Here is a 1,153,433-nt window from a genome sequence, read left to right as displayed (position 1 = left end):
TTCAGCTTGCATAGCAAAAACCTGCTGATAGATTCCCTTTAACAAATACAGTAAACTACACACACAAGGCACAGATATCCATCAGATACAGTATATAATTAGTGCCTTGAGTGTGTAGTTTACTGTACTTGTTAATAAATAAATGAAAAAAACAACATTGTGTACTCCTATTTTTGAGAACCAACCAAGGTAAAGCAGACAGCTGTGAGTTGATATTACCAGGCTGGAAAGTTCCACGGTTATTTGGGCCTTCCCAGCTTACAAATAGAGCCTACAGCCACCCTAGAATGTGAACATCCTTTGGCATTTTGCCAGGCTCTTATCGATTGCCACGGTACAATGGCAATGGGGATAATATTAGCACCTGGCAAAGTTGGGAAGGTGTTTAGCAAACCAAAACAATGGTACCCTATGGAAAGTTGCAGTGAAAAGGTAGTGGCAAATTCTGGTGCTTTACCTTGACTCTTCCTAATTGCCCTGGTTCACTGGCAATCAGGATAATGGTAGTTGGGGGTTGATGTCAGCTGTATATTGTCAGCTCCCTTCAAGCCTTGGTATTAGCAATGGAGAGGCATCTATCAGACACTCCCATTAGTAACCCAGTAGCTTAAAAGTAAAATATTCACACAAAAAATATTTTAGTTTAAAAACACCCCGACTTTAGCCCTAGTCCACCAATTTATTGAAAAAAAAAAAAAAGCCAAGCAGATCTGAAGTAGTGTACCCAATCTGACATAAAAAAATGGAAACCTGAGAGGCATAAACATGGAGAAAAAAAGAAAAGATACTGTCTTTCATTCACCAATTTATTTTTAAAATAATAATCCTTGCAGCTCCAACGCAGTCCATGACGTTCCCACGATGTCCACCGATTCTGTAGTGCAATCTATAGAGAGCTGCTATTTTTGGCTTGGAAGGGTCCAAAAACCATGGACCTATCCAGCCCGATAATACCAGCTCTCAGCTGTCTGCTTTACCTTTGCTGGAAACATAGGGGGACCTCATGTTGTTTTTATCATTTATTGAAACATAAAAAAACTGTCCAGTGTGATTCACAGGGTGCAATTTTATTATATGTCTATGTGCTGCCCCTGCGACAGCCGACGGGCTGCTCTGGTCCAGATCCGCAGTGGCTTGAGGGGTCTCCGGACCCGAGACGGGATCGTGCGGCCCCCCAAAATGAAAAAGGAGAATATTTACAAGGGGGGGGTGAACAATAAAGTTCGTGATGCCACCCACGGGTCGTGGTACTGTGGAATACCACCGCTGCTTTGTTTGTTGGAGCGCCTGGGAGTGATGGGATAGCAGCTTGTGATGTTAACCCCTCCGTAGGCAGGGAGAAGGTATCCCGGGGCTCGGTAGTGGAAGGATGGAAACCCGTTGCGAGGAGAGGGGCACCACGTACTCACAGAGTCCAGGAATTCTGACACCGACAACGGGTAAACCAAAGTTCTGAATGTCCTGCAGATGTTGTTGGAGCACGCTGGGTCCATGCCCTTTTGGCGTTGCTGGTTGGTCTGAAGCCTTGTCCCTTGGCACTGTGTTTACTCTTTGTGGATCCCTTTCACCTGAATCTACTCGGGTTCCGCTCACCCGTGTGGCTAACGGAGTGAGCTTGCTCTCAGGGTTCATGCTTGGGATTTTCTGGACGGTTTTCGGAAGTCATATCCCCCTCGTTGCACTAGTACCCCGATTTTGGAGCGGGTGGGGAACGGCTTGTGAAGACTCTGTCCTCGTCGGGTAAATTACTACTTCCCAGCCTAGGGTCCGGATACCCCGTCGTGCCCTGGCCCCTGCCCGATTGTAGCACAAGGCCGACGAACTGCCCTCACCGAACTGCCCGGAAAAATACTCAAAGTTCCCATTGAGTTCCATTATACTTGTTCCTCGAGCCAATCACTTGAGCATCCAGCCTCCTTAATTTGAGCACCGAGCAGTCGAGCATTTCAGTGCTCGCTCATCACTTAGTCTATGCCTGAATGATGTATAAGGCAGGTTATGGTTTTTGAGCATTATTATCAGGAGAATTAGTTTTAAATGTCGTATACATTAATTGCATAGCCATGCAGGCAGCTAAGAAGTCATCTGAGCCGTTATAACAGTGCATATTGTCCTCACAGCACAAGGCTAAGGTCTGGAAAATATAACCACGGCAGACCTTTATTTTTTATCCCTGCTATTATCAGTCGGCAGCTGGTTTACATTATCACAGAGAGGATGCGACCATTTGAAAGAATTATAGCATAAATTGACTTGCAGACTGCAGGAATTAAGTGTCTGCACCTGGCCGAACACACAGATTTTTCCAACCACACTCATAAGCATATAGGGCTTTTGTTGTGTCCTCTCTAGAATCCTGTAGCTTTGGCCTTACTATTTTGGAAAATCCTAAAGAGATTTCTCCTTCCTTCTCCCCTCAGGCTCTCTCTTTTTATAGAAGCATGTATGAAGAAATGGTATGTATACTGTTGGAAGGATGCTACGACTGTTGCAATGGAAAGTGCCCCCAGCCTTGCAGTAGTACTTATAAAGGACATTTCTACTGAAGAATTTCACAGCTGTCACAGAGATTAACTGTGTTGACCTGCTGGACATAATTTGTGAAGTTAATGCAGGGGATAAGTATGATCTTGCAGGGGCATTCTAAAAACTGGCTATTTATATTTCATAGATATAATTACACCACGGCCTATGATGCTAATTTCAATTCTCTATGCATCTAGTACATCCAAAATAATTTTATCAGAATGCATCATTTCAATGTGGATGATATACAGTAATATAGTGTTTAAGAGGTAGCCGAGTGTTCCTCTTCAAAGAAACGATCGCCCACATTTTCTATCTAAAACCGTAATACAATATGCATGGTGGTTACAATTCATCAAGGAAAGGCGCAATGTGATTCATGGTAATTATACACTCTAGGCAGCTAAAGTAAGCATCATTGTTAACACTTTGGGTCATACTGACCACTCGAACATTCAGAAATGCAGCTTCAACAGCTTTCACATGACACAACTTCCATTATTGGTGACAGTTAATTTGTAATAGGGTGTCCAGTGCCCTACTGCCCTCGGATATATATGGTGAATTGGGTTATTGCAATGTATTGTATTGCTGTATATGTCTGTGTTATACTGTTATTTTTTTCTGTGTGATATGGCCAGCTACCACCAGGTGTCTCTGCTTCCCTGTCCCCTAGAGCGACAGAGTGCAGAGGGAGTGACGGGATGGCAGGGGTTAAGTGGTGTCCCCAAGACAGGAAGAAATATAGGGCAGAAGTTTTCCAAGTACAGGCAGATAGGGAATGGATGAGACAGTGAATAGGACAAAGGGAAAGGACCTGCAGGGTTGGATGAAGCAGAGTCGAGTGGGTAGTGTGGAGGTGGTAGACAAAGAGAAATAAGACAGAAGGAGTAAGAAGAGAGGAATATAGAGTGGAGTGGGAGCTTGTCTTCAGCGAGGCGTAATTCCAGAAAGAAAGAGAAGGGCGCCCCTTTCTTAGGCCGGTAGCTACTAGTACCTGTGGGAACCCTAGCACAGAGGGGGCATCATCAAAAGTCCACCCACTGATCGAAAGCCAAACCGTCAGATGAGCCATCATGTTTATTGACTGGATCAGAGAGGAGAGAGAGGGTAAGTTGCCCCTTGGTTGCCGTAACTGTGGAACCAAGCCCGGTACAGAAAAGAATGCATGTAACCGTCAATGATGCTAAGTCTGTCTTGAAGAAATGGAAACTGTCTGCAAATTAACTGTTTAGTAAAGTTATTGAAGTTGTTACCGGTGTCGGATTCGTTACTGACTCTGTGACGCGCGAGGCCGATTGTAGTGAATGGAATCCTGAAGACTCTGAGCAGCAGCTGCAGACTGGTAACACCTCCACGCTCACTCGGACTGCAACTCTCGCCCACAGCTGCCCCTCCCTGGCACTTTACAAGTTCACAGAGTCCACAGGGCAGGGCTATCTACACATTGTCCAATTTAATGTATTTGAAAAAAACTGAGTAAAGTACCACAACTAACTTTACACACTTTTGGAAGGAAAATACACTCCATACAATGGACTCTACTCCCAGGAATCTTCTATGACATCCTTCTATCAGTCCTGTTGATCCACTAATATGCCAGGCTATCCATTCCACATTGACATGCAATTACAACCTTTGCAGACCTCACAGATCTGATCGTATGCACAGCTAAAGATATGCTCATTTACACTACCTCAAGTTCTCTAACCATACACCGGATGAGGGTTATCTCGATCACTCTGTGTCTTTCCATGTAATTCCCTTTCCAACTCACTATCTGCTTTCCACTATAAAACCCAAGCATTGCTATAGAGTACCAATCCGTCACATTGATACCTGAAGTCCATGCAGATTTAAGGAGCCCACATGTTTAATTAGACACATCACTCTCCTTAGAATCCACCCCTCTAGTTCTCTCTTTATGCCAGCTATCTCTCGCAGTCCACCAACACTACCATGGATAAGAAAAGGTCTAGCAGTTAAATTGATCAGTAACAGGTCCTTCAGCATCTAAAATATAAACTGCATATAGGTGTGGGTGTGGCGCCCTTGAGGCTTCAGTCGCCACAGGGTACTGCATCTCTTTTAAGATGTAGTACTCATCTCTTGTAAGGAAAGGTTAATCGCTGGTGATTCTCACATTCACACCACAAACAATTAGGTGCCTTCCCACTGGAGGGAAGGCCTAGGGTAGGCAAGGGGGTTGGCCATCATGAAGTATGGGACTTTTCCAGTCACTGAGACAGCCACCTGGGGGTCAGGCAGCACTTTGGGAAAAGGGAAGGAGTATCTTCACACATAGTCACTTAGCTCCGGGCACAGCTTGGTGTGAGACGCACTTGGGGACCTCGGTCCACTCTCTTCTACTTCACACTTTTGGGAGCACCATAGGGCCTGTGGCTTTGAGCATCCAGCTCAGCCCGGGTTCTCTACAGCTACACGGGATCCCAAGGTCTGCGGCGATTGCAGGAAACATCCGAAACCTGTTCCCTATTCCACCTACACCAGGATAGGAGGGACCCCGACCAAAAAGGACTCACAGTGGGAACACCGGCGGTGACCTCGAATTGCTTGGGATCGGCTGGGGCCCATCACAACGGTGGCCAGTACTTCTGAAACGGCAACCGGGTTACTTAAAGAGCTGTGATTAAAACACCTGGAACCTGCAGAGTCTGTGTCCACCTTTCCTTCCCTGCGCTGCCGCCCCGCACCTCGGCACTCGCCATTACTACTCCCCTCATCCTCCTCCCCGAGAGCCGCTCTATCTGTGGGGAGCAGAAACAACTTAGTTGCTACTACCATCCACCCCAGAGGACAGCGACAGTAGCGGCGTCTAATTCCCGGGCCGCATACCACAGGTGGCGTCACAAAATCAACCTCCACCATCATCCTCAGAACCCTTTCCCTCCGTGTACACCTTGGGGTCACAAAACCGGGCAGGGCCACCCGTGACATCCCCTGATCCTCACCGGCCCGGTGACGAGTATTATTCCCTGACCCCCTGGGGTGTTAAGCCAGCTTTACACCTTACAATTAGGTATGCGATCTCGTATGTGATGTGACACGCCCAGGTCGCATATGCGATTGAATGAGATTGCACGTAGGACGTTCATTTGCTGTCACACGTGCGTTAGTAGCCTATGTTAAATTGATCAATTTTGTGTGCGATCCTTTAGATCATGTGTTCTGTGACGTATGCATCGGGCACCCTTTTTTTTTTTATTTATTGACTTGACAAGCGTGTGTAATGTGTTGCGATGCATTTTTACTATGTCATCTGCCATTCAGCTCTGCTACATGGCCGCTGACAGCAGACACAGACAGCCATGTAGCAGCGGTGAATGGCAGATGACAGCAGACACAGACAGAGCCGCACTGTCAGAATGAACTCGGGTGAACTTCACCCGACTTCATGGTCATGCTGCGGCTCTGTCTGTGTCGCGCCCTGATTAGCGGTCACCTGTGAAGGACTCACCGGTGACCACTAAACTCCTGAGTAACTGAATTGAGCAGCCCTCTCTCATACTCACCGATCCCCGATCCCCGGCGCTGCACGGCATTCACACTGCTCCGGCGGCTTTTACTGTTTTGAAAAAGCCAGCCGCCCATTAAACAATCTCGTATTCCCTGCTTACCCCGCCCACCGGCGCCTATGATTGGTTACAGTGAGACACGCCCCCACGCTGAGTGACAGGTGTCACACTGCACCCAATCACAGCAGCCGGTGGGCGTGTCTATACTGTGTAGTGAAATAAATAAATAAATAATTAAAAAAAACGGCGTGAGGTCCCCCCCAATTTTAAAACCAGCCAGATAAAGCCATACGGCTGAAGGCTGGTATTCTCAGGATGGGGAGCTCCACGTTATGGGGAGCCCCCCAGCCTAACAATATCAGCCAACAGCCGCCCAGAATTGCCGCATACATTATATGCGACAGTTCTGGGACAGTACCCGGCTCTTCCCGATTTGCCCTGGTGCGTTGGCAAATCGGGGTAATAAGGAGTTATTGGCAGCCCATAGCTGCCAATAAGTCCTAGATTAATCATGTCAGGCGTCTCCCCGAGATTCCTTCCATGATTAATCTGTAAATTACAGTAAATAAACACACACACCCGAAAAAATCATTTATTAGGAATAAAAAACACAAACATATACCCTGATTCACCACTTTAATCAGCCCCAAAAAGCCCTCCATGTCCGGCGTACTCCAGGATGCTCCAGCGTCGCTTCCAGCGCTGCTGCATGGAGGTGACCGGAGCTGCAGAAGACACCGCCGCTCCGGTCACCTCCACGCAGGTAATGAAGACAGCCGTGCGATCAGCTGATCTGTCACTGAGGTTACCCGCTGTCACTGGTTCCAGCGGTGGATGCAGCGGTGGCCGCGGGTAACCTCAGTGACAGCTCAGCTGATCGCGCTACTCACCTCCGCTCCGGTCACCTCCACGCAGCAACTGAGGTGAGTAGCGCGATCAGCTGAGCTGTCACTGAGGTTACCCGCGGCCACCGCTGCATCCACCGCTGGATCCAGTGACAGCGGGTAACCTCAGTGACAGATCAGCTGATCGCACGGCTGTCTTCATTACCTGCGTGGAGGTGACCGGAGCGGCGGTGTCTTCTGCAGCTCCGGTCACCTCCATGCAGCAGCGCTGGAAGCGACGCTGGAGCATTCTGGAGTACGCCGGACATGGAGGGCTTTTTGGGGCTGATTAAAGTGGTGAACCAGGGTATATGTTTGTGTTTTTTATTCCTAATAAATGATTTTTTTCGGGTGTGTGTGTTTATTTACTGTAATTTACAGATTAATCATGGAGGGTGTCTCATAGACGCCTGACATGATTAATCTAGGACTTATTGGCAGCTATGGGCTGCCAATAACTCCTTATTACCCCGATTTGCCAACGCACCAGGGCAAATCGGGAAGAGCCGGGTACTGTCCCAGAACTGTCGCATATAATGTATGCGGCAATTCTGGGCGGCTGTTGGCTGATATTGTTAGGCTGGGGGGCTCCCCATAACGTGGAGCTCCCCATCCTGAGAATACCAGCCTTCAGCCGTATGGCTTTATCTGGCTGGTTTTAAAATTGGGGGGGACCACACGTCATTTTTTTTAATTATTTATTTATTTATTTCACTACACAGTATAGACACGCCCACCGGCTGCTGTGATTGGGTGCAGTGTGACACCTGTCACTCAGCGTGGGGGTCGTGTCTCACTGTAACCAATCATAGGCGCCGGTGGGCGGGGTAAGCAGGGAATACGAGATTGTTTAATGGGCGGCCGGCTTTTTCAAAACAGTAAAAGCCGCCGGAGCAGTGTGAATGCCGTGCAGAGCCGCGCCGGGGATCGGGGATCGGTGAGTATGAGAGAGGGGGTAAGAGGGATAGACTGACATGGACAGAGAGAGAGGGACAGAGATAGTGACGGACTGACAGAGATTAGTGAATGGCAGACATTGTGAGGCGCTTCAGAACGCAGCTTTTCAGCTCCGCTCTGAAACAGACCTTTTTTAAGCTGCGGTGCAGAGCGCACACCTGCGCACATAGCATCAGACACCGAAATCGTATGAGGGATGTCACACGTTACAATTGACAAGTTTCGTACTACCAAACGTCCAATGTATGAGGAATAAACGACGTGTATGCGATCACCGTATTTTCGTTCAATATCGATCGCATGTAGGTTTCACACGCAAGCACGTCACGAACGATGCCGGATGTGCGTCACTTACAACTTGACCCCGACGACGGATTGAAAGATTTATTGAAGTGTGTAAAGCAGGCTTAACATGAGCACTTGCTTAAAGTTTTTTCAACTCCATATGTATTGTGACCCGATGATGTTACAGCTTCACAATCTCCCCAGATTTCTCACAGGTAATTGTTCTTTAAGATGGCAAACTGTACGTCTTATGACGGCTTTCTGACTTGGGTGCAGGCTCAGGAACTGTGTCTTTCAGCCATCATCTGCTTCTAAAGCCTGCTTTACACACTTCAATAGATCTTTCAATCCGTCGTCGGGGTCAAGTTGTAAGTGACGCACATCCGGCATCGTTCGTGACGTGTTTGCGTGTGAAACCTACATGCGATCGATATTGAACGAAAATACGGTGATCGCATACACGTCGTTTATTCCTCATATATTGGACGTTTGGTAGTACGAAACTAGTCAATTGTAACGTGTGACATCCCTCATACGATTTCGGTGTCTGATGCTATGTGCGCAGTGTGCGCTCTGCACCGCAGCTTAAAAAAGGTCTGCTTCAGAGCGCAGCTGAAAAGCTGCGTTCTGAAGCGCCTCACAATGTCTGTCATGCACTAATCTCTGTCAGTCCGTCACTATCTCTGTCCCTCTCTCTCTGTCCATGTCAGTCTATCCCTCTTACCCCCTCTCTCATACTCACCGATCTCCGATCCCCGATCCCCGGCGCTGCACGGCATTCACACTGCTCCGGCGGCTTTTACTGTTTTGAAAAAGCCGGCCGCCCATTAAACAATCTCGTATTCCCTGCTTACCCCGTCCACCGGCGCCTATGATTGGTTACAGTGAGACACGCCCCCCACGCTGAGTGACAGGTGTCACACTGCACCCAATCACAGCAGCCGGTGGGCGTGTCTATACTGTGTAGTGAAATAAATAATTAAATAATTAAAAAAAACGGCGTGCGGTCCCCCCCAATTTTAAAACCAGCCAGATAAAGCCATACGGCTGAAGGCTGGTATTCTCAGGATGGGGAGCTCCACGTTATGGGGAGCCCCCCAGCCTAACAATATCAGCCAACAGCCGCCCAGAATTGCCGCATACATTATATGCGACAGTTCTGGGACAGTACCCGGCTCTTCCCGATTTGCCCTGGTGCGTTGGCAAATCGGGGTAATAAGGAGTTATTAGCAGCCCATAGCTGCCAATAAGTCCTAGATTAATCATGTCAGGCGTCTATGAGACACCTTCCATGATTAATCTGTAAATTACAGTAAATAAACACACACACCCGAAAAAAATCATTTATTAGGAATAAAAAACACAAACATATACCCTGGTTCACCACTTTAATCAGCCCCAAAAAGCCCTCCATGTCCGGCGTACTCCAGGATGCTCCAGCGTCGCTTCCAGCGCTGCTGCATGGAGGTGACCGGAGCTGCAGAAGACACCGCCGCTCCGGTCACCTCCACGCAGGTAATGAAGACAGCCGTGCGATCAGCTGATCTGTCACTGAGGTTACCCGCTGTCACTGGATCCAGCGGTGGATGCAGCGGTGGCCGCGGGTAACCTCAGTGACAGCTCAGCTGATCGCGCTACTCACCTCAGTTGCTGCGTGGAGGTGACCGGAGCGGAGGTGAGTAGCGCAATCAGCTGAGCTGTCACTGAGGTTACCCGCGGCCACCGCTGCATCCATCGCTGGATCCAGTGACAGCGGGTAACCTCAGTGACAGATCAGCTGATTGCACGGCTGTCTTCATTACCTGCGTGGAGGTGACCGGAGCGGCGGTGTCTTCTGCAGCTCCGGTCACCTCCATGCAGCAGCGCTGGAAGCGACGCTGGAGCATCCTGGAGTACGCCGTACATGGAGGGCTTTTTGGGGCTGATTAAAGTGGTGAACCAGGGTATATGTTTGTGTTTTTTATTCCTAATAAATGATTTTTTTCGGGTTTGTGTGTTTATTTACTGTAATTTACAGATTAATCATGGAAGGTGTCTCATAGATGCCTGACATGATTAATCTAGGACTTATTGGCAGCTATGGGCTGCCAATAACTCCTTATTACCCCGATTTGCCAACGCACCAGGGCAAATCGGGAAGAGCCGGGTACTGTCCCAGAACTGTCGCATATAATGTATGCGGCAATTCTGGGCGGCTGTTGGCTGATATTGTTAGGCTGGGGGGCTCCCCATAACGTGGAGCTCCCCATCCTGAGAATACCAGCCTTCAGCCGTATGGCTTTATCTGGCTGGTTTTAAAATTGGGGGGGACCGCACGCCGTTTTTTTTAATTATTTAATTATTTATTTCACTACACAGTATAGACACGCCCACCGGCTGCTGTGATTGGGTGCAGTGTGACACCTGTCACTCAGCGTGGGGGGCGTGTCTCACTGTAACCAATCATAGTCGCCGGTGGGCGGGGTAAGCAGGGAATACGAGATTGTTTAATGGGCGGCCGGCTTTTTCAAAACAGTAAAAGCCGCCGGAGCAGTGTGAATGCCGTGCAGCGCCGGGGAACGGGGATCGGTGAGTATGAGAGAGGGCTGCTCAATTCAGTTACTCAGGAGTTTAGCGGTCACCGGTGAGTCCTTCACTGGTGACCGCTAATCAGGGCGCGACACAAACAGAGCCGCAGCATGACAATGAAGTCGGGTGAAGTTCACCCGAGTTCATTCTGACAGTGCGGCTCTGTCTGTGTCTGCTGTCATCTGCCATTCACCGCTGCTACATGGCTGTCTGTGTCTGCTGTTAGCGGCCATGTAGCAGAGCTGAATGGCAGATGACATAGTAAAAACGCATCCCTACACATTACACACGCTTGTCAAGTCAATAAATAAAAAAAAAAGGGTGCCCAATGCATACGTCACAGAACACATGATCTAAAGGATCGCACACAAAATTGATCAATTTAACATAGGCTACTAACGCACGTGTGACAGCAAATGAGCGACCTACGTGCAATCTCATTAGATCGCATATGCGACCTGGGCGTGTCACATCGCATACGAGATCGCACACATAATTGTAAGGTGTAAAGCTGGCTTAACAGTCTCGACCTGTGGCTGTTCAGCTGTTAAATGCCGCTATCAATCTGTGGCTGCAGCATTTACAGCATGCCTCCATGGAGGTTTGCTCTTCTAACCACCCATCAGTGCTCCCAAAAAACTATCAATTGGCTGTTTTGACAGCGAAGTGTCTACTAAAGATCCTATACCTGTCATGATGGTACTCCTGTGAAAGGCTGACTGTGGTTTGTGTTTATAGGAGACAGTCATTTTTGCTATATACAGCAATACTGTATATAGCACAAGTGATCAGATGATTGCAGGTTCAAGTATCCTAAAGAGGCTAACAAATACAATAAAAGTAAAAATATAATGTTTTAAAAATAGGTAAATAAAAATTGTGAAATTAAAAAAACCTACAAAAATACACATATTTGCTATAGCTAACATCATAAAAGTCCCATCTATCAAAATATAAAATAAATTAATCTGATTAGTAAATGGCATAATGAGATAAAAATCTAAATGACAGAGCTGCAGTTATTCACTAGCCACAACAGCACAGAAAAAAAATGTAATAAAAGATCAAAACAATCGATGGGTTACTATTAGGGCTCGTGCATAAAACCGGAAAAAATGGACAAGTACCAGCCATCGTTTTGACAGATAGCACTCATCCCCATGTTGTTTTATGGGGTAGTGCACATGTCCAATTTTGTCCTCAGGCTGAGATGGTCAGAAGAAAAATTTGGAGCATACATAATTTCACTACGAGAATCGGATTACACTCGGCCATTCAGATCTATGGGTCTGTGAAAAAATTGGACTGAACTTGGTTGACATGCTGAGTGTGGTCTGATTTTCAAGGACTAAGAGAATGGGAAAGTGGAGATTATTTTTTATTTTTAAATCTCCACATCCAAAAAAATCTGCTCACACTCTGATCAAACATTAGCATGATTAATATAACCAGACCTATTTTCCCAGATGAGAGAAAATCAGACATGTGCAGTGCTGTAATTACACATTTCTACACTGTTGGCCAAAGGACATAATCCCGCTGACACTGGTGTCACTCACTGCTACTGCCCTCTTACAAGGTCTTCTGTCACAATTAGAAGCTACAGTGGCAGCTAGAGATGAGTGGATCCTTGGTAGTTCGGGGTCTGCGGGTTCAGTTAGACTTAAAGTTCTGTCCTGGGCCTGGACTTGACCTGAAGTCACTGATTGGGCCGTTCTGGTCTCCGCTCACATGCAGCCAGCCATAAAAAGAGCACTCCAACGGAAGACCGGGTGAGTTTTTTAAAACATTTTTTGGTGCCATTACATTCAATCATGCTGTTGTTACACCCAGTGTGAGCAATTAAAACACTGCAAGTGGATCACACTGGGCACCGAGCGTAGCCGAGCACAGCGATGCTCACTTGAATGGTTAGCAGGTGTAAACCACCTGAACAGGAACACTATTTTCTTTTTTTTTTTAAGTCAATGTTTGGTACGAACTCTGAACTTTATTGTTCTCTAGTGCCAGTGTAGCGCCCCTGAGCCACTCAGGGCACTTCAGGGAACTGCATCCTCCCGGGGATGCAGGACCTACCCCCTCGGTCCTGTAACACCAGTGCCAGCAACAACAACACACACCTAAATTCCCAGTCCCCACACCACACCAGGGGGCACTGCTAGTCAAATAGGGGGAGGACCACCAAGTGTGCAGAGCCTGACCAGGAACTAGGCAGCCTGGTGGGGGGAAAGAAGAGGAGTCTGCAGAAATGTAGTGAAGGGAGCAGACGTGCCTGAAGCTGGGTCTGTGTAACAGTGAGACCGGGGCATGGGAGTCAGGTTGCCAGTAGAGGGCAAATGAGTACCTCTGGGCTGGAGTCAAGACCAAAAAAAAGACCATAGAAACTTAATTGTAGGGGGGGGGATTCAAGAATATAGACGAAAGGAACAAAACTCCTTAAAAATTTTTTAAATTTTATTAATGCATTTTAAAACATACCCCAAACAAATAAACAAAACACACATAAATGGGACACCCAATCCCAAGTTCGCAGGAAAATAGGAGACCCCTCGAAGACTAAAGAGGTCACACTGGCGAGCACAGGGGGGAGGAAAATTATACGTCCCTTATACACAACAGTTAATACTGCCCATTGAAAAAGTCAATCAAACAATGTGTATGGATATCCAGTCCAGTATTAGAAAGTGCAACCAGGGTATGGCCAAACGAACCCTGTAAAGGCCCTGCCTTGCCGTGGAGGTTGGCACCCATCATCAACATCAGGTCTGTGTTTGCGATCTCTTTGAAAGATATTAAATATCGTATTTTGCAGAGAGGTTATAGGAGTCCCTTTAGAAAATATGATTGAGCTTTACCCCTGAGGAGGAATCGCCCTAATATGTGTTATATGTGGACGGAACGGGCTGTCGGCACTATATTTTCCTCAGGGAGACTTATGGTGGTATAGCTCAGTACTTCCCTTATTCAGGATTAGTGTTTCCATATGTGGAACGCATGGTGCGTTCCACGGCAGGCTGAATCTCAGCAGCGGTCGGGAATGAAGTCCGCTGACATCATTTCCTGTGACGTTGGAGAATACCAGCGTCACTTCCGGGGATTCCTCATATTGCTAGCGCTCCGTACCTGGACTCTCTGATTCTACGTCATTTCCTATGACGAGTATAGGATAACCTCACTTCCGGCTTTCCGGAGCTGTGGGCGGCGTCTGGCGCCATTTTTAAATACAGGCGCTGTCAGTGCAGCATGAGACGCCGATTACCAAGCCCTACACGTGGCAGATTGCAGCCAGTGTTTCCTACCCTAATAGGGAGCCCCTGATGAACCCCGATGTGACTTGCGATCGGGGGGAAACGCGTTGGGCAATGCTTTGGTGGTGTCAATTTGGACCCTGATGTATTTACATCCGTCATAGGACTTCTATAAATAAGCTAAGTACTATGCCTACATCTGATATTTTCTATTATGGTTATGTGGACCTGATTAACTGTTTCATAATCCACTGCATGTATCATCTTTTGTGAAGTTTATTTTGCCTTCTGTGAAAGTGTAAAAAATACCTGCTGTTGCCTTCTGTGAAGTGTGCACCCTATGCTTAATAACCCATATGGACTTTTGGCTCCCAAAAATCCTGTGAGGGAGTTCTGACACGCGGCCATTGGGTCACTAGGAGATTTCATTTAGGACAATATAGGCCTATGTCTTTTTTGTCATGCGAAATCGCGATTATCTCCTTATTGTCTGGATTTAGAGGGTGCTCATTTGAGTAGTTTCACAGAGCTTAGGAGGTTTATCTAAGGGTTCTATATATTTTGTGCACTTTTTGGCTTAATACTTTTCCCTTGGGCATGTGCAGAGATACATGAGTGGTATGAATAGGCACTCCAGTAACTATATGTGTGCCCTTTCTGAAGAAAAGTAAATACTGTTGGTATGGTCCACTTTTAACACTATAAACTACTGAATATATACTGCTCTATTGTTATGATTGTATGAGATCCCCCTTGAGTATTTTCTACAAAATGCAACCGTCCCTCACTTCCTCCTTCCCAGATTAGCTGCACAATAGACCAGCGAAGGGAAAGCAGGGTGAGTCTTCGTTGAGTGGGGGCGCCACAGCGCTTAGGTTTAGGGTGCCAACCTCCGCGGCAAGGCAGGGCCTTTACAGGGTTCGTTTGGCCATACCCTGGTTGCACTTTCTAATACTGGACTGGATATCCATACACATTGTTTGATTGACTTTTTCAATGGGCAGTATTAACTGTTGTGTATAAGGGACGTATAATTTTCCTCCCCCCTGTGCTCGCCAGTGTGACCTCTTTAGTCTTAGAGGGGTCTCCTATTTTCCTGTCGGACTTGGGATTGGGTGTCCCATTTATGTGTGTTTTGTTTATTTGTTTGGGGTATGTTTTAAAATGCATTAATAAAATGTAAAAAATTTTTAAGGGGTTTTGTTCCTTCGGTCTATATACTGGAGTCAAGACCCCAGGGATGGTACGAAGGAGCACCAGTGGAACTTGGGCACGCACGGGGTGCAGGGCCCTAGGTCAGGCGTCAGTTTCATACGGTTTGGCAATTACCTGCACGGTGAGAGCTCTCCAGGGGCCTCACTGATCTTACAGCTCTGGGGGCATCAGCAGTAAACTAGAATCGGGGCTCGGACACTTATCTCCCCACAGGGTCTGCACTGCCACCCGAATGGACAGACCGCTGTATCACAGCTGGGGGACCCCCAAAGTTCCAGGCTTTGGGGTCTCAACTACATGGAAAGTACCGGGGATAGAGCACCCAGGTCACCAACTGGTACTGGCAATATTGAATTGGAACCAGCACCCAAGGGCCTGAGTGAGTAGAGACTGTTCAAGACAACCTGGTGTGGTCTCTGTTATTACCCTGTCACATCTCCCGGACACAGCCCTACCTGTGGAGGGCCTAACACCATTGCTGCAACCACCACCAGCTCTGGGAGTACCCACATTCAGCAGCGGTGGTTCTCCACCTTTAACCACAACCCGCAGGTGGCATCATGAACATTAACTCTTATCTCCCCTGTAAATACTCCCCTTTTACAAAAGAAGACCCAGGGCACGGGACCAGAGTGACATTCCCATTTGCAACTGCCCGGGACCAAGTACCCCCTTCCCTGGGCGCGATAGCAGCAACGATAGAAGCAGAGAGTCGGTGCTGCACTCACATTTCCCACTCCCATAGCATCTATCACCCAAGGATCAGGACATCTCCAGAGAACCTGTAGTAATGAACTGCAGCGCTGCTCCTGTGACTGAGCCTGAGTAAGCTACAAAGATGTGCAACATAAATGTACTGGTCAATTTATTTAATCTTTATTGATGCAAATTTAAAAATCAACATTTTATATGGCATTTTGAAAATAATGCTGAAAAAATTGTAAATGTTTGTTTTTTCTTCTGTGTATATGCTCCCCTAACTGCTGCGCATTAAGCCATGGCCTAGGTTAGCCTTATGGGAAATTTGGCCATGTTCATGTGACAAGTAGTGTGGGCATGTGAAGGTGGCAACCAATTAACTCTATAATTATATAATAACGTCACAATATAGGCATTTAAGAGTTGGAGTAAAACAGATTAACAGATTAAGTAGAGTGTTTCCCATATTGCTACCTGCTACTTCAGCATATCTATAAAACGCAGAACAAAGTGATATTTTATATCAAGATTCATACACTCCGGTGCCTGAAATAAAGTGAAATACTGAACTGTTTACAGATCAAATAGCAGCTCAGTTCAAACCACTTCCCTATTATTATGTAAAAGAGCTTACAAAAGGTAAAAACTGGTTAAAAATAAAACGTATGAGACTTCCGGGAGGCGGAGCTACGAGGTAGCTGCTTTTATCATGAGCTCCTGCAGCAGCCTAGGCCAAAAATGTTATCCAGGCCCATCCTAACATCTCAAGGCTGCGGGGATAAGGCCAGGACAAGGGGCCCACATTGGGCCCAGCTTTCCTGATACTCCGGAGATGATAGGTGTACGCTGCACCACAAAGAAAGGAGTGCTCTGACACCAAGTACCAGGCTGCAGGCTGTGGGCTGTGCTGCACAGAGGAACGCTGCCCATCCTCCCTGCTCCCCCTGCAGCTGTGCCACTGCAAATGGAAAGCACCCGGGACCTAGAAAGAGAGAAGAGAAAAACCGGGCACTAACATACAGAAGGAGACAGGGAAGAGGACTAGAAGTGCTTCCAGCGGCAGCCATAGTTTTCAGTGAACTCTCACACACTCCCCGCCCCCCCCTCCCTGCCACAGAAGAAACAGTGAAAGTCTGTAGTTACAGGAGAGATCAGAGGGGCTGGAGGTAGCTGAACCGCAGCTCCAGCAAACAGCCTCTCTCCAGAGCAGCTGGGTTAAAAAGGGTTATCTTCAGAGCCCACAGACCCCAGTGCCAAAGGACTTTAACCCCTATTAAAAATAAAAGAAGTATTAAGAATAAGGGAGGAGGGGAATAAAAGTGCAGGGAAGCGTGGACTCTTGCTAGAATCCCCTGGGAGAAAGAACTTCTCATAGATCTGCAACCTGATTGACAATCAGGACCAGGGCTCAGCATACTAACTATCCTTCCTATACAAATGTGAAAACATTTTAAAGTGCAGTCTACCATTTCTGCAAAGAAGCTGTCTGGAGCTTCACAGAACATGGACAAATTTGTAGGTAAAAATATTCCCACATCCGCTAAAAAAGGAGGGAGGACTAGGAGTAAGGAGTCGCCTCCTCTGGCAAAGGATATAGCAGAGGCCAACATGCCTGCATCCGATTCCCAATCCACTGCCAAAGTCATAATGGACCTGCTGATGCCAGGACAAGGAACCAGGCTGATGGAGGTGGAACAGAGAGTTTCGGACCTAGAAGACTCTTTACAGGACCTCACCAGGAAGCTGGAAGCCAAGGAGAAAGATGTAGCCTCCCTGTTGGAAAAGATTGATCTGGAGAACAAGTCGAGGCGGAACAACCTCCGGCTGGTAGGTCTCCCTGAGTTGGTTCACCCAAAAGACTTACAAAAATTTACCGCAGAATGGCTACCTAAGGCCCTAAAAGTAAAAACAACATCAGGATTGATAGCCATCGAAAGAGCACACAGAATTGGTCCCCCTCGCAGGGATGGAAGTTCCAGACCCCGTCCGGTCATCTTTAGAGTGCTGGACTTTCAAGACAAACAAAAAATCTTGGCGGCTTTCCGGAAGGAGAAGAGTCTCTCATACAACAACAATTAACTCTTAATTTTTCAAGACTATTCAGCAATTGTGGCAGCAAAACGTAAAGCATTCAGCCCGGTATGCCGACTATTAGTGGAAAGAGACATTCGATTCAGCCTACAATATCCAGCGACCCTTCGCTTCACAGTGGAGGGGAAAAATTGGGAGTTCGCGGATCTGGAGAAGGCCCTGAACCACCTAAACTCAGGAGCATCACCTTCACCATCTAACAATGATACTTGACATGGTGACTTCAAGCACGATTTGTTTGACGTAATGTTTAAAATTTTACGGTTATTCATTGCTATGTTTATATTGAAGGCAGGAAGCTTTGCTGTTGGAATGGGGAGGTTTAAGGGGGTGTAGATGGGGGAGGGTGGGAGGAACCTCTGCGTGTGTATCTCCAAAGGTGCCATTTTGTGTCGGTCTCTACTCACTGCCTGGGATGGGTGGAGCACCTCAAATGAGACAAGGTTAGGCTTTGAAAAAATTCCTAAGGCAGGTATTGGGTAATGGCTAACCAAACAAACTTAGGAGTGTCCATGCTGCAGGAGCTGATATGGTGTTCGTGGAATGTGAATGGGCTCAATTCACCAGTTAAAAGGAGAAAAGTTCTTAACTATCTGAATCGCTCAAATTTTCACATCATATTTTTGCAGGAGACACACTAGCTAAAAGGTAACCACCCTTCTGTTCTGAGTAGGAAGTACCTCATGTGTGCTGAGGCATCCTTTACCAAGAAACAGAGAGGGGTCGCCATTCTCAGAAAGCCATACTGGATGCACCTCTTGGTACGGCGGAGGTTATGCAAACTATTAACACCCTCAAGGTCGCTAAGACACCGGGACCTGACGGGTTTAGCAACGAGTATTATAAATTGTAAGGACTCTCTGTAGGACCTCATCTATGTGCAGTGTTCAATGAAATAGTGAGGGCTACGAAGCTTCCAGACGGTTTCAATGAAGCATGTATTATTGTCCTGCCCAAGCCGGGTAAAGATCCCATACAAGTTGAAGGGTATAGGCCAATTTCTTTACTCAATTCAGACTTTAAAATCTTCACTAAAATATTAGCTAATAGATTACAACAAATTATCCAGGATTTGATATTGCCTTGCCAGACTGGGTTCATTCATGGAAAGTCGATTACCTATGATATTAGGACGGCAATAGGAGCTATCTCATACTGCAGATGGCACCGACACACCAAGAACATCATTATAGGATTAAATGCGGAAAAGGCCTTCGATAGGGGCTATCTGTATGGCCTTCTTGATAGACGAAAATTTGGCCCCTGGTTTGGCGAGGCAATCCAAATGATTTACAAGGACCCAAGATCTTATCTGTCCATAAACAATGCGCCATCTCAATCTTTTAATATACAGGGGGGAACGCTTCAGGGATGCCCACTTTCACTGTTATTATTTAACCTGGCATTAGATCCACTTCTACGAACATTACAAAATTTGCCAGAATTCCAGGGAGTGAAGGTTGGACATTCTATGATCAAAATGTTGGCCTTTGCAGATGATGTATTGCTATTTATAGCCAATCCTGCTCAAGCAATCATGGCAATAATGAATATACTAAACAGATTTGGGGAAATCTCAGGCTTTAAAGTTAACTACAACAAATCGGAGGCATTGGCGATATTTAGAACTGGTAAAATTAATGATGCCTCATTTCCATTTCAATGGTGTTCGGAATCTATTAGGTACCTGGACATCCAACTTCCAGCCAACCCATCACTGATGAATAAATTAAACTATAGGCCTTGTATAACCTCCCTGCTTCAGCTGCTGCAGTCATGGGACAGATTTAAACTATCTTTCTTGGGCCGGTGTCCTCTCATAAAAATGATAGTGTTTCCTAAATTGATGTATCTCTTCCAATCTCTTCCATTGCTGTTAACCAACTCTGATATAAAGATGCTAAATACGGGATTCAGGAAATTCATCTGGGGACATGGGGTGTTCCAGGATAAGACTCTCTAAACTTACCCTTCCCAAAAATTATGGGGGAATTAACCTTCCAGATATTGGTAGATATAATCTTGCAGCAAACTTCAGATATGTCTTGGATTGAGTGTGAGGCTCCTCCCATTTTTCCAATGTCCAACTGGAAGGACAGTTATACCCCCAGTTATCTTTCATGACCTTGTTACACCTGAGAGGAGATGAGCTTCCAGGCGACATCACAGAGCATCCCACACTTTGGGCTACAATAAAAACATGGAGGAGGGTAAGAAAGATTTGCGGTGCTAGCTGCTATGTAACACCATTCCAGACATTTAGGGGGAACCCACACTTTCTAGAGGGCAGGCCCACAGTGGAGTATGAGATTCTGGCCACACAAAAAAATTCAGATGGCGGTGGATATGCTGGATTCCGGCTTTTCTTTACTATCTTTTGAGGAATTGACAGCCGCTTTCCAGCATTCACGCACAAACCTTTCTTATTCCTTCAAGCTCGTAGCTTGGTACTAAAAAATATTGCTCAAGGAGCAGGAGTAGGGCCAAGTAGAAAATTGGACACTTTTATCCGTAACGCTAGGACGCAGGCCACCTCCACTAGCCAGATATACTCGCTGCTACATCCTCACTGGAACTGGGAGGAGGAGAAGGCGGGCCCGGCGAAATGGAAAACAGAGTTCCCGGAATATGAGATAGATATACTGGGAGCTACACTGTCTCTAGTAAAATTAGTGCCATATGCCAGTTACACAGACATTGCTTTACGGGTCTTTCATAGGGCGTACATATCACCTCTGGTTCGGTCCAGGATGTCATCTACAATATATGCTTGCGCTAAGTGTGGTCTGGCAAAAGCTACACTATACCATCAGTTTTGGGAATGCACGCAAATTTTGGAACTGTGGAAACAAGTACATCTGAGAATTCAAAGCACATACAAGATTAAATTCCAGCTAACCCCTCAATGGGCCATCTTTAATATCCAAGGGAAGACTCAGCAAAGTATCCCCAGGGGAACAAAGGCGTCACTTTCTATTTGGGCAGCGGCCACTAGGAAAAGCATTTTACACCAATGGATAAAATTGAATCCCCCAACTATGGCATTGGTTGACAGAAAAATCAAATTTCTGTTTAAAATGGAATAGATTGGAGACGCTGACAAACAAGGAAAAATTGACCAGGAATTTTTTGAAACATAGAGTCCATACATCCAGACACTCCCTATAGACACTAAAAATAGTCTTAGATAACAATTTGAAAATACCTCATGGTACCTGCGGGAGGTCATTGGAGGGCACAACCCAATACCATAAAGATCTAGGTTTGGAGAGAGGACACGCAGAGGTGGGGTGGGGGGAGGTCGGGAGGTGGGTTGGGATTCGAGGAGATACATTATCTGTAATTTTGTAGTTTAACATAATCATAATGTATTGTATTATATGATTATTGATTATATGATTTGTTATTAAAAACTAATAAAAAGAAGGTTAAAAAAAAGAATAATAAAACGTATTATAGTTTAGCATAAAGTTTTAATTGGTAAAGATATAATGTGATACATTTTCTTTTAAGGACACCTTTCAAAGATCAGCGTGCTGGATGGTGAGTGTTTTCACCCTCTTTCAAAATGCAGCGTTTTAAAGTATAAGCAAAGTGTATGAGAGTAAGGGCTCTTCTCCAGTTGCGTTTAAAAATTCACAGCGACACTCGGCTACAAATGTGAGTCGAGTGTCCTGTGTATGATCTGCGTGTGGTCTGCATACGGTGTATGTTTTTTTCCTCACATAGCATCCGTATGACATGCGAGCGTCATGAAAGTGCTATGTGAGTGTTTATGCAAGCAGCGCAGGACTGGATACCGGAGGAATCTCCAGTAATTCCAGGCCTGGCCGCGGTTACCTGCACTGAACTGTGGAGCGGAGCTGTCACCTGAGCTCCAGAGATCAGCCCGGCATGTCTGCAGCTGTGCTGAAATGAACAGCAATCGCCGGGGAATCAATCACTCGGCGCTCGCTGTTCACGCTGCACTCTGGAGCTCAGGTGAGAGCTCCGGAGTTCAGTGCATGTAACCGCGGCCAGGACTGGTATTACTGGAGATTCCTCTGGTAGCCAGTCTGACGCGGTATGCAAGTGTCAAGGATCCGTGTGACATGCGTATGCCATCTGTATGACATGCGCATGCCACCCGTATTCAGATTTTTTCTCGCTCCCATAGGATTGCATGGGGGTGCGAGAGCTGAGACTCGGTGCAAATTGCAGCATGCTGCGATTTCACCAAGAGCACGAGTCGTGCCGTTAAAAATTTAGCAAGAGGACACGGCCTCATTGATTAACACTGATTTTTTATCGGATCGCACTCGCACATAGAAATCGCAAGTGGAGAAGAGCCCCAATAAAAATCTCCTGTACTGTGCTTCTTTGGTAGGCCCCCTTCAAACGTCAGTGATTCCGGTACATATTTTGCAGGGTTTTTTACGTACTGGAATTACGGACATACACACACCCATTAAAATCAATAGGTCTGCACACACATCAATGATTTCTCACTGACATGTTTCTGTGTGGTGTACACACGTGTTTGTGTGTTCTGCTCGGAGACAAGTCTATTTTTTTCTGGCATCACTGACGTCCTGTAGACCACACAATAGTGTGATCCATGTAACACGTACCAGATAAATCACGTACATTTAAAATAAAAAGCTTTTTAAGCTCACCTATCTCCAGCAATGCTGTCTTCAGCCGCAGCTGTCTCTGCTTCCAGGCCGGCTAATTATGCTCATACATATGCACTGCCGAGCTGACCCTGCACAGGGAAGACAGCGGCGGCCGGACACAGCATCACGGGAGATATCAGCATCACGGACAGCAGGAGCGTGGACAGGTGAGTATAAATGCCTGATCTCCGTGTATTATCACTGATCGCACAAGGAGATCACACGTGTGATTTTCACTGACGTGTGAAAGAGGCTGTGTAAACTGACCTGAGGTGCATTTTTCCAAGTCACAGCATGTCAATTTCTCTTCCTGGAACCCTCAGTTTTCTGTGTGGATTTTCCCCAAGGACTTGGATTAAATGCAGAAAATCCACAGGTAAAAGACACATGTTTTGTTGCTTTTATGCGACGAAAACACACGAAAAATGCATTTCATCCGCACCTAATAATGTCAATACCAGGAGGTTTCAAAAAAACAAAACAGCTTTGTTTAAAGTTTGACACACCAGAGACGAACAATACAGCATAAAAAAATGTGATAAAAAGAACCTAAGGTGCGGAGATGGTGCAGAAATTCTCCAGTGTCAAAAATGGTCAAAATATAAATCTTTTATTGATTAAAAAGGGGGGGGATTTGTGCCACAAGGCAGGGTGACTAAAATGGAAAAAGGGGCATCACATGTGAATAAGAACACAGTGTGGGGGCAGGGGCTCCATGTAAATCCCTCAAAAACAGTTAGATGTTAATATGACCTATCTGATACCACATCATATGGGGAAAATGAGATACTGGTGTGCAGGAAAATCAATGAATAAATAAAGCACAAATGACTAAAGCACACTGTATCTCACAACCCACATGGTAGCATGATAGAAGCAAATATGGAAGAAAGTAAAGGGAGGTATAGATGGTAACGCGCATATTTCGGTGTCACCTTCGTCATTGACCCCCTGACAAAGGTAACGCCGAAACGTGCACGTTGGGGTTTGGCGTCGCATGTGCGGACAGGTTCTCCTCTCTCTTCCACGATCAGGTAATTATTACCATCTATATCTCCCTTTACTTTCTTCCATATTTGCTTCTATCATGCTACCATGTGGGTTGTAAGATACAGTGTGCTTTAGCCATTTGTGCTTTATTTATTCATTGATTTTCCTGCACACCAGTATCTCATTTTTCCCATGTGATGTGGTATCAGTTAGGTCATATTAACATCTAACTGTTTTTGTGGGATTTACATGGAGTCCCTGCCCCCACACTGTGTTCTTATTCACATGTGATGCCGCTTTTTCCATTTTGGTCACCCTGCCTTGGGGCACAACTCCCCCCCCCCCCAATTTTTAATCAATAAAAGATTTATATTTATTGGTTTTCTGTAGAATTTATTTCTACCCATCTGTGTTCCTATGTCATTATATCCGTAGGTATACCTATATCCATTTAGCCCATACACCCATACACTATGCATTTGTGATATATGTCTTTTCCTTCTTTTGGGTGATATGTATGGCTGTAATCTTTCATCTCTCTCGGAATTTAGGGTCAAAAATGGAACTGATCCTGATCATGGGAACAGATCCCTAAACTAACGGCTGTCAAATTAGAATTAGAAAAGGCAGACTGTCTTCTTTTCCTTATGTAATATATTACTTTTCTACTGCTATTAAATAGAATGAAACTGATACATTTGGTAATAATAATAATAATAATAATAATAATAATAATAATAATAATAATAATAATAATAATTTAGACAGTAATTTCCAAAAAATATTAGAAAACAAAGCAGACGTTTCACAAATCATTGTGATGTTGAAATGTCAGTGAAAATAAGTTTTGGTAAATATTCTTATTCCCATGATATAGCCTCTTCAAAGTAAACCACAAATTATACGGTTGGAGATCTGTAAGAGCCACTTGGGAAACCATGTTTTCAAAGCAGCATATTAAATGTAACTTTGTGTTATTGTTACAATTGTGTTGTGATGTTCTCGGCAGCACGCATTGCCAGACCTGTAATTATGGTAACCACTTAGCTTATTATCTCTATAATGATGGGTAAATACTACATTCCATTTAACCTGTTAATAGATCTCACAGTAATAACATTCCCAGGGGCATGAATCTTTTACAGAAGAGTTATACTTTTTCATTTACTTGTTATGTCATACATATAATACATGTCATTGTCAACCCATTTTACAATCAAATAAAGATGTCATCTATGTATTTTGTTGAGTAACTTCGTAATTATTTTGCATTATTTATTTTATCCGCTTATTGACCCAGAAAAACAATCGGTATTACAATTTAGACCAGGGGTCTCAAACTCAGCTGGGTGTATGGGCCTTATATATAAAACAAATTTTAGAGGGGCCGCATTATTGCAAGACAAAGTGAACATTTTTAATGATTCCATGTTTTTTTCTATACATCTTTGAATCACTTTTTTAAACATTTTTTGCTTGTATATTATAACAAACGTGCACTTTTTTGTTAAGTTTATATATAAAAAAGCATTTTTAATGGCAAAAAAAAAATCATGCTTTATTATGAATTTTTTTTACATTTTATCACCTTCTTGTAATATTGTTTTACAATTAGCAGCATCATATAGTAATCTTAGCCAACATCTTGTAGTAATGTGCCCATGCTGCAGTAATGTCCCCATCCCTGTGCCCTGTAGTAAGGTGCTCATCCTTGTGGTATTGTGCCCAGTAGTATTCTGCCCATCCTTGTAGTATGTGCCCAGTAGTATAGTGCCCTGTAGTATTGTGCCCTGTAGTATTGTGTCCAGTAATACTGTGCCCATCATTGTGCCTTGTATTGTGCCCACCCCTGTAGTATTGTGCCCATCCCTGAAGTATTGTGCCCATCCCTATAGTATTGTGCCCTGCATTATTGTGCCCATCCCTGTAGTATTGTGGCCACCCCTGTAGTATTGTGGCCACACCTGTAGTATTGTGCCCTGTAATATTCTGCCAATCCTTGTAGTATTTCTCAAAGCAAAGTCCGGCCCTCAAAAATGATTGTATTGTGATTATATTTTTATTCAGAGTTCAGAGTGACATTGGATTCTGTACTCTGAATAAAAATATAATCACAATATAATCATTTTTGAGTGCCGGAGTTTGCTTTGAGATATATTTCATATTTTTCTCCTGGCACCTTATTTACGGTGAAGCTTAGCCATAATTTTGTCTAAATCCTTGTAGTATTGTGCTCTGTAGTATTCTGCCCATTCTTTTGTAATACGCACAAAAAAAAAGAGAGAAAAAAAAAATCTCCTCACCTTTCCTCCATTCCGTGTGTGCCCATGATCAGTATTTGCATAGTTTTGGACGTAGCATGCTTCAGCTGCATCCAAAACCCTGCTATGCACAGTACAAGCAGAGTGGATGGGATTTCTAAAAACCCCATGCCCACTATGCGTGTACGGCCAGCAGTGAAAACGACCTGCGGTGCAGCTTCCAGAGGCCGCAGCATGTGAATTTATGCTGCGGAGTTGGAAGCGTCCTCCCTAGGCAGAACACAGCGAGGAGACCGCAGCGGCCCGAACCCTGATCACGGGCACGGGCAGCTGCGGTCTCCTAAGAAGGAGACTTGCGGCCCCGCCGATCAGGACCTGCTGCGTCGGGTCCGGATCTTGAGCATGTACCTTACCTGCTTGTTGCGGCCCATGACAATCGCGGCTCTTTGTTGAGGGTCAACGCCGGCAGGAACTTTACTGCATTTAAATCCATTTGCGGTGCCGCAAAGAGGAGCTTTGTCTGGACCAATGGCTGCTGCCTGCCAATCAGATGCAAGGAAGTGACGTCGCTGTTTGACGTCACCTCCTTGCATCTGATTGGCAGATAGCAGCAGCAACTGGAATAGAGCTGACAGCTCCTCTGTGTGGCACCGCAAATGGATGTAAAGTCCTGCTAGCGCCGACCCTCAGCATAGAGCCGCGATTGTCACGTGGTCTGTGGGCCACGATCGTCACGGGGGTCTGCGGGCCGCAACAAGCAGCCTCAGGGGCCGCGTGTTTGAGACCTCTGCTTTAGACCCTCATAATTTTGCTGGTTGTGATGACAAACATTGGGTTACTTGTTTGTGTTTACAAACACATCCCTAAAATTTTAGGCTATGTTTACTCTAGCATTTATTACTCCATTTTTCTTTTCCATTGCGAAACTGAAAAAAATGAACTTCTGTAAAAAGCATATCCGATGTATGAGTGATACAACTGTAAACAGACTGACTATGCACTATAATGGGGTCACTTTTGGTTCTGCTTGGGACATCATCATTTTAATGACTGTCAGTTACTCTACCTGTAGCAGACAGAGTTTAGCCTAATTCTCCATGAACCCAAACATTTCCTTTCTCATCAAATTGTAAGCCACTAATTTATCTCTCTATGCTTCCGCTGTCTTTCAATTGGCCCTCGTAGCAGTATTTCTGAAAATATCACTTTGGAGGTACTGGACTTCAGCCTCACTTCTACATCTGTGGAATCCTTTTAATGACCTTCAATCTCCCTCTGACTTTGGTATAGGCACAAATGTGCACCATAACTGCTGGGTTTTCCCAGCTGAATCCAAGCCCCGGGTAGACGACACACTGTTCAACATTCACGGTCTCGTCAGGAGATGATGTTTCACCCCACAGGGCCTAAGGGGTTACTCGTCACCGGACCAGTGGTTTTGTGGGGTTGCTGTGACTGGCCTGACCCGGCTAAATGGCCCCGTCAGCTACATGTAAATGACAAACAAACAGGTGCAAGGTGTAAAAGGGGATGGAAGGAGAGTAAAGGGTCCCTGGGAAGTGTCACCTGTTGCTGGGGTGTGGACCTCCTCTGCCGCCGACCCTTCCTGCGACTTTTCCTCTTCCAGGGGCGGTGTGAATGGAATGGGAATGGGGGATGCTTTGCAGCGCCACCAGTGGTGTGCGGCCAGGGATTAGCTGCCACTGCGAGATGTTGCTCTCCTCCAGGGCTGATGTTAACGCAGCCCAGATAGTCCAGCTCCCCATAGGTGGAGCGAGCCCCAGGGAGGAGGAGAGAGGTGGGGACGGCTGATGGCACTGAAGAGTAGGGCAGTGGTGCCAGCAATGACAAGGACAATGCCAGAGCTACGGTTAAAAGTTCTTTTTACTCACAGTTCTTAAAGGTCCTCGGAAGTGCCACTTCCCGCCACCATGGATGGACTTCAGCCGGTCCCGGGTGAATCAGAGGCAATCACCAGTGTCTGTGGAAATCACCAGTGTCTTTGCGCTTTGTTGTAGATACCTGTGTTTTGAAGCAACTTGGGGACCCCACTGTTCGTGTTAAGTGTCCCGTCCTGTGTGCAGGTGATGCGATTCCTCACTGTGGGGTCCGACCGTAGCCCAGACCTCGGATCCTAAAAGTCACTGTGCTCCAGGTAAGTGGGTAGTGGACGATGGGACATGAAATCCCCATCCCCTGCAGATTTGTTAGAGTCCATGAAGGTTTCCCCAACCAAGGGTTCTGCAACCTGTCTGCGCTGGCACTGTTGGAACGGTTAGGCTCAACCTCAGCTACCATATCTCCTTTCTCAGCATCTCCACTGGTCACCTCTTTCCCTATTCCAGTCTCATTCCTCCAGACTCAGTGCAGTGTTGTGGCTCCTGGCCCTGGGACTATTTCCACCTATCTCCCGTCCCCAGGACCAGCCTGTTAAACGCTGCTTTCTCAAGGTTGTCTGCTCTCTTCTCTGTCCTGGGCTGATCTGACTAGAATCTGTTTGTGTGTTTCTCTCTCACCCAGTGCCCCCAACCTTGGTATGACTCTTAGTGGTTGTTGCCCTGGTAACCTGGATTTCCCCAGATTGCCTGGCTTCCTGTGTAAGTGGTGACTCATAGCTAGATGTTTGTAAGTGAAAAACACCAGTGATTAATTCCTTCATCACCCGAGTCCAAGCATTGCACCCCAAATGAAATGCAATGCCCTGTGACGACTGAAGCCTTAGGGGCACCACAATGACCCTCTCAGTCCACCAAAATATAGAGTCCCCTATTACCAACCTCTGTTTGGCATTTACTGCACTCCTATTCACTTTTTTTCTACAGCAATCATTTATATGGTTCCCTGTTGATAAAGATTATTTTAATTCTACACTGTAATTGAGTAAATGGCCATATCTTAGTGAATCATTAGTGAAAACGGTAGCTAATGTATGATTAATTACATTTATTTTACTTGATGAGATTGTGCCATTTTCCGTTTTCCTTTGGTCACCATTGTTGCAAAAGTAACACCAAAAATACAGTCTATTCTGCACAACTACAGACAATAAAAAATGTATAGATATTCTAAAATGTAATTCTAACTGAAAATCATTTTAATTTGGACAGTAATAATATTATATTCTGCTTTTCTCTGGAAGATCAATAAATAGGGAATAAAGTTGCAGAACTAATAATCAATGAGACCTGCAACTGCCAATAGAAATTAAATTGTAAGCATTGGTCGGTAGTGTTCACATCTTGAGCGTTAACTCTATGTTCCTTTGATGAGCTTGTGGTGAGTTTCTGCACCTATTATTTAAATTAGGTTACTTGCATTATTTTACATGCGTACTTGTGCATTTTTTCAATATTTGTTTTTTTTTTCTTTTGATATGGTTTTAGTCCCTTCTTGGTGTGTCATGCTTTAAATAAAGCTGTTTTGTTTTTTTAATACTTCCTGATTTTGGCTTTCATAAAACTTTATTGATATACTTAGGTGCAGATTACATGCAATGCGTTTCTGCCAGGAAATGCACTAACAATACGTGCATTTTTTTACCTGTGGATTTCTGCATCTAGTGCAATTCTATTGGGGAAATCTGCACAAAAAACTCAGTGCACCCGCAGGAGAAATTGACGTGTTGCGGATGGGAAACACCTGCTACAGGTCAGGTTACACTGAGTAAGGCCTCTTCCCACGTCAGTGATTCTGGTACCTATGTTGCTGTTTTGATACGTTCCGGAATCACGGACATACGCAGACCCATTAAAATCAATGGGTCTGCACACACATCAGGGATTTCTCACTGATCGTGTTTCCCTGTGACACACGTGGGTCCGAGTGTTCCGCATGGAGACAAGTCCATTTTTCTCTGGCATCACTGATGTCACATTGACCACACGGTGGTGTTATCCGTGAAACACGTACCAGAGAAAACATGTATCTTTGAAATAAAATTATTTTTATACTCACCTATCTCCAGCGATGATGTCTCCGGCTGCTGCTGTCTCCTGCTTCCAAGTCGGCTAATTATGCTCATGAATATTCACTGCACCGTGACCCGGAAGTAACAGTAGAGGGGAGATAGCAGTGACCGGAGACAGCAGTGTCGAAGACATCAGCACCACGGAGAGCAGCAGTGTGGACAGGTGAGTATAATTGCCTGATTTGACAGAATCACGGCACACGAATGGACATATGCATCTTTAACACGTCAGTGAAAAAAATGCATGGTTTTGACTAACGTGTGAAAGCAGCCTAAAAAAGATGCACAGTGGCAGGAGATTTCTATAAATCCCATCCATTTTGCTGGAACTGTAAGAAGCTGTCTTTTTGGCACATTGAAAATATGCAATGTCAAAAACTCACCAAAAAGTCATCATGGGAACTTATTCTTACAGTAAGAATTAATTATAAAAGCAAATACATTAAATCCAAGAAAAGGGGCTTCAGCGCACTGCATCCTCACTACCCCAAGCACCCGGGGAGCTGGTCTCTCTCTTTCCTTTACATTAAATCCAAGCCTGGTGGAAAACATGTGGAAGACAATCATAAACTAATAATTTTTTCCTCTAAGTGGTCACACCTTATTCTTCATCTTCCCTGGAGACCTCCTTATGACAATCACTTAAATTGTGGTCACACATTAAAAACCTTAGGTAGGTGAAACTAGTGAAATTAAATTTAGATGTTTCCAAATTATGCATATTAAATACTTAATAAGCCGGATGCTGAAAAGTTGTAGGAAAGTTTCTGTTCACTGAATTTCCCAGGATAGAATTATTAAACTGGAATTAAATATTCTGTTCGGCTTCGGACAGCCAATTGACTATAAAACCATTACAAAAAACAATAATTCCAGCTGCAGAATAAATGAGGCCATTTGTTAGGTGGATGACATACTTAATGCAAACCATTTGCCAGAGGGGAGACAGAGGCCTGTTTGGTCTGAGAAGAGTTCTCGACACTCTTCAGAAGTGGAAGAAAAAGTTGTTTCAGTCATATGTGGAGCAGCTGAGCCGTGTGGAGCTCCAGATGTGTCTCTGGTGAATGGTTCCCAAATGAATTGCATTAATCTCTGACAAATAATAAAACAACGCATGGGAATTCCGCAAACGAGATTGGAGAAAACTACCCGTGAAATAATTCTGATTTGTGTCCAATTCCTTCCGGCAACCACAGATTGAGCTATTTGTTAATATGTGTCAAGGTTTTGTATTTCATGTAGTAATGGCTAATGTTGTTAGATCATAATCTGTTGCTGTTTCCCCTCTGTCTCCTCCATTGTTTCGGCATCTCTTGCAGCAGTTAGAAGAGACCACCTGGCTCCGAGGACAGGCAAAGTAAATCTCTAGTTTATATCCCTCTCGAGAACAGATTTAAGCCTATATTAAGTTATGCAGAGCTTGAGAACAGTTTATTGAGCATGCCCTTGTTACTGTGGTCAACCTCATATACATTCTAAACTCCAATAAGAAATAGCTATTCTTTAAGATCTTTAAATGCCACATTGAATAGTATTAAAGGAATGTTATGATCTCAGAGTCTGCAGGCAAATAGAGTTACAATGCTGCCCAGCTGCCTTACTGAAAGTTCGGCTAACTGGAGAAAAATAATTTATTTCCTCCCAGGAGCTGGGATATGCATGGAGTGGCTACAGTCACCAATCACAGCATCGCTTATTATTCTGTGAGTGGCAGCTGTAAGTATACCCCATCACTTTTATTGACAGCTCAGATACACTGCACAGATACACCGCAAAGTCATCAAAGCGTATCCAGGGGGCAGGCGAGAGCAGCTCGAAGGGGGCACTGTTAAGCTGCCTGGTGCGGTAGTCCAAGGTGACAGCCGGCTGAGAGAAGTTGTGTGCCGCCCCCACATCAACAGCCAGGCTGCTGGGATCCAGATCCGCGGTGGCTCGAGGGATCTCCGGACCCGGGGGCCGGGGTCGCGCGGCCACTCGGAATAAAAGGGGGAAGATATTTACAAGGGAGGATTTGGAAAGTTCGTGACGCCACCCGTGGAGCGTGGTAAGGTGGAGTACCACCGCTGCAGTTGGGAGTAACCGGTGGCGATGGTGGGGGCAGCCTGTTGTTTAACGCCTCCACGAGTAGGGGGAATGCCCCGGGACTCAATGAGAATGAAGGGGAGGTGCTGTTGGGATGGTAAGGGTCACTTATGTACTCATTTAGTCCAATAACGCTGACACCGACAACTGTGGTAAACCAAAGTTCTTGACACCACTGCCGCTTGGAGGGAGCACGCCTGGATCCTGTGCCCATTGTTGTTGCCTGTTAACCTGTGACCTTTTCCTTGGCACCTTTTCTTCTAACTGGTCCCTTTAGCATAAAACTAGTTGGGTCCCGCTCACCAGTGTGGCTAACTTTGTGAGCTTGCTCTCAGGGTTCAGGCTTGTGATTTTCTGGACTATGTAGTGGGAAAGTCCTATCCCCCTCGTTGCGCTAGTACCCCGATTTTGGAGCGGGTGGATAACGGATCTTGAAGGCTCCGTCCTCGTCGGGTAAATTGCCAGGATGCCTGAAGCTACTTCCTGACCTAGAGTCCACGTACCCCATCGTGCCCTGGCCCCTGCCCGGTGATGGCACAAGGCCGCCGGCTGTCCGTGCCCCTTGTCACGATCCCCTGCGACCGGTGTCCAGCTCCTACCAGGCCCAGACCAATGTCTGCCACCGAGTAGTACCAAGGAGCCCAGCTCCTGACCTCTCCACTCGAGGGTCACTCTTCAACTGAACTACTCCTGACACTCCTGACCTCCTCTTAACCAACCTCCCAAATGGGCGACCCTATTCCCTTCAGGCTGTCCACTGGTGTGTTGTCAGGGCCAGGTGGACGGGCAGACCCAGGAGGTGGATCCACTGGGCCGAACTCCTAGATGGTGGTAAGGGGTCCGGTAGCTGGAGCACTATAGGCAGCAGAACAGTCCGTGCACAGGAGTATAACGGAGAAGTCCCTGGGACTACGGAGTCACTGGTGGTAGTCCGGGTGACGCAGCTCAGGTTCGGAAGCCGAGAAGATGTCAGGCGGGGTCCGGAACCTTTGGAGCGAGATGACAGGTCACCGCAGGGATCCGAGATGGTACGGACTGTCAGGATGGCAGATGGACTGCGTTCGGGGTTCGGGATTCGGTCTGGACCGGATGGCGAGGCAGGCACGGCTCTACAAGAGAGATAGGTGAGTATATACACATATACACCAGGAGACCTGACTCCTAGCTTAAGAAACACGAAGATCAGGCCCCGCCCCCTTGGACATAAACCCCCTTTATACCCTGTACCTGTTTTGCATCATTTCCTGTTAATGGACGCTGGCCCTTTAAGAAAGGGTCAATGACCGCGCGCGCGCCCTAATGCGCATGCGCGCTGCCCGAGTGCCAGAAGCCAGAGCAGGAAGCTGCGAGGAGGAAGCAGCAGGGCCAGGATGGGGGTGTGAAGCCGACGGACGCCGGGTGCGGGGACCAGGACGCTGGGGACGCGCTGGCAAGGGGTGCTGGAGAGCGGGGAGCGTGACAGGTGAGCCGGGGGGCAGCACAGGGGACCCGGGGAGCGTGACATGTGTCTGGTGGGTGTGGTGCAGAGTATTCTGAGGATTTTGATTAGCTTGCTCTTGACAACACCAAAGGTCAGGGACCCGTAATCAATGAGGAGGTGGATATTGCACAGAAAAGCAGATTGCACAATACCCTGTGACGACCTGATAGGGCAGGTTGTCACAGTTGCAACCCAGCAGATCCAAGTGATTAGTTGTACTTGTGTCTTTCAGATACGAGTACAATTGAAGCTCTGACCACCGATTTAAGGTTGATGTCAGCAATGTGATCAGGTCACCCCCTTTAATTAAAAAAATTAAGCAGTGTAGTATGCACAATCATAACAGCATGTAATATACTCATGATCAGGCTTCAGCTCTACTTGCTGGTCCCAGCAGTCATCACATGCCCACTCCACTCATATGCAACTTTCATTCTTATGGTCGTGTGACAATTAGCTCTTCTTCCTGCTTTTCTCAGTTTTTCACTGAAATTCAGAGAATTAGGAAGAGGAGCTTGTCACATGGCTGTGAGTGTGCAAATCTTATATGAATGAGCCCTCATAAAACGACTACTACTTGGGGGTCGCTTTACTGAATTCTTGCCCAGATGACAGAAAGCCTAGATACACCTCTGGTTAAAGTGTCAATCAAAATGTCGGGGAGTGATTAAAGGCTCGCTCACATGAGTGTATAAATCAGACGAGTGCAATACAATGAAAAAGAGATTGCACTGTTATTTAGTGAGGCAGTGCAGATCTGCATAATTTTTCAGCTACAATTGGCATGAGATAAAATTCAGAGCTTACTGTGATTTGACTCTGAAATTGGTATAGTGTGAAAATAAATTTGTATCCATTAAGAGATTGCTATTTCTCTTCCTTTTAAAACTGATCCAGTAATTAAAAATCAGATCCAGGTTAAATCAGTTATTTAGAAACGGACAAAAAAGTCGTCTGTACAATTTTTTTTGCCAATGGATTCCTGCTGGATCCGTTGGCAAAAAAACAGGAAAAACAATTTTATTGTCCATTTTTAAAGGGAATCTGTCACCAGGTTTTTGCTACTTCATCTGAGAGCAGCATAATGTAGGCAGAGAGATTCTGAAATTAACCACATTTATCTTAGATCGCTGTGTGCAGCCGTTCTGACTTTATCTCATATGCACACGTATGGCATCTGTGTTCCATCTGTGTGCTGTACGTATTTAAAATGGCAAAGTTTATTAGAACCTTTGTAATTTATTTATTTATCCATCTGGGAAAAACACTGATGACACACTTATGGTAAAAACAGACACAAAGAATGTACACGTATGATACACTAAACCAAACTCAGATGACACCTCTACCTTTTTTCATCTGTGTTTAAACACTGTTGTGCAGGGGGTTAACGATCGCAGTCGCAGAAGTTGTGACCAGGGATAGGGCTGGACGGGGCCTTTCAACCCCAACACCCAATACCTACTTCAGCTGGATGTGTGTCCGAGGATACACATCCAGCTGAAATGTATTGCGGAACAGAGATCAGTCGGGTTCCTGCTCCACAATACACACTCCCGACCAAGGCTGGCAGTTGACGTCAACATGCACGGCATTGGCGTCACCTGGCAGTTGCATCATTGCGTCATGTGCTGCCATAGCATGCATGCCAATGTCAGCTGCTGGCAACGGCGCAGACTAGAAAAGAGAACATAGTGCAATATGGAATCTGAGAAAGGTGAGTAGAAGGGGTTTTTTTTTATCTGTTAAGAGGCAAAACGTGAAAGGGGAACATGCATAAAAGGGAGGGGACCAGAACGGGGGACATATATATACAAGGATGGGGGAAATTTTTACCAGGAAGGGGCTTAGGATGGAGATCTTTATATATCAAGAAGGGGAACACATATAACGGTATGAGGACATATATACCAGGATGGGATACATATTTACCTGGAATGGGCTTAAGATGGCGTGTATAAACCAGAATGGGGTGCATTATTACCATGAAGGGGCTCAGTATGGGTACATGTACTGTATATCAGGAAGGGTGACATTTACTATGTAGAGACTCAGAATGGGGACATATATAACAGGATGAGGCATATATTTACAAAAATGGAGGACATATATATTAGGATGAGGGACATATTTTCCAGAAGGAGGCCCAAGATGGGGTCATATACCAGGATGGGGGACATTTACCGTCAAGAGGCTCAAGATAGGGCATATATAGCAGGATGGGGGACATATTTACTGTGAAGGGGCTCAGGATGTAGATATGTAAAACAGGATGGGGGACATGTATAACAAGATGGGGCACATATTTACCAGAATGGAGGACATACAGTTAGGTCCAGAAATATTTGGACAGTGACACAATTTTCGCGAGTTGGGCTCTGCATGCCACCACATTGGATTTGAAATGAAACCTCTACAACAGAATTCAAGTGCAGATTGTAACATTTAATTTGAAGGTTTGAACAAAAATATCTGATAGAAATTGTAAGAATTGTACACATTTCTTTACAAACACTCCACATTTTAGGAGGTCAAAAGTAATTGGACAAATAAACCAAACCCAAACAAAATATTTTTATTTTCAATATTTTGTTGCGAATCCTTTGGAGGCAATCACTGCCTTAAGTCTGGAACCCATGGACATCGCCAAACGCTGGGTTTCCTCCTTCTTAATGCTTTGCCAGGCCTTTACAGCCGCAGCCTTCAGGTCTTGCTTGTTTGTGGGTCTTTCCGTCTTAATTCTGGATTTGAGCAAGTGTAATGCATGCTCAATTGGGTTAAGATCTAGTGATTGACTTGACCATTGCAGAATGTTCCACTTTTTTGCACTCATGAACTCCTGGGTAGCTTTGGCTGTATGCTTGGGGTCATTGTCCATCTGTACTATGAAGCGCCGTCCGATCAACTTTGCGGCATTTGGCTGAATCTGGGCTGAAAGTATATCCCGGTACACTTCAGAATTCATCCGGCTACTCTTGTCTGCTGTTATGTCATCAATAAACACAAGTGACCCAGTGCCATTGAAAGCCATGCATGCCCATGCCATCACGTTGCCTCCACCATGTTTTACAGAGGATGTGGTGTGCCTTGGATCATGTGCCGCTCCCTTTCTTCTCCAAACTTTTTTCTTCCCATCATTCTGGTACAGGTTGATCTTTGTCTCATCTGTCCATAGAATACTTTTCCAGAACTGAGCTGGCTTCATGAGGTGTTTTTCAGCAAATTTAACTCTGGCCTGTCTATTTTTGGAATTGATGATTGGTTTGCATCTAGATGTGAACCCTTTGTATTTACTTTCATGGAGTCTTCTCTTTACTGTTGACTTAGAGACAGATACACCTACTTCACTGAGAGTGTTCTGGACTTCAGTTGATGTTGTGAATGGGTTCTTCTTCACCAAAGAAAGTATGCGGTGATCATCCACCACTGTTGTCATCCGTGGACGCCCAGGCCTTTTTGAGTTCCCAAGCTCACCAGTCAATTCCTTTTTTCTCAGAATGTACCCGACTGTTGATTTTGCTACTCCAAGCATGTCTGCTATCTCTCTGATGGATTTTTTCTTTTTTTTCAGCCTCAGGATGTTCTGCTTCACCTCAATTGAGAGTTCCCTAGACCGCATGTTGTCTGGTCACAGCAACAGCTTCCAAATGCAAAACCACACACCTGTAATCAACCCCAGACCTTTTAACTACTTCATTGATTACAGGTTAACGAGGGAGACGCCTTCAGAGTTAATTGCAGCCCTTAGAGTCCCTTGTCCAATTACTTTTGGTCCCTTGAAAAAGAGGAGGCTATGCATTACAGAGCTATGATTCCTAAACCCTTTCTCCAATTTGGATGTGAACACTCTCATATTGCAGCTGGGAGTGTGCACTTTCAGCCCCTATTTTATATATAATTGTATTTCTGAACATGTTTTTGTAAACAGCTAAAATAACAAAACTTGTGTCACTGTCCAAATATTTCTGGACCTAACTGTATATTCCAGGATGTGGTACATATTTACCAGGAAGGGGCCCAGGATAGGGAATATCAGTCCAAATTTTGTACCTGGGCCCATCGGACTCTAGTTACGCATGCTGGGCTGACAAGCTAGTGCTGTTTAGTTGGGTGATGATCTTCTGTGTAGACCAAATATTATGATAAAAATTCTTATTTTCTTGGAAGAATCAGCAGCTTCTTTATAATAATTATTCCTATGAATAATTTCCTATTAGGAATTTGTCTTTGGAACTATATAGCATTGATGCATAAATATAAGATGAAGAATATTTTCATGAAGTCCCAGGGAGAGTCTATTTTTCCCAGATATATTTGGAGATAAAGGAGTGATGACCACTACTAATTGCCAAAACGGCCTCCCATATACGGTATAATCCTGTTAGATTCTCAATGGTTGTCGTTATACTACTTTATCATACTACTATCTTGTATTCTCCCCACTGTGCAGCTGCTACAGTCTGAGTCTGTTGAAAGATTGTGTCTGTTTTCAGGAAACTTGGCATGGCATCTCTACATAACGCACACGCAGTACCCACTTTATGCAGCTTGCATGCTCTATGATAGGCACCACGCTGTTGCAGTTACACTATTTTCCACTAAAATACACAGATAATGCCAAAGACCCTCAGAGAGTCATATGGTGTCATATGTTGCCAAGATTGTCACACATTGAGCACATAGTATCAGACTAACATTGGTCCGAGTATGATCTAATGCTTTGTTGGATCTCACTTGGACCTAAAACATACTTGTCTGCACCTACCCTTAATCCATGGAGCAGCCTAAAGGAGGCTTTACACGCTACGATATCATTGCCGATATTGCTAGCGTGTGTACCCGCCCCCATCGTTTGTGCGACACGGGCATATCGTTGCCCGTCGCGCACAAAATCGCGCACCCCCACCACACGGACTTACCTACCCTGCGACCTCGCTCTGGCCGGCGATCCACCTCCTTTCTAAGGGGGTGGGTCGTGCGGCGTCACAGCGACGTCACACGGCAGGCGTCCAATAGAAGCGGAGGGGCGGAGATAAGCGGGACGTAAACATCCCGCCCACCTCCTTTCTTCCGCATTGCCGGTGGAGGCAGGTAAGGAGATGTTCCTCGCTCCTGCGGTGTCACACATAGTGATGTGTGCTGCCACAGGAACGAGGAACAACATTGCTAATGAGCGTTAAACGATTTTTGGTTTTAGGACGACCTCTCCGCGGCAAACAATTTTGGTCGCTTTTGCGATCGTTTTAGGTCGCACAAAAGTGTGACACGCTGCGATATCGTTAATGACGCCGGATGTGCGTCACTAGTGGCGTGACCCCGACGATAAAACATTAACGATATCGTAGCGTGTAAAGCCCCCTTAACTCAGTAGCTGGCTATAATAGAAAACTGGCTATGGTCTAAAAAAAAGAAAAAAACATAAATATTAGTGATGAGCGAGTATGCTTGTTACTACTCGGTACTCGCACGAGTATCACTGTACTCGGGTTACTCGGCGGGTACCGAGTAATTTCGCGATACTCGTGCTGTACTCGTGGTCTTCATCCCTGCATGTTGGCGCTCTTTTGAGAGCCAGCCCTCATGCAGGGATTGGCTGGCAGACCACTGCAATGCCACAGCCCTGTTAGTTGTGGAATTGCAGTGATTGGCCGGCCTGCACAGCGTGACCGAGCCTTTATACCGGCGGGCGCGCTGTGCTCTGCACACAGCCATCTCATATTCCATGCTTTCCACGCCCACAGGCGCCTATGATTGGTTGCAGTGAGACACGCCCCCACGCTGAGTGACAGGTGTCTCACTGCACCCAATCACAGCAGCCGGTGGGCGGGTCTATACTGTGCAGTAAAATAAATAAATAAATAATTAAAAAAAACGGCGTGCGGTCCCCCCAATTTTAATACCAGCCAGATAAAGCCATACGGCTGAAGGCTGGTATTCTCAGGATGGGGAGCCCCACGTTATGGGGAGCCCCCAACCCTAACAATATCAGTCAGCAGCCGCCCAGAATTGCCACATACATTAGATGCGACAGTTCTGGGACTGTACCCGGCTCTTCCCGATTTACCCTAGTGCGTTGGCAAATCGGGGTAATAAGGAGTTAATGGCAGCCCATAGCTGCCACTAAATCCTAGATTAATCATGTCAGGCGTCTCCCCGAGATTCCTTCCATGATTAATCTGTAAATTACAGTTAAAAAACACACACACCCGAAAAATCCTTTATTAGAAATAAAAAACACTAACAAAGTCCCTCATCACCAATTTATTAACCCCGACAAACCCTCCATGTCCGGCGTACTCCACAGTCCTCCAGCGTCGCATCCAGCTCTGCTACATTCAGGTGACAGGAGCTGCAGAATACACCGCCGCTCCGGTCAGCTTCACACAGCAACTGAGGTGAGTAGCGCGATCAGCTGTTGTCAGTCAGGTAACTCACGGCCACCGCTGGATCCAGCGGTGCCGCGATTAACCTCAGTGACAGCAGCTGATCGCTATACTCACCTCAATTGCTGCATGGAGCTGACCGGAGCGGCGGTGAGTAGCGCGATCAGCTGAGCTGTCACTGAGGTTACCCGCGGCCACCGCTGCATCCACCGCTGGATCCAGGTAACCTCAGTGACAGCTCAGCTGATCGCTATACTCACCTCAGTTGCTGTGTGAAGCTGACCGGAGCGGCGGTGTATTCTGCAGCTTCTGTCACCTTCATGCAGCACAGCTGGACGCGACGCTGGAGGTCCGTGGATTACGCCGGACATGGAGGGTTTGTCGGGGTTAATAAATTGGTGATGAGGGACTTTGTTAGTGTTTTTTATTTCTAATAAAGGATTTTTCGGGTGTGTGTGTTTTTTAACTGTAATTTACAGATTAATCATGGAAGGAATCTCGGGGAGACGCCTGACATGATTAATCTAGGATTTAGTGGCAGCTATGGGCTGCCATTAACTCCTTATTACCCCGATTTGCCAACGCACTAGGGTAAATCGGGAAGAGCCGGGTACAGTCCCAGAACTGTCGCATCTAATGTATGCGGCAATTCTGGGCGGCTGCTGACTGATATTGTTAGGCTGGGGGGCTCCCCATAACGTGGAGCTCCCCATCCTGAGAATACCAGCCTTCAGCTGTATGGCTTTATCTGGCTGGTATTAAAATTGGGGGGACCGCACGCCGTTTTTTTTAATTATTTAATTATTTATTTCACTGCACAGTATACACACACACACCGGCTGCTGTGTTTGGGTGCAGTGAGACACCTGTCACTCAGCGTGGGGGCGTGTCTCACTGCAACCAATCATAGGCGCCGAAAAGCAGGAAAGCAGGGAATACGAGATTGTTTAATCTCTGGCTTTTTCAAAAGAGGAAAAGCCACCGGAGTTTAGTGAACACAGCTGTGCAGCGCCGCGGCAGTGATCGGGGAACGGTAAGTAAGAGAGAGGGGGGAGAATGACCGACAGACTGTGAGAGGGGGACAGACAAGACAGAGAGAGACCGACAGAGCGAGACCGACCGACGGGAGATAGAATGAAAAAAAAAATGACCGACATCGCTAGTAAAAAGCACAAAACGTGCGTTTTGGACATCGGAGTGCCACACACAATGTTTTACGTAAAATCTTTCATGTATTAATCTCAAAAAGTAACATACACCAGCTCTATCTCACTATTGGGTATGTGCCCTTAACATTTCCGCCATGAAAATTCATTTTGGTGTCATTTTGGAAGGTTTTCTGGTGAGTCCGTAAAAATTGCGTAAAACGCGGACAAAATTGTTCACAGCTGTGACTTTTGAGTGATAAATGCTTCAAGGGGTCTTCCCCATGCTGTTGCCATGTCATTTGAGCACTCTTCTGAGACTTTTGTGACATTTTTAGGGTTTCTACATGCTGCCGGGGGTCATTTCAGAAAAATACTCGGGTCTCCCATAGGATAACATTGGGCTCGGTGCTCGGGCCGAGTACACGAGTATCTTGGGATGCTCGGCCCGAGCCTCGAGCACCCGAGCTTTTTAGTACTCGCTCATCACTAATAAATATACTTTTAGGTGAAAACCCCCCCATCATTTTACACATTTTTTTTTAATAAATATTGATCCAGTTAATGAACACTTAGGATCAGAATGGAGACGAATTCTTTTAAAGGGCATCAAACATCAGGATTTTGGTATATAAGGTGCAGCCAGTGTAGTACTGGCACTATCAGGCACAGGCTGTATATACCATTAGTGGGCAGCTCGGATGTTTAGGCTGTGAAATCCAGGTTTATGAAGTTTGAAAATTCATCCACTTTTTGATTGACGTGCACTTCTCCAGATAATATCCGGGTGGGTTATGCACATGATAAACGCCCCCCCCACCCACACCCGCCGCCTGTTCCTCCCTATCTCTGGCTGTATGCAAATTTCTCTCTTCAGTTACACGGCGTCGGAGTTGGCGCCTGCGCATAGTGCTTATCTCCGGCGCCATGTTTTTGAAGCCCGCATTACCCAGTTCTGTGTCTGAGAGGGCGGCGCATGCGCCCTCGCTTCTTCAGATTTCGTTGTGACAGTGCGAGCACGCGCGGTGTCACAACAGGACTGGAGAACAGCTGATCTTCTGATCTTACCGATTAGCTGCAGCAGACGATATCGTAGCAGACGTCTGCTGCAGCTAATCGGTAAGATCAAAACCGGGTAATGCGGGTGACTCGCCCACCCCAGGGCTATGGGACATCCGGTGCCGGGCCGGACTAGTCCGGTGGTAGTCAGTGGTGGCTGGGCCCGGCTCCGTGGCCCTGGTGGGTGTCAGTAGAATATGTGGCTGGTGACTTTAAGTTTGTATTCGTGACGCCACCTGTGGTCTGCGGCTATTAAGCCGCCGCTGCTGTGTAAGGCCTCCGGGGTGATGAAGTGGCAGCAATGGTGGTACTGCTCCCCACAGGTGGAGCGGTGCCCCGGGACACAGTTGGTGCTTGTGGAAGTCTATGGTGTTGTGTGACTAACACGGTGCAGGGCCGACAAGCAATGAAAGAAACAGGCACAAACAGTAGTCTCTTTACCTTCTCCTCTTTTACTCGGCAGAAGTTTAGTCCAGGGAGACCGTCACAGATGGTAAAGATGGTCCGGCTGGCCTGGAAGTGCCTGGGGTGATCTTTGGCCAGTTGAGTATGAGGCCTACTCCTTAATCTTCCTTTGCTGTTTTAGGACACTGCACTTTGGGTTAGCAATTGCCCTCCTGCTGCTGGGACTGGTGGTTCGTCCCTTTATCTGTGGGGTAGACTGCGCAGGCCCTCTCTGGTGCTTCTCTGCTGGAGTCCACACCGGGCCCTTGGGATGCAGCTGTACCCTCAGTTTGCTTCTGGGCCAGGGGGCTTGCAGCTCTCCTGCCCTCCGGATTCAGCTACCAGGGATGGATTTTATGCCCTGGCAACTACAGACTCCGATGTCCAAGTCTCGGCTGTGCCTCTCTGCTCCCCTTGCTTCACTGGGCCAAGCTATCCCAGCTCTAGGCCCCAGTTTCACAAGGCAGCACTACTCTCCGTCTGTCCTCTTTCACTCCTGTCTCCAGACTAACTACTACTTCCTCCCTCCAGCCAGACTTAAGGAATGCTCCCTGAAGCTCCAGGTTCAGAGCTCCCCCTGCTGGCCGGAGGGAGAACTGCGTTGGGTGTTACACTTACTGGCCAATAGATCTCCCAATTACCTCCAGGCTCAGCATTAACCCTTTGGAAGGGCAATGCTGTTGTGGTGACCAGGTCCTGGGGCGCCACACGGGCTTCAAAAACATGGCGCCGGAGATAAGCGCTATGCGCAGGCACCAACTCCGACGCCGTGTAACTGAAAAGAGAAATTTGCATACAGCCAGAGAGAGGGAGGAACAGGCGGCAGGGGGGTGGGGAGGGGGTAGGCGTGAATCATGTGTCAAAAAGTGGATTAATTTTCAAAATTCATAAACTTGGATTTCACAGCCTAAACACTCGAGCTGCCCGCTAATGGTATGTACAGCCTGTGCATGATAGTGCCAGTACTGCACTGGCTGCACCTTATATGCCAAAATCCTGACGTTTGGTTTTCTTTAAGTCAGATTCGTTCATATATTATACCGTAGTTATATCTGTACCCTTTACCTTTATCATTTTACTTCCCTCAGTTGAACTTGCTGGACTTGTGTCTTTTTTCAACCAACTCATTTTTATAACTGCAATTGTGATAGATTATTGTTAGGACCAGGAGGACAGGTAGGCCCAGGAGGTGGATCCACTGGGCTGAACACCTCACCGAGGGCAAGGTGCCCGGTAGCCGGAGCACTACAGGTAGCAGGACAGTCCGTTCAGAGGAGTGGAGTGAAGAAGTCCCTGGGACCACGGAGTCTCTGAAGGTAGTCCGGGTGACGAAGCTCAGGTTCGGAGGCCGAGATGATGTCAGGCAGAATCCGGAACCAACGGAGCGAGGAGGTGAGTCCACACGGATCCAGGGATCGGAGATGGTAGGGACTGACGGGATGGCAGGCAGTCACCGTTCGGGGTTCGGGAGTCGTCAGGACCGGTTGGCGAGACGGGGGCGACTCTACAAGACAGATAGGTAAGTATGGCGCAAGACACAAAGAGACCTGACTCCTAGCTTAGCAAACACGAAGAACAGGCCCCGCCCACTTGGAAAGGATCCCCCTATATAACCTGTACCTGATTCTTCAATATCCTGTTGGAGGACACTGGCCCTTTAAGAGAGGGTCAATGACCGCGCGCGCGCCCTAATGCGCATGCGCGAGGCCCGGGTGCCAGAAACCAGAGCAGGGAGCGGTGCACAGGAGGCAGGAGTGCCGGGCTGGCTCAGCGTTACCGATGGGCGCCGGGAGCGGGGACCAGTCTGCCTGGGGACCGCAGGTGATGGGGCATGAAGGCTGTGGAGCGGGGGACTGGGAAGCCTGGCACGGGAGCGACGGAGCATAACCTGGGAGCGGGGAAGCGTGGCAGGGGAGCCGGTGAGCAAGGCAGGGGAGCCGGGGAGCATGGCAGAAGAACCAGGGAGCGTGACAATTATGGTCTGGACTGTAATGGATACAGTAATAACATGTATGATACCTTTTTTGTCTGCATATGTTTATGTAAAAAAGAGAATATACACTATTTTTTTTTCAATTCTCAATACTTTTTTGTATTTAAAATCATTCTGTTACACTTTTTTAACATATGATTGTTTGATTACCTGTAAAATACACTGCAAATTCGACAGGACTTAAAGGGAAACTGTCACAAGGTATTTACTATCTCATCTGAGAGCAGCATAATGTAAGAAAAAAGACCCTGATTTCAGCAATGTATCACTTAGTTTACTGGGTGCAGCAGTTGTGACACAATCAGAGTTTTTAAATATAGCTTATAGCAGAGCTCAGAAAGCTAACTCTACCCATTCCCCTGATTAGCATCTTTCTATGTACATAGTACTATATTGACAGTAAACTGCTAATCAGTGCTGGAGTGTGGCTGCAAGTGGGCACCTAGTTCAGCAGTGATAACTTCCTGCTCATAAAAAACATTGTATTGAAACAACAGCACACAGCCTAATAAGTGACACATCCCTGAAATATCTGTCTCAGCCCCTACCTCATGCTGCCTCAGCTTACATATCAAAAACCTTCTCTTTAACATGTATTAAAAAATGGCAGAACTAGAGGCCTCTATTAGGTTGTCAGACGCCATGACATCTCATTGACATGCTGCAATCGTTCACACATTTTTCAATGTTTTTAAATGCTTGTGAAGAAGGCCCATAAGTGTAAATAATTTTTCATGTAATGTTTGGTTGTGTTTTTATTTCTGTTGTATTAAAAACATAGATTTTTAAGGCTTTTTCAAGTTTTATAAAAAAGCCAATAAGAATTACACCATGCACAGACCATTTTGTGGAAAAAAAATGATTGAATGAAACCTAAAAGCAGGAACTACCCCTATTAACTAATTACAGTGCTGCATTTGTCACTAAACACTTTTTTCAAGAAACTCTAATGTTAAGGGAAAGTTGCTAGCATAAATGTAAAATCAACATTTTAATCTTTTGTTCCTGCAAATGCTAATTATCGTGACTAGACGTAATGGCATGTATAGTACTAAGCAGTCCAGCCCAGCCAGCTAATATAATGCTCATACAGGCATGGCTATGGTCTCTCTAGTGCCACTTTGTTTCCTCCTAGAATGCGATATAAAGCCCTGATATTGTGACTTTGGGTATTTACAGTGATTTGACTATGAGGAAGAAGAGCTGGGTTCAGGTCTGTGCTGCGATCTTCTCTCTATATGCCAGGGGTGGGGAACCTTTTTTCTGTCGGGGGCCATTTGGAAACTTCTACCAACCTTCGGGGGCCGCACAAAATTATCAATGTTTAAATGACCCTGCTATATTGGGTGAAGCAATTAATTAACTGGGGGCATGGGGCTGGGGGCACAGACACCACACGCGGGGCTGGGGGCACAGACACCACTGGAGGGGCTGGGGGCACAGACACCACTGGAGGGGCTGGGGGCACAGACACCACTGGAGGGGCTGGGGGCACAGACACCACTGGAGGGGCTGGGGGCACAGACACCACTGGAGGGGCTGGGGGCACAGACACCACTGGAGGGGCTGGGGGCACAGACACCACTGGAGGGGCTGGGGGCACAGACACCACTGGAGGGGCTGGGGCACAGACACCACTGGAGGGGCTGGGGGCACAGACACCACTGTGGGGAAGGCACAGACATCACTGTGGGGAAGGCACAGACATCACTGTGGGGAAGGCACAGACATCACTGTGGGGAAGGCACAGACATCACTGTGGGGAAGGCACAAACATCACTGTGGGGAAGGCACAGACATCACTGTGGGGAAGGCACAGACATCACTGTGGGGAAGGCACAGACATCACTGTGGGGAAGGCACAGACATCACTGTGGGGAAGGCACAGACATCACTGTGGGGGAGGCACAGACATCACTGTGGGGGAGGCACAGACATCACTGTGGGGGAGGCACAGACATCACTGTGGGGGAGGCACAGACATCACTGTGGGGGAGGCACAGACATCACTGTGGGGGAGGCACAGACATCACTGTGGGGGAGGCACAGACATCACTGTGGGGGAGGCACAGACATCACTGTGGGGGAGGCACAGACATCACTGTGGGGGAGGCACAGACATCACTGTGGGGGAGGCACTCACGACTGGGGGGGCGCACACACGACTGGGGGGGCGCACACAGGACTAGGGGGGGTGCACACAGGACTAGGGGGGGTGCACACAGGACTAGGGGGGGTGCACACAGGACTAGGGGGGGTGCACACAGGACTAGGGGGGGTGCACACAGGACTGGGGGGGTGCACACAGGACTAGGGGGGGTGCACACAGGACTAGGGGGGGTGCACACAGGACTAGGGGGGGTGCACACAGGACTAGGGGGGGTGCACACAGGACTGGGGGGGGTGCACACAGGACTGGGGGGGTGCACACAGGATTGGGGGGGTGCACACAGGATTGGGGGGTGCACACAGGATTGGGGGGTGCACACAGGACTGGGGGGTGCACACAGGACTGGGGGGTGCACACAGGACTGGGGGTGCACACAGGACTGGGTGATGGGCTGCACATAGGATTGTGTGGGGGTGCACACAGGACTGGGGGAGGGGTGCACACAGGATTGGGGGGGGTGCAAACAGGACTACTGGGTGATGGGCTGCACACAGGACATTGGGGGGCTGCACACAGGACTGGGGGAGGGGTGCACACAGGACATTGGGGGCCACACTGCGCTGAGAGTTTCATGCAACTCTGGGGGAGAGGGTTTACAGAACTGGTGTGGGGAGGCACAAAGCATTGGGCAGGGCACATAGCAGCAGAGGGTCGGCGCTGGACTCACAGCAGCATTGCACTCACATCACCGGAGTGCAGGAGCCGGACACACTGCATCAGAAGGAGAAGACGGGCACTGATCTCCGGAGGGCAGGGGGCGGACACACAAGGCAGGAAGCTGAGGCTGCTGTAGACCCGCCCACAATTGGCACTGGCCGACGGGAGAACACATTGCAGCACAAACAGCAATGTGTGGATTTAAAGGGCCGGCGGCAGCAAACCGCGGTGACAGCACGAGCACTGCCTCCCCCGGGAATCTGCCCGGGGGCCACATAAAAGGTCATGGCGGGCCGCATGCGGCCCGCGGGCCGGAGGTTCCCCACCCCTGCTATATGCCACTATTTGTGCGATACACTGGTGCAGTGGCATACGAGGAGAAGATCACTTTCACGGAAGGGATGATGGCTGGTGGAGCGAAACAGAGGCAAGAATGCTCATCATACAGGGTCAATAGCAAGAAGTCAACTTCTGCCCTTTTTGCTAGGTGATGCAACACTAATAAGGGTCCAGCAATAGCAAAACAAAGGTAAATGAAAACATCCCATTTATTGAAGAATTTTAAACCAGCGGAATGCTAAAAATATGAAGAGTGATATAAAGGGAGAGGCACTGAGTCGAGCAATGAGCCAAGAAAAAGGAGCTTGAAAAGCATAGACCTGGCTGACATGTTGGCCAGCCCCACTGCACGCGCGCTTAGGGGAAAAAAAAAAGGGATAGACCTGGTGTCCCTTTTTTAAATTCATCATATTTTTAGAATTCACCTGGTTTAAAATTTTTCAATAAATATAATGTTTTAATTTACCTATGTTTGCGGTTGCTGGATCCTCATTAGTGTTGTGTCACCTCATGACGAGGGCAGCAGTTGCAGCAGCATGTTAAGGCATCGATGTGACAACTTGCTGCTATGTTTCGTTTGAGTGGATTAACCACCAGGGCTTCATCAGGAGTAGGGGTTACACTAATTTCCCTGCACTGTCTGTCATCCTGCCTGGAACAGGATGTCATCAAGGAACTGGGCTGCAGTCATTCACCACAACTTCTTTAATTCCTGCCCTCTGTGGATGTTCTGAATATATGGCACTGATAGAAGCTGTGGAAGAAGTGACCAAGTTGCTGGCTCTCTGCTTCTGTCCCTGCCTGCTGCACCTTCTTAGTTTGAAAAGAGACATCATCATGAGACAGTGATAGAAGCAGTGTCAGTGATGTCACTTGCAGGGGCAACACTGGTCTCTGCACACCAGGTATCCTGACAATGCGTACTGACAGTGTAACAACAGATTGGGCACTGTCATTGTACACATCACACAGTGCACAGTGGGCAGGGACTAACACAGCCTATGAAACGAGCATCATTGATGATGTTTCATTTCAGGGAGGGGCAGGGCAGTCACTGCAGCATCTGACCACTGATGACGCTTCATTTAAGTATCCCAGCATTCACTGCAATTCTTAAATAAAGCATCATGAGAGGGGAAGAAGGGAAAAAATAGAATAGCAGTTAGCTAGTGTAGTTGGGGAAGGATAGAAATTTTGTAATGCAAGCATTTAGATGAAAATAACTTTGGCCTTTGGAGTAGCCCTATAAGTAGGAAACTGGATAGGGAGAATTATAGCTAATTTTATAATAAAGCAAATTACAACAGGGATTAGGATGTAAAAGTAGATATCTACAGAAGACATTTTAGCATGTCACGACGGTAACCCGCATGCTTTCTCAGCGCTGGTCTACTCACAGTGCTGCTTTGCTCAGTCTCATGGCTGCAAGCTGAAACCCCTTTTTATAGCTCTTCCAGCCTGCTATTTCCGCCTAACTATAGAGAGGCATGGATGGATTCTGCAGGAATTTAGCTCTGCGGTGTCCTGCAGGGTTTACCGTCCCTGTCCTATCCTCTGCCAGCAAGTGATATATTAGGCAGCTCCTCCCCCCATATGGTTCATGAACTTAGGTTCCAAGTGCAGTTCGTCTTCCAGTATTCTATCAAGTGTTGCCTCTCCTGTTACCGACCTGGCTTGTTTTGACTGACCTCTCTCTACTCCTGACCTCAGCTATGTATTCTGATCCTCTGCTACCTGCCCCGATCTTGGACTAACTGACTACGTCTCTGCCTGTGCCCTCTGTACTTCGTATACCTGCCTTGAAGCGTTGGTCAGTTGCTGCAGGCCTGAGTATTACCCTGAGAGTGGTGACTACCTACACCCAGCATATCCTCACAATCTGAGGCACTAGCAAATATCTAGTAATCGCTTAGTCAAGAGCCCTTCCAGGGTCCCGACCAGTCACTCTGCATTTTAGGTATCAGAACACGTCTTTCTGATTTCAATTCACTGGAAATAGTGGGATTAGACTAACCTCTGAAATACAACCCAATGGCATTATCCATCCTCCACCAAACATTACAGGGGGCACAGTGCAATCAGGCAGGTAATGCTCTACTGGCAATCACAAAACCCAAACAAGTAAGGATGAATAAGTCAATTGGAAAATAATTGAATTTCCCCAAATTTGCAGATTCTAGCAAATCTGAATTTATTTGGACTCAGTTCTTGCAAATCCAGAAAATGTTGTACATTGGTTAACAGGAGCCAGTGCAATTATATAAATAGTCAAAAAGAAAATTCTTGCTTCCTCATCTCTCTTTAGTCATGGCTGTTTCCCTGTCAATCTTTTTACCATTGAAAGCCGTGCTATTTTACATACATTAACAGCTTGGGGATTGTAAAGCTGCAATTTAGAAGTGTCTGTCTTTGGGAAGTCACTGAATGCTGTCATTAAATTATCACATACAATGTTCTGATACACGGTGGTCTTTCACATTGTAAAAATGTACTTCGGTAGTGAAATCTACATATCATACGGCAATTTCTGCTAACATATTCCTTGCATTTTAGCATTAAGATAGATATGAGATGTACATTTCTCGATTTCTAATGGCAGCAAGACAGCTTGAGTTGATAGTTGGCAGAAGATTACTCCAGAGGACCCAATTAGGATATCCCGAGAGTTGTCGAAAAGTCATTGGTGATTTCCTTCAACTTGTCAGGACCAATTTAAAGTTTAAGAAAGTGTCAGATGTCTGTGACAAGCTGGATTATTCAGTCCTTGGGGCGTCTAATAAAAAGTTTGAATATTACAAATCAGAAACATAAGATCAGTCTCTGCTTTCTGCTTTTTATACAGTGTACATTTTACTGTATTAAGTCAATGGAGGAAGGGCTATAAATTAAAATAAAAAATAGAAAAGATCTCAAATTATTATAGTAGTAGTAGTATGATTAGTTGATTAAATAAATTACACCAATTCCCTAAAATCCTAGACCATCTGTTGATTCATTTTCATAATTTTACAGACAGCCAGTAGATGACAGATTAAACAATTTATGCATTCAATGTGTTAGTTTTTCATTCTATTAAAGGGTTAATCCCATCTCCAAGATACTATCCCAACATGTAGGTGTAATAATAATAATAATAATAATAATAATAATAATAATATTAGCAAATATCTCCAACTGAAATATAGTTTTCCTGATATAGCCATGTCTCTTACCTCATGTGCAGGGCATTACAGGACATTCCATTGATACCACTACAAACAACTAACTAATTGTCAATATATGAGTACATTTAACCATGGATACCTAAGATAAAATGCCCTGCACATGATGTATGAGACATGGCTATATCAGGAGAACTCTACTACACTTATTATTGGAGGTATTTTTTAATATTACTATTTATACCTACCACATGTTGGGATAGGATCTTGGAGATGGGAATAACCCTTAACATTGAATTCTCAGACTCAGATTGATTTTTCTCATCCAAGTGTTCATTTTCTGACTTTTGACTAGGATGTCCTAACATTTGTGGTTTGGAACCCCCTGGACTCTTACTCATAAGAATGAAGGGACCATAGTGATAAATGGGGCACTGCTTTCTTTGCCATCATTGGGCAATTCATGTCTTCCATGCCGATGATGCGTAGCACGGTATAAGTGGGGTGTTCAGATACACTGAAAATGAACACTACGATGAGGAATACCTCTTATAAGACATTGGCCGATATCTGTCAGATTCTAATGGCAATGAGCCATCATTCATGTTGATTATGTAATATAAATGGGTTGAGCGACTGAACAATATGTATTGAAACGCATGTTCATAGTGGTTGAAATCGTTTAGGTGAGTAAAAAACATCTTGTTACATTTTTTAAAATAGTGCTATGTTAGTGGAGACAGTCACTCGATCAACAAGTTGATCAGCAAAAAGGAGCAGTGGAAATTGAAGTCCTTAATAGAGTTGACTGTGTTCTAAGGCAATAAATAGTTCACTAGCGCTAGGAGGAATAGAACAAGTACATATTCGTAATGAGCAAAAAATAATTTGCAATGTTAACTCAATGAAATTTTCTTTATATGATATCAATCGAATTGTTTATAAATTACAAATTCATGTATTCAAAATGATTAGTAGTATCACTTGGGGGATTTGATCATCGAACACATTTCAGATTATCTGTTATTGTTAACATAAGGCAGAATGTTCCATGTTACATAACGATTCAGCTATTTTATTCACAATTCTCATCCTGTCTGACATCATTTGCTAGTCGTGAGTTATGATCGAACCCTAAGTTCCTTGACTTTTTATATTTTTAAAGTAATTTTTAGTTTGACATTGCCTTATTAAAATTAAAAAAGGTGCTGAAAACATAAATATCGTATTTTCCGGATTATAAGACATAAAATGGGGGTGCTTCTTATAATCTGGATGTGGCTTACCAGAGCCACGGTTGTGTAACTGGGTCACAGGAGGCAGGGTCGGCAATACTGAGGGCTCGGAGGAGGGGGTGTCACTGTAGTGGAGTCACAAGACAGAGAGTCAGCGATCCGACGGGCGCCAATGATCTGACAGCGAGTTGCAGGCTCCATTGAATCACCCACGGTTGATGCAATAAACTTCAAGAAAATTGCCGCCGAAATGGATCGTGTGCAGATTGCCTTGACGGACTTCAAGAAAATGGCTGCGGAGTCCTATCTGCGCATGCGCCGCCTCTGCAGCCATTTTTTGAAGTTTATCTCATCAACCGCAAGTGATTCAATGGTGCCTGCTGCCGAGTCCCCCCTCGAGCCCGCAGTATCCGCTCACCCTCTGCCCACTGACCCTCCTGAGCCATGACACCCCCTCCTCCGATTCTGCAGCATCGCTGACCCTGCCTCCTGTGACCCTCCTGAGCCGCCCCACCACCACCGCTCCCTCTGGTGAGATGTTATCAGACACACTAGGATCGTAAGATGGACCCTCATTTTAATATTAAAAACAATTTTTTCCTATTTTCCTTAGTTTCCTTATTATTATTCCTCATTACATTATGAATAAGACCTTATGACATTGTAATGTTGAAACGCGTTGGATGAATTAAGATGCACTGTACCCTTTGTCTGCCGGATACCATCTGTGACGATTTTTAAATGTAAGCAATAAAGAGAAATTCTTTTAGACACAAAGCCTGTGATCCGCTGGATATTTGCCTTTTTGTATGAATTTTGGACATCCTTGCCAGGGACCATCAGTGCAAGATCAAGTGGAAAAGTCCTGAGTGTATTATATGCAGAGAGCCGGGTCGTCAGTTAATTTTTTTTTTAATATCCTCCCAAAATCCCAAGTCTGCTCTTAAACTGATCATGATAAGCGTTATAAAGAGTCAACTGCCCGGGAACCACAGATGCATTTAATCAGAGGCCCCGTGCCATTTTGTCATCTGGAGGAAGCTGTCCCAAAACTATGTTTCATCAGAAAATTCAATAGAAACTGCTAAAAAGCCCTAAAGGGACTAGCATTATATCTTTCCTTTGTGGTTTAACAAACATCTGCTCTGATCAGAATGATAGAAGAGCTAAGGAGATTTATCATACCTACAATTTATTATACATTATTTATTATAATTTATTTATACATTCTCATGTGAGGCTTTTCAAAAAATCTGAATAGTAAAGATACTGATGTAGACAAATAGATTGGGCTAAAAACAACCACATTTATTAGTAACTTCGGTGGGTGGATGTCTTGTCTAAAATCGGTGCTTAAGCACAGAATTTCTTAGAGGTTTCCATTCAAAAATGAATTCTGGAACCTGTTGACCATAATTTAATTACGTATACCTGGTCATGGGGTATGGTATACCACAAAGTCATTTTCTTCTACATAGCCACATAATGTATTAACCTCAGTATCGCTTAGAATTGTCCCTGTTCTGACTTGCGGTGCATCTTTTTTGCTGTGACGTTCTGTTATGCTCTCCTGCGGAGCTGGTGTTCGCCTGTTTCTGTGTCGCCCGGGGATCAGGGGGTACTCAGATCTGGGCCACGGGGTCACTTCTGTGGGCATCACGGTGGCGTGACCCGGTCTGTGATCCCAGGTTCCACAGTAAAAGGGGATTTGGTAAGGTAGATTGTCCGTGACGCCACCCACGGTTGTGGTGAGACTGGAACACCACCGCTGCTCTGGACGGGGATCCCGGGAGTGATGGCATGGAGCAGCTAGATGTTAGTCCTCCCCTCTGTGGGTAGGGGGTTGGTTGTCCTGGGGCCCGGTGAGGTAGGTGGATGGGTAGCAGGCGGGTTATGGGGCCTGGTGAGGTGCAGGGTCGCAGGGGCAGCGCTGTGCCGCACGGCACGGGGTACTCACTCAGCCAGTAATCATGACACAGTCCTTGGTAAAACACTCGGCTGGATGGACGGGTGCCCACAGACGGCTGTGGTTGTTGTTTCTCCCCTGACCCAGTTTGGTGGTATAAGTCCTTTCTTCCACCTCCGTGCACGCTCCTCCTGCGCTCCGGCTTCCAGCTGGGTCCCCGGTTCGGTACCGGTGGGCCACCACCCAGCCCCGGCTACCTACGGTTCCACCAACTGTCTCCCCGGCTCCCTGCAGACGGCCACTACCGTCTGCCTGACTCTCTGCTGCACGAGGGCCCTAGGCTCCAATCCTAGGCCCCAGTCTGCGTCTGCCTCTCTGCAGACCTCCTCTCTCTTCCTCTCCTAGGACTTAACTGGGCTTGTTTCCTGCCTCAGGCCAGCTAACTCCTGGGTGGGCGTCTCCATCTCCTGACTCCGCCCACCTGGTGTGTCAGTCTGAGCCCGAGGAAAGGAATCAAGTTTCACTGGGGATGTCTGCTGTGAAACTGCTGGGGGTGGGGGTGTGTGTGTGTTGTTACCTGTGGCCCCTGGCTTGTCCAGGGCGCCACATTTCTCCACGCAGAGCATTTTGCCTTGATGCTCTGCTGTCTTGAACTCCTGTGGATGAGTTGTGTAGCAATATGTATATGCTGTATGGCCTCTAGGGGCCTCTAGGGGTCTCTCTTCTTGTATGTGTTTAAAATCAAGTGGGAACTTGCTGGTACTGGAGACAGAGTGCAGGCAGCAGAGAGAGATGTTATGGCTGACAATACCACCTAATAAATAGCCTGAAGATCCCCACTGAGTGTGATTACTGAGAGACACATAACATGAACAGAACATGGTGGCAGCTGGGCACAGAACCTTCATGTGACACACCTGCAAATCCTCAGAGCTTGTGTGTGAGACTGGGACTGTACAGAACATCATTGCAACTGTGAGTACAGATTTCCTGTCATTATACAAGAGGGAGACTGGTCTGAAGCCCCCTCATAAACTGGATGTCTCATCATGTAATCTATCCCAGACATGGAGACACTGGAAAGAGGAGTTTACTCTGTATGTGGCTCTGACAGTGGCCCCCAGTGATGACAAACGTAAAGTAAAGCTGTTTTATTACTTAATTGGGGAAAAAGGCAGAGAACTAGCCCAGACCTTACTGCCAGACACAGACCGCCTCGTCCTAGCAGACATTGTGGAAGCCTTTGATAAGCACTCTGACCACAAAGAAATGAGACTGTGGAGAGATACAAGTTTTTCACAAGACAGCAGGCGGATGGTGAAAATGTAGATAGATATGTGACAGAGCTGAGGACATTGGCTGCAACATGTGGCTTTGTGGAAATCAGGGATAGCCTCATAAGAGACAGAATTGTATGTGGCATTATGGACACTTGCCTCAGAGAACGTTTACTCAGAGAAGAAGAGCTGACCTTAGAGAGATGCATGCAAATCTGCAGGGCTGCAGAGCTGACAAAGCACAGCCTGAAGATGATGGCAGGCTCCAGTGATAATAATGATGATGATGAGGTGCATGCAGTATCTATGAGAGGAAAGACAAGACCAAGCTCCCCTATAAGCACGATCCACTGCAAATATTGTGGTAAGAGACATGAGAGAGACAAGTCCAAGTGTGCAGCATATGGCGAAACCTGCAGGTTATGTGGCAAGAAGAATCATTTCTCAGCTGTCTGCAGGCTGGGAACAAGCAAACAGCATGGACAGGTCCACACTGTGACACCAGACACTGACAGTGCAGAGGACATTACATGGCTACAGCTGCAACCTGCAACAGAGAATGTCAATGTAATCAGGCAGCCAGTACTCAAGGATGCCAAGCAGCTCTATGCAACCTTCCTGTTGGATGAGAAGCCCATTGGATTTCAGCTGGATTGTGGAGCAAGCTGTAATGTAATTCCAAGTGCTCTGCTGAACAAACAGGTTTCCATTGAGCCAACGGATAAGGTACTGGTGATGTACAACAAAAGTGTTCTGAAACCTATGGGGACATGTAAGCTCAAAATACGGAACCCATGTAACAGGAAAAGTTACAGAGCTGAATTTACAGTGCTGCATGGTGGGAACCATGTACCAATACTGGGAGTAAAAGCAGTGCAGGCAATGGACTTAATAAAAGTACAGTCTCAGAACATTATGTCTGTTGAGGATTCCCAGGATATACCAAATCCCAAACTAAATGCAGAGCGCAATTTGGACTTTCAAAAAATAAAAATGGAGTATGCTGATTTATTTGAAGGTGATGGGTGTTTTGAAGGTAAATACAGGCTAGAAATTGATAAAACCGTGCAGCCTACCAGATTACCTACAAGAAGGGTGCCTGTAGCTTTAATGCGACCACTGAAAGTAGAGCTACAAGATTTACAGAAAAGAGGCATGATAGCACCGGTCCAGAAGAGTACAGATTGGATCAGCAGTTTGGTCATAGTGCAGGAACCATCAGGCAAGTTAAGAATATGCATTGATCCAAAGCCACTCAACAAGGCGCTGAAAAGAAATCATTACCCGATGCCAACATTGGAGGATGTTCTCCCAGATCTATCAAAGGCTAAAATATTTTCTGTATGTGATGTCAAAAATGGATTCTGGCATGTGGAACTGACTGAAGAATCAAGTTTATTGACAACATTTTGTTCAGCAATTGGGCGCTATAAATGGCTGAGACTGCCCATGGGACTAAAACCTGCTCCGGAGATGTTCCAGCAGAAATTGATGCAGGCTTTGGAAGGACTTCCTGGAGTAAAAACAATAGCAGATGATATCCTTATAGTGGGAGAAGGCGAAGATATGGAATCTGCAATCAAGGATCATGATCAGAAGATGGTACAATTTTTGGACCGATGTAGAGCAAAACAAATAAAGCTGAACGTGGACAAATTCAAACTGAAAATGACAGAAGTTGCATATATTGGACATCTTCTGACCTCAAATGGTGTAAAAGTGGATCCAGAAAAGGTGAGAGCAATTCAAGATTTGCCAACCCCAACTGATGTGTGTGTAGTACAATGATTTCTGGGCATGGTAAATTATCTCTCCAAGTTTTGCAAGCATCTGTCAGATATGTGTGAGCCACTGAGACAGCTAACCCACAAAGATGTGCTCTGGGAATGGACAGAAAACCAGGAAACTGCTTTCCTGTCAGTAAAGAAGGCTATTGCAGATGCAGCAACCCTGAAGTATTTCGACCCAGATCGAGAAGTGGTGGTACAATGTGATGCTTCAGAAAAAGGCCTTGGAGCTACACTAATGCAGAACAAACAGCCAATCACGTTTGCAAGCAGAGCTCTAACAACAACAGAGCAGGGATATGCTCAGATTGAGAAGGAGTTACTGGCTGTGGTATTTGGGATGGAGAAGTTTCACCAGTACACCTATGGTTGACGAGTAACAGTGCAATATGATCACAAGCCATTGGAGAGCATTACAAAGAAACCACTACTAAATGCCCCAAAGAGACTACAGCGCATGCTGTTACGACTTCAGAAATACGATTTTGACATCTGTTACTGTCCAGGAAGAGACTTACTGATTGCAGATACTCTAAGCAGAGCATACCTACCTGTCACAAAGGATGAGGAGAATGAAATTGAAACCATCAATATGTGTGACTATCTGGCGGTGTCAAAAGACAAGTTTAAGCAAATACAGACTTGTACAGAGAAGGATAAAATACTCCAGATCTTAAAGACTGTCATCTTGCAGGGCTGGCCAAAATACAAGCAGCATGCACCTAGGGAAGTTTCTCCATTCTTCCACATAAGAGATGAACTGTCAGTGCAGCAAGGAACCATCTTTAAAGGAGACAGAGCTGTTATACCAGAAGCACTCAGGAGAGACATACTGGAAACACTGCACTCTTCGCACTTAGGCAGGGAAGGATGTCTACGGTGAGCAAGAGAATCTATTTATTGGCCAGGAATGAATGACCACATTAAAAACTATATAGCACAATGTGAAATATGTGCATCCTGCAGTGATAAGCAACAAAAGGAGACATTGCAACCTCATGAAATTCCACAGAGGCCTTGGTCAAAAGTTGGAACAGATGTGTTCACATGGAATGACAAAGAATACCTGATTACAGTGGACTATTTATCTAACTTTTGGGAGATTGATTTGTTACAGGACACAAGGGCGAGAACAGTGATTAAAAAACTCAAGGCCCATTTTGCCAGGTATGGCATTCCAGATATCGTGTTCTCTGACAATGCTGCTCAATTTACTTCAGAAGAGTTTAAAACTTTCAGCAAGAGATGGGAATTTGAACACCAGACGTCTTCTCCAAGATATCCACAGAGTAATGGCAAAGCAGAGTCCGCAGTAAAAACGGCCAAAAGACTCCTTAAAAAAGCAAAACAGGCAGGTACTGATGTATATCTGTCTATACTGGATCATAGAAACACACCCACCCAAGGCATAGACAGCAGTCCGGCACAGAGGCTCATGAGTAGACGTACAAAGACACTCATACCAACCGCTAGTCATCTGTTAAAGCCAAAGTTGGTGGGAAACATCAAAGCTCAACTAATGAAAAATCAAGATAGGCAAGCTTTCTATTACAATAAATCTGCAAAGGATCTGCCAGATCTCCAGAGGAATGACAACATACAGCTGCAGCCAAGCAGCAAATACGACAAACACTGGCAAAAGGCAAAGGTTGTCCAGAAACTAGGACCTCGGTCCTACGAAATTGTAACAGAAGACGGAAGAAGCCTAAGGAGAAATAGGAGATATTTGAGGAAAACACAAGAACAAGATGATTCATGGCCTTTTGAACAATATCCTGATACCCAAGATAACGAGGCAGCAAGTCCAAGCCAAGTACCAACAGTGACTGCTGACCATCAGGGTGAGAATGTTAACCAGAGACAGGCAATATCAGAAGGCACATTACCAGAATCAGAACAACTACCAGAGGTGGACATTGACTCTTCTTATGTTACTAGGGCCGGCAGAATGATCAGAAAGCCTGCGCACCTCAAGGATTATATCTAACTGTATATATTGTAATTCTCTTTTACTTGGTCAGATTAACTGTTGTGTTTATTAAGTTTGATTGTTATTCTTGTTTAAAGAGAAAGGATGTAGCAATATGTATATGCTGTATGTCCCCTAGGGGCCTCTAGGGGTCTCTCTTCTTGTATGTGTTTACAAGCAAGTGGGAACTCGCTGGTACTGCAGACAGAGTGCAGGCAGCAGAGAGAGATGTTATGGCTGACAATACCACCTAATAAATAGCCTGAAGATCTCCACTGAGTGTGATTACTGAGAGACACAACAACAGAACAAGTTGCTTCTCCGTACCGGGTCTTAAGCTTGTCCTGGGAGGAGCTTGCTCACATGCTCCACATTCTTGGTGATTGCTATACTTTATTGGGGAGCATGCTCAGCCGGAATGACACCAGTCATATTTCCTGTTCTGCAATAAGTGCTCGGCTCCTGTCATGTCTTGTTATCTGACCTCGGCTACTCGAACCTGGACAGTTATTGACTCTGCTCTGCCTGTCCCCCTGGACCTTGTTGATACCTTCTGGTTTTTGACCTTGGACCTCCTCCTGACCACATCCCCACCTGTTTCTTGCATCCCATATGAACTCTCCTGGTGTCGTGACCCTTGGCCTGCATCTTGACTTCGTTTCTGCCTGATCCCTTTGTTCTGTCGTATCCTTTTGATTACTGATCCCAGGTAGTCTGACTTTCCCTTTGCTCTCTCTGTACACTAGTGCTTCCAGTGCTATCTGGTTGCTAACTTCATACTATGCCACATAGTGTCCAGCTTCCCATCCAGTGCCACCTAGTGACTAGTAATATTACAATACTCTGTAGTGCTAAGCATTACAAGAATATTATCATTAGGTTTAATGTATTGCCTAATATTCATACTTTTTTAGAAAATTTAAAAATGATAAAAAAAAATGCAAAACTAATACAATATAATGATCTTATTAGAAAATTAAAGAAATAATAATGCCAGCACTTTATAAATATCAGACAAAAAAAATAATAAAAAATTACTTATCTACACTACTATTAGTAATATTACATTACATAAATATTCTTCTTCAAGCTGTCTCACTTGTTCACCTAGATGTACTGTGTGTCTTCTGGACAGGCATAACTTATCTTAGTAGGATGATCTTTACAGATTGGTTTCTTGCATTCCACACACTGTAGAACTGTTTTCTCATGATTTTTCCTTGGGCAGTTTACCCCATTGTCGTTGGTTCATCTGACGACCATTCATTGCCATTTTACACTTGATGAATTTTGTTTCTGCTCCATTATCTCTGACATTGAATTCTTCATCTTCCTTGTAGTCGCTATCATCCAAATCCTCATCTATAATTTGCATGACCACCATAATTCAAATTACTTTAAGTATATCCAGTTATTGGGGTTTCATAAATCTTATTATTAGAAAACTACGTATATAGCAAAAAATTACAATACCACAACACACTTCAACACTAGAGTTGAGCGCGGTTCGTGGTTCGTGGTTCTCCAGTTCTAGGCTCGAGTGATTTTGGGGCATGTTCTAGATCGAACTAGAACTCGAGCTTTTTGCAAAAGCTCGATAGTTCTAGAAACGTTCGAGAACGGTTCTAGCAGCCAAAAAACAGCTAAATCATAGCTTGGTGTCACAAACCACCGGGGGGGTCACTCAGAAATCCCCCGCGCTGGCTACCAGTACGTCACAATCGGGGGGTAACAAGTGGGGGTCACCCCTCCTTTATACCTCCCGACCGACAGACAGAGCACGTGACGCGCTCTCTAGCGCCCCTCTTATAGTCAGGCCAATTATGGAATTGCCCGACAATAAGCACGGAGGCCGCTATACTACTTATGCCGATTATTGAAGGGTCCCCAGTGAGAGTAGGGTATATATTCCCCCGACCTCCGCGGGCGGAATATATAAAACCTCCCCGGATCTCACTGGCCTCCCCACAATAATCCTTGGCACAACTCGCTGCCACCAACCGCTTCACGGTAACTATTAGCCGAACACACAGACGTGGGATTCAAGATCGAGATAACAGAACAGCCCAAGATTAATTATATAATTTAATCGGCCTAAAGCCACACTAGAAACTACAATATATACAATAGGGAATCTACAGAATATACATAGGTCAGAGTACAGTTACAGATAAAGCATGGTTTACAAACAGGTATGCAATTCAATCAGTTACCTTGTGCGTCTGGCCACAGGGGGGCGCTGTAGACCAGGTTTCTAGGAACTCCCACAGATGTTTCCTGCACGTGACCCCCAGCGAAAGAACACTGGAAAATGGCCGAAGTAGGGTTATCAACCTGGGCAAATCCAGGTCCCCTCCTACCTTCGTGACCTCAGAGGGAGCACTGCTCCACCCCTGGCTGGAGTTATGGACAAAATCCACAACATGGAATATGGCCATAACTTGGCCTGGGAGCGTCGTAGGCGGACGCCAATGCTCTCATTGTGACAGTTATGAATTTAGCTACAGAATGAGAGGACTCATGACTTGTCTACTAGTTCCTCATTGGCTGATATCACGCCTGGGGTATTTCCCAAGCTCCCGCTCCCATAAAAAGGGTGTGCCAGCATCGTCCGCATGCGGAGACACCATTTTTATGGTTGCCATATTTATCGGAAATATGGCTTGCGAGATATGAACCATTTTTTACTGGAGTCGTTCTGTCTGGATACTTCCAAGCTTGCTAATTAGATAGCAGCTCCTACCACAGGGTCACGGCAGGGAGTCCTCCTGTGTCCATTGTTCCCACATCATCTCATCTCCATATCACAGGAGATGGCCATGGAGGTGTAACACCTTCACAGATGCTGGACATTGAGAACAAGAAGGGAGGGGGGCACTGCCAGGGAGTGATGAGCGATTATGACTGGAAGTCATAATTCATCTTCATATCCCGGGATTTGCCTCACACCTCCCCCCTTTTGAGGGCGCTAGGGGGCAGCACACTCCGGTGTTCCCCCGTGCGCCCGTCCGCGACCTCTCCTTGTCGGGACAGCCCGTCTGCGTTACCGTGGTCACGGCCCCTTTTGTGGCGAATGGTGAAGTTGTATTGCTGGAGCGCAAGGCTCCATCGCAACAATCGCCCATTCGTCCCAGAGACGGTGTGCAACCAGCTGAGGGGATTGTGGTCCGTCTCCACGATGAAGTGGCGCCCGTATAGATAGGGTTGCAGACGCTGCAGGGCCCACACTATGGCCAGGCACTCCTTCTCCATCGTGGAATAGGCCACTTCCCTTGGTAACAGCTTCCTGCTCAGGTACAAGACTGGGTGCTCTTGGCTCGCAGAGTCCACCTGGCTGAGCACCGCACCGAGGCCGAAGTCACTGGCGTCGGTCTGTACTACAAACGGCCGCGTGAAGTCGGCTGCCTGTAGCACGGGCGGGCTGGACAGGGCGTCCTTTAGGGCCTGGAAGGCTGTCTCGCAGTCCATTGTCCAATCGACTGCAGAGGGCAGCTTCTTCTTGGTGAGGTCCGTCAAGGGCTTTGCCAGGCTACTATAGCGTGGACCAAACCTCCTATAGTACCCGGCGGTCCCCAAGAAGGACATCACCTGCTTCTTGGTCCTGGGGGTGGGCCAGGATGCGATGGCCTCCACTTTCTCAGGCTCGGGCTTCAGTGTTCTCCCGCCTACCCGGTGACCGAGGTACTGGACCTCGCTCATGGCCAGCTGACACTTTCCCGGCTTGATGGTCAAACCTGCCCGGTGGATCCGCCTGAGCACCTGTGCTAGATGCTCTAGGTGGTCCTCCCAGGTGGGACTGAAGACGGCAATGTCATCCAGGTACGCGGCCGCGTACCCTTCAAGTCCCTTGAGCAGGGTGTTGACCATCCGCTGGAAAGTGGCAGGGGCATTCCTCATCCCGAATGGCATCACCGTGGACTCGTATAGTCCAAATGGGGTAATAAAGGCAGAGCGTTCCCTGGCCTTGCGAGTCAGGGGGATCTGCCAATATCCCCGGCTCAGGTCCATGATGGTCAGGTACTGAGCCCCGGCCAACTGATCGAGCAGGTCATTGATGCGTGGCATTGGGTACGCATCGGCGACCGTGACAGCATTGAGCCCCCTGTAGTCCACGCAGAACCGAGTGGTTCGGTCCTTCTTAGGGACGAGGACTACAGGCGAGGCCCAAGCGCTGTTGGATGCCTGGATCACCCCCAGCTTCAGCATCTCGTCAATCTCCTGGCGCATGTGTTGCTGCACCTCCAGGGAGACCCGATATGCTGAACGCCGGATCGGGGGATGATCCCCAGTGTCCACGTGATGGACAGCCAAGTCAGTCCTTCCGGGCTGGTTGGTAAACAACCCCCGGAAGGGGAGTAGGGTGGCCCACAGCTGGGACCGTTGGTCCTCCAAGAGCTGGTGGCCAAACTCCACATCCTCAATGGATCCGCCTGCCCTAACCTGGGCTAGCATATCCAAGAGGGTTTCCGCTTCTCCCTCCTCGGGAAGGTTGCACACGGGGAGCGCACATGCCTCCCGCTCATGATGTGCCTTCATCATGTTCACATGGACGGGCTTCCGCCTTCCACGGGCAGGGTCCAGGGTGACCAGGTACGTCACAGGGTTGAGCTGCTGGTACACGAGGTATGGGCCTTCCCAGGCTGCCTGAAGCTTGTCCTGTGGTACGGGGACCAGTACCCACACCTTTTGACCCACTTGGTAGGTCCTCTCACAAGCGTTCTGGTCGTACCAACGCTTCTGATCGGCCTGGGCTTGAGCCATATTGTCGTGTACCAGTTGCGTCAAGGCCTGCATTTTGTCCCGGAAGCGCATGACATACTCGATAACCGACACTCCAGGGGTGGCCAAATCCCCTTCCCAAGCCTCTTTCACCAGAGCCAGGGGGCCCCGCACACGTCGCCCGTACAGGAGCTCAAACGGTGAGAATCCTGTTGAGGCCTGTGGAACCTCCCGGTAAGCAAATAACAGGTGTGGGAGATACCGCTCCCAGTCACGCCCATGGGAGTCGACCAACATCTTAAGCATCTGCTTTAAGGTGCCATTGAACCGCTCGCACAGGCCATTAGTCTGTGGATGGTACGGGCTGGCCACCAGATGTCGCACCTGGACTTGCTTACAGAGGGCCTCCATCAGCTGGGACATGAATTGGGTCCCCCGGTCAGTGAGCATTTCCTGGGGAAAACCCACTCGGGAGAAAATCTCCAGCAATGCGGTGGCCACCTTGTCAGCCCGAATGGACGACAAGGCCACTGCTTCTGGGTACCGGGTGGCATAGTCCACTACCGTCAGTATGAAGCGTTTCCCGGAGCTGCTGGGGATGGCCAGCGGGCCGACCAGATCCACAGCCACCCTCCTGAAAGGCTCATCGATGATGGGCAGAGATACCAGTGGGGCTTTGGGGCGTGGCCCCGCCTTCCCCACTCTCTGACAGGTTTCACACGAACGGCAGTAGGCAGCCACATCGGCCCCCATTTTTGGCCAGTAGAAATGCTGGTTTAACCTGGCCTTGGTCTTAGCGATCCCTAGGTGTCCGGCCATCGGAATCTCATGTGCGATCCGCAACAACTCCGTCCGGAACGGATAGGGTACCACCAACTGTCGGTCCCTGGGCCACGCCTCCGGTGAACCCTGCTGGACCGTGACCCGGTACAGCCGTCCTTGGTCCCAGACCACTCGCTCCGGGTCCGAGTCCGAGGGAGGCTGTGCCGCCTGCTCCTTAAGAGCTTTCAGGCTGTCGTCAGCTTCTAACGCTGCCTGAAACCCCTGACTAGATGTGGCCAGAATCGACGAGACTGTCACATCTTCGGTCAGTACCCCGGGACCTGTGTCCTGGCCTCCGCCTGACTCGGCTGCCACTTGGTCAGAAGGGGAAGAGCTATCGGACCTCCGGGAGGCCCCTTGGCTTCTAGCACTCCCACTGCGGGTGACAGCGGCCACAGCCGCTGCGACCGTGGGTCGTGCCTGCTCCTCCTCCGTTCCTGACCAAGTCGCCGGTTCAGGCAGACCTACCTGGCTTCCTGACACCCCGGTTGTGGGGGAACCATGCACCGAGATCTTACCTGGGAGCACTTCCGCTCCTGGACCGGCCCCAATCTCACCTGCCTGTTCCCCTCCTGCAGCAACAGAACCCCGCTGTGAAATCTCTGGGGACCCCACATTTGCTGTGGTAGCCCCCACCCCACACACTGGTCCTCCCCCTGCAGCGCCCTGCTCTCTGCTTATCCCTGCAGAGGGCAACAGATCCCAGCTCACAGGCTGATTACTTGTAGAGGCATTGTCACACCTTTCTCTGACCCCTTCCCCTGTCACAGCTGCAGCTGTGTGTGTGTCTATGGTGTCTATGCAAGCAGAAATATCAGAGTTCACTCCCTCCTCCCTTACATCATTCATAGATAACACATTAACATTGTCCGGAGGCCTGTCAGTACTGGCTGAAGGTTCAGCCCTTGGTTGGGGCCCAAACTGGGAGGTTATCTGCCCCAAATCTGTCCCAAGTAGCACGTTTGCGGGGATCCGATCAGTTACCCCCACCTCCCTCACCCCTCGCCCTGCGCCCCAGTCCACATAAATGTCAGCAACAGGCAGCGCCGGGTCAATGCCTCCAATCCCGGAGACAGCGAGGGTTTTTCCAGGGATCAAGTCTTGGGGGGACACCATCTCAGGCCGCACCAGAGTCACCTCCGAGGCGCTGTCTCGCAGTCCCATGGTCACAGACCGGCCGACGGTGACAGGTTGGAAGCTGTCCAGGGACCTACCACCACCCCCACCCACACAATACACCTTGGGCGGCCCTTGGGACGGGGACGGAGCCGGGGCCTTGGGACGCTGAGGGCACATGGCCTTGAAGTGTCCAGGTAGGTTGCACTGGTGGCACCGTCTTGGTTCTGCCACGGGCCTGGAGAGGGGAGTTGAGGGGGACACCCCCTGCAGTCTAGGGGCAGGTGGGGCAGTCGCAGAGTTCATCTTACCCCCTCTCCAGGTGCTGCTGGTGGCTGCTCTCCTGGCCTCAGGAGCCCGATTGTTGGTGTAGTCATCGGCCAGGGCAGCTGTAGCCGTGGACCCCTTTGGCTTCTGGTCTCGGATGAACTGGCGGAGATCCTCAGGGCAGTTCCACAAGAGTTGCTCCGTGATGAACAAGTCCAGGATCTCCGGTCCGGTGGAAAGCTGCAGGCCTTGGGTCCAGTGGTCGGCAGCTCGGGCAAGTGCCCGCCGGTGGTCAGCCCAGGAGTCCTTTGGTCCCTTTTGCAGGGTCCGGAACTTCTTGCGGTAGGACTCTGGAGTGAGGTTGTACTGTTGGATCAGGGCCCGCTTGATGGTGTCGTAGCCCTGATCTGCCTCAGCAGGCAAGTCCCCAAGGATATCCAGGGCCTTACCCCTTAAACGGGGGGTCAGGTATTTGGCCCACTGGTCCTTGTCCAGATGGTGCTGCAGGCAAGTCCGTTCAAAAGCAGTCAAGAAAGAGTCCAAGTCTCCATCCTTCTCCAGCACTGGGAAGTCCTCAACACGGACCTTTGGAAGTTTGGTGTCTTGAAGGTCACGTGTGGCTGATGAGGGCCGGAGCTGAGCTAGCTGCAGCTGGTAGTCACGCTCTGCCTGGCGCTCTTCACGTGCTGCTTGCCGCTCCGCAGCCTCACGCACTGCTTGCCGCTCACGCTCGGCCATGAGTATCTCGTAGGTATCCCGGTCTCCAGCCTGGAGAAGGGCCATAGCCATTTGAAGAAGGCTATCCGAGCCTCCCAGGCTCGGTGGAATGGCACGTGGTGATCTGCGGCCCGCTGCGGAGCCTGGTGATTCACTGTCCATTGCAGAGCGGAGGGCTGGCATCTGGCTCGTTGAGGACCCTTGGGTGAGCTGCTCCTCATCTTGTCCAGCAGTGCCAGGTTGTGCGATGTCCTCTGCAGAGCTGTTCTCTGGCGTCGGGCTCTTGGAGGGCTCGTGGACAACCTCCTCATCGTCTCTGGCCTGAGCATCGGCCATTCCTTTGGCTTTGCTCCTGGTGCTCTCAGCCATTCTTGCAGACTTTGGTCACTGACACAGAACTGACACCTGATGCCTCCACACACCTTACAGTATCTGCACTCTGACACTCTAGTGTTGAGCTAGTCTGAAGACCCCAGCAGCCACAGCTGCTGCAGGCAGTCTTTAGTGTCTGGGAGTATGGGTCTCACACTCACACACACTATTATCTCGATCCCACCGCTATGCCACCAATATGTCACAAACCACCGGGGGGGTCACTCAGAAATCCCCCGCGCTGGCTACCAGTACGTCACAATCGGGGGGTAACAAGTGGGGGTCACCCCTCCTTTATACCTCCCGACCGACAGACAGAGCACGTGACGCGCTCTCTAGCGCCCCTCTTATAGTCAGGCCAATTATGGAATTGCCCGACAATAAGCACGGAGGCCGCTATACTACTTATGCCGATTATTGAAGGGTCCCCAGTGAGAGTAGGGTATATATTCCCCCGACCTCCGCGGGCGGAATATATAAAACCTCCCCGGATCTCACTGGCCTCCCCACAATAATCCTTGGCACAACTCGCTGCCACCAACCGCTTCACGGTAACTATTAGCCGAACACACAGACGTGGGATTCAAGATCGAGATAACAGAACAGCCCAAGATTAATTATATAATTTAATCGGCCTAAAGCCACACTAGAAACTACAATATATACAATAGGGAATCTACAGAATATACATAGGTCAGAGTACAGTTACAGATAAAGCATGGTTTACAAACAGGTATGCAATTCAATCAGTTACCTTGTGCGTCTGGCCACAGGGGGGCGCTGTAGACCAGGTTTCTAGGAACTCCCACAGATGTTTCCTGCACGTGACCCCCAGCGAAAGAACACTGGAAAATGGCCGAAGTAGGGTTATCAACCTGGGCAAATCCAGGTCCCCTCCTACCTTCGTGACCTCAGAGGGAGCACTGCTCCACCCCTGGCTGGAGTTATGGACAAAATCCACAACATGGAATATGGCCATAACTTGGCCTGGGAGCGTCGTAGGCGGACGCCAATGCTCTCATTGTGACAGTTATGAATTTAGCTACAGAATGAGAGGACTCATGACTTGTCTACTAGTTCCCCATTGGCTGATATCACGCCTGGGGTATTTCCCAAGCTCCCGCTCCCATAAAAAGGGTGTGCCAGCATCGTCCGCATGCGGAGACACCATTTTTATGGTTGCCATATTTATCGGAAATATGGCTTGCGAGATATGAACCATTTTTTACTGGAGTCGTTCTGTCTGGATACTTCCAAGCTTGCTAATTAGATAGCAGCTCCTACCACAGGGTCACGGCAGGGAGTCCTCCTGTGTCCATTGTTCCCACATCATCTCATCTCCATATCACAGGAGATGGCCATGGAGGTGTAACACCTTCACAGATGCTGGACATTGAGAACAAGAAGGGAGGGGGGCACTGCCAGGGAGTGATGAGCGATTATGACTGGAAGTCATAATTCATCTTCATATCCCGGGATTTGCCTCACACTTGGTTTCTGCTGTAATAGTGTAAGTCACTCTGTGAATCAAACTATTATCACATTTCAGTGTATAGTGTGCGTGAACAGCGCCTTCAGATCACTGCTGTTTCTATAATGGCGATCGCCATTTTTTTTTTTTTTTTTCTTGTCTTCCTTCCCTAAGCGCGCGCGTCTTGTGGGGCGGGCCAGCATGTCAGCCAATCACAGACACACACACAGCTAAGTGGACTTTGAGCCAGAGAAGCAACGGCATGTGTGATAGGATCTGCATGTCACATGTCCCTGCATTATAAAACCGGACATTTTCTTCACGGACGCCATTATCTGCCTTCTGCGTCTTTGGTGTCAGACATCACTGTCGCAGCTCCGTCTTGAGTCCTATCGCTGATACAGCTGTATGCGCTGCATACACAGCGTTAGACAGCATAGGGAGAGCACTTTATAGCAGTCCTTTTAAGGGCTCAAACCGGCAGGGTCAGAGTTAAGGTGACAGGTCCTGAAAACAGCGCCAGCGTCTGTGCAGCCAAGGTCAGGGATTTCCTCCCTGCATTTCACCATTAGGAGGGAATAGAAAGGCAGGCTTCCATTCCTCTACCCAGAGCACCACAATCCTGCCACTGTACCCTCTTGTCCTCTGCACACTCCAACTCATTCTAACTAAGCCATTATACTAGCAAACACTCAGTATACCTAGTGGCATCCTATCTGTGGCTATTGGACTTTGCTATAGTCCCACTAGTGCAAAGACATTTGCAGAGCACGTCTGCCTGCATTGCACACTACAACTAATTATAACTAAGCCATTATACTAGCAAACACTCAGTGTACCTAGTGGCATCCTATACGTGGCTATTGGACTTTGCTATAGTCCCACTAGTGCCAAGACATTTGCAGAGCGCATCTGCCTGCGTTGCACACTCCAACTAATTATAACTAAGCCATTATACTAGCAAACACTCAGTGTACCTAGTGGCATCCTATACGTGGCTATTGGACTTTGCTATAGTCCCACTAGTGCCAAGACATTTGCAGAGCGCATCTGCCTGCGTTGCACACTCCAACTAATTATAACTAAGCCATTATACTAGCAAACACTCAGTGTACCTAGTGGCATCCTATACGTGGCTATTGGACTTTGCTATAGTCCCACTAGTGCCAAGACATTTGCAGAGCGCATCTGCCTGCGTTGCACACTCCAACTAATTATAACTAAGCCATTATACTAGCACACACTCAGTGTACCTAGTGGCATCCTATACGTGGCTATTGGACTTTGCTATAGTCCCACTAGTGCCAAGACATTTGCAGAGCGCATCTGCCTGCGTTGCACACTCCAACTAATTATAACTAAGCCATTATACTAGCACACACTCAGTGTACCTAGTGGCATCCTATACGTGGCTATTGGACTTTGCTATAGTCCCACTAGTGCCAAGACATTTGCAGAGCGCATCTGCCTGCGTTGCACACTCCAACTAATTATAACTAAGCCATTATACTAGCAAACACTTAGTGTACCTAGTGGCATCCTATACGTGGCTATTGGACTTTGCTATAGTCCCACTAGTGCCAAGACATTTGCAGAGCGCATCTGCCTGCGTTGCACACTCCAACTAATTATAACTAAGCCATTATACTAGCACACACTCAGTGTACCTAGTGGCATCCTATACGTGGCTATTGGACTTTGCTATAGTCCCACTAGTGCCAAGACATTTGCAGAGCGCATCTGCCTGCGTTGCACACTCCAACTAATTATAACTAAGCCATTATACTAGCAAACACTTAGTGTACCTAGTGGCATCCTATACGTGGCTATTGGACTTTGCTATAGTCCCACTAGTGCCAAGACATTTGCAGAGCGCATCTGCCTGCGTTGCACACTCCAACTAATTATAACTAAGCCATTATACTAGCACACACTCAGTGTACCTAGTGGCATCCTATACGTGGCTATTGGACTTTGCTATAGTCCCACTAGTACCAAGACATTTGCAGAGCGCTTCTGCCTGCGTTGCACACTCCAACTAATTATAACTAAGCCATTATACTAGCACACACTCAGTGTACCTAGTGGCATCCTATACGTGGCTATTGGACTTTGCTATAGTCCCACTAGTGCCAAGACATTTGCAGAGCGCATCTGCCTGCGTTGCACACTCCAACTAATTATAACTAAGCCATTATACTAGCAAACACTTAGTGTACCTAGTGGCATCCTATACGTGGCTATTGGACTTTGCTATAGTCCCACTAGTGCCAAGACATTTGCAGAGCGCATCTGCCTGCGTTGCACACTCCAACTAATTATAACTAAGCCATTATACTAGCACACACTCAGTGTACCTAGTGGCATCCTATACGTGGCTATTGGACTTTGCTATAGTCCCACTAGTGCCAAGACATTTGCAGAGCGCATCTGCCTGCGTTGCACACTCCAACTAATTATAACTAAGCCATTATACTAGCACACACTCAGTGTACCTAGTGGCATCCTATACGTGGCTATTGGACTTTGCTATAGTCCCACTAGTGCCAAGACATTTGCAGAGCGCATCTGCCTGCGTTGCACACTCCAACTAATTATAACTAAGCCATTATACTAGCACACACTCAGTGTACCTAGTGGCATCCTATACGTGGCTATTGGACTTTGCTATAGTCCCACTAGTGCCAAGACATTTGCAGAGCGCATCTGCCTGCGTTGCACACTCCAACTAATTATAACTAAGCCATTATACTAGCACACACTCAGTGTACCTAGTGGCATCCTATACGTGGCTATTGGACTTTGCTATAGTCCCACTAGTGCCAAGACATTTGCAGAGCGCATCTGCCTGCGTTGCACACTCCAACTAATTATAACTAAACAATTATACTAGCACACACTCAGTGTACCTAGTGGCATCCTATACGTGGCTATTGGACTTTGCTATAGTCCCACTAGTGCCAAGACATTTGCAGCACGTCTGCCTGCGTTGCACACTCCAACTAATTATAACTAAGTTACATTGTCAGGGATATTTATTCTTTATTATTCTGCTGTTAATAAAGCTAGACCACCACTGCAATCTTCACCACCTCTCAATTTTTACTACCACATTTTCAGTCCACAATCTTGTCGCAATCAACATGAGTGGCAAAATGACAGATGCTGGTGGAAAGGGGAAGAGGCGTGGTGGAAAAGGCAAAAAAGGTTTTGTCAGTGGGGAAGGTGGCAAAGCTCCATTATCATCTGCTGCAGATAGACCATCTACTAGCAAAAGTAAGATGTCTACTACTTATTGTGGACAATCCGATGTGCTCCCTTTTTTACGGACACGAACAAGAGGAACAAAGGTAGATGATGGGCAAAAAAGGAAAATGCTTGAATGGATCTCAAGTGGTCCAACAAGTGCCCTCTCAGCCACTTCAAGTACCGCATCCAAAAAACACCAGTCCTCTGAGTTGTCATCCCAATCACACTTGATTTCTCCCAGCTCTGAAGTCTCCATCAGCCCTGCACAGTATGGTGGAACTGAGATGGCTGAGTCTGCAGAGCTGTTCAGTCACACTATAGCCTGGGAATCAGAGGTCTGCTCCCAAGCTACAGTGAGTACAGAACAGGAAATGGTCTGCAGTGATGCCCAGAATCTTTGTGACTCTGATTCAGGCCGTGAGGACCAAGTTTCTGAGCATAATGTTGACCCTTTGTCACAAACTGTAACACCTGTGGTTATAGACAATGAGGAACATACTGATGAAGATGAGACGCAGATACCCGATTGGGATGACAACTTAAATATTCGGTCAGGGCAAGAAGAGGCTCGGTCTGAGGGGGAGGGGAGTGCAAACACAACAATTGATGATGACGTTCTAGATCCCACCTACTGTCAACCCCCAGTCAGGCACTCGAGGAGGTCAACAGAGGCGGTGGAGGAGGATGCAACCGACGACGAAGTTACCTTGCGCCTTCCTGGACAGAGTCGGAGCACTGGTAGCACGTCTACAACTGCATCCTCAGCCACCACTCTGCCTATGAGCATTATTCGGGGTGGATCAACAGGTCGCATGGCCTCTAAGCCTTGCCTAGCCTGGTCCTTTTTTCACATCGAAAAAGATCGCCCAACTCATGTGATATGTAACATTTGTCATGATTCTGTTAGTAGAGGTCAAAACCTCAGCAGTTTGACAACTTCTTCCATGAATCGTCACATGACTAAATATCATAAGTCCCGGTGGGAAGCTCACCGTGCTGCAATGCGGCCTAGCGGAGCGAACCATCCACCGCCCGCCCCTTCCAGTGCATCCGCGCGCTCTTCATCTTCTAGGACTGTGGGGACAGCTGTCACACCTGTTTTTCCACGCAAAACTTCCACCACTGTAACCGCAACAGGCAGTTTGCTTGTAAGGTCGTCAGTTGGTTTGGAAGGGGAAACAAGTGAGTGTGTACAGCTCTCTCAGACATCGATAGCACCAACGTTGGATGAAGGCAACATCATGTCTCCGCCTGCACTTTCCTCACAAACCTGCATTTTTCCAGGGACACCCTACTCAACACCGTCTACACACAGCAGCCAGATCTCTGTCCCTCAGATGTGGTCAAATAAAAGGCCACTTCCTCCGACCCATGACAAAGCTAAGAGGTTGACTCTATCCCTCTGTAAGCTGTTGGCTACCGAAATGCTGCCTTTCCGCCTAGTGGACACACAGGATTTTAGAGACCTTATGTCTGTCGCTGTGCCCCAGTACCAGATGCCTAGTCGCCACTACTTCTCTAAGAAAGGTGTGCCCGCGCTACACCAGCATGTCGCACACAACATCACCGCTTCCTTGAGAAACTCTGTGTGTGAACGGGTGCATTTCACCACCGATACTTGGACCAGTAAGCATGGACAGGGACGTTACATGTCGCTGACTGGGCACTGGGTAACTATGGTGATAGATGGTGAAGGGTCTGCTGCACAAGTCTTGCCGTCCCCACGACTTGTGTGTCAATCCTCTGTCTGTCCAAGTTCCGCCACTGCTTCTGCATCCTCCACCTCATCTGGGTCCTCCACCTCCGCCCCAAGCCTGCCTGGTCAGGCCACCAGCGTTCTCACTGCGCAGAAGGAATCACGCACCCCTCATTACTATGCTGGCAGCAGAGCGCAACGGCATCAGGCGGTCTTTAGCTTGACATGTCTTGGTAATAAGAGTCACACAGCTGAGGAGTTGTGGTCAGCTCTGCGGTCCGAGTTTAATAAATGGTTGTCTCCACTCAACCTGCAGCCTGGTAAGGCCGTGTGCGACAATGCTGCAAACCTGGGTGCGGCCCTTCGCCTGGGCAAGGTGACACACGTACCTTGTATGGCTCACGTGTTGAACCTTGTCGTGCAGCAATTTTTAACACACTATCCCGGCCTAGATGGCCTTCTGAACAGGGCACGAAAACTGTCTGCTCACTTCCGCCGTTCAAGCGCCGCAGCTGAGCGACTTGCATCGCTCCAGAAGTCTTTCGGCCTGCCGGTTCATCGCCTGAAATGCGATGTGGCGACACGCTGGAATTCAACTCTCCACATGTTACAGCGACTGTGGCAGCACCGCAGAGCCCTGGTGCAATACGTCATGACGTATAGCCTGGGCCAACGAGATGCAGAGGTGGGGCAGATCACCCTGATGGAGTGGTCTCAGATCAAGGACCTATGCACCCTTCTGCACAGTTTCGACATGGCGACGAATATGTTTAGCGCTGACAATGCCATTATCAGCATGACGATTCCAGTCATTTACATGCTGGAGCACACGCTAAACACTATTCGGAGTCAGGGGGTGGGACAACATGAAGGGGAGGAACTACAGGAGGATTCATATGCGCAAGGGACAACAACATCACCAAGGTCCAGACGTTCATCATCACCAACGCAGCAGGCATGGGACCAAGGGGGACAGGGATCGACAAGGGCGCATAGTAGCAGGCGAAATGTTGAGCAAGGTGCAGGAGAACATGAAGAAATGGAGGACGAACTGTCCATGGACATGGAAGACTCAGCGGATGAGGGAGACCTTGGTCAAATTTCAGTTGAAAGAGGTTGGGGTCAGATGTCAGAGGAAGAAAGAACGGGTAGCACCTCTATGCCACAAACACAGCGTGGACTTGGTCCGCATGGCTGCGCAAGACACATGAGTGCCTTTTTGTTGCACTACCTCCAACATGACAGTCGTATTGTCAAAATTAGAAGTGATGATGACTACTGGATTGCCACACTATTAGATCCCCGGTACAAGTCCAAATTTTGTGACATAATTCCAGCCATAGAAAGGGACGCACGTATGTAGGAGTATCAGCAGAAGCTGTTACTAGATCTTAGCTCGGCTTTTCCACCAAACAACCGTGCAGGTGCAGGGAGTGAATCTCCCAGTTGTAACTTGACAAACATGGGACGGTCTCGTCATCTTCAACAGTCTACCCGTACCAGTAGGACCGTATCTGGTGCCGGTAACAGCAATTTTATGGAATCTTTTCATAATTTTTTTAGACCCTCTTTTGCAAGGCCACCAGAGACAACAAGTCTGACACATAGTCAACGGCTGGAGAGGATGATACAGGAGTATCTCCAAATGAACATCGATGCCATGACTGTGCAACTGGAGCCTTGCTCCTTTTGGGCTTCAAACCTAGAAAAATGGCCAGAGCTCTCCAGTTACGCCTTGAAGATTTTGTCGTGTCCAGCTGCCAGCGTTGTCTCTGAACGTGTATTCAGTGCTGCTGGGTGTGTGCTGACAGATAAGCGCACGCGTCTGTCCAGTGACAATGTGGACAGACTGACGTTCATCAAAATGAACAAGTCATGGATCCAGAAGGAATTTACTACCCCTGTGTCATCCTGGGGAGAGTAAATGCTTGTTGATTTGGAATGTGCTTGATGCAAATCAAAACATCCTGTTTGCAACTAGGGCACAAGTGCTGCCACTGAATGGGTGGGTGTGTGGGGCCCAATTTTTGGAAAAAAGGGAGACTCCGCTTGGAGTAACCCTTGCTTACATTGTTTTTAAAAGAAGCCAAGATGAACAGAGCTGGGATCAGGAAAGACTTTGCTACCTACCCTGGTGTCATCCTGGGGACGGTTAATTATGGCGTATTTTTGAATGTGCTTGATGCAAATCTAGCTGTGAAGTGTACAACTGGGGCACAACTGCTGCCACTGAATGGGTGGGTGTGTGGGGCCCAATTTTTGGAAAAAAAGGGAGACTCCGCTTGGAGTAACCCTTGCTTGCTGTGTTTTTAAAAGAAGCCAAGATGAACAGAGCTGGGATCAGGAAAGACTTTGCTACCTACCCCGGTGTCATCCTGGGGACGGATAAGAATGGCGTATTTTTGAATGTGCTTGATGCAAATGTAGCTGTGAAGTGTACAACTAGGGCACAACTGCTGCCACTGAAGGGGTGGGTGTGTGTGGGGCCCAATTTTTGGAAAAAAGGGAGACTCCGCTTGGAGTAACCCTTGCTTGATGTGTTTTTAAAAGAAGCCAAGATGAACAGAGCTGGGATCAGGAAAGACTTTGCTACCTACCCCGGTGTCATCCTGGGGACGGATAAGAATGGCGTATTTTTGAATGTGCTTGATGCAAATGTAGCTGTGAAGTGTACAACTAGGGCACAACTGCTGCCACTGAAGGGGTGGGTGTGTGTGGGGCCCAATTTTTGGAAAAAAGGGAGACTCCGCTTGGAGTAACCCTTGCTTACATTGTTTTTAAAAGAAGCCAAGATGAACAAGTCATGGGTCAGCAAAGACTTTGCTACCTACCCCGGTGTCATCCTGGGGATGGATAAGAATGGCGTATTTTTGAATGTGCTTGATGCAAATGTAGCTGTGAAGTGTACAACTAGGGCACAACTGCTGCCACTGAAGGGGTGGGTGTGTGTGGGGCCCAATTTTTGGAAAAAAGGGAGACTCCGCTTGGAGTAACCCTTGCTTGATGTGTTTTTAAAAGAAGCCAAGATGAACAGAGCTGGGATCAGGAAAGACTTTGCTACCTACCCCGGTGTCATCCTGGGGACGGATAAGAATGACGTATTTTTGAATGTGCTTGATGCAAATCTAGCTGTGAAGTGTACAACTGGGGCACAACTGCTGCCACTGAATGGGTGGGTGTGTGGGGCCCAATTTTTGGAAAAAAAGGGAGACTCCGCTTGGACTAACCCTTGCTTGCTGTGTTTTTAAAAGAAGCCAAGATGAACAGAGCTGGGATCAGGAAAGACTTTGCTACCTACCCCGGTGTCATCCTGGGGACGGATAAGAATGACGTATTTTTGAATGTGCTTGATGCAAATCTATCTGTGAAGTGTACAACTGGGGCACAACTGCTGCCACTGAATGGGTGGGTGTGTGGGGCCCAATTTTTGGAAAAAAAGGGAGACTCCGCTTGGAGTAACCCTTGCTTGCTGTGTTTTTAAAAGAAGCCAAGATGAACAGAGCTGGGATCAGGAAAGACTTTGCTACCTACCCCGGTGTCATCCTGGGGACGGATAAGAATGGCGTATTTTTGAATGTGCTTGATGCAAATGTAGCTGTGAAGTGTACAACTAGGGCACAACTGCTGCCACTGAAGGGGTGGGTGTGTGTGGGGCCCAATTTTTGGAAAAAAGGGAGACTCCGCTTGGAGTAACCCTTGCTTACATTGTTTTTAAAAGAAGCCAAGATGAACAAGTCATGGGTCAGCAAAGACTTTGCTACCTACCCCGGTGTCATCCTGGGGATGGATAAGAATGGCGTATTTTTGAATGTGCTTGATGCAAATGTAGCTGTGAAGTGTACAACTAGGGCACAACTGCTGCCACTGAAGGGGTGGGTGTGTGTGGGGCCCAATTTTTGGAAAAAAGGGAGACTCCGCTTGGAGTAACCCTTGCTTGATGTGTTTTTAAAAGAAGCCAAGATGAACAGAGCTGGGATCAGGAAAAACTTTGCTACCTACCGCGGTGTCATCCTGGGGACGGATAAGAATGGCGTATTTTTGAATGTGCTTGATGCAAATGTAGCTGTGAAGTGTACAACTAGGGCACAACTGCTGCCACTGAAGGGGTGGGTGTGTGTGGGGCCCAATTTTTGGAAAAAAGGGAGACTCCGCTTGGAGTAACCCTTGCTTACATTGTTTTTAAAAGAAGCCAAGATGAACAAGTCATGGGTCAGCAAAGACTTTGCTACCTACCCCGGTGTCATCCTGGGGATGGATAAGAATGGCGTATTTTTGAATGTGCTTGATGCAAATGTAGCTGTGAAGTGTACAACTAGGGCACAACTGCTGCCACTGAAGGGGTGGGTGTGTGTGGGGCCCAATTTTTGGAAAAAAGGGAGACTCCGCTTGGAGTAACCCTTGCTTACATTGTTTTTAAAAGAAGCCAAGATGAACAAGTCATGGGTCAGCAAAGACTTTGCTACCTACCCCGGTGTCATCCTGGGGATGGATAAGAATGGCGTATTTTTGAATGTGCTTGATGCAAATGTAGCTGTGAAGTGTACAACTAGGGCACAACTGCTGCCACTGAAGGGGTGGGTGTGTGTGGGGCCCAATTTTTGGAAAAAAGGGAGACTCCGCTTGGAGTAACCCTTGCTTACATTGTTTTTAAAAGAAGCCAAGATGAACAAGTCATGGGTCAGCAAAGACTTTGCTACCTACCCCGGTGTCATCCTGGGGACGGATAAGAATGACGTATTTTTGAATGTGCTTGATGCAAATCTAGCTGTGAAGTGTACAACTAGGGCACAACTGCTGCCACTGAAGGGGTGGGTGTGTGTGGGGCCCAATTTTTGGAAAAAAGGGAGACTCCGCTTGGAGTAACCCTTGCTTGATGTGTTTTTAAAAGAAGCCAAGATGAACAGAGCTGGGATCAGGAAAGACTTTGCTACCTACCCCGGTGTCATCCTGGGGACGGATAAGAATGGCGTATTTTTGAATGTGCTTGATGCAAATGTAGCTGTGAAGTGTACAACTAGGGCACAACTGCTGCCACTGAAGGGGTGGGTGTGTGTGGGGCCCAATTTTTGGAAAAAAGGGAGACTCCGCTTGGAGTAACCCTTGATTGCTGTGTTTTTTATAAATGATCCAAGCTGCACAGAGCTGGGATCAGGAAAGACTTAGCTACCTACCCTGGTGTCATCCTGGGGACGGTTAATTATGGCGTATTTTTGAATGTGCTTGATGCAAATCTAGCTGTGAAGTGTGCAACTGGGGCACAAGTGCTACCACTGAAGGGGTGGGTGTGTGTGTGGCCCAATTTTTGGAAAAAAGGGAGACTCCGCTTGGAGTCACCTTGCGGTGTTTTACATGATTTTAGAAGGGCGTGCCATGCCTATATCTGTGTGTCCTCCTCTTTTTCCTTGTCCAGCTGTTTTGTTTTCGCATGAGTATATGTCCTTGTCACTTTCCAATGTGTTTGAGTTGTTTGTCACCTTTAGGACACCTTTGAGGGTGTTTTCTAGGTGTTTTTCTGTGTTTGTGATTGCCTGCCATTGTTTCCTATGCAGTTCGAGTTCGGTTCGTCGAACGTTCGACGAACCGAACTCGAACGGGAGGTCCGTTCGGCGAACCAACCTCGAGCCGAACCGCGACCGGTTCGCTCATCTCTATTCAACACTAAATCTTCAAATAAATTCTAACAAGGAACCAGCCTTGTCCTACACACATGGTCAAAATTGTTGGTACTTCTCATTTAATGAAAGGAAAACCCACAATGGTTACAGAAATAACTGACAAAAGTAATAATAAATTAAAAATGTATGAAAATGAACAAATGAAAGTCAGACATTGGTTTTCCACCATGTTCCCACAGAATTTTTAAAGGGAACCTGTCACCATTTTTTGGACCATAAGCTGCGGCCACCACCAACGGGCTCTTATATACAGCATTCTATCATGCTGTATATAAGAGCCCAGGCCGCTGTAACAACATAAAAAACACTTTATAATACTTACCTAACAGTCGTGCTGCAGTGGAATAGGGCCTAATGGACGTCTCCGGTGTACGGTGCCAGAGCCGCCTCTTTCGGCCATCTTTGTCCTTCTTCTTCTCTAGCCGCGGTGCATGACGGGTCCGACGTCATCCACACTCGCCGGCATTCCAGTCCTGAGCAGGCGCACTTTGATCTGCCCTGAGCAGGGTAGATTAAAGTATTGTAGTGCACCTGTGCAGGACCGGTGAGTGTGTACGACGTAGCCGCGTCATGCACACAGGCTTCAGAAAGAGGACGAAGATGGCTGAAAGGGGAGGCGCCCATACCGGACAACGGAGACGCCCTTTAGGCCCTATTCCACCGCAGAGCGAACGTTAGGTAAGTATTATAAAGTGTTTTTTATGTTGTCACAGCGGCCTGGGCTCTTACATACAGCATTCTAACACGCTGTGTATAAGAGCCCGGTGGTGGTGGCCGTAGTTTATAGTCCAAAAAAGTGGTGACAGGTTCCCTTTAAAAAAATAAAACTCTTGAATCAGTCCTGGACAGAAATAATGGTACCCCTTAAAATAATATGATAAAAGGAACATGTTAAATCAAGGTATATCCTCTAATTAGCATCACAGGTGTCTACAATCTTGTAATAAGTCAGTGGGTTTATATACAGGGCTACAGATACTCACTGTGCTGTTTGGTGACATGGTGTGTACCACACTCAGCATGAACAAGAGGAGGCAAAGGAAAGAGTTGTCTCAAGAGATTAGAAAGAAAATTATAGACAAGCATGTTAAAGGTAAAGGTTATAAGACCATTTCCAAGCAGCTTGATGTTCCTGTGACTACAGTTACACATATTATTCAGAAATTTAAGAGCCATGGCACTGTAGCCAAGCTCCCTGGATATAGCCACAGGAAGAAAATTGATGAAAAATCAAAGTGATGGATAAAATGAATTGTAACCAAAGAGCACAGAAAAACTTCTAAAGAGATTAAAGGTGAACTTCAAGCTCAAGGAACATCAGTGTCAGATCACACCATCCGTCGTTGTTTGAGCCAAAGTGGACTTCATGGGCGACAACCAAGGAGGACACTATTGTTGGAAAAAAAACATAAAAAAGCCAGACTTGAATTTGCCAAACTACATGTTGACAAGCCACAAAACATCTGTGGAAATGTCCTATGGACAGATGAGATTAAAATAGAATGTTTTGGCAAGGCACATCAGCTCTATGTTCACATATGGAAAAATGAAGCATATCAAGAAAAGAACACTGTCCCAAGTGTGAATCATGGAGGAGGCTATGTTATGTTCTGGGGCTGATTTGCTGCATCTGGCACAGGGTGTATTGAATCTGTGCAGGGCACAATTAAATCTCAAGTCTATCTAGGGATTCTAGAGAGAAATATGCTGCCCAGTGTCAGAAAGCTTGGCCTCCGTCGCAGGTCATGGGCCTTGCAACAGGATAATAACCCAAAGCACACAGCTAAAAACACGCAAGAATGGCTAAATCAGCCTTTACATGCTACGATATATCATACGATATGTCGTCGGGGTCACGTCGTAAGTGACGCACATCTGACATCGTATGACATATCGTAGCGTGTGACAGCTACGAGCGACGGTGAACGAGCAAAAATACTCACCTTATCGTTGCTCATTGACACGTCACTCATTTTCAAAATATCGAACGTCCTTCTGTGCGCCGGTTGTTCATTGTTCTCGGGGCAGCACACATCGCTCCGTGTGAAACCCCAGGAATGATGAACACAACTTACCTGCGGCCGCCGGCATAGCGGAAGGAAGGAGGTGGGCAGGATGTTTACGTCCCGCTCATCTCCGCCCCTCTGCTTCTATTGGCCGTCCGCTGTGTGACGTCGCTGTGACGCCGGATGTCCCTCCCCCTTCAGGAAGAGGATGTTCGCCGCCCACAGCGAGGTCGTTTGGAAGGTAAGTGCGTGTGACAGGGGGTTACAACATTGTGCGACATGGGCAACAAATTGCCAATGCCGCACAAACGATGGGGGCGGGTGCGATCGCACAATTAATTGCAGCGTGTAAAGCAGGCTTAAGAGGAAAACATTGGACTATTCTTAAGTGGCCTCTATGAACCCTGACCTAAATCCTATTGAGCATCTTTAGAAAGAGCAGAAACATACCGTCTCGAAAAGGCACCCTCCAAACACGAGACAACTGGAGCAGTTTGTTCTTGAGGAGTGGCCAAAATACCTGTCAAGAGGTGCAGAAGTCTCATTGACAGTTACAGGAATCGTGTGATTGCTGCGATTGCCTCAAAAGGTTGTGCAACAAAATACTGCGTTAAGGAAGGGTGCCATCATTTCTGTCCAGGCCTATGTCATGAGTTTTATTTTTTTTTTTTTTTATTCTGTGGAAGCAAAAAAGCAATGTCTGGCTTTCATTTGTTCATTTTCATAGATTTTTAACTTAGTATTACTTTTGTCAGATTCAAGTTATTTCTGTGACCCTTGTGGGTTTTCCCTTCATTAAACAAGGGGTACCAACAATTATGACTGCTTGTGTATGCAGCAGGTGCAACCGATATAAAGACAGTGTGGGGTTTCCCAAACCAAATTAACAGAGTCTATGGTTTAAAACAGCCATATATAATTTAAGCAACAGTAAAGGCTGCTTCACACGCAGCGACATCGCTAGCGATGTTGCTCGTGAAAGCACCCGCCCCCGTCGTTTGTGCGTCACGGGCAAATCACTGCCCGTGACGCACAATATCACTAGGCCCCGTCACATGGACTTACCTTCCTAGCGACGTCGCTGTGGCCAGCGAACAACCTCTTTTCTAAGAGGGCAGTTCGTGTGGCGTCACAGCGACGCCACACGGCAGGCGTCCAATAGAAGCGGAGAGCAGCCGCATGAAAGACACGACCACCTCGTTGCCGGAGGATGCAGGTACGGTGTTGTTCGACGTTCCTGGGGTGTCACACATAGCGATGTGTGCTGCCTCAGGAACGACGAACAGCCTGCGTCCATAATGACCAACGAGATTTTGAAAATGAACGACGTGTCAACGATCAATGATTAGGTGAGTATTTTTGATCGTTAACACTCACTAGTAGGTGTTACACACAACAACGTCACTAACGAGGCCGGATGTGCATCACGAATTCCGTGACCACAACGACATCTCGTTAGCGATGTCGTTGCGTGTAAATGGGCCTTAAGAGTAGTAGCTAAAGAATGGTAATTATCTGAATGTTGCTCACAATTTTGAAAAACGTTTGAGCAACAAATAAGTGGGATTAAAGCAGTCAGAGGAAAAAACTCATTTAATAACATTCAGTCTATGCATCTATTTTTGCTTTTTTATGAGAAAGGGTCATTAGAACTGTATTTGTGATGGTCAAATAAAATGACAAATGGACAAAAAGGTCACACAAATGCCATAAATAGTGCAGAAAGACCAGATCTAGGTGTCATAAATAATCATTGATAGAGAAAAATTATACAGAAATGGCTGATAAATCTTCTTGTTAAGTCTTACTGCCCACTAATATACAAATTTTCTCTCCAGGACAGGAGACAAACTCTAGCGCAGCGCCACCTATTGGAAGTAGCGATCCTAAAAGTTAAATGTGGATTTCTAACAATCCTTTACATATAACTTAGGATATATATGCCAGACCAGAATCCCAATTTGCAGACACGGTGTTTCGGGGTGCTTTCCCCTCGTCAGTGCAAAGTATGGGGTGTCATGTTTTGTGAACAAACGCATGGATCTCGATGGGCGCCCTCAAAAAATCCAAAATAGAGAAAACTTGACTCCAAGGAAAATTCATTAGGTCATGGCAAAAAAGGGTGTATAAATGGATAAAACATGTATACATATTCATGCTATATAGCATGCCATCACATATCATGGACCACAAACCAAAGCTCTGGTTGGGTAGTACCGGTTGGTCGTCATTCCCGTGGCAGCACACATCGCTACGTGTGACACCCCGGGAACGATGAACACAGCTTACCTGCATCCTGCCGGCAATGAGGAAGGAAGGAGAAGGGCGGGATGTTACGTTCCGCTCATCTCCGCTCCTCTGCTTCTACTGGGTGGCCGCTGTGTCACATCGCTGTGATGCCGAACGTCCCTCCCCCTTCAGGAAGAGGATGTTCGCCGCCCACAACGACGTCGTTAGGGAGGTAAATACATGTGACGGGGGTTTAACGACTTTGTGCGACACGGGCAATGAATTGCCTGTGACGCACAAACGACGGGGGCGGGTGCGATCGCTCATACGATCGCATGATATATTGTCTCGTGTAACACCGCCCTAAATCTACCAGTATCCTAACAACTCTATCAAGAAGTGAAAAACTGTTAAAATTGCAAAACCATTTGTACTACATGGTGCTCCATGCAGATTCATCCATGGAGATTCAAGTACCACATTTTTGCATATATGCTGTCCAGTTAACAATAAAGATAGTTTGCTGTACAATAATGTGAGTTCCATGCTGCATGTGGACCCACAAGTGTGAATGGTCACATTAGTTAAATATTTAATATAGAGGTTTTCTTATTTCCCAACATTATTGCCACAATATCTACATCCTGTTTCCCGCTACGTCATTATATGTTTTATCGCTGGTCCTCTATTGCTGTGAGCTCTAATTTCAGGAATGAGAAGCTGCTAAGAAAGCATTTCTTTCCCTTTTGTGAATCACTAACTTATTGGCAGCAATTTACAATGCTGCAGATGCATCTTAAGCTTTCAAAGATAATTATCATTTGTCATGAGGTAATTATGTGTGAGCTGAAATCTTACCCATAGGCCTCGGCCCACATAACAGCTATACATAGTAGTTGGCTCAAACTTGGTGCTGAGTGAAGAGGAATTAGAGTTACGGGAACCCACTACTCTGCATCCCCTACACGATAACTCTCCACTCATAGATTAGATGAATGGATTTTCCTGACTGACATCAGTATTTAATTTAGAGTCTTCATCTTGAATCCACAAAGCTGAAAATGGCACCAGATTGGAATACCCAATATTAGAGCTGGGAATCATACAGTATTGTATTGTCATTATATTGTTTCTATTGTGTTGCTATGCAATAAAGTTTGACATTTTTAGAAGGTTGTCCTCCCTCTCTCCCTGTCATTTTCACCTACTGTACTGCACATAATACAAGGATTCAGCTGGAAAATAAATATATAAAATAAACCACTTCTTCTGGAATCTTCATACAAGCTCTGCAGTCAAGTCAAGCTATCTGTTGAAGTTTCTACATGTGAATAGTGGTATATACAGACACCCACAGAAACGGTGTCTCAAGCATCATACACTTGCAGCTAAGTTATGGGGTCAGAATAAGGGCTGTGTAGATAGAATTTGTTTTAATTACAGTTGTCCATTGCGTAGTTCTGTATTCATCAACTAAAACAGTAATTTGAGGCATAAAAATAGGTATAACATTGTAGAAAAATATAGTTGGTTGGATGAACAATTAGACCTACGTAAATTCTTGTAGATGACACTTGGCTGCAGGACTAGTGCAAGCACCTGGCAGACTAGGGCAATGACAAGGTCCACTATGTCCAAGGATTAACTTGGTCCTGAGTGACCTGCATATATAGAGTAGGCTCAGGAACTGAGCCTGCTCCAATAAGCAAGATAACTGGCTGTGCTGTTGTAGCGCCCAGAGAAGGGGGTACTTGGTCCCGGGCAGTAACAAATGGGAATGTCACTCTGGTGGCTGTTGCCCGGTCCCATGCTCTGGGCCCCTTTTCTTAATGGGGGGTATTTACAGGGGAGATAAGAGGTTTTGTCATGTGACGCCACCTACGGGTTGCGGTTTAAGGATAGTGAACCGCCGCTGCTGAATGTGGGTACTCCCAGGGCTGATAGTAGTGGCAGCTGTGATGGTAGGCCCTCCGCAGGTAGGCCTGTGCCTGGGAGATGTAACGGGGGCAATAATGGAGACCACCCCAGGTTGTCTTTAACAGTGTCTACTCACTGTGGACCCAGGAGTTTCTGGTTCAGGTCCCTTGGAGGAATAGTGCCAATGTAGTGACGCAGGTTTCTCTGTCCCCAGCACTCTCAGTTGATTGGGTCCCTGTAGTGTGGAGCGTTTGGGGGCCCTGACTGTCCCCTTTGGGGAACAGTCTCCTTCTTCATACGGTGGGCAGTACAGACCCTGTGGCGAGGTAAGTGTCTGAACCCCGATCCTTGTTTACTGCTGATGCCCCCAGATTATTTGGTTCTGTAAAGTCCGTGAAAGTGTCCTCACCGGTGAGGTGTTTGCCAAAAAGTCTAAAACTTGCGCTTGACCTATGGTCCTATGCCCCGTGGGTGCTCCTGTCCCAGCAGTATCTTCGGTACCTGCCCTAGCGACCTCTCTCCTGTGACCCCGGGGTCACCGTTACACGGACCCAGCTCAGGCACGTCCACACACCTCTCCTGTGTGCTGCACTCTATTCTCACTACAGACTCTCTGACTACTCTGACTGCTGACCCCTCCCACCAGGCTGGTTATACCCAGGGACTCGTTCCCATGGCAACCATTCCCTTATATGGGTAACCCTCAATGCCTAGTGTGGAGTGGAGAACTAGGATTTTGGCTGTGTTTTGGTGGAATCGGCACTGGTACTCCAGGTCCCAGGGGGTAGGTCCTGCATCCCCAAGAGGATGCAGTTCACTGTAGTGCCTTGAGGATCTAACGGGCACTACACTGTACAGCTGACAGTATAATCCAATACTAAGGGTACTCTCACATGAGCGTATGACTCAGACGAGTGCAATGTGAGAAATCTCGCATTACACTCGGACCAATGTTATTCAATGAGGGAGAGCAGCGGTCTGCGCACACATCAGTGTGGAGCACAAGTGTGTCTGTGTTTTCCGCACTGAGACAAGTCCATTTTGTTCTGGCAGCACTAATGTCACACGAATCACATGTGTCAAAGAAAACACGTGTCTTTGAAATAAAATTATTTTCTGTCCTCACTTGCTTGTCTTCAGCCATGCTTTCTTTGGTGCTGCTGTCACTTTCTTCCTCGCCCACTCATTTTGCTCATGAATATTCACTTGACTGCGGTCCCGGAAGCAGCAGTGATGAAAACAGCAGCACCATGGACAGCAATGTCGAGGACAGGTGAGTAAAAAGTTCCTGATCTGTGATAGCACACGGAGAACATATGTGTGCCACATGAGGGCCATACGCACCTTCTACACGTCCGTGAAAAACGTGTGAAAGAAGCCTAAGATAAGCTTCTACCTTTCACTAGGCATAAAAGCAAATAGGCAATATTTTGGCCTACAACTGAATATTTTTAATAATATGTGAAGATTTGCATTAAAGTGAACCTGTCAGGTGCAATATGCACCCAGAACCACAAACAGTTCTGGGTTCATATTGCTAATCATTGCCTAACCGTCCCTGTATCTAGTAGCATAGATAAAGAGATATTTAGAAAAAGTATTTCTAAAAATATTTTATCTTATGCTAGTGAGGTCAGCGACAAGTTGCAAGGGCATTACTTCCCTTGGCTAGTCGTCCTCCTCAGCACGTAAGTACGCTGTTGTAGGCGTGCTAACATTCTAATGAATGCGCAGCATCAGATGTATGGTCACGCTCACCTCTGGTGCCACCGCTGGTTTTCAGCTCAGTGCACAAGACCAGAATGTCTCCAGCACTTCCGGTCATGCGCACTGCACCAATTTGAAGCCGGAACACGTACACCCGGCTTCATAGTACGCATCACTGGAAGTCCGAGACTTCTGATTGTGTGCACTGAGCTGAAAGCCAGTGGTGGCAGCCGAGGTGAGAGCGACCATGCATCTGACGCTGTGCATTCATTAGCATGTTTACATGCTAAGGGGCCGACTAGCCAAGGGAACTACCATAACACTCTTGTGACTAGTCTGGCCTCATTAGCATATGATAAAAGATCTTTAGAAATACTTTTTCTAAAGATCTCTTTATGTATGGTACAAGATACAGGAACGGTTGGGCAGGGAATAGTAATATGCACCCAGAACTGCTCGTGGTTCTGAGTGCATATTACACCTGACAGGTTCCCTTTAAGTGATGAAAACTCTTTTTGTTCAACCGCATCTCTTTTTTATGTTTCTTATTACACAAATATTGTCAAAATAAAAATGGGAATACAGCTCATATATAACAGGTTTAAATTTTGTTTTGTTTTGGTTTTTTTTTCATTTTATTCATAGTTTTTTTTGTTTTGTAGGGAACAAACCCTAAATAATACGACTTCTATGACCTTTCACTGTCCACTTCGTCTGCTGTAATGCTACTGACGTTTCACCGCAGGCAGGGCACAGTCATATGAGAAGTGTTTTTTAGGTTTTGTTCACGTTACCCCTGTTATTGAGTGTTCATTATTAGCATTTTAGCCAATTTACTACTATTCCTGGGCTACTTTATTTGTTGCATGGCATTATTAATAAATTATATATACATTTCTGGTGACCAGCAGTAAAACATTGTATTTTATAATATATGGGCCGACATGTCTTGAGTAATATGCAATATCAAGCATTCAGCAATAAACATGCTAACAGCATGGCAAACTGAAAGTACAATAAAACACATATGCCACTGCTAACAGTAATCTGTTCTCATTACATTTCCAAATTATTTATTTAGCATAAGTGTAGCAAAGGAGCAATCATGTACAGTAGTTTAGAGTTTCCTAACTGCTGAATGTGTTAGCGAAGCTTTAATATTACACTGGATTTTTGTAAACCACACAAGAACATCTGTTCATGCTGTATTAGTTTGTGGTTTTCTTGCTAAGCTTTTCGTACTGTGCACTTTTTATTTATTTTTTTTATTTAAGCAAACCTGGAACCACTAGATGGCAGTGCGCCAACTGATAAAATCATCTGCAAGTCATAAAACCGAAATAATTCTCAACCATTTTCCTAGATGTATGTTACAGAATGTAATAAAAATCTGCAAATCACTCCCAAAGTTTCTATTGTCTGCTCCATAGGGGTTAGTTTCACCATTTGTGTGTCTTCATCGTAAGAAAAAGCAAAATGCTTAAGTCAAAGAGTCATGTTAATGATCAGTAATTATACTCATTTATACAATGTATTTGAAAATGTGCAATTGGACTGGATCTGAACAAACACGATTTCCAGAAGAGGCTCATCTCCCTTTTTACAACAGAGCCCATATTTTTCTGGAATCAATATAATTCCATTCACTTATTAAAAGGAATCAGATTTCTGTGCTGTGTATATCCTCACCTATACTACTGACTCACAGTTTCCTGTGTACACTGTGTTTTGTGAGTGAGCTGCTAATCAGTGGTGGGACGGGACAACATAAATTAGCTGGACTGCTATGCAGGTGAGATGTAGTCCTTTAGTGTTACTCTCCTGCTAATAAAACATTATTTGTATTGAAACTACAGCACACAGCTTAATAAGTGACACATCACTGAAATCAGGCTCTCATTCCCTATATTATGCTACTTGTGATGCCCCTGGACTATTCAGGTCGTCACAGGGTACTGCACAAACTATCCTAACCGTGCAGTATTCAACCCCTCATGGTTCTGGGTATCTATCCTGCAGTTCTGCCTCCATTAGCATTCACAAATCTTAGATACACTTTGCACCACACCTGTCAGGCACACCAGTGGACTTGGGTCAGACAGGGAGGTGGGAGGTGTCAAGGTCTAGTCAGTTCTGTGGTAACCCTCGAGTTGTGAGGAGCTCTGAGGAAGCTGGGAGTTGGAGCTCCTAGGGGAGAGGAAAACTAGGTCACAGATGGTGGTTTGGACCTAGAGGAGTCGGACCCCCGGTCGCAGGGGATTGAGGCTAGGTGCCTGGGACCTGTCAAGGAGGACGGTCAGCAGCCTGGTCCTATCACCAGTCCGGGACCGAAGGCACGACGGGGTACACGGACCCTAGGTCGGAGAGAAGCTTCAGGCAACCCGGCAATTAACCTGAGGAGAACGGGGCCTTTATGAACTGTCCCCATCAGCTCCAGAATCGGGGCACTAGCGCAACGAGAGGGATAGGGCTTTCCTAGCAAGCAGCCCACTGAAATCCCCAGCGTGAGCCCTGAGAGCAGGCTCCTCCACTTAGCCACAGTGGGAAGCGGGGCCCGGATAGTTCCAAGCTACCGGACCAAAATGGACACTCTAAAATTTAGTGCCAGGAGGCAGGTTACAGACCACCAACAGCACACTGCAGGGGACGGGACCCGGACGAGCTCCCCTCGAGAGGCAGCGGCAGTCAGAGACTTGGTTTACCCTGTTGTCAGCGTCTGCTTCATTGCTGAGTGAGTACCCGACTCACCCCTGCACTGTGTCCCAGCATCACTATCCAGAGTCCTGGGGCCTACCCCTAAACGTGCAGGGCAACGTCACCTAGCTGCCTTGCTCCATGATCCTGGGTTCTCCCAACAGCAGCAGCGGTACTCACAATTACCGCACACCACGGGTGGCATCACAAACTATACCAAATCCCCTGTAAATACCCCCCTTTTGAATTTGAGTGTGGCCTCTAAGCCCCCGGGTCCGGAGACCCTCGAGCCATGAACGGACACTACCCCCGGATCCGAGCAGTTCGATCCACTGCTAGGGCGGCACACTACTCTCAGATTAAATAACAAACAGCTGCTGACAGATTCCCTTTAAAACTTTAAGGAATGGTCCAGTTTTCAAATACACTTGTAGGCTATCCGTTCAGAATTTCTGTGAACTACTCTGAGAACAGAAAGAATAGTATTATAGATTAGTGAATTAATTTGAAACTAATTGAATTCACTACATATTTCCCCAAAAATCAAATTCTTCAGTATCCAAATTTTTTAAATTTAATTTGCTCAAATCTTTTTTTTTTTTAACTGTTTTTAAGGCTGTAAAGTGGTTAAAAAATATTAAAATGTTATACTCACTTCACTTCCTGTTGCAGTTCCCCTCCTTGTCATCACCTCACTTCCTCCAGTCTTCCGCCGCTGATTCCTCGGCATTTGGAATGTCTCACATTAACTAGATCACCCGCATGTCCTAGACATCAGTGAAGCGTATGCACTTTAGATAGAGTGGGACTTGCAGGAGGCATAGGAACAAGTGACGGAAATCATCTGGAAGCACACTGAGGCCAGAAGAACCCGAAAGTTGCGTTCCATTGTTAGAGGAACCCAAGGACCACATACCATGGCCAGAGGACTCTGAAGGCTGTATACCATCACCACAGGAACCCAAAGACCGCATACAGTCACCAGAGGAATCCGAAGACCAACATTGTCACCAGAGGAAACCCAAGACCAAATATCATTGACCGAGGAACCCGAAGAAAAAAATCATCACCAGAGAAACCCCAAGACTGAATATCATTGCCAGAGGATCCCGAATGCCAAACATCGTCACCAGAAGAACCCCAAGACTGGATATTGCCAGAGGAACCCAAACAATAAGCACTGTCACCAGAAGAGGATCAATCTACATATTTAAGCACTGAAACTTGGACATTGTGAGCCAGACACTGAGAAGCTGACATTTTTTCCAGAGCAGCATCCAAATGACCCATGCCGCTACTTCCCATCTTGCATATGGTACTGAGAGAGAATAGCTAATTAGTATAATCAATTGTCTATATAGTGTATTGCCACGCAACTGCACCACATCTAATAAATCACTGACATAAGTGGGACTATAACAGCTTAAGTTTTCTTGTTTACTGCATATTGGGACCCCAATAAAGCGACTTTGCCGTTCCCCTGATGAAAGTACCAAGGTTGTGTTATTTCTAAGAGAGTTTATTTGAAATAATCCTTAGTGCTAGCACATATTTGATCAGTCAAGTGTAACTATGAAACGTGTCAACGGTCATTTATTTTATTTTGCTTTATATTTCTACTTTGTATATCGTTTACCCAACCCTCTTCCATCTCTTGGTTCCCCCTAATAAAAACCTGTTGAAGTCACCACTGAGTCATTCTTAGGGGTACTTTACACGCTGCGACATCGCTACCGATATATCGTCGGGGTCACGTCGTTAGTGACGCACATCCAGCGCTGGTAGCAACATCACAGCGTGTAACACTAATGAGCGATGATTAACGATCGCAAAATCGTTCCAAAATGGGGATCGTTGACACGTCGTTTATTTCCTTAATATCGCTGCTGCCACTGGTACGATGTTGTTCGTCGTTCCTGCGGCATCACACATCGCTATGTGTGACACCGCGGGAGCGACGAACATCTCCTTACCTGCGTCCACCGGCAATGCGGAAGGAAGGAGGTGGGCGGGATGTTACGTCCTGCTCATCTCCACCCCTTTGCTTCTATTGGGTGGCTGCTTAGTGACGCCGCGGTGACGTCGCTATGACGCCGAACGCACCTCCCCCTTGAGAGAGGGATTGTTCGGCGGTCACAGCGATGTCGCTGACCAGGTATGTGCGTGTGTCGCTGCCGTAGCAATAATGTTCGCTACAGTAGCGAGCACCAAATGTCGCACGTACGACGGGGGCGGGTGCTATCGCGCATGACATCACTAGCAATTGCTAGCGATGTCGCAGCGTGTAAAGTACCCCTTACTGTGTGTTACATTTCTGGCCTTAGCTGTGTGCTACCTTTGTGATCACACAGGGAGCCGGCTACCAGACATCATTGGGGTTGACATTAAGTCAAGTGAAAGTTGCTGTGTGCCCTATTGCTGCTGTGCCACTGCCATGATCCATGTCTCTAGTCCCTCGCTGTGGTGAGAGGCACTCAGCCACCCTGCAGTGAGGAAGATGACTGCTGTACATTGCATCCTTCTCTGTCAGTTAGCAGAGCTGCCTATAGTTTCGGCTCAGGAGGGGTAGGTACAGCAGTCACAGGACATTGGAGAGCAGCAAAGCAGGACAAGACGAGGAAGCTGTGATTTGTCAGCTTGACAGACGTAAAATATGAGGTTAGAGTGTGTGTACGTTTGTGTATGAGTATGTAGTATGTGTTTCCATGTGTGTGAGTATGAGTTTGTATTTCTGTCTGTGAGTGTTTATATTTATGGTAGCAAGTACAGTAATAGGTAGAAGATATGTTTAAACACCAATCCTTAAAGTGAACCTGATACGTGAAAAAATGCTATTAATCTGCAGATTAATCAACTTATAGAATGGAGGGAGCTATGAATATAACCTGCAAGACTCTAATTTGGCTCACCTGATTGCCCAATAAAAATTTGAGCGATGGCATCTATTTGTCCTCTATAAATTCTGAGCAAGAGCCACATGAATGCAGCAGTAGAAGGACAATAAAAATAATAAACCTTGAACCTTATACCCTTTTTGGGGTAGCAAAGGGTGCATGGGAATGCTCCCCAAAAAAAGAACATTTGAATTGGCTATATGTTCCGCTCCTGGCATTTGATGGGCTTGAAAAGTCAGGGCCAATCCAGTCAGTCTTCATTTTGAGAATAGTCAGTCTGTCAACATTTTCGGTTGACAGGTGGATGCGCATATTAATCATTATGCCCCTGGTGGCACTAATGAAACCCACGGAATGAAATTAGCGAGGGAGGAAGCAGAGACGGTGGCCCGAAGCTTCAAATTTGCCTCAACTCCCTGTAAAAAGATAAATAAAAATGCATTCATACAATGTGAGAAAGGCCCAAATACACCTCTTGTGACAAAAAATGGACAAAGGATCTGTGGTGTTCTTTCCCCAGAAGAGGTTGGAGAAGTTTCCTCCAAATGGTTCATGAATTTTAATTGATAAAGGCCTTCAAAGAGATGTAAAAAAAAAATGTTTTGAAACCTCTGCTTCAATTTATTTGAGCTTCGGGGAAGCCTGATGTCCTGAGCTGGCACAGGGGCAATTGCCGCCGACCTTAGCTGGAGCATAATCGGAGTCTGATCCCTGAAGATCCTTTTTGTGCCAGCTTACACTGAGTAGGGGACTCAAAGGCTTGACTCTTTTTCTTTTGGCCAAAGATGTTCCACTCCTTTTAAATGTAAAGGTTTTCTGAGGCCATCCTCTACGTATATTCCAGGGTGTATTGCCATCCCTCTTTCGTTTTTTGATAGACCTTGCACTTAGCGTATAGGCTTCACCAGTCTAGGAGTTCCACTTCTTACAAATGGGAAAAAACATCAGAAATCTCATGCACACAATTCTTTTTTTCCTGATGGAAAACAACTTCATTTTTGATAGAAGGTGCATGTCAGTGCTTTCAGCAATTTTGCAGCTTTTTTCAGCCTTCTTTCACTATTGCAAGCAATAAGAAAATGGAAAAATGCAGTTTTTCTCTTTTTAAATTTGGCTTATATACAAGTCTTTATATTAGAAAGAATGTGTTCCTGTAAAATCCATGTTATCTTTGGTTTGGTATGTTTTATCATCAGTCCATAAAAGTGGTGTAATACTCTGACAACCTTGTTACCAGTGGTGATCTGGGAGTCAGGAACATGTCCAGGTATCTCCTTCTTCTCCAAGCTGTTCCATTTAAGCACTTTTTCCATCCATTTCAGCTACCTATTTTACTGCCCCCCAAACCTTCTTGAAGGGTCTGCTAGAAAAATTATCTAGTTTTTCATTGACTACCATTATTTAATTACCTAATACCTGGGTATTTTAGTGCTCGCTCATCGCTATTCCCCACTGTAGACAGTAGCCAAGACCTACCAGTAAGATGCTGCCTTGTTTAGTGGAGCTCCCAGACTTTGGGTGGTCCAAGCTGCAAATAAATGGCAAAAAACACTGACAGAGTAATTTAGAATACAGTCACACTGCAGAGTCCTGTAATATAATAATTTTACTTTTGAAAGTGGAGTTACAATTTAGTTTAATTCCATGTAGCAGAGGAGTCATAGTTTAATACATTGGTTTAGCATTCTCTGTGTTGAATGTGGAAACTCCAATTTAGGAGATTCTTGGAAAGAGCTGAACATAACATATCTCATACTGTTAATGTCATCTAACATTTTTTTCTAAGTTGTCTTGTTGACTGCTGTGATGATGATGAAATTTGGAAGTTCTGAAATTTCAATTCTAAAGCCTGCTTTACACCTTATGATCCAGCATACGATATTGTATGCGATCGTACCCGCCCCCATCCCCCATCGTATGTGCGGCACGTTCAATTTGTTGAATGTGCCGCACATACGAGTAACCCCCCGTCACACATACTTACCCGTCCATACGACCTCGATGTGGGCGGCGAACATCCACTTCCTGGAGTGGGAGGGACGTTCGGCGTCACATCGACGTCACGCGGCAGCCGGCCAATAGAAGCAGAGGGGCGGAGCTGAGCGGGACGTAAACATCCCGCCCACTTCCTTGCTTCTGCCGAGAGCCGCAGGGCGCAGGTAAGATCTGTTCATCGTTCCCGGGGTGTCACACACTGCGATGTGTGCTACCCCGGGTACGATGAACAATCTGACGTTCAATTCATGAGGAATGAACGACGTGCGTGCGATGAACGTTTTACAGTTCAATTGTCGCGGGCGTTTGGGTCAGCGCTGCATGTTTCTGATACATATCTCTAAGGGTACGTGCACATGGTCTGGAGACACTGCGTCCTTAATGTGCTGTCAGTCGTCCTGTGGGACTGCAAGTGCTGTCCACAGGAGACTGTAGCTATTTGTGCCCATATTCAGGGTTTGGGACATTACAGTCTTTCTCTTTGTTCTCCCTGCAGAGAACTCCCGCGACTCCGCAGCAATAAATTGACATGCTGTAGCCGCACCTCCTGTCGGTTTACACTGCTGGCAAAACAAGCACAGTGGGCATGGGATTTCTAGAAATCTCATCTCCTGTGCTTGCACTGTACATTGCAGCATTTTGGATGCAGCGATAACATGCTGAAAGCAAAATGCTGTGAACGCTGATCGTGTGCACGCAGCCTTAATCTATTGCAAAGTTATAAAGTTTTTTACCTTGTTAAATGGATATAGTTAGTATGAAAATAGGCAATTTCGCAGCTGACTTGCTTTTTCTATCTGCTGTCATTCTCCTGCTGTGAGAGCGTTTATCTTATATAGTGTAAAACTTTTTGCTAAGGAGACTGAACACCAGAACCTAGCCATGTGTGATGTAGATACAATCAAGGCTAAGGAGTAGAGTTGAGCGCGGTTCGTGGTTCGTGGTTCTCCAGTTCTAGGCTCGAGTGATTTTGGGGCATGTTCTAGATCGAACTAGAACTCGAGCTTTTTGCAAAAGCTTGATAGTTCTAGAAACGTTCGAGAACGGTTCTAGCAGCAAAAAAACAGCTAAATCCTAGCTTGGTTTCTGCTGTAATAGTGTAAGTCACTCTGTGAATCACACTATTATGACATTTCAGTGTATAGTGTGCGTGAACAGCGCCTTCAGATCACTGCTGTTTGTATAATGGCGATCGCCATTTTTTTTTTTTTTTCTTGTCTTCCTTCTCTAAGCGCGCGCGTCTTGTGGGGCGGGCCAGCATGTCAGCCAATCACAGACACACACACAGCTAAGTGGACTTTGAGCCAGAGAAGCAACGGCATGTGTGATAGGATGTCCATGTCACATGTCCCTGCATTATAAAACCGGACATTTTCTTCCAGGACGCCATTATCTGCCTTCTGCGTCTTTGGTGTCAGACATCACTGTCGCAGCTCCGTCCTCCTGAGTCCTATAGCCGATACAGCTGTATGCGCTGCATACACAGCGATAGACAGCATAGGGAGAGCACTTTATAGCAGTCCTTTTAAGGGCTCAAACCGGCAGGGTCAGAGTTAAGGTGACAGGTCCTGAAATCAGCGCCAGCGTCTGTGCAGCCAAGGTCAGGGATTTCCTCCCTGCATTTCACCATTAGGAGGGAATAGAAAGGCAGGCTTCCATTCCTCTACCCAGAGCACCACAATCCTGCCACTGTACCCTCTTGTCCTCTGCACACTCCAACTCATAACTAAGCCATTATACTAGCAAACACTCAGTGTACCTAGTGGCATCCTATCTGTGGCTATTGGACTTTGCTATAGTCCCACTAGTGCAAAGACATTTGCAGAGCGCGTCTGCCTGCATTGCACACTCCAACTTTTTTAAACTAAGCAATTTTACTAGCAAACACTCAGTGTACCTAGTGGCATCCTAAACGTGGCTATTGGACTTTGCTATAGTCCCACTAGTGCAAAGACATTTGCAGAGCACGTCTGCCTGCATTGCACACTCAAACTTTTTTAAACTCAGCCATTATACTAGCAAACACTCACTGTACCTAGTTGTATCCTAAACGTGGCTATTGTACTTTTGTCTATTCACAGTATTGGAACGTTATTTGCAGCACGTCTGCCTGCATTGCACACTCAAACTTTTTTAAACTCAGCCATTATACTAGCAAACACTCACTGTACCTAGTTGTATCCTAAACGTGGCTATTGTACTTTTGTCTATTCACAGTATTGGAACGATATTTGCAGCACGTCTGCCTGCATTGCACACTCTAACTTTTTTAAACTCAGCCATTATACTAGCAAACACTCACTGTATCTAGTTGTATCCTAAACGTGGCTATTGTACTTTTGTCTATTCACACTACTGCAAATCTATGTGCAGCACCTCTGCATGACAACCTCCTGCTCTGTTTTTAATAAGCTATAATGATAGCACAAAATACTGCCATTTAGTGGCATCATAGAACTGGCTGTTGTATTCCATTAGTGCCCCACTGGTGACAAGCTATTTCTAGCACCTCTACACAGGGCCGGCGTCAGCACCCGGCATACCCGGGCAAATGCCGGGGCCCTGGAGAGCCGGGGGGGCCCACTCGGCCTCGTCAGCTCTGGTGCACCTTGGCAGGGGCCCACTCTCCTTAGTTCTGCGGTCCCCGGGCCGAGTTCCGGGGACCGCAGTCCTCGGCAGGAATCTGCGGCGCCGTCTCTTTAAGGCGCGCAGACTTCCTGGTTTGAACTTCATCTGTGGGCGGAGCTACAGACCGGCATCCTGCTCAGTCCCACAGATGAGAGTTGCAGTGCCAGCCAGCGACCCCCAGCACAGCGTGTCCCTCCGGCGCTGTGTGGGCCCCCTCTCCACCGTGACCTGAGCGGTATGTGCCCTCCCCAACCCCGATTTATGCCCCCTCCCCGGAGCCGCGCGTGTCTGTCTCTGTCTGTATGTAGCAGAGCTAGGTGTGTATGTATATAGCAGAGCTATGTGTGTATGTATGTAGCAGAGCTAGGTGTGTATGTATATAGCAGAGCTAGGTGTGTATGTATATAGCAGAGCTATGTGTGTATGTATATAGCAGAGCTAGGTGTGTATGTATATAGCAGAGCTAGGTGTGTATGTATATAGCAGAGCTATGTGTGTATGTATATAGCAGAGCTAGGTGTGTATGTATATAGCAGAGCTATGTGTGTATGTATGTAGCAGAGCTATGTGTGTATGTATATAGCAGAGCTAGGTGTGTATGTATATAGCAGAGCTATGTGTGTATGTATATAGCAGAGCTAGGTGTGTATGTATATAGCAGAGCTAGGTGTGTATGTATATAGCAGAGCTATGTGTGTATGTATATAGCAGAGCTATGTGTGTATGTATATAGCAGAGCTATGTGTGTATGTATATAGCAGAGCTATGTGTGTATGTATATAGCAGAGCTATGTGTGTATGTATATAGCAGAGCTAGGTGTGTATGTATATAGCAGAGCTATGTGTGTATGTATGCAGCAGAGCTATGTGTGTATGTATATAGCAGAGCTATGTGTGTATGTATATAGCAGAGCTATGTGTGTATGTATATAGCAGAGCTAGGTGTGTATGTAGCAGAGCTATGTGTGTATGTATATAGCAGAGCTATGTGTGTATGTATATAGCAGAGCTAGGTGTGTATGTATATAGCAGAGCTATGTGTGTATGTATGCAGCAGAGCTAGGTGTGTATGTATATAGCAGAGCTATGTGTGTATGTATGTGGCAGAGCTATGTGTGTATGTATATAGCAGAGCTATGTGTGCATGTATATAGCAGAGCTATGTGTGTATGTATATAGCAGAGCTATGTGTGTATGTATATAGCAGAGCTATGTGTGTATGTATATAGCAGAGCTATGTGTGTATGTATATAGCAGAGCTATGTGTGTATGTATATAGCAGAGCTATGTGTGTATGTATATAGAAGAGCTATGTGTGTATGTATATAGCAGATCTATGTGTGTATGTATATAGCAGAGCTAGGTGTGTATGTATGCAGCAGAGCTGTGTATGTATGTATATAGCAGAGCTATGTGTGTATGTATGTGGCAGAGCTATGTGTGTATGTATGTGGCAGAGCTATGTGTGTATGTATATAGCAGAGATATGTGTGTATGTATATAGCAGAGCTATGTGTGTATGTATATAGCAGAGCTAGGTGTGTATGTATATAGCAGAGCTATGTGTGTATGTATATAGCAGAGCTATGTGTGTATGTATATAGCAGAGCTATGTGTGTATGTATATAGCAGAGCTATGTGTGTATGTATATAGCAGAGCTATGTGTGTATGTATGTAGCAGAGCTATGTGTGTATGTATATAGCAGAGCTATGTGTGTATGTATATAGCAGAGCTATGTGTGTATGTATATAGCAGAGCTAGGTGTGTATGTATATAGCAGAGCTATGTGTGTATGTATATAGCAGAGCTATGTGTGTATGTATATAGCAGAGCTAGGTGTGTATGTATGCAGCAGAGCTATGTGTGTATGTATATAGCAGAGCTATGTGTGTATGTATATAGCAGAGATATGTGTGTATGTATATAGCAGAGCTATGTGTGTATGTATATAGCAGAGCTAGGTGTGTATGTATATAGCAGAGCTATGTGTGTATGTATATAGCAGAGCTATGTGTGTATGTATATAGCAGAGCTATGTGTGTATGTATATAGCAGAGCTATGTGTGTATGTATATAGCAGAGCTATGTGTGTATGTATGTAGCAGAGCTATGTGTGTATGTATGTGGCAGAGCTATGTGTGTATGTATATAGCAGAGCTATGTGTGTATGTATATAGCAGAGCTATGTGTGTATGTATATAGCAGAGCTATGTGTGTATGTATATAGCAGAGCTACGTGTGTATGTATGTAGCAGAGCTATGTGTGTATGTATGTGGCAGAGCTATGTGTGTATGTATGTGGCAGAGCTAGGTGTGTATGTATATAGCAGAGCTATGTGTGTATGTATATAGCAGAGCTATGTGTGTATGTATATAGCAGAGCTATGTGTGTATGTATATAGCAGAGCTATGTGTGTATGTATATAGCAGAGCTATGTGTGTATGTATGTAGCAGAGCTATGTGTGTATGTATGTGGCAGAGCTATGTGTGTATGTATGTGGCAGAGCTATGTGTGTATGTATATAGCAGAGCTATGTGTGTATGTATATAGCAGAGCTATGTGTGTATGTATATAGCAGAGCTATGTGTGTATGTATATAGCAGAGCTATGTGTGTATGTATGTAGCAGAGCTATGTGTGTATGTATGTGGCAGAGCTATGTGTGTATGTATGTGGCAGAGCTATGTGTGTATGTATATAGCAGAGCTATGTGTGTATGTATGTAGCAGAGCTATGTGTGTATGTATGTGGCAGAGCTATGTGTGTATGTAGCAGAGTTATGTGTGTATGTATATAGCAGAGCTAGGTGTGTATGTATATAGCAGAGCTATGTGTGTATGTATGTAGCAGAGCTAGGTGTGTATGTATGTAGCAGAGCTAGGTGTGTATGTATGTAGCAGAGCTAGGTGTGTATGTATATAGCAGAGCTATGTGTGTATGTATATGGCAGAGCTATGTGTGTATGTATGTGGCAGAGCTATGTGTGTATGTAGCAGAGCTATGTGTGTATGTATGTAGCAGAGCTAGGTGTGTATGTATATAGCAGAGCTAGGTGTGTATGTATATAGCAGAGCTAGGTGTGTATGTATATAGCAGAGCTATGTGTGTATGTATATAGCAGAGCTATGTGTGTATGTATATAGCAGAGCTATGTGTGTATGTATATAGCAGAGCTATGTGTGTATGTATATAGCAGAGCTATGTGTGTATGTATATAGCAGAGCTATGTGTGCATGTATATAGCAGAGCTATGTGTGCATGTATATAGCAGAGCTATGTGTGTATGTATGTAGCAGAGCTATGTGTGTATGTAGCAGAGCTATGTGTGTATGTATGTAGCAGCGCTGTGTCTGTATTTATGTATGCAGCAGAGCTGTGTGTGCCTGTATGCATGTATGATGTGTATCTATGTATGTCAGTGTATATGACTGTATAGATGTGTCAGTTCTATATGTATTTTTGTGAGTTTGTCGTTAAATATGTATATGTATGTGTACGTATGTGTGTCTGCGTGTGGATGGGGCCCACTGGGACTCTTCCGCCCGGGGCCCACAAAAACCTGGAGCCGGCCCTGCCTCTACATCACACCCTCATGCCCATTTTGCTACGCTAATGTTATAGCAAACTCATGGAATTCATTGCTGCATTTCATAATTCGGAGGGATAGAAAGTCAGGCTTCCTTTAGCTTTTCCTTCTGTTCATAGACAGCATCTCCAAGACAAATTTCCCCTCCACGTCTAAGTGTGGAGAGGCAGCTAGTGCGCATGCGTGTGCCGATGTACCCCAGCTGCAGCATAATTCTAGTGTTTCGCGTAGTGAGTATGCTCAGCCTGACTGTGTTATTCCTGACGCTAAGTCTTCTTTTCGGGATACAGCGCATGCTCCCACACTAAGTGTGAAAAGCCTCTTTGCACAGGTGCTTGCATTCCGTGCCGGGTCTAAGTCCTGTTTTGTGCCTAGACACCATGCTAAAGCTGATAGTCTTTTTTCAGAGACTGTATTTCATGCTACTGAGCATGCTCAGGCACTTCCTGCATCAGAGACTAGGTCCGGTAATGAACTCTTTGGCCCTGGCCCTGATGTGGGGGTCCCATATTGACCACAGGGCATCAGGTGTCCTCCCAAATGGCTTGCAGAGGCCCACACCTATGACTTGTCACCGCATTATTGATGGTCAGACGATGACTGGTGAGGTGTTTGGGTCATGGCAGCCATGAGGTCATCATTGAAGTTGCGTTTCCAAATAGGACGCTAGTTATGCCACTCATGACGTGTCACTCTACTTTTGTCTCCAGGAGGTGCATTGTGGTTCACCCTGGTTTGGGGCGGACCCAGGTTATAAAAGGGGCTGGAGCCAACAAGGAGGTGCGCAGTCTTCTATTATGCTCCGAAAGAGCACACCTCCATGTGTTGAACCCATTGCGGCTTTAGGCCAGAGGTAGGCAGGGATAGGGTGGTGGATGCAGGCCGCCACCACAGTTGGTAACGCAGAACGGTTAAGACCAGCTCCTGTCCTAACAGTCCTGCTTGTGCAGCCCAGTGGCATTAACAGGCCTGCTGCTGCTGATGTGCCTGCTGTCCACAGGTGTGGCCCCTACGCACACGGTCAGCGTACTCAATGGCCCCTGTGTTGTTAACAGTGAGTTCCTGGGCTGGGTGGGCATGTGGACCCTGTGACGCTAACAGGGCTCACAGTCTCCAGATCAGAATGGCGTCTAACTCGGTTCAGGCTACTATTAGTTTCATAGCCACACAGCTCTGTATCCTCCACCAAAACTTCAAGTTGCCAACCTCTCCTTTTCCAACTGGGAGCACGGTGGACACTGACTGCTGATGGGGATATATACCTTTGTCTTTCTTTTCTTATTAATTTTCGTTATATAGCGGTCACAGATTATATACCACTTTATCCAAATCTGCCAGTCCCACTGTAACAGATGTTGTTTCTTCAGCAAATGTTACAGTTGCTTAACCACCAAATCCACGGACCAAAACTTTTTTCCCCTTTCCAACACACCTGTTCCCCTTTCCAACAGCATCTGTCCTTTTTCAACTCATTTTGGGATATGACCAAAAGTGCAACTGTGCAGGGACACCGTACTCAACGCCATCTCAGCACAGCAGCCATCCCTCGGTCACTCCGATGTGGACAAGTAAAAGACCATTTCCTCCTATCCATGACAAAGCGTTGAGATTCACTCTGTGCAGCACTGGTGTTTAGTGGAAAAGTAGATCTAAGATTGCGTACCACATTCTGCAGATACTCCTGTATACGTGCGTCTATTTCTATGGCAGGAATTAGTTCGCCAAATTTTGTCTTGTACCGGGGATCTAACAGTGTGGCAACCCAGTATTCAGGATTACTTCAAATTCATACAATACGAGGGTTATGTAGGTAGTGCAGCAAGAAGGCGCTCATGTGTCTTGTGCATCCAGGAGGACCAAGTCCTTGGTGTGTTGGTGGCAGAGAGGTGAGAATCGTGCATCCTTCCTCTGCCCTCTACCCACAACCTCGCACAACCGAAATGTGAGCAAGCTCTCACTCATCTGCTGAGTCTTCCATGCCCATCGCCAGTTCGTCCTCCATTTCTTCATGGGCTCCTGCACTTTCATCAACACTTTTTGCTGATACTATGCGCCCTTGTTAATCCCTCTCCCTCACCATGACTGCCGCATAGGTGCCGCTGACCATCTGGACCTCGTAGATCTTGTTATCCCTTCCGCATATGACTCCTCCTGTACTTCCTCCCCTTCCTCTTGTCCCAACACCTGACTCCGAATAATAATTACAGTGTGCTCCATCATGTAGATGACCAGAATTGTCATGCTGAGAATGACATTGCCAGTGCTAAACATCTTCGTCGACATTTGTGAACTGTGTAGCAGGGTGCATAGGTCCTTGATCTGACACCACTCCAGCAGCGTGATCTGCACCACCTCTTGATCAAGTTATCCCAGGCTATATGTCATACCGTATTTCAGCAGGGCTCTGCGGTGCTGCCACACACGCTGCAACATGTGCAGATTCAAATTCCTGCGTGTGGGCACATCGCATTCCAGGCTTTTAACAACCAGACCTAAAGACTTCTGTAGCGACGAAAGTTGTTGAGCTGCTGTGTACGCACGATGGAAGTGAGCACATAGCGAGCGTGCACGCTGCACAAGGCCATGTAGGCCGTGATGGTGTTTTAAAAATTGCTGGAGAATTAGGTTCAACACGTGAGCCATACAAGGCACGTGTGTCACATTGCCCTGACGATGGCCCGCAGCCAGGTTTGCATCATTGCCGCACACGGCTGTTAAGTCACCAACGGAGTCCGCTCCGTCAATTTGTACTACGGTCGCCAGGTTACAACGTGTTCCTTTCATGAATAGTGCTGATGATGGGAGAGGAGTCCATGCCAGCGGCGCAGGTGGACGCAGGTTATGCTCACCCACTGGGCTGCATTACCTTGACAGATGCAGAATCTCTGGCTGAATGTAGCTGGTGGGTATCTCACAGATGAAATACCATCATTCAGCTACAACCAATGGGAAGACACCACACCCTTTTTTATGCCCATCCTGTCTGCAGACCACTGCCAGACATAGCTATGAACCTCTGGTTAATTTTACCCCCAGTTCAGTTTTATGATTTTGTGTGCTTGTTACCTGACTACTTTTCCTGCTTGCTGTTTATGTACCTTGTTGGCCGATCCGCATTTCACCTCTGCTTGTTTTCTGATTAAGTCCTGGCCGTCCCATTCTGTTCCTGTTCCTCAATTAATGTTTTGACCCTGCCTGACTCCTATTCTCTGGAATAGCGGTGTGACTCACATTTCCCATACATTTCAAAGTAAAACTTTGACCGTCTGATGGCATTGAGCTCTGCTGCCAGCATAGTAAGGAGGTGTGTGGTAGTCCTTGTGCGCAGTTGCTTGGAAGGGTGGCCTGACCACACAGGGTTTGCGCCAAGGTGGAGGACCCACACGAGGTTGAAGAGGCAGAAGCAGTGTATTAACTTCTACATACAGAACAAGGATTGAAACAACTCGTGGGGACGGCAAGACTTGTACAGCAGACCCTTCTCCATCTCTCACCATAGTTTGCCAGTGCCCAGTCAGCGACATGTAACGTCCCTATCCATGCTTACTGGTCCAAGTATCGGTGGTGAAATGCACCTGTTCACACACAGAGTTTCTCAAGAAAGCGGTGATGTTGTGTGCGACATGCTGGTGTAGCGCAGGCACACCTTTCTTAGAGAAGTAGTGGCGACTGGGCATCTGGTACTGGGGCACAGTGACAGACATAAGGTCTCTAAAATCCTGTGTGTCCACCATGCGGAAAGGCAGCATTTCCGTAGCCAAGAGCTTACAGAGGGATAAAGTCAACCTCTTAGCTTTGTCATGGGTCGCAGGAAATGGCCTTTTATTTGTCCACATCTGAGGGACAGAGATCTGGCTGCTGTCTGTAGACGGTGTTGAGTAGGGTGTCCCTGGAAAAATGCAGGTTTGTGAGGAAAGTGCAGGCGGAGACATGATGTTGCCTTCATCTTGCCTTCAGATCTGTTCATCTTGTATCATTTTTAAAAAACACAGTAAGCAAGGGTTACTCCAAGCGGAGCCTCCCTTTTTTCCAAAAATTGTGCCCCACACACACCCACCCATTCAGTGGCAGCACTTGTGACCTAGTTGCAAACAGGATGTTTTGATTTGCATCAAGCACATTCCAAATCCACAAGCATTTACTCTCCCCAGGATGACACAGGGGTAGTAAATTCCTTGTGGATCCATGACTTGTTCATTTTGATGAACGTCAGTCTGTCCACATTGTCACTGGACAGACGCGTGCGCTTATCTGTCAGCACACACCCAGCAGCACTGAAGACACGTTCAGAGACAACGCTGGCAGCTGGACACGACAAAATCTTCAAGGCGTAACTGGAGAGCTCTGGACATTTTTCTAGATTTGAAGCCCAAAAGGAGCAAGGCTCCATTTGAAAAGTCATTGCATCGATGTTCATTTGGAGATACTCCTGTATCATCCTCTCCATCCGTTGACTATGTGTCAGACTTGTTGTCTCTGGTGGCCTTGCAAAGGAGGGTCTAAAAAAATTATGAAAAGATTCCATAAAATTGCTGTTACCAGCACCAGATCCGGTCCTACTGGTACGGGTAGACTGTTGAAGATGACGAGGCCGTCCCATGTTTGTCAAGTTACAACTGGAAGAATCACTCCCTTCACCTGCACGGTTGTTTGGTGGAAAAGCCGAGCTAAGATCGAGTAACAGCTTCTGCTGATACTCCTGCATACGTGCGTCCCTTTCTATGGGTGGAATTATGTCACAAAATTTGGACTTGTACCGGGGATCTAATAGTGTGGCAAGCTAGTAGTCATCATCACTTCTAATTTTGACAATACGAGGGTCATGTTGGAGGTAGTGCAACAAGAAGGCACTCATGTGTCTTGCGCAGCCATGCGGACCAAGTCCACGCTGTGTTTGTGGCATAGAGGTGCTAACCGTTCTTTCTTCCTCTGACATCTCCACCCAACCTCTTTCAACTGAAATTTGACCAAGCTCCCCCTCATCTGCTGAGTCTTCCATGTCCATGGACAGTTCGTCCTCCATATCTTCATGTCCTCCTGCACCTTCCTCAACATCTCGCCTGCTACCATGCGCCCTTGTTGATCCCTGTCCCCCATGGTCCCATGCCTGCCGCGTTGGTGATGATGAACGTCTGGACCTTGGTGATGTTGTTGTGTCTTGCGCATATGAATCCTCCTGTAGTTCCTCCCCTTCCTGTTGTCCCACCCCCTGACTCCGAATAGTGTCTAGCGTGTGCTCCAGCATGTAAATGACTGGAATTGTCATGCTGATAATGGCATTGTCAGCGCTAAACATATTCGTCGCCATGTCGAAACTGTGCAGAAGGGTGCATAGGTTCTTGATCTGAGACCACTCCATCAGGGTGATCTGCCCCACCTCTGCATCTCGTTGGCCCAGGCTATACGTCATGACATATTGCACCAGGGCTCGATGGTGCTGCCGCAGTCGCTGTAAAATGTGGAGAGTCGAATTCCAGCGTGTCGTCACATCGCATTTCAGGTGATGAACAGGCAGGCCGAAAGACTTCTGGAGCGATGCAAGTCGCTCAGCAGCGGTGGTTGAACGGCGTAAGTGAGCAGACAGACTTCGTGCCCTGTTCAGAAGGCCATCTAGGCTGGGATAGTGTGTTAAAAATTGCTGAACAACAAGGTTCAACACGTGAGCCATACAAGGCACATGTGTCACCTTGCCCAGGCGAAGGGCCGCACCCAGGTTTGCAGCATTGTCGCACACGGCCTTACCAGGCTGCAGGTTGAGTGGAGACAACCATTTATTAAACTCAGTCTCCAGAGCTGCCCACAACTCAGCCGCTGTGTGACTCTTATTTCCAAGACATTTCAAGCTAAAGACCGCCTGATGCCGTTGCGCTCTGCTGCCAGCATAGTAATGAGGGGTGCGTGATTCCTTCTGCGCAGTTAGAACGCTGGAGGCCTGACTAGGCAGGCTTTGGGCGAAGGTGGAGGACCCAGACGAGGTGGAGGAGGCAGAAGCAGTGGCGGAACTTGGACAGACAGAGGATTGACACACAAGTCGTGGGGATGGCAAGACTTGTGCAGCAGACCCTTCATCATCTATCACTATAGTTACCCAGTGCCCAGTCAGCGACATGTAACGTCACTGTCCATGCTTACTGGTCCAAGTATCGGTGGTGAAATGCACCCGTTCACACACCGAGTTTCTCAAGGAAGCGGTGATGTTGTGTGTGACATGCTGGTGTAGCGCGGGCACACCTTTCTTAGAGAAGTAGTGGCGACTAGGCATCTGGTACTGGGGCACAGCGACAGACATAAGGTCTCTAAAATCCTGTGTGTCCACTAGGCGGAAAGGCAGCATTTCGGTAGCCAACAGCTTACAGAGGGATAGAGTCAACCTCTTAGCTTTGTCATGGGTCGCAGGAAGTGGCCTTTTATTTGTCCACATCTGTGGGACAGAGATCTGGCTGCTGTGTGTAGACGGTGTTGAGTAGGGTGTCCCTGGAAAAATGCAGGTTTGTGAGGAAAGTGCAGGCGGAGACATGATGTTGCCTTCATCCAACGTTGGTGCTATCGATGTTTGAGAGAGCTGTACACAATCACTTGTTTCCCCTTCCAAACCAACTGACGACCTACCAAGCAAACTGCCTGTTGCGGTTACAGTGGTGGAAGTTGTGGGTGGAAAAACAGGTGTGACAGCTGTCCCCACAGTCCTAGAAGATGACGAGCGCGCGGATGCACTGGAAGGGGCAGGCGGTGGATGGTTCGCTCCGCTAGGCCGCATTGCAGCACGGTGAGCTTCCCACCAGGCCATATGATATTTATTCATGTGACGATTCATGGAAGAAGTTGTCAAACTGCTGAGGTTTTGACCTCTAGTAAGATAACCATGCAAAATGTTACAGATCACATAATTAGGGCGATCTTTTTTTATGTCAAAAAAGGACCAGGCTAGGCAAGGCTTAGAGGCCATGCGACCTGTTGATCCACCCCGAATAATGCTCAGAGGCAGAGTGGTGGCTGAGGATGCAGTTGTAGACGTGCTACCAGTGCTCCGACTGTGTCCAGGAAGGCGCAAGGTTACTTCGACGTCGGTTGCATCCTCCTCCACCGCCTCTGTTGACCTCCTCGAGTGTCTGACTGTGGGTTGACAGTAGGTGGGATCTAGGACTTCATCATCAATTGTTGTGTTTGCACTCCCCTCCCCCTCAGACCGAGCCTCTTCTTGCCCTGACCGAATATTTAAGTTGTCATCCCAATCGGGTATCTGAGTCTCATCTTCATCAGTATGTTCCTCATTGTCTATAACCACAGTTGTTGGAAAGGCAGCATTTTGGTAGCCAACAGTTTGCAGATGATGAAAGTCAACCTCCAAGCCATGTCATGCCCTTCTAAAAGCATGTAAAACACAGCGAGGGGACTCCAACCACAGTCTCCCTCGTTGCCACTAACTGGGCCACACACACCCCACTTGACTGGCATCGGTTGACCCCCCCTTTTGAAAAAGAAAAAGATGCTTTGCATGAAGCACTCTCAAAAATACGCGTGCCTTTCCCGTCCCCTGGCTGACCCAGGGGAAGAAAAGTCCTCTGAGAGCCATGACTTGTTCATCTTGGTTCTTTTAGAAACACAGCGAGGGGACTCCAACCACAGTCTCCCTCGTTGCCACTAACTGGGCCACACACACCCCACTTGACTGGCATCGGTTGACCCCCCCTTTTTAAAAAGAAAAAGATGCTTTGCATGAAGCACTCTCAAAAATACGCGTGCCTTTCCCGTCCCCTGGCTGACCCAGGGGAAGAAAAGTCCTCTGAGACCCATGACTTGTTCATCTTGGTTCTTTTAGAAACACAGCGAGGGGACTCCAACCACAGTCTCCCTCGTTTCCACTAACTGGGCCACACACACCCCATTTGACTGGCATCGGTTGAGCCCCCTTTTGAAAAAGAAAAAGATGCTTTGCATGAAGCACTCTCAAAAATACGCGTGCCTTTCCCGTCCCCTGGCTGACCCAGGGGAAGAAAAGTCCTCTGAGTGCCATGACTTGTTCATCTTGGTTCTTTTAGAAACACAGCGAGGGGACTCCAACCACAGTCTCCCTCATTGCCACTAACTGGGCTACACACACCCCACTTGACTGACATCGGTTGAGCCCCCCTTTTGAAAAAGAAAAAGATGCTTTGCATGAAGCACTCTCAAAAATACGCGTGCCTTTCCCGTCCCCTGGCTGACCCAGGGGAAGAAAAGTCCTCTGAGAGCCATGACTTGTTCATCTTGGTTCTTTTAGAAACACAGCGAGGGGACTCCAACCACAGTCTCCCTCGTTGCCACTAACTGGGCCACACACACCCCACTTGACTGGCATCGGTTGACCCCCCCTTTTGAAAAAGAAACAGATGCTTTGCATGAAGCACTCTCAAAAATATGCGTGCCTTTCCCGTCCCCTGGCTGACCCAGGGGAAGAAAAGTCCTCTGAGACCCATGACTTGTTCATCTTGGTTCTTTTAGAAACACAGCGAGGGGACTCCAACCACAGTCTCCCTCGTTGCCACTAACTGGGCCACACACACCCCACTTGACTGGCATCGGTTGACCCCCCCTTTTGAAAAAGAAAAAGATGCTTTGCATGAAGCACTCTCAAAAATACGCGTGCCTTTCCCATCCCCTGGCTGACCCAGGGGAAGAAAAGTCCTCTGAGAGCCATGACTTGTTCATCTTGGTTCTTTTAGAAACACAGCGAGGGGACTCCAACCACAGTCTCCCTCGTTGCCACTAACTGGGCCACACACACCCCACTTGACTGGCATGGGTTGACCCCCCTTTTGAATAAGAAACAGATGCTTTGCATGAAGCACTCTCAAAAATACGCGTGCCTTTCCCGTCCCCTGGCTGACCCAGGGGAAGAAAAGTCCTCTGAGAGCCATGACTTGTTCATCTTGGTTCTTTTAGAAACACAGCGAGGGGACTCCAACCACAGTCTCCCTCGTTGCCACTAACTGGGCCACACACACCCCACTTGACTGGCATGGGTTGACCCCCCTTTTGAATAAGAAACAGATGCTTTGCATGAAGCACTCTCAAAAATACGCGTGCCTTTCCCGTCCCCTGGCTGACCCAGGGGAAGAAAAGTCCTCTGAGACCCATGACTTGTTCATCTTGGTTCTTTTAGAAACACAGCGAGGGGACTCCAACCACAGTCTCCCTCGTTTCCACTAACTGGGCCACACACACCCCACTTGGCTGGCATCGGTTGAGCCCCCTTTTGAAAAAGAAAAAGATGCTTTGCATGAAGCACTCTCAAAAATACGCGTGCCTTTCCCGTCCCCTGGCTGACCCAGGGGAAGAAAAGTCCTCTGAGAGCCATGACTTGTTCATCTTGGTTCTTTTAGAAACACAGCGAGGGGACTCCAACCATAGTCTCCCTCGTTGCCACTAACTGGGCCACACACACCCCACTTGACTGGCATCGGTTGACCCCCCCTTTTGAAAAAGAAAAAGATGCTTTGCATGAAGCACTCTCAAAAATACGCGTGCCTTTCCCGTCCCCTGGCTGACCCAGGGGAAGAAAAGTCCTCTGAGACCCATGACTTGTTCATCTTGGTTCTTTTAGAAACACAGCGAGGGGACTCCAACCACAGTCTCCCTCGTTTCCACTAACTGGGCCACACACACCCCACTTGACTGGCATCGGTTGAGCCCCCTTTTGAAAAAGAAAAAGATGCTTTGCATGAAGCACTCTCAAAAATACACGTGCCTTTCCCGTCCCCTGGCTGACCCAGGGGAAGAAAAGTCCTCTGAGAGCCATGACTTGTTCATCTTGGTTCTTTTAGAAACACAGCGAGGGGACTCCAACCACAGTCTCCCTCGTTGCCACTAACTGGGCCACACACACCCCACTTGACTGGCATCGGTTGACCCCCCCTTTTGAAAAAGAAAAAGATGCTTTGCATGAAGCACTCTCAAAAATACGCGTGCCTTTCCTGTCCCCTGGCTGACCCAGGGGAAGAAAAGTCCTCTGAGAGCCATGACTTGTTCATCTTGGTTCTTTTAGAAACACAGCGAGGGGACTCCAACCACAGTCTCCCTCGTTGCCACTAACTGGGCCACACACACCCCACTTGACTGGCATCGGTTGACCCCCCCTTTTTAAAAGAAAAAGATGCTTTGCATGAAGCACTCTCAAAAATACGCGTGCCTTTCCCGTCCCCTGGCTGACCCAGGGGAAGAAAAGTCCTCTGAGACCCATGACTTGTTCATCTTGGTTCTTTTAGAAACACAGCGAGGGGACTCCAACCACAGTCTCCCTCGTTTCCACTAACTGGGCCACACACACCCCATTTAACTGGCATCGGTTGAGCCCCCTTTTGAAAAAGAAAAAGATGCTTTGCATGAAGCACTCTCAAAAATACGCGTGCCTTTCCCGTCCCCTGGCTGACCCAGGGGAAGAAAAGTCCTCTGAGAGCCATGACTTGTTCATCTTGGTTCTTTTAGAAACACAGCGAGGGGACTCCAACCACAGTCTCCCTCATTGCCACTAACTGGGCCACACACACCCCACTTGACTGGCATCGGTTGAGCCCCCCTTTTGAAAAAGAAAAAGATGCTTTGCATGAAGCACTCTCAAAAATACGCGTGCCTTTCCCGTCCCCTGGCTGACCCAGGGGAAGAAAAGTCCTCTGAGAGCCATGACTTGTTCATCTTGGTTCTTTTAGAAACACAGCGAGGGGACTCCAACCACAGTCTCCCTCGTTGCCACTAACTGGGCCACACACACCCCACTTGACTGGCATCGGTTGACCCCCCCTTTTGAAAAAGAAAAAGATGCTTTACATGAAGCACTCTCAAAAATTCGCGTGCCTTTCCCGTCCCCTGGCTGACCCAGGGGAAGAAAAGTCCTCTGAGAGCCATGACTTGTTCATCTTGGTTCTTTTAGAAACACAGCGAGGGGACTCCAACCACAGTCTCCCTCATTGCCACTAACTGGGCCACACACACCCCACTTGACTGGCATGGGTTGACCCCCTTTTTGAATAAGAAACAGATGCTTTGCATGAAGCACTCTCAAAAATACGCGTGCCTTTCCCGTCCCCTGGCTGACCCAGGGGAAGAAAAGTCCTCTGAGAGCCATGACTTGTTCATCTTGGTTCTTTTAGAAACACAGCGAGGGGACTCCAACCACAGTCTCCCTCGTTGCCACTAACTGGGCCACACACACCCCACTTGACTGGCATCGGTTGAGCCCCCTTTTGAAAAAGAAAAAGATGCTTTGCATGAAGCACTCTCAAAAGTACGCGTGCCTTTCCCGTCCCCTGGCTGACCCAGGGGAAGAAAAGTCCTCTGAGAGCCATGACTTGTTCATCTTGGTTCTTTTAGAAACACAGCGAGGGGACTCCAACCACAGTCTCCCTCGTTGCCACTAACTGGGCCACACACACCCCACTTGACTGGCATCGGTTGACCCCCCCTTTTGAAAAAGAAACAGATGCTTTGCATGAAGCACTCTCAAAAATATGCGTGCCTTTCCCGTCCCCTGGCTGACCCAGGGGAAGAAAAGTCCTCTGAGACCCATGACTTGTTCATCTTGGTTCTTTTAGAAACACAGCGAGGGGACTCCAACCACAGTCTCCCTCGTTGCCACTAACTGGGCCACACACACCCCACTTGACTGGCATCGGTTGACCCCCCCTTTTGAAAAAGAAAAAGATGCTTTGCATGAAGCACTCTCAAAAATACGCGTGCCTTTCCCATCCCCTGGCTGACCCAGGGGAAGAAAAGTCCTCTGAGAGCCATGACTTGTTCATCTTGGTTCTTTTAGAAACACAGCGAGGGGACTCCAACCACAGTCTCCCTCGTTGCCACTAACTGGGCCACACACACCCCACTTGACTGGCATGGGTTGACCCCCCTTTTGAATAAGAAACAGATGCTTTGCATGAAGCACTCTCAAAAATACGCGTGCCTTTCCCGTCCCCTGGCTGACCCAGGGGAAGAAAAGTCCTCTGAGAGCCATGACTTGTTCATCTTGGTTCTTTTAGAAACACAGCGAGGGGACTCCAACCACAGTCTCCCTCGTTGCCACTAACTGGGCCACACACACCCCACTTGACTGGCATGGGTTGACCCCCCTTTTGAATAAGAAACAGATGCTTTGCATGAAGCACTCTCAAAAATACGCGTGCCTTTCCCGTCCCCTGGCTGACCCAGGGGAAGAAAAGTCCTCTGAGACCCATGACTTGTTCATCTTGGTTCTTTTAGAAACACAGCGAGGGGACTCCAACCACAGTCTCCCTCGTTTCCACTAACTGGGCCACACACACCCCACTTGGCTGGCATCGGTTGAGCCCCCTTTTGAAAAAGAAAAAGATGCTTTGCATGAAGCACTCTCAAAAATACGCGTGCCTTTCCCGTCCCCTGGCTGACCCAGGGGAAGAAAAGTCCTCTGAGAGCCATGACTTGTTCATCTTGGTTCTTTTAGAAACACAGCGAGGGGACTCCAACCATAGTCTCCCTCGTTGCCACTAACTGGGCCACACACACCCCACTTGACTGGCATCGGTTGACCCCCCCTTTTGAAAAAGAAAAAGATGCTTTGCATGAAGCACTCTCAAAAATACGCGTGCCTTTCCCGTCCCCTGGCTGACCCAGGGGAAGAAAAGTCCTCTGAGACCCATGACTTGTTCATCTTGGTTCTTTTAGAAACACAGCGAGGGGACTCCAACCACAGTCTCCCTCGTTTCCACTAACTGGGCCACACACACCCCACTTGACTGGCATCGGTTGAGCCCCCTTTTGAAAAAGAAAAAGATGCTTTGCATGAAGCACTCTCAAAAATACACGTGCCTTTCCCGTCCCCTGGCTGACCCAGGGGAAGAAAAGTCCTCTGAGAGCCATGACTTGTTCATCTTGGTTCTTTTAGAAACACAGCGAGGGGACTCCAACCACAGTCTCCCTCGTTGCCACTAACTGGGCCACACACACCCCACTTGACTGGCATCGGTTGACCCCCCCTTTTGAAAAAGAAAAAGATGCTTTGCATGAAGCACTCTCAAAAATACGCGTGCCTTTCCTGTCCCCTGGCTGACCCAGGGGAAGAAAAGTCCTCTGAGAGCCATGACTTGTTCATCTTGGTTCTTTTAGAAACACAGCGAGGGGACTCCAACCACAGTCTCCCTCGTTGCCACTAACTGGGCCACACACACCCCACTTGACTGGCATCGGTTGACCCCCCCTTTTTAAAAAGAAAAAGATGCTTTGCATGAAGCACTCTCAAAAATACGCGTGCCTTTCCCGTCCCCTGGCTGACCCAGGGGAAGAAAAGTCCTCTGAGACCCATGACTTGTTCATCTTGGTTCTTTTAGAAACACAGCGAGGGGACTCCAACCACAGTCTCCCTCGTTTCCACTAACTGGGCCACACACACCCCATTTAACTGGCATCGGTTGAGCCCCCTTTTGAAAAAGAAAAAGATGCTTTGCATGAAGCACTCTCAAAAATACGCGTGCCTTTCCCGTCCCCTGGCTGACCCAGGGGAAGAAAAGTCCTCTGAGAGCCATGACTTGTTCATCTTGGTTCTTTTAGAAACACAGCGAGGGGACTCCAACCACAGTCTCCCTCATTGCCACTAACTGGGCCACACACACCCCACTTGACTGGCATCGGTTGAGCCCCCCTTTTGAAAAAGAAAAAGATGCTTTGCATGAAGCACTCTCAAAAATACGCGTGCCTTTCCCGTCCCCTGGCTGACCCAGGGGAAGAAAAGTCCTCTGAGAGCCATGACTTGTTCATCTTGGTTCTTTTAGAAACACAGCGAGGGGACTCCAACCACAGTCTCCCTCGTTGCCACTAACTGGGCCACACACACCCCACTTGACTGGCATCGGTTGACCCCCCCTTTTGAAAAAGAAAAAGATGCTTTACATGAAGCACTCTCAAAAATTCGCGTGCCTTTCCCGTCCCCTGGCTGACCCAGGGGAAGAAAAGTCCTCTGAGAGCCATGACTTGTTCATCTTGGTTCTTTTAGAAACACAGCGAGGGGACTCCAACCACAGTCTCCCTCATTGCCACTAACTGGGCCACACACACCCCACTTGACTGGCATGGGTTGACCCCCTTTTTGAATAAGAAACAGATGCTTTGCATGAAGCACTCTCAAAAATACGCGTGCCTTTCCCGTCCCCTGGCTGACCCAGGGGAAGAAAAGTCCTCTGAGAGCCATGACTTGTTCATCTTGGTTCTTTTAGAAACACAGCGAGGGGACTCCAACCACAGTCTCCCTCGTTGCCACTAACTGGGCCACACACACCCCACTTGACTGGCATCGGTTGAGCCCCCTTTTGAAAAAGAAAAAGATGCTTTGCATGAAGCACTCTCAAAAGTACGCGTGCCTTTCCCGTCCCCTGGCTGACCCAGGGGAAGAAAAGTCCTCTGAGAGCCATGACTTGTTCATCTTGGTTCTTTTAGAAACACAGCGAGGGGACTCCAACCACAGTCTCCCTCGTTGCCACTAACTGGGCCACACACACCCCACTTGACTGGCATCGGTTGACCCCCCCTTTTGAAAAAGAAAAAGATGCTTTGCATGAAGCACTCTCAAAAATACGCGTGCCTTTCCCGTCCCCTGGCTGACCCAGGGGAAGAAAAGTCCTCTGAGACCCATGACTTGTTCATCTTGGTTCTTTTAGAAACACAGCGAGGGGACTCCAACCACAGTCTCCCTCGTTTCCACTAACTGGGCCACACACACCCCACTTGACTGGCATCGGTTGAGCCCCCTTTTGAAAAAGAAAAAGATGCTTTGCATGAAGCACTCTCAAAAATACACGTGCCTTTCCCGTCCCCTGGCTGACCCAGGGGAAGAAAAGTCCTCTGAGAGCCATGACTTGTTCATCTTGGTTCTTTTAGAAACACAGCGAGGGGACTCCAACCACAGTCTCCCTCGTTGCCACTAACTGGGCCACACACACCCCACTTGACTGGCATCGGTTGACCCCCCCTTTTGAAAAAGAAAAAGATGCTTTGCATGAAGCACTCTCAAAAATACGCGTGCCTTTCCCGTCCCCTGGCTGACCCAGGGGAAGAAAAGTCCTCTGAGAGCCATGACTTGTTCATCTTGGTTCTTTTAGAAACACAGCGAGGGGACTCCAACCACAGTCTCCCTCGTTGCCACTAACTGGGCCACACACACCCCACTTGACTGGCATCGGTTGACCCCCCCTTTTTAAAAAGAAAAAGATGCTTTGCATGAAGCACTCTCAAAAATACGCGTGCCTTTCCCGTCCCCTGGCTGACCCAGGGGAAGAAAAGTCCTCTGAGACCCATGACTTGTTCATCTTGGTTCTTTTAGAAACACAGCGAGGGGACTCCAACCACAGTCTCCCTCGTTTCCACTAACTGGGCCACACACACACCATTTGACTGGCATCGGTTGAGCCCCCTTTTGAAAAAGAAAAAGATGCTTTGCATGAAGCACTCTCAAAAATACGCGTGCCTTTCCCGTCCCCTGGCTGACCCAGGGGAAGAAAAGTCCTCTGAGTGCCATGACTTGTTCATCTTGGTTCTTTTAGAAACACAGCGAGGGGACTCCAACCACAGTCTCCCTCATTGCCACTAACTGGGCTACACACACCCCACTTGACTGACATCGGTTGAGCCCCCCTTTTGAAAAAGAAAAAGATGCTTTGCATGAAGCACTCTCAAAAATACGCGTGCCTTTCCCGTCCCCTGGCTGACCCAGGGGAAGAAAAGTCCTCTGAGAGCCATGACTTGTTCATCTTGGTTCTTTTAGAAACACAGCGAGGGGACTCCAACCACAGTCTCCCTCGTTGCCACTAACTGGGCCACACACACCCCACTTGACTGGCATCGGTTGACCCCCCCTTTTGAAAAAGAAACAGATGCTTTGCATGAAGCACTCTCAAAAATATGCGTGCCTTTCCCGTCCCCTGGCTGACCCAGGGGAAGAAAAGTCCTCTGAGACCCATGACTTGTTCATCTTGGTTCTTTTAGAAACACAGCGAGGGGACTCCAACCACAGTCTCCCTCGTTTCCACTAACTGGGCCACACACACCCCACTTGACTGGCATCGGTTGAGCCCCCTTTTGAAAAAGAAAAAGATGCTTTGCATGAAGCACTCTCAAAAATACACGTGCCTTTCCCGTCCCCTGGCTGACCCAGGGGAAGAAAAGTCCTCTGAGAGCCATGACTTGTTCATCTTGGTTCTTTTAGAAACACAGCGAGGGGACTCCAACCACAGTCTCCCTCGTTGCCACTAACTGGGCCACACACACCCCACTTGACTGGCATCGGTTGACCCCCCCTTTTGAAAAAGAAAAAGATGCTTTGCATGAAGCACTCTCAAAAATACGCGTGCCTTTCCCGTCCCCTGGCTGACCCAGGGGAAGAAAAGTCCTCTGAGAGCCATGTCCACATTGTCAGTGGACAGACACGTGTGCTTATCTGCCAGCAGACCCCCAGCAGCACTGAAGACAGGTTCCGAGAGAACGCTGGCTGCAGGACACGACAAGATCCCCAAGACGTACGTGGCGAGCTCAGGCAATTTATCAAGATTGGAAGCCTAAAATGAGCAGGGCTCAAGTTGCACAATAATGGAATCGATGTTTCCTTGCATATACTCATATATCTGTGTGTCCTCCTCTTTTTCCTTGTCCAGCTCTTTTGTTTTCACATGAGTATATGTCCTTGTCACTTTCCCATGTGTTGTGAGTTGTTTGTGACCTTTTGGACACCTTTGAGGGTGTTTTCTAGGTGTTTTTCTGTGTTTGTGATTGCCTGCCATTGTTTCCTATGCAGTTCGAGTTCGGTTCGTCGAACGTTCGACGAGCCGAACTCGAACGGGAGGTCCGTTCGGCGAACCGACCTCGAGCCGAACCGGGACCGGTTCGCTCATCTCTACTAAGGAGTCAAAAGCAATCTGTCACCAGGTTTTTGCTACCTCATATGAGAGCAACTTAAAAAAGGAAAAAAGATCCTGATTCCAATGAATTTTCACTTAGTTTACTGATGCAGCAGTACTGACACAATGAGAGTGCTTAGATGTAGCATATAGCAGAAATCAGAAAGCTAACCCCGCCCACACTTTAGTTTGTATGTACATTGGCTATTGAGAGTGAGCTGCTTTTCAAAGTAGGAGATGCGGTAGGACCAGGTCTCACCGGCACATTGCTGAATTCAATGTTTTAACCTGTATATCATGCTGTCCTCAGATTACAAAGCAAAAACCTGCTGACAGAATCCCTTTAACTCCTGAGATACCAGCCAGCTCTCTCCAACCCATTGATTTCTATGCTGCTCACCTTCCTTTTAGCTTCTGAGCTATTATCGAACTGCAAAATCACAATTCCCTAACCACACTGTCAATTTCCAGAGCACTTCTGCTAATCACGGCTCTCACTTTCCTGAGCCATGTGCATTTTAAATGGCTTTGTTTTATCTATATGTCTATAAGTGTGGATTTCAGTACAATGACACACCATAGTGTCATTGTAGCAGGAGTAGCTACTGACCTGAACTCTCAGTTAAAGGGGTGGTTCACCCATATTTTTTATTGTCTAGATTGATATTATATTGAGAAACAATGTTTCTCTCAAATACCTTGTGTTGTCAATAGTGCCTGTGAGAGGCGCTATTGCAGACCGCTGCTCCCCGTCCAATGACGTACCCGTCCAATGCTGCCTCGTCACATCCGTGCAGCCGGCTACATTCTGAGCCCATCTGCTCCCTTCTCCTCCTCCCTCCTCCCTCACAGCACGTCTCTTGGTTGCAGCGTTCTGCGAGGAGGGAGGAGGGAGGGGGGAGCAGGAGACGCGCCGTGCTGTGCTAGGAGGGAGGAGGAGGGGGGAGCAAATGGGCTGTGACAGCAGTGAAGCACCGCTCACAGCTCAGAGTCTGGAAGACTGTAGCCGGCTGCACGGATGTGATGTGGCAGCATTGGACGGGTATGTCACTGGACGGGGAACAGCGGTCTGCAATAGCGCCTCTCACAGGCACTATTGACAACACAAGGTATTTGAGAGAAACATTGTTTCTCAATATAATATCGATCTAGACAATAAAAAATATGGGTGAACCACCCCTTTAAGGAGGAGTGCCTGCAAATCCACCCCCCTTCAACTAGGAATTAAGGAGATTGAAGAACTGTGTGCAACTTGGGAATAATCCTTTAATGTTTTCAGCTGCTCAACCAACAGTCACCACTAATGGAAGCTTGCTGCAAGAAAATTAACCTCTTAGCTACATACAGTATGACGTACTAGTATGTCATATGCAAGCTCTCTGAATTGAGGCGGGCTCACATGCTGAGCCCACATCTTTCCCAGCAGATGGCTGTGAAATTCAATCATCATCTCTCTCTGACAGCTGCAGATGTCAGAGGCAGATGATGGTGCCAGCAGCATTTATAGCGAACCAGTATGGGGGCGCTTCATTCTATGCATTTATTGGCGCGTCACGAATGTTATCGTGTGCCGAGGATGGGTTGCCATGATGACCGGGGATCTGCTGAAAACCCTTGCGCCCTTCATGATGGTACTCCTGTGAAAACCACCCTGTGTCTGGCATTCATATGGCATCATGACTGTGTTTTTTTCTGTATATAGAAATACTGTGTTATTGTTTTATGTAGCACAAGCAACTGGATGATCTCATGCTCAAGTCCCCTCAAGGGACTAAGACATACAGTGATAAATTAAAACAAAAAAACAACAGAAAATAATATATGTTGAAATCGACCCTATTTCTCTTCCATTAAAACTTAATTTAAAAAAAAAAATAAAAAATACACTTGGTATCACTACATCTAAAAAAGTCTGAGCTCTCAAAATATAAATAAATCATTCCAATCAGTAAATAACGTAAAGAGAAAAAAAAAATGAAAACCCCAGAATGGCACGTTTTTGTCCAATAACACAAAAAAGTGTGATAAGAGGCAATCAAAACACTGTATCTACCCCAAAATTGTATTAATAAAAACAGTGTCATAAGGGACAAAAAACAAGCCCTCACACAGCTCCATCGATAGAAAATTGAAAACATTACAGCTTCCGGAAAATGGCAACACAGGAAAAAGAAATGTTTTTTTGCAAATTTCTTAGATTTTTTTCACACCACTAAAATAACAAAAAAAAAGTATGCAAGTTTGGCATCTCTGTAGTCATACTGACCTGTAGAATCATATTGGCAGGTCATTTTTACCATAAAATGTACACTGTAAATAAAAAAAATAAACAATTGTGGGATTGCGCAACAATTGGAATTTTTCCCACTTTGCAGTACATCACATAATATATGTTGTTATTCCCAAGTACAACTTGCCCTGCAAACGTTAAAAGGGTTTTCCACTACTTTTTCACTCCCTTGCCATATATCATAGCTCTTCAAAACAATACCTTTTGTAATATACTTCTATTAAATATATAGTTCCTAAGAGTGTATCTCAGCAGGGATTGTTATACAGACTCTTCTTCCTCCTCTGATACTTCCTTTTCCAGCACAGGAATCAAACCAAATGAAAGGAAGTTGTCACTGGCCTCCTGATAGTGAGTGTGGATACTTTGGAAGAATCACAGCTGACTGAGTATGTGCCCTAAAGACACATTTAGTCTGCCTAAAGCCTCTTTCACATTTAATGACTTACCAGCAATCCTGAAAATGATGCAACCTGATAAGGATCGCTGGTAACTTGCTGGGAGGTCTCTGGTGAGATGTCACACAGTCAGATCTTACCAATGATGCAGTAAGGATCAGCGATCTGTATAATGATGAGCGACCTGTATAGGAGGTCATTGTTAGGTGTCAAACACAGCGATGTGTCCTGCCCAGCAGGACATCACCTTTGAAGAACGCTGGGGGGTGTCACACATAACGAGATCACTGGCAAGGTCGTTACTGTGTCACAGAAATGGTGACACAGCAACGATCTCGTTAGCGATCTCGTTGTGTGTCAAGTGGCCTTAACACAAACTGACCTAACAGTTTCATTCAGCAGTAACAGCAGGGGCTGATAGCTTTGCTAGTGAAGTGCTGTGATTTGCATTTCAAGAGAAAAGGGTTTAGGTAATTACATCACTGATGTGGAAAGGGCAAAAATTTGCATAACAAACATATTTGCAGAGCAGTAATGGCAAGCTGGTAATTACCAGATGGGCTGGTACCTACCCTGTGCTGCTCTTACACTTAACATCTCAAGTATTGATGGCTCTAAGGCCTAGGGAATAATATATATCTTATAAAACACACAAAATATTCCCCAAAATTTTTATTTTATTAAGGTAGATAAAAGCTTATTGATACCACACCATTTAGTGCATAATGAACAAACATATTCAATTTGTCTCAAGGACCAACTTTTTGGCCACCCCGGGTCTTGAATGTCAAGAACAGGGTTTACAATAGATAATTTGACAAATTGATACAATTTACAAATAAATACAGTACAGGTTCACACAGAAGGACATATATATATCACACCGAGTCAGACTTAACTTTTAAGCTTCCTACGTGATTCTGCTGGCACGTTAGTGCTGAAATAGGATATCACAATCAGAAGTAATAATCCAAAAGCGTCCACAATTAGGGTCACAAGGCGTTGGATATTTTAGTCCCACAATCAATAAGGTGAACCGCCGACCATTTATATTGGATTATAGACGTCTCCATCTCGACGCGTTTCCCCACATATACATGCGGTTCATCAGGAGCCTGGGAAGGTAAGTATAGTCTATCAGCATTCAAACAAATTTAGATAGACAAACAAGCATAGATACATAGCATATGCACAAAATTCCACCAAACACATGGAGGAGAACCAGATTATACCACTCACTTGTTAGAACAACGGATGTAGGGCATGCAGGTCCATGGCGCCATTAAATCAGATCAGCAGCATCACAGTAAGATCCTGTCTTGATAATAATATACTGCCGTCCTCCAGGCGTCATGGAGCTGCATGTCCAACTGGGCTTTAAGTAGCCCACACTAAAGCTGCACAGCTGTGGGAAACTCAAACCCTCCCACAATCAACGTAGCTGTGGCTGTGAGTGCGCATGCGCGACTAGCGCTATCAATGCGCACGCGCGAAAAACAGCAAGACCAGGGAGAATGACAATGCATTCAATCGCACGAGCGGGGAGCCCCAGTGAATGCCACCTCCCACATTGTAAGCTGAATCGATCACATGAGCAAACATGGGCGTGCTGGTACGAACTATTGCGCAACCGCAGTAGAACAGTTATAGAACTTAGAGATTCCACAGTCACATAGTGACGTGGATCAAACCAGTACGTTTTAAGGGGGCAAAGCACCAATGACTATATATATGGATGGCATTACACACAGGGATCCCACGTCCATACGATCAGCTGAATATAACATGCCAAAACCAGAGTTTATCACAATTCAAAAACATAACGTTAATTGTATATACACCGCATATGGGCATTATCAAGCCATATAAGGGCAGCAAAGATTGATATGATACATTTACACAACAAACATCATGATAATTCAAACCCCACTATCAATTCATTATCCCAGAATATGTTTTCTCCAACAAGTGAAAATTATCAAGATAAATATATAAGTCTCCCAGCAATGTGGGTAACCCCCAAAAAAAGGGTTTTGTCCCAAGAGCATGTCGTAATGGATTTCATAACATTATAGGCCTTCCAACAATTAAGTGGGAAGAAAACAATTAAAGGAGAGTTGCTCATTGAGCCCTCTCGGGGTCAGTGATCCCATTCTATATATCCAGGCGGATTCTTTTTGCAGCAGCACCCTATCAAAATCACCTCCCCTCGGGCTACGTCTAACAAGTTTTAATACTGAAAAGCGAATGAGTTTAATATCCCCATGATGTACACTATTCATATGTCGGGAGATGGGAGTATCACGCTCATTTCGAATATCTGACAAGTGCTCACCCACATGTCTCCAAAATTCTTGTAGGGTTTTACCCACGTAGTAAAGGGGACATGTGCAGGTGGCCCTGTACACTACCCCCATTGTCTTGCAGTTAGAAAAATCCGCAGAAATAATTTTTTACTGGTTGCTGAACTTCTGACCATCTTACATTGTTCCATCGAATCGCAGTAGCTGCAGTTCCCACAGCGGAACATACCGGCCACCTGTCTATCCAACCACGTACCCACTGGACGAGGTCCCTGGTACATACTATGTACAAGTCTATCTCCTATAGAGCGACCCCGCCTATATGTAATACATGGGGCCTTCGGGATAAATTTGGCCAAGTCAGGGTCTGCCTTTAATACGTTAGAAAAACCACAAAGAACTATATCAAAAAAACACCAAAAAGGAGCCAAGACAAATGATATGTGCACACACAGAATGTGGTGAGCCTTCCTCATAAAGATGGCTTCAGCCGAGGTGCAAGATGCTGATGTCACAGCCACTCAACCTCCACACTAGAGGGGAGGGGCGGCTGCTTAGCATAAGACATGCACACTAATAAGGCTTGCACTGGGAGCCCATCATATAATGAGTGAAATGCACAGTGTCTGAACTGTAACCTATAAATGACGCCAGAAACCCAGGTCAGGCGGGCAAAACAGCACTATATAGGTGCATCTCGCACGGATACACGAGACGCACAGTGTCTGAATAATGGCCTATAAATGACGCACAACACCAGGTCCAGGCGGGTCAGTTAGCACTATGAGTACATAACACATGACAGGCTCACCATTTAACCACCTGAATTCAAAAGGTCCACACACATCCTGCAAAAATGGATAAAATGTGCCATACCTCAAATAGTGAGATATTAGTTTATGCACACTGTGCATTTCACTCATTATATGATGGGCTCCCAGTGCAAGCCTTATTAGTGTGCATGTCTTATGCTAAGCAGCCGACCCTCCCCTCTAGTGTGGAGGTTGAGTGGCTATGACATCAGCATCTTGCACCTCGGCTGCAGCCATCTTTATGAGGAAGGCTCACCACATTCTGTGTGTGCACATATCATTTGTCTTGGCTCCTTTTTGGTGTTTTTTCTGCCTTTAAAACGTTCCGGTGTCTTTTGATTACGCCAAAAACACGCTCATATTGTAAGTCGTAAGTACCGATTATGCGTATGGTATTCGGATCATCATTCCTAGTTTTTGGTGTCATCAAGGAATGCCTATTGGTGCTTTTGGCAAACGCATAAGATTGCTGCAAGACATGTTTGTTGTATCCTCGGTCTAAAAACCTCCCAAACATATCCGATGCCTGTGTCCTAAAGTCCGATTCCCTAGAGCAGTTTCTGCGTATCCGCAGAAACTGCCCTTTAGGGATCCCCCTTTTTAATGGGAGGGGATGGTGACTCATTTCAATAGGGAATTTGTGGCCGTCGGTTTCCGGTATGTCGCAGTTTGTATTTTGCCATTCTCATCCTTAGATATCATTAAGTCCAAGAAAGTGATACAACTTGGATCACATGTATAGGTGAAACTCAGTCCTATTGCGTTCTTATTGAGAGCCCCCACAAAGCATTCAAAATCATGAATAGATCCAGTCCAGAGGATGAGGATGTCATCAATGTACCGGACCCAAAGTCCGATACATTGATGAAACTCCTCATCCTCCCCCCCAAAAACCACCGTTTCCTCCCACCAGCCCAGGAATAAATTAGCATAATTGGGGGCACAAGGGCTCCCCATAGCTGTACCCCTGAGCTGGTGGAAGTACTTGGTGTTAAATAAAAAATAATTGTGATGAAGGGTGAAGGACAATAGCTCTTCAATAAGGGCGTTATGTCTAATGCAATCAACAGATCTTGTTTTTAGGAAAAAATTCACCGCCTGGATTCCCAAGTCATGGTGAATAGAACTATATAGGGCCTCAACATCAATGGAGGCCAAGATGGTACCTGGGCCTACATTGATGATCTCCAAAATCTGCAGAAGGTGAGGAGTATCCCGTACATAAGAGGGTAGGGACATAACGAAGGGCCTAAGTACCCTATCAATATAAATACCAACATTCTGGGATAATGAATTGATTCCCGCCACAATGGGCCTGCTCTTCAAAGGGTCTAAGCCCTTATGCACCTTGGGTAAGGCATAAAATACAGGGATGACAGGACATCAAGGCACAAGGAATTCAAATTCATTAGATTATATTAAGTTGTTTTGTTTGGCACTGCCGAAGATAGAGAGTAGAACATCAATATAGGTCTTAGTCGGATCAGAGGGCAACCGTTCATAGGTATCCCTATCTCCAAGAAGAGTCTGACACATGCCCAGAACTTAGAGTGATTCAGAACAACAAGGTTCCCCCTCTTATCTGATTGCTTTATCACAAGATTGTCATTTTTTGATAAGCTATCAAGTGCCCCCAATTCTTCCTTGGTTAGATTATGATTTTGGCCTCTATGGCCTAGATGGAATTGTGGGATCTTAGAAAGATCTTCCTGTACTAATTTCAGAAAAATATCCACACTTGTACAATTCTGGACTGGGGGAGATTTTTTACTCGGTCTTTTCAGGGTGGTGAAGGGCCCATCCCCTCTCTTTTTTGTACCATCCCTTAATAAATCCGTAAGGGTTTGAAAACACTCATAGTCCTCTTCTGGAACACCAAGGGCCTTACATTGTTCCTGGCTATTATGTTCTGTATTTATTTGTAAATTGTATAAATTTGTCAAATTAACTATTGTAAACCCTGTTCTTGACATTCAAGACCAGGGGTGGCCAAAAAGTTGGTCCTTGAGACAAATTGAATATGTTTGTTCATTATGCACTAAATGGTGTGGTATCAATAAGCTTTTATCTACCTTAATAAAATAAAAATTTGGGGGAATATTTTGTGTGTTTTATACACTTAACATCTCCCAATATCTTCAACAGCAAAGGATGGAGAATGGAGGGAGCATAATAAGTGCTAGCTGACACACTACTGCAATGCAAGATAGAGTTTCTAGTAATAGAGCACAGTAAGCATGTAGAGAGAATGTGATGGATGTAAACATCAGAGCTGCAGCTGGCAGACATCAAGTGATGCTATCTGCATGATAAAAGGTTTATATTACTATAATAAGATTATGGTTGCATATAGTAGCACATAATAGCATGATTGATGAATAGAAAATGGAATGAGTTACTGTAGTGGTTAACTTCTTAAATTTAGTACCCTTCAATCTTTATAATGATTCCCAGCACAGAAGCTCCCCCTATTGGTGATTGCACAGAAAAAAAAATAGGAAAAAAGGGTTAGAGCTCCATAACGATTAAAAAGGTCTGAAACATATAAACATTCATTATGAAATGAATTAGCACAAACAATTTTTATTGTTTATCAGATGCAATAGTTGGATGCATTATATATTAGTATATCTATGACTTAATGTAATCCAGTATATGAAATAGTCATAAATACCATAACATGTTTTTTCTCTAGTAAATGTGGCACATGGATATCTGAAAATGATTTTAAATTATGTGATTATCTTTTATTATGTATTACCCAAACAATGTTCAGTAAAGGTGGCACTATCATTTATGGCTAATATATTGGCTCTTGGCAGAAGAAAAAGAAAGCTAAACTACACTCATGTGGCTTATTTCTGCTTCTCTTTAGGGCGTTTTATGCTGTAATGTATCAAGAGAAATGTTAAAAGCAATTAAAATGAACTATAGTCCTCTGTGCACATGCATGGCCCAGCCAACAGTGGTGTACAGCATTTCTTAAAACTGCCAAGGTGATGTATGGTATGCACCAAGAAGAAGCTGTATATCACAAGGCGAGCAGAAAATTAGTACAAAGTATACAGCATTGTATGAGCAATAAAGTGATAGGAAGTGATATCTGTCCCTCAAAATTTCAATTCCTCACAATAGCTATAACTTACTAAATATTTTCCTATAAAGTTCTATATTTTGGACATGTGTATACACATATATATATATATATATATATATATATATATATAGCTTAGATTCAGTTTAAATTTGACTGTAATCACATCCTAATTGGTGTAAGGGCCCCTTTACACACTGCAACATCGCTAATGACATCGCTGTAACATCATCGGTTTATCGATGTAATAGCGACCTCCCCAGCGACATTGCAATGTGTGAAACACATCAGCGACCTGGCCCCCGCTGTGAGGTTGCTGATCGCTACAAATCTTTCAGGACCATTTTTTGGCCCTTTGTTTCCCGCTGAGCAGCATGCATTGATGTGTTTGACACCGTTACAACGACTTTGTTAGCGACTTCCCTTTCAAATAGCTGCTTTAAAATGTCCCCAATGACCAGCTAGGTCGTTCTGAAGGTCCGTATCGCTGCTGCATCGTTGGTAAGGTGTGCCTGTTTGACAGCTCACCAGCGACTCACCAGAGACTTTGCAGCGATCCCGGCCAGGTTGGGATCGCTGGTGGGATCGCTAGAAAGTCTCAGTGTGTAAATGGGCCTTAAGAGTTTAGGAATTACAGCTGTTTAACATGTAGCTGCCTCTTTTGCAAGGGACCAAAAGTAATTAGACCCATAACTCAAAAGCTCTTTATTGGGCTGCATGGGCTATTTCCTCATTGAAAGGGTTCTTCAGTCTGAAATGCCAAGTCTTCAGCCAATCTATGTGACTGCAGACTTGTGAATCCTCACATTGCATGCACTGTCCACTGTGAGGATTATCTAGTGCCAGAGCCAGAAATGATGGTCACATGGCTGCAAGTATGCAATATGCATAATCCCTACCTCACTCAATATAGCTGGCTGTTTTTGTAAACCGACAACTTGCAATTGAAGGAGCTCTCAGTGGAAGAGAAACAGACCATCATTAGGCTGAAAAAAAAAAAGAAATCTATCAGAGACATAGCAGAAATGTTAGGAATGGCTAAATCAACAGTTTGGTACATTCTGCAAAAAAAAAGAGTGCACATATGAGCTTGGGATCTCAAAAAAACCTAAACATAAATGGAAGACTATAGTGGTGGATGATTACAGAATCCTTCCCATGATCAAGAAAAGCCTCTTCACAACATCCACCCAAGTGAAGAACACTCTCCATGAAGTAGGTGTCTCAGTATGTAAGTCTACCATAAAGATAAGACTTCATTAGAGCATATACAAAGGGTTCACTACAAGGTGCAAACTATTAGTCAGCCTTATAAATAGGACAGATTGGATTTTGCCAAAAAACATCTACAGAATCCAGTCCAGTTTTGGAAAAGCATTCTTTGAACACATGAAACTGGGATCAACCTGCACCAAAATGATGGAATGAAGAAAGTATTGGAAAAGCTTGAAACAGCTCATGATCCACAACACACCACATCCTCTGTAAAACATGGTAAAGGCAGTGTGATGGCGGGGCATGCATTGTTGCCAGTGGCACTGGGTCACTAGTGTCTATTGATGATGTGACTGAAGACAGAAGCTGTCGGATGAATTCTGAAGTGTACAGGGCTTTACTTTCTGCTCAGATTCAACCAAATGCAGCAAAGTTGATTGGATGGCGCTTCACAGTACAGATGGACAATGACCCAAAACATAGTTCAAATTGTAGTGCAATCTAGCATCGTAGTGCAATCAAGGAGTTTTTTAAGGCAAAGATGTTGAATATTCTGCAATAGCCGAGTCAATCACCGGATCTCAACTCCAATCAGGCTCCATATCTCACTATCCATTACAGCTTCGAATGTGAGACTGCCTTCATTTTATGGATAATCATCTTTGCTATCTTATACATAAGTACCACTATTTAGCATATGATTATTTATGCAGATTCTTGTCATGTTACTGTATTTTTACTGTTTTGCTCCTGGTGGTTAAAAAAATATTTTTCTTCCTGTAAAGTACACATTGCAACCTGTTCTCACATTCCCTAATAGCTCAGTGTGATATTAGGTTGATTCTCGAAAAAGGTTCACTGGTTGAAATCAAGGAGCAGCCATGAAGATTTCCCAAATAATGATAAACAGCATCATCCAGCTCATCTATAGCAGTCTCTTGGTCAATAAATTTGCCAAACTGTATCATATGAGTGCCAAGAGAGTTGGGAGAATATGTAATGAAGTCCATCCATCCATTTTAAAGCTAAGAGATGGACATCTCATCGCAAGGTCAATCGGTTCAGGTGTGACAAACTTGGCAGTGGAGGTGGCTCATATGCTTCATTATAGTGAGATCACAAACATCCATGCAAGCACCATGCGATACAGGTTACACAAGTTTGGAATGCTGACCCAAAAAAAGATGAAGAAGCTTTGGCTTCAACATCGTCATAATACGGTTCAAATTTTTGAAAAGTGGACAGTAGAAGATTGGAAACGAGTAATATTGAGCAATGAGAAAAAAGTCAATAGACTAGGGTCTGATGGGTGCAAACAAGTCTGAGTGAAACCAGGGGGTAGAGGGGGCTAACGGATCAAGAAATTGAAGGAACTGTCAAGTTTGATGGAGGAAGCCTGATATGGGATTGTTTCACAGCCAAAGCTGTTGGATACTTGACCTGAATGAATGGTGGTGTCAATGCTGAGCTATATGTGACATAGTGTTCCAGCAGGATAATGACCCAAAGCAAACATCTAGATTGAAGAAGAAATAGTTCAATAACCAAGAAGTAGAGGTGATGTATTAGTCCCCACAGTCTCCAGACCTAAATCCAATCGAACACTTGTGCGTAGAGTTCAAGAAAAAGCGGTATTCATACCAAGGTGAGTTGACCAGTATGCACCAACACAGGTAACTTGTAGAAGAGACCTGAGATCAGATTTCAGTTAAGACATGCTTCAATCTGATCGACAGCATACTCAGAAGGATTTAGACAGTGTTGAAAGCCAACGGTGAATTTACAAAATTATAAAAATTTAGATTTGGACTTTTAGTAGCAAAACAGTAGCAATGCAGGGACATGACAAAAATCTGCATAACTAATCATATGCTACATAGTTTCAAGTCAAACATTTGTATGAGGTAGCCAAGATGGTCATCTATAAAATGATAGTAGTCTCACATTCAAAACTGTAATGGATGGTGAATGGTCATACACTCATAAGCCTGAAAATCATAAGTTGAAAACATTGTTACACTTTTTATTCATCCGTATATACTGTGTGTATATATATATATATATATATATATATATATATATATATATATATATATATATATATATATATATACAGTATGTATATATATATATATATATATATATATATATATATATAAATAGTATACACTATGTATACACACACACACTGCACATCATTAGCAAAGTATAGTAGTTCCTATGAAAGATTGGTTTACTAAGTAATATAATCTTATTTAGTGGACAGTGGCCAATATATCAGATAATTGAATAAACAGCAGATTGGATCAAGGCAGTACAAATAATAGTGGCAGCCTATCCAACTGTCATGGGGCTTTGTGAGGTTGTGTGCACGTAGCATCATTTAGATGCTTGAGTAGCCGCCAAGTTTTCCTAGATGGAACATTTTCAGTAAAATGTTGGTGATTTTTATTCCTGAGGCCACTTTAACGTCTTTTTTTGTGGTGACTTTCACACTGCACTGTTAAAGAATGAGCATGTCAAACACTAAAGTGATTGAAAGACATGATGTTAGAAGGAACATGCACCCAGCAATGTTGTTTTGACATTACTGTGCATTATGATCATTGAGTAGCCAGCATACTCGCCACTGATCGATCTATGATCTAGTATGCTCAACTGCCATGCTTGAATTCCGGACCCCTCATGTCTTTGTCACTTTCTCTCTCCTTCTTCTCTCTTTCTCCTCCCTCCTCTTAGGGTCTTCCAAAAAAGTGCTTGAGTTTCCCATTTACTTCCATTATACTTGATACTCAAATTTAACTCATTTGAGCATCCAACTTCCTCAATTCCAGTTCTGAGCACTTGAGCAATTATAGTGCTCACTCATGGCTAATTATCATAATTTAAAGGGAATCTGTCACCAGGTTTTTGCTACTTCATAAAAGATCAGCATAAAGTAGGTAAAGAGAATCTGAAAGTAATCATGTTTAAGGTAGGTTACAGGGTGCAGCCATTCTGACTTTATCTCAGAACTGAGTGTAGCAGAGCTGAGAGCTGTCTCTACCCACACTAGGCTCTCAATAGAGATTGTGCATTGACTGTGAGGTGTGAATCCCAACTGGGGGCTTACCAGTCTACTTTGCACTGGAGAGGAGTCACACCAATGTTAATCACACAGCAATAAACCTTTAGCATAAGTAAATAATAGATTGCACACAGATAAGAGAAGCACAGATGTTTTTTCTTTTATAGCCCTTGCAGCATGCTGTCCTCAGCTTAAATTGGAAAATTCTAGTGACAGATTCCCTTAATTTGGCATTTTGCAATCCTTTTTCAGGCAGATTCTGACTGAAAAAGATGCCACGTGCACAATCCTTAAATCCTCTATAAATCCTCAGCATGAAGTGAACTACTATAGATGTCAAATCTGCAATGCTGCTCAATTTACACTGCATATTTTCTCTACAGAGTGTGAGTGAGATTTTATAATATTTCATCACATCGGATTTTCCATCTAGAAAATCTGGACAGAAAATCTGCTGTGTATCAGTGGTGAAAGTACACTAAAAGTTCCTGCAGAAATGCAAAGAAATGCATAAATCAGACAATACAGAATAAAAAATTGGCGCTACAATTTGGCAGAAAAGTGGTAGGACTGTTCAATAACAGCATGAAGTTTTCCTCAATTTTATGTTTCTAGGATAGGAACTGAAAACCATCCTGGGTGGCACAGAATGACTCCCAGAAAGAATAATACATTTTTACATCCTTTCAGTTCAAAAAAGTTGAAATCACTGATGGAGCAAAGTTCTTTATTGCCTCGCTAAATTTCTATTCTGCTTCTGTTACCAGCAAACGTGAAATAGCAACATTGGCACGGTGTTAGAAAGTAAGCTCCTTAAATAATGAATGCTTCTAGCAACAGTAATAATAATTAGTGATAAATAGTCTTAGTGTTTTATAGTATCAGAGACTGCCAGGTCTTTATAACATAACATTATTTCACTTGGAACCTCCAACAACAAAGAGCCCAAGAATATCTTCATTCTTTACTGCAGGCAGAGAACATCAATTCCTGCCTTTGCAAGCCAAACAATGTCACTCTGGTTTCTCAGCGGGGTATATAATTTGTTCCTTTTGTCCAAGATAAACTCTGTTGGGTTTTCATCTCAGGTACTGTTGAGCTGTAATAACACATCATTTCTAAGGTGCCATGCACAAGGCTAAGAGCTATTAACTTGCTCAGAACAGAGATCAGCTCAATGCCCTCCAAGCACCAAGAGGCTTAAGATGTGGAACGCAAAATAGCATGACCAAATTCCCTCCTTTAATTCTCTTTATGCTTTGCTAAATCCTAGAAATGATTTTGACCTTTCGTGAGATTGCAGCCAAGTCTTTTTATCTCCGACCCAGAAAATAATATTATTGAACAAGATAGATGATTCTTGGGGAGATACAGAATAGATTGAGGGGGTGCGACACCCAGCTGCCCATACAATGAAGTCATACGAAATAATGGATCTAATAGCTTGGTAATTTGGAAAGCAGCTGGTAGCAGGGGTGGGAAGCAGCTGTTCCAAAAAAACTGAAATAATACATTTCCCATAGCTGAACTATCAGAGATGTTGCTTTAAAGGACCTCGTGTCTGTATAACTGCACATAAAAATTACTTATGTCTTGGCTGCACAGAAATCCGGGGCTGAACTAGTACAGCAAGCCAGATTTTTAATCTATCTATAAGTTCATGTCAAATGGTCGAACAGTATATAAATCTTACACCTTGATCTGAGCCTTATTCCCAGATAAACTTGTCTCTTGCCTTAATCTTGGAAATAAAAATTTCCATATGTTTTTGGTTTCACAGCGCAACATATGTTCCCTGGAACGCAGCATTTCAGCATACTAATGTACATTTATGTCAATAGACACGTATACAAGTAAAAAGGACTCAGTAATGGAAACTCAGAGACATTTTACTACAGTACAGTATGTGTTCAATGCAATATCTCCCTTTTTATCCAAGTTTGTAAAGAGGCTTCTGCAGATGCAGATAAAAGAGCAGATAGCTGGGAAGGTAAGTAAGTGTTCTGGTAAGAGGATTTTATCAGCCTTGTTCTTTGAAGAAGTGGAAGTTATGAAGAGGCTTTCATTCTATTCATGTGAGATGGTAGGGGGTCTGTCTATGAAACCTTGTCATTTGGGCATAGAGATTACGTTCCATTTCCTACTTTTAGAAGATACATTTGTAAAACAGACAAGTGATACATGCATTACATTAATAATGTGCTAGTCTATAATAAAGTAAGAATATTTATCATACATTATTATTACAGTCATGTTTTGCTATTTTGGCAAGCAGAGATGAGCACATCTGACAGAATTCAAATTCTCCAAATTTGCGAATATTAAAGAGAACCGTGTTAGGTTGACCTAACGGTCACAGCTGTTGCCAACGATGTCCGTATGCAGAGAGGGTACCGGTGACACCCCCTCGGCTATTCCGTCTCAATGAAAACAAGCAGACGCTGTTATACACATAAGACTGGAGATGTGTGGCTTCGAATAGAAAGAGTATTATTTTGTTTACATTACAAGGTTATACAAAGTTGATTAGGGCGTAACTATGCAACATACATATTCATTAACGGCGTGAATTACATATTCCCAGCAAGAGAAATTAACATAATGACTTATACTCCCATAACAGTCTATAATGTTCTTTTTCCCATAACAAGATGTTTTTCAGTCTTCTCTAAAGGCTACTTTACACACTGCGATATCGGTCCCGATATCGCTAGTGTGGGTACCCGCCCCCATCTGTTGCGCGACACGGGCATATCGCTGCCCGTGCCGCACAACATCGCCCAGAGCCGTCACACATACTTACCTGTCCGGCGACGTCGCTGTGACGGGCGAACCGCCTCCTTTCTAAGGGGGCGGTCCATGCGGCGTCACAGCGACGTCACTGAACCGTCACTGAACCGCCGCCCAATCGCAGCGGAGGGGCGGAGATGAGCGGGACGTAACATCCCGCCCACCTCCTTCCTTCCGCATAGCGGCCGGGAGGCAGGTAGGGAGAGCTTCCTCGCTCCTGCGGCGTCACACGCAGCGATGTGTGCTGCCGCAGGAACGAGGAACAACCTCGTTACTGCTGAAGTAACGATAATTGGGAATGGACCCCCGTGTCGCCGATTAGCGATTTTTCACTGTTTTGCAACGATGCAAAATCGCTAATCGATGTCACACGCAACGGCATCGCTAATGCGGCCGGATGTGCGTCACGAATTCCGTGACCCCAACGACTCCGCATTAGCGATGTCGTAGCGTGTAAAGCCCGCTTTAGTCAAAACATTCTGCGTCCTTGAGGTTGGTCTCATAGTTTGTTACGTAAATAAGTCTGGTTTGGTCTTGCAAGGGAGAATGAATTTCTATTATTTTCTAAGTCAGTGAAAAAGGTTAACTCTTTCCTCACAATCCCCCCTATTGGCGTGATTGATGGACAGGGGGCCATCGAGAAGCCGTGGACTATAGAGAGAGCAGGCTAGCCTCCAGATACTTTCTGAGCCGCAGGTTGCTCAGGGAGTGTCATCTCACATCCGTCACCCAGGACTGCCTGCATGCCTCTCGATAGGAGTCTCATCATGATACGCCAAGGTGATTTCTAGAGGAAAAAGTAGAGAAGAGAAAAAAGGTATATTAGTGATTTCATACGGGTGCTGAATAATCATTGTATCTACATTGCTTCAAGCAGCGGGAAAACAAAGCCATTAGCAACTTGAACACTACATAAGCAACTAGTAAACAGAGTAACACTTGGAACACTGATTGCAGTATCCCCATGAACCATCCTCCTATTCCCTTAAACCAGTTTGCAGGGTTGAACATTGAAAAGGTATTGCTCCACCAAGCATCTGAGCTTCTGAGTACCTCCTCATCATGTTTTTTCCTCAGCTTTTGTATCATAGTTAAACTGGCTTGGGCTTTTAAGGTTCCTTTTGGATCTATGTAGTGACAACAGCTGGGGCCTATTACTTGGCACATCCCCCCTTGGGCTGCAGTGAGGTACTCCAGTACCAAAGTATGTTGGTTGGTTACAATGATTAATTGTCTCTGTATGTCAATGGTACTATTTACTGCTTGGAGAACCTCAAAAATTTGATCATCAAGATAGTCAGTGCTGTCCACCAACTTATCATACATCTGCATTATCATGGGATAGATAAAAAGAGAACTGAAAAATTTGTTGACATGACTCATTTGAATCACATGGGGTCGGCCACTAGGCCTGTCTTTGTTGTCTGCCGCTCTCTTTACCAGTAGGTGGAGAGGCATTTTCCCTTATGGTATATCAGTGGTATTGATAATGAAGGTGGCAGGGGTCAAACGGACCAAGGTGCAGGTGCCATTTACTCCTACTGGTAGCCATTTGCAGGCATTGTAACCACAAACCCAGTAGGTTTGCGGTGGGAGATCCCAGATGGCAGAATGTTGTAATATGAGTCTATGTACTATATCTATAAAGGCCTATATGTTTCTGAGCATACACCATCCGGGAAGTTGGCCTAGGGGACTACAATACCCTGTGGATTGTTCACCACAGGTTTCTTGGCCAGGCACATATGGGTCAGAATCATTGCACCATAAATTTCCGGGTTGGGAGTAACAAGTATCATTTGTGCCTTCTGGAAACAATGAATTGTATACCCACCCATGGTCATGCAGATGTCTCTCTAACAGCAAGGGTTTAAATGCATCTGTACTGTCAGAGGTTTGCCCAAAACTTATTTTGATTCCTTCTGTTGGAATCTTGCCCATAGTAGGTGTTTTTGTGTAATTACGGGGTACCTAGCTGCTTCCTTCAAAGGCTAAATATTGCTGGGTTCCGGGAAGGCCAGTAGTAAGGTTGCCTTGCCACCAGGGGAAATCTACCCACCCTACTATTGGTATGGGCACACTAGTGTTCCACAGTTTTTGATACTTGGTGTCATTGACTGATAGTCTATTGTAACAGCCTCCCCATTGAAACACTTCGTTTATTGGGACTGGTATGGCTAAGTATGGCATAGAAGAGGCTGTCACAGGTGCGTGTGTACATATCCAGCAGTCTGTGATCTCAAGTTTTTCAGCTAACAATTCATGATGGGTCTCAAATGAATTCTGCCATGGTGTAGAAGGCCCCAAAAAGGGAGTACACATAGAAATACTTATCAGCAGTATTAGGCCTTCTTGCAGTGGCTGGCATGGACCCATGTTGATCTCCCCTCAAGTTTGACGGAGGTTGGAGTGGTCAGCTGTACAGTCAAAGGCCCTTCGAATCGTGGCTCAAGGGTCTTTCTCACGTGCTTCTTTAGGTAGACCCGGTCACCAGGCTTTAGAGAGTGGGTTCCTGGAACGGCATCAGGATCAGGTAGAGAAGAGTAGACCCTTTGGTGGGTTTCAGTTAGTCTCTTCTGCAGGGAAACAACATAAGACATTAGGCTATCACATTGCAGGTGTAACTCCTGCGGGAAGTAGCATTCTAATCTGGGTGCACTACCAAAGAGTATTTCAAAGGGTGAGAGCCTGTGCTTTCCCTGCGGGGTAGTCCTTATAGAGTAAAGAGCTATGGGGAGACATTCTGTCTATGGTCTACCAGTCTCCTCCACTGCCTTGGCTAGTTTGAGCTTTAGAGTTCCATTTAACCTTTCCACTTTTCCTGATGACTGTGGGTGGTAAGGCGTGTGTAAGAATGACAAAATGCCTAACAGGGCACAGGTGTTCTGGAAAACTTGTCCAGTGAAATGAGTTCCTCGGTCCGACTCTATGACTTCAGGGAGTCCAAACCGAGGCACCAGCTCACAGGCCAATTTTTTTTGCTGTAATTCAGGCCGTGGCTGAGCTTACAGGATAGGCCTCTGGCCATCCTGAGAAGAGGTCTACACAGACAAGTACAAACTCGTAGATGCCATGTTTTGGCAACTGTATATAGTCTATTTGTTCTCTTTGAAATGGGGCAAACGTCTTTGGCATGTGTCTTTGCGGGGTTTTAGTTAGCTGGCCTGGATTGTGTTGTTGACAGATGTGACAAGCTTTTATTCTCTGTGAGGCGTATTGTCTGAAGCCGGGGGCTACCCAATATGGTTGCATCTGGTTCATGATTGAGTTTGTGCTACCGTGTGTGGGGTAGTGGAGTACTTGGAAAATGGCAGGGAACCAACTGCATGGCAGGACGGAAAGTCTGTTTAGGCGTCAAATCCCCTCCACATTTTCTGCCCCCTTGGCCTGCCATCCGGCCTTTTCTTCCTCAGAGGCGTTTTCTTGTGTCTCAAAGAGGTTCTGCATTTCTTCCTCTGTCGTTGACACTGTTTCCGTCTCCTTCAAAGGGAGTAAGGCTGCTTGTTTTGCTGCTTGGTCGGCCAAGCAATTTCCCCTTGCCTCGGGTGTTTGAGCCTTGGTGTGGGCAGCAGCCTTTATGATTGCTAGCTGCTTTGGTATCAAGGCTACTTCCATTAGTTTCTTCACTGAGGCTCCATGCCTGATGGGATTTCCTGTTACTGTGAGGAATCCTCTAGTCTGCCAGATAGTGCCAAAATCGTGTACAATGCCATGTGCATAGGCTGAGTCCGTGCAGATGTTCGCTGTTCGTTCTTCCATAAACTCAATTGCCCAGATAAGGGCAAGAAGTTCTGCTTCTTGAGCAGATATGCGTGGAGGTAGCGGTTGTTTGGCTAAGACTGCATATAGAGTCACTACTGCAAATCCGGTGTGGAACTTGCCTGCTTCATCAGCGTATCTGCTACCATCCACAAAAAGTTCAAAGTCTGGATTTGTAAGCGGTGTTGCCTGAATATTGTGCAGGGGCTTTGCCTCATGTTCAATGAGTTCCTGACAATCATGATCAAATGGTGCGCTGGTACGTTTGTCACTCTCTTCTGTCCCCCCTTCTAAACTTGTGAAGATCAGCAGATCAGCAAGGTTTAGATTTGTAACTCAAGCAAATGAGATGTTTGGGGGGTAGCAACAGCGTGCACTGAAGTCTCAGCTGCGGTGGTGTAATTCCAGGCTTGACTGAAACTGTAACGGGGGGCACGGGAAGTGTGCTGAGGTCAGTTTTTGATGTGGACCAGAGTTTTGCAGGAACTTGTAGAAGTATTGGATCCATGTTTACTTCACGTGTAACATCAGATTCTGGTTGATCTTCAATCATCTGGAGGGTGCACAGGACTTCTTCTGGGATATCTTCTGGAATTTACAGGATAGCAGATCCATCTTCATTGTAGACAATCTGAGCTTTCAGTCTTGATAGTAGATCTGCTCCCACTAGGGCATCTCCACCCAGGGGGGACACTAAGAATTTATACACGAACATGTGTGGTCCCAGTTTTACCTTCAGTGGATGTGTTATTGGGATTATCTGGGCTTGTCCATCAAATCCGGATACTATAGTAGCTTCAGATGAGATGGATCCTTCAGGCACTAGGTTCCTGGGGAGTACGGAGCGTGAGGCTCCTGAGTCCACCAAAGCTCTTATTTCCTTGTTGCCAATGTGAAGGGGGACGTGTATAAATGGACCTCTGGCATCCCTATCCCATGCTGCCGCAAATCAGGCAGTCTTCTCCTCCTGATTCTCGGGTTGGTTTTGAGTGTCCTTTTTCTTCTTTCTACAGTCTCGGATCACATGTCCTCTGATTCCACAATAGTAGCAGGTCGGTGCCTTCCTTCTTGTACCTTCTGGCTGACCGTCCATTGCTGCTATGACAACTTTCTTGTTGCTCCTTTTATCCTTTGCATCGGTTTCTAAGCCACTTGCTTTGTTGACTAGAAGATCTATGTCTTCCATGTTTCTCCATTCTGGGCAGCATGCTTTCAATCTTTCTGCCAGAGGTGCATGTATTCCATCCATGAAGGATCTTACCATCAGGCGACGTATTGCGGCTGCTTGTATGTCCAGCCCTTCATCTGCGAATGACTGCATCAATCTGTAGTAAAATGAGCTGACATTCTCCACAGGACCTTGATACACTGGTCCCATTGTGCCCTTAGTTCTTTGCTCCTGGGTGCAGAAGAGATTGAGTCTTATCATGAAGTCTTGGCCCGATTCCACATTACGGGTATCGTCCAGAACATGTCCTGTCAGGTGGGCAGTGAGTTTGGCATACAGTCGGGAGACATGTTAACTCTGCACAAACCTTCCATGTCCAACCAAGTGCTTCTGTAGGAGACCTGTATTTCGTTTTTGGTAGCGTGAAAAACTGACTGGGTTTCTAGTCGGGTCTGGAGCATTTTGTAGGAAAGCCATCTGCTCGGCTGGAGTCCAGGGTACGTAGTCATTACACGTACGAGGAACTGCATCTCTGGGAGCATCTGGGTTTTGTGGATTAACAGGTGGTCTTATCAGGACTCTTCTTTCCACTATGGGATAAAGAGGCACTGGTGCTGTGGCTTGTAGCTTGTGCTGTGGGGCTCCACAGGCTAGGCATGTTTCACTCCAGTCCGGATTTTGTTGGCCACAGTTTGTGCAGGTCCATTCCGGGGATCCTGCTATTTTTGGAGTTTTTCCAGGAGTAGCTGACAGATACGGAGGAGGCTGCTGATCCTTATTATCCTTCTTCCCAGCTTCTTCCCAAATGTCTGATTCTTCATGGTATATACAACCTTGATCGTGGGCTGTTTTTGCCATGTCAGAAAGAGTTCTGACCAGTTTAGTCCATGATTTATCTGCTATCACTCCTGCTCTAGTAGCTCTTATTGTGTCCCCTTTGTTTGGGTCCAATTGATCCTTCCCCTTCAATCCAAATGTCTTAAAAACTTCCTTGGACTGACTGGCTGTTCTTTTGCCATGATAACACGTAATGAGATGTTGCAGGGTGCATCCAGCTCTTCTGTCTTTTGATATTCCTTGCCCCATTCTTCGTCTATCTTCTTCAGCTTTTAGACCCTTGAATGTCCTTTGGACTAAACCTACCTATCCTGGAAGTACTCAGAGACTAACTCCTTTTGTATTCCTACCTAAGGTGAGGTCTAGAACCACCTTTCCTGGAAGTACCCAGAGACTGACTCTTGATCTGTATTCCTACTGAAAGGTGGTGTCCTAACTGTTCAGAGGGGGCTGAGTATGTTGAATGGCGCTGGGTTACCTTTCTTGTATCAAAGGTACACTCTATATCCGATGGCAATGGCAAACAGGGCTATTCCCACTAACACTAGGGCAGTGAATATCACATCCATTGGACAGAGCAGGTACACTATTCCCTTTCAACACTCACTGATGTATGGGATCTATGACAACCAACAAGGACAACAGCACAGAAGCAAACCGCAGGAGAGCAGACACGCGACACACGGAGAGGCAGAGAAACACAGAGAAACAAACAAACAAACAAACAAGGCACAGAAAACATCTTCTGGCAAGGCTCTCTCAGAGTTCAGTAGAAACCCGCCAATAACCCAGTATCTACTCACAGTGTACCTCTTGCGCGTTGAGGAGGGAATTGAACAGAGATGGGGAGCATAAAGAGAAGAATAAGGTTCAACTCTTACCTGGCCGAGTGTTTCTGGTCCCCCCGTCTAGTCACCTCCTCCTCGGCTTGGCAAGACAGTTCACTGCGTCCTGGGATTACAAACACGGGTCCCTGCTTTTTGGGCGCCAGATAATGTTAGGTTGACCTAATGGTCACAGCTGTTGCCAGCGATGTCCGTATGCTGAGAGGGTACCGGTGACCCCCCCTCGGCTATTCCGTCTCAATGAAAACAAGCAGACGCTGTTATACACATAAGACTGGAGATGTGTGGCTCCAAATAGAAAGAGTATTATTTTGTTTACATTACAAGGTTATACAAAGTTGATTAGGGCGTAACTATGCAACATACATATTCAATAAAGGCGTGAATTACATATTCCCAGCAAGAGAAATTAACATAATGACTTATACTCCCATAACAGTCTATAATGTTCTTTTTCCCATAACAAGATGTTTTTCAGTCATTTTTCAGTCATCTCTAAGTCAAAACATTCTGCGTCCTTGAGGTTGGTCTCATAGTTTATTACGTAAATAAGTTTGGTTTGCAATACCACGTATAGACACGTATACAAGTAAAAAGGACTCAGTAATGGAAACTCAGAGACATTTCACTACAGTACAGTATGTGTTCAATGCAATATCTACCTTTTTATCCAAGTTTGTAAAGAGGCTTCTGCAGATGCAGATAAAAGAGCAGATAGCTGGGAAGGTAAAGTAAGGGGTGCTTCACACACAGCGAGCTCGCTGCCGAGATCGCTGCTGAGTCACGCTTTTTGTGACGCAGCAGTGACCTCATTAGCGATCTCGCTGTGTGTGACACTGAGCAGCGATCTGACCCCTGCTGCGAGATCGCTGCTCGTTACACACAGCCCTGGTTCGTTTTCTTCAAAGGCGCTCTCCCGCTGTGACATACAGATCGCTGTGTGTGACAGCGAGAGAGCGACAAATGAAGCGAGCAGGGAGCAGGAGCCGGCGTCTGGCAGCTGCGGAGGCTGGTAACTAAGATAAACATCGGGTAACCAAGGTAGTTACCCGGTATTTACCTTAGTTACCAGCCTCCGCAGCTCTCACGCTGCCTGTGCTGCCGGCTCCGGCTCTCTGCACATGTAGCTGCTGTACACATCGGGTTAATTAACCCGATGTGTACTGTAGCTAGGAGAGCAAGGAGCCAGCGCTAAGCAGTGTGCGCGGCTCCCTGCTCTCTGCACATGTAGCTGCATTACACATCAGGTTAATTAACCCGATGTGTACTGTAGCTAGGAGAGCAAGGAGCCAGCGCTCAGTGTGCGCAGCTCCCTGCTCCCTGCACACACAGCTAAGCGGTGTGCGCTGGTAACTAATGTAAACATCGGGTAACCATACCCGATGTTTACCTTAGTTACCAGTGTCCGCAGCTTCCAGACGCCGGCTCCGTGCAAGCGCAGCGTCGCTTGCACGTCGCTGCTGGCTGGGGGCTGTTCACTGGTCGCTGGTGAGATCTGCCTGTTTGACAGCTCACCAACGACCATGTAGCAATGCAGCAGCGATCCTGACCAGGTCAGATCGCTGGTCGGATCGCTGCTGCATCGCTAAAGTGTGAAGGTACCCTAAAGCTGGGTTTACACGCTGCAACATCGCAAAGGACATCGCTGTAACGTCACCGGTTTGGTGATGCAATAGCGATCTCCATAAGTCTCTGCTAAGTCTCTGGTGAGCGTTCAACCTGGCAAACCTGGCCAACAACTTACCAGCGATCCGGACCTGCAGAGCGACCTCGCTGGTTGTTGGGGACGTTGATAAGCAGCCTTTTGAAAGGGAAGTTGCTAACAAAGTCGCTGAAAAGGATTCACACACTGAAACTTCATGCTGCACAGCGGGAAACAAAGGACCTAGGAATGGTCCTGAACGACTTGTAGTGATCAGCATCTTCCAGCAACTTCACAGCAGGGGCCAGGTCGCTGATAGGTTTCACACACTGCAACATCGCAAACAACATCGCTATTGCGTCACAAAACCGGTGACGTTACAGCGATGTCGTTTGAGATGTTGCAGTGTGTAAACCCAGCTTTAGTGTTCTGGTAAGAGGATTTTATCAGCCTTGTTCTTTGAAGAAGTGGAAGTTATGAAGAGGCTTTCATTCTATTCATGTGAGATGGTAGGGGGTCTGTCTATAAAACCTTGTCATTTGGGCACAGAGATTATGTTCCATTTCCTACTTTTAGAAGATACATTTGTAAACCTGTAGAACAGACAAGTGATACATGCATTACATTAATAATGTGCTAGTCTATAATAAAGTAAGACTATTTATCATACATTATTATTACAGTCATGTTTTGCTATCTTGGCAAGCAGAGATGAGCACATCTGACAGAATTAAAATTCTCCAAATTTGCGAATATTAAAGAGAACCTGTCAGGTGCAATATGCACCTAGAGCCACGAGCAGTTCTGGGTGCATACTGCTAATCCCTACTTAAGTGTCCCAGCATATAGTAGCATAGATAAAGGGATCTTTAGAAAATGTATTTCTAAAGATCCGAAATGATATGCTAATAAGGCTAGGGACAAGTCGCAAGGGTGTTACTTCCCATGGCTAGTCGGCCCCCTTAACATGTTAGTACGTTCCTCTGGGCGTGCTAACATGCTAATGAATGTGCAGTGTCAGAAATTGGTCATGCTCACCTCTCTGCTGCCAATGTGTTTGACACTGGATTTTGGCTCTGTGCATATGATCCTGGATTTTCAGTCATGCGCACTATGAAGCCGGGTGTACGCGTCCTGGCTTCAAACTCATGTAGTGCGCATGGCCGATCTGGGATCATGCATTCAGAGCCGAAATCCAGTACTCATTATGGCAGCAGAGAGGTGAGCGCGACCATGTCTCTGAGGCTGCGCAAACATTAGCATTTTAGCACACCCACAGGGGCATACTAACATGCTAAGGGGGCCGACTAGCCAAGGGAAGTAACGTCCTTGCAACTTGTCGCTAGCCTCATTAGCATATCATATGGGCTCTTTAGAATTCATTTTTTCAAAGATCTCTTTATCTATGTTACTAGATACAGGGACGGTTAGGCAGGGATTAACGATATGTACCCAGAACTGCTCGTGGTTCTGGGTGCATATTGCACCTGACAGGTTCCCTTTAAAGAAAACTTTGTTTTCCAGTGAAGTTATTCTCTGAGAATTTACTGTCCCTTATGTTGTGGGGTCTTTCCGCATTCCAGAGCCTAATAAATGTAAGATGCAGAAAAAGGAAATTTATACTCACCTCATTGCTCCCTTTTCCAGCGCCTCTGCTGCTTGCTGCCCACTGTCAGGAACTCAGAGCCAACTTATTTTTCTCCCCCTCTCTCCTGCCCTGTTCACTTTAGGCTAACACTTCTGTCAGTGACCATACCTCTGAGATCACTGCATGCTGTGGTGTCATGGATATGCGATACACAGAGACCTCTGAGACCTTGTGACGAGCGGAAATCTAAAGTGAACATGTCCAGGCTATGATGCCTGTCAGTCCTCTTCTTTCTGGCTCTGCATCTCCCAGCTTATTCACACCAAGCCAGTACTACTGGCCGCAACAGAGTACAAGCTGTTTTTGTTTAATTTGTGCTGGCCATCACGTGAAGTAAATTTATTAGAGTCCATAGTCTCAAAAAGACAGGTTTTTAACATATTAAAGTAGAATTTTATTTTACTTGAATAAATTTGCTCATCTCTCTACTGGTAAGTGTTCTTACATATTCATAGATTGATGCAATCTGCAACAACTGAATTTAAGAAAGAAAATAGCTTCCTCCTAAATACTATTCTCTTCAGTAGTGATCTAGCTTCTACACGTTACTCGGGTGGGGGAATATGCAGAACTGGGTGATACACATTATTGGGGTGGGTGAGTATAGAGCACTGGGGGGCATACAGCTTTGGGGGCATACACATTACTGGGGTGGGGGGAGCATAGAGCTCCGGAGAGGATACAGGTCTGGGGAGGCATAAAACTCTTTGGGAGCACATAGCTTTGGGGGCATACACATTACTGGGGTCGGGGGCATACAGCTTTGAGGGAGAATACAGCTCTTTGGGGGCATACAGCTCTGGGAGGCATACACATTACTCGAGTGGGAAGTATACAGCACTGTGGAGCATAAAGCTCTGGGGAAGCACACACATTACTGGAGTCTCGGGGGAGGCATTCAGCTCTGGGGCTCATATAGTTCAGAAGGTGCATACAGCTCTGGGGGGAATACAGCATTGGGGGACGCTGGCTGATGCTGCTGGTGCTCCTCTCTTCATCTGTGGGACAGAAGTGCATTGCGCACTAGCTTTGTGTACAGATGAACTTCAATGCACGTACATCTAGCATTCAGCAGTGATCGCTGCTTGCAAGTGCGGGCTTAAAGGGCTGGCAGCCTGCAAAGTATGGCTCCCAGGCCGAACACTGCAGTCCCTGGAAATTGGCAATGGCGCTGCAGAATAGATCACCTGCCCTGACAACGGCTGGTGGGCCTCTCTGTCTGTCCAGGCCTCCTGCACTTGTCTGGGTGCATCGGGTACTGATGCTGGACCTGGTTCATATATTGTGGGCATGGTGGAATTCTTGCAAGTAAGGAAATCTTAAAGCTGTGTTTCCAAGTTAAAAAAAAGAACTTTATTCCAATAAGGTTAAAAAACTCATATCCTCAAGTTCATCATACAAATCAGTCATTATTCATGGATTAATTTCTTACCCCAATTATCCAAAATTGACACAATGCACTATTTTGTATATGAACCCAGCTTAAGTCCTTACTACCAAAGCTAGTTTTCACCTTCCTGAGACAAAGCCAAATTTTACAATTCTGAACAGCGTCACTCTATAAAGTAATGCCGGCGTCACACGGTACGATATATCGGGCGATATGTCGTCCGGGTCACGTCGTTAGTGACGCACATCCGGCATCGTCAGAGATATTGTACCGTGTAACACCTCCGAACGACTATGAACGAGAAAAAATACTCACCTTATTGTTGCTCGTTGACACGTATTTCATTTTCAAAATGTCGGGCCTCCTTCTGTGCTCCAGTTGTTCATCATTCCCGTGGCAGCACACATCGCTCCATGTGACACCTCGGAAACGACGAACACAGCTTACCTGTGTCCCGCCGGCAATGCGGAAAGAAGGAGGTGGGCAGGATGTTTACGTCCCGCTTATCTCCGCCACTCCGCTTCTATTGGCTGGCTGCCGTGTGACGTCGCTGTGACGCCGAACGTCCCTCCCACTTCAGGAAGAGGATGTTCGCCGCCCACAGCAACGTCGCCTGGGAGGTAAGTGCGTGTGACAGGGGGTTAACGACTTTGTGCGACTCGGGCAACAAATTGCCCATGACGCACAAATGACGGGGGCGGGTACGATCACTCGTGCGATCGCACGACAGATCGTCCCGTGTGACGCCAGCATAATTCTCGAACGCTTCAATGGATTCCAGTGATTCTCAGATAGTTTTTTTGTGACACACAGTAGTTCATGCTAGTGGTAAATGTAAGTTGAATTTTGTTTACATTTATTTGTGAAAATAGCAGATTTTTGGCAAAAATGTTCAAAAATTTGCAATTTTGAAACTTTTTATTTTTATACCCTTAAATCAGAGAGATATGTCGCACAAAATGGTTAATAAATAACATTTCCCACATCCCCAATTTACATCAATACTATTTTTGAAACATTTGTTATGTTAGGAAGTTAGAAGAGTTAAAACATCAGCAATTTCTCATACTTTCAACAAAATTTACAAAACCATTTTTTTTAAGGACCACATCACATTTGTAGTGACTCTAAGGGGTCTACATGACAGAAAATATCCAAAAGTGACACAATTTTAAAAAACCACATAACTCAATGTGATCAAAACAACATTCAAGAAGTTTATTAACCCTTTAGGTGCTTCACAGAAAGTAAAACAATGTGGTAGGAAAAAATGAAAATTTTTCTTTTTTTCCATAAAAATATTGCTTTAGCCACATATTTTACATTTTCATAAGGGTAACAGGAAAAAATGGACCATATAATTTGTTAGGCAATTTTCCTGAGTACACTGATACTACATATGTAGTAGAAAACTACTATTTTTGCACATGGCTGGGCTCGGAATGGAAGGAGCGCCATTCAACTTTTGGAATGCAATATTTGCTAAAATAGGTAATGGACACTATGTCGCGTTTGCAGAGGCCCTTATGTGCCTAAAAAGTAGAACTCCCCCTACAAGTAACCCAGTTTTGGAAACTTCACCCCTCAAGAAATGTATTTAGATGTGTGGTGAGCACCTTGAACCCGCAGCTGCTTCACAGAATTTTAAAACGTTGAGCAATGAAAATGAAAAAATACATTTTCCCCACGAACATGTTGCTTTTGCCCAAAATGTTTAAGTTTCACAAGGGTAACAGGAAAATTGACTTTACAGTTTTGTTGTGCAATTTTTCCTGAGTATGCTGAAACCCCATAGGTGGTTTAAAACGACTTTTTGGGTGCATGGCAGAGCTCTGAAAGGAAGAAGCACCATTTAACTTTTTGAACGCAAAATTGACTGAACTAGATTGAAAACTCCATGTTGCATTTTCAGATCCCCTGATGTGCCTAAAAAATGTAAACCTCCTACAAGTGAGCCCATTTTGGAAACTACCCCTCTAAGATAATTTATTTAGATGTGTAGTGAACACCTTGAACCCACAGGTGCTTTTTTTAACATTGAGCCTTGAAAATGAAAAAGATACATTTTTCACAAACTTGTTGATTTTGCCCCAAATTTCAAATTTTCATAAGAGTAACAGGAGAAAATGTACTATACACTTTGCTGTGCAATTTCACCTCAATACACTGATACCTCATATTTGGTGGAAAACTAGGTTTTGTGCGCACAGCAGGGCCCAGAATTTAAAGAGCGCTACTTGATTTTTAGAGTGCCATTTTGGTTTAAATAGATTGCAGACGCCATGCCACATTTAAAGAGCCCCTGACATGGTAAAAGAGCAGACCCCCCCCACAAATGACCCAATTTTGGGAGGTATACCTCATAAAAAATTTATATTGGGGTGTAGTGGACATTTTTCACCCTAAGGAAAATCACAGAATTTTATTCAGCTGAGTAAATTAAAATTTTCCATTTTTTCCAAAACAATAATACTTTGGCCCCAAGTTCTTAATTTTCAAAAGGGTAATAGGAGAAACCAAATGATACAATTTGATACACATTTTATACTGAATTCCCCAATAGCCCATATGTGGTTGAAAAATCTTTTTGAGGCACATTGCATAGCTCAGAAGGAAAGGACAACCATATTGAAGTGCAGATTTTTCTGGAATAGTTTGGGAGTGCCATTTCACATTGGCAAAGTCCCTGAAGTGGTAGAGCCCTTCCATAAGTGACCCCATTTTACAGTCTACACCAGAATCTGATACTATTGCGTAATGAAAAAGAATAATTACATTTTTACCACTAAAATGTTTCTAGTCCGAAGTTTTTAATTTTTTTAATGACTAATAGGAAAAAAATGGACCACACTGTTTATTGTACAATTTCTTCTGATTTCGCTAATACTCTACATGTAACTGGAAACTTCTTTTCAGGCACAGTGAAAAGCTCAGAAGGAGCACCATAATTATAGTGACATGTAACATTGGCAGAGCCCCTAAGGTACCAGAACAGCAGAACTCCCAAAAAGTGACCTGAATTTACAAAATACACCTTTCAATGGATTCATCTAGGGGTGCAGTGATCATATTGACACCACAGGTAAGTCAACGAATTTTATACCATTGAGTGATGAAGAAAATACCACAACAAATGTTGTTTTAGCCCCAGATTTTACATTTTGACATGGGTAAATGGGTAACAGTGGCAACAAAATGTGTTACACAATTTCTGCTGGATATTGCAAAACTACATATGTGGCTGTACAGTACTGCTTCATCAAACAGCAAGACTAGCGATTTAGAGAAGGATCGTTACTTGACCCTTGAAGCACAGATTTACTAAAATGGTTTGCAGACTACATATAGAGAGCTTCTAAGTATCAGAAGAGCAGAATCCCCCCTCAAGTGTTCCCATTTTGGAAATGGCTTCAGTCTGTGAAGTTATTCACAAGTGTAGTGGCTATCTTGACTCCATGGGTGTTATCCAGAAACAAGGAGCAATATATGTTGCTGAGTGAAAATGGTAAATCTGCCATTGTAGTGCCCATACATTGTCGTGCTCATAGACTGTTCCAAGCTCATTCATCTGGAGACACCTGGTAAAGTAAGTGGGCTCCCCTCACTACAGAAATACTAAACATGTGGATGCTAGAAGTGGTTTAGGCACATTGTGGGGCTCAGAAGTGGGGCATTTGAATTTAAAAGTGTAGATTTTCCTGGTTTTTTTTTGGGGGGAAGCCATGACACTTTTCTAGATCTTTTGGATTATCAGTAATGTGGAAGCCCCTCATATTTCCATTGACAGATGATGGAGGTGAGTTGAGGCTTTTTTTTTGTGTAAAGAGTTGACACCTAAATTGAGAACATTTTACATAACATTTTATACATTTATCCTGTGTTTTACGCTGAGCGCTTACTTTGGGGTTTAGATCGAAATCTCCATATGAACCTCAAGCACAGACTTATTACTGTATGTCCAGTTCTCGTTCGAGTTCGGCCACCTGAATAAAAATTAAAAAAAGTTTAAAAGAAGCAAAATGCAGATTAAAGGAGGAGAATTATACCTTCCTGAGTCTGTCACACTGCTTCCAGGTAAGCTCATTAAACTTCATGCATATTTACTGCTTCCCCTCTGTGACAGTGTGTGTGAATGGTTGTAGTTACACTGCCGGTGCGCCAGCATCTGTGATTGGTTGTGGAGTGGAAAATTAAACAAATAATTGGAAAAAAGGCATAGTATTCCCCGTATATTGATACCCAGAGCAGATAAAGCAGACAGTTACAGGCTTCAGCCCTAGCTGCACGCGTTATCTTAGCCGTGTATCAAAATTCTCCTGTATACGTAGAACAGCACTCAGTATCACACCATAAGCTAAATGGATCAACAATGCCATCTGCTATAAAATATCACAACCATGTAAACAGGCTATTAAACTACTGGCAACAGGCAAGCATGTTGCTAGTAGGAGGTCATCATGCAATGCACATAAACTCTTGGCATAGGAGTGCACCAAAAATGGGTGACTTGGTTATTTAACACTGTAGCCTTGAAGTGCTGGGGTCCAGGAATCAGATCCTACAAAGTACAACATTTACTAGAGTTTGTATGTATCTACCACTGTCTGATAATTTCAGTGTAACATTTGCCAATCTGAAATTTGGCTTATGATGCCATCCTTGATGAGCTGCAAAGCTCTAAATTGCTGGGTGTCATCATGTCCAACACAGCAGGTGGCATCACATTAATAAAACATGGTTTGATGGGGCAGAGCCAGCATAGGCATATAGTGGAGCTTGTCATTTAACCCTTTTGTATGTGAGTCAAAATAATTCCGCCAGTCACTTTAAGTTTAAGCTATTTAAAAGCACAGATAATGCAACATCAGGAAGCAAAGTCAACTTTGGTGTTAAACTCCACTCTGCCACACCTGTAATATTTAGGATGTGCCGGATGAATTGGTGGGTTATTTTATATAAACTGAAGCAATTCCACATCCATTTTAGAATAATGTTTATTTCATTCAAAATACCATATTCCTCACTAAATACCCATTCATGCCCTGCAATGGAGAAACCCACATGAAAGGAGTTCATTACTCAATAGAGATAATTCCTGTCATTTCTAAAAGAAAAAATTATGATGAGAGAGAAATTGCAATGAAATAAATTTACAGACATAATTGTGGCTTTTGCCATTTTCTTTTAAGCTTTATATTCTATGTTGTGTTTCTTGGTGAATCGTTTAAATGAAGAGTTTGTGCAAGACCTTTAAAAAAAAAAAAAAAAAAAGATGTAACAGCCAACAAATTCCCATATAGTGCCGCTATGACGAAGAAAAAAACAGTATAATTACAGTATGTATTTAAATATAAAAATAAGGTGTTTTTTTTCCTGACAATTGGTTCTTATGATTTTTTTTTGTGGGGGTGTGAAAAACTATAATTTTTTACAAGTGCAAGAATATTAAAGAATAAAGCCTCATTATTCTACCTCAGTGATGTCATGTTGTAATAAAAATCACCTCCATTATTCTGAGCATCTTTGAATGCAGAATGATGAACTTATCAGTACGATTTTACTAATCAAACTAGTGCTTTTATTGTATATGTCATAGAAGAAGAATAAAAATAGTAGCTATGTTTTATCTGATGTACCTAAGTTTTAAACTCAAGCTTTAACCCGTTAATGACCAAGGACATACTGGTACATCCTTTATTGCCTCCCTCTGGATGCCACAGACTCTGGTGGTGAGCCCGCTATATTCCCCGCACTTGTTAGCTGATCTGATCCGCAGAAATTTGTGGCCAACAGGCACAGGTGGATCAGAGATCCAGCTGCTCTTGTTAACCCTTTAGATTGTGCTGTCAAACACTGACAGCTCCAGTTAAAGGGCCGCGGTGGGAATTGTGCTGTTCCCCGTCTCCATCAGAGGCCCTGTGATGCAATCACGGGGTGCCAATGTGTTGTCATGGTGACACGGTATCATGCTAGGTACATGAAAGTATCAAGCACATGGCGAAAGGGAAGGGAAACCCTGTGTATAGGGAGAGGGAAGATCTGACCCCTGACTAAACCTACTGCTGGTCCCTGGGGTCCCTCCCCACCGTAGCTAGGTTCCGCACATATGCGTCTAGCCGTACACCTGACCCTAGGTATCCCTAATGCTGTACTCTAAATAGGGAATGGATGTCATAAGCCCTTCATCAACCCCACTAAACAACTATAGAAGACACAAGGGGGACATTCAGGGGGGAAATCAATAGATGAATCAGGTAGAAATTCAGTAGAGCTTTCAGCAATGATACCACAGAGGAGTACAAACCACCTGCTTGCAACCTCGACTTGAAATAACTGAAAATATCACCAGCACAGTCCAATGGAAAGAAAGAGTATTTAAACACCAAGGGAATACTGATAATCAACAGCTGGGTGGAAGTTGAGCTCCTGCTGGGTCCAAAAGGGAGAGATGAATTCAGCAAGAAGTTACCTATACCAATTAATACTGACAGCAGAAACAATGGAAAGTCAGGGAGCATTCTGAGCAGCCAGACACTGTGACCTTCTACAACCAGAAACCACATGACTGTCTGTCACACGTGACAAACCTGTGACACGCAGGGTCAGCTGATGATGATCAAAAGTACAACTTGTCTCGCAAAAATTAAGCCCTCATATGGCAACATTGACAGAAAAATAAAAAAAAAGCTATGGCTCTTGGAAGAAGGAGAGGAAAAAATGAAAATGTTAAACAGAAAATCACCCAGGGGTGAATGGGTTAAAGCCTTGTCCAAATTATGTAGTTTAGAAATACATTGGTGGCATGTTGATATCCTTGGATGTAGAGTAGTTGTGTGTGGAGTACTATACAGTGGTTGCCACCGCCACCATAGAGAATAGATTGGCAGGGGTGCCAGATGTCACTCACCACAGATCTGATACCGACCTATCTTAAGCATAGGACATCAATATGAAAATACAGCTTGATGGAAATGTTCTGCTGCATTAAAAAATACTTTACAGTAAGAAATGTTAAACTGATTAAAGCTTTTAATAAATGCGTCATTCCTCTACCTATTGCTCACATTTCTTAATGAAATATTAGCTAGCCAACTGCATGAATGATGATGATAAATTACAACATTTATTTTGCTATTTAATCAATTAGTTTTGATAATTTGTATTAAGGTTATGAAGGAAACACTGTACTAGTCAATACCTTGAGCATAATGTCTAAGTAACAAACAAGGACTGATACTAGAAACTTGCATTGGAACTTACTGATATTTTAAGGCAGAATACACTATCAATTTGAATACAGTTTTATGTAAGCCAACATTTTTGTGAAAAGCACTTTAAATTAAATAATTACAGATGTGTTTTTAAGATATAATTACATAGCTATTTTACCATTAAGCCAAAGTGGTAAATAATACAGTTTTGTAACTTATAATGAACACTAGAAGAAGCTCACCACACATAGACTCTTAAGGGTGCTTTAAATGCTGCGACATCGCTAGCAATTGCTAGCGATGTCATGCGTGATAGCTCCCGCCCCCGTCATACGTGCGACATTTGGTGCTCGCTGCCATAGCGAACATTATCGCTACGGCAGCGTCACACGCACATACCTTGTCAGCGACGTCGCTGTGACCGCCGAACAATCCCTCCCTCAAGAGGGAGGTGTGTTCGGCGTCATAGCGACGTCACTGCAGCGTCACTAAGCGGCCGGCCAATAGAAGCGGAGGGGCGGAGATAAGCGGGATGTAACATGCCGCCCACCTCCTTCCTTCCGCATTGCCGCTGGACGCAGGTAAGGAGATGTTCGTTGCTTCTGCGGTGTCACACATAGTGATGTGTGCTGCCGCACGAACGACGAACAACATCGTACCTGCAGCAGCAACGATATTAAGGAAAGGAGCGACGTGTCAACGATCACCGTTTTTGGATGATTTTGCCATCGTTGATCATCGCTCTTTGGTGTCACACACTGTGATGTCGCTACCGGCGCCGGATGGTCGACACTAACAACGTGACCCCGACGATATATTGGTAGCGATGTCGCAGCGTGTAAAGCACCCCTTACTGAACTCAATAATAGACCTTGTCGTAGCTGAATTAAATACAATTCCTTTAAAATGTAATCAAGTGCATATTGTATCTGTTTTTGGAGGATATTGATCTAATGGTTGTGGTCAGCTTTAAGGCTCATTCATATGTCCAATGTTCTCATACGAGTGCTATCCATGGTTTTAACAGATAGCACTTGTATGTGTGATACTCTATGGGGCCATTCATGTTTTTGATTTTTTGCTGACTGAGTGGAAAATCAGCAAGACACATCTATGGGTCACAGACTGTCAGAAAGGAGACGGTGGAGAAACCTTTTTTTCTTTCTCCATGTATGAGTAAAACAGATGACTCTAGACCACATTCTGTTAAAAAAAAATGGCTAGGCTTTCTCATACGAGGAAGGACTTGTGAATAAGTCCTTAGACTATAAATTAATTTCTTTAACAGGATATGCCATTAATAACCCCTCAGTAAGGAACTAACGTTTGAGTTCAAACCATTTACTATACCAAAGAAGCCAAAGAGCTTGCCCATTGCGGCTTTTACCAGGTACAGCAGAATCTTTGGCACTGGCCAATTTTGACATTTTAGAAGATGTCCTCTAAAGAATCCAAGATCTGTTTAGAATGTGACAGTAATTGTTAGGAAAATCATCTTTGTAATTTAGCTCTTTACAATTTTTCAAGTAATTTAGCACTTCTCAAAGGATTAGAAGCTCTCTATGTTTTTTTAATCTCATCAAAGAAGAAACAGATGCTGTCTAGACAAATCACAGCAGTCTGTGACCCAGCCTCATAGGATGTACTAGGCAAATATTTTATGCTATCTCAATTTTACAATTTAAATATCCATAGTATACTCAAAAATGTCTGATAGTCCTCTTATATTGGGAGAATCATTGTCCCATGATACCTGTTCTGTGAGCCTCTGTTCATGTTTATGGTTTGGTGCAGTCAGTGGTCTGTTATGCATTTGTTTAGAATTAGTACATTACTAATAAAGTGTTTCATTTACTAAAATTCATTTTTGAAGTAACCAATGGATCTGTTCGGCAAGAAGGATCAAATGAACCAGGACATTGCTTTATTTATCATAAGTAATTTTTGTCCTGAGATGATGGAACTAGATCATGTACGTGCTCCTCATGGTTTTGAAGGATGGTTCGAATGCTGGGCCATGCGATATCCGTATTCCTTCACCAGACAGAGTCAGTGTGTGTGTATATGACTTCAGGTGGGGTGTGCGACAGTTACTATTTTCTTCAGTTTGGTGTCTGTCACCCTGCAGCCAGTACCTGTCGTAGGTGCAGCAGAAAAATACATGACACCAAGTACTCTTGGCAAATCAAAACTTAAACAAATATGTCTTTCCACACTATGACAGACTCCTGATGTTTCTGTGGTTATTGTGTTTCTTTGGGGTATTCTTAATCAACCTATCCCCGCTGTCTTGGATCTCGTCCACAAGCTGCCAGTCACCTGTGTCTCTATTCCCCTACAATTCTTCTCACCGCTGACCTCTTGTGGGCCTTGATGGCTGTCTAGTCACATGACTTCCCTGAGCCTGCCGGGGTGAGCCATAAGCTCTCGACCTTTAAGAGGTTACCTTAGGGTTCCCTGACTGGCTCCTGACACCATCAGACGTTTTTACTCCTCGAACCCTTCTGCAGAACTCCCCTTACAAGTCTGGTTTCTCTAACCAACTCACTGGCCATCTGTCACTCCCATCTTATCTAACATCTAATTCACCAGTCGTCTTGCTCAACAGCTAGGTGGTGGCGGCCACCACATGGTCCCAGCTCTTCTATATCGGGGACTTGCACTTCTCTTGCAGCAGTATTAGTCATTTTATCAAATACATTAACAGCATACTTGGTACCTAAAGTATATTGTTTTCACAACACAGACAAATAGCATAAAGCAGTAAGGACCGAAACATGACCACCTCCTACAGTCTACACAAGACAAAATACCACTTTTGATTACAATGTTCATGTAAACAGTACCTCCAGTTAGGTGGATAGACTCTAGCTGCAAATTTTTTTACTGCAACCCTTTGGAAAATTGTTACAAAATGTGATAAAGGGCATGGACTAAAGCTATTCAATGCTTGGTTCCCCACTCTCCCTACCCTGTTCTCTGCCTTCCTGAATTAAAAAACAGGCAGGATTGTCATTTTTTCTGGCATCACATGAATTTTGAGAAATACTTAACATTTTATAGATAGGTGTCATGAAAATTCTATATAGATGTTCTTGTGCAAAAAATACCTCTAAACCTTTGTTCTATTGAAATATAGGGATGTGACCATAAAAATGAAACCACTGTACAATGTACAGAAAATTCCTATGAATGTTATCTCTTTTGGTATGATTTTAATACTTTCATCAACCCACAGTGAAGATACGAGAGCTATCAGACTCAGACTGCACAGATAACATCCTATGGGAAGACACCAAACTGCTAGATACTTGAATTAAATTAAATTTCACACCTTAGACTCGGATTGCAGAGGTCTGCCAATGTATCTCTCCCCTCCTCACGCGCTCCTGCGTGAACTGTCTGAAGCTCTTCAACAAAAGAGACAGTAGTCGCAATCACATTTCAAGGGTCATTCATGATTAAACTGTACAGAAAATCACATAGTGCTGATTTTCTTAAATTAAATCAAATTAATTCAAGCATCAGTGGGTCAGAAGAGAGAAAAGAAATGTCTTTTGATTTTTTATTTTTTTTTTACGTTTTACTTCTGACCTAATGACAATGACAAGCAATTTAATTTAGGCTATTGAATTAATTTACTCTTCGGCGGTGCTTGCGGAATGTATAAGTATTCCTTATCACTATGTGACTTCAATCACTTGAATAGTCACTAAACTGAGTTCTGAATATAGCTGCTTTGTATTCCTCCTTGCTACATTATGTCATTCAAATCTCACAACAGGATTTTTTTTAGTAATATTCCAGCAAAAAGCAAATTTCCAACTTAAAAAGTTGCCTAGAAAGTTGCTCATTGAAGGACATTACATGGTTTAATAGCAAGCATCACTTTTTACCAAGGGCACGGCTGGTAGAAAAGGGGCGAACATGAAACCTTTCTTGGAGTCATTACTAGCATCAAGAGTTGTAGAAAATGGCAACATGAATACATCCTATTAATAGTTTTAATTATTCTTATTGTTCACTATTGCATTTGCTCAGTGTTACAAGGTCTCAGGTATTCATGGGGAGCAGGTGTGTTAAATTTGGTGTTAGGCCGGTGTCACACTTGCGATTGCTTCGCGTGTATCTCGCGCAAATTTCGTGGTGCATCACCCGTCAAGGACTAAGGCGGGCTTTGCACGTTGCGACATCGCAAGCCGATGCTGCGATGTCGCACGCGACAGTCCCCGCCCCAGTCGCAGGTACGATATCTTGTGATAGCTGGCGTAGCGAAAATTATCGCTACGCCAGCTTCACATGCACTCACCTGCCCTGCGACCATCGCTCTGGCCGGCGACCCGCCTCCTTCCTAAGGGGGCGGGTCGTGCGGCGTCATAGCGACGTCACACGGCAGGCGGCCAATAGCGGCGGAGGGGCGGAGATGAGCAGGATGTAAACATCCCGCCCACCTCCTTCCTTCCATAGCCGCAAGCGGCAGGTAAGGTGATTTTCCTCGCTCCTGCGGCTTTACACACAGCGATGTGCGCTGCCGCAGGAGCGAGGAACTACATCGTACCTGTCGCGGCACCGGCATTATGGAAATGTCGGAGTATGCAACGATGATACGATAACGACGCTTTTGCGCTCGTTCATCGTATCATCTAGGATTTACACACTACGACATCGCAAGTGACGCCGGATGTGCGTCACTTTTGATTTGACCCCACCGACATTGCACTTGCGATGTCGTAGTGTTCAAAGCCGCCCTAACACTCTGCTCACAGGAGCGGGTCGGTTGCATGTGTGCCGCCCCTGCAGCAGTCGAACCACTCGGATCTGGGGCGTGATTACTCGTGGATCTCCGGACCCGGGGGCTAGGGGCTACACTCAAATGAAGAAGGGGCTATTTAGAGGGGAGTTATCGTTCGTGACGCCACCTGCGATGTGTGGTAATTAGGAGTACCACCACTGCTGTTGGGAGTACCCGGGGATGATGGAACAGGGCAGCAACGTGTTGGAGTCCCCAATAGTGCTGCCTGGTGATCCGTGACCTGCCACCTGGCACTAAGTTTACTTCTCTGCGGGTCCCAGTAGTGTGGAACTTGCCGGGTCTCACTCCCCACTGTGGCTAAGTGTGGGAGCTTGCTCTCAGGGCTCACGCTTGGGATTTTCTGGGCCGTTTTGGATGGAAAGTCCTATCCCCCTCGTTGCGCTAGTGCCCCGATTTTGGAACGGTTGGGGACAAATCTTGAAGGCTCCGTTCTCCACCGTTTGCAACCATTATCGGGTTGCATGCAGCTACTCCCTGACCTAGGGTCCACGTACCCCGTCGTGCCTCAGTCCCAGACCGGTGATCGTGCAAGGCTACCGGCTGTCCTGCTCGACAGTTCCGAGCCCCTTGCCACGATCCCCTGCGACCGGGGGTCCGACTCCTCTAGGCCCAGACCACTATCTGCAACCTAGACAGTTTCCTTATGGGAGTCACCTCTCCCGATCTCCTCACAGCTCGAGGGCTACTCTCTCACCACCTCAACTACTCTGACTACACTCCAATCCTCACCTCCCCTCCTCTCAATGACCCCCCCCAGGTGGGCGACTTTATTCCACTCAAGCCTTCCACTGGTGTGTCTGGTGGGTGTGGTGCAGGGTGCATCTAGGATTTTATTTGCTGTTGTAGGCAACACCATTTGGTTAGGGACCCATAACCAAGAGGGAGGTGGATACTGCACAGGAGGGTAGATTGTGCAATACCCTGTGACGACCTGATAGTCCAGGAGTGTCACACATGCATCTGTGATGCCCTGGACTAGCCAGGTAGTCACAGGTAGGCCCTTGCATAAACACCCGTCCCCTAACAAGGTAACAGCAGCCAACCTGAAAAACCCTGAGTCACCCCTCTCAGGTCTTGATGTTCATGCCAGGGGGCGGAGCCAGGTGGTTGGCCACACCCACCATGGAGTTCGCATAGCCTGAGGTGGGAAAAGCACAAACAGATCAGTTTTGGAGGTGAAAGAGTGTAGTGGTAAAGAGTAAACGTCTGTCAGGGGTCTGGGTCGTAGCCCAGATACCCTGTGACCAGGAGGCAGATGGTGGTTGCCGCCTGCAGGAGCCGGGAAGATGGCTGGTGGAACCATAAGGGACTGGGACAGGGTAGTGGCCCGCCGGTACCGAACCGGGGAGTCAACTGGAAACCGGAGCACCAGAAGGGGTATTCAGACCCAGAACGAGGTCCAGAAGCCACTGGACCATGTCGAATTTACTGATTGAGGTCTGGACCTTAGGTCCTTTCCTGTCCCAAGACCCGAAAGACGGCAACAGTCCACCGAGGGGGAATAGAAAGCCACCGCACAGGCAGAGAGATCCCACGGGCCAGCGCCTGCGGGAAAATGGGTTCCCCGACACACATAAAGCCGGGGAGCGGACTACCGTTGCTGAAACATAGGCAGTGAAATTCTACAAAGCGAGGTGCAGGAGAAAGGCGGGAACCACCAAACCGGGTGGGGGACCAAGCGCAGCCGGCTGTGGGCACCGACCATCATCCTTTTGGTTTACCAGAGACTCTGGTGTATCTGTCATAGTGAGTATAACAGTGCCCTCGGGCCGCGCACTGCGACGCACCAACACGCCCGCACCTCACAACCATCGGGCCCCGGGACCGTCACCCCCTGTCCACGGAGGGGTCAACACCAGGCTGCACAACACCGTCCCCGGGAGCCTAGTTAACGGCAGCGGTGGTGCCCACATTCACCACAACCCGTGAGTTGCGTCACGAACTTACATCCCTAAACACCACGGCCCCGGCCGTGAACATCTCCACCGAAGATCACTCTCCCTCACGTAGCGCCAGCTTCCCTTCAGAGCGACGTGAACCCCGGGTGCCGGAGGCGCTCGAGCCACCTGCCGAACGAGTCCGGACCCGAGCGGATCGGCTGCGGCCGAGCGTGGGGCGGTACACATCTTTATGCAGCTGACCTGCTCCTGTGAGCAGAGTGGGAGTCCGCGAAACTCGCACGAGATACACATGAGGCAATTGCAAGTGGGACAACTGCCATACTTATACACTCTCTCATACTGGTCTCTGGAAGTTCATGGTGGCCACACAAAATATTGACACTCTGGAACAATTTTTTCCATTTTCATTTTGGGGTGTACTCACTTTTGTTGCGAGCAGTTTAGACATTAATGGCTGTGCATTGTGTTATTTAGAGGACACACAAAATTTACAAGGTTATGCAAGCTGCACACTGATTACTTATCATTGTATCAGTCTCATATTTTCAGTGTTGTCCCATGAAAAGATATAACAAAATATTTTCAAATATGTGATAGGTGTACTCACTTTTGTGATATACTGTACCTTTTGGAATTATTGCCAAAATGTTCAAACCCTGTCCTATCAGGCCATAACACATTCTCCCAATAGATTTTGGCAGATTGGATGTATAGGATTTGTAAAAATCTAGCTGAGCTCGGATATATTTTTTTGTAAGAAAAAGCTTCCATCTTGCCGCCAAGCTCCAGAGATAAGACACATGGAGAATATGGGAAATTGCTGTCACATGCAATATACAATCAGTATTGTCCAGAAATTCCTGCATCATATTGCTATAGGCCTCTTAGCAGCTTCCGATCACTTTTCTTCTTGTTTATCCATTACATTTGAAGGGACGCTCAGTTCTACATAACGTCACTTGTACCAAATTTAAGCAACTATTTGATGCCTTCATAGAATTCCATGGTATATCTAATGGCAAGGAAATTTTTGTACTTTTTTCGTGACTGACTACTTTCAACAATGAGATTACTTGACTGTGTTGTAAGCTGTTTGTGGACCATTGCTTTTACTGTAAAATGTAATTAAGAAAATGTCAGGAAAATGGCAATATGTCAGTAAATGTCAGTAAAACGGCAAGGACATGGCGGCCTCCAAGGACTTAGGGGTTTCATAAATCATCAAGGCAATCTTCAAACTCTCTGAATGCGTCTGGCATAACTGCCTTCTAAGAGCCAGGTCATTCCTCTTGGTCTCAATTGCCCATCTACAAAATCCAGAGCAAGTCTTCGCCGAATTCCCCTGCTGGAGGTGACATAACCTGGACTCTGCCAAAGAGACTCAGTGAGGATCATCATAGATGAGACCTAAGGCCATTCTCAAGTTATTGGCGGTGGACAGGATATGGGTGGACAAACTGTATGGATATGTGATAGTCAGAGGTACGCTAACTGAATTAGGTGCCAGAATGAGATCTTCAGACCCATTGTGAGACCATAAGCTGGTGCTGTGGACCCTGGATTCCTTCTAATGTATGACAATGTTAGGCCTCATGGGGTTCAAGTGTGTGAACAGTTCCTGCATGATGAAGGCATTGATGCTATGGACTGGCTTGACCACTAACCCATACCTGAATTCAATCGAACACATCTAAGACATCATGTCTCGTTTTCCATCCACCAACGCCATATTGCTTCACAGACTGTTCAGGAGTTGACTGATGCTTTAATCCAGGTCTGGGAGGAGATCCCTCAGGAGAACATATTGCGCCTCATCAGGAGCATGCCCAGGCAGTATAGGGAGGTTATACAGAAATGGGGAAGCCACACACACTACTGAGCCTCATTTCCTTGTCTTCAGATATCTCCACTGAAGTTGGATCACAATGTAATTTTGATTTTCCACTTTGATATTAAGTATCATTTCAAATCCAGACCTCCTTTGGATGTTCATTACGATTTACATTGGTCATTTTTATGTTCTGTTGTTCTCAACACATTCCATTATTTAACGAATACAGATTTGTAATTGGAATATTTCATTCAGTGAGATATAGGGTGGGGCATTTGTGTACCCTTTATTTTTCGTGGCAGTATATATATATATATTTATATATATATATATATATATATATATATATATATATATATATATATATATATATATATATTTGAAACCAGACGTTTACATACACTATCTAAAAAGACACATATGCATTTTTTCTGACATAAAGTCATTATAAACCTTTCCCATTTTAGGTCCGTTAGGATTACCAAAATTATTTATCTTTGTCAAGTGCCAGAATTATGAGAGAGAATGTTTAAGGCATTTTTATTAATTTCTGCGAAGTCAAATGTTTACACATTTCATTAGTATTTGGTACTGTTGCCCTTAAACTGCATAAATTGGGTCAATCATTTTGGTTATCCTTCCACAAGCTTCTCACAATAGTTGGTAGGAATATGGGCCGATTCCTCCTGACAGAACTGGTGTAACTGAGCAATGTTTGTAGGTCGCTTTGATTGCACCTGCCTTTTCAGCTTTGCCCATACATTTTCGATAGGACTGAGATCAGGATTTTGTAATGGCCAGTTAGAAGAGTTCAAAGTTCATCAGCAATTTTTCATTTTTACATCAAAATTTACAAAACCATTTTTTTAGGGACCACATCACATTTGAAGTGACTTTGAGAGGTATAGATGACAGAAAATACCCAAAAGTGACCATATTATAAAAACTACACCCCCAAAGTACTCAAAACCACATCTAAGAAGTTTATTAACCCTTCAGGTGCTTCACAGGAACTAAAGCAATGTGGAATGAAAAAAAGCAAAAAATAAATTTTTACCTAAAAATGTTGCTCCAAATGTATTCACTTTTAGAAGAAATAACACAACAAAATGGACCCCAAACGTTTTACCCACTTTCTTATGAGCGCGCCAATACCCCACATGTGGTCAGAAACCTTTTTTTGGACAAATGAAAAGGCTTGGAATGGAAGGGGCAATATTTGAATTTTGGAAAGGAAATTTGGCTGAAAAAGATTGCGGGCACCATGTTGCATTTGTAAGGCCCCTAAGGTACCTAAACAGCAGAAAGCCCAAACAAGATACCACATTTTGGAAACTAGGCCCCTCAAGGAATTTATCTAGATGTTTGGTGAGTACCCTGAACCCCCAGGTGCTTCACAGAATTTTATAACGTTGAGCCATGAAAATAAAAAAATAAAATTTTACCACAAAATTGTTACTTCAACCAGATAGCTTTTTTCACAAGTGTAAAAAGTAAAAAATCACCATAAAATTTATTGTGCAATTTCTCCTGAGTTTGCCGATACATCATATGTGGGGTAAATCAACTGTTTGGGTGCATGGCAGGGCTCGAAAGGAAAGGAGCGCCATTTGACTGCAAAATTGGAAATGTGGAAAAAAAACAACCCTACCACACAATTTGGGAATAGTGTATGATGTCTAATAATTGTGAGATGTGTGGTAGATCTTGAAGGAGGGGTTAACACAAAGTCCTGGCTGGGATGGGCACATGGGACAGTAGTATCTAGATTCACTCCTCCTACCCTGCTTGCTACAGACCTGACACCTTTTTTTGGGAGAGTTTTGAATGGGAGTAGAAGGCACAGGACGCATAAAATATCGTTCTCTAAGTCTCTGAGCATTCTCTGACTCAAAGGCTGCCTCTGGTGCCATTGAGTCAAACATGAGGGGCTCAATAATTTTTTCTTGGTATTGCAGAAATGTGAGGGCCCCTTTTGATTTTTTTATACAGTACAAAACTATTGTAGGTAGCAATCTGTATCAGGTAGATATTGCTACCTTTTTGTACCAGGCCCTCGTTTTCCGGTTTACCAGGTATGATTGGAGCACCTGATCAAACAGGTCCACGTCACCCATAAACCTGTTGTATTGTGTCACACAGAAGGGTTTTGTTTGTCCCTGGTGGCTCCCCTCTCTCTGACCGACACAGTGGTGTCCTCATGCAGGGTGGTGAGCATGGAAACGTCCTTGCGGTCATTCCACTTTACGGCAAGCAGTTTGTCATTTGCCAGTGAGAATGACGCCCCCTTCTCTAGATGTTTGAACACCAACTGTTCCGGCAAACCAACACAGTTTTTCCTTATTGTCCCACAGGCCCCTGTATTTGCAGCATGGAGGGATTGGTATAGGGGGATACTGGTGTAGTAGTTGTCGGTGTACACATTGTAACCTTTACCAAGAAATGGCGTCATTAGCTCCATTTTTCCTTGGACACCAATTGTCTGGGGACAGTTGGGTGGGCTTATTTGGCGGTCCCTACCCTCATAAATGATAAAGTTGCACGTGTACCCACTGGTGCTTTCGCGCACTTTATATAATTTTATGCCATACTTGGCTCTTTTGGAGGAGATAAATTGACGGAATGAGAGATGGCCCTTGTAACTCATTAGGGACTCGTCAACTGAAACATTCTCCTCTGGGCTGTAGGAAGTTAGGAAGGACTCTTTCAGAATGGATATTAGGGGTTTCAATTTATTAAGGCGGTCATAATTGGGGTAAGTTCTTGGGGGGACTAAGGAATTATCACTAAAATGGAGGAATCTCAATATGGTCTCGTATCAGGTTCGGGAATTTTGGCTGCAAATACAGGGGTGGCGTGGACAGATTTAGTTGCCCAGTAGGAGCGGATACTGGGTTTTTTCACTATTGCCATGTTGAGGGTAATGCCTAAAAATGTTTTGATTTCCGGGACACTTGTGGGGATCCAGAACCGGGAATGGACAGATGTCGGCTTTTGGGCAATATATTGACGGGCGTATAAGTTGGTGTGGTGGGTAATGAGCTCAAGCACATGTTGGGTAACAAAAATTTTGAAAAATTCCAGTGGGGCAAAATTGGTGACATTTATTTTGATGCCAGGGTCTCCTATGAAAGGGAGAATTTGTGGGGTAAAGGACTGGTCGGGGTACCAGGGAGGATGGGAGACTTCAGAACTAGATCCTGCCCCTCAAGCTTCAGCAGTGGCGACTGGTGGGGTGTGGGGCCCCGTAAAGGAAGCCGCATCGTCACCGCTATCTGAAAACACCTCTCTTTCTGAGGGCAATTCGGTCTCTGACCTAGAACTGCCGGAGGCAAGCAGTGAGTGTGCTTGCTCTGAAGTAAACATTCTGCGGGCCATGGTTTTTTTCTTATCCCTTAACAAAAATAAACCTAAACCTAATCTAACACTAGTATTTTTTTTTTTATAACCCTAACCCTAAAAAAAGAGTTATAATATATATATATATATATATATATATATATAAATAAATATTTATAAAATATAAATATAAAAATATTTTGGGAAATGACACGCGAGGGATGATGGAATGACAGCGGGGGTGTGATCATGGGGGGGGGTGATCAGAAAATTGGGAATTGATTATGATGAATTCAGTGGATTTATAACTTTTTCTCTCTAATATGGCAGCTTGTAGTCTCTCTCTTTCTTCTCTCCCAGATCAACTACAAGGGAGAGAGGAGAGAGGCAGACCTAAGTGCTGTCATATTTATCAAATATTGGCAATTTGACTAGTGTGATGGGATCTATCACAGTATTCAAATCTAAACAGCCAATCAGATTTAATTGTTTTTGGTTGCCGGGTGCAGGAGTCAGATAATGCAAAGCACACTGTACATGCGCCCGCCATTTTCCCGAAGAAGAGAAGGGGGGGGCTGCGGGGGACCGGAGATCAGTGATTTTTTTACTGAGGTGTAGGGGAGTGGGTTGGGGGAACAGGGGATCCCAGATGGCGTGGGAGAGAGACCGGGAATGGCGGTGAGAACTCCGGGGAAAGGGAGAGAGGGATCTGGAGAACCTGAGGGGGCCCCGGGGAACCGGAGAGGGCTCCAGTTTACCAGAGGAGGGTTCAGCAGGAGGACATTTCTCTCCGATCTGAAATATTTGATCATTTCAGATCGGAGAGAAATGAATGCAGAGGCGGCGGCAGCAGCGGCAGTTTTCAGCGCGCTCCGCCATCTTAGATTTTCTGGAGGGGGAGGATTTCTTTGGTATCGGGAGCACTAGGGGCTTATATTTCCTTCTCATCTGACATGTTTGATCACGTCAGATGAGAAAGAAATCAATTTTACCGACCATTTTTTTTTTATGTGATTGGCGGTATACGGTGTATGCGATCACATTATTGGGGTCCAAAAAACACCCCAATTTTTCTTTTCAAACCCACGAGATTTTCTGTCACTGGGGGGCGCTACAGGCCTTTTTCGGCATGACGTCTTAAAGCATCGGAACAGAATAAGTACCCTGTTTTTCCAACGTTTTAAGTAGTATGGCCGTTGTTATGAGGTTAATTCCACAGCGCTTACGGCTAGATTCACACTTGCGTTGAACGGCATCCATTGCATTGCGTTGTGTGATGGATGCAACGGATGCGTTGCATATAGTGGCACAACGGATGCAACGAATCGTACAAAACAATGGAATCTGCTTTTTTTTTTTTTTTACAGTTTTACCGGCGGCAGACTATTGTGAATGATCAGCTGATCACCTGGCTGCCGGGCAATCAGCTGAACGCTCTCAAAAGCCGGCCGCTGTGCGATCAGCTGAGAGCTCCCAAAAGCCGGGTGATCGGTTTAGCGCTCTCAAAAGTCTGCTGCCGAACGATCAGCTGATTGCTCTCCAAAGTCGGACTCCAGGCGATCAGCTGATCGCTCTCAAAAGTCAGACGATCAGCTGAGCACTCTCAAAAGCCGGCCGCTGGGCGATCAGCTGATCGCTCTCAAAAGCCGGGCGATCAGCTGAGCACTCTCAAAAGCCGGCCACCGGGCGATCAGCTGGCAAGGCTGCAGTGCTTAGTACTGAACCACCATGCCGCCCGCATTGACTTTGTTATCCTTAAAAAACTTTGTAACCAATTTGTCACTATGCTTTGGGTCATTGTCCATTTGGAAGACCCATTTACACCCAATCTTTAAGTTCCTGGCTGATATCTTGAGAAGTTACTTCAGTATTGTAATCTTCTTTCCTCATGGTGCAATCTATTTTGTGAAGTGCACCAGTCCCTGATGCAGCAAAACAACCACACAACATGATGCTGCCACAATTGTGTCTAATTGGAGTTTGTTATAAGCCTCCTAACATACCTGAACAAATAGAGGGTGAAATGCTGGAACAAATTGAAAAGGCAGCTAATAATAATAATAATCGGGTTCTTATTATGGGGGATTTCAACTATCCAGACATACAGTGGGACAGAGAATCTTCTGGTTGTGCTAAAAGCTGACGTGGCACAATGTCATTTGCCACTCAGCCTTTTTAATCCCTCCTGTTGCTTCATTCTTTATCACCGCCCCCTGATGAAGTTTTCCACCGAATCGCCGTGCGTCGGGTAGACACTCACCCCTGGGTCTTGTATTGCAAGGTACAGTCAGACATCCCCTCCCTCACCACAGATTGTTGTAAATGATCTAATTATACTCCTTGACTACAGTCTAGCCCTCTTTTTGGGCATTTTCAATCTCTGGTTTTCTTTCCTTTCTCTTTGCATCCATGATCTGTGGTGAAGTGGTCTGGCATTTATCTTTGTTGGCTAATATCATATGTTAATCATGTAAGCTCTTTATTTTTGCTAAATGTATAAGCCTTTCTGTACCAATTATACCCAGGCGGTTATTGATATATCCGCCACATTTTGTCACCTTTTTCCTCCTCCTTTGGCACAATAAATACCTCATTGTTAAATTTTGGACGTTTGGTCGTTTTTCTCTTTCTTTCTGGTCAATTTTGCGATTGTCCTTACTTTGTCCTACATCTTGGTGCAAATATTATTATGTATTATTTACATTTATATCGCTAATGCTATAGTGTATCATGCACCTACAGTTAGGTCCAGAAATATTTGGACAGTGACACAAGTTTTGTTATTTTAGCTGTTTACAAAAACATGTTCAGAAATACAATTATATATATAATATGGGCTGAAAGTGCACACTCCCAGCCGCAATATGAGAGCTTTCACATCCAAATCGGAGAAAGGGTTTAGGAATCATAGCTCTGTAATGCATAGCCTCCTCTTTTTCAAGTGACCAAAAGTAATTGGACAAGGGACTATAAGGGCTGCAATTAACTCTGAAGGCGTCTCCCTCATTAACCTGTAATCAATGAAGTAGTTAAAAGGTCTGGGGTTGATTACAGGTGTGTGGTTTTGCATTTGGAAGCTGTTGCTGTGACCAGACAACATGCGGTCTAAGGAACTCTCAATTGAGGTGAAGCAGAACATCCTGAGGCTGAAAAAAAAGAAAAAATCCATCAGAGAGATAGCAGACACGCTTGGAGTAGCAAAATCAACAGTCGGGTACATTCTGAGAAAAAAGGAATTGACTGGTGAGCTTGGGAACTCAAAAAGGCCTGGGCGTCCACGGATGACAACAGTGGTGGATGATCGCCGCATACTTTCTTTGGTGAAGAAGAACCCGTTCACAACATCAACTGAAGTCCAGAACACTCTCAGTGAAGTAGGTGTATCTGTCTCTAAGTCAACAGTAAAGAGAAGACTCCATGAAAGTAAATACAAAGGGTTCACATCTAGATGCAAACCATTCATCAATTCCAAAAATAGACAGGCCAGAGTTAAATTTGCTGAAAAACACCTCATGAAGCCAGCTCAGTTCTGGAAAAGTATTCTATGGACAGATGAGACCAAGATCAACCTGTACCAGAATGATGGGAAGAAAAAAGTTTGGAGAAGAAAGGGAACGGCACATGATCCAAGGCACACCACATCCTCTGTAAAACATGGTGGAGGCAACGTGATGGCATGGGCATGCATGGCTTTCAATGGCACTGGGTCACTTGTGTTTATTGATGACATAACAGCAGACAAGAGTAGCCGGATGAATTCTGAAGTGTACCAGGATATACTTTCAGCCCAGATTCAGCCAAATGCCACAAAGTTGATCGGACAGCGCTTCATAGTACAGATGGACAATGACCCCAAGCATATAGCCAAAGCTACCCAGGAGTTCATGAGTGCAAAAAAGTGGAACATTCTGCAATGGCCAAGTCAATCACCAGATCTTAACCCAATTGAGCATGCATTTCACTTGCTCAAATCCAGACTTAAGACGGAAAGACCCACAAACAAGCAAGACCTGAAGGCTGCGGCTGTAAAGGCCTGGCAAAGCATTAAGAAGGAGGAAACCCAGCGTTTGGTGATGTCCATGGGTTCCAGACTTAAGGCAGTGATTGCATCCAAAGGATTCGCAACAAAATATTGAAAATAAAAATTTTTTTTTGGGTTTGGTTTATTTGTCCAATTACTTTTGACCTCCTAAAATGTGGAGTGTTTGTAAAGAAATGTGTACAATTCCTACAATTTCTATCAGATATTTTTATTCAAACCTTCAAATTAAACATTACAATCTGCACTTGAATTCTGTTGTAGAGGTTTCATTTCAAATCCAATGTGGTGGCATGCAGAGCCCAACTCGCGAAAATTGTGTCACTGTCCAAATATTTCTGGACCTAACTGTATTCAAATTGACTCTTTGCTTGATGTATTTTGCTGTGTTCTGCACAGGTGTTAGTGTTTTGAGGATGGACTACAAGGCCATGGAGACCACATGGCTGGACCAAATGGATCAGGTTTATGGTGACAGTACTTATAATGCATCTATTAGTGGTGAACATAAAGTGGATTAACTTTTTTCAGAGATTCAGGTTGCGCTAATCAAACGAACACGATTATGGTGGAACAGAGCATTGCTAGAAAGATATATTAGCAAAAAAATGATTCCACGCGGTTTACATTTTGGCACCACCCTGAGTTTTCCCGTAGAGGATAATGTATTTATCAATAAATGGGAGGAGGCGTGCAACAATTGTTCTTTTACTCTCATGCAACTACTCATTGACTACAATACGTCGTCTATTACTAAGCTGGATCAGTCCATTGAAGAAAAGCAGACGGCCCTTAAATCTGGCTGTACGGAGGATAAAATCAAGGACTATAATAGCCAAATTGATAAAAAATTTGAATTGATCGTTAAAAAAATCCGTGACGTCCAATCTAAAAAATTCCAACGGGATCAGAGAGATCTAATACAGAATACGGTGTATTTTTGGAGGAAACCATCTACCTTTATTAACAATATTGAACGGGTATCATCCCTTTCCTCTATGACGTCCTTAAGTGATCAATCTGATAGCACCTCCTCAGCAATTATGACCCAGTCAGGTGCTTTTTTTCATGGAAGAGGCTATAATAGGCAACAATTCAAATCATTTGGGCGTAAAAAGACTGAGAACAAGGTAATTAACTTGAGTTCTCATATTCTATCTGAGGCAGATTATTCTTTATTGGAAAAAGGTCTGACATTTTCGCCAGCAGCTAAATTTGACACATTTAGTGCGATTAAGGATTTACATATCTTCGCTAGGTCTTTAATATTTAAAAGATTCTTTTTTAACAATACGGAATTTTCCCTGTTCCCTTTAGAGGAAGAACAAGCTGCCTTAAGAACTCTTCAAGAACTTTCTATTGAACACACTCTACCGGAAGGGAGTAAGAGCCCTGATTCTATGAAACCTCGGTCTAATAAATTTCCCCCTCTTGCCACCTGTGCTAATATAGAATTATTCGTCCACATTGTCTCTGATTAGTTTAGGCAGATCCCCCAGTATATATTTAATGATAATCTTTCTAAATCGGAACGTCAGCGATTGTCTGTCTTGCAAAAACTTCCTGAGTTCATATTTAAGCCAGCTGATAAAGGTGGCAACGTGGTCATTTGGCCTACCACTATGTATGAAAGGGAGGTCTTTCGGCAATTACAAAATAAAACATGCTATAAGAAATTGACCTATAACCCCTTAATTTCGTACCTTATACAGTTACAACATATTTTAGAGGAGGCCTTAAATGACAGCATTGTCACCAGAGAGCTTTTTTCAGCTTTACATGTACAAGAGCCGTCTATTCCAACCATTTATCTTTTGCCCAAATTACATAAGAATATCAATATCCCTCCAGGAAGACCAATCATAGCTGGTAACGGTAATTTTCTTGAAAAAGTGAATAGATGGATTGACTCATTGTTACATCCTTTGGTTGAAAGTCTTCCATCGTTTCTAAAGGACACTGGCGACTTGTTGAAGAAGGTTGACGGTATGCATATTGATGATGACGTTTTGTTGGTGACTGGAGACATTGAGTCTCTGTATACCAACATACGTCATGTTGATGGTTTGAGTGCTACACGTAAGTTTCTTCAGATGTCTTATTTATCTTGCCCTATGATTGGTCTTCTTTTGAGGCTTCTTGAATTTTCGTTGACACATAATTTTTTTACGTTTAAGGGGTCCTTCTAGCCCTCTTTTTGGGCATTTTCAATCTCTGGTTTTCTTTCCTTTCTCTTTACATCCATGATCTGTGGTGAAGTGGTCTGGCATTTATCTTTGTTGGCTAATATCATATGTTAATCATGCAAGCTCTTTATTATTGCTAAATGTATAAGCCTTTCTGTACCAATTATACCCAGGTGGTTATTGATATATCCGCCATATTTTGTCACCTTTTTCCTCCTCCTTTGGCACAATAAATACCTCATTGTTATATTTTGGACGTTTGGTCGTTTTTCTCTTTCTTTCTATATATATATATAGATAGATATATATAAAAATTGTAATAAAGCGGGATTCACACAGGGCGACAGAGAGGCAGTGACCCAGGTAAGTCCAACTAGCGGCTTTATTCTGCAATTACAGCAGTAGATGTTTTCCGGATCAAAACTGGGGTTCCACACAGTCCAAAACAAAAGAAGCTGTATTACACTCTAAAGGGATTAATATGTTTCTGTGCACATTCTGGGGGATACATACCATCCCTCACATATGATTCCCTTCACTGCCTCAAAATATATACAGTTAGGTCCAGAAATATTTGGACAGTGACACAATTTTCACGAGTTGGGCTCTGCATGCCACCACGTTGGATTTGAAATGAAACCTCTACAACAGAATTCAAGTGCAGATTGTAACGTTTAATTTGAAGGTTTGAACAAAAATATCTGATAGAAATTGTAGAAATTGTACACATTTCTTTACAAACACTCCACATTTTAGGAGGTCAAAAGTAATTGGACAAATAAACCAAACCCAAACAAAATATTTTTATTTTCAATATTTTGTTGCGAATCCTTTGAAGGCAATCACTGCCTTAAGTATGGAACCCATGGACATCACCAAACGCTGGGTTTCCTCCTTCTTAATGCTTTGTCAGGCCTTTACAGCTGTAGCCTTCAGGTCTTGCTTGTTTGTGCGATAATTGAGAGTACCTCTGCTGCCGTTGGGAGTACCGGGGTTGATGGAATGGGGCAGCTAGATGACGTTTTCCCTCCACGGATAGGGAAGGCCCCGGGACTCTGGATGGTGGGGTGCAGGGGTCAGTTGGGTACTCACTCAGCAATGAAAAAGACACTGACAACAGGGTACACCAAGTCTCTGAACGCCACTGCCTCTCAAGGGGCCCAACCCCTGCAGTGCTGCTGGTGGTCTGTAACCTGACTACCTGCCTCCTGGCACTAGATTTTAGAGTGTTCGTTGTGGTCCGGTAGCTTGGAGCTATCCAGGCCCCGCTCTCCATTGTGGCTAAGTGAAGGAGCCTGCTCTCAGGGCTCACGCTTGGGATTTCAGTGGGCTGCTTGCTAGGAAACCCTATCCCCCTCGTTGCGCTAGTGCCCCAATTCTGGAGCTCGTGGGAACAGTCCATAAAGGCCCCGTTCTCCTCAGGTTAATTGCCGGGTTGCCTGAAGCTTCTCCCCGACCTAGGGTCCGTGTACCCTGTCGTGCCTTTGGTCCCAGACCGGTGATAGGACCAGGCTGCTGACCATCCTCTTTGAAAGGTCCCAGGCACCTAGTTTCAATCCCCTGCAACCGGGGGTCTGACTTCTAGGTTCAGACTACCGTCTGAGACCTAGTTTTCCTCTCCTCTGGGAGCTCCAACTCCCAGCTTCCTTAGAGCGCCTCACAGCTCGAGTGTCACTACTCAACTGACTGACCTTGACACCTCCCACCTCCCTGTCTGACCCCTAGGTGGGCAGCCCTATTTTTGCTTAATCAGCCCACTGGTGTGCCTGACAGGTGTGGTGTGCAAAGTGTATCTAGGATTTGTGAATGCTGATGGATGCAACACTGCAGGATAGAGACCCAGAACCATGAGGGGTTGAATACTGCACTAAAGAGAAAGAGCGTGCAGCACTCTGTGATGACCTGAACAGTCCAGGGGCGTCACATATATATATATATATATATATCTATATATATATATAGATATATATATATATATATATATATTTATACACATATATACTCTATAATTAACACCATAACAACAAATCCCAAAAAAATATTCTGGAATTGTGTTTTTTTTCCCCCACAAAGTCATGGCACTCGACAATTTGTGTGCATTTTCAAGTATATTTATTGGTCAAATTAATGGTTTCAATGAAAACTACAACTTGGTATCCAAAAAACTCCTGTCTCATAGCTACATGGATGGAAAAATAAAAGAAGCAATGTCTCATGTCAGGAAGGAGTTAAAATTTACATAAGTAGTATGTTTTATCTCAAAATATAGTATATATATATAGTATAGTAATATCTCTCTTTCAACTTGCGTATCCGACCACATTAGTTCTGTGATACTATAGTACTATGGTTGTGATATCGATTTGTTCTAGGATAAATAAAGGCATCATGATTGTGATAAAGGGGTTATTCCCTTTCAACTTACTTTACCCTTTAGGTTCAGTTACATGTAATAAAAAGCAAACTCAGCCTCACTTACCCTCCAAAGGTTCTGGGCTGTCTCCACTACTGTTCTGGTATCTATTTATCATCTCTAGCAGTGACGTCATATTGAAAGTGATGAAGCTGATCTAGATGCTCAGAAACTTGTGTCTTCTACACTGTCAGAGCTGCAGAGCTCAGTGATTGGCTGCAGTGTGACATCACTGCTGCAGTCATTCAATAGAGTCTTGTACAGTGGTGGAGGCCCAAGGAGGTAATGCTCAGCTTGTTTTTTTTTATAAATTCTTAGTAATGTAAAATATTAATCTTAGAAGATACGTCATGTCTCTGGCAATCATACACTGTGTGCAGAATTATTAGGCAAATGAGTATTTTGATCACATGATAATTTATATACATGTTGTCCTACTCCAAGCTGTATAGGCTTGAGAGCCAACTACCAATTAAGTAAGTCAGGTGATGTGCATCTCTGTAATGAGGAGGAGTGTGGTGAAATGACATAATGTAAGGTGTGCTTAATTATTAGGCAACTTCCTTTACTTTGGCAAAATAGGTCAGAAGAGAGATTTGACAGGCTCTGAAAAGTCCAAAATTGTGAGATGTCTTGTAGAGGGATGCAGCAGTCTTGAAATTGCCAAACTTTTGAAGTGTGATCACCGAGCAATCAAGCGTATCATGGCAAATAGTCAACAGGGTCGCAAGAAGCGTGTTGGGCAAAAAAGGCGAAAAATAACTGCCCATGAATTGAGGAAAATCAAGCGTGAAGCTGCCAAAATGCCATTTGCCATCAGTTTAACCATATTTCAGAGCTGCAACGTTACTGGAATATCAAAAAGCACAAGGTATGCCATACTCATGGACATGGCCAAGGTAAGGAAGGCGGAAAAACGACCACTTTTGAACAAGAAACATTAGATAAAACGTCAACACTAAGCCAAGAAATATCTTAAGACTGATTTTTCAAAGGTTTTATGGACTGATGAAATGAGAGTGACTCTTGATGGGCCAGATGGATGGTCCAGAGGCTGCATCAGTAAAAAGGCAGAGAGCTCTACTCAGACGCCAGCAAGGTGAAGGTGGGGTACTGGTATAGGCTGGTATCATCAAAGATTAACTTTTGGGACCTTTTTGGGTTGAGGATGGAGTGAAGCTCAACTCCCAGACCTACTGCAAGTTTCTGGAAGACAACTTCTTTAAGCAGTGGTATAGGAAGAAGTCGGTATCGTTCAAGAAAAACATGATTTTCATGCAGGAAAATGCTCCATCATATGCATCCAACTACTCCACAGCATGTCTGGCCAGTAAAGGTCTAAAAGATGAAAAAATAAGGACATGGCCCCCTTGTTCACCTGATCTGAACCCCATAGAGAACCTGTGGTCCCTCATAAAATGTGAGATCTACAGGGAGGGAAAACAGTACACCTATCGGAACAGTGTCTGGGAGGCTGTGGTGGCTGCTGCACGCAATGTTGATCATAAACAGAGCAAGCAACTGACAGAATCTATAGATGGTAGGCTGTTGAGTGTCATCAAAAAGAAAGGTGGCTATATTGGTCACTAATTTTTTGGGGTTTTGTTTTTGCATGACAGAAATGTTTATTTTTAAATTTTGTGCAGTTATATTGGTTTACCTGGTGAAAATAAACAAGTGAGATGGGAATATATTTGGTTTTCATTAAGTTGCCTAATAATTCTGTACAGTAATAGTTACCTGCACAAACAGATATTCTCCTAAGATAGCCAAATCTAAAAAAAACCCACACCAACTTCTAAAAATATTAAGCTTTGATATTTATGAGTCTTTTGGGTTGATTGAGAACATAGTTGTTGATCGATAATAAAAAAAATCCTCTAAAATACAAGTTGCCTAATAATTCTGCACATGGTGTATATATTTCAAAATAACCAATTTGACTAATTATTGAAAAAATTGCAGTAAAGGTAAAATGTATTTTGTAGTAAAATCTGCTACAGAAGTGAAAAGAAAAGAATAAATGTTGTAGTGATGTCGTGGGCAGCCAACGGGCAACAATTTCATTGCCACAATTTATCACTGATGGGAACCATCATGCTTTTCCTATTACAGCTTTCTCCCTAGATAGGTTTATAATTTCATTTATTTCCAACTTTGTGAATAATTCATTTTCAATGTTTACAATTTAAATATTTATTGCTTTTTCCACCAGAAAATTGCCTGTTGTGTTGCATGGGTCATATCTTTCTCCAAGGCTGCTATTCCAAAGCGTGAGAGACTATGTCTTCCTATTGATAACAATACCGTCTGTCTGCTGTAAATGGGATAATTAGTTCTCTTACTGCTTGTCTGCCTTTTATAGGCCATCTCTAGGTCGTTAACCTGATAACTTAGTAATGTGACAAATACATTGTTCAAACTAACATAGTTTTATAGGAGCGGATACTACTTCTTTCTTTTTAAGAAGGTGTGTTTAATATCCCAAAAGTAATATAAAATGGATCTGCTTCCAGAAACGCTGATATTTTATCCCTGATGGATTCTCTCTCACTTGTGCACAGAAAGAAACATTGGAACTCATATCTTGTATCTATATCTCAGTGTGTAGGATTTATGAGGTGAAGAAGCCTAAAGGACTTATATAGAACTGAGCAGCGCTACGTCCACCCTTCGTGACATTCCTGCAGGTTATACACATGGCATAGCGATGACTGAATCAAAATCACCAGTATGATCTCAGATATTAAGGTCTTCCAATCTTATTTTCTTCCCTTCAAGAAATTTTTGAGCAACCTGTCTGCGTTCAAAGATACGGATGAAGCTATGGGTGCGCAGATGTAGCAAATATGAGACGCAAAGGCCATGTAATAGAGATTAGTAAATAACACATATTGTAATTCACTTCATTTATTATATATCATATAAATGACTCTGTTCTTGGATCAGATCTGTCCTACACAGTGTGTAAATTCCAGATGTTGTTAATAGCAGCTTCACAGCTGACTATGAAATTAGACAACATTTATTGTTTAGAAAATCACAACCTAAATGTAGATTTGCAGAATATTGACCCAAATAAGAGAAGAAAATAAAACAAGAGAGTAACTGCTGAAGTCATATATTATCATAGTGAGGTATTTCTCTTATCCTTCATTGTAAATAAAAACTACAATATTCTTCGTTTTTATGAGGCAACTTCCTACGGCTACATGAGTTTATTCAGCCCATGGACTCCATGTTATCTGTCAAATGGAAATACCAAAGATACACACGTGGTCAAAATTGTTGGTACCCCTCATTTAATGAAAGAAAAACCCACAATGGTCACAGAAATAACTTGATACTGACAAAAGTAATAATAAATAAAAAAAAATATGAAAATGAACAAATGAAGGTCAGACATTGCTTTTTAATCATGCCCCAACGGAATTTAAAAAAAATAAAACTCATGAAATAGGCCTGGATAAAAATGATGTGACAAAAGTGACATGTTAAATCAAGGTGTCTGCATTAATTATCATCAGAGGGGTCTACAATCTTTTAATCAGTCAGTGGACCTTAATATAGGACTACAGATACTCACTGTGCTGTTTGGTGACATGGTGTGTACCTCACTCAACATGGACCAGAGGAAGCAAAGGAAAGAGTTGTCTCAGGAGATTAGAAAGAAAATTATAGACAAACATGTTACAGGTAAAGGTTTTAAGACCATTTCCAAGCAGCTTGATGTTCCTGTGACTACAGTTGCACATATTATTCAGAAATTTAAGATCTATGAGACTGTAGCCAACCTCCCTGGATATGGCCGCAGGAGAAAAATTGATGACAAATCAAAGAGACGGATACTGTGAATTGTAACAAAAGAGGACAGAAAAACCTCTAAAGAGATTAAAGGTGAACTTAAACCTCAATGAACATCAGTGTCAGATCACACCATCCGTCATTGTTTGAGCCAAAGTGGACTTTGTGGGAGATGACCAAGGAGGACACCATTGTTGAAAGAAAATCATAAAAGAGCCAGACTGGAATCTGCCAAACTACATGCTGACAAGCCACAAAGCTTGGGAGAATGTCCTATGGACAAATGAGACAAAAATTGAACTTTTTCGCAAGGCACAGCAGCTCTATGCTCACAGATGGAAAAATGAAGCATATCAAGAAAAGAACACTGTCCCTACTGTTCAGCCAAAGAATTAAATAAAACTTCAAAAAGATGAGTAATACAATCACAAGTCAAACCAAATAAAAAAAAAGGAAAAAACAAAAAACTTTCCTTATTGATACATTTTTTCAGAAAGGACAGCTCAATGCATCTCTCATGTGCTTCAAGTTTATCAGGAGGCCATGAGTAGGTTGTGGATGTCCCAGGATGAGGTGGATACTGAACCAACTTTTTAGATTCCTCCCATTTTGCTAATTGATAGCTTTTTTTTATAGTTTTCTACCAATACCCAAAATTGGGTGCTAATCTCCATCCTGAATTTGGAATAGAACAGCCCCAATATCTCTTTATAACGTATAAACCTAAACTTGAAAAATTTGGATTACACAACACTGGTGCAGAACTAAGTTTCTCTTTTAGGCTTTTAAATGCATTTTCACAATCCATTGTCCACCCACTCCAGTTTTTTTTTTGTTTTTTTTCAAATCATTTGACTCAAAGGTATATGCCTTTAAGACTATATGTTTCTGGATAATCATATATTGTGTATTGAAGGGTAAGTGAGAGAAGATGTGATTCTTGTTCAGTGTGGGAGCTGAATACTGAGAGCCAAAGATATCTGCGACCAAATCCCAAATGTCCTGAATTTTTGTTTTGTATTTCTTTTTTGCTCAAAATAAATATGAGCTTTGATTAAAACTGCCTGAGTGATGACTTGCTATAATGTCAAGAGTGTCCACACCCCAACAGAATCACTATAATATCTATTATTATTTATTAAGTCAGTATGGTGCTTTTTAATCTAACCATGAATTCTATCCTTAGAAGGTTTTAGCGGTTGTGCCCACTACAAAATCAATACAAAGACCTTTTCACATTTTACAAATAAATAAGCTTGAGATTCTCAATTAAGTGTTGTGGTTGTCTGTTGGAAGTCGTATATTATTATATAAGCCTTTGACATGCAACGAGTGTACTGCTTTCTAACTTGCTGATCTTCCATTTTTAGTGGGTGTTCCCTCTAATTTAGCATTATGGCTTCATTATATTGGGGAGTATTCAATTTCTTTTCATAAAACTATATTTTCATAAATATTGATAAGAGCGAATAGATCGCACATTTGTACTGTACAAAGGTTTTAGGCAGGTTTTGAAAAAATGTGTCAAAGTAAGAATGCTCTCCAAACAGAACTGTTCTGTCATGATTCCTCTGTGCAGAGCATCTTGCAGACTGGTTAATTCCCTGCTGTGTTTTCCTGAGCTATTGGCTGGCAGGTTGATTGAAAGTGCAGGATTCCATGCTGGTTCTGGGAGGTGCTGATTACTCAGGTGTTCCATCTTCTAGGTAATTGCTCTGCTTCTTTAGTGAGCATGCTCTCCCAGAACCTTGCCAGTCATTCATTCTGGTTCTGTTGTTGTACTGTTGGCCTGTGTTCCTGCCTGTGCTCTGATCTTTGTTTCCTGACCCCGGACTGTTGTTTGACTCCTCTCTGTCCACTCCCTGTTCCTGTGGTGACCTCCTGACTTTTGATCTTGGACCATTATCTTACCAAGTCTCAGTTTTCTCCCTGAATCCATTACGTGCCTTCCCGGAATTCTGACCCTCGGATCGTGACCTGACTATGCTTCTGTGTATTCCCTGTGTCCATAAGTGTCCTCCTGTAATCTAACCCTGGCTTTCCTGACTTTTCTACCCGTAAGTAGTGATTAGCATCACATGTTCATTTTTATTAATTATCAAAAGGCAAAGTGAATAAATAAAAGAAATCTAAATCAAAATGTGATTCGTTGTGAAAACCCTTTTCCTTCAAAATAGCTTCAAAGCAGTAAATCTTTTAGATACACTTTCACACAGTTTTGGAAGGACCTCGCAGGGTGGTTCTTCCAAACATCTTGAAGGAATAACCCCAGATATTCAGTGGGTTTAGGTTTAAGTAAAACTTTGTATCTTCTTGTAATCCCACACAAACTATGTTATACTATCAGTAATGTGTGTGGCTCAAAAAATGTATTCTGTAGCAATACAACAACCCCAAACATATATTTAAAGTCAGTAAGAGCTATCTTCAGTGTAAAGAAGGAGTCATGGATGTCATGATAAGGCTCCTACAGTGTTCTACAGTGTTCTTATCTCAATATCATCAATTCTATCTGGAATTACATGAAGAGACAGAAGGATATGCTAAAGTCTAGATCTACAGAAGATTTGTGATTAATATTCCAAGATATTTGGAAGAACCTCCCTTTCGAGCTCCTTCAAAAACATTGTTAAAGTAAGTATACCTAGAAGAATTGATGCTTTCGTTCTGTTATGAAGGCAAAGGATGGTCACTCCAAATATTGGTTTGATTTAGATCTCTCTTTTGTTCATTCATTTTGCATTTTGATAATAGTTAAAAATAAACTTTTTTCACTTCTATTTTTTAAATAATTTTTACATTGCAAATTATTTTTCCTATATCTGTCTAACCTTTTGGTACAGTATATACAGTGCCTACAAGTAGTATTCAACCCCCTGCAGATTTAGCAGGTTTGATAAGATGCAAATAAGTTAGAGCCTGCAAACTTCAAACAAGAGAAGGATTTATTAACAGATGCATAAATCTTACAAACCAACAAGTTATGTTGCTCAGTTAAATTTTAATACATTTTCAACATAAAAGTGTGGGTCAATTATTATTCAACCCCTAGGTTTAATATTTTGTGGAATAACCCTTGTTTGCAATTACAGCTAATAATTGTCTTTTATAAGACCTGATCAGGCCGGCACAGGTCTCTGGAGTTATCTTGGCCCACTCCTCCATGCAGATCTTCTCCAAGTTATCTAGGTTCTTTGGGTGTCTCATGTGGACTTTAATCTTGAGCTCCTTCCACAAGTTTTCAATTGTGTTAAGGTCAGGAGACTGACTAGGCCACTGCAACACCTTGATTTTTTCCCTCTTGAACCAGGCCTTGGTTTTCTTGGCTGTGTGCTTTGGGTCACTGTCTTGTTGGAAAATGAAATGACGACCCATCTTAAGATCCTTGATGGAGGAGCGGAGGTTCTTGGCCAAAATCTCCAGGTAGGCCGTGCTATCCATCTCCCCATGGATGCGGACCAGATGGCCAGGCCCCTTGGCTGAGAAACAGCCCCACAGCATGATGCTGCTACCACCATGCTTGACTGTAGGGATGGTATTCTTGGGGTCGTATGCAGTGCCATCCAGTCTCCAAACGTCACGTGTGTGGTTGGCACCAAAGATCTCGATCTTGGTCTCATCAGACCAGAGAACCTTGAACCAGTTTGTCTCAGAGTCCTCCAAGTGATCATGAGCAAACTGTAGATGAGCCTTGACATGACGCTTTGAAAGTAAAGGTACCTTACGGGCTCGTCTGGAACGGAGACCATTGCGGTGGAGTACGTTACTTATGGTATTGACTGAAACCAATGTCCCCACTGCCATGAGATCTTCCCGGAGCTCCTTCCTTGTTGTCCTTGGGTTAGCCTTGACTCTTCGGACAAGCCTGGCCTCGGCACGGGTGGAAACTTTCAAAGGCTGTCCAGGCCATGGAAGGCTAACAGTAGTTCCATAAGCCTTCCACTTCCGGATGATGCTCCCAACAGTGGAGACAGGTAGGCCCAACTCCTTGGAAAGGGTTTTGTACCCCTTGCCAGCCTTGTGACCCTCCATAATCTTGTCTCTGATGGCCTTGTAATGCTCCTTTGTCTTTCCCATGTTGACCAAGTATGAGTGCTGTTCACAAGTTTGGGGAGGGTCTTAATTAGTCAGAAAAGGCTGGAAAAAGAGATAATTAATCCAAACATGTGAAGCTCATTGTTCTTTGTGCCTGAAATACTTCTTAATACTTTAGGGGAACCAAACAGAATTATGGTGGTTTGAGAGGTTGAATAATAAATGACCCTCTGAATAAACTTTTCACAATTTAAAAAAAAAAATAAAAAAAGAAATAACATTCTTTTTTGCTGCAGTGCATTTCACACTTCCAGGCTGATCTACAATCCAAATGTCACAATGCCAAGTTAATTCCGAATGTGTAAACCTGCTAAATCTGCAGGGGTTTGAATGCTACTTGTAGGCACTGTATAGAGTCTCAGTAATAGCGTGTTACTGTGGTTATGAATAGTAGCCAATTAAAATAAATTTGAACATTGGTGTAACTTGCTACATTCCTAGCTGTGAAGACATAACTAAAGAGAGTCTACCAGCACAAAAAGACTGATCAAATCAAGCACACATGTTCAGTGCACCCTTGGTGGGGATAAATAGTTCACTGCACCTTTCCACTAGTTATTTATCAACTATATCTGCCCTTCTTGGGTTCTTATTAAGCAAAAGCTGACAAGGAAAGCAAGGATAGATGAAAAATAAGTAGATGGGAAGGTACAGTATACTGTACTATTTGGCCACACCATGGGTGTACCGATTGTGTGTGCTTGTTTTGAACAGTCATTTTGTACTGACAGACTGCCTCCAAATGAACTAACGTGATTTTCCAAAAATAAGACCTCTCCCAAAAATAAGCCCTAGCAGGGATTTTCAGCATTTTCGGAGCAAGGCTTAAATATAAATCCTACCCAGAAAATAAGCCCTAGTCATAGTTCAATAATGAAGTGTCCATGCAGAAAAAAAAGTTAAAGAGTACTGCAGGACACTTGATTATAAACAGCAGACACCCTGCAATCATTCTTCACCAGACGCCGAGCGGGAGGCCCTGCAGTGGATCGCACACCCACACACATCAGATCACACACTCAATCACCCATCAGATTGCACACACACACTCACCACATCCAGTGATACCGATTTCTTCTAGCTAGATGAATCCTGAGAAGCAGTGCGGTGGAACACAAGGACCTGAGGCTTCGGATGGAATGCTTACAGGACCTGCGATGCGTAACTTCCTTTCATCTTTCCCTGTGGCCGGAGGCATTCTGCCAGATGTGGTGAGTGACTAGTGATTGTGTGTGTGCGATCTGATTGGTGATTGTGTGTGTGTGTCTGTATGAGTGTATACGATCTGAAGTCTGTGTGTATGTGTATGACTGTGTGTGCGTGATCTCATGTATGTGAGTGTGTCGGCCAGAAGCAGGAGAGGACAGCGTGCAACATACCTACTGGGAGGGCCCACCGTAGATCACAGGAGGACCGAGCCATGCAGACATCCGGGGTCTGGTAAGTATGAGTATTCTGGGAAGGGGGGGGTCTTCTTTTTGGGGTGATAAACTTTGTCCCAACCATGTTTCTCCAAAAATAAGACCTACTCCAAAAATAATCCCTAGCATTTTTTTGGTGGCAAAACAAAGTATAAGACAATGTCTTATTTTTGGAAAAACACAGTATCAACCTACTGTACTAGTTTACCACATGAAGAAAAGAACATATTAAATCACATATTTAATATATAATCAGATGCATTATAACAAAAAGTAACCAGCGTAGAATATGTTCATCTATATCATATGAACCAAGGGAAATGAAACCATCATAAAACTCTTTCAAAATGATATAGAAAAAGGTTTCATTTTGGAAAATGAGTCCTTAGGTTGCTGTAAAACATTCTGGATTATGCTGCATATACAGCATCATGAAAAATAGAAACTATGGCATAAAATATAAGGTATGATAACTGTCACTAGCTGATTGTTACAAGCAATGGATCTAGCAGGGTCCCTGAATTTGGGCCCAGCATCACAAGACAGCTCGTGTTACCATCCGTCTCCGTATAAATGAATTCCAGTATGTCACCAGCAGACACGACACGGCTGACAATGAAGATTCCAGGCAGACGCTTTCCTCCTGAGAGATTAATAAACATTGCTTAATCTGGGGGATCTGGCAGAAATAGCCTTCAATTTACCCATTATGCATTTTCCATTTGCTGCTACAGATGACGGCTGTGAACGTTTTAATATTTCTGTTTTTTCTTTTTTTCAGTAAATAAGAAGCCATCTGTCCATCACCAATAATAATCTTGTGGAGCTTTTTGCCATCACTTTCTTAATTTACATGCATTAAATGTTTAACTTTTCCATTGCTGAGTAGTTATTCATATATTTTTCTACTTCCTCTATGGAAAATTAATATACAACTATGATGCCTGCTATCATTTTTAAAACTTTATTTTGGGAAAAAAATATAGTACAAAATATCTCATATTTTATATTTAACTTATTGTCTTCAATGGAAGATTGAATGTAACCGTTCTTTATAGCTCATCATAAGTATTATAGCCGATCACTAATGAGTTGTGTGGCTTGTTAGTTGACTCTTTACTTGTTGTCATGTAGTAATTCATCTGCGTAACAAATTCATGTCTTCTATGCTTTCATCAATGGTTATTGTCCACGACCTTCTCCCTTTTTCTTCTTAAAGTCTATCTTAACCTCTTCACGACTTTTGACATAAGTTTAGATCATGATCTGATAGTGGTTCATGACCTATGATGTAAACTTACATCATGGCGATTGTGTGAGCACAGGAGCAGTGCCCACGCGATCGCCACCAGGAGCTCAGCATAAGTTATAGCCCAGTACCAACTGTCATAGCCAGGAATGGTCCATATGCAGCCCATGGCTGTTTAACCCCTAAATGTTACGATAAATAGCAGTCACGACATTTAGGCGCTTGGAAAGGGAGCAGTGTCAAAGACGCTTGTGTCAGTGTAAAACTGACAGGTATAATATATTAGTCAGAAATGCTTCAAAATCAGATCAGACACAGAATTCACAAATAACTTTTTCAGGGGGTGTAATTTCCAAAATAACTGTACTGACCATCACACAATAAACATAGTCTGATCAAAACAAAACAACCTATAAGAAATGGCACACAACGACCAGAGTAAAAAGATCTATTCTTTTTTTTACAACACAGACACACAAGTAAAAAAGGTGTGCAGGAGTGCATAATGAGATAATCAACTAGGGGCACATTCACAGAGCAATCAAGGTCAATCAATACACGCATAATAATAATACTGCGGCAGAACAACTCATGTGCAGGGCCATGATCTTGTCACAATTCATATTTTATCCAGATATGCTGCAATGGTACACACTAATAATATAATATTTAGTTAGGTAGCTATAGAAAGCAATAGCTTATATGTTGTCCTGATGAGTCATGACAGTAACCCTATCCAAATAACAGAAATCACTCCATTGAGTCATGCAGCATACAACCAAGATACATATTACAATAACTCTGCCCTCACTGCATATAGATTGCTCTGCTAGAGTAGTAATACAGTTACAAAATGCACATTACCTGGTTGACCAGATAGCCTGGGGCGTCCCAGCTCCCGACGTGCGTTTCAACTTACCATCTTTCTCAAGGGATATAACAGTATACCAATGATCAGAGTAATAAACATTAATGTCCCTCATAGAAATAAGTAAAAAAAAGTGAAAAGAAAATTAAAATTAAAAAAACGTAACCCCCCCAGAGAATAAAGAACAAAAAAATACATTTTTTTACAAATATATATGTATATTTATATAAAAATGTACAAAAAAGTACACAGATTTGGTATCATTACATTATTACATCCAGAACAATACAATCTATAAAACTATTGCGCTAGTTAACCCCCTCAGTGAACATCGTAAAAAAAAATAGTTTTTGCTATGTCTTTTCATCATATATCTGACAAAAATAGTAAAATAAAATGCGATCAAAAATTAAAATGTAAATAAAAATGGTATAGCTGAAAACATCTTATCCAACAAAAAACAAGCTAGCATAAAGCTTTGTCAGCAAAAAAAAATATATATAACTGACAATACGGCAATTCAAAAACATTTTGGAAAAATTTATTTTATGAGATAAAAATGGCAAAACATAATAAACATTATAAATGTGGTATCGCTGTATTTGTACTGATCCAAAAGATAATACTATCTTACCACTTTTACGACACTGTGAACGGCGTAAAGAAGGAAAAAAAAATCCTGAATTGCTATTTCTTCTTGATTCTGCCTTACAAAATGCAGAATACAGAGTGATAAAAAATATTATTAGACCCAATATGGTGCCAATAAGAACTCCAACTCATTCTGCAAAAAACTCAGCAGAAAAGTAAAGCAACTACAGCCTTCAAAATTTGGTAATGAAAAAAACCTTTATTTTGTAAAAAAGCATTTTTTGTGTGATAGTAACCAAATCTGAAAAAAAATATATAAATGTGGTATCACTGTAATCATATTGACTTGAGAATTATGCCTCCCAATCACTTGTAACGCAAAATGAACAGGATAAAAAATAGTAAAAAAGCCAATTCTTTAACAGTTGTAGATTTCTTGAATCTATTCACCCAAAGATCGCAGGAAGACTTGGCTCATGTTTATTCTGTCCTCTACATTCATCACTTAAGCGGGCTTTACACGCTACGATATATCTGACGAGATGTCGGCGGGGTCACGTCGTAAGTGACGCACATCTGGCATCGTTAGTGATATCGTAGCGTGTGACAGCTATGAACGAGCAGAAATACTCACCTTCTCGTTCATCGTTGACACGTTGCTCATTTTCTAAAAATCTAACATCCAGTTGTTCATTGTTCCCGGGGCAGCACACATCACTCCGTGTGACACCCCGGGAATGATGAACACAGCTTACCTGCGGTCGCCGGCAATGCTGAAGGAAGGAGGTAGGCGGGATGTTTACATCCCGCTCATCTCTGCCCCTCCGCTTCTATTGCCCGGCCACTGTGTGACGTCGCTATGACGCCGAACGTCCCTCCCTCTTCAGGAAGCGGATGGTCACCGCCCACAGCGAGGTTTTTTGGAAGGTAAGTACGTGTGACGGGGGGTTATAACATTGTGCGATACGGGCAACAAATTGCCCATATCGCACAAACGATGGGGGCGGGTGCAATCGCAAATGCGATTGCGCGATAAATTGTAATGTGTAAAGCAAGCTTTACACTGGGGATTACGTGTAAATCTCTGAAAAAAGTGATTCAGACAAAATTCCCAATGGAAAATTCACTTTAATGATGCAGATTGTGTCACTTTGACCTCCAGTATGACTTGTGGTAAGGCGGAGTCCATATTTATACATGTGCTGTTAGGCATGCACAAAAGTGTGGTCAACAATAGAGCATCTTTGTAAAGATGGACATTCCTGAACAGATTCCAAATGGAGTTTGGAATAGTTCTGCTGCCTACTTAGTGAATATATCCGTTGGGGGTTTCACCTGAATTTGGAAATGTAGATGGAAATCTAATGTATGTGATCAGCATAGCGCACAGGATAAATGTGAACTGATCCAAAATGTTCTGCATCCAAATAGCCATCAAGAGCATTCAATTCAACCCACAAAAACACAAGTCCCCACATAGGTTCATCATCTGTTAATGGAAATATAGAAGGCTTTCACATTACTGGTAGCACAAATGCTCTGTAAAAGCGCTATGGCTTGCCCATTAAAGAAATCCAGCAAAATCTGCACTCCAAAATCAAAATGCCCCCTACTTTCTTAGTCCTACAGTGTGTCTAACCTACATTTAACATCCACATGTTTGTGATTTCTGTAGTGAGGAGGGCCCACTTAATTTATGGGGTACGTGTCTCCAGAAGCACAAGCTGGGAAAAATCTATGGGAAGCAGAACGTACTGGGCACCACAATGGCACTTTTGTACTTTTCACTCAGCAACATCCACTCCTTGTTTCTAGAAAACACCAATGGAAGCAAAAATCATCATCACCCATAGATAATTTTTTTAGGAGGTGTAATTTCCAAAATGGGGTCATTTGAGAGGGATTCTGCTCTTTTGACACTTAGGAGCTCTGTATATGGAGTCTTCAAACTATGGTACAAAAATTTGTACTGTGGCTAGCAGTACTGCACAGCCAAATATTGCCACATTCAGCAGAAATTGTGGCAAACTTTGGTGCCATTTTACCTATTTTGCTATGTGAAAATATAAAATCTAGGACTGAAAACTAAATTTTTGTAGTAAAAATGTATTCGTTACTTTTGTGTCCAATGATATAAAGATCAAAATGTGATATCAAAACGACCATTGTACCCCTAGATGAATTCATTGAAAGGTATAGTTTGTAAAATGAGATCACTTGCTGTTCTGGCTCCTCAGGGGCTCTGCCAATGTAACATAGTATCATAGTATCATAGTTTTTAAGGTTGAAGGGAGACTCTAAGTCCATCTAGTTCAACCCGTAGCCTAACATGTTGATCCAGAGGAAGGCAAAAAAACCCCAATGTGGCAAACAAGTTCCAATGGGGAAAAAATTTCCTTCCTGACTCCACATCCGGCAATCAGACTAGTTCCCTGTATCAATACCCTGTCATAAAATCTAATATACATAACTGGTAATATTACATTTTTCAAGAAAGGCGTCCAGGCTCTGCTTAAATGTTAGTAGTGAATCACCCACATGGCACCCACAAACCATAGCAGCAAAATCTGCACTACAAATTGTCTCTCTTTCCCTTCTGAACTTTGTGACTCAAAAGTTGTTTTCGACTACATATGGGGTATTGATAGACTCAGGAAAACTTGAGTAACAAACTGTAGCAATCATGTTTTCTTATTACCCCTTTGAAAGTTAAAAACTTGGGGCCAAAGCAACATTTCAGTGGAAAAAAATGGAAATTTTCATTTACTCAATCCAATGTTATGCAATTTTGTGAATTGCCCAAGGGTTAAAAATGCTCACTGATCCCCTAGATGAATTCACTGAGAGGTGTAGTTTACAAGATTGGGTCACTTGTGGGGGGTTTCTGCTGTTTTTATATGTCAGGAGATCTTCAAATGTGACATGGTATCTGCAATTTATTCCAGGCAAAATGGCACTCTTACCCTTCTGAGCCGTGCTGTGCACACACAGTAGTTTTCCACCACATATGAGGTATCGGCGTACTCAGGAGAAATTGCACAATATATTGTATGGTCCATTTTCACTTACAGTACAGACCAAAATTTTGGACACACCTCATTCAAAGAGTTTTCTTTATTTTCATGACTCTGAAAATTGTAGATACATATTGAAGGCATCATAGTTTTTTTTGCCACTGCACTTGGGGACACTTTCAAAGTTTTCCCAATTTTTCAGACAGACTGACCTTCATTTCTTAAAGTAATGATGGCTACTCGTTTTTCTTTACTTAGCTGCTTTTTTCTTGCCATAATACAAATTCTCACAGTCTCTTCAGTAGGACTATCAGCTGTGTATCCACCAGACTTCTGCGCAACACAACTGATGGTCCCAACCCCATTTATAAGGCAAAAAAATCACACTTATTAACACCTGACAGGGCACACCTGTGAAGTGAGAACCATTTCCGGTGACTATCTCTTGAAGCTCATCAAGAGAATGCCAAGAGTGTGCAAAGCAGTAATCAAAGCAAAATGTAGCTACTTTGAAGAACTTAGAATATACAACATATTTTCAGTTGTTTCACAATTTTGTGTTAAGTATTTCATTCCACATGTGTTAATTTATAGTTTTGATGCCTTCAACGTGAATCTACAATTTTCAGCGTCATGAAAATAAATAAAACTCTTTGAATGAGAAGGTGTGTTCAAACATTTGGTCTGTACTGTATTACCCTTGTGAAAGTGTAAAATTTGGAGATAAAAAACATTTTTTGTGGGAAAAATATGATTTTTTACTTTCACGACTCCATATAATAAAATTCTGTAGAGAACCTGTGGTTTCAAGATGCTCACCACACCAATAGATAAGTTTCATGAGGGGTCTAGTTTTCAAAATAGGGTCAGTTGTGGGGACTTTCTGTCGGGGGCGGGGGCCAGTTTCTCTGTCGCGGGGGCTGCTCGGGGAGATCGCGCTCGGATCCGGTACCTTCTCCTCGGTGGCTTGAGTGGGGCCGGACCCGGGGCTCGAGCAGCGCTCCTCGCCCATGAGTGAAAAGGGGGAATTAGGTTTTTGGGAGATATAGAGTTTGTGACACCACCCACGGATTGTGGTGATGGTGGGCACCACTGCTGCTGGTGACGGGGTTCCCGGGAGCGATGGTGGGGAGCAGCTAGGTGTTGACCCCTCCGTGGGTAGGGGCTGTTGGTCCCGGGGCCCGGTAGGAGGGAGGGATTCCGTAGGATGCATTTATGGGGTGCAGTGTTGCGGTTCAGCGAAGCGCGGTGCTGGATGGCACAGGTGTACTCACTCAGACACAGATGGACAGAGTCTCTGATAAACCAAATGGCTGGATGGACGGGGCCCGCAGCCGGCTGCAGTGTTCTCCCTGGATGGGTTGATGGTGGCTGTCGTTTCCCTGCACCTGTGTTTTTTTATCTTGACTCCAATGCCTGGGCACCGATAGTCCGCTCCCCAACGTATACATGTCGGAGGAGCCCGTTTGCCCACAGACGCTGGCCCTTTGGATCTCTGGCCCTTGGCAGTGGCGCTTATCCGGAACAGTTGGGCTGTTGCCTTCAATCGGGACTTGGGTGGGAACGAACCCCTGAGGTCCAGACCGCAATCAGAAAATTTGACTAAAGGTCGGATTCAAGCCTAGTCGGGGTCTGAGTACCCTGCCTAGTGCTTGGCTCCAATCGGCTCCCCGGTTCGGTACCGGCAGGCCACCGCCCGACCCCGGTCCTACGGTTACGCTGACCATCACCAAGTCCTGCAGACGGCCACCACCGTCTGCCTACCTTGCTGGAAGTGCCTGGGCTCCAACCCAGACACCAACAGTTTCACTCCTCACTCTCTACTGCCCACAACTGGACTGACTACTGTGTTTTCCCGCCTCCAGGCCTGTGAACTCCTCGGTGGGCGGGGTCAACTGCCTGGCTCCACCCCACCTGGTGTGGACATCAACCCTGGAGGGTGGCAAAAAGGATTTAATGTGTGACTGGTGTGACCTGTCCAGGGAAGGGGGGGGTGTATGGTGCATTTTTTCCTGTTATACTTGTGAAAATGCAAAATATTGAGCATTTCGGTGAGAAAAGGTGAACTTTTTTTCCTTCCACATTGCTTTAATTCCTGTGAAGCACCTGAAGGTTTAATACACTTATTGAATACAGTTTTGAGCAGTTTGAGGGGTGTAGCTTTTAGAATGGTGTCACTTTGGGGTATTTCCTGTCATATAGGCATTTCACTTAAAATGTGATTTGGTCCCTAAAAAATGGTTTTGTAAATTTTGTTGAAAAAATTAGAAATTGCTGATAAAATTTTAAAAATAAAAATGTCCTTCTCCAGTGATTGCCCCTTTCCTATGATGTCCAAAATAAGCAAGTCATAGCTTGGTGTTCCTTGCTTTGGGTGACATGTCTGGCTTGATTTGTTCCAAAATTGATTTGTTTGTTCTTACCATCCATTGTATGGACAACATCCTTCTCAAGCACTGACATTTCTTTCTCTTTTTCTGACCTGTCGTTGTAAGCTCTACTTGTTATCCCACAGTTCTGACCATGGCCTGCCTATGGATCCTGTTTCTAGTAACACTTTTCAGTTCTATGACCAGTTTGCATCATGTCCTAGCTCCATATATCAGCTTATCTATCGGCTTATATATCGGCTCCAGATGTCATTATCCACTAGATGGTGAACAATTTCAACAAATTCAATTTATACACAATCATTGTGGCTATCTCATATATAAAATTTACTTGCAATTATTAAGCATATCCTCTGTTATGCAAATGCTTGTTATGTCACTGCGTGTTATTAGGTTGATTCACAAGCAAAAGGTCACTGGTTCGAATCAAGTAACAGCCATGAAAGACATTGCCCAACAAAAGAGAAATGGCATCATCCAGCTCATTGATAGTGGCCTCTTGGCCAAGAAAATTGCCAAACTTCATCATGTGTGTGCCATGGCAGTTTAAAGAATACAAAATGAAGTCCGTCCATCCATTTAAAAGCCAAGAAGTGGACGTCCAGGCAAAATATTGCAGTCAACAAGTTAGCTCATCACAAGGTCTAGCAGTTCTGGTGCGACAAACGCAGCAGTGAAGGTGGCTTGTATGCTTCTAAATAGTGAGATCACAGACATCCATGCAAGCACCATGCGATGCATGTTACACAAGTCTGAAAAAAAAGGTGAAGAAGCCTTGACTTTAATATCATCATAAGAAGTGTGGGCTCATGTTTTCAAAATAGTAGGAAAAGTGGACAGTAGAAAATTGGAATCGGGTGATTTTGAGCGATAAGATGACAGTCAATAGACTAGGCACTGATGGGTGAAGATGGGTCCTGAAGAAAAAAGAGAAAAAGAGGCTAACAGACAGATAAATTGAAGGAACTGTTAAGTTTGGTGGAGGAAGTCTTATTATATGGGCATGCTTTACAATCAAAGGCATTGAATTCTTGACCAGGATTGATGGTTGTCTCCATGCTGAGCTATATGTGAGTACCCTACAAGATGAGTTAATTCATGTGTGCCGCCCCTGGCGCAGACCGGGGTGCTCGGATCCGGGATGGTCGTGGCTCGAGGGATCTGGACCAGGGCTTGGCACTCGCTCCGATCCTTGAAAGGGAATTATTTACAGGGGAGAAGTTCGTGACGCCACCTGCGGGATGTGGTAATGGGAGTACCGCCGCTGCTGGAAGGAGTATTGGGGCAGATGGTGTGGAGCAGCAAGGTGTCAGTCCATCAGCAGGTAGGGAAGGCCCCGGCCTCTGGGGTTTTGGTGGAATATTTGGGAGCGCAGGGTGCAGGGGAATCAGGGTACTCACTGTGGGTAGTCATGGTGCAGGATGAGGATTATAAAGCAGACACTCACACCGAGGATAAACTAAAGACTCTGTGCATCACAGTCTCTACAGGGGAGCTCATCCAGGTGCCCGCTCCCACCGGTGTCACTGGGTAATCTGGAGCCGCCTCCATGCACAAGTTAGTTCTCTGTGTGGCCCCTTGGCGTGAAGCTGTTGGAACCCCCCTCACTATATTTGTAGTGTAGCTGTGCACTTGATGGCTGGCACTTGGGATTTTAGTGGGCCGCGTTACTTACTGGAAAGCCCTATCCCCCATAGTGTGCTGTCGCCTTCAATCTCTGAGCTCCTAGGAAAGTTCATAAAGAGACTCTCCCTCTCAGGTTAATTATCAGGACGGATGAACCTGCTTCTGACCTAGGGTCCTGTACCCCGTCGTGCTCGGTACCGGTCAGTGCTTTTGGGTTTCTGAAGCTGACAGTACTCTTAGACTATTTCCGTCGCATCCTTCCAATGTTACTGCCACCGGTTCCCGACTCTTCTGGTCCCGGACCACCGTCTGCGACCCAACCTTGGTCTAGCTCCCCGGGAGCTACTACTCCAGCTCCTCACTCCTTGAGGGCTCTCACTACTCTCGTCTTCTTCCCTCCCACCAGTCTGCATGACCCCTAGGTGGGTGGCCTTATTCCGCTTATCCAACCCACTGGTGTGTCTGACAGGTCATGATGTGAGGTGTGATTGGAATTTGTGCTGATGTTAGTGACACTGGTTTCTTAAGAACCTGGAACCAGGGAGGGTAGGCCCAGCACCCTTTTTAAGGATTGCAGTACCCTGTGGCACACTGATATACTCAGGGGCGCCACACATGCACTTTAGTACTATGGGTATGAAAAGGACAACATGATGTTCCAGCAGTAAAATGACTCAAAGCATATGTCAAGATTTGCAATTAAATGGTTCAATAACAATGAAGTAGAGGTGTTTGATTGGCTCCCACATTCCCCAGACTTCAACCCAATTGAACACTTGTGGATAGAGTTGAAGAAAGAGCTGTATACATACTCAAGTGAGTCGGCCAGTATACAACAACAATGGGAACGTGTAGAAGAGATCTGGTGTCAGATTCCACTTGAGACATGTTTGAATTTGATTGAGAGTATTCCCAGAAGAATTCAGGCAGCATTGAAAGCCAATTGTGGTTATACACTAACAAAATAATACAATATAAAATTTAGATTTTTAGGAGCAAATGCTAACAATGCAATAACATGACAAGAATCTGCATAACTACTCATATGTTAAATTAAGATGAGCAAACCTGTTTGGTTCATGTTCGCCAATGTCAGATATTCAGTATGAGCTTTAGCTGTCAAAAATAGCAACAAGAAGAGGAGATAAAAACTCCCCCAAAAATGTATTATAAAATGTACTCACAGCAAAAAAAGGGCAACCAGTCCAGTTAGCCCAGGCCAACACATCTAATGCACAAACAGGATGCAGACAAGCCTCTCAACATGATGGACACTTCACAGGGGCAAGGTAAATTGCACACTAGTGGCGCGCATAGGGCACTGTTCACACTTGTATGCGCATGGTGTCCAGCCAGCAACCTATTACCACGCCCTTACTATTAGATTAGGCGGGCTACTCGGACACTACTCACTGCAGCACTTAAGGGACAGAAATTCCACTATGCACGGCCGTATTAAGAGGCTCGGCTGCACCCTGCATAATCAAAGTGCAAAAAATACATATAAAATATATGTGAGGTATTAGTTTGTAAATTGGCCAATGTACGTAAGCCCACAATCCTCATCACGGATCCTCACGCTTGCGGGTCCCTACACTGATAAATATCAAAAATAGCAACAAGAAGAGGAGATAAAAACTCCCCCAAAAATGTATTATAATATGTACTCACAGCAAAAAAAGGGCAACCAGTCCAGTTAGCCCAGGCCAACACATCTAATGCACAAACAGGATGCAGACAAGCCTCTCAACATGATGGACACTTCACAGGTGCAAGGTAAATTGCACACTAGTGGCGCGCATAGGGCACTGTTCACACTTGTATGCGCATGGTGTCCAGCCAGCAACCTATTACCACGCCCTTACTATTAGATTAGGCGGGTTACTCGGACACTACTCACTGCAGTACGTAAGGGACAGAAATTCCACTATGCACGGTCAGATATTCAGTATGAGCTTTAGCTGCTTCGTTCGGGCTCGGTTTCCAGAACACTTTGCTCAAAAGTCGGCAGGGTTCGGTAAGTGTTCATTTGCAGAGAACCCACTTCCAGCCTCATAAAAGCCATGTCAAGTATTGTCATGGCTGTGATTGGCCAGAGAAATCACTCTAAAAAAAAAAGCAAAAGAGTTAAAGCACATCATACTTATCAAGGATCCCCGCGGTTCAAACAGCTCCCGCAGCTGTACATCTGGGGCCGCTGATTATCCCTCATCCATATTCACTGCTTTTCCTGCCTAACGAAATCTCTCATTGGCTGCAGTCAGACCCAGCCCCTAGACAGCATCTGTGATTGGTTGGGATCACAGACCCTGTCTGCGTGTCTATGTCATGGTATAAAATAAATTAGTGTAGGGTCCCCATCTATTAATCCCAACTCAGATAAAGCTCACAGCTATAGGCTGCAGCCCCCAGTCATGTGCTTATCTTGGCTCTGCATCAAAATAAGAGGAATTGCATGTGGTTTCTTGATATCTTTCTTAAAAAGATATTTAAATAAATATTTGGTGTGCAGTCTACTCCAAATGTAATACCCAGCCCAGATAAAGCTGGGGGTTGGTATTCTCAGGCTTTGGAGTCCCAAGCTTATTGGGCGCTTCCCAGCCTAAAAATAGCAGCTTGCAGCTGCCCAGGATTGCCGCATCCTTTAGATGCAACCGTAACAGCATTATATCCAGCTCTTCCTGATTGCCTTGATTTCATTGATGTCCCCTAAGGTCAGGTTACCTGTAGTCACAGGTGGAGGACCATGGGATCCTGTGGCCACAACTATCGTAGGTGATGTCACTGCTCATCATTTCGGTTCAGTCTGAAGTTAAAGCGCGCAGTCATGTTCTACGGCCGCTTGTGTTCAGTTCAGATGTAGCAGAGGTGGAATTGTCATAAGACCTCATGTGGATTACGTTGGACCTTGGTCTTTTGGGGTTAATAAAGTGATGAAAAAGGGTTTCTTTTGCATTTTATTTCAAATATGGATTTGTTTTGGTGTTTGTATTTATTTACTTTCACTTACAGATTAGTAATGAGGGGTTTCATAGATGCCTCCCATTGCTAATCTAGGGCATAGTGGTAGCTGTGAGCTACCATTAACCCTTTACTTATTTAAAAAAAAGCCTCATGTGGTTCCTCTTATTTATATACACTGCCAAGATAAGTGTATGGCAGGGGACTGTAGCCTGTAGCCATGGGACTTATCTGTGCTTGTATCTATAGATGGGAACCCTACACCAATTTTATTTATTTATTTATTTCATACCTGATAGTGACCCACAGACAGAGTATGTGATTCTAACCAATCACAGACACTGTCTGGGGTTGCGCTCTGACTGTAGTCAAGCAGAGACATTGGTTGGGAGGGAAAGCAGTGAATACGGATGAGGGATAATTACCGGCCCTGGAAGTACAGCCATGGGAACAGTTACAGCCACGGGAGCAGTTACAGTCACAAGAGCATTTACATCAGCTCTGGAGACTCGGTAAGTATGTCCAGCTTTATTTTCTTTCTTTTACAGCCCCCTACACCATTTTACAACGCCTCCCTTTAAATTCAATGGGCTTGGTATGTTCGCCAAACTTTTAGGCGACCACCGGGAGACTTGGTAAAGATCAGTGAACTACACTTTGAAAGGTTCGCTCATTTCTAATGCTAAATAATTGGAAGTCAAATTTATGTATAAGATAATCAAGATGATTGCCTATAAAATGAACGTAGTCTCACGTTCAAAACTGTAGTAGCTGGTGAGTTACAGTATGGAGCCTGAAATTCAAAGGTTCAAAACATTGTTACCCTTTTGCCCACTATTGCTCCATTAACATGAAAGAATGGACTGTATCAGGGATCATTTTTAATCTTTTATATATGTGAAGTTCTAGCACAAGTCTGACACGGTCAGTGGATTTCCCACTGGATGCTGAACATTGCACACTATCTAGTTATTTTGGAGAGAGAATGTAATCATCACAGTTATATAATTGGCCCATACGGCATCTATAGAAAGTGCAGTGCATCTGCATGGCTATCGTTCATTCTGATGACATTGGAGGAGTTGATGGAGCTCTTAGAACAATACCTCATATGACAAAATGATGTTCACACATAATACATAACAACGTATAGTAAATTTTGATGAAAACAGATTTCCTTTTTACACATGACTATTCTTGGATGGAGTGAAAATGTCACAACATTTGGGGATGTAATCATGACTGTTACTTGCTGCATCTGGCAAATACTAGGGAAAATACAGTTCAAAGTCAACTGAATGGATGGCTTCCTTCAGAGCTCATGTGATTATTATGCAATGAAATGGAATTACAAGTTCAGACCACAGCCAAAAAGGATCATTGTCCTCATAAGTATAAAACCTGTTGGTTTCTTAAATTACACCCTTACCGGACATTTTTCCACTGCCCCAAAAAACAATGACAATACAGGATTGTTTTATTTAGTCTCTAAGTAAAATGGAAGGATAAGATGACAAATATTGTATATTACCGAAGCAGCCAGATAGATTAAAAAGACAATTACTTTAAGTTTGATCAGGGAAAACATTCAGTCCATTAATGAGCATCTGTCTATGAATGTTTTATCCATGTGTTTCTTTGCTGATAAACTTCTGCAAGGATTAACATTGCCAAGAGAAAAATAAAGAAACAATAAGCTGTGCAATTATAGTATTATATCTGTTTCTGGCGAGAGGTTCTTTTTATGTTTGCAATTAATAATAATACAAATTAGTTTCCTTTCCTTCTTCTTTCAGTCTGCATTCTGTAGACCATTGGAATTAGGATATTTGCAAACAGCATTTTACAATAAAAAGACACAAGGTACAATACAGTTCTCACTACACTGGTGTAAGGGTCAAATGGGCTGACATGCTCTGTCGTGACCCTAGGCAACATCTCTGGGTGCTAGGTGTCTATGATGCTATTCCCTTCAAATGTTTCTTACTCAAGTCACATACCGTCAGTCCATTTTGAAAAAAATAAGGTGATCTTCACTGTTGGAGCTGGTGTTACACACACACACACACACACACACACACACACACACACACACATATATATACATATATATGTATGTATATTATATATATATATATATATATATATATATATATATATATATATTTATCTATGTATATAATTGCCTTATTCTCTGTCTGTCTGTCTGTCTGTCTGTCATGCTCCAAAATTGTGTCCTTACGGTGACACAAAGCTGATTGGCCGCTGGGCTCGCCATGGCCCCGCCCCCCCACACGGATTGGCCTCTCGCTCCGGCTCTCTGCAGGCCCCGCCCCCCTCATGCAATGCACGCTCGCTCTGGCCCAACTGACACGGAGCTCCGACTCCCAGGTGAGTACACACACATCAGATCACACTCACTCTCACACACACCTCACACATCACATCCACACACTCACAATATCCTGGGATATCGCTTGCTTCTACACCGCCTCCGTCACGATCCCAGCAGCGCCAGACATAACCTTGCGATGCTGGGATCTTGACGGAGCCCGTGAACGCTGGTAACCATTATACACATCGGGTAACTAAGGTCCCTTGGTTACCCGATGTGTATCATAGTTACCAGTGTACACCGGCTCCGTCACGATCCCAGCAGTGCCAGACATAACCTTGCGATGCTGGGATCTTGACGGAGCCCGTGAACGCTGGTAACCATTATACACATCGGGTAACTAAGGTCCCTTAGTTACCCGATGTGTATCATAGTTACCAGTGTACACCGGCTCCCGGTACACATGTGCAGGGAGCCGGCATTATACTCCTCTCCCCCCAGGACTACTCCTCCTATTACAGTCCTCCTATTATACTCCTCTCTGAGTATAATAGGAGAACTATTATAGCATGGGGGATGTAGCACGATGGGGGGGTGCGCAGCATGGGGGATGTAGCACGATGGGGTGCGCAGCATGGGGGATGTAGCACGATGGGGGGGTGCGCAGCATGGGGGATGTAGCATGATGGGGAGTGCGCAGCATGGGGGATGTAGCACGATGGGGAGTGCGCAGCATGGGGGATGTAGCACGATGGGGAGGTGCGCAGCATGGGGGATGTAGCACGATGGGGAGTGCGCAGCATGGGGGATGTAGCACGATGGGGAGTGCGCAGCATGGCGATGGAGCACGATGGCGGGTGCGCAGCATGGGGGATGTAGCACGATTGGGAGTGCGCAGCATGGGGGATGTAGCACGATGGGGGATGTAGCACGATGGGGGATGTAGCACGATGGGGGGTGTGCAGCATGGGGGATGTAGCACGATGGGAAGTGCGCAGCATGGGGGATGTAGCACGATGGGGAGTGCGCAGCATGGGGGATGTAGCACGATGGGGAGTGCGCAGCATGGGGGATGTAGCACGATGGGGAGTGCGCAGCATGGCGGATGTAGCACGATGGGGAGTGCGCAGCATGGCGGATGGAGCACGATGGCGGGTGCGCAGCATGGCGGATGTAGCACGATGGGGAGTGCGCAGTATGGCGGATGGAGCACGATGGCGGGTGCGCAGCATGGGGGATGTAGCACGATGGGGAGTGCGCAGCATGGGGGATGTAGCACGATGGGGGATGTACCACGATGGGGGATGTAGCACGATGGGGGGTGCGCAGCATGGGGGATGTAGCACGATGGGGAGTGCGCAGCATGGGGGATGTAGCACGATGGGGAGTGCGCAGTATGGGGGATGGAGCACGATGGGGAGTGCGCAGCATGGAGGATGGAGCACGATGGGGAGTGCGCAGCATGGAGGATGGAGCACGATGGGGAGTGCGCAGCATGGGGGATGGAGCACGACGGGGAGTGCGCAGCATGGAGGATGGAGCACGATGGGGAGTGCGCAGCATGGGGGATGGGGCATGATGGGGGGTGCGCAACATGGGGGATGGAGCACGATGGGAGGTGCACACCTCCCCCCAACACACACACACACACACACAGGGAACCACAAACACCGCCATACACAGACACCCACACACACAGACAACGCTGCACACACACAACACCCAACACACAAACACCGCGGCATACATAAATATACGCACATACCGCACAACACACACATTGCACAAAACATACCTCCCCCCAAAACACACCACACCCACAAAAACCGCGCAACACACACACACACAACGCGACAGACACACAGCGCTCCACAAACAACGCAACACACATACAACACCGCTCTCACCCCCCGCCACACCGAGACAACACCCAGAACATGTACAGCGCCCTACACAAACACTTGGTAACTACACACAACAACATCTATATATATATATGTATATATATATATCTATATCTATATCTATAACAAAAATCATACATGAACTACACAATACGTAAATTCTAGAATACCCGATGCATAGAATCGGGCCACCTTCTAGTATATATATAAAACTATCTGTACTACCCGGCTTCGCCCGGGTTAATAGCTGTTGTTAACAAAATAGAATGTATTAACATTCCCGGGATAGAATGTATACATAGAATGTATTAACGCCCAGGATAGTAACTGTCTCTCTGTTTCTCTCCCATTCTCTGTCGGTCTCCCCCTCTGTATATATCTCTCTGTCTCTCTCTCTATCTCTTTGTCTGTCTGTCTCTTTTCCTGTCTCTTTTCCTGTCTGTCTCTGACTGTCTTTGTCTCTTTCTCCGTCTGTCTCAATCTCTTTCCCTGTCTGTCTATCTATCTCTTTCCCTGTCTATCTATCTATTTCTGTCACTTTCCCTGTCTGTCTCTTTCCCTGTCTGTCTCTTTCTCTCTCTTTCCCTGTCTGTCTCTTTCCCTCTTTCCCTCTGTCTCTTTTCCTGTGTCTGTCTCTTTGTCTGTCTCTTTACCTGTCTTTGTCTGTCTCTTACCCTCTCTGTCTTCTTTCCCTTTCTGTCTGTTTCCTGTGTCTGTCTCTGTCTCTTGTGTCTGTCTCTTACCCTGTCTATGTCTGTTTCTTACCCTGTCTGTGTCTGCCTCTTTCCCTGTCTGTGTCTGTCACTTTCCCTTGCTGCATTGTGACACACACGCCAACATTCCATATAAGGGCGTGGCTGCGCATTCTTCTGAAGATCTGGCTGCACTGTGGCTCCCAGCTGCATTCGCTTTAATGGAGGCAGGTTTTTTGGTGAATAACTGTAAAGCGCGGGGTTAAAATTTCCCCTCAAAACATAGCCTATGATGCTTTCGGGGTCCAGACGTGTGAGTGTGCAAAATTTTGTGGCTGTAGCTGCGATGGTGCAGATGCCAATCCCGGACATACACACATATATGTACCGCCCTGAGAGGGGCCCGGCCGCTTCTTCCGCTTGCTCGGGCCGAGCACCTCCGCTTGTCGGTGGCACGAGCGGCTCTGGACCGGGGGCCACATCGCTCTTGTTAAGGGGAGTAGGCGGTGGGAGGATGGTGGTCGTGTAACGGGTTGTGACGCCACCCACGGGTCGTGGTGACGGGAGAAGCACCACCGCTGCGGCAGAAGTAATGGCGGGCTCGTCCGGGATCGGTGTTGCGGCCGCAGCCGAGATGTCAGCCCCTCCGTGGGAAGGGGCGGTGTGTCCCGGGGCCCGGTGGGGGACTGGGGCGACTGGAAGGGTTGGTGGCTGTTGTTGTCGGGGTGCAGGGCGCCGTGCCGCTGTGTAGTGTGTCGTGCCCGGATGGCACTGGTGTACTCACGATTAATTCACACTGAGTTACTGGTAAACCAAAGTTCGGTAGTGGTCGGTCCCCGCGGCAGGCTGCTGATGTCCCCTGTGGGGTTGATGGTGGCCCCTTTTCCCATGCACCTCTGGATATTTGTGTTTTGGCCCCCCTGCCTAAGCAGTGGTAGCCCGCTCCCCGGCGTTGAGCTGCCGGAGGAGCCCTCGATTTTCCGCAGGCGCTGGCCATCGGGTGTTTGGCCCTTGGCGGTGGCGCTCACCCGGTCTCGGTGGGCTTTTGCCTTCTTTCGGGACTTTGGTTGTGGATGAACCCGTGAGGTCCGGCCAGCAATCAGTCAATTCGCCTATACTCAGTGGCTTCTAAGCTGGGACGGGGTCTGAGTACCCTTCTTTCTGGTGCTCCGGTACACGTTTGACTCCCCGGTTCGGGACCGGCGGGCCACAACCCAGGCCCGGTCCGTACGGTTCCGCTGGCCGCTGCACCGGCACTCCTGCAGACGGCCACCACTGCCCGACGCCCTCCAAGGGGCCCAAACTCCCACCCGGATCCTTGACAGCCTCTCTTTCCTCTCACCTCCCGTCACTGTCAACTCCAAACTCCGTCTGTTTTAACTTCCTGCCCCAGGACAGTAGTCTCCTTGGTGGGCGTGTCTTTCTGCCTTACTCCGCCCACCTGGTGTGCTCTACTTGCACTGGGGGAGGCATCAGGTCTCCCTTTCGGGTGACATGTGTGTGACCTCACAGGGAGGAGGGGGGGTGTGTGTATGTTGCTGATGTAATTACCTGTGACCCCTGGGGTCCAGGGCATCACATATACACACACACACACACACACACACACACACATTCAGCTTTATATGTTAGATGCTAGCAGATACTATGCTTAGTTTTGACATTTTTCTGCACATTTCGGTTTCATGTCGTGGCACATCAGTTGATACTAACAACATTTCAGCATAACTGACTTCAAAACTCCATTTCAACTAATTATGCTTCAAATGACTACAACCAACTTTTAGTAAAACCCACGCCATGACCTGGCAGGACAATTGTCTCTTCACTAAAGGGTGCTTTACACGCTGCGACATCGCTTGCGATTGCTAGCGATGTCGAGCGCGATTGCACCCACCCCCGTCGTTTGTGCAACATTTGGTGCTCGCTGCCATAGCGAACATTATCGCTACGGCAGCGTCACACGCACATACCTTGTCAGCGACGTCGCTGTGACCGCCGAACAATCCCTCCTTCAAGGGGGAGGTGTGTTCGGTTTCATAGCGACATCAGTGCGGCATCACTAAGCGGCTGGCCAATAGAAATGGAGGGGCGGAGACGAGTAGGACGTAACATCCCACCCACCTCCTTACTTCCGCATTGCCGGTGGACGCAGGTAAGGAGATGTTCGTCGCTCCTGCGGTGTCACACATAGCAATGTGTGCTGCTGCAGGAACGACGAACAACATCGTACCTGAGGCAGCAGCAATATTAAGGAAAGGCGCGACGTGTCAACGATCACCGTTTTTGAACAATTTTGCGATCATTGATCGTCGCTCCTTGGTGTCACATGCTGCGATGTCGCTACCGGCGCCGGATGTGCATCACTAACGACGTGACCTCGACGATATATTGGTAGTGATGTCGCAGCGTGTAAAGCACCCTTTAGACTCCCAGCCATATCCACTGCAGCTGAGCTCTCCATCTTCTTTCCAAGATCCAGGATATTCTGCCCATATTAATATAAAGGCTGCCACTTTATCTACTATGGTTACAGGGCTTGCTACCTAAAAATATATTTTCCTTGCAAATGTGCCGCCCCCATGTGAGCAGCCAAGCTTCTCGGATCCGGACCCACGGTGGCTCGTGGGGCATCTGGACCCGGGGGTCTCGCGGCCACTCGAAAGAAGGGGGGTATTTACAGGGGAAGGTGTAATTGAGAGTTTGTGACGCCACCCGTGATGTGTGGTAAGGTGGAGTACCACCACTGCAGCTGAGAGTACTCGGTGGCGATGGAGTGAGCAGCCAGGTGTTTAACTCCTCCACGGGTAGGGGGGATGCCCCGGGACTCAGTGATGGTGACAGGGAGGTGCCGTTGGGGAGGTAAGGGTCACTTGCGTAATCACTTAGTCTGATAACGCTGACACTGACAATATAGTAAACCAAAGTTCTGGACACCGCTGCCACTGAGGGAGAGCACATTGGGTCCCGTTTCTGCTGGTGTTGCCTGTTGATCTGTGACCTTTCCCTTGGCACCTTGTTTCCTTCTAGTTGATCCCTATAGCTTGAAACTAGTCAGGTCCCACTCCCCAGTGTGGCTAACTGAGGGAGCTTGCTCTCAGGGTTCACGCTTGGGATTTCTTGGACCGTATTTGGGGAAAGTCCTATCTCTTTCATTGTGCTAGTACCCCGATTTTTGGAGTGGGTGGAGAGTGGATCTTGAAGGCTCCATTCTTGTCGGGTGAATTGTCAGTGTTACGGAACTGCCTGGTAAAACTAATTACGAGTAACAGGCAGTCAGGGCCCACCGTGCAACTGCTGTTAGTGACAGCAGAAAAGGGTGTCTGTACCACAGAAGTAGTACTTGTTCCTGTTACTTCACAGCAACACTAGGACTAGTACGACACACCCTGTTTAACTCACAGCGAGTACCGTATTAGCATAAACTAATATGTGGTAGCAAATAAATAAGTTAGGGCGACTACCCCATACGAATAGGAAATACCTCTGTTACTTCACAGAAGTAAGCTAGTAAATTAACAAAGCATAAATAATGCTCCTAGGTAAGGAGAGAATGCACAGGTCTCCTGTTAATGGTCACAGGCAAACCTAAGAACTAACCTCTATTATTCTCATAGAGGAAGTGTAATATGACAACTGATAACAGAGAGCAATAGCTTTCTCTGAAATGGCTCAAGTGCAAGTCCATGTCCAAGCCCCGTGTGCTAACCGCACTATAAGGAGCCAGGGAACTCTCTATGCTATCCGCAGAGAGTAAACAGGAGCGAAGGGGGAGAGGTTCCTACCTAGCCCATCTCCCCTAAAGCATGGGAAGCGGGTATATTATGCAGACTTGCATGGAGCATCTACTCCCACACAAGCACATGTAACGACTGAGCACCGAGAGGCGCGCTCCATGGCCCTTTATAAGCTTAGCTCCGCCCACAAGATGGGGGATAATTAACAGGAACAACCCTGGGCCAATAGTAACGAGCAACGTCAGAAGTGACGTCACCCTCGGCCAATTATGTAATGCCATGTCACATGCCGAGGACCATGTGATCCCCGCATCATCTGTGACATCACACACGGCCAATCATGTAATGTCACGTCACATGCCGAGGACCATGTGATCCCCGCATCATCTGTGACATCACCCATCGCCAATCATGTAATGCCACATCGCAGACATGCTCAGAACAGAGTACACACTTAGCCTCAGAAATGACTAAGTCCGTGAGCATGCTCAGTAGCTCAGAATTAGGACTTAGACTCAGGAAACTAAGAAGTTCCCAAACGACTGGAACGACGCAAACGAGAAGCAGAAGGGGAAGAAGGGGAACGTGGAGCAACAGACCCAGGAGCCGTAACAGTCAGGTTGCCTGAAGCTTCTCCCTGAACTAGGGTCCACGTACCCCGTTGTGTCCTGGTCCCTGCCCGGTGATGGCACAAGGCCGCCGATTGTCCTCCATGACAATGCCGTGACTCATGTCACGATCTCCTGCGACCAGGGGTCCAGCTCCTACCAGGCCCAGACCAACGTCTGCTACCTAGTACTTCCAAGGAGCCCAGCTCCTGACCTCCTCTCTCTTTCACCTACAATGCTACACTCTCCTACTCCTGACACTCTTGACCTCCCCTTAACCTACCCCCCAAGTGGGTGACCCTATTCCACTCAGGCCATCCACTGGTGAGTCTGGTGGGTGTGGTGCTGAGTGATCCTATGATTTTGATTGGCTGGTTTTGGCAACACCAATGGTTAGGGACCCGTAACCAAGCAGGTGGATATTGCACAGAAGGGCAGATTGCACAATACCCTGTGATGACCTGATAGGCCAGGGCATCACACAAACACTCCCTGTGATTGACTTCACTCTCTTCACACCACTACTAAATGCTGACTTCTCAAATCCGAAAAAACAAAAAATCACAGGAGATAAAACCCGTCTGGTGTAGCAGAAGTAATGAAGCGTGATCAGGAAAGCTCTGTCGACCACCCAGAGCCTACGTTGGAGGTTTGTTGGTGGCAGGTCCCCCACTTTGTTCTCTTTGTGGTTGCTGATTTTTGCACAGATCAGGAGCGGTGCAAGGAACTTTGGCATCATGGCTCCTCAAGAGTTTACAGTGTGAAAATTATGTTTTATATTGTCAAAGTTTTATATTGTAATGCAAATATTTATCATATTGGTAACGTGCAACATAATTCCTCCCATAAAGGGAAGAAAATGTTTACATTTGTTACAGCATACAAAATTTGCATGCCATAATACCACTGTATTTTTGTTTTGTTCCAGCCCGAGGATGTGCTGGGATTTGCTGTGGGGGAGTGTGGTGACCCTGAGGCTTCAGTTGCCACAGAGGTACTGCACCTCAGCCAGAGGTGTGGTATTCCATCCTGGATAGGAGGAGGTCATCCACCGCTTCATGCGAAACACAACACTCTCACTCAGCAACACCTCATCAGACATGGCAAGGGCATGTGAAACCCTAAGCCAGGCCGGGGGGTGGAATCTTAAGAGTGGGTACACACAGTAGTGGAATGTGGAGAAAGTCAGAGAGTTGGAAGGAGCAGTGAAGGAGGAAAGACCTGTGGTCTGGAGCTGGCACAGCTCGACCAAGGCGCAAGACAGAAGGGGTCCTAGAGAGCACGGGAAGTGCAACACCCTCCCGTGGCCTTGTTTCACATACAATCTTTGGGTGGAAGGACTTTTCCGCAAATTGGGGACTGGTCCCTAGGCAAGAGGAGAAGAACCTACGTACTCCGCTAGTAAAACCAAAGGCTGAGGTGACTGTAAGCACCGAGGCCACATCCGCACACGAAATCGCTGGAAGGTGACCCCAAAGGACCAAGGGATAGAACTTCACGCCACCTAAAAGAATCCGCGGGCACCGGCTCAGGGCTCTGTGTGTGAGGGCACATAGCAGGAGGGAGAAGAAAGAGCAGGAAGATGACCAGGGAACGTACACATCAGAAAGGTGCATCGGACTCGACCTCTGAACGACCCGGGATGGCTGGAACCCTTCACAGTGGAACCCAGCACTCCAAAGGGAGTTACTGAAGTTGTGTTACCTTGGAACCTGCTACAGTGAGTGCAAATCTTGAGACTGCATCCCTGTGTCGCTCAGTTATTCACCTGCGCCACCCGCCTTGCAACCACTGCTATCACCTACTACTACCCCCACCATCTGTTCTGAGGCCCAGCTCTACCTGTGGAGAGCTACACCAACCAAACTGCATCACCATCTGCCCCAGAGGTCCCCATCCTGCAGCGGCGGCACTTAACTTGCCGCATACCACAGGTGGCATCACAAATAAACTGTGATCATCCCCTTCCTTTTTACTAAACGACACCGCCGAGGTCAGGGAACCGGGCCTCGCCACCGCGGCATCCCAGGAGATGAACCAGTAACGAGAAACGCCAGGCCCCGGTGTGGGCATGTCACGTGTACACTCTTACTTCCACTCTCCTAATACAATAGTATAGAAGAGTATAAATCACACATTAAATATTTGCATCAAACATCAATATGTGTGGAATGCAGCAATATAACAAAAATATGCACACTAAGGTCTTCAGAAGGTTGCTACTCCTCTTTTCACACTATTAAACTGCCCCTCACTATGTTGTGTTTCACATGTTGCCACTGTGTTAATAGATCTTGATTTCCAGACCATTGGTGCCTATTAGTGATGAGCGAGTACTAAAAAGCTCGGGTGCTTGAGGCTCGGGCCGAGCATCCCAAGATACTCGTGTACTCGGCCCGAGCAATGAGCCCAATGTTATCCTATGGGAGACCCGAGTATTTTTGTGAAATGACCACCGGCAGCATGTAGAAACCATAAAACTGTAAATTAAAAAAAAAAACGTGCGTGTGTGTGTAAGCGTGCATATATATATACACGCGGAGTGGAGTGCGTGAGGGGCCGTAGCCGAGCGGGGAAGTGTCGGGCTAAAGGCACGGTCATTCTGTGAGGGCCGGCCAATCACTGCAATTCCACAAGTAACAGGGCTGTGGCATTGCGGTCTGCCAGCCAATCCCTGCATGAGGGCTGGCTCTAAAAAGAGCGCCAACATGAAGACCACGAGTACAGCACGAGTATCGCGAAATTACTCGGTCCCCGACGAGTAGCCCGAGTACAGTGATACTCGTGCGAGTACCGAGTAGTGACAAGCATACTCGCTCAACACTAGTGCCTATGAAACTATTGATTTCGGATCAAGAAAATGTGACGCCCCTGGACTATTCAGGTCATCACAGGGTACTGCACGCTCCTTCTCTTCACTGCAGGTTTCAAATCCCCATGGTTCTGGGTCTCCATCCTGCAGTACTGCCTCCACCAGCATTCACAAATCCTAAATACACCTTGCACCACACCCTGTCAGGCACACCAGTGGGCTGCTTAAGCTGAAATAGGGCCGCCCACCTAGGGGTCAGGTAGGGAGGTGGGAGGTGTCAGGTCAGTTCAGTGGTAGCTCTCGAGCTGTGAGGAGCTCTGAGGAAGCTGGGAGTTGTAGCTCCCAGGGGAGAATCAGACTAGGTCGCAGATGGTGGTCTGGACCTAGAGAAGTTGGACCCCGGGTCTCAGGGGATTGAGGCAAGGTGCCTGGGACCTGTCTTGGAGGACGGTCAGCAGCCTGGGCCTAATCACCGGACCGGGACCAAAGGCACGTCGGGGTACATGGACCCTAGGTCAGGGAGAAGCTTCAGGCGACCGGAAATAAACCTGCAGAGAACAGGGCCTCTATGGACTGTTCCCACGAAGCTCAGAGATCGGGGACACTAGTGCAATGAGGGGGATAGGGCTTTCCAAACAAGCAGCCCACTGAAATCCCAAGCGTGAGCTCCTGAGAGCAGGCTCCTTCACTTAGCCATAAAGCTGACAGGCAAGAAAGGACACTCTAAATTGTGTGCCAGGAGGCAGGTCACGGACTACCAGGCAGTGCTGCAGGGGACAGGACCCGGACGAGCCCCCCCCAGGAGACAGCGGCAGTTAGAGACTTGGTTTACCATGTTGTGAGCATCTGCTTTATTGCTGAGTGAGTACCTGATTGACCCCTGCAATCAGCAAGCTTGTGCTCCCCCTGCGTCCCATAGAACCATCCAGAGTCCCGGGGCCTTCCCCTACCCGTGGAGGGTAACGTTATCTTGCTGCCCCACTCCATCACCCCGTTCACTCCCAACGGCAGCGGTGGTATTCCCAATAACCGTACACCACGGGTGGCATAACGAACTATACCTATCCCCTGTAAATACACCCTTTTCCATTTGAGTGTGGCCCCTAGCCCCCGGGTCCGGAGACCCTCGAGCCACGAGTAACCACCACCCCCTGTCCGAGCGGTTCGACCGCTGCAAGGGCGGCACAAAAAGCCTATCAAACTTGGGCATTTGAAGATAGTACAGATATCTCTACTCACTAAGACTAGATTCGCTCACCTAAGTTTCGCAGCTTATACACTGACTGGCCCCAAGTTTCTTGTCCCAAAGTGAACTGTCTCATATATGCCTAAGAGGATGGTAAGTTCAGGACATGAGACTTATAGCTGGTCTTTAAATCGCAGTCCATAATGCAGGCCATGAAACTTGGACATGTGAAGCCATGTGCTCCCTATATATACCCAGCTGTATACACCTCCTGGTATATGTGATTTTCCTGATGAAGGAGAGGGTTCTCTCTGTAGCACGTAAAAATAAGTCACTATTGACTTACTCCTGGATGTTTCTCTGACTACGACAGTGCGGCAATCATACCCATTCTTCTTCTCCTGGTGTTTCCGTGTCTCCAGTGGATGTTAAAACGGATGTCACAAGTACAGAAACACAGACAAGAGGCCTTAAGACCAGTGATTCTACAAATTAGGTCTTGACAAGGCCTATCTGTTTGTAGGAAGTCATTTCAGAGTGCTACCTGGTGAAGCTTTTTGAGAGAATGGCAAGGGTGCACAAAATTGTCATCAGGGTTAAAGGGGGCTACTTTTAGGAATCTAGGGCTTTACAAAAATTCTTATTCGTTTCACGTTTCCTTACAATCTCACTACAATATGTGTTCCTTAATGATTTTCTGACTTTGGTCTATATGTACAATGTTCTCATTCCAATAAGAATGAGGAAAACCATTGCGTGAATAGGTGTGTCCAAACTTTTGACTAGTACTGTAAATTGATAAGTACTTGTATGTTTACTCCTGCATTTATTACTGTTAACATACAGTAGAACATACTAAATATTTGGCATCATTCCACATTCTCAGACATCGCTTCACCGGCTGAGCTTGCAATCTAGAATTTACTGCAATGTCTAGATTTACATGAATAAGTAAGTCATCAGAAAGATTTGCGTTTCGCAATAGAAATAGGGTCTGTGAGATATTTATAGGCAGCAGCAATAGTTTTTGACTCGGTCTTTAGTGAAGCACTTCAGTGTTTTATGCTCCCGAGCACCAGGATACAATCATTAATCACTATTTAGAATCAATCTGTAGGCATTTTTAAAAGCTTTACAGGGTTGATCAACAATAATAAACCTCGCAGCCTTTTTGCTGTGGGTACACAAATTCGGTTGCACGCTTAATTAACCTTTATTTTGAAAAGGTTAGTTGGCACAACATAGACTACGGTAATTGTAGAGAATGTGATTGTAAAATCTCCTGCGGATCAAGACCTGTATAATTCACATGAACTAATTGCTCACATCACTTATGATCTGGACATGCTAAAAATTTTGGGGAAACATTCATTCCAATTAAGAGTTGTGCACCTGGATAACCCCTTTTTAATAGCAACAAAGACAAAACCAAATATAAAACCTAATACTTATCCCCCTGGACTGGCTCTGTTCCTCTAATGTCAGCACTGTCTAAAGGTGATTACATAACATTGTGTCACGTCACCTCTGTGGTCAATCAGCAACTTCTGATTTCTGTAGCCTTCACTATTGCTGTCATGGGTGTGTCACGGGTGACAGACAGTCATGTGGTTTCTGGCAACAGAAGGTCACAGCGCTTGGCTGCAAAAAAAGGCTCCCTGACTTTCTATTGTTTCTGCTGTTAGTATTCATTGTAATAGGTAGTTTTATGCTGGGTTTTCATCTCTTCCCCTTTAAGACTTAGCAAAGCCCTCCTTCCATCCAGTTGCTGATTATCAATATTCCCCTTGTGCTTAAATACTCCCATCTTTCCTGGACCTGTGCTGGTGATATAATTCAGTTCCTTCAAGCTCTGCTAGCAAGCAGGAGGCTTGGGGGCACTTTGCCCACTACAACATCGCAAGCCGATGCTTGAGATGCCGAGCTGCGATATCATGGTGATAGCTGCCGTAGCGAACATTATCGCTACGCCAGCTTCACATGCACTCACCTGCCCTGCGACGTCACTCTGGCCGGCGACTCGCCTCTTTATTAAGGGGGTGGGTCGTGTGGCATCATAGCGACGTCACACGGCAGCCGGCCAATAGAAGCGGAGGGACGGAGATGAGCGGGACATAAACATCCCGCCCACCTCCTTCCGCATAGCTGGCGTGAGCCACAGGATGCAGGTAGGAGATGTTCCTCACTCCTGTGGCTTCACACACAGTGATGTGTGCTTCCGCTGGAACGAGGAACAACATCGTAACATCGGTCATTTCCAAATTATGGAAATGCCGGACCCTACACCGATGATACGATTACTACGATTTTGCGCTCGTTAATCGTATCAAAAAGGCTTTACACACTACAATATCGCCTGCGACGCCGAATGTGCGTCACTTTCAATTTGACCCCACCGACATCGCACCTGCGATGTCGTAGTGTGCAAAGTGCCCCTTAGGCTGGGGCCACACGGGGACTACTGCGATCCCCTTGCATGAGACTCGGCTCGTGCTGGCAGTACAGCAGAGCCGAGTCTCATGCTTGTGTCCTTGCAACTGAGGTCCGTTCGTGCGAGCAGACCTCAGCTGCAGGGGGCGGGCCGGCACTCAGGAGGGGAGGGAGGGATTTCTCTCCCTCTCGCCTGTGTAGCCGGCTATAGACATTCTCGCTCTGCACGCACGGTACACCGGTGTACCGCGAGTGCAGTGCGATTTTTCTCTCGCCCCATTCACTTGAATGGGTGCGAGAGAAAGAGTCTCGGATTACAATCACAGCATGCTGCGATTGTTTTCTCGGTCCGATTAGGGCTGAGAAAATAATCGCTCATGTGTGCTGTCACACAGGCTAGAATTGGTCCGAGTGGAATTCGATGTTTTATCGCACTCCACTCGCACCGATTTTCTCGCCGTGTGGCTTAGGCCTTATACTCACTGTAGTATCGTTGCTGAAACTTTGCTGAACTTCTACCTGAGTTATCTGTGGATAAGTAGTTCATGCATTTTCCCCCTGTGTGTCCTCTTTGTGTCTTCTTTAGTGCTCATCCCACCCATTCTCTATTTAGGGTCCAGCATTAGGAGTATCTAGAGTCAGGTATCTGGTTGGTGCATAGGTGCAGAACCTATCTATTGGTGGTGGTGGAGAGGTACGACAGGGATCAGCGGTAGGTTTGGCAAGAGTCACCATCTCCTTCTTCCCTAGACACAGGGTTTCCCTTACCTTTCGCTGTTCGCTTGGAACTTCCCCGTAGCTTGCATGACATTTACGTCAGAGCGGATTTCAACTCCTATGGAATAGTGAAGACTGCAGTCCTTTCATTTCACCTAAAGCGTTCAATACTAATAGCTTATCCATAACATGATAGCTCAGAGTCGTAATTAGCATTATGGCCGTGTAGTAATAAGGATCTGGCTTTAAACCGATTTTTGAACATTTGAATAGCATTTATAGCATCTTACCATGTTTATATGTTCTTTTTTCCAGGTATTTTCATTTTTCCACACTACAAAGAGATACTGATTTTTGTGTCTGAGATTGTGAGGCAGTGATGTTAACATTTGTAAAGCTCTGCAAGACTTGTTGGTATTACACTGACAAGCAAAAGTGTAACAATGTTCTGAACGTTTTACTTTCAGGCTCCAGAACTCACCATACACTACAGCTTTGAATGCTAGACTACCTTAATTTTATAGACAATCATCTTGGCTATCTCATACATAAATTTGTCTTGCAACTGTTTAGCATATGATTAGTTACAGATTCCTGTCATGTCTCTGCAGTTTTACTTTTTTTGCTCCATGCGGTGGAAAATTGTTTTTCTTCCGGTATACTACAAATTACAACCTATTCCCACATTCCCTTATAGCTCAGTGTATTACTAGGTTTATTTCCAAGTGAAAGGTCACTGGTTTAAATCTAGGAGCAGCCATGAAGAAAATTTCCCAAGAAAAGAGAAACTACATCATCCAGCTCATTGATAGCGGTCACACAGCCAAGAAAATTGCCAAACTGCATTATGCAAATGTCATGACAGTTGGAGGAATAAGAAATTAAGCCCATTCAAAAGCCAAGCGGTGGACGCCCAGGCAAAATAATGGAGACAAGTCAGCTCATCACAAGGTATATCAGTTCTGATGCAACAAACACGGAAGTAGCTTGTATGTTTTGTAATAGTGAGATCACAGACGTCCATGCTAGCACCACGCATACACTTTACACAAGTATGGAATGGTGGCCCGAAAAAAGATGAAGAAGCCTCAACTTCAACATGTTCATGAAAAGCCTCAGCTTGTGTCTGCAAAAAAAGTAAGAAAAGTCGACAGTAGAAGTTTGGAAACGGATAATTTGAAGTGATAAGACAAAAGTCAATATATTAGGCTCTGATGGGTGCAAATGTACCTGTCTGAAAGGAACAAGGAAAAAAGGGACTAACGGATGGAGAAATTGAAGGAACTGTTTCACAAACCAAAGGCATTGGATACTTGACCAGGGTCTTATTGATGATCTGAGCTATATGTGAGTATCATACAAGATACATTTTCTTTGTACGCTGGAATATATAGGCATGAAAAGGACACCATAGTGCTCCAGTAGGACAATGACCCAAAGCATATGTGCCATCTCCGGTAGGTCTCTGATATCAACAGTGGTTGGTCCGAGTAGCAATTTGGCTATACCGGGTGTGAGCAACAGGCTTTTGTGATGAGGGTTAAAATAACATTAAAAAGGGGAGAGAAACATAATTAAATAGAGTTCAAGATGCTAGTTGGAATGTTTGTCTTTGGTATGGCTGGGAACTGTTTAAGGTCCCCTGGAGTTAGGTGGTGATGCACAGTGCTAGAGTTGTCCCCTCGCCCCCCAACTAGGGCTGGTTCCTGGGGATGTTGAGGTAGGGATGGTGCAGCAGAGAATAATTCAGCTGGAGACAGAAAAGGGGGTTTTACGTTTTACTGAAGGTCTCCAGAACAGTCTGGAACATTCTTTACAGCCTTTACGATGATGATGATTTTTCCTGCACAAATGAGAGTTTGGTTTCTCTGCTGTGTGGTAGTGTATTCCTCCTGCCACTACCTCCCTACCTGGAAATAGGTGTCTGGGATTTTCAAGACAAAACATTTTTGGATCTTTAATCCCTTCCAGCGAGCAGGTGACTTGAATCCTGAGGGAAAACTCACTATTTCTTTTAGAAATTTCCAGACTCAATCACGTCACTGAACTCCAGGTAATTTTCACTGCGCCTTATAAAAAGATTAATAGCAGTCTCTGTTTGCCACTGACCTTGAAAGTCAAGGTGGCTTAGGGACTGATAACCTGTCAATTTGTATCTAACCCCTCCAGAGGTTTGGACTATGGACTGGAACCCTATCGAGCACTATTTCCTGTTTAAGTGCAGTGATGTATATCCTTACATAGCATAATCTTAAGTACAGTTAGCCATGGCTGCTCCTTATGCATACGCTACACAATACAGACGGGCTTTATTCAAAACCACCATGATACCACTACTTATTATTGCCACAGTTAAAGTTCTGTGAAGTCTATTGAGTGGCTGTCAAACAATGGAGAATCGGCCAACAATCTCATGTGTATTGGCCTAATGGATGTCAAGGGAAAAAGGACTGTAGCATGTTAAAATCTAACTTGCCCCATGAATTGTTTCTGCACATAAAAACACACTGCCAGAAAACTCTGCCAGTGTCTTATTTACCTCTCCCACTGAGATAATCATGAATGCTTGGCCAAGCTGAATGAGCCTGTTTATAATGGATTCATGAGAAGCTGCTGCCAGCATCTAGCTGGATAGCTGAAATGGCTGTTTCCTATTAATTAGCCATGCTCTTTTGTGTATACAATTTTGACTGGTCATGTTAAAGTTTGCAGCCTGTGTTTGGGCATATCCTGAAGGTTATACTATGGTCATCAAATAAATTAAAACCTGATTGGCCATATAACAAGGGATTATTTTTCCTTCTTACTGCATCTGGTAATCCTTGTGATTTTTGTACATTTCTAAAGTCCAAATATGGCCAAATATACAATTATATGATTGGTTGGTCATCCATCTACAGACTAGATTAAATCTCAGACCTATAGCCTTAAAAAGGAGTCATTTTCCTCCCATAAACACAATGTCAATCACGCTGGAAGCAATTATAGCAGGGAGTCCCCTCCTAGAGGTGTCTAATGAGATTAGTAATATGCATTAAAGGGAATGTGTCACTGTTTTTTTACTCCATTTGAAAACAGCATGATGTAGAGACGCTGATTCCAGGACACACAGAAATACACAGAAAGCTGCCAATCAGTGGTGGGGGCATGGCTGGACTAACTGGCAGCAGGTTTAATAGTTCTGTAATGATAATCTCCTGCTGAGAAAACAGTGATTATAAAAAAAATATACACAGCAGCCCAGTAAGTGACACATTATAGTAATCAGGGTCTTTGTCTCTAAATTATGCTGCTATTAGGTTAGGAGTCATTTTTGTTTCATGAAGCCATTTTTTGCTGATTTGGAGGTATGCTTATAGTCCTTGTCATCTGAAAATTGAAATTCCTCATAATCTTCAACTTTATAGTAGAGGCTTTAAGCTATTCATGCAAAACTGACTGATATTTGGAATTGTTCATAGTTTACTCCAACATGACTAAAGCTACAATTCCATTTTCTGAAAAATAGCCCCAAAGCAAAATTCTGCCTCCACCATGCTTCACTGTGGATATAGTGTTGTTCTGGTGAGGACTGTGTTGGCTTTCTTGCAATCATGCCTTGAAATTATGGGCAAAAAGTTCAACTTTGGTCACACAGACTTGATGTAACTTGATGTTTTTCTTTGTAAGAAAGTAAGGCATATGAAGAATAAAGGAGATTATTGTCACTGGCAGTTCACAGCCCTCATAGAATTTTTTTCTTGTCTTTTCATCAACGTTTCAGGGATGTCCAATTCTAGATAATCTCACGGCTGTGCAAAATTTAAGCCACTTCTTGATGGCCATCTTCAGTGTTCCATTCCTGACTGATAACTCACCAATTAAGGTCCAGTCACACTAAGCAACTTACCAGCGATCCCAACAACGATAGGGATCGCGGTAAGTTGCTAGGAGGTTGCTGGTGAGATGTCACACTGCGACGCTCCAGCGATCCCACCAGCAACCTGACCTGGCAGGGATCGCTGGAGCGTGGCTACACGAGTTGCTGGTGAGCTCACCAGCAACCAGTGACAAGCCCCCAGCGCCGCGTGGAAGATGCTGCGCTTGGTAACTAAGGTAAATATCGGGTAACCAACCCGATATTTACCTTGGATACCAGCGCACGCAGCTACACGTGCAGAGAACAGGGAGCAGCGCACACTGAGCACTGGCTCCCTGCTCTCCTAGTTACAGCACACATCGGGTTAATTACCCGATGTGTGCTGCAGCTAAATGTGCACAGAGCAGGGAGCAGCGCACAATGCTTAGCGCTGGCTCCCTGCTCTCCTAGCTACAGCACACATCGGGTTAATTAACCCGATGTGTCCTGCAGCTACATGTGCACAGAGCAGGAGCCGGCACTGACAGTGAGAGCGGCGGAGGCTGGTAACAAAGGTAAATATCGGGTAACCAAGGACAGGGCTTCTTGGTTACCCGATGTTTACTGTGGTTACCAGCCTCCGCAGAAGCCGGCTCCTGCTGCCTGCACATTTAGTTGTTGCTGTCTCGCTGTCACACACAGCGATCTGTGCTTCACAGCGGGACAGCAACAGCTAAAAAATGGCCAAGGACATTCAGCAACAACCAACGACCTCACAGCAGGGGCCAGGTTGTTGCTGGATGTCACACACAGCACCATCGCTAGCAACATCACAAAAGTTGTTCGTTAGCAGCGATGTTGCTAGCAATGTTGCTTAGTGTGACGGGGCCTTTAAGCCCACTTTACACGTTGCAATTAGTTGTACAATCGCATTTGCGATGTGACACGCCCAGGTTGCATACGGGATCTATGAGATTTCACGTTGGTCGTTCATTTGCTGTCACACGAGCGTTAGTAGTCTATGTTAAATTGGTCAATTTTGTGTGCGATCCTTTAGATCATGTGTTCTGTGACGTATGCATTGAGCACCTTTTTTTTTTTTTTATTTATTGACTTGCCAAGCGTGTGTAATGTGTAGGGATGCGTTTTTACTATGTCATCTGCCATTCAGCTCTGCTACATGGCCGCTAACAGCAGACACAGACAGCCATGTAGCAGAGCTGAATGGCAGATGACAGCAGACACAGAAAGAGCCGCACTGTCAGAATGAACTCGGGTGAACTTCACCCGACTTCATTGTGATGCTGCGGCTCTGTCTGTGTCGCGTCCTGATTAGCGGTCACCAGTGAAGACTCACCGGTGACCGCTAATCTCCTGAGTAACTGAAGTTAGCAGCCCTCTCTCATATACTCACCAATCCCCGATCCCCGGCGCTGCACGGCATTCTCACTGCTCCGGCGGCTTTTACTGTTTTGAAAAAGCCGGCCGCCCATTAAACAATTTCGTATTCCCTGCTTTCCCCGCCCACCAGCGCCTATGATTGGTTACAGTGAGACACGCCCCCACTCTGAGTGACAGGTGTCACACTGCACCCAATCACAGCAGCCGGTGGGCGTGTCTATACTGTGTAGTGAAATAAATAATTAAATAATTTAAAAAAACGGCGTGCGGTTCCCCCCATTTTTAAAACCAGCCAGATAAAGCCATACGGCTGAAGGCTGGTATTCTCAGGATGGGGAGCTCCACGTTATGGGGAGCCCCCCACCCTAACAATATCAGCCAACAGCCGCCCAGAATTGCCGCATACATTATATGCGACAGTTCTGGGACTGTACCCGGCTCTTCCCGATTTACCCTGGTGCGTTGGCAAATCGGGGTAATAAGGAGTTATTGGCAGCCCATAGCTGCCAATAAGTCCTAGATTAATCATGTCAGGCGTCTATGAGACACCCTCCATGATTAATCTGTAAGTTACAGTAAATAAACACACACACCAGAAAAAAATCCTTTATTAGAAATAAAAACACACACATATACCCTGGTTCACCACTTTAATCAGCCCCAAAAAGCCCTCCTTGTCCGGCGTAATCCAGGATTGCTCCTCTGACCATCTGGGGGCGTCACAGCCCTGGACCAGACCCTTATCAAAGGACAATAAAACTTTCACACTGAACTGCAGCAGTATTTATGGCTAGAACAGCTTGTCCCCCTGCCATAGAGATAGTTCTGTTTCATATAACTTGTTTTTTTTTTTTTTTTTTTACTGCACTATTCTAAGTCCTGTTGTGTATAAATACGTGACTCTTCAGATTTTGTGTTATACCATGCCTGATGAAGAGACCTGAGTAGTCTCGAAAGCTTGCAATTATTACCATCTTTTCAGTTAGCCATTAAAAGGTATCAACCACTGAGGACTCTCTGTTCTTTTAAACAATGATTAATCTAGGGCTTATTGGCAGCTATGGGCTGCCAATAACTCCTTATTACCCCGATTTGCCAACGCACATGGGTAAATCGGGAAGAGCCGGGTACAGTCCCAGACCTGTCGCATATAATGTATGTGGCAATTCTGGGCGGCTGTTGGCTGATATTGTTAGGGTGGGGGGCTCCCCATAACGTGGAGCTCCCCATCCTGAGAATACCAGCCTTCAGCTGTATGGCTTTATCTGGCTGGTTTTAAAAATGGGGGGAACCGCACGCCGTTTTTTTTAATTATTTAATTATTTATTTCACTACACAGTATAGACACGCCCACCGGCTGCTGTGATTGGGTGCAGTGTGACACCTGTCACTCAGAGTGGGGGCGTGTCTCACTGTAACCAATCATAGGCGCTGGTGGGCGGGGAAAGCAGGGAATACGAAATTGTTTAATGGGCGGCCGGCTTTTTCAAAACAGTAAAAGCCGCCGGAGCAGTGTGAATGCCGTGCAGCGCCAGGGATCGGGGATCGGTGAGTATATGAGAGAGGGGGATAGACTGACATGGACTGAGAGTGAGGGACAGAGATAGTGACGGACTGACAGAGATTAGTGCATGACAGACATTGTGAGGCGCTTCAGAACGCAGCTTTTCAGCTGCGCTCTGAAGCAGACCTTTTTTAAGCTGCGGTGCAGAGCGCACACCTGCGCACATAGCATCAGACAACAAAATCGTATGAGGGATGTCACACGTTACAATTGACTAGGTTCGTGCAACAAAACGCTCAATTCTAGAGAATGATACGATGTGTTTGCGATCAACGGTTTTGCGTTCAATCCTGATCGCATGTAGCTGTCACACGCAGATACCTCACAAACGATGCCGGATGTGCGTCACTTACAACTTGACCCCAACGACGGATGTGAGATATATTGAAGCGTGTGTAGCGGGCTTTAGATTGCTGTGTTGTAAGCTTTTAAAGGAACATGGCTTTTCCTTTAAAATGCAACTAAGAAAATATCAGGAAAATCCTTTAGATCTTTTTATAGGGAGTTAATCAGAATCAATTTAAATTATGTCCATTGTGTAGTGCCTAGAGGTGAATTTACTAAATTGTGCATTTTTTGTCAGAAACTTCAATTCACAGCAAAGTTATTCCCTGCAAATTGAATGTACCATATTATACTCTAGGTTTTCTTGAAACTCTTTCGCGCCTCTGTTGCGCCACATCTCTGGCCACGTTTTGACTCTGGGTCAGAACTTCAGGCTGCAAACAGGCCCGGGAGGTCAGAGAGTGCCTATAGTGAACACCGTGACCTAAAATGGATCGAACAGCAATCATAAGAGGATGTTAACAATTATTCAACCACATTATTTTTTTTTTTTATTATTTTCACTCTCAGAAGGATTTTTTTTTTTTCAAATACATTTGTACAGATTATTTGTAACATTACAGATAGAAAAAAAATCTATTATTTTTTCTGTTATGATTGCTTTGTGACAAAAAATTGTCATTTTAACAGGTGTGTGTACACTTTTTTTTATATCCACTGTATATACGAAAAAGTAGCCAGCTTAATGCGAATGCAATCTTTGATGTTTCCATCTTTGCTTTTATACTGATTTTATTAGAGAGGGTGCACATGAATGAAGTTATCTGATTATCTTCACAATGTGAGCACTGCTGTTACTGTTACCTGTGCTTTACAGCATGACTTTTGGAATTTGCATGCGCAGAACTTTATGGTCAATATTAAGCAGTCAATAATTAAGGATCCACAATATTCTTGCCTGCCCAATATCAATATTCCTGCAATGCAAGCACATTCTCTAGGTCAGGATGCTGAAACTTGGATTGATTCAGCATGTATATTTTTTACATGGCCCTCGTTAAATATACAAATGGTAATTACGTTTTATTGATTATTATACTACTTAAGACACAAATAGGATATATTCTAACAATCCCTGATGAAGCCCACTAGATGGCGAAACACCTCTTGCTTTATCCATCCCATGTTTAATTCTGCTTTCAGGATGCTTGATCATGTATTATTTTTCTCCACCCTAGAACTTTGCTGGTTCATTAATTTAGAGGATACAGTAGGTATGGTTATTTTTTTTCTATTGCTTCTATTGTGTTAATATATAGTAAGTTGATGTACTTTTAAATCTTTTTAAACTACATATATGTGTTTTTGTGTCAATGTAATTCTTATTTTTAGACTCCTCGCCACTTTGTACACTGATCTACTTACTTTAATGTAGCACCCCATGGTACCTGCAGGGCATAACTCGTCACCAGGCCAGTGGTTTTGTGGGGTTGCTGTGAATGGCCTGACCCGGCTCTGTGGCCCCGTCGACTACAGGCAAAGAGAAAGTCAAAAGGGGATATGGGGGGTTTGCTTTGCAGCGCCACCCATGGTGCTTGCCAGGTATTAGCTGCTGCGAGATGTCGCTCTCCGCCGGGGTTGATGTTACTGCAGCTCAGATAGTTCAGCTCCCCACAGGTGGAGCGAGCCCCAGGGAGGACGGTGGTGATGGGGAAAGGCCATTGGTGGTGAAGCTCGGGGCGGCAGTGTCGGCAAATCAGAGTCTCACACAGGGGCTGCGGTTCCAGGTGTTTTACTCACAGTTCATGTGCTGCGCCTGCAGAGTACCGGTCATCAGCGTGATGGGCCCCAGCTGATCCTGGATGAAGCAGAGGTCACTACCGGTGTTGTGAAGCATGTCAGACCTTCTTCCGTGCGCCTGGTAGTGTGGATCCCATGGCGTGAAGCTACTTGGGGATCCCAGTGTCCTTGGCTTTAGTTGCCATCCCGTACGCAGGCAGCGTGAAACTTGTTATGGACCTGACTGTGGCCGTGGCTCCTGTCTCTATTTGCTGCTGTGCCCCAGGACCTTTGGTGGTGGGCAATGGGATGTGAAATCCCCTTTCCCTGCTAATTTGTTAGAGTCCATGAAGGTTCCCCTAACCGAGGGCTCTGCACCCTGACTTGAGCTGGCCCCGAAGAGGCTGTTGGGGCTCACCCTGCAGCTACCAGGTTGCTCCTCTGTCTCACAGCTCCACTCTGTCATCTCCTGCTTCCCTCTGTCTGCTCGGTACCTGGTCGGCCCCTCTGGGGGAAGCCGTAGCATCCCCCCAGAGGCCTTGCTCTTCTTTGCCTCAAGCTGTTTTCTCCTGCGTCCAAATTGTTCTGAGGTAAAACTACTTCTAAAGTGAAACTAAGTGTGTTCGCTGACTTCCCAGGCAGCCCCCACCTTTTTGATGACTCATGCTGCCCGGGAATTTCCCAGTCTGGCTTCCTGAGTAATGTAAGTGCTGGCTCAATAACTGGGTGTTTATGTAAGTGTATTGTGTAAGCTCAAAGCACCAGTGGTTAACCTCCTCTTACCCAGGATAAGCTTTACACCTTAAGACAGATGCAAAACTCTGTGGCGACTGAAGCCTCAGGGGTGCCACATTAAATTTGCTGACATTAATATGAGCATTTTATGAGTCCAACTAGATTTAAGGGATGATATAATTATTTTGACATTAGTTTTCAAAGTAAGTACACCAGCATAATTGCGTCTAACAAAACTATTTAAAAACGTATACAGTTAATGGTGGTTTGGTTAAAGCTTCTGTACAAGAAGTCAATTGGTAAGATGTTAGACACTGTTAAAGCATTTAGATTGGCTTTATTTTACAGTTAGCAGTAAGCCAGTATGTGATCATGTACAATTTCTGGTTACTGTGGGAAACCACACATTTACCACTTGCAGAAATACACAGGGAAAAATATTGGAAAATCACTTTACCACCAAACCTGCAATTTATCAGCATTTCTTGGTGGCAGGTCTGTGTAAAACCCAATTTTATGAAATTAGCTCTGGACTCATCAAAATCTTGTTGTGTATAAAATAGGGAAATTTCGGGAAACTGAGAATGAATCATGTCTTATAATGAAAATGCTCGCTCATCCATAGCTACCCCTATTTTGCCTGGCTGTGTGCCATCGACATGACTTGTTCCAAGGTTGCTGCTTTACAGCCCGCCTGGCTCTTTTATTGGTGTCAGGAACCAAGTAAAGCTGCTTAAATTAAGCCACTTAAAATATCATGGAGGAACTTGATTCAGCTCAAGTTAGATAGGAGTAAAAGTCTCCTTTCAGAGAAAGAGAAGACATTGGTGTTACTACTATTTACTGTAAATTTAGCAACCGTGTTATTGGTCTAAATACACTGCACATTTAATGGTGAATATGTTGACTTCTTTATATCACAGATTTAAATACATTTGTCATTTAATGCAAATATTCATGTTTTTCTATTTGATTGCTAATAATTACTAACATAATGACCATAATTCAACAAATATGAAGGTTTTAGAGTTGTAGATGTTGAGATTAAATTGAATCTGTCACCAGGTTTTATCACCTAATCTTAGAAAAGCATAACATAGGGGCAGAGATCCTGATTCCAGCGATGTGTCACTTACTGTCCTGCTTAGTGTAGTTTTGATAAAATCACTGATTAATCAGCAGGAGATTATTATTACCGGACTATTTGCCATGCTGCCAGGTAGTCCAGCAGATACATGAACTCTGTATAACTGCTAGATCTGCAGCAGAGAAAGCATTGATTTTATCAAACAGCTCAGTAAGTGACACATCGCTGTAATGAGGGTCTCTGTCTCTATATTATGCTGCTCTCAGAGAGGGTAGCGACAACCTGGTTACAGTTTCCATTTAACACATTGGTCTAAGAAAATATTGAAAGGAAATATCAACAGAGATGAGCGAATCTGATGTTCGTACCAAACACACTCTCTTCCAAATAACAGAGTTTGGGTTTGGAGTTTAGGGGATTTACATGTGCAAACCACTCAAGTGAGCAGTATCGCTGTGCTTCGGTATGCTTGGTGCTCAGGCCTTTGCGAGTCGCTTGCAGTGTTTGAATGGTTTGTGCTGGGGTAAAATGAGCATGATAGGATGTAGTGTGCACACAAAAAAATTGAAGAATTCCATCCACCCTCCCCTGCAGGGTTCTGTTAACAGCTGGTTGTGTGAAGCCCCATTACCTTCAGGTCATCTCCGGGTCTCCAGGGACTTCACGTGCTGGAGATCTTCTGACAACAGGTAGGTGAGGTTAACTTCAATGGGAATCATGACGCCACTCTTGGTAATTGCGGTCAGGGGGTGACCGCCACTGCAGTTTAGGGAGCGCCTGGGGCTGATGGTAGATGCAGTCAGTTGTTGTGGCCTCCCGAGAGTGAGGCTCACCCTAATGCCCAGTAAGTGTGTAGTACCACAGGTCGCAGAAGAACTCACACACAGGCAGCAATGTCTTTCAGGGTTTTTACTCACTTTTCTGATGGTAACGTGAGACAACCTGGGCGATGCTATGATGAACCAGGTGGAATTAGGTATCCCTCCGGCTGATGTAGGGGTGACTGCTGACTCGCCTTCCTAGCCCTTCTTGTTTGGGGTGACCCCTGACTTGTAGTACTACGGAAATCACCCAGGGAAGTCGCAACTGCCGTTCTCCCCTTTCTGGCCCGTTTGCTGACAGCGTGGACCAAGTAATTCTGACTGCTTGCCTTCTGTTACTTATGGGCCCCCTTGTTGCTGTTGATGCTGCAGACTCTGTGTGTTCGGTGAGGTACATCCAGCACCCTCACCAGCAGGTTTAGCAGGCCAAGTAGATGGATTCCTGCTCTGGGGACCTGTTTCCCCGTGCGGGCCTGGCCTACCGGTAGTCTCCTTATTCAGCCACCTCTTCACTACTTCTCTAGGTGGTTTTCAGGCAGCACCCCTGGGTAGCCATTCTCTCTTACCAGCAGCCACTGCAGGTGCAGAGTCTGACAGTGTCTTGCTCTTCTGCTCTACACCTCAGACACGGCTGCTCCATTCCTACTCCTTTGACTGCCACTGCAAAACTCCCTGTCTCCAGTCCCACTACCCACCACTAGCTGGGATGAAAGGGAAACGCCCCCTCCCTGGGTCTGCCCAGTGGTCCCCTCTAAGCTGTGTGTGGGTTCCTGGTTAGTTCGTGTCTGTGTGTCCACACCCTAGTCAGCCTTTGGGATTACCTGTTTTGTACTCACTCAGCCTGAGTGCAGGACTCAGTGGTGCCTGACCAGGTCAGGGGTGCCACATTCCCCCTTAGTTATCATCAGCACGTCCTCGGGCTGCAAAGACAAGAAAGGTTTAAAGTGCAAACTTGTAAAACATTTAAAACAGTATAAAACTTCATAAAACTTCATAAAACTTCAAACCAGGTACCATACATCACCACCCTCCACCCACAAGTCCTTAACCCATCCAAAACCCTCTGATCTTCTTTAAGCGGGCTGCTGGTTAAGAGTAAGCTAACCTCAGTCGAGCCGCGTCTTCGGACACTTCTGGCATGATTGTAGAGGCGGCATTCTCGGTCAGGTTCACTTTAGACAGAGTACCCACTTCCTTTTGGTGGAGAGCCGGGCCCCATAAACAGGCATGCCACTGGCTTTTGGATAGCAGGCGCCATCACAGGCGTGCTTCCAGGCGGTTCAGAGCCAGGCTCCTTAAACAGACATGCTCTGGTGTTGGTACCAAAGAGGTAACTACATGCACTGCGAGAGTTTGTGGCTATAGCCAGTTCATAGCCTTATGGTCCGTAGTATAAATGCACAAAACCAGGTGCAAAGAATTTTTCAAAGGGTTCTCACAATAGTTCTTGTGGGCACATCATCTTGAACTTGAAACGTTGCTTAACTGGTAACTGTAACTTCTTTTCTGTTGCAGGACTCAGATGGACTTTCTCCTCTCGCTGGCACTTGGCACTGCACTTGCGCTGTCATCTGGAACTGTAGTGTTATCTAATGCTTCATCTTGATCTGCATCTTGATCTGTAGCTGTAGCTGTATCTAGTGCTGTATCTGTAGCTGTAGCTGTATCTGTAGCTGTGTCTTCTTCATCAACATTTTCAGTGTAGATGTCTTGCTCTTTTTCAACATCAACTTCTTCAAGTAACTGTGGGGACACATTTTCAGCATCAACGTCTTCTGATGGCGATGTCTTTAGGGACCTGGTAACAGCAGTAGGGGTAGAGCTTGGTCTTGCCACGACATTCTTTGGGCACTGCGCTACATCCAATGCATACCAGCCTCTCTCACCCTGGTGTCTGGTGTATTCCAAGAAGGTCTCCCATAAATAGATCACGGCCCGGGTGTCCTCTTTGCAGGTGGGACTGGACATCCCTTCTGGACACGAAAATGCCCTCCTTCACTCCAGGCTCTACTATGAAGGCGTAGCCGGTTCTCAGGTTGAATTCCTCAACCACTCCACGGTGGAGAGGACCTCTGACTTGGTGCTTGCCTCTTCTGAGAGACGGCTTCTCCTCCAGATCTCGGGCTTTCACTTCTTCTTTCTGTTTGTCTGGGGTAGGCCGCACAGGGGGTGGTCTGGCTCTCACGCGGCGCCGTATTGGGCTGGCTGGCCTCCTTATCACCGCCACCTCGCTGTCTGCAGGCTCCCAAGTGTCACAAATACTGGGCATGAAGATGGTCAGCTCTTCTTCGTCAGGGGGTGTCGCAACCTCTTCCCAGCGGGAGTGAGGCAACATCGCGACCTCCGGGCCTCCCTTACTTCCTAAGGGTGCTGCGTCCTCCTCCGGCTGTTCGGGGATTGTCACTCCGGCCTCCAGGCCTCTCCTCCTCTCCCTTAGTGGTGTTGAGCACTCTTCGGTTACTCCGGCAGCAGCGCTGGGGACAGGCGTTCATCAGAAGGCCAGGGTGGTGGGCTCTTCTTAGCCACAGAAGTCACTAGGACCGCTCCGGGTCCAGGTGACTGCCTGGGGACTATGTATGTGTCCACCAGGTCTTTGGGGTAGCGGGCATTCAGCTCTTCTTTGAGCTGCAGGAACCCTGGGTCTTCTCCCAGCGGGGACACAGGACCCGGTTCTTCGGTCGGCAGCTGGAGCACGGTGGCTGCTTCTGCTCTGCGTGCAGGGGTAGACAGCATTGCAGCCTGGTCTGGTCTGGCCGGACGGGACGTTGCTGCGGCCTGGTCTGGTCTGGCCAGGCGTTGGGTTGCAGCATGGGTCGCAGAGGGGATCGCCTCCGGTATCAGCGCCGGCGGGGTCAGAACACCCTACAGGACAGGGGCAGCGTGGGACTCACCCAAAGGCATCAGCATGGGGGTCTGGGTGGTCACCTCTTAGCTTGGCACTTGTTGCGCGGTCCACCTCTCATAAGCCCGAACCGCTGTAGCCATCTCCCGTAGCTCTGTGCGCCCTTCCATCACTTGCTGCATGATCCTCGCTTGCAGCCGGTCACAGAACTGGGCAAGCTCCCAGTCCCACCAGGCAGCAGAGCCTGGTTCTGGGTCACTGTGCGTGGACGCCATTCTTCCTGCGTCGCTGCTCACCAGGTTCTCTCCGCACTCTCTGAGTTTCGTTTCTTGCAGCAGACTCGTGACTTGATGCCGTCTAGGGACAGATCCGCCCCCATCCTTCTTGCTCGCGGGCTCAGCATTCTCTCTCCACACCCCTTCGTGGGCGGTAACTTCTTCTTGCGCGGGCTGCTGTTGTTTCTTGGTGCGCTTTCTTCGGTGGCAATATGGCGGCGCTTCAAATTTTTCAAACGGACCGCCAAGGCACATGGTCACCTGTCTGAACAGGTCTAGTCTCGATCCTGTTCGTGACGCCAGATGTGAAGCCCCATTATTTTCAGGTCGTCTTCGGGTCTCCAGGGACTTCACATGCTGGGAATCTTCCTGGAACGGGTAGGTCAGGTTAACTTCAATGAAAATGGTGACGCCACTCTCGGTAATTGCGGTCAGGGGGTGACCGCCACTGCAGTTTAGGGAGCGCCTGAGGCTGATGGTAGATGCAGTCAGTTGTTGTGGCCTCCCGAGAGTTAGGCTGGCCCCAGGGCCCAGTGTAAGTGTATAGTACCAAAGATCGCAGAAGAACTCACACATAGGCAGCAATGTCTTTCAGGGTTTTTACTCACTTTTCTGATGGTAACGTGAGACAACCCGGGCAATGCTATGATGAACCAGGTGGAACCAGGTATCCCTCCGGCTGATGTAGGGGTGACTGCTGACTCGCCTTCCTAGCCCTTCTTGTTTGTGGTGACCCCTGACTTATAGTACTACGGGAATCACGCAGGGAAGTCACAACTGCCATTCTCCCCTTTCTGGACCATTTGCTGACAGCGTGGACCAAGTAATTCTGGCTGCTTGCCTTCTGTTACTTATGGGCCCCGTCATTGCTGTTGATGCTGTGGACTCTGTGTGTTTGGTGAGGTACATCCAGCACCCTCACCAGCAGGTTTAGCAGGCCAAGTAGATGGGTTCCTGCTCTGGGGACCTGTTTCCCCGTGCGGGCCTGGTCTACCGGTAGTCTCCTTACTCAGCCACCTCTTCACTACTTCTCTAGGTTGTTTTCAGGCAGCACCCCTGGGTAGCCGTTCTCCCCCGCCAGCAGCCACTACAGGTGCAGGGTCTGACAGTGTCGTGCTCTTCTGCTCTACACCTCAGACGTGGCTGATCCACTCTTAGTCCTCTGACTGCCACTGCACCACTCCCTGTCTCCAGTCCCACTACCCACCACTAGCTGGGATGCAAGGGCAATGCCCCCTCCCTGGGTCTGCCCAGGGGTCCCCTCTATGCTGTGTGTGTGTTCCTGGTTACTTCACGTCTGTGTGTCCACACCCTAGTCAGCCTTTGGGATTACCTGTTTTGTACTCACTCAGCCTGAGTGCAGTACTCAGTGGTGCCTGACCGGGTCAGGGGCGCCACATTTACAGTGTCATACTGGGTACCGGAGAAACCACCATTAATATCAGGCCTGGCTGCGGTTACCTGCATTGAACTCCGGAGCTCAAACCTGAGTTCCGGAGTGCAGCCTGGACTAAATTCGGGGTTTGCAGGATTGAACAGCGAGTGCCGACTGATTCCCCGGTGATTGCAGTTTAGTTCATGACAGCTGCGGACAGGCCGGGTTGCACTCCGGAGCTGAGGTGAGGGCTCGGGAGCTCAATGCACGTAACCTCAGCCAGGACTGGTTTTACTGGTAGTTTCTTCGGTAGCCAGTCTGCCAATCAGTGACTTCAAATGAAGTTCAGGTCAAAAAGTTCTGCTGAACCTCTAGAACCTGAACTTCCATGGGTTCGCTCAGCTATAATGATCAAGGCAAAGTCCCGCAGCGAATTAATAAAAATTGTATATTGGACATTTATTGTAAATTGTATATTTATGTAGTATAATAAGATATGAATCTGCAAACAGGGCAAGGCACCAGTATTTTTTAGCATTCATAAGTAGAAACCTTTAGGTTTTCAGGGGTTAATCACCTTTGCTGCTATGAAAGAATGTCAACCTTTCAGCGTCACAAAAGGTCTACATTTGGAAAAAGGATGCATTTTATGGCCGATGAATGGGATATCTGTTCTGACACAGGAATGTATGCATATTCACACTTGAGTAGCATGTAAAAGCAAAAACCTGCTTCACACCTGGAAATTCATTTCAGGCACGTTGCACAGGGAAAGTCATGCATGTTTAGCTGGAATGAGACGGGACACTCAGGGGAACTGTTCTCTCCTGGAATCTTCCCATTTATAGTGATAATAAACCATTCTGAATTACATAACGTACCCCCACATGGATACTAGGAAACATATTTAACGTCATATATTTACTTCATCCTCGGTCTTCCAAACTCTGTGATGGATACTTAGCTGTGACACATAAAATGGGACGAGCTATTAAGACTTTAAATGATCTATTCATTTCTATTTGAGAGAAAGAAAACACTTAAACCTGGTCCCATAATACTTTCAAGCTGTTAATTTGCTTACACTTACTGAACGATTTTATATTCTACACCTACAACTATGTCACTGGATGGTAAGGACATAATATCTTTAAAAAAGGTCACTAGACATAAAATATGGGCTCAAGATCAAGGGTGGATTCCTCAGAGCTAGGGGTTTTTAACGTTTTCTACTTTTCATCTTTTAAACACTTCTATTCTTGTATTCTAAATATCTTGAAACTTTAACATAAGGTTTAACATATTTATAAAAAATAATGCTGATATGACAGAACACTAAATGCTCATCATTGAGCTACATGTGAAAAATACATATTTAAATCACGCTTTTATCATAAATTTATAATCCAGAAATGTTTCAGCTTTCGCACTGGCTTTTAGGGGTACTTTGCACACTACAACATCACAAGCCGATTGTAGCGATGCCGAGCGCGATAGTCCCCGCCCCCGTTGCAGCTGCGATCTCTTGTGATAGCTGCCGTAGCGAACATTATCGCTACGGCAGCTTCACATGCACTCACCTGCCGTGCAACATCGCTCTGTCCGGCAAACCTCCTCCTTCCTAAGGAGGCGGGTTGTGTGGCGTCACAGCTACATCAAACGGCAGGCAGCCAATAGAAGCAGAGGGGCGGAGATGAGCGGGACGTAAACATCCCGCCCACCTCCTTCCTTCCTCATTGCAGCCGGGACGCAGGTAGGAGATGTTCCTCGCTCCTGCGGCTTCATACACAGCAATGTGTGCTGCCGCAAGAACGAGGAACAACATCGTACCTGTCGCTGCAGCGACATTATGGAAATGCCCGACACTACACCGATCATACAATTTCGACACTTTTGCGCTTGTTAATCGTAGTAAAAAGGATTCACATACTCCGATGTTGACAACGACGCCGGATGTGCATCCCTTTCGATTTGACCCCACCAACATCGCAGCTGCGATGTCGTAGTGTGCAAAGTACCCCTTAGACTTTTTCACTAGTCCTTTCATTTCATTATTAGAAAAGTAAAGGATGCTATAGGATTTTTACAGGATGAAAATGGTGAACTGGTAAAAAATTATAAAAGGGGGCCAGCACGATCTGAGAGTGGCATGCATCATATAAAAAGTGCAAATTCACAGATTTATTCCAAGTGTACTATAATACAAAATGATTCATACATACAGGAAAAATGAGTCATTACGCAATAAAATATTTTTTACACAAGTATCAGAAGTATTTTATTAGAGATCTAAAACATACATTATAAACAGCACATGCAGGGTCTCCAAGTGATGAAAATAGCCCGAAAATAAATGGTCCTCACCATGGACTACATAATTAATTACCTAGTGGCACATTATATATTGGGATTTTGTTGACCTCAATTGACTATACAATATTAACTAAAAAAAAAATAAATATATATTTTTTTTAAATAAATAATGACAATATTGGCTCTTTATTTAGCAGTGCATGCATTCATGATAATTTTATTACATTCAGTGAATCATGATAATAGTGGAATACAGAGCTTTAAATAGAGCTAAATAAGCATATCAATTTCAAGATTAATTTATTGGACCATACCTCTTTAAACAACTCAAAACTTGCAGTAGATTTTGCTTCACTACATATGTCTACATCTGCAATTCATATATAAATAACTATGCAGGTAAACTAATCACTACGCAGTGATAAATATAATAAAAAATGAGATCTTTAGCAAATAATTGATCAATTTTTTTGAGCCACCCCTGCCATGTCACGGCAAATCTCAATAGGAGGGTCCTACACTATATTGTGTATTTCATGTGCCATGCGGCCTCCTAGATAAATTAAAAGCAGAACCATATTGGAGCACACATACCTGTAACCTATATATAACTGCTTCCATGTCGCAAAAAGAGGCAACTGAGGATAAAAGGCAGCCCAAGTCCCAGCATGTGCAGCAAACACCACACATACCAGGACAATGTCAGAACTAACCTTCACAGTGCCAGACCAGGTACAGGTGCTCCTGTGACGCACTGGCAAAACCAGGTTGTCACAGAGTCTGCACATATCTTCCAGGTGCAGGAATCCATCCTCCTTGGCATATCAACACAAACCCACACCCAGGTACACAACATTAGCCAGCAAAGCCTAGTCACCCCCCATGACAATAGGGACACATCAGTGGGCGGGGCCAAGCGGATAGTGATGCCCACCTAGGGGTCCTGAGGTGTTCTGGAAGGGAACACAGGAAATGAGTCTAGACAGTGAAAGTGAGAGGAGTGTGGAGTCTAAAAAGTGGGGAGACAAAGGGCGCAATAGGGTCTTACCCGATATAACAAGTGGTGATAGGAAAGGAACAGTAACACTCACCTGATAGGGTTGTGCCAGTCACAACTCCTTCAAAAGCATGTGAGTGTGGAGTGTGGAGTGACAGGGTAGTCAGGGGTTGGAGCCTCTGGACTACTGGACGACTGACTAGGTTGCATTTGGCAGACAAGGCCACAGGCAACGGAGATCCGGTCGTGGGAGACCTTAAGTGGATTGGGGTAGGGTTGTAGCCCGCCGGTGCCGACAGCGGGAATCCGGTCTGGAGGCCATGCACAGTCAGGGTGTCTGGACCCTAGGGCGAGGACTGCTTCAAGCCCCTTGACAATTAGCCATCAGGGGACAAGATTCCATGTCTTGTCCCACCAGCAAGCCCAGAGAGCCAGACGGAAGCCCAACGAGGGGGATAGGGCTCCGCAATTGCCTGCTAAGGTCCCAGGGGTCAGTTCTTGGGGGCCACAGCTCCCAACACATAGAATCACCGGGAGTGGACTTCCCCGTTTCAAGCGGAGTAGTCAAATTAAAGACACGAACACTAAGTGCAGGAGAAAGGACCCCTGTTTGCTGTACCAGAGTGTGGGACCTGAATACACCCGCCGGAGGTCACCGGTAACTGGCAATTTGGTTTACCATTGGACTCTGTTGAATTTCTCTGGAACTGTTAGTACACCATTACCACCTGGTCCAGCCCTGCAAAACATGCTCCGCAGCATCCTCCTTTCCCGTACACCTGGACCCCGGGACAACACCTCCCCTACCCGTGGAGGGGATACCATCCTGCTGTCCCGCTCCATCAGCCCCGGGCGTCCCATACCAAGGCAGCGGCGGTGTCACCATCCATCACCGCAACCCACGGGTGGCGTCACTGACAAACTCTTCCCCTGTAAATACCTCCTTTTTATTGTTGTGGGTGACGGGCCTCTGCACGAGCCCCGGATCCAGCTGCCACTGGAGCACCAGCCACGATCCCGGATCCTAGCACCACGGGTAGCCTTCCCTGACGTGGTCAGTCACCCCCTGCCCACGACACCCCAATATGGTTCTGCTTTTAATTTATGTAGGAGGCCGCATGGCACATGAAATACATAATATAGAGTATGACCACCCTATTGAGATTTGCCGTAACGTGGCAAGGGTGGCTCAAAAAATTGATCAATTATTTTCTAAAAATCTCATTTTTTATTATAGTACAGTTGGAATAAATCTGTCAATTTGCACATTTTATATGATGCATGCCACTCTCAGATCATGCTGGCTCCCCCCTCTCTCTGGTAAAAAATGATGTAGCGAAGACTGAATTTTTAAATTCCTTTTTTGCATCTGTTTTCTCTCAGAAAGTAAATGTAACATCAACTGATCTTCACTGTACTATTGAAGGAATAGAAGAATCCAGGCTATCTATAAACCGAGAGACAGTGAGGGAATACTTAGCTAACATAAATGAATTCAAGTGTCCTGGTTCAGATGAATTACACCCCAGGGTACTGAAGGGTACTGAAGGCGATAGCAGAGGAAATTTCTGAACCACTCTCCATAATCTTCAAAAATTCTTGGAAAACAGGAGAAGTCAGGGAAGACTGGAAAAGAGAAAATGTTGTCCCCATCGTCAAAAAAGGGAAGAAAGCGGACCCAGGGAACTATAGGACTATCTGCCTGACTTCTATACCAGGAAAGATCTTTGAACAAATTATTAAACAATGTGTATGCAAACACCTGGATGAGAATGAAGTGATTAACCAGAGACAGCATGGGTTTGTAACTAATAAGTCATGTCAGAATAACTTAATTTCCTTCTATGACAAAATCACTGACTGGGTGGATCAGGGAAATGCAGTAGATATAGCATAACTTGATCCAGCTGAAATCAGTTATTTAAAATGGACAATAAAATTATGTCTGCATAATTAAAATTACTGCTGAATCTGTTGTAACAGATGATTATTGGACATGTAAACTTAGCCTAAGATCATATGCTGCATGTCTGACTGAAATATTATGAAATCAAAAAGTTAGCTTTGTATCTGACCAATGTGAACATACTCAAATCTGCTCTTCAGACTGTATGTAGTGGTCACAAGGTAAAATACAGCCTACGGTCATTCAGACACCCTCGCTCCAACATAGGGGTGAGAGAAGGTGCTGGCATTGGCGAATTAGGAGCCACACTCCTTTGCTAAGGAGCCACTGTGTGCCAATGGCACCTCAGGTGTTGCACACAACACGTACTGGTTTCTTCAGTCCGGTATCCACCACCCCGCTGACAGTCATCGTCTTAGACAGTTAGTAACACATGCAACACCAGTACTCACTTAGCCAATAAGAAAGTTTTCTTTATTCTTCACACTGTTATGACAAACATTGCCTACTTTTCTCTTCCTGTGGGGTAACTTCTCTTGACCTTTCCTCCCACTATCTTGGATCTCCTCCTCAAGCTCCTCGGGGTCTGTGTCTCATTCCCTCTGACTCTACTTACCTTTGTTCGATTCTATGCCCCAGCTGGATGACTCTCTAAGCCCACCAGGGTGAGCCATAGACTTCGGCCTCTCACACTGAGGCCTCGTCTTCTCATACTTGAACCCTCTTCTAGAATAGCTCCTCTTGATATCTCCCAACCACCTGCTTTCCTATATTTGTCACTTCCCCTTTAACCCACTCTGTTCCATTGTTCTTTTATCTCAACCAACCACTACGTGGCGCCTTTGGTAACAGTCCCACTCTACTGTATCTGGAACCTGCACCCAACTAGCAGCATTACATATTAACATATGCAATCAGTACTTAATATCACACACCGAGTACATGACATAACCAGAATAGGGCAAACCCACCTTCTACAGGGCTAAGAATGCATATATTCAGCCCAAGCGCTTGAAATACAAGCTCCTCCTTCTAAGGTTTCCATGCATTTCAATAGACAGAGAGGCCATGAAGAAAACAGCTGTAATAATAAGTTACAACAGGCATTTTGAAAATTATCTAATACAAGAATCTTTGAAGAAATAGCTTGAAATATGCTTTAAATCACGGCACTAATTTTGATAGCTCAAATTTATTGCACATGTAAACCACAAATATAACAAATGTACCAAAATGAAAAACACTGATTTAAACACTGATGAAACCAGTTTTCCCTTCAGTACGGCACTTCTTAAAAGAAACCAGATGCAGAGCCTTGTGCCATGTAGATACAGATGTGATGAAAGTTATTTAGCAGCCTATTCTAGAGCATTAAGAGAGGCCAATTAATTTCCTTGCATTTTTACACAGCGTAGTCTTGAAGGACGATAGTTTGTAATATAACTTTCACACTTCCTTGATGAAATATTAGTTCAATAAAAAACATGACGGCATGACAAGTGAGTTCAGTGGGGTCACACATGTGGATTACAACTCATTGTGATCTGGTTTTAAGCATTAATGGATCCCATATTAAGTAACTCATGTAGCCAATATAATGCGAACAAGGAGGTGTTCAAGGAAAGTTCATTTGCTCGTGGGTTACGGCAATCTTCCTGCTAAGCCACCGGTAATTTTTGCCTTACCTGTGGTCCCAACTTAAAAAAAAAATCTAAAACTTCTTAAGAAAATATTGACTTGTAAGTAGAGATGAGCGATGTTCGAGTTTCGAGGTTCGCCAATTTCATGTTCGAGTGATTTTGGGGGGTGTTCGAGCTCAAACTCGAGCTTTTTGCTAAAAGCTCGACAGTTCGAGTTAGGTTCGAGAACGGTTCGATCAACAAAAACGTGACTTTTCACAGTAAGGCTATGTGCACACGTTGCTATCTACATGCGTCATGCGTCCCCAGCACAATCCCTCTCTCTTTCCTACTCACCAATCACGGGCGTCTCGCTGCACAGCAATCACAAATCTGCGGCGTCTTTTCCTCTTTAGAAAATGACTGCAGCTTCATTATTTAATCAGGTATTCCGTGCTTTCCCCGCCCACCGGCATCCATGATTGGTTGCAGTCAGACATGCCCCCACGATGAGTGACAGCTGTCTCACTGCAACCAATCACGGCCGCCGGCGGGCGGGTCTATATCGTGCAGTAAACTAAATAAATAAATAATATAAAAAAAAAATGCGGTTCCCCCCATTTTTGATACCAGCCAGGATAAAGCCACACGGCTGGAGGCTGGTATTGTCAGGATGGGGAGAGCCACATTATGGGGAGCCCACCACCCTAACAATATCACCCAGCACCCGCCCGGAATTGCTGCATCCATTAGATTAGACTCCATTAGACTCAACCCAGCTCATCCCGAATTGCCCTGGTGCGGTGGCAATCGGGGTAATAATGAGTTAATCATGGCAGGTGTCTCCCCGAGACACCTTCCATGATTAAACTGAAAGTGAAAGTAAAGAAACCCCCACAGCGAAAAATCCTTTATTTGGAATAAAAGACAAAAAAACACCCTGTTTCACCATTTTATTAAAATCCCTAAATACCCCTCCAGGTCCAACGTAATCCACACGACACTGTCAGCTTTGCTACAGAACACGAGTGCTCTGTATCAGCTCCACGTAGCAATGAAGTGAATTGCGCGGTCAGCAGAGACTTCAGCAATGCAGACTTCAAGATTACCAAATCTGCCTATCTTTATCATTAGAGGCAGTAGCTCAGTGGATAGAGTGCTCGCCTAAGAAGGATAACTTCACGAGTTCTAGTCTCGGTCCCGGTAAAGAATTTTATTTATATATTTTTTTTTTTAATTTTTAATTTTAAATTATAATTATTATATATTTATAATTATAATTTAATTTAATTTTGCACTGAGGGGAGGAGCCGGACATCAGCTGTGAGCCGCGGGACACACCTCTAAAATCGGAGCAGTTCATGGAATGAGGCTGCATTGCTCTCTCCTCTCTCTCTTCTCTCTCTCTCTACTCCCTCTCTCCCTCTCTCTCTGTCTCTCTCTCTCTTTTTCTCTATCTCTCTTTCTATCTCTTTCTCTCTCTCTCTTTTTTTCTCTTTCTCTCTCTCCTCTCTCTCTCCTCTCTCTCTCTTTTTCTCTCTCTCTTTTTCTCAGTGTCTCTTTTTCTCTTTTCCCTCTCTCTCTCTCTGTCTCCTCTCTCCTCTCTCTTCTCTCTCTCATCTCCCTCTCTCTCTCCCTCCCTCTCTCTTTCCTCTCTCTCTCTTTTTCTCTCTTTTTCTCTCCCTCTCTCTTTTTCCACCTTACTGTCCCCCGTCCCACCTTCTAAATGCTACTCATAACCTTCTCTCTCCTATTTCTGTCCTATTTCACATCCTACATACAACCAATAGCACGTAAGGGCACCCAAAAGGTTACTGTCAAAAGACCAGATCAGTCATCTTTATATGTAACTAATTAACTAGCATAACAATAGCCAGCCAGATCTACAAGTGTGCTTCACCTTTTGTGTCCCCCTTCTTCCCCATAGATTGTAAGCTTTCGAGCAGGGCCCTCATTTCTACTGTAGCTGTTGAATTATGTGCCATTTTGTTTTGTATTTGTCTATACAACCCCCACCGGATTGTAAAGTGCTGCGGAATATGTTGGCACTATATAAATAAACTTTATTGTTATTATTATTATTTTTCTCAGTCTCTCTTTTTCTCTTTTTTCCTCTCTCTCACTCTCTCTCCTCTCTCTTCTCTCTCTCTTCTCTCCTCTTCTCTCCTCTTCTCTCTCTCTTCTCTCCTCTCTCTCTTCTCTCTCTCTCCTCTCTCTTCTGTCTCTCTTCTATCTCTCTGTCCCTCTCTCTTCTCTTTCCTCTCTCTCTTCTCTCTCTCTCCTCTCTCTCTTTTCTCTCTCTTTTCTCTATATTCTCTCTCTCTTCTTTCTCTCTCTCTTTCTCAGACCTGGTGATAATCAGCTGATGCGGTCACCTGACAGAATCAGCTGACACTATATGTCCGCCGGCTAAACTATCAGCTGATGCTGTCGGACAGGAGTCTGCACTGAAGTGTGTAGGGTTTTTTTGCACTAATACATCAGCTGATTGTATAAAAGCTGTTTATACAATCAGCTGCTGTGTCATGTGATTCAGGCCCTTGAACCTGACACATCATCTGATCACTTTGCCTGTCACCAAACCGATCAGATGATATTGGATCCGGATTGGACGGTGCGGGACCCTTGACCCATAATTACTGCTGTGGGGGGTTCTTTATTTCAATAAAGATGGAGTCACTAATTGTGTTGTGTTTTATTTCTAATAAAAATATTTTTTTGTGTTGTGTTTTTTTTTATCTGTACTAGAAATTCATGGTGGCCATGTCTAATATTGGCATGACACCTTGAATTTCAGGCTTAGGGCCAGTTGATAATATACAGCTAGCCCTAACCCCATCATTACCCAGCGAGCCACCCGTCACCAGGGCAGCTGGAAGATTTGGATACAGCGCCAGAAGATGGCGCTTCTATGAAAGCGCCATTTTCTGGGGCGGCTGCGGACTGCAATTCGCAGCATGGGTGCCCAGATAGCTTGGGCACCCTGAGCTGCGGATTCCAATCCCCAGCTGCCTAGTTGTTCCTGGCTGGACACAAAAATTGGGCGAAGCCCACGTCATTTTGTTTTTAATTATTTCATGAAATTCATGAAATAATTAAAAAAAAAAGGGCTTCCCTATATTTTTGGTTCCCATCCGGGTACAAATAGGCAGCAGGGAGTTGGGGGCAGCCCGTAGCTGCCTGCTGTACCTGGCTAGCATACAAAAACATGGTGAAGCCCACATAATTTTTTTGGGGGGCAAAAAACTCTTGCATACAGTCCTGGATGGAGTATGCTGAGCTTTGTAGTACTAGCTTTGTTTTACTAGCTAGTATTAAGTCAGAGATTCTTAATGTCAGGCAAGTTTGACCCGGCCATTAAGAATCTCCAATAAAGGGTTAAAAAAAGACACCACACAGGTAAAAAATACTTTAATAGAAATAAGTACACAGACACACTTAGAGACTATATGTTCATTACTCCCTTGCATCCCTCCACGATGCATGGTCTTCTGTCTTCTTTCTTCTTCAACCCATGCAGCTCTGCTACATCAGACAACTCTGCATGGGAGGAAGACGCTGCTGCTTCCCATGCAGTTTATATCATTCAGTGAGTAGGAGAGGCTGCAGGCTGTAAGCGGTGATGTCACCGCTGACAGGTGCGTTGCTATAGCAACGGTGATCTCCGTTATTGACTGGCTGTGGCAACCGGTGAATAACGGAACGGGGAAGCAGAACGGGGAAGCCGATCATGTGCCAGAGAATCTCGCTGGTACACGGAGATACACAAACGATCATCGCGTACCGGACAGATGCACTGACAGGACCTAGCATGACGTCTAGCCATGTAACCAGTCTGTAGCCAATGAGATAATAGACACATGACTGGTCACATGCTATTTTGACGTCACAATACGTCCTATCATCAGTGCTGGTTACCGGGAGGATGCAGCGATTATCGGAAGGAAAAGCGGCGGGAGACAAAGTGCAGGACGCATCGTGGGGACCTGTAAGTGTTATGGCAATTTTTATTAACTGTATGTGTACATTTATAATGTGTTTTTATGTGTTTGTGTTTGCCTCCCATTGTTTTCAATGGGGTTTGAGAGATTCGTCGAACGGTTCGTCGAACCGAACTCGAACGTGGCCTCCGTTCGACGAACCGAACCGAACTCGAGCCTTTAGAGGCTCGCTCATCTTTAGTTGTAAGCATGAATTATATAAATGCTGCAATAAATCAGCCAGAATTAAAGGGAGCTAACTGTTGATCAGTAGAAAAGACCTTTGATTGTCGGATATTGCAGACCATAGGATGCCAGTGTAATTTTCTGCATGAAGCATTCTCCTAAGATGGATTATACAAGCCTGTTCTGAGCCTTCTAAATCACACAGCACAACTAATACTGCAAATCTCTTCGAATTGCTTGAATGAGAATGAGAATTGAGCTGCAGAGAAATATCTGAGTTTGCAGCCGGTGCGCAGTCACTATTAACCAGTGGCACATACAGTACATGAAGTCCGGAGGATATTGAATGAAAGGAACTCTATTCTGTGACCTCAATTGTGCCACATTGTGTTAGAGACTGACCAACGGTTTTATCCACATGAAATTACCAACACACCAATACAAATGGACCTTGTATGGTCACACAAGGCAAAGAGTTGCCATATAGTGACTCCCTTAGGTACTATATATTTTCTTGAAGCAATCCCTATGGGGGGAATAAATCTCTAATACAGTTTGTAGTGCAATTGTCATGCCACAGTTTAGTGATTTTTCATGGAAAATATGAGAATAAGAGACCTCTATGTAAAACTGGAGGTACACAAAATTTGAGTATGAGTGTGTAGCATGATATTGGAGCCATGTCCTAAATTCATGAATGCATTGATCCAAAATATGGTTACGGAAATAATGTTTTAAGGGCTATGGATTCCTCTCTGTTAATGCTTATCTTAAAATAAAAAGGGCAGTAAGATTTAGGGTACAATAATTAATTTTTAGAACAAAAAACGTCTAGTTACAGACTTATTGTACATGGATGTGCCCTTCCGGTAATAAGTTCTGGACAGGAGATCTATGTATTCAGAATGCTGTTGAATTCATAAGCTCTCATGTATTAGCCCATCTCAATTTATGTTCTGCTTACACATTCAAATACAGCCATTATTAATATTAATATACATTAATAATATTATATTAATAATATAATATTATTATTAATATATTATATTAATAATAATAATAATATATTATTAATATTAACCCCTTCAGCCCCCGGGCACTTTCCGTTTTTGCGTTTTTGTTTTTTGCTCCCCTTCTTCTGAGAGGCGTAATATTTTTATTTTTCCATCAATCTTGCCATATGAGGGCTTGTTTTTTGCGGGACGAGTTGTACTTTTAAATGAAACCATAAGTTTTACCATATAGTGTACTGGAAAACGGCAAAAAAATTCCAAGTGCGGAAAAATTGCAAAAAAAGTGTGATCGTACAATAGTTTTTGGGATATTTTATTCACTGTGTTCACTATATGGTAAAACTGAGGTATCTATGTGATGCCTCAGGTCGGTGCGAGTTTGTAGACACCAAACATGTATAGGTTTACTTGTATCTAAGGGGTTAAAAAAAATTCACAAGTTTGTCCAATAAAAGTGGCGCACGTTTTGCGCCATTTTCCGAAACACGTAGCGTTCTTATTTTTAAGGATCTATGGCTCAGTGATGGCTTATTTTTTGCGTCTCGAGCTGACGTTTATAATGGTACCATTTTTGCGCAGATGCTACGTTTTGATCGCCTGTTATTGCATTTTGCGTAAAACTTGCGGCGACCAAAAAACGTAATTTTGGCGTTTGGAATTTTTTTGCGACTACGCCGTTTACCAATCAGATTAATTGATTTTATATTTTGATAGATCGGGCATTTCTGAACGCAGCGATACCAAATATGTGTATATTTATTTATTTTTTAACCCTTTAATTTTCAATGGGGGGAAAGGGGGGTGATTTGAACTTTTAGGTTTTTTGTTTTTTTTTTATTTTTTAAAACTTTTTTTTTTACTTTTTTTTTTTATTTTACTAGTCCCCCTAGGGGGCTATAGCAATCAGCAATCCGATTGCTGATCGCTATCTGCTGATCACAGCTATACCTCTGTAATCAGCAGATTCAGTCACTTTGGTTTTCCCTCTGCTCTCGGCCGAGGGAAAATGAAAGTGAAACATCGTAGCAGCAGGCATCATCACATGACCCTGTGCTACGATGGCACCCACCGATAGTCACGTGATAACACACGTGACTTCCGGTGGGGGCGGCGGTGAGTAACAAACATGGCCGCGCGCATTTAAATCTTGCTGCCAGACTTTGGCAGTGCTGTACTCGTGGTCTTCATCCCTGCATGTTGGCGCTCTTTTGAGAGCCAGCCCTCATGCAGGGATTGGCTGGCAGACCACTGCAATGCCACAGCCCTGTTAGTTGTGGAATTGCAGTGATTGGCCGGCCTGCACAGCGTGACCGAGCCTTTATACCGGCGGGCGCGCTGTGCTCTGCTCACAGCTATCCAGACAGTCAGTGCAGGGAGAGTGTCGCTGCTTCAGGGAAAGGTTTGCGGCCCTTTATAGCTATTTCCGTAGCAGGGCTGCAAACAGTGTGACCAAAAGTCCTTCTCAGGACTATTCTAGTTGTATACAGGCAGGCAGGGTATAGCCAGGTCGGAGTACAGTAGCAGAGTCCTTCTCAGGACTATTGTTGCTGTATACAGGCAGGGTATAGCCAGGTTGGAATACAGGCTAGTGACCAAAAGAGTCCTTGTCAGGACTATTGTAGCAGTATACAGGCAGACAGGCAGGCAGGGTATATAGCCATTCCTAGTGGTGACCGTATACCAGCCTTCATCATATCTGGGGCTGGTGTACACAGTCTAAAACAGTCCTGTAGTGTCAGACTTCTCAGCAATTTTCGCTCCTAAAACCTGTGTTAGGTTCTTAGTGCGTCCGTGCTTGCATTTAAAAACCGCACGTGTGTGCCTGTCGGTGGCAGCGTACAGGTGCACTTGTGTGCGTTTTTACAAAAATATTATATAACGCACAAGTGTAGTGTATAATACACGTCAGTCAGCAGTGGCTGATAGTGTCAGAGTTCTTAATTTTTGCTCCTAAAACCTGTGTTAGGTTCTTAGTGCGTCCGTGCTTGCATTTAAAAACCGCACGTGTGTGCCTGTCGGTGGCAGCGTACAGGTGCACGATTTGCACAAACTTTGATATAACGCCCAAGTCTAGTGAATACACGTCAGCACAGCATTGCAAAATGCGCAAGGGCGTTGGCAAGGAACAAGGAAGTGGACGTGATGGTGGTGCAGGCAGAGGCCGAGGTCGTGGGCAAGCTCTAATTTTGCCACAACAAAGGGCCACATCTAGTCGCTCGCACATCCTGTCCCAAATTCTTGGGGACCGCAGCAGTACACCGCTCTTGAACCAAGACCAGTGTCAACAGGTTGTTAGTTGGATAGCGGATAATGCTTCCAGTCAGATTGGCACCACCACAAACACTCTGTCTTCCACACGGTCAAGTGTCAGTAGCCGTGATACTGCACCGCACATTTCAGAACCTGATCCTCCTTCCTACCACAAGGCTGAGTACACGTCCTCGGACATTAATGATCCCACACTTGGACACTCGGAAGAGCTGTTCACGTTTCCATTCACACATTCTGGCCTCTCGCCAGCTCATATTGAAGTGGGTCATGAGGAGATCGTCTGTACAGATGGCCAAATATTTGAGCAGCCACGTTCTCACGAAGTTGGCAACGTGTCTCAACAAGTGGTGGACGATGATGAGACACAATTGTCAGGAAGTCAGGAGGAGGAGCAGGGTGCGGAAGAGGAAGACGACGTGGTGGATGATCCAGTAACTGACCCAACCTGGCAGGAGGATATGCAGAGCGAGGACAGCAGTGCACAGGGGGAGGGAGGCGTAGCATCCCAACAGGCAGTAAGAAGCAGGGTGGTGGCTCCAGGCAGAAGTCAGGCAACCGTTCCCCGGAACAACAACACGACACAAGGTGCCTGTACAAATGTTAGGTCTTCCCGAGTCTGGCAGTTTTTTAAGTTGGATCCAGATGATTCTAAAAAGGCCATTTGCAACACCTGCCGTGCCAGCATCAGCAGGGGTACCAAAACTAGCAGCCTGACCACCACCAGCATGATCAGGCACATGTCAGCCAAGCACCCGACTTTGTGGGAAGTACAACAGAGTCGAGGAGCAGTGCTTGCTAATGTCACTGCTACGTCTTCGCTGGTTGTGCATGCGAGCCAATCCCCTGTCCATGCTGCCTGCGAACAAGCCTCCTCCGGTCCTGCACCTGCAGTTGCCTACGCAGAAATAACACCATCATCAAGCACGTCCTTGTCCCAGCGCAGCGTTCAGTTATCCATTCAGCAAACCTTTGAACGCAGGCGCAAATACACTGCCAACACCCCACATGCCACAGTTCTAAATGCTAACATTTCGCGACTGCTTGCGCTGGAAATGTTGACTTTTAGGCTGGTGGAGACAGAAGCATTCCGCGACCTGATGGCGGCAGCTGTCCCACGTTACTCGGTCCCCAGCCGCCACTATTTCTCCCGGTGTGCCGTCCCCGCGTTGCATAACCACGTGTCACAAAACATCACACGTGCCCTGAACAACGCTGTTTCACCCAAAGTCCACCTAACCACAGACACGTGCACAAGTGCTTGTGGGCAAGGCCGCTACATCTCGTTGACGGCACACTGGGTTAATATTGTGGAAGCTGGGACCCAGTCTGAGTGAGGGACGGAACACGTCCTTCCCACACCAAGGTTTGCAGGCCCTACCTCAGTCAGTGTTTCACCCACACTCTACAGCTCCGGAATGTCATGCTCTTCAGCCTCCTCCTCCTCCTGCGCATCCTCATCCACTGTACCCTCCACACCAGTCCCAAGCTGGAAGCACTGCAGCACTGCCTCGGCGAAGCGGCAACAGGCTGTGCTGAAGCTAATCTGCATAGGTGACAAACCCCACAATGCAGAAGAGCTGTGGACAGCTCTGAAACAGCAGGCAGATCACTGGCTCACACCTCTGAACCTAAAGCCAGGAAAGGTCGTGTGTGACAATGGCCGGAACCTGGTGGCGGCTTTGAGGCGAGGCCAGCTGACACATGTTCCATGCGTGGCCCATGTGCTCAACCTCGTGGTTCAGCGGTTTCTAAAGTCATACCCAGAGCTGTCTGATCTGCTGGTAAAAGTTCGCACATTTTAGAAAGTCACCTACTGCTTCAGCCGGCCTTGCCGGCTTTCAGCGCAGTTTGCATCTTCCGGCTCACAGACTGGTGTGTGATGTCCCCACGCGTTGGAATTCAACTCTGCACATGTTGGTCAGGATATGTGAGCAGAAGAGGGCAGTTGTTGAGTACCTGCATCACCTAAGCCGTCGGGAAATGGGTCAAACTCCACACATAACACCTGAGGAGTGGAGATGGATGTCCGACCTATGTACCATCCTCCAAAACTTTGAGGACTCCACCAAGATGGTGAGTGGTGATGACGCCATTATTAGCGTCACCATACTGCTACTCTGCCTTCTAAAACGGTCTCTGCTCAAAACCAAACATGATGCATTGCAGGCGGAGCGCAATGAGTTGCAGCAAGAAACAGTAGTGGGTGTGGGTGATAACACACAGCCCAGCCTCGTCTCATCACAACGTGCAGTGGAGGACTATGACGAGGAGGAGGATGAAGACATGGAGCAAATCTCCGGCCAAATTGAGGATATGACATGCACACCAGTCATATCCTCGGTTCAGCGTGGCTGGCCAGAGGACAGGGTAGATGAGGAGGAGGAGGAGGAGGAGGAGGACAGCATGTTCAGTCAACGTGTTGGTCAGGCTACTGAAGTCCTGGCTGTTAAGAGTCTGGCGCACATGGCTGACTTTATGGTAAGCTGCCTGTCTCGTGACCCTCGCGTTAAGAACATCTTGGCCGACAATCATTACTGGTTGGTAACACTGTTAGACCCACGCTACAAGGAGAACTTTATGTCTCTTATTCCCGAGGCGGAGAGGTCAACCAAAATGCAGCAGTTCCGGAAGGCCATAGTCACGGAAGTAGGCAAAGCATTTCCCTCACAAAACGCTAGCGGCATAGGTCAGGAATCAGTGGACAACCAAGGCGTACAGCCGAGAGAGGCACAAGTCCAATCCGCCAGAGGTAGGGGAACACTCTTTAAGATGTGGGACAGTTTTCTCAGCCCCTCACGTACCACAGCCCCTGAGGTGCGGGGTAGTGCCACAAGAAATCCTAAGTTTGCCCAGATGCTCAAGGAGTACCTTGCAGATCGAACAACTGTACTCCGACATTCCTCTGTGCCTTACAATTATTGGGTATCCAAGGTGGACACGTGGCATGAATTGGCTCTCTACGCCTTGGAAGTCCTGGCCTGCCCTGCCGCTAGCGTTTTGTCAGAGCGTGTTTTTAGTGCCGCAGGTGGAATCATTACAGATAAACGCACCCGCCTGTCAACTGAAAATGCTGACAGGCTGACTCTGATCAAGATGAACAAGGGTTGGATTGGGCCAGACTTCACCACACCACCAGCAAATGAGAGCGGAATTTAAAGTTTGTAACGGGAATTTGCCATGTACCTCCAGTCACCCATGGGTACACACTTCTGGACTTTGGATAATCGCTGGACTGCTCCTCCTTCTCCTCATGCGCCACCATGATGACCGTTACAAGAGTTAGGCCTTTGTTTCAGGTATACCCCCAGTGGTAAATTTTTTCGCCCATTCTTTGCAGAATGGACATTACAACGACAGGAGACCCGCTCCTTTGCAATGGGAACAATGTTTTGAGGCCCTCATGCACGTCTCTATACAGGGACAACGTGGAGCCTCCCAATTTTTGGCTGCCCTGCCTAAGGGCTATACTACAAAAGACCCACTTCCTTCCAATGGGCACTTCAGGTTTACAGGCCCTCATGCACGTCTCTATCCAGGGACAACGTGGAGCCTCCCAATTTTTGGCTGCCCTGCCTAAGGGCTATACTACAAAAGACCCACTTCCTTCCAATGGGCACTTCAGGTTTACAGGCCCTCATGCACGTCTCTATCCAGGGACAACGTGGAGCCTCCCAATTTTTGGCTGCCCTGCCTAAGGGCTATACTACAAAAGACCCACTTCCTTCCAATGGGCACTTCAGGTTTACAGGCCCTCATGCACGTCTCTATCCAGGGACAACGTGGAGCCTCCCAATTTTTGGCTGCCCTGCCTAAGGGCTATACTACAAAAGACCCACTTCCTTCCAATGGGCACTTCAGGTTTACAGGCCCTCATGCACGTCTCTATCCAGGGACAACGTGGAGCCTCCCAATTTTTGGCTGCCCTGCCTAAGGGCTATACTACAAAAGACCCACTTCCTTCCAATGGGCACTTCAGGTTTACAGGCCCTCATGCACGTTTCTATCCAGGGACAACGTGGAGCCTCCCAATTTTTGGCTGCCCTGCCTAAGGGCTATACTACAAAAGACCCACTTCCTTCCAATGGGCACTTCAGGTTTACAGGCCCTCATGCACGTCTGTATGCAGGGTCATTGGTGAACCTCAAAATTTTGGACTGCCCTGGCAAAGGAAAATACTACAAAGACTCAGTTCCTCAAAATGGGCACATTAGACTCAGAGGCCTTTATGTACGTCTCTTCTCAGGGACATCGGAGTGCCACGCAATGTTTTACGTAAAATCTTTCATGTATTGATCTCAAAAAGTAACATACATTAGCTCTATCTCACTATTGGGTATGTGCCCTTAACATTTCCGCCATGAAAATTCATTTTGGTGTCATTTTGGAAGGTTTTCTGGTGAGTCCGTAAAAATGGCGTAAAACGCGGACAAAATTGTTCACAGCTGTGACTTTTGAGTGATAAATGCTTCAAGGGGTCTTCCCCATCCTGTTGCCATGTCATTTGAGCACTCTTCGGAGACTTTTGTGCCATTTTTAGGGTTTCTACATGCTGCCGGTGGTCATTTCACAAAAATACTCGGGTCTCCCATAGGATAACATTGGGCTTGTTGCTCGGGCCGAGTACACGAGTATCTTGGGAGGCTCGGCCCGAGCTTCGAGCACCCGAGCTTTTTAGTACTCGCTCATCACTATTAGCCATGTTTCATTTTTCAGCCCATTCACATGGGTCCTTTTTCATTAGTTTAGACTTAAATATTGTGAATAAAGAACTGTCTTTTACTTTAATGCTTAGTATAGCTTAAGATTTTAAATTTAAAATTAAAAAAGTTCCAAAAGTCATCCCTAGTTGTCACTTGACTCATTTATGATCAGGCAGACAATTTTGCAGAAGACTGACTCAAACTGACAATGTTGCTGTCAGAAGTATCATCCTACTGTGGCTGAGATGCCATATTATCCATAATGCCCTCTATTTACTTCCTACTAATATGCTTGCCATAGTTAACCCCTTTATCACCCAGCTATTTTCTATTTTTCGTTTTTTACTCCCTTTTTTCCAAGAACCATCATTTTTTAATATGAGAGCTTGTTTTTTGCTGGATGAGTTGTACTTTTAAATAACACCATACATTCTGCCACATAAAAAAAAATCCAAATGTGGTGAAATTGCAAAAAAAGGGCAATTCCATAATGTTTTTTGGGTTTTTTATTTACCATGTTCAATGTTTGGTAAACTGAAATTGCAGTATGATTCCTCAGATCACTAAACGTTCAAAGATACCAAACATGTATACTTGTTCTTTATTTAATTGATGAAAAAATTCAGAAATTTGTAAAATAAAAATAAAAAAATAATTTTGCGCTTTTGGCACCATATTCCAAGACCCAGAACATTCTAATTTTTCAGGATTTAGGCTGTGTGATTTCTTATTTTTTGCGACTCGAGTTGATGTTTTAAGTTATACCGTTTTGGTATACATGTGATTTTTTGATCGCCCCTTACTGCATTTTATTGCAATGTTGCAGCAACCAAAAAAATGTAATTCTGATATTTTGATTTTTTTTTTGTTACACCCTTTACCGATCAGATTATTTTATTCTGTATTTTGATAGATCGGGCATTTCTGACCTTGGTGATACCAAATATGTGTATTTTGTTTTTTTAATTGTTTTATTTTCAACGGGGCAAAAAAAGGGTGATTTGAACTTTTGTGTTTTTTTATTTTTTCATATTTTCTTAAACTTTTTATTGTTTTCACTATTTTCCTTAGGGGACTTGAAGCTGCAATCATCTAATCGCTTGTGGTATGCAAAGCAGAGCTTAACTCTTACCTTTGCTAAATATCGGTACCACATCAGCCATCCTCCAATGCTAAGGCACCAAATCTGTTAGAAGAGAGTCTAAAAAGATAAAATATAGCAGTCTGTCAATTACTGAGCTCAATTCCCTTAATATCCATGAATTAATGACAATTGCCCCTGGTGATTTGTCTATGTTTAAGAGAAAAAAAGAGAGAGAAAAAGAGAGAGAGAGAGGGAGGGAAAGAGAGAGAAGGAGAAAGGGAGAGAAGAGAGCAATGCAGCCTCATTCCGTGAACTGCTCCGATTTTAGAGGTGTGTCCTGCGGCTCACAGCTGATGTCCGGCTCCTCCCCTCAGTGTATAATTAAATTAAATTCTAATTATAAATAAATAATAATTATAATTTAAAATAAATTAAATTCTTTAGCGGGACGGCCAGAACTCGAACTTGTGAACTAACTCTCTTTAGGCAGTAGCTCTATCCATTGAGCCACTGCCTCTAATGAAAAGCATAGGAAGATTTGGTAATCTTGACCTCTATACTCCAGTAAACAATCTAGAAGCAGATTGTTCAGCTACAAGGATGGATGAATGGAAGGTGAAAGGGGGAAACACTGGCACCATTCAGCGATCTAACCGCTCAATCTTCCTATTTCAGGTTTATACACACATTACATGGCTTGTAAATTTCCTTGCATTCTGGCAACGGTGCTCATTCCAATGAAAGGCCACGCCTTTCCCCTGACCTGATGGTCGAATAAAACAGCTTTTTTTTACCGAACTTTTGGTGAGTGCCTTCCATCTCTTTTCACATGGACTGGATGGGCGGATGGATGGATGGATGGATGGGCGGATGGGTGGATGGGCGGATGGACGGATGGATGGACAGATGGGCGGATGGATGGACAGATGGGCGGATGGATGGGCGGATGGATGGGCGGATGGATGGGAGGATGGATGGGCGGATGGATGGGCGATGGATGGGCGGATGGACAGATGGGGGGACGGATGGGCGGACGGATGGGCGGACGGATGGGCGGACGGATGGGCGGGCGGATGGGCGGGCGGATGGGCGGGCGGATGGGTGGATGGGCGGATGGGCGGATGGGCGGATGGGCGGATGGATGGATGGATAGGCAGATGGATGGATGGATGAGCGGATGGATAGGCAGATGGATGGATGGATGGGCAGACGGACGGATGGGCAGATGGATGGACGGATGGATAGGCGGATGGATGGGCGGGCGGATGGATGGATGGGCGGATGGATGGATAGGCGGATGGATGGATGGGCGGATGCATGGATGGGCGGATGGATGGATGGGCAGATGGATGGGCGAATGGGCGGATGGGTGGGTAGATGAGTGGGCAAATACCGGCACTCATCACCGCGCACACGCAGGCACAACAACCCCCATCATCACCACACACGCAGGAACTATGGCACTCATCCTCGCACACACGAGGGCACTACGGCACGCATCATCCTCTCACACGCAGGCATTTCCTCAATGACGTCCCCGGTGACAGCGTGGCTCACGTCAGTTGCTCCGTGGATCTGACACAGAGCGCTCATGTTCTACGGCGCTCCTGTCAGCTTCATGTAGCAGAGCTGGATGCGTCGCGGGATCTCTGTGGATTACGTCGGACTTGGAGAGGTATTTGGAGATTTTAATAAAATGGTGAAAGAGGGTGTTTTTTTGTCTTTTATTCCAAATAAAGGATTTTTTGTTGTGTGTGTTTATTTACTTTCACTGACAGGTTAATCATGGAAGGTATCTCGGGGAGACGCCTGTCATGATTAACCCCATTATTATCTGATTGCCACCGCACCAAGGCAATTCGGGATGAGCTGGGTAGAGTCCCGAGACTGTTGCATCTAATGGATGCGGCTGCCTGCTGATATTTATAGGGTGGTGGGCTCCACATACTGTGGCACTCCCCATCCTGACAATACCAGCCTCCAGGCGTGTGGATTTATCCTGGCTGGTATCAAAATTGGGGGGAACTGCATTTTTTTATTATTATTTATTTATTTTACTTCACGATATAGACTCACCCGCCAGCGGCTGTGATTTGTTGATTGGTTCCAGTGAGACAGCTGTCACTCATCGTGGGGGGTGTCTGACTGCAACCAATCATGGGCGCCGGTGGGCTGGGAAAGCAGAGAATACCTGATTAAATAATGAAGCGGCAGCCATTTTCAAAAGAGGAAAAGCCGCCAGAGCAAAATTGTAGACCTGCACAAGGCTGGGTTGGGCTATATGACAATAGGCAAGTAGCTATGTGAGAAGGAAAAAACTGTTGGCACAATTATTAGGAAATGGAAGAAACACAATATGACTGTCAATCTTACTCGGTCTGGGCTCTATGAAAGATCTTTCCTTGTGGGGTAACAATGATTCTGAGAAAGGTTAGGAATCAGCTCAGAACAATATGGAAGAACCTGGTCAATAACCTGAAGAGAGCTGGGACCACAACCTCAAACCTCAACCTCTTGTTCAGGCCAGCACATGTCCAGGCCCATTTGATGTTTGCCATTGACCATTTGGATGATACAGAGGAGGCATGGGAGAAGGTCATGTGGTCAGGTGAGACCAAAATAGAACATTTAGGTATTAACTCCATTTACCGTGTTTCAAAGAAGAGAGAGGATGAGTACAACCACAAAAAAATTGTCCCAACCGTGATGCATGGGGGTGGAAACATCATAATACTTTGAGGGTGATTTTCTGCAAAGGGGACTGGACGACTGACCAGTATTGAAAGTAGGATGGATGGGGTCATGTATAGTGGGCTTTTGGCTAACAATCTCCTTCCCTCAATAAGAGCATTGAAGTTGGCTCATGTCTGGGTCTTCCAGCATGACAAGCACCCAAAACACACAGACAGGGCAACTAAGGAGTGGCTCCATGAGAAGCATTTCAAGGTCCTGGAGTGGCCTAGCCAGTCTCTAGACCTGAACCTATTAGAAAATCTTTGTAGGGAGCTGAAACTCTATGTTGCCAAGCAACAGCCTTGAAACCTGAAAGCTCTGGAGAAGATCTGTATGGAGGAGTGGGCCAACATTCCTGCTTCAGGGTGAGTAAGCTCAGTCAAAAACTATAGGAAACGTCGGACCTTTGTAGTTGCAAACAAAGGTTTCTGTACCAAATATTAAGTTCTGTCTTTCTTTTGAATCAAATACTTATTTCATGAAATAAAATGCAAATTAATTACATAAAAATCATACAATCTGATTTTATGGATTTTTTTTATTCTGTCTGTCACAGTTGAAGTGTACTTATGATGAAAATTATAGACCTCTCCATTCTTTGTAGGTGGGAAAACTTGCAAAATTGGCAGTGTATCATATACTTTTATTCCCCACTGTATACCAAGATAAGGGACATATTTACCAGGATACCCCTAGGATGAGGGACATATATATATACCGTATTTTTCGCTTTATAAGACGCACTTTTTTTCCCCCAAAATTGTGGGGAAAAAAGGGGTGCATCTTACAAAGTGAATGTAACTTACCGGGCAGTAATCCGGCGGTGGAGTGAGTCACAGGAGGCTGGTGCGGCCGCCATGAATCCCCCGGCAATCGGCTGCGGAGGCGGCCGCCATGGATCCCCCGGCAATCAGCTGCGGTGGCGGCCACCATGGATCCCCCGGCAATCGTCTGCGGTGGCGGCCACCATGGATCCCCCGGCAATCGGCTGCGGTGGCGGCCGCCATGGATCCCCCGGCAATCGGCTGCGGTGGCGGCCGCCATGGATCCCCCGGCAATCGGCTGCGGTGGCGGTCACCATAGCCGAAATCTTTATCTGCGCCTGCGCTGCCTCCAACGTGACTTCCGGGAAATGGCTGCGGAGGTGACGCAGGCGCAGATGGAGATCTCAGAGAAGCGAGATCTCCATCTGCTCATGCGCTGCCTTCCGTAGTCATTTTCCTGAAGTCCATCATGTCGGAGGCTACGCAGGCGCAGATAGAGATCGCGGCTCTCGAAGATCGCGATCTGCGCATGCGCGGGCTCCATTTTAGATCTCCGCAGCAGACGGAGACTATCATAAGAAAGAGGAGAGAGAGAAGAACGATTCTCCCTCTCCTCGCTAGGGCTGGATGCTGATTGGTGGAGACAACTTCTGCAGAGCTGCCTCCACCAATCAGTGATCTGAGCCTGACAAATGTCAGGAACATGGGGGAACAATGGGGAACACAACCCCCATCATCAGCCTTCAGAATATACTGTATCAATCGGTGTATTCTGAAGGATGATGGGGGCTGTAGTCCTTTAGTGTAAACACTCCAGGGAGGGACTAATGTAGTGGCCAAAGTGTAAATGTGACTACCACCCCCCTCATCTTTCAGAATACAGCCATGGATGGTATACAGTACATGGGTGTATTCCTAAGGATGAGGGGGGTGGTAGTCCCAGATCCCCATAAAAGTGCATCATGCAGGTCCCCCATAGCCGTGTCATCCATGGATCCCACATAACAGTGCATCATCCACAGGTCCCCATAATAGTGCGTCATCCACAGGTCCCCCATAGCAATGCGTCATCCACATTTCCCCCATAATAGTGCGTCATCCACAGGTCCCCCATAGCAGTGCGTCATCCACAAGTCCTCCATAGCAGTGCGTTATCCACAGATCCCCCACAGCAGTGTCATCCACAGGTCCCCCATAATAGTGCATCATCCTCAGGTCCCCCATAACAGTGCGCCATCCACAGGTCCCCCATAGCAGTGTCATCCACAGGTCCCCCATAGCAGTGTCATCCACAGGTCCCCCATAGCAGTGTCATCCACAGGACCCCCATAGCAGTGCGTTATCCACAGGTCCCCCACAGCAGTGCATCATCCACAGATCCCCCCATAACAGACCCTCCTGTTGAGTCTAAATTGTTAAAATAATGTTTTTTTTAATTTTATTAAAATGTTTTAGCACACTATTTGGCTCAATTTTTTTTTTTAATTTTCCTCCTCTAAAACCTAGGTGCGTCTTATAATCAGGTGCGTCTTATAAAGCGAAAAATACGGTATATAAATAAATAAATATATATATATATATATATATCAGGAGATTTACCATGAAGGGGCTCAGATAAGGGACATATTTTCGAAAATGCGAAACATATTCACCATGATAGGTCTTTGTATGAGGGACATTTCAAGAAGAAACTGAGTGTTATCTGGCAGAATTGCAGGGGTTCCAATACTTTTGGCCAGCACTGTATATACAGTATATAACAAAAGTGAGTACACCCCTCACATTTTTTATAAATATGTTACTATATCTTTAAATGGGACCACACAGAAAATATAACTCTTTAATGTAAAGGAGTCAGTGTGCAGCTTTTATAACAGTGTAAATTTGGTGTGCCTTCTAAATAATACAACACACAGCCATTAAGGTCAAAACCACTGGCAACAAAAGTGAGCATACCCCTGAGTGAAAGTGGCCAAATTGGGCCACAAATGTCAATATTTTGTGTGACCACAATTATTTTCAATCACTGCCTTAACTCTCTTGAGCATGAAGCTTCACAGGAGCCACTGGAATCCTCTTCCACTTTTCCATGCCAACATCACAGAGCTGGTGGATGTTAATGTCCTTGTGGTCCACGACCTTCCAGTTGAGGATGCCCAATAGATGCTTAATAGGGTTTAGGCATGGAAACATGCTTGGCCTGTCTAGCATCTTTACCCTCAGATTCTTTAGCAAGGCTGTGGTTGTCTTCGAGGTGTATTTGGGGTCATTATCATGTTGGAATACATCCCTGCGTCCAGTTTTCTAAGGGAGGGGATAATTCACTGCTTCAGTATGTCACAGTACATGTTGGCATTCGAGAATCCCTCCATGATTTGTAGTTGCCCACAGTCGGCAGCACTCATGCAGCCCCAAACCATGACATGCCCAACATAATGCTTGATTGTAGGCAAGACACACTTGTCTTTGTACTCTTCTTATGGTTGCCGCCACACACGCTTGACACTATCTGAACCAAATAAGTTTATCTTTGTCTTATCAGACCACAGGACATAGTTCCAATAATCCATGTCCTTAGTCTGCTTGTCTTCAGCAAACTACAGGCTTTCCAGTGCATCTTCTTTAGAAGAAGCTTCCTTCTGGGATGACAGCCATGCAATTTGATGCAGTGCATGGCATATGGTCTGATTACTGACTTGCTGACCCCCCATCCTTTTAATCTCTGCAGCAATGCTGGCAGCATTCATACATCATTTTTAAAAAGACAACTTCTGGATATGATGCTGAGCATGTGCACTCAACTTTTTTGGTCGACCGTGGTGAGGCCTGCTCTCAGTGGAACCTGTCATGTTAAACCACTGTATGGTCTTGTCCACCATGCTACTGTGCCGCCCTGGCAAAACCAGGGTGTCACAGAGGTCTGCATACATCTTTATGGTGCAGAGATCACTCTCCCTTGGGGAGTTTCCACACAAACACACACCAGCCAATCAGGCCCCACTCGCCCCCTCCTCAGGAAAATGGGAGGGGGGAGAGAGGAGCTTGGTGGCAGCAGAGTGCAGTTTCAGTCAGTCTGCAGGAGGAGAGAAGTCTGGAAGCAGCCCCTGTGTGGGGCTGGGGAAAGTGGTAGTCAGGGCCTCAGGAATAGGCCAGCCGCTTGTGGTACCCGAAGTGGGCCGGGAAAGGGTAGTGGGCCCCCCTAGTGCCAGCTGTTGGGACCCAGTCCGGACCAGTGTGCAAAGCAGACGCAGACCTCGGGCAGGAAAAGAGCACCTGAATTACACACAAGGGTGTGGGACCCGTCCTCACAGCAGCCGGCCATGGGCACCAGTTACCAGCAACTTGGTTAATTCCTGGACTCATGTCAGTCATTGCTTTATACTGTGAGTACTCCTGCACCCCCTGGTTCAAGCCGAGGACTGCACCCGTCACTCCCCAAACCACCACTCCCAATTGGGCCCCGGGACTACAACTCCCCTACCCATGGAGGGGATCCCACCTTGCTGCCCCACACCATCAGTCCCAGGCACGGTCCCCAGAGGCAGCGGGGGTGCCACCACCTTATCACCGAAACCCACGGGTGGCGTCACGGACAATTCCCCCTACCTGATCCCCCTTTTATTGTGGAGCCTGGGATCACAGACCAGGTCACACCACCGGGATACCTGCAGAAGTGACCCCTTGGCCAGAATCTGAGTACCCCCCTATCCCTGTGCGACACAAATTGGCGTCACGAACAGGATCGAATCCATCCACTTACCTGTGGAAGTGCGCTTTGAAGTCAGCGACGTCCCGCTGAAAAATCGCAGAATCCGCCATCTTTGGGCGCGAAGTTTCCCGCCAAAGCCGTTTTCTCTGAGAAAAGAGCAGGAGAGTGAAGCCCCGCCCCCTTGGAACAGAGCGTGCAGAAAGAAAGTGGAGTGCCCCGAAAAGACCAAGGAGGGGCTTGTGAAGATTGCGTGTCATGTAAACAGGACTGTAAAGGCAGGGATGCCAGGACTTTGCTTAATCCCGTTCCTGGACAAGTGAGCCGTAACCCCGATGACATCTCACCCGGCACCGGCAGTCCGCCCGGCCGCAACGGTGATGACGTCGGCTCCGGCAGTCCGCCCGGCCGCAACTGAGGCGGCACCCGATTGGCAGTCTGCCCCAGATGTGGCGTCAGCCGCTCCCAGGTACCCCGTCCTGGCTGTTGAGCAGCCGGAGTGCACCTGCAGAGAGGAGGAGCAGGCCAGTGAGAGATGAAGCACTCGGCAGTTAGCGAGGCCGGTTGTAGCCGGCGCCGAGGGCATCCGAGTGGGCCTGGCTCTTATGCAGGAGGCGGAGCATGGGACCCGTGCTCCGTACTGGGAGCGGCAGCGGCAGCAGCGACGGTAACGGAACATGGACGGCTACCCGCAAGTTGACAGTTAAAAGTTGAACGTTTTAAAATGTTTTAAGGACCCACTGCTACAAAAACCCGTGTTCCTTTGTTGAACGTCCCTGAGTTCCCTGTGGGACACCATCCGGTACGCCGGGTGGAAGGAGCCGGACCCTGCCCGACTTGTTGAACGCCGCCGGGGTCGGAGCCTCGGTGGGCGCCATCAGGGGTCGGAGCCCCTGTTGGAGGACGGCAGGAAGTTGTGAGGAGTGAGGACAGTTTCTGCTACAGAGCCCGGCTCACCGTACCCACACTGCAGGCAGTGAAAGACGGGGTCTTTCTGGACAGTGTCACCGTGAATGGACGTGGCATTGGGGACCCATGCTGCCCTGTGGTGGACTGTGGGAAAGTGGCTGGAGGAGGCTGCGTTGGCAGCAGAGTTAACACTTTACAGTTTGAGCAAACGTACCTCCCGATGTGGGAAGATGCATGTTTGTAATGTTTAACTTTTCTTTTTTCCCGTTTAATAAATGCAGGTAGCTGGACAGCCCGCGGACAGTCTGTGTTTTACCAAGGGGAGTGTGCCACCCTGGCAAAACCAGGGTGTCACAGAGGTCTGCATACATCTTTATGGTGCAGAGCTCACTCTCCCTTGGGGAGTTTCCACACAAACACACACCAGCCAATCAGGCCCCACTCGCCCCCTCCTCAGGAAAATGGGAGGGGAGAGAGAGGAGCTTGGTGAGAGCAGAGTGTAGCTTCAGTCAGTCTGCAGGAGGAGAGAGGGCTGTAAGCAGCCCCTGTGTGGGGCTAGGAGAAGTGGCAGTGAGGGCCTCAGGAGTAGGCCAGTCGCTTCCGTGTACGGAGCAGACACAGACACCAGGCAGGAGAAAAACACCTGAATTACGCACACGCGTGTGGGACCCGTCCTCACAGCAGCCGTGGGCACCAGTTACCCACAACTTGGTTAATTCTTGGACTCGTGTCAGTTATTGCCTTATACTGTGAGTACTAATGCACCACCCGGTCCAAGCCGTGGACTGCACCCGTTACTCCCCAATCCATCACACCGGGGTCCCAGGACATCAACACCCTACCCGTGGAGGGAAAATCACAACCTTGCTGCCCATTACCATCCCTGGGATCCTGTGACCAGCAGCGGCGGTGCTCCATTACCTCACCACACACCACGGGTGGCGTCACGGAACATAGACTACCAAATCTCCCCTGTATATAATGCCCCTTTTGTTGTGGTGCCTGGGATCACAGACCGAGTCACGCCACCGTGATACCTTCAGAAGCGACCCCTTGGCCCGGATCTGAGTACCCCCTATCCCTGGGCGACACACTACAGCTCAGTTTTAGGATGTTGGCAATCTTTTTAGAATCTAGGCCATCTTTATCTACAGCTACAATTCTTTTTTCCAGATCTCCAGAGAATTTTTTGCCATGAGTTGCCATGTTGAACTTCCAGTAACCAGGATGAGAAAGTGTATGAGCAATAACACCAAATGTAACACACCTTCTCTCCATTAACAGCTGAGACCTTGTAACAATGAGCTACATGACACTGCGGAGGTAGAATGGCCAGTTGAGTAAAATTTGGCCATTTTCCCCAAGAGATGTACTCACTTTTGTTGCCAGTGGTTTTGACATAAATGAATGTGTTGTGTTATTTAGAGAGCACCAAATTTGCAACAATATACAAGCTGTACACTGACTTGTTTACATTGTATTAAAGTGTCATATCTTCAATGTTGTCCCATGAAAAGGTATTATAAAATATTTACAAAAATGTGAAGGGTGTACTCACTTTTGTGATATACATTATATAAGAGCTGTCCCATATTGTTTAAAGGTATAGTACTCTTAAGGCCACTTTACACGCAACGACATTGCTAACGAGATGTCGTTTGGGGTCACGGAATTTGTGACGCACATCCGGCCTCGTTAGTGACGTCGTTGCGTGTGAAATGCAGGAACGACCGTTAACGATCAAAAATACTCACCATATCGTTGATCGTTGACACGTCATTATAATCTCAAATATTGTTGCTGCTGCAGGTACTATGTTGTTCGTTGTTCCTGCGGCAGCACACATCGCTACGTGTGACACCGCAGGAATGAGGAACATCACTTTACCTGCGTCCTCCGGCAATGAGGAATGAAGGAGGTGGGTGAGATGTTACGGCCGCTCATCTCCGCCCCTCCGCCTCAATTGGGCGGCCGCTTAGTGACGCCGCTGTGACGCCGCACAGACCGCCCCCTTAGAAAAGAGGCAGTTCGCCGGAAACAGCGACGTCGATAGGAAGGTAGGTATGTGTGACGGCTGTTAGCGATGTTGTGTGCCACGGGCAGCGATTTGCCCGTGACGCACAACTGACGGGGGCGGGTGCTTTTACCAGCGACATTGCTAGCGATGTCGCTGTGTGTAAAGTGCCCTTTATTGTAAAGTGCCCTTTAGTGTATGTAAACTTTTGACTTTGCAGAAAATAATAAAAATGCCTGAAAATATTCTCTCTTTCTCTCTAATTATTCTGGCATTTGGCAAATATAAATAATTTTATTAATCTTGATTGACTTAAAACGGAAAAGGTTTATTCTGATTTCATGTCAGATAGTGAGAAAAAATGCAGATGTGTCTTTTCAGATAGTGAATATAAACTTATGGTTTCATCTGTATTTTTCCAAAAATTTAAATGAGTTTCCATCATAATTGATATTATGGAACTTGTAAATTGTGCAATATTCTAATGAGATTTAAAAAATATTTTTGGGTCTAGGAAAGATGGTTTAGATAACTTTAGTAGAGAATTATTGTATTTATGAGATTTGTATCCTTTATAGTAAACGGACTGCTTAAATGATGTATCCGGAGTATCAGTTGTACTATATCAATGCAGTAAATTAACATGTATTATTCTACAGCATATGCAAACAAGGCCTTAGAGGTACACAAAAAAAGCCATTATATCCTAAATCTGTCTTGCCACATTGTGTTGGTACAGCGGAAAAGATAGGTGAACTTCACAAATGGCGATTCTGTGTCTGTTCTGAGAACTGCATGTTTCCAAGCATCTGTTCTCAGATCCATCAGTGCGTTCACATCATATCAATCATACACTCCCTAACATGTGTCCTGTCTACTTACTTAATAAAAGTGCCAAGACAGAGATACTGTAGATGTTCTACATCACAGAATGTACGTTATTAAGATCCCCACCCCCACTCTTGTACTGATTCTCCTGTGCCTGGCTGCTATCATGCGGGCACAGTTGCCGCATCAATATATCATTCTATATCTGAGCAGCAGACATTTCTAATAATATCTGCCAGGAACAAGTATTATAGAGACAAGATATTACACTGACTGCTTTCCTAAGGCTGAGGCATATATAATACTGAAATATAGCAAGAATGAATTGTTTGCTAGGCAACAAAACCTTTGAGTTGGCTACACATTGCTAAAATCGACTGTCAAATCTCTTCTGCAGAGGAAATAAATATTTCTATGGGAACCCGTAAAATGTCCTTTTGTATACAGCAGAAGACAAAAACCTTAAATACTGAGAAAACAATTATTTTACCGTCATCCTGTAATAATTGGAAAGGTTTCAGATTTCTGTATAAAGGGCAATACTTTCAGCTAAATAAAATAAGCAAGGAACAATAAGAAGTCAAAACTTATGAGACAATACTTATGTCTGCGTTTTTAAGACTTTGGATCCAAGTAACTGGCCCTTCTGCATCATCGACCTGTCATGATACATGTAATGTATGAATCTTCATCATCTACACTACAGAGAAGATAAACCAATGACATCCAGACTGCGGTAACCTGACCTGTGAAAAACTGGCCACAGATTAAAAACTATTGGATCAATGGACATAGGGCAGAAGACTTTTCCAGCATGGAGAACTCGTTAAGTCAATCTTATTGTTGTGATTCACTAGAGATTTGTTGTGTTTGACTAAAGATTTTCTTACTTTCAGTTGCTTTTGACTGAGTGTCTCAGGGGCCTCCAATAAGCCACTGTTCTCCCTGCAACAGTGTCCAGTCCAGTCTGTTTCCTTGGACTCAGGCCTACAGAAGGACTCATTGTCCAACATCAGGTGTGGGTTGTTAGTCTTTGTTCATCTCTAAAAATGGCTTCCGCAATACACAACTTTTCAGACTGTGCTTCTGGAACCTTCTGCATACTTTAAGTTATATTGTAGAAGATGTTTATTGGGGTGAGTGAGAGCACCTTTGCCCTCGCAAGAGACTGATGCCAGAAGAAAGAGAAAAATAAACCACATGTTTGGTCAGTGAGTTAGTGCTACGACGTGGAGGGGTGAGGATCTGGGCATGCAGTTTTCCACTGCTCACGCCAGCACATATCCAGGCCTATTTGAAGTTTTCCAATGACCATATGGATGATCTATAAGTTGCTTTGGAGAAGGTCAGGTGGTCAGATGAGACCAAAATAGAAATTTTTGGTATTAACTACACTCGATGTGCTTGGAGGAAGAAGGATGAGTACAATCCCAACTGTGAAGTATAAAGGTGGAAACATCATAATTTGGGGTGCTTTTCTGCAAAGGGGACAGGATGACTGCACCTTATTGAAGTAAGGATGGATGGGGTCATTTATCATGAGAGTTTGGCCAACAACCTCCTTCCCTCAGTCAGGACATTGAAAATGGGTTGTGGCTGGGTCTTTCAGCATGACAATGGCCCGAATCACACAGCTAAGACAACTAAAGCTGGGTTCACACATAGCGACAGCGACAACGACATCGCTGTTACGTCACCATTTTCTGTGACGTAACAGCGACCTTGTAAGTCGCTGTTATGATCGCTGCTTAGCTGTCAAACACAGTGACGCAGCAGCGATCATAACGTCGCTACATGTGCAGAGAGCAGGGAGCCGCGCACACTGCTTAGCGCTGGCTCCTTGCTCTCCTAGCTACAGTACACATCGGGTTAATTAACCCGATGTTTACTGCAGCTACATGTCACAGTGCAGAGAGCAGGGAGCCGCGCACACTGCTTAGCGCTGGCTCCTTGCTCTCCTAGCTACAGTACACATAGGGTTAATTACCCGATGCGTACTGCAGCTAAATGTGCACAGAGCAGGAGCCGGCATGAGCAGCAAGAGCGGCGGAGGCTGGTAACGAAAGTAAATATCGGGTAACCAGGGAAAGGTCTTCCCTTGGTTACCCGATGTTTACAGTGGTTACAGCTTTCCGCAGCTGCCAGACGCCGGTTCCTGCTCCCTGCTCGCTTCATTTCGTCGCTCTCTCGCTGACACACACAGCGATGTGTGCTTCACAGCGGGAGAGAGACGACGAAAAAATGAAGCAGGACATTCAGCAACGAGCAACGACCTCACAGCAGGGGCCAGCTCGTTGCTGGATGTCACACACACAGCGACAGCGACGGGACGTCGCTGCAACGTCACAGAAAATGGTGACGTAGCAGCGACGTCGTTGTCGCTGTGTGTAACACCACCTTAAGATTCAGCTCTGTATAAAGCATTTCAAGGTCCTAGAGTGGCCTAGCCAGTCTCCAGGCCTGAACCTAATAGAAAGTCTTTGGAGGGAGTTGAAACTCAATGTTAGGCCCGTTTCACACGTCAGTGAAAAACAGTGACGTTTTTCACTGGCGTGTAAAATACGCACATGTCCCTGTGTGTGCCGTGATTCACGGCACACGTGGGTTGTCTAAGTGCAATCCGGGCTCCGTTCTCCGTGGCCCGTGATTGCACTTAGAAAACAACTCACCTGTGCGCGCTCCCGCTGTCCATGGTGCTGATCGCTCCCGCGGTGCAGCATCCGGCCGGCGCTGACCCCCGCAGCAGCTGCTTCCGGGTCGGCTGTGTCGCGCATAATGAATATGCGCGACAATAATGAGCCGGCTCAGAAGCAGCAAGCAGAACGAGCTGCAGAGGACATCGCTGGATGTCGGGTGAGTAAAAATGATTTTTATTTTAAAAGTACGTTTTTTTCTGGCACGTGTTTCACGGACCACACCACTGCGTGGTCCGTGGAACATCAGTGATGCCAGAAAAAAATGGACATGTCTCCGTGTGGCAATCACGCACACACGGGTACGCCGCACGGAGACACGTGCAGTGAAAAATCACTGACGTGTGAGCAGACCCATTCATTATAATGGGTCTGCGTATATCAGTGATTCTGGTACGTTTTAAAAAAAGCACAAACGTACCAGAATCACTGACGTGTGAAAGGGGCCTTACCCAGCATCAGCCTCGAAACCTGAAAGATCTGGAGAAGATCTGTATGGAGGAGTGGGCCAAAATCCCTGCTGCAGTTTGAGCAAACCTGGTCAAGAACTACAGGAAATTTCTGACCTTTGTAATTGAAAACAAAGGTTTCTGTATGAAATATTAAGTTCTGTTCTTTTTTATTGTATCAAATACTTATTTCATGCAATAACATGCAAATTAATTATTTAAAAATCATACAATCTGATTTTCTGGATTTTTTTATTTATTCTGTCTTTCACAGTTGAAGTAAACCTACCATAAAAATTACAGTATATTTTGTTTTTGAGACCTGATGACATTTCTGTCTCTTACCTAATGTCTAGGAACATGTACTAGATTTTAGAATAACACTTTCTGTCCATTTCCAGATGGCAGCAATTGTATACCACAATGCCACCACACACGCTTGACACCATCAGAAACAAATACATTTACCTTTTGTTCCATTAGATCACAGGACATGGTTTCAGTAATCCATGTCCATAGTCTGCTTGTCTTCAGTAGAGAGTTTGTTGGTTTTCTTGTGCATCATCTTTAGAAGAGGCTTCTTTCTAAGTTGACAGCTAGAGATGAGCGAGGTTCGAGAATTTCATGTTCGAGTGATTTTGGGTGGTGTTCGAGCTCGAACTCAAGCTTTTTGCTAAAAGCTCGACAGTTCGAGTTAGGTTCGAGAACGGTTCGAGCAACAAAAACGTGTCTTTTCACAGTAAGGCTATGTGCACACGTTGCTATCTGCATGCGTCCTGCGTCCACAGCACAATCCCTCTCTCTCTTTCCTAGTCACCGATCACGGGCGTCTCGCTGCACGGCTGTCACAAATCTGCGGCGTCTTTTCCTCTTTAGAAAATGGCTGCCGCTTCATTATTCAATCAGGTATTCCGTGCTTTCCCCGCCCACCGGCGCCCATGATTGGTTGCAGTGAGACACGCACCTACGATGAGTGACAGCTGTCTCACTGCAACCAATCACAGCCACCGGCGGGCGGGTCTATATCGTGCAGCAAAATAAATAAATAATAATAATAATAATAAAAGAAAAAAAAAATGCGGTTCCCCCATATTTGATACCAGCCAGGATAAAAACACATGGCTGGAAGCTGGTATTGTCAGGATGCAGTGCGCCACGGTATGGAGAACCCTCCAGCCTAACAATATTACCCAGCAGCTGGCCCGGAATTGCCGCATCCATTAGATGCAACAGTCCCGGGACTCCACCCAGCTCATCCCGAATTGCCCTGGTGCAGTGGCAATTGGGCAAATAATGAGTTTAATCATGCCAGGCGTCTCCCCGAGATACCTTCCATGATTAAAGTGAAAGTAAAGAAACACACACAGCGAAAAATCCTTAATTTAGAATAAAAGACAAAAAAACCCCTCTTTTACCAGTTTATTAATCCCCAAATACACATCCAGGTCCGACGTAATCCACACGACACTGTCAGCTTTGCTACATGAAGATGCAGTAGCACTGTAGAACACGATCACGCTGTATCCTCTCCACGTAGCAATGAAGTGAATCGCGCTGTCACCAGAGACTTCACTCTGCAATGCAGAGGTCAAGATTACCAAATCTGCCTATCTTTATCCTTAGAGGCAGTAGTTCAGTTGATAGAGCGCTCGCCTAAGAAGCATAACTTTGTGAGTTCTAGTCCTGGTCCGGGGAAAGAATTTAATTTATTTATTTTTTTATTTTTAATTTTAAATGATATCGTGTAGTAAAATAAATAAATAAATAATAATAATAATAAAAAAAAAATGCGGTTCCCCCTATATTTGATACCAGCCAGGATAAAGCCACACGGCTGGAGGCTGGTATTGTCAGGATAGGGAGCGCCACATTATAGGGAGCCCACCACCCTAACAATATCACCCAGCAGCCACCCAGAATTGCCGCATCCATTAGATGCGACAGTCCTGGGACTCTACCCGGCTCATCCCGAATTGCCCTGGTGCGGTGGCAATCAGGGTAATAATGAGTTTAATCATGCCAGGCGTCTCCCCGAGATACATTCCATGATTACACTGAAAGTGAAAGTAAAGAAACACACACAGCGAAAAATCCTTTGTTTGGAATAAAAGACAAGAAAACACCCTATTTCACCATTTTATTTACATCCCCAAATACCCCTCCAGGTCCGACGTAATCCACACGACTCTGTCCGCTCTGCTACAGAACACGAGTGCTCTGTATAAGCTCCACGAAGCAATGAAGTGAATTGCGCGGTCAGCAGAGACTTCAGCAATTCAGACTTCAAGATTACCAAATCTGCCTATCTATTTTTAATTTTAAATTATAATTATTATTTATTTATAATTCTAATTTAATTTAATTATGCACTGAGGGGAGGAGCCTGACATCAGCTGTGAGCCGCGGGACACACCTCTAAAATCGGAGCTGTTCACGGAATGAGGCTGCTTTGCTCTCTTCTCTCTCTATCTCTCCCTCTTTCTCTCTCTCTTTCTCTCTCTCTCTCTATCCCTCTCTCCCCTCTCTCTCTCTCCTCTCTCTTTTTTTCTTTTTCTCTCCCTCTTTCTCTCTCTTTTTCTCTCTCTCTCTTTCTCTCAGTCTCTCTTTTTCTCTTTTTCCCTCTCTCTCTCTCTCCTCTCTCTCCCTCTCTCTCTCCCTCTCTCTCTCCTCCCTCTCTCTCTTTTTCTCTTTCTCTCTCTTTTTCTAAGTCTCTCTTTTTCTCTTTTTCCCTCTCTCTCTCTCTCCTCTCTCCTCTCTCTTCTCTCTCTTTCTTCTCTCTCTCTTCTCTCCTCTTCTCTCTCTCTTCTCTCCTCTCTGTCTTTCTATCTCCTCTCTCTTTTCTCTCTCTCTCCCTCTCTCTTCTCTCTCCTCTCTCTCTTCTCTCTCTCTCCTCTCTCTTTTCTCTCTCTTTTCTCTATCTTTTCTCTATCTTCTGTCTCTCTTCTTTCTCTCTATCTCTTTCTCAGACCTGGCGATGATCAGCTGATGCGGTCACCTGACGGCATCAGCTGACACTATAAGTCGAGCGGTGTGGCCGGCTTTTTACTGCCCGGCCGGCTAAACTATCAGCTGATGCTGTCAGACAGGAGTCTGCACTGAAGTGTGTAGTTTTTGGGGCTTTTTTTGCACTGATGCATCAGCTGATTGTATAAAAGCCGTTTATACAATCAGCTGCTGTGTCATGTGAATCAGGCCCTTGAACCTGACACATCTTCTGATTGCTTTGCCTTCCAGCAAACCGATCAGATGATATTGGATTCGGATTGGACGGCACGGGACCCTTGACCCAGGATGACTGCGGAGGGGGGTTCTTTATTTCAATAAAGATGGAGTCACTAATTGTGTTGTGTTTTATTTCTAATAAAAATATTTTTCTGTGTGTTGTGTTTTTTTTTATCTATACTAGAAATTCATGGTGGCCATGTCTAATATTGGCGTGACACCATGAATTTCGGGCTTAGGGCCAGTTGAAAATATACAGCTAGCCCTAACCCCATTATTACCCAGCGAGCTACCCATCACTTGGGCAGCTGGAAGAGTTGGATACAGCGCCAGAAGATGGCGCTTCTATGAAAGCGCCATTTTCTGGGGCGGCTGCGGACTGCAATTCACAGCATGGGTGCCCAGAAATCTTTGGCACCCTGAGCTGCGGGATCCAATCCCCAGCTGCCTAGTTGTACCTGGCTGGACACAAAAATTGGGTGAAGCCCACGTGATTTTTTTTTTTAATTACGTCATGAAATTCATGAAATAATTAAAAAAAAAGGGCTTCCCTATATTTTTGGTTCCCAGCCGGGTACAAATAGGCAGCTGGGGGTTGGGAGCAGCCCGTAGCTGTCTGCTGTACATGGCTAACATTCAAAAACATAGCGAAGCCCACATAATTTTTGGGGGGGGGGCAAAAACCTCCTGCATACAGTCCTGGATGGAGTATGCTGAGCCTTGTAGTTCTGCAGCTGCTGTCTGTCTGTATGGAGGAGAGCAGACAGGAGCTGGAGAACGACAAGGCTCAGCATGCTCCATTCACTAGTGTATGCAGGACAGCAGACAGCAGCTGCAGAACTAAGACGCTGCTGCTTCCCGTGCAGCCTATATCACTCAGTGAGTGAGCAGCAGCTGTGTGCTGTAAGCGGTGACGTCACCGCTGACAGGCGCATTGCTATAGCAACGGTGATCTCCGTTATTGAACGGCTGTGGCTCCGGTGAATAACGTAACGGGGAAGCAGAATGGGGAGCCGACCATGTGCCAGAGCATCTCGCGAGTACATGGCGATGCACAAACGAGCACGCGTACCGGAGAGATGCACTGACAGGACCTAGCAATGACGTCTAGCCATGTGACCAGTCTGTAGCCAAAGAGATAATAGACACGTGACTGGTCACATGCTTTTTTGACATCACGGAAGGTCCTATCATCAGTGCTGGTTACCGGGAGGACGCAGCGATTATCGGAAAGAAAAGCGGCGGGAGACAGAGTGCAGGACGCGTCGCAGGGACCTGTAAGTGTAATGGCAATGTTTATTAACTGTATGTGTACATTTATAAAGTGTTTTTATGTGTTTATGTTTGCCTGCCATTGTTTTCAATGGGGTTCGAGAGGTTCGTCAAACGGTTCGTCGAACCGAACTCGAACGCGAGCCTCTAGAGGCTCGCTCATCTCTATTGATGGCCATGCAGAATAATTTGATGCAGTGAGTGGCAAATGGTCTGGAAATTTAGAGGCTGACTCCTCACCCTTTTAACCCCTGCAGGAATGCTGGCAGCATTTATACATTATTTTGAAATGACAACCTCTGGATATGATGCTGAGCTTGTGCACTCAACTTCTTTGGTTGACCGTGTCGAGGCCTGTTCTGAGTGGAACCTGTCTTGTTAAACCACTATATGGTCTTGGCCACTGTGCTGCATATCAATTTCATGGTGTTGTCTATCTTCCTATAGCCTAAGCCATTTTTATGTAGAGCAATATTTTTTCGGATCCTCAGAAAATTAATTGCCATGAGGTGCCATGTTGAACTTCTAGTGACCAGTATGATAGAGAGTGTGTGAGCAGTAAGTCCAAATTTAACATGCCTGCTCCCCAATTACACCTGAGACCTTGTAACACTAATGAGTAGGGCTGAGCGGATCCAAACTGTAAAAGTCCAAATCCGCGTGGTTTCAAAGATTTCTGGGTGCTGGACCCGGATCCAGAATTCTGGGTGCTTGATCCAGATCTGACACTGGGGAAAATAATTGAAAAATAAAAAAAAATCTGAATTAAATCAGCGTTTCATACTTACTTCCGGGTCGCGCATTCACTTCCTGTACTGTGCATCCTATAACACACAGCTTTCCGTGTTTTCCCCACCTTCCGGCTGTCCTCTCGTTTGTGATTTGTTGCAGGCACACGCGCCCCCAGCCTGTGACAGTATCTGCCTGCTGTGCAATCATTGTAGCTCAGCCATTGTCTGCACAGTTTGTGGTCGTGGTCTATGGCCGCTGGCTGTGTTATGTAGCAGAGATAAAGCGGCGTGAGACCTCGTGTGGATTACACCGGACCTGCGGGGTGTTGGGGGTTAATAAAGAGGTGAAGGAGGGTGTGTGTTTTGTATTTTTTCCAAATAAAGGATTTTTCTCTGCGTCTGTGTTTATTTACTTTCATTTACAGGTTATTGTGATCTTATAGATGCTTGTGCCATTACTAACCTAGGGTTTAGTAGCAGCTGTGCGCTGATATTAACCCTTTATTACCTCGATTGCCACCAGTCCAGGGCAATCGAGAAGAGCAGGTATTGCACCGGGATTGTCACATCTAATAGATGCGGCAATACCAGGCGGCTGCGGGCTGAGACTACCAGCCCCCAGCCGGCATTATCATGGTTGGGGATGAAAATTAGGGGGCACCGCACATCAGGTTTTTTTTTAATTTATTTAAATAATAATAAAAAAAGGCGCATCATTGGCACAGCCTCACACTTCTGACAGGAGTGTGCATGTGTTTCTGTGTACATACACACTCATGCTCAGAGCATGGCAGGCTGTGCCGGCTGATGTCATATTAGACTTGTACGAGTCTGACATCCATCATGACACAGCAGCACACTTCTGACACGAACGTGCTTGTGTGCCTGAAAGACATGCACATTCACCATATTCACCCGCAGACACTTGCATTGCTTTCCATGCCCGCCGGCCATCCTGCCGCCTGTGACTGGTTGCAGTTAGCTGACACGCTGACACTCAGGGTGGGGGCGCGTCTAGCTGCAACCAATTTCATGCACCGTTGGGCAGGCAAAACAATGAATATTGAATTGTCGGCTCCAGAAGGGAAAAGCGTGACCCGGATGGAGTTATCTGCCATGACAGCCTCAGTTGAGTACACTGCGCACGCTCCTACCCTCTACCCCCTCCACAAACATTTTTAATCTCCAGACTCTGGTCCCCATAGACTAATATGGGCCCCGGAATCCGAAGCGGATCCGGATTTTTTTCAATCTGACAGAGATCCACCGTTCCCGGATTTTGGTGGATTCAATCAACTATACTAATGAGTCAACACCAAGAAAGCAAAATAGCTAAATGAGCACAATTTGGTCATGTCCACTTAGGGGTTTATTTTGTTACTAGCAGCTTAGACATTATGGGCTCTGTGTTGAGTTACTTAGAGGACAAAAAATGTACACTGTTATACAAGCTGTACACTGTCATATCTTCAGTGTTTTCCCATGAAAAGATCTAAATATTTACAAAAATGTGAGGGGTGTACTCGCTTTTGTGATATACTGTATATATTGTACATACACACATACATATTTTGTGCCTAATGTTCTTGTGATATTTCTTTGAGGCAATACGAATTGAGTAATTCCGCTAACAATTGTTGGAATTGCAGAAAATCATCTGTAGTGATTCCATTTACATTTTGTAATGCTGACACAATTTATGCTATGCTTTTAGATTGCTTATGATGCTAGTAAACTCAATTTTTTGCCTTCCAAATGGTGAACATTGTTTAATAGGAAATATAATTTCAGCAAGCATTATATTAGGATATTTTATGCTTTCATTACCCTTCATATGAGATAACGGTCTCAAATTATAATGGGTCTCATTATTTCTTTGCTTTATGCTGACACATATTACTAAAGCTATATAATTATATAGATTGCATTATAAACATTCTAAAGTTTTTTTAAAACATTTGTATAGAAACAAATTATACTAGACTAGTGATGAGTGAGGGCTAAAATGCTAGCGTGCTCTGTACTTGTGGGGCAGCTGCAGGCTAGTATTTTTATGCTTAGAAGGTCCCAATAACCATGGACCTTTAAAGCCTAATAATAGCAGCCTACGGATGTATTCTTTACCTTGGTGGGTAACAAAAATAGGTGGGGCCGTTTTTTTAAATTATTTATTCGTTAAAAAAAGGATAAAAACACCCTGTGTTGCCACATGAAAGGCGCTAATGGATGGAATTATACAAACCCTGCCATAATCTAAGCTCTCCTTCCTAGATAAACTCTTGGAACTTCTCCAGAGTAGAGTGTGCTGAGCATCGCTTCACCAGGTTCTACAGTGCCTACAAGTAGTCTTCAACCCCCTGCAGATTTAGCAGGTTTGATAAGATGCAAATAAGTTAGAGCCTGCAAACTTCAAACAAGAGCAGGATTTATTAACAGATGCAAAAATCTTACAAACCAACAAGTTATGTTGCTCACTTAAATTTTAATAAATTTTCAACATAAAACTGTGGGTCAATTATTATTCAACCCGTAAGTTTAATATTTTGTGGAATAACCCTTGTTTGCAATTACAGCTAATAATCGTCTTTTATAAGACCTGATCAGGCCGGCACAGGTCTCTGGAGTTATCTTGGCCCACTCCTCCATGCAGATCTTCTCCAAGTTATCTAGGTTCTTTGGGTGTCTCATGTGGACTTTAATCTTGAACTCCTTCCACAAGTTTTCAATTGGGTTAAGGTCAGAAGACTGACTAGGCCACTGCAACACCTTGATTTTTTCCCTCTTGAACCAGGCCTTGGTTTTCTTGGCTGTGTGCTTTGGGTCGTTGTCTTGTTGGAAGATGAAATGACGACCCATCTTAAGATCCTTGATGGAGGAGCGGAGGTTCTTGGCCAAAATCTCCAGGTAGGCCGTGCTATCCATCTTCCCATGGATGCGGACCAGATGGCCAGGCCCCTTGGCTGAGAAACAGCCCCACAGCATGATGCTGCCACCACCATGCTTGACTGTAGGGATGGTATTCTTGGGGTCGTATGCAGTGCCATCCAGTCTCCAAACGTCACGTGTGTGGTTGGCACCAAAGATCTCGATTTTGGTCTCATCAGACCAGAGAACCTTGAACCAGTCTGTCTCCGAGTCCTCCAAGTGATCATGAGCAAACTGTAGACGAGCCTTGACATGACGCTTTGAAAGTAAAGGTACCTTACGAGCTCGTCTGAAACGTAGACCATTGCGGTGGAGTACGTTACTTATGGTATTGACTGAAACCAATGTCCCCACTGCCATGAGATCTTCCTGGAGCTCCTTCCTTGTTGTCCTTGGGTTAGCCTTGACTCTTCGGACAAGCCTGGCCTCGGCACGGGTGGAAACTTTCAAAGGCTGTCCAGGCCGTGGAAGGCTAACAGTTGTTCCATAAGCCTTCCACTTCCTGATGATGCTCCCAACAGTGGAGACAGGTAGGCCCAACTCCTTGGAAAGAGTTTTGTACCCCTTGCCAGCCTTGTGACCCTCCACGATCTTGTCTCTGATGGCCTTGGAATGCTCCTTTGTCTTTCCCATGTTGACCAAGTATGAGTGCTGTTCACAAGTTTGGGTAGGGTCTTAATTAGTCAGAAAAGGCTGGAAAAAAGAGATAATTAATCCAAACATGGGAAGCTCATTGTTCTTTGTGCCTGAAATACTTCTTAATACTTTAGGGGAACCAAACAGAATTCTGGTGGTTTGAGGGGTTGAATAATAAATGACCCTCTGAATAAACTTTTCCCAATTTAAAAAAAAAAAAAAAATAACATTCTTTTTTGCTGCAGTGCATTTCACACTTCCAGGCTGATCTACAGTCCAAATGTCACAATGCCAAGTTAATTCCGAATGTGTAAACCTGCTAAATCTGCAGGGGGTTGAATACTACTTGTAGGCACTGTATAGAAGACCAGATAATGCAATGCGGGGGACCAATCACAGAAATACCAACATGGCTGCAGAATAAGTGTTTAAAGAAAGCAATCCACTCATGTTGTTTGGCTGTCTAACAGCTCCGAAAGATGCTGGGAGGGGACTCAAGCATGGCACTCCTGCACTCGTGATACTCGATTGAGTAATGAATGTACCTGAGCATCCTGATCCTCATTTGAGTATAGAGCAGTGGCGAGCACTCTCACTCATCACTATCCTAGACCTAAATGTCATTGCATTTTTAACACTAGAACTACTGAGGTAGTCATTTTGACTACTTTGCACTATGTATTTCTATATAGGTGTCACAAGTCCAGTAGTTCTAGTGTTAAAAGTCACTATGGATATGAAAATAGAAACACAAACCCTTGTTAGGATGGTTTTGCATGTGCTATTTTGATGATTTTTTATGCCAAAACTAGGAGTAGATTAAAAATAGAGAGCAGTAAATCTTTCGCACTGTGGCTCTCCTCTGCCTTTCTGCTGACTACTCTACTGTATGCAGGTTCGGTGGGCATTAGTTCATTAAGCCGACTGCCATTTAAAAACATATGCTACACTAAGCTTATAGCTGAGAGACACTAGGTATTTAAGGCACCCTCTCCTTATGGTTCTGACAAATTTATGATGCGTTTTACTGACAGGAGATGCAGTGAACTCACTTCAGGTGAGCTCATTGAACTCAGTGGCAGATTACTAGATTAGGCTATGTGTGCACTTTGAGTATTCTATTGCAGAAATCTCTGCACCAAATTTACATCTCTTGGCAGAAAAACTCACCAAAATACAGGTCAGACCCGCATAGCATTTTTGGTGCGTGTTTTGCCAAGAGATGAATTGAACTCAGTAAACTCACCTCAGTTGTGTTCATTATGTTCAACTGAGGTGAGGTCACTGAATTCAATTAGTTCACCTGAGGTGACAGCTGGGATACCGTGGGACCTGCCAGCTGTGACTTTAGGTGATCTCAGTGACGTCATTGCTCACAACACTTTGCTCCGTTAGTGTGTCACTGGCACTGCAGTGATCGGCCATTTAGTATAATGTGACCACTCACTGCAACCTCAGATGTAGCAGAACCGGGATAGTCATGGGACGTCATTGTGTGGATTATGTTGGACTTGCAGGGGTATTTTAGGGGTTAATAAATTAGAGAAAGAGGGTGTTTTGTTTTGTTTTTCTTAAAGGAGTTTTTTTTCTGTTTTGTGTTTATTTCTTTTTACCTACATGATTAGTAATAGAGGTCTCATAGATTGATTTTTGACAAATTACAGCTGTCATTAACCTTTATTAGTACCCAGATTGCTACCGCATCGGGGCAATTGGGATGAGTCGGCTAAAACACGGGAATTGGTGCATCCATTAGATACGTCGATTATAGGGTGGCTGCAGGCTGCTATTTTTAGGGTGGGGAAGGCCCAATGACCATGGTCCTCTTCAGCCTGAGAATACTAGCTCCCAGCTGTTCGTTTTATCTTGGTTGGGTATCAAAATTGGGGAGAACTAACAATGGTTTTTATAAATTATTTATTTCAATAATTAAAAAAAACTAAAGGTGTCCATCATTTGATACACAGCCAAGATAATGCACATATCTGAGGGCTGCAGCCTGCAGCTGTCTGCTTTATCTGCGCTGCATATCAAAATACGAGGGACCCTATGCCATTTTTTCTAATTATTTATTTACTTTTACACTGCACTTCTGAGACCCAGATAGGTAATGTCTGGGCAACTATTACAGATGCTGGCACAGAGGCTGCGCGGGGGAAGAAGGCCTGCAAACAATCACAGACACTGTTACAGATGGTGGGTGGGGGAAGCAGTGCATATTCATGAATTTTAATAAGACCAGGAAGCAGTGTGACAGCCATGAGGAAACTCAGTAAGTATAATGCTCCTGCTTTAATCCCCATAATACTTTAATAACATTATTCCCAGAAACCAACTGTGGGTCAGAAATGCATCCAGGCATCTTCCCCATGCTGTTCTCATTCAGTTTTAACACTTTTCCATCCATTGCAGCATTTGAACAGCCCTCCCACACTTCCAAAGTCCTCCAGAAAGATATTGGTGTTTCCCATTGACTTGCATTAGGTTTGTTATTCGGTATGAATGCAAAGAAACAAATATCCAGCTAACCCCAAGACGTCCGCACATCTGGCGGTGTTGAAGCACGAGATCCCGCTGCTGTTCAGCGTCTGAGGCACAGGGGAACAAAGGAATGATACAGCTTCCCGTTTCCATAAAAACACAGCCTTAGGCCTGAAACACATGTCCTTGAAAACCACGTGCGTGTAGTACGGGTCATTTTTCAGGTCCGTTTTCCGTTTTTTAGGTCCATTTTTATGGAATGTGTGGCCTGCGTATGTATCCCGTATGCTAGCTGTATGTGCGTGTGAAATATCCGTGTGTGCGTGTGAAACTTAACTGACGTGTTTGTGTTTTCCGTGAGAAATGTTGCGTGTGTGATGCAAAATGTCATTACTACATGTCAGCTGACAGCAGAGTAATGAACTCAGGTGAACTTCACCCAAAATCATTGTCATGCTGCGGCCCTGTCTGTGGGCCACGTAATGATTAGCGGTCACCCATGAAGGATTCACCGGTGACCGCTAATTCCCCGAGTGACGACAGTGAGCAGCCCTCTCTTATATTCACCGATCCCCGATCACCAGCGTGGCGCTGCACGGCATTCACACTGCTCTGGCGGCTTTTATTATTTTGAAAAAGCCGGCCGCTCATTAAACAATCTCGTATTCCCTGCATTCCCCACCCACGGGCAAATATAATTGATTGCAGTCTGACATGCCCACACGCTGAGTGACAGCTGTCTAACTGCAACCAATCACAGCCGCTGGTGGGCGTGTCACTATGGAGCATAGAAATAAATAAATAAATTAATAAAAAAAAGGCGTGCGTTCCCCCCCAATTTTAATACCAGCCAGATAAAGCCATACGGCTGAAGGCTGGTATTCTCAGGATGGAGAGCTCCACGTTATGGGGAGCCCCTCAGCCTAACAATATCAGTCATCAGCCGCCCAGAATTGCCGAATACATTAGATGCGACAGTTCTGGGACTGTACCCGGCTCTTCCCGATTTGCCCTGGTGTGTTGGCAATCGGGGCAATAAGGAGTTAATGGCAGCCCATAGCTGCCACTAAATCCTAGATTAATTATGTCAGGCGTCTCCCCGAGATACCTTCCATGAGTAATCTGTAAATTATAGTAAATAAACACATACACAGAAAAAATCCTTTATTTGCAATAAAAACCACTAACAAATACCCTCATTCACCACTTTATTCAGCCCAAAAAAGCCCTCCATGTCTGGCGTAATCAACGGAGTTCCAGCGTCGCTTCCAGCTCTGCTACATGGAGGTGACAGGAGCTGCAGAAGACACCGTCGCTCCTGACATCCTCATGCAGCAACTGAAGAGAGTCGCGCGATCAGAGATAACGTCAGTCAGGTAACTCGCGGCCACCGCTGGATCATACAACTGTGACAGCAACTCACCTGTGACTTCATCGCTGTCACTCAGGCGACTTGCTGTCATAGTTGTATGATCCTGCGGTGGCCGCGAGTAACCTCAGTGACATCAAAATTTTTTTCAGTGTATGTGTTTATTTACTGTAATTTACAGATTACTCATGGAAGGTATCTCGGGGAGACGCCTGACATAATTAATCTAGGATTTAGTGGCAGCTATGGGCTGCCATTAACTCCTTATTACCCCGATTGCCAACACACTAGGGCAAATCGGGAAGAGCCGGGTACAGTCCCAGAACTGTCGCAGCAAATGGATGCAGCAATTCTGGGCGGCTGCTGGCTGATATTGTTAGGCTGGGGGGCTCCCCATAATGTGGGGCTCCCCATCCTGAGAATACCAGCCTGCAGCCGTATGGCTTTATCTGGCTGGTATTAAAATTGGGGGACACCGCACGCCGTTTTTTTAAATTATTTATTTATTTCTCTGCTCCATAGTGACACGCCCACCGGCAGCTGTGATTGGTTGCAGTTAGACAGCTGTCACTCAGCGTGTGGGCGTGTCTTACTGCAACCAATCATATTTGCTGGTGGGTGGGGAAAGCAGGGAATACGAGATTGTTTAATGAGCGGCCGGCTTTTTCAAAATAGTAAAAGCCGCCGGAGCTTGTATAACAGCAGTGCAGCGCCGCGCCGGAGATTGGGGAACGGTAAGTATGAGAGGGGGGGGGGGGAACTGACCGACAGACAGCGAGAGGGACAGATAAGACAGAGAGACCGACCGACAGACATAGAGAGAGACCGACCAACCGACGGACTGAGGGAGAGAACGACACTGAAAAAAAACAAAAAACGACATCACATGAAAAAAGCACAAAACGTACACGGAGCATACAGAGATGCGTCCGTGTCACTTAGGTGTGCGCACTGACCCATTGACTTTCATTGGATCCGTGTGTGCGTGTTCCGTGATGAAAACGGACATGCTTCCATGCAAAATGGAGACACAAACGGAGCACGCACACGGACACACGGACCTTAATGAAAAACGCACATGTGTCCTCAAACATTAAATAACATTGGTGCACGTTTGCCCGTGTCTCCGGTATACACAGAAACGGACCAAACATGCACGTATTTCACGGATGTGTGTTGGAGGCCTTAGAGAAAACTGTTTTAATATACAAAGAATATTTTTCTTGTAATAAAGATAAGCGACAAAAGTACTGTATACCATCTGTGAGTCAGGAAAAATCCAAAGGTTCTTTAAACCGCACACGAGAAGCGTTTCAAACTTATCTTTAATACAAGAAAAATATTCTTTGTATTTTAAAAAAGTTTTTCATTAAAGCTGTGTTTTTATGGAAACATGAAACTTGATCATTCCTTTGTTCACCTATTCGGTATGAATACATGAATAATAATAGCAATTATTCGGCAAAAAGAATCCGAACCCAAATATTTGACTAATCAGTTAACACATTTCTAATTTTTACTCTTTTGCTCATCAGTTTATATACACACACACTGTAAATCATAGGTACTGTGCTGCACTATAGGCTCTATGTGCAACTATAGCCTAGATTGTGTGTAGGTAATACTGTAGACTGTGTGTGACAATCTGTAGCTAAGGCTATTTTAAGTTCTGTGAAAAGGGAGCCTCTCTCCATTTAGCTTAGTTTTCCTTTTTCTTGTAGAGGATTTTTCCTCTTCACAGACATTTTTACTCACCCTTTTTTTTCTGAAATCATCCACTTTTTAGTCTCCTTCAATATACAGTTTTAACTAGGCTGCCAGTGAAGGGATACAGCATATACTGTATCTCCATGAAAATATGCCAGCAGCGTGGGATGCCCTGGCCTATCAGGTCATCGCAGGGTATTGTAAAATCTGCCCTTCAGCACAGTATCCAATCCTCCTTGGTTATAGATCCCTAGCCTGAAGTGTTGCCAAGAACAAGCTAATCAAAATCCTAGAAACACTCTGCACCACACCCATCAGACACACCAGTGGACAGCCTGAAGGGAATAGGGCTGGCCACTTGGGGGGTTGGTAAGAGGAGGTCAGGAGTCTTAGGAGACAGTTGAGAGTTGGTAGTTGTAGAGAGTGGTTGAGTGGTGACTCTCATGAGGAGAGTTCAGGGAGCTGGGCTCCTCAGTTACTAGGTGGCAGACATTGGTCTGGGCCTGGTAGGAGCTGGAACCCCGGTCTCAGGGGACTGTGTTAAGGGGCACGGAACTGCCGAACAGGGCAGCAGGCGGCCTTGAGCTTTCTCTGGGCAGGGGTCAGGGAACGATGATGATGGGGTGCGTGGACCCTAGGCAGGGAAGTAGCTTCATGCGTCCTGGTAATTTACCTGCCGAAGACGAGACCTTCAAGACTCGCCCTCCACCTGCACCAAAATCGAGGGACTAGCCCAACGAGAGGGATAGGACTTTCCCATACAGTCCAGAAAATCCCAAGCGTGAACCCTGAGAGCAAGCTTACCCTATCAGCCATACGGGTGAGCGGGACCGGTTCAGTTCCAAGCTGAAAGGCATCTTTTTGCACCAAAACGCCATCTTCCCCGAGAAAGCGGGCAAAGTCTAAGCCCCGCCCTTCGTCTTGTGTGTGAGGCCAGAACCGGAAGTTCCCAGAGGGCCACAGCGTGCGAAGGAGTGCGAAGTGAAAACCGAGGGGGCATGCCAGAATGTAACAAGAGCAGAAGTAAAGCAGGGATGACAGGATTCTGCCATAACATTACTGGACAACGCAGAGGCAAGATGGCGCAGTGAGACTGGTCACCGGAACGTGCTGTTCCCGGGTCCGCGACATGGATAGCGGAAGAGAAGGAAAAACTGTGCAGGAGAATGCGGATGTGGTTCCTCTTCATATTGAATCACTGGAGGGAAGAGATGAGGAGCCTGGCGATGGCGGTGCGAGCCCGTGAGATGGAAGTCCCACGCGAAGAGAGGGTAAGCGGTTACCCAGTCCCTGTCAATTACCATAATCCGGCCACTGCGGCTGAGGTATCCGTACTGCTTCCGCTCGCGGCGAGCATTCCACCATCACCTACCCCGTCCTCGGCGGACGCTGAGCTGCCCACACCAATTTCGGCAGCAGAACCTGCAGTACTTGAGTATGAAGCTTTAGTCACAGAGAACCCGGTCTCGACCATCATCCCAGGCATGACAGCGGTCGTCAGGAGTCCGGCCACACTAAACCCGGCTGCATCACCGGGCCCGTCCTCAGAGGTGGAGCACCCGGACCCTGCAGACCCCGGCTGCGGAGCAGTTGGTATTTCTACTTACAGCTACGGAAGTGGAACCTACAGCACCACCGGTTCCACTGCCGCACAGTATCCTGACGGCTGTTGGGGCCGCAAGAGTTCACCTAAAGCCAGAGCCAGTTAGGGAGCTGAAGCCGGATGCTGATGCCCACTACTGGGAATGACACCAGCACCAGTTACAAGTGGAGATTGCTACACGAAACCAGCGACGGCAGGAGCTTGCCGCCCGCAACAGAGAAGAAAAGAGCAAGTGAGGAGCGCTGCTTCCCGGATCAAAGGGCCAAGGTGCAGTGGTCTTGTGGATTGGTTTGACCCTGAGCAAGGAGGGGGTTTCATCCCAGAGACAGGCCTCACTGCCGGGGTGTTTGTTTCCCGACGGGACGTGGCCCAGCACCTCCCTTGGGGGAACCCCGAGCGCAACCTCCAACCTGAGGAAATGGTTACCTACACCCGGTACTGCGAAGAGCCGGGCTGGTATGCCCTGGAGGTCACCAAGCATGTGATGTTTGAAGAAGAGTTTGTGTCGGCGTTGGTAACACGTAGTCGCAAGGAAGCATGGCTACGGGACCCGACAATCTACTACTAAGTGAAAATGTTATAATGCCAGTAGTTTAACGATGCCATAGAATTGTTAGGTATTGGTACTTTCGTTTGTTGTTTTTCACAGTTTGTTATTTTCTATGTAGAAAATGTTAGTAAATGAATGCTGAATAACTAATTGCAGATGAACAAAGAAGTTACCTGATTAACCACTAGATTCCTTTTCAGAGTGTACACCCGGTATATGGACTCTGCTGTGTTTTTATAGATATATGTAAATATGGACCATGGTCATATGACTGGCGTGACCAACACAAACTTGTGTATTGTACATAGTTGCACCTCCTGTGCCAACCAGAGTGGTCCAAGGACAACACCCGGGACCTTAACCTGGTCACGGACCCGAGGATAGGTTTCCAGGGGTTCAGATTGTTTGGGTGGTGGGTTATTGGGATCCGAGACTGGGACTGGACTGTCACAGGAAGGGGCTGCAACGGAGTAGGTTGGGTCTCCGCTACCACCAAAACCAGTAGCGTCCCACCGTTGGGAGACAAACTCAATTAATGTTCAATAACGTTTAAGTGAAGTACCTCCCCTGTGTGGGATGGAACCTGTTAATAAAAAAAATGTATTAACCCCTTTTCTTTTCTTTCTAGTTAAAAAAATAAAAAAATAAAACTCTGGTGTCCTGTAGCTCGGGGACGAGCTACGTTTAACCAAGGGGGAATGTGACGTCCTAGCCTATCAGATCGTCGCAGGGTATTGTACACTCTGCCCTTCAGCACAGTATCTAATCCTTCTTTGTTATGGATCCCTAGCCTGTGGTGTTGCCAAGAACAAGCTAATCAAAATCCTAGAAACACTCTGCACCACATCCACCAGACACACCAGTGGACAGTCTGAAGGTCTGAAGTGTTAGGAGGCAGTTGAGAGTTGGGAGTTGTAGAGAGTGGTTGAGTGGTGACTCTCGTGAGGAGAGGTCAGGGAGCTGGGCGTCTCAGTCACTAGGTGGCAGACGTTGGTCTGGGCCTGGTAGGAGCTGGAACCCCAGTCGCAGGGGACTGTGTCAAGGGGTATGGAACTGCCGAGCAGGGCAGCTGGCGTCCTTGAGCTTTCTCCGGGCAGGGGCCAGGGAACGACGGGGTACGTGGACCCTAGGCCGGGAAGTAGCTTCACCCGTCCTGGTAATTTACCTGACAAGGATGAGGCTTTCAAGACTCACCCTCCACCAGCTCCAAAATCGGGGTACTAGCGCAACAAGAGGGATAGGGCTTTCCTACTATACAGTCCAGAAAATCCCAAGCGTGAACCCTGAACACCATTAGCCATACGGGTGAGCGGGACCCGTTCAGTTCCAAGCTGAAAGGGACCAACTGTAGAACAAGGTGCCAAGGTCAAGGTCACAGGCTAACAGGCAACATCAAGGGCATGGGATCCCAGTGTCCTCCCTCCTGGCTACAGAGGTGCTATGAATTCTGGTTTACAAGTTGTCAGTGTCAGCGATATTGGACTGAGTGAGTATGCAGTGACCCCTTATCTCCCCAACGGGACTCCCAGCTCTCCCTCGCCAAGCCCCGGGGCATCATCCCTCTACCCACGGAGAGGTTAAACATCCATCTGCCATTCCACCGCCACCGGGCGCCCTTCACAGCAGCGGTGGTATCCCACCTTACCCCATACCGTGGGTGGCGTCACGAACTACAATCACAAATTCCCCTGTAAATACCCCCCTTTTATTTCGGGTGTCCGCGTGACCCCTCCTCTCAAGTCCGGAGACCCCTCGAGCCACCGCGGATCCAGATCCGAGCAGCAGCCTTGCTGCTGGTGCTGGGGCGGTACAAGCGCACACATAAGAATGTTTGTTTCTTGATCTTACGTTCATGTAAAAACAACAGAAATTGACCAACAAATTAGTTAAAACGATCATTTGTCGGGTGACTAGATAGTACCTCTCCGCCGTCATCGCGCCCGACGCTGAATTTTGGCTCAGTGCGCATGACCCTGGAGTTTGGGTCATGTGCACTATGAAGCCGAGTGTACGCATCCTGGCTTCAAACTGAAGTAGTGCACATGACCAATACTCCGGGGTCATGTACACTGAGGTGAAATCCTCCATTGAGACGCGATGGCGGCAGAGAGGTGAGTGAGATCATCCTGTGACGCTGCATATTCATTAGCATGATAGCACACCCACAGGTATGTAGTAACATGCTAATGGGGGCAACTGGCTGTGAAACTAACGCCCAGGGGGCTAGTGCCCTCGCTCATTAGCATAATGAGCTGTTGGTTCTGGGTGCATATTGGACCTGACAGGTTCCCTTTAAGGTTCAGAAAATTGATGGCCATTTTGCTGAAACTACAAGGAAGTAAAATACAAAAAATGCACATTTGGTGAATGTGATTTTTTGCAATAGTTGAACAGAATTTAATTCCACTTAAGTATATTACTTACAGCAAGTTATTGGCCAGGGCGATGTACACACTGCAGCCCATCTTGCTGTAAGTAATACTTAATTTTTGGAGGACATTTTCCTCTTTTTGTTGCTATGTTTAGATTTAGTGTAGGGACCTACAAGCATGAGGTTCCGTGACGCGGGTTGTAGGCTTACGTTTTTATGGCCATAAATACCAACAAAAACCTCATATTTATTTTTTTTGGACAGGATACAGCCAGGCCCCTTTCTTTTGGGCCTTGCATTGTAAAGTGTCTGTCCGTGCATGATACACAGGTGGGGTACGGCTTGGCAGCCCGCCTGATCTAATAGTATGGGCATCATCTAATAGGCTGCGGGTTTGTGACTGTGTTATCTGCATATGTGAACAGCGCTCTATGCAAGCCACTAGTGTGCAGTTTTATCATCTAGCAATCGCCCTCCTCCATTCCATGGAGGTGTGTGTGTGTGATCTGCTTCTCCTGCACCTGTGACGCTTCCACTTCAATGGGGGTTTAGCTGTATCCTGCTAGAGTACTAGTTTTTGGCCAGGGCGATGTACACACTGCAGCCCATCTTGCTGTAAGTAATACTTAATTTTTGGAGGATATTTTCCTCTTTTTGTTGCTATGTTTATGTCTTTTGACCTTTACTTGAATTGCAAAGCATAGTACAGTACATAGTGTATTCAGAGCAGAAATCGCCTGAAAAATTGTGTGCTCACTTCTTTTACCTGCTTGGTGTTATTTTTGAAGTCTAAAATGATTGGAAGATGCTCAGAAATGATATATTCATTCTTTTAGTACTTTTTGCATTCTTTTTTAAGGCAGGTAATGGAGTGAACCCACCTGAAAAATATGTTAAGTGCACATACCCTTAGGGCTCATGCGCACGTTGCGTCCTGGCCAGTGCAGAAATAAATGCTTCCTCTGTCTATGGGATGCCACATGTCCTGAGTACATGCAAAAATTAAAGAGATCAGATTGTTGGATTATCATATGTAAGGAATTATACCCTCAGTGGCATGAGGCCGATATTGGACTACAGAATCAGATTGATAATTTTTATTGTTTTTCGAATAAAAAATATTCTAAATGATTTTTTTTTTTTTTATTTTTAAAGCTTTTTGCTTTACAAATTAAAAAAAAATATTTTAGGAAATATGTTCCACAGATTATGCTGTTAAATATACGTACATACAAAATGTGTTATATATTTTTTACATAGAAAAGGATGTACAAAAACGTTGGCAGTCTGTCCGTGATAACTTCCACAAAATACGTATGGAATCTTCAAAATCTGGGTCTTCGCCAGTGAAACCAAATTTTGTTTGTTATCAAGATCTCAAATTCTTATGTTCTGGCCATGTGTTGCGACAGTAAGTTTGTTTTAAAATTAATTGGTTTACTCCTTTTTTGAGGGGCGTTTGCTTTGAAAGATATATATTTTTTTAAATTTATTTTTTTTGGATTTAAAAATAATAAAAAAAATTCAATTTTGAAAAAATGCTTTCTATTCTAGAACCGAGGGAAATATTTTGCCAGAAACTGAAAATGTCTGACTAACACCCGAACCAACTTCTGAAATAAATCAAGTTGTACATGAAGATAATCCAAACCAAAATACACAGCTGAGTGTGAACATCGAATCTGAACATGTGCAAGTAAATTGTGAATTAACAGAGGCAACAGAAAATCAAGCAGCCAAAAGAACCACTTATCAGAAACCCAAAAACAAAAAAAAACACAACAAATCAAAAAAATCAAGAACCTGATCATCTAACCAACCAAACAGTAGAAATATTAAAATCTGCCACACAAGATGATCAATTTGATAACTTCTCAATGAGTGCAGCCTGTCGAATAAGGAAATTTGAAGAATCCAAAAAACAGTCATCATGCATGACAGCAATTTGTGGCTTACTAGCCTGCTATGAAGACGTGCGTCCATTCCCATCTGGAGGTGAATTGGATAACATTTTTGAAAAAGCTTTTGAAAATGAAAAAAAAACAAACAATTACGCAAATTCTTCCTCCAACAAATATTGCACATAATATTCCCAGAGGAGCACCTTATCTTGATTATACTTCTTCATATGTTCCACAAACAAGGCAAACATATCTTCAAAAACAACAAATACAAGATTATGCTCACCAATCCAATGAATTTTTCCAACATAATCAAAATATTTCTGGAAGACAAAGTGAGCCAATGGCTGGGTATTATACCCAAGAGCTTTTTTCACAGCCTTGATCATTTTTTTTTTTTTTTATTTAACTAAAAAATTAAAGTACATTCTGGAAAGGAAATTATAATTTAGAATCAAACAATAAACATTTTTGTTTTAGGTTTAAAAATTAATTTAATTAGACATAAACAAATTGATTACTAATTATTATTGACATGTTGTTATTAGAAAATATTATTCAAAAAAGTGAAAGGTTTTTTTCACCTTAAAAAAAACCCCCATGAATTAATGAGCCTAGATTTCACATATAATGGTCAATTTTGTTGTATAGATAAAAGTAAAAAATTTTTTCCTTTGAGCAAAAATACAGAAAATAAAAAATAAAATTTGTTGAAGCACAATTAAACCTTTATCTGTGTTGTTCATTTATGTTTGTGAAACAATAACCTGAAATCAATTGTTTGTGGGTGGTTCTACACCAACACTGGAGTATTGTCATGGTAATGCACCATCATTGCTCATAAAAAAAATCTGCATATGTATCTCGAACATACATTCCAGAATTGTTTGATCTACCGGCTATAGATAAGACTGGCATAAAACTTTGTGCCTGATTCTCTTCATAAATTTCTGAACGATATTGGCGTAAAAATTATGAAATACACAACATGATTTGATAACATTATCAACAGTATTTACATTTAATTGTATCGCTGTGTGAAAAATTCTCCACTGGCTACTCATAATACCAAAACAACATTCAACATACCGTCTTGCTCTATTAAGTCTATAGTTAAATATGAGTCAATGGGCATCTAAACCCCTGCTTGGGTACGGCCGCAAAAGATTTGGTAGAAGGGGAAAAGCTTCATCCGAAACCATGACATAAGGTACAGGATTTAATGTGCCTGGTAATGGCTTTGGGGGTGGGATTGTTTGTGAGTTGGTTAAAATTTGGAAGCCAATTTGAGAATTTTGCAAAATTCTGGAATCTCCCGTACTCCCATACGCCCCTACATCGATTGCAATGAAATTGTATTTGGCATCAGCCACTGCCATTAAAACAACAGAAAATAATTTTTTATAGTTAAAAAAGCGTGAACCTGACTTTGGTGGCTGTTGAATTCTAATATGCTTGCCATCAACAGCCCCAATACAATTTGGGAAATCAGCAATATTTTCAAAATCAGAAGCCACCTTCAGCCAAATGTCCTCAGTGGGTGTTGGCATTACTATAGGCTGTAATTTTTGCCAAATTACTGGACATGCTTCTCTGATTATTTCTCAGATAGTGGATTTTCCTAAACAAAATTGTAGATGGAGCGAAGTATAACTTTCACCTGTGGCCAGGAAGCTGAAAAATTAAAATTTATATTGTCATTATTAATTAAATTTTAAAATATATATAAATTTCAGGTTTATTTAATTTGAACTATAAAACATTTTTAATTTTTTTATTTTTAAAAAAAGTAAACTGGAAAAAAATTTAAATTTAAAAAAAAAAAAAAAATAATATGCAAAATTTAAATTCTTTCCTTAACGTAACTAGAAGTCTCTATTCAGCAGAGATTGATTGCCGCATAAATGTGTCTCCATGAGTAAGGTATTCCGCTACTATGGATAATAGCTCATCAAAGGCCATAATTGGTAAGCGACAAAAAGAAATGAATTTTTCCTCATACCTGGTTAGTTAAAATAAAATTATATGTTAAAATATTTTTAAATAATAAAATATCACAAATTTATACATTTCTGAAAAATTATACTGATGTCAATAAGTGCCGTTTTTAAATATTTTTTGTTAATTTATATTAATCCTTTGTTTGTTTTTTTTTACATGATGAAAATAATATTGGACATACAAAATTTTAAATAAAATTAAACAAACAAAATAACCTTACTTTCGTAAATCACTGTATAAGTTCCCAAAATGGCCTTTGTTGTCCCGGTCCTGTAAGAGTGGGTGTACCCACATTCTAATTTGTTGTTGTTGCTGTTGATATTAATTTTTTTTAAATAATTTTTTTTATTAATCAAATTTAACTATTATTTTTTTATATTTTATTTATTAAAAAAAAAAATACCTGTTGTCTGCTTCTGCGGTTTAAAAGCATCAAAACCAATAATAATCAATGCCTCTGCGACCTTTTTACCCTTATGGTTTCCATAGGAGATGACATTGTAGCTGGAAATGGCACCTAACTACTGATACTGTAGATTTCCAACAAGTAGGAAATTACATCAGTAGATGTCTATTTGTACTTTTTTTTTTTTAACAACGTTTAACTTTAGTTTACCTATGCAATCTATGAGAAACGCAAGCATTAAAAAGCATCTAAAACGCTAGTAGAAATCCGTTAAAACACAAGTAAAACGTATTAAAAATGCACGAAAAATGCGCAAACAACGGATGCATTTTAAAGACGTTTTTTAAGAAATGACCAAAGTTACCAAAGGCAATTTCTGCCAGAGGATGCATTTAGAACTGCAACTACCTCGACGCAAAGTGCGCACATAGCCTAAAAGTCCGGATCTGCGCGGGTTCATTGCTGATTAAGCACCATACTTGGATCTGGTGCCCCTTTATCAATGGTTGCTGTCTGGCACTGGAAAGGTCAGTTCTGATATAGTCCTGGTATGTGTAGAGCTTGCTCCACATGCTGCGACCTGGTCTGCTCCTTATCCACAGTTGCCTCTTTTTGCAACATGGAAGTGGCTATATACAGGTTACAGGTATGTGTGCTCCATTATGGTTCTGCTTTTAACTTTATCTAGAAGGCCGCATGGCATATGAAATATATAATATAGAGTAGGACTCCCCTATTGAGATTTGTCGTTACGTTGGCAGGGGTGGCTCAAAGAATTGATCAATTATTTGCTAAAAATCTCCTTTTATATTATAGTACAGTTGGAATAAATCTGTGAATTTGAACAATATGTGCACAAAGCCTTAAAATTAATTGGGGGAGAGTTACAGAGACTGATTAGTTTATATTTAATGAGTGGCAAAGATTATAGTTAATGGGGAGAACAGTGCAGCTTATTTATCACTTTATATTGTGAATGGTGTGTGACTAATTGTATAATATATAGTCTGGTACTAGGGGCGTACATAGAAATCATGGGGCCCCATAGCAAAAGTCTGAATGGGGCCCCCACCGATAAAAAAAACCCCAAACAAAATATTATCATAATAATCATTATACATGTTACTGCGGGCGGGTAATAGTTAGAAATAACACATACTACTACATAGTGTTACTGAACATCACCCACCATATAAAGGCCAATAATACATTGCAAAATAACGCCTCCATTCCTTGACCAAATATCACCACATAGAGTCTGAATATAACCACCGTCCTGTTACTGAGCAAAGGCCACTGCACCAAGACCAGTGGGTTCATACCACAAATCCCCAAAGAATCTGCAATATGTGAACTTGGCCTAAAGTAGCGATGTCCTTCTTCGTGCCACTCAACCCACACAATATAAATTTTCACATCTGTCTCCCCCATTTAATGGTAACGATTATGACCGTCTTTATAGCCTTTGGATCTATAGTAAAACTCTGCAGACAGAGAAAGAGAGACAGACAGACAGGGACTGAGAGAGAGACAGACAGACAAGGAATGAGAGAGACGGACAGGGAGTGAGAGAGAGACCGACAGGGAATGAGAGAGACACACAGACAGGGAATGAGAGAGAGCAAGGGAATGAGAGAGATAGGGAATGAGAGAGAGACAGACAGGGAATGGGAGAGAGACAGACAGGGAATGGGAGAGAGACAGACAGGGAATGAGCGAGAGACAGACAGGGAATGAGCGAGAGACAGACAGGGAATGAGCGAGAGACAGACAGGGAATGAGCGAGAGACAGACAGGGAATGAGCGAGAGACAGACAGGGAATGAGCGAGAGACAGAAAGGGAATGAGAGAGAGACAGAAAGGGAATGAGAGAGAGACAGAAAGGGAATGAGAGAGAGACAGACAGGGAATGAGAGAGAGGCAGACAGGGAATGAGAGAAAGACAAACAGGGAATGAGAGAGACACACAGACAGGGAATGAGAGAGACACATAGACAGGGAATGAGAGAGAGCAAGGGAATGAGAGAGATAGGGAATGAGAGAGAGACAGACAGGGAATGGGAGAGAGACAGACAGGGAATGAGCGAGAGACAGACAGGGAATGAGCGAGAGACAGACAGGGAATGAGAGAGAGACAGACAGGGAATGAGCTAGACACACAGACAGAAAGGGAATGAGAGAGACAGACAGACAGGGAATGAGAGAGACAGACAGACAGGGAATGAGTGACAGAGACAGACAGACAGGGAATGAGAGAGACAGAGACAGACAGGGAATGAGAGAGACAGACAGAAAGGGAATGAGAGAGAAACAGAGACAGACAGGGAATGAGAGAGAGAGAGACAGGAAATGAGAGAAAGACAGACAGGGAATGAGACAGACAGACAGGGAATGAGAGAGACAAACAGACAGGGAATGAGAGACAGACAGAGACAGACAGGGAATGAGAGAGAGACAGAGACAGACAGGAAAGGAGAGACAGACAGGGAATGAGAGAGAGACAGAGACAGACAGGGAATGAGAGAGAGAGACAGACAGACAGGGAATGAGAGAGACAGAGACAGACAGACAGGGAATGAGAGAGAGACAGACAGGGAATGAGAGAGAGACAGAGACAGACAGACAGGGAATGAGAGAGAGATGGAGACAGACAGACAGGGAATGAGAGAGACAGAAAAGGAATGAGAGAGACAGACAGGGAATGAGACTGACAGACAGGGAATGAGAGAGAGAAAGGGAATGAGAGAGAGAAAGGGAATGAGAGAGAGACAGGGAATGAGAGAGAGACAGGGAATGAGAGAGAGACAGGGAATGAGAGACAGACAGGGAATGAGAGAGAGACAGAGACAGACTGGGAATGAGAGAGAGAGACTGAGAATGAGAGAAAGACAAGGAATTAGAGACAGACAAGGAATGAGAGAGAGACAGGGAATGAGAGAGAGACAGAGACAGACAGGGAATAAAAGAGAGACAGAGAGAGGGAATGAGAGAGAGACAGACAGGGAATAAGAGAGAGACAGACAGACAGGGAATGTGAGAGAGACAGACAGGGATTGAGAGAGTCAGACAGGGAATGAGAGAGACAGAGACAGACAGACAGGGAATGAGAGAGACAGACAGGGAAAGAGACATTCTGGCAGGGAAAGAGACAGAGAGAGACATCCAGAGAGACTACATGCACAGTTACACACACTATACATTACCTCATCTTGAAGTTCCTGATTGTTGGAGAGCAGGAGGGAAATCACTGGGAGCTACACGGAGGGTGCAGCAGCTGCACAACATGACCTGCATGTTCACTGGTCATGTGATCAGGCACATGATTAGTGATATGACAGGTCCTTCACCGCAGCCAACATAGTACATTTCCTGTCCTGCACTGATCACATACATCAGTGCAGAGTAGGAGAGAGGGCAGTTCTCTATGAGCGACTCGGGACCCCTCATTGCCCTGATGGTGGCCCCGCCCCCTGGGGCCTGGTGAGCTGAGGGATGAAAGGGGAGGGGCCTGGGCTGTCATCTGCGGGCCCCTCCTCCTGCCTCCAGCTCACGGGCCCATAGCAGTGGCGTGGTCTGCCTCTATTGACGGTACGCCACTGGCTGTGAGTTATACTGGACTGTATCTATATTGTAGTGCTGGAAATCTGAATGTGGCAGAACGACAGGATAAGTTCCACGCTTATTGGATTTATATCTACATGCTACAGTTCGCGCTCTACTGTTATGGCTAAAAACGTTAACGTTATTGGGCCCCCACCAGATTTTCTGCCCAGGGGCCCCCACCAACCTTAATATTATTATGGCCCTGCATGGTACACAGGCTAAAATCCAAATAACAAAAATTCTATAGTTAAAAGTTCCCAAAGGAAGCAACAAATAGACCGTATGTCAGCCCAAAACTACGCGTTTCAGCCTAGGTGTCCTTTGTCAGAGAATAGTTAGTTTTCTGGAGATCCTGTAATGGTATTCAGCTAATTGGCACAGGTAAGGATGTCGTATTCCTCTTAGAAGAACATCTCCATGCTATTAGCATCCAAACGGCCTCCAGGAATTAACGGTCACTTAAAAAAATAGATATTTTATAGTATATAGACCATGTTCATGTAACATAGAAAAAAGTACAAAAATCACAAGTTTATCAAGACATTGCTATATAATAGGTGTCCAAAATACATAGAAACGACACAGACAGTTTTTACAACAAATTTTAGCAAAAGATGGAAAAAAAAGTAGAACAAAAACATTGCGTGACATTTCATAAAATTGAAAAAATACAGGTCTCATAATCACATCAAAATAGATGTGCACCTCACCAAAGTTATACATATAATTTAGGATGTCGGTAATAATTCTGCAATTGAGTGATTGTTACAACTGTATGTGGAGGGTTCTTAAAATGTGTGAAGTAGGGCTATCGTAAGACATTGACTGGGGTCGAGGAGTGATTGAAAACATCTATCTCAAATCTTGTATCAGAGTGGTTTCTGTCCTGATATAATCAATTTTTAAGTTGGAGAATTAAATGAAGCCATCAACTCCCGATAGAGTCGGAGATCTACTGGCAAGCCAACTTTTGGTAATTACGATTTTGGGGAAGTATAATGTCTCAGGAAAATGTGTGTGTATCTGGATTCACAATTCTCCATGTCAATGTCATGGGGTATGTACTGACAGAACAGGGGCTCCTAAGCTGGCCCTCAGACTCAAGACCCTGCACTGTCCCTTATCTCGAAGGTAAGCTTGATGGTAGCAAGGTCTGAGACCCCAGCATGACCTTGACTGTTGCCCGAACCCTCATTTTACTCCCCCCACAAAGTAACAAAAACCCTACAGAAAAGACACAGACAAGGGAGAACGAAACACATACACACTGCACTCACACACAAAGGGGAGACAATGTGTGTACAGGGGAATAAACAAATAGGTAGGGAATAAACTCACAAAAGAGGAACGTTCACACCATGCAGAATAGCAACTGTAGTTCACCATGAATGGAAAAACCACTAAGGCCGGGATCACTGAAGCTGTCTTCGGCGATCTCCTACTACACTCCCCAGCCTTAAATAGTAAGACACCAGCTGTAGATGGTGATTAGAAACCTGGTTCTCAGAAGAGTTGCACACTGCTCCAAAAAGGATTAACTCTTACGGCTGAAAGCAGTGAAACAACCCCGCCGACGCCCAGCAAAGCTGATCACTTAAGAGAGACCAGGTTGTCTGTCAGACTCTGCAATTTAAACAGAGTCCAACGGCATAATAGTAATCCGTGAGTGCGGATCCGGTCAGTGCATGACAGTCACTGAACAATAGATACTTCTTTGGGAAGAGTTGGGGAGGATTTCCGATTACATCATTAAGAAATGTGACTAGTTGTTCCCAGATTTCAAGGGCAACTCCTGAGTAAATAATACAATTTCCCAAGGTCGGAAGGCATTTTGGGCATTCATCTAGGTCAGAGGTCCCTATCCTTTCTGACCGTGAGAGCCACATTCAGCTCTGAGATAGTCGCGAGCCACTTCCGGCTCCCACTCTTTCCCAGTAGTGACACCCATTACAGTATACTGACAGTTAAAGCTTTTCCACAGAAATCACACTGAGGCAGTATACCAAGATCTAGGGGCATCTCACAAAAGTCACCATATTAAAGACCTGCTCTTCATAGCTGTTTGGTAGATCTGGTTTTTATGCATCAAGCTGGAAGACACACACATGTGGCTCCCAAGCTACAGATTGGGTACTCCTAATCTAGGTAACTAGAATGAAACGTAACCAGTCTAGAAGTGATATAGTATGCCCTATGGAGACTATAGAGTTGTGTGAGTTGTAATTTGCAGAAACTATTATACGAGAGGCTATAACTTTCTCCCCCTCTTTGACCATGAAGATTAAGGGAAGGCTCCATAGATTAATGCAAGAGTAATGAATAGAAAGTTGTACCTAATTTGGAGGCTGCAGGCTTCAGACAGTGCTCTGATAGAGAGAAAGGGTCGGTTCAGTGCTAGAGAGGAGGTAGTTCATTTGAGTGGAATTGAGATCTCAAATGTAAAAAAAAAATCAGTTTTATATTTGTGTGGCGCCCTGGACAAGCCAGGTTGTCACAGAACAACACCAACACACCCCACACTCCCGGTCAGGCACACCAAGGTCAGACAAAAACCCTTGTTGCCTTCCTCCAGGGGCTGATGTTCACACCAGGGGGTGGGCCAGGCAGTTGGTCCCGCCCACCAAGGAGTTCACAGTCCTGAAGGCGGGAAAAGAGGCAGTAGAGTTGAATTTTGGAGGTGAAAGTGGAAGGAGGGAAGTAGCAGTTGAGCAGACAGAAGTTGGTCCGGGTGTGTGGCCCGGACGGATCAGCAAGGTTGGCAGACGGTGGTGACCGTCTGCAGGAGTGGCCTATTGGAGCTAGCCGTAAGGACCGTGGATGGGCGGTGGCCCGGCAGTACCGGATCGGTACGCGAAGAGAAGCCAGCACCATCTGGCAGGGGCTTACGGACCCCGGCAAGGCTAGGAGTCGCCGTGAATTTGCCAAATCCGTTAGCAAAGGGAACCTCCTGGGTTTCCCAGCAGCCAAGTCCCGACAGAAGGCAACAGTCCAACCGAGAGAGGGAAACACAGTCACCGGCAAGGGTAAAGTTCCCAGGGCCAGAGCCTGCGGGCAAAAAGGGCTCCTTCAGCAACCTTCAAGCAGGGGAGCGGGTTACCGGTGGGAACCCATTGGAACCGTTACACTACACAGGTGCAGAGAAAGGCAGTCACCATCAACCTGCTGGGAGGAGAAACACCGCAGCCGTCTGTGGGACCCGTCCATCCAGCCGTTTGTTTTACCGGAGACTCTGTGTATATCATTGGCTGAGTGAGTACCACCGTGCCGTGCGGCACAGCGCTGCCCCCATGACCCTGCACCTCGCCAGGCCCCGTAACCCGCCTGCCATCAATCCCTACCCCATCACCGGGCCCCGGGACAACCAACCCCCTACCCACGGAGGGGAGAACTAACATCCAGGCTGCTCCCTGTCATGGCTCCCGGGATCCCCGTCCAGAGCAGCGGTGGTGTCACCAATCTCACCACAACCGTGGGTGGCGTCACGGACAATACCAAATCCTTACAATCAAATCCCCCTTTTCACTCACGGGCGAGGAACGCCGCTCGAGTCCCCGGGATCCGGCCCACCGCTCGAGCCACCACCGAGCAGCGGCAGCAGCAGCAGCAGCCAGAGTGGGAGCAGTGGGAGAGTGCAGCGTCCCCTCCTCCGCCCGCGACAACTTGGCGTCATGAACAGGATCTTACCGCTCTGCCGTCTGGTAGAGGTGCGCCTTGTGACCGCCGGAGGTGTCTGGCTGAAAAATGTGAGAAGTCGCCATTTTGGGTGCGAAAAATTCCCGCTCGAGCGTCTCCTCGAGCAGTGGAGGCGCGAAGGCCAAAACCCCACCCCTGTAGAGGAGGAGCCGGAAAGAGACTAAGGGGGACTGATGGTGTCTGGCCGCATGTAGCTCGCGGCTATACGAGCAGGGACGCCGGGACCCCGCGATCCGCTGAGCCCTGCAAAGGATGTCTGCCCAGCCCAGCTATGCGGAGGCTACCGAGCCGGTGCCTGGAACAGCGGCGTGGCTGAGGGCCCGCACGGCAGGGATCTGCCGACACTACCGAAGTCAGATATGCATACTGATGGAACAGTGGACCGCGGAGGTCGAGGAGGTAGCTGCAGTCGCCCGGGTGTATGGAATGGAAGCAATGATGGAGGAACTGGTGAGTGACCCACGCCCCTGTGTCCATGAGGGACCGGCCGTTGCGGCTGAGGGACCCGGTCTACCCCTGGCCCCCATGCCACCTCCATCTTCCTTGCCCGTGCACCGTGCTGCGCCTAGTCCGTCTGGCGTACACCCCTTCGTGGCAGTGGCCGAGAGAGTGGCGAGCCCAGAGGCTGCGGCAGCTGGCGGCGATCCGCCTGGCGCAGGGACGGATGATAGCGACTCCGGACTGGACACAGAGCCTGTTTCCGAGGAAAACGAAGGGGTCGTTGCCTTGTGTGACATGGAGGCCACTTACATCCCCGGAGCGGAAATAATGGGTACCGTTCGGCCCTCCCCCGTCGCGCCGGCTATGCACTGGAGGGGCTGATTCCCGTGTTCCTCCACCCGGGGCCGGCTGAGGATGATGAAAGCAAGCAGTGAAGCCGGCGGTCCTCCGCCTAAAAGTTGTCCCAGTTGGGACCACCAAAGTACCGTTGAAAAGTTGTAAATGAATGATAAGTGAATGTTTACTGAGATGTTACCTGATTTGCAACCTGATTTGAACCGGTCGTTGCCGGCAACTGGTTCCCGTTGGGACCCCTTACAAACCATGCGTAGGAACTACTTCCGGACAAGCCCGAGAACTGGCAGGGCAACCACGAACTTGTGGTCTGTAAATAAAAATGTGTTTTATGGCTTTACCGTAACTGCCTCCGGGGAGGCTGATTTGGAGGATGGGCCTGGAGGGAAGTGATGGTCCAGGCCCGCCACTACCGCAACCTGTGGCGATCCTCCGGGGGTTTCAGAGGGCTCCCCATGGACGTGGGTCCCCTGAAAAGAACAGAACCCGCTCGGGTAGCTTGTGCTGGACTGGGGTCAAGGGGTGCTGCCTGTTTGCTTAGGGGCAGCATCAGGGCCAAGTTACTTGGGTGGGAGAGAGCGGAAGCCGTTAACGTTTAGCAACGTTTAAGTACCATGCCTCCCGATGTGGGAAGATGTTATTATAATTGTAATCTCTGTTTACCGTTTATCTTTTTCAGTTTGTGAAAATAAAACCGGTGATGGACGGGCAGCCCGCGGATGGTCTGCATTTTACTAAGGGGAAATGTGGCACCCTGGACAAGCCAGGTCATCACAGAACAACACCAACACACCCCACACTCCCGGTCAGGCACACCAAGGTCAGACAAAAACCCTTGTTGCCTTCCTCCAGGGGCTGATGTTCACACCAGGGGGTGGGCCAGGCGGTTGGTCCCGCCCACCGAGGAGTTCACAGTCCTGGAGGCGGGAAAAGAGGCAGCAGAGTTGAGTTTTGGAGGTGAAAGTGGAAGGAGGGAAGTAGCAGTTGAGCAGACAGAAGTTGGTCTGGGTGTGTGGCCCGGACGGATCAGCAAGGTTGGCAGACGGTGGTGACCATCTGCAGGAGTGACCTATTGGAGCTAGCCGTAAGGACCGTGAACGGGCAGTGGCCAGGCGGTACCGGACCGGTACGCAAAGAGAAGCCAGCACCATCCGGCAGGGGCTTACGGACCCCGGCAAGGCTAGGAGTCGCCGTGAATTTGCCAAATCCGTTAGCGAAGGGAACCTCCTGGGTTTCCCAGCAGCCAAGTCCCGACAGAAGGCAACAGTCCAACCGAGAGAGGGAAACACAGTCACCGCCAAGGCTAAAGTTCCCAGGGCCAGAGCCTGTGGGCAAAAAGGGCTCCTTCAGCAACCTTCAAGCTGGGGAGCGGGTTACCGGTGGGAACCCATTGGAACCGTTACACTACACAGGTGCAGGGAAAGGCAGTCACCATCAACCTGCCGGGAGGAGAAACACCGCAGCTGTCTGTGGGACCCGTCCATCCAGCCGTTTGTTTTACCGGAGACTCTGTGTACATCATTGGCTGAGTGAGTACCACCGTGCCATGCGGCACAGTGCTGCCCCCACGACCCTGCACCTCGCCAGGCCCCGTAACCCGCCCGCCTTCCATCCCTACCCCATCACCGGGCCCCGGGACAACCAACCCCCTACCCACGGAGGGGAGAACTAACATCCAGGCTGCTCCCTGTCATGGCTCCCGGGATCGCCGTCCAGAGCAGCGGTGGTGTCACCAATCTCACCACAACCGTGGGTGGCGTCACGGACAATACCAAATCCTTACAATCAAATCCCCCTTTTCACTCACGGGCGAGGAACGCCGCTCGAGTCCCCGGGATCCGGCCCACCGCTGGAGCCACCACCGAGCAGCGGCAGCAGCAGCCAGACCAGAGCAGTGGGAGAGTGCAGTGTCCCCTCCTCCGCCCGCGACAACTTGGCGTCATGAACAGGATCTTACCGCTCTGCCGTCTGGTAGAGGTGCGCCTTGTGACCGCCGGAGGTGTCCGGCCGAAAAATTTGAGAAGTCGCCATTTTGGGCGCGAAAAATTCCCGCTCGAGCGTGTCCTCAAGCAGTGGAGGCGCGAAGGCCAAAACCCCACCCCTGTAGAGGAGGAGCCGGAAAGAGACTAAGGGGGACTGATGGCGTCTGGCCGCATGTAGCTCACGGCTATACGAGCAGGGACGCCGGGACCTCGCAATCCGCTGAGCCCTGCAAAGGATGTTTGCCCCACCCAGCTATGCGGAGGCTACCGAGCCGGTGCCTGGAACAGTGGCGTGGCTGAGGGCCCACACGGCAGGGATATGCCGACACTACCGAAGTCAGATATGCATACTGATGGAACAGTGGACCGCGGAGGTGGAGGAGGTAGCTTCAGTCGCCCGGGTATATGGAATGGAAGCAATGATGGAGGAGCTGGTGAGTGACCCACGCCCCTGTGTCCCTGAGGGACCGGCCGTTGTGGCTGAGGGACCCGGTCAACCCCTGGCCCCCATGCCGCCTCCATCTTCCTTGCCCGTGCACCGTGCTGCGCCTGGTCCGTCTGGCGTACACCCCTTCGTGGCAGTGGCCGAGAGAGTGGTGAGCCCAGAGGCTGCGGCAGCTGGCGGCGATCCGCCTAGCGCAGGGACGGATGATAGAGACTCCGGACCGGACACAGAGCCTGTTTCCGAGGAAAACGAAGGGGTCGTTGCCCTGTGTGACATGGAGGCCACTTACATCCCCCGGAGCGGAAATAATGGGTACCGTTCGGCCCTCCCCCGTCGCGCCTGCTATGCGCTGGAGGGGCTGATTCCCGTGTTCCTCCACCTGGGGCCGGCTGAGGATGATGAAAGCGAGCAGTGAAGCCGGCGGTCCTCCGTCTAAAAGTTGTCCCAGTTGGGACCACCAAAGTACCATTGAAAAGTTGTAAATGAATGATAAGTGAATGATTACTGAGATGTTACCTGATTTGCAACCTGAGTTGAACCGGTCGTTGTCGGCAACTGGTCCCCGTTGGGACCCCTTACAAACCATGTGTAGGAACTACTATGGACAAGCCCGAGAACTGGCAGGGCAACCACGAACTTGTGGTCTGTAAATAAAAATGTGTTTTATGGCTTTACCGTAACCGCCTCCGGGGAGGCTGATTTGGAGGAAGGGCCTAGAGGGAAGTGATGGTCCAGGCCCGCCACTTCCGCAACCGGTGGCGATCCTCCGAGGGTTTCAGAGGGCTCCCCATGGACGTGGGTCCCCTGAAAAGGACAGAACCCGCTCGGGTAGCTTGTGCTGGACTGGGGTCAAGGGGTGCTGCCTGTTTGCTTAGGTGCAGCATCAGGGCCAGGTTACTTGGGTGGGAGAGAGCGGAAGCCGTTAACGTTTAGCAAAGTTTAAGTACCATGCCTCCCGATGTGGGAAGATGTTATTATAATTGTAATCTCTGTTTACCATTCATCTTTTTCAGTTTGTGAAAATAAAACCGGTGATGGACTGGCAGCCCGCGGACGGTCTGCATTTTACTAAGGGGGAATGTGGCACCCAGGACAAGCCAGGTCATCACAGAACAACACCAACACACCCCACACTCCCGGTCAGGCACACCAAGGTCAGACAAAAACCCTTGTTGCCTTCCTCCAGGGGCTGATATTCACACCAGGGGGTGGGCCAGGCGGTTGGTCCCGCCCACCGAGGAGTTCACAGTCCTGGAGGCGGGAAAAGAGGCATTAAAGTTGAGTTTTGGAGGTGAAAGTGGATGGAGGGAAGTAGCAGTTGAGCAGACAGAAGTTGGTCCGGTTGTGTGGCCCGGACGGATCAGCAAGGTTGGCAGACGGTGGTGACCGTCTGCAGGAGTGACCTATTGGAGCTAACCGTAAGGACCGCGGACGGGCGGTGGCCCGGCAGTACCGGACCAGTACGCAAAGAGAAGCCAGCACCATCCGGCAGGGGCTTACGGACCCCGGAAAGGCTAGGAGTCGCCGTGAATTTGCCAAATCCGTTAGCGAAGGGAACCTCCTGGGTTTCCCAGCAGCCAAGTCCCGACAGAAGGCAACAGTCCAACTGAGATAGGGAAACACAGTCACCGCCAAGGCTAAAGTTCCCAGGGCCAGAGCCTGTGGGCAAAAAGGGCTCCTTCAGCAACCTTCAAGCTGGGGAGCGGGTTACTGGTGGGAACCCATTGGAACCGTTACACTACACAGGTGCAGGGAAAGGCAGTCACCATCAACCTGCCGGGAGGAGAAACACCGCAGCCGTCTGTGGGACCCGTCCATCCAGCCGTTTGTTTTACCGGAGACTCTGTGTACATCATTGGCTGAGTGAGTACCACCGTGCCGTGCGGCACAGCGCTGCCCCCACGACCCTGCACCTCGCCAGGCCCCGTAACCCGCCTGCCATCCATCCCTACCCCATCACCGGGCTCCGGGACAACCAACCCCCTACCCACGGAGGGGAGAACTAACATCCAGGCTGCTCCCTGTCATCGCTCCCGGGATCCCCGTCCAGAGCAGCGGTCGTGTCACCAATCTCACCACGACCGTGGGTGGCATCACGGACAATACCAAATCCCCACAATCAAATCCCCCTTTTCACTCACGGGCGAGGAACGCCGCTCGAGTACCCGGGATCCGGCCCACCGCTCGAGCCACCACCGAGCAGCGGCAGCAGCAGTAGCAGCCAGACCTGAGCAGTGGGAGAGCGTAGCGTCCCCTCCTCCGCCCGCAACATTTGCTTCTCACAAGTTCAGCAAAATGGTGACAAACTGGACCATACGGGCCAGGCAGAGTATTAAAAAAGAAATAATACCACTTAACACTTTCCAATCTCGGCACATTCACTCGTCTCTATTCAGTCCCCACCTCTGTGGTTAATGTGTGTTAAAATCTTAAATAATTAAAAATCATTTTAATAATAAAAAATTCAGGCAGACAGTACGTTAAACTCTGAAGAAAGGAATATGAGATAACCCCTTTAAGTAATTATATTGGAATTATTTCACATTTTTTCTCATCAAACAACATAAGTTAATAATGGGAACTTGATAATGAAGCACTGGGGTCCCTGCACCGCTCACCCTTCCATGCAGGGACACTGACTCACTGCACTGCCTAGCCTGGCTTCCCCGCGGTCCTTCACGTGGGTCTCCCCTGCTTTCTCCTCCCGGTGCCTGTGTATGTCGCACAGGTCCTCTGGTAGTCCGTCTAGGGTGTACGTGTGCACATCTGCCCTTCTCATAAAGGACCAGCACGTCATTTCCTGGAAGTGCCTCTCAGCCTATCGCTGAGAAGCACTGGGTACTTAAAGCACTTTCCCACTAGGGGAGGTGCCTGGGCAACATGGTTTGTTAATTAGTGGTCCATTCCCTTGCTAGCTATTTGTTAGGTCCCCTTATTCACTGTGCGTCTCCATTTCAGTATGTATTAATTTATTTAAACCTACAGCTTCCCTTAAAGGGAGGGTCTCAATTAGAACATGAAAACCAAAAAAGATCCCAGTGGCCAGAAGTACCGATAAACAAGGTAAAAGGGAAGACCACTGGTAGAAAAAAGACCAGAAACAAGTTCTTAGTGAAATACAAAATCCATTTTAATGAAATATACGTGACATAAGGACAGACAGTAGTGACGAATGAGATCTACAAATCGACACAAAATTGCACAAACACCACCTGCAGATGTAATAGAGCTGCTAGACATGTCATGTTAATGTCAAAAACCCAAAAGCCAGAAGATGGGGAGATCATGTAGTAGATAATAGACTAATTATGGTCACCCATGTGTTTCTCTCCCTATATGAGCCAAAGGAACATGTCACTAAATGAGCATATAAAAGGAAATACCTTGAGACATGTTGGAGGTGCTAGCAGGCAAAGCAGGTGGTGGTGGGCGGGGCCTCGACATGCGTTTCACTGGGTATGGCTTCGTCAATCCCCTGTATTGGCTTGTTCCTGTTGTGTCTTCTGTCTCAGCCATCCCGGCTGCACCTGCTACAATAGTGACTCTGTCCGTAAACCCTGGCGGTACTATCTATCTCAGCTATCCCAGCTGCATTGGTTACACTAGTGACTTTGTCCATCCTGCCTAGCCGTACTATCTCCTTCAGCCATGCTGGTGGTCACTGTCTACACTAGAGACTCTCCCTGGCACCTGTGTCCATCCTTACTCTGGGGGTCAGCCTCCACAGTCCCGGTAACTGTCCTGGGAGTGGCACCTGGCATCTGCCTCATGGTGGGCACTTAATCAAACCCCTCCCACTATTAGGAAAGCCTGAGTCCCCCTCCTGTGGTCCAGTGGGTCCAATTCTGCTCGCCGCCTTACCATCTCTAGCGTCAACTGTTACAGGTAAAACATTTCAGCGAGTTTGCTATTGTCACGCTCCCCGGGTCCTCTGCTCTGCTCCCCGGCTCACCTGCCACGCTCCCCGCTCTCCAGCCTCCATTGGCCGCGCTTCCCAGGCCTCCTGGTCCCCGCTCCCGGCGCCCGTCGGCTTCCCAGCCCCTGGCCGGCTCTGCTGCTTCCTCCTCTCAGCTTCCTGCCCTGGCTTCTGGCACCCGGGCCGCGCGCATGCGCATTAGGGCGCGCGCGCGGTCACTGACCCTTTCTTAAAGGGCCAGTGTCCACTGACAGGAAATGATGCACACAGGTACAGGGTATAAAGGGGATTAATGTCCAAGGGGGCGGGGCCTGTTCTTCGTGTTTCCCAAGCTAGGAGGCAGGTCTCCTTGTGTTCCTGTGAGATACTTACCTCTCTCTCTTTTAGAGCCGATCCTGCATTGCCATCCGGTCCTGCTGTATCTCAAACCCCGAACGCTGCCTATCTACCATCCTGACAGTCCGTACCATCCCGGTTCCCTGCGGTGACCCGCCATCTCGCTCCAACGGTTCCGGACCCCGCCTGACATCATCCCGGCTTCCGAACCTGAGCTCCGTCACCCGGACCACCATCAGTGACCCCGTAGTCCCAGGGACTTCTCCATTGTGTTCTAAGTGCACGGACTGTTCTGCTACCTAAAGTGCTCCGGCTACCGGACTCCGTTCCCTCTTCGGGGAGTTCGGTCCAGAGGATCCACCTCCCGGGTCTGCCCATCCATCTGGCCCTAACAGTAAGAACAGGCCATGGATCCCGCCGAAGCACTAGCGGCCTTGCAAGAGGAACTCCAACGCCAGTGTGAAGTCCAGACCCGCATGCTGAACTTTATGACTTCCGTGGACGCCCGCCTGAACACGCTACAAGCCTCGGTCACATCTTCAGCACCCCGGGTCTCCACTAGTCAATCCACGGCTCCCGCTCCCGTGGCAGCCTCTTCGGATGCTTCCAGACTTCGTTTGGCTTCACCACCCCAGTACGCCGGAGATCCCAAGACCTGCAGGGGGTTTATAAACCAATGCTCCCTTCATTTCACGCAGCTGCCGCATTTGTTTGCCTCCGACCAAGCCAAGGTCGCCTTCATAATGTCTCACCTAGAGGGCGAGGCACTGGCGTGGATGAACCCCTTGTGGGAGAAGGAGGACCCTATGACCAAGAACCTCCAAGAGTTCCTGCAGGCCTTTCGCGGCACCTTTGACGAGCCAGGACGCGCCTCCGCGTCTGCTTCATCTCTTCTCCGCTTACGTCAAGGAACTCTGACGGTGGGTCAATACGCCATCCGTTTCCGCACCTTGGCCTCGGAACTCGGGTGGAATAATGAGGCCCTAACCGCCGCCTTCTGGGAAGGACTCTCGGGTCGACTCAAAGATGAGCTGGCTGGACGTGACGTACCGTCCACCCTGGACGCCCTGATTACCCTAGCGACTCGAGTGGACATTCGCTTTCAGGAGCGGTCCAAAGAGGTGTCCCGTGAGAGACGTCCGGTACGGTATGCCTCTCCTCCACAGAAGCCCGCCGTACTCCAGTCAACGACCTCTAGTGCCTCCGTCCATGAGCCCATGCAGATCGACCGTGTGCGACAGTCTGAACAACGTCGAGCAGAGCGACTCGCCAAGGGTATCTGCTTCTACTGCGGAGAGGGCACACACCTGCTACGCGCCTGTCCAGAGAGGCCGGGAAACTCCAAAGCCTAGGGTTGGTAGGAGAGGCCACCCTAGGTGCTGGGACTCTCTCAGACCCGGTTACATGGACTGTGCAAGTGACAACGGGAGAGACGCGGTTTACGGCTGAGGCGTACCTCGATTCTGGGGCAGCAGGAAATTTCATCCAGCAGGCCACGGTGGACAAATACCAGGTGCCTGTTACTCCACTCGCCAAACCTCTTGTGATTGCCTCTGTGGATGGGAGACCCCTCTCTGACACCATCTCCTGGATCACCAAGCCGCTTGAACTGCGTATCGGTGCTCTGCACACCGAGAACATCGCTCTCTACGTCCTCCCTCACATGTCACATCAAATCCTGCTGGGTCTTCCTTGGTTGCGGACACACGAACCTTCAGTCAGCTGGGGCACTGGCGATATCACTCGATGGGGGTCTTCTTGCCATGACACCTGTCTGAAGACCATAAAACCCATCCGGCGACCTCCGGTTCCAGAGACCCTACCGGGACTACCCTCAGCCTATTGGTCCTTCGCGGACGTCTTTGATAAGAAAGAGTCAGAGGTACTTCCGCCACATCGTCCTTACGATTGTGCCATTGACCTGCTCCCGGGAACTACACCACCTCGAGGAAGGATATATCCATTGTCTCCAGCCGAAACAAGGGCCATGTCTACATACATCACAGAGAGCCTGGCTAGGGGATTCATTCGGAGATCCTCCTCTCCTGCTGGAGCTGGCTTCTTCTTCGTAAAGAAGAAAGAGGGCGACCTACGACCATGCATAGACTACCGGGGATTGAACCAAATAACCGTAAAAAACAAGTACCCCCTGCCGCTCATCCCCGAATTGTTTGATCGGCTCAGAGGAGCTCGTGTCTTCACCAAGTTGGATCTTCGGGGTGCCTACAACCTGGTCCGTATTCGCTCGGGGGACGAATGGAAGACCGCGTTCAACACTCGTGATGGGCACTATGAATACTGCGTGATGCCCTTCGGCCTGTGTAACGCACCAGCCGTCTTCCAAGAACTAGTGAACGACGTGTTCCGGGACCTTCTCTACGTCTGTGTGGTGGTATACCTGGATGACATCCTTGTCTTCTCTCCGGACCTCCAGACCCACCGAGAGAACGTGCAACTGGTTCTACAAAGACTGAGAGAGAAACGTCTGTACGCCAAGTACGAGAAGTGTGTTTTCGAACAGTCTTCTCTCCCCTTTCTGGGTTACCTCATCACCGAGACCGGACTGCAGATGGACCCAAAGAAGGTCTCTGCCATTCTCAACTGGCCTCCTCCTTCTGGACTGAAGGCAATCCAACGTTTTCTGGGATTCGCCAATTATTACCGTCAGTTCATTCCTCACTTCTCTGCTCTGACTGCTCCTCTCTCCGCCTTGACTAAGAAGGGGGCTAATCCAAAGGACTGGTCACCTGCGGCCGACGCCGCGTTTGGCTCTCTAAAGCGAGCCTTTGCCTCCTCTCCTGTAATCCACCGTCCAGAGTTAAACCGCCAGTTCACCTTGGAGGTGGATGCCTCCTCCTCAGGAGCCGGAGCAGTGCTCATGCAGAAGTCCTCCTCCGGGAAGATGGTGACTTGCGGTTTCTTCTCCAAGAGCTTCTCCGCCCCTGAACGCAATTACTCTATCGGTGATCGAGAGCTATTGGCAGTCAAACTGGCTCTGGAGGAATGGCGCTATCTTCTGGAAGGAGCACTGTACCCCGTCATTATTTACACGGACCACAAAAACCTGGAATACCTGCGGTCTGCTCAGCGACTGAACCCCCGGCAAGCCAGGTGGTCCTTGTTCTTTGCCCGGTTCGATTTCCAGCTCCATTTCCGACCAGCGGACAAGAATGTACGCGCTGATGCCTTGTCTAGGTCTTTCATTGCCCATGGAGCAGGAAGAGGAGACATCCCAACCCATCGTCTGTCCAAGTAAGATTATTCCGGTGGCTCCTGTCACCCTGGCCCAGATACCGCCCGGGAAGACCTATGTCTCTGAGACAGACAGGCATAAAGTGCTACACTGGGGCCATGCCTCGAAAACAGCCGGTCATGCTGGTAAGAAGAGAACATGGAGTGCGATTGTACGTCATTACTGGTGGCCATCCCTTCGCACGGACGTCGCCTCTTTTGTCTCTGCTTGCTCTTCGTGTGCCAGGAACAAGACGCCCAAACACCTGCCATATGGCCGTCTACTGCCTCTGCCCATACCCTCAGTTCCCTGGCAACACATTGCGATGGACTTTATTACGGACTTGCCGTTGTCCTCCGGACACACAGTCATATGGGTCGTGGTGGATCGGTTCTCTAAAATGGCCCATTTCGTCCCTATGGCTGGACTGCCCTCTGCCCAGGAACTCGCGGACGCCTATATACATCACATCTTCCGCTTGCACGGCTTTCCATCACACATTGTGTCTGACAGAGGAACTCAGTTCACCTCCCGCTTCTGGAGGGCTCTCTGTAAACATCTGGGAGTAACGCTGGACTTTTCTTCTGCCTACCATCCTCAGTCGAACGGCCAAGTGGAACGGGTCAATCAGATATTGACCTCTTTCTTATGTCACTACGTCAACGCCCATCATGACGATTGGTCCACACTTCTTCCTTGGGCTGAATTCTCCCATAATCACCACGTCAGTGAGTCCTCCTCCTGTTCTCCCTTCCATGTCGTCTACGGACTTCAGCCGTCTGTCCCATTGCCTGTATCCTCTTCCTCGGATATCCCTGCTGCTGATGCAGTACTCCGTGACTTTACAACCATTTGGGACTCAGTTAAGGCGTCCCTTGCACGTGCATCCCTGCGGATGAAGAGACACGCGGACAAGAGACGTCTGGATCCTCCATGTTTCTCTCCGGGAGATCTCGTCTGGCTTGCTTCCAAGTACGTCCGATTGAAGTTACCATCCTACAAGCTGGGACCTCGCTACATCGGACCGTTTAAAGTCATCGGCAAGATCAATGAGGTCTCCTACAAACTGCAGCTTCCGGCCACGATGAGGATACCCAACTCCTTCCACGTCTCCCTGCTCAAGCCGGTTGTCCTTGGTCCCTTCTCCGCTGCTGCCAGTCCGGCTCCTCCTCCTATTGCTGAGGACGACATCTATGCGGTAAGGGATATTGTGGCCATGAAGACCGTACGAGGCCGACAGTTCTTCCTGGTGGACTGGGCAGGGTATGGTCCTGAGGATAGGTCCTGGGAGCCCAGGGAGAATGTGGGTACTCCGCTGATCCGTGCCTTCCTGTCCCGGTTGCGGGGAGGGGGGCGTGGGGGGGGTACTGTCACGCTCCCCGGGTCCTCTGCTCCGCTCCCCGGCTCACCTGCCACGCTCCCCGCTCTCCAGCCTCCATTGGCCGCGCTTCCCAGGCCTCCTGGTCCCCGCTCCCGGCGCCCGTCGGCTTCCCAGCCCCTGGCCGGCTCTGCTGCTTCCTCCTCTCAGCTTCCTGCCCTGGCTTCTGGCACCTGGGCCGCGCGCATGCGCATTAGGGCGCGCGCGCGGTCACTGACCCTTTCTTAAAGGGCCAGTGTCCACTGACAGGAAATGATGCACACAGGTACAGGGTATAAAGGGGATTAATGTCCAAGGGGGCGGGGCCTGTTCTTCGTGTTTCCCAAGTTAGGAGGCAGGTCTCCTTGTGTTCCTGTGAGATACTTACCTCTCTCTCTTTTAGAGCCGATCCTGCATTGCCATCCGGTCCTGCTGTATCTCAAACCCCGAACGCTGCCTATCTACCATCCTGACAGTCCGTACCATCCCGGTTCCCTGCGGTGACCCGCCATCTCGCTCCAACGGTTCCGGACCCCGCCTGACATCATCCCGGCTTCCGAACCTGAGCTCCGTCGCCCGGACCACCATCAGTGACCCCGTGGTCCCAGGGACTTCTCCATTGTGTTCTAAGTGCACGGACTGTTCTGCTACCTAAAGTGCTCCGGCTACCGGACTCCGTTCCCTCTTCGGGGAGTTCGGTCCAGAGGATCCACCTCCCGGGTCTGCCCATCCATCTGGCCCTAACAGCTATTGGCAGAATTACTGTAATTTTTATGTGGAAATTGAGCCCTATGAAATCTGCAGCAGATTACTCTACCAGGCAAGTTATTATAGGGATTCTGTTACCCTCAAAAATGATTTAAACTACTAATACAGTCCTATAGGAGACTTTACCACCTATAAATCTCATTCCTGCAGTTTCCTTCTTAAGTTGAAAATAAAAATTGGTTTTATTTTATATGTAAATAAAGGCTCCTCAGTGCATATTTAGCGTGATCCTGTGTGCAGTAAGCGCCGCAGACAGGAGAGAGAGATGAGAGTGCGCCTGCACTGACACTGTGTGTTTACCCCTGTCTGGCTCCTGCATTGTCAGTGTAGGGTTGGGGATTCAATTCAAGCAGCAATCGCTCTGAGCAAGGGAGCACTGTTACTCACGCTAAAGGGAAGAGGTATGAACAATGCAGATTGTTTGGGTTATTTGGCGCACCGAGTCCTTGACTATGCCTAGGATGCACTGACGAGCCTTCATTTGCAAAGAAAAAAAAAGATTTTAAGTAACAAGTATACTCTAGGTATGAATTTTATATAAGCCAAGTTAAAAGTAGTATATCTTAACAACCTATCACATACATAGATGCTGGCTGTGTTACATAGCAGTATCAGCCTGTAACTACAGTGGCCAGACCTATTGCTTTAGTTTAACCACTTAAAGAAGCACTCCCATCAAAATATTTATCCTCTGAATATATTGTAGCCACCATATTATAGAGCATTGTGTACTTACAATTGCTCATTTTGCACTTACACCCAGTTAATTCTTCTCTTTTCTCTACTGTATGTAGAAACCGGAAGTCTCTTTTCCCTGCATGAATCATCACTGCAAACGTCAATGGCAGAGGAAGGAGGTAGCAGCGCAGTCAGAAGTTGAAAAGGAGGATGACTCATGCAGGGAAAAGTGCATTTCTCTTTCTACATAGAGCAGAGAAAAAAAAAAGAGAAAAAATAACCGTGTAGAAGAGCAAAATGAACACTTGTAAGTACTCAGTGAGCTATAATATGATAATTGCAATGATAAAAACTTTGATAAGTGCTTCTTTATGTCTTGCTGTCAGTTAGTTTCACCAGCACTTGAATGAAAAGTTGAGGGTGGTTACGCGGGTTAGGCCCCCTTTCCATGTCCGGTCAAGAGTTGTTGAGTCACACACAACGTAGCATGACCTAAGTAACCTGCCAACTCTAAACAGTGGTAACGGTACTGAGGTCATCAGTAGACATGGGCGATGTTCGAGGTTCGCCAATTTCATGTTCTTGTGATTTTGGGGGGTGTTCGAGTCGTTGACGAACTCGAACGATTTGGTAAAAGTTTGGTAGTTCGAGTTACGTTCAAGAACGGTTCGATCAACAAAAAGCCTAGCTAGTTACTAACTGGCTTTTCACTGTAAAAGTGTGAGTCTCTGTGAATCATGCTATTATCAAAATTCAGCGTATAGTGTGCGGGGGGACGGGGTTTAGATCAGTGCTGCTGCTGAGTGCTGAGAGAATGCCGATCGCCATTTTTTTCTTTTTTCCTAACCGCGCGTACAGTGGGGCGGGCCAGTCTGTCAGCAAATCACAGACACACACACACAGCAAAGTGTTTTTTTGCCAGACAAGCAAGGGCATGTGTCATACATAGGCTGTGCATGTCACATGTCCTTGCCTTATAAGACCCGGCCATTTTCCCCGTTGCAGCCATTATCTGTCTGTTGCGTGTGGGTTACAGTCACTGCTCCTGCTGCTGTGTCCGCTATAGACATACAGTGCAATCTACACAGCGCTTTAGGGATTAGGGTGTACTAGTTATTTCAGCCCCTCAGGGCTGCATTACAGGCGTTCATAGCCATAGTTGCTAGGCAGGTCCGTGCCAACGCTGTGAAGGGCTTTATACTGTATAAAAGCATCTGGCTACATCAACTCAGGCAATTCCTTGGTGCATTTTTTCATTGGCAGGGATAGAAAGTGAGGCTTCCTTTGCTGTCCAGCTACCTACTGCACCAGTGTATTTTACTCACCTGCCCATTTTTCTACGCAATTTTAATTGCACACAGTGTTGAGACTTTTTGAGGCATACTAAAAGTGTCTGGAATACTAAGTTAGTGTTCCTTTGCTGTCCAGTGACCCACAGCACCTGTGCATTCTACACACCTGTCCATTTTTGCTACGCAATTCTAATTGCAAACAGTGCTGCCACTGTTAGGGGCATACTAAAATTGTCTGGGATGCTACCTTAGTGTTCCTTTGCTGCCAAGCAAATAACAGAGAGTGGTAGAGCAGGGTATTTCCAAGCCGCGCCAATGACTACCAGATCATGAAGATTTAAAGATTAATGTAGCTTTATTTGTGCACTGGTCAACAACGGGCCAACAACCGTCTGCTCCTTCAAATGCATCCGCGCGCTCTTCATCCTTTATGACTGTGGAGACAGCTGTCATACATGTTTTTCCATGCAGACCTTCCACCTCTTTAACCGCAACAGGCAGTTTGCTTGGCAGGTCGTCAGTTGTTTTGGAAGGGGAGACAAGTGCTGGTATAGAGCTCTCTCAGACATCGAGAGCACCAACTTTGGATGAAGGCAATATCATGTCTCCGCCTGCACTTTCCTCACAGACCAGCAGTTTTCCAGGGACACCCTACTCAACACCATCTCCACACAACAGCCAGATCTCGGTCCCTCAGATGTGGACAAATAAAAGGCCAATTCCTCCGAGCCATGACAAACCTAAGAGGTTGACTTTCACCCTCTGTAAGCTCTTGGCTACCAAAATGCTGCTTTTCCGCCTGGTGGACACAGAGTATTTTCGAGACCTTATGTCAGTCGCAGTGCCCCAGTCCCAGTCGCCACTACTTCTCCAAGAAAGGTGTGCCTGCGCTACACCAGCATGTAGCACACAACATCACCGCTTCCTTGAGAAACTCTGTGTGTGACAGGGTGCATTTCACCACCGATACTTGAACCAGTAAGCATGGACAGGGGCGTTACATGTCGCTGAACGGGCACTGGGTAACTATGGTGAGAGATGGAGAAGGGTGTGCTGTACAAGTCTTCCCGTCCCCGCGACCTGTGCATCAATCCTCTGTATGTCGAAGCTCCTCCACTACTTCTGCCTCCTCAACCTCGTCTGGGTCCTCCACCTCCGCCCAAAGCCTGTGTGGTCAGGCCACCCATGTTGTAACTGTGCACAAGGAATCCTGCACACCTCCTTACTATGCTGGCAGCAGAGCTCAATGGCATCAGGCGGTCTTTACGTTGAAATGTCTTGGAAATAAGAGTCACACAGCTGAAGAGTTGTGGTTAGCTCTGGAAACCGAGTTTAGTAAATGGTTGTCTCCACTCAACCTGCAGCCAGGGAAGGCCGTGTGTGACAATGCTACAAACCTGGGGGCAGACCTTTGCCGGGGCAAGGTGACACGCATGCCTTGTATGGCTCACATGTTGAATCTTGTTGTCCAGCAATTTTTAACCCACTATCACGGCCTAGATGGGCTTCTGCACAGGGTACGGTCACTCTCTGCTCACTTCCGCCGTTCAACCAGCGCAGCTGACTGACTTGCATCGCTTGAGAGTTTTTTCGGCCTGCCAGTTCATCCCCTGAAATGCGATGTGCCGACACGCTGGAATTTGACTTTACACATGTTACAGCGACTGTAGCAGCACCGCCGAGGCCTGGTGCAATACTTTATGACGTATAGCGTGGGCCAACGAGATGCAGAGGTGGGGAAGATCACGCTACTGGAGTGGTCTCAGATCAAGGACCTATGCACCCTTCTGCACAGTTTCAACATGGCGACGAATATGTTTCGCGTTGACAATGCCATTATCAGCATGACAATTCCAGTCATTTACATGCTGGAGCACACTCTAAACACTATTCGGAGTCAGGGGGGTGGGACAAGAGGAAGGGGAGGAAGTACAGGAGGATTCCTATGCGGAAGGGCTAACAAGATCTACAAGGACCAGATGTTCAGCATCACCAAGGCGGCAGGCATGGGACGGTGGGGGAGAGGGAATATTAAGGGCGCATGGTAGCAGCCAAACTGTTGAGGAAGCTGCATGAGCCCAGGAACAAATGGAGGACGAACTGGCGATGGGCATGGAAGACTCAGCAGATGAGGGAGACCTTGGTCAAATTTGTTCGAGGTTGGGGGGATATGTCAGAGGAAGGCAGCACGGTTATCACCTCGCCGCCACCAACACAGCAAGGACTTGGTTCGCAGGGATGCGCAAGACACATGAGTGCCTTCTTGCTGCACTACCTACAACATGATCCTTGGATTGTCCGAATTAGAAGTAATGATGACTACTGGGTTCCCACACTCTTAGATCCCTGGTACAAGTCCAAATTTTGCGAAATAATTCCAGCCATAGAAAGGTACGCACGTATGCAGGAGTATCAGCAGAATCTGTTACGCAATCTTAGCTTAGCTTTTCCACAAAACACCAGTGGTGCACAGAGTGAATCTCCCAGTTGTAACTTGACAAACATGGGACTGTCTCGTCATTAGCAGTCAAACCGCACCAGCAGCACCGTATCTGGTGGTAACAGCAATTTTATTGAATCGTTTCATAATTTTTTTAGACCATCCATTGCAAGGCCCCCAGAGACAACAAGGCTTACACATAGTCAATGGCTGGAGAGGATGATACAGGAGTATCTCCAAATGAACATCGATGCCATGACTGTGCAACTGGAGCCTTGCTCATTTTGGGCTTCCAATCTTGAAAAATGGCCTGAGCTCGCCACTTACGCCTTGGATATCATATCATGTCCCGCAGCCAGCGTTGTCTCTGAACGTGTCTTCAGTGCTGCTGGGTGTGTGCTGACAGATAAGCGCACGCGTCTGTCCAGTAACAATGTGGACAGATTAACGTTCATCAAGATGAACAAGTCATGGATCAGCAAGGACTTTGCTACCCCAGTGTCACCCTGGGGAGAGTAAAGGCTTGTGAATTTGGATTGTGCTTGATGGAAATCTACCTGTCAAGTTTGCAACTAGGGCACAAGTGCTGCCACTGAAGGGGTGTCTGTGGCCCAATTTTTGGGAAAAAGGGAGGCTCTGCTTGGAGTCCCCTTGCTGTGTTTTACATGATTTTAGAAGGGCATGACATGCCTATATCTGTGTCTCCTTCTCTTTTTACTCGTCCAGCTGTTTTGTTTTTGCATGAGTATATGTCCTTGTTGCTTTCCCATGTGTTTGTCGTGGCTTGTGGGTTGTTTGTCACCTTTTGGACACCTTTGAAGGTGTTTTCTATGTGTTTTTATGTGTTTGTGTTTGCCTGCCATTGTTTTCAATGGGCTTTAAAAGGTTCGTCGAACGGTTTGTCGAACGGTTCGTCGAACGTTCGCTGAACCAGCCCTCCGTTCGACGAACTGAACCAAACTCGAGCCTTGAGAGGTTCGCTCATCTCTAATCATCACTGTTCAGAGGAGGCAGGTCTCACGCAGTGTCACCGGAATTGCCAGCAAGGAAAATCTATAGAGAGCCAGAACAAGGCTCCACAGACTTTGTTCTTCAGATTCACTCTAGAATCTGGGTCAGCTGGAATTTTTTTTCTTTTAAATATAGTGATGAATGATGATAAGTGCCTTTTATTATTTCTCCATGTTTGCACATTTGTGTTTTTTCTCTGATATCCTTTTTGTTCTACGGCAGAATCCATGGACTACGGCAGAATCCGTGGACTATGGCAGAATCTGTGGACTACAGTGGAGATGCAATATTTTTTTTAAATAGAATAGTAAACAAGGGAAAATTTATCGAAATCAATTATTATTTTGTATGTGGTCATTTGGTTTTGGATTACTGCTTTAGTAATGGGGGATAGCTGATAGACGCCTCTCCATTACTAACCCCTGGGCATGATGCCAGCGGACACTATACAGCTAGCATCAAGCCCAAAAGTATTACCCCAATTGCCAATGCACTAGGGCAATTGTCAAGAGCCCAGGGGTTTCTTTTTATGGTGTTAATTGTGGAGTAAAAATTACCTGGTTTCATAATTCTCCAGGTCAGTATGATAATAGTGATACCAAACATGCCTAGGTTTGTACCATTTCTGTAGTTTAAAAAAAATTAATTGGTGCATTATTGGGATACATAATGTTTTTATCCTTATTAATTAATTATTTCACATTTGTTATATTTTGCTTTATCAGACAATTTTATATTTTTTAGAAATCAGACTTCAATCTATTCTGGGGTGGCAAAGGGTTAAACAGCCAGTTCTGATGACATTATAGACATAAGATGACATCACAATGATATAGAATGTGCAGAATACAAGACCTGAGCCATATAGTGTCATTAGAATCTGACAGCCGGAAGGGAACAAGTCCAGGTAGGAGGCTCCTCACCCAGGATCTCATCCATACATTGTGTAGCTGGGGGGCTAGTGGGGGACACAGAACGCATAAAATTACCAAAAATCTCTGTATGGTGAGATCTCTGCTGAAATTGTCATGATGATTCTGTAATGGAGACGTCAGAGAAATCTTCAAGACCTGATTCTATGTAACATATGTACATCTGGTCCTCTGCTATGTTAGGGTGACCCCTGTACGGCCGGGGTTACACTATCTGGACAAACCTTCCAGAAATGAGGACTTGCCGGTCACGTTACAGACCTGAGAAACCCTTAGTAATCGGTTATTGTTTCCACCGATGACAATTATAGGCTCTAATAAAAGCATATAGCCCGGGCTGCTCCAGATGGGAAATCTCCATTTTTGGGTGTTTTGCTATTAATGTTGTCAAAACAGCGTTTTCATAACATAAATTTAATTGCAAAATGCTATTGTTCTCTGTTGTCTGCTGTATTGGTTTTGTCGGATTAGGGGATGACCTGGAACCTGCAGGTTATTGTAGTCAGGAATGGCAGAATGGAGTCTTGTGTTTCCCTTTAGTTCATAGAGCAGCAGGTGATAGGGATTAAAATAAAAGGGGCGAAATGTTACAAGTGTAACCGTCATTATAAGTTTTATTTCATAAATCAATAGATCACATGAAAATAAGCAACTTTGCAATAAATTGTAGAGGAATCTGCTGTTTTCTCCTTCTGGATTCATCTTCACTCTCAAATTCATGGGTAAAATCTGTATTTAGTGAATATTGATATTCCCATTACTGAGATAGGAGATGACAGGTGGTGCTCATAAAGGTCTATGAGGAGAAGTGGGGAGGAGCTAGAGGCAAAGGAAGGAACTACAGTCAGAGGAGCTAGAGGCAGAGGGTGGAGCTATAGTCAGAGGGAGGAGCTAAAGAGGGAGGAGCTAGGGACAGAGGGAAAAGCTAGAGGCAGAGGGAGGAGCTACAGAGGGGGGAGCTATAACAGAGTAAGGTGCTAAAGGCAAAGAGTCAGAGAGAGGATCTAGAGGGAGGAGCTAGAGGCAGAGAGAGGAGCAAGAGGAAGAGGGAGGACGTAGAGGCAAAGAGAGGAGCTAGAGGAAGAAGGAGGAGCTAGAAACAGGAGGAGGAGCTATAGGCAGAGGGGGAGATAGATGCAGAGGGAGGAGCTAAAGGCAGATTTAGACATGTTGCTAGTTGTCCTGAATCCCAGTTACAGTTATCCATAGAACTTTATGAGGACCAATGAAATGAGAATTTTAAGAATGAAAATTTACTTCTAGTGATAATTAATGATTTACCCTAATAAACTACTGTATATTACAAAGTTTTTTTATTTTCCCACATACTATATATTTATGGGAAAAAAAATGAAACAACAGTTACTTCTTAAACATTTTGGTTTTGGCTGCACCATGACTCATTTCTAAGTGTTGTTGGGGTTATTTGTAGGCCATGATTTTTTTTATTAATGTAATTTTTCCTTAATGTTGAAAACTTAATACATAAAACAGCAGTGGAACCACAGAGCATATGACATAACAGGTCACATGACATCACAGAGTATATGACATCACAGGTCACATGACATCACAGAGCATATGACATCACAGGTCACATGACATGAAATGACATCACAATTGGTCCAGAATCTCTAAAATTGTAATCCTGAACCATTTTGTGTCACTAGTGCTTGACAGCTGAAGAAGACTAGTCCAGGTATGAGGTTCCTCACTTATCACTGATGCCACATTCACACATTTTGTATCTGGGGGTAGATTGTGGTGAAGTTCAGAACTGCACCATTTACCCCTAAATAATCTCAGCGCCCACTGCGTGATATGTTTTCTTATAATAATAATAATAATAATAATAATAATGATGTAGTTCTCTTCTTGGTCCTGATGATAGGTGTTGCGTCTCATCGTTTGAGGTGGATATCTCAAGCCCTTGGTTCGGATGAGCAGTTGTACTTCATCATGGACAGATGAGGCTGGTGCCGTAGAGTGGTCAAGAAGGAACAACCGAGACTGTAGTGACCGGTCGACCACAGGAGGAGAAGAACTGGAACCACAAGACATGATCAGCAGAATAGAGGCAACGTGATAAATTTGCAATCTAGAAGGGAGCGGGGAAGAATCCGCCATGAGGAACTAGTGTAGCCAGGCCGAGATACACCAACGATTCTACAGCCGGACTGGACCAGCGATGGAGAGAGTGCAATGTGGAACAGCAGAGATGACTCACTGATATAGCAGAGCTGAATATTTCACAAGGTCCATGGATGATTCTGCCTTAGCAGATCTATAAGAACAGAGAAAGTAATGTCAGGAGGAAAAAGACCAACGCTGGAGCCAGGACAGGTGAGTAACAATAACAATTATAGGTACTATTATATGTACTTACTTTGTATTTATATATGTAGTGTCTGTAAACAGTTCTATAAATAATGTGTGTATATTTCTGTTATGTGCTAATGTGTGACATTTGAGGTGTGCGTGACTGATGTGTATATATGTTTACTGTGTGTATATATTGTGTGGGCATGTATATATGTAATGTGTGTCTATAAATAGATTAGTCTGTACATATGATATACATGTCTCTGAATATAAATTTGTCTATATATAATGCACTTGTCTGTGTATATATAATGTATATGTGTCCGTATATAAAATGTATATGTTTCTGTATATATAATATACAATACCTGTACATTTATAATGTATATTTTTCTTTATATTTAATGTACTTTGCATGTCTCTATATATATAATATATTTGTCTGTATATGTAATGTACACTTCTCTGTACACATAGTGTGCATGTCTCTGTATATATGTTTATGTATCTGTATATATAATGTATATTTTTCTTTATAGGTATAATGTACATCTGTCTGTATATAATGTATGTGTTTGAATATTTAATATATCTGTCTGTATATATAATGTAATATGTGTCTGTATATATAATGTACATGTTTCTATATGTATAATGTAATATGTGTGTATATACTGTATAATGTATATATGTCTGTATATAATGTATATGTATCTGTATATATAATGTATGTGTCTGCATATATAATGTAATATGTGTCTGTATATATATAATGTAATATGTGTCTGTATATATAATGTACATGTTTCTGTATGTATAATGTAATATGTGTGTATATACTGTATAATGTATATATGTCTTTATATAATGTATATGTGTCTGTATAAACAATGTATGTGTCTGTATATATAATGTATATTTTTCTTTATATATATAATGTGAATCTGTCTGTATATAATGTATGTTTGAATATTTAATATATCTGTCTGTATATATAATGTAATATGTGTCTGTATATATAATATACATGTTTCTGTATGTATAATGTATATATGTGTGTATATACTGTATAATGTATATATGTATGTATATAATGTATATGTGTCTGTATATATAATGTATGTGTCTGTATATATAATGTATATTTTTCTTTTTTTATATATATATATATATATATATATATATATATATATATATATATATATATATATATATATATAATGTGCGTCTGTCTGTATATAATGTATGTGTTTGAATATTTAATATATCTGTCTGTATATATAGTGTAATATGTGTCTGTATATATAATGTACATGTTTCCGTATGTATAATGTAATATGTGTGTATATACTGTATAATGTATATATGTTTGTATATAATGTATATGTATCTGTATATATAATGTATGTGTCTGTATATATAATGTAATATGTGTCTGTATATATAATGTACATCTTTCTGTATGTATAATGTAATGTGTGTATATACAGTATAATGTATATATGTCTGTATATAATGTATATGTTTCTGTATATATAATGTATGTGTCTGTATATATAATGTATATTTGTAATTTATGTGTCTGTATATAAGGTATATATGTCTGTATATAATGTACGTATATCTGTATATATAATGAATATGTGTCTCTATATAATGTACAAATGTCTGTATATATAATGTATATGTGACTATATATAATGTACATTCTGTATATCTGTATGTATAATGTACATATGTCTGTATATATAAGTAGCGGTGTTGCCCCTATGAACGGTTAAGCACGCTATGACTTTAAGATACTGTGTTCCCCTGTGTGCTGTGTTTTGTGGACTCCTCTCTGAACTGTGTAGTTGGACTAACCCTGCCCAAAAAATACTGGAAGAAGAGAAAGAGCGGGAGAAGAGCTTAGGGCGGGAACAGGAGAAGTTGGGTTGCCTGAGAAAATGAGAAGACGCTGCCTGAGAAGTTTCCGAGAATGGCGGTAGGGAGAAAAGCAGGGTGCCGGACAATGAGAGAGACTGGGAGCTGGACCATAGCAGAGCCCTGGTGGCCACCAAGCAAGTACTGGACTGGGAAGCTGAGATGTAATGTGCATGTGTCTGTATTTATAATGTATATGTTTCTGTATTTTTGTCTGTATATATAATGTATATGTGACTGTATATAATGTACATGTGTGTGTATGTATCTGTATATAATGTACATGTGTCTGTATATATAATGTATCAGTATTTAATGTATATGTGTCTGTATATATGTGACTGTATAAATAATGTATATGTATATATAATGTAAATGTGTCTGTATATATAATGTATCTGTATATAATGTATATGTGTCTGTATATATAATTATGTGACTGTATAAATAATGTATATGTGTCTGTATATATAATGTACATGTTTCTGTATGTTTGTCTTTATATAATATACATGTGTCTGTATATATAATGTTTATGTGTCTGTACATATAATGTATATGTGACTTTATATATAATGTATATGTGTACTTACCAGACCCCGAACATCTGCGTTGCTCCCAGGTCCTCCTGCGATGCTCAGTGGATGCTCCCAGCAGGTCCTCGTGTGTTGGGAGGCTGTGGAGTGGATCCCTCTGCTCTCACACACACACTCAGACATCCGATCACAGTAATATCACACACACACACACATCCGGTGATACTCTACTGCTCCGGTCACTGTGGATTGTGAGGACCTGCGGTGGAACACATCTAGGACCCACTGGTCCTCGAAGAATTTCACCACTGTTCCTCAATGTGTAGGTCCTCGTGTTCCACAGTGTCCCAGGTGACCGGAGCAATAAGGTATCACCAGATGTGTGTGTGTGTGTGTCGGCACCTACAAGCCGTAGCAGTTCGGGGTCTGGTGAATATGATTGCAGGGCCTGTGTTCTCTCGGGGCTGTCTTCTCTCTTTTGCTGCAGTCTTCTCTCTTTTGGGCCTGTCTTCTCTCTCCTAGGTCTGTCTTCTCTCTTTTGGGGCTGTTTCTCTCTTTTGAGGCTGTCTTCTCTCTCCTAGGTCTGTCTTTTGGGGCTGTCTTCTCTCTTTTGGGGCTGTCTTCTCTATTCCGAGGCTGTCTTCTCTCTATTTCAGGGCTGTCTTTCCTCTTTTCGGGTCTGTCTTCTCTCTTTTCTGGGTGTCTCCTTTCTATAATGAAGTGTCCTGCAGTATTCTATAACTTATTTAGCTGCATAAACTCTTCATTATTGAACCGCGACTAGGGCTTATTTTCTAGTAGGGATTATATTTAAGCCTTACTACAAAAAGGGTTCATTTTGGGGGGAGGGCTAATAAATGGTATTTAATCTCCTAGGAGCAGGTGTATGTGTCTTCTCGGCAGAGTCTGGCTCTCTTGAGCTGATAATTACATACAGATATACAGCAATATGCAGCAGGACAGACACGATCCAGGGAAATATCCGATCGCCAGAACTGGGGTCAGGAAGGAATTTTTTTCCCCCGAGGCAGAACTCTCCGGGGGTTTCTTCGCCTTCCTCTGGATCTTAGGGTCCAGTGACTCTCTACCAGTCCACAATGACCACAGCTCGTCTTGTAGTCTCCACTGATCTGAGAGTCACTGTGATGATTACTTCATCACTTAAAAGGCCAGTAATGATTTCATTACAATGTTGCTTATTGCTTTTCAAATACAAATAATTGAAATTTATATATTGTGTGGTGTGTGTTTCTTGTCTAGAATTTTACTTGTATAGTGACAATGATGGGAGTGAGCACTACTGCCCTCAATATTCCACAACTAGAACCAGACCCTATAGGGGGCGCCATGTACATAAAGCAGATTGGATACAATATAGGGGGCGCCATGTACACAAAGCAGATTGGATATAATCCAGCCATTTAGATGTTAACTCCTCTCAAAAGTTACATTACATGTCTGTGTTATGGGGGCACTAACATTGTATATGTGGCACCCCTGAGACTCTGGTCGCAACAGGGTACTGCACCTCGGTTAAGGTGTGGTATCCATCTCAGGTAAGGGGGGGTTAACCATCAGTGTCACCATATTTCATCTCACATACAGTCAGATGGTTCCCACTGGGGAGCTGTCTTTGGGCAGACGGGGGGTGGACATATAGAGTCCTGGGACTTTCTAGTCGCTAGGGTAACCGCCTGGGGGCGGGCACTATTGGGGGTAGAGGTAGGCACAACACACTCATCTAGACAGACAAGTTGGGACCATAGTTCTGACAACACACTTCTGGAGCTCTTGAGTCTTCACTAGGCCCGGGGCTTGGAGCTAAACCCGGGTTCCTATCTGCTGAGTGGGACATCCTAGGAAAAAGGCACTCTCTCTTTTCAAACACCAATGGTGGCCCCTTACTTGCTTGGGATTGACTGGAGCCCATCAGGGCGGTGACCGGTACTACTGGGCTGGCAACTGAAGTTGTGAGTAAAAGACACCTTGAACCCACAAAGACTGTTTCGGCTTGTCTTTACCGGTGGCGGCCAGCGCTTTGGCGCCAACAGCCACAACCTCTCCTGTCGTCATCCACCCAGAGCCCGCTCCGCCTGTGGGGAGCAACACCATCCCGGCTACCATAACACCTACCCCGGCGAGGAATTCTGCAGCGGTGGCTAATCTCTGGCCGCATACCACAGATGATGTCACAACAAACTTTCCCAATCAACCCACTTTCCCTTCATTTGCTGTACGCCTCGGGGCAACGGAACCGGGCAAGACCATCCGTGACATCGCCTCACCCAACCCTCAACGGCCCGGCAACGAGTAGGTTAACCACCTGCCCCTTGGGGCGCTACATATACAGTGTTTCCTATACAACAAACTACCCAAAACCAAACTTCCTGGGACACAGAGCCGCACAATACTGGAGACACAAGGGGTTCTGTATAAAAGTAGGAAACACACAAAAGTAGCCCCAACAGAAGACCGTACAGAAGGACGTACTCAGTGATTGCCAGTATTAACAGATAATGAAGAAAAAACAAAAAGCCAGCACCAAATGTGCACTTCAGCTCTAAACATTCCAAACTGTACTTATTATAAAAATTTTGAGATTTTTGGCAAAAAATTGCAATTTCTTGAGCTGCCTCGCCACGTCACGGCAAATCTCATTTGAGGCAGTCCTACACTAAAATATTTTTATAAAATGTGCCATACGGCCTCACATATGAATGGTAGAACTGCTCTCAGCAGCACTCACCTGGTCTATTTCAATCCCGTACCCATGACTGAGTCATGGCTGTGGGCAGGACAGGTCCAAGCAAATGCTGCATGAAGTAAAAAGCCAGCTGTTTTGAGAAAATTGAATTTTAAGATTTAGCAATGTAGCAGGGCTGAGAGAGCTGGCCCTGCCCACACCAGGCTCTTTATAGGGATTGTACATTGACAGTGAGGTGTCAAGTAGAGGAGGGGGGGCGTGAGACTACCGTGAGTGTGACATTGTAGTCCGAGCAATGGGAATCCCTTCTGCTTAAACAACAGCAAATAAACAACAGATCGGACCTTGACAAGACAGGCATCCCTGAATTCCCTGTGTTACCCTTTGCAGCATGCTGCTTCTCCTTACATAGAGAAAACCTGGTGGCAGATTTCCTTTAAAAATTCTGGCACATTTGCAAACATCCACTAGTTTACATTTCCCCAGGACCTCCGTTGGTCCTTGTGACCACTAGGCCATGATCGTAATGTTACAGCGGTGTGTACAAACATGCCGCTATTTACACCTTATGCAGCTGAAGTCCTGTTCCAGAGAGGTAGTTTCCACAATTGGAGTCCAAGTGCATTTAGACAATGGATCCGTCTAGTTTAGACCCACAATTTTATTATCGCAATACTAGTCAACCACAGAAGCAATTTAAAGGCCGAACAATCAACCAGACAGACAGCTCTGGGGTAAAGTGACCGTAAAGGACACATGGTCTATGAAATAACATGGCACCATAGGTTATAGTGGTACTTGACGTATGCGTGAAAAAAACGGATACCACACATACGTGCAACACAGACGTCTGAATGAGGTCTAAGTGATGTGTATTTATACAGGAATATCTGGAGCTTTTACCATCATAACATTGTACAATCACAGCCTAAAGCAAAGCTAAAGAGCATCAGTCACATTGTATACAAGGATCTCAGGGTCACTCCATGCCATTGTCAGGTACAATCATAGGTCTTTATACAGTTTTTCATAGTTTTTAAGGTTGAAGGTAGACAGAAACTCAACGAGTTGAACCAATATGAAATAAATATTGAACACGTCACCAATTTTCTAAGTAAATATATTTCTAAAGATGCTATTGAGATGTATTTCTCACCAGTAGAGATGAGAGGACCCATGGATGTTCGGGTTCGGCCAGACTTTAGATAAAAGTTTCAATCGGGACCCGAATAGTAATGGGGGATAGGGATGCACAGCCATAGTAGACAATAGATTGCTGCCCTATGTGTGGAGGTAAATTGTAAGCAAAAAGAGGAAAGAACACACATAATATGGGCGCACATCAGAGAATAATCAAGAAAATCATTTTATATATAGTATATTTTATTGGGTCAAGTAGAAAAACACACAATATAAAATCCTTAAAAAAGACAGACAATTACAAGAAGGCCTCAAGATGTAATTCAAATAACTCCAAGATAATGTATCAATTAGTACAGTAATATACAGTGGTGATTCCAATAAATATCTAATAATTATATCAACAAATTCTCCAGTCAGAAATTGACATGCTATTTTGCATGCAGATAATGATTTCCAACAATTTATAAAACCAGCATCAAGCAAAATGAGTTGCATAGAGGTATTGGCAAGTAGTCACAGACATAATTACCATGAATAATGCAGACAATATATCTCAAGGGTAATTAATACACAGTGCTATGATAGTGTACCTAGATCAAAAATATGCATATAATACCTATCAATAGAACCACACAATGCTATGAAGCAATGGCAAAATTACAAGATCAAAATGACCATGGATATATCAAAGAGCACTAAATACCAAAGAGAGGCTCATAAAATTATGGTAATCCTACCCCGGGTGAGCTACTATGGAGAAGTGACAATATATGAGTCCCAAGTGCAGGTAAAGGTCCAGTCACACTAAGCAACTTACCAGCGATCCCAACAACGATAGGGATCGCTGGTAAGTTGCTAGGAGGTTGCTGGTGAGCTGTCACACTGCGACGCTCCAGCGATCCCACCAGCAACCTGACCTGGCAGGGATCGCTGGAGCGTGGCTACACGAGTTGCTGGTGAGCTCACCAGCAACCAGTGACCAGCCCCCAGTCTCCTAGTTACAGCACACATCAGGTTAATTAACCCGATGTATGCTGCAGCTAAATGTGCACAGAGCAGGGAGCAGCGCACACTGAGCGCTGGCTCCTTGCTCTCCTAGTTACAGCACACATCGGGTTAATTGCCTGATGTGTGCTGCAGCTATCTGTGCACAGAGCAGGAGCCGGCAGCACAGGCAGTGAGAGGGAGGAGGCTGGTATCAAAGGTAAATATCGGGTAACCAAGGACAGGGCTTCTTGGTTACCCGATGTTTACATTGGTTACCAGCCTCAGCAGAAGCCGGCTCCCTGCTCACTGCACATTAGTTGTTGCTGTCTCGCTGTCACACACAGCGATCTGTGCTTCACAGCAGGACAGCAACAACTAAAAAATGGCCCAGGACATTCAGCAACAACCAACGACCTCACAGCAGGGGCCAGGTTGTTGCTGGATGTCACACACAGCAACATCGCTAGCAACGTCACAAAAGTTGTTCGTTACCAGCGATGTTGCTAGCGATGTTGCTTAGTGTGACGGGGCCTTTAGGGCAAAAAGAAATCTGTGCAGCCTGTACCAAGGAGATAAAATGGATAGTATTATCATGGATGGAAAAAAGGGAGAAAATCAGTCCCAGGGTCGGGAGGAAGGAAAACCCATACAGGTAATAATATACCCAAAGCCCAGCTATAAAGCAATCATGCTAAAGCAGGGCCAGGTCAAAAACAGTGGGAGTACTCAAAGTCCTCTCCAAGAGTGTGAGGGTCAAATGAGCATAGTTACCAGCCGGGCCCGGTGTGGTCAAAAGGACTGCATGCAAAAAATGGGAGAATGAAGGAGTTGAATGAGGCCAGGAGAAAAAGCCCAGGCACTTCCAGCAAGTTCGGCAGACGGTGGTGGCCGTCTGCAGGAATTCGTGATGGTCAGCGGAACCGTAGGACCGGGGTCGGGCGGTGGCCCGCCGGTACCGAACCGGAGATCCGATTGGAGCCAAGCACCAGGCAGGGTACTCCGACTAGGCTTAAAGACAACCTTTAGTCAAATTTGCTGATTGCGGTCTGGACCTCAGGGGTTCATTCCCAACCAAGTCCCGAGTGATGGCAACAGCCCAACCGTTCCGGGTAAGCGCCACCGCCAAGGGCCAGAGATCCAAAGGGCCAGCGTCTGCGGGCTCCTCCGGCACGTATACGGGGAGCGGACTACCGGTGCCCAGGCACTGGAGTCAAGATACAACACACAGGTGCAGGGAAACGACAGCCACCATCAACCCATCCAGGGAGAACACTGCAGCCGGCTGCGGGCCCCCGTCCATCCAGCCATTTGGTTTACCAGAGACTCTGTCAATCTGTGTCTGAGTGAGTTCACCTGTGCCATCCGGCACCACGCTGCGCTGCACCGCAACACTGCACCCTGCAAACCCCTGCTTCGGGACTCTCTCTCTCCCTCCCTCCTACCGGGCCCCAGGACCAACATTCCCTACCCACGGAGGGGTCGACACCTAGCTGCTCCCCGCCATCGCTCCTGGGAGTCCCGTCACCAGCAGCGGTGGTGCCCACCCTCACCACAACCCGTGGGTGGCGTTACTAACTCTATTTATCCTGCAAAATCCACCCAACTCCCCTTTTCACTCATGGGCGAGGAGCGCTGCTCGAGCCCCGGGTCCAGCCCGCTCGAGCCACCGAGGAGAAGGCACCAGATCTGAGCGCGATTACCCCGAGCAGCCCCCGCGACAGGAAACTGGCCCCCTCCCCCGACACTACCTACCCCGGTGCCATCCTGGGGACAGTTAAGGATGGTGTATTTTTGAATGTGCTTCATGCAAATCTACCTGTGAAGTGTACAACTGGGGCGCAAGTGCTGCCACTGAAGGGGTGTCTGTGTGGCCCAATTTTTGGAAAAAAGGGAGACTCCGCTTGGAGTAACCCTTGCTTGCAGTGTTTCGAAAATGATGCAAGATGAACAGATCTGGGATCAGCAAAGACTTTGCTACCTACCCCGGTGCCATCCTGGGGACAGTTAAGGATGGCGCATTTTTGAATGTGCTTGATGCAAATGTACCTGTCCAGTTTGCAACTGGGGCACAAGTGCTGCCACTGAAGGGGTGTCTGTGTGGCTCAATTTTTGGAAAAAAGGGAGACTCCGCTTGGAGTAACCCTTGCGGTGTTTTTAAAAATGAACCAAGATGAGCAAGTCATGGTTTAGCGAAGACTTTGCTACCTATCCCGGTGTCATCCTGGGGACAGTTAAGGCTGGCGTATTTTTGAATGTGCTTGATGCTAATCAACACATACAGTTTGCAACTGGGGCACAAGTGCTGCCACTGAAGGGGTGTCTGTGTGGCCCAAGTTTTGGAAAAAAGGGAGACTCCGCTTGGAGTAACCATTGCAGTGTTTTTAAAAATGAGCCTAGATGAACAAGTCATGGTTCAACAAAGACTTTGCTACCCACCCCGGTGTCATCCTGGGGACAGTTAAGGTTTGCATATTTTTTAATGTGTTTGAGGTTGGAGGGGGCAGTGGTGGGTGGAGGAGGGAGTTAAAAGTATTAAATAGCTGTTTGGGGTTGTGTCTTAAAGAGGATATGAGGGCTCTGAAGTAATCCTGTTTAGCAGAGGTAAGGGCCAAGCGAAATGTGTGAATTGCATTTTTAAATGTGGTGAAGTCTTCCTGGGAGTGCGTTTTCTTCCAGCGCCGCTCTGCAGCCCTAGACACTTGCCGAAGCTTTTTAGTGAGGCTGTTGTGCCAGGGCTGTCTATTGATTCGTCTCACTTTGCCATGCACAAGAGGAGCAACTGAATCAATAGCTGATGTGAGAGTGGCGTTGTAGAAAGTGGTGGCCCTGTTTGTGTCGTGGAGTGAAGATACGGAGGACAGTGGTAGGATAGAGTCAGAAAGGGTGTGTATGTTGATGTGTGCAAGGTTTCTGCAGGGGTGTGCTAGGTGCTGGACAGGGGGGCAGATGAGGAGGACTGGGCTGAAAAGGTCAGTAGATGGTGGTCAGATAAGGGGAGAGGGGAAGTTGTGAGGTTAGATAGAGAGCAGAGACGGGTGAAGATAAGGTCTAGTGTGTGTCTATCTTTGTGGGTGGCAGAGGCGGACCACTGAGTTAGACCAAAAGATGAAGCGAGGGAGAGGAGTTTGGAAGCTGCTGACTGGCGGGTGTCAGTAGGGATGTTAAAGTCACCCATGATGATAGTGGGGATGTCAGCAGAGAGAAAGTGTAGAAGCCAGGCAGAGAACTGGTCGATAAAGGCAGTGGTTGGGCCTGGGGGTCTGTATATGACGGCCACTTGGAGGTTGGAGGGAGATAGATGTGGACAGAGTGCACTTCAAAGGAAGGCAGGACAAGGGAGGGTAGAGGTGGGATTGGGTTGAAGCTGCAGTTGTTAGAAAGAAGGAGGCCCACTCCTCCGCCCTGTCTATTGCCAGGGTGAGGAGTGTGGGTGAAGTGGAGGCCGCCATAGCACAGTGCAGCAGGGGAGGCAGTGTTGGAGGGTGTCAGCCATGTTTCGGTGAGGCCCAGAAAGGATAGATTGCTAGAGGAAAAGAGATTGTGAATTATGTGCAGTTTATTATAGACAGAATGGGCATTCCAGAGTGCTCCAGAGAAAGGGGGCGGCAGAGTAGGTGAGAGGGGAATGGATTTTATATTGGAAAGGTTACGGCAGCTACTAGTTGGTGGGGAGCAATAGGGGGTGATAAAGAGGAGTGTCCCATCTGTGGGGGTCCAGGATTGGGAGATATGTCACCAGCAGTGAGAAGTAGAGAAAGGGAGAGCAGGTGGGAGAAGGAAAGTGGACGGCATGGTCTGCGTGTTAAGAGAGATCTGAGATTTAGGAGCAGGTCAGCAGTTGAGGACAGATGGGGAGGTAAGAGGGAAGGGGAGATAAATATTTTTTTGGAGAGTGCTGGGGTTTGGGGATAGTGAAGGAGAGTGAGGAGGAGTGGAGCAAAGACTGTGAGGGCATAGGTGAACATGGTGAGAATAAGGTTAACAAATGGGAATTAGAAACAAAAATGAAAAGAAAAATGCAAGCGACAGACACAGAGTTAAAGAGGTAACGCTCACCTTCTGGTCACTTCTGGGACATTTCTGGAATATTTCTGATTGCCCACTTATCAAACCACACAGACCATGGTCATAACAGACCAATGACATCAAATTTATATATCTCTAGAGGCCTAGAAAATGACTCAGGTGTGAGCAGTAGGGAGGGGTTGGAGAAAGAGAGGTCTGAGAAACACACAAGGGGTGAATTAGTAGTATAAACTAAGAGAAACATTTGGGCTACTTCACAGCAAGGAAACAAACTTCTTAAAATGCAAAAGATATGGACAGGTGTGAACTGGGATCAAAGAGTTGGAAGAATATGAAATTCAGAGAGAGATGGCAGTAGTTGGAGCAGTATGACATACCAGTAAAAATAAACATACAGGAAAGAATAGGCTTCAATGGAGATGGCAGTAGTTGAAGCAGTATGACATACCTGAATGAAACAGATGAATTTTCAGGTCAAAAGAGGTGGCAGCAAAAGTCTGAATGGGGCCCCCCACCGATAAAAAAAACCCAAACAAAATATTATCATAATAATCATTATACATGTTACTGCGGGCGGGCAATAGTTAGAAATAACACATACTACTACATAGTGTTACTGAACATCACCCATCATATAAAGGCCAATAATACAATGCAAAATAACGCCTCGATTCCATGACCAAATATCACCACATAGAGTCTGACTATAACCACCGTCCTGTTACTGAGTAAAGGCCACTGCGCCAAGACCAGTGGGTTCACACCACAAATCCCCAAAGAATCTGCAATATGTGAACTTGGCCTAAAGTAGCGATGACCTTCTTCGTGCCACTCAGCCCACACAATATAAATTTTCACATCTGTCTCCCCCATTTAATGGTAACGATAATGACCCTCTTTATAGCCTTTGGATCCATAGTAAAACTCTGCAAAGTGCAGGGAAAATATACACACACACACACACACACAGAGTGATGGCACAGGGGCATCACACACACATATAGTGATGGCACAGCACAGGCACAACAAACACACAGTGATAGCACAGCAGCACAGGGGCAACACACACACACACACACACAGTGATGGCACAGCACAGGGGCAGCACACACACAGTATTGGCACAGGGGCAACACACACACAGAGTGATGGCACAGCACAGGGAAGTTTTTCTGTAGTGTTATCGACATTTGTACATTATAATACTCACCTGCTCCCGTGCTGTGAGAGACGATGATAGTGGCTCCGGCCTCCCTGCTGCACTTACTGTGAGTCTCCTGGCTGCTCCTCCTGTCCTCTGCTTTTTCTTTCTATTCCTTCTGTTCTCCGCTTCTCACTGTTTATTCTGATCTCTGTTTGCTTTTCTCTCTTTTCTGTGGTCTCGACTCCCTCTTCACTGCTGCACTGTTTTCCTTTTCATCATTTCATTCTCCCACAGCTGCACTGAACAAGCCCCGCCCCCTTTCCTGATTGGCTGTTCTCCTCCTGGCATCTCTCACTAGAAGAAGCTGCTGCCTGGCCACTCCCTCCTCTTCAGCACAGGCCGTGCACAGTGTGCAGTGTGGGCGCGTCTGAATCTCTGCCTTGGCTAGTCTGCAGCTATAGAAACAGTGGCGGCTCCTAGTGGCGTTAATTAGCTGCATGGTGAGGTGTCGGCCCCGGGGGCATGATGCATGAAAGTGAAAACGCACACACCACAGCAGGCGACCCGGGCCCCTCCAGCCAGGGCTGCCACCAGGAATTTCAGGGCCCCATACTGCCAAAATTTTTGGGCCCCCTTCAGACTCCACCACAGCTCCACCTATACTCCTCAAACCTTCGGCAATAGAAAAAAGTTAATTCCAGCATCACGTTCAAGAAAAGGTTAAAAACCAATTTTATTCCATGAGGTTAAAACCAACACTAGATTGGATGGATGTCCACGAAGTCTAAAACAATGTCTGACGCGTTTCACACCTATAAAAGGTTCTTAGTCTTAGACATATCCGGCTAGATTTGCACAAGTTATGGAATAAAATTAGTTTTTAACCTTACTTCTTGGACGTGATGCTGGAAACAACTTTCTTCTATTGCCGGACTTTGCCTGTTTGAACACGGAGCTGACCTGCCTGCACCATCCTCCAGAGAGAGGACCCAGGTGATGCATTTACCGGGGGAACTGAGATCCTCCTGTGAATACTGACCTCCAACCTTCCACAGTCCACCATAACTGGAAAATCTCCAATTCTGCAGACAGTCCTCACCAGTCACACATTAACCGCTAGCCGTCATTTTGACAGCCCGAAAAAAGCTGCATGCACTGTTTTTTGGGAAATTAAAATGACGAAACCCAGACAGAATCGTCAGCCATATGCGTATATCTAATATATAAAGGTGTGTATATACAGTTAGGTCCAGAAATATTTAGACAGTGACACAAGTTTTGTTATTTTAGCTGTTTACAAAAACATGTTCAGAAATACAATTATATATATATATAATATGGGCTGAAAGTGCACACTCCCAGCTGCAATATGAGAGTTTTCACATCCAAATCGGAGAAAGGGTTTAGGAATCATAGCTCTGTAATGCATAGCCTCCTCTTTTTCAAGGGACCAAAAGTAATTGGACAAGGGACTCTAAGGGCTGCAATTAACTCTGAAGGCGTCTCCCTCGTTAACCTGTAATCAATGAAGTAGTTAAAAGGTCTGGGGTTGATTACAGGTGTGTGGTTTTGCATTTGGAAGCTGTTGCTGTGACCAGACAAAATGCGGTCTAAGGAACTCTCAAGTGAGGTGAAGCAGAACATCCTGAGGCTGAAAAAAAAGAAAAAATCCATCAGAGAGATAGCAGACATGCTTGGAGTAGCAAAATCAACAGTCGGGTACATTCTGAGAAAAAAGGAATTGACTGGTGAGCTTGGGAACTCAAAAAGGCCTGGGCGTCCACGGATGACAACAGTGGTGGATGATCGCCGCATACTTTCTTTGGTGAAGAAGAACCCGTTCACAACATCAACTGAAGTCCAGAACACTCTCAGTGAAGTAGGTGTATCTGTCTCTAAGTCAACAGTAAAGAAAAGACTCCATGAAAGTAAATACAAAGGGTTCACATCTAGATGCAAACCATTCATCAATTCCAAAAATAGACAGGCCAGAGTTAAATTTGCTGAAAAACACCTCATGAAGCCAGCTCAGTTCTGGAAAAGTATTCTATGGACAGATGAGACAAAGATCAACCTGTACCAGAATGATGGGAAGAAAAAAGTTTGGAGAAGAAAGGTAATGGCACATGATCCAAGGCACACCACATCCTCTGTAAAACATGGTGGAGGCAACGTGATGGCATGGGCATACATGGCTTTCAATGGCACTGGGTCACTTGTGTTTATTGATGACATAACAGCAGACAAGAGTAGCCGGATGAATTCTGAAGTGTACTGGGATATACTTTCAGCCCAGATTCAGCCAAATGCCGCAAAGTTGATCGGACGGCGCTTCATAGTACAGATGGACAATGACCCCAAGCATACAGCCAAAGCTACCCAGGAGTTCATGAGTGCAAAAAAGTGGAACATTCTGCAATGGCCAAGTCAATCACCAGATCTTAACCCAATTGAGCATGCATTTCACTTGCTCAAATCCAGACTTAAGACGGAAAGACCCACAAACAAGCAAGACCTGAAGGCTGCGGCTGTAAAGGCCTGGCAAAGCATTAAAAAGGAGGAAACCCAGCGTTTGGTGATGTCCATGGGTTCCAGACTTAAGGCAGTGATTGCCTCCAAAGGATTCGCAACAAAATATTGAAAATAAAAATATTTTGTTTGGGTTTGGTTTATTTGTCCAATTACTTTCGACCTTCCATAATGTGGAGTGTTTGTAAAGAAATGTGTACAATTCCTACAATTTCTATCAGATATTTTTGTTCAAACCTTCAAATTAAATGTTGCAATCTGCACTTGAATTCTGATGTAGAGGTTTCATTTCAAATCCAATGTGGTGGCATGCAGAGTCCAACTCGCGAAAATTGTGTCACTGTCCAAATATTTCTGGATCTAACTGTATATATATATATATATATATATATATATATATACTGTATGTGTGTATAGGAATCCGCACCGTCTCATTTACAATCACAATATTTTGCACAGACACCCCATGTGACTCAGGCAACGTCATAGACTATTTTTTGAGGGGAAAATTTAACCCCGCGCTTTATAGTTACTCTCCAAAAAAATTCCTTACATTAAAGTCAATGGAGCTGGGAGGTAAGGTTATTAATAGGAGCTGTGATTGGTTATTATAGGCAAAGTGTAAGAAGCTTATGTGTGAGGTAATATGATATTGGTAGAGAGACGGACAGACGGAATGAGAAAGAGAGAGACAGCGACAGACAGACAGGGAATGAAGAAGACAGACAGGGAATGAAGGAGACAGAGACAGACAGGGAATGAGAGAGACAGTCAGGTAATGAGAGAGAGACAGCGACAGACAATGAAAATGAATGAGAGGCAGGCAGACAGGGAATGAGAGACAGAGACAGACAGGGAATGAGAGAGAGACAGACAGGGAATGAGAGAGAGAGACAGAGACAGACAGACAGGGAATGAGAGAGAGACAGACAGACAGGGAATGAGAGAGAGACAGACAGACAGGGAAAGAGAGAGAGAAAAACAGGGAAAGAGAGAGAGACAGACAGGGAATGAGAGAGAGACAGACAGGAAATGGAGGAGACAGAGACAGACAGGGAATGAGAGAGCCAGTCAGGGAATGAGAGAGACAGAGACAGCGACAGACAATGAAAATGAATGAGAGAGGCAGACAGACAGGGAATGAGAGAGAGACAGAGACAGACAGGGAATGAGAGGGAGATAGACAGGGAATGAGAGAGAGACAGACAGACAGGGAATGAGAGAGAGACAGACAGGGAATGAGAGAGAGACAAAGACAGACAGGGAATGAGAGAGATACAGACAGGGAATGAGAGAGAGAGACAGACAGACAGGGAAAGAGAGAGAGAAATAGGGAAAGAGAGAGCGACAGACAGGGAATGAGAGAGAGACAGACAGGGAATGAGAGAGACAGAGACAGAGAGACAGGGAATGAGAGAGCGACAGACAGAGAATGAGAGAGAGAGATAGACAGGGAATGAGAGAGAGAGACAGACAGGGAATGTGAGAGAGAGACAGGGTATGAGAGAGAGACAGACTGGGAATGAGAGAGGGAGAGACAGACAGGGAATGAGAGAGAGAGAGAAACAGACAAGGAATGAGAGAGAGACAGAGACAGACAGGGAATGAGAGAGAGACAGACAGGGAATGAGAGAGAGACAGAGATAGACAGGGAATGAGAGAGAGAGACAGACAGGGAATGAGAGAGACAGACAGGGTATCAGAGAGAGACAGACTGGGAATGAGAGAGGGAGAGACAGACAGGGAATGAGAGAGAGACAGACAGGGTATGAGAGAGAGAAACACTGGGAATGAGAGAGACAGACTGGGAATGAGAGAGAGACAGGGAATGAGAGAGAGACAGGGAATGAGAGAGATACAGGCAGGGAATGAGAGAGAGACAAACAGGCAATGAGAGAGAGACAGACAGGAAATAAGAGAGATAGACAGGGAATGAGAGACAGACCGGGAATGAGAGAGACACACAGGGAATGAGAGACAAACAGGGAATGAGAGAGAGACAGACAGGGAATGAGAGAGAGAGAGAGACAGGGAATGAGAGAGACAGACAGAGAACGAGAGAGAGACAGACAGGGAATGAGAGAGACAGACAGACAGGGAATGAAAGAGAGAGACAGGGAATGAAAGAGACAGACAGGGAATGAGAGAGAGACAGACAGGGAATTTGAGAGACAGACAGGGAATGAGAGAGTCAGACAGGTAATGAGAGAGAGACAGACAGGGAATGAGAGAAACAGACAGACAGGGAATGAGAGAGAGAAAGAGACAGACAGGGAATGAGAGAAAGGCAGAGACAGACAGACAGGGAATGAGAGAGAGACAGACAGGAATTGAGAGACAGAGACAGACAGGAAATGAGAGAGCAGACAGACAAACAGGGAATGAGAGAGACAGAGACAGTCAGACAGGGAATGAGAGAGACAGACAGACAGACAGGGAATGAGAGAGAGACAGAGATAGACAGGGAATGAGAGAGAGAGACAGACAGGGAATGAGAGAGACAGACAGGGTATGAGAGAGAGACAGACTGGGAATGAGAGAGGGAGAGACAGACAGGGAATGAGAGAGAGAGAAACAGACAAGGAATGAGAGAGAGACAGACAGGGTATGAGAGAGAGAAACACTGGGAATGAGAGAGACAGACTGGGAATGAGAGAGAGACAGGGAATGAGAGAGAGAAACACTGGGAATGAGAGAGACAGACTGGGAATGAGAGAGAGACAGGGAATGAGAGAGAGACAGGGAATGAGAGAGATACAGGCAGGGAATGAGAGAGAGACAAACAGGCAATGAGAGAGAGACAGACAGGAAATAAAAGAGATAGACAGGGAATGAGAGACAGACCGGGAATGAGAGAGACACACAGGGAATGAGAGACAAACAGGGAATGAGAGACAGACAGGAAATGAGAGAGAGACACACAGGGAATGAGAGAGAGACAGACAGGGAATGAGAGAGAGAGAGAAAGAGACAGACAGGGAATGAGAGAGACAGACAGAGAACGAGAGAGAGACAGACAGGGAATGAGAGAGACAGACAGGGAATGAGAGAGAGACAGGGAATGAAAGAGACAGACAGGGAATGAGAGAGAGACAGACAGGGAATTTGACAGACAGACAGGGAGTGAGAAAGAGTCAGACAGGTAATGAGAGAGACAGACAGGTAATGAGAGAAACAGACAGACAGGGAATGAGAGAGACAGACAGGGAATGAGAGAGAGAAAGAGACAGACAGGGAATGAGAGAAAGGCAGAGACAGACAGACAGGGAATGAGAGAGAGACAGACAGGAATTGAGAGACAGAGACAGACAGGAAATGAGAGAGCAGACAGACAAACAGGGAATGAGAGAGACAGAGACAGACAGACAGGGAATGAGAGAGACAGACAGACAGGGAATGAGAGAGAGACAGAGATAGACAGGGAATGAGAGAGAGACAGACAGGGAATGAGAGAGACAGACAGGGTATGAGAGAGAGACAGACTGGGAATGAGAGAGGGAGAGACAGACAGGGAATGAGAGAGCGAGAGAAACAGACAAGAAATGAGAGAGAGACAGACAGGGTATGAGAGAGAGAAACACTGGGAATGAGAGAGACAGACTGGGAATGAGAGAGACAGGGAATGAGAGAGAGACAGGGAATGAGAGAGAGACAAACAGGCAATGAGAGAGAGACAGACAGGAAATAAGAGAGATAGACAGGGAATGAGAGACAGACCGGGAATGAGAGAGACACACAGGGAATGAGAGACAAACAGGGAATGAGAGACAGACAGGAAATGAGAGAGAGACACACAGGGAAAGAGAGAGAGACAGACAGGGAATGAGAGAGAGAGACAGACAGGGAATGAGAGAGACAGACAGAGAATGAGAGAGAGACAGACAGGGAATGAGAGAGACAGACAGACAGGGAATGAAAGAGACAGACAGGGAATGAGAGAGAGACAGACAGGGAATTTGAAAGACAGACAGGGAATGAGAAAGAGTCAGACAGGTAATGAGAGAGAGACAGACAGGGAATGAGAGAAACAGACAGACAGGGAATGAGAGAGACCGACAGGGAATGAGAGAGAGAAAGAGACAGACAGGAAATGAGAGAAAGGCAGAGACAGACAGACAGGGAATGAGAGAGAGACAGACAGGAATTGAAAGACAGAGACAGACAGGAAATGAGAGAGCAGACAGACAAACAGGGAATGAGAGAGACAGAGACAGACAGACAGGGAATGAGAGAGAGACAGAGACAGACAGGGAATGAGAGAGAGACAGACAGGGAATGAGAGAGAGACAGAGATAGACAGGGAATGAGAGAGAGACAGACAGGGAATGAGAGAGACAGACAGGGAATGAGAGACACACAGGGAATGAGAGACAGACAGGAAATGAGATAGAGACACACAGGGAATGAGAGAGAGACAGACAGGGAATGAGAGAGAGAGAGACAGACAGGGAATGAGAGAGACAGACAGAGAACGAGAGAGAGACAGACAGGGAATAAGAGAGACAGACAGGGAAAGAGAGAGAAACACTGGGAATGAGAGAGACAGACTGGGAATGAGAGAGAGACAGGGAATGAGAGAGAGACAGGGAATGAGAGAGATACAGGCAGGGAATGAGAGAGAGACAAACAGGCAATGAGAGAGAGACAGACAGGAAATAAGAGAGATAGACAGGGAATGAGAGACAGACCGGGAATGAGAGAGACACACAGGGAATGAGAGACAAACAGGGAATGAGAGACAGACAGGAAATGAGAGAGAGACACACAGGGAATGAGAGAGAGACAGACAGGGAATGAGAGAGAGAGACAGACAGGGAATGAGAGAGACAGACAGAGAATGAGAGAGAGACAGACAGGGAATGAGAGAGACAGACAGACAGGGAATGATTGAGAGACAGGGAATGAAAGAGACAGACAGGGAATGAGAGAGAGACAGACAGGGAATTTGAGAGACAGACAGGGAATGAGAAAGAGTCAGACAGGTAATGAGAGAGAGACAGACAGGGAATGAGAGAAACAGAAAGGCAGGGAATGAGAGAGACAGACAGGGAATGAGAGAGAGAAAGAGACAGACAGGGAATGACAGAAAGGCAGAGACAGACAGAGAATGAGAGAGAGACAGACAGGAATTGAGAGACAGAGACAGACAGGAAATGAGAGAGCAGACAGACAAACAGGGAATGAGAGAGACAGAGACAGACAGGGAATGAGAGAGACAGACAGACAGGGAATGAGAGAGAGACAGAGACAGACAGGGAATGAGAGAGAGACAGACAGGGAATGAGAGAGAGACAGACAGGGAATGAGAGAGAGACAGAGACAGATAGGGAATGAGAGAGAGACAGAGACAGACAGGGAATGAGAGAGAGACAGACAGGGAATGAGAGAGAGACAGAGATAGACAGGGAATGAGAGAGAGACAGACAGGGAATGAGAGAGACAGACAGGGTATCAGAGAGAGACAGACTGGGAATGAGAGAGGGAGAGACAGACAGGGAATGAGAGAGAGACAGACAGGGTATGAGAGAGAGAAACATTGGGAATGAGAGAGACAGACTGGGAATGAGATAGAGACAGGGAATGAGAGAGAGACAGGGAATGAGAGAGATACAGGCAGGGAATGAGAGAGAGACAAACAGGCAATGAGAGAGAGACAGACAGGAAATAAAAGAGATAGACAGGGAATGAGAGACAGACCGGGAATGAGAGAGACACACAGGGAATGAGAGACACACAGGGAATGAGAGACAGACAGGAAATGAGATAGAGACACACAGGGAATGAGAGAGAGACAGACAGGGAATGAGAGAGAGAGAGAGACAGACAGGGAATGAGAGAGACAGACAGAGAACGAGAGAGAGACAGACAGGGAATAAGAGAGACAGACAGACAGGGAAAGAGAGAGAAACACTGGGAATGAGAGAGACAGACTGGGAATGAGAGAGAGACAGGGAATGAGAGAGAGACAGGGAATGAGAGAGATACAGGCAGGGAATGAGAGAGAGACAAACAGGCAATGAGAGAGAGACAGACAGGAAATAAGAGAGATAGACAGGGAATGAGAGACAGACCGGGAATGAGAGAGACACACAGGGAATGAGAGACAAACAGGGAATGAGAGACAGACAGGAAATGAGAGAGAGACACACAGGGAATGAGAGAGAGACAGACAGGGAATGAGAGAGAGAGACAGACAGGGAATGAGAGAGACAGACAGAGAATGAGAGAGAGACAGACAGGGAATGAGAGAGACAGACAGACAGGGAATGATTGAGAGACAGGGAATGAAAGAGACAGACAGGGAATGAGAGAGAGACAGACAGGGAATTTGAGAGACAGACAGGGAATGAGAAAGAGTCAGACAGGTAATGAGAGAGAGACAGACAGGGAATGAGAGAAACAGAAAGGCAGGGAATGAGAGAGACAGACAGGGAATGAGAGAGAGAAAGAGACAGACAGGGAATGACAGAAAGGCAGAGACAGACAGAGAATGAGAGAGAGACAGACAGGAATTGAGAGACAGAGACAGACAGGAAATGAGAGAGCAGACAGACAAACAGGGAATGAGAGAGACAGAGACAGACAGACAGGGAATGAGAGAGACAGACAGACAGGGAATGAGAGAGAGACAGAGACAGACAGGGAATGAGAGAGAGACAGACAGGGAATGAGAGAGAGACAGACAGGGAATGAGAGAGAGACAGAGACAGATAGGGAATGAGAGAGAGAAAGAGACAGACAGGGAATGAGAGAAAGGCAGAGACAGACAGACAGGGAATGATAGAGAGACAGACAGACAGGGAATGAGAGAGACAGACAGGGAATGAGAGAGACAGACAGACAGACAGGGAATGAAAGAGACAGAGACAGACAGGGAATGAGAGAGAGACAGACAGACAGGGAATGAGAGACAGAGACAGACAGACAGGGTATGAGAGACAGAAACAGACAGGGAATGAGAGAGTCAGACAGGGAATGAGAGAGAGACAGACAGGAATTGAGAGACAGACAGGAAATGAGAGAGGCAGACAGACAGGGAATGAGAGAGACAGAGACAGACAGACAGGGAATGAGAGAGACAGAAAGACAGACAGGGAATGAGAGAGAGACAGAGACAGACAGGGAATGAGAGAGAGACAGACAGAGAATGAGAGAGAGACAGAGACAGACAGGGAATGAGAGAAAGACAGAGACAGACAGGGAATGAGAGAGAAATAAACAGATAGACAGGGAATGAGAGACAGACAGGGAATGAGAGAGAGACAGACAGACGGAATGAGAGAGACAGACAGACAGGCAATGAGAGAGACAGACAGACAGGTAATGAGAGAGACAGACAGATAGGGAATGAGAGAGACAGAAACAGACAGACAGGGAATGAGAGAGAGAGACAGACAGGGAATGAGAGAGTGACAGAGACAGACAGGGAATAAGAGAGAGACACATAGGGAATGAGAGAGAGACAGAGACAGACAGGGAATGAGAGAGAGACAGAGACAGACACACAGGGAATGAGAGAAACAGACAGGCAATAAGAGAGACATACAGGGAATGAGAGAGACAAGGAATGAGAGAGAGAGAGACAGGGAATGAGAGAGGCAGACGGGAATGAGAGAGACAGACAGGGAATGAGAGAGAGAAAGAGACAGACAGGGAATGAGAGAAAGGCAGAGACAGACAGACAGGGAATGAGAGAGAGACAGACAGGAATTGAGAGAAAGAGACAGACAGGAAATGAGAGAGCAGACAGACAAACAGGGAATGAGAGAGACAGAGACAGACAGACAGGGAATGAGAGAGACAAACAGACAGACAGGGAATGAGAGAGAGACAGAGACAGACAGGGAATGAGAGAGAGACAGACAGGAAATGAGAGAGAGACGGAGACAGATAGGGAATGAGAGAGAAAGAGACAGACAGGGAATGAGAGAAAGGCAGAGACAGACAGACAGGGAATGAGAGAGAGACAGAGACAGACAGGGAATGAGAGAGAGACAGTCAGACAGGGAATGAGAGAGACAGACAGGGAATGAGAGAGACAGACAGACAGACAGGGAATGAAAGAGACAGAGACAGACAGGGAATGAGAGAGAGACAGACAGAGAATGGCAGAGACAGACAGGGAATGAAAGAGATAGAGACAGACAGACAGGGAATGAGAGAGAGACAGACAGACAGGGAATGAGAGACAGAGACAGACAGACAGGGTATGAGAGAGTCAGACAGGGAATGAGAGAGAGAGACAGACAGGAATTGAGAGACAGAGACAGACAGGAAATGAGAGAGGCAGACAGACAGACAGGGAATGAGAGAGAAAGAGACAGACAGACAGGGAATGAGAGAGACAGAAAGACAGACAGGGAATGAGAGAGAGACAGAGACCGACAGGGAATGAGAGACAGAGACAGACAGGGAATGAGAGAGAAATAGACAGATAGAAAGGGAATGAGAGACAGACAGGGAATGAGAGGGAGAGACAAACAGACAGGGAATGAGAGAGACAGACAGACAGGGAATGAGAGAGACAGACATATAGGGAATGAGAGAGACAGAAACAGACAGACAGGGAATGAGAGAGAAATAGACAGATAGAAAGGGAATGAGAGACAGACAGGGAATGAGAGGGAGAGACAAACAGACAGGGAATGAGAGAGACAGACAGACAGACAGGGAATGAGAGAGACAGACATATAGGGAATGAGAGAGACAGAAACAGACAGACAGGGAATGAGAGAGACAGACAGGGAATGAGAGAGAGACAGAGACAGAAAGACAGGGAATGAGAGAGAGAGACAGGCAGGGAATGAGAGAGAGACACATAGGGAATGAGAGAGAGACAGAGACAGAAAGGGAATGAGAGAGAGACAGAGACAGACAGACAGGGAATGAGAGAGACAGACAGGGAATGAGAGAGACAGACAGACAGACAGGGAATGAAAGAGACAGAGACAGACAGGGAATGAGAGAGAGACAGAGACAGACAGAGAATGGCAGAGACAGACAGGGAATGAAAGAGATAGAGACAGACAGACAGGGAATGAGAGAGAGACAGACAGACAGGGAATGAGAGACAGAGACCGACAGACAGGGTATGAGAGAGTCAGACAGGGAATGAGAGAGAGACAGACAGGAATTGAGAGACAGAGACAGACAGGAAATGAGAGAGGCAGACAGACAGACAGGGAATGAGAGAGACAGAGACAGACAGACAGGGAATGAGAGAGACAGAAAGACAGACAGGGAATGAGAGAGAGACAGAGACCGACAGGGAATGAGAGAGAGACAGATACAGACAGGGAATGAGAGAGAAATAGACAGATAGAAAGGGAATGAGAGACAGACAGGGAATGAGAGAGAGACAGACAGACAGGGAATGAGAGAGACAGACAGACAGACAGGGAATGAGAGAGACAGACAGATAGGGAATGAGAGAGACAGAAACAGACAGACAGGGAATGAGAGAGACAGACAGGGAATGAGAGAGAGACAGAGACAGAAAGACAGGGAATGAGAGAGAGAGACAGGCAGGGAATGAGAGAGAGACACATAGGGAATGAGAGAGAGACAGAGACAGAAAGGGAATGAGAGAGAGACAGAGACAGACAGACAGGGAATGAGAGAAACAGACAGGGAATGAGAGAGACAGGGAATGAGAGAGAGAGACAGGGAATGAGAGAGGCAGACGGGGAATGAGAGAGACAGAGACAGACAGACAGGGAATGAGAGAACGTCTTTATTATTAAAGTGTATATTTTGTCCGATGTTTCAACCCGTTGTGGGTTTTCTTCAGGGACTATAGTACACGAAAATAAGGTTCTTAAGCAAGCACCAAGTCGCGTCAGGTGAATCAGAATTTCCTAGTGTCCAAAATGGTACTATATGGACCAATATTATGTATTAGGACATCAGTTCGTGTGGGTAAGAAAATGAGAGAAGGGCCACGGCCGTTCTTGTGAGTGAAGCTAATGTGTTTGAGTCCACAGAGGTCGTAGGAGAACTAATTCTTGTAAGTAAAGCCAGTATGTGCTAAGGGTCCAAGGCCACGATGTGAGTCAGGTTGAAGCCGATGTGGATAAATAGTTCATACATGGAAATGGGAGTAAGTCCTAAATGATTCCACAGGAGTCAAAAGGGAAACTCACCTCTGAGTGTAAACTTCACAAGTGTAATGCTGTGTCGGCCTCAGATCAATTCTTCTATGATCATATGGGATCAAATGATAATGAGTTGTTGCTCATATAGAGGTATATGTGTCATACCGGTAAGGCTACATCAGCTGCAGAGTGAATCTGCGAGGTTCATATATGTTCAATATATGTAGAGAGGTTGCTTCCCTAATGCTGTCTGTATCTAATATTCTATGTATGAGCTAGCCAAAGGCTCTGTGAGGGAAGATAGCCACTGGCGTCTCGCCCCCTCCTGCCTCCAGCTCACGGGCCCCATAGCAGTGGCGTGGTCTGCCTCTACTGACGGTATGCCACTGTCTCGTACAGTTAGGTCCAGAAATATTTGGACAGTGACACAAGTTTTGTTATTTTAGCTGTTTACAAAAACATGTTCAGAAATACAATTATATATATAATATGGGCTGAAAGTGCACACTCCCAGCTGCAATATGAGAGTTTTCACATCCAAATTGGAGAAAGGGTTTAGGAATCATAGCTCTGTAATGCATAGCCTCCTCTTTTTAAAGGGACCAAAAGTAATTGGACAAGGGACTCTAAGGGCTGCAATTAACTCTGAAGGCGTCTCCCTCGTTAACCTGTAATCAATGAAGTAGTTAAAAGGTCTGGGGTTGATTACAGGTGTGTGGTTTTGCATTTGGAAGCTGTTGCTGTGACCAGACAACATGTGGTCTAAGGAACTCTCAATTGAGGTGAAGCAGAACATCCTGAGGCTGAAAAAAAAGAAAAAATCCATCAGAGAGATAGCAGACATGCTTGGAGTAGCAAAATCAACAGTCGGGTACATTCTGAGAAAAAAGGAATTGACTGGTGAGCTTGGGAACTCAAAAAGGCCTGGGCGTCCACGGATGACAACAGTGGTGGATGATCGCCGCATACTTTCTTTGGTGAAGAAGAACCCGTTCACAACATCAACTGAAGTCCAGAACACTCTCAGTGAAGTAGGTGTATCTGTCTCTAAGTCAACAGTAAAGAGAAGACTCCATGAAAGTAAATACAAAGTAAATACAAAGGGTTCACATCTAGATGCAAACCATTCATCAATTCCAAAAATAGACAGGCCAGAGTTAAATTTGCTGAAAAACACCTCATGAAGCCAGCTCAGTTCTGGAAAAGTATTCTATGGACAGATGAGACAAAGATCAACCTGTACCAGAATGATGGGAAGAAAAAAGTTTGGAGAAGAAAGGGAACGGCACATGATCCAAGGCACACCACATCCTCTGTAAAACATGGTGGAGGCAACGTGATGGCATGGGCATGCATGGCTTTCAATGGCACTGGGTCACTTGTGTTTATTGATGACATAACAGCAGACAAGAGTAGCCGGATGAATTCTGAAGTGTACCGGGATATACTTTCAGCCCAGATTCAGCCAAATGCCGCAAAGTTGATCGGACGGCGCTTCATAGTACAGATGGACAATGACCCCAAGCATACAGCCAAAGCTACCCAGGAGTTCATGAGTGCAAAAAAGTGGAACATTCTGCAATGGCCAAGTCAATCACCAGATCTTAACCCAATTGAGCATGCATTTCACTTGCTCAAATCCAGACTTAAGACGGAAAGACCCACAAACAAGCAAGACCTGAAGGCTGCGGCTGTAAAGGCCTGGCAAAGCATTAAGAAGGAGGAAACCCAGTGTTTGGTGATGTCCATGGGTTCCAGACTTAAGGCAGCGATTGCCTCCAAAGGATTCGCAACAAAATATTGAAAATAAAAATATTTTGTTTGGGTTTGGTTTATTTGTCCAATTACTTTTGACCTCCTAAAATGTGGAGTGTTTGTAAAGAAATGTGTACAATTCCTACAATTTCTATCAGATATTTTTGTTCAAACCTTCAAATTAAACGTTACAATCTGCACTTGAATTCTGTTGTAGAGGTTTCATTTCAAATCCAATGTGGTGGCATGCAGAGCCCAACTCGCAAAAATTGTGTCACTGTCCAAATATTTCTGGACCTAACTGTACATATTTATATTGAGGGGCTCAGTGTGGAGGATTTTTTAATTAGAAGGCAAATGTATGTATACAATATATGTGACCTTCCTATTTTCAGGGCTGCGGTGATCAGTGTGACAGGACGAGTCGTGGATGGAAGATGGCAACATGAAGGTCTGATCAGATGGAGAAGAAACAAGAGAAAATAGCTAAGCAGATGAGACGTCAGCGATAAGCAACTCTATGAAAATATTTATTCTGTACTGTATGACTTGAAGTAATACTGTTATTTGTTTAATGCATTAGGCCACATTCTCCCATTCGTGTGATATGTCTGTGTGTTGCCCGACTTTTTTTTATCAGACGGCACATGGACTCATAGAGTTTCAAATAGTTTCATAGATCCATTCAGACAGCTGTGAAAATCACAGATCCAAGAATGAGATCTGTGAGACTTGGAGTATGTGCTGTTCTGATCCGATTATGAAGAATAGGACATACTCCATGGGTCAGAGAAAAAACTGACACTGCACACAGATGCAGGAATGTAGTCTTATTATGTGTAGCACAGTTTATTAGTATTTAGTGTATTTTAGTGTACAATGTAAAGTGCCCTCCTTAATTACAGTTTCTCCTTTTACTATGTATAACACTACCCCTTCTTAGAATCCTCGCTAGCTAATTATGGTGCTTTCCCTTATTATATAGTGTCCTCTCTTGCTATGTATAACATCATCCCTTACATAGTGCATTCTCAATATTTTTGTTATTCACAGCGCCCTCTCTTTATTATATAATCCTCTCTTGTTAGATATAAAATGACTGCTGATGGAACAACATCTGACCAGAAAACCACTCCATCAGGTTCTCCGTTATAAAATAAACCTTACCATGTTCCATCAGCAGTCATATCAATTTATATTTAACAAGAGAGAATGCTATGAAATAAAGAGAGGGCACAATAAATGGCAAAAATAACAAAAGAATCCAATATGGTGCTATACATAACAAGACAGGGCATACCATATATTTGTATACATATATATCTGCAGCTTTGTCACCACAAAAGAAAGGGGGGACCAGGCACAATTTCTTGTACAGGGATCCCAAGCTGTCAGTGTCCGCCCCTGCTGCTGAAGCATCAGATCAAAGGCTAATATCTCTTTATGTGATTGTGTTGGCCTTTCCATAATCACCTATAGTGATGATGACATCTAGTAGATTATCTTACCTTGTACAGTGGTAGTTTGTGCCTGGGCCATCAGAGATCAGCAATTCCCTGCAAATATTTTTTTGGGGAAAATTTAGTGAAGTTGGTAAATTTTAATTTCAAATGAACTGCTTGTTGTAATTAAATATATACATAACACATAATGGAGGTGGTTCCTAATGAATAACCTATACTGTATACAATTCAGATTTTGATAATGCACCAGTTACCTGTCTGACAATTATTCTTTCTGGGCAATGTAGTTCAATAATGATATCAGAGAAAGTTGAAGATATGATCACACATACCCGGTATGTTTACCTCTCTGGAAATGGCATTTAATTTTCACTGTCTGAAAGAAAAATCTCAGACACATTTCAGTTTCTATGACAAAAAGAGCCGATCATCCAGTCAAATTGTTCAGTTGTGGATGGCAAGGGACAATTTTCTTTGCACGCTTTTCCTCTGTGTATAAACGCCACAATGAATAAAGTGATAGTGTCTGATTGCGTTCACCCTAACACCTGCTGTGTTAAATGACTGGAACACCGACAGCTTGGAATGACATGGAAGGTCCCACAGATGCTAGGCTCGGTTGGTTTTTCATTAATCCTCAGCACTGTCACATCTGGTCCCCATACCTGGCAGTCTTCCATTGCGAATCCCTCCCGCACATGCAAAGTGTCTTACATATTTCACAGATTCTAAACTTAAAAAGAAAGCAGTGGTTGCAGAGGGATCACAGATCGGTGTGTGAGGATGATAATGACTGAAATAATCCCTACAGATGTAGTTACATCTGGATGCCAAATCTTTCATTGGATTCACAGCCTTCTAATGTGACTGTTATGGTCTGCACATTGAACTAAATGTGCTGGTGATACACATTACTATATACAGTGTTAATTAACTATTCTAGATAATTTGCTATGGGGTTTAGGGAACCATGAAAAGATGACAATTTCATGAATGCAATGAATGTATGGCCCAATATCACCACAGGTTTAGCACCGTTTTCCGTCCCAGGGCAAACGTTTGCCAAGCAGAAAATTAAGAGTGTGTAATATGCACACTGTTAGGCGGGCTTTGCACACTACGACATTGCAGGTGCGATGTCGGTGGGGTCAAATTGAAAATGACGTACTTCCGGCATCGCATGCGACATCGTAGTGTGTAAAGGCTCGATGATACGATTAACGAGCGCAAAACCGTCGTAATCGTATCATCGGTGCAGCGTCGGCGTAATCCATGATTACGCTGACGCGACGGTACAATGTTGTTCCTCATTCCTGCGGCAGCACACATCGCTGTGTGTGAAGCCGCAGGAGCGAGGAACATCTCCTACCGGCATCACTGCGGCTTCCGTAGGATATGTGGAAGGAGGGAGGTGGGCGGGATGTTTACATCCCGCTCATCTCCGCCCCTCCGCTCCTATTGGCCGCCTGCCGTGTGACGTCGCAGTGACGCCATACGACCCACCCCTTAATAAGGAGGCGGGTCGCCGGCCAGAGCGACGGTCGCAGTACAGGTGGGTCCATGTGAAGCTGCCGTAGCGATAATGTTCGCTACGGCAGCTATCACAAGGATATCGCAGCTGCGACGGGGGCGGGGACTATCGCGCTCGGCATCGCAGCATCGGCCTGCGATGTCACAGCGTGCAAAGTGCCCCTTAGGATTTGGCTCAAGTAGCTGCTTTGAGCATCTGCCATGTGACATGCAATTTACATACTTGGAGTCTTGCTGACTAGCTTCTCTTCCACTTCCTTCATTTGAGAAAAGAGGATTAGAATTTATTCTCAATGTATTTTTCAGAGAAGTGAATGAGAATATTGTCAGGATGTGACCTCAAAGATGCAAATTGCTTCTCACATGACGACCGCTCCAACTTGTTAGCAGAGACAAACACTAACAGTGTTTACATTCAACAAACTGGACTGTTTGTTGAAATTTGTCCTAGGACATGGTACCCTTTTAATAAGGTGGCCTGATAACTGTTCTATAATCCCTACAAAGTTATCAGAGCTGTGTCATCTACTGTATCATTCAGTGAACCCGTGTCATCATCACATGACCAGGACAGATTTTCATTAATTGGTAATAAACAATGACAGTTTATATTAAATTACAACAAGTAGAGTTATTTTCAGAATACTGAATAAAGAATAACATGTACTGTATTTTCTAAAAAAACAAAACTGGATAGCATGTTAAAGGTAACCTGACAGCAGATACATGCTGCCCTAACCATGGCAGAAACAATGGTTAAACATTGCGGTGTTTCAGAAAAAATATACTTTAAAAGTCCCTGGGGATCGAGCCGCACAGGAAAGTAGTCAGAAAGATACAATCCTGACAGCTTCTCCCCACCCCCTGCCAATGACTGACAGGTGTTCTCCCTGTACATGCACACAGGAAGTGACCTGTAAGTTATTGCGAGCAGGTGGAGAGTAGCCGCTGGAAAACAGAAACAGCCTGTCCAATTGGTTGCTCTGCAGCTCGGTCCTTGGCAGCTTTTAAAGTAAGTCTGTCTCTGAAATGCTTCAGTTATTCAGAGTGAAACATACCTAGCTGAAATCATAAATCCTGTGTCCGGTGCATGGGTGGCACCCCTGAGGCTTCAGTCACCACAGGGTACTGCACCTCACCAGAGGTGTGGTATCCATCCCGGGTAAGCAAGAGCTCATTGTCGTTAACCATCACAATCCACAGTCAGTACCCCTCTCACTGGGACTTGGTTAGGGTAGGGATCTGGGGGTGGCCATCACTAAAGTAGTGGACCTCCTGCCCACTGGTTCAGCAACCCGAGGGGTGGAGCCAGACACTGGGGAGTAAGGCGACACATACACCATCAGGCAGTTAAGCACAGACCAAGGAACAAGTGAGGCATGGGGAGAACACGGTCGCTGAGGCGAGAGCTGCGCCATAGCTATTTCAGGACTGAGCACATAGAATAGGGTGCGGAACCCTAGGCTGGGTGGGTACTGCACGTACCACCAGCAAAATCCGCAGAGCAGAGGATTTCAAGTCTTCTGGCCCACACTAAGTACCCGGGGTACAGCAGCATAGTAGAGACAGGAGTCGTCATTAAATAGCGGCATCAGTAAAGGACTCCCGCTGTCTGCCATACAGGACAGGACCGAAGCCAATACCTGGCAGAGGGTCACTGTGTGGTTTCAAGCCACAGAGACTCGTGCACACACACAGTACAGGGAGGAAGGGCTCAAAGAGAAAAGCACCGACTCTGACCTCCGAACTATCCGGAATCGGCTAGAGCCCATGACGGCCGGATCCAGCACTCCAAAGGCGGTAATATCTCAGTGAGTAAAAAACTTTGACTGAAACCTCTGTGTTGTCCAATCCTTCCCACACCCTACCCTCACCATAGCTGCACAGCAGCCGGAGACTACTACTCTCAACCTTCATGGGGCCTGAGCTCTGCCTGTGGAGAGCTGCACAAACCAAGCTGTGCTACCATCTGCCCCAGAGGATTCCTCCCTCAGCGGCGGCTCCTATGTTAGCCACAAACCACAGGTGGCATCACGAATACAAACTCTTCTTGCCTGTAAATATTCCCTTCATCCATCTTTATTGGCACTGCCGGGGTCACGAAACCGGGCTGACCGCTGTGACATCCCACCCCCTACACCGGCCCGGTGACGAGTAACCCCGCAGTCACATGCCCCGCAGTCAAATGCTGCCTATATTTATTTATTTATTTATTTAAAAATATGTAATTTAATTTGAGGTGCCCTCTGTTTTGGATTACCAGCCAAGGTGAATCTGCCAGATGCAGGCTGCGGGCTGCAGCTGTCTGCTTTACTTTAGCGGGCTATCAAAAATAAGAGGGGCCCTACATCATTTTTTTCATTTAACTTTTTATTTTCGGGCTAAATACGAGTACAAGGCTAAACACCCTTTAGTGTCACATAAAAGTCACTAAAGGGTGCAAGCTTACGATATGCAGGGGGGTGGGACATTATACATGTGTTTGACATCTGTCTGTCTCTGTCTGTCTATTCTATATTGTGTTTGTAGTGTTGTAGGACTTTTTACCAACAGATCCGTTCTAACAGATGATACTGTAATTAGTGGACATGTGAACATAGCCACACATCTGACAGCTATATTAGGCCAAAGACCCCACTGATACCAGCTGAATTTGTTTCCTATGATAGTGTCTAATTTATGAAAAACAAATGAACCCAAGACCCAATCTAATAAAGCATGGACACTTTCACAGCTTTCTCACTGTCCTGACTGCTGCGTTAATTTTGGCTTACAAATACTGATGTAAAATACTGAACATGTACACATGGCTTCTATGTCATATTCGTGCTTATCATGCTTCCTGAAACATCCTAGCCTTCTGGCCATATGTTAATAATATAGGCCCCATCCATCCACCTAATGGAAAACAATTTAGCTTATTTTTGGATTGTAGGCGATTTTTTCTCTCTTTCTACTTTCTGTCTCTTTACAGTCACATCCACTTAGATATATGTACACTACTGAGCATATGTATACAATTTTATCCCAATGTCACTATGACACTCGGGAATTGTGTGACAGATACATTTAGAACAATAAATGGAGTTACACTATTACGCCTAGGTCACACGGTGAGAAAAACAATGTGAGTGGAATGCGATAAAAAATCGCATTCCATTCGGACCAATATTACTCTAGGGGGCAGCTCCCATGAGCAATTATTTTCTCAGCCCTAATCGGACCGAGAAAACAGTCGCAGCATGCTGCGGGTGGAATACAGAATACAAGTCTATGGGGCGAGAGAAACATCACATTGCTCTCGCGTTACACCGGTGTAACTCGAGAGCAGTGCAATTCTCACATCAGCCAGCAACGGAGATAGGGAGATAAATCCCTCCTTTCCCTCCGCAGCGCCGGCCCTCCCCTCCACAACTGTGGTCTGATTGCACGATCGGACCACAGTCGCATGACACTTCTCTCCCGCTGTGCTGTGAGCGTGAGCCGAGTGTCATGCAAGGACTCGCACATAACCCCATGTGGCCTTGACCTTAATGCAATTCAGTGACAGTTCATAGAAATAAAAATTAAGCTTTGAAATCGGTAAGGTTTCTTAAACCCTTACTAATCATAAGGCAATGCATTCGAAATGTGCTATTGCATGCCAAAATTCTGCCTTATAACCATTTCATTTAATACAAGAATAGGTCGGTGTTAGTAAATCTCATGCCTACATCATATTGGGCAGTGGCAATCATGTCCTCTTTGAAGTTAAATAGTCCATTAACAAAAAGGGTTGTCTTTAATTGATTGTCTATGTAATGGAAGAAAATAGAAAAAATGGTTGTGCAAGTAGAGTTGCATGATGGCTACATGACGTAGACACAAATTCACAATATATATGTGTAGCCTTAGCTGTGGAGTAATAATAATGCTGAGGAATGGAAAATTCAAATGCCTTGAGAATACAATTTTTCAGGTTTAATTCTCATTTTTTTTCTTTAATACAAATGATTGATGGACCAGTCGACGTTCCTTTTATTTGTTATCCTACTATGAATGACATGCAGACATTTATTTATTTACAAATAGAATGCATTGATTTCTGTATTTAGTACCCAGAGAGAATCCTAGACAACAGCCGTCCTATGTCATTGAGCTAAAAGCCCAACTGCTATTACTAACATTTTTAGTGAAATTGGTCAGATTTAGCTGATGGCCCCCATATGATCTGTCATACTAAGCTCCTTATCCTTGATGCTAACCAGAACTGAATACAGTGGAACTAGTGTGCAAACACTCAGGTAACTGTTAGTCATCTTAAGTGCAGACTGACGCCCCCTGTTCATACAGCAGTATAGAAACCTTCTTTTACAGCTGGAACAGATTTCTTTTTCTGGTGAACGGACAGTCAAAAGATGTACCAAAAGTATTACATGAGCACCTCTCAATAAACATGATGGCGCACCTTACTCCCCCATGCTATTGGTTAAAGACTTGTTTTTTAAAAAATTCCCTCCCCTATCTTTAATGCCCCCTTCACACGTACGTGCCTCCGGTACGTGTTTGGCAGTTTTCTCACGTACCGGAGACACGTACACACGTAGACCTATGTATTACTTTGGTTTTGGACACACGTATTTCCGCACGGACCGTGTGTCCGTTCCGTACTTACGTGTGTCCGTGTGTTTCTCACGCCGACATGTCTGTTTTATCTCCGGCATCACGGGTGTCACACGGAACGCAGTCGGGTCACACGTAACACACACGGACCACACGGATGTGTTCCGTGTGACACGCACCGGAGAAAAGACATGTCTGCGAGAAAAAAAACAAAACATTACTCACCTTCTCCTGCCCTCCTGTCTCTGCTGCTGCGTTCACTTGCTGCCTACCGCCGCTCATTATGCTCATTGCATATTCACTTCACTGCGGCCGGAAGCAGCAGCAGCGGGGAGTCGACAATACTGGAGACCAAAGATCAGCACCACGGACAGCCACGCCAGGGACAGGTGAGCAGAAAGTTCCCATTCTCCGTGTGTTATCACTGATAACACACGGAGAACACACGTGTGCCATACACACAGCACACCGAGTGTAAAACGCAACTCTGACACGTCCGTGAAACGCGTGCGTGTTTTTCACGGATGTGTGAGAGAGGCCTAAATCTGTACAGTCTCATGTGTTGCTCTCATTTGTTCTGTCCTTAACAAATAAATTAAAGATCAGTTATTAAAGAGATTGTTTGAAACTGAATTTGTTTTTAGACATGGATGTTTGTAAAACAATCTTTAGAGGCATACTCACCATGTAGCACCCCAGGGCTGCCAACCTACTATTCAATTTTTTAAGCGCAACTGGCCCAAAATGTACAGACAGAAAGAGAAATTTGTTTAAGTACATTTAACACACCCCTTAAGACTAAGCACACTTTGGAAGACCATACACCCTAAGGCCTCTTTCACACGTCCTTGAAAAACACGCACGTAGGTTGGCAGCCCTAGGGGTGCTACATGGTGATTATGCCTCTAAAGATTGTTTTAGAAACATCCATGTCTAAAAACAAATTCAGTTTCGAACAATCTCTTTAATAACTGAGCTTTAATTTATTTGTTAAGGACAGAACAAATGAGAGCAACACATGAGACTGTACAGATTTAGGCCTCTCTCACACATCCGTGAAAACCACGTACGTGTTTCACGGACGTGTCAGAGTTGCGTTTTGCCCTCCGTGAGCCGTGTGTATGGCACACGTGTGTGCTCCATGTGTTATCCGTGATAACACACAGAGAACGGAAACCTTCTGCTCACCTGTCCCTGGCGTTGCTCTCTGTGGTGCTGATCTTCGGTCTCCGGTCCTGCCGACTCCCCGCTGCTGCTGCTTCTGGCCACAGTGAAGTGAATATTCAATGAGCATAATGAGCGGCGGACGGAAGCGAGTGACAGCAGCGGCAGAGACAGGAGGGCTGGAGAAGGTGGGTAAAGCTTTTTTTTTTCTCACAGACACGTCTTTTCTCCGGTGCGCGTCACACGGAACACATCCATGTAGTCCATTAGCATTACGTGTGACACGTTTGCGTTCCGTGTGACACCCGTTAATGCCGGAGAAAAACAGACATGTTGGCGTGAGAAACACACGGACACACGTAAGTATGGAACGGACACACGTTCCATGCCAAAATACTTACGTGTGTCCAAAACCATACGAATCCATAGGTCTACGTGTGTCCATTTCTCCGGTACGTGAGAAAGCTGCCAAACACGTACCGGCGGCACGTACGTGTGAAAGAGGCCTAAGACATACAGAATAAGATGCAGATACTGGGAATCACAGTATACAGGAGAAGTGGTACTGTGCAGTGTATATACAGCATTTAACAGATAGTGACAACCAGGGGCGGGCTGGCCCAGGGGGCAGGCGGGCAATTGCCCCCCGGGCCGCCATCCCAACCGCTGTAGAGGGCAGGCCGCCTGCTGCATAATGTCATTATAACACACACATGGGCGCGTACAGTTCACTGCACACGGCCATGTCTCTGGTACTGTGTTACAAGTGAAAAGGTTTTGGTACCATGTTCTGGTACTGTGATGACACGGGCCGGCACTGACACATTACAGGTGCAGACAGTGTCAGCCGGCGGCATTATAGTACAGGAGACACGGCCGCGCGGCCATGTATTGTAATGACGTCATGTCAGGGCCACCATCAGGGCATTACTGCCCGTACTGGTGTATACCCAACAGACAGACAACCGTACTGGTGTATACCCAACAGACAGACAACCGTACTGGTGTATACCCAACAGACAGACAACCGTACTGGTGTATACCCAACAGACAGACAACCGTACTGGTGTATACCCAACAGACAGACAACCGTACTGGTGTCTGCCCAGAAGCAAGGAGGGAGAACCGGCCGCTCACCAAAAGCTGCCCTCCCCCTGCTGCTCTGCACTAATCTATGTGATCGGTGCAGGAGAGGAAGCTATCCGGGTGATGAACGGAGGCTGTTGGAGAGGCAGCTAGTGAAGTGAGTAATTTCAGGACCTATCAGGTCATGTGCCTGATCACATGACCGGTGACCCGGCAGGTCCTGTAGCTGATTCAGCCTCCATGCAGCTCCCAGCATCTCATCTCCTGGTTTGCACTGATCAGGAAGGTCAAGATGAGGTAATGTGTGTAAGTAAATGTGCTTGTTGTAAGGCTGCGTGTGTGTATGTGCAGTATTTAAGAGTTATGTTTGTTAATAGGTGCATGTATTAGAGTTGTGTATGTAGGTGCATGCAGTAGGGCAATGTGTTTGTATATGTGCATGTGAGCTGTGTGTGTCTATATTTGAATGAAGCAGAGCTATGTGCATCTGTGGTCATGGAGTGGAGCGGTGTGCGTCTGTGGGCATGGAGCGGAGCCTTCTGCATCTGTGGGCATGAAGCAGAGCCATGTGCGTCTGTGGGCATGGAGCAGAGCCTTGTACGTCTGTGGGCATGAAGCAGAGCATTGTGTGTCTGTGGGCATAGACCGGAGCTGTGTGCGTCTGTGGGCATGGAGCGGAGCCGTGTGCGTCTGTGGGCATGGAGCAGAGCCGTGTGCGTCTGTGGGCATGGAGCGGAGTCGTGTGCGCCTGTGGGCATGGAGCGGAGCCGTGTGCATCTGTGGGCATGGAGCGGAGCCTTGTGCGTCTTTGGGCATGGAGCGGAGCCGTGTGCGTCTGTGGGCATGGAACGGAGCCGTGTGCGTCTGTGGGCATGAAGCGGAGCCGTGTGCGCCTGTGGGCATAGAGCGGAGCCTTGTGCATCTGTAAACATGGAGCGGAGCCTTGTGAATCTGTGGGCATGGAGCGGAGCCGTGTGCGTCTGTGGGCATCGAGCAGAGCCGTGTGCGTCTGTGGGCATGGAGCAGAGCTGTGTGCATCTGTGGGCATGGAGCGGAGCCGTGTGCGTCTGTGGGCATCGAGCAGAGCCATGTGCGTCTGTGGGCATGGAGCGGAGTCGTGTGCGCCTGTGGGCATGGAGCGGAGCCGTGTGCATCTGTGGGCATGGAGCGGAGCCTTGTGCGTCTTTGGGCATGGAGCGGAGCCGTGTGCGTCTGTGGGCATGGAACGGAGCCGTGTGCGTCTGTGGGCATGAAGCGGAGCCGTGTGCGCCTGTGGGCATAGAGCGGAGCCTTGTGCATCTGTAAACATGGAGCGGAGCCTTGTGAATCTGTGGGCATGGAGCGGAGCCGTGTGCGTCTGTGGGCATCGAGCAGAGCCGTGTGCGTCTGTGGGCATGGAGCAGAGCTGTGTGCATCTGTGGGCATGGAGCGGAGCCGTGTGCGTCTGTGGGCATCGAGCAGAGCCGTGTGCGTCTGTGGGCATGGAGCAGAGCTGTGTGCGTCTGTGGGCATGTCTGTCTCTCGGCTCATACACAGCACCATACTGTATATACAGGAGCACACTACAATCTGCATTATGTCTGTATATACTATATGTATATAGTGTGGATGTGTGTGTACAGTATAGTGGTGTGTATACACTATATACAGCCCCCAGCTTCTATATTATACACACTGGGTACGGAAAGTATTCAGACCCCTTTAAATTTTTCACCTTGGTAAATTTGGTAATTTGGTTTGATTTGATTTGATAACATTTGGTAAATTCAAAGAAGTTCTTTTTTTTCTCATTAATATGCGCTCTGCACCCCATCCCCCCTCTGGACAGAAAAAAACCCTCAAATATAGAAAGTTTTGCAAATTTATTAAACAAGAATACTTACGTCCGTACCCACTGTATATGAAGCCAGCAGCCTCTAGATTTATTCATAAATATATATATATATATATATATATATATATATATATATATATGTGCAGCCTCTATATTATATACACACACAGCCAGCAGCCTGCATCCTCAATTTATATGTATGTATATATATATATATATATATATATATATATATATATATATGTACATATATATATATATCTATATATATATATATATACTAGCTATAGTACCTGGGCGTTGCCCGAGATAGTGATTGTCTCTCTTCCAGTCTCTGTCTGTGTGTTGCTGACTGTATGTCTCTCTGTCTGTGTCTTTCTTTGTCCGTCTGTGTCTATGCCTCTGTCTCTATTTGTATCAGTCTATCCTATCTGTCTCCATCTCTGTGTCTGTCTGTCTCTATCTCTCTGTCTGTCTCTTTCCCTGTCTGCCTTTGTCCGTCTCTTTCCAGGTCCGTCTCTTTCCAGGTCCGTCTCTTTTCCCGGCCGTCTCTTTTCCCGGCCGTCTCTTTCCCCGGCCGTCTCTTTGCCCGGCCGTCTCTTTGCCCGGCCATCTCTTTGCCCATCTGTCTCTGTCTGTGTCTCTGTCTGTCTGTCTCCCGACTGACATCTTATTACCTCACACATAAGCTTCTTATACTAACAGTTTATTTTGTTCCTATATCAACCACTGACAGTTGATATTAATAGCCTGTAGCTCTCACCTCCATTCAGTTTAATGGAGGCAGGATTTTGGAGAGTAACTGTAAAGCGCAGGGTTACATTTTCTCGTCAAAATATAGTCTATGACGTTCCCTGGGTCACATGGAGTGTCTGTGCAAAATTTGGTGATTGTAAATGCGACGGTGAAAATTCCTTTAGCAGACATACATAAACACATACATACACTGAGCTTTATATATATTAGATATTCACACATATGGCTGATGATTCCTTCTGTGGCTTGTCATTTTGAAAACCCAAAAACATGGTGCATGCAGTTTTTTTTTCAGGCTGTCAAAATGACGACTGTGCTGCATAGCAGAGTCGAACAGCGGTTAATGTTTGGTTTGTGAGGATGGTTTGAAGAAGTGAAGTTTTGCCAAGAATGGCGGTGGTACTATGGAAGGTTTGAGTGGTGGAGGCGGAGCTGGTGTGGAGCCTGGGCGAAGTCTCAAGGGGCCTGAAAATTTTGCCAGTATGGGGCCCTGAAAATCCTGGTCCTGCGTCATGCTGCATGTGCTGCCTTCCCACCGAAGAGGAGCATCAAACAAGTCTGTGGGCCACTGTTTTCATGACGCACATCTGGCATCGTTAGTGACGTCGTTTCGTGTGACACCTCCGAGTGACGCTGAACCGGTCACAAATCGTGAGTCTTGTACATGTCGCTTATTGTTAAAAAATTGTTTATTTTTCATGGCGCCGGTTGTTCATCGTACCTGGGGCAGCACACATTGCTCCGTGTGACACCCCGGGAACGATGAACACAGCTTACCTGCGCCACGCGGCACCCGCCGGCTATGCGGAAGGAGGTGGGTGGGATGTTTACGTCCCACTCATCTCCGCCCCTCCGCTTCTATTGGCCGGTGGCTGTGTGACGTTGCTGTGACATCAAACGTCCCTCCCCCTTCAGGAAGAGGATGTTCACCGCCCACAGCGACGTCGCTCAGCAGGTAGTACGTGTGACGGCGGTTTAACGACTTTGTGTGACACGGGCAGGGATTTGCCCGTGACACACAAATGACGAGGGCGGGTACGATCGCTCGTGTGATCGCACGATAGACCGTACCGTGTGACGCCCGCATTATTCTCTCGTATGTGAAAATTGGAGCATAAGTGAGGAGAAGATAGAGAACTTAACTTCTCCATCTTCTTCTGTGTCTTTGTTGGTGTATGAACTACCATCTAATTTGTATGGAAACCTCCCAACTTCTGCCACTTTGAATTTACATGCCCAATCCTCTTGTATCTCACTGGAGATAAGCCTTCACTAGGTGTGATTGGAAGGGGTCTACTCTACATAATTGATATAATACATATGCATGCTTGACAAAACTGAGCATTCATAATATTAAGGGAAGGATAGCTGTTGGACAAATATGCATTCAGACAATACCTACTGTATCTAAAATTTATGGGCACCTTTTCTTAATGGCATCACTTCAACTTATAGATGAGTGATGCAAAAGCCAGACTATAGTCTCAATTCACATCTGGAGAGTCTAGTTCTTGGCATGTCCTCACCTAAGAGTAGGGCCTGTGTTCTCAGCTTAGGGGATGTCAGACTAATGCACATTAATCAGCGTTGACAGGTCCATGCATTCTCCATGTTCATCTCATCCCGGAGGCTACAGATCAATACAGACTTGCTTGCTGTTAATATGAATGTAAGTAAACACAATCTTCCACTCTGCAAACTCACAGTAATTCAGAAGCTTCCCCAGGTATCTGACTCCGTTCTAGATATAGAGAAAGAGCATCTTTATGAAGGCACAAATCTCTTGAAGCGTTGCCTGCAAAGCTGAAAATCCTGTTTATTATATCGTCACTGAACATAATCAAGAAACAATACCAAAGGATTAATACATATATATATCCGCCTGAAGAGAAGCGGAAAATAGACCATACACCCTTTCCTCACCAGGTAGTATTCATGCAGAATGCAGCACAGAATTGAATGGTAAAAGTGGCAGTAAATATCTCATCAGTTAATGTTCTTTATTATCACAATAGATATTCGAAGTCCAACAAAGATTGATTTGTACACAATTGGTAAGAGTATTCTAAATTCAGTCTGTATGTGTCATGGGATTTTTTTTTTCTAAAAACCAATCTCTCCGAAAATGTGTGTGATCTTCGATTTATACTTGCTTGCAATTAGCATTCACGCCTGTAGTTGAGAATGTAGAAGAGAAAAAATGTATTTTGAGAATAGACTTTCATTTCGATTCACAGTTATCACCACATTCTATAATCTCTAGGCTTGGATGGGCTATATCTGTGATCTTTATCACTAGTCAAAGCAGAGAGTCATCGAAAACAGTGTCTAATGCGGGCATCACACGAGACGAGCTATCGCGCGATGCATCGTCGGGGTCACGGTTTTCGTGACGCACATCCGGCATCGCTTGCGACTAGACATGAGCGAACTGGTCCCGGTTCGGCTCGAGGTCGGTTCGCCGAACGGAGGTCCCGTTCGAGTTCGGTTCGTCGAACGTTCGACGAACCGAACTCGAGCCAATAGGAAACAATGGCAGGCAATCACAAACACAGAAAAACACCTAGAAAACACCCTCAAAGGTGTCCAAAAGGTGACTTTCCCCTGAGGAAGCTACACTTTGCTGTAGCGATACGCGTGGGGTCATCACCCCACCCCCCCTCCTGCATTTTCTTGCCTCCAGCCCTCATTTTTTATTAGGGTGTGTGCCTCTGCATCTTTCTGGCTCCACACATTGGCTCAAGACAGGTGATTGTTGTGTTATAGCCCATGTGTATTGTTTACTGTAATGCATTGCTAGTCAGTTATTTATTCTATTCACGTTTGGGCATTTTCTAGTGTGTTATTTTATTCACCTGCCTCATTGCATTACATTGTTTAAATCTGTATGCAGGGCCATGCTCTTTTCATTGGGCTGTTTGGCTTGTTGAGGGTGTGGGGTGTTTTCTTGGTGCCATATACCATTGACACCAAATATATGATTATAAGCTTGTGCTTTTTTAATTGTTTTTAATGCATGTCTATGGTTGGTTTTTTTGTGTCTAATAAATGATGTTTATTGTTACATTGGTGATCCCACTTTGTTGCACATTTTCTTTCTCTTTTACTGCTCAAGGTGACAAACAACTCACAACACAACACAAACACATGGGAAAGTGACAAGGACATATACTCATGCGAAAACAAAACAGCTGGACAAGGAAAAAGAGGAGGACACACAGATATAGGCATGGCACGCCCTTCTAAAGTCATGTAAAACACCGCAAGGTGACTCCAAGCGGAGTCTCCCTTTTTTCCAAAAATTGGGCCCCACACACACCCACCCCTTCAGTGGCAGCAGTTGTGCCCCAGTTGTACACTTCACAGCTAGATTTGCATCAAGCACATTCAAAAATACGCCATAATTAACCATCCCCAGGATGACACCGGGGTAGGTAGATAAAGTCTTTGCTGACCCATGACTTGTTCATCTTGGCTTCTTTTAAAAACAATGTAAGCAAGGGTTACTCCAAGCGGAGTCTCCCTTTTTTCCAAAAATTGGGCCCAAAACACACCCACCCCTTCAGTGGCAGCAGTTGTGCCCCAGTTGTACACTTCACAGCTAGATTTGCATCAAGCACATTCAAAAATACGCCATAATTAACCGTCCCCAGGATGACACTGGGGTAGGTAGCAAAGTCTTTCCTGATCCCAGCTCTGTTCATCTTGGCTTCTTTTAAAAACACATCAAGCAAGGGTTACTCCAAGCGGAGCCTCCCTTTTTTCCAAAAATTGTGCCCCACACACACCCACCCATTCAGTGGCAGCACTTGTGCCCTAGTTGTACACTTCACAGCTAGATTTGCATCAAGCACATTCAAAAATACGCCATAATTAACCGTCCCCAGGATGACACCGGAGTAGGTAGCAAAGTCTTTCCTGATCCCAGCTCTGTTCATCTTGGCTTCTTTTAAAAACACATCAAGCAAGGGTTACTCCAAGCGGAGTCTCCATTTTTTCCAAAAATTGGGCCCCACACACACCCACCCCTTCAGTGGCAGCAGTTGTGCCCCAGTTATACACTTCACAGCTAGATTTGCATCAAGCACATTCAAAAATACGCCATAATTAACCGTCCCCAGGATGACACTGGGGTAGGTAGCAAAGTCTTTCCTGATCCCAGCTCTGTTCATCTTGGCTTCTTTTAAAAACAATGTAAGCAAGGGTTACTCCAAGCGGAGCCTCCCTTTTTTCCAAAAATTGTGCCCCACACACACCCACCCCTTCAGTGGCAGCACTTGTGCCCTAGTTGTACACTTCACAGCTAGATTTGTATCAAGCACATTCAAAAATACGCCATAATTAACCGTCCCCAGGATGACACCGGAGTAGGTAGCAAAGTCTTTCCTGATCCCAGCTCTGTTCATCTTGGCTTCTTTTAAAAACAATGTAAGCAAGGGTTACTCCAAGCGGAGCCTCCCTTTTTTCCAAAAATTGTGCCCCACACACACCCACCCCTTCAGTGGCAGCACTTGTGCCCTAGTTGTACAATTCACAGCTAGATTTGCATCAAGCACATTCAAAAATACGCCATAATTAACCGTCGCCAGGATGACACCGGAGTAGGTAGCAAAGTCTTTCCTGATCCCAGCTCTGTTCATCTTGGCTTCTTTTAAAAACACATCAAGCAAGGGTTACTCCAAGCGGAGTCTCCATTTTTTCCAAAAATTAGGCCCCACACACACCCACCCCTTCAGTGGCAGCAGTTGTGCCCTAGTTGTACACTTCACAGCTAGATTTGCATCAAGCACATTCAAAAATACGCCATAATTAACCGTCCCCAGGATGACACGGAGTAGGTAGCAAAGTCTTTCCTGATCCCAGCTCTGTTCATCTTGGCTTCTTTTAAAAACACATCAAGCAAGGGTTACTCCAAGCGGAGTCTCCATTTTTTCCAAAAATTGGGCCCCACACACACCCACCCCTTCAGTGGCAGCAGTTGTGCCCCAGTTGTACACTTCACAGCTAGATTTGCATCAAGCACATTCAAAAATACGCCATAATTAACCGTCCCCAGGATGACACCGGGGTAGGTAGATAAAGTCTTTGCTGACCCATGACTTGTTCATCTTGGCTTCTTTTAAAAACAATGTAAGCAAGGGTTACTCCAAGCAGAGTCTCCCTTTTTTCCAAAAATTGTGCCCCACACACACCCACCCCTTCAGTGGCAGCACTTGTGCCCTAGTTGTACACTTCACAGCTAGATTTGCATCAAGCACATTCAAAAATACGCCATAATTAACCGTCCCCAGGATGACACCGGAGTAGGTAGCAAAGTCTTTTCTGATCCCAGCTCTGTTCATCTTGGCTTCTTTTAAAAACACATCAAGCAAGGGTTACTCCAAGCGGAGTCTCCATTTTTTCCAAAAATTGGGCCCCACACACACCCACCCCTTCAGTGGCAGCAGTTGTGCCCCAGTTGTACACTTCACAGCTAGATTTGCATCAAGCACATTCAAAAATACGCCATAATTAACCGTCCCCAGGATGACACCGGAGTAGGTAGCAAAGTCTTTCCTGATCCCAGCTCTGTTCATCTTGGCTTCTTTTAAAAACACATCAAGCAAGGGTTACTCCAAGCGGAGTCTCCATTTTTTCCAAAAATTGGGCCCCACACACACCCACCCCTTCAGTGGCAGCAGTTGTGCCCCAGTTGTACACTTCACAGCTAGATTTGTATCAAGCACATTCAAAAATACGCCATAATTAACCATCCCCAGGATGACACCGGGGTAGCTGGATAAAGTCTTTGCTGACCCATGACTTGTTCATCTTGGCTTCTTTTAAAAACAATGTAAGCAAGGGTTACTCCAAGCGGAGTCTCCCTTTTTTCCAAAAATTGGGCCCAAAACACACCCACCCCTTCAGTGGCAGCAGTTGTGCCCCAGTTGTACACTTCACAGCTAGATTTGCATCAAGCACATTCAAAAATACGCCATAATTAACCGTCCCCAGGATGACACTGGGGTAGGTAGCAAAGTCTTTCCTGATCCCAGCTCTGTTCATCTTGGCTTCTTTTAAAAACAATGTAAGCAAGGGTTACTCCAAGCGGAGCCTCCCTTTTTTCCAAAAATTGTGCCCCACACACACCCACCCCTTCAGTGGCAGCAGTTGTGCCCCAGTTGTACACTTCACAGCTAGATTTGCATCAAGCACATTCAAAAATACGCCATAATTAACCGTCCCCAGGATGACACCGGAGTAGGTAGCAAAGTCTTTCCTGATCCCAGCTCTGTTCATCTTGGCTTCTTTTAAAAACACATCAAGCAAGGGTTACTCCAAGCGGAGTATCCATTTTTTCCAAAAATTGGGCCCCACACACACCCACCCCTTCAGTGGCAGCAGTTGTGCCCCAGTTGTACACTTCACAGCTAGATTTGCATCAAGCACATTCCAAATCTACAAGCATTTACTCTCCCCAGGATGACACAGGGGTTGTAAATTCCTTCTGGATCCATGACTTGTTCATTTTGATGAACGTCAGTCTGTCCACATTGTCACTGGACAGACGCGTGCGCTTATCTGTCAGCACACACCCAGCAGCACTGAAGACACGTTCAGAGACAACGCTGGCAGCTGGACACGACAAAATCTCCAAGGCGTAAGTTGATAGCTCTGGCCATTTTTCTAGGTTTGAAGCCCAAAAGGAGCAAGGCTCCAGTTGCACAGTCATGGCATCGATGTTCATTTGGAGATACTCCTGTATCATCCTCTCCAGCCGTTGACTATGTGTCAGACTTGTTGTCTCTGGTGGCCTTGCAAAGGAGGGTCTAAAAAAATTATGAAAAGATTCCATAAAATTGCTGTTACCAGCACCAGATACTGTCCTACTGGTACGTGTAGACTGTTGAAGATGACGAGACCGTCCCATGTTTGTCAAGTTACAACTGGGAGATTCACTCCCTGCACCTGCACGGTTGTTTGGTGGAAAAGCGGATCTAAGATCGAGTAACAGCTTCTGCTGATACTCCTGCATACGTGCGTCCCTTTCTATGGCTGGAATTATGTCACAAAATTTGGACTTGTACCGGGGATCTAATAGTGTGGCAAGCCAGTAGTCATCATCACTTCTAATTTTGACAATACGAGGGTCATGTTGGAGGTAGTGCAACAAGAAGGCACTCATGTGTCTTGCGCAGCCATGCGGACCAAGTCCACGCTGTGTTTGTGGCATAGAGGTGCTAACCGTTCTTTCTTCCTCTGACAGCTCCCCCCAACCTCTTTCAACTGAAATTTGACCAAGGTCTCCCTCATCTGCTGAGTCTTCCATGTCCATGGACAGTTCGTCCTCCATTTCTTCATGTCCTCCTGCACCTTCCTCAACATCTCGCCTGCTACCATGCGCCCTTGTTGATCCCTGTCCCCCATGCTCCCATGCCTGGCGCCTTGGTGATGATGAACGTCTGGACCTTGGTGATGTTGTTGTCCCTTGCGCATATGAATCCTCCTGTAGTTCACCCCCTTCCTGTTGTCCCACCCCCTGACTCCGAATAGTGTTAAGCGTGTGTTCCAGCATGTAAATGACTGGAATCGTCATGCTGATAATGGCATTGTCAGCGCTAAACATATTCGTCGCCATGTCGAAACTGTGCAGAAGGGTGCATAGGTCCTTGATCTGAGACCACTCCATCAGGGTGATCTGCCCCACCTCTGCATCTCGTTGGCCCAGGCTATACGTCACGACGTATTGCACCAGGGCTCGGCGGTGCTGCCACAGTCGCTGTAACATGTGGAGAGTTGAATTCCAGCGTGTCGGCACATCACATTTCAGGCGATGAACCGGCAGGCCGAAAGACTTCTGGAGCGATGCAAGTCGCTCAGCTGCGGCGCTTGAACGGCGGAAGTGAGCAGACAGTTTCCGTGCCCTGTTCAGAAGGCCATCTAGCCCGGGATACTGTGTTAAAAATTGCTGCACGACAAGGTTCAACACGTGAGCCATACAAGGTACGTGTGTCACCTTGCGCAGGCGAAGGGCCGCACCCAGGTTTGCAGCATTGTCGCACACGGCCTTACCAGGCTGCAGGTTGAGTGGAGACAACCATTTATTAAACTCGGACCGCAGAGCTGACCACAACTCCTCAGCTGTGTGACTCTTATTCCCAAGACATGTCAAGCTAAAGACCGCCTGATGCCGTTGCGCTCTGCTGCCAGCATAGTAATGAGGGGTGCGTGATTCCTTCTGCGCAGTGAGAACGCTGGTGGCCTGACCAGGCAGGCTTGGGGCGGAGGTGGAGGACCCAGATGAGGTGGAGGATGCAGAAGCAGTGGCGGAACTTGGACAGACAGAGGATTGACACACAAGTCGTGGGGACGGCAAAACTTGTGCAGCAGACCCTTCACTATCTATCACCATAGTTACCCAGTGCCCAGTCAGCGACATGTAACGTCCCTGTCCATGCTTACTGGTCCAAGTATCGGTGGTGAAATGCACCCGTTCACACACAGAGTTTCTCAATGAAGCGGTGATGTTGTGTGCGACATGCTGGTGTAGCGCGGGCACACCTTTCTTAGAGAAGTAGTGGCGACTAGGCATCTGGTACTGGGGCACAGCGACAGACATAAGGTCTCTAAAATCCTGTGTGTTTACTAGGCGGAAAGGCAGCATTTCAGTAGCCAACAGCTTACAGAGGGATAGAGTCAACCTCTTCGCTTTGTCATGGGTCGCAGGAAGTGGCCTTTTATTTGACCACATCTGAGGGACAGAGATCTGGCTGCTGTGTGTAGACGGTGTTGAGTAGGGTGTCCCTGGAAAAATGCAGCTTTGTGAGGAAAGTGCAGGCGGAGACATGATGTTGCCTTCATCCAAAGTTGGTGCTATCGATGTCTGAGAGAGCTGTACACACTCACTTGTTTCCCCTTCCAAAACAACTGACGACCTACCAAGCAAACTGCCTGTTGCGGTTACAGTGGTGGAAGTTGTGGGTGGAAAAACAGGTGTGACAGCTGTCCCCACAGTCCTAGAAGATGACGAGCGCGCGGATGCACTGGAAGGGGCAGGCGGTGGATGGTTCGCTCCGCTAGGCCGCATTGCAGCACGGTGAGCTTCCCACCGGGCCATATGATATTTATTCATGTGACGATTCATGGAAGAAGTTGTCAAACTGCTGAGGTTTTGACCTCTACTAAGAGAACCATGACAAATTTTACATATCACATAATTTGGGCGATCTTTTTCTATGTCAAAAAAGGACCAGGCTAGGCAAGGCTTAGAGGCCATGCGACCTGTTGATCCACCCCGAATAATGCTCAGAGGCAGAGTGGTGGCTGAGGATGCAGTTGTAGACGTGCTACCAGTGCTCCGACTCTGTCCAGGAAGGCGCAAGGTAACTTCGTCGTCGGTTGCATCCTCCTCCACCGCCTCTGTTGACCTCCTCGAGTGCCTGACTGGGGGTTGACAGTAGGTGGGATCTAGAACTTCATCATCAATTGTTGTGTTTGCACTCCCCTCCCCCTCAGACCGAGCCTCTTCTTGCCCTGACCGAATATTTAAGTTGTCATCCCAATCGGGTATCTGCGTCTCATCTTCATCAGAATGTTCCTCATTGTCTATAACACAGGTGTTACAGTTTGTGACAAAGGGTCAACATTATGCTCAGAAACTTGGTCCTCACGGCCTGAATCAGAGTCACAAAGGTTCTGGGCATCACTGCAGACCATTTCCTGTTCTGTACTCACTGTAGCTTGGGAGCAGACCTCTGATTCCCAGGCTATAGTGTGACTGAACAGCTCTGCAGACTCAGCCATCTCAGTTCCACCATACTGTGCAGGGCTGATGGAGACTTCAGAGCTGGGAGAAATCAAGTGTGATTGGGATGACAACTCAGAGGACTGGTGTTTTTTGGATGCGGTACTTGAAGTGGCTGAGAGGGCACTTGTTGGACCACTTGAGATCCATTCAAGCATTTTCCTTTTTTGCCCATCATCTACCTTTGTTCCTGTTGTTCGTGTCCGTAAAAAAGGGAGCACATCGGATTGTCCATGGTAAGTAGTAGACATCTTACTTTTGCTGGTAGAGGGTCTATCTTCAGCAGATGATAATGGAGCTTTGCCACCTTCCCCACGGACAAAACCTTTTTTGCCTTTTCCACCACGCCTCTTCCCCTTTCCACCAGCATCTGTCATTTTGCCACTCATGTTGATTGCGACAAGATTTTGGACTGAAAATGTGGTAGTAAAAATTGAGAGGTGGTGTAGATTGCAGCGGTGGTCTAGCTTTATTAACAGCAGAATAATAAAGAATAAATATCCCTGACAATGCAACTACAGGCCTTAAACTGTCAGCAAAAATTGCTAGTCTAATGGCTTAGTTATAATGAGTTGGAGTGTGCAATGCAGGCAGACGTGCTCTGCAAATGTCTTTGCACTAGTGGGACTATAGCAAAGTCCAATAGCCACAGATAGGATGCCACTAGGTACACTGAGTGTTTGCTAGTATAATGGCTTAGTTATAATGAGTTGGAGTGTGCAATGCAGGCAGACGCGCTCTGCAAATGTCTTTGCACTAGTGGGACTATAGCAAAGTCCAATAGCCACATATAGGATGCCACTAGGTACACTGAGTGTTTGCTAGTATAATGGCTTAGTTATAATGAGTTGGAGTGTGCAATGCAGGCAGACGCGCTCTGCAAATGTCTTTGCACTAGTGGGACTATAGCAAAGTCCAATAGCCACAGATAGGATGCCACTAGGTACACTGAGTGTTTGCTAGTATAATGGCTTAGTTATAATGAGTTGGAGTGTGCAATGCAGGCAGACGCGCTCTGCAAATGTCTTTGCACTAGTGGGACTATAGCAAAGTCCAATAGCCACAGATAGGATGCCACTAGGTACACTGAGTGTTTGCTAGTATAATGGCTTAGTTATAATGAGTTGGAGTGTGCAATGCAGGCAGACGCGCTCTGCAAATGTCTTTGCACTAGTGGGACTATAGCAAAGTCCAATAGCCACGTATAGGATGCCACTAGGTACACTGAGTGTTTGCTAGTATAATGGCTTAGTTATAATGAGTTGGAGTGTGCAATGCAGGCAGACGCGCTCTGCAAATGTCTTTGCACTAGTGGGACTATAGCAAAGTCCAATAGCCACGTATAGGATGCCACTAGGTACACTGAGTGTTTGCTAGTATAATGGCTTAGTTATAATGAGTTGGAGTGTGCAATGCAGGCAGACGCGCTCTGCAAATGTCTTTGCACTAGTGGGACTATAGCAAAGTCCAATAGCCACGTATAGGATGCCACTAGGTACACTGAGTGTTTGCTAGTATAATGGCTTAGTTATAATGAGTTGGAGTGTGCAATGCAGGCAGACGCGCTCTGCAAATGTCTTTGCACTAGTGGGACTATAGCAAAGTCCAATAGCCACGTATAGGATGCCACTAGGTACACTGAGTGTTTGCTAGTATAATGGCTTAGTTATAATGAGTTGGAGTGTGCAATGCAGGCAGACGCGCTCTGCAAATGTCTTTGCACTAGTGGGACTATAGCAAAGTCCAATAGCCACAGATAGGATGCCACTAGGTACACTGAGTGTTTGCTAGTATAATGGCTTAGTTATAATGAGTTGGAGTGTGCAATGCAGGCAGACGCGCTCTGCAAATGTCTTTGCACTAGTGGGACTATAGCAAAGTCCAATAGCCACGTATAGGATGCCACTAGGTACACTGAGTGTTTGCTAGTATAATGGCTTAGTTATAATGAGTTGGAGTGTGCAATGCAGGCAGACGCGCTCTGCAAATGTCTTTGCACTAGTGGGACTATAGCAAAGTCCAATAGCCACGTATAGGATGCCACTAGGTACACTGAGTGTTTGCTAGTATAATGGCTTAGTTATAATGAGTTGGAGTGTGCAATGCAGGCAGACGCGCTCTGCAAATGTCTTTGCACTAGTGGGACTATAGCAAAGTCCAATAGCCACAGATAGGATGCCACTAGGTACACTGAGTGTTTGCTAGTATAATGGCTTAGTTATAGTGAGTTGGAGTGTGCAATGCAGGCAGACGCGCTCTGCAAATGTCTTTGCACTAGTGGGACTATAGCAAAGTCCAATAGCCACGTATAGGATGCCACTAGGTACACTGAGTGTTTGCTAGTATAATGGCTTAGTTATAATGAGTTGGAGTGTGCAGAGGACAAGAGGGTACAGTGGCAGGATTGTGGGGCTCTGGGTAGAGGAATGGAAGCCTGCCTTTCTATTCCCTCCTAATGGTGAAATGCAGGGAGGAAATCCCTGACCTTGGCTACACAGACGCTGTTGCTGTTTTCAGGACCTGTCACCTATGGCTCTCTGACCCTGCCGGTTTGAGCCCTTAAAAGGACTGCTAGAAAGTGCTCTCCCTAAGCTGTCTAACGCTGTGTATGCAGCGCATACAGCTGTATCGGCGATAGGACTCAGGAGGACGGAGCTGCGACAGTGATGTCTGACACCAAAGACGCAGAAGGCAGATAATGGCGTCCTGGAGGAAAATGTCCGTTTTTATAATGCAGGGACATGTGACATGGACATCCTATCACACATGCCGTTGCTTCTCTGGCTAAAAGTCCACTTAGCTGTGTGTGTGTCTGGGATTGGCTGACATGCTGGCCCGCCCCACAAGACGCGCGCGCTTAGGGAAGGAAGACAAGAAAAAAAAAAAGAAAACGGCGATCGCCATTATAGAAACAGCACTGATCTGAAGGCGCTGTTCACGCACACTATACACTGAAATGTCATAATAGTGTGATTCACAGAGTGACTTACACTATTACAGCAGAAACCAAGCTAGGATTTAGCTGGTTTTTTGCTGCTAGAACCGTTCTCGAACGTTTCTAGAACTGTCGAGCTTTTGTAAAAAGCTCGAGTTCTAGTTCGATCTAGAACATGCCCCAAAATCACTCGAGCTTAGAACTGGAGAACCTCGAACCACGAACCGCGCTCAACTCTACTTGCGACGTCGTTTCGTGTGACATCTCTGAGCGACGCAGAATCGCTCACAAATCGTGAGTCGTGTACTCGTCGCTTATTTTTAAAAAATTGTTTATTTTTAATGGCGCCGGTTGTTCATCGTACTCGGGGCAGCACACATCGCTCCATGTGACACCCCGGGAACAATGAACACAGCTTACCTGCGTCCTGCAGCACCCGCTGGCAATGCTGAAGGAAGGAGGTGGGCGGGATGTTTACGTCCCACTCATCTCCGCCCCTCCACTTCTATTGGCCTTCAGGAAGTGGATTTTCACCGCCCACAGCGAGGACGCTCAGCAGGTAAGTACGTGTGATGGCGGTTTAACGACTTTGTGCGCCACAGGCAACTAATTGCCCGTGACGCACAAACAACGGGGGCGGGTGCAATCGCTCGTGCAATCGCACAATAGATCATACCGTGTGAAGCCCGCATTACACTTGGTCTGGCTTGGCATGATGATTTATTGTTTGTGCATTCGTTTGAAGTACACTTTTCTTTACACCTGCAGCTTTTCCTGGAAATAACAGTTGATTGTTGGGACAGCTACATTTGCAAAAAGGTTTGCTAGTTTGGGATATCCCCTTTAACAGAAGATATAGCATATAAGAAATTACCTGTATGCAAACTTGAGGCTCCTGAACCCCAATGTAAAATTTGTGGCAGGGCCACCGGCTTATGTAACATGTACTTTTTATCATACCGGGGACTTACTCTGGGGCCTTTGGCCCCCTCAAAGGTATAATGGACCATGTGCTTCATTTTCAATTACTACAAAATAATAAAAAAAAATATAACATAATAAATACTTGGATTGTTGGTTTAGCAAAATGTATATGTTCTCAGATTTTCCCTATAAAAGGAAAGTGAACGCTTTTTGACGACAAACCCATTTGGCCCTTTGTTATTCCAAGTTCTTGATGATTAGTTCTTACAATGTTTGTTTGTCCGATCTGCACAGGGGTCTAATGCAGCATGCTTGAAAAAAATCCCTATGTGAGACAAAATGTTCCTGCTTTTCCATGCTGGATCAATAAAAGTAATTTGAATTATATAACTCCCTGTGGGATGCTGTCACCTCCTGGATTGTATGAGAGTTAAGGTCCATAAGGAATTCTTGGTCGGTGTGGCGGTGCATCCGGATTTGTAACTCTGGAGTGTGCTCTGGACTTTTCGTCTTCTTGCTCATTTGAAATATGATCTTCCCTACTTCCCTCTACTCTTCTTGGACCGATAGATGACCGACAGATGATATGCTGTATATTATAACATTTATGGATGAGTGCATGAAAGCTGACATTCCTGCAGTCTTGCCTTTGTCTTGCTCAAGGACAAGTGATCCACATCTGATGTTCTTTGTACTGCTCACTTGCATAGCATATGTGCTCTAATTTTATAATGGGGTGCAAAAGGAAATTAACGGTGCTAAACTCCCTATTATATGTCTAGTATAACATTGTTGAAATGAGAAATAGATGTGACTGTCACCTTAAGATATTGTTTCTCATCATTCTTACAGCAAGATAAGACCTTTCTAAGCATCATCCCCTTGTGTGAAAACATGTACTATGAAAAGGTCAGGAATCTGCGGAATCAGGATGTATGTGAGTAATGGGAACAGTAATATAAAAGTATAACTCATCTCAATTTTTTACTGCATTTCATTTATCAAAAATTAGAATGTGCTGAAAATGCCACAGAAAACTGTTGCTTTTGTCTACAAAAAGCCATCCATTTAAGAGGGATGCAGGGATTAATAGAAATATATATATATATATATATATATATATATATATATATATATATATATATATGTATATATATATATTTTAAAAGGGTAGAAGCATGAAACATTAACATATAATAATAGACTCCTTAACTAAACACCAAAGAAAAGAAAACCATTGAATTTTCAAATGAGGTATCAGGTTTCAGACTTCTGCATCAAGATACCTTGCCCCATCGTGGTCTGTCATGGTAGGAAATGCTTCATCTGGATATACACCCAAACAGCAGATCAAGGCTTATTTCCTGTTTTTCCAAAACAATTTCTTTAACTAGATTTTGGCTTCAGGATGTTACAGTTAGAGATGGGCAAATAGTCAAATATTCGGGTTCAGATTGTTTGTGCCGAATAATTTCTATTGTTCGTGTATTCGTGCCGAATAACAAACCTAATGAAAGTCAATGAGAAACTCGCCTAATTTTCTGCAGGACTTTGCAGTATTTTTACAGCCCTCCCAGACCTGGTTCCAAAGGATGGAAAAATGCTGAAACTGAATGGCAATAGCATTAGGAAGATGCCTGGATGCATTTTTGACTCACAGTTGGTTTCTGGGAATAATGTGTTCAGTATACAATGTGTTCAGAGTATTAAAGCAGGAGAATTATATTAACTGAGTTTGCCCACAGCTATCACACTATTTCCTGCTCCGATCATTAAAGTTCATTAATATGCACTGCTTCACCCTCCCATCCTCTTTAACAGTGTTTGTGATTGGCTGCAGTGCTTCTCCACCCGCCTGCCCTCTGTAACGGCATCTGTGATTGGTTGCTCTCACATTAGCTATCTTAATCCCCAAAGTAGAGTGTAAAAATAAATAAATAATTAGAAAAAATGGTATAAGGTCCCCTATATTTTGATACTCAGTGCAAATAAGGCTGCTTTCACACTACGTTTTTTTAACATGCGTCCTGAACGTTTTTTTTAACGCAAAAGCGGATTCAGTGCAAATGCGTTTTCATTTCAATGCATTTGCAAAGGACTTGCGTCAACATGCGTTCACCTGCGTTTGCGTGCGTTATAGTGAGGATCCAGCGACTTGCAGTTTAACTTTTTTCAAAAACGCTACTTGTAGCGTTTTTGAGCTGTGTCCAAATACTGCAATTTGCTGGATCCTGACTATACTGCACGCAAACGTATGTGAACGCTGGCATGCTGATAGACAGGATCCTGCTTGCTCTACTGAGCATGCCCAGAAACCAGTCTGGTGTGATCAGTCTCTCTCTCCCCCTCCCTCTCTCCCCCTCCCTTTCCTCTCTCTCTCTCCCCCGCCTGAGAGCTGCGGAGGCTCGTAACCAAGGTTAACATTGGGTAACTTGCTTGGATACCTGATGTTTACCTTGGTTACGTGTTGAGGGAGCCCGGCTCCTAGCAGCTGCAGACGCTCGTAACCAAGGTAAATATCGGGGATCCAAGCAAGTTACCCGATGTTTACCTTGGTTACGTGTGCAGGGAGCCCGGCTCCTAGCAGCTGCAGACGCTCGTAACCAAGGTAAATATCGGGTACCCAAGCAAGTTACCCGATGTTTACCTTGGTTACGAGCCTCCTCAGCTGTCAGATGCCGGCTCCAAGTCTGTCACGTTCAGTTCCCCTCACTCCCGATCACATGACTGCAATGCCCACCCATAAACTTCAAGTGACAGGATCCTGCAAAATAACACTTGCGTTTGCATGCGTTTTTCTTTGTAAAAATGGGATCCGCTTTTACAGCAAAAAAAGTTCATGACGCATGTTAAAAAAACGTAGTGTGAAAGCAGCCTAAAGCAGACAGCTACAGACTGCAGCCGCCAGCTGTCTGCATTATCTTGGCTGTGTATCAAAATACAGGTAAACCAGCAGGACACAGGAGACACCGGATTCTAGATACACCTGATCCTGGATACACCAATCTCTGGTTACACCGGACGCAAGACACACTGAACTCAGACAGGACATGCCAGACTTAAGCAAGACAACAGACTCAGGCAGGACATCGGACTCAGGCAGGATACTGGAGTTAAGCAGAATGCAAACTAGTGACAGGACTCGGGAGAGTGTAAAGGAACACAGGCTTGATGGGTCAGAGAACATGGAACAGGTCAGGTACAGGTACAGGAATACTGGCTGGAGGGATCCAGAAACACCGAACAGGTCAGGTACAGGAACACAGGCTGGACGTGTTCAGAAATGTAGCAGGCACAGAGGTGATTATAGGCATGACTGGAGCTCAATACAGTTAGTCCAGAAGAACAGCTTTTTCCAACACAACAGGACTACGTTAGTAACCTAATGAGTTGCTCACTAACAGGGGAAAAAGGCCTGAAATATATTGTGTCTCCCAGTGATAGGCTGGGGACACCTTTGCAAGGTGCATGCACTGCCCCTTAAAGAGAAGGGGAGCACACACTCACCCTTGGCTAATATTCAGAGAATTGAGGCAAGCACAGGCCCTGCAGCCTAGGGACCTCTGCAGGAGCCATGGACCAAAACACATATGGGCAGCTACAGAGGAGAACCAGGGCTTGCACTACACTTGGCTAGCAACACAGGAGAGCAGAAGACCACGCAATATATGGGCAGCCATGCGGGATAGTAAAGGATTACACAGCACAAGCATGACTGTGCAGGACAACACAGAACCCCACAATACGGCCATGCGGGAGAGCAGAGGACGGAGACTCACATAGACTATAGGCCATGCAACAGAGCAGGGGATAATGTGACATGAGCATGCCTTCAAGGGAAAGTTGGTGGCAAAGGAGGTAACGGTGTTGGTATACCTACAAGGCAAAGGGAGGGGAGAATGAAGGAGCATATGCACAGATAAGGAACAAAACGCCGGTGAATACAGAGATAGGAATGCTGGTATTACTAATACGCAGGGACAGAACAGGGAACAGGGATGAGCCCCTGGAATGAGTGTCACTGATGACAATTCAGCATGCAATGGGAATCCTCAAACAAAGTATCATCAGACTGGAAGTGAAAAAAAATAGTAATGTAGTAAGAAAAGTGATGGAAGAATAGGGAATTTTTAAAGCAAGTATATTATAAAATAGCTTAGATTAAGGCATCAAATAGATAGGGAATTAGAAGGAAAATTAATTTGCCTTCAGGCCACCCCTTTGAGGCTGGGAACTGTTGAGAGCTAATAAAACCTGATTAGGTTTGTAGAGAATCTTCACATTTTTCTAGTGTTTAGGCTAAGGCTTTGTACAGGCAAGTCAACTACTTCCATATTGCACTCATTTTTTGTCTATCTTTTGTTCTTATCTAGTGCACAGTGGTATTGTTATGCTGAAACTGTGAAAGGCATACTCGGAACTTGTATCACAAAATTGTAAACACTCGTTTGTAGAGAATATCATAGTAAGTTTTCACTTTTAATGATTTGTCCATCGCGTTGGTCACCAACTGACACAATTGATTAGCTGCAGCAGTGACTTGCCTGTCCCTGCTGGAAGGGGAAGCTTGGAAACCAGTGGGGGCCTACGAAGTGCTAGGAACGAGCAGCAGGTGATTGATTAGTGAGAAAACTTTTTTTCATTTTTAGTCAATGATGGATGCAAGTTTTTTTTTACAAAAAAATTATTTTGCTAGAAATAAAGCTTCAAGAATAAATGATACTTGACTTTTCTTCTTTCTTATTTGCAGATATCACTTGGACATTTTCTGAACGAAGAATTTCTTGTTGTACTGTTACATGGGAAAGCATAGCACATTACTCCCTCCAGAAAACATATTTCCACTAATTTAGAGTCCAGAACATTTGTGCATTGTATTACTCCAACCAACAATTGGAACTGCACATATTGATCACAGGCGTTTGTGTAACTGCTCAAACTGGGAAACACAGAAGGTCATGATTCAGCTTTTGAACATTTTGTTTGCAGACATTGCTTACAGCTGTAGTTAGAAACTTTTTAGTAAGTATCGCAACTGATGACAAGGCCTTATGCCTCTCAAATCTATATACAGTTCCTGATAGTTCTGTCGCTTATCCATGTTATGTAAATAAAAGCTTATAACCTGACTTTAAATTCATCCTTTGGTTTCATAAATTACTCTTTTGAAAGCTGAAAGCCTCCCAAATTTGGTTTAGGTTATGAAAATAAAGTTCCTGCAAAGCTGAAATATTGATCATTGAATCAATATAGAAAAGTCAGATTTTGGCAAGAGTTTTGTCGCCTTGTCATATAATGCACCCAATCCTAGTTTACATCCTCACCTGTGCTCACTAAATGATTGGTTAATTAGTAGGTGTGTATAAAAAGAAACCCAGCACCCCAGACCTTCTTGAACTGCAACTTGACCTCTGACAACATGTCAAAAATCCACCCTGCAACCAAAGCCTTGATTCACAGAAAATATTAAATATGGCTCTAATAGCACCACAACTTCAGTCACCAATGTTATGCAACATATCTTTGTATTAGAAGTTAATTATTTGTTTGAATTTCACATTACTTTCTGTGGGCGACAAAACTTTTGTCTTGCCAAATTCTGATCTTTCTGTGTTCATTAAATGATCAATATTTCAGCTGTGCAGCAACTTTATTTTCATAACCTAAACTAAATTTGTGAGGGTTTCAGCTTTTAAAAGAGTAATTTATGAAACCAATGGATGAATTTAAAGTCAGGTTATAAGCTTTTATTTACATAACATGGAAAAGCGACAGAACGTCTGTCAGGGTGTGTAGATGCAAGTACATTTTTTTTCCAAGAAAGTAAGATTAATGCCCATGACAAGTTCATAATTATTGTTATTAACATTCAAACCTCAATATTCAAATACTAATGGATATGCCTTAAATATAGGAAAGTCCCTTTAAGCATTGCAGTTCTCAAACACTTTTTGCAAGCTTTATAGTTGAATTGAGAAAATCAATATTTTGATTTATCACAATGTTTCTCGGTTCAGGAATGCCTTTCCACAGATTATCTCCATTTTCAATATAATACACTGTCAGGGAAGATTTGTACTGCGTTTTTAGTGAACGAATCCTCCAGCGGTAAACATCTACTGTGAAAAAAATAAATATAATTAGGCCCAACAGATAGCGAAGACAGAATAATTGCTGTTCCGAGGCAAGGAATATTAAGCAGGAGATTTCTATATTCTTAGATTATTCATTACTTCTCAGATGCAGCACAGTTTCTTTTAAAGTATCATTTAATTTTAAAATATGATTTTATATTTTATATATAATGGTAGACATGGTACATGAAACGGTGATTATATTTTTCAAAATATCACTAGTCCAATTAATAAACGACTGCTCTGTTGCTCACCATGGAACATTGTTTCCCCTCTTTGATGCTTTTCAAATTACATTGTGTAAGACCTTCATATAATAACACCTATTAATTATTAAAGGGGATTAAGAACATCATAGATCCTCAAATTCAGTCAACTGTTCTGTTCTATTATTTGGTTAGTCCAAAGCAATGGGCAGTAATTGAATTTTTTCTTGCATTTTTTTGAGTGACTCCTAATAGCTTACAATCAGTTGATTTGTGTCATTCACATTTCTATGCAAAGAGCACACCCTGTCTCTAGCGTCAAAATTAAAGAGGTTTTCTCAAAGTACTATAATAAAAGAATATCACTAAGATAACTTTTGCTCAATGGGAGTCAGACGGCCAGAGCCCTCATCAACTTTTAGACTACAGCAGTAGCAGGTGCTTCTTCTTTATAGATTTTCCCTATACAGTGTTTTTTAAGGTATCTGTGATGCTAGTCACTATGTACGGGTAGTACGAATGGGAGAGTAGTCAGATAAGATGGGGTCAGGTATCAGGAGGACACGTAATGGATTCCAGGAGTAAACAGAGGCGTAGTCAGGTCACGATCCGGGGTCAGGAGTCCAGGAAGGAACTTAATGGCTACAGGGAGTAAACTGAGACGTGGTCTGGTAACAGTCCAAGGTCAAAATACCAGGAGGTCACATCAAGAACAGGGAGCGAGCAGAGGGAAGTCAAGCAACAGTCTGGAGTCAGGCAATAAAGACCAGAACACACAGGTATACAGGCCAATAACACGACTCCCAGAACCAGAATGTATAACTGGCAGGGTTCTGGAAGAGGTTGCTCAGTTAAGAAGCAGAGCAATTACAGGGAATATGGAACATCTGAGCCACCCAGCACCACTCAGAACCAGAATGGAAGTCTGCTCTGTCAATCTACCACTGACAGCTAAGTACACCAGATAAACACAGTAGAGCCTCTCATAATGTACGAGATGGACTACACAGAGGAATCGTAACAATATCAAAGTTGTATAGAGAGAATCTGTCACCAGATTTTTGCTATGTAATCTAAGAGAATCGGATAAACAATGATGTGTCACTTACTGGGTTGTGTTTTACTGTTTTATTAGCAGGAGATTATCACTACAGTACAACTGAACTTGAGTTTCCTAGTCAAACCCTTCCCCCAGCACTGATTAGCAACTGTCTGTCAGTATACAATGTACACAGAAAACTGTGGTGTGGGAGGGGTTATACACAGCTCAATAACTGAACTCTGCTGAGAAAACTGTGAATCTATCATAACTTCTGCAGCCAGTTAACTAAGTGATACATTGCTGGAATCAGGGGCTCTGTGCTTACATTGTGGCACTGTCAGATTACATAGTAAAAACCTGACAGATTATACAAGTTGAAAGACATAGTTCCAACAAGTTCTTTCTTTGCCAGTTATACATTCTCGATCGCTAATTCATTTTTAACTAACAATGCCATTTGTTGTGAAGAAAGTATTTAGCCCTTTGTAAAATGTTGTTATATATCTTGCTGCAAGGCATTCAACTGAGCAATATCCTCTGAGCAGGAACTGCCACACTGTCTATTCATGTAATCCGCAGGGAATGCCAGACGATCGACCACAACTAATTATATATGTATGGCATATTCCTATTAATATATTGTGTAACATTATACAATTTGAAATATCTTCCTTCACTAAGAGGGCAATTTAGAAGGCTCTAACTCTTTATACACAGGCATAACATCTCAGACATGCACTAGTAAATATGATAATATATTCCACAATTCTCCCTTTGTATAAATCTTAGATTTCTGTATATGTCACAAATAGATTGATGAGACCCAACATCAATAATGCAACTTAGCATGAACCCCCATGCAAATAATAATATTCACACAACAAAATGATTACAAAATCCTTTTAATGATGGAGGTCGGTCATAGCTTATAGATCATTTGTATACAGTGGAACCTTGGATTACGAGCATGATTGGTTCCGGGAGTGTGCTCTTAAACCAAGTTACTCTTATATCAAAGCGAATTTTCCCATAGGAAACAATTGAAATTCAGACAATTCGTTCCACAACCCAAAAATATTTACTGTATTTATACAAACTTATTACAGTAATACAAACTAATGTACTGTATTCATATAAAATGATTACATTATACTAACACATAATACTGTACAGTGCAGTAAAAAACATGTAAAACAAATTAAACTGCACATTAGCTTATAATAGAATTGTTGGTGTGCGAGAGGTACAGTACAAGCAATGTGCTGCACTGGTTAGCCGAAAGAAAGTACAATACTATATCCACAAATACAAATTGATAAACATGCTATATAGTATATGCTGTACAGTACAATGGTATCTTGTATATAGTAAACAGTACATATGTTCAGAAAGTTACCTTCAGAGCGGGTCAGAGCGCGGTGAAAGGACGGAACTGGAAGTGTACATGGTAAGAATTTGCTCTTATTGCAAAGCATTGCTCTTAAACCAAGTTACAAATTTGTAAAATGCTTTGCTTGTCTTGCAAAATGCTCTCAAACCAAGTTACTCTTAATCCAAGGTTCCACTTTATATGTTTTTAAGTTAAGGCACTATTATCAGCCAGTGCCAATAAAAGAGATGGTACAATTCATCATGCTGACTACTAGACTCCTGGCAGGAAAGTCGGCCTACATAGCCAGTACTCACTTCAAACTGTTAACTGAAGGTAAATGAGGAGTCCGTGTATTTCTATACTGGGCTCCAACCCATCAAATACAATTCTTGCTCAATACTATCTTGCAAAGCAAAAAGATATGTATCTAAGCCGATATCCGTTTGGTAAATGCCATCTAACAGCTTAAGCCACTTGTTATCCCCTTCGAGCTGACGATGCCTAATCACTACATCTGTTTTAAAACCTGAATATATGTGCCTTAAGCGTGCGTGGAGAGCATTCAACCGCTGCCGTTTTCCTGGCACCAGACCATGCCATGAGCGAAATACAGGGTCGGCCATAAGTATGGATACACCCTAATAAAAAAAAGTTAAGTTGAATTCAAAATGGCGGCTTTGCAGATGGCCTCCATGGCCATAACCCAGCCTCAAATGTTTTGCCCTCCCCATGAACTAATATGCCACAAACAGTAAGGTGATATCAGCAACCACTTACATTGTATCAGGGTGTATCCATACTTATGGCCTACCCTGTAGAATAAAAGTTACATTTTTCCACACAAGAATTGCTTTGGTGCCTCAGATCTCCTGGTTTTCTATTGTATTATTGACCTGTTGGAAGTCAAACTGAGTAACAACTTTTTTTTTTTTTTTTTTTTTTTTTTAAAAAAGGACACTCCATCTGATGAAGAAACACTTTACAAATGGACCAAAAGTCCTCAGTTAGGGATAGAAACTTGTCAATCTAATCCAGAGGAAGTTGAAAAACCATAGATAATGAATTTATCCCAATGCCCAAGAAGGAAAAGGTGGTAACAGAACCTCAATTTTTTTCTTTTGATAAAAGGACACCAAAATACTACATGAAAAAAGTATATGTGTGCAACAAAAAATTACAAATGCAAACTCCTTTAGGGCCCAACAAAAGGAAGTCATTAAAGTAATGAATTGTGGACTGGTAACCAATTTCATTTTTAACCACTCATTCCAAGAAGGAGCGAAACAACTCAGAATAATAGCAAGATATGGAACAACCCAATCCAAAACAACCGTAAAGATTATGGCAATCTGCAGGGATTGGCAGCAGCTGAAAAGCTGAATTAATGTCTGATTTTGTAAAAAATGCCAATGTTAGTCTTTATGACAAGCGTGACTACTCAGTCGAATGATACATAAGACAGTGATGAAACATGCTCAGAAATACCATTTTTACTGACGTTCCTTTTGAGTGTGAAAGGTGGTGAATTAAATAAAACTTCCTCAACTCTTGTTTTGGGAGACATGCAAGTTGTACAAGGAGAGTGGGATGATACAGAGCAGTCCGGCTATCCTACAGAGTATAATCAATTTTTGCAATTTTTCAATAAAATCTTCTGGGGGTTTCCTAGCTGATTTGAGGTTCTAAGTAACTGTGGGACCTCTGCTGAAATCAAAGGTAAAAAAATGTAAGGTAAAACCAAAATACAACTGGACTCTTGCTTCTTAATTGAGGTATTGGTTGAGCTATGGCTCCTTCACGGTTGTGCTCATCAGATTCCTTAGAATTTGGATGCCCAAGGGGTTGATTAACAATTTGGAAGAAGGACAAGGGCATTTGATGACTGAAGGAGCCCTACAGCTGGCAGAATATGATTGCCTACCTTTGCAGAGTCCACAAAATTGACAGTGGCCTCCATTAAATAACCAGCATGCACCAGTTTTGTAGACATCCACTTGCTCTGTGTCAGTTTCTGTTGTTGAACTAGCAGCCGTGCAATGAAAGGTAGGGGTGTAATAGTTAGTAGTGGTTTTTCAAGTTAACATAAGCCAAAGTCATGAGTCCGTGGCTTTCAATCCCCAGCCCAATTGAGCCTGCAAAGCTAGATGCCTCATAAATTCCTCGTCATGATGCCTGGAACCAAATTTATGTTCTAGCAATTTTTGGTTTACATTCATGGGAATTTTTTAGCTCTTGTCACTGTTTTTTTGACTGTGTTTATGAAATACTGAGGGAAAGGATGAGCAGTCAGTGTGGCATCCGTGCTTGGACTGGAATTGCTCCTAGCCAGGGTGCTAGAACTTGCCATTCCATCTAAAGGGCAGGGTTCATTAGAAGCTGAAACGACAGGGTGCAACAGACTAGGGTGTCAGCAAATATTTGTAGAGGAGAAGGGGGTGGAGGCATGGGTGCAGGACTGTTTGCAACCTGAGACACTGAAACAGGCTGTGCTTGCGTTACATTGTTAAAAGAAGCCACAGACACCTCCACAGAAAAACTGTTTTCCTAGCCTCCCATGGTTAAGATGTTGCTGCTTGGGAGCAATTAAGGGGGTGCAGGGAAAATGAATGGTGCTGTGTTACCACTGGGACAAGGAAGGCTTGCAGCAGGTGCAACGAGCAGCGGTGTGCATGGGGTGGGGCTAAAATGAGCACACAAATTAAGCTGCCACTCTCACGCTGAGATCTTCTGATCTGATCAGGGATCAGGTGCTCCAGCAGGCAGCAAGCATGTGGACCGTTAGCTGCTCGGGAAAGCTGCCTGAGTTGAAAAAGGGAAGCACTTGGCTCAGTCAGTATGTGAATAAGCCAGGACTTTTCCTCCCTCCTAATTAATTTCATCCTCTAACCTCACCCCTGCTGTACTACAGAACACCAGTGACTATCCGCAGTTTCCAACATCATGTCTGCTGTCTATCTGAAACTTAACCTTTCTAAAACTGAACTTCTTCTACTCCCTCCATTTTCTAACCTCCCTAAACCTGACATTTCCATAACTGGGTGCGGTACCACGATAACGCCTAGTCTGCTGGCTTGCTGTCTAGGTGTTATTCTTGACACTGATCTTTCCTTCACCACCTATATAATCTCTAGCCCACCCTTATTACCTGTACATGAAGAACATCTCTAGAATCCTCCCTTTCTCACCATGTAAACAACAAAAACCCTCACTGTGGCACTGATCCATTCCTGCCTTGATTATTGTAATTCTCTATTAATTGGCCTCCCCCTCACTAGACTTTCCACTCTCTAATCCTTAATCGTGCAACCAGGGTCACCTATCTGGCTAATTGTTATTTGGGCGCTTCCGCTCTGTGCCAGTCATTGCACTTGCTGTCCATATATTACAGAATCCAATTTAAATTGCTTGTTCTCACCCACAAAGCTCTTTACAGCGTGGCACCACCCTACATCTCCCCATTTATCTCTGTCTATAACTCTACCCGTTCTCTACGCTCCGCAAATGACTTTCAACTAACATCCACACTAATCCGAACCTCCCACTCCCGGCACCAAGACTTCTCCCGAGCTGCACCAATCCTCTAGAATGCTCTACCCCCAAGAAACTAGGATGATTCACAAATTACACAGCTTCAGACGTGCCTTAAAAAAACATCTTTTTAGGGTGGCCTATATTTTCCATAATCGAAGTTAATTCATATATATATCCTCCACTATTTCTCAGAAGAGAATTCTCCCTCAAACTCCACTGCACCCAAAAGCATTACAAAGATTGGCTGGTGACTGGCTCATGCAGCTTTTATCTATCCCTCATTTCTTCAACATGGCTGGATCGTCATTGTAAATAAGCACTTGAACCTTGACACCCCCCCACCTCACCCCAGTGTAAATTGTAAGCTTTTACGAACAGGGCTGTCTTTATTTTTGCTTTAATTATTGTATCTTCTATAAAGGGGGCTTTACACGCTGCGACATCGCTAATGCAGAGTCATTGGGGTCACGGAATTTGTGACGCACATCCGGCCGCATTAGCGATGTTGCTGCGTGTGACACCGATGAGCGATTTTGCATCGTTGCAAAAACATGCAAAATCGCTCATCGGTGACATGGGGGTCCATTCTTGATTATCGTTACTGCAGCAGTAACGATGTAGTTCGTCGCTCCTGCGGCAGCGCACATCGCTATGTGTGACGCCGCAGGAACGAGGAACCTCTCCTTACCTGCCTCCCGGCCGCTATGCGGAAGGAAGGAGGTGGGCAGGATGTTACGTCCCGCTCAGCTCCGCCCCTCCGCTGCTATTGGGTGGCCGCTCAGTGACGTCGCTGTGACGCCACACGGACCGCCCTCTTAGAAAGGAGGCGGTTCGCTGGTCACAGCGACGTCGCCGGGCAGGTAAATATGTGTGAAGGGTCTGGGCGATGTTGTGCGGCACGGGCAGCGATTTGCCCGTGTCGCGCAACAGATGGGGGCGGGTACCCACGCTAGCGATATCGGGACCGATATCGCAGCGTGTAAAGTAGCCTTAATTGTTACTTATGTTGGTTTGCATATGAACCTCTGAATTTGAAAGCGCTGTGGAATATGTTGGCGCCATAGAAATAAAGATTATTATTTTGTTATTATAATTCTGTATTTCTCCACCACAGCCAGCTTGACAGCTATTACTTCTTTTATCGAATGGCTACTAGTCGCACTTGTGACCCAGGAAAGCTGAGAAGAGGAGGGGAAAACAACAGCTGTACTTCTGTAGGGCGGATATTAAGGTGTAAAGGCTGCTTTACACGCAGCGACAAATCTCTGCCCGTGGCGAACAATATCGCTAGTACACGTCACACGCAGATACCTTCCTAACGACGTCGCTGTTGCTGGCGAACAAACTCTTTTTTAAGGGGGAGGTTCATGCGGCGTCACAGCAACGTTACACAGCGGGCCACCAATAGAAGCGGAGGGGCGGAGAACAGCCGCATTAACGTCACTAACATCTCATTGCCAGAGGACACAGGAACGCTGTTGTTCATCGTTCCCAGGGTGTCACACGTAGCGATGTGTGCTCCCTCAGGAACAACCTGTGTCTAAAATGAGCAACGATATTTGGGAAAGGAACGACGTGTCAACAATCAATGATTTTTGCTGGTTTTTGGATCATTAGCGGTCGCTCGTAGGTGTCACACGCAACGATGTCGCTAACGACACCAGATGTGTCACAAATTACGTGACCCTAGCGATATCTCGTTAGCGATGTCGTTGCGTGTAATGGGGCCTTTAGGGTCTGAGGGAAGGGGTGAGATCCTGGTCCAATTGGCCAGTCACGGGAAAGAATCAGGGAAAAGTATGGTGAGATTGGATGTTGGTGGGCATACACAAAAAGAAATAGCGTAAAAATAAATTAAATTTTTTTATATATATATATATATATATATATATATATCACAGAGCACAGCAGTCACAGGTATTTTACATAAATGATCAAAACCCCACATGAATCAATGAATTAATTATGTAAATATGAAGCCTACAAAGCAGATTTTTATGTACTTTCATTGTTATATAATCTCTATAAATGCGCTGAGACATGTCCTTTCTCTGACCTTCTTAATCCATTCTACTGCGTTCCCTAATTTACTGAAACTCAACAACCTGCTTCATTACAGTCATCCAAACTTCATCTGATTGTTATTATACCTTTTCTTAAATGTCCATTGAACGTAAACTGCCTAATGTGCTTATCTACCGAAATCAGTAGTAAAAGTAATAAAGAGAACAAACAACATGATAATACTGTCATTCAGGCTTATTATTTATCAGGAAAATGAGAGCCATTATTTATGGCATGGACTTGCACTTGTCAGGTTTCCAGATATCCTGCTAATTGTATACAAGCTTGAGGAGTTACTATTCCAACCCTACAATTTTAGACTAATACCTGAATTGCTTCTGTGTGGAAACTATTGAACTTACTGCCAGTGACTTGCTGACAATTAATGTTGAAACTCTTCATGAACACAAAACCGATCTTTATAGCTAGGCATTCATTCCAGAAGACAAATGACAGCCCATACCTATAAGCGGGCTCCAGTGGGTTGCCAATATTATACTCTGTAATGAGACAATCTGAAACTCATATGCGGAGAGTTATGCTGCCATGCGGCTTATCTGAACAATAGATCGACTGTCCCCAGTATGACTTGTTTCACCTTTCTGCGGAGTAGAAGACCAGATATTGAAAGGGAACACTGTCTGGCAACTGAACAAAAAGAAGCTTTTGGAAGGAGCTAACATTAATAAGTATCAAGATTAATGGGTTATGACCCGCTAGCAAATACTAATTAATGCTTCTCTTAACTTCATTGTTTCAGAGAGCTTAAGCTGTTGGTTAAAATATCATGTTTCATTGTTTGACTTGCCAAAAATGACACAAAGTTACAAGGTTGGAATGTAAAGAAAATTTCCCTCCTTTTGAAAGTGTCTGAACCTTTTCTTAGTACATTTCATGTTTTATCATGAGTTAATTTGCACATTGGGTTTTTATATAACTTCCGCTATTGGGAGGTTTATGTGGGCCACCCTGCCAGTAACCGCAATGACACCAATGCGTTTTCTAGGCTGCACTGTCGGAAGTGATTGCTAATAACATATCTGGCATTGTCTATGTATTGTACTAAAGGGGACCTTGTCAAGTTTCCGGAATTATGTTTTAGTAAATATTTGCAGTGAGAAGAAAATATATATGAATGTTTCTGCAGTGCTGCTGGTTTAATAAGATGTCCGATAGAGATGATGGTGAAGAGTAGAGATGAGCGAACATTGGTTTGGTGTAGGTTTTTGTAACAAATAAAGACTTTACAAAAAAAAATAGAGTTCAACTTCTTTACGCATGCAAACCATTTGTCTGAGCATCGCTGTGCTCGGGTATGCTTGGTGCTCAGCCCTGTGAGAGCCACTTAGAGTGTTTGACCAGCTCTCACTGGGGGTAACAACAGCGTGATCAGATGTAGTGTACTTCTTATCTGAATATTATGGCATCTGTCCAGCACTCTGTATATCTGGCCTCCGGATGACCCCTTTGGGAGAAACGCGTTGAGGCAATTTGAGGATCGTGTCTATGGCTGTATTAATGATGAGTACCCCTTGACTGTCCCATTTCTATGCACTTTAAATAGCACAGGCACTTTATTGATTATAATGCGGCTAGGCACTTTATTGATTATAATGCGGCTAGGCACTTTATTGATTATAATGCGGCTATAATATATCAATGCATATCAATAAGTTATCTGCCGTGTAAATTGATACATATATACCATTATGCACTTTAATTTTTAAGCACAGGCACGTTATATATATACCTCACTAGCTATCCTTAGTGAGCACGTTTTGCACTTTATTATTAGAATTGATCACTTTCTTCATACCTGCCGTCGGGGTAATCTAGGGCAGGTTAAGGATAGCTTTTGACGAGTGAGGGCGACATCGTTTTCTTTTAGGGTGCCAACCCTCGCGTGAGGTAGTAGACAGGAGGGAGGCTTATCTTTAGGGCTTTAATCTTTGACCCTCCTCCCTTCTCCATCTGTGCACTTTAGGTAATTGTTAATCATTGTGTGTGTTTTTCAGATGTTTTTAAGAGACTTGATTAAAATTAATGTTTTTAAGGGTTAATATATTAGTTGTTTTCCAAAACCTTATCTTTAACACTAGAACTACTGAGGTAGTCATTTTGACTACTTTGCACCATGTATTTCTATATAGGTGTCACGAGTCCAGTAGTTCTAGTGTTAATTGATATTTTGTTCAGATGTAATGTACACCAAACAAAAAAAAAATAGAAAAATCCTGCCCACCCTCTCCCAGAAGTGTGATGTTTATGGCTGGCATATGGGCGAAGAGCCAAACTGCCTAATTAATGACTTCCACTGGGTTTCAGGTCAAGTCCAGGTCCTTAACCAAACTTTATCTAAAGTCCAGCTGAACCCGCCGAACCGAACTTCCATGGGTCTGCTCATCTATAGTGAAGATAAAAATGTATTAAATCAACACATTCCAGAGTTGAACAGACGCCTTTCTGCTTTGACATATAGAATGTAGTGATGAGCGAGCATGCTTGTCACTGCTCGGTACTCGCACGAGTATCGCTGTACTCGGGCTGCTCGGCGGGGACCGAGTAATCTCGCGATACTCGTGCTGTACTCGTGGTCTTCATTTCTGCATGTTGGCGCTCTTTTGAGAGCCAGCCCTCATGCAGGGATTGGCTGGCAGACCACTGCAATGCCACAGCCCTGTTAGTTGTGGAATTGCAGTGATTGGCCGGCCTGCACAGCGTGACCGAGCCTTTATATCGGCCGGCGCGCTGTGCTCTGCTCACAGCTATCCAGACAGTGAGTGCAGGGAGAGTGTCGCTGATTCAGGGAAAGCTTTGCGGCCCTTTATAGCTTTTTCAGTTGCAGGGCTGCAAACAGTGTGACCAAAAGTCCTTCTCAGGACTATTCTAGTTGTATACAGGCAGGCAGGGTATAGCCAGGTCGGAGTACAGTAGCAGAGTCCTTCTCAGGACTACTGTTGCTATATACAGGCAGGGTATAGCCAGGTCTGAATACAGGCTAGTGACCAAAAGAGTCCTTGTCAGGACTATTGTACCAGTATACAGGCAGGCAGGCAGGCAGGGTAGTGGTGACCGTATACCAGCCTTCATCATATCTGGGGCTGGTGTACACAGTGTAAAACAGTCCAGATAGTGTCTGACTTGTCTGTAATTGTCGCTCCCCAAAAAAACCTGTTAGGTTATTATTGCGTCCGTGCTTGGTTTTTAAAACCGCACGTGTGTGCCTGTTGGTGGCAGCGTACAGGTGCACTTGTGTGCAATTTCCACACACTTTGATATAACGCACAAGTAGTGAATATACACGTCAGCACTCAGTGCACAGCATTGCAAAATGCGCAAGGGCATTGGCAAGGAACAAGGAAGTGGACGTGATGGTGGTGCAGGCAGAGGCCGAGGTCGTGGGCAAGCTCTAATTTCGCCACAACAAAGGGCCACATCTAGTCGCTCGCACGTCCTGTCCCAAATTCTTGGGGACCGCAGCAGTACACCGCTCTTGAACCAAGACCAGTGTCAACAGGTTGTTAGTTGGATAGCAGATAATGCTTCCAGTCAGATTGGCACCACCACAAACACTCTGTCTTCCACACGGTCAAGTGTCAGTAGCCGTGATACTGCACCGCACATTTCTGAACCTGATCCTCCTTCCTACCACCAGGCTGAGTACACGTCCTCCTCGGACATTAATGATCCCACACTTGGACACTCGGAAGAGCTGTTCACGTTTCCATTCACACATTCTGGCCTCTCGCCAGCTCATATTGAAGTGGGTCATGAGGAGATCGTCTGTACAGATGGCCAAATATTTGAGCAGCCACGTTCTCACGAAGTTGGCAACGTGTCTCAACAAGTGGTGGACGATGATGAGACACAATTGTCAGCAAGTCAGGAGGAGGAGCAGGGTGCGGAAGAGGAAGACGACGTGGTGGATGATCCAGTAACTGACCCAACCTGGCAGGAGGATATGCAGAGCGAGGACAGCAGTGCACAGGGGGAGGGAGGCGTAGCATCACAACAGGCAGTAAGAAGCAGGGTGGTGGCCCCAGGCAGAAGTCAGGCAACCGTTCCCCGGAACAACACGACGACACAAGGTTCCTGTACAAATGTTAGGTCTTCCCGAGTCTGGCAGTTTTTTAAGTTGGATCCAGATGATTCAAAAAAGGCCATTTGCAACACCTGCCGTGCCAGCATCAGCAGGGGTACCAAAACTAGCAGCCTGACCACCACCAGCATGATCAGGCACATGTCAGCCAAGCACCCGACTTTGTGGGAAGTACAACAGAGTCGAGGAGCAGTGCTTGCTGATGTCACTGCTACGTCTTCGCTGGTTGTGCATGCGAGCCAATCCTCTGTCCATGCTGCCTGCGAACAAGCCTCCTCCACTCCTGCACCTGCAGTTGCCTACGCAGAAAGAACACCATCATCAAGCACGTCCTTGTCCCAGCGCAGCGTTCAGTTATCCATTCAGCAAACCTTTGAACGCAGGCGCAAATACACTGCCAACACCCCACATGCCACAGTTCTAAATGCTAACATTTCGCGACTGCTTGCGCTGGAAATGTTGCCTTTTAGGCTGGTGGAGACTGAAGCATTCCGTGACCTGATGGCGGCAGCTGTCCCACGTTACTCGGTCCCCAGCCGCCACTATTTCTCCCGGTGTGCCGTCCCCGCGTTGCATAACCACGTGTCACAAAACATCACACGTGCCCTGAACAACGCTGTTTCACCCAAGGTCCACCTAACCACAGACACGTGGACAAGTGCTTGTGGGCAAGGCCGCTACATCTCGTTTACGGCACACTGGGTTAATATTGTGGAAGCTGGGACCCAGTCTGAGCGAGGGACGGAACACGTCCTTCCCACACCAAGGTTTGCAGGCCCTACCTCAGTCAGTGTTTCACCCACACTCTACAGCTCCGGAATGTCATGCTCTTCAGCCTCCTCCTCCTCCTGCGCATCCTCATCCACTGTGCCCTCCACACCAGTCACAAGCTGGAAGCACTGCAGCACTGCCTCGGCGAAGCGGCAACAGGCTGTGCTGAAGCTAATCTGCATAGGTGACAAACCGCACAATGCAGAAGAGCTGTGGACAGCTCTGAAACAGCAGGCAGATCACTGGCTCACACCTCTGAACCTAAAGCCAGGAAAGGTCGTGTGTGACAATGGCCGGAACCTGGTGGCGGCTTTGAGGCGAGGCCAGCTGACACATGTTCCATGCGTGGCCCATGTGCTCAACCTCGTGGTTCAGCGGTTTATAAAGTCATACCCAGAGCTGTCTGATCTACTGGTAAAAGTTCGCCGCCTGTCTGCACATTTTCGAAAGTCACCTACTGCTTCAGCCGGCCTTGCCGGCTTTCAGCGCCGTTTGCATCTTCCGGCTCACAGACTGGTGTGTGATGTCCCCACGCGTTGGAATTCAACTCTGCACATGTTGGTCAGGATATGTGAGCAGAAGAGGGCAGTTGTTGAGTACCTGCATCACCTAAGCCGTCGGGAAATGGGTCAAACTCCACACATAACACCTGAGGAGTGGAGATGGATGTCAGACCTATGTACCATCCTCCAAAACTTTGAGGACTCCACCAAGATGGTGAGTGGTGATGACGCCATTATTAGCGTCACCATACCGCTACTCTGCCTTCTAAAACGGTCTCTGCTGAAAAACAAACATGATGCATTGCAGGCGGAGCGCGATGAGTTGCAGCAAGAAACAGTAGTGGGTGTGGGTGATAACACACAGCCCAGCCTCGTCTCATCACAACGTGCAGTGGAGGACTATGACGAGGAGGAGGATGAAGACATGGAGCAACTCTCCGGCCAAATTGAGGATATGACATGCACACTAGTCATATCCTCGGTTCAGCGTGGCTGGCCAGAGGACAGGGTAGATGAGGAGGAGGAGGAGGAGGAGGAGGAGGACAGCATGTTCAGTCATCTTGTTGGTCAGGCTACTGAAGTCCTGGCTGTTAAGAGTCTGGCGCACATGGCTGACTTTATGGTAAGCTGCCTGTCTCGTGACCCTCGCGTTAAGAACATCTTGGCCGACAATCATTACTGGTTGGTAACACTGTTAGACCCACGCTACAAGGAGAACTTTTTGTCTCTTATTCCCGTGGAGGAGAGGTCAACCAAAATGCAGCAGTTTCGGAAGGCCATACCCACGGAAGTAGGCAAAGCATTCCCCTCACAAAACGCTAGCGGCATAGGTCATGAATCAGTGGACAACCGAGGCGTACAGCCGAGAGAGGCACAAGTCCAATCCGCCAGAGGTAGGGGAACAGTCTTTAAGATGTGGGACAGTTTTCTCAGCCCCTCACGTACCACAGCCCCTGAGGTGCGGGGTAGTGCCACAAGAAATCCTAAGTTTGCCCAGATGCTGAAGGAGTACCTTGCAGATCGAACAACAGTACTCCGACATTCCTCTGTGCCTTATAATTATTGGGTATCCAAGCTGGACACGTGGCATGAATTGGCTCTCTACGCCTTGGAAGTCCTGGCCTGCCCTGCTGCTAGCGTTTTGTCAGAGCGTGTTTTTAGTGCCGCAGGTGGAATCATTACAGATAAACGCACCCGCCTGTCAACTGAAAATGCTGACAGGCTGACTCTGATCAAGATGAACAAGGGTTGGATTGGGCCAGACTTCACCACACCACCAGCAAATGAGAGCGGAATTTAAAGTTTGCCATGTACCTCCACTCACCCATGGGTACACACTTCTGGACTTTGGATAATCGCTGGACTCCTCCTCCTTCTCCTCATGCGCCACCATGATGATGACCGTTACAAATTGCAATACTTAGGCCTTTGTTTCAGGTATACCCCCAGTGGTAAATTTTTTCGCCCATTCTTTGCAGAATGGACATTACAACGACAGGAGACCCGCTCCTTTGCAATGGGAACAATGTTTTGAGGCCCTCATGCACGTCTCTACCCATGGACAACGTGGAGCCTCCCAATTTTTGGCTGCCCTGCCTAAGGGCTATACTATAATACACCCACTTCCTTAAAATGGACACTTAATGTTTTGAGGCCCTCATGCACGTCTCTACCCAGGGACAACGTGGAGCCTCCCAATTTTTGGCTGCCCTGCCTAAGGGCTATACTATAATACACCCACTTCCTTAAAATGGACACTTAATGTTTTGAGGCCCTCATGCACGTCTCTACCCAGGGACAACGTGGAGCCTCCCAATTTTTGGCTGCCCTGGCAAAGGGCTATACTGAAATAGACCCACTTCCTTACAATGGGCACTTCAGGTTTAAAGGCCCTCATGCACGTCTCTACCCAGGGACAACGTGGAGCCTCCCAATTTTTGGCTGCCCTGCCTAAGGGCTATACTATAATACACCCACTTCCTTAAAATGGACACTTAATGTTTTGAGGCCCTCATGCACGTCTCTACCCAGGGACAACGTGGAGCCTCCCAATTTTTGGCTGCCCTGCCTAAGGGCTATACTATAATACACCCACTTCCTTAAAATGGACACTTAATGTTTTGAGGCCCTCATGCACGTCTCTACCCAGGGACAACGTGGAGCCTCCCAATTTTTGGCTGCCCTGCCTAAGGGCTATACTATAATACACCCACTTCCTTAAAATGGACACTTAATGTTTTGAGGCCCTCATGCACGTCTCTACCCAGGGACAACGTGGAGCCTCCCAATTTTTGGCTGCCCTGGCAAAGGGCTATACTGAAATAGACCCACTTCCTTACAATGGGCACTTCAGGTTTAAAGGCCCTCATGCACGTCTCTACCCAGGGACAACGTGGAGCCTCCCAATTTTTGGCTGCCCTGCCTAAGGGCTATACTATAATACACCCACTTCCTTAAAATGGACACTTAATGTTTTGAGGCCCTCATGCACGTCTCTACCCAGGGACAACGTGGAGCCTCCCAATTTTTGGCTGCCCTGCCTAAGGGCTATACTATAATACACCCACTTCCTTAAAATGGACACTTAATGTTTTGAGGCCCTCATGCACGTCTCTACCCAGGGACAACGTGGAGCCTCCCAATTTTTGGCTGCCCTGCCTAAGGGCTATACTATAATACACCCACTTCCTTAAAATGGACACTTAATGTTTTGAGGCCCTCATGCACGTCTCTACCCAGGGACAACGTGGAGCCTCCAAATTTTTGGCTGCCCTGCCTAAGGGCTATACTATAATACACCCACTTCCTTAAAATGGACACTTAATGTTTTGAGGCCCTCATGCACGTCTCTACCCAGGGACAATGTGGAGCCTCCCAATTTTTGGCTGCCCTGGCAAAGGGCTATACTGAAATAGACCCACTTCCTTACAATGGGCACTTCAGGTTTAAAGGCCCTCATGCACGTCTCTACCCAGGGACAACGTGGAGCCTCCCAATTTTTGGCTGCCCTGCCTAAGGGCTATACTACAATAGACCCACTTCCTTCCAATGGGCACTTCAGGTTTACAGGCCCTCATGCACGTCTGTATGCAGGGGCATTGGTGAACCTCACAATTTTGGACTGCCCTGGCAAAGGAAAATACTACAAAGACTCACTTCCTCAAAATGGGCACATTAGACTCAAGAGGCCTTCATGTACGTCTCTTCTCAGGGACATCGGAGTGCCACACAATGTTTTCACGTAAAATCTTTCATGTATTAATCTCAAAAAGTAACATACACCAGCTCTATCTCACTATTGGGTATGTGCCCTTAACATTTCCGCCATGAAAAATCATTTTGGGGTCATTTTGGAAGGTTTTCTGGTGAGTCCGTAAAAATGGCGTAAAACGCGGACAAAATTGTTCACAGCTGTGACTTTTCAGTGATAAATGCTTCAAGGGGTCTTCCCCATGCTGTTGCCATGTCATTTGAGCACTCTTCTGAGACTTTTGTGACATTTTTAGGGTTTCTCCATGCTGCCGGGGGGTCATTTCACAAAAATACTCGGGTCTCCCATAGGATAACATTGGGCTCGTTGCTCGGCCCGAGTACACGAGTATCTTGGGATGCTCGGCCCGAGCTTCGAGCACCCGAGCTTTTTAGTACTCGCTCATCACTAATAGAATGGTAACAGAAGATTAACAGAACAGGAAGCACCCTGAAACACCGTGTCTGCAAATTGGGATTCTGATCTGGCATATATATCCTAAGTTACATGTAAAGGATTGTTAAAAATCCACATTTAACTTTTAGGATCGCTACTTCCAATAGGTGGTGCTGCGCTAGAGTTTGTCTCCTGTCCTGGAGAGACAATTTAAATATTTTGCAGAGGGGCATGGCAGCTATAAGTCCCCTTACTTTACTGGCAGCCCGACTCGCTTGAAAAGTCTCCATAAGGAGAATAGTGTTCCCCCGTGGTCCCCACAAAGCTTCTCATGAGCCAGACCAGACACCCCATACTTTGCACTGACGAGGGGCAAGCACCCCGAAACACCATGTCTGCAAATTGTGATTCTGATCTGGCATATATATCCTAAGTTATATGTAAAGGATTGTTAAAAATCCACATTTAACTTTTAGGATCACTACTTCCAATAGGTGGCGCTGTGATAGAGTTTGTCTCCTGTCCTGGAGAGACAATTTGAATATTTTGCAGAGGGGCATGGCAGCTATAAGTCCCCTTACTTTACTGGGAGCCAGACTGGCTTGCAAAGTCTCCATAAGGAGAATAGTGTTCCCCCGTGGTCCCCACAAAGCTTCTCATGAGCCAGATCAGACACCCCATACTTTGCACTGATGAGGGGCAAGCACCCTGAAACACCGTGTCTGCAAATTGGCATTCTGATCTGGCATATACTGTATATCCTAAGTTATATGTAAAGGATTGTTAAAAATCCTCATTTAACTTTTAGGATCGCAACTTCCAATACGTGGTGCTGTGCTAGAGTTTGTCTCCTGTCCTGGAGAGACAATCAGAACAGCATAGGGCAGAGTTGTAAGAAAAGAAGCTTCAGAACTATTATTATGCGGAATACATGTTGAGTTATGTGAGGAGACAGATCCTTTTATTATAATTTCAAGACAACCCTGTGTTCTCAGCTTGAGTGTCCAGACAAAGATCCAAATGATCCATTTTTCTTTATTGTTCCTTTGGGAGACCCAGACCATGGGTGTTTAGCTTCTGCCTCCGGAGGACACACAAAGTACTACACTTAAAAGTGTAGCTCCTCCCTCTGAGCTTATACACCCCCTGGTAGCCAGTCCTAGCCAGTTTATCGCTTTGTGTTCAGGAGGTCATACATCCACACATGCATTCTCATCTGATTTGTTTGACTTTTGGAAAGAGTTTGAAGAAAAGCGGGTCCATGTCTGGACTCCCGGCATGTCCCTTCTCACCCCACTGTGTCGGCGGTGTTGTTAAGGTTGATTTACAAGGCTGAAGCCTTACATGCCGCGCTCCTTCACCATCCCTTCTGGGCTCTGGCTTGAAGTGGGAGCCAGCACGGTCTCCATGCCTGGCAGGAGTCCGAGCTCCATCCACAGCCCCTTGAGGATTCTGTTGGACCGGAGCACTCATCCCCAGGGACATGGCCCTGCGTCTCAGCAGCTAAGTACCTGAGACGTTTATGTTGGGGGTCCCGGTTCTTTATTGTATGGGGAGAGTATGCTGTATGTGATTGTTTTTAACTTTTCCGGCGAGTTCTCCAGCTTTTGCCAGAGAACCGCGCCGATGGTGCCTGCTTGTCGGCCTCGCCGATTAAATTTAGGCCCCGGCTTCGCCGGAGGCCTAGTTTTGTTTTCCTGCCCTCGCATGTCACTCATGCAGAGGGACAGGTTCGGCTCGTCCCGGCGGCCGTTCTACACAGGGGAGGGACACTCCCCACTGCTGGGGCGTCCCTCCTTCCCTGCAGGTCTCTATAGCCCTCCAGTTCCCGCTCTTTTATAGGAACGCCCCATTTCTCAGGCAGAGTTCACTCTGCTCTGGGACATCCTGCATTCTGCATCTCTGCTGAGGTGCTGCGCACTGGGGGACCGGGCTTCATGATCTGGAGGGCACACAACACCGCGCTCAGCGGTCTGGTAAGCCACAGCCGGTCTCCGGTTGTGGACCTCTGTATATTCTCCCTGGGGTTCATTCTCTGCAAAGCCCCCACTCCAGCAGCATGTCTCACACAAGGAGCAAGGCTCCAAAGCTTTATGCTGCATGCACTGCATGTAAGCTCCTGCTGCCTGAGCCGAGCATTTATCCACACTGTGATGGTTGCTTTAACTTGGCGGTGCCACAGCCTGGAGTCTCACCCCCAGTGGTCTCTCAGGCTGCTGCTGCTGCACCTGTGGCTGAACCCCCGGCCTGGGTAGAGTCCTTTTCTAGGTCCATAATCCCAGTCATTTGCTGAGTCCATGGGACTTTTGTCCAGGACTTTGATGAATATGCATCAGCCCCCCTCACAGGGTGCCTCTAATACTCTTGACAGAGGACTCCTATCCTCTGACCTCCGACCATCAGAGCTCACGGAGGATTCATCATCTGATCCCAGACCCCGTCCTTCTAAGAGAAGGCGCAGGGTTTCCTCCCCCTCCCCATCCCACGGCTCTGTCTCAAGAGCTGACTCTCAAGATGAGGAGGATGCCCTCACTGGGGACTCGGAGGCTATGTATTCCATCGATTTCTCTGAGGGTGACTCGGACCTTAGTGATTTGATTGCTTCTATTAATTCTGTGCTGGATCTCAATCCGCCAGTGTCAGAGGGGCAACTCTCTTTGGCAGAAAAACATCAGTTTGCCTCGCCTAAGAGAGTGAAGAGTGTGTTCTTTAACCACTCCAGTTTTCAGACCGCTGTGACCAAACCCAGGGCCTGCCCTGACAAACGCTTTCCAAAGCGTGGTTCTGATGACCGTTTTCCCTTTCCACCTGAGGTGGTCAAAGAGTGGTCTCACTCCCCAAAGGTAGACCCCCCGGTGTCTAGGCTCTCAGCCCGGACCGTTGTGTCGGTGGCTGACGGCACCTCACTTAAGGATTCCACTGACCGTCAGATTGACCTTCTGGCCAAATCTGTGTATGAAGCTGCGGGGGCTGCGTTTTCCCCGACTTTTGCAGCAGTGTGGGCTCTCAAAGCCATCTCTGCTTCTCTAGAGGAAATGCATTCCCTCACCAAGGAATCTATGCCTGAGATGGTTACCTTAACTGCTCAGGCTTCAGCTTTTTCATCTTATGCCATGTCTGCCATGCTAGAGGCTGCTCACCGCACTGCGGTGGCTTCAGCTAATTCTCTTGTTATCCGCAGGATTTTGTGGCTTCGAGAGAGGAAGGCAGATGCTTCTTCCAAGAAGTTTCTTGCTGGGCTCCCTTTTGCTGGTTCACGGCTGTTTGGTGAACAGCTGGATGAAATCATTAAAGAAGCTACTGGTGGGAAGAGTACTTCCATGCCACAAACCAGGACCAGGAAACCCGCCCAGGGTAGGAATCAATCGAGGTTTCGTTCCTTTCGTTCCTCCAACTGGTCCTCTAAGCCTTCCGCCTCGTCCGCTAACTCAGCCAAGGATCAGAAATCCAACTGGCGCCCAAAAGCGCGTCTGCAGAAGACCGCAGGAGGTGCTGCCACTAAGGCAGCTTCCTCATGACTCTCGGCCCGCTCCAACCACGTCCTTAGTCGGTGGCAGGCTCTCCCACTTTGGCGACGCTTGGTTAAAGCAAGTCTCCGATCAGTGGGTGAGAGACATCATATTTCACGGCTACAGGATAGAATTCTCTTCCAGCCCTCCAAACAGATTTTTTCTCTCAACTCCCCCCTGCTCCAAGGCCGCCGCCTTCTCGCAGGCCGTGGCGTCCTTGCAGGCAAACGGAGTGATTGTCCCAGTTACCGCTCAGGAACGGTTCAGAGGTTTTTACTCAAACCTCTTCCTAGTTCCCAAAAAGGATGGTACCTTCCGGCCCATCCTGGATCTCAAGCTTCTCAACAAGCATGTTCAGGTGCGGCACTTTCGCATGGAGTCCCTGCGATCAGTCATTGCCTCTATGACCCAAGGGGAGTTCCTGGCGTCCATCGACATCAGAGATGCCTATCTACATGTGCCAATCGCAGTGTCACATCAGCGTTGGTTACGTTTTGCGATAGGAGAGGATCATTTCCAATTCGTGGCTCTCCCCTTCGGGTTAGCCACGGCCCCTCGGGTATTCACCAAGGTCATGGCGGCAGTGATTGCGGTCCTGCACCTCCAGGGGTTGGCAGTGCTCCCTTACCTGGACGACCTTCTGGTCAAGGGTCCATCCAGTGCAGACTGTCAGCGGAGTGTTTCGCTCACTCTCGCCACCCTAGCCCAATTCGGGTGGATTGTCAATCTTCACAAATCCACTCTGACTCCGACTCAGAGTCTCACGTACCTAGGGATGCAGTTCGAGACTTTGCCGGCACTTGTGAAGTTGCCCTTAATCAAACAGCAGTCTCTCCGGCTAGCGGTGCGCTCTCTCCTGAGGCCCCGCCGTTATTCCCTCAGGTGCCCGATGCAGGTGCTGGGTCAATTGGTGGCTTCCATGGAGGCGGTTCCCTTTGCCCAGTTCTATCTGCGTCCTCTGCAGCTGGACATCCTCCGCTGTTGGGACAAGCGGCCTTCCTCCTTACAGAGGTTAGTGGCTCTGTCGCCACGGACCAGGAGCTCTCTTCAGTGGTGGCTTCGACCCCTCTCCCTGTCCCAAGGGCGCTCCTTCCTGGCTCCGTCCTGGGTGATTCTCACCACGGATGCCAGCCTATCCGGCTGGGGAGCGGTACATCTCCACCACAGAGCTCAGGTAACTTGGACTCCGTCCGAGTCAGCCCTTTCAATGAATGTGCTCGTAACCAGAGCTGTGCTTCTAGCTCTCCTAGCCTTTCACCACCTGTTGGCGGGCAGGCACATTCGAGTCCAGTCAGACAACGCGACAGCGGTTGCCTACATCAATCACCAAGGCGGGACATGCAGCCGCCTGGCAATGTTGGAGGTCCAACGCATCCTTCAATGGGCGGAGGACTCGAAGTCCACCATATCCGCAGTCCACATCCCTGGCGTAGAAAACTGGGAGGCAGATTATCTCAGCCGTCAATCCGTGGACGGTGGCGAGTGGTCTCTGCACCCGGCAGTGTTTCAGTCAATCTGCCGCAAATGGGGCACTCCGGACGTGGACCTAATGGCATCCCGTCACAACAACAAGGTTCCGGTTTACGTGGCTCGCTCCCACGATCCTCAGGCCTTCGCCGCGGACGCTCTGGTTCAAGACTGGTCCCAGTTTCGTCTGTCCTACGTGTTTCCCCCTCTAGCTCTCTTGCCCAGAGTCCTGCGCAAGATCAGAATGGAGGGCCGTCGAGTCATCCTCATTGCACCGCACTGGCCCAGGCGAGCTTGGTATCCGGACCTGCTCCAACTGTCCATGGAGATGCCGTGGCATCTTCCGGACCGTCCAGACCTGCTCTCGCAAGGTCCGTTTTTCCGCCCGAATTCTGCGGCACTCAAATTGACGGCATGGCTCTTGAGTCCTGGATTTTGACGGCTTCTGGTATTCCTCCTGAAGTCATCTCCACTATGACCCGGGCCCGTAAATCTTCCTCCTTCAAGATCTATCACAGGACTTGGAAAATTTTCCTGTCCTGGTGTCGCTCTTCCGGCCATTCTCCTTGGCCATTCTCGTTGCCGACCCTTCTCTCTTTTTTACAGTCCGGTCTGCAGCTAGGACTGTCCCTTAACTCTCTCAAGGGACAAGTCTCAGCTCTATCAGTGCTGTTCCAGCGGCGTATCGCCCGGCTGGTTCAAATCCGCACCTTCATGCAAGGTGCGTCTCACATCATTCCGCCTTATCGGCGGTCCTTGGATCCCTGGGACCTTAACTTGGTCCTCACGGTATTGCAGAAACCCCCCTTTGAGCCTCTTAGGGATGTTTCTTTGTATCGTCTTTCTCAAAAGGTGGCCTTTCTAGTTGCCATAACTTCTCTCAGGAGAGTCTCTGATTTGGCTGCGCTCTCCTCGGAGTCACCTTTTTTGGTTTTTCACCAAGACAAGGTAGTTCTCCGTCCGACCCCGGACTTTCTTCCTAAGGTGGTCTCTCCCTTCCACCTTAACCAGGATATTTCCTTGCCTTCCTTCTGTCCGGCCCCTGTTCATCGCTTTGAGAAAGCGCTGCATACTCTAGATCTAGTGCGTGCTCTCCGGATTTATGTGGCTCGCACTGCTGCGCTTAGGCAGTGCACCTCTCTTTTTGTGCTAACCACAGGGCGGCGCAAGGGTCTCTTAGCTTCTAAGCCGACCTCAGCCCGTTGGATTAGATCGACCATTTCGGACGCCTACCAGAGTACTCAGGTGCCTCCCCCGCCGGGGATCAAAGCACACTCGACCAGAGCTGTCGGTGCCTCTTGGGCTTTTAGGCACCAGGCTACGGCTCAACAAGTTTGTCAGGCTGCCACTTGGACTAGCCTGCATACCTTTTCGAAGCACTACCAAGTGCATGCTCATGCTTCGGCAGATGCGATCTTGGGCAGACGCATACTTCAGGCGGCTGTCGCCCACTTGTGAAGTTAGGCTCCGCTTACTTCTTAGTTTTTTATGTTTATTACCACCCAGGGACAGCTTTGGAACGTCCCATGGTCTGGGTCTCCCAAAGGAACTATAAAGAAAAAGAGAATTTTGTTACTTATCGTAAATTCTTTTTCTTATAGTTCCTGATTGGGAGACCCAGCACCCTCCCTGTTGCCTGTTGGCAATTTTCTTGTTCCGTGTGTCATCACCGGCTGTTGTCGTGGACAGAGTCTCCGGTTGTTCCGGTTCTTACTCGGTTCTACTTGTGGGTGGCTATTCTCCTTCAGCTTTTGCACTAAACTGGCTAGGACTGGCTACCAGGGGGTGTATAAGCTCAGAGGGAGGAGCTACACTTTTAAGTGTAGTACTTTGTGTGTCCTCCGGAGGCAGAAGCTAAACACCCATGGTCTGGGTCTCCCAATACGGAACTATAAGAAAAAGAATTTACGGTAAGTAACAAAATTCTCTTTTTTTCAAATTCTAATGTAACAGTGATGACAATAGAGCGTTGCCACACTGTATGATAACACGTAGGGATATTCCACCATAGAAACAATATTTCTTGAGAAGAAGTAGGTGCTTACTGTTTGCTTTTCTGCCCGGCAACAATCTCTCCCAGTTCTGATCAGTCATGGTGGCATCATGTTGACTGACAGTTGGTACCGATCAGAATCGGCCATTCCAGTCTATGGAGATGTGTGAAACACTGATGCCAATAGGAAGGCTTCTGATTTGCTTCCATTTCCATGTCTCCCAGATCAGTTACTATGTAATAAATCTGGATAAAAACGTGACCTTTTGAATGTTTTTTTTATTGGATTAAGAACAAAAACATCTCTACAGTGAAAAAACACCATAAAAAATGGATGCCAAACTGAGACAACAAGGATGACACTTGAGAAAACATTATTTGCTTCTCACAGATGATGAAATTCAAGATTGTGGAAATGTAGCCTCAGGTGTAATAGGAGAGGGAGTCCAATGCTGCCATAATTCATGTTTGGTAGATAGTCTAATCATACGTTAGGATTAATCTGAAAGGTCAGACATTACAAGTGAGAGATTTACATTTTATAGAATCAATGTAATGTAGAATGTGTAACGATTATTTCTTCCCCTAATATTAGTTTTCAGGAGAATCTTCCATGTGTTTTACCTTATGAACAAAAGTAATAAATGTAACACTGGTTGCATGAATGGAATGGTAGTCAGGAGAGCCGGGGTCTGGTAACAGGAGGTCATGTATAATCACAAAGGGTAATCAGGGGCGTAGTCAGGTCACAATCCGAGGGTGACAATACCAGGAGAGCACGTAATAGATAAAGGGAGCAAGCAGAAATGTGGTCAAGTAACGGTCCGGGTCAAAGACAGGAGAAAACAACAGGAATAGAGAGCAGACAGAGAAAAGTCTAATAACAGTCTGGGGTAGGAATACCAAAATCAGAACACAAGCAGACACACAAGCTACAGCAACACGGCAGAGCCAGAGAATACAACTGGCAGAGTTCTGGGGAAGCCTGCTCAGTAAGGAAGCCTGCTCAGTAAGGAAGCCTGCTCAGTAAGGAAGCCTGCTCAGTAAGGAAGCCTGCTCAGTAAGGAAGCCTGCTCAGTAAGGAAGCCTGCTCAGTAAGGAAGCCTGAGCAATTACCTGGTAGATGGAACAGCTGAGTAACCAGCTCCTCCCAGGACCAACCTGAACTCCTGTGCAGTTACTAAGCTGCCAGTTCAATATCAAGGAGGGGGCTGCAGAGCATCTAAAAAGGCAAGATGCTCTGCACAAAGGTATAGAGACACTGCCAGATCTGTAAGTGCTGCAGAGCATCTTAAATTATGTGATATGCTCTGCACAGAGAATGATGACAATAAAATAGTACTTGTACAGTATGGGATATATATATATATATATATATATATATATATATATATATATATATATATATATGAGAAAAAATTCCAGCCGCACACTGTGAAAGAACAAAATAAATTCTACCTTATACATAAATGGAGGTATTTAGAATATTATAATGGCCATTGTAATACCAGCCCCGCGCCCCTTCACGGCAACCTCCTTTGGTGGGTCCTACACTACACTGCATCTTCTCTGGGCTTTAAAAACCTACAAGATCAGCTGGTAAAAAAAAGGAGGCTAATGAAGCTGCCAGGAGCTGTGGTGCAAATCCAGCAAAGAGCACCACTCCCTGTTATATGCATTATACAATAGAAAAAAGCAGAATGAAACAGGGGTTCCCTTGCTGGTTTCACATGCTGGTACTAACCTGACTTCAAACCGTACTGGCAGCACCTTTACAACGTGAACAGGTGCGTATCTGGATGGTGTACAAAAAATTCCAGCAGCACACTGTGAAAAACCAAAATAAATTCTACCTTATACATAAATGGGGGTATTTAGAATACTATAATGGCCATTTTAATACCAGCCCAGCGCCCCTTCGTGGCAACCTCCTTTGCTGGGTCCTACACTACACTGCATATATATATATATATATATATATATAAATATATATATATATATATATATATATATATATATATCATGCTACATTTCACCCTACACAGGTCTGCAAGGGGTTTGAAAAGTAAGAGGCGATTTTTCAATAGTTTTCGATCAGTGAACAGAGTAAAAATATCAAAAATATTCCATCACATACAGTTTCTCACAAACACTAACTCCCTAGGCTTTTCCTTGCGCCATACTTTCACCTTTTTGCGTGACTTTTGGTTGGTGATTTTGGTGCCTTTAGATTGGTTAGAAATTAATAGATGCTGTGCTGTGATTTGCTACTGGGGGCACATATTTTTTTTAACCCATGTTCAAAGAGCGTGGTGTTGTCCATAGCATCCAGTCATAATATATCTTTCATTTTACCTCAACAGTGTAAGAAATGAAAGCTGTGTTGTGATTCGTTATGGTCAATAAAGACAGATTTTTTTTAAGTCACAGTTAATAATGGTGTGGTGATGTCCATAGCAACCAATCAGAGCACAGCTTTTATTTTACCTCAGCAATATAAGAACTAAAAGCTGCACTGTTATTGCTATGGGCAACAAAGACAGATTTTCTTTTAGGCTGGACTCACACTAGCGTATGGCATCCGATGCGAGAGCATCGAATGCGATATGCTAATGACCCCCACCTCAGACCTTGCTGCGAGCGTGAGCTGAGTGTCATGCGACTGTAGAGTTGAAAGCGGGTGCTGCGGAGAGAAGGGAGGGGTTAATCCTCCCATCTCCTCCATTGTCAGCCTGTGTGTATATCGCACTGCACTGGGATAACATCTGAGTGCAGTCTGATGTTTCTCTCGCACCCATTCACTTAAATGGGTCTGAGTGATACAGCTCTCGCAGAAAATCACAGCATGCTGCGACTTTTCTCTCATCCAGAATCTGGATGCGAGAAAAGCTGACAAACTGCTCTCCCTCATTGACTATCATTGGTCCGAGTGCAATGCGAGATTTTCTCACATTGCGCTCGTCCGTTTTCACGCTCGTGTGAGTGTGCCCTTAGACAGAGTTCACAAGAGTGTGGTGCTGTGCTTACCACGATTCCTTTCAGTGTTTAATGGTTGTGGTGTATTAAGCTTCTGTTTCTAACAATGTGATCAAAATGGCTACAAGCAGGTGTCGTAATTCACCCGACAATTTTTGCTACATTTGAGGTTGTTTTAAAGTGAGGAAACAATGAAGGGACATTATGGACTTTGTTTGAAAAGTGTATTATACGTACTTTGGTGTAAAGCTAGATGATCCGGACAAGTTGTGGGCTCTATATGTTGTGTCTTCTGTTTGTGTAGCACAGAGTTCTCTAACTTCAGACCTCAAGTACTACCAACAGTGCATGTTTTCCGGATTGCCTTAGCAATGCACCTGTGCAGGTGATTAAATTATCACCTGTTCAATACTAAGGAGATCCTGAAAACATGCACTGTTGGTGAGCCTTGAGTAATGAAATTGGGGAACATTGGTGTAGGAGAACTACAACAGTGGGCTAATGGGAAGAAAGAGAGCTTTTGTTTTGCCGTGCCAATGATCTCGAGGGAACAGCGAAATCATAGTGATGACTGTTACTTTTCTACATGGAGGGATTCATCCTTAAAAATAAGTAAGAAATTATATACCCTGACCTCCCATCAGCGATTCGCTCTGTGACACTCGGTTCAAACATACCTGTCCCTTCACCTCCGGAGATACTTGAAGATTCAAAACAGGAAGAGCAGTGTTCTGATAAAGACTTTCATGCTAGTCCCAATGAGCAACAGCTTTGTTCACAGCTCTAATAAAATTATTTAGTCAGGGACTTGGACCTTTCTAAACATTCTGCAGAACTTTTAGGCTCTAGACTAAAGGAAATGAACCTGTTAGCCCATAGTACCTGTTTTGCATGGAACAGAAGCAGAGAAAAAAAAAAATAATTCCATACTTTAGTCAAGATGGAGCTCTAGTGTGTTGCACTGATGTTCCTGGGCTGATGGAAAGATGTAGCATTGATTCATCCAAAAAAAGTCTAAAGGGGGCTGTACACGCTATGATATCGTTAATATTTTATCGTTGGGGTCACGTCGTTAGTGACGCACATCCGGCGTCATTAACGATATTGCAGCGTGTGACACTTATGTGCGATCTAAAACGATCGCAAAAGTGGCCAAAATCATTTGCCGCGGAGAGGTCGTCCTAAAACAAAAAATCGTTTACCTCTCATTAGCGATGTTGTTCCTCATTCCTGCGGCAGCACACATCGCTGTGTGTGACACCGCATGAGCGAGGAACATCTCCTTACCTGCATTCACCGGCTCTGCGGAAAGAAGGAGGTGGGCGGGATGTTACGTCCCGCTCATCTCCGCCCCTCTGCTTCTATTGGACACCTGCTGTGTGACGTCGCTGTGATGCCAAACGACCAGCCCCCTTAGAAAGGAGGCAGATCGCCGGCCAGAGCGACGTCGCAAGGCAGGTAAGCCATGTGACTGGGGTGCGCGATTTTGTGCGTGATGAGCAGCGATATGCCTGTGTTGCACAAACGATGGGGGCGGGTACGCACGCTAGTGATATCGGTACCGATATCGCTATCGCGTAAAGCCCCCTTAAGAGTTGTGCTACTGCGAAATGGCAGCAAGTATGCTTCAGTGGCTGTAGGGCATTCTGTGTACTTGAGGGAAAGCTATGAGAATTTAGACTTTACTCTCAAGAAATGTATCTACAAGGATCAAGGATGGTCAATATGTGGTGATGTGAAAGTTCTATCTTTGCTCCTTCCATAAAAGAAAAGGTAGTAAGAGAAGCTTAGAAGAGAAAAGAAAGAGGTACAAGAATTAATTTTCAATAAAGTTGCAGAATGCATGTTCAATACATTTTTATGTATAATATTTTGTACATTAAAGATTTTTCTTGTTCATCTTGCTTCTTTGCAACTTCACATTTGTTTTGTAGAAAATTAAGTGATGGTCAAAAATAGAATTTTTTTTTTAAATTAGCACATAAGAAAACATAAGAATCAGTCATTGGATTTGAAAAAATGTTCATAAACCCAAATTTTATGTACCTATGTTATTAAATAGTAGCTATTCCCCTGGGAACAAAGATCTGAGAAGAGGTCACCTTTTCAGTCATGACTTTAGTGATGTTAACCGACCTTTCACATAATATACCCTATGTGTCATACTTGATGAAAACCTGATACCTTGCTTCTTACAGAAAATGTAGGATGGTTCCTTAAATATCTGTGTGCGCATCCTCATAAATCAAACAGGCAACACTTGATACGTGTAGTCATTATTTAACAGGCGGCTGGACTTTGCTGAGGATATCACTCTTCACGTCCTAGGAGACCACGATTCACTTCTCATTGCCATGTCAGTCACTTCATTATATTTCTGCCCTTTCAACAAAATGTTATCCATTTTCGTTTTACAGTTCAGTTATGAGACCAAATCAATGAACATGACATAGCTACTAAAAATAGCTCCGTGATACAATCACAATCTTTCACTTATAAAATTAGTAAGTAACAATCTTTCTGTCTTATCTAGATAAAAAAGGAAAAATGGAGGCAGCACACCAAAACCGTGTGTAAAAGTTGTTTATTTATAAGCCCATTGTGAGCTTATCAATAAACAATCAACTTTTGTACATTCTTTTGTTGTGCTACCTCCAATTTTCTACTTTACCTGGATGGTTTGGTATGTACCCTCATTTCTTAAAGGCGCTGCTCTATTTTTCTAAATATAATATAATATAATAATATAATTTTTCTAAATATATTATCTATCTATCTATGAATCAAAAAAAGAGAAGACTGGCAGCACTTCCAATAATGTGAACAGGTGATATCTGTTCATAATGAATACTATAAATAGGAGAAAAACAGTCGCAAACTGTAATGACAAACTAATAAAGACTAATACATTTTTTTAGAGGTGTTTGGCATATTTGAATGGCCATTGTAATACCTGCCCAGCAGCCACGTCACAGCAACCTCCATTGCTGGGTCCTACTCTATACTGCATCTATCTGGGCATATAATGTCAGTGACTGACCATGGAAGTTAAAAACACATGAGGCTAATGGGTAAGGTGGGGGATGGGGTTCAAGGCCTGTCTGAAGGACATCACTCTTTTCTATATACAGTACAGACCAAACGTTTGGACACACCTTCTCATCTCTAGAACAACTATTAGGAGGAGACTTTGTGCAGCAGCCTTCATGGTAAAATAGCTGCTAGGAAACCACTGCTAAGGACAGGAAAGAAGCAGAAGAGACTTGTTTGGGCAAAATAACACTAGGAATGGACATTAGACCAATGGAAATCTGTGCTTTGGTCTGATGAGTCCAAATTTGAGATCTTTGGATCAAACCACCTGAACCCAATCGAGATGGTTTGGGGTGAACTGGATTGGAGAGTGAAGGCAAAAGGGCCAACAAGTGCTAAGCATCTCTGGGAACTCCTTCAAGACTGTTGGAAGACTATTTCCGGTGACTACCTCTTGAAGCTCATCAAGAGAATGCCAAGAGTGTGCAAAGCAGTAATCAAAGCAAAAGGTGGCTACTTTGAAGAACCTAGAATATAAGACATATTTTCAGTTGTTTCACACTTTTTTAAGTATTTCATTCCACATGTTTTAATTCATAGTTTTGATGCCTTCACAGTGAATCTACAATTTTCAGAGTCCTGAAAATAAAGAAAACTCTGTGAAGGAGAAGGTGTGTGCAAACTTTTGGTCTGTACTGTATATAGCGAAAACTTCCATGGTCACTTGTTGACATTATATAAAGGTTTTCAGAAGTCCAAACAGATGCAGTATAGAGTAGGACCCAGCAATGGAGGTAGCCATGACGTGGCTGCTTGGAAGGTATTACAATAGCCATTCTAATATGCAAAACACCTCTAAAAAAATTTTGTTAGTCTTTACTAGTTTGCCATTACAGTGTGCGACTGTTTTTCTCTTAGTTATATTTGTCTATCTATTTTCTGTATCTATCCATCTTTTTTCTCTTTCCAAAACCAAAAATGTTTATTTTCATTAAAGATGCTTAATAGGGATGATCGAATACCTAAAATATTCGGCTTTCTGAATATTTTCCGAATAAGTCACCACTATTCGACTAGTCGCGAATATTCGATGCACAATGTAATGCGGGTGTCACATGGGACGATAAATCGTGCAATCGAATAAGCGATCGCACCTGCCCCCGTCGTTTGTGCGCCACGGGCAATTCGTTGCCCGTCGTGCACAAAGTCGTTAACCCCCCCGTCACACGTACTTACCTCCCGGGCGACGTTGCTGTGGGCGGCGAACATCCTCTTCCTGAAGGGGGAGGGACGTTTGGCGTCACAGCGACGTCACACAGCAGCTGGTCAATAGAAGCGGAGGGGCGGAGATGAGCGGGACGTAAACATCCCGCCCACCTCCTTCCTTCTGCATTGCCGGTGGGATGCAGGTAAGCTGTGTTCGTCGCTCCCGGGGTGTCACACATAGCGATGTGTGCTGCCTCAGGAACGACGAACAACCGGCGCGCAGAAGGAGGAACAAGATTATGAAAATGAACGACGTGTCAACGAGCAACGATAAGGTGAGTTTTTTTGCTCGTTCACAGTCGTTCGGAGGTGTCACACGGTACGATATCTCTGACGATGCCAGATGTTCTTCACTAACGACGTGACCCCGACGACATATCGCCAGATATATCGTACCGTGTGACGCCCGCATAAGTCTATGAGAAACCCGAATAACAACTATTCGGAACTATTCGGGCTTCCCATAGAATTACATTGCGCATCGAATATTCGCATAGCGGCGACATATTCGGAAAATATTCATGAAGTCGAATATTTGAGATATTCGACCATCTCTAATGCTTAAACTTTTTAGAGAGTCTATCGCCAGATTTCACAATTCAAACTGCATAAATTATTAAATAGATTTCTTAGTTTTCTAAGTATCTAAGGCTGGTGTACTTACTGTTAAAATCCACATCAGAATGGATGTATAATCCTTTCAAAAAGAGTCCTCACTTAATATTAGGATAAGCATTTTACAGCTGCACTTATAAAATGCTCATTTTAATTTGAGGATTATTCAGTCATTTTCTCTGTAACTATTTGGATTTTTTCTTGCGTTTCGGTTGCGTTTTAAATGGCACCGTGTCAATGACAAGAATGCATGCATTGTGCTTTCCCAGCAAAGTCTATGAGAAGTCAGAATTTCCATGCGCATGTTGCTTTTTTTTTCGGCAGCGTTTTGTTTGACAAATATTTGTCAAAATCATTGCCAAAAAAAAGCAGCATGTCACTTCTTCATTGCGTTTTATGAACATTTTTCACCCATTGAAATGAATGAGATGTGTCAAAACGCAACCAAAATGTTTAGCTGTGCGTTTGCACTGCATTTTGGTTGCATTTTGGATCTGTTCTTGTCAACAAAAACGCATGTCTCTCAGTCTCTCTCTGTCTGTCTCGGTCTCTCTCTCTCTGTTGGTCTCGGTCTCCTCTCTTCTGTCTCGGTCTCTCTCTCTCTGTCAATCTCAATCTCTCTCGGTCTGTCGGTCTCTCCCCCTCTCGCCTTCATACTCACCGATCACTGGAGCGGCTATCACACTGCTCCCGCAGCCTCTCATGCTTCTGAAAGTGCCGGCCGCTCATTAGGCTCAATTCATATTTACTGCTTCCTCCGTCCACCGGCGCCTATATTTGGTTGCAGTCAGATGAGCCCCCATGCTGAGTGACAGCTGTCTCACTGCAACCAATCACAGCCGCCGGTGGGCGGGTCTATATCGTGCAGTATAATAAATAAACTTAAATAATTTAAAAAAAAAGCCGTGCGCTCCCCTCCCAATTTTGATACCCAGCCAAGATAAAGCCACACAGCTGAGGGCTGGTATTCTCAGACTGGGGAGACTGACGTTTTTGGGAGCCCCCCAGCTTAAAAATATTAGCCAGCAGTTTCCCGGAATTGCCACATCCATTAGATGCAACAGTCCTGGGACTTTACCTGGCTCATCCCGAATGCCCTGGTGCGGTGGCAATCAGGATAATAAGGAGTTAATGGCAGCCCATAGCTGCCATGAAGTCCTAGCTTAGTCCGGCGCCTGACCTTATCGTGCTGAGCCATGGGTGTCTTGGCTTAACAAGCACCAGACGCCTATCCCTGCCTACAGCTTTCAATCTAGTGGTTATGGCTGCAAAGAGACTCAGTGCATGGAGGTGTGCACAAAGCAATGGCATAACAAGACTGCGCACCTCCATGCTGTCTCCAGCCCCTTTTATCATGTAGGGTCCACCTCAAAACAAGGGGGGACCACAATGGCACCTCCAGGAGCCATTAGCAGAGTGCCACGTCATCAGTGACATCACCAACGGCCTATCCGGAACAGCCACATCACTGATGACCTCATGGCTGCCATGCCCCAAACACCTCACCAGTCATCATCTGAGGACCAATGGTGAGGTGCCATGTCATAGCGGTGGGCCTCCGCGAGCCAGTCCGGAGTGGCCACATCATGAGGACACCTGATGCATGCCGGCCTATCAGGGCCTGCCACCTCACGGACATGCCCAGTGAGGTACTTACCGGACCTAGCCTCTGATGCACTAAGTGCCTGAGCATGATCAGTAGCCTGAACAGCAGTCTCAAAAATCAGACTATCTGCCTGAGCATGCTCAGTAGGCACAAAAAAGGACAGTGGGAAAAGCCTCTTTGCACAGGTACTTGGACATCATGCAGTGTCTAAGTGTTGGAGCATGCTCAATAGCCTGAACCGAGGATTTAGCCTCAGAAATGGCACTGAGCATGCTCAGTAGGCGAAACACTGGACTAAAGCCTGCTTTACACGGTACGACCGATTGTGCGATTTCACAATCGATCGTACCCGCCCCCATCCTTTTTGCGTCACGGGCAAATCGCTGCCCGTGTCGCACAAAGTTAGTAAACCCCGTCACACATACTTACCTCTCGTGCGACCTCGCTGTGGGCGGCGAACGTCCACTTCCTGGAGTGGGAGGGACGTTCGGCGTCACAGCGACGTCACACGGGCGCCGGCCAATAGAAGCGGAGGGGCGGAGATGAGCGGGACGTAAACATCCCGCCCACCTCCTTCCTTCCACATAGAGACGGCGGCGGCCGCGGGAGGCAGGTGAGCTGCTCATCGTTCCCGTGGTGTCACACGGAGCGACGTGTGCTACCACGGAAACGATGGTCAACTAAAGTAAACGATATTATGGAACCTAACGAGCAGTACCCGACTCACGATTTGTGAGCGATACTGCGTCGCTAGGAGGTGTCACACAGGCCGGCATCGCCAGCGATGCCGGATGTGCGTCACAAAAACCGTGACCCCGACGATCTATCGCACGATAGATTGCCTGGTGTAAAGCAGCCTTTAGGCTCTGGCTGGGGTAAATCGACACACAATTGTGCACTAGCCGCCTCTCCACACTTAGATGTGGAGGACCCGAGGCATGGCCAAAAATGGCGGCCTGCGCCTGGGCGTAACAGCAGGCTGCTTGCGGCTACGGCAGCGCCAATTTGTAACAGAGGCCACATTGCACATGAAATACATAATATGGAGTAGGACACCCTATTGAGATTTACTGTGATATGGCAGGGGTGGCTCAAAAAATTGATCAATTATGTGCTAAAAATCTCATTTTGAATTATAGTACACTTGGAATAAACCTGTGAATTTGCACTTTTTATATGATGTATGCTACTTTCAGATCATGCTGGCTCCCCTTTCTCTGTTTGGTTGTAGTTATGCTACATTGGTCTGGTGGCTGACCACCACCATGCCATGCACGCCTGACCTTGGTTTGCAATATAATCCTCCTGTTGGTGGCTGTTCACATTCAGCCACCTCACCCTTTTCCACAGGTATTGCTAATTAAGCACCATACTTGGATCTGGTCTGCCTTTATTTATGGTTGCTGGTCTGGCACTGTGAAGGTCAGTTCTTACATAGTTACATAGTTACTTAAGTTGAAAAAAGACCTAGGTCTATCTAGCTCAACCTTCCTCCACCAATTCTACATTTTGTCCCTAAGTCACTTATAACCAACAATGTTGTGTGCACTGAGGAAATCATCCAGCCCTTTTCTAAAAGCTGTTATAGTATCTGCCATTACTACCTCTTGTGGTAGGGTATTCAACAGTCTGACTGCTCTAACTGTAAAGAACCCTTTCCTATTTAGCTGTCGGAATCGCTTTTCTTCCACTCACAGTGAGTGCCCCCTGGTTCTTAGTATTGTCTTTGGAAGAAATAAGTCATGTGCCAGTCCTTTATATTGACCACACATGTATTTATACATATAAATGAGATCTCCTTTGAGACGTCTTTTTTTCTAAGCTAAACATATCTAACTTTTTAACCTGTCATCACATGGGAGGTCTTCCATTCCTTGTAGTAGTCTAGTTAGCCGCATTTGAACTAACTTCTGAATGTCCTTTTTAAAATGTGGAGTCCAAAACTGGATCCCATATTCCAGATGTGGCCTTACAAGTGATTTATAGAGGAGTAACAATACGTTGGGATCACGGGATCTAATCTCTCTTTTTATACACCCTAAAATCTTGTTTGCTTTAGCATCTGCTGCTTGACATTGTGTACTGCTGCTCAGCTTAATTGTAATAAGAATACCCAAGTCCTTCTCCTGTTCCGTAGTCCCGAGTTTACTTCCATTTAATGCATACGCAGTCATAGGTTTACTCCGTCCTAGGTACATTACTTTACATTTATCAACATTAAATCTCATTTGCCAAGTATCTGCCCATTCAGACATCTGATCCAGATCTTTTTGTAATATTGTACTATGAAGGTCAGTTTTTAATATCCTACATAGTTTGGTGTCATCAGCAAAGACTGACACTTTACTATCAATCCCATCCACAAGGTCATTAATAAAGAGATTAAAAAGAATCGGTCCTAGCACAGATCCCTGTGGCACCCCACTGCTGACTATAGACTATTTAGAGAATGTACCATTTATGACTCTTTGTTTCCTATCTTTTAGCCAATTCCTTACCCAGTTGCATATAGTTTACCTTAGCCCCTGCTTCTGGAGCTTTAGTATGAGGCTATTAGGTGGTACAGTATCAAATGCCTTTGCAAAGTCTAAATAAATCACATCAGCTACATTACCAATATCTAGGTTTGCACTTACCCCCTCATAGAACCCCAACAGGTTGGTTAGACATGACTTATCTTTCATGAATCCATGCTGTCTGTCAGTTATTACATTATTTTCTGCAATATATTTTTGCATGCCATCCCTTAAGATGCCCTCAAAAACTTTGCATACTACTGATGTCATGCTTACTGGACAGTAGTTTCCTGGATCTACCCTCTTACCTTTCTTAAATATCGGTACCCCATCAGCAATCCTCCAATCCTGAGGCACCAACCCTGTTACAAGCAAGTCTAAAAAGATAAGATACAGCGGTCTGTCGATTACGGAGCTCAATTCCCTCAATATTCGTGGATGAATGCCATCTGGCCCGGGGGATTTCTCTATGTTTAATTTACCCAGATGTAGGCGTGCTTCATCTTGTGTTAAATTAATTATATTGGGTGGTGAACTTTGATTTTTCACTTGTTGAATGATCCCTGGTACAGTCAGTTCCTTGGTGAACACAGATGAGAATGCCTGTTTAATATCTCAGTATTTTGTTTGTCCTGTATAACTAACTTGTTATTATATTTTAAAGGGCTGATACTATCCTTTGTTTTCCTTTTGGCATTAATGTATCTATAAAAGATTTTGCGATTTATTTTAATGTCATTGGCGATTTTTGTTTTAGTAGCTAATTTTGCTTGCGTGATTTCTTTTTTGCATTTCCTATTGATATCTTTATACTTCTGAAATGCTATTTATGTATTCTCAGCCTTTGAGATTTTAAACGTCCTTTGTTTTTGTTTTATTATACTTTGTACTGTCTTATTTATCCAAAGTAGTTTCTTTTTATTCCTGGACATTTTTTTACCAGAGGGTATATTTACCCCATTTATGTTCAGTATCCCCAGTTACCATAACATTGTCCCAATCTATACATTTAAGCTCTTCCCTTCATTTGTTGAAATCAGCTTTCCTAAAATTCCAGGTTCTAGCATTTCCCCTTTGAAATGTTCTATTGAATATTACTTTGAAGCTTACCATATTATGATCGCTGGTGCCCAAGTGCTCCCGGTCCTGTAGATTTGAAATTGTATCTGGTCTATTTGACAGGACCAGATCTAGCAAATTATGTCCCCTGGTCGGTTCATCTACCATCTGAGAGAGGAAATTGTCTTGAATAGTAGACAAGAACTTCCAGCTTTTAGCACAACCAGAAGATTCTATGTCCTACTGTATGTCTGGATAGTTGAAATCCCCCATAAAAAGAACCCGATTATTATTATTATTAGCTGCCTTTTCAATTTGTTGCAGCATTTCACCCTCTACCTGTTCAGGTATGTTAGGAGGCTTATAGCAAACTCCAATTAGCATTTTTCTATTATTCCCCTCCCCATGTACATTTACCCATATTGACTCTACATTGTTGCAGTTCCCCCCAATGTCATAATTCAACACAGGTTTTAGGGCAGATTTGCTAAATATACACACCCCATCACCTTTTTTGTCTTTCCTGTCCTTCCTGAATGTAGTAAACCCTGTATATTTGTCACCCAGTCATTAAGAAGTCGGCCCAGTTCTCCATGAATCCGAACCCTTCCTTCCTGCACCAATTTCTGACATTGTCCTGGTATGTGTGGCGTCTGCTGCACATGCTGGGACCTGGGATGCCTTTTATCCACAGTTACCTCTTTTTGCGACATGGAAGCAGTTATATAGGTTACAGGGTTACAGGTATGTGTGCTTAATTTATCTAGGAGGCCTCATGGCACATGAAATACATAATATAGAGTAGGACCCCCCCTATTGAGATGTGACGTGGCAGGGGTGGCTCAAAAATTTGATCAATCATTTGGTAAAAATCTCATTTTGTATTATAGTACAGTTGGAATAAATCTGTGAATTTTCACTTTTTATATGATGCATGCCACTCTTAGATCGAGCTGGCTCCCTTTCTCTGTCTGGTTTTAGTCATGCTACATTGATCTGGCGGCTGACCACCACCATGCCATGCACGCCTGACCTTGGTTTGCAATATAGTTCTCCTGATGGAGGTTTTTCACATTCAGCTGCCTCACCCTTTTTCCACAGGCATTACTAATTAAGCACCATACTTGGGTCTAGTCTGCCTTTATTTGTGGTTCCTGGTCTGGCAGTGTGAAGGTCAGTTTTGACATTGTCCTTGTATGTGTGGCGTCTGCTGCACTTGCTGGGACCTGGGCTGCCTTTTATCCGCAGTTGCCTCTTCTTGTGACATGGAAGCGGTTATATATAGGTTACAGGTATGTGTGCTCCAATATGGTTCTGCTTTTAATGTATCTAGGAGGCTGCATGGCACATGAAATACATAATATAGAGTAGGACCCCCCTATAAAGATTTGCCGTGATGTGGCAGGGGTGGCTCAAAAAAATGTATCAATTATTTGCTAAAAATCTCATTTTGTATTATAGTACAGTTGGAATAAATCTGTGAATTTGAACTTTTTATATGATGCATGCCAGTTTCAGATTGGGCTGGCTCCCCTTTAAGGTGACGTGCATACCTGTGTTTGCTGTAAACACACATCTGAATGCCGGGCACTTTGGTCAAGCGCAATATGAATACGGGTGTACGCATCCCAGCTTCAGAGGGGTCTACAGCGCATGACTGAAAGTGCGGGGCATTCAGCATCTGTCTCTATCCATGTGTGTCTCTGTTTCTATCTCTGTGTGTCTGTCTGTCTATCTCTCTGCCTGTCTCTATATAGTCTCTCTGTCTCTATCTCTGTGTCTGTCTCTCTCTATCTCTGTGTCTGTCTTTCTGTCTCTCTCTATCTCTGTGTCTGTCTGTCTCTCTATCTCTGTCAGTCTGTTTCCATGTCTGTCTGTTTCCACGTCTGTCTGTTTCCCCATCCGTCTCTTTACCAGTCTGTCTTTTTCCAGGTTTGTCTCGTTCCAGGTCTGCCTTGTTCCACGTCTGTCTCTTTCCCCATCTATCTCTTTCCCCGTTTGTCTCTTTGCAGGTCTGTCTCTATCCCCGTTTGTCTCTATCCTCGTCTGTCTCTATCTTTGTCTGTCTCTTTCCCTATCTGTCTCTTTCCCCGTCTGTCTCTATCCCTGTCTGTCTCTATCCCTGTCTGTCTCTTTCCCTGTCTGTCTCTTTCTTTTTCCCTGTCACTTTCCATGTCTCTTTCTCTGTCTCTGTCTCTTTCCTTGTCTGTCTGTCTCTTTCCCTGTCTCTTTCCCTGTTTTTGTCTCTTTTCCTGTCTCTTTCCCTGTTTCTGTCTCTTTACCTGTCTCTTTCTCTGTCTATCTCAGTCTATCTCTTTCCTTGTCTGTCTGTGCCTGTCTCTTTCCCTGCCTGCATCTGTCTGCCTCTGTCTCTTTGACTGTCTGTCTCTCTCTCTCTGTCTCTGTTTGTCTCTTTCTGTGTCTGTGCCTGTCTGTCTCTGTCTTCCTCTTTCCCTATCTGTGTCTGTCTCTTTCCCTGTCTGTGTCTATCTGCATCTGTCTCTGACTGTCTGTCTCTCTCTGTCTCTTTCCCTGTCTGTCAACTTTCTGTGTCTGTGCCTGTCTGTCTCGTTCTTTGTCTGTGCCTGTTTGTCTCTGTCTGTCTCTTTCCCTGTCTGTGTCTGTCTGCCTCTGTCTGTCTCTTTGATTGTCTGTCTCTGTATCTCTCTGTTTCTCTGTTTCTCTCTTTCTGTTTGTCTCTCTGTCTCTCTGTCTCTGTCTCTTTCCCTGTCTGCCTCTTACTCTGTCTGTGCCTATGTCTGTCTGTCTCTTTCTGTCTTTATCCATCTCCCCACTGACATCTTATTACCTCACACATTAGCTTGTTATTCTATGAATGTCCTTTGTTCCTATGGTAACCAATCACAGCTGCTATTAATGACCTTTAGCTCGCAGCTACATTGACTTTAATGGAGGGAGGTTTTTTGGAGAGTAACTGTAAAGCGCAGGGTTAAATTTTCCTGTCAAAACATAGTCTATGACGTTCCCTGAGTCACATGGGGTGTCTGTGCAAAATTTCGTGATTGTAAATGCGACGGTGAGGATTCCTTTAGCAGACATACACACATACACGCATACACACACACACACACACATACACTCAGCTTTATATATTAGATTTAGAAAAGTGTTGCACAGAAATAATTATTTAATTGATGTTCCATACATCAATTTCATGTAAGTTCACTAACAGGAATACAGTAATCATAATTTTGTTGCAGATACCTCCACTTTATAGGTGATGAATGAGTTAATGTCTGGAGCCAGGAATAAGATATGTGCAAATATATGGAAAATAGCTAATCTCATGATTAGAACATCCATGGAAGAAAGTAGCAGACTGTGTGCTCGGTGAAGGTCAATGTACAAGGGATGCTGTTACATTGACAATCAAAGGGAATTAAAGAGAGAATGCTTTGTCGAACAAAACACACTGCAGAGCTCGGAGCTTGTCTTAAGCACTTGTAATTAAATACTTCCACAACAAAATTTCATTTTTATGGAAATAGATACAAAAAGCTACATAGAGAAGCCTCAGCTGTCTCAGAGGATTTCCTAAAATTCCATTGGGGATTGAAAAATAATGTAACTTTGCAATGTGTTCTAGTTATCATTATCAGTATACAGCTCACATACTGGATATAATTATGTATTCAGTGCAGTCATTTCCCCAGTGGTGTTTTCAATACCCAGGATTACAACCTAAGGTTAATATCATTGCATACAAAATTACAAATTCATATGTATTGTATGAAAAAAAAAAGTTGCCAAAGATTCCATGGAAATACTCAGCTAATTCAGCTCCTTGAAAAATGATGCCCTTAAAGGAAATATGTCATCAGATAATGAACCTTTGTTTAAATAAAACTTTTTAAATTAAAAATATTTTTTTTTCAGAGAAATGGTGTATTTACTTAAAGGTAACCTGTAAGGTCCCCTATGCCCTCCAGCCCAGCAGCATTCATACTTGAATAGCCAAATTCCCTGCCTAACCAGCCCACTATAATGCTATTCACTAATGTGAGTGTTTAAAAAAAGGTATTCTAAATCTCACTTTCCCTATGCTAATTAGGGCATTGACTAGTTTAAGGGGCGTTAGTTCCCCCCGACTAGTTGGCCCTGTTTCCGTGTTATCAAGCCCCTGTGGGCATGATAGCATGATTTCCATGACCTAGGTTGCCTCCAGCTCCTGCAAATCTCACATATATGCTTGGCTCATTGAGGATGCCTCAGTGAACCTTTGAAGTCTGGCAAATGCCTCCTGGCTTCATTAGGTGCACTATACATGACTGCAAATTCAGAAGATGTGTATGTGAACCATCTTCCACACTTCTGGTCATGCGCAGAGTGCCTAGTGAAGCCAGGAAGGGTTCACCCTTCTTCTGAGGCACACTGATGTAGCCGGAATGAGCCGCCACATGCGCAAGATTTCCATTAGCTGGCAGTGATGCTGTCTCATGGAAATCATGTTTTCATTCCCACAGGTGTGATAACACGGAAAGAAAACCAACTAGTCTGGGGAAAGAATACTCCTTTGATTAGTTATGGCCCTAATTATTATAGAGAAAGCAAGATTCATAAGTCTTTTTTTAAACATTCATATTAGTGATACATTATACAGGAGCGGTTAGACATGGATCTTGGCCATACAGGTATGTATGTTGTTGAGTTGGAGAACATAGGGGACCTAACAGGTTCCTTTTAAAGGAACCTATCAACCGATACATGCTGTCCTGTGCACCAGCAGCATGCATTAGACACTGGCTAAATGGTTTTAGCCAAGTATGTTTGAGTGTGAAACACTTTTCATAGAAAAGTGTAATTTAAAAGAGCCCCCCCCCCCATGCTACCCTGGAGTTACAGGTCTCTCCTGGCCTGCGTGTATAGGCAATCTATCAATCCAGGGCAGAAGTTGAGGAGAAGCCATCATCGAACAAGCCACACAAGCTACTAAGCTACTAAGCTACTTTCGATCGGCCAGCATGTTTCAGCTGTCAGGTTCTGTTTACCAACATATATAGTTACGTATATTAAAAATATATCAATATCTTCCAATATTTACTCTAGCCACTAAACCTCAAATTAGGTTAATACTTCCAGTTCTGTAGGGGTCTCCTTTAAGCAGCCATTTCATAGATAACACATGATCTACAAAAAGTGATAATTACAACTCACCTGTTCCAGCTCCCTGCACAATGAACTCTGCACAGATCACAGAACAAGTCTAGAAATTTTGCCTAAAACATTCATTGGATAAGATCCTGCCTATCATATTCTATACTTTATTTAGCTGCTGTAAAGAATATCTGTAATTGATGTTAAGATAAGCTTAGACAAAAAGGCTGTCGAATAATCAAGGAAAAGAAGAATGTAAAATTCTACTATCAAAAAATAAAAAACAATTACAAAAAAAGTTTCACTTGCTAGTTTTCATTTATTTTCTAAATAATCTAACTGTTATATGCTCTTTAAGATAGCTCCAAAACCAAAGATTCAATCATTTATAGAGACAAGAGAAATAGAGTTTAATTTGGGGGACTAATGACTGGCTGCTGAATGCTCCTTTTTATAGACTAGAGAGTAAGGATGAGCAAATCGATTCAATTTTAATTTTTGTTGAATTTCATGAAATTTTCAAGTCCCAGCGAAGTTAAATTTTGTACAATTTAGTTCAGACGGATCACCTAAATAATGCTGGTTTCCACTTTACACCTTTTTCATTGAAGATTACATCAGTCACAGAAGACTCACATGACATCAGATGTGACCGCAATGGCTTTCCCATAATACCGTACAGCTATCACATCACATGGTGTAGTGCCGTCAACCAGCAGTGACTATTGTAGCCTTTATAAAAGCCATGTCGGAAATGCACCAGCCTTTTAAGGGTGATTAAGAGAAAGCCCAAAACTTTGGACACATACTCCAGAAGATGTGTTGTATAACTGCAGCAATGAAGAAGATTGGTGTATGAGTCTACGAATAGTACTGAGATCAAGTGACAGGAGGAGAGAGAAAGGAGAAGTACTAGCAACAGTGTAAGACTTTAGTGTGATTGACCATTTATATGGTGTAGCTGGTAGAGGTGATCAAATGGATTAAATGTGAATCAAAATGAAGTCGAATGTTATGAAATTTGAAGGTCACACTGAATTCAAACAATATGCAATTTGATTTTCGACAATTGACAAAAAAAGGTTTTGAGGCCTTTTACAAGAGACAATTGCATCAGTCATAGGTGACTCACATAACCTAAGATGAAAGATCATGTGGTCATCCCGATTTGCAGCTATCATTTGACATGCTTCAATGCAGCCAATAAGGAGGCTGTCACGTTGTACTCTAAGATGTACAATAGAAACTTCAACATCATCCTAAGAAGCGTTGGCTTGAGTTTGCAAAAAAGTCTGAAAGGTGGACAGTAGAAGAATGGAAACGGATGATTTGTAACGATGAAACGAAAGTCAATAGACTAGGTTCTCATGGGTGGGTCTGGAAGAAACAAGGGAAAAAGAAGTTAACAGATCGATAACTTGAACTGTCAAGTTTGGTGGAGGAAGCTTGATGATATAAGGTTGTTTCACAACCAAAGGCATCACATACATGTCCAGGATCGATGGTAGTCTCAGTGACTATCCTAAAAGAATACTTACTTTGTACACTCAAGTAAATGGGTATGAAAAGGATGACATAGTGTTCCAGCGGGACACTGATCCAAACCAAACATTGAAATTGGCAAAAAAATGGTTCAATAAAAATGAAGTAGGTGCTGAATTGGCCACCACAGTACCCAGTCCTCAATTTAACCTGTGGTTAGAGTTGAAGATAAAGCTGTATACACCTCAAATGAGTTAACCAGTATGCACCAACATTAGTAACATGTAGAAGAGACCTGAGTCAGATTTCGGTTGAGATTAATGCTGGATCCTACCTGCCCATAAATTTGCAGGCTTTTAGCAAGAGAGAGGAGTTATTTTAGGTTAGGGTCCCATCAAAGAAAGATGCCTTGCCGCAACTGATAGTTTCTCATGAATTGGCTAATGTATGCTCTAAGTAACTTCATTTTTACAAATATATTTCATATAACATTAACTCTTTCCCAACCTTGGACTTACTTGAACTGCATATCCAAGGCCATGTCTGTCTCTTTAATGCGGGCTAGCACATGTCAGCTGATCTGATCAACCGACATTGGCAGCTAACAGGCACCGATCTACCCGCTCCTGTTAACTAGTTAAATCCCCCTGTCAATCTCTGACAGCGGGATTTAACGCACTTCAGCTGGGAGAGCGCCATTCCCTGCCACCATTGGCTGCCATATGAAGTGATCACGAGGTGCCAAAAGTTAGCTGTCATGACGAACTTCCTGAAGCATCGCAACTTGAAAGTTAAACTTGTGCCACAAAAAACAAGGTGTCATATGGCTGTATTGACAGAAAGATAAAAATGTTATGGCTCTTGGAAGATAGTAGGAAAGAATGAAAACAAAAAATTGCCAAGTAGTGAAGGGGTTAATGCATTTTAAGTTTCAAATATGCATTATTCACATATATCTTGGCACTTACAGAGTGCTGTCGTATTCTTTTATTTATGTTTAATAAAGTGTTAGTCACTCCTGGTCTGTATTATGTTTTTGTTGTGTGAATTGTGTATTTGATGTATGTATTGTGTGTTTTATTTGTCTGTATTGTATATTTGTGTGGATCAATGATGTTGGAGCCATGCCATTGGCAATGTATTTTGCCATCAGGGACACCCTACGTGGACAGGTTTCAAATGAGATACCAAACTAAGCATACTGTCTAGTGCCGGTGTTGGCAGTAGGATGTTGCATGATGAAGTGGTTTGCATTGACAACATGTAACTCTGATTCAGAATGGCTCCTACACAGGAGCCACATTACCTCACAGATGAAAGACCCAGCAATCTACTTCCATATAATGTCAAGAAAACTTAATGAAGCATAGAACTAAAGGAATTCAATATAGTGCTGTAAGGTGAACCTCTAGGTCTGAAGTAGAGATGAGTGAATCCGAGATTCAGTTTTCAAACCCCCAATGTACACCTCCTGAGTCCTGGCAAAAAAAAAAATGCATTTTTTGACACATTTTTTTGCTGCGGATTTTGCTTCGTTTTTTCCACCTTTTTTGCCCAGGCTTTTTGCTGCAGTTTCTGTTGTGGTTTTGTGCCAGGAGGTGCACATAAGGTGCTGAAATTGTATGCACCAGATTTCAGCACAAATTTCCACCTCCTGGCAGAAAAAAAATATTTGTTTTTGCATTTTTCGGCCAAGGGATGCAAATTTGGTGCTGAAATTTTTACACCATATTCCTGCACCCAATCTACACATCCTGGCAAAAAAAAAACCCCAAACACTTTTTTGACCCTTTTTTTTTCTGCAGTTTTGTGCCAGGAGGTGCACATTTGGTGCTGAAATCATTTGCACCAGATTTCAGTATCAAATTTGCATTTTTTTTTTTGTTACTTAAAAAAAAAAAAACAACGTGCGGTCCCCTCCAATTTTGATACCTAGCCAAGATAAACCAGTTGGGGGCTGGTATTCTCAGCCGCACCCGCCCGTTTGATGTGACAATCCCAATGCTTTACCGGCTCTTCCCGAATTGCCCTGGGGCGGTGGCAATCGGGGTAATGAGGAATTAATAACAGTGCGCTGCTGCTACTAAACCCTAGATTAGTGATGGTACTCGCATCTATGAGATACCTGCATCACTAACCCATAAGTGAAAGTAAATAAACACAGACACAGAGAAAAAAATCCTTTATCTAATATATAAAGCTGAATGTGTGTGTGTGTGTGTATGTGTGTATGTCCGGGATTGGCATTTTGCACACTCACACGTCTGGACCCCGAGAGCATCATAGGCTATGTTTTAAGGGGAAATTTTAACCCCGCGCTGTACAGTTATTCCCCAAAAAACCTGCCTCCATTAAAGCGAATGGAGCTGGGAGCCACAGTGCAGCCAGAACTTCAGAAGAATGCGCAGCCACGCCCTTATATGGAATGTTGGCATGTCACAATGCAGCCAGGGAAAGAGACAGACACAGACAGGGAAAGAGGCAGACACAGACAGGGTAAGAAACAGACATAGACAGGGTAAGAGACAGACACAAAGAGACCGACACAGACAAAGAGACAGACACAGACAAAGAGACAGACACAAACAAAGAGACAGAGACAGACATAGGGAAATAGACAGACAGGGAAAGAAAGGGAAAGAGACAGACAGGGTAAGAGACAGACAAAGACAATTAAAGAGAAAGACAAAGAGATAGACACAGGGAAAGAGACAGAGGGAAAAAGGGAAAGAGACAGACAGGGAAAGAGAGGGAAAGAGACAGACAGGGAAAGCCAGGGAAAGAGACAGACAGGGAAAGTGACAGAGATAGATAGACAGACAGGGAAAGAGATAGATAGACAGACAGGGAAAGAAATTGAGATAGACGGAGAAAGAGACAGAGACAGTGAGAGACAGACAGGGAAAGAGACAGACAGACAAAGAGATAGAGAGAGAGACAGGGAAAGAGACAGACAGACAAAGAGATAGAGAGAGAGAGACAGGGAAAGAGACAGACAGACAAAAATAGAGAGATAGATAGAGAGATATATACAGAGGGGGAGACAGACAGAGAATGGGAGAGAAACAGAGAGACAGTTATTTATACATTCTATCCCGGGAATGTTAATACATTCTATTTTGTGAACAACAGTTATTAACCCGGGCGAAGCCAGGTAGTACAACTAGTTTGTAATAAAATAGAAAAACACACTCTCTTTTACTACTTTATTAACCCCCCCAAACCCCTCCCTCCAGGTCTGGCATAATCCACACGAGGTCCCACGCCACTTTCAGCTGTGCTACATGTCATAGCGAGCGGCTGTAGAGCATGACTGCTGGCTGTGAATGTAGACAATGACTAAGCAACGCCGAGCATTGACTGCAGGCACACACTGTCATAGGCTGGGGGCACATCTGACTGCAACCAATCACAGATGGCAGAATGGCTGGTGGGTGGGGAAAGCTGTGTGTATGCGATGAGCCTATTGCACAGTACAGGAAGTGAATGCGCGACCCTGAAGTAGTTTGCCGCCATTACACAGAGTCTCCGTAAGTATGAAATTTTCGCCTTATTATTATTTTCTTTATTTTCCCCAGTGCTGGATCCGGATCATGCAGCTGGAATCTCGGGCCCGGATCTGGCACCCGGGCATCTTTGAAACCGCGCAAATGCAGACTTTTACAGTCAAGGTCCGCTCAGCCCTACTAGAAATATAATAAACAAGAGGCAGAAGAGACCCCCGCAGCCATTGTTAACAGAAAAGACCCCAAAGCTCATCGAAGAAAGATGAATTGCAAAAACAAAATTTAACAAGCATAATGCAGACAATATCAGTAAAAGACTAAAGAGAGGCATTAGAGAAGATAAAGAACTTTATTACCAAAAGATATGTACAGAGATAGAAAATGAACATGTGAAGGGCAAGATGAGGAAGGCATACCAAAAGATGAAAGAGATACGACGAACGTTTCAACCAAAAGTGGGAATGTTGAAAGATGCCATTGGAAACAAACTGACTGAGCCAGATCAGATAAAGGAAAGATTTAAAGCATAAACGGAGCACCTCTATAAAGAAAGACTCGGTGGTGCAGGAGACTCTGAAAATGATAGCAAAGCAAACATCTTAAAAGACAAAGTCGTTGCTGTGAGAAAGCTTCTTTTAAAAAACAAAGCACCTGGATGTGACAATATTCCAAAAGAACTAAAATAACTCTTCTGAAGAAGCAGTTGATGTCATTACATACCTGTGCCAACAGACATGGGCAACTGGTTAATGGCCCAAGGATTGGACAAGATCAGTGTTTATTCCTATTCTGAAGAAGGGAGATGCTACCGACTGTGGAAACAATAGGACTAATGCGCTCATACCTCATGCCAGAAAAATACTACTGAAGATCCTACAAAGACGGTTACAGCCTTACTTTGACAAATAGCTGTCAGTGGAACAAGCAGGAATTAGAAAAGGCAGAGGAACAAGAGATGTAATTGCTAACATTAGATGAATAATGGAAAGGCTAAAGAATATAACAAGGAGCACTATTTTTGCTTCATCAACTACAGCAAAACTGTATATTATGTACAATTTTGGTTGAAATTACTGTACATGTCCTTTTCCAGCAGAGCCCAGGTCAGCCTTTCTGATAGTTATAGTCATCCAAGCTTTTCTGCTAAGGCTTTTTACAAACTGTGTATATTAAAAGGGAATAATTGTCACTACTAGCAGTTCTTTCAAGCAGCTATTTTTTCAAACTGTATATGTGCTCTCAATGCTAAAGGGATTGTCTGGGCTAATGATAATAATAAAACCAATACAATGAAAGAAATATCAAAATGTGCAAATATACTGAGACACAATCTGAGATAGTTAAGTCAACTCAATACAGTAAACAAAAAAATTGTCCCTAGCGATGAAATGTTATAACAATAATCACATGTAATAAAGAAATATAGTGAAATCTTTATTATTTACAATTCCTAAAAAAACAAGCAAAATAGATTTGTTGAAGAAGCAGATGTGAAACGCGTGTTAGGGTGTGAGAAGAAGGAGCAGAGTAATTATTACCAACTTGAGTCCATTTAGACTTAATATCTCCAGTAAATATATGTATGTTATTAATGTTATTAAACAACCCTACTGAAAGTCTATTTCTCTAAAAGAGAAAATGGGGGTTTACAGGATTACAAAAAAAACCACAAAACAGTGCCACATCTTTAACGGATTGTATGACATATTACAGCTCAGCCTCCTTGACTATAATAGTCATGAGCATGACGCATAGACATGTGTGGTCAATTTGTGTAAGAAAGTCACAGTTTTTTTCTTATCCTGTATAATTCTTTTAAAGACTTTATTATTATTATGTGATATCATACTAACAAAAAGAGACTGTATCACATCGTTTACAGTTGAAACCAGAAGCTTACATACACTATCTAAAAGACATATCTGCATGTTTTTCTCACCGAGATGAAATCAGAATAAACCTTTCCTGTTTTAGGTTAATTAGGCACCAAAATTATTTAAATTTGCCAAATGCCAGAATAATGAGAGACAGAGAGAGCGAGAGAGAGAGAAAGAGGATGTTTTAAGACATTTTTATTATTTTCTGCAAAGTCAAAAGTTTACATACACTAAGGGGCACTTTGCACACTGCGACATCGCAGGTGCGATGTCGGTGGGGTCAAATTGAAAATGACGCACTTCCGGCATCGCATGCGACATCGCAGTGTGTAAAGGCTGGATGATACGATTAACGAGCGCAAAAGCGTCGTAATCGTATCATCGGTGCAGCGTCGGCGTAATCCATAATTACGCTGACGCAATGGTCCGATGTTGTTCCTCGCTCCTGCGGCAGCACACATCGCTGTGTGTGAAGTCGCAGGAGCGAGGAACGTCTCCTACCGGCCTCACTGCGGCTTCCGTAGGATATGCGGAAGGAAGGAGGTGGGCAGGATGTTTACGTCCTGCTCATCTCCGCCCCTCCGCTCTGATTGGCCGCCTGCCGTATGACGTCGCAGTGACGCCGCACGACCCGCCCCCTTAACAAGGAGGCGGGTCGCCGTGCCACAGGGACGTCGCACGGCAGGTGAGTGTGTGTGTGAAGCTGGCGTAGCGATAACTTTCGCTACGCCAGCTATCACCACATATCGCTGCTGCGACGGGGGCGGGCACTATCGCACTCGGCATCGCAAGCATCGGCCTGCGATGTCGTAGTGTGCAAAGCCCGCCTAAGAGTACTATGAGTTTAAATAATATGGGACAGCCCATATGATGATTTTATGTCTTTGGAGACTTCTGATAGGTTTATTGGTAACATTTGAGTTAATTAGAGACACACTTGTGGATGTATTTTGATGCACACCTGAAACACACTACTTCTTTGTGTAGCATCATCAAAAGAAAAAAAAATCAGCCAAGATGTCAGGAAGTGAACTGTGGAATTGAACAAGTCTGGTTCATCCTTGGGTGCAACTTCCAGATATATGAACGTGCCTCATTCATCTGTACAAACAATTATACGCAAGTACAAACAAGAGGGGAATGTTCATCATACCGCTCAAGAAGGAGATGGGTTCTGTGTACAAGAGATGAACGTGCTTTAGTCAGACAAGTGCATATCAACCCAAGAACAAAAGCAAAAGACCTTGCGAAGATGCTGGCATAAGCTGGTAAGATTGTTTCATTATCCACAATGAAATAAGTCCTGTATCAACATGGGCTGACAGGCCACTCTGCCAGCCAGAAGCCATTACTCTAAAAGAAACATAAAAAAGCCAGATTATTGTTTGCAAATGCACACAAAAAGAAAGACCTTCATTTTTGGAGACATGTCCTGTGGTGTAACGAAACTAAAATTGAACTGTTTGGCCATAATGACCATTGTTACGTTTGGAGGTTAAGGGAGATGCTTTGAAACCTAAGAACACCATACCAACTTTGAAACATGTGGATGGCAGCATAAAGTTTATGTGGCAATACTGAAACAAAATCTCAAGACATCAGCCAGGAGCTTAAAGTTTGGGCAGAAATTCGGCCTTTCAAATGGACAATGACCTGAAGCATACTGCCAAACTGCTTACAAAGTGGCTTAAGGGTATGTGCACACGTTGCTTTTTTTTCCGCGCGGAAAAAAACGCACCCTCTGGCAGAGGGGAGAATTGTAAACAATGCTTTTTGAGAAACAACGCATCGAAAACGCATGCGTTTTTCATGCGTTTTTCATGCGTTTTTCATGCGTTTTTCATGCGTTTTTCATGCGTTTTTTTAGGTGCGTTTTTTAAGACTTGTCAGTGATAATAAAGTTGGTTGAACACAGACCTTTGGAAAAAAAAACCTGTGATGTCATTTCCTTCTCCACATTCTGTTTGGATAAATGGGAGGGCTTGGAATGGAAGGAGCACCATTTGAATTTTGGAAAAGTTGAAATAAACTTCGCGCACCAAGCCCCTTAGGTACCTATACGTCAGAAAACCCCCACAAGTGACCCCATTTTGGAATCTGCACCCATCAAGGATTTTATTCAGGAGTATATTAAGCATTTTGAATCCACAGCTACTTCACCCAAAATGTTGCTGTAGCAACAATATTCTCACTTTTAGGCCCGCTTCACATGTCAGTGAAAAACACTGACGTTTTTCACTGGCGTGTAAAACACGCACATGTCCCTCCGTGTGCCGTGAATCACGGCACACGTGGGTTGTCTAAGTGCAATCCGGGCTCCGTTCTCCGTGGCCCGTGATTGCACTTAGAGATTAACTCACCTGCACCCGCTCCCGCTCTCCATGGTGCTGATCGCTCCCGCGGTGCAGCATCCGGCCGGCGCTGACCCCCGCAGCAGCTGCTTCCGGGTCGGCTGTGTCGTGCATCATGAATATGCGCGACAATAATGAGCCGGCACAGAAGGAACAGGGAGGACGGGCTGCAGAGGACATCGCTGGACGCCGGGTGAGTTAAAATGTTTTTTATTTTAAAAGCACGTTTTTTTCTGGCACGTGTTTCACGGATCACACCACTGCGTGGTCCGTGGGACATCAGTGATGCCAGAAAAAAATGGACATGTCTCCGTGCGGCAATCACGCACACGCGGTATGCCGCATGGAGACACGTGCAGTGAAAAATCACTGACGTGTGAGCAGACCCATTCATTATAATGGGTCTGCGTATGTCAGTGATTCTGGTACGTTTAAAAAAAAGCACAAACGTCCCAGAATCACTGACGTGTGAAAGGGGCCTAAGGCTATGTGGCCATGATCCAGCGACACGGCGTCTAGTACACAGTGTCAGCCTTCCTGCAGCTGCCCATGCCCACGATTTGGGTTCAGGCTGCTGTGGAGCTCTATGCTACCTGCAGAGAACACTCTCGTCTCCGCAGCATAAATTGACATGCTGAGGCTCGGGAAGCCACGCTACCGGTCAGTTTATGCTGCGGAGAAAAGAAGCACAGTGGGCATGGGATCTCCAAAAATCCTTCCACTGTGCTTCTACTGCACAACGCAGCGTTATGGACGCAGGGAAAACACTCAGCGCCCATAACGCTGCAAACCCTGATTGTGGACACACAGCCTAAAAAGCGTCAATGGATGAATGGATGTTAAATATATAGAACGTCCTACCCCCGCCTGCATATTCTAAGCTGGCACCTTTAGTACCTTTCATGTGGCACTAAAGGGTGCCTAGCTTAGTATTTATCCAATAAAAAAAAAAAAAAAAAATGAAAAAAATGGCGTGGGGTCCCCCCTATTTTTGATAGCCAGTCAGGGTAAAGCAGACAGCTGTAGCCTGCAAACCACAGCTGGCAGCTTCATCTTGGCTGGTGATCAATTTGGAGGGCTCCCCATGTTTTTTTTTTTATTTATAAATAAAGAATAAAAAAAAAAATAACGTGGGGTCCCCCCAAATTAGATCACCAGCCAAGGTGAAGCTGACAGCTGGGGTCTGGTATTCTCAGGGTGGGAAGAGCCATGGTTATTGGACTCTTCCCAGCCTAAAAATAGCAGGCCGCAGCCGCCCCAGAAGTGGCGCATCCATTAGATGCGCCAATCCTGGCGCTTCGCCCCAACTCATCCCGCGCCCTGGTGCGTTGGCTAACGGGGTAATAAATGGGGTTGATACCAGATGTGTAATGTCACCTGGCATCAAGCCCAGCAATTAGTGATGTCACGGCGTCTATCAGACACCCGACATAACTAATTGACAGTAAACAAAAGCAAAAAAAGACAACAAAAAATGTTTTATTAGAAAAAACACTCCCCAAATCATTCCCTTGTTCTCCAATTTAATAAAAAAAAATGGGTCCGCAGAAATCCATATGGATGTCCCACGTCGCCTCTGGACCTTCTAGAATATGGGGGCACGTTCAGGGAACGTATCCCCCATTTTCTAGGAGGGCAGACCCTCCATTTGAGGAGAGTGGGTGCAAAAATCTGCACCCACTCTCCCCGGGTCACAGCTGCAGAGTGCGAGCAGCCAGCACAGCTCTCTGAACACTGTGCTGGCTGTCAGCTGCTCTGCACATGTGACCGGCCAGCGTGCACTGTGAAGGAGGAGGGGGCCGCGGGGGATCAGCGCTGCGACCGGACAGGTATGTATGACACCGGGGGGAATAGGGGGTGACCGGGCAGGGCCTGGGGAACAGTTTTCTGTCGCATGTGTTATTGCACATGCGACAGAAATCATAGGAGCAGGGCGGCCGGTGCGCTACTGTGCGCGCGGCCATGTTGGATTTTCGGGAGGGGGGTCGGGGGTCGGGGCGGGCACTTTGGCGACACCGGGGGCTTTGCCAGGAAGTGAGGTCAACAGGAAGCCTCTTGACCTCACTTCCAGGTAAATGCCTGCGTTCTGGCGTGCCGACAAAGGCCGCGGACCGCAACAAAAAAGCAGGTCCATGCGTTGTGGCTGCGTTCTGACCCGCATCATTGATTTCAATGGGGGAGAGAACGCAGCCACAACGCACAAAAGAAGTGACATGCTGCTTTTCTTTCCGCACCGATTTTTGGCATCCAAAACGCTGCGGAAAGAAACGCAGCATGTGCACTGATTTTTCAGCTTTCCCATACACTTTGCTGGGAAAGCTGAACGCATGCAATTTGCCACTGAAACGCTGCGGTTCAAAACGCAGCGTTTCCGCGGTAAAAAACGCATCGTGTGCACACAGCCTAAGGATAACAAAGTCAATATTTTGGAGTGGCCATTATAAAACCCTGACCTCAATCCTATTGAAATTTTATGGGCAAAGCTGAAAGGGCAAGGCGACCTACAAACATGGCTCAGTTACACCAGTTCTGTCAAGAGGTATGACCCAAATTCCTACCAACTATTGTGAGAAGCTTGTGGAAGGATATCCAAAATGTTTGACGCATGTCATACAGTATAATGGCAATGGTACCAAATACTAATGAAATGTATGTAAACTTTTAACTGTGCAGAGAATAATACAAATACCTTAAAACATTCTCTCTCTCATTATTCTAGCATTTGGCAAATATAAACAATTTCGATAATCCTAAATGAACTAAAACGGGACATCTTATTTCATGTCAGATAGTGAGAAAAACATGCATATGTGTCTTTTTAGATGGTGTATGTAAACTTCTGGTTTCAACTGTACTGTAGATGCAATGTAAGTATACCACTGGAAAAACTGCCTGAATAAATCTAACAGAAGAACTTCCTCAAAGCATAAATAGGAGACATAAGTATAGCCTGGAAGTGTACATATTAAGTGGTAATAAAACTCTGTATACAGAATCATCTGCTTGCCAGAAGAAGTATGGCTTCACTCCAAAAAGACTCCAGGTTTATATTCTGTTGTGGATATTGTATCAAATATTAGTAGAGGCACTTATGTCCAACCTTAGTGTGCTATATCTATGGGGGATAAATTATGGTGCCAATATCTCATAGTGTCTCTATGTTTTTGTATTATGAAAAACTGTTTAATATCTCTTTCTCACGGTAAAATTTGGAGAACAAATGAGTAGTGTTGAGCGGACCCGGATCTGAAAAATCCGGATCCGCACGGTTTGAGGCTCCGATCTGAGTCCGACCAGTACCCGGGATCCGGGGTGCACGATCCGGATCCGTTTTTTTTTTTTCTCTCTCTCTCCCTCTCTCTCCCTCTCTCTCTCTCTCTCTCTCTCTCTCTCTCTCTCGTCCCGGATTCGACTCCCCATTCATTTACATTTACGTAGCCGCGGATTCCGGATCGGATCTGGACTTCGGCGGCAACCCGATCCGGATCCGTCGGACCCGGATTATAGCCGATCCGCTCAACTCTACAAATGAGCTCTACAGAATAAAAAGAAAATAGTATAGAGAGAGGCAATTGCACATTACACCTCCCATGCATCCCAGAAATTGACAACGCATTCTCCCATTTTTTAATCAGAGCCCGAGAAACATAGTGAACTTTTATAACAATTTTGGACTAAAAAAAGTGTTTTATTAGTAAACATTGAGGAAAGGTAAATTTAGAGGGTTTTAATTGAGGTTGTGGACCATTCAGATATTAAAAACAAAGGTGAACATGCACCATCAATTGATTTGACACCTAAATATATTTGGCAAATTCCTCAAAAGAGTTAGCCAGGATATTGATATCTTTGACCAAAAGCATCCCATGTCAGTGGAAGTAAATAGCATATGGATCTGGTGTTGGAGAAGTAGCAACAGCTCCCATTTTCTCCAATAATATTCTTTTAATAAGATGTTACCTCATTTACCCATATTCCCCACCCCCCCATAAATTGGAAGTTTTTATCTGTAATGTCTGTGTTGGAAAAAATCTAATGAAAATATGGTGTACGAGAAGTAGCAACAGCTGCAGTCTTATGCTGTCAATGACTGTCTTAAGTGGACAGCATATGGCACATAGTAAATTTTTAGGACAGATGCAGATGGCCGTAGATTTTCTCATCAGAGAAAATTGGGCTGATTATGCAAATACCACTATGATCAAACTCTGATAAGAGTTTGATTAGGGTATCAGCATAGTGTGCTCTGATTCTCTCGGAAGAGAAGATGGACAAGAAAATTTCTCCAAAGTCTCCATTCTGTGAGTCCGCGGAAATCAGACTACACTCAGACGTCATCCGAGTAAAGACTGATGATTTTCATGCACTCATTGACTTGCATGGTCAAGTGTGATCTGAATATTGCCTCAAACTCAGATATGCAGCAATATTTTCCACAGACAGACACTGTTTGAGGAAAACATCTGACATGTAAGAGGCTTTATAGACTAACTTTGTACCAAGCACCATCAAATGTTTTGTCGGATCACACTACGACAAAAAAATACGTCTGATCCTGCTCTTAAGGTCAGTTTGGACTAAAGGCCCAGTCACACACAACGACTTACCAGCGATCCCGAAAACGATGGGACCTAATAGGGATCGCTGGTAAGTCGCTGGGAGGTCGCAGGTGAGATGTCACACAGTCAGATCTTACCAGCGATGCAGGAACAATACAGGTCACAGTAGCGACCTGTATAACGATCTCAGCAGTCACTGTGACCCTGTCACACAGTGTCAAACACAGCGATGTGTCCTGCCCAGCAGGACATTGCCTTTGAAGAAAATGGCCTGGACCATTCTGCAACGACCGGCGACCTCACAGCAGGGGCCTGATCGCTGGTAGATGTCACACATAACAAGATCGCTAATGGGATCGCTACTGCGTCACGGAAACCGTGACTCAGCTGCGATCTCGCTAGCGATCTCGTTATGTGTGACCGTACCTTTTAGGTTTTTTTAGCCTTTACTTTATGGCTTCAATTGTTTTGTGTGTGTCAGTTTTGCTTTTAATCCTCCAAGTTGTAATGTATGCTGTATACCAAGTGTATTCTCCCACAATGTCTGATGATTCTCCTGAAAGCAAAAGTCTGCAACAACTAGAACTTCACAGCTCTGACCCTTTGTAGTGACCCTTCTTAGGTAATGGTTCTCAACTCCAATTTTCTTCAGTGAGCAGCTAGCAAGAGCTTATCAATGGTAATGCTGGGTGCTGAAGCCCATAAGTCTAATGTTTATCACCTATTCTACAGATAGGCCATTACTCTACAAATTCAGGTTAACTTCTTTAACATTAAAAGTTATGTATCTTATTCTTAAGTGATCTGTGAAGCAGGATGGCATTAAATGCAAATATTTAGACTACGAAGTCGCTGGTGACATGATGCTCAGATATGTACGAGGTATTACTTTTATGACAGTCGTAGAGGCCTGTGCCTGCAGAGTCAGGAGATAGTATGGGTGAGGTCACGTAATATATTATGGGAAGCCTAATTCTATTGCTTCATCATCTCCAGTACATTTTTCAGGGAAAGCAAAGCCTTAAAAGAGTAAGTTGCATTCAATAACTCAAAGTGATTTTTCACTACTACTATATTGATAACCTATTGTTAAAGAAAATCACTAGCAGATCAATATGGGCGGCACGGTGGCTCAGTGGTTAGTACTGCAGCCTTGCAGCGCTGGGGTCCTGGGTTCAAATCCCACCAAGGACACCATCTGCAAGGAGTTTGTATGTTCTCCCCGTGTTTGCGTGGGTTTCCTCCGGGTACTCCGGTTTCCTCCCACACTCCAAAAGACATACAGATAGGGACTCTAGATTGTGAGCCCCAATGGGGACAGTGTTGCAAATGTATGTAAAGCGCTGTGGAATTAATAGCGCTATATAAATGAATAAAATTATTATTATTATTATTAAAAAAATATGCTGCAGACACACAGCACCCCTACCAATCATTTGTTATCAGCTATAGCAGTGTAGGATGTAATCAATGAATGGAGTGGAACATCACTGCTACATCAAAAACAGTATAGCAAAGGAGTAAAGGAAGAACAAAAAACAAATATTGCTTTACATGGCACTTCTTCTATTTTTATCAAAAACACTGTGTTGGAGCTCCGGTGCGCCACTAAATCCAATGCAATATATGTCATGTCTACATCTGGAAACTGCTGGACTTGGGAACTGTTGCCAGGTATTGGACCCCTCCGGTAAATATTAATAACCAATTATAAGGATAGGTCATCAATATCCTAGAAGTAGAAAGCCTTTGCTATGGCATATACAAAGTATATTTAAAAAGAGACTTGCACTAGAGATGAGCGGACCCAAACTTGAATGTTCGGTACTCGTACCAAACACAGGCTTTACAAAAAAAATCAGAGTTTTAGTTTTGTTGCTTTTGCATGCAGACCACTCAAGCAAGCATCACTGTGATCGGCCCAGTGTGAGTCACTTGCAGTGTTTAAATGGCTCTTACTGAAGGTAAAATCAGTAGTATCGGATGTAGTGTATACACAAAAAAAGAAAACCCCCACCTTCCCTTTCCTGTAAGTGTTCTGTTTATTGCTGAATGTGGGCGGAAAGCCGAACTGCCCAATAAGTAGCTTCCAATGAGTTCGGGTCAAGTGTGGGTCTAGAACAGAACTTTATCTAAAGTCCAGCAGAACCCCCAAAACCCAAACTTCCTTGAGTTCGCTCATCTCTAGCCAGCACTTTTTTGCTGCTATGAATGTAAAATCTTTCATTATAACTGATTTATACATGCAGCTTTCAGTTATAGTCAGCTGAAAGCATAATGAATTTCATCAGTTGCTGTGAACAGTCCCTTAAAGGGAACTTTTCACCAGATTTTAACCTTCTAAACTAAAACTTGCACCTTAAGCAGCACCTGTGCTTCATTCCATAAAGATGCATGTTACCCCCTGAGCCCCCTTGTAAATTTCACAAATACCTTCCTAAAATCTCCCGCCCAGTATGTAAATTGTCCAGTCCGGTTTGATGGATGTCCTAACCTGCGCCTCCTGTTCCTCCTTCCTTGTATGCTGATTGATGTGAATGATGCCTCGGACACCATCCACGTAGGTGAGCAAAACCTTGCGCCTGAGCAGACATATTCCTGGCTTGCACAGGCGCACTTTGGTCTTCCCTATCACAAGCAAAGCCGAAAACGTAGGTGATCGTGCACGACCTGATGAGTTCTCTCCACAGGCGTGAGTTTTTACCTTTAATGTGGAGGATGTCACCCATCCTTCACTTCATCCACATTGCTGGAAAATCTCGTGCCTGTCCAAAGAACTCGCCAGTTTGGGCAGGCGTACCTATGTTTTCGGCTCTGTCCACAACAGGGCAGAGTGAAGGGTGCCTGCATGAGCCAGGAATATGGAGGTTTTGCCCGCCTACGTCTATGGCATTCGAGACATCATCCATGTCAATCAGCACAGGAGGAGGGCAAAGGGAGGGATAGGAGGCGCAGATTAAGATGTCCATCAGACCGGGTCAGAAAATTTACAAACAGGCTGGGAGATTTAATAAATGTGTTTTTGGGGTCTACAGGGGGGGGGTCAGGTAGTAATGTGCACCTTCATGTAAATGCAGCACCAGTGCTACTTAGGTTGCTACTTTTAGTTTAGAAGGCTCAAATCAAGTGACAGGTTCCCTTTAAAGATGTTGATATTCATCTGAGGAATTACGGCTGAACCTGTCAATATCAGTTAGATAATATATGTATCAAGATGTGACAAAACTTCCCTGATGGCAGATATTGTGAGAAGGACATTAAAAACACAGGTGTATTGGCATCAGCAAGAGAAGCGGTCAGTCTCCTTTGCCAGGTAACTATTAAAGTAGTATATTTTTTTTGTTACTTCTATATCTGTCTTACGCTCTTTTAGGCTAAAAAGTTAACTTTCTCTTGTGACCTGAATGTAAATCCTTAAGTAATAATTCATATATAAATGTAATAGTTATTAAACGTACAAGTATGAGTCAAATACAGCTTTATTTATAGGCCCATTGTAAAGCAGAATGTGCAGACATTATCTCATACTGAATAGGGTGAAGGGTACAGATGGACTGCTATTTATAAGATGAGGAAGTCTCGGCAGCAAAACTCTCAGGATCCTGAGGTCAAACTGTCTAACTTTAAATCACTAACGTTATGTAAGATCATAGAAAACTTATGCATTCGGATGAAAAAGTGGAAAAAATAGGAATTGCCTGATCAGGCACCAGACGTATGAACCCAAAGAAATCTTGAATGACCAATATTGTTTGAAATATTATTCAGAAAGTATGTCTTTTACTATGAAATATAATTATTTCTATAGAGGAGTGAATAAATTTGAGTGGAACTAAATTCTATTTGAATTTTGCAAAATTAGTTTTTGCTGCTGAACCACAAAGGTTATCAAAAGTAAAAAAAAATCTGATAAAATGCTTATACTCTCCTATCGCTATCTTCTCCAACCCCTCTGCTCAACATAGTCACCTTTCCAGTCCTCGTCGCATCTTCTGATTGCGGCTGCTAGGGCTGAAATCCCCGGGATCTTACTCTGAGCTGGGACATTAGACTCTGATGATTCCTGGGATGATTCTGCATATGTGAGCGCAAGGTCACAGCACATATTATGACATCATGATGTCTTGACCTTTCACGTACTTGCCTGAAGTCTGCAAGGGCCCCAACACATCAGTTGCATCAAAACAATCAAGTCTTCACTATGCTTGAATAATAGTGTTTCCTCAGGCTAAAATACTTTTAAACTGCAATGGTATTTTAATTTTAATTTAGTACATGTCGATGACTCAGATCCACATACAGTCAAACATGAGTATAACACTGGTAAAGTTTAATGTCTGCCCGTGACCACAGTCTCAGGATGGCTGTCACGGACAGAATAGAGGCTAGCCGCCCACTTAGCAGGATCCCGAGAACCCTGAAACCCTTTAACCCCTGTACAGTGATCTGAAATTACTACAGGGCCCGGGAGGTCACTGCCTATGGAAGGCTGCAATCCTTAGAAGAGTAGTCCTCAGGCAGGGTCATACCAGGAGGTACAAAAAGGGAGCAAAATTGGAATGCAGGAGGAATGTCCAGAAAACAAGCTGAGGTCAAAACCAAGATGTCAGACAGGATACAAAATCAGCAGGCAGAAGAAACATCAGGAAACAGGCAAAGGTAAACAAACACCAGGACATTTAGCAGAAAGCTAGAAGGGCGGAACCAGAGTCGCAGCAGTACAAGTACACAAGACTATATCTGGCAGCGACTAGCAGACTGGAGGAGGAATAAGAAGGGTGTGATGCCTTCCCATTGGCCATAGCTGAAAGGTGAGAACTTCAGCTGGAAGGCACACGCCACCACAGTCAGCCAGTGGTACTGCAGGTCCTAGTGAAACCCAGCTTAGTGGATGGGAGGAGCCTGAGCCCACCAGAGCCACTGCTACTGATAATCCCCTATCACCAGCACTGTCCACGATGGGAATATGGCAGTGCCTGGTGACCGAAGCAAAAGTCGCAGGAGCAGACTCTGGTGGAGACGTGACATAATACTCATGAGTTAGTAACACAAGTTTAGTCTGAGATGAGATTAGGCCATTACCCTCTGGTTTGCCCTAACTAGTTGTTAAAAATAAAACATATTATTTATTTACTTATTATTTCTTTACATTTTGTACAGCATCCTAACTTTATTGAATTTGGGAAGTATTTGTAGAATGAAGTATGTGCACCCCTGACTTTTCAAATATTATTCTTTAATTTCAGGGATATGTTCTGTAATAGGAATCAGATACTGAAATGTTATAGATTTTTTTTTACATAATGATAACATTTCTGTAATTACATAATGCAATTCACTGATTTCATCCTTATGTTATCAGCCCTCATAAAAAAACATCAAATCTAAATTATGTAGAATTTTTATAACTCAGTTTTTGTAATATAAAATGTAAATTCTCAAGACTTGGAATATTCCTAATTTTAGTCATTTAGAAGTGATTACCTTGAATATCATATGATTGCATAATTAAATTCGGTGCTCAGATACTTTGCTTTCTATACCATCATTAATGTGCCTTAAAAACACTTCTATTTTTCTTTTTATTTAAAAGTTTATTTACAAATTTTCAAGTAGGAAACACTGTGGAAATATATAGAAAGCACATAAAGGGAAAAAAGTATAACTATTCACATGGGTTAGTAATTAAAAGTCTAGTATTAAATTTAATTTCTTAAAGACTCTTTTTTTTAAAGACTTAATAAAAAGTGTAAGACCACCTGAGTAAATGCATGTTTTTAATAATTTATAATTAATTTCACATACTGTGATAAATGAAAAGATAAAACCTGAAATATAAATTACCAATGAGAAAGTAATTATTCTCTTAATGTTGGGGTTGCTTGAGATTAAACAAAAGACTTTGTCATACTCAGTGACTATCGGCTATATGCAGTATTGTATCTGGATCCATAAGGCTTAGCTGTATTCATGGTACAACTAGAGGAGGAGATGGATCTATGGTGAATCGAGTTAAGTTGAATATCCTGAAATCAAACATTTTGAGATTCAATTGTTTGCCAACAAAATAATAACTTGCCATGTGCCATTTCCCACACTGCGGAAGCATCAGAAAGCAATCTAATCTCATAATGCTTCCCGCAATGCCCTGCATCTATATCTTGTGGGTTATTATACCTTGTACAGTGGTGATCAGTACTGGGACCATCAGAGATCAGCAGTTCCCACAGAGTCATTTTTCATCTTCAAAGTCAATAGGTAAGTTGCACTCTCTCTTGTAAAGTGTTAGCACTTGTGGTCAGCTGGGTTCTATCTCTCCTCTCCCCACCCATTGTATTTTCTAAGCAATTACAAGCTTTCCAGTATTGATATTCCAACATATTTTCAGCCACCAATCTAATTTTGGCTGAAAATTTGACAAAGTCAGAAAATTCGAATTTCAAAAGATTCTCTCATCTGTAGTCCCTACACTTAGAAATGAGTGGCATTGTTAAAGGTTAAGTTTTTCTATTCTAGAACAATTTGTTTAGGATAGTAGTTACTTTTCACATGAGTGATATACTGTAGGTGAATAACATTACCTCAAACATTTATTACTACTTTATTTTGTCAACTTTAGAAGTAACAAATGTAGCCAATGCATCACTTTACCAGTTAATCAATCTTAGGATGCTTTCACATTGGGTTGATCCTCATGTTGAGTGATCCCATCGGGGCTTGTGTCCATACCCCTCTTCAAAGCAGCATTTGGACATATATGCCAACAGGGCCATTAACTATAATGATGCAGACAGTCACCATGTGCTCTATCATGCACCACTTTTGGGCATATATGTATACTGGAGGCGGACACCCACAAGCAATCTACTACGTCTGGATGTGCACCTTCAGTAGGCATGGACACCCAAATATGGTGCACAACAGAGCACATGGTGACTCCATCTGCACCATTATAATTAATGACCCTTATGGAACCATTGAAAGAGGGACAAAAGCACCCTAACACATAAATGTAGAAAACATTTGATTATTATTTTCTTTCAAAAATACAGTGGGTGGAAGTGCCTATTTAATATTTGAGGTGCATGATGTCAAAATGGTAAAGTCAAAACTGATTTCAGACTTTGAGGGATGGGCCTTTTATCATGTTTTGTCGTTACTGCATTAAGAAGACCACCATACACATTACTAATGGCTGTCTGCCAAATGATGGTTTGACCAATCGTTTAGCTGGCAGCCATTTTCAGCTGACTCTCTTTTACACAAGACATGCTTGCTTGACCAAGTGCCCATGTTCTTCATAAAAAAGCCATCATCAGTTTATATCCTGGATATATAATAGGCAGCCTGAAATCAGACATGTTGGATTGTTATTTCCCTCTACATTCACTTGTCCCGAGCTCCCATATGCATGTTAGAGTTCAGCCGACAGTGTGTATTGGAGCCCCAGAAAATTGATTGATGGGGAAATATTGATCCTCACATTAATTTAATGTGTGGAAGACTTTTGATCATCAACTGATGACTGTATATTTTCCTTTAGAGTTATTTAGTATAGAGTAGCACCCTATACCACTATCACCAGTAAAATGATCATGTTTTACAGTTGGCAGGGCTTAATTTTTGAGAGCCATCAAAATTATTTCCATTTCTTTTTAAGTTGGAAATCATTATTATTTATTTTTACTTGATTTTGAGCTAAAAAAGACAGGTATCAACCAAATCACTGCAAGTAAAAAAGCAAGACCTTTTAAATAGGTGTACCAGCCATTAATCCATAGGAAACTTTGATTTATAAACTCATAAATCCTTGTCTTCATCACAAATACTTTGCTTTTTAACCTCAGAGCTGTCACTATGTGAAAAATAAAAAAAAACATACCAGCCATGTGACAGTGAATTTCTATCCTGCTCGGTTGAATTTTCTCAGTTCCTAGCTTCCGAATTTTAGAGCTAATGGAAAACCCTTGCTGAGCAGTGTACTGTATGATTTATTAACCTACTATTACATGAGAAACCACACAAATACAATTTTTTGCCTTTGAGTTTGCTTTGCCATTGATCACTTAGCCACAAGAAGGAATTTGCAGTGAATATCATAAGACGTGGTTTACAGCGAGGTAATCAAGACGAGATCACAAGGAATTAGTTCCAAAATCTGGTCAAGATTAACACTTTCATGTGGAGTAAGCAGAACGTTTAAAGGGAAAATCGGGTTTAAATCAAAATTTACATTTATCCTACGTTAAAAATGAATTGTGTTATCAGTTTCCATCAACCCTATTTCGATAACTGAAGATGGCCCTATAGCAAAGGAATCCATTAGGGGTTGATTTTCATCCGGTTAGGATTCTGTCCCCATGTACATTGTGACATTCTGTTTGTTCTGTTTTAAAGGTATATAATAATATAATTTTAATGGAGAATAAGAACTGATCTGTTGCAAAATAAGTAAGTGATGCATTGCATAAGTTAAGTAAGCAGAGGCATAGTCTGTTTCTTAGAACAAAATGATGACAGACAGACCCAATAGTAATTAATGTGGCCCCTCAACTTACAGAAAGGAAAATAAATATTCGATGCACTGCTGATTTTGCAAGTTTTCCCGCTTACAAAGAATGGACAGGTCTTTAATTTTTATCGTAGGTACACTTCAACTTTGACAAACTGAATCTCCCCCAAAAATCCTGAAAATTACATTGCATGATTTTAAAAAAAATAATAATTTGCATTTTCTTGCATAAATAAGTATTTGATACAGTAGAAAAACATAACTTAATATTTGGCATAGAAACCTTTGTTTGCAATTATAGAGGTCAAACATTTCCTGTAGTTCTCGACCAAGTTTGCACACACTGCAGCAAGGATTTTGGCATACATTTCCACACAGGTCTTCTCTAGATCCTTCAGGTTTTGGGGCTGTCACTAATCAACAATGAGAATCAGCTCCCTCCAAAGATTTTCTATTGGGTTCAGGTATAAAACTGACTAAGCCACTCCAGGACTTTAAAAAGCTTCTTATGGAGCCACCCCTCAGTTGCCCTGCCTATTTGTTTTGAGTTATTGACATGCTGGAAGACCCATTCATGACCCATCTTTGATGTCCTTACTGAGGAAAAGGAGTTGCTGGCCAAAATCTTGTGATGCATGACCTCATCCGCACTCCCTTCAATATGGTGCAGTCATCCTGTTCCCTTTTCAGAAAAGCAACCTCAAAGTATGATTTTTCCACTCTCATGCTTCATGGTTGGGATGGTGTTCTTGCAGTTGTACTCATCCTTCTTCTTCCTCAAACAAGTGGTGTTGATACCAAACAGTCCTATTTTCGTCACATCTGACCATATGCTTCCTCTGGATCAGCCAGATGGCCATTGGTGAACTTCAAAAGGACCTGGACATGTGCTGGTGTGATCAGTGGGACATTGCGTGCCCTGCATGATTTTAACCCATGATGGATTAGTGTGTTACTTACTGTAAGCTTTGAGACTGCAATCCCAGCTTTATTCAAATGATTGATTAGATCCTCCCATGTAGTTCTGGGCTGATTCCTGACCTTTCTCAGAATCATCCTTACCCCACGAGGCGAGATCTTGCATGGAGCCCCAGACTGAGCAAGATTGACAGTCATCCTGTGTTTCTTCCATTTTCTATTAATTGGGCCAACAGTGGTTGCCTTCTCACCAAGCTGCTTGCCTATCATCCTGTAGCCCATTCATGTGACTCAGTGTGCGAATAGATGTCTTTTATAAAGGTATCAGGATCAAACTAACAATCTGTTGGAAACGGCAGCGCTCAAGCACTTACTGACTAGATAGGGGTGTGGAGCTGCAATTCTTAAAATGGTGGTCACGTGCAATTGACCTTCTGGGGATATAATTGAAAAGGAAAACACAAAACCACTGCTCTACACACACACACACACACACACAAATCATTGAGAATTGATCGTGAAGCTGATTGCATATAGCAAAAATGATATATAAATATAGAATATTAAATAGAGGTATAAATGTAATGTAATAGATATAATGGAATATTTAACCAATGAAATTGGTATAATTGGGCTCTTACCTGAGCTGTTGGGTAGGTCTATAGACACCTAAAAGGTCGGCCCTGGGAGACTGGTCAATAAGCAGATTGATGTCTGATGAGAGTTTTCAGAAATTTATAACTGAATGAGGTCAATACTACACTGCTGTGGTATGAATGGCATGCCAAATCTGATTTAAAGGATACAAAATCCACATATCTTGATCATGATGTATATAGATAGTTGCTGAGTAGATGAGGAGTCAGAATGAATTCTGCTGATGTTCGCTTCTGAAAAATGTTGAAATAGTGGGTTGCATAAAAAGGGTTGTGCAGCTATGTATGTTACGACAGATATACACCTTAAGCAAGGAGATCAAATATATAGTGACTAGAAACTGGGTAGAACCCACAAGGGGTTAAATGACAATTAGGTTGTTGCAACACAAGCACTGTATGGTAACTGATTACTACAGGCAAAAATATGGAAAAATTATGGAAAAAAACGCTACTGCTCATGCAACTTACTGCACGTTTTGGTAGGAGGTATTCACACTTGGGATATCCTCTTCTGTTTATATGGATGGCTGCTCCATATAGTAATATTCCCAGACCTGATACAGTTGGTAAGTTGCTTGCAGGGAATGCCTGATTTGATGTTACTTTGATTTTTCAGCCTAAAAACAGTAACCAGGTTCAGTGGGAATCTAGGAGTACCTTGATGTGCTATAGACAAACCAGATATGTTGAATCTGGGGGTTAAATAGCTGGATACATCAGGCAGGATTAGAGCTCTATGGACTAGGCTGTATTAAGTCTTCATGCATGAGGCAGGATTTGAGCAGTATGGACAAGGCTTTATTATAGCCGGATTCATGAGGCTGGATGAAAAACTAGGAACTGGATCCACAGGAATCTCATCTGCAAATTTCAAGTACATTTTGGGATCAAAGAAGAGTCCCCTTAAATTGATCTATTGCCGGGATTAGCCGAGTCTTACTGCTTTGAGGACATTATAAAAACATGAATTGGTGCAGCAGGAAGCTCATCTGCATATTTCTGTGACGCCTATCAGGTCGTCACAGGGTATTATGCAATCTGCCCTTCACAGTATCCACCCTCCTTGGTTACGGATCCTGGTCCTTTGGTGTTGCTAACAGTTTAGCCAATCAAAATCCTAGGAACACTTTCCCCTTTAACCTATCAGACACACCATTGGGGGGCCTGAAGGGAATAGGGCTGCCCACATGGGGGGTTGGTGAGGGAAAAGTGAGGAAAGTGACAGTTGAGTTGAGCAGTGGAGTTGAGCAGTGGAAAGTGAAAAGAGAAGAGGTGGAGTGGTGACTCTCGGGAGGAGAGACCCCGGAGGAGAGCTCCTGTGTACTAGATGGCAGACGTTGGTCTGGGCCTGGTAGGAGCTGGAACCCCGGTCACAGGGGACAGTGTCAAGGGGCACAGACTGCCAAGGAGGGCTGCCGGCGGCCTTGAGCTATCACCGGGCAGGGGCCAGGGCACGAAGGGGTACGTGGACCCTAGGCCGGAAAGTAGCTTCACGCGTTCCGGTAATTTACCCGACGGGGGTGTAGACTTCAAGCGTCATCCCCAACCCGCTCCAAAATCGGGGTACTAGCGCACCGATGGGATAGGACTTTCCATATACAGTCCAAAGAAATCCTACGCATGAACCCTGAGAGCAAGCTTACTCCATTAGCCATTTGGGTGAATGGGACCCAAAGAGTTTTATACTCACGGGTCCAACAGAGACAGAGGTGCCAAGGACAGGGCCACAGGCTAACAACAACACCAAGGGCACGGACCCAAGTGTGCTCCCTACAAGCTGCAGTGGTGCTCAGAATTCTGATTTACAAGCTGTTGGTGTTGTTATTCCTGGACTGAGTAAGTACACTGAAATACCCCTGTTCCTACCCCAGCGGCACCCATTCACCAACCATCCGACGGGCCCCGGGACACAAACCCCCTACCCACGGAGGGGATAAACATCAGGCTGCCACACTATCGTCACCGGGCCCCCCCCAACCGCAGCAGTGGTCCCTCACATTACCATGCACTGTGGGTGGCGTCACGAACTTTCCAAACCCCCTGTATATAGCCCCCTTCTTCAAGTGGCCGCGCGACCCCTGGGTCTGGAGACCCCTCGAGCCACAGCGGATCCGGATCCGAGTAGCAGCCTGGCTGCTGGCACGGGGGTGGCACACCTCCACTGCATTACGAGAATTTGTAAGCTTTATGCAGGTGATACACAGATAAAGTTGAACAAAAAAACAACAAACACAGTAGCAATCAACTGATTTTAAGTGCAGTATGGAAGAGGGGAAAAACCACGTGGTGAGCTGCAACACATGCTACATGTTCACGAGCAAAAAAGCCAACTTCAGCTGCCCCAAGTGCAGACTAGTGGCCCTTTTAGAAGAAAAGGTGCAAGGGCTGGTAGAAAGAATAGAAAATTTGAAGCGCCTTAAATAATATGAGAATTTCTTTGACAAAGCAGATGCAACTCTTCAAGACACAGGAAGGAAGAAAAGCTTCAGAGCACCTACAGAAGCAGAAAAGTGCATTCACGTACCAAAAGGAGTCAGTGGATCACAAGGCCATCACCACAAGCACAGCTAAGGAACTGATAACAAACCCTCATGCAAAAGGATGTAAATAGCACAACTCAAGACAAGACCATTCCAAGAAAAGAAGAAACAAAAGTCACTCAGAAACATTAGGGAGTGACAAAAAATAGTGTTCCCAGGAAGAAAAGAAGAGTGGTAGCTATGGGTGACTCACTACTAAGAGGCATGAAGGCAGCTGACTGAAGGCTTTGGACAGTATGTAAAACTCCATGTTAAAAATGCATGTCCGTGTGATTGCCATGTTTCTCGCACCTATTCAAAGTATTGGTAAGGCACATAGGCAATTGCATCATACTGTGGTTTGCCCCACATGCCGAATTTTGCAGAGGGAAAACTAGCAGATGTGTTCTGCTCCTTTGTTTAACATTCGTCCTAGTACTATGTGTTTTTTTTATCGCATTGCACTAGCAGATTTTATACACAGTTGTGACTGAACCGCAGGCCTCTTCTCCACTGGCGTTTTTTTAATCACAGCGATACTCGGCTCAAAATGTGAGTCGAGTATCCTGCATGTGTCCTGCGTGTGATCTGCGTACGTTGTGTGTTTTTTTTCTCACATAGCATCCGTATGACATGTGAGCGTCATGCGGGTGCTATGTGAGTTTTTAGGTAAGCAGTGTAGGGCTGGCTACGGGAGAAATCTCCTGTAAAACCAGTCCTGGCCGCGGTTACCTGCACTCACCTCCAGAGCTGTAATCTGAGCTCCAGCGTCTGCCTGATCTGTTTGCAGCTGTGCTGACCTGAACAGCAATCGCCGGGGAATCAAGCACTCGGCGCTTGCTGTTCAGGCTGCAGTCTGGAGCTCAGGGGACAGCTCGGGGTTCAGTGCAGGTAACAGCGGTCAGGCGTGGTTTTACTGGAGATTCCTCCGGTAGCCAGTCTGACGCGTTATGCAAGAGTCAGGATCCGTGTGACATGCGCATGCTACCCGGATTCTGACTTGCATGGGGGAGAGAGAGCTGAGAATCGCATCAAATCGCAGCATGCTGCGATTTCAAGGAGAGCCCGTGTATCGTCTGGGAAAAAAAGGGGAAATGGAGACAGCATCATTAGAAACCATTTGCAAGATTGCAAACCGTTTCTCAATGCGAGGGAATTTGCAGGACAAAAACGCTAGTGGAGAAGAGGCCTTAAGGAGAATATAAGACTGCATCTTCAAACACATCTACATTATAACTGTCAAATGGAGAAAAATAAGAAAGCTGGAGAAAAAAAGCAGTTCAACATTTCACGTAAAGAAGTGAAACCATAACTTTAAAAATGAAAAATTAAAGTACAATGACACGATTGTAAATGAAAATCTTCAAACATCTTTGTAGATTCTGTGTTTGATTGTCGCTCCTCATACCTTGCTGCAGGGATAGCTGAGGATCAAAGCTTTGACTCAAAGGCCCCATTACACAAAAAAGAAACTCTTTTTTTTCTGTTATTGATTATCTTCCAGCTCATCATAGTCCAAGAATGACTCGAGGCAAAGGTTGCATTGATTTTTCAATTCAATTACAAGCACAAGGTTTTATTTAATTAGTTGCTTAATTCATTAATTAAGTGCTTAGATCTTTTCATGTCCAAAGCTATCAAATTAAGAATAGCCTCTCTGCAATGAGATATTGTTGTTATGAAGGTATTTTTCTTGTAGACATTCACACCTAATTAAGACATCTTTTAGTGATTGAAAACTTTAAAAAAACAAAAGAGAAAGAAGCTTTGTGTGTGGAGGTTCTCAATGACATCATGATTTTTCCTCTATGTTATACACTTCCCAATAGATATCATCAGTCAATCACTAGTATCGACTTTTGGTAACTTCAGACAAAACCATGTTCCTATAGGTGACTAAATTAGCATTCACCAAGAGGTAAAAAGCTGTATGTAAAATGCAACCTATGAGCAAAAACAACCCTATAATGAGCCTTGCTGTGGTTACTCAGACAAACCACATTATTCACCAAAGGAAAAAGATTTCCACATTCAGATAGTCATTTCAACGTTTATGCCATTTTTCACAACGTTTATGCCAGAATAAGAGGCCTTTGATGGTTGCCCAGTGAGTAACGTTTCTCCAAGGAGAAGGTCATCAAACTATTCTGCTACACCACCTTCAATGGCCTCTCCCCTTGTCAACCAATATCTTACTCTGCATTGACAAAAAGCAAGAATGAGAAACAAAATCCTCCCCCCCAATTTTTTTTTTTAAAGATGGAGGTCTTATCTTTTTGGAAAAGACTCTTCTCTGCCTGAAAAAAACTAAGTCATATGTAAGGTATGATATATTGTTGACATTGATCTACGATGGCTACCTCTAGCTTCATTCGTCTTGAAAGTAGCAAATTTATATACCTCTTTCATAGGCAGCACAGCTTGACTCAACAGTCTTCTTACACCAACTTGTAGCTCTCCTCAAGGAGAAATGTTACCCCCTAGTTTGGTTTCTTGTCTTCTAAACCATACAGTTAGGTCCAGAAATATTTGGACAGTGACACAATTTTCGCGAGTTGGGCTCTGCATGCCACCACATTGGATTTGAAATGAAACCTCTACAACAGAATTCAAGTGCAGATTGTAACGTTTAATTTGAAGGTTTGAACAAAAATATCTGATAGCAATTGTAGGAATTGTACACATTTCTTTACAAACACTCCACATTTTAGGAGGTCAAAAGTAATTGGACAAATAAACCAAACCCAAACAAAATATATTTATTTTCAATATTTTGTTGCGAATCCTTTGGAGGCAATCACTGGCTTAAGTCTGGAACCCATGGACATCACCAAACGCTGGGTTTCCTCCTTCTTAATGCTTTGCCAGGTCTTTACAGCCGCAGCCTTCAGGTCTTGCTTGTTTGTGGGTCTTTCCGTCTTAAGTCTGGATTTGAGCAAGTGAAATGCATGCTCAATTGGGTTAAGATCTGGTGATTGACTTGGCCATTGCAGAATGTTCCACTTTTCTGCACTCATGAACTCCTGGGTAGCTTTGGCTGTATGCTTGGGGTCATTGTCCATCTGTACTATGAAGCGCCGTCCGATCAACTTTGCGGCATTTGGCTGAATCTGGGCTGAAAGTATATCATGGTACACTTCAGAATTCATCCGGCTACTCTTGTCTGCTGTTATGTCATCAATAAACACAAGTGACCCAGTGCCATTGAAAGCCATGCATGCCCATGCCATCACGTTGCCTCCACCATGTTTTCCAGAGGATGTGGTGTGCCTTGGATCATGTGCCGTTCCCTTTCTTCTCCAAACTTTTTTCTTCCCATCATTCTGGTACAGGTTGATCTTTGTCTCATCTGTCCATAGAATACTTTTCCAGAACTGAGCTGGCTTCATGAGGTGTTTTTCAGCAAATTTAACTCTGGCCTGTCTATTTTTGGAATTGATGAATGGTTTGCATCTAGATGTGAACCCTTTGTATTTACTTTCATGGAGTCTTCTCTTTACTGTTGACTTAGAGACAGATACACCTACTTCACTGAGAGTGTTCTGGACTTCAGTTGATGTTGTGAACGGGTTCTTCTTCACCAAAGAAAGTATGCGGCGATCATCCACCACTGTAGTCATCCGTGGATGCCCAGGCCTTTTTGAGTTCCCAAGCTCACCAGTCAATTCCTTTTTTCTCAGAATGTATCCGACTGTTGATTTTGCTACTCCAAGCATGTCTGCTATCTCTCTGATGGATTTTTTCTTTTTTTTCAGCCTCAGGATGTTCTGCTTCACCTCAATTGAGAGTTTCTTAGACCGCATGTTGTCTGGTCACAGCAACAGCTTCCAAATGCAAAACCACACACCTGTAATCAACCTCAGACCTTTTTTTACTACTTCATTGATTACAGGTTAACGAGAGAGACGCCTTCAGAGTTAATTGCAGCCCTTAGAGTCCCTTGTCCAATTACTTTTGGTCCCTTGAAAAAGAGGAGGCTATGCATTACAGAGCTATGATTCCTAAACCCTTTCTCCGATTTGGATGTGAAAACTCTCATATTGCAGTTGGGAGTGTGCACTTTCAGCCCATATTATATATATAATTGTATTTCTGAACATGTTTTTGTAAACAGCTAAAGTAACAAAACTTGTGTCACTGTCCAAATATTTCTGGCCCTGACTGTATATTTCTATTGGTTTTATTAAGTACCGAATACAATGTTATTGCCATGTTTCCTTGCAAGGCTACTGAATCTTCAGTACTTTGAGACTCAAGCTGTTTCTAAGAGGAAAAAACACTTTTTATTGTAATTCCATAGAACATATTTCAGGAAAGATGCATATAATGCACAAGGACATCTTCTTGGATCAATTCTTGCAGCATATTTGAGAATACAGCTTGTGTAACTTTACTACTGTATGGTGCTAAAATCATTACACACACTACAGATAAAAAAGATAATATTTCATCTATTTTTATCTAAAATGTGTAGCTTTTTGATTGGTTGAAAAATTACTGACACATAACGTATAGTATTAATAACTAGGAATGAGCAGACCTGTGAAAGTTCAGGTTCACCTGGTTTGGCCAGACTTTAATTAAAAGTTTGGTTTGGCACCTGGACTTAACCCAAGTTTGACCCCAGATTCCGAACTCCATATAAATCAATGGTGACCCAAACTTTGGTGCTGTAAAGAGGCTGTATAATGGTAGTATTAAGGGCTGGGGGGCTGCAAAGTGGGGGCAACTGCCCTGCTAACAAATGTGGATAGGGAATAAATAGAAAAAATGATTGGGGTCCCCCCTATTTTTGAGAACCAGTGTAGGTTAAGCAGACAAGATGCAGGCTGCAACCCTCAGCTGTGAGCTTTACCTTGGCTGGTTATCAAAAATAGAGGGTATCCCACTCCATTTTTTAAATTATTTATTTCACCAAGGGAAAGTAGACAGCTGGGGGCTGGTATTACCAGGCTGAGAAGGTATGAAGGACCATGGTTATTTGGCCTTTCCCAGCATGAAAATAGCAGTCTGCAGCTGCCCCTGAAGTGGTGCATCCATTAGATACGCCAATTCTGGCACTTTTCACGGCTCTTCACGATTCCCCTGGTGTGGTGGTAATTGGGTAATACTTTTGGGGTTGATTTCAGCTGTGAATTGATAGCTGGTATCAAGCTCAGGGGTTAGTAATGGGGAGGCATCTATCAGACACCCCCATTATTAACCCAGTAATTGTAGAGTTAAAAAACATTCAAACACAGGAAAAAAAAAATATTTGAAAAAATACTTTCCCCATACTACCTCATTCACTAATTTATTAATTTAAAAAAATCCAACCCAGCTCTACAAAAGTGAGTGGTGCTGGGGTAGGACAGCGCGGGACGCAGCGATGCTCACACAACTAATTCAACATAATTTAAGCCACAAAAGTGGAATAAATCATGCCATAAATATATGCCAGCCTCTGGCTGGAGAAACTGTTCTGTTGGAGGTGAATACCAGTTGTAAGATGTGTCTAAAGCGGGCTTTACACGCTACAATATATCTAACGATGTGTCGGCGGGGTCACGTCATAAGTGACGCACATCCGGCATCGTTAGTGATATTGTAGTGTGTGAAACCTACGTGCGATTGCGATTGAACGAAAAACCGTTGATCGCATACACGTCGTTCAATTACTACAAATTGAACGTCTGGTTGTTCAATGTTCCCGAGGCAGCACACATCGCAGTGTGTGACACCCCGGGAACGCATCTTACCTGCGTCCCACCTGTATCGCGGAAGGAAGAAGTTGGGCGGGATGTTTACGTCCCGCTCATCTCCGCCCCTCCGCTTCTATTGGCCGGCTGCCGTGTGACGTCGCTGTGACGCCGAACGTCTCTCCCACTACAGGAAGTGGTTGTTCGCCGCCCACATAGAGGTCGTATGGAAGGTTAGTACGTGTGACGGGATTTAATCGTTTGTGCCACAAGGGCAACAAATTGAACGTCCCGCACATACGATGGGGGCATGTGCGATTGCACACGAGATCGCATGTGTAATTGTAGCGTGTAAAGCAGCCTTTATTTATTAGGATTGTAACATCTCTTAATGAAAAGAGTATATTTATAAACCCCTACAGCTATTATATGCTCTGAAATTTTCATGAATTCCATAATGGGGTTTTGAATGCAAATATCTTTCTTTATTCAAACTTTTCTGTAAAGCTTATTAACTACTGGAAGGCTAATCCATTTCAGCGCTAATCAGTGTAGCAGCTTTCTACATGGAAAGCCTAGTTTCAAAGCAATATTATAATGGTAATATTCACATTTTGCCTTGAGTGGTGCTTACCTGCAAATTACTGTAGGTCCAACCAAATGGATTGTGCTAGAATAGGGGCATAGATATTATTAACTGCTGTGATCTGCACGATAAGGCTTTAAATGACAAGTATAAGTGGATGCCATTACTTAGAAGATTCATAATAGTGCTTGGAGAAAGAGTTCATTACCAGCATGGTGTACTGGTGTGCTGTTAGTAAAAATGTTGTACACCATAAATCCCTGGGTCTAACTCTGATATTAAATTGTAATGTTTGTTATAAAGAGAAAAGCAGCTGGGAAATCACTTTTCATTAAGCGCACAGAACAGCAAGAATCCTTTCATTTCCTGACCTGCTCTGCTCCATCCTATACAATAGGGATCCTGACCACATATATAATAGGATTACAATTGATTTTGGTGTCAGTATGGGAATAAAGCATTGGTATGACAGACTAGGGTATTATTAGGGTAGTAACCAAGCTGATGTCAAGAAATGTAAGCTGTTTTGCTAAAACACTTGTAAATCAAGGGAATAATAGCCTGGTATAAAAGCATTATATACATTGAAACTCCATACATAAGAAATGATTGGAAATAATAAAATCTGCTTATGAATAAAGCAGTTGTATGCATAAAGACTTATACGGAATCAAGTTTCTAAGGTCTTTCCAAGTCTTTCTATAGCTTAATTGTGAGGTGAAACTGAATATGTTATTCAACAGCATTTAGCAATCTCTACAGCAGGCCTACACAACATATAGGCGCATGCAGCTCGCTAAAAGATGTTGTGTGTCTCGCAGAGAACCAGGAGGCTCATTCTCCCACCTCCCTACATTCAACTGTATTCACGTGTGAAAGATGCACGAACAGTTAAACACTTTGGCACTGAAACTGGGGTAGGGCAGAGCACCGCTCATCAACCCCCACCCTGGCGTACAGCAGCGTGATGAGGTCATACAGAGAGTAGTTGTATTTGAAGTGAATTTAACGGAGAGTGGCTATGGGGGTAATAGACGGAGGGGAGCTGTGTGGGTGGGAATTTTATGGAGAGGATCTGTCTGGGGGAACATTGTGGAGAGGAGCTGTATTGAGGGGAAAGTAAACAGAGCAGTTGTGTGGGGGAACATTATGGAGATAGGCAGTGGGGGATATAATGGAGAGTGGCAATGTGAGGAGGATATTATGGATTTATGGAGAGGCAGTGTGGGGTGTGATTTTGTGCAAAAAAGCACAGTAAAGCGCAATTATTTATTCTGGGTCGCAACATGTGAAATATCTTTGTGTATGATGTCACCTATAAGGTACCTGGAGGTAACTGTCTATTTGTGATACTGCCTGCATCTCCTCAGTATTGTGGTTTTTGTATGCTCCACAGTCTGCTGGAGGCTGATAACAACAACTGCCAGTATCTCCTTACCATTATTATGGTCTTGTTGAGAGTTGTAGGTTTACATAATACAAGTGTATATGAGGCTGCCCTTATACTGCAATTGATCACTCTACTAAGCTTAATGATGTTTTCCTGTACTGATGGTGGTTCTGAACACATAGCAATCCACACCATGCTTCATATTAAAACTAAAATATCCTCAAAATGTATATTTGTGATTATGAGGAAGATTTACATGACTTTCTTCTCCAAAAACTCAGTTTAAGTTTGTGTCTCAAAATCCTTCTCAAATACTCTTAACTGGGTTATGCAGTTGTATTCTTGTAATAAATACCCCTTTAAAAATGTTTGTGGCCTTTCGAACTGAGTCACTGTGACAATGTGGCACTTATGGTGCATGCGCACGATCAGTGTTTGCTGCGTTTTGGACGCAGCAAGCTTCATCTGCCTCCAAAACGCAGCGCTGTACCGTACACAGCATGTCAATTGTTTGCTGCGGAATTGCATGCTTCCTCCGTAGGGAGAACACAAGCGAGAGACCGCAGTGCACTGAACCCTGATCGTGGGTATGAGCAGCTGCGGTCTTCTGCGTTCACCTGCGAAGGAGACACACGGCCCTGCAGGTCAGGACTCACTTAGACTCAACAATGTTGTGCAACGCTGCTCTACAGCCATGACTGCATTATAAATGTAAAATGATGGTGTTCTGGGTTTTATATGATGTTATAGCAGTATGCTTAATGACTCATCGAATTAGTCATTTGTAGACTAATATTGCTGGTAATTGTCACAGGAGATTGTCTTTACAAATTTATCAAGAAAATAATGCTGCCCATACGTCTCCATTAGATGTCACTGGTCAGGCAACAATTATCTCTCCTAACCTTGCTACAAAGAGCCATGCTGGGTCCAGACAATATGGAGCAGGACCTGCCAGCCATCGCTAGCAGTGGTTTACCTACCTTATAACATTATAAACTGGTATTTTGAGCATGTTTTTCTTGTCCAATATCTGGCAAATGAACATCGATTGGACAACTAATACACATAAGATAGTTGGCTGATCCAGCAAAACATACGGCTAATTTATTTGACTACCTAAACTGAACTTGAACACAATATGCCATTGAGAGGCATGCTATATGTGTCGCCCCAAGAGTGATGATCATCTTCAGGGACGCCACAGAGCTTATTTGATATGGCAACAGGTAATGTCAGTTTTATTTTATGTGTCGTGACGCCACTCATGGTTTGCAGTCAGGGATGTGGATGAACGCCGCTGCAAGTTTTACAAGCATCTGGGGTGGATGGGGGTCTGCAGCCAGGTGATGTAGACTCCCGTGAGTGAGGCAGGCCCCAGGAGCTCGAGTGAGCAGAGAAGTGGGTCCAGGAATAACACAGGCTGAGTCCAAAAGTCTTTCAACTGACTTTTACTCACTTTGTTGTTGCTGTGAGCTGACCCGGGCGTTGCTGTGATCAACCAGGTAGGACCAGGGGCTCCTTCGGGCCAGTCTGAGAGTAACCAGTTAGCTCGCCTTCCTAACACTTCTGTGTTCGGATAACCCCCTGACTTGAAGTACCATGGGGGTCTATCCAGGGAGTCGCAACTGCCTTTTCTCCCCTGTGTTTGGCCCATTTGCTGGCAGCGTGGACTAGGTGAGATGGCTTCAAGCTCTGTCTCCTTATGGGTCCCTGCGTTGCTGCTGAGGCTTGGACTCTGTGTGGTTGGTGAGGTACCTGTAGTTCCCCTCACTGGCAGGTTTAGCAGGTCATTAAATTGGAGTCTGTTCTAGGGACCTGTTCCCCATACGTGCCTAGTCTCCAAGAGCACCTCTTTACTCTGACTCCTCGGTGACCGTTCTCCCCCGCCAACTGTCACTACACCTTGCAGGGTCTGACTAGTGTGAGCGCGCGTATCCCCTAGCAGCCGCAACTCATCACTACCAGACTGGCTCGCTCCACTCTTTTCCTGACAACCTCTGCACTTTAGCTCCCAGCCCCTCCACTACACCCCTTGACAAGAATTGAAGGCCAGACCCCTCTGGAGACTGCCCAGGGGTCCCATCTAATGGTGTGGGAAAACTGGTTGCTATGTGTCTATGCATACACACCTCATTCTGGCCCTTAGGATTACCTGGAAGTACTGTCCCAGCATGGGTGTAGTACTCAGTGGTGCCTGACCGGGTCAGGGGCGCCACATATACATTTTCAAAAATTGTAATTATAATTTTAACGTCTCAAATAAATTCTCTCCAAGTAATATAGTTAAGGTGTTTTCCACCTTCTTTAATGACATTAATAACATTAGAAACTCTTACTAGTATGTCTTAAATACGAACATTCTGAAGGTTTCTCTTATCTATTTGATCCAAAATACTAATCAATGTGCTGACTGCAACTTTACATATTATTACTTAACATACAAAGTAATATCTTGTTAAAGGTTCTTCATTCCTGGGAATACCTGCTCCAATTTTTTACACCCCGCAAAGCTTTCTGTTGTTTTTTGCCAAGTGTATTTGAGCAAGCTGAGATCATTATGGCTACAGTGTTCTGGGTAACCATGGATGAAAAGCATTGCTAGTGTCGCGGGTGGAGGGGACGCGCTCACCCCGCTCGGGTCTGGGGCTTCTGCTGCTGCTGCTCGGTGGCTCGAGCGGTGGACCGGACCCGGGGACTCGAGCAGCGCTCCTCACCCGTGAGTGAAATGGGGATGGTGGTTTGGTTAGGGAGATTGTTCGTGACGCCACCCACGGGTCGTGGTGATAATGGCACCACCGTTGCTGGTAACGGGGATCCTGGGAAAGATGGTAGGGTGCAGCTGAGATGTTGTCCCCTCCATGGGCAGGGGTTGGTGATCCCGGGGCCCGATGGTGTAACAGGGAGGCTGACAGGCTGGGGTGCAGGGTTGCAGGGACAGCGCGGCGTGGTGCCAGATGGCACTGGTGTACTCACTCAGACAATCACTGACAAAGTCTCTGGTAAACCAAAACGGCCGGATCGACGAGTCCCGCAGCTGGCTGCAGTGTTGTTGTTGTGCTCTCCCCGGACAGCTGATGGTGGCTGTCTTTCCCTGCACCTTTGAGAATGTTCTTGACTCCTGTGGTTGCCCACCGTTAGTCCGCTCCCCTGCGTATAGGTGCCGTAGGAGCCCGTTTTGCCCGCAGGAGCTGGCCCTTGGATCTCTAGCCTGTGGCGGTGGCTGTATATCCTCTCTGGGTGGACGGTTGCCTTCAATCGGGACTTTAGTAGTTGAGAAACCCCTGGGGTTCCTGTCACATTCGGATTTGACTATTGACGGCGGCTCCAAGCCTGGTCGGGGTACGATGGCCCTGCCTGTGTGCTTAGCTTCACTCCGTTCCCCGGTCCAGTACCGGCGGGCCGACGCCCGACCCCGGTCCTTACGGCTCTGCGGAGTTCCACTAACTCCTGCAGACGGCCACCACCGTCTACCAACCTTGCTGTTAGTGTCTGGGCTCCAACCCAGACACCTAAGTGTTCACTCCTCTCACTTCCTCCTCCAAAACTAAACTGTCACTTTTCCCGCCTCCAGGCCTGTGAACTCCTTGGTGGGTGGGACCAACCGCCTGGCTCCGCCCCACCTGGTGTGGACATCAGACTCTGGAGGGAGGCAACAAGGGTTTTGTGTTTGGCTGCTGTAACTGCCTAGGGTGGGGGTTTGTGTGTTGGTATGTCTGTGACTACCTGGCTAGTCCAGGGCATCACACTAGTGGACCACAGGACCTCTGCTGTACTTCTCTTGCATACTGATTTCATCCAGAGGTTTTTCTGCTAGTTTGACTTAGAGACAGACAGAAAAAAATTAGTCCCTGCTCCATCACACCCCATATTTATGATGGAGAATACTGTACTTCCATTCATGCAGTACCCAATTCAGTCAATATGGCAGCACTTTTAGGCTTTGCATCTACCTTTTCGAATGTCTCCAGTAATAAAAAAGTTCTTTGCAAATGCTCTGCTAAAGATTCCTTTACAAAATAGAAGTAAGTTGGCTTTTCCACCTATTTCAGTGGATTTAGCACACTATCTCATATGTATGATGAGGTCTCGATTCCCTACCAATGACAGATGTGGGGGAAAAATAAGATTGGGCATGTTGGATCTCAATATGTCCTATCATGTGTTCCCATGGGACATAAGCTGCTGCCTGGATCCTCCTAGATCTGTAAAGTTCTTCTTTATTGGTTGCATAAAGAAGAAAAGAGAAGAATTACATAGTTTTAGCATTTTTTCTACCAGGTTTTTGAGAAGTTATAAAAAGTTTAGACTTCTCTCCTGGGTCTTTTATCATCTTCTTCAACGATTGGTTATCAGAATACATGAAATATCCTGCATCTCATACATAATTTATAAGAGGAAGCTCTTGTATGCCTGCTTCACGCAAGCTCCAATCTATCTGCTGGTGCCTGTTCGCAGAGGCACTGATTTCCAAAGGTAACATAAGGCAGTCTTCATTTGCAAATGAAAAATGGTTCTATGCACAGAAATGAACTCATATTTAAAGCATCTGATTTCTATTAAAATATATTTTTCTTTAAAAAGGTTTATTCCAAATCGCTTTGGATTTTCCCTCTGACGCCTACTATTCAATAGCCTTGTAGAATAAATGTATTTTGTAGACACTTGTGATGCTTGAAGGCAATGGAAAACTAATTTTGGAATGGAAAAGCAAGGTTTGGGAGGTTTTATCTATGAATTTTTTTTATTAGATTTATATTATCTATTTTAAAATTTTCAAATATCAATCAAACCAAGGAGATTTATGAGTGCAGAGACGTCATCTCATTGTCAAAAGTTCAGTGTTTCAAATAATCTATTTGGCATTAATGTATTGGGTCATATGCAGTGGCATGTAAAAGTTTAGGCACCAATGGTTAAAATTACTTTTATTGTTAACAGTTAAGCAAGTTGAAGATGAAATGATCTCTAGAAGGAATACAGTTAAAGATGACACATTTCCTTTGTAAGTTAGGCCAAAAAAATATTTATTTTTCCTCCTTTACATTTTAAAATTAACAAAAAAAGGAAATTGGGCTGATGCAAAAATGTGGGTACTCTTCATGGTTAGTACTTAGTAGCACCTCCTTTGGCACATATCACATCTTTTAAATGCTTTTTGTAGCCTGAAAAAATTCTTGTTTGAGGGATTTTCATCCATTGTTCCTTGGAAAAGTCTTCCAGTTCTGTGAGATTCCTGGGTTGTCTTACATATACTGCTCTTTTGAGGTCTAGTCACAGACATTCATTGAGTTTCAGCTCAGGGGACTATGAGAGCCATTGTAAAACTTTCAGCTTGCCCCTTTTGAGGTAGTCTATTGTCAATTTTGATGTATGTTTTTGATTATTATCCATCTGTAGACCCCATACTTCTTTCAATCCATTCTTCCCTCTACATGTGAAATGCTCCTCATACCAATGACTGCAACACAACCCTAAAGCATGATTGCTCAACTCCCATGCTTAATGGTTGGTGAGATGTTCTTTTCCTAAAATATGTGCCCTTTTTTATTCACACATACCTTTGATCATTGTGGGCAAATAATTCTATTTTAACAAACAGGACTTGTTTCCAAAATGGATCATTCTTGTTTAGATTTTTTTTGCATACTTCTGACACTGAGTTTTATGGTGAGAACACACAATAGGTTTTCTTCTAATGACTCTTCCATAAAGGCCATATTTGTGTATGTGTCTCTGAATAGTAGAACAAAGAATCACAACTCCAGATCTCCAGAGTCTGCTAAATCTTCCTGAAGGTCTTTTGCAGTCACTAGGGGGTTCTGATTTGCCTCTTTAGAAATCTTTAGCTTCACACAGGAGTCTATTCTGTGCTTTATATATGAGTATACCAATCATATCATACTAACAGATTTTTTTAAAATAAATATAAAATCGCCAACTCTTTTAACCCCTTCAGCCCCCGGGCACTTTCCGTTTTTGCGTTTTTGTTTTTTTGCTCCCCTTTTTCCGAGAGCCGTAACATTTTTATTTTTCCGTCAATCTTGCCATATGAGGGCTTGTTTTTTGCGGGACGAGTTGTACTTTTAAATGACATCATGAGTTTTACCATATAGTGTACTGGAAAACAGCAAAAAAATTCCAAGTGTGAAAAAACTGCAAAAAAAGTGTCATTGCACAATAGTTTTTGGGATATTTTATTCACCGTGTTCACTATGTGGTAATACTGATGTGTCATTGTGATGCCTGAGGTCGGTGCGAGTTTGTAGACACCAAACATGTATAGATTTACCTGTATCTAAGGGGTTAAAAAAATCACAAGTTTGTCCAATAAAAGTGGCGCACGTTTTACGCCATTTTCTGAAACCCGTAGCATTCTCAATTTTTGGGATCTATGGCTCAGTGATGGCTTATTTTTAGCATCTCGATCTGTCGTTTCTAATGGTACTATTTTTGTGCAGATGCTATGTTTTGATCGCCTGTCATTGCATTTTGCGCAAAACTTGCGGCAACCAAAAAACGTAATTTTGGCGTTTGGAATTTTTTTGCCGCTACGCCGTTTACTGATCAGATTAATTGATTTTATATTTTGATAAATCGGGCGTTTCTGAATGCGGCGATACTAAATATATGTATATTTTTTATTTTTTTAACCCTTTAGTTTTCAATGGGGCAAAAGGGGGGTGATTTGAACTTTTTTTTTACTTTTTTTGTTTTTTTATTTTTTAAACTTTTTTTTTTACTTTTTTTTTTATTTTACTAGTCCCCCTAGGGAGCTATAGCGATCAGCAATCCGATCGCTCTGCACTATCTGCAGATCTCAGCTACAGAGCTGAGAACTGCAGATTTGGTGCTTTACTTTCAATGCCGGCTATATTCCTGCATTGAGAGAAAGTGAGTCATGTTAGCTACAGGCGTCATCACATGACCCTGTGCTACCATAGCAACCACCGAATGTCACGTGATCGCGCACGTGACTTCCGGTAGGGGCGGCGGTAAGTGAAAATCATGCCGCGCGCATATACATCTCACTGCCAGACTTTGGCAGCGAGATGTAAGGAGTTAAATGTTCCGGGTGGAATGCGATTCCACTCGGAACATGCAGGCACACATGTCAGCTGTTAAAAACAGATGATATGTGCACGGATCGCCGCATCCTGGCGGCGGCAGGGGGCGGGGCTTAACCACACACGCTCCATGACGGATAGATCCGTCAAAGGTCGTGAAGGGGTTGAGGTGACCATGTAACACTGCCCATTAAATGAACTAGGGATTATAACTTCTTCTTGAGGAGCTTCCTTTACGTTGGTACCTAATGTGGGATTGGGGGGTGCAATCTCAAGTACCTACTGTAGGTCAATGATGAGATAGACATCCCCTTATTGGCAAGTCAGGTGCCCTCTATAACCACACAGGTTACCTACACAAAAAGTCTGTACTGCATATTTTCAGATACAACATTAATATATGCATGATATGGAAAAAAATGCTATGAAGCTCATGTGGCTACTATAAAGTATATACAGTTAGGTCCAGAAATATTTGGACAGTGACACAAGTTTTGTTATTTTAGCTGTTTACAAAAACATGTTCAGAAATACAATTATATATATAATATGGTGTTACACCTCGTGGCTCTCCTGTTGCAAGGAATGAGGTGGTCCCCCATTCCTTGTCTGCCGCAAGCCCTCCTGCTCAGCAGCACCAAAGGTCTGGGAGACTGCGCAGTCTGCAGGAGCTGCCTCCTTGGAGACGCAGCAGAAGGGTGACACCTAGTGGTTCTCCCCTTGGAAGGAATGGAGTGGTCTCCCATCCCTTGTCTGCCACAAGCCCTCCTGCTCAGCATCACAGAGGGTTGGGGAGGTTGCGCAGTGTGCAAAGGATGGATACTCAGGGAAGCAGCAAGACTTCCCATGTCTCTGCACATTGTGAAACCGAGGATCCCGCCTTTATGACCCAGAGGCAGGAAGATGAGTATGTGCCCCACGTGACGTCTTCTGATTCGCTCACTGATATCACACGGCCCGATAACGAGGCTGGTGGTGTGCTGAATCTTGACTGGCCGGGCCAAGACGTCACGAATCCTGATTGGGTCACGTCCATCTCGCGCCCGCCCTTGGGTGGAGCTACACCTCCTTAAAAGCTCCCCCTGCCATCATGGCGGCGCGCGACCGTCCTTCTATGTTTGGATGTCTGGCAGCGTGCTGCCACGCCACTGCTCAGGCATTATTGTCTTTTGTGGGCTTTGCCCTTGCTGCTCAGGCAGCACCTGGTTTGCAGGCCGTGTTCCTGCCTTGCTGCTCCGGCAGTATCTCCTTTAACAGGCCGTGTTCCTGTCCCAGGTGAGCTCCTCGAGTCTCCACTGGACTCACCTGGTTATTGAAAGCACACGTGCGTGGGCACCTCTGTGCTACCCTCGTGCCATATCCTGTGACTCCCGCTGGCACACGTGCGTAGGCACCTCTGTGCGTCCCCGTGCAACAGGTACACCGATCGAGAAGCCCCGAGCCATACAACCCTCACGGGTTAGGGCGGACCGGTGTACATAGATCGTTTGTGACATTCCAGACGATCACTAGAAGCAACCCGCTCACTCTTTCCTGACCATAGCAGCGGTCCCTTACACCGCACAGTGGACCTTGACCGGCGGAAGCTGTCCATTTCCCATCTTGGCACGCTTCCCCGGGTCCCCCTCGTAACAATATGGGCTGAAAGTGCACACTCCCAGCTGCAATATGAGAGTTTTCACATCCAAATCGGAGAAAGGGTTTAGGAATCATAGCTATGTAATGCATAGCCTCCTCTTTTTCAAGGGACCAAAAGTAATTGGACAAGGGACTCTAAGGGCTGCAATTAACTCTGAAGGCGTCTCCCTCGTTAACCTGTAATCAATGAAGTAGACAAAAGGTCTGGGGTTGATTACAGGTGTGTAGTGTTGCATTTGGAAGCTGTTGTTGTGACCAGACAACATGCGGTCTAAGGAACTCTCAATTGAGGTGAAGCAGAACATCCTGAGGCTGAAAAAAAAGAAAAAATCCATCAGAGAGATAGCAGACATGCTTGGAGTAGCAAAATCAACAGTCGGGTACATTCTGAGAAAAAAGGAATTGACTGGTGAACTTGGGAACTCAAAAAGGCCTGGGCGTCCACGGATGACAACAGTGGTGGATGATCGCCGCATACTTTCTTTGGTGAAGAAGAACCCGTTCACAACATCAACTAAAGTCCAGAACACTCTCAGTGAAGTAGGTGTATCTGTCTCTAAGTCAACAGTAAAGAGAAGACTCCATGAAAGTACATACAAAGGGTTCACATCTAGATGCAAACCATTCATCAAGTCCAAAAATAGACAGGCCAGAGTTAAATTTGCTGAAAAACACCTCATGAAGCCAGCTCAGTTCTGGAAAAGTATTCTATGGACAGATGAGACAAAGATCAACCTGTACCAGAATGATGGGAAGAAAAAAGTTTGGAGAAGAAAGGGAACGGCACATGATCCAAGGCACACCACATCCTCTGTAAAACATGGTGGAGGCAACGTGATGGCATGGGCATGCATGGCTTTCAATGGCACTGGGTCACTTGTGTTTATTGATGACATAACAGCAGACAAGAGTAGCCGGATGAATTCTGAAGTGTACCGGGATATACTTTCAGCCCAGATTCAGCCAAATGCCGCAAAGTTGATCGGACGGCGCTTCATAGTGCAGATGGACAATGACCCCAAGCATACAGCCAAAGCTACCCAGGAGTTCATGAGTGCAAAAAAGTGGAACATTCTGCAATGGCCAAGTCAATCACCAGATCTTAACCCAATTGAGCATGCATTTCACTTGCTCAAATCCAGACTTAAGACGGAAAGACCCACAAACAAGCAAGACCTGAAGGCTGCGGCTGTAAAGGCCTGGCAAAGCATTAAGAAGGAGGAAACCCAGCGTTTGGTGATGTCCATGGGTTCCAGACTTAAGGCAGTGATTGCCTCCAATGGATTCGCAACAAAATATTGAAAATAAAAATATTTTGTTTGGGTTTGGTTTATTTGTCCAATTACTTTTGACCTCCTAAAATGTGGAGTGTTTGTAAAGAAATGTGTACAATTCCTACAATTTCTATCAGATATTTTTGTTCAAACCTTCAAATTAAACGTTACAATCTGCACTTGAATTCTGTTGTAGAGGTTTCATTTCAAATCCAATGTGGTGGCATGCAGAGCCCAACTCGCGAAAATTGTGTCACTGTCCAAATATTTCTGGACCTAACTGTAGTAACAAAGGCTTTTAAAAGGAGATCAAACCCGCAGTATTGCTATATTTTGTTGGAACCTCATGCCAATGCAATTCTCTACTTATAATCCAGCACTTGAATAAATGACTGATAGGGCTCCATTTAATGTTGAATTCTTAGCTCAGCAATTAATTTGCTTTTTGGGTTCTATATTTGTTGATCCTGTTTGCACTGTTCTCCCATTGATGAAGCCTGATAGGCAATCAGCATTATCCTTCACCTGAGCAAAAGTGAAAAGATAGAAGTTACATTGTAGACAGAAAACTACATTGACTGATTCTTTGTCAAATTCGTGGAGCTTTTCGATGTGAATTGTGTAAATGTTTTCCAAGGTTATCTTCCCCTTGTGTATAAAATGTTTTATTCTTGCAAATAAATCAATTACCTTGCAAAGGACGTCCACAGCCGTTTGGCATTTCTTCTACAGCATCTAAGTTATTTTCTGGTCTCTTTGCAAATATTAGGTTTTGATAACAGATGTTAATGCATTTGATAGTAGCATGAACATAGAACGATAAAACCTAGAGGCTCTGAATATTACAAATATCTTTAATTTCACACTTCGCTGACATTTTATAAGCAATGTGTAATACCTATGGCTCTGAGTTTATTTTTAATACCCCAAATAATTCAGTAAATAGGTATTTTCTCTAATGATGGGGATATTTTCCAGTTACATTATCATTATTTCTCAATACATGTTTTCAGTCATTTGTGAGTATATGTACTTCTAAACTATTACAGATGGTAGTGAATGAAGATGAAAGTTTCTCATATTAAGAAGGGATACTGTGTATTTTTAAAAACCAATGAAGAACAAAAATCTACATTTTTCTCTGTCCTCTTGTTCATCCCGCACTTTAAGCAAAATTTCCTATATGACTAAGGCAATGTTCACACACAGCATTTTTATTGCGTCTTTTTCAGCATTTTTTGCTGTGTGTTGCTGCTTTATTGCCATTTTTCCTGTGTTTTTGGTGTGTCATATGCCTATAGTACCTTTCTAAATAAGCTTAGTTTCATTCACCATAAAACAGCAGAAATGCAGCAAAAAAACGCAGCTGTGTTTTTTTTACCCACTCTCAATGTTTTCAATAGTGAAAAAAGCTGCAAAAACACTGACAGAATTGATATGCTGCTTCTTTCAAAAAAGCTGCAAAGATGCAGAAGTTTTCCATTATAGTCAGGGAAAAAAGCAAGTGTGTGTCTGTGAATGCATGAGATTTCTGGAATCTAATAGGTTTTGTTGGTACTGTAAAAAGCAGATTTTTATTTGTATTTATTTGCATAAAACCAATTAAAAAAATATGCCAAAAAATACACAGTGTAAACATTGCCTAAGAGTACTTTATTGTAGTGACCCAGAGTAGACACTACTAGAATGTCCCCTGATGGGCCTTGTGTTTTTCTATAATGTTCCACATTATCTGTGCCTTCTGAAGCCTTGCTGTGAGAGTTGTAGCGTCTACACTGACCTCTGCTGGCCTTTCTCAAAACTACCTTTGCCAGATATAGTAAAAGGTAGTGAAGCAGCAGCAGAACATTTTTTAAGTCTCTTCTGACAGGAATAAAAAATAAAAAAGAAAAATGTCTGTGGCTGAGGACTCAGGAGGTGAGGACTGAGTTTGGTGGGAGAGGTGGATGAACACTGGAATCGCTGGGCCTACTTTCAGTCACTTCTATCCTCTAATGACTGTGTCTGGTAAGGAGAAAAAAAACTCTCTGTGGAAAGGGAAAATCCAGGTTGTCATTTATTCTAAATCAAGTTAGGCCCCAAATAATAGCACGATCCAGAAAGCCCATAAACTGCTCAAAGCCAATACCATTATGGATGCCTGATGCTAAGATCCTCTCAGAGCTTGGATGAGGGAGAAATAATTTTACTGATACAGAAAGAACTGTACTATAAGTTGTGGAAACTGTTATATGGCTTACATTGTGCATTGTCTACACTGCAGGTTATGTGGAATAAACGGTCCCTCTCTTTTGTCATGAAGGCTACAGTGTCTGTGTTTCTTGTGGGATTGCATTTACCCCGGCTTCTACTTCATGCCATATGATCTGGGTGTCTGCACATGGCAGGAACCACATAACAGTCACACCAGACCAGGAAGCTTAGCCACTACACATAGCTGGACTACAGAATCAGCCCCTGTGACCACCTACTTATCTTCCCCTACTACTATATTTCCTTTTACATTTGCCTACCAACTTGTGGATTGCTGGAGCCATCGGAGGCCCCGTGACAGGATTAAGCTCCGAGTTCTGAGGCCATGCATTCCTGCTGGAGGTTGCAGCATTAGCATTTAATTTTAAATGGTGGGAGACTTACTTAGCTTCAATAACACCTCAATATCTCTACGGAAAATCTTTTAAATTTTATTTTCCAGGTATCACTTCTAAACTCAGCCTTAATATTTACAGTAACTAAACTTTCATCATCAATTTTACTTACTTGCCCTTTTTTTATTTAGCCTTTTTTGTTGTTCCCAAAGTAGCATTGAGGCTTCACTTTAAGTATCCTATTCTCATATTTCCCAACTTCTTAGCCTGCACCCATAGGCTCTCCTGACTTGATTATTTTTTACTTGATAACAAGCAAAGATACAAAACAAATATGAATTCATATTAAAATGCTTATTTTATCAAACAAGTTAAAGTGAAACTGTCATCACGAACATGCAGTCTAATCTGCAGGTATCATGTTAGGCCGGGGCCACAAGGGGACTACTGCGATCCTCACATGACACTCGGCTCATGCTGGCAGGACAGCGGGAGCCGAGTGTCATTGCAACTGAGGTCTGATCATGCAATCGGACCACAGCTGCGGTGGGCGGGCCAGCGCTGAGGAGGGGAAGGATGGTGCTAAGGAGGAAAGGGAGGGATTTATCTCCCTATCTCCTCCATTGCCGGCTATTGTCATTCTGCATTCGCATTACATCGGTGTAATGCGAGTGCAGTGCGATATTTCTCTCGCCCCATAGACTTGAATGGGTGTGAGAGAAAGAGGATCGCATTGTACCTGCAGCATGCTGCGACTGTTTTATTGGTCCGATTAGGGCTGAGAAAATAATCGCTCATGGGTGCTGGCACATAGGTTAATATTGGTCCGAGGGGAATGCGATGTTTTATCGCATTCCACTCGCTCCGATTTTCATGTCGTGTGTCTTAGGCCTTATAGAGCAGGTGGAGCTGAGTAGATTGATATGTCGTTTTGGATGAGAAGATTCAGTATTACCTGTGTTTTAATAATTTACTTCTCTGGATTTTTTTAGAGTTTTCAATCCAGGGGGCAGTCCTATAAGTGATTGACAGCATTCTTTGTATAAGAGTGCATGTAGACATAAAAAAAACACTTAAAAATATAACATTTAATATAACATTTAATTATTACTTTAAAAGAAAGGTAATTCACAATATAAAAGAGAAACGATATGTTATTTAAGTGGGGTGGGGCATATATAGATAATTAAATAAGTAGGGCTTCAGTATCTGTCTGTCCGTAATAAACTTATTTGTTACAATGGAGCTGTAATTTACAATACGTTGGAAGAACCATACAGACTTTTAGAAAAAGGATGAATAAATACAGACACAACATCAGAAATGGTATTTTAAATTATACTCTGTCTAAACATTTTTGTTCTACACACAGTAATGGTTCCTTTTGTTTAAGAGTGAAAATAATAGATCAAATCCCTGAATCTCATCCATACTATTATAGGAGGATGGTTAGTATGGAATCATATGGCTTTTCAAGCTAGATGCTTTGTCCACTCAGAGGTTAAATGAAAAAGCTACTGCATGAGTACATGCCCATAAATGGGTTATGTATGACTATTGTTTCTTTTTTTATAACCATCTTTTTTATAATTTCTTTCAAAATTTTCTTTTTATTCTTTTTTTTCCAATTTGCTTTCTTCATCCAGAGAGTGTATATATCATTTTCATTTCTTTAGTTGTATTATGTTTATAAATCATTCATATGTTGTTCTATTGTGTGTCCGGGCTTTGATACTTACCAATGGTTGGGGCATGTAATTTCTTTGGATCACAGCTTCATTTATAAGTTATTTTTTACACTTCTTTGCATGAAAGCCTGAGAAAGAAACTTGATTTATTTTTGAAACTCGTTGCTGTCTTTTAATGAATGTTCTTTGTTTTTATATATCTATACATCCTTGTCTTTATCGTGACAGCATCCATCACAGCATATGACAGGACCCACCTCAACATGTCAGCAGGTTTTCGCTATGTAATCTAAGGAAAGCAGGAAATAGGGACTAAAGGCCGCTTTACACACTACGACATCGCTCAAGCGATCTCGTTGGGGTCACGGAATTTGTGACGCACATTCGGCCGCTTTAGTGATGTCGTTGCATGTGACACCTATGAGCGATTTTACATCATCGCAAAAACATGCCAAATCGCTAATCGGTGACATGCCCCCCTATTCCCAATCATCGTTGCTGCTGCAGGTACGATGTTGTTTGTCGTTCCTGCGGCAGCACACATCACTATGTGTGACACCGCAGGAACGAGGAACCTCACCTTACCTGCGGCCGCCGGCAATGCGGAAGCAAGGAGGTGGGTGGGATTTTACGTCCCGCTCATCTCCGCCCCTCCGTTTCTATTGGGTGCCCGCTTAGTGACGTCGCTGTGACGCCGAACAAACCGCCCCCTTAGAGAGGAGGTGGTTTGCCGGTCACAGCGACGTTGCTAGGCAGGTAAGTAGTGTGACGGGTCTGAGCGATGTTGTGCGCCACAGGCAGCGATTTGCCTGTGTCGCACAATCGATGGGGGTGGGTACGCACGCTAGCGATATCGGTAACGATATCGCAGGGTGTAAAGCAGCCTTAAGACACAGATTTCAGTGATGTGTCACTTATTAAGCTGTGTGCTGTTGTTTACTTACAGTGAAGGTTTTATCACTAAGACATTATCATTATAGTGACTAGCTGCCTTGTGTAGAGTCGTCTGACTACACCCTCTCCTGTGATAAGTAGCTCACTGTCAAAAGACAATGCATACAGAGAACTGTGGTGTGAGTGGATTTAGTTTTCTCAGCTCTGCTACACATGCTACATCTAAGAACTCTGATTGTGTCACAACAACTGCACTGAGCAAAACTAAGTGATACATCCTTGGAATCAGGGTTTATTTTCCTACATTATGCTGCTCTCAGATGAGGTAGTTAGAACCTGCTGACAGATTCCTTTTAAGGATCCTCACATTAAAAACAGTGACACTTGCCGGATACAATTTACTACATGTTGATATTAGGCAGTTTGCTTTTCAGGGAATAACAGACAGTATACTATAGACTGTGGCAAAATGCATTGTTCTTGCTGTAATTTTGTAAAAGCCATTTTACATGTTATCATCATCCACAACATGTAAATACACTCTGTGTAGCAGTTTTATACCCATAATGACTAGTGATGAGCGAACCTGAACTGTAAAGTTTTGGGTCTGTACCGAACACATGGTGTTCGTGCACATGATCCCGAACATGAGCTTTCCTGGGAAGCTCGTGTTATAGTTTGGGTCTAGTTTGGGTCTAGGGGCTGTAAAAACAAGGATATTATTTAAAAACATTATGATTATATTTACAGGTCCTGCGACACATCCTGCAGACCCGCTCAGCCACAATCTCCCGGCTGCTTCTGCTTCCGGGTCCGATCATTAACTTACGGGGGTATTCCCTGCACTCATGTCACTCCGCAGTCTTCGGTTGTTTTCGGCCGTGTTCGCAGTGACGTCAGGTCTCATAGACTCGATTGAACTTTGACTGTCCCTGTGCGAGTATCACATCGGTACCACCCGGCACAACACGCAATCTCCTTAGAGGAGTAGGTTGGCTGCATGTATTTCCATGCAGCTAAGGCATTCCTGTCAGGAGAGTGTGCGCCCTGTGGGGTGATGCAATGCGAGACTCGCACGAGTCATACCAATGTAGAATCATACCCTCAGTGTCAGCCTGCTTCTCGCTCTGTAGAAACACTTGTCTGTACAGAGTGATGATGCAGAGCAGACATTGCTCTCCCTGCTATTCGCTCTGTAGAGACACTTGTCTGTACAGAATGATGAAGCAGAGATGACATTGCTCTCTCTGCTTATCGCTCTGTATAGATGCTTGTCTGTACAAAGTGATGAAGCAGAGCTGACATTGCTCTGCCTGTGGACTATGTCAGACTATGGATTTTTTTTATTTTTTTTTATAATATAGATGGTGTCTCTAAATGTGTTTTTTTGTTTTATTTGTAATAAAAAAAAATTCTATGTGGGTAGATGGGGGTAGCAGCCCATAGCCATCTGCTTTATCTGCACTGAAAATAAAAAATACTGCGGAGCGCTACGTCATTTTTTTTATTATTTATTTTTACACTACTATATGTGTTAGGGACCCAACAGCCAATCACAGATGCTGTCACGCAGAATGATCGTCTGTGATTGGTTGTTGGAGTAACTGTGAATATGCCCATGCATTCTAGATGCTAGAATGTATGGGCTTCTTTCAGGTTACCCCAGCATCCAATTACAGATGCCCACTCTGTGCAGCGTCTGTGATTATTTGTTATTTTAATAGTAAAATAAAACAACACAGAGAAAAAATATTTTATTAAAAATAAAACAGAAGACCTTTAGGACTCCATCTTTATTACTCAAATAAAAAACCTCTGACATAGTTCAAAGGTAGGCGAGCATCTTCAGCTCTGATAAATCTGTGCGAGAAGATAAACACAGGTCTGCTCTGACAGACTCAGCTGAGAGCTATCAGAGACTTCATCCGAGTACATAGCTGATGCCGGTCAGCTGTACCCCTGAGTAACCACCACAGACTACAGGACTTTCCATGATGTCATAGCCATGTGACAAATAATACAACATTCACACCAGACTGGTCACATGCCTATGACGTCATGGAAGGTCCTGTAGTCATTGGTGGTTACTGGGGGGCAAAGCAATGATCGGACCGGAAGCAGAAGCGGCCAGGAGACAGAGTCTGCAGGACATGTCGCGGGACCTGTAAGTATACTGACAATGTTTATTATTAACTATATTCTTTATTTTATAGCCCCCAATGGCCCATCTCATTATTCATTATTCTTTATTTTACAGCTCTCCCCTCCCCTGCCCCATCTCATCTCATAACTATAAAGTCATGTTCGCATTGTTCTCCAACCCTGAACATGAACTTTAAAAAATGTTTGGGCGAGTCTCCCGATCTCGAACATCAGGGGGTTTGCCCATCACTAATAATGACTTTCTGTATTTTTTGGATTATAAGACGCATTTTCCTCCCAAAAATTTGGGAGGAAAACGGGGGGATGTCTTAAAATCTGAATGTAGCTTACCAGGGGTGGTGGAGAGGAGGCAGGGAAGATGCTGCGGGCCCTGAGCTGTGGGCAGAGGAAGCTGTGCTGGAAACTGTGCTGTGGGTTACTGCGGGTGGAGTACGCTGTGTTGGACGTAATGCTGCGGGCTTACTGCGAGTGGAGGATGCTGTGATGGACACTGCTGCAGATTTACTGCAGGTGGAGAACGCTGTGCTGAATGCTGTGCTGTAGCTTTACTTCAGGTGGAGGATGCTGTGCTGCGGGCATGCTGCAGACTTATTGCGGGCAGAGGATGCTGTGCTGGATGCTGTGCTGAACACTGTGCTGTGGGCTTACTGCAGGCCAAGGGTGCTGTGCTGGACACTGTGCTGCGGGTGGTGAGGCAGGGGCCGCCATTCTAAAAATGTCAGCTGCTTCAAATAATGGCGCCCGGAGTCAGCGCGTGCACAGATGGAGCTCTACGCTCAAGATTTGGGACACCCGCTGCACTGCCTGCAGAATTGCCCTACTCCAGCACTGCCCCTGCTTCCTGTGACCCCGCTCTACCACCATTGTCGCCCCCTCACAGTTAAGATAGCATCAGATTATAAGATGGACGGCATATTTTTTTTTTCCTTTTTTTTCTCTAAATTTGGTCTTATAAAATGAAAAGTATTTTCTTTTTAAGAATTGCCTGAAGCAGAATACCTTATCTATGAGATACATTGATTTTCACCTTTTCAATAGGAATACTGCTAAAATATATAAAATATATAAAGTATGTGGATAATTTGTTTTATATAAATATTAATTTTTTTTCATATACAGCAAATGGAAAATGTATAGTATAGAAATAATTCTCAATTAAAAGGTAACTTTTGTCTGTAATTGGAATAAAAATAATGACCAACATACAGTACGCACAGTACACTACTTTACTGAGTACCATGGATATTTTCCATTCTTCTACGATCAAGCTTTGTTCATCTGTGAAATGTAAATTGATTTGTGAGGAAAGTTTAACCTCATCTTGTTATTAAACAGACAGGTAATTAAACATTCATCTACATGAGCACATTCATCGAGCATTGCACAGCAGACAGCTGCGATAATTAACATGTTGCTTATTGATATCCTTGAGACAGCTTTGGTAAATTGGATTGTCATTTACTTTGTGGATGCAAGAAAAGTCCAGGTGAGTGGGACTCTAAAGCGGGCTTTACACGCTACGACATCGCTAATGCGGAGTCGTTGGGGTCACGGAATTTGTGACGCACATCCGGCCGCATTAGCGATGCCGTTGCGTGTGACATCGATAAGCGATTTTGCATCGTTGCAAAAACATGCAAAATCGCTAATCGGCGACACGGGGGTCCATTCTCAAATCTCGTTACTGCAGCAGTAACGAGGTTGTTCCTCGTTCCTGCGGCAGCACACATCGCTTCGTGTGACGCCGCAGGAACGAGGAAGCTCCCCTTACCTGCCTCCCGGCCGCTATGCGGAAGGAAGAAGGTGGGCGGGATGTTACGTCCCGCTCATCTCCGCCCCTCCGCTGCTATTGGGCGGCGGTTTAGTGACGTTTCAGTGACGTCGCTGTGACGCCGCACGGACCGCCCCCTTAGAAAGGAGGCGGTTCGCCGGTCACAGCGACGTCGCCGGACAGGTAAGTATGTGTGACGGGTCTGGGCGATGTTGTGCGGCACGGGCAGCGATATGCCCGTGTCGCGCAACAGATGGGGGCGGGTACCCACACTAGCGATATCGGGACCGATATCGCAGTGTGAAAGTATCCTTAAGGATTATAATCTGGTCTGATGTTCTTTATTACACAGCTCATATTAAAATACAATAATAACAATTTTGTTTTATTATTACAATTTATCAGACAAAAAGTTAAGCAACTTTGGAGGAAATATTGGAAAAAATGTCTTGAATGGTTTGGATGTTTAGCAAAAAAATGAAAGTGGAATTACCAGGATATCTACAGTGATTACTAATAAAATGTGAGTCTAAAGGCCGCTTTACACACTGCGATATTGGTACCGATATCTCCAGCGTGCGTACCCGCCCCCACCGGTTGTGTGACATGGGCCAATCGCTGCCCGTGTCGCACAACATCGCCTGGACCCGTCACACGGACTTACCTTCCCTGCGACGTCGCTGTGACCGGTGAACCGCCTCCTTTCTAAGGGGGCGGTTCGTTCAGCGTCACAGCGATGTCACAGAAGCGTCACTGAACCGCCGCCCAATAGAAGCAGAGGGGCGGAGATGAGCGGGATGTAACATCCCGCCCACCTCCTTCCTTCCGCATTGTGGCCGGGACGCAGGTAAGGTGAGGTTCCTCGTTCCTGCGGTGTCAAACGGAGTGATGTGTGCTGTCGCAGGAACGAGGAACAACTTTATTACTGCTGCAGTAACGATATTTGAGAATGGACCCCCATGTCACCGATGAGCATTTTTGCACATTTTTGCGATGATGCAAAATTGCTCATAGGTGTCACACTCAACGGCATCGCTAAAGCGACCGGATGTGCGCCACAAAATCCGTGACCCCAACGAGATCACTTGAGAGATGTCGTAGCGTGGAAAGCCCGCTTAAAACTCTGTGCGCAAGCTGCGGATTTACCGCGGATTTTGCTGCTGATTTGCCACGGATTTGCTGCAGAAAATGTGTCTAACATTGCTGCAGTCATTCCTCAGCAAATCTTATGGGTTTGAAAAATGCTGTGCGCACACTGCATTTTTTTATACCCGCAGATTTTCCGCTGCGGAATTAATGAGCATGTCACTTCTTTTCTGCAAGTACCTCTGTACCGGTAAATCTGCAATCATCGGTAAACCGCGGGAAAACCACGGCAAATTGCAGCAAAAATGCGGGTGCGGTTTTACAGTGGTTTTTACCGCGGGTGCGGGATTCTTTCAGAGGGTCTGTTCTTTTCTTAAGAAAAAAGCACTTTCTAGTGTGCACATGGCCTAAGGGGGAAGATTTCTACTTGCAGAAAGTGACATTACTGAAATGCTGTTGTGTTATAGGCCATGCAATGCCCCTCTGGGAAAATAAATATGCAAATTCTTCAGAAGAAAGAGGACTTGATCTCTGGCACCACCTTTTTCATGGCCTATAAGTCTCCTTACACTGGCATGTCACTCTCCACAAGAATAAACATTCTCCTTAAACCTCCAGTCACAGGACTCTCAAACAGCCAAATCAGAGCTCTTGTTTTGCACTGAGGAGGAGCAACACTCTGAAACATGTGACTGCAAATGGAGATTCTGATTTGGCTTCTTATCCTATGTAAGTCATGTGGCAATAAAAAATGTGATAATTTAAACAGATTCTACCTTTGTTTGAAGAACATGCAGTGTAGAAACTTCTGGCTGTGAGAAAGAATTTTTATCTAAATACTGTATAATCTTTCATAGGCGTCCTGTATGTGCTTTTCATATCTTACCTTTGTAACTTTTATTCTAAATATATTTTCCTTTTATTCAAATCACATGTAAAGACCAAATCTTTTGCTTGTAGCACAGTTTTCCCTATCAACAGGTCCCCTTTTGCACAGTTGACCAGTAAAGCTTCTTCTACCCTGTCCCCAACTTCCACCACTATCCTAGGTAAAAGTCACCAAAAATGATCCCCCATTAACATTCATCCATTTATTTAGAAAGCTAGCCCATCTTCCAGCAGATGTCCAGCAAAGCTTCAACTAACCCCTGCACTTGACACCACATTTTATGTACAAACTGCCCCCCAACTATGATCAGGCAAATAGACAAAAGGCGTATAGCTCAAACTCATGACGCATGTCTCTTGCTATTAATGACGATCAAACTACCTAACATGTTCATGCTACAAGTGACAAGTCTTCCCTTCCCTAAAAATACCCATAACACTGGTATAATTAGAGACATAATGTAAAGTATAAGCAAGAAAACACAAGCGTAAGAAGAACATTGACTAGATGGACCTCATGATGTAAAATGCTAACATATAACCATGTTTGCTCACTCATTGGTCACTCGGGTAACCAATTAAAAATCAATCTTGCACTCAAGAACAGTTTGAAATATCTATCCAACAAAGGCCATAAATGTCTGCTAGTTATAGCTAGGGACCCCCTAACTACTAGAATGGGAATCCTGAGCCTATTGTCATTCCCCTGTACCTAATCACTCAATGATCACAATGAGTAGTTTGAGTAGAATGTGCAGTGCCTCTATATTCATTCTGTAAGAGATTGCATTTAGCATTGGGGTGCACTATTGACCATTGCCTTGTTTACTATCTTCTTCATCCTTGCCCTTTAGTAATTGGTGGGTTTCACAATTATTTTTAGTAGCCTAACTCATTAAAACAAACTTTTGTTGCTTAATGGAGTTCTTTCGGCAGAGGCATGATTTTGTGCAGTCTTTCTGTTTGCAGCTTGCCTAGACTAAGCCGTGTGGAATATGCACACTATCAAGATTCAGTTCTGTTTGACTGCAGTGTCCATCATGAGGTCGATCATATGCGACATGCATTTTTATGGCTATGTGCTGACTTGTTACTCTTCTTGTTTTTCTTGACATAAGCAGGAAAAAGCACATGACCTGAAGTCATCATTAGTGATGGGCGATCCCGGACTGTAAAGATTGGGTATCGTACCGATCACATAGTGATCTTGTACACGATCCCGATCACGAGCTTTCCTGGAAAGCTCGTGTTACAGATCGGGTCCAGATCAGGTCCAGGGGCTGTAAAAAAAAAAAAGCAGATTATTAAAAAACATTATGATCATACTTACAGGTCCCGCGACGCGTCCTGCAGATCCGCTATCTCTCATCCGCTGCTTCTGCGTCCGATCATTGCTGTGTCCCTGGAAAGCACCACTGCCTAAAGGACCATGCATGACGTCATAGCCATGTGACCAGTCCGGTGTGAATGTTGTACAGACATTGGCTTACAGACTGGTCACATGACTATGACGTCATCGAAGGTCCTGGATTCAGGACGGTGGAATCATACCCTCACAGACAGCCTGTTTCTTGCTCTGTACAGAGCGATGTAGTAGAGCTGACATGGCTCTCCCTGCTTCTTTCTCTGTATTGCCACTTGTCTTTACAGAGTGATGAAGCAGAGTTGACATTGCTGTCCCTGTGGATTACATTGGACTAAGGATTTTTTTATAATAAAGTTGGTGTCTCTAAATGTTTTTTTTGTTTTATTCATAATAAAAAAAATTTCCATGTGTTGTGTTTTTTTTACTGTTTACTAGAAATTCATGGTGGCCACGTCTAATTAGGCGTGACACCATGAATTTCGAGCTTAGAACCATCTGAGAATACAAAGCTGGTATTAACCCCTTTAATTCCCAGCATGCCACCGCCACCAGGACCATTGGACAAACGAGTCGGGTAAAATGCCTGGAAATGGCGCTAAGAAACAATGCTCCATTTCCAGGGGCGGCTGCGGGCTGCGCAGAATCCCAGCCCCCAGCTGCCTGGCTTTTCCTGACTGGCGATCAAAATACGACGGGAGCCCACTCAGTTATTTTTTTATCATTTTTTTAAATAATTAAAAAAAAAAAATGAGTGGGTTTTCCTGTATTTTGATTGCCAGTCAATGTTATGGCAGGCAGATGGGAATCAAAAGCGGTGAAAATCAAAAATACTGAGGTGCGCTACGTCATTTTTTTTAATTTTTATTTTAATACAACTATATATTGTGTATATATATATATATATATATATATATATATATATATATATACATAACGCCCAGGCAAAACCAGGTAGTCACACATAAGCCCCCGCATAACACGTTCCCTCACCTAGGTGACATACAGCCGACCTGAAACCTTAGTCACCCCCCTCAGGGCAAGACAGGTACACCAGTGGGTGGGACCAGGCGGTAAGGGAACGCCCACCTAGCGGTCTAGACAGCCCGGGGCGGGAAAACAAGCAGTTAAGATTTAGTTCAGTTTTGGAGTTCAAGTGGAGAGGAGTGTGGGCTGGAGCTAGGTGTAGCTCCAGCAGAGGAAGTTCAAGTTGAACGGTGCCAGGGTAGGAGCCCAGGTACCTTGGCTAGGTGGCAGACGGTGGTCTCCGTCAGCAGGAGATGGGAAGACGGCTCGGCAGATCCGAGGAGGACTGGAGAAAGGTTGGAGCCCACCGGTACCGACACCAGAGACCCGACCGGAAACCGTGCACAGAGGGGGTACTCAGACCCTGAAGCCAGGACCAAAACCAGCGGCCTAGCTAATTAACCAATTGAGGGGAGGATTACAGGTCCTGTCCCAACCAAAGTCCCAAAAGGAGACAACCACCCACATATAGGGATAAGGCAACCGCCAGGGCCCATAGATCCCACGGGTCAGCGTCATAGGGCACGGCTCCTTAGGCACACAGAAAGCCGGGAGCGGACTCCTGAGTTCCAATCCAGGCAGCCCACAATACACAAAACAGTGCAGAGGAAAGGACAGAGACCATCAGCCCGGGTGAGCGGACCAGAGTACAACCGGCCACGGCGGCCGGCCACCAGCACCTTGGTTTACCAAAATATTCATGTGATTCATTCAATTGTGAGTAACCAACTATCCCCTGGTTCACCTGGGCGTGCAAGACCCTGCCGTCACCATACCCTGCACAGAGACACTGGGCCCCAGGGCAACCATCTCTACTCACGGAGGGGTTAACATCCGGCTGCCATTACATCTCCCCCGGGTATCCAACAACAGCAGTGGTGGTGTCAAACTTCACCACACACCGTGTGTGGCGTCACAGACATTCTACAATCAATCCCGTACAAATACGTCCCCCTTTTATTCGGAGTGTCTGCGCGACCCCCAGGTCCGGTGAACCCCTCGAGCCGTAACGTAGGCCCCGGATCCGAGCAGCACCGGCTGCTGGCACGGGGGTGGCACACCCTGAAACCTGGTGTCACGAACAGGATTCAAACCCATCCACCTACCTGGTGGAAGTGCGCCTTGAATTGGACAGTCAGCGGTGATCCGTTGAGAAATTTTCAGAAGTCACCATTTTTGCCACCATTTTTAGGCGCGAAAAACTGCAAACCAGCGTCTTCTCTCCCGAGAAAGGGCGCGAAGCTGAAGCCTCACCCCTTTGGAACACGGCCGGAAGGTAAACCCCGAGGTTGTAAAACGAAACTAACTAGCTGCACAAGGGAGTGCTTGCAAAAGACCAAGAGGGGGCAGGCAAAAAATCTGCAGCATGTGACCCGAGCAGTTAAAAGGCAGAGACGCTAGGACTCTGCCACCTTCTTGTTCCTGGATCCCGATAGAGGAAGATGGCCGAGCAGTCTGGCAAGGACATCATGGAGAGATTTGTGCCAGGAACAGCCGACTGGGTGAAAGCCCAGACAGCGCAGATGTGCCACAGGATACAGGCTCAGGCCAGCGTTCTATTAAGGCGATGGACAGCCGAGATGGCGGAGCTGGCTGCAGCTGTTCAGGCTCGCAAAGTGGAGGCGACCCTGGAGGAGCGGGTAAGTGACCCACGCCCCTATGTCCCACCGGGAACGGCCCACCAGGCTGACGAGCCCGGTCAGCCCCCATCTGCCACGCTGCCTCCCTCGCCGCCCGCACCTGCAGCCGACACCCCGCTCGGTCCGCTGCCACAAGCAATGGCAGCGGTACCCATCCCATCTGCCTGTGATGATCCGCCAGCGTAATCCTCAGGCCGCAAGCACTCCACCGATCCAGCATCCGCACCAGCCCCAAGCCAGACCACGTCCCGACAGATGTCCCGTCCGGGCCTGAGCCAGGCCGCAACCCTGATGACATCACCCCTGGTCCCGGAGATGGCGGCCCCCGCGATGACGACGGCACCGGCAGTCCGCCCGGCCGCAGCAGAGGCAGCCCCCGACCGGAAGCCAGCACCGCCAGAGACGATGAACGCTCCCAAGTTCCCGACCTCGGCTGAGGCACAGCGGGGATGCACCTGCGGGGCAGCAGAGCGGGCCATGACACAGCGGGGCCCTCAATTGCCAGTAGTGCCAGTCGTATCCGGCACGGAGGGACTTCGGCTGGGTCCAGACCCCACGCAGGTGAAAGCTAAGCATGAAGCAAGTGCTCCGTATTGGGAACGGCAGCGGCGCCAGCTGAGCAAAGAGATAGCGGGCCAGGCGAAGAGGAAGGCGGAGGTACTGTCCCGGACATACACGGAAAAAGACCATCTCCGAAATGCCACTTTCCAGGTGCTTGGCCCAACACACCAAGGCCAGGTCCGACACTTCAACGCCCAGAGAGCTGGGGTTTCATATACGAGCCGGGCCTGGAGGCCGAGATCTTTGTATCCCGGAGGGATGTGGCCCCTCAACTGCCTGTTGGCCACCCAGATCGAGACCTTGAGCCCGGAGAGTTGGTCTCGTATACACGGCACTGCGGAGAGAGGGGGTGGTTTGCCCTCGATGTGAAGTGGGTGAAAATGGGCACCCAGCTGCACACCCACCCCTCTCCGCCATCTTCATCTGATTGAATGTTAAGGTGGCGGTTCCCGGCTACCCCAGTTATGCAAGTCCCCGTTGGGACCGTTTACAGTTGAAGTCCTGTTTACAGTTAATGGACCATGGCTTTGGACTGGAAAGCCAACCCAAAAACTTTTGGGTCTTGTAAACAGTCCCTGACCAATCTTCTCACCTGTCGAAGCCTCTGGAGAGGCTGATTGGAGGAAGGACGTGCGGTAGAGTCGGCCGAGGCCCAGTCACCACTAAAAACGGTGACTACCCTCCGGGTCAGGGGTCCCCTGGGCGTGGGGCCCTTGAAAAGCACTGCCGGGTAAGGAACTTTTTACCTGGCCCGTAAGGGCAACACTCGGACCTGTCCTGGACTTGGGGAAGGGGTGCGCACCATTGCTTAGCGGTGGCACCAGGGGGCAGGTTGTTTTGGGTGGGGGTGAGGTGAGAAGGATCTGGTCCGTCCCGTCCCAGTTTTAAATGTGCAACGTTTAAGGAAAGTGCCTCCCGTAAAGGAAGAATAAGAATATACTTCGATATACAGTTAGGTCCAGAAATATTTGGACAGTGACACAATTTTCGCGAGTTGGGCTCTGCATGCCACCACATTGGATTTGAAATGAAACCTCTACAACAGAATTCAAGTGCAGATTGTAACATTTAATTTGAAGGTTTGAACAAAGATATCTGATAGAAATTGTAGGAATTGTACACATTTCTTTACAAACACTCCACATTTTAGGAGGTCAAAAGTAATTGGACAAATAAACCAAACCCAAACAAAATATTAGTATTTTCAATATTTTGTTGCGAATCCTTTGGAGGCAATCACTGCCTTAAGTCTGGAACCCATGGACATCACCAAACGCTGGGTTTCCTCCTTCTTAATGCTTTGCCAGGCCTTTACAGCCGCAGCCTTCAGGTCTTGCTTGTTTGTGAGTCTTTCCGTCTTAAGTCTGGATTTGAGCAAGTGAAATGCATGCTCAATTGGGTTAAGATCTGGTGATTGACTTGGCCATTGCAGAATGTTCCACTTTTTTGCACTCATGAACTCCTGGGTAGCTTTGGCTGTATGCTTGGGGTCATTGTCCATCTGTACTATGAAGCGCCGTCCGATCAACTTTGCGGCATTTGGCTGAATCTGGGCTGAAAGTATATCCCGGTACACTTCAGAATTCATCCGGCTACTCTTGTCTGCTGTTATGTCATCAATAAACACAAGTGACCCAGTGCCATTGAAAGCCATGCATGCCCATGCCATCACGTTGCCTCCACCATGTTTTACAGAGGATGTTGTGTGCCTTGGATCATGTGCCGTTCCCTTTCTTCTCCAAACTTTTTTCTTCCCATCATTCTGGTACAGGTTGATCTTTGTCTCATCTGTCCATAGAATACTTTTCCAGAACTGAGCTGGCTTCATGAGGTGTTTTTCAGCAAATTTAACTCTGGCCTGTCTATTTTTGGAATTGATGAATGGTTTGCATCTAGATGTGAACCCTTTGTATTTACTTTCATGGAGTCTTCTCTTTACTGTTGACTTAGAGACAGATACACCTACTTCACTGAGAGTGTTCTGGACTTCAGTTGATGTTGTGAACGGGTTCTTCTTCACCAAAGAAAGTATGCGGCGATCATCCATCACTGTTGTCATCCGTGGACGCCCAGGCCTTTTTGAGTTCCCAAGCTCACCAGTCAATTCCTTTTTTCTCAGAATGTACCCGACTGTTGATTTTGCTACTCCAAGCATGTCTGCTATCTCTCTGATGGATTTTTTCTTTTTTTTCAGCCTCATGATGTTCTGCTTCACCTCAATTGAGAGTTCCTTAGACCGCATGTTGTCTGGTCACAGCAACAGCTTCCAAATGCAAAACCACACACCTGTAATCAACCCCAGACCTTTTAACTACTTCATTGATTACAGGTTAACGAGGGAGACGCCTTCAGAGTTAATTGCAGCCCTTAGAGTCCCTTGTCCAATTACTTTTGGTCCCTTGAAAAAGAGGAGGCTATGCATTACAGAGCTATGATTCCTAAACCCTTTCTCCGATTTGGATGTGAAAACTCTCATATTGCAGCTGGGAGTGTGCACTTTCAGCCCATATTATATATATAATTGTATTTCTGAACATGTTTTTGTAAACAGCTAAAGTAACAAAACTTGTGTCACTGTCCAAATATTTCTGGACCTAACTGTACATATGTTATTATAATTGTAATTGTGTTTTTACCTTTTTCTACAGTTCCTGTTAAATGTTAAATAAATGTTGGGGGTCGGACAGCCCGCGGACAGTCTGTATTAAACCAAGGGAGAATGTGACGCTCTGGCAAAACCAGGTAGTCACACATAGGCCCCCGCATAACACCTTCCCTCACCTAGGTGACATACAGCCGACCTGAAACTCTAGTCACCCCCTCAAAACAAGACAGGCACACCAGTGGGTGGGACCAGGCGGTAAGGGAACACCCACCTTGGCACCTAGACAGCCCGGGGCGGGAAAGCAAGCAGTTAAGCTTTAGTTCAGTTTTGGAGTTCAAGTGGAGAGGAGTGTGGGCTGGAGCTAGGTGTAGCTCCAGCAGAGGAAGTTCAAGTTGAACGGTGCCAGGGTAGGAGCCCTGGTACCTTGGCTAGGTGGCAGACGGTCGTTTCCGTCAGCAGGAGACGGGAAGATGGCTCGGCAGATCCGAGGAGGACCGGAGAAAGGTTGGAGCCCACCGGTACTGACACCAGAGACCCGACCGGAAACCGTGCACAGAAGGGGTACTCGGACCCTGAAGCCAGGACCGAAACCAGCGGCCTAGTTAATTAACCAATTGAGGGCAGCATTACAGGTTCTTTCCCAACCAAAGTCCCAAAAGCAGACAACGACCCACAAATAGGGATAGGGCAACCGCCAGGGCCCATAGATCCCACGGGTCAGCGTCAGCGGGCATGGATCCTTAGGCACACAGAAAGTCGGGAGCGGACTCCTGAGTTCCAAACCAGGCAGCCCACAATACACAAAATAGTGCAGAGGAAAGGACAGAGACCACCAGCCCGGGTGAGCGGACCAGAGTACAACCAGCTGCGGCGGCCGGCCACCAGCACCTTGTTTTACCAAAAGACTCATGTGATTCATTCAATTGTGAGTAACCAAAACAATTTACTCAAAAATATACCTATAAAGAGAAAAATCTGAAAAAGTGAAAATTTTGCAGTGGTTTCTTGATTTTTGCGATATATATATATATATATATATATATACACCATATTTTTCATTTTTTCATTTTATAAGACACACCGGGTTATAAGATGCACCCCAAATTAAGAAATAAAAAATGGTAAAAAAAAAATGGGGTCCGTCTTATACTCCATTGTTGTCTTACCGGAAGGGGGCGGCAATGGTGGTGGAGCGGGGTCACAGGAGACAGAGGCTGTGCTAGCAGTGGTGGCGGGTCCGTGGTGGCGGCCGTGGGTCCGTGGTGATGCTGGCAGGTCTGTGGTGGCAGTGGGTCAGTGGCGGTAGTGGTGAGTCAGTGACAGCGGCGGTGGGTCAGTGATAGTGGTAGTGGTGGGTCAATCATGGAGCAAGTCGGTGCAGTGAGTGTCCCAGTCTGTTCGCAGTCCCAGTTCAAATGATGGAACATGGAGCGGCTCTTGCACAGATGAAGTGAGGGTATGATTGCATTGCATCACCCCGCAAAGCCTGATGCTGTCAGGACAGGAGCACCTCAGCTGCATGGAAATATATGCATCTGATCCGCTCCTGTTTGGAGATTGTGCGTTGTGATGCGATGGGACACTCCACATTGCCAATCAAAGTTCAGTTAACAGCAGGATCTTTGATTCCGTCATAGTCATGTGACCAGTCTGTAACCAATGAGGTAATACAACATTCCCACCTGACTGGTCACATGGCCATGACATCACGGAGGGTCCTTTAACATGGGGACACGGCATTGATCGGACTAAGAAGCAGCCGGGAGACAGAGTCTGCAGGATGCGTCGCGGGATCTGTAAGTATAATGACAATGTTTATTATTAGCTATATTCTTTACTTTACAGCCCCCCCCGCCCCATTCCATAACTGTAAAGCCTGAGATCGGTGATTGGACACAAGATCGTGTTATCTCAATCCCAATCCAGTTCTTTACAAAACGATCGGGCGAGGCTCCCGTTCCCGACCATCGGGGGTCTCGCCCATCACTAGTCATCATGACCAGGCAGTAATTGCTATGTGTGTTTATACCCTAATGCAGTGTTCCCCAACTCTAGTCCTTAAGAGCCACTACACTGTGTGCAGAATTATTAGGAAAATGAGTATTGTGATCACATGATACTTTTTATACATGTTGTCTTACTCCAAGCTGTATAGGCTTGAGAGCTAACTGCCAATTAAGTAAATCAGGTGATGTGCATCTCTGTAATGAGGAGGGGTGTGGTGTAATGACATCAACACCCTATATAAGGTGTGCCTAATTATTAGGCAACCTCCATTCCTTTGGCAAAAATGGGTTGGAAGAGAGATTTAACGGGCTCTGAAAAATCCAAAATTGTGAGATGTCTTGCAGAGGGATGCAGCAGTCTTGAAATTGCCAAACTTTTGAAGCATGATCACTGAACAATCAAGCGTTTCATGGCAAATAGCCAACAGGGTTGCAAGAAGCATGTTGGGAAAATAAGGCGCAAAATAACTTGCCATGAATTGAGGAAAATCAGGCGTGAAGCTGCCAAGATGCCATTTGCCACCAGTTTGGCCAAATTTCAGAGCTGCAACGTTACTGGAGTATCAAATAGCGCAAGGTGTACCATACTCAGGAAGGATGGCACACCTTTGAACAAGAAACAAGATAAAACGTCAAGACTGGGCCAAGAAATATCTTAAGGCTGATTTTTCAAAGGTTTTATGGACTGATGAAATGAGAGGGACTCATGATGGGCCAGATGGATGGGCCAGAGGGTGGATCAGTAAAGGGCAGAGAACTCTACTCCGACTCAGATGCCAGCAAAGTTGAGGTGGGGTACTGGCATGGGCTGGTATCCATCACATGCATCCAAAAACTCCACAGCATGGCTACCCAGTAAAGGTCTAAAAGATGAAAAAATAATGACATGGCCCCCTTGTTCACCTGATCTGAACCCCATAGAGAACCTGTAGTCCCTCATAAAATGTGAGATCTAAAGGGAGCAACTGACAGAATCTATGGATGGTAGGCTGTTGAGTGTCATCATAAAGAAAGTTGGCTATATTGGTAACTAATTTTTTGGGGGTTTTGTTTTTGCATGTCAGAGATGTTTATTTCTAAATTTTGTGCAGTTATATTGGTTTACCTGATGAAAATAAACAAGGGTGATGGAAATATATTTGGTTTTTATTAAGCTGCCTAATAATTCTGCAGAGTAATAGTAACCTGCACAAACAGATATCCTCCTAAGATAGCAGAATCTAAAAAAACCTACTACAACTTCCAAAAATATTAAGCTTTTGGGTTCATTGAGAACATAGTTGTTGATCAATAATAAAAAAAATCCTCTAAAATACAACTTTCCTAATAATTCTGCAAACGGTGTAAGGCTAAGACCGCACTTTGCGTCATTCAAAACGCAAGTGCAAACACTAATTGATGCCTAAGTTGATTTTTGACATTTTAGCTTTTTGCCCAAAAATGCATTTAAAACAGATGCGTGTTCTTTGCTTTTTCATCGCGTTTGCGATGCGATCATGTTTGTTTTTGATTTTTCTTCTGTGTTTTTATGTTGTTTCCAAATCTGCGTTTGTGCGCTAAGATTGTGGTGAAATAAAGTTGTTTGTTCTTCAATTTGTCTTGTTTGAAAAAAAAACAAAACATAAATAGACTTCTACTGATGTCATTTCCGACTTGCTGCCTTTTGCGTGCTCAGCATTTTCATTACTAAAGTGCAAAATATGCCAGACACCAGAGGCACTATTCGTTTACGAAGATCACAAAGGCATAGTTTATTGGTGTTTCTGATGCTTTTACATCGTCGGAGAAGAATGCAGGTAATTTTATTTTTTTTGGTTTTTTTGTAAAACTGTTTTTTTTTTTGATTAGTTGGTTTAAATGTAATATTTATTAAAATATTGTGAACTAAATTTCGTTTATATTTCATCAGCAGATGCAAACTATACCAGGAATGTGGGTTCATCCACTATTAAGGGAGAGACATCAAAAAGGACACTTTAATAATTTATATTCTGATTTGCACAAGTAAGTATTATGTTTTAATATTTTATATTTTTTTTTATTTTTAATTTCAAAGAGGTACATTTTTAAAATAGCGTTTTTTTAAAATAAAATATAAATAATTATTTTAATTAATATTATACATTTTTAAACATTATTAAATTTAAATTACACTAACGTAAATTATTATATTTTCAGGTATGAAGATAAATTTATCGCTTTTTGTCGCTTAACTATTAATGGAATTGATGATTTACTAACGCTGGTGCGATCCAAATTGCCCATGCAGATACATTTATGCGTCAAGCAATATCAGCAGAGGAAAGACTACTAGTTACTTTAAGGTTACATTTTGATAATATTTATGATTTACACATAACAATTATATTTTACTTTATCAAAAATATATTAAAAATTATTATTATTACAAAAAAAATAAATAAAATTAAAACAATATTTTTTTATCTGTTTTGTAGATTCCTGGCTACTGGCGAACGTTTTGCTTCACTGCATTTACAGTTTCGTCTTGGCAAAACAACTATTTCAGAAATAGTTAAAGAAACTTGTGAAGCTATATGGAAAATATTAGCTCCAATAGAAATGCCTATTCCTAATAATGATATATGGATGCAGGTTTCCCAAAATTTTGAGACTGTTGCGAACTTCCCAAATTGCCTAAGTGCGATAGATGGCAAACATATCCGTATTCAACAACCCCCAAGATCAGCCTCATCCTTTTATAATTATAAGAAATATTTTTCTATAGTCCTAATGGCTGTTGCAGATTCAAATTACAAGTTTTTGGCAATAGATGTTGGTGGTTATAGCAGCACAGGAGATTCAAGAATTTTGCAAAATTCTGAATTTTGGAAGCAAATTATGATTAATAATGAAAACTTCCCTAACCCCAAACTATTCTCAGGCATACAAGAACCAACACCTTATGTTTTTGTCGCAGACGAAGCTTTTCCGCTGCAACAAAATCTGCTTCGACCATACCCCAGGCAAGGTTTGGATGATAGTAAGCGGATTTTAAATTACAGTCGTGCCCGAAGGTATGTAGAGTGCACCTTTGGTATAATGTCTAGCCAATGGAGAGTCTTACATACAACAATGAAGTTAGAAATTTCTGCTGTAAATAAAGTTGTCAAAGCATGTTGTGTTTTGCATAATGTTTTGACAAAATATAGATGTGACATTGTAGATGGCCAGCAGCCCACAAATTTCCTGCCTGTTTTATCTGTGTCTGGAAGGCCAAATGCTTCTGGGGTTGAAATTAGGGATACATTTAAAGATTATTTTACTTCTAATGTTGGCTACTTACCTTGGCAATATGGTACTTTAGGGATTGATGGTCCGGAGTAATTTTTTATTTTGGTGTTTTTTTTTGTTTAAAATACTATAGTTTGAGTATTTGTCTCCCTATATTTTTTTTAAAAAAAAAAAATAAATTAGACCAAGGGAAATAGACAAAAATCAGATATTGATTATGCATGTTTGTAAATTTTATTTAAAAAGTATAAACAAAAAAATTACACATTGTTTAAAAATATTCACAATGTTTTGGTTATCATGTTTGTTTATTGACAGCAAATAAACATAAAAATAATTTACACATGATATTGAACTTGTATTCCTTTTTTTTTTTTCTAATAGTTTTGTTTTGTTTGTTTTTGTTTATGTTAAATTTATATTTTATTTTTAATTTTAAGAAATTTATGGTTGGGAAAAAAGCTCATTTGTAAAATAACCAGGCATAGTTTCATTTGGGCGCATTCTATTAGTTTGCGTGTTTGGGAAACTATTTTGTATTGTTTGACCATAATCGTGTCTTAAGTAGAGTTGAGCGCGGTTCGCAGTTCGAGGTTCTCCAGTTCTAGGCTCGAGTGATTTTGGGGGCTGTTCGAGATCGAACTAGAACTCGAGCTTTTTGCAAAAGCTCGATAGTTCTAGATACGTTCGAGAACGGTTCTATATATGAGGGGGTAATACCAATATGAGAAGTTGTGTATAGCACTGGTATTTAAAATTTAACCTTTATTAATTTCTCTATTAAAATTATAGGACCAATCAGGTGATACCACAAGGTAAAACAAAAAAACAAAAAAACACAAAGTACAGATTGGATGCATACAATATATCAACAGGAGTTATATCCAATTCCCTCCCGGTCCTCCCGGTTCAGATATATACATCCAAATGATTAAAGTGACATTGTGCAAAAAAAACGTGATCCTCCCAAAATTGCACTCTTGCCCTTAGATTAACACTCTTATCAAAGTGGCTACATGCAAATACAAAGATTATCCACAGATCACAGAAAACACTGGGGTATAATCAGGGAGGAAAAACAATGGTTTTTGTAAAACTGGTGCTCAAAAAGTGCAAAATAGTGCAATCATTGGTGGTAGTGGGACTTATGCTCACCGTCTATCCCACTATTCACCAATGAAACCATATGTTACCTTACAATATACGGGGGGGGCGACTCACTAACGCACCACACAGTACCCCTAAGGTAACAAACTCAACGTCCTCCTTCCCGACGCGTTTCCTCAAAAGCGATTCATCAGGGGATAGGGAGGCTGTGTTGTCAGAGGCATGTTGAGCTCAACATGCCTCTGACAACACAGCCTCCCTATCCCCTGATGAATCGCTTTTGAGGAAACGCGTCGGGAAGGAGGACGTTGAGTTTGTTACCTTAGGGGTACTGTGTGGTGCGTTAGTGAGTCGCCCCCCCCGTATATTGTAAGGTAACATATGGTTTCATTGGTGAATAGTGGGATAGACGGTGAGCATAAGTCCCACTACCACCAATGATTGCACTATTTTGCACTTTTTTGAGCACCAGTTTTACAAAAACCATTGTTTTTCCTCCCTGATTATACCCCAGTGTTTTCTGTGATCTGTGGATAATCTTTGTATTTGCATGTAGCCACTTTAATAAGAGTGTTAATCTAAGGGCAAGAGTGCAATTTTGGGAGGATCACGGTTTTTTTTGCACAATGTCACTTTAATCATTTGGATGTATATATCTGAACCGGGAGGACCGTGAGGGAATTGGATATAACACCTGTTGATATATTGTATGCATCCAATCTGTACTTTGTGTTTTTTTGTTTTACCTTGTGGTATCACCTGATTGGTCCTATAATTTTAATAGAGAAATTAATAAAGGTTAAATTTTAAATACCAGTGCTATACACAACGAGAATGGTTCTAGCAGCAAAAAGCAGGGCTTTTTACAGCTACAGTGTGCAGGAGCCATCGCTGGCAGCCTGCCACAAGCTGATAACCAAGATAAACATCGGGTATCCAAGCAAAGCGCTTTGGTTAGTAACCCGATGTTTATCCTAGTTACGTGCAGGAAGCCCACACTTCCCCGCTCAGCTCGCTCCGTCCCCTCCTGCCCGTGGCATGTACACATACATACACACACGCACACACACACACACACACACACACACACACACACATGGTCCCGCTCGGCTTACCTGCGGTGATGAAGTCCCGCCATCCCGACCTCAGCGCTGTCACTGTCCTCCATGGCCGCCGCTTGTCACATCACCTTCTCTCGCTTCCGACCCGAGACTGACTAGCGGTGACGTCACAGGCCTCTCGCGATACTTGGTGTGAAGGCGCCGGTCATTGAAGTCAGTGACAGGGGCTGTCGGCAGTGCTGGAGATCAGCGCAGGTAATGTACCTCGCTGACAGCAGCACTTGTCATCCCCTGCAGTGACCTGGGCTGACCCATTGATGTTAGCTCTGGTCACTGCACTGCTCTCCCAGCCAATGGGGAACATCCTGTTCTTCATTGACTGGGACAGTGTGGATCGTCATGGGAACCCCTTGGATTACACCAGACCTGGATTTGTTTTTCATTCTAATAAATTGGTTAAAGAGGGAATGTTTTGGGGAGTGTTTTTTCAAACAAAAATGTGTTTGTCGTCTATTTTTTTTTTATTACTGACTGGGTTGGTGATGTCGGGTATCTGATAGACGCCTGACCTCACCAACCCCAGGGCTTGATGCCAGGTGACATTACACATCTGGTATTAACCCCATATATTACCCCGTTTGCCACCGCACCAGGGCGCGGGATGAGCTGGGGCGAAGCACCAGGATTGGCGCATCTAATGGATGCGCCACTTCTGGGGCGGCTGCGTCCTGGTATTTTTAGGCTGGGGAGAGTCCAATAAACATGGACCTCCCTAGTCTGAGAATATCAGGCCCCAGCTGTCTGCTTTACCTTGGCTGGTGATCCAATTTTGGGGGACCCCTACGTGTTTTTTTTTTAATTATTTATTTAATTTAAAATAACAGCGTGGGGTGCCCTCAGTTTTGGATTACCAGCCAAGGTGAGGTTGCCAGCTGTGGTCTGCAGGCTGCAGCCGTCTGCTTTACCCTAGCTGGCTACAAAACTAGGGGGAACCCTACGTCATTTTTTTTTCATTTTTTTGGCTAAATACAAAGCTAAGCACCCCTTAGTGCCACATGAAAGGCACCAAAGGGTGCTCCACTTTTTCTCCACTTTTTCTACATTTTTTCTCCACTTTTTCTCCATTTTTTCTCCACTTTTTCTCCACTTTTTCTCCACTTTTTCTCCACTTTTTCTCCACTTTTTCTCCACTTTTTCTCCACTTTTTTCTCCACTTTTTCTCCACTTTTTCTCCACTTTTTTCTCCACTTTTTCTCCACTTTTTCTCCACTTTTTCTCCACTTTTTCTCCACTTATTCTCCACTTTTTCTCCACTTTTTCTCCGTTCTTTTTCTATGGTCAGTCTACCCATTAGCTCTGCCATGCATACTGTAGCTCTACACCTACTGCACATGTTACTTTATGATTGACATCTCTTTCGTACCAGAGCTGTCTAAGCCTACTCTGACCCCATATTTGTCATTACTATATTGTCCTTGTACTGTATTATGACATTTGTATCATGTGTTTCATTTCTTGCTGTGTTGCAATTTTTTTGCTGCATCCCAATTGTACCTCTACATTGTTCGAGTTTATGTTATTGTTCTCTCACTCTTATGTGATACTGATTATTGTCATTTTTCATGATTACAAGCAGATAAGTCCAATCTGACGAAGGCTGAGGCCGAAACGTCATTTGTAACTTGTTTTGGACAAAAACATATATGCTTATGAAAATTTTTTTTTCTTAATACGGACCAATAAAGAGTGATTTTGCATTACTATCCGTTGTGACTTACTGACTTAGTCTGGGAGATTTAGAGTGCCGAGGTTACTCACTAATTTTATCTATTATTACCTCTGAGCACCTATATACCAGTGAGCAGAGCTTTCTCTACAGTAGTTCTCCTGATTAGGCATGCCCTTACCTCATGAGCAGGGCATTGCAGCTTTGGTAGCAACCATTACGACATGGACTCTGCTGCTGTGGACCCGAGAAGAGTGAGTGCAGATTCATTGCACCCACACTCCTCACATGAAGGGTCCGCACTCCTAGAAAATGGGGGATACGTTCCCTGAGTGTCTCCCCCCCATATTCTAGACGGTCCCGAGTCGTCGTGGGACCCCTTTATTTTTTTCTTACAATAAATTGGTGAAAGAGGAAATGTTTTGGGGACTGTTTTTTCAAATAAATTTCTTTTGTCGATTTTGTTTTTTTTTTGTTAGTACTGACAGTTTATGATGTTGGGTATCTAATAGACGCCATGACATCACAAACTGCTGGGCTTGATCTCAGGTGACTTTACAGCTAGTATCAACCCGATTTATTACCCCGTTTGCCACTGCACCAGGGCACAGGATGAGCTGGGGTGAAGCGCCAGGATTGGCGCATCTAGTGGATGCGCCACGTCTGGGGTGCCTGCGGCCTGCTATTTTTAGGCTGTGAAGGCTCAATAACTATGGACCTTCCCACCCTGAGAATACCAGACCACAGCTGTCCGCTTTACCTTGGCTGGTGATCCAATTTGGGGGGGACCCTACTTTTATTGTGTAATTATTAATATTTATAAAATAATTATAAAAAAGAGCCTGAGGGGACCTCCACATTGGATCCCCAACCACGGTAAAGCTGCCAGCTGTGGTTTTCAGGCTACAGCCGTCTGCTTTACCCTAGTTGGCTATCAAAAATGGGGGGACCCAACGTCATTTTTTTTTTAACTATTTTTTAACTAGAAAAAATTAATGGGCTTCCCTGTATTTTGATTGCCAACCAAGGTAACGGCAGGCAGATGGGGGTGGCAACCCATAGCTGTCTGCTTTATCTGCTGAGAATCAAAAATACCACGGAGCGCTACGTCATTTTTTTAAAGATTTATTTTTACAGCACTGTGATGTCCAGCAATCAAAATACAGGGAAGGCCATTTTATTTTTAGTTATTTAAATAAATAATTAAAAAAAATATATATGGGCTCCCGCTGCATTTTTTGTATTGCTAGCTAAGGGTAATCCAAGCAGCTACTGGCTGCTAACCCCCACTGCTTGGTGTTACCTTCACTGGCAATGGAAAATCCAGGGAAGCATTTTTTATTTTTTTTGCCAAAAAACTACAAAAAAACGGACGTGAGCTTCGCCATATTTTTGTATGCTAGCCAGGTATAGCAGGCAGGTGCTGGAAGAGTTGGATACAGCGCCAGAAGATGGCGCTTCTATGAAAGTGCCATTTTCTGAGGCGGCTGCAGACTGCAATTCGCAGCAGTGGGGCCCAGAAAGCTCAGGCCAACCTGTGCTGCGGATTCCAATCCCCAGCTGCCTAGTTGTACCTGGCTGGACACAAAAATGGGGCGAAGCCTACGTCATTTGTTTTCTAATTATTTCATGAAATTCATGAAATAATAAAAAAAGGGCTTCCCTTTATTTTTGGTTCCCAGCCGGGTACAAATAGGCAACTGGGGGTTGGGGGCAGCCGTACCTGCCTGCTGTACCTGGCTAGCATACAAAAATATGGCGAAGCCCACATAATTTTTTCAGGGGGCAAAAAACTTCTGCATACAGTCCTGGATGGAGTATGCTGAGCCTTGTAGTTCTGCAGCTGCTGTCTGTCTGTATGGAGAAGAGCAGACAGCAGCTGCAGAACTACAAGGCTCAGCATACTCCATCCAGGACTGTATGCAGAATTTTTTTGCCCACCAAAAAAATGACGTGGGCTTCGCCATATTTTTGTATGCTATCCAGGTACAGCAGGCAGCCACGGGCTGCCTCCAACCCCCAGTTGCCTATTTGTACCCGGCTGGGAACCAAAAATATAGGTAAGCCCATTTTTTTTAATTATTTCACTTATTTCATGAAATAATTAAAAAACAAATGACGTGGGCTTCGCCCCATTTTTGTGTCCAGCCGGGTACAACTAGGCAGCTGGGGATTGGAATCCGCAGCACAGGTTAGCCCGAGGTTTCTGGGCGCCTCTGCTGCGGATTTCAGTCCGCAGCCGTCCCAGAAAATGGCGCTCTCATAGAAGCGCCATCATCTGGCGCTGTATCCAACTCTTCCAACAGCCCTGAAGCCGGGTGGCTTGTTGGGTAATCATGAGTTAATACTGGCTTTGTTTTACTAGCCAGTATTAAGCCAGAGATTCTTAATGTCAGGCACGTTTGACCCGGCCATTAAGAATCTCCAATAAAGGGTTAAAAAAAAAACACCACACAGAGAAAAAATACTTTAATAGAAATAAATACACAGACACATTAGAGACTCCATCTTTATTACCCCCTGTCAGCCCTCCATGATCCTGCTCTTCTGTCTTCTTTCTTTCTAGTGTAGTAGTAGTGATGATTGTAGTGAGGATGAGGTTCACCAGCCCATCACTTGGGGCTGGGGAACCTCATCCTCAGTACAATCCTCACTAGTGTAGTAGTAGTGACGATTGTAGTGAGGATAAGGTTCACCAGCCCATCACTTGGGGCTGGGGAACCTCATCCTCAGTACAATCCTCACTACAATCGAGAAGCAGCGTGCAGCCTTCACTCCGTGAGTGATCAGTGCTGGCTGTCAGCGGTAACAGCGGTAACGCTGACAGACTCGTTACCATAGCAATGGTGCTCTCGGAGCTGCGGTTAGCGGTGACGTCACCGCTAACTGCGTTGCTATGGCAACGGTGATCTCCGTTAATGACCGGCTGTGTCAGCCGGTCCCTAACGGAACGGGGAGTCGACCGTGTGCTAGAGCATGTTGCTGGTACACGGCGATACACATATGTGCACCGTGTACCGGAGAGATGCACTCTCAAGTCCTACATGACGCGTCATAGTCATGTGACCAGTCTGTAGCCAATGAAATAATAGCCACGTGACTGGTCACATGGCTATTTTGACGTCACGATAGGTCCTGCTTCTCTGTTGGCAGTGCCGTCACCGGGAGGATTCAGCGATCATCGGATGGAATAGCGGCAGGAGACCGAGTGCAGAAGGGATCGCGAGGACCGGTAAGTGTTATGGCAATGTTTGTTAACTGTTTGTGTACATTTATAATGGATTTTTATGTGTTTGTGATTGCCTCCCATTATAGCCTATTGGCTCGAGTTCGGTTCGTTGAACGTTCGACGAACCGAACTCGAACGGGACCCCCAGTCGGCGAACCGACCTCGAGCCGAACCGCGACTGGTTCGCTCATCTCTAGTCTTAAGTTATTTTGGTACGGATGAACAACACTTTGTTGAACAAAAGAATGTTGAACATTTGGATATTGGTTAGTTTTACTAAAATGAGCTTGTCCACTAGGTTGATTAACCTGTTGTTGAGTTCCACTCCTTTGGTCACCAAAAACTTGTCCATAAAGCTGAATTAATTGTACACCTGTAGGAAAAGCAAGATCATTCTCAAAATACTCCAAAAGCCCACAAATAGCTGTCATACAAGCCGATTGGTTTTTTTTTAATATCTAAATTATGTATTCTACTAGCCATACTCTTTGAGAAATTATCAAAAGAGTCATCTTCAGTTGTTGCTTTTAATATCTGTAAGGTTTGATTTGTTAAATGATCTTGTGTTAGGTCATTTGTATTTTTGGTATTTTTTTTTTATTTTTTGGTTTTTGGTATTTTTTTTAATAATTTCAGCAGAACATCCTGGTTCTGAATTTTCCTGAATGACTGTGTCATCTTCTGACTCATTATTGTGATCCTCAATTGCAATGTAGTCTTGATTGCTGACATTTGTGCTTGTTGGATGGTTTGAAGTGCTTTCAAGCTCTTGTGTGTTCGGAATTTCTTTGGGTGGTATATTACCCTCAGTTCTGTTTTTTTATTATAAAAAAAAAATAAAAACAAAATATATCTTAAACAAAATTGTTTAAAAAAATGAAGGATAATTTTCCAAAAAATATACTTACTGTCGCAAAACTCGTCCTGCACATAGGAATTATTCATTATAGTAAATGAAGTTCGGTTTCACGGGTGAAGATCCACTTTTACTTGTCTCAAATAGAATTTTATTAAATCGGACATAATTTTCTGAACATGATAAAAAAGTTTGCTCAAATTATCAAATATTTAAAAATATATTATTTTTTTAAAAAAAAAACAAGCAAAAAAACAAAATAAAAATATTATTATTAAAAACATACCGATCTTAGTTTGTAGAGATTGGTCTGCCTCATGCCACTGAGGATATAGTTCTTTGCATATTATTATCCAACAATCTGCTCTTTTCAGTTTAAGCATATAGTCCGGTGCGGTGGGGTCCCATAAGCAAGGCATGGATTCTACCTGTGTATAATTAAATATGGCTTTGATTTTCAAGTTATCATGATACTAATGTGAATTATCATATGTTTAATTTTCACATTTTTAAAATAAAAAATAAAATATAAAATAAAATATTAAAAAAATATATTTTTTACTACAAAAAATTAAAATAAAAAAAAATTAAATGGAAACATAGATAACTTTATATTTAACTTTAAAATAACTCTGATTTAAATTTTGTAGATAAACATCCTTAATAACAAATTGGAAAAAAAAATTTAAGTTAATTACATTTGGGAAAAAAAAATTATAAAGAGTTTTATAAGAAAAAAAAAAAACTTACCAGACTAATCAATTTGGACACATCTAATTTCAGCCTCTTATACCATGCCATTCTTCAAGATTTTTTTGGTTAAAAAAGGAAACCAACATGCACAATGCAAAGGATGTTTTGAGTAGAGATGAGCGAACCGGTCGCGGTTCGGCTCGAGGTCGGCTCGCCGAACGGGGGTCTCGTTCGAGTTCGGCTCGTCGAACGTTCGACGAACCGAACTCGAGCCAATAGGCTATAATGGGAGGCAATCACAAACACATAAAAATGCATGATAAATGTACACAAACAGTTAATAAACATTGCCATAACACTTACCGGTCCTCGCGATCCCTTCTGCACTCTGTCTCCTGCCGCTATTCCATCCGATGATCGCTGAATCCACCCGGTGACCGGCACTGCCAGCAGAGATGCAGGACCTATCGTGACGTCAAAATAGCCATGTGACCAGTCACGTGGCTATTATCTCATTGGCTACAGACTGGTCACATGACTATGACACGTCATGTAGGACCTGCGAGTGCATCTCTCCGGTACACGGTGCACATATGTGTATCGCCGTGTACCGGCGACATGCTCTAGCACACGGTCGACTCCCCGTTCCGTTAGGGACCGGCTGACACAGCCGGTCATTAACGGAGATCACCGTTGCCATAGCAACGCAGTTAGCGGTGACGTCACCGCTAACCGCGGCTCCGAGAGCACCGTTGCTATGGTAACGCATCTGTCAGTGTTACCGCTGTTACCGCTGACAGCCAGCACTGATCACTCACGGAGTGAAGGCTGCACGCTGCTTCCCGATTGTAGTGAGGATTGTACTGAGGATGAGGTTCCCCAGCCCCAAGTGATGAGCTGGTGCACATCATCCTCACTATAATCGTCACTACTACTACACTAGTGAGGATTGTAGTGAGGATTGTAGTGAGGATGAGGTTCCCCAGCCCCAAGTGATGGGCTGGTGCACCTCATCCTCACTACAATCGTCACTACTACTACACTAGAAAGAAAGAAGACAGAAGAGCAGGATCGTGGAGGGCTGACAGGGGGTAATAAAGATGGAGTCTCTAATGTGTCTGTGTATTTATTTCTATTAAAGTATTTTTTCTCTGTGTGGTGTTTTTTTTAACCCTTTATTGGAGATTCTTAATGGCCGGGTCAAACGTGCCTGACATTAAGAATCTCTGGCTTAATACTGGCTAGTAAAACAAAGCCAGTATTAACTCATGATTACCCAACAAGCCACCCGGCTCCAGGGCTGTTGGAAGAGTTGGATACAGCGCCAGATGATGGCGCTTCTATGAGAGCGCCATTTTCTGGGACGGCTGCGGACTGAAATCCGCAGCAGAGGCGCCCAGAAACCTCGGGCTAACCTGTGCTGTGGATTCCAATCCCCAGCTGCCTAGTTGTACCCGGCTGGACACAAAAATGGGGCGAAGCCCACGTCATTTGTTTTTTAATTATTTCATGAAATAAGTGAAATAATTAAAAAAAAACGGGCTTCCCTATATTTTTGGTTCCCAGCCGGGTACAAATAGGCAACTGGGGGTTGGAGGCAGCCCGTGGCTGCCTGCTGTACCTGGATAGCATACAAAAATATGGCGAAGCCCACGTCATTTTTTTGGTGGGCAAAAAAATTCTGCATACAGTCCTGGATGGAGTATGCTGAGCCTTGTAGTTCTGCAGCTGCTGTCTGCTCTTCTCCATACAGACACACAGCAGCTGCAGAACTACAAGGCTCAGCATACTCCATCCAGGACTGTATGCAGAAGTTTTTTGCCCCCTGAAAAAATTATGTGGGCTTCGCCATATTTTTGTATGCTAGCCAGGTACAGCAGGCAGGTACGGCTGCCCCCAACCCCCAGTTGCCTATTTGTACCCGGCTGGGAACCAAAAATAAAGGGAAGCCCTTTTTTTATTATTTCATGAATTTCATGAAATAATTAGAAAACAAATGACGTAGGCTTCGCCCCATTTTTGTGTCCAGCCAGGTACAACTAGGCAGCTGGAGATTAGAATCCGCAGCACAGGTTGGCTTGAGCTTTCTGGGCCCCACTGCTGCGAATTGCAGTCTGCAGCCGCCTCAGAAAATGGCATTTTCATAGAAGCGCCATCTTCTGGCACTGTATCCAACTCTTCCAGCACCTGCCTGCTATACCTGGCTAGCATACAAAAAAATGGCGAAGCTCACGTCCTTTTTTTGTAGTTTTTTGGCAAAAAAAATAAAAAATGCTTCCCTGGATTTTCCATTGCCAGTGAAGGTAGCACCAAGCAGTGGGGGTTAGCAGCCAGTAGCTGCTTGGATTACCCTTAGCTAGCAATACAAAAAATGCAGCGGGAACCCATATATATTTTTTTTTAATTATTTATTTAAATAACTAAAAATAAAATGGGCTTCCCTGTATTTTGATTGCTGGACATCACAGTGCTGTAAAAATAAATCTTTAAAAAAATGACGTAGCGCTCCGCGGTATTTTTGATTCTCAGCGCAGATAAAGCAGACAGCTATGGGTTGCCACCCCCATCTGCCTGCCGTTACCTTGGTTGGCAATCAAAATACAGGGAAGCCCATTAATTTTTTCTATTTAAAAAAATAGTTAAAAAAAAAAATGACGTTGGGTCCCTCCATTTTTGATAGCCAGCTAGGGTAAAGCAGACGGCTGTAGCCTGAAACCACAGCTGGCAGCTTTACCGTGGTTGGGGATCCAATGTGGAGGTCCCCTCAGGCTCTTTTTTATAATTATTTTATAAATATTAATAATTACACAATAAAAGTAGGGTCCCCCCCAAATTGGATCACCAGCCAAGGTAAAGCGGACAGCTGTGGTCTGGTATTCTCAGGGTGGGAAGGTCCATAGTTATTGGGCCTTCACAGCCTAAAAATAGCAGGCCGCAGGCACCCCAGACGTGGCGCATCCACTAGATGCGCCAATCCTGGCGCTTCACCCCAGCTCATCCCGTGCCCTGGTGCAGTGGCAAACGGGGTAATAAATCGGGTTGATACTAGCTGTAAAGTAACCTGAGATCAAGCCCAGCAGTTTGTGATGTCATGGCGTCTATTAGATACCCAACATCATAAACTGTCAGTACTAACAAAAAAAAAAAAAAATCGACAAAAGAAATTTATTTGAAAAAACAGTCCCCAAAACATTTCCTCTTTCACCAATTTATTGTAAGAAAAAAAATAAAGGGGTCCCACGACGACTCTGGACCGTCTAGAATATGGGGGGGAGACACTCAGGGAACGTATCCCCCATTTTCTAGGAGTGCGGACCCTTCATGTGAGGAGTGTGGGTGCAATGAATCTGCACTCACTCTTCTCGGGTCCACAGCAGCAGAGTCCATGTCGTAATGGTTGCTACCAAAGCTGCAATGCCCTGCTCATGAGGTAAGGGCATGCCTAATCAGGAGAACTACTGTAGAGAAAGCTCTGCTCACTGGTATATAGGTGCTCAGAGGTAATAATAGATAAAATTAGTGAGTAACCTCGGCACTCTAAATCTCCCAGACTAAGTCAGTAAGTCACAACGGATAGTAATGCAAAACCACTCTTTATTGGTCCGTATTAAGAAAAAAAATTTTTTCATAAGCATATATGTTTTTGTCCAAAACAAGTTACAAATGACGTTTCGGCCTGAGCCTTCGTCAGATTGGACTTATCTGCATGTAATCATGAAAAATGACAATAATCAGTATCACATAAGAGTGAGAGAACAATAACAAACTCGAACAATGTAGAGGTACAATTGGGATGCAGCAAAAAAATTGCAACACAGCAAGAAATGAAACACATGATACAAATGTCATAATACAGTACAAGGACAATATAGTAATGACAAATATGGGGTCAGAGTAGGCTTAGACAGCTCTGGTACGAAAGAGATGTCAATCATAAAGTAACATGTGCAGTAGGTGTAGAGCTACAGTATGCATGGCAGAGCTAATGGGTAGACCGACCATAGAAAAAGAACGGAGAAAAAGTGGAGAAAAAATGGAGAAAAAAAATGGAGAAAAAGTGGAGAAAAAGTGGAGAAAAAGTGGAGGAAAAATGGAGAAAAAATGGAGAAAAAGTGGAGAAAAAATGTAGAAAAAGTGGAGAAAAAATGGAGAAAAAGTGGAGAAAAAATGGAGAAAAAATGGAGAAAGAGTGGAGAAAAAGTGGAGAAAAAGTGGAGAAAAAAATGGAGAAATAGTGGAGAAAAAGTGGAGAAAAAGTGGAGAAAAAGATGGAGAAAAAAATGGAGAAATAGTGGAGAAAAAGTAGAGAAAAAAATGGAGAAAAAGTGGAGAAAAAGTGGAGAAAAAAATGGAGAAAAAGTGGAGAAAAAGTGGAGAAAAAGTGGAGAAAAAAATGGAGAAAAAGTGGAGAAAAAGTGGAGAAAAAGTGGAGAAAAAGTGGAGAAAAAATGGAGAAAAAATGGAGAAAAAATGGAGAAAAAATGGAGAAAAAAATGGAGAAAAAGTGGAGAAAAAGTGGAGAAAAAGTGGAGGAAAAATGGAGAAAAAAATGTAGAAAAAGTGGAGAAAAAATGTAGAAAAAGTGGAGAAAAAATGGAGAAAAAGTGGAGAAAAAGTGGAGCACCCTTTGGTGCCTTTCATGTGGCACTAAGGGGTGCTTAGCTTTGTATTTAGCCAAAAAAATGAAAAAAAAAAATGACGTAGGGTTCCCCCTAGTTTTGTAGCCAGCTAGGGTAAAGCAGACGGCTGCAGCCTGCAGACCACAGCTGGCAACCTCACCTTGGCTGGTAATCCAAAACTGAGGGCACCCCACGCTGTTATTTTAAATTAAATAAATAATTAAAAAAAAAACCACGTAGGGGTCCCCCAAAATTGGATCACCAGCCAAGGTAAAGCAGACAGCTGGGGCCTGATATTCTCAGACTAGGGAGGTCCATGGTTATTGGACTCTCCCCAGCCTAAAAATAGCAGGCCGCAGCTGCCCCAGAAGTGGCGCATCCATTAGATGCACCAATCCTGGTGCTTCGCCCCAGCGCATCCCGCGCCCTGGTGCGGTGGCAAACGGGGTAATATATGGGGTTAATACCAGATGTGTAATGTCACCTGGCATTAAGCCCTGGGGTTGGTGAGGTCAGGCGTCTATCAGATACCCAACATCACCGACCCAGTCAGTAATAAAAAAAAATAGACGACAAACACATTTTTATTTGAAAAAACACTCCCCAAAACATTCCCTCTTTAACCAATTTATTAGAATGAAAAACAAATCCAGGTCTGGTGTAATCCAAGGGGTTGCCATGACGATCCACACTGTCCCAGTCAATGAAGAGCAGGATGTTCCCCATTGGCTGGGAGAGCAGTGCAGTGACCTGAGCTAACATCAATGGGTCAGCCCAGGTCACTGCAGGGCATGACAAGTGCTGCTGTCAGCGAGGTACATTACCTGCGCTGATCTCCAGCACACTGACAGCCCCAGTCACTAAGTTCAATGACCGCTGCCTTCACAGCCAAGAATCGCGAGAGGCCCGTGACGTCACCGCTAGTCAGTCTCGGGTCGGAAGCGAGAGAAGGTGATGTGACAAGCGGCGGCCATGGAGGACAGTGACAGCGCTGAGGTCGGGATGGCGGGACTTCATCACCGCAGGCAGGGACGGCTCCAGGTTTTTGTGGGCCCGGGCGGAAGAGTCTCAGTGGGTCCCATACACACGCAGACACACACACACATACACAGATACATACACGTACATATAAATATTTAAAGACAAACTCACAAAAATACATATAAACAGACAAATCTATACAGTCATATACACTGACATACATAGATACACATCATACATGCATACATACAGAGACACACACTGCTATGCTGCATACATACATACAGACACACACATACTGCTCTGCATGCATACATACATATAGACAGACACACACACACTGCTCTGCTACATACATACATATAGACAGACACACACATACTGCTCTGCTGCATACATACATACAGACACACACACACTGCTCTGCTGCATACATACATACAGACAGACACGCATACTGCTCTGCTGCATACATACATGCATACATACAGACACACACACACACTGCTCTGCTGCATACATACAGACAGACACGCATACTGCTCTGCTGCATACATACATGCATACATACATACAGACAGACAGACACGCATACTGCTCTGCATGCATACATACAGACACGCATACTGCTCTGCTGCATACATACATGCATACATACAGACACGCATACTGCTCTGCTGCATACATACATGCATACATACAGACACGCATACTGCTCTGCTGCATACATACATGCATACATACAGACACGCATACTGCTCTGCTGCATACATACATGCATACATACAGACAGACACGCATATTGCTCTGCTGCATATATACATACAGACACGCATACTACTCTGCTACATATATACATACATAGACACGCATACTGCTCTGCTGCATCTATACATACATACATACAGACACGCATACTGCTCTGCTGCATACATACATGCATACATACAGACACGCATATTGCTCTGCTGCATATATACATACATACATACAGACACGCATACTACTCTGCTACATATATACATACATACATAGACACGCATACTGCTCTGCTGCATATATACATACATACATACAGACACGCATACTGCTCTGCTGCATATATACATACATACAGACATGCATACTGCTCTGCTGCATATATACATACATACATACAGACACATATACTGCTCTGCTGCATACATACATGCATACATACAGACACGCATACTGCTCTGCTGCATACATACATGCATACATACAGACACGCATATTGCTCTGCTGCATTTATATATATACATACAGACACACATACTACTCTGCTACATATATACATACATACAGACACGTATACTGCTCTGCTGCATATATACATGCATACATACAGACAGACACGCATATTGCTCTGCTGCATATATATATACATACAGACACGCATACTACTCTGCTACATATATACATACATACATACAGACACGCATACTGCTCTGTTGCATATATACATACATACACGCATACTGCTCTGCTGCATATATACATACATACATACATACAGACACGCATACTGCTCTGCTGCATATATACATGCATACATACAGACACGCATACTGCTCTGCTGCATACATACATGCATACATACAGACAGACACGCATATTGCTCTGGTGCATACATACATACATACACGCATACTGCTCTGCTGCATATATACATACATACATACAGACACGCATACTGCTCTGCTGCATATATACATACATACATACAGACACGTATACTGCTCTGCTGCATACATACATGCATACATACAGACAGACACGCATATTGCTCTGCTGCATATATATATACAGACAGACACGCATACTACTCTGCTACATATATACATACATACAGACACGTATACTGCTCTGCTGCATACATACATGCATACATACATACAGACACGCATATTGTTCTGCTGCATATATATATATACATACATACAGACATGCATACTACTTTGCTACATATATACATACATACATACAGACACGCATACTGCTCTGCTGCATATATACATACATACAGACACGCATACTGCTCTGCTGCATATATACATACATACAGACACGCATACTGCTCTGCTGCATATATACATACAGACACGCATACTGCTCTGCTGCATATATACATACATACAGACACGCATACTGCTCTGCTGCATATATACATACATACAGACACGCATACTGCTCTGCTGCATATATACATACATACATACAGACACGCATACTGCTCTGCTGCATATATACATACATACAGACACGCATACTGCTCTGCTGCATATATACATACATACATACAGACACGCATACTGCTCTGCTGCATATATACATATATACAGACACGCATACTGCTCTGCTGCATATATACATACATATAGACACGCATACTGCTCTGCTGCATATATACATACAGACACGCATACTGCTCTGCTGCATATATACATGCATACATACAGACACGCATACTGCTCTGCTGCATATATACATACATACATACAGACACGCATACTGCTCTGCTGCATATATACATACATACATACATACAGACACGCATACTGCTCTGCTGCATATATACATACATACAGACACGCATACTGCTCTGCTGCATATATACATACATACATACAGACACGCATACTGCTCTGCTGCATATATACATACATACAGACACGCATACTGCTCTGCTGCATATATACATACATACATACAGACACGCATACTGCTCTGCTGCATATATACATACATACAGACACGCATACTGCTCTGCTGCATATATACATACATATAGACACGCATACTGCTCTGCTGCATGCATACATACAAACACACACCTTGCTCTGCGGGGCCCACACACGCGGCTCCGGGGGTCACACACACGGCTCTGCGGGGCCCACACACGCACGGGGGGACAGGGAGGGGCGGGGAGGGAGTGATGTCCCACATACTGATTAGGTCACGGTGCAGATGGGGCCCACACAGCGCCGGAGGGAAGCGATGTGCTGGGGGTCGCTGGCTGGCACTGTGACTCCTTCATCTGTGCGACCGAGCAGGACGCCGGGCGGTAGCTCCGCCCACAGATGATGCTCAATGCAAGAGAACACAGTGTCCTTAAAGGGCCGGCAGGCACAGTTTCCAGTACCAAGGACTGCTGCCCCCGGGCCGACCGCAGGTAAGCCGAGCGGGACTGTCTGTGTGTGTGTGTGTGTGTGTGTGTGTGTACGTGTGTACATGCCGCGGGCAGGAGGGGGCGGAGCGAGCTGAGCGGGGAAGTGTGGGCTTCCTGCACGTAACTAGGATAAACATCGGGTTACTAACCAAAGCGCTTTGCTTGGATACCCGATGTTTATCTTGGTTACCAGCTTCTGGCAGGCTGCCAGCGATGGCTCCTGCACACTGTAGCTGTAAAAAGCCCTGCTTTTTGCTGCTAGAACCGTTCTCGAACGTATCTAGAACTATCGAGCTTTTGCAAAAAAGCTCGAGTTCTAGTTCGATCTAGAACAGCCCCAAAATCACTCGAGCCTAGAACTGGAGAACCACGAACCGCGAACCGCGCTCAACTCTAGATCGCACAAAGGATCCATTTATATTTTAAAGGATATGACGTTAATCACAACTTTTGTGAGGTCACTTCCTTGCATAATTAGATTGCGTTTGCATATTTCTAAACGCAAGTGGGACGCAAGTAAAAAGCATATGAAACGTAGATAATTTCTATCTTGCACAAATAGATACGTTTTGCATTGACTTCAATGTTACAGAAACTGACTGAAAATGGCAAAAACAATTGACATGCTGCTTCTTTGAACGCATGGCTTTTGCCATAAAATATGCAAATTCGACGCAGCGTTTAGAAACGCTAAGTGCGATCGAAAAAAACACTTTTTCTATTGATTTTAATTGGAAATCAAAATGCAATCATTTTGGCATGAAATAGGTGCATCTCAAAACGGACCTAAAAAGCACCTGAAACGCAGCTGGAAACGCAAAGTGCGGTCTTAGCCTAACAGTGCATGTTTTCAGGATTCCCTTAGTATTGCACTGGTGTTGAAATCTTCACTTGTGCAGCTGATAAAATTATCCCCTGCGCAATACTAAGGAAATCCTAAAAACATGCACTCTTGTTTTTTGAGGACTGGAGTTGGGGAACATTGCCCTAAAACCTCCATATATATTATATTTCAGTACTTACATAAAACATATACAAATTCATTCTTATACATACAAATTTTACATGAACACATTCAAACAACAAATGTTGCTTATAAATATACCATATACAGTATATGTAAGTCGTGTACAGGGTGGGCTCCCCAGTATACAGCAAAACCACACACCATGAAAGGGACTCTAGGCAGTTGGTTGATAAATGATTGTTTTACTTTACCAAAACAAAAAAAATATGCAGAAAACAAAAAGAACAGAACAATATATTGACAAGTCCAAAAGCCTACACCCCTATGCTGCGCCACTCGTCATGGCGATTTATGCCGCCTTCTCGCCAACCTTTGCTTAACCAAGGGGTTGTCTAAACAATCACCTAATACCTGATAATCCCTCTGGGTATCAGGAGTAAGTGTGTGTGTGTGTGTGTGTGTGTGTGTGTGTGTGTGCGTGTGAGTGTGTGTGTGTGTGTGTGTGTGTGTATGAACACGTCCCACCAGTGGTGCAGCATAAGAGGTTACAACTTATCTACCTAAACATAAACAAAACCCTCTAAACCCCCCTGAATACCCTTGATTGCTGAAGCCTCACAGATAAGGCAGATGGTAAAGGTGGGTTTAGTTTACACACTGCAACATCGCTAGTGATATCGCTGTAACGTCACTGGTTTTGTGACGCAATAGCGACCTCCCAAAGTCTCTGTTGAGTCGCTGGTGAGCTATCAAACAGGCAAACCTGGCCAACGACGCAACAGTGATCCAGACCTGCAGATTGACCTAGCTAGTCATTGGGGACGTTGAAAAGCAGCTTTTTAAAAGGAAGTCGCTAACAAAGTCGCTGCAAAGTCCCTTTACACACTGAAACTTTCTAGCGATCATGCTGCACAGCGGGAAACAAAGGACCAAAGAATGGTCCTGAACGATTTGTAGCGATCAGCAACTTCACAGCAGGGGACAGGTCGCTGATGTGTTTCAGACACTGCAACATCGCAAATGACATCGCTATTGCGTCACAAAACCGGTGACGTTACAGCGATGTCGTTTGCGATGTTGCAGTGTGTAAACCCAGCTTAAGAGTGGAAAGGCAAACCACACAGCTAGCAACACAGTCCTGGAAATCTTCTAAAGCAACAGTCAATGCAAACAGGTGGCGCTGTCCCTTTAAGGTTCTAACTGTAACTGGCAAACTGACAAGGCAGAGCCAGCAAGTTCCACTGTGTATATAGTTGGGCTAAGCAGAACAGGCATGTGTTTTGGTACCAAAACAAAGTGTTGCGTGCACGCACTACTGGGCCCAGCCTACCGTACCCGGGTACTGTGGTGTCTAGCTGTTATTAATGGAGACTTGAAGATCCTCTCACGATGATCAGTATAGCCAGCAACTGAAGAATGGTCCTCCTTACCAAACTCTAACACGAGTCTTCTCACAATCCACCTAAGTATTTCTGCGGCGGCTTCTTTCTGTTATGCACACCTTTCGTTTTCCCTTCAGCTCACATCCAGCACCTCTTGCAGTCTAACTGTCCCTGTATGTAGCAATGTAGAAAGAAGAAATGGCACTTCCTTGTAGGGATATCAATAGAGATAGGGGTGCTCTTCAGGTTCCAAAGCCGTACAATGTAATTAAACAAGGCACTTCTGAACTTGAAAGTGATGCAAGTTTATTTAATGTGCATGAAAAAAACATTTTCGGTCCACAACGGACCTTCTTCAGTTGCACATTAGTGGAGTGGACTGGAGGCATAGGATGGTGTGAGGTGCGGTATCCACCGCTGCATGTTGGCAGTCCCCATGCTGCGGTGGATATCGCTCCTCACACCATCCTATGCCTCCAGTCCACTCCACTAATGTGCAACTGAAGAAGGTCTGTTGTGGACCAAAAATGTATTTTTCATGCACATTAACCCCTCCACGACCATGGACGGATCTTTCCGTCATGGTGCCCTAGGCCTTAACGACCAAGGACGGATCTTTCCGTCATGGCGTAATCGCGGCACCGGAGCCTCCGGTGACTGTGATCGGTTAACATAAACCGCAGACTCAGGGAGGAGGGGACCTGTACCTGACCTTAGGAGGGGTGGGGTCTCCTCCCCGGACCTACGGAGGCTGTAATTGGCTGACGAACGCCGCTCAGCCAATCACAGCCACTGTAATGTTCCAGCCATTTAAAATGACTGAAACATTGAAATCCAGCCCTGACCAGTGCAGCTGTAGCACTGGCCATTGGCTGGAGCTGGGTGACCTCACTGGATCACCCTCCACCAGTTCCAGCAGCTCTGATTGGAGAGATCGGCCTTGTGACCGATCTCTCCAATCACCATGGACCTGTTGCTGGTGACCGCCCTCGTCACCGTCACTTGTCGTCCCTGCAGCACGCCAGCACAGGGAGTGTATACAGTGCAATGCCAGGGCGACAAGCTCCGGTCCCATGCTGTTATGTGACCGGAGCATGGGACCCGGTAGTTGCCGCGCTGCCATTGCACTGTATGAAACCGGCGAAAAGCTTCCCAATCCGCCGCTGCCCTCCGCGATCTGCCACCTGTCTCCCCGATCTGCTGCCCGCACCCCCACCCCTCGTGATCTGCTGCCCGCACCCTCACCCCCACACCTCCCAATTCGCCGCTGCCCTCCGCGATCTGCCACCTGTCTCCCCGATCTGCTGCCCGCACCCCCACCCCTCGTGATCTGCTGCCCGCACCCCCACACCTCCCGATCCGCCGCCCTCCGCGATCTGCCACCTGTCTCCCCGATTTGCTGGCCGCACCCCCACCCCTCGTGATCTGCTGCCCGCACCCCCACCCCCACACCTCCCGATCCACCCTGCCCTTCATGATCTGCCACCTGTCTTCCAAATCTGCTGCCCGCACCCCCACCCCTCGTGATCTGCTGCCCCCACCCCCACACTTCCCGATCCGCCGCTGCCCTCCGCGATCTGCCACCTGTCTCCCCGATCTGCTGCCCGCACCCCCACCCCTCGTGATCTGCTGCCCGCACCCTCACCCCCACACCTCCCAATTCGCCGCTGCCCTCCGCGATCTGCCACCTGTCTCCCCGATCTGCTGCCCGCACCCCCACCCCTCATGATCTGCTGCCCGCACCCCCACACCTCCCGATCCGCCGCCCTCCGCGATCTGCCACCTGTCTCCCCGATTTGCTGGCCGCACCCCCACCCCTCGTGATCTGCTGCCCGCACCCCCACCCCCACACCTCCCGATCCACCCTGCCCTTCGTGATCTGCCACCTGTCTTCCAAATCTGCTGCCCGCACCCCCACCCCTCGTGATCTGCTGCCCGCACCCCCACACCTCCCGATCCGCTGCTGCCCTCCGCGATCTGCCACCTTTCTCCCCGATCTGCTGCCCGCACCCTCAGCCCTTGTGATCTGCTGCCCGCACCCCCACCCCTCCCGATCCGCCGCTGCCCTCCTCCGTCTGCCACAGTGTCATCGCTCTCCCCAATCTGCTGCCCGGCCCCTCCCCCTCGTGATTGGCTGCCCGCCCCCTCTCCTCCGTTATGTGCTGCGCGCCCCTTCTCCTCCGTAATGTGCTACACGCCCCCTCTCTTCCGTTATGTGCTGCGCGCCTCCTCTCCTCCGTTATGCGCTGCGCGCCCCCTCTCCTCCGTTATGCCCTGCGTGCCCCCTCCCCTCCGTGATGTGCTTTCCACTCCCCCCCACCTCTCACCCCCATGATCGGCTACCCGCCCCCTCCCCTGTCACCCCCGTGATGTGTGCTCCCTCCCCTGTCACCCCCATGATGTGTGCTCCCTCCCCTGTCACCCCTGTGATGTGTGCTCCCTTACCTGTCACCCCTGTGATCTGTGCTCCCTCACCTGTCACCCCGTGATCTGCTGTCCGCTCTCCCACCACCTCTCACCCCCGTGATCTGTGCTCCCTCACTTCTCACCCCCATGATCTGTGCTCTGCTCACCTGTCTCCCCTGTGATCTGCGCTGCCTCTCCCACCTCTCACCCTCCCCGATCTGCTGCCTCCTTCATCTCCTGTGATCCTGCTGCCTAGATCCATCCTGTAAGGTAACTATCCCCAATCTCACCTCCCACTCCTCTTCCCTCCCATCCCCCCCATCCCCCCTTCACCCCATCCTCTGCCGCTCCTGCATCCACTGCGCCCTCTCCCATCCACCCTCACCCTATCCCAGCCGCCTCCACCCTATCCCAGCCGCCTCCGTCTCACAATCACAGATGCTCCCTTTATATGCCGCTGCCCCCCCCATCAGCCGCCCTCCATCTGCCGCTGTTCTGATCCATCCTGTAAGTATTGTTCGTGGCTCTTTTCTAACTTTCCCCAATCGCATCTCCCACTCCCTCCCCCCCTCCTCCCCTACCTTCTTGCCGCCAAGTGCTTATCAGCTACGTGATTGGCTGATCAGGTACGTAATTGTTGCTCTAGTTTTTGCTTTTTTTGTGCACCCCAAATAAAAAAAAAAACAAACTTGAGCAATTAGGTACCTGATCATCGTACTCGACTTTGGACAGGACTTCTTTTTTCCATCCCACCTAGTCCCCCCCCCCTTTTTTGCTGAACATTCGTGCGTGCGCCCTGTTTTTTTTTCTATGCCATGGGGGGGTCTAGTATCCAAAATGGGGTCACATGTGGGGGAGCTCCACTGTTTCAGCACCTCAGGGGGTCTCCAAACACAACATGGAATACGCTAATTATCCCAGACAAATTTGTGTTTGAAAAGTCAAATGACGCTCCTTGCATTCTGAGCCCTGCTGTGCGCCCAAACATTTGATTTCCACCACATTTAAGGTATCTGTGTACTCAGGAGAAATTACACCATACATTTTATGGTGCAATTTTTCCTGATACCCTTGTGAAAAAAAGCTACCTGGTTGAAGTAACAATTTTGTGGTAAAATTTTTTTTTATTATTTTCACGGCTCAACTCTATTAACTTTTGTGACGCCCCCAGAGAATCAAAGTGCTCAATAAACATCTAGATAAATTTCATGAGGGGTCTAGTTTCCAAAATGGGGTCACATGTGGGGGAGCTCTACTGTTTCGGCACCTCAGGGGCTCTCCAAACGCAACATGGTGCGGCTAACGATTCCAGCTAATTTTCTGTTCAAAAAGTCAAATGACGCTCCTTCCCTTCCGAGTCCTGCCGTGCGCCCAAACAGTGGTTTTTCGCCACATATGAGGTATCTGCGTGCTCAGAAGAAATTGCCCAACAAATTTTGGGGGTTCATTTAATCCTGCTACCCTCGTGAAATTCAATATTTGAGGCTAAATTAACATTTTTGTTGCAAAAAGTAAAATGTTCATTTTTTCCTTCCACATTTCTTTAGTTACTGTGAAGCACCAGAAGGGTTAATAACATTCTTGAATGTGGTTTTGAGTAGCCTGAGGGGTGCCGTTTTTGGAATGGTGTTACTTTTGGGTGTTTTGTGTAATGTAGACCTTTCAAAATTGCTTCAAATGTGATGTGGGCTCTAAAAAAAGTAGCTTTGTAAATTTTGTTGTAAAAATGAGAAATTGCTCATAAACTTTGAACCCCTATAACTTCCTTAATTTTTTTTTCCCCCAAAATTGTTCTGAGGTAAAGTAGACATGTGGGAAATGTTATTTATTAATTATTTTGTGTCATATGTCTCGTTGGTTTTAGAGCATAAAAATTCAAAGTTTGAAATTTACAAAATTTTCAAATTTTTCGCGAAATTTCCGTTTTTCACAAAGAAACACAAAAAATATCGGCCTAAATTTACCACTAACATGAAGCCCAATATGTCACAAAAAACAATCTCAGAATCACTGCGATCCGTTGAAGCGTTCCAGAGTTATAACCTCACAAAGTGACACTGGTCAAAATTGCAAAAAATGGCCTGGTTTTTAGGGTCAAAATAGGCTTGGGGCTGAAGGGGTTAAATAAACTTTCATCCCTGTAAGTAGCAACTTTATAAAAATGTTTTTCTAAAGATCTTTATGAGATGCTAATGAGCGCAGGGACTAGTCACAAGGGTTTTATTTCCCACAACTAGTCCACCCTCTAGGCATGTTAGCACACCCAAAGGGGCGTGCTAACAAGCTATTCAAAGCCAATTGCCCAGCATCATCGGCAGTGATGCACGCACCTGTGTCTGCTGGGCATAGGGTCAGTGCGCATGATCTGTGGTCCATGGCACTTCCGGTCATGCACATTACACCAGTTTGAAGCCGGGACGCATACACCTGGCTTCATAGTGCGCATGACTGGAAGTCCGGGGATCATGTGCACTGATCTGAAATCCAGCATTGGATTTGGTGGCAGCAGAGGTGAGTGCAACCATTCCAATAATGCTGCGCATTCATTAGCATGTTAGTACACCCACAGGGGTGTGCTTGCATGCTAAGGGGGGCCGACTAGCTAAGGGAACGTACGCCCTTGCGACTAGTCACTGGTCTCATTTGCATATAATGATGGATTTCTAGAAATAATTTTCCTAAAGATCTCTTTATCTATGCTACTAGATACAGGGACAGCTAGGCAGGGATTAGCAATATGTACCCAGAACTGCTCGTGGTTCTGGGGGCATATTGCACCTGAAAGGTTTCCCCTAAAATAAACTGTTTTTGTGTGTGTGTTTTCTTCTTTTTTACTTACTGGGGTTATCCAATAAACACCTTTAAATTACTAACACCAAGGCTTTATGTCAGGTGTGTTTTTCAACAATTCACAAATAACATCAACTCCAACTACCATTACCCCGCTTGACAACACACCAAAGCAATCAGGAAGAGCCTTGGTGAAGTGTCAGAATTGGCACATCTAACTTCTGGGGCAACTGATATATTTATATTGGGAAGGGTCCAATAACTATAGACCTTCAGAGCCTGATAATTAATGCTTTAGCTTTCCTGGTTTCATAAAATAAAGGGGACTCCCCATCAAATTATTTATTTATTTGTATATTTAAATATTCAAATTGTCTCTCCAGTAAAGGAGACAAACTCTAGCACAGCGCCACCTATTGGAAGTAGCGATCCTAAAAGTCACAAGTGGATTTTCGACAATCCTTTGCAATATGACTCAGGATATATAAGCCAGATCAGAATCCCAATTTGCAGACACGGTGTTTCGGGGTGCTTGCCCCTCGTCAGTGCAAAGTATGGGGGTGTCTGATCTGGCTCATGAGAAAGCTATGTGGGGACCACGGGGGAACACTATTCTCCTTAAGGAGACTTTGCAAGCCAGTCTGGCTGCCAGGTAAGGGGACTTATAGCTGCAATGCCCCTAAAATTCCACGGGGGAACACTATTCTCCTTAAGGAGACTTTGCAAGCCAGTCTGGCTGCCAGGTAAGGGGACTTATAGCTGCAATGCCCCTCTGGGAAATATTCAAATTGTCTCTCCAGTAAATATTTAAATATTAAGTTAAACACGTTTAACCTCATAACGACGGCCATACGACTTAAAGCGGCGGCAAAACAGAGTATTTATTCTGTTCCGCCGCTTTAAAGCGTCGGGCCGAAAAAAGCCTGTAGCACCCCCCAGCGACCGAAAATCTCAGGGGTTTCAGCTACCAGGGGTAGCTGAGACCCCCCCAGATTATGAATTGGGGTGTGTTTTTTGGACCCCGATAATGTGATCGCCAGTATACACCGTATACTGACGATCACATAAAAAAAAAAGAAATGGCCGGTAAAACTGATTTCTTTTTCATCTGACGTGATCAAACATGTCAGATGAGAAAGAAATCTAAACCCCTAGTGCCCCCAAAGCCCCCGGTACCGAAAAGTCCCCCCCCCACCCCTACCCCCCTTCCAGAACAGTCAAAATGGTGCCGAAGTGCACAGAAAACTGCCGCCGGCTCTGCATTAATTTCCCTCCGATCTGAAATGATCAAACATTTCAGATCGGAGGGAAATGTCCTCCCCCTGACCCCTCCTCTGGTACACCAGAGCCCTCTGGTCCCCCGGAGCCCCCTCCGGTTCTCCAGAGCGCTCCCCCTTCCCCCCTCCGGAGCATGCAAGATGGCGGTGCGCAGCACGCGGCCACATTCATCCTGCTCTTTCTGCCGCATGTGACACATCACATGCGACAGAAAAGTTGTCCCCAGGTCCCACCAGGTCTCCCGTCATCACCCGCCGTCAGCCCCCCGTCAGCCCCCGGTCTTCCCCGTTACCTGGCTGCTGCTCCGTCCCCGCGATCACTCCGCCTCCTTCTGGAAAGCTGGCGGTGCATGTGCAGACAGCGGCTGTCAGCTGGATCCTTGCAAGCAGGGATGCTGACCTCGCTGCTGCACTGTGGACTGGGGGAGAGTGAGTGCATTAATCTGCAGCCACACTCATCACATGGAGAGCCTGCTGTTCTAGAAAATGGGGGGTACGTTCTGTGAGCGTGCCGCTCATATTATGGAATGAGGTTACTGCAGGTCACTCTGCCCTAGTTTGGACTGAGGCAGTGTCAGTGCAGTATTCTCAGATTACTGCACCCACACTGCTCATGGAGAGCTTGCTCTTCCAGAAAATGTGGGTTATGTTCCCTGAACGTGCCCCCCATATTCTAGAAGGTCTAGAGTCGTCGAGCGACCTCCAAAATGGATTACAGCGACCGGAATTTGTTTATTTTCAATAAATTGGTGGAAGAGGGAATGTTTCGGGCAGTTTTTTTTTTCAAATACATTTTTTTTTGTCTTTATTTTTTTCTATTACTTACTGGGTTAGTGATGTTGGGTATCTGTTTAGATGCCGTGACATCACTAACCCCAGGGCTTGATGCCAGGTGACATTACAGCTGGTATCAACCCCGTATATTACCCCGTTTGCCACCGCACCAGGACGCGGGATGAGCTGGGGCAAAGCGAAGGATCTAATGGATGCGCCACTTCTGGGGTTGCTGCGGCCTGCTATTTTTAGGCTGGGAAGAGTCCAATAACCATGGCTCTTTCCACCCTGAGAATACCAGACCCCAGCTGTCCGCTTCACCTTGGCTGGTGATCTAATTTGGGGAAGACCCCACATTTGTTTTTGTTTTTTTTTACAAAAAACTCCTGGGGAGTCCTCCAAATTGATCACCAGCCAAGGTGAAGCTGTCAGCTGTGGTTTGCAGGCTACAGCTGTCTGCTTTACCCTAGCTGGCTATCAAAAATAGGGGGGGCCCCGTGTCGTTTATTTTAATTATTATTTTTTTGGGGGGCTAAATACAAGGCTAGGCACCCTTTAGTGCCACATGAAAGGTACTAAAGGGCACCAGCTTAGAATATGCAGGGGGTGGGACGTTATATTTGTTTGACATCTATCCATTCATCCATTGTAGCATTTTAGGCTATGTGCCCACGATCAGGGTTTGCAGCGTTTTGGGCGCAGTGTTTTCCCTGCATCCATAACGCTGCGTTGTGCAGTAGAAGCACAGTGGAAGGATTTTTAGAAATCCTGTGCCCACTGTGCTTCTCTTCTCCGCAGCATACACTGACCTGTGGTGCAGCTTCCCGAGCCTCAGCATGTCAATTTATGCTGCGGAGACAAGAGTGTTCTCTGCAGGTAGCATAGAGCTCCACAGCATCCTGAACCCAAATCGTGGGCATGGGCAGCTGCGTTCTCCCGTGGACAACACTCACATCTCTGCAGGAAGGCTGACACTGTGTACTAGACGCCGTGTCGCTGGATCATGCCACATAGCCTAAAAGTGAGAAATGTGTTGCTACAGCAACATTTTTGTGAAGTACCTGTGGATTAAAAATGCTTACTATACTCATGAATAAAATCCAGTTTCCAAAATGGGGTCACTTGTGGGGGGTTTCTGCTGTATAGGTACCCAAGGGGCCCTGCAAATGTGACATGGTGCCCGCAATTTATTTCAACTTTTCCAGAAGTCAAATGGTGCTCCTTCCATTCCAAGCCCTCATATTTATCCAAACAGAGGTTTTTGGCCACATGTGGGGTATCCCTGTGCTCATAAGACATTGGATAACAACCTGTTGGGTCCACAGTTTGTTGTTGCCTCTTGAAAAAGTAAGAAATATGATGCTAAAGCAACATTTTTGTGAAAAAAATGAACATTTTCAATATGGCAACCTAAGCTTATCAAATTCTGTGAAGTACTCTTGGATTCAAACTGCTCACTATACACCTAGATAAAAGCCTTGAGGTGTCTGGTTTCCAGAATAGGGTCACTTGTGGGGGACCTCCACTGTTTAGGCCCCTTAGGGGCTTTCCAAATGCAACATAGCGTCCGCTAATGATTCCAGGCAATTGTGCAGTCAAATGGCGCTCCTTCCCTTCCGAGCCCTGCTGTGCACCCAAACAGTTGATTTTCATCACACATAAGGTATCAGCATACTCAGGAGAAATTGCACAATAAATCTTATGCTGAATTTTTTCCTTTTACACTTGAAAAAAAAAAGCTACCTGGTTGAAGTAACAATTTTGTGGTAAAAATGTATTTTTTTATTTTCACAGCCCAACATTATAAACGTTTGTGAAGCACCTGGGGGTTCAGGGTACTCACCAAAAATATAGATAAATTCCTTGTGGGGTCTATATTCCAAAATGTGGCCACATGTTGAGAAGCTTCACTGTATAGGCACCTCAGGGGCTCTCCAAATGCAACATGGCTTCCGCTATTGATTCCAGACAATTGTGCAGTCAAATGGCACTCCTTCCCTTCCGAGCCCCGCCGTGTACCCAAACAGTTGATTTCCACCACATATTAGGTATCGCCAAACTCAGGAGAAATTGCACAATAAATTTCATGGTGATTTTTTTCCTGTTAACCTTGTGAAGAAAAAGCTACCTGGTTGAAATAACAATTTTGTGGTAAAATTTTATTTTTTTATTTTCATGGCTCAACGTTATAAAATTCTGTGAAGGACCTGGGGGTTCAGGGTACTCACCAAACATCTAGATAAATTCCTTGAGGGGCCTAGTTTTCAAAATGGGGTCACTTGTGCAGGGTTTCTGCTGTTTAGGTACCTTAGGGCAGAGGTTCCCAACTCCAGTCCTCAAGGCACACCAACAGTGCATGTTTTCAGGATTTCCTTAGTATTGCACAGGTGATAATTTAATCACCTGCAAAGGTGCTGAATCCAACACCCATGCAATGCTAAAGAAATCCTGAAAACATGCACTGTTGGTGTGCCTTGAGGACTGGAGTTGGGAACCTCTGCCTTACGGGACCTCCAAATGCGACATGGTGCCCGCAATCTTTTTCAGCCAAATTTCCTTTCCAAAATTCAAATATTGTTCCTTCCGTTCCAAGCCCTTCCAATTGTCCAAACAAAGGTTTCACACCACATGTGAGGTATCACTGCGCTCATAAAAAAGTGGGTAACAAACCTTGAGGTCAAATTTTTGGAATTACCACTTGAAAAAGGGAGAAAATTGATGCTAAAGCAACATTTTTGAGAAAATTATTAAAATTTTCAATATGACAACGTAACATTAACAAAATCTGTGAAGTACATGTGGATCCAAAATGCTCACTATACCCCTAGATAGAAGCCTTGAGGGGTCTAGTTTTCAAAATGGCATCAATTGTGAGGGGGTTGTTCTGTTTAGGTACCTTAGCGGACCTGTAAATGCAACATGGTGCCCGCAATCTATTTCAGCCAAATTTGCTTTCCAAAATTCAAATATTGCTCCTTCTGTTCCGAGCCCTCCCATTTGTCCAAACAGAGGTTTCTGACCACATGTGGGGTATCGGCGCGCACATAAGAAAGTGTGGAACAAGTTTAGGGGTCCATTTTGTTGTGTTATTTCTTCTAAAAGTGAATACATTTGGGTTAGAGCAACATTTTTAGGTAAAATTAAATTTTTGCTTTTTTTCATTGCACATTCCACGCTTTTGTTCATGTGAAGCACCTGAAGGGTTAATAAACTTCTTGAATGTGGTTTTGAGTACTTTGGGGGGTGCAGTTTTTAGAATGGTGTCACTTTTGGGTATTTTCTGTCACCTAGGCCTATCGAAGTCACTTCAAATGTGATGTGGTCCCTAAAAAAATGGTTTTGTAAATTTTGATGTAAAAATGAGAAATCGCTGATAAACTTTGAACTCTTCTAACTTCCTAACAAAAAAAAATTTTGTTTCCAAAATTGTGCTGATGTAAACTAGACATGTGGGAAATGTTATTTATTAAGTATTTTGTGTCACAGAAATCTCTGGTTTAACGGTATAAAAATTCAAAAGTTGAAAATTGCTAAATTTTCAAAATTTTTGCCAAAATTCAATTTTTTTCATAAATAAACGCAAAAAATATTGTCCTAAATTTGGTACTAACATAAAGTCCAATATGTGACGAGAAAACAATCTCAGAATCACCGGGATCCATTGAAGCGTTCCAGAGTTATAACCTCATGAATAGAGTTGAGCGCGGTTCGCGGTTCGAGGTTCTCCAGTTCGCGGCTCGAGTGATTTTGGGGGCTGTTCTAGATCGAACTAGAACTTGAGCTTTTTTGCTAAAGCTCGATAGTTCTAGATACGTTCGAGAACGGTTCTAGCAGCAAAAAAAACAGCCAATTCCTAGCTGGCTATCCGCTGTAATAGTGTAAGTCACTCTGTGACTCACACTATTATGACATTTCAGTGTATAGTGTGCGGGAACAGCGCATTCAGATCACTGCTGTATGGATAATGGCGATCGCCTTTTTTTTTTTTTCCTTGTCTTCCTTCCCTAAGCGCGCGCGTGTAGTGGGGCGGGCCAGCATGTCAGCCAATCCCAGACACACACACAGCTAAGTGGACTTTTAGCCAGAGAAGCAACGACATGTGTGATAGGATGTCCATGTCACATGTCCCTGCATTATAAAACCGGACATTTTCTTCTAGCACGCCATTATCTGCCTTCTGCGTCCTTGGTGTCAGACATCACTGGCGCAGCTCCTATCGCCGATACTGCTGTATACGCTCCATACACAGCGCTGGATAGCTTAGGGATAGCACTTTCTATCAGTCCTTTTAAGGGCTCATACCGGCAGGGTCAGAGCCATAGGTGACAGGTCCTGAAAACAGAGTTTAACAGCTACAAAAGATGACAGCGTCTGTGTAGCTAAGGTCAGGGATTTCCTCGCTGCATTTCCCCATTAGGAGGGATAGAAAGGCAGGCTTCCTTTCCTCTACCCAGAGACCCACAACCCTGCCACTGTACCCTCCTGCCCTTTGCACACTCCAACTCATTGTTACTAAGCCATTATACTAGCAAACACTGAGTGAACTTAGTGGCATCCTAAACGTGGCTGTTGGACTTCTGTATCGTCCTACAAGTGCAAAGATATGTGCAGCACCTCTGCCTGCATTGCACACTCAAACTCATTGTTACTAAGCCATTATACTAGCAAACACTGAGTGAACTAAGTGGCATCCTAAACGTGGCTGTTGGACTTCTGTATCGTCCCACAAGTGCAAAGATATTTGCAGCACCTCTGCCTGCATTGCACACTCAAACTCATTGTTACTTACTAAGACATTATAATACCAAAAATTGAGTAAACTTAGTGGCATACAAGAAGTGGCTGTTGTACTCCATTAGTGCCCCACTGGTGCAAATCTATGTGCAGCACCTCTGCAGGACACCCTCCTGCTCTGTTTTTAATAAGCTATAATGATAGCAAAAAATACTGCCATTTAGTGGCATCATAGAACTGGATGTTGTATTTCATTATTGTCCCACTGGTGCCCAGCTATTTCTAGCACCTCTGTATGACACCCTCATGCACATTTTGCTACGCTAATGTTTTAGCAAATTCAGGGAATTCTTTGCTGCATTTGATAATTCGGAGGGATAGAAAGTGAGGCTTCCTTTAGCTTTTCCTTCTGTTCATAGACAGCATCTCCAAGTCCACACCCGAAGAGCAATTTCTCCTCCACGTGTAAGTGTGGAGAGGCAGCTAGTGCGCATGCGTGTGCCGATTTACCCCAGCTGCAGCCTAACTACAGTGTTTCGCCTAGTGAGTGTGCTCAGCCTGACTGTGCCATTCCTGAGGCTAAGTCTTCATTTCGGGATACAGCGCATGCTCCCACACTTAGTGTGAAAAGCCTCTTTGCACAGGTACTTGCATTCCGTGCCGGGTCTAAGTCCTGTTTTGTGCCGAGACACCATGCTAAAGCTGATAGTCTTTTTCCAGAGACTGTATTTCATACAACTGACCATGCTCAGGCACTTACTGCATCAGAAACTAGGTCCGGTAATGAACTCTTTGGCCCTGCCCCTGATTTGGGGGGGCCCATATAGACCACAGGGCATCAGGTGTCCTGACGATGTGGCCAGGCCACTCCCAAATGGCTTGTAGAGGCCCGCCCCTATGACTTGTCACCTCATTATTGATGGTCAGATGATGACTGGTGAGGTGTTTGTGTCGTGGCAGTCATGAGGTCATTATTAAAGTTGCGGTTCCAAATAGGACGCTAGTTATGCCACTCATGACGTGTCATTCTGCTTTTGTCTCCAGGAGGTGCATTGTGGTCCACCCTGGTTTGGGGCGGACCCAGGTTATAAAACGGGCTGGAGCCAACAAGGAGGTGCGCTGTCTTCTATTATGCTCCGAAAGAGCACACCTCCATGTGTTGAACCCATTGTGGCTTTAGGCCAGAGGTAGGCAGGGATAGGGCGTCGATGCAGGCCGCCACCACAGTTGGTAACGCAGAACGGTTAAGACCAGCTCCTGTCCTACAAGTCCTGCTTGTGCAGTCCAGTGGCCTGCTGCTGCTGATGCGCCTGCTGTCCACAGGTGTGGCCCCAATGCACACGGTCAGCGTACTCAATGGCCCCTGTGATGTTAACAGAGAGTTCCTGGGCTGGGTGGGCGTGTGGACCCTGTGACGCTAACAGGGCTTCCAGTTTCCAGATCCGAGTGGCGTCTAACTCGGTTCAGGCTACTATTAGTTTCATAGCCACACAGCTCTGTATCCTCCACCTAACCTTCCATCTGGGAGCACGGTGGACATTGACTGCTGATGGGGATATATACCTTTCTCTTTCTTTTCTTATTAATTTTCGTTAAATAGCGGTAACATAGTATATACCACCTTATCCAAATCTGCCAGTCCCACCGTAACAGATGGTGTTTCTTCATCAAATGTTACTTTTGCTTAACCAACAAACCCACGGACAAAAACTTTTTTCCCCTTTCCAACACACCTGTTCTCCTTACCACCAGCATTTGTTCTTTTTCAACTCATTTGGTATATGACCAAAAGTGCAACTCTGCAGGGACACCGTACTCAATGCCATCTCAGCACAGCAGCCAGCCCTCGGTCCCTCAGATGTGGACAAGTAAAAGCCCATTTCCTCCTATCCATGACAAAGCGTTGAGATTCACTCTGTGCAGCACTGGTGTTTACTGGAAAAGCAGATCTAAGATTGCGTACCACCTTCTGCAGATACTCCTGTATACGTGCGTCCCTTTCTATGGCAGGAATTATTTCGCCAAATTTTGTCTTGTACCGGGGATCTAACAGTGTGGCAACCCAGTAGGTAGCATTACTTCGAATTCGTACAATCCGAGGGTCATGTTGTAGGTAGTGCAGCAAGAAGGCGCTCATGTGTCTTGTGCATCCAGGAGGACCAAGTCCTTGGTGTGTTGGTGGCAGAGAGGTGAGAATCGTGCCTCCTTCCTCTGCCCTCTCCCCCCAACCTCGCACAACCGAAATGTGAGCAAGCTCTCACTCATCTGCTGAGTCTTCCATGCCCATCGCCAGTTCGTCCTCCATTTCTTCATGGGCTCCTGCACCTTCCTCAACTATTTTTGCTGATACTATGCGCCCTTGTTAATCCCTCTCCCCCACCATCCCTTGACTTCCGCCTAGGTGCCGTTCACCGTCTGGACCTTGTAGATCTTATTATCCCTTCTGCATATGACTCCTCCTGTACTTCCTCCCCTTCCTCTTGGACCAACACCTGACTCAGAATAATGCATACAGTGTGCTCCATCTTGTAGATGACCAGAATTGTCACGCTGAGAATGGCATCGCCAGTGCTAAAGATCTTCGTCGATATTTGTAAACTGTGTAGAAGGGTGCATAGGTCCTTGATCTGACACCACTCCAGCAGCGTGATCTGCACCACCTCTGGATCAAGTTAGCCCAGGGTATACGTCATACCGTATTTCAGCAGGGCTCTGCGGTGCTGCCACAGATGCTTAAACATGTGCAGATTCAAATTCCTGCGTGTCGGAACATCGCATTTCAGGCGTTTAACCGCCAGACCCTAAGACTTCAGGAGCGATGAAAGTTGTTGAGCTGCTGGGTGCGAAGGATGAAAGTGAGCACATAGCAGCGTGCCCGCTGCACAAGGCCATGTAGGCCGGGATGGTATTTTAATAATTGCTGGAGAATCAGATTCAACACGTGAGCCATACAAGGCACGTGTGTCACATTGCCCTGACGAAGGGCCGCAGACAGGTTTGCATCATTGCCGCACACGGCTGTTAAGTCACCAACGTAGTCCACTCAATCAATTTGTACTCCGGTCGCCAGGTGACAACGTGTTCCTTTTGTGCATAGTGCTGATGATGGGAAAGGAGTCGATGCCTGCGGCGCAGGTGGACGCAGGTTATGGTCACCCACTGGGTTGCGTTACCTTGACAGATACAGAACCACAGGCTGAATGTAGGTGGTGGGTATCTCACAGATGAAGTACCATCATTCAGCTACAACCAATGGGAAGACACCACACCCTTTTTTTAGGCCCCTCCTGTCTGCAGACCACTGCCAGACAAAGCTATGAACCTCTTGTTACTGTTACCCCCAGTTCAATTTTATGAGTTTGTGTGCTTGTTACCTGACTACTTTTCCTGCTTGCTGTTTATGTACCTCGTTGGCCGATCCGCATTTCACCTCTGCTTGTTTTCTGATTAAGTCCTGGCCATCCCATTCTGTTCCTCTTCCTCAATTAATGTTTTTGACCCTGCATGACTACTATTCTCTGGAACTGCAGCCTTCCACAGGTATTGATCAACTTGTGCCCTGTGTAATTCCAAATCACTGTATAGGGGTTAAATGGTTTCAGGGTTCTGGGTGTCCAGCTTGGTGAGTGGCTTGCCTCTAGCCTATCATTTACAGCCCAACTGAGTGTGTCGATCCAGGCAGGCATTACACCGTGCCCTCTGCAGAAGGCCATGTAGGCTGGGATAGTGTTTTAAAAATTGCTGGACAACCAGGTTCAACACGTGAGCCATACAAGGCACGTGTGTCACATTGCCCTGAAAAAGGGTCGCAGACTGGTTTGCATCATTGTCACACCCGACCTTCCCTGACTGCTGGTTGAGTGTAGACAACCATTGATGAAACTCGGTCTCACTCTCCAGAGCTAACCGTCCACAATTCCTCAGCGGTGTCTCACATTTCCCCTACATTTCAAAGTAAACATTTGACCGCCTGATGGCCTTGAGCTCTGCTGCCAGCATAGTAAGGAGGTGTGTGGGATCCCTTGGGCGCAGTTACAAGGAAGGGTGGCCTGACCACACAGGGTTTGGGCCGAGGTGGAGGACCCACACGAGGTTAAGGAGGCAGAAGCAGTGGAGGAACTTGTACATACAGAGGAAGGATTGACACACAAGTCGTGGGGACGGCAAGACTTGTACAGCAAACTCTTCTCCATCTCTCACCATAGTTACCCAGTGCCCAGTCAGCAACATGTAACTCTCCTGTCCATGCAAACTGGTCCAAGTATCTGTGGTGAAATGCACCCTTGTTATGAGGGGGACCCGGGGAAGCGTGCCAAGATGGGAAATGGACAGCTTCTGCCGGTCAAGGTCCACTGTGCGGTGTAAGGGACCGCTGTTATGGTCAGGAAAGAGTGAGCGGGTTGCTACTAGTGATCGTCTGGAATGTCACAGGCGATCTATGTACACCGGTCCGCCCTAACCCATGAGGGTTGTATGGCTCAGGGCTTCTCGATCGGTGTACCAGTTGCACGGGGACACACAGAGGTGCCTACGCACGTGTGCCAGCGGGAGTCACAGGATATGGCACGAGGGTAGCACAGAGGTGCCCATGCACGTGTGCTTTCAATAACCAGGTGAGTCCAGTGGAGACTCGAGGAGCTCACCTGGGACAGGAACACGGCCTGTTAAAGGAGATACTGCCGGAGCAGCAAGGCAGGAACACGGCCTGCAAACCAGGTGCTGCCTGAGCAGCAAGGGCAAAGCCCACAAAAGACAATAATGCCTGAGCAGTGGCGTGGCAGCACGCTGCCAGACATCCAAACATAGAAGGACGGTCGCGCGCCGCCATGATGGCAGGGGGAGCTTTTAAGGAGTTGTAGCTCCACCTAAGGGAGGGCGCGAGATGGACGTGACCCAATCAGGATTCGTGACGTCTTGGCCCGGCCAGTCAAGATTCAGCACACCACCAGCCTCGTTATCAGGCCGTGTGATATCAGTGAGCGAATCAGAAGACGTCACGTGGGGCACATACTCATCTTCCTGCCTCTGGGTCATAAAGGCGGGATCCTCGGTTTCACAATGTGCAGAGATAAGGGAAGTCTTGCTGCTTCCCTGAGTATCCATCCTTTGCACACTGCGCAACCTCCCCGACCCTCTGTGATGCTGAGCAAGAGGGCTTGTGGCAGACAAGGGATGGGAGACCACTCCATTCCTTGCAATGGGAGAACCACTAGGTGTCACCCTTCTGCTGCGTCTCCAAGGAGGCAGCTCCTGCAGACTGCGCAGTCTCCCAGACCTTTGGTGCTGCTGAGCAGTAGGGCTCGTGGCAGACAAGGAATGGGGGACCACCTCATTCCTTGCAACAGGAGAGCCACGAGGTGTAACATTACCCCCCCATCCAGGGCCCCCCTCCGCCTGCGCTCGAAGGCCACCACCAAACCTGGGGCGTGGACATGATCCTCCAATTCCCAGGACCTATGCTTTGGGCCACGACCGACCCACTCCACGAGGAAGTACCTCTTGCCCTGTACGATTTTTGTTTTTACTAGCTTCGCTACTTCTGGGTCGTCGGACGAGAAGTCGGCCTGGGACAGCAGGGACCCCGAGGGTTTAGGTCGTACGGGTTTCAGAAGGGATACATGAAACGTATTAGAAATAGCCCAGCACGGAGGGAGCTGGAGTCGATATACTACCGCGGTTACCCGCTCTATTACTGTAAACGGGCCAAGGTACCTAGGAGCAAACTTGGCTGTCTGTACTGGAAGGTTAATATGTTCAGAAGACAGCCACACTAGGTCACCAGGTGCGAAAGATGGCACAGGATGTGGAAGACCCGCAGGCCTCCGCCTGAGCGGTTTATTATACGCACAGGACGTACAGACTCCCATATTCTTATGTACATCCTGGGCTACCGCCGGCCCCCAATAATGCCTGACCCCTAGGTCTCTGGTCCTGTCGACCCTGAAGTGGGTCCCAACCTTGGAGGCATGATCCCATGACAGCACACCATTCTGGGAGTCAGAGGAAGTGAGGGTCTTACCAGCTGGCACCTGGTCTTGGGGAGTGGAAATGACCCTCCTCACGCTGACCGTAGGTGAAACAAGACATTGACTTTCTTCCGAAGGTTTCAAACATCGGGTAGCTACATGTCCCCCCTGCCCACAGGCAAAGCAAACGGCCGACGGCCGAGAACCTATGGTAGAGGGGACCACTTTGGAGACTTCCATTGGCTCCACAGAGTCATCAACAGAGCTGGCTGGGAGATCGGTCTGGTGGAGAAGGGAAGTCAGAGGCTCTGTAGACCAAGTAGACGTGGGTGCCGAAGAGACCTCGTGCCTCCGCTCCGCGTGGCGGATGTCTATGTGAGAGGCAAGCCGAATCAAGGACTCTAAGGTGGTCGGCACGTCACGCGTGGCCAGTGCGTCTTTGACGAACCCTGCCAGACCCTCCCAGAACACAGGGACCAGGACTTTATCTGGCCAGTCCAGCTATGCGGCGAGTGTCCTGAATTGTACTGCAAAGTCCCCGACTGAAGTGGACCTTTGCTGACGGCGTAGGAGCCGCAGCGTGGAGTCGTGGGTGACTTGAGGCCCGAGGAACACCTTTCTCATGGCCTCAAGATAAACTGGAAGGTGATTCACCACCCGATCTCCGCGCTCCCACAACGGCGTGGACCATTTTAGCGCTTTCCCTGTGAGCAGGGACTGGACGAAGGCTACCTTCGCCTTCTCAGTAGCGTAATCAGTCGCGGACAACTCCAAGTAGGTGGTAACCTGGTTTATGAAACCACGGCACTCAGAGCTGTCCCTGCTGAAGCGCTCTGGGAGCGCAAGGCGAGGCGACCTTCAGCACAATTCCACAGCCTGAGTAGCCGCCTGGGTGGCGACTGTTGCTAGAGCAGCCTTATCGGGGGAAGACCGCTCCACTGCTGCCAATCGTGACTCCAACTGCTGCACATAACGCAGCAACTGCTGCTGCTCTTCAGCCATAGCCAGACCTTTGGTGCGACCGTAATGTTACGAGGGGGACCCGGGGAAGCGTGCCAAGATGGGAAATGGACAGCTTCCGCCGGTCAAGGTTCACTGTGCGGTGTAAGGGACAGCTGCTATGGTCAGGAAAGAGTGAGCGGGTTGCTACTAGTGATCGTCTGGAATGTCACAGACGATCTATGTACACCGGTTCGCCCTAACCCGTGAGGGTTGTATGGCTCGGGGCTTCTCGATCGGTGTACCTGTTGCACGGGGACGCACAGAGGTGCCTACGCACGTGTGCCAGCGGGAGTCACAGGATATGGCACGAGGGTAGCACAGAGGTGCCCATGCACGTGTGCTTTCACTAACCAGGTGAGTCCAGTGGAGACTCAAGGAGCTCACCTGGGACAGGACCACGGCCTGTTAAAGGAGATTCTGCCGGAGCAGCAAGGCAGGAACACGGCCTGCAAACCAGGTGCTGCCTGAGCAGCAAGGGCAAAGCCCACAAAAGACAATAATGCCTGAGCAGTGGCATGGCAGCATGCTGCCAGACATCCAAACATAGAAGGACGGTCACGCGCCGCCATGATGGCAGGGGGAGCTTTTAAGGAGGTGTAGCTCCACCTAAGGGCGGGCGCGAGATGGACGTGACCCCATCAGGATTCGTGACGTCTTGGCCCGGCCAGTCAAGATTCAGCACACCACCAGCCTCGTTATCGGGCCGTGTGATATCAGTGAGCGAATCAGAAGACGTCACGTGGGGCACATACTCATCTTCCTGCCTCTGGGTCATAAAGGCGGGATCCTCGGTTTCACAATGTGCAGAGATAAGGAAAGTCTTGCTGCTTCCCTGAGTAACCATCCTTTGCACACTGCGCAACCTCCCTGACTCTCTGTGATGCTGAGCAGGAGGGCTCGTGGCAGACAAGGGATGGGAGACCACTCCATTCCTTGCAAGGGGAGAACCACTAGGTGTCACCCTTCTGCTGTGTCTCCAAGGAGGCAGCTCCTGCAGACTGCACAGTCTCCCAGACCTTTGGTGCTGCTGAGCAGGAGGGCTCGTGGCAGACAAGGAATGGGGGACCACCTCACTCCTTGCAACAGGAGAGCCACAAGGTGTGTCACACACAGAGTTTCTCAAGGAATCGGTGAGGTTGTGTGCGACCTGCTGTGGTAGCGCGGGCATGCCTTTCTTGGAGAAGGAGTGATGACTGGCCATCGGCTCTTGGGGCACTGCAATGGGCATAAGGTCTCAAAAATCCTTGGTCTCAAAAGGGTGTAAAGGCAGCCTTTCTGTTGCCAACAAGTTGCAGATGATGAAACTCAACCTCTTAGGCATGTTATGCCCTTCGAAAATCATGTAAAACACAGCGAGGGGACTCCAACCACAGTCTCCCTCGTTGCCACTAATTGGGCCACACACACCCCACTTGACTGGCATCAGTTGACCCCCCTTTTGAAAAAGAAAAAGATGCTTTGCATGAAGCACTCTCAAAAATACGCGTGTCTTTCCCGTCCCCTGGATGACCCAGGGGAAGAAAAGTCCTCTGAGAGCCATGACTTGTTCATCTTGGTTCTTTTAGAAACACAGTGAGGGGACTCCAACCACAGTCTTCCTCGTTGCCACTAATTGGGCCACACACACCCCACTTGACTGGCATCACTTGACCCCCCTTTTCAAAATGAAAAAGATGCTTTGCATGAAGCACTCTCAAAAATACGCGTGCCTTTCCCGTCCCCTGGATGACCCAGGGGAAGAAAAGTCCTCTGAGAGCCATGACTTGCTCATCTTGGGGTTCTTCTACAAACACAGCGAGGGGACTCCAACCACAGTCTCCCTCGTTTCCACTAATTGGGCCACACACACCCCACTTGACTGGCATCACTTGATCCCCCTTTTCAAAATGAAACAGATGCTTTGCATGAAGCACTCTCAAAAATACGCGTGCTTTTCCCATCCCCTGGATGACCCAGGGGAAGAAAAGTCCTCTGAGAGCCATGACTTGTTCATCTTGGTTCTTTTAGAAACACAGCGAGGGGACTCCAACCACAGTCTTCCTCGTTGCCACTAATTGGGCCACACACACCCCACTTGACTGGCATCACTTGACCCCCCTTTTCAAAAAAAAAAAGATGCTTTGCATGAAGCACTCTCAAAAATACGCGTGCCTTTCCCGTCCCCTGGATGACCCAGGGGAAGAAAAGTCCTCTGAGAGCCATGACTTGCTCATCTTGGGGTTCTTCTACAAACACAGCGAGGGGACTCCAACCACAGTCTCCCTCGTTTCCACTAATTGGGCCACACACACCCCACTTGACTGGCATCACTTCATCCCCCTTTTCAAAATGAAACAGATGCTTTGCATGAAGCACTCTCAAAAATACGAGTGCCTTTCCCGTCCCCTGGCTGACCCAGGGGAAGAAAAGTCCTCTGAGAGCCATGTCCACATTGTCAGTGGACAGACACGTGTGCTTATCTGCCAGCAGACCCCCAGCAGCACTGAAGACAGGTTCCGAGAGAACGCTGGCTGCAGGACACGACAAGATCTCCAAGGCGTACGTGGCAAGCTCAGGCAATTTATCCAGATTTGAAGCCTAAAATGAGCAGGGCTCAAGTTGCACAGTAATGGCATCGATGTTTCCTTGCATATACTCATATATCTGTGTCTTCTCCTCTTTGTCCTTGTCCAGCTCTTTTGTTTTCGCATGAGTATATGTCCTTGTCACTTTCCCATGTGTTTGTGTTGTGTTGTGAGTTTTTTATCACCTTTTGGACACCTTTGAGGTTGTTTTCTAGGTGTTTTTATGTGTTTGTGATTGCCTGCCACTGTTTCCTATGCAGTTCGAGTTCGGTTCGTCGAATGGTCGACGAACCAAACTCGAACGGGACCTCCGTTCGGCGAACCGACCTCGAGCCGAACCGCGACCGGTTCGCTCATCTCTACTCATGAAGTGACACTGGTCAGAATTGCAAAACTTGGTCTGGTCATTAAGGTGAAAATTAGCTCCATCACTAAGGGGTTAAACAACTGTACAATAAGCTTCACATGAAAGGCACTAAAGGGTGAAAGTTTATAGTATGCTGTGAAATTATATATCTGCAGGATATCTATCTTTTCTGTCTATTATCTATCTATTTATATGTTTATTAGAGTTGAGCGCGGTTCGCAGTTCGCGGTTCTCCAGTTCGCGGTTCGAGTGATTTTGGGGCTGTTCTAGATCGAACTAGAACTCGAGCTTTTTTGCTAAAATTCGATAGTTCTAGATACGTTCGAGAACGGTTCTAGCAGCAAAAAGCACGGCTTTTTACAGCTATAGTGTGCAGGAGCCATCGCTGACAGCCTGCCACAAGCTGGTAACCAAGATAAACATCGGGTATCCAACCAAAGCGCTTTGGTTAGTAACCCGATGTTTATCCTAGTTATGTGCAGGAAGCCCACACTTCCCCGCTCAGCTCGCTCCGTCCCCTCCTGCCCGCGGCATGTACACACGTACACACACACACACACACACACACACACTCTGCACACACACTCTGCACACATGGTCCCGCTCGGCTTACCTGCAGTGATGAAGTCCCGCCATCCCGACCTCAGCGCTGTCACTGTCCTCCATGGCCGCCGCTTGTCACATCACCTTCTCTCGCTTCCGACCCGAGACTGACTAGCGGTGACGTCACGGGCCTCTCGCGATATTTGGCTGTGAAGGCGGCGGTCATTGAACTCAGTGACAGGTGCTGTCAGTGTGCTGGAGATCAGCGCAGGTAATGTACCTCGCTGACAGCAGCACTTGTCATGCCCTGCAGTGACCTGGGCTGTCCATTGATGTTAGCTCAGGTAACTGCATTGCTCTCCCAGCCAATGGGGAACATTCTGCTCTTCATTGACTGGGACAGTGTGGATCGTCATGGCAACCCCTTGGATTACACCAGACCTGGATTTGTTTTTCTTTCTAATAAATTGGTTAAAGAGGGAATGATTTGGGGAGTGTTTTTTCAAATAAAAATATGTTTGTCGTCTATTTTTTTTTATTACTGACTGGGTTGGTGATGTCGGGTATCTGATAGACGCCTGACCTCACCAACCCCAGGGCTTGATGCCAGGTGACCTTACACATCTGGTATTAAACCCATATATTACCCCGTTTGCCACCGCACCAGGGCGCGGGATGAGCTGGGGCGAAGCACCAGGATTGGCGCATCTAATGGATGCGCCACTTCTGGGGCGGCTGCGGCCTGCTATTTTTAGGCTGGGGAGAGTCCAATAACCATGGACCTCCCTAGTCTGAGAATATCAGACCCCAGCTGTCGGCTTTACCTTGGCTGGTGATCCAATTTTGGGGGGACCCCTACGTGTTTTTTTTTTTAAATTATTTATTTAATTTAAAATAACAGCGTGGGGTGCCCTCAGTTTTGGATTACCAGCCAAGGTGAGGTTGCCAGCTGTGGTCTTCAGGCTGCAGCCGTCTGCTTTACCCTAGCTGGCTACAAAACTAGGGGGAACCCTACGTCATTTTTTTTTTCATTTTTTTGGCTAAATACAAAGCTAAGCACCCCTTAGTGCCACATTAAAGGCTGCAAGGGTGCAAAATTACAAAATGCAGGAGAGTGGGACATTATGTGTCTTTCTGCCATTATAATGACAGAAAAGACTGATATGAAGTGCACAAGCACAAGAAAATCACCAGAGCGCTCTACGCTGTGAAAAGCAGTAGAAAATGGCACTGGAGTGAACATGTGACTGCCTCATGTAGGATGAAGCTATGGATCCTGGGTAAATTTATAAAATTTACCCTTCTTCAGTTTTTTTGCAGTACACAAAAAAAACGGAAGGCACACAGATGACAAACAGATGACATACGGACCGTCTACGGAACGGAAACGGATGCCACATGGATGCACCTGTGAAAAAAAACGGACTGTTTTTTGCAGACCGCAAAAATGGATCGGTCGTGTTAATGTAGCCTTATTCTGATCTGCCGTTTATAAACAGCAGGCAGAAATAAGTGAATAGCGCCCCCCGGCGTCAGAAAATCTCCGGGGTTTCAGGGCTAGCTGAGACCCTGGAGATCATGATTCAGGACGGTTTTTCCGGTCCCCGCTCACGTGATCACAGGTATACACCGTACACCGATGATCACGTTACAGTAAATGACAACGCCGGTAAAAAATTATTTATCTCCCATCTGGCATGAACAAACATGATAAATCTCCTCCCCGGTCCCCTCCGGGCCCCCGGTGTGGCCAAAGTGCCCCCCCTGATGCCCTCCCAGAAATCCAAGATGGCCGCGCGCACAGCAGCGCGCCGGCCGCATTCACCCTACTCTTCTGATTTCTGTCGCATGTGCCATGACACATGCGACAGAAAACTCCTCCCCAGGCCCTGCCAGGTCACCCCCTATAACCCCACCGGTGTTCCCCGGTGTCCCACAATACCTGTGCAGCGTTGATCCCCCGCGGCCCTCTCCTTCACAATAGACGCTGCCGCATGCACAGAGCGGCTGTCAGCTCAGCTTCCTGTGTTCAGACACAGTGAGTGGTGGTTATGCATCTATAAGTTAAATGGGCGGCATGGTGGCTCAGTGGTTAGCACTGCAGTCTTGCAGCGCTGAGATCCTAGGTTCAATTCTCACCAAGGACACCATCTGCAAGGAGTTTGTATGTTCTCCCCGTGTTTGCGTGGGTTTCCTCCCACACTCCAAAGACATACAGCGCTATAGAATTAATAACGCTATATAAATGAATAAATTATTATTATTACTGCAATGCCTTGCTCATGAGGTAAGGAACATAATTGAGCAGGAGAGCTATACTACATTTCCAAATGGAGGGATTTGCTTTTATAGTTGCCCTGCTGAATGACTACCAAACATGAGAGTCCGTTATATGCCACAAGAAAACACATCTAAATAGCAAACTCTGTTGTTAAGTATTCATTCAGCTGGATAACTGGACTTAAAGGGGTATTCCATCTCCAAGATCCTATCCCCAATATATAGTAGGTGGAATAGCAATAATATCAGCAAATACCAATATTTGGAAATGTAGAATCATTCTCCTGATTAGGCATGCCCTTACCTCATGAGCAGGGCATTGCAGCTTTGGTAGCAACCATTACGACATGGACTCTGCTGCTGTGGACCTGAGGAGAGTGAGTGCAGATTCATTGCACCCACACTCCTCACATGAAGGGTCTGCACTTGTTAGGACCAGGATGACAGGTAGGCCCAGGAGGTGGATCCACTGGACTGAGCACCCCACCGAGGGCAAGGTGCCCGGTAGCCAAAGCACTACGGGTAGCAGGACAGTCCGTTCAGAGGAGTGGGTGTAGAAGTCCCTGGGACCACGGAGTCTCTGAAGGTAGTCCGGGTGATGGAGCGCAGGTTCGGAGGCCGAGATGATGTCAGGCAGGGTCCGAAACCAGCGGAACAAGGAGGTCGGTCACCACACGGATCCAGGGATCGGAGACGGTAGGAACTGAGAAGATGTCGGAGAGTCCGTTCGGGGTTCTGGAACCGTCAGGATCGGTTGGCGAGAAAGGAGCGGCTCTACAAGAGAGATAGGTAAGTACGAGATAATGGCACAGGGAGACCTGACTCCTAGCTTAGCAAACACGAAGAACAGGCCCCGCCCACTTGGAAAGGAACCCCCTATATACCCTGCACCTGAATCTTCAATATCCTGTTGGAGGACGCTGGCCCTTTAAGAGAGGGTCAATGACCGCGCGCCCTAATGCGCATGCGCGAGGCCCGGGTGCCAGAAGCCAGAGCAGGGAGCGGTGCACAGGAGGCAGGAGCGCTCAGCATCGCAGATGGGCACCGGGACCGGGGACCGGGTTGCCTGGAGGACGCAGGTGAGGGAGCATGGAGGCCGTGGAGAGGGTGACGCCTGGCAAAGGAGCCGGGGAGCGTTGCAGGGGAGCCGTGGAGCGTGGCAGGGGAGCCGGGGAGTGTGGCAGGGGAGCCGGGGAGCGTGACAGCACTCCTAGAAAATGGGGGATACGTTCCCTGAGTAGTTCTCCTGATTAGGCATGCCCTTACCTCATGAGCAGGGCATTGCAGCTTTGGTAGCAACCATTACGACATGGACTCTGCTGCTGTGGACCCGAGAAGAGTGAGTGCAGATTCATTGCACCCACACTCCTCACATGAAGGGTCCGCACTCCTAGAAAATGGGGGATACGTTCCCTGAGTGTCTCGCCCCCATATTCTAGACGGTCCAGAGTCGTCGTGGGACCCCTTTATTTTTTTTCTTACAATAAATTGGTGAAAGAGGAAATGTTTTGGGGACTGTTTTTTCAAATAAATTTCTTTTGTCGATTTTTTTTTTTGTTTTGTTAGTACTGACAGTTTATGATGTTGAGTATCTAATAGACGCCATGACATCACAAACTGCTGGGCTTGATGTCAGGTGACCTTACAGCTAGTATCAACCCGATTTATTACCCCGTTTGCCACTGCACCAGGGCACGGGATGAGCTGGGGTGAAGCGCCAGGATTGGCGCATCTAGTGGATGCGCCACGTCTGCGGTGCCTGCGGCCTGCTATTTTTAGGCTGTGAAGGCCCAATAACTATGGACCTTCCCACCCTGAGAATACCAGACCACAGCTGTCCGCTTTACCTTGGCTGGTGATCCAATTTGGGGGGGACCCTACTTTTTTTGTGTAATTATTAATATTTATAAAATAATTATAAAAAAAGAGCCTGGGGGGACCTCCACATTGGATCCCCAACCACGGTAAAGCTGCCAGCTGTGGTTTTCAGGCTACAGCCGTCTGCTTTACCCTAGCTGGCTATCAAAAATGGGGGGACCCAACGTCATTTTTTTTTTAACTACTTTTTAAATAGAAAAAATTAATGGGCTTCCCTGTATTTTGATTGCCAACCAAGGTAACGGCAAGCAGATGGGGGTGGCAACCCATAGCTGTCTGCTTTATCTGCGCTGAGAATCAAAAATACCGCGGAGCGCTACGTCATTTTTTTTAAAGATTTAATTTTACAGCACTGTGATGTCCAGCAATCAAAATACAGGGAAGCCCATTTTGTTTTTAGTTATTTAAATAAATAATTAAAAAAAATATATATGGGCTCCCGCTGCATTTTTTGTATTTCTAGCTAAGGGTAATCCAAGCAGCTACTGGCTGCTAACCCCCACTGCTTGGTGTTACCTTCACTGGCAATGGAAAATCCAGGGAAGCATTTTTTATTTTTTTTGCCAAAAACTACAAAAAAAGGACGTGAGCTTCGCCATATTTTTGTATGCTAGCCAGGTATAGCAGGCAGGTGCTGGAAGAGTTGGATACAGCGCCAGAAGATGGCGCTTCTATAAAAGTGCCATTTTCTGAGGCGGCTGCAGACTGCAATTCGCAGCAGTGGGGCCCAGAAAGCTCAGGCCAACCTGTGCTGCAGATTCCAATTCCCAGCTGCCTAGTTGTACCTGGCTGGACACAAAAATGGGGCGAAGCCTACATCATTTGTTTTCTAATTATTTCATGAAATTCATGAAATAATAAAAAAATGGCTTCCCTTTATTTTTGGTTCCCAGCTGGGTACAAATAGGCAACTGGGAGTTGGGGGCGGCCGTACCTGCCTGTTGTACCTGGCTAGCATACAAAAATATGGCGAAGCCCACATAATTTTTTCAGGGGGCAAAAAACTTCTGCATACAGTCCTGGATGGAGTATGCTGAGCCTTGTAGTTCTGCAGCTGCTGTCTGTCTGTATGGAGAAGAGCAGACAGCAGCTGCAGAACTACAAGGCTCAGCATACTCCATCCAGGACTGTATGCAGAAGTTTTTTGCCCACCAAAAAAATGACGTGGGCTTCGCCATATTTTTGTATGCTAGCCAGGTACAGCCCCCAGTTGCCTATTTGTACCCGGCTGGGAACCAAAAATATAGGGAAGCCCGTTTTTTTTAATTATTTCACTTATTTCATGAAATAATTAAAAAAAAACGACGTGAGTTTTGCTCCATTTTTGTGTCCAGCCGGGTACAACTAGGCAGCTGGGGATTGGAATCCTCAGCACAGGTTAGCCCGAGGTTTCTGGGTGCCTCTGCTGCAAATTGCAGTCCGCAGCCGCCCCAGAAAATGGCGCTTTCATAGAAGCGCCATCATCTGGCGCTGTATCCAACTCTTCCAACAGCCCTGAAGCCCGGTGGCTTGTTGGGTAATCATGAGTTAATACTGGCTTTGTTTTACTAGCTAGTATTAAGCCAGAGATTCTTAATGTCAGGCACGTTTGACCCAGCCATTAAGAATCTCCAATAAAGGGTTAAAAAAAGACACCACACAGAGAAAAAATACTTTAATAGAAATAAATACACAGACACATTAGAGACTCCATCTTTATTACCCCCTGTCAGCCCTCCACGATCCATGGTCTTCTGTCTTTCTCGTTCAACAAATGCAGCTCTGCTCCATCACTGCTGAATGGGGGAAGACGCTGCTTCCCGTGCAGAAATCACTCCGTGATGGCTGCACGGAAAGCAGCTTGCAGCCTTCACGGAGTGAGAGATCAGTGCTGCTGGCTGCTGGCGGTGACAGACGCGTTACCATAGCAACAGGGCTCCGATCATGGGATTCCCGGAGCCGCGGTTAGCGGTGACGTCACCGCTAACTGCCTTGCTATGGCAACGGTGATCTCCGTTAATGACCGGCTATGTCAGCCGATCCCTAACGGAACGGGGAGTCGACCGTGTGCTACAGCATGTCACCAGTACACAGCGATACACAAATGTGCACCGTGTACCGGAGAGATGCACTCGCAGGTCCTACATGACGCGTCATAGTCATGTGACCAGTCTGTAGCCAATGAGATAATAGCCACGTGACTGGTCACATGGCTATTTTGACGTCACGATAGGTCCTGCATCAATCATCGGATGGAATAGCGGCAGGAGACAGAGTGCAGGAGGGATCGCGGGGACCGATAAGTGTTATGGCAATGTTTATTAACTGTATGTGTACATTTATAATGCATTTTTATGTGTTTGTGATTGCCTCCCATTATAGCCTATTGGTTCGAGTTCGGTTCGTCGAACGTTAGACGAACCGAACTCGAACGGGACCTCTGTTCGGCGAACCGACCTGGAGCCGAACCGCGACCGGTTCGCTCATCTCTAATCTTTATATTAGATTTTTTGTTTTCCTTTGAGATATTCGCGTAAAAATTGGACGGCACATGGAGGTTCCATATGCATCTAATTTTTTTCTTGCACCCATTCACTTGCATTGCAAGTGTAGTCTGATATATTAAAAAGGTAACTGAAGTGAGCACCAATATATATACAGAGAGATACAGAGTGCAAGCCAAAAATACATAATCATTAAAGATGAAGGCTGCACATCAATTGATGTGTTGTTGATGTGCAGCCTTCATCTTTAGTAGAGTTGAGCGCGGTTCGTGGTTCGTGGTTCTCCAGTTCGCGGCTCGAGTGATTTTGGGGCATGTTCTAGATCGAACTAGAACTCGAGCTTTTTGCAAAAGCTCGGTAGTTCTAGAAACGTTCGAGAACGGTTCTAGCAGCCAAAAAACAGCTAAATCATAGCTTGGTTTCTGCTGTAATAGTGTAAGTCACTCTGTGAATCAAACTATTATCACATTTCAGTGTATAGTGTGCGTGAACAGCGCCTTCAGATCACTGCTGTTTCTATAATGGCGATCGCCATTTTTTTTTTTTTTTTTTCTTGTCTTCCTTCCCTAAGTGCGCGCGTCTTGTGGGGCGGGCCAGCATGTCAGCCAATCCCAGACACACACACAGCTAAGTGGACTTTGAGCCAGAGAAGCAACGGCATGTGTGATAGGATCTGCATGTCACATGTCCCTGCATTATAAAACCGGACATTTTCTTCACGGACGCCATTATCTGCCTTCTGCGTCTTTGGTGTCAGACATCACTGTCGCAGCTCCGTCTTCCTGAGTCCTATAGCCGATACAGCTGTATGCGCTGCATACACAGCGTTAGACAGCTTAGGGAGAGCACTTTATAGCAGTCCTTTTAAGGGCTCCAACCGGCAGGGTCAGAGAGCCATAGGTGACAGGTCCTGCAAACAGCAACAGCGTCTGTGTAGCCCAGGTCAGGGATTTCCTACCTGCATTTCACCATTAGGAGGGAATAGAAAGGCAGTCTTCCATTCCTCTACCCAGAGCACCACAATCCTGCCACTGTACCCTCTTGTCCTCTGCACACTCCAACTGATAACTAAGCCATTATACTAGCAAACACTCAGTGTACCTAGTGGCATCCTATACGTGGCTATTGGACTTTGCTATAGTCCCACTAGTGCAAAGACATTTGCAGAGCGCGTCTGCCTGCGTTGCACACTACAACTCATTCTAACCAAGCCATTATACTAGCAAACACTCAGTGTACCTAGTGGCATCCTATACGTGGCTATTGGACTTTGCTATAGTCCCACTAGTGCAAAGACATTTGCAGAGCGCGTCTGCCTGCGTTGCACACTACAACTCATTCTAACCAAGCCATTATACTAGCAAACACTCAGTGTACCTAGTGGCATCCTATACGTGGCTATTGGACTTTGCTATAGTCCCACTAGTGCAAAGACATTTGCAGAGCGCGTCTGCCTGCGTTGCACACTACAACTCATTCTAACCAAGCCATTATACTAGCAAACACTCAGTGTACCTAGTGGCATCCTATACGTGGCTATTGGACTTTGCTATAGTCCCACTAGTGCAAAGACATTTGCAGAGCGCGTCTGCCTGCGTTGCACACTACAACTCATTCTAACCAAGCCATTATACTAGCAAACACTCAGTGTACCTAGTGGCATCCTATACGTGGCTATTGGACTTTGCTATAGTCCCACTAGTGCAAAGACATTTGCAGAGCGCGTCTGCCTGCGTTGCACACTACAACTCATTCTAACCAAGCCATTATACTAGCAAACACTCAGTGTACCTAGTGGCATCCTATACGTGGCTATTGGACTTTGCTATAGTCCCACTAGTGCAAAGACATTTGCAGAGCGCGTCTGCCTGCGTTGCACACTACAACTCATTCTAACCAAGCCATTATACTAGCAAACACTCAGTGTACCTAGTGGCATCCTATACGTGGCTATTGGACTTTGCTATAGTCCCACTAGTGCAAAGACATTTGCAGAGCGCGTCTGCCTGCGTTGCACACTACAACTCATTCTAACCAAGCCATTATACTAGCAAACACTCAGTGTACCTAGTGGCATCCTATACGTGGCTATTGGACTTTGCTATAGTCCCACTAGTGCAAAGACATTTGCAGAGCGCGTCTGCCTGCGTTGCACACTACAACTCATTCTAACCAAGCCATTATACTAGCAAACACTCAGTGTACCTAGTGGCATCCTATACGTGGCTATTGGACTTTGCTATAGTCCCACTAGTGCAAAGACATTTGCAGAGCGCGTCTGCCTGCGTTGCACACTACAACTCATTCTAACCAAGCCATTATACTAGCAAACACTCAGTGTACCTAGTGGCATCCTATACGTGGCTATTGGACTTTGCTATAGTCCCACTAGTGCAAAGACATTTGCAGAGCGCGTCTGCCTGCGTTGCACACTACAACTCATTCTAACCAAGCCATTATACTAGCAAACACTCAGTGTACCTAGTGGCATCCTATACGTGGCTATTGGACTTTGCTATAGTCCCACTAGTGCAAAGACATTTGCAGAGCGCGTCTGCCTGCGTTGCACACTACAACTCATTCTAACCAAGCCATTATACTAGCAAACACTCAGTGTACCTAGTGGCATCCTATACGTGGCTATTGGACTTTGCTATAGTCCCACTAGTGCAAAGACATTTGCAGAGCGCGTCTGCCTGCGTTGCACACTACAACTCATTCTAACCAAGCCATTATACTAGCAAACACTCAGTGTACCTAGTGGCATCCTATACGTGGCTATTGGACTTTGCTATAGTCCCACTAGTGCAAAGACATTTGCAGAGCGCGTCTGCCTGCGTTGCACACTACAACTCATTCTAACCAAGCCATTATACTAGCAAACACTCAGTGTACCTAGTGGCATCCTATACGTGGCTATTGGACTTTGCTATAGTCCCACTAGTGCAAAGACATTTGCAGAGCGCGTCTGCCTGCGTTGCACACTACAACTCATTCTAACCAAGCCATTATACTAGCAAACACTCAGTGTACCTAGTGGCATCCTATACGTGGCTATTGGACTTTGCTATAGTCCCACTAGTGCAAAGACATTTGCAGAGCGCGTCTGCCTGCGTTGCACACTACAACTCATTCTAACCAAGCCATTATACTAGCAAACACTCAGTGTACCTAGTGGCATCCTATACGTGGCTATTGGACTTTGCTATAGTCCCACTAGTGCAAAGACATTTGCAGAGCGCGTCTGCCTGCGTTGCACACTACAACTCATTCTAACCAAGCCATTATACTAGCAAACACTCAGTGTACCTAGTGGCATCCTATACGTGGCTATTGGACTTTGCTATAGTCCCACTAGTGCAAAGACATTTGCAGAGCGCGTCTGCCTGCGTTGCACACTACAACTCATTCTAACCAAGCCATTATACTAGCAAACACTCAGTGTACCTAGTGGCATCCTATACGTGGCTATTGGACTTTGCTATAGTCCCACTAGTGCAAAGACATTTGCAGAGCGCGTCTGCCTGCGTTGCACACTACAACTCATTCTAACCAAGCCATTATACTAGCAAACACTCAGTGTACCTAGTGGCATCCTATACGTGGCTATTGGACTTTGCTATAGTCCCACTAGTGCAAAGACATTTGCAGAGCGCGTCTGCCTGCGTTGCACACTACAACTCATTCTAACCAAGCCATTATACTAGCAAACACTCAGTGTACCTAGTGGCATCCTATACGTGGCTATTGGACTTTGCTATAGTCCCACTAGTGCAAAGACATTTGCAGAGCGCGTCTGCCTGCGTTGCACACTACAACTCATTCTAACCAAGCCATTATACTAGCAAACACTCAGTGTACCTAGTGGCATCCTATACGTGGCTATTGGACTTTGCTATAGTCCCACTAGTGCAAAGACATTTGCAGCACGTCTGCCTGCGTTGCACACTCCAACTAATTATAACTAAGTTGCATTGTCAGGGATATTTATTCTTTATTATTCTGCTGTTAATAAAGCTAGACCACCACTGCAATCTTCACCACCTCTCAATTTTTACTACCACATTTTCAGTCCACAATCTTGTCGCAATCAACATGAGTGGCAAAATGACAGATGCTGGTGGAAAGGGGAAGAGGCGTGGTGGAAAAGGCAAAAAAGGTTTTGTCCGTGGGGAAGGTGGCAAAGCTCCATTATCATCTGCTGAAGATAGACCATCTACCAGCAAAAGTAAGATGTCTACTACTTACCGTGGACAATCCGATGTGCTCCCTTTGTTACGGACACGAACAACAGGAACAAAGGTAGATGATGGGCAAAAAAGGAAAATGCTTGAATGGATCTCAAGTGGTCCAACAAGTGCCCTCTCTGCCACTTCAAGTACCGCATCCAAAAAACACCAGTCCTCTGAGTTGTCATCCCAATCAAACTTGCTTTCTCCCAGCTCTGAAGTCTCCATCAGCCCTGCACAGTATGGTGGAACTGAGATGGCTGAGTCTGCAGAGCTGTTCAGTCACACTATAGCCTGGGAATCAGAGGTCTGCTCCCAAGCTACAGTGAGTACAGAACAGGAAATGGTCTGCAGTGATGCCCAGAACCTTTGTGACTCAGATTCAGGCCGTGAGGACCAAGTTTCTGAGCATAATGTTGACCCTTTGTCACAAACTGTAACACCTGTGGTTATAGACAATGAGGAACATACTGATGAAGATGAGACGCAGATACCCGATTGGGATGACAACTTAAATATTCCGTCAGGGCAAGAAGAGGCTCGGTCTGAGGGGGAGGGGAGTGCAAACACAACAATTGATGATGACGTTCTAGATCCCACCTACTGTCAACCCCCAGTCAGGCACTCGAGGAGGTCAACAGAGGCGGTGGAGGAGGATGCAACCGACGACGAAGTTACCTTGCGCCTTCCTGGACAGAGTCGGAGCACTGGTAGCACGTCTACAACTGCATCCTCAGCCACCACTCTGCCTATGAGCATTATTCGGGGTGGATCAACAGGTCGCATGGCCTCTAAGCCTTGCCTAGCCTGGTCCTTTTTTCACATCGAAAAAGATCGCCCAACTCATGTGATATGTAACATTTGTCATGATTCTGTTAGTAGAGGTCAAAACCTCAGCAGTTTGACAACTTCTTCCATGAATCGTCACATGACTAAATATCATAAGTCCCGGTGGGAAGCTCACCGTGCTGCAATGCGGCCTAGTGGAGCGAACCATCCACCGCCCGCCCCTTCCACTGCATCCGCGCGCTCTTCATCTTCTAGGACTGTGGGGACAGCTGCCACACCTGTTTTTCCACGCAAAACTTCCACCACTGTAACCGCAACAGGCAGTTTGCTTGTAAGGTCGTCAGTTGGTTTGGAAGGGGAAACAAGTGAGTGTGTACAGCTCTCTCAGACATCGATAGCACCAACGTTGGATGAAGGCAACATCATGTCTCCGCCTGCACTTTCCTCACAAACCTGCATTTTTCAAGGGACACCCTACTCAACACCGTCTACACACAGCAGCCAGATCTCTGTCCCTCAGATGTGGTCAAATAAAAGGCCACTTCCTCCGACCCATGACAAAGCTAAGAGGTTGACTCTATCCCTCTGTAAGCTGTTGGCTACCGAAATGCTGCCTTTCCGCCTAGTGGACACACAGGATTTTAGAGACCTTATGTCTGTCGCTGTGCCCCAGTACCAGATGCCTAGTCGCCACTACTTCTCTAAGAAAGGTGTGCCCGCGCTACACCAGCATGTCGCACACAACATCACCGCTTCCTTGAGAAACTCTGTGTGTGAACTGGTGCATTTCACCACCGATACTTGGACCAGTAAGCATGGACAGGGACGTTACATGTCGCTGACTGGGCACTGGGTAACTATGGTGATAGATGGTGAAGGGTCTGCTGCACAAGTCTTGCCGTCCCCACGACTTGTGTGTCAATCCTCTGTCTGTCCAAGTTCCGCCACTGCTTCTGCATCCTCCACCTCATCTGGGTCCTCCACCTCCGCCCCAAGCCTGCCTGGTCAGGCCACCAGCGTTCTCACTGCGCAGAAGGAATCACGCACCCCTCATTACTATGCTGGCAGCAGAGCGCAACGGCATCAGGCGGTCTTTAGCTTGACATGTCTTGGTAATAAGAGTCACACAGCTGAGGAGTTGTGGTCAGCTTTGCGGTCCGAGTTTAATAAATGGTTGTCTCCACTCAAACTGCAGCCTGGTAAGGCCGTGTGCGACAATGCTGCAAACCTGGGTGCGGCACTTCGCCTGGGCAAGGTGACACACGTACCTTGTATGGCTCACGTGTTGAACCTTGTCGTGCAGCAATTTTTAACACACTATCCCGGCCTAGATGGCCTTCTGAACAGGGCACGAAAACTGTCAGCTCACTTCCGCCGTTCAAGCGCCGCAGCAGAGCGACTTGCATCGCTCCAGAAGTCTTTCGGCCTGCCGGTTCATCGCCTGAAATGCGATGTGGCGACACGCTGGAATTCAACTCTCCACATGTTACAGCGACTGTGGCAGCACCGCAGAGCCCTGGTGCAATACGTCATGACGTATAGCCTGGGCCAACGAGATGCAGAGGTGGGGCAGATCACCCTGATGGAGTGGTCTCAGATCAAGGACCTATGCACCCTTCTGCACAGTTTCGACATGGCGACGAATATGTTTAGCTCTGACAATGCCATTATCAGCATGACGATTCCAGTCATTTACATGCTGGAGCACACGCTAAACACTATTCGGAGTCAGGGGGTGGGACAACATGAAGGGGAGGAACTACAGGAGGATTCATATGCGCAAGGGACAACAACATCACGAAGGTCCAGACGTTCATCATCACCAACGCAGCAGGCATGGGACCATGGGGGACAGGGATTGACAAGGGCGCATAGTAGCAGGCGAAATGTTGAGCAAGGTGCAGGAGAACATGAAGAAATGGAGGACGAACTGTCCATGGACATGGAAGACTCAGCGGATGAGGGAGACCTTGGTCAAATTTCAGTTGAAAGAGGTTGGGGTCAGATGTCAGAGGAAGAAAGAACGGGTAGCACCTCTATGCCACAAACACAGCATGGACTTGGTCCGCATGGCTGCGCAAGACACATGAGTGCCTTTTTGTTGCACTACCTCCAACATGACAGTCGTATTGTCAAAATTAGAAGTGATGATGACTACTGGATTGCCACACTATTAGATCCCCGGTACAAGTCCAAATTTTGTGACATAATTCCAGCCATAGAAAGGGACGCACGTATGCAGGAGTATCAGCAGAAGCTGTTACTAGATCTTAGCTCGGCTTTTCCACCAAACAACCGTGCAGGTGCAGGGAGTGAATCTCCCAGTTGTAACTTGACAAACATGGGACGGTCTCGTCATCTTCAACAGTCTACCCGTACCAGTAGGACCTTTTCTGGTGCCGGTAACAGCAATTTTATGGAATCTTTTCATAATTTTTTTAGACCCTCTTTTGCAAGGCCACCAGAGACAACAAGTCTGACACATAGTCAACGGCTGGAGAGGATGATACAGGAGTATCTCCAAATGAACATCGATGCCATGACTGTGCAACTGGAGCCTTGCTCCTTTTGGGCTTCAAACCTACAAAAATGGCCAGAGCTCGCAACTTACGCCTTGGAGATTTTGTCGTGTCCAGCTGCCAGCGTTGTCTCTGAACGTGTATTCAGTGCTGCTGGGTGTGTGCTGACAGATAAGCGCACGCGTCTGTCCAGTGACAATGTGGACAGACTGACGTTCATCAAAATGAACAAGTCATGGATCCAGAAGGAATTTACTACCCCTGTGTCATCCTGGGGAGAGTAAATGCTTGTGGATTTGGAATGTGCTTGATGCAAATCAAAACATCCTGTTTGCAACTAGGGCCCAAGTGCTGCCACTGATGGGGTGGGTGTCTGTGTGGCCCAATTTTTGGAAAAAAGGGAGACTCCGCTTGGAGTAACCCTTGCTTGCTGTGTTTTTAAAAGAAGCCAAGATGAACAGAGCTGGGATCAGGAAAGACTTTGCTACCTACCCCGGTGTCATCCTGTGGACGGCTAAGAATAGCGTATTTTTGAATGTGCTTGATGCAAATCAAAACATCCTGTTTGCAACTAGGGCCCAAGTGCTGCCACTGATGTGGTGGGTGTCTGTGTGGCCCAATTTTTGGAAAAAAGGGAGACTCCGCTTGGAGTAACCCTTGCTTGCTGTGTTTTTAAAAGAAGCCAAGATGAACAGAGCTGGGATCAGGAAAGACTTTGCTACCTACCCCGGTGTCATCCTGGGGACGGATAAGAATGGCGTATTTTTGAATGTGCTTGATGCAAATCTAGCTGTGAAGTGTACAACTGGGGCACAACTGCTGCCACTGAATGGGTGGGTGTGTGTGGGGCCCAATTTTTGGAAAAAAGGGGAGACTCCGCTTGGAGTAACCCTTGCTTACATTGTTTTTAAAAGAAGCCAAGATGAACAAGTCATGGGTCAGCAAAGACTTTGCTACCTACCCCAGTGTCATCCTGGGGACGGCTAAGAATAGCGTATTTTTGAATGTGCTTGATGCAAATCAAAACATCCTGTTTGCAACTAGGGCCCAAGTGCTGCCACTGATGGGGTGGGTGTCTGTGTGGCCCAATTTTTGGAAAAAAGGGAGACTCCGCTTGGAGTAACCCTTGCTTGCTGTGTTTTTAAAAGAAGCCAAGATGAACAGAGCTGGGATCAGGAAAGACTTTGCTACCTACCCCGGTGTCATCCTGGGGACGGATAAGAATGGCGTATTTTTGAATGTGCTTGATGCAAATCTAGCTGTGAAGTGTACAACTGGGGCACAACTGCTGCCACTGAATGGGTGGGTGTGTGTGGGGCCCAATTTTTGGAAAAAAGGGGAGACTCCGCTTGGAGTAACCCTTGCTTACATTGTTTTTAAAAGAAGCCAAGATGAACAGAGCTGGGATCAGGAAAGACTTTGCTACCTACCCCGGTGTCATCCTGTGGACGGCTAAGAATAGCGTATTTTTGAATGTGCTTGATGCAAATCAAAACATCCTGTTTGCAACTAGGGCCCAAGTGCTGCCACTGATGTGGTGGGTGTCTGTGTGGCCCAATTTTTGGAAAAAAGGGAGACTCCGCTTGGAGTAACCCTTGCTTGCTGTGTTTTTAAAAGAAGCCAAGATGAACAGAGCTGGGATCAGGAAAGACTTTGCTACCTACCCCGGTGTCATCCTGGGGACGGATAAGAATGGCGTATTTTTGAATGTGCTTGATGCAAATCTAGCTGTGAAGTGTACAACTGGGGCACAACTGCTGCCACTGAATGGGTGGGTGTGTGTGGGGCCCAATTTTTGGAAAAAAGGGGAGACTCCGCTTGGAGTAACCCTTGCTTACATTGTTTTTAAAAGAAGCCAAGATGAACAAGTCATGGGTCAGCAAAGACTTTGCTACCTACCCCAGTGTCATCCTGGGGACGGCTAAGAATAGCGTATTTTTGAATGTGCTTGATGCAAATCAAAACATCCTGTTTGCAACTAGGGCCCAAGTGCTGCCACTGATGGGGTGGGTGTCTGTGTGGCCCAATTTTTGGAAAAAAGGGAGACTCCGCTTGGAGTAACCCTTGCTTGCTGTGTTTTTAAAAGAAGCCAAGATGAACAGAGCTGGGATCAGGAAAGACTTTGCTACCTACCCCGGTGTCATCCTGGGGACGGATAAGAATGGCGTATTTTTGAATGTGCTTGATGCAAATCTAGCTGTGAAGTGTACAACTGGGGCACAACTGCTGCCACTGAATGGGTGGGTGTGTGTGGGGCCCAATTTTTGGAAAAAAGGGGAGACTCCGCTTGGAGTAACCCTTGCTTACATTGTTTTTAAAAGAAGCCAAGATGAACAAGTCATGGGTCAGCAAAGACTTTGCTACCTACCCCAGTGTCATCCTGGGGACGGCTAAGAATAGCGTATTTTTGAATGTGCTTGATGCAAATCAAAACATCCTGTTTGCAACTAGGGCCCAAGTGCTGCCACTGATGGGGTGGGTGTCTGTGTGGCCCAATTTTTGGAAAAAAGGGAGACTCCGCTTGGAGTAACCCTTGCTTGCTGTGTTTTTAAAAGAAGCCAAGATGAACAGAGCTGGGATCAGGAAAGACTTTGCTACCTACCCCGGTGTCATCCTGGGGACGGCTAAGAATAGCGTATTTTTGAATGTGCTTGATGCAAATCAAAACATCCTGTTTGCAACTAGGGCCCAAGTGCTGCCACTGATGTGGTGGGTGTCTGTGTGGCCCAATTTTTGGAAAAAAGGGAGACTCCGCTTGGAGTAACCCTTGCTTGCTGTGTTTTTAAAAGAAGCCAAGATGAACAGAGCTGGGATCAGGAAAGACTTTGCTACCTACCCCGGTGTCATCCTGGGGACGGCTAAGAATAGCGTATTTTTGAATGTGCTTGATGCAAATCAAAACATCCTGTTTGCAACTAGGGCCCAAGTGCTGCCACTGATGTGGTGGGTGTCTGTGTGGCCCAATTTTTGGAAAAAAGGGAGACTCCGCTTGGAGTAACCCTTGCTTGCTGTGTTTTTAAAAGAAGCCAAGATGAACAGAGCTGGGATCAGGAAAGACTTTGCTACCTACCCCGGTGTCATCCTGGGGACGGCTAAGAATAGCGTATTTTTGAATGTGCTTGATGCAAATCAAAACATCCTGTTTGCAACTAGGGCCCAAGTGCTGCCACTGATGGGGTGGGTGTCTGTGTGGCCCAATTTTTGGAAAAAAGGGAGACTCCGCTTGGAGTAACCCTTGCTTGCTGTGTTTTTAAAAGAAGCCAAGATGAACAGAGCTGGGATCAGGAAAGACTTTGCTACCTACCCCGGTGTCATCCTGGGGACGGATAAGAATGGCGTATTTTTGAATGTGCTTGATGCAAATCTAGCTGTGAAGTGTACAACTGGGGCACAACTGCTGCCACTGAATGGGTGGGTGTGTGTGGGGCCCAATTTTTGGAAAAAAGGGGAGACTCCGCTTGGAGTAACCCTTGCTTACATTGTTTTTAAAAGAAGCCAAGATGAACAAGTCATGGGTCAGCAAAGACTTTGCTACCTACCCCAGTGTCATCCTGGGGACGGCTAAGAATAGCGTATTTTTGAATGTGCTTGATGCAAATCAAAACATCCTGTTTGCAACTAGGGCCCAAGTGCTGCCACTGATGGGGTGGGTGTCTGTGTGGCCCAATTTTTGGAAAAAAGGGAGACTCCGCTTGGAGTAACCCTTGCTTGCTGTGTTTTTAAAAGAAGCCAAGATGAACAGAGCTGGGATCAGGAAAGACTTTGCTACCTACCCCGGTGTCATCCTGGGGACGGCTAAGAATAGCGTATTTTTGAATGTGCTTGATGCAAATCAAAACATCCTGTTTGCAACTAGGGCCCAAGTGCTGCCACTGATGGGGTGGGTGTCTGTGTGGCCCAATTTTTGGAAAAAAGGGAGACTCCGCTTGGAGTAACCCTTGCTTGCTGTGTTTTTAAAAGAAGCCAAGATGAACAGAGCTGGGATCAGGAAAGACTTTGCTACCTACCCCGGTGTCATCCTGGGGACGGCTAAGAATAGCGTATTTTTGAATGTGCTTGATGCAAATCAAAACATCCTGTTTGCAACTAGGGCCCAAGTGCTGCCACTGATGGGGTGGGTGTCTGTGTGGCCCAATTTTTGGAAAAAAGGGAGACTCCGCTTGGAGTAACCCTTGCTTGCTGTGTTTTTAAAAGAAGCCAAGATGAACAGAGCTGGGATCAGGAAAGACTTTGCTACCTACCCCGGTGTCATCCTGGGGACGGTTAAGAATAGCGTATTTTTGAATGTGCTTGATGCAAATCTAGCTGTGAAGTGTACAACTGGGGCCCAAGTGCTGCCACTGAAGGGGTGGGTGTGTGTGGGGCCCAATTTTTGGAAAAAAGGGAGACTCCGCTTGGAGTAACCCTTGCTTGCTGTGTTTTTAAAAGAAGCCAAGATGAACAGAGCTGGGATCAGGAAAGACTTTGCTACCTACCCCGGTGTCATCCTGGGGACGGATAAGAATGGCGTATTTTTGAATGTGCTTGATGCAAATCTAGCTGTGAAGTGTACAACTGGGGCACAACTGCTGCCACTGAAGGGGTGGGTGTGTGGGGCCCAATTTTTGGAAAAAAGGGAGACTCCGCTTGGAGTCACCTTGCGGTGTTTTACATGACTTTAGAAGGGCGTGCCATGCCTATATCTGTGTGTCCTCCTCTTTTTCCTTGTCCAGCTGTTTTGTTTTCGCATGAGTACATGTCCTTGTCACTTTCCCATGTGTTTGTGTTGTGTTGTGAGTTGTTTGTCACCTTTTGGACACCTTTGAGGGTGTTTTCTAGGTGTTTTACTGTGTTTGTGATTGCCTGCCATTGTTTCCTATGGGCTCGAGTTCGGTTCGTCGAACGTTCGACGAGCCGAACTCGAGCCAGACCCCCCGTTCGGCGAACCGCCTCGAGCCGAACCGGGACCGGTTCGCTCATCTCTAATCTTTAGTGATTATGTACATTTTGATTGCATTCTTTATCTATATAATATATATATATATATATATATATATATATATATATATATGTATATATATATACACTGTATATATATATATATATATATATATATATATATATTGGTGCTCACTACAGTTACCTTTTTAATACTATGAAGTTTTTTCTGAATGTGAACACAGCTTTGCCCCTTTCGGACATGTTTTTTCCATTTCCTATATAAGGCTATGTGTCCGCGTTGCTTTTTACCTGCTTTTTTGCTGCTTTTTCAACTGCAGCGTTTAATGCCAAAATGGATGTGTTCTGATTTTCAAGCATAGTCTATGGGAATTTGGGTTTCTTGTCCGCACGATGCTGTTCTAAAAGGTGCCCAAATTTCTGCCACAAAAAGGCACCTTTTTGAACAGCATAGTGTGCACAAGAAACCCAAATTCCCATAGACTATGCTTGAAACGCAGAACACATCCATTTTGGCATTAAACGCTGCAGTTGAAAAAGCAGCAAAAAAGCAGGTAAAAAGCAGGTAAAAAGCAACGTGGACACATAGCCTAAGTAAGTCCTTTGGTTACCCCTCTCTACACACAGCAGTTTCTAATTGCAATGAGATGACACACAGTTAGGCCCATTTCACACGTCAGTGAAAAACACTGACGTACTTCACTGATGTGTAAAACACGCACATGTCCCTCCGTGTTCCGTGATTCACGGCACACGTGGGTTGTCCATGTGCAATCCGTGATCCGTGATTGCATATGGACATTACTCACCTGCCTTCGCTCCTGCTGTCCATGGTGCTGATCTCCTCGGGTCTCCAGCGTCCGCCCACCGCTCTCAGCACCTACTTCCTGGTCGGGTTTTCCTGCTCTCATGAACTTATGAATATTCATGAGCCAGGCAGAAACTGCCGAGAGCTGAGGCTGCACAGCGAATTGCAGGCAAGGTAACTTGAAAATATTTAATATTTAATATGTCCGTGATTTTCTGGTACGTGTTTCACTGATCACACACGGATCACACCATAGTGTGGTCCGTGGGTCATCAGTAGAGATGAGCGAACCGGTCGCGGTTCGGCTCGAGGTCGGTTCGCCGAACGGAGGTCACGTTCGAGTTCGGTTCGTCGAACGTTCGACGAACCGAACTCAAACTGCATAGGAAACAATGGCAGGCAATCACAAACACATAAAAACACCTAGAAAACACCCTCAAAGGTGTCCAAAAGGTGACAAACAACTCACAACACAACACAAACACATGGGAAAGTGACAAGGACATATACTCATGCGAAAACAAAAGAGCTGGACAAGGAAAAAGAGGAGGAGACACAGATATAGGCATGGCACGCCCTTCTAAAATCATGTAAAACACCGCTAGGTGACTCCAAGCGGAGTCTCCCTTTTTTCTAAAAATTGGGCCACACACACACCCACCCCTTCAGTGGCAGCACTTGTGCCCCAGTTGTACACTTCACAGCTAGATTTGCATCAAGCACATTCAAAAATACGCCATACTTAACCGTCCCCAGAATGACACCGGGGTAGGTAGCAAAGTCTTTCCTGATCCCAGCTGTATGCATCTTGGATCATTTTTTAAAACAATGTAAGCAAGGATTACTCCAAGCGGAGTCTCCCTTTTTTCCAAAAATTGTGCCCCACACACACCCACCCATTCAGTGGCAGCACTTGTGCCCTAGTTGTACACTTCACAGCTAGATTTGCATCAAGCACATTCAAAAATATGCCTTTCTTAACCGTCCCCAGGATGACACCGGGGTAGGTAGATAAAGTCTTTGCTGAACCATGACTTGTTCATCTTGGCTCCTTTTAAAAAACACAGCAAGCAACGGTTACTCCAAGCAGAGTCTCCCTTTTTTTCCAAAAATTGTGCCCCACACACACCCACCCATTCAGTGGCAGCACTTGTGCCCTAGTTGTACACTTCACAGCTAGATTTGCATCAAGCACATTCAAAAATATGCCTTTCTTAACCGTCCCCAGGATGACACCGGGGTAGGTAGCAAAGTCTTTGCTGAACCATGACTTGTTCATCTTGGCTCCTTTTAAAAAACACAGCAAGCAACGGTTACTCCAAGCAGAGTCTCCCTTTTTTTCCAAAAATTGTGCCCCACACACACCCACCCATTCAGTGGCAGCACTTGTGCCCTAGTTGTACACTTCACAGCTAGATTTGCATCAAGCACATTCAAAAATATGCCTTTCTTAACCGTCCCCAGGATGACACCGGGGTAGGTAGCAAAGTCTTTGCTGAACCATGACTTGTTCATCTTGGCTCCTTTTAAAAAACACAGCAAGCAACGGTTACTCCAAGCAGAGTCTCCCTTTTTTTCCAAAAATTGTGCCCCACACACACCCACCCATTCAGTGGCAGCACTTGTGCCCTAGTTGTACACTTCACAGCTAGATTTGCATCAGGCACATTCAAAAATACGCCATTCTTAACCGTCCCCAGGATAACACCGGGGTAGGTAGCAAAGTCTTTCCTGATGCCAGCTCTGTTCATCTTGGCTCCTTTTTAAAAACACTGTAAGCAAAGGTTACTCCAAGCGGAGTCTCCCTTTTTTCCAAAAATTGGGCCACACACACACCCACCCCTTCAGTGTTTTCAGTTGTGCCCCAGTTGTACACTTCACAGCTAGATTTGCATCAAGCACATTCAAAAATACGCCATTCTTAACCATCCCCAGGATGACACCGGGGTAGGTAGCAAAGTCTTTGCTGATCCCAGCTCTGTTCATCTTGGATCATTTTTTAAAACAATGTAAGCAAGGATTACACCAAGCAGAGTGTCCCTTTTTTCCAAAAATTGTGCCCCACACACACCCACCCATTCCGTGGCAGCACTTGTGCCCTAGTTGTACACTTCACAGCTAGATTTGCATCAAGCACATTCAAAAATACGCCATTCTTAACCTTCCCCAGGATGACACCGGGGTAGGTAGCAAAGTCTTTGCTGATCCCAGCTCTGTTCATCTTGGCTCCTTTTTAAAAACACTGTAAGCAAACGTTACTCCAAGCGGAGTCTCCCTTTTTTCCAAAAATTGTGCCCCACAGACACCCCATCAGTGGCAGCACTTGTGCACTAGTTGCAAACAGCATGTTTTGATTTGCATCAAGCACATTCCAAATCCACAAGCATTTACTCTCCCCAGGATGACACAGGGGTAGTAAAATCCTTGTTGATCCATGACTTGTTCATTTTGATAAACGTTAGTCTGTCCACATTGTCACTGGACAGACACGTACGCTTATCTGTCAGCACACACCCAGCAGCACTGAAGACACGTTCAGAGACAACGCTGGCAGCTGGACACAACAAAATCTCCAAGACGTAACTGGAGAGCTCTGGCCATTTTTCAAGATTTGAAGCCCAAAATGAGCAAGGCTCCATTTGCAAAGTCATGGCATCGATGTTCATTTGGAGATACTCCTGTATCATCCTCTCCAGCCGTTGACTATGTGTCAGACTTGTTGTCTCTGGTGGCCTTGCAAAGGAGGGTCTAAAAAAATTATGAAAAGATTCAATAAAATTGCTGTTACCAGCACCAGATACGGTGCTACTGGTACGGGTAGACTGTTGGAGATGACGAGACCATCCCATGTTTGTCAAGTTACAACTGGGAGATTCACTCCCTGCACCTGCACGGTTGTTTGGTGGAAAAGTCGAGCTAAAATCGAGTAACAGCTTCTGCTGATACTCCTGCATACGTGCGTCCCTTTCTATGGCTGGAATTATGTCACAAAATTTGGACTTGTACCGGGGATCTAATAGTGTGGCAAGCCAGTAGTCATCATCACTTCTAATTTTGACAATACGAGGGTCATGTTGGAGGTAGTGCAACAAGAAGGCACTCATGTGTTTTGCGCAGCAATGCGGACCAAGTCCATGCTGTGTTTGTGGCATAGAGGTGCTAACCGTTCTTTCTTCCTCTGACATCTCCCCCCAACCTCTTTCAACTGAAATTTGACCAAGGTCTCCCTCATCCGCTGAGTCTTCCATGTCCATGGACAGTTCGTCCTCCATTTCTTCATGTTCTCCTGCACCTTCCTCAACATTTCGCCTGCTACCATGCGCCATTGTTGATCCCTGTCCCCCATGGTCCCATGCCTGCCGCGTTGGTGATGATGAACGTCTGGACCTTGGTGATGTTGTCCCTTGCGCATATGAATCCTCCTGTAGTTCCTCCCCTTCCTGTTGTCCCACACCCTGACTCCGAATAGTGTTTAGCGTGTGCTCCAGCATGTAAATGACTGGAATTGTCATGCTGATAATGGCATTGTCAGCGCTAAACATATTCGTCGCCATGTCGAAACTGTGCAGAAGGGTGCATAGGTCCTTGATCTGAGACCACTCCATCAGGGTGATTTGCCCCACCTCTGCATCTCGTTGGCCCAGGATATACGTCATGACGTATTGCACCAGGGCTCGGCGGTGTTGCCACAGTCACTGTAACATGTGGAGAGTCGAATTCCAGCGTGTCGCCACATCGCATTTCAGGCGATGAACCGGCAGGCGGAAATACTTCTGGAGCGATGCAAGTCGCTCAGCTGCGGCGGTTGAACGGCGGAAGTGAGCAGACAGTTTTCGTGCCCTGGTCAGAAGGCCATCTAGGCCGGGATAGTGTGTTAAAAATTGCTGGACAACAAGGTTCAACACGTGAGCCATACAAGGCACGTGTGTCACCTTGCCCAGGCAAAGGGCCGCACCCAGGTTTGCAGCATTGTCGCACACGGCCTTACCAGGCTGCAGGTTGAGTGGAGACAACCATTTATTAAACTCGGACCGCAGAGCTGACCACAACTCCTCAGCTGTGTGACTCTTATTCCCAAGACATGTCAAGCTAAAGACCGCCTGATGCCTTTGCGCTCTGCTGCCAGCATAGTAATGAGGGGTGCGTGATTCCTTCTGCGCAGTGAGAACGCTAGTGGCCTGACCAGGCAGGCTTGGGGCGGCAGTGGAGGACACAGATGAGGTGGAGGAGGCAGAAGCAGTAGCGGAACATGGACAGACAGAGGATTGACACACAAGTCGTGGGGACGGCAAGACTTGTGTAGCAGACCCTTTACCATCTATCATCATAGGTACCTAGTTCCCAGTCAGCGACATGTAACGTCCCTGTCCATGCTTACTGGTCCAAGTATCGGTGGTGAAATGCACCAGTTCACACACAGAGTTTCTCAAGGAAGCGGTGATGTTGTGTGCGACATGCTGGTGTAGCGCGGGCACACCTTTCTTAGAGAAGTAGTGGCGACTGGGCATCTGGTATTGGGGCACAGTGACAGACATAAGGTCTCTAAAATCCTGTGTGTCCACCAGGCGGAAAGGCAGCATTTCGGTAGCCAAGAGCTTACAGAGGGATAAAGTCAACCTCTTAGCTTTGTCATGGGTCGCAGGAAATGGCCTTTTATTTGTCCACATCTGAGGGACAGAGATCTGGCTGCTGTGTGTAAACGGTGGTGAGTAGGGTGTCCCTGAAAAAATGCAGGTTTGTGAGGAAAGTGCAGGCGTAGACATGATGTTGCCTTCATCCAACGTTGATGCTATCGATGTCTGAGAGAGCTGTACACACGCACTTGTTTCCCCTTCCAAACCAACTGACGACCTACCAAGCAAACTGCCTGTTGCGGTTACAGTGGTGGAAGTTGTGCGTGGAAAACCAGGTGTGACAGCTGTGTGTTTGCACTCCCCTCACCCTCAGACCGAGCCTCTTCTTGCCCTGACCGAATATTTAAGTTGTCATCCCAATCTGGTATCTGCGTCTCATCGTCATCAGTATGTTCCTCATTGTCTATAACCACAGGTGTTACAGTTTGTGACAAAGGGTCAACATTATGCTCAGAAACTTGGTCCTCACGGCCTGAATCAGAGTCACAAAGGTTCTGGGCATCACTGCAGACCATTTCCTGGTCTATACTCACTGTAGCTTGGGAGCAGACCTCTGATTCCCAGGCTATAGTGTGACTAAACAGCTCTGCAGACTCAGCCATCTCAGTTCCACCATACTGTGCAGGGCTGATGGAGACTTCAGATCTGGGAGAAAGCAAGTTTGATTGGGATGACAACTCAGAGGACTGGTGTTTTTGGGATGCGGTACTTGAGGTGGCTGAGAGGGCACTTGTTGGACCACTTAAGATACATTCAAGCATTTTCCTTTTTTGGCCATCATCTACCTTTGTTCCTGTTGTTTGTGCCGTAAAAAAGGGAGCACATCGGATTGTCCACGGTAAGTAGTAGACATCTTACTTTTGCTGGTAGATGGTCTATCTTCAGCAGATGTTAATGGAGCTTTGCCACCTTCCCCACGGACAAACCCTTTTTTTCCTTTTCCACCACGCCTCTTCCCCTTTCCACCAGCATCTGTCATTTTGCCACTCATGTTGATTGCGACAAGATTGTGCACTGAAAATGTGGTAGTAAAAATTGAGAGGTGGTGTAGATTGCAGCGGTGGTCTAGCTTTATTAACAGCAGAATAATAAAGAATAAATATCCCTGACAATGCAACTACGGCTCTTAAACTGGCAGCATAAATTGCTAGTATAATGGCTTAGTAACAATGAGTTTGAGTGTGCAATGCAGGCAGACGTGCTGCAAATATCTTTGCAGTAGTGGGACTATACAGAAGTCCAATAGCCACGTTTAGGATGCCATTAAGTTCACTCAGTGTTTGCTAGTATAATGGCTTAGTTATAATGAGTTTGAGTGTGCAATGCAGGAAGACGTGCTGCAAATATCTTTGCACTAGTGGGACTATACAGAAGTCCAAAAGCCACGTTTAGGATGCCACTAAATTCACTCAGTGTTTGCTAGTATAATGGCTTAGTTACAATGAGTTTCAGTGTGCAATGCAGGCAGACGTGCTGCAAATATCTTTGCACTAGTGGGACTATACAGAAGTCCAACAGCCACGTTTAGGATGCCACTAGGTTCACTCAGTGTTTGCTAGTATAATGGCTTAGTTACAATGAGTTGGAGTGTGCAATGCAGGCAGACGTGCTGCAAATATCTTTGCACTAGTGGGACTATACAGAAGTCCAATAGCCATGTTTAGGATGCCACTAGGTTCACTCAGTGTTTGCTAGTATAATGGCTTAGTTACAATGAGTTGGAGTGTGCAATGCAGGCAGACGTGCTGCAAATATCTTTGCACTAGTGGGACTATACAGAAGTCCAATAGCCACGTTTAGGATGCCACTAAGTTCACTCAGTGTTTGCTAGTATAATGGCTTAGTTATAATGAGTTGGAGTGTGCAATGCAGGCAGACGTGCTGCAAATATCTTTGCACTAGTGGGACTATACAGAAGTCCAATAGCCACGTTTAGGATGCCACTAAGTTCACTCAGTGTTTGCTAGTATAATGGCTTAGTTATAATGAGTTGGAGTGTGCAATGCAGGCAGACGTGCTGCAAATGTCTTTGCACTAGTGGGACTATACAGAAGTCCAATAGCCACGTTTAGGAAGCCACTAAGTTCACTCAGTGTTTGCTAGTATAATGACTTAGTTATAATAAGTTTGAGTGTGCAATGCAGGCAGACATGCTGCAAATATCTTTGCACTAGTGGGACTATACAGAAGTCCAATAGCCACGTTTAGGATGCCACTAGGTTCACTCAGTGTTTGCTAGTATAATGGCTTAGATACAATGAGTTTGTGTGCAATGCAGGCAGACGTGCTGCAAATATCTTTGCACTAGTGGGACTATACAGAAGTCCAATAGCCACGTTTAGGATGCCACTAGGTTCACTCAGTGTTTGCTAGTATAATGGCTTAGTTACAATGAGTTGGAGTGTGCAATGCAGGCAGACGTGCTGCAAATATCTTTGCACTAGTGGGACTATACAGAAGTCCAATAGCCACATTTAGGATGCCACTAGGTTCACTCAGTGTTTGCTAGTACAATGGCTTAGTTACAATGAGTTGGAGTGTGCAATGCAGGCAGACGTGCTGCAAATATATTTGCACTAGTGAGACTATACAAAAGTCCAATAGCCACGTTTAGGATGCCACTAAGTTCACTCAGTGTTTGCTAGTATAATGGCTTAGTTATAATGAGTTTGAGTGTGCAATGCAGGCAGACGTGCTGCAAATATCTTTGCACCAGTGGGACTATACAGAAGTCCAATAGCCACGTTTAGGATGCCACTAGGTTCACTCAGTGTTTGCTAGTATAATGGCTTAGTTACAATGAGTTGGAGTGTGCAATGCAGGCAGACGTGCTGCAAATATCTTTGCACTACTGGGACAATGCAAAAGTCCAGCAGCCACGTTTAGGATGCCACTAAGTTCACTCAGTGTTTGCTACTATAATGGCTTAGTAACAATGAGTTTGAGTGTGCAATGCAGGCAGACGTGCTGCAAATATCTTTGCACTACTGAGACAATACAAAAGTCCAACAGCCACGTTTCGGATGCCACTAATTTCACTCAGTGTTTGCTACTATAATGGCTTAGTAACAATGAGTTTGAGTGTGCAATGCAGGCAGACGTGCTGCAAATATCTTTGCACTACTGGGACAATACAAAAGTCCAACAGCCACGTTTAGGATGCCACTAGGTTCACTCAGTGTTTGCTAGTATAATGGCTTAGTTACAATGAGTTGGAGTGTGCAATGCAGGCAGACGTGCTGCAAATATCTTTGCACTAGTGGTACTATATAGAAGTCCAATAGCCACGTTTAGGATGCCACTAGGTTCACTCAGTGTTTGCTAGTATAATGGCTTAGTTACAATGAGTTGGAGTGTGCAATGCAGGCAGACGTGCTGCAAATATCTTTGCACTAGAGGGACTATACAGAAGTCCAATAGCCACGTTTAGGAAGCCACTAAGTTCACTCAGTGTTTGCTAGTATAATGACTTAGTTATAATGAGTTGGAGTGTGCAATGCAGGAAGACGTGCTGCAAATATCTTTGCACTAGTGGGACTATACAGAAGTCCAATAGCCACGTTTAGGATGCCACTAAGTTCACTCAGTGTTTGCTAGTATAATGGCTTAGTTATAATGAGTTGGAGTGTGCAATGCAGGCAGACATGCTGCAAATGTCTTTGCACTAGTGGGACTATACAGAAGTCCAATAGCCACGTTTAGGAAGCCACTAAGTTCACTCAGTGTTTGCTAGTATAATGGCTTAGTTATAATGAGTTTGAGTGTGCAATGCAGGCAGACGTGCTGCAAATGTCTTTGCACTAGTGGGACTATACAGAAGTCCAATAGCCACGTTTAGGATGCCACTAGGTTCACTCAGTGTTTGCTAGTATAATGGCTTAGTTACAATGAGTTGGAGTGTGCAATGCAGGCAGACGTGCTGCAAATATCTTTGCACTAGTGGGACTATACAGAAGTCCAATAGCCACGTTTAGGATGCCACTAGGTTCACTCAGTGTTTGCTAGTATAATGGCTTAGTTACAATGAGTTGGAGTGTGCAATGCAGGCAGACGCGCTGCAAATATATTTGCACTAGTGAGACTATACAGAAGTCCAATAGCCACGTTTAGGATGCCACTAAGTTCACTCAGTGTTTGCTAGTATAATGGCTTAGTTATAATGAGTTTGAGTGTGCAATGCAGGCAGACGTGCTGCAAATATCTTTGCACCAGTGGGACTATACAGAAATCCAATAGCCACGTTTAGGATGCCACTAGGTTCACTCAGTGTTTGCTAGTATAATGGCTTAGTTACAATGAGTTGGAGTGTGCAATGCAGGCAGACGTGCTGCAAATATCTTTGCACTACTGGGACAATACAAAAGTCCAACAGCCACGTTTAGGATGCCACTAAGTTCACTCAGTGTTTGCTACTATAATGGCTTAGTAACAATGAGTTTGAGTGTGCAATGCAGGCAGACGTGCTGCAAATATCTTTGCACTACTGGGACAATACAAAAGTCCAACAGCCACGTTTCGGATGCCACTAAGTTCACTCAGTGTTTGCTACTATAATGGCTTAGTAACAATGAGTTTGAGTGTGCAATGCAGGCAGACGTGCTGCAAATATCTTTGCACTACTGGGACAAGACAAAAGTCCAACAGCCACGTTTAGGATGCCACTAGGTTCACTCAGTGTTTGCTAGTATAATGGCTTAGTTACAATGAGTTGGAGTGTGCAATGCAGGCAGACGTGCTGCAAATATCTTTGCACTAGTGGGACTATACAGAAGTCCAATAGCCACGTTTAGGATGCCACTAGGTTCACTCAGTGTTTGCTAGTATAATGGCTTAGTTACAATGAGTTTCATTGTGCAATACAGGCAGACGTGCTGCAAATATCTTTGCACTAGTGGGACTATACAGAAGTCCAATAGCCACATTTAGGGTGCCACTAAGTTCACTCAGTGTTTGCTAGTATAATGACTTAGTTATAATGAGTTTGAGTGTGCAATGCAGGCAGACATGCTGCAAATATCTTTGCACTAGTGGGACTATACAGAAGTCCAATAGCCACGTTTAGGATGCCACTAGGTTCACTCAGTGTTTGCTAGTATAATGGCTTAGTTACAATGAGTTGGAGTGTGCAATGCAGGCAGACGTGCTGCAAATATCTTTGCACTAGTGGGACTATACAGAAGTCCAATAGCCACGTTTAGGATGCCACTAGGTTCACTCAGTGTTTGCTAGTATAATGGCTTAGTTACAATGAGTTGGAGTGTGCAATGCAGGCAGACGTGCTGCAAATATCTTTGCACTAGTGGGACTATAAAGAAGTCCAATAGCCACGTTTAGGATGCCACTAAGTTCACTCAGTGTTTGCTACTATAATGGCTTAGTAACAATGAGTTTGAGTGTGCAATGCAGGCAGACGTGCTGCAAATATCTTTGCACTACTAGGACAACACAAAAGTCCAACAGCCACGTTTAGGATGCCACTAGGTTCACTCAGTGTTTGCTAGTATAATGGCTTAGCTACAATGACTTGGAGTGTGCAATGCAGGCAGACGTGCTGCAAATATCTTTGCACTAGTGGGACTATACAGAAGTCCAATAGCCACGTTTAGGATGCCACTAGGTTCACTCAGTGTTTGCTAGTATAATGGCTTAGTTACAATGAGTTTCAGTGTGCAATACAGGCAGACGTGCTGCAAATATCTTTGCACTAGTGGGACTATACAGAAGTCCAATAGCCACGTTTAGGATGCCACTAAGTTCACTCAGTGTTTGCTACTATAATGGCTTAGTAACAATGAGTTTGAGTGTGCAATGCAGGCAGACGTGCTGCAAATATCTTTGCACTACTGGGACAACACAAAAGTCCAACAGCCACGTTTAGGATGCCACTAGGTTCACTCAGTGTTTGCTAGTATAATGGCTTAGTTACAATGAGTTGGAGTGTGCAATGCAGGCAGACGTGCTGCAAATATCTTTGCACTAGTGGGACTATACAGAAGTCCAATAGCCACGTTTAGGATGCCACTAGGTTCACTCAGTGTTTGCTAGTATAATGGCTTAGTTACAATGAGTTGGAGTGTCCAATGCAGGAAGACGTGCTGCAAATATCTTTGCACTATTGGGACTATACATAAGTCCAATAGCCACGTTTAGGAAGCCACTAAGTTCACTCAGTGTTTGCTAGTATAATGACTTAGTTATAATGAGTTGGAGTGTGCAATGCAGGAAGATGTGCTGCAAATATCTTTGCACTAGTGGGACTATACAGAAGTCCAATAGCCACGTTTAGGAAGCCACTAAGTTCACTCAGTGTTTGCTAGTATAATGGCTTAGTTACAATGAGTTGGAGTGTGCAATGCAGGCAGACGTGCTGCAAATATCTTTGCACTAGTGGGACTATACAGAAGTCCAATAGCCACGTTTAGGATGCCACTAGGTTCACTCAGTGTTTGCTAGTATAATGGCTTAGTTACAATGAGTTGGAGTGTGCAATGCAGGCAGACGTGCTGCAAATATCTTTGCACTAGTGGGAGTATACAGAAGTCCAATAGCCACGTTTAGGATGCCACTAGGTTCACTCAGTGTTTGCTAGTATAATGGCTTAGTTACAATGAGTTGGAGTGTGCAATGCAGGCAGACGTGCTGCAAATATCTTTGCAATAGTAGGACTATACAGAAGTCCAATAGCCATGTTTAGGATGCCACTAGGTTCACTCAGTGTTTGCTAGTATAATGGCTTAGTTACAATGAGTTGGAGTGTGCAATGCAGGCAGACGTGCTGCAAATATCTTTGCACTAGTGGGACTATACAGAAGTCCAATAGCCACGTTTAGGAAGCCTCTAAGTTCACTCAGTGTTTGCTAGTATAATGACTTAGTTATAATGAGTTGGAGCGTGCAATGCAGGCAGAGGTGCTGCAAATATCTTTGCACTAGTGGGACTATACAGAAGTCCAATAGCCACGTTTAGGATGCCACTAGGTTCACTCAGTGTTTGCTAGTATAATGGCTTAGTTACAATGACTTGGAGTGTGCAATGCAGGCAGACGTGCTGCAAATATCTTTGCAGTAGTGGGACTATACAGAAGTCCAATAGCCACGTTTAGGATGCCACTAGGTTCACTCAGTGTTTGCTAGTATAATGGCTTTGTTACAATGAGTTGGAGTGTGCAATGCAGGCAGACGTGCTGCAAATATCTTTGCACTAGTAGGACTATACAGAAGTCCAATAGCCATGTTTAGGATGCCACTAGGTTCACTCAGTGTTTGCTAGTATAATGGCTTAGTTACAATGAGTTGGAGTGTGCAATGCAGGCAGACGTGCTGCAAATATCTTTGCACTAGTGGGACTATACAGAAGTCCAATAGCCACGTTTAGGAAGCCTCTAAGTTCACTCAGTGTTTGCTAGTATAATGACTTAGTTATAATGAGTTGGAGCGTGCAATGCAGGCAGAGGTGCTGCAAATATCTTTGCACTAGTGGGACTATACAGAAGTCCAATAGCCACGTTTAGGATGCCACTAGGTTCACTCAGTGTTTGCTAGTATAATGGCTTAGTTACAATGACTTGGAGTGTGCAATGCAGGCAGACGTGCTGCAAATATCTTTGCAGTAGTGGGACTATACAGAAGTCCAATAGCCACGTTTAGGATGCCACTAGGTTCACTCAGTGTTTGCTAGTATAATGGCTTAGTTACAATGAGTTGGAGTGTGCAATGCAGGCAGACGTGCTGCAAATATCTTTGCATCAGTGGGACTATACAGAAGTCCAATAGCCACGTTTAGGATGCCACTAGGTTCACTCAGTGTTTGCTAGTATAATGGCTTAGTTACAATGAGTTGGAGTGTGCAATGCAGTCAGACGTGCTGCAAATATCTTTGCACTACTGGGACAATATAAAAGTCCAACAGCCACATTTAGGATGCCACTAAGTTCACTCAGTGTTTGCTACTATAATGGCTTAGTAACAATGAGTTTGAGTGTGCAATGCAGGCAGACGTGCTGCAAATATCTTTGCACTACTGGGACAATACAAAAGTCCAACAGCCACGTTTAGGATGCCACTAAGTTCACTCAGTGTTTGCTACTATAATGGCTTAGTAACAATGAGTTTGAGTGTGCAATGCAGGCAGACGTGCTGAAAATATCTTTGCACTAGTGGGACAATACAAAAGTCCAACAGCCACGTTTAGGATGCCACTAGGTTCACTCAGTGTTTGCTAGTATAATGGCTTAGTTACAATGAGTTGGAGTGTGCAATGCAGGCAGACGTGCTGCAAATATCTATGCACTAGTGGGACTATACAGAAGTCAAATAGCCACGTTTAGGATGCCACTAGGTTCACTCAGTGTTTGCTAGTATAATGGCTTAGTTACAATGAGTTGGAGTGTGCAATGCAGGCAGACGTGCTGCAAATATCTTTGCACTAGTGGGACTATACAGAAGTCCAATAGCCACGTTTAGGAAGCCACTAAGTTCACTCAGTGTTTGCTAGTATAATGACTTAGTTATAATGAGTTTTAGTGTGCAATGCAGGCAGACATGCTGCAAATATCTTTGCACTAGTGGGACTATACAGAAGTCCAATAGCCACGTTTAGGATGCCACTAGGTTCACTCAGTGTTTGCTAGTATAATGGCTTAGTTACAATGAGTTTCAGTGTGCAATGCAGGCAGACGTGCTGCAAATATCTTTGCACTAGTGGGACTATACAGAAGTCCAATAGCCACGTTTAGGATGCCACTAGGTTCACTCAGTATTTGCTAGTATAATGGCTTAGTTACAATGAGTTGGAGTGTGCAATGCAGGCAGACGTGCTGCAAATATCTTTGCAGTAGTGGGACTATACAAAAGTCCAATAGCCACGTTTAGGATGCCACTAAGTTCAATCAGTGTTTGCTACTATAATGGCTTAGTAACAATGAGTTTGAGTGTGCAATTCAGGCAGAGGTGCTGCAAATATCTTTGCACTAGTGGGACTATACAGAAGTCCAATAGCCACGTTTAGGATGCCACTAGGTTCACTCAGTGTTTGCTAGTATAATGGCTTAGTTACAATGACTTGGAGTGTGCAATGCAGGCAGACGTGCTGCAAATATCTTTGCAGTAGTGGGACTATACAGAAGTCCAATAGCCACGTTTAGGATGCCACTAGGTTCACTCAGTGTTTGCTAGTATAATGGCTTAGTTACAATGAGTTGGAGTGTGCAATGCAGGCAGACGCGTGCTGCAAATATCTTTGCAGTAGTGGGACTATACAGAAGTCCAATAGCCACGTTTAGGATGCCACTAAGTTCACTCAGTGTTTGCTAGTATAATGGCTTAGTTATAATGAGTTTAAGTGTGCAATGCAGGCAGACGTGCTGCAAATATCTTTGCATCAGTGGGACTATACAGAAGTCCAATAGCCACGTTTAGGATGCCACTAGGTTCACTCAGTGTTTGCTAGTATAATGGCTTAGTTACAATGAGTTGGAGTGTGCAATGCAGTCAGACGTGCTGCAAATATCTTTGCACTACTGGGACAATATAAAAGTCCAACAGCCACGTTTAGGATGCCACTAAGTTCACTCAGTTTTTGCTACTATAATGGCTTAGTAACAATGAGTTTGAGTGTGCAATGCAGGCAGACGTGCTGCAAATATCTTTGCACTACTGGGACAATACAAAAGTCCAACAGCCACGTTTAGGATGCCACTAAGTTCACTCAGTGTTTGCTACTATAATGGCTTAGTAACAATGAGTTTGAGTGTGCAATGCAGGCAGACGTGCTGCAAATATCTTTGCACTAGTGGGACAATACAAAAGTCCAACAGCCACGTTTAGGATGCCACTAGGTTCACTCAGTGTTTGCTAGTATAATGGCTTAGTTACAATGAGTTGGAGTGTGCAATGCAGGCAGACGTGCTGCAAATATCTATGCACTAGTGGGACTATACAGAAGTCAAATAGCCACGTTTAGGATGCCACTAGGTTCACTCAGTGTTTGCTAGTATAATGGCTTAGTTACAATGAGTTGGAGTGTGCAATGCAGGCAGACGTGCTGCAAATATCTTTGCACTAGTGGGACTATACAGAAGTCCAATAGCCACGTTTAGGAAGCCACTAAGTTCACTCAGTGTTTGCTAGTATAATGACTTAGTTATAATGAGTTTTAGTGTGCAATGCAGGCAGACATGCTGCAAATATCTTTGCACTAGTGGGACTATACAGAAGTCCAATAGCCACGTTTAGGATGCCACTAGGTTCACTCAGTGTTTGCTAGTATAATGGCTTAGTTACAATGAGTTTCAGTGTGCAATGCAGGCAGACGTGCTGCAAATATCTTTGCACTAGTGGGACTATACAGAAGTCCAATAGCCACGTTTAGGATGCCACTAGGTTCACTCAGTATTTGCTAGTATAATGGCTTAGTTACAATGAGTTGGAGTGTGCAATGCAGGCAGACGTGCTGCAAATATCTTTGCAGTAGTGGGACTATACAAAAGTCCAATAGCCACGTTTAGGATGCCACTAAGTTCAATCAGTGTTTGCTACTATAATGGCTTAGTAACAATGAGTTTGAGTGTGCAATGCAGGCAGACGTGCTGCAAATATCTTTGCACTAGTGGGACTATACAGAAGTCCAATAGCCACGTTTAGGATGCCACTAGGTTCGCTCAGTGTTTGCTAGTATAATGGCTTAGTAACAATGAGATTGAGTGTGCAAAGGGAAGAAGGGTACAGTGGCAGGGTTGTGGGTCTGGGTAGAGGAAAGGAAGCCTGCCTTTCTATCCCTCCTAATGGGGAAATGCAGCGAGGAAATCCCTGACCTTAGCTACACAGACGCTGTCATCTTGTGTAGCTGGTAAACTCTGTTTTAAACTCTGTCACCTATGGCTCTGACCCTGCCGGTATGAGCCCTTAAAAGGACTGATAGAAAGTGCTATCCCTAAGCTGTCCAGCGCTGTGTATGGAGCGTATACAGCAGTATCGGCGATAGGAGCTGCGCCAGTGATGTCTGACACCAAGGACGCAGCAGGCAGATAATGGCGTGCTTGGGGAAAATGTCCGGTTTTATAATGCAGGGACATGTGACATGGACATCCTATCACACATGCCGTTGCTTCTCTGGATAAAAGTTCACTTACCTGTGTGTGTGTCTGGGATTGGCTGACATGCTGGCCCGCCCCACTACACGCGCGCGCTTAGGGAAGGAAGACAAGGAAGAAAAAAAAAAAAAAAATGGCGATCGCCATTATACATGCAGCAGTGATCTGAATGCGCTGTTCCCGCACACTCTACACTGAAATGTCATAATAGTGTGAGTCACAGAGTGACTTACACTATTACAGCGGAAAGCCAGCTAGGAATTAGCTGTTTTTTTTGCTGCTAGAACCGTTCTCGAACGTATGTAGAACTATCGAGCTTTAGCAAAAAGCTCGAGTTCTAGTTCGATCTAGAACAGCCCCCAAAATCACTCGAACCGCGAACTGGAGAACCACGAACCACGAACCGCGCTCAACACTAGTCATCAGTGATGCCAGATAAAAACTGACTTGTCTCCGTTTAGAATCACGACCATGCGTGCACACTGCATGGAGAAATGTTCAGTGAAAAATCACTGATGTGTGAGCAGACCGACTGATTATAATGGGTCTACGTATGTCAGTGATTCTGGTACGTTTTAAAAAAAGCACAAACGTACCAGAATCACTGATGTGTGAAAGAGGCCTTAGGGTCACAGAGCTAGGGACCCCAATATAGAGATATACCTTGGCGAGGTATTGGGGCTCGGTTACATTGATCAATGCGATTGCTAAATATCTCTTTTTTTCCTAATAGTCTTGGCAGGTATGAATTTCATGATTCATGTTGTCAACTTTCATTTAGCACATTGCATTTTTCATTGCATTAGTCAACATCATTAGTCAACATGCTTGTAACATTATACTATTATCAAATTGTTGATGTGCAGCCTTCATCTTTAGTAGTCTGATATATGGGGCCATATACAATATGGTGCAATTTTTTCATCAACCTGATTAAAGCTAAGGGGAAACTTGCAGATGCATACTGCCTCAATGAAATATGTTTTTTATCGCAATGCACTCCGCGTATTTCACGCAAGTGGTAGCAAGACCTTATGGTAGAGATAGTAGTTGACTGCTTTTATACTATTGCACGACCATTAGCTTAAAAATAAATACCCTTTTAATCTATTTTACAGCCACATCACACACAGATATATGTATGCATATAAAGAATAGAGTGCAGCAATACTGTGTTCACCGAGATATCTGCAAACATTGAATATGTAAAATGTAAACTGCATTACCACTATAAAGAATATACTCATAAAATGAGGGTACTTAGTTTTTATTTTGTATATACTACAGTCATAGCAGCTTGCACCTGTTCACACTTGCTTCATTCTGCTGGGAGAGGGTCAGTTTTTTGTTTCTTTATGAATATATACCGTATTTTTTGGACCATAAGACGCACTTTTTTTCCCCCAAATGTTGGGGGAAAGTTGGGGGTGCGTCTTATGGTCTGACTGTGGCTGCGGGGAATGAGGTGCTGCGGTGGAGCGGGTCATCGGGGGCAGGGCCGGCTCCAGGTTTTTGTGGGCCCTGGGCGGAAGAGTCCCGGTGGGCCCCATCCACACGCAGACACACACATACGTACACATACATATACATATTTAAAGACAAACTCACAAAAATACGTATAGAACTGACATATCTATACAGTCATATACACTGACATACATAGATACACATCATACATGCATACAGACACACAACACAACTCTGCTAGATACATACATACAGACACACACAGCTCTGCTGGATACATACACACATAGCTCTGCTACATACACACATAGCTCTGCTACATACATACACAGCTCTGCTGGATACATACACACATAGCTCTGCTACATACATACACACATAGCTCTGCTACATACATACACAGCTCTGCTGGATACATACACACATAGCTCTGCTACATACACACATAGCTCTGCTACATACATACACAGCTCTGCTGGATACATACACACATAGCTCTGCTACATACATACACACATAGCTCTGCTACATACATAGCTCTGCTACATACATACATGAATCTGCTACATACATACACACATAGCTCTGCTACCTACATACACACATAGCTCTGCTACATACATACACACATAGCTCTGCTGCATACATACACACATAGCTCTGCTACATACATAGCTCTGCTACATACATACATACACATAGCTCTGCTACATACATACATGAATCTGCTACATACATACACACATAGCTCTGCTACATACATACACACATAGCTCTGCTACATACATACACACATAGCTCTGCTGCATACATACACACATAGCTCTGCTACATACATAGCTCTGCTACATACATACATACACATAGCTCTGCTACATACATACATGAATCTGCTACATACATACACACATAGCTCTGCTACATACATACACACATAGCTCTGCTACATACATAGCTCTGCTACATACATACATACACATAGCTCTGCTACATACATACATGAATCTGCTACATACATACACACATAGCTCTGCTACATACATACACACATAGCTCTGCTGCATACATACACACCTAGCTCTGCTATATACATACACACATAGCTCTGCTACATACATATACACAGCTCTGCTGCATACATACACACATAGCTCTGCTACATACATAGCTCTGCTACATACATACATACACATAGCTCTGCTACATACATACATGAATCTGCTACATACATACACACATAGCTCTGCTGCATACATACACACATAGCTCTGATACATACATAGCTCTGCTACATACATACACACATAGCTCTGCTACATACATACATGAATCTGCTACATACATACACACATAGCTCTGCTACATACATACACACATAGCTCTGCTACATACATACACACATAGCTCTGCTACATACATAGCTCTGCTACATACATACATGAATCTGCTACATACATACACACATAGCTCTGCTACATACATACATGAATCTGCTACATACATACACACATAGCTCTGCTACATACATACATGAATCTGCTACATACATACACATATAGCTCTGCTACATACATACACATATAGCTCTGCTACATACATACAGACATAGCTCTGCTACATACATACACACATAGCTCTGCTACATACATACAGACACACACGTAGCTCTGTGGGGCCCACACACACAGCTCCAGGGGCCAGCACATACAGCACCGGGGGGCAGGGCATACACCTAAGGGGGGAGAAGCCCATACAGCTCCCCAGGGCCCATAAATCGGGGGCAGGGAGGGCACATACCTCTCAGGTCACGGTGGAGAGGGGGCCCACACAGCGCCGGAGAGGGGGCCCACACAGCGCCGGAGAGGGGGCCCACACAGCGCCGGAGAGGGGGCCCACACAGCGCCGGAGAGGGGGCCCACACAGCGCCGGAGAGGGGGCCCACACAGCGCCGGAGAGAAGAGCTGTGCTAGGGGTCGCTGGCTGGCACTGCAACTTCTTCATCTGTGGGACTGAGCAGGCCGGTCGGTAGCTCCGCCCACAGATGAAGTTCAAACCAGGAAGTCTGCGCGCCTTAAAGGGACGGCTCTGCAGATTCCTGCCGAGGACTGCGGAACTCGGCCCGGGGGCAGCAGAACTAAGGCGAGGGGGCCCCGGCCAAGGGGCACCAGAACTGACGAGGCCGAGTGGGCCCCCCCGGCTCTCCAGGGCCCCGGCATTTGCCCAGGTATGCCGCGTGCTGACGCCGGCCCTGATCGGGGGCACGAGCAGGCTGTAGCAGCCTGCTGTGACCACGTGTGCCCGCTCATTACATATGCACGCCCATCCTCCCGCCCATTTCTCAGCGCAGAAGCCGGCACTGACAGGTGGGCGGGAGGACGAGCGGGGACGCGCGCATAGTAAAGAGCCGGTCCTCATGATCACCCCTGGCATTACAGCCTGGAGTGATCATGTGCGGCTGTATTCACTGCCCCCCGCGCGTCATCATCAGCGCGGGGTGCAGTGAATCAGTACACTCACCCATCCCCGTGTGTGGAGCCGTTCCCCCGCAGCACGCAATGTCTTCCTGTCTGTGCCGGTCAGCTGATCTGTGACGGTCAGCTGATCGGCACAGACAGGAAGACATCGCGTGCTGCAGGGGAATGGCTCCACACACACACACACACACACACAGGTCAGTGGTGCAGAGAGGAAGATGATCGGCTGCAGGGAGTGAGGAAAAGGTGAGTATAAACGTTTGTTTTTTTTTCTCTGTGCTATAGGATACAGGCCATATACCAGGATGGTATATGGGCACAATGAGGGCATATAGCAGGATGGGAGTATATGAGCAGGAGGGATGGGGGTATATGAACAGGATGGAAGTATATGAACAGGATGGGGGTATTTGAACAGGATGGGGGTATATGAACAGGATGGGAGTATATGAGCAGGATGGATGGGGGGTATATGAACAGGATGGGGGTATATGAACAGGATTGGAGTATATGAGCAGGACGGATGGGGGGTATATGAACAGGATGGAGGTATATGAACAGGATGGGAGTATATGAGCAGGATGGATGGGGGGTATATGAACAGGATGGAAGTATATGAACAGGATGGGGGTATATGAGCAGGATGGGGGTATATGAACAGGATTGGAGTATATGAGCAGGACGGATGGGGGGTATATGAAAAGGATGGGGGTATATGAACAGGATGGGAGTATATGAGCAGGATGGGGAAATATGAACAGGATGGGGGTATATGAACAGGATGGGGTATATGAACAGGATGGGGGTATATGAACAGGATGGGGTATATGAACAGGATGAGAGTATATGAGCAGGATGGATGGGGGGTATATGAACAGGATGGGGGTATATGAACAGGATGGGAGTATATGAGCAGGATGGGGAAATATGAACAAGATGGGGGTATATGAACAGGATGGGGTATATGAACAGGATGGGGGTATATGAACAGGATGGGGTATATGAATAGGATGGGGGAATATGAGCAGGATGCTGGTATATAAGCAGGATGGGTGTATATGAGCAGGATGGGGGTTTATAGCAGGATCATATACAAGGCAGGAGGATCATTACCAGGATGGGGTACCTTAGTAGAGAATTTGGGGACATTACCCCCATAACAGTGTCAGCAGCAGATCCTCGCCCCATAACAGTGTGTCATGACCACATTTTTTGCTTAAAGTTTTATTTTCCTATTTTCCTCCTCTAAAACCAGGGTGCGTCTTATAGTCCGGTGCGTCTTATAGTCCGAAAAATACGGTATATATATATATATATATATATATAGCTAAATAGATAGTACTGTTTGTGACATGAAAATAATGAATTATCTGAATACACAGTATGTTAATGCAATTTCTACTTGACTTTATTATAATCGACTGCACATAGAGGTGCCTATCTACAAATCAGCAGCTATCTGATGGGTGGTAGCTTAAGCTACAATGATTTTAGGTAACAGACAACCAGAAAGGTGAAAGGTGACAGATCTCTCAAGTATAGCTGTGGCAAAATGAATGCACATTGATTATGTTAAAGGGCAAGAATGAATATGAATCAGTTTAGAGAGCATCGATTCATGGTTAAAGGTTATAGATCGAACAAACTAAAAGAACTTATGCATGATAAATAAGTGATTAATATGAGCAAATAGCATTTTATATTATACTGCTTAGAAATCATACTGAAAAGAAGGGGTTTTAGGGTAGGAGGCTTCCCTAAAAAGAACAAAATTATGCATTTTATAACTTCAGCAAAATAATTTTAGCATGGATTTTTTTATCCTTGATGGACAAAAAATTAAAATGAAAAGTAATAATAAACAATCTTAAAAATATTTACAGAATCAGAAAAGCAAATATTTCACACAACCCTTTTACTAATCCAAATAGAAGTAAATACTCAAACATAATATGAATAAGCATGTTTGGGATTGCTGCAACTGGAAATATCTGATCTATCAAAATATAAATTTATTTAACCCCCAAATTAAATGCTGTAAATAAAAAAAAATAAAGTGCCAGAATCTCCATTTCTTCGATTGATGCACATGCATCCCAAAATACTAAATAAAGTAATGCAATCGACATATGTACACCAAAATAAAGTCAATGAAAACGAATGCTCTGATACAAAAAAAGCCCTCATAAATCTCTCAATGGTTTTCCAAGATGACTTTCTTCTTTGTGTTCCCTCAGCCCTGACCTATCTGACAATCTTAGCTCAACACTAGTACTTCTATTGAAAATATACCATTCCCCCTTAATCTGAGTAGCAGTGTTTTCTTTATTATAGATAAGATACTGTTTAAAGGGAGTTTTATCTTTATCGCTATATTAAAATTTTATTATGCATTTTTTTCTAAAAAAAAATTGAAAACGTAACATTATTTCTACATTAAAACTTTCAGTTTTCTACAGCCCACCTGTGATCTGGCATAAATAGGTTAAGTAATCTCATTGCGATATGAAGCTGACTGTATTAATGATAATTGTATTATAGTACTAAGGCCTAGATAAAATAGGTCAGGAAAACACCACTGTAGTCTATGAAGGAAGGAGTCGGCCCTGGGCAACGCAGGTACCATTCTCTTTCACCGAGGAGAATCCATCTGCGGACATGGCTTCGGGCAGGGTGCATAACACTTACTTGCTTCTTCAGACCGGTGTCCATCACCCTAGCTGCCAGTTATCGATGCCGTCGCATAGTATGGCCTTCCTTTCACTCTATGTGGGGTTCTAGTCCTCATTCTGGCCCCCGCTATCTCGGACCTCGTCCTCAGTACTCCAAAGTCTGTGCCTCCTTCCCCCTAATATCACACACCTTCTTCCCTTCATCCACTTCTTGGCCCTAGCAGCTTCTCTAGCCAGATGGGTCTCTTAGCCCATTGGGGATGAGCCATAGGCTTGGAACCACCAGAGCCTACCATGGGGTTTCCATACTGGCCTAGTACACAGTGAAATTTTTCGTTTTCCCAAGGGTAACAGAAGAAATATCAAAGTGTGTGATGGGATAACCAGGGACAGGGGCTTCTAAACTGGCCCTCACGCTAGGGAGGTTTCCCTGTCCCTAATCCAAGGAATGCGTCTGATGCTGATGATATCTGGGCTGCCTTCCTATCCTTGCTCCTATATAGCCCTGATCTAATACCCCATCTCTCTCACCACAGGAGAGGGACAGGACTGTTCAGGAGTTGTAGAACCCACAGATAGGTACAAACTGGGTGTTACAAATCGGTGCCGACCTAGCTGCAAGCAACCTGCTGCAGTTCCTGCTATGCCCACATGCCGGCCGCCATCTTTGGCCGTGCCTCAGGTCGTCAAGCTAGCTTCTTTATCCTCCATGTTTAAGCGTGGAGATGCGGCTAGGGCGCATGCGCATGCTAATTTGCCCCAGCCAGAGCCAATATCTAGTGTTTCGTCTGGTGAACATGCTCAGCCTTTTAGTAACATTTCTGAGGCTAAGTCCTCAGTTCAGGCTACTGAGCTTGCTCCCCCACTTTGTGCGAAAAGCCTCTTTGCTCAGGTACTTGGAATTCATTCTGTGTCCAAGTCTTGTGTTGTGCCTACTGAGCATGCTCTTATTTCTGAGACTTAAGGCCGCTTTACACGCTGCAATATCGTTACCGATATCGCTAACGTGCATATCCGCCCCGTCCGTTGTGCATCACGGGAAAATCGCTGCCCGTGGCGCACAACATCGCTCGGACCCTTCACACTACTTACCTGCCTAGCGACGTCGCTGTGACCGGCGAACCGCCTCCTTTCTAAGGGGGCGGTTCGTTCGGCGTCACAGCGACATCACTAAGCGGCCGCCCAATAGAAGTGGAGGGGGTGGAGATGAGCGGGACGAATATCCCGCCCACCTCCTTACTTCCATCCGGCCGCAGGTATGATGTGGTTCCTTGTTCCTACGGTGTCACACATAGTGATATGTGCTGTCGTAGGAACGATGAATAACCTGCGTCCTGCAGCAGCAACGATATTTGGGAACTGGACAGCGTGTCAACGATCAATGATAAGGTGAGTATTTTTGATCGTTAGCGGTCACTCGTACGTGTCACGCGCAATGATGTCGCTAACGAGAACGGATGTGAGTCACGAATTCCGTGACCCCAACGACATCGCGTTAGCGATGTTGTTGCATGTAAAATGGCCTTAAGTGTTTGTTGTTCAGGCTACTGAGCATGCTTACGCATTTAGTGCGTCAGAGGCCAAGTCCATTAAGGACTTCACTGGGCATGTCTGTGAGGTGGCAGGCCCTGATGGGTTGGATAGCGTCATGTGTAATGATGATGTGGCCACTCCGGACTGCTCGCTGAGGCCTGTCCCTATGATCTGGCGATGACGATGACTGGTAGGGTGTTTGGGGCAGTGCTGCCATTGTTTCAACAGTGAGGTGTCGGTTCTGAATAGACCGTTGGTGACGTCACTGATTATGTAGCACTCCGCTATTGGCCCCTGGAGGTGCCTTTGGGGCTTACACTGGGTTTTAGGTGGACCCTAGGTGTTAAAAGGGCTTGGAGACTGCACCACGGTGCGCAGTCTTCATTCTCCTCACATGGTCTTTCACCTGATAGAGCCACATTGCAGCTACAGCCACTAGTTCTGGAAGTGGTAGGTAGGGTTAGGCATCCGGTGCCTGTCACGCTAAGATTTGTGACTTGGCACTTTAGGGGCAGGCGCCGTGCCTCCCTCCTATCATTACAGGCCTGCTGTAGCAGCCCAGTGGAGTTAACTGGGCTGCGGCTGCTGCACCTACTGTCCCGGTGTGCCCCCCACGCACACGGACAGTGTACCCCAGGACCCCTGTGATGTTAACAGGGGAGGTGGTGGTTTGGTGCGTGGACCCTGTGGTGTTAACAGAATTCACAATAGTCCTGGTCCAAGTGACGCCTAATTTGGATCAGTTTCATATTATTATATTATCATAATATTTTCATATTATTTCGGAGCCACCCAGCTCTGTATTATCCGCCTGACCTATGGGTTGACAGCAGTTCCTTTACCATCTTGGAGCATGTTGGACCCTGACTGGCGATAGGGATATACACCACCTTTATCCTAATCCGCCAGTCCCTCCATAACACAGGGAAAACCAAAACTAGATCACTCAGCACGCTCACACAGAGGTATTAGACAAGAATTGATAAGGAAGGGGGAGCAGGGAGGAAATAACCAGATGACAAGAGAACTCCACAACAACTCCCCCCACAAAGTACTACAATAACCAGCAGGACTGGGATACAACAGCATATAGACTGGTGTATCTAAAGCTGTCATCGATATGGGGAGACAGGTTCCTCCATCTTAAAAAGATCACCCTGGGGGTTTATATGTGAGTTGAAAATCCCTTTTACAATGTAAACCTGTGGTGCCTCGTTTGTACTCCAAAGAATGACATTATAAAAGCAACTATAATTGACATATAAACCCCAATGTGATCCAGAGAGTCAGAAGAAGACTGGAGTCACACTGGAAACTGGAGATGACAATGATCATTAAATACATAAGCCATCACCTTTTAATTAAACAACTAAATGGAACAATGCAACAATTCATTTATTAATTATCATATTAGGTTGTCTGTAGCGCTGTTTAAAGGTTTAGAATTAGAGTGGATTCAAACCAATGTGCCTCGACCGCTATCCACAATGTATTTCAAGGGTATTGAAATAAAAATGAAAAGATAAATATTCCGATTGGATGAAACCTGTAGCAAAATATGCTGTGTACCACAGATACGGTGTAGGAGGAATGGAAATAGCCGAATGAGATCTAGAATGTACTGAAATGAGATACTCTTCCCATCTATTATTTAGAATCACTCTGGGAAAACTGACACAGAGGACAATAGCAATGAAATGGTAAAAAGAAGCTACATTTTATCATATTTCTAATATAAATAGTGATCACAGGAATTGAAATTCTGTTCCACTATCATTATCTGGACAGTATTTGTATCAGCATTTACAACAAATGAAGACACATAGTCAGGGCCAGCCATGACTCAGGGAAATTACAGTACACAGTATTTACTGCAAACAAGATAGATGGTGTGAGTTAGCAAGACAGAACATTTCATTTGTCTCCTTGAGACATCCAGTGCCCAGGGAATACAAGACCAAGTGAAAATAAGGCTGAGCGCATGAATGGAGCATACACATGATGGATTTAATGTGTAAATGTTAACTTTGTAGAAATGGGTTTCATAACTTGATGTCAATCTCATATTACCATAGTAGTTAGAAATACTTAAGACCCCTAAACATCTCATGTTAATTTCTTATTGTAAAGTGGGTACCAATGATAAAAAAAAGATTAATTAAACAGGTGTGCAAGAGTAAAATTGTTTGAAAAGAGTTGATTTCTATATACTTTCAATCACTGAACTTCATACATATACCAAAAATATTCCATCACGCACAGTTTTATCACAAACACTGACTCCATAGGCTTGTTCTTGCACCATACTTTCACTCTTTTGTGTAACCTTTGGTGGATCATTTTGGTGTCAAAAGATTGGTTAGAAATTAATATATTATGATTATATTGTATATAATGTCTGTTCACTTCAAACGTGAAGATAGACCTTATTCAGATAATTCAGAACATGAAGAGCAGGATTCTGATGAAGACTTTCACACTAGTCTCAATGAGCCACGGCTTATTTCACAGCTCAAATTGAATGATTTAGTCAGGGACTTGGACTTTCCTAAACATTTTGCTGAACTTTTAAGCTCTAGATTAAAGGAAAAGAAACTGATAGCTCCTGGTACCTTTTTTTCATGGTACAGAAGCAGTGGAAAGGAATTTCTTCCATACTTTTGTCAAGACAGTGCTCTAGTGTATTGTAGTGATGTTCTTTGGCTGATGGAAAAATTTAACATCAAGTACAATGTGAACGAGTGGAGTCGCCTGGTACCTGTATTTCATGGTACTTTTGTATTATTATTATTATTATTATTATTATTATTATTATTATTATATGGCCTTTAGCTTGATTTTGAGCCATTGCGACTTGATAGATAAATGCTCTGTAGGAAGATCCATCTTGTGCAAGCTTACATAGATATATCATGGTCTTCTCCACCATTAACTTGATTGTATCAAGCCATCGACTTACTGAAATTCCTCTTTGATTGTTTTTTCTATTCCTCCGACCATTATGTCACTCTACAGTGATTGCTCTCTTCGTATGATGTGTCCAAAGTAGGTAAGTCATAGCGTGGGGATTCTTGCTTTGAGTAACATGTTTAGTTCATTTGTTAAAAAATTAATGTATTTGTTCTTCTTGCCATCCATGGTATTGATAACATTGTTCTTCTGCACCATTTTTCGAGGGGTGTTGATTCTTGTTCTTTCTTGTTTCTTCATTGTCCAGGTTTCAGATCCATATGTTACTACAGAAAAGACCAGACTGTAAGAGCCACATCTTTATGTTTCTTGATTTAAGCATTTTGTCTAGTGACTTCTTTGTTGATATGCCAATAACTATTTTCCTATTGACTTCCAATGTTGTCCCTTTACCTTGACTGATCATTAATCCAAGTACAATGGAGTCCTTTACAACTTCAAGTTTGTTGCCTCTTCCATCTCAAATGTGTCCCAGTCGTACCTGGCAATAGTCAATATCTTTGTCTTCTTTGTATTGAGTAGGAATCTTTTGTTTGAGCTTTCCATCTTGACACTCCGTAATAAGTCCTTAATTCCATCTATGCTTGTTGCTATCAATGTTTAATCCTCAGCATATTTAACATTATCGATGATTCATCCAGTAATTTTGAAACTCATGAAAGATGATGAGTTAGAAACAAAAAATGAAACTGTTGAGAAAAGAGCTTGGAATCTTTTAAAGAAGTCGTGAAAAATTTTCTAGGTAACAACAAAGATCCATTGCGGAGAACATGCTGAAATGTTTCAAAGAATTGGGTTATTTGATGAATTTGAAGGTACAGTTTTTACATTCCCATTTGGACTACTATCCTGAAAACCTTGGTGTTGTTTTTGAAGAGCAAGGAGAAAAATTTCATCAGGATATCAAGGAGATGGAATGACAAATCTAAGGTAGATTTAATGTGAACATTATAGGGGAATACTGTTGGATGCTTCACAGAGAAGCACTCCTTGTATAAGAAAAAAATGTATCAAGAGAAGCTTGGGAAAGAAAATAAAAAGGCACAAGAATTAGTTGCATAATGAATGTTCAATAAATAAATAAATATATATATATATATATATATATATATATATATATATATATGTAATATGGTGTACATTTTTGGCTACAATAAAGATTTTTCTTATTAATTCGCTTGTACGTAATTTCATGCAAAATCCATACATGATGGCTAAAATATAATAATTATATTTAATAAATAATATAAAAATATGTGTTCTTTTAATCAAAACATAACAAAACAAAATATTATCAGTCATTGGAATTTAAACGATTTCCACAAAACCAAATTTTGCATACCTGTGTTATTAATTTCTACAATGGTATAATACAAATCTCAGGACATTATACTGATGACATTGAAATGTTTTTCAATTAAAAAAAAAACAACAAAGAAACAGGAATCAGCATACCTCCAATCAAATCTGAATTGTCTCATATTAATTTCAAAATGTGCCTGAACAGACAGAGCAATTTGCAGTATGATAATTTTTCCTTAAAAATATAAAGCATCTGTCAAATTAAATCTGTCTTAAATCAGAATATATGATAAAGTCTTTCAGATGCTCTAGAAAAGAAAAACAAGTAGAAAAGTTATCTGTAAAGAAGTTGTCTGACATGAACTCCAAAATATTTGCTGTATACTAATCTAATACATTCCTTCATTTTTTTTGTTTTCTGACTTTTGTTCGCCTTGAAATATCACTTTATGCTCTGAAGAAACTTTATTTACTTGCAGCTCAAGAAAACTTCACTTTTTCCTTTCCTTGGGTGCCAAACCACAGTAAGTGCTGGCACCACCCGGCCTCAGTGTCCAGCCCTGCCCTCTGCACACTCATTGGCTGTCAGTATTCTGCTCAGCACTGATGGCTCCAGCATTTGAAATACAGAGAAGTGATACTGTGTCACCCTGGTGTTAATTGGGCTGCTCGGATCCGGGATCGTCATGGCTCAAGGCGTCTGGACCCGGCTTGGCAGACACTCTGATCCACAAAAGGGGGTTATTTACAAGGGAAAAATTTGTGACGCCACCTGCGGGTTGCTGTAATGGGAATACCACAGCTGCTGGAGGGAGGACCGGGGCAGATGATGTGAAGCAGCAAGGTGTCAGTCCCTCCACAGGTAGGGAAGGCCCCGGTGTTGTGGATGTCAGTTATGCTTTTGCTGCTGTGAGACTCCCTCTTGTGGCCAGGAATGGTTTGGACAGAGACCAGGTGTGCTGGAGCAATGGGCGTTTCCATTGCTAACTCTCTGCCTATTTAAGCTTTTGCTTCATGGCTTTCTGGGCCAGATATCATTTGTTCTGTAGTTCACCAGCCTTTTCATCTTGCTTCTGACCACATCTACCCCAGGTAAGTGCTTGGTTCTTTCTTAAGTTGTTTTGTTCTTTTGTTTTTATCTGGGTTGTCAATTATTGTGGTTATTGTCAGTTTATTTGCATGCAGGAATCTTCCCTCTCTGTTGCTTAGCTGGGAAGCTCCCTGCAGCTATGTTTGGAGTTTTTGCTCCTACAAGTCCATGTGTTTGTTGTTTCTTGAATTTGTAATTGTTCCTGTTTTCTGTTCATTGGTTTGACAAGAGCGCCTGATATAGGACGGAGTGCAGATCATGCAATCTGAGGACCTTTTTGTACTATCAGATATTTGGGATTTTGTAGGCTTTTTCTCTGGCCACCATCAGCCTCTTTCCTATCCTTTCCTATTTAGTTAGTGGGGCCTCCTCACCTTTGCTAATCCTATCATCCATCTGTGTATTGTATTTTCCTATATCACCATAGTCTTTGAATATGGGGGGCTTGCTATACCTTTTGCGGTCTATTTCTGAGGCAGAGAGTTATCCTTCCTTCCTTTAAGATAGCTAGTTCTCCGGCTGGGTTCGTGGTGCATAGGATGTTAGTTCACCCCTCAGCTACTTCTATTGTTGGTGGAGAGTAAGGGGATGGCAGCCAGATTATTTGCCAATGCTCTTGTCACTTTTTTGCCAATGATGTATTGTGATCTTCCATGGTTCCGGATCACAACACCCCGGGATCAGGGGGTTGGTAACTATGGGAGGACAGGGTGCAGGGACCAGGGTACTCACTGCGGGTAGTCGTAGTGTTGGATGAGGTGGAGAAAAGAGACACACACTGTAGGTAAACCAAAGTCTCTGAGTACAGCTGCAGCTGACGGGAGTCCATCCAAGTACCTGGTCCCACTAGTGTCACTTAGTGATTCTGAGCCTGTCTCTGTGCACAATTTGTTGTCCGTTGATGGTCCCTGTGGCTTGAAGCTGTTGGAGGCCCTAATCACTATGTGTAGTGTAGCCCTGCTTCTAAGGGCTGGCACTTGGGACCTCAGTGGGATGCTGTGTCTGGAAAAACCCTGTCCCTCTCGTTGTGCTGATGCTCTCAGTCTCTGAGCGTTTAGGGAAGTCCTTGAAGATCCTCTCCCTCTCAGGTGAATTGTCAGGATGTTGAATTGGCTCCTGACCTAGGCTCCTGTACCCCGTCGTGCTCAGTACCGTTCAGTTCTGTTGGGCCCTCCTGGTGCCGACAGTACCTCCAAGACTACGTCCGTCACACCCCTGTCCAACGTCCCTGCAACCGGTCCCCAACTCCTCTGGACCCGGATCACTGCTTGCAACCCAATCAGTTTTTCTTAGCTCCCCAGGAGCTAACTCTCCCAGCTCCTCACTCTCTGGAGCTCACTTCTTCACTTTCCCTTTCAGTCTGCCCAGTTCCCAAGTGGCTGGCCCATTTTCCAGCTAGCCCAACCCCCCTGGTGTGTCTGGCAGTGACTGATGTGAGGTGATTGGGTTTTGTGGTGCAGATGAGAATGACACCAGTTTCCTGGGTACCTGGAACCATGCACCCTGGGTAAGGATGTAGTTCCCTGTAGCACCCTGATGTATTCAGGGGCGCTACAATACTACCACTCATCTGTGACAGCACAATTGTAGCACCCACGGGACAAGGGGTTAAATCTACTCGTCACTGCATTGATGATGTCGGGTCTGGGATGTCACAGGTGGCCCTGCCCAGCTTCGTGGCCCCGAGGTGTAAAATAAAAGGGATGAGGATGGAGGATGGGATGATGGCAGGATGATGGAGGGTGAGGAGGTTGGGAGTTGTAGTTATCTTGTGATGCCACCTGTGGTAGGCGACCAGGGATTAGCCGCTACTGCGGTCGCTGTCCTCTGGGGCGAATGGTGTCGCAACAAGGATGGTTCTGCTCCCCACAGATGGAGCGGGCCCCGGGGAGGATGATGAGGGACTGTAATGGCCATTGGCGCCGAAGCACTGGGCGCCGATGCCGGCAGTAAGAGATTGTCATCTGCGGCATTTCCAGATCCTTTTACTCACAGTTCAAGTTCTGCCCTCAGAGTACCATCATGGGCCCCAGCCGATCCCGGATCCTTTGGAGGTCAGAACTGGTGTGGTTGTCCATGGGCCCTTCCTTCTTGCACATGGCTACCACAGCATCTTGCAGCGGCATGCTATTCCATCCGGTTTGCATTTAGTTGGACCGTAATTTATTTTTCAACAGGACAATGACCCTAAACACACTTCCAGGCTGTGTAAGGGCTATTTGACTAAGAAGGAGAGTGATGGGATGCTATGCCAGATGACCTTGTCTCCACAGTCACTAGACCTGAACCCAATCGAGATGGTTTCGGGGTGAGCTGGACCGCACAGTGAAGGCAAAAGGGCCAACAAGTGCTAAGCATCTCTGGGAACTCCTTCAAGACTGTTGGAAGACCATTTCCGGTGACTACCTCTTGAAGCTCATCAAGAGAATGCCAAGAGTGTGCAAAGCAGTAATCAAAGCACAATGTGGCTACTTTGAAGAATCTAGAATATAAGACTATATATTATTATATTATATAATATTATCAGTTGTTTCACACTTTTTTTTTTTTTAAGTATTTCATTCCACGTGTTAATTCATAGTTTTTAGTTTTGATGCCTTCAATGTGAATCTACAATTTTCAGAGTCATGAAAATAAAGAAAACTCTTTGAATGAGGTGGGTACTGATATATATATATATATATATATATATATATATATATATATATATATATATATATATATTTATATATACACTTTATTTGTATTCATTTGCTGGCACACTATTACTTTTTTGTAGAGGTACTCAGGGCACATTGTTAGCACATATGGAGAGACTTGGGGATAATTATTACTATTTGGACTCACACGTCATATTTTTTTTATTTTAATAGTGGGGACTACTGAGGGGCTATCTTACTGTGTGGGGACTACTGTGGTGCTAACATAGTGGTTTTTGTGGGGACTACTGTGGGGGCCATCATACTGTGTGGAAAAATATAAGGGGATTATTGTGGGACCATAAATATGAGTGGTAATTTTTGTGGTGCCATCATTCTTTGTTGGGACTACTGTGGGCCCATAAAACTTTGCAGACTACTGTAGGTGCCATCATACTTGGTGATGGTTACTGTAGAGAAATCATGTTTTATGGAGATTACTGTGGGGGCCATCCTACAATGAGTGGAGGATAATACTGTGTGTGATGGATCATACTGTGTGTGGGCATTATATTGAGTATGGTGCTGTGTGCATAAACATTATATTTTATTTATTTTCTAACACACTATTACCTTTTTTAGGGAGAGGAACTCAGGAGTGTTATAAGTATGTATGGGGAGACTTAGGGGCTATTATTACTGTTTGTGTGAGGGACTCAGGGGACATTTTTACTGTATGAGCACTGGCAGCCATAAATCAAAATTTGTTGAAAAGATTTATACATTTTCATATGAGCTAGATTCATGTTTTAACTCTCATTTCCCCTTTATGGAATGTGAACAGTGTTTTCTCAGTCTGTAAATGCACATTGCCATTGTTGGGCCTGACCGGCACATGCTGTATTTCATGGTAACAGCACATTCTAAACAGTAATAAAATCCAATCATCCTCCTAAGGCTCTGGGTTACAATTTCTCCTGTTTTCTATTTTTTCCCCTGTTTTCGCCAGGTTTGTCTTTGGCATGGTGATGTTCTGCAGTGTTCTTCTTACTAAGGTTTGTGTTGTCATGGGATTGCGGGGTGGGTTATTTTCTTCACTAGAGTTTATATTAAATATTATGTAGCAATCGGAGCTGTCACGTTCTCCTGCCAATGAAATGAGGGCCAGCAAAGTGAGCAGTGGAGGATGAGTGATTAATCACAATTCCAGTGTTCCAGGGCCAAACGATATACACAGCAGAACTAGAACTAGTGTGTTTCGTTACATATCTTGAAGTCATTATGAGGTGTCAAATGAGTCCACACAGTGCACTATGAGGCAATAAAGGGAATAATGATAACATACTGCAGAACCTAGAATTGTCAGCCGAAAAATCGCTGTCCAGGGATTTAGTGTCTCCTCTATCTGTGTGTTTTTCGCGCTCTCCTTCTCTCTCTTTTATACTTTTATATATACTGTGTATATGTATATATACACACACACATATATATATATATTTTTAGATATATATATATATATATATATATATATATATATATATATATATATATATATATACAGTATATATATTACCTTGTGGAAAGGTTCACAGGGTATTGGTATTTCTTAATCATTCAACTTCTATTGAGCCACTGCTCTGTTCTTTTATTCCTAAAACTCACTATATATTGTCCAAAGAAATAATAATTTTATGTATGAATTTAATACTCTACACAGTTATCCTGCCTCCAGTTGCATTCCTGTTTTCATCGTAACATGATGACATTTTGTCCAGAACCATTTAGCTGAATATTACTTAATCCATGGATTAGAAAAAACCAAGGAGAAAAATTGTATGAAAAATACCCTGAATATAAATAAATAAATTGCAAGTGCTTAATAACAGGGTACTTAGTGTATACATTTTTGCAAAAAGGTAAAAAGCTGTCTCACCTCGTCACGGTGTACCCATCTGAGACAGTCCCTAACCTACTGAAGTTAAAAACATTATCAATACCTGACTTGTGTCATGTCAGAACTCCAATATGGATGGTGGCAAGTGGTTAGCTGTGTCCCAGATAAAATACACAGCAAAGTGAGACGCAATCAGCTGTTCAGTCTCAGTACTAGGAGGGCTGCACCCCCAACTTGCAACCAAGCAAGAAAACATACAAAAAACACAAAAACCTGAGCTGAAACAATGTTCAGTAAACATGCAACATTAAGCATGTGAATTGCAGCCTTAAGACTAGAAAAAACCAAGGAGAAAAATTGTATGAAAAATACCCTGAATATAAATAAATAAATTGCAAGTGCTTAATAACAGGGTACTTAGTGTATACATTTTTGCAAAAAGGTAAAAAGCTGTCTCACCTCGTCACGGTGTACCCATCTGAGACAGTCCCTAACCTACTGAAGTTAAAAACATTATCAATACCTGACTTGTGTCATGTCAGAACTCCAATATGGATGGTGGCAAGTGGTTAGCTGTGTCCCAGATAAAATACACAGCAAAGTGAGACGCAATCAGCTGTTCAGTCTCAGTACTAGGAGGGCTGCACCCCCAACTTGCAACCAAGCAAGAAAACATACAAAAAACACAAAAACCTGAGCTGAAACAATGTTCAGTAAACATGCAACATTAAGCATGTGAATTGCAGCCTTAAGACTAGAAAAAACCAAGGAGAAAAATTGTATGAAAAATACCCTGAATATAAATAAATAAATTGCAAGTGCTTAATAACAGGGTACTTAGTGTATACATTTTTGCAAAAAGGTAAAAAGCTGTCTCACCTCGTCACGGTGTACCCATCTGAGACAGTCCCTAACCTACTGAAGTTAAAAACATTATCAATACCTGACTTGTGTCATGTCAGAACTCCAATATGGATGGTGGCAAGTGGTTAGCTGTGTCCCAGATAAAATACACAGCAAAGTGAGACGCAATCAGCTGTTCAGTCTCAGTACTAGGAGGGCTGCACCCCCAACTTGCAACCAAGCAAGAAAACATACAAAAAACACAAAAACCTGAGCTGAAACAATGTTCAGTAAACATGCAACATTAAGCATGTGAATTGCAGCCTTAAGACTAGAAAAAACCAAGGAGAAAAATTGTATGAAAAATACCCTGAATATAAATAAATAAATTGCAAGTGCTTAATAACAGGGTACTTAGTGTATACATTTTTGCAAAAAGGTAAAAAGCTGTCTCACCTCGTCACGGTGTACCCATCTGAGACAGTCCCTAACCTACTGAAGTTAAAAACATTATCAATACCTGACTTGTGTCATGTCAGAACTCCAATATGGATGGTGGCAAGTGGTTAGCTGTGTCCCAGATAAAATACACAGCAAAGTGAGACGCAATCAGCTGTTCAGTCTCAGTACTAGGAGGGCTGCACCCCCAACTTGCAACCAAGCAAGAAAACATACAAAAAACACAAAAACCTGAGCTGAAACAATGTTCAGTAAACATGCAACATTAAGCATGTGAATTGCAGCCTTAAGACTAGAAAAAACCAAGGAGAAAAATTGTATGAAAAATACCCTGAATATAAATAAATAAATTGCAAGTGCTTAATAACAGGGTACTTAGTGTATACATTTTTGCAAAAAGGTAAAAAGCTGTCTCACCTCGTCACGGTGTACCCATCTGAGACAGTCCCTAACCTACTGAAGTTAAAAACATTATCAATACCTGACTTGTGTCATGTCAGAACTCCAATATGGATGGTGGCAAGTGGTTAGCTGTGTCCCAGATAAAATACACAGCAAAGTGAGACGCAATCAGCTGTTCAGTCTCAGTACTAGGAGGGCTGCACCCCCAACTTGCAACCAAGCAAGAAAACATACAAAAAACACAAAAACCTGAGCTGAAACAATGTTCAGTAAACATGCAACATTAAGCATGTGAATTGCAGCCTTAAGACTAGAAAAAACCAAGGAGAAAAATTGTATGAAAAATACCCTGAATATAAATAAATAAATTGCAAGTGCTTAATAACAGGGTACTTAGTGTATACATTTTTGCAAAAAGGTAAAAAGCTGTCTCACCTCGTCACGGTGTACCCATCTGAGACAGTCCCTAACCTACTGAAGTTAAAAACATTATCAATACCTGACTTGTGTCATGTCAGAACTCCAATATGGATGGTGGCAAGTGGTTAGCTGTGTCCCAGATAAAATACACAGCAAAGTGAGACGCAATCAGCTGTTCAGTCTCAGTACTAGGAGGGCTGCACCCCCAACTTGCAACCAAGCAAGAAAACATACAAAAAACACAAAAACCTGAGCTGAAACAATGTTCAGTAAACATGCAACATTAAGCATGTGAATTGCAGCCTTAAGACTAGAAAAAACCAAGGAGAAAAATTGTATGAAAAATACCCTGAATATAAATAAATAAATTGCAAGTGCTTAATAACAGGGTACTTAGTGTATACATTTTTGCAAAAAGGTAAAAAGCTGTCTCACCTCGTCACGGTGTACCCATCTGAGACAGTCCCTAACCTACTGAAGTTAAAAACATTATCAATACCTGACTTGTGTCATGTCAGAACTCCAATATGGATGGTGGCAAGTGGTTAGCTGTGTCCCAGATAAAATACACAGCAAAGTGAGACGCAATCAGCTGTTCAGTCTCAGTACTAGGAGGGCTGCACCCCCAACTTGCAACCAAGCAAGAAAACATACAAAAAACACAAAAACCTGAGCTGAAACAATGTTCAGTAAACATGCAACATTAAGCATGTGAATTGCAGCCTTAAGACTAGAAAAAACCAAGGAGAAAAATTGTATGAAAAATACCCTGAATATAAATAAATAAATTGCAAGTGCTTAATAACAGGGTACTTAGTGTATACATTTTTGCAAAAAGGTAAAAAGCTGTCTCACCTCGTCACGGTGTACCCATCTGAGACAGTCCCTAACCTACTGAAGTTAAAAACATTATCAATACCTGACTTGTGTCATGTCAGAACTCCAATATGGATGGTGGCAAGTGGTTAGCTGTGTCCCAGATAAAATACACAGCAAAGTAAGACGCAATCAGCTGTTCAGTCTCAGTACTAGGAGGGCTGCACCCCCAACTTGCAACCAAGCAAGAAAACATACAAAAAACACAAAAACCTGAGCTGAAACAATGTTCAGTAAACATGCAACATTAAGCATGTGAATTGCAGCCTTAAGACTAGAAAAAACCAAGGAGAAAAATTGTATGAAAAATACCCTGAATATAAATAAATAAATTGCAAGTGCTTAATAACAGGGTACTTAGTGTATACATTTTTGCAAAAAGGTAAAAAGCTGTCTCACCTCGTCACGGTGTACCCATCTGAGACAGTCCCTAACCTACTGAAGTTAAAAACATTATCAATACCTGACTTGTGTCATGTCAGAACTCCAATATGGATGGTGGCAAGTGGTTAGCTGTGTCCCAGATAAAATACACAGCAAAGTGAGACGCAATCAGCTGTTCAGTCTCAGTACTAGGAGGGCTGCACCCCCAACTTGCAACCAAGCAAGAAAACATACAAAAAACACAAAAACCTGAGCTGAAACAATGTTCAGTAAACATGCAACATTAAGCATGTGAATTGCAGCCTTAAGACTAGAAAAAACCAAGGAGAAAAATTGTATGAAAAATACCCTGAATATAAATAAATAAATTGCAAGTGCTTAATAACAGGGTACTTAGTGTATACATTTTTGCAAAAAGGTAAAAAGCTGTCTCACCTCGTCACGGTGTACCCATCTGAGACAGTCCCTAACCTACTGAAGTTAAAAACATTATCAATACCTGACTTGTGTCATGTCAGAACTCCAATATGGATGGTGGCAAGTGGTTAGCTGTGTCCCAGATAAAATACACAGCAAAGTGAGACGCAATCAGCTGTTCAGTCTCAGTACTAGGAGGGCTGCACCCCCAACTTGCAACCAAGCAAGAAAACATACAAAAAACACAAAAACCTGAGCTGAAACAATGTTCAGTAAACATGCAACATTAAGCATGTGAATTGCAGCCTTAAGACTAGAAAAAACCAAGGAGAAAAATTGTATGAAAAATACCCTGAATATAAATAAATAAATTGCAAGTGCTTAATAACAGGGTACTTAGTGTATACATTTTTGCAAAAAGGTAAAAAGCTGTCTCACCTCGTCACGGTGTACCCATCTGAGACAGTCCCTAACCTACTGAAGTTAAAAACATTATCAATACCTGACTTGTGTCATGTCAGAACTCCAATATGGATGGTGGCAAGTGGTTAGCTGTGTCCCAGATAAAATACACAGCAAAGTGAGACGCAATCAGCTGTTCAGTCTCAGTACTAGGAGGGCTGCACCCCCAACTTGCAACCAAGCAAGAAAACATACAAAAAACACAAAAACCTGAGCTGAAACAATGTTCAGTAAACATGCAACATTAAGCATGTGAATTGCAGCCTTAAGACTAGAAAAAACCAAGGAGAAAAATTGTATGAAAAATACCCTGAATATAAATAAATAAATTGCAAGTGCTTAATAACAGGGTACTTAGTGTATACATTTTTGCAAAAAGGTAAAAAGCTGTCTCACCTCGTCACGGTGTACCCATCTGAGACAGTCCCTAACCTACTGAAGTTAAAAACATTATCAATACCTGACTTGTGTCATGTCAGAACTCCAATATGGATGGTGGCAAGTGGTTAGCTGTGTCCCAGATAAAATACACAGCAAAGTGAGACGCAATCAGCTGTTCAGTCTCAGTACTAGGAGGGCTGCACCCCCAACTTGCAACCAAGCAAGAAAACATACAAAAAACACAAAAACCTGAGCTGAAACAATGTTCAGTAAACATGCAACATTAAGCATGTGAATTGCAGCCTTAAGACTAGAAAAAACCAAGGAGAAAAATTGTATGAAAAATACCCTGAATATAAATAAATAAATTGCAAGTGCTTAATAACAGGGTACTTAGTGTATACATTTTTGCAAAAAGGTAAAAAGCTGTCTCACCTCGTCACGGTGTACCCATCTGAGACAGTCCCTAACCTACTGAAGTTAAAAACATTATCAATACCTGACTTGTGTCATGTCAGAACTCCAATATGGATGGTGGCAAGTGGTTAGCTGTGTCCCAGATAAAATACACAGCAAAGTGAGACGCAATCAGCTGTTCAGTCTCAGTACTAGGAGGGCTGCACCCCCAACTTGCAACCAAGCAAGAAAACATACAAAAAACACAAAAACCTGAGCTGAAACAATGTTCAGTAAACATGCAACATTAAGCATGTGAATTGCAGCCTTAAGACTAGAAAAAACCAAGGAGAAAAATTGTATGAAAAATACCCTGAATATAAATAAATAAATTGCAAGTGCTTAATAACAGGGTACTTAGTGTATACATTTTTGCAAAAAGGTAAAAAGCTGTCTCACCTCGTCACGGTGTACCCATCTGAGACAGTCCCTAACCTACTGAAGTTTCATACAATTTTTCTCCTTGGTTTTTTCTAGTCTTAAGGCTGCAATTCACATGCTTAATGTTGCATGTTTACTGAACATTGTTTCAGCTCAGGTTTTTGTGTTAATCCATGGATTGCCAATCTTTAACGACGCGGCACCCTTGTTTTCAAATAAGGGAAAATATTTCTGATGGTGGCCGGCTTGAATACAGACCAAATTAACAAGTAGAGCTAATACTTCAATTTGGCCTCATATTAATTAAAAAGATGTGTATCAGAAAAAAGTGAATCAGAGATGATTTGGATAAAATATATTTTAAAATAACTTTGTTTCTAATTACTTTTTTTACTTAGTTCTAAAGGTGTAAAAGAAAGCAAGAGAGCTTCATCTGAGACTTTGTGTATACTTTTTACTGATGGTGCTTCAAGGTCAGGCAGTCACTGAGGTTACCTTTTCACCCCCAGGACAAAGTGTCAGAGTTCATCAATTGAGAAAGATCGATCTTCAAAAAATCTACATGAGAAATTCACTGCAACATGACTTTATGTACACAAATGAATTTCTACTATTTGCTGTAGATACTAAATAGTCATATGGTCTATGCTCTATTACATACATATATTATTCTGGCGCTGGCTAGCTATAACTTTGCTGTTGCATAATTAAACAGACTATTATGTAGTATTGCACTATGAGGCTGATCCTGCTGAATCAGCAAGATGAACTGATTATCCTACTGAATTGGATTATCATTAGTGATGAGTGAGCACTACCATGCTCAGGTGCTCAGTATTCATAATGATCAGGTGGATGCTTGGATGGGCAAAACTCGAGTACCCAAATATAATGGGAGTCAATGAATGGAGGACTCGTGCATTTTTCTGAAATCTTCCAGAAAAGTGCTAGAGTACTCCATTGACTTTCATTATACTTGGGTACTCAAGTCATTCCAATCCGAGCATCCACCTGCTCATTACGAGTGTTGAGCACCCGAGCATGGTAGTGCTTGCTCATCACTAATTATCTGTCACGCACAGAGTAGGAGATGTCTGTATGTAACATGTGACACACGCATTCAGACCAATGGGCATCTGATGCAATACAACAATACTACAAACAAAAAGGGGGGGGACATCGGGGTCACGATACAATGAAGGTCACTGCTGCTAGGGAGATGGGTGATAGCGTGTTGGGCGCCGAGGGTCTTATTTGCCTCGGACGCTTCCTGTCAGCCCGGTTCTTTCTCTGAGGGATTCTCCCGTTTTGCCCAGACGCCGTTCTGGGCATTTGGAAATTAAGTCCAACTTGCCTCTACTGCGCATGCACGGTTAGTCAGCGCTGGTGCTTCTAAGTCTAAGTGCGGATTCAGCACTACTGCGCATGCACATGACATCACTGATGATGTGGCGGTCCCGGATTGGCCGTGGTGACACCACTGATGATGTGGCGGTTCCGGATTGGCCACTGGGGACGTCATCAATGATGTGGCTGTCACGGATTCGCCACTGGTGATGTTGCTGATGATGTGGCACCTCGGCATTGGTTCCTATCGGCACCATTGCTGACTGCTTGTGTTTTTGTACAAAAACAGACAGTTTGCGCTCTGATAATGCTAAAGTATGGAAACCATGAATGTGTGAACATGGACCTGCATTACTGCTAAGGAAAATCTAAGAAAAATGAGATATTTAGCATATAGAAATGGCCATTTGTATATCTGCCCAGTTGCCCCTTCACGGCATATCTCGTAACTGGGTACCTAACGCTATTCTTAAGCCTCTCTCTGGGTTAAAAACCTCCTGTGTATGGGCACATAGGAACCTGCTATATAGAATGAGATTACCTGTGGCAACTGGGGAAGGGTGCACGGTCAGAAGGTATGACCCTCTTGATATAGACAAAAAAGACTGCCTGCACTCAGCCTCATCGACCTGACGTGTGAACAGGCGCATAACTGAACATGACATAAAATACAAAAAAAGACAGTTTGCGCTCTGATAATGCTAAAGTATGGAAACCATGAATGTGTGAACATGGACCTGCATTACTGCTAAGGAAAATCTAAGAAAAATGAGATATTTAGCATATACAAATTTTTTTGTATCTTGTGTTTTTGGGGCGGTCTTTAGGTTTTAAAAGGTCCTGGAGAACACACCATGGTGCGCAGTCGTCATTTGTTGTACAGACACATGGTTGCTACCAGTCTGTTCGCTAGTTAGGCAGGGATAGCCATTGTTTGTCCCTCCCCATCTGCTTGTGTAGGCTTCAGCAGAAAGTTGTTGAGGTCTAGGGGCACAGCAGACAGGTTGTTGGAGTACCTGCCTAAGGTTAGCCTGATATTAGCAATAGAAGCATGGCTATACTGCTTGATAGGAGACCGCGCCTCTCCTATCAGTGTGCAGTTAGCACTCATTACCACACCATGTGTTCAGTATACTGGCCTCTGTGAGGTCTTAGTGCAAGGCAGTTCTACCCGGATGGTCACCATTGTATACCCTGTATACCATGGTGACTAGGGTCCTTCTGCCTTTTTTGCTCTCACGAGTGAAGTAACTGGGGAGCTGAATACTCCTGTGTTAGTAACAGGGTTCATTTTTCTCCTGTGTCTGAGTGACCTGTAACCCTGATCAAGAGGTGTCACTTGTTGTGCCACATTAGCTATGAGTTATCCTTCAGACTCTTGGGTTTCAGCAGCAGTTACCATCTCTACATGGAGGACCCCAGCTGGTAATTGGAATATTCATCATCTTTATTCCAATTCGCCAGCTCCCCCGTAACACGGGGCACCTCTTGAACTCACCTCAAGCTGACTCCTGAGCTCCCTAGCATCCCTATACAGGTTCTTTCAATCTATTGGCGAGCAGGATAATTTGGACCCTCAGCTGGCCCTAAACTCACCCTGCCTAGTGAGTAGGCCGACGAGTTCACTAGACTCACCAATACACTAATAAACATGGAGGGAAAGTAAAGACAGACGTGGGAATAAACAGAAGGATACAAACAACAAGCTTTACAGCAGCAGACAAACTCTAAAATAGCAGATAGATAGGCACAAAAGAAAACCTCAGCAGATCCTTCCACCAGGCTGGCCAAAGTAGAAAAAATTCTAACAGCAGCTGGGAAAGCTCCAGTAATTAAACCTAAATGTGCATGGGTCCAAAGCTCAGAGAAGCTGGCAACAAAAACAGAAATTAACTCATGAGAGGCTACAGGAAAGGAAACTTTGTTTAAATGAGGAGTCTAGATGGAGTCCTAAAGCTGTCAACAGTCTCATAACAGCAGGGAAATGACCGGGACTTTATCATCATTAAAGTCTAGATAACTATACAAACAATAAATAAAAGTATAAGATATATCAGTCTTCCTATTATTGGATTTTTTTTCAATTGAGTCTATAATGTTAATATATTGACAAATAAATCTTGATCTTGCCTTGCCATCTGTAGCCTTCTAATAGCAATGATTATTATAATGTACATCCAGTTATTGCAACATGGAAGTTATTAAAAATTCTTGAAAATGTAGAGTCATTTTGCACAGATCTGAGTGATGTACTATAAAGGTAAAATAGTCAAAGATTCAACCATACATTTGGAGCTTTGAGCATAGAAAATTGATTTATATTTTGGATTCTTCCATTTAAGGTGACCTTCAAAGCAATCTGAGTGGTAAGGGATTTCAAGGATGTCGCTGAAACATATTACAGCCTTGACTGCTCATCACTCAAGACGTGAATTCTACCATCTTACTGATGGAACATATGTATAGGTGGAGCCAAGCTTCTCCATGGGGAGAAGAACAAAGTGTCCAAAGCAAATACAATTCAATGACCTCCAGCAGAATCTGTATGAAATGATGGTGGAGAAATATTATTTATGACAGCAATGAAGTAAGCAATTTCATCACTGTCCAATACAAAGTGAAGAATTCCTTACTGAGTATTAATAATCAATAGTTTATTTAATGTGAAATGCTTCTTTTTTTTAAATTAATTAAATATTCCTTTTTTTACACTGGACCTTAAATATCAGATAAATTATAAGAAATGAACACTGCCATTTAAAGGTTGCTAAAAAAAAATCCACCTGATATTCATAGTGAATAGCAACATTAGGGCATGTTATAGACAAAATGTGGCTCTGAGCTAAGTTACAAAATGGGGTCCCAAATGCTAACATATCACACCAGAACGCTGAAAAATGTAGCTCCAATAGCAGAAGCTGATTTCATACAGTTAAGAGCTCATTTATTGGCTTCTTTACATATGCTGATGAAGAATTATGAGGCAGAATGATCACTAATATTAAATTCTGTCCCCATAGAGTATTACAGTTAGGTCCAGAAATATTTGGACAGTGACACAATTTTCGCGAGTTGGGCTCTGCCACCACATTGGATTTGAAATGAAACCTCTACAACAGAATTCAAGTGCAGATTGTAACGTTTAATTTGAAGGCTTGAACAAAAATATCTGATAAAAATTGTAGGAATTGTACACATTTCTTTACAAACACTCCACATTTTAGGAGGTCAAAAGTAATTGGACAAATAAACCAAACCCAAACAAAATATTTTTATTTTCAATATTTTGTTGCGAATCCTTTGGAGGCAATCACTGCCTTAAGTCTGGAACCCATGGACATCACCAAACGCTGGGTTTCCTCCTTCTTAATGCTTTGCCAGGCCTTTACAGCCGCAGCCTTCAGGTCTTGCTTGTTTGTGGGTCTTTCCGTCTTAAGTCTGGATTTGAGCAAGTGAAATGCATGCTCAATTGGGTTAAGATCTGGTGATTGACTTGGCCATTGCAGAATGTTCCACTTTTTTGCACTCATGAACTCCTGGGTAGCTTTGGCTGTATGCTTGGGGTCATTGTCCATCTGTACTATGAAGCGCCGTCCGATCAACTTTGCGGCATTTGTCTGAATCTGGGCTGAAAGTATATCCCGGTACACTTCAGAATTCATCCGGCTACTCTTGTCTGCTGTTATGTCATCAATAAACACAAGTGACCCAGTGCCATTGAAAGCCATGCATGCCCATGCCATCACGTTGCCTCCACCATGTTTTACAGAGGATGTGGTGTGCCTTGGATCATGTGCCGTTCCCTTTCTTCTCCAAACTTTTTTCTTCCCATCATTCTGGTACAGGTTGATCTTGGTCTCATCTGTCCATAGAATACTTTTCCAGAACTGAGCTGGCTTCATGAGGTGTTTTTCAGCAAATTTAACTCTGGCCTGTCTATTTTTGGAATTGATGAATGGTTTGCATCTAGATGTGAACCCTTTGTATTTACTTTCATGGAGTCTTCTCTTTACTGATGACTTAGAGACAGATACACCTACTTCACTGAGAGTGTTCTGGACTTCAGTTGATGTTGTGAACGGGTTCTTCACCAAAGAAAGTATGCGGCGATCATTCACCACTGTTGTCATCCATGGACGCCCAGGCCTTTTTGAGTTCCCAAGCTCACCAGTCAATTCCTTTTTTCTCAGAATGTACCAGACTGTTGATTTTGCTACTCCAAGCATGTCTGCTATCTCTCTGATGGATTTTTTCTTTTTTTTCAGCCTCAGGATGTTCTGCTTCACCTCAATTGAGAGTTCCTTAGACCGCATGTTGTCTGGTCACAGCAACAGCTTCCAAATGCAAAACCACACACCTGTAATCAACCCCAGACCTTTTAACTACTTCATTGATTACAGGTTAACGAGGGAGACGCCTTCAGAGTTAATTGCAGCCCTTAGAGTCCCTTGTCCAATTACTTTTGGTCCCTTGAAAAAGAGGAGGCTATGCATTACAGAGCATTTATGATTCCTAAACCCTTTCTCCGATTTGGATGTGAAAACTCTCATATTGCAGCTGGGAGTGTGCACTTTCAGCCCATATTATATATATAATTGTATTTCTGAACATGTTTTTGTAAACAGCTAAAATAACAAAACTTGTGTCACTGTCCAAATATTTCTGGACCTAACTGTATGTTATGAGCAGTGCATGTTCTGCTTACACTAAGGCTGGGGCCACACGGGGACTACTGCGATCCCCTTGCATGACACTCGGCTCGTGCTGGCAGTACAGCAGAGCTGAGTGTCATGCGTGTGTCCTTGCAATGGAGGTCCGTTCGTACGAGCAGACCTCAGCTGCGGGGGGCGGGCCGGCACTCAGGAGGGGAGGGAGGGATTTCTCTCCCTCTCTCCTGCGTAGCCGGCTATTGCCATTCTCGCACTGCACTAGCGGTACACCGGTGTACCGCGAGTGCAGTGCGATTTTTCTCTCGCCCCATTCACTTGAATGGGTGCGAGAGAAAGAGTCTCGCATTACAATCGCAGCATGCTGCGATTGTTTTCTCGGTCCGATTAGGGCTGAGAAAATAATCGCTCATGTGTGCTGACACACAGGCTAGAATTGGTCCGAGGGGAATGCAATGTTTTATCGCACTCCACTCGCACCGTTTTTCTCGCCGTGTGGCTTAGGCCTAAGTCATATACGCTGCTTATATTTTTAAATGGGAATACTACGCAAACACATAAACATACTAAATAGAAAACACACTCCATGCTAGACACATAGACACTGTATGACACATATACACACACTCAATACAACACATACACTCCATGGTACATACACAGAGATACATTCACATTACATGTTACTCATGTGTCGCGGGCGGAGGAGGGGACGCTGAGCTCACCACGCTCGGGTCCGGCGCTGCTGCTGCTCGGTGGCTCAAACAGTGGGCTGGATCCAGGGACTCGAGCGGCGCTCCTCGCCCGTAAGTGAAAGGGGATGATTTTTGGGTTTGGGAAGTCAGTCCGTGACGCCACCCACGGTTTGTGGTGATATTGGTACACCACCGCTGCTCTGGACGGGGATCCCGGGAGTGATGACAGGGAGCAGCTGAGGTTTTTCTTTCCCCTCCGTGGGTAGGGGGGGGGTTTGGTGGTCATGGGGCCCGGTGATGGTGCCTGGAGGGTGGATGGAAGGAGTTGGGGAGGTGCAGGGTCGCGGGGGGCGGCAGCGCAGTGCCAGGCGGCACAGTGGTACTCACTCAGCCAGTAACGTACATGGAGTCTCTGGTAAAACAAACGGCTGGATGGACGGGTCCCACAGACGGCTGCGGTGGTCACTCCCGGTAGGTTGGCGGTGACTATCTTTCCCTGCACCTTTGATGTGTCTTCGGTCCCCGATGGCTTCCCACTGGTGACCCGCTCCCCAGTTTTGTAGTTGCCAGAGGAGCGCCTTTTGCCCGCAGGCGCTGGCCCTGGGAACTCTAGCTGTGGCGGTAGCTGTATTTCCCTTCACGGTTGAGCGGTTGCCTTCAGTCGGGTCTTTGCTGCTGGGAAACCCCGGAGGTTCCCGTCGCTGATGGATTTGACCGGTTTAACGGCGACTTCAAGCCTGGTCGGGGTCCGTAGGCCCTGCCGAATGGTGCTGGCTTCTCTTTGCTCCCCGGTCCGGTACCGGCAGGCCACCGCCCGAACCCGGTCCTTACGGTTGTGCGTCAATCAGCCTCGCCTGCAGACAGTCACCACCGTCTGCCAACCTTGTTGTAGGTGCCCGGGCCACATACACGGACACGGTCAGTGTGCTCCTCCACTACCACTTTCCTCCTTCCACTTTCCCTCACTCCACTCAACTCTCTTCTTTTCCCACCTCCAGGACTGTGAACTCCTCGGTGGGTGGAGCCAACCGCCTGGCTCCACCCCACCTGGTGTGGACATCAGCCCCTGGCAGGAAGCAACAAGGATTTGTGTGTGACTCTGGTGTTCCTAACTGGGGTGTGGGGTGTGGTGTTGCTGTACCTGTGACATCCTGGCTTGTCCAGGGCGCCACACATGCATGGAAAGTTTAGAAGACATACCAGACCAGAGGTGTATCCGGGGGTGAACATGGGCGCAGCCGGCAGGTCGTCATCATTGGGCCCCTTGGGCTGAGGCCTCTCCTGGTGGCTGCATTTTGCTGCCCAATGGACTGGGATTCAGCCGTTCTCTGAGTTGGCTATCAAGGATTCTTTGGTTCTAGCGGTGAGAGTGAGATATCATGGAAACATACCTATGAGATTTACATACATGTGGTTATAAACCAACTAGACATGAATGCATGGCCTCACGCAATGCAAGTGAATTGAGTGAGGCCCTCCTCCACTCTTATTGCCAGCATTGCAGAATCCGAAAAGTGTGCTGTGCGAACACAGTGAGAGTTTAGAATGCTATAGTCATCTAGAGTGACTGCAGGCTTTTATTACAAATCTGGACAACCCCTTTAATTATACAGGTATGCAAAATTTGGTTTATGAATTCTTTTCAAATCCAACAACTGACTTTTATCTTTTTTATTGATTTAAAAAAAAAACTTTTTAAACTTTTAACCATCATGTATGGGTTTTGCACAAAATGAGAGTGAAATAAAGTAAAAATTAGATGAACATGACAAATCTTGACAAATCTTTATTATAGCCAAACATGTGCACAGTATATATGCATATATAAGTATATATATATATACATATATATATATATATATATATATATATATATATATATATATATTAAAAAAAAATAAAGGGAGCACTTAATCAACACAATGGTATTTTAGTGTTCCCTTTATTTTATTGAGCAGTGTACACATATATATATACATATATATATATATATATATATATATATATATATTGCCTCCACCAGTAAATATATATATATATATATATATATATATATATATATATATATATATATACACTGTATACTGTATATATATATATATATATATATATATATATATATATATTTACATACAGTACAGACCAAAGGTTTGGATACACCATCTCATTCAAATAGTTTTCTTTATTGTCATGACTCTGAAATCTGTAGATTCACATTGAAGGCATCAAAACTATGAATTAACACATGTGGAATGAAATACTTAACTAAGAAGCGTGAAACAACTAAAAGAAAATATGTCTTATATTCTAGGTTCTTCAAAGTAGCCACCTTTTGCTTTCATTACTACTTTGCACACTCTTGCAATTCTCTTGATGAGCTTCAAGAGGTAGTCACTGGAAATTGTCTTCCAACAGTCTTGAAGGAGTTCCCAGAGAGGCTTAGCACCTGTTGGCCCTTTTGCCTTCACTCTGCGGTTCAGCTCCCCCCAAACCATCTCGATTGGGTTCAGGTCTGTCTCTACTACTACTAATATATATTTTTTTTTATCTTATATTGTGTCAGTAGATATTGAGACCTTTAGGTGACCAAGGAAAGATAGAGGCAGCATTATATCTTTGTACATGGCCATATACGGAATTTTAGGGACCACAATAACTCGTTATATGGTTGGTAAATTGTTTGATTAAACCTTTGTCCGTTTATTTAGGTGTATTGCATAAATAAAAAACGTAAAAACTGTCTTGTATTTCATTTTAGAAATGCTGCAAAATAATTTAAAACAGTTAACAGCTTTTTTGCATGTTATGAAAAATAGAGAAGAGAGAATTAATTTGTTGCAAACAATGATCAATTTTTAGGAATTACTGAACCTAATGAATACAATTTGCAATATGCATCCCTTGAATTTTCTAATATTGCCACCACCATTTTACAAATTGCAGAAGATTGCAAATACCAGATACAACAAAGGAAATAATGATTTGATCCCTTGCTGATTTTGTAAGTTTGCCCACTGACAAACACATGAACAGTCTATAATTTTAAAGATAGGTTAATTTTAACAGTTAGATACAGAATATCCAAATTAAATTCGAGAAAATCACATGGTATAAATTATAAAAATGTATTTGCATTTTGCAGAGAGAAATTAGTATTTGATCCCTCTGGCAAACAAGACTTAATACTTGGTGGCCAAACCCTTGTTGGCAAGAACAGCAGTCAGTCATTTTTTTGTAGTTGATGATGAGGTTTGCACACGTGTCAGGAGGAATTTTGGTTCACACCTCTTTACAGATCATCTCTAAATCATTACAGTTTTGAGGCTGTCGCTTGTCAACCTGGAGCTTCAGCGCCCTCCATGTTTTCTATGGGATTAAGGTCTGGAGACTGGCTAGGCCACTCCACCTTAATGTGATTCTTTTTGAGCCACTTCTTTGTTGCCTTGGCTGTATGTTTTGGGTCATTGTCGTGCTGAAAGACCCAGCCACGACCTATTTTTAATGTCCTGGAAGAAGGAAGGAGGTTGTCGCTCAGGATTTTATGGTACATGGCTCCATTCAATGTCCAATTGATGGGGTGAAGTAGTCCTGTGCCCTTAGTAGAGAAACACCCCCAAAACAAAATGTTTCTACCTCCATGCTTAACAGTGGGGATGGGGTTCTTTGGGTCATAGGCAGCATTTCTCTTCCTCCAAACATGGCAAGTTGCGTTAATGCCATTGATCTCAATTTTTGTCTCATCTGACCACAGCACCTTCTCCCAATCACTCTCAGAGTCATACAGGTGTTCATTGGCAGACTTCAGATGGGTCTGCACATGTGCCTTCTTGAGCAGTAGGACTTTGTGGGCACTGCAGGATTTTAAGCCAATGTGATACCAATGGTTTTCTTGGTGACAGTGGTCCCAACTGCCTTGAGATCATTAACAAGCTTCCCCCTTGTAGTTTTAGGCTGATCTCTCACCTTCTTCATAATACTGGATACCCCATGAGGTGAGATTTTGCATGGTGCTCCAGATCGTTGTCGATTGACACTCATTTTGTATTTCTTCCATTTTCTTACTATTGCACCTCTTACTATTGCACCAACAGTTGTCTCCTTCTCACCCAGCATCTTGCTTATGGTTTTGTAGCCCATTCCAGCTTTGTGCAGGTCTATGATCTTGTCCCTGACATCCTTACAAAAGCTCTTTGGTCTTGCCCATGTCCATCTGTGGACAGGAGTCTTTCATACAGGTGACAATTTAAGACAGCTGTCTTTAATGCAGGTAACGAGTTGATTATTAGCGCTAAGTGGTCTGTAGGAGCCAGAACTATTAATGGTCGATTGGGGATTAAATGCTTATTTCTCTCTGCAAAATGCAAATAAATTTATATAATTTATACAATGTGAGTTTCTGGATTTTATTTTAGATGTTCTATCTCTCACTGTTAGGGGTACTTCACACACAGCGAGATTGCTAGTGAGATCGCTGCTGAGTCACGTTTTTTGTGACGCACCAGTGACCTAATTAGCGATCTCGCTGTGTGTGACATTGAGCAATGATCTGGCCCCTGCTGTGAAATCGCTGCTCGTTACACACAGTGCTGGTTCATTTTTTGGACGCTGCTCTCCCGCTGTGAAGACACACATCATTGTGTTTGACAGCGAGAGAGCAACGATCTGAATGTGCAGGGATCAGGGAGCCGGCATCTGGCAGCCTGCGGTAAGCTGTAACCAAGGTAAATATCGAGTAACCAAGCAAAGCCCCTTGCTTGGTTACCCAATATTTACTTTGGTTACTACCGTCCTCCGCTCTCAGGCTGTCAGTGCTGGCTCCCTACTCCCTGCACACGTAGCCAGAGTACACATCGGGTAAATAAGCAAAGCGGTTTGCTTATTAGCCCAATGTGTACTCTGGCTAGGTGTGCAGGGAGCCAGCGCTAAGCGGTGTGCGCTGGTAACCAAGGTAAATATCGGGTAACCAAGCAAAGTGCTTTGCTTGGTTACCCGATATTTACCTTAGTTACCAAGCGCAGCATCGCTTCCACGCGTCGCTGGGGGCTGGTCACTGGTCGCTGGTGAGACCTGATTGACAGCTCACCAGGGACCATGTAGCAACGCACCAGCGATCCTGACCAGGTCAGATCGCTGGTGGGATCGCTGGAGCGTTGTTAAAGTGTGACGGTACCCTTAAAATTAACCTACCATTAAAATTATAGACTGTTCATGTCTTTATCAGTGGGCAAACTTACAAAATCAGCAAGGGATCAAATATTTATTTCCTTCACTGTAACACTCTCTTGACCTTTGGCACTGTGGCATTACCCAAAAGGCCATGAAACTATCACATCAAATACTGCAGTATATCACAATCAATCAAGGGGGACGAACATAGGCTGTACAAAAGCAGAAATAAGGAATGCAGTAGTCACTTTTTGGTGACTCTAAACAGTATGAGGAGATCAGAAAACACTGAAAAACTTCTACAGATAGTGTTTGACAGCACATCAGCAAAGAAGATTAGTGTGAAAGAAACAAACTGTTGGTTACAACCAGTTCCCATCCATTTACACATAACTGTATATGGTGAGGTCACTTTCACATAACTTAGGCTGTGTTTACATTAAAGAGCTTAAAAGAGGTTGGATGCAATCCAAGGAGATCTCAGAATGTCATACACATCTTTTCAGGGTGATTGCAGAGTTTGGAGTACTTTTAACTTGTGAAAGATTCACTGTTAAATGATTGATCTGGCACCTAAGATGTAAATAAATATCTATCTTTACACCCTAACCACTTTTGTAAATCGTGATATCACAGGAGGCTGGGGCTGTATATAACATAATGTATAACATAATGTATATATATTTTTTTTTTTAAATAAATCTTTATTTTATTTTTTTTTTTTTTTACATAGCTGAAACATATTCCGTAGGGCTTTACATACATCAGCAACACTGTCCCCATTGGGGCTCACAATCTAAATTCCCTAACTATGTCTTTGGAGTGTGGGAGGAAGCCAGAGGAATCCCACACAAACACAGGGAGAACATACAAACAGTTGTTATCCTTGGTGGGATTTGAACCCAGGACCCCAGCGCTGCAAGGCTGCAGTGCTAACCACTGAGCCACCATGCTGCATTCACTCCCTGCAACATTTACTGTTGCTCCTGGAACATGACATCACCAGGGGGCTGTGCTGCAGTCACTAACTAATTTCTTCTATTTTTTTGCCCTCTGAAGACATCCTAGATTCATGTTGATAGATGTTGTTAGATATATGATTGCAGTGCTGGCACTCTCCTTCTATCTCTGCCGACATTGCTTCTGTGAAAGAAGACATCAGGAAGCGGAGATAAAAGCAGTGAGTAACATTACCGCCACCCCTCAGCTTCCAGCACCATACTCAAAGTAATTGTCATCAGGGGGTGGTCAGCACTGGTTTTCCCTCACTGCTTCTATCACTACCCCCTGATGACTATTCATGTGATGGTGTTGCTAGAAGCTGTGAGACTGCGCTAGTGTCACTCACTGCTTTTATCTCTGTCCCCTAATGTCATCTTTTACAGAAACTACATTGGATATAGAAGCAGAGTTCCAGCGCTGCACTCACTTCTCTTACATGATCGATTTTATTTATGGATCCAGGATGTCTTCAGAGGGCGATGATGCAAGAGACTGTAGTAATTAACTGCAGAGCTGCCCCATGATGATGTCCTGTTCCACAAGGAGTGATAGATGCTGCAGGGAGTGAGTGCAACTACAGCCTTCTGTGATGTCACATTTGAGACTCCTTTCAAATAAAAAGTCACAGGAAGTGCAGTAAAAAATAAAACATATTTAGAGATTAGTGGGATAGGGAGACGTGAAGGGTATTGTGTAATAAAGAAAATTGCAAAAGTGGTTAGGTTGTAAGGATAAATTTATTTAATTTTATTTATATTATATTATATACACTTTAGTGAAACTGGAAAAATTAAAATTGCAAACAGTTTGCTCGTCACATCAATATTCATAGAATAGCATGATAAAATATCATTGTCCTCTATAGATTATTATTCCTATGGAATTAATACCACACATTCTACATTACTATATCTCGTATAGGGCAGTATTGAATACTTTTGGATTTAGAACGTTTGGATTTAGAATGTTTTCTAGGATAGTGAAAGTGACTTAGTCACCACAGACCCTTCCCCCACCAAACAACTGTAATGTCTAGATAGGTAAAAAGCAATTTTTATATAAGTAGTCATTTACTGAATATTCCCCCACAGTAAGAAAGCAAACACTCGGTGCACTGCATGCTAATGAAGCAATTAGGAGCCTTGCTGTACTTTTTTGCAGAATATATGCATTAACATGTAGAAAACAAAACAGACTATTAGCCACACAAACTATTAGCCAGCTCCATGTAAGGGAATGCAAGGAAGTCCAATAATCAAAATAACAGATTTAGAATTAGCAGTTTTTCTTCTATTCAGTCATTTAAACAGTTGCGTGGAAAGCTGGCCACAGATGTCTCTGCATCTACTGTGATTATAAGTGGTGGCAGGAAATAGAGCAAACCTGTGTGTCATTACAAACACTTCTGCATCGGCAGCTCTCATGCCATGGAGCTGTCAGCTCTGTTCTACTTCCCTTCTCCACATCAATGGTGCCCAAGTATGAGAGCTGCTGATGCAGATGTGTTTCTAATGACACAAAGCACTGCTCTACTGCCTCACTTGGAATTACATTAGATGCCGATAGTGAGATCAGCACGGAGAGCAGGCCTATAGGGGTGGTTTCTTTATTCCCCTGAATGATTTTTCTGCTCATGGTAGATCAGCATCATGCAAGCAAAAAAAATACACCTTCAAAAGAAGAATTTCTTCTAATGCTCCATTGGTGTTAGTAAAAACTAGAATCTAAAATTTAGTAGGACTGGAAGTACGGCACTCCAAGAGTTATGACTGGTGCTTGGATAGGGTCCAACCCCGTAATAAAGAATCCGGCACTCAGATGTAATAAAATGAAACAAATGATCCCTTTAATAGGTTGCACCATGGGTAGTGTACAAATTAAATTGACGTTTTGTTCTCACCTACCTTTCTCAAAAATACACTGTCAGTAGTACTTGTGGTAGATGACCTGTAAGGCTATGAGAGGTGCACGGTATGGGAGCGCTGCTGTGCTGATGAGGAGATTGGGATGCCTGAGTATTGCGATAGCTCGCTGTGGGATGTGACACCACAATCACTACCGACAGTGTATTTTTGAGAAAGGACGGTGAGACTGAAACGTCAATTTAATTTGTACACTACCAATGGTGCAACAACCTATTAGAGGGATCTTTTGTTTTATTTTGATACATCTGAGTGCGGGATTCTTTGAATTTTAAAATTTAGTAGCTAATATCTCAACAGAGATGAAAAATTACAAAAATGAAAATGACATTGTATTCCACTCTTGGAACCACAATTTCATAATATGGCCATTGTCAAACTGGTGAAAGGTTCACTTTAAAATGTTGTAGTCATTTGGAAGTATTATTCAAAATTTTAACCCCTTCACCCCCGGCCACTAAAACACCATAATGACCGGGCCATTTTTTGCAATTCTGACCAGTGTCACTTTGACAGGTTATAACTCTGGAACGTTTCAACGGATCCTGGCGATTCTGAGATTGTTTTTTCATGACATATTGTACTTCATGTCAGTGGTAAATTTAGGCCGATATTTTTTGCGTTTATTTGTGAAAATTTAGGAAATTTTGCGAAAATTTTGAAAATTTCGCAATTTTCAAACTTTGAAAATTTATGCCCATAAATCTGAGAGATATGTCACACAAAATAGTTACTAAATAACATTTCCCACTTGTCTACTTTACATCAGCGCAATTTTCGAAACAAATTTTTTTTTCGTTAGGAAGTTAGAACGGGTCAAAGGTCATCAGCAATTTCTCATTTTTCCAACAAAATTTACAAAATAATTTTTTTTAGGGACCACATCACATTTGAAGTGACTTTGAGAGACCTAGGTGACAGAAAATACCCAAAAGTGACCCCATTCTAAAAACTGCACCCCTCACACTGCTCAAAACCACATCCAATAAGTTTATTAACCCTTTAGGTGCTTCAGGAACCAAAGCAATGTAAAAGGAAAAAATGAAAATTTTACTTTTTAACACAAAAATGTTACTTTAGCCATACAATTTTCATTTTTACAAGGGAGAAAAGAGAAAGTGCACAATACAATTTATTGTGCATGTTCTCCTGAGTACGCTGATACCACATATGTGGTAAAAATCAATTGTTTGGGCGCACGGCAGTGCTCGGAAGGCAAGGAGCGCCATTTGAATTTTTGAGTGCAAAATTAGCTGCACCTGTTAGCGGACGCCATGTCGGGTTTGAAGACCCCCTGAGGTGCCTAAACAATGGAGCTCCCCCACAAGTGACCCCATTTTGGAAACTAGAGCCCACAAATAATTTTTCTAGATGTTTGGTGAGCACTTTGAACACCTGGGGGCTTCACAGAAGTTTATAGCGTTGAGCCGTGAAAAGAAAAAGAATTTTTTTTACCACAAACCGGTTGCTTCAACTAGGTAGCTTTTTTTTCACAAGGGTAACAGGAAAAAATACACCATAAAATGTATTGTGTATTTTCTCCTGAGTACGCAGATACCTCATATGTGGTGGAAATCAAATGTTTGGACACACGGCAGTGCTCGGAAGGCAAGGAGCGCCATTTGAATTTTTGAGTGCAAAATTAGCTGCACCTGTTAGCGGACGCCATGTCGGGTTTGAAGACTCCCTGAGGTGCCTAAACAATGGAGCTCCCCCACAAGTGACCCCATTTTGGAAACTAGAGCCCTCAAATAATTTTTATAGATGTTTGGTGAGCACTTTGAACACCTGGGGGCTTCACAGAAGTTTATAGCGTTGAGCCGTGAAAAGAAAAAATTGGTTTTTTTACCACAAAACGGTTGCTTCAACTAGGTAGCTTTTTTTTCACAAGGCTATCAGGAAAAAATGCACCATAAAATGTATTGTGCATTTTCTCCTGAGTACGCAGATACCTCATATGTGGTGGAAAGTAATTGTTTGGGCGCATGGCGGGGCTCAGAAGAGAAGGAGCGCCATTTGACAGCAAAATTGGTTGGAATCATTAGCGGACGCCATGTCACGTTTGGAGGCCCCCTATGGTGCCTAAACAGTGGAGCTCCCCCACAAGTGACCCCATTTTGGAAACTAGAGCCCTCAAATAATTTTTCTAGATGTTTGGTGAGCACTTTGAACACCTGGGGGCTTCACAGAAGTTTATAACGTTGAGCTGTGAAAAGAAAAAAAATTTTTTTTACCACAAAACGGTTGCTTCAACTAGGTAGCTTTTTTTTTCACAAGGCTATCAGGAAAAAATGCACCATAAAACGTATTGTGCAATTTTTCCTGAGTACGTAGATACCTCACATGTGGTGGAAAGTAATTGTTTGGGCAAATGGCGGGGCTCAGAAGAGAAGGAGCGCCATTTGACTTTTCAAACGCACAGACGCAGTGCACTGATCGGCCGCTGCAGGACGCACGGTCGGATGCGATACAAAAAGCGTCGGGGATACGTAAAAAAAAAGTCACGCCAAAAATTGACCATGGATGCAGATCCGTTATGTGCATCCCTGATTAGCGCTCGGCGGGACGCACGGACAGTTGGGATACAAAAAGCGTTGCGGATACGGAAAAAAAAAAGTCACGCCAAAAATTGAGCAGGGATGCAGATACGTTATCTGCATCCCTGATCAGCGCTTGGCGGGAAGCACGGACGGATGCGATACAAAAAGCGTCGGGGATACGGAAAAAAAAAAGTCACGCCAAAAATTGAGCAGGGATGCAGATACGTTATCTGCATCCCTGATCAGCGCTCAGCGGGACGCATGGAAGGATGAGGTGTAAAAATGGACAGGGGATACAGAAAAAAAAAAAAAGTTATACTCACAGTACCCAGAGGATCACTGACCAGAAGAGCTGCAGGAGGAACAGATGGCAGAGAGATGGACAGCTTTACAGGAGCAGCAGGCAGATCAGCAGAATGCCCAGGAAGGACCCAGCGATGGAGGCAGATGTGATTGGGCCGGTGAAGACAGGTAAGAGGACGTCGGGGGAGAGCAGAGGGGAGGAGAGCAGAGGGGGAGAGGGGGGCGGTGAGAGCAGAGGGGGGAGGGAGCAGAGGGGGAGGGAGGAGAGCAGAGGGGGAGACCAGAGAGGGAGCTGCAGAAGCAGAATAGAGATAATGGGGGAGACAGTAAGATCGCGGGGGGAGCAGATCCGGATGTCGGCGGGGGGAGCAGATCGGGATGTCGGGGGGGCAGATCGCAGGGGGGCACGGGCAGGGGCTAACACGGGAGCGCGCAGGGGCACCACGGGAGCGCGCACGGGCTGCAAGGTGAGCACAGTACTCACGTGCAGCAGGAGCGGTGACCTCAGCTACGGCGGCGGCAGCAGCAGCAGCGGTGGCGTGGTACCACAAGTACCAGCCACTGCACGCTGCAGACATGTTGGGGGAGGGCTCGCAGGCCAGCACAGGCCTTGGGAGGGTGGCCACCGGCAGATCAGACCGCCCCACTGCACACTGATTGGAGCGATTGCGCTTCATAGCACGATCGCTCCAATCAGTGCTGCAGGGGCTGGGGGCAACATGTTTGAGGTCGACCTATGATATGCTGCAGCAGCTGCGGCATCTCATAGCTGGATCTCACAATATCGCACTAATTCAGGCATTATTTTTGCCGAAATTAGTGCGAACGATGTGGTTGGCGGTTCAGATTTGAACAGCCAATCACATCGATCGTCGATAGGGGGTGGCGACCCCCTGGGGTCAAGCAAAGGTCCCCTGCTGTAAGAAACAGCAGGGGACATCATTTGAAAGCCGTTGCTATGGCCACGGCAATCAAATGAAGTTTAGGCAGTAAAATTACGTCCCTGGTCGTTAAGTCACGTTAAAATAGGACGTAATTTTACTGCCCGCGGTCGTGAAGGGGTTAAAGATTAGATATTTGTTGCAATTTTGACTTGTTAAATACATTTTACACAGGGATTGTGAAATCTGTTTATATATGTTACCTTCTTTTCTAACTTTAAGTCATCATGGGTGCTTATTAGGGATGATCGAATAGCTCAAATATTTGGCTTCACGAATATTTGCCGAATAGGTCGCCGCTATTCGTGAATATTTGATGCTCAATGTAAGTCTATGGGAAACCCGAATAACAACTATTTGTAACTATTCGGGCTTCCCATAGACTTACAATTGCGCATCGAATATTTGCATAGCAGCAAGCTATTCGTCAAATTTTCGCGAAGCCGAATATTTGAGGTATTCGATAATCCCTAGTGCTTATGTATGTACACTGTGTGCAGAATTATTAGGCAAATGAGTATTTTGATCACATGGTAATTATTATACATGTTGTCCTACTCCAAGCTGTATGGGCTTGAGAACCAACTACCAATTAAGTAAATCAGGTGATGTGCATCTCAGTAATGAGGAGGGGTGTGGTGACGGGCTCTGAAAAGTCCAAAATTGTGAGATGTCTTGCAGAAGGATGCAGCAGTCTTGAAATTGCCAAACGTTTGAAGCGTGGTCACCGAACAGTCAAGAGTTTCATGGCAAATAGCCAACAGGGTCGCAAGAAGCGTGTTGGGCAAAAAAGGCACAAAATAACTGCCCATGAATTGAGGAAAATGGCCAAAGTAAGGAAGGCTGAAAAAAGACCATCTTGGAACAAGAAATATGAGATAAAACGTCAAGACTGGGCCAAGAAATATCTTAAGACTGATTTTGCAAAGGTTTTATGGACTGATGAAATGAGAGTCACTCTTGATGGGCCAGATGAATGGGCCAGAGGCTGGATCAGAAAAGGGCAGAGAGCTCCACTCCGACTCAGACGCCAGCAAGGTGGAGGTAGGGTACTGGTATGGGCTGGTATCATCAAAGATGAACTTGGGGGACCTTTTTGGGTTGAGGATGTAGTGAAGCTCAACTCCCAGACCTACTGCCGGTTTCTTGAAGACAACTTCTTCAACCAGTGGTACAGGAAGAAGTCGATACATGATTTTCAAGCAGCAGAATGCTCCATCACATACATACAGCTACTCCACAGCGTGGATGGTCAGTAAAGGTCTAAAAGATGAAAAAATAATGAAATGGCCCCCTTGTTCACCTGATCTGTACCCCATAGAGAACCTGTGGTCCCTTATAAATGTAAGATCTACAGGGAGGGAAAACAGTGCACATCTCGGAACAGTGTCTAGGAGGCTGTGGTGGCTGCTGCACGCAATGTTGATCGTAAACAGATCAAGCAACTGACAGAATCTATGGATGGTAGGCTGTTGAGTGTCATCAAAAAGAAAGTTGGCTATATTGGTCACTATTTTTTGGGGGTTTTGTTTTTGCATGTCAGAAATGTTTATTTCTAAATTTTGTGCAGTTATATTGGTTTACCTGGTTAAAATAAACAAGTGAGATGGAAATATATTTGTTTTTTATTAAGTTGCCTAATAATTCTGCACAGTAATAGTTACCTGTACAAACAGATATACTCCTAACATAGCCAAATCTAAAAAAACACACTCCAACTTCCAAAAATATTAAGCTTTGATATTTATGAGTCTTTTGGGTTAATTGAGAACATAGTTGTTGATCAATAATAAAAAAATCCTCTAAAATACAATTTATATATATCAAAAACCTTTAGATAAAAATCACAAGGATACAATAAATAAAGGAAATGATGATGAAATTGATATTAAAAATTAATATTTGCATTCAATTATTAAAATAAATATGTATTACAAATTCATAGAAATACTAGGCAGGAGAAAGTCCCATAAATTATAGCAGCAGTTTACCAGATAGTAAAGTGCTTGATGCAATGACCACTATTATATAATATATATACATATATATATATATATATGTCTATTTACCATGCATAACAAAGTGCACAGTGCAGAATTAACGGCATGCCTGGATTATTTTTGACCACACAGAAGGTATAATTCCCTTTATAAGATTAGCACATTTTAGCACCTTATATATTTTTTTTTATATCCAAGGCATTTATACCATATCTTATTCATGTATGCCATATTAATATTTAATTCTACACTGTGCACTTTGTTATGCATGATAACTAAATATATATACATATATGTATATATATATATATATTTATATATATATATATATATATATATATATACAGTTGTTTGTTATATACACAAGTTTTGTTATTTTAGCTGTTTACAAAAACATGTTCAGAAATAAAATTATATATATAATATGGGCTGAAAGTGCACACTCCCAGCTGCAATATGAGAGTTTTCACATCCAAATCGGAGAAAGGGTTTAGGAATCATAGCTCTGTAACGCATAGCCTCCTCTTTTTCAAGGGACCAAAAGTAATTGGACAAGGGACTCTAAGGGCTGCAATTAACTCTGAAGGCGTCTCCCTCGTTAACCTGTAATCAATGAAGTAGTTAAAAGGTCTGGGGTTGATTACAGGTGTGTGGTTTTGCATTTGGAAGCTGTTGCTGTGACCAGACAACATGCGGTCTAAGGAACTCTCAATTGAGGTGAAGCAGAACATCCTGAGGCTGAAAAAAAATAAATAATCCATCAGAGAGATAGCAGACATGCTTGGAGTAGCAAAATCAACAGTCGGGTACATTCTGAGAAAAAAGGAATTGACTGGTGAGCTTGGGAACTCAAAAAGGCCTGGGCGTCCACGGATGACAACAGTGGTGGATGATCGCCGCATACTTTCTTTGGTGTAGAAGAACCCGTTCACAACATCAACTGAAGTCCAGAACACTCTCAGTGAAGTAGGTGTATCTGTCTTTAAGTCAACAGTAAAGAGAAGACTCCATGAAAGTAAATACAAAGGGTTCACATCTAGATGCAAACCATTCATCAATTCCAAAAATAGACAGGCCAGAGTTAAATTTGCTGAAAAACACCTCATGAAGCCAGCTCAGTTCTGGAAAAGTATTCTATGGACAGATGAGACAAAGATCAACCTGTACCAGAATGATGGGAAGAAAAAAGTTTGGAGAAGAAAGGGAACGGCACATGATCCAAGGCACACCACATCCTCTGTAAAACATGGTGGAGGCAACGTGATGGCATGGGCATGCATGGCTTTCAATGGCACTGGGTCACTTGTGTTTATTGATGACATAACAGCAGACAAGAGTAGCCGGATGAATTCTGAAGTGTACCGGGATATACTTTCAGCCCAGATTCAGCCAAATGCCGCAAAGTTGATCGGACGGCGCTTCATAGTACAGATGGACAATGACCCCAAGCATACAGCCAAAGCTACCCAGGAGTTCATGAGTGCAAAAAAGTGGAACATTCTGCAATGGCCAAGTCAATCACCAGATCTTAACCCAATTGAGCATGCATTTCACTTGCTCAAATCCAGACTTAAGACGGAAAGACCCACAAACAAGCAAGACCTGAAGGCTGCGGCTGTAAAGGCCTGGCAAAGCATTAAGAAGGAGGAAACCCAGCCTTTGGTGATGTCCATGGGTTCCAAACTTAAGGCAGTGATTGCCTCCAAAGGATTCGCAACAAAATATTGAAAATAAAAATATTTTGTTTGGGTTTGGTTTATTTGTCCAATTACTTTTGACCTCCTAAAATGTGGAGTGTTTGTAAAGAAATGTGTACAATTCCTACAATTTCTATCAGATATTTTTGTTCAAACTTTCAAATTAAACGTTACAATCTGCACTTGAATTCTGTTGTAGAGATTTCATTTCAAATCCAAAGTGGTGGCGTGCAGAGCCCAACTCGTGAAAATTGTGTCACTTGTCAATGTGTCAATTGTGTCCAAATATTTCTGGACCTAACTGTATATATATACATATATGTCTATTTATCATGCATAACAAAGTGCACAGTGCAGAATTAAACCCGACGCGTGTTTCAGCTATCCTTTCCTCAGGGGGTGAGCGCATCGGGGAATAGCGGCATGCCTGGATTATTTTTGACCACATAGAAGATATAATTCCCTTTATAAGATTAGCACATTTTAGCACCTTATATATATTTTTTGATATCAAAGGCATTTATACCATATCTTATTCATGTACAGTTAGGTCCAGAAATATTTGGACAGTGACACAAGTTTTGTTATTTTAGCTGTTTACAAAAACATGTTCAGAAATACAATTATATATATAATATGGGCTGAAAGTGCACACTCCCAGCTGCAATATGAGAGTTTTCACATCCAAATCGGAGAAAGGGTTTAGGAATCATAGCTCTGTAATGCATAGCCTCCTCTTTTTCAAGGGACCAAAAGTAATTGGACAAGGGACTCTAAGGGCTGCAATTAACTCTGAAGGCGTCTCCCTCGTTAACCTGTAATCAATGAAGTAGTTAAAAGGTCTGGGGTTGATTACAGGTGTGTGGTTTTACATTTGGAAGCTGTTGCTGTGACCAGACAACATGCGGTCTAAGGAACTCTCAATTGAGGTGAAGCAGAACATCCTGAGGCTGAAAAAAAAGAAAAAATCCATCAGAGAGATAGCAGACATGCTTGGAGTAACAAAATCAACAGTCGGGTACATTCTGAGAAAAAAGGAATTGACTGGTGAGCTTGGGAACTCAAAAAGGCCTGGGCGTCCACGGATGACAACAGTGGTGGATGATCGCCGCATACTTTCTTTGGTGAAGAAGAACCCGTTCACAACATAAACTGAAGTCCAGAACACTCTCAGTGAAGTAGGTGTATCAGTCTCTAAGTCAACAGTAAAGAGAAGACTCCATGAAAGTAAATACAAAGGGTTCACATCTAGATGCAAACCATTCATCAATTCCAAAAATAGACAGGCCAGAGTTAAATTTGCTGAAAAACACCTCATGAAGCCAGCTCAGTTCTGGAAAAGTATTCTGTGGACAGATGAGACAAAGATCAACCTGTACCAGAATGATGGGAAGAAAAAAGTTTGGAGAAGAAAGGGAATGGCACATGATCCAAGGCACACCACATCCTCTGTAAAACATGGTGGAGGCAACGTGATGGCATGGGCATGCATGGCTTTCAATGGCACTGGGTCACTTGTGTTTATTGATGACATAACAGCAGACAAGAGTAGCCGGATGAATTCTGAAGTGTACCGGGATATACATTCAGCCCAGATTCAGCCAAATGCCGCAAAGTTGATCGGACGGCGCTTCATAGTACAGATGGACAATGACCCCAAGCATACAGCCAAAGCTACCCAGGAGTTCATGAGTGCAAAAAAGTGGAACATTCTGCAATGGCCAAGTCAATCACCAGATCTTTACCCAATTGAGCATGCATTTCACTTGCTCAAATCCAGACTTAAGACGGAAAGACCCACAAACAAGCAAGACCTGAAGGCTGCGGCTGTAAAGGCCTGGCAAAGCATTAAGAAGGAGGAAACCCAGCGTTTGGTGATGTCCATGGGTTCCAGACTTAAGGCAGTGATTGCCTCCAAAGGATTCGCAACAAAATATTGAAAATAACAATTTTATTTTTGGGTTTGGTTTATTTGTCCAATTACTTTTGACCTCCTAAAATGTGGAGTGTTTGTAAAGAAATGTGTACAATTCCTACAATTTCTATCAGATATTTTTGTTCAAACCTTCAAATTAAACGTTACAATCTGCACTTGAATTCTGTTGTAGAGGTTTCATTTCAAATCCAATGTGGTGGCATGCAGAGCCCAACTCGCGAAAATTGTGTCACTGTCCAAATATTTCTGGACCTAACTGTATGCCATATTACTCTAATATTTAATTCTACACTGTGCACTTTGTTATGCATGATAACTAAATATATATATATGCATATACATATATGTATGTATATATTAGTGATGAGCGAGTACTAAAAAGCTCGGGTGCTCGAAGCTCGGGCCGAGCATCCCAAGATACTCGTGTACTCGGCCCGAGCAACGAGCCCAATGTTATCCTATGGGAGACCCGAGTATTTTTGTGAAATGACCCCCCGGCAGCATGGAGAAACCCTAAAAATGTCACAAAAGTCTCAGAAGAGTGCTCAAATGACATGGCAACAGCATGGGGAAGACCCCTTAAAGCATTTATCACTGAAAAGTCACAGCTGTGAACAATTTTGTCCGCGTTTTACGCCATTTTTACGGACTCACCAGAAAACCTTCCAAAATGACCCCAAAATGATTTTTCATGGCGGAAATGTTAAGGGCACATACCCAATAGTGAGATAGAGCTGGTGTATGTTACTTTTTGAGATTAATACATGAAAGATTTTACGTGAAAACATTGTGTGGCACTCCGATGTCCCTGAGAAGAGACGTACATGAAGGCCTCTTGAGTCTAATGTGCCCATTTTGAGGAAGTGAGTCTTTGTAGTATTTTCCTTTGCCAGGGCAGTCCAAAATTGTGAGGTTCACCAATGCCCCTGCATACAGACGTGCATGAGGGCCTCAAAACATTAAGTGTCCATTGTCAGGAAGTGGGTGTATTATAGTATAGCCCTTAGGCAGGGCAGCCAAAAATTGGGAGGCTCCACATTGTCCCTGGATAGAGACGTGCATGATCGCCTGTAAACCTGAAGTGCCCATTGTAAGGAAGTGGGTCTATTGTAGTATAGCCCTTAGGCAGGGCAGCCAAAAATTGGGAGGCTCCACGTTGTCCCTGGATAGAGACGTGCATGAGGGCCTGTAAACCTGAAGTGCCCATTGTAAGGAAGTGGGTGTATTATAGTATAGCCCTTAGGCAGGGCAGCCAAAAATTGGGAGGCTCCACGTTGTCCCTGGATAGAGACGTGCATGAGGGCCTGTAAACCTGAAGTGCCCATTGTAAGGAAGTGGGTCTATTGTAGTATAGCCCTTAGGCAGGGCAGCCAAAAATTGGGAGGCTCCACGTTGTCCCTGGATAGAGACGTGCATGAGGGCCTGTAAACCTGAAGTGCCCATTGTAAGGAAGTGGGTGTATTATAGTATAGCCCTTAGGCAGGGCAGCCAAAAATTGGGAGGCTCCACGTTGTCCCTGGATAGAGACGTGCATGAGGGCCTGTAAACCTGAAGTGCCCATTGTAAGGAAGTGGGTTTATTATAGTATAGCCCTTAGGCAGGGCAGCCAAAAATTGGGAGGCTCCACATTGTCCCTGGATAGAGACGTGCATGATGGCCTGTAAACCTGAAGTGCCCATTGTAAGGAAGTGGGTCTATTGTAGTATAGCCCTTAGGCAGGGCAGCCAAAAATTGGGAGGCTCCACGTTGTCCCTGGATAGAGACGTGCATGAGGGCCTGTAAACCTGAAGTGCCCATTGTAAGGAAGTGGGTCTATTGTAGTATAGCCCTTAGGCAGGGCAGCCAAAAATTGGGAGGCTCCACGTTGTCCCTGGATAGAGACGTGCATGAGGGCCTGTAAACCTGAAGTGCCCATTGTAAGGAAGTGGGTGTATTATAGTATAGCCCTTAGGCAGGGCAGCCAAAAATTGGGAGGCTCCACGTTGTCCCTGGATAGAGACGTGCATGAGGGCCTGTAAACCTGAAGTGCCCATTGTAAGGAAGTGGGTGTATTATAGTATAGCCCTTAGGCAGGGCAGCCAAAAATTGGGAGGCTCCACATTGTCCCTGGATAGAGACATGCATGAGGGCCTGTAAACCTGAAGTGCCCATTGTAAGGAAGTGGGTGTATTATAGTATAGCCCTTAGGCAGGGCAGCCAAAAATTGGGAGGCTCCACGTTGTCCCTGGATAGAGATGTGCATGAGGGCCTGTAAACCTGAAGTGCCCATTGTAAGGAAGTGGGTGTATTATAGTATAGCCCTTAGGCAGGGCAGCCAAAAATTGGGAGGCTCCACGTTGTCCCTGGATAGAGACGTGCATGAGGGCCTGTAAACCTGAAGTGCCCATTGTAAGGAAGTGGGTCTATTGTAGTATAGCCCTTAGGCAGGGCAGCCAAAAATTGGGAGGCTCCACGTTGTCCCTGGATAGAGACGTGCATGAGGGCCTGTAAACCTGAAGTGCCCATTGTAAGGAAGTGGGTGTATTATAGTATAGCCCTTAGGCAGGGCAGCCAAAAATTGGGAGGCTCCACGTTGTCCCTGGATAGAGACGTGCATGAGGGCCTGTAAACCTGAAGTGCCCATTGTAAGGAAGTGGGTGTATTATAGTATAGCCCTTAGGCAGGGCAGCCAAAAATTGGGAGGCTCCACATTGTCCCTGGATAGAGACGTGCATGATGGCCTGTAAACCTGAAGTGCCCATTGTAAGGAAGTGGGTCTATTGTAGTATAGCCCTTAGGCAGGGCAGCCAAAAATTGGGAGGCTCCACGTTGTCCCTGGATAGAGACGTGCATGAGGGCCTGTAAACCTGAAGTGCCCATTGTAAGGAAGTGGGTCTATTGTAGTATAGCCCTTAGGCAGGGCAGCCAAAAATTGGGAGGCTCCACGTTGTCCCTGGATAGAGACGTGCATGAGGGCCTGTAAACCTGAAGTGCCCATTGTAAGGAAGTGGGTGTATTATAGTATAGCCCTTAGGCAGGGCAGCCAAAAATTGGGAGGCTCCACGTTGTCCCTGGATAGAGACGTGCATGAGGGCCTGTAAACCTGAAGTGCCCATTGTAAGGAAGTGGGTGTATTATAGTATAGCCCTTAGGCAGGGCAGCCAAAAATTGGGAGGCTCCACATTGTCCCTGGATAGAGACATGCATGAGGGCCTGTAAACCTGAAGTGCCCATTGTAAGGAAGTGGGTGTATTAAAGTATAGCCCTTAGGCAGGGCAGCCAAAAAATGGGAGGCTCCACGTTGTCCCTGGATAGAGACCTGTTAGGTTCTTAGTGCCTCCGTGCTTGCATTTAAAAACCGCACGTGTGTGCCTGTTGGTGGCAGCTTTCCGCTGCATTTGTGTGAGTTTTGCAAAAACTTGGATATAACGCACAAGTCTAGTGAATACACATCAGCACAGCATTGCAAAATGCGCAAGGGCGTTGTCAACGAACAAGGAAGTGGACGTGATGGTGGTGCAGGCAGAGACCGAGGTTGTGTGCAAGCTCTAATTTCGCCACAACAAAGGGCCACATCTAGTCGCTCGCACGTCCTGTTCCAAATTCTTGGGGACCGCAGCAGTACACCGCTCTTGAACCAAGACCAGTGTCAACAGGTTGTTAGTTGGATAGCGGATAATGCTTCCAGTCAGATTGGCACCACCACAAACACTCTGTCTTCCACACGGTCAAGTGTCAGTAGCCGTGATACTGCACCGCACATTTCAGAACCTGATCCTCCTTCCTACCACCAGGCCGAGTACACGTCCACGGACATTACTGATCCCACACTTGGACACTCGGAAGAGCTGTTCGTTCACGTTTCCATTCACAAATTCTGGCCTCTCGCCAGCTCCTGTTGAAGTGGGCCATGACGAGATTGTATGTACAGATGCCCAAATATTTGAGCAGCCACGTTCTCACGAAGTTGGCAACGTGTCTCAACAAGGGGTGGACGATGATGAGACACAATTGTCAGGAAGTCAGGAGGAGGAGCAGGGTGCGGAAGAGGAAGACGACGTGGTGGATGATCCAGTAACTGACCCAACCTGGCAGGAGGATATGCAGAGCGAGGACAGCAGTGCACAGGGGGAGGGAGGCGTAGCATCACAACAGGCAGTAAGAAGCAGAGTGGTGGCCCCAGGCAGACGTCAGGCAACTGTTCCCCGGAACAACACGACACAAGGTGCCTGTACAAATGTTAGGTCTTCCCGAGTCTGGCTGTAATACTATTGTATGTATTGAGGATTTCGATTGCGTTAGGGCAATGACAACCAGAGACGAGTTCTTGGTGCAAGACGTTTATAATATGCAACCAGCAAATATGTACATAAACGGAACAAAAACACAGTAGAACATAAATACAGGAAATACCTTCCAGGGACGGAGCGAAAGGGAATTCCCGGGACCGCGCACCGGACTCCCCCAGGGAGACCACCAAGAGCGAACCCCTATACAGGGACTGTCTGGCAATCACCCCAGAAGCCCTAAATGCGCAGCAGCCGGGACACAAAAGGGCAATAGGTAAGTCCAAAAATGTCCGTACGTGATGTGAGTCCAGAGTGGTATTAAATGGAAGGAACCGGGCAGAAGTGCCGACCAAAGACGGCAAACGGAGTCCGGGCACAGCTAGATGATACCAGATGAAGTCCAGAGTCGGTGTCGGTTGTTTTCCAAGAGGATCCGAATAACAATCAGGAACCAAAAGCAGCAGGGCAGGAGCACACAGGAAGCAGTATACTCAGGCACTGGACTAAGCTTTAGGGGCGGCTTTTAAACAGATGGACAGGAAGTAGGGCAACAGAACAGAAAACTCCATGTTAACAAAGGGCAAGCTCTTTCAAAAGAAAACTGGAAAACCCGGAACTCTGACACTGGCAGTTTTTTAAGTTGGCTCCAGATGATTCTAAAAAGGCCATTTGCAACACCTGCCATGCCAGCATCAGCAGGGGTACCAAAACTAGCAGCCTGACCACCACCAGCATGATCAGGCACATGTCAGCCAAGCACCCGACTTTGTGGGAAGTACAACAGAGTCGAGGAGCAGTGCTTGCTGATGTCACTGCTACGTCTTCGCTGGTTGTGCATGCAAGCCAATCCCCTGTCCATGCTGCCTGCGAACAAGCCTCCTCCACTCCTGCACCTGCAGTTGCCTACGCAGAAAGAACACCATCATCAAGCACGTCCTTGTCCCAGCGCAACGTTCAGTTATCCATTCAGCAAACCTTTGAACGCAGGCGCAAATACACTGCCAACACCCCACATGCCACAGTTCTAAATGCTAACATTTCGCGACTGCTTGCGCTGGAAATGTTGCCTTTTAGGCTGGTTGAGACAGAAGCATTCCGCGACCTGATGGTGGCAGCTGTCCCACGTTACTCGGTCCACAGCCGCCACTATTTCTCCCGGTGTGCCGTCCCCGCATTGCATAACCACGTGTCACAAAACATCACACGTGCCCTGAACAACGCTGTTTCAGCCAAAGTCCACCTAACCACAGACACGTGGACAAGTGCATGTGGGCAAGGCCGCTACATCTCGTTGACGTCACACTGGGTTAATATTGTGCAAGCTGGGACCCAGTCTGAGCGAGGGACGGAACACGTCCTTCACACACCAAGTTTTGCAGGCCCTACCTCAGTCAGGGTTTCACACACACTCTACAGCTCCGGAATGTCATGCTCCTCAGCCTCCTCCTCCTCCTGCGCATCCTGATCCACTTTACCCTCCACACCAGTCCCAAGCTGGAAGTGTCGCGGGCGGAGGAGGGGACGGTGCGCTCTCCCACTGCTCGGGTCCGGCTGACGCTGCTCTACGGCTGCTGCTGCTCGTTGGCTCGAGCGATGGCCGGATCCCGGGGACTCGAGCGGCGCTACTCGCCCGTGAGTGAAAAGGGGTGGTTTGGGTTTTGGGGATATTGTCCGTGACGCCACCCACGGTTGTGGTGATTGTGTGGACACCACCGCTGCTCTGGACGGGGATCTCGGGAGCCTGTGACAGGGAGCAGCTTTGTTGTTATTTCTCCCCTCCGTGGGTAGGGGGGTTGGTTGTTCCGGGGCCTGGTGATGGGGTAGACATGGATGACAGGCGGGTTGCGGGGCTTGATGAGGTGCAGGGTCGCAGGGGCAGCGCTGTGCCGCACGGCACGGAGGTACTCACTCAGCCCAATGATGATGACACAGTTCACGGTAAAACAAGTGGCTGGATGGACGGGTCACTGGGACGGCTGCGGTTGTTCCTCCCTGCAGGTTAGTGATGACTGTCTCTCCCTGCACCTAAGTTAAGTGTTGGTAGTGATGGTTTCCCAACGGTAACCCGCTCCCCGACCTGGATATGGGCCGGAGGAGCCCCTTTTGCCCACAGGCGCTGGCCCTGGGAGACGGTTGCCCTTGGCGGTGGCTGTGTCTCCCCTTCACGGTTGTACGGTTGCCTTCTATCTGGACTTGGCTGTTTGGAAACCCTGAGGTTCCCTTCACTAACGGATTTGTCAAATTCACGGCGACACCAAGCCTTGCCGGGATCCGAAAGTCCTCTGCCAATGGTGCTGGCTTCTCTTTGTATACCGGTCCGGTATGGCCGGGTCACCACCCGTCCACGGTCCTTACGGCAGACTCCAATCGGCCTCCACTGCAGACGGTCACCACATCCTGCCAACCTTGCTGTCCTGTCCGGGCCACACACCCGGACCAACTTCAGGCTCTTTGCTGTCACTTTTCTCCTCTCTACTACTTTCCTCCTTCCACTTCCTTAGCTTAACTCTCACTGCCTGTGTTTTCCCTCCTCCTCGGTGGGTGGAGACCAACCGCCTGGCTCCACACCCTGGTGTGGACAACAGCCCCTGGGGAAGGCAACAAGGATTTTGTGTTTTGACTATGATATGCCTGCAGGGAGTGTGGGGTGTTTAAGTGTTGTGCTCTGTGGCCCCTGGCTTGTCCAGGGCGACACAGAAGCACTGCAGCACTGCCTCGGCGAAGCGGCAACAGGCAGTGCTGAAGCTAATCTGCATAGGTGACAAACCCCACAATGCAGAAGAGGTGTGGACAGCTCTGAAACAGCAGGCAGATCACTGGCTCACAACTCTGAACCTAAAGCCAGGAAAGGTCGTGTGTGACAATGGCCGGAACCTGGTGGCGGCTTTGAGGCGAGGCCAGCTGACACTTGTTCCATGCGTGGCCCATGTGCTCAACCTCGTGGTTCAGCGGTTTCTAAAGTCATACTCAGAGCTGTCTGATCTGCTGGTAAAAGTTCGCCGCCTGTCTGCACATTTTCGAAAGTCACCTACTGCTTCAGCCGGCCTTGCCGGCTTAAGACGCCGTTTGCATCTTCCGGCACACAGACTGGTGTGTGATGTCCCCACGCATTGGAATTCAACTCTGCACAAGTTTGTCAGGATATGTGAGCAGAAGAGGGCAGTTGTTGAGTACCTGCATCACCTAAGCCATCGGGAAATGGGTCAAACTCCACACATAACACCTGAGGAGTGGAGATGGATGTCCGACCTATGCACCATCCGCCAAAACTTTGAGGACTCCACCAAGATGGTGAGCGGCGATGACGACATTATTAGCGTCACCATACCGCTTCTCTGCCTTCTAAAATGGTCTCTGCTCAAAAAACAACCATGATGCATTGCAGGCGGAGCGCGATGAGTTTGAGCAAGAAACAGTAGTGGGTGTGGGTGATGATAACACACAGCCCAGCCTCGTCTCATCACAACGTGCAGTGGAGGACTATGACGAGGAGGAGGATGAAGACATGGAGCAACTCTCTGGCCAAATTGAGGATATGACATGCAGGCATATCCTCGGTTCAGCGTGGCTGGCCAGAGGACAGGGTAGATGATGAGGAGGAGGAGGAGGAGGACAGCATGTTCAGTCATTGTGTTGGTCAGGATACTGAAGTGATGGCTGTTAAGAGTCTGGCACACATGGCTGACTTTATGGTAAGCTGCCTGTCTCGTGACCCTCGCGTTAAGAACATTTTGGCCGACAATCATTACTGGTTGGTAACACTGTTAGACCCACGCTAAAAGGAGAACTTTATGTCTCTTATTCCCCTCACAAAACGCTAGCGGCATAGGTCAGGAATCAGTGGACAACCAAGGCGTACAGCCGAGAGGGGCACAAGTCCAATCCGCCAGAGGTAGGGGAACAGTCTTTAAGATGTGGGACAGTTTTCTCAGCCCCTCACATACCACAGCCCCTGAGGTGAGGGGTAGTGCCACAATAAATCCTAAGTTTGCCCAGATGCTCAAGGAGTACCTTGCAGATCAAACAACTGTACTCCGACATTCCTCTGTGCCTTACAATTAATGTGTATCCAAGCTGGACACGTGGCATGAATTGGCTCTCTACGCCTTGGAAGTCCTGGCCTGCCCTGCCGCTAGCGTTTTGTCAGAGCGTGTTTTTAGTGCCGCAGGTGGAATCATTACAGATAAACGCACCCGCCTGTCAACTGTAAATGCTGACAGGCTGACTCTGATCAAGATGAACAAGGGTTGGATTTGGCCAGACTTCACCACACACACCAACAGCAAATTACAGCGGAATTTAAAGTTTGTAACGGGAATTTGCCATGTACCTCCACACACCCATGGTAACACACTTCTGGACTTTGGCTACTCGCTGGACTGCTCCTCCTTCTCCTCATGCGCCATCATGGTGACCGTTACAATAGTTAAGCCGTTGTTTCAGGTATACCCCCAGTGGTAAATTTTTTCGCCCATTCTTTCTGAATGGGCATTACAACGACAGGAGACCCGCTCCTTTGCAATGGGAACAATGTTTTGAGGCCTTCATGCACATCTCTATCCAGGGACAATGTGGAGCCTCCCAATTTTTGGCTGCCCTGCCTAAGGGCTATACTACAATAGACCCACTTCCTTACAATGGGCACTTCATGTTTACAGGCCATCATGCACGTCTGTATCCAGGGACAATATGGAGCCTGACGCTGCCACCGACTGCCACACACATGCTGTTTTTAAATGCAAGCACGGACGCAATAAGAACCTAACTGGTTTTTAGGAGCGATAATTACTGAGAAGTCTGACACTATCAGACACTGCTGACTGACGTGTATTATACACTAGACTTGTGCGTTATATAATAGTTTGTGCAAAACGCGCACCTGTACCCTGCCACCGACTGCCACACACGTGCTGTTTTTAAATGCAAGCACGGACGCAATAAGAACCTAACTGGTTTTTAGGAGCGACAATTACTGAGAAGTCTGACACTATCAGACACTGCTGACTGACGTGTATTATACACTAGACTTGTGCGTTATATAATAGTTTGTGCAAAACGCGCACCTGTACCCTGCCACCGACTGCCACACACGTGCTGTTTTTAAATGCAAGCACGGACGCAATAAGAACCTAACTGGTTTTTAGGAGCGACAATTACTGAGAAGTCTGACACTATCTGGACTGTTTTACACTGTGTACACCAGCCCCAGATATGATGAAGGCTGGTATACGGTCACCACTACCCTGCCTGCCTGCCTGCCTGTATACTGCTACAATAGTCCTGACAAGGACTCTTCTGGTCACTAGCCTGTATTCCGACCTGGCTATACCCTGCCTGTATATAGCAACAATAGTCCTGAGAAGGACTCTGCTACTGTACTCCGACCTGGCTATACCCTGCCTGCCTGTATACAACTAGAATAGTCCTGAGAAGGACTTCTGGTCACACTGTTTGCAGCCCTGCTCCGGAACTAACTATAAAGGGCCGCAAAGCTTTCCCTGAATCAGCGACACTCTCCCTGCACTGACTGTCTGGATAGTTGTGAGCAGAGCAAAACGCGCCGGCCGGTATAAAGGCTCGGTCACGCTGTGCAGGCCGGCCAATCACTGCAATTCCACAACTAACAGGGCTGTGGCATTGCAGTGGTCTGCCAGCCAATCCCTGCATGAGGGCTGGCTCTCAAAAGAGCGCCAACATGCAGAAATGAAGACCACGAGTACAGCACGAGTATCGCGAGATTACTCGGTCCCCGCCGAGCAGCCCGAGTACAGCGATAGTCGTGCGAGTACCGAGTAGTTACAAGCATGCTCGCTCATCACTAGTATATATATATATATATATATATGGTGGTCATTGCATCCAGCACTTTACTATTTGGTAGACCGCTGCTATAATTTATAATTTATGGGACTTTCTCCTGTCTAGTATTTCTATGAATTTGTAATAAATATTTATTGTAATAGTTGAATTTAGAATATTAATTTTTAATATCAATTTAATCATCGTGTCCTTTACTTATTGTATCCTTGTGATTCTTATCTAAAGGTTTTTTGATATTTATATATATTTAATGGTGATTTTATTCGAACATTTTGATCATAAAATACAACATGTCTAATAATTCTGCACAGTGTATTATTGATGACAGGCCAGAATAATTAGTTAGAAGTACAATTTATTTACATGTAATTGTGTCTTTTTTGGGGTACATTTTATTAACTTACCGTATTTAGCATAAAATATACAAATTGGAATTTTTACTTTAAAAAGTTAATGTGTATTAGTGATACCGATTGTTTCTTTTTAAGCCTTGCACAAATGGTAAGGACAACAACTTTGCAGAATGCTTAAAGTCCTAAAGGATTGAGTGATGCAAACATTTGTATGTGAAAAGGAGGATTTTATATCTTAATTAGAAGAAAATAGAAAAGTAAGCAAGAGATTTACATTGAGAATGAATTGTTTTTGCTGAGATTAAGGTTGAGATTGGAAAATTGCTAAGAAAACCATTTTAATAGAATACAAGCTAAGCCATTGTGAGCTGTGTTCCCATTTGCCTTCACCTAATAGAACAAGTAGAATAAGTACAACACAAATTCAGATGCATTTGAAAGTAAAGCTTAGAGAAATATCTATATTGAACTATCACTTATTTATAATGTTTTAATTAATTACTAAGTACTATTTTAAAAATTCTATGAAGTTTTTTATCCAGAAAATTAGTTTTTCACTTACAAAGAAAGTATATTCATTGAACCTTTTTTTAACAGTTTCTATTATCAACACAAAAAAATTACCGCAGATATTGGCAGGTCGACCATCAACTAAATATATCAATTCTTACAAATGTTACAGTTTTAATTTATACTTATAGCAAAGCTGGTCACAGAAAAGGACACTGGTCTAATGGCTAAAGAAAAAAATTCTTAACAGTGAATGAGGGTGACTTAAGAGCTACATGGGGCTGTTGATAAGTCTTTTGCTTTACCCAGAAAGAAACAAGATAGGATGATGAAACTTTACATTATTTCACATATACTCCACTGATGTCAACACACTTCTTACAACAGTATTCCAAGATCGATAAGCCCAGCAAACAAAAGGATTTCGGTTGTGCCTCAAACCAGCTGTGGTCGCTTGTACAGTGTGAGCGAAGGAGTCTTACAAGAACAAGACTCCTTTGGACAGCCTGCTGCGCCTCTTGGCCTTCAGAGGTGTCTTCAATTGGTCCAAAAGTTCAGTGTAATACTTTGCATTTATGGTGGAACCCTTTTGAAGGTAGTCCACTAGCAGCATGCCCTCCCTTATCCCAGAACACAAACGCCATCACCTTAGTGGCTGATTTTTGCACCCTGAACTTCTTTCGACAAGGAGAACCACTGTGCCTCCACCCTTTTGACTGCTCCTTGTTTTCAGGGTCACACAAATAAATCCAGGCCTCATCCATTGTGAACAGTCATTCCAAGAAGTTCTTATCAGTCTGGAAACACTGACAAATAAACCGGGAAGTTTTCACTCGCATGCTTCTCTGATCTGTTGTCAAACATTTGGAGACCCACTTTGCAGATTGCTTTCTCATGTCCAAATGCTCATAGATAATGACACAAACATGTTCACGGGCAATCCCCATGATGTCTGCTATTGCTTTAGCTGAAATCCGTCGATTCTCCAGTATGAGGTTGTGCAAAGCATCAACGATCTCTGGAACAACAACCACTCTTGGTTGTCCAGAGCGTCCCTCATCATTGGTGCTGAAGTGACCCGTTTTAAATTTGGCAACTCAGTTTTTAACTGTGGAATATGAAGGGCATTGATCCCCTAATGTCTGCGACATATCACCATGAATATCCTTCACGAATTTTCCTTGCAGAAACAAGAATTTTATCACTCCTTTGCTCTCAATTGCTGTAAATATTGCATTAGACTCCGCCATTTTGTTTTTCCACATGTAAAGAACATTGTTACCATAATCAACAAACACAAATTTTGAAAACATATATCAGACACATAAGGCTTTCATGTGATGTAACATTCGTTACCATCGAAACAAATGAAGATCACAAAGCCAAAGACTTATCACCCCCTTGTATATTTGGCTATTAGTTGCATTTTTTGTTTGTTTTTGAGGGGGGAAGGCAGGAGGGAGTTCCATCTATTCATGACACATTTCTGTCCATAGTTAAATAGTGCATCAGTCTTGACAGTGTTTCAGAATACTATGTATCTACCTAATAAATAAAGCCCCCAGCTGTCTGCTTTAGCTTGGCTGGTTATCAAAATTAGAGAGGATCCCAGGCTGTTTTTAAAAATTATTTAATTATAAATAAATAAATAATTAAAAAAAATTATGCGGAGCCACCGCTATTTTTGATAAACAGCCAATGTAAAGCAGACAGCTACGGGTTGATATAATCAACCTAGGAAAGCCCATGGTTATTTGTCCCTTCCCAGCCTTAAAAATAGCAGCCTACAGCAAACCCAATAGTGGCTCATCCATTAGTTGCACCAATTCTGGCACTGTGCCTGACTCTTCCCTTCTGCCCTGGTGCGGTGGCAATCAGAGTGAAATTTTTGGGTTTGACCTCAGCAGTGAAATGACGGCTAGCATCAAACCGAGGAATTAGTAATGGATAGATGTCTATCAGACACCATCATTACTAACCCGCTAAGTATACAGTTAAAAAGTACATACACTGGAAAAAATAGTTTATTTGAATAAAGACTCCCCAGTACTCCCTTAAACATTATTCTGATTTTATCTAGTATGTGACTGTTGAGTATGTGATTTGGCATGCATTCATTGGATTTGGGACTGACTTTGAGCTTTTGGATTAAATCTGTAAGATATTTTTATTAATTAGTGCATATATAAATGTGGATACATAGCTAAAGAAACAGATAGATAGATAAATAGATAGATAGATAGATAGATAGATAGGTAGCGATGGACTTCAGAGAAAAAAAGAAATATAGCATCTTGTTCATCAAACCCTTTATCAAGCTATAAACATAGCATATATGCTAGATAATACGGTGCCAAAAAAAGTATTTTATATCAAGCTTAAAATCGTCACACTTGATAATTGAGAATTTTTTTTGGGAAATTAACGGACAGTTTAGATCAGGAGAGCACACCTCCAGTCCTCAGGAGCCATGGAAAGTGCATTTTTTCAGGATTTCCTTAGCATTGTACAGGTGTTGGAATCATCACCTGTGCAGGTGATTGAATAATCACCTGTGCAATACTAATGAAATCCTGAAAACACGCATTGTTGGTGACCCATGAGGACTGGAGTTGTGTACACCTAGTTTATATAGAGTGGGCTTCAAGAATTATTTTTTGTAGTGGACCCAAAAAGTACTACATTCCAACTCTGTCCTAAACCTGACATTAAGAAGAACATTTTGTGAGCGTTTTAGAGTTGGACTTATTTTATTGTCAAAATGCAAAACTTTAAGCTATATTATACAACCATTCTGATATGGATTTTCAAAGCAGGACACAAGTGCACCAGTCTCATCTGGTCCAAGAGATCTATTATAATAAGTGAAATACGTGTTGTAAAACATGATGACAGTTCCCTTTTAAGACTAACATAAATTATCGTGTTTCCAAATTGTGTCAATTGTCATTTTCTCCTATAACAACAGCTATTGGACCATACTGTAAAACTGTAAAACCTTGCATTGCTAGATGCTTTCAGAAACATCGTATGAAAGATGAGTTTAATCTTTTGCTGTGGGTTTGAAATCTTCTGTTGCCGGAGTATTTATTCTTTAAGTCTTTCAATGGGATATTTGTAGCTTCCTGCCCAGGGCAAAGGTTATTCACATTGATGCTGAAGTTTGTTTTTATTCTTTACCGTTGAAAAAAAAAATTGACATTAATTCGGCTTTTAACTAGTGCACTGACAAGAAGCAATTTGGCAGCGTTCACCATTCCAATATTTACTGTAGAAAATTAGCAATAAACTGTGAAAGAATGTGACCCTAATACCATGAATCTACCGCAGAGAAACGTGCGCCTCTAACCCAAGTGGACATTATGATAAATGATGCAATTAGAACAATTTTGTACCGTGCACCTGGGATACAGCGAGGATTTTATGCTGAAAGTCAAAGCAATGTCTAATTGTCTTCTCTGAACAGAAAACCATTGGAGAAATTTCACATAAATGCTTTGCTGTATTAAGACTGTGAAGGTGCTGAGTAGAAAAGTCTATCTTACAATAAGAAGCCAGATAATTAGTGCAAGACACATATCTAGACATATTACTTTGAAATCACATCAAACAATTAGTGTTGTTGACTTTCGCCTAAGGCCCCCTTCACACATCTATGATAAAAACGCATGTTTTTCACGCTCCATGTTGAAGGTGCATATGGCCATCTGTGTACTTGTATTCTCCGTGTGCTAACCGTAATAGCACATGGAGATCAGGTACTTTTTACTCACCTGTCTCCGACGCTGCTGCTTTTGGGTCTGCTGTGCAGTGAATATTCATGATGCATAATGAGCGGGCCTGGTAGCAAGTGACAGAAGCACTGAAGACAGGAGGGCTAGAGACGGGGGAATATAAAAAATAATTTTATTTCAAATACACATGTTTTTTCCGGTACCTGTCACACTGATGTCACATCAGTGTGTGGTCCATGTGACATCAGTGCTGCTGGAGAAAAATTGACTTGTATCCGTGCGGAACACAAGGACACGTGAGTGAGCCAGATGGACACATGTCCGATAAAAAACACGAATGTGTGTGCAGACCCATTGATTTTAATGTGTCTGTGTATATCTGTGTCTCCGGTAAGTATGAAAATTGACATCATACGTACCAGAATCATGGAGTTCATGAAAAAGAACACAGTCTGACAGATTGTGTGTTTCTACCTCCCTCACGCCTTTCCCCCTGACCTGATCATTGAATAAACAACTTTTTTTATTGAGCATATTTGGTGAGTGCCTTCTGCCTCTGTGACACCCTGGGCAAGCCAGGGGTCACAGGTCACAACACCACCACACCCTACACCCCAGTTAGGAACAACTAGGCTACCAAAATCCTTGTTGCCTTCCTCCAGGGGCTGATGTTCACACCAGGGGGTGGGCCAGGTGGTTGGCTCCGCCCACCGAGGAGTTCACAGCCCTGGAGGCGGGAGAACCAGGCAGTTAAGAAAAGGGAGTCAAGTAGAAGGAAGGAGTAGTGGAGCTAAGGAGAAAAGCTGAAGTGACAGAAAAAGTGAGAGTAGTAAAGCCTGAAGTTAGTCCGGGTGCGTGCCCCGGATAGTGACAGCAAGGTCAGCAGACGGCGGTGATAGTCTGCAGAGGGACTGCTCGGAGGTTGCTGGAAGGACCGCGGATGGGTGGTGACCCGGCGGTACCGGAGCAGTATACGAAGAACAGTCAGCACCAGGGCAGGGGCCTTTCGGATCCCGGCAAGGCTAGGAGTCGCCATAATTTGCCAAATCCGTCAGTGAAGGGGACGTCTGTCTCCTAACAACCAAGTCCCGATTGAAGGCAACAGTCCAACCGTAACAGAGAGACACCGCCACCGCCAGGGCACCAGTTTCTCAGGGCCAGCGCCTGCGGGCAAAGTAGGGCTCCTCCGGCCCATATCCAAGCCGGGGAGCGGGTTACCGGTGGGAACCCATCGCAACCATCATCACTGTAGGTGCAGGAAAAAGGGACCGTCACCTACTGGGGAAAGCAAGTGCAGCCGTCCGTGGGGACCATCTTTCCAGCCGTGTGTTTTACCGAGAACTGTGTCATCATTTCAGGCTGAGTGAGTACCACAGTGCCGCAAGGCACGGAGCTGCCCCCGCGTCCCTGCACCCCACCTAACCCTGCATCACCCACCTCATCATTGGGCCCCGGGACAACCAACCCCCTACCCACGGAGGGGAGGATTAACATCTGGCTGCTCCATACCACCACTCCCAGGATTCCCATACAGAGCAGCGGTGGTGTCAACAAATCACCACAACCGTGGGTGGCGTCATGGACAATAAACTATCCCAACACCCAATCCCCTTTTCACTCATGGGCGAGGAGCGCCGCTCGAGTCCCCGGGATCCGGCCCATCGCTCCAGCCACCGAGCAGCGGCGGTAGGCCGCAGCAGCGGCAGCTGGACCCGAGCAGTAGGGAGAGCGCGGCGCCCCCTCCTCCGCCCGCGACAACTTGGCGTCACGAACAGGATCTTACCGATCTGCCGTTGGGTAGAGGTGCGCCTTGTGACCGCCGGAGGTATCCGGCTGAAAAATTTCAGAAGTCGCCATCTTTGGCGCGAAAAGTTCCCGCTCGAGCGTCTTCTCGAGTAGCAGAGGCGCGAAGGCCAAAACCCCGCCCCGAGAGAGGAGGGGCCGGAAAGAGGCTAAGGGGGACGCAATGGCGGCTGGACGCATGTAGCCGCGGCTATAAAAGCAGGGACGCCAGGACTCTGCAAACATCTTGTTCCTGGGAGAAGCCGCCAGCAGCATGTGGATGCCGTCCCGCAACACCGTAGCCCCCGCGCCTGGAACCGCGGCGTGGGTGGAGATCCGGACCGCGCAGCTCTACCAAAGGCTGCAGGTCAGGATGCAGCTCCTCATGGAGGAGTGGGAGGCCGACATGGCGGACATTATAGCAACCGTGCAGAGACGCGAGGAGGAAGCGGAGGAAGGGAGGGTGAGTGACCCACGCCCCGATGCCCTTGAAGGGCCGGTCATCGCGGCTGCGGGACCCGGTCCAAGCCCTCTCCCCCCGCTGCCTCCCTCGCCACCCGTCTTGGAAGCCGTGACCCTGCCACTAGGCCCGCTACCACCGCAACCGGTAGCAATACCCAGCATGCCCGCCCAGGTGGGCCGACCTGTAGCCGGAGCCCGTAGTCGACCGGAGGTGTTGCCCTGGAAGGCTCCGAAAACCGCACCGGAGGCGTCTCCAGAGAAAATCCCCGAGCCGGAGCTGATGACCCGTTCCGAGCCGGAGGCCCAGCTGCGGAAAGCCCCTGTGCCCATCCCCCACACCTCGGCTGAGTTAGCGCCGGGTTGTCGCTGCAAGGCAGCGTCCAAGGCCACGTCACCGCGGGACCTGTCGCCCAGAGTACCAGCAGTGGGCAATATCCAACAGGTCTTGCGGGGCCCGACCCGTGCGCCAGAACTCGCAGCAGCGCCGTACTGGGACAGGGAGCCGGTACCGCTGGGCCTGGAGATCGGTGAAAGAGAGAAGAAGAAAGCGGAGCTGGTGGCCCGAGCAATTAGAGAAAAAGAGAACCTCCATCAAGCAACGTTCCGTGTCCGGGGCCCGCTGTACGAAGGGCAGGTGAGGCGGTTTGATGTCCGCCGGGGCTATGGGTTCATCTACGAACCGGGCCTGGAGGCCGAAGTGTTTGTAGCCCGGCGGGATGTGAATGCCCACCTGCCTGAAGAGCATCCCGGCCGTAACCTGATGCTGGGCGACATCGTGCAGTATCCCCATCACTGTGGAGAGAGGGGGTGGTTCGCCCTAGATGCAAAACTGAAGGGCAGCCAGGAGAGCCGAGTGAGTTCTGCACCCCCTCCCTTGGATGCAGCTGAATATCCGGAGTAGGGCAGCGGAGCACCGTTGTCCAGTCCCCGTTGGGACCACCACTGAGTGTTTGTTTAAAAGTTTATTGAAAAAATGATGATAAGTAAAATGAAACCGTGAAGTTCATCTGATTAACCGTGATTGGAAACCGGCCGTAGCCGGCACCGTTGTCCCCGTGGGGACCGTTTAAAAAGTTGCATGAGAAACTGCTCATGGACAAGCCCGTGAACTTGCAGGGCAACCACAAACGTTAGTGGCATGTAAATAAGTTGTTTTACCGTTACCGTTTCCGCAGTTGCCGCCTCCGGAGAGGCAGGTTGAAGGGATGGCCCTCAGCAGAGCAGGCTGGGGCCCAGCCACCACAGGAACCGGTGGCTACCCTCTGGAGGGGAAGGACAGATCCCGCTCGGGTGACTTGGTGCAGGACTGGGGTAAAGGGGTGCTGCCTGGGCTTTAGGGGCAGCATCAGGGCCAGGTTGCTTGGGTGGGAGAGAGCGGAGACCGTACCCGTAAACCGTTAGCAACGTTTAAGGACTGAACCTCCCGATGTGGGATGATGTCATAAGTTGTATGTGTGTTATTCTCTTTTATCTATTTTTCAGAAAATAAAACCGGTGTTGGACGGGCAGCCCGCAGACGGTCTGCATTTTGCTAAGGGGGAATGTGACGCCCTGGGCAAGCCAGGGGTCACAGGTCACAATACCACCACACCCTACACCCCAGTTAGGAACACCTAGGCTACCAAAATCCTTGTTGCCTTCCTCCAGGGGCTGATGTTCACACCAGGGGGTGGGCCAGGCGGTTGGCTCCGCCCACCGAGGAGTTCACAGCCCTGTAGGCGGGAGAACCAGGCAGTTAAGAAAAGGGAGTGAAGTAGAAGGAAGGAGTAGTGGAGCTAAGGAGAAAAGCTGAAGTGACAGAAAAAGTGAGAGTAGTAAAGCCTGAAGTTAGTCCGGGTGCGTGCCCCGGATAGTGACAGCAAGGTCAGCAGACGGCGGTGATAGTCTGCAGGGGGACTGCTCGGAGGTTGCTGGAAGGACCGCGGACGGGTGGTGACCCGGCGGTACCGGAGCAGTATACGAAGAACAGTCAGCACCAGGGCAGGGGCCTTTCGGATCCCAGCAAGGCTAGGAGTCGCCATAATTTGCCAAATCCGTCAATAAAGGGGACGTCTGTCTCCTAACAACCAAGTCCCGATTGAAGGCAACAGTCTAACCGTAACAGAGAGACACCGCCACCGCCAGGGCACCAGTTTCTCCGCGACACCTCTTTTTCATGAACTTTATGGATTGTTGTCTAATGGAAAGAGCACCGCTTCCATTAATCTATGGCTCTGCTGCCATTTAGTGCGGTGACAAGTCTGGATCAAGTGGAGTGAACGCTACGCTCGCTGAATAGTGTCAGGTGGTTCAATCTTCCTTCTGGATTTATTTGTTGTACCGGAATCATGGACATGTGAAGGGTGACTAAGGTTGTATACATGATACCTATGTCTGATTACCTAATTGAGAGTGCTACAAATGAAAGGTAGAGGATCATAGAAGGTACCACAAGTTTCTGATGTAGCTAAAGAATTGAAAGTACTCCAGAAAAGGGACAATCTAAAAAAAACCCACTTGGGTGGTTGTCAGCATACCATTAAAATCTTTAATTCAGGCAAATAAACTATAAACCCAGCTAGTCATATACCCTCTTCCTCAACACTGAAATTGTAACAGCAAGACGGAAAAGACTATGGAGACAATTGACCATCAAATTATAACAACCTCATCTCCTGTCTTAAACCAACCCCCACTGCCCTGTGCGGGTGCACAGTAGAGACGTCACCACGCTTGCTGCACTGAGACTGAAAAACCAAAAGAAAAAAACACTCCTAAAATAATTATTTTATTAATATTAGTATTAAAATCATTATGTATAAAAGCTAAATCGCTTCTAGTATCTGAATTATATAGATCAGTCACATAGTCACAGTGGGAGAATGATGCAGACCGCGGACTGCTCCCTCTTTCATCATTGCTTTCAATAGTTGAATAGGTGTGGGGGGTATGGTGTCTGCACTGACACCGCCTTCCCTCTGACTCACGAGCCGAATAGCAGCCGTGGTTTTTGCCATAATTGGCAATACACCACTGGCTACAGATACATATTTGTACACAACTTTTAATGCTTTGCAACTGCATTGAATATTCGTTCTTTTCCGTTGAAGGAAAGATCATTTTATAATCAGATCCTGATTACCAGTCTGATATAATATCCTATTGTGGAGCATCATTTGTTCTGGAGTAGCCTGCTTACCCAAAATATTTTGATCTTTTTACACCTTTGCATGATGAAAAGGAGGCATCCTCTACACCTACAGGAGATGGTTGATACATAATCACAGAAGGTGATTCTTTACTGTAACAGCAGTGAGAATATGGAACTATCTGCCACATCATGTAATGGTTAATTCCCTACAAAAGATCAAGGAGGGCCTAAATGCCTTTCCTGAAGAATATAATATTACTGGGTACTAATGTCTGTAATGGGACATTTATACATCGACCTAGTCTGATTGCCGAATGTGGAGTAGGGAAGGAATTTTTCACCTAATTTGGGGCAATTAGCATCTGCCTAATGAGTTTTTGCCTTTCTCTGGATCAACATGTTCGATTATAGGTTGAACTCGATGGACTTATATTTACCTTCAACCTTAAAAACTATGAAATTTTGAAACAGAGCTATACACTTGCACTGTTCCCTAGCAAGCTTTCCTTGTTCTGTCTGCTGTACTTTTTATTACTTCTGACTGCCTCTGTATGTTCCCATTATTCCATGCAGACTCATTTCCATAGATGGAGCTCAATCAGTGCATAGATCGCTGAAAATATGATTGCTCTAGGAAACCATCAAGATAATATTGGCAGGAGGAGCACATGCAATTTACAGATTTTTTACCACTGTGGCTCCACTCTAAAAATGTCCTGATTATTCTGTAAACATGTTGAAAACTCCAATTTCTTGAAGATTATATTACCCAAAGATTACAATGTTCAAATAATGATGGACAAATGATGCTATGTAGTAGCCAGTTAATTGTGCCATGAATTAAAATTACATGCAATGCTGAATTATTAGCCAAACAACACTCAAATGATAATTGAATCTGTCAGATCCAATATGCACCCAGAACCAGGAGCAGATCTGGATGCATATTGCTAATCCCTGCCTAACCGTCCCTGTATACACTAGCATAGATAAAGGGATCTTTAGAAAAAGTATTTCTAAAGATCTTTTATCATATGCTAATGAGAGAGGGGACTAGTCTCCTGGGCGTTAGTTCCCCTGGCTAGTCGGCCCCATTAGCATGATAGTATGCCCCTGTGGGTGTGCTAACATGCTATTGAATATGCAGGGTCAAAGTTTGATCTCACTCACCTCTTCGCCGTCATCGCGTCCGACGCTGGATTTCATGCCATGCGCATGACCCCGGAGTTTGGGTCATGTGCACTACTTCAGTTTGAAGCCAGGACGCGTACACTCGGCTTCATAGTGCGCATGACCAAAACTTCAGGGTCATGCGCACTGAGCTGAAATTCCCCATTGGACGCGATGGCAGCAGAGAGGTGGGTGAGATCATCCTCTGATGCTGCAAATTCATTAGTATGATAGTGTGGCGCCCCTGACCTGGTGAGGCACCACTGAGTACTGCACCCATGCTTACATGCTTACCATGGACAGTACTTCCAGGTAATCCTAAGGGACAGAATGAGGTGTGTACGCACAGACACATAGCAACCAGGTCTCCCACACCTTTAGAGGGAACCCTTGGGTAGTCTCCAGAGGGGGTCTAGCTTTCAAATCTTTTCAAGAGGTGGAGCGGAGAGGCTGGGAGCTAGAAAGTGCAGAGGTTGTTAGGAAGAGAGGAGAGCCAGTCTGGTAGTGGAGCGTGGCAGTCGCGAGGTGATACACGCTCGGCCACTAGTCAGACCCTGCCCAGTGTAGTGACAGATGGCGGGGGAGAACGGTCACCTGGGCAGTCAGTCAGTAAGTCAGAGAGAAGTGTACGAGGTGACTAGGCAGGTACGGGGACAGGCCCTAGAGCAGACTCCAGTTTAACTATCTGCTAAACCTGCCGGTGAGGGGAACTACAGGTACCTCACCAACCACACAGAGTCCAAGCCTCAGCAGCAACGCAGGGACCCATAAGGAGACAGAGCTTGAAGCCATCTCACCTGGTCCACACTGCTGGCAAACAGGCCAAACACAGGGGAAAAAAGGCAGTTGTGACTCCCTGCATAGACCCCCATGGTACTTCATAGTTACATAGTTACATAGTTACTTAGGTTGAAAAAAGACCTAGGTCCATCTAGTTCAACCTTCCTCCACCAGTTCTACATTTAGTCACTAAGTCATTTATAACCAACAATGTTTTGTGTACTGAGAAAATCATCCAGCCCTTTTTTAAAAGCTGTTATAGTATCTGCCATTACTACCTCTTGTGGTAGTGTATTCCACAGCCTGACCGCTCTAACTGTAAAGAACCCTTTCCTATTTAGGTTTCGGAATCGCTTTTCTTCCACTCGCAGTGAGTGCCCCCTAGTCCTTAGTACTGTCTTTGGAAGGAATAAGTCATGTGCCAGTCCTTTATATTGACCACACATGTATTTATACATATAAATGAGATCTCCTCTGAGACGTCTTTTTTCTAAGCTAAACATATCTAACTTTTTCAACCTGTCATCATATGGGAGGCCTTCCATTCCTTGTAATAGTCTAGTTGCCCGCCTTTGAACTGACTCTAACTTCTGAATGTCCTTTTTAAAATGTGGAGCCCAAAACTGGATCCCGTATTCCAGATGTGGCCTTACAAGTGATTTATAGAGGGGTAACAATACTTCAAGTCAGGGGGTTATCCGAACACAGCAGTGCTAGGCAGGCAAGCTAACTGGTTACCCTCAGACTGGCCTGAAGGAGCCCCTGGTCCTACCTGGTTCATCTCAGCAACGCCCGGGTCAGCTCACAACAACAACTAAGTGAGTAAAAAGCAGTTGAAAGACTTTTGGACTCAGCTTGTGTTATTCCTGGACCCGCTATCCTACTCACCCGAACCCCTGGGGCCTGCCTCACTCACGGGAGGCTACATCACCTGGCTGCAGACCCCATCAGCCCTAGATGCTCATAAAACCTGCAGCGGCGGTCATCCACATCCCTGACCGCAAGCCGTGAGTGGCGTCACGACACATAAAATAAAACTGACATTACCTGTTACCATATCAAAGAAGCCCTGTGGCGTCCCTGAAGAAGCTCAGCATCCCTGGGGCGTCACAATAGCACACCCACAGGGACGTACTAACATGCCAATGGGGGTGACAAGCAAGGGAAGCAACGCCCAGGGGGACTAGTCCCCGTGCTCATTAGCATATGGTAAAAGATCTTTAGAAATACTTTTTCTAAAGATCTCTTTATCTATACTAGTGTATACAGGCACAGTTAGGCAGGGATTAGCAATATGCACCCAGAACTGCTCGTGCTTCTGGGTGCATATTGCACCTGACAGGTTCACTTTAAAGTGGTCACCACCCCATAGTCTTCAATCCCTTAGTGTATTCTGGATAAAGATGAAGGAAGGCATTTTATGGATTCACACTGAAATAAAAAAAGAAAATTGATTTCTCCTGCATTCATAGAAAAAAAATAGTTTAACATTTTTTATTCTAAACATTAAAAATTGAAAAATGTAAATATCCACTGAATACTTCCCTTAGCCAACAATGGATTGGTTTTAACACCTATTATACATCATTAGTAGTAATAAACGAGCATGCTCGTTACTGCTCGATATGCAATTGAGCATCTGAGTGCTCGGGCATGCTCGTTAATCAAATATTGTGGCAGCCAATCAACATGTGGGGATTGCATGTTGGCTACTGGCATTACTGTGATTAGCTGGCCGCATCGAATCATCGAATCTTATATATCAGACCCAGGGGTGCAATTCTCGGCACACTCTCCTCTGGAAGCAGTTTAGAGAGCGTTGATCTAAGAGGAAGAGATTAGATTAGAGCAGGCATATAGGCACTGTTTAATTGCTATTGCAGTACATTGTATATTGTACACTTGCACCCTTTAGTGCCTTTCATGTCTCAGCATTATTTTCAAGCACTGTCTTAACTCTCTTGGGCATGGAGTTCACTAGAGCTTTACATGAGCCACAGGACATCTCTTCTATCCTCCATGATGACATCACAGAGCTGATGAATGTTAGAGATCTTGCGCTCCTCCACCTCCCATTTGAGGCTGTGCCACAGATGCTCCATTGGTTTTAGAACTGCAGAAATGCTTGGCCAGTCCAATATCTTTACTCTCAGTTTCTTAAGCAAGGCAATGCTCATCTTGGGGGCTTGTTTGGGGTCGTTATCATGCTGAAATACTGCCCTGTGGCACAGTTTTCAAAGGGAGGGGGATCTAGCACTTCTGAAGTGTGTCACAGTACATGTTTTTCTCATTCATAGTTTCCTCAATGAACTGTACCTCCCCATAGCCAGTAGCACTCATGTAATCCCAAACCATGAAACTCCCACCACCATGCTTCACTGCAGAGAAGACACTCTTGTTTTTTAGCGCTTACCTGGTTGCCCCCCACTCCACACAATGGACACCATTTGAACCAAAAAAGTTTATCTTTTTCTCATCAGATTACAGGACATAAGTCCAGTAATCTATGTCCTTAGTCTGCTTGTCTCAATAATAATAATAATCTTTATCTCTATAGCGCCAACATATTCCGCAGCGCTTTACAATTCAGGAGGATCATATACAAACAAGTAATAGTTATAGAAATACAATACAATGTCTTCAGTAAACTGTGGGCTTTCTTGTGCATTGTCTTTAGAAGAGGCTTCCTTCTGGGATGACAGCCAAGCAGATCAAGGTGATGCATTATGCGGCATATGATCTGAGGACTAATATGATTTGAGAACTGACCGGCTGACCCCTCACCTCTTTAACCACTGCAGCAATGCTGGCAGCACTCATATATTTCTTTCTTGAAAAGACAACCTTTGGACAGGATGCCGAGCACGTGCACTCAACTTCTTTGGTCAACCATGGTGAGACCTATTCTGAATTGAACCTGTCTTGCTAAACCTCTGTATGGTTTTGGCCACCATGCTGCAGCTCAGTTTTAGAGTGTGGGCAGTCTTCTTATAGCTTAGGTCTTTTTGTAGAGCAGCAATTCTTTTTTTTTTAGATCTCAGAGAATTCTTTGCAATGAGAAGTCATTTTGAACTTCCAGTGATCAGTATGAAAGAGTGTGTGAATGATAACACCAAATTTAACCAAACAGCTCTCCATTCACACCTGAGACCTTGTAACAGTAATGAGACACATGACACCAGGAAGAGAAAATGGCTAATTGTGCAGATTTTGGCCATTTTCAACCACTTTAATTACCAGCGGTTTTGACTAGTGATGAGCGAGTACCAAAAAGCTCGGGTGCTCGAGGCTCAGGCCGAGCATCCCAAGATACTCGTGTACTCGGCCCGAGCACCGAGCCCAATGTTATCCAATGGGAGACCCGAGTATTTTTCTGAAATGACCCCCGGCAGCATGTAGAAACCCTAAAAATGTCACAAAAGTCTCAGACGGGTGCTCAAATGACATGGCAACAGCATGGGGAAGACCCCTTGTAGCATTTATCACTCAAAAGTCACAGCTGTGAACAATTTTGTCCGCGTTTTACGCCATTTTTACGGACTCACCAGAAAACCTTCAAAATGACACCAAAATGAATTTTCATGGCGGAAATGTTAAGGGCACATACCCAATAGTGAGATAGAGCTGGTGTATGTTACTTTTTGAGATTAATACATGAAAGATTTTACGTAAAACATTGTGTGGCACTCCGATGTCCAAAACGCACGTTTTGTGCTTTTTACTAGCGATGTCGGTCATTTTTTTTTCATTTTATCTCCCGTCGGTCGGTCTCGCTCTGTCTGTCTCTCTCTGTCTTGTCTGTCCCCCTCTCACAGTCTGTCGGTCAGTCTCCCCCCTCTCTCTCACTTACCGTTCCCCGATCACTGCCGCGGCGCTGCACAGCTGTTCACTAAACTCCGGCGGCTTTTCCTCTTTTGAAAAAGCCGGCCGCTCATTAAACAATCTTGTATTCCCTGCTTTCCTGCTTTTCGGCGCCTATGATTGGTTGCAGTGAGACACGCCCCCACGCTGAGTGACAGGTGTCTCACTGCACCCAAACACAGCAGCCGGTGGGTGTGTGTTTACTGTGCAGTGAAATAAATAATTAAATAGTTAAAAAAAACGGCATACGGTCCCCCCAATTTTAATACCAGCCAGATAAAACCATACGGCTGAAGGCTGGTATTCTCAGGATAGGGAGCTCCACGTTATGGGGAGCCCCCCAGCCTAACAATATCAGTCAGCAGCCGCCCAGAATTGCCGCATACATTAGATGCGACAGTTCTGAGACTGTACCCGGCTCTTCCCGATTTGCCCTAGTGCGTTGGCAAATCGGGGTAATAAGGAGTTAATGGCAGCCCATAGCTGCCACTAAATCCTAGATTAATCATGTCAGGCGTCTCCCCGAGAAAGCTTCCATGATTAATCTGTAAATTACAGTTAAAAAACACACACACCCGAAAAATCCTTTATTAGAAATAAAAAACACTAACAAAGTCCCTCATCACCAATTTATTAACCCCGACAAACCCTCCATGTCCGGCGTACTCCACAGTCCTCCTGCGTCGCATCCAGATGTGCTGCATGAAGGTGACAGGAGCTGCAGAATACACCGCCGCTCCTGTCAGCTTCACACAGCAACTGAAGACAGCCGCGCGATCAGCTAAGCTGTCACTGAGGTTACCTGGATCCAGCGGTGGATGCAGCGGTGGCCGCGGGTAACCTCAGTAACAGCTCAGCTGATCGCGCTACTCACCGCCGCTGCGGTCAGCTCCACGCAGCAACTGAGGTGAGTATAGCGGTCAGCTGAGCTGTCACTGAGGTTAATCGCGGCCACCGCTGGATCCAGCGGTGGCCGTGAGTTACCTGACTGACAGCAGCTGATCGCGCTACTCACCTCAGTTGCTGTGTGAAGCTGACCGGAGCGGCGGTGTATTCTGCTGCTCCTGTCACCTGCATGCAGCAGAGCTGGACGCGACGCTGGAGGTCCGTGGATTACGCCGGACATGGAGGGCTTTGTCGGGGTTAATAAATTGGTGATGAGGGACTTTGTTATTGTTTTTTATTTCTAATAAAGGATTTTTCGTGTGTGTGTGTTTTTTAACTGTAATTTACAAATTAATCATGGAAGGTTTCTCGGGGAGACGCCTGACATGATTAATCTAGGATTTAGTGACAGCTATGGGCTGCCATTAACTCCTTATTACCCCGATTTGCCAACGCACTAGGGTAAATCGGGAAGAGCCGGGTACAGTCCCAGAACTGTCGCATCTAATGTATGCGGCAATTCTGGGCGGCTGCTGACTGATATTGTTAGGCTGGGGGGCTCCCCATAACGTGGGGCTCCCCATCCTGAGAATACCAGCCTTCAGCTGTATGGCTTTATCTGGCTGGTATTAAAATTGGGGGGACCTCAAGCCGTTTTTTTTAATTATTTATTTATTTTACTGCACAGTATAGACACGCCCACCGGCTGCTGTGATTGGGTGCAGTGAGACACCTGTCACTCAGCGTGTGGGCGTGTCTCACTGCAACCAATCATAGGCGCCTGTGGGCGGGGAAAGCAGGGAATATGAGATGGCTGTGTGCAGAGCACAGCGCGCCCGCCGGTATAAAGGCTCGGTCACGCTGTGCGGGCCAGCCAATCACTGCAATTCCACAACTAACAGGGCTGTGGCATTGCAGTGGTCTGCCAGCCAATCACTGCATGAGGGTTGGCTCTCAAAAGAGCGCCAACATGCAGGGATGAAGACCACGAGTACAGCACGAGTATCGCGAAATTACTCGGTACCCGCCGAGTAGCCCGAGTACAGTGATACTCGTGCGAGTACCGAGTAGTAACAAGCATACTCGCTCATCACTAGTTTTGACATTTATGGCTGTGGTTGAGTTATTTTCTGGGCACCAAATTTACACTGTTATACAAACTGTACACTTGCTACTTTATATTGTATCAAAATGTCATATTTTCAGTGTTGTCCCATGAAAAGATATAATAAGCAATTTTCAACAATTTGAGGGGTATACTGACTTTTCTTATATTGTATATGTTGATTTTTTCCACATAACGTAATCACTGCACAAGTTTATTGAAAAAAAGTCATAAAAATCAGAGTTTCGTATTACTTTAATGTCAATTTAGCGACGGCTATGTTTGACAATTAACTATTGTCCTGACATCATCCATCAGGAATAGATTTAGGGCAGAGCTACTTGGACACTAGCAAAAATTTCACTGCTATAAATAATTGAGCCATAAATAAAGTGCCTATTCACATCCCTCATGGGAGTTCTAGTCATGTCTCTATGGCCATAGTTGCAGAATTACAAATAGAAATACTGGCTAAAGATTATACTGTCTGCACTATGTTTACCCGCGCAGGATGCCAGCATTGAAAAGAGAAGACCAATGATAATAAAATTATTTATTCCATGTTGCCCACAAACATAAGAAAAATGTGTTCTAGTTTATGCTTTCATGATGGTGAACTCTTAAAAACTGATTCTACCTCTGTGTTCTGCCAATGACTCATGTCTACAGGAAAGTGACAATGTAAGAAATTGAGAATCATCGTAAGAAATGAAGCTACTTAGAGGAATTTGTCAGCACAAAATGACCATTTAAACCAAGCACTGGCATTTGGGCAACCTTGGCGTGGCACCTACTTGTTTTCCATCTAAATCTGGAGACCATTCACTTGATTGACAGTTGTAGCTTTACAGAAGCAAGAGGAAATGATGATCGATGGAAAACAAGTAGGTGGGAAGGTGCATTGGAATATTAGGCCATGCCAGGGGGACACCAAGTGCCTTTTTTTTCGGTTTGGTCAGTCATTTTGTTCTGGCAGACTCCTTTTAATACAACATTGATTTAAATCTAAAATCATTTAGGGTATGTGGGTATGAGCAGGAGACCGAAGTTGCTCATACCTATGATCAGGGGCTTCAGTGAGCTGCGGTCTCTCGCTTGTGTTCTCCCTACAGAGGACGAATGCGAATCCGCAGCAAACAACTGACATGCAGCGGTGTGGAAAGACGCTCCGCAGGTCAGTGTTTGCTGCAGAAAAAACAAGCATAGTGGGAATGGGATTTCTAGAAATCCCATCCAATGTACTTGCACTGTACAATGCAGCGTTTTGGGCACAGCTGAAGCATGCTGCGTCCAAAACGCAGCAAACACTGATCGTGAGCACGCACCCTTGAAGTTTCTATCTTCCCTTTCATATCTTATAGGCATGTCAGCATACGTAAGGCATTGAGCTCAGTAGACCCGGCAGACATCTCAGGAATTACAATCCAAACATAGTCCATGCTCCAGAAACATGTGAAGCCGGTATTCAGAATTCATCTGAGAAGATACTTTCATAGATAAAATACTTTTTAATAGTGTTACATGATTATATTGAACCAGTCACTCTGTGGAAATGCTGAGAATGGATTTTTCAACAGCTAGAGTGATCCACTTTGCTGATGCTTGGGTTATAAAAATGGCAAGAATTCTGATCTGATAATTTATATGATTGTCAGAGGTCACATGGGATTTTTTTGTTCTTCATAGAGAAATATTGGGGTTACCATGAAATGCAGTAATGCGTTAAAATTTATCTTTCTTTTATCTTTGTATTTAAAGGGAATCTGTCACCATTTTGTATTTATTTTTTAGTTATTATTATGGTCATTCAGCTGACATAAAGATGAAATTAGCCATATGCCTCCCTGCTGAGAAGTCATTTGCCAAAAATCATCTTTTATATCTTCTATCTTCCAGACTATGGGGTGTGCGCTGCCCGAAATATAAGCCTGCCTCCAATCTTCCTTATACAGGATTCCTCCTCCTGTTATCTTCCCTGGTGTCACTGTAACATCAGGTGCGTGTCTGCGCATTCTGCCTGTCATCCCTCTGTGCACTGTTCCGCCCTTCTGTGGGCACAGGCTTCAATTTTGCTGTGCGCAGTCACCAAGGACTCACTGCGACTTCATAGTGCAGGGGAGAAATGGCAGACAGAATGCGCAGTTGTAGGATTTTCGGCCTCACACCTGAAGTCACAGGGACTCTGAAGAGAAGAGGAGGAAGAATCCGGTATAATGAACACTGGAGCCAGGCTTATCTTCTGAGCAGTACACACCCCATAGCCTGGAAGATAGAAGAAATATAAGAGGAATTTTGTCAAATGACCCATCATCCAGGAGACATACAGGTATGGCTAATTTTACAAATATGCCACCTGTATGCCAATATTAATAACTAAAAAAAATGCAAAAGGGTGAAAGATTCCCTTTAAAAGGTAACTCTCATCTTCATAAATGAATAGAGCTTGTAAAAACAAGCACTTTTGTAGTTTACTGCTTAATAAACTTTGCAGCCAGTTTTGAGATGTTATTAGATTACCATTGTTTACATCTTTAGAAGAAAAAGGAGGAAACACTGGCACCATTCAGTGAGCTAACTGCTTAATCCTCTTATTCCAGGGTTATACACGCATTATATGGCAATAAATACCATTGCATACTGGCCTCGGTGCTCATTCCAATAGACCACAATTCACAATATCCATGGAGGAGAGATGGAAGGCACTAACCAGAAATGCGGAAAAAAAGCTGTTTATTCAACCATCAGGTCAGGGGGAAAGGCGTGGGGAGGTGGGAACACACAATCCATCGGACAACGGCCGTTTCGCGTCTTTACAACTGACGCTTCCACGAGACTCGTAAGCAACTGTACTAAGCAACCACCCCCTCAATGAACAGGAGGAATAAATGTGTAATAGGTGGGCAAGGCCCCATAATGTAAATATGCTATGTTTTATGTGCATACTGTTGAATAATATAACTTGATATGTTGATATTTAAATGTTTAGAAAAGAGTATGTTCTGGAGGTAGCAGTGATAGAACTGTCTATCAGGTTGCCAAAGGCTGCCATCTAGTGGATGTCTTTAGTCGGTGATAAAGATAGTTTAGAAGACATGATATATTAGATAGAGTTAATGTAGGAGTAGTATCAGGTGGCAGGGCAGATGGCAAGGAAGGGTGAGGCTCCAGAGGAGGGCAGTCGAAGAAGTGGGTTCAAACAGAGATGACATGACCTCGGTGCTAGGGTCAGTCATGGAACCCTGAGATAACCTGTGGAAATCCGGAGCCTATGGAACACCTTGGCGGGCTTCGGGAGTCATCAGACTAGAGAAGCATCGAGGCCCAGAAACAGACAAACCTGTGCGGTATTAGGGATAAGGAGGCACAGATGCCAAAGTATTGAGGACGAGGTCTGAGGTACCGAGGGACAGCACGAAGAGCAATACCTCACAGAGAGAGGAAGGAAGTCCATGTCTGTCATAAAGGTGTGAAGAATAAAAGAAAACACATCTGATTGGCTAAGTGAACTCTAGTGTTGCATGTCTGACTACCTGCCTACGCCGACGACTGGCAGCAGCTGTGACGGGTAGCGGCTCAAAGCAGCAGGTGAAGTGCCATGTATCCCGCCTGAAGTCTGCCCCACACCCAGAGCCTCCTTGGCAAAGGAGAGCACTGTCCGCCCAGTCCAGGGCCAGCCACTACTTCAAATGGTTTTCATCACTATATTGCACATGTGCTGTCCCCACCTTTATCATGAGGGTTTGCTCCAACCTGCAGTGAACTGGTAATGAGACTTTACATTTTATTTTCAGCTTAATGTAAAATGATAAGGTTTGTCAAATGCCATCTAATACACAGTGTATAGAATTGCTTTATAGAAACAAGTCATGATATGCATATACCACATACACGGTAAACAGAGAATGTTAATGTTAAATGTTACAATGTAGTAGCGCAGTGCTACCATCAATCCCAAACACAATTTAATACAAATTTTCTATCTAGATAAGAAAAAATACTGTAATTCACCTGTCTACATATATTTATCTGACACTTGTAAAACTGACACCGTGCGTGTGAGTAATACAGCAGATGTCAGATCTCTGCTACAGGAGGGTTGTGAAAATCCAAACCGGGTCCCTGAGCCACTGTTGTGTAAATGACACCAATCAATCCTGCAACGGCAGACGAACATTCTTTCATTCTACTTGACCCTTTGTCCTTGTACACAAGAAATACTGCGAAGGAAACAGAAGCAAGGAAAGCAGAGAATGAATTTATGCACACTGGAGGTTTAACACGCCCTGAGATCTTTTCTGGTGGATATAAAAGCAATAGATTCCATTAAATATGAATTACCTCCCTGGGATTGCACATGCTGAGATATGAAGCAATGCTGTGTCATTGGATTGCTCTCCTTCTCATTGCACATGTGACTTGAATATATTATAGCCACAGATACGCAAGGAAAAATAACAGTTTCTTCTTATGTTATAAAATAAAATGTTATATCAATATATAAAGTATAAAACCATTGTGTTGGAATTTCAACCCTTATCATTTCACATTGTACTTTATGAATATATGGAATAGCTCAACCACAGATATGCACAAAATAAATGCAACTCAATGTCTTTCTTGACAGCTGTATACATCTGGTGGTATGCGTCAATAGGGCATTGTGATTCAGACTTCCCAGTTGAATACGCTGTTTAATACAAGTCAGTTATACCTTAGGTTTCGTTTCAACTCCTCTATCAATTAAAAGAGCACCAGCTTTAAAAAAAGGTACATTGTAAGCTCATGGGCACTGTTATTGTCATGCGCTGTCCAGATCCGCACATGCGGATTACTTCAACTGCATCGGACTCTGTTCACAAGGCAGAGTCCAACAGGAAACTGGGTCTCTCTTAAATGCTCAGCTCGGCTAAGCATCATCTGAGTTGTTCACTGCTCCGAGCCATGCAGGGGTTAATCCTTTTTTGGGGCAGTGTGCAACTCCTCTGAGAGCCAGGTTACTGATTACCTTCCACAGCTGGTCTCCTCCTATTTAAGGTTGGGGAGTGTAGTATTGTAATGACCAGAGGTCCTATTAAGATCCAGTGAGTCACAGATCGAGACTGAGGCAGAAATGAACAACAGTATTTTACTGAAAATGGGGATAAAATTTACGGTGAAATGTAGAATATAATAAGCTCAAAATCCCCTTAAAAACATTACCATTAATAATTTCACACACTAAGCGCTAGCCGAAAATCAATGCACCGATCTCAGAGATCCCAGTATATGTATATCACATTTGGGGCCTGGAACAAATTTACCTACACGTTAAACTTATCAAACTGGAAAGACGATGTAAATTAGGTGAGGGTGGTCTGATGAAACCTCTGAGATGGCGCACTGAGTATAACTTATCACAGATAATAATACAATACACTAAATTAATGATGACTATACACTTATCACAGGGATACCCGGGTATCTCACAACCTATGGTACCATTAAGCTCCAATGTAACTTTACAACGGTGTGTTTCCGCGTGGGCTGCAGCAAGTCCAGAAAAATAAAAATAAAAATAAAAATTTGGCGCCAAAAATAAGTACTTATTGCAAAAGAAAAAAAAAACAAAGTTTGGCAGCTATCAGCCAATGCCAGAGTCACCTGTCAAGCACTTTAATTCTGTAGCCTCAGGATGCAGTCTGGGGATCACTCCTTTCCAGGGCTTGTCAGAATCCTTCCAATGGGGATGACACCGGACGCCGTCTCTCTTATCGCAGTCACTCACGGCCTTACTGGACATCAATCACTTGCTCTGTCAGGGAGGGAAACATCTCCTCAGCTTCTCCTCAGATGCTCTTTCAGTTGGACCCAGGTCCGCACAACTGGATCGCTTATCACACAGTGATGTGGTAATGTCTTCGCAATTTCTGTTTCCCTTCACTCTCCTCAGATGCTGTCACTGGCTCTGTTCACCAACAAGTCTCTTGGTCACCAACCGGGGCTTACAACCAACTTATTTTAAGGCCCATATTGCTTCACCTACTACGTTTTCAAAACCCGTTGCTATGGACACCAAACTCCCTCCCCACATTTCCTGGATCTCCACAACTACTTCCTGTTTATCGCTCAGACAGACAGGCAGACTCTGCAGGGTCCTAATGCTCGCCCTGTATTGTCATAGTTCACTCTCTTACATGCCACCCCACTAGAGGTTGGCGTCCTCGACATACCTCCCCACTCAAAATCATCCTGTGCGTAGCGCTGAGGGGGTATTCCTGCCGTAGGTCGAGTGGTTCTCCGAAGGTCCTTCCCAACGGATTCTGTCCCCGAAGGGGCAGGAGTCCCTTCAGAAGTGTCATCAGAGGAAAGGCGTGACGCTGCCCCCTCTTGAAGTGCGACACCCCGTGACCCATTATTCATGTCAGGTGGCTGACTCAAACCCTCACCCTCGGAAGGACATACCACCGGCTCAACACTCTTTCCACACAGGTGCAGATCATTCACAGGGGGCAGATAAACAGGCGCAGAGGAGGGCTCATCATCAAACTCAAAAACATCAGGAGTACCTGACCCTTGGGACACAGCCTCTGGTTCCGTAGAAACGGGAGCCACGTCCTCAAACCAGCACCGTTGTAGCATGTTACGGTGAAGATTACGAGTGAGCCCCCCTGCCCCCACGGGCTCGACCTCATAAACTGAAATCTCAGGGTTCACTCGTCTCTTTATCAGGTATGGGGTCGCCTCCCATCGATCGGCCAGTTTCCCTGTCGGTCGTTTGACCCTCACCAACACTCTATCCCCTGGGGAGAAAGGTTCCGTCTGCACAGGCCTCGTGTCCCTATGAGACACCTGATTGAGTCTATTACCCACCACCTGATGCACCACTCTCAGTCGCCGCTGGTGTTCCCGAACCCATTCAGATGCAGTCCGAGGGGAATCAGAGGAAGGATCTGGCACGTTCAAATCTTCAATATCCCTCCCGGGTCTCCCAAACATCAACATGTGTGGCGAATAGCCCGTAGTGCTGTGCAATCGATTGTTGTAGGCCCACATTAGTTCAGGGAGGTACTCAGGCCAGTGGCCCTGCTGCCCTTCCTCTAATGTTCTCATCATCTGTATCAAGGTACGATTGAAACGTTCACAGGCCCCATTTCCTTGGGGATGGTAAGGTGTCGTTCTTGAATGTGCTATGCCATACAGCCGGCGCAGCTCTTCCATTAGTGTCCCCTGGAAACATGCCCCCTGGTCTGAGTGTATCCTTTGCGGACACCCAAACACTTGGAGAAAATGACGACACACAGCCTTAGCCGCCGACTCCGCTGTCTGATCTCTTGTCGGCACTGCCACAGCATATTTAGTAAAGTGGTCTGTCATTACCAAGCAATAGGAGCACCCAGACGTCGAGTATCCTATCAGGACATAATCAATCATGAGCAATTCCAAGGGGGCAGACGTTTTAATGGTTTGAGTAGGGGCCCGCTGCTCAGGACTCTTACTGAGCCCACAGACCCGACATTGCCGACATGCCTCCGCTACCATCCCTCCCAAGTCAGGGCAATAGAGGATTCGCTGTAACCACTGGAGTGTCTTTTCACTACCAAAGTGGGCTCCTTTCTCATGTGCCTCGCGGGCAACCATCGGATCCATCCCTACAGGGATTACCAGTTGGTACCGGTGTTGCAGCTCAGATGGCAGATACACCTTACGATACAAAAGATCCTGTTCCACACACAACTTATCCCACTGTCGCAATAGTTTAATTCCTTCTGCGGATAGTTGGGCCTTGTCCTCTGCACTCGGCCAAATCCCATTTTGTACCCAGGTGCGCACTCGCGAGATGTCTGGACACTCGTTCTGATCTTTTGCCCAATCTGATGGCGTTTTTCCCAGGACACACGGCATCCCTGATGCCACCCCACTTGAATGTACTACACTGCGGAAGATAGGTACCTGCCCCAAGTCAGGGGTCTCTGTGTCCTCGAGCTGGTCATCAATGCTTTCTCCCCTAAATCCAAGGGGTACCCTCGACAATGCGTCCGCATTACCGTTTTCTCGCCCCGAGCGAAACTTAATCTGATAATTAAACTTAGCAAGGCGAGCGACCCATCGCTGCTCCAACGCTCCCAGTTTCGCATTCTCTAAGTGAGCAAGAGGGTTATTATCGGTCATGACCAACACCTCAGCTCCCGTTAGATACTCAGCAAAGCGCTCCGTCATTGCCCACACCAGGGCTAACAGCTCTAGGCGAAACAAACTATAATTAGCCGGATTGCGCTCAGTGTCCCTTAAAGACCTGCTGCCATAGGCAATGACCCGCTCCCGGCCATCCTGAATTTGGGCCAGTACCGCCCCCAACCCGTGAAGACTACCGTCAGTGTACAACAGGAAAGGGGTATCAAACCTGGCATATGCCAACAAAGGGGCACTCGTTAGGGCGGCTTTCACCTCGTCAAATGCCTTTTGCTGCTGAGGCCCCCATTGGATAGGGCGGTTGCGAGGACCCAGCGCCGTCCCTCTTAAAAGTTCATTCAGGGGACCCACTACTTGTGAAAACCTGGGCACAAATCGTCGATAGTACCCTGCCAATCCCAAGAAAGCCCGCACCTCCCGTAGAGTCTGAGGAGGTGCCCACCCCTGTACCGCTAAGATCTTACTGACTGAGGGTAACACCCCGTCGGGAGTCACCACATGGCCTAGATACTCTATGCGACTCTTGAACAGTTGACATTTCTTTGGTTTTATCTTTAAGCCATGGCGACTGAGACGTTGGAGCACTTGGCGCAACTTCTCAAGATGGTCTTCAAATGACGTTCCGAACACCACGATGTCATCTAGATATATCAATACCGATTCAAAATTCAGGTCGCCTAAACAGTGTTCCATAAGGCGTTGAAAAGTCCCCGGGGCATTACTGAGTCCGAACGGCATCCAGTTGAATTCATAGAGCCCGATTGGCATAACAAATGCTGTCTTTGCCCGATCTTTCTCAGCCATTGGTACCTGCCAATATCCACTCGCCAAGTCCAACGTTGAAAAGTATTTGGCCCGTCCTAATGCAGACAGGGACTCCTCAATCCGAGGCAACGGGTATGCGTCTCGCACAGTGTGCGCGTTTAATTTCCGATAATCCACACAAAATCGAAGGGTCCCATCCTTCTTTCGGACAAGGACAACGGGGGCAGCCCAGGGACTTTGGCTCTCTCGTATTACTTGATTGTCGAGCATACTGGCGACCATGCCCTTCACCTCTTGATAAAGTGTCGGGGGAATCTGACGATAACGTTCTCTAATGGGAGGGGTGTCCCCAGTGGGAATCTCATGCTCAATCGTAGGTGAGCACCCGAAGTCTTCTGCATGTCGCGAGAAGGTCTCCTCATGTTCCCACACGACCCTCTCCAACTGTTATAGTTGCACGGAAGTCAGTTCCTCCCGATCTACTCCCATCTGATCCATGATCACACGACCATTCCATTCTTTGGTAGGAGACTTAGGCCCTGCTACTTCGACCGCATATGTCCAGGATGACTGTGGGTCTGGCCGCAATTCAAACACCGCTTTGTCAGGCATCTTCCCCTCTGGCACGAACAGTTCAGCTAGGATGGTCCCAGCAGGAATGGTAATAGCCTCCTCCAACACGTTAATGCATCTGACTGGCACCCGTCCATTCTTCACAATCGTCAGAGACCGGGCCACATGCACCTTGGCACAAGAGGACTTCTCTGGGGCTGGCTCAAGTAATACCTCAAGTCCATTCAGCCTCTGCGCCGCCCCCACTGGCAACATCAAGAGTTCCTCCTGTCGGGGCGCCAGTGAAATCGTGGTCCGTGATGGCACTCGGACAAGGCCCACCCGGCCCCCAGGGACTGCACTTTTCAGCAGATCACAGTTCAGCACTAGGCGGTGTAACATTCTCTGTGTCGGTCGGTGACCTGTAGCACGAGTCCAGTAACGGGGTCCCTCACGGGCATACATCTGATGATTTAGATCTCGCAGAATGTTCATTCCCAGTGTCACTTCCATCCCTCTTCTAGGGGGGTGGTCCACCAGCACTACCCCTTTCTGACCCAGCTCTTGACCAAACATTTTCAGTCTCATCCACACGATCCCTTTCACCGTCAGCTGGCCATTGTTAGCGGCAGTAAGTCTTATCATTCGACCATCTTCGGGAACCACTAGTTGACTGAAGTATTTCTCGAAAACTTCTAGAGGCATAATGGTACATTCAGATCCCGTATCAACCAAGCAATTCATCTTCCGTCCTTCAAATTCTGCTTCTAAGACTGGACTCCATGCAAACAAATCTTGCTCATTCCGTTGGGGGCTTTGTGAGGGAAGGGCCGCTGCGAATTGCCCCCTCAAGGCAGCGGCTGGGAGTTTAACGTCGGCGGAGGAGTCTCGGGGACTGTGGACATCCGGCAGTATCGTGAGATGTGTCCCCGGCGCCCGCACCTCCAGCAGGTGACTGCTCCCCGGGGACGGGGGCTTGAGTCATTCAAAGAGGGCAGTCCGGCTGTCAGTGGAATCACCATCCCAGAGGGTGTAGCTGGTGACCTCTCCAGGGGAGTAGGGGACGACCCAGCTCTGATTTTAGACACTTCCAGCTTTAGCTCCTTCAACTCAGCACGCAGAGCTTGTACAACATCTACCAGTCCCTCCGCTCCTGACAATTGCATTCCGCCTCCCTCCAGCCGTGTACTGTCCACAGCCCCTTGAACTACCAGAGTGGACTCTGCCTCCCTTTCCACTGCGGCCTGGTAAATCTGCCAGAAAGATATTTCTGGGGTAGCCCGGGCCACCTCATACAGTTTATCCCGAAGGAGCCTGTTAGCTAACCCTGTGATGAATTGGTCCCGGAGCAAGTGGTCTACCTCCCGGAACGCTCCCAGGGCCCCTGAGTCTAGTCGCTGCACTTCATTCAATGTTTCCTGTAGCGTATTAGAGTACTGCATCAGAGACTCACTTTCCTTTTGAGGGCGGTTAAAGAAAAATGATCGAAGCTGGGTCACACGGGCCCGGCCTCCAGAACTCCCCTCTAACAGTACCAAAATTTTCTCTAACGTACTTCTCTCAGCCTTAGGTCGTACCATCACCGTCCGCCTAGCGTCGCCTTCTAGTGCGTTCAATGCCAGTTCTGCTCGTAATGCGGGAGTCAGATTACACATCCGCAGAATACTCTGGACCCTCTCTGCCCAATCCTGCAATGCCATATTACGCCCGTCGTATTTCGGCATGTGCTGGAGTAAAGCTCCTACCGGTACATGCCCTCCCACATTCGCCGCGGCTGCCAAAAGACCCGCACCCAGCGGCGGGGCTGCTGATGCGGTGGGATCATTTCTTCCCTCGCCGCCTCCGTCCATGACAAACACTGGATCCTGCCGACTACGCCAAAATGTAATGACCAGAGGTCCTATTAAGATCCAGTGAGTCACAGATCGAGACTGAGGCAGAAATGAACAACAGTATTTTACTGAAAATGGGGATAAAATTACGGTGAAATGTAGAATATAATAAGCTCAAAATCCCCTTAAAAACATTACCATTAATAATTTCACACACTAAGCGCTAGCCGAAAATCAATGCACCGATCTCAGAGATCCCAGTATATGTAAATCACATTTGGGGCCTGGAACAAATTTACCTACACGTTAAACTTATCAAACTGGAAAGACGATGTAAATTAGGTGAGGGTGGTCTGATGAAACCTCTGAGATGGCGCACTGAGTATAACTTATCACAGATAATAATACAATACACTAAATTAATGATGACTATACACTTATCACAGGGATACCCGGGTATCTCACAACCTATGGTACCATTAAGCTCCAATGTAACTTTACAACGGTGTGTTTCCGCGTGGGCTGCAGCAAGTCCAGAAAAATAAAAATAAAACTTTGGCGCCAAAAATAAGTACTTATTGCAAAAGAAAAAGAAAAAACAAAGTTTGGCAGCTATCAGCCAATGCCAGAGTCACCTGTCAAGCACTTTAATTCTGTAGCCTCAGGATGCAGTCTGGGGATCACTCCTTTCCAGGGCTTGTCAGAATCCTTCCAATGGGGATGACACCGGACGCCGTCTCTCTTATCGCAGTCACTCACGGCCTTACTGGACATCAATCACTTGCTCTGTCAGGGAGGGAAACATCTCCTCAGCTTCTCCTCAGATGCTCTTTCAGTTGGACCCAGGTCCGCACAACTGGATCGCTTATCACACAGTGATGTGGTAATGTCTTCGCAATTTCTGTTTCCCTTCACTCTCCTCAGATGCTGTCACTGGCTCTGTTCACCAACAAGTCTCTTGGTCACCAACCGGGGCTTACAGTATGAGACCACCAAACATAGTTTCTGCTTGCAGTTGCGATATCCCGGCATCCAGGGTTTATCCTCCATTTGGTGACCAGTGATTTATTGTCTGTGCTGTATGAAAGTTCCCTGGTGTGACTTTCTCCTTCCCCTATGGTTTATCCCCTCTGATGTCTTTTTGTCTCCCCTCTGTGGATATTTGCGGTGTGTGAGTTTATTTTACCCCCTTGTCTTTGTCATGTGTGAGGTATATTACTTTGTGTCCTGCCCAAACCTGGGTTGAGGGTACAGGGTTATTAGGTCAGGGCCTGACAGGAGACATGGCAAGGTCGGGGACCCAGACCTTCCTACTATTAAGAGTACCTCTGGGATGAGGATGAGCGCAGGGTCCCAGTCTTAGGGCCAGCATAAGTCCCCTAGTCACTCGTGACAGTTGGGCTGTGTGCGCATTGTGTTCTTATCACGTTTTTTGATGCGTTTTTGAGAGCAGATTTGTCACAAAACCTGAAAGGTTTCCTGATGTCAGCAAAGTCACTGAAAATCCTGAAGTATCATTCACGCATTGCTTATTTGTGACTTGCAGATATGGTGCAGAAAATGATCTGCAGCATGTCATTACTTTCAGCATTTTTCAGTTTTTTTTACCAATTGACTTTAATGAAGTCAGTCTAAAATGCAGGTATAAAAATGATTGCGAATTTGCTGCATTTTTGTAGCTATTTTACTTGCTTCTTTTGCATGTGTTTTTACACAGCAGTGAAAGATATAGAGATAGATAATAAAAACCTATTTGGCCTCAGTGTCAATATCAGTGTCAAATGCCCTCTGGATGTCCATGGGACACAATCATATGGTAACTATGGTCCTGCATTAGTTACAGGCATATTATCTTATTGTAATGGTTACGTGTGGTTGTTATTTGATTTTGTACCTTGTTCTGCTCATTCGTTTGCACTGGCTTAGTTCTCCCTTTAATGGACTTCTGAGACTCCCATACTTGCCCACCTTAAAGCATTTATTCACACACACCCTGTTTACTTTATTTCGTCTTCATGTATACATTTACTTAGTTACCCGGGGCATCACACTACCATCCATTAGTTAAATGTTATTTATACAACTGTTCCCTATGGGCCTATATTTGGGAGAGACTTACCCTTGTTCTGCACTCTGTGGGAAAAGCGGCGTAGCCCTCCCAAGGTAATGATTTGTCTGAGGCCTAAACCCGAAGATCCTAAGTCAGGGATACCTGCCGTAGGGGTTGCCAATATAGGGACAGAGTATAATCCCGACAGGTCTCCCCTAGAGGTAATGGCAGGAGAGGTTGAAGTGTCAGAGCCTATGGAGGTGTCTCCAGATAATTTTGGGTCAGCCCAGCTCCAGGATTCCACCCTTGTCCCAGAAGAGTAAGGGCGGTAGTGATTAATGAGGTGGTACAGCTGCCCGGCACAGACGCAAGTTTCCCCCACATTGCGCTGAAGGAGCAGTTGCTCTACCGGGTTGATAAGGTCTGGGATGACGTAGTGCAACAGCCATAAGGCACTTGAATTAGCTCATAAAAATATAATGAGTGGCCATATAAGGAAAAAAGATGCTAGAGAGTATCCGGCAGTGTTTTTATTGGCCCTAGGTCATTATTAAAAGGTGTTGTTCATCATGCCCAGAGTGTTAGCTGACCGCACCCATGGCAAATTTACATAGTCCTTTGGTACCACTGCCTATAATAGAGGTTCCTTTTGAGCAAATTGCCATGGATCTGGTAGGGCGAATTATGAAATCAGCCATGGGCCATCAACATATATTGATAGTAATAGATTGCGCTACATGTTACCCGGAGGTTGTACCCCTCCGACACACCTCGGTGAAGCTTATAGCTTGGGAATTGTTACCATGTTCATGTTCTGTAGTGTGGGGTAGCCTAAGGAGATCCTTACAGATCAGGGAACCTTGTTTATGTCTAAAGTCACCAGAGAACTTTGCAAACTTCTCCAGATTAAGCAGCTACGCATGTCAGTGCACCATCCACAGACTGATGGCCTAGTTGAGCAGTTCAATAAAACGCTGAAAACTATGTTATAAAGGATATCTTTTCTTGTTCGCAGATTGTGTGTTATTGTAGTCAAATCAAATAACTAGAGTAAGCATATTGAGCGCTTACCCTGGGCAATATATTGTCCTCCATACCATTATTGCTGTAGTCCCATAAATCCTGCTCTCCACAGTGTACTAGTCCCCCTGGACCACTCCGGAGTGCACCATGGGTAAGGAAGATAGAGTAAAACAGGCAGCTGTCCAGTATCGTATTAGTCACAGGGCGTTCAGTCTCACCACACCGCTCGTTCTCAGGTTTGAATGTTTAGTACGCACCCTGGTTCTTCACTGCCGCAAAGCATATGTATGCAGGCTGAGGTTTGATGATAATACCCCGGGAGCGGGTGTTACATGCAGCGATATCGCTGGTGAGAGCACCCACCCCCGTCGTTTGTGTGTCACGGGCAAATCGCTGCCCGCCCATGGCGCACAAAATCGTTTGGAGCCGTCACACGTACTTACCTGCCTAGCGACGTCGCTGTGCCCGGCGAACTGCCTCCTTTCTAAGGGGGCGGTTCGTTCGGCATCACAGCGGCGTCACTAAGCGGCCGCCCAATAGAAGCGGAGGGGGGGAGATGAGCGGGACGTAACATCCCACCCACCTCTTTCCTTCCTCATTGCCAGAGGTAAGCTGTACTTCGTCACTCCTGAGGTGTCACACAGAGCGATGTGTGCTGCCTTGGGAACGACGAACGACGAACAACCTGCGAGATCAACAATCAATGATTTTTTGAAAAGGAACGACGTGCCAACGATGGACGATAAGGTGAGTATTTTCCATCGTTAACAGTCGTTCCTTGCTGTCACACGCAACAACGTTGCTAACGATTCCGGATGTGCGTCACGGAATACATGACCCCGGCAATATATCGTTAGATACATTGTTGCGTGTAACGGGGCCTTAAGGCAGAGATAGGTGGATTCCGTCACCACCCAGGGCATGGATGAATTCAAACAGAGTATGTGCTGGATTATCTGCTAAATTGAAGTTCAAGAAAGTTGTTAAATGGAGCTGATAGAGCTTCTTCTGAAAGCTGCAAATAGATAAGGCTGAGCTGTTCTCCGATGCACGTTTCGGGGACTTTCTCGGTCCCCTTTCTCAAGGATAGCCCAGTTAAAAAATATGGCCCCTTACTGTAGGTACGGAAAACATTCAGACCCATTTAAATTTTTCACTCTTTGTTTCATTGCAGCCATTTGGTAAATTCAAAAAAGTTCATTTTTTTTCTCATTAATGTACTCTCTTGTCAGAAAAAAAACAGAAATGTAGAAATTTTTGCAAATTTATTAACCCCTTAAGGACGAAGCCAGTTTTGTCCTTAATGCCCAGGCCATTTTTTGCAATTCTGACCAGTGTCCCTTTATGAGGTTATAACTCTGGAACGCTTCAATGGATCCTGGTGATTCTGACATTGTTTTTTTGTGACATATTGTACTTCATGACAGTTATAAATTTAGAACGATATTTTTTGCTTTTATTTGTAAAAAAATCGGAAATTTGATGAAAATTTTTAAAATTTTGCAATTTTCAAACTTTTAATTTTTATGCCCATAAACCAGAGAGTTATGTCACACAAAATAGTTACCGTATTTTTCGCTTTATAAGACGCACTTTTGTTCCCCCAAATTTTGGGGGAAAGTAGGGGGTGCGTCTTATAATCCGAATATACGGGGGGGGGGTGTATATATATATATACACACACTACAGAGTCCAGGGGAGGTGCGGGCAGCTCTGGAGCTCTGCCGGGGAACTTGTGAAAGCTGGGAGCAGCAGCATTTGATCTCCTCCTGCTCCCGCTCATATAATATGCACAGCCGCTGTCCACCACCATGGTGCTGAAAGTGCACCGCGGCGATGGGCTGGGGCAGTAGTGTATATTATATCTGCCTGCGTCCTTCTTTGTTTGCACATGCCCCCTCCCCCATGTTAGCTATGGCCCCCATGCTGCTGCAAACAGTAAAATAATAAACTTTTTACTCACCTCCTCCAGCGTGTCTGCCCGGCCTCCCTCCTGCTGCTATGATAAGGCACAAGAGATTTCACTCTGCCGTGCCGATCACATGACCAGCCGAGAACCAGGAAATGCAGGAGGCCGGAGTTCAACCCCGAGGAGGGGGACACAGACAGGACAATGCTGGAGAAGGTAAGGAAAGTTTTATTTTACTAAAAGCAGCAGCATGGGGCGATATATAACACAGGGAGCTGTGTGCCAGCAATAGTGGGCCGTGTGCCTCCACATGGGGCCATGTGCCAGCAATAGTGGGCCGTGTGCAGCCACATGGGGCCGTGTGCCGCCACATGGGGCCGTGTGCCAGCAATAGTAGGCCGTGTGCTGCCACATGGGGCCGTGTGCCGCCACATGGGACCATGTGCCAGCAATAGTGGGCCGTGTGCCGCCACATGGGGCCATGTGCCAGCAATAGTGGGCTGTGTTCAGCCACATGGGGCCGTGTGCCAGCAATAGTGGGCCATGTGCAGCCACATGGCCCCATGTGGCGGCACACGGCCCACTATTGCTGGCACACAGCTCCCTGTGTTATATATCGCCCCATGCTGCTGCTTTTAGCCGTGTGCCGCCACATGGGGCCATGTGCCGCCACATGGGACCATGTGCCAGCAATAGTGGGCCGTGTGCAGCCACATGGGGCCGTGTGCCGCCACATAGGGCCATGTGCCAGCAATAGTGGGCTGTGTGCAGCCACATGGCCCCATGTGGCGGCACACGGCCCACTATTGCTGGCACACAGCTCCCTGTGTTATATATCGCCCCATGCTGCTGCTTTTAGCCGTGTGCCGCCACATGGGGCCGTGTGCCACCACATGGGGCCGTGTGCCGCCACATGGGGCCGTGTGCAGCCACATGGGGCCGTGTGCCGCCACATGGGGCCGTGTGCCGCCACATGGGGCCGTGTGCCGCCACATGGGGCCGTGTGCCGCCACATGGGGCCGTGTGCCGCCACATGGGGCCGTGTGCAGCCACATGGGGCCGTGTGCCGCCACATGGGGCCGTGTGCAGCCACATGGGGCCGTGTGCCGCCACATGGGGCCGTGTGCCGCCACAATGGGCTGTGTGCCAGCCACAGTGGGCCGTGTGCCAGCCATAGAGGATGTGTGCCAGGCATAGGGGACATGTGGCATCGCTGGGCCATATCCAGATTCAGAGGGCTAATTTTAGGATGGGGGGGGCTATGAGGGACATATACCCTATATGATTTGTCAGACGGACACTGGCATTATAAGACGGACCCCATTTATTAAAAAATTCTCTATTCCTTCACCAAATTTGGGGGTGCGTCTTATAATCAGGTGCGTCTTATAAAGCGAAAAATACGGTAATAAATAACATTTCCCACTTGTCTACATTACATCAGCGCAATTTCTGAAACAAAATTTTTTGTGGTTAGGAAGTTAGAAGGGTTCAAAGTTCATCAGCAATTTCACTTTTTTCAACAAAATTTACAAAACCATTTTTTTAGCGACCACATCACATTTGAAGTGACTTTGAGAGGCCTAGGTGACAAAAAATACCCTAAAGTGACACCATTCTAAAAACTGAACCCCTCAAGGTACTCAAAACCACATCCAAGAAGTTTATTAACCCTTCAGGTGCTACACAGGAACTAAAGCAATGTGGAATGAAAAAAAGCAAAAAATAAAATGTTACCTAAAATGTTGCTCTACCCCAAATTTATTCACTTTTAGAAGAAATAACACAACAAAATGGACCCTAAAACTTGTTACCCACTTTCTTATGAACGCGTTAATACCCTACATGTGGTCAGAAACCTCTGTTTGGACAAATGGGAGGGCTTGGAACGAAAGTAGCAATATTTGAATTTTGGAAAGCAAATTTGGTTGAAATAGATTGCGAGCACCATGTTGCATTTAGATGTCCGCTAAGGTACCTAAACAGCAGAAACCCCTCACAAGTGATACCATTTTGGAAACTAGACCCCTTAAGGCTCCTATCTAGGGGTATAGTGAGCATTTTGGACCCACAGGTACTTCACAGATTTTGATAACGTTACATTGTCATATTGAAAATTTTCATTTTTTTCACAAAAATGTTGATTTAGCATCAAATTTCTCACTTTTTCAAGAGGCAACAACAAAACATGGATCCCACAGGTTGTTATCCAATTTCTTGTGAGAGCAGGGATACCCCACATGTGGCCAAAAACCTCTGTTTGGATAAATGGGAGGGCTTGGAATGGAAGGAGCACCATTTGAATTTTGGAAAAGTTGAAATAAATTGCGCACACCATTGTCACATTAGCAGGGCCCCTTGGGTGCCTATACAGCAGAAACCCCCACAAGTGACCCCATTTTGGAAACTGGACCCCTCAAGGATTTTATTCAGGAGTATAGTAAGCATTTTGATTCCACAGGTACTTCACAAAAATGTTGCTGTAGCAACAAATTTCTCACTGTTAGGCTATGTGGCCATGATCCAGCGACACGTCGTCTAGTACACAGTGTCAGCCTTCCTGCAGAGATGTGAGTGTTGTCCATGGGAGAACGCAGCTGCCCATGCCCACGATTTGGGTTCAGGCTGCTGTGGAGCTCTATGCTACCTGCAGAGAACACTCTTGTCTCCGCAACATAAATTGACATGCTGAGGCTCGGGAAGCTGGGCCACACATCAGTGTATGCTGCGGAGAAAAGAAGCACATTGGGCATGGGATTTCTAAAAATCCTTCCACTGTGCTTCTACTGCACAATGCAGCGTTATGGACGCAGGAAAAACACTCTGCACCCAAAACGCTGCAAACCCTGATTGTGGGCACACAGCCTAAAATGCTACAATGGATGAATGGATAGATGTCAAACATATATTACGTCCCACCCCCCTGCATATTCTAAGCTGGCGCCCTTCAGTGACTTTCATGTGGCACTAAAGGGTGCCTAGCCTTGTATTTAGCCCAAAAAGAAAAAAAAATAATTAAAATAAATGACGTGGGGTCCCCCCTATTTTTGATAGCCAGCTAGGGTAAAGCAGACAGCTGTAGCCTGCAAACCACAGCTGACAGCTTCACCTTGGCTGGTGAGCAATTTGGAGGGCTCCCCAAGCTGTTTTTTTTAAAAAAAATGTTATAATAATTAAAAAACAAACAAACGTGGGGTCCCCCCAAATTAGAGCACCAGCCAAGGTGAAGCTGACAGCTGGGGTCTGGTATTATCAGGGTGGGAAGAGCCATGGTTATTGGACTCTTCCCAGCCTGAAAATAGCAGGCCGCAGCCGCCCCAGAAGTGTTGCATCCATTAGATGCGCCAATCCTGGCGCTTCGCCCCATCTCATCCCGCGCCCTGGTGCGGTGGCAGACGGGGTAATAAATGGAGTTGATACCAGATGTGTAATGTCACCTGGAATCAAGCCCAGCAATTAGTTATGTCACGGCGTCTATCAGATACCCGACATAACTAATTGACAGTAATACAAAAAAAAAATTGACAACAAAAAAAATTTTATTTGAAAAAACACTCCCCAACCATCCCTCTTTGACCAATTTATTGAAAAGAAAAAAAAAATCTCCTGTAAGCCATTTTGGAAGTCCCACGATCTTCTAGAATATGGGGGGCACGTTCAGGGAACGTGTCCCCCATTTTCTAGGAGTGCAGACCTTCCATTTGAGGAGAGTGGGTGCAAAGAATCTGCACCCACCCTCCCCAGGTCACAGCTGCAGACTCTGTGTAGCAGCAGCAGCACCCAGCGTCTGAGTCAGACACAGGAAGCTGACAGCCGCGCTCTGAACATGTGACCGGCACTGCTGTGAAAGAGCCGGAGGAGGGGGCCGCTGGGGATCAGCACTCCCACAGGTACGGGGGACACCGGGGAACACCGGGGTGGGAGTAGGGGGTGACCTTGCAGGGCCTGGGGAGCAGTATTCTGTCGCATGTGTGATGGCACATGCGACAGAATTCAAAGGAACTGGGGAAATGCGGGCGGTGCGCTGCTGTGCGCGCCGCCATTTTGGATTTTCGCAAAGGGGGAAGGGGGGGGGTTGGGGGTTGGGGGTCGGCACTTCGGCGACCCCGGGGGACCGGAGGGGACCGGGGGAGCAGATTTATCTCCCAGCTGACATGTTTGATCATGCCAGATGGGAGATAAATCATTGTTTACCGGCGCTGTGATTTACTATTACATGATCATCGGTATACGGTGTATACCGGTGATCATGTGAGCGGGGACCGGGAAAACCGGCCCGAATCATGATCTCCAGGGTCTCAGCTACCCCCGGTAGCTGAAACCCCGGAGATTTTCTGATGCTGGGGGGCGCTATTTACCTTTTTCTGACCGCCGTTTATAGACGGCAGATCAGAATAAGGACCTGATTCTGCCGCCGTTTATCTCCGTAAGGCGGTCGTAATGGGGTTAAACAAGAAAAACTGAAATATCACGTGGTCATAAGTATTCAGACCCTTTGCTCAGTATTGAGTAGAAGCACCCTTTTGAGCTAATACAGCCATGAGTTTTCTTGGGAATGATGCAACAAGTTTTTCACACCTGGGTTTGGGAATCCTCTGCCATTCTTTTTTGCAGATCCTCTTCAGTTCCATCAGGTTGGATGGTGAACATTGATGGACAGCCATTGTCAGGTCTCTCCAGAGATGCTCAATTGGGTTTAGGTCATGGCTCTGGCTGGGCCAGTCAAGAATGATCACAGAGTTGTTCTGAAGCCACTCCTTTGTTATTTTAGCTGTGTGCTTACTGCCATTGTCTTGTTGGAAGGTGAACCTTCGGCCAAGTCTGAGGTCCAGTGCACTCTGGAGGAGGTTTTCTTCCAGGATATCTCTGTACTTGGCCGCATTCATCTTTCCTTCAATTGCAACCAGTCATCCTGTCCCTGCAGCTGAAAAACACCCCACCATATAAAAAAATATAGGGAATATGGTAGCCCCAACCATTAGAAATCCTATTCTCAACTCATGTAGCATTGAGAACTATGCTTTAATTGAAGGGTTCTGTCTATGCAGAAAGTGTACTATTTGCAAAAACATACCTAATAAACAAAGAAAAACCTTTAGAAAAAGGAACAAGGTAGTTAACATTAGACATCTCATTACTGTTGTACATCTTTTGCATACAGTGCCCTTGTAAAAAGAAATATATAGAGAGAAACATTAGACCCCCTATACAAATGAATAGGAGAGCATATCAGAAATATAAATAATAAATGCATCACACACCCCCTGTCCAAACATTGTTAGTAAACATGTGGAATCTTTCTCTGGATCAGAGGTTTGTGGCATACAAAAAGTTGAGAGAGACTGGAGGGGGGGTAATTTTATACAAAAATGTCCAGAACAGAAAAGGAATGGATATTTGAAATTAATTTATTGAAGCCTAATGGGTTAAATAATGAAATTGAATTGTTTGAATTTAATTATGTATTCTCTATACACTCTGAAAATCCCAAATATATTCATAATTAATTAAAATAAATATTTTCTCTTAAACTCCAAAAGAAGCAAAAAGTGATGGTTTGTATTATAATGTATGAATTGTATTTTATGGACTTGTTTTATGCCACTTATTTATATATATTTATGTAGACATTTGAAAAATGGAGATTTTTTAGAGACTTTTATCTGTATGCTGATATTTTAATGGGGTATACTTTTTAATAAAATTCATATGAAGTTAATAATTACAGATAATGATGTATATGGTCAATTTATATTCACGCAAATAGATCTTATCTTTTTACGAACAGTGTGCGTCATTTTAAGGCTCCCTGAGGAATTATAAATAGATGAGGACCCTATATAAGGGGCCATGTTTTTTATCTGGGCTATCCTTCAGGAAGGGGACCGAGTCCCATGGAACGCGCGTCGGAGAACGGCTCAGCCTTATCTCTTTGCGGCTTTCAGAAAAAGCTCTATCAGCTCCATTTAATCACTTTCTTGGACATCAATTTAGCAGATAATGCATCATATACTCTGTTTGAATTCATCCATGCCCTAGGTGGTGACGGAATCCACCTAACTCTGCCTTAGGCCCCTTTCACACGTCAGTGATTCTGGGACGTTTGTGCTTTTTTTAAAACGTACCAGAATCACTGACATACGCAGACCCATTATAATGAATGGGTCTGCTCACACATCAGTGATTTTTCACTGCACGTGTCTCCGTGCGGCGTACCCGCGTGTGCGTGATTGCCGCACGGAGACATGTCCATTTTTTTCTGGCATCACTGATGTTCCACGGACCACGCAGTGGTGTGGTCCGTGAAACACGTGCCAGAAAAAAACGTGTTTTTAAAATAAAACTCATTTTTACTCACCCGGCGTCCAGCGATGTCCTCTGCAGCCCGTTCTCCCTGCTGCTTTTGAGCTCATTACTGTCGCGCATATTCATTATGCGCGACACAGCCGACCCGGAAGCAGCTGCTGCGTGGGTCACCGCCGGCCGGATGCTGCACCGCGGGAGCGATCAGCACCATGGAGAGCAGGAGCGGGCACAGGTGAGTTAATTACTAAGTGCTATCATGGGCCACGGAGAACGGAGCCCGGATTGCACTTAGACAACCCACGTGTGCCGCGAATCACGGCACACGCAGGGACATGTGCGTGTTTTACACGCCAGTGAAAAACATCATTGTTTTCACTGACGTGTGAAACGGGCCTTAGAGGTATTCTCCTCAATCCTCAGCCTGCAGACGTATGTTTTGCGGCAGTGAAGAACCTTGGTGCGAACTGAACATTCAAACTGGAGAATGAGCAGTGTGGTGAGACTGATCTATTGGCTATTACGATACTGGACACCTGGCTGTTTTACTCTATCTTCCTTACCCCAGGTGCACTCCATTGTTTTCTAGGGGGACTAGTATACCGTGGAGAGTGGTTTACGGGATTACAGCAATAAAGGCACGGAGGACAATACATTGCCCAGAGTAAAATGCTACTGCGCTGTTAAATGTTAAAAGCGCTGACTATATTTACTCTATTTATCTGATTTGACTGCAATAAAACGCAATCTGTGAACAAGAAAAGGATACTGCTAATTGATTATAACTAAAAATTAGGAAATTGTGTGGAGTTTTTCTCTGGCCGCAGAGTATCACCATCGGACTCTTTCATTTTTTATTTATATTTTTTGTACAGCTACCAGCCGGGGTGACTTTTAGATTCTATTATTTATTTGTGAAGGATTAGTCAAGGTGTATGCTCAGTTGGGATACATTAATCTGACTGTACACATTGTCTGTAATTTTTTCCTCAGTGAACTATTGGATTTTATGTATTTTGTGTGTTATTTTGGATCCAGAATTGCCTTCTTGTTTTTAAATGTGTAACTATAGAATAAGGAATTATTTCAAATAGTTGGTTATTTTTATTCTGACTAATAAAAACCTAAAATATCCCTTTATATACTTCTGTTTGCACAGATAGAATATTAATATTGGCTCCAATATTATTATTATTATTATTATTGTTATTATTATTATTATTATTATTATTATTATTATTATTATTATTATTATTATTATTAATATTAATATTTTGACCATATCATTAGTTTTATGCATATTTTCCATCTTGAACTTGTATACAAGTATAAACTTGAACACTTATTTACGATGATGTGAGCAATAAGAGAGGGTGTGGCCTAAGGATTTTTACATCCTTTATCAAGGTGCACAAAATTAATAGACAGCTTATTTTTCTCAGGAAAAAAATGGGCTAAAAAAAAAGACATTTAATTGACTATGAAAAGTATAAAAATGTTAAAAGGCTTTCAGAGTGATGCAGAACTCTTGAAATTGATAATATATTGGGGGTTATCACAGACATTAAAAGCTTTGTTGCAAAAAGTCAACAAGGTAGCAAAAATTGTGTTGAGAAAAAAAGACGCACATTAACTATTGGAGATTTGAAAACAATCAAACTAGAAATGACCAGGAACCCTTCATCCTCAAGTGCTGTCATATTCCAACTTCCCTGAAGGGCCTAAAATTTAACGTGTTCAGAGCTCACAGACATGGCCAAAGTAAGGAAGGCTAAAAACTGACCACAACTGAATAAGGCCCCTTTCACATTGCGTTTTTCTCTACGTCCACAGGTCCCGTCGGGGCATCCGTCCGGACCGCCCCTCCCCCACTCTGCAAAATGTGCTCCAGACGCATGCGCCCGACAGGGCCATTCACATATACGTTTCTGCAGACGGACACCCGAACGTAGACCACCTACGTTCGGGTGTCCGTCTGCAGAAACGTATATGTGCACAAAATTGCACAAAACAGAGCACACGCTAATGCAGTGCGCTCCATAACAGTGAATGGCCCTGTCGGGCGCATGCGTCCGGAGCACGTTTTGCAGAGTGGGGGAGGGGTGGTCTGAACGGATGCCCCGACGGGACCTGTGGACGTAGAGAAAAACGCAATATGAAAGGGGCCTTAGACACACAAGTTGAAATCTCAATACTCATCCAAGAATGATCTGAAGACATATTTTCCAACGATTTTATGGACTGATGAGAGTTTTGATGGGCAACATGGATAGGCGTGTGGCTGGATAAGTAATGGGCACAGATCTCCATTTCGACTCAGACATCAGCAAAGAAGAAGTGTTTTGGACTGGTATTATTAAAGATGAGTTCATTGTTTTTTTTTTTTCAAGTAGAAAATGGACTCAAAATCAATTTTTAAACCTAATGCCATTGTAACGCTCACTGCAGGAGATGGTAAAGTGGAGAGCAGTAGTGGACCCACTGGACCACAGGGGAACTCCGGGCTTACTCTTAGTAGGAGGGGCTTGACTAAGCGCCCACCGTGAGATAGACACCAAATGCCACTCCCAGGGCAGTGACCATAACTGTGGCAGCTGACTCCTAGGGCAGGGACAGACACAGGGATAGGCGGACACAGTTACTAGTGTAGCAAGGACCTCTAGGGTAACTGAGGCTGATCACATTGCCGGGGTGGACAAAGTCTCTAGTATAGCAAGAGACTACAGGGTAGCTGAGGCTGATAGCATGGCAAGGGAGGGCAGACACAGTCTCTAGTATAGCAAGGACCTCTGGGGTAGCTGAGGCTTGTGGCATGGCCGGAGAGGATGAACAAAGGATTCTGACAGGACCAGGAGACAGGCAAGGGCACTGTAACAGAAGCACAGTGGATAAGGGAACCTGACAACTAGCTGGCTAGGGAAAAGCATCACTAACTAACTAAACATATGGATCAGGCACCTCCCCCAGTAGGAGAGTGCCTTAAGTACCCAGTGCCTCTCAGCGATAGGCTTAGAGACACTTTGAGGAAATGGCGTGCTGGCCCTTTAAGAGAAGGGCAGGGGTGCGCGCACACCCTAGGAGCACTCCCGAAGGTTGTGAGCCACGTTAACATACCTCGGGAGAAGGAAGAAGGGAGCACCCACATGGAGGAGTGTAGGGACACCGGGTAGTGTGGTGAGAGCTGGCCACAGTAGTGATTAAGTGAGCATTCCTGTGGGAAGGAAGCAAGGGGTGCAGGAACGAGAGTGCTAGAGTACCCCCCTTATGCTCCCCCTTCACCAGGGATCTCAGAATTGATGGAAGATGGTCTTTTTGTTTAGAAGACTTTCTTTTGGACAGGAAACCAGTAACCAGAACATACATCACAGCAGGTTCAGGAACACTTTAAAATCCCTCTTTCTTCTTCACGAAGTCAATGGTAACCGTTAGACAGGCAGGAGATGGGACCAGATAGCGGGATGGTACTTGGGAAGGCCTGGATGTATGGTCTTCACCCAGAGAGTTCTCGTGACATTTCTGCCCCCAATGGAGTATCTCACTGGATTTGCAGTCTAGAATGGGCTCTTGGGCAAGGAGCTATGCAGACCTAGAAGAAACGGACAAGACAAATTGGGAAGAACAAGGAAGGAGATCTTCTCTGAATGCATTTCTCCCAGTCTTTCTGTAGTTCCACAAACTCAGAGATGAAGCATATGGGTTCGGCCATAAGCATTCCATCCACGCACAACACCAACAAAGCCTTCTGAAGGCGTTGGATAGGAAACTGGAAAAACTCTGCTACAGCTCCCTGAATGAAATTTCCCATAGAACCGGAATCCAGATAAGAAGTTGTAGAGAACTGTATTCATCCATACTATCGCCAGTGGAGAAGTGGAACTGCTCTCGCCGAAGGAGACCCCTCCTACTGAACCAAGGTAAGAGGGTTCTGGTCTCAAAGCACAGGCCTGGATGAAGTGCTTAGATCCTGCACAGTAGAACCACAACACCAATACGCGACGATTACCTCATCGCTGTTCACTGTCATCCACTTGCATGTGTTTGGGAACCGGGGTGGAAGCTGAAGCTTGCGGAGCCAGTAGTCTCTGGAAGGCTGGAGCCAGATGTGTAGATCTCCTTTCATGGGCGACTTCCTTGGCTCGTTCCTGGAACCTATGGTCGAACCATGTGGCTAAGGAAATAAGATCATCTAGTGAAATGGGAATGTCATGACTGGTTTGTTTGTCCTTGATTCTCCCAGATAAGATAAGATAAGACACAGGAGACAGGACCTGGTCCAACTCATCAAAGACATTTTGCAAGGCCTGCAGGAATTCCAGAATATCAGTGGTAATTGGGTCTTTTCTTTCTCACAGGGGATTGACCTAAGCCAGTGCTTCCCCATCAAGGTTCGATATCAGGAATCCTAATTTGTACTGGTTGGCTAGCAGTTCAAAGTGCAGGGTGCACTGGTTAATGAAATCTCGGTATTGCTTGGGGTCACCATCAAAGTACAGAGGAGCAGACAAGCGAGGTACAGATACAAATGGAGTAGAAGCTAGGGCATTCAGGTGGGCATTCACTGACTGTAGATGGGCAAAAATTTGATTTTGCTGTTCCTGCATCTGCTACATTTCTTGGTGTATTTCCGACAGAGGCTATGAGCCAGAGTCAATGGAGTCCATGGCCTGATCAAACTATAAGGCTCGCCGCAAGAGATAGTAAATGGTATAATGGTAAACAAGAGGGGACCCACTGGACCACAGGGGGAGCCTGGGCTTACATTCGGTGGGAGGGCCTTAACTAAGCACCCATCGCAAAGCAAACACCAGGTTCCCCTCCTAGGTTAGTGACCAGAACTGTGGCAGCTGACTCCTAGGGCAGGGACAGACACGGGGCAGGTAGACACAGTCACTTGTTTAGCAAGTACTTCTGGGGTAACTGAGGCTAGTCGCATGGCCAGGGTGGACAGGCACAGTCTCTAGTATACCAAAGGCCTATGGGGTAGCTGAGGCTGGTGGCTCAGCCAGGGTGAATTGACACAGTCTCTAGTATAGCAAAGACCTCCAGGGTAGCTGAGGATGGTGCCACGGCTGGGGAGGACAGACACAGTCTCTAGTGTAGCAAGGGCCTCTGAGGGTAGCTGAGGCTGGTGGTATGACCAGGGAGTATGGACAAAGGGTACCGACAGGATCAGGAGACAGGCAAGGGTACTCTAATGGAAGCACAGTGGACAAGGGGACCTGACAACTAGCTGGCATGGGCAAAGCACCACTAACTAACTGAACATGTTGATTAGGCACCTCTTCTAGTAGGAGAGTGCCTTAAGTACCCAGTGCCTCTCAGCGATAGGCTGAGAGACACTTTGAGGAAATGGCATGCTGTCCCTTTAAGAGAAGGGCAGTGGTGCGCATGCTTAAGTTTCAGTCATAGGGGCCATGTTTTGCTGGGTTCAGTCACTCAAGTTCAGGCACAATTCTTTTTTTGGCTTAGTCATGCCCCTCCACCACTTCTCCTCTGCTGAGCTCCACCTATTATGGTCACATGGCTGTGAAATCACCACAGGTCCTGTACCACCACGTCTCCTCTGCTGATCTCCAGAGCTCAGCAGATGAGAAGTGGTGGCGAAGCACCTGTAGTGAAGTCACTACCATGTGACTGTAATGGGCAGAGCTTAGCATAGGAGAAGTGATGGTGAAGGTTTTGTGGTGATGTCATGACCTTGTGACTATTATTGGCAGAGCTCAGCAGAGGAGAAGTGGAGGTGCAGATGCTCAAATCTTTAATTAAAAACCTCACATCAAAGCCCAGATCCTTGTTTGAGGTTAACCCCTTCAAAACCTTGAACATATTAGTACGTGCAAGGTCATATCCGTGCCTTTGATACGGGCTCACACGCCGAGCTCGTATCGTTCGATGCACATGTCAGCTGATCTGATCAGCTGACATGTGCCTCTAACAGCTCCAGGTGGTTTGGAGATCCACTTGTGGCTATTAACCCTTTAAATTTAGCTATCAATCTCTGACAGTGGAATTTAACACATGTCGGGGAAGAGCACGTCATTCCCTACTTCCAGCGCCAGCCTTGTTACCTGATCACGGGGTGCCGATGGGTTGCCATTACAGCCGGGCGTAAGCTATTGACCCCTGTTTCTGTCATAACAAACTTCCTGTGGATGCTGGTTGCAAGCCGGCGTGTATTAAGCCTGCTTTACACGTTGCAATTTTACATACAATATCGTATGCGATTTGCAACGCCCCCATCGTATGTGTGTCAATTTGTTGAACGTGCCGCACAGACGATTCACCCCCGTCACACGAACTTACCTACCATACGACCTCGATGTGGGCGGCGAACGTCCACTTCCTGGAGTGGGAGGGACGTTCAGCGTCACATCGACGTCACGTGGCAGCCGGCCAATAGAAGCGGAGGGGCAGAGATGAGCGGGACATAAACATCCCGCCCACCTCCTTCCTTCTGCATTGTCGGCGGGAGCCACGGACGGAGGTAAGCTGTCGTTCAATGTTCCTGGGGTGTCACACACTGCGATGTGTGCTGCCTCGGGAACATTGCACAACCTCATGTTCATTTTTTGAGGAATGAACGACGTGCATGCGATGAACGGATTTTCGTTCAATCGAAATTGCACGGAGGTTTTACATGCTACAATCATACTGACGATGCCGGATGTGCGTCACTTACGACGTGACCCCGCCCACACATCGTAAGATTTATTGTAGCGTGTAAAGCTGGCTTAAGAGATGTTGATTTTTGTTGTACAGAGCAGTGATGATATACTGCTCTGTATAGCACATGCAATTGGATTATTGCAGTTTCAAGTTGACTTAAGAGACTAGTAAATACAGTAAAAAGTGAGAAAGAAGTTTAAATCACCCTCTTATGACCCATTGAAAATAAAACAATTGTAAAAAAAGACACATATTTGGTAATACTGCTTTCAGAAATGTCTGATCAATCAAAATATAAAAATCAATTAATTGGATTGATAAACAATATAATGGAAAAAAAAATAAAAATGCCAGAAATGTAATTCTAGGCAATTTTTAATTTTAGGGCCTCCGTAACATTGCAATAAGAGGCAATTAAAACATTGCATCTATCCAAACATGGTATCAGTAAAAACATCTTCTTAGTGCCAAAAAAATAAACCACAAAGCAGCCCCAGATCCCAAAAAAATAAAAACATAACGAATCTTGAAAAATAGGACCAAAGGAAAGATTTTTATTTTTACTAACTTCAGATTTTTTTTTTACAATTAAACAATTAAATAAAAGAAAAACTATACATGTTTGGTATTTACATACTCATACTGACCTGGGGAATCACATTGCAAGGTTAGTTTTATGATATAGTGAACATGGTAAATAACAGCCCTCCAACACTTTTTTTTGTCAATCTTTTCCCATTTTCTAGTACACTATACAGTAAAATTAATGGTTTCATTCAAAAGTACAACTCGACCTACAAAAAACAAGCCCTCATACGGCTGTGCTGACAGAAAAGTAAGCAAGTTATGGCTCTTGGAAAACAGGAGGAAAAACGAAAATGAAAATGGAAAATCGCCATTTGGTGAAGGGGTTCCAAAGTGAAAACCTTAAAATGGCTTAGACTCTTCTCCCCAGTTGAATCAACGAGAATCAAATAGTGACTTTGAGAAATCAGCTTTCTGCTTTCTCTCTGTCAAACATACAAAGTCAATTGTATCAAAGAGGAGGTAAATGTGTTGCTATCGGGTGTCTGCTGAGGGGACGCTAAAGGCCCTGTCACACACACAGATAAATCTGCGGCAGATCTGTGGTTGCAGTGAAATTGTGGACAACCAGTGCCAGGTTTGTGGCTGTGTACAAATGGAACAATATGTCCATGATTTCACTGCAACCACAGATCTGCCAAAGATTTATCTGTGTGTGTGACAGGGCCTTAAGTTATGACAACTAGTGATGAGCGAGTACTAAAAAGCTCGGGTGCTCGAAGCTCGGGCCGAGCCTCCCAAGATACTCGTGTACTCGGCCCGAGCACCGAGCCCAATGTTATCCTATGGGAGACCCGAGTATTTTTGTGGAATGACCACCGGCAGCATGTAGAAACCCTAAAAATGGCACAAAAGTCTCCGAAGAGTGCTCAAATGACATGGCAACAGCATGGGGAAGACCCCTTGAAGCATTTATCACTCAAAAGTCACAGCTGTGAACAATTTTGTCCGCGTTTTACGCCATTTTTACGGACTCACCAGAAAACCTTCCAAAATGACACCAAAATGATTTTTCATGGCGGAAATGTTAAGGGCACATACCCAATAGTGAGATAGAGCTAATGTATGTTACTTTTTGAGATCAATACATGAAAGATTTTACGTAAAACATTGTGTGGCACTCCGATGTCCCTGAGAAGAGACGTACATAAAGGCCTCTGAGTCTAATGTGCCCATTTTGAGGAACTGAGTCTTTGTAGTATTTTCCTTTGCCAGGGCAGTCCAAAATTGTGAGGTTCACCAATGCCCCTGCATACAGACGTGCATGATGGCCTGTAAACCTGAAGTGCCCATTGGAAGGAAGTGGGTCTATTGTAGTATAGCCCTTAGGCAGGGCAGCCAAAAATTGGGAGGCTCCACGTTGTCCCTGGATAGAGACGTGCATGAGGGCCTCAAAACATTAAGTGTCCATTGTCAGGAAGTGGGTGTATTATAGTATAGCCCTTAGGCAGGGCAGCCAAAAATTGGGAGGCTCCACGTTGTCCCTGGATAGAGACGTGCATGAGGGCCTGTAAACCTGAAGTGCCCATTGGAAGGAAGTGGGTCTTTTGTAGTATAGCCCTTTGGCAGGGCAGCCAAAAATTGGGAGGCTCCACGTTGTCCCTGGATAGAGACGTGCATGAGGGCCTCAAAACATTAAGTGTCCATTGTCAGGAAGTGGGTGTATTATAGTATAGCACTTAGGCAGGGCAGCCAAAAATTGGGAGGCTCCACGTTGTCCCTGGATAGAGACGTGCATGAGGGCCTCAAAACATTAAGTGTCCATTGTCAGGAAGTGGGTGTATTATAGTATAGCCCTTAGGCAGGGCAGCCAAAAATTGGGAGGCTCCACGTTGTCCCTGGATAGAGACGTGCATGAGGGCCTCAAAACATTAAGTGTCCATTGTCAGGAAGTGGGTCTTTTGTAGTATAGCCCTTTGGCAGGGCAGCCAAAAATTGGGAGGCTCCACGTTGTCCCTGGATAGAGACGTGCATGAGGGCCTCAAAACATTAAGTGTCCATTGTCAGGAAGTGGGTGTATTATAGTATAGCCCTTTGGCAGGACAGCCAAAAATTGGGAGGCTCCACGTTGTCCCTGCATAGAGACGTGCATGAGGGCCTCAAAACATTGTTCCCATTGCAAAGGAGCGGGTCTCCTGTCGTTGTAATGTCCATTCTGCAAAGAATGGGCGAAAAAATTTACCACTGGGGGTATACCTGAAACAAAGCCCTAACTCTTGTAACGGTCATCATGGTGGCGCATGAGGAGAAGGAGGAGCAGTCCAGAGATTATCCAAAGTCCAGAAGTGTGTACCCATGGGTGACTGGAGGTACATGGCAAATTCCCGTTACAAACTTTAAATTCCGCTCTCATTTGCTGGTGGTGTGGTGAAGTCTGGCCCAATCCAACCCTTGTTCATCTTGATCAGAGTCAGCCTGTCAGCATTTTCAGTTGACAGGCGGGTGCGTTTATCTGTAATGATTCCACCTGCGGCACTAAAAACACGCTCTGACAAAACGCTAGCGGCAGGGCAGGCCAGGACTTCCAAGGCGTAGAGAGCCAATTCATGCCACGTGTCCACCTTGGATACCCAATAATTGTAAGGCACAGAGGAATGTCGGAGTACAGTTGTTCGATCTGCAAGGTACTCCTTGAGCATCTGGGCAAACTTAGGATTTCTTGTGGCACTACCCCGCACCTCAGGGGCTGTGGTACGTGAGGGGCTGAGAAAACTGTCCCACATCTTAAAGACTGTTCCCCTACCTCTGGCGGATTGGACTTGTGCCTCTCTCGGCTGTACGCCTTGGTTGTCCACTGATTCCTGACCTATGCCGCTAGCGTTTTGTGAGGGGAATGCTTTGCCTACTTCCGTGACAATGGCCTTCCGGAACTGCTGCATTTTGGTTGACCTCTCCGCCTCGGGAATAAGAGACATAAAGTTCTCCTTGTAGCGTGGGTCTAACAGTGTTACCAACCAGTAATGATTGTCGGCCAAGATGTTCTTAACGCGAGGGTCACGAGACAGGCAGCTTACCATAAAGTCAGCCATGTGCGCCAGACTCTTAACAGCCAGGACTTCAGTAGCCTGACCAACACGTTGACTGAACATGCTGTCCTCCTCCGCCTCCTCCTCCTCCTCATCTACCCTGTCCTCTGGCCAGCCACGCTGAACCGAGGATATGACTGGTGTGCATGTGATATCCTCAATTTGGCCGGAGATTTGCTCCATGTCTTCATCCTCCTCCTCGTCATAGTCCTCCACTGCACGTTGTGATGAGACGAGGCTGGGCTGTGTGTTATCACCCACACCCACTACTGTTTCTTGCTGCAACTCATCGCGCTCCGCCTGCAATGCATCATGTTTGGTTTTGAGCAGAGACCGTTTTAGAAGGCAGAGTAGCGGTATGGTGACGCTAATAATGGCGTCATCACCACTCACCATCTTGGTGGAGTCCTCAAAGTTTTGGAGGATGGTACATAGGTCGGACATCCATCTCCACTCCTCAGGTGTTATGTGTGGAGTTTGACCCATTTCCCGACAGTTTAGGTGATGCAGGTACTCAACAACTGCCCTCTTCTGCTCACATATCCTGACCAACATGTGCAGAGTTGAATTCCAACACGTGGGGACATCACACACCAGTCTGTGAGCCGGAAGATGCAAACTGCGCTGAAAGCCGGCAAGGCCGGCTGAAGCAGTAGGTGACTTTCGAAAATGTGCAGACAGGCGGCGAACTTTTACCAGCAGATCAGACAGCTCTGGGTATGACTTTAGAAACCGCTGAACCACGAGGTTGAGCACATGGGCCACGCATGGAACATGTGTCAGCTGGCCTCGCCTCAAAGCCGCCACCAGGTTCCGGCCATTGTCACACACGACCTTTCCTGGCTTTAGGTTCAGAGGTGTGAGCCAGTGATCTGCCTGCTGTTTCAGAGCTGTCCACAGCTCTTCTGCATTGTGGGGTTTGTCACCTATGCAGATTAGCTTCAGCACAGCCTGTTGCCGCTTCGCCGAGGCAGTGCTGCAGTGCTTCCAGCTTGGGACTGGTGTGGAGGGTACAGTGGATGAGGATGCGCAGGAGGAGGAGGACGAGGCTGAAGAGCATGACATTCCGGAGCTGTAGAGTGTGGGTGAAACACTGACTGAGGTAGGGCCTGCAAACCTTGGTGTGGGAAGGACGTGTTCCATCCCTCGCTCAGACTGGGTCCCAGCTTCCACAATATTAACCCAGTGTGCCGTCAACGAGATGTAGCGGCCTTGCCCACAAGCACTTGTCCACGTGTCTGTGGTTAGGTGGACTTTGGGTGAAACAGCGTTGTTCAGGGCACGTGTGATGTTTTGTGACACGTGGTTATGCAACGCGGGGACGGCACACCGGGAGAAATAGTGGCGGCTGGGGACCGAGTAACGTGGGACAGCTGCCGCCATCAGGTCGCGGAATGCTTCTGTCTCCACCAGCCTAAAAGGCAACATTTCCAGTGCAAGCAGTCGCGAAATGTTAGCATTTAGAACTGTGGCATATGGGGTGTTGGCAGTGTATTTGCGCCTGCGTTCAAAGGTTTGCTGAATGGATAACTGAACGCTGCGCTGGGACAAGGACGTGCTTGATGATGGTGTTATTTCTGCGTAGGCAACTGCAGGTGCAGGACCGGAGGAGGCTTGTTCGCAGGCAGCATGGACAGGGGATTGGCTCGCATGCACAACCAGCGAAGACGTAGCAGTGACATTAGCAAGCACTGCTCCTCGACTCTGTTGTACTTCCCACAAAGTCGGGTGCTTGGCTGACATGTGCCTGATCATGCTGGTGGTGGTCAGGCTGCTAGTTTTGGTACCCCTGCTGATGCTGGCACGGCAGGTGTTGCAAATGGCCTTTTTAGAATCATCTGGATCCAACTTAAAAAACTGCCAGACTCGGGAAGACCTAACATTTGTACAGGCACCTTGTGTCGTGTTGTTGTTCCGGGGAACGGTTGCCTGACTTCTGCCTGGAGCCACCATCCTGCTTCTTACTGCCTGTTGGGATGCTACGCCTCCCTCCCCCTGTGCACTGCTGTCCTCGCTCTGCATATCCTCCTGCCAGGTTGGGTCAGTTACTGGATCATCCACCACGTCGTCTTCCTCTTCCGCACCCTGCTCCTCCTCCTGACTTCCTGACAATTGTGTCTCATCATCGTCCACCCCTTGTTGAGACACGTTGCCAACTTCGTGAGAACGTGGCTGCTCAAATATTTGGCCATCTGTACATACGATCTCCTCATGACCCACTTCAACATGAGCTGGCGAGAGGCCAGAATGTGCGAATGGAAACGTGAACAGCTCTTCCGAGTGTCCAAGTGTGGGATCATTAATGTCCGAGGACGTGTACTCAGCCTTGTGGTAGGAAGGAGGATCAGGTTCTGAAATGTGCGGTGCAGTATCACGGCTACTGACACTTGACCGTGTGGAAGACAGAGTGTTTGTGGTGGTGCCAATCTGACTGGAAGCATTATCCGCTATCCAACTAACAACCTGTTGACACTGGTCTTGGTTCAAGAGCGGTGTACTGCTGCGGTCCCCAAGAATTTGGGACAGGACGTGCGAGCGACTAGATGTGGCCCTTTGTTGTGGCAAAATTAGAGCTTGCCCACGACCTCGGCCTCTGCCTGCACCACCATCACGTCCACTTCCTTGTTCCTTGCCAACGCCCTTGCGCATTTTGCAATGCTGTGCTGACGTGTATTCACTAGACTTGGGCGTTATATCAAAGTTTGTGCAAATCGTGCACCTGTACGCTGCCACCGACAGGCACACACGTGCGGTTTTTAAATGCAAGCACGGACGCACTAAGAACCTAACACAGGTTTTAGGAGAAAAAATTAATGACGAGAACTCTGACACTATCAGCCACTGCTGACTGACGTGTATTATACACTACACTTGTGCGTTATATAATAGTTTGGCAAAAACGCACACAAGTGCACCTGTACGCTGCCACCGACAGGCACACACGTGCGGTTTTTAAATGCAAGCACGGACGCACTAAGAACCTAACACAGGTTTTAGGAGAAAAAATTAATGACGAGAACTCTGACACTATCAGCCACTGCTGACTGACGTGTATTATACACTACACTTGTGCGTTATATAATAGTTTGGTAAAAACGCACACAAGTGCACCTGTACGCTGCCACCGACAGGCACACACGTGCGGTTTTTAAATGCAAGCACGGACGCACTAAGAACCTAACACAGGTTTTAGGAGAAAAAATGAATGACGAGAACTCTGACATTATCAGCCACTGCTGACTGACGTGTATTATACACTACACTTGTGCGTTATATAATAGTTTGGTAAAAACGCACACAAGTGCACCTGTACGCTGCCACCGACAGGCACACACGTGCGGTTTTTAAATGCAAGCACAGACGCACTAAGAACCTAACACAGGTTTTAGGAGAAAAAATTAATGACGAGAACTCTGACACTATCAGCCACTGCTGACTGACGTGTATTATACACTACACTTGTGCGTTATATAATAGTTTGGTAAAAACGCACACAAGTGCACCTGTACGCTGCCACCGACAGGCACACACGTGCGGTTTTTAAATGCAAGCACAGACGCACTAAGAACCTAACAGGTTTTTAGGAGCGACAATTGCTGAGAAGTCTGACACTATCAGGACTGTTTTAGACTGTGTACACCAGCCCCAGATATGATGAAGGCTGGTATACGGTCACCACTAGGAATGGCTATATACCCTGCCTGCCTGCCTGCCTGCCTGCCTGTATACTGCTACAATAGTCCTGACAAGGACTCTTTTGGTCACTAGCCTGTATTCCAACCTGGCTATACCCTGCCTGTATACAGCAACAATAGTCCTGAGAAGGACTCTGCTACTGTACTCCGACCTGGCTATACCCTGCCTGCCTGTATACAACTAGAATAGTCCTGAGAAGGACTTTTGGTCACACTGTTTGCAGCCCTGCTACGGAAATAGCTATAAAGGGCCGCAAACCTTTCCCTGAAGCAGCGACCCTCTCCCTGCACTGACTGTCTGGATAGCTGTGAGCAGAGCACAGCGCGCCCGCCGGTATAAAGGCTCGGTCACGCTGTGCAGGCCGGCCAATCACTGCAATTCCACAACTAACAGGGCTGTGGCATTGCAGTGGTCTGCCAGCCAATCCCTGCATGAGGGCTGGCTCTCAAAAGAGCGCCAACATGCAGGGATGAAGACCACGAGTACAGCACGAGTATCGCGAGATTACTCGGTCCCCGCCGAGTAGACCGAGTACAGTGATACTCGTGCGAGTACCGAGTAGTAACAAGCATGCTCGCTCATCACTAATGACAACCCTTTCTATAAGGCCGGGGTCACACTAGTGTATCGCATACTATGTAAAAGCATCAGACGCTATATGCTAATGACACTCGGCTTAGACTCTGCTGCGAGCACAAGCTGAGTGTCATTCACTCACATGTGAGAATTGGAGCACAGGGTAAGATGAAGAAAAAGAGATTAATTTAATATTAATAATAATTTTTATTTATATACAGTAGCACCAACATATTCCGCAGCGCTTTACAATTCAGAGGGACATGTACAGACAATATGAGACATTACAGAATAGCAAAATTCAGATTCCAAGAGGAGTGAGGGCCCTGCTCGCAAGCTTAGTCTATGAGGAAATAGGGGAGACACAAAAGGCGAATGGGGGGAGAAAAGCTTGTCATATATGGTCCAGCCATTAATTTAATAGGCGATTCAAAACCAGCTGCGTGGACTGGTTGCCAGCCAGAATCTATACATACAAAGTGTAAAAAAGTATATGAAGAGGAAGGAACAAGAAGAAAAAGGGGACAAGAATTGGAAGTAAATCTTATGAAGGGCAGAATGGGACTAGATTAGATGAGGGAGGTGAGGTGATAGGCTAGTCTAAAGAAATGTGTTTTTAGGGCCCGCTTAAAGGTGTGGATGTTGGGAAATAATCAAATTGCTCTTGGTAGTGTGTTCAAGAGCATAGGCGCAGCTCGTGAGAAATCTTGAAGATGAGAGTGGGAGGTTCGAATTATTGAGGATGTCAGTCTTAGGTCATTAGCAGAGTGGAAGGCACAGTTAAAGTGATAGAAAGAGATGAGGGAGAAGATGTAGGGTGGAGCAGAACTGTGGAGAGCTTTGTGGGTGAGAGTTATAAGTTTATATTGGACTCTGTAGCAGATTCATTTCTCCATGTTGTCCATTATCTATCTCGGCATATATTGGCTTGCACTCTGATGATATAAGAGTGCTATCCCATGTTTCACACGCACGCATATGTAACGCCCCTGTAAACGGGTCGTTACAGGGTATTAAATGTTACCCCATTTTTCCCGGGCAGGAGGAAGAAGAGTCCCCACAACATACACTCACATCACACTGGCAGGAAGGAGTTAATAGCTTTTGCAGCATAAAGTTTTGAGTCCATGACTCATCCTGTCTTGTTAATGAGCAGGTTGCTGGACACAGGCACGTCCCCATGACAACCAAGGGGAGGGGGGCCTGAATAGGTGTGAGTTTAGTGCAGAACACACAGAAAGTTTAGCAGAACTTCAGAGGCTGCAGGAGAGTGCAGACTTACACAGGACAGCTCCCTGCTGAGGAGATGCCACGAGACCAGGGCTGATAACACCTAGAGGAAGGGAATGAAGCTGAGGACTGGGGATCCCTGGAGAAAGTTGTACCCGGTGGCGGTTGGTGTGTGTCCGCTACTGGAAGAGAGACAGACAGAATGGCAGCGGGTCCCCAAGATGCTCCATGCCACTGGGATAGCATTATCGCACCGAAAGAGAGAGGGACCCCCAGATCACTCCACCGGCCCCTTCCTCCTACCTGCCCGGGACCAACCAAAGGCTACAGGCGGCGAGGAACAGCACCCGGGTGTGATGTGGAACGGACTTTAAATAAAGAACAACTGGAACCGCACTCCGTGACTGCTGTGAGTAATACCACCGCCCTGTGCCCCCGATGTCCTTGAGGACTGTTGCCCTGGGTCTCATAAACCTCCCGGGGCCACCCCGCTCCACCCGTGGGGAGCGATTCCATCCGGCTGCCTGTAACACCTGCCCCGGAGAGAGACTGCGCAGCGGCGGCTGAACACCTGGCCGCAAACCACGGGTGGCGCTGCAAGCATCCCCCGTCCCCGTCCCGTACCGTTTCCTGGGGGGAGAGTGATGGCAAGCTCTCCAGGAACCCCGTTACCCTCCTTCCATCCCCCTTGTAACACCGGACTGACGGTCGGAATTTCCTTTCATTGAAACCCGCCGGGGGTCACGGAAGTCAGGTCGGGCCACTCACAGCCTGACCCCGAATACCACCGGCCCGGTGACTGTGCGAGCCCTGCAAGCCCCGGCGCGGGCGTTTCAACTTGGTGCTGCGAGCAGGGTCCGGGCAAGACACGGTAACGCCAGGTGACGCGTGCCTTGTGTTTACCATCTGCAAAATTGGATTGTCTAACATTTATTTTGGTGCCCGCGGCTGCGGGTATGCGACAAATGGACTTGGACTGTACAATGGCGTCCATTGAAAATGGGATGGGCGCCATGCGTACCAACAAGGACTGGACTTGCCCGCCCTTCGTGGGTGGGGCTGCAGCGGGGCGCGAAAATCCATGCCCGCCCCTTTGTTGGACACTTGCTAGGAGCCAGGAACCCTGCCTCCCCAGGCCCAGGAGAAGATGGGGAGATGATATGGATTGCCCGGGTGCGAGCTTTGGCGAGTAGTGGCCAGAGGGGTGAGCCCGGCACCGCAGCCCGTACCGGGATTTGGACTACCGAGTTTACTCCCTAAACCTGGGTACCTGGAGGGCCCTGGAGCGTCATAAGGAGGCCTGTTCCCGAAAGTTTAAATATTTTGACATATGCAAATGTTTCTTATTCCATGCTTTTCTTCTCTTTCTTCTTCTTTTTCCTCCTGCCTCTTCCTATCCTTTATTGGGTCCCAGTAAAAGGGACTTGTTAATTTGTTTATCTATGAAAAGGTTTTTTTTTGCGGTGTTGTTTGTTGTCGCAACCCCGGAGTGTTGCGTTTTTGGTCTGAAGGAGTGTAACGCCCCTGTAAACGGGTTGATATAGGGTATTAAATGTTACCCCATTTTTCCCGGGCAGGAGGAAGAAGAGTCCCCACAACATACACTCACATCACACTGGCAGGAAGGAGTTAATAGCTTTTGCAGCATAAAGTTTTGAGTCCATGACTCATCCTGTCTCGTTAAAAAGCAGGTGGCTGGACACAGGCATGTCCCCATGACAACCAAGGGGGGGCCTGAATAGGAGTGAGTTTAGTGCAGAACACACAGAAAGTTTAGCAGAACTTTAGAGGCTGCAGGCGAGTGCAGACTTACACACAACAGCTCCCTGCTGAGGAGATGCCACGAGACCAGGGCTGATAACACCTAGAGGAAGGGAATGAAGCTGAGGACTGGGGATCCCTGGAGAAAGTTGTACCCGGTGGCGGTTGGTGTGTGTCCGCTACTGGAAGAGAGACAGACAGAATGGCAGCGGGTCCCCAAGATGCTCCATGCCACTGGGATAGCATTATCGCACCGAAAGAGAGAGGGACCCCCAGATCACTCCACCGGCCCCTTCCTCCTACCTGCCCGGGACTGACCAAAGGCTACAGGCGGCGAGGAACAGCACCCGGGTGCGATGTGGAACGGACTTTAAATAAAGAACAACTGGAACCGCACTCTGTGACTGCTGTGAGTAATGCCACCGCCCTGTGCCCCCGGTGTCCCTGAGGACTGTTGCCCTGGGTCTTATTAACCTCCCGGAGCTTCCCCGCTCCACCCGTGGGGAGCGATTCCATCCGGCTGCCCGTAACACCTGCCCCGGAGAGAGACTGTGCAGCGGCGGCTGAACACCTGGCCGCAAACCACGGGTGGCGCTGCAAGCATCCCCCGTCCCCGTCCTGTACCGTTTCCTGGGGGAGAGTGATGGCAAGCTCTCCAGGAAACCCGTTACCCTCCTTCCATCCCCCTTGTAACACCGGACTGACTGTCGGACTTTCCTTTTATTGAAACCCGCCGGGGGTCACGGAAGCCGGGTCAGGCCACTCACAGCCTGACCCCGAATACGACCGGCCCGGTGACCGTGCGAGCCCTGCAAGCCCCGGCGTGGGCGTTTCACATAGGCAGCAACCCAGGGGGTTAGGTGATGGAGTAAGGCATGGAAAGAAAGGTAAGCCACACGAGGGGTTGCTGTGTAACTGGTTCTCTTTACTCACAGTAGATGGTAACTGGTACCCGGAGTAATGCTGGTATTCACCCCTGGTTCCCTTAGTCCCAGTGACGGTTGGTGACCTGGTGGCTTCTTTCCCCTCCACCTTTCTCAAGTTGGTGGGTCCCCATGGCTTGGAACATCTTGGGGTCCCCCTTGTGAACCCTGTAGGGTCGGCGTTCCATTCCAGTCCCTTGTTCTCCCGTTACTTCTAGTGCCCCCGGACTTCTAAGGTCAGTGAGGTCCTGGATGGTCCCCTCACTGTGCAGATTTTTATCAGGTCTGCCTGAAGTGTTTGGCTGACCTAGGGCTCTGTGTCCCATCGGTGCTATGGTTCCAGCAGTACTTCGCCGTACTCCTCCGGCAACCACACGCCTGGGCCCTTAGATCTCCGTTACACTCCAGTGTCAGAGCAGTTACGTCCGTTTCCTCTCACTTCCACTTACTTAACTTTAACTGTCCAACTTTTGTCCCCTCCCACCTGGTCATTGTCTAGTGGACTGGATCGGCTCCACCCCTGGGTGGCCATCCATTGGGTCCATTTCTAGTCTGTCACCAGTCTGTGGGGATGGGGAAAACTTGGATTAAAATGTGTTTCGCTGTTACCGGCACTGGTCTTTCAGGTCCCTGGGGGTAGGCCCTGCGTCTTTGGCTGGATGCAGTACCTTGTAGTGCCCTGATGGGTTCCGGGGCGCTACATTGGTGGGGTGAGAGCGCTCCACATTCAAATAACTGCCAGATATGCAGTTAAGGGCTCGGTTCCACTTGCGCATAACTTCCAATGTGAAAGCATCAAAAGCGATATGCTAATGACCCTCTGCTGTGGGTGTGAGCCAAGAGTCATGAAACTGTAATCCAATCTTGCGATTGGATCCCAGCTGTGGAGAAGAGGGGGAGGGAGCACTTTCTCCCTCTCCGCAGCCGGTCTCTGCGTATATCACACTGCACTCGGGTGACATGCGAGTGCAGTGCGATGTTTCACATGCACCCATAGACTTGTATGGGGGTGTGTGAGCCGAGAATCGCTGCCAAACGCAGCATACTGCGATTCATTTCTCATGCCGGCATGGCATGATAAATCAATTGCTGATGGAAGCTGCTCCATGGTTTTGCACTGGTGCGAGTGCAATACGATCTTTTATCGGATGCACTCGGCTATGTTAATTGTTAGTGGAACCGAGCACTTTGAAAATGGATTTTATCAAAATGACAGCATGCAGCCAAGTAAGAGACACATTGCTGCAATCAGGGTCTCTGACTCAACATTATGCTGCTCTAAGGTGAGTTAGCAAAATCTTGGTGGCAAATTCCCTTTAAGTTGTTAAAACCTGTGAGGGAACCTTTTGTCAATGGCACTGCAGCGCCACCTATGTGTCAGCAATATTGGTGTAATTTTGATCCTTATGATGGGTCCCTTTTCTTTTACGTATTGCCCTTTATAGGGATAAGCATACACTAGAAATACACTTTTTTTATGTTGCCCAAATAGGATCTTTATTTCAGCTAAGATTAGTGCATATTTATCTGGATTTAATTCCCTATTTCTTTACTTTTCATTAGTAATAATCCCTTAATTCAAAAATATAGAAACTCAATGTCAGATATAGATACAGGACATATTTTGCCTTTCTATCCTGGCACAGAAGCATCTTTTCATGGTTGAACAGGTCCGCAGCTGTGTCTCCCACGCGAGAAATGGCTGAACGATAGCTTCTGGCAAGCGATCATAGATAGTGATGGCTGGTGAGAAAACAAACTATTAATCTCAGTTGTCCAGGCTTATTTTACAGGGAAGGTTCCCACCACATACTCGAACATCTCCTAACATCTCACCGAGCAGCTGTATATATTAAGTGAAACTTTAGAATTGGATTTAGTCCTTCCTCAAGACTCTGTGGAAAAATCAGGGGGTTTAGTGTGATTTCACAGTTACTTGGTGAGAGAATGGACTGTTAGGTGAATGTGGGCTAGGGAGGGAGCTCGTTTATTTCTCATGCTCCTCTATGGCAGATTTTACTGAACTTCTGTTCATTCATCTTCACACCATCTCAGTTTCATTATAGATTGCAAATGGGCAGTCATTTTTCATTGTTGGGATCTTTACCTAGTTAGAAATGGAACTGGTAGAAGAGGTTCATCTTGGGGCTTTGAACATTCATTACTCTTCTCATGCAACCCCGCTTACTTCTGGTCTGCCTTCTATTCGTTTATTAACCCCTGGCTCCTGGAAAATGCAGCCTGTGCCATGCATCACCTTCACTTTCATCCTATGAACAGATAATGGAACCTTAATTTGCAGGATTCAGAAAACAGGCCAAATAATAACAAAGATATAGGATTCCAGCTGATATCAAAAGGCATCAAAGAATGGAGACGTAAAGCCTGAGCTCCTAATAAAAAAAAATAACGAAAAGCTGGCCATGTATTATATGTAATTACAGTAGCTAAATCCATGAATGTGTCTCAAAAGACCCTGTTCCAGTCATCAATTTAGCAAGTGACACTTACCTGTAATATGCTTCTTGAAAAAATATTGTCACAAAGCCTAGGTGCTGATATAATTCGGCATTTTCTGGTTGGTAGTCATAGCAAATATTTTTAAAGGGCTCCCCCCTCTGCGCTGGCATCAGTGATTGGAATGTGTGTTAATGAAAAATGAATATTCACCCCAATCCCCCTCCCATAATCCCACATCTGCGCCAGCTTCAGTGATTGGGACGTGTATTAATGGCAAATACATTAATCACCCTTTCCCCCCATACACCCCTCTTTGCTAGCATCAGTGATTGGGACGTGTATTAATGGCAAATACATTAATCACCCTTTCCCCCCATACACCCCTCTTTGTTGGCATCAGTGATTGGAATGTTTATTAATGGCTGCTGCATATTCAGCCCTTCCTCCACCCATAATCCCACCTACCCCACCACTCTGCACCAACATCAGTGATTGGAACATGTATTAAAAGAAAATGAATGTTTACCCCCTTCTGCCACCCATATTTTCGGCCACCCATGTGTGCCGGCATCAGTGATTCAGTTAGACTGCCATATTTCTACCTGAGGATCACATCACAATGCTTCAACTGGGGTGGGTGTGGGAAGGAGGTGAATATTTATTTACCATTAACGGGCAACTAAATCACTGATGTCAATGAAAATATAAGACAGCCCCTGAAAATAATCCCTAGTGCTTTTTTGGAGCCAAAAGTAATATAAGACCTTGTTTTTTATTCAGGGAAATATAATATGGAATATGATCATTTTTGTGTTTTACTAATGTGTTTTCTCCATATAAATTAGTAAAGCCTCACGTGTAGAGATGAGCGAACCGGCCGTGGTTCGGCTCGAGTTCGGTTCGTCGAACGGAGGTCCCGTTCGAGTTCGGTTCGTCGAACGTTCGAAGAACCAAACTCGAACCTATAGGATATAATGGGAGGCAATCACAAACACATAAAAATGCATTATAAATGTACACATACAGTTAATAAACATTGCCATAACACTGGACCCGCGATCCCTCCTGCACTCTGTCTCCTGTCGCTATTCCATCCGATGATCTCTGAATCCTCCCGGTGACCAGCACTGCCAGCAGTGATGCAGGACCTATCGTGACGTCAAAATAGCCATGTGACCAGTCAAGTGGCTATTATCTCATTGGCTACAGACTGGTCACATGACTATGACGCGTCATGTAGGACCTGCGAGTGCATCTCTCCGGTACACGGTGCACATTTGTGTATCGCCGTGTACCGGCGACATGCTCTAGCACACGGTCGACTCCCCGTTCCGTTAGGGACCGGCTGACACAGCCGGTCATTAACGGAGATCACCGTTGCCTTCGCAACGCAGTTAGCGGTGATGTCACCGCTAACCGCGGCTCCGGGAGCACCGTTGCTATGGTAACGCGTCTGTCAGTGTTACCGCTGTTACCGCTAGCAGCACTGATCTCTCACGGAGTGAAGGCTCCACGGGAAGCAGCGTCTTCCCCCATGCAGCAGTGATGTAGCAGAGCTGCATTTGTTGAACGAGAAAGAGAGAAGACCATGGATCGTGGAGGGCTGACAGGGGGTAATAAAGATGGAGTCTCTAATGTGTCTGTGTATTTATTTCTATTAAAGTATTTTTTCTCTGTGTGGTGTCTTTTTTTTAACCCTTTATTGGAGATTCTTAATGGCCGGGTCAAACGTGCCTGACATTAAGAATCTCTGACTTAATACTGGCTAGTAAAACAAAGCCAATATTAACTCATGATTACCCAACAAGCCACCCGGCACCAGGGCTATTGGAAGAGTTGGATACAGTGCCAGATGATGGCGCTTCTATGAGAGCGATATTTTCTGGGGCGGCTGCGGACTGCAATTCGCAGCAGAGGCGCCCAGAAACCTCGGGCTAACCTGTGCTGCGGATTCCAATCCCCAGCTGCCTAGTTGTACCTGGCTGGACACAAAAATGGGGCGAAGCCCACGTCATTTGTTTTTTAGATATTTCATGAAATAAGTGAAATAATTAAAAAAAACGGGCTTCCCTATATTTTTGGTTCCCAGCCGGGTACAAATAGGCAACTGGAGGTGGGAGGCAGCCCGTGGCTGCCTGCTGTATCTGGCTAGCATACAAAAATATTGCGAAGCCCACGTCATTTTTTTGGTGGGCAAAAAACTTCTGCATACAGTCCTGGATGGAGTATGCTGAGCCTTGTAGTTCTGCAGCTGCTGTCTGCTCTTCTCCATACAGACAGACAGCATCTGCAGAACTACAAGGCTCAGCATACTCTATCCAGGACTGTATGCAGAAGTTTTTTGCCCCCTGAAAAAATTATATGGGCTTCGCCATATTTTTGTATGCTAGCCAGGTACAGCAGGCAGGTACGGCTACCCCCAACCCCCAGTTGCCTATTTGTACCCGGCTGGGAACCAAAAATAAAGGGAAGCCCTTTTTTTATTATTTCATGAATTTCATGAAATAATTAGAAAACAAATGACGTAGGCTTCGCCCCATTTTTGTGTCCAGCCAGGTACAACTGGGCAGCTGGGGATTGGAATCCGCACCACAGGTTGGCCTGAGCTTTCTGGGCCCCACTGCTGCGAATTGCAGTCTGTAGCCACCTCAGAAAATGGCATTTTCATAGAAGCACCATCTTCTGGCGCTGTATCCAACTCTTCCAGCACCTGCCTTCTATACCTGGCTAGCATACAAAAATATGGCGAAGCTCACGTCCTTTTTTTGTAGTTTTTTGGCAAAAAAAATAAAAAATGCTTCCCTGGATTTTACATTGCCAGTGAAGGTAACACCAAGCAGTGGGGGTTAGCAGCCAGTAGCTGCTTGGATTACCCTTAGCTAGCAAAACAAAAAATGCTGCGGGAGCCCATATATATTTTTTTTAATTATTTATTTAAATAACTAAAAACAAAATGGGCTTCCCTGTATTTTGATTGCTGGACATCACAGTGCTGTAAAAATAAATCTTTAAAAAAAATGACGTAGTGCTCCGCGGTATTTTTGATTCTCAGCTCAGATAAAGCAGACAGCTATGGGTTGCCACCCACATCTGCCTGCCGTTACCTTGGTTGGCAATCAAAATACAGGGAAGCCCATTAATTTTTTCTATTTAAAAAATAGTTAAAAAAAAAATGATGTTGGGTGTAGCCTGAAAACCACAGCTGGTAGCTTTACCGTGGTTGGGGATCCAATGTGGAGGTCCCCTCAGGCTCTTTTTTTATAATTATTTTATAAATATTAATAATTACACAATAAAAGAAGGGTCCCCCCCAAATTGGATCACCAGCCAAGGTAAAGCGGACAGCTGTGGTCTGGTATTCTCAGGGTGGGAAGGTCCATAGTTTTTGGGCCTTCACAGCCTATAAATAGCAGGCCGCAGGCACCCCAGACGTGGCGCATCCACTAGATGCGCCAATCCTGGCGCTTCACCCCAGCTCATCCCGTGCCCTGGTGCAGTGGCAAACGGGGTAATAAATCGGGTTGATACTAGCTGTAAAGTCACCTGACATCTAGCCCAGCAGTTTGTGATGTCATGGCGTCTATTAGATACCCAACATTATAAACTGTCAGTAGTAACAAAAAAAAAATCGACAAAAGAAATTTTTTTGAAAAAACAGTCCCCAAAACATTTCCTCTTTCACCAATTTATTGTAAGAAAAAAAATAAACGGGTCCCACGACGACTCTGGACCGTCTAGAATATGAGGGGGAGACACTCAGGGAACGTATCCCCCATTTTCTAGGAGTGCGGACCCTTCATGTGAGGAGTGTGGTTGCAATGAATCTGCACTCACTCTCCCCGGGTCCACAGCAGCAGAGTCCATGTCGTAATGGTTGCTACCAAAGCTGCAATGCCCTGCTCATGAGGTAAGGGCATGCCTAATCAGGAGAACTATTCTACATTTCCAAATATTGGTATTTGCTGATATTATTGCTATTCCACCTACTATATATTGGGGATAGGATCTTGGAGATGGAATACCCCTTTAAGTCCAGTTATCCAGCTGAATGAATACTTAACAACAGAGTTCTCTATTTAGATGTGTTTTCTTGTGGCATATAACGGACTCTCATGTTTGGTAGTCTGTTCAGCAGGGAAACTATAAAAGCAAAACCCTCCATTTGGAAATGTAGTATATAGCTCTCCTGATCAATTATGTTCCTTACCTCATGAGCAGGGCATTGCAGTAATAATAATAATTTATTCATTTATATAGCGTTATTAATTCCATAGCGCTGTATGTTTTTGGAGTGTCGGAGGAAACCGGAGTACCCGGAGGAAACCCATGCAAACACGGGGAGAACATACAAACTCCTTGCAGATAGTGTCCTTGGTGAGAATTGAACCCAGGACCTCAGCGCTGCAAGACTGCAGTGCTAAACACTGAGCCACCGTGCCGCCCATTTAGCTTACAGATGCATAACCACCACTCACTGTGTCTGAACACAGGAAGCTGAGCTGACAGCCGCTCTGTGCATGCGGCAGCGTCTATTGTGAAGGAGAGGGCCGTGGGGGGATCAACGCTGCACAGGTACCGTGGAACACCGGGGAACACCGGTGGAGTTATAGGGGGTGACCTGGCAGGGCCTGGGGAGGAGTTTTCTGTCGCATGTGTCATGGCACATGCGACAGAAATCAGAGGAGTAGGGTGAATGCGGCCGGCGCGCTGCAGTGCGCGTGGCCATCTTGGATTTCTGGGAGGGCATCAGGGGGGGCACTTTGGCGACACCGGGGGACCGGAGGGGACCGGGGAGGAAATTTATCATGTTTGTTCATGCCAGATGGGAGATAAATAATTTTTTACCGGCGCTGTCATTTACTGTAACGTGATCATCGGTGTACGGTGGATACCTGTGATCACGTGAGTGGGGACCGGAAAAACCGTCCTGAATCATGATCTCCAGGGTCTCAGCTAGCCCTGAAACCCCGGAGATTTTCTGACACCGGGGGGCGCTATTCACTTATTTCTGCCTGCTGTTTATAAACGGCAGATCAGAATAAGGCTACATTAACACGACCGATCCATTTTTGCGGTCTGCAAAAAACAGTCCGTTTTTTTCACGGGTGCATCCGTGTGGCATCCGTTTCCGTTCCGTAGACGGTCCATATGTCATCTGTTTGTCATCCGTGTGCCTTCCGTTTTTTTTGTGTACTGCAAAAAAACTGAAGGAGGGTAAATGCATAAATTTACCCAGGATCCATAGCTTCATCCTACATGAGGCGGTCACATGTTCACTCCAGTGCCATTTTCTACTGCTTTTCACAGCATAGAGCGCTCTGGTGATTTTCTTGTGCTTGTGCACTTCATATCAGTCTTTTCTGTCATTATAATGGCAGAAAGACACATAATGTCCCACTCTCCTGCATTTTGTAATTTTGCACCCTTTGGTGCCTTTCATGTGGCACTAAGGGGTGCTTAGCTTTGTATTTAGCCAAAAAAATGAAAAAAAAAAAAATGACGTAGGGTTCCCCCTATTTTTGTAGCCAGCTAGGGTAAAGCAGACGGCTGCAGCCTGCAGACCACAGCTGGCAACCTCACCTTGGCTGGTAATCCAAAACTGAGGGCACACCATGCTGTTATTTTAAATTAAATAAAAAATTTAAAAAAAAACACGTAGGGGTCCCCCCAAAATTGGATCACCAGCCAAGGTAAAGCAGACAGCTGTGGTCTGATATTCTCAGACTAGGGAGGTCCATGGTTATTGGACTCTCCCCAGCCTAAAAATAGCAGGCCGTAGCCGCCCCAGAAGTGGCGCATCCATTAGATGTGCCAATCCTGGTGCTTCGCCCCAGCTCATCCCGCGCCCTGGTGCGGTGGCAAACGGGGTAATATATGGGGTTAATACCAGATGTGTAATGTCACCTGGCATCAAGCCCTGGGGTTGGTGAGGTCAGGCGTCTATCAGATACCCAACATCACCAACCCAGTCAGTAATAAAAAAAAATAGACGACAAACACATTTTTATTTGAAAAAACACTCCCCAATACATTCCCTCTTTAACCAATTTATTAGAAAGAAAAACAAACCCAGGTCTGGTGTAATCCAAGGGGTTGCCATGACGATCCACACTGTCCCAGTCAATGAAGAGCAGGATGTTCCCCATTGGCTGGGAGAGCAGTGCAGTGACCTGAGCTAACATCAATGGGTCAGCCCAGGTCACTGCAGGGCATGACAAGTGCTGGATACCCGATGTTTATCTTGGTTACCAGCTTCTGGCAGGCTGCCAGCGATGGCTCCTGCACACTGTAGCTGTAAAAAGCCCTGCTTTTTGCTGCTAGAACCGTTCTCGAACGTATCTAGAACTATCGAGCTTTAGCAAAAAGCTCGAGTTCTAGTTCTATCTAGAACACCCCCAAAAATCACTCGAACCGCGAACTGGAGAACCTCGAACCGCAAACCGCGCTCAACTCTACTCACGTGTGAACTGGTGGAGGAAGGTTGAAATAGATGGACCTAGGTCTTTTTTCAACCTTAGTAACTATGTAACTATGTATCATAGAATGTAATAATGCCCCCAATTTGCCTCTAGACAGTAATAATTCCTCCTGTATGCTCCTTTAAAGATTATAATGCCCTAAGGGCCCTTTCAAAAGGAATCTGTTAGCAGGTTTTTGCTACCTCATCAAAGAGCAGCATGCTGTAGGCCAAGAGATCCTGAATCGAATGATACATCACTTTTATTAGTGGCTGACACAGTGAAAGATTTCATTTTTTGTATATAGCAGAGCTCTGAGAGCTGCCCCTGCCCACACCAGGCTTTCAGTGTACATTTCCATAGACAGAAGCTGCTAATCACAAAATGGGGGAGAGTTGGACTACAGCCCTGCTCAGACCCACTAATGATAATGCTAAGAGGCTTAAACTAACATTGTATGTAAACAAAAGCAGACTTTGAGATAAGAGATGGCTGGCTGTAAACTGCATGTTAACTTTTACAGCATGTAGGCTTCAGATTAGATAGCAAAATGTGCTGACAGAGTCCCTTTAATGTAATAATGTCACTTATAGGCCCCAGAACAGTATAAAACTTCTTTAAAACAAATAATAATGATGCCACTTAAGTGCACCTTAAAAAAGTATCAATCTCCCAGAGTACCCTCTTTAAAAAGTAATAATAAATCTTGCGTGCCTCTATCTAATGGTTTAGGTAGAGAGCAGGGGACAGGGGCTCTTAGACTGACCCTCAAGCTAGGAGATCATGAGGATATCTGGTCCATGTTCCTTGCCCTGCTCTTGACCAGCCCTGAACTCATACCCCTATAATGCAAAATGAGATTTTTAGCAAATGACTGATCAATAATTTGAGCCACCTGTCTTTTCAACATGGGAGCGGATCTGAGATATCACAGGTATATGTGTTGCAATTATATGGTTCTGCTTATTAAAATATTTATGAGGCCGTTTGGCAAAATGGTAAATTATATTATATAGTGTAGGACCCCCCTATTGAGATTTGACGTGACGTGGCAGGGGTGGCTCAAATTATTGATCAATTGTTTCCTAAAAATCTCATTTTGCATTATAGTACAGTAGGAATGAATTAGTGAATTTTACACTTTTTATTTGTTGCATGCCACTCATAGGCAGTGCTGGCTCCCCCCTCTCTATACTGATTTGGTCAGGTGGCTGACCCCCACCATGCCGTGCACACCCAGTGTGGTTTGCAAATTCCTTCTGCTACTATCAAAATTAATGTTGGAGCCTGTTCACATTACCCTGTTCCACAGGCATCATTAATTAAGCAGCATTTACATGGGCCTGCTCCGCCTTTATCCATGGCTGCTGGTCAGACACTGTGAGGGCCAGTTCTGACATTGTGCTGGTGTGTGTGGCCTTGCTGCATATGCTGGCACCTGGACTGCCTTTATTCGCAGTTGTCTTTCTTTTCAACATGGGAGAGGATCTGAGATGTCACAGGTATATGTGTTGCTAATATATGGTTCTGCTTATTAAAATATTTAGGAGGCCGTTTTGCACAATGGTAAATTATATTATATACTGTAGGACCACCCTATTGAGATTTGCCGTGACTTGGCAGAGGTGGCTCAAATTATTGATCAATTGTTTGCTAAAAATCTCATTTTGCATTATAGTACAGTAGGAATGAATTTGTGAATTTTACACTTTTTATTTGTTGCATGCCATTCCTAGGCAGTGCTGGCTCCCCCTCTCTGTTCTGAGACATAGTTATATCAGTCTGCATGTCTTCTGATTTTTAAAATATTTTGAATAAAAGAGTGAGATTTTATCAATATACTTCAAGCACCGTGCTGGATTATCTTTTTTCGGACCTGATTTCTCTTTATTGGCCATCTCAGCCTTTCTGTGCTCAGTTTCCTGGACGAGGAGGAGAGACTGCAGCAAGTCGGTGAGTTGAATTTTTATATTTAATTTGGTGCCCCCAACGTTGGCTTGCTCTGACAATTACCTTAATATGCACCAACTAGTAAAAGAAAGCTGCCAGGACTAAATTTCTAAGTGACCATACAATGTATCTAATCTATCATATTACATAATATATACTGTATATACAATAGTTCCTTAATGCTTGTTACTTCAAATCAGATAAAAATGAAGCAAAGACCTTGCAAGTGATGCACTACTTGTCTAGGCAGTCATTATTCCCTTTACTCTTCTTTGGTCAGACCTCATCTGGAATATTGTGTCCAGTTCTAGGCACCACTTTTTAAAAAAAGACATCAACAAACTGGAGCAAGTTCAAAGAAGAGTGACCAGAATGGTGACTGGTCTGCAAACCATGTTCTATGAGGAATGGTTACAGGATTTAGGATTGTTTAGCTTGCAAAACAGAAGACTGAGAGGAGACCTAATAGCTGTCTACAAATATCTTAAAGGCTGTCACACTGTAGAGGGATCAGTTTTATTCTCATTTTCACAAGGAAACATTAGAAGCAATGGGATGAAACTGATGGGGAGGAGACACAGATTAGATATTAGAAAAAAAACTTTTTGACAGTGAGGGTGATCAATGAGTGGAACAGGCTGCCACGAGAGGTTGTGAGTTCTCCTTCAATGGAAGTCTTTAAAAAGAGGTTGGACAGACATCTGTCTGGGATGAGTTAGTAAATCCTGCTTTGAGCAGGTGGTTGGACAAGATAACCCAAGAGGTCCATTCCAACTCTACCATTTTTATGATTCTATGATATTAGGTGACTGCCAACCTCTGATAGACTGCAAAGCAATATCGTCAAGAAGCTATAAACTATAGAATTTAAAACATCTCCTGTCTTGAGAACAGAGAGGATATTTAATAAGAAGTAAATTGCAAACGTGGTAGCTTTTGCAAACATTTTGTATTTTTTCCATTTATGGTGGAGATGCTTGCAACCCTTTAACCCCTTCACGACCATGGACGGATATACGGGCTGGTGGCGGTCGGCACACATATCAGCTGTTTTCAACAGCTGACAAGTGTGCCTGCTAGCCGCGGGTGGAATCGTTTCCACCCGCGGCCATTAACCCCTTAAATCTTGCTGCCAAAGTCTGGCAGCAAGATCTAAATGCGCGCGGCCATGTTTTTTACTTACCGCCGCCCCCACCGGAAGTCACGTGCGTGATCACGTGACTATCGGTGGTTGCCATCGCAGCACAGGGTCATGTGATGACGCCTGTAGCTATGATGCTTCATTTTCGTTTTCCCTCGGCACGGAACAGAGGGAAAAAGAAAGTGACTGTATCTGCTGCTTACAGCTGTATAGCTGTGATCAGCAGATAGATAATAGCGATCGGATTGCTGATCGCTATAGCCCCCTGGGGGACTAGTAAAATAAAAAAAAAAGTAAAAAAAAAAGTTTAAAAAAAAAAAAAAAAAAAAACCTAAAAGTTCAAATCACCCCCCTTTCCCCCCATTGAAAATTAAAGGGTTAAAAAATAAATAAATATACACATATTTGGTATCGCCGCGTTCAGAAATGCCCGATCTATCAAAATATAAAATCAATTAATCTGATTGGTAAACGGCGTAGTGGCATAAAAATTCCAAACGCCAAAATTACGTTTTTTGGTCGCCGCAAGTTTTACGCAAAATGCAATAACAGGCGATCAAAACGTAGCATCTGTGCAAAAATGGTACCATTAGAAACGTCAGCTCGAGACGCAAAAAATAAGCCATTACTGAGCCATAGATCCCAAAAATTAAGAACGCTACGTGTTTCGGAAAATGGCGCAAAACGTGCGCCACTTTTATCGGACAAACTTGTGAATTTTTTATAACCCCTTAGATACAAGTAAACCTATACATGTTTGGTGTCTACAAACTCGCACCGACCTGAGGCATCATACCCACACATCAGTTTTACCATATAGTGAACACCGTGAATAAAACATCCCAAAAACTATTGTGCCATCACACTTATTTTGCAATTTTTCCGCATTTGGAATTTTTTTGCTGTTTTCCAGTACACCATATGGTAAAACTTATGGTTTCATTTAAAAGTACAACTTGTCCCACAAAAAAAAGCCCTCATATGGCAAGATTTACGGAAAAATAAAAAAGTTACGTCTCTCGGAAGAAGGGGAGCAAAAAACAAAAACGCAAAAACGGAAAGTGCCCCGGGGCTATAGGGGTTAAGGTTGGTATATGCTCTCACCATGGTATTATTTCTTACTGCCCACATTTCCTCTCTTGTCAGTTCTTCTTTCTTTCTCTTTTGCCTATAGAAATAGAATTATCGCACAAAGTAATACTGACAGTTGACAATGGACCAATCTGGTTCCAGTTTCTGTGCTGTACCCCAAATTAAATTCTCTAAATGTAATGTAATAGATAAAATGTGAACATTGATATTAATTTAATACCTTATTAGTTCCCTTCTATGTAACACTGCCTGATTGGTATGTTGGATTATAACATGCCTCAAGATTGCCCAGGGTGACAATCTTGAGGCATGTTCTACATTTCGTTAAATTCAGAACCCCACTTTTTTCTAAACACAAAACTCTGTACTGTGCAATCACAAAGCTACAGTTAGGTCCAGAAATATTTGGACAGTGACCGAATCTTCGTGATTTGAGCTCCGTATGCCGCTACTTTTTATTTAAAATAAAACAACTAAGATGCAATTGAAATGCAGAAAAAGGGTTTAAATTAAAATATCTTATGGAACATTTAGGAATTGCAATCATTTTTCTACAAAGCCTCCTCATTTCAGGGACTCAAAAGTAATTGGACAAATTACTTTACCATAAATAAAATGTTAATTTATAATTCTTTGTGGAAAATCCTTTGCAGGTAATGACTGCCTGAAGTGTGGAAGCCATTGACATCACTAATCCTCCTTTGCAATGCTATGCCAGGCTTTTACTGCAGCTGACTTCAGTTGTTGCTTGTTTGTGGGTCTTTCTGTCTTACGTTTTGTATTAAGCATATGAAATGCATGTTTGATGGGGTTCAGGTTTGGTGATTGATTCAGCCATTGCAGAATAGTCTACTTCTTTGCCCTTAAAAAACTTGTAGGTTGTTTTGCAGCATATTTTGGAACATTGTCCATCTGTCCTGTAAAGCACCATCCAATCAACCTTTCTGCATTTTATTTAATTTGAACAGAAATTATAGACATGTACACTTCAGAATTCATCTTGCTGCTTCTGTCTTCAGTCACATCATCAATAAACACTAGTGACCCAGTGACGTTGTGAGTCATGCATGCCCTGCCATCACACTACCTCCACCATGTTTTACAGAGGATGTGCTGTGCTTTGGATCATGAGCTGTCACAAACCTTTTGCATACTTTCTTCTTCCTATCATTCTGTACAACTTAATCTTTATTATACAAAGAATTCTTTTTCAAAACCAGACTGGTTTCTTTGAATGCTTTTTGACAAAGTCTAATCTGGGCCTTTCTATTTTTAAGGCTGATTAATGGTTTGTACCTTGTGGCAAACCTTCTGTATTTGCTCTCATGAAGTCTTCTCTTTATAGTAGACTTAGATACTGAAACACCCACTTCATGGAGAGTGTTTTTCACTTGGGTGAATGTTGTGAAACGGTTTTCCTTCACTGAGGAAATAATTCTGTGATCATCCACCACTGTTATTTTCCTTGCATATCCAGGCCACTTTGAGTTCCAAGACTCTCCAATGAGCTCATTTTATCCCAGAATATACCAAACTCTTAATGTGGTCACCGCTAACATTATTGCTAAATTTTTTTATTTTTTCAAACCCAATGATGGTCTGCATTTCCTCCATTAAGAGATTCTCTGACCACATGTTGCGGGATCACAAAAACAGCTTGCAAATGTAAATGCCCCACCTGCAATTAGCTCCAGACCTACCTTTTACCTGCTTTAATAAAGATGGATTAATGAGGGAATAGCCTATGCAGCTCATTAAAGAGCTTTTGAGATACAGTAACTATCCAATTACTTTTGGTCACTAGATAAAGAGGCAGCTACATGTTAAAGAGATATAATTCCTAAACCCTTACTCCAATTAGGATATGAATACCCTCAAATTAAAGCTGAGAATATGCAATTAAAAACACATATTGGTTACATAACTGTATACTGAATATGTTTTGGTAGACAGGAAAAATGTCAAAATTTGCTTCACTGTACAAATATTTCTGGACCTAACTGTATGTGCTAATATCCTATGTGTAACCATCACATTTATACCCTATACTCCACTATGTCTGTCACTGTGAATACTAGTGTGGTCAGTCGAGTTTGGGGTGAATGAGACGTGGTAAAAACCAACTCACTTAAAATAATTATTTGGCCAATCATAGCCTCCATGGTTATTAAGTTATTCAGGTGAGATAGCTGTCAGACAAACTAAGGCAATTAATGTGCAGTGTCAGCATAACCACCACTGCCATAAAAAAACACTCACTGAACTCAACTATCAAATCCTCAGCTGTCAATTGATGTTGAAAGTTTAAGAAAAAATAATAAGCCGATGTATACAATATTCCCATCACCCCCTAATCTAGCCATAATATACCAGCCTTTTACTATTTTTTATATACCAGAAAGAATTATCAAGCTTCAGTCTACCATATTGATGGCAGAGATTACTATAGGTTGTTGTTCTTATAATGATATGTCTCAAAGTCTTGTCCAGGATTGGCCTCATCATCTCTAAGAAACTTTGATTGTTTACAGCATTCCCTAAATTGTGAGGAGGATGCAGAAGATTCATGGGTTTCCAACAAAAGCACAATGTTTGTTTTGCAAACCTGCTGACTGTGTCCTGCGCAGCAGCATCCATGTCACATGCATTGATCAAACTCCACCCACTGCAGAGGAAGAGATGATTGGATAGTGTTAGCATTACATTCCAAAATTAAACTATACAAAGCATAATATCAGTAAGGATATTAAAGAGGATGTTATTTTACACCACATGCTCCCCTGAGTAGTCTCTTATTTTTAATATGGTTTTAGACATGTAGAGATGCGCACCTTTTAGTTTAGTGTACACAAAGGGACATTGCTGGCAGGATACTAGGGGAACATGTATTAGGCTGTGCTGTATAATAAATGCGAGCAGCATCATTTTGTATAAAGGGCACAAAATGAACTAAATGGCAGAGTTACAAAAAATTGGGAAAAAAAATTCCCAGGGGAGCGGGAGATAAGAGTAAGCAAAAGTCCACTTTTGACAATTCCACTTTAAGTAGCAACAACAGAATACTCTGGGACAACCATACTTTCCACTTGTATCTGCATACTGTCTAATTAAGGGTTTTTTCTAAAATTTACTCTTTTTACCTACTTAAAGGAGTAATGATCATGTAAATACTGGGGTTTCCATAGTTCCTCCATGATCTCTTGAATGAAATGGCAATAGAGATAAGCTGATTGATTTGTGGAGGACTGAGTTTCAGTAGAATTTCCTGAAATTTGCAATTTCACACAAATTTAAGCATTGTGAGATTCAATTTGTGGTTTGCAATAAAAAGAATAATACTTTCCCGACAACATTTCCTACACAGTTGAAGTCAGAAAGCAGGCATCTTGTATTGTTGTCAGCCTCCCTATAATGCCCAACAGCTATGACCTCTTATGGTTTATCATATTTTGTACAGTGGTGATCAGTTCCTTGACCTTCTCAGATCAGCGTTACCCAGTGGAGCACAGTTTGTACAGCAGAGTAATTTTCCATCTTCAGAGTAGGTGTCTCTATCTTCTGTAGGGTGTAGGCTGTTATGGTCAGCATGGTCCTCTCTCTCTTTCTCTCCTATACGGTGTAAACTTTTTTGGTTAATGAGAATGTCTCTCTCTTCTCCCCCACATAGATTTTAAGAGCAAGCTTGCATTGAATTGAAACTTGCTCAACTTTGTTTGCCACAAATTAAATTTTTGGGGAAACTTTGGAGAAATCGACGAATTTTAATTTCAAAAGATTCATCATTTCTAAGTGGCAGTTGAGCATGCGCACCTTCATTCCCTTCTTTTTTTTTTTCAAAGTCTATTAGACCTATATAGATATATGAATATTGCAGTCCAGTATTCCAGCCTGTCTCATAGACTTTAAATGGGTTGGCATGCATGATTACCGTTCTATTCAAATGGGGTCACAGGACAACATGATCTTGGGATTCCAAGCTGTGAGAAACTCCTGGATCATGCACTTATTACCTCTACTGTGTATAGGTTATAAGCACCAATTCTGTTAACATCTACAAATAACTTACTATTAGAGATGAGCAAACCTATGAAAATTCATTTTAATGGCTTCATACAGACTTTGGATAAAGTTCGGTTTGGGACCCGGTCTTGACCTGAACCCCATTGGAAGTCATGAATTGGGAAGTTCTGGTCTCCACCCCATGCAGCCTGCCATAAGCAGATCAGTTCCAGGGTCGAGGTTTTTCCATTTCTTTGTTTGGTGCACACTAAATCCGATCATGCTGTTGTTACCCCCAGTGGGAGCCATTCACACACTTCAAGTAGCTCGCACTGGGCTGAGAACCGAGCGTGCCTGAGCATAGCGATACTTGTGTGAGTGGTTTGCATATGTGCCGCCCCCATGCCAGCAGCCGGCGCTGCTGGGATCTGGGCCTTCAGGGGTGGTGGCTCGAGGGTCTAGGGACCCGGGGGTCTCGCGGACACGCCGAAATAATGGGGGAACGTAGATGTAAGGGCTAGGCTGTAGTAAGTTTGTGATGCCACCCACGGTGTGTGGTGAGGTGGGACACCACCGCTGCTGTTATGGAGCACCGGGGGAGATGTTGTGCAGCAAGTTGTTAACCCCTCTGTGAGCAGAGATGGTGGCTTCAGGACCTGGTGGCTCAGTGCAGGGGATGGCGACCTTAGGGGGTGCTGGTGTACTCACTGTTAGTAAAACACACAAGTCTCTGATAAACCAAGGTGATGGTGGCCGGTGCCACGGCCGGTTGCGTTCGGGTCCCCCACCCGGCTGGTGGTCTCTATCCTTTTCCTGCACTGCTTTGTGTAAGGTGGACTTTCCTAGTTTGAAACTCAGGAGTCCGCTCCCGGCTGGATGTGGCCAAAGGAGCCGTGCCCGCAGACGCTGGCCCGTGGGATCTATGGGCCCTGGCGGTAACCTCTTATCCCTAATCGGTGGACTGTTGTCTTCTATGAGGGACTTTTGGTGGGACAGGACCTCTAGTCCTGGCCTCAATCAGTTAATTAACCAGTACCGCTTGGTTCCAGTCCTGACTTCAGGGTCTGAGTACCCCCCTTTGTGCTACGGTTCCCCGTGTCGGTACCGGCGGGCTACAACCCTGTCCCAGTCCACCTCGGTTCTGCCGAGCCGTCTTCCCGTCTCCTGCTGATGGAGACGACCATCTGCCTCCTAGCCAGAGGCACCAGGGCTCCTACCCTGGTACCGTTCAACTTGAACTTCCGTGCTGGAGCTACACTTGACTCCAGCCCACACTCCTCTCCAAACTGAACTCCAAACTGATCTGTTTGTTTTCCCGCCCCGGGCTGTCTGGACCCCTGGGTGGGCGTGTCCCAACCGCCTAGTCACGCCCACTGGTGTGTCTATCTTTCCCTAAGGGGGGGGTGACTAGGGTTTCTGGTTGGCTGTGTGTTTCCTAGTGAGGAAACGGTGTAATGCGGGGGCCTATCTGTGACTTCCTGGTTTTGCCAGGGCATCACACATACATGAAGCACCTGAACGCTGTCTTTTTGTAAAGTCTGTATTTGATGAAAACACCAAACACCCAACCTCGGGTTTGCTGAGCTCTAAATACTATTACAATTTTTAGATTAAAAAAAACAACAAAAAAATAAAAAAAGAATTTAAAATCTTGCTACATGAAGTTAAAAGAATAAAGATAATCCATACTATTTAAAAGAATAAAGATAATCCATACTATTATTTAATATTTTTTTAAAAGTATATTCCATATTTTACTTGAAAACTTGAGCAGCAGCTTCAAAAGGTAGAGAAATAGGAAAAAACTATGAAATATCTGGGAGGTCAGCCTGTCTCCTTATGTGGAAGCAACAGATTCTGAGACACTGAAATTCTTATATGTACTATGTGTATAATTTGAAAGACAACTGTGAAGATCTTTTTCTGTATTTGAATAGATTGTCCTGGCAGATTATATGGAAAACACAGTTATAATGAATGTTTAGCGTCCTCATAAAACAGTTTGATAAATGACCATACTATTATTTGTTATTTATTGTTCTGTAGTTTTTTTTTATTTTAAACTTTAAGTGGAATCCTCCCAATGTTTCATTTTTTGGAATCGAGAAACATGTAAAATAATACTCATGTTTTGCTGTATGTTTTCCTTTATAGAACGTATTCAGAACTTCATTATGACCTGTATGCTGTGTGCAACCAAGCACTTTCTCCTTGGCCTTGGGGCCTCTGAGAGTTATACAGATGGCTCAATTCTGAATATTTATGAAGTTACGAAACAAGAACACATCCAACTAGAAGGACCACCAATGTGTTACAGAGCATTGTGTTACTACTAGTCACACTGTATATATTCAGTTAAGGCAAACAAGGTTAAAAAGTGTTTTACATCATTGCAATACAGACCAATGTATGCTGAACTGCTTTACATGTAAGGCCCTGAATATTGATTATACATCTATCTATTAAAGGGTGTATTCACCTTTGTAATCATGTTTCAATGCTTTAGTATATTTAAAATTTAAAAATAACTTAAAGGGAACTTGTCAGGTCTCCTATGCGCTCAGAACTACGTGCAGTTCTGGGTGCATATTGCTATTCTCTGCCTAACCATCCCTGTATCTAGTAGCAGATATAAAGAGATCTTTAGAATAAGTATTTCTAAAGATCCTTTATGAGATGTAAATGAGCGCAGGGTCTAGTCGCAAGGGCGTTATTTCCCACGACTAGTCTGCCCTCTTACCATGTTAGCATGCTGATTTGCGGTGTGCTAACTAGAGATGAGCGAACCGGTCGCGGTTCGGCAAGAGTTCGGTTCGCCGAACGGAGGTCTCGTTCGAGTTCGGTTCGGCGAACCGGTTTGGTGAACCACTCGAACCGCATAGGAAACAATGGGAGGCAATCACAAACACATAAAAACACCTAGAAAACACCCTCAAAGGTGTCCAAAATTTAACAAACAACTCACAACAAAACACAAACACATGGGAAAGTGACAAGGACATATACTCATGCGAAAACAAAAGAGCTGGACAAGGAAAAATAGGAGGAGACACAGATATAGGCATGGCACGCCCTTCTAAAATCATGTAAAACACCGCAAGGTGACTCCAAGCGGAGTCTCCCTTTTTTCCAAAAATTGAGCCCCACACACACTCACCCCTTCAGTGGCAGCACTTGTGCCCCAGTTGTACACTTCACAGCTAGATTTGCATCAAGCACATTCAAAAATACTCCATACTTACCCATCCGCAGGATGACACCGGGGTAGGTAGCAAAGTCTTTCCTGATCCCAGCTCTGTGCATCTTGGATCATTTTTAAAAACAATGTAAGCAAGGGTTACTCCAAGCGGAGTCTCCCTTTTTTCCAAAAATTGGGCCACACACACACCCACCCCTTCAGTGGCAGCAGTTGTGCCCCAGTTGTACACTTCACAGCTAGATTTGCATCAAGCACATTCAAAAATACGCCATACTTAACCGTCCCCAGGATGACACTGGGGTAGGTAGCAAAGTCTTTCCTGATCCCAGCTCTGTTCATCTTGGATCATTTTTAAAAACAATGTAAGCAAGGGTTACTCCAAGCGGAGTCTCCCTTTTTTCCAAAAATTGGGCCACACACACACCCACCCCTTCAGTGGCAGCACTTGTGCCCCAGTTGTACACTTCACAGCTAGATTTGCATCAAGCACATTCAAAAAGACGCCATACTTAACCGTTCCCAGGATGACACCGGGGTAGGTAACAAAGTCTTTACAGAACCATGACTTGTTCATCTTGGCTCCTTTTAAAAAACACAGCAAGCAAGGGTTACTCCAAGCGGAGTCTCCCTTTTTTCCAAAAATTGAGCCCCACACACACCCACCCCTTCAGTGGCAGCACTTGTGCCCCAGTTGTACACTTCACAGGTAGATTTGCATCAAGCACATTCAAAATACACAAGTATTTACTCTCCCCAGGATGACACAGGGGTAGTAAATTCCTTGTGGATCCATGACTTGTTCATTTTGATGAACGTTAGTCTGTCCACATTGTCACTGGACAGACGCGTGCACTTATCTGTCAGCACACACCCAGCAGCACTGAAGACACGTTCAGAGACAACGCTGGCAGCTGGACATGACAAAATCTCCAAGGCGTAATTGGAGAGCTCTGGCCATTTTTTAAGATTTGAAGCCCAAAAGGAGCAAGGCTCCAATTGCAAAGTAATGGCATCGATGTTCATTTGGAGATACTCCTGTATCATCCTCTCCAGCCATTGACTATGTGTCAGACTTGTTGTCTCTGGTGGCCTTGCAAAGGAGGGTCTAAAAAAATTATGAAAAGATTCAATAAAATTGCTGTTACCAGCACCAGATACGGTGCTACTGGTATGGGTAGACTGTTGAAGATGACGAGACCGTCCCATGTTTGTCAAGTTACAACTGGGAGATTCACTCCCTGCACCTGCACAGTTGTTTGGTGGAAAAGCCGAGCTAAGATCGAGTAACAGCTTCTGCTGATACTCCTGCATACGTGCATCCCTTTCTATGGCTGGAATTATGTCACAAAATTTGGACTTGTACCGGGTATCTAATAGTGTGGCAAGCCAGTAGTCATCATCACTTCTAATTTTGACAATACGAGGGTCATGTTGGAGGTAGTGCAGCAAGAAGGCACTCATGTGTCTTGCGCAGCCATGCGGACCAAGTCCACGCTCTGTTTGTGGCATAGAGGTGCTACCCGTTCTTTCTTCCTCTGACATCTCCCCCCAACCTCTTTCAACTGAAATTTGACCAAGGTCTCCCTCATCCGCTGAGTCTCCCATGTCCATGGACAGTTCGTCCTCCATTTCTTCATGTTCTCCTGCACCTTCCTCAACATTTCGCCTGCTACCATGTGCCCTTGTTGATCCCTGTCCCCCATGGTCCCATGCCTGCCGCATTGGTGATGATGAACGTCTGGACCTTGGTGATGTTGTTGTGTCTTGCGCATATGAATCCTCCTGTAGTTCCTCCCCTTCCAGTTGTCCCACCCCCTGACTCCGAATAGTGTTTAGCGTGTGCTCCAGCATGTAAATGACTGGAAATGTCATGCTGATAATGACATTGTCAGCACTAAACATATTCGTCGCCATGTCAAAACTGTGCAGAAGGGTGCATAGGTCCTTGATCTGAGACCACTCCATCAGGGTGATCTGCCCCCCCTCTGCATCTCGTTGGCCCAGGCTATACGTCATGACGTATTGCACCAGGGCTCGGCCCTGCTGCCACAGTCGCTGTAACATGTGGAGAGTCGAATTCCAGCGTGTCGCCACATCGCATTTCAGGCGATGAACCGGCAGGCCGAAAGACTTCTGGAGCGATGCAAGTCGCTCAGCAGCGGTGGTTGAACGGCGGAAGTGAGCAGACAGTTTTCGTGCCCTGTTCAGAAGGCCATCTAGGCCGGGATAGTGTGTTAAAAATTGCTGGACAACAAGGTTCAACACGTGAGCCATACAAGGCACGTGTGTCACTTGCCCAGGCGAAGGGCCGCACCCAGGTTTGCAGCATTGTCGCACACGGCCTTACCAGGCTGCAGGTTGAGTGGAGACAACCATTTATTAAACTCAGTCTCCAGAGCTGCGCACAACTCAGCTGCTGTGTGACTCCTATTTCCAAGACATGTCAAGCTAAAGACCGCATGATGCCGTTGCGCTCTGCTGCCAGCATAGTAATGAGGGATGCGTGATTCCTTCTGCGCAGTGAGAATGCTGGTGGACTGACCAGGCAGGCTTGGGGCGGAGGTGGAGGACCCAGATGAAGTGGAGGAGGCAGAAGCAGTGGCGGAACTTGGACAGACAGAGGATTGACACACAAGTCGTGGTGACGGCAAGACTTGTGCAGCAGACCCTTCACCATCTATCACCATAGTTACCCAGTGCCCAGTCAGCGACATGTAACGTCCCTTCCCATGCTTACTGGTCCAAGTATCGGTGAAGAAATGCACCCGTTCACACACAGAGTTTCTCAAGGAAGCGGTGATGTTGTGTGCAACATGCTGGTGTAGCGTGGGCACACCTTTCTTAGAGAAGTAGTGGCGACTGGGCATCTGGTACTGGGGCACAGCGACAGACATAAGGTCTCTAAAATCCTGTGTGTCCAACAGGCAGAAAGGCAGCATTTCGGTAGCCAAGAGCTTACAGAGGGATAAAGTCAACCTCTTAGCTTTGTCATGGGTCGCAGGAAATGGCCTTTTATTTGTCCACATCTGAGGGACAGAGATCTGGCTGCTGTGTGTAGATGGTGTTGAGTAGGGTGTCCCTGGAAAAATGCAGGTTTGTGAGGAAAGTTCAGGCGGAGACATGATGTTGCCTTCATCCAACGTTGGTGCTATCGATGTCTGAGAGAGCTGTACACATGCACTTGTTTCCCCTTCCAAACCAACTGACGACCTACCAAGCAAACTGCCTGTTGCGGTTACAGTGGTGGAAGTTGTGCGTGGAAAACCAGGTGTGACAGCTGTCCCCACAGTCCTAGAAGTTGAAGAGCATGCGGATGCACTGGAAGGGGCAGGCGGTGGATGGTTCGCTCCGCTAGGCCGCATTGCAGCACGGTGAGCTTCCCACTAGGACATATGATATTTATTCATGTGACGATTCTTGGAAGAAGTTGTCAAACTGCTGAGGTGTTGCCCTCTACTAACAGAATCACGACAAATTTTACAGATCACATAATTTGGGCGATCTTTTGCTATGTCAAAAAAGGACCAGGCTAGGCAAGGCTTAGAGGGCATGCAATCTGCTGATCCACCCCGACTAGTGCTCAGAGGCATAGTGGTGGCTGAGGATGCAGTTGTAGACGTGCTACCAGTACTCCGACTCTGTCCAGGAAGGCGCAAGGTAACTTTGTCATCAATTGCATTCTCCTCCACCGTCTCTGTTGACCTCCTTGAGGGCCTGACTGTGGGTTGACAGTAGGTGGGATCTAGAACTTCCTCATCAGTTGTTGTGTTTGCACTACCCTCACCCTCAGACCGAGCCTCTTCTTGCCCTGACCGAATATTTAAATTGCCATTCCAATCTGGTATCTGCGTGTCATCGTCATCAGTATGTTCCTCATTGTCTATTACAACAGGTGTTTCAGTTTGTGAATAAGGGTCAACATTATGCTCAGAAACTTGGTCATCACGGCCTGAATCTGAGTCACAATGGTTCTGTGCATCACTGCAGACCATTTCCTGTTCTGTACTCACTGTAGCTTGGGAGCAGACCTCTGATTCCCAGGCTATAGTGTGACTGAACAGCTCTGCAGACTCAGCCATCTCAGTTCCACCATACTGTGCAGGGCGGATGGAGACTTCAGAGCTGGGAGAAAGCAAGTGTGATTGGGATGACAACTCAGAGGACTGGTGTTTTTTGGATGCGGTAGTTGAGGTGGAGGAGAGGGCACTTGTTGGACCACTTGAGATCCATTCAAGCATTTTCTTTTTTTGGCCATCATCTACCTTTGTTCCAGTTGTTCGTGTCCGTAAAAAAGGGAGCACATCGGATTGTCCACGGTAAGTAGTAGACATCTTACTTTTGCTGGAAGATGGTCTATCTTCAGCAGATGTTAATGGAGCTTTGCCACCTTCCCCACGGACAAACCCTTTTTTTCCTTTTCCAACACGCCTCTTCCCCTTTCCACCAGCATCTGTCATTTTGCCACTCATTTTGATTGCGACAAGATTGTGCACTTAAAATGTGGTAGTAAAAATTGAGAGGTGGTGTAGATTGCAGCAGTGGTCTATCTTTATTAACAGCAGAATAAACAACAATAACTATCCCTGACAATGCAACTACGGCCCTTAAACTGGCAGCATAGTTTGCTAGTATAATGGCTTAGTAACAATGAGTTTGAGTGTGCAATGCAGAGGTGCTACACATAGGCTTGCACCAGTGGGACACTAATGGAAGTCTAACAGCCGCTTTTAGGATGCCACTAAGTTTACTCAGTGTTTGCTAGTATAATGGCTTAGTAACAATGAGTTTGAGTGTGCAATGCAGAGGTGCTGCACATAGGTTTGCACCAGTGGGACACTAATGGAAGTCCAACAGCCACTTTTAGGATGCCACTAAGTTTACTCAGTGTTTGCTAGTATAATGGCTTAGTAACAATGAGTTTGAGTGTGCAATGCAGAGGTGCTGCACATAGGTTTGCACCAGTGGGACACTAATGTAAGTCCAACAGCCACTTTTAGGATGCCACTAAGTTTACTCAGTGTTTGCTAGTATAATGACTTAGTAACAATGAGTTTGAGTGTGCAAAGGGCAGGAGGGTACAGTGGCAGGGTTCTGGGTCTGGGTAGAGGAAAGGAAGCCTCCCTTTCTATCCCTCCTAATGGGGAAATGCAGCGAGGAAATCCCTGACCTTAGCTACACAGACGCTGTCATCTTGTGTAGCTGTTAAAATCTGTTTTCACGGACCTGACTGTCACCTATGGCTCTGACCCTGCCGGTATTAGCCCTTACAAGGACTAATAGAAACTTCTATCCCTATTCTGTATAGCGCTGTGTATAGAGCTTACACAGCAGTATCGGAGACAGGAGCTACGCCAGTGGTGACTGACACCAAGATGCAGAAGGCAGATAATGGCTTGCTGGAGGAAAATGTCCGTTTTTATAATGCAGGGACATGTGACATGGACATCCTATCACACATGCCATTGCTTCTCTGGCTAAAAGTCCACTTAGCTGTGTGTGTGTCTGGGATTGGCTTACATGCTGGCCCGCCCCACTACACGCACGCGCTTAGGGAAGGAAGACAAGGGAAAAAAAAAAATGGCGATCGCCATTATCCAAACAGCAGTGATCTGAATGCGCTGTTCCCGCACACTATACGCTGAAATTTCATAATAGTGTGAGTCACAGAGTGACTTACACTATTACAGCGGAAAGCCAGCTAGTACTTAGCTTGTCTTTTTGCTGCTAGAACCGTTCTCGAACGTATCTAGAACTATCGAGCTTTAGCAAAAAGCTCGAGTTCTAGTTCGATCTAGAACAGCCCCCAAAATCACTCGAGCCGCGAACTGGAGAACCGCGAACTGCGCTCAACTCTAGTGCTAACATGCCATTAAATGCCCAGCATCATCACCATGGCTTAAGCTCAGTGCACATTATCAGAAGTCCTGGTATTTCCGGTCATGCGCACTAGACTTATACTTGGGACGCATACACCTGGCTTCGTAGTGCACATGACCGGAAGTGCCGGTACTTCTGATCATACACACTGAGCCTAAACCTGGCGTCTGAGGAGGTGACAACAGACAGGTACGCGCATCCATCCTGATGATGCTAGGCATTAAATAGCATGTTAGCACACCTATAGGTGCGTGCTAACATGCTAAGAGGGCAGACTAGTCGAGGGAAATAGCACCCTTGCGACTAGTCCCTGCGATCATTTGCATCTCGTAAAGGATCTTTATAAATCTTTAGCTAGGCTACTGGATGTGTTACTGTCTAGAATCCCAGAAGGTGCAATTATCTCCTTGCTGTGGCCTATGGGGCAGTACCATACCTTATATAAACTCATAGCTTCTTGCTCCAGTTTCCAAATATCAATCGACTTTGATATTTTCTTGTGGATTCCTGTGATTGACCCAGCTTATACCTTAACCTTATTTGATTCTGTTACATCCCTTTGTTACGTCCTCGGCTTGTTTAACTATGTTCTGAATGATTACCTTAAGCAAGAAACCTGTGGGCAGAAAAGCGCATAGGGTCTTACCCTGATAAACAGGGGGTGTAATAAGAGTAATCCTACTCACCTATTAGAGTTGTGAAAGGCACAACTCCTGTAACAGCATATGTTGATCAAAGGCAGCAGTACCCCGATTGGCAGATAACAGAGAGAATAGCGGAGATGGGTTTTAAAAACCGCGCCAGAGATCCAGATGTAAACTTGATCAATGTACACTTTATTTCGGCATAGGTCTACGCGTTTCTGGGGTCTCAGCCCCCTTCTTCAGGACCAGCAAGCACAAGATACAAAAAATCTGCAGAGTCACATGTATACAGACAGTATATACCCAGTGGAACATCAAAGAACCGCCCTCAAAAGAAAAAAATCGGCGGGAAAAACATCCACCCCTGCAAGGAGTGACGTGGTCCGATGAAAAAACCAAAGAAAATGAACTGTATTGACAGCAACAGTCTCTTTGTTAATAAAATGACCAATGTCAAACAAAAACAATTAAAATAATTAACATGAGCAAAAATACGTCATTGTTGAATAAAAATATATATAACCATACATATATATGTGTTTATTGTGTCCCAGAATACATTAGCAATTATACTGTGGAAAGAGGGTATAGAACCCACACCTAATTTTGGCCATCAATCTTCATGAGGACCAAGGATTGTGAAGCGGTAAGTCCACACAACCAGACCGGTGTGCGGTAGAATGTTCATGATCTAATGAAAAGTGAAAAGTGAAGAAACCCTAAAAAAGGGGGTTAATAAACATTATTATATAATAAAAAAAGAAAAAAAAGGAGAAAAATCTATTCCAATATTAATTAAATACGGAATGGATTTTGGTGTGAAAAAAACAAAAATATATATCCCATAAATAAATTAAATAGTGAGCGCGAAATGAGCGCATCCAATAAAACTAATATAGCATATATGCAAAAATTGTATCCTACAAATATCTCTTAAAAAAAATTATATTTATAAGAGTGGTGACACATATAACGGGGTTAAATGATACAGAAAGTTAAAACGGCCAAATGTATCAAGCCGAATACAAGTGTATACATTTATGTGAGGAACTAGTCAATTTGTTATTAGAACTGTGCAGTGAATATGATAAAAAACCGTAAAAGGAAAGGACTACAAGAAAACGATAAGGGTTATTTAGAATACAGAAGCGTGGGAAAAAAACACACTACGCATGCGTCTAACAACATGAGAGATAGGGGTGACGAAAGTTCAGAAGCGTGGGAAAAACCATAGTGCGCATGCGTTAGATCAAAGGCAAGAAGCCGGTGCACTGAATGGACCAATAATTAGAGCTAGGGTGAGCGGAGTTCATAGTATAAAGAGAAATTAAGAAAAGAAGGAATTGAAAGGACAGGAACCCTAGAAAACAGAAAATGAATTTTAGATACCGTGCATGAAAACACATATATATCTATATATGACGGACCTGAAAAAAGATCCCGTCTGATAAATTTATAGAAAAATCGGCAAGGAGTCTATCAGAAAAATACATATCCATCTGGATAAAAACACTAGACTCTGATCATGAGGCAAGATAATTTGGGTCTATGAATTAAATATTATAAAGAAATGAAAAATAACAATTATAAAATATTCAATTATAAAATGTGATATATAATATATAAATATCACAATATATCAGTTATCCCTCTGGGCAACAACTAGCCTCTAATATTATATGACGTAAATTAGATAAAATATATAATATAGAGTGTGACATATAAAAAATTAACCATAAGCAATGGAAAGAAACTAACATGGCATGGATGATGATCAAGTAAAAATAGATAAAAATACAACACTATTCAAAACCAATAAAAATCAATAAAAACAGTCAATAAATAAAACCAATAATAAAATATTAAAAAATACAGTAATATAAATATCTAAATCACTCATGAAAGATGTCCGTGATTTCATTGAGACCCCTTGGTTTCAGAGTATTAAGCTTGTATATCCAGAAAGTTTCTTTTCTGTTTAGAACCTCCATTCGGTTATGGACATATGGAGGAATATGCTCAATAGGGGTCACTTTAATCCTAGTAGCCTTTTTATGTTGCAAATTAATATGCCTAGACAGACCATGCAACATAAATCCAACTTTAATGTTGTGTCTATGTGAGTTGATACGATTATGAAGTGGCTGTATCGTCCTGCCAATATACCTCTTGTCACACTCGCATTCTATAAGATAAATAACATGATCTGTCTGGCAAGTGAGATGACTTTTAATGTTAAATTCCACCCCTCCTGGATTGAGGCCGAAATGTAGCCTCCCATGTCGTATGTCATTGCAACATAAACACTTCTTTATGCCACATTTGTAAACCCCTATCGGTTTATCGGACATAGTAGTAGGAAGAACCTCTTTTAATCTGCTTGGGGCTAACATGTTTTTTAACGTGGGCGCTCTCCGATAAATGATCCCAGGAGTAGCCGGCAGAGCTCCCCTCAGGTAGGGATCATTCCGAAGAACATTCCAATGTCTTCGGATGATATTTTTAATAAACTCACCGTCCTTACTATAAGTGGTAAGGAAATTAGATGCCCTCTTGATTAGCGATGGGGGGTATTTTTTATCTAGAAACCTATTCTTAAGAACCATAGCCTGTTCCTTGTAGTCACTATCAAGGGTGCAATTCCTCCTCACTCTCTGAAATTGATTCCTGGGCACATTGGTAAGCCATTTGTTGTAGTGGCTACTTGTAAAATCGATGTACCCATTGCTGTCGACCTTTTTGAAAAAGGTTTTAGTATAAATTGTCCCTCTGTCATGTGAAATGGTGAGATCCAAGAAATCAATAGATCCCCTTTCTATAGTGGGTGTGAATGTTAGACCCCAATCATTGTTTGTAATGCATTTCAAAAAGTCGTGCAGGTTTCTACCTGAATCATCCCATATAATGAACAGGTCATCGATGTACCTTTTGTACACGATGACATGTCTAAAGAGCTCAGAGGAATAAATGTGTGACAACTCAAACAGACCCATGAATAGATTTGCGAAAATAGGTGCAGCCCTCGAGCCCATCGCTGTGCCACAGCGTTGATGGTACAATATGTCTTGAAAAGTAAAGAAGTTATTCATAAGAATAAACCTCATACCTTCCAGCAAAAACTTTTTCTGCGGAATAGGCAATCTTTCATCAACTTCTAGGAATTGTCTGAAGCATTCCAGCCCCAATTCATGTCGGATATTAGTATAAAGAGCGGCAATATCAAGTGTGATAAAAACATATGAGTCCATCCAACTCACATCTTTAATAGTATTAATAAGATGTGTGGAATCCCTCAGGTAACTCCTGAGATTAATAACATGTGGTCTCATTATCTGATCCACGTATGCAGCAAGATTCTCAGTTAAAGACCCAATCCCTGATATGATGGGTCTGCCTGGGGGATTATGGAGGCATTTATGTATTTTGGGTAGATGATAATAAAAAGCTACCCTCGGATTTTTTACCTCTAGGAATTTGCTCTCGTGTTTATTTAGAACCCCCAGAGCAATAGCCCTCTGTATCAGGGCACGGTATTCCTGCACAGACTGATTATAAGTAGTTATATCCGTCACCTCATAATGGAGGGGGTTGGATAGATTCCTTAGAGCCTCTTGGATATATGCACCTCTGTCCTGTATTACAATCCCCCCTCCCTTGTCAGCATTTTTAATAATAAGAGAAGTGTTATTTTTCAGTGTCATCAGAGCGCGTCTCTCTTCTCTGGTAAGGTTAATTCTTGAGGGGGAATTCTTATTCTGCAATTCCTTGAAATCTTCCAATACAAGATCATTAAAAGTCTTGATATGGTGTCCCTTACTCTGGAGTGGATAAAATGCTGATTTTAATCTCAGATCAGTATGCTGGAAATTATCCTGTATCGTGTTCTCATTCTGGGGACTGTATTTATTGATCTGGAAATGACGAGTCAATGTCAATTTCCTAATGAACCTTTGAAAATCAAGATATAGATCAAAGTCATTGGCAGATTTGGTAGGGCAAAAGGACAGCCCTTTTCTAAGTACACTGACTTCTATTTTAGACAAGGTATAGCCGGAGAGGTTAAAAATGCCCGTCATGTTATCTTTTATTATTTTTTCTTTTCTTTTTTGCTGGACCCTGGTACCAGCCCTGGTTCCTCTATAGGACTTTTTCTTTTTTCCCCCCTTGGTGTGAGAAAACAAGAAATGCTGGGCTGTGTGCCCCTGACCCTGGGTAAAAAAGGCACACAGGAGTCATTCTTGGAGGTATTATCCACTATAATAGTGGCCTCCTTTGAACGATCAGGAACACCTTCTCCTGGAATAGTAGAGGTAGATATCGTCAAGGCCTCCTGTGAGAAAGGTAAAGGAATGTAGTCCTCATGTGTGGATAGGTCTAAAAGATCAATAAAGGCTTTGTCAGATGATACATCGCCTGGAGGAGGGGAATCCACAGGCATAGGATCAGAGATAAATTCTCTATTGCTTCTAATTTTTTCTATTTGGACCCTGAGTAACTCTAGTTGTCTCTTAGTGTCCTCAAAATCCCTGGGTTTAACAGTGGACCCAGAAGGATCAGTGGCCAAACTGATAGGGGGAGGTGTAACCACAGTGTTCTCATTAACAACCACATTTCCTGAGAATACCTCATCAGGAACTGAAGTGGTAGCCAGACCTTGGGGAGGGGGTACCTGTGCTGTCTTAGATGACAGAGGTATTGAAGGGCCCTCTCTAGAGAGATCAGCAGTAGCTCTTTTTGGAAATGAATCTGATTTCTTTCTATGGAATTTACTGTTCACAAAATTCCTGGAATTGTTGGTAGAACTGGGTCTACGACCAACAGTTCTTCTAGGTCCCTCTGACATGTCAGGACCCTTCTTACTATTAGGAATCATATCTAATCTATCACGTTGTAACTTCCTTGATTTCCTATAGATACAGTCTTGCTCAATCTGAGTCAATTTAGTATTGATATCAGAATTGAGTATTTTAAATTCAGGGTGCAAATCATATTTAGTCATTTCTATATACAGTTCATTAATACGAGCCGTAGTTTCACTTGCAATAGTATTCCTTTTCTTATATAGGCATTGTAACATGCCATGCATACATTTCCATAAAATGTCATTCCATTCTAATGTGAAGTCAGCATCCAAAGGAAAAGGAGAGTCCTGTTTAATTCTCAAGCCCCTCGGGCACAGTTTCTCTTCCATATAAATCGTGAGGAAACGGGCATCAAGCCCAAATCGTAATTCCTCCTTTAGTAAGTCCTCTAAACGCAGAAACATACTTTTCATAGTTTTAGTGTCCTCATCCGAATAAACATCCGGCAAAACGAGGTCCAAGTCAGGATAATGAACTTTAGGTGCACCTACTGTTTGTAAAATCAGTTTCTCTCTATTCGATCTTCGGTTGTTGAAATATTCCATTTCTTTAGACCGGAGGAAGGACCCTCTGCTGCTGTACCACAGGAAAAAGTGAACCGGTATTCCAGATTCAATGGTAAATCATAAGCAAGAAACCTGTGGGCAGAAAAGCGCATAGGGTCTTACCCTGATAAACAGGGGGTGTAATAAGAGTAATCCTACTCACCTATTAGAGTTGTGAAAGGCACAACTCCTGTAACAGCATATGTTGATCAAAGGCAGCAGTACCCCGATTGGCAGATAACAGAGAGAATAGCGGAGATGGGTTTTAAAAACCGCGCCAGAGATCCAGATGTAAACTTGATCAATGTACACTTTATTTCGGCATAGGTCTACGCGTTTCTGGGGTCTCAGCCCCCTTCTTCAGGACCAGCAAGCACAAGATACAAAAAATCTGCAGAGTCACATGTATACAGACAGTATATACCCAGTGGAACATCAAAGAACCGCCCTCAAAAGAAAAAAATCGGCGGGAAAAACATCCACCCCTGACAAGAGGTATATTGGCAGGACGATACAGCCACTTCATAATCGTATCAACTCACATAGACACAACATTAAAGTTGGATTTATGTTGCATGGTCTGTCTAGGCATATTAATTTGCAACATAAAAAGGCTACTAGGATTAAAGTGACCCCTATTGAGCATATTCCTCCATATGTCCATAACCGAATGGAGGTTCTAAACAGAAAAGAAACTTTCTGGATATACAAGCTTGATACTCTGAAACCAAGGGGTCTCAATGAAATCACGGACATCTTTCATGAGTGATTTAGATATTTATATTACTGTATTTTTTAATATTTTATTATTGGTTTTATTTATTGACTGTTTTTATTGATTTTTATTGGTTTTGAATAGTGTTGTATTTTTATCTATTTTTACTTGATCATCATCCATGCCATGTTAGTTTCTTTCCATTGCTTATGGTTAATTTTTTATATGTCACACTCTATATTATATATTTTATCTAATTTACGTCATATAATATTAGAGGCTAGTTGTTGCCCAGAGGGATAACTGATATATTGTGATATTTATATATTATATATCACATTTTATAATTGAATATTTTATAATTGTTATTTTTCATTTCTTTATAATATTTAATTCATAGACCCAAATTATCTTGCCTCATGATCAGAGTCTAGTGTTTTTATCCAGATGGATATGTATTTTTCTGATAGACTCCTTGCCGATTTTTCTATAAATTTATCAGACGGGATCTTTTTTCAGGTCCGTCATATATAGATATATATGTGTTTTCATGCACGGTATCTAAAATTCATTTTCTGTTTTCTAGGGTTCCTGTCCTTTCAATTCCTTCTTTTCTTAATTTCTCTTTATACTATGAACTCCGCTCACCCTAGCTCTAATTATTGGTCCATTCAGTGCACCGGCTTCTTGCCTTTGATCTAACGCATGCGCACTATGGTTTTTCCCACGCTTCTGAACTTTCGTCACCCCTATCTCTCATGTTGTTAGACGCATGCGTAGTGTGTTTTTTTCCCACGCTTCTGTATTCTAAATAACCCTTATCGTTTTCTTGTAGTCCTTTCCTTTTACGGTTTTTTATCATATTCACTGCACAGTTCTAATAACAAATTGACTAGTTCCTCACATAAATGTATACACTTGTATTCGGCTTGATACATTTGGCCGTTTTAACTTTCTGTATCATTTAACCCCGTTATATGTGTCACCACTCTTATAAATATAATTTTTTTTAAGAGATATTTGTAGGATACAATTTTTGCATATATGCTATATTAGTTTTATTGGATGCGCTCATTTCGCGCTCACTATTTAATTTATTTATGGGATATATATTTTTGTTTTTTTCACACCAAAATCCATTCCGTATTTAATTAATATTGGAATAGATTTTTCTCCTTTTTTTTCTTTTTTTATTATATAATAATGTTTATTAACCCCCTTTTTTAGGGTTTCTTCACTTTTCACTTTTCATTAGATCATGAACATTCTACCGCACACCGGTCTGGTTGTGTGGACTTACCGCTTCACAATCCTTGGTCCTCATGAAGATTGATGGCCAAAATTAGGTGTGGGTTCTATACCCTCTTTCCACAGTATAATTGCTAATGTATTCTGGGACACAATAAACACATATATATGTATGGTTATATATATTTTTATTCAACAATGACGTATTTTTGCTCATGTTAATTATTTTAATTGTTTTTGTTTGACATTGGTCATTTTATTAACAAAGAGACTGTTGCTGTCAATACAGTTCATTTTCTTTGGTTTTTTCATCGGACCACGTCACTCCTTGCAGGGGTGGATGTTTTTCCCGCCGATTTTTTTCTTTTGAGGGCGGTTCTTTGATGTTCCACTGGGTATATACTGTCTGTATACATGTGACTCTGCAGATTTTTTGTATCTTGTGCTTGCTGGTCCTGAAGAAGGGGGCTGAGACCCCAGAAACGCGTAGACCTATGCCGAAATAAAGTGTACATTGATCAAGTTTACATCTGGATCTCTGGCGCGGTTTTTAAAACCCATCTCCGCTATTCTCTCTGTTATCTGAATGATTACCTGAAATCTGACCTTGGCTATCCCTCAGAGTATGGGTTTTGAATTCTGTTTCTGCCCTTGTCTTATCACTTCTGTTTCTCAGTTGACTAGCTAGATATCTCATCTCACACCTTTAGTTGGTTCCTCTAGCCAGCAGCCCTTCCGTGAAAGCAATCCAACAGATCATGTTGTAAAACAAGATACCGGATTCCTCTGAAGCATGCTAGGCAGAGTGACTAGAACCATATCTGACCTAGGTAGTCTTTTTGAGCCAAAGTCATCTAACAGATATGACTGTAATATTTTCAGGCTTCTACTCATTTTCTACAGTACTGCAGTTGTACAACACATTACTGGTCAAAGTATTGTCCAATGTTTTATGACTGTCTCTTTCTATATTTATTTCAGATGTTCTCTCACTATACAAAATTCAACCCAAAATATTTAATTTATTCCTCAGTCTATGATATGTGCAGTTGCGTCTGAGGTCATTTCAGCTCTGAAGCAATCTTTGCCAATGTGTAAAATGACAGCAGGCATTTCTTTTGTGATTTGTGCAAATTGAATATCAATGTGTTTGACTTCGACCTGCGAATTTCATAAAATTTGTCACAAATTCACATTTATTATCTCTAATCAACAGAATAGAAAGGAGAAAGTGACATATAGTAAAAGTACCATAGGGCTTTAGCATCAGACTACGTACAAAGTTTGTATATATATATAACTGGCAATTGATTTACCCACATGATTGCTATTAATTCATGTTATCCTAGGTTAATACCTATAATAGTACATATGTGGATATCAATGGACAATCTTAAGACAGTCGTAATAAATACGTGCAAAAAGGGAGGGAGAAAAGAACGACCAAAGTCCTATTTATTGCAAACACAATTTTATTCATTGACAAGAGACAGGGGATAGACACCACAGTGTTCGATTAAAAACAATGAAAATAGGATTGTGATTGACCATACATATAATAACCATATAGACAAATTCCCGTCATTGGCAGGTAATAATTATAGCCTCATTATACATCACCGGGTCATATTGGGACTGTATGTATAACACTACCATAGCCCGTCATTTACATATACAAAGCTCATGGAAAGGTGGTAAAACCATGATTGGTTATAGCTATAGTCATAAGCTGTACTGGGTATCGACCAATATAGTTATAATGGACCTACACGTAATAAAGGCAGAATATATAATGCAAACACCTGGCAAAACTTATATGTAGATAAATAGTCATAAATCACACTGGATTATAAACACCAGGTGTCTGCACCAAAAATCCATCCAGCACTCTCAAGTAAGGCCACACAATATGGTATCCACTAATAGAATTATACTGTGATCACCTGGCAATTGATATAAAATTCGTCACAAGCTACAAATAGTTATAGTTAATGTGGCTGCAAGGGGATTACATATAACCATATATTTGCTGGGAGGGAAAGACATCCGACCATCACTCTATATAGTATACGAAATAAACAATCACCCAGCAAAGCACATATACTAATGTATAATCCAAAGCCAGCATAGACATCAGCCACACAATATGGTATCCACTCGTAGACTTATACTGTGATCGCCTGGCAGATTGATATAAATTCGTCACAAGCTACAAATAGTTATAATTAGTGTGGCTGCAAGGGAATTGCATATAACATTATATTGCTGGGAGGGAAAGAATTCAACCATTATTCTATATAGTATAAAATATAATACAATCACTCAGCAGAGCACATATACTGATGTGTGATCCAAAGCCAAAATAGATATCAGCCATTATATCCCAGTGGTAGCGGTATATATGACAGATTGAACCACCAGGTGTCAGTATAACACACTATCCCAATTTCCCAAGGATTGAGCCAATATACTGTTGTAAATACAATTTACCTGTGCCAGGTAATGATCAACCACATCCAAGGACGCCCTACGCGCGTTTCGGCAACGCCTTCGTCCAGGGGCAAGGGTAGAATGGTAACCGCAGTCTTTTATATTCATTCCCGCATATCAGGAAGTGGGCAACTCCCATGGTGACGCATGCGTTGCCATGGCGCCTCCAGACGCTCGCCGGCCGCCGCGTCATGTCAGGGCGGCACCCGATACAGTCACATGATCGGAATGACGTCCGTCCATAGAGATACGGCGGCCGGCGAGGGCCAGGGAAACCACCGCACGCATGCGTACTAGGTGCCCGCATACCGATATAGTACACAGACACTGCAATAAGCATTAAAGCAGTGTAAGGATAATAGATTACCGCTGAAACATTAAATGCTGATATACATACAGGTAAATATAGTCATCTAAATAGACATTGTGTCAAAAATGCATCTGTTTTAATCAAAAATCAAATAAATAATATAACACCAAATTGTAATTTAATATAATATATCGGTGTGCATAAAGATCTATACAGGGCATCAATTACATCAAACAATAAAATCAACTTCAGATATTCAATTTCCACATATAGATATAATCCAGAAGATGACTGTAGAGCCGATTAATTAATTCCAAACCGATCAAACATAATCGTCACAGCAGTGAAAAGATAAGTCAAATAGATTACCACCCTAAAAGGATAAAATATAAAACCAATTAAAACTACAAAAAACACATAATTACCGATGAGTGAACTCCAATACTTATGCATACATCTACACATATATACCTACATAGATATAATATATACGTGCGTACATCATTAGATGCACACGCATACATGTCAACATTAGATTATAAAATTATAAAAATGGGGCAAAACTAAGATTTTCATTGAGACCAGATGGATATACCGTGGACAACATCCATATCCATCTGGTCTCAAGCTGGGCCAACCGTTTACCCAGATTACCACCTCTAATCCCCATCTCTATCATATCGATGCCTCGGACCAAAGTTTGTATGTAGACTGTAGCTATGGAGTTCAAAATTATAGTAGTAGTAATATAATAATAATAATAATAATAATAATAATAATTATTAAAAAAATAGAGATAAATATCTTGGCATTAGGGATGATCGAATACCTCAAATATTCAGCTTTGCGAATATTTTCCGAATGCCTCGCCGCTATTCGACTATTCAATGCACAATGTAAGACCATTGGAAGCCCGAATAGTACCGAATTGTTATTCGTGTTTCCCATAGACTTACATTACGCATCGAATATTCACGAATAGTCGAACAGCGGCGAGGTATTCGGAAAATATTTGCGAAGCCGGATAATCAAAGTATTCGATCATCCCTAGTAGGCATTCTTCAACAAATCTTGTTTAACAAGTTGCTTGTACTAGTGATATATACTGTAACATCTATCTTAAGAAGGAAAACCCACTGATCAATATAAGTAAATATAAATTGCTACATTTCAAAACTAAATTTTACTGCACTTACTGGCAGTGATAAAGAATGCTGTATTACATACGTGTATGCTGAGTTCCTTCTTCCAAATCAATATAAATGGGTAAGTTCATGGCTAATGAAAACACAAGTACAGTTCTCTAATTTCATTGCAGTGATCTAAGATTACGGAAATCACACAAGATTTCCTTAGTTTCTTAAGGTTAACTGTAAGAAGTGACAGAATTACTCATCTGACCTTCAAGTAAGTGATGTCTTATTTACATATTAGGCGTTAACAATTTTTAGCTTTGAAACCAAGATTTGTTAGCATTTTACATCACATTGCATAGCTTATTACATTGGAAACTCTGTAACCTACTATTCCCTATTATTTACAGTCTTGGCCGAAAATCTTGGCGCCCTTAAAATTGTTCCAGAAAATATTGTATTTCTCCCAGTAAATAATTGCAATTACATATGTTTTGGCATGCACATTTTATTTACTATGTATGTATTGGAACAACACAAAAAAACAGAGAAAAAAAAAGGCAAATTTGACATAATTTTAATCAAAACCCACTAAATGGGCAGGACAAAATTGTCTGTGTGTGCCACACTAGGCATGAACAACAGAAAAAGAAAAAGAGAAAGGTATGAGGACTTGAGAACTAAAACTGTTTAAAAATGTAAAACAATCTGGACGCTAATCTCCAGAGATCTTGATGTTCCTTTGTCCACTGTGCATATTCAAGATGCTTACAGTCTTGGCCGAAAATCTTGGCGCCCTTAAAATTGTTCCAGAAAATATTGTATTTCTCCCAGTAAATAATTGCAATTACATATGTTTTGGCATGCACATTTTATTTACTATGTATGTATTGGAACAACACAAAAAAACAGAGAAAAAAAAAGGCAAATTTGACATAATTTTAATCAAAACCCACTAAATGGGCAGGACAAAATTGTCTGTGTGTGCCACACTAGGCATGAACAACAGAAAAAGAAAAAGAGAAAGGTATGAGGACTTGAGAACTAAAACTGTTTAAAAATGTAAAACAATCTGGACGTTAATCTCCAGAGATCTTGATGTTCCTTTGTCCACTGTGCATATTCAAGATGCTTACAACCCATGGCACTGTAGATAATCTCCCTGGACATGGATGTCAGAGAAAAATTGACAGAATTTGCAATGCAAGGTAGATCAGATGGTGGGTAAGCAGCCTCAATCAAGTTCCAAAGAGATTTGAGCTGTACTGCAAGCTCAGGGTGTATATGTGTCAGCGCGAACTATCTTTCAACAATAGAATGAAATTAAATGCTATGGCTGGAGACCATAGAGGATCCCACAGCGGACACAGAGACATAAAAAACTAGACTGCAGTTCTCTAAAATGTACATAAGTACGCTAAAACACTTCTTGGAAAGTGTTTTATGGACAGAGGAGACCAAAATAGAGCTTTTTGGTAAGGCACATCATTCTACTGTTTACCGAAAATGGAATGAAGCCTACAAAGAAAAAAAACACAGTACCTACAGTCAAATATGGTGGAGGTTCAAAGATGTTTGGGTTTAAAAAAAAAACAGCTAATTCCGCAAAAGAGGCTTTAAATACAAAAATAATGATCACAAATGCAACATCCTAGGAGCACGCAGCCGGGCAAACAACAATTGTATCAGAGAAGAGAATAGCAGCTCCCTGGAGAATGATTGAAGGGTGCAGTACTCGGAAATCCTGGTCCAACTCCCAGGTGAAGACTAAATAAAAATCAAGAAAATTCAGCACCAGCATAAATAAAATGAAAAAGTTTGGTATTCACCAAGGAACTGACTGTACCAGGGATCTTTCAACAAGTGAAAAATCAAAGTCCACCACCCGATATAATTAATTTAACACAAGATGAAGTACGCCTACGTCTGAGTAAATTAAACATTGACAAATCCCCAGGGCCAGATGGCATTCATCCACGAATATTGAGGTAATTGAGCTCCATAATCGACAGACCGCTGTATCTCATCTTTTTAGACTCACTTGTAACAGGGTTGGTGCCTCAGGATTGGAGGATTGCTGATGTGGTACCGATATTTAAGAAAGGTAAGAGGGTAGATCCAGGCAACTACCGTCCAGTAAGCCTGACATCAGTAGTATGCAAAGTTTTTGAGGGCATTTTAAGGGATGACATGCAAAAATATATTGCAGAAAATAATATGATAACTGACAAACAGCATGGATTCATGAAAGATAAGTCGTGTCTAACCAACCTGTTGGGGTTCTATGAGGGGGTAAGTTCAAACCTGGATTTTGGTAATGCAGCTGATGTGATTTATTTGGACTTTGCAAAGGCATTTGATACTGTACCACATAATAGCCTTATACTAAAGCTCCAGAAGCAAGGACTAGGGGACACAATATGCAACTGGGTAAGGAATTGGCTAAAAGATAGGAAACAAAGAGTAGTCATAAATGGTACATTCTCTAAATGGGCTATAGTCAGCAGTGGGGTGCCGCAGGGATCTGTGCTTGGACCGATTCTTTTTACTCTCTTTATTAATGACCTTGTGGATGGGATTGATAGTACAGTGTCAGTCTTTGCCGATGACACCAAACTATGTAGGATATTAAAAACTGACCTGGATAGTGCAATATTACAAAAAGATCTGGATAAGATGTCAGAATGGGCAGATACTTGGCAAATGAGATTTAATGTTGATAAATGTAAAGTAATGCACCTAGGACGGAGTAATCCTATAGCTGCGTATACATTAAATGGAAGTAAACTCGGGACTACAGAACAGGAGAAGGACTTGGGTATTCTCATTACAAATAAGCTGAGCAGCAGCACTCAATGTCAAGCAGCAGCTGCTAAAGCAAACAAGATTTTAGGGTGTATAAAAAGAGAGATTAGATCTCGTGATCCCAACGTATTGTTACCCCTCTATAAATCACTTGTAAGGCCACATCTGGAATACGGGATCCAGTTTTGGGCTCCACATTTTAAAAAGGACATTCAGAAGTTAGAGTCAGTTCAAAGGCGGGCAACTAGACTATTACAAGGAATGGAAGGCCTCCCATATGATGACAGGTTGAAAAAGTTAGATATGTTTAGCTTAGAAAAAAGACATCTCAGAGGAGATCTCATTTATATGTATAAATACATGTGTGGTCAATATAAAGGACTGGCACATGACTTATTTCTTCCAAAGACAGTACTAAGGACTAGGGGGCACTCACTGCGAGTGGAAGAAAAGCGATTCCGACACCTAAATAGGAAAGGGTTCTTTACAGTTAGAGCGGTCAGACTGTGGAATACACTACCACAAGAGGTAGTAATGGCAGATACTATAACAGCTTTTAAAAAAAGGGCTGGATGATTTCCTCAGTACACAAAACATTGTTGGTTATAAATGACTTAGTGACAAAATGTAGAACTGGTGGAGGAAGGTTGAACTAGATGGACCTAGGTCTTTTTTCAACCTAAGTAACTATGTAACTATGTAACTATGTAACTATTACAAAAAATAAAAGGGAATTACACATACAAGTTTAAGGCATAATAGGAACATGGAAACATCAATGCGTTTCAAGCAAAAAAAAAAAAGCTGTTATTTATGACAAGAAATATGTTCTTAACAAAACTTATATAGAAACATATACCCCTTTCATAGCAGGTATGGGCAAGGTGAAAACCTGATTAACCAACACGTGTCCATTACACTCTACGAGTTAACAAACAAGTAGAATATGCAAAAAGTGCAAAACTTAACAAAAAAATTAAATGTTTGTAATAAATGTTTTCATTCATGCTGGTGCTGGATTTTCTCGATTTTTACTTTGTCGATGCAACATGGCACCCGCAAACCATTACAGTAAAATCTGAAGTCCAATATGGCGCTCTTTACCTTCTAAGCTTTACACTGTACTTCAAAAGTAGTTTAAATGGAGGGTATGGTGCTTTCAGGAAAAATGACACAAAAAACCATATGGTCCATTTTTTTCTTATAAGCCTTATGATAATTAAAAACTGAAAAAATTGCAATTATTCTGTCTCTTATTCTGTGGTGTCAATAAGTCAATATGCTCACTGTACCCTTAGATGAGTTCATTGAGGGGTGTAGATTGTAAGATGGAGTCACTTGTGCAGTGCCTGCTTTTCTGGCATGTCAGGGGCTCTGACAATGTGACATGGCACCCACAAACCTTAAAACTGAACTCCAATATGGCACTCATTTCATTCTGAGCTTTGCATTGTGTCTTAAAAGTAGTTCTTCACCACATATCATATGGGGTATCAGTGTTCTCAAGAGAAATTGGACAACAAATTTTGTGGTCCATTTTCTTCTGTTACCCTTGTGAAATTAAAAATTTGGGACACAAGCAACATGTTTGTTGTTAAACTGTATTTGTTAATTTTCATGGCTCAATGTTCTAAAATTCTAGAAAGTACCTGGGGTTCAATGTGATCACTACACACCTAGATAATTTCATTGAGGGGTCTAGTTCAATAATGAGGTCACATGTGGGGGATTTTTACTGTTTAGGCATACCAGGGGCTCTCCAAATGTGACATGACATACGTTAAAGATTACAGACAATTTTGACCTCAAAAAGTCAAATGGTGCTCCTTCCCTTCCAATCCCTGCCATGCTCCAAACAGTAGTGTTCCACCACAATTGGGGTATTGGCACACTCATAAAATTTAAGGGGCATTTTCTCCTGTATTCCTTGAAAGATTTGCGTTAAAGCAAAATTTTGTGTTAACATTTTATTTTTTCATTTTCAGGGCTCAACTTTATAAAATTTAGTGAAGCACCTGGGGTTCAAAATGCTCACCAAACATCTATATAAATTCCTTGAGGGATCTAGCTTCCAAAATGGGGTCACTTGTGGAGATTTCCCCGACATGGTGTCTTCTATCAAATCCAGATATGTTTTTGCTCTGACATGGAAATGGCACTCCTTCCCTTCTGAGCTCTGCCATGCTCCCTAAACAGTAGTTTTCTAGTACATTTGAGTTATTTATGTACTTATAGTGCATTTTCTTCTGTTATCCTTGTGAAAATGAAAAATTTGATGCTAAAATAACACTTTTATGTCAAACTTTCATTTTTTCCTTCCACATTGCTTTAGTTCCTGTGAATTAATAAACTTTTTAAATGTGTTTTTGAGTATTTTAGGGTGCAGTTTTTAGAAAGGTGTAATATTTGGGTATTTTCTATCACATAGGCTCTCAAAGTCACTTTAAATATGATGTGATCTCCCCCAATTTTTTTTTTTTTTTAAATTCTGTTGGAAAATTTAGAAATTGCTGATAATCTTTTAACCTAACTTCATAACAAAAAAAATTCTGTTTCAAAAATTGTGCTTATGTAAAGTAAACATGTGGTAAATATTATTTATTAATTATTTTGTATAACATAACCTTGGTTTAAGGGGATAAAAATTGAAAGTTTGAAAATTGCTAAATTTTTCCAAATTTCCTAAATTTTCACAAATAAACACAAAAATATCATCCTAAATTTACCACTAGTGATGGGTGAATAGTGATTATTCATCTCGAATATTTTGTACTATTCATGTATTCGTCAAGAGTAACAAATCTAATACAAGTTAATGGAAAACTTCAATAATTTTCCGGTGGACCCTCCCAGAATGGCTGGCAGGGCTGTAATAATGCTGAAATTGATGGAAAAGTGCTATAATTGAATGGGAACAGCATGGGGAAGATACCTAGATGCATCTCTGAAACACAGGTCTCCTCTGGGAACAATGCTGTCAAAGTATTATGTCACTTTCCCGAACAGTACAATGCCTAATTATGATAACCAGTGAAGGTAAAGTAGACAGATGTGTAGTGCAGCCCCCAGCTGTGTGCTGTATTTTATTTGGTTATCAAAAAGAGGCTCCTCCACAATGATTTTTTATTATTATTATTATTATTATTATTATTATTTAAATAAATTATAAAACACAGCGTGGGCTCCTGCCCATTTTTGATAACCAGTGCAGATAAAGCTGGGGACTGTATCTGATATTCTCAGGCTGGGAGTCTCCATGGTTGTTTGTCCCTCCCCAGCCTAACAATAGCCTGTAACTACCCCACAATTGGTGTATCCATTAGATAAGGTGTTTTACCTGACTCATCCTGATTATCGTGATGCGGTGGGAATTGGGGTAATATATGGGGTAATATATTGTAGGAGTAATATATGGGGTTGATGTCAGCTGTGATTTGTAAAAGATGTCTATGAGGCAGCTGTGAGACCTGGAAACCTTAAACAAACCTTTAAGTTTCTTGAAGTTCCCAGCTGTTTGGACACTTGGAGGCTGTGCAGCTGGGAACTCCAGGAATCTTAAAGGTTCCTTTAATGACTCCTTTAAGGTTTCCGGGCCTCTTAGCTAATGGACTGTAGGACTGCTATGCTGCTGTGTCCCTCAGTCGACAGTCTGAACACAGGAGTAAACACTCAGGGACTCCCCCACTGCTCTCAGTGAACTTCATTGAACCTGCTGCTTGATCACTGGAGTGTTGGATTGTGGGACACAGCCGCACAGCCATCCAGTAGTTTGGCAGCGGGTTCAACTGAGTTCACTAAAGGCAGAGGGGGAGCCCTCAAGTGTGAACTCTGGAGTGTGAACTCTAGTGACCTGACTGCCATATTACTGGCAGTGGGTTTATTGGTAGTCACACTTGGTACTGTGGGAACCTGGCTGTGACCTCCGGTAAGGCAAAAAATGATTTGTATCTTGACCTCTGGTGACCTGACATCACAGCTAGAGTTGAGCGCGGTTTGCGGTTCGAGGTTCTCCAGTTCGGGGCTCGAGTGATTTTGGGGGCTGTTCTAGATCGAACTAGAACTCGAGCTTTTTGCTAAAGCTCGATAGTTCTAGATACGTTCGAGAACGGTTCTAGCAGCAAAAAGCAGGGCTTTTTACAGCTACAGTGTGCAGGAGCCATCGCTGGCAGCCTGCCACAAGCTGGTAACCAAGATAAACATCGGGTATCCAACCAAAGCGCTTTGGTTAGTAACCCGATGTTTATCCTAGTTACGTGCAGGAAGCCCACACTTCCCCGCTCAGCTCACTCCGCCCCCTCCTGCCCGCAGCATGTACACACGTACACACACACACACACACACACACTCTGCACACACACTCTGCACACATGATCCCGCTCGGCTTACCTGCGGTGATGAAGTCCCGCCATCCCGACCTCAGCGCTGTCACTGTCCTCCATGGCGCCGCTTGTCACATCACCTTCTCTCGCTTCCGACCCGAGACTGACTAGCGGTGACGTCACGGGCCTCTCGCGATACTTGGTGTGAAGGCACCGGTCATTGAACTCAGTGACAGGTGCTGTCAGCAGTGCAGGAGATCAGCGCAGGTAATGTACCTCGCTGACAGCAGCACTTGTCATGCCCTGCAGTGACCTGGGCTGACCCATTGATGTTAGCTCAGGTCACTGCATTGCTCTCCCAGCCAATGGGAAACATCCTGCTCTTCATTTACTGGGACAGTGTGGATCGTCATGGCAACCCCTTGGATTACACCAGCCTTGGATTTGTTTTTCTTTCTAATAAATTGGTTAAAGAGGGAATGCTTTGGGGAGTGTTTTTTCAAATAAAAATGTGTTTGTCGTCTATTTTTTTTTATTACTGACTGGGTTGGTGATGTCGTGTATCTGATAGACGCCTGACCTCACCAACCCCAGGGCTTGATGCCAGGTGACATTACACATCTGGTATTAAGCCCATATATTACCCCGTTTGCCACCACACCAGGGCGCGGGATGAGCTGGGGCGAAGCACCAGGATTGGCGCATCTAATGGATGCGCCACTTCTGGGGCGGCTGCGGCCTGCAATTTTTAGGCTGGGGAGAGTCCAATAACCATGGACCTCCCTAGTCTGAGAATATCAGACCCCAGCTGTCTGCTTTACCTTGGCTGGTGATCCAATTTTGGGGGGACCCCTCCGTGTTTTTTTTTTTTAATTATTTATTTAATTTAAAATAACAGCGTGGGGTGCCCTCAGTTTTGGATTACCAGCCAAGGTGAGGCTGCCAGCTGTGGTCTGCAGGCTGCAGCCGTCTGCTTTACCCTAGCTGGCTACAAAACTAGGGGGAACCCTACGTCATTTTTTTTTTTCATTTTTTTGGCTAAATACAAAGCTAAGCACCCCTTAGTGCCACATGAAAGGCACCAAAGGGTGCAAAATTACAAAATGCAGGAGAGTGGGACATTATGTGTCTTTCTGCCATTATAATGACAGAAAAGACTGATATGAAGTGCACAAGCACAAGAAAATCACCAGAGCGCTCTACGCTGTGAAAAGCAGTAGAAAATGGCACTGGAGTGAACATGTGACCACCTCATGTAGGATGAAGCTATGGATCCTGGGTAAATTTATGCATTTACCCTCCTTCAGTTTTTTTGCAGTACACAAAAAAAACGGAAGGCACACGGATGACAAACAGATGACATACGGACCGTCTACGGAACGGAAATGGATGCCACACGGATGCACCCGTGAAAAAAACGGACTGTTTCTTGCAGACCGCAAAAATGGATCGGTCGTGTTAATGTAGCCGTATTCTGATCTGCCGTTTATAAACAGCAGGCACAAATAAGTGAATAGCGACCCCCGGCGTCAGAAAATCTCCGGGGTTTCAGGGCTAGCTGAGACCCTGGAGATCATGATTCAGGATGGTTTTTCCGGTCCCCGCTCACGTGATCACAGGTATACACCGTACACCGATGATCACGTTACAGTAAATGACAGCGCCGGTAAAAAATTATTTATCTCCCATCTGGCATGAACAAACACTTCTCCACTTCTCCACTTCTTCTCCACTTCTTCACTTTTTCTCCACTTTTTCTTCATTTTTTCTCCACTTTTTCTCCACTTTTTCTCCACTTTTTCTCCACTTTTTCTCCACTTCTTCTCCACTTCTTCTCCACTTCTTCTCCACTTCTCCACTTTTTCTCCACTTTTTCTCCATTTTTTCTCCACTTTTTCTCCACTTTTCCACTTTTTCTCCACTTTTTCTCCACTTCTTCTCCACTTTTTCTCCATTTTTTCGCCAATTTTTCTCCACTTTTTCTCCACTTTGTCTCCACTTCTTCTCCACTTTTTCTCCATTTTTTCTCCACTTCTTCTCCACTTTTTCTCCATTTTTTCTCCACTTTTTCTCCACTTTTTCTCCACTTTTTCTCCACTTTTTCTCCACTTTTTCTCCACTTCTTCTCCTCTTCTTCTCCACTTTTTCTCCATTTTTTCTCCACTTTTTCTCCACTTTTTCTCCGTTCTTTTTCTATGGTCGGTCTACCCATTAGCTCTGCCATGCATAGAGTAGCTCTACACCTACTGCACATGTTACTTTATGATTGACATCTCTTTCGTACCAGAGCTGTCTAAGCCTTCTCTGACCCCATATTTGTCATTACTATATTGTCCTTGTACTGTATTATGACATTTGTATCATGTGTTTAATTTCTTGCTGTGTTGCAATTTTTTTGCTGCATCCCAATTGTACCTCTACATTGTTCGAGTTTATGTTATTGTTCTCTCACTCTTATGTGATACTGATTATTGTCATTTTTCATGATTTCATGCAGATAAGTCCAATCTGACAAAGGCTCAGGCCGAAACGTCATTTGTAACTTGTTTTGGACAAAAACATAGATGCTTATGAAAAACATTTTTTTCTTAATACGGACCAATAAAGAGTGATTTTGCATTACTATCCGTTGTGACTTACTGACTTAGTCTGGGAGATTTAGAGTGCCGAGGTTACTCACTAATTTTATCTATTATTACCTCTGAGCATCTATATACCAGTGAGCAGAGCTTCCTCTACAGTAGTTCTCCTGATTAGGCATGCCCTTACCTCATGAGCAGGGCATTGCAGCTTTGGTAGCAACCATTACGACATGGACTCTGCTGCTGTGGACCCGGGGAGAGTGAGTGCAGATTCATTGCACCCACACTCCTCACATGAAGGGTCCGCACTCCTAGAAAATGGGGGATACGTTCCCTGAGTGTCTCCCCCCATATTCTAGATGGTCCAGAGTCGTCGTGGGACCCCTTTATTTTTTTTCTTACAATAAATTGGTGAAAGAGGAAATGTTTTGGGGACTGTTTTTTCAAATAAATTTCTTTTGTCGATTTTTTTTTTTGTTAGTACTGACAGTTTATGATGTTGGGTATCTAATAGACGCCATGACATCACAAACTGCTGGGCTTGATCTCAAGTGACTTTACAGCTAGTATCAACCCGATTTATTACCCCGTTTGCCACTGCACCAGGGCACGGGATGAGCTGGGGTGAAGCGCCAGGATTGGCGCATCTAGTGGATGTGCCACGTCTGGGGTGCCTGCGGCCTGCTATTTTTAGGCTGTGAAGGCCCAATAACTATGGACCTTCCCACCCTGAGAATACCAGACCACAGCTGTCTGCTTTACCTTGGCTGGTGATCCAATTTGGGGGGGGACCCTACTTTTTTTGTGTAATTATTATTTATAAAATAATTATAAAAAAAGAGCTTAAGGGGACCTCCACATTGGATCCCCAACCACGGTAAAGCTGCCAGCTGTGGTTTTCAGGCTACAGCCATCTGCTTTACCCTAGCTGGCTATCAAAAATGGGGGGACCCAACGTCATTTTTTTTTAACTATTTTTTAAATAGAAAAAATTAATGGGCTTCCCTGTATTTTGATTGCCAACCAAGGTAACGGCAGGCAGATGTGGGTGGCAACCCATAGCTGTCTGCTTTATCTGCGCTGAGAATCAAAAATACCGCGGAGCGCTACGTCATTTTTTTTAAAGATTTATTTTTACAGCACTGTGATGTCCAGCAATCAAAATACAGGGAAGCCCATTTTGTTTTTAGTTATTTAAATAAATAATTAAAAAAAATATATATGGGCTCCCGCTGCATTTTTTTGTATTGCTAGCTAAGGGTAATCCAAGCAGCTACTGGCTGCTAACCCCCACTGCTTGGTGTTACCTTCACTGGCAATGGAAAATCCAGGGAAGCATTTTTTATTTTTTTTGCCAAAAAACTACAAAAAAAGGACGTGAGCTTCGCCATATTTTTGTATGCTAGCTAGGTATAGCAGGCAGGTGCTGGAAGAGTTGGATACAGCGCCAGAAGATGGCGCTTCTATGAAAGTGCCATTTTCTGAGGCAGCTGCACACTGCAATTCGCAGCAGTGGGGCCCAGAAAGCTCAGGCCAACCTGTGCTGCGGATTCCAATCCCCAGCTGCCTAGTTGTACCTGGCTGGACACAAAAATGGGGCGAAGCCTACATCATTTGTTTTCTAATTATTTCATGAAATTCATGAAATAATAAAAAAAGGGCTTCCCTTTATTTTTGGTTCCCAGCCGGGTACAAATAGGCAACTGGGGGTTGGGGGCAGCCGTACCTGCCTGCTGTACCTGGCTAGCATACAAAAATATGGCAAAGCCCACATAATTTTTTCAGGGGGTAAAAAACTTCTGCATACAGTCCTGGATGGAGTATGCTGAGCCTTGTAGTTCTGCAGCTGCTGTCTGTCTGTATGGAGAAGAGCAGACAGCAGCTGCAGAACTACAAGGCTCAGCATACTCCATCCAGGACTGTATGCAGAAGTTTTTTGCCCACCAAAAAAATGACGTGGGCTTCGCCATATTTTTGTATGCTAGCCAGGTACAGCAGGCAGCCACGGCCTGCCTCCAACCCCCAGTTGCCTATTTGTACCCGGCTGGGAACCAAAAATATAGGGAAGCCCGTTTTTTTTTAAATATTTCACTTATTTAATGAAATAATTAAAAAACAAATGACGTGGGCTTCGCCCCATTTTTGTGTCCAGCCAGGTACAACTAGGCAGCTGGGGATTGGAATCCGCGGCACAGGTTAGCCCGAGGTTTCTGGGCGCCTCTGCTGCGAATTTCAGTCCGCAGCCGTCCCAGAAAATGGCGCTCTCATAAAAGCGCCATCATCTAGCGCTGTATCCAACTCTTCCAACAGCCCTGGAGCCGGGTGGCTTGTTGGGTAATCATGAGTTAATACTGGCTTTGTTTTACTAGCCAGTATTAAGCCAGAGATTCTTAATGTCAGGCACGTTTGACCCGGCCATTAAGAATCTCCAATAAAGGGTTAAATAAAAAGACACCACACAGAGAAAAAATACTTTAATAGAAATAAATACACAGACACATTAGAGACTCCATCTTTATTACCCCCTGTCAGCCCAATAAATCCCCAATAAACCAGCGCTGATAAGAGGTTTTTTTATTAATATTTTATACTTTTTATTGCAATCCTTGTTTTAGACACAAATTTATTCAAAACAATTCACATAATAGAACAAGGAAAAAGAAAGAAGAATAAACCACATATGGTAGAAATAAAAATAAAAGTAAAAATAAAGAATAAGTAATTGATAGTGCAGCAAACAGATACCAGGTGTCTGGTTGCAGTACCCCGGCCGGTAGTAGAGCAATTATTAAATCTAGTATAGTATATTAAGTGAGGCTTCAAGGCATATGATATTTAATGCCAATTGAAACTATCACTGCAATATGATTTTTCAGATACCTGGAGAATTTTTTTCAATCCATAAGCAAAAAGGTTTTTAATAGAGGCTTAAATTATAAGCAACAATTTCAGCGTTCCAAGTGCCTTTAAATGAATTTGAAGAAACTGCACTTCAGGATTGTAGTGAGGATTGTAGTGAGGATGAGGTGCCCCAGCTCATCACTTGACGAGCTGGGGCACCTCATCCTCACTACAATCCTCACTAGTGTAGTAGTAGTGAGGATTGTAGTGAGGATGAGGTGCCCCAGCTCATCACTTGACGAGCTGGGGCACCTCATCCTCACTACAATCCTCACTAGTGTAGTAGTAGTGAGGATTGTAGTGAGGATGAGGTGCCCCAGCTCATTACTTGATGAGCTGGGGCACCTCATCCTCACTACAATCCTCACTACAATCGGGAAGCAGCGTGCAGCCTTCACTCCGTGAGAGATCAGTGCTGCTGGCTGTCAGCGGTAACAGCGGTAATGCTGACAGACGCGTTACCATAGCAACGGTGCTCTCGGAGCCGCGGTTAGCGGTGACGTCACCGCTAACTGCGTTGCTATGGCAACGGTGATCTCCGTTAATGACCGGCTGTGTCAGCCGGTCCCTAACGGAACGGGGAGTCGACCGTGTGCTAGAGCATGTCGCCGGTACACGGCGATACACATATGTGCACCGTGTACCGGAGAGTGCAATGACAGGTCCTACATGACGCGTCATAGTCATGTGACCAGTCTGTAGCCAATGAGATAATAGCCACGTGACTGGTCACATGGCTATTTTGACGTCACGATAGGTCCTGCATCACTGCTGGCAGTGATGGTCACCGGGAGGATTCAGCGATCATCGGATGGAATAGCTGCAGGAGACAGAGTGCAGGAGGGATCGCGGGGACCGGTAAGTGTTATGGCAATGTTTATTAACTGTTTGTGTACATTTAGCATGCATTTTTATGTGTTTGTGATTGCCTCCCATTATAGCCTATTGGTTCGAGTTTGGTTCGTCGAACGTTCGACGAACCGAACTCGAACGGGACCTCCGTTCGGCGAACCGACCTCGAGCCGAACCGCGACCGGTTCGCCCATCTCTAATCACAGCTTCTCACAGTCAGGTTCCCCACTGCCCTCAGTGTGTCACTGGAGCTGCAATGAGTGGTCCCATTTTCCATCACTGCAGCATCTGGATTTAGCAGGGCTGGGATCATCGCGGGATGTTGAAAGAGAATGTGTGTTTTTTATGATTTAAAATAAAGGGTTTTTGTATTTTTTTTTCTTTTTACTACAGGGTTGGTAAAGGGGGAGGTCTCGTAGACACCTCTCCATTACCAACCCAGAGCTTGATGGCAGCTCTGATTTTTGACAAATGACAGCTGACATCAACTCCGTGTATTACCTGATTGCCACTGCACCAAGGCAATTGAGATGAGCTGGGTAAAGTGCCACAATTGCAGGGTGACATCGGGCTGCTATTCTTAGGCTGGGAAGGGCTCAGTAACTTTGGACTTTCCCAGCCTGAGAATACCAGTCCCCAGCTGTCTCTAACCTGCGCTGGTTATCATAAATAGGCAAGGGGCTGTAAGTCCTTTTTTTTAATGCACCTTCACATCAAAGTAATGCTAGTACCCAAGATGGCTACAGCATTACTGTGATTAGCAGGCAACGCCCACATTTTTAGTGGCTGAAAATCAAGTATCAAACATGTGGGGAAGGGACTCAAAACTCATGAGGCGAAATCCAAAATACTTGAAGACTAACGACTATCCCAAATAATTTAATATTCGTGTGAGTAATGAATAGTGACAAATATATTTGCTCATACCCATCTACCACTAATGTGACGCCCTGGACTAGCCAGGTAGTCACAGACAGGCCCTTGTACAAACACCAGTCCCCTAAAAAGGTAACAGCAGCCAACCTAAAAACCCTGAGTCACCCCTCTCAGGCTTTGACGTTCACACCTGGGGGTGGAGCCAGGCGGTTGGCCACGCCCACCGAGGAGTTCAGATAGCCGGAGGTGGCAGAAGCAAGCAGATGAAGCTAGGGAGGAGAGGAGAGCAGTCTAGGAGGTGAAAGTAGAGGTGTTAGAAGGAGAAAACGTCTGTCGGGGATCTGGGTCGTAGCAATGTGGCCAGGAGTCAGACGGTGGTTGCTGCCTGCAGGAGCCGGGAAGACAGCTGGTGGAACTGTAAGGGACCGTGACAGGGTAGTGGCCCACCGGTACCGAACCGGGGAACCAACTGGAAACTGGAGCACCAGGAGGGGTACTCAGACCCAGAACGAGGCCCAGAAGCCACTGGACCAAGTCAAATTCACTGATTGGGGTCTGGACCTTAGGTTCTTTCCCACCCAAGTCCCGACTGAAGACAGCCCAACGAGGGGGATAGAAAGCCACCAATCAGGCACAGAGATCCCATGGGTCAGCGTCTGCGGGCAAATGGGCTTTCTCGACACACACAAAGCCGGGGAGCGGACTCCCATCACTGATCTGCAGGCAGTCAAAATCTACAAACGAGGTGCAGGAAAAAGGCGGGGACCACCAAACCGGGTGGGGGACCAGAAGCAGCCGGCTGTGGGCACTGACCACAATCTTTTTGGTTTACCAGAGACTCCGGTGTATCTGTCATAGTGAGTACAACAGTGCCCTTGGGCCGCGCACCGCCCCGCATCAAGCCAAGATGCCCGCACCCCTGCGTCCTAACCCCAACAACTGGGCCCCGGAACCATCAACCCCCTACCCACGGAGGGGTCAACACCTGGCTGCGCAACACTGTCCCCGGGAGCCTAGTCAACTGCAGCGGTGGTGTCCACACTCACCACGACCCATGGGTGGCGTAACGAACTTAAACCCAAAAACCACGGCTCCGGCCGTGAACCTCCCCACCAAAACCCCCTCACGTAGCGCCAGCCTCCCTTTAGAGCGACGTGACCCCCGGGTCCAGAGGCGCTCAAGCCACCCACCAACGAGCCCGGATCCGAGCGGCTCGGCTGCGGCTGAGCCCCGGGGCGGTACACTAACATGAAGTACAAATTGTCACAAAAAAAATTATCAGAATTGCTAGAATCTGCTGAAGCATTCGAGAGTTGTAACTTTATAAAGTGACACTGGTCAGAATTGAAAAAAAAAAGCCTGGTCAGAAATGTGTAAATCAAGCTGTGGGTGAAGGCATTAAAAAACACTCCGACTCAAATGGGAACCAGAAAGCCATTCAAAAAGAGGTAAATAAAAAATAAAAAAATAGAAACAAGAGATAGTGCCTGCTCCCCAATTTATTAATACAATATGGATAAAGGAATCCGGGTTTAATGCTGCATTAGAAACCACATGAATCCAGGAGTATGTTATGAAATCCTTTTTCTTTATTTCTGCAGGTTTACGTGTTTCAAAGACATATTCGTATTCTTCATCAGGACAAAAAAATAGCAGTGTCCACAGAACAGGAGTAATATATCCACTCCTAAGATGTGCCACGTTTACAACTGTGAGTCAGCAATCCCATGACTCAGAGTCACATGAGATTTGAAAAAAAGGGAGGAAAAAAAAGGGAGAAAAAAAGAAACAAGAAGGGGATGAGAAGGAGGAAAAAAGAAAGAAAAAAGATATACACATAATCGCAAATCATTTTGTGAAAATAAAATGAATAAAAATACTGATGGTTTTCCAGAAAAATTGTGATCAGTGTTATTTTATAAGGATTCAAAAAGATTTGGAAGGAAAAAAGGTTGTGGAGAAGAGGTAATCAAACTCCAGATGCACCGTGGTTGACAGGCATAGAAGAGCGGTCTGTGTTTAACCACCACTCTATAGGTGTGCTGTACATGAAACGTTAAAATGAGAGGAACAGAGAGCATGTGTATTGTGAACAGACCGAAAGAGTGCTGGAATTATGAACAAATAAATACATAAGGACAAATCAATGACAAATACCCCGAAAATCCCCCCTTTTTTTCAAATCCCATGTGACTCTGAGTCATGGGATTGCTGACTCACATTTGTAAACGTGGCACATCTTAGGAGTGGATATGTTACTCCTGTTCTGTGGACGCTGCTATACTGTTCTTTTGTCCTGATGAAGAAGACGGATATGTCTTTGAAACGCGTTGACCTGCAGAAATAAAGAAAAAGGATTTCATCACATACTCCTGGATTCATGTGGTTTCTAGCGCAGCATTAAACCCAGATTCCTTTACCCATATTGTTTTATCTCTCGCTTCAGGGCTGCTGCTGACCAATTTTTGATATATGTGCATCAAGGAGTTGTGCCTGACACAACTTCAAGAGGTGAGTGTGCCTTTGGCACCATATTTCCGAAATCTTATACCTGGTAAGACCCTATGTGAGCTTTCTCTTCCACAGACAAATAACCCAATTTCTTAATAAAAGAAGTCCTCTCAGCTCTGACTGTGAAGAGCGCATCTTGACCGGTAGAGACCTATAAAGTGTCATTCTTAGCATGAGGTTCCATTGAGCTTGTAATACTAAATCGGTGGACTTCGTGGGAACGTTATAAAGTATGTCGGAACTGTGAGGATTTTTTTTAAAATAAATGTTTTTTTCTTTGCCTCTCTCTTTATGTATTCAGGCTTCCAGTTTTGGACTACATCAGATTCGGTGGACTACTTCAGATTTTCATTTGGTTAACCAAGGCTAAAAACACACATTAGTGTCACATAAAGGACACTAAAGGGTACAAGTGTACAAATCCTACTCTAATCTTAGCTCTTTCTCCTATATCAACTCACCCTAAGCTGATTCCTAGGACAATGTGCTAAGCACCACACCCCTTGGTCCTATATAAGACCCGATGACATGATGTGGCCGGCCAATCACAGTAACCAACGTAGCTATAGCATTACCGTGTACGTCAGACAATCCTCGCATGTTTATTGGCTATCTAAAACCGCAAACCATGTGTAGCGGAGACAGCAAGGCAGTTCAGCAATCGTGATACTCGGCGGAGAAATGAGTGTGCATGAACACCCCAATGCTTGATCGAATATTGAGCGGTGGTGATCACTAGAGATGAGCGGGCCTGTGGAAATTTGGCTCTGTGGGTTCAGGTGGACTTTACATAAAGTTCAGTTTGGGACCCAGACTTGACCTGAACTCCAATGGAAGTCACTAATTGGACAATTTGTGTCTCCGTCTACATATAGTCAGCCATAAACAGATCACTTCCAGGGGGAGGGTGGGCGGGGTTTTTCATTTATTTTTGTTTGGGCACTCTACATTCGATCATGCTGTTGTTATCCCCAGTGCAAGCCATTCAAACACTGCAAGCGGCTTGCACTGGGCTGAACACAATGCATACCCAAGTACAGCAATGCTCTCATGAGTGTTTTGCATATGCAACGCACCCAAACTCTGTTTTATGTAAAGTCTGTATTTGGTAGAAACACCGACCCTCAGGTTTGCTCGTCTCTAGCAATCATACTTGCTCATGACTAGAGATAAGCACACCTGTGGACGTTTGGGTCCACCAATTTTTGCTGGACATAAATAAAAGTTTGGTACGCATCCCAGACTTGACCCCAACTTGACCTCATATGCCAAACCCCATATAAGTCAATGCAGACCCAAACCTGAGCACTGTAAAATGGCTGTAAAATGGTTGTAGTAAGGGCTAGGGGCTGCCAATTGAAACAAAACTAGAGATATTGCCCTAGAAGCAAATGCAGATAATGAATAAACAAAAAAAAAAGACATACAATACTGCCTTTTTTATCACCAGCATGGGTATAGCAGCAGCTGTAGGCTGAATCTCTCAGCTGTCAGCTTTACTTTGACTGGTTATCAAAAAAAGAAGGGATTCCACACAGTTTTTTGAAAACCAGCCAAGGTAAAGCAGACAGCTGGGGACTGGTATTATCAGGTGGGAGGGACCATGATAATTTGGACTCTCCTAGCCTCAAAATAGCAGCCTGCAGCCGCCTCAGAATTGGTGCATCCATTAGATGTGCTAATTCTAGAACTGTGACCAGCTTTTCCCGACTGCTTTGGTTGGGTGGAAGTTGGGGTAATACTTTTGGGCTTGCTGTCAGATGTGAATTGACAGCTGGCATCGAGCCCAGGGGTTAGTAATGGGTAGACATTTCTCAGACAGCCCCATTACTAAACCAGGAAGCATAGAGTTAAAACAAAAAAAAAACAGAAAAAAAGACATTCTCAGAACTTTCTCAGAAAGCAGCTTCATAGTTCATGTCGGTAAGCGGCAGCCCGGAATTTCTCATGCTTGTGAAAAATTCTTCTGTACCTACCACTAACCAGCAGTAACCCCTATGCTGCCTCCTTCTGAGATTGTTCTTAAAACGAGGCTGCATATGTTACTTCCACACGCAGTGACGTCACTGAGTTACTGATGTCACTGCTGGTCAGATATTCTGAACTGACGCTGACCGGGAATGACCTATGGAGCTGTGTTCTGAGAATGTTCTCAGAATGCATCTCCATAGGAATTAATGGACATCATGGGACATTACTCTTTGGTTACAGCAGAACTTTCATATTTTAATTTATTAATAAATTGATGAACAAAGGAGTGAGGGGGAGTGTTTATTCTCCAATTGGATTACATCGGAACTTCCAGGATTTTTTTTTATCAATAAATTGGTGAACAAGGGCTTGTGGGGGAGTGTTTATTTAAATATTTATTTTCTGTGTGTGTGTGTTTTTGTTGACGTGTTTTTTTTTAACTCTAATCTCACTTGGTTCTTAATGGAGATATCTGCCTATCCATTACTGACCCATAGGATTGATGCCAGCTGTTAATTCACAGCTGAAAGTAACCCCAAAACTATTACCTCAATTGCCACCATACCAGGATAATTGAGAAGAGCCAGGTAATGCTAATCTAGTAGATGCACCACTTCTGGGAATGCTGCAGGCTACTATCTTTAGGCTGGGAAGTGCCAAATAACCATGAATTTTCTAACCCTGATAATACCAGGCCCCTGCTGTCTTCTTTACCTTGGCTGGTTATCAGAAATAAGGGGGACCCCAATCTGATTTTTTAAATTATTTATTTAAATAATTGTAAAAATGGTGTGGAATCCCCTCTGTTTTTGATAACCAGGCAAGGTAAAGTTGATAGCTCAGGGTTGCAGTGCATAGCTGTTTGTGTTACCTGCATTGGTTATCAAATAGGCTGGAGCTACCATGATTTATTTTTTTATTTTTACTGTTCACAGCAGTGTAAAGGTAACTTCCACATGAAATAAATCTTTTTGCCTTCAACAAACTTTATTACCATATTAACAGTACTTGAACACCGAACTAAGACACAGACCAGTATGAACTCCACAATTCGGTTTTGCTCATCCCTACTACTTATTATGTATTCTAATAGCAGTATGTATTTCAACAATAAGTATAATTTTTCATAGACTCTGCAATGGAGGTAGTAGAAAGTGATTTTCTAGCTAAAGTTTTCTGTGCACAGTTTTATAAACTTTTAATTATTAGTGATTATGCTTTGTAGTGAAATAATAGCAACCAGGTCCAAGTGGATGCTGATGCAGACATCTGTAAGTAATAGCCTCTGAGGTTCAATACAATGTAGCCTTGAAAAGTGATTTTTGCTTCCTTCACACAATGTATCATTTTATTCCCAGTGCTGTTACAAAAGCCAATTGCACTTCATTTATGTGATGTAGCTTTCAGCCAAGAGTCCAGAAGATATGAAGGTCAAGGAAATGTGTTTTTTTTTCTTTTTCTCAATAAAGAACAACGTATGTCACTCATACCTAATAATAATCAATATACTTTATATGGGTATTAAGTTTATTTTAACCTCTAATTCACACTGTTTTTCAATGGAATCAACAATATTTATGCAAGTTTTTTAATATATATTACTTAAAAGTCCTGATGGTTGCAGTAAATATATTTTCATGCAAATACTCATTTATTTCTTAGAGGTTTTCCTATTCCAGATATTGAGAAGATATTCACCTGGTATAGGTGAAGAGTAAGGATTAGTGGACCCGTGGAAGGTTGGGTTTTGTCGGATTCAGACGGACTTTAGATAGAAGTTCGGTTCAGGACCCAGACTTTATTTGAACTTGACCCAGAATCTATTTTAGTCAATAGGTACCTAAACTTTGGTTTTGTAAAATGGTGATAGTAAGTGCTAGGGGGATGCAAAAGGAAGCAAAACGGGGGTAAGAGCAGGACAGTTATCCTGCAAACCAATGTGGCTAAGGAATAAATAAAAAAAAATGAAGTGGGGGTCCCCCCCCTATTTTTGATAACCAACACAGATCAAGCAGACAACTAGGGCTGGTATTACCAGATTGGGAAGGCCCATGGTTATTTGGGTCTTCCCAGCCTAAGAATAGCAGCCTGCATCAGCCTTAGAAGTGGTGCATCTATTAGATGTGCCAATTCTGGTGCTTTGCCAGTCTCTTCTCAATTGCTCTGGTGCAGTTGCAATTGGGGTAATACTTTTGGGGTTGATGTCAGCTGTGAGTTGACAGCTGGCATGAAGCCCAAGGGTTAGTAATGGATAGGCATCTATCAGACATCCCATTACTAACATGGTAAGTATACAGTTAAAAAACTCACATACACAGGGAAGAAATAGTTTATTTGAATAAAGACTCCCCCAACACTCCCTTGTTCAACAATTTATTAATTTAAAAAAATTATCAAAGTTAAAATATAATCCAATGGGGAATAGAAGACTCCCCCACACTCCCTTGTTCAACAATATATTAATTAAAATAAAAAGTTGAAAAAAACACCTTGGTATCTTCTTTATTTTTTATAAATATCTTTACCTGCACTGGTTATCAAAAATAGGGGGAGCCCACATAATTTTTTTAATTATTAATTTATTTATTTTGTTCACAGCAGAATACAGGCATCTTCTCCATGCCAAAAAGCTTCTTGATTGGCCGCACTGCAGCCTTTCAACAAACCTTATTAACATACAAATACCACACAAACTTTCCGTGAAAAGGCTGTGTTCGAGTACCAGACACCAAACGTTATCATTCGGGTATGTTTATCTCTAGTGAGAAAGCTGAAAAGTGATGGCTGCTTTTTTTCCGAAACATTGCAACACGTCTCCACAGGTTAAGTTTAGTATTGCAGCAAGTCCTTATTCACTTCAGTAGAGATGAGCTGCAATAGACAGGATTGTTGAGGTTTCTGGAAGCAGAACACTTTGTTTTTTCAATCTTGTACAGCTCCTTAAAGGGGTTGTCCAGTAAGATGGGTGATAATTTAAAGATCATTGGGTGTTTGACTGCTGAGACCTTTACTACTCAGTAGAGATGAACGGACCTGTTTATGTTCAGGTTTGCTGGGTTTGGCTGGACTTTAGTTAGAAGTTAATTTTGGGACCCAGAGTTTACCTTAACTGACACATAGTGGTCTTGCAACAGCACATTATTTCAGGAAATAATTGTCGAGATATTGTAGTAGTCCACAAGCAGGAAAGTGCAGGTTCCACCCGCAGTACAGAGTATATCAAGAAATTAATGTCGAGATATTGAGGTAGAAATAGGAATAACGTTTGGAACACCATTCTAAGTCCGAACTGGGTGCAAAAACCTAAAAAAAGCATCACTATGGGGAAATAAGGTATGCACACCAGTGACTATGTAAGGGGAATACATGAAATAGCAGAAACGTCTGTGTGAATACTGACTTGAAAAATCCAATAGCTATATGCAAGAGTGAATATGTGAAAAATGGAATCTGCATTACTGCCATGAACATATGAATCAAGAGAAATTTAGCTACTGATTTGATCAATGCAATAGAGCCCCAACACTACGCAAAAGTATTTCTCTACGTTGGGGTCCCAGTTAAAAAAGTTTAACTGCATGAGAGGACACACACAAGCTAGGGACCCCAACGTAGAGAAATACTTTGGCGTAGTGTTGGGGCTCTATTGCATTGATCAATTCAGTAGCTAAATTTCTCTTGATTCATATGTTTATGGCAGTAATGCAGATTCCATTTTTCACATATTCACTCTTGCATATAGCTATTGGATTTTTCAAGTCAGTATTCACACAGCAGTTTCTGCTATTTCATGTATTCCCCTTACATAGTCACTGGTGTGCATACCTTTTTTCCCCATAGAGATATTGAGGTAGGTCACAAGCTGGAAAGTGCACATTCCAGCTTGCGACCTATCTAACAGCAGAGTGTTTCAGTAGTATGATAACCTTGTGGCTGGTCACAAACTGAGAGTTACACAGTGCAAGGTCAATTGTCTTCCAGCAGCACAGAGTAATGCAAGAAATGAATGTCGAGATATTGTAGTAGGTCACAAGCTGGAAAGTGCGGATTCCACCTGCAGCACATAGTATTTCAGGAGTATGATTTTGTGGCTTGTCACAGACTAAAGGGTGCTTTACACACTGCGACATCGCTAAGGATATATATCGTCAGAGTCACATCTTTAGTGATGCACATCTGCCGCCGTTAGCGACATTGCAGAGTGTGACACCAAGGAGCGTTGATCAGCGAGCGCAAAAACATGAAAAATCGTTGCTCGTTACCTGTGTCCACTGGCAATGAGGAAGGAAGGCTTTGGGTGGCATGTTCCGGACTCTCATCTCCGCCTATCCTCCGCTATTGGACGGCTGCCGTGTGACGTCGCTGTGACGGCGCACAAACCACCCTTTTAAAAAGGAGGCGGATCGCCGGCCAGAGCGACGTCGCAGGGAAGGTAAGTCCATGTGACGGGTGTAAGGGATGTTGTGCGCCACGGGCAGCGTTTTGCCCGTGATGCATAACCGATGGGGGCGGGTATGCTCGCTAGCGATATCGGTACCGATATCGCAGCTTGTAAAGTACCCTTAAGACTTACATAGAAGAATGAGAATGTTCTTCCTGCAGCACAGAGTATTTCTGGAAATGAATGTTGAGATATTGAAGTAAGTCTCAAACAAGAAAGTGCAGGTTCCATCTACAGTATAGAGTATTTCAGGAAATGATTGTCAAGATAGTAGGTCACAAGATGGAAAGTGCTCCACTGGCAGCACTTAATATTTCAGGGCAATGATATTTTTGTAGCTGGTCACAGACTGAGAGTTGCACAGTGGAAGGAGAATCGTCTTTCAGCAGCTCTCTCTCTCACGCTGTCTCATCTTCCCCATGCTGCTTCCATCGATTTCAGTGATTTTTGGGCTTCCTCAGACCTCCAGAAAGGGGGTGGGGTGCTTTCTGCTAAAAAAAACATAAAACAAATGCTCCAGTTTCCTATTGACTTTAATTATACTCATTACTGCAGATGAACACTTACACATTACAAATTGCTCAACTTGAGTAACAAGCACCAGAGTATTTTAGTGCTCGCCCATCACTACTGAGCAGCAAGCAGAAGACTGCAGTGGCAGAGATAGTTAAGTGAGAGACTAGATCACAAGGGAATGGGTTAGTTCCTAGGGCAGGGGTGGGCAATTAATTTTCCCATGGGGCCGCATGAGAAATTGGGATTGGTTTAGAGGGCCGGACTAATAGAATTACCTCAGTTCTACCCAATATACTACATCACTACACCCCCTCCATATACTACACCTGTAATAAACTACACCACTACACCCCTATATACTACACCTGTATTATACTACACTCCCTCCATATATCTGTAATATACTACACCCCCATATACACCTGTATTATACTACACCACTATATAATACACCTCCGATATACTACATCATTACACGCCATATACTACACCTGTAATATAGTACACCGCCATATAGTACACCTGTAATATACTACACCTCCATATAGCACACCTGTAATATACTACACCTCCATATAGTACACCTGTAATATACTACATCACTACACCCCATATACTACACCTGTAATATAGTACACCCCCATATAGTACACCTGTAATATACTACACCTCCATATAGCACACCTGTAATATACTACACCCCCATATGTCACACACCCTGCTCCCCATACAGCCTGCACCCCCATATCACACACACTACACCCCATACAGCCTGCACCCCCATATCACACACACTACACCCCCATATGTCACACACCCTGCTCCCCATACAGCCTGCACCCCCATATCACACACACTACACCCCCATATGTCACACACCCTGCTCCCCATACAGCCTGCACCCCCATATCACACACTACACCCCCATATGTCACACACCCTGCTCCCCATACAACCTACACCCCCATATCTCACACACCCTGCTCCCCATACAACCTGCACCCCCATATCTCACACCCCCTGCTCCCCATACAACCTGCACCCCCATATCTCACACACCCTGCTCCCCATACAGCCTGCACCCCCCATATCACACACACTACACCCCCATATGTCACACACCCTGCCCACATATCTCACCCTACCTGTACCCCAACTTACCCCTCTCAAACACGCTGCACCCCTTCAGATCCTTCTGTCAGTCTGCAGCCCTCATATGCCACTCACCCTGCAACTCCATCTTCCCTCATATGCCACTCACCCTGCAACTCCATCTTCCCACATATGCCACTCACCCTGCAACTCCATCTTCCCACATATGCCACTCATCCTGCAACTCCATCTTCCCTCATATACCACTCACCCTGCAACTCCATCTTCCCTCATATGCACTCACCCTGCAGCCCCCCTCCCCCTCATGTCCCCTCTTTTCTCATTACCAGTCATCATGTGTCCACATCTCCTTCAGGATTCAGTATCTTTGCTTTCTGCCCGGCATCCTGTGTCTCCTCCCACACAGTCACATGGGCGTGACATCATCGCAGGTCCTGCAAGATGAATTATTCCGTCTGCTGTGCTGCTCCTTCTCCTGCAGGGCGGGCGGGAACTTTTGAAATGACACACGCAGCGCAGTACTGACAACGTCAGAGCGCGCGCGTGTGTCACTGACAATTAGTGCCGGCAGGGAACAGAGGAAAGACTCCTGCGTTCCGCTGCCTGCACTGACTGTGCGGACCTGCACAGGATCTCTCCCTGCTCGGCACGCTGCAGCCCGGCTCCACTGCACTGGCTGAAGACGGGCGGGCCGGTCACAGAGAGTAGGCGGGCCGGATGTGGCCCGCGGGCCGCCCCTTGCCCAGGTCTGTCCTAGGGTAACAGACTGATTCTGTGTTAGAAAAATAGTTTTGAGGCTTAGCATGTGACAGATACAGACTTCAGGTCTGAGTAGCAACTACGATGCATGCTTATGTGATCTGTGATAGAAGGGAGACTGAGCAGGAGTAGTGTGCTCTAAGGAAATGAGTGGACACATGGAACATGTTTGAGATCCAGATTGATAGTTAACTTAGCACCAGAACTGAGAGACCCTTGTGAGAATGGCGTGGAGAAGGATGGATCAGCATAAAATCCCCGGGTAGATTATAGCTTAAAGGGAAAATGCAGAAAAGGGACTGAACGTGACATGAGTAGAATCCTGGTGTCAGATGTGAGAGAGCATCATTCCAGCTTAGTGTTGAATCCCTTGTGGGGGGAAGATGCAGAACCATGGGGTGACAATAATGACTTTAACATGCAGTACTGCGATGCTAGGCTGGATGGTGGTAGAAGGTCTGGAAACATCAGAGAAATTAACAACTGAGGAGGAAGAGAAGGAAGTATGTCTAATGGTGCTTTGTGCTACATAAAAATGTAATAATAAATGTACCTGCTATGTCTTATGCAAAGAGGTGATCCTGAGTTTGTTTATGTTCAGTAAAAAAATGTTTATGAAGAATTGGTGGTCTCCTTTCCTGTATGCAGTAACAACTGGGCCTGGCCAGCCAATGCTAATGGCAACTTTCAGCCTACTAGGACATACTGCCTGTGACACAAAAATCCAAACACTGTTTTTCATGTGGCGTGCTGAGGCGTTTGAGAACTGTTCATCGTCTGCGACTACTGCCCTGTGCAATTCTACAAAAAAGTGGCGAGGTCTGCAGGAAAGAACCTTGCCTCAAGAAAACCTGGCTGATACAGGTATAGCTTGATTTACATTGAAGATGGTGACCACTATGTAGTCTCAGACAGCATTACACATGGATGATGTCATACCGGACAGTGGGGCAGTACGAAAAAGAATATCCGCTGTCATGGACATTGGAGAATTGCAAGGGCGTGAAGACTGGTCTGGCCCCTGACAGGCTATGTTGTTCGAAGGAGATGCCATGCCTGGCAAAGGCAATCCTTGGTGAACAGTAGGAGAGAGAAGATCCGTTCATTGGTGCGTGACAACCTGAGATGGGCAGGGACTTTGACAAAATGAGATGGTGAAACGAATGAGAGCCCACCTTGTCGGAGACGAGCTGTAATGTGGAACACCTAGAAGTGGGCAGGACAGCACTATTTTGAGGAAAGAAGAAGTCAAAGAGTGAGCAGAGCTCCATCATGATGGAATGGAGGTCTGGAAAGGCTGACAGCTGGGAAGAGTTAGTAAATGCAGCAGAGACAGAAAGCTCATTCCTAAAATAGGAAGGGGATGTGAGACACCTGGAGCCATTTCCAAAGGGTATAAGTTTTTACAAGACTCTAGTAGTATATCCTTTAACTTGCCCCATTTATGTTCAGTATCCCCAGTTACCAAGACATTGCCCAATCTACACCATTAAACTCTTCCCTTAATTTGTTGAAATCAGCTTTCCTAAAATTCCAGGTTTTAGCTTTTTCCCTTTCAAATGTTTGATTGCATATTACATTGAAACTTACCATATTATGGTCGCTGTTGCCCAAGTGCTCCCTGACCTGTACATCTGAAATTATATCTTGTCTATTTGACAGGACCAAATCCAGCAAATTATCTCCCATGGTCGGTTGATCTACCATCTGAGAGATGTAATTGTCTTAAATTGTAGATAAGAACGCACAGCTTTTAGAACAACCCCAAGAATCCCACTCAATATCTGGATAATTGAAGTCCCAGATAATAACGACTTGATTATTATTATTAGCTGCCTTTTCAATTTGTTCCATCATTTCACCATCTACCTGTTCAGGTACTGTATGTTATGAGGCTTATAGCAAACTCTAATCAGTAGTTTTCCATTATTGCCCTCCCAATGTACATTTACCAATACTGCACAGGTCTTAAGTTAGATTAGATAAACATACACAGCCCTCCACCTTTTTTTGTCTTTCCTGCCCTTTCTGAATGTAGTATAACCCTCTATGTTTGTCACCCAGTCATGGCTCTCATCCAGCTAGGTTTCCAAAATGCCCTTCACATCGTAATCCGTGGTTGACATAAGTGTCTCCAACTCATTCATTTTGTGTACAAGACATCTTGCATTTGCCAGCAGAAATTTAATGCTACTAACATATTTCTTACTCCTCATCTCTGTACTTTCTTTCCTGTCCCTGCCCCCCTTAAACCTACCTTGACCCCTACTGTTTCACTTTCTCTGTCTACTCTATCTATTCTCTCTTTTGCACAACTACCCTCCCTTACCCCAGATCCTAGCTAAAGGCTCCTCCATCTGTATGATCATTTTTCCCCCTTCACAGCTGCACCCTCCCCATTGAGGTTCAGCCCGTCCCTACTGCAGATCCTGTAGCCAACAGAGAAGTCGGCCGAGTTCTCCATGAACCAACACCCCTACTTCCTGCACCAAATTCTAAGCCACATATTTATCTCCCTAAGTTTCCGCTGTATTTCTAGTGATGCTTGTGGCATCGGTAGTATTTCTGAAAACACCACCTTGGAGGTCCTGGACTTCAGCTTCTCTCCTAGTTCTCTGTAATCATTTTTGAGGACCTTCCACCTTCTGACTTTGTTATTAGTACCAATGTGCACTATGACTGCTGAGTTTCCCCCCCTATCTCCTCTATTAATTGTATTGGCTATCGAACCTCTTGCAGAGCTAATTAGATCTCATCAAAATATCATAGGCATTGTTACACAAAATTCCACCACAAAATAGGACTGTTTGCATATTGGATTCTGAAACTAAATGCCCGTTATCCAGGGGGCTTTAATTTTCGCTCTGATCTGTTTTATATCTATTGATATTGTAGATAGTATACACTGTTTCTTTTGTGTAATGTTATTTGTGAAATTTTCACGATGTTGTTTTTAGTATATGTTCATATGGTACTACTTTGTGTTGATCCGACTCAGTAACAAGATGGATTAGCCTTTATAGCCATCTTTGCTTTCATTTGTTACTATGTTGCCTATGAATAAGGAACTTTTTTTGTCTCTCCGAAATGCGTGAGGCGTAACTGCACATGTATCCATGTTTTAAATTGTTGAAATAAATAGGATTTTTTTTTACTTTGGTGCTGGATTTTTTCCTCCCCTCCCCCCCTTCCTGGGATTGAATTTGCACCTGTGGATACCAAACCATCCGAGCACTGGACTAGGAGCTGCTGAGCAACACATGGAGTGGTGACCTGAACAATTACTTTATTACCTTTTCTCCGTATAAATGTACCTGCTCTGTGATAGTCTCAGTGTTCTGTTTAAAGCACAGAGAGATTCATGAAGACCAAGGAACACAACAGGCAGGTCCGTGATACTGTTGTGGAAGTCTTTAAAAAGAGGTTGGACGGACATCTGTCTGGGATGATTTAATGAATCCTGCATTGAGCAGGGGGTTGTACTAGATGACCCAGGAAGTCCATTCCAACTCTACCATTCTATGATTCTATGATTCTATGATAACTGCAGAGATCTACAACTGAGGTAGGAGAGTCTGTCCATAGGACCAACAATCAGTCATACACTGCACAAATCTGGCTTTTATGGAAGAGTAGCAAGGAGAAAGCCTTTCTCAAAGATATCCTTAAAACTGTTGTTTAAAGTTTTTCACAAGCCACCTGGGAGACACATCAAAAATGTGTAAGAAGGTGCTCTGGTCAGATGAAACCAAAATCGAACTATTTGGGCACAATGCCAAATTATATATTTGACGTAAAAGCAACACAGCTCATCACCCTGAACACACCATCCCCACTGTCAAACATGGTGGTGGCAGTATCACGATTTGGGCCTGCTTTTCTTCAGCAGGGACAGAGAAGATGGTTAAAATTGATGAGAAGATGGATGGAGCCAAATACAGGACCATTCTTGAAGAAAACTTGTTGGAGTCTGCAAAACACCTGAGACTGGGATTGAGATTTGTCTTCCAACAAGACAATGATCCCAAACATAAAGAAAAATCTACAATGGAATGGTTCACAAATAAACGTATCCAGGTGTTGGAATGCCCAAGTCAAAGTCCAGACCTGAATCCAATCGAGAATCTGTGGAAAGAGCTGAAAACTGTTGTTCACAAATGCTCTCCATCCAGCTCGAGCTGTTTGCAAAGGAAGAATGGGCAAGAATTTCAGTCTCTCGATGTGCAAAACTGATAGAGACATACCCCAAGCGACTTGCAGCTGTAATCGCAGCAAAAGGTGGCGCTACAAAGTATTAACTTAAAGGGGATGAATAATATTGCATGCCCCACTTTTCAATTATTTATTTTTTAAAAAAGTTTAAAATAAGCAATACATTTCAATCAACTTCACAATTGAGTCCCACTTGTTGTTGATTCTTCACCATAACATTAAAGTTGTTATCTTTATGTTTGAATCCTGAAATGTGGGAAAAGGTTGAAAAATTCAAGGGAGCTGAATACTTTCGCAAGGCACTGTAACATTGTAGCATACACATCAATATGTTACATACATCAGTAAAGCACACATCAGTGTAGAACATACATCAACAGATAACACATTGGATGTGTCTTACTCCATTTCACCACTGCCTAGTTAGGTAACCTGAGCATGTCACATTACCCAAAGGTTCTGGTAGGTCCTTCATGTTTTATGTAGACTGAACAGGGCAGGAACGACAGGTCAAAAAGTTAGTAACCCGACCTAGCAACAACATTTTTGCTGGTAGCATGCAGCGTATCTAGCAAAATGTAGCATGACACCACATAGCATTAGGAGGGCGCATACAAGGCAATACATCATATGATATTTGCAAGACAGTCAGGCAACTTACATACTTAAGTGACTTCACCGTATAGCAGTCATAAAAGTGCCGTTTTTTCTGGATTGTAAGACGCACTTTTTTCCCCCAAAACTGGGCATAAAATAGGGGTGCATCTTACAAAATGGATATGGCTTACACGGGCGGTGGTGGTGGAGTAGGGTCATAGGAGGTAAGGTCACTGGATGGGCTCAGGGGCATCGTGGCGGGCGCCATTGATCTGTGTGTGGGCTGCAGGAGTTGTCACAGCGGCGGTGAGTGCCATTGATCTGCCGGCAAGCTGCAGGGGTGTCACTGCAGTGGAGCGATTCAGGAGGGTCACAGGACAAGGTGTCTTGGCGGTGGGTGCATTGAGATGACTGCAAGCTACATTGAATCGCCCGCGGTTGACGCAATGGACTTCAAGAAAATGTCCGCAGGGTCCTATCTGTGCACGCGCCGCCTCCACAGCCATTTTGTTGAAGTCCATTTTGTCATCTGTGGTTGATTCAATGTAACCCAGAGTCAGATAAATGGCACCCACTGCTGAGACACCCCCTCCTGTGACCCTCCGTTCTGTGACCCTCCAGTGAGTCGCTCCACTGCGATGTCACCCCCGCAGCCCACTAGCAGTATCGCCGACTCTCCTGAGCTGCAGCATCCCCTCCTCTGACCCTGCAACATTGCCCTACCTCTGTGACCTTCCTGAGCCGCTCCAGCGCCGCTCACCCCTGGTGTCAGAGAGGCTGTGGAGAGAAAGCGCACATAGGGTTTTATCTGATAACAATGCGGGTGTAGAGGATAAGACAGGTGCTCACCTGTGGAGGTTGTGACAGGCACAACTCCTATGAAGGCATCAAATGAATGTAGAAATGGTCAAGCAGCAGCCCCGATGATACAGTGGAAAAGTATAACGGTGGATAGGAGAGTCGGGTTCATGCTGCGCTAAAAACCACGATGCCAGACGATATGATGAATTCTTTTCTTTATTTAGGACAGGTCAACGCATTTCAAAGGCATGTCCCCCTTCTTCATCAGGACAAGGAAAAGAACAGCATAATCATGCTGTTCTTTTCCTTGTCCTGATGAAGAAGGCGGACATGCCTTTGAAACGCGTTGACCTGTCCTAAATAAAGAAAAGAATACATCATATCGTCTGGCATCGTGGTTTTTAGCGCAGCGTGAACCCGACTCTCCTATCCACCATTATGCTCCCCCTTGGTGAGCACTAGGATCAAGACGCACTAGGATTATAAGACAGACCTTCATTTTAACATTAAAAATTATTTTTTTCATATTTTCCTCCTCTAAATTTGGGGTGAGTCTTATAATCCAGTGCATCTTATAAGACGAAAAATTTGGTATATGAAAGTCCAGATCACAAAAGAAGGCTGTTTTCAATCCTTTTATATAAAGAGATAATGAAAAATAAATAGATACATAGATAGATAGATAGATAGATAGATAGATAATGTGCATGTGTATGCGCTAATATGGGTTAATTGGAGGCTAGTTAGTGTTTTTACATGAAGATGTTTTCTTCCTCCTATGTTTTACAGCTGGTTCATAGTTGGGAAGTGATGAATGTAAGGGAAAATTACTTATCCTAGAAATAATCAAGCTGTGGATACAAATATCTGTACTTGAGTGCTAAAATTACATTTTATTGAGGTTATGATTTGCCTTGAAACATAACACTGACATTGCATATGATTGCAAGAGAGGATGTGAGCACAAGCCAGTCTAATCTGTCCAGGAAGGAAATGCCTGGGGCACTCAAATATACCAAGGTCAATCAAATCCTTATTTACAGTGCTACATACAGAAAAAGGCCTAGGAGCAGACTTTCATAAACTTATCCTACTGTAAATAAGTTCACACACACTAGTATGGTATAAGTCAAGATTCGGGAGCATCAAAACCCTTTCAAACAAGAAAAAAAACAACTTACAAAGAGTAAATGTGGTTACACAAACAAATATCAAATTATTAATTATCTGTTTATTACAGCTATTATGAATTTATTAGTGCAATGGCATAACAAGTGTAATACATCACCGTATAAAGACCGTAATTTTCTTTTATGTTAAAGGAAACCTGTCATCTGCCCAAATCAGAGGCATCATTTATCAGAGCCAGGTTACACAATTGAAGCCACGTATATTCTGGACGCAGGACTGACTGTTTAAACACCTGCCCGTGGAAAGCTAATATATTTTTTGGACTATGAGACGCACTTTTTAACAAGAAAAAATCTTTCTAAAAAGTGTGTTTTTTATACCCCAAAGACAGTGTAGCGCCCCTGAGGCTTCAGTCGCCACAGATGTAGTGCACCTCAGCCAGAGGTGTGGTATCCCATTCCTGAGTAAGGAGTGGGATCACAAACCGGTATACACACAACACAGATAGTCTCATTTAGCAACACTCCACTGGATTGCGGTTAGGGCAAGTTGCACCTTTGATGCGCCAATGGAACGCACAGTCAGAGTCAGGCTGGGAGGTGGAGTCTACTTAGTGGGAGCAGACTGTAGAAAGTAGGCCAGTCGAAAAGGAGCAGTGGAGCAGTAAGACCGTGGTCTGGAGCTGCAGCAGCTCGACCCAGGCACACAACAGAAAGGGTCCTAGAAGACTACGGGAAGCCTACTATACGTCCGTGGTCTCGTTCCACAAACGGCATACCAGAGTGGAGGGACATGGCCACAGAAAGGGACCAGCCTCTCAACTAGTGAAGAACTTCAAGACTCAGATAGCAAACCGGAGGCTGAGGTTACTTCAAGTGCCAAAGCCACATCCACACACATCCAGTGAAAAGGTGACCACATAGGGCCAAGAGATAGAGCTTCAAGTCACTTGACAGGGTGTGCGAACACCGGCTCGAGGCTCTGTGCGTTGGTGCGGGACAGGCAGGAGAGGTCAGAGCAGAGAGACCACCGGAAAGAAACACAGAACGGTATACCTAGTTGTGCCTCCGAACTATCCTGGGATCGGCTTGAACCCATCACAGCAAGACTCAGCACCCCAAGGCCAGCCTTTGTCTAGACATACTAACCTGGAATCCTTAACTGTGAGTAAAGACCTTGTGACTGCATTCCTGTCTCGTCCGGTTATTCCCTGCGCCTCCGGCCCTGCACCCTGCTATTACGGACTACTACTCCCAACAGCCCTGGGGCCCAGCTCTACCTGTGGAGAGCTATTCCAACTCTGCTGCGTCACCACCGACCCCAGGGGAACTAAACGACAGCGGCGGCACCTATCTTGCCGCATACCAGAGGTGGCGTCAAAACATCTATCTTGTAAAAATAATCCCCACCATCATCAGCCATTTAACGACACCACTGGGGTCATGGAACCGGGCCTTGTCGCCGTGACATCCTCCCAGAACAGAAAAGAGTCACGGCCCGATAACGAGTAACCCCCTGGCCCTGGTTTGGGCGTGTCAACAGCGTCCTATGTTTGGAGGAGAACACTGACATTTCTTCCTACACAAGCACGGATCACGGATTGCACATGGACAACCCACATGTGCCGTGAATCACGGAACATGGAGGTACATATGCATTTTTTACACGTTACTGACAAATGTCTGTGTTTTTCATGGACGTGTGAAATAGGTCTTATAGAAACTAAATGCGTAGCCAAAAAATGTGGTCCTGCTCTGGCCCATCAATTTTGAGGCCCGTTGGCACATAGAAAAGGGAACTACAAGAGTGAGGGTCTATACTGATTGGGTGCACGGATGGATGGCATTTATACTTTTATGATCAAAATAGTGTCAACAAAGTACCCTTTGTTATTTACATGCACTATTCCTATTTACTTGTTTACTTACTGCCAGAGTTGAGCGCGGTTCGAGGTTCTCCAGTTCGCGTCTCGAGTGATTTTGGGGGCTGTTCTAGATAGAACTAGAACTCGAGCTTTTTGCTAAAGCTCGATAGTTCTAGATACGTTCGAGAACGGTTCTAGCAGCAAAAAGACCAGCTAATTACTAGCTGGCTTTCCGCTGTAATAGTCAGCCATTATACTAGCAAACACTGAGTGAACTTAGTGGCATCTTAAACGTGGCTGTTGGACTTCTGTATAGTCCCACTAGTGCAAAGATATTTGCAGCACGTCTGCCTGCATTGCACACTCAAACTCATTGTTACTAAGCCATTATACTAGCAAACACTGAGTGAACTTAGTGGCATCCTAAACGTGGCTGTTGGACTTCTGTATTGTCCCACTAGTGCAAAGATATTTGCAGCACCTGTGCATGACACCCTCCTGCTCTGTTTTTAATAAGCTATAATGATAGCAAAAAATGCTGCCATTTAGTGGCATCATAGAACTGGCTGTTGTATTTCATTAGTGTCCCACTGGTGGCAAGCTATTTCTAGCACCTGTGCAGGACACCCTCATGCACATTTTGCTATGCTAACGTTATAGCAAACTAAGGGAATTAATTGCTGCATTTGATAATTCGGAGGGATAGAAAGTGAGGCTTCCTTTAGCTTTTCCTTCTGTTCATAGACAGCATCTCCAAGTCCACACCCGAAGAGCAATTTCTCCTCCACGTGTAAGTGTGGAGAGGCAGCTAGTGCGCATGCGTGTGCCGATTTACCCCAGCTGCAGCCTAACTACAGTGTTTCGCCTAGTGAGTATGCTCAGCCTGACTGTGCCATTCCTGAGGCTAAGTCTTCATTTCGGGATACAGCGCATGCTCCCACACTTAGTGCGAAAAGCCTCTTTGCAAAGGTACTTGCAATCCGTGCCGGGTCTAAGTCCTGTTTTGTGCCTAGACACCATGCTAAAGCTGATAGTCTTTTTTCAGAGACTGTATTTCATGCAACTGACCATGCTCAGGCACTTACTGCATCAGAGACTAGGTCCGGTAATGAACTCTTTGGCCCTGCCCCTGATGTGGGGGGCCCATATAGACCACAGGGCATCAGGTGTCCTGACGATGTGGCCAGGCCACTCCCAAATGGCTTGCAGAGGCCCGCCCCTATGACTTGCCACCTCATTATTGATGGTCAGACGATGACTGGTGAGGTGTTTGGGTCATGGCAGCCATGAGGTCATTATTGAAGTTGCGGTTCCAAATAGGATGCTAGTTATGCCACTCATGATGTGTCACTCTGCTTTTGTCTCCAGGAGGTGCATTGTGGTCCACCCTGGTTTGGGACGGACCCAGGTTATAAAACGGGCTGGAGCCAACAAGGAGGTACGCAGTCTTCTATTATGCTCCAAAAGAGCACACCTCCATGTGTTGAACCCATTGCGGCTTTAGGCCAGAGGTAGGCAGGGATAGGGCGTCGATGTAGGCCGCCACCACAGTTGGTAACGCAGAACGGTTAAGACCAGCTCCTGTCCTACAAGTCCTGCTTGTGCAGCCCAGTGGCATTAACATGCCTGCTGCTGCTGATGCGCCTGCTGTCCACAGGTGTGGCCCCAATGCACATGGTCAGCGTACTTAATGGCCCCTGTGATGTTAACAGGGAGTTCCTGGGCTGGGTGGGTATGTGGACCCTGTGACGCTAACAGGGCTCCCAGTCTCCAGATCCGAGTGGCGTCTAACTCGGTTCAGGCAACTATTAGTCTCATAGCCACACAGCTCTGTATCCTCCACCTAACCTTCCAATTGCCAACCTCTCCTTTTCCATCTGTGAGCACGGTGGACATTGACTGCTGATGGGGATATATACCTTTCTCTTTCTTTTCTTAATAATTTTCGTTATATAGCGGTAACATAGTATATACCACCTTATCCAAATCTGCCAGTCCCACCGTAACAGATGGTGTTTCTTCATCAAATTTTACTTTTGCTTAACCAACAAACCCACGGACAAAAACTTTTTTCACCTTTCCAACACACCTGTTCCCCTTTCCACCAGCATTTGTCCTTTTTCAACTCATTTTGGTATATGACCAAAAGTGCAACTCTGCAGGGACACCGTACTCAATGCCATCTCAGCACAGCAGCCAGCCCTCGGTCCCTCAGATGTGGACAAGTAAAAGCCCATTTCCTCCTATCCATGACAAAGCGTTGAGATTCACTCTGTGCAGCACTGGTGTTTACTGGAAAAGGAGATCTAAGAATCTGTACCACCTTCTGCAGATACTCCTGTATACGTGCGTGCCTTTCTATGGCAGGAATTATTTCGACAAATTTTGTCTTGTACCGGGGATCTAACAGTGTGGCAACCAAGTAGTTAGCATTACTTCGAATTCGTACAATCCGAGGGTCATGTTGTAGGTAGTGCAGCAAGAAGGCGCTCATGTGTCTTGTGCATCCAGGAGGACCAAGTCCTTGGTGTGTTGGTGGCAGAGAGGTGAGAATCGTGCCTCCTTCCTCTGCCCTCTCCCCCCAACCTCGCACAACCGAAATGTGAGCAAGCTCTCACTCATCTGCTGAGTCTTCCATGCCCATCGCAAGTTCGTCCTCCATTTCTTCATGGGCTCCTGCACCTTCCTCAACAATTTTTGCTGATACTATGCGCCCTTGTTAATCCCTATCCCCTTCCATGACTGCCGCCTAGGTGCCGCTCACCGTATGGACCTTGTAGATCTTATTATCCCTTCTGCATATGACTCCTCCTGTACTTCCTCACCTTCCTCTTGAACTAACACCTGACTCCGAATAATGCTTACAGTGTGCTCCATCTTGTAGATGACCAGAATTGTCACGCTGAGAATGGCATCGCCAGTGCTAAACATCTTCGTCGACATTTGTAAACTATGTAGAAGGGTGCATAGGTCCTTGATCTGACACAACTCCAGCAGCGTGATCTGCACCACCTCTGGATCAAGTTAGCCCAGGGTATACGTCATACCGTATTTCAGCAGGGCTCTGCGGTGCTGCCACACATGCTGCAACATGTGCAGATTCCAATTCCTGCGTGTCGGAACATCGCATTTTTGGCGTTTAACCGCCAGACCCTAAGACTTCAGGAGCGATGAAATTTGTTGAGCTGCTGGGTGCGAAGGATGAAAGTGAGCACATAGCAGCATGCCCGCTGCACAAGGCCATGTAGGCCGGGATGGTATTTTAAAAATTGCTGGAGAATCAGATTCAACACGTGAGCCATACAAGGCACGTGTGTCATTTTGCCCTGCCGAAGGGCCGCAGACAGGTTTGCATCATTGCCGCACACGGCTGTTAAGTCACCAACGTAGTCCACTCAATCAATTTGTACTCCGGTCGCCAGGTGACAACGTGTTCCTTTCGTGCATAGTGCTGATGATGGGAAAGGAGTCGATGCCAGCGGCACAGGTGGATGCAGGTTATGGTCACCCACTGGGTTGCGTTACCTTGACAGATACAGAACCACAGGCTGAATGTAGGTGGTGGGTATCTCACAGATGAAGTACCATCATTCAGCTACAACCAATGGGAAGACACCACACCCTTTTTTAGGCCCCTCCTGTCTGCAGACCACTGCCAGACAAAGCTATGAAATGAACCTCTTGTTACTGTTACCCCCAGTTCAGTTTTATGAGTTTGTGTGCTTGTTACCTGACTACTTTTCCTGCTTGCTGTTTATGTGCCTCGTTGGCCGATCCGCATTTCACCTCTGCTTGTTTTCTGATTAAGTCCTGGCCATCCCATTCTGTTCCTCTTCCTCAATTAATGTTTTTGACCCTGCATGACTACTATTCTCTGGAACTGCAGCCTTCCACAGGTATTGATCAACTTGGGCCCTGTGTAATTCCAAATCACTGTATAGGGGTTTAAGGGTTTCAGGGTTCTGGGTGTCCAGCTTGGTGAGTGGCTTGCCTCTAGCCTATCCTTTACAGCCCATCTGAGTGTGTCGATCCAGGCTGGCGTTACACCGTGCCCTCTGCAGAAGGCCATGTAGGCCGGGATAGTGTTTTAAAAATTGCTGGACAACCAGGTTCAACACGTGAGCAATACAAGGCACGTGTGTCACATTGCCCTGAAGAAGGGTCGCAGACTGGTTTGCATCATTGTCGCACCCGACCTTCCCTGACTGCTGGTTGATTGGAGACAACCATTGATGAAACTCGGTCTCACTCTCCAGAGCTAACCGTCCACAATTCCTCAGCGGTGTCTCACATTTCCCCTACATTTCAAAGTAAACATTTGACCGCCTGATGGCCTTGAGCTCTGCTGCCAGCATAGTAAGGAGGTGTGTGGGATTCCTTGGGCGCAGTTACAAGGAAGGGTGGCCTGACCACACAGGGTTTGGGCCGAGGTGGAGGACCCACACGACGTTGAGGAGGCAGAAGCAGTGGAGGAACTTGTACATACAGTGGAAGGATTGACACACAAGTCGTGGGGACGGCAAGACTTGTACAGCAAACCCTTCTCCATCTCTCACCAAAGTTACCCAGTGCCCAGTCAGCAACATGTAACTCCCCTGTCCATGCTTACTGGTCCAAGTATCTGTGGTGAAATGCACCCTGTCACACACAGAGTTTCTCAAGGAATCGGTGAGGTTGTGTGCGACCTGCTGTGGTAGTGCGGGCACGCCTTTCTTGGAGAAGGAGTGACGACTGGCCATCGGCTCTTGGGGCACTGCAATGGGCATAAGGTCTCGAAAATCCTCGGTCTCAAAAGGGTGTAAAGGCAGCCTTTCTGTTGCCAACAAGTTGCAGATGATGAAACTCAACCTCTTAGGCATGTCATGCCCTTCTAGAATCATGTAAAACACAGTGAGGGGACTCCAACCACAGTCTCCCTTGTTTCCACTAATTGGGCCACACACACCCCACTTGACTGGCATCAGTTGACCCCCTTTTGAAAAAAAAAGATGCTTTGCATGAAGCACTCTCAAAAATACGTGTGCCTTTCACCTCCCCTGGATGACCCAGGGGAAGAAAAGTCCTCTGAGAGGCATGACTTGTTCATCTTGGTTCTTTTTTCAAAAGCGAGGGGACTCCAACCACAGTCTCCCTCGTTTCCACTAATTGGGCTACACACACCCCACTTGACTGGCATCACTTGATCCCCCTTTTCAAAATGAAACAGATGCTTTGCATGAAGCACTCTCAAAAATACGCGTCCCTTTCACCTCCCCTGGATGACCCAGGGGAAGAAAAGTCCTCTGACAGCCATGACTTGTTCATCTTGGTTCTTTTTTCAAAAGCGAGGGGACTCCAACCACAGTCTCCCTCGTTGCCACTAATTGGGCCACACACACCCCACTTGACTGGCATCACTTGATCCCCCTTTTCAAAATGAAACAGATGCTTTGCATGAAGCACTCTCAAAAATACGCGTGCTTTTACCTCCCCTGGATGACCCAGGGGAAGAAAAGTCCTCTGAGAGCCATGACTTGTTCATCTTGGTTCTTTTTTCAAAAGCGAGGGGACTCCAATCACAGTCTCCCTCGTTTCCACTAATTGGGCCACACACACCCCACTTGACTGGCATCACTTGATCCCCCTTTTCAAAATGAAACAGATGCTTTGCATGAAGCACTCTCAAAAATACGCGTGCCTTTCGACTCCCCTGGCTGACCCAGGGGAAGAAAAGTCCTCTGAGAGCCATGTCCACATTGTCAGTGGACAGACACGTGTGCTTATCTGCCAGCAGACCCCCAGCAGCACTGAAGACAGGTTCCGAGAGAACGCTGGCTGCAGGACACGACAAGATCCCCAAGGCGTACGTGGCAAGCTCAGGCAATTTATCCAGATTGGAAGCCTAAAATGAGCAGGGCTCAAGTTGCACAATAATGGCATCGACGTTTCCTTGCATATACTCATATATCTGTGTGTCCTCCTCTTTTTCCTTGTCCAGCTCTTTTGTTTTCGCATGAGTATATGTCCTTTTCACTTTCCCATGTGTTTGTGTTGTGTTGTGAGTTGTTTGTCACCTTTTGGACACCTTTGAGGGTGTTTTCTAGGTGTTTTTATGTGTTTGTGAATGCCTGCTATTGTTTCCTATGCGGTTCGAGTTCGATTTGTCGAACGTTCGACGAACTGAACTCGAACGGGACCTCCGTTCGGCGAACCGAACTCGAGCCGAACCACGACCGGTTCGCTCATCTCTACTTACTGCAAGGGATTTGCTCCTTTTGTTTTTGTACTAGGTTATGTTTGTTTTAGGCCATAGTGTAAATGTGCACCTACACATTACAGTTATACCTATATGTGTTCCAGCTAATTTCATGCTGACGTGAAGAATCATCACTCAGAATAACTTTTAGCACAGAATGTATACTTGTTATGTACGAAGTACCGCACACGTGGAAAATATAAAAACTGGTCTAACTCAGTACTACTACACCTGACCCTCCCGTTTCTTGTACAGTCTAAAAGTCACAGCGGCACAGTCCCTTAAGGCCCGTGTGCAGATAGACACAACCTCAACTAGATGACTCAGATAACCACTTGGACCTTGCTTTCTAAGAGGCCATCAAGAGTATCAGGTACCTCCTTAAAAATTCAGTGGAATATGCTGAGCAAAAAAATAAGTAGAAACCAAAAGAAAAAGCACTTGGTAGAAATACAGTAATTCTAAGCAGGGTTCGGGAAAGCTTTAAATAGTTCCACCTGTCAGGTGGTAGGGCAATAGGGTGATAGAGCAGACTGAATTACAGCATGGAAACACCTGTTGGTAGAAAAGTAATGAACACAAACAAAGTGTTCAGAACCAGGATAGTGTCTGAACATGAATGTGGCTCAGTGGAGATGGAAACGAACTACAGTACACAGTGCAGAGGGCTGCCAGTTCAAATCTGAGGCATAACGATTTTCAGTACATTTAATGGTAACATAAATGGTGTAATTCAGAACTATAACTCATCAAGCAAAAAAAAACAAACTCTCATATAGTTATGTGGACATAAAAATAAAAAAGTTATGGTTAATTTAAGAAAAGGGAAAAAATTACAAAAGCTAAAATTGGCTAAGAAGGCTAAAGGTGGCTTTACACGCTACAAGATCGCTAAAGCGATCTTGTTGGGGTCACGGAATTTGTGACGCACATCCGGCCGCTTTAGCGATGTCATTGCGTGTGACACCTATTAGCGATTTTGAATCATCGCAAAATCGTTCAAAATCACTAATCGGTGACATGCCCCCCTCTTCCCAATTATCGTTGCTGCTGCAGTAGCGATGTTGTTCCTCATTCCTGCGGCAGCACACATCGCTACGTGTGACGCCGCAGGAACGAAGAACCTCTCCTTACCTGCGTCCCGCCAGCAATAAGGAAGAAAGGAGGTGGGCGGGATGTTTGTTCCACTCATATCCACCCCTCCGCTTTGATTGGGCAGCCGCTTAGTGACATCGCTGTGACGCTAAACGAACTGCCCCCTTAGAAAGGAGGCGGTTCGCCGGTCACAGCGACGTCGCAGAGCAGGTATGTGCGTGTGATGCTGCCATAGCTATAATGTTCGCTACGGCAGCGATCACAACATATCGGCCGTATGATGGGGGCGGGTGCTATCACGATCGACATCGCTAGCATTGGCTAGTGATGTCGCAGCGTGTAAAGTCCGCTTTAGTGTTAATTAAATGTTCTAGGTGGGAAAACGCACATGGCACCTCAATTGCATATTGGGAAAATTCTGGATTTCTCTAGATTCAGACATCACATAATGGATGTCAAGGTACAGATTCCTTCTATATGGGTAAAAGCGTAAACTGCTTTTAAAAATAAGCAACTTTGCAATTTACTTGTCATTAACAGTTAAAGAATCATCCAACAATTTAAAACATTAGGCTGGTCTTTATATAGTTTTACAATTATATTTTAGAACACCAGCTGCAGAGTAATCATGCAAGAACGGGGAATCATTGTTGGAGACAGATGAACTCCCCATAGAAGACACTGATATTGTTTATTACCATCTCTGGCTTTCTGAATGCTGTTTACTCCTTTTAGTCAGGTTCTAATATGAGCTCAAACAGGCTCAGATCAGCTGCGCAGTCAGGAGGCTGTGTTTGTCTTATTCCTCAGAATTTCTTTTTACTGTACAGATAAATGAGTATGTACCACCCTTGGTGGGTGCAGATCAGCAGGGTGTCATCTGTATATTACAGCTGACACCCTGCTGCATTGTACATTATCAGTGTTAGCACCAATCATGATACAGGTAAAATATATCTTTGTACTGTGTTAGCCAGTAGGGATAAAAAAAAATGTTTAAAAGAACTGAGAATCCTCAGTTGTTGATAATTTTAATGGCTAACTAAAAATATGGTAATAAATAGGACTCTCAGTTATTTTAAACAATTTTTTTAGCACCAATCGTGGTCATTTAATCCTTTAGATGCTGCCATCAATAGTGAAAAAGGCATCTATATAGTTAAGAAAAATGGGCTCCCGCTTTCACCATATCACCACCCCCAAAATGTGATTGTAAGATGCCAAAAAATGCCATGGCATATCAAGGTCATGGGGTTCGCAATCTACGATGCCTGTTACATTATGTATCCCATACAGTGAACATAAGGAAAAATGAAAAAAACACACAAAAAATTTTGCTTTTTCATCATACCAACATACAAAAAAATTAGATAAAAAGTCACATGTAAAAAAAAAACATTAACTCATTCTGCAATAAAGAAGACCATATACTGTATTACTCTGCTGGTGGAAAATAAAAAAAGCTAATGCTCTCAGAACATGGTGAGGCAAACCCAATTTTTATCTTAGAGTGTGCAAAACAAAAAAAACTATACAAATCTGGTATCGATGTAACCGGGCTGACCTAAAGAATACATTAGCCTTATTCCTTTAACCACCTTGGGGATAAATAAATAAAACCTATTCCAAAATTGCTGTTTTTTTGTTTATTTTATGTTAAAAAACTTAGATCAAAAAGTAATTTAAAAAAGTACGTGTGCACCCAAAATTGATACCAATAAAATGTAACATCTGAATCATGTATTTTGGGACTTTAGACAGAAATCAGGATGTAAGTGCTCAGCGTAGAGAACCAGATAAATGTGATCCTAACCTATGTGATATAAAAATAGTAACAAAAAGAGGACAATGTCCTCCAAAAATTAAATATTACTCACAGCAAGTTGGGCTGCAGTGTGTACATCGCCCAGGCCAAAAGCTAATGCTCTACCAGGATACAGCTAAACCCCCACTAATGTGGAAGCATCACAGGTGCAGGAGAAGCAGATCACACACACACCTCCATGGAATGGAGGGGAGGCGAATGCTAGATGATAAAACTGCACACTAGTGGCTTGCATAGAGCGCTGTTCACATGCAGAAGGCACAGTCACAAACCCGCATCCTATTAGGTGACGCCCTTCTATTAGATCAGGTGGGCTGCCAAGCCGTACCCCACTGTGTATCATGCACGGACAGACACTCCACAATGCAAGGCCCAACAGAAAGGGAAATATTTAGTGTAGGGACCTACAGACATGAGGTCCCGTGACGAGGGTGTAGGCTTACGTTTTATGGCCATAAATACCAACAAAAACCTCATATTTTTTTGTTTGTACAGGATACAGCCAGGCCCCTTTCTTTTGGGCCTTGCATTGTAGAGTGTCTGTCCGTGCATGATACACAGTGGGGTACGGCTTGGCAGCCCGCCTGATCTAATAGAAGGGCGTCACCTAATAGGATGCGGGTTTGTGACTGTGCCATCTGCATGTGAACAGCGCTCTATGCAAGCCACTAGTGTGCAGTTTTATCATCTAGCATTCGCCTCCCCTCCATTCCATGGAGGTGTGTGTGTGATTTGCTTCTCCTGCACCTGTGATGCTTCCACATTAGTGGGGGTTTAGCTGTATCCTGGTAGAGCATTAGCTTTTGGCCTGGGCGATGTACTAACCTATGTGATAAAAAGATTCTATACAACCCAAAATGGTACCAATACTTCAACTAATGCCAATAAAAACAAGAGGCAAAAAGGATTTGGAAAACACACCCTCTTTTCTGAGCCCCATATGGTACTTGAGGTACAATTATCATTTGCATGTATCCCATTGCAGTTGCAGGAAGAATCCAGTTAATAATTTACAGTGTGCATGTCTGCAGATGCACTATTAGGCACTAAGATAGCATATTTACAATTTTCACTTATCAGCCAATAAATGCTTACATTATTTCTGTAAGATAGCAGTACTGCCAAAATAGTCCCTTTTAAGTGACTTTTAGGTTTACTATTTCAGCAAAAATCTATTCTTCAAAAATGTAACTGTTTTTTCTTTGTTATAAGCCCTGATTTCGAGTCCAAATGGTAATATCTGACCACATATGAGATATTTTTTTGTATTCAGAGGAAATTGTGTAACAAATTGTGTCCTCAGTTTTCTTTTATTACAATTTATGAAAATGAAAAATGTTCATCTAATATACCATTTCAGTAGTATAGCCTTATTTCTATGGCCCAAAGTTATAAACTTCTATGAGGCACTTGTGTTGTCAACATGCTTACTTGTAGGGTTTTTTTTTTTAATTGTTGTGGAATGCCATGGGCTGTGCAAATAATGCTCACAATCTAGACTAGGGGTCTCAATCTCGGCTGAGTTTAAGGGCTGCACAAAGAAAAAAAATATTTTGGGGGCTGCATTCTTTGGAGGACAAAGAGCATTTTAAGTGATACCATTTTTTTCTGTACACTTCTGGATCACATTTTTTGAACATTTTTTGCTTGTTTATGTGCAAATGTGCACATATTTCAGTTTATATCTAAAGCAGCATTTTTGAATGGTAAAAAAAAAAATTCATGCTTTAGTTTTATTTACATTCTATCCCTTTCTTGTAAGTAATATAATTTTACAATTAGCACCATATAGTAATTTTGGATAATATCTTGTAGTAATGTTCCCATCTTGGTTCTCATCTTGTAGTAAAGTGCTCATCCTTGTCCCCTTGTAGTAACATGCCCATCCACGTGCCCATCTTGTCCCCTGTAGTAATGTGCCCATACTTGTCCCCTTGTATGAATGTGCGTATCCTTGTGCCCATTTTGTCCCCTGTAATAATGTGCCCATCCTTGTTCCATGTAGTAATGTGCCCATACTTTTCCCCTTGTAGTATTTTGCCCATCTTGTTCCCTGTAGTAATGTGTCCATCTTGTCCTCTGTAGTAATGGGTCCATCCTTCTCCCCTTGTAGGAATGTGCCCATGCTGGTTCCCTTCTTTTATCAATGTCCTATCGTGTAGTAATGTCCCCTATTATTCTGTTGTTCACATAAACACCCACAAAAAGATTTGTCTCACCTGTCCTCCATTCCCTCAGTGTCCTCTTTTCTGCTGCTTGCAGCCTGCAGACCCCCTGATGATCACAGCCTAGTGAAGAAGGACATCATCATCAGTGCTTTTCTTCAGTTGAATGATTAGCATTGCTGGGCAGAGGTGAGTTTTCTGTACAGCAATTCCAATTGCAGCCACTGGCCAATCAAAGGCCAGCAGCTGACATCATACACCAATGTCAGCTGCTGGCCTTTGATTGTCAGCGGCTGCCGTTGGAATATCTGTAAAGAGAGCACGTTTCTGCGCGGTGCCCCAAATCATTCAACTGAAATAAAGTGCTGATGGCGGCGGAACCTCTGCACCGGACCGTAATTGTCAGGGGGTCTGTGGGACTGCGGGCTGTAAGAATCAGCCTCAGGGGTCATTTGCGGCCCTTGTTTTGGGTGTTTGAGACCAACAAAATCTGCACTCCAAAAGCAAAATGATGCTCTTACACTTCAGAGCTCTGCAATGTACACAAATAGTAGTTTATGGCCACATATACTCCATATTCAGTAAAAATTACATAATTAATTGTGAAGTCAATTTTCCCTATTACCCCTTATGAAAAATATGAGGCTAATGCAACATTTTATTGTACAAAAATGTATTTTTTTTATTTTTGCAGCCCAGCCTATGAAATTATGCAACAAAACATATCACCAGCCTACTCACCACCTCTGAATAACTTCCTTGAGGGGTATGGTTTCCAATATAGAGTCACCTGAGACCTGAGATGGGTTGCTGCTATTTTGAAAACTCAGGGGCTCTGCAAATGCGAAACACAGTTAATCTATTCCAGTCAAAATTACAAGCTGAAAAGTCAAATAATGCTTCTTTATTTTTAAGCTTTGCCATATTAAACTAAAATCAACCTGAACCAGAGTGATAGGAAAAAGAAAGTATGGAGAAGGCTTGGAACAGCTCATAACCTAGAGCACACCACATCCTATGTAAAACATGGTGGAGGCAGTATTATGGCCGGGCATGCATGGCAACAGCTCTTAACAGTATAGATGGACAATGACCATAAAAAATGTGAAAGCAACCAATGAGTTTTTTAAGGAAAAGAAATGGAATATTAGGTAATAGCTGAGTCAATCACCAGATCTCAACCCCATCGAGCATGCATTCACATGCTAAATGGGAAGGTGTCTCGTTTTTTATTTTTGTATTAATAATAGTGATTATGAAATCAAGTATTTTTAATACAAAATTAAACTCACTGTTTATTTAGTTTTTATTTAATTCTAGTTTTACTGAAACACTGCAGGTTGCCATCTTGGATGTGCTGTGAGTAACAACAGTTACTCACCTCCTTTATGGCAACCCCTAGGGCATTGGTTGTGATAGTCGGACTCCGACTCTATACTTAATAATAAAATAAAAATAAAATGTTTTTCGTGACCCCACTTGCGGTATGCGGCTATATAGGGAAAGCCGCCGCTGCAAAGTCTCTCACTACTGGGGCTGGTGGTATTGAGCAGCTTCGATGTTATGGCCCTCTGCAAGTAGAGCTAGGTCCCAGGTGAGGATGATGGTGGTGGTAGTATGGTGAAAGTTAATAATTTAGAGGTGCAGGAAGAATTCAGACAACACAGGGGTTGCAGTTTAACTTGTTCTTTACTCACTGGTTCCATGCAGCTGCAACCCCGCTGGTGTTGGTCTCTACCAATCTGGGCCTCAGGTGATTCGGTATTCCCTTGATTCCAGTGCCAGTGATTTTGTGAGCTTTACTTCCTTGCACCCATCTGTAATTGGTGAGTCCCCGTGGCTTTGAGTGTTCTGGGGTTCCCTCCTGTCATCACAGTCCTGGCCCATATGGCAGGCAGCTTGAACCTCTCTTGAGTTGGACCTTTGTCCCCGTTCCCAGGTTCCCTCTTGGCTGCTGTGCCCCGGACACTAACGTTGGTGAGGAACCTTGATGATTCCCTCACCGGGCAGATTTATCATGTGAGCTTGAAGCATCTTCCTGAACTAGGGCTCTGCATCCTGCCGGTGCTTGGTCCCATGAGTACTCACACCATACTCTCTCTGGCGACCGCCCTCCTTTCACCCAACAAGTCCCTTTACACTTCTTGTCTGCACGTCGACTTCTGACTGACTTAGGACGGACCATCCAACTCACTTCAGACTCACTGTCTGTCAAGATGTCTATCTAGATGTCTGTCTACTATCAACTCCTGACTAGCCCCTCCTCCTCCCAGGTTTCTGACTAGCGGATTGGATAAGTCCTGACCAATAGGTGGCTATCCCTTAGTTCCATCTCTAGCCTGTTACCCAGTGAGGGAAAAAGGGCAGAATTATGTGTGTTTGCATGGTATTTACCGGCACTGGTCTTCCAGGAACCCGTGGTTAGCACCGCACCTGTTACTGGTTGCAATACCCTGTGGCACCTGACGCCTCAGGGGTGCCACATGTGCATGCGTGTGGAAGAGCATTGCGGGCGTTCATGTGCCAGAGTATTGTGTGCATGTATGTGGCAGAGCATTGCGTGCGTCTGTTTATGCAGAGCATTGTGGGCGTGTGCGCGGCAGAGCATTGCGGGCATGCATGTGGCAGAGCATTGAGGGTGAGCGTGCATGCGGCAGAGCACTGCTGGACCGGGGCATGCAGAGCGCTATGTGGGGAGCACTATGCAGATGTCCTTGGTGACAGTTTAGACATTTGTGGTCATCAACAAAGTGTTTCCGCACCTTGATCCTAAATTTCATCTTCCCTTATCCCACTTTTACTTTAGTTGTAATGTGAGCTATTTCTACAGTAGGATTTCTGTAGGATTTCAGTAGCCACTCACCCTAGTGTTTTTACAGTGGAAAATATCAAACTTTAATTTTTTTTATATTTTGCTTAATTAAAAATAAATAATAATATTTAAACAAAACATTAAAATATTAGTACTTTACATTTTTTAAGTTATTTATTTAATTTTTTTTTGGACGACACCTTCCCTTTAAGGCAAAGCTTAAGGCAGAACGACCCACAATCAAGTAACTGAAGTCAGCAGCAAAAAAGACTCGGCAAAGCATCACAAAGTGATGGTGCAGTTTATGGTGAAGTTAATTCATCCAATTGCTTTTGAGTCCCCAAAAAGAAAACTTTTGTAGAAAAATGGTTGCAATTCCTAAACATTTTACTTGCACCTCAGTTGGTTCATTTTATATAATAATAGTGTCATGCAGATCCCAAATCATGAATATTCAGTCTGTGTCCAAATATTTGTGCACCTATTTACAGTATGTTAAATGCTTTTTATACCTTTTATATCTTTTTTGTGTGGTATGACTATCTTTAACAAGTTCACGATCTTGGACAAACCTACTGTTCCTTTAATGCTGGTTTGCGAGGCGAGCTCGCATCTTTCCCCATGCATGTCAGCTGATCTGATCAGCCGACATTTGCATCTAACAGGCGCCTGGTAACTAGTTAAATTCCACTGTCAATTAATTTACTGTGGGATATCCCATGCTCTGGTAGGGAGGGCGTCGTTCCCCATCACCATTGGCAGCCCCGTGATGCCGAAGAGTTGTCACAACAGCTGGGGGTCCGCTAAGCCATGGACTAAGCTAATCCATGGACTCGGGTGAACCCTTATGTCACCGTGGAGACAGCCGAAAAAAGCCGAAGACTGCCGAGTGATGAGCAGTGCAGTGAATACCACCGGAAGTTAATAATCGAACCCGGAAGCAGAAGCAGCTGGGAGACAGATTCTGCAGGACGCGTCGCTGGACTGATAAGTATAATCATAATGTTTTTTAATAATGTGTTGTTTTTTTACAGCCCCTGGACCTGAACTGGACACGAACTATAACACGGGTTTCCCAGGAATACCCGTGTTCAGGACTTTGTGCACGAACACTATGTGTTCGGTATGGGTCCAGAACTTTACACCACTACTCATATGGCCATATTGATGGGAAGTGACAAATGTTATGGCTCTTGGAAGAAGGGGAGGAGAAAACAAAAATGAAAAACAGAAAATAGTCACGTGGTGAGGGGGTTAAGGTTTAAGGGAAAAAAAATTCAAACAATGAAACTTGCAAGTTGTAAATCACTTTAAAAAAATTAAAAACCCACAAGATTTTTGCACAATGTGATATTATACTAAATTTCAGCAACTTTTGGTATTTTCATGCCAGTTTGGCTCTGTGCTGTCAAAATAAGACGAGCTGTGCATGACAGGGCTCGGCAGAGGCCTGATGCCACAGCTCGTCTCATTCATGGTGAGTTGTGACTTTCCTTATGCCAGAAATTTGACTCTAGTACCTAAGATTAATTAAAAGTTGAGCTTTCAGTTAATTATTTTTCCATGTTATGTTATAGAACAATAAACGTATATTCTTGCAAAAACAAGTAGAATCACTTGAATATATATTCAGCACAATATTATACTACGCTACGACTGTTATATAAGGATTTAGGTCTGATGAGTCTTCAAATAAGGAAGCAATGTATTTATGAAGAGTCAGACAAGAAAATAGACAACCCTTTTCTTCACTGGTGACTGTAAAAATATTCATTTTGCAAAATATAGATAAACTGCAGCTGACAAGTCCATCTCCTGAATGTCAAAAATAAATAATGAAATTGCGAAGAAGGCCTTCTTTTTAATAAAATAAAACATAAATGATACCATCTGTCTTGGAATAGGAAATCAGGAAGAGACATGTCAATGTTGGGCATCAACTGCCACTCACTGACATGACACGGGGGATATTTCTACTGAATGTAGCCACAGAGGTAGAATATTTCCATAATCATTCAATGACTATAGAGATCCAAAAGATACCATGCCAGTGAAAATTAAAAAAAATATTGAAAATAAATCTTATGAATCTTTGAAGTCCCAGTAAATAGATGAAAAGAAAGATATTTTATGGACAGATTAATCCTGCACATTCCACTTTATATCATATATCATTATGTCGACTAATCACTGAATAGTAAGTGTACATTGAATTCAAATGTTTCATGCAGTAAAGCAAATAAAGAATACAAGTTACAGAAAAGCAAATTTAGCTTCTCTGAAAATCTCAATGGCTGAACTAGAATGGCACAACTCTGAAATACTGCATGGGTAAATAACCATTACATCCTGCTTTGAATTCTGTGCAAAGAAAAGTCACCATCTTCTGCTAAATAATTGTGACAGTGACCATGAAAATGAATCTCAAAACTTCCAACTGAAAGCAGTGGTAAATTTACCCTATTTTTCGGTTTATAAGACGCACGAATTATAAGACAAACACCAAATTTAGAGGGAAACAAAAAGGTAAGAAAAAAATGGGGTCCGTTTTACAATCCGGTGGTGTCTTACCAGGAGTGGGTGGCAGCGGTGGTGCAGCGGGGTCACAGGAGGCAGGGGCTGTGGTGGAAAAGGGTAATGCTGTGGGCGCTGTCCTGGAACAACCAGGCAGACTTCCCAATAATGTTCTGCAGCTATCACATTGTATAGTATTGCACAATCATCACATAGTGTAGCATATGAAATAGTATAGCACAGTCTATCATAGTCTGTATAAAAGTAGAAGCAGGAAATTGAGGGAAGCAAGTATTTTATGGTGAATTTGTTTAGTGAGATGATGTCACAGCTCATAGGTTAGCAATAAAAATAGGTGAAAAAGCTAAAAAATAGTGAATACACTGTTGTCATGCCACAGGATTCGATCCAGTGACCTTGTGCTGTGTGGTCAGTTTCCTTCTCTGCTGAGCCACAGCATGGTCAAGCCTTGTCCAACTGCTGATCTTTTACTTTTTTCTCTCTATTCTTCTTGGTTTACGGTCAGCAGGTGTTTTGATGTATTTATTTGGTCTGTCCTATCACATTTTGGGTGTGTCTATTAATACCCTCATCATGCTCGTGTTCTCCTCTGGTTATATTCCTATGTAAATTCTGCTAAGGAGCCAGCCCCACTGCCAAGGATCTTTTCCTATCAGATAAAGACCAACTTGGTATATTCTCTCTGCTGTTTTACTTGTCTAACCTACTCCTTTCTCCTACAGTATTTATAATTAGGTCATAAGGAGCTATTCTTACTTGCAATAGACACTCCACATTTTTCACTTGTAAACATGTAATATTTTCAAACATTGGGTCCTTACCTATCTGTGCAAGCTTTCCCTATTTTGAGTAATCGTGTTCAGGAATATTCCTCTAGTTCCTAAGGAGGTACGACGAAAAACTGTACAGATGGTGTGTGACAAAACAACAGCGATGAACAGTTATCATTGTATTGCCATTAGCCATATGTAAGGCGGTCACTTTGACATTATTATGGTTGTGTTTGCATGAAAAAGTTTAAAAGAAGTTAGATATAATCCTCGAAAAACTCAGTGCGTTATTCATATCTCTTTAGTGACCTTGGAATACTTGCACTTAATACTTTGTCATAACAAGCATCTGGGAGAAAAATCCGCTGAAGTTAGCAAATTCAAATTTCAAAATATTCAATAATCTCTAATAGTTAATATGATAAAAAAAACAAAACATATTAAGACTTTGTTCTTAATTCTGTGTGACGATCAGACTAAATCAATATTCCGAACAAGAATTGTATATCTTTATGTACAATGTATAAAGATGTAAAAATAAATTAACAAAAACGTATAGGTATCTTACCGCTCACCTCTCTGGCCTGTCCAGTTCACTTCTCACTGTCACAGGTCTGGTCCTTGGCGCCTCTTCTTCTCACCACCTTTGAGCACTGAATTCCCAGACAAGAAAGATTCCTACTCCACACTGATGAGGGGCAAATACCCCGAAACAGCTATCTGTGGATGGATACCATGTTTGGCATAGGTGGTCTCCTTGACTGGAGACTGCCCTTCCCGTGGTTGTTCCTTCCCGGTGAAAGACCTGGCTAGTTTCCTGCCAGCGTTGAGAAACATATTATGGTGTCTCCGCAGGCTTTCTTGTTTTGAATATTTCCCAGGGGGCATTGCTCTAGAATCACTGTGTTGAGAAACATGTGATGGTGTCTCCGCGGTGTTGGATGTTGATCTCCCTAAGGTCAACCATCCTTGCTTATGTAGTCTTCTACTAGGCATTGTTCCCACTAGCCAGATTCCTACTCCACACTGATGAGGGGCAAATACCCCGAAACAGCTGTCTGTGGATGGATACCATCTTTGGCATAGGTGGTCTCCTTGACTGGAGACTGCCCTTCCCGTGGTTGTTCCTTCCCGGTGAAAGACCTGGCTAGTTTCCTGCCAGCGTTGAGAAACATGTGATGGTGTCTCCACAGGCTTTCTTGTTTAGAACCGGTGTTGAGGCGCAGAACCTTTCTGTGTATGCGTGCGTCAGTGCATATCATAATTTCATTACATTATGATCTTATACAGATTTTTGTAGAAGCTTCCAGGGCCTCATCAAAGCTGGAAATCCCCGCTTAGTGGAGATTCAATGGTAGTGATGAAAAGATAGACCAATGACCAGACAGGTGATGGTGAGAAGCAGAGGGGCTGGAATGGTGAGTGGTTAGGTAGATATAAGTATTTTATTAAAATTGCAACCTTTGCATGGCACTTTCGAGTATTTGTTGAGTTTTTTTTACCTCAGTATTTGTAAGCCCCCAAAAAAGGGGGTAGAACAATCAGAGAAAAATTTTAATAGAAACAAGTGCACCACTTCTGCATTGATCACTCACACCTAGTTTTGGCTTAAATACTGAGGTAAAAAATATATCCAATACTCAACGTTTGCACATGGCCTTACGGTTCAGCAGAATGTTAGCAAAGCTGTTATAATAATGTAACGGGGTGCCGGGGGTGCCTCGGGGGGTGTAGTCGTGGCCCCTTTGTATGGCAGGATAACCCCCGGCTCCGCCGTCACTATTGGGACAGGGGATTGTTCTGTGGGGCAGAGTGTGGTGGAAGAGAGCACGCTGTCAGTCGCAGGAAGACTTTTCAGGCGGAGAGCAGTTGAACCAAATGACATGTTTATTGCACAGAGTGTTACAACAGACTCACTGCACGGATCTTGTAATACGCAGTCACACTTCCTGCCGGGAAAAGCTTTTCTTGTCGTCTCCTCTCTGAGAGGGGATGTGCCCGGCTACTCCACTTCACCTGAGCTCCCACTCCGGCTACCACAGACTTGACCCACCCAACTCTGTTTCACCATAGAGGACACTTTCTCTTTCCTTTTCCTTTGCTAGCTGTCGGCTTGGCTCCCACACTCTGCCCCCGTTGCTCTTTCTCCCCTGTCCCGGACTCGACTGCCTCAAACTCACACTTTCTTCCTTACAACACTTTCTCTCCCTCCCCCTTCTGCTGCCGGCTCCTCCTTTCTCCTGCACTGTTTCTATGGGGACAGCCGTCCCATCCGGCCACTAGGGGAAACCCATCTACACTGTACAAATGCAGTAAAACACAATTAATCATTAACATTAACAGCTTTATCTACCCCAGCGTGGGGTATCTTCAGGGGGGGAAACTGCGCCTCCTTGTAAGGGGTCCGTCCACCCCTTACAATAAGCACTTTTTCAAACTTCACCATTAAAACGCTGGGATATAGTGGTATCAATGTGGAAGGCATCGGGACCTGACAGCTTTGCTTTAATAAATAATACCCGTCTGATTGACAGAACATGCTGTTATTAGTTTGTGCTCTTCAAGCACTCCAAGATCCTTCTCTGCAAACAAGTAATACGCCCTGTCTTATTCATCCTAGAACATATGATGCCCACATATTATTTGTATCCAGATGCACAAATTTACTTTTATCCACATTGAACATTGAACCACAGATGCCAAGTTGCTGCACAAACCCTCTTTTGATAGATTAAACTACACTAATGTACATAGCCTTGTATAATAAGGAAAAATAGAAAAAGTTATTAATCACATTTTTATATCATTTGTAAATAAATCAAATAATAATGAACTCAACACTGATCCTTGGGATATATCACTTAAAACCATGGATGATATAAAATAGACATCATTCACCCAAATACTATGGATATGGTCCCAAATTTACCCATAAAGTGTCTATATGGGATAAAGTTAAGCCCTTTTGCAAAGTTGAAAAGCATTATTTCCAAATCTACCGCTCTGAAATTAGTAAATCCATACTGGCTGGCACTTTTAAAGTTATTTTCTACCACATACATCTGTATAATGTCCCATATAAGACCCCAAAATCTTTTTCCCACAATGGATGTTAAGCCTACTGGTCTATAATTACCTGGGAAAGACCTAGTTCCTTTATTAACCCTAGAACGCGCAAGCATAACAATCTACCATAGAAAACAAATGACCTAGCAGGCCTGCGAGGCCCCAGGTATGCGTTCTAGTGTTAAAAAATGGTCACCACAATAGCCTTGCGCCAGTCCTTTACTGCTATGTGCACATGTTGAGTATTTGGTGAGTTTTTTACCTCACTATTTGTAAGCAAAATCAGGAGTGGGTAAAAAATGCAGACGTGGTGCCGTGTTTCTATTATACTTTTCCTCTGATTGTTCCACTTCTGGTTTTGGCTACAAATACTGAGCTAATACTCAAATACTCAACGTGTGCAAGTGGCTTAACACTGTCCAAGTTACTAGAGATTCTCTAAAGTTAGGAACAAGAGCACAGCAGGAATTCTTGGGTGCACCCATCTGGTCACAGGGCCTTGTTCATATTAACTTTAACATATCTTGGACCATATTTACATTCAGTCAAACAAGTATGATAGTTGAGGTATTAAGATCACTGACTTTGTATACCTCAGTGAGTCTCCTTTCTTTACATACCGTCATGGCCAAAAGTGTTGACACTCTTGAAATTGTTACAGAAAATGAAGTATTTTTACCAAAAAATTATTGCAATTACACGTTTTGTTATACACATGTTTCTTTCTGTAATGCCATTACCGGTATCCCTGCACTGTTCTGCCCACCTCCCCTGGCGGGGATACCGCCTCACCCACCCTCCCGCCTGCTCAGCAGTGGTTGCTCCAATCCCAGTCCTTGGAGGCAGCTCCCAAGACCTGCGTGCTCTGCACAGGAATCTTGGGAGAACTTTTAGTGCGTGCTCAACTACTCTTAAAGGGTCAGTACGCCCTAACCTGGATGTGCCTCTATGGCTGTGAGGCACTAAGTATTAAAAGCACCCTCCCCTTATGGAAAGTGCCTGGTCAACGTGGTCTATCTGTTAGAGATGCATTGCTAGTTGTCAGGTCCCTTGTGCTGTTGCCATAATGCTGTGTGCTGTGTTGCTAATACCCATCTGTGTTTGAGTATCTGACGCATCCGCTGCTGCCTCTATCTGTACCATGTTACAGGGGGCTGTCTGATAATAAAACCTAAAGGAGTATCAGACAGTCAGGGTCCACCGTGCAAAGACTCTGCTGCAGACTATGGCAGAGTGCAATACCTCTGTTAAACTCACAGAGGAATATAATTAGTAAATAAGGCAATTCCTCCCTTACTTGGAGGGTGTGTGGAATGGTCTCTGTTAATAATCACAGAGACAAAGGCAGTGAGTGTGAAATGGCACCTACCTAGGTCCGTTCCTCTAGTGGTGCCAGGAGACGGACAGCAGCGTAAACCGCACAAAGCTCCTACCTGCGTTCTCTCCACTAGTGTGCGAGGACACGAACCACTAGATATGGCACCTGCCTAGGTCCGCTCTTCTAGTGGTGCAAAAGAGATGAACAGCAGCGTAAGCCGCACAAAGCTCCTACTTGCGTTCGCTCCACTAGTGTGCGAGGACACGAACCACTAGATATGGCACCTGCCTAGGTCCGCTCTTCTAGTGGTGCAAAAGAGACAGACAGCAGCATAAGCTGCACAAAGCTCCTACCTCTGTTCGCTCCCCTAGTGTGCGAGGATGCGAACAACTGCCAGACGCAGTATAAGGAACGTTACCCTAGCGGCAACGTCCACCTACGAGTAGAATCACAAAGCCCAGCTGGACCATGTGCCTCAGGCACCTGCCTATGTCCGCTCCCCTAAGAGGTAAGGATATGGACTGCAGCCAAAGCTGTAAGGTATAAGAATACTACACTGCCGGTAGCGCTCACCTAGCATAGACAGAGAGATGCCTAGAGGAACGTGCACAAAGCGTCTACTCTCATGCATGAACCAAGAGGACTGAGCGGCGTGCGGCGTGTGTCAGGGTCTTATATAGACTCTGTGCCTCATCCAAGATGGAGGACACCAGAGCCAATCTGCTGCCAGAACGTCAGGAATGACGTCACGCTGGCATATCACCGAGCAAAGCATCACAAGCACATGACCAGCGACCAATCGGCATAGAAGGTGTCAGAGACATGTGACCTCGTGTCAGTGATGATGTCACCCGCACATGTGCAATGGCTCCAAGATAGGACTTAGTCTCCAGCGCTTGCACATGTGCAGTAGCAAGAAATCTGGACATAGACTCCAGTGCCACAGCAACCATAACAGTACCTCCCCCTCAAGGGCCCCCCTCCCGCCGACGCAGGTAATCGGCAACTAAGTCGGGAGCATGGACAGCCTCCTCAGGCTCCCAAGAGCGATGTTCCGGGCCGTAGCCCTCCCAATCTATCAAGATGAACCTGCGCCCTCTAACCATCTTAGAACCAACTATGGCTCGTACCTCATAGCTAGAGTATGAGGAATCAGAGGCAGGAGAGTGCACTTCACGAGCGTGAGGTAAAATAGCCGGCTTTAGCAGTGAGACATGGAATTTGTCATGGATCCTAAGATGGACGGGTAACTTCAATTGGTAGACTACAGGATTTACCTGTCGAAGAACCTCATAAGGACCCAGGAAGTGAGGAGCAAATTTGACAGAGCTCACTAAGTCTCACGTGTTTTGCAGAGAGCCACACAAAGTCCCCTGGAGAAAAGACAGGAGCCGGGCGACGAAACCGATCGGACACCGTCTTCATACGGTCTTTAGCTGCTTGGATCGACTCTTGAGTCCGATCCCAAACCTCTCTGGCATTAGTTGCCCAGTCGGCCACAAGAGGAGGAGGTGCAGCAGCGGGAAACGGTACCGGTACCCTAGGGTGTTGCCCATTATTGAGTACGAACGGTGTCTGCCCAGTGGCTTCAGCCAGTGAATTGTTAAGGGCAAATTCTGCCCAGGGTAGGAGGGAGGACCAGTTATCGTGGTTCTCAGCAACAAAGTGTCGAAGGTACAGTATATAATCATGGATTGATTGGTACGCTCAACCAAACCATTGGTGTCCGGATGGTATGCCGAAGAGAGATTCAACTCAATTTGCAGAAGGCTACAAAGATCTCGCCAGAAACGGGAAGCAAATTGTGGGCCTCTATCACAAATGATACGATTTGGCATCCCGTGAAGCCTAAAGACATGCTTGAGGAATAGTTTGGCTAGTACCCTGGAAGATGGGATTCTCGATAATGGTACGAGATGAACCATCCGGGAGAAATAGTCCGTAATGACCCACACAAATCTATGTCCCTGTGAACACGGAAGATCACCCACAAAGTCCATGCCTACCACATCCCATGGTCTATCTGGCACTGGTAAAGGATGCAAGAGCCCAGTCGGTCTCTGCCGTAATGGACGGTTGCGAGCACACGAGTAGCAGGAACCGACATATCTCTTGACGTGGCTGGCTAAGTGTGGCCACCAATACCACCTCTCCAGTAACTCTCATGTCCGCCTAATACCAAAATGCCCACCCACCTTTGAGGTGTGGGCCCACGACAGTATATCATTCTGTCGATCAGGTGGAACAAAGGTCTTGCCCGGTGGGATTTGGTCTAACGTCACAGGGGAGAGCGTATGGAAAACCCTGGAGGGAAGGATAAGACGAGGTTCGTCAATCTCTTCCTGGGTAGAAACCATAGAGCGAGACAGGGCGTCTGCCTTGTTATTTTTACTCCCAGACAGATATTTGATGGAGAAGTGAAAGCGGGAGAAAAACAAGGACCAGCGGGCTTGGCGAGGATTCAGACGCTGAGCGGTTTGTAAGTGCGTCAGATTCTTATGGTCTGTATAGACCTGGAAAGGATGTTTTGCTCCTTCCAGCAAGTTACGCCACTCCTCCAAGGCTAATCTCAGGGCGAGCAGTTCCCTATCCCCAATGGTATAGCTTCTCTCTGCCGGTGAAAAGATTTTAGCAAAGAAGAAACACGGCCTTTTTCTACCTGCACCGTTCTTTTGATACAAGACCGCACCAGCACCCACTGAAGAGGCATCAACCTCCAAGAGGAAGGGCTTATTCTCATCGGGTCTTTGAAGAACGGGAGCAGTTGAAAAGTGTCTTTTTACTGCCTCAAAAGCCTGAGATGTCTCAGTAGACCAGACTTTGGGATTAGCACCCTTCCTAGTCAAGGCCACCAAAGGGGCCACCAAAGTAGAAAAATGGGGTATGAACTGCCTGTAATAATTTATGAATCCTAAGAAGTGTTGCACCGCCTTCAAGGAATGAGGTTCGGACCATTCCAGGACAGCAGAGAGCTTTGCAGGATCCATAGCCAGACCCTCTTGTGAGATAATGTAGCCCAAAAAAGGCAAGGATGACTGCTCGAATACACATTTTTTGAGTTTAGCAAACAATGAGTGCTCCCTTAAACGGGAAAGGACACGAACGACATCCTGACGATGAGTCTCCAGATCAGGAGAAAAAATCAGGATGTCGTCCAGATACACCACTAAAGAGGATAACAGTAAATCCCTGAACACATCGTTTACGAAGTCCTGAAATACTGCGGGTGCATTACATAAACCAAAAGGCATGACGAGGTATTCATAGTGACCGTCTCGGGTGATAAAAGCGGTCTTCCATTCGTCACCCTCTCGAATTCGTACCAAGTTATACGCACCCCGCAGATCCAACTTCGTAAAAACTTGAGCTCCCCTCAGTCTGTCAAAGAGCTCCGAAATTAAAGGTAACGGGTATTTGTTCTTTATTGTGATTGCGTTGAGACCCCTGTAATCTATGCAGGGACGCAAATCACCCTCTTTCTTCCGAACAAAGAAAAACCCAGCTCCTGCGGGAGAGACAGACTTACGAATGAACCCCTTCTCTAAACTCTCTCTTATATAGGTCGACATGGCCTCCGACTCAGGTATCAACAAGGGGTAAACCCTGCCCTTAGGTGGAACCGAACCTGGGATAAGGTCTATGGCACAGTCATACGGCCTATGGGGTGGAAGAACCTCAGCACCCTGTTTGGAGAACACGTCAGCGAAATCCAAATAGGGTGTAGGTATGGGAGAGAGATCAGTTGATGCAACCGCAACGACCTTAGGTGGTAAGGGAAGACATCGGGACTGACATTTCGAACCCCAACTAATAATGCTGTCGTACTCCCAGTCAATGTGAGGAGCATGAGTCCGAAGCCATGGGAGACCCAGAAGAACGTCGTCTATACCCTCAGGCAAAACAAGAAAAGAAATCTCCTCTATGTGACCCTGAGACAGGGAAAGGCGCAAGGGAACTGTCCTCAATGTAATGGAGTCAGACAACATAGTTCCATTAACAACACGGACAGGAATAGGCGCCTCTAACATGATAGAGGGAATATTGTGTCTCTTTACAAATCCTGAGGACACAAAAGTCCCGTCAGCTCCGGAATCCACAAAAGCCATAATAGGCCATGTATTCTCAGAGAATGAGAGCTGACCTGGGATACTACACTTAGAGGGTGCAGAAGACGTCTCTAGTAAACCCCCTCTAATGGTTACTAGGCCTGGGAGTTTCCCTGACGGCTAGGACACTTGTTGGCATAGTGCCCAGCCTGACGACATACGTAACATATAGGAGGACCAGACTTGCGTAGTCTGGAGGATGTATGACCTAACTCCATAGGAGTGGGAGATGTTTCAGATGCTGAGGAAGATGGTAGTGGACCCTCAACAACTGGAATAGCCCGATGCTTAGGGCGTGAGGAAGAGACCTCGAGTCTACGTTCCCTATGGCGTACGTCGATCCTCGTTGCTACTGTGATCAAGTCTTCCAGAGAAGCAGGGACCTCACGAGTAGCAAGAGCATCCTTGACATAGCCTGCCAACCCTCTCCAGAAGATAGGAATCAACACCTTCTCTGGCCAATCTAGTTCTGCCACCAGAGTTCTAAAAGCAACGGCATAAGAACTATAACGAACCCTGAGATAGATCTAACAGTCTCAGGGCCGCATCATGGGTAACCTGCGGACCCATGAATACTGCCTTAAGAGCATCAAGAAAGTCTTGATGTCTCAGAGTAACATCAGAGCGCTCCCATGGGGGAGTCGCCAATTCTAAGGCTTTGTCCTGAAGTAAGGAGATGATAAAGCCTACTCTGGACCTCTCCGTAGAGAAGCGAGAAGAGTTGACCTCTAGGTGTATCTGACACTGACTAATGAAACCACGACATGATCTGGCATCGCCAGAATATCTGTTTGGCAGAGCAAGTCGAGGATCATGTGCAGATGTCACCATGGTCTGAGGTTTATCCTCTCTACTCTTGAGCCGTGACTCAAGTACTTGTATGTAACGGTGTAACTGCTGATATTCTGCCATAACTGCCAGACCCTTGGCTCAGTCCTAATGTTAGAGGGGGCTGTCTGATAATAAAACCTAAAGGAGTATCAGACAGTCAGGGTCCACCGTGCAAAGACTCTGCTGCAGACTATGGCAGAGTGCAATACCTCTGTTAAACTCACAGAGGAATATAATTAGTAAATAAGGCAATTCCTCCCTTACTTGGAGGGTGTGTGGAATGGTCTCTGTTAATAATCACAGAGACAAAGGCAGTGAGTGTGAAATGGCACCTACCTAGGTCCGTTCCTCTAGTGGTGCCAGGAGACGGACAGCAGCGTAAGCCGCACAAAGCTCCTAACTGCGTTCGCTCCACTAGTGTGCGAGGACACGAACCACTAGATATGGCACCTGCCTAGGTCCGCTCTTCTAGTGGTGCAAAAGAGATGAACAGCAGCGTAAGTCGCACAAAGCTCCTACCTGCGTTCGCTCCATTAGTGTGCGAGGACACGAACTACTAGATATGGCACCTGCCTAGGTCCACTCTTCTAGTGGTGCAAAAGAGACAGACAGCAGCATAAGCTGCACAAAGCTCCTACCTCTGTTCGCTCCCCTAGTGTGCGAGGATGCGAACAACTGCCAGACGCAGTATAAGGAACGTTACCCTAGCGGCAACGTCCACCTACGAGTAGAATCACAAGGCCCAGCTGGACCATGTGCCTCAGGCACCTGCCTATGTCCGCTCCCCTAAGAGGTAAGGATACAGACTGCAGCCGAAGCTGTAAGGTATAAGAACGCTACCCTGCCGGTAGCGCTCACCTAGCATAGACAGAGAGATGCCTAGAGGAACGTGCACAGAGCATCTACTCTCATGCATGAACCAAGAGGACTGAGTGCCATGCGGCGTGCGTCAGGGTCTTATACAGTTAGGTCCAGAAATATTTGGACAGTGACACAATTTTCGCGAGTTGGGCTCTGCATGCCACCACATTGGATTTGAAATGAAACCTCTACAACAGAATTCAAGTGCAGATTGTAATGTTGAATTTGAAGGTTTGAACAAAAATATCTGATAGAAATTGTAGGAATTGTACACATTTCTTTACAAACACTCCACATTTTAGGAGGTCAAAAGTAATTGGACAAATAAACCAAACCCAAACAAAATATTTTTATTTTCAATATTTTGTTGCGAACCCTTTGGAGGCAATCACTGCCTTAAGTCTGGAACCCATGGACATCACCAAACGCTGGGTTTCCTCCTTCTTAATGCTTTGCCAGGCCCTTACAGCCGCAGCCTTCAGGTCTTGCTTGTTTGTGGGTCTTTCCGTCTTAAGTCTGGATTTGAGCAAGTGAAATGCATGCTCAAATGGGTTAAGATCTGGTGATTGACTTGGCCATTGCAGAATGTTCCACTTTTTTGCACTCATGAACTCCTGGGTAGCTTTGGCTGTATGCTTGGGGTCATTGTCCATCTGTACTATGAAGTTCCGTCCGATCAACTTTGCGGCATTTGGCTGAATCTGGGCTGACAGTATATCCCGGTACACTTCAGAATTCATCCGGCTACTCTTGTCTGCTGTTATGTCATCAATAAACACAAGTGACACAGTGCCATTGAAAGCCATGCATGCCCATGCCATCACGTTGCCTCCACCATGTTTTACAGAGGATGTGGTGTGCCTTGGATCATGTGCTGTTCCCTTTCTTCTCCAAACTTTTTTCTTCCCATCATTCTAGTACAGGTTGATTTTTGTCTCATCTGTCCATAGAATACTTTTCCAGAACTGAGCTGGCTTCATGAGGTGTTTTTCAGCAAATTTAACTCTGGCCTGTCTATTTTTGGAATTGATGAATGGTTTGCATCTAGATGTGAACCCTTTGTATTTACTTTCATGGAGTCTTCTCTTTACTGTTGACTTAGAGACAGACACACCTACTTCACTGAGAGTGTTCTGGACTTCAGTTGATGTTGTGAACGGGTTCTTCTTCACCAAAGAAAGTATGCGGCGATCATCCACCACTGTTGTCATCCGTGGACGCCCAGGCCTTTTTGAGTTCCCAAGCTCACCAGTCAATTCCTTTTTTCTCAGAATGTACTCGACTGTTGATTTTGCTACTCCAAGCATGTCTGCTATCTCTCTGATGGATTTTTTCTTTTTTTTCAGCCTCAGGATGTTCTGCTTCACCTCAATTGAGAGTTCCTTAGACCGCATGTTGTCTGGTCACAGCAACAGCTTCCAAATGCAAAACCACACACCTGTAATCAACCCCAGACCTTTTAACTACTTCATTGATTACAGGTTAACGAGGGAGACGCCTTCAGAGTTAATTGCAGCCCTTAGAGTCCCTTGTCCAATTACTTTTGGTCTCTTGAAAAAGAGGAGGCTATGCATTACAGAGCTATGATTCCTAAACCCTTTCTCCGATTTGGATGTGAAAACTCTCATATTGCAGCTGGGAGTGTGCACTTTCAGCCCATATTATATATATAATTGTATTTCTGAACAAGTTTTTGTAAACAGCTAAAATAACAAAACTTGTGTCACTGTCCAAATATTTCTGGACCTAACTGTATAGACTCTGTGCCTCATCCAAGATGGAGGACACCAGAGCCAATCCACTGCCAGAACAACAGGAATGACGTCACGCTGGCCTATCACTGAGCAAAGCGTCACAAGCACATGACCAGCGACCAATCGGCATAGAAGGTGTCAGAGACATGTGACCACATGTCACAAGCACATGACCAGCGGCCAATCGGCATAGAAGGTGTCAGAGACATGTGACCTCGTGTCAGCGATGATGTCACCCGCACATGTGCAATGGCTCCAAGATAGGACTTAGTCTCCAGCGCTTGCACATGTGCAGTAGCAAGAAATCTGGACATAGACTCCAGTGCCACAGCAACCGTAACATACCAGCTGTACTTGTCGTGCCTGCTGTTGCACTTATTACCAGTTGTGCCTGCTGTACCTACTGCAACACCTACCTGTAGCAGCTGTACCTGCCATATCTACTGCTGCTCTCATCCATATTAGTTGTCCCTGCTGCATCAGCCATCTCAGCTGTATCCATTATATCAGATACTGTCAGTCTCCATCCCCTTGGGTCAGCTGCCGCAACATTGAGTCTCCCTGAGTCGCAGCTGGTGGCTACTGGCAGCCCAGCCCAATGTCACAATCAGAAGCTCCGGTGAATACCCAATATGCACTTAAGTCACGCCCATCAGGTGTATTCTGTGCTGCAGCCCAGGAGTGTCCACTCTCGGTCGCACCCGTGAGCATTACACTTTCCTTTGTGCATTGGAATACCACAAAAAAACTGAGAAAAAATTTAAAATTGGACATAATTTAACACAAAATATTAATATTTAGCTACACACCCTTTGGAATAAATAACTGTAATCAATCTATCCTATAACTATCAACAAGCTTCTTACAGTTCGTAACTAGAATTTTGGACCAATGTTCATTTGCAAACTTCTTCAGGTCTCTCATAGTTGAAGGCTGCCTTCTCCCAACAGCAATTTTAAGATCTCTCCACCGATGTTCACTGGGATTTAGATTTGGCCAGTTCAGAATTCTCCAGCTGTTTGTTTCTATCCATTTCTGGGTGCTTCTTGAAGTATATTTGGGGTCATAAACCTATTGAAAGACCCATGACCTAGGAAATAAACCTAGCTTTCTGACACTGGGTACTACATTGTGATCTAAAATCCTTTGGTAATCTTCAGATTTCATGATGCCTTGCACAGTTGAGGCACCCAGTGCAAGAGGCAGCAAAAAGATCGCAAAACATCTGTGAATCTCCATAATATTTGACTGTATGTACTGTGTTCTTTTATTTTAAAGTCTCATTCCATTTTTGTTAACCAGTAGAATGATGTGCTTTACCAATAAGCTCTATCTTGGTCCCATCTGCCAGGAGTTTAACTTTCTCACATACAATACATTTTGTGAAACTGCAGGCTAGCTTTTTTATGTCTTTGTGTCAGCAGTGGGATCCTCCTGGGTCTTCTGCCATACCATTTAATTTAATTCAAATGTCAACGGATAAATCGTGTTGTGTATAGGAGAGCTATAGGCCCACCATACTGTTTATAGGGTAGCTATGGGCCCATCATACTGTGTATAGGGGAACTATCGGTCCATGATATTGTGTATAGGGGAGCTATGTGCCCACCATACTGTGTATAGGGGAGCGTTGAACCCTTTAAACTGTGTGTAGGGTTTCTGTGAGTCAATAATAATGTTTATATGGGAGCTGTGGACCCATCATACTGTGTATAGGAGAACTGTGGGCCCATCATACTGTGTATAGGAGAACTGTGGGCCCATCATACTGTGTATAGGGGAGGTGTGGGCCCAACATACTGTTTATAGGGAGCAGTGGGTCCATTATACTGTGCATGTGGGAGTTGTACATGGAGGACATTATTAAATGTTAAGTGGGGACTTAAGCATTAATATTATAGACTTACTTAGGGTACTGTGACCTTCAAAGGTGCACATGGGCATTACCTATTTGGGGGCAAAATCCAGCTTTTATTAGGGCATTTGCATAGGGAAATTTTACCATCTCAAGGGCACAAAAGAGGCATTATTACTATGTATGGGGCACACAAGTGGCATTATTATGTGGAGAGGTAAGAGGAATACTGTTTTTGTATCACACAGCAGTTGCAATAAAAGGGACACATACGGGAGCATTGGCTCTGTATTGGGGTGTCATTACAATTAGGAGTTTGTGCAGGATGGGAATAGATGGAGATAATGCTGGAAATGTGAGAACTCAAATGTCTTTGTTTTAATCTCTGCCGAGAAGATGTGGTTGGAAGAAGTTAATTTGTCGGTTTGGGCCAGATAGGAAAGACAGGAAAAGGGAACAGCTCCATCAGAAACAACATCAGCTGTAAGTCACCATCTGTAACTGAATTATAAACTCTTACATGTTCTGCAGGATTAGTATCTACAACTATATGACACCACATGGCAGTTATATCAGTGTTAGCCTTTGTATAGAGATTTATTTTCAGCACCAGTATGATCATCTGCTTAGGTTCCCCTATAGCCACATTTAAGATGTTCCACCATAGTTGTAAGTATGGTTACCTGGGTTGGAGCCCACTGAGTTATTTGCCCCCCTGAGCTGAAACCCTAGCTACACCTCCGCTTGGAACTCTTTATTAACCAGCAGCGCAGTATTACCCACTTTCCAGTTTTGTGCTTGATAGCTACATTGGAGCTTCCAACAGTGGAGCCATAACAGCTGCATATATCATTAAGTCTTTATACGAATTGTGCATCTCATAACCTAACCAAGTGAGCAGTTACCACATTTTAAAAACACCTATCTCTGGATGACGCTCTATTTGCGCTGTCCTTTTTAGTCTTTTATCGATATTGGAGTGATTATGTTATTGTAAAGCTACCACTAGGAGTTGCTGGGACTCAGGTAGAGGAAGAACTCATGAGTACAGTAAAAAAGAGGCCCATTAAAGGTCGCTAACACAAGTGCAGGGATAGTCAATCAGCCAAGGTCTATGCCGGGATATCACATCTGTACCGAGGGGTAAGCAAGCCAAAGTCAAAGAACCAAACCGAGGTTGGAGGCTGGGAGAACAAGTACGCACAGAAAAGGGAGTGGAGGTGAGGACACGGAACAGGATCGGAGTCAGGAGGGTAGGTTGGTCAGGCCGGGCAGGAGGGACAGAGGTCAGGGAGAACAAGCACGCACAGAGGAGGGAGTGGTTGTGAGGACGTGTAACAGGACTGGAGTCAGGAGGATAGGTTGGTCAGGCTGGGCAGGAGGGACGGAGGTCAGGGAGAATGGTACTGGGTATTGGGACTTGATCAGAGTACACTCACAGGAACCAGTTGTAAGCTGCAGAGCAAGAACTATTACTGGCGGCATCCCAGAGGTAACAACACCAAGATATGGCGGCATGACCACTGGAACGAGGCACGACCGAACAGGCCCCTCCTCTCAGACCTAACCTCAGAGACAACATGCATGCACTAGCTCTGCAGAGTCAGAGCCATGGTAAAATCATGACAGTTATTTTGAAGCTTCAACACAATAAAGTTTATTGAAAATATATTACATTTTTTAGTGCTTAAATGGATGGAAAATATTAATGTGGTTTGTAAAGGTCTTTTCCAGTTCAACCTAATCAACTGGTGGGAAATTCTATTGGTGAAGAATTTGTCATGCGCAACAGATAGCAATCCCAGATTTTGTATTTTCTTTGAACGCCAACTTTTTAAGTTTCATTTTTTCAAAGTTCTTAAAAATGAACAGAACACAGCAGAGTGATAAGATTGCACTTCAACGGAACCTGTAGGGTTGTAGTCTTTCGCCACTGGCTGATAGTCTATAGCCAGAAGGTTTAGTTTTAGCGTCACAGGTTGGAGACTACTTTTTTATAGTCTTAACCATTAATTCAGTTTCATCCACAGTTTGTTCTTGAGCACTCCAACATGAAATGCTACAGATGGATTTAAACTTTATAATTTCTATAAAATAAACGTAATTTCTTAATCTGTTCCTTTCCTTCTTTTGAGCAGAAATATAATTAGTCATGACTTAAATTTAAAATTATACATTTTTCTATTCTTACAATGTCATTTTTTTTTGCAATTTTATTTTGTGTCCATGAAGATGTGCTAACACACGCTATCTATGTACTACTATACTTTGTGGTCTTTGGATTTCTGTCTCGTTTATCTCAATGTAGTTATATGAAGATTGCCCTATTCTATTCTGCTGGTAATAGTGTTCTGGATGGTATCATGCATTATTTGCATTCCCCTGCCCTTTTCTGCCAGATTCTAGCAAATATAATGTATCATGAATGAAATAGGGAAATGTAAAGCATTTTATTAAATGTGAATCATCTTGCAGCTTTCCAGGAGTTAGATTTCAAGTGCAGTGTGTGAGTCTGCAATCTAATCTTTGTTTTGTCTCTAAAGAAATTCTTAACTAAAATTCCAAATAATTTCTATGTTTTTTTTCTTGCAAGTAACATATGTCATCTCTTTGTAAAGCAAATATCTGTGTAGAGAAAAAAAGACAATATACAACCTTCCGTAAGGGATGGTGAGCCTGGAGTCACACTAGTGTAAGGCATCCATTGTGAGAGCATCAGATGCAATATTTTAATGACCCTCGGCTCTGCTGCCAGCGTGAGCTGAGTGTCATGCAACTGTGATCTGATCCTGTGATCAGATCACAGCTGTGGAGGAAAGGGAGGGATTACTTTCACTATCTCCTCCATTGTCAGCCTGAGTGTATATCGCACTGTACTCAGATACAGTGTGATGCGTCACTCGCATCCAGAGGCTTGTCTGGGTGCGAATGATCTGAGACTTGCAGACAATCACAGCATGCTGCGATTTTTTTCTCATCTCAACTAGGGCTGAAGAAAAACTTGCAGATGTGAGCTGCAGCATTGTCTTACATGGGGCCAAGGGCAATGTGAGTTTTTCTCACATTGTACTTCTGCGAGTGATACGCCAGTGTGACTCTTCCCTAACCAATACCCTTCTTACATAACTTTGTATGTGCAAAATCAGAACAAAACTGAAGTGTAGGCACCAATCAGAACAAATTGCATTCAGAATTTGGCCCAAACAAGTGCCAAAAAAAGAAATAAAAAAATGTATTATCACACAAATGTTTTTAGACAGGAATTTAAAACTCAACATATACAGTTAGGTCCAGAAATATTTGTACAGTGACACAAGTTTTGTTATTTTAGCTGTTTACAAAAACATGTTCAGAAATACACTTATATATATAATATGGGCCGAAAGTGCACACTCCCAGCTGCAATATGAGAGTTTTCACATCCAAATCGGAGAAAGGGTTTAGGAATCATAGCTCTGTAATGCATAGCCTCCTCTTTTTCAAGGGACCAAAAGTAATTGGACAAGGGACTCTAAGGGCTGCAATTAACTCTGAAGGCGTCTCCCTCGTTAACCTGTAATCAATGAAGTATTTAAAAGGTCTGGGGTTGATTACAGGTGTGTGGTTTTGCATTTGGAAGCTGTTGCTGTGACCAGACAACATGCGGTCTAAGGAACTCTCAATTGAGGTGAAGCAGAACATCCTGAGGCTGAAAAAAAGAAAAAAATCCATCAGAGAGATAGCAGACATGCTTGGAGTAGCAAAATCAACAGTCGGGTACATTCTGAGAAAAAAGGAATTGACTGGTGAGCTTGGGAACTCAAAAAGGCCTGGGCGTCCACGGATGACAACAGTGGTGGATGATCGCCGCATACCTTCTTTGGTGAAGAAGAACCCGTTCACAACATCAACTGAAGTCCAGAACACTCTCAGTGAAGTAGGTGTATCTGTCTCTAAGTCAACAGTAAAGAGAAGACTCCAGGAAAGTAAATACAAAGGGTTCACATCTAGATGCAAACCATTCATCAATTCCAAAAATAGACAGGCCAGAGTTAAATTTGCTAAAAAACACCTCATGAAGCCGGCTCAGTTCTAGAAAAGTATTCTATGGACAGATGAGACAAAGATCAACCTGTACCAGAATGATGGGAAGAAAAAAGTTTGGAGAAGAAAGGGAACGGCACATGATCCAAGGCACACCACATCCTCTGTAAAACATGGTGGAGGCAACGTGATGGCGTGGGCATGCATGGCTTTCAATGGCACTGGGTCACTTGTGTTTATTGATGACATAACAGCAGGCAAGAGTAGCCAGATGAATTCTGAAGTGTACCGGGATATACTTTCAGCCCAGATTCAGCCAAATGCCGCAAAGTTGATCGGACGGCGCTTCATAGTACAGATGGACAATGACCCCAAGCATACAGCCAAAGCTACCCAGGAATTCATGAGTGCAAAAAAGTGGAACATTCTGCAATGGCCAAGTCAATCACCAGATCTTAACCCAATTGAGCATGCATTTCACTTGCTCAAATCCAGACTTAAGACGGAAAGACCCACAAACAAGCAAGACCTGAAGGCTGCGGCTGTAAAGGCCTGGCAAAGCATTAAGAAGGAGGAAACCTAGCGTTTGGTGATGTCCATGGGTTCCAGACTTAAGGCAGTGATTGCCTCCAAAGGATTCGCAACAAAATATTGAAAATAAAAATATTTTGTTTGGGTTTGGTTTATTTGTCCAATTACTTTTGACCTCCTAAAATGTGGAGTGTTTGTAAAGAAATGTGTACAATTCCTACAACTTCTATCAGATATTTTTGTTCAAACCTTCAAATTAAACGTTACAATCTGCACTTGAATTCTGTTGTAGAGGTTTCATTTCAAATTCAATGTGGTGGCACGCAGAGCCCAACTCGCGAAAATTGTGTCACTGTCCAAATATTTCTGAACCTAACTGTAGGCATAAAAGACATATTAACAAATTAGGTAATCCTTATATTTGCACTAGTGGTAGGTAATCCTGATAATCTTTGCACTTGCACTAGTGTGAATAAGATGGACTATTTTCACAAGTGTTTTTCTACCACAGATAGAATTCTTCAGCATACAGGTAAGGCCAGAGTTACGCTTGCAAGTGACTCACACAAATCTCGCATCGGCCTGATGATCTCCGGACACGAGCGTCTCAGCTGCATAGAAATACATGCAGGTGACCTGCTCCTGTCAGGAGAGTGTGCGGCCGTGCCGGGTGATGCGATGTGAGACCCAGCGAGTCTCTCCCAACTGTGACTCCAGCCTAATCCTGACATTTGCTCATTTGCACTAGTGTGAACATGGGCTCTACAAAAAATAACAGAAGCAGAGGCTATAATAGTGACTAAAACCACCAATCTCCTTTTCTTGAGGATACTATATTTTCAGAATAATAGAACACCGTTGTGAGCAATTGCACCTCAAGACTGAATCGTTACTTATAAGCAAGCAGTACCAATATGGCTAATCAAGTGGCAAATAAAATGATAAATTTAATGAAATGGTTACAACCATACGAACACCACCATGGCCATAAGAAAATAAATACAAATCTTACTTCTAAAATATTAGAGGCTGAATATACTACCATCACCAAAAAAATAAACAGACAGAAATTATCTTAAAAAAAAAAATAGTAGTAATATAGGAAAAACTTGTGATGCATCCAATCACATAAAGAAAAATAAAGACAGATATATTTCTAACCCTCGTTCCAATCCCAATACCAATACAGCACACGATCAGAAATATTTGGATGGGAAACAACTCTAAAGGGTGATTTACACGCTGCGACATGGCTAGCGATTGCTAGCGATGTTGCGAGCGATAGCACCTGCCCCCGTCATTCGTGCGATATGTGGTGATCGCTGCCGTAGCGAATAATATCGCTATGGCAGCGTCACACACACATACCTGTTCAGCAACGTCACTGTTGCTGCCAAACAATCCCTCCTTCAAGGGGGAGGTTCGTTCAGCGTCACAGCGGCGTCACTAAGTGGCCACCCAATAGAAAGCAGAGGGGCGGAGATGAGCGGCCGGAACATCCCGCCCACCTCCTTCATTCCTCATTGCTGGCGGCCGCAGGTACGATGTTGTTCCTCTTCCTGCAGTGTCACACATAGCGATGTGTGCTGCCGCAGGAACAACAAACAACCTGCGTTACAAACGAGGAACGATCTTTTAAAAATGAACGACGTGTACACGACGTACGATTTGACACCTTTTTGCAATCGTTACTGATCGCAAAAAGGTGTCACACACAACGACATCGCTAACGGGGCCGGATGTGCGTCACCAACACCGTGACCCTGACAATATCTCATTAGCAATATCGTTGTGTGTAAATGGGCCTTTATACCAATTCTTCATCCCACAGTATTTCTCATCTAATTTGATTGATTTATCCTTATTTATTTTTTCTAATTACTAAATCCACTATCACAATTGTTATCAAAATACAACCGTAAAATACAATCCTTCAACTAGTTTGTGGTTTAATGTAGTATTTAGAATTTACACCGACAATCTTCAACATTTAGGATTTAGGTATTTATTGTATGTTTTATCAGTTTTTAATTAAGTTTAAACATATTTCATTTTCTATGATGTGTTAAGCACGGCACTAATTACCAAATATTTTCAAGTCTATTTTATGTCATATTATTACTGGCTTTTTTTTTTATAAACCACACCTCATTCACACCATGGTGGGTGTTTGTTTGAATATTGACACCCCTTTTGAATATTACCCCCCCTCATTATTATAGTGATCTCCATATGTAGTTACGTTTTGAGAAAGGGTTCGGTATGAAACTGATATGCGTAAATAAAAGCTGCTTGACTACTCCTCTTTAATAGCGGTGCGGTCTACCAGAACGTCAATCTCCTACTTCTTCTCAATGAAAAAAATAGGGAAATTTAAATCTCTTTATTACATGTGAATCATCTCGCAGCTTTCTTAGTGTTATATTTCAAGTGCAGTGTGTGGGTCTACGATCTAATCTTTGTTTTGTCTCTTAAGAAATTCTTACCTAAAATTCCAAATAACCCCTAATTATTTTTTTTTCTTCCAAGTAAAACACGTCATCCCTTTGTACAGCAAATATCTGTGTATACAAAAAAATAGACAATATACAACCTACCATAATGGATGGTAACCCATATTGTTCTTAGAAAACATCATATGGGCAAAAAGCGGCACAAAACGTAAATGCAGACACTAATCAAAACAAACTGTATACAGAATTTTCCCCAAGCAACTGCAGAAAAAAAATAAAGCAACTTATTGCCACATAATATTGTTACACAGAAAGGTAAAAAACAACGTATAAATATAAAATACACATTAAAATTTGCTGGAGGCAGAGAAACAGCATAAATATCCTACTAAACTCAGAAGGCAAACAGACATGATGATGAATTAGTAAAATACTGAAGCAGAAAAAATAAAAGGGTTTGCAATAACTAGTGTGACCAGAAAAGCCACATGACAGTCACAGAGACTTCTGATCACCTTGGTTCATGATGAAAAGGTAATTTGTTCCTACGGCCTCATACTCTGATGCCAGTTTTGTGTTGCGCATCCTCAGGGAGTGTTGGGGCAGAAGAGTAGTCTAAAGAGCTTAGAGCATTGAGACCCATCCAGGAAAAGAACAGGGCTTCCATACAAAGTCAATAAGGAATACACTGTATATAAGCTAAATAAAAATACTAAGCACATCTAGTATAACATGGCATAATTATCTGATGCTTCCATCCATCAGCTTTTATATCCTTCCTTCTCTCAATATATCAAGAAAAGTAGAGACCATCACAGATCAAAGGCTGAAACTTTTAAGGATCAACAGGCATTAAATTATGACCAAAGAACAGAAAAGAACAGCCAGTGTAAGACCTAAAATGCATGTAATATTGAACATATTAATTTTTTACTGCATTACTGTTATAAAGAATGTACTTATAACAGCAAAAGATATTTTACACATAAATTGGCCAATTCATGAGAGCTCACCAGCCAATGCAAGGTGTAAAGCTGTTTTTAATTAATGCTGAATCGTCTTTGCCCTTTAAACTTGAAGACTTTTAGTCCAGGAAAGACATGGTTGAAAAATATTAGGCCAAAGTCCAATCAAATAAAGATCACCTTGTTGAGGCTGGCGGGCTCTCATGAATTAGCCAATTTATGCCCTAAGTATCTACTATTTTTTAAGTATATTCTTTGTAGCAGCCATGCAGTCCATAATTTGATATATTCAATATTTGCAGGCATCTTACCACTTAGGCCCATTTCACATTGTGTTCTGATCTCTGTTCAATGGTCCCGCCAGGGCATTTGTTGGAACAACCTTGCAAAACGGGTTTCGGACATATGCCATTGACTATAATGGTGCAGACTGAGTCATTGTGTGCTCTGTCGTGCACCATTTTCGGGAGCATATACTTTCTGAAGGTGGACACCCAGACATAGTAGACTGCATCTGGATGTCCGCCTCCACTAAGTGTACACTCCCAAAAATGGTGCACAAGAGGGTACATGGTGACTCTATTTGCACCAGTATAGTTAATGGCCCCGTCCCGTCTGGACCGCTGAACGGAGGTCAGAGCACAGTGTTAAAGGGGCCTTTCAGAGGCTACAGTCATAGGAGCTTGCACCTGAAATTGAAAAGAGAATTGTATGTGACTGCTCATGTCAGGGCCTTATTATATATTTTAGCTACATTTAAATAATTATTCCTGTTTTAACTCTTTTTCTTTCTCTTTCTTTTTCTTTCTTTCTTTTTCTTTTTTCTTTCTTTTTTTCTTTCTTTTTTTTATTCATTGACTGATTCTACCATCCTGACAGTTTGAATGAAATTCAAGGTTTGTTTTTCTACTCAAATAATAAAAAATCGGAGTCAAAAATTCCTCACTGCTTTCAGATGTTCTCTATGAGTAAAGACAATATTGGAATTCTCTTTTGTTTGTACCGATCTCTTGGCCCAGCACACAGCTCTAGATTATTGTATGCAACCTAGAAACTAAGCAGACAAGGCATAGTATGGTGCGATCTGACAGCTGTACAATACGCTTCACTAAAACACACAAACTCACTGATTTTGTTTCCCAGGAATCTTTCCTAAATTCTTCTGCACTGAGATCAATAAATTTCAAGTAGCGATGTATCATTCTCCAGCAGAATAACATTACTTTTTTGGTTCAATAAAACAATTACATAGCTGCTTCAGCCAGACAGTCCATCAATAATGGAGTATAATAAACCGTTATTGACCGCTGTCTTAGAACACGCATCAGCTTTATAATATTAAGATTCGCTGCATCCAGCAATATTTTTCCATAAATAAAAAGATCGGTTTATCTTTATACTTTGATCAATAAAGCTTTTATAACAGCAAGAATTATAGAAGTAATGACAAAGCACATAGTGCAAAGGCTGCAAAATATGGCACTTCATTTTATGGATCATCATTTATCAGGTGATGACAAAAATCAGCAAATAGTCAGGGATCTCTCTCTTGTAAGTATGCAATGTAAATTTGAATGATTATAGTTCACCCTGAACCAGAGTATTTGCCAATCATATTTATGAAAAACTTGTCATTCCTGACCTGTGGCATCAAATAAGACATTCTATCAGAAAAGTAACTTTTAGTTCCTTGGCCGCAATGCAAAATATGTAACCGAGCCCCCAATTAGTAATGGTAATTGATCTCATTATGTGGGATAGAAAGTCATGTTGAGTGGCAGTAAAACTGATTGTAAAAAATGCACTATTTATTTCTTCAATTTTTTTTGCCACAAAATACTGATATATGGAGGACAGACTCCAGATTGTATTTCCAGTTTGTCATTGGAGATCTTTTATATCTGGAGGAGACCCTGATGTAGCAGAGGTCATTATAGTATTGCAACATTGACTTATAAGGTGTACAGAAAAAAAGGCAGCTTTTTCAACTTGGTAGAGAGCTAATTTGCATATCCAATATGTATTGTAACTAATATTTTCTGTGGCATGCAGTTATCTAAATGTATGTGGTCCAATTCTTTAAAGCATTTATGCCAGAATTATGGCATAAAATGCTTTGATTGTTGCAACATTTGGCACAACTCAAGGCTGGTTAACATGTGATGACTTTCGGCATTCTTATGCTACTTTTGCCCAGCTCCAAGAAAGTGGGCAGAGCTAAGGTGGGGTGGGGTGGGGTGTGGTGACTGTTGCTCGTCAAATTTCTGGGTAAAGATGAGTGAACCTCTGTAGGTTGGGTTCATGGCAGCAAATCAACCGAACCTGGCCCGAGAAGGTTCGGAAACACTAATTGGCAGCTTGAGTTTCCTCCCACATGCAGCCAGCCATAAGTAGATCTCTTCCGGGAAAGGGTGGACGGGCATTTTCAAATTTATGTTTTAAACTATAAGTGGCTCACACTGGACTGAGCACCAAGCGTACCCGAGTACAGTGTTTCTTGTACGAGTTAAGTTTGCATGTAAAGCAGCCAAACCCTGAACCCGAACCCTGTTTTTTAAGTCGGTGTTTGGCTCGAAAACCAAACCTCAGGTTCCCTCATCTCTATTCCTGAGGAGTAGTGAAGTCTGCTATGCCACTGAGCATACTCTGGCAGGGATTGGAAGATGTGTGGTAAGATGTATATAGAGGCGTACGCTGCTTGTTAGATGCTCTTGATTCATTAGAGGATATTCCTGCTTCATGAATTAGAAGCCTTGCACTTCATCCCACCCCCTCAACAACACCGGAGAGAAAAGTCGCAGCAGTTGATGAATCGGGTCTTTGTTATTTCTTTGTAAATCCTGTTTCTATGCCATTATGCACAATATGTGATTCTTGCGTGCGCTCATTGTATAAGGAAACTGTAGAAAAGTAATTACATTTCTCATTCATACATAATTTCCACAATTTAACCATTTGGAAATGATCAGAATTATTTTGTTTAATGCTTAGTTGTATGTAAATTACAGTGATATATAAAGAAAAAAGGAACATAGAAATTCACCTAGGAAAGGGCAGTCGTTGCTCCAACACGTGGCCTTGTGTGCACCGCACATTACTTATGTCACACTTATTCCGTCTTAAGTCTTTAATTAATATTCATACTGTGTGACTTACATTTTCTATTAATATGCTGGCAAGTAACAGGGAAGCCTTTCATGGGAATGTTTTCATATAATCATGGCATGGAAGGAAATCTTCTGCTGAATAACACATGCAGACCAAAAGTTATGAAAATTTGGAGTCCTGTTTTATTTCACAGGTTTAGAAAATCACATTGAGCAGTAACAACAGCCCAGAAGCCACCTCCACACCTTCCATGGGGTAAGAAATCTGGTACATGGCCTGTTCCTAAGTAAACCCAGTTCTGTAAACATATTATATCCCCGTCTCAGGTTCCTGCTGTCTATTTATCCATCGTCTTTTTGTACACAATACAAGTACAGTATGTAATAGACTATGTGTAGGTGGATGGGTGAGTGGGTTGGTTATTGGGGTGTTGCCTGCAATCATTTCGTTTAAAGCAAACAAACCTTGGTTATTTATATAGATTACTCATGCTGACTCGTTATTTCTAGGGAAGATTCATCTTTTCTATGGATTCTAGGTTAGCACTAAATTCACTTGGTTGGATATATCCTTTACCCATTCCTGAAAATGACCAGCAAAGATGGTGCAGCATATGGAAAGTTGTACCTGTAATGTAAATGATTATTACAGGGTATCGATGAGCCCATAATTGTATGTTTCTAAGCTGCAAACTATGTAAAGAGAATTAAACAAAACATGTCCACTGAATACATTTTTTAAATATAATGGTTCTGCCATTGAATCTAAGGGAATCTTATGTATTTAGAAATAATAGCTAACTCTACAGAGTATTTTACCAAAAAAGAAAATAGTTTTTATTGGTAAAAATATTGATTTATTAATAATAAATATAGCCCATATAAAATGCATTTTGGAGGTCAATCACTCCCTTTAAAGGGAACCTGTCAGGTGCAATATGCACCCAGAAACACGAGCAGTTCTGGGTGCATATTGCTAATCCCTGCCTAACAGTCCCTGTATACACTAGCATAGATAAAGGGTAGTGATGAGCGAGCATGCTTGTAACTACTCGGTACTCGCACGAGTATCACTGTACTCGGGCTGCTCGGCGGGTACCGAGTAATTTTGCAATACTCGTGCTTTACTCGTGGTCTTCATCCCTGCATGTTGGCGCTCTTTTGAGAGCCAGCCCTCATGCAGGGATTGGCTGGCAGACCACTGCAATGCCACAGCCCTGTTAGTTGTGGAATTGCAGTGATTGGCCGGCCTGCACAGCGTGACCGAGCCTTTATACCGGCCGGCGCGCTGTGCTCTGTACACAGCCATCTCATATTCCCTGCTTTCCACACCCACAGGCGCCTATGATTGGTTGCAGTGAGACACGCCCCCACGCTGAGTGACAGGTGTCACACTGCACCCAATCACAGCAGCCGGTGGGCGTGTCTATACTGTGCAGTAAAATAAATAAATAAATAATTAAAAAAACGGCGTGCGGTTCCCCCCAATTTTAATACCAGCCAGATAAAGCCATACAGCTGAAGGCTGGTATTCTCAGGATGGGGAGCCCCACGTTATGGGGAGCCCCCCACCCTAACAATATCAGTCAGCAGCCGCCCAGAATTGCCACATACATTATATGCGACAGTTCTGGGGCTGTACCCGGCTCTTCCCGATTTACCCTGGTGCGTTGGCAAATCGGGGTAATAAGGAGTTATTGGAAGCCCATAGCTGCCAATAAGTCCTAGATTAATCATGTCATGCGTCTATGAGACACCCTCCATGATTAATCTGTAAGTTACGGCTGTGTTCATTTGCTGTGTGGAGGTGACCGGAGCGGCTGTGTGTGCTGCGGCTCCGGTCACCTCCATGCAGCAGCGCTGGATGCGACGCTGGATCATCCTGGATTACGCCGGACATGGAGGGCTTTTTCGGGCTGATTAAAGTGGTGAACCAGGGTATATGTGTGTGTTTTTATTTCTAATAAAGGATTTTTTCTGGTGTGTGTGTGTTTATTTACTGTAACTTACAGATTAATCATGGAGGGTGTCTCATAGACGCCTGACATGATTAATCTAGGACTTATTGGCAGCTATGGGCTGCCAATAACTCCTTATTACCCCGATTTGCCAACGCACCAGGGTAAATCGGGAAGAGCCGGGTACAGCCCCAGAACTGTCGCATCTAATGTATGCGGCAATTCTGGGCGGCTGCTGACTGATATTGTTAGGGTGGGGGGCTCCCCATAACGTGGAGCTCCCCATCCTGAGAATACCAGCCTTCAGCCGTATGGCTTTATCTGGCTGGTATTAAAATTGGGGGGACCGCATGCCGTTTTTTTTAATTATTTAATTATTTATTTCACTGCACAGTATACACACACCGGCTGCTGTGATTGGTTGCAGTGAGACAGCTGTCACTCAGTGTGGGAGCGTGTCTCACTGCAACCAATCATAGGCGCCGAAAAGCAGGACAGCAGGGAATAGGAGATTGATTAATGAGCGGCCGGCTTTTTCAAAAGAGGAAAAGCCACCGGAGTTTGAACAGCTGTGCAGCGCCGCGGCAGTGATCGGGGAACGGTAAGTAAGAGAGAGGGGGGGGAACTGACCGACAGACTGTGAGAGGGGGACAGACAAGACAGAGCGAGACCGACCGACGGACTGAGGGAGATAGAATAAAAAAAAAAAAATGACCGACATCGCTAGTAAAAAGCACAAAACGTGCGTTTTGGACATCGGAGTGCCACACAAGGTTTTCATGTAAAATCTTTCATGTATTAATCTCAAAAAGTAACATACACCAGCTCTATCTCACTATTGGGTATGTGCCCTTAACATTTCCGCCATGAAAATTCATTTTGGTGTCATTTTGGAAGGTTTTCTGGTGAGTCCGTAAAAATGGCGTAAAACTCGGACAAAATTGTTCACATCTGTGACTTTTGAGTGATAAATGCTTCAAGGGGTCTTCCCCATGCTGATGCCATGTCATTTTAGCACTCTTCTGAGACTTTTGTGACATTTTTAGGGTTTCTCCATGCTGCCGGGGGGTCATTTCACAAAAATACTCGGGTCTCCCATAGGATAACATTGGGCTCGGTGCTCGGGCCGAGTACACGAGTATCTTGGGAGGCTCGGCCCGAGCTTCGAGCACCCGAGCTTTTTAGTACTCGCTCATCACTAATAAAGGGATCTTTAGAAAAAGTATTTCTAAAGATCATTTCTTATATGCCAGTGAGGCCAGCGACTAGTTGGAAGGGTGTTACTTTCCCTGGCTAGTCAACTCTCTTAGCATGCTAGCATGCCCCTGTGGGCATACTAACATGCTAATGAATGAGCAGCGATGTGCACATACCTCATTCCTGATGGCGGCCCAAGGCGAATGGATGTGCACTATGCATGATCCAGAGTGCCCAAGGCTTCCGATCATGCGCACTAAACTGATGCCAGGTGTAAGCTTCAGTGAGGTATAGTGCGCATGACCGGAAGTGCTCGGACTCTGGATAATGCACATTGTGCATCCATTTTCTGCCAGCCGCCATCAAGAGTGAGGTATGTGCGCTTTGCTGCTCATTCATTTACATCTTAGTTTGCCGACAGGGGCATGCTATGTGGACCGACCAGCCAAGGGAAGTAACATCCTTGTGAATAGTCGCTGAGCTCATTAGCATATAAGAATAAATCTTTAGAAATACTTTTTCTAAAGATCTCTTTATGTATGCTACTAGATACAGGGACAGTAAGGCAAGAATTTGCAATATCCACCCAGAACTGCTCATGGTTCTGGGTGCATATTGCACCTGACAGGTTCCCTTTAAAGATTTACACATTTAGAATTTTTGATGGCTAATGTACAGTTATAGCTTGATATAAAAAACCTTAAAATGATAAAATTCACCTATTTTAACAAAAAAGGAAAAAGCGTTTTTATAGCTAAAAATTACTGCTTCATTGATAATAAACAACAAATGAAGTAAATCAAAATATGTAAGATGACTACAGACAAAGTGTTCACAACAAAAACAGTATATACAGTTAGGTCCAGAAATATTTGGACAGTGACACAATTTTCGTGAGTTGGGCTCTGCATGCCACCACATTGGATTTGAAATGAAACCTCTACAACAGAATTCAAGTGCAGATTGTAACGTTTAATTTGAAGGTTTGAACAAAAATATCTGATAGAAATTGTAGAAATTGTACACATTTCTTTACAAACACTCCACATTTTAGGAGGTCAAAAGTAATTGGACAAATAAACCAAACCCAAACAAAATATTTTTATTTTCAATATTTTGTTGCGAATCCTTTGGAGGCTATCACTGCCTTAAGTTTGGAACCCATGGACATCACCAAACGCTAGGTTTCCTCCTTCTTAATGCTTTGCCAGGCCTTTACAGCTGCAGCCTTCAGGTCTAGCTTGTTTGTGGGTCTTTCCGTCTTAAGTCTAGATTTGAGCAAGTGAAATGCATGCTCAATTGGGTTAAGATCTGGGTAGCTTTGGCTGTATGCTTGGGGTCATTGTCCATCTGTACTATGAAGCGCCGTCCGATCAACTTTGCGGCATTTGGCTGAATCTGGGCTGAAAGTATATCCCGGTACACTTCAGAATTCATCCGGCTACTCCCAGTGCCATTGAAAGCCATGCATGCCCATGCCATCACGTTGCCTCCACCATGTTTTACAGAGGATGTGGTGTGCCTTGGATCATGTGCCGTTCCCTTTCTTCTCCAAACTTTTTTCTTCCCATCATTCTGGTACAGCTTGATCTTTGTCTCATCTGTCCATAGAATACTTTTCCAGAACTGAGCTGGCTTCATGAGGTGTTTTTTAGCAAATTTAACTCTGGCCTGTCTATTTTTGGAATTGATGAATGGTTTGCATCTAGATGTGAACCCTTTGTATTTACTTTCATGGAGTCTTCTCTTTACTGTTGACTTAGAGACAGATACACCTACTTCACTGAAGTGTTCTGGACTTCAGTTGATGTTGTGAACGGGTTCTTCTTCACCAAAGAAGGTATGCGGCGATCATCCACCACTGTTGTCATCCGTGGACGCCCAGGCCTTTTTGAGTTCCCAAGCTCACCAGTCTATTCCTTTTTTCTCAGAATGTACCCGACTGTTGATTTTGCTACTCCAAGCATGTCTGCTATCTCTCTGATGGATTTTTTCTTTTTTTTGCAGCCTCAGGATGTTCTGCTTCACCTCAATTGAGAGTTCCTTAGACCGCATGTTGTCTGGTCACAGCAACAGCTTCCAAATGCAAAACCACACACCTGTAATCAACCCCAGACCTTTTAACTACTTCATTGATTACAGGTTAACGAGGGAGACGCCTTCAGAGTTAATTGCAGCCCTTAGAGTCCCTTGTCCAATTACTTTTGGTCCCTTGAAAAAGAGGAGGCTATGCATTACAGAGCTATGATTCCTAAACCCTTTCTCCGATTTGGATGTGAAAACTCTCATATTGCAGCTGGGAGTGTGCACTTTCAGCCCATATTATATATATAATTGTATTTCTGAACATGTTTTTGTAAACAGCTAAAATAACAAAACTTGTGTCACTGTCCAAATATTTCTGGACCTAACTGTATAGTTCAATAGAGTCACACATGATGGACAGATATAGTAATAGTGTGACTGCACAATATAAGGAATTCCTAATGTATACCATGTTTCCCATAAAATAAGACAGGGTCTTATTTTTTCCTCTGAAAGAATAGGCTATGGCTTATTTTCAGGGGATGTCTTATTTTTTTCTCCATGAACAGCAATCCACATTTATTATTAGAGATGAGCTACCCCCCTAGCGTTCGAGTTTGGTTCGTCGAATGGAGGCTCCGTTCGACGAACTCCTTCGAACCCCATTAAAAACAATGGCAGGCAAACACAATCACATAAAAACACATTATAAATGTACACACACAGTTAATAAACATTGCCATTACACTTACAGGTCCCCGTGACGCGTCCTGCACTCTGTCTCCCGCCGCTTTTCCTTCCGATAATTGCTGTGTCCTCCCGGTAACCAGCACTGATGATAGTGTAGAGCGCTGCCACACCCCAGGCCCTTGGGATACTTGCTTCCGTGTGGTGGATAATGGGGTTCACCTTCACAGGTGGCCGTGCCCAGTTCCGTTACCTGGGGGTCGCTCGGTAACAGGGTTATTTTGTATGTCACTTGTGACGCCACTGGCGGGTTGTGGTAATAAGATGTCCCGCCGCTGCTGTGGTTTTAGGGACAGATGGTATAGCAGCAAGTGTGTTTGCACCCTCCGCCAGTAGGGGCTTAAGTCCCATATAGGTGTGCTGCACCTTGTGGTTCGCCAGTAATAGACATGACACAGTTCTTGCAGATTAACTGATATTTACTCACTTGATGTTGCAAGTGCAGTTTGGCATAGCTGGTCAACCGACTTTCCTTTGTCCCGGTGCTGATGTGAGTCCTAGTTGAGCACTCCGTGCACATGCAGAGCTGATGGTCCCCCTGTCTGAAGCGGTTGGTGACCTGCGGCGCTCCGCTCCTTTGTTTTCCGGGCCCAGTATGACAGGCCTCGTGGTCCCTTGTGGGGTAGGCTACTTCTCTGTGCCCTCCCCCGGGTCCTATATATGAGGCTGTGTCCCTGAGCCTATGGGTGGTGTGGTACCCTTGAAGTCACCACACACGGCTGGATCAGCAGACCGCCTGGAGCTGTTGTCTACTCTGGGGTCCAGTACCCCCTCGTGCGTAGTGCCTGGGATCTTTCTAACCTCAGGCTACTACCACCTAGTCACCTTTTGGGGGTCTCCTCACAATCCTCACAACCCTCTCACTCACTGGCTCCTTTCAACTGTCACTCCTTCAACTGTCGTTTTTCCTCTCTGCCAACTCTGCCTAGCAACACCTGTTGCTTCACACAAGCCACACCCCTTTCCCAGGCTAACAGCTAAGGGATTGGTTCTCACATCTGAGCACTGTTAACCCTCTACATGCTGCGCCTAGGTCTCAGGGAATGTGCCCCTACCTGTGTGTGAGGTGTGGGTTGTCTGCACAGGGTGTTCCAGAAATCCTGCAGATCACTGGGGTAGCATATCCCAGGGTGCTGCAATAGAACCTTCCGTGACGTCAAAATAGCATGTGACCAGTCACGTGTGTATTATCTCATTGGCCACAAACTGGTCACATGGCTAGACATCATGCTAGGTCCTGTCAGTGCATCTCTCCGGTACGCAGTGCTCGTTTGTGCATCTCCGTGTACCGGCGAGATGCTTTGGCACATGGTCGGCTTCCCCGTTCCTGCATGTGGGCGCTCTTTACAGAGTCAGCCCACATGCAAGGACTGGCTGCCACAGCCGGTGAATTGCGACACCGGGAATCACGTGATCGGAGCACCGCTGCTATAGTAACCCGCCTGTCAGATTACTTTAGCAACGGTGGCAGCAGTGACGTCACCGCTTACAGCCTGCAGCCTCTGCTCACTATCACTGAGTGATTAGACTGCACGGGGAGCAGCAGCATCTTCCTCCCATGCAATGCTGTCTGATGTAGCAGAGCTGCATGGGTTGAAGGAGAAAGAAGACAAAAGACCAGGATCGTGGAGGGATGAGAGGGAGTAATAAAGATGGAGTCTCTAAGTTTGTCTGTGTATTTATTTCTATGAAAGTATTTTTTCTCTGTGTGGTGTCTTTTTTTTAACCCTTTATTGGAGATTCTTAATGGCCGGCTCAAACTTGCCTGACATTAAGAATCTCTGGCTTAATACTAGCTAGTAAAACAAAGCTAGTATTAACCCATTATTATCCAGAAAGCCACCTGGCTTCAGTGCTGCTGGAAGAGTTGGATACAGTGCCAGATGATGGCGCTTCTATGAAAGCGCCATTTTTTGGGGTGGCTGTGGACTGCAATTCGCAGCAGAGGGGCCCAAAAAGCTCGAGCCAACCTGTGCTGCGGATACAATCCCCAGCTGCCTAGTTGTACCTGGCTGGACACAAAAATGGTGCGAAGATCATGTTGATTTTTTTTTTAATTATTTCATGAAATTCATGAAATAATTAAAAAAGGGCTTCCCTATTTTTTAAGTTCCCAGCCGGGTACAAATAGGCAGCTGGGGGTTGGGGGCAGCCGTATCTGCCTGCTGTACCTGGCTAGCATACAAAAGTATGGCGAAGCCAACGTCATTTTTTTGGGGGGCAAAAAACTCCTGCATACAGTCCTGGATGGAGTATACTGAGCCTTGTAGTTCTGCAGCTGCTGTCTGCTCTCCTGCATACACTAGTGAATTGAGCATGCTGAGCCTTGTAGTTCTGCAGCTGCTGTCTGGTCTCCTCCATACAGACCGACAGCAGACATCAGCTGCAGAACTACAAGGCTCAGCATACTCCATCAAGGACTGTATGCAGGAGTTTTTTGCCACCCCCCCAAAAAATTACATGGGCTTCGCCATGTTTTTGTATGCTAGCCAGGTACAGCAGGCAGCTATGGGCTGCCCCCAACCCCCAGCTGCCTATTTGTACCCGGCTGGGAACCAAAAATATAGGGAAGCCCTTTTTTTTAAATTTTTTAATTATTTCATGAATTTCAGAGAGAGAACAGAGAGAAAAAATAGAAGCAAGAGAAGAGAGAAGAGAGAGAGAAGAGGAGACAAGAGAGAGAGAGAGAAGAGAGGAGAGAGAGGGAGAGAGGAGAGAGGGAGAGAGAAGAGAGAGGGAGAAAGAGCGAGAAGAGAGAGAGAAGAGAGAGAGATAGAGGAGAGAAAAGAGAAAGAGAGAAGAGGAGAGAAGAGAGAGAGAGGAGAGAGAGGAGAGAGAGGAGAGAGCAATGCAGCCTCATTCCATGAACTGCTCCAATTTTAGAGGTGTGTCCCGCGGCTCATAGCTCATGTCCGGCTTCTCCCCTCAGTGCATAATTAAATTAAATTATAATTATAACTAAATAATAATTATAATTTAAAATTAAAAAAAATTAAATTCGGGACGGCCAGGACTCAAACTCGTGAACTAATTCTCCTTAGGCAGTAGCTCTAATTATTGAGCCACTGCCTCTAATTAAAAGCATAGGAAGATTTAGTAATCTTGACCTCTGTTTTGCACTTGAGAATCCAGAAGTGCATTATTCAGCTACAAAGAGTAGAGAGAGAGGGAAAAGGAGAGAAAAAAAGAGAGAGAGAAAAAAGGAGAGCGAAAAAGAGAGGGAGAAAAAAAGAGAAAGAGAGAGAGAAAGAGAGAGAAAGAGAGAAAAAGAGAGAGAAAGAAAGAGAGAGAGAATGAGAGAGTGATGAGAGAGAGAGGAGAGAGAAGAGAGAATGAGAGAGAGATGAGAGAGAGAGGAGAGAGAAGAGAGAAGAGAGATAAAAGAGAGAGAAAAGAGAGAGAGAAGAGAGAGAAGAGAGAGAGAAGAGAGAGGAGAGAGTAATGCAGCCTCATTCCGTGAACTGATCCTATTTTAGAGGTGTGTCCCGCGGCTCACAGCTGATGTCCGGCTCCTCCCCTCAGTGCATAAAATTAAATTTAATTAGAATTATAAATAATAAATATAATTTAAATTCTTTACCGGGGTGGCCGGGACTTGAACTCATAAACTAATGCTCCTTAGGCAGTAGCTCTAACCATGCAGCCACTGCCTCTAATGAGAAACATACGAAGATTTGGTTATCTTGACGTCTGCATTGCAGAGTGAAGTCTCCGGTGACAGCGTGGCTCACTTCAGGTGCTGCATGGTGAGGACACAGAGCACTCCGGTTGCACGGCGCTTCCAGTCATCTTTATGTAGCAGAGCTGAAAGCGTTGTGTGTATTACGTCTGACCTGGATTGTTGTTTGGGGATTAATAAAGAGATAAATGAGGTTTTTTTTGTCTTTTATTCCAAATAAAGGATTTTTCATTGTGTGTGTTTATTTACTTTCACTTACAGGTTAATCATGGAAGGTATCTCGGGGACACGCCTGCCATGGTTAACCCCGTTATTACCCCGATTGCCACCGCACCAGGGCAATTCTGGATGAGCTGGGTAGAATCCCGGGACTGTCGCATCTAATGGATGCGGCAATTCCGGGCGGCTGCTGGCTGATATTGTTAGCGTGGTGGGCTCCCTATAACGTGGCGCTCCCCATCCTGACAATACCAGCCTCCAGCCATGTGGCTTTATTCTGTCTGGTGTCAAAATTGGGGGGAACCGCAGTTTGTTTTTTTTTTAATTATTTATTTATTTATTTTGCTGAACGATATAGACCCGCCCGCCGGCAGCTGTGATTGGTTGCAGTGAGACAGCTGTCACTCATCGTGGGGGCGTGTCTGACTGCAACCAATCATAGGCGCCGGTGGGTGGGGAAAGCAGGGAATACCTGATTGAATAATGAAGTGGCAGCCATTTTCAAAAGAGGAAAATCCGCCAGAGATTTGTGACAGCCGTGCAGCGAGGCATCCGTGATCAGTGAGTAGGAAAGAGAGGGATTGTGCTGTGGACACAGGACGCATGCAGATACGCAACGTGCGCACATAGCCTTCCTGTGAAAAGTCACGCTTTTGGTGCTCGAACCGTTATCGAACGGTAACTCGAACTGCCGAGCTTTAAGCAAATCGTTCGAGTTCCTCGAACGACTCGAACACCGCCCAAAATCACTCGAACTTGAAATTGCCGAACCGTTCGACTCGAACATCGCTCACCTCTATATATTATTGAAAAAAAAAAACAACATTTATTTAAATATGATCATATCGCATTCTGGATCACCAACATAACTCTCTAAACCCCTTGCGTAACACATTTGTGTATCTACCTACCTATCTATCTATCTAATCTATCTATTCTCTATCTACATGACATAGGGATGTTTACAAACTTTGTCGACTGTCATGGCGGCATCGGGTTCTGTTCAGACAAAAGACTCTGACAGTCTGCTCGATACCACTTCTCTGGTGTCTGTGATTAACCCAAGCAGACTCGGGCGTTGACCTGCAGAGTGGTAATTCAAAGGCAGGCTAGCAAGAGTTGATCTCTTCTAGTCTGCTTATTAGTCTACCTTTTATCACATGTTGTGGGGAAGCTACATTTGCTCTCCTCCTATATATGCTGGATAGATGCTTTCACCTAAGCCATCTATAGTTTATCTTAGCTGGTCTGGTGAGGTGTTGTGATCCAGATTAACTGTTTTGTCTTATACCTGTTGCTGAACAAGGTTGTGGAGTTAAGCCTTGTTGACTTTTTGTTGTTACCTTCCTGCTCTTGCTGAACTCCTGAGTTTCTCATTGTCTATTCCTGTGTGTGTGTAGTGTGTCAGAGTTTTGGTTTTCCCTTGCCTGTCTTTATCTGTTCCAGCACACTCTTGCCACATCCTTCCCTGGTGGGAGGGGGGTATCAGAGTAGTACTGGTCAGGAGCATAGCCAGATACGGGACTCAGGCATCTCCACCATTAGGAGTAACCCTTAGGTTAGGGATAGCTTAGGGTCCCTTAGCGTGAGGGACAGCATAGGAGCCCCTGTCCCCTGCTATCCTGACAGTCACCTTCAGAAAATCTATCTATATATGTCTTGGCTATCTTTCTATTTCTTTATCTATCCATCTATTTATATATCTCTTATCCATCCACACACAGACTGCACATGCATCTTCATCCTTAGACTCCTGCAATTAAGAGACCTTTTGGTGACAACTTAATCACATAACATGGTGTCATCAGGGTATAAACGTATGGGTCTTTAGAAGAATGTGAAATTGCACAGTTTGTTCTCCCTTCCCTTTAATGTCAGTCCTGCATACCAGCCTGCTTCCTAACACCAAAATTACGTTTTTTTGGTTGCTGCAAATTTTGCGCAAAATGCAATAACAGCCAATAAAAATGTAGCATCTGGTGGTACCGTTAAAAACGTCAGCTCAAGACACAAAAAAATAAGCCACCAAAGAAGCATTTTTTCTTCAGGTCACAACAATTGCAGCAATACCACATTTATATTAGCCACTTTTACATCACAAAACTGTTTTATAGAAAGAAAACAGTTTTTGCATTCCTGTATTCTGAGAGCTATAGCTTTTTATTATTTTTGCTGCTGGAGCTGTATAGTGACTTGTTTTTTTGCAGGACAAGATGACGTTTTCAGCAGTATCATTTTTATTTATAGATGACTTTTTGATCGCATTTTATTCCACTTTTTTATCATTTGTTTGATGAAAAGACAGTTTTTGCTATTTTTTTTACAACATTCACTGAAGAGTTTAACTATTGTGATGGTTTTATTGTTCGGGTTGTTACGAATACCAACTATGTGTACTTTTTAGTTTATTTTTTTTACACATATATAACTATATATATGAATTTTTTATGTTTTTGTTCTTTATTTTTTTAATAGTTGAAATTTTTTTGTTTTTTTACTTAGTGCCTATATGGGACATTAACTTTCACTGCTCTGATTGCAGCAGCACTGCATTGCAATGATTGATCATCTGCCAGAGATGCACTGTGAGAGCTTTGGTGATCATGCTGCAGGCATGATCCCTGAGGTTTCTCATAGTCTGGTGACCCTGAGTTTGTGATGACAACCTCAGGTTACTGTTACATCTCGTTGCTCTCCTGAGGCAAGGACTGAGGCAGTCTCCCATTCCTTGCCTGCCACGAGCGCTCCTGCTCAGCAGCGCCGAAGGTCTGCCAGACTGCAGGAGATACCTTCTCAGAGAGGCAGCAGAAGGGTGACACCTAGTGGTTCTCCTGTTACAAGGAGTGAAGCGGTCTCCCATTCCTGGCCTGCCGCAGGCCCTCCTGCTCAGCAGCCCCGAAGGTCTGCAAGGTTGCGCAATGTGCAGAGGTTTACTGCTCAGGGGAGCAGTGAGACTCCTGTTATCTCTGCACATTGTGAGACCAAGGATCCCGCCTCTATTTCCCAGAGGCAGGAGGGTGAGCATGTGCAATGCGTGGTGGGTTCTGATTCGCCCACTGACGTCACACGGCTTGATGACAAGGCTGGTGACATGGTGAATCCTGACTGGCCAGGCTGGGACGTCGTGGACCCTGATTGGGTCAAGTCCGTCATCTCCGCCTCGCGCCCGCCCTTGGGTGGAACGACACCTCCTTAAAAGCTCCTCCTGCCATCATGGCGGCGCGCGACCGTCCTTCTATGTTTGGATGTCTGGCAGCGTGCTGCTACGCCACTGCTCAGGCATCACTGTCTTTTGTGGGCTTGGCCCTTGCTGCTTAGGCAGTACCTCGTTTGCAGGCCATGTTCCTGCCTTGCTGCTCCGGCAGTATCCCCTTCAACAGGCCGTGTTCCTGTCCCAGGTGAGCTCCTCAAGTCTCCACCGGACTCACCTGGTTATTGAAAGCACACGTGCGTGGGCACCTCTGTGCTACCCTCGTGCCATATTCTCGTGACTTCCACTGGCACACGTGCGTGGGCACCTCTGTGCTTCCCCGTGCAACAGGTACACCGAGCCGTGAGATCCGTGCCATACAACCCTCACGGGTTAGGGCAGATCGGTGTACATAGATCGTCTGTGACATTCCAGACGATCGCTAGCAGCAACCCGCTCACTCTTCACCCACCATAGCGGCGGTCCCTTACACCACACAGTGGACCTTGACCGGCGGAAGCTGTCCATTTCCCATCTTGGCACGCTTCCCCGGGTCCCCCTCGTAACAGGTTACCATGGCGGCAACTGGGACCTTGTGATTACATTGAAGGGCACAATCCCTCTCTTAATCCCCTTTGTGCCGAAATCGATATCGGTTTCAGAATTTGGATGGTTAAAAAGCCAGGGCAAGCGTGGGGACCGTCCTTGGCTGTGGTAGCGGGTGTCAAGAAAGCCAAGTCCCTGATGGCGATCGCGCCATGCACAGCTCCTTTTCCCCCGAGATCACCATAACATACTCATTTGTTCTTGGTCAGGAACTGCTTCCCTCCCATGACTTATAGGTACGTCCATGATCGTGAAGGGGTTAAAAGATGGCAACTTTGTACTGACTACTACTTAACATGAGTTAATATGAGATTGGCTAATTTTGAACACAACCACATTGCTTTAGATTAGTTATTTTTATTTCCCCCCTGAATGAATTTATACAGATTATGAGTGGTGTTAAAGGTGTAGAATGTTCTTAAATTATTCTTCTTGTATGACTTTTTTATATATGAACATTTTAACAGGTAATTGTAAACTTTTTATATTCATGGAATATGCTTTGATCCCCTTAGGTGTAGGGTAACTGAATATAGTCATAAGGGTACTTTACACGCTGCGATATCGGTTCCGATATCACTAGCGAGCTTACCCGCCCCCGTCGGTTGTGCGTCATGGGCAAATCACTGCCTGTGGCGCACAACATCGCTAACACCCGTCACATGGACTTACCTTCCCTGCGACGTCGTTCTGGCCGGCGATCCGCCTCCTTTCTAAGGGGGTGGTTCATGCGCCGTCAACGCGACGTCACACGGCGGCCGTGCAATAGCAGAGGAGGGGCGGAGATGAGCATCCGGAACATGCCGCTCACCTCCTTCCTTCCTCATTGCTGGTGGACGCAGGTAAGAAGATGTTCGCCGTTCCTGCAGTGTCACATACAGCGATGTATGCTGCCGCAGGATCGACTAACAACATCGTACCTGCAGCAGCAACGATATTTTGAAAAGGAGCGACGTGTCAACGAGCAACAATTTTTCACGTTTTTGTGCTCGTTGATCGTCGCTCCTTGGTGTCACACACTGCGATGTCGCTAACAGCGCCGGATGTGCGTCACTAACGACGTGACCCCGACGATATATCGTTAGTGATGTCGCAGCGTGTAAAGCACCCTTTAGAGTAAAAAGCTAAGGGTATGATAAAGCAAATAATATATGTATATGAAAGTTTATTTATGTACTATGAAAATATATAATATTTTTTTTTCTCAAGCTATAAATTAATCCCTTATGCAAATATGAGCATATTTCACTACATTTGTGATTTAGCTTTAACAATATGATAAATGGCTTCTGGACTTTTTAATGGGCTGAGCAAATATTTTGATTTATTTAATCATGTCATCTGCAGTATGGCGCTGGCCAAGAAGGCAGAAGAAGTGGCTAAATTGTTACTAAGGCAAGGCATGAGGGGAACATAAATTAAAGAAGACAGCAAGCTCAGTAATACCAGCTAAGGCGAGTTTAATCTGGGACCTACCGGCTTCCAAAAGACACATATAACTCATTTGCTTGTTAACGTCTCATTGAACAATATACAAGAAAACAATTATAGTTGTGAATAAATGTTTGGTTTATGCAGCAAATAGAGCAGGATACCAAAGAGAGTAAGTGTATTTGAGAAGGCACCTACAAGGCCACATGTAACTCAACTGTCTAGGATAAGTGCATACCTAGATACAACCGTCATTTGGTCACATGTCCTTTTTAAGAATGCAGACATTGGTCTAACCACTGGTCTGATCACTCAAAAAGCATACACAAAGTTCAGATATGCAATGTAAATGGGGAAACAAGTTTGTATACCTATGGTTCAGAGAATCTATCCTAAAAATACAACCCTTTTTAAAACTGAAGCTGCCCTTGTGATCTGATGAATGCTGTGGAGCCAAAGTGGCCATTGCTGGGAAATTGTATAATAAAGGCTGTAAAATCTGGATAATCAGCCAACCAGGAAAACATTGATAAGCATTGATCTGAACCTCTCTATATAAGTGACTTTTTGCTGACATTGCTCTCCCTGCTTCTCGCCCTGTATAGATGCTTTTATGCACAGAGCGATGAAGCAGTGCTGACATGGCTCTCCCTGTGGACTACGTCGGACTAAGCATTTTTTTTAATACAAAGACGGAGTCTCTAAATGTTTTTTGTTTTATTTCTAATAAAAAAAAATGTCTATATCTTGTGGGTTTTTTTACTGTTTAGTAAAAATTCATGATAGCCATGTCTAATTTGGCATGACACCATGAATTTTGTGCTTAGTACCAGCTGAGAATACAAAGCTACTATTAACCCCTTTATTACCCAGCGTGCCACCACCATCAGGGCTGCTGACGAGCCAGTGAAAGCACCTGGAAATGGCGCTAAGAAAAAATGTGCCATCTCCGTGGCTGCGGGCCACTTGGAACTTACCATGCTGAGAATTCCAGCCTCCAGGTGCCTGGCTTTACCTGACTGGTGATGAAAATATAGTGGGAGTCCACGCATTTTTTTTTCTGACTTACAGGATCATCCATGACGTTATTGCCATGTGACCAGCCTGGTGTGAATGTTGTTACCTCGTAGGTTACATGACCTTCCGTGATGTCATAGCCATGTGATTATTCTGTAAGCCAATGTCTGTACAACATTCACACCAGACTGGTGACATGGCTATGAAGTAATGGAAGGTCCTTTAGTCAGTGGTGGTTACCCGGGGGCATAGCAATGATCGGACGTAGAAGCATAAGAGGCCGGGAGACAGAGTCTGCAGGACGCGTCACGGGACCTGTAAGTATAATGACAATGTTTATTATTAACTATAGTCTTTATTTTACAGACTACCCCACTCCATCCCATAACTGTAAAGTCCAAGTTCCATGTTTGGACACAAGTTTGCGTTATCTCAGAACCCGAACTAGAACTTTACAAAACATTCGGGTGAGGCTCCTGAACACAAACATCGGGGGGTTTGCCCATCACTAGTTGCAAGTCTTCTGGGGTATGTCTCTATGAGCTTTGCACATCAAGAAGCTGAAATTTTTGACCGTTCTTCTTTGGATGGAGAGCGGTTCTGAATAGCAATTTTCAAGTCTTGCCACAGATTCTTAATGGGATTTATATCTTGACTTTAACTGGGCAAGTTAATCACATGGATATGTTTTGGTCTGAGCAACTATTCCATTGTTGCTCTGTCAGTATGTTTAGAGTCGTTGTCCTGCTGGAAGACAAATGACTCAGTCTCAACTTGTCTTGCGGTCTCTAAACATTTTCTTTGAGGACAGCTCTGTATTTAGATCCATCCATCTTCCCATCAACTCTGACCAGTTTCTCTGTACCTGTTGAAGAAAAGCATCTCCATAGCATGATGCTACATGTGTGACGATGCAGATGGTGTTTTCAGGGGAATATTAAGTAATAATTTTCCAATACATTTAGCTTTTTGCATTTAGCCAAAAAAGTTCTACTTTGGTCTCATCTCACCAGATCACCTTCTTCCACATGCTAGCTGTGTCCCCCTACTTGGCTTTTAGCAAGCTGCAGATGGGACTTCTTATGGCTTGCTTTCAAAAATTGGTTTCTTCTTCCAACTTTTTCATAAAGGCCAGATTTGTGGAATATACGACCAGTAGATGTTCTGTGAACAGATTCTCCGACATGAGCTCAGGATCTCTGCAGCTACTACCAGTTTGACCGTGGGCCTCTTGCTGATTCTCTAATTAGTGCTCTCCATTTGTGAGATGTCAGTTTAAGGTGCCGGCTATATCTTTGTAGTTTTGCAGTGTGCCATACTACTTCCATTTTTGGATGATGGATTGATCAGTGCTCCATGAGATGTTCAGAGCCTAAGCTATATTTTTTTATAACCTAATCCTGATTTTCTCTTCTCCATACCTTTATTCCTGAGCTGTCTGGTGTGTTCCTTGTTCTTTTCCTTATGCTATTTGAGCCCTAATATTCTTAAACAAACTTATGAGGCCTTCACAGAACAGCTACAGTTATTCTGAGAAAAAATTACACACAGGTTGACTTCATTTACTAATCATTAGACTTCCGAAAGCATTTGGTCACACAGAATTTTATTCAGTTGTATCAGACTACAGAGCGCTAGATACAAATGCAAGTCATCATTTTCAAGTTTATGTTTTTAAATTATTTAGAAACCAGGTATCCTTTCCTTTACACTTCACAAATCCTTGCTACTCAGTGTTGGTATATCACATAACATCTCATTAAAAATACAATTACGTTTATGGGTGTAACGGGAAAAAATGTGGAAAAGTTCATGGGGCATGAATTTTTTCATGCCACTGTACAGACACTTTGCATTGGTGTCCATATGCCACTAGAGGGACTACTGAACAGCTTGTTATCATGAGAATACACCTTTCTGTGTAAAAAGCGATAACTAAGTCTTTACGATAATTATGTGGTGCTTTTTTTATGTTGCCAGTTTGTTGGTGAGTTTTCAAATACTGTACTCTTCGTGCTATAAGATGCATCGGATTATAAGACGCACCCCAAATTTATAAATAAAAAAGAAAGCAAAATAAATATGGGGTCCGTCTTATAGAGCGGGGTCACAGGAGGCAGGGGTGGTTCTGGAGTTTGCCGATGCTGTGGGTGGTGCAATGAGTGTCCCAGATGCTCGCTGAGGGCACAATGGGGCAGGAGGAGCATCCAGCAGTGCAGGCTTTATAGAAATGATGCCCGGAGTCGGCATGTGCTTAGATGGAGCTCTTGACTCAATGACGAGCCGAGATCTCATCTGCATATGGGCACCTCTGGGCACCATTTTCCTTTATTCCGCTGCAGGGAGATCAATGGACCGGGCGCCATTATTTGAAGCCCGCACCGCCAACATTTTCGGAATGACAGCCCCTGCTTTACAGCCCAAAGCAGCCTGCAGCGCACCATCTGTAGCGAACCGCTCGTGTGTCGACCCAGGGATGTCGATCCAGCTTCAGGGATGCCACAGAGTCTTCTTCTGTATATGGCAACAGGTATGTCAGATTTGTATATATGTGTCGTGAGGCAACTCACGGCTTGCGGTCAAGGATATGGATGACTGCCACTGCAGATTTTATGAGCGTCTGGGGCTGATGGGGTCTGCAGTCAGATGGTGTGGCCTCCTGTGAGTGAGGCAGGCCCCAGGGGCACAGGTGTGTAGAACAACAGGTCCCAGAATAACTCAGTCTCAGTCCAGAAAGTCTTTCAACTCGTTTTTACTCACTGTTGATGTTATTGTGAGGTAACCTGGGCGATGCTTCAATAAACCAGGTGAGAACCAGGAGCTCCTTCAGGCCGGTTTGAGGGTAACCATTAACTCACCTTCCTAGCACTCTTTGTTCGGATAACCCCTGACTTGAAGTACCGTGGGGGTCTATCCACTTTATCCCCTTTTTGGATCGTTTGCCGGCAGCGTGGACCAGGTGAGATGGCTTCTGGCTCTGTCTCCTTATGGGTCCCTGCATTGCTGCTGAGGCTCGAACTCTGTGTGGTTGGGGAGGTACTTGTAGTACCCTCACCGGCAGGTTTAGCAGATCAATAAGTTGAAGTCTACTCAAGGGGACCTGTACCCCGTACGTACCTAGTCACCGGAAGTCCCCGTACTCAACTGACTATCTCTCTGTCTTTCTGACTGACTGGTAACCGTTCTCCCCCGCTAACGGCTACTCCACGCACAGGGTCTGAGTAGTGTGAGCGCGCGTCTGCATCTCCTAGCAACCGCCGCTCACCACTACCAGACTGGCTCGCTCCACTCCTTTCCTTTCAGCCTTTGCATTTCAGCTCCCAGGCCCTCCACTACACCCCTTGACAAGAATTGAACGCCAGACCCCTCTAGGGACTGCCCAAGTGTTACGAACCGGCACCGCCATAGCCGCAAGCAGCCTGCTGCGGTTCCTGTTGCGCCCAGGTGCCGGCTGCCGTTCTTGGCCGTGCCTCGGGTCGTCCAGTTGGCTGTTCCTTCCACCACGTCTATAAGTGTGGAGAGGCGGCTAGTGCGCATGCGTGCGCCGATTTACCCCAGCCAGAGTTTAAGCCCGGTGTTTTGCCTAGTGAGCATGCTCAGCCTGATTGTGTTATGTCTGAGACTAAGTCCTCAGTTCAGGCTACTGAGCATGCTCCCACAATTAACCCTAACAGCCTCTTTGCACAGGTACTTGGACTTCGTGCTGTGTCTAAGTGCTGGGATGTGCCTACTGAGCATGCTCAAACTGATAGTCTGCTGTCTGAGCCTGTTGCTCAGGCTACTGGGCATGCTCAGGCACTTAGTGCACCAGAGGCTAGATCCGGTAAGGACCTCACTGAGCATGTCCGTGAGGAGGCAGGCCCTGATAGGGCAGAGGGTGTCAGGTGTCCTGATGACGTGGCAACTCCGGACTGGCTCGCAGAGGCCCGACCCTATGATCTGGCACCTCAGTATTGGTCGTCAGACGATGACTGGTGAAGTGTTTGGGGCGTGGCTGCCATGAGGTCATCAATGACGTGGCGGTTCCGGATAGCTCGCATGTGACGTCACTGATGACATGGCACTCCGCTATTGGACCTTGGTGGTTCCACCCTGGGTTTGGGGCGGAACCAGGTTATAAAAGGGGCTGGAGACAACATGGAGGTGCGCAGTCTTCACTTTTGCTCAGTCAGAGCACACCTCCATGTTAGAGCTTCATTGCGGCATAAGCCTATGTTGGGAAGCGGTAGGTAGAGTTAGGCGAACCGTGCCTGTCACGCCAAGATTCGTGGCTCGGCACATCAGGGTCAAGCGCCGTGCTTCCTCCCTGCCGTTCCAGTCTTGCTATAACAGCCCAGTGGTGTTAACTGGGCTGCGGCTGCTGTGCTTCCTGTCCGATTGTGCCCCCTACGCACACGGACAACGCACCTGCTGCGCCACCTGTCTGATTGTGTCCCCTATGCACACGGACAACGCACCTGCTGCGCCACCTGTTTGGTTGTGTCCCCTACGCGCATGGACAGCGTACCCCAGGACCCCTGTGGAGTTAACAGGGTGTTCCTTATCCTCCTCAGCTTCCCGGTCAACGCTACTGGTGTACCCATCTGGCCTGACGTGTCCTACACACACATGGCCAGTCGAGAGGTGGCCAGAAACGCTAATCGGAGGACCGCTCGGCCTGACGTGTCCTACACACGTGGCCGACAGGGCGCTTTCGTGGCGGTCTTCCGGTCAACGCTACCTGGTTACCACCCGGCCTGACGTGTTTCCTGCACACGTGGTTGGTGTAGCGCTAGGTGCACCAAAACGCTAATCGGATTGTCGTCCGGTCTGACGTGTCCCAACACACGTGACCGGTTCCCAGAGTTCCTGGGTTATCTCAGAGCCATCCAGCTCTAAAGTCTCCGCCTAACCCTCAGGTGCCAGCAGCTCCTTTGTCATCTGGAGCACGGTGGGCCCCGACTGGCGATTAGGATATATACCCCCTGGTCCTAATCTGCCGGTCCCCCCGTAACACCAAGGGTCCCATCTAATGGTGTTGGAGACGTGGTTGCTATGTGACTGTGCGTACACACCTCATTCTGGCCATTAGGATTACCTGGAAGTACTGTCCCTGCATTGGTGCAATACTCAGTGGTGCCTGACCAGGTCGGGGGCGCCACACCCGCAGCTGGCAGAATCTCCTGTGAGCCCTCTTCCCCTTCTCCGGTAAGCTACAGTGAGATCATAAGACGCACCTCTTCATTTTCCTCCCAAATGTTTGGTAGGAAAAGTGTGTCTTATAATCCGAAAAATACGATAATTCTTTTACATTCACTTTTATCACTTTTTTTCATGTGTTATTTGTCTTTTTTTGGTATGTCTTGTTTTAAATAAAACTGCTTAGTTTTGAATGCTTCCTATTACATTGCTTTATTAAAACTTTATTGGTAAATTCATAATTACGTGTGATTTTAGCACATTTCTGCTACAGCAACGCACAAAAAACAAATAGGAGTCTACCTGCAAATTTTCCTAATCACATTTAAGTCTAAGGGAAAATTTGCAAATAAATTCATATTTACCACAAGAGAAATTGACGTGTTGTGGATTTAAAAAACTCACTACAGATCAGTTAATGTGATGTGAAAAAAGCACGATGGGCATGAGAATTCTATGAACCCCATCTACTTTGCAAAAGTGTAATACTCTGTTTTATGAGCAGCTTAAATACACAGGGTTAAAAACACATCAACTACTCATTGTGATACCTAGCTTAAAAGTCTGAACATTTTTTTTCCAATTAATTCTAGTATCCAATGCGTTGGACTGTGACTAAAGGCCCATTTACACACAATAATATCGCTAACGAGATATCGACGGGGTCACGGTGTTGGTGATGCACATCCGGCCTCGTTAGCAATGTCATTGTGTGTGACACATTTTTGTGATCAGTAATGATCGCAAAAAGGTGTCAAATCGTTCATCGTGTACACGTCGTTCATTTTTAAAAAATCGTTCCTCGTTTGGAACGCAGGTTGTTTGTCGTTGCTGCGACAGCACACACCGCTATGTGTGACACCGCAGGAACGAGGAACAACATCGTACCTGCGGCTGCTGGCAATGAGGAATGAAGGAGGTGGGCGGGATGTTCCGGCCGCTCATCTCCGCCTTCCACTTCTATTGGGCAGCCGCTTAGTGACACCGCTGTGACGCCGAACGAACCACCCCCTTAAACGAGAGATTGTTCGGCGGCCACAGCGACGTCGGTGAACAGGTAATTGCGTGTGACGCTGCCGTAGAGATATTGTTCGCTACGGTAGCGATCACCCAGTGACGCCCCACCGACGTGGGTGGGTGCTATCGCTCGCGACATTGCTTGCGATGTCGCAGCGTGTAAAGCCCACTTTAGGCGACTTTCTGATTGTTCTTTAATCATAATAGTTTCATTCTACGTGAAACACTGAAATTATTTCCTAAAACAAAATTCTACTTGGATGCTAATACAAGTAATGATGGGTTTGCCTTTCTCATTTGTTCCAGAAATGTTAGGTTAGATGCGGACATAACAGAATAGTTTTACACTATTTCAAAGAAAAAAGTAAAATAAACAGATGCAATTATGTAAACAAATAATGCGTTCTTGTGTGCTAACAGAACAGAATAGTCTTCAGGACACAAACTGTACATACTTCCTAAATTACAGCTATGCTTACATAAAAATAGATCAAGTGCCAGAAGCTTTCTGTGTAACAAAATCTTATGAATTCTAGATGATGGTGATACTATTTTCAGCAAATTTCTTTGTAGAGTCAATACATCATTATTCCAAGTGTCTTCAGGGTGTTTTACACGCAGCGACATCGCTAGTGATGTCGCTACCGAAAGCACCCACCCCCATCGTTAGTGCAAAATTGCCGCCCGTGGCGGCCAAAAACGGTAGTGCGCGTCACACGTACTTACCTTTCTAGCGACGTCGCTGTGGGCGGAAAACAACCTCTTTTTTAAGGGGGAGGGGCGGAGACCAGCCGCATGAACGACACGCCCACCTCGTTTGCGGAGGCTGCAGGAACGCTGTTGTTCGTCGTTCCCGGGGTGTCACACGTAGCGATGTGTGCTGCCTCAGGAATGGCGAACAACCTACGTCCTGCACTAGCAACAGCATTTGGGAAAGGAATGACGTGTCAACGATCAACGATAAGGTGAGTATTTTTGATCATTAGCGGTCACTCGTAGCTGTCACATGCAACGATGCCGCTAACGAGGCCGGATGTGCGTCACGAATTCCGTGACCCCAACGATATCTCGTTAGCGATGTCGTTGCATGTAAAGCACCGTTTAGACTCCAAAGGGTGCTTTACACGCTGCGACATCGCTAACGATATATCGTCGGGGTCACGTCGTTAGTGACGCACATCCGGCGCCGTTAGTGACATCGCAGCTTGTGACACCAAGGAGCGAAGATCAACAATCGCAAAAACGGTAAAAATCGTTGCTCACTGACACGTCGCTCCTTTCCCAAATATCGTTTTGGGAAATCCTACTATTCTGCAGGTACGATGTTGTTCGTCGTTCCTGCGGCATCACACAACGCTATGTGTGACATCGCAGGAACGACGAACATCTCCCGTCCTTACCTGCGTCCACCGGCAATGAGGAAGGAAGGAGGTGGGCATGTTCCGGCCTCTCATCTCTGCCCCTCCTCTGCTATTGGACGGCTGCCGTGTGACGTCGCTGTGATGCCACACGAACCGTCCCCTTAGAAAGGAGGTGGATTGCCGGCCAGAGCGACGTCGCAGGGAAGGTAAGTCCGTGTGATGGGTGTTAGTGATGTTGTGCACCATGGGCAGCGATTTGCCATGTCGCACAACCGACAGGGGTGGGTACGCTCGCTAGCAATATCGGTACCGATATCGCAGCGTGTAAAGTACCCTTAAGATTGCAATAATCTTATATATTCTAAATCAGACGTTGGTGATTTAGCAAAGCAAAATTGTGTTGTCCAAAACCTTATAGCTAGCTAATATAGAATTCTGACATAAATTGTTATGAAACGTTGAGATATTTTGGTGTCATTCCAAATTGGGTGAAGCTGGGATAGGGGTGCAACGTGGAGTGATGCCACTGTTTGTCTAAGGCGGGCTTTTCACACTACGACATCGCAGGTGCGATGTCGGTGGGGTCAAATTGAAAGTGACGCACATCCGGCATCGCATGCGACATCTTAGTGTGTAAAGCCTAGATGATACGATTAACGAGCGCAAAATCGTCGTAATCGTATCATCGGTGCAGCGTCGGCGTAATCCATAATTACGCTGACGCGACGGTCTGATGTTGTTCCTCGCTTCTGCGGCAGCACACATCGCTGTGTGTGAAGTCGCAGGAGCGAGGAACATCACCGCGGCTTCAGTAGGATATGCGGAAGGAAGGAGGTGGGCGGGATGTTTACATCCTGCTCATTTCCGCCCCTCCGCCGCTATTGGCCGCCTGCCGTGTGACGTCGCTATGAAGCCGCACGACCTGCCCCCTTAGGAAGGAGGCGGGTCGCCGGCCAGAGCGACGGTCGCAGGGCAGGTGAGTGCATGTGAAGCTGGCGTAGCGATAATGTTCGCTACGCCAGCTATCATACGATATCGTACCTGCGACGGGGGCGGGGACTATCGCGTGTGACATCGCAGCATCGGCTTGCGATGTCACAACGTGCAAAGCCACCCTAATTGTTGACAAGCTGGTGGGTTTTCTATGCTACAAATATTATCCATTGTGGGACTGGAGTAAGATTTCTGGCATTATAAATAGAGGAGTATACTACTCATCAGCTGCTCCAGAATCATGAATGAGGAGCATCTGACTCCTCGTGCCTCCTTTTCATGACTGATGACTCATTATTAGTCATTTTCATTATTAGTCATTTCATGACTCATCATGCCCCCTTTTCATGACCGATGATAAAATCGCCGGTCTTGATAAATCAGGGCCTTATAATCTAACTAATTTAAAAATCTAAGTACTCTTGTCATTTAGACGAAGTAAACATTTTTTACCATTCTCTCTCTACACCTACTTCCTGTTTTTACACTTCTAATGAATTTTCATTTCAGTCACAAACAGATCGATATATAGAGGCTGCTGCCACTCACTCGATTTTTACCTGGCCGTGAAACGGGACATGATCAGGGTGCTGGCACTGTAGTTACTCTGAAAAGCTGCTTTTTATACCCTGAAACGGGATGTCATTGTGGTGGCCCTGACCTGATCAGGCACCACTGAGTACTGCACCCATGCTGGGTCAGTACAACATAGGTAATCCAGAAGGCTGACCGGGGTGTGGTTACACAGGCGAATAGTAATCAGGTCTCCCATATTTACCTTTGAAGGGACCCCTGGGGAATCCAGGAGGGGGCGTGGCCTCCATCTCCACTCAAGGGGTGTGGTAGAGAGCCTGGTTGCTAAGTTGCGTAGGCAGACACAGAGGGGAGGGAGTAGTGAGCCAGTCAGTCAGTGAAGCTCAGGGAGAGCAGTCGCACGGAGGAAACCTGGAGGCTGTCACTAGTCAGACACCGCAGGTGCAGTGGTTGCTGGCAGGGGAGAATGGTCACCTGGTAGTACCACCCGAGGCCGTAGTGCAGAGGAGTGGCTGAGTATGGGGACTGCCAGGCGAGGACCAGGCCCGCACAGGGTTACAGGTCCCCAGAGCAGGGGCCCATTCAGTTGGCCTGCTCAACCTGCAGGTGGGGGTACTTCATACCCTCCACCACAACACCATAGAGTCCGCAGCCACGTAGCAACAAGAGGGCCCATAGATTACAAGAGGCAAGCAGCCAGAGTGACCTGGTCCAGGCTACAAGCAAACGGGCCGAAAAAGGGGAGAACAGGCGGAAGCAACTTCCCTGGGTGACGCCGTAGAACTACAAGTCTGGGTCACCACAAAAACATGAGGGCTAGGAAGGCGAGTCAGCAGCCACCCCCTAAGTCAGCTTGAAGGAGCCTGGTTCTCATCTTGGAACATCACAGCATCACCCGGGTTACTCACCCCTGCCACCTGAAGTGAGTAAAAACCCTGAAAGACATTCCTGCTGTGCATGTGAGTTCTTCTGTGACCTGTGGTACTACACACCTTCACCGGGACCTGGGGCCGGCCTCACTCTCGGGAGGCCACCACATCTAACTGCGCCCACCATGTCCCCTAAACTGCAATGGCGGTCGCCCTGACCGCAATACCGAGAGTGGCATCACGAATCCTATAGAAGTCAACCTACCTGTGACCAGAAGGACCCAGGACGTGCTGTCCCTGAAGACCCTGAGACGACCTGAAGGTAACGGGGCATGGGGCGGCACATCATCAGTGACATTTATTTCAAGGACTGGTTGTCACCATCATCACCCTGTTTTTGGAGACTAGTGACAGCCTTAGGACTGGAGTCTCTTATCTCCGTCTGGCTCTCTACATTTAAACGTTGTTTCATTTCTCTTAGAACTGAAACAGTTAATGCTACTTTTGCTGCTAGTAGCTTTTCCAGCAGTTCCTAGCTGAGTGTTTCAGCTGCAGCTGCTTTGTTGCCATGTCTTGCTGAAGATACAAATCCATTTATGCACTGGCCCCCTGGTGGAAGGAGTTGAGAAGGAGTGTTCCAGAAGCCATACTTTATCCTTTTTTGTTGCTCTTTTCCTCTGCTTGTCTTACCTTTCCTTGTGTTTTATTAGTGCAGCGGTGGAGCTAGCATCTCCCACCTGCCAACCCACTAACCAGGGCAACTACGGAGTTTTTCTCATGGTCTCAGGTTCCTGCTCAACGACACTTGTAAGAGCTGTATAGAGAGTGGCTAGGAGTGTAGGGAGAGCTGCAGGTGAGTATAGGAGGTATAACATCTACCCCTCTCACTAGAGCTAGGGCCCATCGTTGTTATTGTGTACTCGGTGTCCCCCCTTTCTTGCTATATTGTCTGTTGTATTTTTGTCGTGCATCAGACATCTGTTTGTCCGAAAGCATCTGCCACTTGTTAGCGTTACACTGGTCTTGTTTCTGTTGCACTCAACACACATGAGTTGTTACTTATGACATATATACAATGGTAAATTACTCGTAAAATCAAGCAGTTTTGCAAATTTGCCAATCTAAGAAGATGAGAATAATGCTTAAGAGATGCACCAGCTGAAATTATCTCTTTCTTTCAATCTCTTTCTATTATTACTATCTTTTCAGTTAGCCATTAAAAGGCATCAACCTCTGAGGACTTCAGTTCTTTTAAACAATTTTTTTTTCTCTCTACTGGCTAACACGGTACAAAGATATATATTTTACCTGTATCTCTTTCTTCTAACCTAAACCACATAATTCTAGTGTTTTCCATTTTCCCCATCTTTATCTTTGTTTTTAGAAGAGATCAATCCAGCTTCACACCTTCATCTTTATTGCATAAATCACTGTCTATATTCAATAGTTTTGGTAACTACATTTGGTAACTATATTTCCTGTTATCAGAAGAGAAGGTAAATAGATCATTTTGTGTGCAGGGAAGAGAGAGGAGAGGGGTATCCAGCAGCATTCATGTCACAGGTTGTTTGTAAACTGAACCATATCTATGTATTAATTCAACCTGGATAAGATGTACTGACAACCGCAGAATACACAGCGTTGAGGAGAATTGCAGTTGTCACTCAGTGTTAAGAAACAAAATTATTTTTCTTTTATTAGAGGAATTGGTATAATATTAATTTAAATTGTGTAAAGCTTTTTATTGTGACAAATATGGTATGAACCGCATGTTGCAGCCCGCTCTGGCATCTTTAATACGTCGAAGTCACGCGATACGGTCTCGTCACTTCCACCAACACGTGACGTTCTGCAACCCCTGGGGACATGTATGGTCAGCTTGTCCCAGTTTTCCATAGACACCCCCTCTCCACATGGGCACTGGGAGGCATGGGAGGGAGAGCGAGTTATTCCCACAACTTCCAGCGTGGCACCACCCTCTCTCACAACCCTAACAAGCTGAGAGACCCTTTTCACTAGCTCCAGTGAACTAGAGTGCTGCCAACCTGGTAGTACTGTCACCAGTTCCTTGTTAGATTTAAGGCTGGTCCATTAACAGGATTATATTGGGTCAGAAACCAGCATTGGTAGCATGTCATATCAAACCGAGAAACAAACATGGAAATTTGTGGATTGAGATAAAAGAAAATCCCAGGATTAAATTATTTATTAATCACCTTAAGGAAACACCAAATAAAAACACTATTTACACAATGGATATACAGATGTGATAGTCATATATGCAAATGCAAGTAAGGGTACAAGTACAAACAAACATACATAAGTCAGTTACCAGTTTCCTTGGATGCTAGGCCTTGGTTACTAGCAACCACATGGGAGATGATGTAGAGCCAGTGCTTCCGATTACTTCCAGCATGTTACCCAACGTGACCTGCCCACAGAAGATCTGTCTGCTTGTGCATCATTAAGTCCATCTATAAGTGTACTCTCATGAATTAGACCAGAATTGAACCAGAAGGGAACTTAAGGTAACTAGATACATAGTCACTGTAAACAATGTTTTTGGGTTTTTTTCCACTATCACCCCTATAATTCTTCACCTTTTACTAATTCCCATAATCCCTTCACCTAGTAATGAGCTGTTCATCTCTCACTTTATCCTCCCCATCCATCTTATGTCCTCCTCAGATCTGTTCCCCAACATAAAATTCTCTGTCTCCAGACACACTCAAACACCTCATGGCTTCTCCTGCTCTGACTTACTAACAATCTTTCTGCTTGCCCTCACTGCTGGTGATATCTCCCATAATCCTGGCCCTCCTAACCACATCCCCACAGTCACTTCTAACCCCCATTCATGATCTACCATGACTTTCTGCAACCTTTCTAACCTTATAAACATTCATCCAGCGTCAGCTTCCCCATTTACTCTAACAGAAGCTTTATAGAATGCTTGCTCTGTCTGCAAAAAATGTTCAAACATCCATGACCTTTTCATCACTAAAAAAAACTCTACTTCCTCAACATCACCAAAACATGGCTTGCCCCCTCTAATACAGCCTCTCCAGTTGCACTTTGTTTTGGTGGAGGAGATGGTTTTATCCTGCCAGATAACTGCTCCTTCACCCCAATTCCACTGCCACGCTATTACATCCACACCGGAGTCCGCTCCAGCGACTTCTACTTCAATCACCAGGTGACGCAATGTTCCTGCCGTGGATAGTGCTGGTGATGGGAGAGGAGTCGATGCCAGCGGCACTGGTGGTCACAGGCTCCGCTTATCCACTGGGCTAGGTTTCCTTGGCATCTGCAGTTCCACTGGCTGACTGTAGGTGGCATGTGTCTTCCAGTTGAAGTTACCATCATTCAACTACAACCAATGGGACCACACCCTTTTTATTTCCCCTCCTGTCTTCTGACCACTGCCAGAGATAGTTATGTATTACTGGTTCCTGTCCTGCCCTGTTCTGTTTAGTGATTCTGGTGTTAAGACTTCTGCTTGTTTTCTGACTACCCTCCTGCCTGCTGTTTATGTACCTCGCTGCCCGATCTGGATTTGACCTCTGCTTTGTTTTCTGATTACGTACTTGCTTGCATGATTCTGACCCTGTTTTGCATTTCCTGGTTCGACCCTGCCTGACTACTACTCTCATCGGACTGCAGTCTTCCACAGGTAGTGATCACCGGGACCCTGTGCAATTCCAAATCTCTGTATAGGGGTTAAATTGTTTCAGGGTTCTAGGTGTCCTGCTTGGTGAGTGGCTTCCCTCTAGCCTATCCATTACAGTCCGTCTGAGTCTGTGGATCCTGGCAGGTATTACACACAAAAAAAAAAAAAAGAGGTGTCACCCTCTATTAACAGGCTGGTGGGGTGCACAGTCTGGGTGCATACTTGAGGATGATTATAACTGGTATATAATATTTTTATTAAGGTTGTACACTCCACATGACTAAGTGTTGGATGCACGGATTCTATCTGTTGCGGCAAGATAGCCTGAACCTGATTCAGACTCTATGTTCAGCAGTAACCTACCAGGTATTAGATTGATACACTTCTTTCCTCAGAAATATATATTCAATTGAGCTGATGCTTAATCAAATATTTATAAGTGACAAATGCGCCCTTTTTCATTATCAGGTGCATCAAGTGGTGCTATATTGTTTTTTTGGAGGACGTACCCTATTATCTATTGGTCCCGGTGCTATTTTATGTAAATGGTCAGTGATTCACAAGTTATATGCCCTACTGTGGTGATTATATCCGTATTCATGGAGACAGTGGTTCCTATAATATAAGTTAAAATAAACCCTGTGTTCTATTCTAGGTTTGAAGCTGTGAGTTTCAAGGATCCATGCTGATATACACCTGATGAGCCCCTATTTGCTAACTAAGGGGCGAAATGCGTAGGGTGAATCCTGGACAAAAAACAGCTTAAGTCAATATTAGATAATTATTGTATGTCGACTTGAGGACGTAGTCTGGCCCATCCCTATTAGTCTATGACGGATGAATAGTGACGGACATTGTCCCCTTCTCTGCACAATATATGTGTATATACTATTCTTGTGGGCTTTATCTTTGGTGTTGCACCTTACCCACTGATATATAGATACACGGGATACTTTTTTGAGAGTGAGTGGAGGGTCAGCAGAGGACGTCAGTCGATGAGAAACGGGGGCGTCATGATCAATTAGGACGCCGACCTCCGTAAGTGAGGAAGGGTGAGAGAAGGACATATATAATTAATTTTTCCCACCTTTCTTCCTAATAATTTAATAACTTTTTATCATATTCTATGTATGTATGTACTCTGTCTGTGGCATATATGTTTAATAAAAATTATGGTTTTAAGGTAAAAGAAATTTTCGGTTTATGACAGGTATTACACAGACTCTGTTATTCTGCCTTCTTTTGAGGTGCACTCTGTATGCATCTACTCCACCTCCAACTTCCAACTGGCTATCATTTACTACTCCTCAGGGCCTGCCATCCAACTTGTTTGCCAACTTCCCCACCTGCTTACTTCATTTACTTTCTGCTGACATCCCCACTATCATCATGGGTGACTTTAACATATTCATTGACAGCTCCCCCTCACCTGTCTCTAAGCTTCCAACACTTACTTCCTTTTTCGGCCTCACTCAATGGCCCTCCATAGCCAATCACAAAGATGGTCACACACTGGACATTATCTTCACCTGCCTCTGTTCTCTATCTAACCTTTCTAACTAACCTCTCTACCTGTCTGACCACAATCTACTTACATTCTCTTCCCTCTCCTTTCCAAGTGCACAATCCCCACCCCACAAACTTAAACACGCTCACAGAAAGTTCACCTTTATTTACACTCACTTTCTATGTCCCTTCTCCCTCTCACAAACATAGGTTCCCTACATGATGCAGATGCTGCTGCATTTTTATATAATAACACAATAGCTACAGCTCTGGAATCTAGGCAACCATGGTACACCAGCCTGACAAAAGAGCTTAGGCGGGCTTCCAGGATTGATGAGTTATAATGGAAGGGATCCCATTTCTATGAGCACTTCATTGCATACAAACACTCACTCACCACTTTTAAGTCCACACTTAATGCTGCAAAACAAATCTACTTCTCATCTCTCAGATTATCCCTGTCCTACAACCCTAAACAGTTATTCAACACCTTCAATTCTCTCCTCTGTCCCTCGGCACCTCCTCCTTCTCCTCTCAACTCAACCGAAGATTGAGGTGAGATGAGATTCTTGAAGCAGAACATTGTCAATATCAGAGATAGCTTTGCCCTACAATCCCCACAGCCCCTCCTTCTAAGCACCAAGCCCTCTTCCTTCAAGACCAGCATCTCCAACATTACAGAAGAGAAACTTTCCTCTCTAATCTGCAGATCACATCTCATTACCTGTGCACTTCACCCGATCCCATCCCACCTTATCCCCAACCTCACCACAGTCTTCATCCCAACCCTAACCCATCTCTTCAACCTATCACTAACAACTAGTGTCTTCCCCTCATGTTTAAATCATGCCTCAATCACACCTATCCTCAAAAAGACCTCCCTTGAACCATCCTCTGAGTCTAGCTATTGCCCCATATCTCTTCTCCTCTGTGCCTCAAAACTACTGGAACAGAATGTCCATATTGAACTATTCTCCCACCTCTCTTCCTGCTCCTTATTTGACCAGTTAAAATCTAGCTTTTTGACCTTTATCATTCAACTGAAACTGCCCTAACTAAAGTCACCAATGAACTACTGACTGCAAAAGCCAAGTAACCCTATTCTCTCCTCCTCCACCTGTACCTGTCCTCTGCCTTTGACACAGTGGATCATTCCCTTTTATTACAAATTCTCTCATCTTTTGGCATCACAGACTTGGCCCTATATTGAAAATCAAATAATGCAGTCTTACATGCCTTCCAGAGTTCATCTAAATTCTTTGGTTTTGTCTTCCAAACTCCCTCTTTCATTCTACCCGAAACATGCCCCATGATGTTCATGCCTGGTGACTGGGCTGACCAGTCCTTGAGCACCTTGATCTTCTTTGCCAGGAGGAACTTTGTTGTAGAGATGGATGTATAATATGGAGAACAATCCCACAATTGTAAGAGTGTAAGTGTCTTAGAAGGTAGACCACCAAGCAGGAAGTTACAATAGTTGAGGCAGAAGTCCCAGTACCTACATGTATGCAAATTCCGATCCTCACAAAATCTACTTCTCTAATCCCTTCTTATCTCCTCTCCCATAACAGCATACAAGATTTCTCCCACACCTTCCCATACTCTAGAATTCTCTATCACAACATATCAGACTCCCACCTACCAAGGAAACCTTCAAAACAAACCTAGTCCACTATACCACTGGACTACCAGCTCTACACTCATATACTGTACCCATCACCTGTAGACTGTGAGCCCTCGGGACAGGGTCCTCTCTCTTTTTGTACCAGTCTGTGTCTTGTATTGTTCATTATTATTGTACTTGATTTTATTATGTATACCCCTTGTCACTTGTAAAGCGTAATTGAATATATGGTGCTTTAATAATAAATAATAATAATATTGCATAGCTCACGTCTTACTGTGGAGTCTAATGAAATTCAGTTGGCCAAGTGGTATACAAATATGAAAGAACAGCAGCTTGTTCTTTACAAATTATTATGTCAAAATCCTCATCGCTTTCAAGATGTCGCAGCGCACATTAGTGTGCAGGCCAGTCAACTAAACCTTAATTATTTTGAACTTCCTAATCATTCGCAAACCATTTAAATGCATTTAGCCATAAATCAGTCTGGAGCAAAACATGAAAGAAAACCACTAATTGTCCAGTGATTCATTTTCCCTCTAGGTATTTTCTCTGTAAAGACATTGCAGGTTTGATTAGAAACATTATTTATATATGAAGTCTCTGTGTTTGGATACAAATTGTGTTACTGCACCTATTATAAAAACATATATTAACAGCTCCAACATAAATAAGACAAAATATATGGGTCTTTACTAGTGATGAGCGAGTACTAAAAAGCTCGGGTGCTCGAAGCTCGGGCCGAGCCTCCCAAGATACTCGTGTACTCGGCCCGAGCAACGAGCCCAATGTTATCCTATGGGAGACCCGAGTATTTTTGTGAAATGACCACCGGCAGCATGTAGAAACCCTAAAAATGGCACAAAAGTCTCAGAAGAGTGCTCAAATGACATGGCAACAGCATGGGGAAGACCCCTTGAAGCATTTATCACTCAAAAGTCACAGCTGTGAACAATTTTGTCCGCGTTTTACGCCATTTTTACGGACTCACCAGAAAACCTTCCAAAATGACACCAAAATGAATTTTCATGGCGGAAATGTTAAGGGTACATACCAAATAGTGAGATAGAGCTAATGTATGTTACTTTTTGAGATCAAGACATGAAAGATTTTACGTAAAACATTGTGTGGCACTCCGATGTCCATGAGAAGAGACGTACATAAAGGCCTCTGAGTCTAATGTGCCCATTTTGAGGAACTGAGTCTTTGTAGTATTTTCCTTTGCCAGGGCAGTCCAAAATTTTGAGGTTCACCAATGACCCTGCATACAGACGTGCATGAGGGCCTGTAAACCTGAAGTGCCCATTGGAAGGAAGTGGGTCTTTTGTAGTATAGCCCTTAGGCAGGGCAGCGAAAAATTGGGAGGCTCCACGTTGTCCCTGGATAGAGACGTGCATGAGGGCCTGTAAACCTGAAGTGCCCATTGGAAGGAAGTGGGTCTTTTGTAGTATAGCCCTTAGGCAGGGCAGCCAAAAATTGGGAGGCTCCACGTTGTCCCTGGATAGAGACGTGCATGAGGGCCTGTAAACCTGAAGTGCCCATTGGAAGGAAGTGGGTCTTTTGTAGTATAGCCCTTTGGCAGGGCAGCCAAAAATTGGGAGGCTCCACGTTGTCCCTGCATAGAGACGTGCATGAGGGCCTGTAAACCTGAAGTGCCCATTGGAAGGAAGTGGGTCTTTTGTAGTATAGCCCTTAGGCAGGGCAGCCAAAAATTGGGAGGCTCCACGTTGTCCCTGGATAGAGACGTGCATGAGGGCCTGTAAACCTGAAGTGCCCATTGGAAGGAAGTGGGTCTTTTGTAGTATAGCCCTTAGGCAGGGCAGCCAAAAATTGGGAGGCTCCACGTTGTCCCTGGATAGAGACGTGCATGAGGGCCTGTAAACCTGAAGTGCCCATTGGAAGGAAGTGGGTCTTTTGTAGTATAGCCCTTTGGCAGGGCAGCCAAAAATTGGGAGGCTCCACGTTGTCCCTGCATAGAGACGTGCATGAGGGCCTGTAAACCTGAAGTGCCCATTGGAAGGAAGTGGGTATTTTGTAGTATAGCCCTTAGGCAGGGCAGCCAAAAATTGGGAGGCTCCACGTTGTCCCTGGATAGAGACGTGCATGAGGGCCTCAAAACATTGTTCCCATTGCAAAGGAGCGGGTCTCCTGTCGTTTTAATGTCCATTCTGCAAAGAATGGGCGAAAAAATTTACCACTGGGGGTATACCTGAAACAAAGACCTAACTCTTGTAACGGTCATCATGGTGGCGCATGAGGAGAAGGAGGAGCAGTCCAGCGATTATCCAAAGTCCAGAAGTGTGTACCCATGGGTGACTGGAGGTACATGGCAAATTCCCGTTACAAACTTTAAATTCCGCTCTCATTTGCTGGTGGTGTGGTGAAGTCTGGCCCAATCCAACCCTTGTTCATCTTGATCAGAGTCAGCCTGTCAGCATTTTCAGTTGACAGGCGGGTGCGTTTATCTGTAATGATTCCACCTGCGGCACTAAAAACACGCTCTGACAAAACGCTAGCGGCAGGGCAGGCCAGGACTTCCAAGGCGTAGAGAGCCAATTCATGCCACGTGTCCACCTTGGATACCCAATAATTGTAAGGCACAGAGGAATGTCGGAGTACAGTTGTTCGATCTGCAAGGTACTCCTTGAGCATCTGGGCAAACTTAGGATTTCTTGTGGCACTACCCCGCACCTCAGGGGCTGTGGTACGTGAGGGGCTGAGAAAACTGTCCCACATCTTAAAGACTGTTCCCCTACCTCTGGCGGATTGGACTTGTGCCTCTCTCGGCTGTACGCCTTGGTTGTCCACTGATTCCTGACCTATGCCGCTAGCGTTTTGTGAGGGGAATGCTTTGCCTACTTCCGTGACTATGGCCTTCCGGAACTGCTGCATTTTGGTTGACCTCTCCGCCTCGGGAATAAGAGACATAAAGTTCTCCTTGTAGCGTGGGTCTAACAGTGTTACCAACCAGTAATGATTGTCGGCCAAGATGTTCTTAACGCGAGGGTCACGAGACAGGCAGCTTACCATAAAGTCAGCCATGTGCGCCAGACTCTTAACAGCCAGGACTTCAGTGGCCTGACCAACACGTTGACTGAACATGCTGCCCTCCTCCTCCTCCTCCTCATCTACCCTGTCCTCTGGCCAGCCACGCTGAACCGAGGATATGACTGGTGTGCATGTCATATCCTCAATTTGGCCGGAGATTTGCTCCATGTCTTCATCCTCCTCCTCGTCATAGTCCTCCACTGCACGTTGTGATGAGACGAGGCTGGGCTGTGTGTTATCACCCACACCCACTACTGTTTCTTGCTGCAACTCATCGCGCTCCGCCTGCAATGCATCATGTTTGGTTTTGAGCAGAGACCGTTTTAGAAGGCAGAGTAGCGGTATGGTGACGCTAATAATGGCGTCATCACCACTCACCATCTTGGTGGAGTCCTCAAAGTTTTGGAGGATGGTACATAGGTCGGACATCCATCTCCACTCCTCAGGTGTTATGTGTGGAGTTTGACCCATTTCCCGATGGCTTAGGTGATGCAGGTACTCAACAACTGCCCTCTTCTGCTCACATATCCTGACCAACATGTGCAGAGTTGAATTCCAACGCGTGGGGACATCACACACCAGTCTGTGAGCCGGAAGATGCAAACTGCGCTGAAAGCCGGCAAGGCCGGCTGAAGCAGTAGGTGACTTTCTAAAATGTGCAGACAGGCGGCGAACTTTTACCAGCAGATCAGACAGCTCTGGGTATGACTTTAGAAACCGCTGAACCACGAGGTTGAGCACATGGGCCACGCATGGAACATGTGTCAGCTGGCCTCGCCTCAAAGCCGCCACCAGGTTCCGGCCATTGTCACACACGACCTTTCCTGGCTTTAGGTTCAGAGGTGTGATCTGCCTGCTGTTTCAGAGCTGTCCACAGCTCTTCTGCATTGTAGGGTTTGTCACCTATGCAGATTAGCTTCAGCACAGCCTGTTGCCGCTTCGCTGAGGCAGTGCTGCAGTGCTTCCAGCTTGGGACTGGTGTGGAGGGTACAGTGGATGAGGATGCGCAGGAGGAGGAGGAGGCTGAAGATCATGACATTCCGGAGCTGTAGAGTGTGGGTGAAACACTGACTGAGGTAGGGCCTGCAAACCTTGGTGTGGGAAGGACGTGTTCCGTCCCTCGCTCAGACTGGGTCCCAGCTTCCACAATATTAACCCAGTGTGCCGTCAACGAGATGTAGCGGCCTTGCCCACAAGCACTTGTCCACGTGTCTGTGGTTAGGTGGACTTTGGGTGAAACAGCGTTGTTCAGGGCACGTGTGATGTTTTGTGACACGTGGTTATGCAACGCGGGGACGGCACACCGGGAGAAATAGTGGCGGCTGGGGACCAAGTAACGTGGGACAGCTGCCGCCATCAGGTCGCAGAATGCTTCTGTCTCCACCAGCCTAAAAGGCAACATTTCCAGCGCAAGCAGTCGCGAAATGTTAGCATTTAGAACTGTGGCATGTGGGGTGTTGGCAGTGTATTTGCGCCTGCGTTCAAAGGTTTGCTGAATGGATAACTGAACGCTGCGCTGGGACAAGGACGTGCTTGATGATGGTGTTATTTCTGCGTAGGCAACTGCAGGTGCAGGACCAGAGGAGGCTTGTTCGCAGGCAGCATGGACAGGGGATTGGCTCGCATGCACAACCAGCGAAGACGTAGCAGTGACATCAGCAAGCACTGCTCCTCGACTCTGTTGTACTTCCCACAAAGTCGGGTGCTTGGCTGACATGTGCCTGATCATGCTGATGGTGGTCAGGCTGCTAGTTTTGGTACCCCTGCTGATGCTGGCACGGCAGGTGTTGCAAATGGCCTTTTTAGAATCATCTGGATCCAACTTAAAAAACTGCCAGACTCGGGAAGACCTAACATTTGTACAGGCACCTTGTGTCGTGTTGTTGTTCCGGGGAACGGTTGCCTGACTTCTGCCTGGAGCCACCACCCTGCTTCTTACTGCCTGTTGGGATGCTACGCCTCCCTCCCCCTGTGCACTGCTGTCCTCGCTCTGCATATCCTCCTGCCAGGTTGGGTCAGTTACTGGATCATCCACCACGTCGTCTTCCTCTTCCGCACCCTGCTCCTCCTCCTGACTTCCTGACAATTGTGTCTCATCATCGTCCACCCCTTGTTGAGAAACGTTGCCAACTTCGTGAGAACGTGGCTGCTCAAATATTTGGCCATCTGTACATACGATCTCCTCATGACCCACTTCAACATGAGCTGGCGAGAGGCCAGAATGTGCGAATGGAAACGTGAACAGCTCTTCCGAGTGTCCAAGTGTGGGATCATTAATGTCCGAGGACGTGTACTCAGCCTTGTGGTAGGAAGGAGGATCAGGTTCTGAAATGTGCGGTGCAGTATCACGGCCACTGACACTTGACCGTGTGGAAGACAGAGTGTTTGTGGTGGTGCCAATCTGACTGGAAGCATTATCCGCTATCCAACTAACAACCTGTTGACACTGGTCTTGGTTCAAGAGCGGTGTACTGCTGCGGTCGCCAAGAATTTGGGACAGGACGTGCGAGCGACTAGATGTGGCCCTTTGTTGTGGCAAAATTAGAGCTTGCCCACGACCTCGGCCTCTGCCTGCACCACCATCACGTCCACTTCCTTGTTCCTTGCCAACGCCCTTGCGTATTTTGCAATGCTGTGCTGACGTGTATTCACTAGACTTGGGCGTTATATCAAAGTTTGTGCAAATCGTGCACCTGTACGCTGCCACCGACAGGCACACACGTGCGGTTTTTAAATGCAAGCACGGACGCACTAAGAACCTAACACAGGTTTTAGGAGCAAAAATTAAGAACTCTGACACTATCAGCCACTGCTGACTGACGTGTATTATACACTACACTTGTGCGTTATATAATATTTTTGTAAAAACGCACACAAGTGCACCTGTACGCTGCCACCGACAGGCACACACGTGCGGTTTTTAAATGCAAGCACGGACGCACTAAGAACCTAACACAGGTTTTAGGAGCAAAAATTAAGAACTCTGACACTATCAGCCACTGCTGACTGCCGTGTATTATACACTACACTTGTGCGTTATATAATATTTTTGTAAAAACGCACACAAGTGCACCTGTACGCTGCCACCGACAGGCACACACATGCGTTCTTTAAATGCAAGCACGGACGCACTAAGAACCTAACACAGGTTTTAGGAGCGACAATTGCTGAGAAGTCTGACACTATCAGGACTGTTTTAGACTGTGTACACCAGCCCCAGATATGATGAAGGCTGGTATACGGTCACCACTAGGAATGGCTATATACCCTGCCTGCCTGCCTGCCTGTATACTGCTACAATAGTCCTGACAAGGACTCTTTTGGTCACTAGCCTGTATTCCAACCTGGCTATACCCTGCCTGTATACAGCAACAATAGTCCCGAGAAGGACTCTGCTACTGTACTCCGACCTGGCTATACCCTGCCTGCCTGTATACAACTAGAATAGTCCTGAGAAGGACATTTGGTCACACTGTTTGCAGCCCTGATACGGAAATAGCTATAAAGGGCCGCAAAACTTTCCCTGAAGCAGCGACACTCTCCCTGCACTGACTGTCTGGATAGCTGTGAGCAGAGCACAGCGCGCCCGCCGGTATAAAGGCTCGGTCACGCTGTGCAGGCCGGCCAATCACTGCAATTCCACAACTAACAGGGCTGTGGCATTGCAGTGGTCTGCCAGCCAATCCCTGCATGAGGGCTGGCTCTCAAAAGAGCGCCAACATGCAGGGATGAAGACCACGAGTACAGCACGAGTATCGCGAGATTACTCGGTCCCCGCCGAGTAGACCGAGTACAGTGATACTCGTGCGAGTACCGAGTAGTAACAAGCATGCTCGCTCATCACTAGTCTTTACCAACAAAATATTAAAGCACCGCACAATGTCTGGTCAGTATGCAACCAACCACTAGTATATTAGTCAGCTCCAAGAATGGGAGTCATGCTTCACTTTTTGTATTGAAGAAATGGATACAAATGTTCAGTCATACTGGTTTTCATAGTATCATAGTATCATAGTATCATAGTTTTTAAGGTTGAAGGGAGACTCTAAGTCCATCTAGTTCAACCCATAGCCTAACATGTTGATCCAGAGGAAGGCAAAAAAACCCCCAATGTGGCAAACAAGTTCCAATGGGGAAAAAATTTCCTTCCTGACTCCACATCCGGCAATCAGACTAGTTCCCTGGATCAATACCCTGTCATAAAATCTAATATACATAACTGGTAATATTAAATTTTTCAAGAAAGGCATCCAGGCTCTGCTTAAATGTTAGTAGTGAATGTTTTAGTGAATGTGAAATAAAGAATTAACTAAATGAGCAAATGTGGTTCTTACCATGTCTATAATTTAGAGAAAGATTAGGCAGCAGTGGAAATTTCAGAAATAGGGAATGGTGAATCCCAATTTAAATTATTAACGGTCAGACACTAACCGACATTTATAGCATACTAAATGGATGGGAAATAAATATTTTTGATAAGAAACCGAAAAGAGTAATATTCAAACATGACATCATAACAACATAAACTAATACAAACATGATATATTTAAACTCTAAAAATATTAACTTTAATAATTCTAATAAAAATAATTAGTGATGAGCGTTGGGGTGCTCCTGTGCTCACAGAGCTCGACCGAGTATCGCAGGTGCTTGAATGTTTCATCCATGGAACAACGACCACAAAGCACAGACTTGCTTCACTGCATGACGTGAACAGGGATCCCAGGGAGAGCCATTCGCAATCTCTGAATGGCTCTAACTGGGGTTAAAGCAACGTTTTCAGATGTAGTATGTCAAATGAATAGACAAAAACACCCTTCCCTCCCCCCGAAATGCTTAGTAGTTTATGGCTTGTTGTCTATGGGCAGAGAGCTGAACTGCCCAATCACTGACTTCCATTATACTCGTTGCTCGAATTGCGCACTTTCAGAGCGTCTGACCTGCTCGACTGCAGTAATTATCACCCGAGCATTTTATCCCCATCTAATAATGTCTCCATCCTGGCCCCCTTTATTTAATAATGTTCCCATCTTGACCCCCTTTATTTAATAATATACCTTATAATATGCCCACATAAAAAAAAATAGTATAAAACAAAGTTAGAAATCACAGAAATTAAATGATATATAAAATTGTAGCAAATAAATGTATATCACTAATATAGTTATTGTATGTGGGAATTTTAACAACATTGAGTGATTCGTACCAAGTTCATTAAAAGACGCACATCTTTGTGAGGGAGTAAAATCTATGCATGTGGTAAGTACATCTTTTTTATTGATTTTGGCTATGACATAATTGGCCTAAATTATGTCTCCATGAAGAAAATGCTTGTTTTTATTTTCACTTTTAAACTTTACAGAGATGAGAAAGCAAGTGAAAATACAAAAATTCTACTGATTGTTTTAGGCATTTATTGTTTGTCACTTTTATTTGGCACAGTTCATTTCAAAATCTGGCCACTGAAGGCTAGAAAAGTGCTGAGGCCCCATTTCCATATATTCTGGACAGCTGTGTAATGCCTTATGAGGATACAACAGATGACAAGTTGTGTAATTGTCCAGAATCCACAGCTGGATCAAAAAATGCTGCATGGAACTTTTCTGAGCTTGATCTAGGACCAATCTATGGAATCATTTCTGCCATCAATTTCACTCCATTGTTTAAAGCGCATAGAAGTCAATTCCTATATATAAAAAATCTGCACTGAATTAAAGGTGTATCTGTATCTTTATTTTTATTTCTATCCTTAAGGATGCTTTACACGCTGCGACATCGCTAACGATATATCGTCGGGGTCACGTCGTTAGTGACGCACATCTGGCGTCGTTAGCGACATCGCAGCGTGTGACACCAAGGAGCGACGATCTACGATCGCAAAAGCGTCAAAAATCGTTGATCGTTGACACGTCGCTCCTTTTTATAATATCGTTAGTGGTGCATGCCGCTGGTTGTTCGTCGTTCCTGCGGCATCACACATCGCTATGTGTGACACCGCAGGAGCGACGAACATCTTACCTGCGTCCTCCGGCAAGGAGGTGGGTGGCATGTTACGGCCGCTCATCTCCGCCCCTCCTCTGCTATTGGGCGGCCGCTTAGTGACGCCGCTGTGACGCCGAACGCACCTCCCCCTTAAAGTAGGGATTGTTTGGTGTCTCCAGCTACGTCGCTAAGCAGGTATGTGCATGAGACGCCGCCGTAGCGATATTATTCCCTACGGCAGCGATCACCACATATCGCACCAACGACGCGGGCGGGTGCTATCGCTAGCAACATTGCTATTAATCGCTAGTGATGTTGCAGCGTGTAAAGCACCCTTTACTCCAATGATGGGAATAATATTCCCATTAAATGTTTATAAAATCACTCCACATTTTTTCAGAAGTTTTTTAGGCTTTTCAGAGTACTTATAGTGCAAATTTATGTGATTTTATGTACATTTTATCGGAATATTATTCCCATCATTGGAGTAAGGATAGAAATAAAAATAAAGATACGTTTACACCTTTAATTCAGCGCAGATTTTTTATATATAGTAATTTATTTCTATGCATATTTCACTAGTCTGACCCTAGGCAAATTAAGGGTTTTCTGCCTTAAAAATCTAGCTGCAGAATTACAGGAACATTGGGTTTGAGCGCTGACCGTTATCCTTACGGATACATACTTATTTCACTCTATTGTTTGCCTACAATCAATGGGTTAAAAAAAAACCACTGGAGGCGTGATAAATGGAAATGAGGAAATATGGAAAATATAGAATAAATGCGGTTCACCATGGAAGCAAATAAAAATAGAGATCTACTGTATTCCAGGTAAGAGACTAAGATAAAAGTACTGTAATTACTTGTTGAATATAGAGCGGAACCCGATTCATTTTCCGCAAATTACCTGTCTCACTTCAGCAATTTTACTGACCCATAAATAATTAAGTCAGGAACTGTTGGATAATTGTAAGCACATGTAAATTCCACTTTACATCAGACATCAGACTGAAATGAAAAGAAAAATAAACTTTTGAATAGATGTTAAATTAAGGTGTAAGACAAGAGAGTAATTCTCAACATTATAAAAATGGTATTTAAGGAACTTTTACGTACATTAAGAAATCTGGGAAAGTTTGCTCTCTGCCTGTTGGGACGTAAATGCATGCTAATATTTGATACTGAAGAAACAAATGTTTCCATTCTAAAATATATCCATTTTAAATTGAAATTACTATATTAGCAAAGTCCAAGAATGTAAGGATTGTTGTGATGAACTAAGGTCATTGCTAGGAGCTCAGAGGTACCATTTACACCCCTGCTGTCCTGCAGGCTCCCCTGCAACGTTATAGATTTACAGTATTATAAATGTTACATAGAAGTTAGATCAACCTGTTCCACATTTGTTATAGAATCTTCTAGTTATGTCTCTAATGCTGGGGTGAGAGGTACCTGGCACTACTAATCCACATATGGCTGGAAGCCGCAATCCCATCAAGGGGAAGATCCGGGTGCGTGTCCCAAAGGAAAGACGATACAAAATCCAGAAGCAAGTATGAAGGGTCGCACTCCACAAGGATCTCAGTAAAGGTAAATCTTTATTCCAGGTTCAAATCATGGATACAGGTGGTGGGGGAGAGTGAGGGCGTGCAACGCCGGACGACGGCGGGCTGTTTCGCAAGTAATTTGCTTCTACGGGTCTCTATTAATTATGTCTGTCAACCATGTAAAAGCACAAAGACTGGATTGAACCTGTGAAAGGAAGAGAATAAACAACGCTATCTGCATAGAGTAATTCTTAGGCAATTTGGAGTGCTTGGATTGCAAGCACTCACCTTGTGAAGATGGTAACAGACATATAAAGGTCATAAAACCCAACTGAATCGGAGGCTGCTAAACCAGCCTGCTGAATGGGAGTTTTCCACAAGAGTTCATCTGTCAATCATGTTATACTAAACAGCTGACAAATATGTAAACATTAGTGCTTCTCCTGTTTCTACCACCTCCTCCTACTTAAAGGGAATCTGCCAGCAGGTTTTTGCTACCTCATCTGAAAGCAGCGATATATAGGCAAAAAGATCCTGAATCCAACAATGTATTACTTAGATTACTGGTTGCAGCCATTCTGAAACATTCAGAACTTTTAGATTTAGCTATGTAGCAGAGCTGAGAGCTGTCCTCAGCCTTAGCATGCTCTCTATACAGATTGTACATTGACAATGAGGCATCATAGGAGTGGGCATGCCGGACTTCAGTGGGTGTGACATTGTAGGCTGAGCAATGAGAAGTCATCCTAGAACGGTGGATGTAGAGTTGAGTAAAATGTAGTAATATACAGTACACACCAAAAGTTTGGACATACCTTCTCATTTAAAGAGTTTTCTTTATTTTCATGACTCTGAAAATTGTACATTCACATTGAAGGCATCAAAACTATGAATTAACACATGTGGAATGAAATACTTAACAAAAAAGTGTGAAACAACTGAAAATGTGTCTTATATTCTAGGTTCTTTAAAGTAGCCACCTTTTGCTTTGATTACTGCTTTGCACATTCTTGGCATTCTCTTGATGAGCTTCAAGAGGTAGTCACCGGAAATGGTTTTCACTTCGCAGGTGTGACCTGTCAGGTTTAATAAGTGATATTTCTTGCCTTATAAATGGGGTTGGGACCATCAGTTGTGTTGTGCAGAAGTCTGGTGGATACACAGCTGATAGTCCTACTGAACAGACTGTTAGAATTTGTATTATGGCAAGAAAAAAGCAGCTAAGTAAAGAAAAATGAGTGGCCATCATTACTTTAAGAAATGAAGGTCAGTCAATCTGAAAAATTGGAAAAACTTTGAAAGTGTCCCCAAGTGCAGTGGCAAAAACCATCAAACGCTACAAAGAAACTGGCTCACATGAGGACCGCCCCAGGAAAGGAAGACCAAGAGTCACCTTTGCTGCGGAGGATAAGTTTATCTGAGTCACCAGCCTCAGAAATTGCAGGTTAACAGCAGCTCAGATTAGAGACCAGGTCAATGCCACACAGAGTTCTAGCAGCAGCAGACACATCTCTAGAACAACTGTTAAGAGGAGACTTTGTGCAGCAGGCCTTCATGGTAAAATAGCTGCTAGGAAACCCCTGCTAAGGACAGGCAACAAGCAGAAGAGACTTGTTTGGGCTAAAGAACACAAGGGATGGACATTAGACCAGTGGAAATCTGTGCTTTGGTCTGATGAGTCCAAATTTAAGATCTTTGGATGCAACCACCGAGTCTTTGTGCGACGCAGAAAAGCTGAACGGATAGACTCTACATGCCTGGTTCCCACCGTGAAGCATGGAGGTAGAAGTGTGATGGTGTGGGAGTGCTTTGCTGGTGACACTGTTGGGGATTTATTCAAAATTAAAGGCATACTAAACCAGCATGGCTGCCACAGCATCTTGCAGCGGCATGCTATTCCATCCAGTTTGTGTTTATTTGGACCATAATTTATTTTTCAACAGTATAATGACCCCAAACACACCTCCAGGCTTTGTAAGAGCTATTTGACTAAGAAGGAGAGTGATGGGGTGCTATGCCAGATGACCTGGCCTCCACAGTCACCAGACCTAAACCCAATCGAGCTGGACCGCAGAGTGAAGGCAAAAGGCCCAACAAGTGCTAAGCATCTATGGGAACTCCTTCAAGACTGTTTGAAAACCATTTCTGGTGACTACCTCTTGAAGCTCATCAAGAGAATGCCAAGAGTGTGCAAAGCAGTAATCAAAACAAAAGGTGGCTACTTTGAAGAACCTAGAATATAAGACATATTTTCAGTTGTTTCACACTTATTTGTTAAGTATTTCATTTAACATGTATTAATTCATAGTTTTGATGCCTTCAATGTGAATCTACAGTTTTCAGAGTCATGAAAATAAAGAAAACTCTTTGAATGAGAAGGTGTGTCCAAACGTTTGGTCTGTACTGTACATCAGCAACTCTGTCCCATTGGGGCTAACAATCTAAATTTTCTATCAGTGTGTCTTTAACGTGTGGAAGGTAACCGGAGGAAACCCACGCAAACACCGGGAGAACATACAAACTTCTTGCAGATGTTGTCCCTGGTGGGATTTGAACCCAGGACCCCAGTGCTGCAAGATTGCAGTGCTAACTACTGAGCCACCGTGCCGCCAATTTTCTGCTCTCAAGTTCCTAGGTTTTTGTGCATAGTTGAGTCTCTTAGTTTTGTTTCCAAACCAAAGGTATGGGGATTGCCTACAATTCTTCTATGAAGACAATTTCCAGCCAAACTTCTCAGTACAGTACATGGGTGTAGCTGGATTTCAATGATTACTGCTGGTTCTGAGCTGATGGCACTGCTGGAAATTTTCCAATTTCAACAAAAAGTAAGAATGCTGTGTCTTTTTTTGGCTGACCACTGCATCTATGGTCCTCAACTTTGCCCATTTCTCAAGTCTCCAATGTTGAGAAAATCAGGCAAATGCTTATTCATCATTAGGGATGATTGAATACCTCAAATATTCGGCTTCGTGAATATCCGATGAATAGGTCACCGCTGTGCGAATATTCGATGCGCAATGTAAGTCTATGGGAGATCCAAACAGTTCCGAATAGTTGTTATTCGGTTTTCCCATAGACTTACATTGCGCATTGAATATTCGCGAATAGTGGAATAGTGGCGACCTATTCGGAAAATATTCGCGAAGCCGAATATTTGATGTATTCGATCATCTCTATTCATCTTGCAGTACCATCATGGAGACATCTAATTAAGTCTCAAATAATTCTGCGGCTGGACAACGGCCCCAAATATACAATGTCTTTAAGAACTACCTTTAGTGTAAAGAAGAACAAGGCGTCTTGAACATAATGATACAGATCCCACATGATCTCAACTTAATTTAGTCTTTCTGGGACTGCAAGCTGAGACAAAATTATTTTGTCAATCCTCTATCCACAAAATATCTGTGCATAGTTCTTCAAGGTGTTTGGAAGAACATCCCACCTGAGTTCCTTTATAAATTGTATAACAGTGTACCTAGAAAAATTGATGCTTTAATGCTATTTTAAAGGAAAAGAGTGTCCGCACCAGATGTTTATTTGCTTTAGATTTCTCTTTTGTTCATTCACTTTGCATCTTTTTAATAAAATAAAACTATTAACACTTTTATTTTTCAATGCAGTCTTACTTTTTAGTTTATCCTTCATGTATGCCTAATTTTTTTTGCACATTATGTGTCTTTACTGTAGATAAGTTGCAGTCTGATTATAGTTTCTACAGCTATATAAGATGTATATCTATATTTTTTCAAAGTGGAGAATGACCTCACCTCCCGGCAGTTCTCATGTCTAATCATTAGAATTTAATTTTGTTTAATGAGGGAATTTGTCTTTACAGCCGCAATTATCACCATGCCTTAGGAAACTGCAGGTTTACAATGACATAGTAATTGTGTTTGTTTTCATTGACATCTCTTTAAAATTTTAGCTTTTGATCTCAGATATTGTGTCCTCTTTACAGTGTCCTAATTTAACAATGTTTACTTGTGGATTTCACACACACACACACACACACACACACACACACACAATATTTAAAGGGAACCTGTCAGGTGTAATATGCACCCAGAACCACGAGCAGTTCTGGGTACATATTGCTAATCCCTGCCTAACTGTCCTTGTATACACTAGCATACATAAAGAGATCTTTAGATAAAGTATTTCTTGAGATCTTATAATGAATTCTAATGAGCGAGGGCACTAGTCCCCTGGGCGTTAGTTCCCCGGCTAGTACGCCCCTGTGGGCATGCGATAATGCTAATGATTGCGCAGTCTCAGAGGATGATCTCACTCACCTCTCTGCCGCCATCGCGTCTGACGCTGGATTTCAGCTTGGAGTGCATGAACCCAGAGTTTGGGTCACTACTTCAGTTTAAAGCCAGAACGCATACACCCGGCTTCATAGTGCACATGACCGGAACTCCGGGATCATGCGCGCTGATTTGAAATCCCCCTTTGGATGCGATGGCAGTGGAGAGGTGAGTGAGATCATCCTGTGATGCTGTGTATTCATTAGCATGATAGCACGCCCACAGGGACATGCTAAAATGCCAATGGGGCAACTGGCCAGGGAACTACCGCCCAGGGGACTAGTGTCCTCGATCATTAGCATATGGTATAAGATATTTACAAATACTTTTACTAAATATCTCTTTATCTATGCTAGTGTATATAGGGACGGTTAGGCAGGGATTAGCTATATGTACCCAGAACTGCTCGTGGTTGTGGGTGCATATTGGACCTGACAGGTTTCTTTTAAGGTCTTTGACTTTCCTGCTAAACACTTTCCTGCAAGACATAGCAAATGTATTCCTATAAATGAATAAAAGGGGCAAGTAGTGAACTTACAAACATGAGAAAACATACTTTTCATGGTTCTGATAAAGTTAACATTTTATATTTATGCTAATTAAGTAACAAGTGTACAGTCAGAGGTCCAAGTTATCTCATACCAATAGGAGAGGGGATAACTTGCTTAACACTGAGGGTCCAACTGCTGGGTTCCCAAACTATTCCAAGATCGGAGCTCTGGAACCCAGAAAATGTTCAGCCTCTGCTCCACTTATTGTCTATAACATTAGCGGAAATAACCATGCACTGAAATTTGAAGCTCCGTAGCTAATGAACGGAGCAGAGTCCAAGCATGTGCACCTTAATTCTATTTATGACAGTGGCGGCCATATCATTGGTGCAACCTATGTGTTCGCACAGGAGCCCAAGACGTAAAGGGGCTCATTTCTACCTCCAAAGGACGTGTAATTGTGCATTATGATGAGCTATTGGACTGCAAAGGGCCATATATTGTTCTTGCACAGGGGCCCTATTCTGTTTGTGTCTGCCAGTGGACAGGGCTGTAGAGCCACATTCTTGGAATCGCTTGGGGTCCCATCAGTCGAACCCTCAGTTGTCAACAAGTTACCCCTTATTTTCTGAGTAGAGAATAACTTTATTTTTTGGGCACATATAAGGCATTTTAGAGGCAAGCATGACAATGTCCAACAATACTAACACCTTAAAGGTTTATTCCTAAAAAAAAACAAGGTTTGTTCTCTCAGCAAAAGTACCATTGTCTGAAATAGAAAAGGTATGGGGGGCTGTCTGATAATCAAACCTAAAGGAATATCAGACAGTCAGGGTCCACCGTGCAAAGACTCTGCTGCAGACTATGGCAGAGTGCAATACCTCTGTTAAACGCACAGAGGAATATAATTAGTAAATAAGGCAATTCCTCCCTTACTTGGAGGGTGTATGGAATGGTCTCTGTTAATGATCACAGAGACAAAAGCAGTGAGTGTGAAATGGCACCTACCTAGGTCCGTTCCTCTAGTGGTGCCAGGAGACGGACAGCAGCGTAAGCCGCACAAAGCTCCTACCTGCGTTCGCTCCACTAGTGTGCGAGGACACGAACCACTAGATATGGCACCTGCCTAGGTCTGCTCTTCTAGTGGTGCAAAAGAGACGGACAGCAGTGTAAGCCGCACAAAGCTCCTACCTGCGTTCGCTCCACTAGTGTGTGAGGACACGAACCACTAGATATGGCACCTGCCTAGGTCCGCTCTTCTAGTGGTGCAAAAGAGACGGACAGCAGCATAAGCCGCACAAAGCTCCTAGCTCTGTTCGCTCCCCTAGTGTGCGAGGATACGAACAACTGCCAGACGCAGTATAAGGATTGTTACCCTAGCGGCAACGTCCACCTACGAGTAGAATCACAAGGCCCAGCCGGACCATGTGCCTCAGGCACATGCCTTTGTCCGCTCCACTAAGAGGTAAGGATACGGACTCCAGCCGAAGCTGTAAGGTATAAGAACGCTACCCTGCCGGTAGCGCTCACCTAACATAGACAGAGAGATGCCTAGAGGAACGTACACAAAGCGTCTACTCTCATGCATGAACCAAGAGGACTGAGCGCCGGACGGCGTGCGTCAGGGTCTTATATAGACTCTGTGCCTCATCCAAGATGGAGGACACCAGAGCCAATCCGCTGCCAGAATGACAGCAATGACGTCACGTTGGCCTATCACCGAGCAAAGCGTCACAAGCACATGACCAGCGACCAATCGGCATAGAAGGTGTCAGAGACATGTGACCTCGTGTCAGCGATGATGTCACCCGCACATGTGCAATGGCTCCAAGATAGGACTTAGTCTCCAGCGCTTGCACATGTGCAGTAGCAAGAAATCCGAAGATAGTCTCCAGAGCCACAGCAACCGTAACAGTACCTCCCCTTCAACGGCCCCCCTGCCGGCGATGCAGGTAATCGGCAACTAAGTCGGGAGCATGGACAGCCTCCTCAGGCTCCCAAGAGCGATGTTCCGGGCCGTAGCCCTCCCAATCTATCAAGAAGAACCTGCGCCCTCTAACCATCTTAGAACCAACTATGGCTTGTACCTCATAGCTAGAGCGAGAGGAATCAGAGGCAGGAGAGTGCACTTCACGAGCGTGAGGTAAAATAGCCGGCTTTAGCAGTGAAACATGGAATTTGTCATGGATCCTAAGATGGACGGGTAACTTCAATTACTAGACTACAGGATTTACCTGTCGAAGAACCTCATAAGGACCCAGGAAGCGAAGAGCAAATTTGACAGAGCTCACTCTAAGTTTCACGTGTTTTGCAGAGAGCCACACAAAGTCCTCCGGAGAAAAGACAGGAGCCGGGCGACGAAACCGATCGGACACCGTCTTCATACGGTCCTTAGCTGCTTGGATTGACTCTTGAGTCCTGTCAGGTTTCCAGGTTTTCCAGTTCTCTTTTGAATGAGCTTGCCCTCAGTTAACATGGAGTTTAAGGTTCTGTTGCCCTACTTCCTGTCCAGCTGCTTAAAAGGCCGCCTCTCAGTCCAGTCCAGTGCCTGAGTATACTGCTTGCTGTGTGCTCCTGCTTTGCTGTTTCTACTTCCTGATTGCCTTGGATTCTCCTGAAACTCTACCGACCGACTCTGGACCATACCCGGTTTTCTTCAAGCTGTGCCCGGACTCCGTCTGCCGTCTTTGATCAGCACTCTGCCCGGTTCGTAACCACTCTGGACAATCATCCCGTACGGACACTCCTGGACTATACCACTTGCCCCTTGTGTACCGGCTGCCGCACATTTAGGCCTTCCAGGGTTGATTGCCGGACAGTCCCTGTACAGGGGTTCGCTCTGGTGGTCTCCCTGGGGGAGTCCGGTGCGTGGCCCCGGGAATCCCCTTCGCTCCGTTTTGTGTGTTGTTTTACTGTGTTTATTCCCGTTGTGTATCTACCGTGGTGACATATTATATAACATCTTGTACCAAGAACTCGTCTCTGTTGTCATTGCCCTAACGCAATCGAAATCCTCAGAACATACAGTAGTATTACATTATACTCAGGCCATAAGAGGGTCCAACAGGCAAAAATATTCACCAAATTGGATCTCCGTGGGGCATATAATCTACTTCGCATACGTCCCGGAGACGAGTGGAAGACCGCGTTCCGATGTCGGTATGGACATTTTGAGTACCTAGTGATGCCTTTTGGACTTTGTAACGCTCCCGCGGCTTTCCAACATCTAGTTAACGATATTTTTAGGGATATCATGGACCAATTCATGGTGATTTATCTGGACGATATCCTAATCTTTTCTGATTCCTTACAGGAACACCAGGAGCACGTCAAGACCGTACTTACCCGGCTGAGGGAAAATCACCTGTACATTAAACTGGAGAAATGCGAATTCCATTGCTCACAGATACAATTCTTAGGGTATGTCATCTCTCCTCAGGGACTGAACATGGAGTCTGGCAAGATACAAGCAATTCTGGACTGGCCGGAACCGGGTAACGTCAAAGAGGTACAACGCTTTGTCGGTTTTGCCAACTTTTACCGACGTTTTATCCGTAATTTTTCAGAGATCGTTCGTCCCATCACTCTGTTAACCAAGAAAGGACAGAAGTTTGTGTGGTCCGCCCAGGCCCAGGAAGCCTTCCATCGTCTCAAGGTTTGTTTTACCTCAGCGCCTATATTGGTACATCCGAATCCCGCACTTCCCTTTATCGTGGAAGTCGACGCTTCCGACTACGCATTAGGGGCCATCCTTTCTCAAAGGACTGGGGACAAGAGTCTCTTACATCCGTGTGCTTTCTTTTCCCGCCGGTTGTCCCCTGCAGAAAGGAACTATGACATTGCGGACAAGGAATTGTTAGCGATTATTTCCGCTTTCAAGGAATGGAGACACCACTTACAGGGAGCCGCGCAGCAAGTGATAGTACTCACAGATCATCGTAATCTGGAATTTCTTAAGTCTGCCAGGTGCCTGTCTCCACGGCAAGCCCGTTGGAGCCTATTTCTTAACCAATTCAATTTTGTCGTTACATACCGTCCAGGTTCACGTAATGGGAAAGCCGATGCCTTGTCCCGAATCCACGCCGTGGACTCCGTGCCTGGAACCCCGTCTCAGACCGTGTTATCGGATGCCAATTTCGTTGGAGTAATCCAGGACCAGGACTTGTGGAAGGACATCAAGCTGGCCTATGATGGTGACGTATTTCTTGCTGCCCCCCCGAATGATGTAACTCTTGTTCTTCGGAATGGTGTGTGGTTGAGAGAGCGACGCATTTATGTCCCGGAGGCCGTAAGACTTCGGGTTCTCAAGTTGGTCCATGACTCCGTGTTGGCTGGTCATAGGGGGGTACAGAAGACGCAGGAATTTCTGAGCCGTTTTTTCTGGTGGCCTACCTGTCTAAAGGATGTAAAGGACTATGTCCACTCATGCATGGTTTGTGCCCGGTGCAAGGTCCCTCGTGTGGCTCCTACGGGACTCCTCCAACCGTTACCCGTGCCATCTCGCCCTTGGGGGTCTATCTCCATGGATTTTATTGTGGAGTTGCCAGTCTCAGGCGGGCACAATACCATCTTAGTGGTGGTGGATCGATTGACTAAAGCTGCTCACTTCATTCCGTGTACCGGTCTTCCCTCAGCCGCAGAGACAGTGGATTTGGTTATCCAGAACGTATTCCGATTGCATGGGGTACCAGACGAGATCATCTCTGACCGGGGCGTGCAGTTCACGTCTAGGTTCTGGAAGGGCTTTTGTACGGCACTCCAGATTGATGTCTGTTTGTCTTCTGCATACCATCCTCAGACAAATGGGCAAACCGAACGGACGAATCAAACCCTGGAACAATACCTTCGATGTTATGTCAGCCATCTCCAAGACGATTGGTTGAAGATGCTTCCGTTGGCGGAGTTCTCCTATAACAACACTCAGAGCAGCTCCACTAAGGTAACGCCCTTTTTTGCTAACTTGGGTTATCATCCGAATGTTTTGCCTAGGTCACCGGTTGCGGTTTCGGTGCCGGCGGTGGAGGACAGATTGACAGAGCTTCGACAGAATCTGGAGGTTCTAAAGGACACTGTGGCTACGGCCCAGGAGCGTTACAAGAGGTCGGCAGACACTCACCGGAAACCGGCACCCATGTACAAGGTAGGGGACTCTGTATGGTTATCCACCAAAAACCTGAGATTGGGTGTTCCTTCGCAGAAGCTGGGACAAAAATTCATCGGTCCGTTTAAGATCACCGGGATCGTGAGCCCTGTGGCCTGTCGGCTACGGTTGCCGCACCATCTAAAGGTACACCCGGTCTTTCATGTGTCTCTCCTCAAACCTGTCTCCCCTAATACGTTTCGTGGTCGTGTTGTGCCTCCTCCTCCGCCTGTGATGGTCGACGGCGAGGAGCAGTTCGTGGTTGAGGACATTATTGACTCCCGGCTCCATCGTCGTCGGCTTCAATATCTGGTACGTTGGCAGGGGTACGCCCCCGAGGACGATTCCTGGGAACCGGTGGGTAACATTCGGGCACCCCGGAAGATCGCTCAGTTTCATCGACGGTTCCCGGACAAGCCGGGCCCTGATCCGTCCTGAGGCCGTCTCTGGGGGGGGGGAGTAATGTCAGGTTTCCAGGTTTTCCAGTTCTCTTTTGAATGAGCTTGCCCTCAGTTAACATGGAGTTTAAGGTTCTGTTGCCCTACTTCCTGTCCAGCTGCTTAAAAGGCCGCCTCTCAGTCCAGTCCAGTGCCTGAGTATACTGCTTGCTGTGTGCTCCTGCTTTGCTGTTTCTACTTCCTGATTGCCTTGGATTCTCCTGAAACTCTACCGACCGACTCTGGACCATACCCGGTTTTCTTCAAGCTGTGCCCGGACTCCGTCTGCCGTCTTTGATCAGCACTCTGCCCGGTTCGTAACCACTCTGGACAATCATCCCGTACGGACACTCCTGGACTATACCACTTGCCCCTTGTGTACCGGCTGCCGCACATTTAGGCCTTCCAGGGTTGATTGCCGGACAGTCCCTGTACAGGGGTTCGCTCTGGTGGTCTCCCTGGGGGAGTCCGGTGCGTGGCCCCGGGAATCCCCTTCGCTCCGTTTTGTGTGTTGTTTTACTGTGTTTATTCCCGTTGTGTATCTACCGTGGTGACATATTATATAACATCTTGTACCAAGAACTCGTCTCTGTTGTCATTGCCCTAACGCAATCGAAATCCTCAGAACATACAGTAGTATTACAAGTCCGATCCCAAACCTCTCTGGCATTAGTTGCCCAGTCGACCACAAGAGGAGGAGGTGCAGCAGCGGGAAACGGTACCGGTACCCTAGGGTGTTGCCCATTATTGAGTACGAACGGTGTCTGCCCAGTGGCCTCAGCCAGCGAATTGTTAAGGGTAAATTATGCCCAGTGTAGGAGGGAGGACCAGTTATCGTGGTTCTCAACAACAAAGTGTCGAAGGTACAGTATATAATCATGGATTGATTGGTACACTCAACCAAACCATTGGTCTCCGGATGGTATGCCGAAGAGAGATTCAACTCAATTTGCAGAAGGCTACAAAGATCTCGCCAGAAACGGGAAGCAAATTGCAGGCCTCTCTCACAAATGAGACGATCTGGCATCCCGTGAAGCCTAAAGACATGCTTGAGGAATAGTTTGGCTAGTACCCTGGAAGATGGGATACTCGATAACGGTACGAGATGAACCATCCGGGAGAAATGGTCCGTAATGACCCACACAAATCTATGTCCCTGTGAACACGGAAGATCACCCACAAAGTCCATGCCTACCACCTCCCATGGTCTATCTGGCACTGGTAAAGGATGCAAGAGCCCAGCCGGTCTCTGCCGTAACGGACGGTTGCGAGCACACGAGTAGCAGTAACAGACATATCTCTTGACGTGGCTGGCTAAGTGTGGCCACCAATACCACCTCTCGAGTAACTCTCGTGTCCGTCTAATACCAAAATGCCCACCCACCTTTGAGGTGTGGGCCCACGACAGTATATCATTCTGTCGATCCGGCGGAACAAAGGTCTTGCCCGGTGGGATTTGGTCTAATGTCACAGGGGAGAGCGTATGAAAAACCCTGGAGGGAAGAATAAGACGAGGTTCGTCAATCTCTTCCTGGGTAGAGACCATAGAGCGAGACAGGGCGTCTGCCTTGTTATTCTTACTCCCAGACAGTTGATGGAGAAGTGAAAGCGGGAGAAAAACAAGGACCAGCGGGCTTGGCGAGGATTCAGACGCTGAGCGCTTTGTAAGTACGTCAGATTCTTATGGTCTGTATACACTTGGAAAGGATGTTTCGCTCCTTCCAGCAAGTGACGCCACTCCTCCAAGGCTAATCTCAGGGCGAGCAGTTCCCTATCCCCAATGGTATAATATCTCTCTGCCGGTGAAAAGGTTTTAGCAAAGAAGAAACACGGCCTTTTTCTACCTGCACCGTTCTTTTGATACAAAATCGCACCAGCACCCACTGAAGAAGCATCAACCTCCAAGAGGAAGAGCTTATTCTCATCGGGTCTTTGAAGAACGGGAGCAGTTGAAAAGTGTCTTTTTACTGCCTCAAAAGCCTGGGATGTCTCAGTAGACCAGACTTTTGGATTAGCACCTTTCTTAGTCAAGGCCACCAAAGGGGCCACAAAAGTAGAGAAATGGGGTATGGACTGCCTGTAATAATTTATGAATCCTAAGAAGCGCTGCACCGCCTTCAAGGAATGAGGCTCGGACCATTCCAGGACAGCAGAGAGCTTCGCAGGATCCATAGCCAGACCCTCTTGTGAGATAATGTAGCCCGAAAAAGGCAAGGATGACTGCTCGAATACACATTTTTCGAGTTTAGCAAACAATGAGTGCTCCCTTAAACGGGAAAGGACACGAACGACATCCTGACGATGGGTCTCCAGATCAGGAGAAAAAATCAGGATGTCGTCCAGATACACCACGACGGAGGATAACAGTAAATCCCTGAACACATCGTTTACGAAGTCCTGAAATACTGAGGGTGCATTACATAAACCAAAAGGCATGACGAGGTATTCATAGTCACCGTCTCGGGTGTTAAAAGCGATCTTCCATTCGTCACCCTCTCGAAATCGTACCACGTTATACGCACCCCGCAGATCCAACTTCGTAAAAACCTGAGCTCCCCTCAGTCTGTCAAAGAGCTCCGAAATTAAAGGTAACGGGTATTTGTTCTTTATTGTGATTGCATTGAGACCCCTATAATCTATGCAGGGACGCAAATCACCCTCTTTCTTCCGAACAAAGAAAAACCCAGCTCCCGCGGGAGAGACAGACTTCCAAATGAACCCCTTCTCTAAACTCTCTCTTATGGCCTCTGACTCAGGTATTGACAGGGGTTAAACCCTGCCCTTAGGTGGAACCGAACCTGGGATAAGGTCTATGGCACAGTCATACGGCCTATGAGGTGGAAGAACCTCAGCACCCTGTTTGGAGAACACGTCAGCGAAATCCAAATAGGGTGTAGGTATGGGAGAGAGATTAGTTGATGCAACCGCAACGACCTTAGGTGGTAAGGGAAGACATCGTGACTGACATTTCGAACCCCAACTAATAATGCTGTCGGACTCCCAATCAATTAGAGGAGCATGAGTCCGAAGCCATGGGAGACCCAGAAGGACGTCGTCTATATCCTCAGGCAAAACAAGAAAAGAAATCTCCTCTATGTGACCCTGAGACAGGGAAAGGCGCAAGGGAACTGTCCTCAATGTAATGGAGTCTGACAACATAGTTCCATTAACAACACGGACAGGAATAGGCGCCTCTAACATGATAGAGGGAATATTGTGTCTCTTTACAATTCCTGAGGACACAAAAGTCCCGTCAGCTCCGGAATCTACAAAAGCCATAATAGGCCATGTATTCTCAGAGAGTGAGAGCTGACCTGGGATACTACACTTAGAGGGTGCAGAAGACATCTCTAGTAACCCCCCTCTAATGGTTACTAGGTCTGGGAGTTTCTCTGACGGCTAGGACACTTGTTGGCATAGTGCCCAGCCTGACGACATACGTAACATATAGGAGGAACAGACTTGCGTAGTCTGGAGGACGTATGACCTAACTCCATAGGAGTGGGAGATGTTTCAGATGCTGAGGAAGATGGTAGTGGAGCCTCAACAACTGGAATAGCCCGATGCTTAGGGAGTGAGGAAGAGACCTCGAGTCTACGTTCCCTATGGCGTACGTCGATCCTCGTTGCTACTGTGATCAAGTCCTCCAGAGAAGCATGGACCTCACGAGTAGCAAGAGCATCCTTGACATAGCCTGCCAACCCTCTCCAGAAGATAGGAATCAACACCTTCTCTGGCCAATCTAGTTCTGCCACCAGAGTTCTAAAAGCAATGGCATAAGAACTAGTGGATAACGAACCATGAGATAGATCTAACAGTCTCAGGGCCGCATCATGGGTAACCTGCGGACCCATGAATACCGCCTTAAGAGCATCAAGAAAGTCTTGATGTCTCAGAGTAACCACATCAGAGCGCTCCCATAGGGGAGTCGCCCATTCTAAGGCTTTGTCCTGAAGTAAGGAGATGATAAAGCCTACTCTGGACCTCTCCGTAGAGAAGCGAGAAGAGTTGACCTCTAGGTGTATCTGACACTGATTAATGAAACCACGACATGATCTGGGATCGCCAGAATATCTGTTTGTCAGAGCAAGTCGAGGATCATGTGCAGATGTCACCATGGTCTGAGGTTTATCCTCTATACTCTTGAGCCGCGACTCAAGTACTTGCATGTAATGGTGAAACTGCTGATATTCTGCCATAACTGCCAGACCCTTGGCTCAGTCCTAATGTTACGGGGGGCTCTCTGATAATAAAACCTAAAGGAATATCAGACATTCAGGGTCCACCGTGCAAAGACTCTGCTGCAGACTATGGCAGAGTGCAATACCTCTGTTAAACTCACAGAGGAATATAATTAGTAAATAAGGCAATTCCTCCCTTACTTGGAGGGTGTATGGAATGGTCTCTGTTAATGATCACAGAGACAAAAGCAGTGAGTGTGAAATGGCACCTATCAAAGCTCCTACCTGCATTCACTCCACTAGTGTGCGAGGACACGAACCACTAGATATGGCACCTGCCTAGGTCCGCTCTTCTAGTGGTGAAAAAGAGACGGACAGCAGCATAAGCCGCACAAAGCTCCTACCTGTGCTCGCTCCACTAGTGTGTGAGGACACGAACCACTAGATATGGCACCTGCCTAGGTCCGCTCTTCTAATGGTGCAAAAGAGACGGACAGCAGCATAAGCCGCACAAAGCTCCTACCTCTGTTCGCTCCCTTAGTGTGCGAGGATACGAACAACTGCCAGACGCAGTATAAGGAACGTTACCCTAGCGGCAACGTCCACCTACGAGTAGAATCACAAGGCCCAGCCGGACCATGTGCCTCAGGCACATGCCTATGTCCGCTCCACTAAGAGGTAAGGATACGGACTCCAGCCGAAGCTGTAAGGTATAAGAACGCTACCCTGCCGGTAGCACTCACCTAATATAGACAGAGAGATGCCTAGAGGAACGTGCACAGAGCGTCTACTCTCATGCATGAACCAAGAGGACTGAGCGCCGGACGGCGTGCATCAGGGTCTTATATAGACTTTGTGCCTCATCCAAGATGGAGGACACCAGAGCCAATCCGCTGCCAGAATGACAGCAATGACATCACGTTGGCCTATCACCGAGCAAAGCGTCACAAGCACATGACCAGCGACCAATCGGCATAGAAGGTGTCAGAGACATGTGACCACGTGTCACAAGCACATGACCAGCGACCAATCAGCTTAGAAGGTGTCAGAGACATGTGACCTCGTGTCAGCGATGATGTCACCCGCACATGTGCAATGGCTCCAAGATAGGACTTAGTCTCCAGCGCTTGCACATGTGCAGTAGCAAGAAATCCGAAGATATTCTCCAGAGCCACAGCAACCGTAACAGTATGTTTGTAACTCTAGCTTTACTACCAAAGTGTACTTTTTAGTTTTATAGGGAGAAATCTGTCCCTTTAATATAGTTGTACTGATTTACTGATAATTATTTGTAAACTTATAGATACAAAGTAATTGATTTCTATTTTTAAGATGTTCATAGATACAGAATCTAATTTATGTTGTTATGATTTCATAAAGACAGCTCCAAGTCACACATTTGAATCTAAATACTTGCCTGTTGTTGGTGTGTGTAGTATTGATTCTGGGCATGGTTACAAGGAAGGATTGAAAGCTTGCACTTTTCAGCATGTCAGATGTATTCACTCACATCTATCCAAGTGCTATAAATAAAAGACTGCTATCCGGATTCATTACAACATGTAGCAATGTATACAGCTATGATTCAAGAGCTCTGAAATACAGAAAAATGCCTTGACTATAGAGTAGGCTATTGGGTATTAGCACTAAAGAGATAAGCAAATCTTTTGAAACTCAAATTTGAAAACTTTGGGGAACTTTTAAAAATAAATTAATTAGCAACACATTAATTCACAATGATTTGGAAGTACTCCAATTGCCCTGAAAAGAGGAAAATAACACATTCAGGTCTCCTAGGATATTATCCAACCCCTTTCAAGCTGTTTAGCACAAAAACAGCCTTTTTAGTGTCAAACTGATCTCACTACATATGGGTATGGGTAAAGTGATGATAAATGTTCTTCACTTGTAAATTGTTATACATTGTAATGTTTATTCACTATTTTATGGCATTCTCACCATATCTCTATTTCTAAACTGTGAGCTATGATGTCCTCTCTAGAGATGAGAGAACCATTCAAAGTTCAGTTTGACAATCTTTACCGAGCCTCTTATTGTTCGCCGAACAGTTCAGCGAACATACCGAGCCCACTGAATTCAAAGGGAGGCCAAACTTATGTATTGTAAAAGGGTGTTGAGGGGCTGTGAAATAAAGAAAATAAAGCAGAAGATACTGAGTCTCTGGCAAGCCTGTAACTGCTCCCACTGCTGTACTTCTGGGGCCGCTGATTATGCCTCATCCATATTCACTGCTTTCCCCGCCCATCTGCATCTCTGATTGGCTGCAGTCATACCCCGCCCCCAGACAGCATTTGTGATCGGTTGGAACCACAGACCCTGTCTGCGCAACTATATCATGGTATAACATAAATAAAGAGGTGTAGGGTCCCCTGATCTATTGATAAAGGCACAGATAAAGTCCATGGCTACAAGCTGCAGCCCCCAGCCATGCACTTATCTTTGCTGTGTATCAAAATAAGAGGAGCTGCATGCGGCTTTATTTATTTTATTTTTTTTTAAATTATCTAAATAAATAATTTTTAGGAACGGCATGCAGTCTACCCCAGTTTTGACACCCATCCAAGATAAAGCCTGACAGCTGGGAGCTGGAATTTCAGACTGGAGAGACCTAAGGATATTTAGCCCTCCTTAGCCTAAATAGCAGCCTGCAGCCACCAAGGATTGTCGCAGTCATTAGATGTGACAGTCCCAGCACTTTTCCCAGGATCATCCCAATTGCCCTGGTGTAGGGCCAATTGGGGTAATAAATGGGGAGCGTATGCTGTTTCTTAAAATTATTTATTTAAATAATTTAAAATAAAAGCCACATGCGGTTCCTCTCATTTTATACACAGCCAAGATAAGCACACAGCTGGGGGCTGCAGCCTGTAACCGTATGCTTTATCTGTGCTCGGTATCATAATATGGGGGCACCCTATGTCAATTTTATTTACTCTATACCAAGATATAGATGTGCAGATAAGGTCTGTGATTCCAACCAATCACAGATGGTGTCTGATGATGGGGTCTGACTGCAGCAAATCAGAGACGCTGGTGGACATCGAAAACAGTGAGTATAGATAAGGGATAAGCAACGGCCCCAGAAGTACAGCTGCAGGAGCAGTTACAGCCGCAGAGAGACTCGGTAAGTATGTCATGCTTTAAACCTTTTTGTTTCTTTTTTTACAGTTTTTACAGTTTTCCCTGGCCAATTACATGGTTGTGATGGGCCAGGAGTGGGTTTTCTGCAAACAAACACTTACCGAATAGTGATGGCGAACCCGAACTGTAAAGTTCAGGGTCTGTACCAAACACATAGTGTTCGTGCAAAAAAAATCACATTAGTAAAAAAAATTATGATTATACTAACAGGTCCCGTGAAGCATCCTTTAGACCCACTATCTCCCGGCCGCTTCTGCTTCTGGGTCCGATCATTAACTTCTGGCGATATTCACTGCCCTGCTCGTCACTTGGCAGTTTTCAGCTTTTTTCGGCCGTGTTTGCGGTGATGTCAGGGTTCAGCCGATCCCACGAACAATGGACTTGATTGAATTATGACTGTCATTGTGAAAGTCTTGCATCGGTATCACCTGGCACGTCGCACACTCTCCTGATGGGAGCGGGTCAGCTGTATATATTTCCATGCAGCTGAGGTGCTCCTGTCAGGAGAGTGTGCACCGTGCCGGGTGATACCAATGGAAAACTTGCAGGAGTCATACGCAAGTGGAATAATACCCTCACTGTCAGCCTGTTTCTCGTCCTCTAGAGACGCTTGTCTGTACAGAGCGATGAAGCAGAGCTGACATTGCTCTCCCTACATCTCGCTCTGTAGTGATGCTTGTCTGTACAGAGCAATGAAGCAGAGCTGACATTGCTCTCCCTGTGGACTACGTCGGACTAAGGATTTTTTTTATAATAAAGATGGAGTCTCTAAATGTTTTTTTTGTTTTATTTCTAATAAAATAAAATTTCTATGTGTTGTGTTTTTTTTACTGTTTACTAGAAATTCATGGTGGCCATGTCTAATTTGGCGTAATAATCAAAATACAAGAATAGCCGGCACTTCCTAATCTTATAGTCTGAACTAGTGCAAACTGAACATAGCATACATTATCAAAAATAGCAGGTGCACTCAAGTAGAGGGAGGGAGAAAAAGCAAAGAGATGTATATTGTGAACATTGGAATGTGAAAATGCATTACTGCAAAGAAAACATGAAAAATGTGAAAAAACGTTTTTGGAAAAAAATGAGTTATTTTGCAAATAAAATTTGCCAAGTTTCATTGAGCCCAGTTACCACACTAACGTATAACTCTCCACTGGGACCTAATCTAAATCTCTGCCTCTTTTAGTGTCATTCCTTATCTCTTTATGAAGGCTAGAGAAGAACCTTCAATAGAAAAATTAAAACACCTGAGGTCACTGGGAAGAGTGCGCAGACAAAGGACATGACTCCATAATCAAAATACAAGAATTGCCGGCACTTCCTAATCTTATAGTCAGAACTCATAGTAATCTCTTTGCTTTTTCTCCCTCCCTCCACTTAAGTACATCTGCTATTTTTTTTCAGTTGGAACCAGTTCAGACTATAAAATTTGGAAGTGCCGGTAATTCCTGTATTTTGATTATGGAGTCATGTCCTTTGTCTGCGCACTCCTCCCAGTGACCTCAGGTGTTTTAATTTTCCTTTTGCAGGTTCTTCTCTAACCCTTATAAAGATGTCAGGAATGACACGAAAAACGGCAGAAATTTAGATTAGGACCCAGTTGAGAATTATACCTTGGCGTGGTAACTGGACTCAATTAAACTTGGCCAATTTTATTTGCAAAATAACTCATTTTTTTCCAAAACGTTTTTTCCCCAATTTTCATGTTTTCTTTGCAGTAATGCATTTTCGCATTCCAATGTTCACAATATACATCTCTTTGCTTTTTCTCCATCCCTCTCCTTGAGTGCAGCTGCTATTTTTGATAATTTGGCGTGATACCCTGAATTTCAGGCTTAGTATCAGCTGAGAAAACAAAACTGGTATTAACCCTTTTATTACCCAGAGTTCCACCACCATCAGGGCCGTTAAACGAGCCAGGTAAAGTGCCTGGAAATGGCACTAAGAAACAATGTGCCATTTCCAGGGGCGGCTGCGGGATGCAGTTTTTAGTGTGGCGGGCCCAGAACCCTTAGGACTTACCACGCTGAGAATCCCAGCCCTCAGCTGCCTGGTTTTACCTGACTGAATAATTAAAAAAAAAAATATTGGGCTTCCCTGTATTTTTATTGCCAGCCAAGGTAAAGTCAGGCTTATGGGGGTGGCAGCCCATAGCCCTCCGCTTTATTTGCGCTGAGAATTGAAAGTATTGCGGAGCGCTATGTCATTTTTTTAAATTATTTATTTATTTTTACACTACTATATGTGTGAGTGACCCAACAGCCAATCACAGACGCTGTCACGCAGAATGGGCGTCTGTGATGCTAGAATGTATGGACTGCTTTCAGGTTTCTCCAGCATCCAATCACAGACACCCACTCTGTGACAGTGTCTGTGATTGGCTGTTATTTTAACAGTAAAATAAAACAACAACACAGAGAAAAAAATTTTTTATTAGAAATAAAAACAGAAGACATTTAGGACTCCATGTTTATTACTCAAAAAAACCCTTCCGACGTAGTTCAAAGGTGGGCGAGCATCTTCAGCTCTGCTACATCTGTGCGAGGAGACAAACACAGGTTATGCTCACACAGACTCAGCTGAGAGCTGTTGGAGACTTTACCCAAGTGCACAGCTGAGGCTGGTCACACTGAAGATGGAGACATTGAACAGATAACTAGTGAGAAGAGTATATGTTTCTGTGTTTTCTTTAAACTTTTCTGGGTGTTTATATTTTAGCAAAACTTTAGCCAACACTGCCTGAAAACGAGCAAATCGAATTTACAAAACTCTGTATTCTCAAAAATAGGATTATTACTGTATGTTAAAGTGGGATTCAATCCAACTTGCTTAAAGAGAGTCTGTCAATAAGTTAATGCTATGAAATTTGAAAATAGCATTTTGCAAGGGTTAAAGCATAGAATTCATGGATACCTGTCTTGTCAAGGTCCAATCTGTTGTTTATTTGCTATGTTTGTTTAAGCAACAGGACTTCTAGTTACTTGTTCAACAATGTCACATGGTACAGCAGTCTGGCACGCACCATCCTCTGGATGATACCTCTTTGTCAATGTACAATATCTATAGAGAGCCTGGTGTGGGCTGGGGCAGTTCTCTCAACTGTGCTAATAGCTAGAACTAAAAATGTTATTTGAGTTAGAACCACTGCACCCAGTAATCTAAGTGAAACAAAAATTCATAAAGGGTCTCTTTGCCTACATTAAGCTGCTCTCAAATGAAGTAGCAAAAAACAGCTGACAGATTACCTTTAAATTTGCTAATCTCTAGTGGAAAACACCAAGGACGTGATCCATCATCGTCTTTCAGACTTTTCTTCTTGATTGGCTTTAATCGTGAAGTTTTACTTTTCAAAGTTAACTTTACTTGGTTTCATCTTATTCATCATTTGTGACATTCAAAATGTCACAACATCTTTTCTACAATTATATTCCAGTACCCTATTTAATTTTAGTTCTAGATTAACATGTAATATTTTAAAGGATCATTCAACTTTTTTCTTTAAAAAGGTGGAAAAAGGTAAAAGACAAGTAAATATTGTGAGGTAGCGACCACCAATGTGGTAAATGGTCGCTATGTATCGCAATGGAGAATGTCCTTGCGATATTAAAGTGAAGAAGTTGCTATGGGACTTGTAGTTCCACAAAGGCTTGGTTCTGCATATAAGGGTCAGGTTCCCTTTAACAATGCCAGCATGCTGTGCAGGTCTGGAAACACAAACCTCCACCTGTGGGTGTGTCCAGTATGATTTAGGAGACTGTCAGTGTGTGTGGAGCAGCCCTGCATGACGAGCAGCCTCAGGCAGGTAAAGAGGCTGCTATTCTCAGAGAGCTTGGAGCCTCTGGAAGGAACCTGCCTAAGGAAGCGTAGGTTGCCTTCAACCATCTGGAACTGAGTGTGTGGAGGCTGAGGGAGCTCCACTCTGACACTTGTAGTGTCCAAACCTGAGCGGGCGGTCCGCTACAAGGACTGACCAGAAATCCGTGTCATAGCCATACCTTCACTATGGACATTTAAATGGACTTGAAGCCCACGGTATGTGAAGGTGTTTTGTTTACCTTTTCCTTTAAGCCAGGAGAGGCTTCATTGTGTTTTGGAAGGGCAGTTTATGTTGGTTACTAATAAACTGCTGCATTTTTGAGAGAGACTGTGTTGCCTGTGTATGCTAAGCTACCCTGCATCGCTGCAAGCAAGTAAAACCCCCGGGTTGTGGTAAGCAACGTTCACATATGGTGGAGAATGCGGGCAGCAATCCAGGCAGCACGTCTAGCAACTGCAGAGGTGTTGTTCCTGTGGATCAGCCGGGTCCACAAAGGGTTTTTTTTTCTCTGCTGTCTACACACTGCAAGAAAGTGTTGCCTGTGGATTGGCGGGTCCACGAAAACATTTTTCGAAGTGGTTTGCAGTGGATTTGCGGGTCCACGAAAGTTGACGGCGCACTCAAGCGGCTTGCGGTGGATCGGCGGGTCCACGAAGGTCCGTGGGAGCTGAGTGACTATGACTGGAGCAGCTTGTGTGGATGAGATACTGTTAAAGTACCTGGTGCGGGTCGGTGAGCAACTGCAGGAGACTGGCCGCCAGGAGGTTAAGCAGAATGAGCTGCAGCAGCGACAGGAGTCTCTGGCAGAGCGTCTGGACTTGGTGGCGCTGGACAAGTGGGTACAGTCCCTTGTGGGGCCAGTGCACACACAGGGTGCCCAGAAGGATACCTGGGGCACCGAGGTACTGTGTGGTTTGGGACATGTGTTTTCCATGGAAAGGCCATGGAATGTACCCTCTGGGGACTGGGTTGCCCAAAAGGGGGTGGAATCCCATGAAGGGGTGGTTTCCCAAAAGGGGGTGGAGCATCCCATAGACACGGGTGCAGTGGCACAGATGGACAGTAGTCAAGCACAAAGGTGTTCATGCTGCAAGTGTCCTGTCTGCAGTATAGACCACCCATCTGACGAGAAGCCACGTCTGTGTACCGTGGAAGTGGATGGGGAATCTGTAACTGGACTTGTAGACTCAAGGAGTTTGGTGACCCTGGTGAGGGCCACATCTGATGTCTACCTGATTCCTGGAAAGAAGTTCCACGCCAACTGCACCCACAATAATGATAAAGAATACCCGATGTCCAGCGGGGTCATTAAGACGAACATGGAAATTGGTTCTCATGATGTTGGTGTAGTTTCAGATTTACAGCACCCAATTATTATAGGTTGGGACTCTAAATTATTTGTGGACTTGTGGAAGCAGGGGAAAGTGTCCGGGTGCTTTTGTAAGAGCTGTAACAGTCCAAAGGAAGTTCCACCACAGCGGGAGGTTAAAAAGAGTCCTTGTGGGGTGGTTATGTGTGGTAAGGTGAAGATAGGACCCCCTAAAGGTGATTGTCCTAAGTTAGTGGGGAGCAAAGAAAAAGGTGGACATGCCCAACTTAGTGACATGATGTGTAAGAAAATAAATGACAATATGACCGTTAGTGACGGAGGAGCTCCAGAAAAGGGAGCTAACACCTGGTTAGGTGGGAACATGTCAGTCCAGGACACCAGGGCGAGTGACGATGACTCCAGTAAATACACTGACTCTACTAAAGTGACGTACAGTGACGTACTGATGAGTGAACAGGGGAAAACCTCTTCCCGTCGCCGGAGGCGCAACAGGCGTAGAGAGGCGGAGCGAGCTACATCCTCTGAAAATATGGTCCAGGTAGAGACAGTGTCATGTATTTCTGCCAAAAGGGTGGATTCCCTTCCAGAATCTGAGTGTGCAGAGAAGGTTGAGAAAGGCACGTTGCCAATTGCAACCGCTAATGTAGACTTGGACAGCAAAATCATGCAAAAGAAAGATGAGTCTGAGCTGGAACTGACACATTGTAACGGCAGAAATCAGCAGGGTGAAAGTGCAGAAAAGGAGCCGACCAAAACAGTAGTGGTGATGTCCCCTATGATTTCATGGTGTGAAGCTGATGGTCTGTTGAGTGAAAACACTATAGGAGAAGAAATCCTGGAGGCTGTTGGTGGAGGAAAAATCCACAAAGGTCATGGTGAGCAGACCAGTGATCCACCCAGTGCTGGGGTGAATAATAGTGAAAACGGCACAAAAGCTGTTGTAGACCCCAGAGAATCTGAGGTTGAAGATATGGAGTGCAAGAAAGCCTCTGAAGTTGCAGAGAATCAAGAGGAAATTGAGGAAGATGCTGCAGAGTCCCAAGAGATGGCTGAAGCTGCAGAAATTGAGAGAACCCTTAAAGTAGGGAAATCTAGCCCAGAAGTCCCATCAGCAGCTGAGAGCTTAACTGAACTTACTGGTAAGACCAAGATGGAGGCCAGAAATATGGACTTGGTACAGAAGATTGAGAATCTTGAGGCCAAAGATGAGGAAAAATTCAAAGGCTCTGAGGCTATGGAAAAACCTGAGGAGAATGCAACTCCAAAAGGTGGAGCCTGTGATAAGAAAAGAGGATGGATGTGGAAGACCCAAGGAACGGTCTGATGCCCTTACAGCTAAAGAAATTTGGCCAGTCTTTACGTGCATGGTAGAAGTCCCTGCAGACTTGAGAAAAGCCTGTGCCAGTGAGGCGGTACATGAAAAATTCAAGACTGCCGTAGGAGCCTATAAAGTGTACTTTGCCCCAGAGTCTTGTCGGTTGGTGGTGTGCTCTGTAAGTGATGTCACAAAGAAGCGGGTGGCTATCCTGAGTGGCATGCACCTACAGTGTCTTCGCACGAAGTGGCTCATCTCTACAAAGATGGAAGAAGACACCAAACGATTGGAGCATATGAAGCGGCTCACCGCAGCGTTTCAGGAAGTGGTGGTTGTGAAGAAACCATTAATTGGGCTTGCAATAAGAGCACTGAGAAGTAACATTCAGCAAGCCAGGAAGGTTCCAGGTATTACAGCTATTGAAGTGGAAAAAAACAGTGGAACATTCCGAATCTATGGGAAAACTACAGAAGCAGTCAAGACAGCTCGAAGGTTGTTGGAGTTTGTGGAGGAGGTCACACAAGTACCCAGAGAACTGGTTAAGAAGCTGATTGGAAGAAATGGAAGAGTCATGCAGGAGATGGTTGACAAGTCCGGTGTGACGAGAGTAAGAATTAATATTCATAATGAAGCCAAGATACTCTGTGAAGTCGGTATGGTCCCATGTGTCATTGTGGGAACAAAGGAGTGTGTTGGAAATGTACGAGTCCTCCTAGAGTACCACCTGGGTTACCTGGAAGAACTAAGGCAGTTGAACCTAAAAAGGCAGAATATTACAGAACAACTCCATCAAGTGGGTATGAGGTGGAGACCGCTTTCAGGCAGGGGCCAGGAGAAGGGTTGCCCACCTGATAAAGGTGTTGCCTCTGTTGGCACAGAAAGTAGGTCCTATAAAGAAAGGAGCCAAGGTCATGGAAGACCTAACTATACTTTGGGCTATAGCATAGACTCTGAATGGTCCAAGCCCTCTACTCTAAACTCCAAAGGAATGGATGAAGGGAGTAATATATCTACAGCGAAGGATGGTCTTGAGAAAACACGCCAACAGAGCGATGACGACCGAAGACACAATGGAAGAACAAGCCATAGTAAATCTGCAAAAAGAGAATGCAGACGGTCTAGATATAGCAGATCATCTATCAGCTCAGTGCTGAGGTATCCAGACAGTAGCCCCTCTAGTGGATTAGATAGCTCAGAGTCAGACCAGACAGTAGTTTCGACTGGAAGAGAGTTTCGCTACTACACTAGCCGTTGGAGACAGTCATGGAGAGATAGGTCTGACCGGGGGGTGTATCTGAGAAGGGGGTTGACTGAGACGAGTCTGGTGACAATGACCGACTTTATGTCAGGAGCTGAAGCTCAAGTTTGTCAAAGAGGGCCCTCTCAACTGGTAGGACAAGGTGACACTCATGCCCTGTCTCGGGGCCCCTTTGGTTGTCGTGTTCAACCCTACGAGTTTGAACAGAGGGGGGGATATGTGAGGTAGCGACCACCAATGTGGTAAATGGTCGCTATGTGTCGCAATGGAGAATGTCCTTGCGATATTAAAGTGAAGAAGTTGCTATGGGACTTGTAGTTCCACAAAGGCTTGGTTCTGCATATAAGGGTCAGGTTCCCTTTAACAATGCCAGTATGCTGTGCAGGTCTGGAAACACAAACCTCCACCTGTGGGTGTGTCCAGTCTGATTTAGGAGACTGTCAGTGTGTGTGGAGCAGCCCTGCATGACGAGCAGCCTCAGGCAGGTAAAGAGGCTGCTATTCTCAGAGAGCTTGGAGCCTCTGGAAGGAACCTGCCTAAGGAAGTGTAGGTTGCCTTCAACCATCTGGAACTGAGTGTGTGGAGGCTGAAGGAGCTCCACTCTGACACTTGTAGTGTCCAAACCTGAGCGGGCGGTCCGCTACAAGGACTGACCAGAAATCCGTGTCATAGCCATACCTTCACTATGGACATTTAAATGGACTTGAAGCCCATGGTATGTGAAGGTGTTTTGTTTACCTTTTCCTTTAAGCCAGGAGAGGCTTCATTGTGTTTTGGAAGGGCAGTTTATGTTGGTTACTAATAAACTGCTGCATTTTTGAGAGAGACTGTGTTGCCTGTGTATGCTAAGCTACCCTGCATCGCTGCAAGCGGGTAAAACCCCCGGGTTGCGGTAAGCAACGTTCACAATATCATATCTGATTTAGCACAGAATTCATCAAGCCATGTGCCATATTTTTAGAATTTGGCACAAAGAGTGGCAACTAATTCTACAAGACTAAAAAAAGGTCTCTTAAACAAATGCAAATGATGAATCGGGGCCTATAAATACATTGCATGCAGCAATTTTTATAAATCATATTTTTTTTTTTTTAAAGAAACTTACTTTTTAAATACAATTTTAGACTTAAAAAAGCAATTTTTGTAATAATGGATTTCCTTTATATCTGGAGTCACAATACCAACCGTTGCTCAAATAACACATTTTCATGTAAGCCGTGTAACTATTCATGTCCAACATAACCTAGTATTTGCCTTTCAATATAATAAAGCGCTGCAGCCATATTTTGATATTTACCACATAATTTCCTACTATAGCCTAAATCTTATGTAACACTTCATTTTCTACACTTGGCAGAGACTTGCAGAAAATAGGAGATACAGAAAAGATTATAGATAATCTGCTTTACAAACTCCTTAAAATACTGTATTAGGATATTTCTTCTTTTTATATTACTGATCTGCTTGCTGGATTGCTGCATTTTTTATACTCTTTTAAATCCCCCAATTTTAAGGAAATTCGAAATTTTAAAAATGCCCCAATATATTAATGTTAAATTATATAATAAGTCAAACTATTATTTTAAATATACTTTAACATTTTAGCATTACTACATCTCTCATTGTTTTAAATATCTCTATCAGTAGTTGTGATCTGCCAAATGGACAAATAGTAAAAAATGTAATTATTATAATAGAAAAGTAAAATGTAACATATTTATCTTGGAAAACTAGACAATTGCTTTAGCATTTCAGAGTTCAACTGTCGCTTTTTGTTGTTATTCATCTTGGAAGTAATAATCTGTATGTGATGAAGTTATTCACTTCCATGTTTACTCAGCACATTTCATTCTATTTCTATAAAACAAAAAGTCACAATTTCCAAACTAAATTAAAAAATAAAAAGTCATGTAAACACAATACATTTGTTAAAACGATATGCTGAATAGTAATAGACTCATGACTGGATAAAGACAGCACTCAATAACAAGAAATGTCAATAATTAACCTTTTCTGTTTTAAGTCAATTAAGATTAACAAAATTATTTATATTTGTCAGAATAATGAGAGAGCGAGAATGTTTTAAGGCATTTTTATTAATTTCTGCAAAGTCAAAAGTTTACATACATTAAGAATACGATGCCTTTAAAGAATATGGGACAGCCCATATGATGATTTCATGTCTTTGAAAACTTCTGATAGGTTTATTGGTAACATCTGAGTTAGAGACACAACTGTGGATGTATATTAATGCCCATCTGAAACACACTGCTCTTGTGTAGCATCATAGGAAAGTCAAAAGAAATCCGCCAAGATCTCAGGAAGAGAATTGTGGACTTGCTCAAGTCTAATTCCTTCTTGGGTGCAATTTCTAGATACCTGAAGGTGCCTTGTTCATATGTACAAACAATTATACTGTCATGATCCAGGCCAGCTTTTCCCTGCTCCGTGGTTTTATCCAGCTCCGGCCTTGTCATGTCAGGGGTTAACTTCCCCTGTCTCGTTCTGGATGCAAGGACCCTATATCTTGCAGCTACACCTATGGTTCAGCACCAGTGATATTTATGCCTTGCAGCGTGTATACTGTCTCTGGTGAGTGTTTGCTATCTGTCCTGCCTCCCTGCTTCTGTGTCCTGACTTATACCCTCCGCCATTTGTCTGCTTGTCCTGGTCCCTGACTACCCGTGTGTTATGGGGGCTGTCTGATTATAAAAACCAAAGGGATATCAGACAGTCAGGCTCCACCGTGCAAAGTCTCTGCTGCAGACTATGGCAGAGGATAAGGGGTATCTTGTACTACGGAAGCAGTACTGACACTGATACGTCTCAGTGATACTAGAGCCAATCACAGCGTGTACTGTTAAAGTCACAGCGACTACCGTATTTAGCATTAACGTAAAAGGGATAGGTTAATGAGTGAGGAAGAATATATAAGTGTGCCACTGTAAATAGTAGTAGCACAAGTGCAGAGTGCAATACCTCTGTTAAACTCACAGAGGCATATAGTTAGGAAATAAAGCAATTCCTCCCTTACTCGGAGGGTGTGTGGTATGGTCTCTGTTAATGATCACAGAGACAAAAGCAGTGAGTGTGAAATGGCACCTACCTACAGTTAGGTCCAGAAATATTTGGACAGTGACACAAGTTTTGTTATTTTAGCTGTTTACAAAAACATGTTCAGAAATACAATTATATATATAATATGGGCTGAAGGTGCACACTCCCAGCTGCAATATGAGAGTTTTCACATCCAAATTGGAGAAAGGGTTTAGGAATCATAGCTCTATAATGCATAGCCTCCTCTTTTTAAAGGGACCAAAAGTAATTGGACAAGGGACTCTAAGGGCTGCAATTAACTCTGAAGGCGTCTCCCTCGTTAACCTGTAATCAATAAAGTAGTTAAAAGGTCTGGGGTTGATTACAGGTGTGTGGTTTTGCATTTGGAAGCTGTTGCTGTGACCAGACAACATGCGGTCTAAGGAACTCTCAATTGAGGTGAAGCAGAACATCCTGAGGCTGAAAAAAAAGAAAAAATCCATCAGAGAGATAGCAGAAATGCTTGGAGTAGCAAAATCAACAGTCGGGTACATTCTAAGAAAAAAGGAATTGACTGGTGAGCTTGGGAACTCAAAAAGGCCTGGGCGTCCACGGATGACAACAGTGGTGGATGATCGCCGCATACTTTCTTTGGTGAAGAAGAACCTGTTCCCAACATCAACTGAAGTCCAGAACACTCTCAGTGAAGTAGGTGTATCTGTCTCTAAGTCAACAGTAAAGAGAAGACTCCATGAAAGTAAATACAAAGGGTTCACATCTAGATGCAAACCATTCATCAATTCCAAAAATAGACAGGCCAGAGTTAAATTTGCTGAAAAACACCTCATGAAGCCAGCTCAGTTCTGGAAAAGCATTCTATGGACAGATGAGACAAAGATCAACCTGTACCAGAATGATGGGAAGAAAAAAGTTTGGAGAAGAAATGGAACGGCACATGATCCAAGGCACACCACATCCTCTGTAAAACATGGTGGAGGCAACGTGATGGCATGGGCATGCATGGCTTTCAATGGCACTGGGTCACTTGTGTTTATTGATGACATAACAGCAAACAAGAGTAGCCGGATGAATTCTGAAGTGTACCGGGATATACTTTCAGCCCAGATTCAGCCAAATGCCGCAAAGTTGATTGGACGGTGCTTCATAGTACAGATGGACAATGACCCCAAGCATACAGCCAAAGCTACCCAGGATTTCATGAGTGCAAAAAAGTGGAACATTCTGCAATGGCCAAGTCAATCACCAGATCTTAACCCAATTGAGCATGCATTTCACTTGCTCAAATCCAGACTTAAGACGGAAAGACCCACAAACAAGCAAGACCTGAAGGCTGCGGCTGTAAAGGCCTGGCAAAGCATTAAGAAGGAGGAAACCCAGCGTTTGGTGATGTCCATGGGTTCCAGACTTAAGGCAGTGATTGCCTCCAAAGGATTCGCAACAAAATATTGAAAATAAAAATATTTTGTTTGGGTTTGGTTTATTTGTCCAATTACTTTTGACCTCCTAAAATGTGGAGTATTTGTAAAGAAATGTGTACAATTCCTACAATTTCTATCAGATATTTTTGTTCAAATCTTCAAATTAAACGTTACAATCTGCACTTGAATTCTGTTGTAGAGGTTTCATTTCAAATCCAATGTGGTGGCATGCAGAGCCCAACTCGCGAAAATTGTGTCACTGTCCAAATATTTCTGGACCTAACTGTAGGTCCGTTCCTCTAGCGGTGCCAGGAGACGGACAGCAGCGTAAGTTGCACAAAGCTCCTACCTGCGGTCGCTCCACTAGTGTGCGAGGACACGAACCACTAGATATGGCACCTGCCTAGGTCCGCTCTTCTAGTGGTGCAAAAGAGACGGACAGCAGCACAAGCCGCACAAAGCTCCTACCTATGTTCGCTCCCCTAGTGTGCGAGGATACGAACAACTGCCAGACGCAGTATAAGGAACGTTACCCTAGCGGCAACGTCCACCTACGAGTAGAATCACAAGGCCCAGCCGGACAATGTGCCTCAGGCACCTGCCTATGTCCGCTCCACTAAGATGTAAGGATACGGACCGCAGCCGAAGCTGTAAGGTACAAGAACGCTACCCTGCCGGTAGCGCTCACCTAGCATAGACAGAGAGATGCCTAGAGGGACGTGCACAGAGCGTCTACTCTCATGCATGAACCAAGAGGACTGAGCGCCGAGCAGCATGTATCAGGGTCTTATATAGACTCTGTGCCTCATCCAAGATGGAGGACACCAGAGCCAATCCGCTGTCAGAACGACAGCAATGATGTCACGCTGGCCTATCACCGAGCAAGGCGTCACAAGCACATGACCAGCGACCAATCGGCTTAGAAGGTGTCAGAGACATGTGACCTCATGTCAGTGATGATGTCACTCGCACATGTGCAATGGCTCCAAGATAGGACTTAGTTTCCAGCACTCGCACATGTGCAGTAGCAAGAAATCCGAACATAGTCTCCAGCGCTCGCACATGTGCAGTAGCAAGAAATCTGAACATAGTCTCCAGTGCTCGCACATATGCAGTAGTAAGAAATCCGAACATAGTCTCCAGTGCCACAGCAACCGTAACACCGTGCCTGTCTGCTGTTTTTCCCTTTCCTAACCTGTTTGTCCTTCTCCTTTATCTGTATTTGGACTTCCCGGCCGCTGACTTGTATCCTCGCTCCTGACTCTGGCATTCGTCTCTCCCTTTTGGTTTGTACTTTCTCTTTGGCTCCTGATTCTTTGCTAGCTTCTGACCACGATTTGTCTCTACCCGGGCTTCTGTCTTGGACCTGTTGCTGCTGACTTGGATTAATGACTACTCTGCTGACTCCTAGTGGTTGCTTGCTAAAGTGCACTCTGAAGCTACATTACCTGTGGCTTCAGTAACTTCAGTAGTGCAGCCTGACATATACAAAAGAACAAACAAGATTGGAATGTCCAACCATCATACCGCTAGGGAAGGAGATGGGTTCTCTGTACCAGATACAAACGTACTTTTTTTCAGACATGTGCATATCAACCCAAGAACAAAAGTATAAGACCTTGTGAAGATGCTGGCAGCACCTGGTAAGATTGTATAATTTTCAACAGTGAAACGAGTACTGTATCAACATGGGCTGAAAGGCCACTAAGCCAGGAAAAATACATTACTCCAAAAGAAACATAAAAAAGCCAGATTAATGTTTGCCAATGCACACAGGAACAAAGACAGTTTTTGGAGATATGTCCTGTGGTCTGACAAAACTAAAATTGAACTGTTTGGCCATAATGACTATCATTACATTTGGAGGAAAAAGTGAGTAGCTTTGAAGCCTAAGAACACCATACCAACTGTGAAATATGGGGGTGTCTGCATCATGTTGTGGGGTGGTTTTGCTGCAGGAGGGACTGGTGGACTTCACAAACTAGATGGCATCGTGAGGAAAGAAGATTATATGGCAATACTGAAGCAACATCTCAAGAGTAGACATCAGCCAGGAACTTTAAGCGTGGGTAGAAATGGTCTTCCAAATGGACAATGGCCTTAAGCATACAGCCAAACTAGTTACAAAGTAAAAGTGGCTTAAAGAATAACAAAGTCAGTGTTTTGGAGTGGCTATCACAAAGCCCTGATCTCAATCCTATTGAAAATGTATTTGCAAAGCTGAAAAGGCAGGTGTGAGCAAGGCGACCTACAAACATGGCCAGGGGCGGGCTGGCCAGGGGCGGGCTGGCCCCTGCTGCATGATGCCATTATAACATATACATGGCCGCACACAATGAACTGTGCCCGGATGTTTCTCCTGTACTATGATGCCGCGGGGCCGGCACTGACACATTTAGGCTATGTTCACACACTGCGTTTTTTACCTGCGTTTTGGGTCCGTTTTTGCTGCAGAAATTTCTTGAGAAATTCTTGTAACCTTTCTGCAGACATTCCCCAGCAAAACCTATGGCAAAAAAAATTAGCTGTGCACACACTGCGTTTTTTTCTTAAGAAAATTCTTTCAGTAGATTTTCTTAAGAAAAAGAATGAGCATGTCACTTCTTTTCTGCAGCTAACTGCGTTTTTTGCCATAGATAATTGGCACAATAACGCAGGGAGCAACCAGCGGTAAAAACGCACCGAAAACGCACCAAAAACGCACCGAAAACACGTCAAAAACGCAGGTGCGTTTTTGATGCGTTTTTTAACGCAGGTGCACTAATCCTTCACTCTTAAGAAATTTCTTAAGAAAAATCATTTTTCTAGTGTGAACATAGCCTTACAGGTGCAGATAGTGTCAGCCGGCAGCGCTTTACTGCCCTGGTGTAGGGGCTGCCCGGCGAGCAGAAGCAAAGAACCCGGCCGCTGACAGAAAGCTGCCCTCCCCCTGCAGCTCTGCACAAACTTATGTGATCAGTGCAGAGCAGGGGAGGAAGCTACCGGGAGATGAACGGAGGCTGCTAGACTCGAGTAGATGAAATGAGTAATTTTAGGTCCTATCAGGTCATGTGCCTGATCACATGAGCGATGACCCGGCAGGTCCTGTTCTTCAGCTGCTGCAGCCTCCATGCAGCTCTCAGCGGCTCATCTCCTGCCTGCACCGATCAGAGCTGCAAGATGAGGTAATGCATAGTGTGTGCAAGGAAATGTGCCTGTTGTAGGGATGTGTGTATATGTGCAGCATTTAACAGAGTTGTGTTTGTTAATAGATACATGTAAGTTGTGTATGTAGTAGGGCTGTGTTTGTATATATGCCTGTAGTAAAGCTGTGTGTGTTTATATTTGAATGAAGCAGAGCTGTGTGTGTATATCCCTATGGCAGAGCCGTGTGTGTGTATAGGCCTGTGGCAGAGCTGTGTGTGTGTGTGTGTGTGTGTGTGTGTGTGTGTGTATATGTATAGGCCTGTGGCAGAGCCGTGTGTGTATAGGCCTGTGGCAGAGCCGTGTGTGTATAGGCCTGTGGCAGAGCCGTGTGTGTATAGGCCTGTGGCAGAGCCGTGTGTGTATAGGCCTGTGGCAGAGCCGTGTGTGTATAGGCCTGTGGCAGAGCCGTGTGTGTGTATAGGCCTGTGGCAGAGCCGTGTGTGTGTATAGGCCTGTGGCAGAGCCGTGTGTGTATAGGCCTGTGGCAGAGCCGTGTGTGTATAGGCCTGTGGCAGAGCCGTGTGTGTATAGGCCTGTGGCAGAGCCGTGTGTGTGTATAGGCCTGTGGCAGAGCCGTGTGTGTGTATAGGCCTGTGGCAGAGCCGTGTGTGTATAGGCCTGTGGCAGAGCCGTGTGTGTATAGGCCTGTGGCAGAGCCGTGTGTGTATAGGCCTGTGGCAGAGCCGTGTGTGTATAGGCCTGTGGCAGAGCCGTGTGTGTATAGGCCTGTGGCAGAGCCGTGTGTGTATAGGCCTGTGGCAGAGCCGTGTGTGTATAGGCCTGTGGCAGAGCCGTGTGTGTGTGTGTATAGGCCTGTGGCAGAGCCGTGTGTGTGTGTGTATAGGCCTGTGGCAGAGCCGTGTGTGTGTGTATAGGCCTGTGGCAGAGCCGTGTGTGTGTGTATAGGCCTGTGGCAGAGCCGTGTGTGTGTGTATAGGCCTGTGGCAGAGCCGTGTGTGTGTGTATAGGCCTGTGGCAGAGCCGTGTGTGTGTGTATAGGCCTGTGGCAGAGCCGTGTGTGTGTGTATAGGCCTGTGGCAGAGCCGTGTGTGTGTGTATAGGCCTGTGGCAGAGCCGTGTGTGTGTGTATAGGCCTGTGGCAGAGCCGTGTGTGTGTATAGGCCTGTGGCAGAGCCGTGTGTGTGTGTATAGGCCTGTGGCAGAGCCGTGTGTGTGTGTATAGGCCTGTGGCAGAGCCGTGTGTGTGTGTATAGGCCTGTGGCAGAGCCGTGTGTGTGCGTATAGGCCTGTGGCAGAGCCGTGTGTGTGCGTATAGGCCTGTGGCAGAGCCGTGTGTGTGCGTATAGGCCTGTGGCAGAGCCGTGTGTGTGCGTATAGGCCTGTGGCAGAGCCGTGTGTGTGTGTATAGGCCTGTGGCAGAGCCGTGTGTGTGTGTATAGGCCTGTGGCAGAGCCGTGTGGGGGTGCGTGTAAAGAGCCGTGTAAACCTGGGGTGCGTCTTATGGTAAAGAGCGTCTCATAGTCCAAAAAATATGGTGCTTAGCTTTACTAAGCCCCGGGGCCCCAGTCAGAGCCACAGCTACTTAAAAGTATGGCCACGGAAGAGGGGACCGGCTATGTATAACCTCATCAGTCAATAACGTCTGACGCTGCCGCCCTCTGTTTCTCTGTTCATTATTGTGACGTTTGTACTGTGCATGTGCTAAAGAGGCTACAAAGCGCAGTACAGACGGGACCGTCCCGGAAGATGAAGGACGTCACCGCGAGGAGAGAGGATCCTCCAATCACCGCCGAGCTCCAGGACTCCATCTGAACCTTGTGTCTTTAGCGTTGGAGCCGGTCGTGGCTTGTGAGTATAATCTGTGTGTGTCTGTCTCTCGGCTCATACACAGCACCATACTGTGTATACAGGAACACACTACAGTCTGTATATACTATATGTATATAATGTGGATGTGTGTGTACAGTATAGTGCTGTGTATACACTATATACAGTCCCCATATTATATTCAGTGGGTATGGAAAGTATTCACACCTCTTTACATTTTTCACTCTGTTTCATTGCAGCCATTTGGTAAATTCAAAAATTCAAAAAAGTTAATTTCTTTTCTCATTGATGTACACTCTGCTCCCCATCCCCCATCCATCCTGACAGAAAGAAAGCAGAAATGTAGACATTTTTGCAAATTTATGAAACAAGAATACTTTCTGTACCCACTGTATATGCAGCCAGCAGCCTCTATTTTGTACGGTATATATAGCCTGTATACTCTGTGTTATATATATAAAAACGCATATGGCTGATGATTCCATCAGGGTTTGTCATTTTGATAACCCAAAAACACAATGCATGCAGCTTTTTCAGGCTGTCAAAATGACAACTGCACTGCATAGCTGAGCCGAAAAGCCGTTAAAGGGAACCCGTCACCAGATTTATGGCCTATAAGCTGCGGCCACCACCAGTGAGCTCTTATATACAGCATTTTAACATGCTGTATATAAGGGCCCAGGCCGCTGTGTAGAACGTAAAAATGACTTTATAATACTCACCTAATCAATCGGTGCAGTGCAGACTGGTCAAAGGGATGTCTCCGTTCTCCGGGTGCGACGCCTCCTCTTTCGGCCATCTTTGTCCTCCTTCTTCTGAAGTCGGGGTGCATGACGCGTCCTACCTCATACACACTAGCCAGCATTGAGGTCCTACGCAGACGCACTACAATTCTTTGATCTGATCAGGGCAAGGAAGATCAAAGTGCGCCTGCGCAGGACCTCAATGCCGGCGCGTGTGCATGACATAGGATGTTTCATGCACCCCGACTTCAGAAGAAGGAGGACAAAGATGGAAGTGGAGTTTTTCCAAGAATGGCAGTGAGACTGTGGTAGGTTTGCGGGGTGAAGGCGGAGCTGGGGTGGAACCTGGACGGAGTCTCAAGGGGCCTGAAAATATTGCCAGTATGGGGCCCTGAAATTCCTGGTGGCAGCGTGCGCTACCTCACCACCGAAGAGGAGAATCAAACAAGTCTGTGGGCCACACAGGAGGCAAGAGAAGTGTTATCCTTAATCATCAAAAGTAAAAGCCCCTCAGTTTGTGTGCATGTCTGTGTGTATATTATTGTGGATGTCTGTTTATGCATGTGTATATTTATATGTTTGTGATTGTCTTCAAATATGTATCTGCTTAATGTGAATAAATCTGTGTACGTGTCTGTACGCCGTGTGGGTGTACATGTCTGTACTGTATGTTTACATGTCCATGTTTTGGGGGTTCTATGTATGTGTGTATGATGCGTGTATGTGACCATGATCAGGGTTCACGGTATTTTGGATGCAGAGTGTTTTCGCTGCATCCATAACGCTGCATTGTACAGTACAAGCACAGTGGATGAATTTCTAAAAATCCCATGCCCACTGCGTGTACTGCCCGGCCTGCAACGAAAACTGACCTGTGGCGTGGATCCCCGAGCCGCAGCATATCAATTTATCAGCCAGCTGCAGTCCCTTTGGAGAGCACTATCGGTCCGACAGGAGAGGACACGCTGCCTCCAGGACACAGTATGTCTGGACCGTGGTCACATACCCTTATAGAGTTGAGGTGTATGTGTAAAACATTTGTAACTTATATCTTATCTTTTTAAGGGTGAGTGCCCACCGTCAGGCGTCCTCACTGTCTGGATGCAGTGTACTTTCTCTAGCGGAGACGCGCTGTCCGTGTACACGATCAGAACGACTGACACAGTGGATTTTCGCTGTATTCTCCCACTCAGAGCACTAGTATCTCTTAGAATAAAGTCACAAGCTGCAGCTCAGTAACTTGCGCTACAGGTCAATTTATGGAGAGTCTAAAAAAGCCCAGGGGACAGAGATTTCTATAAATCCATTCACTGTGCCTGTGCTGTACAATGCAGCATTTTGGACTCAGTGAAAACACTCTGCATCCAAAACGCTGCTGACGCTGATCGTGGGCACGGGCCCATTCACATATGTGTTAGGGAATTTCATTTGTCTTTCTGTGTTTATGAAAAGACAATTGAAATTAACCCCTTCCTGCACTGTGACGTAGCTATGTCACCTTAGGCCTCCTTCACATGTCTGAGTTTCTGGTACGTGTTGTATCTTTTTTTTACCACATATACCCATTATAACCCATTGTTCTACTTACATGTCTTTGTATTTATACAGACCGTGTGTCCATGTGGTCCACATGGAGATGTCTGTTTTTTTTCCTGCAGCACAGATGACAATGGTCAATAGAAGACTATGGGGCCATGAAAAATACATACAGCACACGGATGGCATCAGTGTATAGTCCATGTGCCATCAGTTTGCTGTACGTGTTTAAGGCTATGTGCCCACGTTGCGTTCTGTCCCTGCAGAAATTTCTGCAGCGATTTGAACAGCACACATGTGCTTCAAATCGCTGCAGAAACAGTGCATACTGAAAAGCCGATTTCGTGCGCTCTGGATGCAGCCTCTCTCATAGACAGTGCGGGGGCAGCATGTAAAGCGCATGAAAGAATTGACATGTTGCTTTTTAGAACGCAGCGCTTCGGCATCAGCCGAAGCGCTGCGTTCTAATACGCCATGTGGGCATAGATTAGGCACAATCGTCATAGATTGTGCTGGGGACGCAGGACGCATGCAGTTACGCTGCGGTGCAGAACTCAGCGTAACTACTTGAAAATACGCTACGTGGGCACATAGCCTAACATTGAAACTATAGGAGAAGCTGTGTATTTGTCGTATATGTAGTTAGCTGGGTAATGGTACTGTATCTATGCAGTAAGCATGGTTTTGCTCTCATATCTATATAGTAAGCTCAGTTATGGTACCATATTTGAGTAGTAAGCTTAGTTATGGTACTATGTGTATGCAGTAAGATTGTTCTGTTCCTGTATGTATGTAGGAGGCTTGGTTCTGTTGCTGTTTCTATGTAGATGACTGAGAAAGTACGATTGTGTTCCTGTAGTGATACACTAAGCTCAGTTCTGTTCCCGTATCTATGTAGTAAGCTCTGTTCTGCTCTCATACCTCCATATTAAGCTCGGTTCTGCTCCCATATCTCTGTAGTAAGCTCGGTTCTGCTCCCATATCTCTGTAGTAAGCTCGGTTCTGCTCCCATATCTCTATAGTAAGCTCGGTTCTGCTCCCATATCTCTGTAGTAAGCTCGGTTCTGCTCCCATATCTCTGTAGTAAGCTCGGTTCTGCTCCCATATCTCTATAGTAAGCTCGGTTCTGCTCCCATATCTCTATAGTAAGCTCGGTTCTGCTCCCATATCTCTATAGTAAGCTCGGTTCTGCTCCCATATCTCTATAGTAAGCTCGGTTCTGCTCCCATATCTCTATAGTAAGCTCGGTTCTGCTCCCATATCTCTATAGTAAGCTCGGTTCTGCTCCCATATCTCTATAGTAAGCTCGGTTCTGCTCCCATATCTCTATAGTAAGCTCGGTTTTGCTCCCATATCTCTATAGTAAGCTCGGTTCTGCTCCCATATCTCTATAGTAAGCTCGGTTCTGCTCCCATATCTCTATAGTAAGCTCGGTTCTGCTCCCATATCTCTATAGTAAGCTCGGTTCTGCTCCCATATCTCTATAGTAAGCTCGGTTCTGCTCCCATATCTCTATAGTAAGCTCGGTTCTGCTCCCATATCTCTATAGTAAGCTCGGTTCTGCTCCCATATCTCTATAGTAAGCTCGGTTCTGCTCCCATATCTCTATAGTAAGCTCGGTTCTGCTCCCATATCTCTATAGTAAGCTCGGTTCTGCACCCATATCTCTGTAGTAAGCTCGGTTCTGCTCCCTTATCTCTGTAGTTAGCTCAGTTCTTATCTTGAATCTCTGTAGTAAGCTTGGTTCTGCTCCCATAAGCTTGCTTCCGTTCTCGTATCTATGTAGTCATCTTGGTTCTGTTGCAGTATCTATGTACACAATAAGCTAGGCTCTGTTCCCATATATAAGCAATAAGCTAGGCTCTGTTTCCATATACTGTATATGCACCAGTCTGTTCATAAAGCCTGTTACCACTGCCGCTTTAATGCAGCGGACAGAGATGAACAGTCCAATAGTGGGCTGCCGCAACTTGAGGTCCACTGCTTTGGGATTGCCCCCCAGGCTAAATTGTGCCAGCCAGCCCCTGAATATGGCTCAGTTACACCAGTTCTATCAGGAGGAATGGACTCAAATTCCACCAACTACTGTGAGAAGCTTGAGGACGGATATCCAAAACATTTGACCCCCAGTCATATAGTTAAAAAGCAATGGTACTAAAAACTAATGAAATATACTTAAACTTTTGATTTTGCAGAAAGTAATAAAAATCCCTTAAAACACTCCCTCTCGCTCTCCTTATTCTGGCATTTGGCAAATATAAATAATTTTGGTTCTTAATTCCTAAAATAGGAAAGGTTTATTCTGATTTCATGTCATGCAGATGTGTCTTTTTAGAAAGTGTATGTAAACTTCTGGGTTCAACTGTATATAATCTACCAAATAAATATCTCACTTCACTATATATATATATATATATATATATATATATATATATATATATATATATATTGTACAGACATACTCCTAGGTACATGCTATTCTACACACACCATTATGATACCTAAATTGAAGGTCTAAATCAGTGGACCCCAACATTTCTTATCTTGAGTGACACATTCAGCTCTGAGACATCCACATCCAGAACTCCAACGTTTAGTGATATCCAGATACCGCTCCCCTCCAAGTCCCACAGTAGTAGCATACAGAGCTCCCAGCACCGGTATAACAGCCAAAGCATCCCAATGTTACTGAGGCAGTATACTTACCCACCTTACCCCATTTGGTCTTGCATCATGCACTGTCACCACACTATTGAACCCAGCTTCAGGCCACCCTTTAACTAGTAGTATAAGCCTACCTCCAGTTCAATATACTAAAAGAGGTTGTCCACTACTTTTACATTGATGGCCTATCCTTAGAGGTACTTTGCACGCTGCGACATCGGTAACAATGTGTTACCGACGCTGCAGCGATAGTCCCCGACCCCGTCGCAGCTGCGATATCTTGTGATTGCTGCCGTAGCGAATATTATCGCTACGGCAGCTTCACATGCACTCACCTGCCCTGCGCCGGCGAACCACCTCCTTCCTAAGGGGGTGGGTTGTGCGGCGTCACAGCAACATCACACGGCAGGCGGCCAATAGAAGCGGAGGGGCGGAGATGAGCGGGACGTAAACATCCCGCCCACCTCATTCCTTCCTCATTGCAGCTTGGACGCAGGTAGGAGATGTTCCTTGCTCCGACGGCTTCACACACAGCGATGTGTGCTGCCGCAGGAACGAGGAACAACATCGTACTGTCGCGGCTGCAAAATTATGGAAGGAAATGTCGGACCCTACACCGATCATATGATAATGACGCTTTTGCACTCGTTAATCGTATGTAAAAGGATTTGCACACTACGATATTGACAGCGACGCCGGATGTGCGTCACTTTCGATTTGACCCCACCAACATCGCACCTGCGATGTCGTAGTGTGCAAAGTACCCCTTAGGATTGGTCATCAATGTCTGATCAGCAGGGGTCCGGCAGCCTGAACCCCAGTTGTTTTCTGTGATGGTGGAGGCAGCAGGTTGCAGTAAATGCTCAGTACTGGAGCTGCCCCTTTAGCTGATAGTGGCCACAGACGGATATTGCCCATCTGCTTTCTAATTGATTTGAATAGGAAGCGTGTTCTGATTCAGTGAAGGAGAAGGACCAAAAAATGCAGAATCCCAAATAGTAACAGAGTGGCTGGAACCTTAATGGATTGCAGACCTAATCCTGACACACAACTAGAAGTAGCCGTGGGACGAGCCTACGATGACGTTGTCGTCTCGACACAGCAGGAGAACTAAATATTCTCACAGATAGAAATATGAGAAAGCTAATCTGCCTCGGAGCAGTCCCCAAAGATAGATAGCCCCCCACATGTAAAGGCTACGGTGATATAGAAAAACACAATACAAAGCCAGAAAAGACAGATTCAGCAAAGGTTAGGCCCATATATCTTTATAGAAAAGGATAGGAAGGAGCACTGTCTGCAACCGTAAAAAAAACTCCTTATAAATACCAGCACTTCTGATATGTAAAAATCCTGAGGTCACACAACCTCTCCCTCACTGAATCAGCACTCAAATGTTACTGGGATCCAAAAACACATACAGATGAGGGACTGAATTAATACCAAGCATGACAAACACAATACCTTGCAGAATCATGGAGCTAAGTATACAGACACTCCCAGCAGGGAATGGTCCTATTCCACCAAGAACTTCACACAGACAAAATAGAAATCAAGCATTAGTATGAAAGCAGAAAAAAACAACAAGAAAGTGGAAAACAAACAGCAGAAGTACAAAAACCACTTATCTGAGAGGAGTTCTGGTTGTGAGTAGGGCTGGTTGCAGAATGTCCTTAACACACAGAAGACCATTGAGCACCGGCAAGAAACAAGAGACAAGAGAGAGTCTCAATCTGACCCTGATTGCCAGTCCTCTGCAGGTGTGAGACTTTCATTCCACAAATCAACTGCACTACCAGCACTGACCACAAGGGGTAAGCCCCAAACTGGAAAACGTATTCACAACAGAGGAGGATGTGTAGTTCCCATCCACTATCAGAAGGTGGAACAGCCTGTAACTGAATATTTCCGACTGCCTCCTGCCACCGCCCTCACCGAGAATAGGTGATCGGCGAGGGTGCTGTGTATCAGAGCTCGGTGGATGAGACATTGATAACCTATCCTAAGTATAGACCATCAATGTAAAAATAGTGGACAACCTCTTTAATTTATATCTCCAATCCTTAAACCATTATTTGTGCATTTATACTTCCTCTCCTATGTTGGGTTACTCTCAAAAGTCACTGTCTGAATACATTGTCTTCGTAGTTGCTTTCTGAACTAGGTGATAATGCAACATGATGATAGACATACAGCCACGAGCCACATATCAAGAGCCCATGAACAACATGTGGCTCTTGAGCCCCAGGTTAGGTAATCCAAGTCTAATTAATCAAATGACACTGGCAATAGGAAATAACGTAGCAAAATGCATATTTGAACACAAGAGAGAGCAGCAATGAATTGCAACATACCATGAATCAAGGTCAGTAGCTGATTCCCTATATTTAATCACACTATTATTTTCATATATCTCACCATTAGATATGATATTGAAAAGAAAGTGAAGGACAGATCAGCCCTCATGGTGATGGATACCTATGAATATGATAACTGTAAGCAATGGTTAAGGTTCCCAGCAGTAAAGAAACGTAAAGCTATATACTGTTAGGCCACTTTATTGATACCCTAAATATAGTCAAACTGGTTGTCTCAAAATATAGGAATGGAAAACTGGAGGAGCTGGCACAGGTGATTATGAGTATTAGGTAAGGAACAAAGACCACCATGGGTGGGATTTCTGCACTGGATAAGTTGAAATGCAAATGACCATTTGTATGAATGGCTAAACCTGCCTTTGTAGAAGTAAGAATAATTGTGTTGCAGATATGTGTAATTCATGTACCTATCAGAGGAGATCAAGGCTTCAAATCCTCTGGATTTCCAATGGATTTCATTATAGCAAATTAAAAGACGCAATTTCATCATATTTATGTAACTATTTTCAGATGTTTGGACACATTGAGAATATTAGGCACACAAGAGGAATTTTTCATGTGTGCTATTCTGCTAATACAATAAAAAAAATAATAAACAGACGTATGTGAGCAGGATTCTAAAATTAATCCTAATAACGATCACAAAATAAAATGACTCTAAGGAATAATATAAAGTAAATGGTAAAAGAAGTGCACTACAGTGTTGTACGTTACAGCAGGCTACTGCACCTAGGTGTGATGCTCGACATTATGTGGCGTAGTGTGATGCTAGTCACTAGGTGGCGCTAGATACTACTTGCGTGCAGTGTGAACGGAGAGGTAGCCAAACAAACCGGGATCAGGACCCAGGAGGACACAACAGGACAGATAGAGCAGGCAGAAACAAAATGAAGATACAGGCCGAGAGTCAGAATTCCAGGAGAGTACGGTCAGGAGAAGGTCCGAGGTCAGGAGGTAACGACAAAGACGGGGTGGGCAGAACAGAGTCAACAACAGTCCAGGGTCGTGAAGCCAAGATCATATAACGGTACACAAACGGGAGCCAAAAGCACTTACTGTAGAACCAGGAAATACGACTGGCAACGTTCCGGGCGAGCATGCTCCCTAATGAAGTAGAACAGTCACCTGGAACGAGGAGCATCTGAGAAAGCCCCTCCCAGCATAAGTGTAGGACCCAGGCCTGAGAAACAATCCATTCACAGGAACTCAAGACAAACAACAGAGCATCTAAACCTGCAAAATGCTCTGTGCAACGTAACAGGTAAGTACCGACTCTGCAGGAGAGCATGGCAAAACATAACAGAGCACAAGATGCTCCGCACATAGGAACCATGACACTAGGTATGCCCTCTTAAAAAAGACCTCTTAAAGGGAATCTGTCAGCAGGTTTTTGTTCTGTAATCTGACAGCAGCATAACGTAGGGGCTGAGAACCTGACTCCAGTAATGTGTCACTTACTGGGTTGTGTTTTGCTGTTACAATTAAACCAGTGTTTTAGCAGAAGATTATCAGTACAAGAAAAGGCCTTCTAATCAACTGCTTTTTGTATCAATGGCCCAATTCCTTGATTAGTAGCTTTTCGACTATATGCTGTTTAATGTACACATAAACCTGCTAATCACTAGTGTATGGAAGGTTATTCATGGCTCAACATTCTGAGCACTGCTAGTTCTGCAAGAGAGAAAACAGTGATTGTATCAAAATGACAGCATGCAGAGCACAAAGGGACAAATTGCTGGAATCAGGGTCTCCGGACCTACATCATACTGCTCTCAAAATATGCAGCTAACTCTTGCTGAGAGATTTCCTGTAACTTTTCTGACTTGTCTTAGTTAATGGTAAATACTTACAACAAAATACAATATTATTATTATTATTATTTATTATTATAGCTCCATTAATTCCATGGCGCTTTACAAGTGAAAAAGGGTATACATAAAAACTAGTACAACAATTATTAACAATATAAAACAGACTAGTACAGGAGGAGAGAGGACCCTGCCCTCGAGGGCTTACAGTCTACAAGGAATGGGTGAGGGTACAATAGGTGAGGACAGAGCTGGTTGCGCAGTGGTAGACTGGACTGAGGGTTATTGTAGGTTGTAGGCTAGTTGGAAGAGGTGGGTCTTCAGGTTCCTCTTGAAGCTTTTCACGGTAGGAGAGAGCCTAATATGCTGGGGTAGAGCATTCCAGAGTATGGGGGAGCACGGGAGAAATCTTGTATGCGATTGTGAGAAGAGGAGATAAGAGAGGAGTAGAGAAGGAGATCTTGTTGAGGATCTGAGGTTGCGTGCAGGTAGGTTCCCGGGAGACTAGGTCACAGATGTAAGGTGGAGACAGGTTTTGGATGGCTTTGTAGGTCATGGATAATGTTTTGAACTGGAGTCTTTGGGCAATGGGAAGCCAGTGAAGGGATTGGCAGAGTGGTGATGCTGGGGAATATCGAGGGGAGAGGTGGATTAAGCGGACTGCAGAGTTCAGGATAAATTGGAGGGGTGCAAGAGTGTTGGAAGGGAGGGCAGAGAGCAAGAGGTTGCAGTAGTCGAGGCAGGAGATGATGAGGGCATGTACTAATGTTTTTGCTGATTCTTGGTTAAGAAAGGCACGGATCCGGGAGATATATTTGAGTTGTAGTTGGAATGAGGTGAAGAGGACTTGGATGTGCGGCTTGAAGGATAGAGCAGAGTCGAGGGTTACTAAAACCCAATGAGCTTGTGAGACTGGGGAGAGTGAGCAGCCAGCAACTTTGATGGATAGGCTTGGTGGAGGAGTTGAATGAGGAGGAGGAAATACAATGAATTCTGTTTTGTCCATGTTAAGCTTTAGGAATTGCGCAGAGAAGAAGGATGAAATAGCAGAGAGACATTGTGGGATTTTGGTTAGTAAGAAGGTAATGTCAGGTCCAGAGAGGTAGATCTGAGTATCATCGGCATAGAGATAATACTGTAAGCCGTGGGACTCTATGAGCTGTCCCAGGCCGAAGGTGTAGATGGAGAACAGCAGGAGTCCAAGAACTGAACCTTGTTGGACACCAATGGATAGAGGGTGGGATGAGGAGAGCATGTGAGAGTGGGAGACGCTGAAAGTTCGGTCGGTTAAGTATGGAGAGATCCAAGATAGGGCCAAGTCGGTGATGCCCAGAGAGGAGAAAATCTGTAATAGGAGGGATTGGTCTACTGTGTCGAACTCAGAGGACAGGTCCAGGAGGAGGACAGAGTAGTATCGCTTTGATTTGGCAGTTAGTAGGTCATTGGTGACTTTAGTTAGGGCAGTTTCAGTAGAGTGGTGCGGTCGGGAGCCAGATTGTAGCTGGTCAAAGACGGAGCAGGAGGAGAGGTATGAGGACAGTTGAGGATAAATATGCTGTTCCAGTAGTTTTGAGACAGGGAAGAAGGGATATGGGGCGGTAGCTAGACACAGAGGATGGGTCAAGAGAGGGTTTTTTAAAGATGGGTGTGATCGAAGCATGTTTAAAGCAAGAAGGGAATACACCAGTTGATAGTGATAGGTTGAAGAGATGGGTTAGGGCTGGGATGAGGACTGCGATGATGTTCGGGATAAGGTGCGATGGGAGCGGATCAAGTGCACAAGTGGTTAGATGTGATCTTGAGAGTAGAGTGGAAAGATGATCTGTCATGGGGAGAAGCTGGATTTGGAGGAAGAGGGCTGAGTAGCTATGATGAGGGGCTGTGGTGATTGTGGACCAAAGCTTGCTCTGATGTTGTCAATCTTCTGCTTGAAGAAAGAGGCAAATTCTTCAGCTGAGATGAGAGGAGAGGGATGTGGTGCTGGGGACGGAGGAGAAAATTGAAAGTGTTGTATAGGTGGTTAGGGTTGTGAGATAGAGAGGACATGAGGGATGAGAAGTAAGGTTTGTTTTGCAGCAGTGAGTGCAGACTTGAAAGTGGTGAGGGACTCTTTATAAGCAACAAAGTGCTCAGTGGAATGAGACCTCTTCCATCTGCGATCAGCAATTCTGGAAGCCCATCTCAGTTCTTTAGTCTGGCTCATGTGCCAAGGTTTCCTGTTGTGCACAAAAAGAAGGGAGAGTAACAGAGGGTGGCGGTGGAATTGGTGTATAGGAGCATTGGTCAGACAGAAGCAAACCAACTCCTCCACCATGCTTGTTACTGGGGCGTTGGGGGGAGACAGACGGAGACCACCATAAGAAAGTCCAGTAGGAGAGGCTGTGTCAGAAGGGGTGAGCCAGGTTTCAGTGAAATCATGGATGTAGGAAAGTTTGTTGCAGACGGAGCAAGCGTTCCATACGGCTCCTGTTAGTGGGACTGGGGGAGTGGGGGCTGGGTTAATGGGTAAAAAGGTTATTGTAATGTATTATAGAATCTTTTCTTTTAGTTCTGCTTTTGTACCTTATTAAAATGGATTTGGAGAAATCAAAGGTCAATATGTTCTTAGGTAAAACAAAAGAGAAATAGCGGGAGCGCTTCTGCTGAAAGCAAGGGTCAATAGCACTGGTGAGATCCACTCTCCTAGGTTGGTTATGTGAGCAGGCACAACGCTGGAATCGAGCTCTGATCAGAAACTACGTGGAAGCCAGAAGATCACGTCACCAGATGCCGTCAGTAAACTCTGTCCGAAGATACCATGCTTGTGAATAGGTGGAAGAAAGGAGCTGCTTGGTGCCGTCTTCCACAGTGACCTAATCCTCCTTCTTTTAGGCAGAGGGTGGACCCTCCTAACCTAACGACCCATGACGTACTGGGTACGTCATGGATCGTGTGCCGTTAATCCCCGCCCCCTGCCGTGGGCAGGCGGCGGCGATCTATCAGCTGTTTTCAACAGCTGACATGTGCCTGCTAGCCGCGGGTGGAATCGCTTCCACCCGCGGCCATTAACCCCTTACATTTCGCTGCCAAAATCTGGCAGCGATATGTATATGGGCGCCGCCATGACAGTTACTTACCCCGCCCCCACCGGAAGTTTCGTGACATGATCACGTGACTTTCGGTGGTTGCCATCGTAGCACAGGGTCTTGTGATGACGCCTGCAGCTACGAAGTTTCACTTTCGTTTTCACCCGGCTCGGAGCAGGGTGAAATAGGAAGTGACTGTATCTGCTGTTTACAGCTGTATAGCTGTGATCAGCAGATAGATAAGAGCGATCAGATTGCTGATCGCTATAGCCCCCTAGGGGGACTAGTAAAAAAAAAAGTAAAAAAAAAAAGTTTTAAAAAATAAAAAAAATAAAAAAAACACTAAAAGTTCACCCCATTGAAAATTAAAGGGTTAAAAAAATAAAAAATATACACATATTTGGTATCGCCCCGTTCAGAAATGCCCGATCTATCAAAATTTAAAATCAATTAATCTGATCAGTAAATGGCGTAGCGGCAAAAAAATTCCAAACGCCAAAATTAAGTTTTTTGGTCGCCGCAAATTTTGCGCAAAATGCAATAACAGGCGATCAAAACGTAGCATCTGCGCAAACATGGTACCGTTAAAAACGTCAGGTTGAGACGCAAAATATAAGCCATCACTGAGTCTTAGATCCCGAAAAATGAGAACGCTACGGGTTTTGGAAAATGGCGCAAAACGTGCGCCACTTTTTTTGGACAAGCTTGTGAATTTTTTTTAACCCCTTAGATACAATTAAACCTATACATGTTTGGTGTCTACAATCTCGCACTGACCTCAGGCATCACATAGATATATCAGTTTTACCAACTATTGTACGATCACACTTTTTTTGCAATTTTTCCGCACTTGGAATTTTTTTTACCGTTTTCCAGTACACTATATGGTAAAACTTATGGTTTCATTTAAAAGTACAACTCGTCCCGCAAAAAAACAAGCCCTTATATGGCAAGATTGATGGAAAAATAAAAAAGTTACGGCTCTCGGAAGAAGGGGAGCAAAAAACAAAAACGCAAAAACGGAAAGTGCCCGGGGGCTGAAGGGGTTAATAGATACATGGCATTAGCGATTGCTGCCTCACCAGCTGCACGCTCCAAAGGGAAGTGAGAGACGGTAAAGGAAGCAAGGAAAAAAGGTTCGGTGCCTGGGCACTGCCGATCACTGATGCCACACATGGAAGTTTAACTCTTTAATGACTCACAACATGTTTCCGATTTGATCTGTCCTCTTCTTCAGGTATCAATACCATCAAAATAACTGCAATCCTATATATACTGGTTACAGTGATCACATGATAGGTTAAAGATTTTACATAAATTACAAATAATCTAAATTATGAAAACTACAGATTATATACAATATATACTAGTACATAAATATGAGGTATTAATATCACAGAACAAATATTAACATTACAAAATTGCAAGTAAACAAATGTTAAAAGCTACAATGATTGTGCAATATCCAAATAAACCCCTAGATAAGTAACTAGCATAGGTTATTTAATCTGTTCTATGCTGATGTTACGACCTTCCAGACTTAGTGTGGCTAATTTGAAAATCGAATAGGATTCACTTTGGATGAGTCTCCTAAAATGCTCAGAGAAACATTCAGGGATCTGTTCTAAAATGGAAACTTGTAAAAGATCAGGATTATTTTTATGTTCCATCAAGAAATGTATGGAGACACCTTGAATAAAGGCCCCCTATCTAATATTAAATCTATATGTATTGAGACATTTGTTCATACCCTGAATCGTACGGCCAACATATTGCAGGCCACAATCACACTTGATCATGCAAACAGTAAATGAAGAATTACAATTTAAGAACTGTTTTATGGGGAAAACTTCACCTTTAATATTCGACATGAAAGATTTTTCTTGCGATGAATAATCTTGCGGCATAAATACTTCGGATGACCGCAGCAAAACACTCCTATAAGGTCACATATTGTGCTTTGTTCCTGACAGACAGACCACTCTGACTGTGTGCAATAAGATTTGATAGGTTTTTAGTTTTTCTAAAAATAACCAGGGGGTGATTTGGCGAGATTGGCGAGGTACTGAAAGTGGTAATAAGACTATGTCTTTATTTTGAGATAGATTCTGTGCCCTTTTCTGTCTCATTATTAATTTTCCTATTAATCGTGCATACACAATCTGTTTTCATATATTTGTATTAAAATAAGGTTAACAGAAAAACATATCAATTCCACACAATCAATATATTATCATGCGTAGCATACCATTTTTTGAATACATGTGGAGATCTATTGTATGAATAAAACTTTTTTTATCTGTGGGGGAGTGGTATAGGAAAAGAGAAGGAAAAGGGGAGGGGGAGGTAAAGTAATTACTTTATTGGGGATGAAAAAGGAGGAGGGTGGAGGCAAGGAAAAACAAGGTGAAGAGGGAGTGGGTAAAAGGAAGAACAATGAATGTAAACAAATCTCAACCATATTTAACAGGCTAACATGTTAACCATGTTAACCATGTTAACAGAATGGAAATTCTAGGAATACAGTATAAGCATATTGTCAAGAAAGCATGACTGAAGGTTTGAATATAAGGATTCATGTTATGAAAAGGTTTTTAAGTAGTTATAAATAATATTTATTTATGTAATACCTTGTATAAAACTATTCCAGTGATCCCATCTTCGGTAATAGGAGGCAAAGGCATTGTTAATGGTCGCAAAGTACTTCTCGAAGTTATTGTGAAGAGAAGTTGTCTCTACGACCTCAGAGATAGTGGGCACCGTAGGTTTCTTCCAATTAGAAGATATAAGATACACAATCTGGTTGTTGGAGTGGCAAAAATCTGGTAGCAGATTTCCTTTAACAATTACATGCAAAACACCAATCTTACAACTTGATAGATAGATAGATAGATAGGTGTCACGTATGCAGGTGTAGACCCACTGCATCATCATCGCATTGGAGTCATGTGATCGGGAGTGAGGGGAACTGAACGTGAAAGACTGGGAGCTGACATCTAGCAGCTGTGGAGGCTGGTAACCAAGGTAAACATCGGGTAACTTGCTTGGATACCCGATATTTACATTGGTTACGAGCGTCTGCAGCTGCTAGGAGCCGGCTGCCTGCACACATAACCAAGATAAACATAGGGTAACTAAGACCGCGGTTACCCGATGTTTACCTTGGTTACGAGCGTCCTCCACTCTCAGGCGGGGGAGAGTGGAGAGAGAGGGAGGGGGAGGGAGGGAGGAGAGAGGGGGAGGGAGGGAGGTGGAGAGAGGGACTGATCACCCGAGGCTGGTTTCTGGGCATGCTCAGTAGAGCAAGCAAGATCCTGTCTATCAGCATGCCAGCATTCACATGCGTTTGCATGCTGTTTAGTCAGGATCCAGCAATTTGCAGTATTTGGACACAGCTCAAAAATGCTACAAGTAGCGTTTTTGATTAAAGATAAAAAACTGCAAGTCGCTGGATCCTTACTATAACACACGCAAACGCATGTGAATGCATGTTGACGCGAGTCCATTGCAAATGCATTGAAATGAAAACGCATTTGCACTGGATCCGTTTTTGCGTTAAAAAAACGTTCATGACGGATGTTAAAAAAACGTAGTGTGAAAGCAGCCTAAGCTACTACCTGGCTCTTTACTAGAGCTGCAGGTAGCCACCAGATACCACTCCAGGGGAACCCTCGAGACTGTAGCAGCTGAACCAAAGTGTCAGAAATGTTGGTGCAGACTCAGGTACAGGCAGGACGACTGAAACAGGCCAGCAGGCTGATACAAGTAGGAAGGCAGGTACAGACACACAGGCTGATACAAACAGACAGCCTGGTACTGACAGGCAGGTGCAGACTGGATGGGAGGTACTGGAACACAGATAAAGGTTAGCAGATACAGGATTCAGGCCCATGATATAGCACATGATATGGGGAGTGGATAAAGGCATAGGATATGGAACCTGTCAACTAGCAACCATGCAGAAAGTTAATGAACACATTGTTCAGGCACCTTCCAAAAAGCGGAGGATGCCTTAAGTACCTAGTGTCCTCCAGCCATTGGCTGGGGACACTTTACAGAGTGTGTGCACTTCCCCTTTAAAAAGTGGGGAGTGCAGCATGCGCAGGACTGAAGAACATGAAGCAAGAGAGAGGGCTGGAGATGCCACTGAGCAGCCGGAAGGGTAAGTGCGCTGGGGTCCCTGCCACAAGTAATAGATAGATAAGATGGATAGATAGTAGAAGATAAATAAACAGATAACCAGACAGATAGCTACGATAGATAATTAAACAGATTGATAAACAGATATATAGATAAAGAAGCAGATTTATAGATAGAGAGATAAATAGATGGATAGACAAATTGATATATAGATGAAACATAAATAAAATGATTTATAGATAGATAATAAATAAAAAAAATCTGATAGATACATAATAAATCAATAGATGATACAGAAAATGATTTATAGATAGATATGTATTTAGATAAATATTAGATTTATCAGACAGATGTATGGCCAGACTTGATAGATAGGTAACCTTAAGGGTGCGGTATTTTTTCTAGTGCCAGAAATAATCGAGGTTATTTCTTTCCAGTCTCTATATCCTTCCTTATCCCTGTATTTGAAAGGTCACCATTTATTTCTCATTATTATTTGAACACTGCCAAACCAAAGCAAAGACAGAGATATTAACAGCTTGTAAATGAAACACAGCCTAGTTCTTGGAAATGCTGTGGTGTAATGCTTAACTTCATCTAAAAAAGTGACATGAAAATCTGTAATGAAAAAATTGCTGAATGCCAAAATGCGTCCCATGACCTAACATCTGTTTGGCTAACACAATGGAACATAGCACCTGCAAACATGGAGAGTGTTTATTTTGTAACTATTTTTCTCATATCCACATGAAAATATGTCTTTAAGCTGTTACAGCCTCTTTCCTGCCAGGGTAAGACTGTTGTGATATGTTGTGCTGTTTGTATTGGACTCTTCCCATGCAGGCAAATATTACATGTAGACAGTCCAGGAGCAGCATTTCCACAAATGGAATTTTCAAGATCACTATTAGAAGAAAATGGTTAATACTGTAAAATTTGACAAACTTTAAGACCTCTAAGGTGAAAACCACATGACATGTTCCTGCTTCTTGTTTTAGCGAATTTCCAGTCAATTGTAGAACATTTCTTGTAGAATTACATAGGAAGCTTCTTGTCCAAGATTAAAATGATGGCTGTTGTCTACCAAAATCAACACACAGAGGTGGGGTATGCTATTCTGAAATCCGAAGGGTTACATTGGATGTGAGAGACATTTGTTAGCACACCTTCCCGGATCTGTGTGGTATCGCAACGCAGCCCAACAACTCTTAGGTGTGGCTGAATATATTTTGAATCCCGATTAATTATCTCTTTTCGCTTTCAGAATTGCTCCCTCTACTGAAACCAATGAAGGTAAAGTATTCTGCATTTATTACATGGAAGTCTAGTTTCATGGGGTATTAATCCGAGTGGTCACTGACTGCAGGATTCAACGATGAGATTAAGATTGACAAGAAGAGAGGTACGGAATGAGATTACCAAGCCAAATGAGTTCTTACTGGTTCATAGATGACAGTTTTCATTGCTTCAAAATGGTTCCTGAAGCTAAATGTGCTAAGTAACCATGAGAAGAGAAGGTCTTCACGAGAGGAGGTCTGAAAACCAGAGAGACCAGCTGAATATTTCATTAATGCTCCATAGAAGAGCAGCATGAAAATTAGCTCAATCGAAAATAGAAATAAAAATCCAACATCCGCAAAATCAGTAAAATGGAAACTTAACATCAACAGTTCTCCATAAAAATATGGGTGATATAAAAGTTATTAGAACATTAGAAAAAGTAGACAACGGTCTACAAGTTTCGAACCTGATCCAATCATGGTCAAGAAACATACAATGTGTAGACTGTTGTCTACTTTTTCCTATGTTTTTAGAATATCTGTTTCACCCCTATTTTTATGGAAAACCATTAAAGTTAAGTCTTAACTATTTCACTCATTTTACCGATGCTGGATTTTTGTTTCTATTTTTGATTAAGCTATCATCTGGATGACGGCCCAGAGCTTCCATGCACCACACCCCAATTATCCCTGGGTCTGGTGAGCTGCCTTTTGTGCTCTTACCTGCATGAAAAATGAGCTATCTTGGGAGAAAAGTGCACATATTAGCACTCGTGCAGTTCAGACATTGATTTATGTCACATCTTCTAGGTGGATCTTTGAGAGATAACAGAGGTCTTTTATTATGAAAAGTCTTAATAAACAGCAAGCTGGTGTAAGATACTCCTGATTCCCTAAGAAACACATGCCTCTTAAAAGCAATCTGTCATTGTTGTTTTGCTACCCTATCTTAGAGCGAAACAACAAGAGCAATGGGAGTATTATTGCAAAAGTAGAAATTTATTATAGATATCAATAAATAACAACAATAAAGACAAAGGACATTTAGCAAGCAAATGGAGGGAATGAATATCTGGGTCCCATAGATCGTACTAAAAAACCTATGTGGGATCAAATATCTGGGGACTAAATCAGGCTGGTTCACAGATGATCTAGATCAACATACAGTTAAATAGAGTACTGAATCGCGTAGATCCCAATAATGGTAGATCCTGTGAATCAAGCCTAATTTATCAGACGCCCCCATATTAGTATATACATGGTTGTCAAGCCAAGCAGTTATATGTAAAATATTCATGAAATCTCACCAACACAAGAGTAGCGGCAGACCTGCGTTCTCAAGGTAATGTTTACAGGTTCCCTCTGGTCTGGTCTGGCTCCCTTAAACCATGATTGTATTTAGGTAAGCACTTTATTTCTACCGTGTGGGTATTTAATGGTTGCCCTGTAAACATTACCTTGAGAACGCAGGTCTGCCGCTACTCTTGTGTTGGTGAGATTTCATGAATATTTTACATATAACTGCTTGGCTTGACAACCATGTATATACTAATATGGGGGCGTCTGATAAATTAGGCTTGGTTCGCAGGATCTATTGTCCTATTATTGGGATCTATGCGATTCAGTACTCTATATAACTGTATATTGATTTAGATCACCTGTGAACCAGCCTGATTTAGTCCCTAGATATACATCTCATTTCATGAATATCCTACATGTAACTGTTTGTCTTGGCAACCATGTATGTATTAGTATGGGGGTGTCTGATAAATTAGGCTTGATTCACAGGATCTACCATTATTGGGATCTATGCGATTCAGTACTCTATTTAACTGTATGTTGATCTAGATCATCTGTGAACCAGCCTGATTTAGTCCCCAGATATTTGATCCCACATAGGTTTTTTAGTACGATCTATGGGACCCAGATTTTCATTCCCTCCATTTGTTTGCTACATGTCCTTTGTCTTTATTGTTGTTATTTATTGATATCTATAATAAATTTCTACTTTTGCAATAATACTCCCATTGCTCTTGTTGTTTCGGATTACTTTTGGAGTGTGCTGTCTCGGGGCCACACTGGAGGGTTAACTCTATACCTTGTCCGGTGCTGCCCAGAATGAGACTCAAAGTTATAACCATGAGGCTCTTTGTTTGGACCTATCTTAGAGCGGCAATAGGGCAGAAACCCTGATTCCAGCGTTGTGTCATTATCTGAGCTGCTTGCTGTCATTTTGATACAATAACTGCTTTGTACAACTATTTCCACTGGATTGATTTACAGCTTTCTATCCATGTACAATGCACAGAAAGCTGTCAATCAGTGTTGGGGGCAGAGTTATATGAGTTTAACGGATTTTATGAATATGCTTGACTACCTGTTAGCGGGTCTACTACTCCTCCAATGATAATCTCCTCCTTATGGAACATTTTATCAAATCAACACTAAACAGCCCAGTAAGTGACACATCGCTGGATTCAGGGTCTCTGCCCCTATGTTTGTTTTACAGATTCGGTGGAAAAAACCTGGTGACAGATTCCCTTTAATAAATTAAGTGCATCAAGTGGACCAAAAATACATATTTCCACTGATTTATACCACTTTTTGTTGTAAATTATAGTAAATTGGTGTGTCCCTTCTCCTTCTATGCTAAGCTCTGCTCATTTTTTAGAAAAGTTGTGTGATTGGCACAGAAAGTGTAAAAAGTCTCAAATTATAGCGTACATAATTTGCAACCTTTTTAGTAGACATTTTAATGCATTACTTGAATTTCTCAAACAGCACATTTTTATGATTTCTAAAAATGAAAATTAATGTTTATTCTTTTTATTGTTACAGTAAATACTATAAAATGTAACAATAACATAGCTACTCCAGAGTTGCTCACCAAATATCCATAAATGAATGTCAGATTTCCTCTCATCCTTTTCTTGGAAGTCTGAAAATGACCGGCTATTTCAGGCAAAACTCTTATGAAATGTGTAAGGATATAAATTTGCAGCTACTAAACTGATTTTTCGGAAAAAGAAAAGACAGAGGAAAAAAAATCTATGATACTGTGATTTTAGGTATAGTGAAAAATCAATACAAACCAAATTATATCTCTGCAACGTTTATTACAGCTTGTTGGGAAAGAAGCCGGAAGTAACTGAAAATGTCTGAAAATGGATTTCTGGAGTGGATACGTATAATTCATCGATTTATAGAAAGATAGAGCACATACAGCAAGGCAGCAGCACCCCAAAATGCAATCGAAAGTTAATAAAAACAAAAAATAATATTGCATCAGAACTGAACACAAAATAGTTTAAAACACGTAAAATAGGGTTTTCTAAATATGGATGGTTTGTACATGACACAACCTACTCTTCATACTGCTCCTGGTATAATAATACAAGATTTATGGGGACATTATTCCATAAATAGATGAGGTAATTAATAGTGGTGTGCGAATATACACGGCACTATTTGTTACTTACACTAATAGTATGGTATTTGAGATATTTGTTACTTCTATACCTCACCTCGCGAGATTCAAGTCCGCTGCCCCGCATGTTTGGCACCTGATTTTCAGCCACTAAATGAGATTGTGTTGCAATCATAGTAATGCCATAGCCATCTTTGCTACTGGCATTACTGTGATTGGCTTGCCAGATCACGTCATGAGGTCTATATAAGACCCGCTGATGCCATCTTAGAAACATTTGATCAGGACGAGTATAGGGAGAGCTGTTTTTGGAGAAGGGACAATGTTAGTGTATGGAAGGACCTGCTGGAAGATTAAGCAAACAGATCTTTTTGGGGCTAAATCATAAGACTGCTACTATCTGTGCATAATAAAGTAGTGTGAGTTTCTGGACTAGGCTACAGAGAGTTTAAAAAAAGGCATTTAGGCAGGGTTGATTACGTTAAATTACCTGCTGCAAGACCAAACGAACTGCCATTTTAAAAGGATAATTCCTATACCACTGTTAACTGTCCTTGTTGGTGCTTTCAGAGATTATGGAGTAAGGGCTACAGAGTGCTTTAAAAAAAAAAGCAATTAAGGCATGGTTGATTACATTGACATACCTGCTACAAGACCAAATAAACCGTCATTTTAAAGGGATAATTCTAACACTGCTGCTATTTGTCCTTGTTAGTGCAGTCAGAGATTACGGAGTAAAGCCGGCGTCACACGATACGATCTATTGTGCGATTGCACGAGCGATCGTACCCACCCCCGTCGTTTGTGCGTCACGGGCAATAAGTTGCCCATGGCGCACAAGGTCATTAACCCCCTGTCACACGCACTGGCAATGCGGAAGGAAGGAGGTGGGCGGGATGTTTATGTCCTGCTCATTTCCGACCCTCCCCTTCTTTTGGCCAGCTGCCGCGTGATGTCGCTGTGACGCCGAACATCCCTCCCACTCTAGAAAGTGAATGTTCGCCGCCCACATCGAGGTCGTATGGAAGGGTAAGTATGTGTGACGGGAAATAATCGTTTGTGCGACACGGTCAACAACGTGCCGCACGTACGATGGGGGCGAAAACGATCGCATACGATATTACATGTGATATCGTAAGGTATAAAGCAGGCTTTAGTCATACGGTCGCTGTGAAAGAAAAAATGCAAACATAAATAGTGTGCAAATAAAATATAATCACATCATACAGAATTACATGAAATAAAATAAAAACCTAGCTAAACAGAATGTATGCTATTTATATTATTGAATCCAGATTGTTTGGAGTTACTATCATAAATATTACGGTGTCATATAATCATAATAAAATAAGGGGTAAGACACTGTATACGGAATGTTCAGTATGTAACACATGTAAACTTGAGATATTTACATCAATAATGGTAAAATCTATGCAGTCAATCATATTTCAAGGTATTGTTAGTTAGTTCTGCCTGCTTTCAATTTGCTAGTGAACTAGGTAAAAATGTCTTGGCAGTTTTCATTGTCTGCTCAAAATTATGCAGTGAACCACATTTGGAGTTATTGGTACTTTTTAGTGCCTTCAGAATATTGCCAACTCAGGCAGGAAATATTTTATCTTTTGTGTCAAGTGTCTGACAGGTGTGACTGTAGGGTTGCGAAACATCTGTTTAAAAGGGGAAGGGTACATCAACCATGAGTGGTAAATCACAACAAGGTTGTGATGGAAGAGTGAATAGGTGGCGTGTTTGAAGTGTTGTGTGGGAAGTTCTGTTAGTCAAAGGTCTAGTCAGCAAAGACTGGCTCATCCTATCCCAAGAGAAATGAGAACAACTTCCGTTACTGGACAGCCTACTCCACTAGTTTTCTTTGGCAGCCCAACATCACTTCAACTTTGAAATAAGGCTGATAAACAGCATGTGCTAGAGTGGATGGCAAGCACTGCATCAAGTGGCAACTCCTCTTTTTCCTGCACCTCAACATCAAACACAGTTGATTCCTCAGAGGTACCTCCCCAATTACACTTGTTTCCGCCCACGTCACAAATCTCCAACCAGTAAATGGAATGTGGTGAGCCACACATGGGTGAGTCTGCAGAGCTGATTACACATTCCATCCCATGGGCATCAGAGGTCTGCTCCAAAGATTCCCAAACTTGAGGAGAAAAGCATCTCTACAAATCATTGTCAGTTGATCCGAGCCCGGACAAAGTAGAGTCGCAGAATTCCGATCTTCGTCAACTGATGTTAACCCGGTGGTGAAGGTGATGATGATGATGAGACTCAGATACCGGATGCGCATGCATACTGTCCTGTCATGTCAGAAAGAGGATGAATGGGACAACATAGAGCATGACGATGAAGTTCTAGATCCCACTTGGTGTAAACCCAGAGGCACGCAGCTGAGTAGCTCAGCAGGAGGAGAAAGACAAGGATGTTACATTGGCGATTCCTGCATAAACACGTAGTGATGCAACAATGAGAAGCACTGCATCCTCAGCCACAATTCTTGCTGTGGCCAGCAATTGTAGTGGGTCGCAGGAAGGGTTCCCTAGCCTGAACCTTTTTTGAGACCTCAAATGATGACCCAACTTTCATTATCTGCCAACATTGTAAACAACTCAGTAGAGGCAAATAATTTGACTACTACATGCATGAACCAGTACATGCGCAACCAAAATGCATTACTGTGGGAATCTTACTGCGCTAAAATATGGACTACTGGGCCTACCCAACCACCAGCCGCCATATCACCCATGTCTGCTGCTTCTTCTTCCTCTTGCATCACCATTGAAACTATTCTCACATAGGTCTTCGACCGCAAAATGTCCACTTGTTTACCCACTACAGTCAGGGTGAGTGAAAGCCTGTCAGCTGTTATGGAAGTGACCAGGCTTGGTGTTTTTGATCTACAGTTAGGTCCAGAAATATTTGGACAGTGACACAAGTTTTGTTATTTTAGCTGTTTACAAAAACATGTTCAGAAATACAATTATATATATAATATGGGCTGAAAGTGCACACTCCCAGCTGCAATATGAGAGTTTTCACATCCAAATCGGAGAAAGGGTTTAGGAATCATAGCTCTGTAATGCATAGCCTCCTCTTTTTCAAGGGACCAAAAGTAATTGGACAAGGGACTCTAAGGGCTGCAATTAACTCTGAAGGCGTCTCCCTCGTTAACCTGTAATCAATGAAGTAGTTAAAAGGTCTGGGGTTGATTACAGGTGTGTGGTTTTGCATTTGGAAGCTGTTGCTGTGACCAGACAACATGCGGTCTAAGGAACTCTCAATTGAGGTGAAGCAGAACATCCTGAGGCTGAAAAAAAAGAAAAAATCCATCAGAGAGATAGCAGACATGCTTGGAGTAGCAAAATCAACAGTCGGGTACATTCTGAGAAAAAAGGAATTGACTGGTGAGCTTGGGAACTCAAAAAGGCCTGGGCGTCCACGGATGACAACAGTGGTGGATGATCGCCGCATACTTTCTTTGGTGAAGAAGAACCCGTTCACAACATCAACTGAAGTCCAGAAGACTCTCAGTGAAGTAGGTGTATCTGTCTTTAAGTCAACAGTAAAGAGAAGACTCCATGAAAGTAAATACAAAGGGTTCACATCTAGATGCAAACCATTCATCAATTCCAAAAATTGACAGGCCAGAGTTAAATTTGCTGAAAAACACCTCATGAAGCCAGCTCAGTTCTGGAAAAGTATTCTATGGACAGATGAGACAAAGATCAACCTGTACCAGAATGATGGGAAGAAAAAAGTTTGGAGAAGAAAGGGAACGGCACATGATCCAAGGCACACCACATCCTCTGTAAACCATGGTGGAGGCAACGTGATGGCATGGGCATGCATGGCTTTCAATGGCACTGGGTCACTTGTGTTTATTGATGACATAACAGCAGACAAGAGTAGCCGGATGAATTCTGAAGTGTACCGGGATATACTTTCAGCCCAGATTCAGCCAAATGCTGCAAAGTTGATCGGACGGCGCTTCATAGTACAGATGGACAATGACCCCAAGCATACAGCCAAAGCTACCCAGGAGTTCATGAGTGCAAAAAAGTGGAACATTCTGCAATGACCAAGTCAATCACCAGATCTTAACCCAATTGAGCATGCATTTCACTTGCTCAAATCCAGACTTAAGACGGAAAGACCCACAAACAAGCAAGACCTGAAGGCTGCGGCTGTAAAGGCCTGGCAAAGCATTAAGAAGGAGGAAACCCAACGTTTGGTGATGTCCATGGGTTCCAGACTTAAGGCAGTGATTGCCTCCAAAGGATTCGCAACAAAATATTGAAAATAAAAATATTTTGTTTGGGTTTGGTTTATTTGTCCAATTACTTTTGACCTCCTAAAATGTGGAGTGTTTGTAAAGAAATGTGTACAATTCCTACAATTTCTATCATATATTTTTGTTCAAACCTTCAAATTAAACGTTACAATCTGCACTTGAATTCTGTTGTAGAGGTTTCATTTTAAATCCAATGTGGTGGCATGCAGAGCCCAACTCGCGAAAATTGTGTCACTGTCCAAATATTTCTGGACCTAACTGTATGTGTGATACCAAACACACCACATGTTTCTCCAACCAGTATTACATCTCTGCCTACATCTCCCTCACAGTCCACCAGACGGTCGTGTACACCTTACTCCACCCTCTTTCAGCAAAGCAGCCAGCCCTTGGTCCACAGTTTTTGTCACATAAAAGATCCTTACCTCCCACACATGCCAAAGCGAAGAACTTGAACTTCACCATATTTAAACTGTTGGCCATGGAAATGCTGCCTTTCTCCTGGGTTGTTACAGATGGTTTCCAAAACTTGATGGACATTGCAGTCCCCAATACCAGTTGCCAAGTCACCATTACTTCTCTAATAAAGCTGTGCCTGCACTACACCATCATGTGGTAGACATTATTTTTTCCTTAAAAAACTCTGTGTCTCCGAGGGTGCATTTCAACACTGACATTTGGATGAGCAAGCATGGCCAAGGATATTACATGTCTTTGACTGGGCACTGGGTTACTTTGGTGGCTGCAGGGGCAGGCAGGGAAGAGGATGCTTCCCAAGTCTAGAAATCCCCAAGGCTTTGGGGACAAACCTCTGGATTTACTACTTCCTCCACTGCTTCCTCCTCTAGGGCCTCCACCTGCATCTTCAACCTCTCCCTTAATGTAATAGGCATTCCAAAAGTGCAAAGAGAATGTCCTCCACCTCCGTACAGCTCAACCAGGGCTTAATGCAATCAAGCAGTGCTGAAATTATTATGCATTGCAGAAGCAAGTCACACAGCAGAAGAGTTGTAGAGGGTTAACCAGGCTGAGTTTGATAAATGGCTGTCACCACTGAACCTGGAGCTAGTGAAGGCCACGTGGTGTAAATCTGTTGGTGGCCTTACACCTGGGGCACATCATACGTGTCCCATGCATGGCTACAGTCCTCAACCTGGTTGTACAGAAATTTCTAGCCCACTATTCCGGCCTGTATGCACTGCTGCTGAAGGCATGGTCGATGTTTGTTGCCTTCCTACGTTTGCACCCCACGACCAATCATAAGCAAAAGTCTTTTGGCATACTGGTTAACCGTTTGATATGCGATGTGCCTACATGGTGAAATTACACTCTGCACATGTTGCAGTGATTGTGTCAGCAGCAGCACGCCCTGGTGCACTATACCATGAGGCATGCCCTGGGAGTACGCAGTGCGGAAGTGTTGCAATTCATGATTGCAGAGTGGGCACAGATGAAGGACCTCTGCACCCTCCTGCACAGTTTCGAACTTACTACAAAGATGGTTAGCACTAACGATGCCATTATCAGAATCACTATTCTGCTCATCTACATGTTTGAGCACACTTTCAATAGTATGTGGAAGGAGGTGAGGGTCTCAGGAAGAGGAAGAAGTAGAGGAGGATAACGAAGGGATACCATTTCCTGTAAGGTCCACACAGTAGTTGTGGGTGTCACAGGAGGTTGGAGTCCATCGATCAAGGTGGGCTCATGGTAAAAGACAAACTGGTAGTGAAGGAGCAGGAGCTGAGGAACAAATGGCAGAGGAAGAGGTGATGGGAGCAGAAAACTCAGGAAATTAAGAAGATCTTGATCCGATCTCTATTGTCCGTGGTTGGTGGAAAGGGACAAAGGAAGCAAACTTTAATGTTACCCCACCACCAACACAACATGGGCTTGGACCTCATGGAAGCATCCGACACATGAGCACCTTCTTGCTGCACTATCTGCAACATGATGTCCATCTTGTTAAGATTAGAAATAGTGCTGAATACTGGGTTACCTCTCTGTTAGATTCACGGTAGAAGAGTACATTTTGCAAGATGCTTCCCCCCCTCAAAAGGGACGTGCGGATGCTGGAGTATCGAAACAAGCTGGTAGAATGTCTTAACAGTAGTTTTCCACAAGACAGCAGTGAGGCACATAGCATGCATCGCAGTTCTAGAATTCCAATCACATCATTAATGCAGAAACATTAGCAGCAGCAGTTTAAGCAGCAGAAGCAATGTCTGTGAGGTTTGGCACGCACTTTTAGACCATTGCATGCACCAGCAGAACTGAGTAGAAGTCTGACACATAGTGAACGACTAGTGAGGATGGTTCAGGAGTATCTAGAGTAAACATTGATGCCATAATGGGAGTATGGGATCCTTTTGCATTTTCGTCACACGTTGGAAGTTTTGACCTGTCCGGCAGCCAGCGTTCTCTCAGAACATGTCTTCAGCACTGCTGTTTGAGTATTGATGGATAAGAACATCCGGCTGTCCCCTGAACGTGTAACCCATCTAACTTTCATAAAGATGAATAAGTTGTGGATGTCCAATGACTTTGCTACCCCAGTCCCAGACTGTGCAGACTAGACTATGGTATAGTGTCAGAGTTCTGGGAGCAAGATGCATCCACCTCTCTATCATCTTGCTGTCTGTTTTGACGGTAGAAATGTTGGTTCAGGCCTTGTTACAGGGCTGGTCCCCAACATTCACTTTGCTTTGTTGGATTATTTGTAGTCTGTGCCAATTGTTGCCACTTTTCCTCTTCCTTGACCTTAATTTTTGGAAATGTAGAGACTTAAGCGGGCTTTACACGCTGCGACATCGCTAATGCGGAGTCGTTGGGGTCACGGATTTTGTGACGCACATCCGGCCGCATTAGCGATGCCGTTGCGTGTGACACCGATAAGCAATTTTGCATCGTTGCAAAACCGTGCAAAATCGCTAATCGGCGAGACGGGGTTCCATTCTCAATTATCGTTACTGCAGCAGTAACGAAGTTGTTCCTCATTCCTGCGGCAGCACACATCGCTGCGTGTGACACCGCAGGAACGAGGAAGCTCTCCTTACCTGCCTCCCGGCCGCTATGAGGAAGGAAGGAGGTGGGCGGGATGTTACGTCCCGCTCAGCTCCGCCCCTCCGCTGCTATTGGGCGGTGGTTCAGTGATGCTTCAGTGACGTCGCTGTGACGCCGCACGGACCGCTCCCTTAGAAAGGAGGCGGTTCGCCCGTCACAGCGACGTCACCGGACAGGTAAGTATGTGTGACGGCTGTTGTGCGGCACGGGCAGCGATTTGCCCGTGTCGCGCAACAGATGGGGGCGGGTACCCACACTAGCGATATCGGGACCGATATCGCAGTGTGTAAGGTAACCTTAAGTAGGGTCTCCAAATTGTTTTTTTTGTCTGTAGTGCAAGGGTTCTGGAAGCAGGAGAACTATGGCTGTCTGACATCTTGCTGTCTCTTGTGAAGGTAGAAATGCTGGTTTAGGCCTTGTTACAGGGCTGATCCCAAATATCCATGTTGCTTTGTTGGACTATTTGTAGGCTGTGCCAATTGTTGCCACATTTCCTGTTGTCTGACCTTAATTTTTTAAAATGTGGAGACTCCAAGTAGGATCTCTAAATTGTCTTTTATCTGTAGTGCCAGGGTTTAGGAAGCAAGAGGTGTACGCCTGTCAGTTATGCATCTCTTCATTTTTACAATTAAAATGCCAGCCCATATTCTGTGTGTAAGTCAACGCAATCAGGCAGTGCTTAAATTAATATGCATTGAAGAACGCAATCGCACAGTTGCAGAGTTGTGGACCACTTTCCAGGCCCAGTTTGATCAATGGCAATCTCCACTGAATCTGGATTCAGGGAATGCTGTGTGCGATAATGGTGCAAACCTGGTGGTGGCACTGTGCCTGGGTCACATCACATATGCATTGCTTGGCTCACGTGTTCAACCTGTTTGAACAGAAATTTCTAAGGCACTATTCCTGCCTGGAGAAGGTATGATTGCTGTGTGCTCACTTTTTTAAATGGAAATGACAGGCCACATCTTGTGTGCTCCATGCACCATATCTCCCTGCTGTGCAGAGACACTAAAGGGGGCTTTACACGCTACGAGATCGCTACAGCGATCTCGTTGGGGTCACGGATTTTGTGACGCACATCCGGCCGCTGTAGCGATCTCGTGTGTGACTCCTAGGAGCGATTTTGGATCGTTGCAAAAACGTCTAAAATCGCTCCTTGTTGACATGGGGGTCCATTCTCAAATATCGCTGCTGTCACGTGGGCAAAGTTGATCCTCGTCCCTGCGGCAGCACACATCGCTACGTGTGACACCGCAGGACCAAGGAACCTCTCCTTACCTGCCACACGCAATGAGGAAGGAAGGAGGTGGGCGGGATGTTCGTCCCGCTCATCTCCGCCCATCCGCTTTGATTGGCCGGCCGCTTAGTGACGTCACGGTGACGTCGCTGTGATGCCGAACGTCCTTCCCCCTTGAGGGAGGGATTGTTCGGCAGTCAGAGCGACGACGCCGACCAGGTAAGTGCATGTGACGCTGCGATGTTTGCTGCGGCAGCGATCACCAAATATCGGCATAACGATAGGGGCGGGTGCTATCACGCTCGCCATCACAAGCATCGGCTAGCGATGTCGCAGCGTGTAAAGCCCGCTTATGGAAAAATGGGGTTGGGGCAATTGAGGCCACTGCCCTGCTGTCTGCCTAAAATGTTTTTAAATAGTAAGACTCCAAGATGGATCTCCAAGTTGTATCTTCTCTTTATTGGTGAGGGTATGGGAGCACCAGCCCTATACCTGTCTCTCATCTACCTCTATATTTCTTATGTGAATAGTCTAGGAAGCTAATGGCTATGCCAAAACAGTGGGGCTGCAGTCTAAAATGTATTTTTGTGGTCTTAAAAGCTTTTCGACCACCCCCTGCCTTACATTTCATCTCCAATTGAATTTAATGGGATTGGAAAAGGTTCTGAGTTTGGTTTGGTGAATGTACTGTTGGTTCGAAAGGCTTGGCCAACCAAACCTGGATAGGTTCACTAATCTCGTAATGACATCGATCTTAAGGGTGAAGGTTCCCACCAGATGACTATTTGAGCCAGCCAGCATACTAACAAGCGCTCTGTTTATAATGGACATTCTACTAGGGCCGCCATTTCGAACGATAATACACTTAATCTTAGCCAAATGGATGAGCACGACAACCATAGTACAGGCCCTTGCTTTCTATAACCTTTTCCTAAAGATGATAAATATTGGTTTTGTTGGTTCTCAGCTCCATTTTCCTGACACTGGTTTCACATCAGCATGGTTACCAAGATAGAGGCTCTTGCTTACCATTACTTCTTCTTATAGAGGACAAAAACTCAAATGAGTGATGATTGAAGGCCGTCCCAATTGTATGAGTGAAGCCGCCTGCTGACCCTCTAAAAATTAGGAGTGAGGGCTGTGTGAAGCCCCACAGGTGTTGTGTCGGTGCATTACCTTCAGGGACTCAACGTGGGATGGCCTGGTCACAGGTAGGGAACCTTCTCTTTAGGATTTTTGTGACGTCACTCTCGGTATTGCGGTCAGAGGACCACCACTGCAGATTAAGGGACGCCTGGGGTTGTTGGTAGGTGCAGTTAGATGGTGTGGCCCCCCGAGAGTAGGGCTGGCCCCAGGGCCCATTTTCAGTGGGTGGAACCACAAGGCGCAGAATGACTCAAACACAGTCCAGGCAGTCTTTCAGGGTTTTTACTCACAGTTGATGGTAGGGTGAGTAACCCGGGCGTTGCTGGGATGAACCAGGCTGGAACCAGGTATCCTTTCGGCTGGCTGATGAGGGTGACTACCAACTCGCCTTCCTAGCCCTGTGTGTTTTGGGGTGACCCCTACTTGAAGCCCTGCTGGGGTCGCCCAGGGAAGTTGATGCTGATGCCTCTCTCCCCTTCTTTTGGCCTGTTTGCTTGTAGCCTGGACCAGGTCACTCCGGCTGCTTGCCTCCTGTGAACTATGGGCCTTCTCTTTGCTACGTGGCTGCGGACTCTGTGGTGGTATGGTGTGGGTCTGAAGTGCCCCCACCGGAATGTTTGGCAGGAGAAAATTAAATAAATCTCTGCACTGGGACCTGTTACCCTTGCGGGCCTGGTACTTCCCTGGCAGTCCCCTTACTCTGCCACCCCTTTGCACTCTCTAGCCTAGGGTGGATTTTGGGTGGCACTACCAGGTGACAGATCTCCCCCGTCGGTAGTCACTGCGCGTACATTGTCTGACTAGTGGCAGCCTCAGGTCTCCTGTTTACGTCTGCTCTCCCTGAGCTCCACTTCAGACTCAGCTCTAGAGTTGAGCGCGGTTCTCGGTTCGTGGTTCTCCAGTTCGTGGCTCGAGTGATTTTGGGGGCTGTTCTAGATCGAACTAGAACTCCTGCTTTTTTGCAAAAGCTCGATAGTTCTAGATACGTTCGAGAACGGTTCTAGCAGCAAAAAGCAGGGCTTTTTACAGCTACAGTGTGCAGGAGCCATCGCTGGCAGCCTGCCAGAAGCTGGTAACCAAGATAAACATCGGGTATCCAACAAAAGCGCTTTGGTTAGTAACCCGATATTTATCCTAGTTACGTGCAGGAAGCCCACACTTCCCCGCTCAGCTCACTCCGCCCCCTCCTGCCCGCGGCATGTACACACGTACACACACACACACACACACACACACACACACACTCTGCACACATGGCCCCGCTCGGTTTACCTGCGGTAATGAAGTCCCGCCATCCCGACCTCAGCGCTGTCACTGTCCTCCATGGCCGCCGCTTGTCACATCACCTTCTCTCGCTTCTGACCCGAGACTGACTAGCGGTGACGTCACGGGCCTCTCGCGATACTTGGCTGTGAAGGCGGCGGTCATTGAACTCAGTGACAGGTGCTGTCGGCAGTGCTGGAGATCAGCGCAGGTAATGTACCTCGCTGACAGCAGCACTTGTCATGCCTGCAGTGACCTGGGCTGACCCATTGATGTTAGCTCAGGTCACTGCATTGCTCTCCCAGCCAATGGGGAACATTCTGCTCTTCATTGACTGGGACAGTGTGGATAGTCATGGTAACCCCTTGGATTACACCAGACCTGGATTTTTTTTTCTTTCTAATAAATTGGTTAAAGAGGGAATGTTTTGGGGAGTGTTTTTTCAAATAAAAATGTGTTTGTCGTCTATTTTTTTTTATTACTGACTGGGTTGGTGATGTCGGGTATCTGATAGACGCCTGACCTCACCAACCCCAGGGCTTGATGCCAGGTGACATTACACATCTGGTATTAACCCCATATATTACCCCGTTTGCCACCGCACCAGGGCGCGGGATGAGCTGGGGCGAAGCACCAGGATTGGCGCATCTAATGGATGCGCCACTTCTGGGGCGGCTGCGGCCTGCTATTTTTACGCTGGGGAGAGTCCAATAACCATGGACCTCCCTAGTCTGAGAATATCAGACCCCAGCTCTCTGCTTTACCTTGGCTGGTGATCCAATTTTGGGGGGACCCGTACGTGTTTTTTTTTTAATTATTTATTTAATTTAAAATAACAGCGTGGGGTGCCCTCAGTTTTGGATTACCAGCCAAGGTGAGGTTGCCAGCTGTGGTCTGCAGGCTGCAGCCGTCTGCTTTACCCTAGCTGGCTACAAAACTAGGGGGAACCCTACGTCATTTTTTTTTTTCATTTTTTTGGCTAAATACAAAGCTAAGCACCCCTTAGTGCCACATGAAAGGGCACCAAAGGATGCAAAATTACAAAATGCAGGAGAGTGGGACATTATGTGTCTTTCTGCCATTATAATGACAGAAAAGACTGATATGAAGTGCACAAGCACAGGAAAATCACCAGAGCGCTCTACGCTGTGAAAAGCAGTAGAAAATGGCACTGGAGGGAACATGTGACCGCCTCATGTAGGATGAAGCTATGGATCCTGGGTAAATTTATGCATTTACCCGCCTTCAGTTTTTTTGCAGTACACAAAAAAAACGGAAGGCACACGGATGACAAACAGATGACATACGGACCGTCTACGGAACGGAAACGGATGCCACACGGATGCACCCGTGAAAAAAAACGGACTGTTTCTTACAGACCGCAAAAATGGATCGGTCGTGTTAATGTAGCCGTATTCTGATCTGCCGTTTATAAACAGCAGGCAGAAATAAGTGAATAACGCCCCCCGGCGTCAGAAAATCTCCGGGGTTTCAGGGCTAGCTGAGACCCTGGAGATCATGATTCAGAACGGTTTTTCCGTTCCCCGCTCACGTGATCACAGGTATACACCGTACACCGATGATCACGTTACAGTAAATGACAGCGCCGGTAAAAAATTATTTATCTCCCATCTGGCATGAACAAACACTTCTTCACTTTTTCTCCACTTTTTCTCCACTTTTTCTCCACTTTTTCTCCACTTCTTCTCCACTTTTTCTCCATTTTTTCTCCACTTTTTCTCCACTTTTTCTCCACTTTTTCTCCACTTTATCTCCACTTTTTCTCCACTTTGTCTCCACTTTGTCTCCACTTCTTCTCCACTTCTTCTCCACTTCTTCTCCACTTCTTCTCCATTTTTTCTCCACTTTTTCTCCACTTTTTCTCCACTTTTCTCCACTTCTTCTCCACTTTTTCTCCACTTTTTCTCCACTTTGTCTCCACTTTGTCTCCACTTCTTCTCCATTTCTTCTCCAATTTTTCTCCACTTTTTCTCCATTTTTTTCTCCACTTCTTCTCCACTTTTTCTCCACTTCTTCTCCACTTTTTCTCCACTTTTTCTCCACTTTTTCTCCACTTTTTCTCCACTTTTTCTCCACTTTTTCTCCACTTTTTCTCCACTTCTTCTCCACTTCTCCACTTTTTCTCCAATTTTTCTCCGATTTTTCTCCACTTTTTCTCCATTTTTTCTCCACTTTTTCTCCACTTTTTCTCCACTTTTTCTCCATTTTTTCTCCACTTTTTCTCCACTTTTTCTCCACTTTTTCTCCACTTTGTCTCCACTTTGTCTTCCTTTCTTCTCCACTTCTTCTCCACTTCTCCATTTTTTCTCCACTTTTTCTCCATTCTTTCTCCACTCTTTCTCCACTTCTTCTCCACTTTTTCTCCACTTCTCCACTTCTCCACTTTTTCTCCATTTTTTTCTCCATTCTTTCTCCACTCTTTCTCCACTTTTTCTCCACTTTTTCTCCACTTCTCCACTTCTCCACTTTTTCTCCATTTTTTTCTCCATTTTTTCTCCATTTTTTCTCCACTTTTTCTCCACTTTTTCTCCACTTTTTCTCCATTTTTTCTCCACTTTTTCTCCATTTTTTCTCCACTTTTTCTCCACTTTTTCTCCACTTTTTCTCTACTTTGTCTCCACTTCTTCTCCACTTCTTCTCCACTTCTTCTCCATTTTTTCTCCACTTTTTCTCCAAATTTTCTCCACTTTTTCTCCACTTCTTCTCCCCTTCTTCTCCACTTCTCCACTTTTTCTCCAATTTTTCTCCGATTTTTCTCCACTTTTTCTCCATTTTTTCTCCACTTTTTCTCCACTTTTTCTCCACTTTTTCTCCATTTTTTCTCCACTTTTTCTCCACTTTTTCTCCACTTTTTCTCCACTTTGTCTCCACTTTGTCTTCCTTTCTTCTCCACTTCTTCTCCACTTCTCCATTTTTTCTCCACTTTTTCTCCATTCTTTCTCCACTCTTTCTCCACTTCTTCTCCACTTTTTCTCCACTTCTCCACTTCTCCACTTTTTCTCCATTTTTTTCTCCATTTTTTCTCCATTTTTTCTCCACTTTTTCTCCACTTTTTCTCCACTTTTTCTCCATTTTTTCTCCACGTTTTCTCCACGTTTTCTCCATTTTTTCTCCACTTTTTCTCCACTTTTTCTCCATTTCTTCTCCAATTTTTCTCCACTTTTTCTCCATTTTTTTTCTCCACTTCTTCTCCACTTTTTCTCCACTTCTTCTCCACTTCTTCTCCATTTTTTCTCCATTTTTTTCTCCACTTCTTCTCCATTTTTTCTCCACTTTTTCTCCATTTTTTTCTCCACTTTTTCTCCACTTTTTCTCCACTTTGTCTCCACTTTGTCTCCACTTTGTCTCCACTTCTTCTCCACTTCTTCTCCATTTTTTTCTCCACTTTTTATCCACTTTTTCTCCACTTTGTCTCCACTTCTCCACTTCTTCTCCACTTCTCCACTTTTTCTCCAATTTTTCTCCGATTTTTCTCCACTTTTTCTCCATTTTTTCTCCACTTTTTCTCCACTTTTTCTCCACTTTTTCTCTACTTTGTCTCCACTTCTTCTCCACTTCTTCTCCACTTCTTCTCCATTTTTTCTCCACTTTTTCTCCAAATTTTCTCCAATTTTTCTCCACTTTTTCTCCATTTTTTCTCCACTTTTTCTCCACTTTTTCTCCATTTCTTCTCCAATTTTTCTCCACTTTTTCTCCATTTTTTTCTCCACTTCTTCTCCACTTTTTCTCCACTTCTTCTCCACTTCTTCTCCATTTTTTCTCCATTTTTTTCCCCACTTCTTCTCCATTTTTTCTCCACTTTTTCTCCATTTTTTTCTCCACTTTTTCTCCACTTTTTCTCCACTTTTTCTCCACTTTTTCTCCACTTTTTCTCCACTTTTTCTCCACTTTTTCTCCACTTCTTCTCCCCTTCTTCTCCACTTTTTCTCCACTTTTTCTCCGTTCTTTTTCTATGGTCGGTCTACCCATTAGCTCTGCCATGCATAGTGTAGCTCTACACCTACTGCACATGTTACTTTATGATTGACATCTCTTTCGTACCAGAGCTGTCTAAGCCTACTCTGACCCCATATTTGTCATTACTATATTGTCCTTGTACTGTATTGTGACATTTGTATCATGTGTTTCATTTCTTGCTGTGTTGCAATTTTTTTGCTGCATCCCAATTGTACCTCTACATTGCTTGAGTTTATGTTATTGTTCTCTCACTCTTATGTGATACTGATTATTGTCATTTTTCATGATTACATGCAGATAAGTCCAATCTGATAAAGGCTCAGGCCGAAACGTCATTTGTAACTTGTTTTGGACAAAAACATATATGCTTTTAAAAAAAAAAATTTTCTTAATACGGACCAATAAAGAGTGATTTTGCATTACTATCCGTTGTGACTTACTGACTGACTTAGTCTGGGAGATTTAGAGTGCCGAGGTTACTCACTAATTTTATCTATTATTACCTCTGAGCACCTATATACCAGTGAGCAGAGCTTCCTCTACAGTAGTTCTCCTGATTAGGCATGCCCTTACCTCATGAGTAGGGCATTGCAGCTTTGGTAGCAACCATTACGACATGGACTCTGCGGCTGTGGACCCGGGGAGAGTGAGTGCAGATTCATTGCACCCACACTCCTCACATGAAGGGTCCGCACTCCTAGAAAATGGGGGATACGTTCCCTGAGTGTCTCCCCCCCCATATTCTAGACGGTCCAGAGTCGTCGTGGGACCCCTTTATTTTTTTTCTTACAATAAATTGGTGAAAGAGGAAATGTTTTGGGGACTGTTTTTTCAAATAAATTTCTTTTGTCGATTTTTTTTTTTTTTTGTTAGTACTGACAGTTTATGATGTTGGGTATCTAATAGACGCCATGACAAACTGCTGGGCTTGATCTCAGGTGACTTTACAGCTAGTATCAATCCGATTTATTACCCCATTTGCCACTGCACCAGGGCACGGGATGAGCTGGGGTGAAGCGCCAGGATTGGCGCATCTAGTGGATGCGCCACGTCTGGGGTGCCTGCGGCCTGCTATTTTTAGGCTGTGAAGGCCCAGTAACTATGGACCTTCCCACCCTGAGAATACCAGACCACAGCTGTCCGCTTTACCTTGGCTGGTGATCTAATTTTGGGGGGACCCTACTTTTTTTGTGTAATTATTATTTATAAAATAATTATAAAAAAAGAGCCTGAGGGGACCTCCACATTGGATCCCCAACCACGGTAAAGCTGCCAGCTGTGGTTTTCAGGCTACAGTCGTCTGCTTTACCCTAGCTGGCTATCAAAAATGGGAGGACCCAACGTCATTTTTTTTTAACTATTTTTTAAATAGAAAAAATTAATGGGCTTCCCTGTATTTTGATTTCCAACCAAGGTAACGGCAGGCAGATGTGGGTGGCAACCCATAGCTGTCTGCTTTATCTGCGCTGAGAATCAAAAATACCGCGGAGCGCTACGTCATTTTTTTAAAGATTTATTTTTACAGCACTGTGATGTCCAGCAATCAAAATACAGGGAAGCCCATTTTGTTTTTAGTTATTTAAATAAATAATTAAAAAAAATATATATGGGCTCCCGCTGCATTTTTTTTATTGCTAGCTAAGGGTAATCCAAGCAGCTACTGGCTGCTAACCCCCACTGCTTGGTGTTACCTTCACTGGCAATGGAAAATCCAGGGAAGCATTTTTTATTTTTTTTGCCAAAAAACTACAAAAAAAGGACGTGAGCTTCGCAATATTTTTGTATGCTAGCCAGGTATAGCAGGCAGGTGCTGGAAGAGTTCGATACAGCGCCAGAAGATGGCGCTTCTATGAAAATGCCATTTTCTGAGGCGGCTGCAGACTGCAATTCGCAGCAGTGGGGCCCAGAAAGCTCAGGCCAACCTGTGCTGCGGATTCCAATCCCCAGCTGCCTAGTTGTACCTGGCTGGACACAAAAATGGGGCGAAGCCTACATCATTTGTTTTCCAATTATTTCATGAAATTCATGAAATAATAAAAAAAGGGCTTCCCTTTATTTTTGGTTCCCAGCCGGATACAAATAGGCAACTGGGGGTTGGGGGCAGCCGTACCTGCCTGCTGTACCTGGCTAGCATACAAAAATATGGCGAAGCCCACATAATTTTTTCAGCAAAAAAACTTCTGCATACAGTCCTGGATGGAGTATGCTGAGCCTTGTAGTTCTGCAGCTGCTGTCTGTCTGTATGGAGAAGAGCAGACAGCAGCTGCAGAACTACAAGGCTCAGCATACTCCATCCAGGACTGTATGCAGAAGTTTTTTGCCCACCAAAAAAATGACGTGGGCTTCGCCATATTTTTGTACACTAGCCAGGTACAGCAGGCAGCCACGGCCTGCCTCCAACCCCCAGTTGCCTATTTGTACCCGGCTGGGAGCCAAAAATATAGGGAAGCCCGTTTTTTTTAAATATTTCACTTATTTCATGAAATAATTAAAAAACAAATGACGTGGGCTTCGCCCCATTTTTGTGTCCAGCCAGGTACAACTAGGCAGCTGGGGATTGGAATCCGCAGCACAGGTTAGCCCAAGGTTTCTGGGCGCCTCTGCTGAGAATTTCAGTCCGCAGCCGTCCCAGAAAATGGCGCTCTCATAGAAGCACCATCATCTGGCGCTGTATCCAACTCTTCCAACAGCCCTGGAGCCAGGTGGCTTGTTGGGTATTCATGAGTTAATACTGGCTTTGTTTTACTAGCCAGTATTAAGCCAGAGATTCTTACTGTCAGGCACGTTTGACCCGGCCATTAAGAATCTCCAATAAAGGGTTAAAAAAAAAGACACCACACAGAGAAAAAATACTTTAATAGAAATAAATACACAGACACATTAGAGACTCCATCTTTATTACCCCCTGTCAGCCCAATAAATCCCCAATAAACCAGCGCTGATAAGAGGTTTTTTTATTAATATTTTATACTTTTTATTGCTATCCTTGTTTTAGACACAAATTTATTCAAAACAATTCACACAATAGAACAAGGAAAAAGAAAGAAGAATAAACCACATATGGTAGAAATAAAAATAAAAGTAAAAATAAAGAATAAGTAATTGATAGTGCAGCAAACAGATACCAGGTGTCTGGTTGCAGTACCCCGGCCGGTAGTAGAGCAATTATTAAATCTAGTATAGTATATTAAGTGATGCTTCAAGATCAAAGTGGAGAAGGAGAAGGGGTTAAACCCGCGCAATCCGCCAGATAAATTCAGAGGAGATGTTGATAATTCAGAACATTCTTTTATTCCATGGGTCTACGCGTTTCAAGGTCTGTGACCTCTTCTTCAGGACCAGTAAATCAACACTACATGTACATACAAATGAAGCTCTTTTATACCTGTGGTAACCACAAAGTACCGCCTCCCGGCACTTTGAAAAAAGTCAGAAGGGAAAGAAAAAAAAAAAAAAAAAAAAAAAAAAAAAAATCTGCATGCATGATACAGCGTTTTTCACAGATATCATATACTTTGTAGAATGCTATTATACTGGTCATAAAAACAATTTATATGAGAAATACACATTCATAAATTGGAAAATTATAAAATAAAAAGAAAAGGAAAGAAAAAAAGTCAAAAATCAGGACACGAACTCCAAGAAAGTTGCCCATAAAGTAGCCTTTGATTTTTGTGGTGTACGCCACCAGTAGTTCTCAAAAATCTGTGTATCCCTAAAGTTATGTTCACAAGGTTGTGATATATGCGTACAATTAAATAAAACTAATGTTTAATAAATATATTAAAAACATTTCAATATAGAAAAAATGATAAAGGAAAGAGATGAAATAAAATGATAATAAAAATGCATAATTTTCTGTGAACTTTTTATACAGAATAAAAATTCTTTCACCCAGGAGTACAAAGTGATGTGTATATAAATATATGTGAATAAAAATTTATAATATAATGTGTGCTATATTCTTTGTTTGTGTGTTAAAGAGGATGTGATATTTACTTTTTCTTTTTCAAAGAGGATCATAGTATCAACGAGCTTAAGGTTATTAGCGGGCATAAGCGTGGGAAAAAATATATATATGTGTGCGCATGCTCTTGACCCTACCATGAGAACACATAGTACAGCGGTACGGAGTAGATGCCAGAACTGGGACCGTGGGAATAAAAGCTAAGGCGCCTGGGCCAGGGATATAGCTGGTTCAAGGTGGCTGTGTATGCAGTTATTTAAATTCTGAAGAGCAACATATAAATTAATAGATATAAAAACATAATATAAACAGTTGTTTCTCTAAAAAATATATATATACATAGAGCCTATAAAAAGGGGACAATAATAAAAGGAGTCAGACTGAATAAAAACTCCCAAATGGCACAACAGATCAGTAAAACAGGTCAGTTACTTCATTAAGTCCAGTTGGTTTCAATGTATCCAATCTATAAATCCAAAAAGTCTCTTTTTTATTTAAAACCTCTATTCTATTAGGAGTATCAATAGGGATTTGTTCAATTGGTGTTATAATGATGTCTGCCTTTTTTCCATGTACCAAAGTGCAATGTCGGGACAATCCATGTAAGAGGAACCCTTTCTTGATGTTATGTCTATGGGAATTTAATCTGTTATGTAGGGGCTGTCTAGTCCTTCCCACATATTTTTTACCGCATGCACAATCAATGAGATACACCACAAAATCAGAATGGCATGTGAGATGTCCCTTGATCGTATATTTATCTGGTTCCTCAGCTGTACCAAAAGTCTTTCTTTTGTGTGCAATGGATGTACAGCATAGACAATTTTTGCTGTAGCATTTTGAGACCCCAATAGAGCGTTCCTCTTCTTTAGAATTAATAGGAACTCTCAACCTACTGGGTGCCACAATATTCCTAATAGTCGGGGCTCTCCTGTAAGTGATGCCTGGATGGGATGGAAGAATCTTCTTAAGCACAGGATCACCCAAAAGGATCTCCCAGTGTTTATTAAGGGTCTTCTTAATTAATGCATTATCATGACTAAAAGTGGTAATAAAATTATAACTAAAATCAGAGGGTCCATCACGAGGAGACATTTTATTGGAGGTTATAATCAAATCCTCCTGTCTCAGGTTCTTGGTTTCTTTAAAAGCACGGGTTAAAAGTTTTGACAGGAGGATTTGATTATAACCTCCAATAAAATGTCTCCTCGTGATGGACATGCTGTACATCCATTGCACACAAAAGAAAGACTTTTGGTACAGCTGAGGAACCAGATAAATATACGATCAAGGGACATCTCACATGCCATTCTGATTTTGTGGTGTATCTCATTGATTGTGCATGCGGTAAAAAATATGTGGGAAGGACTAGACAGCCCCTACATAACAGATTAAATTCCCATAGACATAACATCAAGAAAGGGTTCCTCTTACATGGATTGTCCCGACATTGCACTTTGGTACATGGAAAAAAGGCAGACATCATTATAACACCATTTGAACAAATCCCTATTGATACTCCTAATAGAATAGAGGTTTTAAATAAAAAAGAGACTTTTTGGATTTATAGATTGGATACATTGAAACCAACTGGACTTAATGAAGTAACTGACCTGTTTTACTGATCTGTTGTGCCATTTGGGAGTTTTTATTCAGTCTGACTCCTTTTATTATTGTCCCCTTTTTATAGGCTCTATGTATATATATATTTTTTAGAGAAACAACTGTTTATATTATGTTTTTATATCTATTAATTTATATGTTGCTCTTCAGAATTTAAATAACTGCATACACAGCCACCTTGAACCAGCTATATCCCTGGCCCAGGCGCCTTAGCTTTTATTCCCACGGTCCCAGTTCTGGCATCTACTCCGTACCGCTGTACTATGTGTTCTCATGGTAGGGTCAAGAGCATGCGCACACATATATATATTTTTTCCCACGCTTATGCCCGCTAATAACCTTAAGCTCGTTGATACTATGATCCTCTTTGAAAAAGAAAAAGTAAATATCACATCCTCTTTAACACACAAACAAAGAATATAGCACACATTATATTATAAATTTTTATTCACATATATTTATATACACATCACTTTGTACTCCTGGGTGAAAGAATTTTTATTCTGTATAAAAAGTTCACAGAAAATTATGCATTTTTATTATCATTTTATTTCATCTCTTTCCTTTATCATTTTTTCTATATTGAAATGTTTTTAATATATTTATTAAACATATGTTTTATTTAATTGTACGCATATATCACAACCTTGTGAACATAACTTTAGGGATACACAGATTTTTGAGAACTACTGGTGGCGTACACCACAAAAATCAAAGGCTACTTTATGGGCAACTTTCTTGGAGTTCGTGTCCTGATTTTTGACTTTTTTTCTTTCCTTTTCTTTTTATTTTATAATTTTCCAATTTATGAATGTGTATTTCTCATATAAATTGTTTTTATGACCAGTATAATAGCATTCTACAAAGTATATGATATCTGTGAAAAACGCTGTATCATGCATGCAGATTTTTTTTTTTTTTTTTTTTTTTTTTTTTTTCTTTCCCTTCTGACTTTTTTCAAAGTGCCGGGAGGCGGTACTTTGTGGTTACCACAGGTATAAAAGAGCTTCATTTGTATGTACATGTAGTGTTGATTTACTGGTCCTGAAGAAGAGGTCACAGACCTTGAAACGCGTAGACCCATGGAATAAAAGAATGTTCTGAATTATCAACATCTCCTCTGAATTTATCTGGCGGATTGCGCGGGTTTAACCCCTTCTCCTTCTCCACTTTGATCTGCAAACACGTGGGGCCGCTGCAGCCGCCATTATCTGATGCTATCTATGGTGGTTGTGACCTCTCACAACCTGAATCGGTGAGTGTATTTTGATATATGCTAAACCGTATGTGTAATCTGGTAAAACCCTATCAGCGCTTCTCTTTTCTAGTTTCCAAAGTGATGCTTCAAGGCATATGATATTTAATGCCAATTGAAACTATCACTGCAATATGATTTTTCAGATACCTGGAGAGTTTTTTTCAATCCATAAGCAAAAAGGTTTTTAATAGAGGCTTAAATTATAAGCAGCAATTTCAGCGTTCCAAGTGCCTTTAAATGAATTTGAAGAAACTGCACTTCAGGATTGTAGTGAGGATTGTAGTGAGGATGAGGTGCCCCAGCTCATCACTTGATGAGCTGGGGCACCTCATCCTCACTACAATCCTTACTAGTGTAGTAGTAGTGAGGATTGTAGTGAGGATGAGGTGCCCCAGCTCATCACTTGATGAGCTGGGGCACCTCATCCTCACTACAATCCTCACTAGTGTAGTAGTAGTGACGATTGTAGTGAGGATGAGGTGCCCCAGCTCATCACTTGATGAGCTGGGGCACCTCATCCTCACTACAATCCTCACTAGTGTAGTAGTAGTAACGATTGTAGTGAGGATGAGGTGCCCCAGCTCATGACTTGATGAGCTGGGGCACCTCATCCTCACTGCAATCCTCACTAGTGTAGTAGTAGTGAGGATTGTAGTGAGGATGAGGTGCCCCAGCTCATCACTTCATGAGCTGGGGCACCTCATCCTCACTACAATCCTCACTACAATCGGGAAGCAGCGTGCAGCCTTCACTCCGTGAGAGATCAGTGCTGCTGGTTGTCAGCGGTAACAGCAGTAACGCTGACAGATGCGTTACCATAGCAACGGTGCTCTCGGAGCCGCGGTTAGCGGTGACGTCACTGCTAACTGCGTTGCTATGGCAACGGTGATCTCCGTTAATGACCGGCTGTGTCAGCCGGTCCCTAACGGAACGGGGAGTCGACCGTGTGCTAGAGCATGTCGCCGGTACACGGCGATACACATATGTACACCGTGTACCGGAGAGTGCAATGACAGGTCTTACATGACGCGTCATAGTCATGTGACCAGTCTGTAGCCAATGAGATAATAGCCACGTGACTGGTCACATGGCTATTTTGACATCACAATAGGTCCTGCATCACTGCTGGCAGTGATGGTCACCGGGAGGATTCAGCGATCATCGGATGGAATAGCTGCAGGAGACAGAGTGCAGGAGGGATCGCGGGGACCGGTAAGTGTTATGGCAATGTTTATTAACTGTTTGTGTACATTTATCATGCATTTTTATGTTTGTGATTGCCTCCCATTATAGCCTATTGGTTCGAGTTCGGTTCTTCGAACGTTCGACGAACCGAACTCGAACGAGACCTCCGTTCGGTGAACGACCTCGAGCCAAACCGTGACCAGTTCGCTCATCTCTACTCAGCTCCCTCCTTCCTACTCTGCCTGCCTATGCAACCTAGCAACCAGGCTCTCTACCACACCCCTTGAGTGGAGATGGAGGCCACGCCCCCTCCTGTATTCCCTAGGGGTCTACTCAAAGGTAGATGTGTGAGACCTGATTACTATGCGCCTGTGTAGTCACACCTCGGTCAGCCTTCTGGATTACCTGTGTTGCACTGCCCCCAGCATGGGTGCAGTACTCAGTGGTGCCTGACCAGGTTAGGGGCACCACATTCCCCCTCAGTTATCACCAGCACGTCCTCGGGCTGCAAGACAACATTTTAAAATGCAGAAAACCGTAAAACATATAAAACATTTTAAAACCACCAGGTACCATACATCACCACCCTCCACCCACAAGTCCGTTAACCCACCCAAAACCCTCTGAGGAGGAAGGTCACCAGTCCTTTTAGCAACCAGGTCTGGGCCATCCGCTTCCCCAGACCTTTCCTCCAATCTTCCTCTCCCGTAGGGCCACCCCTTCAGCCACTTCTGGCAGGATGTAGAGGCGGCTTTCTTGGTCTGGTGGTTTCAGATTATACCTGGCCTGGTGGAGCCACGCCTTCCGCCTCTTCTGGCATGATGTAGAGGCGGCCTCCACAGTTGGTGCTGACCAGGTACCCTCTTTGTGGTGGAGAGCCAGGCCCCATAAACAGACGTGCTCCCTGGTCACAGGCGAGCCAGGCCCCTAAACAGGCTGGCTCTGGTGGTGGTACCATTCAAGGTAACTATAAACACTGCGTGAGTTTGTGGCTATAGCCGGTTCATAGCCTATGGTCCAGGTTTTCAAAAGGGTTTCTCATATACAGTCATTTGAAAAAGTTTGGGCACCCCTATTAATGTTAACCTTTTTTCTTTATAACAATTTGGGTTTTTGCAACAGCTATTTTAGTTTCATATATCTAATAACTGATGGAAAATGTGCAATCCGCATTTAAACAAAATTTGACCGCTGCAAAAGTATGGGCACCTCAACATAAATGTGACATTAATATTTTGTAGATCCTCCTTTTGCAAAAATAACAGCCTCTAGTCGCTTCCTGTAGCTTTTAATGAGTTCCTGGATCGTGGATGAAGGTATATTTGACCATTCCTGTTTACAAAACAATTCCAGTTCAGTTATGTTTGATGGTCGCCGAGCATGGACAGCACGCTCAAATCATCCCACAGATTTTCAATGATATTCAGGTCTGGGGACTGGGATGGCCATTCCAGAACATTATAATTGTTCCTCTGCATGAATGCCTGAGTAGATTTGGAGCGGTGTTTTGGATCATTGTCTTGCTGAAATATCCATCCCCAGCGTAACTTTAACTTCGTCACTGATTCTTGCACATTATTGTCAAGAATCTGCTGATACTGAGTTGAATCCATGCGACCCTCAACTTTAACAAGATTCCCGGTGCCGGCATTGGCCACACAGCCCCAAAGCATGATGGAACTAAATTTTACTTTGGGTAGCAAGTGCTTTTCTTGGAATGCCGTGTTTTTTTGCCTCCATGCATAACACCTTTTTGTATCACCAAAAAACTCAATCTTTGTTTCATCAGTCCACAGGACCTTCATCCAAAATGTAACTGGCTTGTCCAAATGTGCTTTTGCATGCCTCAGGCGACTCTGTTTGTGGCGTGCTTGCAGAAACGGCTTCTTTCGCATCACTCTCCCATACAGCTTCTCCTTGTGCAACGTGCGCTGTATTGTTGACCGATGCACATTGACACCATCTGCAGCAAGATGAAGCTGCAGGTCTTTGGAGGTGGTCTGTGGATTGTCCTTGACTGTTCTCACCATTCTTTTTCTCTCCATTTCTTTTTTCTCATTCTTTCTGATATTTTTCTTGGCCTGCCACTTCTGGGCTTAACAAGAACTATACCTGTGTTCTTCCATTTCCTTACTATGTTCCTCACAGTGGAAACTGACAGTTTTAATCTCTGAGGCAACTTTTTGTATCCTTCCCTTGAACAACTATGTTGAATAATCTTTGTTTTCAGATCATTTGAGAGTTGTTTTGAGGAGCCCATGATGCCACTCTTCATAGGAGATTCAAATAGGAAAACAACTTGCAAGTGGCAACCTTAAATACCTTTTCTCATGATTGGATACACCTGCCTATGAAGTTCAAAACTTAATGAGGTTACAAAACCAATTTAGTGCTTTAGTAAGTCAGTAAAAAGTAGTTAGGAGTGTTCAAATCAAGAAATTGATAAGGGTGCCCATACTTTTGCACCGGTCAAATTTTGTTTAAATGCGGATTGCACATTTTCTGTTAGTACAATAAACCTCATTTCAATCCAGAAATATTACTCAGTCCATCAGTTATTAGATATATGAAACTGAAATAGCTGTTGCAAAAACCCAAATTCCTATAAAGAAAAAAGGTTAACATTAATAGGGGTGCCCAAACTTTTTCATATGACTGTATGTTCATGTGGGCACATTTCTTGAACTTTGTAAACGTTGCCAACTGGTCGAAACTGGTAACTTGCTGTACTTTACATAGATTCCTCCTCTTCTTCTTCTTCCTCACCAGGGCTTGGGCCTGTAGGGCTGCGGCACCTGTCATTTTCTTCATTTCTGTCGTCGTCATCATCTGTAGTTGTATCTTCTGTTGGTTCTTTGTCTTTAATGGTGTCTTTTTCTGTTTTTTTATCTTCTATCTCTTCTTCTGTTTCTGTTCCTTTCTCTCTGTTGTTCGACTGTTTCTTTGGTTGTTTTCTCTTGCTCTGTTGTGGTTGTTGTTTCTTTGGACTTTAGGAACTGTGTGGAGGCAGCTGGGCCACAATCAGGTTCTTTAGGACATGGTGTAACGTCTAGCGCATACCATCCACGCTCTCCGCGATGTTTTGTGAACGCCACCAAGTCTCCCATGTACAGATTTCTGCCAGGATGACCTCTAGGCAAGTGGGCTCTGACATCTCTTCTGCTCACAAATATTCCTTTTTTTCATTCCAGGTGCAACAATAAAGCCATACCCTGATTTTAAGCTGAAGTCTTCTACCACCCCACGGCAAAGGGATCCCCTTTCCTGGTAGCGAGTCTTCCTTAGGTGTTGTTTATCTTCAAGGTCTCTAGCTGTAACTTCATACCGGTCTGGGGACTGCTGTGTTGCGGCCAGTTTTGCGCGGGCGCGGCGCTGGGCTCTGGTTGTGGGGCTCCTTGGCACCGCAGGCTCCCAGGTTACATACATGCTTGGGGCCAATACCGTCAGCTCTTCATCAGCAGAGGGTGTTGGGCTCTCTTCATCCCAGCGGAAGTATAGCAGCATCTCTGGCTCTGGGCCTCTCCTCCCCCTTAGTGCTCTTGAGCACTCCTCTCGTTGTAGCGCTGGGGATGGGTCCTCATCAGCAGGCCAGGGCGGTGGGCTTTTTATCGTGGATGTTACTGGAGCCTTCTTGTGGGAATGTGGAGGGAGCAGATACTGGTCCACCATCTCCTTTGGGAAATGGGCCTCCAATTCCGCCTTAACCTTTAAGTATAAAGGGTCTTCTCCTTCTGGCGGGGACATGGGACCCGGTTCCTTGGACTGGGGAGCGGTGTCTGCTCTGACCTTACAGGCTGGAGTACATGGCCTTGCGGCCTTGTCTTGGTGGGCCGCGCCTAGCATGGCGGCGGCCTGGTCTTGGCGGGTCGAGCCTGGCATGGCTGCGGCCTGGTCTTGGCGGGCCGAGCCTGGCGTGGCTGCGGCCTGGTCTTGGCAGGCCGCGCCTAGCGTGGCGGTGGCCTGGGTCAGCGTCGCCCCTGCAGTGTGGATGAGTGTCGCGGCCACGGCGGAATCTTGGCAGGCCGGGCTGGGGGTCGCTGCTGCGGAGTGGTCTTGGCGGGCCGGGCCTGACATGGTGGCGGCCTGGGCTTGATAGGCTGGGCGTCGCTGCCTTTGGGGCCTCCCCGGGGACCGCGGGCTTCGCAGCAGGGATCGGTGCACTCGTGCGGGCAGGGGCAACACAGGACTCACCCAGGCTTGGCATCATTTGAGTCCGAGTAGTCGCCACTCGGCACGTCGCTTGCCTCTCCGTCCACTTCTTGTGGGCCCAGGCGACTCCAACCATCTCTCTGAGTTCTGCGCGTCCTTCCCGGATCTGCTGCATCACCTTTGCCTCCAGCCTTTCACACCACTGGTCCAGCTCCCAGTCCCACCAGGCAGCGGAGCCCAGCTCTGTGTCGCTGTGTGTGAACGCCATTTTCTCTGCACGATCTTCTCTCAGCAGCAGGCTTGTCACTCCTTTTCTTTCCCCCCGTCTCTGCACACCTCTGCTCTCATCACTAGCGAGGTCAGGACTCTGCAGGGGTTCTCTGGGTAGCCACACCTCTTCGTGGGCGGTAACTCCTTCTAGCGCGGGCTCCTGTTGTTCTTTGGCGCGCTTTTCATGGTGGCAATATGGTGGCGCTTCCAATTTTTCAAGCGGACCGCCCAGGCACATGGTCACCTGTCTTAACAGGTCTAGTCCTTATCCTGTTCGTGACGCCAGTAGATGTGAAGCCCCACAGGTGTTGTGTCGGTGCATTACCTTCAGGGACTCCACGTGGGATGGTCTGGTCACAGGTAGGGAACCTTCTCTTTAGGATTCTCGTAATCCCACTCTCGGTATTGTGGTCAGGGGACTGCCACTGCAGGTTAAGGGATGCCTGGGGTTGTTGGTAGGTGCAGTTAGATGGTGAAGCCCCCCGAGAGTAGGGCTGGCCCCAGGGCCCATTTTGAGTGGGTGGAACCACAAGGCGCAGAATGACTCAAACAGAGTCCAGGCAGTCTTTCAGGGTTTTTACTCACAGTTGATGGTAGGGTGAGTAACCCGGGCATAGCTGGAAGGAACCAGGCTGGAACCAGGTATCCTTCTGGCTGGCTGATGAGTGTGACTACCAACTCGCCTTCCTAGTCCTATGTGTTTTTGGGTGACCCCTACTTGAAGCCCTGCTGGGGTCGCCCAGGGAAGTTGCTGATGCCTCTCTCACTTTCTTTTGGCCCGGCTGCTTGCCTCCTGTGAACTATGGGCCCTCTCTTTGCTACGTGGCTGTGGACTCTGTGGTGGTATGGTGTGGGTCTGAAGTGCCCCCACCAGCAGGTTTGGCAGGAGAAAATTGAATAAATCTCTGCACTGGGACCTGTTACCCTTGCAGGCCTGGTACCTCCCTGGCAGTCCCCTTACTCTGCCACCCCTTGGTGGTGACTGACCAGGTCAGGGGCGCCACAGCTGCATGATGACTAAATGGATATAGTGGTGGGTGGAGGAGGGCCAAAAAATTAATTAATATCCGCAGACACCATCATGTGTGCAGTGACCAGAGACTGCAGTGATAACCACTGAGCGACCATGCCCTACCAAATGTATGTGAGAACCCTCCCAAATGTATGAGCTAGGGCCCTCCCAAATGTATGAGATAGGGCCCTCCCAAATGTATGAGCTAGGGCCCTCCCAAATGTATGAGCTAGGGCCCTCCCAAATGTATGAGCTAGGGCCCTCCCAAATGTATGAGATAGGGCCCTCCCAAATATATGAGTGATGACCCTGCCAAATGTATGAGAACGGACCCTCCCAAATGTATAAGATAGGGCCCTCCCAAATGTATGACATAGGGCCCTCCCAAATGTATGACATAGGGCCCTCCAAAATGTATGAGTGATGGCCCTGCCAAATGACTGAGAGAAAGCCCTCCAAGTCATGGCCTGTGACAAAGTCACTCAGCACACACACACAAAAGTAAAGACAATAAGATTCAGGAGGAAAAACAAGAGCAGGAATGAAGCTACTCGTACAAAACAACAGGGGTAAACTCCACTGCACTTTGATTAGATTATTTTCAGAGATTCAACCCTCAAAAAAGGGACCACAGTAACACACAAAGCATTTTGTGAGATTCAAACCACAGTGGACACAGCTTGTTATATTGCCACAATGGGAATGTTGCAGTTAATTTTTTTTTTCCAGAGATTATTCAATGTCAAAAATGGGCCACACTGTGAACTCTCGGAGCTTTATGAGATTCAAACCACAAGTGGTGCACAGTGGCTAATTACTGCATATTAGATTTGCCACAAAGGACGTGTTGCAGGGCAGTTAAATAAAATTATTTTTCACAGATTAAGCTGACAAAAATGTGGCACAGTCGTTACAAAGCGCCTTTTGGTGCTGTACGCCACACTGGAAGCTAACACTGGCCCTCACTCCGACAACGTCTTATCCCTGCACTATTCAAAACAAAATGGCTGTGCGGCCCATGATTAGGCCTTTATACAGGCCGGATCATGGGGTGCACCAGCCAATCACAGCATTGCCAAAACTTGGCATGCCTGCAATAGCTCCAGAAATCCCCACAGCCTAAAAGCTTGCTGAAGCTCTCCTCACATCAGCGGAATTTTGCCGCAAAACCAGATCTGTTACAAATGCGTTTCCGTTCCATTCAATTCCAATGGAATCACGGCAAGATGCGGTCACATGCGATTGCGTGCATCATACACAACCGCATGTGATTGCATCTTACCGCAATTCCATTGGAAATTAATGGAACGGAAACGCATTTGTAACAGATCCGGCTTTGCAGCAAAATACCGCTGATGTGAGGTTAGCCTGATTGGAGCCTTTCAACAAGCTTTATTCAGATGACAAAACCGAACAGGAACCAGCTGTACAGTCAAATGTTCATGTTTGGGTCTAAGACACCCGGTTCTTGGTATTAACCCCGAACTTTACAGTTCAGGGCCGGTAATCCCTATTCCTGCAATCTTCATCATTCCTGACTTTTCCTTCTTGGTGTTGCAATTCCCATGTTAAGAAGTGTAGATAAATAGATAGAGACAGGCAGTCAGGCTTTATCAAAGAAATAGGGAAACATATTTCACTAAATGTTTCATAGGAGTCGTCATGTATGTCATGGAGATCACAGAGATGCTATTGTTCTTTGTATTTTCCATTCAGGTGCATGTTTAGTTCTTTTATCTTATCACTTATTGCCTTGTCAGGTGGTGTTTATAACAAGCACTAAAAATATATATCTTAGTTTTATATATAACAGGAGCACATAATGGATTTCTGTAACACTTGACTGCAGAGCTGTGGTGTGTATAATGCTGGATCGATTGGATCCTCCAGTGAATTCGCTCCTCATTATGGAAGCAGCAGATAGAGCATTACGTGTTTGATATCAAGCCAATACTTAGCCCTTCACCCCTGTAACCACATATTACTGTGCTAGGACAATCTAGCAGTCGTTACAATGAATGCATGATTGGAAATAAAATAAACCAAGATATACACCCTACAGCAATTTCATGCAATGGTTCAGATAATTGCTTTCACCTGCTTGATCCTTTTTTATTAAAGCAAACCACAGCGAAGCAGAAGTGATCCTTCATCTTTTTTAAGGACATTCTTATATTTATAGGATAAAAACAAATGAAAAAAATACTCATCAGTAGGTAAATAAATAAATATTAATAGCACAAGTGAGAACTCAGGGTACTTTGATCAAAAGAGCATAAAGCCATCCCACAAGGTGTACCCAATCAAGATGGATCATAACGCTTACCGTAGTAGTTCACCTCATTATGGGGTGGGCTTCAAAACAGATGGGGGCAGACAAGGACCAAAGTTTGACTGTTTCACACCTTCCCGTGGAAAGCTATATAGGCAAAGTATAAAGGCCAACAATGGGAACTCATGGCGCTATATGTACAAAGTACATCCTCCAGCTATCATAAAATGGGGTTCTTAAGGGATCAGGATCACTTAATAGTAAGGAGCAGAGCAATTGTATAGTGTCAAAAGTGTGTAGGCAACACGAGCAAAAGAATGCATAGCTAAAGTGAATGTATATGTCCATTAAGCAAATGTTCTCTTAAAGGGAATCAGTCATCAGGTTTTTGCTCCCCCATCTGAGAGAAGCATAATGGTGAGACAAAGATCCTGATTCCAGCGTTTAATCACTTATTGAGCTGTTTGCTGTCCTTTTGATAAGATCAATGTTTTCTCTGCTGCAGATCTAGCAGTTATTTGAATGTAGAGCAGGGTTATACAGAGCTCATTAATATACTGGACTACCTGGCAGCAGCCAAGTAGTCCTCTAATGATAATCTCCTGCTAATGAAACAGTGATTTTATACTAAGCAGCCCAGTAAGTGACACATTGCTGGAATCTGGTGGGTTTTTTCCTTCATCATGCTGCTTTCAGATTAGGTGGCAAATTCCTGGTGACAGATTACCTTTAAGGCTTTATTCCGATAGCTATTTCGCATATGAGATAAAAACAGATTGTTTTTCACTAAATCTGACTTTCATTTTTAGTTTTTTAGTCATTGTGTCCTCCATTACCATCAATGTGTCATTGTTTTTTTCTCATCAAAAGCTACAAATCAAATGGCAAAAATCAGACGGTACTTGGATGACACAGAGATGGCATCCTAATACAATTTTATTTTTCATTTGAGAGCCCATTCACTGCATTGGGCAACTTGGATCCACATATTAGATTAAAACATAATCATGTCTCAGATGATTTTTGTGGACAATCGATCCTCAAAAGATGGACATGTCAATATGCTCGTAGACTAATTGGTACATTTTCTATGAGCAGAAAAACCTGGAGCATACAAGTACATTAAAAATTGTCTGAATGCGGGCAAATTTCAACATTTATTTAATAGAACTGATGAGATCTCTACTTTCACATTAACTTTTTAATTGTATTAACTATCTATTATATTAAATTTATAATATCTTCTTTATTATTATAATGTTAATAGAATAAACCCTGATAAATTGCTTATATTACGGTGTAGAAGACTTTTCCAGTTGCTAACACCTATTATCTTCTCATTTGTAATCTTCATGACAGTCATTAAGATCTCTGATGTGCTGTCTTCATCTTCGTGAGAATGGAATAAATAGTAATTCGGTAATTGGCATCTAAAGCTTTCTTTTTACCCATGGGCCTTACCCTGACAGCAACTCATCTCTTCTACAGCTAGAGAGGCTTCAAATGTCAGAGCTTATTGATCTGTCAAAAAGATGCAGTCCAGACGTTAACCTGTTTTCTGCTGGGACCCAATATCCTGCAGACACTTTCGGTATATCGGCAGTAAAAAATGGGCTGAAGTAGTTAAATTCACTCAGCCTTACAATATATTTCTTTGGAATGAGTTTTCCTCCAGTTTAAGAGAAGACATCTTCTAAGTGATTGCAACCACAATCAAAATGTGAGAAGACCAGACTTTGGCTCTGATAAGACAATCATTGTGTAGCAGCACGCATTGCTTTACATTTATAGTGGTTGAAAAATGGAGGATGATTTGATGTTACTAGGTCTTGCAAAATATTATATGACCTTGCTAACCTTTTTAACTTCTATTAACTGTACATGCAATAATTTTTAGGCTCATATATCTGTAAGGAGGTGGACTTAGGGGCCCTTTGCAGGTGCGATGTCGGTAGGGTCAAATTGAAAGTGACGCAAAGCCGGCCTCGCTGTCGACATCGTGGTATGTAAAGCCTTTTTGATACGATTCACGAGCACAAAAGCGTCGTAATCGTATCATCGGTGTAGCGTCGGTCATTTCCATGATTTGGAAATGACCGATGTTACGATGTTGTTCCTCGTTCCAGCGGCAGCACACATTGCTGTGTGTGAAGCCGCAGGAGCGAGGAACATCTTCTACCTGCGTCACGGCCGCCAATGCGGAAGGAAGGAGGTGGGCGGGATGTTTACGTCCCGCTCATCTCTGCCCCTCCGCTTCTATCGGCCGCCTGCCGTGTGACGTCGCTATGACGCCGCACGACCCGCCCCCTTAATAAGGAGGCGGGTCGCCGGCCAGAGCGACATCGCAGGGCAGGTGAGTGCATGTGAAGCTGACGTAGCGATAATGTTCGCTACGCCAGCTATCACCATGATATTGCAACTGCGACGGGGGCGGGGACTATCGCACACGGCATCGCAGCATCGGCTTGCGATGTCGTAGTATGCAAAGGGCCCCTTATTGTCTCAATCCTCCCCGACGAAGACACCAATCACAACGTTGTAATGTGAATTGTGATGTAATGTATAATGAGCAGCAGTGTTTTATGTAATATTGCTGACATTAGGGTCAGAAGTAGTTAATAGCTGGGACATAAGCAAACAAGCTGGTCTGAAGAGAGTGTGTCTAAAGTTGCTCTAGCGTTTATTGCTGCCTGATACAGTAAAACTCCGTTCCTGTTAGCACAATATTTAGGGGTTCACAGCCTGACTTGTGCTGTCTGTACACACCAAGCCACATTCATATGTTGCTAGTGGCTTTTGCAAATACAAAGCAGAACTCTACCATGTTGTGCTGCCCGATACACTAAACGCCCTGTTCCTGTTTCCACAATATTCAGGGGTTCACAGCCTGACTTGTGCCATCCGTCCACATCAGCTACATTAATATGTTGCTAGTGGCCTTTGCAAATACAAAACAGGACTCTACCATTTTGTGCTGCCTGATACACTAAACGCACCGTTAATGTTTCCACAATATTTAGGGTTTCAAACTTGTGCCATCTGTCCAGAGCAAGCCACATTCATATGTTGCTAGTGGCTTTTGCAAATAATTATGTCGCGGGTGGAGGTGCCGCGCTCGCTATGCTCGAGTCCGCGGCTGCTGCTGCTCGGTGGTTCGAACGGTGGACCCGGGGACTCAAGCAGCGCTCCTCGCCCACGAGTGAAAAGGGGGGTGGTTTGTTTGGGGAGATAGTCCGTGACGCCACCCATGGGTTGTGGTGATAGTGGGCACCACCGCTGCTGGTGACGGGGATCCCGGGAGCGATGGCAGGGAGCAGCTAGGATGTTGGTTCCCCCTCCGTGGGTAGGGGTTGGTGATCCCGGGGCCCGGTGGTGATACGGGGAGGCAGGGTAGCTGTGGTGCAGGGTTGCGGAGGCAGCGCGGCGCGGTGTAGGATGGCACTGTTGTACTCACTCAAACACAGATTCACAAAGTCTCTGGTAAACCAAACGGCTGGATGGACGGGTCCCACAGCTAGCTGCAGTGTCTTTGCTCTCCCTGGACAGGTTGATGGTGGCTGTCTTTCCCTGCACCTTAGTAGAATGTGTTGACTCCGATGGTTGCTCAACGGTAGTCCGCTCCACGGCGTGTATGTACCGAAGGAGCCCGTTTTGCCTGCAGGCGCTGGCCCTTGGATCTCTAGCCTATGGCGGTGGCTTTTTATCCTCATTGTGTGGACGGTTGCCTTCTGTCGGGTCTTGGGTGTTAGGAAACCCCTGGGGTTCCGGTCACTCTTGGATTTGACCGTTGTTGGCGGCTCCTAGCCTAGTCGGGGTCCGATGGCCCTGCCTTTGTGCTTGGTACAAATCTACTCCCCGGTTCGGTACTGGCGGGCCACCGCCCGTTCTCGGTCCTACGGTTCCGCTGACTTGCACCACCTCCTGCAGACGGCCACCACCGTCTGCTGACCATGCTGACAGTGCCTGGGCTCCTACCCAGACACTAGCAGTTTCTCCTCTCCAAACTGAACTCCTCACTCCACTTCCACTGAACTCCAAACTGATCTGCTTTTTCCTGCCTCCAGGCCTGTGAACTCCTCGGTAGGTGGGGCCAACCGCCTGGCTCCGCCCCACCTGGTGTGGACATCAGACCCTGGAGGGAGGCAACAAGGGTTTTGTTTGACTCATATAGACTATCCAGGGGAGGGGGTGTGTGTGACGTTATGTCTGTGACTACCTGGCTAGTCCATGGCGTCACAATTACAAAGCAGGACTCTAACATTCAGTGCTGCCTGATACAGTAAAGCACCGTCCCCGTTTCCACAATAGTTAGGGTTTCACAGCCTGACTTGTGCCATCCATCAATATCAGCCACATTCATACATTCCTGGTGGCCTTTGCAAATACAAAGCAGGACTCTACCATTTTGTGGTGCCTTGTACAAAGTACTCACTTGTACTTTTGAGATGCCCTGGCCGGGCCAGGTAGTCACAAATAGGCCCCTGCACAACACCGTTCCCTCACAGGTAACATCAGTCAACCTTCAAAACCCTAGTCACCCCCCTCAAAGCTAGATAGACACACCAGGGGGCGGAACCAGGCGGTTGGAAGATGCCCCCCAAGGAGTCTACACAGCCGGGGCGGGAAAGTACACAGAACAGTAGAGAACAGTGTTAGAGTTCAAGTTGGAGAGGAGTGTGGGCTAGAGCTGAGTGCAGCTCCAGCAGAGGCGAATACCATAAAATTGAACGGCGCCAGGGTAGGAGCCCTGGTGCCTTTGGCTAGGAGGCAGACGGCGGTCTCCATCTGCAGGAGCCGGGAAGACGGGTCGGTGGAACCGGGACAGGGTAGTAGCCCGCCAGTACCGACCCGGGGAACCAACTCGGAAACCGGAGCACACAGGGCACTCAGACCCTGAAGCCGGGACCAGAAGCAACTGGAAACGGTTAATTTACCGATTGAGGCCAGGACTAGAGGTCCTGTCCCACCCAAAGTCCCTATTAGAAGACAACCACCCACCGAGGGGGATAGAAGGCCACCGCCAGGGCTCAGAGATCCCACAGGCCAGCGTCTATGGGCAAAGGCTCTTTAGGCCACATCCAGCTGGGAGCAGACTCCTGAAGTTGCAAGCACAGGCAGTCCACTGTTACATCTTGTGGCTCTCCTGAGGAAAGGACTGAGGCAGTCTCCCATTCCTTGCCTGCCACGAGCGCTCCTGCTCAGCAGCGCCGAAGGTCTGCCAGACTGCGCAGTGTGCAGGAGATACCTTCTCAGAGAGGCAGCAGAAGGGTGACACCTAGTGGTTCTCCTGTTACAAGGAGTGAAGCGGTCTCCCATTCCTGGCCTGCCGCAGGCCCTCCTGCTCAGCGGCCCCGAAGGTCTGCGAGGTTGCGCAATGTGCAGAGGTTTACTGCTCAGGGAAGCAGTGAGACTCCCGTTATCTCTGCACATTGTGAGACCGAGGATCCCGCCTCTATTTCCCAGAGGCAGGAGGGTGAGCATGTGCAATGCGTGGTGGGTTCTGATTCGCCCACTGACGTCACACGGCTTGATGACAAGGCTGGTGACGTGGTGAATCCTGACTGGCCAGGCTGGGACGTTGTGGACCCTGATTGGGTCAAGTCCATCATCTCCGCCTCGCGCCCGCCCTTGGGTGGAACGACACCTCCTTAAAAGCTCCTCCTGCCATCATGGCGGCGTGCGACCGTCCTTCTATGTTTGGATGTCTGGCAGCGTGCTGCTACGCCACTGCTCAGGCATTACTGTCTTTTGTGGGCTTGGCCCTTGCTGCTTAGGCAGTACCTCGTTTGCAGGCCGTGTTCCTGCCTTGCTGCTCCGGCAGTATCCCCTTCAACAGGCCGTGTTCCTGTCCCAGGTGAGCTCCTCTAGTCTCCACCGGACTCACCTGGTTATTGAAAGCACACGTGCGTGGGCACCTCTGTGCTACTACCCTCGTGCCATATTCTCGTGACTTCCACTGGCACACGTGCGTGGGCACCTCTGTGCTTCCCCGTGCAACAGGTACACCGAGCTGTGAGATCTGTGCCATACAACCCTCACGGGTTAGGGCAGATCGGTGTACATTGATCGTCTGTGACATTCCAGACGATCGCTAGCAGCAACCCGCTCACTCTTCACCCACCATAGCAGCGGTCCCTTACACCGCACAGTGGACCTTGACCGGCGGAAGCGGTCCATTTCCCATCTTAATTTCAGATGATGGGAGAGAAGCAGGTTTAAATACCGCGCCAAACCACAGGAATCAAGATGAAATTAGTGAATCTCTTTTCTTTATTTTCACAGGTCTACGCGTTTCAAGGACATATCCGTCCTCTTCCTCAGGACAAATGCAGAGAATACTATATAGATATAGTATTCTCTGCATTTGTCCTGAGGAAGAGGACGGATATGTCCTTGAAACGCGTAGACCTGTGAAAATAAAGAAAAGAGATTCACTAATTTAATCTTGATTCCTGTGGTTTGGCACGGTATTTAAACCTGCTTCTCTCCCATCATCTGAAATTACTCTGTTTTGCGGGACTGCTGCCTTCCACGTTTCTTTCATGCTGTCAAAGGGGTTGTGACTGTCACAACCTCATCAGGTGAGTGTTCCTATTGCACATTCACTTTCCATTGTTATACCGGGTAAGACCCTATTTGCGCCTTTCTTCCCACAGTTTATTTTTCATTTCCCATCTTGGCACGCTTCCCCGGGTCCCCCTCGTAACAGTCCACCATCTTACAAAGGTGCAGGAGAAAGACAGAGACCACCAGCCGGGTGGGGGACCAGAACGTAGCCGGCTGCGGGCACCGACCACCATCACCTTGGTTTACCAGAGACTCGTGTGTTTCCTTCAATAGCGAGTACACCAGCACCCTGCGGTTGCCCATCTCCCTGCACCAAAAACCCTAACGGGTCCCGGGGCCACCATCCCTACCCACGGAGGGGTTAACAATTTGCTGCATAACATCTCCCCCGGGTGCCCCGTAACTGCAGCGGTTGTGTCCAACTTCATTACACACCATGGGTGGCATCACGAACTTAACACGGCTCAGCCCGTACATATACGTCCTACTTCCACCACCACAAACCCCCTTTTTTGATCGAAGTGACCGCGAGACCCCTGAGTCCGGAGATCCTCGAGCTACCCACAGAAGGTCCGGATCCGAGCAGCTCGGCTGCTGGCATGGGGGCAGCACACCTTCTCCACCATATTTTTGGGGTCAAAGTTTTCTTGGCTTGTCTAACAACATCTGCAAATATGTCAGTGGGGGCGACAAGTCACTGAGTCTGTCAGGTCAGAAGAAGCTTGATGCATCCACTATGTTCCTTGCCAATTTCCTGGTCTGGAATATAAACTTGTGTAGAAGCCAGATGAGTGAGAGCAGATTCTGTCTTGCATGGCAGACAAGGCCTCTTCGCATTTGTCAAGCAGCAACCAATCTTCCACGACCACACAGTGTACTGAGGATACACAAAAGGTTAGTCTATCTAGTCTTCAACCTGGTCCTCCTTCCTCCCCTCTTCATCAGTCACAGGAGACATATGACCCCAAGCTTAGCCACTCTGAGGATTTGTTTTGTATGTACCCATTCATTGGCTCTGGCCTCTTGCCGTGCAGCATGGAAGAGAGACGTAAGGAGGTAGCATACATTGATGCACAAGTATTTGAGGACCTACAGCCAGAAGAAAGCCATTTTGATGAACCTGATTTACTTTCGCCTGAGGTGGAGGCTGATGATGATGAGACACAGTTGCCATCAGGTCAACCTACAATCTCAAGTGATAAGGAGTATTAGATGGAAGACGAGCTGGTCGATGATGATTCCACTGATCCGACCTGGACCGTTGACATGCATAGCCAGAACAGCAACACAGAGTAAGATGGATATGTAGCACCAACACAGGCACCAAGGGGTAGGGGTTTGCCCAGAGTGAGAACTGGGTCAACTGTTTCCAAGGGCACCCCCACTGTGGCCCAAGTCAGGGCAAGGGGGCATTCAGCCGCTGTCTGGAATCTTTTTCTGAAAGTCCTTCACAGAAAAACATTGTAATCTGTAGCATCTGCCATACCAAGTTAAGCAGAGGCCAGGGCAAAGGCAACCTGAGCACCACCAGTATGAGGAACCACATGGCAACCAAGCACCCCAGTAGGTAGGCCGAATACCAGGGTACCAAATGTGTGTCTGTGGGTAAAACCACTGCCATGTTGCCTGTGCTATGTCCTTCACAATCTGCTGTCCAGGAAGCAGGCATTCATTCATCTTGCCCACAAGATGCAATTGCACCGACACAGCAAACATCAACCACATCCACTTCCTTGGCCCAGGGAAGCGTCCCATTGTCCGTGTTGCCGTTTAAGCTTGTGGGAACACAGTGTTTCCGTGATCTCTTGATTGTGGCTGTCCCATGATACAGTGTTGCCAGCCGCCACTATTTTGCCCGTTGTGTCATCCCCGCGTTACACAAGCATGTGTTAAACAATCTCAACCGTGCTCTGACCAATGTCGTAACCGGGAAGGTCCACCTAACAACAGACAGGTGGACAAGTTGTAGTGCACAGGGACAATACATATCTTTCACGGCACACTGGGAGAAGCTGGTGTAGACTGGGACAAACTCACAAACTGTAACATCACACATCCTACCCACGCTAAGAATAGTGGGCCCAACTTCTACCAGCGTTTCCACCTCATCATATGCCATTTCCTGTCTGCCCTCCTCCTCCTACTCCTCATCATCTGCTGAATTACCCTCCCCATCACTGCCAAGCTGGGAGCTGTGCAGCAGTGCATCGGCAAAGCAGCAACACGCTCTGCTGGAGCAGATCTGTTTAGGTCACAAACCACAGATGCAGCAGAGCTATTGCAAGGTATAAAAGAGCAGATCGATCAGCGGCTCTTCCCACTGCACCTCCAACCCGGACTGGTCATTTGTGACAATGGGTGTAACCTGGTGGCAGCTATAAGGGTCGTTAAGCTGGTACTCATGTTGTGCATGGCTCACATGGTGAACTTAGTTGTTCAGAAATTTATGAAAACATACCCTGACTTGCCGTACCTACTTGAGAAGGAGCGCTGTATCAGTACCCATTTCTGCCATTCCTCTACCACTTTGCTGGTCTTATAGTGCTGCAAAAGTGCTTGAATTTGCCAAGTCACCGACTTATGTGTGACCTGCCCATGCGGTGGAACTCAACATTCTATATGTTGGCAAGGATTACTGAACAGGAGAGGGCAGTAGCTGAATACCAGCTCCAAAATGCCCGTCAGACTGGGAGTCAGCCACCACACATAACAACTGTTGAGTAGGTGTGAATTACTAACATTTGTGAGGTTCTTGAGACCATTGAGTACTGCACCAAGCTCGTTAGCGGTGATCAGGCTATTATCAGCTTAACCATCCCACTGCTGTCTGTTGAAACAATCACTGCATAATCTTAAAGAGGAATCTTTGAGTGCTCAGCATGTGGCTATGGAGCCAGATTTCCCCATGGGGGATACTACCCAGCCCAGCCAATATTCTGAGGCAACATTGGGTGACGATGATGAGGAGGATGGGGAGAAAGAAGAAGAAGAAGACTTTTTTTCTGTGCTACTGAGGGGACTCCCAATGCTACACAGGGGACTCTCAACCCCAGCTTCATGTCTGGGCTGGAGAGGAGGAGGTTGGAGGAGGTGAGTCAGCGTGAAGAGAGGATGGGTGTTGTTCCTCCTGGTGGGGATACAGAACCTTTGCCTGTTTGCAGCTTAGCCCACATGGCACAGTTCATGTGTAAGTGTCTGTGGCAAGACCCTCATGTGATACACATTTTATCCAACAACCTATACTGGTTGGCCACCTTCCTGGACCCATAGTTCAAGGAGAAATTTCCTTTTCTCCTTTTGAAATCACCAAAGGGTTGCACAATGGAATACTTCAAGAGGGTCATTGTAGATCACTTGATGAAAACATCACCCTCTGGCAATGCTGGCGGTAGAGTTATCAGCTCTTTTCAACACCAAAGATTAATGGGGAGAGACACCAACATCAGGTCCAACAAAGGTGGGGGGGAAATGTGCGCGACTGGGCAATTTGTAATAAACCAGGATATCTGCAAGGGCTATCTGTGCCTGTAACAATGCCAAGGAGGGAGAAGTTGCACAACATGGTCAAGGGGTACTTAAGTGACCATACCTGCATCCTTTCTGATGCTTCAGTTCCCTTTAATTATTGGGTGTCCAAGCTGAACACTTGGCCCGACATCTCCTTATACGCCTTGGAGGTGCTGCCCTGCCAAGCTGGTAGTGTAAAGTCAGAGTGTGTTTTCAGCTCTGCCGGACCAATTATCACTGATAGCCGCTCACGCCGCTCCACAGAAAATGCAGACAGACTTACTCTGATTAAATTCAGTAAGGACTGAATTTCTCCACAGTTTGCAATCCCTCCAGATGAGAGCAAGCCAAACTAAATTCCACGAAATTATTCATTTTGGCTACTGCTGTTAACGTCCACCCTTCGCCATATAAAGCAATTTGTTTCCTGCGTCAACCATGACTCAAGTAGAGTTGAGCGCGGTTCGCGGTTCGAGGTTCTCCAGTTCTAGGCTCGAGTGATTTTGGGGCCTGTTCTAGATCGAACTAGAACTCGAGCTTTTTGCAAAAGCTCGATAGTTCTAGAAACGTTCGAGAACGGTTCTAGCAGCAAAAAAACAGCTAATTCCTAGCTTGGTTTCCGCTGTAATAGTGTAAGTCACTCTGTGAATCACACTATTATGACATTTCAGTGTATAGTGTGCGTGAACAGCCCCTTCAGATCACTGCTGTTTCTATAATGGCGATCGCCATTTTTTTTTTTGTTTTCCTTGTCTTCCTTCCCTAAGCGCGCGCGTGTAGTGGGGCGGGCCAGCATGTCAGCCAATCCCAGACACACACACAGCTAAGTGGACTTTTAGCCAGAGAAGCAACGGCATATGTGATAGGATGTCCATGTCACATGTCCCTGCATTATAAAACCGGACATTTTCCTCCTGGACGCCATTATCTCTTCTGCGTCTTTGGTGTCAGACATCACTGTCGCAGCTCCGTCCTCCTGAGTCCTATCGCCGATACAGCTATATGCGCTCCATACACAGCGTTAGACAGCTTAGGAAGAGCACTTTCTATCAGTCCTTTTAAGGGCTCAAACCGGTAGGGTCAGAGCCATAGGTGACAGGTCCTGAAAACAGAGACAGCGTCTGTGTAGCCAAGGTCAGGGATTTCGTCGCTGCATTTCACCATTAGGAGGGAATAGAAAGGCAGGCTTCCATTCCTCTACCCATACCCACAATCCTGGCACTGTACCCTCCTGTCCTCTGCACACTCCAACTCTTTTTAACTAAGCCATTATGCTAGCAAACAGTCAGTGTACCTAGTGGCATCCTAAACGTGGCTATTGGACTTTTGTGTAGTCACAGTAGTGCAAAGATATTTGCAGCACGTCTGCCTGCATTGCACACTCCAACTCTTTTTAACTAAGCCATTATACTAGCAAACAGTCAGTGTACCTAGTGGCATCCTAAACGTGGCTATTGTACTTTTGTGTAGTCACACTATTGTAAAGATATTTGCAGCACCTCTGCCTGCATTGCACACTCCAACTTTTTTTAAGTAAGCCATTATACTAGCAAACAGTCAGTGTACCTAGTGGCATCCTAAACGTGGCTATTGGACTTTTGTGTAGTCACAGTAGTGCAAAGATATTTGCAGCACGTCTGCCTGCATTGCACACTCCAACTCTTTTTAACTAAGCCATTATACTAGCAAACAGTCAGTGTACCTAGTGGCATCCTAAACGTGGCTATTGTACTTTTGTGTAGTCACACTAGTGGAAAGATATTTGCAGCACGTCTGCCTGCATTGCACACTCCAACTTTTTTTAACTAAGCCATTATACTAGCAAACAGTCAGTGTACCTAGTGGCATCCTAAACGTGGCTATTGTACTTTTGTGTAGTCACACTAGTGGAAAGATATTTACAGCACGTCTGCCTGCATTGCACACTCCAACTTTTTTTAACTAAGCCATTATACTAGCAAACAGTCAGTGTACCTAGTGGCATCCTAAACGTGGCTATTGTACTTTTGTGTAGTCACACTAGTGGAAAGATATTTGCAGCACGTCTGCCTGCATTGCACACTCCAACTCTTTTTAACTAAGCCATTATACTAGCAAACAGTCAGTGTACCTAGTGGCATCCTAAACGTGGCTATTGTACTTTTGTGTAGTCACACTAGTGGAAAGATATTTACAGCACGTCTGCCTGCAATGCACACTCCAACTTTTTTTAACTAAGCCATTATACTAGCAAACAGTCAGTGTACCTAGTGGCATCCTAAACGTGGCTATTGGACTTTTGTGTATTCACAGTAGTGCAAAGATATTTGCAGCACGTCTGCCTGCATTGCACACTCCAACTCTTTTTAACTAAGCCAATATACTAGCAAACAGTCAGTGTACCTAGTGGCATCCTAAACGTGGCTATTGTACTTTTGTGTAGTCACACTAGTGTAAAGATATTTACAGCACGTCTGCCTGCAATGCACACTCCAACTTTTTTTAACTAAGCCATTATACTAGCAAACAGTCAGTGTACCTAGTGGCATCCTAAACGTGGCTATTGGACTTTTGTGAAGTCACAGTAGTGCTTGCAGCACGTCTGCCTGCATTGCACACTCCAACTCTTTTTAACTAAGCCATTATACTAGCAAACAGTCAGTGTACCTAGTGTCATCCTAAACGTGGCTATTGGACTTTTGTGTAGTCACAGTAGTGCAAAGATATTTGCAGCACGTCTGCCTGCATTGAACACTCCAACTCTTTTTAACTAAGCCATTATACTAGCAGACAGTCAGTGTACCTAGTGGCATCCTAAACGTGGCTATTGGACTTTTGTCTATTCACACTATTGTAAAGATATTTGCAGCACGTCTGCCTGCATTGCACACTCCAACTCTTTTTAACTAAGCCATTATACTAGCAAACAGTCAGTGTACCTAGTGGCATCCTAAACGTGGCTATTGTACTTTTGTCTATTCACACTATTGTAAAGATATTTGCAGCACGTCTGCCTGCATTGCACACTCCAACTCTTTTTAACTAAGCCATTATACTAGCAAACAGTCAGTGTACCTAGTGGCATCCTAAACGTGGCTATTGTACTTTTGTCTATTCACACTATTGTAAAGATATTTGCAGCACGTCTGCCTGCATTGCACACTCCAACTCTTTTTAACTAAGCCATTATACTAGCAAACAGTAAGTGTACCTAGTGGCATCCTAAACGTGGCTATTGTACTTTTGTCTATTCACACTATTGTAAAGATATTTGCAGCACCTCTGCCTGCATTGCACACTCCAACTTTTTTTAACTAAGCCATTATACTAGCAAACAGTCAGTGTACCTAGTGGCATCCTAAACGTGGCTATTGTACTTTTGTCTATTCACACTATTGTAAAGATATTTGCAGCACGTCTGCCTGCATTGCACACTCAAACTCATTGTTACTAAGCCATTATACTAGCAAACAGTCAGTGAACCTAGTGGCATCCTAAACGTGGCTATTGTACTTTTGTCTATTCACACTATTGTAAAGATATTTGCAGCACCTCTGCCTGCATTGCACACTCCAACTTTTTTTAAGTAAGCCATTATACTAGCAAACAGTCAGTGTACCTAGTGGCATCCTAAACGTGGCTATTGTACTTTTGTCTATTCACACTATTGTAAAGATATTTGCAGCACGTCTGCCTGCATTGCACACTCAAACTCATTGTTACTAAGCCATTATACTAGCAAACAGTCAGTGAACCTAGTGGCATCCTAAACGTGGCTATTGGACTTTTGTCTAGTCACACTAGTGCAAATCTATGTGCAGCACCTGTGCATGACACCTTCCTGCTCTGTTTTTAATAAGCTATAATGATAGCAAAAAATACTGCCATTTAGTGGCATCATAGAACTGGCTGTTGTATTCCATTAGTGCCCCACTGGTGCCAAGCTATTTCTAGCACCTGTGCATGACACCCTCTTGCTCTGTTTTTAATAAGCTATAATGATAGCAAAAAATACTGCCATTTAGTGGCATCATAGAACTGGCTGTTGTATTCCATTAGTGCCCCACTGGTGCAAATCTATGTGCAGCACCTCTGCATGACACCCTCCTGCTCTGTTTTTAATAAGCTATAATGATAGCAAAAAATGCTGCCATTTAGTGGCATCATAGAACTGGCTGCTGTATTTCATTATTGTCCCACTGGTGCCAAGCTATTTCTAGTACCTCTGCATGACACCCTCATGCACATTTTGCTACGCTAATGTTATAGCAAACTAAGGGAATTCATTGCTGCATTTGATAATTCGGAGGGATAGAAAGTGAGGCTTCCTTTAGCTTTTCCTTCTGTTCATAGACACCATCTCCAAGTCCACACCCGAAGAGCAATTTCTCCTCCACGTGTAAGTGTGGAGAGGCAGCTAGTGCGCATGCGTGTGCCGATTTACCCCAGCTGCAGCCTAACTACAGTGTTTCGCCTAGTGAGTATGCTCAGCCTGACTGTGCCATTCCTGACGCTAAGTCTTCATTTCGGGATACAGCGCATGCTCCCACACTAAGTGTCAAAAGCCTCTTTGCACAGGTACTTGCATTCCGTGCCGGGTCTAAGTCCTGTTTTGTGCCTAGACACCATGCTAAAGCTGATAGTCTTTTTTCAGAGACTGTATTTCATGCTACTGAGCATGCTCAGGCACTTACTGCATCAGAGACTAGGTCCGGTAATGAACTCTTTGGCCCTGCCCCTGATGTGGGGGTCCCATATAGACCACAGGGCATCAGGTGTCCTCCCAAATGGCTTGCAGAGGCCCACCCCTATGACTTGTCACCGCATTATTGATGGTCAGACGATGACTGGTGAGGTGTTTGGGTCATGGCAGCCATGAGGTCATCATTGAAGTTGCGTTTCCAAATAGGACGCTAGTTATGCCACTCATGACGTGTCACTCTACTTTTGTCTCCAGGAGGTGCATTGTGGTTCACCCTGGTTTGGGGCAGACCCAGGTTATAAAAGGGGCTGGAGCCAACAAGGAGGTGCGCAGTCTTCTATTATGCTCCGAAAGAGCACACCTCCATGTGTTGAACCCATTGCGGCTTTAGGCCAGAGGTAGGCAAGGATAGGGTGTCGATGCAGGCCACCACCACAGTTGGTAACGCAGAATGGTTAAGACCAGCTCCTGTCCTACCAGTCCTGCTTGTGCAGCCCAGTGGCATTAACAGGCCTGCTGCTGCTGATGCGCCTGCTGTCCACAGGTGTGCCCCTACGCACACGGTCAGCGTACTCAATGGCCCCTGTGTTGTTAACAGGGAGTTCCTGGGCTGGGTGGGCATGTGGACCCTGTGACGCTAACAGGGCTCCCAGTCTCCAGATCCGAATGGCGTCTAACTCGGTTCAGGCTACTATTAGTTTCATAGCCACACAGCTCTGTATCCTCCACCAAACCTTCCAGTTGCCAACCTCTCCTTTTCCAACTGGGAGCATGGTGGACACTGACTGCTGATGGGGATATATACCTTTCTCTTTCTTTTCTTATTAATTTTCGTTATATAGCGGTAACATAGTATATACCACTTTATCCAAATCTGCCAGTCCCACTGTAAAAGATGGTGTTTCTTCAGCAAATGTTACTGTTGCTTAACCACCAAATCCACGGACCAAAACTTTTTCCCCTTTCCAACACACCTGTTCCCCTTTCCACCAGCATCTGTCCTTTTTCAACTCATTTTGGTATATGACCAAAAGTGCAACTCTGCAGGGACACCGTACTCAACGCCATCTCAGCACAGCAGCCAGCCCTCGGTCCCTCAGATGTGGACAAGTAAAAGACCATTTCCTCCTATCCATGACAAAGCGTTGAGATTCACTCTGTGCAGCACTGGTGTTTAGTGGAAAAGTAGATCTAAGATTGCGTACCACATTCTGCAGATACTCCTGTATACATGCGTCCATTTCTATGGCAGGAATTATTTTGCCAAATTTTGTCTTGTACCGGGGATCTAACAGTGTGGCAACCCAGTATTCTGGATTACTTTGAATTCGTACAATCCGAGGGTCATGTTGTAGGTAGTGCAGCAAGAAGGCGCTCATGTGTCTTGTGCATCCAGGAGGACCAAGTCCTTGGTGTGTTGGTGGCAGAGACGTGAGAATCGTGCCTCCTTCCTCTGCCCTCTCCCCACAACCTCGCACAACCGAAATGTGAGCAAGCTCTCACTCATCTGCTGAGTCTTCCATGCCCATCGCCAGTTCGTCCTCCATTTCTTCATGGGCTCCTGCACCTTCCTCAACACTTTTTGCTGATACTATGTGCCCTTGTTAATCCCTCTCCCTCACCATGACTGCCGCATAGGTGCCGCTGACCATCTGGACCTCGTAGATCTTGTTATCCCTTCCGCATATGACTCCTCCTGTACTTCCTCCCCTTCCTCTTGTCCCAACACCTGACTCCGAATAATAATTACAGTGTGCTCCATCCTGTAGATGACCAGAATTGTCACGCTGAGAATGACATTGCCAGTGCTAAACATCTTCGTCGACATTTGTAAACTGTGTAGCAGGGTGCATAGGTCCTTGATCTGACACCACTCCAGCAGCGTGATCTGCACCACCTCTGGATCAAGTTAGCCCAGGCTATATGTCATAACGTATTGCAGCAGGGTTCGGCGGTGCTGCCACAAACGCTGCAACATGTGCAGATTCAAATTCCTGCGTGTGGGCACATCGCATTTCAGGCGTTTAACCACCAGACCCAAAGACTTCTGTAGCGACGAAAGTTGTTGAGCTGCTGTGTGCGCACGATGGAAGTGAGCACATAGCAAGCATGCACGCTGCACAAGGCCATGTAGGCCGTGATGGTGTTTCAAAAATTGCTGGAGAATTAGGTTCAACACGTGAGCCATACAAGGCACGTGTGTCACATTGCCCTGACGATGGCCCGCAGCCAGGTTTGCATCATTGCCGCACACGGCTGTTAAGTCACCAACGGAGTCCGCTCCGTCAATTTGTACTCCGGTCGCCAGGTGACAACGTGTTCCTTTCATGATTAGTGCTGATGATGGGAGAGGAGTCGATGCCAGCGGCGCAGGTGGACGCAGGTTATGCTCACCCACTGGGCTGCATTACCTTGACAGATGCAGAATCTCTGGCTGAATGTAGCTGGTGGGTATCTCACAGATGAAATACCATCATTCAGCTACAACCAATGGGAAGACACCACACCCTTTTTTATGCCCATCCTGTCTGCAGACCACTGCCAGACATAGCTCTGCTTTTACCCCCAGTTCAGTTTTATGATTTTGTGTGCTTGTTACCTGACTACTTTTCCTGCTTGCTGTTTATGTACCTTGTTGGCCGATCCGCATTTCACCTCTGATTGTTTTCTGATTAAGTCCTGGCCGTCCCATTCTGTTCCTGTTCCTCAATTAATGTTTTGACCCTGCCTGACTACTATTCTCTGGAACTGCAGCCTTCCACAGGTATTAATCACCTTGGGCCCTGTGCAATTCCTAATCCCTGTATAGGGGTTAAAGGGTTTCAGGGTTCTAGGGGTCCTGCTTGGTGAGTGGCTTCCCTCTAGCCTATCATTTACAGCCCATCTGAGTGTGTAGATCAAGCAAGGCGTTACACCGTGCTCTCTGCAGAGGGCCATGTGGGCCAGGATAGTGCTTTAAAAATTGCTGGACAACCAGGTTCAACACGTGAACCACACAAGGCACGTGTGTCACATTGTCACAGCGAAGGGCCGCACCCATGTTTGCATCATTGTCGCACCCGGCCTTCCCTGGCTGCTGGTTGAGTGGAGACAACCATTGATGAAACTCGGTCTCCAGAGCTAACCGTCCACAACTTCTCAGCGGTGTGACTCACATTTCCCATACATTTCAAAGTAAAACTTTGACCGCCTGATGGCATTGAGCTCTGCTGCCAGCATAGTAAGGAGGTGTGTGGTAGTCCTTGTGCGCAGTTACAAGGAAGGGTGGCCTGACCACACAGGGTTTGCGCCAAGGTGGAGGACCCACACGAGGTTGAAGAGGCAGAAGCAGTGTATTAACTTCTACATACAGAAGAAGGATTGAAACAACTCGTGGGGACGGCAAGACTTGTACAGCAGACCCTTCTCCATCTTTCCCCACAGTAACCCATTGCCCAGTCAACGACATGTAACGCCCCTGTCCATGCTTACTGGGCCAATTATCTGTGGTGAAAAGCACCCTGTCACACAGAGTTTCTCAAGGAATCAGTGATGTTTAGTGCGACATGCTGGTGTAGCGCGTGCACGCCTTTGTTGGAGAAGGAGTGGCGCCTGGGCATCGGCTCTTGGGGCACTGCGATGGGCATAAGGTCTCGAAAATCCTCGGTTGAAAAGGTTGGAAAGGCAGCATTTTGGTAGCCAACAGTTTCCAGATGCTGAAAGTCAACCTCTAAGCCATGTCATGCCCTTCTAAAAGCATGTAAAACACAGCGCGGGGACTCCAACCACAGTCTCCCTCATTTCCACTAACTGGGCCACACACACCCCACTTGACTGGCATCGGTTGAGCCCCCTTTTGAAAAAGAAAAAGATGCTTTGCATGAAGCACTCTCAAAAATACGCGTGCCTTTCCCGTCCCCTGGCTGACCCAGGGGAAGAAAAGTCCTCTGAGAGCCATGACTTGTTCATCTTGGTTCTTTTAGAAACACAGCGAGGGGACTCCAACCACAGTCTCCCTCGTTGCCACTAACTGGGCCACACACACCCCACTTGACTGGCATCGGTTGAGCCCCCTTTTGAAAAAGATGCTTTGCATGAAGCACTCTCAAAAATACGCGTGCCTTTCCCGTCCCCTGGCTGACCCAGGGGAAGAAAAGTGCTCTGAGAGCCATGACTTGTTCATCTTGGTTCTTTCAGAAACACAGCGAGGGGACTCCAACCCTAGTCTCCCTCGTTGCCACTAACTGGGCCACACACACCCCACTTGACTGGCATCGGTTGAGCCCCCTTTTGAAAAAGAAAAAGATGCTTTGCATGAAGCACTCTCAAAAATACGCGTGCCTTTCCCATCCCCTGGCTGACCCAGGGGAAGAAAAGTCCTCTGAGAGCCATGATTTGTTCATTTTGGTTCTTTTAGAAACACAGCGAGGGGACTCCAACCACAGTCTCCCTCGTTGCCACTAATTGGGCCACACACACCCCACTTGACTGACATCAGTTGATGCCCCTTTTCAAAATGAAAAAGATGCTTTGCATGAAGCACTCTCAAAAATACGCGTGCCTTTCCCGTCCCCTGGCTGACCCAGGGGAAGAAAAGTCCTCTGAGAGCCATGACTTGTTCATCTTGGTTCTTTTAGAAACACAGCGAGGGGACTCCAACCACAGTCTCCCTCGTTGCCACTAACTGGGCCACACACACCCCACTTGACTGGCATCGGTTGAGCCCCCTTTTGAAAAAGAAAAAGATGCTTTGCATGAAGCACTCTCAAAAATACGCGTGCCTTTCCCGTCCCCTGGCTGACCCAGGGGAAGAAAAGTCCTCTGAGAGCCATGACTTGTTCATCTTGGTTCTTTTAGAAACACAGCGAGGGGACTCCAACCACAGTCTCCCTCGTTGCCACTAACTGGGCCACACACACCCCACTTGACTGGCATCGGTTGAGCCCCCTTTTGAAAAAGAAAAAGATGCTTTGCATGAAGCACTCTCAAAAATACGCGTGCCTTTCCCGTCCCCTGGCTGACCCAGGGGAAGAAAAGTCCTCTGAGAGCCATGACTTGTTCATCTTGGTTCTTTTAGAAACACAGCGAGGGGACTCCAACCACAGTCTCCCTCGTTGCCACTAACTGGGCCACACACACCCCACTTGACTGGTATCGGATGAGCCCCCTTTTGAAAAAGAAAAAGATGCTTTGCATGAAGCACTCTCAAAAATACGCGTGCCTTTCCCGTCCCCTGGCTGACCCAGGGGAAGAAAAGTCCTCTGAGAGCCATGACTTGTTCATCTTGGTTCTTTTAGAAACACAGCGAGGGGACTCCAACCACAGTCTCCCTCGTTGCCACTAACTGGGCCACACACACCCCACTTGACTGGCATCGGATGAGCCCCCTTTTGAAAAAGAAAAAGATGCTTTGCATGAAGCACTCTCAAAAATACGCGTGCCTTTCCCGTCCCCTGGCTGACCCAGGGGAAGAAAAGTCCTCTGAGAGCCATGATTTGTTCATTTTGGTTCTTTTAGAAACACAGCGAGGGGACTCCAACCACAGTCTCCCTCGTTGCCACTAATTGGGCCACACACACCCCACTTGACTGACATCAGTTGATGCCCCTTTTCAAAATGAAAAAGATGCTTTGCATGAAGCACTCTCAAAAATACGCGTGCCTTTCCCGTCCCCTGGCTGACCCAGGGGAAGAAAAGTCCTCTGAGAGCCATGACTTGTTCATCTTGGTTCTTTTAGAAACACAGCGAGGGGACTCCAACCACAGTCTCCCTCGTTGCCACTAACTGGGCCACACACACCCCACTTGACTGGCATCGGTTGAGCCCCCTTTTGAAAAAGAAAAAGATGCTTTGCATGAAGCACTCTCAAAAATACGCGTGCCTTTCCCGTCCCCTGGCTGACCCAGGGGAAGAAAAGTCCTCTGAGAGCCATGACTTGTTCATCTTGGTTCTTTTAGAAACACAGCGAGGGGACTCCAACCACAGTCTCCCTCGTTGCCACTAACTGGGCCACACACACCCCACTTGACTGGCATCGGTTGAGCCCCCTTTTGAAAAAGAAAAAGATGCTTTGCATGAAGCACTCTCAAAAATACGCGTGCCTTTCCCGTCCCCTGGCTGACCCAGGGGAAGAAAAGTCCTCTGAGAGCCATGACTTGTTCATCTTGGTTCTTTTAGAAACACAGTGAGGGGACTCCAACCACAGTCTCCCTCGTTGCCACTAACTGGGCCACACACACCCCACTTGACTGGCATCGGTTGAGCCCCCTTTTGAAAAAGAAAAAGATGCTTTGCATGAAGCACTCTCAAAAATACGCGTGCCTTTCCCGTCCCCTGGCTGACCCAGGGGAAGAAAAGTCCTCTGAGAGCCATGACTTGTTCATCTTGGTTCTTTTAGAAACACAGCGAGGGGACTCCAACCACAGTCTCCCTCGTTGCCACTAACTGGGCCACACACACCCCACTTGACTGGTATCGGATGAGCCCCCTTTTGAAAAAGAAAAAGATGCTTTGCATGAAGCACTCTCAAAAATACGCGTGCCTTTCCCGTCCCCTGGCTGACCCAGGGGAAGAAAAGTCCTCTGAGAGCCATGACTTGTTCATCTTGGTTCTTTTAGAAACACAGCGAGGGGACTCCAACCACAGTCTCCCTCGTTGCCACTAACTGGGCCACACACACCCCACTTGACTGGCATCGGATGAGCCCCCTTTTGAAAAAGAAAAAGATGCTTTGCATGAAGCACTCTCAAAAATACGCGTGCCTTTCCCGTCCCCTGGCTGACCCAGGGGAAGAAAAGTCCTCTGAGAGCCATGATTTGTTCATTTTGGTTCTTTTAGAAACACAGCGAGGGGACTCCAACCACAGTCTCCCTCGTTGCCACTAATTGGGCCACACACACCCCACTTGACTGACATCAGTTGATGCCCCTTTTCAAAATGAAAAAGATGCTTTGCATGAAGCACTCTCAAAAATACGCGTGCCTTTCCCGTCCCCTGGCTGACCCAGGGGAAGAAAAGTCCTCTGAGAGCCATGACTTGTTCATCTTGGTTCTTTTAGAAACACAGCGAGGGGACTCCAACCACAGTCTCCCTCGTTGCCACTAACTGGGCCACACACACCCCACTTGACTGGCATCGGTTGAGCCCCCTTTTGAAAAAGAAAAAGATGCTTTGCATGAAGCACTCTCAAAAATACGCGTGCCTTTCCCGTCCCCTGGCTGACCCAGGGGAAGAAAAGTCCTCTGAGAGCCATGACTTGTTCATCTTGGTTCTTTTAGAAACACAGCGAGGGGACTCCAACCACAGTCTCCCTCGTTGCCACTAACTGGGCCACACACACCCCACTTGACTGGCATCGGTTGAGCCCCCTTTTGAAAAAGAAAAAGATGCTTTGCATGAAGCACTCTCAAAAATACGCGTGCCTTTCCCATCCCCTGGCTGACCCAGGGGAAGAAAAGTCCTCTGAGAGCCATGACTTGTTCATCTTGGTTCTTTTAGAAACACAGTGAGGGGACTCCAACCACAGTCTCCCTCGTTGCCACTAACTGGGCCACACACACCCCACTTGACTGGCATCGGTTGAGCCCCCTTTTGAAAAAGAAAAAGATGCTTTGCATGAAGCACTCTCAAAAATACGCGTGCCTTTCCCGTCCCCTGGCTGACCCAGGGGAAGAAAAGTCCTCTGAGAGCCATGACTTGTTCATCTTGGTTCTTTTAGAAACACAGCGAGGGGACTCCAACCACAGTCTCCCTCGTTGCCACTAACTGGGCCACACACACCCCACTTGACTGGCATCGGATGAGCCCCCTTTTGAAAAAGAAAAAGATGCTTTGCATGAAGCACTCTCAAAAATACGCGTGCCTTTCCCGTCCCCTGGCTGACCCAGGGGAAGAAAAGTCCTCTGAGAGTCATGACTTGTTCATCTTGGTTCTTTTAGAAACACAGCGAGGGGACTCCAACCACAGTCTCCCTCGTTGCCACTAATTGGGCCACACACACCCCACTTGACTGACATCAGTTGATGCCCCTTTTCAAAATGAAAAAGATGCTTTGCATGAAGCACTCTCAAAAATACGCGTGCCTTTTTCGTCCCCTGGCTGACCCAGGGGAAGAAAAGTCCTCTGAGAGCCATGACTTGTTCATCTTGGTTCTTTTAGAAACACAGTGAGGGGACTCCAACCCCAGTCTCCCTCGTTGCCACTAACTGGGCCACACACACCCCACTTGACTGGCATCGGTTGAGCCCCCTTTTGAAAAAGAAAAAGATGCTTTGCATGAAGCACTCTCAAAAATACGTGTGCCTTTCCCGTCCCCTGGCTGACCCAGGGGAAGAAACGTCCTCTGAGAGCCATGACTTGTTCATCTTGGTTCTTTTCGGAAACACAGCGAGGGGACTCCAACCACAGTCTCCCTCGTTTCCACTAACTGGGCCACACACACCCCACTTGACTGGCATCAGTTGAGCCAATTTGCAAGATGAAAAAGATGCTTTGCATGAAGCACTCTCAAAAATACGCGTGCCTTTCCCGTCCCCTGGCTGACCCAGGGGAAGAAAAGTCCTCTGAGAGCCATGTCCACATTGTTAGTGGACAGACACGTGTGCTTATCTGCCAGCAGACCCCCAGCAGCACTGAAGACAGGTTCCGAGAGAACGCTGGCTGCAGGACACGACAAGATCCCCACAGCGTACGTGGCGAGCTCAGGCAATTTATCCAGATTGGAAGCCTAAAATGAGCAGGGCTCAAGTTGCACAATAATGGAATCGATGTTTCCTTGCATATACTCATATATCTGTGTGTCCTCCTCTTTTTCCTTGTCCAGCTGTTTTGTTTTCGCATGAGTATATGTCCTTGTCACTTTCCCATGTGTTGTGAGTTGTTTGTCACCTTTTGGATACCTTTGAGGGTGTTTTCTAGGTGTTTTTCTGTGTTTGTGATTGCCTGCCATTGTTTCCTATGCAGTTCGAGTTCGGTTCGTCGAACGTTCGACGAGCCGAACTCGAACGGGACCTCCGTTCGGCGAACCGACCTCGAGCCGAACCGGGACCGGTTCGCTCATCTCTAGACTCAAGCCATAGGGCTAATTTTTGTAAACACTATGTACATTGTGCAGTGGACAAACCAGGACAGTACTCCTACTCCAGCCTAACTACTATTTGTTATTGGAGGCCCTTGTGATGGGGACTTCCTGCATCAATCGTGACTCAGGCCATAGGGGTAAATTTTGTAAACACTATGCACATTGCGCAGTAGACAAACCAGGACAGTACTCCTACTCCAGCCTAACTACTATTTGTCATTGAGAGGCCCTTGTGATGGTGACTCCCTGCGTCAACCATAACTCAGCCAATAGGGCTAGTTTTTGTAAACACTATGCACATTGTGCTGTGGCGTGTGCAGTGGCGGACAAACCAGGACAGTACTCCTACTGCAACCTAACTACTATTTGTCATTGGAAGCCCTTGTGATGGTGACTCTATGTGTCAACCATGACTCAGCCCATAGGGCTAATTTTTGTAAACACTATGCACATCCGTGTGACAACCGCATCTTTTCCATTCTGTATACGGTCCGCTTTACATCCGTGTGCCTTTTTTGTTGTTTTTTTTAGCAGACTGCAAAAAAAATGGAAGGACATATAGTCAAAAGCTAGAAAGATAGATAGCTGGAAAGATATATAGCAGAATGGATAGATAGATAGATAATGCCCCACTCCCCTGCATTTTGTAATCTTTCACCCTTTAGTGCCTTTTATGTAGCACTAAAGGGTGCACAGCCTTGTATTTAGCCAAAAAATAAAAAAAAAATAATTTAAAAAATAACATGGGGTCCCCCCTATTTTTGTAGCCAGCTCATGTAAAGCAGACGGCTGCAGCCTGCAGACCACAGCTGGCAGCTTCACCTTGGCTGGTAATCCAAAACAGAGGGCATCCCACACTGTTATTTTAAAGTAAGTAAATAATTTAAAACAAAAAACATGGGGTCCCCCCCACCCCAGACAGCTGTTTTCTGGTATTCTCAGACTAAGGAGGTCCATGGTTATTGGACCCTCCCCAGCCTAAAAATAGCAGGCCGCAGCAGCTCCAGAAGTAGCGCATCCATTAGATGCACCAATCTTGACGCTTCGCCCCCAGCTCAACCCATTGCCCTGGTGTGGTGGCAAATAAGTTAATATATGGGGTTGATAACAGCTGTGTAATGTCACCTGGCATCAAGCCCTGGCATTAGTGATGGCATGGCATCTATCAGATACCCGACATCACTAACCCAGTCAGTAATAAAAAAAATAGACGACAAAAAAACATTTTATTTGAAAAAACACTCCCAAAACATTCCCTCTTTTACCAATTTATTGAAGAAAAAAACAAATTTGGGTCCGGCGTAAACCAATAAGGGGATCTCACGATGATCCATACCATACTCACTGTCCCAGTCAATGAAGTACAGAATGTTCCCCATTGGCTGGGAGAGCAGTGCAGTGACCTAAGCTAACATTATTAGGTCAGGCCAGGTCACTGCAGGGCATAACAAGCGCCGACGTCATGAACTCATGAGGTCAGCTCTTATCACTGAGGTCCATGGCCGCCACGTTCTCACGCGAACTGTCCTGTGAGCCCATGACGTCACCACTAGTCACAGTCTCGGGCCATCCGCGAGACTTGATGTGAGAACGCGGCATCATGGAAGTCAGTGACGAGTGTCGCGGGCGGGGATGATGCCGCCGCTGCTGCGCACTCGCTAACGCTCGGGTCCGGCGCTGGTGCGGCTGCTGCTGCTCGGTGGCTCGAGCGGTGGGCCGGATCCGGGGACTCGAGTGGCGCTCCTCGCCCGTGAGTGAAAGGGGTGGTTGGGTTGGGGGATTTAGTCCGTGACGCCACCCACGGGTCGTGGTGAAGATGGGCACCACCGCTGCTGGTAACGGGGATCCCGGGAGCCATGGTAGGGAACAGCTGGGATGTTGTTTTCCCCCTCAGTGGGTAGTGGTCGGTGGTCCCGGGGCCCGGTGATGGTATGGGTAGGCTGGATGGCTGGGGTGCAGGGTTGCAGGGGCAGCGCGGCGCGGTGCCTGGTGGCACTGGTGTACTCACTCAGGCAGTCAATAACAGAGTCTCTGGTAAACCAAACAGCTAGATGGATGGGTCCCGTAGCCGGCTGCAGTGTCCCTCCCCGGACAGGTGATGGCGGCTGTCTTTCCCTGCATCTTGATGTACTCAGTTGACTACTATGGATCCCCAACGGTAGTCCGCTCCCCGGTGGATGGATGCCGGAGGAGCCCGTTTGCCCGCAGGCACTGGCCCTTGGGTCTCTAGCCTTAGGCGGTAGCTGTATACCCTCACGGTGTGGGCGGTTGCCTCCTATCGGGTCTTTGGTTGTTAGGAAACTCCTGGGGTTCCGGTCACATTCGGATTTGACTATTGTCGGCGGCTCCAAGCCTGGTCGGGGTCCGATGGCCCTGCCTGTGTGTGCTGGCTTCACTTCACTCCCCGGTCGGTACAGGCGGGCCAACGCCCGACCCCGGTCCTACGGTTCTGCCTTGCTTCACCTCTCCTGCAGACGGCCACCACCGTCTGCCAAACTTGCTGTCAGTGACTGGGCCACAAACCCAGACACCCAAGTGTTTACTCCTCTCACTTCTACCTCCTGGACTAAACTAAACTTTTCCCGCCTCCAGGCCTGTGAACTCCTCGGGTGGGGCCAGCCGCTTGGCTCCGCCCCACCTGGTGTGGACATCAGACACTGGAGGGAGGCAACAAGGGTTTTGTGTTTGGCTGGTGTCACTGTCTAATGGGGGTGGGGGTGTTTGAGTGTTATCTGTGACGACCTGGCTAGTCCAGGGCGCCACATTCCCCCTTGGTGAAATGCAGACCATCCGCGGGCTGCCCGTCCATCACTGGTTTTATTTTATTTTCAAAACTGTAAAAACAACATAAATAACTAGTAAACATTTTGAACATATAAGCATTTTTATGAGGACACTTAAACGTTTCACATATAAACAAAAACATTTTTAATAATGACGGACGGATGTCTTCTGCTCTCCCACCCAAGCAACCTAGCCCTGATGTTGCCCCTAAGAAGTGGGCAGCACCCCTTGACCCCAGTCCAGGTTGAGGCTGCCCGAGCGGGAACGGGTACGGTTACTCGCACCCGGCTGTCACTTCAGAGGACCCCACGTCCAGGGGGACCCCTGACCCCCGGAGGATGGCCACCGGTCCTGGTGGTGGCCGGGCCCCAGCCTCCTCTGCTGCGGGCCCTTCCTCCAATCTGCCTCTCCGGAGGCGGCAATGGTTTCCATCCCATAAAACTATTTACATGCCCACCAGTTCGTGGGTGGCCTGCCAGTTCTCGGCCATGTCCATTAGTAGTCTCTCATGCAGATGGTACAAACTCAGAGAGTCCCTCCGGGGACAACTTGCCGGCAACGGCCGGGATAACGAGGTAGACAATCAGATGAAAAACTCAGTTGATTAATGTCCTTCATTCATTTGAACTGCTGAGGGTCCCAATGGCGGACCGCTGCCACTAATTGAGGTCACACTCCTCCAGGACCTCCTTCTAGCTCCACATCCGGACGGCTTGGTGGAGGAGGAGCGGGCTGGGGCCGCATCTGCTCACCACGGCTCTACCTTTGCTTGACGTCTAGGGCGAACCAGCCCCTCTCCCTGCAGTGGCGGGTGTAAGTCACCAGGTCTCCCGGCAACAGATCACGATCTGAATTGCCCATGGGGAGGTGCGAATTTACATCGCGGCGGGCCACAAATACTTTGGCCTCCAGGCCCGGCTCGTAGATGAAGCCGAAACCTCTCCGCTGGTCAAACTGCCGGACTTGGCCCTCGTACATCGAGCCCCGCACCTGAAAGGTGGCATGGCGGAGTGCGTCTTTCTTTTTAATCACCCTTGCCATCACTTCGGCCCTCTGCTGCTCCCTGGCGGCAATCTCCCGGCCCAACGGGTTTGGTTCCCTGTTTCAATAAGGGGTGTTGGCAGACCCCTGCGCCCGGTTCGGGCCCCGCTGAACCGCGCCCACACCAGCCACTACCGGTACTCTTTTGTGGGGGTCCTGCGGTGACGTGGCCTGTACTGCTGCTTTGCAGTGGCGGCCCGGCGCAGCCTCAGCCGAGGCGGGGGATTCAGGGTCAGTTGGCCTCACCGGTTGGGCCTTCGGGCCGGCAGCGGCTGGTTTTTTCACGGCCGGGCGGACTACCGGAGCCAGGACGATCTCGGGTGCGGCCACTTCCGGGGCCGATGGCTTCTCATCGCAGACGGCTACTTCCCGCAGGGCCTTCCATGGTAGCGGGAGGGACACAGGCTGTTCTCCAACAATGCCCCCAGGCCGGTCCTCTAGGGAAGATGGGTTGGATTCCGCTACCGGTGTTGGGGGTAGCGGACTGAGCGGAGGAGCAACAGCAACCGGTACGGTTGGCGGGGGAGGCAGGAGGGTGAGCGGGCACAGGTCGGGCACCTCAGCTGCAGCGGCCGGTCCTTCTCGGACACAGGGGCGTGGGTCGCTTATCCGTTCCTCCAACTCTGCCTCCAACTCGCGTCTCTGCACGGCTGCCGCCACTTCCTCCATCTCGGCCACCCAGCGGTCCATCAAGAACCGGACCTGGGCTTGAAGGCGGCAGCACATTTGTGCAGTCCGGGCTTCCACCCATGCCGCTGTTCCTGGCGTGGGCTCGGGGATCTCCGTGGTGCCGGACGGACGGGACATCGTACGCGGCCGCGTTCCAGGAACCAATTGGTTGCAGAGTCCTTTTATAGCCTCGGCTACATTAGGCAGACACACACCCGCACCCCTTGGTTCTCTTCAGCACTTCCATTTGTTGGGGGTGGGGCTTCGCTTTCGCGCCTTCCCTGCTCGGAGAAGACGCTCGAGCGGGAGATTTTCACGCCAAGATGGCGGCACTTCAAAATTTTCGGCCGGACACCGCCAGTGGAGATCACAAGGCGCACTTCTACTGGTAAGTAGATGGGTTCAATCCTGTTTGTGATGCCAAGTTGTCGCGGGCGGGGAGGACGCCACCACTGCTGCATGCTCGCTAACGCTCGGGTCCGGCGCTGGTGCGGCTGCTGCTGCTCGGTGGCTCGAGCGGTGGGCCAGATCCGGGGACTCGAGCGGCGCTCCTCGCCCGTGAGTGAAAGGGGTGGTTGGTTTGGAGGATTTAGTCCATGATTCCACCCACGGGTCGTGGTGAACATGGGCACCATCGCTGCTGGTGACGGGGATCCCGGGAGCGATGGTAGGGAGCAGCTGGGATGTTGCTTTCCCCCTCCGTGGGTAGGGGTCGGTGGTCCCAGGGCCCAGTGATGGTATGGGAGGCTGGATGGCTGGGGTGCAGGGTTGCAGGGGCAGTGCGGCGCGGTGCCGGGTGGCACTGGTGTACTCACTCAGGCAGTCAATGACAGAGTCTCTGGTAAACCAAACGGCTGGATGGATGGGTCCCGCAGCCGGCTGCAGTGTTTCTCCCCGGATAGGTGATGGCGGCTGTCTTATCCTGCACCTTGATGTACTCAGTTGACTACTATAGATTCCCAAAGGTAGTCCGCTCCCCGGTGGATGGATGCTGGAGGAGCCCGTTTGCCTGCAGGCGCTGGCCCTTGGGTCTCTAGCCTTAGGCGGTAGCTGTATACCCTCATGGTGTGGGCGGTTGCCTTCTATCGGGTCTTTGGTTGTTAGGAAACTCCTGGGGTTCCGGTCACATTCGGATTTGACTATTGTCGGCGGCTCCAAGCCTGGTCGGGGTCCGATGGCCCTGCCTGTGTGTGCTGGCTTCACTTCACTCCCCGGTCGGTACAGGCGGGCCAACGCCCGACCCCGGTCCTACGCTTCCGCGTTGCTTCACCACTCCTGCAGACGGCCACCACCATCTGCCAACCTTGCTGTCAGTGCCTGGGCCACAAACCCAGACACCCAAGTGTTTACTCCTCTCACTTCCATCTCCTGGACTAAACTAAATTTTTCCCGCCTCCAGGCCTGTGAACTCCTTGGTGGGTGGGGCCAACCGCTTGGCTCCACCCCACCTGGTGTGGACATCAGACACTGGAGGGAGGCAACAAGGGTTTTGTGTTTGGCTGGTGTCACTGTCTAATGGGGGTGGGGGTGTTTGAGTGTTATCTGTGACGACCTGGCTAGTCCAGGGCGCCACACGAGCACTGACGTTGAGCGCTGACATCACGAGTTCAGAGGAAATCATCACAGCCGGTAATGGTCTGAGCTAACCTCCTGATGAACTTCTTCCATGTGGCTTCATGGGATTCCAGAAACCATATGTGAATCAGAAATGCATGCAGGCATATTCTCCAGGCTCTCCCCATTCAGTTTCATCCTTTTCCCATCCATTACAGCCTTTTTCTCAAGCTCCGAGACCTCTTTGTTGGGTCCAGCAGAAAATTACTCACATTTCCCATTGACTTGCTTTGTACTTGCTATTCAAAAAGAATACACGAGTATTACAAAGTACTCGTTACGAGTATAGCGATTACTAATATTACAGTACTCACTCATCTCTAGTAAAGGGGTTAAAGGGTTATTCCAATCCTCATGCATGGGTATTGTCAGATAGTGTATTTTGTATACAATTTTTTTATGTACATCCTGAGAAACCTATAGATAAATGCCTAAAAGAAATACCACACCTATAGCAAACTACATTTAAAAAAAAATAAAAAAAATACAAGGAACTATGAACTTAAGAAAATTAAAGTGTGTATATGGGGAGTCGCAAAAAAACATTGTAGTGCATCATATGTTGCATACTGACTAACAGCCAATATCTGGCCATAGGGGTTTTTTGCAGCAAGAAAAGTTGCAAAAATAGTGGGGAAAACTTTCACCAAAATGCACAGTTTTTGAAAATAAAAATTAGTAAAATATTATTCCTGAGGCCATATTGTGTCAATCACCGTATTTAATTCTGCATATTACAGCAGACCACTAATATTGACTATAAGGGCTCATTTAGATGTCCATGTAGAATGTTTGTGCTATTTCCATGCTTTCTTTCTTTGGTAGGACCCAATACAGTCTATGAGGCTGTTCATCTGTGTAAAATTTATAGACACAGGTCCGTTTTTTTACATTTTTTTATTGGCAGCATAGATGAAAATTACCAATACAAGTCTATAGATCTGTGAAAATGATGAACTGCACATGGACAGCATCAGTACTGTCTATTATTAAGATTGCAAAGCATATGAGAAGCATTGTGATTAGTGATGGGCGAATAGTAAGATATTCAGGTTCGGATTATTCATGCCGAATACCTCGTCACGAATAACGAACCTAATGCAAGTCAATGGAGAACCTGAGCATTTTTCGTGAATTCCCAGAAAAATGCTTGGGTCACCCTTTGACTTACATTAGGTTTGTTATTCGTGAAGAATACTGGAATTTTATTAGGTATTCAGTTTGAATAATCCGAATCTTAATATTTTACTATTTGCCCACCACTATGTGTGATTTATTTCTTTATCTTAGCTATACAAGAAAATAACTGATGAAATACTGATGATAAAAATTGACCAAACACCGATGACACTGGACAGTACCATATTTTTTTTTGCACACATGACAAAACACAGACATCTGAATAAGCCCTAAAGCTGCTTACTGACATTGGTAAATCAGCCTATTGTACTTGTGCCCCAATATAAGCTAGGGCAATCATTTATTGATTAAGTCCTATTATCTCTAGATCTATTCACATCACTATGTTCCAAGCATGTAATGAGCATCTACTACATTTATGTTTTGAAAGTGTAGATAAAATCTAAAATCGGCCTCTGTCTGAAATTGGCCAAATAATAAGGATAAAATGTGAATGTTGCTAGTAATGCACTAAAATTACTGTTGCTCTTGAACTGTTGGATTACATGGCCTCTTCTTAACTATTGATTTAATTGCGTAGTCACACATCCCCTATGTATATATTATTTAATAGTGACATTTGATGTCAGGAGAAAGCAGTAAATAGTAATTGAGTTGTAAATGTGGAATACAAATAAGGAAATGTCAGCCCAAATCTGTCCATGGCAGAGGTAAGAGCACTTAGTGCTAACAAGGGGAAGATTCACAGCTGTGTCTGCCTTCTAAGTGAGCTTTTTATTCACAGGACCAAGCTCCGATAATCTTGTCTGACCTATTCCTGAGATAACCCCTGTCCCACTGGAATCAAAAATACATTATTATGTCCCCAAGAGACATGTCTGACCTATTAAATATTTACATTATTTTTTTAACTGATTGCAGTTTTGTGAAAGAAGCAATATCCACCATTAGTCAAGTACACGCCAGAAGACAACATTTATCCAGGAGAAGACATTTTCCATCTCTCATTAAACATTAACGTAGCGTGGCAAGATATGGTGATGAGATCACCAGCTCCTCGGGTACTCAGGGATGCAAAAGTAGGCACATAACATATTTAGTCCAGCAACAGTTTTAATGTATAAACATTAATTAGTTTTGAGCTGTCAAATTTTATTTGCCAGAATTTGAAATTATAACCCCAGCTTACTGAACACATACGTTCCTCATTAAATGAGAGTTCTTGTTCTTAGCAATCAATTCCTGTTTTTACTTTAAGGGTTCTAAATATGTTTAAAAGACAAGTCCAATCATCTAATATTACCTATTAATCCATATTCTGGATTATTTTGTAAATTGAGGTCACTTATGGAGGATTCTGCTGTTCTGGCACCTCAGGGGCTCTGTCAATCTGACATGGCACCTGCAAACTATAGCAGCAAAATCTGCACTATATTATGGCACTCCCTCCCTTCTGAGCTTTCCACTGTACCTGAAAAGTAGTTCCTGATTACATGTAGGGTATTGGCATACTCGGTAAAAATTGCGCAACAAATTGTGTGGTCATAAAAAATGTCATTTTTTTCACCACCCAATGGTATAAAATTCTGTATTGCACGTGTGGTGTTAATATGCTCGCTGCACCCCTTGACGAATTCATTGAGGGGTATTGTTTCTAAACTGTGGTCACTTATGGGGTGCTTTTATAACACCTCAGGGGCTCTGCTAATGTGACATGGCACCCTCAATCCATTCTAGCAAAATATGCACTGCAATTTGGCACTCCTTCACTTCTGAGATTTTTTGTGTGCTTCAAAAGTAGTTTTCGACCAATTATGGGGTATTTGGTGAACTCAGGACAAATTGTGCAACAAATTGTACCATTTAGTATAGCCTATTACCCTTTTGAAAATTAAAAACGTGGGACCAAAACAACATTGTATTAGAAAGAATGGGAAATTTTCATTTACTCAGCCCAATGTTATTTAATTCTGTCAGTCACCAGTCCGGGCTGCATGGGCGCCACATTCCTTCACTTAGGAGACTCTGTGTGCAGATGTGACACAGAGTGGGATGCATGACACTTACTGGTCTCTTCAGTTTGGTGTCCTTTGCCCCGCTGGCAGTCACCATTGTGGAGAGTCAGTAACTACACCAGAGTTTGCTTAGCCAGCCAGAATAGTTCACTTTTATTCTTCACACCATTATGACAGATACAGCCTTTTTTCCTTCCTTCCTCTCCATGTGAGTTACTGATCCTTGAACTGTTCCCCCGCTACCCTGCTATCTTGGAACTCGTTATCAAGCTTTGGATTCTGTGTCTCCTTCCCCCTGACTCTGTTCACCTTCATGCCTCAATAGCTCTTTAACCAGATGACTCTCTAAGCCTGTTTGAGTGAGCCATAGGCTCCAGACCTCTCAGTAAACCTATCAACGAAAGCACATCTTCTCACACATGAACGCTATTCTTCACTGGTCCCCTCTTGAGCCTTCCCTCCTCTATTCTTTCCTGCTATTTGCCACTCCTTCCTTCCAGTACCTTTAACCCTATCTTATCTAACATCTAATCTAAGATTGACTTGCCACTAGATGGCAGCCATTGGTACAAACATACATTCTTTAATATTCAACAATCTAGAAAACATGTTACACTCACATGGTGGGGTACAGCCCTCCTACTACAACATTCATAGATAAATTCTTCAAGAGGTATAGTTTCCAAAATGAGGTTACTGTTGGAATTTCTACTGTTTTGCCACGGTAGGGGCTCTTCAAATGTGACATGGCGTCTGCAATCTCTTCTAGTGAAAATGGTACTCCAAAATTCATATAGTGCTCTTTCATTTCAGAATCCTGCTGTGAGCCCAAAAAGTAGTTTTCCAGCACATATAGGGTATGTGTGTCTGCAGGAGAAATTGACCATCAAATTGTAAAGCCTATTTTATTTTGTTACCCTTGTGAAAAAATAAAAATTTGGGGGCAAAAGCTACATGTTTGTGGGAACGTCTCAATGTTATAAACTTCTGTGAAGCATCTGTGGGTTCATGGTGCTCACCACACCTGCCTATTTTATCCTTTTTACCCTTTTGAATATTCATTGTTTGAGGCTGAAGCAATATGTTTGTGGGAATGAGTAAACTTTTCATTTTTTTCTTACATATTGCTTTAATTCCTGTGAAGCACCTAAAGAATTAATAAACTTCTTGTATGAGGTTTTGAGCACTTTGAGGGGTGCAGTTTATAAAATGGTGTCACTTTTGTCTATTTCCTGTCACATAGGTCTCTCAAAGTCTCTTCAAGTGGAATGCAGTCCCTAAAAAACTGTTTTTTTGTAAATCTTTTGGGAAAAATTAGAAATTGCTGATAAACTTTTAACCTTCTAACTTCCTAACAAAAAAAAAATATGTTTTTAAAATGATGCTGATATAAAGTAGAGATGTGGGAAATGTTAACTATTTTGTATGAGTAGTTTGAAAATTTCAAAATTGTCAACAAAATTACTATATTTTCACAAATTAATGTAAAGAATGTCAGCCTAAATTTACCATATTAAGTACAATGTGGTATGAAAAAATAATCTCAGAATCACTGGGATCCGCTGAAGCGTTACAGAGTTATTATCGCATAAATTGATACTGGTCAGAATTGAAAAACTTGGTCTGGTCAGGAAGGTAAATATAGACTTTGGCGGTAATGGGGTTAAATCAGGTTTATGCATCTAATGCAATGATAATAATAGAAGAAAAAGTTGTCAGTACAGATATACTGTATATTGGCATGAAGCAGATGATCTGCGTCTTTTGGCTTATAGCCATAAATTAATATTTTAATTAGCTTCATCAAATTCAGCAATTTGGGGTAAAGCCATGTGGTTACTTTTACATAATTCTAAATTGTAGGTAAACCCCCCCCCCCATCGCTCCTGCTTTCCTCAAGGAGAGTAAAATTTGACAGCGACATAGACATTTCTTTACCAAAGACTTTATATCTATTGTCAGGGCTGGGAGGACTGGTGGGCCCAGGAGGTGGATCCACTGGACAATGCACCCCACCGGAGGGCAGGGTACACGGCAGCCGGAGCACTGGCGTGGCAGGGACAGGTATAACCAGGTCACCAGGGTCACGGAGTTCTTTAGGACAATACAGGAAACAGGCACAGGTACCCGGTAGCAAAGACAAACAGTACTCCCGGTAACAGGACACAGCACAAGGGGACCTGAGCACCTAGCTCAAAAGACAAGCTTCAGGACACGTTGATCAGGCGCCGCCCACATGGAAAGCCAAGTCTTATATACCCAGCCCAGCCTCATGTCATTTCCTGCTGCAGGTGTGCTGGGCCTATAAGACCAGGAGAGTGGGCGTGGCCTGGTCCTATACAGAACCATGTGGCTAAGACTCAGAGTCAGACTCATAAGACCAGGAGCAGGACACAGGAGAGCACGAGCGGGAGCGGCAGCCATGACCGGTGGACACGTGGACTGGATCAGTGGTTAAGGAGCAGTGCAATGACGGTGAGGCCGGATCAGTGGGTAAGGAGCGGTGCTGAGGCATCGGGAGCGTGACATCTATTTATCAGAAGGATTCATGTGAAAAGCAAAATATATCTATATGTATAATGTAACACATCCATAAATGTTTATAGAAGTAAAGTATTCCGAAAGAGCATATTTTGGAATAAGTAAATATTGGATTATATTTAATTTCTTTTTTTATCTATTTTGCTGTATACAATAAAATAACGGTCTTATCCAGTGATACTAAAACGCCTAATTTGTAACATTTTAATATAATGCATTTATATTATACATGATAAAAAATGTGGTAAAAACAGGGGCTAGTTTTAAAATTTTGGAATCTTTTAACATCCTATATGAAAATTGTTTACTACAAGGTGACACCCAGAACTCCTGGACCAGAATCCTGTTTTCGCTGCCACCCGCTCTCCCCAGGAATTGAGTTAAGGTGGTAATTTTCTTGAGGTGCTGATCCTTTATTTAATATGTAGCAGAATTATGACTGGCTTCCCAGTGTCCTAATATAATTTTCTATGCTACCAGAGAATAATAATCCTTAATTGATATCTTTTCCAACTGTTGTCGGATGATTTATCCGGAATATATTCTGCTCTGAAACATAATTGCATTAGCTCGGCGACTGATTTATTGCCTTTTTTCCACAGTTACCAGGCATTTAGGACTAATTATTTCTCAGATCCAGTTTGGCTTTGGACACATGGTGAATCATCTCTGTGTGATATGACTAACGTTAATGAAACTTCTTTATTTCTAATTAAACAGCAAGGGGCAAAAGTATTCTTTCTCTAATGAGAAATTAAAATTGGGCTACAACCACAAGCGGGCGGATGAAACAGGAGTAAAAAGTAACTACGGAGCAAATTGGGAAATGCAGATGAAAGCACTTGCTTTAAACAACACTCATAATGGACGCTAGTGACAGATTAGTGCTACACACATGGGCGCACGGTGTACAATAAAATGGGAACATTTAATCAGGAAACAAAATGTTATGAGCCTTTTCATATATTCATAGCTGGCTCATAATGGGACACAAGTGTAGGGAACAGTATGGAAATACAGAACGTTACAGACTCTACCTGCAAAATGTCCAACATTTGTGCTAGCTCAGTGGCTCATTACATTGCTAGATAATATAATATTATATTCATACATAACAGCAGAAGTACGGCCATATCTATTTTTATATAATGTAATAATAAAGGTTCTACTCCCTGGATGTTCCTTAGTTGGGATTAGCCGAACCTTACAACCTTTTATATATTAATAATTGACTTATCGAATATATTTCTGAATTGGAAAAAAGAAACAAAATTTTTAAGAGGTTGAAATAAAAAAAAAAAAATACCATATTGGCTTTTAGAGGATTTTTTTTACAATGCTCATTGTGCTGTAAAAATGATGTTATTTTTACCATCCTTCTCTGAGTCAGAAGAGTCAGAGTGATATAGAACTGTTACTGGGGCTTTTTCAAAACAAACTTTATCTGATGAGATATATATATGTCATCAGATAAATATATATATATATATATATATATATATTTATCTGTGTATGTCGCGGGCAGGACGGACGCCGCTGCTGCGCTCGCGTCCGGCGCTGCTGCTCGGTGGCTCGAGCGGTGGGCCGGATCCGGGGACTCGAGCGGCGCTCCTCGCCCGTGAGTGAAAAGGGTGGTTGGTTTGGGGGATTTAGTCCGTGACGCCACCCACGGGTTGTGGTGAAGATGGGCACCACTGCTGCTGGTGACGGGGATCCCGGGAGTGATGGTAGGGAGCAGCTGGGATGTTGTTTTCCCCCTCCGTGGGTAGGGGTCGGTGGTCCCGGGGCCCGGTGGTGTGACGGGGAGGCAGGGTTGGTGAGGTGCAGCGTTGCAGGGACAGCGCGGCGCGGTGCCGGATGGCACGGGTGTACTCACTCAGTAAGAGATGCACAAAGTCCTCGGTAAACCAAACGGCTGGATGGATGGGTCCCGCAGCCGGCTGCAGTGTCTCTCCCCGGACAGGTGATGGCGGCTGTCTTTCCCTGCACCTTTGTGTACTGTTTGACTACGATGGGTCCCCAACGGTAGTCCGCTTCCCGGTGTATGGATGCCAGAGGAGCCCGTTTGCCCGCAGGCGCTGGCCCTTGGGTCTCTAGCCTTAGGCGGTAGCTGTATACCCTCACGGTGTGGGCGGTTGCCTTCTAACGAGTCTTTGGCTATTAGGAAACCTCTGGGGTTCCTGTCACACTCAGATTTGACTGTTGACGGCGACTCCAAGCCTAGTCGGGGTCCGATGGTCCTGCCTGTGTGTGCTGGCTTCACTTTGCTCCCCGGTCGGTACCGGCGGGCCACCGCCTGTCCCCGGTCCTACGGTTCCGCGTTGATTCACCACTCCTGTAGATGGCCACCACCGTCTGCCAACCTTGTTGTCAGTGCCTGGGCCACAAACCCAGACACTTTCCACTTTACTCCTCTCACTTCCACCTCCTGGACTAAACTGTTACTTTTCCCGCCTCCAGGCCTGTGAACTCCTCGGTGGGTGGGGCCAACCGCTTGGCTTCACCCTACCTGGTGTGGGCATCAGACCCTGGAGGGAGGCAACAAGGATTTTGTGTTTGGCTAATGTTGCTGTCTAGTGGGGGTGGGGGTGTGTGTGTGTTACCTGTGACGACCTGGCTAATCCAGGGCACCACATATATTTAAACAGTACTGTTGTTTTCCATATATATATATTTCCAATTCAGTGTACATTATACTATATCTGTTCCATCATTTTCCATTTATAATGCCACCACAATACTTATCCTAAATTAAATACATATATGTCAACTTAAAACAAAACAAGAAAATGTTCTGAAAATGAATATCAACCGCCTGAAAGGACATTTTGACTTTACTTATATTTTCAAAGCCCCCAACGATCCCTCAATCTCCCCCAAACTGTACAAAGATGTATCTTTAAACGGTTTAATTATTTGGGAAATCTCCTTTTGTGTATAACTTTGTTTAATAAATGTTCTCAATTTTGTAAAAAAATCTTGATTTATTCTTTTTTTTCTGTATCTAATTGATCAAATATCATTAACGCTTTCAGGGTATCAATTATCTGTGGTATTTTCAGGATCTGGTTCTCAAGCCAGTGTCTTAGTATACATTTTTTGATTATAACAGAACCATATGAGTAATATTAGGGATGCGTGCATGTCCTGCGTCTGTTTCTCTAGGCACAACGATGTGGTGAAACAAGCAAGCCTGAGGAGTTTTGGGAATGGTTACATTCCTAATTGTATTTATATATGAAATTTTATCCTCCCAGACTCGAACTATGTAAAGGCATTCCCATATGCAGTGCATCAGATTTGCTCTGGAAAATCTGCAATTTGGGTAATTTTTCAGATATCTAGCCGGGGCATTACTATACGACAGATTAAAAGTATATATTGCACTACGCATCAACTTATATTGCATTTCTCTCCATTGCTCATTAATCATGGCCTTCCTTACCTTTTCCCATCCCATGTGTTGCGCGTCAAGATGTCCCTTCTTCACAGGACAGATCCCAGGTACCCTGGAATGCTGAGATCTCCCATCCTGACACAGCCACCGAGACTGCTGCTTAGCCGATGCAATGGTCCCAGCACTTAGCACATCCTCATGATGTGCACTTGCTTACTTGGTATTGTGCAGCTAAGTTCCAAGAGGGCTCCACGGCACGTGCACGGGTAGGAGATGCTTTGGCTGCTGAGCCTAAGTGCAGAGCCTGAACCAGTGCGCACATTAATGATATGGCAGCATCCCATTGGTGGTTTGACATCAGCAGGACTGTTAACGTGGTGCTACCGGATTGGCCCGCAGGTAATGTCATCATTGACTGGGCATGAGTGCTTGTAGCAGGGCTAAGTTTATTTGAACGCCCCCATTGGCACACATGGGTGCACAGTTGTCATTTTATGTTGCTGTTAGGCTGTCCGCCATCACAGCATCCAGAGAACATGTTACTAACCATGCTCAGTCTATATTGACTGCACACTTAGGCCGTTTGTTACCAATGCTACTGCAAGTTCTAGGCTCTATATGCACACTGGTTACGTGTGTCATATTTCTACTATACTCCATTGTTGCTGGTTAAGTGCAGGGTTTTTGAGTGTAGGGACGGGGCTCACCTAGAACGATTGAACGGTGTTTTGACTATACTCTTTTAATTGGTAGCACTGTTAGAGGACTGCCGGTCTATATTCTCTCATATTGTGAATTATACATAGCCTCTGTGAGATCAATAGAGGCTCCTACTTTAAGTTGTTATTATCCTCTGTGAGGTTAACAGAGGTTGCACCTATTGTCCCATCATCACTGTGGGCTGACAACACAGTGTTTTGGGAATACACGTGGGTTTAGCACTGCTGTCTTGTCCGTCTAGCTCTTTGGGCTACTAGCAGCAGATACCATCTCTGCCCAGTGGACCCTGGGTTGCAATTGTTATCATTATTCTCTGCAATTCGCCAACCCATAACACCATGTTTCTTTTATCCTGTAAGTTTTCATCATCTATCACCTTTTCCCAACTTGCCAAAATATTTTTTTTAATTTTGTTTTGGTGTTGATTGCACAACTAGTAGTACAAAGTTGCCAGTGATACATGGCTAGAGCCAGCTTAAATCAAAACATCAAAATGTCCCTTCTTTTCCCACGTCTTTTACTACCAATCTATAAAAGCTTGGGGTTTCTTTTATGTTTTAGTTCTATGTAAGAAGAGACCCATGAAGCCTTTTTTTCATAAACTCTTCACTTTTTATGTGAGTAGAAAAAGGGGTTATTTACATGTTCTTATTTTGATACTAAAAAAAATGTAATAGTTTCTTACATAACTTTTTAGTAACTCTATTAGGTATCAAACTACAAATGTTTGATGGCAGGAACAATAAATACACTGTAGTTCTGAATCACAGTGTAACATCATTTTAGCAATCTCCTGTTAGTAATCATACTGTTTAGATGTCAGTGTTGCTGTTGAGTATGGCATCTAAGGGTATGTGCACACGATTGGTAGACACTTCGTCTAGTGTCCGCCCTTCTGCAGAGGAGCGAGTGTTCTCCAAAGGAGAATGCAGTAGTCCGTGTCCACAGTCAGGGTTCGGATTTTTGTTGTGTTCTCCTGCTGAGAACACACATCTCCGCAAGCATAAATTGACATGCTGGGTCAGTTTACGCTGTGGAAAAAATAAGCAAAATGGGCAGGAGACTTCTATAAATCCCATCTACTGTGCTTGTACTGTATAATTAGCATTTTGGATGCAGCAAAAACCTGCTGCCCCCCAAAATGCTGCAAACACTGATTGTGCGCACATACCCTCAGGGGCTAAAAGCTGCTATCCGAACTCTTTCCAAATGCAGAATTCACAAGCGAGTATCAACTGTATAATACAGACAACTTCATCCATGAATTGAGATCCAACTCCATATAGCTCCTGCGCACATCGACCATACATATAGATACATATATATCAATGCTGCTAAAAGGTTAATGGCCCTGAAATTATGATCTCATCCTGATACAATTTTGGGTATAAATACATGATAAAATCTCTGTACAGATCAATGTACAGACTTTAGTAAACTAAATAATCTCAATGTTATTAATCTGTAGGTCGTATTTTCCATTCATGACTTAGTCTTCCCATCTATGAACCTTCTCTAGCTCTGCTGCTTGAACACTAGTACCCAAAATCCCACATATTCCATGTGTGGTCTCAATAGGAACTTGTTTAAAAGTAGAATTGAGTTGTCATCATCTGCATTTATGCCTATTTATATGCATCCCATGATCTCATTTGCCTTGGCAGCTGCTGCCTGGCATTGGTTTCTATAGTTCAGCTTTCCATCCCCTTACATGACCAAGTCCTTTTCCATGTCATCTTTATGCAGTGTTTTACAATTTAGTATGCAATGGTGACACTTATTTTCCCTTTACAAGTACAAAACCTTTATATCGGTGTTGAAACTCATTTGCCATTACGCTGTCCAAACTTTTAACTTATCCAAATCCATTAGTAACATAATTATGTCTTCATTTGTGTTTATTACTTTACAAATTTAGGAATTGGGCTTTAGTGGGATTGCTATAAGTGTCAATTTAAAAAAGGGTAGAAATCATGTGAGATTGTGGGTCAGTAATGCCCTGCAGTATTGGGAAAGAATACACGCTATAACATACAGTTAGTTCACAAATATTTGGATAGTGACTGAATCTTTGTGATTTGGGCTCTACTTGCCACTATTGTTTGTTTCAAATGAACCAACTATGATGCAATTGAAGTGGAGACTTTCAAGTTTAATTAAAGGGGTTCAACAAAAATATCCTGTAAAACATTTAGGAATTATAACCATTTTTCTACAAAGCCTCCTCATTTCAGGGGCTCAAAAGGTCATTGGACAAATTAACTTTACCATAAATAAAATGTTCATTTGTACTACTTTGTACAAAATCCTTTACAGGTAATGACTGCCTGAAGTTTGGAAGCCATGGATGTCACCAAACACTGGGTTTAATCCTAATGATGCTTTGCTAGCATTTTCTGCAGATGACTTCAGTTCTTGCTTGTTTGTGGGTTTTTCTGCTTTTAAAAGGTTGTCCACTACTTTTACATTGATGTCCTATCCTTAGGATAGGCCATCAATGTCTAATTGGGTGTGGTCTGATATTTGATACCCCCACCAGTCAGTTGCTCTCAGTGCCGGCGGTGTAGCAGGCGGCCGGAAATGCTCAGTTTTGGAGCTGCTCTGTCTTCTGATAGTGGCTGCAGCCAGGTACTGCAAAGCTGCCTCCTGTTCAAATCAATAGGAGGTGGGGCAGCTCCGAAACTGAGAATTTCCAGCTGCCTGCTGATGCCACTAACACCGAGAAAAGCTGATTGGCAGTTGAAACTGGGTGTCGGACCCCAGCCAATCAGACATTGATGATCTATCCTAATGATAGACCATCAATGTTAAGTAGTGGACAATCTCTTTAAGTTTTGTCTTAAGCATGTGAATACCATACTCAATGGGTTTGAGATCTGGTGATTGAATCAGCCATTTCAGAATATTCCATTTCTTTGACTTAAAAAACTACTGGGTTGTGTTGCAGTATGTTTTGTGTCATTGCCCATATGGACTGTGAAGTGCTGTCCAATCTATCTTGCTGGACTTGGTTGAATGTGAGCAGAAAATATAGCCCTATACAGCTCAAAATTCATCTAACTGCTTTTGTCTTCAGTCACGTCATCATTAAACACTAGTAGTAGTCACCCAGTACTATTCAAAGCCATGCAAACCTATGCAATCATACTGTCTCTACCATGTTTTGTAGAGGATGACTGGTGTTCTTTGGATCATGAGTCATTCCAAGTCTTCTCTATACTTTCGTATTCCCATAATTCTTGTACAGGTGATCTTTATTTCATCTTTCCAAACAATGATTTTCCAGAACTTGGCTGACTTTTCTAGATACTTTTTGGCAAAATTTAATGTTTCAATTTATAACTGATTAATGGTTTGCACCTTGTGGTGAACCCCTTGTATTCGCTCTCATGAAGTCTTCTAATTATAGTAGACTTAGATATTGAAACTACTTCCTGGAGAGTTTTATTCATTTGGATGGATGTTATGAAGGGGTTTTTCTTCACAGTGGAAATAATTCTGCATATCTACCACTGTAGTCTTCTGTCAACATCCAGGCATTTTTGGTTCCCAAGCTCACCCGAGCACTCTATTTTTTTTTTTTTGCAGAATGTACCAAACTGTTTATTTGGCCACTCCTAACATTTCTTCTCTCTCTTTGATGGATTTCTTCTTTTTTTTTTTTTCAGCCTACTTATGGTCTTTTTCTCTTCCATTGAAAGCTCCTCTGATTACATGGTGTGGGTTCACAGCAACAGCTTCCATATGCAAATGTCACACTTAGAATAAGCTCCAGACCTTTTACCTGCTAAATTAATGATGGATTAACAAGTGAATAGCCTATTAAGAACTGGTGATATAATTGTACAATTACCTTTGATCCCTTGCAAAAGAGGCAGATAGATATTAAAAAGCTGTAATTCCTAAACCCTTGCTCCAATTAAAATGTTCCAGACATCTTGGATCTTCTGTGGATGTAGGGTTCCGTAAATCCTTCTATCTCCTCATGTTATCCCAAACAGACTTGAATATGGTGAGATAAGGGGTCTTTGAGGGCTATATCATCACTTCCAGGGCCCTTTTGGTTTTCTTTATGTTGAATATAGCTCATGGAGTTTTTCACAAACTTCGCTGACTGTCAGATTCTGACACTCTGCCCGATAGTTTCTGTGATGTCTGGGATCAACACAGACAGACTCAGACGTCGACCTGCTGTGTGCTGATTCATAGGCAGGCTACAAAGAGTTAATCTTTGCTACTCTGCTTGTTAGGCTTCTTTGATTACATGTGGCGGGGAAGCCAATCACATTTGCTTTCCTCCTATCTATACTGGATGAAATCCTCTACCCATGCCAGTAATAGCTTATGCTGTGTTAGTCTGTGAGCTTTGGTGTCCCAGACTTTCTGGTGAAACTGTTGCTTTTTGCCTGGTTTTGCAGTTTACTCCTGTTGTCTTCTTGCGTCCTTCTTGCTCTCGTTTTCCTCTTGATCTCTTATTGCCTTATACGTCTGTGTGTGCATGTTGAGTGACAGAGTTTTGGGTTCCCCTGTCTGTCTAATTTTGTAGGTTTCATCTCACTCGTGTCTCATCGCTCCCTGGGGAAGAGGGAGAGGGTATTAGATCAGGACTGGTCAGGAGCAGGGCAAGGAAGGAGACTCAGGTATTTCCACCATTAGGAGTATCCCTGAGATTACAGATAGCTTAGGGCACCCTAGCTTGAGGGTCAGCCTAGGAGCCCCGGTTTCCTGCTATCCCATAGTCATTGTCACATCATTGGCTGTGTGTTTGGGATAGTTGTCCTTCTGAGTAATAAATTTGAAGCTAATCAAACATCTCACTTAATTGGATTAATAGTGTCCTCAATGCTGATAAATACAGACAGTTACATATCCATCTTTAATGCATTGATTGCCTTCAAATTTATTAGACACCACAACAAAGACCCCAAACATGAGAATTGGTGCTAAGATGCTACTTTGAGGGCAAAGGGCAGTCCCTACAAATATTGAATTGATTTTAAAATTCTCTTTTGCATTTTGTTAATTGATAAAAGTAAACTCTTATTCGATTTATTTTTAAAGTACTAGTACTTTGAAGCATTTTTTTAATGCCTGAGTAAAACTTTTGCAAAATACTTTAGATTGTTTAAATTGTGAAGGAATTACTTGATTTCTTACTCTGTAGTACAAAGGCTGCTTCTCAACCCTTTGCTTTAAGATTAAAATACATGTTAATAAGATATTATACTATAGCTCAAAGGACAACAGATATTATATAAAATGGACAAGCCTATCGCTTTCCGATAATATTTTATTTTCCTATCTTTTCATTGTTGGTTAATGAAACTGCGTATACAAACTAGAAGTAGATTAGACATTATAAAGTCAGATTTTGTTTTGTGAGGAACTGATATGAATTATATGTCTCTTTGAAGGATGAACCAGTGGTTGTCCTTGACATATTTTAAATAAAGTCACATCAATATCCCAGCTAGTTATTCCCATCTCAATCTTTATGTATATTTTGTTTCATTCGCCTCTCTTCCTAGTGTAAGAAAAAAGTTAACTTTTTCAATTTAATTCAACAACTTTCATTATCAGGGATGTGACAGTAGCTTTAATATTACGGAATATGCAATGAAACCCACATTTCATTTTATTTCCCAACTTTAATCAAGGTTTACATCTTTAAATCTCAAGGACTGCATACATTTATTTTTGCCTCAACATATTCTTCCGCCTCTTTCATCATTTACATAAGTGTTAAAAGCCTCAATTTTTTTGCAAAACTTTAAGGCCCTTGTTTATCACTTTCTATTCACTCCTTTTCTTAGTTTTGTGTCTCTCTCCCCTTTTTTGTTTGCATCCAATATATTATTCTTTTTGCATCCTTTTTAACTTTATTTCATATCTTCTCAACTGTGTTTTTTGCTATTATTCCTTTGTGCTGGAGCTTAGTGATTCCAAATATTTTTAGTTGATTCCTTAATTTCTACTTTTTAAAAAGTCTCAAAAACTCTACTTTAGCCCCCCCCCCACCCCCCAAACCCTTCCAGTTTGGTTTTATGTATGTTTTCCAGAAATCACATTTTAATACATTATGAAAAAGTTGCCACTTTTTTGTACAAAAAGTCACAAAAATGGTTAATAAGAAAAAAGCCCATTTTTGACTTTGCACAAAATTTATCAACTCTATATGCCATTTTGATTAATGTGGCTTGATAAATGACTGCAAACACCACAAGACAAATAGAAAAGTGAATTAAAAAATGCCGCAGATGCTGACGACCAGTAATGATTGCAGTATAGAAAGAGTTTAATGGTTAAGATCTGAGTTTTCTCCACTCACAGTTCTGTTACTTTGCAAGGAGTATTTAAATCAAATGGAACCATGTAGATTATTGCAGTAATTTTCTTCCTTGTATTACATGACTGCCTATGAAATTGTTGTTTGTGGAACATTTTTCCTTTGCGGACCAAATTATAGAGTCAATAAAAACGTATCCATGATTGCAATGAGTGTTTTATTGGGCAATGCTATCAAATCACAGTGATTTAGTTATGATAATTCAGTGTTTTGGGGATTTTGCATTATTGAAAGTAAAATTATTCAAATCATTCAAGTAAATATTTAGTACCTTGCCAGATATTATACTCTTGGTGCCTATGGATAGTGTAACACGACAGTCAACTCATGCATAACAGTTCTATGCACAGATTTGGAGTAAGCAGCTTCACTTAGAAAGTCCCATGGTTTGCATCCTTTGACTTATATATAGAGGCCTTCACTGCAGAAGCTCCAGGTTATACCCGTGGAGAGGCTACTGGTGGCTGTTGAGGCTAGTAGAGTAGTCAATCAGCCAATAACATAGCAGAGAAGAAGGGACAATTCAATAATCATATACCATAGATATAGTCAGGGTGGGTTCAAGTCAAGAAGGTCAGTCAGAGATATAATGAAGAAAAGAAAGCCAATAGTCTTTTGTAATATCCAGATAGGATTTCAAGAGATTAAACTGAGGAATCAATATAGAGAACATACGGTATTATTCAAGAATAAGCAGGAACAGAGATGATGATAATAATAACAACAATAATAATAATAATACATTTTATTTGTATAGTGCAAAATATTCTCATATCCTCAGCACTTTAAAATTCAGAAGGGAAATGTACAAACAAGATAACACATTACAGAATAGCACATAGATCAACGCATACCAAGAGGAGTGAAGGCCCTGCTCGCTAGCTTACAATCTATGGAGAAATAAGGGGGGACACAAAAGGTAAAAATAAAGTACTTGTCATGTAAGGCCCACCCATTAGTATAATTAACCCTAGAACGCATACCTGGGGCCTCGCAGGCCTGCTAGGTCATTTGTTTTCTATGGTAGATTGAATTGCTTGCGCGTTCTAGGGTTAATGTGTGCAATCAAATGATGCTCCATGAACCACTAACAGCCAGTATATGTAGAAGTACAGGTACAAAGTGTGTGAAAGAGCAAACAGGAGATAGCTAGTTAGATACGTGAGATGATGTGATAGGCCAGTCTAAAACACTGTGTTTTTAGGGCACTCTTGCGACTATGTATACTGGGAATTAACCAGATTGTTTGGGCTAACGTATTCCAAAAAATAGGTGTAGCAGAAGAAAAGTCCTGGAGAGGTTCAGATTATAGAGGATGTTAGACTTAGGTCATTAGTGGAATGAAAAGGATAATTAGGGGGTAGACGGAGGTGAGGGAAGTGATGGATGGGGGTGCAGAACTGTGGACAGCTTTACGTGTAAGAGTGATAAGATTGTTTGATTCTGAAGTGGATGGGCAACCAGTGCAAAGACTGACACATGGTAGTGATTGGAATGAAATATGATCCTGTCTGCTGCATTCATGATAAATTAGAGAAGGGAGAGATTAATAAGAGGGAGACCGATTAGTAGAGAGTTGCAAGAAGAAGGGAGGAGCTGGCTAACCTCTTCTTTTTAGGCTAAAGGCTACTTTACACACTGCGATATCGGTCCCGATATCGCTAGTGTGGGTACCCGCCCCCATCTGTTGCGCGACACGGGCACATCGCTGCCCGTGCCGCACAACAGCTGTCACACATACATACCTGTCCGGAGACATCGATGTGACGGGCGAACCGCCTCCTTTCTAAGGGGGCGGTCCGTGCGGCGTCACAGCGACGTCACTGAACCGCCGCCCAATAGCAGCGGAGGGGCGAAGCTGAGCGGGACGTAACATCCCGCCCACCTCCTTCCTTCCTCATAGCGGCCGGGAGGCAGGTAAGGGGAGCTTCCTCGTTCCTGCGGCGTCACACGCAGCGATGTGTGCTGCCGCAGGAACGAGGAACAACCTCATTACTGCTGCAGTAACGAGATTTGAGAATGGACCCCCATGTCGCCGATTAGCGATTTTGCACGTTTTTGCAACGATGCAAAATCACTTATCGGTGTCACACGCAACGGCATCGCTAATGCGGCCGGATGTGCGTCACGAATTCAGTGACCCCAACGACTCCGCATTAGCGATGTCGCAGTGTGTAAAGCCCGCTTAATTCAAAGGTAGAAAATGAACTTAATGAACTGCAGGAGGGAAGTGGAGCAATGATATTGGGAGATTGGAAGACAATTTCCTGTGGATATGATCAACTTTTCTTTTAAGCATTTGGCCACAGCATCAGCACTGAGGTTGGTAATAGGGGCCTGTACATTCGGATTAAGGAAAGAGTGAACAGTCAAATCATACCTCCCAACATTTAAAGATGAGAAAGAGGGACAAAGTATGCGGCGCGCGTAATGCGCCACGGCAATTTTAAGCCATGCCTCCTAACCACACCCATTTTGCAATCTGTCACGCCCACATCCAATCCTTTTCAGCACTGCTGATCACATTGTTTAAGACTGCGTGCCCACGATCAGTGTTTGCAGCATTTTGGATGTAGCATGTTTTTGCTGTGTCTAAAATGCTGCATTGTACAGTACAAGCACAGTGGAGGGATTTCTAGAAATCCAGTGCCCACTGTGCTTGTTTTTTCTGCAGCAAACACTGACCTGCGGAGCGTCTTTCCAGACAGCAGCATATCAATTGTTTGCTGCAGTTGCATGCGTCCTCCGTAGGGAGAACACAGCAGGAGACCGCAGCACATTAAACCCTGATCGTGGGCACAGGCAGCTGCGTTCTCCTGCGGAGGAGACATGCAGCCCCGCATGTCAGGACCTGCTGCCTCCAGGACTGCAGGTGCCGATTTAAAGTGCCGGCAGCCAGAGTGCTGGAGAAAGTCAAACGGGGACAGAGCGGGTGGGCGGAGCCACGGGACAAAAGCCTCACGATCGTGACACCGGGACACCCGCTGAAATCCGGTACAGTCCCGCTGTATCCGGGACGGTTGGGAGGTATGGTCAAATATTTAAGATTATTAGATAGGGAGGTGATAAGGATGTTAAAGTAGGCTTATTTGGAGAGGTGAAGGGCAGAGTTATGTTTAAAACATAAACTTTTAATGGGTAAAATCTTCCACCAAAAGTGCCTTTCTCCACTGCACCACTGACGCTTGGCACGCCTGGATCACTGCTGAAGAAAACGTATTTGCAGCATTGCTGGGGTTGCTGCTATCTGTTTCAGGGTGGTATTCATGTTGCCCAACAATTATATTGCATCATGATTCTCCTACATAATCTGTAGAACCGGAAGTGGTGCCTTCATACTTTATATTACAATTTCTATCCTCCAAAATAACGTTATGCAGGTCATTTTTGGGGTCACACGGTGCGTTTACTCGCTAAAGGCTGTTTTTCCTAGATTTCCTTCTCTTTATGTTTAAGCTTAAATTAATCATTGAAATAAAGTACAAAAACAATTTTAAGTTTTACATCGGCCATTACAATATTCATTTAGCTCTTGACTTGATTTTGTTAAGCTAATTCCTTTGGAATGACTACAAATCTTTGTATTTTCCTCAGCTTCACATTTCGCCAATATCCACATTGCCACCAGACATTGATTCATTCCAAATTAGCATTTTTTATACAGAAATAAATTAAAAGGAGAACTGAGACTAAATATGATAATCTAAAATGTTAAGAATGTACATGAAAAATGTTTTAATAGATTTGTGTTGGCCATGCAAACAGATTGGAAAATTAACATTTTCGGTTACAATGCATAGCAGAAGAGTAAAAATGCAGAAACTTGCTCAGAATAAATAGGATTGTAGTAATTCGGGGTTACACTAAAATTGTATTTATTTAATTATGTGAAGCACACTTAAATAAATCTGTTTTGTTAATTAAAGTCTGAGATGAGAAGGCAGCAGAATGAATTACATCCAGCAAACACTGAAAAAATATATGATTAAGTAGACTTTTCTTTTCCGTTAAGCACCTTTTAAGTTAATTGTAATAGCTTCTCTGTATATATTTACTTTTCAACATGGTGACTCCTTCTCTGCAACCTCGGTGACTACTTTTTCTCTCAAGACATGCTTTCCTTAACTCGTTTCATATCCCTAAATATATCATGTGAGTGCTAAACAAACGTAAAAAAAAGTGTATGTCAAAAGATACCATCTGTAAGTCATCTATTGAACTCCTTTAACCATAGGTTCTGATGGTAAAAACCATATATGTTAACATTTTTTAAATTGACGGCAGAGGCGTAGCTGGGCGTTTGGCTCAAGAAGTTGACATAGGTCCCCCATACACAGTTTGGCATCCCCACAGTTCTTCTATAAACAATATGATGATCCACTGCTCCCATATACAGAGTATACGTCCACTGCTTTTCTCTTATACACAGTGTGCTGTCCCCATATCTCCTCTGTTCACATTATAATGCCCACACTGTTCTCTATACCCAGTGTAATGGGCCTACAGCTCTCCTATATACAATAGGAAGTCCAAACAGCTCCCCTATACACAGTATGCTGGGCCCACAGCTCCTATTTCTACAGTAAGATGTCCCCACAGCTCCCTTTTACACAGTATCATAGGCCCACAGTTTCCCTCTACACAGTATGATGTCCCAACAGCTCCCCTATACCCAGTATAATGTCTGCACAGCTCCCCTTTGCACAGTATGATGTTCCCATAGCTCTGCTCTACAAGGTATGGTGACCCCATAGTTCCCTTATACACAGTACGATGTCCCCACAACTCCTATCTACACAGTATGATGACCTCAAAACTCCCCTATACACACTATAATGCCCCAAATCTGTATGATACTCCCACATTAGTCCCCAAATTGTATGATGGGCCAAACAATAGCCTCCACATCATATTATGGCCCCCACATGGTAAAATAACCCTATATTAGGCCCAACACTGTATGATTGCCCCCTCACAGTAGTCCTAAAACTGTATGATGACCTCCACAGTAGTCCCCACATTGTTTGATAGCCCATTAATACCCCCACTTTGCATGATGGCCCACCTTAGTAGCCCCCACTCTGTAAGAGGAGCTACGTTGTAGCCCCTATACTGTATCATGGCCCCCTTAGTAGACTTCATGCTCTATGACTGTATGATGGTTACTCTTAGTAACTCACATGGTGTATGATAATCCCCCTCAGTAGCTGCACTCTGTATGATGATCCCCTTAGTAGTCGCACTCTGTATGATGATGACCTGATTAGTAGCCCCTACACTGTATCAAGGACCCATTAGGTGCTCCTATGCTGTATCATGGCCAACTAAGTAGCTTCTATGCTGTATTATGACCCACTAAATAACTCCTATGTTGTATTATGGCCCCCTCAAAAACTCCCATTCTGTATGAGGGCCCCTTAGTAGCCTCCACACTGTATCATGGCCCCCTTAGTAGCCTTCACACACTAATATGGCCCCCTTTTTAGCCGCCACTATTTATGATGGTACCCTTAGAAGCCCCTACTTTGTATAAGGGGCCCCTTAGTAGCCCATACTATTTATGAATGCCCCCTTAGTAGCCCCTACACATAATGACTCTCACACAATTGTAAAAGATGAGAAAATAAGCATCTTATAATCACCTTACATCGGCGAGTCCACCAGCAAACAGAGGCAGGCTTAAGGCAAACTGATGCTGTGATGTCATCTTGCCACGACTATGACATCCTGTGTGTACCATGGCGCCATGCAATTGTGGCGCCCCAGGACCTGGTCGCCACAACAGCATTGCCCTCCCAAAGGGTTAATGCTGAGCCTGGAGGTAATTGGGAGATCTATTGGCCAGTAAGTTAACACTCAACACAATTCTCCCTCCGGCCAGCAGAGGGAGCTCTGAACCTGGAACTTCAGGGAGGATTCCTTAAGTCTGGCTGAAGGGAGGAAGTAGTGGTTAGTCTGGAGACAGGAGTGAAAGAGTGCAGACGCAGGGTAGTGCTGCCTTGTGAAACTGGGGCCTAGAGCTTGGATAGCTTGGCCCAGTGAAGCAAGGGGAGCAGAGAGGCACAGCAGAGACTCGGACATCGGAGTCTGTAGTTGCCAGGGCATAAAATCCATCCCTGGTAGCTGAATCCGGAGGGCAGGAGAGCTGCAAGCCCCCTGTCCCAGAAGCAATCTGAAGGTACAACTGCATCCCAAGGGCCTGGTGTGGGCTCCAGCAGAGAAGCACCAGAGAGGGCCTGCGCAGTCTACCACACAGAAAAGGGGACGAACAACAAGTCCCAGCAGCAAGAGGGCAATTGCAAACCTAAAGTGCAGTGTCCTAAAACAGCAGAGAAAGATTAAGGAGTAGGCCTCATACTCAACTGGCCAAAGATCACCCCAGGCACTTCCAGGCCGGCCGGATCATCTTTACCATCTGTGACGGTCTCCCTGGACTAAGTTTCTGCCGAGTAAAAGAGGAGAAGGTAAAGAGACTACTGTTTGTGCCTGTTTCTTTTATTGCTTGTCGGCCCTGCACCGTGTTAGTCACACAGCACCATAGACTTCCACAAGCACCAACTGTGCCCCGGGCATTGCTCCACCTGTGGGGAGCAGTACCACCATTGCTGCTATAACATCATCCCGGTGGCCTCACACAGCAGCGGCGGCTTAATAGCCGCAGACCACAGGTGGCGTCACGAATACAAACTTAAAGTCATCCGCCACATATTCAACTGACACCCACCAGGGCCACGGAGCCGGGCCCAGCCACCACTGACCACCACCGGACTAGTCCGGCCCGGCACCGGGTGTCCCATAGCCCTGGGGTGGGCGAATCAACTTTTGGCGTCACGAACAGGATTTCGTGCCCGGTCACACCGGGTACTGTGCGCCTGCAGGAATTGTGCTTCAAAGACTGTGTACTGTCTGTAAACCGCCGCCGCCATTAGCCTCGCTGAGCGCAGGAAGAAGGGGGGCGTGCCTGAAAAAGAGCGCGAAGGGAGCGCGCCATCAGAGCAGAGCGCTGTTAACCCCGCGCGACCCAGAAGGAAATTTGAAAAGTGAACGGAGCCTGGTAAGGTTCACTAAGGGGGAGGAAGATGTCCGACTCAGAGGGAGAGCAGGTGGCTGCCATCGCCCAAGGCGCCGCAGCACCGGCCGAAGCAGTCCCAGTCGCCGTCGCCCCGGCCCCCACTGTAGCGCCGGTAATGCCGATCACCATGCCGTACATACCGGGAGCAGAATGGCTGCCGCAGTACTCCGGGGAGTCCCATACCTTGAGTGACTTCAGAGAAAGTCTGCACAGCTTGTTCCGGGTGTATCCTCTGACTGAGAGCCAGAAGGTGGGCATAGTAATGGGGCAGCTAGCCGGCGCGGCCCAGCGTGAAGCGAAGTCCTGGCCTGATACAGATAAAGGGACAGCAGCCCAGATACTGGCCAAGCTAAAGAGTACGTTTGACACCCGCACCGCAGCAGAGATAAAGATGAGATTCTTTGGGTGCAAGCAGCGGGCCACAGACAGCATAAGGGACTATGCCTTAAACTTGCAGGAGGCCCTGAAAGCAGTTAAACAGGTGGACCCAGAGAGTGTACGTGAAGAACACAAACTCCTAACTGAGCAGTTCATAGAGGGGCTCCTGTCAGATGCCCACAGGACCCAGCTGCGTATCCTGGTCCTGCAGAACCCTGCTCTGGACTTTGCCAAGTTTAAGGACCAGGCCATCAGGGTACTGAGAGAATCTACACCGAATGACCCAGTACCCCTCCGGCCTCTTGCTATCACGTACCCCGGGGTGGTGCCTGCAACAAGAGCCGCTGCAGGGGCTGAGGCGCAGTCCCTGGATAAGGACCCCACTGCAGAGCTCAGACAGCAGGTCCAGGAGCTGACCAAGACTGTAGCTGCCCTTGCCAAGACCGTGCAGTCTCTACAAATGACCCCCTCGCCTGCAAAAATCGAGTTGGCCTCCAGCCCAGAGGACGTCCCATGGATGCGACAGAGGAGGATTCCGCCGACCCGAGGCAGAGACACAGACCGGTATGATTCAACAGGACAACCTATCTGCCGCCACTGCAACCAGGCGGGCCACATTGCACGACGCTGTCCTTTAAATGGGCCGAGCCTGGGGCCAGGAGCCAACCCCCAGGTGTAAGGAAGCCCGGCTCAAACCCCAGCCGCAGCAAGTATGTGGGAGGACGACCGGTCCTTCCCATTGTGCTGGATGGGATCCCTTTGAATGCCCTCCTGGATACGGGGTCCCAGGTAACAACCATCCCCTATAAACTGTACAAAAGATATTGGGCTGATTCAGACATTGACCATGGCCCAGATGATGATTTAACAATTGTGGCCAGTAATGGTCAGCCCTTACCTCAAATTGGGTACAAAGAAGTAACCATTAAAGTGGGGCGGGTGGAATTGCCATGTCAGGGGATGATAATTGTAGATATTGATCGCAAAGAATCTGACCCACTGCTAACCATTGGTACAAATGTGATAGAAAATTGTATTGCCGAAGTGATAATTTTGTTGCAACAGGCGTCTGAAACTGCCAGCTCCGGGCAGCAGCGTGCCCTACAGAGGGAGATCAGAGCCCTGATGAGGAGGCAGCAGGTAGAGCTGGCCGGAGGAGAAATTGGCAGTGTGAGGGTAAGTGACCCCCTCCCCATTGTAATACCCCCAAGAAGTGAAATGTTGATATGGTGTCGGGCAGCAATAGGCCTCAAGGGTCAGGATTACCATGCCTTGGTAGAACCGGTGTATTCAGACAGTAGGCCTGGAGTCCTGATAGCCAGAGGGGTAGCGGACGTCCGCAAGGGGAGAGTGCCCGTCCGTGTCTTGAAATGTGGGGAGGAGGAGGCCAAATTGCCCCGGTACGCCACTGTAGCAAAACTGTACACTGTCAGCAACAATACCATCAAAGCAGTGGAACCCTTGATCCCGTCCGACCAGGCGGAAGACAATGGCTCCAAGGGGCAGCCGGAAGACTGGTGCCAAAAATTACATGTAGGCACCGACTCCACCCCCTCGCACCAAAAGCATGGGGTTTACCGGGTGGTACAGGAGTACGAGCGGGTCTTCAGCAAACACCCCCTAGATTTTGGGCAGGTGAAAGGGGTTAAACATCAAATCCCCACGGGTGATCATCATCCCATTAAAGAGAGATACCGCCCTGTACCCCCCGCACAGTATCAGTGTGCCAAGGAAATGTTACGGGAAATGAAGGAGGCTGGGGTTATCAGAGATAGTTGTAGCCCCTGGGCAGCTCCACTAGTGCTCGTAAAGAAAAAAGATGGTACGATGAGAATGTGTGTAGATTACAGGCAAATTAACCGCATTACACATAAAGATGCTTATCCACTGCCCAGAATAGAGGAGTCACTAACGGCCTTAAAGTCAGCTAACTATTTCTCCACCTTGGATCTCACCAGTGGGTATTGGCAGGTTCCCGTGGCAGAGGCGGACAAGGAGAAGACTGCATTCACGACACCAATGGGCCTCTGTGAGTTCAATTGTATGCCATTCGGGCTCTGCAACGCCCCAGGGACATTCCAAAGGTTGATGGAGTGCTGCTTGGGCCACCACAACTTTGAAACCGTGCTGTTGTACCTGGATGACGTCATTGTCTACTCCAAGACTTATGAGGACCACCTGAAGCACTTAGCAGAAGTGTTTGAGTCCTTGTCGAAATATGGCCTGAAGATCAAGCCGTCCAAATGTCACCTCTTGAAGCCAAAGGTACAGTACCTGGGTCATGTGGTCAGCGCAGAAGGTGTGGCACCTGATCCGGAGAAAGTCACTGTAATCAAGGACTGGCCAAGACCCACCACAGTGAAGGAGGTGCGGCAGTTCCTTGGACTGGTGGGCTACTACCGAAGGTTCATTGATGGTTTCACCAAGATAGCAGCGCCCCTTCAAGATCTCCTGGTGGGCCAGCCAAAGCAGGCTAAGAAGCAGAGCCCTCCATTTGAATGGAGCAGCCAACTGGAAACATCCTTTGTCCGGCTGAAAGGGGCTCTCACGGGAGAAGAAATTCTGGCCTACCCTGACTACAGCCAACCGTTTGTACTGTATACAGACGCCAGCAACGTGGGACTGGGAGCAGTTCTGTCCCAGGTACAGGGAGGCAGAGAGAGGGTGATAGCGTACGCCAGTAGGAAGCTTCGGCCCACAGAAAGGAATCCAGAAAACTACAGTTCCTTCAAGCTGGAGTTCCTCGCTATTGTTTGGGCAGTGACTGAACGTTTCAAGCACTATCTGGCATCGGCCAAGTTCACCATCTTCACGGACAACAATCCGTTGACACACCTGGCAACAGCCAAGTTAGGTGCGATGGAACAGCGATGGATGGCCCGGCTGTCTAACTTTGACTTTACCATCAAGTATCGGGCTGGCAAGAAGAATAACAATGCTGATGCGCTGTCCAGAATGCCTCACTTACCCGAGTCTGGAGAAGACCTGGATGAACTCGAAGAGATAGAGTTACCGGCTTTCCATCACCAAGGTGTTTCCCAGTGTGAGCATGCTGTGGGAGTGAAGCGCTCAAGCCAGCACGAGGTCTCGGTCAACCCATTACTCCACCATAATTGGGAAGAAACACAGAATGGTGACCCGGCCGTGCGATTGGTCAAAGAGAAGCTAGCGCAAGCTGAGACCCATCTTGGCCCAGACGCTCCAGAGGAAGCCCAGCAGCTGTGGAAGGAGAGGGGACGACTGTTCACCTACCAAGGCAAGCTCTGCAAGAGATATGTCAACTGGCGAACAAATGAACTTGTCTGGCAGATAGTGGTTCCGCAGAGGAATGCTCCAATGGTCCTAGCAGCGTATCATGATAACGCAGGACACTTCGGGTGGAAGAAGTTGGAGGCCCTACTCCGTGATCGGTTCTATTGGGTGCACATGAGAAAGATGATCGAGAAGTGGTGCCGAGACTGTGGCCCGTGTAACCTGAGGCGGAAGGATGATGCCAGCCAAAGGTCTCCCCTACAGCCAATTGTCACGAAGCAGCCCCTGGAGTTGGTGGCCCTGGACCACGTGAAGCTAACACCAAGCCGGTCAGGCTATGTGTACGCCCTCACCATTGTGGACCATTACTCTCGGTTCCTGGTAGTAGTGCCTGTGAAGGACCAGACAGCCAGGACAGCAGCTAGAGCGTTCCAGGCATCCTTTTGTCGACCTCACGGCTATCCGGAAAGGGTACTGACTGATCAGGGTCCTGCATTCGAGGCTGAAGTGTTCCAAGAGTTCTGTAACATGTACGGTTGTAAGAAAATCCGAACCACACCGTACCACCCCCAAACCAATGGACTGTGCGAGAAAATGAACCATGTGGTTATTGATATGCTGAAGACCCTACCGCTGGAGGAAAGGAACCATTGGCCAGAAAAGTTGCCAGATCTGGTAGACCTGTACAACCATATCCCAGTGAATTCGACCAACTGCAGCCCCGCTTACCTGATGCGAGCCAGGCCTGGCAAGTTGCCTGTAGACTTTGAGATGGGGACTGTGTCGCCTGAGGCGGTTCAAGAAATAGAGGATTGGGATACAGAACGGCAGCAGCGGTACCGTAAGGTCCAGGAGTGCGTAGAGAGGAGCCTGTCTCAAGCAAGAACGAGACAAGAGCAGCATTACAATCAAACAGCCCCAGCAACTCCCTTAGCACCTGGAGAACAAGTCCTCAAGAAGAAGCGGAGGACGCATAAATTGGATGATCAGTGGGAAAACGAGCCCTACACCATTATCCCCTCCAACTTTGACAATAGTAAGGTATGCCTCATAAGCAAGGATGAAGGCAAGACCTATCAAGCAATTTCCCGAGACCGCCTGAAAGCGTGCCCTGAACGGTGCAGAATCCAAAGAGAAATGGAAGGAGTACAAGGAAGTCCCCAAAGTCAAGAGAAAGAAGGGGAGATGATTCAAACCATCCTTGGAAAGTTCCCCAAAACTTGGACCCGAATAAACAATGCTATAGTGGTACCAGTTTTGACGTTTCCGCAGTTGGTCGAGCCAGAAACAGAAAAGGTTCCGGATCCACCTAAAGAACCGTCCGCGCCAGCACGAGATGACACGCCAGCAGTGGAACAGGAGGATCAACCCCCTGTCAGTGGTGAACCTGTCATACCCTTGGCGACTCTTAGCCCACAAAGGCAACCATCACGCTTACCTATTGGGGTTAGGCCCACCTGTAGTGCTGAGATAGAAGACGCACCACGTAGTCAGGGGCAAACACCAGAGCTACGTAGGTCCCAGCGCAGCACTCGGGGACAACCCCCTCCAAGGTATAGAGAGTCAACTGTATAAGGGAAAAAGACGGAGTATTTATTAGAATGTACATAGTTATGCAAAATGTCTGTAATGTTGTGTACAAAATGTTTTTCTTTTCTTTGATTGCGAAAATGGACAATTGGGCCACTGGACTATGGGTGGCCAACACCTAAATTGTTCATAGTTAGCACCAGTGTGCTCGACACCCCTGAAGAAAAACCCGTCCGGCGTGCATAGAGTGGGGTCATCAATGCTCTGACGCACGCCCAGAGCCTACGTTGGGGGTTTGATCGCGGCGGGTCCCCCATGGAGCAGTGTAATGGACACCCGGCAGGGAGCCACACTGGACTCTTATAGTAATGTTTAAGTTTGTAACGTTAAAGTAATTGCGCCTCCCATAATGGGATGAAATGTTCTAACATGTCATGTTTGTTTCTACAGTCCGGGAGTACTGAAATTAACTAAGGGGGAGTGTGGCGCCCCAGGACCTGGTCGCCACAACAGCATTGCCCTCCCAAAGGGTTAATGCTGAGCCTGGAGGTAATTGGGAGATCTATTGGCCAGTAAGTTAACACTCAACACAATTCTCCCTCCGGCCAGCAGAGGGAGCTCTGAACCTGGAACTTCAGGGAGGATTCCTTAAGTCTGGCTGAAGGGAGGAAGTAGTGGTTAGTCTGGAGACAGGAGTGAAAGAGTGCAGACGCAGGGTAGTGCTGCCTTGTGAAACTGGGGCCTAGAGCTTGGATAGCTTGGCCCAGTGAAGCAAGGGGAGCAGAGAGGCACAGCAGAGACTCGGACATCGGAGTCTGTAGTTGCCAGGGCATAAAATCCATCCCTGGTAGCTGAATCCGGAGGGCAGGAGAGCTGCAAGCACCCTGTCCCAGAAGCAATCTGAAGGTACAACTGCATCCCAAGGGCCTGGTGTGGGCTCCAGCAGAGAAGCACCAGAGAGGGCCTGCGCAGTCTACCACACAGAAAAGGGGACGAACAACAAGTCCCAGCAGCAAGAGGGCAATTGCAAACCTAAAGTGCAGTGTCCTAAAACAGCAGAGAAAGATTAAGGAGTAGGCCTCATACTCAACTGGCCAAAGATCACCCCAGGCACTTCCAGGCCGGCCGGATCATCTTTACCATCTGTGACGGTCTCCCTGGACTAAGTTTCTGCCGAGTAAAAGAGGAGAAGGTAAAGAGACTACTGTTTGTGCCTGTTTCTTTTATTGCTTGTCGGCCCTGCACCGTGTTAGTCACACAGCACCATAGACTTCCACAAGCACCAACTGTGCCCCGGGCATTGCTCCACCTGTGGGGAGCAGTACCACCATTGCTGCTATAACATCATCCCGGTGGCCTCACACAGCAGCGGCGGCTTAATAGCCGCAGACCACAGGTGGCGTCACGAATACAAACTTAAAGTCATCCGCCACATATTCAACTGACACCCACCAGGGCCACGGAGCCGGGCCCAGCCACCACTGACCACCACCGGACTAGTCCGGCCCGGCACCGGGTGTCCCATAGCCCTGGGGTGGGCGAGTCACAATGATGTCATCGTGTCACTCCACATAAAAGCTGCTGTCCTGCAGTCTGCAGGTCTAAAGCGACCTGCAGAATACTGAGTAGACAAAAGTAGTTTAGTGTGGTGTTAGCTCCATGTGGGCACCTACGAGTCAAGGGCCTGGGACAAAGCTACTGCTGGATGGTGCAATTTTGTGTTGAATATTGTATATGTATTATGAAAAAAATTGTATAACTTATAGCTTGATTTGACTTACAGTATATATAGTGGTGTGAATATGTTTTTGCCCCCTTCCTGATTTCTTATGTTTTTGCATGTTTGTCACAATCACCAAACAAATTTAAATATTAGACACAGATAGCACAAGTAAACACAAAATGCAGTTTATTAATGAAGATCTTTATTATTAAGGGAAAAAAATCCAGACCTACATAGCCCTTTGTAAAAAAAAAGTGATTGCACTACCCCGTTAAAACATAAATTAACTGTGGTTTATTACATCTTTAGGAAGCTGAGTTTAATTTCCCTAGCCAGACGCAGGCCTGATTACCTCAACACCTATTGTCAATCAAGAAATCACTTAAGTAGGACCTGCCTGACAAAGTAAAGCAGAGCAAAAGATCCTCAACAGCTGCAGATCATGCCATGATCCAGAGAAATTAAGAAACAAATGAGAAACATAATAATTGAGATCTATCAGTCTGGAAAAGGTTATAAAGTAATTTCTAAAGCTTTCGGACTCCAGCAAACCAGTGAGAGCCATTATCCACAAATGGTGAAAACATGAAACACTTCCCAGGCCGAACAAGATTACCCCAAGAGCGCAGCAACAACTCACCAAAGAGGTTACAAAGGAACCCACAACACCAAAAGAACTACAGGCCTCACTTGCCTCAATTAAAATTAGTGTTCATGACTCCAACATAAGAAAGAGACTGGAGAAAAAAGCCTGCATGGTAGAGTTCCAAGACAAAAAACACTGCTGAGAAAAAAGAACATAAAGGCTCGTCTCAGATTTGCCATAAAAAAGCCTCTTGATGATCTTCAACACTTTTGAGAGAATACTCTGTGGACTGGCGAGACAGAAGTTGAACTATTTGGAAGGTTTATGTCCCATTACATCTGGCGTAGAAGTAACACAGCATTTCAGAAAACGAACATCATAACGACAGTAAAATATGGTGGTAGTAGAGTGATGGTCTGGGGCTGTTTTACTGCTTCAGGAGCTGGAAGACTTGCTGTGGTAAATAGAAAAAGAAACATGGAATCTGATTAGTTGCTAAGGGTTGCTAAGTTACTAAGTCAGTTTCACTTTACACCATGTTTGATAAATCTCCTGTGCCGCCCCCGTGCCAGCAGCCAGCGCTGCTCGGATCCGGGCCTTCAGGGGTGGTGGCTCGAGGGTCTCCGGACCCGGGGGTCTCGCGGACACGCCGAATAAATGGGGAGACGTAGATGTTCGGGCTAGGCCGTAGTAAGTTCGGGACACCACCCACGGTGTCTGCTTTGTGTAAGGTGGACTTTCCTAGTGTGAAACTCAGGAGTCCACTCCCGACTAGATGTGGCCTAAGGAGCCATGCCCACAGACGCTTGCCCGTGGGATCTATGGGCCCTGGCGGTGACCTCTTATCCCTAATCGGTGGGCTGTTGTCTTCTATGAGGGACTTTGGGTGGGACAGGACCCCTAGTCCTGACCTCAATCAGTTAATTAACCAGCTCCAGTTGGTTCTGGTCCTGGCTTCATGGTCCGAGTACGCCCCGTTGTGCTATGGTTTCCGGGTCGGTTCCCCGTGTCGGTACCGGTGGGCTACAACCCTGTCCCGGTCCACCTCAGTTCCACTGAGCCGTCTTCCCATCTCCTGCTGATGGAGACCACCATCTGCCTCCTAGCCAGTGGCACCAAGGATCCTACCCTGGTACCGTTCAACTTGAACTTTCCTGCTGGAGCTACACTTAGCTCCAGCCCACACTCCTCTTCAAACTGAACTTCAGCTAAAACTACACTGCCTGTTTTCCCGCCCCGGGCTGTCTAGACCCCTGGGTGGGAATGTCCCAACTGCCTGGTCAAGCCCACTGGTGTGTCTATCTTTCCCTAAGGGGGGTGACTAGGTTTTCTGGTTAGCTGTATGTTTCCTAGATAGGGAACAGTGTACTTCAGGGGCCTAACTGTGACTACCTGGTTTTTCCAGGGCGTCACAATCCCCCTTAGTTAAACACAGACCGTCCGCGGGCTGTCCGACCACCACCATTTATTGAACTAAAAAAAAGGAGATAAAACGGGTAAAACATCTTACAATTATAATAACATATTTAAATTTAGGTAGATTGTGTTTTCTTCCCTTACGGGAGGCATGGTTCTTAAACGTTGCACATAAAAAACAACCGGGATGGGACGGACCGGGTCCTTCTCAATTCACCCACCCAAAACAACGTATCCCTGATGCCACCACTAAAACACAGATTGGTACCCCTTGCCCAAGTCTAGGGTAGGTCCGGGTGTTGCCCAAAAGGGCCGGGTAAAAAGTTCCTTACCCGGCAGTCCTTTCAAGGGCCCCACGTCCAGGGGGACTCCTGACCCGGAGGGTAGTCACCAGTTTTGCTGGTGACAGGGCCTCGGCCGACTCTACCACAGGCCTGTCCTCCAATTGGCCTCTCCAGAGACTGCGGCTTGGTGAGAAGGTTGGTAAAGGCGTATTTACCCAAAAGATTATGGGCTGGCTCGCAGGTTCTAAGCCTTTGTCTTTTTGAACTTTAAAACGGGACTGTGAAATGACATCAGACGGTCCCAACGGGGGACTTCAACTTTTTGGTAGCCGGGAACCGCTACAACTGCTGCATCGGGCCATATGGCTCACTTGACCCCCGGGGGTCAGCATACTGGGGCCAGCTGCAATACATCCCGGAACTTTGAACCTCCATCAGGAATGGAGGTGGTATAACAGGTGATGCCGCTGCTCCTGGGAGCAGTGCCAGCCGGCACTCTCCCATCACATGGGAAGCAAGTTCCAGCTCCATACAGGTCAGCGAGGACGAGATGGTTTGGGTACCTTTCTCCCATTGCGACACTGTGCGGGTAACTCGACTCTCACGGGCCCACACCACAGCTACCATTTTCGGACCTCCACTTTCCACTCCGGCACCTGTTGCAGGGATTGTGACTGCACCCGGACACAGATTCTCGCCAGCTCCCGCTCCAGCCAAGCAGTGGTCCCCATTGGTAGGCGGTCTGATACGCGTTCCTCCACAGGGACCTCCGCTCCACTCTGGGGCGCCACCGCTCCAGCGGTCGGCGCAGGACCGGCACCAGGTTTAGGAGCAGACATCTTCCCGCTGCTCCCCCTTGGTCTTTTGCCGGCACTTCTTTCTCAGGCCTGTTAATCTCGTTTTTCGACTTCCAGGCTCGATTTCCGGCCGCGTTCTCAGAGGGCGGGGCTTCGGCTTTCGTGCCCTTTTCTCGGGGAAGAAGATGCTGGGCTGTAGTTTTCGTGCCCAAAATGGTGGAAAAATGGCAACTTCTGAAAATTTGGCAATGGATCACCGCTGACTGTCCAATACAAGGATCACTTCCACAAGGTAAGTGGATGGGTAAGTATCCTGTTTGTGACGCCAAGTTTCGGGATGTGCCTCCCCCGTGACAGCAGCCAGCGCTGCTCGGATCCGGTCCTTCAGGGGTGGTGGCTCGAGGGTCTCCGAACCCAGGGGTCTCGCGGACACGCTGAATAAATGGAGGGGACGTAGCTGTACGGGCTAGGCCGTAGTAAGTTCGTGACGCCACCCACGGTGCGTGGTGAGGTGGGACACCACCGCTGCTGTTACGGGGTACCCGGGGGAGATGTTACGCAGCAAGTTGTTAACCCCTCCTTGGGTAGGGATGGTGGCCCCGGGACGCGGTGGCTCGGTGCGGGGGATGGCAACTGAAGGGGGGTGCTGGTGTACTCACTATTAGTAAAACACACAACTCTCTGGTAAACCAGGGTGATGGTGGCCGGTGCCGCAGCCGGTTGCGTTTGGGTCCCCCACCCAGCTGGTGGTCTCTATCCTTTTCCTGCACTGCTTTGTGTAAGGTGGACTTTCCTAGTACGAAACTCAGGAGTCCACTCCCGGCTGGATGTGGCCTAAAGAGCCGTGCCCGCAGACGCTGGCCCGTGGGATCTATGGGGTGACCTCTTATCCCTAATCGGTGGGCTGTTGTCTTCTATGAGGGACTTTGGGTGGGACAGGACCTCTAGTCATGGCCTCGATCGGTTAATTAACCAGCTCCAGTTGGTTCTGGTCCTGGCTTCAGGGTCCGAATACCCCCCTTTGTGCTATGGTTTCCGGGTTGGTTCCCCGTGTCGGTACCAGCGGGCTACAAACCTGTCCCGGCCCACCTCGGTTCCACCGAGCCGTCTTCTCATCTCCTGCTGACAGAGACCACCGTCTGCCTCCTGGCCAGTGGCACCAGGGCTCCTACCCTGGTACCGTTCAACTTAAACTCTCCTGCTGGAGCTACACTTAGCTCCAGCCCACACTCCTCTCCAAACTGAACTTCAGCTAAAACTACACTGCCTGTTTTCCCGCCCCGGGTTGTCTAGACCCCTGGGTGGGTGTGTCCCAACCGCCTGGTCACACCCACTGGTGTGTCTATCTTTCCCTAAAAGGGGGCTGACTAGGTTTTCTGGTTGGCTGTATGTTTCCTAGTGAGGGAACGGTGTAATGCAGGGGCCTAACTGTGACTACCTGGTTTTACCAGGGCGTCACACTCCCCCTTCATAACCCTATATACACATACTGTCCACCTACTTTTGAACCACCCTGTATAATCTGTTAAAAATTAAGAGACCACTGCAAAGTTATATGTATCTTAACTTAACCTTTCTCTAATAGAAAATTAAAGAAAGTTAGAAAAAAAATCCAACCATAACATCTAAACAATACCATAAACACTGTAAAGAAAAGCAAACTTGATATGCATAAATTACCACTTTTCAAGCATCATAATTCCCTAGAAATGAAATTACAACAAAATGTCCTATTTACTACAAAATGGTACCAGTCAATATGACAGATCACATTCCAAAAATAAGTTATGGGTCTTGTAAAATAGCAAAACTGTTTTATTTTTTTTTTGTAAAGTTTAGAATTTTTTAAAATCGGCAAGTTATAAAATTGGATTTTGTATTGCCATAATCATAGTTACCTGTGGATCATGTTTCCATGTCATTTTTACTACATGACGAACACTGTAATTACATAACCAAAAAACAATGGCGAAGTTGCATATTTTTTCACTGTTCACTTTTTATCACCATTTCATTTGAAACTTTCTCCTACCTTTCAGTACATTGTGTCAAAAATAAAATGGTGTAACTGCTAATTACAACTTGTCCTGCAAAAGAATAATTCCCTAAATGGCTACGTAAAAATGATAAATGGCTGTATCTTTAAGAGTTAACACAATCTAAGAAAACTGTAATAAAGTTCCCCTTCTGTTATCCAGAGAGAAGAGAAAATACCTAAGTGCAGCTTGTCCATGCTGGTTGTTCATCCATTTATTTGAACACCAATTGCTCTGGGTGGCTGCTTTTAACAGGGGGGTTATCAAAAGGAGAAAACCTGCTTCTCTAAGTAAATAGTCTGTAGTGTCTGTAATAGAATGTTGATTACATTGTACACTTGGCACCAGAAAATGAGTATTAGGCCAGGGCCACATGGGGACTAATGCGATCCTCGCACGACACTCGGCTCACGCTGGCAGCACAGCGGGAGCCGAGTGTCATGCGAGTGTCACTGCGACTGAGGTCCGATTATGCAATCGGACCTCAGCAGCTGCGGGGGACGGGCTGGCACTCAGGAGGGGCGGGCCAGCACTGAGGAGGGGTGGTCCGGCACGGAGGAGGAGAAGGAGGGATTTATCTCCCTCTCACCTCCGTAGCCGGCTATTGCCATTCTCGCCCTGCACTCATGGTATACCGGTCGGTGTCTGTGTGCAGTGGTGTCTGTGTGCGACGAATCAGCGAAGCGTGGTTCAAATCCCGTGCCATTTCGCGGCCAGATTATGCCTGTCGCTAATTGGTCTCGGGCAGCTGACGCGACCAATCAGCGATGCAGGATTTCCATTACAGACAGAATTATATAATAGACAAATATATATATAGATTAGTATCAAATTCTAAATGTGTACCATTATTTTAACAAATGTTTGTTTATTCCCTTTAATCATTAATTCATTCACCTCTGGACATAGATTTTATAGAGAGAAATTAAGGGGATCATGTCAGCTCATTCATCCTTCCTAAACTATGGGGAGTGTGAATCAGAGCCGGGCAGCATGATTGCAGTCAGGTATGACATACTCACCTGCAGCCAGCTTCTCTCAGTGCTGGATTGGATTGACAGGTCTCTAACGCTGGTATTTCTGAGAAAAATATACCTTGATACATTAATGCAGTCAGACTTATTCACATTACTTTAAGTTTGGGAGGATCTCTTTACCTCAGCTGAATCCTAGATACAGTATTTGGGGGTCTCATGTGGGGAACTGTAATACAGTCATATCCAGAATACTACCAAAGTAAACATAATCTGTCAAAATGCCAAAAGTGGTGTTTTTCCCATAAGTAATCCATTTTCTGTTTATCTGTGTCAGAGAAATTGTAAAAATCCATACAGGCATCTCTGGTGAGGAGACATAGCCATAACCAACATACTGAACATATGGAATTAATTATAAATGGGAAGGTGAGAAAACTAATTATAAATGGTGATGTCAAGGAGAGAACATCTTCATTGAAGCTAGGACCCCCTGGTGTGGACAAACCTTTACAGCTGGATACAGGACACAAGGTCTAGGTTTTGTATACATTATGGAAGAGAAGTGCATTCCAACTGCATCAGCTTTTTTTCATCAAAGAAATTTCATAGCCAGCTTGGAACCATAATATAGTAATGAATATTGAGGTGTGCATAGATCCTACATTTATAGGAGACATAATTTCGTCATCATAACATTACATAATGCATATTTTTTCATAACTGTGAGATATGCCTATGAGCCCCAAATTAAAATCAGTCAACAGGATGAGGCTAGCTATGCCGTGTTTAATTTCCATAGAAAAATAGAATCGTGATGAGATACATGACCACAATATCGCCCGTTTGCGACCTCAGGGGAGGAGATATCCCGAAAGTTCGGATTTCATAATTTTCTGGAAACTGCAGCCCCATCCCTTGAAACACCGTGTTATAAGTCACCAGAGGTGAGGTAACCTGTGTTAATAAAAGGGAAATATCACATTTTAACCTTTGTCAGTCCTTGGAGATACAGCTAGATCACTGTGGGTCCTGTCCATTTTTTCTAAGGTGCACTTCACTCCTCTAACCTTGGAAGATATTGCAGGGGTGCAGGTGTAGTAGATTTCTTTTCATTGCTCCTTTTTATTGTATGTAATTGTATATATTGTATCGTTTTGTTCCCTTTGTGAAGCCTTTTGTATATTTTTGGAAACATTGCCTATATTTTCGAATTAAATTATAGAATTTAAAAGCTTCATTCCTCTTGCTTCATAAACTACTACCCCGAAGTCTTGCACTATCATTAACAGGTGTCCAATCAGCCTAATATCGGTTGGTGGTGGCAGCTAATAATCTTTCTTGGGTTATTGTTGGGTTTTGCAGTGATATATATATATATATATATATATATATATATATATATATATATATTCCTTGCTCTTGAGTCGGTTGTGTATATATTATATGCTTACTGTCAGATCTTCCATAATCGGCCTAAGGTGGAAACAGCTGTGGCCTTGTTCATTAATCAATTGTCCTGACAATAGGGGGCAGCAGAGAAAAGTCCATAGCAATCTGATTGTTTGTTTGTTTTTGTGGTCTTTACAAATGGGGCATAGCTCATAGGACAATAATGTAAAGCAGCCTAAAAACTCTCCAACAGAAATTCCTTTGAGCACCTAACCCTTGACGTAAAGAATTAGCAATACATTTAAAAGCCCATATCTCTTGATCTGTATGGTAAATTTTAAAAATTAAAAAATGGAATGCTCAATGGAAAAGTGATAAGAAAATAGAATCTGCACACCGTTGACTTGGTGACAGGTATTCTTTAAAGGGCTTGTCCACTTTGTACAATCCTACTTGTGCAATGTGATTAATTAATCTCTAATAGTGATGAGCGAGCATGCTTGTTACTACTCGGTACTCGCACGAGTATCACTGTACTCGGTCTACTCGGCGGGGACCGAGTAATCTCGCGATACTCGTGCTGTACTCGTGGTCTTCATCCCTGCATGTTGGCGCTCTTTTGAGAGCCAGCCCTCATGCAGGGATTGGCTGGCAGACCACTGCAATGCCACAGCCCTGTTAGTTGTGGAATTGCAGTGATTGGCCGGCCTGCACAGCGTGACCGAGCCTTTATACCGGCGGGCGCGCTGTGCTCTGCTCACAGCTATCCAGATAGTCAGTGCAGGGAGAGTGTCGCTGCTTCAGGGAAAGGTTTGTGGCCCTTTATAGCTATTTCCGTATCAGGGCTGCAAACAGTGTGACCAAAAGTCCTTCTCAGGACTATTCTAGTTGTATACAGGCAGGCAGGGTATAGCCAGGTTGGAGTACAGTAGCAGAGTCCTTCTCAGGACTATTGTTGCTGTATACAGGCAGGGTATAGCCAGGTTGGAATACAGGCTAGTGAGTGACCAAAAGAGTCCTTGTCAGGACTATTGTAGCAGTATACAGGCAGGCAGGCAGGCAGGCAGGGTATATAGCCATTCCTAGTGGTGACCGTATACCAGCCTTCATCATATCTGGGGCTGGTGTACACAGTCTAAAACAGTCCTGATAGTGTCAGACTTCTCAGCAATTGTCGCTCCTAAAACCTGTTAGGTTCTTAGTGCGTCCGTGCTTGCATTTAAAAACCGCACGTGTGTGCCTGTCGGTGGCAGCGTACAGGTGCACTTGTGTGCGTTTTTACCAAACTATTATAAAACGCACAAGTGTAGTGTATAATACACGTCAGTCAGCAGTGGCTGATAGTGTCAGAGTTCTTAATTTTTGTTCCTAAAACCTGTGTTAGGTTCTTAGTGTCTCCGTGCTTGCATTTAAAAACCGCACGTGTGTGTCTGTCGGTGGCAGCGTACAGGTGCACTTGTGTGCGTTTTTACCAAACTATTATATAACGCACAAGTGTAGTGTATAATACACGTCAGTCAGCAGTGGCTGATAGTGTCAGAGTTCTTAATTTTTGCTCCTAAAACCTGTGTTAGGTTCTTAGTGCGTCCGTGCTTGCATTTAAAAACCGCACGTGTGTGTCTGTCGGTGGCAGCGTACAGGTGCACTTGTGTGCGTTTTTACCAAACTATTATATAACGCACAAGTGTAGTGTATAATACACGTCAGTCAGCAGTGGCTGATAGTGTCAGAGTTCTTAATTTTTGCTCCTAAAACCTGTGTTAGGTTCTTAGTGCGTCCGTGCTTGCATTTAAAAACCGCACGTGTGTGTCTGTTGGTGGCAGCGTACAGGTGCACTTGTGTGCGTTTTTACCAAACTATTATATAACGCACAAGTGTAGTGTATAATACACGTCAGTCAGCAGTGGCTGATAGTGTCAGAGTTCTTAATTTTTGCTCCTAAAACCTGTGTTAGGTTCTTAGTGCGTCCGTGCTTGCATTTAAAAACCGCACGTGTGTGCCTGTCGGTGGCAGCGTACAGGTGCACTTGTGTGCGTTTTTACCAAACTATTATATAACGCACAAGTGTAGTGTATAATACACGTCAGTCAGCAGTGGCTGATAGTGTCAGAGTTCTTAATTTTTGCTCCTAAAACCTGTGTTAGGTTCTTATTGCGTCCGTGCTTGCATTTAAAAACCGCACGTCTGTGCCTGTCGGTGGCAGCGTACAGGTGCACTTGTGTGCGTTTTTCACAAACTATTAAATAACGCACAAGTCTAGTGTATAATACACGTCAGTCAGCAGTGCCTGATAGTGTCAGACTTCTCAGTAATTGTCGCTCCTAAAAACCTGTTAGGTTCTTATTGCGTCCGTGCTTGCATTTAAAAACCGCACGTCTGTGCCTGTCGGTGGCAGCGTACAGGTGCACTTGTGTGCGTTTTTCACAAACTATTAAATAACGCACAAGTCTAGTGTATAATACACGTCAGTCAGCAGTGCCTGATAGTGTCAGACTTCTCAGTAATTGTCGCTCCTAAAAACCTGTTAGGTTCTTATTGCGTCCGTGCTTGCATTTAAAAACCGCACGTGTGTGGCAGTCGGTGGCAGCGTCAGGCTCCATATTGTCCCTGGATAGAGACGTGCATGATGGCCTGTAAACATGAAGTGCCCATTGTAAGTTAGTGGGTCTATTGAAGTATAGCCCTTAGGCAGGGCAGCCAAAAATTTGGAGGCTCCACATTGTCCCTGGATAGAGATGTGCATGAGGGCCTCAAAACATTGTTCCCATTGCAAAGGAGCGGGTCTCCTGTCGTTGTAATGCCCATTCTGAAAGAATGGGCGAAAAAATTTACCACTGGGGGTATACCTGAAACAACGGCTTAACTATTGTAACGGTCATCATGATTGCGCATGAGGAGAAGGAGGAGCAGTCCAGCGATTAGCCAAAGTCCAGAAGTGTGTTACCATGGGTGAGTGGAGGTACATGGCAAATTCCCGTTACAAACTTTAAATTCCGCTGTCATTTGCTGGTGGTGTGGTGAAGTCTGGCCCAATCCAACCCTTGTTCATCTTGATCAGAGTCAGCCTGTCAGCATTTACAGTTGACAGGCGGGTGCGTTTATCTGTAATGATTCCACCTGCGGCACTAAAAACACGCTCTGACAAAACGCTAGCGGCAGGGCAGGCCAGGACTTCCAAGGCGTAGAGAGCCAATTCATGCCACGTGTCCAGCTTGGATACCCATTAATTGTAAGGCACAGAGGAATGTCGGAGTACAGTTGTTTGATCTGCAAGGTACTCCTTGAGCATCTGGGCAAACTTAGGATTTCTTGTGGCACTACCCCTCACCTCAGGGTCTGTGGTATGTGAGGGGCTGAGAAAACTGTCCCACATCTTAAAGACTGTTCCCCTACCTCTGGCGGATTGGACTTGTGCCCCTCTCAGCTGTACGCCTTGGTTGTCCACTGATTCCTGACCTATGCCGCTAGCGTTTTGTGAGGGGAATGCTTTGCCTACTTCCGTGACTATGGCCTTCTGGAACTGCTGCATTTTGCCTGACCTCTCCGCCTCGGGAATAAGAGACATAAATTTCTCCTTTTAGCGTGGGTCTAACAGTGTTACCAACCAGTAATGATTGTCGGCCAAGATGTTCTTAACGCGAGGGTCACGAGACAGGCAGCTTGCCATAAAGTCAGCCATGTGTGCCAGACTCTTAACAGCCATCACTTCAGTATCCTGACCAACACGATGACTGAACATGCTGTCCTCCTCCTCCTCCTCCTCATCATCTACCCGGTCCTCTGGCCAGCCACGCTGAACCGAGGATATGACTGCATGTCATATCCTCAATTTGGCCAGAGAGTTGCTCCATGTCTTCATCCTCCTCCTCGTCATAGTCCTCCACTGCACGTTGTGATGAGACGAGGCTGGGCTGTGTGTTATCACCCACACCCACTACTGTTTCTTGCTCAAACTCATCGCGCTCCGCCTGCAATGCATCATGGTTGTTTTTTGAGCAGAGACCATTTTAGAAGGCAGAGAAGCGGTATGGTGACGCTAATAATGTCGTCATCGCCGCTCACCATCTTGGTGGAGTCCTCAAAGTTTTGGCGGATGGTACATAGGTCGGACATCCATCTCCACTCCTCAGGTGTTATGTGTGGAGTTTGACCCATTTCCCGACGGCTTAGGTGATGCAGGTACTCAACAACTGCCCTCTTCTGCTCACATATCCTGACCAACTTGTGCAGAGTTGAATTCCAACGCGTGGGGACATCACACAGCAGTCTGTGAGCCGGAAGATGCAAACGGCGCTGAAAGCCGGCAAGGCCGGCTGAATCAGTAGGTGACTTTCGAAAATGTGCAGACAGGAGGCGAACTTTTACCAGCAGATCAGACAGCTCTGGGTATGACTTTAGAAACCGCTGAACCACGAGGTTGAGCACATGGGCCACGTATGGAACATGTGTCAGCTGGCCTCGCCTCAAAGCCGCCACCAGGTTCCGGCCATTGTCACACACGACCTTTCCTGGCTTTAGGTTCAGAGTTGTGAGCCAGTGATCTGCCTGCTGTTTCAGAGCTGTCCACACCTCTTCTGCATTGTGGGGTTTGTCACCTATGCAGATTAGCTTCAGCACTGCCTGTTGCCGCTTCGCCGAGGCAGTGCTGCAGTGCTTCTGTGTCGCCCTGGACAAGCCAGGGGCCACAGAGCACAACACTTAAACACCCCACACTCCCTGCAGGCATATCATAGTCAAAACACAAAATCCTTGTTGCCTTCCCCAGGGGCTGTTGTCCACACCAGGGTGTGGAGCCAGGCGGTTGGTCTCCACCCACCAAGGAGGAGGTAAAACACAGGCAGTGAGAGTTAAGCTAAGGAAGTGGAAGGAGGAAAGTAGTAGAGAGGAGAAAAGTGACAGCAAAGAGCCTGAAGTTGGTCCGGGTGTGTGGCCCGGACAGGACAGCAAGGTTGACAGGATGTGGTGACCGTCTGCAGTGGAGGCCGATTGGAGTCTGCCGTAAGGACCGTGGACGGGTGGTGACCCGGCCGTACCGGACCGGTATACAAAGAGAAGCCAGCACCATTGGCAGAGGACTTTCGGATCCCGGCAAGGCTTGGTGTCGCCGTGAATTTGCCAAATCCGTTAGTGAAGGGGACCTCAGGGTTTCCAAACAGCCAAGTCCCGATAGAAGGCAACCGTCCAACCGTGAAGGGGACACACCGCCACCGCCAAGGGCAACCGTCTCCCAGGGCCAGCGCCTGTGGGCAAAAGGGGCTCCTCCGGCCCATATCCAGGTCGGGGAGCGGGTTACCGGTGGGAAACCATCACTACCCACACTGAACTTAGGTGCAGGGAGAGACAGTCATAACTAACCTGCAGGGAGGAACAACCGCAGCCGTCCGAGGGACCCGTCCATCCAGCCACTTGTTTTACCGTGAACTGTGTCATCATCATTGGGCTGAGTGAGTACCTTCGTGCCGTGCGGCACAGCGCTGACCCTGCGACCCTGCACCTCATCAGGCCCCGCAACCCGCCTGTCATCCATCTCTACCCCATCACCGGGCCCCGGGACAACCAACCCCCCTACCCACGGAGGGGAGAAATAACAACAAAGCTGCTCCCTGTCACAGGCTCCCGGGATCCCCGTCCAGAGCAGCGGTGGTGTCCACACAATCACCACAACCGTGGGTGGCGTCACGGACAATATCCCCAAAACCCAAACCACCCCTTTTCACTCACGGGCGAGTAGCGCCGCTCGAGTCCCCGGGATCCGGCCATCGCTCGAGCCAACGAGCAGCAGCAGCCGTAGAGCAGCGGCAGCCGGACCCGAGCAGTGGGAGAGCGCACCGTCCCCTCCTCCGCCCGCGACACTTCCAGCTTGGGACTGGTGTGGAGGGTAAAGTGGATCAGGATGCGCAGGAGGAGGAGGAGGCTGAGGAGCATGACATTCCGGAGCTGTAGAGTGTGGGTGAAACCCTGACTGAGGTAGGGCCTGCAAAACTTGGTGTGTGAAGGACGTGTTCCGTCCCTCACTCAGACTGGGTCCCAGCTTCCACAATATTAACCCAGTGTGACGTCAACGAGATGTAGCGGCCTTGCCCACATGCACTTGTCCACGTGTCTGTGGTTAGGTGGACTTTGGCTGAAACAGCGTTGTTCAGGGCACGTGTGATGTTTTGTTACACGTGGTTAATGGTTATGCAATGCGGGGACGGCACACCGGGAGAAATAGTGGCGGCTGGGGACCGAGTAACGTGGGACAGCTGCCACCATCAGGTTGCGGAATGCTTCTGTCTCAACCAGCCTAAAAGGCAACATTTCCAGCGCAAGTAGTCGCAAAAAGTTAGCATTTAGAAGTGTGGCATGTGGGGCGTTGGCAGTGTATTTGCACCTGCGTTCAAAGGTTTGCTGAATGGATAACTGAACGCTGCGCTGGGACAAGGACGTGCTTGATGATGGTGTTATTTCTGCGTGGGTAACTGCAGGTACAGGGCCGGAGGAGGCTTGTTCGCAGGCAGCATGGACAGGGTATTGGCTCGCATGCACAACCAGCGAAGACGTAGCAGTGACATCAGCAAGCACTGCTCCTCGACTCTGTTGTACTTCCCACAAAGTCGGGTGCTTGGCTGACATGTGCCTGATCATGCTGGTGGTGGTCAGGCTGCTAGTTTTGGTACCCCTGCTGATGCTGGCATGGCAGGTGTTGCAAATGGCCTTTTTAGAATCATCTGGAGCCAACTTAAAAAACTGCCAGTGTCAGAGTTCCTGGTTTTCCAGTTTTCTTTTGAAAGAGCTTGCCCTTTGTTAACATGGAGTTTTCTGTTCTGTTGCCCTACTTCCTGTCCATCTGTTTAAAAGCCGCCCCTAAAGCTTAGTCCAGTGCCTGAGTATACTGCTTCCTGTGTGCTCCTGCCCTGCTGCTTTTGGTTCCTGATTGTTATTCGGATCCTCTTGGAAAACAACCGACACCGACTCTGGACTTCATCTGGTATCATCTAGCTGTGCCCGGACTCCGTTTGCCGTCTTTGGTCGGCACTTCTGCCCGGTTCCTTCCGTTTAATACCACTCTGGACTCACATCACGTACGGACATTTTTGGACTTACCTATTGCCATTTTGTGTCCCGGCTGCTGCGCATTTAGGCCTTCTGGGGTGATTGCCAGACAGTCCCTGTATAGGGGTTCGCTCTTGGTGGTCTCCCTGGGGGAGTCCGGTGCGCGGTCCCGTGAATTCCCTTTCGCTCTGTCCCTGGAAGGTATTTCCTGTATTTATGTTCTACTGTGTTTTTGTTCCGTTTATGTACATATTTGCTGGTTGCATATTACAAACGTCTTGCACCAAGAACTCGTCTCTGGTTGTCATAGCCCTAACGCAATCAAAATCCTCAATACATACAATAGTATTACAGCCAGACTCGGGAAGACCTAACATTTGTACAGGCACCTTGTGTCGTGTTGTTCCGGGGAACAGTTGCCTGACGTCTGCCTGGGGCCACAACTCTGCTTCTTACTGCCTGTTGGGATGCTACGCCTCCCTCCCCCTGTGCACTGCTGTCCTCGCTCTGCATATCCTCCTGCCAGGTTGGGTCAGTTACTGGATCATCCACCACGTCGTCTTCCTTTTCCGCACCCTGCTCCTCCTCCTGACTTCCTGACAATTGTGTCTCATCATCGTCCACCCCTTGTTGAGACACGTTGCCAACTTCGTGAGAACGTGGCTGCTCAAATATTTGGGCATCTGTACATACAATCTCGTCATGGCCCACTTCAACAGGAGCTGGCGAGAGGCCAGAATGTGTGAATGGAAACGTGAACGAACAGCTCTTCCGAGTGTCCAAGTGTGGGATCAGTAATGTCCGTGGACGTGTACTCGGCCTGGTGGTAGGAAGGAGGATCAGGTTCTGAAATGTGCGGTGCAGTATCACGGCTACTGACACTTGACCGTGTGGAAGACAGAGTGTTTGTGGTGGTGCCAATCTGACTGGAAGCATTATCCGCTATCCAACTAACAACCTGTTGACACTGGTCTTGGTTCAAGAGCGGTGTACTGCTGCGGTCCCCAAGAATTTGGTACAGGACGTGCGAGCGAGTAGATGTGGCCCTTTGTTGTGGCGAAATTAGAGCTTGCACACAACCTCGGTCTCTGCCTGCACCACCATCACGTCCACTTCCTTGTTCGTTGACAACGCCCTTGCGCATTTTGCAATGCTGTGCTGATGTGTATTCACTAGACTTGTGCGTTATATCCAAGTTTTTGCAAAACTCACACAAATGCAGCGGAAAGCTGCCACCAACAGGCACACACGTGCGGTTTTTAAATACAAGCACGGAGGCACTAAGAACCTAACAGGTCTCTATCCAGGGACAACGTGGAGCCTCCCAATTTTTGGCTGCCCTGCCTAACGGCTATACTACAATAGACCCACTTCCTTCCAATGGGCACTTCAGGTTTACAGGCCCTCATGCACGTCTCTATCCAGGGACAACGTGGAGCCTCCCAATTTTTGGCTGCCCTGCCTAAGGGCTATACTACAATAGACCCACTTCCTTCCAATGGGCACTTCAAGTTTACAGGCCCTCATGCACGTCTCTATCCAGGGACAACGTGGAGCCTCCCAATTTTTGGCTGCCCTGCCTAAGGGCTATACTACAATAGACCCACTTCCTTCCAATGGGCACTTCAGGTTTACAGGCCCTCATGCACGTCTCTATCCAGGGACAACGTGGAGCCTCCCAATTTTTGGCTGCCCTGCCTAAGGGCTATACTACAATAGACCCACTTCCTTCCAATGGGCACTTCAGGTTTACAGACCCTCATGCACGTCTCTATCCAGGGACAACGTGGAGCCTCCCAATTTTTGGCTGCCCTGCCTAAGGGGTATACTACAATAGACCCACTTCCTTACAATGGGCACTTCAGGTTTACAGGCCCTCATGCACGTCTCTATCCAGGGACAACGTGGAGCCGCCCAATTTTTGGCTGCCCTGCCAAAGGGCTATACTACAATAGACCCACTTCCTTCCAATGGGCACTTCAGGTTTACAGGCCCTCATGCACGTCTCTATCCAGGGACAACGTGGAGCCTCCCAATTTTTGGCTGCCCTGCCTAAGGGCTATACTACAATAGACCCACTTCCTTCCAATGGGCACTTCAGGTTTACAGGCCCTCATGCACGTCTCTATCCAGGGACAACGTGGAGCCTCCCAATTTTTGGCTGCCCTGCCTAAGGGCTATACTACAATAGACCCACTTCCTTCCAATGGGCACTTCAGGTTTACAGGCCCTCATGCACGTCTCTATCCAGGGACAACGTGGAGCCTCCCAATTTTTGGTTGCCCTGCCAAAGGGCTATACTACAATAGACCCACTTCCTTCCAATGAGCACTTCAGGTTTACAGGCCCTCATGCACGTCTCTATCCAGGGACAACGTGGAGCCTCCCAATTTTTGGCTGCCCTGCCTAAGGGCTATACTACAATAGACCCACTTCCTTCCAATCGGCACTTCAGGTTTACAGGCCCTCATGCACGTCTCTATCCAGGGACAACGTGGAGCCTCCCAATTTTTGGCTGCCCTGCCAAAGGGCTATACTACAATAGACCCACTTCCTTCCAATGGGCACTTCAGGTTTACAGGCCCTCATGCACGTCTCTATCCAGGGACAACGTGGAGCCTCCCAATTTTTGGCTGCCCTGCCTAAGGGCTATACTACAATAGACCCACTTCCTTCCAATGGGCACTTCAGGTTTACAGGCCCTCATGCACGTCTGTATGCAGGGTCATTGGTGAACCTCAAAATTTTGGACTGCCCTGGCAAAGGAAAATACTACAAAGACTCAGTTCCTCAAAATGGGCACATTAGACTCAGAGGCCTTTATGTACGTCTCTTCTCAGGGACATCGGAGTGCCACACAATGTTTTACGTAAAATCTTTCATGTATTGATCTCAAAAAGTAACATACATTAGCTCTATCTCACTATTGGGTATGTGCCCTTAACATTTCCGCCATGAAAAATCATTTTGGTGTCATTTTGGAAGGTTTTCTGGTGAGTCCGTAAAAATGGCGTAAAACGCGGACAAAATTGTTCACAGCTGTGACTTTTGAGTGATAAATGCTTCAAGGGGTCTTCCCCATGCTGTTGCCATGTCATTTGAGCACTCTTCGGAGACTTTTGTGCCATTTTTAGGGTTTCTACATGCTGCCGGTGGTCATTTCACAAAAATACTCGGGTCTCCCATAGGATAACATTGGGCTCGTTGCTCGGGCCGAGTACACGGGTATCTTGGGAGGCTCGGCCCGAGCTTCGAGCACCCGAGCTTTTTAGTACTCGCTCATCACTAATCTCTAACTATTTCTCAGTGGAGCCATGACAGGACAAATTGACGTTGATGTAGTACCTTTTGAAATCAGTATGTTTTCTTGAGTTTAAAACAGGACAAGGTAGGTCCTTCACCTGTATTAATCCAGCATTCCCTAAGATGCTAATTGAAAATAGTTCTTATTAAACTGGACAACCCCTTTTTAAATTAGGTTTGGCTCATTATACGACAGAGCCATAACTATGGAACATTGAAGAAAGTAGAAAAAGTAGACGGAGATCCACAGCCCAAATCGCATACACCCCCAAATACTGCAGGTATTGACTACCGAGATAAATGTGATACTGAACTCTGCAGGGTAATCAAAATGGAGAAAGATAATTTAATATTACAGAAGGATTTATGTAAGCTGGATGCTTGGGCTGAGAAATGGCAACTGATGTTTAATGTAGATAAATGTAAGACTATGCACTTGAGTGGAAAAATAAAATGTATAACTATGGACTAAGTTGCAAAGTACTGGCTAAAACTGTCACTGAAAAAGACTTGAGTGTATGGGGGACGGCAAACTGAACGTTTGTGACCAGTGTCAGGCAGCTACTGCCAAGCCAAATAAAATAAGGGAATGCATTAAAAGAGGCATTGATGTTGATGACAAGGAAATAGTTTTGCCTCTATACAAGTCACTAGTGTAGCCACACATAGAATACTGTGTACAATTTTGGTCTCCAGTGTATAAGGTGAACCTGGATGAACTAGAATGGGTGCAGAGAAGAGCAACCAAGGTTATTAAGGGAACTAGTGAGCTGCAAAACGAGGACAAGCTATCAAACTTGGGGTTATTCAGTTTAGAAAAACTAAGGCTAAAGGCCCCGTTACTCGCAATGACTTCGCTAACGATATGGTGACGCACATCCGGCCTCGTTAGCGACGTCATTAAGTGTGACACCTACGAGCGCCCGCTAACGATTAGAAATTCTCAACTAATCGTTGATCGTTGACATGTCGTTAATTTTCAAAATGTCTTTGCTGTTTCAGGATGCAGGTTGTTCGTCATTCCTGAGGCAGCACACATCGCTACGTGTGACACCCCAGGAACAACAAACAACACCAAACCTGCGTCCTCCGGCAACGAGGTGGGCGTGACTTTCATACGGCTGCTCTCCGCCCCTCCGCTTCTATTGGATGCCTGCCGTGTGACATCGCTATGACGCCGCACGAACCTCCCCCTTAGAAAAGAGACTGTTTGCCACCCACAGCGACGTCGCTAGGAAGGTAAGTATGTGTGACGGGTACTAGCGATATTGTGTACTACGGCCAGCGATTTGCCCGTGACGCACAAACGACAGGGGCAGGAGCTTTCACGAGTGACATTGCTAGCGATGTCGCTGCGTGCAAAGCCCCTTTTAGGGGCGATCTTATTACAATGTTCAGATACATGAAGGGACAGTACAGAGATCTTTCTAATGATATTTTTACACCTAGGCCTACAAGAGGGCATCCTCTATATCTAGAGGAAATAAGGTTTAATCATGATCACAGATGCAGATTCTTTACTGTAAGAGCAGCGAGACTATGAAACGCACTGCGACATCATGTTGTAATTGTTAATTCACTAATTCAAAATATTCAAGAAAGGCCTGGATGCCGTTCTTAAAAAATATAACATTGTAGGTTATGGGCAGCAGATTCTGTGATCCAGGGAGGCAGTTTGATTGCCGTAAGTGGGGTCAGGAAAGATTTGTTTTCCCTAATATGGAGTTTATTGTCTTCCCTATGGGGTTTTTGACTTCTTCTTCATCGACATGTTAGGCTATACGTTGAACTTGATGGATGTAAGTCTAACTTCATGCTTAGAAACTACAAAAAAGTATAAAAATGGTGGCACCCACTTCTGATTTTAAAACTTGCCTCTTGTCTTGCTTCCTATAAAGACCTTTAAAGTGCTTGTTAACTTTTTGGAAGTGCCAATGTGTTCAGATTAGTTTTATTATTCCTGCACCCAAGGATTTACACAAGTGACATGGTTTACCACTATAGCAGCTAAGAAATGGTGAGAAGCTTGCAGACCTAAAACAGTTTGAAAGTGATCTCGACAGGATGTTCCTTTGGAGGAAGATTCAGCACATTCCCTATGACACAATATTCAATTTCAGGTACAATTTCTTAGCAATATGTTCTGCCTTTAAGGGTTTGTTTACTTGATACGTGATCCACATAACAAAATCATTACCTGGAAGACTGCCCCGTCTATAGTTAAATCCCCAGTATTGATATTCTGTACACAACAGCGGAGGGCGGCAATGTCGGCAGCCTGTGATTATGACATATCTGTATAGGGTAACGAGACAATACGCTGACACTGCACAGTAAATTGAGTTTTGGTTCATGTTTCACAGTAAAGGTACTTGCGTTTCTGTTATAGAAAATCGATCTGGTCTGTACCAGCAGCAGAAACAAATTGCTACATTTGTCCTGATCTGTCCTGAAGGCAGTTATGTAAGAAAAGTGACGTTTTCCATTGTTTTCTTTCTTTTTCTCATTGTTTTTTTTCTATCATAATTTTAATTATTGCAGTTTCTGGTATTGTCAGTCAGCTTAGTGCAGTGATGGGCTACACAATGTGTAATCACTATTAGCACATGGCAAACATTTTATTTAATCTACAGCATTGTTTTTCCAGAATAAACCATAATTGTTTATAATAAAGCATATTTAAGATTAGCAGTCATTCCACCCACAAGATACTACATTTCCGCAATAAATATTTAGCCAGATGCATTCCATAAACTTTTAGCAAGGAAAATTTGTCACTCATTGCCATCAAATAGGTTTCAGTGTTATATTAATCCCTTCATGACCGAGGAGGACGTATCAGTACGTCCTAAATGATGAAGGAGTATCACCACCGGTTGCTGTGGTGAGCCCTTGGTGATCCCTGCACATCTCTGCTGATTTGAACAGCTGATATGTGCAGCTATCAGGCGGATCCCCGATCCACCCGCACCTGTTAAAGCCTTAAATTGCGCTTGAATCAACAGAATCCCATGCACCACTCCACCACTTCTGCTACTTGGTGCAGCTCTCTGGCAGCTTCAACTTTGTAAAAAATCTAAAAAATTCCAAGGCACCGAGAAGCTCCTCCCCGTTGATAAATCTTTATTTGTTCCAGCATACAGAAGGAAAAAGTGCAAAAAAATGCACTTTTTCCTTCTGTATGCTAGAAGAAATAAAGATTTATAAATGGAGAGGAGCTTCTCGATGCCTTGGAAATTTTTGGATTCTTTAACTTAGATCACACTGTCAAAATGTGACAGCACGAGGTAAATGGCCGCAGCAGGAAATCACCTTTCCCCGCCACTATTGGAGGCCCTGCGATGCTATCACGGCGAGCCGATGATTGCCATGATAGCGATGGGCCATGTAATGACTCCTGTCACTATCATGATGTAGTTCCTGTTACAGCCAGCAGAGCAGCAGCTCTAATAGGAATGCAGCATTTCTGCTGATCACAGATGTGCAGCACTGATCAACAGAAATAAATCAGCAATCAGCAAGCATTGTTGACCTTAGGGAGATCAACATATCCACTGCGGAGACACCATCACGTGTTTCTCAACGCAGTGATTCTAGAGCATTGCCCCCTGGGAAGTATGCAAATAAGAAAGCCGCGGAGACACCATCACGTGTTTCTCAACGCTGGCAGGAAACTAGCCAGGTCTTTCACCGGGAAGGAACAACCACGGGAAGGGCAGTCTCCAGTCAAGGAGACCACCTATACCAAACATGGTATCCATCCACAGACAGCCGTTTCGGGGTATTTGCCCCTCATCAGTGTGGAGTAGGAATCTGGCTAGTGGGGGCAATGCCTAGTAAAAGACTACTTAAGCAAGCATTGTTGACCTTAGGGAGATCAACATATCCACTGCGGAGACACCATCACGTGTTTCTCAACGCAGTCACCATCACACCATCACGTGTTTATGAGGGGCAAATACCCCGAAACGGCTGTCTGTGGATGGATACCATGTTTGGTATAGGTGGTCTCCTTGACTGGAGACTGCCCTTCCCGTGGTTGTTCCTTCCCGGTGAAAGACCTGGCTAGTTTCCTGCCAGCGTTGAGAAACACGTGATGGTGTCTCCGCGGCTTTCTTATTTGCATACTTCCCAGGGGGCAATGCTCTAGAATCACTGCGTTGAGAAACACGTGATGGTGTCTCCGCAGTGGATATGTTGATCTCCCTAAGGTCAACAATGCTTGCTTAAGTAGTCTTTTACTAGGCATTGCCCCCACTAGCCAGATTCCTACTCCACACTGATGAGGGGCAAATACCCCGAAACGGCTGTCTGTGGATGGATACCATGTTTGGTATAGGTGGTCTCCTTGACTGGAGACTGCCCTTCCCGTGGTTGTTCCTTCCCGGTGAAAGACCTGGCTAGTTTCCTGCCAGCGTTGAGAAACACGTGATGATGTCTCCGCGGCTTTCTTATTTGCATAAATCAGCAATCAGACTGCTGATCCTTATAGTCCCCTATGGGGACTAGTAACATAAAGTAAAATGAAAAAATGATTAAAAAAATTAAAAAATATGCACACAATTGGTATGGCTGTGTTCAGAAATGCCTAATCTATCAAAATATGAAATCAATTAACCTGTTGGTAAACAGCATAGTGGCAAAAAAATTCCAAACGCCAATATTTTGGCTGTCACAAATTTTGCACAAAATGCAATAACAAGCTATCAAAACTTAGCACCTGTCCAAAAATGTTACCATTAAAAATGTCAGCTCTAGACACAAAAAATAAGCTGTCACTGAAGCCCATATCCCGAAAAATGAGAACGCTATGGGTCTCGGAAAATGGAGCAAAAAGTGCGCAACTATTTTTGGACACTTTTCTGAATTTTTTTAACCCCTTAGATAAAAGTAAACCTATGCATGTTTGGTATTTTCAAACTCATACTGACCTAAGGCATCACAATGTCACATCAGTTTTACCATATAGTGAACACGGTGAATAAAATACCCCAACAACAATCGTGCAATCGCACTTTTTTGCAATTGTTCTGCACTTTAATTTAAAAGTACAACTTGTCTTTCAAAAAATAAGCCCTCATATGGCAAGTTTGACAGAAAAATAAAAAAGTTATGGCTGTCAGAAGAAGGAGAGTGTGACACCCCAGCGGCAGTGGGGTACTCTGTTCCGGGCGTGCAGTGCGCAGGGGGAAACAGTCGTAGTCGCGGCCGACGCCCAGTTCCATGACCCTGGGGGTCAGTCCAATAAAAAGGGGTGAAAAATGGGAGAAAAATAAAAGAAAATAAAAGAGTTTTTCAACTATGCCACTTGCAGTGTGCGGCAAGGTTATTGAGGCCGCCACTGCAGCATCCTGCTGGGGCTGATGGAGTGGTGCAGCTTAGGTGTTTTGGGCCGTCTGCAAGCAGGGCCAGGCCCCAAAAGTGGATGATGAGGAGGGGGGCTATGATAGGGGTAAGTATGAGTGTATGGGAGTGAGAAGGAAACAGTCCACACCGGTATTGCAGTTTCAACTTGCCTTGCTTTACTGCAGGCTTTATACCTGGACCTGCTGGTGCCAGTTTCAGGTGTTCCCTCTCCCCTTGTTCTCCGTGCCAGCTGTGACCTGGGTTAGCTGTCCTCCGTGCATTCTCATTGGTATTGGGCCCCCGTGGCTTATAGCTTCTAGGGGAGCCCCTTTGTTTCAGTCTTGGTCCTATTGCAGGCAGCCTGGACTATTTAAGGGGTTCAATCCCCGGTCCCCTCTTTTGCTGCTGATGCTTCAGACTCTTTGGGTGGTGATGGACCCTGGAGATCCCTTCACCTGGCAGAATTAACAGTTGACCATAAAGTGTCCCACTGTCCTAGGGACTGCACCCCGCCTCGTGCTGAGTCCTGTGAGCCTAGGTTCCAGACTTCCACAGGTGCCCCGCAGTTCCTGGAGTATTACACTTCCACAGGTAATCCATGGTTCCTGGAGTCCTGGTTCCTTACGCCACAGTCCCTCACTCCTGCTAGAGCATTCTGTTGTTACTGCAGGTCTTTTCCCTTCTCTTTACTTCACTCCTCTCCTCTCTTTAACTTTCTCACACTGCCTTCTCTCTCAACTCTCAACTCTCAACTCCAACACTTCCTCCCACCAACTTCCCACTGGCCCCTCCCCTCACTGGGTCTCTCCCTACAGATTAGTTGGCAACTAGCCAATGGGTGCCCATCCCTTTTACCTGTTGCTAGGCAGTCTCCCAGTCTGGAATTGGTGGTTATGTATGTGGCCTGAAGGTGCTGGTGTGTTGACTGTCACAAATATTCCAGGGTTTGGGTTTCCACAGGTTACATTTTGTGGTACCTCAGGGGTGCTACAGGAGCAAAAAACTAAAACAGAAAATTACCCTGGGCTGATGAGGTTAAAAGCAAATCAAATTGTCCTAAGGTTAGTGGGCTTCAGGTTATATCTTTTTACATCACACACAATAATGATATACGTCGCCCTGAAGCTCGGTTGAGCATTTTATGGGCAGACAGTTATATGCTTTATGTTTGTTTTATGGTCTTCTGTCTTTTCCGAAATACAATGTGTTATTTTGATTTTTTTCTATTTTTTCCGAAACCAGAAGTGTATCAGAAACTACAGCTTGGGTATCGAAAAACTAAACTGTGCTTTTATGCTGGAAGGAACCATACTCCCTTTCTTGCTCAGTTACCTTTACAGATGTCCATGTACACAGCTGTAGTTATATTTTCATCAAAAATATTGGACCCACAATCCGTGTCCTCATAACTAAACACTGATTTTTGTGGCATGAAATGGCTGCTGGTGCAGTTTATGTAAATTATCTGTGTTCAAGTACCTCTGGTTCTTCAAATTAACAAACCTGGTTAACTGGAACCATGCATCATCGGACATGAGCAATCTGTAATCTTACCTAGTAGCGACCTACAATACGCTACACACTTCTGTTCGTTCTCCTCTTTTGACTCTTGTATAATTGACATTCATTATGGGTTCAGTTTAACCCATTTCAGTACATGTTGATATGTTGTTTTGCTGACGCCCACAATCTGGTACATTTTTCTCATGGATGATGATGGGTGTTCAAATACATAGTGTCATGAGTGTCTTCCATCCCCGTGATATTTGTGACAGTCCTGGGATTTGAGCTCCACATTAATTTGTGTGGCTCTATATATTCAATGTATTTGCTTTCTGTTGGTGCAGAAAAGGTTAATGTCATTCTCTCTGCTATCAGCTCCTGGTAATTAATCTCATGTGCAGCTGGTTTGTCACCAATCCCAACTCCCTTAACTAGTCACATGATCAATCACCTGATGCTGAAAATAGAAAAAAAAGACTAATTCTGTTCTCCCTACGGTTGGAGGGAGGAAGCCTTTTGGAGCTGCTGGACCTTTTGCTGCTGTAGTTTTGCTGTTCAGAGCCATATTGCTTGCAGCCTTCGTGTCTGGCTGCAGCCGTATAGTTTTGTTATATCCTTTTGTCTATTTCTCTTTGTCTATCTACATACCCTTGTGTTTTGTTATTACAACGGTGAGACTAGCGCTCTTACCGGCCTCCTCACTAGCCAGGGAGAGTTTAGGGCAAGGGAGGGCCTTGGTACATGATTGGCAAAAGGGTTAAAGAACTCATATAGGGACATTAGGGAGTGCAGGGATCAGCCCAGCTGCTGGTGGGTGCAGGTGGTGACCCTGCTTGCCCCTCCCTAGCGTCAGAATCCATCATTGTATTGTGTCCCCAGTGTACCCTGTTTGTGGCGGCGCTCATTGGGGGTTCCCTTACATCTTACATTCCCGATAGTCTCAGTGGGACAAATAGTTATCTATTTTTTGGCAGCAGCCTTGAATTTTTTGTTACAACACTTCTGCACTAAACAATCCATATTGGTTTTCAGTAGAAAGACTAATGATTGCCTATATTGCCCAGAGTAATAGTCCTGTGTTTCTGTGAATGCACCTGTGTGTACATAGGCCTCTATAATCACAATTCTTTATGTAAATTGGATATGTCACCAGATTTCATAATAGAAACTGCTTATTTTTTAAATAGGGTGGCTCAGTGGCTCAATGGTTAGTAGTATTGCACTGCTGGGGTCCGGAGTTCAAATCCCACCAAAGGCAACATTTGCAAGGAGTTTGTATGTCCTCCCCATGTTTGTGTGAGTTTCCTCCGAGTTCTCCGATTTCCTCCCACACTCCAAAGACATACTGATAGGGAATCTAGATTGTGAGCCCCAACAGGGACAGAATTGCTTATGTATGTAAAGCGCTGAGGAATATGTTGGTGTTATATAAAAATAAAGATTATTATTATAGTTCTCTTACACCTGATGAGATTGGTGTACTTTCTTTGACAATTCATGTTATAAAGGTGGTATTATTTTTTTATATCAAAATAAGCCTTTTATCTTTTGCTAAAAACTGGATCAGGATTATGCAGGCACTGTGCAATTGTTATTCACTGAAAGTATACCAAATAACTACAATAAAATTTGCAGTTTATTTTGTGAAACCTGTTAACATGCATTTTAAACCATTATAGCATGTCGGGCGTACATACACTACAGCTCTCAGCAAAAAGACCACTAGATTGTCTGGGAAGCTCAATACAAACAATGTTTAAAGAGATTATAAATGTAGCAATCTTGTGCCCATTATAATTCAGTGGCAGTCCACATGTTCGGCCACTGATGCATTCATTCTTTATACGATGGCCAGGAAAAGCCAAGTACTGGACTCTGCATGCCCATAGAGAATGAATGCAGCAGAGGTTGGGTATGTGTATTACCACTATACAAACCATATTGTTTTCTTCTAAGCCTTAGTTATTATTACCTGAAACTAATAATTTGAACAAAAATCATAATCCAGCAATATAGTTTGTATTTTTATAAACCATAGAAAGTTTATGATACCTTATAAAGAACTAAAACCATAAGGTTGTACATACTTTTGGAGCATGTAGCACAGAACTCTGGGCTCTTGTTCACATTATGGCCATGGTTTCCATTACATACTCATTAGGTTTTCATTTCAGCACATGGTATTTATATAGATGCTTAACCTTTTTTATGCCTTATATCTTCAGTAAAAAGCCCCAGTTTGAGCTCAGATAACCTTCTTGGAAACATTACCCAAATAACAATGAGAAAAAAAAGGAAAAGAAGACCAAGAGTCGGATCAATGACTATAGATCAGACTATGAAAAAGTGTAGCCCGCGGGATCGGGACATTCTAAGTGCTGTAGCGTCCTGTACCACGTGGTCACCTCCATCTCAGCATCTCACTTTCACTGGTATCAGCATCCTTGGGATCATTCAGACTCCACTGAGCCTGAGTCTGAGTGTGCAGCATGCACAATAATGTCACTACATCACATAAGTTGTGCCTTAGAACATAGCGCAGACCACAGCAGCGGGGAAGTGGATCGGGAGAGTAGCTTTTTTGAGATATTTTTTTAATTGACTGTATTGTGTGAAACTGTGGTAACATAACACTGTTTAAGGGGGCTGTGTGGAGACGTAATACTGTGTAAGGGAGCTGCCTGGTGACATCCTACTGCATGAGGGGCTTTGTGTAAATATTCTACTGTGTAGGGGGCTATGTTGGAACATTATACTGTGCAGGGGGACCTTATGGGGACATTAATTTGTGTAGGGACGGTGGAGGAATATAAAAGTGAGTAGAGACTGAGTGGGGACATTATACCTTGTATTTGTTATAAGGGGCTATATGGAAACATCATACTGTTTAAAGTTGTGTGGGGACATTATACTGTGAAGGAGGGCTGTGTGGGGATGTCATACTGATTGGGGGTTGTGTGGTACCTTACTGTGTGAGGGAATATCAGACTGTTTTAGGGGCTGTATGGGGATATTATAGTGCATGGGGGCTTTGTGGGGGCATCATACTGTATATGGGGGCTTTGTGGAGATGTTATACTGTATAGGGGGATGAGTGGGAACATTATACTTTGTAGAAGTGTGTGGGGATCTTATACTGTGCTATGTGGGAATACTATACTGCTTGAGGGGCTCAATGCACACATACTATGTGTGGGGACATCATACAGTGTAGGAGAGGTTTGTGATGACCTCATACTGTTTATGGGGAATTTGGCAATATACTGCCTGATTGGACATTATACTCTTTGAGGGGTTGTGTGGGATCAACATACTGTGTAAGTGGGCTTTGTGACACATCATAATGTGGAGGGGGCTTTGTGGGGACATTGTACTGTGTAGAAGAGGCTGGGTGATGAAATTATACTGTGTGGGGGGTTTGTAGTGATATACTGTGTGAGGGGACATCATCAAGCAAGTGTGTCTCAAGGTACACTGGTTTAATAACTGGAGAAATGTTAGAGTTTTAATCCCTTACCATCAAATCCTGTTATCACCTTCCTCCCAGAGCCACATTTTACAATTCTGACCAATGTCACTTTATGTGGTAGCAACTCTGGAATGCTCTAACAGATCCTAGTGATTCTCAGACTGTTTTTTTTGTGATGTATTGTAATTAATGATAGTGGAAAGTTTAGTTCAAATTTTGTTTACTATTATTTGTAAATATATTGGAATTTTGGTGCACATTTTGAAAATTTTATATTTTTCAAATTTTCAATTTTTATGACTTCAAACCAGAGAGGTATGTAAGCCACACAAAATAGTTAATAAATAACATTTCCACATGTCTATTTTACATCAGTATAATTTTTTAAACATCATTTTTTGCTAGGAAGTTAGAAGGGTTAAAAGACTATCAGGAATTTCTCATTTTAAACAAAATTTACAAAACCATTCTTTTTAGGGACCTCATCACATTTAAAGTAACTTTGAGGGCTGTACAAGACAGAAAATACCCCAAAATGACACCAGTTCAAAACTGCACCCCTTTAAGGGCTCAACACTACATTCAAAAAGTTTTTTAACCTTTTAGGTGCTTCACAGGAATTAAAGCAATGTGGAAGGAAAAAAAAGAAAACGTAAAAGTTTCCTACAAAAATATTAAAAAAAGACTTTACAAATTTTTTTCTGTAAATTCTACAGACTACGCCCATGTCCCAACTGTGGTGGAAAACTGTTGTTTGGGCATATGGCAAGGCTTCGAAGAGAAAGCGTTGTTTGACTTTTGGAGCACAAAATTGTCTGGAATCAACAGGGGATGCCATGTTGCCTTTTGAGTGCTCCTGATGTCCCCAAACAGTGAAAACGCCCCACAAGTAACCCCATTTTGGAAACTAGAGCCCTCAAGGAATTGAATGTGTTGAACTCCCAGATGCCACACAGAATTTTAAAATGTTGATCTGTGAAAATAAAAAATCACATTTTCCCTACAAAACTGTGGTTTTAGCCTTAAGAATTTAATTTTTACAAAGGGGACATTAGAAAATGCATAGTACTTGTTCTTGTGTCATTTCTCTTGAGTATGCTGATACCCCATGCGTGGTGGAAAATGTCCGTTTGGCCACATGGCAGGGCTCAAGTCAAGGAGTGCCATTTGACTTTTGGAATGCAAAATTGTATGAAATTGATAGTGGATACCATGTCCTGTTTGGAGAGCCCTTGATGTGCCTAAACAGTGGAAACTCAACACATTTTACCTCATTTTGGAAACTAGACACATCATGTAATTTATGTAGTTGTGTGGTGAGCACCTTGAACTCCCAAGGTGCTTCACTTCGCAGAATTTTATGACGATGAGCTGTGAAAATAAAAAAAAAAAAACACATTTTCCCCACATAAATGTTGTTTTAGCCTAAGGGTAACAGGAGAAAATTCACCATGCAATTTCTTGTGCAATTTCTCCTGAGCATCCCAATACCCCATACATTTTGAAAAATTACTATTTGGGTGCACAGCAAAGCTTGGAAAAAAATGAGCATCATTTGATTTGTGACATGGAAAAATTGGCTGGAATTGATAGCGGACGACATGTAGTGTTTGGAGAGCCCCTGATGTGCGTAAATAGTGGAAACCCCCCACAAGTCTTTCCATTTTGGAAACTATAGTTGTCTAGGTATTTATCTAGATGTGTGGTGAGCACCTCCCACCCACAGGTACTTCACAGAATTTTATAAGCTTAAGCAGTGAAAATGAAAAAATACTTTTATCCCATAAAAATGTTACTTTAATCCCCATATTTTTCAGTTTTACAAGGATAATTATAAAGTTCAAACCATACTATTTTTTGTGCGATTTTTCCTGAGTTCATCTATACCCCATGTGTGGTGGAACACTTCTGTTTGGGAACAACATTGCATCGCTCAGAAGTGAAGGAGAGAAATTAGCATTCAGAGGCTAAAATATAACTTTTAATCTATTCCATTAAAATTTAGATTAAAATATGTAATAACCCAAAGTTCTCTGGATTGTTGTCATTAGATACAACACTCACATTTCCAGAGAACCTATGACATAACAAAACAAGCAAAAAAACACAAAATACACAACAAAATTGAGTAAGATGATTATCACTCCAATAGGGACAGTGGTCCAATATATAAGTATCTAAAAAATCATCAAAAGCAACTCAATATAATAAACAAATAGTGCACGGTGATCCTCAAAGAGGAATTCACCAATTCAAATTTTGTAGAATGAGTTAGGAATGATCTCACCCATTCTTGCAGCTTGGGGTACACAGGACTTCCTCTATATGGGTCCACACAGCATCAGCTGGCCCTACAATTGACCCTAGGAAATCTTCATAACACCTGACACCCCAAGACTTCTGCTCTTACAAGAACAGACCACATCCTCTTTTAAGCCTGCCTCAGCTCCTATGTGAGTCTGGGTGTAGGACCTTGTACCTCTAATGTAATACTGAAGTCCCCTGATGAGTCTGAAGTGATGAAATGCGTCGGGACGAGGGCCAGGAACACTGTAGGGGCATAAGAGAGGACTAGATGTGGTCTGTTCTTGTAAGAGCAGAAGATCTTTGAGGATCACCATGCACTATTTGTTTATTATATTGAGTTGCTTTTGATGATTTTTTAGATACTTATAACATTGGGTTAGGAAAATACAAAAATACATTTTTTTCCAATAAAATGTTGCTTTGGCCACAAAGTTTTAATTTAAAAAAGAGTAACAGTAGAAAATAGACCATACAATTTATTAGACAATTTATCCTGGATTCACCAGTAACAGACGTGGCTGAAAATTACTTTTGAGGGACAGTGCAAACGTCAGAAGGGAAGGAGTGCAATATTGGAGTTCATATTTAGTTGGAATGGTTTGGGCGTGCCATATCACACTGGCAGATTCCCTGACATGCTAAAAAAGCAGACTCTCCACAAGTGACTGTATTTAACAAAGTACACCCCTCAATTAATTATGTAGGAGTGCAGTGAGCATATTGATGCGCTCACTGGTGAGCGGACCCATGGATGTTCGAGTTCTCTGGGTTTGGCCAGACTTTAGTTAAAAGTTTGGTTCTGTTCTCAAACTTGACCCAAAGTTGACCCCTGACCCCAAACCTCATGCAGGTGAATGGAGACCCTAACTTCTGTGCTGTAAACTGGCTGTAAAATCGCCATAGTAAGGGCTAGGGGTCTGCAAGAAAGCATAACAGGGATAAGAAATGACTTAAAGGGATTCAGTCACCATAGCAATTATAGCTACATAGGAAGAAAATGAATAAACTAAACATTTTAAGAGTGCCCCACAAAGACTAATTTTAGAGTTCCCCCTCAAGCAACAATTAAAAAATGCCTCTATACAGCCAGTTCTCACAGTTGATCCACAAAGCCAAGAATGACAGGGTTCCCCCACAAATCCATAATTTTCAAAAAGGCCAGTATAGAGCCTGTTTTCAGAGTTGACCCACACAACCAAGATTGGTAGAGTTCGCTCACAGAGCAACAATTTTCAAAAAGGCACCTACAGAGCCTGTTTTCACAATTGACCTACAGAGCCCCTAGACAAAAATAACATAGAACTAAAAAAAAAAAAAGACTTGAACCCTGAGGCGGAGGTCCAAGTGGAGAAGTAGGTGGAGGTGGATGTGGCAGCGTAGATTGAAGAGGAGAAGGACCCAGTCACTTTTTTGGTGAGGGTTTGTTTAGGAAAATGACAAACTAAGATAATATAAAATATAAAAAAAAGTCCTGAATCAGGACAGATCCAAGTGGAGGAGGTGAAGGTGGATGTGGCAGACTAGGTGGAAGAGTTGGAAGAGGAGATAGCTAATACCTTTTTTGTCTGTTTGTTTTGATTTTGTTTTAGTTATTTAATCTTGTTTTTCTTTTTTTATTGGGAGCGGTTCCAAAATATTGTGAATGGCAAACAGAGTATGGCAATGGCTGGGTGCAGCTAGTATAGTTCTCTAGTCATCCAAAAGTACTGACAAGTCCTGTATGATCCATGTCTTGTTCATGTTAATGAATGTGAGCTTGCCCATGTTAGCTGTGGACAAGTGGATATGCTTGTCTGTGATCACAGTCCTTGCCTTCCTAAACACATGTTTCAACAGTATACTTGCCACAGAGCAGGCCAGCACCTCCAAGGCATAAAGGGAAAGCTCAGACCTTGTTACCAATTTGGACACACAGAAGTTAAATGGGGCAGCCCCATCTCTCAGTACGGATAGACATGTGGTCACATACTCTTCCACCGTGTTGAAATGCTGCCTCCTGCTGATACATACAGTATCAGATGCTAATGCTGGATTTAGTGGTGTGCTGAGGAAGTTTTTTTTCGCATTTTTTGCATGATAACCATCCATTCCTAGGTGGTGTCAGTGCACCAGCTGCTTTGGCCACTTTCTCCTCCATTTTTGCTTTTTTCATCCCTGCTGACTAGTGAGAATAAATGTCGTCAGAAGTGCCTCTACCAGTGTGCACTTGTATTCATGCATTTTCTGATCCTGCTTCAGTGACAGAAGTAAGGATAGTATGTTGTCCCTGTAGAGTGGTTCCAGCAGGGTGGCCAGTTTAAGTAGCACTGTTAACGATCCTGGCAACTTGGCGGTCATTTTACAGGCACGGCCATTTGTATTTGCTCATGTATGCCAAGCTACCCAATTGTAATGAGAAACTGTCTTCAGTGACAGGTGTGTGGTCTGTGTCCTCTGTATCCCCCCAGCCACACTCCAGTGATGTTTTTGAACAAACTTCAGTGCCACCCTGATTTGAACATGATTCCTCCTCCTCTTCTTCCTCCTCTTCCTCCTCATCCTCCAAAACTGTCCCCTGGCTGGACACTTGTGTACCACTGTTCGTACAGGAACCCACTCTCTGAGCACTGTATTTGCCGCAGGCCTGATAATGGTGTGAAAGTTCCCTGTTCCTCCTGGTCCTCTTCCTCCTGTGCCACCTAGCATTTTTTCAAGCAGGCATAGAAGTGGGATAGTAACGCTGATGATGGTGTCATCAGCTCTGGTCATGTTAGTGGAATATTCAAAGTAGTTCAACAAGACAAACATGGAGGCCTACTAGGTGGGAAAGTGGTGGTGTTCTTAAGAGCGACTCACTTGAGCGTGCTGCCGCTGAAATTCCACTACTGCTTGCTACTTCTCGCACAGTCTCTCTAGCATATGCAAGGTGGAGAGCCACCTTGTTGGTATGTCGCCCTATGAGGTAGTTAGCGGGAAGGCAGAAGTGACAATGCAGTGTGGCGCCCCTGACCTGGTCAGGTACCACTGAGTACTGCACCCATGCTGGGGACAGTACAAAACAGGTAATCCAGAAGGCTGACCGAGGTGTGACTACACAGGCGCATAGTGATCAGGTCTCACACATTTACCTTTGAGAGGACCCCTGGGGATCCCAGGAGGGGGCGAAGCCTCCATCTCCACTCGAGGGGTGTGGTAGAGAGCCTGGTTGCTAGGTGACGTAGGCAAGAACAGGAGAGGAGGGAAGAGTGAGCCGAGGACAGTTGAGTGGTGAAGTTCAGGGAGGGCAGAAGCAGACCCTGTAGCTCTACACAAGGCTGACAACGTACGCGCAGTGACTACCGACGGGGGAGAACGGTCACCTGGTAGTGCTGCCCGAAATCCACACACGGCTAAAGAGAGAGCAACGGAGTGGAAAGTAAGGAGACTGTCAGGGAGATACCAGGCCCAAACGGGTAGCAGGTCCCAGTGCAGGGATAGATTCACCTTTCCTTTGCCAAACCTGCATGAGGGGGCACTTTACACCCCCAAGACAACACCACAGAGTCCGCAGCCACGTAGCCAAAGTAAGGGCCCATAGATCACAGGAGGCAAGCAGCCGGAGTGACCTGGTCCAGGCTACAAGCAAACGGGCCAAAAAGAAGGGGAGAGAGGCACCAGCAACTTCCCTGGGCGACCCCAGCAGGGCTTCAAGCAGGGGTTACCCCAAAACACAACGGGCTAAGGAAGGCGAGTTGGTAGCCACCCTCATAAGTCAGCCTGAAGGACACCTGGTTCCAGCCTGGTTCATCCCAGCTACGCCCGGGTTACTCACCCTGCCACCATCAGTGAGTAAAATCCCTGAAAGACATCCTGCTTGTGCGTGTGAGTTATTCTGCGACTTGTAGTTCCATACCCCTACACGGGACCCTGGGGCATGCCTCACTCTCAGGAGGCTATTACAACTGACTGCACCCACTATCAGCCCCAGGCACCCTTAACCTGCAGTGGCGGTCTCCACTGACCGCAATTCTGAGAGTGGCGTCACGACAATCAAAATAGAGGATTTCCTACCTGTGACAAGATCCAGCCGAGTGGAGTCCCTGAAGGTAATGCACCGCTGCACCGACACCGAGCCTCGGGGCCCCACACATCTGGCGTCACGAACAGGATAAGGACTAGACCTGTTCAGACAGGTGACCATGTGCCTGGGCGGTCCGCTTGGAAAATTGGAAGCGCCGCCATATTGCCACCATGAAAAGCGCGCTGAAAAACAACAGCAGCCCGCGCTGGGAGAAGTTACCGCCCACGAAGAGGTGTGGCTACCCAGAGATCCCCTGAAGAGTCCTGTCCTCGCAAGTGATGAGAGCGGAGGCGTTCAGAGACGTCGGGAAGGAAAGGGAGCCAGAAGCCTGCTGCTGGAAAAGGCAGAGCAGAAACTGATAAGCCTGCTGTTGGGAGAAGAGTTCAAGGCAGTGAAGGAACTGGCACTGAGACTGCAAGGAAGAGTCGGAGGTCTGCTGCTGAGGAAAGATCTGCAGAGCGGCGACGACGTGGTGAAGATGGCGTCTGAAGATAGGAGCCCAGAGCCGGGTTCCGCTGCCTGGTGGTCCTGGGAGCTTGCCCAGTTCAGTAACCGACTGGAAGCGAGGATCGTGCAGCAGATCCGAGAGGGACGTGCGGAGCTGCAGGAGATGGCTGCGGCGGTTCAGGCCTATGAGAGGGGAACCGCACGACGAGTGCCAGACCGAGCGGCGACGACTCAGGCCCCGACGATGTTACCGATGGGTGAGTCCTGTGTTGCCCCTGTCAGCGCGAGTGCCCCGACCCTTGCTGCCATGCCCGCGGTCCCTGAAGAGGCGCCCGGCGCTGCAACGCTGAATCAGGCCGCAGCCACGCCAGGTGCGGCCCGCCGAGCCCAGGCCGCCGCAACGATGCCCAGCCCGGCCCGCAAAGATCCGGCTGCCGCCGCGACCCTCCTCCACGCCGCAGGTGTGACGCTGACCCAGGCCGCCGCCATGCTAGGCCCGGCCCGCCAAGACCCCACCGCAGCAGCGACGCTCGTCCGCGCTGCAAGTGAGGTGCTGAACCAGGCCGCAGCCACGTCAGGTGCGGCCCGCCAAGGACCGGCTGCAGCTGCGACGCCAATCCAGGCCGCAGAAGCGCCCAGCCCGGCCTGCACAGATCCCATCGCAGCTGCGACGCCAATCCAGGCCGCAGAAGCGCCCAGCCCGGCCTGCACAGATCCCATCGCAGCTGCGACGCCAATCCAGGCCGCAGAAGCGCCCAGCCCGGCCCGCACAGATCCCATCGCAGCTGCGACGCCAATCCAGGCCGCCGCAGCGATGCCCTGCTCGGCCCGCCAAGACCAGGCCGCTGCCACGCCAGGCTCGGCCCGCCAAGACAAGACCGTACAACTGTTTACCCCGGCCTGCAAGGCCAGAGCAGACACCGCTCCCCAGCCCAAGGAAGTCCCTGCTAGGAAGTCCCTGCTGGGGGAGGACCCCGAATACTGGAAGCTGAAGGCTGATCTAGAGGCCCACTTCCCAAAGGAGATGGTGGACCGGTATCTGCTCCCTCCGCATACTCAGAGGAAGACTCCTGCAACATTCATGTCAAAGGGTCCCCCGCCCTGGCCTGCTGATGAAAATCCATCCCTAGCGCTGCCACAAGAGGAGTGCCCAGAAGAACTAAGGGGGAGGGGAGGCCAGGAAGCTGAGAAGCTGACCCCAGAGCCATCAGCAGTGGATGCAGCACCAGTCCAAGAGCCAGAGATGCTGCCGTACTCCCGCTGGGATGAAGAGAGCCCGACATCCTCCGCTGAGGAAGATTTGTCCAGAAATCCCTACAGTAACCCTGCTGTCTCAACACTACAAGATAAAGAAAGAGAAAAAGAAACAGACACAGAAGAAGAGGAAAGAAAATACAAAGAACTCATTGATGAAACCACTACAGATGATGACGACAGGTGCCACAGCCCTACAGGCCCAAGCCCTGGTAAGGAGGAAGAAGGAGCAAAGTCCATGTAAAGTAAAGTAAAGTACAGCAGTTACAAGTTTTGACAAGTTTCGCAACGTTTACATGTTCAAGAAATGTGCCCACATGAAATAATGTGAGAAACCTCTTTTTGCACTTTGAAAAATGAACCTTAAGGCTATGAACTGGCTATAGCCACAAACTCTCGCAGTGTTTATAGTTACCCCAGAGGTACAACCACTACCAGGGAGCACGCCTGTTTATGGGGCCTGGCTCTCCACCACAAAGAGGGTACCTGGTCAGCACCAACTGTGGAGGCCGCCTCTACATCCTGCCAGAAGTGGCTGAAGGCGCGGCTCCACCAGGCCAGGTATACCCTGAAACCACCAGACCATGAAAGCCGCCTCTACATCCTGCCAGAAGTGGCTGAAGGCGCGGCCAACGGGAGAGGCAGATGGGAAGAAAGGTCTGGGGAAGCTGATGGCCCAGACCTGGTTACCAAAAGAAACCGGTGACCTGCCGCCTGAGAGGGTTTAGGGTGGGTTAACGGACTTGTGGGTGGAGGGTGGTGATGTATGGTACCTGATGGTTTTAAAACGTTTTACCCTGTTTTACTGTTTTACGCATTTTAAAATGTTGTCTTGCAGCCCGAGGACGTGCTGGTGATAACTAAGGGGGAATGTGGCGCCCCTGACCTGGTCAGGCACCACTGAGTACTGCACCCATGCTGGGGACAGTACAAAACAGGTAATCCAGAAGGCTGACCGAGGTGTGACTACACAGGCGCATAGTGATCAGGTCTCACACATTTACCTTTGAGAGGACCCCTGGGGATCCCAGGAGGGGGCGAAGCCTCCATCTCCACTCGAGGGGTGTGGTAGAGAGCCTGGTTGCTAGGTGACGTAGGCAAGAACAGGAGAGGAGGGAAGAGTGAGCCGAGGACAGTTGAGTGGTGAAGTTCAGGGAGGGCAGAAGCAGACCCTGTAGCTCTACACAAGGCTGACAACGTACGCGCAGTGACTACCGACGGGGGAGAACGGTCACCTGGTAGTGCTGCCCGAAATCCACACACGGCTAAAGAGAGAGCAACGGAGTGGAAAGTAAGGAGACTGTCAGGGAGATACCAGGCCCAAACGGGTAGCAGGTCCCAGTGCAGGGATAGATTCACCTTTCCTTTGCCAAACCTGCATGAGGGGGCACTTTACACCCCCAAGACAACACCACAGAGTCCGCAGCCACGTAGCCAAAGTGAGGGCCCATAGCTCACAGGAGGCAAGCAGCCGGAGTGACCTGGTCCAGGCTACAAGCAAACGGGCCAAAAAGAAGGGGAGAGAGGCACCAGCAACTTCCCTGGGCGACCCCAGCAGGGCTTCAAGCAGGGGTTACCCCAAAACACAACGGGCTAAGGAAGGCGAGTTGGTAGCCACCCTCATAAGTCAGCCTGAAGGACACCTGGTTCCAGCCTGGTTCATCCCAGCTACGCCCGGGTTACTCACCCTGCCACCATCAGTGAGTAAAATCCCTGAAAGACATCCTGCTTGTGCGTGTGAGTTATTCTGCGACTTGTAGTTCCATACCCCTACACGGGACCCTGGGGCATGCCTCACTCTCAGGAGGCTATTACAACTGACTGCACCTACTATCAGCCCCAGGCACCCTTAACCTGCAGTGGCGGTCTCCACTGACCGCAATTCTGAGAGTGGCGTCACGACAATCAAAATAGAGGATTTCCTACCTGTGACAAGATCCAGCCGAGTGGAGTCCCTGAAGGTAATTCACCGCTGCACCGACACCGAGCCTCGGGGCCCCACAGCAGCACAGACAAGCGATAAGCAGCAGGGTAGGAATGGCGAAAGTGTGTACAGCCTGACCATGCTTTCAGCAGCAGCTCTGATGTAAGTGGGTAATTTTTAACGAAGCTCTGCACCACCAAATTTAGCGCATGTGCCAGGCAAGGGATGTGTGTTAAACTAGTGAGGCTCAGAGTTGCTATGAGATTTTGCCCATTATAGCACACCACTAGGCTGGTTTTGAAGTTGACTGGGAACAACCACTCATCTGTCTGTTGTTTGAGCCCAATCAACAGCTCCTGCACGGTGTGGGATTTGTCCCCCAAAAAGATGAGTTTTAGAACAGCCTGCTGGTCTTACTCTGACCAGATGAGGAGGTAATAGAGGAAGTGGAGTAGCTTTTTAAATCTGGCTGTCTCCACCAGCTGGAATGGCAGCATTTCAAAGGTCAGGAACTTTAAAATGCTGTCATTCAAGACAAGGGCTCGAAGTTGGGTAAGGGGCTAAATCCTCTTTCTCTACAGGGATGGATAGCCGAACACTTTCACAAGATGGTGGGAAGATGGTAGTTGATGCTGCTTGTGGTTGTGGTTCTATCATATCCTCTCTTTGCGAGGAAGCAGATGGCCCTGTTGATTGTAAGCAGGAGGAAGAGGCCGAGACCGCAGCTGAAAAGGGAGAAAGAGCCTCAGATCTTTCCTGTTTTTTCAGGTGTGTACTCCACTGCAGCTATGTTTGGAATTTAGATGCCTTATTATGCAGGTGGTGCTCAAGGTTCAGAACATTTATGCCTCATTTCAGTCTCCAATAGCACAGCAAGTAAACCACCCATCTCTAGTCATCAGTACTTTGCCTGACCAAATTCCATGTTCCTGGCTGTATTACAGTTGTACGTACCAAGTTTTATTAGGGATGTCTGCACCAGGCTGTATTACAGGTGCATGCACAAGGCAGTATTAGGCCTGTATAGACCAGACTATATTAAGACTGGATGCATAAGTCTGTATTAGGCCTGTATAGACCAGGCTGTATTAGGGATGGATGCATAAGGCTGTATTAGGCCTGTATGGATCAAGCAGTAGAAGATATGGATGCACGATGCTGGATGTAGGAAGCTGGATTATGCCTGTATGGACCGGATCAGGTGTTTTAAGGCTAGATGCAACATGCTGGATTAGAGCTGTATGGATCAGGCTCTATTACGGCTGAATGCACGAGGTTGTATTTTGCCTGTATGCACGAGGCTGTATTAGGCCTGTTTGGACCAGGCATGGTCTAAAAGGCAAGCATAGTCAGGTAGTCTGGAGGTCGTCATTTGACCATTTGAAGTAGGGTTGCCATGGCAACAATTGGAACACCGTCATTATCTCGCAAAGATCCAGATCGGGTAGAAGAGGGAATGCTCTCCCTCTTCCAGCCTCCTAAAAGCTGCAAGCACAGCATTTAGGGGGTTAAACAGCCAGTGGCGGTGCTGGGTCTCTGCTATCACTTAAGTCAAGCTCCCACTGGCAATCTCATTTGTATAGCTCTTGTGCCAATACAATTCCCAGGATGTACCGGTACATCCAAGGTCGGGAAGTCCCCACAAAATAAGATATACTGGTACGTTTAATGTCGGGAAGAGGTTAACAGTAGCAGCAAGTGCACAGACTTAATTCTAATTCATAAAGTGACCAGTTCAGGTGATTTAAGCCACGCATGATGTTCCTGTGCAATCAATGATTGGTATTATTCTCTCACTCCAGGTCATGTCTGTATACATGCAAATATTGTACTGCAGTAGGTATGACAATGGTATCGAATACATCTGCACAATAATACATCAACATTTTTGAGTTTGTACAACAAACACTACATTTTTTTTAGATCGACGCTATAGGCTAAGATTGTTGGATTCTGACTAGAGAATATTCAAGGTACCCCATTCTGTAGTAAGATTTGTGTTTTTTTAGTATAAAATTAAATTATTTGTACTACAGAATGTATAAGTAGTTTAATATGAGAGTTGGAATAATATGTTCCTGTAAATAAAAAAAAAAAATCACAATTTTGGTCACAACATTATTATAATGACCTAGAGAATGAATGGCGTAGAAAGAAAACCTAAAAAACAGTTACTGAACTGTGTTCTTTCACTATCTTTTTTTTTTTACCATTTTTAAGTAGATTATATGGTAAAATAAATGTTGTCATTTAAAACTAAAACTTGTCCCACAATAAAACAAACCCTTATTAAGACATGACATATAGTGTATATTGATGGTACTTTCAGAACTGGTTAGTGCAGATAATTGCAATTACCCACATAGAAATATAACATATTGGAGCAACTGAGAAGCCATCGGTACAGCTGATAACTCGTACAAGTAGTTTCCACATAAAAGAATTGGTACTCAAAAGCCATGGCCTGTGCCATAAATAAACATTCGAATTTCCAAGTGGCAGAAGACATTTCAGGCAATGTGCTGAAAGTATGTATTAGTTCTTTGCAGGTGAGCTGAAACATGGAAAATATAGCACAAGCAATGCTCTTTTAAATTAGTTATTTTAGGGATTATATACATTTCAAGTATGAGTCAAACATCACAAGGACGTCTATCATCCAAATTTACAGTTGAATTCCCCATCATAAAATGGAGCCTATGAAAGAACCGGCTTACCTAAAATTTATTTCTTACTACTTACATTGCAATGGAATTATAATAAATCAGGATACCATGTAACATTTATAGCGGTTCATGTTACAATGTATACTGCAAATGTCTGTTTCATTCAGTATTGAAATAAACACACTGATCACTTCAACATCAGATATTAAAACATTGGGGTTTATTTATCAAGCTAAATTCAACAGAATTCTGGAGGTCTAAAGAGGAATCTTTTCTCCTTGCGGAGAGTGGCAAGATGGCAGCAGGAGACATATAGGTAAAGTGAGAATTATGGCACACTTGAAAAAATGGATGGCCAAATAGGGTTCAAACGCATCAATAAATAAAAGAGGAACTTGGCGCTCCAAAATGGATGTTGGGAATTTATTATACAGGCAGTTCAGAAAAAAATTATAACGTTTTGACCCCTATATTTGGGTCTTCATCAGACATGATAGATTTGTGGACAGGATATGCCTTTAAGATGGTGATACTGTCAACGTCACCATGAGATAAATAGAAAAAATCAGACTGCTATAATGCATAGGTATGAAGGTGCAGCATAGTATAGCGTCTTACATGCTGTTGGAGGTACCTACAACACCGTGTAAGAAGCTGTACTATGTTGCATTCAACATTTTCCTTATTCAACTCAACATGGATTTAACTGCAAATCTTGTTTATTGTCCCCATTAATGATGTTTTATTCGCTAGGAGCTTCTTGGCAAGTTGAAGAGACGTAAAGAAGTTGTTTGTTATCACATTCCTTCCTTGGTTTAGAAATGTGCAACTAAAGATAAAAAAGCGCAGGTAGGGTCTTACCAGATGTTAGTCGGAAAGGATCATAAAAAGAAACTCACCTTGTGGGGTTGTAACAGTCACAACCCCTGTGTAAACCTGAGAAATGGTGGCTGCCGCAGGCTCATGTTGGATAAAGTTCAATGCTGGAGAGGAGAACGGAGTTTATGATCTGCTGTCACCAAATGTCTATATATTCTTTTCTATTTAGGTCTTTCTCTGAAAGAGAAAAAAGTGTGTCTTGTGATTTAATTTTTAGTAGTAGCCACACCTGTTTCTAGATTGTTCCGGAACTACATATCCCAGCCAGTAAGCGAGGGTCACTGAGTTTGCGAGGAAGCAGGTAAGATCATAGTTTAAGCACAATATCATAGTTTGACACGGGAGCATAGTTTGAAGTTATCCTTACAAGTTTTTCATTGTTTTTCTACTTTTATCTGTAACGTTTATTGCCATTTAATAGGTGTTCCAAGGACAATGCTACCAAGTGTGTATCTTGTGAGATGTATGCATGCCTTGAACAACCGTTCGAGGGTGAATATGTCTGCGCTCGATGCCAGCATGTTATATATTTGGAAGTCCAAGTAACTGATCTAAATATGCAGCTTGCAACACACAGGGGCATTGCAAACTTGGAGAGGAGTTTAGAGCTCACTGAGCTTTCTCTGGCTGGGGCCAGTGCTATGGAGGAGGGTGTAGGGGGAGAAGGTCAGGACCCAGAGGTAGGTAGCTGGGTAATCATTAGAAGAAGAGGTAGAGGGAAAAGTGTCAGGGAGCCTAGTCCTGATCTGGCACAACCTAGTAAATATGCCTGTTTGGCTAATATTAGGAATGCAAACCCAGGACAAGGATCACTACAGCAGGACGTTGCTAATAGCAACCAGAAAAATGACTGCTGTAGGAAGGAGGGAAATAGGAGTGCAGCAAAGGCCAGACAGGTGTATGTGGTAGGGGACGCTATAATTAGGCAGACAGACAGGGTTATCTGTCGCTGAGACCGTGAATGCCGAAAAGTGTGTTGTCTGCTGTGTGTGCTCGGGTTTGGTATATTGCGGATTGCATAGACAGATTCCTGGGTGGGGCTGGAAAAAATCCACCGGTCATGGGGCACATTGGTACTAATGACAAAGTTAGAGGCAGGTGGAGGGTCCTTAAAAATGATTACAGGGAACTAGGAGAGAACCTGAAGTCCAGGACATCCAAGGTAATGTTTTTAGAAATACTACTGGTGCCACGAGCATCACTAGAAAGACAGCGGGAGCTTAGGGAGATAAATACATGGTTTAGAAATTGGTGCAGGAAATTTGGGTTCATGGATAATTGGGCGTCTCAGGCTGTATGGTAGGGACGGGCTGCACCTCAATGAGGAGGGCGCAGCTGTGCTGGGGTAGAAAATAGTCAGACAGATGGAGGAGCTTTTAAACTTGGATCCGGGGGAGGGAGGGTAGTGGATCAAATAAGGGGATAGATAGAGCAGAGAGACACTGAGACTGAAGGGGTCAATGAAGGTTTAGGGGGCTGGGACATGCAAAAAATGTATGGAGGCTATGAGTAAGGAATGCATTATTAGTATTAAATGTCTACTGGCAAATGCAAGAAGTATCTTCTGGTTGTGCTAGAAGCTTTAAGTTCTTATCACTATTCAAGACAATTACCTCTTTAAGATGATAGAACCAACGAGGGGAGATAGTGTGCTAGATCTGGTCCTGTCAAATAGACCAGATACAATTTCAGATCTACAGGTCCGGGAGCACTTGGGCACCAGCGATCATAATATGGTAAGCTTCAATGTAATATTCAATAGAACATTTGAAAAGAAAAATGTTAAAACCTGGAATTTTAGGAAAGCTGATTTCAACAAATTAAGGGAAAAGCTTAATTGTGAAGATTGGGACAATGGCATGGTAACTGGGGATACTGAACATAAATGGGGTAAGTTTAAGGATATCCTTCTAGAGTCTAGTAAAAAAGCGTATACCCTTTGGTAATAAAATGTCCAGGAATAAAAAGAAACCACTATGGATAAATAAGACTGTACAAAGTTTAATTAAACAAAAACAAAGGGAGTTTAACATCTTGAAATCTGAAAATACAGAAATAGCATTTTTGAAGTATAAAGATATCAATAGGAAATGTAAAAAGAAATCAAGCAAGCAAATTAGCTACTAAAACAAAAATTGCCAAGGACATTAAAAAAAGTTTTAAAAAATTTAAAAAATAAATGTTCAAATCACACCCCTTTTGCCCCATTGAAAATTAAAAAGTTAAAAAAATAAAAATTATAAACACATTTGGTTTTGCTGCATTCAGAAATGCCCAATCTATAAAAATATAAAATCAATTAACCTGATCGGTAAATGGCGTAGTGGAAAAAAAATTCCAATTGCCAAATTACGTTTTATGGTCGCCACAAATTGTGCGCTAAATGCAATACCAGGAGATCAAAACGTAGCATTTACACAAAAATGGTACCATTAAAAATGTCAGCTTGAGATGCAAAAAATTAGCTATCACTGAGTCATAGATCCCAAAAAATTAGAACGCTACGGGTCGCAGAAAATGGCACAAAACGTACCCCACTTTTTTCTGACAAACTTCTGATTTTTTTTTAGCCCCTTAGATAAAAGTAAACCTATTCATATTTGGTGTCTATGAACTCGCACTGACCTCAGGCATCATAATGGCACATGAGTTTTACCTTATAGAGAACACAGTGAGTAAAATATCTCAAAAACAATTGTGCAATCACACTTATTTTGCAAATTTTTCCGCATTTGGATTTTTTTTGCCGTTTTCCAGTACACTGTATGGTAAAACTCATGGTTTCATTTAATAGTACAGCTTATTCTGCAAAAAACGTGGCCTTATATGACGATATTGACTAAAAAATAAAAAAGTTATGTCTCTAGGAAGAAGAATGGCGGAAAAAAACCCGAAAATATAATAACAAGTTAGTTATAGAGGACAGAGAAAATACTGAGATAATAAACAGGCACTTCTCATCCATGTTCACTAAGGAACTGACTGTTCTAGGGATCATTCAACAAGTCAAAAATCAAAGTTCACCACCCGATATAATTAATTTAACACAAGAAGAAGTATGCCTGCGTCTGAGTAAATTAAACATTGACAAATTCCTCGGGCCATATGGCATTCATCCATGAATATTGAGGGATCTGAGCTCAGTAATCGACAGATTACGTAACACGATAACGTCTATGATTGGCTGTTGGTCCCTCACACATAGTAGTGTAAAAATAAATAATTTTAAAAAATGACGTAGCGCTCCATGGTATTTTTGATTCTCAGCGCAGATAAAGTGGACGGCTATGTGCTGCCACCCCCATCTGCCTGGCTTTACCTTGGCTGGCAATTTAAACACAGGAAGCGCATTAATTTTTTTTAATTATTTAAAAAAAAAATTAAAACAAAAATGCGTGAGTTCCCGACATATTTTGATTGCCAGTCAGGTAAAGCCAGGTAGCTGGGGGCTGGGATTCTCCACAGCCCGCAGCCACCCCTGGAAATGGCGTATTGTTTCTTAGCGCCATTTCCAAGCGCTTTACCCAGCTCGTCCAGCAGCCCTAATGGCGGTCGCACGCTGCGTAATAAAAGGGTTAATACCAACTTTGTATTCTCAGCTGGTACTAAGCCCAAAATTCATTGTGTCACGCCAAATTAGACATGGCCACCATGAATTTCTAGTAAACAGTAGAAAAAAACACAGCACATAGAATTTTTTTTTTATTAGAAATAAAACAAAAAAGTTTAGAGACTCAATCTTTATTATAAAAAAAATTCTTAGTCCGATGTAGTCCACAGGTAGGACAATGTTAGCTCTGCTTCATCACTCTGTATAGACAAGCGTCTATACAGAATGAGAAGCAGAGAGAGCAATGTCAGCTCTGCTTCATCACTCTGTACAGACAAGTGTCTCTACAGAGCGAGAAGCAGGGAGTGCCATGACAGCTCTGCTTCATCACTCTGTAAAGACAAGCGCCTCTACAGAAAAAGAAGCAGAGAGAGCCATGTCAGCTCTGGTTCATCACTCTGTACAGACATATACAAAGTGAGAATCAGGGAGTGCCATGTCAGCTCTGCTTCATCGCTCTGTACAGAGCGAGAAGCAGGCTGACACTGAGGATATCATTCCATTTGTGTATGACTCATGCATTCTCGCTTTGCATCACCCTGCACGACTTGACACTCTCCGGACAGGAGTGGCTCAGCTGCATGGAAATAAATACAGCCGACCTGCTCCTATTGGGAGAGTGTGTGCCATGCTGGGTGATGTGATGTGACACTCATACAGTGACAGTACAAGAGCCATTGACTCGGGTGAACCCCGACGTCACCGCAAACACAGCCGAAAACAGTCGAAGACTGCCCCGTAACTAGCAGTGCAATGAATACCCCCGGAAGTTTACAGGTCCTTCAATGACGTCATAGCCATGTGACCAGTCTGTGAGCCAATGTGTGTACAACATTCAAACCAGACAAGTCACATGGCTATGACGTTATGGAAGGTCCTTTAGTCAGTGGGGGTTACCCAGGGGCACAGCAATGATCGGACGCGGAAGCAGAAGTAGCCAGGAGACATAGTCTGCATGATGCATGTTCGGGACCACAAACACAAACACTATGTGTTTGGTACGGACCCCGAACTTTAGAGTTCGGGTTCGCCCATCACTACTCGTAACAAATATGTGAGTAATGGACAGTACTCGCTAACAGCATAGCAAGTACGAATAGTTAACTACTCACTCAACACTAGTGGTGGACAATTAAGTCACTGACCCAACCTGGCAAGGTGCTATGCAGAGCAAGGACAGCAGTGAAGAGGTAAATGGATCCACAGCATCACAATAGGCAGGAAGAGATTATGGGGTGACCAGAGGAGGAAGGCGAGCAGCTGTTCCCCAGAGCACCCACATGCGGCCATTTCACAGCCCCAGGATTAGGTGTTTCCTAATCTGGAGATTTTTTAAAGAAAGTGCCAAAGATAAAAGAATGGTCATTTGCAACCTTTGCCATAGCAAGAGCAGCCTGTCCACTTCCAGCCTGATCACCACCATCATGCTCAGGCACATGTTATCAGAGCACCTGACTGTGGAGGCCGAACACCTGGGTCCACAATCAGTGTTAAGTACTTACCAATCCCTTGTCCAGAACACAGGAGTGGATGTCTCCCACCGTGCAACTATTGTTGAACATTCACAAGCACCATAAGCAACCATTTCCGATTTTTTTCTCCCAGTGCAACGTTAAGCTATCCCTAGCCCAGGCCTTGAAACACAAATGAAAATATCATCCTATGTCATTTGGTAGATTTGTAATGAAATTATGTTCTTTTCACTTACACTTATGGCCCCAACAGTTATCACTGGAACTTTCAGTAATTTAGAAATTCTTTGTAATCAATACAATCAGTATATTTTACAACAATAAGGGTGCAAAAATGTTGAGACAGATCACTGGTTTTACCCATCATGAGATGTTTTTTGTGTGGTACCTTGGTAACAAAACACCTTTTTATAACCAATCAGTTGACCCACTTGATATTATTTTTCACTAAGTGGCAGGATTTCATTGTAATTACTGATTGATTTGAGCTAGTGGCATAACTTTCCATGGCTTTTTGAACCTCGCTTTCTACAAGTGTTCGATTCTTTTTCCCTCTGTCATTTCTTATCATTACACATAATTTATGGACATGTTTGGTTTGATTTCTTTGCCTGTGTGAATATGATGCCTTGTTAATTCAGAAAAAAAGAAATGGAACTGCACCAAAGATAAAAGACCTATTTGAATCCTCAATATTACAATGGAAAGTTTATTTCCATGCCTCACAGCACAGCAGTGCTCAACCCTTAATACAGTGCATGCAGTATTCCACAGTGAGAAGGAAAAAACAAGCGTAGCACTCATTATGTGTAAAATTCTCTTTATGCCTTCAATACCTTAAAAGTGGAGCAGGTATATAGGGGGATACAGGGACGTGTCTAAATGATGGTCATTTACCGCTGGATTGTGCTTCAAAACGGTCTTTTAAGGGGGAGTTCTGAAGAGGTAAAAAGAGGTAAAAAGATGAGCAGTGTTCCTCCCTCTCCTCTGCAGCACTGATAGAGCATGTTTTTCCACTTCTTTGCTTCTCCACTAATCAGAGACTCTAGGCTGGAAGAGAGCACTCCTGAAAAATACTGTCTGCCATTCTATAAGACCATAACCCATACAGAATGCCGCAACAGTGTAACTTTGTCAGCACATACATTGCATACTCACTTTCCTCAGTGATGCTACATTTTTGGGGAATGGGAGAGGCCCTGTAACTGCACAGCCCAAAGATGGAGGTGGAAAGCATTAAATACTTAAGTCACTGACATCCTGTAACATGCACAATACTAGGGTACCAGAGACATTAAGTGATGTTTTTCTAGGGGCCACACCTTCCAACTTTCAAAAGAGAGAAAGGGTGATACATCATGGTATGCTAGGGCAAGATTTTGTGACATACCCTTAACCAGACTTACTCGCCACACCTATTAATCATTTATTTTTCCCCGTCATGGCCACATTAAGAAGATGTTAGAAATACCTTCAAGGCCTTCACACCTCCATGTCTTAGGTCTGTGTGGTGTCCACTTTCATATCTATCGGTGGCATGTTCATATGCATACTAATTAAAGTCAACAGAAATCTTCACATCAGTGTTTTTACTCAGGCAATGTGTCCCTGAGAAACACTTGAGTGTCTGGGTGAGGCACAAGTCAGTTTTTTTTCCGGGAGCACAGATCTAATACAGACAGGACACGGATGGCATCCGTGTGACATGTACCAGAAAAAAACGGATATTACTGTAATATATGGTTTTTATGTGTAAAAGATGTGTAAAGCTTTAAAAATGATAGATGATAGATAGATATAGATAGATAGATAGATAGATAGTACAGCTATTTAGCAGAATTAATAGCTGTCAGCTGTCCCTTGGCTTGTTTTGAAAAATAGTTTGGATCCTGCTGATTTTTTTTAAATATTTATGCAAGTAATTAAAAAAACAGCTTAGGGTCCCCCCATTTTTCAAAACCAGTTAAGGAACGGCATACAACTGGGGTCTGATATTTTTAGGGTGGGATGGGCCATGGTTCTTTAGTTCTCCCTATTAAATGCGCCTAATCTGGAGCTATACTTGGCTCTTCCCTGCAAAAGTCCTAATCCAAGGTCCGGCGTAATCCAAAAGGGGGTCCCACGATGTTACATGACTCGCTGTCCCAGCCAATGAAGAACAGAGGGTTCCTCATTGGCAGGCTCATACATGGTTGGTCCCTTTTTGAAAGTTGGAAGGTATGACCCGTAGAGAAAAATCACTTACATCACAGGTCACAGGTTCCCTCTAGAGGCTAGCAAAGCAAAAGCTATCACTGGGAACTCCCTGAGCTAAGAGAAGAGTCTTTAAAGCAGCAGTAATTATATAACCAAACAAAAAGAAAAATTGACCACAAATGTAAGGGGTGAAAAAGCCAAGGCAAAACTCGCACCAGGTGCAGTAAGGTATACATGATGTTATGGTATGATAGTATAATACAGTGTAGGTACTGTCCCCACTGGGTACACCTTGTCATTGGTGGGATGGCTTTATGCTTTTTTTTTTTTTATCAAAAACAGTGTTTACTAAGTACCCTATGTTTATATGAACTATGCTTTTATTTAGTTACAGCATGGTATGTTTTTACAATTTTTCCCTTGGTTTCTCTTTGTCTTATGGCCAGTGTGAACATGAGCTCACAAGCTCCATGTATACCATTTCATACTCCGGCTCACTTTTTTGTTTTTTACACCAATGAATACTGACAGCAGGAACAATGGATAGTCAGAAAGCATTGTGCACAGCCAGATGCTGTGGCCTTCTACGGCCAGAAACAACATGACTGTCACATGTGACATACCCGTGACAGGGGTCTCTCTATTTTTGATAACCAACCAAGGTAAAGCAGACAGCTGAAGGCTGCAAGTTCCAGCTGTCTGCTTTAACAGTGCAGGTTATAAAAAAAGGAAGGGAACGTATGCAATTTTATTTATTCCTTATTTACAAGTGCTTCAGGGCAATTGTCCTGCTCTTACCCTCAACTTGCTTTTTTTGTAGCCCCTTGGCCCATATTACCACCATTTTACAGCACCAAAGTTTGGGTCTCCATTGACTTATATGGGATTTGCTGTTCAGGGTCAAGTGCAGGTTGAGTTCAGATACCAAACCAAATGTTTAACAAAAGTTCGGCTGACCCCAGGCAACCCAAACATCCATGGGTCCGCTCATCCCTAGCTATTAATGACTAAGACATGCCGGTTCCACTACCCGGACTCCTACATTTATAGAGAAGAAGGGGTGGTCTTTTCCCTCAATCAATACTTAGAGAGGTGGAGACCAGGCATATATGTAACTCTTTCAATTAAAGTCATTGGATAATGTTGTAGATGGCTGCATTTCATAACTCAATCAAAATAGAATAACAGCTGTATGTAGAGGCTGCCACTAGAGTTGAGTGAGTACCTAACTATTCGTACACGCTATACTCATAACGAGTACTGTCTACTACTCGAGTATTTGTTCTGAATAGCATGTGCAATGCAAGTCAATGGGGAATTCTCGCAATGTAACGAGTAACCCGAATTCTGCACTATTCACTACTCACATGAATAGTACGGCATTCGGGTTACTCGTTACATTGCGAGTTTTTCCCCATTGACTTGCATTGAACACGCTATTCGGAATGAATACGCGAGTATTAGACAGTACTCGTTATGAGTATAGCGAGTAGATATAGTTAGGTACTCACTCAATTCTAGCTGTCACCCCTCTAACTCACATATGCCTGTCTAGAGTGCTATACAGGGGTCAAGGAATGATAGTCTCTTGATGTATGGAAGACCCAGATCTGATTATTCAGTGCTTTCTCCTGACTCTGAGAAGTAATCTACGTCTTCTTCCCTATGACTAATGGAAACTACTGTATGCAGAGGGTTGGTGGCCATACAAAACGGCACAGGCTGCAGGTTCTACACCCCTGTTCTAAAGGAGCTGGTTACACCTTCTTATAAGTCATTTTTTTGTTTTGTTTTCTTTTTTTTTAAAAAAAGAGATCTGGACTTAGCAGTGGTAAAAAATGTGTTTCTTAAAATATACTTTTCCCAATATAGAAAGGCAAGAGAAAGAAACGCACACTGACAAACAGTTAAATGTAAACCAATAGATGGGAGAATGAACAGAGCTGTCAGATTAATTTGTGCTAAGCATGGTATGGACACAGTCAATCCACAAATGCCAGATCTTGTCAAACTGTCACTGATTCTGAGAGAAGTTTTAATTGCATGAAACCAGTGAGATGAACTCTGCTTGTTAGACATTTTCCATGATCAGGCTTTGGGTTTCTTGATATGTGACAAATATAATTTTTATGGGTAATATGCATCAAGAAACTGTACAATAAATGTGGTTCATAGACAGTACATAGATATAATCCATAGGAGGCGGATGAAAAAAATCTTTCAGCTGAACTATATTTCTGTACTTTCATACATTATGCTTAGAGGATTTCTCCATCAAAAAAAAGGAAAAAAAACGGTGGAAAAATAAGTGGATGTGCACCATTTGCCACCATTTTTATATCTATTTTTCTGCAATGCATAATTCCTTAGTATATCTTTGTAGTTATTAGAGCTCACAAATTCAGAGTTCTTATTGGCCATATGTGTGTGTATATAGTGGGTGCAAGGGTTACAGTCACACCTGGGCCCTGGAGCTTAGCAAATTTCAAAATTTCATAGGCGAAATCCAGAATTAAAGACCTGGTGTCACTGGTGTATAACAGCCTTATGAGACCTCAGGGAGGTCTGGGATCAGGAGGTCCCATTGTTTAGCTAATCGCGGCCACGCCCTTCTGCTATACAAACTCACTCCTTACTCTCTCCTATGCCGGCTATAGTTGTTTCTATGATTTTTTTCTGCGGCTGTGGGCCTCATCTATTATGATGATCCTGACCGTATATCCCTTGTTGAGTCAAAGCAACACAAGCTCCAGCAAGGGGACTGACCCACTGAGGAGTTTTTTCAGAGGTTCATAGATGGGCTACTGACACCAAGTGATACGTTCCTTCTCCAAGAAGGAATTTTTGTCAGGGTTTGTCATAAAGGTTAAAGGACGCTCTTGTGTTATATGAAACTCCATAGTCTTTAGTGGCCGCTATGGTCCTGGCTATATGGATTGATAGGCATCTCTTGGATAGCCCTATGTTGACTTCACCTTCAATTGTACTTCCTAGGGGTGAAATTTTGAGCACTGATGAGCCTATGCAGTTGGGGGGCTCTCCTCAGTCTGGTTTTCCGGTTCACCATAAGACAGAGAGGTGTTTCTTTTTCAATCAACAGGGTCACTTTATAGAAGCTTTTCCATCAATCACTAAGCAGAAAAATCTGTCAGAAAACTTCTGACCCCAGTTTGTGTGGATGATTGCAACCTGGACATATAAATTTCCTCCACATGTGTGTCTCGGTTTGTTTTACCTGCATAAGTTATCATTGGTACAAAAACTGAGATAATTTTAGATAATGGGGCGGGGAGCCAATATGGTGGATTCTTGGTTTTCTCTGACCCTTTTTCTCTACTGTAGTATGCTGGCAAAATCCATTGCCATATTTTCTGTAGAGTCTTGACTTCTAGGTCAAATAGGGGGTCTTCACAAGGAGCTCCTTTCTTGATACATCATTAAAGGTATTCCCACCCCTATTGTACTGGGCCTTCCCTGGTTGGTTATTCACAATCCTGGTATTGACTGGCAGTCCAGATGGAGTGATTTCTGTAAGAACAATTGCCTGAATATTATTATCTCTACCATCTCTACTCAAACCCTGCCCTCTTTTCTGTCCAATTTTTAGGATGTTGTCTTGGGAAAAGAATGTTAGTAACTGCCTCATCACTGTGTATATGATTGCCCTGTTAATTTGTTGCCGAGTGCAAAACTACCCAAGAGGTAGTCTGAAAGACAGGCTATGAAAGATTACATTTCTTAAAGTTTTGCTAAGGGACAAATTACGCCCACTTCTTTTCCCATGACTGCGGAGTTCTTTTTTGTTAAGGAAAAATAGGGGTCCTGTGTCTTTGCTTAGATTTTCACGAATTGAATTGGATTGCCATCTGAGATCCTTATGCCCTCCTGCTTATTCTTGATTTGTTTTATCAGATTGTTGGAACTAAATGGTTCTCACAAGGGCTATAATCTGATAAGAATCAGTGAGGGGAATGAGTGGAAAATGGTCTTTAATACTGCTGCATACTCGCCCTCCCGGGTCTCTCCTACCATTGGCCATACCTGACAGACCATGGACACATTTATACATGGATTTTATTACTGATGTTCCATCATTCGCTCTAGAAACAGTGATTTTAGTGGTGGTGGAAAGGTTTAGGAAAATGGTACACTTCATTGCATTACCTGTGCTTCCTAATGCAAAAACTTTGGCTCAAGTAATTTTCAGTGAGATTTTGAAGCTTCATGGGGTTCCCTCCCATGTGGTATCAGATTGGGGGACTCAGTTTGTATCTAAATTTTGCAAAGCCTTTTGTTCTAGCCTAGGGGGGCATTTATCCTTTGACTTAGATTTTCATCCTCAATCAAAAGGCCAAACTGAATGCTTAAATCAAAGTTTAGAGAAGTACTTTAGAAGTTTTGTATCTGAAAATCAGAAGATTGGTCATCTTACCTTCGGAAGAGTTTGTGTTAATCAATCGTCATAATGAGCCCACTGGTAAGTCACCATTTTTTTGTGTATATGGTTTTCACCCTCACTTCTACCCTGGGTCTACTCTTCGCAAGTTCCTGGTATGTGTAGGGCTTGCTCCACATGCTGGGACCTGGGCTGGTCTCTATCCACAAGTGCCTTTTTTGTAACATGGAAGCGGCTATATACAGGTTGCAGGTATGTGTGCTCCATTATGGTTCTGCTTTTAACTTTATCTAGGAGGCCGCATGGCACATGAAATACAGAATGTAGAGTAGGACCCCCCTATTGAGATTTGCCGTGACGTTGGCAGGGGTGGCTCAAAAAATTGATCAATTATTTGCTAAAAATCTCATTTTTTTATTATAGTACAGTTGGAATAAATTTGTGAATTTTCACTTTTTATATGATGCATGCCAATTTCAGATCGTGCTGGTTCCCTTTTTTTCTCTTCGCAAGTTCCTGTAGAGGAACAATTTTCTTTGTCGCTCTTTTCTGTTTGGCAAGGTGTACAGAACAATCTAAAAGTTATGGGAAACAGATTCAAAAGCGTTTCTGATAAAAAAAATGCTTGTCAGGTCCAGATCTTTGTGTGAATGATTATATATGGTTATCCACCAGAAATATTGAATTGAAAATTTATTTTTGGAAAATGGGTCATAGATTTATTAGGACATATCAGGTAGTCGCCGTTATTAAACCTGTGGTTTTTCAGCTTGAATTACCACATGCACTTAAAATTAACAATGTATTTCACAAATCATTGGTCAAGAAATATGATGTTTTTTGAACCTTTACATTTACCACTACCTCGAGTGATTGTTGATAGTAACTTAGAATTTCAGGTGGCTAGAATTCTTGATTCCCATTTTGTCTGCTGCTCTCTCCAACTCTTAATTAATGCCAGTAGGTGGGTGCAATCATGCAATGCATCTCATCTGGACAACCTGGCTCTGAGGATCCAGAGGCCCCTCATTTAAGGGGGGTACTGTCACAAATGTATCATGGCCTCTTAGTTTTTGTTGTGCTAAACTTCAATGCTGGAGAGGAGAAACGGGGTTAATGCCATGTTGCTGCCAAAGTAATAGGCTGTAGATTTAATGCCTCTCCGGCATTGAAGTTTAAAGCATGTGGGGCTGCGGCAGCCACCATTACCTCAGGCTTGCATAGGGGTTGTGACTTACACAACCTTTTAAGGTGAGTGTCTCTTTATGTACATCTCCCTATAATATCTGGTAAGATCCTATTGGCACTCTTTTCCTTTCAGCTTTCGTTTTTCCTGTGTAGGAGTTAATTTCCATTTGCTGCTGGGGTTAAGGTTTCTTTTCTATCCTGCTGTAATTGACATTTAGTTATTAATAGAGATGAGCGAACCGGTCCCGGTTCGGCTCGAGGTCGGTTCGCCGAACGGAGCTCCCGTTCGAGTTCGGCTCGTCGAACGTTCGACGAACCGAACTCGAACTGCATAGGAAACAATGGCAGGCAATCACAAACACAGAAAAACACCTAGAAAACACCCTCAAAGGTGTCCAAAAGGTGACAAACAACTCACAACACAACACAAACACATGGGAAAGTGACAAGGACATATACTCATGCGAAAACAAAACAGCTGGACAAGGAAAAAGAGGAGGACACACAGATATATGAGTATATGCAAGGAAACATCGATTCCATTATTGTGCAACTTGAGCCCTGCTCATTTTAGGCTTCCAATCTTGATAAATTGCCTGAGCTCGCCACGTACGCCTTGGGGATCTTGTCGTGTCCTGCAGCCAGCGTTCTCTCGGAACCTGTCTTCAGTGCTGCTGGGGGTCTGCTGGCAGATAAGCACACGTGTCTGTCCACTGACAATGTGGACATAGCTCTCAGAGGACTTTTCTTCCCCTGGGTCAGCCAGGGGATGGGAAAGGCACGCGTATTTTTGAGAGTGCTTCATGCAAAGCATCTTTTTCATCTTGAAAATTGGGTCAACCGATGCCAGTCAAGTGGGGTGTGTGTGGCCCAATTAGTGGCAACGAGGGAGACTGTGGTTGGAGTCCCCTCGCTGTGTTTCTAAAAGAACCAAGATGAACAAGTCATGGCTCTCAGAGGACTTTTCTTCCCCTGGGTCAGCCAGGGGACGGGAAAGGCACGCGTATTTTTGAGAGTGCTTCAAGCAAAGCATCTTTTTCTTTTTCAAAAGGGAAGGTCAACTGATGCCAGTCAAGTGGGGTGTGTGTGGCCCAGTTAGTGGAAACGACAACGAGGGAGACTGTGGTTGGAGTCCCCTCGCTGTGTTTCTAAAAGAACCAAGATGAACAAGTCATGGCTCTCAGAGGACTTTTCTTCCCCTGGGTCAGCCAGAGGACGGGAAAGGCACGCGTATTTTTGAGAGTGCTTCATGCAAAGCATCTTTTTCTTTTTCAAAAGGGGGCTCAACCGATGCCAGTCAAGTGGGGTGTGTGTGGCCCAGTTAGTGGAAACGAGGGAGACTGTGGTTGGAGTCCCCTCGCTGTGTTTCTAAAAGAACCAAGATGAACAAGTCATGGCTCTCAGAGGACTTTTCTTCCCCTGGGTCAGCCAGGGGACGGGAAAGGCACGCATATTTTTGAGAGTGCTTCATGCCAACCATCTTTTTCTTTTTCAAAAGGGGGGGGTCAACTGATGCCAGTCAAGTGGGGTGTGTGTGGCCCAATTAGTGGCAACGAGGGAGACTGTGGTTGGAGTCCCCTTACTGTGTTTTACATGCTTTTAGAAGGGCATGACATGGCTTAGAGGTTGACTTTCAGCATCTGGAAACTGTTGGCTACCAAAATGCTGCCTTTCCAACCTTTTTAACCGAGGATTTTCGAGACCTTATGCCCATCGCAGTGCCCCAAGAGCCGATGCCCAGGCGCCACTCCTTCTCCAACAAAGGCGTGCACGCGCTACACCAGCATGTCGCACTAAACATCACTGATTCCTTGAGAAACTCTGTGTGACAGGGTGCATTTCACCACAGATAATTGGCCCAGTAAGCATGGACAGGGGCGTTACATGTCGCTGACTGGGCAATGGGTTACTGTGGGGAGAGATGGAGAAGGGTCTGCTGTACAAGTCTTGCCGTCCCCACGAGTTGTGTCAATCCTTCTGAATGTAGAAGTTAATACACTGCTTCTGCCTCTTCAACCTCGTGTGGGTCCTCCACCTTGGCGCAAACCCTGTGTGGTCAGGCCACCCTTCCTTGTAACTGCGCACAACGACTACCACACACCTCCTTACTATGCTGGCAGCAGAGCTCAATGCCATCAGGCGGTCAAAGGTTTACTTTGAAATGTATGGGAAATGTGAGTCACACCGCTGAGAAGTTGTGGACGGTTAGCTCTGGAGACCGAGTTTCATCAATGGTTGTCTCCACTCAACCAGCAGCCAGGGAAGGCCGGGTGCGACAATGATGCAAACATGGGTGCGGCCCTTCGCTGTGACAATGTGACACACGTGCCTTGTGTGGTTCACGTGTTGAACCTGGTTGTCCAGCAATTTTTATAGCACTATCCTGGCCCACATGGCTTTCCGCAGAGAGCACGGTGTAACGCCTTCCTTGATCCACACACTCAGATGGGCTGTAAATGATAGGCTAGAGGGAAGCCACTCACCAAGCAGGACCCCTAGAACCCTGAAACCCTTTAACCCCTATACAGGGATTAGGAATTACACAGGGCCCAAGGTGATTAATACCTGTGGAAGGCTGCAGTTACAGAGAATAGTAGTCAGGCAGGGTCAAAACATTAATTGAGGAACAGGAACAGAATGGGACGGCCAGGACTTAATCAGAAAACAAGCAGAGGTGAAATGCGGATCGGCCAACAAGGTACATAAACAGCAAGCAGGAAAAGTAGTCAGGTAACAAGCACACAAAATCATAAAACTGAACTGGGGGTAAAATTAACCAGAGGTTCATAGCTATGTCTGGCAGTGGTCTGCAGACAGGATGGGCATAAAAAAGGGTGTGGTGTCTTCCCATTGGTTGTAGCTGAATGATGGTATTTCATCTGTGAGATACCCACCAGCTACATTCAGCCAGAGATTCTGCATCTGTCAAGGTAATGCAGCCCAGTGGGTGAGCATAACCTGCGTCCACCTGCGCCGCTGGCATCGACTCCTCTCCCATCATCAGCACTATGCATGAAAGGAACACGTTGTCACCTGGCGACCGGAGTACAAATTGACGGAGCGTACTCCGTTGGTGACTTAACAGCCGTGTGCGGCAATGATGCAAACCTGGCTGCGGGCCATCGTCAGGGCAATGTGACACACGTGCCTTGTATGGCTCACGTGTTGAACCTAATTCTCCAGCAATTTTTAAAACACCATCCCGGCCTACATGGCCTTGTGCAGCGGGCACGCTCGCTATGTGCTCACTTCCATCATGCGCACACAGCAGCTCAACAACTTTCATCACTCCGGAAGTCTTAGGGTCTGGCAGTTAAACGCCGGAAATGCGATGTTCCGACACGCAGGAATTGGAATCTGCACATGTTGCAGCGTGTGTGGCAGCACCGCAGAGCCCTGCTGAAATACAGTATGACATATAGCCTGGGATAACTTGATCCAGAGGTGGTGCAGATCACGCTGCTGGAGTGGTGTCAGATCAAGGACCTATGCACCCTGCTACACAGTTTACAAATGTCGACGAAGATGTTTAGCACTGGCAATGTCATTCTCAGCGTGACAATTCTGGTCATCTACATGATGGAGCACACTGTAATTATTATTCGGAGTCAGGTGTTGGGACAAGAGGAAGGGGAGGAAGTACAGGAGGAGTCATATGCGGAAGGGATAACAAGATCTACGAGGTCCAGATGGTCAGCGGCACCTATGCGGCAGTCATGGTGAGGGAGAGGGATTAACAAGGGCGCATAGTATCAGCAAAAGGTGTTGAGGAAAGTGCAGGAGCCCATGAAGAAATGGAGGACGAACTGGCGATGGGCATGGAAGACTCAGCAGATGAGTGAGAGCTTGCTCACATTTCGGTTGTGCGAGGTTGTGGGGAGAGGGCAGAGGAAGGAGGCACGATTCTCACCTCTCTGCCACCAACACACCAAGGACTTGGTCCTCCTGGATGCACAAGACACATGAGCGCCTTCTTGCTGCACTACCTACATGACCCTCGGATTGTACGAATTCGAAGTAATCCTGAATACTGGGTTGCCACACTGTTAGATCCCCGGTACAAGACAAAATTTGGCGAAATAATTCCTGCCATAGAAATGGACGCACGTATACAGGAGTATCTGCAGAATGTGGTACGCAATCTTAGATCTGCTTTTCCACTAAACACCAGTGCTGCACAGAGTGAATGTCAACGCTTTGTCATGGATAGGAGGAAATGGTCTTTTCCTTGTCCACATCGGAGGGACCGAGGGATGGCTGCTGTGCTGAGATGGCGTTGAGTGCGGTGTCCCTGCAGAGTTGCACTTTTGGTCATATACCAAAATGAGTTGAAAAAGGACAGATGCTGGTGGAAAGGGGAACAGGTGTGTTGGAAAGGGGAAAAAAGTTTTGGTCCGTGGATTTGGTGGTTAAGCAAAAGTAACATTTGATGAAGAAACACCATCTGTTACAGTGGGACTGGCAGATTTGGATAAGGTGGTATATACTATGTTACCGCTATATAACGAAAATTAATAAGAAAAGAAAGAGAAAGGTATATATCCCCATCAGCAGTCAGTGTCCACCGTGCTCCCAGTTGGAAAAGGAGAGGTTGGCAACTGGAAGGTTTGGTGGAGGATACAGAGCTGTGTGGCTATGAAACTAATAGTAGCCTGAACCGAGTTAGACGCCATTCGGATCTGGAGACTGGGAGCCCTGTTAGCGTCACAGGGTCCACACGCCCACCCAGCCCAGGAACTCCCTGTTAACAACACAGGAGCCATTGAGTACGCTGAACGTGTGCGTAGGGGCCACACCTGTGGACAGCAGGCGCATCAGCAGCAGCAGGCCTGTTAATGCCACTGGGCTGCACAAGCAGGACTGGTAGGACAGGAGCTGGTCTTAACCGTTCTGCGTTACCAACTGTGGTGGTGGCCTGCATCCACCACCCGATCCCTGCCTACCTCTGGCCTAAAGCCGCAATGGGTTCAACACATGGAGGTGTGCTCTTTCGGAGCATAATAGAAGACTGCGCACCTCCTTGTTGGCTCCAGCCCCTTTTATAACCTGGGTCCGCCCCAAACCAGGGTGAACCACAATGAACCTCCTGGAGACAAAAGTAGAGTGACACGTCATGAGTGGCATAACTAGCGTCCTATTTGGAACCGCAACTTCAATGATGACCTCATGGCTGCCATGACCCAAACACCTCACCAGTCATCGTCTGACCATCAATAATGCGGTGACAAGTCATAGGGGTGGGCCTCTGCAAGCCATTTGGGAGTGGCCTGGCCACATCGTCAGGACACCTGATGCCCTGTGGTCTATATGGGACCCCCACATCAGGGGCAGGGCCAAAGAGTTCATTACCGGACCTAGTCTCTGATGCAGTAAGTGCCTGAGCATGCTCAGTAGCATGAAATACAGTCTCTGAAAAAAGACTATCAGCTTTAGCATGGTGTCTAGGCACAAAACAGGACTTAGACCCGGCACGGAATGCAAGTACCTGTGCAAAGAGGCTTTTGACACTTAGTGTGGGAGCATGCGCTGTATCCCGAAATGAAGACTTAGCGTCAGGAATGGCACAGTCAGGCTGAGCATAGTCACTAGGCGAAACACTGTAGTTAGGCTGCAGCTGGGGTAAATCGGCACACGCATACGCACTAGCTGCCTCTCCACACTTAGACGTGGAGGAGAAATTGCTCTTCGGGTGTGAACTTGGAGATGCTGTCTATGAACAGAAGGAAAAGCTAAAGGAAGCCTCACTTTCTATCCCTCCGAATTATCAAATGCAGCAATGAATTCCCTGAGTTTGCTATAACATTAGCGTAGCAAAATGTGCATGAGGGTGTCATGTAGAGGTGCTAGAAATAGCTTGGCACCAGTGGGGCACTAATGGAATACAACAGCCAGTTCTATGATGCCACTAAATGGCAGTATTTTTTGCTATCATTATAGCTTATTAAAAACCGACCAGGAGGGTGTCATGCACAGGTGCTGCACATAGATTTGCACTAGTGTGACTAGACAAAAGTCCAATAGCCACGTTTAGGATGCCACTAGGTTCACTGACTGTTTGCTAGTATAATGGCTTAGTAACAATGAGTTTGAGTGCGCAATGCAGGCAGAGGTGCTGCAAATATCTTTGCACTAGTGGGACTATACAGAAGTCCAATAGCCACGTTTAGGATGACACTAAGTTCACTCAGTGTTTGCTAGTATAATGGCTTAGTAACAATGAGTTTGAGTGTGCAATGCAGGCAGAGGTGCTGCAAATATCTTTCCACTAGTGTGACTACACAAAAGTACAATAGTCACGTTTAGGATGCCACTAGGTACACTGACTGTTTGCTAGTATAATGGCTTAGTTAAAAAGAGTTGGAGTGTGCAATGCAGGCAGACATGCTGCAAATATCTTTCCACTAGTTTGACTACACAAAAGTACAATAGCCACGTTTAGGATGCCACTAGGTACACTGACTGTTTGCTAGTATAATGGCTTAGTTAAAAAGAGTTTGAGTGTGCAATGCAGGCAGACGTGCTGCAAATATCTTTCCACTAGTGTGACTACACAAAAGTACAATAGCCACGTTTAGGATGCCACTAGGTACACTGACTGTTTGCTAGTATAATGGCTTAGTTAAAAAAAGTTTGAGTGTGCAATGCAGGCAGACGTGCTGCAAATATCTTTCCACTAGTGTGACTACACAAAAGTACAATAGCCACGTTTAGGATGCCACTAGGTACACTGACTGTTTGCTATTATAATGGCTTAGTTAAAAAGAGTTTGAGTGTGCAATGCAGGCAGACGTGCTGCAAATATCTTTTCACTAGTGTGACTACACAAAAGTACAATAGCCACGTTTAGGATGCCACTAGGTACACTGACTGTTTGCTAGTATAATGGCTTAGTTAAAAAAAGTTTGAGTGTGCAATGCAGGCAGACGTGCTGCAAATATCTTTGCACTAGTGTGACTACACAAAAGTCCAATAGCCACGTTTAGGATGCCACTATGTACACTGACTGTTTGCTAGTATAATGGCTTAGTTATAATGAGTTGGAGTGTGCAGAGGACAGGAGGGTACAGTGCCAGGATTGTGGGGCTCTGGGTAGAGGAAAGGAAGCCTGCCTTTCTATTCCCTCCTAATGGGGAAATGCAGGGAAGAAATCCCTGACCTTTGCTACACAGACGCTGTCGCTGTTTTCAGGACCTGTCACCTTAACTCTGACCCTGCCGGTACGAGCCCTTAAAAGGACTGATAGAAAGTGCTATCCCTAAGCTGTCCAGCGCTGTGTATGGAGCGCATACAGCTGTATCAGCGATAGGACAAAAGACGGAGCTGCCCAAGTGATGTCTGACACCAAGGACGCAGAAGAGATAATGGCGTGCTGGAGGAAAATGTCCGGTTTTATAATGCAGGGACATGTGACATGGACATCCTATCACACATGCCGTTGCTTCTCTGGCTAAAAGTCCACTTAGCTGTGTGTGTGTCTGGGATTGGCTGACATGCTGGCCCGCCCCACAAGACGCGCGCGCTTAGGGAAGGAAGACAAGGAAAAAAAAAAAAATGGCGATCGCCATTATACAAACAGCAGTGATCTGAAGGCGCTGTTCCCGCACACTATACACTGAAATGTCATAATAGTGTGAGTCACAGAGTGACTTACACTATTACAGCGGAAAGCCAGCTAGGAATTAGCTGTTTTTTTGCTGCTAGAACCGTTCTCGAACGTTTCTAGAACTATCGAGCTTTTGCAAAAAGCTCGAGTTCTAGTTCGATCTAGAACAGGCCCCAAAATCACTCGAGCCTAGAACTGGAGAACCTCGAACCGCGAACCGCGCTCAACTCTAGTTATTAATCCCAGTTACTGCCACTCCCTTCTGTTATATGAAACCATTCCTTATTCTCTCCTATGCTGGCTATAGTTCATTCTATACTGACCTGTGGAGGAGTTGTCTTTGGAGAAAGCTTGGATTATCTTTCCCGTGGATGCGGTGGAATCACTTTTTGGTGAAGAATTGGAGTTCTTTTGTTGAATCTGTCTCCCTTGTTCGTCTTCCCTTTCTTTCGTTGCCTATATATTAGTAGTAAGACTGTGTCTTGCTGGCCTGCTCACAATCAGGGCTAGTCCAGCGTCATCCAGGGCCTAGACATGTGATCACACACTGTGGGAAGGACCAATCTAGGCAGATTAGGGAGCTCAGGGATCAGCCCCATGGGAGTTAGGTGGTGACGTTTCTCTCCTCTCCCTATCGTCTCTGCCTTCCTTTACATTTTCCCTGGTATACCCATCCTCTTCAACCGCACGCAGGCATTCCATCACCCCGGCATAATACCTTTAATCATAGTGAACCCGGTTGAAGATTTCGCATTGGCGCACATGTGTTTCAAGTTACACCACAGTGCCTGAATGAAAAAGTAAATCAACATCTGTCTCTGGCCATTTGAAGGGTGTTTGTTCCAATTTTATATTTTTTCCTTCTGTTAATAGTGTGATTAAAATATTTTTAAGGGACTATAAAGTAGCATGACCAAAGAAAAGAAAATGTATTGTGGACACTCATTTTTTAATTAAAGATAATTTTGCAACTTGCCCCTTTAATAACTCGATATGCAAAATTCACAGTTCTTTAAGCAGTTAGCTGCAGAGGGAACATCAGAGCCTGCAGGAGGAATGATCTGTTACTCCAATTAGTGAATTTGTTATTTGCTTCTTGTTAGGAAAAGCAGCCTGCCTGTCAGGTCTTGTAATAGGCAGAAATAAAGAAAAGCATGTTTGTACTAGACAAATGTCCTCAGGATTGCTTAAAGGAGAAGTAATTCTGACATTAACATATGGAAAACGACTTAGCCAGAAAATATGTTAAGCATGACAGTGTCACACATCTACTTTCATCTGTGATGATTCAGTTCACTAGATCGTGTGTAATATAATTTATCAACTGTGGCCCAGAATGATGGCTGCGCTATGTGTATTTTCTATTATTCTTGACTATCTTAAAAAAAATTAGCATTCCTTAGAATTTTAGTAAATTGGCCAAAACATAAAGGGGTTTTCCCATGGACACAGTTTTACATTTCATTTTAATCAGTGGATGTGGAGTAATAAGTTCCATTATTGGATGTGTTAAAAAATGTTCCTGTGTACTGTATAATGGCCATGTCTGCCTGAGAAATGGTCATAACACATCACAGCTACTGAGCAGGGGAGGACAGAAAAGAGAGTATATTGATAGCACAGCATGGGATCGTAGCTGATTATTTTTGTGAGGTAAAACATTTCACTGTTTTTAAAAAAATATTTTACCTCAAAGAAAGAATATTTGCGATCAAATGCTGTAATGTCTGTATACTTTGTTAATTCCTCCCCAACCTAGGAGATGAAGTATGATCAGATGATGTCCTTGTAATGTCAATCATGGCCATTACACAGTACATAGCAGGGAGACATTTACACAATTATCTCAGCACAGGAACATTTTTTTTTAAACACATCCAAATGTGGAACTTATTATTATTCCAAAATCTATTAATTAAATTGAACTTTGTTCATGGGAACACCCAATAAGAGAGGCGTGTAAGCAGTAGAGATGAGCAAACCTGTTCGATAAATGTTCGCCAATTTAAAATTCGATATAAGCCTTAGCCGGGCTCTGTAACATGAACACTTTCCCCAAAAGTTTTTGTTCGATAACTGATCGTGTTTTCCAAAAATGCTTTTCTAATAACACGTTATGCTTCTGTATAGGATTGTAGTGCTGTATGATGAGACTGGAGACTGATACAATGAACGAAACGTAGATGTTGATAACAAAGACTGGCTATCTGCGCAAGTCCAAATTTATGGCCTGAGGTGCTATGTGCCAAAAACTCTGCAAGATATAGAGTTGGAGACACTGGAGGGGCTTGAGGGGGTAGTCCCAAATAATGCATAAATGTAACAGGTTTTCTGCATATTCTTTAATATAGCCAATGGCATACTAAAACATTAAACCATTACTGCTCTATAAAAGGATGTGTAATAAAAAAAATAAAGCATTTGGGTTTGCACCTCCTCATATTACTGAACGAGGATCTTATACAAACTACATTTTGTGTGGTCTAATCTCTTCCTTGCTAGCATTCCGTAATGCTTGATTTGAGATTTCAGCAGACATTCACTGTTAAGCTATGGAATTTGTCCTTGACAATCCTATCCCAAGAGAAATGAAAACAACTTCCGTTACTGGACAGCCTACGCCAATAGATTTCTTTGGCAGCTGCACATTGCTTCAACTTCGAAGTGAGGCTGATAAACAGCATGTGCTAGAGTGGATGGCAAGCGCTGCATCAAGTGGCCTCTCCTCCTTTTCCTGCACCTCATCATCACACACAGTTCATTCCTCAGAGATGCCACCCCAATTACACTTGTTTCCCCATGTCACAAATCTCCAACTGGACTGTGGGAACTACACATGGGCAAGTGTACAGAACTATTCACACATTCTATCCCATGGGCATCAGAGGTCTGCTCCAAAGATACCCAGACTCAAGAAGAGGAAAGTATTTGGACCAATTCCCAAAATCTTTGTCAGTTGGATACTAGCCTTGACAAAGTAGAGTCCGAGCAGGATCCCAACTCTTGTCAACTGATGTTAACCCCTAGGGGTGGAGGTCATGATGATGAGACTCAGATTCCTAAGGCACACGCATATAGTTCTGTGATGTCAGGTCAGGAAGAGGAGGAGTGGGACAACATAGAGTCTGACGATGAAGTTTTAGATCCCACTTGGTCTGAACCCAGAGGCTCACAGCTACTCAGCAGATGAGGAGAAGGAGAAAGATAAGGAGGTTACATTGGCGATTCCTGCACAAACATGTAGAACATGTGAGAAGCACGGCATCCTCAACCATAATTTTGGCTGTCACCAGCAGTGGTCGCGGGTCTGCAGTTCGCAGGAAGGTTGCTTAGCCTGCGACTTTTTTTGAGACTGCAAAGAATGACTCAACTTTCATTATATGTCAACATTTTAAACAGTAGACTCATCAGAGGGAAAAATTCAAATAATTTGACTACTACATGTATGAACTGGCACATGAGCAACCAACATGCATTACTGTGGGAATCTTACTGTACGAAAATGTGGACTACTGGGCTTACCCAACCACTGGCCGACAAATCAACTGCATCTACTGCCTCTTCCTCCTGCTGCTTCACCATTGAAACTATTTGCACACAGGTCTCTGACTGCACAACTTCCACTTGTTTACCCATTAAAGTTGGGGTGAGTGAGAGCCTGTCAGCTTATAATGTCTGGTGTTTTTGACCCATGTGAGACACCAAACATACCACATGTTTCTCAATACAGCATTATTTCTTCCACTCCCAGTCCACCGCTCGGTTGTGTTCACCTTACTCTACCCTCTCTCAGCTCAGCAGCCAGCCCTCGGCGCCTCAGTTTTGGTTAAGTAAAAGATCATCTCATCCCACTTATGCCAAAGAGAAGAGCTTGAACTTCACTATATCTAAACTGTTGGACACGGAAATGCTGTCTTTCCACCTGGTAGATACAGATGGTTTCTAAAACCTGATAGCCGTTGCAGTCCCCCAGTATCAGTTGCCCAATCACCATTACTTCTCTAATAACACTATGCCTGTGCTACACCATCATGTCACAGACAACATTACCTTTTGATGAAAAACTCTGTGCCCCTCAGGGAGCATTTCACCACTGACACCTGGACAAGCAAGCAATCCCAGAGGCATTATTTCTCACTGACTGGGCACTACAGTCATGTCCAAAAGTTTTGAGAATGACACCAAAATTATATTTTCATATGATCTGTTGCCCTCTGGTTTTTAATTGTGTTTGTCTGATGTTTACATCACATACAGAAATATAATTGCAATCATATTATGAGTACCAAAAGGTTATATTGACAGTTAGAATGAGTTAATGCAGCAAGTCAATATTTGCAGTGCTGACCCTTCTTTTTCAGGACCTCTGCAATTCTCCCTGGCATGCTCTCAATCAACTTCTGGATCAAATCCTGACTGATAGCTGTCCATTCTTGCATAAGCAATGCTTGCATTTTGCCAGAATATGTTGGTTTTTGTTTGTCCACCCGTCTCTTGATGATTGCCCACAAGTTGTCAATGGGATTGAGATCTGGGGAGTTTCCAGGCCATGGACCCAAAATCTCTATGTTTTGTTCCATGATCCATTTAGTGATCACCTTTGCTTTATGACAAGGTGCTCCATCATGCTGGAAAAGGCATTGTTGGGCGCCAAACTGCTCTTGGACAGTTGGGAGAAGTTGCTCTTGGAGGACATTCTGGTACCATTCTTTATTCATGGCTGTGTTTTTAGGCAAGACTGTGAGTGAGCCGATTCCCTTGGCTGAGAAGCAACCCCACACATGAATCGTTTCAGGATGCTTAACAGTTGGCATGAGACAATACTGGTGGTAGCGCTCACCTCTTCTTCTCCTAATAAGCTGTTTTCCAGATGTCCCAAACAATCGAAAAGGGGATTCATCTGAGAAAATGACTTTACCCCAGTCCTCAGCAGTCCACTCCCTGTACCTTTTGCAGAATATCAGTCGGTCCCTGATGTTTTTTCTGGAGAGAAGTGGTTTCTTTGCTGCCCTCCTTGAAACCAGGCCTTGCTCAAGCAGTCTCCGCCTCACAGTGCGTGCAGAAGCACTCACACCAGCCTGCTGCCATTGCTGAGCTAGCTCTGCACTGCTGGTAGTCCGATCTCACAGCTGAAATAGTTTTAAGATACGGTCCTGGCATTTGCTGGTCCTTCTTGGGTGCCCTGAAGCCTTTTTGGCAACAATGGAAGCTCTCTCCTTGAAGTTCTTGATGATGCGATAGATTTTTGTCTGAGGTGCAATCTTCGTAGCTGCGATACTCTTCCCTGTTAGGCCATTTTTGTGCAGAGCAATGATGGCTGCACGTGTTTCTTTAGAGATAACCATGGTTAACTGAAGAGAAACAATGATACCAAGCACCAGCCTCCTTTTAAAGTGTCCAGTGGTGTCATTCTTACTTAATCATGACTGATTGATCGCCAGCCCTGTCCTCATCAACACCCACACCTGTGTTAATGGAACAATCACTAAAACAATGTTAACTGCTCCTTTTAAGGCAGGAATGCAATGATGTTGAAATGTGTTTTGGGGATTAAAGTTCATTTTCTTAGCCAATATTGACTTTGCAAGTAATTGCTGTTAAGCTGATCACTCTTTATGACATTCTGGAGTATATGCAAATTGCCATTAGAAAAACTTAAGCAGTAGACTTTGTAAAACTTAATATTTGTAGCATTCTCAAAACTTTTGGCCATGACTGTAGGTTAGAGGTAAAGTAGCTCCGGCACACCGTTTACTTCCCAATTGTAAATCACACATGATTTTTTCCCCAGTTTATGATACCATTATCACAACAGCTCATTCCTTTTTCTTCTTTTGCTTTTTCTCTTCTTTTCCTTTTTGTCCTTTTCTTTTTTTCTCTCTCTCTTTGTCTCTTTCTCCCTTCCTTTTAGTCATCACAGACAAATAACGTATGAATACGGCTCACTGTCTCTACCAATACCATCATCTTGTTCATTTGAGAATCATTACTCAACTAGGTGAGTCCCAGGACATTGGACTACACATACCTTCTCTCCTGACACATACCCTCTTTCAGGTGACCTATAATATCTGCGTTTCACCACACCACCAATGGGATTTTTCCTTGTCACTCTAGTCACAGGTTCTTGAGCAATTTTCTTTTATATTAAAACGGTGCTATATGCAAAATGACCAGTTATCAATGTACTGATTAATTTTTCATGTGTGATTTACAATTGGGAAGTAAACGGTGTGCCGGAGCTACTTTACCTCTACCAGATTTTTTTCTCCTGAGCACCTGTGACGGGTGACGCTAGGTCCATTCTATTCTCATGACTGTAGGTTACTCTGGATGTAAATTCTGGATTGATCTTTGAAATATTTATCCTTCATTTGCCTGAATTTTCTGCTTGCCTTTTCTTGATTCTCACCTATTAATTACTTGACAACTTTTCTAAAGTTCTCCAAAGTTCTTTAAAGTTTCTAATGATCTCAAACTGTTTATCCGTTGCTTTGCCTTAATACTCTATTTACATTTCCTGGTTTCTGACTTTTCCTAGCCTTGCTCTTTGCTTTTGATTCTGTTATTAACTATTTTTCTGTGGTTCTATGTCTTGTTTGGTCCCTTTTTTCAGCTTGCTGTAGCAGTCAGTGCCAACTCTGTTAACATAACCTGTGATGTCTTATAGTGAAGTCCAGTAGTTTCTTAGAACAAAATTAAATCACTCATTTGGATCATCTGATGTGAAGACTGAGAAAGGATCACCTAAACAATGATTTATTATGACGATTAAAGGAACCATCCAGTCACTTGGCTGTATTAAATAAAACCTCTCCTTGTTTATTGTACCTGGCTGTGTACACTGTACCGTGGTATTTGCTAGTAACAAATTGATGTCATTATCCTTATCCCTTTATGATGACCCACAAATAACACTAAGGGGTACTTTGCACGCTGCGACATCGCAAAGCGATGCTGCGATGCCGAGCGCGATAGTCCCCGCCCCCGTCTCAGCTGCGATATCCTTGTGATAGCTGCCGTAGCGAACATTATCGCTACGGCAGCTTCACATGGACTCACCTGTCCTGGGACGTCGCTCTGGCCGGCGACCCCCCTCCTTATTAAGGGGGCGTGTCGTACGGCGTCACTGCGACGTCACATGGCAGGCGGCCAATAGGAGCGGAGGGGCGGAGATGAGCGGGATGTAAACATCCCGCCCACCTCCTTCCTTCCGCATATCCTACGGAAGCCGCGGTGACGCCGGTAGGAGATATTCCTCGCTCCTGTGGCTTCACACACACAGCAATGTGTGCTGCCGCAGGAACGAGGAACAACATCGGACCGTCGCGTCAGCGTAATTATGGATTACGCCGACGCTATACCGATGATACGATTACGACGCTTTTGCGCTCGTTAATCGTATCATCTAGGCTTTACACACTACGATGTCGCCTGCGATGCCGGATGTGCGTCACTTTCAATTTGACCCCACCGACATCGCACCTACGATGTCGTAGTGTGCAAAGCCCGCCTTAGAGAAAAATAGTGTCAGTTAATTCCAATAATTTCTGTACAATACATGACCAAAAATATTCCACATTTCTCAATATGAGTGATGGAAAAGCCATGTTATACTTAACTATTTGTCCATTCCGCTGATATGTACACAACTTTATTAGTAAAAGACTCGGGAGCCCGTGGCTGATAAAATCATATAGATAAGATAAGTAAAATGAATCAAGGGTAGCGTGAAAGTAAATTGTGGAGCCACAAAACCAGTACTTCAGAAAATAGAACCATTAGTTACTGTCAGGAATTATCACTTCGCTGCTAGTCTGCACTGTACTCAAATTTTATCTGAATCTTTTCACTTTTGTACTCAGTAGCAAAGAAAAAAAAAAGGTGGCACTCACCAAATAGTAATCTTTATTTATTTATACAAGAGGGACATCAAAAAGCAGGGAGAAATGTGGGGGGCGTCAGACATGACGGTGGCAATTTTGCAATCATGGGCACTTCATCAAGTCCAGACTCAGGACCTTTAACCTCAGTTTCTTTAGCAAGGCAGTGGTCGTCTTGGAGGTGTTTGGGGTCAATTTCAAGTTGGAATAATGCCCTGCTGCCCAGTTTCCAAAGGAAAAGGATCATGCTTTAGTCAGTGCTTTACAGTACTTGTTGGCATTAATGGTTCCCTCAATGAACTGTAGCTCCCCACTGCCGGCAGCACTCATGTAGCCCCAAACCATGACACTCCCATCACCATGCTTGACTGTAGGCAAGACACACTTGTCTTTATACTCCTCACCTGGTCGGTGCCACACACTTGACACCATCTGAACCAAATAAGTTCATCTTTTTCTCATCTATTTCTCATGAGAACAAAGGGCATGATTCTAGTAATCCATGTCTTTAGCCTGCTTGTCTTCAACAAACTGTTTGCAAGCTTTCTTGTGCATCATCTTTAGAAGAGATTTCCTGCTGGGACAACAGCCATACAGACCAATTTGATGCAATGTGCAGCATACGATTGGAGCAGTGACAGTGGTGCCAGTGGTTTAGATATTAATGGCCATGTGTTGAGTTATTTAGAGGGCACCATATTTACACTGCTATATAAGCTGTACACTGACTACTGTACATTGTATCAAAGTGTCATATCCTCAGTGTTTTCCCATATCCCATTTCGTGATATATTGTACTCAATATATATGTCACGCTCCAGGTCCGACCGCGCAGCCCACCACCCGTTGCTCCAACCCCTGGGGTCCCCACTCCCCATCGAGCCCGCTCTCCTGCTACCTCATCCATACCTTTTCCCCTTCGGTCCCAGCTCTGCGCCGCACACTCACTGCAGCCACCTGCGCTCCAACATCCTTCCTCTCCTCCTGTGGTCTCAGCTCTGACTTCCAGGTTGCGGGCCTCACACATGCACAGTAGACTTAAAAGGCCAGCACAGCTGTCTGGGATATGACTACTAATTAACCTTGGGTATTTAAGGCTTCCTATTCCCCATGGCAAGTGCTTGTTCAATGTGTCCCTGTAGCTTGTCTCTTGTACCAGTTGTTCAGATCCCCCAATGCCTGTGCTTGGTGTAACTGTCTCTGTTTGCAGATCCAGAGTACCGTGCTGAGCACACACTCCAGCCTGATCTCTGTAACCTGCACAAGCCTTCGGTTCTGGACTTCAGCCTGATCCCTTTAACCTGCTCCAGTCTCCACTTCTGGACTTCAGCCTTATCCCATTAACCTGCACCAGTCTTCGGTTCTGGACTTCTGCCTGATCCCGTTAACCTGTACCTGGTTCAGATCGGATCCTGCATCTATAAGACTTTATCTTGTGAATCCTGCTGATCCCGGCTTCCGTTCATCTAGGCCCTCTGGGGTTACGCCCTACAGTCCCTGTATAGGAGTTCGCTCGAGGCAGCGCAACAGGGGAGTCCGGTGCACGGTCCAGTGGGTCCACTCCCAGGACTATCGTTGCAATATACACACACCCACAAACACACACACACACACACACACACAGTCATGGCTGAAAGTGTTGGCACTCTTGAAATTGTTCCAGAAAATGAAGCATTTCTCCCATAAAATTATTTAAATTACACGTGTTTTGTCATACACATGTTTATTTCCTTTGTGTAAATTGAAACAACACAAAAAGGAATTGGACATAATTTCACACACAATGAAAAAAATTGGCTGGACAAAATTGTTGGTACCCTCAACTTATTATTTGGTTGCACGCCCTTCTTATACCTCTCAAATGGAATTTTGGACCATTCTTCTCTTGCAAACTGCTCCAGTTCTCTCATATTTGAAGGGTGATTTCTCCCAACAGCAATTTTATGATCTCTTCACAGGTGTACAATGGGATTTAGATCATTTAGACTCATTGCTGTCCACTAGTGATGAGCGAGCATGCTTGTTACTACTCGGTACTCGCACGAGTATCACTGTACTCGGGCTACTCGGCGGGGACCGAGTAATCTCGCGATACTCGTGCTGTACTCGTGGTCTTCATCCCTGCATGTTGGCGCTCTTTTGAGAGCCAGCCCTCATGCAGGGATTGGCTGGCAGACCACTGCAATGCCACAGTCCTGTTAGTTGTGGAATTGCAGTGATTGGCCGGCCCGCACAGCGTGACCGAGCCTTTATACCGGCCGGCGCGCTGTGCTCTGCTCACAGCCATCCAGACAGTCAGTGCAGGGAGAGTGTCGCTGCTTCAGGGAAAGGTTTGCGGCCCTTTATAGCTATTTCCGTAGCAGGGCTGCAAACAGTGTGACCAAAAGTCCTTCTCAGGACTATTCTAGTTGTATACAGGCAGGCAGGGTATAGCCAGGTCGGAGTACAGTAGCAGAGTCCTTCTCAGGACTATTGTTGCTGTATACAGGCAGGGTATAGCCAGGTCGGAATATAGGCTAGTGACCAGAAGAGTCCTTGTCAGGACTATTGTAGCAGTATACAGGCAGGCAGGCAGGCAGGGTATATAGCCATTCCTAGTGGTGACCGTATACCAGCCTTCATCATATCTGGGGCTGGTGTACACAGTCTAAACCAGTCCAGATAGTGTCAGAGTTCTCATTAATTTTTGCTCCTAAAAACCTGTTAGGTTCTTATTGCGTCCGTGCTTGCATTTAAAAACCGCACGTGTGTGCCTGTCGGTGGCAGCGTAGGGGTGCACTTGTGTGCATTTTTACCAAACTATTATATAACGCACAAGTGTAGTGTATTATACACGTCAGTCAGCAGTGGCTGATAGTGTCAGAGTTCTCATTAATTTTTGCTCCTAAAAACCTGTTAGGTTCTTAGTGCGTCCGTGCTTGCATTTAAAAACCGCACGTGTGTGCCTGTCGGTGGCAGCGTACAGGTGCACTTGTGTGCGTTTTTACCAAACTATTATATAACGCACAAGTGTAGTGTATTATACACGTCAGTAAGCAGTGGCTGATAGTGTCAGAGTTCTCATTAATTTTTGCTCCTAAAAACCTGTTAGGTTCTTAGTGCGTCCGTGCTTGCATTTAAAAACCGCACGTGTGTGCCTGTCGGCGGCAGCGTACAGGTGCACGATTTGCACAAACTTGGATATAACGCACAAGTCTAGTGAATACACATCAGCACAGCATTGCAAAATGCGCAAGGGCGTTGGCAAGGAACAAGGAAGTGGACGTGATGGTGGTGCAGGCAGAGGCCGAGGTCGTGGGCAAGCTCTAATTTTGCCACAACAAAGGGCCACATCAAGTCGCTCGCACGTCCTGTCCCAAATTCTTGGGGACCGCAGCTGTACACCGCTCTTGAACCAAGACCAGTGTCAACAGGTTGTTAGTTGGATAGCGGATAATGCTTCCAGTCAGATTGGCACCACCACAAACACTCTGTCTTCCACACGGTGAAGTGTCAGTAGCCGTGATACTGCACCGCACATTTCAGAACCTAATCCTCCTTCCTACCACAAGGCTGAGTACACGTCCTCGGACATTAATGATCCCACACTTGGACACTCGGAAGAGCTGTTCACGTTTCCATTCGCACATTCTGGCCTCTCGCCAGCTCATGTTGAAGTGGGTCATGAGGAGATCGTATGTACAGATGCCCAAATATTTGAGCAGCCACGTTCTCACGAAGTTGGCAACGTGTCTCAACAAGGGGTGGACGATGATGAGACACAATTGTCAGGAAGTCAGGAGGAGGAGCAGGGTGCGGAAGAGGAAGACGACGTGGTGGATGATCCAGTAACTGACCCAACCTGGCAGGAGGATATGCAGAGCGAGGACAGCAGTGCACAGGGGGAGGGAGGCGTAGCATCCCAACAGGCAGTAAGAAGCAGGGTGGTGGCTCCAGGCAGAAGTCAGGCAACCGTTCCCCGGAACAACAACACGACACAAGGTGCCTGTACAAATGTTAGGTCTTCCCGAGTCTGGCAGTTTTTTAAGTTGGCTCCAGATGATTCTAAAAAGGCCATTTGCAACACCTGCCATGCCAGCATCAGCAGGGGTACCAAAACTATCAGCCTGACCACCACCAGCATGATCAGGCACATGTCAGCCAAGCACCCGACTTTGTGGGAAGTACAACAGAGTCGAGGAGCAGTGCTTGCTGATGTCACTGCTACGTCTTCGCTGGTTGTGCATGCGAGCCAATCCCCTGTCCATGCTGCCTGCGAACAAGCCTCCTCCGGTCCTGCACCTGCAGTTGCCTACGCAGAAATAACACCATCATCAAGCACGTCCTTGTCCCAGCGCAGCGTTCAGTTATCCATTCAGCAAACCTTTGAACGCAGGCGCAAATACACTGCCAACACCCCACATGCCACAGTTCTAAATGCTAACATTTCGCGACTGCTTGCGCTGGAAATGTTGCCTTTTAGGCTGGTGGAGACAGAAGCATTCAGCGACCTGATGGCGGCAGCTGTCCCACGTTACTCGGTCCCCAGCCGCCACTATTTTTCCCGGTGTGCCGTCCCCGCGTTGCATAACCACGTGTCACAAAACATCACACGTGCCCTGAACAACGCTGTTTCACCCAAAGTCCACCTAACCACAGACACGTGGACAAGTGCTTGTGGGCAAGGCCGCTACATCTCGTTGACGGCACACTGGGTTAATATTGTGGAAGCTGGGACCCAGTCTGGGCGAGGGACGGAACACGTCCTTCCCACACCAAGGTTTGCAGGCCCTACCTCAGTCAGTGTTTCACCCACACTCTACAGCTCAGGAATGTCATGCTCTTCAGCCTCCTCCTCCTCCTGCGCATCCTCATCCACTGTACCCTCCACACCAGTCCCAAGCTGGAAGCACTTCAGCACTGCCTCGGCGAAGCGGCAACAGGCTGTGCTGAAGCTAATCTGCATAGGTGACAAACCCCACAATGCAGAAGAGGTGTGGACAGCTCTGAAACAGCAGGCAGATCACTGGCTCACACCTCTGAACCTAAAGCCAGGAAAGGTCGTGTGTGACAATGGCCGGAACCTGGTGGCGGCTTTGAGGCGAGGCCAGCTGACACATGTTCCATGCGTGGCCCATGTGCTCAACCTCGTGGTTCAGCGGTTTCTAAAGTCATACCCAGAGCTGTCTGATCTGCTGGTAAAAGTTCGCCGCCTGTCTGCACATTTTCGAAAGTCACCTACTGCTTCAGCCGGCCTTGCCGGCTTTCAGCGCCATTTGCATCTTCCGGCTCACAGACTGGTGTGTGATGTCCCCACGCGTTGGAATTCAACTCTGCACATGTTGGTCAGGATATGTGAGCAGAAGAGGGCAGTTGTTGAGTACCTGCATCACCTAAGCCGTCGGGAAATGGGTCAAACTCCACACATAACACCTGAGGAGTGGAGATGGATGTCCGACCTATGTACCATCCTCCAAAACTTTGAGGACTCCACCAAGATGGTGAGTGGTGATGACGCCATTATTAGCGTCACCATACCGCTACTCTGCCTTCTAAAACGGTCTCTGCTCAAAAACAAACATGATGCATTGCAGGCGGAGTGCGATGAGTTGCAGCAAGAAACAGTAGTGGGTGTGGGTGATAACACACAGCCCAGCCTCGTTTCATCACAATGTGCAGTGGAGGACTATGACGAGGAGGAGGATGAAGACATGGAGCAACTCTCCGGCCAAATTGAGGATATGACATGCACACCAGTCATATCCTCGGGTCAGCGTGGCTGGCCAGAGGACAGGGTAGATGAGGAGGAGGAGGAGGAGGAGGACAGCATGTTCAGTCATCGTGTTGGTCAGGCTACTGAAGTCCTGGCTGTTAAGAGTCTGGCGCACATGGCTGACTTTATGGTAAGCTGCCTGTCTCGTGACCCTCGCGTTAAGAACATCTTGGCCGACAATCATTACTGGTTGGTAACACTGTTAGACCCACGCTACAAGGAGAACTTTATGTCTCTTATTCCCGAGGCGGAGAGGTCAACCAAAATGCAGCAGTTCCGGAAGGCCATAGTCACGGAAGTAGGCAAAGCATTCCCCTCACAAAACGCTAGCGGCATAGGTCAGGAATCAGTGGACAACCAAGGTGTACAGCCGAGAGAGGCACAAGTCCAATCCGCCAGAGGTAGGGGAACAGTCTTTAAGATGTGGGACAGTTTTCTCAGCCCCTCACGTACCACAGCCCCTGAGGTGCGGGGTAGTGCCACAAGAAATCCTAAGTTTGCCCAGATGCTCAAGGAGTACCTTGCAGATCGAACAACTGTACTCCGACATTCCTCTGTGCCTTACAATTAATGGGTATCCAAGGTGGACACGTGGCATGAATTGGCTCTCTACGCCTTGGAAGTCCTGGCCTGCCCTGCCGCTAGCGTTTTGTCAGAGCGTGTTTTTAGTGCCGCAGGTGGAATCATTACAGATAAACGCACCCGCCTGTCAACTGAAAATGCTGACAGGCTGACTCTGATCAAGATGAACAAGGGTTGGATTGGGCCAGACTTCACCACACCACCAGCAAATGAGAGCGGAATTTAAAGTTTGTAACGGGAATTTGCCATGTACCTCCAGTCACTCATGGGTACACACTTCTGGACTTTGGATAATCGCTGGACTGCTACTCCTTCTCCTCATGCGCCACCATGATGACCGTTACAATAGTTAGGCCTTTGTTTCAGGTATACCCCCAGTGGTAAATTTTTTCGCCCATTCTTTGCAGAATGGACATTACAACGACAGGAGACCCGCTCCTTTGCAATGGGAACAATGTTTTGAGCCATGCACGTCTCTATCCAGGGACAACGTGGAGTCTCCCAATTTTTGGCTGCCCTGCCAAAGGGCTATACTATAATACACCCACTTCCTGACAATGGACACTTAATGTTTTGAGGCCCTCATGCACGTCTCTATCCAGGGACAACGTGGAGCCTCCCAATTTTTGGCTGCCCTGCCAAAGGGCTATACTATAATACACCCACTTCCTGACAATGGACACTTAATGTTTTGAGGCCCTCATGCACGTCTCTATCCAGGGACAACGTGGAGCCTCCCAATTTTTGGCTGCCCTGCCAAAGGGCTATACTATAATACACCCACTTCCTGACAATGGACACTTAATGTTTTGAGGCCCTCATGCACGTCTCTATCCAGGGACAACGTGGAGCCTCCCAATTTTTGGCTGCCCTGCCAAAGGGCTATACTATAATACACCCACTTCCTGACAATGGACACTTAATGTTTTGAGGCCCTCATGCACGTCTCTATCCAGGGACAACGTGGAGCCTCCCAATTTTTGGCTGCCCTGCCAAAGGGCTATACTATAATACACCCACTTCCTGACAATGGACACTTAATGTTTTGAGGCCCTCATGCACGTCTCTATCCAGGGACAACATGGAGCCTCCCAATTTTTGGCTGCCCTGCCAAAGGGCTATACTATAATACACCCACTTCCTGACAATGGACACTTAATGTTTTGAGGCCCTCATGCACGTCTCTATCCAGGGACAACGTGGAGCCTCCCAATTTTTGGCTGCCCTGCCAAAGGGCTATACTATAATACACCCACTTCCTGACAATGGACACTTAATGTTTTGAGGCCCTCATGCACGTCTCTATCCAGGGACAACGTGGAGCCTCCCAATTTTTGTCTGCCCTGCCTAAGGGCTATACTACAATAGACCCACTTCCTTACAATGGGCACTTCAGGTTTACAGGCCATCATGCACGTCTGTATGCAGGGGCATTGGTGAACCTCACAATTTTGGACTGCCCTGGCAAAGGAAAATACTACAAAGACTCACTTCCTCAAAATGGGCACATTAGACTCAGAGGCCTTTATGTACGTCTCTTCTCAGGGACATCGGAGTGCCACACAATGTTTTACGTAAAATCTTTCATGTATTGATCTCAAAAAGTAACATACATTAGCTCTATCTCACTATTGGGTATGTGCCCTTAACATTTCCGCCATGAAAATTCATTTTGGTGTCATTTTGGAAGGTTTTCTGGTGAGTCCGTAAAAATGGCGTAAAACGCGGACAAAATTGTTCACAGCTGTGACTTTTGAGTGATAAATGCTTCAAGGGGTCTTCCCCATGCTGTTGCCATGTCATTTGAGCACTCTTCTGAGACTTTTGTGCCATTTTTAGGGTTTCTACATGCTGCCGGGGGTCATTTCACAAAAATACTCGGGTCTCCCATAGGATAACATTGGGCTCGGTGCTCGGGCCGAGTACACGAGTATCTTGGGATGCTCGGCCCGAGCCTCGAGCACCCGAGCTTTTTAGTACTCGCTCATCACTACTGTCCACTTCAGAACTCTCCAGAACTTTGTTTCCATACATTTCTGCATGCTTCTTGAAGTATGTGTGGAGTTATTGTCCTGCTGGAAGACCATGACCTAGGACACAAACTCAGATTTCTAACACTGGGCACTACATTGCGAACTAAAATCTTTTCTGAATCTTAAAATGTAATGATGCATTGCACACAGTATAGGCACCTAGTGTGGAGATGGAAAAAGTACATAGTGTGCTATGTGCTTGCATATGCTGACTGCTTGCCCTTAAAATGTTGCCATTTAGGCTTGTGGACTCTGAGGCTTTCTGCAACCTGATGGCAGCTGCTGTCCTGCAGTACGCGGTCCCCAGCCACCAATATATTTCCCGTGTCCAAAACATCACCCGTACCTTGACCACTGCAGTTAGGTTGCAGCAGCTGTATACCTATAGAAGGATTGTAAATAGGGATGGGTGATCCCAATCTTTAAAGAACAAGGATCGTACCGATCACATAGTAATTGTGTACACGATCCTGACCACGAGCTTTCCTGGGAAGTTCGTGTTACAGATCGGGTCGAGATCGGGTCCAGTTCGGGTCCAGGGGCTGTAAAAAAAAAGCACATTATTAAAAAACATTGTCAGTATACTTACAGGTCCTGCGATGTGTCCTGCAGATTCCTGGCCGCTCCTGCTTCTGAGTCCGATCATTACTGTGCCGCCGGTAACCAGCAGTGACTTGACTTGCAGGACCTTCAATGACGTCATAGCATAGCTAACAATAGCTAAGAATCTCAATAAATATTGGGCTTCCCTGTATTTTGATTGGCAGGTAGGGAAAGCGAGGCAGATGGGGGTGGCAGCCCGTAGTCGTCCACTTTATCTGCTCTGAGAATCAAAAATACCGCGGAGCACTACGTAATTTTTTTAAATTATTTCTTTTTATTCAAATATATATTGTGTGCATACATATATATATATATATATATATATATATATATATATATATATATATATATATATATATATATATATATAGCTCTGGCAAAAATTAAGAGACCACTGCAAAATGTTCAGTTTTTCTGATTTTTATCTTTATATTTTTGAGTAAAAGATATATTGTTCCTTTATTCTATAAACTAGTATTTTCAGCAAATAAATACAAAATTTATTGCTAGGAAATTCGGAAACATGTCAGTAGTTTAAAGAATAAAATAACAATTTATATTGCACTCAAAAATACAAAGAGAAGAATCAGAAAAAATGAAAATTTTGCAAGACCTGTATTTGTATATATATAATGTGACGGCCTGGGCCCTGAACGTCTTGGGGCACGCGTCTGGCAGCGGGATCAAGACACACACAAGCACTTTGTCACTTATAGAATCTCGGTGATTTATTCACATCCTCATAAACCACGCAGTCTAATGGGCCACAGCCACTTTCCCGCAGGACAATGTCTCACTGTCTGTTTAAACTGCTGATTGTTCATACAGTTCATTCTCTGGCATCAGCCAGTAAAGTCCACCTTTCTGGGGTGTTACCTGCCAGTAGGTTTGCAGGCTGTCAGTCTGCCTCCATCCAGTCCAGGGAGACTCTTACACTGGGCTCAACATCCCGGCCCATGGACACGTTCCAATTCCTCACAGCCTCAGTGGATTCTGCAGCTCCCTGACATTTCAGAGCCCTCACCAGCTCTGTGTGCACAGGATCTCCTGCTCATGTGCTCCAACCAAGATGGCTCCCACCAGCACACAGAGATCATGTGACAAACGACAGCTCCATTAAATCCCATGAGACACACCTACGTATGGGAGGTATGTGGATGGTCAGTCCCGCCCATCACTTCTGACCATCCCATGAACCCAGCCCTGAATGTGTACAACAATCCTCATGGAACTACAAGTCCCAGAGAAACATTCCAGGTTCAGATCACAGAGGATTTCCCCCTCTGTGACACATACCGGCCATCTACCACATTGCATCCTTACATATCCCCCCCCTCTGTTCCAACTTGTAGGGTGGAACACTCGACAACCTACAGTGAGCCTGAGACAGGGCATTAGGGAAACCATACCCTACCAGTCGAATGGGCCCTCTACGAAAACTTTGAGTTTCTGCTCCTGACCGACCATCTGCCACTGTCACCAAACCCTCCTCAGTGAACCCTCTTCTCAGACACGTCCGCCGGTCCGACATATCGTTCCATAACTGTCTCCAACGGTCAGTGTGGTAGTGAGACACCCCATCAGTCAAAACTACCGTACGGCCTGACTCTGCGCTAACCAGTCCACTAGAGGGGCTCTTGTCCAGGTACCTCACAACCGAGCCGACAGGAGATCTCCCACAACTAGACCCTGCACACTCTCTGTTTGCCAATCTACTATGGCCTCTTCTCTCATGACATCTTAGGTCACCTTTCCATCTCCGCCTTTTCCCACCACCACTTTTGGCTATGGACCAGTCACTCCCTCCATCTTTTCTTTTAGATTTTGTTTTAGAGGGCTTGGACCCTTCAGAGTCTGTGCCATAGCCTGATTTATACGTAGGTCTTCTATGACCTAGGCTCCTTTCCCTACAGGACCTACTTTCCTTGCCAGTGAAGGAAACACGTTCATCAGGTGGACCACACTTCTTCTCTGGGCCCTGGCCCGAAAGCGGTCGTGACCTCAAACTCACTTGACAAAGTGTCTCTGCAATCTTCTGTCTTTCAAGATCCATTTGCTTTAGTTCTTCCAGGTATCCCAGGCGGTATTCTAGGAGAACTCGTACGTTTTCAACACACTCCTTTGTTCCCGCCATGACACATGGAACCATACCAACTTCACAGGGTAACCTGGCTTTATGATAAACCTTAAGTCTAAGGGTACCTTCACACTTAGCGATGCAGCAGCGATCCGACCAGCGATCTGACCTGGTCAGGATCGCTGCTGCATCGCTACATGGTCGCTGGTGAGCTGTCAAACAGGCAGATCTCACCAGCGACCAGTGAACAGCCCCCAGCCAGCAGCGACGTGCAAGCGACGCTGCGCTTGCACGGAGCTGCCGTCTGGAAGCTGCGGAGACTGGTAACTAAGGTAAACATCGGGTATGGTTACCCGATGTGTACATTAGTTACCAGCGCACAGCTGTGTGTGCAGGGAGCAGGGAGCCGCGCACACTGAGCGCTGGCTCCTTGCTCTCCTACCATAGCTACAGTACACATCGGGTTAATTAACCCGATGTGTAATGCAGCTACATGTTCAGAGAGCAGGGAGCCGCGCACACTGCTTAGCGCTGGCTCCTTGCTCTCCTAGCTGCTGTACACATCGGGTTAATTAACCCGATGTGTACAGCAGCTACATGTGCAGAGAGCCGGAGCCGGCAGCACAGGCAGCGTGAGAGCTGCAGAGGCTCGTAACTAAGGTAAATATCGGGTAACCACCCTGGTTACCCGATGTTTATCTTGGATACAGCTTACCTCAGCTGTCAGATGCCGGCTCCTGCTCGCTTCATTTGTCGCTCTCTCGCTGTCACACACAGCGATCTGTGTGTCACAGCGGGAGAGCGGCTTTGAAGAAAACGAACCAGGGCTGTGTGTAACGAGCAGCGATCTCGCAGCAGGGGCCAGATCGCTGCTCATTGTCACACACAGCGAGATCGCTAATGAGGTCACTGCTGCGTCACAAAAAGCGTGACTCAGCAGCGATCTCGGCAGCGAGCTCGCTGTGTGTGAAGCACCCCTTACTCTCGTCACACCGGATGTATCAACCATCTCCTGCATGACTCTTCCATTTCTGCCAATCAGTTTCTTGACAAGTTCTTTGGGCACTTGTGTGACCTCTTCCACAAAGTCCAACAGCCTTTGAGCTGTTTTCACTGCTTCTTCAGTTTTCCCATAGATTTGGAATGTTCCACTGTGTTCTTCTAATTCAATCGCTGTAATACCTGGAACCTTCCTAGCTTGCTGAATGTTTCTTTTCAGCGCTCTTAATGCGAGCCCAATTAATGATTTCTTCACCACCACAACTTCCTGAAATTCTGCAGTGAGCTGCTTCATACACTCCAAGCGCCTTGTGTCTTCTTCCATCTGTGCCGAGATGAGCCATTTCGTGCGAAGACACTGCAGGTGCATGTCACTCAGGATAGCCACCCGCTTCTTTGTGACATTACTGGCAGAGCACACCACCAACCGACAAGTCTCTGGGGCAAAGTACACTTCACAGGCCCCTACAGCCTTCTTAAACGTCTCATGCATCGACTTATGGGCACAGGCTTTTCTTAGGTCTTCGGGCACATCTACCATGCACTTAAAGAATGGACAGGTTTCTTGACCTTCAAGGAAATTAGACCATTCCTTTGGTCTCTTGCATCTATCTTTTTCTCTCATGCACGGCTCCACCTCTTGAGTTACACACTCTTCCGGTTCAGCTCCAGCCTCAGAGCCTTTGGGTTTGCTATTGTTCTTAACCAAGACCATCTCTATGTCTTCCATCTTGGTCTTACCAGGCAGGTCACTCAGGCTATCAGTTCCTGATAAGACCTCTGGTCCAGACTTCACCTCATCAGAGACTCTTTTCACTTTTGCAGCACCAGCTGTCTCTTGGGTCTTCACTGCGTTACCTTCAACTTCCTTGCGGGTCTCTGCAGTGTCACATTCAGTCCTCTTTTTTTCTGCAAGGGTGTCACACCCTTCAGCGTGGTACTCTGTTCCTCTTAGACCTTTTGCCCCGTTTTCACCCTTCATCACCCCAACACTGGGTAATTTACCGGTCTGCTCACCATGACCTCTATGGATTTGTACTTCACCAACACTCTCCAGGATTCCTTGTCCTGTATTACCCTCTAGGAATTCACCTCCTACAGTGCTCTTGTCCGACAGACCTTCTGCTTCATGCTTGGAATCTATAGGAGACACCACCATTACTGCTTTGGTTGGCTCATTTTTTGACATTTCACCCTGCTGATGTCTGTCGTTACAATGTGTCAGTTCAGTTTCTGATACCTCTTTCTTGTGTAGGACATCGCTGTCTGACCCTACCTTAGCAGTTGCTACTGGCAACGTGTTTTCCTCGACTAGGTACTTCACTTTCTCTGCATCCTCAGACGGTATACCTTGCACGCGCTTTTGGCGCTTATTACGTCTCCGGCGTCTGGAGGAGGTTTTACCCTTCTCAATTGTCTGTACCTTACTGCACTCTCTTGTCCTTTTATAGGAGTCAGTGTCCATTCTGGAGTCATCGTCACTCCCCCTGGCGTCCTGGGCTATCATGTCCCCACTTAACCAGATATCTGCCTCCCTTTCTGGAGCTACCCCGTTTTTAACGGTCACACTATTGGTTATTCCCTTAGTCCTTATGTCACTAAGTTGGGTCCGTCCATTTTCTTAGGACACTTAGGACAGTCAATTTTAGAAGGTACTATCTCCTCCTTACCACACATAGCTCCACAACCAGGACCCCGTTTCACCTCCCAATGTGGTAGGGTTTCCTTTGAGCTGTTCTGGCTCTTACACAAGCAACCGTATACGTCCCCCTGCTTCCACAAGTGCACAAATAATTTAGAGTCCCAACCTATAATAATTGGGTGCAGTAAATCTGAGACTACTCCAACATCATGAGAACCACTGTCCCTGGCTGTCTTAATGACCACGCTGGATACCGGGTATTCTGTCTCATTATTGTGGGTGCAGCCGACGTGGATCTTCCTTCCAGGAATCAAGTTGACATCAGAAGTGGCCCTCACCAGGGTCACCAAGCTCCTTGAGTCTACGACCCCTGTTACAGATTCCCCATCCACTTCCACGGAACACAGACGTGGCTTCTCGTCGGATGGGTGGTCTATACCGCAAACCGGACACTTGTGGCATGAACACTGTTGTCCCTGGCTACAGTCCATCTGCGCCACTTCACCCTTGGATTTGGGATGCTCTGCACCATTTTGGGGGACCACCGCTTTCTAGGACTCCTCCCCCTTTTGGGCATCCACCCCTTTATGGGACTCCACCCCCTTATGGGCAACCACCCCTTTATGGGACTCCACCCCCTTATGGGCAACCACCCCTTTATGGGACTCCACCCCCTTATGGGCAACCACCCCTTTATGGGACTCCACCCCCTTATGGGCAACCACCCCCTTATGGGCTTTCTGTGGCTTCCTTGCAGTGTCCTTAGATCCCAGTTCACACCGTTCCCCTTTATCTCCCTGGGTACCCTGTGCCCGTACTGGCCCCAGAAGGGAACTCACAAACTGGTCCACTGCTGCCACATCTCTGCGCACTGACAGCTCCTGCTGTCCACACACAAGGAACTGGTACAGCTCCTCCATAACGTCCAGGCTTGCGGCTCCACTCATGGTCGCTCAGCTTTCCCGGAACTTCGTGGACCCGCCGATCCACCGCAAGCTGCTTGAGTGCGCCATCAGTTTTCGTGGACCCGCCGATCCACCGCAAACCGCTTCAAAAAATTTTTTTTTTCGTGGACCCGCCGATCCACAGCAAGCAGTCCGTATCCACAAGAATATGTCCTAGGCCGTTGCCCCTAGCAACCAGGCTGCGTTGCCCCTAGCAACCAGGCCATATGCCCGCATTCTCCACCATAATGTGACGGCCTGGGCCCTGAACGTCTTGGGGCACGCGTCTGGTAGCGGGATCAAGACACACACAAGCACTTTGTCACTTAAAGAATCTCGGTGATTTATTCACATCCTCATAAACCACGCAGTGTAATGGGCCACAGCCACTTTCCCGCAGGACAATGTCTCACTGTCTGTTTAAACTGCTGATTGTTCATACAGATCATTCTCTGGCATCAGCCAGTAAAGTCCACCTTTCTGGGGTGTTACCTGCCAGTAGGTTTGCAGGCTGTCAGTCTGCCTCCATCCAGTCCAGGGAGACTCTCACACTGGGCTCAACATCCCGGCCCATGGACACGTTCCAATTCCTCACAGCCTCAGTGGATTCTGCAGCTCCCTGACATTTCAGAGCCCTCACCAGCTCTGTGTGCACAGGATCTCCTGCTCATGTGCTCCAACCAAGATGGCTCCCACCAGCACACAGAGATCATGTGACAAACGACAGCTCCATTAAATCCCATGAGACACACCTACGTATGGAAGGTATGTGGATGGTCAGTCCCGCCCATCACTTCTGACCATCCCATGAACCCAGCCCTGAATGTGTACAACAATCCTCATGGAACTACAAGTCCCAGAGAAACATTCCAGGTTCAGATCACAGAGGATTTCCCCCTCTGTGACACATACCGGCCATCTACCACATTGCATCCTTACAATATATATATATATATATATATATATATATATATATACAGTGCCTACAAGTAGTATTCAACCCCCTGCAGATTTAGCAGGTTTGATAAGATGCAAATAAGTTAGAGCCTGCAAACTTCAAACAAGAGCAGGATTTATTAACAGATGCATAAATCTTAAACCAACAAGTTATGTTGCTCAGTTGAATTTTAATACATTTTCAACATAAAAGTGTGGGTCAATTATTATTCAACCCCTAGGTTTAATATTTTGTGGAATAACCCTTGTTTGCAATTACAGCTAATAATCGTCTTTTATAAGACCTGATCAGGCCGGCACAGGTCTCTGGAGTTATCTTGGCCCACTCCTCCATGCAGATCTTCTCCAAGTTATCTAGGTTCTTTGGGTGTCTCATGTGGACTTTAATCTTGAGCTCCTTCCACAAGTTTTCAATTGGGTTAAGGTCAGGAGACTGACTAGGCCACTGCAACACCTTGATTTTTTCCCTCTTGAACCAGGCCTTGGTTTTCTTGGCTGTGTGCTTTGGGTCGTTGTCTTGTTGGAAGATGAAATGACGACCCATCTTAAGATCCTTGATGGAGGAGCGGAGGTTCTTGGCCAAAATCTCCAGGTAGGCCGTGCTATCCATCTTCCCATGGATGCGGACCAGATGGCCAGGCCCCTTGGCTAAGAAACAACCCCACAGCATGATGCTGCCACCACCATGCTTGACTGTAGGGATGGTATTCTTGGGGTCGTATGCAGTGCCATCCAGTCTCCAAACGTCACGTGTGTGGTTGGCACCAAAGATCTCGATCTTGGTCTCATCAGACCAGAGAACCTTGAACCAGTCTGTCTCAGAGTCCTCCAAGTGATCATGAGCAAACTGTAGATGAGCCTTGACATGACGCTTTGAAAGTAAAGGTACCTTACGGGCTCGTCTGGAACGGAGACCATTGCGGTGGAGTACGTTAGTTATGGTATTGACTGAAACCAATGTCCCCACTGCCATGAGATCTTCCTGGAGCTCCTTCCTTGTTGTCGTTGGGTTAGCCTTGACTCTTCGAACAAGCCTGGCCTTGGCACGGGAGGAAACTTTCAAAGGCTGTCCAGGCCGTGGAAGGCTAACAGTAGTTCCATAAGCCTTCCACTTCCGGATGATGCTCCCAACAATGGAGACAGGTAGGCCCAACTCCTTGGAAAGGGTTTTGTACCCCTTGCCAGCCTTGTGACCCTCCACGATCTTGTCTCTGATGGCCTTGGAATGCTCCTTTGTCTTTCCCATGTTGACCAAGTATGAGTGCTGTTCACAAGTTTGGGGAGGGTCTTAATTAGTCAGAAAAGGCTGGAAAAAGAGATAATTAATCCAAACATGTGAAGCTCATTGTTCTTTGTGCCTGAAATACTTCTTAATACTTTAGGGGAATCAAACAGAATTCTGGTGGTTTGAGGGGTTGAATAATAAATGACCCTCTGAATAAACTTTTCTCAATTTAAAAAAATAAAATAAAAAGAAATAACATTCTTTTTTGCTGCAGTGCATTTCACACTTCCAGGCTGATCTACAGTCCAAATGTCACAATGCCAAGTTAATTCCGAATGTGTAAACCTGCTAAATCTGCAGGGGGTTGAATACTACTTGTAGGCACTATATACATATATATATATATATATATATATATATAAAACACGTCGCGCTGCGAATTTTTGATTCTCAGTGCACATAAAGCGGATGGCTACAGGCTGCCACACCCACCTGCCTGGCTTTACCTTAGCTGGCAATCAAAATACAGGGAAGCACATTCTTTTTAGTTATTTAAAAAAAGAAAATAATTTAAAAAAATGCGTGCGCTCCCGCTGCATTTTCTATTGCTAAGGCCCGTTTCACACGTCAGTGAAAAACACTGCCGTTTTTCACTGGCGTGTAAAACACGCACATGTCCCTCCGTGTGCCGTGAATCACGGCACACGTGGGTTGTCTAAGTGCAATCCGGGCTCCGTTCTCCGTGGCCCGTGATTGCACTTAGAGATTAACTCACCTGTGCCCGCTCCCGCTCTCCATGGTGCTGATCGCTCCCGCGGTGCAGCATCCGGCCGGCGCTGACCCCCGCAGCAGCTGCTTCCGGGTCGGCTGTGTCGTGCATCATGAATATACGCGACAGTAATGAGCTGGCTCAGAAGCAGCAAGCTGCACGGGCTGCAGAGGACATCGCTGGAGCCAGATGAGTAAAAATGATTTTTATTTTAAAAGCACGTTTTTTTCTGGCACGTATTTCACGGATCACACCACTGCGTGGTCTGTGGGACATCAGTGATGCCAGAAAAAAATGGACATGTCTCCGTGCGTCAATCACGAACACGCGTGAACGCTGCACGGAGACATGGTCAGTGAAAAATCACTGATGTGTGAGCAGACCCATTCATTATAATGGATCTGCGTATGTCAGTGATTCTGGTATGTAGAAAAAAAAGCACAAACGTACCAGAATCACTGACGTGTGAAACAGGCCTAAGGGTATTACAAGCAGCTAGTGGCTGCTAATCCCCAGTGCTTGCCTTTACCTTCACTGGCAATGGAAATTCGGCAACCGGCGGGGATCCTCGCACATGTCAGTTAATTTGAACAGCTGACATGTGTGCATTGCAGGCTCGAGAGAATCTGCGTTCCACCTGTGCCCGTTAACCCCTTAAATGGCACTGTCAAAATGTGACAGAGCCATTTTACCTCCTCGCCGCGGTAAATCTTCACTTACCGGGCTCCATCAGCATCACAGTGACATGATCACTGAGAGCCAATGGTTATCATGGTAGCGCAAGGTCATGTGATGACTCCTGTAGCTAGCATAAGTCACTTCCTGTTTTACTCGGCAGCTGCTGCTAGTGACAAGAGGTGAGTGTTTCTGGTGATCACAGCTGTGTAGCTGTGATCAATAGAAATAAATAAGCAATCAGACTGCTGCTCCTTATAGCCCCCTAGGGGGACTAGCAAAATAAAAAAAAAGCAATAAAAAGTTTTAAAAAAAATTCTACAAAAATAAAAATAGGTAAAAGTTCAAATAACCCCTATTTCGCCCCATTGAAAATTAAACGGTTAAAAAAATAAAAAAATATACACATATTTGGTATCACCACTAGAGATGAGCGAACCGGTCCCGGTTCGGCTCGAGGCCGGTTCGCCGAACGGGGGTCCCGTTCGAGTTCGGTTCGTCGAACGTTCGACGAACCGAACTCGAACGTATAGGCTAGAATGGGAGGCAATCACAAACACATAAAAATGCATTATAAATGTACACAAACAGTTAATAAACATTGCCATAACACTTACCGGTCCTCGCGATCCCTTCTGCACTCTGTCTCCTGCCGCTATTCCATCCGATGATCGCTGAATCCTCCCGGTGACCTGCACTGCCAGCAGAGAAGCAGGACCTATCGTGACGTCAAAATAGCCATGTGACCAGTCACGTGGCTATTATCTCATTGGCTACAGACTGGTCACATGACTATGACACGTCATGTAGGACCTGCGAGTGCATCTCTCCGGTACACGGTGCACATATGTGTATCGCCGTGTACCGGCGACATGCTCTAGCACACGGTCGACTCCCCGTTCCGTTAGGGACCGGCTGACACAGCCGGTCATTAACGGAGATCACCGTTGCCATAGCAACGCAGTTAGCGGTGACGTCACCGCTAACCGCGGCTCCGGGAGCACCGTTGCTATGGTAACGCGTCTGTCAGCGTTACCGCTAGCAGCCAGCAGTGATCACTCACGGAGTGAAGGCTGCACGCTGCTTCCCGATTGTAGTGAGCATTGTAGTTAGGATGGAGGTTCCCCAGCCCCAAGTGATGCCCCTCACTACAATCGTCACTACTACTACACTAGAAAGAAAGAAGACAGAAGAGCAGGATCGTGGAGGGCTGACAGGGGTAATAAAGATGGAGTCTCTAATGTGTCTGTGTATTTATTTCTATTAAAGTATTTTTTCTCTGTGTGGTGTCTTTTTTTAACCCTTTATTGGAGATTCTTAATGGCCGGGTCAAACGTGCCTGACATTAAGAATCTCTGGCTTAATACTGGCTGGTAAAACAAAGCCAGTATTAACTCATGATTACCCAACAAGCCACCCGGCTCCAGGGCTGTTGGAAGAGTTGGATACAGCGCCAGATGATGGCGCTTCTATGAGAGCGCCATTTTCTGGGACGGCTGCGGACTGAAATCCGCAGCAGAGGCGCCCACAAACCTCGGGCTAACCTGTGCTGCGGATTCCAATCCCCAGCTGCCTAGTTGTACCCGGCTGGACACAAAAATAGGGCGAAGCCCACGTCATTTGTTTTTTAATTATTTCATGAAATAAGTGAAATAATTAAAAAAAACGGGCTTCCCTATATTTTTGGTTCCCAGCCGGGTACAAATAGGCAACTGGGGGTTGGAGGCAGCCCGTGGCTGCCAGCTGTACCTGGCTAGCATACAAAAATATGGCGAAGCCCACGTCATTTTTTTGGTGGGCAAAAAACTTCTGCATACAGTCCTGGATGGAGTATGCTGAGCCTTGTAGTTCTGCAGCTGCTGTCTGCTCTTCTCCATACAGACAGACAGCAGCTGCAGAACTACAAGGCTCAGCATACTCCATCCAGGACTGTATGCAGAAGTTTTTTGCCCCCTGAAAAAATTATGTGGCTTCGCCATATTTTTGTATGCTAGCCAGGTACAGCAGGCAGGTACGGCTGCCCCCAACCCCCAGTTGCCTATTTGTACCCGGCTGGGAACCAAAAATAAAGGGAAGCCCTTTTTTTATTATTTCATGAATTTCATGAAATAATTAGAAAACAAATGACGTAGGCTTTGCCCCATTTTTGTGTCCAGCCAGGTACAACTAGGCAGCTGGGATTGGAATCCGCACCACCGGTTGGCCTGAGCTTTCTGGGCCCCACTGCTGCGAATTGCAGTCTGCAGCCACCTCAGAAAATGGCATTTTCATAGAAGCGCCATCTTCTGGCGCTGTATCCAACTCTTCCAGCACCTGCCTGCTATACCTGGCTAGCATACAAAAATATGGCGAAGCTCACGTCCTTTTTTTGTAGCTTTTTGGCAAAAAAAAAAAAAAATGCTTCCCTGGATTTTCCATTGCCAGTGAAGGTAACACCAAGCAGTGGGGGTTAGCAGCCAGTAGCTGCTTGGATTACCCTTAGCTAGCAATACAAAAAATGCAGTGGGAGCTAACATATATTTTTTTTAATTATTTATTTAAATAACTAAAAATAAAATGGGCTTCCCTGTATTTTGATTGCTGGACATCACAGTGCTGTAAAAATAAATCTTTAAAAAAATGACGTAGCGCTCCGCGGTATTTTTGATTCTCAGCGCAGATAAAGCAGACAGCTATGGGTTGCCACCCCCATCTGCCTGCCGTTACCTTGGTTGGCAATCAAAATACAGGGAAGCCCATTAATTTTTTCTATTTAAAAAATAGTTAAAAAAAAAAATTACGTTGGGTCCCCCCATTTTTGATAGCCAGCTAGGGTAAAGCAGACGGCTGTAGCCTGAAAACCACAGCTGGCAGCTTTACCGTGGTTGGGGATCCAATGTGGAGGTCCCCTCAGGCTCTTTTTTATAATTATTTTATAAATATTAATAATTACACAATAAAAGTAGGGGACCCCCCAAATTGGATCACCAGCCAAGGTAAAGCGGACAGCTGTGGTCTGGTATTCTCAGGGTGGGAAGGTCCATAGTTATTGGGCCTTCACAGCCTAAAAATAGCAGGCCGCAGGCACCCCAGACGTGGCGCATCCACTAGATGCGCCAATCCTGGCGCTTCACCCCAGCTCATTCCGTGCCCTGGTGCAGTGGCAAACGGGGTAATAAATCGGGTTGATACTAGCTGTAAAGTCACCTGAGATCAAGCCCAGCAGTTTGTGATGTCATGGCGTCTATTAGATACCCAACATCATAAACTGTCAGTACTAACAAAAACAAAAAATCGACAAAAGAAATTTATTTGAAAAAACAGTCCCCAAAACATTTCCTCTTTCACCAATTTATTGTAAGAAAAAAAATAAAGGGGTCCCACGACGACTCTGGACCGTCTAGAATATGGGGGGGAGACACTCAGGGAACGTATCCCCCATTTTCTAGGAGTGCGGACCCTTCATGTGAGGAGTGTGGGTGCAATGAATCTGCACTCACTCTCCCCGGGTCCACAGCAGCAGAGTCCATGTCGTAATGGTTGCTACCAAAGCTGCAATGCCCTGCTCATGAGGTAAGGGCATGCCTAATCAGGAGAACTACTGTAGAGGAAGCTCTGCTCACTGGTATATAGGTGCTCAGAGGTAATAATAGATAAAATTAGTGAGTAACCTCGGCACTCTATATCTCCCAGACTAAGTCAGTAAGTCACAACGGATAGTAATGCAAAATCACTCTTTATTGGTCCGTATTAAGAAAAAAATTTTTTCATAAGCATATATGTTTTTGTCCAAAACAAGTTACAAATGACGTTTCGGCCTGAGCCTTCGTCAGATTGGACTTATCTGCATGTAATCATGAAAAATGACAATAATCAGTATCACATAAGAGTGAGAGAACAATAACATAAACTCGAACAATGTAGAGGTACAATTGGGATGCAGCAAAAAAATTGCAACACAGCAAGAAATGAAACACATGATACAAATGTCATAATACAGTACAAGGACAATATAGTAATGACAAATATGGGGTCAGAGTAGACTTAGACAGCTCTGGTACGAAAGAGATGTCAATCATAAAGTAACATGTGCAGTAGGTGTAGAGCTACACTATGCATGGCAGAGCTAATGGGTAGACCGACCATAGAAAAAGTAGAGAAAAAGTGGAGAAAAAGTGGAGAATAAGTGGAACATAAGAGGAGAAAAAGTGGAGAAAAAGTGGAGAAAAAAGTGGAGAAAAAGTGGAGAAAAAGTGGAGATTAAGAGGAGAAAAAGTGGAGAAAAAAGTGGAGAAAAAGTGGAGAAAAAGTGGAGCATAAGTGGAGAAAAAGTGGAGAAAAAGTGGAACATAAGAGGAGAAAAAGTGGAGAAAAAAGTGGAGAAAAAGTGGAGAAAAAGTGGAGCATAAGAGGAGAAAAAGTGGAGAAAAAGTGGAGAAAAAGTGGAGCATAAGAGGAGAAAAAGTGGAGAAAAAGTGGAGAAAAAGTGGAGCATAAGAGGAGAAAAAGTGGAGATTAAGAGGAGAAAAAGTGGAGAAAAAGTGGAGCATAAGAGGAGAAAAAGTGGAGAAAAAGTGGAGCATAAGAGGAGAAAAAGTGGAGAAAAAGTGGAGATTAAGAGGAGAAAAAGTGGAGCATAAGAGGAGAAAAAGTGGAGAAAAAAGTGGAGAAAAAGTGGAGAAAGTGGAGAAAAAAGTGGAGAAAAAGTGGAGAAAAAGTGGAGAAAAAGTGGAGAATAAGAGGAGAAAAAGTGGAGAAAAAGTGGAGAAAAAGTGGAGAATAAGAGGAGAAAAAGTGGAGAATAAGTGGAGAAAAAAATGGAGAAAAAGTGGAGAAAAAGTGGAGAAAAAGTGGAGCATAAGAGGAGAAAAAGTGGAGAAAAAGTGGAGAAAAAGTGGAGAAAAAGTGGAGCATAAGAGGAGAAAAAGTGGAGAAAAAAGTGGAGAAAAAGTGGAGAAAAAGTGGAGCATAAGAGGAGAAAAAGTGGAGAAAAAGTGGAGAAAAAGTGGAGCATAAGAGGAGAAAAAGTGGAGAAAAAGTGGAGAAAAAGTGGAGCATAAGAGGAGAAAAAGTGGAGAAAAAGTGGAGAAAAAAGTGGAGAAAAAGTGGAGAAAAAGTGGAGAAAAAGTGGAGAAAAAGTGGAGAAAAAGTGAAGATTAAGAGGAGAAAAAGTGGAGAAAAAGTGGAGAAAAAGTGGAGCATAAGAGGAGAAAAAGTGGAGAAAAAAGTGGAGAAAACGTGGAGAAAACGTGGAGAAAAAGTGGAGAAAAAGTGGAGAAAAAGTGGAGCATAAGAGGAGAAAAAGTGGAGAAAAAAGTGGAGAAAACGTGGAGAAAAAGTGGAGAAAAAGTGGAGAAAAAGTGGAGCATAAGAGGAGAAAAAGTGGAGATTAAGAGGAGAAAAAGTGGAGAAAAAGTGGAGAAAAAGTGGAGAAAAAGTGGAGAAAAAGTGGAGCATAAGAGGAGAAAAAGTGGAGAAAAAAGTGGAGAAAAAGTGGAGAAAAAGTGGAGATTAAGAGGAGAAAAAAATGGAGAAAAAGTGGAACACCCTTTGGTACCTTTCATGTGGCACTAAGGGGTGCTTAGCTTTGTATTTAGCCAAAAAAATGAAAAAAAAATGACATAGGGTTCCCCCTAGTTTTGTAGCCAGCTAGGGTAAAGCAGACGGCTGCAGCCTGCAGACCACAGCTGGCAACCTCACCTTGGCTGGTAATCCAAAACTGAGGGCACCCCACGCTGTTATTTTAAATTAAATAAATAATTAAAAAAAAAAACACGTAGGGGTCCCCCAAAATTGGATCACCAGCCAAGGTAAAGCAGACAGCTGGGGCCTGATATTCTCAGACTAGGGAGGTCCATGGTTATTGGAATCTCCCCAGCCTAAAAATAGCAGGCCGCAGCCGCCCCAGAAGTGGCGCATCCATTAGATGCGCCAATTCTGGTGCTTCGCCCCAGCTCATCCCGCGCCCTGGTGCGGTGGCAAACGGGGTAATATTTGGGGTTAATACCAGATGTGTAATGTCACCTGGCATCAAGCCCTGGGGTTGGTGAGGTCAGGCGTCTATCAGATACCCGACATCACCAACCCAGTCAGTAATAAAAAAAAAATAGACGACAAACACATTTTTATTTGAAAAAACACTCCCCAAAACATTCCCTCTTTAACCAATTTATTAGATTGAAAAACAAATCCAGGTCTGGTGTAATCCAAGGGGTTGCCATGACGATGCACACTGTCCCAGTCAATGAAGAGCAGGATGTTCCCCATTGGCTGGGAGAGCAGTGCAGTGACCTGAGCTAACATCAATGGGTCAGCCCAGGTCACTGCAGGGGGGTGACAAGTGCTGCTGTCAGTGAGGTACATTACCTGCGCTGATCTCCAGCACACTGACAGCCCCTGTCACTGAGGTCAATGACCGGCGCCTTCACATCAAGTATCGCGAGAGGTCCGTGACGTCACCGCCAGTGTCAGTCTCGGGTCGGAAGCGATAGGTGATGTGACAAGCGGCGGCCATGGAGGACAGTGACAGCGCTGAGGTCGGGATGGCGGGACTTCATCACCGCAGGTAAGCCGAGCGAGCGAGCGGGCGGGCGGGCGGGGGGGGGGGGGAGGGGGTGGATGTGTGTGTGTGTGTGTGTTTGTGTATGTGTATGTATGTGTACATGCCGCGGGCAGGAGGGGGTGGAGCGAGCTGAGCGGGAAAGTGTGGGCTTCCTGCACGTAACTAAGATAAACATCGGGTTACTAACCAAAGCGCTTTGCTTGGATACCCGATGTTTATCTTGGTTACCAGCTTGTGGCAGGCTGCCAGCGATGGCTCCTGCTCACTGTAGCTGTAAAAAGCCCTGCTTTTTGCTGCTAGAACCGTTCTCGAACGTATCTAGAACTATCGAGCTTTTAGCAAAAAGCTCGAGTTCTAGTTCGATCTCGAACAGCCCAAAAATCACTCGAGCCTAGAACTGGAGAACCACGAACCACGAACCGCGCTCAACTCTAATCACCACGTTCAGAAATGCCCCATCTATCAAAATATAAAATCAAGTCATCTGATCGGTAAACGGCATAGCAGCAAAAAAATTCATACACAAAATTGCGTTTTTTTGGTCGCCACAAATTTTGCACAAAATGCAATAACTTATTCGATCAAAATGTAGCATCTGTGCAAAAATGATACCATTTAAAACGTCAGTTCAAGACGCAAAAAGTAAGCCATCAATAAGCCATAGATCCTGAAAAATGAGAATGCTACGGCTTGCGTAAAATGGCGCAAAAAGTGGGCCACTTTTTTGGACAAGCTTCTGATTTTTTTTAACCCCTTAGATAAAAGTAAACCTATACATGTTTGGTGTGTACGAACTCATACCAACCTGAGATATCACAAGAAACAACAATTTTAACATATAGTGAACACAATGACTTAAAATATCTCAAAAACAATCATAAACAGGAGCTGTGGAAATTAAGCGCAATAGGGTCTTACCCTTATAGGTACAGGGCACGGGTAGGGGGAGCAATATTACTCACCATGTGTAGTTGTGACAGTCACAACTACTATATTCGCATGTAACAATGGATCCCGGCCGCGGCAACCCAAGCAGCTGATAACAGAGAGAGATTGTAGAAATCGGGTTTCTAAAGCCGCGCCAGTGATCACAACCAGGACATCAGATTATGTGACTTTATTGCAGCATCGGTCTACGCGTTTCATGAGCTCTGCTCACTTCCTCAGGACCATATAAAAGACACCATCAAATCTACCATCAGCTGCAACAGGAGCGACACCTCAGCTTCTCCTGAGACTGGTTCCTTCAAGTTGGACAGAATAGGTATGAGCTATAGCCAGCATATGGAGAAGTCAGAAGCTGATGTTTATAGCATATAAAAACATCAGCTTCTGACTTCTCCATATGCTGGCTATAGCTCATACCTATTCTGTCCAACTTGAAGGAACCAGTCTCAGGAGAAGCTGAGGTGTCGCTCCTGTTGCAGCTGATGGTAGATTTGATGGTGTCTTTTATATGGTCCTGAGGAAGTGAGCAGAGCTCATGAAACGCGTAGACCGATGCTGCAATAAAGTCACATAATCTGATGTCCTGGTTGTGATCACTGGCGCGGCTTTAGAAACCCGATTTCTACAATCTCTCTCTGTTCAAAAACAATCATGCAATTGCACTTTTTTGCAATTTTTCCACACTTGGAATTTTTTTGACATTTTTCAGTACACTGCATGATAAAACTTATGGTTTATTTTAAAAGTACAACTTGTCCCGCAAAAAACAAGCCCTCATATGGAAAATTGATGGAAAAATAAAAACGTTATGGCTCTCAGAAGAAGGGGAGCAAAAAAAACAAAAAATGAAAAATGGAAAATCGGCAGGGGGTGAAGGGGTTAAATCAAATGGTCAAGATTCATGTCACTAACAATGTGCAAGTAAAAATTGTTTTTCAATTAAAGTCCCTATGGGTGCTATATAAGATTTTCTGCAGAACTCTCTATATGATATAACCATGTGTAATATCACAGGTGGTAATAGATTTCAGGATGGGACATTGATCCAGGGAAGATATTTTTCCTCTAATATGGGTCAGTTTCAGGGGTGGATATATCTTTGGTGCAACTTGTGCAGCCGCACAGGGGACCAAGAAGTTAGGGACCCATTTCTACCTGCAAAGCAGGTGTAATTGTGCATATTGATGAGCTCTTTGTTTTTTCACAGGGGCCCTCTTCTGTCTGTGTCCACTAGTGGTCAGTTTGCATCTGACTTGAGTTTTTACTTCCTCTGGATCAACATATTAGGATACAGTTTGAACTCAATGGACTTGGGATTGAAACTATAATGCTATATTATATCCACAGTTATGCTCCATCTGTGTCTTTGTACTGGAAATGGCCCCTTCTTTTACATATTCTACAGAAGATATGTGGCGCCCTGGACTAACCAGGTCGTCACAGGTACTACAACACACCCCCCCACCCTGAGACAGGCACATCAGCCAGACACAAAATCCTTGTTGCCTCCCTCCAGGGGCTGATGTCCACACCAGGTGGGGTGGAGCCAGGCGGTTGGCCCCACCCACTGAGGAGTTCACAGTCCTGGAGGCGGGAGAAGGAAGGGAGTCGATATCAGTGAGTGAGGAGAGAGGAGTTAGGGAAGTGGTAGGAGAGGAGCACACTGACCGTGTCCGGGTGTGTGGCCCGGGCACTTAGAGCAAGGTTGGCAGACGGTGGTGGCCGTCTGCAGGAGAGGCAGATCAACACGGAACCGTAGGACCGTAGGACCGGGGACGGGCGGTGGCCCGCCGGTACCGAACCGGGGAGCAAAATGAAGCCAGCACACACAGGCAGGGCCTACGGACCCCGACCAGGCTTGGAGTCACCATTAGAGGTCAAATCCGTCAGTGACCGGAACCCGAGGGGTTTCCTAACAGCCAAGACCCGATTGAAGGCAACCGTCCGACCAGCAAGAGAAAATACAGCTACCGCCACAGCTAGAGTTCCAAGGGCCAGAGCCTGCGGGCTAAAGGGCTCCTCCGGCACATATATACGCTGGGGAGCGGGTTACCGGTGGGAATCCATTGGGACCGAACATACACAAGGGTGCAGGGAAAGGCAGCCACCACTAACCGTCCAGGAGAAGCCACAGCAGCCGGCTGCGGGACCCGTCCATCCAGCTGTTTGGTTTACCAGAGACTTTGCGTACATTTGTGGCTGAGTGAGTACAACCATGCCGTCCGGCACCGCGCTGCGCAGTCCAGGCGACCCTGCCCCTGCAACCCTGCACCCATCCAACCCTGCCTCCCCGTCATCTCACCGGGCCCCGGGACCACCAACCCCTACCCACGGAGGGGGAAAACAACATCCCAGCTGCTCCCTGCCATCGCTCCCGGGATCCCCGTTACCAGCAGCGGTGGTGCCCAACCTCACCACAACCCGTGGGTGTCGTCACGGACCAAATCCCCAAACCAAACTACCCCTTTCACTCACGGGCGAGGAGCGCCGCTCGAGTCCCCGGATCCGGCCCACCGCTCGAGCCACCGAGCAGCCATCGCAGCAGCGCCGGACCCGAGCGTTAGCGAACGCAGCGCAGCGGCGTCCTTCCCCGCCCGCGCAGATACACTCTTTCCTATTAAGGAAGAACTTCTATGAAGGTAATAATTAACATCTTATCTATGTTATTATATTATGGACTTCATAATTTCTCACCGACCATCCCCAAGTTCTCAGAACATATATGTCAATGGCAGGTCTGTTTTGGCAGCTGTGTGTGTTACAGTAACTGTTAGCAAGGTTTTTGGTTTCCATAGGAAATAATTAATCTATTTTCTTGGAAACCAGCTCCCTGGATGCAAAATTTGCAAAGCTTCTTGGCTTAATGACATTTTACTACTTTGGGGAGAAGGTGGTCACCATCTCAGGTTTTTTACCCAAGATTAATTGGACCTCCAAGAATCTTTGCTATATAATAGAAGTCATATGTAAATATTTAGAATAGGTAGGAAACAATGAGTCAAATAAATCTGTACCATTGAAACACATCAGATGGGAGGTAAGCCAGGGTAATATATACTGGTCTGTTGTCTCGCATAGGAACCACAGATACATTTATAATAGAGGAGAATGGCGCTTTGATAAATGTTAACCTCAATGAGCTTCATATAAAATAAACTTTCAGTCCTTAATTGTGCCTAAAAAGACTGTCTTATAATTTATGAAAAATATAGAGATGAGAAAGTTGAAAGCAATGAAAAGATGGCCTGAGAATGAGTAGACTGGCTTCAGAAACTCTACCAGCAGTCTGCTTCCCGGGAATCATGCATCAAACGCTAACGCATGCTGTCAGGTTCACCATTAGACCTCGCTCACATAAGCATCTGAATCGGACAAGTGCAATCTGAGAAAACCTCACATTGCACTCGGACCGATGTTAGACACTGAGGCAGAGCAGATCTGTGATTTTTTTTCTCGTCCAGATTCGAAATAGGAAAAGTCATAGCATGCTGCGAGTGGATGCTGTGATGCCCTGGGCATTATAGTGTGGGATGGCTGTGACATAGACCCCAAACAGTACATATACAGAGGACATAAGGCTTTTATTTCCAGCCTCCTAAATCCCACACAACATATTATATGACAAAACACTTTACATCATGTGACATAATAAAAGCTGGCCTGGCTGGGCGCTAACTAATATAACATACCTCTGTCTGACACTACCAGTGGTGTGTATGTGGCCTGACCGTCACAGACCTCCAGCTTGCACCACTGGGTGCATCCACACACTGACTCCAGTCAGTGCACACACAGCCGCCTACAGAGGCCGTCTTCCTCTAAGACTGTCTCTCTGTCAGACCATGTGCTCAGACAAACACCCACAATATGCTATAAGTAGAGATGAGCGAGGTTCGAGGTTCGCCAATTTCATCTTCGAGTGATATTGGGGGGTTTTCAAGTGAACACAAACAATTTGCTAAAAGTTCGGCAGTTCAAGTTACGTTCGAGAACGGTTCGAGCACCAAAAGCGTGGCTTTTCACAGTAAGTATGTGCGCACCTTTCGTATCTGCATGCGTCCTGCATCCCCAGCACAATCCCTCTCTCTTTCCTACTCACCGATCACAGGCGCCTCGCTGCACGGCTGTCACAAATCTCCAGCGGGATTTCCTCTTTTGAAAATGGCTGCTGCTTCATTATTCAATTAGTTATTCCGTGCTTTCCCCACCCACCGGCGCCCATGATTGGTTGCAGTCAGATACGCCCCCACGATGAGTGATAGCTGTCTCACTGCAACCAATCACAGCCGCCGGCGGGCGGCTCTATATCGTGCAGTAAAATAAATAAATAAAATTAAAAAAAAAAATAAAAAAATAAAAATGCGGTTCCCCCCGTATTTGATACCAGCCAGTATAAAGCTCATCCCAAATTGCCCTGGTGCGGTGGCAATTGGGGTAATAAGGAGTTAATCATGCCAGGCGTCTCCCCGAGACACCTTCCATGATTAAACTGTAAGTGAAAGTAATGAAACACACACAATGAAAAATCCTTTATTTGGAATAAAAGACAAAAAACACCTAATTTACCTTTTCATTAATCCCCAAACAACAATCCAGGTCCGAAGTAATCCACACGACACTGTCAGCTCTGCTAAATGAAGATGACAGGGAGCAATCTGTGTCCTCTCCATGTAGCACCTGAAGTGAGCCGAGCTGTCACCAGACTTTACTCTGCAATGTAGACGTCAAGATTACCAAATCTGCCTACGTTTCTCATTAGAGCCAGTGGCTCAATGGATAGAGCTCCCGTTTAAGAAGCATTAGTTCACGAGTTCAAACCCCGGCCGTCCCGGTAAAAAATTTAATTTATTTTAAATTATAATTATTATTTATTTATAATTATAATTTAATTTAATTATGCACTGAGGGGAGGAGCCGGACATCAGCTGTGAGCTGCGGGACACACCTCTAAAATCAGAACAATTCACGGAATGCGGCTGCATTGCTCTCTCTCTCTTTCTCTCTCTCTCTCTCTCATTCTCTCTTTCTCTCCGTCTCCCTCCCTCCTCTCTCTCTTTTTCTCTCTTTCTCTCTCTATCTTTCTCTCTTTTTCTCTCTCTCTCTTTTTCTCAGTCTCTCTTTTTCTCTTTTTCCCTCTCTCTCTCTCTCTCTCTCTCTCTTTTTCTCTCTCTCTCTTGCTCTCTCTTTTTATTTGGTTGGCCTTTTTAGCTGCAGCACCGCACTGTTGGCTCATGTTGAATCTGGTATCTACTATTATGCCCAAGTCATTTTCCCATGTGCTATTACCTAATTCTGTTCCACTCATACTATATATGCTTTTTACATTGCTCTGACTTTGCATTTATCCCTGTTAAAAAACATTCTGTTTGCTTTGGCCCACTGTTCAAGTGTGTCTAGATCATTTTGAATGCACTCTCTTTCCTCTCTAGTGTTGGCTACGCCTCCTATCTTAGTATCATCTGCAAATTTTAGGAGTTCCCCAGTAATTCCGTTATCCAGATAATTTATAAAGCTATTAAACAGCACTGGCCCCAGGGCAGAGCCTTGCGGCACCCCGCTTTTGCCTTTCTTCCAGTTTGATGTGTAGCCATTTAGTATTACTCGTTGTTCCAAATCATTAAGCCAGTAGTGAAGCCATTTAACTTTGGTTGATTGTTAATTTTTTGTTAATTTCATACTTGATCATTTTTTTAATTGATGTTATGTGATACCTTATCGAATGCCTTATTGAAGTCAAGGTATGCTATATCCATTCCCCTGGTCCAACCATTCATTGACTTTTATTGTAGAAGGAAATCAGGTTGGTCTGACTAGATTTATTATGCAAAGAAACTTATGAGTTTTGGATGAGTTTTGCATTTTGACTGACCTGCACCTGGTCTACTCCTACTATGGAGGGCGTTAATTCTCCAGCGATGAGTGAGCCAGATTCCATCTTGTGTTTTGCGTACACGGAAGCTGATGCAGCCAGGATTTTGGGAGGTGAGGAGACTCATAATGCTTTTTTCAGCAAACCCACTGTGGATATGCCGAAGTTTAAATGGGAGAATCATCAAAGGAAAATTATATCTTTTGAACTACATGTTAATACTTTGATTGAATACCATCGTCCCCATAGAATTCCATGGGGTTTGAGACCACATCTTAGACTCACTCTCCTGTCCAACACTACGCAATTTTGCTATAAATTTGTGTCAATCACAAAAAAATATGCATTTGACGTAATGTTACTACATTGAATTTCTCAGGATTGAAATGGAAGGATTAAAGAAAAATATACAGGATGTGGAGACACAGATATTGGAACTGGTCACTATGCAAGAATGGATGTCGGTTAAGACCACCATTATGGATAAAATTTCCAAACATCGACTGGAGTTGGAACATGTCAAAAGGACTAAATGATTTAGAGACATTGAAGATTATGATAGAGGTCGTGTTTTTAATTGGCAATTTGATGCATTACCCTCGCAATAATAGAAGTGGAGAAATAATAACAGACGACAGAAACGATCTTCTAATCGTCCCCAGTCTAAGTATGGTTTTACAACCGGTGAGTCTGATTCTACGGATGACAACAGTGCGGCGGTCTCTGGTCCCCCTTCTACGTCTGCATTTTTTTGGGAAAAAGTCGGGATGCAGGAAGAGACACAGGACGGGACATAGAGGGGGCCGTAAACACAGGAGGTGGAGGTTTACACAAGATCACCCAAGCCACGGTGAAGAGGACACAGAGGAAGGGTGTTACGGGGGCTGTCTGATTATAAAAACCAAAGGGATATCAGACAGTCAGGGTCCACCGTGCAAAGTCTCTGCTGCAGACTATGGCAGAGGAAAAGAGGTATCTTGTACCATGGAAGCAGTGCTGACACTGATACGTCTCAGTGACACTAGAGCCAATCACGGTGTGTACTGTTAAAGTCACAGCGACTACCGTATTTAGCATTAATGTAAAAGGGATAGGCTAATGTGTGAGGAAGAGTATATAAGTGTGCCGCTGTAAATAGTAGTAGCGCAATACCTCTGCTAAACTCGCAGAGGCATATAGTTAGGAAATAAAGCAATTCCTCCCTTACTCGGAGGGTGTGTTGTTACATCTCGTGGCTCTCCTCTTGCAAGGAATGAGGTGGTCCCCCATTCCTTGTCTGCCGCGAGCCTTCCTGCTCAGCAGCGCCAAAGGCCTGGGAGACTGCAGGAGTTTCCTCCTCCTAGATGCAGCAGAAGGGTGACACCTAGTGGTTTACTCCTTGTAAGGAATGGAGTGGTCTCCCATCCCTTGCCTGCCACGTGTCCTACTGCTCAGCATCACAGAGGGTCGGAGTGGTTGCACAGTGTGCAAAGGATAGATGCTCAGGGAAGCAGCAAGACTTCCCTTAGCTCTGCACATTGTGAAACCGAAGATCCCGCCTTTATGACCCAGAGGCAGGAGGTTGAGCATGTGCCCCACGTGACGTCTTCTGATTCGCTCACTGGTATCACACGGCCAGATAACGAGGCTGGTGATGTGCTGAATCCTGACTGGCCAGGCCAGGACGTCACAGATCATGATTGGGTCACATCCATCTCGCGCCCGCCCTTGGCTGGAGCTACATCTCCTTTAAAACCCCTCCTGCCATCATGGCGGCGCGCGACCGTCCTTCTATGTTTGGATGTCTGGCAGCGTGCTGCCACGCCACTGTACAGACATTGTATTTTGCAGGTCTCGCCCCTGCCTTGCTGCTCCGGCAGTATTCCGTTTAACAGGCTGTGTTCCTGTCCCAGGTGAGCTCCTTGAATCTCTGTCGGACTCACCTGGTTTCTGAAGCACACGTGCGTGGGCACCTCTGTGCTACCCTCGTGCCATATTCCTGTGACTCCCGCTGGCACATGTGCGTAGGCACCTCTGTGCGTCCCCGTGCAACAGGTACACCGAGTTGTGAGCCCCGTGCCATACAACCCTCACGGGTTAGGGCGGACAGGTGTACGCAGATCGTCTGTGACATTCCAGACGATCGCTAGCAGCAACCCGCTCACTCTTCTCCCACCATAGCAGCGGTCCCTTACATCGCACAGTGGACCTTGACCGGCGGAAGCTGTCCATATACCATCTTGGCACGCTTCCCCGGGTCCCCCTCGTAACAGTGTGTGGTATGGTCTCTGTTAATGATCACAGAGACAAAAGCAGTGAGTGTGAAATGGCACCTACCTTGGTCCGTTCCTCTAGTCGTGCCAGGAAACGGACAGCAGCGTTAGCCGCACAAAGCTCCTACCTGCGTTCGCTCCACTAGTGTGCGAGAACACGAACCACTAGATATGGCACCTGCCTAGGTCCGCTCTACTAGTGGTGCAAAAGAGATGGACAGCAGCACAAGCCACACAAAGCTCCTACCTATTTTCACTCCCCTAGTGTGCGAGGATATGAACAACTGCCAGACGCAGTATAAGGAACGTTACCCTAGCGGCAACGTCCACCTACGAGTAGAATCACAAGGCCCAGCCAGACCATGTGCCTCAGGCACCTGCCTATGTCCGCTCCACTAAGATGTAAGGATACGGACCGCAGCCGAAGCTGTAAGGTACAAGAACGCTACCCTGCCGGTAGCGCTCACCTAGCATAGACAGAGAGATGCCTAGAGAGACGTGCACAGAGCGTCTACTCTCATGCATGAACCAAGAGGACTGAGCGCCGGGTGGCGTGCGTCAGGGTCTTATATAGACTCTGTGCCTCATCCAAGATGGAGGACACCAGAGCCAATCCGCTGCCAGAACGACAGCAATGACGTCACGCTGGCCTATCACCGAGCAAAGCATCACAAGCACATGACCAGCGACCAATCGGCATAGAAGGTGTCAAAGATATGTGACCACGTGTCACAAGCACATGACCAGCAGCAAATTAGCTTAGAAGGTGTCAGAGACAAGTGACCTCGTGTCAGCGATGATGTCACCCGCACATCTGCAATGGCTCCAAGATAGGACTTAGTCTCCAGCGCTTACACATGTGCAAGAAATCCGAACATAGTCTCCAGCACCACAGCAACCGTAACAGTACCTCCCCCTCAAGGGCCCCCCTCCCGGCGACGCAGGTAATCAGCAACTAAGTCGGGAGCATGGACAGCCTACTCAGGCTCCCAAGAGCGATGTTCTGGGCCGTAGCCCTCCGAAGAAGAACCTGCGCCCTCGAACCATCTTAGAACCAACTATGGCTCGTACCTCATAGCTAGAGCGAGAGGAATCAGAGGCAGGAGAGTGCACTTCACGAGCGTGAAGTAAAATAGCCGGCTTTAACAGTGAGACATGGAATTTGTCATGGATCCTAAGATGGACGGGTAATTTTAATTGGTAGACTACAGGATTTACCTGTCGAAGAACCTCATAAGGACCCAGGAAGCGAGGAGCAAATTTGACAGAGCTCACTCTAAGTTTCACGTGTTTTGCAGAGAGCCACACAAAGTCCCACGGAGAAAAGACAGGAGCCGGACGACGAAACCGATCGGACACCGTCTTCATACGGTCCTTAGCTGCTTGGATCGACTCTTGAGTCCGATCCCAAACCTCTCTGGCATTAATTGCCCAGTCGGCCACAAGAGGAGGAGGTGCAGCAGCGGGAAACGATACCGGTACCCTAGGGTGTTGCCCATTATTGAGTAAGAACGGTGTCTGTCCAGTGGCCTCAGCCAGCGAATTGTTAAGGGCAAATTCTGCCCAGGGTAGGAGGGAGGACCAGATATCGTGATTCTCAGCAACAAAGTGTCGAAGGTATATAATCATGGATTGATTGGTACGCTCAACCAAACCATTGGTCTCCGGATGGTATGCCGAAGAGAGATTCAACTCAATTTGCAGAAGGCTACAAAGATCTCGCCAGAAACTGGAAGTAAATTGCGGGCCTCTATCAAAAATGATACGATCTGGCATCCCGTGAAGCCTAAAGACATGCTTGAGGAATAGTTTGGCTAGTACCCTGGAAGATGGGATTCTCGATAACGGTACGAGATGAACCATCCGGGAGAAATGGTCCGTAATGACCCACACAAATCTATGTCCCTGTGAACACGGAAGATCACCCACAAAGTCCATGCCTACCACCTCCCATGGTCTATCTGGTACTGGTAAAGGAAGCAAGAGCCTAGCCGATCTCTGCCGTAATGGACGGCTGCGAGCACACGAGTAGCAGGAACCGACATATCTCTTGACGTGGCTGGTTAAGTGTGGCCACCAATACCACCTCTCGAGTAACTCTCGTGTCCGTCTAATACCAAAATACCCACCCATCTTTGAGGTGTGGGCCCACGACAGTATATCATTCTGTCGATCAGGCGGAACAGAAATCTTGCCCGGTGGGATTTGGTCTAACGTCACAGGGGAGAGCGTATGAAAAACCCTGGAGGGAAGGATAAGACGAGGTTCGTCAATCTCTTCCTGGGTAGAAACCATAGAGAGAGACAGGGCGTCTGCCTTGTTATTCTTACTCCCAGAGAGATAGTTGATGGAGAAGTGAAAGTGGGAGAAAAACAAGGACCAGCGGGCTTGGCGAGGATTCAGACGCTGAGCGGTTTGTAAGTACGTCAGATTCTTATGGTCTGTATAGACCTGGAAAGGATGTTTCGCTCCTTCTAGCAAGTGACGCCACTCCTCCAAGGCTAATCTCAGGGCGAGGAGTTCTCTATCCCCAATGGTATAGTTTCTCTCTGCCGGTGAAAAGGTTTTAGCAAAGAAGAAACACGGCCTTTTTCTACCTACACCGTTCTTTTGATACAAGACCGCACCAGCACCCACTGAAGAGGCATCAACCTCCAAGTGGAAGGGCTTATTCTCATCGGGTCTTTGAAGAACGGGAGCAGTTGAAAAGTGTCTTTTTACTGCCTCAAAAGCCTGGGGTGTCTCAGTAAACCAGACTTTTGGATTAGCACCTTTCATAGTCAAGGCCACCAAAGGGGCCACCAAAGTGGAGAAATGGGGTATGAACTGCCGGTAATAATTTATGAATCCTAAGAAGCATTGCACCGCCTTCAAGGAATGAGGTTCGGACCATTCCAGGACAGCAGAGAGCTTTGCAGGATCCTTAACCAGACCCTCTTGTGAGATAATGTAACCCAAAAAAGGCAAGGATGACTGCTCGCATACACACTTTTCGAGTTTAGCAAACAATGAGTGCTCCCTTAAACGGGAAAGGACACGAACGACATCCTGACGATGAGTCTCCAGATCAGGAGAAAAAATCAGGATGTCGTCCAGATACACCACGACGGAGGATAACAGTAAATCCCTGAAATCCCTGAACATATCGTTTACGAAGTCTTGAAATACTGCGGGTGCATTACATAAACCAAAAGGCATGACGAGCTATTCATAGTGACCGTCTCGGGTGTTAAAAGCGGTCTTCCATTCGTCACCCTCTCGAATTCGTACCAAGTTATATGCACCCCGCAGATCCAACTTCGTAAAAACCTGTGCTCCCCTCAGTCTGTCAAAGAGCTCCGAAATTAAAGGTAACGGGTATTTGTTCCTTATTGTGATTGCGTTGAGACCCCTGTAATCTATGCAGGGACGCAAATCACCCTCTTTCTTCCGAACAAAGAAAAACCCAGCTCCTGCGGGAGAGACAGACTTACGAATGAACCCCTTCTCTAAACTCTCTCTTATATAGGTCGACATGGCCTCCGACTCAGGTATTGACAGGGGGTAAACCCTGCCCTTAGGTGGAACCGAACCTGGGATAAGGTATATGGCACAGTCATACGGCCTATGGGGTGGAAGAACCCCAGCACCCTGTTTGGAGAACACGTCAGCGAAATCCAAATAGGGTGTGGGTATGGGAGAGAGATCAGTTGATGCAACCGCAACGACCTTAGGTGGTAAGGGAAGACATCGGGACTGACATTTCGAACCCCAACTAATAATGCTGTCTGACTCCCAGTCAATTAGAGGAGCATGAGTCCGAAGCCATGGGAGACCCAGAAGGACGTCGTCTATACCCTCAGGCAAAACAAGAAAAGAAATCTCCTCTATGTAACCCTGAGACAGGGAAAGGTGCAAGGGAACTGTCCTCAATGTAATGGAGTCAGACAACATAGTCCCATTAACAACATGGACAGGAATAGGCGCCTCTAACATGATAGAGGGAATATTGTGTCTCTTTACAAATCCTGAAGACACAAAAGTCCCGTCAGCTCCGGAATCCACAAAAGCCATAATAGGCCATGTATTCTCAGAGAATGAGAGCTGACCTGGGATACTACACTTAGAGGGTGCAGAAGACGTCTCTAGTAACCCCCCTCTAATGGTTACTAGGCCTGGGAGTTTCCCTGACGGCTAGGACACTTGTTGGCATAGTGCCCAGCCTGACGACATATGTAACATATAGGAGGACCAGACTTGCGTAGTCTAGAGGACGTATGACCTAACTCCATAGGAGTGGGAGATGTTTCAGATGCTGAGGAAGATGGTGGTGGACCCTCAACAACTGGAATAGCCCGATGCTTAGGGTGTGAGGAAGAGACCTCGAGTCTACGTTGCCTATGGCGTACGTCGATCCTCGTTGCTACTGTGATCAAGTCCTCCAGAGAAGCAGGGACCTCACGAGTAGCAAGGGCATCCTTGACATAGCCTGCCAACCCTCTCCAGAAGATAGGAATCAACACCTTCTCTGGCCAGTCTAGTTCTGCCACTAGAGTTCTAAAAGCAATGGCATAAGAACTAGTGGATAACGAACCCTGATATAGATCTAACAGTCTCAGGGCCGCATCATGGGTAACCTGCGGACCCATGAATACCGCCTTAAGAGCATCAAGAAAGTCTTGATGTCTCAGAGTAACCACATCAGAGCGCTCCCATAGGGGAGTCGCCCATTCTAAGGCTTTGTCCTGAAGTAAGGAGATGATAAAGCCTACTCTGGACCTCTCCGTAGAGAAGCGAGAAGAGTTGACCTCTAGGTGTATCTGACACTGACTAATAAAACCACGACATGATCTGGCATCGCCATAATATCTGTTTGGCAGAGCAAGTCGAGGATCATGTACAGATGTCACCATGGTCTGAGGTTTATCCTCTATACTCTTGAGCCGTGACTCAAGTACTTGTATGTAACGGTGTAACTGCTGATATTCTGCCATAACTGCCAGACCCTTGGCTCAGTCCTAATGTTACAGGGGCTGTCTGATTATAAAAACCAAAGGGATATCAGACAGTCAGGGTCCACCGTGCAAAGTCTCTGCTGCAGACTATGGCAGAGGAAAAGGGGTATCTTGCACCATGGAAGCAGTACTGACACTGATACGTCTCAGTGACACTAGAGCCAATCACGGTGTGTACTGTTAAAGTCACAGAAACTACCGTATTTAGCATTAACGTAAAAGGGATAGGCTAATGTGTGAGGAAGAGTATATAAGTGTGCCGCTGTAAATAGTATAATTTAGATACAACCTGGACACCAGTAGATGACCAATTAAAGGAGTGACAAAGATTATAATAAAATAACATTCTTTATTTATATTCATTAAAACACTAAAAGGTTTAGCAAAAAGGTACCGAATAGATAGACACAGACAGTTAAATCTATTCAGTCCCCTTAATAATCACAAAATTGTTGTATCTGGGACATATACATCAGGAATACATCAGGTGAGTATATATAACCTAAGCCAAAGAGACATTCATTATAGACAGGTGGAGTTCTATGGTTCTATTTGCGCTGACATTGAATGCATAACACATATGAGATGGATATGAGATTACTCATACAGGTGCAAGAGGTGTAAATGCCTGCAGTATATTACATATGCTGTTTTTTGAACAGTTGGTCTGGTTGTTCGCTGTAAATAGTAGTAGCATAAGTGCAGAGGTATATAGTTAGGAAATAAAGAAAATAAAGCAATTCCTCCCTTACTCGGAGGGTGTGTGGTATGGTCTCTGTTAATGATCACAGAGACAAAAGCAGTGAGTGTGAAATGGCACCAACCTAGGTCCGTTTCTCTAGTCGTGCCAGGAGACGGACAGCAACGTAAGCCGCACAAAGCTCCTACCTGTGTTCGCTCCACTAGTGTGCAAGGACACGAACCACTAGATATGGCACCTGCCTAGGTCCGCTCTACTAGTGGTGCAAAAGAGATGGACAGCAGCACAAGCCGCACAAAGCTCCTACCTATGTTCACTCCCCTAGTGTGCGAGGATTAGAGTTGAGCGCGGTTCGTGGTTCGAGGTTCTCCAGTTCGAGGTTCGAGTGATTTTGGGCCATGTTCTAGATCGAACTAGAACTCGAGCTTTTTTCAAAAGCTCGATAGTTCTAGAAACGTTCGAGAACGGTTCTAGCAGCAAAAAGCAGGGCTTTTTACAGCTACAGTGTGCAGGAGCCATCGCTGGCAGCCTGCCACAAGCTGGTAACCAAGATAAACATCGGGTATCCAAGCAAAGCGCTTTGGTTAGTAACCCGATGTTTATCCTAGTTACGTGCAGGAAGCCGACACTTCCCCGCTCAGCTCGCTCCGCCCCCTCCTGCCCGCGGCATGTACACATACATACATACACACACACACTCACACACACACACACACACACACACACACACACACACGCGGTCCCCACTCGGCTTACCTGCGGTCGGTCCGGAGGCAGCAGTCCTTGGCACTGGAAACTGTGGCTGCCGGCCCTTTAAGGGTGTGTTCTCCTTCATTGAGCATCATCTGTGGGCGGAGCTACCGCCCGGCGTCCTGCTCGGTCGCACAGATGAAGGAGTCACAGTGCCAGCCAGCGACCCCCAGCACATCGCTTCCCTCCGGCGCTGTGTGGGCCCCATCTGCACCGTGACCTGATCAGTATGTGGGACATCACTCCCTCCCCGCCCCTCCCTGTCCCCCCGTGCGTGTGTGGGCCCCGCAGAGCCGTGTGTGTGGCCCCCGGAGCCGCGTGTGTGGGCCCCACAGAGCCGTGTGTGTGGCCCCCGGAGCCGCGTGTGTGGGCCCCGCAGAGCCGTGTGTGTGACCCCCGGAGCCGCGTGTGTGGGCCCCGCAGAGCCGTGTGTGTGGCCCCCGGAGCCGCGTGTGTGGGACGCGCAGAGCCGTGTGTGTGGCCCCCGGAGCCGCGTGTGTGGGCCCCGCAGAGCCGTGTGTGTGGCCCCCGGAGCCGCGTGTGTGGGACGCGCAGAGCCGTGTGTGTGACCCCCGGAGCCGCGTGTGTGGGCCCCGCAGAGCAAGGTGTGTGTTTGTATGTATGTATATATGCAGCAGAGCAGTATGCGTGTCTATATGTATGTATATATGCAGCAGAGCAGTATGCGTGTCTATATGTATGTATATATGCAGCAGAGCAGTATGCGTGTCTGTATGTATGTATGTATATATGCAGCAGAGCAGTATGCGTGTCTATATGTATGTATATATGCAGCAGAGCAGTATGCGTGTCTATATGTATGTATATATGCAGCAGAGCAGTATGCATGTCTATATGTATGTATATATGCAGCAGAGCAGTATGCGTGTCTATATGTATGTATATATGCAGCAGAGCAATATGCGTGTCTGTATGTATGTATATATGCAGCAGAGCAGTATGCGTGTCTGTATGTATGTATGTATATATTCAGCAGAGCAGTATGCGTGTCTATATGTATGTATATATGCAGCAGAGCAGTATGCGTGTCTATATGTATGTATATATGCAGCAGAGCAATATGCGTGTCTATATGTATGTATATATGCAGCAGAGCAGTATGCGTGTCTATATGTATGTATATATGCAGCAGAGCAGTATGCGTGTCTATATGTATGTATATATGCAGCAGAGCAGTATGCGTGTCTATATGTATGTATATATGCAGCAGAGCAGTATGCGTGTCTATATGTATGTATATATGCAGCAGAGCAGTATGCGTGTCTATATGTATGTATATATGCAGCAGAGCCGTATGCGTGACTATATGTATGTATATATGCAGCAGAGCAGTATGCGTGTCTATATGTATGTATATATGCAGCAGAGCAGTATGCGTGTCTATATGTATGTATATATGCAGCAGAGCAGTATGCGTGACTATATGTATGTATATATGCAGCAGAGCAATATGCGTGTCTATATGTATGTATATATGCAGCAGAGCAGTATGCGTGTCTATATGTATGTATATATGCAGCAGAGCAGTATGCGTGTCTATATGTATGTATATATGCAGCAGAGCAGTATGCGTGTCTATATGTATGTATATATGCAGCAGAGCAGTATGCGTGTCTATATGTATGTATATATGCAGCAGAGCAGTATGCGTGTCTATATGTATGTATATATGCAGCAGAGCAGTATGCGTGTCTATATGTATGTATATATGCAGCAGAGCAGTATGCGTGTCTATATGTATGTATATATGCAGCAGAGCAGTATGCGTGTCTATATGTATGTATATATGCAGCAGAGCAGTATGCGTGACTATATGTATGTATATATGCAGCAGAGCAGTATGCGTGTCTATATGTATGTATATATGCAGCAGAGCAGTATGCGTGTCTATATGTATGTATATATGCAGCAGAGCAGTATGCGTGTCTATATGTATGCATGTATATATGCAGCAGAGCAGTATGCGTGTCTATATGTATGTATATATGCAGCAGAGCAGTATGCGTGACTATATGTATGTATATATGCAGCAGAGCAATATGCGTGTCTATATGTATGTATATATGCAGCAGAGCAGTATGCGTGTCTATATGTATGTATATATGCAGCAGAGCAGTATGCGTGTCTATATGTATGTATATATGCAGCAGAGCAGTATGCGTGTCTATATGTATGTATATATGCAGCAGAGCAATATGCGTGTCTATATGTATGTATATATGCAGCAGAGCAGTATGCGTGTCTATATGTATGTATATATGCAGCAGAGCAGTATGCGTGTCTATATGTATGTATATATGCAGCAGAGCAGTATGCGTGTCTATATGTATGTATATATGCAGCAGAGCAGTATGCGTGTCTATATGTATGTATATATGCAGCAGAGCAGTATGCGTGTCTATATGTATGTATATATGCAGCAGAGCCGTATGCGTGACTATATGTATGTATATATGCAGCAGAGCAGTATGCGTGTCTATATGTATGTATATATGCAGCAGAGCAGTATGCGTGTCTATATGTATGTATATATGCAGCAGAGCAGTATGCGTGACTATATGTATGTATATATGCAGCAGAGCAATATGCGTGTCTATATGTATGTATATATGCAGCAGAGCAGTATGCGTGTCTATATGTATGTATATATGCAGCAGAGCAGTATGCGTGTCTATATGTATGTATATATGCAGCAGAGCAGTATGCGTGTCTATATGTATGTATATATGCAGCAGAGCAGTATGCGTGTCTATATGTATGTATATATGCAGCAGAGCAGTATGCGTGTCTATATGTATGTATATATGCAGCAGAGCAGTATGCGTGTCTATATGTATGTATATATGCAGCAGAGCAGTATGCGTGTCTATATGTATGTATATATGCAGCAGAGCAGTATGCGTGTCTATATGTATGTATATATGCAGCAGAGCAGTATGCGTGACTATATGTATGTATATATGCAGCAGAGCAGTATGCGTGTCTATATGTATGTATATATGCAGCAGAGCAGTATGCGTGTCTATATGTATGTATATATGCAGCAGAGCAGTATGCGTGACTATATGTATGTATATATGCAGCAGAGCAATATGCGTGTCTATATGTATGTATATATGCAGCAGAGCAGTATGCGTGTCTATATGTATGTATATATGCAGCAGAGCAGTATGCGTGTCTATATGTATGTATATATGCAGCAGAGCAGTATGCGTGTCTATATGTATGTATATATGCAGCAGAGCAGTATGCGTGTCTATATGTATGTATATATGCAGCAGAGCAGTATGCGTGTCTATATGTATGTATATATGCAGCAGAGCAGTATGCGTGTCTATATGTATGTATATATGCAGCAGAGCAGTATGCGTGTCTATATGTATGTATATATGCAGCAGAGCAGTATGCGTGTCTATATGTATGTATATATGCAGCAGAGCAGTATGCGTGTCTATATGTATGTATATATGCAGCAGAGCAGTATGCGTGACTATATGTATGTATATATGCAGCAGAGCAGTATGCGTGTCTATATGTATGTATATATGCAGCAGAGCAGTATGCGTGTCTATATGTATGTATATATGCAGCAGAGCAGTATGCGTGTCTATATGTATGCATGTATATATGCAGCAGAGCAGTATGCGTGTCTATATGTATGTATATATGCAGCAGAGCAGTATGCGTGACTATATGTATGTATATATGCAGCAGAGCAATATGCGTGTCTATATGTATGTATATATGCAGCAGAGCAGTATGCGTGTCTATATGTATGTATATATGCAGCAGAGCAGTATGCGTGTCTATATGTATGTATATATGCAGCAGAGCAGTATGCGTGTCTATATGTATGTATATATGCAGCAGAGCAGTATGCGTGTCTATATGTATGTATATATGCAGCAGAGCAGTATGCGTGTCTATATGTATGTATATATGCAGCAGAGCAGTATGCGTGACTATATGTATGTATATATGCAGCAGAGCAATATGCGTGTCTGTCTGTATGTATGCATGTATGTATGCAGCAGAGCAGTATACGTGTCTGTATGTATGCATGTATGTATGCAGCAGAGCAGTATGCGTGTCTGTATGTATGCATGTATGTATGCAGCAGAGCAGTATGCGTGTATGTATGTATGCATGTATGTATGCAGCAGAGCAGTATGCGTGTCTGTATTTATATATATATATATATATGCAGCAGAGCAATATGCGTGTCTGTCTGTATGTATGCATGTATGTATGCAGCAGAGCAGTATACGTGTCTGTATGTATGCATGTATGTATGCAGCAGAGCAGTATGCGTGTCTGTATGTATGCATGTATGTATGCAGCAGAGCAGTATGCGTGTCTGTATGTATGTATGTATATATGTAGCAGAGTAGTATGCGTGTCTGTATGTATATATATATATATATGCAGCAGAGCAATATGCGTGTCTGTCTGTATGTATGCAGCAGAGCAGTATGCGTGTCTGTATGTATGTATGTATATATGTAGCAGAGTAGTATGCGTGTCTGTATGTATGTATATATATATATATGCAGCAGAGCAATATGCGTGTCTGTCTGTATGTATGCATGTATGTATGCAGCAGAGCAGTATGCGTGTCTGTATGTATGCAGCAGAGCAGTATGTGTGTATGTATGTATGCATGTATGTATGCAGCAGAGCAGTATGCGTGTCTGTCTGTCTGTATGTATGCAGCAGAGCAGTATGTGTGTGTCTGTCTATATGTATGTATGTAGCAGAGCAGTGTGTGTGTCTGTCTGTATGTATGTATGCAGCAGAGCAGTGTGTGTGTGTGTCTGTCTGTATGTATGCAGCAGAGCAGTGTGTGTGTGTGTGTCTGTATGTATGTATGCAGCAGAGCAGTATGTGTGTGTCTGTCTATATGTATGTATGTAGCAGAGCAGTGTGTGTGTCTGTCTGTATGTATGTATGCAGCAGAGCAGTGTGCGTGTCTGTCTGTATGTATGTATGCAGCAGAGCAGTGTGTGTGTGTGTGTCTGTATGTATGCAGCAGAGCAGTATGTGTGTGTCTGTCTGTATGTATGTATGTAGCAGAGCAGTGTGTGTGTCTGTCTATATGTATGTATGCAGCAGAGCAGTATGTGTGTGTCTGTCTGTATGTATGTATGTATGCAGCATAGCAGTGTGTGTCTCTGTATGTATGCATGTATGATGTGTATCTATGTATGTCAGTGTATATGACTGTATAGATTTGTCTGTTTATATGTATTTTTGTGAGTTTGTCTTTAAATATGTATATGTACGTGTATGTATCTGTGTATGTGTGTGTGTCTCCGTGTTTATGGGGCCCACTGGGACTCTTCCGCCCGGGGCCCACAAAAACCTGGAGCCGGCCCTGCCTGCGGTGATGAAGTCCCGCCATCCCGACCTCAGCGCTGTCACTGTCCTCCATGGCCGCCGCTTGTCACATCACCTCTCGCTTCCGACCCGAGACTGACTAGCGGTGACGTCACGGGCCTCTCGCGAGACTTGGTGTGAAGGCGGCGGTCATTGACCTCAGTGACAGGGGCTGTCAGTGTGCTGGAGATCAGCGCAGGTAATGTACCTCGCTGACAGCAGCACTTGTCATGCCCTGCAGTGACCTGGGCTGACCCATTGATGTTAGCTCAGGTCACTGCACTGCTCTCCCAGCCAATGGGGAACATCCTGCTCTTCATTGACTGGGACAGTGTGGATCGTCATGGCAACCCCTTGGATTACAGCAGACCTGGATTTGTTTTTCATTCTAATAAATTGGTTAAAGAGGGAATGTTTTGGGGAGTGTTTTTTCAAATAAAAATGTGTTTGTCGTCTATTTTTTTTTATTACTGACTGGGTTGGTGATGTCGGGTATCTGATAGACGCCTGACCTCACCAACCCCAGGGCTTGATGCCAGGTGACATTACACATCTGGTATTAACCCCATATATTACCCCGTTTGCCACCGCACCAGGGCGCGGGATGAGCTGGGGCGAAGCACCAGGATTGGCGCATCTAATGGATGCGCCACTTCTGGGGCGGCTGCGGCCTGCTATTTTTAGGCTGGGGAGAGTCCAATAACCATGGACCTCCCTAGTCTGAGAATATCAGGCCCCAGCTGTCTGCTTTACCTTGGCTGGTGAGCCATGCATACTGTAGCTCTACACCTACTGCACATGTTACTTTATGATTGACATCTTTTTCGTACCAGAGCTGTCTAAGCCTACTCTGACCCCATATTTGTCATTACTATATTGTCCTTGTACTGTATTATGACATTTGTATCATGTGTTTCATTTCTTGCTGTGTTGCAATTTTTTTGCTGCATCCCAATTGTACCTCTACATTGTTCGAGTTTATGTTATTGTTCTCTCACTCTTATGTGATACTGATTATTGTCATTTTTCATGATTACATGCAGATAAGTCCAATCTGACGAAGGCTCAGGCCGAAACGTCATTTGTAACTTGTTTTGGACAAAAACATATATGCTTATGAAAAAATTTTTTTTCTTAATACGGACCAATAAAGAGTGATTTTGCATTACTATCCGTTGTGACTTACTGACTTAGTCTGGGAGATTTAGAGTGCCGAGGTTACTCACTAATTTTATCTATTATTACCTCTGAGCATCTATATACCAGTGAGCAGAGCTTCCTCTACAGTAGTTCTCCTGATTAGGCATGCCCTTACCTCATGAGCAGGGCATTGCAGCTTTGGTAGCAACTATTACGACATGGACTCTGCTGCTGTGGACCCGGGGAGAGTGAGTGCAGATTCATTGCACCCACACTCCTCACATGAAGGGTCCGCACTCCTAGAAAATGGGGGATACGTTCCCTGAGTGTCTCCCCCCCATATTCTAGACGGTCCAGAGTCGTCGTGGGACCCCTTTATTTTTTTTCTTACAATAAATTGGTGAAAGAGGAAATGTTTTGGGGACTGTTTTTTCAAATAAATTTCTTTTGTCGATTTTTTTTTTTTGTTAGTACTGACAGTTTATGATGTTGGGTATCTAATAGATGCCATGACATCACAAACTGCTGGGCTTGATCTCAGGTGACTTTACAGCTAGTATCAACCCGATTTATTACCCCGTTTGCCACTGCACCAGGGCACGGGATGAGCTGGGGTGAAGCGCCAGGATTGGCGCATCTAGTGGATGCGCCACGTCTGGGGTGCCTGCGGCCTGCTATTTTTAGGCTGTGAAGGCCCAATAACTATGGACCTTCCCACCCTGAGAATACCAGACCACAGCTGTCCGCTTTACCTTGGCTGGTGATCCAATTTGGGGGAGACCCTACTTTTATTGTGTAATTATTAATATTTATAAAATAATTATAAAAAAGAGCCTGAGGGGACCTCCACATTGGATCCCCAACCACGGTAAAGCTGCCAGCTGTGGTTTTCAGGCTACAGCCGTCTGCTTTACCCTAGCTGGCTATCAAAAATGGGGGGACCCAATGTCATTTTTTTTTAACTATTTTTTAAATAGAAAAAATTAATGGGCTTCCCTGTATTTTGATTGCCAACCAAGGTATCGGCAGGCAGACTGGGGTGGCAACCCATAGCTGTCTGCTTTATCTGCGCTGAGAATCAAAAATACCGCGGAGCGCTACGTCATTTTTTTAAAGATTTATTTTTACAGCACTGTGATGTCCAGCAATCAAAATACAGGGAAGCCCATTTTATTTTTAGTTATTTAAATAAATAATTAAAAAAAATATATATGGGCTCCCGCTGCATTTTTTGTATTGCTAGGTAAGGGTAATCCAAGCAGCTACTGGCTGCTAACCCCCACTGCTTGATGTTACCTTCACTGGCAATGGAAAATCCAGGGAAGCATTTTTTATTTTTTTTGCCAAAAAACTACAAAAAAAAGGACGTGAGCTTCGCCATATTTTTGTATGCTAGCCAGGTATAGCAGGCAGGTGCTGGAAGAGTTGGATACAGCGCCAGAAGATGGCGCTTCTATGAAAATGCCATTTTCTGAGGCGGCTGCAGACTGCAATTCGCAGCAGTGGTGCCCAGAAATCTCAGGCCAACCTGTGCTGCGGATTCCAATCCCCAGCTGCCTAGTTGTACCTGGCTGGACACAAAAATGGGGCGAAGCCTACGTCATTTGTTTTCTAATTATTTCATGAAATTCATGAAATAATAAAAAAAGGGCTTCCCTTTATTTTTGGTTCCCAGCCGGGTACAAATAGGCAACTGGGGGTTGGGGGCAGCCGTACCTGCCTGCTGTACCTGGCTAGCATACAAAAATATGGCGAAGCCCACATAATTTTTTCAGGGGGCAAAAAACTTCTGCATACAGTCCTGGATGGAGTATGCTGAGCCTTGTAGTTCTGCAGCTGCTGTCTGTCTGTATGGAGAAGAGCAGACAGCATCTGCAGAATTACAAGGCTCAGCATACTCCATCCAGGACTGTATGCAGAATTTTTTTTCCCACCAAAAAAATGACGTGGGCTTCGCCATATTTTTGTATGCTAGCCAGGTACAGCAGGCAGCCACGGGCTGCCTCCAACCCCCAGTTGCCTATTTGTACCCGGCTGGGAACCAAAAATATAGGGAAGCCCGTTTTTTTTAATTATTTCACTTATTTCATGAAATAATTAAAAAACAAATGACGTGGGCTTCGCCCCATTTTTGTGTCCAGCCAGGTACAACTAGGCAGCTGGGGATTGGAATCCACAGCACAGGTTAGCCCGAGGTTTCTGGGCGCCTCTGCGGCGAATTTCAGTCCGCAGCTGTCCCAGAAAATGGCGCTCTCATAGAAGCGCCATCATCTGGAGCTGTATCCAACTCTTCCAACAGCCCTGGAGCCGGGTGGCTTGTTGGGTAATCATGAGTTAATACTGGCTTTGTTTTACTAGCCAGTATTAAGCCAGAGATTCTTAATGTCAGGCACGTTTGACCCGGCCATTAAGAATCTCCAATAAAGGGTTAAAAAAAAACACCACACAGAGAAAAAATACTTTAATAGAAATAAATACACAGACACATTAGAGACTCCATCTTTATTACCCCCTGTCAGCCCTCCACGATCCTGCTCTTCTGTCTTCTTTCTTTCTAGTGTAGTAGTAGTGACGATTGTAGTGAGGATGAGTTTACCCAGCTCATCACTTGGGGCTGGGGAACCTCATCCTCACTACAATCATCACTACAAACGGGAAGCAGCGTGCAGCGTGCAGATCAGTGCTGGCTGTCAGCGGTAACAGCGGTAAAGGCCCCGTCACACTAAGGCTAAGTTCACATTTCCGCTAAAATGTATCAGTCACAATCCGCTGCTCTTGTAAACAGCGGAATCCGTTTAGCGGATTCCGCTGCTCCCATAGACTTGTATGAGCAGCGGATTGTGACTGATGATGCTGCGTTGCACCCTCCGCCCGACTGATCAGTCGTGGAACGACTGACCGCCGGGCGGGAGGAACGCAGCATGTAACGTTTTTTGAGCAGCGAGATCCGTCGGATTTCGCTGCGCATGCTCTCTGGCTCCCTGCACACGTCACCAGCTTTGGTTGGTTACCCGATATTTACCCTGGTTACGGTGCAAGGAGCCAGCGCTAAGCGGTGTAGGCCCGTAACCAAGGTAAATATCGGGTAACCAAGGTAAACATCGGGTGCTTTGCTGTTACCCGATATTTAGGCTGGTTACGTGTGCAGGGAGGCCGACACTTCCCCGCTCGGCCCCGCCCCCTCCCGCACTCCGCACATGTATGTACACACACACACACACACACACACCTGTCCCCAGCCATGCAGACAAGCACTGCCACTGACACCCTCGTCTGGCCCCGCCCCCTGCTCGGCTCCGCCCCCTCCCGCACTTTGCATGTGCACACACATACATACATACATGCACATACATACATACATGCACATACACACACTCACTCACACATACACTCACCTGTCCCCAGCCATGCAGACCGCAGCACTTCTACTGACATCCTCAGCGCCTGGCCCCGCCCCCCGCTCGGCTCCGCCCCCTCCCGCACTTTGCATGTGCACACACATACATACATACATGCACATACACACACTCACTCACACATACACTCACCTGTCCCCAGCCATGCAGACCGCAGCACTTCTACTGACATCCTCAGCGTCTGGCCCCGCCCCCCGCTCGGCTCCGCCCCCTCCCGCACTTTGCATGTGCACACACATACATACATACATGCACATACACACACTCACTCACTCACAGATACACTCACCTGTCCCCAGCCATGCAGACCGCAGCACTTCCACTGACATCCTCAGCGCCTGGCCCCGCCCCCCGCTCGGCTCCGCCCCCTCCCGCATTCAGCATGTGTATACACACACACACTCACACACTCACACACACACACACTCACCTGTCCTGCAGTCACTGCGGCACTGACGTCCTCAGTGCCACGGCCCCGCTCGGCTCCTCCCCTCCCCCCCGAACTCCGCCCCCCCGCACAAAACGGAATCCGACAAAGAATTCTGTTCTTTGTCATCCGTTGTACAGCGTTGAACAGCGCATCAGTCACATGCGTCAAGCGACGCATGTGACTGATACAAATCAACGGAAATGTGAACTTAGCCTTAGCAACTTACCAGCGATCCCAGCAACGATAGGGATCGCTGGTAAGTTGCTAGGAGGTTGCTGGTGAGATGTCACACTAGCGACGCTCCAGCGATCCCACCAGCAACCTGACCTGGCAGGGATCGCTGGAGCGTGGCTACACGAGTTGCTGGTGAGCTCACCAGCAACCAGTGACCAGCCCCCAGCGCCGCGTGGAAGATGCTGCGCTTGGTAACTAAGGTAAATATCGGGTAACCAACCCGATATTTACCTTGGTTACCAGCGCACGCAGCTACACGTGCAGAGAGCAGGGAGCAGCGCACACTGAGCGCTGGCTCCCTGCTCTCCTAGTTACAGCACACATCGGGTTAATTACCCGATGTGTGCTGCAGCTAAATGTGCACAGAGCAGGGAGCAGCGCACACTACTTAGCGCTGGCTCCCTGCTCTCCTAGTTACAGCACACATCGGGTTAATTACCCGATATGTGCTGCAGCTACATGTGCACAGAGCAGGGAGCAGCGCACACCGCTTAGCGCTGGCTCCCTGCTCTCAGACGCTGACAGACGCGTTACCATAGCAACGGTGCTCTCGGAGCCGCGGTTAGCGGTGACGTCACCGCTAACTGCGTTGCTATGGCAACCTCCGTTAATGACCGGCTGTGTCAGCCGGTCCCTAACGGAACGGGGAGTCGACCGTGTGGTAGAGCATGTCGCCGGTACACGGCGATACACATATGTGCACCGTGTACCGGAGAGATGCACTCGCAGGTCCTACATGACTCGTCATAGTCATGTGACCAGTCTGTAGCCAATGAGATAATAGCCACGTGACTGGTCACATGGCTATTTTGACGTCACGATAGGTCCTGCATCACTGCTGCAGTGCCAGTCACCGGGAGGATTCAGCGATCATCGGATGGAATAGCGGCAGGAGACAGAGTGCAGAAGGGATCGCGGGGACCGGTAAGTGTTATGGCAATGTTTATTAACTGTTTGTGTACATTTATAATGCATTTTTATGTGTTTGTGATTGCCTCCCATTATAGCCTATTGGTTCGAGTTCGGTTCGTCGAACGTTCGACGAACCGAACTCGAACGGGACCCCCGTTCGGCGAACCGACCTCGAGCCGAACCGCGACTGGTTCGCTCATCTCTAGCGAGGATACGAACAACTGCCAGAAGGCAGTATAAGGAACGTTACCCTAGCGGCAACGTCCACCTACGAGTAGAATCACAAGCACAAACAAGGAGAAACAGGGGCAACGCAGTCATGGGTCACTCAAGGACCACTAAATCAATAGTCAGTATACCAACTTTTGCAAAAATATCAAAAATGTTTATTTAAATTTAGTGCATAGCAAAAGAAGTAATATTAAATACATATTATGGGAATCATAAACACTGATTAGGCTAAAGCAGTATCACAGATGAAACACGGGTCAACGGACCATATGGGGAGTGCAATTGTACTCATATCATCAAAAAGGGCTCCTCAGAGTTATTAGTAAAGAGGCCATAGTTACCCATTTATACACTTACAAGGATCATATGCAAAACAAGGGGCATTACAGCACATGTCCAGGGTGACGGGCATAGTAACATTCAGTTACCCATCACTCCGAGGGGCCAAAATCAATGCAGGGGAAAACCAGCCAGGGAGTAAGTAAGATTAGCTGAAAGCACTCTCATCAGGGCACTCACCCATAGGTGGCCGTGGAGACCGAGAAAAACGTGCCCCGACGCGCACGTTTCGCTGACTTCTTCGGGGGGCCGTGAAGTTAACTTGAGTGAGTGCCCTGATGGGAGTGCTTTCAGCTAATCTTACTTACTCCCTGGCTGGTTTTCCCCTGCATTGATTTTGGCCCCTCGGAGTGATGGGTAACTGAATGTTACTATGCCCGTCACCCTGGACATGTGCTGTAATGCCCCTTGTTTTGCATATGATCCTTGTAAGTGTATAAATGGGTAACTATGGCCTCTTTACTAATAACTCTGAGGAGCCCTTTTTGATGATATGAGTACAATTGCACTCCCCATATGGTCCGTTGACCCGTGTTTCATCTGTGATACTGCTTTAGCCTGATCAGTGTTTATGATTCCCATAATGTGTATTTAATATTACTTCTTTTGCTATGCACTAAATTTAAATAAACATTTTTGATATTTTTGCAAAAGTTGGTATACTGACTATTGATTTAGTGGTCCTTGAGTGACCCATGACTGCGTTGCCCCTGTTTCTCCTTGTTTGTGCTTATGTATATTGGGTGCAGTCCTATTAATATGGTAAAAGTGGTCATACATCTTGTCCTTCTCTGTTTGATTTATGAGTAGAATCACAAGGCCCAGCCAGACCATGTGCCTCAGGCACCTGCCTATGTCCGCTCCACTAAGATGTAAGGATACGGACCGCAGCCGAAGCTGAAAGGTACAAGAACGCTACCCTGCCGGTAGCGCTCACCTAGCATAGACAGAGAGATGCCTAGAGGGACGTGCACAGAGCGTCTACTCTCATGCATGAACCAAGAGGACTGAGCGCCGGGTGGCGTGCGTCAGGGTCTTATATAGACTCTGTGCCTCATCCAAGATGGAGGACACCAGAGCCAATCCGCTGCCAGAACGACAGCAATGACGTCACACTGGCCTATCACCGAGCAAAGCGTCACAAGCACATGACCAGCGACCAATCGGCATAGAAGGTGTCAGAGACATGTGACCACGTGTCACAAGCACATGACCAGCGGCCAATCAGCTTAGAAGGTGTCAGAGACAAGTGACCTCGTGTCAGCGATGATGTCACCCGCACATGTGCAATGGCTCCAAGATAGAACTTAGTCTCCAGCGCTTGCACATGTGCAAGAAATCCGAACATAGTCTCCAGTACCACTGCAACCGTAACAAAGGGGTTCTAATGGAATCCAAAGAACCTTTGCCTCAGCTGGTGGTAAATATCTCTTCTATATCTTTGACTACAACACAGAATAACCTGTTGGCCAAAGGATTATCCTTTTGTCCAACTAATAAATGTTGATTGGTTTAATGTCGATAATGATTTGTTTTTTCTGTATAGAAGGGTTAAATTGGCTGGTCATTATCTCTTAGAGCAGCTATTTTTTTGGATCGCATATTGTGTAGATTTGCAGTGAATGTTCCATAGAATGTTCCATTCTATATTAGGTATACCAGTGATTTTCTTAGAAAATTGGAAGGACTATAGGTGAATGAGTATACTATCCTTGCATCATTTGATGTTGTTTCCCTATATACATCAATTAATCATGATAGAGGGTTAGGTGCTGTTGATGTGATGCTTGCCGACTCCGACATGGCCCCAAGGAGTACACGTTTTGTCCTGGCACTGCTGGAATTCATCCTGAGGAGGAATTTTTTTCTCTTTGGTGATGAGTTTTTTCTGCAGCGCTGGGGGACAGACATGGGGTCCAATGTGGCCTCTACATATGCTAACATCTATACGGCTGTCTTCGAGGACAAGTACGTGTACTCCTCCCCTTTTTGGGACCCTGTCGGGGGATGGTTGCGTTACATCGATGACATCTTCCTCCTCTGGCGGAGGACCAGTGAGGACTTTTTGGAATTTAGAGATTACCTCAATGAGGTTTTTCAGGAATTGAAGTTTACCTTGGCATGGTCAAGAGAAAAAATTCAGTTTCTTAACACTGTAGTCAATAAAACAAATTCGGTCCTTCAAACAGATATTTTCACGAAGGAAACTGATAGGAATAGTATCTTAAAGTTTAACAGTTGACCCCCCTAGAAAAATGATTAATTCCCTACCTTGGAGCCAATTGTTGAGGGTTAGGAGAGTGGTTTCTTCAGAAGAGATTGTTGATGTACGTCTAAAGGAAATGTGTAACAAGTTTTTGCAATGAGGTTATCCACAACAAACCTTGAATATGTATAAATCTAGGGCTCTAGACACACGGCACACTAGTTTACTCAATAATGTCAGTAACTGTGAGAATAATGATAGGTGTTGTGAATGTCAGTTATGCTTTGCCTGCTGTGAGGCTCCCTCTTGTGGTCAGGAATGGTTTGGTCAGAGACCCGATGTGTTGAGCTATGGGCGTTTCCATTGCTAACTCTCTGTCTATTTAAACCCTGATCTGATAGCAGGCTATGCCGGATGTCAGTTGTTCTTTGTTCACCAGCCTGCTTCATCCTGCTCCAGACCACATCTACCTCAGATAAGTGCTTTGCTCTTTATTTGTGGCTTTATTTTTGCTCTTATCTGAGTTTGTCATTTGCTGTGGTTGTTTTCAGTTTATTTGCATGCAGGGATCTTCCCTCTCAGTTGCTTAGCTGGGTAGCTCCCTGCAGCTATGTTTGGAGTATTGCTCCTATAAGTCCATGTGTTTGTTGATTCTTGAAATTGTAATGATTCCTGCTTTCTGTTCATTGGTATGACAAGAGCACCTGGTATAGGACGGAGTTCAGATCTAGTGATCTGAGGGCTTTTTTGTACTATCAGGTATTTGGACTTTTGCAGGGTTTTTCTCTGGCCACCATCAGCCCCTTTCCTATCCTGCCCTATTTAGTCAGTAGGGCCTCACCTTTTGCTAATCCTATCATCTATCTGTGTATTGTGTTTTCCTATATCACCACAGTCTTTGAATGTGGGGGGCTTGCTATTCTTTATCTATTTTCTGAGGCAGAGAGTTATTCATCTTTCCTTCCTTTAGGATAGCTAGTTCTCCGGCTGGGTTCGCGGTGCACAGGATGTTAGTTCACCCCTCGGCTACTTCTAGTATTGTAGTTAGTAAGGGAATGGCGGCCAGATTAGTTGCCAATGCTCTTGTCACCTTGTCACCTTTACCAATGATTTATGGTGGTCTTCCATGGTTCCGGATCATAACAGATAAGATTCCGTTTGTTTCCTCTTATAATTATCTCAGTGGGCAATTTGCGGGGATTGTGAGGAAATATTGGCCGTTATTAACCAAGGGACATCCAACAGTTGAAGGATTTCAGTCTCCTCCTTTGTTATCCTATCGACGTGGGACCAATTTTAAGGACACGTTAGTAAGATCGGATGTGGGTTCTCTGAAGAATGATCTACAACTAACATTGAGCAGCCCAGGGATGGGAAATTTCCCATGCTTGGGGTGTGCATGTTGTAATAACATGTTGAAGGGCTCCACGTTCTCTCACCCACGGACTGACAAAGTTTACCGCATTGATGGGAGATACACGTGCACCAGTTCTTTTGTGGTGTATGTGATCTCCTGTCCTTGCGGTTTGCTGTACGTGGGTGAGACAACTATGGAGGTCCGAGCGAGAATTGGGAAACATAAGAGTGCAATCAGAACAGGATTGATTGAGTTACCTGTTCCCAGACATTTCAAAGAGAAGGGACATTCTGTGAACTGTAACAGTGTGTCCCTCCCCCACCTTTGCTCATGGTGTAAGGCTATGTGCGCACGTTGCGTAAATACATGCAGTTACGCTGCGCTTTGTAGCGCAGCGTAACTGCATGCATCCTGCGTCCCCTGCACAGTCTATGGAGATTGTGCAGGGGCCGTGCGCACGTAGCGTCTTAGAGCGCAGCGCTTCGGCTGCTGCCCGAAGCGCTGCGTTCTAAGAAGTGACATGTCACTACTTCCTTGCGCTTTGCCGGCAGCTCCTGCTCTGTCTATGGCAGGAACTGCAGGCAGGGCGCATGGAATCAGCTTCTTTTTTTTTTCTCTACGGACATTTTCTGCAGCGATTTGAAGCGCACGTGTGCTCTTCAGATCGCTGCAGAAATCTCTGCAGGGCTAGTACGCAACGTGCGCACATAGCCTAATAGTCTGTCTCTCCTTGACTGTTCTGTATGTACTACTGGTGGGGGATTGTTTGTTCTTCTCAGCATGGGACTTCTCCAATCCACAACTTGGTAAACAAGAAAGAACCAGTCCATTCATGTATCAAGTGTCCAGGCGGAGTTGGACTCTTCTGCCCACCTAAGGGGCTGATCCCAGGGGAGAAGAACAATGAGACCCATGTTAGTTCAGTTAGTTTGATCTCGGCTGGAGAAGGACTAGGATCTATAGCTGAGGCTGGATCCTAGGGCCTGGGTATGGACTATTACAGACTGGAGATCAGTGGCCATGTGGGATTGTGTTTTGTTGTTCACCCTGTTGGACTCAAGGAACTCATATAAGGACCATTGCCATATTTTCCCAGGCGTTGGAATACTGGGAGACGCCCCTGGATCTTTTGTTTTGTTGTGGACTCCTTGCAGATTTTAAGGATCTATATTTATGTTTGGTGCTTTATCTTTGTGGTTCCAATAAAGCCCTTTGGATTGTTCCTTGGCTTGGCGTCTCTTACTGCTCTGCCGCATACCCCATCACAAACTGGTTGGCAGCGGCGGGATCAGAGCAGAAAAAATGGAGGACAACGGCCCATTAACATCTGGAATCATCTCAGAGTACAAGGACTGGACTGTGGGGAGCCTACAAACAAAGGCCCATGAATTAGGAGTCGGCTACAAAAGACTCTCTAAAGGAGCAACTAATTGAGGCATTGGAAAACGCTTGCCTGCAAGATGAACCGAGAAAGGATTTCCACAGCATGGGGAGGAAAGACGGGAGCTGGAGGTCAATTCCTAAAAAAGTCAATGGGTTGTGTGGTATGAGGAGATGGCACTGCTTGGAGATGAGGCCACCATAGAAGATAAGAGGGAGGCCATTCACAGAGCTCAAGAGAGGGCAGCATTGCTGGAGAAGAGGCTTGCTGTGGAAGCAGCTAGAGGCTCCAGACAGACTGTAACCACAGCACCAACTATGAGGGAATTCTCCAGAGTGTCCCGCAAGGACTTTAAGCCATTTAATTAAGCTGCAGGCGACATTGAGAGCTTCTTCCAGGGCTTTGAACATCAGTGCCGATTAACGGAAGTCCCAGAAAGAGAGAGAGTCAGACACCTGGTGGGCCTCTTGGAGAGTGGAGTCCTTGGCCTGGCGTCCCTTTCTGCTCTGCCGCATACCCCGTCACATGAACCAACTACGTTTTCGTGTTATTGATAGTGTTCCTGTTCTAAGGAGGGGAGGTGATAGGATTAGGCTACTTAAGAAGAAAGAGTTGAGATGGATCTTCCAATTAGATAGTTTTTCCCTATGGGTTTAAATATAGAATATGAACAGGGCCTTCTTCTCACCGACTAGGATTCCTGGCATTTCCGTGTACTTTTTTGATTATGACTTATGGATGTTTTTAATTGTTGATCTTTGCCCCCACAGTACTGCACAAGCATGGAGATAGAGGGTGGTAGCATGGTATGTACGGTCTATGTCCCCCTCCTCTTTCCCCATGTTTTTCTTGGTCTTTTATAGGAAGTTTTTTTTAAAAAATGTGGTGTGATCTGATGCTATATGGAAACGTGGAATATATAGAATATCCCTTTTTATCATCTATGTAGGTTTATGGATATCAGATTACAATATAATGTCATATGGATGCGTGGATGATATATGTGCAGTATATCAATATAAATTTGAGGTAATATCTATATTTATTTTCCTCTCTAACCACGACTATGGTACGGTCTTTTGTACATTATTGTAGACATTTGAGGGTATATTCAATTTCCTCTCTCTCCACGATTAGATTAAAATAACATAATAATATAAAATAGATTGCTGGAGTGATGTGACAATATCGTTTTTTGGAAACAGTTTTCTACTGTTTTTAATTAATGTATATTATGATATGTGATTACATTATGCATCTTCTCTTTAACCACGACTATTGTGGTATTATTGATTCATGGGTAGGTTTTTTTTAGTGATGTATAACATGTGTATATTGTGATATAGGAACATATTATGTATTTGAGTATTGTTATGTATATCGATATCCTGTGGGTAGGATCTGTTTATACATTATTGGTATGACGGAGCTGGGGTACATGTGCGATTTAAACAGTAACGATATATCCGATGAATATGGAGTTTGATATGAGGTCAGGAAGTTGGTATTTTGCAGGGTTTTTCTCTGGTCACCATCAGTCCCCTTTCCTGTCCTTTCCTATTTTAGTCAGCGGGGGCCTCACCTTTTGCTAATCCTGTCATCTACCTGTGTATTGTGTTTTTCCTATATCACCGCAGTCTTTGAATGTGGGGGGCTTGCTATTCTTGTCTATTTCCTGAGGCAGTTATTCATCTTTCCTACCTTTAGGATAGTTAGTTCTCCGGCTGGGTTCGCGGTGCACAGGATATTAGTTCACCCCTCGGCTACTTCTTGTTGTGATGGTTAGTAAGGGGATGGCGGCCAGATGAGTTGCCAATGCCCTTGCCACCTTTTGCCAATGATTTATGGTGGTCTTCCATGGTTCCGGATCATAACACCTTTGCTTATCATCAACTTGGATTCCTCCTGTCATATCTATCATAATTATTGTTGATGCCTCCATTAATTTTTTGGAGAAGACAGATACGAAATACAGATTTTGTATCTCCACCTGCTGTTCCACTTTGCTGACCATTTCACCTTTTTCATTCTACAGGACTCCAATGGTCTCCTTCACTTTTCTTTTGCTTTTCACATACCCCTAAAATCCTTTTACCTTACCCCTAAAATCCTTTTACCTTACTCTTGGCCTCTTTTGCAAGCCTCAATTCATGTTTGGCCTTAGCTCCTTTTGTTGCTTATCTTGCAGAGTGTGCAAACTGCCATGTATTCTTCCCTAGTTATAATCCCCATCTTGTATTTTTACTTTTTGGGTTTTTTTTAGCAGGTGATTTATCTTTTTGAGTCATCCATGTTGGTTTCTTTAGGTCCTTCCAATTTTTCTTTCTTTTACATATTGTTAATTCTCGTGCTTTAAGGATTTCCTTATGGAAGATTTCCCATGTTTCATGTGCAATTTTGTGCTTAAGAATTATAATTATTGAATCGAAATTTGCTATAAGGCTTGCATTAATCACATACTACCGGAGGCATAATTGGACTAATACGGGTGGTAACCATCAGCCGAGGCTCCATCCAAGCTTTCACTTTAAGTTTTAATTTTTTCATTTACCATTATGATAATATTCATAAGTGTTTTATACCATATTTATGACATATAGATTTTATTGTGGCCCTTAGGAGTGTAGATGGTATGGTACCTAGTTGTGATAAGTTAAATATTTGTGTAATTACCATTGTTATTCTACAACTTTTATTTACTTTTTAATAATTGTTTGATCTATTAAAATACTTCTGTCTAGTGCAGATTTTAATTTTATTAATTTATTTTCAATTTTTGAATTGGAGCAAATAGAAGGTATTTGCCAAAAATTTAGCCTCAGCAAAAGCATAGGGGTAATAGCACTTTGACATACCATCTCTCTTCATTTTATATTCAGTGGGTACGGAAGGAATTCAGACCCCTTTAAATTTTTCACTTTTTGTTTCATTGCAGCCATGGTAAATTAAAAAAAAGTTCATTTTTTTCTCATTAATGTACATTCTGCACCCCATCTTGACAGAAAAAAGCAGGAACGTAGAAATTTTTGCAAATTTATTAAACAAGAAACACTGAAATATCACATGGTCATAAGTCTTCAGACCCTTTGCTCAAACACTCATATTTAAGTCACATGCTGTCCATTTCCTTGTGATCCTCCTTGAGATGGTTCTACTCCTTCATTAGAGACCAGCTGTGTTTAATTAAACTGATAATATTGATTTGGGAATGCACACACCTGTCTATATAAGACCTCACTGCTCACAGTGCATGTCAGACCAAATGAGAATCATCAGGTCAAAGAAACTGCCCAAGCAGTTCAGAGACAGAATTGTGGCAAGGTACAGATCTGGCCAAAGTTACAAAAGAATTTCTGCAGTACTCAAAGTTCCTAAGAGCACAGTGGCCTCCATAATGCTAAAATGGAAGAAATTTGGGACCACCAGAACTATTCCTAGACCTGGCTGTGAAGCAAAACTGAGTAATCGTGGGAGAAGATCCTTGGTGAGAAAGGTAAAGAAGAACCCCAAGATCACTATGGCTGTGCTCCAGAGATGCAGTAGGGAGATGGTAGAAAAATCCACAAAGTCAACTATTACTGCAACCCTCCACCAGTCATGCCTTTATGACAGAGTGGTCCCGATGGAAGCCTCTCCACAGTGCAAGACATATGAAAGCCCGCCTAGAGTTTGCAACAAAAACACATGAGGGACTCCCAGACTATCAGGAATAAGATTCTCTGGTGTGATGAGATGAAGATTAAACTACTTGGTGATAATTCCAAGTGTTATGTGTGGAGAAAACCAGGCACTGATCATCATCTGCCCAATACAATCCCAAACAGTGAAGCATCCCAAATGGTGGCAGCATCATGCTATGGGGGTGTTTTTCAGCTGCAGGGACAGGACGACTGGTTGCAATTGAAGGAAATATGAATGCGCCACAGTACAGACATATTGTTACGGTTGCTGTGGCACTGGAGTCTATGTCCAGATTTCTTGCTACTGCACATGTGCGAGCACTGGAGACTATGTCCAGATTTCTTGCTACTGCACATGTGCAAGCGCTGGAGACTAAGTCCTATCTTGGAGCCATTGCACATGTGCGGGTGACATCATCGCTGACATGAGGTCACATGTCTCTGACACCTTCTATGCCGATTGGCCGCTGGTCATGTGCTTGTGACACGTGGTCACATGTCTCTGACACCTTCTATGCTGATTGGTCGCTGGTCATGTGCTTGTGATGCTTTGCTCCATGATAGGCCAGCGTGACGTCATTCCTGTCGTTCTGGCAGCGGATTGGCTCTGGTGTCCTCCATCTTGGATGAGGCACAGAGTCTATATAAGACCCTGACGCACGCCGCACGGCGCTCAGTCCTCTTGGTTCATGCATGAGAGTAGACGCTCTGTGCACGTTCCTCTAGGCATCTCTCTGTCTATGCTAGGTGAGCGCTACCGGCAGTGTAGCGTTCTTATACCTTACAGCTTCGGCTGCAGTCCGTATCCTTACCTCTTAGGGGAGCGGACATAGGCAGGTGCCTGAGGCACATGGTCCGGCTGGGCCTTGTGATTCTACTCGTAGGTGGACGTTGCCGCTAGGGTAACGTTCCTTATACTGCGTCTGGCAGTTGTTCGTATCCTCGCACACTAGGGGAGCGAACAGAGGTAGGAGCTTTGTACGGCTTATGCTGCTGTCCATCTCTTTTGCACCACTAGAAGAGCGGACCTAGGCAGGTGCCATATCTAGTGGTTCGTGTCCTCGCACACTAGTGGAGCGAACGCAGGTAGGAGCTTTGTGCGGCTTACGCTGCTGTCCGTCTCCTGGCACCACTAGAGGAACGGACCTAGGTAGGTGCCATTTCACACTCACTGCCTTTGTCTCTGTGATTATTAACAGAGACCATTCCACACACCCTCCAAGTAAGGGAGGAATTGCCTTATTTACTAATTATATTCCTCTGTGAGTTTAACAGAGGTATTGCACTCTGCCATAGTCTGCAGCAGAGTCTTTGCACGGTGGACCCTGACTGTCTGATACTCCTTTAGGTTTTCTTAACAGACATCCCCCCGTAACATTAGGACTGAGCCAAGGGTCTGGCAGTTATGGCAGAATATCAGCAGTTACACCGTTACATACAAGTACTTGAGTCACGGCTCAAGAGTATAGAGGATAAACCTCAGACCATGGTGACATCTGCATATGATCCTCGACTTGCTCTGCCAAACAGATATTCTGGCGATGCCAGATCATGTCGTAGTTTCATTAGTCAGTGTCAGATACACCTAGAGGTCAACTCTTCTCGCTTCTCTACAGAGAGGTCCAGAGTAGGCTTTATCATCTCCTTACTTCAGGACAAAGCCTTAGAATGGGCGACTCCCCTATGGGAGCGCTCTGATGTTACTCTGAGACATCAAGACTTTCTTGATGCTCTTAAGGCGGTATTCATGGGTCTGCAGGTTACCCATGATGCGGCGCTGAGACTGTTAGATCTATCTCAGGGTTCGTTATCCACTAGTTGTTATACCATTGCTTTTAGAACTCTGGTGGTAGAACTAGATTGGCCAGAGAAGGTGTTGATTCCTATCTTCTGGAGAGGGTTGGCAGGCTATGTCAAGGATGCTTTTGCCACTCTGACTCATTCTCTGAGAATACATGGCCTATTATGGCTTTTGTGGATTCCGGAGCTGACGGGACTTTTGTGTCCTCAGGATTTGTAAAGAGACACAATATTCCCTCTATCATGTTAGAGGCGCCTATTCCTGTCCGTGTTGTTAATGGAACTATGTTGTCTGACTCCATTACATTGAGGACAGTTCCCTTGCGCCTTTCCCTGTCTCAGGGTCACATAGAGGAGATTTCTTTTCTTGTTTTGCCTGAGGGTATAGACGACGTCCTTCTGGGTCTCCCATGGCTTCGGACTCATGCTCCTCTAAGTGACTGGGAGTCCGACAGCATTATTAGTTGAGGTTCGAAATGTCAGTCCCGATGTCTTCCCTTACCACCTAAGGTCGTTGCGGTTGCATCAACTGATCTCTCTCCCATACCTACACCCTATTTGGATTTCGCTGACGTGTTCTCCAAAGAGGGTGCTGAGGTTCTTCCACCCCATAGGCCGTATGACTGTGCCATAGACCTTATCCCAGGTTCGGTTCCACCTAAGGGCAGAGTTTACCCCCTGTCGATACCTGAGTCGGAGGCCATGTCGACCTATATAAGAGAGAGTTTAGAGAAGGGGTTCATTCATAAGTCTGTCTCTCCCGCGGGAGCTGGGTTTTTCTTTGTTCGGAAGAAAGAGGGTGATTTGCGTCCCTGCATAGATTACAGGGGTCTCAACGCAATCACAATACAGAACAAATACCTGTTACCTTTAATTTCAGAGCTCTTTGACAGACTGAGGGTAGCTCAAGTTTTTACGAAGTTGGATCTGCGGGGTGCATATAACTTGGTACGAATTCGAGAGGGTGACAAATGGAAGACCGCTTTTAACACCCGAGACGGTCACTATGAATACCTCGTCATGCCTTTTGGTTTATGTAATGCACCCGCAGTATTTCAGGACTTCGTAAACGATATGTTCAGGGATTTACTGTTATCCTCTGTAGTGGTGTATCTGGACGACATCCTGATTTTTTCTCCTGATCTGGAGACTCATCGTCAGGATGTCGTTCATGTCCTTTCCAGTTTAAGGGAGCACTCATTGTTTGCTAAACTCGAAAAATGTGTATTCGAGCAGTCATCCTTGCTTTTTTTGGGCTACATTATCTCACAAGAGGGTCTGGCTATGGATCCTGCGAAGCTCTCTGCTGTCCTGGAATGGTCCGAACCTCATTCCTTGAAGGCGGTGCAACGCTTCTTAGGATTCATAAATTACTACAGGCAGTTCATACCCAATTTTTCTACTTTGGTGGCCCCTTTGGTGGCCTTGACTAAGAAAGGTGCTAATCCCAAAGTCTGGTCTACTGAGACATCTCAGGCTTTTGAGGCAGTAAAAAGACACTTTTCAACTGCTCCCATTCTTCAAAGACCCGATGAGAATAAGCCCTTCCTCTTGGAGGTTGATGCCTCTTCAGTGGGTGCTGGTGCGGTCTTATATCAAAAGAACGGTGCAGGTAGAAAAAGGCCGTGTTTCTTCTTTGCTAAAACCTTTTCACCGGCAGAGAGAAACTATACCATTGGGGATAGGGAACTGCTCGCCCTGAGATTAGCCTTGGAGGAGTGGCGTCACTTGCTGGAAGGAGCGAAACATCCTTTCCAGGTCTATACAGACCATAAGAATCTGACGTACTTACAAACCGCTCAGCGTCTGAATCCTCGCCAAGCCCGCTGGTCCTTGTTTTTCTCCTGCTTTCACTTCTCCATCAACTATCTGTCTGGGAGTAAGAATAACAAGGCAGACGCCCTGTCTCGCTCTATGATTTCTACCCAGGAAGAGATTGACGAGCCTCGTCTTATCCTTCCCTCCAGGGTTTTTCATACGCTCTCCCCTGTGACGTTAGACCAAATCCTACCGGGCAAGACCTTTGTTCCGCCTGATCGACAGAATGATATACTGTCGTGGGCCCACACCTCAAAGGTGGGTGGGCATTTTGGTATTAGGCGGACACGAGAGTTACTGGAAAGGTGGTATTGGTGGCCACACTTAGCCAGCCACGTCAAGAGATATGTCGGTTCCTGCTACTCGTATGCTCGCAACCGTCCATTACGGCAGAGACCGGCTGGGCTCCTGCATCCTTTACCAGTGCCAGATAGACCATGGGAGGTGATAGGCATGGACTTTGTGGGTGATCTTCCGTGTTCACAGGGACATAGATTTGTGTGGGTCATTACGGACCATTTCTCCCGGATGGTTCGTCTCATACCGTTATCAAGAATCCCATCTTCCAGGGTACTAGCCAAACTATTCCTCAAGCATGTCTTTAGGCTTCACGGGATGCCAGATCGTATCATTTGTGATAGAGGCCCGCAATTTGCTTCCCGTTTCTGGCGAGATCTTTGTAGCCTTCTGCAAATTGAGTTGAATCTATCTTCGGCATACCATCCGGAGACCAATGGTTTGGTTGAGCGTACCAATCAATCCATGATTATATACCTTCGACACTTTGTTGCTGAGAACCACGATAACTGGTCCTCCCTCCTACCCTGGGCAGAATTTGCCCTTAACAATTCGCTGGCTGAGGCCACTGGGCAGACACCGTTCGTACTCAATAATGGGCAACACCCTAGGGTACCGGTACCGTTTCCCGCTGCTGCACCTCCTCCTCTTGTGGTCGACTGGGCAATTAATGCCAGAGAAGTTTGGGATTGGACTCAAGAGTCGATCCAAGCAGCTAAGGACCGTATGAAGACGGTGTCCGATCGGTTTCGTCGCCCGGCTCCTGTCTTTTCTCCGGGGGACTTTATGTGGCTCTCTGCAAAACACGTGAGACTTAGAGTGAGCTCTGTCAAATTTTCTCCTCGCTTCCTGGGTCCTTATGAGGTTCTTCGACAGGTAAATCCTGTAGTCTACCAATTGAAGTTACCCGTCCATCTTAGGATCCATGACAAATTCCATGTCTCACTGCTAAAGCCGGCTATTTTACCTCACGCTCGTGAAGTGCACTCTCCTGCCTCTGATTCCTCTCGCTCTAGCTATGAGGTACGAGACATAGTTGGTTCTAAGATGGTTAGAGGGCGCAGGTTCTTCTTGATAGATTGGGAGGGCTACGGCCCAGAACATCGCTCTTGGGAGCCTGAGGAGGCTGTCCATGCTTCCGACTTAGTTGCCGATTACCTACGTCGCCGGGCGGGGGGCCCTTGAGGGGGAGGTACTGTTATGGTTGCTGTGGCACTGGAGTCTATGTCCAGATTTCTTGCTACTGCACATGTGTGAGCACTGGAGACTATGTTGAGATTTCTTGCTACTGCACATGTGCAAGCGCTGGAGACTAAGTCCTATCCTGGAGCCATTGCACATGTGCGGGTGACATCATCGCTGACACGAGGTCACATGTCTCTGACACCTTCTATGCCGATTGGCCGCTGGTCATGTGCTTGTGACACGTGGTCACATGTCTCTGACACCTTCTATGCCGATTGGTCGCTGGTCATGTGCTTGTGACGCTTTGCTCAGTGATAGGCCAGCGTGACGTCATTCCTGTCATTCTGGCAGCGGATTGGCTCTGGTGTCCTCCATCTTGGATGAGGCACAGAGTCTATATAAGACCCTGACGCACGCCGCACGGCGCTCAGTCCTCTTGGTTCATGCATGAGAGTAGACGCTCTGTGCACGTTCCTCTAGGCATCTCTCTGTCTATGCTAGGTGAGCGCTACCAGCAGGGTAGTGTTCTTATACCTTACAGCTTCGGCTGCAGTCCGTATCCTTACCTCTTAGGGGAGCGGACATAGGCAGGTGCCTGAGGCACATGGTCCGGCTGGGCCTTGTGATTCTACTCGTAGGTGGACGTTGCCGCTAGGGTAACGTTCCTTATACTGCGTCTGGCAGTTGTTCGTATCCTCGCACACTAGGGGAGCGAACAGAGGTAGGAGCTTTGTGCGGCTTATGCTGCTGTCCATCTCTTTTGCACCACTAGAAGAGCGGACCTAGGCAGGTGCCATATCTAGTGGTTCGTGTCCTCGCACACTAGTGGAGCGAACGCAGGTAGGAGCTTTGTGCGGCTTACGCTGCTGTCTGTCTCCTGGCACCACTAGAGGAACGGACCTAGGTAGGTGCCATTTCACACTCACTGCCTTTGTCTCTGTGATTATTAACAGAGACCATTCCACACACCCTCCAAGTAAGGGAGGAATTGCCTTATTTACTAATTATATTCCTCTGTGAGTTTAACAGAGGTATTGCACTCTGCCATAGTCTGCAGCAGAGTCTTTGCACGGTGGACCCTGACTGTCTGATACTCCTTTAGGTTTTATTATCAGACAGCCCCCCGTAACACATATCCTGGAAGAAAACCTCTTCCAGAGTGTCCTTGACCTCAGATTTGGCCAAAGGTTCACCTTCAAACAAGACAATGACCCTAAGCACAAAGCTACAATAACAAAGGAGTGCATTCAGAACAACTCTGTGACCATTCTTGACTGGCCCAGCCAGAGCCCTGACCTAAACCCAATTGAGCATCTCTGGAGAGACTTGAAAATGCCTGTCCACCAACGTTCACCATCCAACCTGATGGATTTGGAGAGGATCAGCAAGAAAAAATGGCAGGGGATATCATAATCTAGGTGTGAAAAATTTGTTGCATCATTCCCAAAAAGACTCATGGCTTTACTAGCTCAAAAGAGTGCTTCGACTCAATAGTGAGCAAAGGGTCTGCATACTTATGACCATTTGGTATTTTGTTTTTCTTATTAAACAAATTTGCAAAAAAAAAATCTAAATTTCTCTTTTTTTTCTGTCAAGATGGGGTGCAGAATGTACATTAATGAAGAGAGAAAAAAAATGAACCTTTTACAATTTACCAAATGGCTGCAATGAAACAAAGAGTAAAAAATTTAAAGGAGTCTGAATACTTTCCGTACTGTATAGAAGCTTTTTTAAGGAAGGCCAGACTTGCCAAAAAAAGAGGGAATTAAAATTGCTGGACGTATTATCAACAATCTTAAATAGGTAGTCGACACTACATTGATAACAAGTGTAAATGGAATGATGAACTTATTATGGAGCATCAAGATGGAAAGCTCAAACATGGGACTCCTACTCAATACAAAGAAGACAAAGATAATGGCTACTGCCAGGTATGAACAGGACATATTTGAAATGGACGGCAATGAACTGGAAGTTGAAAAGGACTTCAACCTATTAAAATCAATGATCACTCAAGACGCATCGATGAAACTAGAAATCAATTGGAGAATAGAGCAAACCAACATTTAAGTCACTGGAGAAAGTCTACAAATTGAGGAACATTTCACTGGTGACGAAGACACGGCTCGTACATAGCCTGGTCTTTCTGTAAAACATATGGATGCAAAACCTGGGCAATAAAGAATCAAGACAGAAGAAAAGTTATCGCCTTCGAAATTTGGTGCTGGAGAAGGATTTTATCAATAATACTCTGGATGGCAAGAAGAACAAATAAATTAATTTTGGAACAAATCAAGCCAGAGATGTCACCCGAAGCAAGGATCACCAAGGTATGACTTGCCTACTTTGGACACATCATTTGAAGAGAGCAATCACTGGAGAAGGAAATCATGGTCAGAAGAATAGAAGGAACAAGGCGAAGAGTAAGATACACAACTAGATGGCTTTATACTATCAAGAAAACTGTGGAGAAGACCCTGGTGGGCCTATCTAGACTTGCAGAAAATCGATTTTCCTACGAAGCCCTGATCCATCAAGGCACCATGGCTCAAGATCGAGCTGAAGGCCATTAACTAATAATAATAATAATGAAAAAAAAACACATCAAGAAGACATGAGTCATATTAAAGACTAGTAGTTAGACATACTTATTATATTTAGAGAATATAAGAATGTAATACCTTTCCATACATAGTTTCAAAACTATAATCTGTATATGCTGTTTTTACGTCAAATTCCACTGCTTAATTATGAACTGGATGACAAACTGAATTGTATGTTATTAGAACAATGCGAGGAAGTTGTATTGGTTTTTATGTGGTAGCTAATATTCTTGGGCTTATCTGATCTTATCTGATAGCATCATTAGCATGCTGTCAGTCAGCATTGTTAAATTAAATGTAATGAAATGAAATTCTAAACAGAAAACACAAACAAAAGGTTACAGCAGCACTCTGTAAACGCCAAGACATATGTAAACAAAGAATATATGAAATTTAAACTGCTTAATGCTATATAGAATATATTTAGAAAAATGAAAAGTCTTAGAGCAAAATTGGCCAACCCTTGTGTGCACATCAATCAAGGTGACCTTTCTTTGATGAGACCCTATCCTAGTGTCATGCGTCTCCTGGACGAAAAGTTTATAAATATATTGGCAGATAAGATCTGACACTACTTAATTTTCAGAACAAGGCTCTATAGGTTACTACCGGTTAGCAGCAGACCGGAGTTTACCACTGTTTTTAATTTATCTTTATTGTTTACAGCAGTGGGCAAGCAACTCCCACATACAGCGGTGTGGAATCCCCTCTATTTTTGATAACCAGACAAGGTAAAGCTGACAGCTGACGGCTGCAGCCCGCAGTTGTCAGTTTTACTTGTGCTGGTTGTCAAAAATAGGCAAGAGCCCACGTCATTTTTTTTTTAATCTTTATTGTTCACAACAGTGAGCAGGCAACTTCCACATGCAATAAAGCTTGTTGATTGGCTGCACTGCAGCCTTTCAACAAACTTTATAAACATACAAATAGTTCCCAAATATCAAACTCAGACACATACTTTTTTTAAAAAAGTTTGTGTTTGTGTCCAAACTCCGAAAATCTGGTGTCCGGTATCAACATCAAAGTTTACTGTTCGGGTTTGCTCATCCCTTGTAAAAATCAATGATAATCTTGGTGGTTTGAAAATACAATGGCATGTAGATAAGGACAGGAAAAGTCAATTTGCCTTTACTAGTTTTATTAAAAATTCCCATTATTTTTGTTCCTAATTTCCAATGTAATTGGTCTATGATTTTCAAAGGCTACCCATATATATTAAACTGTCTGTTGAATATAATTTTACCACAACTAGGATCTTCTATAAATATTCCGGTCATCTCAGTAGGAAGCGTAAGATTACCAGACTTTAAATATTCTGCACAGCATATCCCTTGGAGAAACAAAAGACTGAAATTGTATTCAATAAATCAATACTACCCACTACTTGCTTCTTTTAAAGGGTAACAATCCGGAAAATGTAGCTGTCCCCATACATCTGGAACTAAGGAAACACTATGTCTTGTGGAAATGACCAGGTATCATAGGGAACCTCATAAACTAGGCAATGTTCTCTGGAATAAAATAAAAGCAAAGTAGCTCTTCTCCAGTGGGCAAAAAATGTCACATTTGGATGTATCTTCCTTTTGGAGACGGCTTTTCTTTTGGCTGATATCCTTAAGGGGTATATCCGGGACTTAAAAAAAATGTGCCTAACCACTAACAGGCAGGTAGTTGCTACCTAACTTCCTGATGTGCACACCACTGTTCTTGCTGACACAGAGTCATCACAGACTGCTCCGGCTGGCGATATAGTGTATTTGTCAACAAAGTGCTGGCTTCTTTTCTGCTCTGCTCTGTAGATGGGGTGAGATAGCTGAAGTCATGCTGATTGACAGCTGACTGTCCTAACTTCCTTACTCACATGTAGGTTCTTGATTTTACTGTATCTCTCATAATATACTTCTTAAGAAAGTTAGTTCATCCTCCTATGGCGTAAAGTCAAATTTGGCAGGCCAGATTCAGTCACAAATATGTCTGCAGTATGTTTAATAGAACCTTTATACCTTTCTGATCTACACATTACCATTGGAGCATATTACTCCTGGGGCTACATTAGTCCTGGTGCCAAGATCTGCAAATTCCCCACTACTAAGCCTTATACTGAGTCGTATACTTCCATTACATACCTCAGATGAGACAATGTATTTCTCAGAAGACACATACAGTATTTTCTAACTTTTTTAAGTAGTAAATGATAAGGTCAGTAAAATGAAGAACCTACATTTGACACAGTCCATAAAGACATTTATTGGGTAAATGGTAGAGAAGGTAAAAAGTGCCAATAGTACAGTTAGAGTTACTATTAGTGTCCACAAATAGAGAGACATCTACTATTGTAGTTATCCCTCATATATCTTCTATATATTTTACACTTTCCCACTTCATGTACAGATGTTACTAAGCTGTACTAAGCTACTTCTGCTTCTCTTTGTTTTTATTATAGAGGTCTGTGTTGCTATGCTATGAGCTAGAAGATATAAAATATATTCTGAATAGGTCAATGGGTTGTAGGCCGTTAATGCAACATATGGTTCTCCATGATGAAAAAATCTACTTCTGGCAATAACATTGCATAGCTGTATTTAGAAATTTAAGCCAGCAATCCTACACAATGTCATCATGGTTTGCACATGCTTCACCAGATGTGTTAGATTCCAAATGGTATCCTTCTGTGTGCATGGAAACCTACAACTCTCACAGAGCACAATGTCGGATGTGTGGTCGACTAATGAATATACAATACACTTTGAAAAGTGATGGAAGATTTATCATATCTGTTAACGGCCCATTCTACCTATCGACCACCAATAAAGTACTTGCTATTACTAGAGGGTTCACGTCCTCTTGCAATATTTCATTTTTACTTTTTTTTTATGTGAATGGCCACCTTTAGATATCAACATGGACTAATATGAGGTTATAGCAAATGCTAATGGTTGTACCACCATAATATATCAAGTACTGGTTGTCTAGTGGTTAGAGATACAAAATGACTTGCCAGGCTTAATAACACTGTTATGAGTATAGGACTTGAAAGTGGAGGTTTACACTTAAAGCATACATTGTCGGTAAAGGAAGGCATCTTCATCCTTTCCTTTAACCTAGGTATATTGCCAAAGTAAGGGACAGATCTGGTATTATATCATCCAAATTATAGAATAGAAAATACATTGGAAGCTTGGTGCATTAGTGATCCTATCCTCTCTTTTTTTGTATAATATGTGGGGAATCACTCACCAGAGCTCACTTCTTGAGGTAGCAAAACAGGTACACCATCACTTTAAGAGTCCAGCAAGTTTATTGCATACACATAAACTGGAACTCTTGCAACATAACACTTGGCCTTCTGTCAGCTTCAAAGCAACACAAAACATGGTATGGTATCCGTTCCTGGTCTGGACAAGTGAATCCTCATACTCCCAGAGAATGCTTCAAGAGGCACACCAGCCTCTGCACACTGACCCCAGTCAGCATATTTAAACTCCCCTCTCAGAGGTTCTGTGCAGCCCCCACGCCTGTAGCAGCCGAGCTGCTCGGATCTGGACCCACTGTGTGGCTCAAGGGATCCTCCGGATCCGGGGGTCACGCGGACACATCAAATGCAAAGGGGGACGTAGTTGTACGGGCTTGGCCGTATTCAGTTCGTGATGCAACCCACGGTGTGTGGTCAAAGGTGGCATCACCGCTGTTGTTGTGGGACACCCCAGGGGAGATGTAATGGCAGCTGGATGTTAACCCCTCCGTGGGTAGGGATGCTTGCCCCGGGGCCCAGTGGCTCTGTGCAGGGAATGGCGATGGCAGGGGCCTGCGCGCCTGGACGTACCAGGGGATGTTTGGTTACTCACAGTTGAATAAATCACACGAGTCTTTTGGTAAACCAAGGTGCTGGTGGCCGGCCGCCGTGGACGGTTGTACTCTGGTCCCCCACTCGGGCTGGTGGTCGCCGTCTTTTCCCTCTGCACTGTTTTTGCTTGTGTTGGACTTTCCGGTATGGAACACGGGAGTCCGCTCTAGGCTTGTTGTGTACCTGAGGAGCCGTGCTCGCTGACGCTGACCCATGGGGTCTATCGGGCCCTGGTGGTTTCCCTATCCCTCTCTGTGGGTGGTTGTCTGCTTTTGGGACTTTGGTTGGGACAGGACCTAAAATCGTGCCCTCAATTGGTTAATTAACTAGGCCGTTGGTTCCGGTCCTGGCTTCAGGGTCCAAGTACTCCCTCTGTGCACGGTTTCCGGGTCAGTTCTCCGGTGTCGGTACCGGCGGGCTCCAACCCTGTCCCAGTCCAACTTGGATCTCCAGCTGCCGTCTTCCCATCGCCTGCTGACGGAGACCACCATCTGCCACCCAGCCAAAGCACCAGGGCTCCGACCCTGGCACCTGTCAACTTGAGCTTCACCTCGACTGGAGCTACACCTAGCCCCAGCCTCCACTCCTCTCAACTTGAACTCTCGACTTAGACTGATCTAATCTCTTCTCTGGGCTGTCTAGACCCCTAGGTGGGTGCTTCCTAACTGCCTGGTCCTGCCCACTGGTGTGCCTGTCTTGCCCTGAGGGGGGTGGCTAGGGTTTCAGGTCGGCTGTATGTAACCCTGTGAGGGATGGTGTTATGCGGGGGCCTCTTGTGTGACTACCTGGTTTTGCCAGAGCGTCCCAATTCATTCCTGGAAATATCACAACACCTCCACACACAGACTGTCAGTCTAAAGCACCTCTTACACAGGCTGCTCTTGACACATGCTGCCATGTGCCAAACAACACGACACAACCATGGGCGGGAGTATGTAAGTTGCCAGACCCAATCATCTCTCCAGCTACCTATGAACCTGGCCCTGTTGAATTACTTAACCAAAACTTGTGGCACTACAAGTAAAAGTACAGACTTCCAGGTTTACACCACTTGTATGGTAGATACAGGCCATTAACTATGTAGCTGGTTGCCATCTTACATCTACTATTTGTATACTATTTTACTGAATCTTTGAAGTCCCTATATACCTCAGTACTCTTGAGTAGTTTTAGACTAACAGTTTTTATGGATTTCCCCCCCCCCACCCCACAGCCACAGTTACCTTCTAAAACCTTTGGACAGGTCCACGAACTTCTCCTTTCCTAAATGTTTTCACATTTTTATGTGGTCAGCTGATGATTTTCTGTCCTCCTCTTCCATGTCCAGCTCAGGGCTCACATATACTGGCATGGTGCTTATAAGGCAGAGCATGGAGCCTCTGTGCACTTCTGTAGTACAGCTTCTGTTGGACTCGAGATGTAGATATTCTCCCATAGGACCAATATGATCATGGACGTCTATGACTGCCCTTTATGGCTCTGTAGAAAAAGTCTATGTACATGTATGTATTCTCTTTTAGAAGAAAATCATGGACTTTAGTGGCCGGCCTATTACAGTTCCTTACAAAACAGCTGAGCAGGAATGTGGAGATCTACATGTGCTTTTACTCTAACCTGTTTCATTCCATGCTAAATACCATAGGCTTTTGTGGGCCCTGGGCAAAAGAGTTTCAGTGGGCCCCATCCACACATAGACATGCACAGATACATACACATACAGGCATACATACACATACTTATTTAAAGAGAATTTCACAAAAACACATAAATAGACATAAATCTATACACAGTCATATATAGATACACATCATACATGCACACACACGTTATTTTTATATATTTATCCTGTATATATATTTCTAATATTGGGAAGCCGGCAACAGCCTCATTCACCTCCCGGCTTGTCTAACAGACATGGTCGCACATAGAGCACACTAACACTGCTGTATATACATCACAAGAGAGGCTGGGGACATACACATTACTGGGGGAATACATATTATTGAGGAAAGGGGTATACAGCAATGGGGGGCATACAGCTCTAGAGGAGGGCAGTGACTCTGACGTGGGGGGACAAACAGCTGTGAGGTGGGGGGTGACATACAGCTCTGGGGGTATACAGCTCTGGGGTGGGGGGGACATACAGCTCTGGGGGTATACAGCACTGGGGTGGGGGGACATACAGCTCTGAGGGGGTATACAGCACCTGGGTAAAGGGAACATACAGCTCTGAGGGGGTATACAGCACCTGGGTTGAGGGGACATACACCTCTGGGGGTATAGTAGTATGCAGCCCCCATATTGTGTTATGAAGCCTCCATTGTCCTCCATATAGTATTATGTAGCCCGAATATGCACTATGCAGCCCCCATATAATATTAAGCAGCCCCCATATAGCACAATGCAGACCCATATAGCATTAGGCACCTTCATGTAGTATACAGCCCGCATATAGCACAATGCAGACCCAGATAGCATTAGCCATCCTCATGTCGTATACAGCCCACATATAGCACAATGCAGACACATTTAGCATTATGCACCTTCATGTAGTATACAGCGCACATATAGCACAATGCAGACCCAGATAGCAATAGGCACCCTCATGTAGTATACAGCCCACATATAGCACAATAAAGACCCAGATAGCATTAGGCACCCTAATTTAGTATACAGCCCCTATTTACCACAGTGCAGAGCCAGATAGCATTAGGCACCCTCATGTAGTATATAGCCCCTATATACCACAGTACAGAGCCAGATAGCATTAAGCACCCTCATGTAGTGCAGAGCCCCTATATAGTACACTGCAGAGTCAGATAGCATTAGACACCCTCATGTAGTACACAGCACCTATATAGCACAGTGCAGAGCCAGATAGCATTAGGTATCCTCATGTAGTACACAGCCCTATATAGTACAGTGCAGACCCAGACAGCACAGTGCAGAGCCAGATAGCAGTAGGCACCCTCATGTAGTATACAGTGATTAATACTCACTTCTCCACGTTCCCCTGCTGATCCGGTCTCCTCGGCGCGTCCATTGCTGTCGCTCGCTCTGACCTCTCAGCAGGCGCGCAGTGATGACGTCACCGTGCTCCGCTGCAGAGCTGTCAGAACGTCGACTGTTACAGCGGAAAGAATGATAAGAGAGGGAGCGCGCCGCTCACTCTCTCATCATTGCTCTCAATTGTATCGGCACCTGCGATGCCGATACAATTGAAAGCGCGATCCTCGGCGGGGGAAGGGGGGCTGTGACAGCCATCGGGCCCCCCTGAGTAGCGGTGCGCCACTCCTGCCACCGCGAGTGGGCCCCCCGGCAGCTCAGGGCTCCGGCATTTGACCGGGTTTGCCGGGTGCTGGCGCCGGCCCTGGTTGGGGTGTTACCCCCAAATATGACAAGTTATATTAAATTCCTTCTACTTATATTCACAAGATCTGATCTCCTACCTCTATCAATAACCAATGACGATATACCAAGATATTCAAGCATTTAACTCAAAATGTCTCTTTAAATGTGGGCTGGTATAATGCATGTAACCCTCCTGTACTGATGAACGGTTTAAACACCCACTTGTCTGTAATCAGCCCTCACAGACAGAACACGCTTTCGTGGAATCACATCTTTTCTCTGAGTGATTACGAAGGACAGCAGCGTATTTAAAAGCCGTCGTCTCTAGAATTCCAATCAGCAGCGCAGCCTGATATATGACTACTCTGTTCTCTGCAACAATAAAAGACCTCATTGTAAATAATTAATAATTTGTTCTGAGATGCAAATATTTTTTTGGGAAGCCCTGTGGCAACATGTTTCCTATAATTACGTTTTAGTGTGGATAGAAACTAATTGAAAGGATAGACGGGAGATAAAAAATACTCGTAGCCTCAGACATTTCATGCATAATGTATTGTGGATCCAGTGCTCCTCACAAAAAAGACGGGTAAAATAGAATGGGAAATGCAAGACTAGCAGACCTAAATATATAATTATAGTATAACACTGACAACGTGAAATTCAGAATAACTAGTGATGTAAAAAAGATGTCCGACTTTTCATCCTCCATTCATGCTATATTATTACAGCGTAATTCCCATCTACCTACTATTCCACATGGTATCCCGGCTATTAGTACATTGGCTACCATCCCCTCCATGATTGGTAGGTGTGTGAGTTGTTATTTCATCAGTATTGTTCACCTTTTCTGCCCCCACCGTTATCATGGGGGGCTGCTGCATCCTATAGTGCTTTGATATTGGGATGTAAGGCTGCTTTTTTCTCCTATTATGTCTGTAGAGGAAAGCTAGAAGCTGAAGATGGGAAAAAAATATGATTTTTATGTAAAGGCTATTATAGTCATAAGAAATCTGCTGTTTTTTATGCAAAATTGCACTATTTTTTCTATCAAGACACCTAAAAAAAAACCTGAAGACACCATTCTAAGTAAGTTATGACCTGGAAGAGCGAACCTGAGTGGCTATCAAGACTTCACCACAACCACAGGATGTGGAAGCAGACAAATCGCTGATAGGTAGTCTGCCAGAAGGCAGCACCGGGGGATCCCAATATTATGGCAGCTGGCGCCACAGGATGGAGACCAGTAGCTGGAGTAGAAGAGGCTGAAGCTAATGCGTACTGGTGCAGACTTATGCAGGACGCTTCCGGAAGCCACTGGAGTATGGTAGGTGGAGGCAGGGACTTGAGAACACAAGATGGATACAAACGGGTACATGGACAATATTAAGCAGGAACAAAGACAAGGTCAAGGGACAGTAAAAGGAGTGGATATAATACGGTGACCTGACCATAAACAAGGGCAGACTCGCTACGGGGACACATTGAACAATCATCTAACACTGGGGGAGAATGCATTTGTGGCGCCCCTGAGGCTTCAGTCGCCACAGGGTACTACACCTCATCAGGGGTGCAGTATTCATACACCACCACAATCCACCAAAACACATAGTTAGTTGCCCTCTCACCAGGACAGGGTTAGGGTAGGTCACCACAACGTATGGAACCTCCCTTCCACTAGTTCAGTATCCCGGTGGGTGGAGCTACACAAACGGGGAGTAAGGCGACACACACACACAGACATTCAGTCAGTGATGGTTAGTCAGCAACAAGGGAACAAGTGAGACATGGGAAGAACACAGTCACTGAGGGGAGAGCTGCGCCATAGCTCCCTCAGGACCAAGCGCACAGAACAGGGTGCGGAGCCCTGGGCTGGTGGGCCCGACAAGTCCCGCCAGCAGAATCTGCTGACTGGCACAGGATTTCAAGTCTTCTGGCCCACAAAAAAAACCCGGGGCACAGCAGCACATAGAACCAGGAGTTGTGACAAAAGAGCGGCACCAGTAACGGACTTGCGCTGCCTGCCATAAGGGACAGGAACGGAGCCCATCCAAGGACTCGGGACCCAGCGTAGCTTCACATCAGAGGGACTCACACAACACAGCACAAGTAGGAAGGACTCAGATACACACTGGCTCTGACCTCCGAACTATCCGGGATTGGCTGGAGCCCATGACAGCAGGCTCCAGCAGAGTAAAGAACTTTTGAAGAATTTCACTGAGTAAAGAACTTTAACTGCAACTGTCGTGGGCGGAGGAGGGGACGCTGCGCTCTCCCACTGCTCGGGTCCGGCCGCTGCTGCGGCTGCTGCTCGGTAGTGGCTCGAGCGGTGGGCCGGATCCCGGGGACTCGAGCGGCATTCCTCGCCTGTGAGTGAAAAGAGTGGGTATTGATTGTGGGGATTTGATATTGTCCGTGACACCACCCACGGTTGTGGTGAGATTGGTGACACCACCGCTGCTCTGGACGGGGATCCCGGGAGCGATGACAGGTAGCAGCTTTGATGTTAGTTCTCCCCTCCGTGGGTAGGGGGTTGGTTGTCCCGGGGCCCGGTGATGGGGTAGGGATGGATGGCAGGCGGGTTACGGGGCCTGGCGAGTTGCAGGGTCGAGGGGGCAGCGCTGTGCCGCACGGCACGGTGGTACTCACTCAGCCAATGATGTACACAGAGTCTCCGGTAAAACAAACGGCTGGATGGACGGGTCCCACAGACGGCTGCGGTGTTTCTCCTCCCGGCAGGATGATGGTGACTGCCTTTCCCTGCACCTGTGTAGTGTGTACGGTTCCAATGGGTTGCCACCGGTAACCCGCTCCCCAGCTTGGATGGTGCTGAAGGAGCCCCTTTTGCCTGCAGGCTCTGGCCCTGGGAACTGTAGCCTTGGCGGTGACTGTGTTTCCCTCTCTCGGTTGGACTGTTGCCTTCTGTCGGGACTTGGCTGCTGGGAAACCCAGGAGATTCCCTTCGCTAACGGATTTGACAAATTGCACAGCGACTCCTAGCCTTGTCGGGGTCCATAAGCCCCTGCCTGATGGTGCTGGCTTCTCTTTGCGTACCGGTCCGGTACCACCGGGCCACCGCCCGTCCACGGTCCTTACGGCTATCTCCAATAGGCCTCTCCTGCAGACGGTCACCACTGTCTGCCAACCTTGCTGATCCGTCCGGGCCACACACCCGGACCACTTCTGTCTGCTCCTCTACCACTTTCCTTCCTCTCACTTTCACTTCCAAAACTCAACTCTCTACTTTTCCCGCCTCCAGGACTGTGAACTCCTCAGTGGGTGGGACCAACCGCCTGGCCCACCCCCTGGTGTGGACATCAGCCCCTGGAGGAAGGCAACAAGGGTTTTTGTCTGACTTAGGTGTGCCTGACCGGGAGTGTGGGGTGTGTTGGTGTGTTGTTACCTGTGGCCCCTGGCTTGTTCAGGGCACCACACAACCTCTCTGTCGTCCAATCCTTCCCGCGCCCTGCGCTCCTCTAATAGTGGTGACTACTACTCCCAACCTCCCTGTGGGCCTGAGCTCTGCCTGTAGAGAGCTGTACCAACACAGCTGCACTACCATCTGCCCTCAGGGGAAACCTCTTGCAGCGGCGGCTCCTATTTTAGCCGCACACCACAGGTGGCGTTACAAATAATTATTATCCCCATCATCATCCCCATTTATTGACACCGCCGGGGTCACGAGAGTGGGCCTAGCTGTTGTGACTTCCCCATTGCTACACCAGCCCGGTGACGAGAAACCCCCAGACCCCGTTGGCGCATCAGATTATATACAAAGTAACTAATGATGGGGGCCGGGAGGCACTTCCAGGTTAGGTGATGATGGCTCTTTAAGAAAAGGGAGAGCAGCGCAGCCACACCTTAAGCGTGCCCCTGAGAGCCCTATCACACATGTGCAGGCCTTGGGAGCCAGCGACTGCAAACCAAGAAACATGGAGCAACAAGGGACAGCACATGGGGAGGTTCTGACAGGCAAACAGGAGGGATCTGATGGCCGCAGGGCCGGCCAGAGGCAGCAGGGACAGAGGAGCTGAGCCAAGAAGAACGTTGGCATTCCTGGGCTCGAAGTGTCAATGTTGTAACTGTAACCATCATTTTAATTTTTGGTTCCTAGTAGCGAATAGCGATGGGTGAATCTGCAGATGTTCAGGTATGGTAATTACAGCCGGACTTAAAGAAAAAGTCCGGTTCAGGACAAGACTTGACCCAAACTTGACCCAAGTCAAAAAACCCCAAACCCCATATAAGTCTAAGACGGGCTTTACATGCTGCGATATCGTTATCGATATCGCTAGAGTGCGTCCCTGCCCCCATCGTTTGTGTGACACAGGCATATCGCTGCCCGTCGCGCACAAAATCGCGCACCCCCATCACACGGACTTACCTGCATAGCGACGTCACTGTGACCGGCGTACCGCCTCCTTTGTAAGGGGGCGGTTCGTTCAGCGTCACAGCGACGTCACGAAGCGGCCGCCCAATCAAAGCGGAGGGGAGGAGATGAGCGGGACGTAACATCCCGCCCACCTCCTTCCTTTCTCATTGCTGGCGGGACGCAGGTAAGGTGAGGTTCCTCGTTCCTGCGGTGTCACACATAGCGATGTGTGCTGGCGCAGGAACGACGAACTATATCGCCCAAGCATCAGCAACAATAATTGGGAATAGGAGGGGATGTCACTGATGAGCGATTTTGAACGTTTTTGCGACTATTCAAAATCGCTGATAGGTGTCACGCACAACGAGATCGCTAAAGCGCTCTCCCACAATGCTCTCCTGCATGCATGCCCGCCAGCAATGTTCTGTCGTACACCCGCATGCAATGCTCTGTCGCACGCATGCCCAAAATGCTCTTCCGCATGCACATCCACAATGCTCTGCCGCACTTATGCCCGCAATGCTTTGCTGCAGGCCTGCATGCAATGCTCTGCCGCACACCCACCCGGAATGCTCTGCCGCATGCCGCATGCATGCCTGAAATGCTCCTGCCGCATGCACGCCCGCAATGTCCGTCCACACACATGCCCACAATGCTCTGCCGCATGGCCACCTTTAATGCTCTGCCACATGCACACCGGCAATGCTCTGTCACATGCGCGCCCGCAAAGCTATGCCGCAAACACGCAAGTATATACCACCCCACTGTATACCATGCTCTGCTGTATACTGCACTCCGCTGTATTGCGCCCTACACTGTATTCCATGCTCCACTGTATACCACACTCTGCTGTATTCCGTGCTACATTGTATTCTGTGCTCCGCTGTATTCCGTGCTCCGCTGTATTCCGTGCTTTGCTGTATTCCGCTGTATACTGCGATTCTCGGTATACTGTGCTCTGCTGAGCTGAGGAGCAGAGCCCCTTCTCTAGGCGGTGCCCGTTAAACGAGCAACCCCTGGGGCCAAGGGCCAATCCTCAGTAGTAGACACCAACGGCCCCCCTGATTGGCGAGACCGGTACGTCGGAGCTCGCCCCATCATCCCCCTGGCAGTGGACAGCGTCCCGCTCATGGCCCTCTTGGACACAGGATCACAGGTAACCACTATACCGTACACACTGTACCAGCAGTATTGGGGTACTGACAAACTTGCCCCCTCTGATAATAGCCTGACCCTGATTGCAGCCAATGGACTCCCGCTAACCCAGGTGGGCTATAAGCAAATGACCCTGACTGTGGGACCTGCGGCATTAAAGAATCAAGGGATGATTGTGGTAATGAATGAACCCAGTAATCACACCCCGAAAGTAATCTTGGGGACCAACGTAATGGAGCATTGTATGAGTGAGTTGCTGAATCTGTTGCAGCAGTTGGCCGCCACCACAGGAGGAGGCCGACAGAGGGCTGTGCAGCGTGAGATCCGGGCCCTGCTGTATCGGAAACAAGTGAGCTCGACTGGCGAAGAGATTGGTGGAGTGAGGGTGATGGATATGGCCCCCTTAGTAGTGCCACCCCGAAGTGAAATGATGATCTGGTGCAGGGCAGCAGTAGACCCCCGGGGGCGTGACTACCCGGCGATGGTGGAAACTACACCTTCTGAACACTGGCCCACGGTGATGGCGGCCAGAGGGGTGGTTGACGTTAAAAAGAGGAGAGTGACTGTAAGAGTGCTGAATTGTGGAGAGGAAGAAGTCAGGCTCCCCCGCTATGCTACCCTCGCCAAGTTTCTCACCATAGACCCTCACACCATTCACAAAGCTGTCCCTCCTACCTCAACATCCCCTGTCAGTAACCATACACCCTCTGCACAGTTAGAGGGGTGGTGCCAGTAACTACACGTAGGTACTGAAACCACACCTACGCATCACAAAGAGGAGGTATACAGGGTAGTGCAAGAGTATGAGCAGGTTTTCAGCAAGCACCCATTAGATTTCGGGAGGATTAAGGGGATTCAACACCATATCCCTACAGGCCTACACCCACCTATCAAAGAGAGGTACAGGCCCATTCCGCCAGCACACTATCAATGCGCTAAAGACATGTTGAGGAACATGAAGGAGGCAGGGGTCATTCGGGATAGTTGTAGTCCCTGGGTAGCCCCACTGGTGCTGGTCAAGAAGAAGGACGGCACCATGAGAATGTGTGTGGATTACCGGAAGATCAACCAGATCACGCATAAAGATGCCTACCCTCTCCCCCGTATCGAAGAGTCACTAGCTGCACTGAGAACTGCTAACTTCTTCTCTAACCTTGACCTTACTAGCGGGTACTGGCAGGTAGAGGTTGCGCCAGAGGACCGTGAGAAGACGGCATTCGCCACTCCCATGGGACTCTGCGAGTTCAACAGCATGCCGTTTGGGCTGTGCAATGCCCCTGGAACCTTCCAACGGCTCATGGAGTGCTGCCTCGGACATCTCAACTTTGAAATGGTCCTACTGTACCTGGACGATGTGATCGTGTACTCCCAGACGTACGAGGCTCATCTGGAACATTTGGCTGAAGTGTTCGCGTCCCTAGCCAAATATGGGATGAAATTGAAGCCCTCTAAGTGCCACCTACTGAAACCCAGGGTACAGTACCTCGGACACATGGTGAGCGCGGAAAGCGTCGCCCCAGATCCCGAGAAGATCACTGCCATTCAGGACTGGCCGAGACCGACCACGGTGAGAGAGGTGAGACAGTTCCTGGGCCTGGTGGGCTACTATCATCACTTCATTAAGGGGTATACGAAGATGGCCACCCCCATGCAAGACCTCCTCGTGGGACAGACCAAGGGTGGCAGGCCCTCTGTAACCCCGTTGGCATGGGAAGCAAAACACGAAGAGTCTTTCCGCCAGCTGAAGACGGCTTTGACAGGGGAAGAAATCCTGGCGTATCCCGACTATAATCTCCCATTCATCCTCTACACCGATGCCAGTAATGTAGGCTTGGGAGCCGTCCTGTCCCAGGTCCAGAACGGAAGGGAAAAAGTGATCGCCTATGCCAGCAGAAAACTCCGGCCCACGGAAAGGAACCCTGAGAATTACAGCTCCTTCAAGCTCGAGTTCCTAGCCCTGGTGTGGGCCATTACTGAGCGATTCCGCCATTACCTCGCAGCCGCTAAGTTCACCGCCTATACGGACAATAATCCGTTAACCCATCAAGACATGGCCAAACTAGGCGCATTGGAGCAGCGGTGGGTAGCCCGGCTGTCTAATTATGACTTCACGATCAAGTACCGAGCTGGCCGCAAGAACACCAACGCGGATGCGCTATCCCAGATGCCCCACCTATCGGATGAGGGACCGGAAGGCAATGATCTTGAAGAAATTGAGCTGCCCGCATTCCACCGGCCACCAGTCGAGAAGCTGCATGTCCAGCAGCAACAGGCGAGCTTGGACCCGCTGCCAAGTAAGGGATGGCAAGAAGCCCAAGACCAAGCGCCTGCCGTCCAAGTGGTCAAGACCATGATTGAACAAGGTTCCACTAGACTGGACCCCGCTGCTCCGCCTGAGGCCCAACGGCTGTGGAAAGAATGAGCCCGGCTGCATCTGGACTAGGGGACACTGTATCGGGAACTGATCAACCCGAAGACGCATGAGAAGGTTTGTCAGCTGGTGGTTCCCCAAGCTAGTGTGCCCACAGTTCTACGGGCTTACCATGATGGTGCCGGGCACTTTGGGTGGAAGAAGCTGGAGATGCTGTTGAGGGAGCGATTCTATTGGAGTTGGATGCGGGAGTCTGTGGAGGCCTGGTGCCGAGAGTGTGGTCCCTGTGCACTGAGAAGAAGGGACGAGGCCAGCCAGAAGGAGCCGAATCATTACTCATCAGCCGCTGGAGCTGGTTGCCCTCGACCACGTGAAGCTCACCCCTAGCCGAAGTGGGTATACCTACGCCCTGACCATTGTAGACCACTATTCAAGATTCATGATGGTTGTCCCAGTCAAGGACCTGACCGGCCGTACCATCGCTAGAGCATTCCAGGCCTATTTCTGCCGACCGCACGGGTACCCCCCGGAGAGGGTGCTTACCGACCAGGGCCCGACTTTTGAAGCGGAGGTGTTTCAAGAATTCTGCCAGTTGTACGGCTGCAAGAAAATTCGGACCACGCCTTACCATGCCCAGACCAATGGCATGTGTGAAAAGATGAACCATCTGGTCCTGGGTCTCCTCAAGACGTTACCGCTAGAAGAGCGGAACCTGTGGCCAGAAAATCTGCCTGACCTGGTCGATATGTACAATAACATCCCTTCCAGCTCTACCAAATGTACACCAGCGTATCTGATGAGAGCTCGGCCAGGCCGGTTGCCAGTAGACCTAGAAATGGGTTTGGAAGCTCCAGAAGCCCTCCCTTCGACTGCTGGATGGGACACTCGGCGGAGAGCGCAGTACCAACAGGTCCAGGAGTACGTGGAAAGGAACCTGTGTCGGAGCCGGGAACAGCAGGAACAGTATTTCAACAAGCGGCTCCAGCTGGCCCCTTTAAACCTGGAGATGTAGTGCTGAAACGAAAAAGAAGAACCCATAAGCTCGATGACCAGTGGGAAAAGACCCCGTATGTCATACAACCCACTGAATGGGAGAATGAGAAGGCCTACCAGATTAGCATGGAATTTAGTAGGAGCGCACAAACATTCTGGAATGAATAAGGGATGATAGCAAGAAGGGTGCTACCTGGTGCGGTAGAATGAATGGACACGACAAGGGAAAGAAAGCAACCGCACATGTATCAGATTCACACCAGAGTATAGGATAAAAAATGCCTTTATTGTATACCAATCTTAAAAACATTTAAAAAAAGGTGCAAAACATACAAGCCACCAGAGATGGGGGCAAGAGTGCCTTGGGCAAAAAAGTCACAACAGCATGACAATGATAATCACATGCATGAGTAAAGCAATCACAAAAATGCTGTAAAAGAAAGTGCCAATATATAATGCTGAATGCCCAACAGTGTTGGATCTAGACAACCAGGGGTAATAGAAGTGACATGAATCAGACAATTGTATGCAATATTCTGAGAGAGGGATAATAAATGTAATAGTACAGAGGGAAGGTCACAAATGCATGAGTTGCGCAAATGATGAATAACAATGATACAATAATCCAGAGTATGAATCATAAATACGCAAAAAAGGTAAATCTGAGTGCGAGGTCTCAGAATAGAAATACCATACCAAATGACCTAAATGCACTCCCTAAACCTGTATGGGAGAGTGCAGTACATATAACCCATGTAGATGCCAAGGGGTTAGTACTGACAAGAATCTGCACAAAAATCTGGTTAAAGAATACAATACCCCAAATGATCAATGATGGCTATGCAAGATAGGCACTGAAATGGCACAGGGAAATGCCCAGGGCAGGCAGGCCGACGCGTGTCGCCACCTAAGCGGCTTCCTCAGGGCAAGTGCAGAGGTATACAGAAAGCCGGCATATTAAATACACATGATCATTTAGGGGAAGTGGACAAACCTGTGAGGTCCGGAGCTCAGAAAATGTGTGGCTGAACGGCGCCATATTGGCGCATGCGCAGTGAAGCACTACGGTGGGACAGAGCGGACAATGATGTTAAAGCAGCAGGACGCTATAACAGGAAGCTGGCATCCATAGCAACGATAGCAAAACATAATAGCACCGGCACAGAAGAGAGAACCAAGCAATATATCGCGATCACATATAGGAGAAGGTGGTACATATAGAGAAAGTAGTGAGATATATCGGATACCAGTATAAAATAAATAAACAACCATGAGTAGATGCGTTTTAAATGGTGTATTATAGATACATCTAAATCTCTATGGCGAAATGAACAAAAAACTGGTTTTGTGTATAAATCCCAATAGCAGCACAAAATATATATATGGCAATATGTGTATATAGAACAGAGAACATGCATCCGCATGCACGTGTGCACCCGTGCACGCAAATGCATGTATGATCTGATCATAGGGACCAAGTGCACTCCAAGCGGCCAACAAACAAATGTATGTAATAGATGAAGGCATGGCCCCTGACAATACATGGCCAGGACAAGGCCATGATAACATCATGCAAACATTCCTAAAATGATTAGCAGGCCGGGGATGTGGTGGAGGAGGGAAGGAAGGGAGGGGGGGGGAAAGGGGGGAAGGAAAAGGAGCCAAATGGAACCTGTGTCGGAGCCGGGAACAGCAGGAACAGTATTTCAACAAGCGGCTCCAGCTGGCCCCTTTAAACCTGGAGATGTAGTGCTGAAACGAAAAAGAAGAACCCATAAGCTCGATGACCAGTGGGAAAAGACCCCGTATGTCATACAACCCACTGAATGGGAGAATGAGAAGGCCTACCAGATTAGTCGTGACCAGGGGAAGACTTCGGCCACGGTGTCCAGGGACCACCTGAAGAGGTGCCCATCGCCGTTGAAGGTAGCAGCTGAAGTTCCAACCCCCAGACCAACCGGGGAGAAGGAGAAAGAGGTGATCCACACAGTAATGGGTGATTTCCCAGAGGATTGGCCTACACAGAACGGCGCGGTGCTTATTCCGGTGATAATGTTCCCACAACCCGTGGAGGAAAAGGAGACGGAAGTACCCGCCAATGAACCAGTGCCCAGGGCTGCTCATGTACCCAGTCCCCCTGAGTCTCCGCTGGCCCCACACAGTAGACGGGAAGAGGAGCTGACTGTCTCCGCTGTCCCCTTGCCCTCCACTGATAGCATTGGGCCCAGAAGGTCCACACGCCCCAACCTAGGCCAACCCCCGCTTAGGTACAGGGAAACTACCATTTAGGGGAGTCATATGTTAAGTGTGTAAATACTGTATGTGATTGAATGACTTTAATGAAACGTGAACCTTCATCTGATTGTCCATGTGATTATTCCGGCCGTTGCCGGCAAGTTGTCCCCGTTACCGGCAAGTTCTGGCAGGCCACCCACGAACTTGTGGGCTTGTAAATAAGTTGAGGGGTGATTTCTGTCGGAGCCACCTCCGGAGAGGCAGATTGGAGGAAGGGCCCGCAGCAGAGAACATATAGGAGAAGGTGGTACATATAGAGAAAGTAGTGAGATATATCGGATACCAGTATAAAATAAATAAACAACCATGAGTAGATGCGTTTTAAATGGTGTATTATAGATACATCTAAATCTCTATGGCAAAATGAACAAAAAACTGGTTTTGTGTATAAATCCCAATAGCAGCACAAAATATATATATGGCAATATGTGTATATAGAACAGAGAACATGCATCCGCATGCACGTGTGCACCCGTGCACGCAAATGCATGTATGATCTGATCATAGGGACCAAGTGCACTCCAAGCGGCCAACAAACAAATGTATGTAATAGATGAAGGCATGGCCCCTGACAATACATGGCCAGGACAAGGCCATGATAACATCATGCAAACATTCCTAAAATGATTAGCAGGCCGGGGATGTGGTGGAGGAGGGAAGGAAGGGAGGGGGGTGGGAAGGGAAGGGGGGGGAAGGGGGGGAGGAAAAGGAGCCAAATGGTGGGATGGAAATAATGATAAACCTGACACATGGAACCCTGACAACAGATGGACCTGCAAAAAGGTGTATATTGACTGGTCAAGCACCGTGCCAAAATGTTCAGCATTATATAATGGCACGGGGTCACACTGGAGCAGAGCCCAATGTGTACAATCATTAAGCAAGTATTCAGAGAGAGATGATAAGGCTGCCCAATAAGCCTCTATTGTTGGGGCGCATAGGTAGAAAGAGTCCAAATAAGGAGGATCCGTCAAGATGAGCACAAGAGAAGGGGGCCAGTCAGCCAACATTGTTCTCAAATTCGTGAGTATGTCCTCCAAAGCCAAAAGTGTGAAACAGATGAGATGGTGCCGTCATGTAATACCAGGATCGCACGAAAGCTGCAAAAAAGGAATAAATGAACACAAGGTTAGCCCAAGAACCCGGTGAATAAAAGTTCCTCATTGAGCCCCGTGGGTGTTACCGAGTGTAAATTGTAAATCCAACGGGACTCATTTTGAAGAAGCCATCTGGAGCAAGAGCCACCTCTAGCATTACCAAAATATTTCTGTAGACCAATGACTCTGGCCCCACGTGGATTGCCGTGATGATTGGCCAGAAAGTGTGAAGCCACGGAGGTAAGAGATTTACCTTTTCGTACATCAGATGCTGCCAAATTGATTGTTGAGAAATGCTTCTGAATACGTTTTCGGAGCTCCTGTGTAGTTTGTCCTACATAAATCTTCTCGCAGTGACAAATGATGCAATAAATTACATTCCTGGATTTACAATTGATGTAGGCCCTAAGATGGTGACTAGTAGCATCCTGTGGATTTTGGAATGTATCGCGTGTTGCGTGCATGAACTCACATATGCTACATTCCCCACAGGGAAAGGAACCCCTTAAGGTGATGCCCCGCTGCAACCTAGTGGAGGGTCTGGTAAAATGACTACGAGTCAAGACATCTCTCAAATTAGGTGCTCGGCGAGCTGTCAGAAGAGGATGTGGAGCCACCACCATGGACGTCTGTGTGTCGGAGGTGAGAATGGGCCAATGTTTCTGTAAGATTCCTCTTACCTTGTGCCAGCTACTGTTATAAGTAGTGATAAATCTGGTAAACTTCTCCTGCGTCTTGGTTTTGGGCCAGATCAGGGATGTCTGGGTCTCCATTTTCGCTCTTTGATGTGCCCGTGCAATGGTCTTGCGTGGATAGCCGCGGTCCATGAACCTGCGAGTAAGCCCATAAGCTTGCTGATTAAAATCCTCTATCTCACTACAGTTGCGTCTGACACGTAGGAATTGTCCCGTGGGAATACCTGTCTTGATGTGATGTGGGTGGAAGCTCGAATAATGGAGGAGACTGTTGGTTGCTGTTGTCTTCCTATATAAGCTTGTAGACAAACCTTGATCTTTAATGGATATAATCAGGTCCAGAAAGGTAACCGCTACCGACGAAATGGTGTGGGAGAGAAAGATGTTCAAATTGTTATTATTCAGATCCGTGATGAATGATAGACATTCTTCCTCCGAACCCTCCCACACAAAAAGAACATCATCAATTTAGCGGTACCAATGTGATACCCGCTCTTGGAAGACTTGAGATGGAAATACGACAGTCGCCTCCCACCACCCTAATGCAAAGGCATTTGATACTGTACCACATAATAGCCTTATACTAAAGCTCCAGAAGCAAGGACTAGGGGACACAATATGCAACTGGGTAAGGAATTGGCTAAAAGATAGGAAACAAAGAGTAGTCATAAATGGTACATTCTCTAAATGGGCTATAGTCAGCAGTGGGGTGCCGCAGGGATCTGTGCTTGGACCGATTCTTTTTAATCTCTTTATTAATGACCTTGTGGATGGGATTGATAGTACAGTGTCAGTCTTTGCCGATGACACCAAACTATGTAGGATATTAAAAACTGACCTGGATAGTACAATATTACAAAAAGATCTGGATAAGATGTCAGAATGGGCAGATACTTGGCAAATGAGATTTAATGTTGATAAATGTAAAGTAATGCACCTAGGACGGAGTAATCCTATAGCTGCGTATACATTAAATGGAAGTAAACTCGGGACTACAGAACAGGAGAAGGACTTGGGTATTCTCATTACAAATAAGCTGAGCAGCAGCACTCAATGTCAAGCAGCAGCTGCTAAAGCAAACAAGATTTTAGGGTGTATAAAAAGAGAGATTAGATCCCGTGATCCCAACGTATTGTTACCCCTCTATAAATCACTTGTAAGGCTACATCTGGAATACGGGATCCAGTTTTGGGCTCCACATTTTAAAAAGGACATTCAGAAGTTAGAGTCAGTTCAAAGGCGGGCAACTAGACTATTACAAGGAATGGAAGGCCTCCCATATGATGACAGGTTGAAAAAGTTAGATATGTTTAGCTTAGAAAAAAGACATCTCAGAGGAGATCTCATTTATATGTATAAATACATGTGTGGTCAATATAAAGGACTGGCACATGACTTTTTTCTTCCAAAGACAGTACTAAGGACAGGGGGCACTCACTGCGAGTGGAAGAAAAGCGATTCCAACAGCTAAATAGGAAAGGGTTCTTTACAGTTAGAGCAGTCAGACTGTGGGATACCCTACCACAAGAGGTAGTAATGGCAGATACTATAACAGCTTTTAAAAAAGGGCTGGATGATTTCCTCAGTACACAAAACATTGTTGGTTATAAATGACTTAGTGACTAAATGTAGAACTGGTGGAGGAAGGTTGAACTAGATGGACCTAGGTCTTTTTTCAACCTAAGTAACTATGTAACTATGTAACAAGTTAGGGAAAGAAGGTGCGCACCGCGCACCCATGGCGACTCCAGATACCTGTTTGTAGAAGGTCCGATCAAACAAAAAATAATTATGTTTGAGGATGAAATCTAAAAGATCGGCCAAGAAGGAGTCGTGCATCCGATCAGAGCCACATTGTTGGTCCAAGAAATACAGAACTGCCCTCATACCCTCACTGTGCTGGATGTTAGGCTAGTTTCACACTACGTCTTTTTAACATCCGTTGAAAACGTTTTTTTAGCGGAAGTACGGATCCTGCTTTTACAGCAAATAACGTATGCAAACGCATATGTTATTTTGCAGGATCCTGCACTGGATGTTTAGGGGCGGGCATTGGAGTCATGTGATCGGGAGTGAGGGAAACTAGACTGGGAGCCGGCTTCTGACAGCTGCAGACGCTGGTAACCAAGGTAAACATCGGCCTTGGATACCCGATATTTATCTTGGTTACGAGTGTCTGCAGCTGCTAGGAGCAGGGCTGCCTGCACGCGTAACCAACGTAAACATCGGGTAACTAAGAGAAGTGGTTACGCGATATTTACCTTGGTTACGAGTGTCCGCAGCTCTCAGGTGGGGGAGAGGGAGGGAGGGAGGAAGGGGGAAAGACAGATAGAGAGAGAGAGGGTGAGGGAGGGAGGAGGAGAGAGAGACAGATCACGCGAGACTGGTTCTGGGCATGCTCAGTACTTTCTGGGCATGCTCAGTACAAAAGCAGGATCCTGTCTATCAGCACGCCAGCGTTCACCTGCGTTCGCGTGCGTTATAGTGCGGATCCGGTGACTTGCAGTATTTTGACGCAGCTCAAAAACGCTACAAGTAGCGTTTTTGAAACATGTTAAAAAACTGCAAGTCACCGGATCCGCACTATAACGCACGCAAACGCAGGTGAATGCAGGTGGACGCGAGTCCATTGCAAATGCATTGAAATGAAAACGCATTTGCACTGGATCCGTACTTCCGCTAAAATAACGTTTTCAACGGATGTTAAAAAGACGTAGTGTGAAACCAGCCTTAGTGTAGAGAGATTCTACATCACAAGTAACTAAGAGGGCATGGGGTTTCAAAGTAACATCCCTGCATGCACGCACACAGTGGGATGTGTCCTGTATAAACAAGGGTAGACTGGAGACCAAGGGCTGGAGGAAAAAATCTACATATGTACCAACTTTCTCACACAAACTACCAATGCTCGCCACAATGGGGCGGCCAGGAGGTTTCTCAATGGATTTGTGCACTTTGGGTAGCATGTAAAAAGTTGGAACTACTGGATCAGAGACCCACATGAATTCCTTTTCCTTTTCGGTGTGCTCAGCAGACCGCACTGAGATCCAAACAAGGGTCCTATGCCTGCTTATTACATTGATCACAGCATGAACTAGTCTGGCCTGAGTAAGGGACCGGAGTAGTGCATGTCAACAATGGGCAGCTCCTGCACCTGTCCAACATGTAGATAAACACATGGAGTCAGTCATGTTTGCAACTTGTGTAAGTAACTGTCTGAATTTAAGTATATGACTAGCAAACTTGTTCAAAAAAGGTTGCCAATCCCAAATTCAGCACAAGCCTTGCCTATTCGGATTCATGTTTGGAGGCCTGAGCACTTTTCTCAAAAATCAGCAATGTTCAGCTTTGTTCGGTAACTGTTCGTGGTTACACTAATACTTTTCTTATATGTTATTATGACTTTGGCTAGAATAGTGGAGCTGTATGATGAGCACGGAGTTGGTGGGGGGTGGTGTTTGATGAGGAGATTACTTACCAGTCTCCGCACGCACGCGCACCTGTCACGCTACGTTCGGGTCAGCTAATTACATCTTATGCATATTTACTGCTTCACCTGCCCACCATTTGTGACAGTGTCCGTGATTGGCTGCAGTCAGACTGCTGGTGGGCCAGCGTTTCTGATTCGTTACTCTTACAAGACCACATTTGTTTTTACAAGAGATGTGGATTTGGAGCTGGAATTTATACACCAAATTCCTGCACCAAATCTGCATCTTCTTGCAAAAGAACGCATCAAATTGAGATACGATTTTGATGCGGTATTGATTGTTTTTACCAGGAGATGCAGATTTGGTGCAGGAATTTGGTGTAAAAATTCCAGCACCAAATCTGCATCTCCTGGCAGAAAACTGCACCAAAACAGCGATTTTTACACACGTTTCGGTGTGGTTTTCTGCCTGGAGATATAAAGTTTGTGCAGAAACTTGGTACAGACATTTCTGCACCAAATCTGCATCTCCTGGCCGAAAAACCACACCTAAACTGCACTTTTTTGTAAGGAGATGAAGATTTACTGCTGAAATTTATGCACCAAATTACTGCACCAAATCTCCATCTTCTGTCAAATTCAATCAGTTCACCTGAGGTCAGTTTACCTGCGGTCACAGGTGGTGTACCGTGGGAACCTCCAGCTGTGACCGCAGATAAACTTAGTGACATCACCGCTCACAGCTGCTGCTCAGTCAGTGTCTGCTTGAAGCTGCAGATGGCAGTTATGTTCTGTATTGTGCATGCGCATTGTTACTTCAGTGTGTAGCAGAGTCGGGATCGTTGTGGGACCTCATGTAGATTACATCAGACCTGTGTGTTCAAAAATTGAAGAATGGGAGTGTTTTGTTTTATTTTATTTCAAACAAAGGATTTTTCCAGTGTTTGTGTTTTATTTGTTTTACTTACATGGTTAGTAATGGGGGGTCTCATAGACCCCTTCATATCACTAATCTAGGGCTTGATGGCAGCTGTCATTTCATGTCAAATCACACCTGTCATTAACCCCTTATGTTACCTCTATTGACTCAACGACAATTCTGGGCAGCTATAGGCTGCTATTTTTAGGCTTTATCATGGCTGGGTATCAAAACAGGGGGGGCCCCATGCTATTTTTTAAAATTATTTATTTAAATAATTTAAAAAAGCCACATCGTGTCCCTTGTATTTTGATACACAGCCAAATAATGTGCATGGCTTAGGGCTGCAGCCTGTAGCCGTCTGCTTTATCTGTGCGGGGTATCACAATATGGGGGGACCCTATGCTATTTTTTAACTTATTTAGTTTTACACCATGATAAGGATGCAGACAGCGAGTGTGATTCCAAACAATCACAGATGCTGACACACAGGGTGGGGGTGCAGACTGACTGCAACCAATCACAAATGCCTGGACTGCTGGTGGGCGAGGGAAGCAGTGAATATATGAGCTTTATTGAGCGGACCTAGAAGTAGTGTTACAGCAGTAGGGAAGGTCGGTAAGTATAACTGTCATGCATTATTCCTTTATTCTGTCTTATGCAGTCCCCGTAGCCTTTACTAACACATACGTTTTGCCTCCCATTATACTTTTCCTCTGATTTTACCACTCCTGGTTGTGGCTACAAGTCCTGAGGTAAAATACTGACCAAATACTAAATGGCCCTATGGCCTTAGAAAAAGCTATTACTTAGCATATTTGCAGTGTAATAGTCACAGGACATGGAGGGGTTAAACATTCAAGTATTTAATCTCTACTGGAAATAATCTTCCCTTTATTGATAGAGAGAAAAAGTGACCACCATACACAACACAATCCACTATAGCAAGACCAATAATACCACATACAAGGGAGAAATACTGCCACACCATGACCAGACAACATATTACCACCACATAGTTACCGAATACAGGCACAGATAAGGGAGAAATACCGCCACACCGTGACCATACAACATATTATCACTACATAGTAACCGAATACAACCACATACAAGAGAGAAATACCGCCACACCATAATCAGAGGACATAATCAGAGCACATAATGACCGAATATTACCACACACAAGGGAGAAATATCTCAACACTATGACCAGACCACAAAAATGACCAAATAATATCACATACAACAGAGAAATACCATCACACTGTGTCCAGACCACATAGCACCACCACAAAGTGTCCACATAATACTAAAATAATGATCATGAATAAAAAAAACACAATACTAATAACACTAATCAGTGCCATTATACAGAGAAGCTCTGTATATAGTGTCAGTGTACAGTTTATACAGTGATCACCCGTGACTTTATAGACAGAAGACCTGTATATAGTGCACAGGTAATACAGTGATCACTAGGTACATTAATTAGTGACATTATACACAGGAGCTCTGTATATAGTGTATAGTGTGTGTGTACATCTAATACACTGACTTACCAGTGACACTATACACTGGGGCTCTGTTTATAGTAGTGTGTGTGTGTGTGTGTGTGTGTTTACATGTAATACACTGACTTACCAGTGACGTATCTAACTGAAGTTATTCATCTTCTCTTTTCCTCTTCATCTGGTGCTGACCGCCATCACTTTTTCCTGCCACAATGCAACTCTGCAGAAAATAACACACAGTCACCTATAGCTGATCACTCCCAGAGTACATGCCACACGTTTTCACCAATTTCTACACCACATCAGACTTTTGTTCTCCCATGGAAGACAGTATCCTTAAAATTAACTTATATTATAGCAGCAATGATGTCCCCTACTTTGCCCGTACAGTAATTATTTTTACTATTTGCCACCATAAACCAATAATGTATGTTCCTCGTTCTGGCCCCATATATTAATAATATCTCCCATCCTAGCCCCCATTTTTTAATAATATCTCCCATCCTGGCCGCCTTTATTTAATAAAGTCTTCCATCCTGCGCCCCTATGTTCCCTCAAATGATAGTTCATTTCTAAGGTAGGGACAGAGAAGCTGGCAGTGACTGGACGTGGGGCTCCCGTGATGTCACAATGTAATGTGAGCCACGAATCGTGATTACTGACAGCGCTAAAACTGCGCCAGCTCCAGAGGTGAATACAGGGTCTTTTATTTTATCTGGGGGAAACAAGAGGAATCAGAAGGGGTTGTTAATTGCTTTCTGCACAAAATATCCACTCTCCAAAATAGCCCCACAAAGAGCGCCTTTCTATAATGTCCCCCCAAAACTTACCCTTTCTATAATATCTCCCCCATACTACGTCTCTGAGTAAAGTCCCCCCTGATCCTCATTATACGATTTATACTATGCCGCCTTTCACAATCTCCTTCCTAATTGCCTCATTATGTCCCTTATTGCCCCATAATGGCCACCTATGCCGTACAATGTCTCAATTTGCTTCATAATGTCCCTCATTGCCCCATATTATCCCCCATTGCCCCATAATCTCCCCCACTTCCCTATCCTTTCCCTTTTGCCTTATCCTGTCCCCATTGCTCTATCCTGTCCCCCATTCCCCCACTGCCCTATCATGTCACCCATTGCCCTCTCATACCCCACATTGTCCTATCTTGTCCCACATTGCCCAATACTGTACTACATTGAGAATAATGTCCCCCATTGCCCTATCATGTCCCTCATTGCCTGATAATTGTCACTTGCAAAGTAACACCGTTCCTCCCCCCCACCACCACCATGGCCCCTGCATCCAATTTGATTCTCCATGTCATGTTCGGCTCCTCTGGAGCACTTACCTGGTGCCTGCACATCCTCTTCTTCCATGCGACCCTGGTAATGATTGCATGAGCGCCTCTGCCTCAGACCAGGTGCCGCACTGTTCAAATGTATGTGCGCCTGAAAGATGCACTTACATTTGTATATGAAAGGCGAAGTCTGCAAGTCCTGTGCGCACCTCATATTGTGCAGGCCTGAGGACTCCCACAGTGCAAGGACTTTTGGTGAGTCACATGACTGTGATGTCACCACAAGTCATTCTGCAAGCATGGAAACTACAGAGATCGTACAGAATTTGTACGATCACTGCAGTTTATGATGCTGTGCTGGGGGCCCCTCATAGCGTGGGGACCCAGTCTGCCCGTTCTAATGCTGGCCGTGAGAAACACTCCTGCCCAGCCCGAAGTAACTAGTCCACGGTACCCTGCACAATGTAAAGCATGGGGGCCCACTGGGGAACGGGAGCCCACTGGGGGCACGGGGCCCACCGGGGGATTACCGACCCTGCACGCATACTATACATTTAAACACACTCATACATATACACACTCAGATTTATATATGCTCATACAGACACACTTATTTACACACTCATGCACATACAATACATTCACAGACATACAGTATGTATACATACACACTCTATAATGTAAATATTGAGCCTGTAGTCGTCTTACTTGGCAGATCCTATATGTAGCTTACTCTCCCAGTGCAACAGATAGAGCAGCTGACAAAGAGCAGCAGAAATATCTATGAATGAGGACACAGCACAGTCAGGAATGATAATGTGACGCCCTGGACTAGTCAGGTCGTCCCAGGTAGTCACACACACACCACCCCCCTCCCCGAGTAGGTGACAGCAGCCAACCAAGAAACCCTTGTCACCACCCTCCAGGTTTGATGTCCACACCAGGGGTGGGGTGGGGGAGCCAGGCAGTTGGCTCCGCCCACCGAGGAGTTCACAGGCCTGGAGGCGGGAAAGACACAAGTTCTAGTGCAGTCTAGAGAGTAGCCTTGACAGTGAAGGAGGGAGGACGAGTTCAAGGGCAGACCTGTGACCAAGCCTGCCAACAGTCTACTCAGGTGGCTGGGTCGGAGCCCAGTCACCTTTGGCAAGGAGGCAGACGATGGTGGCTACCTGCAGGAGCTGGGATTACAGCCGGTGGTATCGTAGGGACCGGGGTTGGGTGGTGGCCCGCCAGTACTGAACCGGGGAACCGATTGGAAACTGGAGCACCAGGAGGGGTACTCAGACCCAGTACAGAGCCCCGAACTGACAGGGCCGAGTCAAATCAACTGATTGAGGACTGGACTTTAGGACCTATCCCACACAAGACCCGTTAGAAGACAACAGCCCAACCATACAGGGTAAAGCCACCACCAAGGCATAGAGACCCAAAGTGCCAGAGTCTGCGGGCAAACAGGGCTCTTCCGACAACCAGCAAGCCGGGGAGCAGACTACCGTTGCTTAGGCATAGGAGTCAACCGTTCATATAAAAGGTGCAGGAGAAAGGCGGAAACCACCAATCCGTTCAGGGAGAAGCTGCAGCCGGCTGCAGGCCCCGTTCATCATCCCATTTGGTTTACCGGAGACTCCAGTGTATTGTGTCATAGTGAGTACACCAGTGCCTTCGGGCCGTGCACCGTGCCGCACCGCTTCAGCATACGCCCGCACCCGCTCCCATGCCTCAGCACCTCCCTTGGGCCCCCGGGACCATCACTCCCCTACCCATGGAGGGATCAACACCAAGCTGCACAACACTGTCCCCGAAAGGCCTAGTTAACGGCAGCGGTGGTGTCCATCTATTCACCATAACCTATGGGTGGCGTCACGAACTTACATCCCAAACCAAACCACAGTGGCCCCGGCAGTGGAACTTCCCCGTCAAGTCCCTGCGTGTAGCGCCAACCCCCTTGCAGAGCGACGTGACCCCCGGGTCTGTGAAAGGCTCGAGCCACCACCCGCCGTACGAGCACGGATCCGAGCGGCTCGGCGGTCACAGCCGAGCCTGCAGGGCAGTACAATAACAGCTTCCTGATCCTTCTTGGTGTCCATGCCGTGAGCCCGGGTCCCCACCTTCTACTTTCTGCCATGAAGATGGTGAGGAAGGTTCCCAGAGTATGAAGAGGACAGTGGAGGATGCACACAATGTCATAGTGGGCATTCTTCACTGTTCTGTCTCTTGAGTAAACACTCCACAGGGAATTCCATGCACCTTACAGTGAGTATTCGCAGACAATGCATAGCAAGTTTTTGTCAGGCAAGATTGCATCAGAGTACCCCTTCCCTTATGGGGGGCAACAGCAAGGGTGGAGCGGGGGTCGCAGGAGTAGGGCAATACTGGCTGCTGTGTGCCTTGCCGTGCTGGCTGCTGTGTGGCCGGCTGTGCTGGCTGCTGTGTGGCAGGAGGCGTTGCCTTTTATATGGCTGGCTGCTGTGTGGCTTGCTGCTGTGTGGCCGGCCGTGCTGGCTGCTGTGCGGCTGGCTGCTGTGTGGCCGGCTATGCTGGCGGCTGTGTGGCTGGCTGCTGTGTGGCTGGCTGCGCTGGCTGCTGTGTGGTTGGCTGTGGCGGTGGTCGTGCTGGATGTGTGGAGCAGGGCAGTGCAGGGGTGAGATGCTCTGCTGGCGGTAAGATCTTCAAATAATGCCGCCGTAATCGACCTCTGTGCAGATTGAACTCTCAGCTCAATGACAATTCGAGAGCTCCATCTGCACAGGCGACGACTCCTGGTGAAATTATTTGAAGATTACACCGCCGACAAAGCATCTCACCCCCGCACTGCCTTGCTCCAGCAGAGCCATGCACTGCCGACAGAACATCTCACTCATTGCAGCCAGCACAGTCCTGCACGAATGACAGAGCATCTTAACCGCCGCAGCCAGCACAGCCCCACTCCGCTGACAGAGCATCTCACCCGCCGCACTGCCTCCCCGCACCACTGACAGAGCATCTCACCCGCCGCAGCCAGCACAGTCCTGCCCCGCTGACAGAGCATCTTACCCGCTGCCCTTCCCTGCTCCACACTGCAGTCAGCACAGCGCCCATTCTTTACCTCCCGGTAAGCTACATTCGGATTTTAAGACACACCCCTCATTTTCCTCCCAAATTTATGGGAGGAAATGTGTGTCTTATAATCCGAAAAATACAGTACTACTACAGTCAGGATTACTTATGCAAGACCCTACATACCAAGAACTTACCAATTATTTCATTAACATGACTAACACTCTTACATCTTCCTACCTTCTATACATCATTGCTTTATTTCATACAACATTACATAACAACAATATGGTCAACATCTCTGTTGGAAGAAGCTTGACCACCCCCTTACAAGTAGCCATGTGCAACTTCCAGTGACCAGTATGAGAGAGTGTGTGAGCTAGAACACCAAATTTACCACACCTGCTCCCCATTCACACCTGAGACATTGTAACACTAATGGGTCACATGACACCGGGGAGAGAAAATTGCTAATTCGGCACAATTTGGCCAATTTCACTTAGGATGTACTCACTTTTGTTCCCAGCCATTTTTACATTAATGGCTGTGTACGGTGAGTTATTTAGAGATCAACCAATTTTACACTGGTATACAGATTGGACAGTGACTACTCTACATTCTGTGTTGTCCCATGAAAATATATAATAAAATATTTACAAAATCTGAGGGGTGTACTCCCTTTTTGTGTTATACTCTATAACATATTTCTCATGGAAGATACTAACAAACTGTAACATTACAGCATGTATGTGTCTACTCATGGAGAGTCCAACAATGTTATACAGTGTGTCCACCACCATTAACTTGAGAACGGCGGCAGCTATAGGCATAGAAGTGGTGTCTAGGTATAGTAAAGTAGAAAAACCACATAGAACTATATCAAAAAAACTCACCAAAAGGAGCCAAGACAAATATGTGCACACACAGAATGTGGTGAGCCTTCCTCATAAAGATGGCTGCAGCCAAGGTGCAAGATGCTAATGTCACAGCCACTCAACCTCCACACTAAAGGGGAGGGGCGGCTGCTTAGCATAGGTCATGCACACTAATAAGGCTTGCACTGGGAGCCCATCATATAATGAGTGAAATGCACAGTGTCTGAACTGTAACCTATAAATGACGCCAGAAAACCCAGGTCAGGCGGGCCCATCAGCACTATATATAAATGCATCTCACACGGATACACGAGATGCACAGTGTCTGAATAATGGCCTATAATATGATGGGCTCCCAGTGCAAGCCTTATTAGTGTGCATGTCTTATGCTAAGCAGCCGCCCCTCCCCTTTAGTATGGAGGTTGAGTGGCTGCAACATCAGCATCTTGCACCTTGGCTGCAGCCATCTTTATGAGGAAGGCTCACCACATTCTGTGTGTGCACATATCATTTGTCTTGGCTCCTATTGGTGAGTTTTTTTGGTATAGTAAAGTAGCCTATGCGCTACGCAATGAAACCACCTATTGCACCACCTGGTGGAATACAACGGAGCTAGCATTTTTATCTCGAAAACAGAACGAGATAGAGGAAAAAAGTGAATTACAAAGTTGTAGGGCACCATCAAGTTTAATACGAATCAACACTTTGCATACAGAAATGCTATGATTAGAATGTGTAAAACTCACAAGGCTGCGGACGTGAAGCGATACCTCATGGAGACCTTCGCTACAAGTCATTGGGTATGGTGGCTGCATAGAGTGGCCTCCACGCTCACCTAACCTGACCCCATTGGACTTCTTTCTGTGAGATCACATCAAACAGCAGGTGTATGCTGTATGCAGGGTATGCCACCAATATTGCAGGACCAACTACTACGTATCACAGATGCTTGTGCAAACGTGTCACCTACCATATTACACAACGTGCAGCAAGATACAGTATGCTGTCCAGAGTCCAGATGTGCATTGCAGCTGACAGTGGCCAATTTGAGCATCAAAGTTAAATGAGCGCCATATGCGTGACCAGCATTCAATGTTTTGGGGAGTCATGGGTTTCATATCATAGCATTTCTGTATGCAAGGTGTCATTTCGCATTGAATTGATGATGCCCTACAATTTTTTAATTCACTTTTTTTCTCTATCTTGTTCCGTTTTCGAGATAAAAATGCTAACTCTGTTGTTTTCCACCAGGTGGCGCTATAGGTGGTTTCATTGCGTAGCGCATGGCTACTTTACTATACCTAGACTCCACTTCTATTCCTATAGCTGCCGCCGTTCTCAAGTTAATGGCGGTGGACAGGATATGGGTGGATACACTGTATACTAGCAGGACATCTAGATAATATTTTTACAATGTTTCTGCTTCTTAGGAAAATTAAAACATCTAGTTCTAATTATGTTACAAACGTAATACATGATGCTTAATCGGTTGGTTTGATGATGTCATAGTTTTTACTAACTTTGTTTTTTGTTTGTTTCTTCTTTTGTGTATGTCTGTATTGTTTGCGTTTGATCAAAACCTAATAAAAATTATTGAATCATAAAATGATGTTTTGTAAATATTGAACTGTGCTGCTGTTTTTGGTTACATAAGGTATAACTCTGCATGAAAGGATGGCCCTGAGTGTTCCCTTCTGGACAGTCAGTTGGGAGTATGAGGTGGAGCTCCTTCCTGAGTTCATGGAAGGCGTCGTACGGTGGTACAGATGTGCTTCGCTTGCATCTGTATTTATCCACATATTTATACTATATGGGTTGCCAAAAAGTTAACAAGGATTTCATTCCATAGTTTCTAGTAGGAATTTGTCACTAATAATGAGTAGAAAACCAGTCATTTCTGTTTTAGTGATACATATAGAGAATTCTACGCTCTACAG

The 1,153,433-nt window shown here is 45.3% G+C and overlaps 1 long non-coding RNA gene across 2 annotated transcripts; it reads right to left on the bottom strand.

Moving 5' to 3' along the window:
• Positions 1-490,455: 490,455 nt before the first annotated feature.
• On the bottom strand, positions 490,456-1,147,813 carry LOC142301805 (uncharacterized). Of its 2 annotated transcripts, none has more exons than XR_012752886.1 (4): positions 1,147,637-1,147,813; positions 1,146,416-1,146,505; positions 1,023,184-1,023,340; positions 490,456-490,589 (listed from the first exon to the last, which is right to left on the bottom strand). It is a non-coding gene; the product is annotated as an uncharacterized LOC142301805 (long non-coding RNA). The 2 variants fall into 2 exon arrangements; XR_012752887.1 differs by lacking the exon at positions 490,456-490,589 and adding an exon at positions 677,777-678,997.
• Positions 1,147,814-1,153,433: the final 5,620 nt, after the last annotated feature.

Source organism: Anomaloglossus baeobatrachus, chromosome 4 (genome assembly GCF_048569485.1).
Source record: "Anomaloglossus baeobatrachus isolate aAnoBae1 chromosome 4, aAnoBae1.hap1, whole genome shotgun sequence".
In the NCBI taxonomy this organism is placed as follows: Eukaryota; Metazoa; Chordata; class Amphibia; order Anura; family Aromobatidae; genus Anomaloglossus; species Anomaloglossus baeobatrachus.
This window is presented reverse-complemented; position numbering and strand designations above follow the sequence as displayed.